Source organism: Pinus tabuliformis, chromosome 3_1, assembly GCF_031772625.1.
Source record: "Pinus tabuliformis cultivar Carrire ecotype Pingquan chromosome 3_1, CPIR1, whole genome shotgun sequence".
Taxonomy (NCBI): Eukaryota; Viridiplantae; Streptophyta; class Pinopsida; order Pinales; family Pinaceae; genus Pinus; species Pinus tabuliformis.
Window position 1 is genome coordinate 897,870,796 of NC_142301.1, and position 1,153,433 is coordinate 899,024,228.

Genomic DNA, 1,153,433 nt, shown 5'->3' on the forward strand with positions numbered 1-1,153,433 from the left:
ATTTCTTTGTTGTTTCCAATCAGCAACATATCATCCACATACAAGACAAGATAAATAACATGGTCAACAATTAATTTAAAATACACATAGTGATCCACTTTTCTTCTAGTGAAGCCAAGTCCTCGTATATATGTATCAAATTTTTGATACCACATCCTTGGTGACTATTTTAACCCACACAGAGACTTTTTTAACCTACATACCAGTTCTTTCTTTCCCTTCACCACAAATCCTTCAAGTTGCTTCATGTAGATCTCTTCTTCTAGATCCCTGTGAATAAATGTTTTCTTCACATCCATATGTTCTACCTCAAAATCAAAAGTAGTAACAACAGATAAAATTAATCTAACAGAATCTACCTTAGAAACAGGAGAAAAAATCACCAAAATAAATTCCTCACACTTGGGAATAACCTTTTTCTACCAACCGAGCTTTGTATTTCTCTACCTTTCCTTCTGCATTCATCTTCTTCTTAAACACATTTTCTTCCAATGGGTTTCCTTCCAACTAACAACTCCAGTAGATCCCAAGCCTCATTTTTGTCTAAAGATGCCATTTCATCAACCATGGCCTCTTTCCAGAGTGTGTCATCTTCTGAATCTACTTCCTCCCTGACAGTTTTGGGATTATCATCAGTAATAGATAAGAAAAACTTGAACAGAAAATAGATGGACTATACTTTCTGGTTTCCTTCTTTCTCGAATTGATCTTCTCACAATTGGAGTTCATGGCTCTTCATCTTTTGATTCATGTTTTAATGTAGAGTATGGTTCTTCCTCCTTTAGCTCAAGCTCTATCTTCTCAGGTTTCTTTGGTAGGACTTCATGTTTAATAACATATTTCATCTCTCTAAACACCCAATCTTAGTTTTACACAACCTTCCTTGTTTCTGGGTTCCAAATCTTATAACCTTTTAAACCATCATTATACCCAATAAAGATGCACCTTCAGATTTACTATCCAACTTGGTTATTTTCTCCTTTGGAACATGTACATATGCATCACAGCCAAATACCCTCAGATGTGAAAGAGAGGATTTCTTACCATTCCATACCTCATGTGGAGTAATATCCTCCAACATTGATGAAGGTGATCTGTTGACTAGGTAACAAGCAGTCTTCACCACTTCTAGCTAGAATTCATGTCCTAACCCAGCACCATTGAGCATACTTCTTGCCTTTTCCATCAGTGTGCTATTCATTCTTTCTGCAACTCCATTTTGTTGAGGTGTGTATGGAGTAGTCTTCTTCTGTTCTATACCACACTTCCTATAGAACTCTTCAAATTCCTTCTTGCAAAACTCTCCACCATTATCTATCCTCAACACCTTTATCTTTTTCTTTGTCTGGTTTTCCACCAGAGCCTTAAATTCTTTAAACCTGTCAAAGAATTAAGATTTATTCCTGAGTAAATATATCCTTGTATTCCTTGAGAAGTCATCTATAAATGATACATAGTACACATACTTACCCAGTGATGGAATTGATACATGTCCAAATACATCACACTACACAAGCTCTAATATCCCTTTCGCCCTCTTACCACTAGAGGGGAAACTCACCCGATTCTTCTTCCCATATACACATTGCTCATAGAAATTTAAATCTATAGAGAAGTTAGACATAAATTATACCATGCAATGACCATGAAGTATTCGAAGGCCCTTTTGTCCAATATGTCCAAGCCTTTGATGCCATAACATGGTATTTTCTCCAGAGACCACTAGATTTCCTACTACACTTTCAGGAACCACATAATTGTTGCACCCATCAATAACAATACTACCCAGAAGCTTGTACAGAGTTCCAATCTAAAATCCCCACATCGATACCAGTGCTCCCCAAACCATCTTGTAGGTATCTTTCTCGAACACTGTTTTTACACCTAAATCATTGATCTTGCTTACAAAAATTAGATTTCTAGCTAATGTAGGAATATGAAGAACACCCGAAAGTTTTCTAATCCTTCCAACTTGCAACTTCAACTTGACTTTTCCACATGAGACGATTCTAGCCTTCCTGTCATCCCCTAAGAAAACATCACAACCATCATATTTCTCATACTCGTAGAACCACTCCCTATGGGGAGTGAAGTGAAAGGATGCACTTGAGTCAATTAGTCGTGCCTCATGATATACATGTGTACTTGAAGAAGAAGAAGATAAGTATACCTCCCCACCTTCATGAGGTGGTTTTCACCTCTGCAAAAGTAGCATCATCAGATCCCTTTCTTTTCTCAGGAGATTTAGATTTACAATCCTTTTTTAAGTTCCCTTCCTTTCCACATTTCCATCACACCTTTACAGGTTTTCCTAGAGATTTAGATCTCCCTCTAGATTTAGATCTCCCACTCGAGAACTTATTTTTGTTTCTATTCTGAGACTTCCCTCATACAGACAAGGAATCTCCATTCCAGCTCTCCATATTTTTCCATCTCATCTCCTTCGATAACAAGGATGAGACTATTTCATCAAACTTCAAGGTAGTTGTATTGCTACCTATTGCAACAACTAGACTATCCCACAAATCTGGTAGAGAACACAACAAAATGATGCACTTATCTTCATATGAAATTTTAATATCAACATATAGCAACTACCTTACCACAGTATTAAAGGTGTTTTGATGCTCTATCATTGAGTCTCCATCCATCTTCCTCAGGTTATACAACTTTTTCCGTCGGAACAATTTGTTCACCAGAGACTTAGATTGGTACAAAGTCCCTAACTTGTCCCACAAATCCTTCCCTGTAGCTTCCCATGACACAATCAACAATACTAAATATGAGATACACAACCATATTGTGCTATTTGCTTTCCGATCCAACTACGCCCAGTCTCCGACTGACATTATTGTTGGTTTAGTACGCAGATCTACTGCACTCCACTGATCTTTATCCACCGGGAGGTCCTCCATATTGGGTTTCTACAACTCAAAACTTTGACCATTAAATTTATTGATCTCTATATTTCCACTACCCTCCATATTCTTTCACTGCATGAATCGACCCCTCATATCTCCCATTGAGTAGGGTCTACCACGGGCCCAAGCAAAACCCCTCATCAATAAAGGCGTCGCCTTGAGGCCGAAACAACTCTGATACTGAATTAGGTTTTAACCCTGTACACAAATTACCTACAAACAAATCCTTAAAAAAATAGAAAATCTACAATGGCAAGAAACACAAAAGAAATACACAGATATTTTCACTTGGATCCCAAAACCGGGACTACTAGATTGATTTTTCATTATGTTCCTTTCAATGCTATAATACATATATAAACATGTCGAAGCATTCATAAATCCCAATCCATTAACCCTGGATTAGAACATAACCGTAGTTCCCTTGACCAGATCTACAAAATACCATGGGCATAAAACCATTATGCCCAAAACCATGTGCAAAACCCATGCATAAAAACATAGGTAGGTCTGCCCACCAAATATTGGGTCCAAAAATTTTTTTCTCGAGGCACTGCCTCAAAACCTATGTAAGGAGCCTAATACCCCCCTGAAACCACCCAATAAGGGTGGTTGCACTCGGTGCAACGAACAGGGGGGCTGTTTCCCCCCTGTGACCCCCCTTACATGTGACTAGTCATGCAAATTATAAAACACACACCCAACACAATTGTTATTACAGATTTATAATTCGATGCTGAAATAGAATGTTAGTTGGTTTTTGTTACATAGTTAATGAATGCTCTGATTTTAGTTTCCTTGATGGTTTTGTGGTTGCGATCAAATGGTTTTGTGAGGATTGATTTTAAGGTGTTATTTCATTTGTACAAGTGTGAATTCATTTCCAGCATTGTGTGTAGTGAGTTATTTTTATGCAAGTGATGGTTTGACAGTGAGATTGATTTTCATCCCTGCAAGTGTGGAGAGTGAAAGTTTTGTTCTTGTAGGAGAAACCTTAGCATTAGTAATTAGCCAATGTCATTTAACTATTGTTGCTTGCATATATTTTGCACGATAACCTTGAAATAAAAAGGCCTACTAGATTGATAATTTATGTTTGAGTGAATTGATTTGTTTTATTAATACAATTCATTTTCCCAACAATACTATCCCAATACAAAAAATATCATTTTCATTGGGGCATTTCATCAAATAGTCTATATGCAATGAATCATTAAACCATTTAGGCATTTCTTCAAACACTTTGCATGCAAAATAATATAACAACTTCCTTAGGGAATATCTTGTAAATTATAGTAGCCTAAGTTTTGAAAACTAAACTATATGATCAATAGGATTTCCCCTCACTATGGTCCAAGTTTCATCCTCTAGAACCTCCCAAATGAAAAGCTATGGTAGAAATGCAAACATTACTTGTTTGATGCATGATTTTAGGAGCATCCAAGAAGCTAGATTTCTTCTAGTCATATCTCCTAAAATATCACGACCCAAGATCTAAAAGTTTGACTAGATGATCAGTGGGATTTCACCCTACTATGGGCCAAGTTTGAAATTTTGCAATCTCCCAAGAGAAAATTTATAGCATAAATTCCAATATGGCTTTCACGATGCATGATTTTAGGATCATCTTGGAAGCTCAACTTCGTCTAATCATATCTCCTAAAATGTTATGACCCAAGATATCAAAGTTGGACCATATGATTAGTGGGAGTTTCACTCACTATGGCCCAATTTTCAAGTTTTGGAACCTCCCATAAGAATAGTTATAGCAGAAATTCGAACATGACCTATTTAAAGAGGAATTTACGAAACATATCTTCCTCAACTAGTGTTGTTAAAAATTTAATACATATAAAAAGCTACAACCAAATAGTATAAAAACTACAACCATGATAAATTTGTTGAAGTATGAATGCATGCACATATAAACTTGATAAAAGTAGAAATTAAATAATCATGCATAAGAGATACTTATATTGAGTCAAATACTTTGCAATCTGGAACTAAATAAGTGTGAGCCACTCTCCACCCAACCAAAGGCTCAATTACATTGGAGTGTTTCTCATAGTTGGCTACCCTTGAGTCAGATATTGAAGAATATGGGGGAAAAGCTAAACTTGTGGATTTAGCACACATTTTTCAACCTAGCTTTAACAGAAAAAGTGAAGGTTTCTCTCCTCCACACATAGGGAATAATCTCAGTGTTCAACCATTCCATTCCTTCAGTAGGCCCATAGAGATTCACAAATGACAATACAGGTGAAAAAAACACAAGGGAGTCCTTCTTTGATCTATGTTGTCCCTCAAACCTTCTTCAATGCTCTCTCTGCAATATACAACCAAGACCATTCCTAGTCCTCAGATCCATCTAGTCCAAAGAATAAGTGTTGCAACACATTCATTTCCTATCGCATAAGATATCATTCATAGTTATTAACTAGTCATAAGGTCTGAAACTATATGGGTTCTATCACCAATCATTTTTACAATTCAATTTTTCTAAGTGAGAGAGACATATGTATGAGAGAGTAACAGAAGAGATAAAAACTAGAAGCTTAAAAAACCGAGAAGAAAAACCCCTTGATTGCTCCTCTTATTTCTAAAATCAGACTTTGATCCATCATCTTCCCAACCTTTTAGCTTCTTCCTCTCAAGTAAATTTTTTCCCCTCCCCAATTCATAATAATCATGGGTTATCCCCTTTATTTAGCTCTAGAATTTTTGTTAATAAAAATAAGCATTATATCATATAATAGATTTTGACATCATAGCATCAATCTTGACACCATAAAATTATATTTTCTTAACTACATTGCAAAATTTGGGGTAATGAAAGGGGTGTCACAATCCCTTCCACTATTAAGGAACAATGTCACTAGTGTTCTCCTATATGTAGAACCATTCTATGTAGAAGAAGGGATATGCCAATTTCACATTAGTAACATTTTCCATGTCCTTAGTTCCCCCTTCTAGAAATGTCTTTCATTTTTCACAATCTAGTTATTTATAGGCCTCTTGGCAGTCCAACACATTCCTACATGGTTATCAATTGTTTCACAAGGCTTCCATTGAGAAAAAATTCAACCCATTGTTTTCTCAGACACACCCAATGCATTCATGATCCCAATGAGTATGTACATGAATATTCATTCAAGTCTCCCCTTCCTTGTAGTCACACACCTTCCAAGTTCTAGCATCCCCTTCTCTGCCTCCCAAGTTCCTCAAGATATGTTAGCCTCATACTCACATAAACAATCAATAAGTCCAAGTATTCACAAAATAATAAAATTATGAAATTATTAATCATGAAAGTAGACTCACTCTAGAAGTTTACGCATGGACAAATATGAGGATAATGAGATAAGTTAGGGATGAAATCACACAAAATTAGCTAATATATTTGTGGAGATATTCATGGAGATATTGTGGAGAAAGTTATGGGGAAGGTTCAATCAATTATCCAAATTGATAATTTGTTATTAGAACCTCTTAACGGTGCTGGACCCACCAACATTTAGGGGATCTCCTCTATATGAAGTCCCAAATAGACCTCAAACCGTTCGGATTAGGATTCCCAGTAGTGGGTAGTAGTGTAATGCCTTGACTGAGGTAGCGTGCAGAGGTAAGTATGATAACTTTTGGTGAGAGCAAGTGTGTGACCCTGCGGAGAGTCAAGTATGATGCATGAATGTTCTAACACATGGAGGTGAAAAGGAAGTGTGCCTCTTAGAAGCCTTTAATAGAATGCAACTTTAAAATAACACACAAGTAGGATGACATCACAAGCTAAAATGCAGAATAGTCACAAATTAAAGTGATGAGTTAATCCGACAACATGCATTCAACAAGATTCATACAATTGAATACAAATTAGTTCATAATAAAATGCGTAAGTTAATCAACATACATTGTTAAAGCAACCAAAATAGTCCAACTACAATAACAACATATGCATAAAAGCGTGATGGCTATGATATTATTATTATAAGTGAAAGTTCCATCCATACATACACCATTGATGACCACTAGCCCCAATAGTGGAACATTACAGTCAAGAACACTTGCTCCTCCAAAGAAGTATACTCGCTCTACGCTATGGAGAAGCCAAGGCTCTTGAAAATACTCCCAAGCCTTTTCTAGGCCTAAGCCTAGCCAAAAGTTTGGCTCCCATAAGTCTCTTCTATGAGTTATGAGGTTTTATTTATAACAAAGGGTGGGGTGACCCTTGACATTCCCCTTTGTGACTCTCTGACGATCCTCATGACTCTTAAAATTCTTTACAAGTAACTCATTACATAACATGATGACCTTTCACATTCCACTAATGACACTTGGAATTTCACTTACAACATATTTACACATAATATTACATTTTCCACATGTACCCATGTAAGAAAAAATAGGTTAGAGACAGCCTAACAAGACAAAACACTATGATTCTAAAGTTTGGGGAAATACCAACTTGGCAACCTCCATTTGGTGCTTCTCGATCACATATTGATGCCAATCTTGGTACTGTGTGATGGTGTTCCCAAACTATTTGATGGTGTCTTTTTGATAGAAAACTCTTGCTTGCATAGCATATAGGTACATGGTCTTGGAACCTGTATCCAACTCGTTCTGAAGCATGTGTAGAATGGTGTTGACCATGATGGGACCATTGATGTACTTCTGCATGTTATGTGAGCTCATCTCCAAGTCTTCATTGGTGGAATCTTGCCTTAGCTTCTCCATGTACTCATCGATCTCTCGCGACACTTGGTTCTTGGGTCTAGCATTGGTAAGGGAACTGATTGACAGGATGTTATCCATTCTCACCGTGACATCTAAATTGTTGTACAACCATACATATGAGGCCTGTATGTTGCTGATGAATGGGGTGAGCTACTCGTAGTTCTGGAGCAACATTTGCACCTTTTCTTTCGCCAGCTCTGCCCATGGCTTCATCTTATTTGCTAAGTCAAGTAGGGCCCCTTTGTACTACATTGTCCACTCTTGCACATGGGTGATGGCAGCATGTATGTTCTTGAGAGTTTGAACAAACTCTTTTCTCTGTTGTTGTAGGCCATGCACATGGACAACTTCTTTATGCATGGTAACAAATCTGCCATAGAGCTTCCACATGGTAGCCTCAAGTGTTGATACTTCAGAAAGTATCGCTTTATTCATCTCCCCTAATGTGGAAAGTGCATTTTACATTGATGCTCATAGTTGTTCTACCTCTCTCCTGGAATCCTGCAAGTTCTTTTCCACTTGTTCATTCTCAGCCCTCAGCTACTTAACATTTGAATTCGTTTCTCCTGCATAGGCCAAGCTAGCCTCGGCAATGACGGTTGGATGTTGCATAGTGTTTGACACTATCACCCTTTCCTTGATGAATGTAGGTGATGTGTGACTATCCAAAAAGCTATTTCTTCGCACCTGTACAATCCTCTTCTGCAACTTATCAAATGATAGATTGTATACATCCATGACTAAATCATCATTGAGGAGAATAACTTCTCCTTTCTCGCTCGGGACTCGTTCTTACATTGGAGGTGGTGAACACTGAGAGATGATCTTTGGTTCTCTTGGCATAAGGTCAGTGTCTTCATTTTGTGGCTCCTACTCTAACTCCATGTCTACCACTTCGTCAGTTTCTCACTCTACTAAGAAAGCTCCCGATCTTGCATCTATTTACCCTCTTCCTTAATTGTTAGTTGTCCTGACTCATCAACTTGTATGGGTGTTTTTTGCTCTATCATCACACCTTTCCTTTGTTCTTCTTCCTATTTCTTCTTATCTTCTCTTTCTCTCCTCCTTAGCTCTTATTCCTCCTTCGACTTCTTCTCTGTCTCCTATAGCTTTAGTTCTGCTTCTTATAGCCTCTACTTTTCTCTCTTCCTTCACTTTGCTCTCTTTATCCGCTTCTCCCTCTTTGATCCCTCTACCATATCTTATTTCTCCATGATAGGATCTTCTATGATCTTGAAACTTTTCTCTTCCTCTGGGTTCTCCACAATCTCCCTCTTTCCCTTGTCCTGCACTGGATTGTTTCCTATTGTTGTTGTTTTTTTTTCTTCTTGTGTTGTTGCTGTCTTCAGAGAAGCTTTCCAAGTTCCTTCTAAGATTACCATGTCATTGATTCTGGAGGAATTATGGCAGTACCTCCAAGGGTTCTCCTCTAGCCAGTGAAATGTCCTGTGGATCCATGGAAAATACACCCTCGCATGGTGGTCCTTACAAATACCGTGGGGATCATACGGATTAAATTCATTGGTGTTGAACTCGAATATCACTATCTCCTTAGCCTCATCATCTGCATCCTTCAAGATCTTAATCTCATATAATCTGATCTGCAAATGAAGAGAAACCCATCGTGCTTTATTCTTCCTATGCAGTCCTGCTAACAACCCCATGGAGAGGTGATATGAGACCTCTTGCATGATGAAATTGTTAGTGCCATACCTTGGTAGAACATGCAGAGGGTTCTCTACACCAAACACTTTGATGAAGGTGCTACCTGCTTGAGGCATACCAATTTGCGATGTTTACTATTGCCTCCATTGCTTCTTAGGACATGCAAGGTGGATCCTGATCAAAGATTAGCTTGTACAATGAGATGATAAAATGGTTAGTTAGCTTTTCCATCACTCCTCGATAGATGCAATCGGAAAGAAACTTGTAATAAACATTGACAACAGTCTCTTTTGGCGTCTATGTCCAGCTCATGCCAGGGAACTGATGTTGGGAATGTTATGTTCCTATACCAATAGGTGTCATAATTTTTGAATGGATGAGGTCAAAACTGTAATATGTACATACCTTTTCTTTCTGCAAATGTTTTCCATATTTGTAAAAAATCAAAAAATAAAAAAAATGTAAAGAGGGTATGTCCTAAAAGAAACATCAAAGGACAAAAAAGAATGAAAAAAGGTAAAAAAAAAGATGAAAAAATGAACCCCAAGAAAAAGAAAAAGACCATGAAAGTGTGCAAGTCCAAATGCCACTACTACTTTACTTGTTGTACAATAATGATTGTGTGAAAATTTTTGTTTATGCCACAATCCATGGTAACCAAATAGTTTAATATTGGTTATTCCATGTTTTCAATTTCATGCTTAGAGATAAAGAATAAAATCTGACCAAACTGTTTAATCTTAGCAGATAAGTAGATAGGTAGAGTAAATAAAAAAGGAGCTCAACAGTTTAATCTGAGCCCTTGGATGTAATAAGGATAGATTTAGATAGATTTCTATTGTAAAAGAAAAGAAAAGTTTGATAAGGGTTTTCCAGTTCAAGTGCACCCTAATAAAGAGTAGAAAAAATGGTAGGATGTGTAGATGGGTAAGTAGGTGAATGGTTGCAGAATTATGGTGATTTATTGGATAAAATCATGTCATTTACTTTCATCATCAAATTTCTTAAAGCATGGATGACAATGGGACAGTTACAAAGTCAATTGATTAATTTCCCCATTCATTTTACCTTTTCACTAATTTCCCACAAGCAAAAATCAAAGTACCTAAAACCTTAAGTTAAAGGGGCTCAGAGCATTTCTTTGACTTCTGGAGGGACCAGACCCTCGACCCAATAACTTATAAGGTTTAAGTATTACAATCCCTTACAAACATTCACTCCCTCCATAAACATTCATCTCACCTAAAAATCCCTTTTCCTAAGGTGAAATTACCATTTACCTAGGGAAAGTAATAAACCTTACCTAAAACCCCCTTTGTTTACATAAAAACCCACAAAAAGCATTAAGCCTAAGTTATAATGTGTAAATTTAAATGCATGAACAAATGTGTCAAGACATTATACTTAGCGCAATTTGTTCCCTTTTCCATTTCATATTAACTTTAACTTTTATTATATTTAACTCCCGAAAAATAAACCCCTTTCTCGTATATATGTAATTAAAATCCCAAATGTTAAATATCCTACCCTGATGGTTTGGAATATAAACCATTTTAAGTAAATAAATTAGATGGATTAATTAGTCGATTTGTGACTAATTAACAGCCATAACCCTCCACCATACCAAAAAGGATTAATTAATCAAACTATGATTAATTAATAACCTTCCTCCAATTAGCTCGTTCTTGACGTCATTCAGCCGGCCTAACCCATAATTAAAATCCCGTCGGGCCCCTCCATTAACTCCCTGACCAAATCACATCCCGATCACTGTACGATTTGACCCCTTCAGATCTAACGGTTGTCGCTCATATTGAGCGGCCTCCGATGTTGACTTTTACCCACCCGATGTGAGCTGTTTTACTATTCACCCCTCTGCTACATGTTGCTCGATGAGTGGCATGAGGCGGACCTCTCCCAATAATGCCAAGTCCCCAAAAGCGATGTGATAGATTCCACTTACTGCCTCCGCTTACCACCTTCACTACACAACAAAACATCACCTTCGTCAGTTGGCGCCAATTATCGCTTTTCCATTATACCCGCCAAAAATCATTGACTTTGCAGATAAATGAAAAATACTCATTATTTTTTTTTTAGCGAAAGAAAAAAACCTTATGTTCTCCATGTAAACGTAAAGTACATTTGAACTATTAACCTACTACAAACCGTCAACCTCCCGAAGCTGTTGAACTCCAGATTACCATTGCAGACCTATGCGCTCCCTACGAATAGTGCACTAGTACCATTAATCCATTCAGACAACCAAAACCAGGTATTTACCCTATTTTCGACTGAGAAACCCTATTTTCGTGCCAAACCTGAGCTAAATTGTTGTAAAAATTAAGTAATTTGGTAAGTTAAGTTGTCTGATAGTCCTAAGATACTCTGTGATAAGCCAATTTTTCCATATTTCCCTGAAATTCTTTGCCCCCATCCTTGAATCCACAAGAACCAAGGATGGATGCCCCAATTTCTTTGAATGTCATGCTAGTTACTACTCCCCATAGAGATTTAGACCATCTTCCCCTGGTTGACAAAGATTTTCAGATTAAAGACCTCATCTTTGAAGAATCCCCTTTGAAATTGCATTGCAGACACCGAGATAACTACTTGAACCATGCAGATAAGATAGGCCTCTAGGAATCAAACCTGCCCAAATATCAATTCCCCAGTAATCATGTCTTCCTAGAGATTATTCACTATTGTCATGCAAAATATGACCCTATCATGAGAGCTGTAATGACCTCAGATCAGAAATTCCTATTCACTATCATTGCATAATCCATAAATGAGATGTTACAGTTGCAACCTGGTGAAAACCTAACCCCCCTTACCATTGCTAATTTTCTTGACAGATTCTCCAATCTATCTAGTTCCAGACGTACTCAAATCCTCTAGACTTTCATTGCTGAAGAAAAATACATGCCAAAAGACCCCCCTCCTTACATGTCATCCTTCTTTTCTAGTCTAGGCAAAGATATCACATCAATGATATCATGCATTTTAGGTTTTACCACTAGTGAATATGTAGATGATATCATTTTTTCCTACATGTCTATTTTTACCCCTGGCCAGCCTCCTGCAGTCAAATTTGATTATGCAAAATTCATCTCAGATAAGATGCATGATCAATTTCTGAGATTGGAAAATGAAAGAGTGTTCAAATATTCATCAGTCTTGTACCATTTATTTCTTTACTATCAGACTGATAGGTTTCCCTTCTCTGTTGAAAAACTTGATACCAAAGGGAATCCTAGATCTGTCATCTTCTAGACCCCTCTGTTCCATAGCTCTAATTCTCCCTACCCATATACAGATTTCATTGATCTATTTGTACACCTAGTGGCTACCATGTTGCTAGGAAGCCCTCCTCCCAGAATCAGTGCAAATATCAGGAGGATCCTACAATTGTCAAAGCAATACAAAGTAGGGGATTGGTACTTGTACCAAAACCATATAGAAATCAGAATCTATGGATGTGAGTTACCACCTTACAAAATGCCAAAGTACCTCCCCATGAGATTATTTGCTTTGGAGTACTACAGACAAATAATCAATTCAGATGAGGTGCATTTTGTTAGAACTAAGAAAAAGGCCCAACTAAGAATAAAAGATCATCTCGGCCCTTTCATTTGTAACAGTAGAGAAGTAGGAAAGGAGGCAAATGAAATCCTTCAAAGGTTGAAATTAAAACAGAGTTTCATGTGGACCTAGGATCCCCACAGCTTTATTTGTAATAGGAGATAGAAAAATAAGCTATCTCCTTACATCCACAATAGTATCTCTCAAATTGAACAGTATGCCAATCAATCTGAATGGGTGGAAAACACATTAGTAGATCAAGATAGTACAGAGGTTGCCATTGACAATGTATTAATGGATTTAGATCGGAGGCTTGACGAAGATTTATTTGTACAGGTTCTTGGAGAAACTCCATCTCAAAGGTAGTCACAGGAACATAGTGGACAAACTTCGGAGAAAGTAGGGCCATCAGGCCAACTCGGATCATCAAAGTAGGCAGAAGATTCAGAGCTACCTGAGATTTCAGAGGAGCTCAATCAAATAGAACAAAATATGAGCAATCCCCCCATTTTGCAGACTCCTCTAAATGAGGAGAAAAATCCAAAAAGAAACAGAGAGGAGGCCACTCCTTCCACCATACCTGTTAATCAAACCTATGTTAAGAGGCAAAGGTTAAATCCATTTTCTGAACAGGAATACACCGAGGAAACAACAGGCAACACAGTGGTAGAAAGAACTGGTAGTGTGCATACTATCCCTTCAAGAGGTACACCATCTACCTCATAGTTCCAGGTATTAGAGAGGCAACATAGCACATAGGTATCTTCCTTCAGGGCTCCTTCTGGTCAGAGCTAGGATATCAAAGAAAAGTACAAAGAAATCAAGGCAAGGAATGAAAAACTAAAGGCTCAAACCTATGCTCATTATCTCAGAATGGCTCCAACGAACCAAACAAGGTTGATGTCAGCCTTTGACATAAAGGAAGGCAAGATGCAGATGAGATTTCTTAAGCCAACTGTGCAACAACCAAAATCAATGGCTGACTATTTGAAAACTGATTTTGAAGTTTTGGCAAAGGATATTCATCCTATTGACCAAATAGAGCTGCATAAACAAACAGGTGAAATGGTCTACTCTACATTGACCAACAAAGCAATCACAGCTCATCAACTACAGAACTCACTAAATAACACATCTGCACAACTTCAATTGGAAAAGGCCTCTTCTCAAGCCAAAGACACCAGAATAAAGACTTTGGAAGACTTGGTCATAGAGCTGGGACATGATCCCAAGGATGTCAAAGTAGCAGAGCAATTAATAAAGAAGAAAAATGATGACATAGCTGCACTAAAGAAGTAGCTCAAGATTCCTCCTCTTCACCATCCTCAAACTGCTGAAGTTTTAGAAAAACAGAAGGAGGAAGAACTTATGGACCTAGTCCTTAAGTTGAATGATCAATTAAAGGAAACTGAGAAAGAATTGGAGAATTTAATACAGTCCAAGCAGAGTGAGTTGGCCACCGCTCCTCAGACTGTAATTCCTACAGTTTCCACAGCAGTACCCTCCACTTTGGCAGCTTCCTTGGCACCAACAATTCCACTAGCAACAATATTTCCAATGACAAGTACTATAATAGGTACAGGTAGATAAACTAGCATAGAGACACCAACAGATAAAACTGCAGAGTTAATCAAAGCCATGGAAGAAATGAGTATCTAGGCCACTCAGCTTAAGAAGCTCAATGAATAAGTGTCAAATTTAGAAACTAATTGTAAACTTGTACAAATACAGAACAAAGAAGAAACTCAGAGGAACTTAAGGATGGCAGAAAGGATCAAAACCTTAGAAAAGGATTTAACACTTCAAGAACCACTGGTAGACATGAGAGAAATCCTTTGGGCCAACATCATTGATTCCATCAATGATGTTTGGCCTTCTATTCAGATTATTTTTGAGAAAACAGAATTGGTTGAGATGGCTACTGAGGCAATCCACAAGACAGTGGGAGAATTAGGAAATAAACCAGAAGAAGCCAATCAGTTGATCACCTTTTTGAACAACAAAAATAGATATGAACTTGATGAATTGGAAATAGAGGATAGAATTGCAACAATCATAGAAATAAAAAAGGTCCTCACTAAAAGGAACTTAATGCTAAACCTGGAGAAAAGATGTCAGAGCATCCAAGTAGACATTGACAGCTTCATGTTGAACTATGGCATCTTAAGAGAAAAGGGACTTCCTAGTCCTATGGTAATACATGATAAGTTGATGACCCAGGAAGATTACATTGATAAAATAAACAAGCTAGCCACAAGCCAAGCTAGTACTTTCGGGGTGAAATCTTTGCCCACTAGAAGAGTGCTTTATGACGGCTTTGAGGATCTGTTCTACATAGAAAATGAAGTCAAGTATTTGCTCACCAGCAAACCAAATTTTTCCAAATATACAGAAGCCAATGAAGTCTACAAGAAAATTATCAGAATAAAATTACCAGATAGTGAATGGTGGACCAGTTTGACAGATTTACTATAAGTTACTATAGTAAATCTATAAGGTAAAAGATAACTTCCAGGTAAAACAGGTATGAAAAGATGAAATAGCACAGGTAAAGAGTATCAGTAGGTTAAAGATAAGAGTGGATCCAGCACATAACTACCAAGGCAACTGCAAGAGCCAAATCCAAATTCCAGCAGCCCGCACATTCACAAATAAAGGGACAGCAAGCAAACAATTTTCCATCTGTCTCTATCTTCATGTTGAAAATATTTTTTGTTTCCTAGAATAATTCTCATATAGCTATGAGATATTTTGTATTAAATTTTGTATAAATACTTCACAATTTGAAGTAATTAGTGTGGATTAAAATACATTTCTGTAGACATATTATTTTTGAGCCAAGGAGCTTTGTACTCAAGACTGGACTGGTTTTGCTGGAAATGAAATAAAGTTGAGGACATTTCACTGGATTCTTGTGCATATTTGGAACAAATAAGTATCATTTTCTCATGTTTAAATCTCATTTTCTCTTTATGTCATGAATTATTCATATGTGTTTCTTATAAAATCTTAAAAGCAAACAAGGAATGATATCATCAGAATTAGCTTAAGTGCTCTCTGTTTTAACTATTTGCTTTATTTATGTTTTCTACTAAACTGCCTTGGTCTGGGGATTCTTGATTGCCCCCTTACTTCCATAGTTTATTCCCCCTTTGGCCCATAGTACAGGATTCTTCATTGCCCTTTGCTACTGGCCATCCTTCCTTTCTTCATCCCAATCCCGGTTAAGGATTCTTCATTGCCCTTGGCCCTGGTTAGGACTTTCCATTCATTGAAACCTTCAGATTTTCTCTTGCTGTGTTAGCCTGCCCTATGAACTCTTACCTCAGTGATAAATCAAATCTAGTTAAGCCTTTCTTGATTGACTCCATAGCCCAATGGCCTAAATATTTGCTCTGCCCATTTGTCTTCTTAATTCCACCACCCAATCAAAACAAACAACCCTGAACATTAAGAACTAGCCTGAAATCTTATTTAAACAAAGTTAAATCTTAAAGAGAGAGCCCTCTTTGGACTTAGGTTGGCTAGAACCTGAGTCTAAAAGATTGGTTTGTGGTTACCTCGAGCCATTCCTTCTTTAATAACTTCTAAGGAAAAAACCTGAGTGATAACAGGGCACAAATTACATCAAGCAAGTATGCAGACATGTAAAATATTCCTTTCTCATTCTTGGGTGGATTTCGAGCATTAGGCACATGGATCTTCAACTAGTGAGCCAACAAATCTGACCATTTGAATGGCTTCCCATCACTCACCAACTTTTCCAGTATGACTACCCAACCTTCAGGAAAGGTTTTTGTGTTCTTCTGACAATATATTCTATAAGAAATGATAAGCCTTCCTGAGGGACTTTGTCTTGTAAACATGATTGGGTTTCTGTCTAAAATTTGACGAATCTTTCACCTTGCACTTGACATATCTCTAGTGTTCACAAAAATATGGGTGGCATAGAAAAATGAGTCCATGCGCTTCACAAACTGGGGTAAATGATACATGTGTTGAAAGTTATCCGCATTGAAGGTGGCAAGCTCTATCTCACTGACACTGCTCAATTTCATAGTTTGTTTATCTGTGTGTAAGATAATCTAGTTGATAATGGCCGCACATGGGAAGATGAGGAACCTAGATGCAACCTTGTATAAGCCTGACCGCTGGATACTAACATAAACCTATTGGTCCTCTAGTTATTCCTTGAAGTCCTCTACAAAAATATATTTGATTTGTTGCCATGTCAGTATCGTACCCTTCTCAATGAACAAATGAGCATCTGCATAAACTGGTAGGTCAATTGATATATGTTGAACTGCTTCCCCAATACTACTCTCAATGGTTTCCTTTGATGCAGATCTCTTGGATGCCATGTTAACTATAACTACTACAGAGATGCTCAACAACTGTTGTACCTATGGGATGGAGAGGACACTGATGGCAAGAAAATGTCATCTTAAAAACCAATCAACTTCAAGACTAGATCAAGCAACAAGTTCGGCTCAAGATGGGACAAATTGTGCAGTTCTGGTTGATAGAGGACACTGGCTGACTATGGTAACTGTGCATTACACAGTTCCAACAATCAGTCGAGAAGCATGATGACTAGAACTGCGCAATGCACAACTATGTCTTGGGACAAGGCCGAGAGATATTGCGAATTGTGTAGTGTCAATGGCCAATATGGGAGGTTGGCTCCTGGAACTACGTAGTGAGAAGTTGGAGCCAAGCCAAGACAACTTCTGTGCAATTTCAAAAGCCAAGGCAGAGGCCTCTAGCTCCTAGATTGCGTAGTGCATGCAGTGAAGTGTGAGATCTAGGTAAGGGGACCCAGATCTTCCCACGGGGAGTGTGAAAACAAGCAGATCTAAAGGATGATGTGATGATGAGTGTAGATCTGACTAATTTTTGATGCATGCATGTGAAACACTTGTAGGAATTAATCAAACTAAAGGAAAATGATGCATGTGAAGAGAGTTGCCACAACAACAACCGTTAGTGAAAAAACTGGAAAACACATGTGACACTTGGTAAAGGAAATCTAAAACTTGAAACAACACCTATACAAGTTAAAAAAAGTTAAAATGTGAGCATTCATACAAAGAAACAAGTGAAACAACACCCTCACAAGCTAAACAACAAAAAGTGACAAAAAAAGTGGCAACAGACTGGAAAATCAAAACTCACTCGGAAAAGCGACAACAATTGCACTGAAGGTTGCTTGATCTCCTCCAGAATGCCAAAGCTCTAGGATTGAATGTGAAAATGAGCTCTAGCAACATTTATTAAATATATTTGGTCAAGTTAGGTTTTATGACGTGCATGCCACAAATCAAGGAAAAAGCGACACTTGGCAGTAGTTTCCAAAATAACTCAAGTGCCTCCTTCGGGTTGCTAAAAATAGATCCCTATTTTCTAGGATTGTTTTTTATTTTTTATTTTCTTTTTCTTTTTCGGTTCAAATTGCCATGCATTTACCAAAGACATTGTGTAGTTCTAGGATGGACTAGGCAACTCTATGCCTCACGCATTGCACAATTTCTGAGCACAGTGGACTTTGCGCAATTTCTGAGCTGAGTGGGTCTAGGTTGCCTCTCACGTCTGCACAATTTCCTAGCTCAAGGTTGGATGCCATCCAACAATGCGCATTTCCTAAAATCAAGGCTCATTGGCTATTAGGACTGTGCAATTTCCAAGAGCAAGGCTAGCTTCCCTCAAGAATTGTGTAGTTCTCTAAAGCAACCCTAGAATTGTCGAAAGAACAAGTCAAGAGATCGACTTGTGGGTTAGAAAAATAACTAAGTAAGAGAAAACAAGCCAAGTTGAAAAGAACAAAGCTTACCTAAAGCACAAGTACCTAGATTAGTACAAGATGAGCTTTTGTGATTTAAAAGGGAGGCTCTAAAATCAAAGTATAGGAAAAATATTAGAAGGTGGTTATAGCCGCTACAACACTCGCGACACACTGGTAGAGCTCCAACTCTCTGTATGGACCTTGCCTCATGCAAAGCGAATCTAACTCTTCCAAAAGTATTGTTCAATTATTCGATTATTATAGCTTCTTCACTGGCTTGAGTAAAATATGTAGTCCCTACCATTCTATTTATCGGTAGCACACATACCAATCCAAGTCATATAATGTTGTTTCGATTGGGATGAGAGGTATATAGATTCACAAGTAATATAGTCTGTCAGAGTTTTAGTTTCATCTCTGGCATTGCTCCTCTATTGGCAGGCCTAGACAGTACCTCGGTGGAGTCACTTCAGGAACACAAGAATTTCCTCATTACCAGTGAGCTTGGATAGTACCTCGGTAGAGTTACATGCTTCACCTCTCTATGCAGGAAAACTTTTTCTTCTTTATCCCTTTATTTTATTTTTTTCATTTTTCATTTTTCAAAGAACTGTGCATATGAACATATTTATTTCATGAGGCGGAAGAGGTATCTCAACTTATTGAGAGAATAAGAGGTTTCCCATTTAGAGAAGGACATTTATATACACCTCTGACATACTTGTTAAGTTTTTCCCCATCACCCTACTCTACTTGACTGAGTTGACAAGGGTTAACCGAATATAGAAAATTGATTAGAGTAGGCGGCACTAGTTAAGAGTGCAAGAATTGTGATTTCACCATGACTCTCTCTGAAAGGAACGTATTTTCTATTAGGGTATCATCGGCTAGAAGAAATTCAATATTCACATAAATAGAGGGAATAGACAGATAACCAAGTTTTGATAGCTATACATGTTCCTCTTGGATTTCACCCTGCTTGTCTAAGAAGCCAAACATGGTTTCATGCGAAAACTAACCTACAGGTGAAAAAGAAAAGAAGAAAAGGAAAGAGGCAAGACAAAGAAAAACAAAGTAAGAAAATTAGGAAACAAACCAGAAAATAAAACACTACTCCTACTCTTAACCTAAGCAGACCATAGGCCAACTCATGTAAAGTAATATTTCCAATGCAGCAATGAACACATTGGTTGGCCCATGTAAGCGAAAGCATGATCGAAAAAGAGATATATGCAAGAAAACTAATAGACAAGAAAGATACAATAATGTAAACCAATATGTTCGAAGCTTGAATGGATCCACGGAAAAGAAAATATGGAAAGCACATGAAAGGAACTCTGCAGATGTATCATGGTGTCCTATCACATTGCACATGGAAGACAAGCATCTAAACACCTTCAAACTTGACAAATGAGCAAATATAAAGAAAGAAGAAAACTTCCATTTCGCAATAGTGCATGCTACGTATGACTCCTCCAATGCATGAGCAATAGGATCATGTGATTCCGGTGGAGGATGTGAAAAGTATGAAATATATTGAGTTATAGTGTAAACAATAGAGTGATGGGGAGCCTAGAAAAGTTCAATAGATTTTTTATCAGAAGTGGAACTAACCTCAAGGCTATGAGAACCTGATATAACCATTAGCTCAGGCTAAAGTGCCTCGAAAACTTGAGGATTTTCCATTTCATCAAAAGATGGATCATTAAATACCAGTGGCTTAGAAAGATCAACAGTAGAAAAATCAGAAACATGATCAGATGAATGAATGAAAAGATCGTGACAGCCACGATTAGAAAATTTAGGATGATGGACCGAGACATCCTCATGATTTGAAAAATAATAAAGAGGGGATGGTGAACAATGAGAAAGTTCACCCTTTATTTTTCCAGAAAGGTAAGATGAGAGCTTGGGTGGATCAGGGAAGATAAATTTGTCCTCTCCACAATCCAATGAAAGGTTGGCATCCCACATGTTCCGTGAATGATTAGAAATAGAAACATCTGCAAATGAATTTTCACAAGATGGAAAAGAAATGGCAGAATCATGAAATATGTCAGGATAAAGCGGACGAGGTGCAGACAGAAGGAGGTCATCCTTCACCACATATTCTTGTCCAGACTCCCACACATACTCATAAAAAATAATAGCATAGGTTGGTTGTTCAACACCAACTTCATCCAAAAATTGATCCTCATGAACATCACATGTGAGATCCAAGATGGATGAACACAACACATCGAAATTTGAAGGATCAAAGGAACCAAAGGACAGAGACTTTGGAGATAAGACCATGTGACAACCATCAGGGTTACAGTCCAAATTTGTGCAAAAATTTTACTCAGGTGGGGTTAGAAGAGATGGTGACAGATCAACATGTGGATTCTCAAGTTCTCTGACCTCGACCTATAGGGCTAGAGTTATTTTATGAGAAGGGGATGGAGGGTCACTTAGGACAACAACCTTGTCTATCTTATATTTAGAAGCTCTAGCGCCAAGGTATGTTGGGAGAGGTTTGAAAGATTCTAACTCATGTGGATTCTAAGAAATGTGAATAAGATATTGAAATATTTCCTCCAAAAATTCCCAATCAACTTCATCTTCAGGAAATTCATAACCGTAATGAAGAAAATGATCGTGAAATTCTTGAAGAGATTTGTCAGGAGATTTTCAATTTTTTTTTCTTTTTTTAAGTGCTTTACAGTCATAAAGAATGAAAGCATGACATAGTTCTCTGAAAAAGTGATGAAAAGAGTGTATAGAGGTTGTAGGAAATGTGTGACACCATTTCTTTACATGCCTTTAGAATATGAAAGTGAACAACCTAGAGGAAATGTCATCCGATGGGACATCATGCCTTTCACAAAAGCCAACAAAAAAAATTGTGTTCTTGAACAAGGGTGTTCAATCCTCTCCATTGAACTTATATCTGGAGAAGTCATCTATAATTCTCACTGGCACTTCAAAATCAACAGTGTGAGAGAAACATGCCGAGGTTATGATTTCAACAGAAGTCATAAAATATGTGCAAAAATTCAAAACGGACTTCAAGGGCTCATCTTGTCATCCGATCCTCCTTCTAGCACCAAAAACGTTGACATTGTTGGACCCACTAACATTCTGGGGATATCCTCGATATGAAGTCCCAACTAGAACTCAAACTATTTGGAGTAGGAGTCCCAGTAGTGGGTGGTAGTGTAATGCCTTGACCATGGTAGCGTGCATAGGTAAGTATGATAACTTTGGGTGAGAGCAAGTGTGTGACCCTACAAAGAGTCAAGTGTGATGCATGAAGGTTCTAACACATGGAGGGGAAAAGGAAGTGCGCCTCTTAGAAACCTGTAATAGTACGTAGCTTGAAAGGAACACACGAGCAAAATGAAATCACAAGCTAAAATGCAGAATAGTCCACAAATTAAAGTGATGAGTTAATCCAACAACACACATTCAACAAGATTCGTACAATTGCATAAAAATTAGTTCATAAGAAAATGCATAAGTTAAACAACATACATTGTTAAAGCAACAAAAATAGTCCAACTACAATAACAACATATGCATGAAAGCGTGTTGGCTCTGATATTATTATTATAAGTGAAAGTTCCATCCATACATACACCATTGATGACCACTAGCCCCAATAGTGGAACATTACAGTTAAGAACACCTGCTCCTCCAAAGAAGTATACTCACTCTATGCTATGGAGAAGCCAAGGCTCTTCAAAATAATCCCAAGCCTTTACTAAGCCTAAGCCTAGCCAAAAGCTTGGATCCCAAAAGCCTCTTCTATGAGTTATGAGGTTCTGTTTATAAAAAAGGTCGGGATGACCCTTGACATTCCCCTTTGTGACTTTGACTATCCTCATGAATTGTAAACTTCTTTACAAGTAACTCATTACATAACATGATGACCTTTCACATTCCACTAATGACACTTGGAATTTCACTTACAACATATTTACACATAATATTACATTTTCCACATGTACCCATGTGAGACGAAATAGGATAGAGACAACCTAACAAGGCAAAACACTATGATTTCGAAGTTTGGCAAAAGACCAACTCGACATACTCCACTTGGTGCTTGTCAGTCACATATTGATGCCAAGCTTGGTACTATGTGATGGTGTCCCCAAACTATTTGATGGTGTCTTTCTGATAATGGACTCTTGCCTTCATGCATCTGGGTATATGTTCTTGGAACATGTATCTAACTTGTTCTGAAGCATGTGCATCATGGTGTTGACCATGAGGGACCACCATTGTACTTCGGCATGTTATGTGCACTAGCTCCAAGTCTTCCCTCATGGCCTCTCACCTTAGTTTCTCCATGTACTCATCGATCTTTAGCTAGACTTGGTTATTGGGTCTATAATCGGTGATGGAATTGATTGATGGGATCCTGTATGTTCTCACCATGCCATCCAAACTATTTTACAACAGTGCATATGAGGATTGTATATCTGCTCCTAGTTCTGGATCAACATCCGAACATTTTCTTTCTCCAACTCTGCTTGTAGCTTCATCTTCTTTGCTAAGTCAAGCGGGGCCCCTTTGTATCACATTGTACACTCTTTCACATGGGCGATGGAAGCATGTATGTTCTTGAGAGTTTGAAAAATATCTTTGCTCCACTATTGTAGGCCATGCACATGAACAACTACTTCATGCATGGTGACAAATCCTTCATAGAGCTTCTGCATTGTAGCCTCAAGTGTTGATACATCAGCAAGTGTCACTTTCTTCATCTCGCCCAATGCAGAAATTGTATTCAGCATTAATGCTTGGAGTTATTCTATCTCTTGATTGGAAGCCTACAAGTTATTTTCCAGTTGTTCATTCTCAGTCGTTAGGTACTTAACATTTGATTTTGTTGCTCCTGCATAGGCCAAGCTAGCTTCAACAATGGCAGTTGGATGCTACCTAGTGTCTGACACTATCAAATTTTCGTTGATGAATGTAGGTGATGCATGAATCATTCGAAAAGTGCTTTCTCCACACCTATATAGTCCTCTTTTACAACTCGTCGAATGATATATTGTACACGTTGATGACCGGATCATCATCAAGGAGAAAAGCTTCTCCTTTCTCACTGAGGACTGGTTCTGACATTGGAGGTGGTGGAGGTCAAGATATGACCTCTGGTGCTCTCGGCATAAGGTTAGTGTCTTCATTATGTGGCTCCTGCTCCAACTTCATGTCTGTCACTTCGATTAGTTGCTCAATCTGTTAAGCAAGCTCTTGATCCTGAATCTATTCACCCTATTCCTCAGCTGCTATTTTTTCTGACTCATCAACCTGTATGGGCGTTGTTTTCTATGTCATCGCACCTTGCCTTTGTTCTTCTTCTTGTTTCTGCTTCTCTTCTCTTTCTCTCCTTTTCAACTCCTATTCTTCCTTCAATTTCTTGTTCGTATCCTACAACTTTAGTTCCGCTTCCTACAACCTCTCCTTTTCTATCTTCCTTCGCTCTGCTCTCTTTATCCACTTCTCCCTCTTTACTTCCACTGCTAGAGCTTCTTTCTTCATGATAGGATATGCCCTCACCTTGTAGATTTTATCTGCCTCTGGGTTCATGAAAAGCTTCATCTTTTCCTTGTCCCACACTGGATTATTGCCTATTGTTGTTGATGTTGTTGTTATCTTCAGAGCATCTTTCCAAGTTCCTGCTAAGCTAATTGGCCCAATGAGTCTGGAGGAATTATAGTAGTACCTCCAAGGGTTCTCCTCTGGCCATTGAAATGTCTCATGGATCCATGGAAAATACACCCTCAAACAATGGTCCTTGAAAATACCATGGGGATCATACGGATTAAAGTCTTTGGTTCCGAACTCGAATATCACTATCTCTTTAGCCTCAAAATTTGCATCCTTCAAGCTCTTAATCTTGTATAATCTGATTCACAAAGGAAGGGAAGGCCATGACGCTTTATTCTTCCTATGCAGTCATGTTGCAACCCTGTGGAGAGGTGATATGAGACATCTTGCATGATCAACTTGTCAGGGGAATACGTTGGTAGAGCATGCAAATTCTTCTCTCTGCTAAACACTCTGATGAAGGTGCCACTTGGTGAGGCATACCGATCTGCGATGTTTACTATTGCCTCCATTGCTTCTTGGGACATGCAAGGTGGATCTTGCTCCAATATGAGCTTATACAATTATATTTTCCATCACTCCTCAATAGCTACAATCAAAAAGAAACTTGCAATAAATGTTGATGATAGTCTCTTTTGGTGTCCATGTCCAGCTCATGTCAGGAAGCTGATGTTGGGCACAGATTGCATCAAGTAAGTATGAAGACATGTAAAATCTTGCTTGCTCATTCTTGGGCATATTTCGAGCATTAGTCACATGGATCTTCAACTAATGAGCCAAAAAATATGATCAGTTGAATGGCTTCCCATCACTCACCAACTGGTATAGTACAACTACCCAACCTTCGAGAAAGGTTTTTGTGTTCTCTTGACCATATATTTTGCAAGAAAGTATGATCAATAAATGATAAGCCTTTATGAGGGATTTTGTATTGTAAACATGATTGGGTGTTTGTCTAAACTTTGACAGCGCTTTCACCCAACACATGAATATATATCTAATGTTGACAAAGCTATGGGTGGCATAGAAAAATGAGTCCATGTGCTTCACTTGTTGGGGTAAATGATACATCTGCTAAAATTTCTCCACTATGAAGGTGTAAAGCTCTATCTTGCTGGCACACCTCAGTGTCATAGTTTGTTCATATGTGTGTGAGACAATCCAACTAATAATGTTTGCACACGGGAAGACAGGGTACATGCATGAAACCTTGTATAAGCTTGATTGTGGGATGCTAAGATAAACCTACCAGCCCTCTAAGTCTTACTTGAAGTCCTCTACAAAAGTATCTTTGATTTTTTGCCATGTCAGTGTTGTACCCTTCTCAATGAACAACTGAATATCTGCATAAACTAGTAGGTCAACGGATATCTGCTCAACTGCTTCCCCAATACTGTTGTCAGCAGTTTCCTTTGATGCAACTCTCTTGGATGCCATGTTAACTGCAACTACTAAAGAGATTCTCAACAACTGTTGTACCCGTGGGAGAAGGAGGACATTAATGGCAAGTAAATGTCAGCTTAAAAGCCAAAACAACTTCAAGACAAGATCAAGCAACAAGTCGGGCTCATGATGGGATAGATTGCACAATTTTGGTAGACAAAGGTCACTGGATGACTCAGGGAATAGCATATTGTGCAGTCCAAATAGTCAATCGAGAAGCTTGATGACTAGAACTGCACAATGCGTAGTTTAGTCTTGGGCCAATGCTGGGAGAGACTGCGCATTGTGTAGTCTTAGTGGCTAAGCTGGGAGGGTGTCTCCTGGAACTACACAGTGCACAGTTGGAGCCAGACTAGGAAAACCTCTATGCAATTCCAGAAGCCAAGGCAGATGCCTTCAACTCCCAGATTGTGTAGTGCATGCAGTGAAGTGTGAGGTCTGGGAAAGGGGACCTAGATCTGCCCATGAGGAGTGTGAAAATGAGAAAATTTGAAGGATGGTGTGATTTTGAGTGAAAATATGACTAAGTATTGATGTATGGATGTGAAACAAGTGCAAAAATCAATCAAAATGAAGGAAAATGAAGCATGTGAAGAGAGTCGCCGCAACGACGACCGTTAGTGCTAAAACACGAAAACACATGTGACACTTGGGAAAGGAAATATAAAACTTGAAATGAGATTTCTACAAGCTAAAACAAGTCAAAACACCAACATTCATCTAAATAAACAAGCAAAACAACACTCTCACAAGCTAAACAACAAAAATCGATAGAAAAAGTGGCAAAAGACTAGAAAAACAAAACTCACCCGGAAAAGTGACAAGGATCTCACAAAAGGTTCCTTGATCTCCTAGGGAATGCCAGAGATCCAAGATTGAATGCGTAAATGAGCTCTAGTAGTGTTGATTAAATGGATTTGGTCAAGTTAGGGTTTATGACACACATGCCACAAATCAAGGAAAAAGCGACACTTGGCGGTAGTTTCCAAAATAACTCAAGTTCCTTCTTCACGTTGCTAAAAATAGGTCCCTATTTTTTAGGGATGCTTTTTTATTTTTTTACTTTTTTGGGTAAAAATTCCATGCATTCCCTAAAGAGATTGCACAGTTCTAGGAAGGGTCGAGCAACTCTCTGGCTCATGCATTGCACAGTTTCTAAGCACAATGGATTCTGCATAATTTTTGGGATGAGTGGCTTTGGGTTGCCCCTCATTTTTACACAATTTCCCAACGCAAGGTTGGCTACCATCTAGTACTGTGCATTTCCTGAGCTTAAGACTCACTGGCTGTGAGGACTGTGCCATTCTGAAGAGCAAGGCTAGTTGTCCTCAAGAATTACGAAGCTCTAAGGCAAGCCGAAACTGTCGAAAGACCAAGTCAAGAGATCAACTTATGGGTTGGAAAAAAAATAAGCAAGAAAACAAAAGCCAAGATGAAAATGATAAAGCTCAGCCCAAGCACAAGTACCTAGAGAAGTGTAAGATGAGTTGTTGTGATTTAAAAAAGAGGCTCCAAAATCAAAGCATAGGAAAAAAATTTGGAGGGTGGTTGTAACCGCTACAACATAACCTCAATTCTATAATATGAGGCCTCATCTGTGTGAATAATGTATCATCATTCTTTTTGAATATACAATCAGGCTAAAAGCCATTTCTACCATGTATCTTGTCTCTTGAAATTATTATTTAATTATTATTAACTATTCTCAATTGGTATTAGAGAAAGGTGATGCTCTTTGGGAAGTTTCGATGTGAGTATTTTTGTTTTTGAGCCCTATGATTAAGAGAGCAAGAGGTTTGCTGCATCACTGAGCATGAAAAGATCGAGATGTGAGCTAATTCGTAGCTTGATACAACACTGCCAAGTGCCTTATGGATCATAAATATCCATGGATCAGAACTCAATGGGCTGGCTCAAAAATCAGAATCAATCCCTGGAGAAAAATTTCACTGGGACCGTTCGTTGTAGTATGCATGTGGTGTCTTTCCTACATTTTCCATAAAGCATGGCAAATAATCCAGAATTGATGAGCACCGATCACATTGAAGAAAGTCGAGTCCTAGATATTGTGAAACACTACGCATGGATGATTAGTGGAATCAATTTGTTGTTTATAGTTTAATGAGAAGGATACATTGCTAACAAGGAGAAACATGCATTGCCAAGAAAGAGATCAATTTGGAGTAGCAATATTGTCATCAAATGGTTGAAGCACATTCCTATACAAAGAACTCCAATTTCATGATGGGGGGGGAAATACTATGGATTGTTGAAGTGAGTTGTCATGGCACAAGGGTAGTTCTCTAGAAAATCGGATCAAATTGTATCATTTGTGAAAATATTTTGACAGTTAGCGTGACTCCTCAACAATTTGTTGGACGATTGTCACAAAATATGCTCAAAATCGACTCAAAGGTCAGAGGATTTTTTTTTGAATGGTAGATAACCTTAGTTTCAAGATTAGATGAATTTCTTTGTTAGATCTGGAGTATAATTAAGTCTAAAATACATAGAAACATGTGAAAAATAGTGATATAGTGAAGATTCATCCACATTGATGATGGAGACATGAAGTACAAATATTTTCATCTGACATGCAACTCTAAATTGTTGGATAAGCTACATAGATTCTGCTGGCCTTGCTGGTTATAATGATCTCCCATTAATTCTCAAACTGACTTCAAGTATTGATAACATTCATCATGAAATTTTCCATGTTATTTTTTTTTTACATATAGATGTGTTTCAACATGAATTCCACCTTTGTCTATTTGACATTAATTATTTCAGCTATTTAGAATAACTCTGTGTTAATGAAGGATTTGAAGAGCCATAGCTTTCAAATGGAAAGAAGAAATGGCATCTAAAATAGTATGCCCATACATGTCTAATGGTGCAGTTCATTTGCGCTAATGAGAACTGCCCGCAAGATCTAGCATTCGACAAACCTACACTCCCCAATTTCATTTTTGCAATCGTTGTTGAAGAATATTTCTGGAGACAACGGCTCCAAGTATCCACATTATGTACAAAATCATTTCCATACCAAGGTGATCTCAGCCTCAAAGGATTTCGATGTATTTGTGACACCTCTTCGTGTTGCATGATTTCTAAGTTCGTGTTAGCAGAAGTCTTGATGAGAACCTCCATGGAGGCCAACAAAGATGGATTAGTTTTTACAAAAGGTACATGTGAACCTTCAAAGATTTGAAAGCATGGTAAAAAAAATAAACACATTATATTAACCATTTGTTTAAAGTTCTTGAGATTTTTTCTTTAATGTTTTTATGGAAATGGGAGGTGAATGTATCATGGTATGGTGTGGAATAAAAAATTATTTAACATTGGGGTGATAAGGAGTTTGGGAGTGCTAAAGTTGATTTTTTTGTATTTGGAATAATAAGTGATTTTTTTGTAATTTTGGAGTGATAAGGTGTGAGTCAAAAATATATTGGAGTCTAGTCAAAGTTTTGTAAAATCAAAGTTGAAACATTTTCTTTGAAGCATCCATCTAAAATAAGTCAACTAAGAAAGAGTCAAATTCATGTATTTGACGGTCATTAATGTTAGGAGTCCAAGGAAATATTTTTTTAATTGAATGAGTCAAAAGTCAAATTGAAGTCAAGTAAAATTTCACAATGATGAAGTGTTAACAACAAGGGTGCATTCTCAGTGGAACCTGACACCCAATCTAGTCATTAAGCCAAATTGATAGGGGTTCAAATTTTTTTAAATTCATAAGAAGTCATTCAAACTTGGGTGCATTGGACACCCTCATCCTTTTGAAGAAAAAATAAAGCGAGCGTGAAATGAAAGTGATCGAGTTCAAGAGTTTAAACAAACAAGTTCAAATGGAGCAAAGTATTCAATTGCTAGAGTTTCTGAACAATCTAATACTATCCATCGTTGCAAACATAGTGAAAATAAACAAAGTCATTCTTGCTGATATTAAAAGGTATCTACATTATGCACACGGGACCGTTGAGTTTCTCTAACTTGAGTCACAACTACAACATGATGAGATGCAATAGAAGAGACGTGTTTCTAATACATTCAAAAACACAACTTCAAATGGTGAAGATTATTCTAAGCCACTCAACGATACAATTTCCAGTGTAGAAGTTGTATATGATCAAGTCCATCCTTCTTTTTCCAAGCCAATCATCAAATTGTGGGAAGAAATTCAGTGCAACAAAAATCGATATGGTTTAGGATATGACAAAGCTGACAACAGTTTTCATATTCCTGATTATTCAAAACCAATGAAGTTCACCAGTGGAGGATTTCTTGATCAAGCAACATCAAAAATCAATGAGAAAGTTGAAGAAAATTTAAAATGCCAACATTGTCAAAGAATTGGTCATATGGAAGATCATTGTTTTAATCTCCTTCATTGTCACCATTGTCGCATGAAGAATCACTCATTAGAGAGATGTTGCAAATGAAACAAACCAACAAGTTTGAAGATTAATTATGCATGGATTGATCCATGGGAGTGGATGTCAAGAGTCAAACAATTGTATATGTTTGATCACAAAATTCAATCTCACATGAAGAAAAATATTGCAGCCAACAGCCAAATGAAGATGGTACTCTCATGCACCTAAAAGGGGGAGTACAATGGTGAAAATATCCTACATTTTAAGGGGGGAGTTCAAAATCAATTGAATTGGTCTCTCCTTTCAGCTGAAAAAGGGGCGATTGAAATTGAAATGATGATGGTGAGTGTGAGACTAAATTTTTTGACAACAACACATTTTCCAGTGGGCATCAAAATTTTCCAGTGGGCAGGCGATTGGGATGTTGATTGAGAGTACATTTGTGGCTATTTTTGTTAACTTGAATGGTCATTGGACCTATCAAAGGATAGGTATATCCTTTTACATTGCAGTTTGGCACTTGATTGAGCTTTCAAGAATTTTCAAGGATGTATCATACTTGTAGTTTATTGACTTCTCTTGGTTCACTCTCTTCATATTGGAGTTTTCAGCATCTAATTTTGGCAAATTTTCAGGCAGTTTTTTGTTGAGGCTCAACTCAGCAGTTTTAGCACAATGACTTGGAGATGGTGCCAAGTTCTTAATTTGGACTTATGATTTAGGGGGAAAATGTTAACCTCATACTCACATAAAAAATCATTAACTCCAAGTATTCACAAAATAATGAAATTATGAAATTATTAATCATGAAATTAGACTTACTCTAGAAGTCTACGTATGACCAAAGATGAGGATAATGAGAGAAGTTAGGGATGAAATCACACAAAATTAGCTAAGATATTTGTGGATATATTCATGGAGATATTGTGGAGAAAGTTATGGAGAAGGTTCAACCAATTAGCCAAATTGGTAATTTGTTATGAGAACCTCAATTCTATAATACAAGGCCTCATCTATGTGAATAATGTATCATCATTCTTTGTGAATATAAAACCAGGCTAAAAGCCTTTTCCACCATGTATCTTATCTCTTGATATTATTATTTGTTTTCATTAATTATTTTCAAGATATCCATTCCTTGGAAAGACTTCCTTTCATAAGAAGAGTGTCGAGACTTATGAAGTCTTACAACCGAGGAATCCCTTTGGCTTTCTCTAAATAACACAACACATTTATCATAACATAACTCATGGTGATCAATTCATGTCATAGGGTTCTAGTGTCACCATAATGGCCTTGGCTGTACAATTTCTAGCTTCACAACCATCATTTATCCTTCCTGGATAGATCATTATCTCACTTATATCACAAGCATACAGTTTCCACGAGATTAATCATACTAATTTAAATAAAATATTCTTCCTTTTTCTTTTCTTTTCCAGACTTTCTTCATGTAGGAGTCATATTTCATAAATGTGAGATTCTTCTCATGATTCTTTAATCTTGCATATTCTAGTACGTATCCTTAATTATCATAACCAAGGCCATTTCAATTGAAATCTATACGTTCAATCAACCATACAATGGTATGTGTTCATACATAAAATATTTTCATTGCAAGATTTATAACATCGCCTGAAGTGATCTCAAAATTATTCTATACATAATAATTTAATAACTTTCAATTGATTTAAAAATATATTAAAATTAATCTATCATTGAATTTTTTATTTGCATCACAATCATTCCCAACATTCCATAATGCATTCAAACATTTATTCCAATGACCAAAGGGTTAAAAATGAAAGATACATATCTCTAAATTCATGAGTAATTATTTTCCACTTTTCTTTGCAGGATGACAAATTCATGCCACTCATTACACTACTCAAAAATTCCTCAAAATTAGTATACATTGTTTCTTTTCATCACATCCAATCATAAAATTGATTTTATCATACAAGCATGCATGCAATCAATACACCCAACATATATACCATCATGATTCATAATATGTGTATCATGACCAAATCATGCTATAGTAACTCATGGATGCATACCAAATATTCTAGAAATATTTACACATTGAAGTATTCATGTCTTTGTCATAACCCACTAGGTATTAATGACAAACTTGCTTTCATATATCAACAATTCCATGCAATTTTCACATTAACTAGGAAAAATCAATACTTCAATTACATGTTCTTGACCAACAAACTCAACATTATATGATAGAATCAATGGTCTCAAGCTTAGAAACTATTGGGATAATACTCATGGACTCATGAACACAATTTTAGTCCCTACATTTTCTTCATAAATCCAACATTTTCATACATTCTCTCAATACATTACCAAACATGTTTTATCTCATGAGTGTATTATTCATTTATTTAATCTTTGTTCAACATGACAGCTCAATGCATGCACACATTATTGAAAGTATTTTTGTGCTATTTTTTTTTCCCTTAACCACACCCCTTCTTGGGCATCCATGCAATACATGTATTGATTTTAAAAAGAAAATATATCAAATTCGGCTGAAAGGAATTCTTACCCAATTTCTTTACCCTATTACTTTTGCTTGCTACTTGAGTCTACTTACTTGGCTACCATCACATGCATTCTTAACTAATATGTTTTCAAGGAGTTTAGTTGGATTCTTAACATACTTGATGTTGCAACATTCAATAGCCCCTGAGATGATCTCAAACTCACATATTAGTTACAACTCTATTGTTCCATCTTCTTACACACAAGTTTCGATGAATATTCAAAAAGGGAATTTGCACTATGTATGAATTTTACACATTCAAAAAATGCCTTCAATCATGCACCAAAAAATGTGCATATACATCTTATCATGCATGTGCCACACTTGCATATATTTCATGCTATTCATACACATTTATTTTTAAATTTAATTTTTAGCCTCTCTTGTTTTTAATCATTGACATGAAAAGTCTCATAAGCATACACATAAACACAAGCACACTACTTTATTTCATATGGTACTTAACAACACAAGATCTTTCTTGCACACTTGCCATATGAATATTTCATGTGATAGGGAATTCATTAGGTAACTTTATTGTATTACTCAAAATAGAGCAGGTACTGATTTCTATTTTTTACCATTCACATTCATATTATTTTCATAAATAAAATATATCATCCAAGCAAAATTTTCAATTAAGGGAAATCCATTCTTAATCCATTTTCATCATCATGATTTCATTATCCATCTAGTTCATATTGACCCAGTCAAGCCCTCCTTTACTAATCCTTTATCCACATTTCCCCTCAAATGCAACTCCAAATTTATTCCTTGTAACGGTTATGGGGTCCCTCCACCTTGCACTCATGTACATATTAGTTGTCTCAACACACATTATATCATTACAATTGTTTTAGAAAATGATCATTCCTTCATGAAATCTCGTAAGAATATACTCATATCATGCACTTAATCAAACATTCAAACAATTATTTAAGTGTGCATAAAATTCAAGAGTCATAATCAATAATTTTTAGAACACTTATATGGACAAAACCATTGGTTGGAAGCAAACCTCTTGTTTTCCCATAGCCATAGGCTCTACTACTCCTATTTTGCTCAATAATGGGTCATTCTCAAGTTGGGTCATGACTCTACAAATAAATTGGCTTACTGAGATCCAAGTCTGATACATAACCAATATTGAACACAAATAAGTTCAAGGTACCAATCTCTACATCCTCCAACTAACAATCTCACATCCCCCTGTCAGCCCACTCGACCCAAGGTAGTACACCCTCCTCCTTGGACCACAAGAGTCCCTCGGGCCATGCCATTATCCTTTTAGGCACTCCAACTTAGGTTGGACAAGGATGTCTCAGAGCCTTATGGCTTATAGGAGTTTCATCTGCCTTCACAACTCTAGGTACTCTCCAGACCCCAGACACAAACACTTGTCCCTACACTCCCCCCTTTAGGGCTCCAACCTTCCACAAGACAACCCAAGGAGAATTACACTTACAACATCATCACAACATGCATATCCACATGCATAGGTATCACTTGTACCATTATGTCATCAATACATTATCTTCCATAAAATTGATTCCAAAATACTACAAGAAACACCTTCATTTTCCACTCAATCATTTTGGAAACCTATTTTTGGTTAACCTCTATTATTCATATGAATCATGTTATGACAACAAACTACTCTAAGCCTTTATGCATGCACATTCATTATTGTATGCACCTAACATATGTTCATGCATATAGCATATCATTCTTTAATATCTATTCAATGGATATGCATCTTTGAATCATTTCACCTTTTGCATTTTACTAATGTCTATCTTATTATTCATCAAAATATGAAAATTTATCAAAAAATTAAATAAAATCCTTAAAACAAGCAAGAGAAAAAGTAAGATATCCCCCCTCATAGTTACTATGTTATGGTTGCATCATTTGGCCATTAAATTTTGCAATCCTACTGGGATGCTCTAGGGAATCTAGTTAACATCCTACATGTTCATCTTGTATGCTTATCTTGCTTCACTCAAGTCGGTCTTCAAGTAGCATCATTGTATTCATATATACAAAAAATAATTTCACTTAAGTATAGCTGCATGCATAGATATTAATTTAGAACATAAATTCATTCCTATACTCAATCCCATCCAGGTTAAGTGTTGAGCCTTAGATCTGATACAACTTTGTAACATAATATCAAAGCTCCAATTTCATTTGTTTTTTAGCACATCTAGGTCTAGTGTTCAACTATGCTCTCATACCACTTTGTAACACATTTTTCTCCCTTAAATCCTAATTAAGGATATACAGGGTATCAAATATTTTCTTCTTCGTTAGATTTAGAATCGAATGTAATGCCATTTTGACACATACCTAATTCCCTCAATGACTTATAAATGTTACGAGGTAACAAACATTTCCTTTTTATTATACTAGCTAGGAAATAAGATTTGACACCACTATGTCACATACCCCTACTAAATTTATCCGTACCCTAGTTGCAAAAAGTTGACTTTCATCCCTCAGAAATTTTTTCAAACACTTTACATGTAAACCATTCTTCAAATACTTTGCCTATAATCAATTAGCTAGTCTTTTTATTGTAGACATTTTTTCAAACATTTTGTATGAAATGAAATAAGAAACATGGCTTTGATTCCACTTGTAACACACTAACTAGAATATACCACTCAATCATGCAAATTTTGAATTATGTCTTTGAAGTATCTTACCAAATAGTTTGTATGCAAATTGTAATAAAACACCTTCAACACATGTCTTCAAATGTTTTGCATGCAAATATGCAAAGATTATCTACAATAGTATTATCACACAACAATGATAATACACATCAATACTATCCCCATCCACAAAACAACATTTTCGTTGGGGAAATTCATCAAACAATTTTTATTCAATGAATCATTAAACCATTTAGACATTTCTTCAAACACTTTGCATGCAAACTAATATAACAACTTCCTTAGGGAAATATAGATCAGAGGAAGATAAATGTTAATTTATATGTTAATATAATTCATATCATACCATCCCATTTAGAGAGGTGTTTAGTCCCCAAAATATTTATGGTATGATATGAGGAAAATTTTCCTTTACCTTCTCCCTAGAGTATCATTTGTCTTTCCCTTGAACTTGTCGTTTCAACCCAATTTGCTAATGGTCATGCTATTTTTTTCTTGTTGTTACAAACTTCTAGAAAATATCTTCTACTAAATTTTCTCTAGCATCTGGTGCTATGTCCTCTATCGTAGGTAGGGCCTACTCCTCCTTCTGATCCAACGTGGAAGGCTCATAGAGCTTCAAATTATCCACAGGAAGTAGTAAGTAAATGCCCGTGTATGGGGGAAAGTTGAGGCAATAAGACTTTTCGTCCACCTTCTTCAATACCTTGAAAGGGATATACCATAGATCCTTAATCCTCTTACCATGAACATGAATTCTTTCATTGTTCAATTGTAACCAAATTTTTTCTTCCACTTTAAATGGATTCTTAGTTATTTTTTGATAATTTTTGGCCTTAGACTCTTATGAATTGTTCAATGTTTCCTATACTTGAAAATGAATTTGCCCATCCTTTTCAACAAAATTATTTATTCTAAATTCTTATCTTGTGATTTATTTTCTCACTCTCCCCTATTATCCATATACAACATCCAAGTGTGAAGGAAAAAATTACTTGAAACATGTTTCAACACAAGACTTACTAGTAGTAGTTTGGATTGCTCTATTATAAGAGTGTTGACAATAAATCAAATTTTCATCCCAGTTCACACAAGACTTACTAGCAGTAGTGTGGATTGCTCTATTATAAGAGTGTTCACAATAAATCAAATTTTCATCCCAAGTATTTAGATGCTTCTGATTATACTAGTTAAAGCTACACCAAACTCCTATTGACTACTTATGTATACCCATCTATCCATGGATGAAATGTTGTAGATGTAATCTACTTGGTGTCCATTTTCTCCCAAAGTATATTCTAAAAGGCACTCAAAAATATGGTATCTTTGTCCAAGATGGTGCTCCTTGGTACCCCAAAGTGTACTCAAACTTGCTCAAAGAACATGTTTAATATTTCTTGTCCTTTGATGGTATTTTTATAAGGGTAATATCAATTCACATCTTATTGAACCTATCAACTACTTTAAATAAATAGTGATGTCCCTTATGAGTTGTTGGTAAACCACCCACAAAATCCACGTAAATGCTTTACCAAGGTCATGTCAGTGAAGATAACACATAGAATATACATTTATTTATCTTACTCGGCTTGTTGGTACAACAAAGTATGCAACCTCTAATATAATATGCTATATCTTCTTGCATGTTGGGTTAGTACACACACCTTTGTAAGTTAGCAACTATCTTCTCAACAACAAAATGACCTACAACCTTGGAGGTGTGAGCCTTCCTGATAGGCTATAATATTTTACCCTTAGGAACACATAGTTTATATACCTTAAAGAGTAACCCATTTTTTGGAGATGATATTTAACATTGTTGTCACCTTCTTCTACTTGATCTTGCTAGCGCTTTAACTATTGAAATACCTCCTTGAAGTCCTCATTTTCTCTATTTTCCTATTTGTTTACATCAAGGGTAAAAGACTCCATATGAATAAGATTTCCCAAAGATGTAATCTTCCATGTGGGTGGCCTTGATAACATGGATACCAACCTATTAGTGCTAACCTTCCTATAGTTCATGACTAGATAAAATTGTTGTAAAAATCCAATCCAATTGTAATGCTTGACTTGTTAAAACTCTCTCTATGCCTACACATGCTACTGTAGCTTGTGAACTATGTGGATGATGTTATCCATTCCCATAAATAATACTTCCACTTCGTAACAACTTACTCTAGGGTATAGAGTTCCTTATAATATATGGAGTAGTATAAAACTCCCCCATGAAACATTTCTAAATGATAACATATTGGCCTACCACCTTGCATCAAGGTTTATCCCATGGCATATTTGTCTCCACTTTAAAAGGCTTCTAAAAGTTTAGCAATGTGAGAATTGGTCCTTGACTAATCTTACATTTCTTCTTATTGAATGTATTTTGTTGATTCTTTCCCCATTGCAAACCATTACCACTTGTTGTTATGGTGTGGCTTGGTGAAACTAACATTTAAAAGGATGCTATGAACTTTTGTAGTTGTTGAGATACCCTAGGAAAGATCCTAACTTTTGTGGAATTGTTAGGAACTAACCATTTCATGATGGATTCCATCTTTGCAGGATTTATCTTGGGTTACCCTCCATCAATCACATACCCATAATACAATAATAAATACTAAGAAACATCACATTTATTAAGGTTAGCCAACAACTAGTGCTTTTTTAGTGTCTCTAACAACTACATGTGATGTGAGATGTGCTCCTCTTAGGTAAAGCTATAAACCATTATAAAATCCAAGTATATTATAGAAAATGTCTAAATATGAACATAATTCATAATTAGTTAGTCTCATAAATTTATTTGGTGCATTACATAAACCAAATGGAATTACCAACCATTTATACAAACCTTTCTTTATCTTGAAGGTAGTCTTCTAGGTATCTTCTTCTTTGACACATACCATGTGGTACCCTGATTTAAGTCCCAACTTAGTGAAGTACTTGGCATGCTACAATTACTCTAACACATTGTTTATCTTGTGTATATGGTATTGATTCTTTAGTGTCATCGTGTTCAATGCCTTATAATTTATACACATCCACCAAGTCCCATTCCTCTTGGGTATTGTTAGGGTCCAACCCTAACCCCTTTATTTATGTAATAAACCGAATAGTGTCGATTCATAGTCATAGTTAGTTAAGGAGTCAATAAATCTAGTATTAATAATTGTATTAATAATTGTAAGTGGTTGACCCACATTTAAGAAAGGGACCACAGTTAGTTGCAACAGGCCATTATTAATAAATAAAGAAGCTAACCCTTGTTATGCAAAGGACCATTAGTCGTTAGGTTGTTGAAGGTCATTTAGCTATAAATAGTAGTAGTTAGAAGGGAAATATCATCGAGTCTTATTTTGTAATCGAGCTCTACTTTGCTGGAGGTTGCCCCCTCGAAGAGGCAAGTGAACATTGCTTTCATCTCTGAATGATAAAATACTTGTTGCTTTTCTCATTTTATTCTATGTTACGGGTTGTATTTCTTCACATATTTGGTATTCTGGAATATCTCGCAGATCAAGAGCATAACAAGTGCTATTAGAGTACTTTCTAGGGCCGGTGGTACCTCCATTTTTGGCAGATTTTTTTTAGGCTAGAAACATGTTCTGACATCTTCAAACCACGGTATTTTCCATTGAGTGCATAAACCTACAGATTTGGGGAGGCATGCACGTAGGAAATAAAAGAGGTGGTCACACTTGTTGGACTCCCTTTTAACCCTGTGGGTACCCCTTTGAGTAGTAGCGCATGAGACAGAACCGTGCACGGACTGCCTTCCACGTACCCTCTAGGTATATTAGAAGCCCCCTAGGCTCACCTAAAACCTCGCCTTAGATAAGTCGTCGACTGTCTTGTTGCTACAGTACACTGAGAATAGCAATCAGGGAGATTACTCACGTGTATGAAAGGGTAGTCAGGTAGTACAGTTAAGGGTATAGTTGATCCTCCTTAGTTAGCACCCTAAAAGATTAGGCTGAGTACTATTGTTGGACCCTTATGTATATTGCGATCTGTAGCACCTGACACTCCTTTGTGACCATAGTTCCCATGACTCTCTGAAGATCACCCATTATCTTATTTGCAAGATCAGATCCACCAGTTGGGGTTCTACCGCTGCAGTACGATTCATATTTAGTAGTTGGGGTTATTTTTCCGCCATCGCAATTAGATCCACTAGTTGGGGTTCTACTGCCACAATACCATTCAGATCTAGAAGTTGGGGTTTTGTCGCCACTGCACCAATAAGATCCACCAGTTGGGGTTCTTCTGCCGCAGTCCAACTCATGCTCAGTAGTTTGGGTTTCGCAGGCAGATCTGACCCTCTGCACAAGAAGGCTTGTGGTTGCTATAGTCTGGGCCCAATTTTTGCCAGACATTGGGCAAGATCAAGTTTTCTGGAAATTGGCCACTACAGTATTGATCAACGTGGAGTAAAACTATATTCGAAGTTAAAAAAAAAAAAAGTCTAAGAACTTCCTGGGACGCTTACAAGAGACTTAGACCATAAGATTCAGGACAATGAGCTGATCGTCGTGGTACCATTCACTTGTCAGCTTCAATTTTTTGGCAGCCTCAAAAATTTTCAAAGTGACATCAAGTGACCTAGATCTGTGTATGGTAGAAACCAGAGCTCAAGTCATGGTCAACAAGAAGATTGAGCACCTTGAAAAGTTGGATTATTTCCAGGAAGAGATGCAACAAATTACACAATTCATTGCACAATTCAATGCATGCATGTCGGGGTTGCATCCAGAGGCACATCGTATTGATGAACACCTTGAAGGAGAATCTTGCCATCATATTCATTTCCATGGAAATCACCAACATTCCCACCCTCGGCCACCCAAGTTGGACATGTATAAATTTGATGGCTCTAATTTAGCAGTATGGGTAACACAAATGGAACAATATTTCATTCTGAATGATATCCATGATGATCCAACTAAACTACATGTGGGAGCGCTTTACTTGGACCAAGAGAGATGGCAATGGTGGCAGTGGCATCAGAAATGCTATCTCGGGAACATAACTTGGCAGGTGTTCTCAAAATCCCTTTGTGACCGCTTTGAAAGAGAATCTAATTTTTTGGGTCGTCTTACTAAGCTATGATAGACAGGCATAGTAAAAGACTACATTGTAGCCTTTGAGATGTTGGCCATCTGAACAGAAGGTCTAGGAGATGAATTATACTTGGAATGTTTTATAAGTGGTCTCAAAGAAGCCATCCAAGCACATGTCTGGATGCACCACCCACCTACATGGATAGATGTTTGCACAAAGGCTGTTGAAGTGGAACGTGCTTTACTTGTCCAGTCTACTCATCCAAATTTCATAGCCAAGGGTCGCCCCACCCAGGCTCAGGGCCCTACCCAAACACTTAAGGTTCAAAAGCTGTCCCCAAAAAAAATGGTTGAAAGAAGAAAATAAGGATTGTGCTACTACTGTGATGAAAAATACTCCCTGGGGCATAAATGCAAGGAACCAAAATTCTTTCAAAATGATGTTACTGATCACAGCTCATCGGAGGAAGCCCCGCCCCTTGGGGGACCAAAGGACAAAGTTGAGGAAACCCAGTAGGACAATGAGCTCACAACTTCACCAGAGGAAGCAGTTATCTCGATACATGCTTTGGCAGGAATTTCTACGCCCCAAACTCTTGAAATCAGAGGCTTTATTAAACATCGCCGTGTAGTAGTATTGATTGATAGTGGAAGCACTCATAGCTTTATCCATCAGCGAGTCACTAAAGATGTTCATTTTTTTGTACGGGCAGTCTGTAATATCCAGGTCCTTATTGCTGATGGGGGGACAATGAAATGTGAAGGCCGCTGTGAAAATATTAAACTTCAGATGGGAGACTACCACCTAAAGACCCACATGTTTGCAATTAACATGGGTGGTTGTGACATTGTCTTGGGTGCTGAATGGATTCGCACACTAGGCCCAATCACAATGGATTTCTAGGAGTTATATATGAGCTTTAAGTAGAATGACCACATGCATACACTCTGTGGACTCCAGGCAAGTGCTCCTTCTATCATCAGCTCGCATCGAATGGAAAAGTTGTTAAAAAAGGGACATCATGGAGTTATCGCCCAGTTTAATGCCTTCCAGACCATAGAACCCACTACTCCTCATATTCATTCTAAGATGCAACAGGTCTTAAACCACCACCAACAGGTATTTGTCAAACCTAGAGAGCTTCCACCCTCTAGAGGGGAACATGATCATAGCATCACTTTGGTCCTAGGGGCACAACCATCGAAGGTTTGCCCATATCGATATCCATTCACCCAAAAGAATGAAATTGAAAAAATCATCAAGGAACTCATTGAAGCCGATGTTATTCGTCCTAGCATCAATCCTTATTCATTACCATTGGTCATGGTTCTCAAGAAAGATGGGGAATGATGCATGTGTCCAGAATTTTGGTCCCTCAACAAGCTCACTGTCAAAGAAAAATTCCATATCTCGGTCGTTGATGATCTTCTTGATGAACTACATGGTGCTCAATTCTTTACTTAGCTAGATCTTCGCTCTAGATATCACCAAATACGCATGAAAGAAGTAGAAATTCCCAAGACTACTTTCCGAACTCATGAATGCCATTATGAATTCTTGGTCATGCCATTTTGTCTCTGTAATGCCCTATCCACTTTTCAAAGCCTCATGAATCACCTGCTGAAACCATATCTCCGAAAATTTGTCCTCATTTTCTTTGATGACATTCTCATCTACAACCTAACCTAGGAAAAACATCTTTAGCATGTATACCTGATCTTGCAACTACTCATGAATCACAAATTATTTGTCAAAGTTTCCAAGTGCTCTTTTGGCATGGAAGAAGTCGAGTATTTGGGCCACTTTTTGGGTTGTGAAGGTGTTAGGGTTGGTCCCAAAAAGATACAGGAAATGCAAGATTGGCCCCAACCAAAAACCTTGAATATTTTGAGGGGATTATTTGGTCTCACCAGGGACTATCACAAATTTGTCCACAATTATGGTTGCATTGTTATACCCCTCACTAACCTTCTCAAGAAAAATTCATTCCTCTAGACTGATGCAACACAATAGGAATTTATGGCTCTCAAATAGGCCATGTGTTCCAATCTAGTATTGGCACTACCCTTCTTCACCAAATTTTTTGTGATTGAATGTGATGCTTCAGGTACTAGTATTGGTGTTTTCTTAATGCTAGAAGGCCGACCCTTGGCTTTCACCAGCCAACAACTAAGTGGGAAAAATCTGGGACAATCTACCCATGAGAAAGAGATGATGGCCATTTTACATGCAGTAGATACCTGGCAACCATACTTATTGGGGCAGAGTTTCCAAATCTGCACAGACCATCAAAGCCTCAAATATTTTTTAGATCAATGTCTATCCTTGCCATAGAAAAATAAGTGGCTGGCCAAAATGTTGGGATATGATATGAGATAATTTACAAGAAAGGGTGTGACAATGTAGTAGCAGATGCTTTATCATACCAATTTGAGTAGGAAAGTAACCTGCTATCAATCTCTCTTCCCATACCATATTGGATTGAAGAAGCCTGCAAGGAATGGTTTTCACACCCCTCTCTCTCCCAACTCATTAATAACTTGAGATCAGATCCTAATTCCTCAGTTGGCTACTCTTGGAAGGATTAGATTCTTCACTACAAGGATCGAGTAGTTATATCACTGACATCCACCCTCAAAATGCACATTTTGGCAGAGTTTCACTCATCTCCTACTACAGTCCATGCAGGCTTTCAAAAGACTTATGCTCGCAGTCATCGTTCTTTCTTTTGGATGGGCATGAAAACTGACATTCTTACTTTTGTAGCTGTTATAGACATTTTTGGGCACTGCAACCCCAATCATATATGTCCATAAACCAAGGGCTTCTGAGTCCCTAAAAGTTTTGTTTCATGCCCTAAAGGAACAAGGTCAGCTGATTACATCATCTCCCAGAAGTTCTCCACAGAAAACTGCTCAGAAATAGTCAAAACTGGACCATACAGGTTGCTCAGTGCTAAGGGTGCAATGCATCTCACCTGCCCAGTGTAAAAGGTGTGATGCATACTAGAAAGCCCTTCTGTAGGGTGCGATGGGTGAGAATGGACAAATGGTAGAGACAGTTTGCAAGGTGGATGATCATGGAATCTTCCAGAAACTTCTCCTGTGACACTTGCCTCTCTGAATTCGCCCAGGGATGAGTAAGAGATCATCAATCTCCAAGTGGAATCAAGAACTATCAGAGAGAAGACACTAATCAAAATCCCAGAAGCTAACTCACCTCCTTGCAATCACCTATATATGGATCCCTCATCCCAGAGATCTAGAGGCTGGAATTTTGCATCTTGTAAGGAAGTGCTATTGGTTTCCTAGTGGAATATCATAGTGTTGGGTGATCTAAGCTTTTCATGATGTGAAGAAGGGCTTTCATGCTAGGGGGATGATGCTGGGTCAGACCAATGGGTTGTAATCCTCTCTTCTAATCTTTACATCAATAAAGCTATTCGAGTTTTCCTCCACATTCTTGTATGTCTAATAGTATATGCATTTGTGTGGTCAATATATATCTAGTCCTATATTGCTTATGATTGTAGATCTCTGCACTTTGAAGGTATTATGTTGCTTTGACTTTATAGGTACTCTTTGAAGCGGAGTGGTCAAGGGAGAAGCGGCAAAGACCTGTCGGTGAGGAGAAGGAACAAGCAAAGAACCGAGCGAAAGATCGAGGTTGGTATTCTTTGATCCTCTCCTATCTACTTCTCATAAAGGAAAACGAAGGTAACTTTAATCTGTTTGTTTCTAAGATAGCTACCCGTATTAGTGGGACTAGCAGCTCTGCATAGACACTAGATTTCCCGATAACAAAATGGTGACCACAGTGGGAGCAAACAGATTGTTTGCTTGTCTATATTTGTTTGTTTTATAAACTTACAAACAGAGCTTGAAGTCAAGTCAGCTAGCCTTCAAATTGCATTTGCTATGCAACTGCAAAGTAGATCAATGCTGCTTCAATCTATCTCCGGGTTTTGTTTATAAATTGAACAATCGATTTGCAAACATCCTAATTTCCCTGGTGGTGGCTCTAGTAACCTCATTAGATCAGCCCCTGTGATTTCTATTTACTAATTATCATTAGCTCGACCTAAATCCCTGAACTAAGCTACAAACTGTGACCAACAACCAAGTTGAAGTCTCATCCTTGGACCATGGCACTTTCTCCTCTTGGGAATCTAGATGCATCACACCTCCCATGTGTAGTAGGTGTGTTGCGTCGCACTTTCCCTGTGTTGCAGGTGCGCTGATCAGATAAGACCTCTTCTGCCTCTAGATTTTGGTTTCTTTGTTCACTCTCTTCAGCTTTATTCAGGAATTTTGCTATCTGTGATCAGTAGACCACTGTGGAAACTCCCTTCCTTTGCATGATTTCACCTCCATAGTACAAAGAATTGTGAATTTTTTAATGTATTGTGCGCCATTTATAGTTCTCTTTTACAAAAAGTAGCATAATCAAACTATCGTCTTTTGATTTGGAAGTGTCGCAAGTGTCATTTTTAGTCAAAGAAAATAATCCTATCATTCTTGATGGTCGATTATATAATTACTCTTGTATTTGATTTGAATTAGTAGTTTTTCAAGTGTCGAAAGCAGTTTTCAGTTCAAAGTCGCAAAGTGTTGTCATTATCTTCCTTTCGTTTTTGAAGAGAAATTTGTTAGTACTGTCACTTTGAAAAGATGATTCAGATTTGTACTCAGCATTCTTTATGTCATTCACACATTAAGAAATCGGAAAACAAATACATGCATGTGCATTTGCATTTAGACTGCTTGTTGTTTTGATTTAGGACAGTGCATCTAGTGTGTGCTCTCTACTCTATGCTAAAAGAATATCATCTCTCTTTCTTTAGTAGCTAGGATTTTCATTGCAAGAAGAAGATCAAACAATTTTTTATCATCTTAGATTGCATTTTAGGAATTATATATCTACATCACGCGGTGAACTTGAAAGGAAAATTTCTTAAGAAAGATCAATTGTAAAATAAATTCAATGAACATAAAAACGCTTTGGAACCTAACGCACAACATTTAGAAGTCTAAGCTAGAGACGTATTCTGACGTCGTAAAGCCTGGTAATTATCGCTTTCATTGTTGGTTGGGTGATTCCTCCTCTTTGAGACGACAAGTTCCAGTACAGACTTGTGCTCCCACGTATCGTCGAGTATATATGGGGAGACCATAATAGGCTATATCCTTTATCCATAGGAAGCCGTGTCTGTCGCCCTATTGATCGCAATGCACTGAACACAGCATTCGGGAAGATTGACGGCCGTACTGTAAAAATTATTCTGCAGTTTTGCGATTTGTTTGGTAATCCCTCTGTCTAGATTTCCAAAGTAGTCTCTTTCATTCCTTTTCAGACTCCTTAAAGGAAAAGGTCCATCTGAGCACTTGTCACTTCAGGCTCATTAAAAATTTATTTTAATCGGAATAACGTCCCTCTTTGGTCTTAGGTTGAGAAAATGGAGTCCACCAACCAAGGATTTCCCCTTGGAGGAAATCCTCGTCCTTTCTCCTCTTGGGGAGATGTTGGTGCACCTCATATGGCCACATTGTCACTTCCAGGATTGACGATTGGCTTGCCAATATGGCTCTTCTCGACCTTCGTCGTTCAGAATACCGTGATTCCTGAACAATCAAGTCAGCAACTAGATGATACTAGAGTTACCCCCCAACCGTCTACTTCGTCCGTTTCTCCCTCTCCTCCTTCCTCTTCTCTTAATGAAGCTGGTAAAGAAAAAAATCAAGTAACTAAGAAGGAGAAGAAGGGGAAGGAGAAGAAGAAGGAGCCAAAGGCAAAAAGGGGTAACCATGCATCATCTAGCAAAAATCCACACACGGCACCGTCCAAACCTAAATCTCCATGTGTCATTTGCAAAGGGGACCACTATCATCGAGATTGTCCTTGTATCCCCTGGATCTTAAGGGACTGGTCTCCTCGTTTGCACAATCCGGTGTCATCAACCTCTGACAATCATGTTGAAAGCACACCATCAACTAGTGAAAACCAAGTCTCTGGACAGAAAGGAAGATGTAAATCTCCTTGCAAACTGTGTGAGGGCAATCATGTCGTCCACCGTTGTCCCTTCTTGTACGAAGCTAAAAGAGTCTTGGATAACCGTCTCGCTTCACCGCTATGGCTTCCTCTTGGATACAAGAAACTCTTACCGAGTCCATCGCTAGTTGAAAATTTGACTGACACAAATTTGTGGTCGATCGAAGCATCTATCATTGAAGATAAACCCACTGAATCCATACTAGACAAAAGTCAAAAGTTGAGGCGGCAGTCGACCCGGCCTTGTCTTCGAAAGGTCCATCTTCAGATGATACAATCACTGAAGAGAATGAGAATGACACCGTTTAAATTATTTTTGTAAACACAAGCTCCAATGAACATGGGGGAAATCTACCCGTTCCTTTACCGCAGGAAGGAAGTTTGCCAAAGTGATACCCAGCCATTTATTTGGTCCCACCTCTGAGTAACCTAGTCATTTCCTTCGATTGGAATCTACTAGGCAGACCCCATTTACCTCTAGTGTACCATTTTGAATCATTGTTCAAACCTACGGAATGGTCATGGTCGGTACCATCATAGATGAAGGGGCTTCTGTGAGTATCCTTTCCTCAACTGCTTGGAAAGCGCTTGGTTCACCATCGCTTCTGCCTGAGATGTGAAATCTAATAGGCTTTGATAAAGGAACCAGTCAACCATTAGGGATCCTTCCAAGTTTGCCTATAACCTTGAGAGGGAAAACCGTGTATCTGAATGTAATGGTAGTCCAAGGACCTTTAGATTATAATCCGCTCCTTGGGTGTGACTATATTTATAGCATGGGAGCCATTGTCTCCTCACTCTTTTGAGTAATATGTTTTCCGCATGAAGGCCGAGTGGTCAAGCTCGTAGACCAGCTTTTGTTCCCCGGCTCACACATAGCTGATAGTCAAATACCATCCCTAAATGGTCTTTTAATGCAAGGAATGTCTCATCAATCTCCAGTCCATCCACTTGAAGAACGCGAGTAATTCGGTGGCCATGATTGAAACCCAGGGGGCATGCACCCTGGTTTGCTTCGGCAGAAAAACTTCAGGTAGAGGGTAGGTTTCTGTAGAGGATATATGACTAGTCTGACACACCCGTCCATATAGGAAAATGGGATTAGATCGGAATAAGGTACCTATGTTAGAAGGTAGGCCTTTCCCGATAGAATGAATGTTTTATCTACAAATTGAAGGGTAACCTAGAAAAGGTAGGCCTTTCCCGACAGAACAACTATTTTGTCTGCAAATTGAGGGGTAACCTGGGAATCTCTACTTCGCTATACCTGGGGGCATGAAAACCTTTTGTGCAAAAGTGAAAAGTGACGAGCGTAACGCTAACTCCATAGTTTCGCTAACTTCAACTGCTTAAGTTGGGTGAGTGGTCGAATCAACCATTCGTCTTCGCAGGGGCCAAATGGCACCGGCGAAATAAAGGAAAAATTTTCCTACCCGACATTAGTAGTTAACTAGCCCCTAGGACAGTAGTTGGTCATTCCTAGCTTGCATGCAAGAGGAAGCGAAGCAAAGTTTTAAATGGTGCAAGCTCCCTAAAAATTGAACCTATTTATGAGACATCCTTATTATACAACTGGCACGAGTAGTTTTTATGTGAAGTTCAAGCTCATTAAAAATTAAACCTAAGAAATGAGCAAATGTTCCCCCCAGAGTTTAGGCTCATTAAAAAATGAACCAACCTCCAATAAATAACCATTGTGAACGCATTATCATCAGCTTTTTGAGCCTTGGTCGTGTTCTTACCATCACCTCAACTCTGTTTTAGCCGATCATTCACCTCCATTTGATTGTTTACCCCTTTTGAGGAACAACTCCGAAGAGTGATTCTGTTAGCCATCCTTGTGACACTGCCGTGATTGGAAAATTCCAAACCTTACCTGGAATAAGCTGCTACCTAGAAATATCTTCTCCAGCTCGTTAAAGCTACCGGGAGTGCTATCCCTCCTCTGGGTTTTAATCTTTTTGGACCTGAGGGATTATTACACAAAAAGATCGAGTGCTTGTCTTGTTCGGCTCGTTAAAGCTATTGAAAATTCATCCCTTTCGTATTATTTTATACTTTTACGGACTTAAGGGATTACATGACGAAAAAGGATCACTGGAGTTTCCTTTCTGCCCCTTTTCAAACTCTCTAAAATTGAAAAAGGACCGAGTTGTCTTTCTCGTTAAACTCGTTAAAACCAATAGCGACAAACTTGTCCACGCAGACAAGAATGAGTTTCACTGTCGCTAGGCTCTCTTAAAACATAGCGACGGGTTTTCCCGAAGGGCAAATTATAGAACAAGCATATGTTATCCTCCTCAAGCTTGATAAAAATAAAGAGGTACTGGTCAGCAATGACTAGGGAAAAATTGGGAAGAAAACTTGAAGAAACTTTATTGGTAGTGAGTCGCTCTTGAACATGACACTTTCACTCCATCACCATGATTGAGTCGGGTTGGGTTATTCCATTGACCAGTCATATTACCATTGGTCCACCGTACCATCCATCTTTGGGGTTAACACTACCAATCCATTTCAGTGTCACCGATATGTTCAAGAGAAGTCAATTAGAGAATTCACCAACCCATCTTGTGTCTCATCCGCTGCAATACCTTTACGCTTCATTCTTTCATGACTGCCACCCCGAACCCTATATCATCAGATCGTTTTCACCTCCAAAAGTCATTTTCTCCGTTCCGTGTCATAGATGTGGGATTCATTAAGGCCCTCCTACGATGGGTCATTTCTTATCAACATCAGCTCATTATCCAAGAAGTCGACCTAGGAACAACCCTTTCAGTACTTTGAAGCTTGCATGCCTCAATGGCAAGTTTCTCACTTTCGGCAACAGGTTTACATCAATGGCCTTCGACCGAGAGATTTTGCGTGGTGTTCGATGCCAAGTCCCATTTTCACACCACGTGAATTGTACTGTCGTACCTTGAGGGTCATCATCATTATCGGTGATTCCTCTTACGCTTGTTAACAACTTACATCATTGGCTAGTAATCAGGCGATGTCTTTCCATGTTCGACTCCAGAACATTTTTCAAATGGATCGACTTGTACTTCAGGTGAAGATTGGACAAGTTTGAAGACCCCAGATCTAGTTTCATCCATCTAGGCTATGATAAATTTAGGAAAATAAAGACATCAAATGTACATCATTGCTGCACAGATGATCATCCGAATCAAAGGGTGATGGCTCTATCAGAATCATCAGTCTGCCACACAGACGGTTGTCTGTCCTATGTACATGAAAATGAATTTACAAAGTTGAGCATGGGAATACCCGCCTCAGCTAGATCATGAAAATGTTATGAAGATAATGTATTGTATTGCATCTTATTATAGGTCGCCTTCCAGTTTGAAAAACCTCGGATCCTCATGATAAAGCATTTCACCCGACATCAAAAGATTAACGACCTCATGCTTTAGGGGGCAACTGTTATAGACATTTTTGGGCACTGCAACCCCAATCATATATTTCCATAAACCAAGGGCTTCTAAGTCCCTAAAAGTGTTGTTTCATGCCCTAAAGGAACAAGGTTAGCTGATTACATCATCTCCCAGAAGTTCTCCACATAAAACTGCTCAGAACTGGTCAAAATAGGACCATATAGGTTGCTCAGTGCTAAGGGTGCGATGCATCTCACCTACCCAGTGTAAAAGGTGTGATGCATACTGGAAATCCCTTCTATAGGGTGTGATGGGCGAGAATGGACAAATGGTAGAGACAGTTTGCGAGGTGGATGATCATGGAATCTTCCAGAAACTTCTCCTGTGACACTTGCCTTTCTGAATTCACCCAAGGATGAGTACAAGATCATCAATCTCCAAGTCGAATCAAGAACTATCAGAGAGAAGACACTAATCAAAATCCCAGAAGCTAACTCACCTCCCTGCAATCACCTATATATGGATCCCTCATCCCAGAGATCTAGAGGCTGGAATTTTGCATCTTGTAAGGAAGTGTTGTTGGTTTCCTGGTGGAATATCATAGTGTTGGGTGATCTAAGCTTTTCATGAGGTGAAGAAGGGCTTTCATGCTGGGGGGATGACACTGGGTCAGATCAATGGGTTGTAATCCTCTCTTCTAATCTTTACATCAATAAAGCTATTCAAATTTTCCTCCACATTCTTGTATGTTTGATAGTATATGCATTTGTGTGGTCAATATATATCTGGTCTTATATTGCTTATGATTGTAGATCTATGCACTTTGAAGGTATTATGTTGCTTTGACTTTACAGGTACTCTTCGAAGCAGAGTGTTCAAGGGAGAAGCGGCAAAGACCTGTTGGTGAGGAGAAGGAACAAGCAAAGAACCGAGCGAAAGATCGAGGTTGGTATTCTTTGATCCTCTCCTATCTACTTCTCATAAAGGAAAACAAAAGTAACTTTAATCTGTTTGTTTCTAAGATAGCTACCCATCTTAGTGGGACTAGCAGCTCTGCATAGACACTAGATTTCCCAATAACAGTAGCTGAATGTGATGTGTGTCGATGCCACAAAGGAGAAACAATCAAGTTATCATGAAACTTACAACCATTTCCAATACTTGCCTCCATCTTGATGAAAGTTTCCATGGATTTCATTACTTGTCTCCCGAAGTCAAGAAACAAATCAATCATCATGGTGGTTGTGGACATACTTTCTAAATATGCTCATTTTTGCACTCTACCCCACCATTTACCCCCACTTTGGTGGCTTAAGCTTTCATGGACCATATATTCAAACTGAATGGCATGCCCACTTCCATTGTGTTTGATCATGACCCGACTTTCACTAGTAACTTTTGGCAAGAACTTTTCAATTTACAAGGTACCCAAATCCAACTATGTACTTCCTATCATCCGTAAACTGATGGTCAAACTGAAGCAGTCAAAAAATGTTTGGAGACATACCTAAGGTGCTTCACTTCAGAAAAGTAGTGTCAATGGGTACAGTGGCTACCTTTAGTTGAATGGTGGTATAATACTAACTATCATGAAGCCACCAAGATAACTCCATATGAAGCAGTGTATGGCCAACTCCCAACTTCACCTATTTCTTATATCCCTGGATGCTCTAAGGTGAAAGCAGTTGATCAACTCCTACAGAACCGTGCAACCATGCTAGCTCGTCTCAAAGACAATCTCCATCAAGCTTTGAATCGAATGAAGCAACAGACAAACCAACATTGTTCAGAGCGCACATTTGAAGAAGGAGATCAAGTATTCTTGTGGCTGCAACCATATAAGAAAACATCACTCAAAGAAAAGGGCTGTTAGAAATTAGTTCCAAAATTCTACGGACCTTATCAAATACTTCAGCACATTGGAGCAGTAGCCTACAAGCTGGTGTTGCCACCAACTTCAAAAATCCATCCAGTCTTCCATGTATCATGCCTCAAGAAAGTGGTGGGGAACAATTGTAGAATTCAAACTAGTCTACCTGAATTGGATGAAGAAGGTTCACTCTAGCTCCAACCTGAATAGGTCCTTGATACTCGAGAATGACATCTGCATGACTACATGATCAAGGAAGTCCTAGTCAAGTGGAAAGACACCTCTCTAGAAGATGCGACTTGGGAACCAACTACTATTCTTTAGCAATTTCCACAGCTTCAGCCTTGAGGACAAGGCTGCTTTTGATGGGGGAGGGCATGTTAGGGTCCAACCCTAACCCCTTTATTTATGTAATAAACCCAATAGGGTCGAGTCATAGTCATAGTTAGTTAAGGAGTCAATAAAGCCCGTATTAATAATTGTAAGTGGTTGACCCGCATTTAAGAAAGGGACCACAGTTAGTTGCAATGGGCCATAATTAATAAATAAAGTGGTTAACCCTTGTTATGCAAAGGACCACTAGTTGTTAGGTTGTTGAAGGTCATTTAGCTATAAATAGTCATAGTTAGAAGGGAAATATCATCGAGTCTTATTTTTTAATCAAGCTCTGCTCTACTGGAGGTTGCCCCCTTGAAGAGGCAAGTGAACATTGCTTTCATCTTTGAATAATAAAATAATTTCTTTTCTTTTTTTTCTCATTTTATTCTGTGTTCTGGGTTGTATTTCTTCGCATATTTGGTATTCTATAATTTCTCGCAGGTCAAGAGCATAATAGGTTCAATGATGATAAATGACCCACAAGGTTAGGTGCTTGGTTGGTGGTGGCTGATGAGCCTAGGTATTGCAACAAGAATGTTGCAACTCCCAAGGCTACCAACTTTACTTATCAACATGGGGTTTGTACAAACTTGGAGGTGACAGTGACATATGCACAAGTAGAAGTGAAGATCCTACCTGTTGTCATTGTTTATCTAGCAATAGACCCCAAGGGTTCCAAGCCAGACTTCTATAGGGCCAAAAGAAGCTTAATTCTTTGATGGAAGAAGAGAACACCTATTCTAAGAGAGAGCTACTCTACTGCAGTAATGAAGAAATCAGCATGAAATGCTAAACTCACACAATAACCTAACTAACTAATTAAACAACTATGCTAAGCAGAATTGCTAAAACAATCACTAACCTAAGGCTACTATCTAAGTTGCAAAAGCAAAAAAACATTAAACTAGACTAAGGTGTAAGCAAAGAAACTTAGACTAAATCAGGTTTCAAGCGGAAGAAGCAATTGGAAATTGAAATTGGTGAAAGGAGGATGTAAGGATGCAATAGCACGTAGGGACTGTTGGATTGATCAATGAACAGAAGATGGATGGTAGATATCTTATAGTGGGGCTTTAAGCAAATAAATGGATGAATAGGATGAATGACGAAGATTGTATCACGAGCAATTAAGTGAATGGATGGACGAACAAGGTAACAAAGCAGATGAATGGCAGAGATCGCATTGCAAGGGATTAGATGAGTGGATGGACGAACGAGGTTGACACGAGATGAATGGCTGAGATCTAATCATGGATATTAAGTCAAGAGATGGACGGCAGAGATCGTGTCATGGGAAAAAGAAATGTGCAGAAATGATGGACCAGGTTTCTAAGGCAGTAAGTAGTTTCTCACACTCCCTCAAGGCTGTAAGCTGTATTTTAAAATTTCACACGATTAGCCTAACCGCGCGACATGTAGCATGAGAAAACCACTTTTCTCATGTGCTCTCAGGTGGATAACGACTGTGCACTAATCCGCATGAGATTGTGCGATAGCCATTGGATCAGGCGGGGTTGATCAACGGTGGAGATCGGCCAAGCTAGTTGGCGATTGGGTGAAGCGATAGTCGTTGGATCAAGTGAGGCAGATTGACAGTGAGGGTTTTAAAGTGCATGAAGTGCTGAGGTGACATGATAGTTGTAGGATTAGGCAAGGCAGATTGATGGTGGGGACTTAAAGTGCAAAAAGTAAGTGGAAGTTGAAAAAACTAATGGATCAAACGGTGATTGGGAAGGTTTTTTGTGGATCAGACGACGAGGAAATTATGCATGAAGAACATGCTGAAGGAGGTTTGAAAGGGAAAACAACAGAAAAACATAGTAAGGTGAACAAGTAATTGCATCAAATGACAAACTCCATAGCTCATACGAGAACTAGAAACCTGTGCTTTTTGGGTTGCTGAAGGGTCTCTTCCTCAAGTCATGGTCCCCGAGGGAGGAGATGAGACCGAGACACTTGCCCGCAACCTGATAGTGATCTTTTTCTCTTAGCTAACCTGTAAACTGAAAGAAGGCACAAATGGAAGTAAACTACAGTACATCTGATCTACTCTACGCTACTGTAATGAAAATGTAGCTACCTAAGCAAATAACCAGAAAAACCATGAATCCTACTTAAGCAAATGAAGATAACCAGAAAGCTACTAAGTAGATAAATAATGAATAACCATGAATCTATTTAAGAAAATGAACAGAAATCTGTGCTAACATAACAGTACAATAAAGAGGAGCTTTGGCTGCTTGTTTCAGGCCTTAACCCAAGAGTTTCAGCCCTCTAAGTTAACTCAGAGATGGTTTAAACATAACTCATTCTCATTATGAAAACCATGGATTATAGAAAAAATTGTCACAAGTCTTGCAACTAAGAAATAAAGCAGAGTTTTTACAATAGAATTCTGAATCCTACTGAGGTCCTAAGCCTCTCTATTTATACATTTGAACTCTCTAACGACTTCCTTCCCATTAGGAAGGCTTGGTCTCTAACTCAATAAAAACTAGTTTGTGTCACTTTCACTTGCTCGACTGTCTTCTAGTCTTCAAAGTGATGGTTGTTTTCACTCTGAGTTAATGGAGGAATATTCGAATGGAGGGGTAGTAAACGAGGAGGATTCACCTCCTATAATTACTCTCCCTTGTCCCATTCAAGTTTTGACCAAGGTCTTTGCCATAGTTCCTTGCTTTTATTCTTTATGCATGCATTTTCCTTACTTTTGTCCTTTATTCCTGCATTATATGCACATTATACCACAAAGCAAAATATCCAACCCTAACTCATCTCATAAACAAAATATAATCAAAAGTATGCAATAAGTTGTGAGAATAGTTGTTTTGACTAAGCTAGGAGGTGAATTAAGGCCAATTAAGGCCCATATAATTACTCAATGATGAGGCTCATCAGTGGCGTGGGGGTTACAAACCTATTGTTTGAAGACCTTTGCCAATAAATTCCCCATAGGTAATGACATTTTCAATCCCTGGATACTAGATAAGGTCTCACCCATGGTACTTACAAGAATTGCGGGAACATTTAGATTAGGATCAACTACATAATCAACATCTATCTAACATGGAAACCTCACATCAATATTTGAACATCCACATAAAGGGCCATTAAATATTACACTAAATAGATAAATGACACATTAATCATGATATAGAATAATCATAGAGGAAAAATATATGATTAAAAATTCCATAGATTCCTTCCAATATTATGTTCTTTACATTACTTTGCACTAAACAATCAGGCTTAGAACCTCCAAAACTCAACACAATACTAAATTGTATTACAATAGCAAAAAAAAACATCCTTTTCTATTTTGTATTACGCCATTTTATAGTGGGTTCCATATAGGACCACAATAATCACCTATCAGGTCACTTTTCAAATAATTACAAGTTGATACAAGAATTCTTTTAATAAATTCCTTAGATCTATTGGAGGAATCTTCCAATCGATGCACACAATGTCTATGTGGATTGTTGCTACACAATCTTGACCCATTTATCATAGCATATTTTCATGTAATCCCCTTTGTGTGTAGCTCACTCCTCTTCACTTATACTTGTGTGATTCTATAAAACTTGGCCCTTAATTAATATGAACACCCCCCCTCCCAACACCCCCACACTCCAACACTAATATCTAGCTTATCCTCGAGATAAGAGAATCATCTAGGGAAAAATTCTCATGATGGATGGAAAAATGATGAAGATCTCTTTTAGATAAGTATGAAATGAGAAGCCTATGTTATCAACATATTGCAAGATGTTGGTTATGTCCTAACAAAACTTGTTGACTTCAATATTTGTAATTAGCTTACCAATGGGTTGGGGTTGCTCCCCTACTTGAATAACACTAGTTTCTTTCTCTTTAACATTTATAAGTGATACATAGTTCCTTTGAGCCTATTCATTTAGATTCTAACACCAAAATAGCGATGAGATGCTAATTGGTGTAAGTAGAAATAATACACTGAGTCAATGCTCTGAGCCATAACCTCTTTTTGAACTGTAGAGGGGGGGGTTGTGAGTGAAGACTTTATTGTTAGTGATATAAGAATCCTAAACTCATTTCTATATTTGTTATTATGCACCTCTAAGGAATTGTATAGGTGAATCCAATGGTGAAATCTGTGATCAACCAGCTCAAAGAAACCTTTTATGTAAATATTGGCCCATTGGATGAGCTCTACAACCCCAATGATTTTCTTCTCTAGTGCCGCTACTATGTAATGAGGTTGTTATGTGCTTTCTCTTGAAGTTTGTGTTTTTGTGCCCATACGTTCATAATAACCTCATTAACCTGGGAAAACTCTTGAGCCATTGAACTATTCATCAAGGTGTCTTGTACTGATACTTGTGTGCATAATTCCTTGATTATGCCTACAATTTCTTTATGCATGGTTTCTTCCTACTCGTGTTTCTATTTGAGTTAGTGATATAATTTCTCCATTATCATATTTATTTCACTCAAGTCCTCCATTATGTCCATGGAGTATTAATGGAGGACACTAGATCATACCTGTGACAAATCCAATTAAGCATGGTGAAATAGGCCATCCTAGTAATAATGGTTGGTTTCAAAGAAGTAAAAGATAATGGATCTAGCTAGAGAACTATTTTATCACACCACTAGTGCTTTCATTTAGCTTTATATATGATACCATTTCCATTGTGCCTAGGGAACTTGTGCTTCATAATCTATAATGTTCAACATAACTCCCCCAACTATTAGGAAAGACCAAAGTTAAATAATTGTTCTACCTCCAAATTGGACTGGGGGATGTTGACAATATATTGTAGTGAGAGTGGTATGTGAATTTGGCATGGCATAGCCTATGCATATGGTCATGCTCATAGTAGTTGTTGAACTAGTATTGGTTGTCATGTTGGGTCCAACTAACATACTTGGAACTCATCCTTTTGGTCCACTCTATGGCATTGTTGTAGTAGCTAGTACTTTTGCATAAATTTTGTAGTAGCACTTGGACTACTATATTTCGTACCTATATTGGTTGTGTATAAGGTTGGAACTATTGGTAGTTTTGTTGCTCCACTAGGTTTGGATGTTGTAGTCACCATGTCCTCACCATCAAAGAGATTTGAAAATGTCCTCTTGCCTAAGTTGTATTGAGTGATGACAACTTGGTAGACTCATCACTGGTTTACTATTTGTTGGACTTAAATTCAAGAAGTAGCATTAAGATATGCTACATTTTATCATGTTTTTCCTTGTTGGCACTTCCATTAATTATTTTTGGTGTGCATCTTTAGGATTTTCATAACTTTAGTAGGATTGGGTCATGATTTCTCTAGGAACTATTGACTGGAATGCTACATTTCATCCTCCATGATGAAAAATGAGAGAATATCTATTGCAATAGTATAATCTATGCATGATGCAACAAAATTATTATGCTTATAAACATCAAAATCTAAAAATTCACCATACCTATCTATCAAACTAAGTGGTATCGAAAAGTATCTAACAATATCTTGTAGCCTTTGAGTGTACGATGTGGAAAATGTTTCATTGATGTTTTTCCACACCTCCCTATCCAAGGTCTATTGTAGAGTACTATATTTTAGAGCAAGAAATGACTTGCTTATTTTTACATCATATTCCATGTCTAATGGCAACTTCCACAAAATAATTATTGTAATAAGAGAACCCTTACATAGTGGAATTCCTCACCATTCTGTTACCGGGAATAGTGTCTATGCAGAACTGCTAATCCCACTAAGGCTGGTAGCTACCTTAGAAACAAACAAAGTAAAACTACTTTCATTTTCCTTTATGAAAGATAGATGAGAGAAGAATAAAGGAGACCAACCTCTGTCTTGCGGTTGGTTCCTTGCTCGATTCCTCTCTCTTCTGATAGTCCTTTGCTACTTTCTTTCTTGTATACCTAGCTTCACAGAGTACCTGTAGAATCAAAATAGCATAACACTATACAAGAACATAGATCTATTATCATAAGCAATATAGGATTAGATGTATATTAACCATACAAATGCATAAAACATAAATCATACAAGAGTATGGAGGAAAACTTGAATAGCTTTATTGATAATCAAGAAAGAGCCAAGAGAATTACAACCAATTGTTCTGACCCAGCATCATCCTCTTAGCAAGAAGCCCTTCTTCACCTCATGAAAAGCTTAGATCACCCAACACTATGATATTGCACCAATAAACCAGCAGCACTTCCTTACAAGATACAAAATTCTAGCCTCTGGATCTCTAGGATGAGGGATCCATATATAGATGTCTGCAAGGGAGGTGAGTCAGCTTTTGAGATTTGATTAGTGTCTCCCCTCTGATAGTTCTTGATTCCACTTGGAGATTGATGATCTCTTACTCATCCTTGGTCGAATTCAGAGAGGCGAGTGTCACAGGAGAAGTTTATGGAAGATTCCATGCTTCTCCACCTCACGGATTGACCCTGCCATTTGTCCCTTCTTGCCCATCGCACCCCATAGAAGGGCTTTTTGACATGCAATGCACCTACTGTGTGTATTTAGGTGGGATGCAATGCACTTTGCCTATGGAACATGTGAAATGGTCTAGTTTTGACCAGTTCTGAGTGGTTTTTCATGGAGAACTTCTGGGAGAAGATGTAATCAGTTGACCTTGTTCTTTTAGGGGTTGGAACAACACCTTTAGGGACTTAGGAGCCCTTAGTTTATGGACATTTATGCTTGGGGTTGCAGTGCCCAAAAATGTCTATAACAGTTGCCCCCTAAAGCATGAGGTCGTTAATCTTTTTGATGTCGGGTGAAATGCTTTATCATGAGGATCCGAAGTTCTTTCAAGCTAGAAGGAGACCTGTAATAAGATACAATACAACACATTATCTTCATAATATTTTCATGATCTAGATGAGGCGGGCATTCCCATGCTCAACTTTATAAATTCATTTTCATGTACATAGGACAGACAATCGTCTTAGTGTAGACTGATGATTCTGGTAGAGCCATCATCCCTTAGATTGGATGATTATCTGTGCAACAATGATGTACATTTGATGTCTTTATTTTCCTGAATATATATCGCAGCCCGGATGGATGAAACTAGATCCGGGTTCTTCAATCTCGTTCGATCTTCACTCAAAGTACAAGTCAATCCATGTGAGAGACGTTCTGGAGTCGAACATGGAAAGACATTGCCTGATTACTAGCCAATGATGTAAGCTGTTAACAGGCGCGAGAGGAATCACTGATAATGATAATGATCCTCAAGGTTCTGTAGTACAATTCACGTGGTGTGAATAAGGGACTTGGCGTTGAACACCACGCAAAATCTTTCGGTTGAAGGCCATTGATGTAAACCTGTCGCCGGAAGTGAGAAACTTGCCATTGAGGCATGAAAGCTTCAAAGTACTGAAAGGGGTGTTCCTAGATCGACTTCTTGGATAATGAGCTGATGTCAACAAGAAGCGATCCGTCATAGGAGGGCCTTAATGAATCCCACATCGATGACACGGAATGGAGCAAATGATTTTAATGGAGGTGAAAACGATCTAGTGATATAAGGTTCAAGGTGGCAGTCATGAAAGAATGGAGCGTAAATGTATTGCAGCGGGTGAGACACAGGTGAATTCTCTGAGTGACTTCTCTTAAACATATCGGCGACACTGACATGATGATTGGTAGCATTAACCCCAAATTTGGATGGTGTGATGGAAGCATGGTGATGTGACCAGTGAATGGAACAACCCAACCCGACTTGAATGCAGAGTGAAAGTGTCATGTTCAAGAGCAACTTGCTACCAACAAAGTTTCTTCAAGTTTTCTTCCCAAATTTTCCCCAATCATTGCTGACCAGTACCTCTTTATTTTTGTCAAGCTTGAGGAGGATAACATATGCTTGTTCTATAATTTTCCCTTCGGGGAAACCCATCACTATGTTTTAACGAGCCTAGCAATAGTGAAACTCGTTCTTATCTGTTATGGACAAGTTTGTCGCTATTAGGTTTTAACGAGTTTAACAACAAAGATAACTCGGTCCTTTTCAATTTTAGAGAGTCTGAAAAGGGAAATAAAGGAAACTCCAAAAATCCTTTTTCGTCATCTAATCCCTTAGGTCTGAAAAAGTATAAAACAATATAGAAGGGATGAATTTTCAGTACTTTTAACGAGCCGAACAAAACAAGCACTCGATCTTTTTGTGTAATAATCCCTCAGGTCCAAAAAGATTAAAATCTAAAGGAGGGATAGCACTTCCGGTCATTTTAACGAGCTGGAGAGGCCAATGGCTCAACAATCTTTTCATATTTTACGAGTCAGTTGAAAAGAGCTTAAAGGAGACTCGTCTTTGAGGAACGAGTGATAAATTCAGGTAGCAGATGATTCCAGGTAAGGTTTGGAATTTTCCAATCACGGCAGTGTCACAAGGATGGCTAACAAGATCACTCTTCGCAGTTGTTCCTCAAAAGGGGTAAAAAATCAAGTGGAGGTGAATGATCGGCCAATACAGAGTGGAGGTGATGATGACAACACGACCAAGGTTTCAAAGGCTGAAGTACTACATTCACGATGGTTATTTACCGGAAATTGGTTCATTTTTTAATGAGCTTAAACGCTGGGGGAAACATTTGCTCATTGCTTATGTTTATTTTTTAATGAGCATGAAGTCCGTGTTAAAACTGCTCGATTAATCCAGTCGTATAATAAGAATGTCTCATCTAAAAATGTCATTTTTTCAAAGCTTTGCCCCACATCCTTTCTTTATGCAAGTTAGGAAACAACCAATCCTATGAGTTTAAAGGGTTAGAGGACCTACAAATTTAAAAAATTAAATGGTCGCTCTTCGCTTGCATGCCAAAAGGTTTGCATGCCCCCAAGTATAGAGACATAGAGTTTCAAGGTTACCTCGCAATTTGCAGACAAAACATTTGTTTTATCAGGAAAGGCCTACCTCTTTCAGGTTATCAAAGATTTTTCTATTCGTACCACAAACAAAACACTTCCTCGGCGATGTCTACCGAAATAGACAAAGGTGAGTGGTGCAGACGCCTCCACTCACATAACTTTTGACGAGGGAATCTTATTTCAGTCTAACCCCCTTTTCCTAGACAGACGGGAGTGTCAGACTAGTCAGATATCCTTCGCGGAAACCTACCCTATACCTGAAGTTTTCCTATCGAAGCAGACCAGGGTGCATGCCCCTTGGGTTTCAGTCATGTCCCCTGAATCACTCGCGCTCATCAGGTGGACGGACTGGGGATTGATGAGACATTCCTTACGCGAAAATACCATTCAAGGATGGCATATGACTATTTGCTATGCGTGAACCAGGGAATGAAAGCTGGTCTACGAGCTTGATTACTCTTCCTTCGTGCGGAAAACACATTACTCTAAAGAGTGAGGAGACAATGGCTCCCATGCAATAAATATAGCCTCGTCCAAGGAGTAGATTATAATCTAGGGGTCCTTGGACTACCATTACATTCATTTGAACGGTTTTCCCTCTCAATGTAATGGGCACATTGGGAAGGATCCCTAACGGTCGACTGGTTCCTTTGTCAAAGCCTGTTAGATTTCTCATTTCAGGCAAAAACGATGGCAAACCAAGCGCTTTCCAAGCAGTTGAGGAAAGGATACTCACAGAAGCCCCTTCATCTATGATGGTACCGGCCATAACCATTCTATATATTTGAGCAATGATTCGGAATGGTACACTAGCCGGTAAACGGGGTCTGCCTAGTAGATTCCAGTCAAAGGAAACAACTAGGTTGCTTGGAGGTGGGACCGAATAGATGGCCGGGTATGACTCTGACGAACTTCCTTCCTACGGTAAAGGAATGGGTAAACTGCCCCCATGTTCATCGGAGTCTGTGCTTACGAAAAGAATTTGGACGGTGTCATCCTTGTTCTCTTCGGTGACTGTATCATCTGAAGATGGAACCTCTGAAGGCAAGACTAGGTCAACTGCCGCCTTGACCTTTTGACTTTCATCTGGTATGGATTCAAATGGTTTTTCTTCAGTGATAGATACTTTGGCCGACCACAAGGGCATGTCAGCCGGATTTTCAACTAGTGACGGACTTGGCAAGAGTTTCTTATATCCAGGAGGGAGCTGTAACGGTGAAACCGGACGGTCGTCCAAAACTCTTTTAGCCTCGTCTAAGAAGGGACAATGGTGGACGGCGTGATCACCTTCACACAGTTTACAAGAAAATTTGCATTTTCTATTTTGTCCAGGGGCTTCACTTTCACTAGTTGACGGTGTATTTTCAACATGATCATCAGAGGTTGACGACATCGGGTTGTGCAAACGAGGAGACCATTCCCTTAAGATCCGAGGGATGCAAGGACAATCTCTATGATATTGGTCTCCTTTGCAAATGACACATGGCGATTTAGGCTTGGTCAGTGCAGTGTGTGGATTTTCGCTAGACGACGCTTGGTTGCCCCTTTTCGCCTTTGGCTCCTTCTTCTTCTTCTCTTTCTTCTTCTTTTCCTTCTTCTTCTCAGGTACTTGATTTTTGGCTTTACCAGCTTCATCAAGCAAAGAGGAAGGAGGAGAGGAAGAATTGGATGAAGTAGAGGGTTGGGGGGTAACTCTGGAATCGTTTAGTTGTTGACTTGATTGTTCAGGAATCACGGTGTTATGAACGACGGAGGTTGAGAAAAGCCATATGGGCAAGCCTATTGTTAATCCTGGAAGCGACAATGTGGCCATATGGGGCGCACCAACATCTCCCCAAGAGGAGAAGGGACTAGTATTTCCTCCAAGGGGAACTCCTTGGTTGGTGGACTCCATTTTCTCAACCCAAGACCAACGTAGGAAAGGTGATAATTATTCCATTTAAAATAAATTTTAGACGCTTTGACACAACTTGTTTTTTCAATTTTTAAGAGTCGAGAAAAAATAAAAGATGACTCTAGTCACCTTCTATTTTTAATGAGCCTAAAGTGACAAGTGCTCAGATGGAAGTTTTCCGTTAAGGAGTCTGAAAAGGAACGAAAGGGACTGCTCTGGAAATCTAGACAGAGGGATTACCAAACCAATCGCAAAACTACAGAATACTTTTTACAGTACGGCAGTCAATCTTCCCGAATGTTGTGTTCAATGCATTGCGATCGATAGGGCGGCAGACACGGCTTCCTGTGGATAAAGGATTAAGCCTATTGTGGTCTCCCAAAATATACTCGACGGTACATGGGAGCACAAGTCCGTACTGGTACTTATCGTCTCAAAGTGGAGGAATCACCCAACCAACAGTGAAAACAACGGTTACCAGGCTTTACGACGCCGGAATACGTCTCTAGCCTAGACTTCTAGATGTTATGCGTTAGGTTCCAAAGCGTTGTTAGATTCATTAAATTTATTTTATAGTTGATCTTGCTTAAGAAATTTTCCTTTCAGGTTCACCGCGTGATGTAGATGTACAATTCCTAAAATGCAATCTAATATGACAAACAATTGTTTTATCTTCTTTGTGCAATGAAAATCCTAGCTACTAAGGAAAGAGAGATGGCGTTCTTTCAACAAAGAGCATAGAGCACACACTATATGCACTGTTCTAAATAAAACCAACAAACAGTCTAAATGAAAATGCACATGCATGTATTTGTTTTCAGCCTTCTTAATGTGTAAATGATAAAAAGAAAGCTAATGCGCAAATCTGAATTATTTTTCAAAGAGACAATTACTAACAAGTTCCTTTTCAAAACAAAATGAGGACAATGACAACACTTTGCAATTTGGAATTAAAAACTTGCTTTCGACACTAGAAAAACTACTAATTCAGATCAAATACAAGAGTAACAGTGTAATCGACTATCAAGAACAATCAGATTCTCTTCTATGATTGAAAACGACACTTGTGACACTTTCAAATCAAGAAACGACAGTACAATTACGCTACTTCTTTGTAAAGGAGAACTGAAAATGACTCAAAAAATACATAAAAACATTTACAATTCTTTGCACAATGGAGGTGAAATATCAGCAAGGAAAGGGGTTTAAAACAGAGGTGTACTGACTACAGGCAACAAAACTCCTGAATAGATCTGAAAAGAGTGAGCACAGAAACCAAAATTCAAGAACAAGGCCTTGTCTGATCAGCGCACCTGTAACATAGTGAAACTGAAATGCAACGCACCTACTACACTCGGGAAGTGAACTGAATTTGAGGTTCACAGAACAGACAGTGCGCTGGACCAGAGACGAGACTTTGATTGGGTTCTGGGTCACAGTTTGCAGTTCAGTTCTGGGATTTTGGCCGAGCAAGTGGTAATCAGTAAATCAATCACAGGGGTAGATCTAAGGAGGTTACTAGAGCCACCACAAGGGCAATTAGAGAGCTTGTAAATCAATTGTTTAATTCATAAACAAAACCCGGAGATTGACTGAAGTAGCGTTGATCTACTTTGCACTTGCATATCAAATGCAGTTCGAAGGCTGGCTGGCTTGACTTCAGGCTCCGTCTGTAAGTTTATAAAGTAAACAAATGTAGATGAACAAACAATCTACTCGTTCCCCAGCGGGGTCGCCATTTTGTTACCGGGAATAGTGTCTATGCAGAACTGCTAATCCCACTAAGGCTGGCAGTTACCTTAGAAACAAACAAAGTAAAACTACTTTCGTTTTCCTTTATGAAAGATAGATGAGAGAAGAATAAAGGAGACCAACTTCTGTCTTCTGCTTGGTTCCTTGCTCGATTCCTCTCTCTTCTGATAGTCCTTTGCTACTTGCTTTCTTGTATACCCAGCTTCACAGAGTACCTGTAGAATCAACGCAGCATAACACTATACAAGAACATAGATCTATTATCATAAGCAATATAGGATCATATGTATATTAACCATACAAATGCATAAAACATAAATCATACAAGAGTATGGAGGAAAAATTGAATAGCTTTATTGATAATCAAGAAAGAGCCAAGAGAATTACAACCAATTGTTCTGACCCAGCATCATCCTCTAAGCAAGAAGCCCTTCTTCACCTCATGAAAAGCTTAGATCACCCAACACTATGATATTGCACCAATAAACCAGCAGCACTTCCTTACAAGATACAAAATTCCAGCCTCTGGATCTCTAGGATGAGGGTTCCATATATAGATGTCTGCAAGGGAGGTGAGTCAGCTTTTGAGATTTGATTAGTGTCTCCCCTCTGATAGTTCTTGATTCCACTTGGAGATTGATGATCTCTTACTCATCCTTGGTCGAATTCAGAGAGGCAAGTGTCACAGGAGAAGTTTCTGGAAGATTCCATGCTTCTCCACCTCGCGGATTGACCCTACCATTTGTCCCTTCTCACCCATCGTACCCCATAGAAGGGCTTTTTGACATGCAACGCACCTACTGTGTGTATTTAGGTGGGATGCAACGCACTTTGCCTATGGAGCAGGTGAATTGGTCCAGTTTTGACCAGTTCTGAGTGGTTTTTCATGGAGAATTTCTGGGAGAAGCTGTAATCAGTTGACCTTGTCCTTTTAGGTGTTGGAACAACACCTTTAGGAACTTAGGAGCCCTTAGTTTATGGACATTTATGCTTGGGGTTGCAGTGCCCAAAAATGTCTATAACACATTCTTTTATGTATCCAGGAAATCCTGGATAAATTAAATCATGAGATCATAGGATCAACTCATCCTAATCCCTTATGCATAATGTTCCACTGCTCACAAGGGACACATCCTTTTGACACTTCCTAATTATTTTGTAGGTTTGTAGTTGTATCACAAACCTATTTATGGGATCTTCAATGGATGAAATGATGCACCTCATGATCTTTTGAATTTACCAAAAATGGTATATACATATTCCATAGATGCATCACACATTGATATAACAATAGTCGAATCATTTCCTTTTTGTGGAAGCCTAGAAATCATATGCATACTATCCTTATTTATAGAGTAGAAAATTTATAGCCATAGGTATTCACCATGTAGTCTAATCAACAAGAATTTAATGCAATAATTGTTGCATGGTTTGTAGATGAAATGAAAAACATCCAACAAATTCATGACTTTAGACATAAATAAAGTCTTCACCCATCCTTGTTGAGTAACCTTTGGATTTATGTTCTCTTGTCACACTAACTTAAGCTCATGTAACCAAGGAAAATTTTAAGGATGGAAGTTTATCTTAACTTTTAGAAACCTTGGTGAATCTTACTAGTCCCTAATATGAAAATTGTAAAATTATTGGTGATATTTTTATAGAAATATTTAGATTTCCAATGATTTAAGGTAAAATAATGGTGTATTATAAAATTTGGGCAATCATTTTAGAAAAAATGGAAATCGATGAATCTATTCTTGGAAAAAGCAAAGAAAATTAGCCCACATGCGAATATTAGCCCCTAAAATTTTCCCTACAAGGAACTTCCTCTCCTCCTATATGTTGAAATTTATAAAATTCATGTTAGGGATCTTTCCTCAAATAGATTCATGGATGTGCAATCCATTTTGTATTTCTATGTCTAACACATTGGCTTCCTCGATAGCCTTTGGTTTAGTACATTGATTCTTATTTGGTACTACCATAGGGGATGATGAAATGTTGTTATTCTCAGCTATTGGTTAGGAGAATCTTCTACAACTCCTACCTACACCTTTAACCACTTGCAAGGAATGATTTATTTGGAAATTCTTTCTTGGATAATGAATTCTTTGCATATGCATGCTCGACACCACTTATACTAGGAAATTCTAAAGAAGGAAAACTCATTTTTTCTTAGTCTATTTTGACACTATGATTTCACAATAATAAGGGGTTCTATCATTGTATCAAATACTTATACCCTTTCTCAATTTCTTCTCTCCATATTTTATCACATCTAAGTTGTCATTTTGAGTCATAATGGAATTTTAGTATGACCTATGTGACTTAACCCTTGGATTAACTAATATCATGGTTTATTCAATGGTGAATGAACCTAACATTCCTACCATCCTCTCTTCTACATATGCATCTTGTCACCTAGTGAATTTTCATATACTTCTCTATCTTTCCCTTTATTTCTCCAATAAATCTAGAAATATTCGAAATTTATATCATTATTAAATGGTTTTAATTGTTATAAATGTTGTATGCTACCCCACCCTATTCATTTACATTATTTCACTAAATTAATTACACTACTAAAAATTGATGACTAACACTACACTACTCCTATCTACATTAATTCTAGATAACATGTCTAAACCATGGTACCTCATACACTTAGGGCCCATGATATGCCTTCAACTTTCTTCCATTTATCCTGCCCCTCAATGGTTGACCACTAATTGTTGCTAGGTTTACTATGGATTCTTCTATAAAGTAGATTTTTGGAAGGGACTTAACCATTTTATTTGTAAATTGTTATGGATATTCCATTGGACAATTCATCACAAAAAATCTAATGCTATAGTTAGAAAATCTGAAATCTACACTATAAGAGTTTATTTCTCCTTAGATTTTTGGATCTGTTAATTAACGTGTATTACGTATAAATGAAAATTATAATTGTGCAGAAGACAAATAAAAATAAATTGAAAAATCACAAACCATAATTGACACAAAATATGTCTTGGAAAACCCTTTTGGGACAAACCCTAGTTGAAAGGTGAGGTTTCTCTGCTCTTTCTTTGAATGGGAAAATGGATGAAAATACAAAGAAGTGAGGCCTGTGGACTATGGGATACTACAATGCACAAATCCCCTTTGTATTCTCTGCCCCTGTCCCTCTTGGTTAATTTTATCATCTATGGAACATAATGAACTTGAACAAATGGAACCCCTTTACCTCCTAGTGGCTTGATTGTAACACAACATGATAGCCTACTAGTGGTTAAGATTGACTCCTTCAACTGTTAACTAGAGTTACAATATGGGCTCTTCTAGAGTCTTCTTCATCATGATCATGTGGCTATCTCCTTTTCGATGAATAACAAGGGTTGACATGGCATCCTCTCTATTATCACTTAGAAATTTCCTCTTGGCTGTGAAAGAGAAATTCCTAAGGTAACATTTTCAAACCAAGCTTGTAGATTGAAGTCTAGCCCATTCAATCTAGAGAGGGCTCTCTCTGACAGTTTAATCACTAAATGTTTAGCAACTAGTTGTATCTCCAAATAATGGCTAGATCTTCAGTAAGGTGGTATCAAAATAGAGTTTGGTTGGGTAGGGTTAAAGTAATATCAATTGTTGGGCAATGGATTCAAATATGAGTGTTTATAAAGATTATCAATGACTGATAAAATGCTCCAGGAAACAGAGGCAAGGTAGATGTTGTCTAACTGTGAATACTATTGATGCAGTATGAAAGTGGAAAAAGGATTATCTGTTTTTCGCATTTGAAGCATCTAACAATGGAAGCATTTCAAACATAACTTTAGAGGAAAGTTGTCAATATTTAACTTTATGAAATAGATAATCTAGCAAAGCATGAGTTCCACAACATTTACTTTCATTATAAATACTTAGAATATTTACATATAAATGAATAACTGAGAAGGGAATCACATAAACATGAGAAAAAGGACAAACTTCAAAACACCATCATCATGAATCTGTAGTACAAAAACATTTTTTTACTTATGCACTTCATATAATTAATACTAACAAATATTACAAAACAAAGAAATAGTTTCTTCTCCAAACTTGAAAACCAACCTTTTTTCCTTCTTTTTGATGTATTATATAGGAAAAATACATAAAGTTTTAGATCCACAAAGTTTGGTAGCATAAATATAAAATATTTACAATATCTGAGAGTTTAATTTAAAAAACATAATCAAAATCCTATCTTTCTATTTATTCGGATCTATATTTTCCATTTAGACATAGGTCAAAGCATCTAAAAACTATTGTACGCATCCTCCTCTGCCATTCTTTTGGGAAAAGGACGAGTCATAGATAAAATGTAGGCTTCATACATGGAACTATTCACACCCTTTTAGGCTTCATATCTAGAATTCTGACTCATGTTCCTCCTTGGTAGCAAAATTGATACATGAACCTATAAATCTGCTAAAACTATGCAATTGACCTATGTAGTTGTTTACTTCTTTTAAGGATCTTTTCTCTTATGTTGACTCATATTTTCTTCCCTCCCTTAGCCATAAAATGCTTTATGACATATTACCATAGTATATCAAAAATAAACTGGCTGTCAGAAAGATGAAATGAAGCATGCCAAAATATTGAAGTAGAATTAGGGCTTTTTCAACAAAATTAGGGTTTTGTATATTTCTATTGAGCTCCAAAACTGCCCTTTCCTTAGCAATTTTTCTCATCCATTCTTCTTTGCTTTTCCATGAAAAATGCATCCTTATCATCAAAAACCATTACACATTGCCTCAAGGAGTATATTTCAGTGATTTACAGGTTATACTTTTATGTTTTCTATTTGAATAAGTTTTTGTCTTTTAGCTATGGAACGCAGCCACATTCTGTAGCTAATCGGCTGTTCCGTAGCTACTTCCATGCTTTTGCAGGTTCCAGGTGTCAAGAGGGGAAAAGGACTACATGGGTAGCTTGGAAAACATCAGGGCATGGATCGTATCCTATTCATCTGGCCTAGATCGACGAGGAAGACTCCGGTCAAAAGGAAGTAAAACATAGAAATCTATGGCAAACAGGATTTCGTTTTGCACACGTTTCTTAGTGATGGGATCCGAAGCAGTTTCCTGAGGCTGCGGACTTCATCTACCACCTGCACAAACAGAATCCAATAGCCATTACCATAAGATTTATGTTTCCAAGCAATCAAGGACAAGAATTCCGCATACTTGCCTGCCTACATGTTTTGTTGTAGCTTATTTCTCTCTTTAAAATAGTTGTATAATTTCCCTATAAATACCTGTGTGAAGAACGCAAAAGAAGTTCAGTTTTTTCTTATGTGTTAAGTTCAGATTTCCACTCTGTAGTTTGAAGAACTCATTCTCTATTTTTAATATAAAGACTGTGTTTCATGGATACCTAAAGCGTTGTTGGAGTGTTGATTAAGTGCTTATAATCTGAGACCTTTGTAGAGGGCCCTTGCATTGGTCAAGGTTACATTTTATTTCTGTTTTGTCTTTCATAGTTAACTGTAAATTCATTGTGTTTTTTCCATGATGTTTATAACCATTTTCTAACTCTATTCATAATGCAGCTTGTGTCATCTTCTTATTAGCACATAATAGCTCTTTTGTTTCACTACGTTCTAGTTTCTTATTAGTAGCTTGAAGTTGATGTCAGTAGCATAGAGTAATTTAGGTTTGTTGGTCATTAGTCTAGTTTCTTTCATTTATTGTTCATTAGTCTTTAGATTTTGAATTTAACTGATCAATGCCATTTTGTTGTTAGTTTAAAAACTCATGTTCTAAGTGAATGTTTCCGACAACCCTTTTAGTTCATAGTTCATCTTAAAAATAAGTGTTGAAATATTTCATTTATGAATGAGTCTTTCTCTACATTTTTATGTTTACTTTTTCTTAGAACAATGAAGTATGGAGTCCCTCAAAATGCTATCACAAGGAGGTAGTTCTCCCAAAGTTGTGTAGCAGAGTGATAAAGAACTTCATTTAGCTATTATAGTAGATTAGTTGCAATTTCACTTTCAGTCTTAGTCTTTCATTTTGTTGCAATTTCATTTTTGGTTTTAGAACAATGAAGTATTGAATCCCTCAAAATGCTATCATAAGGAGGTCGTTCTCCCAAAATTGTGTAGCAGAGTGACAAAACACTTCATTTAGTTTTTATGATAATTTAGTTGCAATTTCATTTTCAATCATAGTTTTTTTTATTTAGTTGCAATTCCATTTTCAATTGTTCATTAAGTTTTGATTCGACAATTAGACAATAGTTGTAATCTTATTTTCAGTATTTCATTTTTGGTTCACCATAGATAGCTGCAATTTCATTTTCAGTTTTAATATCTCATCTAAGCTTTGGTTTTGTAATTGATTGGATAGTAGTTGCAATTTCACTCTTAAGTCTATTTAGTTCATTTTTTGGAAACAATCATAATAGCAAGAAGAGAAACTTTGTTTTCATTTTCTTGGTTAAAACTTTACTTCCAAATCTGGCTTAAAGCACTTTTAGCTCTCATTTCATTTTCTCTAGATTCTTAGCAGCAGTAGATTTAAGATTTTGTTAGGAATTAACAGATCAAAACCCCAAAAAAACTTAAAACTCAAAAACACTGAAGTAGGAAGGGCCATCTAGCACATATAGTGCACTACACTTCATCAGTTTATGATACCCGGATTGATAATTTATGTAGAGAAATTTAGGACACTAAATTGACCAAAAATTTTGGCGCCATTGCCGGGGAAGTGTAGCTAGGTAGCCTTATCTCTTACATTCATAAAAAAAAACAAAAAACAAAAAGCAAAAACAAAAACAACAAAAAAAAACAATGACATGCATAGAGAACGAGACTCTAGGGGTAGATTTATAGCTAGGGATAGAAATTTGACTCCTACAACTCCACCTACTCCACTAAGAGTTAGAAAAGACACACCTCCATCCCAGACTCATACTCCCAGCCATAGGATTCTTGGAATTCAAGGGGCAGAAATTCAATCAGAAGATTCTCCTACATCATCCACCAAAATAGACCTAGGAGAGAAGACCTTTTTCACCTCTACATGGGAGCCTATTGTAGTTGAATAATTAGGAATACCTAGTGAGGAAGAAAAAGTAGAAACTCTCTCTCATAGTCCATTAATAGAAGAACCAGAGGAAGAGGGAATAACCTTACAGGTTGAGCCCTATATTGACTCTGAAGAAACTATAATGGCAGAAGAAGAACAAGATGGAGAATTCACACTGTTTGGAGGAGGGGGTAGAGGGAGAGGTAGAGGAAACAATGGAGGAGGTAGAGGTAATAATGGAGGAGGTAGAGGAAATAGGGAAGTAGATAACTCATTTGGATTCCCTATAGTAGATGAGGAAACACATACCACAATGAAAAACATTTCACCATCTATCCTCCCAAACTTTTATGGGTTGAGAAGTGAGGATCCTGAGACATTTTTGTTTGAGTTTAAAGTCTTGTGCAAAACCTATGACTATCTAGAAGACTCTCAAAAACTCAAATTGTTCCCTTCAACACTAAAAGGGGCTGCTTTGAAATGGTTTATGGGGTTAGTCACTCAATCCATTAGAACTTGGAATGACATGAAACATGCATTTTTGGATAGATATTTGGATTATTGTATGCCTACCAATCATAAAGATGAGGTGTTCAAAATGATGCAAAAAGAAGATGAAAACTTAGAGGATTTGCTTGAGAGATTTAACTATAATTTGAAAAGAGCAAAGATGAACAATTTAGATGAAGAAACTTTGAAAGCTCTTTTGTTAAAGGCCATTAGAGATGAATGGATAGATATCCTTAACATGATGGGGAAGGTAGATATCTCTCAACTTCCATTGAGTGACATAGCAAAACTATGTGTTCATCTCTCAAGAGGGAAATCTAAAACTAGGAAAGGGTCGAGAGATCCTTCTAAAGTTAGAGAAAAAAAATCTGCAACAGGTTCTGTAAGTAGGGCATAAATTGGCAATATGCTTGATGAATTTAAAACTGACATTTTAGGGAGCCTTAGTGAGCAACTAGACACCCTTAAAATTCAAAACAAGCAGAAAACAGAGGCTAATGCTTTAGCCATCTTTTGTCCAAAATGTAGAAAGAAACATGCTCTAAGGGAATGCCCTTTAGATGCAAAAATTGTAGAAACTTGTATGATTTGTTCAGAAAGTCATGAGACCAAGGATTGTCCTTCAATCCCAGGTCTTAAGGCTATCTTTCAAGAGGAAACAATCCCAAATCCTATAGAATCTCTTTGTTTTGTTGCAAGAAGACCTTGGTAGGGGCCACAAAATCAAGGATTCAACAATCCAATGTATCTTCAACCCCCACCAAACTGGAATTCTTGGCAGCAACCTTGGCCTCAACCTCAATCTCAGTATCAATCTCAACTGTGGGCACAAGGGGTACAAAATCCTTATGGGAGATTTTCCCAATATTACCAATATCCTCCATCTTATCAAAATTATCCTCCCTCACAAAATCAGCCACAAAATCAACAACAACTTCCAAATCAAAACCCTCAACTTTCATTGCCATTTCCACAACAAGGTCAAAATCCTCAACTCTTACTTCCATTTCAAAAAAAACCAAATCAGCTAAATGCCCAACCATTACCAAACCCCAATAATAAAAACCCTCAGAATGCTGACATGGTATAAGGACAAAAATTTCCAACTTCCATGATTACTCCTCTAGATCTTAATGATGTTCAACTTAGATCTAGTAGGATATTAGAAAAGGAAAAACCTTCTATAGTTATTCAAGAGCAAGACACTTCTAAGGAGGATTCTCTGAAATTCAATAAAATTTTTGAGGGAACATCCCTCTAAAACCAAAACATTGGAAAAGAAAAACAAAAAGAATCAATAAATGCAACTCCTATAATTGAGTAACCAGCATCTACTTCTACACCTCCTTTTCTTGAGAGATTACAAATTGACAGAGGGGTAGAAAAATAGATCTTGCTACCCAATTATGATTTTCTAGATGAATTGAAGAATGTTTGCATCAAAATTCCTTTGCTGCAAGCCATTAGAGAAATTCCTATTCTAGCCAAGACAATAAAGGAGTTGAGCATCAAAAGACCAGGAAGAAAACCGAGAGAAACAAAAAGAATTCACCTGGTAGGAAAGATAGCAGACATCATGATGGGAAAAATTTCCATGTAGAAATATTTGGATCTAGGAAGTCCACTTGTCAAGACACATATAAATGGGATTGAAATTCCAAATACATTGATTGACTTGGGCAGCAATAAACATTATGAGTAAACAAACTATGGAGCAACTTAAACTTCCTAACCTTCTTTACACACCTACCTTACTGCAACTTGCACATAGGTCAGTAATCAAACCAGATGGTGTGCTAGAAGATATTTCAGTCTCCTTATATTCTCGGGAATATCCTGTTGATTTCATGATTTTAAATCCCAAGAATAATCTAGGAGGACACCCACTCATATTAGGAAGACCTTGGTTGGCCACAGCTAATGCTTTTATTAGTTGTAGATCTGGTGACATGTATATTTCTGATGGTAATTCAACAAAGAAATTTACTTTGTGTTGGGTGTGGAGCCTAATTATCTTCTGTATTCAAAGGTTTCAGCCGAATGTATACCCCAAGAAAACTGTACACACCTCCACACAGGGGCGTGCAGGGGGGGGGGGGGGTAAGTCCCCCCCAGCTGGGGGGTTCAGGGGCAGCGCCCCCGAAGCTAAAAGTAGATGTAAAATTGCCTTGTAGAAGTCTAGTAATTTCTAGTCAATCTGGGCCATTCATTAGGCAGATGATCTGACGGTAGAAGTTATGTTTAATTTAGGGTTTTTCTTCCCTAGAAGGCAACCCCTCACTATATATGAGGGAATTGTATTGCATCTATGTATATCTATATTCTGAGTGAGGAAGAGAGAGGTGATTGAGAGTGAAGAGGGTGTTACAACGAATCTATTGTAGGTTGTATCTCTTCAGTTTGCTGGATAATATAATAAAAGAAGGATTGGCTATTTCTCTGTGGACGTAGCCCAAACTGGGTGAACCACGTATATCTATGTCTCTCTTGTTTTATGTGTTTTCTGTGTTTATATTTCTGCAATATTTTATGTGTTCCATTACTCTGTAATATATAATTTTCTAACAACTGGTATCAGAGCCAAAGGTCTATTTGGCTGATAAACTCGCAGGAGTGAAGGGTTCCTGGTTCGAGTGGGAGCAATGGCGGAAGATGGTAGGTTTAGGGTCGAAAAATTCAATGGTCAAAACTACCAGCTGTGAAAGATGCAAATGGAAGATTATCTGTATCAAAGAGATCTGTACCTACCATTGAGTGGAAAGACAAAGAAGCTAACAAGTATGACAGACACAGAATGGGATATTCTGGAAAAAAAGGCACTTGGAACAATACGGCTCTACCTAGCAGCGTCGGTAGCGCTTAATATTTCAAAGGAAACGACAACACAAGGTTTAATGTCGGCATTGGCCAAACTATATGAAAAACCCTCGGCCTCAAATAAGGTATTTCTTATGAAGCATTTATTTAATATGAAGATGTCAAAAGGTGGATCTATTGTAGATCATTTAAATGATTTTAATACAGTTACAAGTCAGTTAAGTTCTGTAGGGGTAAATTTTGATGATGAAGTTAGGGCTCTATTATTTCTGTGCTCATTGCTAGAAAGTTGGAATGGTTTAGTTATGGCCATTAGTAACTCTGTCTCTGGATCAATACTTTAAAGTTTGATGATGTTGTCGGTGCAATCCTTAGAGAGAAAATGTGACGGAAAAGCTCCGGTGAGACATTAGGTAATGCTTTGACTGCAGAGACTAGGGGAAGAAAAATGGAAAGAGGAAAGAGCCCAAGATATCGCAGTAAGTCAAGAAAAGGTAGATCCAAGTCCAGATCAGGGATAGTGTGCTAGAAATGTGGGAAGAAAGGACACCTGAAGAAAGACTGCAAGTCTTGGAAAGGAAAAGAAGGAGATGTGCAACAAGAAACTAATCATGAAGCGAATGTAACAGGTGATGTGTTGCAAGATGCTTTGATTCTTTCATTAGAAAATATTATTGATGCCTGGGTGGTAGATTCAAGGGCCTCATTCCATGCCACACTTGATAAGAAACATTTTCATGACTATGTTCAAGGAGATTTTGGACAAGTCTGTTTGGGTGATGATAAACCCTGTAAAATTGTTGGAATGGGTAAAGTTCTTGTAAAACAGCAGAATGGAAACCAATGGCTACTAAAGGAGGTAAGGCATCTTCCAGATCTGAAGAAAAATATGATTTCAATAGGGCAGTTAAGCGGTGAAGGTTGTGTGATAACTTTCACAGATAAAGCTTGGAAGGTCACCAAAGGAGCCTTGGTAATAGCAAAAGGCGAAAAGGTTGGTACATTGTATTTATGCAATGGTATTTCTAACTTTGTTAATGCTTTAACTTCCAAAGGAGTAGATGCAGCATTATGGCATCATAGGCTCGGACACATGAGTGAGAAGGGGATGAAGATTATTCACTCAAGGAATTTGTTGCTAGGTTTGAAGAATGTTGATTTGGACTTCTGTGAGAACTGTGTTTATGGAAAACAAAAGAGAGTCAGATTCCTTAGAGTTGGGAAAGAAAAGAAGATCGAAAAATTAGAGCTTGTGCATACAGATGTATGGGGACCTGCTCAGGTATCATCTCTTGGTGGGTCTCATTATTATATTACTTTTATTGATGATGCAACCAGAAAAACCTGGATTTATTGTATTCGAAATAAATCTGATGTATTTGATACTTTCAAGAAATGGAAAGCTTTGGTTGAAAATGAGATAGGGAAAAGGTTGAAGTGTCTTAGATCAGATAATGGAGGTGAATATTGCAGCAAAGAGTTTGATAGGTACTGTTCAAAGAATGGAATTCGCAGAGAGAAGACAGTTCCAAGAACACCACAAGAAAATAGTGTGTCAGAAAGGATGAATAGGACAATCATGGAGCGTGCAAGGTGCATGAGATTGCATGCAGGATTGCCTTTACAATTTTGGGCAGATGTTGTAGATATTGTTGTTTATCTAATAAACAAAGGGCCTTCAAGTTCCTTGGATGGTGGTATTCCAGAGGAGGCATGGACAGGTAAAAAGGTAAACTACTCATTTTTAAATACTTTTGGTTGTGAAGCTTTTGTCCACATTAACAAAGAAAATAGAACAAAGCTTGAGGCAAAATCAAAGAAATGTACCTTTATTGGATATGGTGTTAATGATTTTGGTTATCGCTTATATAATTATGAAAATCAAAAAATCATTAGGAGTAGAGATGTAATATTCAATGAAAAGGTCTTGTATAAGAATCAGTTGCAGGAAAAGAAACAAGAAAAAGAAAATAGAGAATACACAGTGCTTGACGATATCACAGGAAAAGTGATGGTGCTTGAAAATCATAATGATCAATAGCCAGAACAACAACCACAACAACAATAAGCACTTTAAACACTTGAAAGTGGTGTTAGAAGATCTACCAGGATAAGTAAACCCCCTGAAAGATACTCTCCTTCATTATATTATGTATTGTTGATTGATTCTGGTGAACTAGAATGTTATGAAGAAGCAGTGCAGGTAGAAACTAGGAAGAAGTGGGAGCAAGCCATGAAAGAAGAGATGGACTCCTTAGCACATAACCAAACTTGGGACTTAGTCAGGTTTCCTGTAGGTAAAACAACATTGTAGAATAAATGGGTTTACAGGTTGAAGGAAGAGGATGGAAGAAAACATAGGTACAAAGCTAGACTTGTAGTGAAGGGGTTTGCACAGAAGAAAGGTATTGATTTTGATGAATATTTTCTCCTATTGTTAAAATGAATTCAATCAGAACTATTTTAAGTCTAGTAGTAGTTGAATATTTGCATCTTGAGTAGTTAGATGTAAAGACAGTCTTTCTCCATGGGGATTTGGAAGAAGAGATATATATGTAGCAGCCACAAGGATATGAGGTAAAAGGGAAGGATAAACTAGTGTGCAATTTGAAGAAGAGCTTGTATGGCTTAAAACAGGCTCCAAGGCAGTGGTATCTAAAATTTGACAGGTTTATGTCTGAACAAGGTTATACTAGATGCCACTCTAATCATTGTGTTTATCTCAAAAGGAAAAATGATGGCAGCTATATTATATTGTTATTGTATGTAGATGATATGCTTGTTGCAGGTTCTAACATGTAGGAAATAAATGTGCTCAAAAGGAAATTGGCAAACTCATTTGCAATGAAGGGCTTGGGTGCTGCAAATAAATCCTTGGTATGAGAATAACTAGATATAGGAAGAATCGGAAATTAACATTGTCTCAAAGTGAGTACATAGAAAAGGTGTTGAAAAGGTTTAATATGCAGAATGCAAAGCTAGTTAGTATACCTTTGGCCAGCCATTTCAAATTAAGTAAGGAGGCGAGTCCCAAGACTCAAGAAGAAATGGCTCATATGTCTAAATTTCCATATGCATCAACAATTGGAAGCTTAATGTATGCAATGGTCTGCACAAGGCCTGATATTGCACATGCAGTGAGAGTTGTAAGCAGGTACATGAACAATCCAGGAAAAGAACATTGGATGGCAGTGAAGTGGATTCTCAGGTATTTGAGAGGTACGAAAAATCAAGCATTATGCTTTGGTGGTTCAAACATTGCTCTACAGGGATATGTTGATGCAGATATGGCAGGCGATAGAGATAATAGGAGGAGCACAACAGGGTATGTGTTTACTGTAGGTGGAACAGCTGTCAGTTGGGTTTCAAAAATCCAAAGTGTTGTTGCACTTTCAACAACAGAAGCAAAGTATGTTGCTGCTACAGAGGCTAGTAAAGAAATGATTTGGTTACAAAGGTTTCTGGATGAATTGGGCAAGAAGCAGGAGTTGGGCAGGTTATACAGTGATAGCCAGAGTGCCATACATCTTGCAAAGAACTCTACATTTCATTCTAAGACTAAACATATACAGCTCAAGTACCATTTCATACGGTTATCATTGGAAGATGGACAGTTGAAGCTGGAAAAGATACACACTAGCCAGAATCCTGTAGATATGTTAACAAAAGTTGTAACCAGGGAGAAACTGAGAATCTACTTATTTTCAATTGGTCTTCAAGTATGATGAAGAAAATGAGAAATAACTAGGTCCAAAGTGGAGTCATTGTCTAGCAAATGAAGCAGCGGTGGAGTTGTTATATCTAGTCTCCAAGTGGGAGATTGTTGGGTGTGGAGCCTGATTATCTTCTGTATTCAAAGGTTTCAGCTGGATGTATACCCCAGGAAGACTGTACACCCCTCCACGTGGGGGGGTGCAGGGGGGACTTCTCCCCCCCCACGAGGGTTCAGGGGGGCGGGGGGGTAAATCCCCCCTAGCTGGGGGGTCCGGGGGCCAGCGGTCCCCCAACGGGGGTTCGGGGGCAACACCTCCAAAGATAAAATTAGAAAATTGCCTTGTAAAAGTCTAGTAATTTCTAGTCAATCTGGGCCGTTCATTAGGCGGATGATCTGACGGTAGAAGTTATGTTCAATTTAGGGTTTTTTTACCCTAGAAGGCAACCCCTCACTATATATTAGGGAATTGTATTGCATCTATGTATATCTATATTCTCAGTGAGGAAGAGAGAGGAGATTGAGGGCGAAGAGGGTGTTACAGCGGCTCTACTGTAGGTTTTATCTCTTCAGTTTTCTGGATAATATAATAAAAGAAGGACTGGCTATTTCTCTATGGACGTAGCCCAAACTGGGTGAACCACGTATATCTGTGTCTCTCTTGTTTTATGCATTTTTTGTGTTTATATCTGCAATATTTTATGTGTTCTATTGCTCTGTAATATATAATTTTCTAACACTTTGTATCCTCCAGCAAAGGCAATAACAAAAATAGATGATAAGGAATGGATTAATGATGAAGATGATATTCAACCTCTCTTTACTATATCAGAAATTAGTGAAGATAGTCAAATTTTGAACACATTGGAAAATTTTGAAACATCTTCAGAATATGATCATGCACAAATTCAAGAAATATCTAATATTGAATACTTGTCATCCAGGCAGATGTTTCTCTATTCTATGGAAGAGTTTGGTAGCTCTACAACTGAAATTTTTCCAGGTAGGACATTGAACATAAACAAAAACTTGGAGAAACTACAACAAGAAGAGCTAACCAAAACATTACAAAACATTCTATTGCATTTGCATGGGAGTATACCAACATGAAAGTATTGATCCTAAGACTTGTATCCATCATATCTATATTGAGGAAAACAGTAGACCAATTAGACAACCTCAAAGAAGAATAAATCCAAATCTTAGGGAAATTGTGAAAGAAGAGCTCTAAAAATTACTCAATGTAAACTTCATTTACCCAATTTCAGATAGCCAATGGGTTTCCTTTGGTAATTGTGCCTAAAAAGAATGGTAAATGGAGGGTGTGCATTGATTACCAAGAATTGAATAAAGCAACCTTGAAAGATCACTTTCCTTTGCCCTTTATAGATCAAGTGTTAGATACATTAGTAGGTAAAAAGTATTTCTCATTCTTGGATGGTTTTAGTGGTTATAATCAAATTAAGGTATCACCTAAAGATTAGGATAAAACCACATTTACTTGTCCATGGGGAACTTTTGCCTACCCAGTGCTTCTTTTTGGGTTATGTAATGCACCTGCAACATTCCAAAGAGTAGTACTAGGAATTTTTTCTGATCTAATACATGATTTTGTAGAGGTATATATGGATGATTTTATAGTTTATGGTAACACATTTGAAGAAGCTTTGGAGAATTTGGAAAAAGTCCTTAAAAGATGTAAAGAAACAAACCTTTCACTAAGCCATGAAAAATGCTTTATGATGTTTACAGAAAGTATTGTTTTAGGACATCACATTTTGGGAGAAGGGATTAAAGTTGACAAATCTAAAGTTGAAGTTATCTCTAAGTTGTCAATTCCAAATTGCCAAAAGGATGTTAGAAGTTTTCTAGGATTTACTGGATATTATAGAAGATTTATAGAAAACTTCACTAAAATAGCATCTCCACTCTTCAAATTGCTTAAAAAAGATTGTGAATTCAAGTGGAATCCTGATTGCCAACTAGCATTTGAAACCTTGAAAGCAAAAATATCTGAAGCACCTATCTTAAAAGGACCAAATTGGAAACTTCCTTTCCATATTTCTATGGATGCTTCAAATATAGCACTGGGAGTTGTATTGGGACCAAAATATTTGATTCCTTATGCCATTTACTATACAAGTAAAAATTTGACTCCCACTGAGTTGAATTATACTATGACTGAAAAAGAATTCTTAGCTGTTGTTCATGCAATTAACAAGTTCAGACACTATATAACAGGCTATGAAACCTTTGTTCATACAGATCACTCTGCAATTAGATATTTGATGAATAAACCTATTACTAATGGCAGAGTTACAAGATGGATTTTACTTTTGTAAGAATTCAACATTACTGTGCTAGATAGACCTAGAAAACAAAACACAGTTGCTGATTTCTTGTCCAGGATTCAGAATATCAAAGAAGACTCTCCGGTTGAAGATAAGTTTCTTGATGAATATCTCTTTGTAGTAACTACTCAAACTCCTTGGTTTGCAGATGTTGCTAACTACTTGGTTACAGGGAAGTTACCTTCACATTTATTTCCTAGAGAGAAAAGAAAGATTATTCAAGATAGTGCAAGATATTCATGGATCACTAACGAATTGTATAAAATAGGGCCAGATCTTATGATCAGAAGGTGTGTCAGGGAAGATGAGATGCCTGATATTCTCAAAGCATGTCATGATGAGCTGTGTGGTGGACACTTTTCTGACAAGAGGATAGCCTATAAAATCCTTTCCTTAGGATATTATTGGCCATCCATCTTCAAAGATGCTAAAGAATATGTCAGAAGGTGTGACAACTACCAACGGGTAGGGAAACCTGCTCCCTCAAATGAAATGCCATTACAACGTTAAGTACTTATCGAACCCTTTGAAAAATGGGCTTTAGACTTTATTGGACCTATTAATCCTCCATCCAAGCAGAAAAAGTATATATTGGTATGCATTGATTATGTCACAAAATGGGTAGAAGCCAAAGCATTACTTTTTGCTAACAAAAAATCTGTAGTTAGTTTTCTTTTTGAGGATATTTTTACTCACTTTGGTGTTCCAAGAGAAATTGTGACAGATTAGGGACCTCAATTCACATCCAACATGATGGAGAAGCTTATGGAGGAGTACAAAATCAAGCATAGAAAATCCACTCCTTATCATCCACAAGAAAATGGTTAAGCGGAGTCTACAAATAAAGTGATTGAAAGAATCCTCACCAAGACTGTGCATCTACATAAAAGAGATTGGGCAAAAAGGCTTCCTAAAGCCTTATGGGCCTATAGAACTACATGGAGGAATACAACGGGACATACACCCTATGAACTTGTTTATGGGAAGCAAGTCATGTTCCTTATAGAGTTCTAAGTCAAAACATTCAAGATGGCAGTCCAGTTGGGGATGGATTTATCAGAAGCTCAAAATCATAGACTAGAGCAATTGAATGAATTTCATGAAATCAGACAAGAAGCTATTCAAAGGACTAGTCTAGTTCAGCAACAGAGGGCTAAATGGCATGACAAATACATCAAGGACAAGAAGTTTCAAGAGGGAGATTGGGCACTGTTATTTGATTCAAAGTTTAAAGATTTTCAAGGGAAGTTTCAAACTCATTGGCTTGGGCCATATGAGATTGAAAAAGTTTTTAGTAATGGAGTAGTAAGGATCAGAACAATAGATGAAAGTCAAACTCCTCTCCTTGTGAATGGTCATAGATTGAAAATTTATCAAAAACCAATCTCAAAGGAGGAGTTCATCAAGATCTTTCAGAAAAATTCTGAAATGAAGTTGGTGAAGAAGAATCCTTCTTCTCCACCAACTTAGTCTTTGTTTTTCCTATCTAAAAAAAAATTAAAAAATTAAAAAATTAAAAAAAAAAATTGTATAAGGTTGAAAACCAATCACTGATTGGCATGCTTATACAGAAAATACAGAGTGAAAATCAGAAGCTTCTGACACCCTATATTTTCCATTTCCTTTGTTAAAAAAAAAATGGTGACTCACTTTGCATTTTGAAAAATTCATTGTTTTATCTCATTTCACTCTGTTTTACTTTCGCAAATTTTCACTTCACTCCACTACCATATTCCACCAATAAATTTTTCCTCTCCAGCATTTCTTCCATCTCCATTGTTCATTTATCATCTTGTCATATTTTCACTCACACAGCCATCTCCATTTAATTCATTCATAAAGTCATATTTTACTCTTTGTTTTACATTCTGCAGCTATTCTCATTCCGTAGCTAATCTTTTTTTGTAGCCAATCTGATTCTGCAGCAACAGTTTGATCATCATTCCAAGCATAAAGAGGCCAATTCATAATAAAATTTCATATGCAGGTAATTGAGGAGAGAACAACTTTTGAAGACCAATCACATCTAAGCACTTGTGGAAGAAAACAACAAGAGATTAGCAAGCGGAAGGTATGGTTCTAAAAGGTAAAAAAACCAAAAACTTATTTCAAAAAGAAATACAAAACATAAGTTTATATAACTCGTATAATCACATGACTCCTTGATTTATCATTATGAGATTTGACTGCCATGATGATTCTGCCACACCTTCCGTCTTTAATACCTAACGGTCTAATGATGCAATCTTCGTTTTAAACTCAATGACTCGTACTTAACCGGACTTCTCCAACACACCTATTAAATGATTAGATTCATGATGTAACCTATTTGAATACGACTCCTCAAAACCTTGATTGTTCATTTATTACACCAAGTTTTTCTCTTATACTTCCACAACCTTTTCGTGCATACAAACACTCTGTTACCTTCTACACACAGTCATTCTATTTTCGTATTCTCTATGTATAACAGTCACTCTGTTTTTCACACAGTTTATGTGTACAACCACTCTGTTTCATATACCTTGAGCACACTCTGTTTCCACACATTTTATGCATACAACTACTATGTTTTCATATACCCTATATGTACAGTCGTTTTATCCCATACTCATAGTCGTTTTAATTCCATATATTCTGTCATTCTGTCTCCATATCCATAGTTATTTTTATATACCAATTGCTCCACTGTCGTATACACAGTCCTCTTTACACAGTCACTCCATTTCTCAAACAGTGAAGGGAATTTTGAAGAATAGCAGAGAATAGAGGTGATGGGGCTCATTGTCAAAACTAAACCCATAGGGGTGAAGTACATGGAAGGTTATCCTCAGTTGAAAGGGATGTTGCAGACGGCTAGTTGGTTGAGTTTCATTGAAAAAATCAATGGTTACCATAAAGAAATCACCAAATATTTTTCCAAATCGTTTGATGGAATGGACGTGGAAATAGGTGACATAAAATTTGCAGTGACTAAGTCTTTTATTGCTGAAGCAACCGAGCTACCAAGGTTAGGAGAGAGGTGGTTCAAGAACAAAGAATTTCATGATGAAACCTGGAAGGTCATTCTCAAAAATCCAGGTATGGACACATTATTTTTTAGGAAAGGAATTCCAATCTCTGCACTTAAGGGCAAATGGAGTAGCATGTTATTAATTTTGCAAAAGCTTATTACATGCGAGGGAAGGATTGGTTCCTTGTATGTATATCACATAAGACTGTTAATGAATTTTCTTGAAGATGGAACCCTCAATCTCCCATTTTTCCTATTGAATAGTTTGAGAAGAATGGCCACTAATGTTCAGAAGAAAATTGAAGAAATAGAAACAACTCTTTATTATCATGGACTAGTAAAAATTTTAGTTGAACATCACTTAAAGAGTGTAGGGGACACATGGGAGGAATTTTTGGTCAGGAACTTCTTCCAAGATGCTCTAGAATTTCCTGAGGAAAGTCCTGTAAAAAGAAGTAGGAGAAGGAAGACTAGTCTCACCATTCAAACACTCCTGAAACTTTAGCATAGAAAAACAATGAAGAAGATCCCATCTCTGAAACATTAACAAAGATCAGAAAGAAGATAAAGCAGAGAAGAAAAATGAAAGAAAAGGTTGAGGAAATCCACAAGAATATTCCTAAACCTTCATCATCTAAGAAGGATGAACAGTTGCTTTCAGAGAGACTAATCAAAATAAGAGATCAGCTCAAGAAAAAGAAGGAGAAAGGAAAAAGGAAACAGGTTATAGAGGAAGAAATCACAGGCTCCCAAAGTTTGAGGAGAAGTTCTAGACTTAGGGGCAAAGTAAAGAAAGCAAAATCAAATGAGACCCAGTTCATAGATTTGGGGGAAGAAACTCCAACTCAGTCCCATGACAATATTCCATATGAGCAAAGCGCACAGAACTGTCCTCAACAAAACTTTGAAAGAAGCCCAAGAAGAGCCTCTCCAGGCATTGATCCAATCCAACAATAGATTTATGACTACGTAGAGTCATTGGAGAAAAAGAGTACATCAGTGGACCCAGGGACTTCATCTAATCCTGAGTAGCTTGCCACATCACAAGAGACTTTAACTAGCTCACTTAAACAAGAAATCTATGAGCTAGAAGTTCTAAATAGGGACATCCAAAGAGAAAATAAAGATTTAAAAGAGAAGAACAAGTTGGATAAGATTATCTGGCATGAAAACACTATGCTTCACTTGGGTTTATGGCACAAGAAGAACAGAAAACTAAAAAGGAAGAATAAGAAGCTAAATAGGGCATTTATTAACCTCAAGTACATATTTCTCATGAGGAAGCTTAGGATGGAAGTTGGTGCAAAGGAAAGCAAGAAGAGGTTGGATGTTTTGGTTGAAGTCTCAGAAAAATGTAGTAAGAGGATGGAGTTCACAATTTTGATTACATGGGGACATGCAATAGTCTAGCAGTGGGGGTATGTTGAGCTCCAAAACTGTCCTTTCCTTAGCAACTTTTCTCATCCATTCTTCTTTGCTTTTCCATGAAAAATGCATCCTTATCATCAAAAAACATTACACATTGCCTCAAGGAGTATATTTCAGTGATTTACAGGTTATACTTTTATGTTTTCTATTTGAATAAGTTTTTGTCTTTTAGCTACAAAACGCAGCCACATTCTGTAGCTAATCGATTGTTCCGCAGCTACTTCCATGCTTTTGTAGGTTCCAGGTGTCAAGAGGGGAAAAGGACTACATGGGTAGCTTGGAAAACATTAGGGCATGGATCGTATCCTATTCATCTGGCCTAGATCGACAAGGAATACTCCAGTCAAAGGGAAGTCAAACATAGAAACCTATGGCAAACAACACTCTGTTTTGCACACGTTTCTTAGTGATGGGATCCAAAGTAGTTTCCTAAGGCCACGGACTTCATCTGCCACCTGCGTAAACAGAATCCAACAGCCATTACCATAAGATTTATGTTTCCAAGCAACCAAGGACAAGAATTCTGCATACTTGCATGCCTACGTGTTTTGCTGTAGCTTATTTCTCTCTTTAAAATAGCTGTATAATTTCCCTATAAATACCTGTGTGAAGAACACAGAAGAAGTTTAGTTTTTGCTTATGTGTTAAGTTCAGATTTCCACTCTATAGTTTGAAGAACTCATTCTTTGTTTTTAATATAAAGGCTGTGTTTCATGGATACCTGAAGCATTGTTGGAGTGTTGATTAAGTGCTTATAATCCGAGACCTTTGTAGAGGGCCCCTGTGTTGGTCAAGGTTATATTTTATTTCTATTTTGTCTTTCATAACTATAAATTCACTGTGTTTTTTCCATGATGTTTATAACCATTTTCTAACTCTGTTCATAATGCAGCTTGTGTCATCTTCTTATTAGCATAGAATAGCTCTTTTGTTCACTACTTTCTAGTTTCTTATCAGTAGCTTGAAGTTGATGTCAGTAGCATAGAGTAATTTAGATTTGCTGATCATTAGTCTAGTTTCTTTCATTTACTGTTCATTAGTCTTTAGATTTTGAATTTAACTAATAAATGCCATTTTGTTGTTAGTTTAATAACTCATGTTGTAAGTGAATGTTTCCGAAATCCCTTTCAGTTGATGGTTCATCTTAAAAATAAGTGGTGAAATATTTCATTTATGAATGAGTCTTTCTCTACATTTTTATGTTTACTTTTTCTTAGAACAATGAAGTATGGAGTCCCTCAAAATGCTATCACAAGGAGGTAGTTCTCCCAAAATTGTGTAGCAGAGTGATAAAGCACTTCATTTAGTTGTTATAGTAGATTAGTTGCAATTTCACTTTCAGTGTTAGTATTTCATTTTGTTGCAATTTCATTTTCAGTTTTAGAACAATGAAGTATTGAATCCCTCAAAATGCTATCACAAGGAGGTCATTCTCCCAAAATTGTGTAGTAGAGTGACAAAACAATTCATTTAGTTTTTATGATAGATTAGTTTCAATTTCATTTTCAATCATACTTTTTTTTATTTAGTTGCAATTCCATTTTCAGTTTTTCATTAAGTTTTGATTCAGCAATTAGACAATAGTTGCAATCTTATTTTCAGTATTTCATTTTTGGTTCATCATAAATAGCAGCAATCTCATTCTCAATTTTAATATCTCATCTAAGCTTTGGTTTTGTAATTGATTAGATAGTAGTTGCAATTTCACCCTTAAGTCATTTTAGTTCATGTTTTGGAAATAATCATAATACCAAGGAGAGAAACTATGTTTTCATTTTCTTGGTTAAAATTTTACTTCCAAATCTGGCTTAAAGCACTTGTAGCTCTCATTTCATTTTCTATAGATTCTTAGCAACAGTAGATTTAAGATTTTGTTAGGAATTAAAAGACCAAAACCCCAAAACAACTTAGAACTCAAAAACACTGAAGTAGGAAGGGCCATTTAGCACATATAGTGCACTACACTTCATCAATTTACGATACCCGGATTGATAATTTATGTAGAGCAATTTAGGACACTAAATTGACCAAACAATTTCTTTGATAATTAGGTAAACTGATCACTCTTCCATATATTTTGCAGCCTAAGATAGGATGTTTAATTTGTCTTGGATCCTTTTCATCCTTTGGGTACCTTCTCGAATGGTTTTGCTAGCTTTTAGGGTTTCTTTCCCTTTTCTACCTACATACATTGTTTTCCTCTGTTTGGTAGCTTTCTTTCTACTCTTGGAAACCTTCACAATTTCTTCATATTCATCAACAATCATCACCTCCTTTAGCTTAGGATTGATCCTTTTCTTTAAACCTAGTCTTATTTTATTTGCAGGATGAGTATGGTGTTTTCTACAATAAACCCTAGGCTCTACTTCTATTTATTCATCTCCTATTTCCATGCTCTATTTCCCTTTTTCACTTTTTTTTTGCTTTCTATTTTCCTCCTCTTCTTCTAGCATTTTATTCTGTTGTCTTCTTTTTCTCCTCTCATAGACCCTAACCTTTGGTTCTTTTGTTTGGTTTTCAAAATGTTCTTCAACAGGGATATGACTAGGCTCTCCCTCTGTTTCCTGAGCTAGGGTTTTGACATAAATTTTAGTTTTACCTCTCCTTTTCCTTTTGAGTTTAGGGTTTTTCATATTTATTTGTCTCAGTTGTTCACCCTGCTTGTTCAACTCATGAGTATATAATATCTTTATCAGGCCATGATGACAAGTGTCATGAGGTGAAAGCTCAGGTCTGGTTCTAGCTTTGGTAGACATTTTAAGAAGACTTTGATGAAGAAAATAGGGAAATTTCATTTTACTAAAACCCACTAGATTACAAAAAACCTCATGTGATACAGATAAACTTTAGAATACCTACCTTCATAGGTGAAGTAGAGCTCCACAGTCCTGGGAGTGTTAGATCATTCAGGATTCAACACGTTCTGGGGGACTCCTACATTCCAATCTTAGTCTTGATAGTATTCCTTCAAAAATAAATTTAGGTCCACGTTTTGTAGTCTCTGCTCTTTAAACGATATTTTTCCCTCAGTAGGAGAACCCGTGGCCTCTGCAATGGATTCTTCAGTGTCTGGAAACTGTAGGGTTCTTATTCAGGATGTGCTTCCATCAAAATAATATATAAAGTCATGACACCAACTCAGGTTATGTCCATTGAAGTGATGGAAGACTAACTCCCATCTTGCATTTCAGAAAAGTGACAATATTTATGGATAAACCTCAAAATACATTCCATCCAGCTCAAAACATTTCACATGGCATGATCTTCCCATCTTGCAAATGCTCTGACATTGTAAATCCTTCCACAACCTTGAATCCCCCTGGCTAGACATTGTAAACCCTTCCACAACCTTCCTGTACATTGCAAATGATTTTCTGGGTTTGCTAGAAATTACTGTTTAGGGAAAACTCGATGTTTTTAGGGTTTGATTTTAGACTTATTTATTGGGCTTCAAAATGCTGCTAAATGTCACATCAAGGATAAAAAGGGATAGAAATTTGTGAAAAACTACTTAGGCATTTGAAAACCTAAGTTTAAATTTTTTTGGTGAGCACTACGAAAATATTTCGTAGCGCCAACTGTAGGCTTGCGATAGGCTAATTTCGTTGCAAAAAAATTAGGGAAAGCTTAGGGTTATGTGAAATGACTTGTTTTGACATGTCCCTAGGCTTATATAGCAATTTACACAAAAAAGAAATTAATAGGTCCTTACACCCCTTTCACAATTGACTAAAATTCATAACCTAGTGAACCTTTAGGAAAGTACAAACATGGTGCTAACATTCTTAAAATATGGTGGTCAAAATAGGAAGGTTAATTTTTCAGTGGAATCAATTTTGCATATAGACTCCAATTGAGGTGATTCTTGCATTTCCAGGTGATTCTTGCATTGTTGGAAAAATATTTATGTGTCTAATAGTACAAAAGGGTGCAGAATTGAAGAATCAATCCCCCCCACCACTCCCCCAAAAAAAAAAAAATTCCATTTGATGCCTCAAATGAATCTAGAAGGTTTCAAACCCCAATTTTCCAAACCGGGTCTCACTGATAAAATGGTTCCGTGAGCTAATTCCTCCAATTTTTCCTCTCTAAAACATCAATGTTTATGAAAAACAATATAATGATTGAATATGAATAACCATATCATGTGCAACTTCCTAGGATGTTGAATATACTTATTGTCATAAATTAGTACTAGTGCGCCAATCTAAACTAGGATTTTGCACCAAATTTTACAGTCATGCCATGTTTTCTTCCTCTTCTTATCAACCATTTTATTGTATACTATGATGAATATATATTCATATAATTCCATTACTTCATTTAAGCTTCATTATAATGACTAATCACAACATATTTTTGTCACAATAAAATTTTTGAGAAGTGGAAGCAGGAAGCATGGTACAACAATTCATCTAATCTTCAGTGTAATGCCTAATCACCAATTTTTTTTCTCATGATGAAAATTTGAGACTTGGGACCAAAAATTCAAATGGAAATATGGCTTCCTTTCCATACATCAATATAAAGAGAGTGTGCTTGGTATGTTTCTTACACATAATCCTATATTCACATAATAATGTAGGTATGCATTGATCCTAATTGTCACATTGAAAATTACAAGCTTTCACGAGACTATGTTCCAAAATCTTATTGAATTCTTTGAGTATACCATTTTCTTGAGAATAGTAGGGTGTGATTTTGTGATGATTGATCATAAATTATTGATCTAGTGCACTTATGGTATCATTCAAAAAATGTGTTCCTTGGTTGTTCATTAACATCCTTGGACACCCAAACCTCATGAAAATATTTTCAAAGAGTAATCACATAATCATTTCTATACTAAAATATTTTATGGCATGGCCTTGTCCCATTTTTCAAATACTTAGTCAGAATGATCATTTATCATGCATCAATTTTCTATATAGGGGGATTGACTAGTTTAATGAGATAAAATTCTCAATTTTTGAATGGTTTTGGTGTGGTGATATGAATTAGTGGTTGCTCATACTAACTAGATGACTTCCTTGTACACTAGCATATGTCACAATCTTTGCAATATTCCTTAGCATCTTAGAAGATTCATAATCACCATAATATTGTGTGAAGCACTTTACCTGAGATAGTTTTACCTATAAATTATGGTATCTTGTGATTCCTTCATGTGCCTCATACAACACAACAAACTATTTATGGTCCTATGTGCACCTACATAGGAATTCATCAAGAACTAGTTTGTACAAATATCTTGTTATCAATTTGTAATCCATGCTTCATGTGACCAATTGCCTGTACTCCACTATTGTGTAATAATTTGGTACTCTTCATATGGTTAAGTATGTTGCAAGATATGTGAATTGATCTAGGATAACCTCAACCCTAAATAATTGTACATCTAGTAGTCCATCATCCAAGCTTTCTCTAGTCTCCCATGATCCTAATTGGGATAAGTGGTTTGGTCTAACATTGCGTCTACCTAGTTTTACCACCACTTCAAAGTCAAAATCATGGAATAAAAATAACCAACAGTATATTCTCCACCCCAACATTGAATTATTTGCTAAGTACTCGAGGGTGGAGTGATTTACAAACAATTCGAATGAAGTCTACAACAAATGATGCTAAACTTCTACAATGCATATACCATTGCTAAGCCTTCCTACTCTATAGTGGTATAGTTCTTCTTGGCATTAGAAAATTTCCTACTGGAAAAAGAAATGGGATGATCAATAATTCCTCTCCTGGGTCATGCAAGAACTACACCCAAGGATATATATAAAGAATCCAAATGAACATATAATATTTTGCCCAATCTAGGAAGATAATAATTGACGTGGTAAGCAATTTTTCCTTAATGATATCTAAGGTTTCCTGGTATTCTACGATCCATATATACTTTGTCTCTTTTTGTAGAAATTTTTTCAATGGCACAACAATCTATGCATAATTCCTAAAATCTTCCTATAATATCTTGTATGACCCATTGTTGCATGAAGCTCTCTTATTGAATTAGGATCCACCATATTCACAATCGCTATGATATTTATGGGATCAACCAATAAACCTTCCTTACAAAAGATGTCAACCAATAGAGTCCCAAATGGATTTTAGAAGATGCACTTCTTGATGTTCAAGGAGATTTGCAATTTCTTGCATTTTCCTAGCATTAATATCAACAATTGCATTTGGTCCTTTAGCAAGTTAAATGTAGTTTAATCATCCAAGTATACCTCTAAAAACTTATGCAAAAAATATTTGAATGTTGTAACAACAATATTGGAGATTACCATTGATACATTCTTTAATCAAAATGGCATCATTATGTATGTGAATGATCCCCATTCTGTCACAAAATTAATCTTGAATCTATCTTCTTTTGTGATCTTCACCCAAAGGAATCCCAAGAATCCATCAGTAAAGGAACAAGCTTCCCTGCCACCAACATTTTGAACCCTATAAAAAAACATTCGGAATGGTCATGTACACATGATGTGTTCAATATTAAAAGGTATACACATATCTGGATGTCACAACTTTTCTTGTCTTTCATGACCATAGTGTTTATCCATTCAATTCTTCTAAAGGAAATATGATTCCAACATCAAATATCTGATATAGTTCCTTACACACTCTCCTTGTATTTAGGTTCAATATGTATGGTATTTTCTTGATTATCTTGGCATCTGGCTTCAATTAGATCCTTATTTCCCCAAATGACCTTGCAATACCCTTCATATCTTCAAATCATCATGGGAACAAGTCCTCGTATTCCTTTAGTAAATTTAGTACATGAGTTATGGTATCCTAGTTCCATAAATATCTACTAATCATTGTCCTTAGTGTCTCCTTGATATTAATATTGTGTTTCTTCATCCTTAATTGCTAAGTGTAAATTAACATAGCATTACCTAATCCTTCTCCTATATTGTGTGCTTAGTCGTGGTTTCCCTAATGTGCACACTCTAGAGATCATCCTTTGGAATGGCTACTTTAGCTTGTTCATCAACCTATTATACACATATACTAGCTTCTCTATAGGGTCCAATAGCTATTGGTAAAAAATGGACTTTTTCATCTATTGTAAGATATTCATTAGCACAAAAATATGTTGTAGTGAACCCAAATTATGCACCAAATTGGTGTCTCAATTCTTCCTAGTAATATTTTATGCATTCTCATTTCTTCTTGAATATACCAACTCCTCGGTACCATATCCAATGTGTGGAAAAACTAATTTAGCCACTAAACATTAGGACCTACTTTTCCATGTAGTGCTACTCAAAACCAAATATGTTGTTGAGGATCTTTAATTCCTTTTTATCTATTAAAGAGCTCAAGTCTTTAGATGTCTTCAATGTTTTTTTGATATACTTGACCCACTTGGTCAACTAACATTGATGAGTCACCAACTAGTGCATAGGACTCCCTTTTACTACTATGTCCATGGCCCAAACCCTTTGGGGATCAGACACACTTTTTCCATCTATTTCACAAATATGTTGCGTAGTCCTTTCCCATTAAACCTTGGAAGTTTGGGCCTTTTCATCCCATTCTAGATAATACTAGTGATTCCCCCATTACTATTGTCATTGTAGCCCTTATTGTTATTATTATGCCCCTATTGTCCCCATATTGTTATTAATGTGCCCCATAGAAGCCCACTATTGTTATTGTTGTGCCCTTATATTATTATTGTTATGTCGACTTTGATTATATTGTGACCCCATAGACTCCTATGTATAGAAAGTAGGTTTAGTCATTTGTATCATCCAAGAATTTTTCATTTGTGTAATGTAAAGGAGGTTTCCCCCTCGAAGAGGATGATTTTGAAGTCGTCGATATATCTTTTCTATCTTTTTGTGAAGCTAGTTCATAACATTTGGTATCAGAGCTCTGGATTCTAGGGTTTCGCTACTCCAAACATGTCATCGTAGCATTTTCACTATAAAAAGAATCTATGACGTTTTAGACACTAAAAAAAACATTTGAGCCAAAATTGTGATGATCCTCAGGTTCAAATTTTAGATCTTGTCTCGCTATATTTTCAGAGATATGATCCAAGGAAGTTAGGGTTTTTCCAGGCTCCCAAAATATATCCCAAATAGGTGACCTTGGGAAAATCGTCATAACTTTCTCTATGAGTAACAGATTGAAATTTTGTAAGAATTTACAGAAAGAGCACGGACTGTAGTTTTCTGTGCATCATTTTCAAGTCCGAAGGTTGAAACAATGACACATGGCACTTCGTACAAGTTCGCTCTACTGAAAACGTGTATAATCAGGTCATCTTGGGAGATTGGGCATAACACTTTCTTGGAGAATCCAATTTAGATCAGACTGGTAGTGTTGGAAAGAGGACTCAAAGGGCTACAATATTTCTCAATTTCAAACCTTGGAGATCTAAAAATTCAGAGATATATCATATTCAATATCGATCTCCTATAAAGTGAAAAAAGGTGTGTATTTTTTTTTTAATTTTTGCATAAGATTGGTTTGAAAAATTAGTTTGAAGGAATTTAAAGGGCATAGTGATGCATAATTATCATTAATTGATACCCCTAAGAAAGAAAATCGAAACACCTAGTAAGCAACATGAAAGCTCTAGAATGACTCATGAAGAATAGGAATAAATGCAACATGATATATCAAAATTACGAGACCAAGTGCAAAAAAATTCACCCTCACAAAAAGTAATAGAAGCTAAGATAGATGGTTTAAAGAAAGGCATGGAAGCTAAGATGGATGGTGTGGAAGATAAGATGGATGGTTTAAATAAAGGCATGGAAGTTAAGATGAATGACATGGAAGCTAAAATGGATGGTTTGGAAGCTAAGATGAATGATGTGGAAGCTAAGTGGAAGGAAACATTGACGATTTGAAGACAATTTTGACAAATTTTCTACAAGAAATGTTTACTAATGGTGAAAGGGTAGTAAAGGAAACTCATGATGAGAAAAAAAGAAATGTTAATCATGGTTTCATAGACTCTAACATTGGATTGAAGTCCCACCATGTTCCAAAGATCGATATGAGGAAGTTTGATGGAAAGGATCCCCTAACATGGATACTATAGATGGAGCAATATTTCAATCTCCATAATGTGAAAAACAGACAAAAGGTATGCATTGCAACTTTATATTTGGAACCAAATCAGTTTGTATGGTATCAATGGATTTTCTCTTGTAAACAAATTGTCACTTGGATAATTTTTAAGGAAGAAATGATAGCACATTATGAGCATACAAAAAGAAACACTTTTTTTAGCCAATTGATAAATCTCAAACAAAAGGATTCAATGATGGAGCACATTGAGGAATTCCAAAAATTAAATATACAGGTAAAATATATTCCAGAGGAGCATAGGATTGATGTGATACTAGGGACATTAAAGGATAACATCCAACATGAGGTTCACCTTTGGGAGCCTAATTCATTAGAGAAGGCATTCAGGTTGGAAAGAAAAATGGAAAGAAAAATTATGGCAATGAGGAATCCTATCACTCACAACTATAAAGATGGAAGTGTTGTTTCCCCTAGCCTTCCACAACCTACAAGGTTGACACCACAAAATTTGGAAGAAAAAAGAGAAAAAGGGCTTTGTTACAATTGTGATAGAAAATACACTAAAGGTCATAAGTGTGCTGAGAATAAATTATTTTACATAGATTGTGAAGAGGAGAAAGGAAAGGAACAAGAAATGTCAAAAGAAGAGCATATACACCAGGAAAAAACCGTAGAGAAAGAAGAAATGAATCCGACCATATCTTGTAATGCATTGGTTAGAATTACCACTCCTCAAACTATCAAGATAGAAGAACATATCAAGAAGAAAAAGGTAATAGTGTTAATTTATTCGGGAAGTACCCATAATTTTATTCATTGTAAGATAGCCAAGGAATTAAATTTCTTCCTATATCCAGCACCAAACTGTCAAGTCATGGTTACAAGTGGAGGAACCATAAATTTCTTAGGAAAGTGCCATAATATCAAGCTATCCATGGGAGAATATGTATTGAATAGCCCAATGCTTTCCATTCCAATGGGTGGTGTTGATGTTGTACTAGGAGTCCAATGGCTACAATCCTTGGGTACAATAGCTTTTAATTTTCAATAACGTCTCATGAAATTTTGTTTGGAAGGAAAGGAAGTTGAATTAATGGGTATCACTGGGAAACCGAGAAAGATAAACAGCTCTAACGGAATGACAAAGCTTCTAAAGCTGGAACAATGAGGCGTAATTTCACAATTATGTTCGCTAGAGGTTCCCACATCGAAATCATTTATTTCTCCAGATCTCCAAAAAGTCTTGGACAATCATTCCAAGGTATTTGAGACTCCTAAAAGCCTCCCACCTATTTGTGATCATGATCATGCTATTCATTTGATTCTAGGAACTGTTCCTCAAAACATCAGGCCTTACAAATATCCCTATGCCCAAAAGAGTGAAATTGAGCGTATGGTTGCAGAAATGCTAGAGTCTGGTATAAATCAACCTAGTCAAACTTCTTTCTCGGCCCAGTAGTATTGGTTCACAAGAAGGATGGATCATGGCGCATGTGTCCAGATTATAGGGAGCTCAACAAGCTCACTGTTAAAGATAAATTTCCCATTCCTGTCATTGATGAATTATTGGATGAATTGCATGGATCAATTTACTTCAACAATTTGGATCTTCGTTCAGTATATCATCAAATCAGAATGAAGACTGAATACATTCTAAAAACAACATTTAGAACTCATGAGGGTCATTATGAATTTTGGTCATGCCTTTTGGCCTTACTAATGCACCTTCTACATTTCAAGGTTTGATGAATTCCATTTTCAAACCCTTCCTTAGAAAATCTGTGTTAGTATTTTTTGATGATATACTAATCTACATCAAGTCTTGGAAGGATCATGTTCAACATATTGATATGGTTCTCAAACTATTGCAGGAGAAACAATTATATGCAAAAATATCCAAATGTTTCTTTAGAGTACAAGAGGTGGAATATTTGGGTCATATTGTATTGCATGAAGGTGTTAAGGTAGATCCTAGAAAAATTAAAGCCATTAAGGAATGGAAAATCCACACATACATAAAGCATCTGCGAGGATTTCTTGGGTTGACAAGGTACTATCGTAAGTTTGTTAAGAATTATGGGATAATAGCAACACCTATAACAACATTATTGAAGACAAATGAATTTTCATGGACTCCAGAAGAAACAAAGGCCTTTGAATATCTTAAAGAGGCACTGTGCCAAGGACTAGTTTTAGCTACACCAGACTTCACAAAAACCTTTGTTGTGGAATGTGATGCCTCAGGAAATTGAATTGGTGTTGTTTTAATGTAAGAAGAAAGACCCATTGCTTTTGAAAGTTGTCCAATCAAAGGAAAGTATTTACACAAAGCTATTTATGAGAAGGAAATGTTGGAAATACTACATGCACTTAAGAAATGGTGACCCTACCTATTGGGAAGACACTTCAAGGTACAAACGGATCATGATAGTCATAAATACTTTTTAGAACAAAGATTATCTTCTGAAGAGTAGCAAAAATGGGTCACAAAGATGTTGGGTTATGACTTTGAAATCAGCTACAAAAAAGGGAAGAAAAATGTTGTGGCAGATGCACTCTCAAGAAAGGATGAGGATGTGGAAGCATTGCTTTGCGCCATTTCTATTATCCAACCAGATTGGATAAATGAAGAAAGGGATAAATGGAAGAATGACAAAGAAGTGGGGGCACTCATTCAAAAGTTACAACAAGATCCCAGTACATCTGATACAGTTAGCTGGAAAAATGATTCGTTATGGTACAAAGATCGCTTATACCTATGTAAGAATTCCCAACTCAAACAAAAGGTTCTCATGGAATTTCACACTTCTCCCCTAGGAGGGCACTCAGGATTTTTAAAAACTTACCACAGGGTTAAGAAGGAATTTTTTTGGGATGGCCTTAAATCAGATATTCAGAAGTTTGTGGTAGAATGTTTGGTTTTCCAACAAAATAAAGTTGAAACAATTAAGACCCCAGGTCTATTACAACCTTTATCCATTCCAAGCCAACGTTGGGAGGAGGCTTCAATGGATTTTATCATAGGTTTACCCAAGTTCGAAGGAAAGAGTGTCATCATGGTGGTAGTTGACAAACTTACCAAGTATGCACACTTTTGTGCATTATCTCGTCCATATAAAGCTAGTACAATTTCTACTACATTTATGGAAACAATTCAAAAGCTACATGGAAACCCAAATATTATTGTAAGCGACAGAGATCCCATTTTCATTAGAAATTTTTGGACAAAATTATCTTCTTGTCTCAGTACTCAGTTAGCTCATAGCTCATCTTATCATCCTCAATATGATGGGCAAACATAGATAGTTAAGAAATGTTTGGAAGGATATCTTTGTTGCTTTGTGTTTGATAAACAAACATAATGGGTCAAATGGTTGCCTCTAGCTGAATGGTGGTATAACACTTCCTTCCATACCGCAGCAAATATGACCCCATTTATGGCATTTTATGGATATCATCCACCATTCATCACGTCATATTTAAGAGAAAATTCTAAGGTTCAAGTAGTGGAAGATCACATCAAGCATCAACAACAAGTTCTCCAACTCTTAAAGGATAACCTCACATTGGCACGGAATAGAATGAAATAATAGGAAAATCAACATCGCAATGAAAGAAGTTTTGGTGTAGGTGACTAGGTATTCATATGGATACAACCATATAAACAAATGTCCCTCAAGCAAGCTAAGAAAGATAATAAATTATCACCAAAGTATTATGGTCCATACAATGTGTTGCAAAAGATTAGTACTATGGCATACTAATTGGAGCTTCCTGCAGCTTCGCGAGTGCACCCAGTTTTCCATGTTTCATGTTTAAAGAAGGTTATAGGTGACAAGATTCCATTTCAAACAATATTTCCAGAACTTAACGAACAAGGAAAAATCATATTGGAACCTAAAGTAGTCAAAGAAACAAGAACTCGACAGTTGTGAAATCGATCAATTTCGGAGTATCTCATCAAGTGGAAGAACTCACCCACTAAAGATTCCACATGGGAGGATGATAATTTTATACAGAAGCATCCAGAACTACTCAAGTGTTGAGGACAATAGTTTTTTGAAGGAGAGGGGTGTGTTAGGTCCCTATAATACTAGTGATTCCCCCTTTACTATTGTCATTGTCGCCCTTATTGTTATTATTGTGCCCCATAGAAGCCCACTATTGTTATTTTTGTGCCCTTATATTATTATTGTTATGTCGGCTTTGATTATATTGTGACCCCTTAGACTCCTATATATAGAATGTAGGTTTATTCATTTGTACCATCCAAGAATTGTTCATTTGTGTAATGTAAAGGAGGTTGCCCCCTCAAAGAGGCTGATTTTGAAGTCGTTGATCTATATTTTCTATATTGTTGTGAAGTTGGTTCATAACATCCTCATATTCCTTTAGTAAATTTGGTACATGAGTTATGGTATCCTAGTTCCAAAAATATCCATTGATCATTGTCTTTAGTGTCTCCTTGATATTAATATTGTATTTCTTCATCCTTAATTTCTAAGTGTAAATTAACATAGCATTACCTAAATCTTTCTCCTATATTGTGTGCTTAGTCATGGTTCCCTTAATGTGCACACTCTAGGGATCATCCTTTGGAATGTCTTTTCTCTCCACTTTCTAGAAATGCATATGCTACTTTAGCTTGTTCATCAACCTATTATACACATATGCTAGCTTCTCCATAAGTTCCAATAGATATTGGTAAAAAATGGACTTTTTCATCTATTGTAAGATATTCATTAGCACAAAAATATGTTGTAGTGAACCCAAATTATGCACCAAATTGGTGTCTCAATTCTCCCTAATAATATTTATGCCTTCTCATTTCTTCTTGAATATACCAACTCCTCAGTACCATATCCAATGTGTGGAAAAACTAATGTACCCACTAAACATTAGGACCTACTTTTCCATGTAGTGCTACTCAAAACCAAATATGTCATTGAGGATCTTTAATTCCTTTTTATCTATTAAAGAGCTCAAGTCTTTAGATGACTAGAATATATTTTTGATACACTTGACCCACTTGGTCAACTAACATTGATGAGTCACCAACTAGTGCATAGGACTCCCTTTTACTATTATGTCCATGGCCCAAACCCTTTGGGGATCAAACACACTTTTTCCATCTATTTCACAAATATGTTCCCTAGTCATTTCCCATTAAACCTTGGAAGTTTGGGCCTTTTCATCCCATTCTAGTTAATACTAGTGATTCTCCCATTACTATTGTCATTGTAGCCCTTATTGTTATTATTATGCCCCTATTGTCCCCATATTTTTATTAATGTGCCCCATAGAAGCCCACTATTGTTATTGTTGTTCCCTTATATTATTATTATTATGTCAACTTTGATTATATTGTGACCCCTTAGACTCCTATGTATAGAAAGTAGGTTTATTCATTTATATCATCTAAGAATTATTCATTTGTGTAATGTAAAGGAGGTTTCCCCCTCGAAGAGGATGACTTTGAATTTGTCGATCTATCTTTTCTATTTTTTTGTGAAGCTGGTTCATAACATTTGGTATCAGAGCTCTGGATTCTAGGGTTTCGCTGCTCCAAATAGGTCATCGTAGCATTTTTTCTATAAAAAAATATTTGCAACATTTCAAACACTAAAAAAAAAATATTTGAGCCAAAATCATGATGATCCTCTGGTCCGAATTTCAGATATTGTCTCGCTATATTTTTAGAGATATAATCTATGGAATTTAGGGTTTTTCCAGGCTCCCGAATTACATCCCAAACAGGGGACCTTGGGAAAATTGTCATAAATTTCTCTATGAGTAACAGATTGAAATTTTGTAAGAAGTTACAGAAAGAGGACGGACTGTAGTTTTCTGTGCATTGTTTTCAGGTTCGAAGGTTGAAAAAATGACACGTTGCACTTCGTACAATTTCGCTCTACTGAAAACTTGTATAATCAGGTCATCTTGGGAGATTGGACATAACTCTTCCTTGGAGAATCCAATTTTGATCAGACTGGTGTTATTGGAAAGAGGACTCAAAGGGCTACAACAGTTCTCAATTTCAGACCTTTGAGATCTGAAAATTCAGAGATTCATCAGATTCAATACCAAGCTCCTACAAAGCAAAAAAAGATGTGTAGTTTTTTTAAATTTTTGCATAAGTTTGGTTTGAAAAATTAGTTTGAAGGAATTTAAATGGCATAGTGAAGCATAATTATCATTAATTGATGCCCTTAAGAAAGAAAATGGAAACACCTAGTAAGCAACTTGAAAGCTATAGAATGACTCATGAAGAAGAGGAAGAAATCCAACATGATATATCAAAATTACGAGACCAAGTGCAACAAAATTCACTCTCACAAAAAGTAACAGAAGCTAAGATGGATGGTTTAAAGAAAGGCGTGGAAGCTAAGATGGATGGCATGGAAGATAATATGGATGGTTTAAATAAAGGCATGGAAGCTAAGATGAATGACATGGAAGCTAAAATGGATGGTTTGGAAGCTAAGATGAATTACGTGGAAGCTAAGTGGAAGGCAAAATTGACAATTTGAAGACAATTTTAACAAAGTTGCTACAAGAAATGTTTAATAATGGTGAAAGGGTAGTAAAGGAAACTCATGATGAGAACAAAAGAAATGTTAATCATGATTTCATAGACTCTAACGTTGGAATGAACACCCACCACGTTCCAAAGATCGATATGAGGAAGTTTGATGGAAAGGATCCCATAATATGGATACTATAGATGGAGCAATATTTTGATCTCCATAATGTGCAAAACACACAAAAGGTATGCATTGCAACTTTATATTTGGAACCAAATCAGTTTGTATGGTATCGATGAATTTTCTCTCGTAAACAAATTGTCACTTGGACAATTTTTACGGAAAAATTGATAGCGCATTATGAGGATACAAAAAGAAATAACTTTTTTAGCTAATTGATAAATCTCAAACAAAAGGGTTCAATGATGGAGCACATTAAGGACTTCTAAAAATTAAATATACAAGTAAAAGATATTCTAGGGGATCATAGGATTGATGTGCTAATAGGGACTTTAAAGGATAACATCCAACATGAGGTTTGCCTTTGGGAACCTGATTCATTGGATAAGGCATTCAGGTTGGCAAGAAAAATGGAAAGAAAAATTACGGCAACAAGGAATCCTACCACTCACAACTATAAAGATGGAAGTGTTGTTGCCCCTAGCCTTCCACAACCTATACGGTTGACACCACAACAATTGGAAGAAAAAAGAGAAAAAGGGCTTTGTTACAGTTGTGATATAAAATACACTAAAGGTCATAAGTGTGCTGAGAATAAATTATTTTACATAGATTGTGAAGAGGAGGAAGAAAAGGAACAAGAAACATCAAAAGAAGAGGATATACACCAGGAAAAAACCCTAGAGAAAGAAGAAGTGAATCCAACTGTATCTTGTAATTCATTGGCTAGAATTACCACTCCTCAAACTATCAAGATAGAAGAACATATCAAGAAGAAAAAGTTAATAGACTTGTTAATTGATTCGGGAAGTAACCATAATTTTATTCATTGTAAGATAGCCAAGGAATTGAATTTCTTCCCATATGCAGCACCAGAGTGTCAAGTCATGGTTGCAAGGGGAGGAACCATAAATTTCTCTGGAAAGTGCCATAATATCAAGCTATCGATGGGAGAATATGTATTGAATAGCCCAATGCTTTCCATTCCAATGGGTGGTGCTGATGTTGCACTATGAGTCCAATGGCTACAATCCTTGGGTACAAAAGCTTTTAATTTTCAAGAACTTTTCATGATTTTTTTTTCGGAAGGAAAGGAAGTTGAATTAAGGGGTATCACAGGGAAACTAGGAAAGATAATCAGCTCTAACGGAATGAAAAAGCTTCTAAATATGGAACAACGAGGCATAATTTCGCAATTATGTTCGCTAGAGGTTCCCACATCGAAATCATCTATTTCTCCAGATCTCCAAAAAGTCTTGGACAATCATTCCAAGGTATTTGAGACTCCCAAAGGCCTCCCACCTATTCATGATCATGATCATGTTATTCATTTGATTCCAGGAAGTGTTCCTCCAAACATCAGTCCTTACAAATATCCCTATGCCCAAAAGAGTGAAATTGAACGTATGGTTGCAAAAATGCTAGAGGTTGGTATAATTCAACCTAGTCAAAGTTCTTTCTCTGCTCCAGTAGTATTGGTTCACAAGAAGGATGGATCATGGTGCATGTGTCCAAATTATAGGGAGCTCAACAAGCTCACTATTAAAGATAAATTTCCCATTCCTGTCATTGATGAATTATTGGATGAATTACATGGATTAATTTACTTCACCAATTTGGATCTTCGTTCAGTATATCATCAAATCATAATGAAGATTGAATACATTCTAAAAACAACATTTAGAACTCATGAGGGTCATTATTAATTTTTGGTCATGCCTTTTGGCCTTACCAATGCACCTTCTACATTTCAAGGTTTGATGAATTCCATTTTCAAACCCTTCCTTAGAAAATTTGTGTTAGTATTTTTTGATTATATACTAATCTACATCAAGTATTGGAAGGATCATGTTCAACATGTTGACAGGGTGCTAAAACTATTGCAGGAGAAACAATTATATGCAAAAATATCCAAATGTTTCTTTGGAGTACAAGAGGTGGAATATTTGGGTCATATTGTATCTCATGAAGGTGTTAAAGTAGACCCTAGAAAAATTAAAGCCATTAATGAATGGAAAATCCCCACATCCATAAAGCATTTGTGAGGATTTCTCGGGTTGACACTGTATTATCACAAGTTTGTTAAGAATTATGGGAGAATAGCAGCACCTATAACAACATTATTGAAGAAATATGCATTTTCATGGACTCCGGAAGCAACAAAGGCCTTTGAATATCTTAAAGAGGCAATGTGCCAAGCACTTGTTTTAGCTACACCAGACTTCACAAAAACTTATTGTGGAATGTGATGCCTTGGGAAATTGAATTGGTGTTGTTTTAATGCAAGAAGAAAGACCAATTACTTTCGAAAGTCGTCCAATCAAAGGAAAGTATTTACACAAAGCTATTTATGAGAAGGAAATGTTGGAAATACTACATGCACTTAAGAAATGGTGACCCTACCTAATGGGAAGACACTTCAAGGTAAAAACAGATCATGATAGTCATAACTACTTTTTAGAACAAATATTATCTTCTGAAGAGTAGCAAAAATGAGTCACAAAGATGTTGGGTTATGACTTTGAAATCATCTACAAAAAAGGGAAGCAAAATGTTGTGGTAGAGGCACTCTCAAGAAAGAATGAGGATGTGGAAGCATTGCTTTGCGCCATTTCTATTATCCAACCAGATTGGATAAATGAAGAAAGGGATGAATGGAAGAATGACGAAGAAGTTGGGCACTCATTCAAAAGCTACAACAAGATTCTAGTACATCTGATATAGTTAGCTGGAAAAATGATTTGTTATGGTACAAAGATTGATTATACCTATGTAAGAATTCCCAACTCAAACAAAAGATTCTTATGGAATTTCACACTTCTCCCTTAAGATGGCACTCAGGATTTTTAAAAACTTACCACAAGGTTAAGAAGGAATTTTTTTGGGATTGCTTTAAATCAGATATTCAAAAGTTTGTGGTGGAATGTTTGGTTTTCCAACAAAATAAAGTTGAAACAATTAAGACCCCAGGTCTATTACAACATTTATCCATTCCAAGCCAACGTTGGGAGGAGGTTTCAATGGATTTTATCACAGGTTTACCCATGTTCGAAGGAAAAAGTGTCATCATGGTGGTAGTTGACAGACTTACCAAGTATGCACACTTTTGCGCATTATCTCATCCATATAAAGCTAATACAGTTTCTACTGCATTTATGGAAACAATTCAAAAGCTACATGGAAACCCAAATATTATTGTAAGCGACAAAGATCCCATTTTCACTAGAAATTGTTGGACATAATTATCTTCTTGTCTCGGGACTCAGTTAGCTCATAGCTCATCTTATCATCCTCAATATGATGGGAAAACATAGATAGTTAAGAAATGTTTGGAAGGATATCTTTGTTGCTTTGTCTTTGATAAACAACCATAATGGGTCAAATGGTTGCCTCTAGCTAAATGGTGGTATACCACTTCCTTCCATACCATAGCAAAAATGACCCCATTTATGGCAATTTATGGATATCATCCACCATTCATCACGTCATATCTAAGAGAAAATTCTAAGGTTCAAGTAGTGGAAGATCACATTGAGCATCAACAACAAGTTCTCCAACTCTTAAAGGATAACCTCACATTGGTGCAGAATAGAATGAAACAATAGGCAGATCAACATCGCAGCGAAAGAATTTTTGATGTAGGTGACTGTGTATTCCTACGACTACAACCATATAAACAAATGTCCCTCAAGCAAGCTAAGAAGGATAATAAATTATCACCAAAGTATTATGGTCCATACAATATGTTGCAAAAGATTGCTACAATGGCAGACAAATTGGAGCTTCCTGCAGCTTCCTGAGTGCACCCAGTTTTCCATGTTTTGTGTTTAAATAAGGTTATAGGTGACAAGCTCCCATTTCAAACAATATTTCCATAACTTAACAAACATGGAAAAATCATGTTGGAACCTGAAGCAGTCAAAGAAGCAAGAACTCGACAGCTGTGAAATTGATCAATTCCGGAGTATCTCATCAAGTGGAAGAACTTGCCTACTAAAGGTTCCACATGGGAGGATGAGAATTTTATACAGAAGCATCCAAAACTACCCAAGCGTTGAGGACAACAGTTTTTTGAAGGAGAGGGGCATGTTAGGTCCCTATAATACTAGTGATTCCCCCATTACTATTGTCATTATAGCCCTTATTGTTATTATTGTGCCCCTATTGTCCCCATATTTTTATTAGTGTGCCCCATAGAAGCCCACTATTGTTATTGTTTTTCCCTTATATTATTATTGTTATGTCAGCTTTGATTATATTGTGACCCCTTAGACTCCTATATATATAAAATAGCTTAAGTCATTTGTATCATCCAAGAATTGTTCGTTTGTGTAATGTAAAGGAGGTTGCCCCCTCAAAGAGGTTGATTTTGAAGTCGTTGATCTATGTTTTCTATATTTTTGTGAAGTTGGTTCATAACATCCTCGTATTCATTTAGAAAATTTGGTACATGAGTTATAGTATCCTACTTCCAAAAATATCCATTGATCATTTCCTTTAGTGTCTCCTTGGTATTAATATTGTGTTTCTTCATCCTTAATTGCTAATTGTAAATTAACATAGCGTTACCTAAATCTTTCTCCTATATTGTGTGCTTAGTCGTGGTTTCCTTAATGTGCAAACTCTAGGGATCATCCTTTGGAATGTCTTTGCTCTCCACTTTCAAGAAATACATATGCTACTTTAGCTTGTTCATCAACCTATTATACACATATACTAGCTTCTCGATAGGTTCCAATACATATTGGTAAAAAATGGACTTTTTCATCTATTGTAAGATATTCATTAGCACAAAAATGTGTTGTAGTGAACCCAAATTACGCACCAAATTGGTGTCTCAATTCTTCCTAGTAATATTTATGCCTTCTCATTTCTTCTTGAATATATTGACTCATGAGTACCATATCCAATGTGTGGAAAAACTAATGTACCCACTAAACATTAGGACCTACTTTTCCATGTAGTGCTACTCAAAACCAAATATGTTGTTGAGGATCTTTAATTCCTTTTTATCTATTAAAGAGATCAAGTCTTTAGATGAATATAATATTTTTTTGATACACTCGACCCACTTGGTCAACTAACATTGATGAGTCACCAACTAGTGCATAGAACTCCCTTTTACTACAATTTCCATGGCGCAAACCCTTTGGGGATCAAACACACTTTTTCCATCTATTTCACAAATATTTTCCCTAGTCCTTTCCCATTAAACCTTGAAATTTTGGGCCTTTTCATCCCATTCTAGAAAACGTCGTTGGTGATCTTTATGTATTATTTGGTGGACACTTCATACAACTCATTTTGCTACCACATTAGGTCTTCATCCAAATTTTTATCACACAAGAAAATGGTTCTCCAACATAATTCACTATTGATAGTGGAATTGAGTTAGTAATCCTTCCTACATGCAATATTATAAATTTTCTTAATAACAAATCTCTACCTCATTCACTTATTTAGTATGTATTTCCCCTTCCACTAGATAAAACTAGGAAATTATATGAATTTCCTCCATCTAAATTGACATATTCTTTACTTGAGATTCAATATAGCATTATTATAAAATTCCCAATATATTCCAAGTATAAATAAGGGTTGGAATAATACATGATCTTAATGACTGCAAAGTCCTCCTTTGCTTTCATCCCATCCACATTCACTTCAATGCCCTCCAACCTACCAATAGTATTGATTTGACAACCAACTTTGGATAGGTGACCAAACCAAATTTGGTTTCCCCATCATCTCCCATGAATCTTTGAGAAAGATGTTCACATCATATCCCAAATCGAGCATGATTTCTTCCATCTCATAGTCTCCCAATTTGACTGTCATTTTAAAATCCTTATTATTATTCTCCTTCTATGATTGTGACATACGACTCTTTCAGGTAAGGGGCCATAATAAAAACCTTTGGATCTTTTGTCCCCATTACCTTAGTTATTCATTACATCATTTTTTTTGTGATTGAGGGATTATTTAACACGTTAATGAAACAACATAATGACTCACTAACCTAGTCTTTGAATCTGTTAATTTGTCTCTACTCATCAATCCATTGCATATTGGTTCCTCATGTGGTGACATGTACAAAAGAAATACTTCTATTTCCTTTTGATCCTTACAAAAAACTTATTGCTATTGCACGCCATCAAATCTATGTGGTGCCTGTGTAGTTTTCAAAATTTCCCCTCTAATTGTTGTTCGATGCATTCACCTTTTATCATGTCTTCCCTATTCCTAATACCTCCTCATGTAACAATTTTTACCTACATAGGTCCCTTGAGATTTTGATCCTTGTGTAGTTTTATGGTAACCATATTCAAGTGTCCCTTCCTTTCCTACCATTTAGTGAAAAACTCCTAATAATGCACTATCACATGTTCCTTATTATGAAAATATTCACATAATTCATGGGGTTGGTTATAGAGCCTTGCTAAGTGGCCCACCTCCTCACAGTCATATTTAGTGGTTTTCCTTCAACCATATCCTCCTCAAGTTATACCTCAAAATTCTCCTCTTGGACCTCCTTGAAAGAATCTAAACTCATCTCCTATTGTCTCCTCTTGGAAACTAAAATCATATGCTCCCTATTCATTTGTCAACTCCAAGGACCTATAATAGTTCACACCATGTCCCACCAACTTGCATACCTCATAAAAGGGAGTATGATGGATCTTCTAATACTTCTTCAAGTTTATATATTGGAGAGGGACATGGCTCAACTACCTATAAATCTTGCACCATTCCCCTTAGGGTTGTGTTAGAAACAAAGTTTATTGTATTGGAAATGGATTCAGTGCATCAATAGAAATATAATTCCCAACCACTAAGTATTCATTTTGATGGTGTTCTTAAAAATCACATAGGGTACACCATACATTCTCATGTCTCATATTTACCTCGGTAATCTCCTACAATTTTAATTCAAGTGCCTCTGATACTGAACCTGCACCATCCTTGTCAAGCTTTCACCACCTCCTAGTGTGGCCTCTAAGTGCAATATGATCTCTAGTGCCTCTACCTAGATCGTACCTTCTGCCAGGCAATAGGGACCTAGATGTGATGGAGGCATACTACAATAAGCCATTCCCTATGTTTTACATCCTGATTTTGAAAGTTTAGCCTGTTAAACAAGTTTTAAAATGCTAATCCTAATCCCATACCAACTCTCTCAATTTTTTTCTTAATCTCCTTAATATCTATGATGCAATGGGATTCATTATTTGGTTTATGAAATTTCCATAGAAAATATCACTTTAGCTTTGTAAGTGATTTAGTTTTTCTAGATAAAGTAGTAAGCTTATATTTCATGTACCATGTTAGAGCTTCGTCTTTGAAGGTGGTATCTAATTGCATGGTTTTTTCCACTTCATTAGTAGTCTACTTTACCAACTATATTTCCTCACATGTGAATCGATGTTTCTCTACTTCATCTCTTCTAGTCCCTTGGAACATTACGAATCTAATTGTTGATTGTTTCTTTTCCATATTGGAACTTATTGCTACTCCAACTATCCATCGTCTATTTTAATTTAATGGTCTTCCTTATGACTCCTTCTTAACTTCAGGTTTACTTGAATTGTTTCCTTCTACTATGCTCCTAACTTCTAATTTCCTTGAACTTTCACTTACTAAACTATTGACTTCAATTTTTCTTTAGTTTTCTCCTACTGTTGTGATGTGGAAGGGAGTGGTTTAAAAAGTAAGCTACTCCAACTTATCTAGTTTCTTTTTCCAGTGAATCCAAAAGAGTCTTCCAGATCTAACTACACAAACCTTCCTACTATCACCAAGAGTCCTTCATCCTCCATAAGACCTTCCTCCACACTTCCATCAATCTTACTTTTAGCACCAAACCATGTTGGCAGCCCTTATCCTGATTGTAGATTCTCTTACATGGTTGTTTAGGCCCACTTCTCTCTCTCCGTTTATATAGGTGTACATTGACATTCATTACCGGAATTGTTTTTCATCGGAAAACTTTAATAGCCAAAAACCTGTATATAAGTTTTACTTCTGACATTTATCATTGTCCTCGTGCCATCTCATCAGGCTGTCAAGGTATGGAATTCAATTCAATCTATCTGGCTACAGCGTCCCCGTGGGTCCTACCCTATGCAAGCCATAAATACACAGTGCAATAGTTGAGCAAGTTATCCCAGACAAACGAATTATAATTTTAGGTAAAGATTCGAATTATATAAATTATAATATTACTTATCTTAGTCATTTTCCAGTTGTCGTCTCTGTGAAAACCAAGGGATATGTGTTTCTTAAGACCTATGGCCACACCGAACGTTGATCCTTGCTTTATTTTAATGTAAATGTTTTCACTCATCAATGATGACTTTCACAATCTCGGTCACGGCACTCACGTTAAGTCAATTAAGATTTTTTATTTATTGGAATTTTTTATTCAAAGAACAATTATTATTATTATGATCGAAAAATATTTAAAATTAATGGTGTAAATATTAGAATTATTTGTAAATTTATTGTTGTTAATATTTTAATTTGGTTAATAATTATTTTAGATATTGATTTAAATTATTTTTAAATTTATAATATATTATTAATTTTAAAAGGAAATATTATTTTGAATATTAATTTGTCATAAATTTGAAATTTTTCTTTTAATGTTTTTTAAAGTTATTGTTGGATGAGACACATTCTCTACTCCACAGTGAGGAAAGTGTTATTCTTTTCCTTCTCAACCTAAAGTTAACACGTATCATGTTTAAAATAAAAATAAAATATTTCTAAATGCAAACAAAATGTACAGGTATAATTAAAAGAAAAAATAGATATATCTATTTGGTTAGTTTTAATTAAAAACATTATAAATATCAATAATCTCACTCTCATTGTGCTCATTTAATTTGTTGTTGACATCACAACTCAGGGAATGTCATAAAAATATTTTATTCTCACTATGAACCATGAATAAAATATTTCAATGTTCATGTGAAATGGCATAATTTTATATCAACTTTAAAAAATACAAAGTAACTAAAAGTTAAAAAAAAATATATATATTATTGCATGGAGACACATTCTAGAGCTCAATATGAGCAAGACTTATCTAGTTTACAAACACCCTTTTAAAATAAAAGTAAAATATATTCTAAATAAAAAATCAATGTCAACTATAATGCATGTGATGACCATATTGTAAGTAATTGTGACTAAAGGGAATGGAAATAAACCATAAGAGGGAGTAGAAAGGGAAAAAATCACACTTCTCAGAGTTAAAGGCTTAAAAATGAAAGCCCAATGTCTCCCTTGCACTAAGACTTTGCGAGTCCTCAAGCAATATGGGGTGAATAACCAAAGCTAAATCCAAAGAGGTTCCTAAAAATGGATCAAAACTATGTTGCCAACACCTCCCTGATTATCATAATAGGGGTATATTTCACATATATCATCTTACTCGTCTCTTAAATTTAATTTATTACATTTATAATATTTGTAAACCTAATTTACATTTTAGATCTATGGGTTATGGAACACTACACATAACAAGTGAAAAAACTAACCAAGTCATAATAGAACAAAACCATTTATACTCAGAACCCAAGGATGATAAAACCCACTCAAAACAATAATAGTAGTTCAAAAAAGTTACCACTTCTAGACAAGTTGGTAACCATTGAAATGCCCATGGATTAAACTTAGAACACCAATGCAAACTACTCATAAGCCATTTGGTTCCCCAATTAGTCATCTCCAACACTATCTCATATTGTTGCAACTCTCAACCCTATTGCTCTTGTGGCCTTGGTGTCCTACCAAGTATTTAACTCTTCATAGTTTCCTCCAATTTCACTTCCTCAGGTCCTCCTTATCCATGCCAATCCAAAAACCAACTTTCTTACTATATCTACTCAAGTTGATGTAATGGATCTTTTATTAAATGCAAGTCAACCATGACATTGCAAACAAGCGTAATTAGTAGACCTTCAATTATGGGATAATAAAAAAAAACTCCTATTTAATACTTGCATCACTCTTTTTATCTTATACAGATGTGAAGTTTGGGGACAAATTATCTCTAGAGAATATTGAAGAAGGATAGATTAAATCAAAATTAATTTAATAACTTATAATCTAAATATTAAAAGTGTACACCCTATCATTCTCCTGGGGGTAGATCAACTAGCGATGGTCGTGAAAGTGAAGTTTTTTGTTCTAAGAGGTTCTAGGTTCAAATCCCCCAAGTTTACCTATGGGCTGCATGCCGGGGGTGGCATGGTTCACCTATGGGTTATAGTGGTAGTAGTTGGAATCGACCTCGTGTCATGCAAGTACAAGGTTGACCCAGTTGCTCATTCCTCTAGATACAAAAAAAATACACCCTATCTTGTCCTCCTCATAGAAGAAAACCTCTCCCCCATTGAGTGCATGCCCTAATATGCTTTACCTAATTATTTGAGACTAATGACATATTGTCCTTTTGAAGATTCAATGCCAACTTTATAACCAAGTTATGAACTTCTAATAAATCGATCCTTTGATTCTATTGAATCAACAAACTCATAATGTCATCATGCTACATGATACAATGGTGCTCCAATTCATTGATCTTAGAGTAGGATCACAAAAGATTCTTCCTATTAAAATGAATTAGTCTTTGTAACTTCTCAAAATTCTTTTGGATTCATTGATATTGCTTTTGTCCATGTTGGGATGATTTTCTATCCAATAGAGATGACCTCAATCCCTAATGAAGAAATTGTTTTCCGGTTCTTGCTTCTAAAGAGAAACCTTTTCTTAGGATCTATATAGTAGGAAAGAGCTTGAATAGGGTTAAGGAAAAACTTATATACTTCCATGAATTTTCATTAAAAGTTTTAGTAGTTCCTGAATCTAAGGATGAATTCCAAATAAAACCGAACTAAAAATAGTTACAACTATTTGAATACAAGAAATAGTAAGAGTTATCATAAACTAGAGAAGCCTCAAGATAAACCTCTCTTGTTATGTGTATTTTTCCACAAGCTTGTTGAAGTAGCCTTCCCTAATTGTTGCCTAATGATTCTACGTTTAAGAAGATACAAATGAAGGATGAAAAGACCATAAGGGTTGAAAATTAAAGAGATCCCACAAATGAAAATAAGTGACTGAGAGAAGGGAACAAGCTAGTCTAATACGGCCAAGCTCCTTCACATAAATTTTATCAAACCAATCAAGTGATGTGTCTACCCCAAAAAGGAAAAAATATTTGTTTATGAAAGGGAATCGAGAGTGAAGAATCATTGAATGGAGATATACATTATATAAGTTGCCGTTGATTCCCCAAAAGCTATAAAGTTCTCAAACCAAATATTTACAAATGTAGTTGAGCCCTAAGCTTGCATAGACAAAGTTGATGGGAGGTACAAGAGAATTAATAAGCATATCAAGGTTATTATCCCCACCATAACTAGGATGTACTATTGATCTAAAATTTAAAAAATTGAAGGTTTCTTGAAAAAGTTTGCAAGCTAGTTTATGTCTTGTGGGCAATTGATCGAAATTGTAAAAGCACATAAACTTAAGAATTTTAGTTAAGTTTTGCAGATATAACCAGAGAAAAATAGACAACATGTTACATCACAAAACAACAATTTGATGACAGAGTTCACCCCTCTTGAGCTACGTCTCCGGGTCCAGCATTCAATGTTGGCCCTTTATTTTATATGCTCAAAATGTCAATTACATCAACATACAATGCTCAAATCACAAAAATAATGTTGCCATTATGTCTAAAATGCCCAAAAACCCTTGTGTAGGCTCTAATTGAGCTCAAAAAGGATGAAAAATGACCAAGTTAGGCCTCCTTCTCCATTTCTTTGCTATATGTCCTACAAATTCACAAAACTGGAAAAATTGGCAACATTTTCCTCCTTTGGAAGAACCACTAGGTGACAATCTAGCACGGGGACGAAGAATATTCTGCTAAAATTGGTACATTTTTTGGAGTACTTAGTTGGGAACCCGCAGCCCAATTTCTGCTCTTTTCTTCAATCATGTGGCAGATGATGTGCCCAGTGGCGCAAGCTAGAGGCCATGCGCCCGTTGGCACTCTGCCCTTGGTCATGTTGTATGCCATGTGGCTGTAGGTTAGGCCACACGGCAACGCCTTTCTTTGAGCCCTCTGTCAATGGTTCCAAGGTTTTGAACATGACCGGGGCTAGGGCTTCCCGCCCCATTTCTTTCGTCCCGCCCATGGTTACACCACCACCATGTGACTTTGGGTTGGGGCCACGTGCCCCGCCCCCTCTCACCAACGCACCAACATTTTGAAATTTAAATAAAAACCGGCACGTTGTATAACAAAACACAACGCATTGTCCAACGATATAGCAATTAGTTTTTAATAGTGAGGCCATGGGATCAAATCCTGTTGGGCCGGTTGGTCAGTTCAACAATATTTTGTACAAATCCTGAGGGCCACATGGTGCCTCCTAATTGGTCCAGCCAAAACACAATAAACAATCAAAATCTGCCAATTTAACCTGTACGACTTGCCATGTGTCAGCACAGGATTGACCCATCTAACCATTCTACCTTCCCATTCATCCTGCTGACATCAACACCACATCATTGTATGACCTTCCCAGTTAGCATCCTAGTCAACCCTATAAGTTGACATTTCCGATGTTTGCCAAAAACTTCAGAACGTAATGACTTTCACATCCAGGGTTGGATTGAGGCGATTCAAGCATATTTGGAATCACAATGACGCGATCTATGATTTGACACCCATTTTGAGTGATTTTGAGCACTTTTATCTTTGAGCATATTTTTGATCCCGTGGATCATTCTGCCTCACTTGAAGCTTTTGGACCACCAAAAGTCTGTTTTTACTCAACAATTAAGTGAGGGTATAACTCCCTTACTTTCCCAATCCTAATCCACCTTGATTTACTTGGATTGGTACCTTTGAGCCCCACTCGAAGGTACTCCACATTGCCTCTGCGTGAAGTCTTTATTCTCCTGTCAAGAATTGAGTCTTTCTGTAACTCATCTAAATATTTAGGAGAAAAATATTTTATAGATGGAATCTAAACATTCTTTTCTTGATCATCAATTGTTGGAGGCTCATAGAATCTCAAGTTTTCCACATTTACAATAGAACAAATTTGCATGTAAGGTGGCAATTCTAATCGGAAAACATTGTTACCAATCTATTCCAATATTTTTAAAGGACCATATCTTATTGTCTTAAGATTTTTACCTTCACATTGAAGTCTTTCCTTGCTGATATATAACCAAACTATATCTCATAGTTGGAAATCATGATCAACTTGATGATTTTCATGCCTTTCTTTGTACTTTCATTTGCTTTTCTCAAGCTATTATTATACTCTTTGATGCACATGATGAATTTTTTCAATGAAGTGTTTGGCTTTGTCCACATCACTGTGTCCATCTACTGCAATATCTTTATCAAAGATGCAATCCAAAGGAGACTTTAGAGAATAACCCAAACAAGCTTCAAATGGAGATACTTGCATAGATGAATGTTTGGCATGATTGTAGGCATGTTGGATGTAATGCACATGTTCATCCCTAAGTTTAGGATGCTTACGACAATATCTACAATGGAGATGCACTATTATTATGTTTACCAATTCTGTTTCGAGGTCGGTTGGTGGATGAAATTTTGTGCTCTTCTTCAAAATAGTGTCCATGAGTTCCCATAAAATTTACCAAAACATCATGAAAAATCAAGAATCTCGATAAAAAATAATAGAAGTGGGTAACCCAAAGTGAACCCATCAACTTTTATATGTTTTGTAATGACCCCGATATGAAAAAACTCAATTCTTTCTTTATGATTTTGAGACTCAATAGGCTTACTAGAAGAACTAGTACTTGCATTAAAATTTCTACCTTTAATTCCCATGGTTGTGATTTTGGTTTCATCACCTGAATCATATCCTAGATCTTGTTGAGTTGTAGCAACAATATTTTGTTTCCCCTTGTTGAACTTCTTTGGTCTCATTCCGGAAGTAATTTCCAACAATGGCGTTCATCATGCCCTTCTTTTGAACAATGATTATAGGTAAGTTTCTCTCCCTCTTTCTTGATTGTAGCATTCTTTTTTCCTTTTCCTTTAAACTTCCCCTTTACTCTGTCTCTAGATTTGAATGGTTTCTTGCTAGTTTCTTGAGGAACATTATTTCCTCTTGATTCTAAATGATTTTCTTGAACACATACTTCATCTAGATTGGTGGGATTAAACATAAGTATAGTATGTCTCAAATAACTATGTAATCCACCTATGTATTTAAGGAGAGTGTCTTGTGAAGACAAATCAACATCCAAGATTAAAGCTCTTCTTCTAAATTCTTGTGTGTAACTTTGGACACTCTGACCTTTAGCTTGTCTAAAATTTTCCAATCCATAATTATTTTTTTCATATAAGCTAATGGATAAAATTGCCTTCTTAATGAAGCTATAAAATCATTCTAAGAAGAGATAATTTTACCACTTTTCTTCAAGTCTTCTTGGGTTATGGCCTCCCACCAGATAAGGGTTTCACTTTCCAAATGAAGAGAAGCAAGTTGGATCTTTGTAACATCATCCTTAATCTTTTGAATCTTGCAATAGACTTCAATTTGATGAACCCAATTATCCAACTTTTCAGCATTTACTTCCCCATTGTACATAGGCGTTTCAAACTTGACATCAAGCTTAAGCAAAAGAGACTTAGCATTTCCTTTTGGTGATTTAGGAAATTATCATTTTTCATAAAAGTTGAGAATTTATTATAAAAATTGAACTTAAAAAGGGAAAAAAATTACCCATATAAATAATTTATTAAATTCATGCAAAATTTCCTTAAAGGATAACAACAAGCCATTATTAAAGGTATTTGTGAAACCACTAAATTAATGTAAATTATATAATTTTAAGTTGGTGTTTAAGTGTTTTCACATTGCATATAATTTATTATACAAACCATATTATAGATGGTAAGATTATTGATTAGTAAATAAATTTATGATATTGAACTGTGTGAAAGATTTTTATTCCAAAATTTTAGTAGAGTAGATGCGAAGTGTAAAATAAAAATGTCTTACTCAATTTAGTTTGAGAAGATATAACATCAAAATAACTAAGAGTAAAAAGTTGCATGCTAGAGTATAAAATATCTTATCAAAATCATTGTTTTGGTTTTATTAAAAGGAAAATCAAGGACATACATTTCATTTAATGGAAAATTGACAGATTATATGACACAATTTCTTTTTGCAAAAAATATCATTAGGAGAACAACATAATTCTCCACAAATTGTATTTTTACTTAGAATCAAAATTCACAATGCTTATATGAATTTTGAGGGCTTCAATTCCATAGAAGAGTAAAATTTTGAAATTTCATCCCTGCATTTGGCCCAAAAGTGTAACCCATCTTCATACATTCACCTGTGTGTGTGTATAATATGTTGGTATATATACTTGTTTATATATCGATATAATATGTGTATGTAATCTCTTGTTCTTATGAAAGAGAATATATTGAGGAGACAAGTAGGTTAGTCAGTATTAGGATAAATGAAAACAAAAAACAATGATTATGTAGAATCATATAAACAACCCTAATTTAGTTGAGAACTCAAACATCTCAAAACACCATATTTATTTTCAGAAATTGAACATAATTGCTTCTATTGGTAACAATAATAAGGTACACATAAGAGTGATGATGGAAAATGAATAACACAAATATAACTTTAAATATAGTGTGTGTTAAAATTCATGGACACCTCAAAACCAATCATCTAAGTTAAAATTAATTTTAATGTTGCCACCTCTCTTTATACTTTGTCCCTTTAATGAAAATTGAAGAAGAATCATAGCCAATGTTTCTTGTACATGCTTTTCGCAATGAGAAACATATTTATTGTTTGAAAGAATTTGTCTCTCTTGATGATGACCTTTTCTTTCAAAGTTCAAAATGTCAAATTTTTTAGACATTCTACTTAGGAAAGATTTTCCACTAAGTTATCTCCAATATATATGGCAATACAATAAGATTGTGTGAGTTTTTTTGTCACATCTCATGTATACATTATAATTATCATTAATGTTAATAAAGACCAAATTCAATATTATACATTTGCATCCTCCCTCAAGATTAACTTAGGACTAAGAAAGGGGAATTATATTAATCCCCACTTAATAGAATTTTTCTTAATCCCACTCAGTGAACAATGAAGGGACATAATAAGAATGTCCACATGTAAGGTTAATATGTTGTGCGGATTTGGTGAAGATTGAAGAAATTTAGAGTTCCAATGGGAAGATAACTTTTTTTCCAATTGGAAAATATATGTCATATGGTGAAAAAGTGAATTTGAATGTCAACACATGCATACATTAGGTATTTGTTTCAATTTTATGGGGAAATTGGATAAACTTCTCAAGATTTCAAGATTCGGGGAAAATATCAAATAACCAATTTTCAATTATGATAAAAGCTCAAGATCATGGTTTTTAGCCAATGATTTTGGTCTTTTTTCATGCACTATGATAAGCATAGACATTTTTCACATAAAAATGCATATTCATATGCAAAGAAATAGTGAAATTGTAATGAGTGTAAACATGTAAGATCAATAGGTCTATGGATAACAAGTTAGGACAATGATTGAATCACCATTAATTAGTAAGTCATGATAGTTCTATTTCATTTCAGCCCTTGGTCAAAACGAATTATGATTTCTTAAATAGATGGAAATATTATAATATTTTGAATCTCATTTTGTAATCCTATGGCCCTTAAAGGGTAGTCTTGGTAGTCTTATTTTGTGAATCACTAAGTTATGTTTATGGTATTGCTAAAGTAGTATATGGTGGTTTTGAACATCATTATAAATATTATAGATATGGGATAAGAGAGCTTGCCAATTTTCTATATTAGTTTTGATGTAAAATGATTTTAATATATTGAAAATACAATATATCATTTTGTTAATATTTTATACACTTGAATGCAACATGGTAATAACAAGAAGAAAAATTAGTTGTGCTTATTTATAAATTTTTAGAATCAAGAACAAGATATAAGGGAGAATAAATGATGGCTCTTAATATTTCACATTCTTTCTAGCTCTCCTATTACAATTGCATCCATGGTATTCACCCAATTATTGAGTAAGCCTTTCTAATCCTAGTGCTTAGCTCATTCTTAGACCTAATCACAAGTTGAGGACAATTAGTGACAGTGGGGTTACTTGGAAGCTTGGAGAGAGTGAGGGAGTGGTGGTGGATTAGGGTTTAAATTAAGCTTATGCAAAATAGTGGTGTTTCGCTTGATTAGGCAATAAATTTTAGCTAACATAATATGTTCTTAGTGCTAGTTACTTCTTGTTATTTGCATGTGATTATGTTGATAATATTCGAAAGTTTTTTATGAATATATTTTATAAACTTTAAAATCTTACACATTTGTTTTAATTTACAACAAACAACACATTCACAACTACTTTAAAGATGATGTATTTTGAAACATGATAATTTTTAGTAAAGTAAACTTAATACTTTTTCTTTTCATGTACTTTATTTTTCAATAATATAACTAAATATATATTTATTTCAGTTTAATAAATAATTATTTTATCATAATTATATAATATTATGGATTTATATCCAATTAATTTTACACTATTTGTTAATTATATTTTAATTAAAATATATATTATTATATTCTTTTTATTTATTTATAATGATTTTAATTTTCATATCATTTAATTTTACTTTTTATAATTAATACATATATTACTTCAATAATTCTCTCTCTAGATTAGTAGGCGGGCACTGTAGACATTTCGATGAGGTCATGAAAATTCCAGGTGGCGGTTTTTTAATGAGCCTTCCGTTTTTAGTCGGTCCTATGATTGCATGCTTCGTCAACCTTTCCATTATGAGAAACGAAAGAATTAGAAGAATTACTAACATAGTTTTTTTTTCCGAAGAAAAAACGGTAACCTTTTATTAAAAATTAATGAAAAGTTACACTTGCATATGCATTGAAGCATTCCGTATGCAGCCCCATGGGCTCGAGTGATTTGCACCCCACGCATCGTTAGTAGACTAACGTGCACAAAGAATAGAGAATAAGAAGGAAAGAGAGAAATAGAGCAAGAAAAGAGGAAGAAAACTGAATTTCAGCAGTGAGTGAAGCTCACGCTTCAAGTTTTTCTCCCCTTTTTCTTTTCGACCTTGCGCCATTCTCCTTGAGTGGGCTCGATCGAGGCAATGACTAACTGTGTTTCTGAATTCTGTGGGCCTGTTTCTTTGTCTGAATCTGAGGTATCTGAGTGGTGGTGCCGTTTCATGCCTCCCATGCTTTGATCCATGCTTATCATCTCTGCCTGATTTTGGTGGTTCTCTGCCTGATTTGGATGCAATTGTGGAGCCTTGTTGTCTGATGTGTTTTCCTTCTGATTCCCTGTTTCAGCTTCCTCTATGATGGTATCATCCTCTTCTGCTTCTGTTTCTTCTTCGTCTGATATCGAAGAGGCTCTCTTTTCCTCGGCTCTCTTCTTTGCGACATCATCTATGTTCTGCCATCCTTTGGGCTTCCTTTATTATGGTTTGCTCTTGTTGAGGCCTTTGCATGCATTGAACAGATGACCTGTTTGTTGACATCCCCTGCATCTGAAAGCTGTATTCTCATAGTCCAAAGGTTGTTTCCACTGAGTGTTGTTGAAGTTCAGAATGATGCTTTCCGGTAATCCTTGGCTAAGATCTACCTCGACACATATTCTAGCAAAGGTAAAGATTCCCTTTATGTGTCTCTCTTTATCAATCTTTAAAATTCTTCCAAGGGTATTCCCTATAACAAATAGAGCCTTGGAGTGCCAGAAGTGTATCGGGAGGTTATGCAGCCTTACCCATACTGGCATCCTTGATACCACCATGGTGCTAGCATCAAACTCCGGGAACCAAGGAGTAACAAACAGTCCTGCACTGCCCCAGAACCATGGCCCTTCATTGAGAATTTTTTCCTTTTCTTTTTCTACAAGAAAAGTTACTATGAAGAAACCCTTAGAGCAAAGGTGGATTTGGCAGTTTTTTGTCCAGGTCGTGTAAATCCATTGGTACAATGCATCGATTTTAGGCCAGAAACCGTTAAATCTACAAATAACAGCATTTTTTTGTAGATCTGTGTATATGTACTTTACCTCTGGTAAGTCCATAGAGATGGAGGGATTCTCTGGCACTTGATCCACGATATACTTCCCTGGAGGTACATTAGCGGCTGTGGCTTCTTTCCCCTTTGGAGGTTCTTTCTCTTTAGCTGCTTCGCGGTAGATACCTGTAGGTTTTGAGGTAGCTCCCTTAGATCCACCTCGTAATCGGTAGTTGAGGATAATAGTTGAGTCCTTTGCAATCCTGTAATGCTGGAGCGTGTGTTGATCCTGCAAGCAAAGCCCTGAAAATAATAGGACTTGTAATGCAGCTGGAATTCCTAATTTGTCCTGGATCTCTTCTTTTAACTCCAGAACACTCATCCGTTCCCAGATCCGCACACAAACGTGTCTGCCTTCCATCGATCTGATAAAAATCTGCTTCAGATCCGCTGTGTCTGCCTTGATCAAGTCCCGTTTTTTGGATTTGTGTTCTGGATCTGACGGATCTCCATATTGCTTCTGCTTAGATCTGGCCAGATCTGATAGATCCACCCCAGATCTACTATATTTGGCCCGATCTGATGAGCCGCTCCCCATATCGGGGCTATCTCTCGTTTGCTTGACATAATCTGTGGGGCCTCTGTCAAAACGATGCGGCGGAATGATAAGAGCCCAGATCTGCGCAGCAGAGAGCAGAAAAAACTCAAAACATCGAGGATCCAGGTCCATATTCCCAAGCCCTACTTGATCTTCAACCATGCCATTTAAAATCAACCCTATATCGGCATATCGGATCCACGTCTTATCAAAATGGAACATGGAAACCATACGCCTCTGTTTCCCATAGACAGATCTGCCAGGACTCTGCCGTGCGATCGCGAAGGGGGGCGCATCCAAGCAAGTCAGGGTAAGGATCGGTTGATTTAGAGTAAAGACCTCCGGTTGAAGAGCTAGTGCCGCCCTGAGATAATTGACCTGCGCCCAGCAGTGGGCGTAACACACCGATCTTTTATTGCTGTAGTTTGAATCCTTGAAATCTTTCCCATCAGAGAAACCGACCCAGGACCAAAGGTATGCCTCAAGCTTTGAGTCTCCAACGGTCCGGCTTCTAGCCGCTCCAGAGCAGAGCAAGGCTCCAGGGGCCGCGGCGGCGCATTCTTCTGAAACCCTAGACTGAAAGGCCTCCATCGCTCCGCGTCCGACCTTCCCCTGCAATTACGGAATGTTTTCGTCGTCACAAATACTACTTCCTCGAATTACTAACATAGTTACATAGCAAGCACATTTCAAAAAATATAAAAAATATATATGATATTTCAACTTACAAACTACAGTTAGAATATACTTTCACTCAAACATGGTTTAAATATAGGGAACGTGGGCACACTGTAAGAAATGAATATTGAAATTAAGCCCATAAAAGGAACCAGCTTCAAAAAAGAAATTAGCGACATGGCTAATTTGTCGATTGGTGGACATATGCGATGTCAGTCGACTGCAAACATAAATCAGTAGACACATGCAATGCCGGTGGACTGCAAACAAAAATTATTTTTTATGAATTTGCTGATGCCAGTGGACTGCAAACATAAATCAGTAGACACATGCAATGCCGGTGGACTGCAAACAAAAAATATTTTTTATGAATTCGCTTACAATAAATTGATTTTCTTTTGGGAATTGTTGATCACGCGGTAAACTGGCCATTTCACGCGGTTAATAGTTTAGCTTGCAACCCTGTATTCATATAATACTATGGTTTCAACTCAAAATCTCCCTACCATTCTAGTCATCCCAAGTTTCAATAATGTCCTCTGGAACAGGCTACATGAACGACCTTCCAAGATAAGTTGGAAACGACCATTTTATGGGAACAAGGTCCACATCCACAACAACATTGCATTTATGAATGGAGGTTCTGCTGTTTTGATTTAGATTGGATTCGTTCTACGTGGTGATCACAATTTTTGTTTATTTGCACTAATTTTTTTTGAAACCAGAGTGAAATACTGCTACAATATTTTCGAATATGAAGTCTCTGGTGCCTGAAATATTACATTCCCTACAAAATTGGTGAAGAGAATGTTTGTAACACTCATTGACTTGCTGCTTTTGGTTGACTAATGCCATGTGTTGAGCCATAAACCCCCTCCCTACTGCACATGTATTCAAACATTTTATGGATATTAGCTTTTGAATAAAACAACACGTCATAACTAATTTTGGTGGGAAACAATACCAAAACCTAAACCAGGCTATCTGGATAGTATGAGGACCAACGAATAGAGTAGCCACATAAGAAGGTGAATCGTTCTAACTTCAGCTGGTCCCTTTGTGTCTCGAAATGAAAACGGCAACAACTTCTTCTGCCATGGTCCCCTCACTGCTCCTTTGCCTACAATATCTAAAATGGCTCCTTCCAAATGCATTCAAATCAAAATTACCTAGCTCCTTCCAAATTCATTCAGTTCAAAATTACCGATCGACGGAAAAATTCAAAATTTAAACTTAGTTTAAAAGACATCCATAAATATTGGATGTGTGATTAAGATCCATCCATCGGGATACGATATAGACTGAGGTACATTGAAAAGACACATGGCGGCGAAGAGTTCGTCGTTGCAAAATTTTCACAAGTTTCGGACTTGCGCGATGGTTTCTCTGTTTACATAAACGGACGGCAACGGAGATGGTGAGGGGCCCAGCTGGCCATGTCGATAATCCCATAGAACCTACAATCGAGATAAGTTCGGGGTCGGTGTCTGCTGCTATTATGGCCATTCCTCCCAACTCGCGCCCCAGTGGTGCGCTCATCATGTACTTCTTGAAGTGTCACAGGTAGGTCAGGCATCTTTATGTCGATTGTTGATTCCCTGAATATTCGGGAATCAGACGAACATGGGTGCGGTCAATTTTCTGACCGTGCCTATGTCCGTCCGATTCCTGAATATTCAGGGAATCAGCAATTGACTTAAGCTCAAGGGATACCGACCCAACTTGGGTGCATTTGCATTGAGCGCGTAACACAAGGACTCTGGGCATCGGGCATTGGTAGGCACACCTCGGCACAGGCACGTCGGGCCACCATGGGCGAAGACGATGGGAAGAACGTAACTAGGGAAGTTGTGTGCCATCACATCTAATGACGGACATACCCACCGATCAAACGAATCTCACTTCCTCACAACCTTAAGACGCACAAAGGTTAACACGCAGAGGTTGTGCGAAGGAGGCCATGTGTCAACAACGCTGGCATGAATTCTCTACCTCCTAGCATGCACAAAATGCTTCCATGCATCCCCGCATATATCAATTAGCCTGCTGCCACGCCACACTACCCGTCGCCTACGAACCTTCGCCACATAGATCCCCTTATCTCGCTCCCCTCTATCCACATCATACTCTGCGTCACCCTCCATGCTAGCCTCCACATCCTCGCCCTGCGACTATTTATTGCCCTCCACATGTCTCAACCTCACCACTCGGTGCATCATTCGTGTCATGCCCCCAACTCCTTTTCCATGAGTTAGTCCACATGCCACACTGACTAAAACTTAAACATTTTATGTTCTGAGTTATTTACCTACGCCTAACACATTCATCTTTCATCATTTTTACTTATTAAATTGCGTAATAAACATAAATCTCAACCATATGCAAGATACACATTAACACATGTATAACCAGTGATCTTTATAATATTTTTGTTTTACATTTTCCTCGGGAGTTATACTCAACCGAGTTATAAATTTTACAATGAAGAATGGCTGTTGTGCAGCTCGGCTGGTCTACCTGACTCGACAGCTGCACCGTGCAGGCCTGCTCAGCTAATCGAACTACCACACCCATCGTGTCTATTTCCACCGTGCAATACTTCTTCACCCGCTACCCGGGTCGCACTACCACAAGTCGCCCATTCAGCTCATCCTGGGCGCATCGCCCACCTAGTTCACCCGCTCGGCTCGCCCTGGGCACACTGCCCTACCCAATCCACCCGTTTAGCTCACCCGGGGGTGCCCCGCTCGTCGTTCTGACCACCCACAGTCTGTCCGCTCATTGTGTGTTCGCCCGCCTGCAGACTTGCGACTCACCCGCCTGCTGCAGTGCGACTGTTCCACCCAGCTGCGGCCTCCCTGCTTGCCTTCGACCCTTTCACACTTTTGTTTTCTGCTCCACTCGCACCGCTGGCGCATCTGCCTTTCGCTAGGACTCGTCCACCCAATACACTATTCAGACTTGTCTTTGCATTGTGGCTTGTTGCCTTATGCAACCTCTCCGCTTGGTTGTTTATATGACTCGCCGCCAATATGTGGGGGATTACCATTGCCAAGCTGACCCACCTAATTTACACTTAGTCATATTTTCTACCGTCAGCTCAAGTGTGGGGGCGCCGATGTTATGTTGCTCCCCCTTTAAACTCACCAACACGCACTCCACCCATATTTAGTCATTTTTCCAACTTTTCGTGTGGGTGCGCCCCTTGGCTTGTTCGGTTGACCCGATTCGTCGGTTTTATGTGACCGTCTTGTCTCACCCATCATGCGCCCTGACGACTCGTCCTTAACTCGTCGGTTAAACACGTCCATCGTGCGCGCCCGACTCGCCAACGTGCGATGATGATCCATGGGCCTTACACCCTCCCCCACCAGAAGTCATTGTTGTCCTCGGCAATCCTGCTATTCTTCGTAGCTTCTTGTCATACTTCGCAATCTTCTCCTTCCACCTCCATAGTGAGTCCTCCGTCTCCCAGCTATCCTCCTCCGGTGCATCCTTCCATCTAATGAGGAATTCTCGTCGCATGTTACTCCCAAGACCTGTCGTTCAAAGATCTAGGATCTTCTTCAAAACAAGGTTCGGCTTGTCAACAATCATGGTTGGTCTTCTCGGTGGCTCTGTCCTGTTGGGATGGTTTGCATCAAGTCGACACTTCTTCAACTGACTAATATGGAAAACAGGATGTTTCGAATGCATGTGGTTCGGAAGCTCCAACTCATATGCAACTTCTCCCACTCGCTTCTTCACTCGAAATGGCCCCTCATACTTCCTTGTCAAAGATCTCGCAGTCCCTTTCGGTGGCTAAAACTGATCTTTGGTAATCCTAAGAAAAACCATATCTCCCACACTAAAGTGTGCATTTCGCCTATCCTTATCTGCCCATTTCTTCATCCTCCTTGAAGCCTCGTGCAAGCGCAACCATGCTAACTCCAAGATCTCCTCCCATGTCATAAACCTCTTCGCATGTGGACTCTTCAAGAGGCCTCTCGTCAATACGGTATGAGGAGAAACTGGCAACTATCCATTCACCAACTCAAATGGAATATACCTTATTGCGGAACTCTTCTGCATGTTGTAGTTAAACTGATCTACATCCAACAGCTCAGGCCAATTCTTTTGATCAGCCGTCACATAATGTCTGAAGTAGTCCTCTAGCAATATCTTGATTCGCTCATTTTGCCCATCTATTTGCGGATGGTAACTCGAACTCATCAACAAATCTATCTCAAATAGCTTGAACAAAGTGGTCCAAAATCTGCCTGTAAAACACGGATCTTGGTTCGACACAATGCTTAATGTCATTCCCCAATACTTCACAATGTTCTTGAAGAACAACTTCGTGGTCTTCTCGGCTCCACAAGGTATCTTTGTTGGAATGAAGACGACATACTTGGAAAAACGATCAACCACGACCATAATCCCGTTATACCCCTGCACCTGCGGTAACTGAGTAATGAAGTCCATCGAAACACTCATCCATGGTCTCTCTGGAATCGGTAAAGGCTGCAACAATCCTCCCTACCTCTGGGTGTCTGATTTGTCCTGCTGACAAATAATACATGTGTGCACATACTCCTCTACATCCTCCCTCATCTTCTCCCAAAAGAACCCTCTCTCCAATAATGCCAAAGAACGACGTTGCCCTGGGTGGCCAGCCCACGGAGAATCGTGGCACTCCTTCAAAAGGTGTCTCCTAAGTCTAGATGTCTTTGGAATGTAAAGTCGGTTCCCAAAGAATAAGAGTCCATCTCATAGAAATAACTTTCGTGTCTTTCCCTCCTTCACCTGCTTCATAATATTCTACGCTTGTGTATCGGTCTCAATGCTTGCTTTAATCTTATTTTGCATCTCCTCAGTCATCTGTACCCGACTCCTACTTCGTGCTGCCTGGTCTTCTTCCTCCTCAAGTGTGGCTAACTGTCCCTTCCTACTGAGGGCATCTGCAACTGCATTGAGTCTACTTGGCATGTACTCAATAGTCATGTCGAACTTTGCCAAGAAGTCTTGCCAACAAGCTTGCTTCGTTGATAGCTTCGGTTGTGATACAAAATAACTTTTTGCAACATTGTCATTCTTGACAAAAAAAGGCTTCCCAATCAAGTAATGCCTCCATACCTGTAAACAGTGGATGATTGCAGTCATCTCCTTCTCATGAACTGGATACCTTCGTTCCCTATCCTGTAACTTCTGACTCTCATATGCCACCAGATGCCCATCTTGCATAAGAACTCCTCCTATCGCAAAATATGAAGCATCTGTGTGTACCTCAAACGATCTCTTGAAGTCAGGCAACTTCAGTATCAGTGCTGAAACCATCCTCTTCTTCAAGTCTTCAAATGCCATATGGCATTTCTCTATCCAATTCCATCGCTTATCCTTTTTCAAAAGGTGTGTCAATGATGAGGTCACTTTGGAGTACCCCTCTACAAACTTCCGTTGGTAGTTGGTCATCCCCAAAAACACCCTCATATCATGGACATTCTTCGGTTCGGCCCAATCCTCTATCGCCTTCACTCTGCTCGGCTCCATCCATATGTGTCCTTGGCCCACAATGTGCCCAAGGAACAGAATCTTGATCTGGGCAAACATACACTTCGACTTCTTTAAGTACAACTGACTCTTCTTCAGTGCCTCAAACACCAAAGCCAAGTGTTTCTTATGATCCTCCATGTTATCACTGTACACCACAATATCATCCAAGTATACTACTAGAACGAATGCAAATATACATGTAGTACATCATTCATCAAAGTGCAAAATGTGGCAGGAGCATTACACAACCCAAATGGCATAACAAGGAATTCAAAACTTCCATACCTTGTCACAATCGCGATCTTCCTCTCATCTTCTTTCGTTATCCGCACCTAATAGTACCCATGCCTCAAGTCTAGCTTGGAAAACACTTGGGCTTTCGCAAGCTTATCGAAGCAATCTGCAGCTAATGGCAAAGGATACCTGTTCTTTATTGTTTTCTTGTTAAGAGCATGATAATCACAACACATCTGTAGCTCGTTTGTGTCTTTCTTCTGTTGGAACAATACTAGAGCTCCATATGGGGACCTTGAAGGCCTTATGAAACCTACATCAGTCAACTCCTTCAACTGTCATTTCAATTCCTCCAACTCCGGTCCTGACAACCGATAAGGAGCTTTTGTCGGAGGTTGCTTTCCTGACTCTAGCTCAATTCTATGGTCCACCACACACCTTGGTGGAAGTGTCTTTGGTAGCTCATCGAGCATCAAATCTACATACTTGGCCAGCACATCATAAATTTCATCTAGAACAGGCGTCCCCACTCCATCATCGCTATCAACCTCCCTGATGACTGTCGCATATGTCTCTACATATGACTCCCACATAGGCTTCTCCAAACTTAGTGCAGAAACATGATGCACCTTGACTTCCTTCCTTTGCTTATGAATAGGCAAAGTCCAAGTCCTTGAGCCTCCAATCAACATGATCTCATCGCAAAACGGGACAATAATTTCCTTATTGCCCTTCAAGAAATCAAAGTCATTCATCTCCATCACCGTGAAGTCCAACCAACCCTGCCAGTCTTCAATTCGAATTGGCGCTTCACTTGCCAATCAAGCCACTTTAGCCCTTGAGTTCACTACCTTGACCTCCACATCCGAAGGGATAACCTGCACCCCAACTTCTTTTGCTAAACGTGTAGTCATGAAGTTATGTGTGGCACCCGTGTCCATCAACGCTTGGATAGTCTTGCCATGGACTTCCAAGTCTAGAAACCCCAAACTGTGAATCCAAGATTTCCTTTCCAAAACTTCAGACTGCATAAATACCTTGTCTTTGCACCATCTATCACGCCCCCAACTCTTTTTCCGTGAGTTAGTCCATGTGCGACACCAGCTAAACACTTAAACATTTTATTTTCTAAGCTATTTACCAGACTATGCCAAACACATTCATCTTTCATCATCTTTACTTATTAAATTGCGGAATAAACATAAATCTTAACCATATGCAAGACACATTAACACATGTATAATAATAATCTTTATAATATTTTTGTTTTACATTTTCCTCATGAGTTATACTCAACCAAGTTATAAATTTTACAATGAAGAATGGTTGTCGTGCAGCTGGGCCTGTCTACCCGACTCTGCCGCTGCATCGTGCAGACCTGCGCAACTAACCGAACTACTGCACCCGTCGTGTCCGTTTAAATCGTGCAATACTTCTTCACCCGTTGCCCGGGTCGCACTTGTTACAGGGAAAAGTGTCTATTTAGAACTGCTCTATCCCACTAAGGTGTGACAGCGGCCTTAGAAACAAACAGAGAAAAACTACTTTTGTTTTTCCTTTATGAATTATAGATAGAGAGGAACAGAAAGACCAACCTCTGTCTTGCGCTAATCCTTCGATTCGATCCCTCTCTTCTTTGATAGTCCTCAACTACCTGCTCCCTTGCACGCCCAGCTTCACAAAGTACCTGTAAGATCACAGAAGCATAGCACTATACAAAGACATGGATCTATAATCATAAACAATCTAGGATCAGATGTAAATTGACCATACAAATGTAACAAGCATCAATGATACAAAAGCATGGAGGAAAACTCAAATAGCTTTTATTGATAAACAAGAAAGGATCCAGGAGGAGTTACAACCAGTTGTTCCAACCCAGCATCAACCTCCCAGCAAAGAAGCCCCTCTTCACCTCAAACAAAGCTTAGATCACCCAACAATCTGATGTTTGTCTCTAGAAACCAACAACAATTCCTTACAATATGCAAAATTCCAGCCTCTAGATCTCTGGGATGAGGGATCCATATATAGATATCTGTAAGGGGGATGAGTCAGCTTGTGATTTGATTAGTGTCTTCTCTCTGACAGTTCTTGCTTCCACTTGGAGACTGAGGGCCTATTACTCATCCTTGGTCGAATTCAGTGAGGCAAGTGTCACAGGAGAAGATTCTGGAAGCTTCCATTGCCTCTCCACCTCGCAGAATGACACTGCCATTTGTCATTTCTCGCCCATCGCACCCCACAGAAGGGACTTTTGAAATGCAACGCACCCTCACAGTGTATTTAGGTGAGATGCAACGCACTTAGCTAGTGGAGCAGCTGCAATGATCCTGTTTTGACCAATTATGAGTAGTTTCTCATGGAGAACTTCTGGGAGAAGCTGTAATCTGATGACCTTGTTCCTTTAGGGGTTAGAACAACACTTTTAGGGACTTAGGAGCCCTTGGTTTATGGACATTTCATGCTTGGGGTTGTAGGGCACAAAAATGTCTATAACAGCCGCCCCCTAAAGTATGAGGCCGTTAACCTTTTGGTGTCGGGTGAAATGCTTTATTATGAGGATCCGAAGTTCTTTCAATGCTGGGAGGAGACCTGTAATAAGATATAATACAATACATTATCTTCATAATATTTTCATGATCTAGCTGAGGCGGGCATTCCCATGCTCAGCTTTATAAATTCATTTTCATGTACATAGGACAGACAATCGTCTGAGTGTAGACTGATGATTCTAATAGAGCCATCATCCTTTTGAGTGTATGATTATCTGTGTGGCAATGATGTACATTTAATGTCTTTATTTCCCTGAATATATATCGCAGCACGGATGGATGAAACTAGATCCGGGGTCTTCAATCTCGTCCGATCTTCACTCGAAGTACAAGTCGATCCATGTGAGAAATGTTCTGAAGTCGAACATGGAAAGACATCGCTTGATTACCAGTCAATGATGTAAACTGTTAACAAGCGCGAGAGGAATCACTGATAATGATAATGACCCTCAAGGTATTGCAGTGCAATTCATGTGGTGGGAATAAAGGACTTGGCGTCAAACACCACGCAAAATCTTTCGGTCGAAGGCCATTGATGTAAACCTATCGCCGGAAGTGAGAAACTTGCCATTGAGGCATGCAAGCTTCAAAGTACTGAATGGGGTGTTCCTAGATCAACTTCTTGGATAATGAGCTGATGTCGACAAGAAGTGATCTGTCACAGGAGGGCCTTAATGAATCCCACATCAATGACACGAAAAGGAGCAAATTATTTTAATGGAGGTGAAAACGATCTGGTGATATAAGGTTCAGGGTGGCGGTCATGAAAGAATGGAGTATAATGTATGGTAGTGGGTGAGACACAGGTGAATTCACTGAATGACTTCTCTTGAACATATCGGCGACACTGATGTGATGGATTGGTAGCATTAACCCCAAATCTGGATGGTATGGCGTGACCATGGTGATGTGACCGGTGAATGAAACAACCCAACCCGACTCGGACACGGAGTGTAAGTGTCATGTTCAAGAGCGACTTGCTACCAACAAAGTTTCTTCAAGTTTTCTTCCCAATTTTCCCCAGTCATTGCTGACCAGTACCTCTTTATTTTTGTCAAGCTTGAGGAGGATAACATATGCTTGTTCTATAATTTTCCCTTCGGGCAAACCCATCGCTATGTTTTAACGAGCCTAGCGATAGTGAAACTCGTTCTCGTCTATAGACAAGTTTGTCGCTATTAATCTTTTTAACGAGTTTAACGACAAAGATAACTCGGTCCTTTTCAATTTTAGAGAGTCTGAAAAGGAACGTAAAGGTAACTCCAAAATTCCTTTTTTGTCATCTAATCCATTAAGTCCAAAAAAGTATAAAACAATACAGAAGGGATGAATTTTCGATACTTTTAACGAGCCGAACAAAACAAGCGCTCGATCTTTTTGTGTAATAATCCGTCAGGTCCAAAAAGATTAAAATCTAGAGGAGGGATAGCACTTCCTGTCCCTTTAACGAGCTGGAGAGGCCAATGGCTCGGCAATCTTTTCATATTTTACGAGTCAGTTGAAAAGAGCTTAAAGGAGACTTGTCTTTTGAGGAACGAGTGATAAAACGGGTAACAGCTGATTCCAGGTAAGGTTTGGAATTTTCCAATCACTGCAGTGTCACAAGGATGGCTAGTGAAATCACTCTTCGCAGCTGTTCCTCAAAATGGGTAAACAATCAAATGGAGGTGAATGATCGGCCAATGAAAAAGTGGAGGTGATGGTGCAAACACGACCAAGGCTTTAACGGCTGAAGTACTACATTCACGATGGTTATTTACCGGGGAATAGTTTATTTTTTAACAAGCTTAAATGCGGGGGGGAAACATTTGCTCATGTCTTATGTTTATTTTTTAACGAGCTTGAACTATGTGCTAAAACTACTCGATTAATCCAGTCGTGTGATAAGAATGTCTCATATGAAATGGCAACTTTTAGAGTTTTGCCCCACATCCTTTCTTTATGCAAGTTAGGAGACGACCAATCCTACGAGTTTAAAGGGTTAGAGGTCCTAAAAATTTTAAAAATAAATAGTCGCTCTTTGCTTGCACTCCAAAAGGTTTGCATGCCCCCAGGTATAAAACAGAGTTTCAAGGTTACCCCTTCTTTAGTCCGTTAAAACATTTGTTTTACCGAGAGAGGCCTACCTCTTACAGGTTACCCAAAGATTGTTCTATTCACAGCGCAAACAAAACACTTCTCCGGCGATGTCTACCGAGATAAACAAAGGTGAGTGGCGGTGCCCGCCAACTCACATAACTTTGACAAGAGAATCTTGTTCCAGTCCAACTCCCCCTTCCAATCACGGACGGGAGTACGGAGGTCATATTCTCTCGCGGAAACCTACCCTATACCCGAAGTTTTCCTGCCGAAGCAGACCAGGGTGCATGCCCCCTGGGTTTCAGTCATGTCCCCCTGAATCACTCACGCTCATCGGGAGGACGGACTGGAGATTGAGACATTTTTTGCGTGAAAAGACCATTCAGGGATGGTATATGACTATTTGCTCTGTATGATCCGGGAAATGAAAGTTGGTCCATGAGCTTGACCACTCTTCCTTCGTGCGGAAAACACATTACTCTAAAGAGTGAGGAGACAATTGCTCCCATGCAATAAATATAGTCTCGTCCAAGGAGTAGATTGTAATCCAGGGGTCCTTGAACTACCATTATGTTCATGTGAACGGTTTTCCCTCTCAATGTTATGGGCACATCGGGAAGGATCCCTAACGGTCGACTGGTTCCTTTATCAAAGCCTGTTAGATTTCTCATCTCAGGAAAAAGCGATGGCGAACCAAGTGCTTTCCAAGCAGTTGAGGAAATGATACTCACAGAAGCCCCCTCATCTATGATGGTACCAGCCATAACCATTCTATATATTTGAACAATGATTCGGAATGGTACACTAGCTGGTAAACGGGGTCTTCCTAGTTGATTCCAGTCGAAGGAGACAACTAGGTTGCTTTGAGGTGGGACCGAATAGACGGCCGGGTATGACTCTGACGAACTTCCTTCCTGCGGTAAAGGAACGGGTAAATTGCCCCCATGTTCGTTGGAGTCTGTGCTTATGAAAAGAATTTGGATGGTGTCATCCCTGTTCTCTTCAATGACTGTATCATCTGAAGATGGAACCTCTGAAGGCAAGACTAGGTCAACTGCCGCCTCGACCTTTTGACTTTCGTCTGGTATGGGTTCAGATGGTTTATCTTCAATGATAGATGCTTCGGCCGACCACCTGAGCGGGCCAGCTGGATTTTCAACTAGTGACAGACTCGGCAAGAATTTTTTATATCCAGGAGGAAGTTGTAATGGTGAAACCAGACGATCGTCCAAAACTCGTTTAGCTTCATCTAAGAAGGGACAATGGTGGATGGCATGATCGCCTTCACACAGTTTACAAGGAAATCTATATTTTCCTTTTTGTCCTGGGGCTTCACTTTCACTAGTTGACGGTGTGTTTTCAACATGATCATCAGAGGTTGACGACACCGGGTTGTGAAAACGAGGAGACCAGTCCCTTAAGATCCAAGGGATGCAAGGACAATCTCTATGATAGTGGTCTCCTTTGCAAATGAGACATGGCGATTTAGGCCTGGTCGGTGCAGTGTGTGGATTTTCGCTAGACGACACTCGTTTTCCCCCATTCGCTTTTGGATCCTTCTTCTTCTTCTCTTTCTTCTTCTTTTCCTTCTTCTCCTTAGGTACTTGACTTTTGGCTTTACCAGCCCCATCAAGCGAAGAGGAAGGAGGAGAGGAAGAATTAGAGGAAGTAGAAGGTTGGTGGGTAACTCTGGACTCATCTAATTGCTGATTCGATTGTTCAGGAATTGCGGTGTTCTGAACGACAGAGGTTGAGAAGAGCCATACAGGTAAACCAATTGTCAGTCCTGGAAGCGACAATGTGGCCATATGGGGTGCACCAACATCTCCCCAAGAGGAGAAAGGTCTAGGATTTCCTCCAAGGGGAATCCCTTGGTTGGTGGATTCCATTTTCTCAACCCAAGATCAACGTAGGAAAGGGTAATGAATATTCCGTTTAAAATAAATTTTAGACGCTTTGACACAACTTGTTTTTTCAGTTTTTAAGAGTCGAGAAAAAACAAAAGATGACTCTAGTCTCCTTCGATTTTTAATGAGCCTGAAGTGACAAGTGCTCAGATGGACCTTTTCCGTTAAGAAGTCTGAAAAGGAACGAAAGGGATTGCTCTGGAAGTCTAGGTAGAGGGAGTACCAAACCAATCGCAAAACTGCAGAATACTTTTTACGGTACGGTAGTCAATCTTCCCGAATGCTGTGTTCAGTGCATTGCAATCGATAGGGCGGTAGACACGGCTTCCTATGGATAAAGGATTAAGCCTATCGGGGTCTCCCAAAATATACTCGACGGTACATGGGAGCACAAGTCCGTACTGGCACTTATCGTCTCAAAGTGGAGGAATCACCCAACCATCAGTGAGAACAACAGTTACCAGGCTTTACGACGCCGGAATACGTCTCTAGCCTAGACTTCTAAATGTTGTGCGTTAAGTTCCAAAGCGTTGTTAGATTCATTGAATTTATTTTAAGTTGATCTTGTTTATGAAGTTTGCCTTTCGGGTTCACCACAAGATGTAGATGTAATTCCTAAAATGCAATCTAAGATGGTAAACAAACTTTTTGTCTCTTTTATGCAATGAAAATCCTAGCTACTAGGGAAAAGAAAGACAGAATCTTTTCACAAAGAGCAAAGAGCACACTCTAAATGCACTTTCCTAAATCAAGCCAATCAGACCGTCTATATGCAAATGCACATGCATGTATTTGTTTTCGACTTTCTTAGTATATGGATGCTAAAAAGAAAGTTGATGCACAAATCTGAATTTCTTTTCAAGCGACAAATATCAATAAGCTTCTTTTCGAAATAAAAAATGGAGACGATTACAAAACCTTACGATTTTGAACTGAATACTTGTTCTTGACACTAGAAAATTACAAATTCAAACCAAAAGCAATAGTAACAGGATAATCGACCATCAACAGCAATCAAACTTTTTCCTACGATCGAAATCGACACTTGCGACAGATTCAAATCAAAGGACGACAGTACGACTATGCTACTTTTGCAAAGGAGAACTGTAAATGACTCAACAAACACACAAAAAAATCTACAGTTCTTTTGTACAAAGGAGGTAGAATAACAACAAGGAAAAGGGGTTTCAAACAGACATATACTGATCACAGGCAGCAAGATTCAGGAATAGAACTGGAAAGAATGAATCACAGAAGCCACAGCTACACAGAGCTAGTCTGATCAGCACACCTATAACACAGAGAATCTGAAATTCATCGTAGGTTGTCCACTCGGGAAGTGCGCTGAAATTCAGAATCTCTGAACAGTACCTGCGCTGGGCCAGAAACGAGACTCTATTCGAGTTACGGGTCATAGTTTGCAGTTTAGTTCTTGGGTTTTGGCCGAGTAAAAAGCAATCAGTAATGCAACAATCAGGGGTAGATCTAAGGAGGATCTAAGAGCTATCACAAGGGCAATCAGATAGTTTGTGAATCAGTTGTTTAAATCATAAACAAATCCGGTAGATGGATTGAAGTAGCAATTATCTACTTTGCATTTGTTATGGCAAATGCAGTTCGAATGCTACTTGTAAGTTTATGAAACAAACAACAAAGAATGATAAACAAACAAAATAATTAGTTCCCCAGTGGAGTCGCCATTTTGTTACAGGGAAAAGTGTCTATTTAGAACTGCTCTATCACACTAAGGTGTGACAGCTGCCTTAGAAACAAACAGAGAAAAACTACTTTTGTTTTTCCTTTATGAATTATAGATAGAGAGGAACAGAAAGACCAACCTCTGTCTTGTGCTAATCCTTCGATTCGATCCCTCTCTTCTTTGATAGTCCTCAACTACTTGCTCCCTTGCATGCCCAGCTTCACAAAGTACCTGTAAGATCACAGAAGCATAGCACTATACAAAGACATGGATCTATAATCATAAAAAATCTAGGATCAGATGTAAATTGACCATACAAATGTAACAAGCATCAATGATACAAAAGCATGGAGGAAAACTCAAATAGCTTTTATTGATAAACAAGAAAAGATCCAGGAGGAGTTACAACCAGTTGTTTCGACCCGGCATCAACCTCCCAGCAAAGAAGCCCCTCTTCACCTCAAACAAAGCTTAGATCACCCAACAATCTGATGTTTGCCTCCAAAAACCAACAACAATTCCTTACAATATGCAAAATTCCAGCCTCTGGATCTCTGGGATGAGGGATCCATATATAGATATCTATAAGGGGGATGAGTCAGCTTGTGATTTGATCAGTGTCTTCTCTCTGACAGTTCTTGCTTCCACTTGGAGACTGAGGGCCTCTTACTCATCCTTGGTCGAATTCAGTGAGGCAAGTGTCACAGGAGAAGATTCTGGAAGCTTCCATTGCCTCTCCACCTCGCGGAATGACACTGCCATTTGTCATTTCTCGCCCATCGCACCCCACAGAAGGGACTTTTGAAATGCAACGCACCCTCATAGTGTATTTAGGTGAGATGCAACACACTTAGCCAGTGGAGTAGCTGCAATGATCCTGTTTTGACCAATTCTGAGTAGTTTCTCATGGAGAACTTCTGGGAGAAGCTGTAATCTATTGACCTTGTTCCTTTAGGGGTTAGAACAACACTTTTAGGGACTTAGGAGCCCTTGGTTTATAGACATTTCATGCTTGGGGTTGTAGGGCACAAAAATGTCTATAACAGCACTACCAAAAGTCACACGTTCAGCTTGTCCTAGGTGCATCGCCCACCCGGTTCACCCGCTTAGCTCTCCCTGGGCGCACCACCCTACTTGGCCCACCGGTTCAGCTCACCCTGGGGTGCCTTGCCCGTCGTTCCCCTGCCCACAGTCTATCCAATCGTCGTGTGTCTGCCCGTCCATAGTCTGTCTGCCCGTCGTGTATCCGCCCGCCCGTAGACCTGGGGCTTATCCACCCACTACGGTACAACTGTTCCACCCGGCTGCACCCTACCTGCCCGCCTTCGACCCTTTCACACTTCTGTTTTCTACTCCACCCGCACCGCGGGCACATCTGCCCCCTGCTCAGACTCGTCCAACCAATACACTATTCGAACTTGTCTTTTCGTTGTGGCTTGATGCCTTATGCCCCCTCTTTGCTCAGTTGTTTATATGACTCGCCACCAATATGTGGGGGCTTACCATCGCCAAGACGACCCACCTATTTTACACTTAGTCATATTTTCTACCATCAGCCCAAGTGTAGGGGCGCCCATGTTATGTTGTTTCCCTTATAAACTCACCAACACGTCCTCCACCCATACTTAGTCATTTTTCCAACTTTCCGTGTGGGCATGCCGCTTGGCTCGTTCGGTTGACCTGGCTCATCGGTTGGGTGCGCTCGTTGCCAACTCATAAGTTTTATGCGTCCTTCTTGTCTCGCCCATCGCGCACCCCTATGACTTGTCCTCAACTCGTCGGTTAAACACGCCCATCATGCACGCCCGACTTGCCAATGTGCGATGATGACCCGGGGCCTTACAATCCAGGTGTCACGGCTACCCTGCATGATCAGACCGTGGAGGTGGTTGTCCATCTGACAAGCACAATAGGTTTTGCATCAGAAAATTGTACGGAGGATAACTAAAGATAGGGTTTGTAGAGATAGACACACATCGACCCCTTGTCACTTCCACTCCACCTCCAGGCTCTCCATGGCTAGGAGCTCAACAATGCGAAGTAATGCTAGGTGGCACCTACCACTAACGGGAGACATAGGGAAGACAGAAACGTGTTCATGCCTCACATATGTCTCAAATAATTCCTATATAAGCACCCGAAAAGGCCATCTTTTATGTTTCTCGTGGGAATTGTTTTCTACAAACTTAAGTCCATCCATCATCATGGTCTGGAACTATTAATTCTAAAGCTTTAACTAAGGAACCTTGTCATCTACACTCTTATCCTGGTCAATTTCAGTGCCTTTCTCTGGCCTTAAGCTTTGTAGTGAGAAATTCAAGTTTCTAGCCCCTCTACACACACATTGTGGGAAAGGGTTGCCTTTGTCATCTCTGTCGCCATAGAAGGAATCCTCCTTTTTGAAATCTCATAACACACATGAAAATTACGGGACTATTTCGTCGTTAGTTGGAACTTAGCAAGGGTCCAAGATCCAGTGCTCCTATCTACCAACCCTTCAATCCCCTTCTCCCACGCACCCCCTCCCCATGCCAACTTCAGTGTCGAGTGGCATACTCATTTCTTAATGTCTCATTCCTTGAGTCTACATGTGTTAATTTGCTTCCTATCACCAGAATTCTAGGGCTAGTTCACATAATGGCCTCTTCCACTCCCGATGAGGATCATGCAAAGGGAAAAGGCAAAAATGAAATTGTTTAATATTTTAGCACTGATGTTGAGGCTAGGAGACTCCCTGCATTACCTTTCAGTCTTGGGAAACATCCCCATGGTTCAGCCAAAAGAATGGACATGCAGAGCTCGTATCTCTGGAATTTATGGGAGATATGAAGAGAGTAGAAGTAGAGCTCCACTAGGTGAAACAATGTGTCAGAAGGATGGATGTTCATTCCTACTTATAGGTAAAGGATAGTGTGGACCAGCCCACTTTGGAAAGGACCAAAAGAATGATCGGTGAGAAAGCTGCTAAGTTAATTAGCAAGCACTAGGAACAATTAGAATTGGTGCAAGAAAAGATAAAAATTATTAAGGAAACTCATAAAGAAGTAGATATACTCGAAGCACACATCGAGACAACCTTGTGCAAAATAAAGGTAATAATCAAATTCCTAAATCACATAACTAAAGAAGAGGCCAATAACATAAACATTAATTACTTCGGCTTAGCCACAAAAGCTACCTAGGTAGAAAGAAAACACAAGATGATGGCACATATAGAAGAGAAATTCAGTATCATGGCTGAAGAAGTGGATAAGTTTAAAGGGAGATGTGAAGAATTGCATAAAAGGGCCTTACCATCATTCTTCAATGATCAAGGGAACCTATTTCTAAAGGAGTTTATCCTGTACAATTTACGTCATGCTGTGAACAACCAAAGTGGTGTCAAAGATGAGAGACAAACCGCACGAGAAGAGGATCTGGAAGGTCTTTACAAGTAACACTTTGAACTCCTATTCATGTTGAAGAAATTTCTCAAAGGGAAGGAAGAAGTAAATTATGAAGTATTACAGACCTAGACATGGATAGTCGAAGCATGGGTGGTCGACATGCTTACAAAAGGAGAGTGGGATAGTATGTCGGAGATATATAGTCTGGATGTATACACCGAGGCCACAACAATACCAAAGGTGAATTTTATGTCAACAAGCAAGAGTCAATGTAGTGATTTGACCCATTCAGGACACAAGAGTTAAAGGGGAAGGAGACACTTAGCTGAGAAAGAAATTGTTGGAATCAAAGACAAATCTAGAGGGGCTCACTCTCTACAGTCAGTAGGGGTGCAAGGAAATCTGTAGAAGAAGTTAGTTACAATATAGTTGGAATATTTTGTAGCAAACTATAATGGTTTTCCATATATCACTAGTAGTTTATAATAGGTCCAAGCTCTTGGGGTGTCTATATATAGGCCTCATTTTGAAATGTAAAATGGGGGGAAATCTTGGTTATAGGGAAACTCTACCAATTTTTTTTTGTAAATTGATGGGAGGTCTTGAAGCAATTTTGGGGAAGAATTCTTAAGTAACTCTTGGGTTGTTTTTTTCTCTCATCATGTATGTGTTCATGTCACCTTTATTTTGAAGTTTACTACTAGTAGAAAGTAATTTTATGCAATTTTCATTACATTTTGAGTTGTGAACCTAATTTGTTGTGTAAATTGTGTACAATTGTTTCAAGATCTCGGCTAAAGTGATTTTTCACATCAGTATGATGTTTTGTTTCAGTTTTCCAAGATTTATCAAGTTAGCTTGAAGAGTATCTTGGCTTTCTTGATAGTACTTGCAAGGTTTTAAAGGAACAAGTAAATTTTTGAATTACGTGTTTTATAATGGTTGAGTTCTTAATTACTCAGTCATCCACCAATGTTTATTTGTCTTAAAGGAATCATTAATTTCTCCTTTAAGCTAGGTAAAGAGTAATTCTCCATTTTCATCCATCTTTGTTTTTAAAATTTTTCATGTCAAACCCAAGGGTTATGAATGCTCCTACTCAAAATCAGCAGAAATGCAACCCGATAAAAAAAATCTTAATTTAATCATGTTTTTCCCCAACCTTGATCCCAAACCACTCTCAAATTAACAACTACTCCGAGGAAGATATTTAAAATAGGTTTAAAGGCTAAATGTGTACAAAGCTTCCCATGAAGAACACTTAAAGAAAGTCAACATGAGCAATTTTCAGAATTATATGCAGTGTCAATTCCGTTAATTGTCCGATTACAATTGATCATTTAAGAAAGAACAAAACATAAATTTGTACGATTATTTAACGTTATGGCTGTGACATAATTCAACATGCTATTTAAAGGGGAAAATGAGATGCATGTGGCTTGAACTTGTAATGTGGGTGTGTTGTAATTAATGTTTCAAGTTTAAATTCCAGTCATATGTAATTTTCATAAAACAATTAATCCATGGTTTTTCTATTGGTTGCAACATTATCCTACATTAATCATTGTTTGTCAAGGAAAGAAAGGACACCAACACTATGAGAGCATCAAACATAAATAGTATTTCAAAAAGTAGGATGACCATAATCGAAGCCTAAATTTGAATCTTTCGTCGATTAAACAACAAATAGAGCCCATTTAGATTTTCCCTAACTCTGCACCACAACACAACGTGGTGTGACTCTGTGGAGCTCAAAACTCACTATCACTACTTTATCCTTCCTTGTACTCATTAGACTCCATTAGATCTATTAACTACCATTGAGATCCAAAATATGCATTTGTAGGTTTATTCCTGCAACCTCTATCATCCTCTTTTTGTATTCATTGCACCACAAAACATGTATTTAATGTCCTTTCCTCTTTTTATGCTTCCTTTTTGTGTCATTCCTCCTCCAACACTCCCTTCTTGCATTCGTTCTCTCCTTGAAATTCAAACTCTCCTCACTACTCTATTTGCATCCTTTAGATTTACTATCTCTTTCCTCCCTTTTATTCTCTTTCTTTTCTTACTTAAGTATCTCCCTAATATTGGTTCTTATTTCAACTCGCTCTTCATTCAATCATCTATGTTCTTCTGGATCCATTATCTTTACCTCTCTTTCTTGTTTTACCTCGTCTTTCCCCTTATCATCCCTCAGTTCACATGGGAGTTTATGCTCCCATGTAGTCAAGCTCCATGTGCATTAGCCCCTTCTCAATGAAAAACATCTTGATCCAAATTAGAATTTGAGTTGATATTATTCTTCATGATTTAGCTTCAAAATTCCTTTCAGTGCTATTAAAAGATTCACTATATTGCAAAAAACAATTGACCTAGGTAGCCTTCTTTAACTTGTTTGAACAATAAATAAATGGCTCTAGTCCACTAATTATCCAAGACCTTCAAACTCTCAAATACATCTTGGCTCCAAATTATTGGTTCTTGGGACCTCTAGATATGGTTAACTATTGCAAATCTATTGATCCATTCCTAAAGAAGAGGAATTTCAAAAAAAATATTTCACATGGATCAATAGAGATATACCTTTATTTCCATCCTCTGAATTTGACTTATAATTTGTTGGTCTCTTCCTAAGTGAATTCCTCTTCTTATTTGGAAATCCAATCTTGTGTCTCCTTTCTTAAATATATTTAGGTCATAGCCTCATTCATTCAGTAAACAAAAGGATCATTCAAATTCTAGCAATGGAACTAATTGTGTGCATGTGAGGGTTGTAGATATAGGGTTCTAACACCTTGGCTAAAAAAATACCCCATATTTACCATCAATTAATCCTTGGAGACTAGAGAATTTCTTACCTAAGGTAATTATAAGAATTGGAGGAACATTTAGATTATGATCACCTACATAATTAAAATCTATCTAACATGGAAGAATCACAGTAATATTTGAAAATCCACATAAAGAACCATTAAATATTACACTATCTAGCTAAATGAACAAATTCATCATGATAGAGAAGTATCATAGAGGTGAAATATGATTAAGCATTACATTAATTCCTTCCAATACTCCATTCTTGGCATTGACATCCAAAACTCAACAGAATACTCGAAAATTGTATTAAAAGGGTAGCTAAAAAGTCCATTCTCTTTCATTTTACATCCTTTTATAATGGGTTCCATGTAGGACCACACTAACTACCTATTGGTTAGTTTCCAAATAGTTACCGAACTATTACAATATTGCTCTTAGTAAATTTCTCATATTTGATGGTGCAATCTCTAAATTAGTGCACATGGTTCTCAAGAAGTGCTTTCACATAGTGTCATTGCATAGTCTCGACCCCTTTATTGTAGCATCACATTGAAAAATCCATTTTGTGAGTAGATGATTCTCTACACTCAACCCTTATGTAATTTTTCAAAACTTGGACCTACCCTAGTGCAAACAATTGTGCCACTCCCTACTCTAGTAGTTGTTATAATTTCTTCTTCACTTCATCCACTTCTAGAATAAGCTATCTATATATCCTAATGTTTGGTAATGGAGAGTCATGAAACAACTATATCTTTTGCTCCACTTCCCTTTGAGGTGGTATCCCTCTATGATCCTGGAAATTTAATTTGTATTCCTATAACAAATCCTCCAACTATTATTTTTCTCTTTAGTACATCCCTCCAAGGATGCCTTTGCCCTTACAAATACATCACCTTCCTGATTTTTTCTTAAGGAAATCAATACATATTTCTTGTTAGAACTAATAAACTTTTCAGCTTGGTTAGAACTTACTAGTGAGATATTCAATTTACCTTTGTGTGTTTTGATGATTTATGACTTCCCATCCCTGATCAAGAAATATTTGTTGGATATCTACATGAATATTTCACCCCTTATATACATGTAGTTACTTCCAAACACTACATTACACATGTTAAGATGTACTATGTCTAATTCCACTTCATCAATAAACTTTGCACTTACAACAAATTTTTTCTTGCATTGTTTCATGACCTTGATTTCTACATCATTGTTCACCCACCCCAATGGGTATGTAGTTGGATGATCATGAACCTCCAACCCAACATTTCTCACCAAATTAACTATTATTAGATTGGCCCATGAATTGGAATCTAATATGGCATCTACCTTTGTCTTCTTGATCTAGATCTTGATATGGAAGATTTTTTCCATCTCCTTGTCTTCTTGGTGATGAAGGTATTCAAATTCACCTCCTTCTATGCTGAAGTGTAGGAAATATTCTCATCCACATATGAGATATTCTCAACTTGATTGATTGAATTTATGGCTGGAAGGTTCTTCTTCTTGGCATCCTTAGGGTTCTTAGGATTTATCTTTGGATATATTTTCCAACACTTTCCCTTAGTGTCAAATCATGGACATTGAAGTGGTTATAATGGATACTTGGATCCTTTCACTAATGCATAGTTATTGTTTCCTTATTATATTTCCCTTTCCACTTATTATTTCTTCCTTGTAAGTCTCTTAATGCTCTTTCTATTTGGAACCACTCAGTTGTCCATTTTTTTGGCCTAGATTTTTCAGATCTCGTGCTTGCACATAAGCTTCATCAATTATCTCAGGCTTGAAGAGAATTAGTTACTTCTACAAATGAGTGTGGAATCCCAAAATACTTGAGGAGTAAACTAGGTTCTTGGAAGAGATTCCCAACATGATAACCATATTCACGAGTTTGGTGGTGTACTCTTGAACATTCTAACCCTACCTTTGTTTTAATTAATGCCAGTAAATACATTTGTCCTCTACATACACCATAGGGTAGAATTGGGACTTAATGAGGGTTTTGAAATCCCACCACTTAGTTATTGGTGGATTATCCTCCAACCCATGTATCTTTCTGTGACCTTTCCACTTGGTTAATGCATGTCCCTCTAAATTTTTTTGGTAAAACAAAATATTTTGCCCTTGTTCTATATGGTGGATAGTGAAATAGATCTTTAGTTGTGCAACAAATGATTCAAATTTACTACATCAATCTCACCTTAATATGGATTATTCCTACTTTCTCTTCCATTTAAAATAAGGAATGTGAAAGGGTAATGGAATTAGAACATGGATTCCCTTTCTTATGATCTTTCTTTGACTCCTTTTCTGGGTTTTCATTTTCTGCCAATTTCCCATTTGATCCAATATCTAAATAAGAGCTTGTAGTTCCCTAAAGGTATGATATTCCTTGCTATAGCCACCATGAGGAGGGCCATATTGAAATATCTATTAGTCACTTTCTCTTCCAATATTACAAACATCTCTTCTGCTAGATCTCAAGTGTTGTCATGAATAAATTGATTCTCCCATGGAGAGGCCTTTGTGACTTTTTTTCTTAAGGAAATTCTTGGATCATATAATTTCTCACAAATACTCCAAATAAAATTGCTCTAATACTGATGTGAGCTATAAATTTCCATGGATATTCCACTGGAACAATCCATAAAAATAGGTATTACGAGAGTCTAAATTATCAAAATATCAATTTAATTTTTCTTTAGATCCTATATTAATTAATTAATATCTTACCTTGAATTTTATGAAATAATTTAAATCCAAAAATTAAAGAATAAGCACAAGTATATATCATTCACACAAATGAACACGATAATTATCATAGGAAACCAAAAATAGGATGAAATGAAACTACAAGGTGAGGCCTATCATTTTTCTTTGTTTCCTTCAACTATAAAATACGTACACAAAGGAATGGGAACACATTGCAGAGTTACCTTTTGACGTTGTGGCTTAATGAAAACTACAAAATCCTCCCATTCCTTTGTTATGCTCACAAAATACCACTCTTAGATGTTTTTCTCAACTATGGAACAAGATAAATGCTAAAGAATGGGACCCTTTCTCCTCCTATTGGCCTAGCATTTAACATAGTCCAACAACTAGCTAGGGGTAGGGTTTTGACTTCCTCATCCCTAATTCTGATAAGGTTGTGGATATGATATCCCAAATCGAGCATGATGTCTTCCATCTCATATTCTCCAAATTTGATTGTCATTTTAATCTCCTAGTTATTCTTCTCATTCTATGAATGTTGCATACCACTCTCTCAGGTATGGGGGGTGTTATAGGTCATTTTATCACATCTCGTCAATAGGCCTTTTAACTGGATCAATCAACATCCTTTTAACCCTTTTCATCACCCTTTCACATTGCCCTAAGCATGACTCTCCCTAATCCCTGAATTTCTGCCTTTAACTGATTCATTTTAGTGATTTTAAGGCCCAACGCACCTTGCTACCTTAGGAGACTGTGTTCACCAGTAGGTTGGACTTCTCTGGACCTACGCTGATCACCAACCGGTTGGACCTTACTAGGGGTGCGCTGATTCTAGAAATTAGGGAAAAATTAAAAGAATCTAAAAGCTTCCTCTTCCATAAGCTTATAGGAGTTGTTATAACCATTTACCTTGGATGAAGTCTCAAATCTTATCCTATCCTACCTTGGATATTTCATGTTATTGTTGTGAGAGTCATTATTCCATACATTAGGGTGACATAGAGATACACTTTGTGACAAGGAAGGACAAGTCAACTTGGAGGAGCTCTTCTACAAGATCAACTCTATATTTGGTTGTAACTCTCTCCATTTCTATTAATACAAAGAGTTCATTGTTTTCCTATATGTGATGTTATGATTTCATGTATTTCAATACCATGTTGATATATTGAATGAAGTGATTGGATTATACTACATAGATGTTGTAAGTATTTTTCTTGTGTTGTCTGATTGTGCAGGTTCTAATTATAGAGATCGGAGCTAGGATTGGAACATACAAGCTAAGAGAGGAATGCGGCTTATGATGGATTCCAGGTAGACTTCATCCCATTGCCCATTTAATTTAAGGAAAAAATTGGATTCTTTTCTTTTTGTTGTTCTAGACGAGGCCATCAAGTCTAGGGAATATACTTCTATCCGCAGTCGTAGATTTTGTATTACAAATTGGTGACTCCACTGGGGATTGGTGTATTCCCTTGGTGGTTCCCTTGTCCTTAGTGCTTATTTTATCTCTTCTTTAGACCTTCACTGTCTTACTCAGTCATGAATAGACCTTGGAAGACCTATCATTGAGTTTCAGTTAAAAATTTTGTGTCGGAACCTTGCATCCCTGATCAGTGCTCCCTTTGGTCTAGTGATAGAGTGTTGCAATGCTCCTGAGCCTTCTCTGTTCCTGCTTGCAGAGCACTGGTGCCCCTTTAGCACCTGTGTTGGTCCCTATTCATGCACAAATTTTCTTTTGTCTAATTTTCTCTCTATCTAGCTTTGTTCCAGTTGCTCTTCCTTGAGTCTTTGAGTGTATTGTGGTATCTCAGAAGCCTCCATTTGGTTTTATTTTGGTTTTGAGTACCTTTGATAAGGATTTGTTTATATTTTCCTTTGTTCTTATCATTAGGTCATTATAAATATGATTTTTTTTTTATCATTGAGTGCTTGAATGAATTGGTGTTTTAGTCATCGTTCTGAAAAGTTTTCTTTTATTAGTGATTAGACGTGCATCTTAGTTTTCATCATATTTGAAAATTAAGTGGAATTGAAAAGAAAATTCTCTTTGCATTGGCATATAGGGTTTTGTATGTGCATGAAAATTGGAGCAGTTGCATTAAAATGGAATTGCACGTATCATATTGTTTGCTACATTTTGTATGCTACATACTCTTTGCCTCTTGCCTCCTTTAGATAGATTTTCATTGAAAGTGAAAGATTTCATTTCTTCATGCTAGCTTTCATCTTTGGGAATTTAGGTGAAACTCATGGTAAGCCCCAAAACTAAAACTTAATTGAAGATAAACATTAAAATTTACTAAATCAACCTGAGGAGAATTTGTAACGATAACGCAAACACTTAGAGGTCTAGGCTAGAGACTTGTTTCGACGTCCTTCAACGTAGGAGTTATTGATGTTTTCCAACGTTGCATCCCTAGGGTGATATCCCGATCCATGTACATAAGTGTATCAGATCTTTCTCTGCATACCTTTGGGTATATTGGATGACGCTCCACACATGATAAGTATATGGGAACACTCTCATCGAATTGTTACGCATTAGACAACACTACTATGGATTGCACTTCCATGTACTGTCAAGTATATCCACCATAGGTAATGAATTCAACCACCTTGTATACCGTGATACACTGATCACATAATTTAGGGATATTTCCTACACATATGTTAAGTCCTTGGTTCTCCAAGGTGTATATTGTAGTTCACATTTGCTTGGTAAAACTTTATGCCTAGTTTACCCCTTTTTGTTTTTTTTTTTAATTGTTAAAATTTATTAATCCAATGTGGAAGGACAAACACCTTTCCCCCATTGTTCACGTAGAATGAAAAATAAGCGTCCTCTTCCAATAGAGGGAATTCCTAGCCATCGTCAGAAGCACAAGAAGATGCAAACTACCAAACCAGGGAATTCTGGAACTACTTGTGGTCCTCCTCCTGAAATTGATCCACCAGAATCATATTTCCCTTTCAGTTCTGAGCTTGAGATTACATCTTCTCTTCCTGGTGAATCTGACACAATCGAAACAAAAGTACCTGAATCCTTATTGCATGAGGTTATTGAGTATGTATTTACTTACCTGAGGTTATTCAGCCTGAGGTACCCTAGCCATATTTACCTATTACTTTAGGACCTTCCCCTTCTCTTCCTTTGTCTTAGACACAACCGTCAACTATATATCTTGGACCCAATGGTGAACCCCTTCCACCTGGTTTTGTGAGTATTGAAGAGATCCCATAAGAAGAACCTTGTCCCTCTTCTCCTATTCATTTGAGAGGGCTTCATCATTATCAGACTTATCCTCTTCCTCCTCTTTAGACTCCATCTCATCCTCCTTTATTATATTTTGTTCCTTTCAGTTCACCCTTGTGTTTTTCACAACAATCATCTTTGGGATTGTTAACCATGATTGAATCCCCTATGGTTTCCTAGCCTGCTACTTTGGTTGAGAAAACCACTATTTCTTACTCAACCATGTTTACGACATCACTAGAGACACATTTGTATGGTGGCTCGTCCGTCCCACTTGGTTATCAATCATTGTTTGGTACCTTCTCTGGTGCAACATCCAGTCCCTGGACCTTTCCCATGACATCTATTTCTAAAATTCCTTCTGGAACTTCTCTATTGAGCACTATACAGTATTCTCCTTCTCCTCCACCTACACCTATAGTCGAATAGTAGGTTGGTCCTTATGTTAGTGGATACCTTCAACAACCCAATTCTCCTTATATTGGGTACCCTTCACCTAGTGGGTAGTTTACTCCATCATCCCCTCCTCCTTTGGGAGGGGGGAAACCTGTCATCGGTATGCCACAAATTAGTGCTTTGCCTTATTTGTATCCTCCTTATTCTGGTTTGGATTCTAATGTTTGGAAACCTAATTTTCTTGTCCAACCTGGTTTAATTATGAGCACATCTATACATTCTTAATCTATACCATCTGCTTCCCAAATTCCTACCTATCAATTTATGCCTCAACAAGATAAAATCAATGTGAGCTAACCTTTGTAGGTTTTCAACATGAGTCAATATATTCCAATGGTATCTAGTACCTCCTAAGTCCCACATATTCAGCTTCTACAAGGTGCCTCATAGTCTCAACTGCTTGGACAAGGTATTCCTCAAATACCAGTAGGACATACTGCATATGGTATGGCACAGCCTCCACCGACTCCACCTTATGTTGGAATGATGCAAAATCCCATGGGACAATAGTATAATCCTTTTCAAGGTATCCCTCAAGTGCCTTATCAAGGCCAAAAGGTACAAACCCAACCACTTTAGCATTTTCAAGGTTATCTTGGATTTGGACAACAAGGATATGTGTATACTGGTTATCAAAATCCTCCCTATCCTGGTACCCAGGTTCCTCTTTATCAAAATCCTCCTTATTATGGAACCCATATTCTTGTTGCCCAAGCTATTCCATCCTATTTGGTCTATCCTCTGGATTTTAATAGGAAGTTACCTTTTGTGGCAACTCTTGAACTGTTAGATTTGACTCAACTCAGGAATGATCCTATTGCTCATTCTCCTTGGTGGCCAAATAATTCCTAATAAATTGCCTTCTGATATGCCAAAATTCAATGGGAATTCTGGAGACAACCCATCCATTCATGTGATAAATTATCATTTATGGTGTTCTTCAAACTCACTGAATGATGATTCCATTCGATTACATCTTTTCCAGCACACACTTATAGGTTCCATAGTTAAGTGGTATATTGAATTACCTATAGCTTCATTCAATAATTCCAGTTCCTTAGCCACTACATTCCTAACACATTTTAGGTTTCCCATACAATATGATACTGGAAGAAAAATTTTGACCAACTTTAAACAAAATAATGCTACTCAAATTTCCGATCATATTCATGAGTGGCGATGTCGTCGTCGATTGGTTAAGACTTATGTTCCTGATCAATTGTTAGTGAAATGGTTCATTAAATATATGTTTCCATCAATCACAGAAGATGTGGCTAAGGGTGGAGTTGTGACTGAAGAGTGAGTGATTACTTGTGACCAGTATTTGGATCTCATTTATACCCAATCTGGCACGATTTATGAGAAAATACGAAATGCTTTGAGACCCTCAAACATTGTTCCTCAGTCTCGTGGTAAATAATCACATGCTACTAATGGCATGATTGGTTCTACCAATTCACAGAGTAAACCATATGGTACTACTCTTATGACTGCCCAAAACTCTACATCCAATCCTCTTACAACTTCTACTTTTGAGGTTAATACCATTAAGTCCAATACAAGTAATTCTCAGCAGCAACCACGAATTAAGAAGAAAGGTAAAGGAAAGAATAAGAAAGATTCTCCTCTACAGTATAAACAAAAAAATTATTCCTCTGATGATAAACCAAAGCCTTTCTATCCATGTTTGATCCGTAATGAGGAGCACTTCACTCATGATTGTTCTCACTGGGCAGAAGTGAACCAATTTATAGAATATTCTACTTCTCCCACTGTGTTGACTAATCCATTTCCCAATCAGGATATTCACATGGTTTCTCGAGACACTACTTCATCTAACTCGGTTTTAATGCTTTCCTCTGAAAATCCAAAAACTAATGTTATGGTGGCCACTCGAAGTAAAGACTATGGTAATGTGAATCCTATGAATGGTCAGGCTAATGATCAACCTACCAGTTCGACTCCATCTCCATTGGATCCTACTCTGCCTATGATTCCTACGGAATTAACCATTAAGCCTTCGAAGGGTGTTATTCATATATATGCTTTTAACTCTTGCGTGTGAGTTGCCTAAAATTATAATGTAGTTGAGGACTTGGCTCAGTCTCCATTAACTATGTCCACACTCGAGGTGTTGCAAAACTGTCCCGCCTAAAAGAAGGATTTTCTTTCTTCCTTTAGATTCTAACCTAGTCATTTTCAATCATGAGAACTATTCACCTCAACTTTTGGATTAATTTCCTTTTATGATCCAGGTTGTTGTCTGTGGTAAGAACATCCATCATTCTATCATAGACGAAGGAGCCTCAACCTGCATTATGTCTTTATTCTGCTGGAAGGCGATTGGTAAATCTATATCCATAGAAGTCAAATTTATTGACGGACTTCTCGACTATAACCTTCTATTTGGTCGCATGTTGGTTTATTCCATGGTTGTTGTTATTTCAACTTATTTCTAGATGATTTCCTTTCCCTATAAATGCAAGATTGTAGCCATCCATCAACTCATCTTCTTTTCCTCTAGCTCTCAAGTTACAGGAAGTGTCCCTCTTGTAGGGGAAACTATACACCCTTATCAACACATCGGGGTTGGATTGCTTAAGGATTCCTCTCTCATGGGAACCTTTTCGCTTCCTCTACCTTCGCTTCCCAGAAGCTCTCCTTTAATTCCCTATATCAATATGTTATCATCTTCTACTATGCCAGTTGATCCTTGGATTGTACCAAATGAAACTAACATCGACATTTTTGGTGACCGAATGCCGCTAAGCCCTATTGAGCTTGATTATGAAGCCATTTATTCTTCTTGTGCGACTCATCCTGATCTTACCTCTTTGATCAATTAGATTGATCATTCATTGGATTATGGCATGTCTTCTGATCTTTTCTCTCACACATTCCCTACCAATGAGAGCATCATGGAGATCATGATGCCAGATGACGTGTTGTGGGATGATCATCACCATCGTTCCTCCTTACCAGATTCCATTGAGGATAATCTCAGTGACCTGTATCAACCCAATATCATTGAGTTTCCTACGAATTTTATTTCAATTCACAAAGTCGATTCTAAAAAGAAATTATCAAATATCGAAGAGACAATACCTCTCGATATCTCAATTAAACCAGGTATTGTTAATATTCTACACATCGATGCATCTTACTCTCCGTATGAGATTAAGACCTATAAGGCCCTATTCCAGGAATTCTGAGATGTCATTTCCTGGTCTTATGAGGAAATTCTAGGTATCTATCCAAATATAGTGGTGCATGAAATGAAAACTTAATCAAAACTTATCATGTGTAAAACTAGTCTGGAAGTGCCTCCATCCGGTCCATCCCAAGAAGGTTATTGTGATTAAAGTTGAAGTTGGAAAAATTCTATGCATTGGTTTCATCTACCTAGTTCCTTTGACCGACTTGGTGTCAAATATTGTTACTATCATGAAGAAACAAGGAACATTTTATGTATGCATCGATTATCGGCATATCAATTGTGCTTGTCTAAAGGACAATTACCCAACCCTGTCTAAAGGAATTTGGTAAGGAGGAACGATGGTGATGATCATCCCATGACATGTCATGGGACTGACCTAGGTTCGATTCTTTACTGCACACCAAAAAAACCCTCAATCACTGGCCCTTTTGGAAATGACATGCAAGAAGATCACAGTCTCACCCGAAGTGACTATGGGAGGATATAAAAATAGGTTTCTGCAGCCTTGAGGGATGATGCAATGTGGTATTTTTCTATTCTTTTATCTTTAAAATTCATCAGTTACTTCACATTCATTTATTACTTCGCCGTATTATATTCATCAATCAAAACATATGATATACATCCATACAAATTCGTTGTACGGAAAAAATATGCAACTGTAATAAATTGCTACACTGCAACAAATATTAAGAAAATAAACACATGAAGACACAAATTTTACCATGGTTCATCCTAATGTGGGACTATGTCCACAAGAACTATTTCTTATAATAGATAATCTGTAAAACAAACAGTTCTTGGCCTGCACACTCAACTACGGACTTAGGCCTCTGCGCACTCATCCACAGAGCCTTTTCTTCACCTCAAGCTACAAATCACAATAATTCCACCATAAACATAGATCTGGATCATAAGATTATTATTCCCTTTATTATTTGACCCTATTATATACTATTACACCAAGGGTCTATCCTTACAATAGCACAGTCCATATACTATGGACTCTCCAAATACAAGCTACTATGGTCTAAAAACCATTCATCATATACAAAATAGTATTCTTTTACAAAAAGGGAGGGGATTCGACTCGCTTCAAAGCCCATATAATGTGTGGTATATCTACTACGCGGTCAATTTTGGCGCTTTGTTTCTCCACTATGCAGTCCACTTCACGCTCTGTTGCATCCTTTACTTCACACTCCGCTCCTCAAAATGCAAAGTTTTCATCAAAGTATAGGCCAAGTTGGGTTATGCCTAACAGGCCCCCAACACTCACATGTGACTCATCCCGAGTCACTCAGCTGCTTTTCCTCTGATTTTTGTTGCGATGTTGTTGTAGGCCTGGTTGAACTGTTGTAGAGTTTTTGTCACCTACTTTTCCTCGCTGCGTGCTTCCTCCAATAGTGCCTCTGTCACATGTTCTGCAACCTTCTACACCAACACTGTTTCCATTTATCAAAGATCTTGAAGCTTCTCATCGACTACATGTGATAACTGGAGGGCCTCATCCTACCAAGGTTGAGTCCTTTCTATCAAAACTTGCTCCTCCTTTATTTCCTCAATGTTCTTCTGGAGGGCCTTACTCTGATTGATTTTCACAAGCATATGCGAGATTGGTAAGGTCTTCACAAATTCCCAATCTCTTCTAACTAATGTTGCTTCTGCTGCATTTCTTCCTGTAGTTTCTCTACATTTGGATCTTCCTGTAGTGAAATTCCAAATTTTCAAACTTTCATCTAACAACTTCCCATATTCTGCCAATGCTGTGGACATACTGACCATTACAGTATTTAGGTCAATCTCTCTCTAATCCCTTAGTTCCTGTGGCGTAGATGGTTGTAGCTTCATTTGCAGCTCACTAATCTGCATTTCATACTTAAATTGCACTTCAGCAATTTTTTCCTTATATCCATTCACTACAAGGCCGAGCTTCATGACCTTTTTTTCTACTGGCTCTTCCTCTTGGAAATCAAGCTCTAGAATCTCTTTACGTGTGGCTTTGACCACCTCCTTGATCTTCTAGTATTCCTCTGCCATTTGATCCTTTTCTTAGATCACCTGCTCGAGATTCTACCACATCGCAACTTTCTCTTTTTCCACCTATATATTCAACTGTCATGTATGTTGTTCCCACAACTTCAGTTCTTCAATTATCTCCATGTGCAACTTGTGTAGTCTTGGCAATGACATTGTTGCAATGTTCATGTTGACGTGCTTCCATTCTTTTGCCTACTGTTGTAGTTCTACAGAGTCGAATTGTTTAAAGGATCCTGTAGGTATCTGTGCTAGCCTCACTACAAGCATAGGATCTATCTTCCTTTATGATCCAACCATTTTCTCTATCTGTGTGAGTTGTCTGATCGTTTGTGTCAGTATCTTCAATTCTGCAATTTTCTCTGCAACACTGGTCAGAAGTGAGTCGTAGTGATCTTTGACTCTATTCCAAGATTTTTTTGTTGCTTCCTGTATCTTTCCCCCGATTTGATATAAGTCCTCTTTAGTAAGGACCATGAGATCCTTCATCTTATTGGCCTTCTACTTCTTCTTTTTCTTTGAGGCAGCTTTGCCCTCTACCTTCCTCTTCTCCGCGGCAGTTTTTTCTGTTTCTGCCTTTTCTGTCTCCTTGGTCTTCTCATCTCCCTTAGGAGGATCCTACTGACCCTCATCATGTTGCTCTTCCTCCTATGACTCATGTTCATCATGCTCCTTATCTTTTCCATTGTTTTTTCCATGCTGCTAAGTGTCTGTAGAAATTTTGAATAATATAACACTTATTCACAGAGATTATCTTGATTATACACTATTGCAGAATGCATGCATAATACATAACCTCCTCTACGTTGATCATCAATTTTGCGGAATTAAAAACAATGAAACATCAATCGCATGTGCACATTAACACAGTATGTAACCCGAGGAAAGCATACAGCTGAAAACCCCACACTATCTGTATATTATAATGATTGAGAACTTGTAACAATACATAGTACAATACTCCTCACAAGTACTCAGTACTATCTCCACCTGTTACACACAAACTAGCTCAGATCTGAATCAATCATAGGTTAAAATCTCCTCCGCTGCTTGCCTGCCTCCACTGCGCAATCCTGCATGAGAATAAAATCACTCTGTGAAATCGAATTCCTTTGGTTATACTACGCAAGCCTCATGGGAAATCTCCATCCATGCATGTGCAAATCTCATGCACAACTATAGTCACAACTGATAGCAATCTCAACCTCTAACACCTGTCTCCACTGAACTGTACATGCACTGAGTTAACTGATGTATTCTTCAGTTGCTTTATGGGTTAATAATTAGTGAATTAATTAATAATTAATTCACACCACTCATCACTAGTGTATTTGTTAGTTAGACTAAATACAACTAGTTCAACTAAGTCAAACTGAACACAACTCCATCAACTCCTCCATCAACTCCACCAAACTCAATCACTTGAGTTCTAACTGAAGTCCATCATGCAATAGCTCAACTAACCCATAAGAAAAGCGTATTTCCTTCTGGCAGTTGCATGTGCCATATCTGTAGCTTGAACTGAAGTGCTCCAAGAGGATAAGATAATGTTTATAGTCCAAATATTATTAAGAGCTAATAATATTCGACTGTTCTATTTTTAGCCTAGGAGTCTAAAAATAGACTCCGCCCATATGTCTAAAAATAGAAGTCCATCTATTTTTACCAACATGACCAATCATCCACAAATAGCATCCTCCAACTCATAGACCATGATCCATATGTCTAAAAATAGACTTTGCGCCAAAAATAGCCTGCGGGCCCACTTAGTGAAGGCGACTCCTTTCCACTAAGCTCCATCATCTTGTTGCATTTTCAACACTCCCTCTCAACAAGATATGGATTATCTGCAACCCCTATCCTACCTCTGGAATGTTCTGCATGCAACACATTTTCCCGGTCCACTTGCTCCAACAACACTTGGAACAAAAACACTCCCAACTGACCACTCTGTTGGGCTAGGAACATACTCTGATGCTGAAGCTCTACCTGCTGCTGAAAAGTGCTCCCTCTCTGACATCTGCGCTACTGAAACATCTCCATGCATCTCGCACCATTGCACACCTCTCTGTGCCACCTAGCACTGTGCAAAACACTTATGCCTCTCGCATTGCTGCAGCCTGCTAGCTATGCGCTGTCCTGGGATTCCCTACACTGTCGCTCTCTCTGCTGCTCCATCCGCATCTGTCTCTACCCAATCAGTCAGTTCCTGCTACTCCACATCGGGGCTCCCGTAGCAAGGTCTCATCTAAGAGGTTGGGTACCTCAAGGATCCTGCCCCTCCTCCTTGGGACGATCACTCTATATCGCCCCACCTCCTACCTGGAGGTATGGCTGCATGTGATCCCTCAGCCCACCTGGCTCGAAGTTTCTCCCTACTGGAGGTCTCTACATGAGTAGATGTCTCTACTCGATCTCCTCTCTGCTTCCCTCCTTGTGGTTGCTCCACAACCTCCTGAAGCTGTTGCACCAATCGTGGCTCCTCCACAATCGTCTAAGACTTCTTCTGGCTCTGCATGTTGAGAGGTAATATACGCTCCCTCTCAACCACCAAGTCTCCATCAGTTGTCTCGCTGCTCAAGGCTTTGCATGCATCTTGAACCTCAAGAGCATACAGGTTCTTGACCCGTGAACTAATCTGCTTCACCTGTCTAGTGATGATGTGTCTAAGGAAAACCTTTCCCTTACTGAAGACTACATCGCAGCCTCTGTCTTCCAGCATCGCGATCGACACCAAGTTTCTTTTTAGTCCTGGTACATACTTGACATCGGTCAAGGTAAGGCGAGGTCCATGCTCCCTCTAAAAAATAGCCGTGCCTACACCTGAGACACTATACTTCTCATCATTACCCATCACTATGAGTATCTGGAGATCTTTCTCCTCCAAAGTACTGAACAAACTCTTGTCACTGGTCATGTGGAAAGAAGCTCCACTGTCAAGAAACCAACCACTTCCCACCATGGATGAAACCATGCATGCGAAGAGTGTGAAATCCAACTCAAACTGCAAAGCAAGTGCCTCACCTTCAGATCCTTCCCTGGATCCCTTCTTGGATTTCCTCCGTGGACAATTTGAAGCATAATGGCCCACTGCATGACAACGAAAGCATCGTACTTTTGATTTGTCAACCTTCTTCCCATCATTGGAAGAACTAGATTCAGAAAGAGAACCCTTCTCCTTCCCCTTCTTTGCTTTGGTAGCCAAAGCTCAATTTTCTTCATCAGATGCCTTTGATAAAGATCCGTCCCTAGTATTCTGCCTGATCTCTTCTTGCACAAGATCAGACCAAAGTCTCTCCCATCCTGGCAATTTCTCCCAACCATTGACAGAGTCCTGATAGGAATGCCAACTCTTCAGAAGACCAAGGAGAGCCAAGCTCACCAAGTCCTCATCATCGACAGTCACCACCACACTTCCCAGCTCATCCTGGCATTGGGTGAACTTCGTGAGATACTTGGGCATACTGTCTCCATTCTCACACTTAATGTTTCTGAGTTTATCCTTGAGCGCCAACTTCCTCTAGTCGCTCTTGCTTTGGAATAGATCTGTCAACACTTTCCACATCAAGTATGGAGAAGCCTTTCCATGCAGGCTAGACACAATGTGATCCTTCATGCCCTCCAATAGAATCCTTCGACACTTTGGTGTCTTCTTTTGCCAAACCTCAACGTGAGCAACATTAGTAGGCTTTGGGACCTCAGCCTCTCTGAACTCCTTCAACCCATTGTCATCTAACACCGCCTCCATCCTGTCTTTCCATGCAATATAATTCGAGCTTCCCTCAAGAGCATACTCCAATCGCAATCCGTTGAAAGACATTTCAACTTTGACACCAAGAAAACACTGCTGCAAATTCGAATTCCACCAGCTCAAAACTCAACCGCTTCTGATCTAAAATTCGTGAGAACAAAGTATTTCTCGTACAGAGATTGACTGTATGGGCTTTTACCGGATATATCACCTTCCAAAAGAAGGATGAATCCAGAGGCTACCTAGCCCGATTATAGACTCTGCTTGAAGAACTAAAATGTAATCACCTTCTGAATGATAGATCTGATGATCAACCCTGCTCTGATACCATGTAGAAATTTTGAATAATATAACACTTATTCACAGAGATTATCCTGATTATACACTATTGCGGAATGCATGCATAATACATAACCTCCTCTACGTTGATCATCAATTTTGCTGAATTAAAAACAATGAAACATCAATCGCATGCGCACATTAACACAGTATGTAACCTAGGGAAAGCATACAGTTGAAAACCCCATACTATCTGTATATTATAATGATTGAGAACATGTAACAATACATAGTACAATACTCCTCACAAGTACTCAGTACTATCTCCACATGTTACACACAAACTAGCTCAGATCTAAATCAATCACAGGTTCAAATCTCCTCCGCTGCTTGCCTGCCTCCACTGCGCAATCCTGCATGAGAATAAAATCACTCTGTGAAATCAAATTCCTTTGGTTATACTATGCAAGCCTCATGGGCAATCTACATCCATGCATGTGCAAATCTCATGCACAACTATAGTCACACTGTAGTCACAACTAATAGCAATCTCAACCTCTAACACCTGTCTCCACTGAATTGTACATGCACTGAGTTGACTGATGTATTCTTCAGTTGCTTTATGAGTTAATAATTAGTGAATTAATTAATAATTAATTCACACCACTCATCACTAGTGTATTTGTTAGTTAGACTAAATACAACTAGTTCAACTAAGTCAAACTGAACACAACTCCATCAACTCCTCAATCAACTCCACCAAACTCAATCACTTAAGTTCTAACTGAAGTCCATAATGCAATAGCTCAACTAACCCGTAAGAAAAGCATATTTCCTTCTGGCAGTTGCATGTGCCACATCCGTAGCTCGAATTGAAGTGCTCCAAGAGGATAAGATAATGTTTATAGTCCAAATATTATTAAGAGCTAATAATATTCGACTGTTCTATTTTTAGCATGGGAATCTAAAAATAGACTCCGCCCATATGTCTAAAAATAGAAGTCCATCTATTTTTACCAACATGACCAATCATCCACAAATAGAATCCTGCAACTCATAGACCATGATCCATATGTCTAAAAATAGACATAGTCTAAAAATAGACTTTGCGCCAAAAATAGCCTGCGGGCCCACTTAGTGAAGGCGACTCCTTTCCACTAAGCTCCATCATCTTGTTGCATTTTCAACAGTGTTCACTTCTTGTCTTTCTGTCTCACTGTCTCATGTTACCACCAGTGGGGTTATCATTCTTCGGGCCATTCCTGTATCTGTGCCACAAGATCGTCTATAGTCACCATATATGGCTAGTCATGTGATTTATTCTTTGTATCCCTGTGCATCTGTATGTATACTTTGTGAAAATATCTTTGAAATTCTCTATAGAGATATACTTCTCGTATAAGCTCAGTGAGAGTCGGGGATGTTGGTTTACTAGCATGTGTAAATCCATGTGATACTGTAGAAAAAATATTATGTTTTTTTATGCACGTGATGCGTTGGTGGTTAACCATAGTGAAGCATACCTCAGAGCTTCACAGGTATCTGTAGGCACCTGAGGGAACTGTGAATCCTCTGGTTCTCTCCATGCCAACATAACAATAATTAAGATCAACTAAGCGTAGTGGAAAGTTGTACCTTTCTCCTGGACCTCGTGGAAGTCATCCAGGAACTCCTTGCATAGGTATCCAATCCAGTTATATTGAACCCTATTGGCACATTGAATGGCTAATGACACCATCGACACAAGAAATTCGTTCGTGCAACATTTTCTCATAGTATTCATGGCCAATATGTTCGTTGTGAAGCGAACTGCTTAGTCACTGATCAAATTTATATCATAACCCCTCTTTCCTTTGACCAACCCAAACTTTTTCTTCATATTTTCCACTATAGCATGGTCCTGATCCTTTCCAATGAACTCCTCCGCGGGGTTCTGTCCTTGGTATGGAAACCTTGTGATCCTCCAGATCAACATAGGGTCTATGAGGATCTTATTCCATAACCATAAATTTCCATCGTGCACCAGCACGAGCAATTTCCTTACACACGCTGTGCTCCCCGCACTTCTGCCAAAGAATGGCATGTTCAACATATTTAGTAGTCCTGACTGTTCCAACGCATTTTACAATTGTTGTGGCTCTATTCTCGTCACTCCACTGTCCAGGTAGTGCACCTGTTTCAAATATCGGTCTAGTGCGAACTGAGGGTACTTCTTCCTGTCAAAATCATAATCTAAGAACTTGAGCTGTAGAATTTTTCCTAAAGCTTCTCCTTTAAAGGATAATTCTTCCGGTAACAAGGGTGTACATGTGCCATACTTCTCATCTTTTGATTCTTTTATAGGTTTGGCATTTGGTTTCCTCGGCGGGATGTATGGTGGTAGGGGTGATAAAAATACTGCACCACCTTCCTTCGCCTGTATCTCCTCCACTTCTTCATCACTGTCTTTTATTGGCTTGGTCTTTTGCTGAGGTTTAGTGGGTTTATTATCTTGTTTCTTCTTGCTTCTCACTTCCTTAGCCATATTCTTCCTTGGGGATCTCCCTTGTTTTTGCAGTGATGGTGCTACAACTGATGCTACTGCTGAATTCTCAAAGATATTCTTCTTAATTGTTTGAAAGGTTGAACCTATATATGGACAATCATCTTCAAAGCTAAATGTCAATATAAACCCATCAACCATATCTACCTAGCTTGCAGTACCATGTCGAAGCTCTGTTTCCAAGTACCAATTCTGAGGAATTGTCTCCAATGTATGAATGAACCCATGTACCCATTCTTGTTGTGGAATCTCCTTCCATGTTGTAGTACATAACTGGATATGCTCCCTGGGATTGGTTTCACCATCATATTTCAACTCCATTTCTGTGTTTATCTGACCAAATCTTATCCACATCAACCTTCGACATTCCTGCCAACCTTCTATATTCTTCTTATGTGTACCCCACCATCTAGTAGGAGTAGCTTTTAGGGCTATATCCAAAGCTAACAATCTTTGAATTTCTGGAACCTGTTCCTCATAATCATCAAGAAAAATATTCACATCACCCAAGCCATCATAAGAAGGCAAGTTACATACCTCAGATGTCATGTAGCGAACTGATTTAGTAACTCTTGCACAACACCTTGTAGATACTTCATGTAGCCTATTCTACCAATTCTCTAATTCTTCTTCTGAGTCTGATGCACAAGAACTATCATGCTCCCAAGTTAACTTGCCTTCTACAATAGGGTTAACAAAATCCTTTTCCTTTGTTGTCAATTGATAGATATTATCTATATCAGTTGTGCAGTACTCTTCTCTAACTGGTTCTGTATACCTTGCTCCTTCTAATGGATCCAAGGGAACAATTACCCTCATATTATTCCCTTCGAATATCATTTGTCTCTTCTTTAGATTAATTATGGTCGTGTTATCGAATTCCCAATCAAGTCCAAGCAATGTAGGACAGGGGTTACTGTCATCCACAATTTCTATTACTTCAAATTCAGTTGTAGTGTAAACTCCTTCAGTGTCCATTGTCACACCTAATAGTCTTGATAAGGGGAATATCTTCTACTGATTTACCATTCTTAGCTGAATAGGTGACCACTGTAACTTTGGCTTACCCATTAAAACCCATGTCTACTTCATCACAACATTAGCCTCAGATCCCAAATCTAAAATAATGTGATCCATCTCATAGTCTCCTATCTGTGCACTAAGCCTCATTTCTCTTCCTGTTCTCTTCTGTTGATGCAAATTGTTAACTACGTGCAACTCACTTCACGTATTTCTTTAGATGCACATGAATTTATTAATTCTTGAAGTCCTTCTACAACCTTTTGATCTCTTAATAACTTCATACAATTTTGCAGAAAAGACATTAAAATACATTCTTGGTTCGTAGACTCGTGTTCTTGTGTCAAATCTTGTTTATGTGTCGAAGTTGATGCTATGATGCAGTTACTTTTCTGTTTCATCTATGCACTAGATGTCGAAGCTCCAACATCCATAAAGCTTCTCTTGGCTTCCATAAACACTTCTTTTTCCTTCTGAATATCAAAGACAAGAGATTTTTCAATAGTATTTCTAACCCATGTAGTCTCAGATTCCTTCTTTTCATTTACTTTGTCATCATCGGTTGTAGCTCCACTTTTAGTGACAATATTGGTTCAGGGATCATCGGTTCTTCTCTTGGTAGTCATCATCTAGATATTCTGTGTCGGTTACTAGTTTCTCTTTTCTTGTATTTTTTCCATAAGTACTGGACATTCTTCAATTAAATGATCAAATGCTTTACAATACTTACATGTTGTAGTGGGATTCTCACAGTCTCTCGCGAAGTGTCCTGGCTAGCCACTGTGATAGCAAATAATCTATCCATGTCCTCAACCAGCTCCACCACCTCAACCTATTCCTTTATAACCACCTTAACTACAACACTATCCATTATCCTCATGTCCATGTTCTTCCACTTGCATTCTATAAGTGTCAGCACCATGCTCCATCGTTAACTCATAAGCTGGACAATGGTTCTCATCATGTCCTGCCGATTTACAGAACTTGCAATACAAATTCTTGGGAGTCTACACATATTTTTGGAACAAATAACAATATTCCGATCTATGTTCGCGTCTATTTTTTCATATCCCACACCATAGGTTGGATCCAGAATTTAAAGGATTCGGTGCTCCACTACCCATGTAATTTTTGAAGAGAGGGCATTGTTCTTTAGAGTGGCCTTCTGGTTTGCACTTTGTACACCACAATTCTTCTTTGACTTCTTTATTTTTCTTCATATATTGTAACTGTAGAGTCAAATTTGCTAGCAGACTTTGAATCTGTTGCATACCTGCATTGCTATCTCCTATAGGTGAAGCTTCTAATTTCATCGCCAACTCTAGAGCTTTGGCTTGAGTTTATATCTTCTATTGCATCAAAGGCAATATGATATGTGGTAGCAGTGCAACTATGAACCATTCCTTATGTTGCTCCAGAGCTATGTCAAAGCTCACCTAATCCAATAATACCTTGAATCTCTGGTCAAATTCCCAAACAAACTCAGTAGGCCTTTGTTTGATTTCTTTTAACTCTATGATGCACTGCGATTTAGACTTCGGTTTCTTAAATTCTTTACCAACGTTGTTTTAATCTCTGCAAATGATCTAATATGATTGATTGAATACTTCATGTGTCATGTCAACGCTTGATCTCAGAATGTTGTGACAAGCTCTGATTTCTTTATATTTCATCATGGACCTGTTTCTTTGTCCATACTACTTAGTATAAAAACCAGAATTGTTCCAGATCCTCCAATCCAGTTCCTTTAAAAACAAGTAGCTTAATATCATCGACCATATTTTTTCTTGGAGGGGGAGGGAGAGAGGGAGGGGGATTCGTAAGGGGAGTGAGTAGGGGGGTATGGGGATGGGGAAAACCAAAAGCACCATGATTATTACTTGATTAGGGCTTTGGTGAACTTTCAGGCTGGAAGGTTGAATACTGTGGGGTTACTACGAGGTTTTCAGGGAGGCTTTCTTCACTTTTAGATTCACCCAAAAGAGGGCTATAGTCAGCTTCTATGAAAGTCTTCGGATCTTGGCCACAAGATCTCTTTCTAGTGTCTATTCTATATCTTTTTCCACTTCACGTTCTTCCAATCTCTTCTTCGGATCTTCTCCCAAACATAAGTAAAATAATAATATGACTACATTCGTAAAACTCCCTTTTCACAAAAAATCATCTTAATCCAGAGTTTCAGAGATCTCAAGTACTTACATCGTGGTCCTTTGAAAAACTATCGTTCTGCGTTGCTGTAGGACACATTAAAGTCTACAGCAAAATCAGTAATGAATCCTCCCAAGATGTATCAATCTATAAATCAACAACTCTTGAAATCCTATTGTCGGTGTTCTTGAGTCACTGCATCAGTTCACAGGTCCACTCCTTAGATTCATCTCCTTTAAAATAATCCTTTCATTTGGTCAACCTTGATATCCACTCGTACAGCTCAACATGAAACGAACTGAAGAAAATTTAGTATTGATCTTCGAAAATATACTTCTGTAACCACCTTTTAGATGGTAGACGAGGACTTCTATTCTCTCGATATGCAGATTCTCGTTCCTTCTATTCTACCCAATCTTGAATTTCTTTCTTTGACAAATGCCACATAAACATATACCTCAAACAGATCCTGGTCCCGACAACATAAACATTTGTTGGCTTTAGGTTGGGCTGACCCACGTTCGATTCTTTACTATGCACCAAAAAAACCCTCAATCATTGGCCCTTTCGGCAATGGCCTACAAGCAGATCACACTCTCACCCAAAGTGACTATGGGAGGATGTAGAACCAAGTTTTTGCAGCCTTAAGGAATGATGCGATGTGGTATTTTTCTATTCTTTTATATTTAACGTTCATAAGTTACTTCGCATTCATACGTTACTTCGCCACATTATATTCATCACTTAAAACATATCATATACATCCATAAAACTTTGTTGTATGGAAATAATATGCAATTGCAATAAATTGCTACACTACAACAAATATTAAGGAAATTAACAGATGAAGACATATATTTTACCATGGTTCATCCCAATGTGGGACTATGTCCACAAGAATTGTTGCTTATAATAGAGAATTTGTACAATAGATAGTTCTTGGCCTGCGCACTCAGTTGCAGGTAGTCCGTGCACTCAGATGCAGACTTAGGCATTTGCACACTCAATGATAGAGCCTTTTCTTCGCCACAAGCTACAGATCATAATAATTCCTCCATAAACATAGATTTGGATCATAAGATGATTCTTCCCTTTATTATTTGACCTTATTATATACTATTACATAAAGGGTCCATCCTTACAATACTGTTGAGTCCCAATTTTGATCATTTTTTATAATATTTATGAGACCTTAACCCCCTTATTTTGAACCCTTCTTATCCTTAAAAACCCTCTTTTACTACATTTTGTGTGCTTTGACCAAGAGGGTGTTGTGAACTTGAAAGAATGCAAATTACTTTAAAATGTATAATTTTACTTTAATTCCTAAGTATTTTTGAAGTTAAAATGTTATCTAATCAAATCACCTACAATGTTAAAGAAGTTGAACACATCTTGTGCAGATCAACCATTTTTTGAAGCGGTTCCAAGGTTCCTACAACTACTTCACAATTTCCCGTAGTCACCGATTTCCTGTAGATGCATAGATTTCCTACAAGTTTGTTGATTTCCTATAGACGTAGAGATTTCTTGTAACCGCCTCGATTTCCTACAGCGATATCCATGGTTGAGCATCTTCCAGTTAGCGTCGAGGAGAATAAAGACATGGGTTTTGTTGAGAAAGTCACTAATATGGATGGTGTCCTATTGGTCGCCTTAGAACTGCCATTGAAATTTCCCAAAACCTCATTCCTTTTTCAGATGGCCGTATTAAGAGGTAGTTCCTGTAGCTTCATGAAATCTATTTGATCCATGCTTTTAGTCATGGATTGACCTCATCATGCTTATTTATGCTATCTTTATCAGCTATTGTTAGTCAGCAGTTGTAGGGTGTTAGATTTTCTAACTTGAGGCAAGTTATGCCCATGTATTTGTATAAAAGAACTTTATGTTTATTTGGATGGGGATTCAGAGAGGATCTGAAGAGAAGAAGGACAGATTGAATATATCAAACCTGTATGACTGTATATTTTCCAAATTAATATAATACTTGATGTTCTGCTGAATTTCATTGAGTAACTCCTTTCGTAGTTGAAGGGGTTGTGAGTAAGGGAGGGCCCCCTTTACTCACAACTCATGTAGTTGCAGATTTGTTTTATTTCCATTTATTTTTGTCATGCATTACTAGAATTAGTACAGAGTTTGCAGTTCTTTTTTCTAATTTGTAACAGCTTGTGAATGGTGGTTAAATGTGAGCTCATTGAATGAATTATTTGAAATTGTTGAATATGATTTCATTTCTATTATGCAAAGTGTGAATTGAGTTAATTGCTGCTGTTTGGGTCTGTATCTTTTCTGGATCTGCATCAGCAATTCTAGGTGTTGTAGAGAGATCAATTATCTACTCCATAGCCTTTGTTGCTAAGTGTTGATGAAGAAAAGAGTTCTTGAAGCTATGTGTGTGTGATTTTATTTAGAACAACACTTACGGTATTAGCATGCATATATTTTTCACAACATCTCACAAGCTTACCTACCCCTGGTTGATAATTTATGTCTGTCAAATTATAAGTCTATAATTTGCCTCAACATTTTGGTGCCGTTGTCGGGGAGGTGCTAAGGGATGATACTGGAAGTGTTTTAGTATGATTTCTTTTGTTTGAATTTTTCAGGACTGGGGGAGTCGAAGTGGTAAGACGTGGGGTAAGGCCTACGCACCTGCAGAGATCAGAATTTGCCAAAGTCATGTCCTGATTGTTTGGTAAGTAGAATTTTTTAAATTTTCTGCATAATATATGAATAGGGTCCAATATTTTCAAATATTTTTAGTGGTGATGTGAGCAATACTTTGTTCACTTATAAACTGGTAAGGGAGAGGAAGTTCGTAAAGAACAAGGGAAAATAAATAGAGGAATCCAATAGGAGGTTTACGATAGAGTTTGATAGTTGATCCTAAGTGGACTAATAATCCCACAACAACTTCTCTACCAAAAAATCCTCTGTTGCTGCTCATTCAAAATTTACAATGGCACCTCAAAGGCCATGGCAACCACGTCCTGCAGGTATGTTACAACAACATTTTCAATTTCCTTATGCCCATAATCGGATGTGGAACATTCCAATGCCTTGGTAGCCCTGGCCTCAGCAAGGGAATTTCCCTTACCCTACTGCACCAAATTATTCCCCTCAAAACTTTTATTTACAACAAATGGTACGACAATAAATTCCTGCCCAGCTAGTATCCAATCTCAACAATAAGGCCATCCAATCTACTCACAATATTGGAATGGCCATTTATCCCACTTATCCTACCAATTACATTGCACCTCAGCCTCTCCATGAAATTTTTGTACCTTTGTTGTAGGAGTTTCCTGCGTCTTTGCAAGATATTAAATTAAGGTTAGGAAAAGTGGTGACCCGACTAGAAAAGATTAAAGAAATTATAGATGAAGAAACCCCTGATACACCTAAAATAGAAAATATACAAGAAACAGTAGAACTAAACATTCTAATATCACAAGAACCTTCCTTATCTCAAACTATCCAATCTCTTTTTCCTCAGAGGATGGGGGTGGAAGAAATGACAAAACAGCCTGAATTTGATCTAGTATCCAAGTTAAGAAATTTATGCATCAAGTTTCCTTTACTGCAAGAGATTAGGGATATCCCAATCTATGCTAAAATAGTTAGGGAACTATGTATCAAAAAGATGGGGAGACAAAAGAAAGAACCCTCTACAATTCAAGTAGGTGGGGAAATTGCAAGCCTTGTGTCTACCAGATTTGCCATTGAAAAATACGCAGAGCCTAGAATTCTTGTGGTTACCACCTTCATCAATGGATATCCAATAATAAATACTTTAATTGATTTAGGTGTAGCCATTAATATAATGACAATGGAAACAATGTCCCATATAGGATCTTTTAACTTACTTCCTACCCGTACTGTGTTAGAATTAGTAGATAGATCTAAGGTCAAGCTTGAGGGTGTATTGGAAGACATTGTCATTTCATTAGATTCCTGGGAATATCCTACAGATTTTTATGTTCTTCAGCCTAAGACTAATTTAGGGAGGTACCCTTTGATCCTAGGGAGACCTTGGTTGGCCACAACGGATGCCTTCATTAGGTATAGGTTGGGGAACATGACCATCACTCATGAGGTTGAAATTAAGCATATCAATCTATACCCCCTGCTAAACCCCTCTTGAAATCAGAAAAGATTCATTGGCCTAAGGAAGAACTTAATTCATAAATTATTCAACCAGTTTTGACAATAGCCCAAGCTATGGGCCTTAAAGAAAACACTGCGGATAATTTAATTAATTGCTCTATTGCAAACCCTGATTTTTCCTAGCACTTAGAGGGGAAGTCAAGTCATGAGATAGATGTAATTGCTGAGCATAACTTCCAAGACCATAGTACAACAACTGAATTAGATTCATCCCTCCTATCTTTATTTCCAGATAGAATCAACAACTGAAGGTGGAAGCAAGGTAATTGAGATCTTTCCCTGAAAAACTTTAATTATCAACTCTGTCCTAACTTATGAATAGGAAAATCGATTAACTTAGATATTGAAAGATTTTCCAGACACATTTTCTTGGGAATATGAAGATACGGATATGATACTTGGTATCTTCTCTGATATTTTATATGATTGCATAGAGGTTTATATGGATGATTTTATGGTGGTGGGTGATACTTTTGAAGAGGCTTTACTTAATCTTAGGAAGGTTTTGCAAAGATGTAGAGAGACTAGTATTTCATTAAGAAGTGAAAAATGTTTTATAATCATGACTAAAGGAATTGTCTTGGATCATCATGTTTCTGTTGCAGGAATTAAAGTTGACCTGACAAAAATCTAAGTGATTTTGAAGAAGAAAGAGCTGGAAATGGTGGGAAAGGGGGTCATTCCTTTCACAACCTCTTCTTTATTTTCTCCTGCAATAAACTAAGCTTACTTTGTTCCTTCTTGTGCCCATTAAACCATGAGAGGAATGTCTGTTGGGTACAGGTTTATTCCTTTTTCTGGGCCCAATGGACTAATTACGGAAAAGGAGCCCCCTTGGAGTCTTCTTTTTCAGTATTTCAGACTCTCTAAAATTGAAATCTGGCAAGCATAGACTGTCCTGGGCTCGTTAAAATAACAGGTTAGTGGATCCTTAGAATAAATTTCGTTTTTCAAGACAATTTTTGGTTTTCTCGTGTTGGACTGATGTGGGATTTCTTAAGGCCCTCCTTCTGACGATCTTGGCCCATTGACATCAACAAATTATCTAGGTTTCAAGATTAGAGACCAATGATGCCTTGAAGATTGTATACCTTAACTATAGGATATCTTATCAGCAGCAATGGGGATTCATTATGGCTCCTTGACTGCTAGATCCTATAGGGGGTTCGACAATAGCTCATACATTCACACCTGATAGGATGCATTAGATGTACCTTGGTACTTGCTCTCATCATTAGCGATGGGCCTCGCGTTGGTTAACAACTAACCTTAATGGCTGGTAATCTAGTGAGTTCACTATACATTTGACCTCAGCCTATTTATTCGTGTGCAGTGACTGTACAAGAGGGGGAGAATATGGTTTCCTGTAGATGGACTTCCTGTAGAACATTCCAGCAGCAACATTTCCGCAGCAAAAACAATTATTTCCTGAAGAACGAATTTCAAGCAGAGCATATTCTACAGAATCTGGAAAGTACCGATTATCATCATTGTTATTTGAGGCCACGTAGCTATATGATCTTTCATCTAATATGATTTCAAAGTGGTTCATAATTTCAAAGTAAGTACAGGCGTCATCAAATGTATTGACAGTTGTAAGGTAAGATCGAAGGTACGTTTTGACGTTAGAATACTTAGGGTAGAAAAGTAATGGTACTAAAATTTTTAAATTTGCATGAATTTAAGTCATGGCTACCTTTGCAAAAAAGACGACCTTGACCATTGGTATCTTACACAAATTCCCATTCCCGACTATTATTCTGATTTGCACAATGTTATCTTCCCAATGTTTATCTGGTAGAATGGATCATGATGACAATCATGATCACGTTCCCCCATAACTCAAAGTTGCCCATTACTCCCGAGTCTTTCCTAATTAAACCTTCTTGTTTTCATTGGGTTTGAATTATTTCCACCTAGTTTTAGTAACAGGGGAAACTGTTGGGCAAAACCTGAAGTTGAAAGGTCACCCTCGTACCTACTGAATGCTTTACAAGGATCCAGGTTGCAAAGCTGGTGATTAAAGAACCTACAAAGGAAAGGGCACAAGCTGTCAAGATTGAGGAACCAAGTCTGCCGCAGTTCTCCTAGGGACAGCGTGATGATGAGGGGACCTCTAAGGAATTAATGAGCTCACCGTTTCTGAACAGGTGCTCTAGACAAAAAATAAAAAAACTTGAAGGAGAATAACTTGCGATTGCAGAAAGAGGTGGAAGAATGGAAAGTGAAAACATCAGAGGGCCTGCCATATTATGAAGAAACATCAAGTTCAAATTGGTCATTTGCAAGAAGAAGAATGAAGAGTATTGGAACAGGGTACAAAAATCAGAATCTAGCAGGGCACACCTAGACCATCTTGTTGTAGTAGCTGCAGCCCAGAACAAGGACTGAATTTTCTTCCTGGAGGAACATTTTTGCTTGCATAAGGGACATGCAAGAAGCTAGGTGTGGGGGAGATGTTGAGTCCCAATTTTTCTCATTTTTGATAATATTTCTGAGGCCTTAACCCCCTTATTTTGAACCCTTCTTATCCTTAAAAACCCTCTTTTACTACATTTTGTGTGTTTTAACCAAGAGGGTGCTGTGAACTTGAAATAATGCAAATTATTTTAAAATGTATCATTTTACTTTAATTCCTAAGTATTTTTGAAGTTAAAATGTTATCTAATCGAATCACCTACAATTTCAAAGAATTTGACCACATTTTGTGCAGATCAACCATTTTCTAAAGCAGTTCCAAGATTCCTGCAACTACTTTGCAATTTCTTGTAGTCGCTGATTTCCTGTAGATGTGGAGATTTCCTGCAAGTTCGTTGATTTCCTGTGGACGCGGAGACTTCCTGTAACTGCCCCGATTTCCTGCAGTGATATCCATGGTTGAGCATGTTCCGGTCATCCTCGAGGAGAATGAGGACATGTGTTTTGTTGAGAAATTCACTAATATGGATGTTGTCCTATTGGTCGCCTAAGAACTACCATTGAAACTACCCAAACCTTCATTCCCTTTTAAGATGGTTATATTAAGAGGCAGTTCCTGTAGCTTCACGAACTATTCGATCCATGCTTTCAGTCATGGATCGACCTCATCATTCTTATTTCTGCTATCTTTATTAGTTATTGTTAGTTAGAAGTTGTGGGGTGTTAGATTTTATAACTTGAGGCAAGTTATGCCCATGTATTTGTATAAAATAACTTTATGTTTATTTGGATGGGGATTCGGAGAGGATCTAAAGAGAAGAAGGACAAATTGAATATATCAAACCTGTATGACTGTATATTTTCCAGATTAATATAATACTTGATGTTCTGCTGAATTTCATTGAGTAACTCCTTTTGTAGTTGAAGGGGTTGTGAGTAAGGGAGGGCCCCCTTTACTCACAACTCCTATAGTTGCATATATGTTTTATTTCCATTTATTTTTGTCATGCATTACTAGAATTAGTACATAGTTTGTAGTTCTCTTTTCTAATTTGTAGCATCTTGTGAATTATGGTTAAATGTGAGTTCATTTGATGAATGATTTGGAATTGTTGAATATGCTTTCATTTCTATTATCCAAAGTATGAATTTAGTTAATTGTTGTTCTTTGGGTTTGTATCTTTTTTGGATCTACATCAGTAATTCTAGGTGTTGTAGAGAGATGAATTATCTACTCCATAGCCTTTGCTACTAAGTGTTGATGAAGAAAAGAGTTCTTGAAGATGTGTGTGTGTGTGTGTGTGATTTTATTTAGAACAAAACTTATGATATTAGCCTGCAGATATTTTGCATAGTGTCTCACAAGATTACCTACCCCTAGTTGATAATTTATGTCTGTCAAATTATAAGTCTGTAATTTGACTCAACAAATACCACAGTCCATCTATTATGGACTCCCCTAATACAATCTACTATGGTCCGAAAACCATTCATCATATAAAAAATAGTATTCTTTTATAAAAAGGGAGGGGCTTCGCCCCGCTCCGAAGCCCATATACCATGCGGTATATCTATTGCATGGTCCATTTTGGCACTTCACTACTCCACTGCGTGATCCACTTCGTGCTCCACTACATCCTTTACTTCACACTCCTCTCATCAAAATGTGGACTTTTCATCAAAATCTAGGCCAATTTGGGCTGCGCCCAACAATTGCTATGCCGACTATGAGATATATTCCTTTATGGATGGCTTCTCCAATTATAATCAAATCAACATTCTCTCGACGGATCAACTAAAAACTACATTCATTTGTCCCTAGGGTACATTTTCATACCGGAAAATCCCTTTTGGCTTAAAGAATGTTGGGGCTACTGTTGTGGGGAAAAATGCCTATGCAGGACGATCCTATCCACCTAAGGTGTGACAGTGCCTTAGCAACAAACAGAGACAGCTATTCTAGTTTTCTTCCTTTATGAAATGAGAAAGAAGAGAGATAAATGGACTTACCGGTGTCTTCCATTTGTCCTTCGATCCAGTCTCTCTTCTCTTTGGGAGTTCACAGCTACTTGTCTTCTTGTTTGCCCAGCTTCAACGGGTTCATACGAGACCACAAGAGAACAGCTACTTGTCTTCTCGCTCGCCCAGCTTCAACAGGTTCCTACAAGATCACAAGAGAACAGCTACTTGCGACAAGAGAAGAACTCTACACAAAGACAGATATTCACATGCATAACTAGTTTAGGATTAGAAATAAACCAAATACACTAATGCAATCATACATCAAAGACACATCAGTATATAGGAGAAAACCAAGATAGCTTTATTGATGAATAACAAGGTTCAGGAAGAGATACAACCCAGAGGGCTCCAATCCAGCATCTCCTTCCCAGCAAATGGAATTCCTATCTTCACCCCCTTTCAAAGCATTAAGCACCCAATGATTCCAATCTCAAACCAACAGCAATTCTTTGCAATAACAAAATTCCAGCCTCTAGATCTCATGGAGGAGAGATCCATATATAGATGTTTGGAGAGAGGATGAGTCAGCTTGAGATCTGACTAGTGTCCTCTCCCTCTGTCAGTTCTTGATTCCACTTGGAGGTCCTTGCTTCCACTTGGAGATTTGGAACCTCTTACTCATCACCAGTCGAATTCCCTGAGGCAAGTGTCATTTTGGAAGCTTCCTGGGTTCTGACACCTTGAGAAATGAACTTGCCACATGTCCACTCTCGCTCAGCGCAGGTAGCCAGTGTTGCCTTTGACATTCAGCGCAGGTAGCCAGTGTTGGCTTTGACATTCAGCGCAAACAGCTAGTGTAGTCACTGAAATGATCCTGAATTGACTTGTTTTTGAGTAGTTTCTGGTGGAGAACTTCTGTGAATTGCTGTGATTTGTTAGCCTTGTTCCTCTAGGGGTAGGAACAACATGTTTAGGGACTTTGGATCCCTTAGATTATGGACATTTCATGCTCAATGCTGTAAGGCACAAAAATGTCTATAACAGCTACATTTTAGAGGGTCATGGATTACGCCTTCCATGATATCAAACATATTGTGCAACCTTATTTGGATGATCTACCTACTCATTGTAAACATCGGATTGATCACCTGATGCATCTTTGGGCCATATTTTTATGATGTAGACATTATAATATTCGACTTAATCCTCACAAATGTGTGTTCTATGTTAGTTATGGTCGACTTCTTGGTTTTGTCATTTCAAAACATGGAATTCGTATTGATCCCTTGAAAGTTCAGGCAACCATCGATTTTCTTGCTCCTTCTTCGCTCATTCAACTTCAACAACTTTAGGGGAAGAGTAAATTTTTCCAGAGGTTTGTCCCTAATGATGCTGAGTTTACCAAAGGATTCACTCACCTTCTTAAGGAAGGGGTTCCCTTACTTTGGGACAATGCTCCTCAATAGGTGTTCGATGCCTTGAAATATGTACTAATTCAGGCATCTCTATTATATCCCTCTAATTACCAACACGATTATTTCCTGTATCTCACTACTGTAGTTAATACCATAACAATGGTATTGGTCCAAGAAGATGATGTATGGATTGAACATCTAATATATTATTTGAGTCAGAATCTTAGCGATACCAAAATCAAGTACACCTGTGTAGAAAAGTTATCTTTGGCAGTTGTCTAAGCCATCCAAAGGTTTCAACATTATATATTGCTCTAAAAGACTATGGTTGTTCTAGATTGCAACTTTGTGGCATATAATTTGTCACGTCAACTACTGGGGGGGAATACTCCAAATGGATCGTCATCCTACAGGAGTTTGATTTGGAATTTATCAAGTCCAAATCCAAGAAATATTTAGTTTTGGCTAAGCTTATTTGTGACCTTCCCATTGTCGATTCTGAGTCAACGTTTGAAAATTCCATTCCAGACGAGTCATTGTTTCTAATTTCATCATCTGACCCATGGTATGGAGAAATTCTTATATATCTCTATACCCAAACTTTCTGGTCCAATACCTCTCGCTCCAAACAACGACATATTCGATACCAAGCCAAGCAATACATCATCATAGGTAACACCCTTTATCATTGTGGTATCGATATAGTTTTCCGTAGGTGCCTCACCCATGAGGAGGTTGAGAAAGTCCTCAATAAATGTCACTCAAGGGCATGTGGAAGTCATTTGTCTGGTTATGCCACTGCAAAAAATATCTTGTGTGTTGGTTACTTTTAGCCTACCATATTTTTCCATTTCATTCTTGTTGTATAGAAGTGTCATGCATGCCATATTTACGACTGTAAGACTTGTGCTCTTCCCGCTCCTACGCATCCTTTTATCACTGTAGGTCCTTTTGTGAAATGGGGTATCAATATCATGACATGTAACCCTCACTCGATTGGGGGGCATGGCTATATCATTGTACCAGTTGATTACTTTACTAAATGGGCCTAGGCGATGCCTACATTTAACAATACTGGTGAAACAATTGCATATTTTTTATTTAACCATGTTATCGCATGGTTTGGTGTTCCATAAGACATTGTTATGGATCATGGGAAACAATTTCATAATCACATGACATCTAAAATAACTACTAAGTTGGGACACTCTTGTGAAAGTTCCACTCCCTACTACCCTCAAGCTAATGGGAAAGTTGAGTCTATTAATAAAGTTCTAAAAATAATGCTTCAATGTATGATAGGGGTCCATAAATCAGACTGGAATTTGATTCTTTATGCTACCTTGTGGGCATACCAAACCTCCATTAGGACTACTACCAGATTTACACTATTTCAATTGGTTTATGGTCTGGAAGCTATCCTTCTGATTGAATGTGAGATTCTGTCACTGAAACTTGTTGTAGAACTTCTTCCTACTACTTCTGTAGAAGATGAATGTCTCCTACATCTGATGCGCTTAGATGAGACTCGGTGAGATTCTGCTATGGCTAATGAAGCCTATAAGAAACATGTCAAGGCGCAATATGAAAAAAATGTCAAGCCTCATGTCTTCTCAGAAGGAGACCTTGTCCTTCTATATGACCAAGAATCTAATAAATTAGGATTAGGAAAGTTCCAACCCATGTGGTTAGGTCCATGTATTGTCAAGAGTGTTCTTGCTAAAGGGTCTTATGAGATAGTCGATTTTGATTGAGTTCCACTGGCGCAACCTAGAATTGGGTTGTACCTTAAAAAATACTATACTTGATTTTTTGAATAGTGCACTATGTACATACTATATATAGGTGTGTTGAGTGTGTCTCTTTTGAGTTTCCTATGGTTTCTCTTGATCAAGTTTACGTTCGGTTTGAAGACGTCGGCATCCTCTGAACCATATGTTGGTTATGTTGATGGCACTAGTTGTAGTAATCATAATTTATCTTCTGCAACATGGGCTATATTTTCTCTAAATTGTGAGTTAGTGAGTCTATGAGGGATATGTATCGGTCACTCTACCAATAACATTGTTTATTATAGTGCAGTGGTTGAGCTTCTGTCTAATGATACTTCACATGGTATCTATCGTTTAGTCATTAGACTTGACTCACATCTTGTAGTACTACAATTAACTAATGTCTATTTGATTAGAAGTCCAACTATTATTTGCATGTTCTTGAGGGTATGCCTTCTAGAAAGACACTTTGATTTCATCCAATATCAACATATTTCTAAAAATATAAATACATTGATGGATACACTAGCTAATCATGCATTTAAATTTGTGACATATGTAAATAAATTTCAATACATATCACATCCATTGAAAGTAATAATAGGAACATAGGAAACACTAAAGATAGTTTTATATATAAAGGTTTGGTTTTACAAAATTTGTGCCCGAGACACATATGGCCACATGGCCTATCATATCAAAAACTACATGAAAATAGGCCTATAAGCCTCCTAGAAGACTAATCATAGTGCTCACGATAACATGCCACTGCATGAGATTTCTTGCGCAGTAGCTAACCAATACGGATTGGAACTCCAATAGTGTGTTGCTAAAGTCACATAGGAAGCTGTTGGACCATGGTTTCATCTATCCCATGTTTTAGCCCCTCCATGTGGCGCTCTACCTCTACTAAGGTCTCGACTACATTGAGATCTTGTAGTACATATCAACCTACTGCTGCAACCTATATTGGTGCTATTGCCTGCTATGGGTCTCCCACACAATGGAGATATGAAGCACATATAGGTTGAATGGGCCCAATACCTACATGAAAAAATAAATAGTTTAGTCTTGGATACATTTAAAAACACAAAAAATTGTAAAACTTAAAATAAAAAATGGTTGAAATGTTGTACCTATAGCACCCCACTGCCTACCCTCAGGAAGCATGAGCTCAAGGTCTCCACAAAAGCTCATCCCTACGTATGGATAATCATCTATCATAATCAATTTCCTATGTAGCCATTTGAAGAAGGCTGGGGAGAAACTAATCACTAATGGACCTACATGTCATGACATAAGATCTATCCACCTCCTCATCCATGGAACTCTTGGATCAATGGGCTCGAGTGTGATATGCTGAGACTGTAGCAACAGAATCCATTTTAAAGAAAAGGAGATCAAGATCGAACCATAGCCAAAAAAAATTAATTGTCCACTTATTTCTTTAGTTAGTTGTTCCTTCAGGTTGACCAACACTCCCTCACTCCATTTGAAAAATGCTGGCTCCATACATTCTATAGAATACTGCATGTATGACCGGTTGGTCATGTGAAGTGTGGATCTACCAAGAAATCTAGAAATGATGAATATGATCATTCTTAAAGGCAATCAGGTCACATATTTTATGTTGATTTTCCCATCCCTAATTGAATGGGCTCGAGGTATACAATGAGTGGCAATGTAATCCTTGACTATCTCCCTACCCCTTCTACTGCCTAAGAAAGAGACGGGGCAACCTCTCATAGATAAACCAGTCAAAAAATATATGTCCTCTACCTTTATCTCGAGCATATTTGTTCCTAATCTGAATGCTTGAGCTTGAACATCCCATGAATGAATAAGATATTCTAGTAGCTCCAATTGTTGCCTCATGCTAGCAAGCCAAAATAATTTTAGTAACCCACAATTTTTTAGTGCCTGGATGGTAGTAGGGTCATTTTTTGCATTCATATCATGTTCTTTGTGTTCTCTTTCCATCCATATTAATGACATTTTGTTCTAAGGAAGTCCTTAAACATCACAAGGAGACTCACTAGTATTCATTCCATGCAAAAAACTTGACAAATTTTGAAGGGAACTAGCATAAAAAACTAGATAATTTTGCCCAATGCACCCCCTTAAAGGGAGACAGTGCGTTTCAATGCTTCCTCCAGTGCATTTTGACCAGGAACAACGTTCCTTTCAACTTTAGGAGGGTGTGTTGATCTAGGGGTGAAATATTTGAGCCCTAGGACCCTCAAAACCCAAAAAAATATGCATGAAATCACAAAATGCCACCATGAAATGAAAGAGAAAGGTTTTTTTCTCTTACCTAGAAGCGAAAACACTTGAAATGATCCATCGAATTGATCACAATCAATTGCAAAATATCCAGGGCACAAAGTACTCAAAACTCTAACATCAGAAGGTAAATGTGAAATGGTAAAAATGAATTGTCATTTTGATTACTTATGTCCATTTCTTCTATTATTTTATTCATATTTAATGATTTGACCTATTCATAATTCAATTTATCATGAAACAAGTATTTTTTATCCTTTTTTGGTGTTTTTAGTAGTTCGACAACTGTTTGATGGATTTTTTTGTGTTTTGAAAAGATCATTTTGACCGAAGAGCATACTTTTATCACTTTTTCGGTCTCTGTAAACTCATGAAAAAGGAACCCCTTAGAGTCCTCTTTCATCTCTTTTCAGACTCCCAAAATATGAAAATATTTCCAAGCACTTGTCTTTTTGAACTTGTTAAAGTAAATGAAAAGACGTCTAATCATTAAAAGTGTAACCCTTTTCTAGACTGAGATAAAACAACTACGAAAAAGGAATACCTTAGTTGAACATGACTAAGAAATTTCCCTAAGTATTTTTTTCTACCTTTTCAGACTCAAGAGACTATCTACGAAAAGGAACCTTTAGAGTTTTCTTTTTCGCCTCTTTTTCAAACTCTCTAAATAAGAAAAAGATGCCAAGTTAGACATTTACTAGACTCATTAAGGCATCAAACAATGATGGAATCGTTGAACATAATGGGACTGAACCACTCCTTCTCAGGGTTCGTTAAACATACTCAAAGGTATTCATCTGAAGGATGAACATACAGATCAAGGATATGTTATCCTCTACAAGCTTGTTAAAAAATAAAGAGGTATTGACCAACAATGGTTAGGGAAATTGGGAAAACATGGTACTCCACTTGTTAATGGAAGTGAGTCACTCTTCCACTTCATCTTCGTGGTTTTTGGGTTGGGAAATCTACTTTAATTTTGGTTCATCATACCTTTTCAAAGCCTCCACTTTTGCTTTTGGGTCAATGCTTGCAACTCCATTCAGTGTCGCCGACGTGTTTAAGAGAAGTCATTCCATGTCTATCATTCCTGGTCCAATTCCATATCATCATCATTATATGTCAAATCATGATACCCATTGTTGTTGATGGGGGATAAATGAAGGCCCTCATGCAATGGGTCACTTCATGTCGACATCAACTCATTTTCCAGGAAGTTGACTTAGAAACTCACTCTTCAGTACCTTGGAGCTTGCATACATCAATGGAAAGTTTCCTCATTCTCAGCGACATGTTTACATCAATGGCCTTCGACCGACATATTTTGTGTGGTGTTTGACTTCAAATCATTCATTCACACCATACAAATTGTACTGCGGTACCTTGAGAGCCATTAACATTATCGATGTTTTCTCTCACATTTGTCAACGACTTATATCATTAGTCAATAATCATATGGTATCTACCATGTTTGACTCTAGCTCATTGATTTACATGGTTAGACTCATACATTGGATGATCATGTGAATGAGATAGAAGACCCCAAATCTAGTTCCAACCATCTGGCTGCGATTTCAAGATTAATACAAGATCATAGTGTATGATGTCTATGATCATACAAACATTCATGCAGTCATGGGTCCACCTTTTTTCATTAGTGGACGTGTCTATTTGATCATTGTACATGTAATGTTAGCTTATGTGTTGAATATGGGTATGCCTCCCTCTACAGAGTCATCATGATATAAATGTATTGTTACGGATAATGATCTCGCCGGTTGTTCTTGATCTCGACTTGTCATAAGGTAAATCACTTCAATCATCAGATGTCATTTCTAACTTTTCACTTTAGGGGGGAATATGTTATAGGTAATTTTGTCACATCTGGTTAATAGGCCTATTAACTGGATCAATCAACATCCTTTTAACAGTTTTCATCACCCTTGCATAAAGGCCTAAGCATGAATCTCCCTAATCCCTGAATTTCTGCCTTTAACTACTTCATTTAAGTGATTTTAAGGCCCAACGTACCCTTCTACCTTAGGGGACTATGTTCACTAGCAAGTTGGCCTTCTATAGACCTATGATGATGACCAGCAGGTTTCCCCTTGTTGGAGGTGCATTGATTCTAGAAATTCAGGAAAAATAAAAGGAATGCCGAAGATTCCTCTTCCAGAATATTCTAGGAGTTGTTACAACCAGTTGCCTTCGATGAAAGTCTTGAACCCTATCTTATCCTACCTTGGATATTTCACCCCTTATCCCTTGAGCTAATCCTCCCATCAAGAGTGGATCTAAAACCTAGATTGGTAAATGTATAAGAATTCCTAAACTATCATCCTCTCCTATATATTTACTGCCATCCACAAGTTAGGGGTTGGCTTTTGGAGATATATTCTACCCTCATGCCACTATTGTGAGAGTCATTATTCCATGCATTAGGGTGACATAGAGATACACTTTGTGAAGGAAGGACAAGTCAACTTGGAGGAGCTCTTCTACAGGATCAACTCTATATTTGATTATAACTCTCTCCATTTCTATTAATACAAAGAGTTTTATATTTTCCTATATGTAATGTTATGATTTCATGTATTTTAATACCATGTTGATCTATTGAATGAAGTGATTGGATTATTATACATAGATGCCATAGATATTTGGCCTGTGTTATCTGATTGTGCATGTTCTAATTATAGTGATAAAAGCTAGGATTGGAACATACAAGATAAGAGAGGAACGAGGCTTACTATGGATTCTAGGTAGGCCTCATCCCATTGTCCATTAATTTAAGGAAAACATTGGTTTCATTGCTTTCTATTGTTCTAGACTAGGCCATCAAGTCTAGGGAAGATACTTCTGTCCACAATCATAGATTTCGTATAACAGGGGTCATAATAAAAACCTTTGGATCTTTTGTCCTTATTACCTTAGCTAGTTATTATTTCCACATTTTTGTGATTGAGGATTATTCAACACTTTAATGAAACATCGTAAGAACCCAATAACCTTTGTCTCTAAATATACCAATTCGTCTCTACTCATCAATCCATTGCAAAGTGGCTCCTCATATGGTGGCATGTAGAAAGGTTATCCTTCTATTTCCTTTTGATCCTTACAACAAACTTACTTCTATTCCACAACATAAAATCTATGTGGTGCTTGTGTAACTTTCCTAAAGTTCCCCTCTAATAGTTGTTCGATGTATTCAACTCTTATCATGTGTTCCCTTGTCCCAATAGCTCCTCATGTGACAATTTGTACCTACACAGGTCCCATGAGATTTTGATCCTCGTGTAGGTTCATTGTTAGCATATTCAAGTGTTCCTCCAATTTAGTGAAAAAATCCTAATAATCCACTATCACATGTTCCTTATTATGACCATAATCACATAATGCATGCGGTTGGGTATAAGACCTTGCCAAGAGACCTACCTCATCACAATCATATCTAGTGGGTTTCCTTCCACCATATCCTTGATGGAAACTTGACTAAACTGAGAGGGTGGGGTGAATTAGTTTAGTACATTCATGGACATAAATTTATTTTCTTTTAATTGATTAACTAAACCATTAAATGAGTAGCTTAACATGTGATGAACATTGGATTTAATATGTGAACAACAAGTAATAAGTAAATTAGAACATCACATTAGCACATAATGACAACACATATAGACACCATATATAAGTGGAAACCCATAAAGGGTGAAAAACACAACTTTGTTACTGTTGTGATGTAAAGGTAAGCTCCTACTCCATTATTACATTTGATTTCTATAGGATCCAACCTACAAGAGGCTACTACCTCAATTTTTCTACAAGGTACAACATGCAAGGAAGCTCCGACTCCCATAAGTTTTTTGTAGACAACCCACAAGAGGCCCCTACCTCAATAGAATCCAATCTGTTATTTATCAAGCTATAACTTTAAAGGAGACTACAATCCTCTGATACATAGAAGAAACAACATGTTGATTTACCTGGTCTATAACTCTGCATACCTCCATATCTGTCTCTACTTCTCCACCTCCTCAAAATTTGCTTCAAATCAGCTCTATATATGTGCCAGGTAACTAATGAACGACACTCAAATCATCTCTCACATTCTCTAACTCTCTAACCATACAACCTTCCAACCTCACACAATTATATAAATGAAATTTTATGTCTGTTAGTATTCCACACACACAAATTTGTTATGAAAAAAATTGTCTATTTGCATTCCAAGGGTGTCTCTTCAATTCCCAAATTATTTCAACTCTTAAATATTAAAATACATAAAATTAATTTCACCATATCCAAATGACATGAATTCATATTCTTCGTGCCAATAAAACAAATTTCAACATATTCAAATAGAATGCATTAATATGGTCCACCTTTAAAGATTACAACATCCAAACTCCTAACATATGCAATAAAACATCTCTACAACTTTATTATTCAAACATTTTCATTTCCCATTCCCTTGCCCCACACAATATTATTCATGCCTTTTCCTTTCCTTTGTATTTGTCCTTTCCTTGCATCTTTGCCTTGCATCACAACAATTTCTGCAACATTTTGTCATCAACAACCAACAAGTATGTGTGACCAAAAAGGATATGTAACGTAAGAGATCCAATACAACCCATATGAAAGTAAGCTCCAATAATCTCTTCTCCTTCACATCTAATACCTACATCAACACAATCATGCCATCAACAATACTTGTTTAATTGTGCATACATTAACTGAGCCATCATACTTCTATGCTCTTTTCCTCACTCTTTGCATCATAACTTATTCAACATTTGCAGCATAACCTCTGCAACATCTGACCAAGAAAAACTCAACATACATCAACTAACATCACAACATCACAAGAATACCAATCCTACCATCACAATATCACAAAATAGCCATAACATCACACCATATGGTGACAAAACCTACTTAACATCAATAGTCTCTATAACATACCTTGCAACATATCAAACAGAACAAGATGCAATGAAAACATGACATATCAAACATAACTTGTTTCTGATACCCCCTCATGCACTTTTTTTAACTATCATAACCATAATGAGCATCAAGGATCATGCAACATAACTCGCCATCAAGCATAGCAATCTAATAAATCTCCAACTTAACAACACCTACAATACTCAGTCAGCCTTACAAAACAATGTACACACAATGTATAAATCAACATCTCATATGCATCACAATGTACACACAATGCCATATCTCTATTTTGTTGTTATTTCTCCTTTCTCGTTCCTTTTCCATGAATGAAAATAATGGCAACAATCTCCCCCTTTGGCATTGATGACAAGACTTGCTCATCCCCCTTTTTTCTTGAGAATCATCTCTTCTCACTTTTTCTTACCTTGCCCCTTGAAATCAATGACAAGGGGTTTGGTTCTCAATGAAAGTTAACTACTATTGTATTTCATGGTTTAGTACCAACTCATATCTCGTTATTCCCATTTTGCATATTAAATAATTGAACATGTCCAGACTCTAAGTGTGCTATCAACAATGTGATCATGTATCTTTCCTTTGGATGATTTCATACGCTTGTGACCATTGATTAATGAACTATAAATGATGAAACAACTGAACCATTCACTAGAAAATAAAATACGAGTATCCATAGAACTACGAACAATATTTGCATTTGTATTTGTGAGGCATGTTATTTAAATATGTTGAGATTTATTTAAATTAAGAAGCATTCCATGGTAGCAAGGTAAAGAACATTGTTTTTATGGGAGAGAAAATCAATCATGCGACTATTCATGTCAGATAGCCAACCAATGATATGGTCAAACCTACAGACCAATTGCTTCCTAGAGCAACATCTTTAGCTTGACTTGCTTCCTCTACAATTTCTTCAAGAATGGACCGTTGAAGTTCATTTTTTTCGTGGGATAACTAATCATTAATTAGGATTAAAATTTTGATTGAAATATATTGCAACCATACAATCTATCCAACTTTAACGAAAATACAATTGGTTTTCCTCCGAACGCCACCAAAGATAGTGCTACCTCTCAATGATGCTTTTCCAATGCCCTCATTTGAAGACTCTTTAGACACTGCCAATAAATCGTGCTCAATCGTGCTCTACTCTTCTCAATGGTGCTCATACCACAAAATTGAGGTGAATAAAAACATGACATCCAATTTATCTCAAATGGGAAGGGTGAAATGACTATTAGAAATCAACATTTTTATGTAAATCAAATGAATGTAAGGTTACAAATCCAACCTTGGAGCGCGTGCACCTCATGTATGAACTTCATGAGATTGCAACACACAACGTAAAGAGACTTTTCTAAAAATACCAGGCTACAACTGTTCACCAAACCTTGGACCTCATTTCCACATTTGTCAGCTTCCATATGAATTACAACAACCAAGATTAGGTAGATGCATACAAATGAGAATCGTCCTTGTCACCTGGCTGTCACCTTATGACCCCTAGGGTTAAGAGAACGAGAAAAATTAAGAACAAATATTCTTTATCCTAGGAAAAAAGCCACTCTTATGGATTATGTTGGTCTAGTCTTTCCAAGGCATCTTGAGCATGAAAGAAATCTCATCGTTCTTGCTTGGCATGAGAGTAATGGGGTGGAGTTGGAATAATACAATGTCAGGGAAAAGGATTGAGAATGAAAATATATTATGTACAAAACCCAATATAACACCACCTAATGCCAATACACCAATAAGGCTACCAATAAATTTTCACTACATAGCTATCCTTGGGAGAAAAAGAGAATTGTTGGTGTATGAAATATGATGCATCTCTTCCTTTGTGCAACACCATCTTTCTTGATTACAACAATGTGATATTGATTAATTGTCTACAACTTAGTGTCTCAAGAGTTTTCTACAAGGAAGGATGAGTTGAATAATTTAATGGCTATAATCGAAAGTCGACAAAAACTTCTAGGTGTAGGTCATAAGTTGGATTCTCGAAACACTTTTCACCTCCATATCACACATGCAACCTCTACACATATTGATTCTTTTGTCAAGGGAAATGCATCTTCCATATGACGAGGGCTATCATCCAACTCATAATTACCAAATTTATATGAATCCATGAAATAAATTAGAAATTTTATTCAATTAGACTGAATATCTAGTCAACTTCAGCTCATCTTTCAATGATCTCTGTTATAAAACAATTACAATGATTTCATTTCAACTTGTGCTTCACCAAGTCCCGATTAATGTTGCAAAAATAATATGTATAACATTGCCAATATATAGCACTGATATATGATGCCACAATATAACTCCATATAATATGTCAATAATATATATCCATGTCACTCGATGCCATATCAATGAATTTCTGGTTCGATTCATAATATATCAACGCACTACAGGTCGGACCATAATATATCAATGCAGTGTCGCATTGTATTAATGATAATACATCAATGCACCCATTGTATTGTCCATTCTAACAACAATATAATACGATAATGTAATATCCACAATTGTACGATAAAGATAACGTAATATATACCATTGTATGATACGATAATGTTATAAACAGTTATAAATACGAACTACCACCATTCTATCCACCGTAATATATCAATGTGTTAATTTCTACGCTACCACATTATAATATTAAGGTACAAAATATTAACTTCTGCCACAATATTTTTAACATTGACCCCATAAAATGAATATATCAACCAAACGATCGTTGGTGAGTGTGATTGTTGTCATTTACTGCAACATGAATCAAACAATGCATTAGAGCTTGAGGATCAACTATCATTGTTCTTGGTAGCCACGTCTAGGGAGTCTCTTTTCCCATTGTATTTACTATCCAAGGAATTAATTAAGTTTCTATCATCGATGTTGTTGTGCTTGGTTGCAGTTACGTTAATTTTATTATCATTGGCCATTGTTTCACATGTGAAGTCAGCATATGAGGAGATAGAACTATTATCCATGATGCTTCATAGTTAGCCATTGTATCATTATTAATATCCTTTGCATCATTGTTATTATTGTTAATATCATTGGCTAGATGTGAGGATATATAATTAATACCCATCATGTTACTTTGTATTTATTCCATGGAATGAACCATAGAATGTGTGAGGTTGTTGAAGAATCCACTCATTCACGATCCCATATACAAGACATATAATAATCCACATTCACCGCACCAAATATATTAAGTCAATCATTGCACCATATGATAATCATCGCGTTGCCAACAGTTTGGCACCATATAATGCTATTGAATTATCAATGTATGCCATAGGTTGATGATATGTACAATGCATTGTGTTAATCATATAATAATTTGATCCTTCTGTCACCTCTCTATTTTTGATACCTGTTCATTTATGTCATTTGTCCTCAACGCTTACCTATTTTCATATATATATATAACAATAACTATGCAGATGATAGTGCGGTAATGTATATATTGTTTGGAGGGCCTAAGCATATTATATATATATCGCCATCAATAATATGCTTAGGCCCTCCAAACAATATATACATTACCGCACTATCATCTGCATAGATATTGCTATGGAATTTCTGAAGAATAATTGTTTTGGAATATTCGTAACTGATCTTTGACCATTTGAGCATTTCTGTAACTGATCTGTATGCCATAGGTCTAAGATTCCTCACACTAGTGTGAACTGTTCATGTAACGTATGGTGTTTATGAATCTAAAATCACATATCATACTACTTTTAACCCATGCCACTGGTCGAACATGTCACATAGAGTCTGATGTTTTCTACTCTACTATCATATTGGAATGGTTCAACAATATATACACATCATCATCATTGGATTATCAACCTTATGATGCACTGAGTCATTTTCATTATAATTCTCTAGCTTCTTTCACTGCACCCTGTCACCTCTACCTTTTCTTGCGCAATTTCCTTGATAAGTTTATTCATTTCATTAGTATTGTGAATCATTTTTTGTAAATTTTGTTGTGTCATCGAACAAGATCTAGTTAGCCATTTCTATGAGTATTTATAGATGCATTTGAAATCCTTCCTCTTTTAGAATCTAACTGCTCCTTTTCCATTGTTAATTCAAAATTTAAGCTTTGAACCAGTGAGAGAGCATCTTTCTCCTTTCTCTAATATCTAAGATGCACATCTTCTTATCAATCTACATTTATTCATATGTTCCTTCATCGCAGGCCATTCATGCTACGTACTTGAGTTTTGGTGGAGCCTTTGGTTTCTCACATGAGCTCTTTATGATCATCCAACTTGTCTTTTCTTTCAATTTTAATCAATTGATTGCCTTTAGAATTGTATGCCCCACATGCGACTCTCCAATAAGGAGTCTTTCACTATACCCATGCTTTTTATGTGTGTTTTTGTTGTGATATTGATAATTGTCTCTTCATGTCATGTAAAGCACCAATTATTTTGTAAAGGTTGATTGCAAGATTGTATTGAGTGGCAGAGATTTTATCACAGTGAAAAGAGTGTCTTTAATAACTTTATTATCCATAATGTGACAAATAATGTAATCTCTAGACTCAATATTGATAACAAATTTTTACGTAATCCCATCAATTTATTTTTGCTACGAAAAACACCCTCCAAAATTTCTTCTACACTTGAATTTTGGAGCCTAATGTGGATCTTGTGATCATTCATGCCTTAGTCACTATATGGTTGATTAGTGCTTTGTTAAGTATTCTAGGCATCTTCTCAGTTCGTAAGTGTCAAAGGCACCTACTCACACATGCTCAGTATGTGACAAATTCATGGGTACACTCTTTTATGGAAGCTTGAATATGCATAACACAAGCCCATCAAGATAGTGCCTGTGCAATGTTCAACATATGTCGAAAGTTAGCATGCACTCTCATCAACAATCTCTCACTTTTGGTCGTGATTGTTCTTATATTTCGATGAGTTTTTCTAGCTGTCACTTTCGCACACCTTTTCTTTCACAAGTATTGCTTTCATGTTTATGACTGTCATTTTTTTCTTGTTTTCAATTTAATAAGTGTCATTTTCATGTTATCTTTTTTCTGGCATGTGTCACTTTCAATGTCGTTCATATTTTGCAAGTGCCGTTTGCAGTTTCCTCTTGCTGTCGTAAGTGTCATCTTTTAACATGGCAATTGTCACATATCGCACAAATGTAGTTTTGGTTTATTTCAAGGGGTAATATTGGTGCTAATGAGTCATTATTCCAAAGTTTCAAGTACTGTCGCACAAGTGTCGTCATTGTTGTCGCAAAGTGTACCTTTAGTGTCGAACTTGGGGAAATTTGTCACAATGTCATCGCATTAAGGAAATTATGTTGTTCATGTGTTCTGAGTGGTCAATGTTGTGTTGTAAACTATTATAAGTGTGTGATAATGCTCAAGTTTTTCCCTAGTTCACTTTGGCCTTACTGATCCCACATAACCAAATTTGGAAAACTTCTCGACCAAGCAACCTAGCCTCACTCATCCTTCCTGAATTGCACACTACATAGTCTCAACCCTCAATCCTAGACCTTGCCTCTTGGCACTGTGAAATATAGTGTCCCTTCCTTCTAGAATTTCACACTACACAGTCTCACTGCTCAGTCTCGACTCTTGAGCTCCATAATTGTGCAGTCATTGCCTTCAGTCAACCTCATCTGTGCACTATGTAGTCTCAAGCAACAAGCCTTAGCCTTGACCTCTTGAACTATGCAACTGTGCAAGCCTCATGCATCTATCCCTCTAGAACTGTGCAGTGGGCAACCTCAAGTGTCAAGCCTTCATCCTGACCCCTTAAGCCCCTGAACTACGAAGATGACCAACCCTGACTAGTCTCAAGGCTTAGTCCTTATAGTTTTTAACCCTGTACAGAAATTACCTACAAATGAATTCTTAAAACAGAAAATATACAATGGCGATGAAACAAATATACACAAAGCTTTGCCCTTGGATCCCAAAAATGGGAGTAGCAGATTGATTTTTTATTATATTCCTTTCAATGTTACAATACATATATATACATGCCAAAGCATTCATAAACCCCAATCCACTAACCCTATATTAGAACATAATTGCAGTTCCCTTGACTGGATCTACAAAATACAATGGGAAGAAAACCATCATTCCAAAAACCATGTTCAAAATCCATGCACAAAACCATGGGTAGGTCCACCCCCCTGCAAACCCCTTGACAGGGGGGCTACTGCCCCCCTGTGAACCCTTTGCTGCACCCGGTGCAATGTATAACGTGTGGTGCTAGTCATGGAAAGAATATAACACATACCTAACATTCTCCTACTTATTGTTTTCTTTCAACACAATGGGGTCGTAGGAGAGATTAGTCATTGGTTCAGCCTTGCAATGCCCATTATTTATCTACACCAAGAAAACTTCTCAGTGCTCACAGACTTTTCCAATGTATCTACAAAATTATTCAAAGTGTCCATCTTTACCAACAACACCTTTTTGTCCTCAACCATATCCCTCACAAAATGATATTGAACATCAATTTGATTTGTCTTTGAATAATAAGCAGGGTTCTTTGCCAAGAAAATTACACTTTGGTTGTCATAGTCTATCCTTATAGCTTGTTGTACCAACCCCATACTTGAACACAATACTTGCAACCAAAATTCTTCCTTTCTTGCATGAGTGGCTTCCATGTATTCAACCTTTGTAGTCGAAAGTGCCACTACAGACTACCTCTTTCTCATCCAATTGAATTCTCCTTCAAATAGGTTAAACACATACCCACTTATAGATCTTATTTGATCCAAATCTCCAGCCTAGTTTGCATCAACAAATATTCGAATGTCCAAAACTCTATCCGATCCCGATCTTCCATGGTACCACAAACTATAATTACTAGTTCCATGAAAATACTTGAAAACCTATTTTACTCTTATCCAATGCTCCTTCCTTTATTTTGACATAAACCCGATCAATACTCCCACTGCATGTGCAATGTATGTCTAGTGCAAACCATTGCATACATCAAGCTACCAACTGCACTCACATATGGAACATGGGACATGTCCTCTTCCTCTTCTTGTGTCTTAGGACACTATTCAAAAGATAAATTTACACCTACAGGAATAGGAACCTTCACCAGTTTACCATCTTGCATATTAAAGCTATGCAATATTGTCTCAATATAATTCCTCTTTTTTAACTAGAGCTTCCTCTTTTCCCGATATCATTTAATTTCCATGCCCAAAATATAGTTTGTAGCACCAAGATCCTTCATGTTGAATTTGGAGGACAATTGGGTCTTCAAATCCTAGATAATTTCTTTGTCATTTCCAATCAACAACATATCATCCACATACAAGACCAAATAAACAACGCGCTAATCAATTAATTTAAAATACACATAATGATCCTCTTTGCTTCTGGTGAAGCCAAGTCCCCTTATATATGTATCAAATTTCTGATACCACATTCTTGGTGACTGTTTTAACCCATACAAAGACTTTTTAAACCTACATACTAGTTCTTCCTTACCCTTCACTGCAAAGCCTTCAGGTTGCTTTATGTATACCTCTTTTTCCAGATCCCCATGAAGAAATGTTGTCTTCACATCCATCTATTCTACCTCAAAATAAAAAGCAACAGAAACAAATAAACGTAATCTAATAGAAGCTAGCTTGGAAACATGAGAAAAAATATCACTAAATCAATTCTCGGCACCCAGGAATAACCTTTTGCTACCAATCGAGTTTTGTATTTATCCACTTTGTCTTCTGCATTCATCTTCTTCTTAAACATCCATTTTCTTCCAATGGGGTTCCTTCCATTCGACAACTCCACCATATCCAAAGCCTCATTTTTGTCCAAAGATGCCATTTCATCAATCATGTCCTCTTTCCAGAGTTTGCCATACTTTGAATCTAATGTCTCCCTAAAAGTTCTAGGATCATCATCAACAATAGATAAATAAAAATTTGAATAGAAAGTAGATGGACTATGCCTTTTTGGCTTCCTTCTCTCTCGAACTGGTCTTCTCAAAAATGGAGTTTATGGCTCTTCCTCTTTTGATTCTTGTTCTGTTGTAGAGTTTGATTCTTCCTCCTTTAGCTCAAACTCTATCTTCTCATGTTCCTTTGGTAGGAATTCATGTTTAATAACATATTTCACCTCTCTAAACACCAAATCTCGGTTGTAGACAACCTTCCTTGTTTCTAGGTTCCAAATCTTATAACCTTCTAAACCATCCTTATACCCAATAAAGATGCACCTTTAAGATTTATTATCTATCTTTTTTCTTTTCTCATTTGGAAAATGTACATATGCATCATAGTCAAATACCCTCAGATGTGAAAAGAGGGTTTCTTACCGATCCATACCACATGTGGAGTCTTATCCTCCAATGCTTAGGAAGGTGATCTATTAAACAGGTAACATGTAGTCTCTACTGCCTCTGATCAGAATTCCTGTCCTAACTCGACACCACTGAGCATGCTTCTTGCCTTATCCATCAACGTCATATTCGTTCTTTCTACAACACCACTTTGCTGAGGTTTGTATGGAGTAGTATTCTGTTGTGCTATACCACACTTCTTACAGAACTCTTCAAATTACTTCTTGCAGAACTCTCCACCATTATATGTCCTCAACACCTTAATCTTCTTCTCTGTCTAATTTTCCACCAGAGCCTTAAATTCTTTAAAATTGTCAAAGACTTCAGATTTCTTCTTGAGGAAATATATCCATGTATTCCTTGAGAAGTCATCTATAAATGAGACATAGTACACATAATTACCAAGTGATGGAACTAACATAGGTACAAACACATCACTGTGCACAATCTCTAATATCCCTTTTGCCCTCTTAGCACCAGAGGGGAAACTTACCCAATTCTTCTTCCTATATACACAATGTTCATATAAATCAAAATCCAAAGATATATTAGACATACCTTCTACCATACCATTACCATGCAATATTCAAAGGCCCTTCTCTCCAATATGTCCAAGCCTTTGATGCCATAACATGGTATTTTCTATAGATACCACTAGGTTTCCTACTCCACTTTCACGAACCACATAACTATTGCACCCATCAATAATAGTGCTACCCAAAATATTGTACAGAGTTCCAATCTGAACCCCCCGCATCAATACCAATGCTACCTAAACCATCTTACAAGTATCTTTCTCGCACATTGTTTTTACACCTGCATCATCCATATTGCTTACAGGAATCATAATTATGGCCAATGCAGGAATATGAAGAACCCAGAAAGTGTTCTAATCCTTCCACCTTGCAACTTCAGCTTGACTTTTCCACATCCAATGATTCTATCCTTCTTGTAATCCCCTAAGAAGACATCGCCGCCATCATATTTCCCACCCTCGCAGAACCACTTCCTATGGGTAGTGAAGTGAAATGATGCACCTGAGTCAATCAACCATGCCTCATGATCTACATGTGTTCTTGGATAAGAAGCCAAGTACACATCCCCACCTTCATTTGAGGTGGTTTTTTCCTCTGCAAAATCATATCCCTTTCCTTTCTCAAGAGCTTTATATCTACAGTCCTTATTGTAGTGCCCTTCCTTTTTGCATTTCCAACACACCTTTACAGTTTTTCCTAGAGATTTAGATCTCCCTCTAGATTTAGATTTCCCACTCGAGGAATTATTTTTGTTTCTGTTCTAGGAGCATCCTCGTACAGATAAGGCATCTCCATATTTTTTCGTCTCATCACCTCTAATAATAAGGATGAGACTATTTCATCAAACTTCAAGGTAGTTGTATTGCTACCTATAACAACAACTAGACTATCCCACAAATATGGTAGAGAACATATAAAACTGATGCACTTATATTCATATAAAATTTTTATATCAAAAGATAACAACAGGGTTACCACATAAATGTGTTGAGATGCTTTGTTATCGAGTTTCCATCCTTCATCCTCAGGCTATAAAACATTTTTCGCAGGAAAAAATTGTTCAACGAAGAGTTATATTGTTACAAAGTCCCTAACTTGTCCCACGAAGCCTTTTCCATAGCTTCCCCTGATACATTCAACAATATTGAATTTGAGATTCAAAACCGTATTGTGCTCTTTTCCTTTCGGTCTAACTCCACCTAGTCTTCTACTGACATTGTCGTTGGTTTAGTACTCGGATCTACTGCGATCCACTGATCTTTATCCACCAATAGATCCTCCATCTTGAGCTTCCACAACTTAAAACTCTAACCATGAAATTTCTCGATCTCTATATTTCCATTCTTCACCATCTTCTTTCACTGCAAGAATCGATCCCGCAAATCTCCCATTGAACAGGGTCTACCACAGGCCCGAGGAAAAACAATCAACAACGAAGAAATCCCCTTGAAGCTGAAACAACTCTTATACCAAATGTAGGTTTTAACTCTGTACAAAAATTACCTACAAATGAATTCTTAAAAGAGAAAATATACAATGGCAAGAAAACAAATATACACAAATATTTTCCCTTGGATCCCCAAACCGGGACTACTGGATTTATTTTTCATTATATTCCTTTCAATGTTATAATACATATATATACATGGAAAAGCATTCGTAAACACCAATCCATTACCCTGGATTAGAACATAGTCGTAGTTCCCTTGACCGAATCTACAAAATACCATGGGAAAAAACCATCATGCCCAAAACCATGTGGAAAACCCATGCACAAAACCATGGGTAGGTCTGCCCACTAGCTTTCGGTCCACCCCCCATCCTTAGGTCTTCCTAACTATTATTGGGTCCATATAAAAAAAATTCCCAAGATGTTGCTCTAGACCCAGTGCAGGGGGGCGAACCCCCCAACAAGGGAGGCTTCTGCCCCCCCTGTGACCCTCTCTCTGCTCCCATTACAACATACAAAACGTGGTTCTAGTCATGGAAATAATATAATACATACCCAATAGTCTTGACCACTAACGTCTTGAGATACACAACTACACAATCCTTGAGTCTGTCTCCTAACCCATCACTTGGTTCCAGGTCAATTAGTGGTTATCATGAAGCAAGTTAGAATGGGGGTTTATCCCATTGAATTCGTCTTATCATGAGTGGATTTTAGTTGCAAGAATTCTATCATGTTATCATAGGATGATGATGAAGGAGATGAAGAAGGATACCCTACTAGAAGACACCTTTGAGGCTACAAAGACAAGTTGATCAATCAAGAAAGACAAAAGGACACCATATTGTGACATAAGCTAGAAATCAAGATTACATTGAAGACTCCCTATCTTCAAGCCTTATGGAGGAGGAAGAAGAAGAACATGTCCTATCTTTAAACAAGGCACAAAGAAAGAAGCAACAAAGAATGGCTTGACATTTCCATGTCATTAGTGTCATGTCATGTCATGTCATGAGTCATCATTTTGCACAATCATTTGTGGCTTATGCAAATTCAATATTGGAGAAATGTAATGTAAAATGGAAGTCCAAGATTCATATATATAATGTGAAACATCATGGTGTCAAAGAGTCATAGAGAAGTCAAACAATCACGAGGGTAGTCTAAGAGTCACAAGGGAGGTGAATGGTCACCGCATTTGTTATATATACACCCTCATAACTCATGCAAAGGAATGTTCACCTTGGCTCCTCCTACCAATCATTAGAGAGGAAAATAGTTATTTTGGAGGAGCAAGTGGTTTCTCTAACACTCCACTATTGGGGCTAGTGGTGTTCACTATCTTGATGTATCTTGGAACTTTTGCTTAATTTTGAAGCTCATTGAGCCAACACACTTTCATGCGTATGTCGTAAATATTGTAAGACTATTCTTTGAATTTTTGCGATGTATGTTTTTTTCATCTGTACTAAGGAAATTGAACTATTTCCATGGATTTGGTATTTATCTTGTTGAAGGTGTGTTCTATGTGTTTTAACAATCATTGCTTCCATGTGAACTATTTCTCTAGTTGATTAACGGTTCATTTATATGTATATGCTCGTGTGTCTTTACTGGATTAATGCTATTACTCTTATTTTAAAGGCTCGTTTTTTTCTTCCCTTTCGGTAGAATAACCTTGATACATTCTGTAGCTAAACATTCCACAAGGCATACTCACTTTCTAATATGAAAGTATCCGTGCATTACTCTCTTATGATGAACATTACACCTCCATGCAACCTTAGTTTCAATATTATGGTAGAATTTATAGAGATGTGGTAATCCTTCATTTGGGAAAAATCCTAAAGCATTTTTCATTCAAAAGGATGAATTATGTGTTTGTAGGAATGCCCAACATGTTTTGAATTCATTGTTTTAAATTTCCCACCAAGTCCAAGTCTCTGAAATAAAAAATGGATGATTTCCCATTAATATTTTTTATGAAGATCTAAAATGTTTCATTTTCCTGCTCAACTTATCTTTCATCCAAATCAGAGTTAAGAAAATGTGATTCCCATGAGAAAATGAATCCCATGTGTATGCAAGAATCTTTATTTTCATGGACCCCATAACAACTAGGGTCAAGGAAGTGAAAAAATTGATAACATAGAAACAACACTAATAGGACGTCAACCCAGTTGAGATTACCTTTCACAAGCACCAAGAGCTTGCAGAGCCCCTATCGGTGCATCGATTCCTGGAACACTTGGACAAATCGTTCCATAGCTACTGATCTACCATGAGCCCAATCACAAGAAAACTCTAGGGGTTTGAGTTGCCACTCATCCACGAAGGCCTCTAACAATCTATTGTATAAGCTTGATCATTCATAAAAAATCTAATCCTAGAGGCACCAATGTCCACCGCCACGATGAAATATGGGTTTATCACCAGAATTCTTTGGCCTGCCTACTTTGAATATTGCCATCTCATGACCTACAATGACACCATCCGAAACTATGTAGGATAAACAAACCCTAGAGTGCCTCTCATACTCCATCTCTACTTCCTTAATATCATGTGGTTTTATGAACCACATATCAAATATTAAACTGATAAGAACCAATAATATACTTGATGATTAATAAACTTAAATTAATAAACTAATAAAATATAATATTATTGTAATAATATCAACTTCAATCTTAATAATATACTTATATATATATATATAAACTTATTTTAATTAATATTTGAGATTACATCATATAAATTATACCTTAAGTTACTTAAAAAAAATCATAAAAATTAAGTTATAATTTTATTTAAATTATTATTGTTATTAATATAAATATTTTTTTTGGTCAAATCCATATTAATTTGAGTTTGACTAAAAAATTTACAATTTTTCTATAGTTTAACATTGTATATTAAAAATTATTATTTTTTAACAATAATTTAATTTATTTATCTTCAACTTGATTGGTTGAGTCCTATTGTGTAATGATAGAAAGTATAATGTTTCCATATTTTATTTTGTAATGTTTCCATATATTATGATTGTGTTGGTGGTTATATAATTAGTTTAATTTTATTTTAGTTTTATGAAAAATATGATATAATAATAGTAATACTAATTTGGTTAAAATAAAAAAATAAAAATAAAAACATAATTCAAGATTCCTAATGTATGTGTAATATTGTTTTTCTCATTATTTATGTTAACATTCTAAGAGAATAAGTTTCCAAACCTACATCAAATCTTTTTTATATGAAAAACAAATATTAAATTCAGTTATTATATCAACTATATAAATGACTTATTTTCTCTTTATAATTAAATCTAAATTTTAACATTATTATATAAGATAAATACAATTTTTTTAATTCTAACACACATCTTTTCTTTATAACTCAAATATTATATATTCTTATTATTATTTTTTATATTTTATCATGTCAATATAACCAAATGCCAATTAGAGTCTCACAGTGAGCTCATCAATTAATGTCTTCATAAAAAAATAGAAGTGAAAGTGAAACTCTTGTGCTAAAATGGTAGAAATGAAAGTGAAAATGTTGTGCTAAATTGGTGTTTTCTTGTGAACACCCTATCTCATTGGTTGTGATGAAGCTTTATAATTTCTTTCAAATTGATATTAAGAAACTTAGTTTCAACTGAATGAGATGTTAATTCCAAGAAACTTGTTTTGCACAACCGTTCGTCTCCTAGGGCATTGTACATGATTGATATAGAGTTGTCTGGAATTGTGTTTGTGGCAGTGAAGGCAGGGGAATATATAACACAACTTTTATTGTTATCTCTCAAATGATGTATTATTTTAAACATGACTTCTTTCTTTTGTAGAGTAAAATAGAGTTGAAATGATCTATAATTTGTGATTTAGTATTAAATTAAATTATAAAGACAAGTTAATTAATATTTATAAATAATACTCAATAACAATTATTTACTATTATTTTAACTACTAAATTATAACTAGAACGATTATATAAATTAAATCAATAGTAACTATAGATAGATATCAAAACAAATAGTTTCTAATCAAACTACTTATTTCCTAAAGCATTTAAAATCGTCAAAATTTAAAATATAATAAAAGAAAATTTAAATATTAAAATAAATAAAATATATCATTAGCCATTTTCAAATATTTTCCGAATAGTATACATTTGTCTATGATTTGTTAACACATTCACTTTGAATAAAATGATATATAAAGTTGCAATACATTAAACAACTTTAACAAAATTCACACATTGAATTTTTGCATAGTAACTGAGACCAACATTTTTTGTTTGGTTCAAGGAAAGAAGGTAAAACAACTTTAACAAACCAATTGAAATGGATAAGAATTTGAAGACTATCCACCCAATAAATGTCGAGCAATCTCTAACAACTTGAAGCAGAATCTGGAACTTCAAAGTGGGATCCTGGTAATAACCATACTATTGGGCACTGGTAGAATTAGTTTAGATCCCATACCCCAACCTCTTCATTATAGAATTGGAATCCCCTAAAATGAAATGAAAGTGTCCACATTGGCTGGAGTCTCAATATCAATTTGAAAGAAACACTACCAAAGAAATAAAGTTATAAAGCTTCATTACAACCAATAAAGTAGGGTGTTCACAAGAAAACACAGTTTTAGCACAACATTTTCACTTTCATTTCTATTTTCTTATGAAGACATTAATTGATGAGCTTCACAACCAGACTATAATTAGCTATTGTAACATGTACAACTATAAAATTTACCATAATCTCATTACATAGAATTAAAAAAAATAAAAAATAATAAATAAATTATTTTCATCATACAAAACTTCATTCATAACATCATTAACTCATGTTAATGTAATTTTTTTCATTGATTAGACGCATCAGGTCTCAGGTTAATGAAATAGTGTCCGGGTATAACCATGCTGTATAAATGAATTTTGTGCACAGAAACATTGTAATTACAGCTCCCAGTCTTATCCAAAGGTTTAGAAAGGTGTTAGTCCAGAACCCTCTCGAAGGAGGTATTCACCATCGGTTGTCGGTTCATATGACAAGAAATTGGACATATTTCCACCGTGAGATGAAGGGCGAATGAACCAACGATCATGGATTGCTCGGAGATGGTGAAGGTAACTAACCCTACTCCGTCTCCTGCTCAGTTCTCTTCATTTGTTCCATCACTAGTGTGAGTTTAAGCTCTGTAATGTACTCATCTCCAAATTCTATTGTGACCAAGAATAAGTTCGCCTCTTCACCGACATGGTAAGCACTATTTCCTTTTATTGAGTCTTACTGTTAAACTCACTAGTTTTCCCTTTCCTCATTTGGTGATTGTTGCAATTGATGTCGCAGGTAAAACCCTGCTTCCAAATTGGACCTCCTCTCAAGAGAAAACTGAAATATTGGTAGTAAGGATGATGGTCGTGGTGACTATTCTCTTTCCAGTGTGTTGTCAAGGTCTTACTAAGTTTTTATTATATTGCTAATAAGCCATTTTAAACTGAAATGATTATATTATCATGTTCTTCATCATCGGCTCTTGTTGAGGGAATCTAAGTTTCTCAACGTTTTATTGATGCAAGTTTACCCTACGAATTAGTTATGGGGTTTGACCGAGGGTTGGCTGGTAGCATGGCCCTCGCACAGGTAACATGCTGCTCTCTTTATTTTATACAATGATGTATTTCTCAAGTGAGCCAGGTCTCTATTTTTTTTTTATCTCCTACATTTTGTCTTCACTGACCTTTATGTTACCATTTTCGAGCAGGGTTATGCCACTTCATATCTCACGTCACGGTGCTTACCAACTTGTGGCCGAAATGCAATCCCCTATTTCTAGGTTTTCACTTATAATGAAGTTTTGGGTTTTTCAATTATCTTATAGGAAACTTTACAGTTTGGAAAAGGGCTTCCCGCCCTATTTTATTTTTGTTTTTCCCTTCTACATATGTGGAATGTAACAATTTAGTGCACTTTATGCCTTATTCGCCTGAACTATATTTTTTATTTTTTAAGAACCAAGTCCTGGCCCAAGGCTGTGTTATATCGCTGGACCCTATAGACTTGGAATTAATAGGGGTTTCCTTTTTTATATATAATACAGAAGAAAGTTATTAATATTTGTGTTCGAGTGCTTACAATTTGTATAAGGAACTTGTCATGATTCCCACAACTATTATTAAATTGTGTTATGATGTTCTATCTTTTGGTTATATTTCTCTTGGTTCCCAAGGCTACAAACTACTAAATAATCTCTTTTATATATATTCGCAATGTCTATTTTCTATTTTGGCATGTCTTCTTTCATTGAACCTCATGAGGGTTTCTACAGTTACAGTTCCCTCAAGACTTGTTCTGGGTATAAATCTTATGTGTATATTTTTTTTCTTATCAGTTCATGATTTAACTATATTCTCTTAGTTTCAAGGAAAATCATAACAACTTTTTCCCGGCCCAATTTCTTTTATTTTCTTCCTCACCTAGCAGTGACTAGGACTTGCATGAACCAAGGCCTGTTGCTGCCCTTCAGGTGTTTAACTAACAATATTCTTGGATTGTTTGTACATGCTTCATGCTTGTAACCTTTTTGGATTAATCAGGAATCCTGTTGACAACCGAGTGTTTTTGTTGTGCATCAACTTACGTCATTTGCAATTAACATTTACTCATTCTGTATTTTTTAATACATTCGGACTATTCGACCTACTTCATAAACTTTCTCTTCTAAGGACTTACATAGATTATTAGATTCAGTCATCAATACTACCATTCCTTATTTGTCTGTTCAACGAGTAATACATAAAACAAAACAGAGAAAACCCCTTTAAATAGGAAATAAGAAAACAAGACTAAAGGCTTGCAGTGATACTTATCTTTTGAACGTGTTGTAAATAATAGTTAATAGGAAAGTTTCACCACCCAACCTCGAGACTGGCTATTACGTCCAGACTCTCCCCCAAGCCTTTCCTAACCCAATAGTTTATGAAATAAATTCCACTTGAGGTAACATTAACATGTAGTTGGGCTTTAGGACCTCACCAGTCCAGTCCAGTATTGTACCCTTCCGAATCAGCTTGAGGGTTCCACTGACTCTAGGTTCAGCTCAAGAACAACTAATTCAGGCAAAATTCTTCTTTTTCACCAAGAACCATGACAGGTTCTAGTCTTTTCTTTTCTCTCCATATCCTCCAACTTATTTTGTTGTCCATGGATCTTCCACTGAGATGGGATTATTTCCCTCTCTAGGAAAAAGGAGAAGAAAAAACATAACTAATTTTAACTATTTGGGAAAATAAAAAATAACATTTTCTTAAATTTTTATTTATTTTTATTTACTGTTCTTGGTTCACAACCGTGACCTCCCAAGTCATAATATCATTTCTATCAATCTTTGTTTTCATACATTTAACTTAGTGCAAAGTTTTTTCCTTACCACACCTTAAGCAACAAATCCAAACTACTAAGTTATGTAAAGTAAAAGTAATTATTCGGTCAAAAAATTATTTAAGACATTAGGGTGTTACGTCTTCCCCGTGAAAAACACTGTACTCAGTGTTTAATCCAATCCTTTGAATAATTATAGATATGTTTTTCTCATGAATTATTCATCTTCCCCGGTGGCTTCTTCCGGGATGAAGTGCTTCCATTACACTTTAACCTGGGTGATGGCTCGCCTCCATAGCATTATTTCTCTCTGCTCAAGAATGCATTGAGGTTCTACCAGGAGCTCTCCATCTGGTTCGACTTGTTACAACAACCATGTCGAGATTAATTTAGGGGAAAAAAATTATTATATCGAGATCAAAATAGATCTTTAAAGCATCACCTAAACATCTTGCCAATGAATCACATGTCTAGGGTCATACACATATCGTTTCAACAATGAGACATGAAATACATTATGAACTTTTATATGAATCGGTAAGGCTAAGCTGTAAGCCACTAGTCTAATTCTTTCTAATATCTACAAAGGACCACAAAAGTGAGGGGCAATATTTGTGCAACTAGTCCATCTCAAAGTTATTTTCTTGGGTTTGATTCACACATATACATGATTCAACTTCAAATTCTCGATACTTTCTTTTCTGATTAGCATAAGCTTTCTACCTATCTTAAGCATCCTTTAAATTTTGTTGGAATTTCTTTATAGTCCATTCCATCTCCTCCAACATTTCTAGCCCCAACATTAATCTATTTTCAGGACTGTTCCAATTTGTAGGTGTCCTACATTTTCGTCCATATAGCACTTCAAAGGGACTCATCTTTAAGGACTCATGATATTCATTGTTATATTCAAATTCTACCAAGTGCAGGTATTTTTCCCACTTACTAGGTTGTTGCATAACATACATTCGAAGCATGTCTTCCAACACTTGATTCACATGTTCAGTTTTCCCATCAGTGTGTGGATGGTATGCAGTGCTTAACTGGATTTGAGTTTCAATCCCTGTAAATAGGGCTTTCCAAAATGTAGAGGTGAACTTTACATCTCTGTCTGATATAACTACCTTAGGAATACCATGCAATCAAAACACTTCTTTCATAAAAATGTCCGCAATTTGCACTGTCTTGAAAGTAGATTGTACTGAGTTGAAATGAGCCACTTCACTGATTTTATCCATGACCACCATGATTGAATCATTGTTCTTTTTAGATCTGGGTAATATGGTGATAAAATCAAGTGTAATGACCTCCCACTTCCACTCAGGTATAGGTATTGGTTGAAGAAAACTAGTAGGATTTTGATGTGCAACTTTAACTTGCTAACATTCTATACATTTTCACAAATATTCCGCAATATACCTGCGCATTACATGCCAAAAATAATATTTTTTAATGGTTGAAAACATTTTCTAGTATCTAGGATGGGCATTGTAAAAACTCCTATAAAATTCGTCCAGAATTAATTTCCTAACAAAAATCTGGTTGGGAACATATATTTTTTTCCTAAAAATTAATAGCTAATCTTTGTTTATATCATAGTCTGACTGTGTTTCCTAGTTGTTAGTTTATTGAGCTTGCTACCATAAAAAAATGTACTTAGGATCTCGCTGGGCAGCTTCTTCAATTTGCTCCAGAAACTTAAATTCTATTTGATTATAACACAGTTCATAAATACAATGTATTCTTCTGCTTAATGCATCTACTACACAATTTTATTTTCCTTTTAAATGCTTAATGTCAAATTCAAATTCACTAAGGAAGGCACTCCACCTTACTTGACAAGAATTTAAATTAGGTTGTTTGAAATAACTTGTCAGACTATTATGATATGTCAAGAGCAGAAATCTTGTTCCTAGAAGATAATGCCTCCACACTTTCAGTGCATGGACTACGATAGTTAATTCCAAATTGTAGGAATACTATCTCTGCATGTTCTTTCAGCTTCCGTGAATCATATGCTATCACCTTCCCATCCTGTGTTAATACGGTCCCCACTCCTTCCAGACATTCATCCGTGCAATCTATGAATTATTTGTTTACGTCAACAATTTTTAATACATGGGCAGTTGTTAATAGATGTTTTAATCATTCAAATATTTGCTGACATTTTCTTGTCCACTTAAAATTATTTCCTTTTTTTGTAAGGAAGTGATGGGGTACGCAATCCGAGAAAATCCCTCTATAAAACGGTGGTAATACCTTGCTAGACCCATAAATGATCGTAAATCAGCCACATTTTTGGGCACCAACCATTCCATAATGGTCTTGATCTTCTTGGAGTTAACCACTATTCCTTCTACTAAAATAACATGCCCCGAGTACTGAATCTGAATTTTATAGAAGTCTCATTTACTAAATTTTGCATACAAGTGGTGATTTTGTAGCATTTGGAGTTTTGTTCGTAGATGTTCCTTATGTTCTTCTAGAGCTTTTGAGTAAACCAACATATCATCTATAAAGATCAAAATGAATTTATCCAAGAAAGGATGAAAGATGCCATGCATCAAACTCATGAATGTAGCTGGCACATTAGTCAGCCCAAAATGTAAGACTACAACTCGTAATGTCCATAACAAGTTCTAAAATTCATCTTACAAATGTCTTCTTCCCTTACCCGAATTTGGTGGTATCCTGACCGTAAATCATTTTTAGATAAAATTGTTGCATGCTTGACTTTATCAAAAGGATCGTCAATTCGAGGCAGGGGTACTTATTCTTAGTGGTTAATTTATTAAATTTCCTATAATCAATCCATAATCACAGTGTGCCATCCTTCTTTCTTACAAATAACACCGAAGCTCCCCAGGGTGATACATTGGGTCGAATATATCCTTTATTAAGAAACTCATGTAATTTCATCTTAAGCTCAGTTAACTCAGGTACACTCATGCAATAAGGAGCTCTAGATACTGGTGCTGCTCCAGGAATTAATTCTATGGTGAAATCAATATCACGTTTTGGAGGTAGCCCTGGTATATTTTCAGGAAACACATCAGTAAATTCTTGAACTATTGGTATGTTTTCTAGAATGGTGGCCTTATCTTTAGAATTAGAACACCTGACTTGAACTGCATAAATCACACATTCTTTTCTAATGCACTTGCCCAATTGAGAGGAAATAATGGGGCGTAACTTCATGGGTTTTATAACCCCTTGGATCTCTTGCCGAGATCCATCCTCGATAAGATAACTAATGGAATTTTCCTTACACTTCACTATAGACCAGTGCTCCTCTAGCCAATCCATCCCAAGTAGAAAATCTTATGATCCTAAAGGCAGAATATTCATTTCTGCATTGATGTGCTGATCCCCTACTTCAATGTGAAAATTGCGCACCTTGGCATTTACCATCCTCTTGGCTCTTGTAGCTTGTTGTACCATCCATGGGCTTTTAAATTTATAAGTTTGCAAACAACATTTTCCTACTACCTTGGGGTGACATAACTTAAGCTTGCACCTAGATCTACTAAAATAGACACATGTTGATTAATTATCTTACCTTCCAGCTCTACCATAGTAGGCTGATAATTTGCTTGGAGATCTTCCAACATTGCATTGTCAATCTTGGCATACTCGTTGCCACCTCCTCGACCGTAGATGCTTCTTGCACATTAGCAACTTGTTAAGATATGGCACGATGTGGGCAATTCTTGTAATAGTGGGGTTCTCCATAGCCCCAACATTGCAAAGGGGGATTCTATTCTTGGCTAGCCTCTAGCTTGCTAGATGCTTCAATAGGCTTAGTTTTTGCTTGCCATTTGGGATTTTGTTGATTTCTTCTAGGCTGTTTACTTGATTGACTTCTCTGTGCATTCTTAAAATTTGCAGATTTAGTGCCTCTGAAATTTTGATAACTTTTCTGCCCCTTCTTCTAAGACCAACTCTTATTAGTGTCTCCTTTCTGCTTCACCTGTTGGTACTATATTCAAGCTTTTCAGATTGCTTCATACATGGTTTTAGGAATTCCAAATTCTATTCTTTCCTTCATAAATGTAGGCAAACTACCCAGAAAATGGTGTACTTTAGCTTTTTCCTCCTGGATACATGACACATATATTAATAAGGATGCAAATTTAGTCACACACTCATCCATGGTTAGTTTCCCCAAATTTAAATCAAGAAATTATTTAGCCTTTTCATCATAGAATCTCTCTATCAGATATTTGTTTTTGAAGTGTTTTTGAAATTCATCCCAAGTCACATCTTGCTCCTTTATCCCTTGCACTGCCTTTACCTCCTCCCACCATAAGGTGGATTTCCCTTAAAGCTAATAGATAGCCAATTTGGCCTTGAGGTTATTATCATATTCATAAACTTGAAAATATTTGTTCATATTGATGATCCAGGCTTCCACAACTTCTTCAGCTTCACCATCAAATGTTGGGGGTTTGATTTTTCTAAATTCCCCTTGCAATTCCAGTTTCTGCTTCTTCTTTTTCCTTTGATCAGAGACATTTCTTGATTCATATCCATGGTTAATTATTCTACCATCAATCCCCTGAGTGTGACTTCCTTATGACGTATCTTCATCTCTGTGCTGATGTTCTTCGTTAACTCCAGTTCTGGGGTCAGGACTGGGTCAAGAAGATTGATGGTTCTATCTATCTAAAATACTTTTTAAGATTCTCTCCTATTCACGCATTAACCTTTCATTGTCTGTTTGTAATCGAACCATTTCATCCTACAATTGCTGAACAATTTCAAGTAGCACAGTTGTTTGATTATGTTGTTCTACACCCAATTGTACCCACATTCTCGAGGTTTCTTTAGGATTTGGTATAAAATTTGATTCTATTATTTTCCTTGGTAGAAACTAGCCTCCATCTCCTCTCCTCATCCTGATCTATTTACCTTTACACTCTCTTTCTTTGTGCACATCAACACAAACCATTATTACTACAACTGCCCAATCAGGCCACAGTATTGATAACTGGACTCTGATACCATTTGTAACATGTACAACTATAAAATTTACCATAATCTCATTACAAAAAAAAAAATTAATTTCATCATACTAAAATTCATTCATAACATCATTAACTCATGTTAATGTAAGTCTTTTCATTGATTAGACACATCAGGTCTCAAGTTAATAAAATATTGGTTGAGTATAACCATGTTGTACAAATGATTCTTGTGCACAGTAACATTGTAATTACATCTCCCAGTTTTATCCAAGGTTCAAAAAGGTGTTAATCTAGAACCCTCTCGAAGGAGGTATTCACCGACGATTGTCGGTTGATCTGATAGGCAAGTGGACATATTTCCACCATGAGATGAAGGGTGGATGATCTTACAATCAAGGATTTCTTGGAGATGGTTAGGGTAACTAACCCTACTTAGTCTCTTGCTTAGTTCTCTTCATTCATTCCATCGCTTGTGCGAGTTTGTGCTCTGCAACCTACTCGTCTGAAGCTTCTACTGCGGCCAAGAATACATTGGCCTCTTCACCGACATGGTAGGCACTATTCACTTTTATTGAGTCTTATTGTTAAACTCACTAGTTTTTCCTTTCCTCCTTTGGTGACTGTTGCAATTGATGTCACAGTTAAAACCCTGCTATGAAATTGGGCCTCCTCTCAGGAGAGATCCAAAATATTGGTAGTAAAGATGATGGCAGTGGTGACTAGTCTCTTTCCAGTGTGCTGTCAATGTTTTACTAAGTTTTTTTATGTCACTAGTAAGCCATATTAAACTGAAATAATTATATTATCATGTTATTCATCAGTGACTCCTGTTGAGGGAATCTAAGTTGCTCAACATTTTATTGATGCATGTTTACCCTACAAATTAGTTATGTGGTTTGACCGAGGGTTAGCTGGTAGCATGGACCTCGCACAGGTAACATGTTGCTCTCTTTCTTTTATACAGTGATCTATTTCTAAAGTGAGCCAGGTCTCTGTGTTTTTTTATCGCCTACATTTTGTCTTCGCTGAACTTTACGTTACCATTTTCGACCAGCATTATGCTGCTTCATATCTCGTGTCATGGTGCTTATGAGCTTGTGGCCGAAATGCAATCCCCTATTTCCAGGTTTTCATTGTTCATGAACTTCTGGTTTTGTCAGTGATCTTACAGGAAACTTTATAGTTTGAAAAAGGGATTCACGTTGTCTTTTATTTTCGTTTTTCCCTTCTAGAGATATGGAATGTAACAATTTAGTGCGGCTTTACGCCTTATTTGCATGGACTATTTTTTTATTGTTTAAGAGCAGAATCCCAGCCTAGTGTTGTGTTATATCGGCCAACCCTATAGACTTGGAATGAACAGAGATTTTCTTTTTTTATTTATACAGAAGGAAGTTCTTAATATTTGTGTTCCGGTGCTTACAATTTGTATAAGGAATTTGTCATGATTCCCATAGCTATTATTAAATTATCTAATGAAGTTCTCTCTTTTGGTTATATTTCTCTTGGTTGTCGAGGCTACAAAATACTGAATAATTTCTTTTATATATATTCACACTATCTATTTTCTGTTTTGGCATGTCTTCTTGCATTGAACCTCATGAGGGTTTCTATAGTTACAGTTCCCTCAATACTTGTTCTGGGTATAATTCTTATGTGTATTTTTTTACTAAATAGTTTGAAATTTACTATATTATCTTAATTTCAAGCAAAATCATAACAAATTCTTCCTAGCCTAGTTTCTTTTCTTTTCTTGCTCACCTAGTGGCATGGAAAATTTTAGGGGCTAATATTCACAGGTGGGCTAATTTTCCATGATTTTTCCAAAAAAAAAGTTCGCCAATTTCCATTTTTTATAAAAATGATTCACCCAAATTTTACAATATAAAATTATTTTATCTTAAAAATCGCCAACATTATATAGAAAGCATACATAAAATCATTATAAATTTGAAAATTTTTACAAATACATAAATAACATTTTATAGTTTGCATATTAGGGACTAGTGAGATTTCCCAATGTTTTTAAACTTCAAGATAATTTTCCCTGCCTAGCGGTGACCAGGACTTGGGTGAACCGGGGCCTATCACTTCCCTTCAAGTGTTTAACTAACAATAGGACAATGCTTGGACTTCCTGTAAAAGCTTCATGCTTGTAACCTTTTTGGCTTAACTGGGAATCCTATTGATTACCAGGGGTTTTTGTTGTGCATCAACTTACGTCCTTTGCAATTAACATTTACTCATCCTGTATTTCTGAACAGAAGTTCGAACTATTCGACCTACTTCATAAAATTTCTCTTTTAAACACTATACACATATTATTAGATTCAGTCATCAATACTACCATTCCTTATTTGTCTGTTCAACCAGTAGTACATAAAACAAAACACAGAAAACCCTTTTTAATAGGAAATAAGAAAAAAAGACTAAAGACTTGCAGTGATACTTATCTTTTGAAGGTGTTGTAAATAATAGTCAATAGGAAAGTTTCACCACCCAACCTCAAGACTAGCTATTATGTCCAGTCTCTCCCCCGAGCCTTTCCTCACCTGACAATTTATGAAATAAATTCCACTTGAGGTATCATGTAGCTGGGCCTCAGGACCTCACCAGTCCAATCCAATATTGCACCCTTCTGAATCAGCTTGAGGGTTCCATTGACTCAAGGTTCAACTCAAGAACACTTCAATCAAGCAATATTCTACTTTCTCACCAAGAACTGTGTTAGGTTCCGGTTTTTTCCTTTCTCTCCATATTCTCCAACATATTATGCTATCCACAGATCTTCCATTGAGATGGGATTCTTTCCCTCTCTCGGAAAAAGGAGAATAAAAAACATAACTGATTCTAACTATCTTGGAAAATAAAAGAATAAATTTTCTTAATTTTTTCTTTATTTTTGTTTACTATTCTTGGTTCACAACCGTGACCTCTCAAGTCATAATATCATTTCTATTAGTCTTGGCTTTCATACATTTAACTTAATGAAAAGTTTTTTCCTAACCACACCTTAAGCAACAAACCACAAATTACTAAGTTATGTAAAGTAAAAGTAATTGTTAGGTAAAATAATTATTCAGGCAAAGGGAGTTATATTTACACTAAGTGATAAGTACTAGCTACTACTTAGCACTTGTTCATGTTGGAATTTGGTCATATTGACATGATAAAATATAGAAAGTAATAATAAGAATATATAATATTTGGGTTATAAAGAAAAGATTTGTGTTACACTTTAAAAGCTTGTATTTATCTTATATAATAATGTTAAAACTTAGATTTAATTATAAAGAGAAAACAAACCATTTATATAGTTGATATCAAAATTTAATTTAATATTTGTTTTTCATATAAAAAATATTTGATGTAGGTTTGGGAACTTATTTTCTTAGAATGTTAATATAAATAATGAGAATAACAATATTATATGTGCATTAGGAATGTTGAATTATGTTTTTTTTTTTAAACCAAATTAGTATTACGATTATTATACCATATTTTTCATAAAATTAAAATAAAATTTACTAATTATATAATCACAAACACCAAAATTTGTAAATTTTTTTAGACAAACTCAAATTAATATGGGTTTGACTCAAAAAATGATTTATGATAATAACAATAACAATAATAATTTAAATAAAATTATAAGTTAATTTTTATGATTTTTTATTTTTATTTTTAATTTTAATAACTTAAGGTATATCGTGAAGCATTTTTATATTTATTCTTATCATGAATTAATACGTATTGATGTTTATTAGCCATTTAATTTATATGATGTAATCTCAAACATTAATTAAAACAAGTTTATATATATATATATATATATATATATATATATATATATATATATATATATATAACAAAAAGTCATTAATTTCACATTTCTTTTTATTTGACAACTATGTAAATGTATATCATACTAGTTATAAATATTTTTAGGTATTGATAACACAATTCATCTTATTCTAAGTGTTTTTTTTTTTCTAGTTAAGACTAACCTAAGTACCCACGGGGGATTTGAACCGGTGATAGTTATCACAAAGAGTGCCTTAACAACACACCCATTCACCGTCAATCCAAAGCCCTGTGGGCATCTTATTCTAAGTGTTATTAATATTTTTAGAATCAATTTCCTAATTATACTCATACTAATCTTATTTTATTTATATTATTAATATTGAAGTTGATATTATTATATCTACCATACACATGGAATTTGACTACTTTTTAGTTTGTTTTTGACTAAAAATTAATGTCACTTACCCATAGTTTAACATTGGGAATTCATTTTTTGGTAATTGTTTATTATTATTTAAATTTATCTATTTGTAAGGTGATTGGTTGATGTCTTATTATGGGTTGTTTAATAACTTCCATTTCTATTAGTCACTAATTTTTTATTTCTAGTTTTGTTTCCTATATATTTAACTTTTTTATTTGTTTTTTTCACTTTTCTATTATTTCCATTTTCATGAATTAGAGTTTTTTTTTCCATATTTTCAATTTGAGATAAATTTTAAAGAGAAAAGAATTAAATTTAAAAAACGTTTACTAGTAACTTTTTTTAGTTTTATTACTTTCTAATTTGACTTATATTTTTTTGTCTTTTTCTATGGTTTTTTTAAGATGACAAATTTTAAATAGAAAAAAATAATTAATAAAGATTTTCCCAATATTATTTTTTTTCTTACTTTTTAATTTGACTTATATTTTTTTTGTCATTGGCTATTTTTTTCTCTATTTTCAATTCAAATCACATTAATCATAAAAAGTTTCTTGTTTACACAGTTTTTATAATTAATAACTATTGTGATAATTCGTTATTATGAACATTTTTTTCCTAACTTTGTTGAAGTTGTTTTATTTATAGATTTTATAATTTTACCTCCCAGTATATACAAAATTGACGAAATTGATCTTATAACAAGAAATTAATCTTCTTGAATTCAAGAAGTTTTTTTTTTTTTTAATTCCTTTTGTGTGTTTGTGATTAATGTCTTTTATTCTTGCACTTCGAAGGATTTGAAACTCCAAGATCCCACTTTGAAGTTCCATGTTTTGTTTCAAGTGGCTAGAGATTGCTCCACATTTATTGGGAGGTTAGGCTTAAATTTCTCATATGTTTCAATTGGTTTGTTAAATTTGTTTTATCTTCTTTCCTCACACAAAAGATTGGTCTCAGTTACCATGTAAAAAGCTAATGTGTGAAAACTTTATTTTTGGTTTTATTCAAAGTGATTGTCAAATTCAATCAATTTAGTATTAAATCACAAATCATAGACAAAGGTATAATATTTAGAAAAAAATTGAAAAGGGCTAATGATATATTTTATTTATTTTAATATTTATTTTTTTAAATGATTTTTTATTTTATTTTCATGATACGAAATGTTTTAGGAACTAAGTATTTTGATTAGAAACTAAGTGTTTTGATATCCATCTATAATTACTAGTGATTTAATTTATATAATTGTGCTAGTTATAATTTAGTTGTTAAATTAATAGTAAAACAAATGTTATTACAAATTATTCATAAATATGAATTAACATGTCTTTACAATTTAATCTAAAAATTAATTTAATACTAAATCACAAATTATAGATCATCTCAACTCATTTTTTCTCTCCAAAATAAAGAGACATCATTTGAGTGAACGATAAATTTTTTGTTTCATATGACACAAACACAATTGCATTCAACTCTATATTAATCATGTTCAATTCCTATGAACTTTGTAGGAGACAATTGGTTGTGCAAAACAAGTTTCTTGGAATTGACATAGAATTGTGTTGCAACTAAGTTTCTCCATTTCAATTTGAACCAAACATTGCCAAAAAATTAAAGTTATAAAGCTTCATTACAACAAATGAGGTAGGGCATGCACCAAAAAGCAACATTTTAACACAACATTTTCACTTTCACTTCTATTTTTTATGAAGGCTTTAATTGATCTTCTCACACCTTGTCAGTGATTCATACTCCAATTAAGTATATTTAAACTAATCTTTAGGTACTAGCTATTACGTAGTACTTGTTATTATAATATTATATTATCATTATATTTTATTAGTTTAAGTTTATTAATCATCAAATATACTATTGGTTCTTATCAGTTTAATATTTGATATGTTGTTCATAGAACCACATGATATTAAGGAAGTAGAGATGGAGTATGAGAGGCGCTTTAGGGTTTCTTTATCCTACATAGTTTTAGATGGCATCACTGTAGGTCGTGAGATTGAACTATTCAAAGCAGGCAGGTAGTTTTGGATGGCATCACTGTAGGTCGTGAGATTGAACTATTCAAAGCAGGCAGGCTAAGGAATTCAGGTGATAAACCCATATTTCACCATGACGATGGACATTGGTGGCTCTAGGATTGGATTTTTAATGAACGATCAAGCCTATGCAACAAATTATCAAAGGCCTCCGTGGATGAGTGGCAACTCAAACCCCTAGAGTTTTCATGTGATTGGGCTCACGACAGATCGGTAGCCATGGAATAGTCTGTCCAAGAGTTCTAAGAATTGATGCACCGGTAGGGGATCTGCAAGCTCTGGGTGCTTGTGAAAGGTAAGCCCAACTAGGTTGACACCCTATTACTGTTGTTTCTATGTTATCGATTTTTTCACTTCCCCAGCCCTAGTTGTTATGGGGTACACAGAAATGAAGATTCTTGTAAACACGTGGGATTCATTTTCTCATGGGAATCACCCTTGCTTAACTCTGATTTTGGATGGAAGATAATTTGAGAAGGAAAATGAAACATTTTAGATCTTCATAAAAAAATATTAATGGGAAATCCTCCATTTTTTATATTGGAGACTTGAACTTAGTGGGAAATTGAAAACATTGAATTCAGAACAAGCTGGGAATTCCTGCAAAGACACAATTCCTCCTTTTGAATGAAAAATTCTTTAGGATTTCTCCCAAATGAAGGATTACCATATCTCTAGAAATTCTACCATAATCGTGAAGCTAAGGTTGTATGGAGGTTCTTCAGGATCTAGAAACATGGGTGGATTTGTCTCCTGTAAGGATGTGGTGCAAGGGAAGGGATCTAAACAAGTGGATCTAACTCTAATCATCCTAGTACATTGTATAAAAAATGAAACAAGCGCCCGCCATGGAGGTTAAATTGCCAATGGTAACCCATGTTTTTTCTACTCTCCAATTTAGGGTTATGATCTATAGGTTTAATCATTTTTGAGACATTACATTAATGAGTCTTCTAAAACTGAATCCAAAAATGTGATGTTTACTTATGTTCCAATGACTTCTTTATTGTGCACTTTGATACTCAGGAAGATATAAAGAAATCATTGAATGAGGGGCCATGGTTTTGATGAAGATTTAGGCTCTTCATCACACCCTGGTTCTCCAAACTTTATTGCCACAACTATGGTGGTATCAACAATGTCGGTATAGGTGACACTACCAAACCTCCCCCTTCCTTTTTGAAACCACAAGGTCTTATAGGAAATTGGGAACACTCGATGAAAATTGAAAAAGATGGACCTCAAAAGAATAGAGAAAGGTATATTCACCTTCGCCAAAATATGTGTTTAAATATACCTTAAAAAAGGTCTACACGATCGTATACAATTGAAACACATAAACATACAATGGAATTTATTGTTATATTATGAAAACATGACATTTAGATGTTTCAGATGTTACCGAGCAGGACACCTGCAAAACTCATGCATGCAGGAAAAAAAGATGCCAAAAAAGAAAATGGGGCAAATTTGAAAAACAAAAGGATGGCAACTTCATATCCCTACCTCTCGGAAGAGGAAGAAGAAGAATCCATAGGGAACCCTACAAACCAAGTAAAAGGGGGTGCAACATATCATAAAGGAAACACAACGCATATGCAAAAGGGAACCGAATCAGAAGATATCCAAGTACTAGAAAAAAATAAAAAGGAGACATGCAACGAAAATGAGACGGGGTGTATAAAGAGAGCTCAGACTTAGACAAAGAAAACCCATCACATACATTAGGAAATAAATTAGCAATGGTCCCAGCTGAACCCAATTTAGGGGGTTGGAAAAAGGTCCAGAAAAAGAAAGGAAAAAAAGAGAAGTTAAGTGATTATTATCAAATTTATCTTCATAATTTTTACAATTTTTCCTTCTTATTGTTCATAAGTTGAGAGACTTATTTTACTCAATGCTTTCAACATATACAAAATGTAGTTTTGTTCCTTGTTTAATGTTGAATAAAATTACAATTTTTCCTTGGAATTTATTATTATTATTATTAATGATAATATTACTTTATTTTAATAATAATTACCATGTTGTTATTGTTGTTTTTTTTGTGTGTTTATAGGAATCAACAACTTGCTAGGTTGGTCTCATACTTGTGTGACACAAAGTCAATTCCAATCGCTACCACTATAAACTCTAGGTGACTACATATGTTTGCAAGCACAGGTGAATCGAGGGTATTTTTGTAGAATTTCCTGTAGATTCACAAGCTCATGCAATGTACTAAAGCACAAGACAATTATCTACTTCTACTTTCAACTAGCGGAAGCCAATAGATTGATGAAAACAATATGAACAAGAATAAGATAAATCAATGGCACTTAACACAAGATGTATCTTGGGAAAGACACTACTCAAAACCCTGCTATCTGTATTGCATATATCATAAATATGAGTGAAGATACAAAGTTGGTTCTCACTCGAACAATTCCGCGCAAGTATGCTCAACTCTCTCAGCTCACAAGATAGTTCTTAGCCAACACTTAACCAATTCTGCAGCTCTCCAAGCCCCTAATATCTTGCGTAATTCCTAGGATGAATAGCCCGTATTTAAAGGGAATTCATGCTTCCAAAACTACACAATCCAAACATAGGATCATCTTTGATGCATGCATGATATTTACATTCCAATAAATAATACAACTAATAGTACAATGTCCCTACACTCTAGTCTCAACTAGGTCTTTCTTAGAATCGAAATGCATGAGTTTCTGATGAGGGAATCTTCAGTTAACTAGAGTGACACTTGTGGATGCACTAGTTCACCAACTGACTGTAAACTCTCTATTAGTTCCTCAAATAGTTTGGAACTAATATAACTTAACTTAACTCAGTAAACTGAGATATATAATTGCAAACTTAATTTAAACTCATACTAGACCCCTAAAACTTAGGGAGAACATATACATGAATAGAGAAATAATTCCAACTTTAAATTTCTAAGCTAATTAAGTTAATTAAACTTAATTAACTATTTACAAGTTTCTATGAGAATAGAATTCAATTTTAATTCTTGGTTTAATTCAAGGATAAATTAAAATAGAATATCTTTTTTCCATTTCTCAACACTCCCTCTCAACAAGAAAGGGATTATCAGCTACCTTGACCTTGTCTCTGTGAAACTCAAATTTACATCTTGATAATGCCTTTATCAAAATGTCAGCATCTTGCTCCTCTGTGGGAATGTACTCTAACAACATAATCTAAATACACAATCTCTCAGATGATGATATCTAATATCAATATGCTTGGACCGATCATGAAAAACTGAATTTTCAAAGAGTTTGATACAAATCTGATTATCACATTAAATCATAGTTGGATCCATCTGCTGACCAAACAAACCAACTAGGACCTTCCACATCCATATGGCCTCACATGCTACCTGACTTGCAGTCATGTACTCTGTCTCTGCCGAACTAAGAGCAACCGATCTTTGTTTCCTGCTGTACCAAGAAAATGTCGCTGACCCAATACTGAAGATCCCTCTTGATGTTCTCTTCTTATCAGATGGACTCCCCACCCAATCTGAATTGGTGAATCCTTGAAGTTTCACTCCCTATGTCCTTTTGTACCATAATCCATACTGAGAAGTGCCCCTGAGGTATCTCAACACATGCTTTTCTGCCTTCCAATACAACTTGGTAGACCTAACCATCGCTTGAATAATTTGATTAATTTCATAGCACATATCCGGTCATATGTTCACCAAGTACATGAGTGATCCCACAAGATTCTTGTAAACAATAGCTTCCACTACTTCCTTGAAGTAGCATCCTCCTTCCTCTAGTCACTTGCTAGAGGAGTCTCCATGGGTTTGCTTCTCTCCATGTAGAATATCCTAAGTATCTCATTTGTATACTTTCCCAAAGACACAAACAACTCCCCATCTCCCTGACATACCTCCATGCTAAGAAAGTAATGCATGAGCCCCATGTCATTCATCAACATAAAGTAAAATGATCAACAACTTACCTTCCACCACTATGTGGTGCAGGTTCGCATCTTCTTCACTCTTTGTGAAGCCCAACCCGATGAAATAGCTATCTATCATGGTCTACTACACAATTGGTGCTTGCTTCAACCCATACAATGCTCTCTTGAGCTGGCACACATGTGACTCATGATCAAATGTCTCAAAACCTTTAGGCTACTCTATGTACACCTCTTCCTCAATCATGTCATTAAGGAAGGTTCTCTTCACATCCATCTGATGTATCTTTCAACCCATCTGTGCTGGTAGTGAAAATATAGATATGATTGACGAGTACCTTGCAATAGGAGAAAAGGTCTCATCATAGTCAATCCCCTCTACCTGTGAAAAGCCACGAGCCACAAATCTAGCCTTATGCTTCTCCACACTACCATCTGCAGCTTGCTTTACCTTGTAAAGCCAATGGGAGCTCACCACTAACTTGTCCTCCAGTCTTGGGACCACATCCCAAACACTGTTATGAACTATGGAGTCATACTCCTCCACCATGGCATCAACCCAAACCAACTGCTGCATTGCTTCCTTAAAGGAAGATGGCTCTGTCACAACAAATTCACCCATAAGAGCCATGTATCTAGTGTACCTCTCAGGTGACCTCCTTTGCCTACGCTGAGAAATGGGTGCTCCCACATTCTTCTGTGCATCATCCAACAATCTTCCAGCTTCTTTGGTGTGCCTTCTTCCCTCTCTAGAAGACTTTGCCTGAGTGGATGTCTCCACTCTTGTATCATCTGCATGTGGATGCTCCACATAAATATGAGATTCCTCAACCTTAGGAGCTAAAATATCCTCATCTGCATGTACCTCAAGCTCCCTCTTCAAGGGATACTCGCATGGCCTTCTCCTCATCAAATTTGAAATCCATGCGAACCACTATCATCTTGTTGATCGACAAGTACACCCGATAGTTGTGAGGTGTATCAGTGTACCCAAAAAATATCCCCAACCTGATGGAATAGCTATCTATCCCGGTGTACCAAGCACGTGGTCCTTGCTTCAGCTCATACAATTCTCTCTTGCATTGGCACATATGTGACTTACGGTCAAATGTCTCAAAACCTTCATGCTACTCTATGTACACCTCTTCCTCAATCATGTCATTAAGGAAGGTTGTCTTCACATCCATTTGATGTATCTTCCAACCCATCTGTGCTGATAGTGAAAATATAGATATGATTGACGAGTACCTTGCAAAAGGAGAAAAGGTCTCATCATAGTCAAACCCCTCTACCTGTGAAAAGCCACGAGCCACAAATCTAGCCTTATTCTTCTCCACACTACCATCTGTAGCTTGCTTTACCTTGTAAAGCCAATGAGAGCTCACCACTAAATTGTACCCTGGTCTTGGGACCACATCTCAAACACTGTTACAAATTATGGAGTCATACTCCTCCACCATGGCATCAACCCAAACTGACTACTGCATTGCTTCCTTAAAGGAAGATGGCTCTGTCACAACACATTCGCCCATAAGATCCATGTATCTAGTATACCTCTCAAGTGACCTCCTCTACCTGCGCTGAGAAATAGGTGATGTCATATTCTCCTGAGCATCATCCAACAATCTGACAGCTTCTCTGGTGTGCTTTCTTCCCTTTCTAGAAGACTTTGCCTGATTGGATGTCTCCACTCCCAGATCCTCTGCATGTGGCTGCTCCACATCTATCTAGGGCTCCTCAACCTTAGGGGCTAAAAGCTCCTCATCTGCATGTAGCTCAATCTCCCTCTCAAGGGAAACTCACATGTCCTTCTCCTCATCGAATCTGACATCCCTACGAACCACTGTCATCTTGCTAATCGGAAAGTACACCCGATAGTTGTGAGGTGTATCAGTGTATCAAGCTTCTTCCATGCATCTCTGGTCACATGGAAATATACCGATGACCCAAAAATACTGAAGTGACCAACATCTTGCCTCTTACCCAAATAAGCCTTCTCTGGTGTCTTCATCTCAAGTATCCGATGTGGGCTACAGTTCTCAACATAAACCACTGTGTTGCATGCCTTAGCCCATAAGTGTAGTGGTAAGCCCTAATCATGCAACATCATCCATGCTACCCCTACTATGCTTCTATTCTTTCTCTTGGCCACCCCATCTTGCTGAGGGTTATGGGGTGTCTTCAACTCCCGTTTATCCCTCTCCACTGCACAGAAGTTCTTAAACTCATTTGATACGTACTCACCACTATTATCACTCCATAGAGCTTTATCCTTCTTGTCTGAATCTTTCTCCACCAATTCTTTAAACTCACAAAAATTTGTGAAAGTTTGATCCTTTTTCTCCATGAAAAATATTCATCATTTACAAGAATACTCATCAACAAATATAACATAATACCTATTTTTGGTCGTGGATTTTGTCGAGAATGGTCCACACACATCTAAATGGATTCGCTCTAGAATAGCCTCTACTTGACTGTCTCTGTTGTGAAAGGAAGAATTGGTGTATTTTCCCAAAGTACACCCCTTGCATGTATCAACTTGCTCAAACATACCTTTGGGAAGACTGATAGGATCTGCTACAATATCTTCAAAGCCCCATGATGCAAGTGGCCCAATCGCCTATGCCACAACTCACCAACATCTCGACTTTGCACCCTTTCTGCTTTTGTGCTCAAAGCAGCACATTCCTCTACCTCCAACTTATAGATATTCTTCACCCGAATTCCTATCTTCTTTACTTGACCCATGGCTATGTGTCGAAGGAACACCTTTCCTTTTGAGAAGATCACATCATAGCCTCTATCCTCAAGAATGGCAACAGATACCAAGTTCTTCTTTAGCTCGAATACATATGTAACATTCTTCAAGGTGAGTGGAGCCCCATGCTCCCTCTGAAAAGTAATCATGCCCAATCTAGTAACACTATACTTCCCTCATCACACATCTCGATATGCATCTAGAGATCTTTCTCCTCTAGGTCACTAAATAACTCATTGTTCCCAGTCATGTGGAATGAAGCTCCACTGTCTAAGTACCATACACTTCCCATCATTGATGACACCATGCATGCAATGAGCGAAAAGTTCAATTCGAATTGAGAGGCCAAAGCCTCACCCGCCACTCCTCCTAAGGACTTCTTCTTGGATTGCTTGAGTGGACAATTTGTAGCAAAATGACCGAGCTCATGACAATCAAAGCACTTAACTTTCATCATGTATTTCTTCTTATCTCCATGATAAGATCCTATTTGGAATGGGAATCTTTCCCTTTCCCCTTTTTCACCTTAATCGCTAAGGAAAAATTCTCTTCATCATCAATCTTTGATGAAGAGCCATCCCTGGTGTTCCAACTGATCTCCTCCTGCATCGATTCTGACCACAGTCGTTCCCAATATGGCAGCTTCCCTCAACCATTGACAAAGTCCTGATAACAATGCCAACTCTTTGGGAGTCCTAGAAGAGAAAGACTCACCATATCATCCTCGGCAATCATGATTCCAACACTTCCAAGTTCATCACGACACTGAGTGAACTTGGTCAAGTATTTTGGTATTGTCTCGCCTTTCTCCATTTTTATTTTTCGAATTTTGTCCTTGAGTGCCAATTTCTTTTGGTCACTATTGTTCTGATACAAGTTCGTCAATGCTTTCCACATAGCATGCAGATTTTCCTTGCCATGGAGACTCGAGACAATGCGGTCTCAAACTCCCTCAAGGATTATCCGCCTCGCCTTCGTCACATACTTCTTCCATTCAACCAAATAATGTGCATCTGATGTTGTTGGCTTAAGAATTTTTTGACCAACGAATTCCTTTAAGCCATTATCCTCTAGCACAGCCTCCATTCTGTCCCTCTAGGCTATAAAATTCAAGCTTCCTTCCAAGGCATACTCGAGCTGCAAACCATAGTACGTCATCTGCCGATCCTGAAGTATGTATTGCAAATTCGAATTTCACTTGTAACCCAAAACTCAAAACTTCAAAATATCCTCTGGTATATTGTTCTCATCTCTGATACCATGTAGAATTTCCTATAGATTCACAAGCTCATGCAATGTACTAAAACACAGGACACAAATCTACTTCTACTTTCAACCAACAGAAGCCAATAGATCGATGGAAACAATATGAATAAGAAGAATAAAAATCAATGACACTTAACACAAGATGTATCTGGGGAAATCCACTGCTCAAAACCCCGCTATCTGTATTGCATATATCAGAAATATGAGTGAAAATACAAAGCTTCTTCTCACTAGAAAAATTCCGCACAAGTATGCTAAACTCTTTCATCTCACAAGCTAGCTCTTGGCCAAAACTTAGCCAATTCTACAACTCTCCAAGCCCCTAATCTCTTGCATAATTCCTAGGATGAATAGCCCGTATTTAAAGGGAATTCATGCTTCCAAAACTACGCAATCCAAACATAGGATCATTCTCTAATGCATGCATGATATTTACACTCTAGTAAATAATACAACTTATAGTACATTGTCCCTACACTCTAGTCTCAACTGGGTCTTTCTCAGAATCGACATGCATGAGTTTCTGATGAGGGAACCTTCAGTTAACTAGAGTGACACTTTTGGATGCACTAGTGCACCAACTGATTGTTAACTCTCTATTAGTTACTCATACAGTTTGGAACTAATTTAACTTAACTTAACTCAGTAAACTGAGTGATCTAATTTCCAACTCAATATAAACTCATACTGGACCCCTAAAACTTAGGGAGAACATATACATGACTACAGAAAGACTTACAACTTTAAATTCCTAAGATAGTTAAATTAATTAAACTTAATTAACTATTTACAAGTTTCTATGAGAATAGAATTCTATTTTAATTCTGAGTTTAATTCAAGGACAAATTAAACTAGACTTTCTTGTTGCCATTTCTCAATAATTTGAGCCTCAAACCTCCTCACACATAACACTTCATTTTCACAACCATCACTAATTGAGTTGCCCCCAGGGCTAATAATATTATGTTAATGATATCTATATTATTAATTTTTTAGTTTAACCATTAAATGTAGCTCAATTAGTAATCTCCATGTTATAAAGTATTAAGTAAACCATGAAACAAAAAAATAAAATAAAAAATATTTATCTATAAATTAATAAGACTAATTCAAAGATCACCTACAATGCCAAACCAACTCATACTCAAAAAATAACCAATGATATTTTTATCACATCACTCTTTATGAACCAAATTATATTATTAATCTTACTAATATCTTTAAATATAATTATAATTAGTATATTAATAAAATAATTAATTTAATTATCCTTAACGCTATTTTTAATTTTATTTTTAAATATAATTTTATTTATATTATATTGTATAAATAATATTAATCTATTTTATTTTATTTTATTTTATTTTATTTATTGTTTTTAAAAATTTATAATTTATATAAATATTGTTTTAGGTTAGCATATTCTAATTTTTTATTATTTTAATTTCATCATTTTTAAATTTATGTTTTCATTTATTCATTTTTAAATTTTCCTTTTTTTTGCATTGTTTAGATTGACTTAAGTTGACTCTATTTTACATTTCTCTAAACTGTCAGCAGTCATATATATGATCAAGATCCATTTATTCCTTGTGTGCTTCTCCAAATTACCAACATTCATATTTATTGTTAACATATATTTATTTCTTTTTTACTTTTGGGTTGTAAAAAGAAAATTAGTTTGAAGTTCAAAAAGTAGATGAGTTAGTATTTTGAGTGGTTGGGAGTATGACTGGTTCCCCAATCATTTTAGTTCAATTCCAAGGGACATGTTTGATCTGTTGTGATGAGGCTCAAAGTTTAGGGGTTCTCTTCTTAGGATACATTCTACTCCTATTCACCATGGATTTGGCTTACAGGCTATCAGATATACTCTTGGTGTTATAGTAATCCTAGTTGCCCAGATTACTCAATGAGTTACCTATTCACCATGGTTAAAAAAGAAGAAGAAGAAATATTTAGACTAACATAGTTATAAGATAAAGGATATGTCAATAAATGATAAATTCCTTACACTTGTATTTGTATTTGCTATTTGTCGAAGGAGAGAGAGATCACCATGATGACTCATAGCTTATTATTATGACCAAGGGTTTGTTGTTATTTTTAAATTTAGGGGAAGTGGTCACCTAGGTGAGCTCCAGATTCAAATTTGATTAACTATCACTATAAACTCTAGGCTTGTGTCAATAGCTCACAAGCCAATGCCTAGAAAGAAACTTATGACTTACCAAGGGCCAAGATTTCTATAGACAAATTCATCCTTTTTGGGTTTGATTCTTGGGGCACCTACCCTTCTAGATTTATGAACTCAGCATTAACGATTCATAGTCTATCATCAGTGACATAGGGTTTGATGTTCTTTTTTAAATTTATAGGAATCAATATCTTGGTGAGGTTTCTTATGTAAGGTCCAGTTTCAAGCTTGACTAACTTCCAATAACTCACAAACTAGTGCCTAAAAAGAAACTTATGTCTTAGCTAGGGATGATATGTCTAGAGACACACTCACCTTTTGGGGATCCCATTCTTAAAAACACCTATCGTTTTATCTTTATCACAAGAAGTCAAAATCTCTTTAAAATATTAACTCAAGCAAGAAAATTATAAAACTTACTTTCCAACTATTCGATCAACACACCTTAAATCAAATAGATCCATCATAATATTATCAAACCTTTACTATTTAAAATTACAAATATCACAAATATAATATTCATCTAAACAAAACAAAAGTAAAAACATACAAAATTTTAAGGATGGAAAATTATCTTGAAGTTTAAAAACATTGGCCAATATCACTAGTCCCTAATATGCAAATTATAAAATATTTATTGATATATTTGTAAAATTATTCAAATTTATATTGATTTTATGTATACTCTCTATATAAAGTTAATGATTTTTAAGGTAAAATGGTTTTATATTGTAAAATTTTTTTTTTTTTGTGAAAAGTCATGGAAAATTAACCCAATTGTAAATATTAACCCCTAAAATTTTCTATAAATAAAAATGAATCCCTACTATCATAGTATTCATACTATAATTCACTATAAATCCAAAAACCATAATCCATCCATGTAAACTAAAATTTACAACTTATAAAATAAATCCTAAACTAAAATTTACAACTTATAAAATAAATCCTAACCTACAACTTAATGTCACTGATTAGAGGCCAACCTTATTGCGTGTCCTGAAGTTTTTTTCCCTTTATTTACCGTAGAGTGTTGCGATGTATAGTTATGTTATATTTACGCTGATAGGTCTTCTTATGCATCAAAAATCGTCAACCCATTTACCCTGCTCCGTTCGATCAGGTGAGACACTTTCAACCGTTAATTTGAAGTGTGGTTTATGCTGCCGATTTTACAGCCAGTTGTTACTACCTTTCTGCTCTCCACTTCACATCTATGCACGCCAGAGTCTTTTACGCCAGAATTTCAGGAAAATGCGTTTGGAATGCATTTGAATTTTTCATGGAGTTTATGGCACTGAACATGGAGGACACCAGAATGCTCACAAGGACATCTGTGCGCGCCGGGGTCCTATAATCATGTCTTCGAGGTGGACGGGAAACAATGTATAAAGATGCATGGCGTTAGTTCTAAATTTTTGGTAAAACATCCCCTAGATCGTGACGTCCAACCGCATTTATAGTTACAGACGGGGAATGATATGAGAAATCTGGCTAAATATAGATAATGGCGTGATTAAACACATTTGAGCGTTTTCATGTAATGAAGTGAAGCTGCATTTGGAGTTTCTGGCTTAGTGAGGGCAATGGCGTCAGTGCGGACTAGAGGAACTGAGAATGGATCAGAGAATTTACAGGGCAAGAACAGGCCTGGACCATGGCCACCGAGAATGGAACCCTTACCCCATGATACAAATCACAACCCTAAAGTGTTGAAGACTTGGGCTAAGAGGACCGGATTTAGAAGTAATCTCTCTGGCGAGACTGTTAGCACCTCTGGCGATTTCGAGATAAGTAATGTGGATGCAGGGACCAACGGCGTTGTGCCCAAGCCACTGCCTCCTCCTCCGGCGCCTTCGGCTCGTCGAGTGGTGGATCTGGAAACAGGAGCTGTGAATGCTAATGGGGGTATTAAGGAAATTGAGAAGGCGAGAGCTGCACCGCCAGTGGCGGAGAATGGGAGTGCTGCGAATGCTAGCCCAGTTGTTCCATTCCCCCTGCTTCAGTTCCCAGAGTTAAGAAAGGAGCTGATCCAGATCCTGTGAAGGCTACGACAACCTCTCGACATGAGGTTCCTAAAGTGCAGAGAGAAACAAAGATTGATGTCATGTCGCAGTCGCAAGATGCTGATGATGCTATGCTGGCCAGGCAGTCACATATGAAATACGAGCTAAGGGAAACCCTTGGACTTGGTAAGAAGTTCTCTCTCTGTTTACTCTTGTATATTTTCGGTTGTATGGAGGTTTAAACACTTGCTCATATAAATCTCAGACTCCATCGTACCAATTTAAACCTTTTTTTCGTCAGATTTCTCTGGATTTACCTCAATTAAACCCCAAAGGTCAAGTAGAAAACATGTCAAAGAACATTGGTGGAAACTCTGCTACAGAGTAGATGTAATCAATCACCAATTCTCTGCTACCATTTTTAATGCTTTATAAGCCCAAAATAACATATTTTATTCTGAATATGCTAAAAATAAATGTGAATCAGGAATTCCAAGCAGAATGATGATAATGGGCTTTTTTTTTTTCCAAGGAAAAACCTGTAAGGTAACCCAAGGGATGCATGGCATCTCTAGTAAACTTGTTGGTGTAGATTAGTGCATCTAGCTCGGAGATTTGAACTTGGTACCTGCTGACAGGAAACTAGAATAATGATGATGCATCGCACTGCAAATTCTAATAAACAGGAGAGTATCTCCTATATATACTAATCTCACAATCAACCCACGTACCATTTACTTCCACAAATGATCCTTTACATTGGCTAAAGGGTCGTAACAATTGATCAACGTTTACTCATTCAAGACTTTAACAAATGATAGCATTGAACTACCATTATACATTGTGCATTCTAATTAGTGTAACATTTCAAGGTGTTGCTTTAGACTCCCTTGACCTGCTGTATAGAAGAACACCTATGCTACAAAGTGCATTTAACTGCCATGGGATTGTTATATAGATGATTATGCATTCTAGGCCGTCACTGGAGAATGATTGTAACCCTACAGTTTACCACATTCCAAATGATGTTATGAGAGGATGCATCAGTTTGCACCATTGCATATTGCAACCATATTGAATACCACATTCTAGATAATATCATGAGAGGATGCATCAGATTGTTACATAGACAGTCTTACATTCTTGGATGCTGATCTTTTCTGTTTCTGTTGTTTCGATATGCAATTTGATAGTGCTTATGCCTATTTGAAATTGGTTGTTAGATTCACAAAATACTGATTAAAAAGTAATTGTTGGTCGCATATTAAAATAACATAGTAGTTCTTTAAGTCAAATAATGCATTGACCATAAGGAGTAAAGCTTATATTTTACTCTTGAAAAAGAGTTTCAGTTGCCCTAGCATCGATAGGTGGTACAAGACTATTTGGATGTAATGATTTATTTGCATGTATTCTTTGAAGGTATGATAATTGCACCCCTTGCAGCAATATAAGTATTGGGTTTTTCAAAGTAAGAAAATGAAAGTTTTCTCAAGGTTTTTGAGTTTTTTACAAGTTTTTCGTCACCACCTTAATGTTTTTGACGAGATGACTCAGTTTTTGCATTATTTTCTTATATTTGTTGCTTGTCTTCATACTTTTATCTATTTTGAATCTTGATGTCATATTTTGGATTCCATTTACATGTTTATTTAACGTTACTTTTCACCATGGGTGAGCTTCAATTTCCTTGAACAAAACAAAAAAAATGTTCTAAAATGTGATACAAAATTCACTTTCTACAGAAAATAGGTTATTTGTTGCCTTTGTGTTTCTTATGATATTGGTGGATATATTAACTTGCAGTTCCAATTTTTCTATATGGGATTCAACATTACTTGTCAATAGTTGGTTCACTTGTTCTTATACCGTTAGTTATCGTACCAGCAATGGGTGGGAGTGATGTAAGTAGCTTATATTATTCTCTTACTTCCTGCACTTTATTTTTCCTTCATACTCTAAATAGCTAGCAGTCTATTTGCAATAGCAAGATTCCAATGACAGTTACCATTATAACAGGATGACACTTCAAGGGTGATATCTACTGTGCTTATGGTATCCAGAGTAACAACACTGTTGCATTCATATTTTGGTTCAAGGTTACCATTAGTCCAGGGGGGTTCCTTTGTTTACCTGGCTCCTGCTCTGGCTATCATTAACTCTTCGAAATTTCAAGGTCTCAATGAACATGTAAGTCTATTGTTTTCCTATCTCTTGTCTTTTGTGTCAGTCTTCTACGTGGTGTAGTCTCAATGCAATCCATTATTATATGCTTTATTATTTCTATGTTCTCTACACAGTGCAGACTATAGGTATAAGATTTCCTGTCTGTTGTGTGGGCACTGAGCAAATCCTCAAAACTTGATGCAGCAGACAATCATAAACTACCACAGTTTTGATGTTATGAACCTAGTTTTTTAGGAACTTGACTGTTATGTGCCCAATACTGATCTAGACCCAAAGACTGTACTAACACTGTAATAACAGCAGGTTGACCCAAGCACTGCACTAACACTAGACTACTAGCAGGTTGAACATAACAACAACAACAACAACAAGAAAGTTATGCAATAACAGTGATAATTCGGCAATAGCAGAGGTAACCGCATGGATAACATTGGCAAATCAAGGAAAGCAGATTGTGAAATTTTGATTTGTAGTGGGCACAACACTTAAAATCACAACTAAATAATAGGGATTTTAGCATAGGGATTGCTCAAAGATAAGCAGATTGGTGGACATAAGTAAATAATATGAAGTTTGAATTGTAACTAAAATCCTGATATGATTCTGCTATCAAATGGGGTTCTGATACCATTGATGTGAGCCAACCCAGAATTCACATAAACTCAGATCACCAGAACCAATATGGTTGTGCTGGTCTAACTGTCCGCACTACTCTATACCTTTGAGCATTCCAATGAAGGAATTAAGAGTTTTATTCATAAAGGGAAGCAAGTTCAAAACACTATGGCAACATCAATCTCAGGTAACTAGTCAGGCCATTTATTGACATAAGGTTGTATTTATTTTCCTTAATTTATTGCAAATGTTGCTTTGGTTTTCAATATTCCGTCTTCGAATCCCGCAATGCACAAAACTTTTGACACCAAGGAAGAACTGCAGGTACCTCTGCATTTGAGGGAGTTGCATATCGCTACTGATAGTGTGTTAAAGATTCCAACGTCCATAGGGCAGCTGAATCAAATGGAGAAGATTGTCCTGGAACCTGACAAAATTCTTGGAAACGCAATGTCTAATTCAACTGTGTGGTCAGGGTTTAGTGCCCCTGGTCCTGGAAACGCAATGTCTAATCCTTCAATTACATTTCCATAATATGCGCATAAGATGTCTATACTATGTTGTAAGTTTTGAATGGAAAGTATAATTATAAAATAGTTTGGGTTGGACATTATCACTCTGTAAATTATATAGAAAAAAAGGAAAGAAATTTACTGGTTGTGTATTCAAGATTATTTCCCCCTATATATATATACATGGAAAATTTACATAATAAATTTTTATTATGAACAATATATCAATAAAATGTACTCTTTTAATGTGTATGGTGAAATATTTTTTTAATGACCTAAATTGAAATATTCTATATATACACAATTTAATTTAAATTTTACTGGTTGTGTATTCAAAATTATTTATATATGTATACGGAAAATTTACAATAATTTTTTATTATGAACAATATATCAATAAAATGTACTCTTTTAATGTGTATGGTGAAAATTTTTTTTTATGACCTAAATTGAAATATTCTATATATACACAATTTAAAAATGGTCTTTTCACCTAAATCTAGTCATACAATTTCAAGCATACATCTCCAATAATAACTAAAATAATAAATAGTAACTGAAATAATAAAGTTTTATTGAGATTATTTGCAACTACATGAGGAATATCAGACCATAGAAAAAAAAAAAAAAAAAAATAACAAATGACATTTAAGCAGAAGCAGGATGGACAACATCATAATTTTATGGTAACCCGGATTTATGATGGACAACAAATGTACCACCATCTATTAACCTAATAAGCAAATGCTTGGTGAGGGAATTGGAGGGAAGAGATGATATTTTGGAGTGTTGCGTTGAGTAACTCTTACATAGTTAATAAATTGGTGAACAACCATGGAAGAACAAAAACATAATCGAGTGCAAAAGTTAATAAATTGGTGAACAACCGTGGAAGAACAAAAACATAATCGAGTGCAAAAGTTCTTAGGGAAATGAAAGGATTCACAATTATTCAATATGGTCATTAAGGCATAATACTTCAATGGTGGAAGGCAAGATTACCAATAATCAGAGGATAATTTGAGGAAAATAAAGATAACAAGTTTCTCTATATATATAGTATTTGTTTATCAAATTTAGGAGAAAAAAAACATTATTTTATTGTTATCCTTACTTTGGATAGAATGTCCTCTCTTGATCTTTGATTCTTCAATCCATAAAAGCAGTTGTATCTCTATTTCAGATGCCTATTTCAGGTGCCTTAGATTTGGGCTTTTGTAAAACTTTATATATATATATATATATATATATGTATATGTATATATTTATTTATTTCAATGATTTTGTTCATTGGAGGAGCTCTAATGAACACCAACGAGCTTATATATGGCAATTTATAGTGTAAAATAGTAGAACTATTAAGATGGTAGAGAATTATTAATTAAATAAGGACATATGAAGTAGTTAATTCTATATTGTCTGACTATTAATTGCTTTAGAGTTTTTGGTAGCAATTTTTTTTTGGGTCAAATCTTCAATTTTGTGGTTTAAGCTAAGTTTTTGATTGCATATATGAATTCAATAAGTTGAAAGGGCACTCAATTTTCAAGAGTTCACAACTCAAACTTGTGATTTCAGCAAGTCACTGCTTGATTTTGGGCAATTTTGACCCGAAAATGTGTAAAAAAAAACCTCTCCAAAAAGTCTTATAGGTAAACTATGGCCAAAAGAAACTAACCAATCTACAATTTTTTTTCAATTTATTCTTAACTTGTTTCTGAAAATAATGTTTAAAATGGATGTCTAACTATACTATGTTATGGATATTTTGGTTGGAATCCAACAAATGATTTTTGGTTAAATTAGTTATTTTGTTATTTAAAATCTATTTTTAAATACTTCAATGGATTCTGTACTTTGAAAAATTGAGATATTAGAATTGTGCAGAGTTTATAGATTAAACTTATAATTCCAACAAATTCCTGATGAATTTTAAACAAATTTGACCAGAAAATATGAAAAACAAAAACCTCCAAAACATATAACAATTAAACTATAACATTTAAAATTATATTATTTTCTTGTTTTAAATATTTTAAATATAAACTTGTGAATTTAAAAAATAAATCAAATTTATTTTCTCTTAAATAGAAATTTTAAATCTGTTTCATCACCATACTTACCAAAAATAAATAAATTAATATTTAGAAAAACAAATTAAAAAAAGAATGTTTATTACTTCCATTCAAATCCCAACTCCATTAAAAAGCACTCTTTGATTTATGGCAAAGATCTTCCAAAAGTATTTAATTTGGATTTTAAAAAATGGGTTATGGGTTAGATTTTTTTGGTTGACTATTAAAAATATTTGACTTCATTTTTTTGTTTTTGGGTCATGGATTATGTTTTTTGGTTTACTATTAAATAATGATGAAAAGATAAAACGTAGGTAAATGATTTCCAAATGATGACCATACCAGAAAATATATATAAATGTGAAAAACCTAAATATAATACAACAATTATTATTTCAAACCAAAGTATAATTTTTCCAATTCAACAATTCTAATTTAACAATGCTATCAGCCTCTCTTTGCACCTTTTGGAGCAATTGCTAGTTTTACACTTGTGAACTTTTAGGCTGTATACATAGCTAAAGAGATTATTACCCATTTGACACACCCAATTTTAGTGATACATTCACCCACTTTCATCTATATATATTTAGCTATTATTTATGGTCACTTTATGATTTTTTATTTAAAAGATTAATGCTAATTAAATGTGCATTTTGAGCCTATAACAATGTCAATTACACATTTGCCCAGCTCATTAATACATTTAGCTATTGTTTATGGTCATTTCCATTATGATTTTTTATTTTATATATATATAAACCAAGGTCAATTACACTTTTACCCAGCTCATTAATATATTTAGCTATTGTTTATGGTCACTTCCATTATGATTTTTTATTATTATATATATATAAACGAACGAACGAACGTCAATCAATTATTTTAAATTTAAATATAATTATTTTAAAATTTATATAATTATAATTTATTACAATATTTTATAATAATTTATTTATTTATAAAATTTTAAAATTATTATTATTACATTATTTTTATTAACTAATATTAAATATAAAATACACATTATTTTTTTTATATATATAAAACTTAAGAAAACATTTTAATTTTTTAAATATGGACTATCAATAAAATATAAAAAATAAATAAACATTATTTCATTATAAATAGTCAACCTCATAATAAGGTAAGCGGGTTTGGTATTATTTTTAAAATTTTCAATTAATTTTAAAAATTAGTTTTATATATATATATATGAATTAAAAATGTAATATGATTTCTTTTAAGAATCAAAATTTTTATTTTAAGTTTTTTTTTTCACAATTTTTATTTTAAGTTTTTTTTCAATTGATATAGGGAATTTAATATTTATTTTATTTATTTTTTATAAACTTTAATATAGAGTTAGGGTAAATTATTAAGTAAAAAGTTTAAAAATTGAAAGATTTATTTTCATTTTTAATATTCATAAGTTTTTCAAGTGCGCAATTAAATAGATCTTTTTTTTTTAATTTCTAAACTCAAAGTCTTATTGTACTATTTTTAAAATGAGGATAAAAATAATCCCTCTAATTATAGGACCATTATGATTAGCTCTTTATTAGTTGAGTTAAATGAAATTATTTTGGAAAAAATGATTAGTATATGGTTAGAAAACCATGGAAAAAGAGCTAAAGGCCAAGTTGGATTTAGAAACTATCATTCCATTGTGGATTCTTACTTTATTATGCTTAGGATAATTGCAAAGAAGTGTCACAATAATAAAATCAAATCAATCTCATGGTTTTTCTGGTTAACTTAAAAAAAGCTTTTGTAATAGTTCCTAGGACTAATCTTTGAAATATAGTAGAAGAGATAAAAGTTCCTTTGGGGTTGATAATTGTTGCAATAAGGTTGTGCGAGAATTAGGAACACTAAGGGTTGGTTGAAAGAAATTAATATAATATAGGAGTTACACAAGGTTGCACCCTATGCCCTACCCTTTTTCGCATATACATTGTTAGGTTAGAGGGTTGTTTGGAAAAAGACTAAGGGTTAGTTGGAAGAAATTAATTGTAATATAGGAGTTACACATGGTTGCACCCTATACCCTGTTAGAGGGTTGTTTGGAAAAAGTAGGTTGTGTTGACATCACTCTAGGTGGTACAATCATTATCATTTTTCTTAATGCTGATGATATCATTCTTATAGCAATAAATTGGCAAGCAACCAAAACTGATTAAGGATTTATGCTTTATTATGAGTATGAATCTTAACATCTACAAAACGAAGGTTATGATAATTAAATCCAAAATTCACATACACTATTTTTGTGTATGATAATAACAACTTTGAGGAAGTGACTTCATACAAATATCTTAAAATTGATCTTCATCACAAGTTTAATTAAAATTATAGCACTAAAAAATTGAATAAATGGAAAGTGGAAAGTTTATTATGGACTTGAAAATAGTTGTAAATCAACAAATCTTTTCCTATGAGATTGAGAAGAAACTTTTATTTAAGACTCTCATTGCCCTTGTTATCTTATGTGGTTGTGAACTTTGGTGTTGCAACAATTTTAAAGAATTATGAAGAAATATAGAGCATAGCCAAAAATGTATTATAATTTATAATTTGAAAATTAAGGGCAATATACCCTATTTTATTCTCCTTATAAACTTGAGTTTTTCCTTCATTGAGAGAATGGCTATAACTAGATACCAAATGTACAAGAATGACATAAACAACATGGAAAACAATTTTTATTTTTATTTATTTTTTAACTAGAATTAAAACCACCTATAACTCAAACATAATTGGCATACCAATATCAAACCTTAGTTAAATCCATGAGAAGTAAAAGACGGAGTTGACTTTTAAATATGCCAAAGCCTTGGGGTTGGATTGAGCTAAACCCAATCTAACTTAAAAAAATAAAAATAAAAATAAAAGAAGAGTTCACTTTGCATAATAATAATAATTTCATAATAATATTGATAATAAAAATAAAAATATTAATATATTTAATTTTAAAATAAATAGTGCAATATAATATAATATAAAAATGATAATATAATGTAAATAGTTAGCCCAAAAAAATGTGGCACAATAAAAGAAATGAACAAATAAAAGAAAAATAAGATACCAAAAACCACTCACACACCAAATTAGTGTATAAAACTCTTTTGTTTAGAAAAAGCATGACTACCTTTATGCAACAATTTCATAACCCTACTTAAAAAAATAAATAAAACCACCTCAATTTTTCCAGATTTAAAAAACAAATCAACATTACTAAAATAAAAACAAATTCTTATTAATTTTATAATAAAACGCTAAAAACCCCTTTAATTTTTTTAATGTATAGTAATTATATATATATATATAAAACAATTCTTACTAATTTTATAATAAAACACTAAATTAAAAAACAACTTTAATTTTTTTTAATATATATAGTGATTTTATATATATATATATATATTTTTTAAAAATGTGTTTCCAAATAATTTTTTACATTCATTTATAAATCAAAATAGTTTAATTACCATTCTAGTTTTCATTTTCATGGGTAACCACCTTACTCACTTTTAATTAATTGGTTAACAACCATTTTAGTATTGTTTAAGCAATTTAGTTTCAATAGTAAAAAAATGTTAGAATTTGGTATTTTTTTATTATATAAATATTGTTTTTATAATAGAAATGATTCAGCAGATTAAAAACTTATATAACAATCAAAATCTTAAAACTTCAGTTTGATTATTTTGTCAAAATCTTATCCAAATTTTTATTATTCTAGAACATCTCGTTTAAACACTTTACCTACCTTTAATTAATTAATTAAATCGTAACTTATATAACACTGAAAATCTTATCAAAATTTCCATTATCCCAGAACATCTCGTTTTCATCGACAAACACTTTACCGACTTTTAATTAATTAATTGAATCGTACGTTTTTATTAAATAAGATCGTACGTAGGGGCCTTCTCGCTGTTCTTGACTTTGACTTTGTTGTGTCCAAACTGCGCCACGTATCTCTCGTACGTTTTTATTAAATACGATCGTACGTGGTGGCCTTCTCGTAGTTCTTGACTTTGACTTTGTTCTGTCCAAACTGCCCCACGTCTCTTCCGAGTATATTATCTGATAAAATATATTTATCGCTGAGCGAAAATGAAAAAATGGAAATTGCCACGCTCCTTCGCTACTAAAGTTTCAGTCAGTTTTCACGGCAGGGACGACAGCTGATGACCTTTATTTAATGAATGAATGGATGGCAATAAGCAGCCAACTCTGAGGGCCGAGCTTTGCTTCAACCCTGACTTTGCTTGAATCCGAGTGGCCAGTGTCATCTTCGAATTCTGCGCCGATCCTCCATAATGCCTGGCAAAGAATTACGCTGCCATGCTCGATACAATACAGATCGTCCATGGCTGAAGAAATCAAAGCAAAAAAATCGTATTACTGGCAGCAGGTTGTGAGAGACGGAACACTTAAGTTTTTCTTATTAATGGCGACTACGTATAGAATAATTTTGAAGTTTCCGTGTGTAAAAAGTTTGGCTCAATTTCTTTACCCGCACGGTGAAGGAATTGAATAAATATCAATCAAAGTTTTGTGTGTTTATGTAGCCAACTGGCTTAGCTATCTGTTCTTTCTACCGCATGACCCTGAGACTGTATGTACTCTGGTTTATGGCAGATCTAACCCTACTGTTGGTAATTCATGGCCAGTGATCTCATGATATACGATTTTTACTAAAATACGCTATTTGTTTATGATTGACTTTTTTTTACATTAGCTTTTTATTCTGTAAATTCATTCAAATACAGAAGGGATTACTGGTTCCAGTTTTTTCCTTTCTCTCCATATTCTCCAGCTTATTCTGCTATCCACAGATCTTCCACTGAGATGGGATTCTTCCCCTCTTTTGGAAAAAAAAGAATAAAAAATATAACTGATTCTAATTGTCTGGGAAAATAAAAGAATACATTTTCTTAAATTTTTCTTTATCTTTATTTACTGTTCTTGGTCCACAACCGTGGCCTCTCAAGTCATAATATCATTTCTATTAGTCTTGGCTTTCATATATTTAACTTAATGAAAAGTTTTTTCCTTACCACACGTTAAGCAGCAAACCAAAAATTACTAAGTTATGTAAAGTAAAAGTAATTATTCGGTAAAAGAATTATTCAAGGCATGGGCTGTTACAGTGGTATTTAAACTAAGCTATAGGTACTAGCTACTATATAGCACTTGTTCATGTGGGAATTTGATTATATTGCCCTGATAAAATATAGAAAGTAATAATAAGAATATATAATATTTAGATTATAAAGAAAATATGTGTGTTACACTTTAAAAACTTGTATTTATTTTATATAATAATATTAAAACTTAGATTTAATTATAAAGAAAAAACAAGCCACATTTGTATAGTTGATATCAAAATTTAATTTAATATTTGTTTTTCATATAAAAGATATTTGATGTAGGTTTGAAAACTTATTTTCTTGGAATGTTAGCATAAATAAGGAGAATAACAATATTACATGTGCATTAGGAATGTTGAATTATGTTTTTTTTAACCAAATTAGTATTATTATTATTATACCATATTTTTCATAAAATAAAAATAAAAATAAACTAATTATATAATCACCAACACAAAAATTTGTAATTTTTTTTTTTGTCAAATTCAAATTAATATGTGTTTGACTCAAAAAATTATTTATGATAATAACAATAGCAATAATAATTTAAATAAAATTATAAGTTAATTTTTATGATTTTTATTTTAATTTTAATTTTAGTAATTTAAGGTATAATAGTATTGTCTTTTTTTGAGAATATTTTTGGGCGTAAATCACATTTGAATGCATTTGTCCATGCATTTTGAACCAACTAGTGTGGTTCATTGGCAGGACAAATTGAAGATTTAGATCCAGGCTGCATGTTAAATAGACAGAGCACATTTTGAACCAACTAGTGTGGTTCATTAGCAGGACAAGTTGAAGATTTAGATCCAGGCTGCATGTTAAATAGACAGAGCAGAACATCCAATGGCTATATTTGCACATCCAACTACTATATTTCACCAGGCAACGACTATATTGAACTAGTCAGCTAGACTGGCTAACAACTATATTTGACTGGGAAATGGCTAACCAGACTGGACCAAGGGATATGGACAGGAGAACATAATTGGTTAAATAGTTAGTAAGTTAGTTAAATGCCTATTACCATATTTAAATATAAAATAATTAATAGGAATTAATTAGTTATTGAAATGACCTATATTTAAGTAATATAAATAAATATTTAGTTAGTTAGTTTAATATCAAATATAAACTAGGTAATGTATTTATTCAATATGAACCAAAATTATTAATATATATATATATATATATATATATATATATATATATATATATATATATATATATATATAAAGTTACATGATAAAATAATTAGTAAATTAATAGTAATTTAGTTTTACTTATATTAAATTAAAATGGACTAATATTAAATTTACATATAATTAAATAGTTAATGGAAAGTTAGTTTAATATCTATATAAATAAGGTAACGTATCTAATTAAAATTAAAAGGGTTGACATTAAATTTATATAAGAGTTATATAATTAAATATTTAATATTATATTAAAATCATATAATTAAACATTTAGTTAATTAATTGTAAGTTAGTTTTTATTCATATTTAATCAAAGGGGTTAATATTAAATCTATATATAATTAAATATCTAATTGTAAGTTAGTATTGTTATAGTTATTACCATAACAACTAAATGTTGTTAAATCTATTAATCGATCTTATTAATAAAGCTATTAAAATAAATATAAACTTAAGCCTTATCTAATTAAATATATTAATAAAATATAATAAGAATAATTCCTAAAAGGATAACTCAATAAGTTAGTGGAATAAGAGACCAAGGATAAAAATTAATTAAATCAATGGGGAGAAAGTAAGAAGTTTGTTTTAAAGTAGGTTAGTTAATAGTTCTCATCTTAAAAAATCTTCATCAATAATTAGGTAAAGAAAGTTTTTATAAAAGGATTTTTATTACTTAAGCAAATAATAAAGTTTATAATATTATTAGAGAGGAAGGGAAAGACAACAGGCGAATAAAAACATAAAATCAAAGGGACCATAAAAAATGAAATACCGACGATCCAGAAAATGAGGGGGAAAAACACCACAAGGAGCGGGGGCAGGGGAAATGGCTAGAAAGAGAGGGCAGGGATCCAGCAACTGCTAATTTTCCAGTCATCATCTCTATTGAGATTGTTTGGCCTTTTTTCAATCTTAATGGCTTCCCTAAATTTCCGGTGATGAAACTGAGCAACCCTAGAAATAACACGAGCCTCCTCATACATACTTGATGCTTTGTAGCATGCTAAGGCAGAAGACCAAGTCCTCCCATGTTTTAAGTCGATTGCGTGCTCATTAATCCTCTGATTAATAGAACAACTAGTCTTACCAATGTAGGGGGTCCCACAGGAACAGGGAATAACATAGACACCTTTCATGTCCTTGGGGCCGACTAGGTCCTTTACCAACCTGAGGGAGCTACGGATTGTGTTAAGGGGTCTAAAGGTAGAGGGAACATTATGCTTCTTAAGAATCCTTGCAATCTTATCAGTAGTCCCTTGGATGAAAGGGAGATGAACCCCTGAGATTTGATCTTTAGGGTTTTTCTTGACCAATGAATTCTTGTTGGCTTTAAGGAAAGCTTTCTTACCGAGGTGCCTACTATAATTGTTATTAACAAGGACATTAAGGAGGTGGGCCTACTATAGTATCGTCTTTCAGATTAATCACATTCTTGAGATTTGGTCCACGTCTCAAACCAAGTATTGTGGTTCATCCTAAGGACAAAGGTGAAAAATCAATCTTCGTAATTGTTTAAAAAGCATCCTTGCCTGGAATTAGCGGTTATGAAATAGTCGTTATAAAGTAGTCGTTATGAGCTGGCCGTTAGGAAAATGTTGTTAAGAAATTTGTTATATTCCATTAACAAATTTCTTAACAACCTTTTCGTAACGACTAGCTCCTAATGGCTAGTTTATAAGGACTATTGCATGATGGCTAATTCCAAGCAAGGATGCTTCTTTGCTATTTAAACAATTGTGAATTTTGATTTTTTCACCTTTGTCCTAAGGATGAACCACATTAGTTGGTTTGAAATGTAGACCAAATCTCAAGAATGTGATTAATCTGAAAGACAATAATATTATCAATATGGATCACAAAATTCTAAGAGCTAACTTAAGGTATATCGTGAAACATTTTTATGTTTATTCTTACCATGAATTAATACGTATTGATATTTATTAACCACTTAATTTCTATGATATAATCTCAAACATTAATTGAAACAAGTTTATATATATATATATATAAAAGTAAGTCATTAATTTCACCATTTTTTTTATTTGGCAACTCTGTAAATGTATATCATACTAGTTATAAATATCTTTAGGTATTGATAACACAATTCATCTTATTCTAAATGATATTAATATTTCTAGAATCAATTTCCTAATTATACTCATACTAATCTTATTTTATTTATATTATTAATATTGAAGTTGATATTATTATATGTGTCATACACATGGTATTACGCATGCATTCAGTTTTGCCTTTGACTGTCTATTAGTTTGTTTTTGACTAAAAAATTATGTCACTTATCCATAGTTTAACATTGGGAATTCATTTTTTGTTAATTGTTTAATATTATTTAAATTTATTTATTTGTAAGGTGATTGGTTGAGGTCTTATATATTTTTTGTTTTATTACTTTCTGATTTGACTTATATTTTTTTTTGTCTTTTTTTATGGTTTTTTTTAAGATGAAAAATTTTAAAGAGAAAAAAAAAAAAATTAAAAAATCTTTTCCCAATATTTTATTTTGTTTTCCTACTTTTTAATCTCACTTATATTTTTTTTTGTCATTTTCTATTTTTTTTTTCTCTATTTTCAATTCCAATCACATTAATCATAATTTTTTTCTTGTTTACACAATTTTTATAGTTAATAACTATTATGATAATTCGTTATTAGTTTTTAGAATTTTGTGAGCATTTCTTTCCTAATTTTATTAAGAAAGTTTTATTGATGTATAGTTACAAATTTTTAGGATATCATGAGCATTTTTTTCCTAACTTTGTTGAAGTTGTTTTATTTATAGATTTTATAATTTTTGCCTCCAAGTATATAAAAGAATCATGAAATTGATCTTATAACAAGAAATTGAATTCAAGAATTCAAGAACTTAATCTTCTTGAATTCAATAAGCTTTTTTTTACTTTTCCTTTTGTGTGTCTGTGATTAATGTCTATTATTCTAGCAATTCAAAGGATTTGAAACTCCAAGATCCCACTTTGAAGTTCCATATTTTGTTTCAAGTTGCTCAAGATTGTTCCACAATTATTGGGAGGTTAGGATTCAATTGGTTTGTTAAAGTTGTTTTATCTTCTTTCCCGGAATGAAACACAAAAGTTACCATGTAAAAAGTTAATGTGTGGAGACTTTATTCCTGATTTTATTCAAAGTGATTGTTAAATTCAATCAATTTAGTATTAAATCACAAATCATAGACAAAGGTAAAGGTATAATATTTAAAAAAAAAATTGAAAAGGGCTAATGATATATTTTATTTATTATAATATTTTTTTAAATGATTTTTTTATTATTTTCATGATAAAAAATGTTTTAGGAACTAAGTATCTTGATTAGAAACTAAGTGTTTTGATATCCATCTATAATTACTAGTGATTTAATTTATATAACTGTGCTAGTTAGATTTTAGTTGTTAAAATAATAGTCAAACAATTGTTATTACTAATTATTCATAAATATTAATTAACATGTCTTTACAATTTAATTTAAAAATTAATTTAATATTGAATCACAAATTATAGATCATCTCAACTCATTTTTTCTCTGCAAAGGAAAGAGACATCATTTGAGTGAACAATAAAATTTATGTTTCATATTCCCATGCCTTCATTGCCACAAACACAATTGCATTCAACTCTATATCAATCATGTTCAATTCCCATGAAATTTGTAGGAGACAATTGGTTGTGCAAAACAATTTTCTTGGAATTGACATAGCATTGTGTTGCAACTAAGTTTCTCCATATCAACTTGAACCAAACATTGCCAAAAATAAATAAAGTTATAAAACTTTATTACAACTAATGAGGTAGCGCACTCACCAAAAAGAAACATTTTAGCACAACATTTTCACTTTCATTTCTATTTTTTTATGAAGGCTTTAATTGATCTTCTCACACCTTGTCAGTGATTCATACTCCAATTAGCTATATTTAAACTAAGATGTAGGTACTAGCTATTACGTAGCACTTGTTATAATAATATTATATTTTATTAGTTTAAGTTTATTAATCATCAAGTATACTATCGATTCTTATCAATTTAATATTTGATATGTGGTTCCTAGAACCACATGATATTAAGGAAGTAGATTTAGAGTATGAGAGGCGCTTTAGGGTTTCTTTATCCTACATACTTTTGGATGGCGTTATTGTAGGTCATGAGATTGAACTATTCAAAGTAGGAAGGCCAAGGAATTCAGGTGATAAACCCATATTTCACCATGACGACGGACATTGGTGGTTCTGGGATTGGATTTGTGACGAATGATCAAGCCTATGCAACAGATTATCAAAGGCCTCCATGGATGAGTGGAAGCTCAAACCCCTAGAGTTTTCCTATGATTGGACTCATGGTGGATCGATAGCCATGGAATAGTCTGTCTAAGAGTTCTAAGAATCGATGCACCAATAGGGTATCTGCAAGCTTTGGGTGCTCATGAAAGGTAAGCCCAACTGGGTTGACACCCTATTACTGTTGTTTCTATGTTATCGATTTTTTTACTTCCCCAGCCCTAGTTGTTATGTGGTCCATAGAAATGAAGATTCTTGCATACACGAGAGATTCATTTTCTCATGGGAATCACCCTTGCTTAACTCTTATTTTGGATGAAAGATAACTTGAGTATGAAAATGAAACATTTTTTATCTTCATAAAAAAATATTAATGGGAAATCCTACATTTTTTATATTAGAGACTCGAACTTGGTGGTAAATTGAAAACATTGAATTTAGAACAAGTTGGGCATTCTTGCAAAGACACAATTCCTCTTTTTCAATGAAAAATGCTTTAGGATTTTCCCAAATGAAGGATTACCATATCTCTAGAAATTCTACCACAATCGTGAAGCTAAGATTGCATGGAGGTGCTTCAGGATCTAGAAACCTGGGTGGATTTGTCTCCTATAAAGATGTGGTGCAAGGGAAGGGCTCTAAACAAGTGGATCTAACTCTAATCATCCTAGGACTTTACATTGTATAAAAAATGAAACAAGCACCCACCATGGAGGTTAAACTGCCAATGGTAACCCATGTTTTTTCTACTCTCCAATTTAGGGTTGTGATCTATAGGTTCAATGGTTTCTGAGACTTTACATTAATGAGCCTTCTCAACTTAAATCCAAAAATGTGATGTTTACTTATGTTCCAATGAATTCTTTATTGTGCACTTTGATACTCAGGAAGATCTAAAGAAAACATTGAATGAGGGGCCATGATTTTGACGAAGAGTTAGGCTCTTCATCACACCCTGGTTCTCCAAAATTTATTGCCACAACTATGGTGGTATCAACAATGTCGGTATAGGTGACACTACCAAACCTCCCCCTTCATTTCTGACACCACAAGGTCTTATAGGAAATTGGGAAAACTCGATGAACATTGAAAAAGATGGACCTTGAAAGAACAGAGAAAGTTATATTCACCTTCGCGAGAATATGTGTTGAAATATACTTTAGAAAAGGTCTACACGATCGTATACAATTGAAACACATAAACATACAATAGAATTTATTGTTATATTATGAAAAGATGACATTTAGATGTTTCATATGTTACCAAGGACACCTACAAAACACATGCATGCGAGAAAAAAATATGCCAAAAAATAAAATTGGGCAAATTTGAAAAACAAAAGATGGCAACTTCAGATCCCTACTTCTTAGAAGAGGAAGAAGAAGAAACCATAGGGAACCCTACAAACCAAGTAAAAGGGGTGCAACATATCTTAAAGAAAACATGACCCATATGCAGAAGGGAATTGAATCACAAGATATTCAAGTACTAGAAAAAAATAAAAAGGAGACATGCAACAAAAATGAGATAGGGTGTATAAAGAGAGCTCAAACTTAGACAAAGAAAACCCATCACATACATTAGGAAATAAATTAGCAATGGTCCCAGCTAAACCCAATTTAGGGGGTTCAAAAAAAGGTCCAGACAAAGAAAGGTAAAAAAGAGAAGTTAAGTGATTATTATGACATTTATCTTCGTAATTTTTTATGTAATTTTTACAAATTTTCCTTCTTATTGTTCATAAGTTGAGAGACTTATTTTACTGAATGCTTACAACATATACAAAATGTAATTCTCTTCCTTGTTTAAAGTTGAATAAAATTACAATTTTTTCCTTGGAAAAAAAAGTTTATTAGTAATTCTAATATCATTAATGATAATATTACTTTATTTTAATAATAATTGCTATGTTGTTATTGTTGTTTGTTGTTGTTTTTTTTGGTGTTTAGAGGAATCAACAACTTGCTAGGTTGGTCTCATACTCGTGCGACACAAAGTTGATTCCAATCGCTACCACTATAACCTCTAGGTGAGTATATATGTTTGCAAGAACAGGTGAATCAAGGGTATTTGTGTAGAATTTCCTGTAGATTCATAGGCTATGCAATGTATTAAAGAACAAGACAATAATCTACTTCTACTTTCAACTAGCAGAAGCCAATAGATCGATGAAAACAATATGAACAAGAAGAAGATAAATCAATGGCACTTAACACAAAATGTATCTAGGGAAAGACACTATTCAAAACCCCGCTATTTGTGTTGCATATATCATAAATATGAGTGAATAACAAAGCTTTTTCTCACTAGAACAATTCCACACAAGTTTGCTTAACATTCTCAGCTCAAAATCTAGCTCTTGGACAACACGTAGCCAATTCTGTAGCTCTCCAAGCCCCTAATCTCTTGCGTAATTCCTAGGATGAATAGCCCATATTTAAAGGGAATTCATGCTTGAAAAACTACACAATCCAAACATAGGACCATCTCTAATGCATGCATGATATTTACACTCCAGTAAATAATACAACTAATAGTACATTGTCCATGCAGTCTAGTCTCAACTGGGTCTTTCTTAGAATTGACATGCATGAGTTTCTGATGAGGGAATCTTCAATTAACTAGATTGACACTTGTGGATGCACTAGTGCACCAATTGACTGTGAACTCTCTAGTAGTTCCTCAAATAGTTTGGAACTAATTTAAATAAACTTAACTTAGTAAAGTGAGTGATCTAATTTCTAACTTAATTTAAACTCGTACTGGACCCGTAAAACTTAGGAAGAACATATACATGACTATAGAAAGACTTCCAACTTGAAATTCCTAATCTAATTAAGTTAATTAAACTTAATTAACTATTTACAAGTTTCTATGAGAATAGAATTCGATTTTAATTCAAGGATAAATTAAACTGGAATTTCTTATTGCCATTTCTCAACACTCCCTCTCAACAAGAAAGGGATTATCAGGTACCCTGATCCTATCTCTGTGAAACTCGAATTTACATCTTGACAATGCCTTTGTCAAAATGTCAGCATCTTGCTCCTCCATGGGAATGTACTCTAACAACATAATCCGAATACACAATCTCTGAGATGATGATATCGGATATCAATATGCTTGGACCGATCATGAAAAATTGAATTTTCATAGAGTTTGATACAACTCTGATTATCACAGTAAATCACAGTTGGATCCATCTATCGACCAAATAAACCAACTAGGATCTTCCTCATCCAAGATCACCTACAATGTGAAACCAACTAATACTCAACAAATAACCAATGATATTTTTATCACATCACTCTTTATGAACTAAATTATATTATTAATCTTACTAATATCTTTAAATATAATCATAATTAGTATATTAATAAAATAATTAATTTAATTATCCTTAACGTTATTTTTAATTTTATTTTTAAATATAATTTTATTTATATTATATTGTATAAATAATATTAATCTATTTTATTTTATTTATTGTTTTTCAAAATTTATAATTTATATAAATATTGTTTTAGCTTAGCATATCCTAATTTTTTATTATTTTAATTTAATCATTTCTAAATTAATCTTTTCATTTATTCATTTTTAAATTTTCCTTTTTCTTTTTTCGCACTGTTTAGGTTGACTTAAGTTGATTCTATCTTACATTTCTCTAAATTGCCAGCATTCATATATATTATCAAGATCCATTTATTCCTTGTGTGCTTTTCCAAATTACCAACATTCATATTTATTGTTAAGATATATTTATTTCTTTTTTACTTTTGGGTTGTAAAAAGAAAATTAGTTTGAAGTTAAAGAAGTAGATGAGTTAGTAGCTTGAGTTCTTGGGAGTATGATTGGTTCCATAATCATTTTAGTTTAATTCCAAGGGATATGTTTGGTTTGTTGTGATAAGGCTCAAAGTTTAAGGATGCTCCTCCTAGGATACATTCTACTCCTATTCACCATGGATTAAAAAATAAAAGATATGACTCAAAGAATACATAGTTATAAGATAAAGGATATGGAGGTGGTACACTACCCCATATTTGGCTTACAGGATATCAGATATACTCTTGATGTTATAGTGATCCTGGTTTCCTAGATTACTCAATGAGTTACCTATTCACCATGGTTGAAAAAAGAAGAAGAAAAAATATTTAGACTAACATAGTTATAAGATAAATGATATGGACTTGGTACACTACCCCATTGATCAAGTCAATAAATGATAAATTCCTTACACTTGTATTTGTATTTTCTATTTGTCGAAGGAGAGAGAGATCACCATGATGACTCATAGCTTATTATTAATGACCAAGGGTTTGTTGTTATTTTTAAATTTAGGGGAATCAGTGACCTAGGTGAGGTCTAGATTCAAATTTGATTAACTATCACTATAAACTCTAGGCTTGTGCCAATAGCTCACAATCCAATGCCTAGAAAGAAACTGATGACTTACCAAGGGCCAAGATTTCTATAGAAAAACTCATTCTTTTTGGGTTTGATTCTTGGGGCACCTACCCTTCTAGATTTATGAACTCAACATTAATGATTCATAGTCTATCATCAGTGACATAGGGTTTGATGTTCTTTTCTAAATTTATGGGAATCAATAACTTGGTGAGGTTTCTTATGTAAGGTTTGGTTTCAAGCTTGACTAACTTCCAATAACTCACAAGCTAGTGCCTAAAAAGAAACTTACGTCTTAGGTAGGGATCATATGTCTAGAGACACACTAACCTTTTGGGGATCCCATTCTTAGAAACACATATCGTTTTATCTTTATCACAATAAGTCAAAATCGTTTTAAAATATTAACTCGAGAAAATTATAAAACTTACTTTCCAACTATTCCATCAACACACCTTAAATCAAATAGATCCATCAAAATACTATCAAACCTTTACTATTTAAAATTACAAATATCACAAATATAACATTCATATAAACAAAACAAAAGTAAAAACAGAGAAAATTTTAAGGATGGAAAATTATCTTGAAGTTTAAAAACATTGGCGAATCTCACCAGTCCCTAACCTGCAAACTATAAGATGTTTATTGATGTATTTGTAAAATTGTTCAAATTTATATTAATTTTATGTATACTCTCTATATAAAGTTAACGATTTTTAAAGTAAAATGGTTTTATATTATAAAATTTCCTTTTTTTTTGAAAAATCGTAAAAAACTAATCCAACTACAAATATTAACCCCTAAAATTTTCCATGAATAAAGATGAATCCCTATAATCATAGTATTCATACTATAATCCACTATAAGTCATTCTGAAGATTGATCTTAGAAAGGCATATGACTGCCTTGACTGGGGTTTCATTAGATGTCTTCTTGCAAAAATTGGTTTAAATTCTCAATTGATAAATTGGATCATGGCCTGCGTGGAGAATGTAAATTATGCAATCATTATAAATGGTTTGCCTTCCACCTATTTCTCGGCTGCTAGAGGATTGCGCCAGGGCTGCTCTTTATCCCCTTTATTATTTATTTTGGCTATGGACTCTTTAAGTCTTCACATTAACAAGGCAGTCTCGGAATATAGGTGTCGACCTTTGAAAATCTGCAGGAATATTTTTATTTCCCACAATTTATTTGTGGATGACATCTTGATTTTTGGTATGTTATGCAAACTTACCTGGGAATGTTTTCATGATATATTGGATCGGTTTCAAAAAGCTACAGGTTTGCATATAAATGAATCAAAATCATCCTTTTATCATAGCGATGTTAATATGGAACTTATAGAATATCTATCTATTCTGTTTGGGATTGAGGCGAGGCCCATAAAGGAAGGTATGAAATACTTAGGTTTTCAATTAAAAGCAAAAGGATATTCTAAATCGGATTGGCAATGGATTCTGGACAGATATTATAAAAGGATTTCTGGGTGGGAATATAAATGCCTCTCTATGGCAGGTAGAGTTGTTCTATCTCAATCGGTCCTGGTTCAATTAGCTGTGTACTGGGCTCATCTATACTTTATACCTGCGAGCATTATTCATCAAATGAACAAAATGACTGCAAATTTTATATGGGGAGGTAATTCGGAGAAAAGAAAATATCATTTATCAAAATTAGCTGATATTTCCTTACCAAAGAAGCTAGGAGGTTGGGGCATTCTAGATCTGAGGTCATTTGGGAAGGCATTATTATGCAAGTCTCTTTGGAGGGGTATTTTTGGGGATGGACCATGGAGCAAAACTATAAAGAAAAAATATATGGCAAACAAAGATTTATCTTATTGGTTCAGGATGGGGAAGATTGGAACTGCTTATGGATCTGCTATCTGGATGAGTTTCCGTAAGGTCGAATCTTACTTCCTAAAAAACTTGGTCTGGAGCTTTCAAACAGGAAATAAGATCCTCATTGGGCTTGATCTGATCATGGGCGGGGGAGATGATATCAATATATCACAGATGCTTTTGAACTTCTTTTATAGGAAAGGGTACTTTACATGGAATAAGGTTATTGCGGCATGGCAGGGCCCCATCCCATCCTGGAAAGATGCCTCATCTATGGGGATGACAGGTGATTTGGCACTGCAGTGGGAGCAGATCAAATATTGTTTGAGAAACAATGGTTTTTGTCGTACAAAGGAAGATGATGTTCTTATTTGGAAGGGCACAAGTGCAATGGAGCCTGTCAGAGTAAAGGATATCTATTCAAACCTTATAAGTATAAAAAGTGCTCAATCATTTCCCATCTTTCCAGTAATTCTATGGAAATCTGGATGTCCTTATAAAATCATCATTTTCTCATGGTTGGTATTCCATAATAAAAATCTATCATGGGATAATTTACAAAAGAGGAATTGGTCTGGGCCTGGGTATTGTTATGCATGCAGATCGGCTGAGGAAAACAATTATCACATGTTTTTTCAATGTCCTATTACCCAGAAACTCTGGCGTGTACTTGCTGCATATTTTGGTTTCTCATATGTATCTCATTCCTCTATAAAAGAAGCTTTTGTTTGGTGGAGCTGTCAGAAAGAATCATGGAGGCCAATCATTTTGCTAGTTCTCTGGTTTATATGGAAATGGAGGAATAATATTATATTTCAAGACAGAAAGGAAAATTTCATGGGTGTTTTTGATAACATTATTTCCCTCTTCAACACTATCCCAGCGAAAGCTTCTCAGCGTATTAAGTCAAATCAATCAGAACGATCTCCAGAACTTATGGTTTTCCCAAGAGCATATTTTGATGGGGCAGCTCAAAATGACATATGCGGATGTGGGGTCCATATTATTATGGAGAATGACCTGCAATATCAAATTTTCTGGAACGGGGGAAAGGGTACCAATAATAAAGCAGAGGCTATGGCACTGGCAGGACTTCTTACTATCAGCCATTTTCTAAACATTCAGTCCCTTTTGATTTGCGGAGACTCCAAAATTATTATTGATCATGTCTCAGGGAAGAATCATATCAAAAAACAACATCTTGTTGGTTGGATGAATAGAATCATGTCTCTATGGGGGTGGATGGAGGGATACTCAATTCAGCATATCTACAGAGCTCAAAACTCCCAAGCCGATATATTATCCAAGAAAGGTCTACTCTCACAAAAGGGTTTCTGGAATATGGATGTAATTTTTGGAGCGGAAACTTTCTCCATTCAGGAATTCTCTCTCCCTGGTACATAACCTCAAATTTTCTTTGCAGACTCCCAGGTATGTCTTTCCTGCTTACTGTATTTTGGGTTATTTTGCATAGGCCGCTGTTATTCTCCCTGATGGTTGAAATGATCCTTTTTGCTCCACTGGATAATGCTGGATTTGCATTTTCGCTATCTTTCTATCTATCTAGGTGGTCTTGTCTCCTTCACAAGCATCCTGCTATCTATTCGTCTACTATGGGGATATATTTAGGCCAACCGACTTTTCTGGAATTGATATTGTTCAGATTTTGATCTGATCTATATTACACAATATATATGATGTAATATATTTTGTCCTTTATATATTTTATATAATACTATCAAGCTTTTTTCGCTCTGAAAAAAAAAAAAAAATAATAATAATAAAAAATAAAAAATTTACAACTTGTAAAATAAATCCTAACCTAGAACTTAATGTTACTGATTAGAGGCCAACCTTATTGCGTGTCCTAAATTTTTTCCCCTTTATTTACCGTAGAGTGTTGCGATGTATAGTTATGTTATATTTTTACAACTTTTAGGCTGTATGCATAGCTTAAGAGATTATTACCCTTTTGACACACCCAATTTCAGTTATACATTCACCCACTTTCATCTATATATATTTAGCTATTGTTTATGGTCACTTTATGATTTTTTTATTTAAAAGATTAATGCTAATTAAATGGGCATTTTGAACCTATAACCAATATCAATTACACATTTACCCAACTCATTAATACATTTAGCTATTATTTATAGTCACTTCCATTATGATTTATTATTATTATTATTATTATAAACAAACCAACGTTAATCAATTATTTTAAATTTAAATATAATTATTTTAAAATTTACATAATTATAATTTATTACCATACTTTATAATAATTTATTTATTTATAAAATTTTCAAATTATTATTATATTATTATTTTTATTAACTAATATTAAATACAAAATATACATTAATTTATATATATATAACTCAACAAAACATTTTAATTTTTTAAATATAGATTATCTATAAAAGATATTTAAAAAAAAAATAAAATTATTTTATTATAAATAGTCAACCTCATAATAGCTAAGATGATATATCCCTTGAGGTTTAAAGATAAACGGGTTTGGTATTATTTTCAAAATTTTCAAGTAATTTAAAAAAGTTAGTTTTTATATATATATATATAAAAGTCCAATATGAATTTTTTAAGAGTCAAAATTTTTATTTTAAGGTTTTTTCAATTGATATAGTGAATTTAATATTTTTTTATTTATTTTTTATAAACTCAGAGTAAGGGTAAATTATTAAGTAAAAAGTTTAGAAATTGAAAGATTTATTTTCATTTTTAATATTCATAAATTTTTCAAGTGCACCATTAAGTAGAGGTCTTTTTAATTTCTAAACTCAAAGTTTTATTGTACTTATTTTTAAAATGAGGATAAAAATAATCTCTCTAATTATAGGACCATTATTATTAGCTTTCTATTAGTTGAGTTCAATGAAATTATTTTGGAAAAAGTGATTAGTATATGGTTAGAAAACCATAGAAAAAGAGCTAAAGGCCAAGTTGGATTTAGAAACTATCATTCCATTGTGGATTCTTACTTTATTATGCTTAGGATAATTGCAAAGAAGTGTCACAATAATAAAATCAATCTCATGGTTTTTATCGTTAACTTAAAAAAAACTTTTGTAATAGTTCCTAGGCCTAATCTTTGAAATATATTAGAAGAGATAAAAGTTCTTTTGGGGTTGATAATTGTTGCAATAAGGTTGTGCGAGAATTAGGAACACTAAGGGTTGGTTGAAAGAAATTAGTATAATATAGGAGTTACACAAGGTTGCACCTTGTGCCCTACCCTTTTTCGCATATACATTACTAAGTTAGAGGGTTGCTGGAAAAGGACTAAGGGTTAGTTTGAAGAAATTAATTGTAATATAGGAGTTACACATGGTTGCACCCTATACCCAGTTAGAGGGTTGTTTGGAAAAAGTAGGTTGTGTTGACATCACTCTAGGTGGTATAATTATTTGTTTGGAAAAAGTAGGTTGTGTTGACGTGACTCTAGCTGGTATAATCATCATCATTTTCATTTTTCTTAATGTTGATGATATCATTAACATCTACAAAACAAAGGTTATGATAATTAAATCCAAATCTTAACATCTACAAAATGAAGGTTATGATGATTAAATCCAAAATTCACATACACTATTTTTGTGTATGATAACATCAACTTTGAGGAAGTGACTTCATACAAATATCTTAAAATTGATCTTCATCACAAGTTTAGTGAAAATTATAGCACTAAAAAATTGAATAAATGGAAAGTGGAAAGTTTATTATGGACTTGAAAATAGTTGTAAATCAACAAATATTTTGCTATGAGATTGAGAAGAAACTCTTATTTAAGACTCTCATTTCCCTTGTTATCTTATGTGGTTGTGAACTTTGGTGTTGCAACATTTTTAAAGAATTATGAAGAAATATAGAGCATAGCCAAAAATGTATTATAATTTATCATTTGAAAATTAAGGGCAATACACCTTATCTTATTCTCCTTATAAATTTGAGTTTTTCCCTTATTGAGAGAATGACTATAACTAGATACCAAATGTACAAAAATGACATAAACAACATGGAAAACAAAAGTGTTTTTTTTTTTTTTTTTTTTTTTTTTTAACTAGAATTAAAACCACCTATAACTCAAACATAATTGGCATACCAATATCAAACTTTAGTTAAATCCATGAGAAGTAAAAGACGGAGTGGACTTTTAAATATGCCAAAGCCTTGGGGTTGGATTGAGCTAAACCCAATCCAACTTTAAAAAAATATATATTTAAAAATAAAAGAAGAGTTCACTTTGCATAATAATAATAATTGCATAATAATAGTAATAATAAAAATAAAAATATTAATATATTTAATTTTAAAATAAATACCTTGTGCAATATAATATAATATAATATAAAAATGATAATATAATGTAAATAGTTAGCCCAAAAAAAATGTGGTGCAATAAAAAAATGAACTAATAAAAGAAAAATAAGATATCAAAAACCAGCCACACACCAAATCAGTGTATGAAACTCTTTTGTTTGGAAGAAGCATGACTACCTCTATGCAACAATTTCATAACCCTAGTTAAAAAAAATCAATAGGACCACTTCTATGTAACAATTTGATAACCTTACTTAAGAAAAACAAAATACTCCATTTTTCAAGATTTAAAAAACAAATCAACATTACTAAAATAAAAACAAATTCTTACTAATTTTATAATAAAACACTAAGTTAAAAAACCCCTTTAATTTTTTTTAATGTATATATATATATATATATATATATATATATATATATATATATAAAATAAAAACAAATTCTTACTAATTTTATAATAAAACACTAAATTAAAAAACTTCTTTAATTTTTTTTATATATAGTGATTTTTTTTGTTGACTAGGGGAATTGACAATTGCGGTGGTATCGTACTCATGGGTAGAATCTCCACTATAATCTCTAGGAGGAACCGCCCAGCCAACAGAGACTCGTGACGTGCACAGTAGCACAGAGGACTTAACAAATCGTCCGCTAGCCATGAGAGCAAACCTCCACAGACTAATATATAGTAATTTTAATGTTATATATCTATATATATAGTTATAATTTAAAAATGTTTTTCTAAATAAATTTTTACATTTATTTATAAATCAAAATAGTTTAATTACTATTCTAATTTTCATTTTCATGGGTAACCACTTTACTCACTTTTAATTTAATTAATTGGTTAACAACCATTTTAGTATGATTTAAGCAATTTAGTTTCAATACCTAAAAAAATGTTAGAATTTGGTTTTTTTTATTATATATAAATATTGTTTTTATAATATAAATGATTCAGCATATTAAAAACATATAACAATCAAAACCTTAAAACTTCGGTTTGATTTTGTCAAAATCATCAAAATTCCTATTATTCTAAAACATCTCGTTTAAACACTTTACCTACTTTTAATTAATTAATTAAAACGTAACTTATATAACACTGAAAATCTTATCAAAACTTCCATTATCCCAGAACATCTCGTTTTCATCGACAAACACTTTACCTACCTTTAATTAATTAATTAATTGAATCGTACGTTTTTATTAAATAAGATCGTACGTAGGGGCCTTCTCGCTGTTCTTGACTTTGACTTTGTTCTGTCCAACCTACGCCACGTATCTCTTGTGCGTTTTTATTAAATAAGATCGTACGTAGTGGCCTTCTAGTTGTTCTTGACTTTGACTTTGTTCGTCCAAGCTGCCCCACGTATCTCTTTTAGACAGGACAAATGGAAATTGCCACGATCCTTCGCTAATAAAGTTTCAGTCAGTTTTCACTGCAGCGACGACAGCGATGACCTTTATAAGTCTTTGCCATCTGGCAATGGTTAGGGACTATAGTAATCCATCTGCGATGCTATAGTATTAATTTGGGGGGAATTTAAGCGGATTATGGCAGGGTGACCAAAGTTTTCGAATGCCATTGTGTTTACCATTGTCGTTATAACCAAAGTTTTTGAAAGTGACCGGGTTTGCCTTCTTATTTGGCCTCTTCCTGAGGCAGAAGACGTTGGACCATAGGTTTATTTACCTTTACCATGTTTATTATCTGTGGCGGTCGACATATTCATATTAATGTTACAGGTATGTTAGCATTAGTTTGCTAACATTTGTTTGCAGGTTGGCTATACCAGGTTTGTTTGCAGGTTGGCAGCTGTTGTGCATGAGGTGGTGTACGTGTCGATGCAAGGTGGTGCAGGTGTTCTGCCAGGAGTTCCCACCCAGGCACCGCCTTGATACCTTACCTGCAGGTTAGAACAACGTGGGGTTGCTATTTTACCTGTGTTATTTCATGGCCGCATAGCCCTCATCGATTCCACCATAGGAGAAACCATCACCTTCTCCATCTTTTTAATCATCAGCCATGGCTTATGCATAGATCTTCCTGTAAGGCAAGCCAAGTATTCATTCATCAACCAACAACAGCAGCTGAGAACCATGGAGCGCTTGTGAGCTATTAATTTTTAGACATACTATAATCAGGTAAGAAGATTGATTCGTTTACTATATTTTTGCATATTGTATTCATGTTTCACAGATCAATACAGGATATTCTGTTTTGCTTTCATATGTTCACCCATAACAATCAATGCTTAACGCGGGGTTGCTATTTTACCTGTGTTATTTCACAGCAGCTTTCAAAAATGGCTACCGCATCTGCGCTTTGCTACGATTTGGTGCGGAACTGAAAGCATATATCAGGAATAGGAGTCAGCCATGCTTATTTTGTCTCTTTCTGATTGAAGCCAGGAATTGAGATCTGTGACGTGATTAATTTGTTTTTTTCCAATGCAGCGTTTGTGCCAAAGATAAAACCAAGACGATCTTTTGCCTTTGAAGCACTGTGTAGCTTCCAAGAAGCTATGCAGGCTGAACAGGGATGATCTCTCTCAGATTCTCCATCAGTTTCTATCTGCTAAGTAATTTACTTTCAATTATTTGTTCAAAGGTTCTTACATTTATATTTTGTACGGTTGGTTACTGCTAGCTTACCACCTGAATATTCCAAGGAGAATGGATGCACAGTTCCCAGGTTTACAACTTTCAAAATAACTACTATTTATCATCACATATTTCTATACATTAATTTTTTTCTGGAGATAGAAGTTCTCCTCACTTGCCTGCATATTACGCATCCAAGTGAGGACGCTGGTATCTTGCCAGTGCCCTATGGATTCCCCCCCTCTTCTTGGTTTTCTAGATGAAGGGCAGTATTAACCACCAGCTGTACTAATGGCTGGTAATCTTGAAGGACTTGGTGGGGCCTCCCTTAGCATTGCATTTTCATAGAAATGGTTGAACCAACTGAGCTATCCTTAGGACTGTATATGCATCTAGTTATGCAAATAGAAATCCTTTTATTGACATTATTATGAAGGGCACATTCCCTTGTAATTATAGCCCTCCGTAGCAAATGAGTCAGCTGTGAGATGTCTTAATATAAATAAAATTTACTTTGGTATCTGATTGTGTATTTTTCTTAATACCTCTGTTAAGCTCCACTGCCAATTCTTATTCAACAGAAATGATCAAAGCAAATTCTACCGAATCCAAGGATAATGTGAATTCTACTGAAGCGAAGGATAATGTGAATTCTACTGAAGCTAAGGATAATGCAAATTCTACTGAATCTAAGTATAACGTTCAGCTAAAAAGCAGAGTCTGTTAATGTTTTCCTTTTTTATGATATTTATGATTTAGTTTCAGAAGAGATATTAGATTAGTTCAGAATAAATACTACATTAATTAAGGTAAGCCTAGATCATGATTCTCTATAACGTTCAGCTAAAAAGCAGAGTCTGTTAATGTTTTCCTTTTTTATGATATTTATGACTTAGTTTCAGAAGAGATATTAGATTAGTTCAGAATAAATACTAGAGTCTAGACTCTACAGCGCTGTATAAATAGGAAACTGTTTGTCTGCAATTAACCACAATAAATACTTTGATTTCTGATTGCATTTTTAGCACAACAAGATTTCCATTGGACATCCTATAAAGTACCGCCAATCCATATCGAATTACATTCATTTCTTACAGACCCAAAGGCATCCACCCTAACCAACATCCATAACCCGAAATCATAGCTAGGAAAAGAAAAATACGCAGTTGGAACCTGGGTCTATGAAGGCTAGGAACTCCATCTTGGTGAGTAAAAAATTCTGGAGAAGTCGAGCAGCAATAGCGTGAAGTGAACAGCTATGTGAAACCCTCCTGTAACGAAGCCAAGAAAATCGATTACCATTGTTTTCAAACGTAAGGAATTTTAAAAACCCTAACGAATTAACTGAGATATCAGTTTCCTTTCTGTGCTTGAGGATTACACCTGCAAGTGGTCACTAATAAGCTGCTAGCCGCACTGGTAGCCTGGCCATTTATACCCTTCCTCTTAAGTACATGAAAACCCTGAGTAAACAGTAAGACTAGATTCTTATTATTTGTAGCATGGTTCTGGTAGTGTTTTGCAGGTCTGGAGAGCCATGTTTCTGGCACAAGTGTTGCAGATTTGGAGAGCCATGGTGGTTCTTGCAATGTGTTGCGGCTTTGGAGAGCCATAGTTGACCCTCCTTCATAGATCAATTTTCAAAATCGTTCATCCCTTACTTGGCCTTCTTTCCCACGTTCCGTACAAATACATTGCTGCATACAAACACGTCGATGCATGCATGTCGATCACATGTCTCCTGTGTAACGTGTCGCCTCGTCGTGAAAGTTACACCTCACGCGAAGTATCGTTGAAATCTTTAGTTGCGATCTTAACCCCAAAAAAACGCTTAAATTATAGTTTATACACTATAAATTTTTATACAGTACCATTAAATATTTTGCTAAAAGTATTACATAATTAGCATGAATATATCTTATGGGTATTTGTTACGCATTTCATCCTTTTCTGTGGTAAAAGGAATAAATTCAGCAGAAACATACTCACCGTTATGAGTGGCTACGAGCGTAGTTTCATCGGCCCGTGAAAACCTATTGCTGTACCTGGCTGTTATAATATTATTACTTTGACGGATAGAATCCAATCACGAAATTTATCAAGAAATGAAAATAAGGTGAGTTATCGCACATGGTTAGGTATGATAATGGGCTTCGTAACCCGAGGGATTGAATACTGTTAAGATATTTATTTTATCGCGATACAATAGCGCAGCCTTGTTTTTACCGTCGTTCATGCACTTAACTTTGTTTCACTGTTATATAGTCAACGATGATATTTCCAATGGCTATATTATTGTTTTGGGATCTTGGTCAGTGGTTTGGCTTTTCTGCGTGGTCCTACATGAAAGGCTAAGCTGAATCCCAAGGAATACATGGTAGGAGTGGTTAGGTTGGTTACGTAAATAATGTAAAAAATAAAACGGGTTTCGATGTTTGAAAGGAAGAGATAGATGTCACATGTTTTGATCAGTTCAGGAATTATAAAGGTACGACCTTCTTGGTGAAGAAACCAGTGCAGTGAGGGCGCCGACTACTGATTTTAGAGTTCAGTTTTGTGTTGCATAGTGGCTATTGGCTATCTCAGCTTTCCAATTTCAGCACTTTAGCTTTTCAGTAACAGAGCTGTATTGTTAATTTGTTTCGCATTTGTTTCTCCTGTCGCGTATATATATTTGGAGTACTGCAATATACTCTGTGATATGTTGGGTGCTTTAGGCCTCCTGTCGTTGTCAGTGTTATTCCTTCCCTCTTGCAGGAACATACCCTTGATGCTTACGCAGCTCCGTGCTTTAGCTCGCACCATCTACTCTTTTTTGCTGAGAACTACTTCAAATCTGCGGGGAGCAACTTACTCCACTAGATCTCCTGCATTTTTTGGAACTTATTATGGAAACATTCATGGGGCGATTGTGCCAAGGAATTATAATGTTATGGGCGGCTATTCTGCCTCCGTGTATTAGACGGCCAAGTCAGTCTGCTCATGTTGCAATAAGCTACTGGGGGTAGAGAAGAAGTTTATTCATCGGTTGATTGCTTCACTTGTAGATTATAGAGACATGGGCGACTTAGAATCTTTTAAACTTCTTTTCAAGTATGTAAGTACTTTTCCTAGGTGATTGTTATACATTGACTCTAATGTTATTACTTTTAACAAGGATTATTTTGTCACTGCATCGGGCAAATTTCTTCCTAGCTTAGGTTTTGTAAACAATTTTTTTTACTTTATTCAGAACAGTACAATATGGCAAATCAAATGAAGTTCGCTCAACATAGTATGTCCAAATATATGTGGAAAAAATAAATTTATGCAGAGTTAACCATTCAAACTACTTACGTCATAGTTGACTTAGTAACAACTGTGGCCCATAATTGATTTAGTAACAATGGTCAATTGATCTGGATATTATTAGTAAGCGCATCATTACAAGCTTCTATAATGTACACATCATTGATTACGCAAAATACATTAGCTTAAACACTCGTATTAACTAAGCACTACTAGTATAAGGTATTCTGTTATGTGAGTTATAAGCTCTACACATTATATAAATAAGAAACACATAAGTATTGGTAATGAAAGAGCTTGATCAATACTACTTCATAGAATTGTTGTAAGCTATTACGATTAGCTTGAACTAAGAGCTTGCCATGATAGCTATGACTAAGCTCGTCTTACTGTAACACATCACGTATTATGCAGGCTGAACTTAATGCAAGGACTTGCTGCCTCGCAGCCTCCCTTGTTTAATGAATGAATGGATAGCAATAACCAGCCAACTCTGAGGGCCGAGCTTTGCTTCAACCTTGACTGAGTGGCCAGTGTCATCTTCGAATCCTGCGCAAATCCTCCATAATGTCTGGCAAAGAATTACGCTGCCATATTACAGATCGTCCATGGCTGAAGAAATCAAAGCAAAAAATAGTATTACTGGCAGGCTGCAGCAGGTAGTGAGAGACGAAACCTGAAGTTTTTCTTATTAATGGCGACTATGTATAGAAAAATTTTGAAGTTTCCGCGTGTAAAAAGTTTGGGCCAATTTCATTACCCGCACGGTGAAGGAATTGAATAAATATCAATCAAAATTTTGTGTGTTTATGTAGCCAAGTGGCTTAGCTATCTCTTCTTTCTACCGCGTGACCCTGAGACTGTATGTACTCTGGTTTATGGCAGACCTAACCCTACTGTTGGTAATTCATGGCCAGTGATTATTCAAGGCATTTTGGTGTCATAGTGGTATTTAAACTAAATGATAAGTATTAGTTACTATGTAACACTTGTTCATGTGGGAATTTGGTTATATTGACATGATAAAATATAAAAAGTAATAATACGAATATATAATAATTTGGTTATAAAGAAAATATTTATGTTATACTTTAAAAACTTGCATTTATTTTATATAATAATGTTAAAAGTTAGATTTAATAATAAAGAGAAAACAAGCCATTTATATAATTGATATCAAAATTTAATTTAATATTTGTTTTTTATATAACAAATATTTGATGTAGGTTTGAAAACTTATTTTCTTGGAATGTTAACATAAATAATGAGAATGACAATATTACATGTGCATTAGGAATGTTGAAGTATGTTTTTTTTAACCAAATTAATATTATTATTATTATAACATATTTTTCATTAAATAAAATAAAATAAATAAATAAACTAATTATATAACCACCAACACAAAAATTTGTAATTTTTTTTTTGTCTTTGACTCAAAAAATTATTTATGATAATAACAATAACAATAATAATTTAAATAAAATTATGAGTTAATTTTTATGATTTTTATTTTATTTTTAATTTTAGTAACTTAAGGTATAATAGTATTGTTTTTCAGATTAATCACATTTTTGAGATTTGGTTGACGTCTCAAACCAACTATTGTGGTTCATCCTCGGGACAAAGGTGAAAAATCAATCTTCGTAATTGTTTAAAAAGCAGAGAAGCATCCTTGCCCGGAATTAGCGGTTATGAAATAGTCGTTATGAGCTAGCCGTTAGGGAAAAGTTGTTAAGAAATTTGTTTATTCCATTAACAAATTTCTTAACGACCTTTTCGTAATGGCTAGGATGAACCACATTACCAAATGTCAAGAATGTGATTAATCTGAGAAACAATACTGTTATCAATATGGATCACAAAATTTAAAGATCTAACTTAAGGTATATCGTGAAGCATTTTTATGTTTATTCCTATCATGAATTAATATGTATTGATATTTATTAGCCACTTAATTTATATGATGTAATCTCAAACATTAATTAGAATAAGTTTATATATGTGTGTGTCATTAATTTCACATTTTTTTTATTTGACAACTTTGTAAATGTATATCATACTAGTTATAAATATCTTTAGGTATTGATAACACAATTCATCTTATTCTAAACGATATTAATATTTCTAGAATCAATTTCCTAATTATACTCATACTAATCTTATTTTATTTATATTATTAATATTGAAGTTGATATTATTATATGTGCAGTACACATGGACACATGGCACATGGTATTACGCATTGTATGGACACATGGCACATGGTATTACACATTGTTTTGCCTTTGACTGTCTATTAGTTTGTTTTTGACAAAAAAATTATGTCACTTATCCATACTTTAACATTGGGAATTCCTTTTTTGCTAATTGTTTATTATTATTTAAATTTATTTATTTGTAATGTGATTGGTTGAGGTCTTATATTTTTTTTTAGTAATTTCTAATTTGACTTATATTTTTTTTTGTCTTTTTCTATGGTTTTTTTTAAGATAACAGATTTTAAAGAGAAAAAAAATAATTAAAAAATCTTTTCCCAATATTTTTTTTTTGACTTTTGACTTTTTAATCTGAATAATATTTTTTTTTTCATTTTCTATTTTTTTTCTCTATTTTCAATTCCAATCACATTAATCATAATTTTTTTCTTGTTTACACAATTTTTATAATTAATAACTATTATGATAATTCTTTATTAGTTTTTATAATTTTGTGAGTATTTCTTTCCAAATTTTATTAAGAAAGTTTTACTGATGTATAGTTACTAATTTTTAGGATATCATGAGCATTTTTTCCCTAACTTTGTCGAAGTTGTTTTATTTATAGATTTTATAATTTTTTCCTCCAAGTACATAAAAAAATCACGAAATTGATCTTATAACAAGAAATTGAATCCAAGAATTCAAGAAATTAATCTTGTTGAATTCAAGAAGTTTTTATTTATTTATTTTAATTCATTTTGTGTGTCTGTGATTAATGTCTATTATTCTCACAATTCAAAGGATTTGAAACTCCAAGATCCCACTTTGAAGTTCCATATTTTCTTTCAAGTCTCTCGAGATTGTTCCACATTTATTGGGTGGTTAGGCTTCAATTTATTGGAAGGTTAGGATTCAATTTCTCTGTTTCAATTGGTTGTTAAAGTTGTTTTATCTTCTTTCGTGGAATGAAACAAAGAAGTTACCATGTAAAAAGTTAATGTGTGGAAAAGTTATTCGTGGTTTTATTCAAAGTGATTGTGAAATTCAATCAATTTAGTATTAAATCACAAATCATTGAAAAAGGTAAAGGTATAATATTTAAAAAAAATTGAGAAGCCCTAATGATATATTTTGTTTATGATAATATTTTTTTTAAATGATTTTTTTAATATTTTCATGATAAGAAATGTTTTAGGAACTAAATATTTTGATTAGAAACTAAGTGTTTTGATACCCATCTATAATTACTAGTGATTTAATTTATATAAGTGTGTTAGTTATAATTTAGTTGTTAAATTAATAGTAAAACAATTGTTATTACTAATTATTCATAAATTAACATGTCTTTACAATTTAATTTAAAAATTAATTTAATATTGAATCACAAATTATAGATCATCTCAACTCATTTTTCTCTGCAAAGGAAAGAGACATCATTTGAGTGAACAGTAAAATTTATGTTTCATATTCCCATGCCTTCATTGCCACAAACACAATTGCATTCAACTCTATATTAATCATGTTCAATTCCCCTGAAATTTGTAGGAGACAATTGGTTGTGGAAAACAATTTTCTTGGAATTGACATAGCATTGTGTTGCGACTAAGTTTCTCCATATCAATTTGAACCAAACATTTCCAAAAAAAAATTAAAGTTATAAAGCTTCATTACAACTAATGAGGTAGCGCGCTCACAAAAAAAAAAAAACATTTTAGCACAAATTTTCGCTTTCATTTCTATTTTTTTATGAAGGCTTTAATTGATCTTCTCACACCTTGTCAATGATTCATACTCCAATTAGCTATATTTAAACTAACATGTAGGTACTAGATATTACGTAGCACTTGTTATAATAATATTATATTTTATTATGTTTTATTAGTTTAAGTTTATTAATCATCAAGTATATTATTGGTTCTTATCAGTTTAATTGTTGATATGTGGTTCATAGAACCACATGATATTAAGGAAGTAGAGATGGAGTATGAGAGGTGCTTTAGGGTTTCTTTATCCTACATAGTTTTGGATGGCATCGTTGTAGGTTGTGAGACTGAACTATTCAAAGCAGACAGGCCAAGTAATTCAGGTGATAAACCCATATGTCACCATGACGATGGACATTGGTGGCTCTGGGATTGGATTTTTGATGAATGATCAAGCCTATGCCACAGATTATCAAAGGCCTCTGTGGATGAGTGGAAGCTCAAACCCTTAGAGTTTTCTTATGATTGGGCTCATGGCGGATTGGTAGCCATGGAATAGTCTAAGAGTTCTAAGAATCGATGCACTAGTAGGTTATCTGTAAGCTTTGGGTGCTCGTGAAAGGTAAGCCCAACTAGGTTGACACCCTATAACTGTTGTTTCTATGTTATCGATTTTTTCACTTCCCCAACCCTAGTTGTTATGTGGTCCACAGAAATGTACATTGTAGATTCTTGCATACACGTGGGATTTATTTTCTCATGGAAATCAACCTTGCTTAACTCTGATTTTGGATGAAAGATAAGTTGAGCAAGAAAATGAAACATTTTAGATCTTCATAAAAAAGTATTAATGGGAAATCCTCCTTTTTATATTAGAGACTCGAACTTGGTGGGAAATTGAAAACATTGAATTCAGAACAAGTTGGGCAATCCTGCAAAGACATAATTCCTCCTTTTCAATGAAAAATGCTTGAGGATTTTTCCCAAATGAAGGATTACCATATCTCTAGAAATTCTACCATAATCGCGAAGCTAAGGTAGCATGGAGGTGCTTCAGGATCTAGAAACCTGGGTGTATTTGTCTCCTATAAGGATGTGGTGCAAGGGAAGGGCTCTAAACAAGTGGATCTAACTCTAATCATCCTAGGACTTTACATTGTATAAAAAATGAAACAAGCACCCACCATGGAGGTTAAACTGCCAATGGTAACCCATGCTTTTTCTACTCTCCAATTTAGGGTTGTGATCTATAGGTTCAATGGTTTCTAAGACTTTACATTAATGAGTTTTCTCAGCCTAAATCCGAGAATGTGAGGTTTACTTATGTTCCAATGAATTTTTTATTGTGCACTTTTATACTCGGGAAGATCTAAAGAAAGCATTGAATGAGGGGCCATGGTTTTGACGAAGAGTTAGGCTCTTCATCACACCCTTGTTCTCCAAAATTTATTGCCACAAATATGGTGGTATCAACAATGTTGGTATAGGTGACACTACCAAACCTCCCCCTTCCTTTCTGACACCACAAGGTCTTATAGGAAATTGGAAAAACTCAATGAACATTGAAAGATATGGACCTCGAAAGAACAGAGAAAGGTATATTCACCTTCGCCAGAATATGTGTTGAAATATACCTTAGAAATGGTCTACACGATCGTATACAGTTGAAACATAGAAACATACAATGGAATTTATTGTTATACTATGAAAACATGACATTTAGATGTTTCATATGTTACCAAGGAGGACCCCTGCAAAACACATGCATGTGGGAAAAAAAGATGCGAGAAAAGAAAATTGGGCAAATTTGAAAAACAAAAGGTTGGAAACTTCAGATCCCTACTTCTCAGAAGAGGAAGAAGAAGAAACCATAGGGAACCCTACAAACCATGTAAAAGGGGGTGCAACATATCATAAAGGAAACATGACCCATATGCAGAAGGGAACTGAATCACAAGATATCCAAGTACTAGAAAAAAATGAAAAGGAGACCTGCAACGAAAATGAGAGAGGGTGTATAAAGAGAGCTTAGAATTAGAAAAAGAAAACCCATCACATACATTAGGAAATAAATTAGCAATGGTCCCTGCTGAACCCAATTTAGGGGTTGAAAAAAGGTCCAGAAAAAGAAAGGAAGAAAGAGAAGTTAAGTGATTATTATCACATTTATCTTCGTAAATTTTTATGTAATTTTTACAAATTTTCCTTCTTATTGTTCATAAGTTGAGAAACTTATTTCACTGAATGCTTTCAACAAATACAAAATGTAATTTTCTTCCTTGTTTAAAGTTGAATAAAATTACAATTTTTTCCTTGGAAAAAAATAAATTATTATTAATTCTAATATTATTAATGATAATATTACTTTATTTTAATAATAATTGCTATGATGTTATTGTTGTTTGTTGTTTTTTTCCTTTTTTTTTGTGTTTAGAGGAACCAACAACTCGCTAGATTGGTCTCATACCTGTGTGACACAAAATCGATTCCAATCGCTACCACTATAATCTCTAGGTGAGTATATATGTTTGCAAGAAAAGGTGAATCAAGGGTATTTATGTAGAATTTCTTGTAGATTCACAGGCTTAAGCAATGTATTAAAAACATGACGATAATCTAATTCTACTTTCAACTAGCGGAAGCCAATAGATCGATGAAAATAATATGAACAAGAAGAAGATAAATCAATGGCACTTAACACAAGATGTATCTAGGGAAAGAAACTTCTCAATACCCCAATATCTGTATTTCATATATCATAAATATGAGTGAAGATACAAAGCTTGTTCTCACTAGAACAATTCCGCACAAGTATGCTTAACTCTCTTAGCTCACAAGCTAGCTCTTGGCCAACACTTAGCCAATTATGTAACTCTCCAAGCCCCTAATCTCTTGCGTAATTCCTAGGATGAATAGCCCATATTTAAAGGGAATTCATGCTTGAAAAACTGTGCAATCCAAACATAGGATCATCTCTAATGCATCCTTGATATTTACACTCCAGTAAATAATACAACTAATAGTACATTGTCCCTGCAGTCTAGTGTCAACTGAGTCTTTCTCAGAATCAACATGCATGAGTTTCTGATGAGGAAATCCTCAGTTAACTAGAGTGACACTTGTGGATGCACTAGTGCACCAACTGACTGTGAACTCTCTATTAGTTCCTCAAATAGTTTGGAACTAATTTAACTGAACTTAACTCAGTAAAATGAGTGATCTAGTTTCCAACTTAATTTAAACTCATACTGGACCCGTAAAACTTAAGGAGAACATATACATGACTACAGAAAGACTTCCAACTTGAAATTACTAATCTAATTAAACTTAATTAACTATATACACGTTTCTATGAAAATAGAATTTGATTTAAATTATCATTTTAATTCAAGGATAACTTAAAATGGAATTTCTTATTGCCATTTCTCAATACTCCCTCTCAATAAGAAAGGGATTTTCAACTACCTCGATCCTGTCTCTGTGAAACTCGAATTTACATCTTGAAAATTCCTTTGTCAAAATGTCAGCATCTTGCTCCTCCGTGGGAATGTACTCTAACAACATAATCTGAATACACATTCTTTGAGATGATGATATCGGATATCAATATGCTTGGACCGATCACAAAAAACTGGATTTTCGGAGAGTTTGATACAACTCTGGTTATCGCAGCGAATCACAGTTGGATCCATCTATCGACCAAATAAACCAACTAGGATCTTCCTCATCCAGATGGCCTCACATGCAATCTGACTCACATTCATGTACTCTGTTCTGTCGAACTGAGTGCAACCGATTTATGTTTCCTTCTGTACCAAGAAACTACTACTGACCCAATACTGAAGATCCCTCTTGATGTGCTCATCCTGTCGGATGGACTCCCTACCCAATTTGCATCGGTTAAGCCTTGAAGTTCCACTCCCTCTGTCCTTTTGTACTATAATCCATACTAAGAAGTGTGCCTGAGGTATCTCAACACATGCTTTTCCGCCTTCCAATACTGCTTGGTAGGCCTATACATCGCTTGACTAATTTGATTAACTACATAACACATATCCGGTCATGTGTTCACCAAGTACATGAGTGATCCCACAAGCTTCCTGTAAACAATAACTTCCACTACTTCCCCTGAAATAGCATCCTCCTTCCTCTAATTACCTGCTAGAGGATTCTCCATGGGTTTGCTGTCGTCCATGTGGAATCTCCTGAGTATATCGTTGGTATACTTTCCCTGAGACACAAACAACTCTCCATCTCCCTGCCATATACTCCATCCGAAGAAATTAATGCATGAGCCCCATGTCCTTCATCTCAAACTCTCTTGCAAGGTCCTCCTTGCAAGATTTGAGTAGTGGATAATCACCTATTAGTATGAGATCATCAACATAAAGTAAAATGATCAACAACTTACCTTCCACCATTATGTGGTACAGGTTCGCATCTGCTTCACTCTTTGTGAAGCCCAACCCGATGAAATAGCTATCTATCATGGTGTACTAAGCATGTGGTTCTTGCTTCAGCCCATACAATGCTCTCTTGAGCCAGCACACATGTGACTCACGATCAAATGTCTCAAAACCTTCAAGCTACTCTATGTACGTGCCTCTTCCTCAATCATGTCATTGAGGAAGGTTGTCTTCACATCCATCTGATGTATATTTCAACCCATCTATGCTGATATTGAAAATATAGATATGATTGAAGAGTACCTTGCAATAGGAGAAAAGGTCTCATCATAGTCAATCCCCTCTACCCATGAAAAGTCACGAGCCACAAATCTAGACTTATGCTTCTCCACACTACCATCTGAGCTTGCTTTACCTTGTAAAGCCAACGGGTGATCACCAATGACTTGTCCTTCGGTCTTGGGACCACATCCCAAATACTGTTACGAACTATGGAGTCATACTCCTCCACCATGGCATCAACCCAAACCCACTGTTGCATTGCTTCCTTAAAGGAAGATGGCTCTGTCACAACAAATTCGCCCATAAGAGCCATTTATCTAGTGTACTTCTCAGGTGACCTCCTCTGCCTGCGCTAAGAAATGGATGCTCCCACATTCTCTCGTGCATCATCCAACAATATGTCAGCTTCTCTGGTGTGCTTTCTTCCCTCTTTAGAAGACTCTGTCTGAGTGGATGTATCCACTCCTGTATCCTCTACATGTGGCTACTCCACATCAATATGAGGTTCCTCAACCTTAGGATCTAAAATCTCCTCATCTGCATCTAGCTCAAGCTCCCTTTGAATGGAAACTCACATGGCCTTCTCCTCATCGAATCTGAAATCCCTGTGAACCACTGTCATCTTGTTGATCGGCAAGTACACCCGATAATTGTGAGGTGCATCAGTGTACCCCAAAAATATCCCCAACTATATTGTCGGCTCAAGCTTCTTCTGTGCATCTTTGGTCACATGGAAATATACCGATGACCCAAAAATCCTAAAGTGACCAACATTTGGCCTCTGACCCAAATAAATCTCCTCTGGTGTCTTCATCTCAAGTAGCCAATGTGGGCTACGGTTCTCAACATAAACTGTTGTGTTGCATGCCTCAGCCCACAAGTGTAGTGGTAGGCCCTAATCATGCAACATCACCTTTGCTGCCCCTACTATGCTTCTCATCTTCCTCTTGGCCACCCCATTCTGCTGAGGGTTATTGGGTGTCGTCAACTCCCATTTAATCCCTTTCGCTGCACCGAAGTTCTTAAACTCATTTGAGACATACTCACCACCGTTATCACTCCATAGAGCTTTAATGTTCTTGCCTGAATATTTCTCCACCAATGCTTTAAACTCACAAAAATTTGTGAAAGTTTGATCCTTTTTTCTGCATGAAAAATTTCCAATGTTTACGAGAATAGTCATCAACAAATATAACATAATACTTGTGTCTGGCCATGGATGCTGTTGAGAATGGTCCACACACATCTAAATGGATTCACTCTAGAATAGCCTCTTCTCGACTGTCTCTATCGTGAAAGGAAGACTTGGTGTATTTTCCCAATTACACCCTTTACATTTATCAACTTTCTCAAGCATACCTTTGGGAAGACCGATAGAGATCTGCTGTAATATCTTTAAAGCCCCATGATGCAAGTGGCCCAATAAACTCTTCCACAACTCAGCAACGTCTTGGCTTTGCACCCTTTCTGCTTTTGTTCTCAAAGCAGCACACCCCTATACCTCTATCTTATAGAGATTCTTCACCCAAATCCATATCTTCTTTACTTGACCCATGGCTATGTGTCGAAGGAACACCTTTCCTTTTGAGAATATCACGCCATAGCCTCTATCCTCAAGTATGGCAATGGGTACCAAGTTCTTCCTTAGCCCGGACACATATATAGCATTCTTCAAGGTGAGTGGAGCCCCATGCTCCCTCTAAAAAGTAATCATGCCCAATCTAGTAACACTATACTTCCTCTCATCACCCATCTCGATATGCATCTGGAGATCTTTCTCCTCTAGGTCACTAAATAACTCTTTGTTCCCAATCATGTGGAATGAAGCTCCACTGTCTAAGTACCATACACTTCCCATTATTGATGACACCATGCATGCAATGAGAAAAAAGTTCACTTTGAATTGAGAGGCCAAAGCCTCACCCGCCACTCCTCCTAAGGACTTCTTCTTGGACTTCTTGAGTAGAAAATTTGAAGAAAAATGGCCCATCTCATGACAATGAAAGCAATTAACTTTCATCATGTCTTTCTTCTTATCTCCATGACAAGAATCCGATTTGGAATGGGAAGCTTTCCCTTTCCCTTTTTTCACCTTAGTTGCTAAGGCACAATTCTCTTCATCATCAATATTTGATGAAAAGCCATCCTTAGTGTTCCTCTTGATCTCCTCCTGCATCAATTCCGACCACAGTCGTTCCCAATCTGACAGCTTCTCTTAACCATTGACAAAGTTTTGATAACTATGCCAACTCTTTGGGAGTCTTAGAAGAGCAAGACTCACCATATCATCCTTGACATCTGTGATTCCAACACTTTCAAGTTCATCACAACACTTAGTGAACTTGGTCAAGTATTTTGGTATCGTCTCGCCTTTCTCCATTTTTATTTTTCGAATTTTGTCCTTGAGTGCCAATTTACTTTGGTCACTGTTGTTGTGATACAAGTTCATCAATGCTTTCTACATATCATGCAAATTTTCCTTACCATGGAGACTTGAGACAATGTGGTAGTGAATTACCTCAAGGATTATCCACCTCACCTTTGCCACACACTTCTTCCATTCAACCAAATTATGTGCATCTGATGTTGTTGGATTACGAATATATTGAAAATTGAAATCCTTTAAGCCATTATCCTCTAACACAGCCTCCATTTTGTCCCTCTAGGCTATAAAATTCGAGCTTCCTTCCAAGGCATACTCTAGCCGCAAACCCAAACTGTAGAATGCCATCTGGCAATCCTGAAGTATGTATTGCAAATTCGAATTTCACCTGTAACCAAAAACTTAAAACTTCAAAATCTCCTCTAATATATTGTTTTGAGCTCTGTTACAATGTAGAATTTCCTGTAGATTCACAAGCTCATGCAATGTACTAAAGCAGAGGACACAAGTCTACTTTTACTCTCAACCAACAAAATCCAATAGATCAATGAAAACAATATGAATAAGAAGAAGAAGATAAATCAATGACACTTAACACAAGATGTATCTAGGGAAATCCACTTCTCAAAACCCCACTATCTGTATTGCATATATAAGAAATTTGAGTAAATAAAAAGCTTGTTATCACTAGAAAAATTTCACACAAGTATGCTCAACCCTCTCAGCTCACAAACTAGCTCTTCGCCAAAACTTAGCCAATTCTGCAACTCTCCAAGCCCCTAATCTCTTGCGTAATTCCTAGGATAAATAGCCCGTATTTAAAGGGAATTCATGCTTCCAAAAGTGTGCAATCCAAACTTAGGATCAATCTCTAATGCATGCATGATATTTATGCTCCAGTAAATAATACAACTGATAGTACACTATCCCTACACTCTAGTCTCAACTGGGCCTTTCTCAGAATTGACATGCATGAGTTTCTGATGAGGGAATCTTTAGTTAACTAGAGTGACACTTGTGGATGCACTAGTGCACCAAGTGATTGTTAACTCTCTATTAGTTACTCATACAGTTTGGAACTAATTTAACTGAACTTAACTCAGTAAACTGAGTGATCTAATTTCCAACTCAATTTAAACTCATACTAGACCACTAAAACATAGGGAGAACATATACATGACTACAAAAAGACTTCCAACAAGAAATTCCTAAGCTAATTAAGTTAATTAAACTTAAATTAACTATTTACAAGTCTCATATAATTCTATTTTATTTCTTAGTTTAATTCAAGGACAAATTAAACTAGAATTTCTTGTTGTCATTTCACAATAATTTGGGCCTTAAACCCCCTCACACATAACACTTCATTTTCACGGCCATCACTATTTGAGTTGCCCGCAGGGGCTAATAATATCTATATTATTAATTTTTTAGGTTAACCATTAGATATAGCTCAATTAATGATTTCCATGTTATGAAGTATTAAGTAAACCATAAAACAAAAAATAAAATAAAGAATATTTATCTATAAATTAATGAAACTAATTCAAGAATCACCTACAATACCAAACCAACTCATACTCAAAAAATAACCAATGATATTTTATCATATCACTCTTTGTGAAGCAAATTATATTATTAATCTTACTAATATCTTTCTTTATTGTTTTTTAAAATTTAAAATTTATATAAATATTATTTTATGTTAGCATATCCTAATTTTTTATTATTTTAATTTAATCATTTCTAGATCTATGTTTTCATTTACTCATTTTTAAATTTATGTTTTTCTTTTGTCGCACTGTTTAGGTTGACTTAGGTTTCCTCTATCTTACATTTCTCTAAACTACCAGCATTCATATATATTTTCAAGTTCCATTTATTCCTTGTGTGCTTCTCCAAATTACCAACATTCATATTTATTGTCAAGATATATTTATTCCTATTCTACTTTTGGGTTGTAAAAAGAAAATTAGTTTGAAGTTCAAAAAATAGATGAGTTAGTAGCTTGAGTAATTGGGAGTATGATTGGTTCCCCAATCATTTTAGTTCAATTCCAAGGAATATGTGTTGTCTTGTTGTGATAAGGCTCAAAGTTTAAGGGTGCTCCTCCTAGGATACATTCTACTCCTATTCACCATGGATTAAAAAAGAAGAAGAAGATATGACTCACATAATACATAGTTATATGATAAATGATATGGAGGTGTGACACTACCCCATATTTGGCTTATAGGCTATCAGATATACTCTTTGTGTTATAGTGATCCTGGTTGCCCAGATTACTCAACTAGTTACCCATTCACGATGGTTGAAAAAAGAAGAGGAAGAAATATTTAGACTAACATAGTTATAAGATAAAGGATATGGAGTTGGTACACTACCCCATCGATCAAGTCATTAAATGATAAATTCCTTACACTTGTATTTGTATTTGCTATTTGTCGAAGGAGAGAGAGGTCACCATGATGACTCATAGCTTATTATTAATGACCAAGGGTTTGTTGTTATTTTTAAATTTAGGGTTATTAGTCACCTAGGTGAGGTTCATATTCAAATTTAATTAACTATCACTATAAACTCTAGGCTCGTGCCAATTACTCACAAGCCAATGCCTAGAAAGAAACTTATGACTTACCAAGGGCCAAGATTTCTAAAGACAAACACATCCTTTTTGTGTTTGATTCTTGGGGCACCTACCCTTCTAGCTTTATGAACTCAACATTAATGATTCATAGTCTATCATTAGCTACATAGGGTTTGATGTTCTTTTTTAAATTTACGAGAATCAATAACTTGGTGAGGTTTGTTATGTAAGGTCCAGTTTCAAGCTTGACTAGCTGCCAATAACTCACAAGCTAGTGCCTAAAAAGAAACTTATGTCTTAGGTAGGGATGATATGTCTAGAGACACAGTTTCAAGCTTGAATAACTTCCAATAACTCACAAGCTAGTGCCTAAAAAGAAACTTATGTCTTAAGTAGGGATGCCATGTCTACAGACACACTCACCTTTTGGGGATCCCATTCTTAGAAACACATATCCGTTTATCTTTATCACAATAAGTCAAAATCATTTTAGAATATTAACTCAAGTGAGAAAATTATAAAATGTACTTTCCAACTATTCCATTAACCCACCTTAAATCAAATAGATCTATCAAAATACTCTCAAACATTTACTATTTAAAATTAAAAATATCACAAATACAACATTCATCTAAACAAAACAGAAGTAAAAATAGAGAAAATTTTAAGGATGTAAAATTATCTTGAAGTTTAAAAACATTAGCCAATCTCACTAGTCCCTAATATGCAAACTATAAAATGTTTATTGATGTATTTGTAAAATGGTTCAAATTTATAATGATTTTATGTATACTCTCTATATAGTGTTAGCCATTTTTAAGATAAAATGATTTTATATTCTAAAATTTGAGCAAATCATATTAATAAAAATAGAAATTAGTGATTTTTTTTGGAAAAATCATAGAAAATTAACCCTATTACAAATATAAGCCCTAAATTTTTCCATAAATAAAAATAAATCCCTATAATCATAACGTTCACACTATAATCCATTATAAATCCAAAAACCATAGTCAATCCATATAAACTAAAATTTACAACTTATAAAATAAATCTTAAAGCTAGAACTTAATGTTACTAATTAGAGGCCAACCTCGTTGCGTGTCCCGAAGTTTTTTTCACTTTATTTACCGTAGAGTGTTGCGATGTATAGTTATGTTATATTTTTACACTTGTGAACTTTTAGGTTGTATACATATCTTTGGAGATTATTACTCATTCGACACACCCAATTTCAGCTATACATTCACCCACTTTCATCTATATATTTAGCAATTGGTTATGGCGACTTCTATTATGATTTTTTATTTTATATATATATATATATATATAAACGAACAAAAGTCAATTATTTTAAATTTAAATATAACTAGCAATTGCACCAAATGTTGCAAAGGAAACGCCGTAAGGCATAAATTTGAGAAAAATCATGATATATAAAAAAAATCATTGAAGATAGAAATTAGTAAACAAATTGTCATTCAAGCTAGAAGATAAATACAAATCACTTACATTATATGAAATTGACAAATTTTATAACCTTTCCAAAATAGGTTGCCTCTTAATGTTCGAAGATGCTCTTTCAAGTTCCAATAGAACCCTTGTTACTTGGGGGCTTGCTTAGGTCAATAAGTCATTTGCAACATTTGTTTCGAGTGCGTTAAAGGTCCATGTCCACCCCTTGGAAATTATTTGTGCTATACGGGGTCCATAATTATCATAGGCATGGTTGATCGAAGGGCGGCTAAACGTTTTACATCTTTCAAAGTTGTTTGTACTTTATTGTAGCAAGCATTCAATTGATCTCGAATATCAAAATTATCTAAATGTGAAAAAATCTTCAAGGACAGATGTAATGTTGAACTAGCACTAAGGCAGATTATTCTATAGTCGAATGAATTTGCTACAAGGTTGCAGAATTTTATTTAATTTTCAGAATTTTCTTTAATTTTCAATGTACCATCCCACGATCCATCATTGAAAATGCAGTGGTTCTGGTCCACTTGAAGGAAATAAAGATTGAATTTCAACAACGGATTGAGTGGGCAGTGTAAGGGAACGAGCACAAATTTTAAATCATTGGTTGAGACCTTATATGATTCAAAGCGTCAAAGGTCCTTGACTTGCAAGCTTTTATGGGGAACTTTTGGAGCCACTCCAGGAAAGAGGGTTCAGATGAGCAAACAAGAACCCAAGTTGAGTGTAGTAAAAGGAAGAGACTATTAGTTGTCGATGGGAATGAAAGACCAAGGATAATTTCTGCTCTTACTGATGAGCTCTCCATTAGGATTCTTTCCAGGGTACCTCGTGGATGCTATTCCAACTTGAAGTTGGTCTGTAAAACGTGGAATCACGTATTAAGGGATTCAGAGATATTCGAATTAAGAAAAGAGATCGGTTTCTCTGAAGAATGGCTATACATTTTGATGAAAGACGAAGAGGAAAAGCTCATCTAGAATGCTTTGGATCTGTTATCAGGTAAATGGCACAGTTTTCCACCTATGCCGACTTTTACATATGAGGAGGAATTCAATGAAGCTATGAGATGGAGTTTATGGAATGCAATGGGAGCATCGAGTTACAGGCTAACATGTTTTGTGAGGGGCTCGTTTGGACAGAAAGATTCTCGAGATAGAACAACTTTTTGTGGTTGTGTCATAGGGGCCATTAATGGATGCCTCTATGTTTTGGGAGGGCTTGCTAAAGCATCTGCTCTGAAATCTGTCTGGTGTTATGATCCTCGAATAAATGCATGGAATGAAGTCGCACCTATGACCACTACAAGGGCTTATTGCAAAACAACTTTCCTGAATAGGGCTTATATATTTTTATATATGGTTTAATATGTGTGTTATTTCCATTAAACAATCTGCTTGAGTGGAAGACGAAAGAGTACAATGGAAGCAAGATTAAAAAAAGTATACAAGACCAATCAACAACTACAAGAGGACCCAAGTGCATTAGATAATTTTTTGTGGAAAAATGATCTATTGTAGTATTGAGATCACCTATATTTATGTAAGAGTTTCCAACTCAAACAAAGGTACACTTTTCATATAGGAGATTCAAGGTTCTTGAAAACTTACTACAAGATCAAGAAGGATTTTCTGGGAAGGTTTTAAAAGTGATGTTCAAAAGTTTGTGCTTAATTTTTTGGTTTTACAACATAATAAGAGAGATACAATCAAGTCACCAAGTCTCCTATAACCATTATCCACACTAAATTTCTAGGAAGAAGTTTCAATGGATTTTATTTCATGTTTACCAAATTTGAAGGAAATAATGTTATCATGGTAGTAGTGGAAGAACTAACAAAGTATTTCTATTTATACTATCTTTCACATCTTTTTAAAGCAAATACCTGTGGGATTAATGAAAATAGTTCAAAAACTACATGGAATCCTTGAGACTATATTGTAAGTGATGGGGATTCATTTTTCATTGGAAACTTTTGGTCCAAAATATTTTCTTGTTTGGGTGTTCAATTGGCTCAACTCATCGTATCATCCTTAATCCAATGGGAAAACTAAGGTTGTGAATAAATGTTTAGAATGTTATCTTCATTTCTTTGCATCTGATAAATAAACACAATGGGTCAAGTGGTTTCCTTTGGCAGAATGGTGTTACAACACATCCTTACAAACTTCATAAAAATGTCTTCATTTATGTCACTTTATGGATATCATCCTTCATCCATCACATCACCCTAGAAAGGGACTCTAAAGGTTCTATAAGTGCATGACCAAATAGGGCACCGACAAGAGGTTCTCAAAATATTGAAGGACAACTTAGTTATAGCACAAAATAGGATGAAACAACAAATATAACAATATTGCAATGAAAGAGAATTTGAAGTAGGGGATTGGGTATTTTTGATGCTACAACCATATAAACAAATGTCCCTCAAGCAACAAAAGAAGGACAATAAATTAGCATTTAGGTGTCATGTCCGCTATAAGGTGTTGCAGAGGATGAGAAGTATGGCTTACAGATTGGAGTTTACTCCATATTCACATGTATATATTATCTTCCATGTTTCTATGTTTCCACAATTGCAATTACTGGATATTTATCTCCTAACAAATTGTAGTTTATTTGTATTTTGTTAATTATTAATGGAAAATAACTATAAATTCACTGATTGCAATCTCCAAAGCAAAAATGTTGCTAAATATAAAAATTGGAACTTAGAAATATGCACACACACAATAAAATTTGACATCGTTGTTTTTGGACAAATGTCCCTGGAAAAACTATGAAGGGAAAACTATTGCAATAGATGATGGTTATATTATTATAAAATCTTCAACAATTCAAGAGTGCAGTGATATGCTTACCTCTCACTGACAAAGATCCATTTAATACTGGAAAATTAAACTGGAGATAAATTGTCTCCCTCTGCAATCAACTTACCCTCCTACTAGCCACTCGCACTCCCTTTTTGGAACTCACACTTCCTCCTGGAATGCGCAGATCTGGCTGAGGAAAATTCGTACAACCCCATAATCACCTTCCAACAATTTTTTTTGCCTCCTTCTGCTTTTGAAACCCATTCGCTTTGCCTATGGGATACTGATATGGAAACTAGCAACTGAAACATTGATTCTCCAGCAACTTGCACTGGGAAATTTGGCTACTCGCACTAGTTGTAGTGGCCTCCTTTATAGATGAATTTTACCTCCTCTTCCTGTCTCCCAGACACTAGAAAACACTGAGGAAAATTCCTCCAAACTCTTGCTCTCAAATCTTTGTTTATCCCTCTGTCTCTGATGCTTCCCTAGCTTCAATTGTGCCCTTAGTAAATAACTGTAATTGGGTAGCCAAACGGCTCACCAAATACTCTATGCACTCCCCAATCCCCTAGACCCACTCTTATAATCTCTTGTTGGAGTCTCAACTGCCATGATTACATCTCAATTAATGCTAAAATCAATTTGAATTCATCATAGAAGCCTCCAGAGAAAAATTGAACTTCCCCAATTATGGCTAATTAATTTAATTGAGACGTCTCCAAGTCTTTTCTCATGAAACTTTTTCTAGGTTTTGGAGATCTTATGTTCCTTAGCCTTTTCTGGGTTTTGGAGATCTTGTGTTCCTTAGCCTCTTAGACATTATAGAGACTAGAACACATGTCCATTGCTACCATAATCTAACAACTTCTTGATTAACAAGGGTAATTGGTAACAAGATCACAATCCCAACTATTTTAGCAGAGATGAAGAAGGAAAAAAATCATACTTGAACCAAAAAATATCCTTGAAACAAGGATTAAGTAGCTATAAAATTAAGCAATTATTGAGTACCTCATCAAATGGAATAACCTACCAGTAGAAGATGTGATATGGGAAAATCAACTATTCATGCATAAAAAACAAAAGTTATTCATGTGTTGATTGTTTGATGGGAGTGACATGTTGAGTTGTAAGGCAAATCCCCATGCTAAGCATAAAACCTCTTATTAAGCTTGTTATAGCCCTTTTTGCCACCTTATCTCAACAAGAGTAACCTAGTGTCAACCCTGTAAAGTTGTTGTTCTAAATTTGTTTCTCTTTCCCCTTGTTTGTAACCTTCTAGTAGCTTGTTTCTTCCACAGACCTATCATCTTATCACCCATCACTCCATTACAATTATATAGTTCATCACTTGTTTAAATGCCAAAGTGAAGTATTGGGTGCTAAAACTTGAATCTTATGATTTACATCTGTCCTGACATAATATTTAAGGTACAATTGTCACTAAGCAATGAAGCTTTGAGAGCTTGGATGGGTCATTAAAATTGTAATTCTTCTTTTGAAATATATAATATTTGTTTTCCTTTACAAATGATAAGCGATGTAAAAATTTGACTTTTTTTCAAGGTGTTTTTGAATTACCTTTTTAGAACAAGTTTAAACCCTTTGAAAGAGCTAGGAAGGATTCAATTTTGATCATTAATCTCTATTAGTCTCATCAGACTTCATATTAGTTTTAAAATCACTTTATGTTTTAGATAAACGATTGCATCTTTACATATGATACCATTGCCAATGAATTTGGAAAACACCTTACACAACAAATTAGTATGAAATTATGCCTTTCAAAAAATACATTGATCCATTTGCATAACGAACAATTTGATGAATGTATGGTTACTTGAAACAAGTGCATTCTTTAGCCTTGGTGGGTTTGAAAGGGATTCTTTAGTGAAAGGAACTTAACACAGTGAATGCAATGAGGGGGCTGTTAATTCCTTTGGTGCTCAACATGGAGTTGATAACGTTTATATACGCTATTACTTAATGTATAACATAAGCACCACTCCTAAAACCATATATGAAGTCACTTTTCTTTATCCTTTTCATTTCATAAAGACAAGCAAGGTCTACTTACAGAATTGTTAGCAAAATTGAATGAAAACGAAAAAATAGATGTCCAACATTTAAAGCTGAAAGCAGGAAAACCAAACACATAACCTTTTATGCATAAAACTTACTTTTACTATGGACATTTTAAGTGGTGAAAAGTTGGTATTTTGGGCTAAGATAAATTTATTCTTACAAACAAACCATACAAAACTAGCCAAAGAAAAGGTAAAACAAATACAATGCAATACCGCATGATTACTTTACTATCAGACAGATAAGACATATCTACAGAGCATGTAATACAAAGATCGTTGATTCACAATGTCAATAGAACTGTTATAAGGGACATTTTTATCGGTCCCATCAAATTCCAGCATCAACTACCAGATCAAAATGGAAAATGTGTTATATATACATTCTGTTGTTATTTATGGCACAAGGAAACTTCCCTTCCAGACCTTACCCATGCTTAGGTGCTATGTCTGCATAGAATTTTCATATTATGCATAACATTATTGCCAGCAAAAACTACCGTTGACCATCATCTCTGAAAATAATATATTAAGATATCCATATAAGGTGTTGGCAGAAGAGTTGTACAATATTAATCAATTGTTTCAGTAAGAGATGTAAACTCTTAGAGAGACAAAGCAATGAGTGGTTGTGAAAAACGGGGTTTCAAGTTAAAAAATAGCCCCATACAGTGAATCGTGCTACCCTGAGCAACTCTCCTTTCATAATATTTACAAAGTAATCACAGCATGGAAGAAAAATAAATGTTAACCTTGGTCTTAGATCTGAAGGACCTGACAGCTAACTAGCTCAATAAAGCCAAAATGTCGACTAGCAATGCTCTTCCTATCAACCTCAGAATCAGAAATACTAGTAGAAGGATCGAAGGTCGATGACGATTAAAATGATGTAACTGCACCTTCGCTTGTGTCAGCCTGCAAAACAGCGACATTGTCGCTAATGTCTTTCGTAATAACATGAAGCTTTCCCAAGAATCCAGCTAGTAGGTAAGGTGACTCTGAATCTGTGTGATCTACAACAGGTACTTTCCTCAAAATGACTTTCCATGTATCTTCCTGGGGATCATACATTTTAATCTTACCGCTGTCTAATGAACTAGAAGGATCCAACGCATACAAGTTACCATCCACCACAACGCTTAATTTTGTCCCTGCCTGCCTTGCAGGCCAACCATCTCCCATACCGTTTGGCATCTCCAGCCAAGAATCAGTAGCAGGATCATAGGCTTCACCACCAACATCTACAAAGAAAGGCCACGAATATAAGCTCTGTGGTACACATAGTTTTCCTCTAAATGATATCATTCCAGTAGCAATTGGTTTTAGCATATCTGCCAAAAAAGCTGTGGGTAGAACTTGAGCTCGTGCAAATGGCATGTTTGGAATTTGGGTCCAGGTATTTGTAACAGGATCATAAACCTCTGCCTACTGAAGTGGAGTCAATCCACCTCTGCCCCTATTCACTCCACCTACCACATAAAGCTTGTTGTTCAGGAAAGCTGTTTTACAATAAGCCCTTGCAGCTATGTTACCAGAAACGAGAAACGGGAAATGAAACGAGAAACGACAACGGTTCGAGAAACGTAGTTTGGAGGTTTCGCATTCAAGAAACGAGGAGAGAGAAAAAACAACAAAAATATGAAAAACACAGATTTAATTTCAATTTTCAATATAGTTTCAACTAGATTTACGGCCAGATTGGAATAAAAAATTAAATAAATTGAATACGGTTTATCTCACATACTGATGCTTAACAAATTGACCATTAAATATATGTCTTTTGTTTCTTATGCCTTCTGCTAATTATTGTTTATGTGTGGAAATTTCAAAAAATTGTATATATATGTCACCCAAGACCAAAATATACCATTCGGAGAGAAACAATAAGTAAAATCTACAATTGAATGTACACTTCTTAAACCATATATGGAATTATGTTTAAGCTATGAGTTTTACCCATGTATATTAATGTAGAGATTAACTTAAAATTAATGCAGAGATTAACTTATTTTCAAAAAGGGAAATCGACCTAGGTGGTATCTGATCTTCAATTTCTATTAGGAGTGCTAGTAGTTCTCAGTTTGATGAGCTTAGTGAAACTCTACTCCTCAGGTTTCTTTGTGAATGATGCAAACAACTGCAAACACTTTTACATTCATAAAGAATATCCAAATGTTACATCTATAGAACTCTTTTCCAAACTCCAAGACATTAAGAAAAAGTATAGGCAATTCAGAATATGATAGAAAAATCCTTAGATGAGATGCATGGCAAAGGATTCGAAGGCCCAAAGACAGTCGAATCAGAGCGTTTGAAATTCAGCACAGCTCTTGCAGAAATTATCGTCCCTGTGGATTCTATTAAAATTATTTAGTGCATTTGGTACTTCATTGGTAAACATATGCTTCATTGCAGGAATCTATGAACACACAGGAAGGGAATTTGGTACCTGAAATTTTTAAATAAATATATGCAAAGAGCAAAAAAACAGAGCTGAGAACGAACTCTAAAGAAACAAATTACAACGAACTGAGCTCTGAAAAAATACAGGTTAACAAAAACGGTCGTAGAAAACGGTGTTTCCCGTGCCAAAGCCTGCATAAATCAATAAACCTGCATAAATCAAGATGGCAGCGTTCAGAAGCGAATGGAGTTGCAGCTAATTTACCCACAGAAATACTGAAAAAAATAAAACTCTTCAATTCCACAACCCATAACGCTCCACCTTCACCTCAATCTTTGACATGTTTCTGCAGTTGCCGAAGATGAGAGAGAAACAATGGCTCTTGAGTATGGCAAGCGCTAGGTAGTTTGAAAAGTTATTATGGAAACCGGCTATTTGATCCAACGGTAGCAATTATTCGAATCATCTAACATTAAATCAGACGGACGATAACGATGACAGCAAAGACCACAGGAAATTTCATCTCAGAGGGAACGCCTTACGACGTAATTATTTTAAAATTTAAAATTTACATAGTTATAATTTATTACAATATTTTATAATAGTTTATTTATTTATAAATTTTTAAAATTATTATTATTATATTATTTTTATTAATTAATATTAGTTATATATATATATATAGATAAAATAGTTTATTTATTTATAAATTTTTAAAATTATTATTATATTATTATTTTTATTAATTAATATTAAATGTAATATATATATATATATATAACTCAACAAAACATTTTAATTTTTAAAATATAAACTATTAAAAATATATTAAAAAATAAATAAACATTATTTCATCACACATAGTCAACCTCATAATAGCTAAAATGATATATCCCTTGAGGTTTAAAGGTAAGTGGGTCGGGTATTATTTTTAAAATTTTCATGTAATTTAAAAAATTAGTTTTATATATATATATATGAAATAGTCAACCTCATAATAGCTAAGATGATATATCCCCAGGGTTAAAGGTAAGTGGGTTGGGTATTATTTTTAAAATTTTCAAGTAATTTTAAAAAGTTAAATATATCTATATATATATATATATATATATATATATATATATAACATGTGAAATAAAAAATTTAATAGGAATTTTTTAAAAATTACCATTTTTATTTTAAGGTTTTTTAAAATTGATATAGCGGATTTAATAAAATTTTTTTGATAAATTCTAATATAGAATTAGGGGTAAATTACCGAGTAAAAAGTTTAGAAATTGAAAGGTTTATTTTTATGCTTAGGATAATCGCAAAGAAGTGTCACAATAATAAAATCAATCTCATGGTTTTTCTCATTAACTTGAAAAATGTTTTTGTAATAGTTCTTAGGGCTAATTCTTTGAAATATATCAGAAGAGATAAAATTTCCTTTGGGGTTGATAATTATTGCAATAAGGTTGTGCGAGAATTAGGAACACTACAGGTTGGTTGAAAGAAATTAATATAATATAGGAGTTACACAAGGTTGCACCCTATGCCCTACCCTTTTTCACATATGCATTGCCAAGTCAGAGGGCTATTTGGAAAAAGACGAAGGGTTAGTTGGAAGAAGTTAATTTTAATATAGGAGTTACACATGGTTGCACCCTATACCCAGTTAGAGGGTTGTTTGGAAAAAGTAGGTTGTGTTGACATGACTCTAGCTGGTACAATCATTTGTTTGGAAAAAGTAGATTGTGTTGACATGACTCTAGCTGGTACAATCATCATCATTTTTCTTAATGTTGATGATATCATTCTTATAGCAATAAATTGGCAAGCAACTAAAACTGATTAAGGATCTATGCTTTAGTATGGGTATGAATCTTAACATCTACAAAACAAAGGTTATGATAATTAAATCCAAAATTTACATACACTATTTTTGTGTATGATAACAACAACTTTGAGGAAGTGAGTTCATACAAATATCTTAAAATTGATCTTCATCACAAGTTGAATTAAAATTATAGCACTAAAAAAATTGAATAAATAGAAAGTGGAAAGTTTGTTATGGACTTGAAAATAGTTGTAAATCAACAAATCTTTTGCTATAATATTGAGAAGAAACTGTTATTTAAGACCCTCATTACCTTTGTTATCTTATGTGGTTGTGAAGTTTGGTGTTGCAACATTTTTAAAGAATTATGAAGAAATATAGAGCATAGCCAAAAGTGTGTTATAATTTATAATTTGAAAATAAAGGCAATAAAAGATACCAAATTTGAAAATTCGAAATTGAGAGAATGACTATAACTAGATACCAAATGTACAAGAATGACATAAACAACATGGACAACAAAAGAATTTTAAGTTTTTTTTGAACTAGAATTAAAACCACCTATAACTCAAACATAGTTGCCATACTATATCAAATCTTAGTTAAATCCATGGGAAATAAAGGACGGAGTTGACTTTTAAATATGCCAAAGCCTTAGGCGTTGGATTGACCTAAACCCAATCTAATTTAAAAAAAACATTTAAAAATAAAAGAAGAGTTCACTTTGCATAATAATAGTAAAAGTATTAATATATTTAATTTTTAAATAAATACCTAGTACAATATAATATAATATAAATAGTTAACCAAAAAAAATCGTGGTGCAATAAAAAAATAAAAGAAAAATAAGATATCAACATGGAGCCACACACCTTTGTTTGGAAGAAGCATGACTATCTCTATGCAACAAATTCATAACCCTAGTTAAAAAAATCAATAATACCACCTCTATGTAACAATTTGATAACCTTACTTTAAAAAATCAAAATACTCCAATTTTACGAATTTAAAAAAAAAGAAATCAACATTACTAAAATAGAAACAAATTTTTACTAATTTTATAATAAAACAAGAAATTAAAAAACTCATCTAATTTTATAATAAAACAAGAAATTAAAAAACTCCTTTAATTTTTTTTAATGTATATTGGTTATCTATATATATATATATATATATTCATATTCAAAAATGATTTTCCAAATAATTTTTTACATTTATTTATAAACCAAAATAGGTTAATTACCATTCTAGTTTTCATTTCCATGGGTAACCACTTTACTCACTTTTAATTAATTGGTTAACAACCATTTTAGTATTGTTTAGGCAATCTAGTCTAGATAGGTAAAAAAATGTTAGAATTTGGTATTTTTTTATATAAATATTGTTTTTATAATAGAAATGATTCAGTACATTAAAAGCTTATATAACACTCCAAATTTTCAAAGTTCAGCTTAATTTTGTCAAAATTTTATTAAAATTTCCATTATTTTAAAACATCTCATTTAAACACTAATTAAAACTTAACTTATATAACACTCAAAATCCTACCAAAATTTCCATTATTCTAGTTTTCATTTTTCAGAAAGAAAAAGCTATATTGTATTATATTGAGTCTGTATAAACAGTTCCAGATGGTACATATTATGCAAATAAGAGAAGCATAGGACAAAAACCAGAGGAGAGTTTCTTCTGAGCAGATTGCCAAAAACTCGAAGATACACAGATGCAAGGACACCTCCAGTGCCAACTGGGATAGAAATCAGTGATAGATGAAGCCATACATATTCCGACAGATACCAGGTAAATCAAAAATAAAAAAGGAGAAACCAGAAACAGATCATAAGGACAGATAGAAAGAGAGCTAAAAACCCAGAATGCAGAAGTCCTGAATGGAAAAGGACTCCTCGCCAGCTGAAACCTTCAATGACCATGAACCTGAGCCGAGGTGAAGGCCCTCCTTTGACAAGCAATCCGCTTTTTGGTTCCTGGCTCTGTAGACGTGCTGAATGGAACTCCCTCCCATTTGACCCCAAAAAAACATAATTCTATCCATCCAGCATGCGAGGTGAGGGCACCTGATGAGGCTTTTACCATTGACATGATCGACCATAGATTTTGAGTCCCCGAAGATTGAGATAGAATGGATGTAAAAAAAGATACAGAAAGCGAGAAGACCCGCGAGGGCCTTTGCCTCCGCCAAGTTGTTTGTACCCTTACCTGCGTTCCAGGACAGGCTGTAATGTAGATTCTCATCCATAATAATGACCACCCCACAACCGCATGAATTTTGTTGGGCAGCACCGTCAAAAAAGGCCCTCGAGGTCCTGAGGAAAGAATCTGCCAACCCACTTCTGTTGACATTTTTCAATTTTGGAAGCTTTTTGGGGACAGAGTCATATATGAGAATTATGTGATGTAATATATCCATGAGGGGCTCCTTTGCTTCATTGAAGATTTTATTATTCCTCCACCTCCAGGCACACCATAAAGCAATTATAATGATCGATCTCCATGATTCTCTTTGCCTACTCCACCAATCAAAAGCAGCGGGAGTAGAAGCATGAGATAGAAGAGGGAAACCATATAGAAATGCCAGATCCCGCCATATTTGCTGAATAGAGTTGCATTGGAAGAACATGTGAAGATTGGATTCCTCTTCTAATTCACACATTTGGCACCTACTCGGCCCATGCCACTTTCTTTTCCTCAAATTCTCCCAGGACAGATTTTTATTATAAAACACCAGCCATGAGAAGTATATGAATTTGGGTGCGCAACCTGATTTCCAAAACGCTGATGGGAAAGTGGGATAAGAGAGCATAGACTTTGAACCAATCATATCAGCATAAATATCCTTTACGCATACCTGAAAATTTGCATTAGACAGATTCCAGACCAAAAAGTCCTGTGGCATGGACCTGAGAAACCCGCAGCTTCTCAGAACGTTCCTGACCGAGTCCCATTGGCTCAACAACGACTCCGGCAAACCAAGATCAGCAGCCGATTTCCATATAGGGAGGGGGCCTTGCCAACCTGAAATCAACTTATCCCACGTGAAGAAGCCTTTGCCATGGAGGAAAATAGAATCCTATCGGGAATTGATATGATCTCACGCCCGCTCATGATGGGATCAATTCCGATGAGGATTCTATTGCCGGACTGAAAGCACCATTTCAGGTTCCTTAAAAAATACTTCTCTATTTTGCGGAAACTGAGCCAGATGGCAGAGCCGCACTTAGCCCCAATCCTTCCTAAACGAAACCAGTATTCCATTCCTTTTCCTCTCATGTATTTCATCTTAATGGTATAGCTCCAAGGTCCTTCCCCGTAGATCCCCCTCCACAAGGATTTGCACAGGAGTGCCTTCCCGAAGGTCCTCAAATCCAATAAGCCCCAACCACCAGAAGACTTTGGTCTGGAAATCTTCTCCAAAGAGGCGAGATGATATTTTCCTTGAGCTGAATTGCCGCCCCATATAAAATTTGCAGTGATCTTGTTCATTTTCTGAATGATGCTTGCCGGGAGGAAGAAAATGTGAGCCCAATATACAACAAGTTGCAAAAGTACTGCTCGAGTTAGGACGATTCTTCCAGCCAGAGATAGACATTTATATTCCCAGGCGGATATCTTTTTATAATATCTATCAATGAGCCATTTCCAGTCATCTTTAGAATAACCCTTTGCCTTTAGGTGGAAACCCAAATATTTTACTCCATCCTTAATAGACCTTATACCGACTCCAAACAACTCGGAAATCCATTCCACCAATTCCATATTGGCGTCGTTGTGGTATAGAATGGATTTGGACTTGTTTATTTGTAAACCAGTGGCCCTTTGAAACCTGTAAAGAATGTCGTTTAGACATCTCCACGTAATCCTACACAGCATTGCAAAAATAAGCACATCATCAACAAATAAATTGTGTGAAACGAAATTGTTCCGGCATATCTTCACGGGCCTGCATGTGTTCTCTGTAACAACCTTTTTGATATGAAGGCTCAAAGAGTTCATTGCTAGGATGAACAACAGCGGCGATAAAGGGCATCCTTGCCGCAGCCCCCTTTCTGCTGAGAAAAAAGGGGAAGGGATCCCGTTAATAATGACTGCATAATTCACATTCTCAATGCATGCCATAATCCAATTAATGACATTTGATTTCAGACCAATTTTTGCTAATAAACACCTGATAAAACCCCAATCTAAACAGTCAAAAGCTCTTTGCAAATCTATTTTCAAAATGGCCGCTTCAGATCGATTAGAGAGCATGGAGAACAGGCTTTCCTGAGTGTTGGCGACTGCATCCAATATATTCCTACCCTTCAAAAAAGCATGCTGGTCCCTTGTTAATGAACCGGCCAAAGTCGCTTTGATCCTCTCTGCTATAATTTTTGTGATAATTTTGAAAGTAATGTTGCACAAGGAGATCGGCCTGAAGTCTTTAAAAGTGTCTGCTTCCAGTTTCTTTAGGATGAGAGCTATCTGCGTGGATGAAGTTATGTGATGGATGCTGCCAGAGATTCTTGCTACCTCAACCATCCTCAAGAGATCTAGTTTGATGATGTCAAAAAAGTGGATGAAGAATTCTATTGTCCAGCGATCCGGTCCAGGGCATTTATCCTTCTTAAAAGCCTTCATAACTCCTAAAAGTTCCTCCTCTGTTATGGGCCGGAATAGCTCTTCATTTTTTTCATCATCAAACATTTGGGGGACCAGATCAATACCCCATAGAATATCCTGAAAGCTGCAATTCTCTCTTCTTTTGTATTGATCTTTAAAATGTCTCACTGCCTCCTTTGAAATTTCTTGGTGAGAGAAGAGAAAACCTCCCTGACCATCATTAATTTTCCATATAGTATTCCTCTCCCGCCTAGCATTTGCATACCTATGAAAAAATTTGGTGTTCCTATCACCTTCATTGAGCCATATCACCCTACTCTTTAGCCTCCATAAGGCTTCCTCCTCCTTTAGAATATTCTGTTTTTTCTTTCAAGCTCATTTATTCAACATTTCAAACTGAAGGGGAGAGAGTTGGCTTTCAATAACTTGGAGATATCGTCCAACTCCTTTTGTATTTCTTGAACAGCCAATCTGTCCGATTGTCTTTTTTTGAGTTGCCATGCCTTTACCACTTTTTTCAATGAGGCCATCTTATCTCTAAAGGTCAGAAATGGAGGAGCCAAGCAGTTAGCGGATAATTCCTTCTAGATTTTTGATATTTCTAACTTGAACGCAGGGTCCTCTAGGCAAGATCTATTAAACTTAAAGGGGTACCCACTCCTGAATCCCTTTTCCTTCCAGCAGAGAGATATTGGCCTATGGTCGGAGATGAACGCATTTTCAATGGTCAAGAAAGGCATTCCCATTTTATCAATGATGCTGACATGGACAATAAACCGATCTATCCTTTTTGCAATATAGGCTTCTTCAATTCTTCCATTATTCCACGTAGGCATCATTTTGGTTGGAACAACATCTACAAGATTCCTGTGAAGAAATTCATACTTGATTCTATCAGAGAGCGGTTCTCTCTTTTTGCACTTCCCCCATCGTTCTTCCAGACTTAAAGTAATATTAAGATCACCTGCAATCATTAATGAATCAATGTCAAAGATTTCTGAATCAAAAAACTTTTCCCAGAAGTGAGACCTGTTTTTATAAGGGGCGTAGATATTCAGGATATTGATGGGATTGGAATATCCTCTAATAACTGCTGAGATGAGAATTCCTGCAAAGCATTTATAGGCTTTAGCATTGATCCAAGAAGGGTCCCACATAACCGCTAGACCCCCCGAAAGACCCTTGGCTTCCGAGGCTGCTATGTGCCACAAAGGAAACATTTTCCTGAAATAGGAGATGGTTGCTTGTTTGTTGTGCATGGTTTCTTGTATAAGAATGATTTTTGGCATGGCAGAGAAGAAGAGGTCTTTAAGCACCAAAAATTTGAGATCTACTCCCAGACCTCGTATGTTCATTGAAATGATGAAAGTCATTGTGGGGGGGGGGCAGCCGCGCTTGCTCTAAGACGCTGTTTCTCAGACATGTCAAAAATGGGAACATCCACAAGTGACAGGTTCCTTATACCACTATCCACATCTTTAGTCCTCCCCCAATAATGTCTGCTTCCACCATTGTTCTTCTTCCTTACAATTATATTTTTTGTTGAGTTAGGGCTAATGAGTGGGGACGAAGGAAGTCGAGGCTTATGTATGGTTAAGGGCTCCAACTCGAGAGATTTCTTGCTCAAAAGGAAATCCAAGTCATTGTCATATAAATTTGGTGGGGATGATGACGGGGAGTTTAAAGGGGTGGCAGATACCATTGGTTCTTTACCTTTAATGGAGGGATGTTGGGTTTTATCGGGAGTAGGCGAAGATGATGAAATAAGGATGGTTTGAGATCCCACTTTAAAGTTCTTTGGTTTGGGGATCAGAGGGGGAGAAGGAATTGGATTTCCCTCTATAGGTTCCGGGGTATGATGACAATAATGGAATTGAAACTCTTTTTCGGCGCTAAAATCAAATATAGGCAATGAATCCGGCTTGGATCCAAGGCATAGAGAGCAGTCTTGAGAGAAATACTGGGGAGATAGATTGGTTCCATTTTCTAGGTCTGTCGGAGTCCAGCTGACTGTGGGAGATTGCTTCTCTTTTTCAGAGGACAGAGGGGAGGCCGCCCGGAATTTATCATGAAACATCCTTCTTTTTATAATCGGGCGTTGTGGACAATTTTTTATTAGATGTCCCGTCTTGTGACAGGCGGAACACCTAAAAGGAATACCCCAGAAGTCGAGCCTTTGATTTATTTTTAAGTCCCTCCAGGCAATCTCTATATGATCTGGAAAACCTCCCCTATAAGCCTTTTCGATGAGAATCCATGCAATGCACTTGTCTTTCTGCCCCAGACACCATGGGTCAACGTAGACAAATCTTCCAATTGAATTACCTATCTCGGTTAAAGTCTCCCTGGACCAGAACTCCAGAGGAAGATTTGGGAGCTTTACCCAGATCAAATTATTTGAGGGAGTGTTTTTCAATGGGTCGTATCCGATATACCATCTATGGAGAACAAGGAAGCTTTTTCCATATACCCAAGGGACATTCTAGATGGCTTCTACATCACCAGCTTTTAAAAAATGAAAACAGTACCATTCTTTCATGAGCTTTGATACTATTGGGAAGTATCCAATCAGCGGCTTCCACTGGGATGCAAGCCATTTTCTCATTGCGGCATCATCCATTTCTGAGAAATGCCATCTACCCACCAAGGCAAGGTTCTAGAGGCTTTCTATGCGCTCAGACAGGTGGATATTGTCCAGTTTTAGAGCAGCAGGCGGAGGAGTGGTTCTTACAGGGTTCTGAGCTTTGTTATATCGTTTTGCCTCATCATACGAGACTTTTTGTGACCGGACTCTATCTTTGTCAGCAACTTGCATTGTTGATTGAATTACCACGTCATCCAAAGTAGCTTGCCAGTCACCCGCTTTCGTGGCACCACCCCAGTCCTTCTCAGCTTGTATGGTAGCGCGTATCATGGCCTCCGTGGCCGATACGTCAGACCCACCCTCCATGCGCCACTAGCTCGATCTCCAAGCTATGAAAAAGGGATATTGTCCTAAAAAGATTTTCAAATCAGGATTTTTACCCAGAATTTAATGAGCATCAGTCTGGCCTTTGAACGAAAGGCCCAGGAGAGATATTGTCACCTGAAGGGGAAAAGACTCTTCTGACAAACAACCTGGCAATTTGGAGTCTCGGAGGGGAATGTTAAAGGGCTTAGATATAGAAAATCCTCTTTTCCAAGGATAACCACGAGGATGATGGATTGCCAAATCGGGATATAGTACCAGCAGTAAATGAGGACCTGGCTAGTCCCTGAACATATGACCTGGATAGAATATTGCTGGAGATATGATAAAGACTCTTCTGTCAGAGGACTCGTTGATCAAGGGAGGCGCGGGAATAGAAAAGGACAGCTGTCCAAAGAGCATTTACTAAGAATTACTGCACTTAATTAGGCAAAGAGAGATGGGGGCGATCTCAGAACCAAAAACTGGGGTTAAACAAAACCGGATCCCAAGAACCGAACACCGAGAAGTGGTTTTCTGGTCCTGTGCAGGGGAGGAGGAGGAAGATCCGATTCCTGCTCAAGAACTATGGCAACAGACAATTCCTAACCAGCTTTCAAACAAAGCATCCAATGGAGTCATCTGAACCTATGAGAGTTAACTAGATGAGGCATCATGGCAGTCAATGCAACAACAATATATTTGAAAAATACACCACCAGGCTCCAATCTTTATCCTAAAATCTGAACAGGGTTTATAGATAACTACAGATTGCTTCAGTTTGTGGAAAAACCAAAACATGCTGTAAAACCAGACTTTGGGCAAGGAGTGCTCGAAATTTAAACTCTCACGCTTTTCCCAAAACATATATCTTTGCCAGCATGCAAACTAAGGTGAAAAACACAGACTATAATTCGCTTACTGAGACTAAAAAGCACTTAATATTTCCAGAATATATGGCTGCCTTTTAGTAAGATTAAAATTAAACTGTGAAAATATTTAAAAGACGTGATAAGGGACTGGACTAACTGACCTCTTACAGAGCATATGCCGAGAGTAGAGCAGCAGTAAACCTCCAGCGAGACCCAGACCAGAACCACGATGCCGGAGATGAGAGAGAAAAGGAATGATGAGAAAGTGAGCAAAAGGAACGTCCCTATGCCAGAACGCGCAGGGAAAGAGGAAAGCTGGCCAAACTTTCACACTACTTGGAGAGATGAAACTTATAGCTGCTGCCAGGGAAAGAGGTTTGATAGTGGAAGAGTGAACGTGTCATTCTGTCGGATGGCATGGAGGAGGAGAGTCATATACTAGTAGGTGGCGAGCACAAAGAGCTCGAGACGTGCCTGAGCTATCAGCGGAGTTCTGGAGTAAAAACGTGTAAGTTGAGATCGTGAGTTTTCCATGCATTGGCTCCCTGCGTTCCCCCTTTGCACTGATTAGAGACGAATGTATGAAGGCCATGGCGAAAGCAGTCTGGTTGGTCGCTTTAATCTTGCCGCTCCACCTCCCCTTCTAGTTTCATTGACAAACACTTTACGTACTTTTGATTAATTAATTGAATCGTACGTTTTTATTAAATAGGATCGTACGTAGCGGCCTTCATGTTGTTCTTGACTTTGACTTTATTGTGTCCAAACTGCGCCACGTATCTCTCGTACGTTTTTATTAAATAAGATCGTACGTGGTGGCCTTCTCGTAGTTCTTGACTTTGACTTTGTTCTGTCCAAACTGCCCCACGTCTCTTCCGAGTATATGATCTGATAAAATATATTTATCCCTGACCGAAAATGAAAAAATGGAAATTGCCACGATCCTTCGCTACTGAAGTTTCAGTCAGTTTTCACGACAGGGACGACAGCTGATGACCTTTATTTAATGAATGAATGGATGGCAATAAGCAGCCAACTCTGAGGGCCGAGCTTTGCTTCAACCTTGACTGAGTGGCCAGTGTCATCTACGAATCCTGCGCAGATCCTCCATAATGTCTGGCAAAGAATTACGCTGCCATATTACAGATCGTCCATGGCTGAAGAAATCAAAGCAAAAAAATCGTATTACTGGCAGCAGGTTGTGAGAGACGAACACTTAAGTTTTTCTTATTAATGGCGACTACGTATAGAATAATTTTGAAGTTTCCGTGTGTAAAAAGTTTGGCCCAATTTCATTACCCGCACGGTGAAGGAATTGAATAAATATCAATCAAAATTTTGTGTGTTTATGTAGCCAACTGGCTTACCTATCTGTTCTTTCTACCGCATGACCCTGAGACTGTATGTACTCTGGTTTATGGCAGACCTAACCCTACTGTTGGTAATTCATGGCCAGCGATCTCATGATATACGATTTTTACTAAAATCCTCTATTTGTTTATGATTGGCTATTTTATACTTTAGCTTTTTATTCTGCAACTTCATTCAAATACAGAAGGGATTACTGGTTCCAGTTTTTTCCTTTCTCTCCATATTCTCCAGCTTATTCTGCTATCCACAGATCTTCCACTGAGATGGGATTCTTCCCCTCTTTTGGAAAAAGAATAAAAAACATAACTGATTCTAATTGTCTGGGAAAATAAAAGAATACATTTTCTTAAATATTTCTTTTATCTTTATTTACTATTCTTGGTTCACAGCAGTGGCCTCTCAAGTCATAATATCATTTCTATTAGTCTTGGCTTTCATAATTTAACTTAATGAAAAGTGTTTTTCTTACCACATGTAAACCACAAATTACTAAGTTATGTAAAGTAAAAGTAATTTATTCGGTAAAAGAATTATTTAAGGTATTTTGATGTCATAGTGGTATTTTTAAACTAAATGATAAGTACTAGCTACTATGTAACACTGGTTCATGTGGGAATTTGGTTATATTCACATGATAAAATATAAAAAGTAATAAGAAGAATATATAATATTTTGGTTATAAAGAAAATATTTGTGTTACACTTTAAAAACTTGTATTTATTTTATATAATAATGTTAAAACTTAGATTTAATTATAAAGAGAAAACAAGCCATTTATATAGTTGATATCAAAATTTAATTTAATATTTGTTTTTCATATAACAAATATTTGACGTAGGTTTGAAAACTTATTTTCTTTGAATGTTAACATAAATAATGAGAATAACAATATTACATGTGCATTAGGAATGTTGAATTATGTTTTTTTTAAACAAATTAATATTAATATTATTATACCATATTTTTCATAAAATACAAATAATAAAAAAAAAAAAAACTAATTATATAACCACTAACACAAAAATTTGTAATTTTTTTTTGTCTTTGACTCAAAAAATTATTTATGATAATAACAATAACTATAATAATTTAAATAACTTAAATAAAATTATGAGTTAATTTTTATGATTTTTATTTTATTTTTAATTTTAGTAACTTAAGGTATAATAGTATTGTTTTTCCGATTAATCACATTCTTGAGATTTGGTCCACGTCTCAAACCAACTATTGTGGTTCATCCTCGGAACAAAGGTGAAAAATCAATCTTCATAATTGTTTAAAAAGCAGAGAAGCATCCTTGCCGGCAATTAGCGGTTATGAAATAGTTGTTATAAACTAGTCGTTATGAGCTAGCCGTTAGGGAAAGGTTGTTAAGAAATTTGTTAATTCCATTAACAAATTTCTTAATGACCTTTTCATAATGGCTAGGATGAACCACATTACCAAATGTCTAGAAAGTGATTAATCTGAAAAACAATACTATTATCAATATGGATCACAAAATTCAAAGATCTAACTTAAGGTATATCGTGAAGCATTTTTATGTTTATTCCTATCATGAATTAATACATATTGATATTTATTACCCACTTAATTTATATGATGTAATCTCAAACATTAATTAAAATAAGTTTATATGTGTGTGTGTCATTAATTTCACATTTTTTTTATTTGACAACTTTGTAAATGTATATCATACTAGTTATAAATATCTTTAGGTATTGATAACACAATTCATCTTATTCTAAGTGATATTAATATTTCTAGAATCAATTTCCTAATTATACTCATACTAATCTTATTTTATTTATATTATTAATGTTGAAGTTGATATTATTATATGTGCGGTACACATGGACACATGGCACATGGTATTACGCATTGTTTTGCCTTTGACTGTCTATTAGTTTGTTTTTGACTAAAAAATTATGTCACTTATCCATACTTTAACATTGGGAATTCATTTTTTGTTAGTTGTTTATTATTATCTAAATTTATTTATTTGTAATGTGATTGGTTGAGGCCTTATATTTTTTTGTTTTATTACTTTCTAATTTGACTTATATTTTTTTTTTGTCTTTTTCTATGGTTTTATTTAAGATAACAAATTTTAAAGAGAAAAAAAAAATTAAAAAATCTTTTCCCAATATTTTTATTTTGTTTTCCTACTTTATACACTTATATATATATATATTTGTCATTTTCTATTTTTTTCTCTATTTTCAATTCCAATCACATTAATCATAATTTTTTTTTCTTGTTTACACAATTTTTATAATTAATAACTATTATGATAATTCTTTATTAATTTTTATAATTTTGTGAGTATTTCTTTCATAATTTTATTAAGAAAGTTTTATTGATGTATAGTTACTAATTTTTAGGATATCATGAGCATTTTTTCCCTAACTTTGTTGAAGTTGTTTTATTTATAGATTTTATAATTTTTGCCTCCAAGTATATAAAAAAAATCACAAAATTGATCTTATAACAAGAAATTGAATTCAAGAATTCAAGAACTTAATCTTCTTGAATTCAAGAAGTTTTTATTTATTTATTTTAATTCATTTTGTGTGTCTGTGATTAATGTCTATTATTCTCGCAATTCAAAGGATTTGAAACTCCAAGATCCCACTTTGAAGTTCCATATTTTGTTTCAAGTCGCTCGAGATTGTTCCACATTTATTGGGAGGTTAGGATTCAATTTCTCTGTTTCAATTGGTTGTTAAAGTTGTTTTATCTTCTTTCGTGGAATGAAACACAAAAGTTACCATGTAAAAAGTTAATGTGTGGAAACTTTATTCCTAGTTTTATTCAAAGTGATTGTTAAATTCAATCAATTTAGTATTAAATCACAAATCATAGAAAAAGGTAAAGGTATAATATTTAAAAAAAAAATTGAAAAGGGCTAATGATATATTTTGTTTATTATAATATTTTTTTTCAAATGATTTTTTTAATATTTTCATGGTAAGAAATGTTTTAGGAACTAAGTATTTTGATTAGAAACTAAGTGTTTTGATACCCATCTATAATTACTAGTGATTTAATTTATATAAGTGTGTTAGTTATAATTTAGTTGTTAAATTAATAGTAAAACAACTGTTATTACTAGTTATTCATAAATATTTTTTTTTTTTCTAATTAAGACTAACCTAGGTACCCACGGGGGATTTGAACCAGTGACCTATCGCAAGGAGTGCCTTGACAGCGCACCCATTCACCGTCAATCCAAAGCCCCATGGGCAGTTATTCATAAATATTAATTAACATGTCTTTACAATTTAATTTAAAAATTAATTTAATATTGAATCACAAATTATAGATCATCTAAACTCAATTTTTCTCTGCAAAGGAAAGAGACATCATTTGAGTGAACAATAAGATTTATGTTTCATATTCCCACGCCTTCATTGCCACAAACACAATTGCATTCAACTCTATATTAATCATGTTCAATTCCCGTGAAATTTGTAGGAGACAATTGGTTGTGGAAAACAATTTTCTTGGAATTGACATAACATTGTGTTGCAACTAAGTTTCTTCATATCAATTTGAACCAAACATTGCCAAAAAGAATTAAAGTTATAAAGCTTCATTACAACTAATGAGGTAGTGCACTCACAAAAAAAAAAACATTTTAGCACAAATTTTCGCTTTCATTTCTGTTTTTTTATGAAGGCTTTAATTGATCTTCTCACACCTTGTAAGTGATTCATACTCCAATTAGCTATATTTAAACTAACATGTAGGTACTAGATATCACGTAGCACTTGTTATAATAATATTATATTTTATTAGTTTAAGTTTATTAATCATCAAGTATATTATCGGTTCTTATTAGTTTAATATTTGATATGTGGTTCATAGAACCACATGATATTAAGGAAGTAGAGATGGAGTATGAGAGGTTATTTAGGGTTTCTTTATCCTACATAGTTTTGGATGGTGTCATTATAGGTTGTGAGACTGAACTACTCAAAGCAGGCAGGCCAAGTAATTCAGGTGATAAACCCATATGTCACCATGACGATGGACATTGGTGGCTCTGGGATTGGATTTTTGATGAATGATCAAGCCTATGCAACAAATTATCAAAGGCCTCCGTGGATGAGTGGAAGCTTGAACCCCTAGAGTTTTCCTATGATTGGGCTTATGGCGGATTGGTAGCCATGGAACAGTCTGTCTAAGAGTTCTAAGAATCGATGCACCAGTGGGTTATCTGCAAGCTCTGGGTGCTCGTGAAAGGTAAGCCCAACTAGGTTGACACCCTATTATAGTTGTTTCTATGTTATCTATTTTTTCACTTCCCCAACCCTAGTTGTTATGTGGTCCATAGAAATGTAGATTCTTGCATACACATGGGGTTTATTTTCTCATGGGAATCACCCTTGCTTAACTTTGATTTTGGATGAAAGATAAGTTGAGCAAGAAAATGAAACATTTTAGATCTTCATAAAAAAATATTAATGGGAAATCCTCCATTTTTTATATTAGAGACTTGAACTTGGTGGGAAATTGAAAACATTGAATTCAAAACAAGTTGGGCATTCCTGCAAAGACACAATTCCTCCTTTTTAGTGAAAATGCTTGAGGATTTTTCCCAAATGAAGGATTACCATATCTCTAGAAACTCTACCATAATCATGAAGCTAAGGTTGCATGGAGGTGCTTCAGGATCTAGAAACCTGGGTGGATTTGTCTCCTATTAGGATGTGGTGCAAGGGAAGGGCTCTAAAGAAGTGGATCTAACTCTAATCATCCTAGGACTTTACATTGTATAAAAAGTGAAACAAGCACCCACCATGGAGGTTAAACTGCCAATGGTAACCCATGTTTTTTCTACTCTCCAATTTAGGGTTGTGATCTATAGGTTCAATGATTTCTGAGATTTTACATTAATGAGTCTTCTCAACCTAAATCCCAGAATGTGAGGTTTACTTATGTTCCAATGAATTTTTTATTGTGCACTTTCATACTCACGAAGATCTAAAGAAAGCATTGAATGAGGGGCCATGGTTTTGACGAAGAGTTAGGCTCTTCATCACACCCTTGTTCTCCAAAATTTATTGCCACAAATATGGTGGTATCAACAATGTCGGTATAGGTGACACTAGCAAACCTCCCCCTTCCTTTTTGACACCACAAGGTCTTATCAGAAATTGGGAAAACTTGACAAACATTGAAAAATATGGACTTCGGAAGAACAGAGAAAGGTATATTCACCTTTGCCAGAATATGTGTTGAAATATACCTTAGAAAAGGTTTACACGATTGTATACAGTTGAAACATAGAAACATACAATGGAATTTATTGTTATATTATGAAAACATGACATTTAGATGTTTCATATGTTATCAAGGAGGACACCTACAAAACACATGCATGCAGTAAAAAAAGACGCCAGAAAAGAAAATTGGCAAATTTGAAAAACAAAAGGATGGAAACTTCAGATCCCTACTTCTCAGAAGAGGAATAAGAAGAAACCATAGGGAACCCTACAAACCATGTAAAAGGGGGTGCAACATATCATAAAGGAAACATGACCCATATGCAGAAGGGAACTGAATCACAAGATATCCAAGTACTAGAAAAAAAATGAAAACGAGACCTGCAACGCAAAATGAGACAGGGTGTATAAAGAGAGCTTAGAATTAGACAAAGAAAACCCATCACATACATTAGGAAATAAATTAGCAATGGTCCCAACTGAACCCAATTTAGGGGGTTGAAAAAAGGTCCAGAAAAAGAAAGGAAAAAAGAGAAGTTAAGTGATTATTATCACATTTATCTTTGTAATTTTTTATGTAATTTTTACAAATTTTCCTTCTTATTGTTCATAAGTTGAGAGAATTATTTCACTGAATGCTTTCAACATATACAAAATATAATTTTCTTCCTTGTTTAAAGTTGAATAAAATTACAATTTTTTCCTTGGAAAGAAATAAATTATTATTAATTCTAATATTATTAATGATAATATTACTTTATTTTAATAATAATTGCTATGATGTTATTGTTGTTTGTTGTTTTTTTTCTTTTTTTTCGTGTTTAGGGGAATCAACGACTCGCTAGGTTGGTCTCATACCTGTGTGACACAAAAGAGATTCCAATCACTACCACTATAACCTCTAGGTGAGTATATATGTTTGCAAGAAAAGGTGAATCGAGGGTATTTGTGTAGAATTTCCTGTAGATTCACAGGCTCAAGCAATGTATTAAAGAACAGGACAATAATATACTTCTACTTTCAACTAGCGGAAGCCAATAGATCGATGAAAACAATATGAACAAGAAGAACATAAATCAATGGCACATAACACAAGATGTATCTAGGGAAAGAAACTGCTCAAAACCCCGCTATCTGTATTGTATATATTAGAAATATGAGTGAAGATACAAAGCTTGTTCTCACTAGAACAATTCCGCACAAGTATGCTTAACTCTCTTAGCTCACAAGCTAGCTCTTGGCCAACACTTAGCCAATTATGTAACTCTCCAAGCCCCTAATCTCTTGTGTAATTCCTAGGATGAATAGCCTGTATTTAAAGGGAATTCATGCTTGAAAAACTGTGCAATCAAAACATAGGATCATCTCTAGTGCATCCATGATATTTACACTCCAGTAAATAATACAACTAATAGTACACTATCTCTGTAGTCTAGTGTCAACTGGGTCTTTCTCAGAATCAACATGCATGATTTTCTGATGAGGAAATCTTCAGTTAACTAGAGTGACACTTATTGATGCACTAGTGCACCAACTAATTGTGAACTCTCTATTAGTTCCTCAAATAGTTTGGAACTAATTTAACTGAACTTAACTTAGTAAACTAAGTGATCTAATTTCCAACTTAATTTAAACTCTTACTGCACCCGTAAAACTTAGGGAGAACATATACATGACTACAGAAAGATTTCCAACTTGAAATTACTAATCTAATTAAGTTAATTAAACTTAATTAACTATATACAAGTTTTTATGAAAATAGAATTTGATTTAAATTCTCATTTTAATTCAAGGATAACTTAAACTGTAATTTCTTATTGCCATTTCTCAATACTCCCTCTCAACAAGAAAGGGATTATCAGCTACCCCATCCTGTCTCTATGAAACTCGAATTTACCTCTTGACAATGCCTTTGTCAAAATGTCAGCATCTTGCTCCTCTGTGAGAATGTACTCTAACAACATAATCTGAATACACAATCTCTGAGATGATTATATCGGATATCAATATTCTTGGACCGATCACGAAAAACTAGATTTTCAGAGAGTTTGATACAACTCTGGTTATCGCAGTGAATCACAGTTGGATCCATCTATCGACCAAATAAACCAACCAGGATCTTCCTCATCCAGATGGGCTCACATGCGATATGACTCACAGTCATGTACTCTGTCTCTGTGGAACTGAGTGCAATCGATTTATGTTTCCTTCTGTACCAAGAAACTGCAACTGACCCAATACTGAAGATCCCTCCTGATGTGCTCCTCTTGTTGGATGGACTCCCTGCCCAATTTGCATCGGTGAAGGCTTGAAGTTTCACTCCCTTTGTCCTTCTGTACCATAATCCATACTAAGAAGTGCCCCTGAGGTATCTCAACACATGTTTTTCCACCTTCCAATACAGCTTGGTAGGCCTATACATCGCTTGACTAAGTTGATTAACTGCATAACACATATCCGGTCATGTGTTCACCAAGTACATGAGTGATCCCACAAGCTTCCTGTAAACAATAACTTCCACTACATCCCCTGAAGTAGCATCCTCCTTCCTCTAATTACCTGCTAGAGGATTCTCCATGGGTTTGATGTTGTCCATGCGGAATCTCCTGAGTATATTATTGGCATACTTTCCCTGAGACATAAACAACTCTCCATCTCCCTACCATATACCTCCATCCTAGGAAATTAATGCATGAGCCCCATGTCCTTCATCTCTAACTCTCTTGCAAGGTCCTCCTTGCAAGATTTTAGCAGTTGATAATCACCTGTGAGTATGAGATCATCAACATAAAGTAAAATGATCAACAACTTACCTTCCACCACTATGTGGTACAGGTTCGCATCTTCGTCACTCTTTGTGAAGCCCAACCCGATGAAATAGTTATCTATCATGGTGTACTAAGCATGTGGTTCTTGCTTCAGCCCATACAATGCTCTCTTGAGCTGGCACACATGTGATTCACGATCAAATGTCTCAAAACCTTCAAGATACTCTATGTACACCTCTTCCTCAATCATGTCGTTGAGGAAGGTTATCTTCACATCCATCTGATGTATATTTCAACCCATCTGTGCTGATATTGAAAAGATAGATATGATTGATGAGTACCTTGCAATAGGAGAAAAGGTCTCATCATAGTCAATCCCCGCTACCTATGAAAAGCCATGAGCCACAAATCTAGCCTTGTGCTTCTCCACACTACCATCTACATCTTGCTTTACCTTGTAAAGCCAATGGGAGCTCACCACTGACTTGTCCTCCAGTCTTGGGACCACATCCCAAACACTGTTACGAACTATGGAGTCATACTCCTCCACCATGGCATCAATCCAAACCCACTGCTACATTTCTTCCTTAAAGGAAGATGGCTTTGTCACAATAAATTTGCCCATAAGACCCATTTATCTAGTGTACTTCTCAGGTGACCTCCTCTTCCTGCGCTAAGAAATGGGTGCTACCACATTCTCCCATGCATCATCCGATAATCTGTCAGCTTCTTTGGTGTGCTTTCTTCCCTCTCTGGAAGACTCTACTTGAGTGGATGTATCCACTCCCGTATCCTCTGCTTGTGGCTGCTCCACATCAATATGAGGTTCCTCAACCTTAGGAGCTAAAATCTCCTCATCTGCATGTGGCTCAAGCTACCTCTAAAGGGAAACTCACATGCCCTTCTCCTCATCGAATCTAAAATCCCTGCGAACCACTATCATCTTGTTGATCGGCAAGTACACCCGATAATTGTGAGGTGCATCAGTGTACCCCAAAAATATCCCCAACTCTGTTGTCGGCTCAAGCTTCTTTCGAGCATCTTCGGTCACATGGAAATATACCGATGACCCAAAAATCCTAAAGTGACCAACATCTAGCCTCTGACCCAAATAAATCTCCTCTGGTGTCTTCATCTCAAGTAGTCGATGTGGGCTACGGTTCTCAACATAAACTGTTGTGTTGCATGCCTCAGCCCACAAGTGTAGTGGTAGGCCCTAATCATGCAACATCACCCTTGCTGCCCCTACTATGCTTCTCATCTTCCTCTTGGCCACCCCATTCTGCTGAGGGTTATGGGGTGTCGTCAATTCCCATTTAATCCCTTCCGTTGCATGGAAGTTCTTAAACTCATTTGAGACATACTCACCACCGTTATCACTCCATAGAGCTTTAACGTTCTTGCCTGAATCTTTCTCCACCAATGATTTAAACTCACAAAAATTTGTGAAAGTTTGATCCTTTTCTCTGCATGAAAAATATCCAACATTTAAGAGAATAGTCATCAACAAATTTAACATAATACCTGTGTCTAGCCGTGGATGCTATCGAGAATGGTCCACACACATCTAAATGGATTCACTTTAGAATAGCCTCTGCTTGACTGTCTCCATCGTGAAAGGAAGACTTGGTGTATTTTCCCAAATTACACCCCTTGCATTTATCAACTTGCTCAAGCATACCTTTGGGATGACCGATAGATATTTCTGTAATATCTTCAAAGCCCCATGATGCAAGTGGCCCAATCACCTCTTCCATAACTCAACAACGTCTTGGATTTACACCCTTTCTTCTTTTGTGCTCAAAGCAGCACACCCCTATACCTCTATCTTATAGAGATTCTTCACTCGAATCCATATCTTCTTTACTTGACCCATGGCTATGTATCGAAGGAACACCTTTCCTTTTGAGAATATCACGCCATAGCCTCTATCCTCAAGTATGGCAACGGATACCAAGTTCTTCCTTAGCCTAGACACATATATAGCATTCTTCAAGGTGAGTGGAGCCCCATGCTCCCTCTAAAAAGTAATCATGCCGAATCTAGTAACACTATACTTCCTCTCATCACCCATCTCGATATGCATCTGGAGATCTTTCTCGTCTAGGTCACTGAATAACTCTTTGTTCCCAATCATGTGGAATGAAGCTCCACTGTCTAAGTACCATACACTTCCCATTATTGATGACACCATGCATGAAATGAGAAGAAAGTTTACTTCGAATTGAGAGGCCAAAGCCTCACCCGCCACTCCTCCTAAGGACTTCTTCTTGGACTTCTTGAGTGCAAAATTTGAAGCAAAATGGCCCATCTCATGACAATGAAAGCAATTAACTTTCTTCATATCTTTCTTCTTATCTCCATGATAAGAATTCGATTTGGAATGGTAAGCTTTCCCTTTCCTTTTTTTCACCTTAATCGCTAAGGCACAATTCTCTTCATCATCAATATTTGATGAAAACCCATCCCTGGTGTTCCTCCTAATCTCCTTTTGCATCAATTCTGACCACAGTCGTTCCCAATCTGACAGCTTCTCTCAACCATTGACAAAGTCTTGATAACTATACCAACTCTTTGGGAGTCCTAGAAGAGCAAGACTCACCATATCATCCTCGACATCTGTGATTCCAACACTTCCAAGTTCATTTTGACACTGAGTGAACTTGGTCAAGTATTTTGGTATCATCTCGCCTTTCTCCATTTTTATTTTTCGAATTTTGTCCTTGAGTGCCAATTATCTTTGGTCACTATTGTTGTGATACAAGTTCATCAATGCTTTCTACATATCATGCAAATTTTCCTTACCATGGAGACTCGAGACAATGTGGTATTGAATTACCTCAAAGATTATCCACCTCACCTTTGCCACACAATTCTTCCATTCAACCAAATTATGTGCATCCGATGTTGTTGGATTACGAATATATTGATCAACGAAATCCTTTAAGCCATTATCCTCTAACACAACCTCCATTCTATCCCTCTAGGCTATAAAATTCGAGCTTCCTTCCAAGGCATACTCTAGCCGCAAGCCCAAACCATAGAACGCAATCTGCCAATCCTGGAGTATGTATTGCAAATTCAAATTTCACCTGTAACCAGAAACTGAAAACTTCAAAATCTCCACTAATATACTGTTTTGAGCTCTATTACAATGTAAAAAATCCTGTAGATTCACAAGCTCATGCAATGTACTAAAGCACAGGACACAAGTCTACTTTTTACTTTCAACCAACAAAAGCCAATAGATCGATGAAAACAATATGAATAAGAAGAAGATAAATCAATGACACTTAACACAAGATGTATCTGGGGAAATCCACTTCTGAAAACCCCGCTATCTGTATTGCATATATCAGAAATATGAGTAAAAATAAAAAGCTTGTTATCACGAGAAAAATTTCACACAAGTATGCTCAACTCTCTTAGCTCACAAGCTAGCTCTTTGCCAAAAATTATCCAATTCTACAACTCTCCAAGCCGCTAATCTCTTGCGTAATTCCTAGGATAAATAGCCCATATTTAAAGGGAATTCATGCTTCCAAAAGTGTGCAATCCAAACATAGGATCAATCTCTAATACATGCATGATATTTACGCTCCAGTAAATAATACAACTGATAGTACACTGTCCCTACACTCTAGTCTCAACTGGGTCTTTCTCAGAATTGACATGCATGAGTTTCTGATGAGGGAATCTTTAGTTAACTAGAGTGACACTTGTGGATGCACTAGTTCACCAAGTGATTGTTAACTCTTTATTATTTACTCAGACAATTTGGAACTAATTTAACTGAACTTAACTCAGTAAACTGAATGATCTAATTTCCAACTCAATTTAAACTCATACTAGACCCCTAAAACTTAGGGAGAACATATACATGACTACAGAAAGACTTCCAACGAGAAATTTCTAAGCTAATTAAGTTAATTAAACTTAATTAACTATTTACAAGTCTCATATAATTCTATTTTATTTCTCAGTTTAATTCAAGGACAAATTAAACTAGAATTTCTTGTTGTCATTTCTCAATAATTTGGGCCTCAAACCTCCTCACACATAACACTTCATTTTCACGGCCATCACTAATTGAGTTGCCCATAGGGGCTAATAATATTATGTTAATAATATCTATATTATTAATCTTTTACGTTAACCATTAGATATAACTCAATTAATTATTTCCATGTTATAAGATATTAAGTAAACCATAAAACAAAAAATAAAATAAATTTTTTTTATCTGAAACTAATTCAAGGATCACCTACAATACCAAACCAACTCATACTCAAAAAATAACCAATGATATTTTATCATATCACTCTTTATGAAAAATTATATTATTAATCTTACTAATATCTTTAAATATAATTATAATTAATATATTAATAAAAATAATTAATTTAATTATCCTAAACATTATTTTTAATTTTATTTTTAAATATAATTTTATTTATATTATATTGTATTGTACAAATAATATTAATATATTTTATTTTATTTATTGTTTCTTAAAATTTAAAATTTATATAAATATTCTTTTAGGTTAGCATATCCTAATTTTTTATTATTTTAATTTAATCATTTCCAAATCTATGTTTTCATTTACTCATTTTTAAATTTATGTTTTTCTTTTGTTGCACTGTTTAGGTTGACTTAGGTTTCCACTATCTTACATTTCTCTAAACTGCCAACATTCATATATATTATCAAGATCTATTTATTCCTTGTGTGCTTCTCCAAATTACCAACATTCATATTTATTGTCAAGATATATTTATTTCTCTTCTACCTTTGGGTTGTAAAAAGAAAATTAGTTTGAAGTTCATAAAATAGATGAGTTAGTAGCTTGAGTGATTGGGAGTATGATTGGTTTCCCAATCATTTTAGTTCAATTCCAAGGGATATGTGTTGGGTTGTTGTGATAAGGCTCAAAGCTTAAGGGTGCTCCTCCTCGGATACATTCTACCCCTATTCACCATGGATTAAAAAAGAAGAAGAAGATATGACTCAAATAATACATAGTTATATGATAAATGATATGGAGGTGTGACACTACCCCATATTTGGCTTGTAGGCTATCAGATATACTCTTTGTGTTATAGTGATCCTGGTTGCCCAGATTACTCAACTAGTTACCCATTCACGATGGTTGAAAAAAGAAGAAGAAGAAATATTTAGACTAACATAGTTATAAGATAAAGGATATGGAGTTGGTACACTACCCCATCGATCAAGTCATTAAATGGTAAATTCCTTACACTTGTATTTGTATTTGCTATTTGTCGAAGGAGAGAGAGATCACCATGATGACTCATAGATTATTATTAATGACCAAGGGTTTGTTGTTATTTTTAAATTTAGGGTTATTAGTCACCTAGGTGAGGTCCATATTCAAATTTAATTAACTATCACTATAAACTCTAGGCTCGTGCTAATTGCTCACAAGCCAATGCCTAGAAAGAAACTTATGACTTACCAAGGGCCAAGATTTCTAAAGACAAACACATCCTTTTTGTGTTTGATTCTTGGGGCACCTACCCTTATAGCTTTATGAACTCAACATTAATGATTCATAGTTTATCATTAGTTACATAGGGTTTGATGTTCTTTTTTAAATTTAACAGAATCAATAACTTGGTGAGGTTTCTTATGTAAGGTCCAGTTTCAAGCTTGACTAGCTACCAGTAACTCACAAGCTAGTGCCTAAAAAGAAACTTATGTCTTAGGTAGGGATGATATGTCTAGAGACATAGTTTCAAGCTTGAATAACTTCCAATAACTCACAAGCTAGTGCCTAAAAATAAACTTATGTCTTAAGTAGGGATGCCATGTCTACAGACACACTCACCTTTTGGGGATCCCATTCTTAAAAACACATATCTGTTTATCTTTATCACAATAAGTCAAAATCGTTTTAGAATATTAACTCAAGCTAGAAAATTATAAAACGTACTTTCCAACTATTCCATCCACCCACCTTAAATCAAATAGATCTATCAAAATACTCTCAAACATTTACTATTTAAAATTAAAAATATCACAAATATAACATTCATCTAAACAAAACAAAAGTAAAAATAGAGAAAATTTTAAGGATGTAAAAATATCTTGAAGTTTAAAAACATTAGCCAATCTCATTAGTCCCTAATATGCAAACTATAAAATGTTTATTGATGTATTTGTAAAATTGTTCAAATTTATAATGATTTTATGTATACTCTCTATATAATGTTAGCGATTTCTAAGATAAAATGATTTTATATTATAAATTTGGACAAATCATTTTAATAAAAAATGAAAATTAGTAATTTTTTTTTTAAAAACTCATAGAAAATTAACCCAATTACAAATATAAACCCTAAAATTTTCCATAAATAAAAATAAATCCCTATAATCATAATATTCACACTATAATCCACTATAAATCCAAAAACCATAGTCCATCCATATAAACTAAAATTTACAACTTGTAAAATAAATCTTAACCTAGAACTTAATGTTACTAATTAGAGGCCAACCTCATTGCATGTCCCAAAGTTTTTTTCACTTTATTTACCGTAGAGTGTTGTGATGTATAGTTATGTTATATTTTTACACTTGTGAACTTTTAGGTTGTATACATAGCTTAAGAGATTATTACCCATTCGACACACCCAATTTCAATTATACATTCACCCATTTTCATGTATATATTTAGAAATTGACACACCCAATTTCAGTTATACATTCACCCACTTTCATCTATATATTTAGCAATTGTTTATGGTGACTTCTATTATGATTTTCTTATATATATATATATATATATATATAAACGAACGAACGAACGTCAATTATTTTAAATTTAAATATAATTATTTTAAAATTTAAAATTTACATAATTATAATTTATTGCAATATTTTATAATAGTTTATTTATTTATAAATTTTTAAAATTATTATTATATTATTTTTATTAATTTATATATATATATATATATAACTCAATAAAACATTTTAATTTTTTAAATATAAATTATTAATAAAATATTAAAAAAAAACATTATTTCATCAAAAATAGTCAACCTCATAATAGCCAAAATGATATATCCATTGATGTTTAAAGGTAAGTGGGTCGGGTATTATTTTTAAAATTTTCAAGTAATTTAAAAAAGTTAGTTATTTATATATATATAGATGAAATAGTCAACCTCATAATAGCTAAGATGATATATCCCTTGAGGTTTAAAGGTAAGTGGGTTGGGTATTATTTTTAAAATTTTCAAGTAATTTAAAAATGTTAGTTATATATATCTATATCTATATATATATATATTGTTGAAGCAAGAGACGATCCTTCTATATCATTTATCCAAAATAATTTACATATTTTACAACTGTCCACTTAGCAGAGTGGACTCAAAACAAGGGTTCTGTCCGTCAAAGGAAAGAACTTTCAACCCAAAACAGAAAAACGATAGAACCAAATGGAAACCGGCCCTAAACGAGCTGACTAATGCCAAGCCGAGCAATTGCCCGCGTCAGCACTCACTCAACCTGCTCATTAAGTCATGGCCTCCCAAACCCCATCTTAATCCGACGACTGAGATGAAAATCATCCCAAGGAGGCAGACCGAACTTAACTCCCCGGCCCCACAAAAAAGCACGATCAATCATGATCGTTGAACCCTGCCACAAGATCCAACTGCTGATATGAATATCGCTCCGCCCAACATGCCGATTTTTATCGTACGATCGAGACAGTTTTCCAAACGGCCCCACTGCCACGTGTTGGCCACTGAATGGGATCACTACCAAAAAGGAAAAACAGCTTCCCGTTCGCGAGGCTCACAATCACCCCAAAACCACTTTGGGCCTGGTATTCCAGTCGGAGACGAAAGGTTCAAGTGATTGGGGACGCCAAGGGCTCCCAACACCCGATCGCCTACCAAAACAGCTCTACCCGGGACATTGAGAGAAGAGGCTACTGCCAGTCTGCTAGAAACACCTTGAAAGGAAAAACCTGCTCTATCACCGCTGATGACCTGACTGAGTTTGATTCTCCGATCATCAAACCGTCGAAGCTTATCACTCATAATAAAACCAATTATGTGCTCTCCTCTGCTCATAAGGCTTCTGAGTTATCTGTGCTGCCCTCCATAGTCCTGCTTCGAAACACCAACCAATCTTCCTCAGCCTGGTCTTGGCATTTCGTCTTAAGACTATACTGAGGTAGCTCATGCCATTTTACTACAAACATGTCTTCTGTGCAAATCACTCCTTGATTAGCCAGAAGATCCGCCAGCTTATTGGCCGATCTCCGAACATGTTTAAAATTAATTGCGCAAAGGCTTAGAAGGTGGTTGTGGATTCGATGGAAGATCAGGATCAGCCTCCAATTCCTTAAGGCATTTTCCGGCGCCGTACGCCTGCTGATTCTCTTGACCGAGTTAATGATTAACTCAGAATCTACTTCCACAATCACGTTGTGTCGATTGTCCTAAATCAGGAATTCTAAACAGTGCTCCATAGCCAAAACTTCTGCCATATTGTTGGTGGCTCTCCCAAGGTGTCCGTAGAAAATAAACAGGATGTTCCCTCTTTCATCCCTTAAAACTCCTCCATGACCCGCCGTACCCGGGTTACCCTTCAAGGCACTGTCAACATTGAACTTTAAAAAACCCTTGGGTGGAGGGTGCCAAAAATAAAGCTCAGAATCTCTAATGAGAATCTTTCAATCCATGCCCTGAGGAATGAGACTCTGTAACCCTAGCTGACAAAGGATTCTCCAATCTAGTGCTGAGGGAGGATTCTTGGGGAGATTTCGGACAATAGCACCCACTGTCTCTTGAAGCTGCTTTAAGATTTGATCTAAAAGGTAAAGGGGTGGTTTTTTAACATCCTTGAAAATTCTGTTATTCCTTTCTTTCCAAATGTTCCATATGATGAAGCCCAGTGTTAGAGCCCAAGCAAAGCTAAGGACTTCATTATTCGAAAAATTGCTTCTCCACTTATTTACGATGTCGATGATGCTCCCTTTGTCCCTATCTGACTGATGGAAAATGGAGGCGAAAGACTCCCACAACTTGGAGGAAAAGGAGCAGTTGTTGAGAAGGTGCTCCATTGTTTCCTCTTGAGCTTCACATAGCTGGCACCTGGAAGGCCCTAGAACACCCCTTTTCCTAATATTGTCCCATGGCAAAATCTTCCTATGCTGGACCAGCCACATAAAGTGTTAGGATATTCCGACACATAGGAAACAGTTAAGTATAACTTGGTCTAGTATAGAGTTAGGTAAAGTGTGTTTCTTTACTATGTACATTTTGTAACTTACAATCTGACGGTCACAATATGTAGTGATCCGATGGTTCATTCTCTCCTCGGTATTACCGACACTTGATCCGTGGCTTAACACCCGATTGGTCCATGATCTCTACTTAAAGAGCATGGAGGGTCATTTGTAGGTTAACCGTTCATGAGAGAAGCTTATGTAAATTTTCATTCTTTTATTAATAAATTACCTGAAGTGGCCGCGTTGGCTCAGGTCGTGGACTGTTTCCCTCTTTGAGGGTTTTAACCACCTCAAAAGTACTGGTGTATTGATCTGTGATCTGTTTGTGAGCGGTGTCCTTTGGTGTTCTGTCTGAGGAACTTACCCTGTAAATTCCTACATGGTATCAGAGCTATTTGAGGGCCACGTCCGTTGGTGATCCAAATCTGAAGCCGGTAGAACTGCATCCGACTACCGTTTCCTAGATCTACTGTTTCTGACTGCTTTCAGGCTGAGAGGACTGCTCTGTTGTGTTGGGAGCATCTGTTCCAGTGTGGAATCCCTTTCGTTTCACGTGAAAAGGTTTCCGGTAGCCCTAGCTGCGTCATTTTTAAGATCTGGAGGTATACAGTGTTTATTTGCAGTTTACAGTTATTTTCTCTCTGTTTATTTCGGTTTCGGTTTATTTAGCCTTTTTTTACCAGATCTATAACTTTCATTTCTGCATATGCTCTTTGCCCCGCGACTCTGTGCGATCTGGGCAAATCAGAAACAGAAAGGAAGGATTTTTCTCATGCGTATGCTCTTTTCCGCTGCGCCTTAGTGTGATCTCGGAAAATCAGAAACATTGAGAAAAATATTTAGTTTCCGGGTAAAGCTAACTTCGAGCCGCAAGGTTCGTTTTTTTTGTATTTCCGTGTTGGGTTTTGTGTTTTTTGTTTTGTAGGGAAAAAGAGCTTTCTCAAAGCAAGCACGCAACCCAAAGCTTCAACACCCCGCCCCCCCCCCTCTCTCTCTCAAACTTTTTGTATAGCTCACTTGGTCCAAAGCTAATTTATGAGTAGAGGTCTTGGGTTCAAGTCTCCATTTTGTGCGGACGGATTTTTCATTTCTGCACATTCCCGCACTTCGTCAGCGACTTCATCAAATTTTCTTCAAAAAGCCATAACTTCTTCATCCGGAAGTCGTTTTCAGAACCGTTTTTTTTGAAACAGCCTAATTTTTCGAGATCTTTCCATTGCAACACTTAGTTTTAGCATTTATAGCTTCAGTTTCTGTTAAAATGGAAATTCCATGCCAAGTTATTCTTGACAGCACCAACTACTTCCAATGGTGGTCCTACATTGTGGATTTACTTAGAAGTAAAGATCTCTACAGAATAGCCACAGGCCAAGAAACCAAACCGAAAGATGAAGATAAGGCAGCTAAATGGGAAAATAGGCAAGATCAAGCACGTGGGTTGATAGGGATGTCTATTTCTCCAGATCTTAGATTCCATATTGCAGAACTTGATGCTCCTGATGAAGCAATGAAACAGATTACTAAAGTCTTTGGAATTAAAAATGAACTTAGAGCCCATCAACTTGAAAATGAGTTGCTTACATTGGACCCCAATAATTGTTGTTGCATTGAAGATTTTTTGTCCAAGTTCAAGACCCTTAGACTTCTCTTGGAAGGTGTTAAGGTTAAGAAAGAAGATAGTAACCTTATATATTCCATTCTTACTAAGTTGGGACCATCCTACTCTGTGTTTGTTTCCACCTTCCATTCTACAAGAGAAGCCTTCATTTCTCAAAGACAAGACTACAAGTCCCCTTCCTTTGATTCTTTTTGTGATTTTTTAATAAGAGAACAAGAAAAACTCTTACACCTTGGTCTTCTTAACCTTGGAAACTCTTTTAAGAAAGCGTTAGCCACCCAGCAGTAACCAAATCCAAAGAATCCTAATAAGTTGTATCCTAAAAAGAATGGTCCTAAATCAAACAAGGGTCCTAAGCAATTTCAGCCTCAAAATGAAAAATCATTTCAACAAAATGATAAGACAAATAAAAACAAAGGGAAGAAGACTGATAGACATTGCAACTTTTGTAATCGAGATGGCCACTTAGAATCCAAATGCTTTAAGAAGATGGAAGCCTTAGAAGCAGCAATGAAGAAGCATAACATCCATTTGGAGCACTCTTCAACTTCAACTTCATCTTTAGGAATGGCACTTTTTGCATGTGGTTGTCAAGCATCTCGGTCTGGCTATGCACTAAATGTATCTTCTTCTTCTCATTCTCATGAGTGGCTCATTGATTCTGGAGCTTCTTATCACATGGCCAAAAACAAAGCCATGTTTTCTTCTTTAAATGATTGTAACACCAAAAATATATATGTTGGTGATGATAGATCTCTTAGTGTTGTAGGGACTAGAACTGTTCATCTAGACAATGGTCAGTTTAATGATGTATTATGTGTTCCAACCTTATCCTGCAACCTTCTATCTGTATATCAGATAACTCATTCAGGTGAAGGTAAAATTGTTGAATTTTCACCTCACGATGTTGTAATTAAGGACCTAAGAGATCCTAGACAGATTTTAGCTACTGGCATTGCTGATGATTCTACAAGGTTGTATAAGTTTCACAATTTTGGGTCATCAAATCTTCCCTCGGTATTTGTTGCTCATAATGATGAAGTGAGCAAACTTTGGCATGAGCGATATGGTCACTTAAACTATCGCTCTCTTTAGAATCTATGTAAAGAAAATATGGTGACAGGTCTTCCAATGGTATCTTGCAGAGATGGTGTTTGTTTCGGATGTGTACTCGGAAAACATCATCGGGATAGTTTTGAAAAACGTGCCTCTTGGCACGCCTCAGCCCCTTTACAGCTCGTGCATAGTGATTTATGTGGTCCACTTCCAGTTGTTTCATTCTCTAGCTGCAAGTATTTCTTAACTTTCATTGATGATTTCTCCAGATGCACTTGGGTATACTTCTTAAAACTCAAGAGTGAAGTATTTAACATGTTCTTGGCCTTTAAGGCCTTTGTTGAAAAACAATCTGGACATCAAATTATTAAGCTAAGATCTGATAATGGCGGAGAATATGTTAACAACAAATTCATCAACTTTTGCACTGAGAATGGAATTCAAATGCAACATACTATTCCATATATTCCATCGCACCTTAAAGGAAATGGCTAATTGTATGCTTCAATCTAAAGGACTTAGTCTTAATTATTGGGCAGAAGCAATTAACTGTGCAAATTACATAATAAATCGCACTCCTATTAAGGTTTTAAAGAATATCACTCCAGAAGAAGCATGGAGCTCAATTAAACCATATGTAAGTCACTTTTTTGTTTTTGGAAGTGAAGCATGGGCCCATATTCCAGATGCGAAACATAAAGCTTTAGAACCTAAGAGTGAAAAATGTATTTTTGTTGGATATTCTAAAGATGTCAAAGGATATAGACTTATTCCACTTAAGTCCAAAAATGTTATCATTAGAAGAGATGTAAAGTTTGCTGAAAATATATCGGCCTACGAGCCTAGTTCGGCGGATGTGCCACCTCTTCCTATCTCTTCTACTTTTGAAAATATTTCTTCTTCAGATGATGAAAGCGAGGATGACAATCCTCCCCCACCTTCTCAAGATCCTCCTTCAGCTCCTCAGCTTCTAAAATGGGTCCGTTCTACTCGGGATGCAGCAGGTGATCTTGCCGGTGATCCTACAGATTAGCGACGTACACGTTCTTAGTTTGATAGAGCCTCTTCTTTACTGGCTCAAGCTTCAGTGAATTATGATCCTGACACCTTTGCAGAAGCTTCAGGTCATCCAGATTGGGAAGCAGCTATGAATGAAGAATATCATTCATTATTGGCAAATGATACATGGGATCTTGTTCCTCTACCAAAGGGACGAAAACTTGTTAGATGCAAATGGGTTTACAGAACCAAGTATGGACCAGATGGGAAAGTTGATAAACATAAAGCTCGTCTTGTTGCTAAGGGTTTTTCACAAGTTGAAGGCATTGACTACACTGAAACCTTCTCCCCTGTTGCCAAAATGAACTCCATCCGCCTTGTTCTTTCCCTTGCTGCCTCTTTCAAATGGGAAGTCGATCAGATGGATGTTAAATCTGCCTTCTTGCATGGGGACTTGCATGAAGAAATCTATATGGAACAACCTATTGGCTTTATACAAACAGACTCCAGCCTTGTATGTCGGCTTAAGAAATCCCTTTATGGTCTCAAGCAAGCTCCTCGAGCTTGGTATGCCAAAATGGATAACTTTCTTTTAGAAAATGGCTTTTCTAGGTGTCATTCTGACAATACTGTCTACACCAAGAAAGTGGGCAAGTCTCTTATCATTCTTGTTCTTTATGTTGATGATCTTATCCTGACTGGTAGTGATCCCAACCTAATAAACCATGTGAAGTCTAGCCTTAAAAGGAAGTTTTAAATGAAAAACTTAGGACACTTACATTATTTTCTTGGTCTTCAAGTCTTGCAATCCAAGGAAGGTATTTCCCTTTCCCAGTCCAAGTATGCCTGTGATATTCTACGCCATTTTCACATGGAAGACTGTAAGCTAGCCCCTTCTCCCTTTCAGTCTGGAGTCAAACTTTCAGTCACTTGTACTTCTCCTGAAGTTGATGCTACCTTATATCGTCAACTTGTAGGAAAACTTTTGTATCTAACCCATACTCGTCTTGACCTTTCCTTTGCTGTTGGCCTTGTTTCTTGGTTTATGCAAAACCCACGTGAAAGTCATTGGAAAGTAGCAAAAAGAATACTTCGTTATGTTCGAGGTACAGTGCAGTTTGGGATTCATTACAGTGCTGAAGCCTCTCCTCTATTGGTTGGTTTCACTGATTGCGATTGGGCTGGTGACCCTGATGATCGGAAGTCTACTGCAGGTTATGTGTTCACTCTTAGTTCAGGACCTATTACATGGGATTGCAAGAAACAAGGTGCCATTTCTCTTTCTTCAGCAGAAGCAGAATATCGTGGTGTCGTAGAAGCTAGTAAGGAAGCCTTGTGGCTTCGTCAGATCCTGTCAGAGTTTGGATTTCAGTAGCAACATATGACTACACTTTGGTGTGATAATCAGAGTGCCATTCAACCATGCAAAGATCCAGTCCAACATCAGCACAGCAAACACATTGAACTGCACATGCACTTCATCGGAAAGCTCATCCACGACCATGTTCTTGAAGTGCAATATTGTTCAACAGATGATCAAGTTGCAGACATCTTTACAAAGGCTCTCACAGAGGCGAAGTTCACTAAACTTCGATTTATGGTTGGAGTTCAGGAAGTTGTCACTAAGGGGGGATAGGCTCTAGTGCCTCCTTCCTTCTCCTATTGTGTCATATTTGTAAATCCTTCAATCCTATCCCAAGTTGTTCTTAAGGGGGGATGTTAGGATATTTTGTCACATAGGAAATAGTTAAGTATAACTTGGTCTAGTATACAGTTAGGTAAAGTGTGTTTCTTTACTATGTTCATTTTGTAACTTACAATCCGACGGTCACGATATGTAGTGATCTGACGGTTCATTCTCTCGTCGGTATTACCGACACTTGATCCGTTGCTTAACACCCGATTGGTCCATGATCTCTATTTAAAGAGCATGGAGGGTCATTTGTAGGTTAACCATTCATGAGAGAAGCTTATGTAAATTTTCATTCTTTTATTAATAAATTTCCTGAAGTGGCCACGTTGGCTCAGGCCGTGGATTGTTTCCCTCTTTGAGGGTTTTAACCACGTCAAAAGTACTGGTGTATTGATCTATGATCTGTTTGTGAGCGGTGTCCTTTGGTGTTCTGTCTGAGGAACTTACCCTGTAAATTCCTACATAACGTGTTTTATCTTCATCCAACCTTGATACCTCCATAGTTTTTGCCAAGCTTTGTCCGGAGCCTCGGAGGCCAGACCAAGGAGAATGAATTTAGCTTCCTTAAGATTAAAGGAGCCCTCATTATTGTCGCCCCATCTCAGCTAGTCATTCCCTTCTGAAACTAGAATTTTCCTTCAATCTAACTCTTGCATTAGCATATCAGATTTGGCTTTTAAGGGGTTGTCATACCTGAAATCAAAATTCCTCCATGTTCTCCACTTTCCTGCATTATTGGTTTGATCCCAGAAATCCTTTACTTTGGTTAATCCTTTAGCATTTGCCTTTGCCTTAAGTTCCTTCAAATCCTCTTTTAAAAGAATGGGTTCTTGTTGCCATCTGTCCTCCCAGAACAGAGCTAAGTTTCCCTCTCTAATTTCCTAGAAGCCATTATCCTGGACTAGACCTCTATTGTCCCAGGCCTTGTTCCACATGTGTGATCCCTTAATATTTCCATCCATTCTTATATGGTCTTCACTTTACCATGAGTTGGCATATTTTTCTTTCAAGATTGTAGCCGACTGAGCCTTTGGTTCTTTTAGCCAATGCCACCATAATTTAGCTCCTAAAGCTTTGCTTAAAATTTCTGGATCATCCAATCCCAGACCTCCATGATTTCTAGGTTTGCAGAGTTTTTCCCAAGCTACCAAGGCCCATTTTTTCTTTTCCTCCCCCTTTCCCCAAAGAAAATTTGTCTGTATGGTTCTGAAAAGTTGCAAGACTCCTTTAGGAGCCAGGAGAGCGGAGAGCATAAAAACTGGGATAGCTTGCAGAACAGCCTTTGTGAGCACCAACCTGCCAGCCAAGTTTAAGGACCTCATAGTCCATTTCCTTATTTTGTCTTGCAGTTTATTGATCACCGGCTCCCATATGCTCTTGAGTAGAGGCTTAGCAGTTAGAGGGACCCCCAAATACTTTGAGGGGAGAGAATCTCTTTGAAAGCCTAGAATTTTAGCAATGTTCCTTTGAATGGCAATATTAGTATTGAAGAAAAAAATCTTAGATTTGGAGAGATTAACTTCCATACCTGAAGCCTTGGAAAAGTCATTTAGGATTTGTTTGAATGCCTGAGCTTCTTTGACAGTGGGGATTCCCTGTAGCATGGTGTCATCCACAAATTGTTGATGCGTCCAAGCATGTCCCCTATCAAAAAGTTGGAGACCTTTGATCTTACCGACTTCTTTAGCATGTTTAATAGACTGACCTAGTCCTTTCATCATGAGGATGAAGAGAAATGGAGAGAGTGGATCCCCCAGTCTAAGGTCTCTAGAGGGAAGAAAAGTTTCAGAAGGGGAGCCATTAACCAGAATTGAGTAGCTAGAGGAAGTGACCAGGGCCAAGACCCATCTCACCCAGTTGTGATCAAACCCAAAAGCTATAAAACTTTTCCTGATATAATTCCAATTCAACTTGTCATAGGCCTTAGTAATATCCAATTGCATGATCATGCCAGCCTTTCGGTTGATAGTCAGAGAGTGTACCACCTCATGCGCTTGAATAATATTGTTAAGAATTTGCCTTCCTTTCACATATCCAGATTGTTCCACAGAGACAAGGCTGGGAAGAAGAGGTTTGAGTCTATTGGCCACCACTTTTGATATAATCTTGTAAACCACATTGCATAAAGCTATCGGTCTAAATTTGTCAGGAGTTTGGGCTACCTCCTGTTTAGGGATCAGGGCAATGAAGGAGGTGTTCAGAGCTTTCAGAAGAGTTTTGTTGATCCTAGAATCTTCTACAACATTCAGAATATCCCGTTTAACAATGTTCCAGCAAGCCTTGAAGAAGTCTACATTGAAACCATCTAGGCCAGGTGCTTTACCGTTTTGCATTTCTTTGAGCACTTCACTGACCTCATCTTCGGTTACTGGCTTGTTAAGGTTGAAATTGTCCTCCCTAGACGCTAGCCTAGGTATATGTCTTGTGAAGTTTCTGATGGAATTCTCTCTGTCATGACATGTTTCCTTGGCTATGCCCTGAAAGTTCTTAACAAGTGCTTCTTCTATCTCTGCATGAGAGTTGTGAAGTATAACTCTCTTGTCCTTGATCACTGAAATTCTGTTGTGAACTTTGTTTGCCATAGTGGTTCTGTGGAAAAATCTAGTGTTTCTTTCTCCTTCTTTGAGCCATTGAACCCTTGATTTTTGCCTCCAAAATATTTCCTCTTGTTTACATAAATTCTCCCATTCATGATTACATTTGGTGGCTTGATCATTTCTGGTTTCATCGAAGCCATCTGTTATAAGGGATTGGTTGATTTCCTGCATTTTGTCCTCTACTGCTTTTTTAGCTACAAAAATATTGCTATGTTCCTTCTTGTTTCAATCCCTGAGCCAGATCTTGATGTGTTTTAGTCTCTTTTAAAGAAGGAACTCCTTCTTTGAGCCATTGAACCCTTGATTTTTGCCTCCAAAATATTTCCTCTTGTTTACATAAATTCTCCCATTCATGATTACATTTGGTGGCTTGATCATTTCTGGTTTCATCGAAGCCATCTGTTATAAGGGATTGGTTGATTTCCTGCATTTTTTCCTCTACTGCTTTTTTAGCTACAAAAATATTGCTATGTTCCTTCTTGTTCCAATCCCTGAGCCAGATCTTGATGTGTTTTAGTCTCTTTTAAAGAAGGAACATTCTGGTGCCCTAAATGTTCAAATCTTCTGAACACCATTTGGAAATGTTGCTGGTAAAATCTGGATGGGAAATCCAGATATTTTCAAAACGAAAGGGTCTATTACGGGGAGTACCTATGCTCTGCACCTCCAGATGAACCAACCAGTGGTCTGAGCCTCCAAAGGGTAGAATTCTTGCTAATATTTCCTTATCAATGAGCATAAGGTATTTTGATATTATAAATCTGTCTAATTTGGAAGCCACCTGAGATTCTCCTCCTCTTTTGTTGTTCCAAGTAAATATGCCATTACTAGTTATCATATCCACTAACTTCATACTATCTGTAAAAGTTTGAAACTTCATAGATTCTTTACTAAGAACTCTGGTTCCACCTTTTTTCTCTGAGAGTGACTTAATCATATTGAAATCCCCTCCTAGAATCCATGGCATGCCTGAATATTTATCTCTGAGTTCCTCTAGAGAATCGAGAAATTTGAGTTTACCCTCCATTCTTTGGGGACCATACACATTTGTGACCAGGTAAGTTTCCTTATTTCCTACAGGTTGTATGACCACTGAAAGGTATTCTCTAAATGCCTCAGCATCTAAGATGTCAATTTTATTTGGATTCCAAAGGGTGAGAATACCACCTGCTGTATTCTCCACTTTGACTTCTAGAAATTAAACTCATAACAATTGAGCCATTTACTGTGAATCTCTTTTAGTTTTTGAATGGAACATTTAGTTTCCTGGATTAAGATCACATTCGAAGCTATTTGTTTCATTCTGTTACTAATTAGTCTTTGTTTTCTTTTACTACCCAGACCTCTAATATTCCAAGAAGTAAACTTCATTATTAAAGATTGGTAAAGGAGTGGCTAGTTAGGTCTTTCATCTTACCTGAGTCTATCATTAGCTTTCCACATTCCATCAATAGTTTGTTCTGCTTTTTCCTGCCTCTTTTTTTCCTGGGTTTCTGGGTGCTAATCCTGGTGTGGATTTCACCATTTTTACCCCTTCGCTGCTCTACTTTTCCTTGTTTCTTTGCCTCTCCGGCCCTTTGTTTTGTGTTTTCCATATATATAGTTGTTGGACTCTTCTGGACTCTTCTAGAGGTAAAGAGTCAATCCCTTCTTTAGTTCCTTGAATCAAGAAATCCTCTAGATCTAGATTCTCTGTCTCAAGAATCACCTGTAGTTCTTGGTCCTCCGTTTCCATCTCACTTTGGGTCATATCATGATCCATTTCTATTTCAGCATCACTCCCCAACGTTTCTGTCTGTAGATTTTTATCTGGTAGTTGTTCCTTGTCCTCTTCTTTCCCTACCTCCATTAAACCTTCTCCCTTCATCTGGTCTATTGTGGGTGTCTCTTCTTCCTCTTCCAGGATTTGGAACCTATTTTGACTGTCTTGTTTCCCTTCAGATTTTCATGTCTTTGACCCCCTCTTGCTTTCTTTTCCTTTGTTTGTCACTTTATGAAAGTTTTCAGAGTCTTTCATTGTGTTAGTTTTACTCTTATTCTCCAGTTTAGTGAGAGGGAAATCCCTGAATAGGTGACCATGCTCATGGCATTTGCGACATCTGAATGGAATATGTTTGTAATCAACTATTTGAACCCATTCTTCATCAAAAACTTCCAATATTACCTCATCTGGCAGAGCTCCCGAGAGATCCATCTCCACACATATTCTAGCAAATGAAGTATACTTTCCCCTCCTAGTGGCTTTAGAAGCTTTGAAAAATTGTCCTAACTTGTTTCCTATGGTTGTTAAGGACTCTGTTTGCCAATAATCAAGTGGAAGAGAATAGAGCCTTACCCAAACTGGGACTAAAGTGAATGTTTCACATTCTGGGACAAAATTCATGATGCAAGGTCTCATATAGAGACCTGCTGCATCGTAGAAGTAGGGCCCACCTTCAAAAACTCTATCCTTATCTTCTATGTTTGTGAATACCATAGTAAAGAAACCCTTTGATCCTAGGTGCAGTTCAATGCTTCCTTTTGGTTTCCAGTGATATCTTATCCACATTTGTAAGGCTTTTTCAGTAGGCCATAAACCCATGAATTTGCAAATGATTGCATAGGTTTGCATATGGTCCCTATGTGCCTGCAGAGCAGGCTCATTTAAAACAACTCTGGGAGTCACAACAGCTTGGGGCTTACATGGGCCCATTTGTGCTTTGTTTTTTATACCTTGTTCCATGTCTTCTTCCTCATTTTCTTTGGTTATATTATTCTCTTTTGACTTCTGTCCATCTTGTTCCTCTTCCTTGTTCCTATTCCTTCCCTCTCAAGGTCCTCTATCATATTCCATAGGTTTTTTTCCACTGCTGGTTACAACTTGTTTGAAGGAGGGAGTGGAGCTCCCTCCTTTGCGCTCTTCCATTGCGTACCGCCTCTGCAATAGCCTAGTGTTGAAAATGCAACAAGATGATGGAGCTTAGTGGAAAGGAGGTGCCTTCACTAAGTGGGCCCGTAGGCTATTTTTGGCGCAAAGTCTATTTTTGGCGCAAAGTCTATTTTTAGACATATGAATCATGGTCTATGAGTTGCAGGATGCTGTTTATGGATGATTGGTCATGTTGGGAAAAATAGATGGAATTCTATTTCTGGTTCACAACGGAGTGATGAGAGTCTATTTTTAGACTGCCAGGCTAAAAATAGAAAAGTCAAATATTATTGTCTCATAATAATATTTAGACTATAAACATTATCTTATCCTCTTGGAGCACTTCAGTTTGAGCTACAGATGTGGCACATGCAACTGTCAGAAGGAAATACGCTTTTCTTGTGAGTTCGTTGAGCTATTGCATGGAGGAATTCAGTTAGAACTCATGCATGTGAGTTCTGTGGAGTTGGATGTGGAGTTGATGGAGTTGTGTTCAGTTTGACTTAGTTGAACTAGTTGTATTTAGTCTAACTGCAGAATACACTAGTGATGAGTGATTTGAATTAATTATTAATTAATTCACTAATTATTAACTCATAAAGCAACTAAATAATACATCAGTTAACTCAGTGCATGGACAGTTCAACAGAGACAGGTGTTAGAGGTAAGTGAAAGGGTGAGTTGTGACTATCAGTTGTGCATGAGATTTTGCACATGCATGGATTGAGTTATGCCAATGAGGATTGCGTAGTGTGGGCCAATATCAAGGCAATTGTAGCTTGTGCTCACGTGATTCTCTTGCAGGATTGTGCAGTGGAGGCAGGCAAAGCAACGGAGGAGATTTGAACATGTGACTTGTTCAGATCTGAGCTAGTTTTGTGTGTAACAGGTGGAGATAGTGCTGGATACTTGAGAGGAGTATTGTACTATGTATTGTTACATGTTCTCAATCATTATAATATACAGATAGTGTGGGGTTTTCAACTATATGCTTTCCCCGGGTTACATACTGTGTTAATGTGTGCATGCGATTGATGTTTCATTGTTTTTGATGCTACTAAATTGATGATCAACGTAGAGGAGGTTATGTATTGTGCATGTATTCCGCAATAGTGTATAATCGGGATAATCTCTATTGAATAAGTGTTTATTATTCAAAATTTCTACATGGTATGAGAGCTGTTGATCATCAGATCTATTATTCAGAAAGTGTTTACATTTTATTTCTTTAGGCATAGTTTGTAATCGGGCCAGGCAGCCTCTGGGTTCATCCTTCTTTTGGAAGGTGAGATATCCGGTAAAAGCCGATACATTCAATCTCTGTACGAGAAATACCTTGTTCTCACGAATTTTAGATCAGAATCGGTTGAGTTTTGAGCTAGTGGAATGGCGCTCAAGGATAAACTCAGAAACATCAAAGCTGAGAATGGAGATGCCACAGATTGTCCACAAAAGAAGAAAAATAAGCAAGCTGTTGGATCTACAGTGGGAGAGGCCTTAGCCTTGCAATTTGAGCTGGATTTTTCGCTGATCGCATGCTTGGTATCAAGTGTGATGGGATCGGTATGGTTCTTGGACAGTGGTGTGTCTTCTCACATGATAGGAGATCGAGATTTGTTTTCTAATTTGGATGAGAAAGATCTTGGAGTGCACATCAAGATGAGCAATGATGGTAGATACAGTGTGACCGGTATCGGTACCATTTCCTTTGAGAGGGAGTCTGGTAAACCCTTCATATTGAAGGAGGTGATGCATGTTCCAGGATTGAAGAAGAATCTTATCTCTGTGGCGATGTTAGAAGACAAGGGATATGATGTTGTCTTCAGCGAGGGAAAGGCTTTCTTGCGCAACAAGACAACTGGAGAAACCGGGAGGATAGGGGTTCGAGTCAGGAACCTTTATCAGTTGCATGTAGATGCATGCAAAGCCTTGAGCAGCAAGGCAATTGATGGAGACTTGGTGGTTGAGAGGGAGCGTATATTACCTCTCAACATGCAGAGCCAGAAGAATTCTCAGACAATTGTGGAGGAGCCACGATTGGTGCAGCAACTTCAGGAGGTTGTGGAGCAGCCACAACAAGGGAAGCTGAGAGGAGATCGAGTAGAGACATCTACTCATGCAGAGACCTCCAGTAGGGGAAAACTTTGAGCCAGGTGGGCAGAGGGATCGCATTCAGCCATACCTCTAGGTAGGAGGCGGGGTGATGTGGATTGATCGTCCCAAGGAGGAGGGGCAGGATCCTTGAGGTACCCAACCTCTTGGATGAGGCCTTGCTACGGGAGCCCCGATGTGGAGTAGCAGGAACTGATTGATTGGGTAGAAACATATGTAGATGGAGCAGCAGAGAGAGCGACAGTGTACGGAATCCCAGGACAATGCATAGCTAGCAGGCTGCAGCAATGCGAGAGGCACAAGTGTTTTGCACAGTGCTAGGTGGCACGGAGAAGTGTACAATGGTGCGAGATGCATGGAGATGTTGTAGTAGCGCAGATGTCAGAGAGGGAGCACTTGTCAGCAGCAGGTAGAGCTTCAGCATCAGAGTATGTTCCTAGCCCAACAGAGTGGTCAGTTGGGAGTGTTTTTTGTTCCAACTGTTGTTGGAGCAAGTGGATCGGGCAAATGTGTTGCATGCAGAACATTCCAGAGTTGCAGGATAGGGGTTGCAGATTATCCATATCTTAGATATCATTTTTGGGATTCAACTGCGTTAAGTAAGTCATTCAAACGTATGACCATTTCCATGAGAGGTAGTCGTAACTGACTAATTTCTCATGATTTTTGAGAGGGAGTGTTGAAAATGCAACAAGATGATGGAGCTTAGTGGAAAGGAGTCGCCTTCACTAAGTGGGCCCGCAGGGTATTTTTGGCGCAAAGTCTATTTTTAGACATATGGATCATGGTCTGTAAGTTGCAGGATGCTGTTTATGGATGATTGGTCATGTTGGGAAAAATATATGGAATTCTATTTCTGGTTCATAGTGGAGTGATCAGAGTCTATTTTTAGACTACCAGGCTAAAAATAGAAAAGTCAAATATTATTGTCTCATAATAATATTTAGACTATAAACATTATCTTATCCTCTTGGAGCACTTCAGTTTGAGCTACAGATGTGGCACATGTAGCTGTCAGAAGGAAATACGCTTTTCTTGTGGGTTAGTTGAGCTATTGCATGGAGGACTTCAGTTAGAACTCATGCATGTGAGTTCTGTGGAGTTGGATGTGGAGTTGATGGAGTTGTGTTCAGTTTGACTTAGTTGAACTAGTTGTATTTAGTCTAACTGCAGAATACACTGGTGATGAGTGATGTGAATTAATTATTAATTAATTCACTAATTATTAACTCATAAAGCAACTAAAGAATACATCAGTTAACTCAGTGCATGGATAGTTCAACAGAGACAGGTGTTAGAGGTAAGTGAAAGGGTGAGTTGTGACTATCAACTGTGCATGAGATTTTGCACATGCATGGATTGAGTTATGCCAATGAGGATTGCGCGTGTGGGCCAATATCAAGGCAATTGTAGCTTGTGCTCACGTGATTCTCTTGCGGGATGGTGCAGTGGAGGCAGGCAAAGCAGCGGAGGAGATTAGAATGCGTGACTTGTTTGGATCTGAGCTAGTTTTGTGTGTAACAGGTGGAGATAGTGCTGGATACTTGAGAGGAGTATTGTACTATGTATTGTTACATGTTCTCAATCATTATAATATACAGATAGTGTGGGGTTTTCAACTGTATGCTTTCCCCTGGTTACATACTGTGTTAATGTGTGCATGCGATTGATGTTTCATTGTTTTTGATGCTGTTAAATTGATGATCAACGTAGAGGAGGTTATGTATTGTGCATCTATTCCGCAATAGTGTATAATCGGGATAATCTCTGTTGAATAAGTGTTTATTATTCAAAATTTCTACACCTAGAACGCTATATGTTTCTGTCTATCTTGATCTTCTTAAACTCAAAGGGTTTCCGAGTTCATCTGGAGAATCTAATCTAGTTATATATATATATATATATATATATATATAACATGTGAAATAAAAAATGTAATAGGAATTTTTTAAGAATTACAATTTTTATGCTTAGGATAATCGCAAAGAAGTGTCATGACAATAAAATCAATCTCATGGTTTTTCTCGTTAACTTAAAAAATGTTTTTGTAATAGTTCTTAGGGCTAATTCTTTGAAATATATCAGAAGAGATAAAATTTCCTTTGGGGTTGATAATTGTTGCAATAAGGTTGTGCCAGAATTAGGAACACTAAGGATTGGTTGAAAGAAATTAATATAATATAGGAGCTACACAAGGTTGCACCCTATGCCCTGCCCTTTTTCACATATGCATTTCCAAGTCAGAGGGTTGTTTGGAAAAAGACGAAGGGTTAGTTGGAAGAAGTTAATTGTAATATAGGAGTTACACATGGTTGCACCCTATACCCAGTTAGAGGGTTGTTTGGAAAAAGTAGGTTGTGCTGACATGACTCTAGCTGGTACAATCATTTGTTTGGAAAAAGTAGATCGTGTTGACATGACTCTAGCTGGTACAATCATCATCATTTTTCTTAATGTTGATGATATCATTCTTATAGCAATAAATTGGCAAGCAACTAAAATTGATTAAGAATCTATGTTTTAGTATGGGTATGAATCTTAAAATCTACAAAACAAAGGTTATGATAATTAAATCCAAAATTTACATACACTATTTTTGTGTATGATAACAACAACTTTGAGGAAGTGAGTTCATACAAATATCTTAAAATTGATCTTCATCACAAGTTGAATTAAAAGTATAGCACTAAAAAAATTGAATAAATAGAAAGTGGAAAGTTTATTATGGACTTGAAAATAGTTGTAAATCAACAAATCTTTTGCTATGAGATTGAGAAGAAACTCTTGTTTAAGACCCTCATTGCCCTTGCTATCTTATGTGGTTTGAATTTTTGTGTTGCAACATTTTTAAAGAATTATGAAGAAATGTAGAGCATAGCCAAAAGTGTGTTATAATTTATAATTTGAAAATTAAAGGCAATACAAGATACCAAATTTGAAAATTTGAAATTGAGAGAATGACTATAACTAGATACCAAATCTACAAGAATGACATAAACAACATGGACAACAAAAGAATTTTAAGTTTTTTTGAACTAGAATTAAAACCACCTATAACTCAAACATAGTTGGCATACTATATCAAATCTTAGTTAAATCCATGGGAAATAAAGGATGGAGTTGACTTTTAAATATGCCAAAGCCTTAGGGGTTGGATTGACCTAAACCCAATCTAACTTAAAAAAACATTTAAAAATAAAAGAAGAGTTCACTTTGCATAATTATAGTAATAATAATAGTAAAAATATTAATATATTTAATTTTAAAATAAATACCTAGTCCAATATAATATAATATAAAAATGATAATATAATGTAAATATTTAACCAAAAAAAAATTGGTGCAAAAAAAAGAAAGAAAAATAAGATATCATGGAGCCACACACCTTTATTTGGAAGAAGCGTGACTACCTCTATCCAACAAATTCATAACCCTAGTTAAAAAAATCAATAAGACCACCTTTATATAACAATTTGATAACCTTACTTTAAAAAATCAAAATACTCCAATTTTAAGGATTTGAAAAAAAATCAACATTACTAAAATAAAAACAAATTCTTACTAATTTTATAATAAAACAAGAAATTAAAAAACTCCTTTAATTTTTTTAATGTATATTGATTATTTATATATATATTAAAAATGATTTTCCAAATAATTTTTTTCATTTATTTATAAACCAAAATAAGTTAATTACCATTCTAGTTTTCATTTCCATGGATAACCACTTTACTCACTTTTAATTTATCGGTTAACAACCATTTTAGTATTGTTTAGGCAATTTAGTCTAGATAGTAAAAAAATGTTAGAATTTGATATTTTTTTATATAAATATTGTTTTTATAATAGAAATGATTCAGTAAATTAAAAACTTATATTCAAAATTTTCAAACTTCAGCTTGATTTTGTCAAAATTTTATTAAAATTTATTTAAACACTAATTAAATCTCAACCTATATAACACTCAAAATCTTACCCAAAATTTCCATTATTCTAGTTTTCATTGACAAACACTTTACCTACTTTTGATTAATTAATTGAATCGTACGTTTTTATTAAATAGGATCGTACGTAGCGGCCTTCATGTTGTTCTTGACTTTGACTTTATTGTGTCCAAACTGCGCCACGTATCTCTCGTACGTTTTTATTAAATAAGATCGTACGTGGTGGCCTTCTCGTAGTTCTTGACTTTGACTTTGTTCTGTCCAAACTGCCCCACGTCTCTTCCGATCATATTATCTGATAAAATATATTTATCCCTGACCGAAAATGAAAAAATGGAAATTGCCACGATCCTTCGCTACTGAAGTTTCAGTCAGTTTTCACGACAGGGACGACAGCTGATGACCTTTATTTAATGAATGAATGGATGGCAATAAGCAGCCAACTCTGAGGGCCGAGCTTTGCTTCAGCCTTGACTGAGTGGCCAGTGTCATCTACGAATCCTGCGCAGATCCTCCATAATGTCTGGCAAAGAATTACGCTGCCATATTACAGATCGTCCATGGCTGAAGAAATCAAAACAAAATATTATGACCTCTCAAGTCATAATATTATTTCTATTAGTCTCGAGCTTTCATATATTTAACTTAATGAAAAGTGTTTTCCTTATCACACTTTAAGGAGCTAACCACAAATTACTTAAGTTATGTAAAGTAAAAGTAATTATTAAGTAAAAGAATTATTCAAGGGATTCTGGTATCATAGTGGTATTTAAACTAAATGATAGGTACTAGTTACTATGTAGCACATGTTCATGTGCGAGTTTGGTTATTTTGACATAATAAAATATAGAAAGTAATAATAAGAATATATAATATTTGGATTATAAAGAAAATATTTGTGTTACACTTTAAAAACTTGTATTTCTTTTATATAATAATATTAAAACTTAGATTTAATTATAAAGAGAAAACAAGCCACATTTATATAGTTGATATCAAAATTTAATTTAATATTTGTTTTCATATAAAAGATATTTGATGTAGGTTTGAAAACTTATTTTCTTTGAATGTTAACATAAATAATGAGAATAACAATATTACATGTGTATTAAGAATGTTGAATTATGTTATTATTATACCATATTTTTCATAAAATAAAAATAAAAATAAACTAATTATGTAACGACCAACACAAAAATTTGTAATTTTCTTTGTCAAATTCAAATTAATATGTGTTTGACTCAAAAAATTATTTATGATAATAACGATAATAATAATAATTTAAATAAAATTATAAGTTAATTTTTATGATTTTTATTTTATTTTTAATTTTAGTAACTTAAGGTATAATAGTATTGTCCTTTTTTGAGAATATTTTGGGGCCTAAATCACATTCAAATGCATTTGTGGACAGGTTTCGAACCAACTAGTGCAGTTCATCGTCGAGACAAGTTGAAGATTCAGATCAGACTACATGTTAAATAGAGAGAGTAGAATATCCAACGGCTATATTTGCACATCCAACCGCTATATTTGACCAGACGACTATATTGAACTGGTCAGCTAGACTTGCTAACAACTATATTTGACTGGGAAACGGCTAACCGGACTGGACCAAGGGATATGGACAGGAGAACATAATTGGTTAAATAGTTAGTAAGTTAGTTAAATGCCTCTTACCATATTTAAATATAAAGCAATTAATAGGAAATAATTAGTTATTGAAATGACCTATATTTAAGTAATATAAATAAATATTTAGTTAGTTAGTTTAATATCAAATATAAACTAGGTAATGTATTTATTCAATATGAACCAAAAGTATTAATATATATATAAAGTTACATAATGAAATAATTAGTAAACTAATAGTAATTTAGTTTTACTTATATTAAATTAAAAGGGAGTAATATTAAATTTACATATAATTAAATAGTTAATGGAAAGTTAGTTGAATATCTATATAAATAAGGTAATGTATTTAATTAAAATTAAAATGGTTGACATTAAATTTATATAAGAGTTATATAATTAAATATTAAATATTATATTAAAATCATATAATTAAACATTTATTTAATTAATTGTAAGTTAGTTTTTATTCATATTTAATCAAAGGGGTTAATATTAAATCTATATATAATTAAATATCTAATTGGAAGTTAGTATTGTTATAGTTATTACCATAACAACTAAATGTTGTTAAATATATTAATCGATCTTATTAATAAAGCTATTAAAATAAATATAAACTTAAGCCTTATCTAATTAAATATATTAATAAAATATAATAAGAATAATTCCTAAAAGGATAACTCAATAAGTTAGTTGTTGGGTTGTGTTATATTTTTTCCACGACTAACCCATGTAGTTAACTGGGGGTTAGAGGGGTGGAGGTCACAGGGGGTTTGAGGGGTACCCGTAACCCCACTTTATGGGGTTTGGGGCAGCGCCCTGAAAAATTTTGGTTTTGGACACTATGTTAGGTTGGGTGGACCCACCTATGGTTTTGTGCATGATTTTCGCACATGTTTTTTGGACGCGATGATTTTCGGTCCATGGTATTGGATGTGACGGTTTTCGGTCCATGGTATTGGGTGCTTCAACATGTATAAATATGTATTGTAACATTGAAAGGAACATAATGAAAAATCAAGCTGGTAGTCCCGGTTTTGGGATCCAGGGGAAAAATCTCTGTGTATATGTGTTTTATGTGTTATGCTCTTGCATTGTTTATTTTTTGTGTGTTAGAATTCTTATGTAGGTAATTTTTGTATGGGATTAAAACCTACATTCGGTATCAGAGTAGTTTTGGCTTCAAGGGGACACCTTTGTTGCTAAGGGGTTTTTCTCGGGCCTGTGGTGGACCCTGTTTAGTGGGAGATCTGTGAGATTGATTCTGGTGGTGAAAGAAGATGGCAAGTAGTGGAAAGATAGAGATCGAGAAATTTAATGGTCAGAGTTTTGAGTTGTGGAAACTCAAAATGGAGGATCTGTTGGTGGATAAAGATAAGTGGATCGCGATAGATCTAGGTAGTAAACCAACGGGAGTGTCCGATGAAGAATGGAAGAAGTTGGAACGAAAGGCAAAGAGCACAAGATGATTGTGTGTCTCAGATTCAGCATTGATGAATGTATTAGGGGAAGCTACAACGAAGGCTTTGTGGGACAAGTTAGGGACTTTGTACCAATCTATGTCTCTGGTGAATAAACTGTTCCTGCGGAAAAATCTGTATAACCTGAGGATGAAAGATGGAGACCTGGTGACAGAGCATTTGAACGCATTTAATACTATGGTAAGTTAGTTAGCATCTATTGATATTAAAATTTCAGATGAAGATAAGTGCATCAGTTTGTTGTGTTCTCTACTAGATTCGTGGGATAGTCTAGTTATTACATTAGGTAGCAATGCAATTGCCTTGCAGTTCGATGAAATAGTCTCATCCTTGCTGACGGAGGAGATGAGAGAGAAAAATATGGAGAGCCAAAATGGTGATGCCTTGTCTGTACGAGGACGGTCCCAAAACAGAAACAAAAATAAGTCATTGAGTGGGAGATCTAAATCTAGAGGGAGATCTAAATCTCCAGGAAAGCCTGTAAAGGTGGTGTGCTAGAAATGCGGAAAGGAAGGGCAGTACAAAAGGGACTGTAAATCTAAAGCTTCTGATAAAGGAAAGGGATCTGATGATGCTCCTTCTGTAGAGGCGAAAAATACCTCAGATGAAGGTGGGGATGTGTACTTGGCTTCTTCAAGTACACATGTAGATCATGAGGCATGGTTGATTGACTCAGGTGCATCCTTTCACTTCACTCCCCATAGAGAGTGGTTCTATGAGTATGAGAAATACGATGGTGGTGATGTCTTCTTAGTGGATGATAGGAAAGCTAGAATCATTGGTCGCAGAAAATTAAAGTTGAATTTGCAAGGTGGAAGGGTTAGAACACTTCTGGGTGTTTTGCATATTCCTGCATTAGCTAGAAATTTGATTTTTGTAAGCAAGCTAGATGATGCAGGTGTAAAAACAGTGTTCGAGAAGGATACCTACAAAATGGTTTGGGGAGCACTGGTATTGATGTGGGGAGTTTGAATTGGAACTCTGTACAAGCTGCAACGTAGCACTGTTATTAATGGGTGCAACAGTTCTGTGGTTCTTGAAAGTGGAGTAGAAAATCTAGTGGTCTCCGAAGAGAAGACCATGTTGTGGCATCAAAGGCTTGGACATATTGGAGAGAAGGGCCTTCGAATACTTCATGGTAAAGGTATGGTAGAAGGTATGAGTAATAGCTCTTTGGATTTTGATTTCTGTGAAAATTGTGTATATGGGAAGTAGAATCGGGTGAGTTTCCCCTCTGATAGTAAGAGGGCGAAACAAATATTAAAACTTGTGCACAGTGATGTGTTTGGACCTGTGAAGGTTCCATCACTGGGCAAGTCTGTGTAATATGTATCATTTATAGATGAGTTCTCAAGGAATACATGGATATATTTCCTTAAGAAGAAATCTGAAGCCTTTGACAGGTTTAAAGAATTTAAGGCTCTTATGGAAAGTCAGATAGAGAAGAAGATAAAGGTGCTGAGGATAGATAATGGTGGAGAGTTTTGCAGCAAGGAATTTGAATAATTCTGTAAGAAGTGTGGTATAGCATGACAGAAGACTACTCCATATACACCTCAGCAAAATGGAGTTGCAGAAAGAATGAATAAGACGTTGATGGAAAGGGCAAGAAGCATGCTCAGTGGTGCCAGGTTAGGACAAGAATTCTGGGCAGAGGAGGTGGATACTGTATGTTACCTAGTCAACAGGTCACCTTCATCAACATTGGAGGATAAGACTCCACAAGAGGTATGGACTAGTAAGAAACCCTCTCTTTCACATCTGAGGGTATTTGGATTTGATGCATATGTACATGTTCCAAAGGAGAAACGAACCAAGTTGGATTGTAAATCTAAAAAGTGCATCTTTATTGGGCATAAGGATGGTTTAAAGGGTTATAAGCTTTGGAACCCAATCACACAGAAGGTTGTGTACAACCGAGATGTGGTGTTCAGAGAGGTAAAAGATGTTATTAAACATGAAGTCCAACCAAAGGAACCTGAGAAGATAGAGTTTGAGCTTAAGGAGGAAGAATCATACTCTACAGCAGAGGAGGAATCAGAAGATGAAGAACTACACACTCTGGGTGTGAGAAGATCAATTCGAGAAAGAAGGCGGCTAGAAAGGTATAGTCCATCTGCATTCTGTTCAAATTTTTCTTTATCTATTACTGATGATGATCCCAGAACTGTGAAGGAAGCAGTAGATTCAGAGGATGGAAAACTCTAGAAAGAGGCCATGGTTGATGAAATGGCATCTTTGCACAAAAATAAGACTTGGGATTTGGTGGAGTTGCCGGTTGGAAGGAAACCCATTGGCAGCAAATGGGTGTTCAAGAAGAAGACAAATGTAGAAGGAAAAGTGGAGAAATACAAAGCTCGGTTGGTAGAAAAAGGTTATTCCCAGGTGCCGGGAATTGATTTTGGTGATATTTTTTCTCCTGTTGCCAAGGTAACTTCTATTAGATTACTTTTATTTGTTGCTGCTACTTTTTATTTTGAGGTAGAACAGGTGGATGTGAAGACAACATTTCTTCACGGGGATCTGAAAGAGGAAATCTACATGAAGCAACCTAAAGGCTTTGCGGTGAAGGGTAAGAAAAAACTGGTATGTAAGTTAAAAAAGTCTCTGTATGGGTTAAAACAGTCACCAAGGATGTGGTATCAGAAATTTGATACATTTGTACGGGGACTTGGCTTCACCAGAAGCAAAGCAGATCACCATGTGTATTTTAAATCAATTGGTGACTGTGTTATTTATTTGGTATTGTATGTGGATGATATGTTGCTGGTTGGAAATGACAAAGAAATTATCTAGGATTTGAAGACTCAATTTTCCTCCAAATTCGACATGAAAGATCTTGGTGCTGCAAACTATATTTTGGTCATGGAAATTAAAAGAGATCAGGCAAAGAGGAACCTCTGGTTAAACCAGAGGAAGTATGTCGAGACAATACTGCAAAGGTTTAATATGTAGGATAGTAAATCGATGAAGGTTACTATTCAGGTAGGTGTGAGGTTATTTACTGAACAGTCCCAAGACACAAGAAGAGGAAGAGGACATGTCCCGTGTTCCATATGCAAGTGCAGTCAGTAGCCTGATGTTTGAAATGGTCTGTACTATACCAGACATTGCACATGCAGTGGGAGTATTGAGCAGGTTTATGTCAAAACCAGGGAAGGAGCACTGGACAACAGTGAAGCGAGTTTTTAGGTATTTGCATGGCACTAATGATTATGGTTTGTGCTACAAAGGAAGATCAGGATTGGATAGAATGTTGGATATTTGTGGCCTTGTTGATGCAGACTGCAGTGGAGATCTGGATCAGAGAAGAGCTACAAGTGGGTATGTGTTTAACCTATTTGGAGGTGCAGTCAGTTGGATGAGTAAGAAACAATCTATAGTGGCACTATCAACTACAGAGGCAGAATACATGGAAGCCACTCATACAAGCAATGAAGCAGTTTGGTTGCAGAGATTGTGGTCAAGTATGGGGTTAGTACAGGGAGCTATAAGGATAGACTGTGACAGCCAAAGTGTAATTTTCTTGGAAAAGAACCCTGCATATCATTCAAAGACAAAGCACATTGATGTTTAGTATCACTTTGTGAGGGATATGATAGAAGACAAAAATGTGTCGCTGGTAAAGGTGGACACTTTGAAGAATATTGTAGATGCATTGACAAAATATGTGAGATCTGAGAACTTCTCTTGGTGTAGAGAGACAATGGGCATTTCAGGGTTGGAAAAATGACTAAGCTCTCTTGTGGTCCCATATGGAAAGAAAACAACAAGTGGGAGAATGTTGGGTTGTGTTATATTCTTTCCACAACTAGCCCATGTAGTTAACCGGGGGTTAGAGGGGGGGAGGTCATAGGTGGTTTGAGGGGTACCCGTAACCCCACTTTATGGGGTCTGGGGTAGCACCTCGGAAAATTTTGGTTTTGGACCCTATGTTAGGTTAGGCGAACCCACCTATGGTTTTGTGCATGACTTTTGCACATGTTTTTTGGACTTGATGGTTTTCGGTCCATCGTATTGGATGCGATGGTTTTCGTTCCATGGTATTGGATGCTTTGGCATGTATAAATATGTATTGTAACATTGAAAGAAACATAATGAAAAATCAAGCTAGTAGTCCCGGCTTTAGGATCCAGGGGAAAAATCTCTGTGTATATGTGTTTTATGTGTTATGCTCTCGCATTGTTTATTTTCTTTGTTTTAGAATTCGTTTGCAGGTAATTTCTGTACGGGGTTAAAACCTACATTAGTGAAATAAGGGACCAAGGATAAAAATTAATTAAATCAATGGGGAGAAAGTAAGAAGTTTGTTTTAAACTAGGTTAGTTAATAGTTATCATCTTAAAAAATCTTCATCAATAATTAGGTAAAGAAAGTTTTTATAAAAGGATTTTTATTACTTAAGAAAACAATAAAGTTTATAATATTATTCGAGAGGAAGGGAAAGACACCAGGTGAATAAAAACATAAAATCAAAGGGATGATCAAAAAGGAAGTACCGATGATCCAAAAAATGAGGGGGAAAAACAGCTAGGAAGAGAGGGCAAGGATCCAACAACTGCTGATTTTCCAGCCATCATCTCTATTGAGATTGTTTGGCCTTTTTTCAATTTTAATGGCTTCCCTAAATTTTTGGTGATGAAACTGAGCAACCCTAGCAATAACACGAGCCTACTCAATACATACATGATGCTTTGTCTTTTTAGCATGCTCTGCTAAGGCGAAAGATTGGGTCCTCCCATGTTTTAAGTCGGCTGAGTGCTCATTAATCCTCTGATTAATAGAACGACCAATCTCACCAATGTAGGGGGTCCCACAGGAATAGGGAATAACATAGACACCTTTCATGTCCTTGGGATCGACTGGGTCCTTTACCGACCAGAGGGAGCTACGGACTGTGTTAAGAGGTCTAAAGGTATAGGGAACATTATGCTTCTTAAGAATCCTTGCAATCTTATTAGTATTCCCTTGGATGAAAGGGAGATGAACCTAGGAGATCGATCTTTAGGGTTTTTCTTGACCAATGAATTCTTGTTGGCTTTAAGGGAAGCTTTCTTACCGAGGTGCCTACTATAACCGTTATTAACAAAGACGTTAAGGAGGTGGGCCTACTATAGTATTGTCTTTCAGATTAATCACATTCTTGAGATTTGGTCTAGGTCTCAAACCAAGTATTATGGTTCATCCTCAGGACAAAGGTGAAAAATCAATCTTCCTAATTGTTTAAAAAGCATCCTTGCCCGGATTAGCCGTTATGAAATAGCCGTTATAAACTAGTTGTTATGAGCTAGCTGTTAGGAAAATGTTGTTAAGAAATTTGTTATATTCCATTAACAAATTTCTTAACAGCCTTTTCGTAATGGCTAGCTCATAATGGCTAGTTTATAAGGACTATTTCATAATGGCTAATTCCGGGCAAGGATGCTTCTCTGCTATTTAAACAATTGTGAAGTTTGATTTTTTCACCTTTGTCGTGAGGATGAACCACAATAGTTGGTTTGAAACATAGACCAAATCTCAAGAATGTGATTGATCTGAAAGACAATACTATTATCAATATGGATCACGAATTTCTAAGATCTAACTTAAGGTATATCGTGAAGCATTGTTATGTTTATTCTTACCATGAATTAATACGTATTGATATTATTAGCCACTTAATTTTTATGATGTAATCTCAAAAATTAATTAAAACAAGTTTATATATATATAAGTCATTAATTTCACATTTTTTTTATTTGACAACTCTGTAAATGTATATCATACTAGTTATAAATATCTTTAGGTATTGATAACACAATTCATCTTATTCTAAGTGATATTAATATTTCTAGAATCAATTTCCTAATTATACTCATACTAATCTTATTTTATTTATATTATTAATATTGGAGTTGATATTATTGTATGTGTCGTACACATGGTATTACACATTCAGTTTTACCTTTGACTGTCTATTAGTTTGTTTTTTACTAAAAAATTATGTCAATATCCATAGTTTAACATTCGGAATTCATTTTTTGTTAATTGTTTATTATTATTTAAACTTATTTATTTGTAAGGTGATTGGTTGAGGTCTTATATATTTTTTGTTTTATTACTTTCTAATTTGACTTATATTTTTTTTTGTCTTTTTCTATGGCTTTTTTTAAGATGAAAAATTTTAAAGAGAAAAAAAATAATTAAAAAATCTTTTCCCAATATTTTTATTTTGTTTTCCCACTTTTTAATCTCACTTACATTTGTTTTTGTCATTTTCTATTTATTTATTATTTTTTCCAAAGGAAAAAGCAGTAACTTTTATTAAAAAAATAATGAAAGTTACACTAGCATTTGCCACTAAGGCTCGAGTGCTTTCGCACCCCCCGCAACGTTAGGAGGCTAACGTGCAAAAGAAAAAAGAGAAAATGAGAAGAGAGGAAAGAGAGAGAAAAAAGAAACAGAACAAAAATTCCAGCTGCAAATGAGATTCGTGCTTCAAGTTTTTCTCCCCTTTTTCTTTTCAACCTTACGCCACTCTCCTTGAGAGGGTTCAATCGAAGCTATGACTATCTGTGTTTCTGCATTCTGTGGGATGGTTTCTTTGTCTGAGTCTGATGTATCAGAGTGGTGATGACGTTTGATGCCTCCCATGCTTGGATCCACCCTTGTCATCTCTGTCTTGTCATGCGGACTGGTTCCCTTCTGATTCTCCATTTCTTGTGATATCTCAGTCTTCTCTGCAGGGGTCACTTCCTCCTCTGCTTCTGACTCTTCTTCCTCAGAATCTGGAGGTGAGAATTGCCATCCTTTCTTCTGCTTCCCTTTCTGCTTCTTGTTGGTTTTCTTTGCTTCTGGGCATGTGCTTTGTAGATGTCCTGTCTGCCTACATAGCCTGCATCTGAAGGCCGTGTTTTCATAATCTAGTACTTGCTGCCAGTTTTGTTGTTTGTAGATCAGCCTTATACTGTCCGGCAGCCCTTTACTTAAATCTACTTCCACACAAATACGTGCGAAAGTATAGATCCTGTCATCAATCCTTTCCAGATCTGTTTTAATGTATTTCCCTATACTGTTTCCAATGCCTTCCAAGACTCGATCGTTCCAGAAGTGCAAAGGAAGATTGTATAGTCTGACCCAGACTGGCATTTTGGTTACAGTCATTTTGTTTGGATCAAAATCCGGGAACCATGGGGTCAAAAATAGCCCCGAAGTTCCCCAGAACCATGGCCCTGTACTGATGACTGTATCTCTGACTTCCTGGGATGTAAATTTTACGATAAAAAACCCCTTAGAACATAGGTGAATCTCACATTCCATGGTCCATCTGGTAAAAATCCAATGGAATAGATCCAAGGGTTTGGGCCAATAGCTGTTAAATCGGCAGATTAGAGCTTGTGTTTCATAGGATTTGACGAAATCGTCAAGCCCTGTAGAATCTAGATTTAAGGCTGGGGTTTGTTCTGCCTGATCTACAATGTATGGCCTGGGTACGTTTCTGCTTGGATCTGAAGATGGCCCTGCGTCTCTGCTGCCCTGAAGAATGTTTTTGTAGGATGCAGTTTTTTTCCCCTTGTCTCCGTTTTGCTGTCCTTGAGGTGGAGCCCCTCCTCTCAATCTGAAGTTTAGAGTAATAATGGAGCCTGGCCCAATCTCATAGCTTTCCATCGATCTACAGTCCTGGAGTGACCGCCTACCACTGACCAGGTGTTGGATCTGCACGGGGTATCCCATTTCTGCCCAGATTTGTTGTTTCAACTGCAGAGAAGTGCTTCCTGCATGGACCCATACTAAACGAGTTTTCCCCTGTGGGGGTTTAATCAGAATCTGAAAACAAAAAGTTTTTACCTGCTCTGGTTGTAGGCAAACTTCCAGATCTGGTCCTGATTTTGCTCGTTTTTCCTTTTGCATGACAAGATCTGCAGGAGTTCGACCCGATCTATGATTGAAGCCTTCGAGCTGCTGCCTGGTGACTAGGTCTGCATCAACTCTGCCCGATCTAGGGTTGATGTCTTCGTTCTGCCTCTTCAGATTCGAGAGATCCGGCCTAGAACTATAGATTTTGGGCCATGTATGAGAGTACATGGGCGGATCTGCCCCATGCAGCCCTTTGTCTTTCCTTGCATGAAAAGGCCGTGGAGGGGTGAGCCAAATCGACCCTAGGCTGACAGATCCTGTGTTTATCGAAACAATTTCAACCAGATCTCCGCCCCCAAAAAGAGATCCGAGCCCCAAATCGAAGGTAACCTGAATATCACTGGTCTCGGGCGTGTTTGCAGCTCTCTCCTTCGGGACGGCCCTAATTTCCGTTGTCCCAGCATGCAGATGTTGGTTTGCTGTTGTACCCACAGCTTCCAGCAATTTCCAGGTACATACGCTCATGATCCGGGCTGCTTCAGAGATTTGGAGAGGGCCGGACCATTCTAATGCCTTTACTGCAACCCCCACCGATACATAGCCGTGCAAATCTGAATAGTTCTGCGGTTTTTGACTGCGGTAGACAGTGCATTTCACTGTAGGCGGACGCGTTAGAGGCAGCCAACCCGCAGCGTTCTCCGTTCTCCCACAAACTGGATCGCCTTCGGCCCTGGAGGCGGCCTTAGGGATCGATACGACGGCAACCATAACACTGTTCGGGCAAACCCTAGCCATGCCGCTCCCCCTCATCTCCCCAAAATCTAATGAATATCTTCTATTTATTTATTATTATTATTATTATTTTTTCTATTTTCAATTCCAATCACATTAATCATAATTTTTTTTTCTTGTTTACACAATTTTTATAATTAATAACTATTATGATCATTGGTTATTAGTTTTTAGAATTTTGTGAGCATTTCTTTCCTAATTTTATTAAGAAAGTTTTATTGATGTATAGTTAGTAATTTTTAGGATATCATGAGCATTTTTTTCCTAACTTTGTTGAAGTTGTTTTATTTATAGATTTTATAATTTTTTCCTCCAAGTATATATAAAAAAATCACGAAATTGATCTTATAACAAGAAATTGAGTTCAAGAATTCAAGAACTTAATCTTCTTGAATTCAAGAAGTTTTTTTTGTTTTTTTGTTTTTGGTTTTTGTTTTTTGTTTTTTTTGTTTTTTTCCCTTGTGTGTGTGATTAATGTCTATTATTCTAGCAATTCAAAGGATTTGAAACTCCAAGATCCCACTTTGAAGTTCCATATTTTGTTTCAAGTCGCTCAAGATTGTCCCACATTTATTGGGAGGTTAGGCTTCAATTTATTGGGAGGTTAGGATTCAATTGGTTTGTTAAAGTTGTTTTATCTTCTTTCCGGAATGAGACACAAAAGTTAACATGTAAAAAGTTAATGTGTGGAAACTTTATTCCTGGTTTTATTCAAAGTGATTGTTAAGTTCAATCAATTTAGTATTAAATCACAAATCATAGACAAAGGTAAAGGTATAATATTTAAAAAAAATTGAAAAGGGCTAATGATATATTTTATTTATTATATTATTTTTTTTAAATGATTTTTTTAATATTTTCATGATAAGAAATGTTTTAGGAACTAAGTATCTTGATTAGAAACTAAGCGTTTTGATATCCATCTATAATTACTAGTGATTTAATTTATATAACTATCCTAGTTAGATTTTAGTTGTTAAAATAATAGTCAAACAATTGTTATTACTAATTATTCATAAATATTAATTAACATGTCTTTACAATTTAATTTAAAAATTAATTTAATATTGAATCACAAATTATAGATCATCTCAACTCATTTTTTCTCTGCAAAGGAAAGAGACATCATTTGAGTGAACAATAAAATTTATGTTTCATATTCCCATGCCTTCATTGCCACAAACACAATTGCATTCAACTCTATATTAATCATGTTCAATTCCCATGAAATTTGTAGGAGACAATTGGTTGTGCAAAGCAATTTTCTTGGAATTGACATCGCATTGTGTTGCAACTAAGTTTCTCCACATCAATTTGAACCAAACATTGCCAAAAAAAATAAAGTTATAAAGCTTTATTACAACTAATGAGGTAGTGCGCTCACCAAAAAGAAACATTTTAGCGCAACATTTTCACTTTAATTTCTATTTTTTTATGAAGGTTTTAATTGATCTTGTCACACCTTGTCAGTGATTCATACTCCAATTAGCTATATTTAAACTAAGATATAGGTACTAGCTATTACCTAACACTTGTTATAATAATATTATATTTTATTAGTTTAAGTTTATTAATCATCAAGTATACTATCGGTTCTTATCAATTCAATATTTGATATGTGGTTCATAGAACCACATGATATTAAGGAAGTAGAGATGGAGTATGAGAGGCGCTTTAGGGTTTCTTTATCCTACATAGTTTTGGATGGCGTCGTTGCAGGTCATGAGATTGAACTATTCAAAGCAAGAAGGCTAAGGAATTCAGGTGATAAACCTATATTTCACCATGACATTGGACATTGGTGGCTCTGGGATTGGATTTTTGATGAACAATTAAGCCTATGCAACAGATTATCAAAGACCTCTGTGGAAGAGTGGAAGCTCAAACCCCTAGAGTTTTCCTATGATTAGGCTCATGGTGTATTGATAGCCATGGAATAGTCTGTCTAAGAGTTCTAAGAATTGATGCACCAATAGGGTATCTGCAAGCTTTGGTTGCTCATGAAAGGTAAGCCCAACTAGGTTGACACCCTATTACTATTGTTTCTATGTTATCGATTTTTTCACTTCCCCAACCCTAGTTATTATGTGGTCCATAGAAATGAAGATTCTTTCATACACGTGGGATTCATTTTCTCATGGGAATCACCCTTGCTTAACTCTTATTTTGGATGGAAGATAAGTTGAACAGGAAAATGAAACATTTTAGATCTTCATAAATTTTTTTTAATTGGAAATCCTCCATTTTTTATATTGGAGACTTGAACTTGCTCGGAAATTGAAAACATTGAATTCAGAACAAGTTGGGCATTCCTGTAAAGACACAATTCCTCTTTTTTAATGAAAAATGCTTTAGGATTTTTCCCAAATGAAGGATTACCATATCTCTAGAAATTCTACCATAATCGTGAAGCTAAGATTGTGTTGGCATTATGATACAAGTGTTGTCCTTGATGGCAACTCACTCAGAGACAGGTACAAGTGATGGCAACTTGATCAGAGGACAGATCTCAGTACAGCAGGACAAGAAAGCGATATACGCAGGTTCAGTAAGGAAAATCAGCGTGTACACGCAGGTTGGCTTCAGGAAAAGCGCGTACATGTGAAAACGTACCTTTGGTCTGTGGCGGTTAGTCCTTGGAAGTTGTGCCTATGGTTTTGGACCATGGTGTCTCGACGGACGTGTTGATCCCTAGTTTTGAAGTTGATGGTATTGTGTTACTATGGTTTTGGACCGTGGTATTGTAAAGGGCCTAAGGCTATATAAGGAGAAGATCATTAGGCAAATAAGAGCAAGCAAGGTGCAAGAATATGTGAGTGATGAAGATCTGAGGAAGTGTGAGATCCAAATGCTGGTTATGGGTTGGTGATCTGAACCAAGGTTTCACTCATGTGGAGGATGATGGAATGAGATCTCAAGGCTTGGAATAATTATCTTCATATGGTTTGACTATGGACAGACTAGATCTACTGACGCATGTTTATTATTATGATCTGGGTATGTTTTGATGTCTGATATAGCTGCGGAGTTTTAAGCTTGAATTTGCAGATCTGTACGCAGGTTGGTTTTGGTAAAAGGGAGTATACACGCAGGTTGGGTTCATCCAAGTAGCGTATACAATGTGAAGTATGATATTTGAAGATGGAGTTGGATCTGGTTGTTGTTATGATGTTGTTGACAGGGTTTCAGTGATTCAGTATTGGGTGTTTCAGTGATTGATGATGCAGGTTGTACTTCAATGGTGATTGTTTTATGGATCCAGTATGAAAATGTATGAAACGTGGTCCCGGAAGATCGTAGGCCGGCACCTACGTACTGGTAAACATATCAGCCAGTACAAGAGCCAGGGGGTTGTAGCTCCCTTCCAGGAGCAGCTGGAAAACGAGTGAAGGTTGTAGCCTTCTGTAGGGTTGGCACCTACATACTAGTAAATGGATCGGCTAGTACAAGAGCTATGAGGGTTGTAGCCCTCTGCAGGTTGTAGCCTGCGTGCTGGTAAATGATTGCACCAGTACATTGTAAAAGAAGTTTCTTATTAAAGAAGAAAGAGACGAATTGCAGCAGGTGGTTTTCACCCACATTGGGTTTCCACCTTATATCATGGTGTTCATGTGTGTGGCTTTTGTGTGATGATCTGTTCTGTTATACTGCACCTGTTTACTGTTAATATGGTTAATAATGTTCTGATGCATTTACTGAAGATAAGCTAACTAAATCATAAGATCTCTGGATATACGCTAGTTGCTTTAGACACAGTAGCGTGTACACGCGGGTTCACTTAACTGAAGTAGCGTATATGTTTCTGAGTATGAAATTGGAAAGGTTTTACTGATCTGATAATACTGATTCACCCCCCCCCTCTCAGTATTATTTCCAACAATTGGTATCAGAGCAGGTCCTTCAGAGAAGCTTGATCGCTTGAAGGAGATTCGTAGAACAATGGGGAAGAAAGCACGTCAGAAGAAGAAGACAGCTCAAAGGAACAATGACAACCTGCCGTTGAGTGGAAGCAAGAATTCAGATCCTGAATCACCTCAGAATGAAGATGGACAAACAAATGAAGCATCAGATCAAACCATAGATCAGCAAGATCTACCTAGAAAAAAGGAGAATGCCCTCAAAGAAGAAATCATCAGATTAGAAGATCTGTTGGAATGTGCCTCCAGAATTCGACAAATGCTGCTAGCACTGAATAAAGAGCAAGAAAACGAGATCCTCGAACTAAGGCATCAGTTGGATGAAGGAAGGAAAGCTGAAGAGACCTTGAAGAAGCAATGTCTGGACAAAGAAGAACAACATCAAGTTGAGGTAAATATCTTGAAAAGTAAATTAGAAGGAAAGGATAAACTATTACGATTTCAAGATAGTACTAAGATCTTGGATGATATTCTTAGTAGTCAAAGGTCCCCTGCTATCAAAACTGGTCTTGGTTTTCACGAGTCTATTGAAGGTGAATCTGGTTCACAAAGTAAGACAAGAATCTCTAATGCAAAATCTGAAAGGCTCTACAAGGAGATGAAAGGTCAACCTCATCAACAATCAAGGAAAGAGACTCCTCAAAGAAAATCTTTTTCTCCTCCCATGAATAATGTTGAATGTTATGTATGTCATAATCTTGGACATGTTGCAGCCATATGTAGAAGAAGAAGGTTTCAAGACCATCATGCAGAAAGATCATCACATTCAAGGTACTTTAATGGATATTGCTTTTCTTGCAATATATTTGGCCACAAAGCTGCTGACTGCTATAAGAGGAATATAAAACATGTAAGATGCTATGCATGTAACAAGTTTGGACATAAAGCAAGAGATTGCAGGAACAAAGCTCATGATAAGAAGAAATCATCAACATGCTTGAAGATATGGAAGAAGAAGGAAGTTCAGTCAGAAAGATGTGGCACAGGACAGGGTACTCAGCACAGCACAGACATAACAGACTCAGGGGGAGCTGAAGGTGTAAAACTTCAGTGTTCTAATTATCATACGCAAGTTTCATGAAGTAAAGCTGCGTATATACGCGAGTTTCACACTGCAAAGTCACTTATATGTCAGTTTGTGAAAAAGCAGTGGGGACAGACTCAGAAAAGGGGTCTGATATGATCCAGTCCAGTATATGCTCTATTGGTTAACAGTTACAATCTGCTGAGGATGTTTGGAAATGTTTTGATACTTTTAAGATGTTAGAAGTGTTTAATCCTAACTTGATGATGATGAGATCTTGATGCTTATTACTGATGTATGCACGATCAGATCTAACTACAGATGGCACAGGCTCAGGGGGAGCATATACTTCAAATAATGCATTGTTGGCATTATGGTTAGAAGTTGTTGATAAAGTCTATGAAGCTAAATGATACATCTTGTTGTTTGATCAAAGGAATGGTATTGCAGGCTGATTGTACAGATCATATATGATGAATGATAGTCATGGTCTTGAATGAATTGCTGGTCTTAGAACTTGCATCTACTCAGGGGGAGCATGGATGGATTGATACAACTTGGAGCCCATTCAGAAACTTCAACATGTATCTCTTTTGGGGTGTCAAGGTCATGTAACGGCCTATGTTGGTTTCCCCACTATGCCTGGGATGAATGATGTAATGTAATTGGTTGTTATTTTCTGATGTGTCCCCACTTGGTTGGGAGTATGGATGTATGTATTGAGTCTTTTGGTGATAGGAAGGTCCTGTATGATGTATGAGTCTTTGTTCTTCTTGAAGAACATCTTTTGCAGATCTTGCCTACAGTCAAGGGGAGCATGAACAACACAATTCAGCAAGAGCAGGATGGATAGATTGGTACACTTTGGCATACACAAAGGGGGAGCACATTTGGAGATTGCAGTAGGTACTCAGGGGGAGTATGGACAGCAGAAGGTATACCAAAGAGGAGAATATCTTGGTTCGCCCTTTGCCCTTGATGTCAAAGGGGGAGAGTGACTTGGTGTGGCAGTTGCCATCAAGTCCAAAGGGGGAGATTGTTGGCATTATGATACAAGTGTTGTCCTTGATGGCAACTCACTCAGAGACAGGTACAAGTGATGGCAACTTGATCAGAGGACAGATCTCAGTACAGCAGGACAAGAAAGCGATATACGCAGGTTCAGTAAGGAAAATCAGCGTGTACACGCAGGTTGGCTTCAGGAAAAGCGCGTACATGTGAAAACGTACCTTTGGTCCGTGGCGGTTAGTCCTTGGAAGTTGTGCCTATGGTTTTGGACCATGGTGTCTCGACGGACGTGTTGATCCCTAGTTTTGAAGTTGATGGTATTGTGTTACTATGGTTTTGGACCGTGGTATTGTAAAGGGCCTAAGGCTATATAAGGAGAAGATCATTAGGCAAATAAGAGCAAGCAAGGTGAAAGAATATGTGAGTGATGAAGATCTGAGGAAGTGTGAGATCCAAATGCTGGTTATGGGTTGGTGATCTGAACCAAGGTTTCACTCATGTGGAGGATGATGGAATGAGATCTCAAGGCTTGGAATAATTATCTTCATATGGTTTGACTGTGGACAGACTAGATCTACTGACGCATGTTTATTATTATGATCTGGGTATGTTTTGATGTCTGATATAGCTGCGGAGTTTTAAGCTTGAATTTTGCAGATCTGTACGCAGGTTGGTTTTGGTAAAAGGGCGTCTACACGCAGGTTGGGTTCATCCAAGTAGCGTATACAATGTGAAGTATGATATTTGAAGATGGAGTTGGATTTGGTTGTTGTTATGATGTTGTTGACGGGGTTTCAGTGATTCAGTATTGGGTGTTTCAGTGATTGATGATGCAGGTTGTACTTCAATGGTGATTGTTTTATGGATCCAGTATGAAAATGTATGAAACGTGGTCCCGGAAGATCGTAGGCCGGCACCTACGTACTGGTAAACATATCAGCCAGTACAAGAGCCAGGGGGTTGTAGCTCCCTTCCAGGAGCAGCTGGAAAACGAGTGAAGGTTGTAGCCTTCTGTAGGGTTGGCACTACGTACTAGTAAATGGATCGGCTAGTACAAGAGCTATGAGGGTTGTAGCCCTCTGCAGGTTGTAGCCTGCGTGCTGGTAAATGACTGCACCAGTACATTGTAAAAGAAGTTTCTTATTAAGGAAGAAAGAGACGAATTGCAGCAGGTGGTTTTCACCCACATTGGGTTTCCACCTTATATCATGGTGTTCATGTGTGTGGCTTTTGTGTGATGATCTGTTCTGTTATACTGCACCTGTTTACTGTTAATATGGTTAATAATGTTCTGATGCATTTACTGAAGATAAGCTAACTAAATCATAAGATCTCTGGATATACGCTAGTTTCTTTAGACGCAGTAGCGTGTACACGTGGGTTCACTTAACTGAAGTAGCGTATATGTTTCTAAGTATGAAATTGGAAAGGTTTTACTGATCTGATAATACTGATTCACCCCCCGCCTGTCAATATTATTTCCAACAATTGGTATCAGAGCAGGTCCTTCAGAGAAGCTTGATCGCTTGAAGGAGATTCGTAGAACAATGGGGAAGAAAGCACGTCAGAAGAAGAAGACAGCTCAAAGGAACAATGACAACCTGCCGTTGAGTGGAAGCAAGCATTCAGATCCTGAATCACCTCAGAATGAAGATGGACAAACAAATGAAGCATCAGATCAAACCATAGATCAGCAAGATCTACCTAGCAAAAAGGAGAATGCCCTCAAAGAAGAAATCATCAGATTAGAAGATCTGTTGGAATGTGCCTCCAGAATTCGACAAATGCTGCTAGCACTGAATAAAGAGCAAGAAAACGAGATCCTCGAACTAAGGCATCAGTTGGATGAAGGAAGGAAAGCTGAAGAGACCTTGAAGAAGCAATGTCTGGACAAAGAAGAACAACATCAAGTTGAGGTAAATATCTTGAAAAGTAAATTAGAAGAAAAGGATAAACTATTACGATTTCAAGATAGTACTAAGATCTTGGATGATATTCTTAGTAGTCAAAGGTCCCCTGCTATCAAAACTGGTCTTGGTTTTCACGAGTCTATTGAAGGTGAATCTGGTTCACAAAGTAAGACAAGAATCTCTAATGCAAAATCTGAAAGGCTCTACAAGGAGATGAAAGGTCAACCTCATCAACAATCAAGGAAAGAGACTCCTCAAAGAAAATCTTTTTCTCCTCCCATGAATAATGTTGAATGTTATGTATGTCATAATCTTGGACATGTTGCATCCATATGTAGAAGAAGAAGGTTTCAAGACCATCATGCAGAAAGATCATCACATTCAAGGTACTTTAATGGATATTGCTTTTCTTGCAATATATTTGGCCACAAAGCTGCTGATTGCTATAAGAGGAATATAAAACATGTAAGATGCTATGCATGTAACAAGTTTGGACATAAAGCAAGAGATTGCAGGAACAAAGCTCATGATAAGAAGAAATCATCAACATGCTTGAAGATATGGAAGAAGAAGGAAGTTCAGTCAGAAAGATGTGGCACAAGACAGGGTACTCAGCACAGCACAGACATAACAGACTCAGGGGAGCTGAAGGTGTAAAACTTCAGTGTTCTAATTATCATACGCAAGTTTCATGAAGTAAAGCCGCGTATATACGCGAGTTTCACACTGCAAAGTCGCGTATATGTCAGTTTGTGAAAAAGCAGTGGGGACAGACTCAGAAAAGGGGTCTGATATGATCCAGTCCAGTATATGCTCTATTGGTTAACAGTTACAATCTGCTGAGGATGTTTGGAAATGTTTTGATACTTGTAAGATGTTAGAAGTGTTTAATCCTAACTTGATGATGATGAGATCTTGATGCTTATTACTGATGTATGCATGATCAGATCTAACTATAGATGGCACAGGCTCAGGGGGAGCATATACTTCAAATAATGCATTGTTGGCATTATGGTTAGAAGTTGTTGATAAAGTCTATGAAGCTAAATGATACATCTTGTTGTTTGATCAAAGGAATGGTATTGCAGGCTGATTGTACAGATCATATATGATGAATGATAGTCATGGTCTTGAATGAATTGCTGGTCTTAGAACTTGCATCTACTCAGGGGGAGCATGGATGGATTGATACAACTTGGAGCCCATTCAGAAACTTCAACATGTATCTCTTTTGGGGTGTCAAGGTCATGTAACGGCCTATGTTGGTTTCCCCACTATGCCTGGGATGAATGATGTAATGTAATTGGTTGTTATTTTCTGATGTATCCCCACTTGGTTGGGAGTATGGATGTATGTATTGAGTCTTTTGGTGATAGGAAGGTCCTTTATGATGTATAAGTCTTTGTTCTTCTTGAAGAACATCTTTTGCAGATCTTGCCTACAGTCAAGGGGAGCATGAACAGCACAATTCAGCAAGAGCAGGATGGATAGATTGGTACACTTTGGCATACACAAAGGGGGAGCACATTTGGAGATTGCAGCAGGTACTCAGGGGGAGTATGGACAACAGAAGGTATACCAAAGAAGAGAATATCTTGGTTCGCCCTTTGCCCTTGATGTCAAAGGGGGAGAGTGACTTGGTGTGGTGGTTGCCATCAAGTCCAAAGGGGGAGATTGTTGGCATTATGATACAAGTGTTGTCCTTGATGGCAACTCACTCAGAGACAGGTACAAGTGATGGCAACTTGATCAGAGGACAGATCTCAGTACAGCAGGACAAGAAAGCGATATACGCAGGTTCAGTAAGGAAAATCAGCGTGTACACGCAGGTTGGCTTCAGGAAAAGCGCGTACATGTGAAAACGTACCTTTGGTCCGTGGTGGTTAGTCCTTGGAAGTTGTGCCTATGGTTTTGGACCATGGTGTCTCGACGGACGTGTTGATCCCTAGTTTTGGAGTTGATGGTATTGTGTTACTATGGTTTTGGACCGTGGTATTGTAAAGGGCCTAAGGCTATATAAGGAGAAGATCATTAGGCAAATAAGAGCAAGCAAGGTGCAAGAATATGTGAGTGATGAAGATCTGAGGAAGTGTGAGATCCAAATGTTGGTTATGGGTTGGTGATCTGAACCAAGGTTTCACTCATGTGGAGGATGATGGAATGAGATCTCAAGGCTTGGAATAATTATCTTCATATGGTTTGACTGTGGACAGACTAGATCTACTGACGCATGTTTATTATTATGATCTGGGTATGTTTTGATGTCTGATATAGCTGCGGAGTTTTAAGCTTGAATTTTGCAGATCTGTACGCAGGTTGGTTTTGGTAAAAGGGCGTATACACGCAGGTTGGGTTCATCCAAGTAGCGTATACAATGTGAAGTATGATATTTGAAGATCGAGTTGGATCTGGTTGTTGTTATGATGTTGTTGACAGGGTTTCAGTGATTCAGTATTGGGTGTTTCAGTGATTGATGATGCAGGTTGTACTTCAATGGTGATTGTTTTATGGATCCAGTATGAAAATGTATGAAACGTGGTCCCGGAAGATCGTAGGCCGGCACCTACGTACTGGTAAACATATCAGCCAGTACAAGAGCCAGGGGGTTGTAGCTCCCTTCCAGGAGCAGCTGGAAAACGAGTGAAGGTTGTAGCCTTCTGTAGGGTTGGCACCTACGTACTAGTAAATGGATCGGCTAGTACAAGAGCTATGAGGGTTGTAGCCCTCTGCAGGTTGTAGCCTGCGTGCTGGTAAATGACTGCACCAGTACATTGTAAAAGAAGTTTCTTATTAAAGAAGAAAGAGACGAATTGCAGCAGGTGGTTTTCACCCACATTGGGTTTCCACCTTATATCATGGTGTTCATGTGTGTGGCTTTTGTGTGATGATCTGTTCTGTTATACTGCACCTGTTTACTGTTAATATGGTTAATAATGTTCTGATGCATTTACTGAAGATAAGCTAACTAAATCATAAGATCTCTGGATATACGCTAGTTTCTTTAGACGCAGTAGCGTGTACACGCGGGTTCACTTAACTGAAGTAGCGTATATGTTTCTAAGTATGAAATTGGAAAGGTTTTACTGATCTGATAATACTGATTCACCCCCCGCCTCTCAATATTATTTCCAACAATTGGTATTAGAGCAGGTCCTTCAGAGAAGCTTGATCGCTTGAAGGAGATTCGTAGAACAATGGGAAAGAAAGCACGTCAGAAGAAGAAGATAGCTCAAAGGAACAATGACAACCTGCCGTTGAGTGGAAGCAAGCATTCAGATCCTGAATCACCTCAGAATGAAGATGGACAAACAAATGAAGCATCAGATCAAACCATAGATCAGCAAGATCTACCTAGCAAAAAGGAGAATGCCCTCAAAGAAGAAATCATCAGATTAGAAGATCTGTTGGAATGTGCCTCCAGAATTCGACAAATGCTGCTAGCACTGAATAAAGAGCAAGAAAACGAGATCCTCGAACTAAGGCATCAGTTGGATGAAGGAAGGAAAGCTGAAGAGACCTTGAAGAAGCAATGTCTGGACAAAGAAGAACAACATCAAGTTGAGGTAAATATCTTGAAAAGTAAATTAGAAGAAAAGGATAAACTATTACGATTTCAAGATAGTACTAAGATCTTGGATGATATTCTTAGTAGTCAAAGGTCCCCTGCTATCAAAACTGGTCTTGGTTTTCACGAGTCTATTGAAGGTGAATCTGGTTCACAAAGTAAGACAAGAATCTCTAATGCAAAATCTGAAAGGCTCTACAAGGAGATGAAAGGTCAACCTCATCAACAATCAAGGAAAGAGACTCCTCAAAGAAAATCTTTTTCTCCTCCCATGAATAATGTTGAATGTTATGTATGTCATAATCTTGGACATGTTGCAGCCATATGTAGAAGAAGAAGGTTTCAAGACCATCATGCAGAAAGATCATCACATTCAAGGTACTTTAATGGATATTGCTTTTCTTGCAATATATTTGGCCACAAAGCTGCTGATTGCTATAAGAGGAATATAAAACATGTAAGATGCTATGCATGTAACAAGTTTGGACATAAAGCAAGAGATTGCAGGAACAAAGCTCATGATAAGAAGAAATCATCAACATGCTTGAAGATATGGAAGAAGAAGGAAGTTCAGTCAGAAAGATGTGGCACAAGACAGGGTACTCAGCACAGCACAGACATAACAGACTCAGGGGGAGCTGAAGGTGTAAAACTTCAGTGTTCTAATTATCATACGCAAGTTTCATGAAGTAAAGCCGCGTATATACGCGAGTTTCACACTGCAAAGTCGCGTATATGTCAGTTTGTGAAAAAGCAGTGGGGACAGACTCAGAAAAGGGGTCTGATATGATCCAGTCCAGTATATGCTCTATTGGTTAACAGTTACAATCTGCTGAGGATGTTTGGAAATGTTTTGATACTTGTAAGATGTTAGAAGTGTTTAATCCTAACTTGATGATGATGAGATCTTGATGCTTATTACTGATGTATGCATGATCAGATCTAACTATAGATGGCACAGGCTCAGGGGGAGCATATACTTCAAATAATGCATTGTTGGCATTATGGTTAGAAGTTGTTGATAAAGTCTATGAAGCTAAATGATACATCTTGTTGTTTGATCAAAGGAATGGTATTGCAGGCTGATTGTACAGATCATATATGATGAATGATAGTCATGGTCTTGAATGAATTGCTGGTCTTAGAACTTGCATCTACTCAGGGGGAGCATGGATGGATTGATACAACTTGGAGCCCATTCAGAAACTTCAACATGTATCTCTTTTGGGGTGTCAAGGTCATGTAACGGCCTATGTTGGTTTCCCCACTATGCCTGGGATGAATGATGTAATGTAATTGGTTGTTATTTTCTGATGTATCCCCACTTGGTTGGGAGTATGGATGTATGTATTGAGTCTTTTGGTGATAGGAAGGTCCTTTATGATGTATGAGTCTTTGTTCTTCTTGAAGAACATCTTTTGCAGATCTTGCCTACAGTCAAGGGGAGCATGAACAGCACAATTCAGCAAGAGCAGGATGGATAGATTGGTACACTTTGGCATACACAAAGGGGGAGCACATTTGGAGATTGCAGTAGGTACTCAGGGGGAGTATGGACAACAGAAGGTATACCAAAGAGGAGAATATCTTGGTTCGCCCTTTGCCCTTGATGTCAAAGGGGGAGAGTGACTTGGTGTGGTGGTTGCCATCAAGTCCAAAGGGGGAGATTGTTGGCATTATGATACAAGTGTTGTCCTTGATGGCAACTCACTCAGAGACAGGTACAAGTGATGGCAACTTGATCAGAGGACAGATCTCAGTACAGCAGGACAAGAAAGCGATATACGCAGGTTCAGTAAGGAAAATCAGTGTGTACACACAGGTTGGCTTCAGGAAAAGCGCGTACATGTGAAAACGTACCTTTGGTCCGTGGTGGTTAGTCCTTGGAAGTTGTGCCTATGGTTTTGGACCATGGTGTCTCGACGGACGTGTTGATCCCTAGTTTTGGAGTTGATGGTATTGTGTTACTATGGTTTTGGACCGTGGTATTGTAAAGGGCCTAAGGCTATATAAGGAGAAGATCATTAGGCAAATAAGAGCAAGCAAGGTGCAAGAATATGTGAGTGATGAAGATCTGAGGAAGTGTGAGATCCAAATGCTGGTTATGGGTTGGTGATCTGAACCAAGGTTTCACTCATGTGGAGGATGATGGAATGAGATCTCAAGGCTTGGAATAATTATCTTCATATGGTTTGACTGTGGACAGACTAGATCTACTGACGCATGTTTATTATTATGATCTGGGTATGTTTTGATGTCTGATATAGCTGCGGAGTTTTAAGCTTGAATTTTGTAGATCTGTACGCAGGTTGGTTTTGGTAAAAGGGCGTATACACGCAGGTTGGGTTCATCCAAGTAGCGTATACAATGTGAAGTATGATATTTGAAGATCGAGTTGGATCTGGTTGTTGTTATGATGTTGTTGACAGGGTTTCAGTGATTCAGTATTGGGTGTTTCAGTGATTGATGATGCAGGTTGTACTTCAATGGTGATTGTTTTATGGATCCAGTATGAAAATGTATGAAACGTGGTCCCGGAAGATCGTAGGCCGGCACCTACGTACTGGTAAACATATCAGCCAGTACAAGAGCCAGGGGGTTGTAGCTCCCTTCCAGGAGCAGCTGGAAAACGAGTGAAGGTTGTAGCCTTCTGTAGGGTTGGCACCTACATACTAGTAAATGGATCGGCTAGTACAAGAGCTATGAGGGTTGTAGCCCTCTGCAGGTTGTAGCCTACGTGCTGGTAAATGACTGCACCAGTACATTGTAAAAGAAGTTTCTTATTAAAGAAGAAAGAGACGAATTGCAGCATGTGGTTTTCACCCACATTGGGTTTCCACCTTATATCATGGTGTTCATGTGTGTGGCTTTTGTGTGATGATCTGTTCTATTATACTGCACCTGTTTACTGTTAATATGGTTAATAATGTTCTGATGCATTTACTGAAGATAAGCTAACTAAATCATAAGATCTCTGGGTATACGCTAGTTGCTTTAGACGCAGTAGCGTGTACACTCGGGTTCACTTAACTGAAGTAGCGTATATGTTTCTGAGTATGAAATTGGAAAGGTTTTACTGATCTGAGAGTACTGATTCACCCCACCCCCCCCCCCCCCCTCTCAGTATTATTTCCAACAAATTGCATGGAGGTGCTTCAGGATCTAGAAAACTAGGTGGATTTGTCTCTCATAAGGATGTGGTGCAAGGGAAGGGCTCTAAACAAGTGGATCTAACTCTAATCATCCTAGGACTTTACATTGTATAAAAAATGAAACAAGCACCCACCATGGAGGTTAAACTACCAATGGTATCCCATGTTTTTTCTACTCTCCAATTTAGGTTTGTGTTCTATAGGTTCAATGGTTTCTGAGACTTTACATTAATGAGCCTTCTCATCCTGAATCCCAAAATGTGATGTTTACTTATGTTCCAATGAATTCTTTATTGTGCACTTTGATACACAGGGAGATCTAAAGAAAACATTGAATGAGGGGCCATGGTTTTGACGAAGAGTTAGGCTATTCATCACACCCTGGTTCTCCAAAATTTATTGCCACAACTATGGTGGTATCAACAATGTCAGTATAGGTGACACTACTAAACCTCCCCCTTCCTTTTTGACACCATAAGGTCTTATAGGAAATTGGGAAAACCCGACGAACATTGAAAAAGATGGACCTCGAAAGAACAGAGAAAGTTATATTCACCTTTGCTAGAATATGTGTTGAAATATACCTTAGAAAAGGTCTACACGATCATATACAGTTGAAACACAGAAACATACAATGAAATTTATTTTTATATTATGAAAACATGACATTTAGATGTTTCATATGTTACCAAGGAGGACACCTACAAAACACATGCATGTGGGAAAAAAATATGCCAAAAAAGAAAATTGGGCAAATTTGAAAAACAAAAGATGGCAACTTCAGATCCCTACTTCTTAGAAGATGAAGAAGAAGAAACCATAGGGAACACTACAAACCAAGTAAAAGGGGGTGCAACATATCATAAAGGAAACATGACCCATATGCAGAAGGGAATTGAATCACAAGATATCCAAGTACTAGAAAAAAATAAAAAGGAGACCTGCAACGAAAATGAGACAGGGTGTATAAAGAGAGCTCAGACTTAGACAAAGAAAACCCATCACATACATTAGGAAATAAATTAGCAATGGTCCCAGCTGAACCCAATTTAGGGGGTTCAAAAGAAGGTCCAGAAAAAGAAAGGAAAGAAAGAGAAGTTAAGTGATTATTATCACATTTATCTTCATAATTTTTTATGTAATTCTTACAAATTTTCCTTCTTATTGTTCATAAGTTGAGAGACTTATTTTACTAAATGCTTTCAACATATACAAAACGTAATTTTCTTCCTTGTTTAAAGTTGAATAAAATTACAAGTTTTTCCTTGGAAAAAAAAGTCTATTAGTAATTCTAATATTATTAATGATAATATTACTTTATTTTAATAATAATTGCTATGTTGTTATTGTTGCTTGTCATTTTTTTTTGTGTTTAGAGGAATCGACAACTCGCTAGGTTGGTCTCATACTTGTGTGACACAAAGTCGATTCCAATCGCTACCACTATAACCTCTAGGTGAGTATATATGTTTGCAAGAATAGGTGAATCGAGGGTATTTGTGTAGAATTTCCTATAGATTCACAGGATCATGCAATGTATTAAAGAACAGGACAATAATCTACTTCTACTTTCAACTAGCGGAAGCCAATAGATCGATGAAAACAATATGAACAAGAAGAAGATAAATCAATGACACTTAACACAAGACGTATCTAGGGAAAGACACTGCTCAAAACCCCGCTATCTGTGTTGCATATATCAGAAATATGAGTGAAGATACAAAGCTTTTTCTCACTAGAACAATTCCGCACAAGTGTGCTTAACTTTCTCAGCTCACAAGCTAGCTCTTGGCCAGCACTTAGCCAATTCTGTAGCTCTCCAAGCCCCTAATCTCTTGTGTAATTCCTAGGATGAATACCCCATACTTAAAGGGAATTCATGCTTGAAAAACTGTGCAATCCAAACATAGGACCATCTTTAATGCATGCATGATATTTACACTCCAGTAAATAATACAACTAATAGTACACTGTCCATGCAGTTTAGTCTCAACTGGGTCTTTCTTAGAATCGAAATGCATGAGTTTCTCATGAGGTAATCTTCAGTTAACTAGAGTGACACTTGTGGATTCACTAGTGCACCAACTGACTGTGAACTCTCTATTAGTTCCTCAAATAGTTTGGAACTAATTTCGCTGAACTTCACTTAGTAAAGTGTGTGATCTAATTTCCAACTTAATTTAAACTCGTACTGTACCTGTAAAACTTAGGGAGAACATATACATGACTACAGAAAGGCTTCCAACTTGAAATTCCTAATCTAATTAAGTTAATTAAACTTAATTAACTATTTACAAGTTTTTATGGGAATAGAATTCGATTTTAATTCAAGGATAAATTAAACTAGAATTTCGTATTGCCATTTCTCAACACTCCCTCTCAACAAGAAAGGGATTATTAGCTACCCTGATCTTGTCTCTGTGAAACTCGAATTTACATCTTGACAATGCCTTTGTCAAAATGTCAGCATCTTTCTCCTCTATGGGAATGTACTCTAACAACATAATCTAAATACACAATCTCTGAGATGATGATATCGGATATCAATATGCTTGGACCGATCATGAAAAACTGAATTTTCAAGGAGTTTGATACAACTCTGATTATTGTAGTAAATCACAGTTGGATCCATCTATCAACCAAATAAACCAACCATGATCTTCCTCATCCATATGGCCTCACATGTTATCTGACTCGCAGTCATGTACTCTGCCTCTGCCGAACTGAGTGCAACCGATCTATGTTTCCTTCTGTACCAAGAAACTGCTACTGACCTAATAATGAAGATCCCTCCTGATGTGCTCTTCCTGTCGGATGGACTACTTGCTCAATTTTCATTGGTGAAGCCTTGAAGTTTCACTCCCTCTGTCCTTTTGTACCATAATCCATACTAAGAAGTGCCCCTAAGGTATCTCAACACATGCTTTTTTGCCTTCCAATATAGCTTGGTAGGCCTATACATCACTTGGCTAAGTTGATTAATTGCATATCACATATCCGGTCATGTGTTCACCAAGTACATGAGTGATCCCACAAGCTTCCTATAAACAATAACTTCCACTACTTCCCCTGAAGTAGCATCCTCCTTCCTCTAGTTACCTACTAGAGGAGTCTCCACGGCTTTGTTACTCTCCATGCGGAATCTCCTAAGTATCTCGTTGGCATACTTTCCTTGAGACACAAACAACTCTCCATCTCCCTGCCATACCTCCATCCCAAGAAAGTAATGCATGAGCCCCATGTCCTTCATCTCAAACTCTCTTGCAAGGTCCTCCTTGCAATATTTGATCAGTTGATCATCACCTGTCAGTATGATATCATCAACATAAAGTAAAATGATCAACAACTTACCTTCCACCACTATGTGGTACAGGTTTGCATCTTCTTCACTCTTTATGAAGCCCAACCCAATGAAATAGATATCTATCATGGTGTACTAATCATGTGGTTCTTGCTTTAGCCCATACAATGCTCTCTTGAGCCGGCACACATGTGACTCATGGTCAAATGTCTCAAAACCTTCAGGCTACTCTATGTACACCTCTTCCTCAATCATGTCATTAAGGAAGTTTCTCTTCACATCCATCTGATGTATCTTTCAACCCATCTGTACTGATAGTGAAAATATAGATATGATTGACGAGTACCTTGCAATAGGAGAAAAGGTCTCATCATAGTCAATCCCCTCTACCTGCGAAAAGCCACGAGCCACAAATATTGCCTTATGCTTCCCCACACTACCATTTGCAGCTTTCTTTACCTTGTAAAGACAACAGGAGCTCACAACTGACTTGTCCTCCATTCTTGGGACCACATCCCAAACATTGTTACAAACTATGGAGTCATACTCCTCCACCATGGCATCAACCCAAACCCACTGCTGCATTGCTTCTTTAAAGGAAGATGGCACTGTCATAACAAATTCACCCATAAGAGCCATGTATCTAGTGTACTTCTTAGGTGACCTCCTTTGCCTGGGCTGAGAAATTGGTGCTCCCACATTCTCTTGTGCATCATCCAACAATCTGCCAGCTTCTCTGGTGTGCTTTCTTCCCTCTCTGGAAGACTCTGCCTGAGTGGATGTCTCCACTCCCATATCCTTTGCATGTGGCTGCTCCAAATCAATATGAGGTTCCTCAACCTTAAGATCTAAAATCTCCTCATCTGCATGTAGCTCAAGCTCCCTCTTCAAGGGATACTCACATGGCCTTCTCTTCATTGAATCTGAAATCCCTGCGAACCACTTTCTTCTTGCTGATCAGCAAGTACACCTGATAGTTGTGAGGTGTATCAGTGTACCCCAAAAATATACCCAACTCTATTGTCAGTTCAAGCTTCTTCCGTGCATCTTTGGTCACATGGAAATATACCGATGACCCAAAAATGCTAAAGTGACCAACATTTGGCCTCTCACCCAAATAAACCTCCCTTGGTGTCTTCATCTCAAGTAACCGATGTGGGGTACTGTTCTCAACATAAACTACTATGCTGCATGCCTTAGCCCACAAGTGTAGTGGTAGGCCCTAATCATGCAACATCACCCTTGCTGCACCTACTATGCTTCTGATATTCCTCTTGGACACCCCATTTTGTTGAGGGTTATGGGGTTCTGTCAACTCCCATTTAATCCCTTCTGCTGCACGAAAGGTCTTAAACTCATTTGAGACATACTCACCACCATTATCACTCCATAGAGCTTTAACCTTCTTGCCTGAATCTTTCTCCACCAATGCTTTAAACTCAAAAAAATTTGTGAAAGTTTGATCCTTTTTCTGCATGAAAAATATCCAACATTTACGAGAATAGTCATTAACAAATATAACATAATACCTGTGTTTGGCCGTGGATGCTGTCGAGAATGGTCCACACACATCTAAATGGACTCACTCTAGAATAGCCTCTGCTTGACTGTCTCTATCATGAAAGGAAGATTTGGTGTATTTTCCCAAAGTACACCCCTTGCATGTATCAACTTGCTCAAGCGTACCTTTGGGAAGACCGATAGAGATTTGCTACAATTTCTTCAAAGCCCCATGATGCAAGTGGCCCAATTACCTATTCCATAACTCAACAATGTCTCGGATTTTCACCCTTTTTGCTTTTGTGCTCAAAGCAGCACACTACTCTACCTCCATCTTATAGAGATTCTTCACCCGAATCCCTATCTTCTTTACTTGACCCATGGCTATGTGTCAAAGGAACACCTTTCCTTTTGAGAATATCACGTCAATGCATACCAAGTTCTTCCTTAGCCTAGACACATATATAACATTCTTCAAGGTAAGTGGAGCCCCATGCTCCCTCTAAAAAGTAATCATGACAAATCTAGTAACATTATACTTCTTGTCATCACCCATCTCGATATGCATCTAGAGATCTTTCTCCTCTAGGTAAGTGGAGCCCCATGCTCCCTCTAAAAAGTAATCATGACAAATCTAGTAACATTATACTTCTTGTCATCACCCATCTCGATATGCATCTAGAGATCTTTCTCCTCTAGGTCACTGAATAAATCTTTGTTCCCAATCATGTGGAATGAAGCTCCACTATCTAAGTACCATACACTTCCCATTATTGATGACACCATGCATGCAATGAGAAAAAAGTTCGATTAGAATTAAGAGGCCAAAGCCTCACCCGCCACTCCTCCTAAGGACTTCTTCTTGGACTTCTTGAGTGGAAAATTTGTAGCAAAATGGCCCAGCTCATGACAATGAAAGTAATTAACTTTTGTCATTTCTTTCTTCTTATCTCCATGATAAGAATCTGATTTGGAATGGGAAGCTTTCCCTTTCCCTTTTTTTCAATATTTGATGAAGATCCATCCCTGGTGTTCCTCCTGATCTCCTCCTGCATCAATTCTGATCACAGTCATTCCTAATTTGGTAGCTTCTCTCAACCATTGACAAAGTCCTGATAACTATGCCAACTCTTTGGGAGTCCTAGAAGAGCAAGACTCACCATATCATCCTCGACAACGATGATTCCAACACTTCCAAGTTCATCACGACAATGAGTGAACTTGGTCAAGTATTTTGGTATCGTCTCACCTTTCTCCTTTTTTATTTTTCGAATTTTGTCCTTGAGTGCCAATTTCCTTTGGTCACTACTTTTCTTATACAAGTTCGTCAATGCTTTCTACATAGCATGCAGATTTTCCTTGCCATGGAGACTCGAGACAATGTGGTATCGAATTCCCTCAAGGATTATCTGCCTAGCCTTTGCCACACACTTCTTCCATTCAACCAAATTATGTGCATCCAACGTTTTTGGATTACAAATATCTTGATCAACGAATTCCTTTAAGCCATTATGTCCCTCTAGGCTATAAAATTCGAGCTTCCTTCAAAGGAATACTCTAGCCGCAAACCGTAGAACGCCATCTGCCGATCCTGAAGTATGTATTGCAAATTCGAATTTCACCTGTAACCAAAAACTTAAAACTTCAAAATCTCCTCTAATATACTGTTCTGAGCTTCGTTACCATCTATAATTTCATGTATATTCACAAGCTCATGCAATGTACTAAAGCATAGGACACAAGTCTACTTCTACTTTCAACCAGCAGAAGCTAATAGATCGATGAAAACAATATGAATAAGAAGAAGATAAATCAATGACACTTAACGCAAGATGTATCCAGGGAAATCCACTGCTCAAAGCCCTGCTATCTGTATTGCATATATCAGAAATATGAGTGAAAATAAAAAGCTTGTTATCACTAGAAAAAATTTGTACAAGTATGCTCAACTCTCTCAGCTCATAAGCTAGCTCTTGGCCAAAACTTAGCCAATTCTGCAACTCTCCAAGCCCCTAATCTCTTGCATAATTCCTAGGATAAATAGCCTGTATTTAAAGGGAATTCATGCTTCCAAAAGTGTGCAATCCAAACATAGGATCAATCTCTAATGCATGCATGATATTTACACTCTAGTAAATAATACAACTGATAGTACACTGTCCCTACACTCTAGTCTCAATTAGGTCTTTCTCAGAATTGACATGCATGAGTTTCTGATGAGGGGATCTTCAGTTAACTAGAGTGACACTTGTGGATGCACTAGTGCACCAAGTGATTGTTAAATCTCTATTAGTTAGTCATACAGTTTGGAACTAATTTAACTAAACTTAACTCAGTACACTGAGTGATCTAATTTCCAACTCAATTTAAACTCATACTAGACCCCTAAAACTTAGGGAGAACATATAGATGACTACAGAAAGACTTCCAACAAGATGTTCCTAAGCTAATTAAGTTAATTAAACTTAATTAACTATTTACAAGTCTCATATAATTCTATTTTAATTCTCAGTTTAATTAAAGGACAAATTAAACTAGAATTTCTTGTTGCCATTTCTTAATAATTTGAGCCTCAAACCTCCTCTCACATAACACTTCATTTTCACGGCCATCACTAATTGAGTTGCCCCCAGGGGCTAATAATATTATGTTAATAATATCTATATTATTAATTTTTTAGGTTAACCATTAAGTGTAACTCAATTAGTAATCTCGATATTATGAAGTATTAAGTAAACCATAAAACAAAAAATAAAATAAAAAATATTTATCTATAAATTATTGAAACTAATTCAAAGATCACCTACCATACCAAACCAACTCATACTCAAAAAAATAACCAATAATATTTTATCATATCACTCTTTATGAACTAAATTATATTATTAATCTTACTAATATCTTTAAATATAATTATAATTAGTATATTAATAAAATAATTAATTTAATTATCCTGAACATTATTTTTAATTTAATTTTTAAATAAATTAATAAATATTTGTTCCCAAGCGGTCAGAACAAAGAAAAACGCGATGGCTAGGGTTACATAAGGAAAGCATTATGTCGCCGCCGCCCAGGAAACCAGGGAACTGAGCCGTAATGGATCAGCGCTGCAAGGGATCAGTGATGCAAAGGATCGATCGGACCCTTCCCTTACTCAATCCGCAGTTCACATCGACGCAGGAGGATCAGTCAAACAGGGTAGGGCTGCTCGCGATGGAGGGAAGGCTATGCGGCCTGTTGAACTCCTGCCCCCAATCCGACCTTCCCGTGCTGATCAATTTAGTTTTCTCAAGCAAATCAATAAGGGAGAGAGCGAATACGCTGAGCCGTGGATTAATGAGATTTCCCAGACGTTGCTCTGCTTAAAGGCTCTTCATTTGCGCAGAATGATCGTTACGGATGAAGATCTCAGGGCTCTGGCTCGCGCCCGCGGCCACATTCTCCAGGTTCCTAAACTGGAGAAGTGCTCAGGGTTTTCAACTCGCGGGCTTCTCAAAGTTGCATGGTCTTGCAGATCCGCCATTAATCAATCAGATCGGGCCCTCAATAGATAGATCGGCCAAAATCTTGCAGGTCTGACACCCCGGATGGAAAATCGCCATGGCAGATCTGCTCTAGGAAGCACAAGAAGCCCTGGCACTGGGTCTAGGTCCTTCTTTGACTCTTTTCAAGTCCAAATTTCTCAGCCTACAGGCAGAACAATCCTGCAATGGGTCAGTTCTTCAGATTTGGTGCTGAATCTTAAATTGGAGCTAGAACGGCGGATTGGGATCCCTTTAGGCCTTCAGAGACTTCTCTTTCAAGGTAAACAACTTGAAGATCTTCTTCCCCTCTCTTCTTACAGCATTACCAGGAACAACTCAATGGTGGTAACCCTTCGTCTGAGAGGAGGTGCAACGGGACAGTCATCCTCTGCTCGTCCCTTCTCATACAAAGATGCAGTACACTCTAAGAACCCCGTCCCCCCGGAGGCCCTTAAACCAAAGCCCTTTTTGGTTGATAAGATAGAAGAAGTTCCCTCCATTGAAATCACTCATGAAGATCTTGCAACCCAGCTTCAAGAATATGCAGAAAGAGCCATCATTTGCAGATTTAACGGACTATGGCCGCGATCTCAGGATCTCTATGCATGGATCCATGAAAACTAGACTCATCATTGTAAGATCAGTTTCTGTTCAAAAGGTTACTTCATTGTTCTATTTGATAATAGTAAGCATTATGAAAAGGCCTTGGAAGAAGGCCCTTGGTTCATGGGAACTGCGGGGCTCTTCTTGACTCCTTGGTTCCCAGATTTTGATCCAGCAACTGCAGTCATTACCAGGACACCAGTATGGATCAGGCTTCCAAACTTACCTGCCCACTTATGGCATACTTGAGTCTATAAAGCTATAGGCAACACCTTGGGCAGTTTCATCATGGGAGATTACTGGCGGGAATCCAAAGGACTCTACTCATATGCCAGAATATGTGTGGAGTTAGATTTGAGCAAAGGACTTCCAGACCAAATCATTCTCAAGATCAACGACTTTGTCTAGTCCCAGACACTGGATTACGAAAATACTGCATTCTGTTGCCGCCACTGCCACCAATCTGGGCATTTGCAAAACACCTGCCCATCTCGCCGGACAAAAAAGAATAAGGATTACCTCTCCAAGCCCAAGTCCAAACGATGGGCTCCTTGCTCTCCACCTCCAGTCGTGGATTCTGATTCCTCCAGCTCTGAAGATGAAGGTAGCAATGCGGAAATGGATCATGCCCCTCATTCTGTGGTCCCTTCCACCGATGGTCCGGCGCAGTCCTCCGACACAGCCACCGCTCAGAAATGCGTCCATTTGACCTCCTCTGAATCAGAAAAGGAGGGCTCCCCTGTGGAGAGCCCCAATCTTCAAGTTGTTATTGCTCATTCACCCCACGATGGTTGGGTCGAAGTCAAAAAAAGGAAAGGGAAAAAGCTTCGTGTTGAGGCTTCTACCCACTCTGGGTAGAAGTCAGTTTTTTCGCTTCCAGCCATATGTTGTAGCTTCGTGCTTGTTTCACTTCTTCTCCGGAACCGAGGTTGATAGTCCTATCATTACGGATTGCCGGTTTTCTGTCTCTCTTGAATGTATCTTCTTGTACCATATTTTTAATTAATAGAATTAGTCCAATTCAGAAAATATATATATATATATATATATATATATATATATATATATATATATATATATATATATATATATATATATATATAATAAAATAAATAAAAAAATAAAAAAATAAATTTAAATATAATTTTATTTATATTATATTGTATAAATAATATTAATATATTTTATTTTATTTATTACTTTTCAAAATTTATAATTTATATAAATATTTTTTTTTGTAAGCTTAGGTAGGACCCTCTCATTTTCGAGTTTTTACATGTTCGTTATTCACCCCATTTCGGGGGAGGGTAGCACAAGAATCAAACCCAAGATATCTGATTCAGTGAGACTTCATTTCCATAGCCATTGCCACTTGAGCTACCCCATGCAGACATAATTTATATAAATATTGTTTTAGGTTAGCATATCCTAATTTTTTATTATTTTAATTTAATCAATTTCTAAATCTATGTTTTCATTTACTCATTTTTAAATTTATGTTTTTTTTTTTTTTTCGCATTGTTTAGGTTGACTTAGGTTTCCTTTATCTTACATTTCTCTAAACTGCTAGCATTCATATATATTATCAAAATCCATTTATTCCTGGTGTGCTTCTCCAAATTACCAACATTTATATTTATTGTCAAGATATATTTATTCTTCTTCTACTTTTGGGTTGTAAAAAGAAAATTAGTTTGAAGTTCAAAAAGTAGATGAGTTAGCAGCTTGAGTGGTTGAGAGTATGATTGATTTCCCAATCATTTTAGTTCAATTCCAAGAGACATGTGTTGGCCTCTTGTGATAAGTTTCAAAGTTTAAGGGCGCTCTTCCTAGGATACATTCTACTCCTATTCACCATGGATTAAAAAAGAAGAAGAAGATATGACTCAAATAATACATGGTTATATGATAAATGATATGGTAGTGGTACACTACCAATATTTGGCTTACAGGCTACCATATATACTCATTGTGTTATAGTGATCTTGGTTTCCCAAATTACTCAACGAGTTACCCATTCACGATGGTTGAAAAAAAGAAGAAGAAGAAATATTTAGACTAACATAGTTATAAGATAAAGGATATGGAGTTGGTACACTACCCCATCAATCAAGTCAATAAATGATAAATTCCTTAAACTTGTATTTGTATTTTCTATTTGTTGAAGGAGAGAGAGATCACCATGATGACTCATAGCTTATTATTAATGACCAAGGGTTTGTTGTTATTTTTAAATTTAGGGGAACTAGTCACCTAGGTGAGGTCCATATTCAAATTTAATTAACTATCACTATAAACTCTAGGCTCGTGCCAATTGCTCACAAGCCATTGCCTAGAAAGAAACTTATGACTTACTAAGGGCCAATATTTTATAACGACAAACACATCCTTTTTGTGTTTGATTCTTAGGGCACCTACCCTTCTAGCTTTATGAACTCAACATTAATGATTCATAGTCTATCATTAGTGATATAGGGTTTGATGTTCTTTTTTAAATTTATGAGAATCAATAACTTGGTGAGGTTTCTTATGTAAGGTCTAGTTTCAAGCTTGACTAGCTTCCAATAACTCACAAGCTAGTGCCTAAAAAGAAACTTATGTATTAGGTAGGGATGATATGTCTAGAGACACTCTCACCTTTTGGGGATCCCATTCTTAGAAACACATATCCTTTTATCTTTATCACAATAAGTCAAAATTGTTTTAGAATATTAACTCAAGCGATAGAATTATAAAACATACTTTCCAACTATTCCATCAACCCACCTTAAATCAAATAGATCTATCAAAATACTCTCAAACCTTTACTATTTAAAATTAAAAATATCTTAAATATAACATTCATTTAAACAAAACAAAAGTAAAAATAGAGAAAATTTAAAGGATGTAAAATTATCTTGAAGTTTAAAAACATTGGCCAATCTCACTAGTCCCTAATATGCAAACTATAAAATGTTTATTGATGTACTTGTAAAATTGTTCAAATTTATAATGATTTTATGTATACTCTCTATATAATGTTAGTGATTTTTAAAATAAAATGATTTTATATTGTAAAATTTGGGCGAATCATTTTAATAAAAACTGGAAATTGGTGATCTTTTTTTTTAGAAAAATCATGGAAAATTAGCCCAATTACTATTATTAACCCCTAAAATTTTCCATAAATAAAAATAAATCCTTATAATCATAATATTCACACTATAATCCACTATAACTCCAAAACCCATAATCCATCCATGTAAACTAAGATTTACAACTTGTAAAATAAATCCTAAGTTAGAACTTAATGTTACTAATTGGAGGCCAACCTCATTGCCTGTCCTGAAGTTTTTTTCACTTTATTTACCGTATAGCTTTGCAATGTATAATTATGTTATATTTAGGCCGATAGGCCTTCCTATGCATCAACTTCTTTGTCAACACTTTCACCCTGCTCCGTTCGGGTGAGACACTTTCAACCATTCATTTGAAGTCCTGCGCATCGCATCTGGCAAGCATGCACTGCACTTTGACTACTTTTTCCAAATATCAGTTGAGTTGCCTTCTTTTCACCTCCGAGTTCTGTTGTGCATTGAACCTGGTCACTATCATCTCCTTAACTGGTCATCATCTTTATTTTCTTCGCCACTCTCATATATGATGAACAATCCTTCGATTCAGACTGGAAAAAATTTGGGGGCGCTCTTCTGAATGCCCTTGTATTTGTAGCTGTTGTCACAGTGGTCACGTTCCTGTTGGTTTGCCTTTTCTATTACAGATGCACAAAGTTTCTTCATTTTTACATGGGTTTTGTAGCATTCGTTGTGTTGGGTTATATGGGTGGGGGTGTGGTCGTGCTTCTAGTGCAAGCTCTCTCTATACCCATTGACTGCTTTACTTTTGGGGTTGTGATTTTTAATTTTGCTGTTGTGGGGGTGTTTTCTATTTTCCTATGCAAAATGCCCATAATTTTCACCTAGGGTTACTTGGTACTCATAGGCATGCTTGTTGCATTCTGGTTTACTATGCTCCCCGAATGGACTTCGTGGGTGCTGCTTGTTGCAATGGCAGTATATGATGTTATTGTCGTTCTCATCCCCGGTGGCCCTCTCAAAATTTTGGTAGAGCTCGCTATTTCAAGAGATGAGGAAATCCCTGCTTTGATTTATGAGGCTCGCCCTGTTACGAGAAAACCCCACATCGCAGTCCCCGAGCGTGAAAATGAAAATGCGCTTCTTCCTCGCAGTCGCCCTCTAGCTACTGAAAGTGAAGAAGAAGAAGAAGCTTTGATAAACCCCTCCCTTCCTCCATCCGTGCAAAGATTAGAAAAAGCCCTCCTGCAACAACAGATGGGAAACATTTGGAAGAAACCAACAAGTTCAGGTTCGAGATCTGCGTTATTGAAATCCTTGAATTTAGGATGCGATGAGAGCACTGCCTCTGCTTCTGCATCGCTACCTCATGAGGATTCTATTCAGGGTTTCAGAATAGCTGTCGCAGAGGAGGAGGAGGTGGAGGAGAGTCGTGTTCATGGAGACACAGAGACACCAGCAGAAGAGGAATCAGTTCCCCTCGTAAATCACCAGGTGAGGACTTCTTCTTCCACATATGTGAATCAACAAGTGGGTTCTTTGCCATTGCCTTCTACACTACAAGGATTATTGACCCAAACTGATAGTGATAGTGAGGGGAGGCCGCACCCAAATGGGATTGAAGATTCTACACACACAGATACATACCAACAGGATGGGATTGGGCTTTCTGCATCTGGTGCAATTAAACTGGGATTGGGTGACTTCATATTCTACAGCGTATTGGTTGGAAGGGCAGCTATGTATGATTACATGACAGTTTACGCATGCTACCTTGCCATAATAGCAGGCCTCGGTGTAACATTGATTCTGTTGGCCTTCTGTCAGAAGGCTTTGCCTGCTCTCCCTGTTTCAATTTCTTTGGGTGTAATTTTTTACTTCTTAACTCGTCTTGTAATGGAAGCTTTCGTGGTTCAGATCACGACTCACCTTTTTCTTTTTTGATATTAGAGCAGAATAACTCCAATCCCCAAAGTTGCACTTAGCTTGAATACCCTTAAATAGACCGCTGGATATCGTGAGGCCACAAATCAACTCAGCTCTGACAAGGGAAGCCAAATTTTCTTTGTTGTAAACTTATAAATTCAGCACAAATAGCATTGATTCTGTTGTATTCTATTCTTATCATTTCCTTCGGCAAAGCAATATACTCTGTAATTTGATTTTGTATTTGAAATTTACTGCAAGAGGAAATCTATGGAAATTTGAAAACAGTATTCTGATTATTTTATCAAATGACAAAGAGCGTTTAGAAGGGTAATTGCACAATGATCCAGTCCAAGAAAACAAGGTTTTCCACAAACCAATTAACTCTTCTAGAAAAATTCAACAATTCCAATTTAATAATCCTATCGACCTCTCTTTGTACCTTTTGGGACAATTGCTAGTTTTACACTCGTGAACTTTTAAGTTGTATACACAGCTTAAGAGATTATTACCCATTCGACACATCCAATTTCAGTTATACATTCACCCACTTTCATCTATATATATTTAACAATTGTTTATAGTCACTTCTATTATGATTTTTTATTTTATACATATATAAACAAACGAACGAACGTACGTCAATTATTTTAAATTTAAATATAATTATTTTAAAATTTAAAATTTACATAATTATAATTTATTACAATTTTTTATAATAATTTATTTATTTATAAATTTTTAAAATTATTATTATTATATTATTTTTATTAATTAATATTAAATATAAAATACACATTAATTAATTAATTAATTAATTATATCTATCTATATGTATAACTGAACCAAGCATTTCAATTGTTTAAATATAGATTATTAATAAAATATTAAAAAAAATAAACATTATTTTATCGCAAATAGTCAACCTCATTCGGCCTGGAGTATGCCGTAAAACTGCTTCTGCTTGGCTAAGAGCTCGTCTTCCTCGGACGTAAGGAAACAGGTTAACGGCCCAAGACCCAGAGGCATCTGGCAGGAGTGAAAGCCTGCTCCCTTACGGACCACCAGCGGGTTATTACAGGTGGCGTGGTTTTCCTTGATAACGGTGATGAGTCAAATCGACATTCGCGGATAGCAGCCAGAGATGGTTGTCCTCACTGTTGATTTGACACCTGAGTTTGATAGGTTTTGCCACCTTCGGAAAAAAAAAAAAATAGTCAACCTCATAATAGCTGAAATGATATATCCCTTGGGGTTTAAAGGTAAGTGGATCGGGTATTATTTTAAAAATTTTCTAAGTAATTTAAAAAAGTTAGTTTTATGTAAATAGATGAAATAGTCAACCTCAGAATCGCTGAGATGATATATCCCTTGAGGTTTAAAGGTAAGTGGGTTGGGTATTATTTTCAAAAATTTCAAATAATTTAAATATATATATATATCTATCTATCTATATATATATGTAATATGTGAAATAAAAAATGTAATATGAATTTTTTAAGAATTACAATTTTTATTTTAAGGATTTTTTTAATTGATATAGTGAATTTAATATATATATATATATATATATATATATATATATATATAAATTCATATATAGAGTTAGGGGTAAATTACTAAATAAAATGTTTAAAAATTAAAGGTTTATTTTTATGCTTAGGATAATCACAAAGAAGTGTCACAATAATAAAATCAATCTCATGATTTTTTAGTTAACTTAAAAAAGTTTTTTGTAATAATTCTTCGGGTTAATCCTTTGAAATATATTAGAAGAGATAAAAGTTCCTTTGGGGTTGATAATTGTTGCAATAAGGTTGTGCGAGAATTAGGAACACTAAGGGTTGATTGAAAGAAATTAATATAATATAGGAGTTACACAAGGTTGCACCATATGCCCTGCCCTTTTTGGCATATACATTGCGAGAGGGTTGTTTGGAAAAAGACGAAGGGTTGGTTGGAAGAAATTAATTGTAATATATGAGTTACACATGGTTGCACCCTATACCCAGTTAGAGGGTTGTTTGGAAAAAGTAGGTTGTGTTGACATGACTCTAGCAGGTACAATCATTTGTTTGGAAAAGGTACATTGTGTTGTGACTCTAGCTGGTACAATCATCTATCATTTTTCTTAATGTTGATGATATCATTCTTATAGCAATTGGCAAGCAACTAAAATTGATTAAGGATCTATGCTTTAGTATGGCTATGAATCTTAACATCTACAAAGCCAAGGTTATGATAATTAAATCCAAAATTCACATATACTATTTTTGTGTTTGATAACAACAACTTTGAGGAAGTGAGTTCATACAAATATCTTAAAATTGATCTTCATCACAGGTTTAATTAAAATTATAGCACTAAAAAAATTAAATAAATAGAAAGTGGAAAGTTTATTATGGACTTGAAAATAGCTGTAAATAACAAATCTTTTGCTATGAGATTGAGAAGAAACTCTTATTTAAGACCCTCATTGCCCTTGTTATCTTATGTGGTTGTGAACTTTGGTGTTGCAACATTTTTAAAGAATTATGAAGAAATGTAGAGCATAGCCAAAAGTGTGTTATAATTTATAATTTGAAAATTAAGGGCAATACAAGATACCAAAATTTGAAAATATGAAATTGAGAGAATGACTATAACTAGATACCAAATGTACAAGAATGACATAAACAACATGGAAAAGAAAAGTTTTTTTTTTTTTTTAAACTAGAATTAAAACAACCTATAACTCAAACATAGTTGGCATACAATATCAAACTTTAGTTAAATCCATGGGAAATAAAGGACGGAGTTGAATTTTAAATATGTCAAAGCCTTGGGGTTGAATTGACCTAAACCCAATCTAACTTGAAAAAAACATTTAAAAATAAAAGAAGAGTTCACTTTGCATAATAATAGTAAAAATATTAATATATTTAATTTTAAAATAAATACTTGGTGCAATATAATATAATATAAAAATGATAATATAATGTAAATAGTTAGCCAAAAAAATGTGGTGCAATAAAAAAAACAAATAAGAGAAAAATAAGATATCAACCTCCACCCACACCAAATCAATTTATGAAACTCCTTTGTTTGGAAGAAGCATGACTACCTCTATGCAACAAATTCATAACCCTAGTTAAAAAATCAATAGGACCACCTCTATGTAACAATTTGATAACCTTACTATAAAAAATCAAAATACTCCATTTTTACGGATTTAAAAAAAAATCAACATTACTAAATAGAAACAAATTCTTACTAATTTTATAATAAAACACAAATTAAAAAATCCTATAATTTTTTTCTAATGTATAGTGATTTTAATTTATATATATATATATATATTCAAAAATGCTTTTAAGAATAATTTCTTACATTTATTTATAAACCAAAATAAGTTAATTACCATTCTAGTTTTCATTTCTATGGGTAACCACTTTACTCACTTTTAATAACCATTTTAGTATTGTTTAGGCAAGTTAGTCTAATAAAAAAATGTTAGAATTTGGTATTTTTTTAATAAATATTGTTTTTATAATAGAAATGATTCATCAGCACATTAAAAACTTATATAACATTCAAAATCTTAAAACTTCTGTTTGATTTTGTCAAAATTTTATTAAAATTTCCATTGTTTTAAAACATCTCGTTTAAACACTTTACCTGCTTTTAATTTTAATTCAATCTTAACTTATATAAGAATCAAAATCTTACCAAAATTTCAGTGGGGAACATCTCGTTTTCATCGACAAACAATTTACCTACTTTTGATTAATTAATTGAATCGTACGTCTTTATTAAATAAGATCGTACGTAGAGGCCTTATCGTTGTTCTTGACTTTGACTTTGTTCTGCCCAAACTGGGCCACGTATCTCTCGTACGTTTTTATTAAATAAGATCGTACGTATATTTCATTTTTTTAAGTTTAAATTAATATTTTTTTGGCCACATATTTAATGTTGTTTCTTTTTTTCTTTATTTATTTTTTTTAAGATGGGAAGGGTTAGTTCCCAGAAAAAACATTATAGGCCTTTTTTTTTTTTTACATATACATGTCAGACAAGCTGATAACTGTCACATCAATATTTATATTCACATTACAAACCACATTGTAGCAAATACATGCTGCTACACAAGATCGGGGATCGAAACCGAATAAAGAGCATGACAACTAACAGCCCCAACGAACATATTTAATATTGTTTCTTACTTACAGAATTTAAGAAATTCTTCTTCACCTGTATGAGAAAGAATTTCAGTTTCCTCTACTCACATGAAACGGATTTTTCAGGGTAAAGCTTTATTTTTATATCTCTATAGAATAATTTTTCTTTATTTCGTTATATGCTGAATTTTGTTAGGGTGTTATGTTGAGTATTCATATAATTATTATATATTTATAAAGGTTTTTGAGAAGAGTTAAAAGTTAAAATTTTATAATAGAAATGTTAATTAATTCTAATATTTAGAGAGATAATTTGATTTATATTAGTTTAATTTATCAATTAAGGGTAGAGTGATAATTTTTTTTAAATTTGTTGAGATGTTTTTTTTAGTAAAAATATGAATAGAGGTTTGCATGTCGAGAGATTTGATCCTTCTCGACACTTATAGAACCATATTTAATATGGATCTAAGTTCGTTTAATTGTGCACAAAAACACAAAATATGTCTAACATGTGATTAATTTAATCTTTTAAATATGTTAAATATGACTAAAATTAACATGATGTGTTTCTTCTCTTCTATGTCTCATGCACCTTAGGGTTGTATTTATATTAAACCCTTGAATTCTAACATATTACTCCTCATGACATATTTGAATTTGAGCTAATCAAAAAATCATGTCATGAAATTTTTAATGAGTAATATTCATATCAACTAGAGTTACAGGTTGAGCTTGGGCATAGATATCTTTTAAATATCCTTTTTCCATAGGATTTTCTTTTACATTTTGTATTATGCTTGAGTTGGTTAAATATTGTTTTCTTTTTCAATATGCTCTTTGTATTCACCATTTTGTTTCCTATATTCTTCATACTCTTCAATTGTTATTCCCTCTACCTTCTTTGTCGATTTCCACTTAATTTTGCATTTTCTTGTATTCTTTGCTCTTGACAATATTTAATTGTCATTTATTGTGCCCTTCTTTGTAGATATGCTCTTTGATATTCTATTTGACATGCCTTTTGTTGTTTAATTTTTTTCTTCATATGTTCTTGTTGTTGTTCAATTGTTATTTGTTGTGACTATCTTTGTTGATCCTCTCTTTGCTTCTCCCTTTGTTGTTAACACTCTTCAATAACTGTGATTTTGAATGCCTTTCTCTATGGACTTGATTTTTGTTGTTCATTTCTATTTAATATAGAACTAGGTTGAAGATTACTGTAACACAAAAATAAATGTATGACATCAATAATTATTTTATGCATACATTGAAATCAATGCATATTATTAATTTAATTACTTTGAAAATATTGCACATCATCCATCTATATATCAAATCACAAATTGACATATACACTAAAATCAATTCATATGCATCCATTTCTTGTCCCTTTCTTTGTAGACTTGCGCTTTGTTGTTCATTTCTATTTATTATGTATCTAAAATAATGATTAAGAAGGATCTAGGCACTTTTTATTTATTTCTATTTAATATGGATTTAGGTTGATGAGTACTATAACAAAGAAATCAATGTACTTCATTAATAATTATTTTGTGCATATATTTGCACATTATTAATATAATTACTTTGAAAGCCATGCATATTGTTCATCCACTTACAACAGATCAAAAATTAGCATCTACATTGAAATCGGTGCATCTAGTGCAAACAATCAAATATAATTAGAAATCAACATTTACGTTGAAAAATGCATCAAGTGAAATCAATCAAATAGGATTTGATATCAACATCTACATTGAAATTAATACATCAAGTGTAATCAATCAAATAAGATTATAAATCAACATCTACATTGAAATCAATGCATATATTTTAGTAAAGAAATAAAATATTAATGTTAAAATAATTTAAACTCGAGTTAATTCTCCTCTCTGTTTATATTTTTTGGTTCTTCAACTATATCCATTGATATCAAATCAACAATGTATAAAAAAATGAATGAACTATACAAAATTATCATAAAACAAGGATAAAGATAATTTTTTGTATAAAAGTGAACAACTAATTCCATTTAAGCATCTTTCTGGGCTACAATAGCTTTCAAAATTCTATAGATATATTTATATGTAAATTATTTTATATAAATAATATTACTAGATTTTTTTCCCTTAAGAAGAAAAAAACTAATATAATATTATTAATTTTTTTTTGTATTATGTTATATTATATTAAAGTTATGTAGCCTAATGCATTAATATATATTATAATATGTTAAAATTAATATATTAATCCAGAGTTGTTAAACCTACAAATATTAATATAATGATATGTTAATTTAATTTATTAATTAATTAATTAATTTTTATATTTTTTCATGGAAAAATTGTAACATTCTATGAAATATAAAAAGTTACATATGTAGATGCATATAGTGCATTGTTTTTATTGTCCCAAGTTGCACCACTCGAGAAGCTAGTGCCCATATAGTCAAAACCAAAAAAACTAAAAAATAAGATTGGGGCTAAGCAAAAGATCTTAGTCACCCTTTTCTCTCTTTGTTCTTTTCTACTTTTCTCCATCCTCCTTGATCAAGAGTGGTTGTTACAATAATTAGTTTTTCTCTTCTTTCTGCCTCGAATGTTCCTTATCTCAGTCTAAGCTCCCAAATGTATAAGGATGTTTGAATCCTCCTATCTCCTTCTCCTTCGACATTTCTTGGTCTGAGTGTCCTTCTACACTTGAATTTTGTGAAGTAGATATCACTGTTCTATCCTGGTTCAATTCTTCGTTCATTGAAGATGTTTGTGGATTTGGGATTTCCTCAGTGATGGGGGATCCCAAGTCCTCCTCTTCATCTTCTTCATCGGGTTGTTGTGTTGGGAATTGCCATCCCTTGGGATTTTTGACAAGTTTCTTTTTCCTCTTGGAATCATTATTTGCCAAAGGACATGTGTTTTGTAGTTGTCTAATTTGAAGACAAAGACGAAATCTAAATGTTGTGTTCTCATAATCTAAGAACTGGGTCCAACACTGGTTGTTATGTGTTAGAAGGATACAATCAGGTAGTCCTTTACTGAGGTCTACCTCAACATATATCCTAGAAAAAAGTATAAATTTCTTCTTCATTTCTTTGTGTATCCATATTGATGTATCTCCCTAGCATGTTGCCAATTCCTTCCAATACTTTTGGATGCCAAAAGTGAAGGGGTAAGTAATGAAGTCTTACCCAGACCGGTATTTTGGAGACCACCATTGAATTAACATCAAAATATGGGAACCATAGGGTGATAAATAATCTCGCGTTTCTTGAGAACCATGGATCCTCATGTACAACTCAATCTATGATCTATGATGATTCTAATTTTACTATGAAGAATCCCTTGAGCATAAATGAATCTCACAGTGTACCATCCAAGTCATAAAGATCCACTGAAAAAATCCACAGGTTTTGGCCAGAAACCATTGAACCTAGAAATGATTTCTTGGGATTGATAGGTTGTACACATATTATTGATCTCTTTTAGATCTACTTTCATTACTGGAATATCATTCATTTTCTCCACAATATAGGGCCCAAGAATATTGAGGGTTTGTCCAGGTTTACCTGATGTTGCAACCTTTCCTTTAAGGGCATATTTGAATGATGTAGATCCATTAGTTTTCCCTTTAGCTAACCCTAGGCCCTTGGGGATATTAGATCCTGTCAAACTCCCCTATAACCTTAGGTTAATGATGATCGAGGAGTTTTGTTCTACGGCATAGTCTTGTATGTGCCTTTGGTCCAACATGGATCTACCCGCATAGATCAAATTATACAATTCCATTGGAATACCAATTTTGTTATAGATCTCCCATCTCAGATCTCACACTAGTGAAGCCTTTAGAATCCACAAGATGATCGATCTTCCTATTGGGGCTTGTGCAAAAATTTGGAAATCTGTAGCCTTGTCAGAAACATAAGTTTTCTCGTAGCTCACTAATGGATATGGAGAGGACCCATCATCCTTGATTGTCTCTGCATGATTTGTTCCCTATGAGCAACCAATACCACACTTGCCATGAGGCTTGTAAACACTGATATATATCATATCTCTATAAGGAAAAGTGTATTGGGAGCCAAAGGCAAGCTGAGGGAAGTTGATTCCCTAAAATTTACATCCAAGAAAATTAACAATTTCTCCAATGCGTTGTATCAATGTGAGTTTAGATCCATAGTTTTTGATGTTGTGGATGTGGAGTGTAATCTTTGAAATTGAGCCAATCCATCTCCAGACGAGGCCCACAAAGAGGCTAGAGTCTAAGCCCTGTTGAAATGCTACACATGCCTCAGAGAAATTGAGTGTACCATTTCAGGAGTTTATAATGATATGTTAATATTAAACATTCAATATTGATATTAAACTCAATATTATATTAAAACCTTTTATATTTTTTAGGTACCTAAACTTGAAACGAGGGAAAATTAGATAGAACTGTTCAAGTGGGTCCTCAATGGTATTGTTCATCTATTTGTTAATCATTTTTAAAGTTTATTCTCGACAAAATATTCATGATTTCCATAAAGGAAGCATCACCTTCATTTCTAAGGTCTACAACAATCCTAGATCTAAATTAAACAGCTTAATAGGATATATGATGTTTAACTTAATATTATGTAAGATATCTATCTTATATTAAATCTATTATCATAATATTATAAATAATTATAATATGATAGCTATAAAATAATGATTATATATATATATATATAAGTGTCGGTCATCATTGTTTTGTACTTTAATTATATAAATTAATAAATAATAAATAATTATTATCTTATCTTATATTTATTTCATATATCGATTTTTTATTGTTAAAATATATGTTAAGTGATCAAATTTCTATTTCTAATTATTATTGTGCTAAAAAATACATAAATAATGGTGGGTAGTAACTTCCCATAAGTATGCTTAATTACCTATGAATCCTAATCATTTTAGTGGAAAGGCTTGCTTAAATTATAGTAAAGAATTTAAGTAAATATATTTATTTACCTAAATTCTGGAATACATAAATATATTTATTTATTCTAGTATGGACTTATTTAATATTTGATTATATATCTTTTTTATTTAGTCGAAATTTAAATGTTTACACTAATTTGCGAACACAACATTACAACATCTGCCCCATACTAGGCTAAGTGTCTCTCAACACAACTAATTTTTTATATAAATCTAATTTTTTTTATTAGTAATACTTTTTGTAATTTTACAAAATCTAAATTTTGTATTAGTAAATCATTTTTAATATATGAATGAAGAAATTTTTGAATACAAGTTTGTATAATTGTAGTGGGAAATTACACAAGTCTACAATTTGGTTTGCATATATATATATATATATATATATATATATATATATATATATATATATAGTTATATATATATAGTTATATATTTGTTATGTAATGTGTGCCCTGAGATGATGGCACACCTAACTAGTAGCTTATGTAGTCGCAATCCAAGTGCATTTAAACCATCAAAATCACCTAGGGATCACACCCGACATGGGCCACACCAACCCTTAACATGGCTAGAATTTTTCCCATAGAGTTTCGAACGACTGATCTTTTCACCATGGATTGTCTTAAGAAAACACATTGTCACCATATCCTCTATGCTCTATCGGAAAAATATCAATTTTTTTTTTTTGATCAAGTAAGAGTAGGACCATATATTAATCTAACCAATAGTACATAAATTACATAAAGCCACACCCACTCTGTGAAAGTTCAATAGACAACAGGGTAGGCAAAACCGAACCCTACACCCAAAACCATGAGAAGCCTGAACAAGATGACTAGAGATATCTAGCCAAACACATTGGGCAAAATCAAGCAAACGACCCTCTGATCGTACTAACATGCATCAATAGAATCGAGGCCCACAGAACCGAGCCCCACAAAATTACCACAAACCACCCTTCGAGGGTCCACAAGAATGCAAACAGTAAACCACAATAAAACTATCTTATGAACTCAACGAAAACTTAAGTACTAGCTTTTTAAACTTTTTCGGGTCTGAAACCCAAACCAACAAACATGAACAAATCTCCACCATTGATCACCCGACTTAGATCCGACGGTCTTCGTAGATATCAGGCGGATAAGTTGCGCCAGGGTTAACCACTCGATGAGGGTGGTTTTCTCTCACCTCTACTCCGCAACGTGTCGCACGAAGAGTGGAATCAAGGCCAACCAAAAAAAAACCAGAAACCACTTGGACCCCGCTCGATATATCACTTATGGTTTTTGGATCGCTCGTCTTGTGGAAAAGCATGTGCGCTCTTTTCCGGCGGGTGGTTCTTGAGCCTTCCTTCCATAATCTCTATCAAACACCAGCTAAGCAATATAAAAATGGTCGACCAAATCTGTGGTACTTCCTGAGCCAGTCCTTTTGTCGTCCAACCGAAAGAAAACAGAGCTTTGGATTGTAGCCAAAACTAGAAGGGCCTACAGTTTTAGGGATCTCCATCCCCCCTCATGTCTCCTGAACCCCTTCGATCCAACTTATTAATCCATAGCTCCATATCTATGTTTGCTTGAGAGAGACAATCCTCCCACAATTTTCCTGGAGGTAACAATTCCCAAGCATGCTGAGAATCCTTGTCCCTATTGGTGACTACTTCGTTCACCAAACGATCCGCTAACATGTTAGCCTTCCTTTTCACATGGACAAATCTAACAATTTTTAGGGTTTGTAGGTGGGAGTAGATACGGTGAAAGACCTACAAAAGCTTCCAATGTTTCAACAATTTATTTGGAGAAGTTCCATTGCGTATTTTCTTGGCCGCTCTAATGATCAGTTCTAAATTTGCTTCAATGATACCATTATGTGAATTTGAATCCACCAGGATTTCCAAGCATTGCTTTAATGCCATAAGCTCTACCATGTTATTAGTAGCCTTCCCCAGGTGGCCATGGAAAATCTTCTTTATTTGCCCTTGATCATCTCTTATGGCACCCCCAAAACCAACTAATCCTGGGTTGCCCTTAGATGCTCCATCGATGTTAACCTTTAAGAAACCAGAGGGAGGAGGCTTCCACATGTTAACTTCTGTATTTATTTGGCTCACTCTCTTTATTATTCCTTGTGGGCTTATGGACTAGAGACCCAACTGAAGTAAAATACTCATCTCTTGGGGCAGAGGAGGATCCTTAGGAGGTGTCCTCAACAAGCATCTTACTCTATCTTTTAGTTGCCTTAGAATTTGGTCAATTATGTGTTGGGGTTTGCTTGTTTTGCTTTTGAAGATCCGACTATTGCGCTCTTTCCAAACATTCCATATGACAAAGCCTCGAACCATAATCTAGGCTTTATTAAGAATATCATTCCCTAAGAAGTTCTTCCTCCAGTTCTTCAAAGTGTTGGATATACTGAGTTTGTCCCTATCAGTTTGTCTGAAGATTGAGGCCACCCAGTCCTAGAAACAATGTTGTTGAACAATACTTTTATTTTCCCAGGAAAGGTTCCAAATATGGGAGCCCCTGATTTGTCCTGACATTCTAATGTGATCCTTCTCCTACCAATACTTGGCATATTTTTGTTTCCAAAGCTTAGCCCAGGGAGCAGTCGACTCCTTGATCCATCTCCACCAAAGTTTGGCTCCCGAAACTCTACTGAGGGTCTCAGGATCATGAAGCCCCAAGCCACCATGGCTTTTGGGCTTGCAAAGCTTGTCCCAGGCTACTAATGCCCACTTCTTTTTCTCTTCCCCTCTACCCCACAGAAAGTCCCTTTGTATGCTCCTTATCTACTGCTTGATGCCTTGAGGAGCAAGAAGAGCTGAAAACATGAAAATGGGAATGGCCTGCAAGACCGCCTGTGTGAGCACAAGGCGCCCTGCCAAATTTAGTGACCTGCATGTCCATTTTTTGACCTTGTCTTGAAGTTTATTTAATATTGGCTCCCACACTTTCTTGCTAAGAGGTTTGTTAGTAAGAGGTATGCCAAGATATTTGGAAGGAAGCTATTCCTTTTGAAGCCCAAGAATTCTGGTAATGTTTCTCTGAATAGCGATTTTAGTGTTAAAGAAAAAGACTTTGGACTTGTTGAGGCTTACCTCTATTCCTGCTGCCATAGCAAAGTCATTTAAGGTGTTTTTGATTGCTCTGGCTTCCCTGATTGTGGGTATGCCCTGCAACATTGTATCATCCACAAATTGTTGATGTGTGTTTGCCGCTCCATCCAAGGTGAGTTTGATGCCCTAAATTCGTCCTTCAGCATTTGCCATTTTGATCGCTCTACCTAGCCCTTCCATCATGAGAACGAAGAGGAATGGTGAGAGCGGATCTCCCTGTCTGAGGCATTTAGAGGGTGTGAAGGTTCTTGATGGAGATCCATTAAGTAGTATGGAAAAACTGGTCATGGTGACTAGTGCCATAACCCATCTTATCCAATTTTGGTCAAAGCCATAGGCTCTTAGAATTGCTCTTATGTAAGACCAACTTAGCTTATCATAGGCTTTAACTAGGTCCAACTGAATGATCATACCAGCCTGTTTGTTGCTTTTGAGAGAGTGTATCACCTCATGAGATTGGATGATATTGTTGAGGATTTGTCTTCCTTCCACATAGCATGTTTTCCCCTCCGAGATTAACGATGGAAGAAGGGGCTTAAGTCTATTGGCTATCACTTTGGAAATAATTGTATACACCACATTACATAAAGCTATAGGCCGAAAAGCATGAGGAGTCATGGAATTTTCCTGTTTTGGGATCAAAGCTATGAAGGAAGCATTAAGAGCCTTCAGAACCTTTTTGGATTTTCTTGAGTCTTCCACAACCTCAAGGATATCCTGTTTGACTATTTCCCAGCAAGCTTTGAAGAAGTCTACATTGAATCCATCTGGGCCTGGTGCTTTTCCATTTTGCATTTCATTAATCACTTCACTGACCTCCTCTTCTGACACTGGCCTATTAAGATTGTGGTTGTCCTCTCTGGTGACCAGCTGAGGGATATACTGAGTGAAATGGTCAATGAACCTGGATCTATCCTCTAGTGGCTCCTTTGCAATATTGAGGAAGTGTTGTACAAGGACCGATTCCATATCGTTGTGAGAGACAAGCTCAATCCCTTGAGAATCTTTGATCTTTGTGATTCTATTGTGTGCCCTATGAGCCATAGTGGATTTATGAAAGAATTTTGTATTTCTTTCTCCCTCTCTAATCCATTGTATCCTTGATTTCTGCCTCCAGAAAATTTCCTCTTGCAAGCATCGATCTTCCCATTCTTCCTACAAAGAGTCAGTTAGCTTTTTCCGCTCTTCGGTGAAGCCATCTGTGATGTTGATTTGATTGATCTCCTAGAGCTTCTGCTCAGCTTCTCTTTTGGCTTTGAAGATATCACCAAATTCCTTTTTGTTCCAAACTTTAAGTCTGGATTTGATATGTTTAAGTTTCTGTTGGAGCATGAACATTTTAGTGCCTTGAATGTTCAAATCCTCTCTCCACCATTTATCAATGTTGCTGGTGAATTTAGGGTGAGAGAGCCAGGCATTTTCAAACCTGAAAGGTCTATTTCTCAGTGTGCCCATAAAGGTGGCTTCCAGTTGTACAGGCCAGTGATCCGAACCCCCAAAGGGAAAAATGGAAGCTGTCATGGCAGGGCCTGTGAGAAGGAGGTCCTCTGAAATAATAAATCTATCAAGTTTGGAAGCAACTTGAGAAGCCCCTCCCCTCTTGTTGTTCCATGTGAAGGTCCCATTTATTGTTTCAGTGTCCACTAGCCCCATGTTCATAAGGAAGCTCTGGAAGGCCATGGAGTCTCTGCCTAGCTATCTAATACCTCCTTTTTATCTGAAAGAGATCTTATCATGTTGAAATCTCTTGCAATGATCCAGGGCATATTGGGATGCCTTGCTCTTAGATCCTCCAGTGAGATGAGAAGCTTGAATTTGTCTGCTTGCTTTTGAGGTCCATAAACATTTGTAATCATGTATACCTCCTTATCACCTATAAGTTGACATACCACCGAAAGATAGTTCCTGGATGCTTTAGCATCCAGGATTCCAAATTTCTGTGGATCCCACAACGTAAGAATCCCCCCCCCCCCCCACTGAGTTATTTGCCTTAACCTCTAGATACTCATACTTGATTAACCACTTAGTATGAATTTCTCTTATCTTATCCATCGAACATTTTGTCTCCTGAATAAAAATCATATCTGGTTTTTCTTCTTTCATTCTGTTACTGAGATTTCTTTGTTTCCTTCTATTTCCTATGCCCCTAATATTCCAGGTTGTGAGCTTCATTAAGAAAGATTAGTAAAGGAGTAGCTGGTGAGATCTTTCATCTTACCTGAGTTGATCAATAGTTTTCCACATTCATTCAGTAGCTCATTCTGTCTCTTTCTTCCTCTTTTCCTACCTGAGTTCTTTGGAGATTGTGCCTGTATGTTCTCCATCATTTTGACTCCACTGTGCTCTTGGCTTTCATGATTTATTTTGACTCCATCTCCCTTTGATTGTGATCTCCATAGAAAGAGCTATTATACTCTGTCATAATCCTCTTTTGGTAGGAATCCACTCCTATGTTCTTCTCTTGTTCTAGAAATTTCTCTAGATCTAGATTTTCCTTATCTAGAATCTCCTGTAGTTCATGGTCCTCCATTCCCACTTCACTTGGAGTCATCTCATAGTCCCTACTGATCTCCATATAGCTTGGTAGATCATCCTTTTTCTAGTTGTTTACTATGATATCCTCCATGTCAACTACCTTTTCCTGTCCCTCAGTTATGTTCTCCATGTCTTATACTATTTCCTTGTTCCTCTCTTCTTCCTCTAGGATCTTGAAACTGTTGTATCTTGTATGTTTGTCCTAATTTAACTTCTTTTGTGGACATTTACCCCCTTTCCCTTTTCCCCCAACTTTGGTGAAACCCTCTTGATCTCTATCCACAGTGGTTTTCCCATTATCTTCCATATTGATCATTGGGCACTCTCTGAATAGATGCCCATGTTCATGGCATTTGCAGCACCTAAATGGGATATGCTCATAGTCCACAGTCTGCACCCATTCTTCATCATACACTTCTAAAATTATTGCTTCCAGAAGGGCCCCAGATAAGTCCATTTCCACACATATTCGGGCGAAGGATGTGTATTTTCCTTTCAGAGTTGCCTCTGAGATCTTTAGAAAATGCCCCAGCTTGTTGCCTATTGTTTTCAGAGATTCTGGTAGCCAATAATCTAGAGGAAGGGAGTATAGTCTGATCCATACTGGTACCGATGTGAAAGTCTCCCGTTCTGGAACAAAGTTCATCATCCATGGCCGCATGTAGAGTCCTACCGCAGCATAGAAATAAGGCCCCCCTTCGAACACTCTATCTTTGTCCTCTAGGCTTGTGAACACCATAGTGAAGAAGCCCTTTGAACCTAGATGTAGTTGTATTCCCCCCTTTGGCTTCCAATGGCTCCTAATCCAGACGTGTAACGCCCTCTCCGTCGGCCATAACCCCATGAATTTACATATGATTGCATGTTCCTTCATATGATCCCTATGTGCTTGTATCGCTGGATCACTCAATATGACCCGGGGAATAATGCTCGACTTGGGTTTACAGACCCCATTAGGCTTTGTGGAAGTAGGTTTTTCACTGCTGCCTCCATTCTCCTTTTCCTTACTTTTTTCCTGTTGATCCCCTTCCTGATCCTGAAGTTCGTTTCTTCCCAATGTTCCCTTGCTTCTTGCCTCTGATATCTTCTCTAGAGGTTTTTTGAAATGCTTCCTTTCCGCATCCTTGCTTCCCTCTATAACTACCTGACTGTAGGAGGGAGCAGCACTCCCCCCTGCACGTCCCGCCACGGTACCATAAGTCAAAACCATAGCTCCAAATCCAACCCTAGCTCAAGTTGTAGTCTCTCTCCCCAAGTATTGATGGCACCTGCTCATAAGCATATTTGTAGAACTTTTCGAAAAATATTAAAATTATTATTTTAAGTGTTGGAGCTATATTTATTGGCATAACCATAGAAAAATAATCCATAAGGCCTAGTCTTTTGGGTTAGTTTAAGAAGTTTTCCATGCAAAATTCATATTGGCTAAGACAATTATGAGTTCAAATTCTCAAGGGTCCCTTGAGGTTAGGTGTATATGTTCTTTGTTAGTATCATTTATCTTAGGAGCCATTCATAAAATGTGGGGAAGTGCCTAGAGGGATTTTGCAAGGTAATTTACCATAGAAAAAAATAATGTCCCAAGAATTAGCTAGATTGATAGATGTTATTGTTCTTAATTCTTGAAAGGTATTAGGATCAAATATCATAGTGTAATATAGGGTTTCAAGCATCCTATGCACCCATGGTTGATTTTCATTCAATATAAAAATTTCAAGGAGAAAGAGGGAGATTTTTGTGAGGGTTGGCATGGTACCAACACATTGGTCCTTTTCTTAAGTGTGTGAGGGTGAAGGTGAGATTATTTGGCTAGAACATATACATATTTTGCAAGTGACATGGGATCCATCTCTATTCCCTAGAATATTTGGATGAAGTGTAGTGAAACGACTAGTTACAACAATGACTTGTAATATTAAAGAAGTTTACCAAATTTTAACTTATGGCCTATGGCCTCCTTGTTAGCAACATGCCTTGGATTAATGGCTCAATTGATTAAGATAATCGTTGGGTTTGTTAAAACACACACACAACAAAATATAATCCTACCCTTAAACACTTAAGAAAGAATGAGATAGCTAGTAAATTGTTTTCTCTAATTAGTGATGCCATAAGTGAGAATGAGATAATTAGTACATTCCCACCCTTAAGGACTTAAGTAAGAATGAGTTGGTATAATTGGCACATTGTTAGATATAATCAACAAATGAAGGGAAAACATGTCATAAAGTAAGATCTAAACATAAGTGTGTGCATGTATACACACACACACTTAACATCTCATCCCACCCTCAAGCACTTAAGTGAGAATTATATTATTGGTACCTTACTAAGCCTAATTGGTCTAAAAATGGAAAACATGTCATAATGTGGGATTTGAAATTGGGTGGGGAGGATAACAATTTCAACTTTCAACCAACCAAGATAGATTCAATTGAATCTCTTCCTCTCTCTCTCTCTCTCTCTCTCTCTCTCTCTCTCTCTCTCTCTCTCTCTCTCTCTCTCTCTCTCTCTCTACACACACACACTACAATGAAGAAACCTTGTAGAAAACTATTTTAGTACTTCTCCATGATCCATGGATGGTAAATGGGTTCAAACATTAACACTAATTATGGAGAATAACCCCATGGTGATAAAAGAAGTCAAAATTGTGACATCTCCAACTTTAGGGGAGAGATCTCATGCTTATATCATGATTTCTTAAGTTAATCACTGATATATTGTGATTGCAGACACACCCACACACACATTTGTTAATTTTGTTAGAAGGAAAAATTTAGAAGATTTCCCTTCTTACTTGAAATATGTAGTTGGAGGATGATGTCAATCACTAGGTAAAATGGTAGCTGGGAAACTCAAGGGACTCAAACATATTGGAATTGTGACCTACCCATTAGCAACATGCCTTTGGGAGATGGTATAATTGATTGAACTAAAACTTCGGGCTATTTTTTTGAATGAAGACCTTGTGGGATATCCACCTCTTTTGTAGAATATTAGATAGAGAGAAAGCTAACCACTAGCCGCAATAATGGTTGGTAACCTATTAGAATTTATCTAAATTTGGATCTCAATTGGATTAGAATTAAATATCTCACAATTAACTCTATCTTGAAAGTGTTTATTTGAGTTGATTGAGCTAAACTTTTAGGCTCCTTATGCTAACCCTATAGGATTCTTTAGCTAACATGATTTCAAGGCCAACCAAATCCAAAATTATAAGTTTATGTACTCTTATGCTCATGGATCCTTTCAACCATGATGCATAGAAAGAGAAATACATAGAAGATAAGCACTTCAAGGAGGTATTCTAGAATCTACAAGGCCAAGTTCAAGTAGAAGAAGGCTATAGAAATTTTGACTTCCATATCCTATATGGGTTTCTCTATAAGCTAGATAATTTATGTGTTCCTTAAAGAGAAATAATGAAACTTATTAGAGGGTGTAAAAACTCCAAATTTGTAGGGAATTTTGGTGTTGGAAAACAATGGCTAATTTATTGAGGATTGTGTTTTGGCCCCAAAAGATAAAATTGTAGCTCAATTAAACTAAAGTATTAGTGCTTTAATGTACCATCAAACACAATAATAATAAGCAAGGTATAATCGATCCCTTACCTATACTTACTCGACCATAAGATATCATCTTCATGGATTTTGCGGGTTGTTTGTTCATAACCAATAGGAGACATTAGAGATATTTTGAGGTAAAAAATGGGCCTCAAAACAAAAATGTACAACCAAAATCAAATTTATAAGTACCAATATAATTCAAGATTATTATGTCAACCATGGTCAACGATTCACCATTTTGGAGTAAAAAATTAAAAATATTAACAAAAAGACTACTTTTTCAATTAGTATTTTCAACTTATCTCCCTATAGTTTTACTCAAATTTCGAGCAGGAGAACTTGTTGGATGAAAAACTTAAGTCCCCATTCAAGGAGTATCCATGTTCCATACTTTTAAATGACCATGCTACATGAAAAATGTGACTGCAATCATTTTTTTCATGTATTTCTTATTTTTCATGTAGCAGGGTTCATCGAAAGTATGAAAAATAGGTACTCCTTGGATGAGGAATTAAGTTATGCATTCAATTAGTGATCTTACTCGAAATTTGAATAAAACCATAGGGAGATATGTTGAAAATATGTGTTGAGATAATGGTTTTTCTTTTTTCCCTCTATAATTTGATGATGTAATCTAATCTTATTTTACTGTTTCCACTATTATATTATAATTTTCTTTAGGAGGCCCATTTTATACCTCAAAAATTCCTAATGCGTGCCTATCTGGCTATAGTAGTGGATAAGTTTAGTGAGATGTGCATTCTCATGCCTTATGAAAAGGTTATCAAGGAAAAAGATGTATTACCATGTTGTTTGAAGGAGCCTAGCTGAACTATATGATAACAAGGAGTAACACCTCAGAGTAATTTAAACTTACAAAACACCAAAAAAAGGTTTTTAGATATGATGAGTCTAGATTAAATAGATACCGAGCTCCCTAAGGTTATTCTTGAGCCATTATTCACTAACATTGATTAACGGAAACCTATTCCATTAGAATGGAGTGATTATAGAACTATTCATGAATTAAAGATGATGGAATCATTTATGCAATTTTATTTCCTCAACATATTGTTTTCGTTTTCTGAAGTGGCCTTCTCTACTCTATATGTTGATAAAGGGTTGAGGATGAAACTTATTTCTCAATTACAAGCTTGAATTTCACTAATTTGATGTTTCCTAATCTACTCTGGCCTTGTGCATTCTAAATTTAGCTCTAAAGGAGGATTCCTAGGTTGCTAGAGCATAAAATGAAATGGAGGAATAGGTCCAATCAAACCATTATGATGTTGTGAATGAGAACAATTGCACTATTTGGAAAACTCCTTGGTAAAGTTGACAAGGAAATACTTGAGGTAATGTACCATCCAGCTCAATATGTGGAAGAGGTTCAAGAGTTGATACGACATATGTCATACTTGTGGAGAGAGGGATTAACAATTCAGATGCAAACCCATTTTTGAGAAAGACATACAATTAGGGAATCCATAAGTAATAGTTCCCATAGGGGTAAGAAATATTCCTTATTGAATGGAGGTTTTGTCTTTGATAAAAGCATGAACAACTTCCTTATGCTTTACGAGAATATGGAATTTTTTTACCTCTTCAAATTTCCAAATTTCTTACTAGATTCTCACAAATTTTGATCCATGGATGAGCAGACATTGTTTTTTATTATCGCATGACTTTTTATAATTATCTTTGAATATCCTAAGACTATTAATTTAGTCATCTACCATAAAGAATCCAAACAAAGCCTAATATAAGATTCAACTAGATTATTAGTTTAATGTTCTAATCTTAATAAATAATCAATTTTTTTTATTCTGTCTAAATTTAAAATAACCATTCTCTCTCTTCCCAGGCGTTTTTTAATTTTTTTTAATAAATAAAATTAAAATTTTATGCTTATAATATTTTATTATATTTAAATATTAGAAATTATATATATATATATATAAAATCCAAAAAGGAGTACAATTATTTACCATAAGTTTGTTATTTTACTATAAGTAATATGCAAGGAGATAAACTCTATTAAAATATTACTATTATCTAGAAGGTGTATATTTATAATAAAATGAATAAACCATATTGAGTAAAAGAAAAACAATTATTTATCAAAAGATTAGTGTGATGTAGAATGAGCCTGGAGTATGTCTTAAAATTTCTTTTGCTTTGCTAAGAGCTCGTCTTCCTTGGACATAGGGAAACAGGTTAACGGTCCAAGGCCCAGAGGCATCTGACAGGAGTGAAAGCCCACCCCCTTACGGACCACTAGACGGATATTCCAAGTGGCGTGGTTTTCCTTGAGTAATGGTGATGAGTCAGCCTACATTCACAGATTACAACTAGAGATGGTTGTCCTCACTACTAGTTTGACAACTGAGTTATGATAGGTTTTCCCACTTGTGAAAAAAAATGAAAACAATTCTTTATCAAAAAATTCTTACTTTTATAAAAAGAATGTATACACATGTACATAGAATTCATGAATGACATTAAAGCAGGTCTAATCATCGGAGACAAAATCATGACAACTCATAATCAAAAGATAAAAATAATTCACAAACTTCATGAAAGACATTAAAGCAAGTTTATCAAAGGATGAAACCTAATACTTATGTAAACATGTACTTACATCCTCATCTAAAAATAAGCATGTTTTGAGGAGACTATGAAGGACTGTAGCCATGGGGGTTTCACTAAATAAACCTCAAACATAGCACGTGCATTCATGGTATACTAAACAATACCTTTAATTTGACTACATATTGGAAAATACCTCTAAAAGTCACATTGTTTAACCCCCTACCAATACGAACCTAATACACCTTCCCAATTTAGAAAACCCCTAATCTCAATAGATATTGTAAGTATCGATTTTTTCATTAACATTTTTTATACCCCTTCATAGTTTTTCATTAACTTTGAGCTCCATTGTTTCTAATTGCCAATATAAAACCCTTTACCCCCTATTATATGCTCAATATATTATGTCATTTTATTCTTAATATATATCCCCCAATATGAATGCACGTGGTATAGTATTCCTCCCCTAGTGAAACCCCATGACTGTAGCCTTGTAATTATCCAAAATGTGTAGATTAGTGTTGTGCACTCTTTAAAGAAAAGTTAACTTGATTTCTTTGGGTGAATAAAGTTAAGAATATTATGTCATCATTCATTCATATCCAATTACTTAATTTTTTATGAATAGAGTTTTTTATTATAAAAGTAATGGAATGTTCATGAAATGAATAGAAGATGTCAAAGTCAATAAAAGCAAACACCTATCTCATAGATTACTTTCATTAATGTAACGAATGATTACAGAATGTTTAGCTGATGAATGAGGACAACAACATATGAATTATTATTTTGTTATAAAGTATGTGCTCAAGAGGGTAATTCATTTTCGAAGGATCATTGTAAGTAATGAGTTTGGTAAAAGGTGTTGGAAATAATACTGAGAGGGGGTTGAATCAATATTATCAAATCTATAATTTTATTTCCCAAACATATTTATATATGCTACTTCAGTGAAGTGAACTAGCATGTACACGCAACTATACTTAAAGCAACCAGCGTATATGCAGAGAACTTTTGATTTAGAAAATTTATCATGTATTGAGCTTAAACCAGTATATCAGAGATTTATTAGACAATGCAGTAAAAGCATAATAAAGAATCACACATAAGCAACACACATGAACACCAAGATATAAGGTGGAAACCCAATGTGGGTAAAAACCACCTGCTGCTGTTGTCTTTTTCGTCTTTTTAATAATAAGAAAATCTGTTTACAATCTTGTACCGGTGCAGACTCATACTAGTACACATGCACCCACCTGTAGAAGGCTACAACCTTCTCTCATTCTCTAGCTACTACTGGAAGGGAGCTACAACCCCCTAGCTCTTGTACTAGCCAATATGTTTACTAGTATGTAGGTTCCAGCCTACAGAAAACTCCACTCTTCCACCAGGGACCACGTTTCATGAATTTTCATACTAGATACTCCTAGAACACAACACCACAATTTGAAGGCAACGTTTCATCCAATTTTCATATTGGACCCATCAACAACATTGAAACTCAGAACATCATAACTACAATACAACCATCAAATACATCTGCATCAACCAATCACTGAAACTCAATCATCATTTTCTGAATCAACCACAACTGAATAAATCAATAGCCCATCATCACTGAAGCAAATCACAATCAATCAATCTGATCATTCAGAACATTGTTACCAGAATATAGTCACTAGAACACAAAGCAGAACCCAGAACTCTACAACAGCAAACATAAACAACTGAAACTTTAAACATCATGCTTCATAAGGTATATGCTACTTTCATGTGTCGAACCAGTGTGTATACACACTATTACCAAAGGGAACCGGCGTATAGATTTGTAAATTCCAATTTATGATGTATATGCTACTTTGATATGTTGAACTAGCATGTATACGCCCTTTTACTAAAGCGAACCTGCATACAGATCTATAAATGCTAGCTTAAAACATCTCAACTATTCCAGACTTCAGTCATACCTAGATCATCACATTTACAGAATAAAACACGCGTCAATTTTTCATATCTAGACTGTTTAATATCAAACCACATAATGAAAATACTTTTAAGACTTTATGATCCCGGTTCATCAGCCTTCATCGGCCATATAGGTGCCTCCTTAGATCAGATCAAGCAAACCATTAGAAGCTGATTAACCTGCATATATGATCCAACGCTTCATAAGATATTCAAAATACTTGCACAAACTCGGCCTAATGATCTTCTCCTCCTTAGATAGTTTTAGGCCTTTCTCAATACCATGGACCGAAACTACTTAGAACCAATACCTTGGACCAAATACCTCAGACCAATCAAATACCTCGGACCAAGAAATACCTTGGACCAAAAACTTTTGGTTTTCCAAGATATACACGCTTTTCCTTCTGTGAAAGTGCGTGTGTACGTATACGCTCCTTTTGTTCAGTAAACTTGCGTGTATACATAGCTTGGACAAGGTGAACCTGCATATACCTTTCTTTCTTCATTCTTTGGAGTCTGATCTGTAATTCTTTGCTGTTGACATGCTGCACTGTGATCTTTCATCTGAGTGAGTTGCCATCAAGGACAACACCTGTATCATAATTCCAACAATCTCCCCCTTTGGACTTGATGGCAACAACAACACCAAGTCACTCTCCCCCTTTGAAATCAAGGGCAAAGGATGGACCAAGATATTTTCTCCCTTTGACCTACATTATGCTGTTCATGCTCCCCCTGAGTACATGTTGAATTCTCTGATTGAGCTCCCCTTTTGTACATGCTGAGATGCACTGAAACCGTCCATGCTCCCCTTGAGCACAAGCAAAGTCTGCAAAAAAATATTTTCTAAAAGAATAACATGACTCTATAACTCAACTATGTGAGGATGACCTTCCTATCACCAATGACTCATACATAGATTCATCTCCCAACTAAGTGGGGATATACCAAACTTTACTCATCCACCCCACTAAGTGGGGATATACCAATTGTTTATACACGATAGAAACAATAAATATTACATCATCCATCTTATGTAAAGTGGGGATACAAATTACATCATTTGTCCAATAGGACTCATTCAAATGTATGAGAAGACATATCACATCCTAGACTTTTACATGGCTTAAGCAACAAAAGGTATAAATATTTGAAGCCATATGTTAGGCCCCTATACTACTAGTGTAACCCCTTATTGTTATTAGTATAACCCACTTATTATATTGTTGTACCCATGTAGTGCCCCTATTGTTATTATTGTGCCCTTACATTATTATTGTTATGTCGGCTCTGATTATGTTATGACCCCTTAGACTCCTCTATATAGAAAGGAGGTATTTTCATTTGTATCATCGAATAATTGTTCATTTATGTAATGTAAAGGAGGTTGCCCCCTCGAAGAGGCTGAATTCTAAGGCGTTGATCTATCTTTTCTATCTTTTCTTGAGCTGGTTTCATAACATTTGGTATCAGAGCTTTGGATTCTAGGGTTTCGCTGCTCCAAACAGGTCATCGTGGCATTTTCACTATATCTTTTTTTCTGTGACGTTTCAGAAGTTGAAAAAAAAACCCATTTGAGAAGAAATCGTGCTGAACCTTGGGTCCGAATTTTAGATCTTTTCGCACGATATTTGCAGAGATATGATCTAAGGAGGTTGGTCTTTTTGCAGACTCCTGAATTACATTCCAAACAGGTGACCTGGGTAAAATCGTCATAACTTTCTTTCTGAGCATCGGATTGAAATTTCGCAAGAAGGTATAGAAAAAGGACAGACTGTAGTTTTCTTTTATATAGTTTTTAGAATCAAATATTGAAATAGTGACATGTGGCACTTCATACAAGTTCGCTCTACTGAACTAGTCTACAATCAGGTCACTACGGGAGATTGTGCATAACTCTTTCTTGGAGAATCCAATTTGGATAAGACTAGTGGCATTGGAAAGAGGACACAGAAGGCTACTACAGGTTGCAATTTCAGAACTTAAAGATTGAAAAGTACAGAGTTATAGTCGTTTCAAGGTTGAGCTCCTAAAATCAAGAAAAAGCAAGATGAGGAAGTTTGATGGCAAGGATCCGGTAAATTGGATACTTCAGATGGAGAAATATTTTGATCTACATGGTGTACAACTGTTACAAAAGGTATGTATTGCATCTTCATATTTAGAACCAGATCAATTTTTATGGTACAAAGGGCTTTGTTCTCGTAAACAACTTGTTACGTGGTCAATTTTCATGAAGGAAATGATAGCACATTATGGGGATACAAAGAGCAACACCACAACAATTGGAAAGAGTAAAAGGGCTTTGTGACATAGTGGAAAGCAAAATTATGGAAACCAGGAAGTGTACCCCTCACAACTATAAAGATGGAAGTGTTGTTTCTCCTAGCCTTCCACAACCTACAAGGGTAACACCACAACAATTGGAAGAAAAAAGAGAAAAAGGGCTTTGTTACAATTGTGATAGCAAATGCACTAAAGGTCATAAGTGTGCTGAGAAGAAATTATTTTACATAGAATATGAAGAGGAGGAAGAAAAGGATCAAGAAACATCAAAAGAAGAAGATATACGCCAGAACCCCACCCCAGAGAAAGAAGAAACGAATCAGACCATATCTTGTAAAGCATTGGCAAGAATTAGCACTCCTCAAACTCTCAAGATAGAAGGACATATCAAGAAGAAAAAGGTGCAAGAAGTGAAAGATCACATTGAGAAAGAAGAAATGAATCCAACCATATCTTGTAATTCATTGTTCGAAATTACCACTCCTCAAACTATCAAGATAGAAGGACATATCAAGAAGAAAAATGTTCAAGAAGTGAAAGATCACATCGACCATCAAGAAATGAATCCGACCATATCTTGTAAAGGATTGGAAGAAATTATGACTCCTCAACCTCTAGAGATAGAAGGACATATCAAGAAGAAAAAGGTTCAAGAAGTGAAAGATCACATCGAGCATCAACAACAAGTTCTCCAACTTTTAAAGGATAACGCCACTTCGGTGCAAAATCAAACAAAACAACAGGTAGATCAACATCGTAGTGAGAAATGTTTCGATGTAGGTGATTGGTTATTTTTACCGCTACATCTCAAGCAAGCTATTTATGAGAAGGAAATGTTGGCAATACTACATGCACTTAAAAAATGGCAACCTTACCGAATGGGAAGACTCTTCAAGGATGAGGATGTGGAAGCATTGTTTTGTGCTATTTCTATTATCCAACCAGATTGGATAAACAAATCAAGGGATGAATGGAAGAAGGACGAAGAAGTATGGCCACTTATTCAAAAGTTGCAAAAGATCCCAATTCAAACAATATTGCCAGAAATTGAAGAGGAATGGAAAATCATATTGGAACTTGGAGTAATCACAGAAAAAAGAACCCGACAGCTACGAAATCAATCAATTTCAGAGTATCTCATCAAGTGGAAGAACTTACCCACTGAAGATTCCACATGGGAGGACAAGAATTTTATACAGAAGCATCAAGAACTACTCAAGCGTTGAGGACAATGCTTTTTGAAGGAGAGGGGCATGTTAGGCCCCTATACTACTAGTGTAACCCCTTATTGTTATTAGTATAACCCACTTATTATATTGTTGTACCCATGTAGTGCCCCTATTGTTATTATTGTGCCCTTACATTATTATTGTTATGTCGGCTCTGATTATGTTATGACCCCTTAGACTCCTATATATAGAAAGGAGGTATTTTCATTTGTATCATCGAATAATTGTTCATTTATGTAATGTAAAGGAGGTTGCCCCCTCGAAGAGGATGAATTCTAAGGCGTTGATCTATCTTTTCTATCTTTTCTTGAGTTGGTTTCATAACACCATAGCTGGACTTAGCAACCATAATGCCAGCAATGCTAAATGTACGTGAAGGCTAATGCTTCCCCTGAACCTATGCTACCTGTGCATTGTTAACAAGTCAATGATCAAGGCATCTTTATCAATTAGATAAAAATTAATGAACAGAGCATATCAATAGACTGTGATCATCAATATCAGATAGAGCACCCATATCAGAGCCTGCCCCACTATTTTTCTTGTTTGAAAAATATATACGCTCATTGTCCCACAGAAACCCACATGTGTACGCGACTCAACTTCATGAAACACGCGTATATAATAACCTTTCTCTGATTTAACAACAGGATGATGTAGCAACTACTCTGAGCTTTTGTCTGAGATATTCAAATGTTTCTCTAGGCAGTGGTTTAGTGAATATATCGGCAAACTGTTCTTTGGAGGGAACATACTCCAATTTGAATTTTTGTTCAAGCACTTGTTCACGTAGAAAATGGTATTTGATGGGTATGTGCTTGGTCTTGGAGTGCATGACTAGATTCTTTGAAATACTGATGGTACTTATATTATCACATAGAATGGAGATGGGTGGAGTACATGTGATCTGAATGTCTTGCAATGTTTGCATCATCCAAAGTAGTTGTGTGCAGCAAGATGCAGCAGCCGCATATTCTGCTTCAGCTGCAGATAAAGTAATTGAACTTTGTTTCTTGTTGAACCAAGACACTAACCTAGAACCCATATAGAATGCACCACCACTAGTGCTTTTTCTATCATCAACACTTCCTTCCCAATCTGCATTTGTATATGCATGAAGAGTAAGATCTGCATCTCTAGGATACCATAAACCAAAGTCCTAAGTTCCTTGAAGATATTTGAAAATTCATTTGGCCGCCTGAAGGTGTGATTCCTTTGGATTTGCTTGGAATCTTCCAACTTTTCCTACTGCATGCATGATGTCAGGGCGGGTACCTGTTAGATAAAGCAGACTGCCAATCACAGATCTATAAGTTGGTTGATGTACTGCTGCTGATTCATCATTTGAGCTGAGACTGCATTCTGTTACCATTGGGGTACATACAGGTTTAGAATCTTCCATTCCGTAGATTTTCAAGATCTATTTGAGATATTTGGTTTGTGAAAGAAAAATACCATCTTTATTTTGTTGAACTTGTAGACCAAGAAAATAGGTAATTTCACCAAGCAAGAACATTTCAAATTCTTCCTGCATTATTGAAGCAAAATTCTGACTCATGGATTCTTCATTGCTACCAAAAATGATATCATCAACATAAACAACAATAATTAGCAATTTATCAGTTTCAATCTTTGTATATAGATTGCTATCTATTGAACCTTTTGTAAAACCTTGTTGGTGTAGATATTTTTCAAGGTTGTAATACCAGGCCCTTGGAGCCTATTTCATACCATAGAGAGCCTTTTTGAGTCTGCATACAAGTTTTTCATCATTTCCAAGAATGAATCCTTCTGGTTGTTCAACATAAACTTCTTCTTCTAAATCCCCATTAAGGAAAGCATATTTTACATCCATTTGGAATACTTTTAATTTCTAAAAGCTAGAAAGAGCAAGAAACATCCTTATGGCTTCAATTCTAGCAATAGGTGCAAAGGTTTCTTCAAAATATATACCTTCTTGTTGAGCATACCCTTTACAAACAAGTATGGCCTTGTTCCTAATGACTTCTCCATTTTCGTTCAGCTTGTTTTTGAATATCCATTTAGTTCCTATAATATTTTTATCATGAGGTCTAGGAACTAATTCCCAAGTATTATTATTTTCAATTTTCTCAAGTTCTTCATTCATGGCCTTGACCCAACATTCATCTTTGCATGCTTCATTTACATTGTGAGGTTTGATGGAGGATAGTAATGCTAAATAGCTTGAGGTTTCTATAATAGTTCTTCTTGTCTATACACCTACCTTTTTTCCCCTAAAATTTGAGTTTCTGGATGATTTTTATGAACATACCTGGACAGAGTCTTTTATTCTACTGTTATCTCTTATTTTGGTGCTTCATTGGTTTCTTCTTCAATATCATTGTGATTTGATGTGGGAAAATAATCCCCATCTTCTTCATTGTTATAATCTTTTGTTTTCATCTGTTTTGGATTTTTGCATGCTTCATCAACTACAACATCAATACTTTCAACAATTTTCCCAAGTCTTTTATTATAACATTTATATCCTTTACTAATGGCAGAAGTGTCCTCAGACACGTAATTTTATTAATCAGAAAAAAACAATTACATAATTGATTTGCAAGAGTTTACACCCGAACAACCAAACACTCTTGCAATGAGCTATTTATAAGCTCCATGTCCTAACTACCTCTAATTATGGATCACTTATTAAATAACAAGTGTCCATTTACATTAAATGCTATTCAAACCAACTAGCTAACTAATCTCCTAAAATAGAGCCTAAGATACGACACATTTGGAGAGTCATATCTTGTTACAACAATATACTAATTTCTAATTGTCTCCATTAATTAATCATTCTAGAATAATAATTATTAATTTAATTTCTTAAATTAATAATTATTTTATTTCAATTTTATAACCTATGATAATAAATTATTTTTGGATCATCTAACATTCCCCCCTATGATCCAAAGATACGTTACAATAGATACCAAGTTCATCCTTGAACTTAGTAAATTTTATTCTGCCAAGCGGTTTCGTGAAAATGTCGGAGATCTGATCTTCGGAAGGACAATAAACTGGCTTGAGGACATCTTTGGCAATGAGAGATCTGATATGATGATACTTGGTGTCCACATGCTTTGTCTTTGAATGAAAAACTGGGTTCTTGGCAAGTTTGATGGCTAACTGGCTGTCAATGAACAATGATGTAGCTTCTGCCTGAGAAATGCCCAAGTCCTGCAAAATTCGGCGCAACCAAACAATTTCACATGCTGCTTCCCATGCTGAAATGTACTCTGCTTCTGCTGAAGAAGTGGCCACTGTAGCTTGTTTCTTACAACTCCAAGATACTGCTGCTGATCCCATGTTCATTAAATAACCTGATGTTGATGCTCGATCATCAATACTCCCAGCAAAGTCGGCATCAGAATATCCACCAAGTACAAAATTTTTAGTCTTTGTGTAAAGAAGACCAAAATCTTTTGTTCCTTGGATATATCGAAGAACTCTTTTGGCTGCATTCCAGTGGCTGTCTCGTGGTTCCTGCATAAAACGTGAAAGAATACTGACTGCATAAGATAGATCAGGACGAGTATTTGTCAAATAAATCAAGCTGCCAATCAACTGTCTGTAAGTTGTACTGTCCACCTTTCCCCCCCCTTTCAAATTTTGAAAGTTTCAAGTTTTGCTCCATGGGGGTGAGAACGGGCTTGCAATCTTGCATGCCAAATCGCTGAAGAACCTCTGCGGCATACTTACTCTGAGAAATGAAAATATGATGTGGACGTTGGAAGACTTCAACTCCAAGATAGTAGTGAAGTAATCCCAAATCTGTCATCTTAAAACCTGCATGTAACTCCTTTTTCACTTGTGCAATATGATCATCATGATTGCCAGTGATGATCAAATCATCTACATACATAACAAGAATTACCAAATATTTTCCCTGTTGTCACACATAAAAAGTATCATCAGATTCACTTCGTTGAAAACCAACTTTCTTTAGGTATTCATCCATCTTTGCATACCAAGCTCGGGGAGCTTGTTTTAACCCATATAAAGCCTTGATCAATTTGCAGACTTTATGTTCTTGTCCTTCAACTTCAAAACCTGGTGGTTGGGTCATATACACTTCCTCCTGTAAATCCCCGTTGAGAAAAGCACTTTTCACATCCATTTGATGAACTTTCCATCCTTTTTGAGCGGCCAATGCAAGTTTTAATTGGATGGTGTTCCATTTAGCTGTAGGAGCAAAAGTTTCTTCATAATCAATGCCTTCCTGCTGCGCAAAACCCTTTGCAACAAGTCGTGCTTTATACTTTTCAAGTTCACCCTTCTGATTATACTTAATTCTGTAAACCCATTTACAGCCTATGGGATTAACATTTGCTGGACAATCAACAAGTTTCCAAGTGTTGTTATCAATTACTGCTTGATATTCTTCAACCATAGCCTGTTGCCACTCTTTATGTTTTACTGCCTCTTTGTATGTGGAAGGTTCAGTAAAATCATTTGCTATCAAGGAAAAATTTCCTTCACTTCTATGTGCCCTTCTGGTGCTAGTTTTATTCTGTTCATCAGGCTTTACATCTTTCAAAAGTTGAACTTCCCATTTCGGAAGTTGGTGCTCACTTGTTTGCGCTTCTGTAAAGTCCCCATCATTGTAAAGAGGATTAATATAAACTGATGTTCATCGTTCAGGTGAAGAATGTGGAGAATCACTGTCAGAAGAACTGCTGCTGCTTGGAGATGCGGATGAACTACTAGAAGACCCAGATGATGTTGTTGATGTAGATGGACTGGATGACTCATCGTCAGAGGAAGGAAAATCAAGTTCATACCAATTTGGTGAAGTTGGTTGACTTTGCATTTTTCCATTTCTTTTACTTCCCTTAGTTTCTAATTTGTGAAGAAGATTTTCAATTTCTTCAGCACTCTCACTCTCTGTTTCATCAAAAATGACATCCCTGCTCACAATGAATTTTCCATTGGTCAAAAGATGATACCCTTTCTTCTCATCAGAATAGCCAATCATTGTGCATTTTAAACTTCTTGAGTCAAGCTTAGTTCGTTTTTCTTTCGGAACTAAGGCATAACACACTGACCCAAAAACTCTAAGATGTTTAACTCGAGGTTTGAAACCAAACCAAGCTTCATAAGGTGTGATTCCGTCTAAAGAAGCAGTTGGAGATCTGTTTCTTAAGTAGACAACTGTATGTATTGCTTCCGCCCAATATGTTGGACTTAACCTCTTGAATGTTAACATGGATCTCGCCATTCCTAACAAAGTGCGATTCATTCTTTCGACTACTCCATTTTGCTGTGGAGTGTAAACATTAGTGAGATGTCGTCTTATGCCATTTTCACTGTAATAAGTTTTGAATTCATTTGAAGTGAATTCTCCCCCATTATCCGTCCTGAGAGTACCTATCTTTTCTTTGACTTCATTTTCAACAAGTTGGCGAAAAAGTTTAAACTTATCAAATGCTTCTGACTTGTTCTTCAAGAAGTAAACCCAAGTCATTCTGCTGAAATCATCAATGAATAGTAAGAAATATTTGCAACCACCAAATGAAGTTTGTAGTGGACCACAAACATCACTGTGAACTAGTTGTAGCTGCCTGTTTGCACGCCGTGAACTTGTTGAAAAACTTTCTCGATTTTGTTTGCCATAAATGCAAGCTTCACATTTTGCATTTTCCCTTTTGAATGTGGGAAGTCCTTTAACCATTCCTTGTTTCTGTAATTGAGAAAGACTCTCAAAATTCAAATGTCCATATCTTACATGCCATAGTCTTATAGGTGAAATACCTGTAGTCACTGCCCCTGCAAAATCAGAATGCCTTGGAATAACTGTCCCTTTCATCCGTAACAATTTTCCATCTTCATAACCTGTCATAACTATTGTCAAGTTCTGTTTCACTGAATTAATCTTCACTAAACCATCTTCCATAATCACCTGATGTCCTGCTTGTCGAATCGTGACTAAAGAGAGCAAATTTTTCTTGAAACTGGGTACATACCATACATTGGAAATCATTTTTTCTCCAATACCAGGGAGAGAAACTTTTACTACTCCTTTTCCATAAGGAGTATGTTTTGTATCATCAGCAAGAAAAATGGAATTAAGTTGGCAATCTTGAAAATTCCAGAAAAAATCACGTCGACAAGTCATGTGCTGAGTTGCCCCGGAATCTAAGATCCAGGCATCTTCATAGTCACTTCTAAGATGGGATGAAATTTGTGATGCTGGTGAGGAAGTAAAAACATATTCTGAGTTATCTTCATCTTGATCATTTGCAAATTGCGCTGAATGCTGCTGAAACTTGGGAATTTTATTAAGTGATGTTCGACAATCTTCAGCATAATGGCCAACTTTGTTACATCGTCGACACACAATTTGACTTAAGTCTCTTCCTCTTCCTGAAGATTGTCCTCTGCCTCTGCTTTGACCTCTATTTTGAGATTGTCCTCTACCTTGACTATTATATCCTTGTCCTTGAAAATTGCCTCTTCCTTGGTTGTTTCCTCTACCTTGAAAATTATTTCTTCCTCCTCTGTTAAAATTGTTGCCTCTGCTTTGGCTTCGACCTCGATTATGTGCTGCTTGATTCTGATTCCATCTGCCTCTTCCTCGAGAACTATCTGCTGATGACTTACTGGTGCTGGCCTCTGTAAGAAAAACATCTTCACCAACTTTCTTCTTCTTCCCAAAAGTTTTATCATGTTGACTCAACATTTCACAAAGCTCATCAAACTTTAGTTTCTCTAATTTCCCAGTTACTTGTAGAGTCTCTAAAAAATGCGTGTAGGAAGAAGGAAGTCCAGCAATTACAATTGTGACCATAAAGCTATCATCAATTGCGGGAAAACCAACATTAATAATTTCCTGCCTAATATTCTTAAGTCTGGAGAGATATTCAAGAATATCCCCGTCTTCAGTTAATTTTTGTTGCAACAATTTTAATTGTAAATCGACTTTCTTTGATTCAGGCTGAGTATCAAAGAGGTCTTTAAAAGTTTTCAAGGCAGACCATGCATCTGTGGCATTTTCTATATGGACATACATTTCATCATTCACAGAAGATTTAATAAGAGCTAAGGCTTTAGCATTCTTGATTTCCCATTTTGCTAGTGCAGCTGCATCTGTGGGTTTATTTGGCTTAACATCTCCATCACATATTCCCTGCCATAATTCATTGTAAATGAGTGTGCTTTCGATGAGTCGATGCCATGTTTTATAAGATTTGGTGCCTTCTAGTTTGTCGGAATCAGAAAACAAATTAATCAACTTAGACATTTTAGCGTTGAAGCGTCGCACCAAGAATCAGAACAGAAATGACAAGATAGTCAACACAACACACCACGCAAAAAACAACACGATCTATCGGGGCTTGGCCTTGACCCTCGAATAGTCGTCAAAACAGGAGAAAATTGACTGAGCTTTGCACTTGGCTCTAGTCAATATCTCAAATTTTTACAAGGCAACTTTCAAAATTTGACTTTTACAATGGCGCTTTTGCACAATCTGGTAAAAAAAAAGTTACCCCCCCTCAAAGTAAAATTACTTTGAGTTACACTTATCTCCTTCAAAAAATTACAATTAAAAAACCCCTTATTACTCCAAAAATTTACAAATCCCCTTATTACTCCACAAACTATAAACTCCAAAATTAAAAAATCACGAGATTTCTCCAAAATACAATATACCTTATCCCTCCAAATAGTTACAAAATAAAAAATATTCTCACAAAAATTAACAACAATGGAAAAACCTTATCACTCCATTAATATTTCAAAAATAAAAAATATTTTTTTATTGGAGGCACGCGGACTTGTTGCTGGCGGGCTGGCTCATGCTAACTTGTTGTTGGCAGGTTGGCTTACGCTGATTCACGCTGGCTTCCGCTAGTTTTACTGGCTTTGACTGGCTTGGTTGGCTTCGGCTTTTTCATTCCCAATCCAATTAATATTCAATGGTCCCACCATTACAATTTCATTCACACGCTTCTGCAAATAGGTTTCTGCTACGACAACCAACTGAATTTCACTTCAAAGCCAAAAACTAACAAATAAATCAATATCAATCAATCAATCTCTTAACAATTGAAAGTACTCTCTCAGATTTCAACGCTGTACATGGGGTTCAATTACAACATACCTCATACCATTATTAATTCAATTCACAATTAATAGATTCAATTCTGGTTCCACGTCTTACCAGATTGGTTATAAGACTTCTACAGATTTTATTTCCAGCTGCATACATTCTTACTCTGAAAAAATACCGGATTTTAATTCCAGCTGCATACTTTGTCACTCTGAAAAATACCGGATTTTAATTCCAGCGTTTTCACTCACACTTGCAGCTGCCAGCCTTACAAAATCTATGCCAGAAATGCAGCTGCTAGCCTTACAAAATCGATGCCAGAAATGTGTGAAGATCACCGCCTGAATTGAAATGTGAGTGCGAATTTGCCATCTTCTGAGCCATTCTCTCCAGCTGTAATTACCACTTGCCCTCCTCACGTTTGCCTTCAACCAGCGGCCGTATGCGCACACTGGTTTGTAGACCTTCAACCCGCGGCCGTGTACGCACACTGGTTTGCAGACAAAATTTTTTAAGGCAACCTTTTTATTAAACAAATGCTTTTCCGTCCTTCCGTCACAAATTGGGTAACAATTTCATGTATGAATAAAAACCCAAAAATTATTTATGGTGAAACCCTGCATCTTGACATCCTAAATACAATACAAATGCGTTGCCTTTGTCTTAAACAATGGATGGATACAAGCAGAATCAGAATGTCGTAGGTTTCCCGATCATAAAAACATCCCATAATCAAAATTCATTAATTTGTGCCTTTGAAATCTTCTTTTTTGAACAAAATTTTGACAAATTTCATACCAATTATTTGCTGACCAACTGAATGGAGTTTTCCAGGACTTTGTTGAGTTGGAATCTTCCCTTCACATCCACTGCAACATTACTGAAGCTCTGATACCACAATAATGGCAGAAGTGTCCTCAGACACGTAATTTTATTAATCAGAAAAAAACAATTACATAATTGATTTTGCAAGAGTTTACACCCGAACAACCAAACACTCTTGCAATGAGCTATTTATAAGCTCCATGTCCTAACTACCTCTAATTATGGATCACTTATTAAATAACAAGTGTCCATTTACATTAAATGCTATTCAAACCAACTAGCTAACTAATCTCCTAAAATAGAGCCTAAGATACAACACATTTGGAGAGTCATATCTTGTTACAACAATATACTAATTTCTAATTGTCTCCATTAATTAATCATTCTAGAATAATAATTATTAATTTAATTTCTTAAATTAATAATTATTTTATTTCAATTTTATAACCTATGATAATAAATTATTTTTGGATCATCTAACATTTACTTCAGGAAGAGTAACCAAGAAGAATACCTTCATCTGCTCTGGGCTCAAACTTACCAGGTTTTTCATCAGTCCTTTTGATATAACATTTGCTTCCAAAAACTTTAAAGTATTTTACAGTAGGAGTCTTACCATACCAAAGTTCATGTGGAGTTTCAGTGTTATTTACTTGAACACTTGCTTGGTTGAGAATAGTTACGGTGGCGAATGCAGCTTCACCCTAGAAGGTTGCAGGAGTTCTAGATTCATTTAGCATCGCTCGAGTCATTTGTTGAATAGTTCTATTCATTCTTTCTACCACTCCATTTTTCCGAGGAGTCCTTGCGGTGGAGAATTTCCTTTTTATTCCATGTTGTTCACAAAAGTCAATTCATCCGAGGTAAATTCCCCTCCTCAATCAGATCTGAGGCATTTGATTTTTCGATCTTATTCATTTTCAACCAAAGCATTGAAGGCTTGGAACTTTTCAAATGCTTCATCTTTATGCTTTAGAAGACCTATCCAACACATTCTATAAAAATCATCAAGGGACAAAATAAAGTATTCTTCTCCACGAGGTGACTTTTTCCTTGATGGTCCACATAAATTAGTATGGACAAGTTCAATAGGCTTACTGGCCGACCCTTCTTTTTCAATGAAGTGAGCTCTGGTTTGCTTACCGATTTGACATGGTTTGCATATTGTATTTTCAAGGATGCTGATATCTATAAAATCACGAACAACCTTGAATCTATATGCTTTTCTTATTTGAGAAAAGCTTAGATGTCCCAATCTTCTATGCCACAGCCAATTTTCATCCTTTTTGCTTAGATAGCACTGTTGTTGTCCTCCCTTGAGAATGTATAAGCTGTTTGGAGTTCTTGTATCTTTGATCACGGTCTCTCCTGTATCAAGCTCATGAACAACACATCCATTTGATCGAAACACCACTTCATTTCCTTGATCACACATTTGACTGACACTCAACAGGTTATGATTTAAACTGTCTACATACATAACATTTCTAGCTTTGACCTTTTCTTTCAAGAAAACATAGCCTTTACCTTTTATGACAACAAGAGTGTCGTTTCCAAATGAGACATTCTTTTCCTTTTCTAAGGAATTATATCAGTGAAGTTTTTCTTTGTCATCTATCATGTGTTTTGAGCATCCATTGTCGATGTACCATTGATTTTCTTGTCCTTCTACATACAAGGCTATACCACATCTTTCTGTTAGATATTCTTTCCTTCTCCATATCTTGGGATTTAATGGAGTTTGCTCCTTTTGAGATGTTTGCCGAAATTTGCTCCTGCATTCAGATTCTTCATGACAAAAGTTGTTACAGATTGAGCATTCTATTTCATTTTCAAGAAGAGAAAAGTTATTATAGGAACTTTTCTTGATCCTTGTCACATTCCTTTGATTTCGTGCTTCTCTAGTCATGATGGTTTTGTAAGCAACACATTGAGCAGCTTTGTGTCCAAACTTATGACATGAAAAAAATTGCCCATTAAAGAAGTTCCCGCGACTATCGAATCTATTGACCTGATGATTGTAGTTTCTATTGATATTCATCTTTGGAGCAAATTGAATATGATTTACTTGAGGTTGGTTGTGGATTCTATTCATCCTTGGAGTAAATTGAGTTTGATTTACTTGGTGATCTGCTTTATGCCTTTGTTGACGATTGTCATATTGTTCACTGGACTTTGCTGCATCAAGATAGCTTTTGGTGGAGGTTGACGGCTTTTGAGATTGAGATGCTTCTTCAGTATATCCAAGACCTGTCATTATCAGAGGAGAACGTTGCACTTTGATAATTTCATTTAAAGTTTCTGATCCTTTAGAAAATCTAAGATTGAGAGATTTCTTTTCTCAAGATCCTTTCTTAGACCCACAATTTCCCATTCCAGTTTTTCATTGTGTTTTTCTTTTTCAGCAAGTTGGTATGTCAAGTTATCTATAATCATATTCTTTTTTTCTAAACATATTTTGAGTTTAGATATTTCTTCATGAAGGTCATCCTCTTCTACAACATCCCAAGAATTATCATCGTCATAAGCCATTAGAAGTCTATAATCATTACTATTTTCATCTTCATCACTATTTGATAAACCATCGCTGTTTTCATGAGTATAGTAACTCCTTTTATTTACAACTTGTTTTCTATTCAATTTTGCATATTCCTTCCCTTTTTCATATTTATCTTTATGAGGACATTTGGTAGCATAATGACCGACTCTGCCACATGCAAAGCATTTGAAGGGTAGCTTACCTCTAAATCTTCCGAAACCCTGTTGAAGCTTATTAACAAAGTTTACCTCATCTTCTTCTTCTTAAATATGTCCTGATTCATTGTGTTCTTCCTTTCCTTTTGTTGAAGCTTTAAATGCGGCTTCTCTCAGATATGATGGTCCTCCTTTTCTCATCTAAAAGGCAATTAAGATTCCGTGAAGTTGTGTCATAGTGATAGTCTGCAGATCCTATTTTCCTTATATTTCAGACACTTTTGATTCAAATTTAGCAGACAAGGATCTCAAAACTTTGTCAACTAAGGTAATTTCCTTTATTTCTTCACCTAGATTCTTCATACACTTAACAACCTCATCTATACGTAATAATAACTAGCTATAATTTCATCACCGTGCATCTTAAGAGTTTCATACTGAATTTTGAGAGTTTGAAGCTTAGCACATTTTACCTGAGAGTCTCCTTCGTAGCTTAGAACGATTTTGTCCCATATTTCTTTAGCTGATTTGAGCTGCATGACTTTGACAAACTCTGATTGTGACAGACTTCCCAATAAAGTATTAACAGCTCTGGCATTGGTTTCATATTGCTTTTTACCTGTTGTATCTGTAGGAATTGCTGTTGGAAATGTATATACTCCTTCCACAATTTCCTAGACATCTGTTCCAAGTGATTGTAGTTAGGATATGGTTCTTATTTTTCTAATAAACAAAATTGCTCCCATCAAAAATTGGTGGTCTGATGGATTCCATGCTTTCTTGATTACTCATGATGATGGATCTCCCTTCAAGTGATCAAGCTTCTTCTGAAGGACCTGCTTTGATACCAATTGTTGGAAATAATACTGAGAGGGGGGTGAATCGATATTATCAGATCTATAATTTTATTTCCCAAACTGATTTATATACGCTACTTCAATGAAGTGAACTAGTGTGTACACGCGACTGTACTTAAAGCAACCAGTATATATGCAGAGAGCTTTTGATTTAGACAATTTATCATGTATTGAGCTTAAACTAGTATATCAGAGATTTATTAGACAGTGCAGTGAAAGCAGAATAAAGCAACACACATGAACATCAAGATATAAGGTGGAAACCCAATGTGGTTAAAAACCACTTGCTGCTGTTGTCTTTGTCTTCTTTTTAATAATAAGAAAATCAATTTACAATATTGTACTGGTGTAGACTCATACCAGTATGCAGGCACCCACCTGTAGAAGGCTACAACCTTCTCTCGTTCTCCAGCTACTATTGGAAGGGAGCTACAACCCCCTAGCTCTTGTACTAGCCAATATGTTTACTAGTATGTAGGTACCGGCCTATAGAAAACTCCACTCTTCCACCAAGGACCACGTTTCATGAATTTTTAGATTGGATACTCTTGGAACACAACACCACAGGCCATGTTTCATCCAGTTTTCATACTGGACCCATCAAAAACATTGAAACTTAGAACATCATAACTGCAATACAACCATCAAATACATTTGCATCAACCAATCACTGAAACTCAATCATCATTTTCTGAATCAACCACAACTGAATCAATCAATAACCCGTCATCACTAAAGCAAATCACAATCAATCAATCTGATCATTCAGAACACTGTTACCAGAATACAGTCACCAGAACACAAAGTAGAACCTAGAACTTTGTAACAGCAAACATAAACAACTGAAACTTTAAAAAGCATGCTTCATAAGGTATACGCTACTTCCATGTGTCGAACCAACGTGTATACGCACTTTTACCAAAGGGAACCAACATACAAATCTGCAAATTCCAATTTATGGTGTATACACTACTTTGATATGTTGAACCAGCATGTATATGCCCTTTTACTAAAGCGAACCTATGTATAGATCTATAAATTCTTACTTAAAACATCTCAACTATTCCAGACTTCAGTCATACCTAGATCATCACATTTATAGAATAAAACACACGTCAGTTATTCAGATCTACACTGTTCAATATCAAACCACATAATGAAAATACTTTTAAGCCTTTATGATCCTGGTCCATTAGCCTTCATCAACAATATAGGTTCCTCCTTAGATCAGATCAAGCAAACCATCAGAAGCTCATTAACTTGCATATATGATCCAACACTTCATAAGATATTCAAAATACTTGCACACACTTGGCCTAATGATTTTCTCCTCCTTATATAGTTTTAGGCCTTTCTCAATACCATGGACCAAAACTACTTAGAACCAATACCTTGGACCAAATACCTCGGACCAATCAAATACCTTGGACCAAGAAATACCTTAGAGCAAAAACTTTTGGTTTTCCAAGATATATGTGATTTTCCTTCTGTGAAAGTGCGTGGTGTACATATATGCTCCTTTTGTTTAGTAAACCTGCATGTATACGCAGCTTGGACAAGGTGAACCTATGTATACCTTCCTTTCTTCATTCTTTGGAGTTTGATCTATAATTCTTTGTTGTTGACATGCTGCACTGTGGTCTTTCATCTGAGTGAGTTGCCATCAAGGACAACACCTATATCATAATGCCAACAAAAGGTTGATAACACTTGTTACAATTTTGGGTTCTTAAAATAAGATATTACCTTAAAAGTTCTTGCACTATAGAGGTTAATTATGAAAGTTTAAATATATAATTTAGTTTTAAAATTATAAAAGTTACATTAAACCGTCTTCATTTAAATAAGGAAATGAAAACATTTTTTTATCCGAAGAATATAAGTGAAACTTTAGTTAAATTTTTTTAATTAAAGAAGTTTAAAAAAATGATTACTAAAGTTAATTATAATAATTATATTATTATGTTAATGTATTTTGAAATAGTTAGAAGGATAAATGATTTTAATTTAAGTTTTTATTTTATTAATTTTTAGCATTATATATATATATATATATATATATATATATATATATAGTAAATAATATATGTAATATTTTTTATGATTTGTGCCATAAGAAATTAAATTCAAATTAGCTTGAAAATGATATATATTATTTTAAAAACATAGTAAGAGTAGAATAGAGTTATTATATGTTAATAGTAAATTAACATGGCTATTAAACTATAAAATGAGAACTTGTAACATAATTTTGGAAAGATTTATGTTGTACCTAGTAGCTTTATTAGATAAATATATAAATACCACTCTTATGAATTCTCTATAGAGATCTACTAGATCTTTACGTCCATAGGAATTTTATGTCCTCATATAGCTTGATGGGATTGGATGATATACCTCTAGAAGTTTGAGCTTCGTCAACAGCTTCTTCTAGGTCATCTTGGAAATCTATAGGATCTGAAATCTTGACCTCTATATTAAAGACTTCTTGGAAAACTACCTCAAATTTATTATCTAGGAGGTCCAATTTCTGCATAATAGACTAGTGCTATTGTCCTCTCTCTTGTATCATCTATGCAATGAAGGCCTCATTGACCTAGAAAATATCAATGAGCTTAAATACCTTGGTTTCCTTGGACCTAAAATGCAAGATATTTAGCACCGAGTGCTTAAACTTCACTTCCAATTGAATATTAGAGAGCTTATTTCTTTTTTAGTAAGAATGTGCTCCATGGATTCAACCTCATCCAAAAAATACTTGTGATGAAAATTCTCCACAACATCCGTGCCATCCACTTAGGTCCTAGTTATGCATTGGGTGGTTTTCCTTGAAATTATTCTATATTTCTATCTGTGGAATTGCCTACTAGATTTGGACTATTCTCCATGCTTAATTTTCTTTATGGTTAACGAATTATAGTCGTTATGGATTTTAGGGGGAAGAATAGAATTATGACTAGTAGAGAGAATCAATGATGAGAGGGAATGATCTTGTGTTAAGAGAAGGGTTAATAGTTTAGTTCTAGGAATTAGTAGAGTGAACTTTTCTTCACTATGGTATCTTTACCCCAAACACAAGAATAACTAGAGAAATTGATAGCCAAACAAGCCAAGATGGTGAAATAACTAGAGAGCTTACAAGAGCCAGTGGAGGATGAAATTGAAGATCCAGCCTTGGATCCTTCTAGTTCCTAAGCTTGAGAGCCTATGACTCACTATTTCCATCGATCCCTTTCTTGCCATGAGAACCCTAAAGCCTCATGAATTGATGATTTAGTACAATTACAAATCCATCACTAATGACACTTGCTTTCATTTTGAGAAATAGGGGGGGTTTAGAAATGCGAGTCGAAATAATGTCATTATACTTTGATTTATTAGTAACACAAAAGTACTTAGAGGAACTTGCATGTAGAGGCCACCTAAGTCCTTATTATATTTCTTAAGAAAACATATCATTTAAAAAAATACATTGATAATCTCTCTCTCTCTCTCTCTCTACTTTTAAACCACATTAAATTTATAATAAAATATGAGGCTAAAGAATTTTCCTAATTTTTTTTTAATGTTTCATTATTTTAACGCTAAACTAATTAAAAGTACCCCTTTTATTTTGACTAATTTAAGAAAGACATCAACAATATTTTTTGGAATCCTAGATTGTATTACCACACAAAATCATAAAGTCTAGTACATCACTCATCCATCAATTGCCAACATACTTTTATGGCGGGTGGTCTCAATCTGCCCAATGGGAAACCAAATGTTTTTGACCACATGCACATAGAATATTTTGTCCAAAAATTCAAGGGTGTTAATAACTGTAACATAACTAGAGTATCTACTGCATAATCACAATACAAAAAAAATTAAGATGTCATTTAACATATAGGAATAAGAAGAAGTAATAGGTGTCAGTTCTTTCACACTATATCTAAGAGGAGTTGACATAACAGTGATCCATGGGATATGCCACTCAATTTGAACCATACACGTGTCCATTCTCTCTATATAAAACTAGTGATCTCTTTGCTCATATTTTACATCCTCAAGAATTTCAAAAACATTGTACCTTTCCACTTACCTCCCATTAAGGACCCTTCCGAATGGGGTTTTCATTTTCCAGTAGAGAGATAAAGCTTGATATTACTACTTTTTCCTTCCTCTCGTATGGCTAGGGTTATGACCAACTGTCCTCTGTCCTCTATGAGCTCTAAATCAGAGAAGTCTTGTCTATCTCTTGCTATCATAGTCTCTAGGTTCTGCATTTCACTCTGAATTTTCGAGGGTACCGCTACATGTAAGGTCTGAATAGCTTCTTAGGCTTGTTGTTTGGCTTGGTTTTGGACTTTGGGGTCACAACCTGTCCCCCCTCCCCCCACCCCTCTTCTACTTCATGAATGGACGGTGGATTTAGGATGACTGGTAGTGCCTTCACAAAGTTAACACAATTTTCTAAGAGAAGGTAACTAGGTGCAGAGATAAAATAGACAAACAAGCAATAACTTAACAAGAGGGTTAAATCCCACAAGAGACGCGACATTGTTCAGATGAAATAAAAACCTAACACCCCATGTATAATTACAATGAGACATATGATACCTAATAAGAGAGGGTAAGGCACAAACCCAACAAAGGTAAAGAGACCTAATGTTCCAGCAAGCAAGGATTGACAACATCCACCTAAAAACAACAACACACCCCATAATGCCAAGACCATAATCCACAAATAAACTTACATTCTTGTAACCAAACATAGAGCCAACATCAAAATTAGAGATTGTAAAGAGATGTAAAAATACCCTAGGATAGGTGACTGCCAAGCATCGAGAATTGGAAGTCAACACAGGTCCCTTCACACCATACTTGTAATATACCTCTCCTAAGAAAGAAATGGTCAATAATTTTCGTCAATACATCAACAATTTTTTTTTTACAACAATATACTTGCATTTCCAGGATTTTTTGATACAAAAGTTGTAATTTCTCTCATAATGAGTACATAAAAAATAAGCATTAATGTTTACCAAGGAAAAATAAATGTACTAGTTTTATCTTTACCATGATCCATTTAAATACACTTTGTTGTAATAGAACAATTCTAAATCCCCACCATCTTTGTTTTACCTTTCCTCTAGCCATTGTAATAATATATATGATTTATTTTAATATCCAAATAAGGTTTTGGTTCCATCCCTTCCACACATTTGTTATAATACATGTTCTCTCCTGGAAACTAATACAATTCAAGGTATATAGAAACAATGGGATATAAGACTAATGGTTTTTAAACCTCAATGTTCCTGTGGTGATTAAATCTAATTATAGGCACACGATTTATTTTTATCCTCTCACATGGAAACTATATATATAATTCCAAAGACTTTGTTGTAACTCAGAAAGGTTGACACACCATATAATATTCAAATTACATGGAAATATCATAGTTATAATGTTCATAGTTTTGAAATTCTCTAGATTCTAGTTCTAGCTGTAATATAACATGATTTACATGGGTTGGAATCATTTCTTTCATTTTCGTGGTTGTGAGGTGTCTTATGATCCATGGACCACATGCAGTTAGGGTTTTTGATCAATGATGATAGAGCTACGACTTGAGTTATGGGGTAACTACCTCCCCCCACAATGTCACGCAGGTCCTATTTTCATTCCCTCACTTCCATGAGAAAGCTTTCCAACTTACCTCCTCTACATTACTTGGTATACGAACACCTTTTACAGTCAACAAGTCTCAAAAAATTTCCAAATACAACCTACTACCTTTTTTTGTTGCGACATGGAAATTGTGGTTCAAAATACCTATATTCTTTCTCACGTTAGGACCATCAAATTTACTTATGCAATATTTTTACAATTCAATAACTTAGGGTGAATTTTTTGAAAGAATCATTGACTGTAATATTTAAATTTATTTAAACATGAGTTTATTTTCTAGGTATGCCCAACTAGCATTCCCAGGATTCTAGAGAGTCAAAACTCATAAATGTATTCTTATAGTCCGATCTGGAGTGCATATAATTGTTGCATTATATATGGGTAATTACATTACATATATACATATGTGTTTTCTAACCCTAGACCAATTCTTTTTTTGTGATTAAATTTATGATGGTTATGAAAATAATTAGCTATTCTATGCATGGCCACAAAAGTGGAGACCAATATCGAGTCCTTCATCACCATCTAATTTTGTTTTTTAACCAATTTTTTATAGTTTGGTCAAGTTTTATTACTTCCTTCCAAAGGCTAGTCTGTGTTTCTAATAAACCACTTTTTGGGTAATTGTAGTTCAATCTTCACTTGAATAGAATATGACTTCCTGGTTATGGTTATGACTATCGATGGATTTAATTGTTCACCACACTATTTGGGTTCTTACTTTTTTTTTTACTATGCTTACTCTAGGGTTCTGATCATTAGGCCATGACCTATCCTTGGAACCTTTTGAGCTGGGGTTGACACCCTCACCGAGATGCTTGATTTATGATGCTTCTCTGTATAAATATTTTTAAAGAAGATGTCTTATGTTATGCAACCAACTCACAAAAAGATAGATCAATGACTTAAAAATTATCCTCTTCGAGGGGGAACCTCCTTTACATTACATAAATGAAAAATTCTTGGATAATACAAATGATAAGACCTCCTTTGTATATATAGGAGTCTAAGGGGTCATAATATAATCAGATCCTACATAATAATAATAATGTAAGGGCACAAAAAGAAAAACAGTGGGCTTCTATGGGGCACAACAATAACAATATGGGGGATACATGGGCATAAGAATAACAATAAGGGGGATACACTAGTATTATAGGGACCTAAAAAGTCCCTCTCCTTCAAAAAAGTGTTGTCCTCAATGCTTGATTAGTTCTATATTCTTCTATATAAAATTATCTTCTTCCCATGTGGAATCTTCAACGGGTAAGTTCATCCACTTAATGAGATACTATGAAATTTATCGATCCCGTATCTCTTGTTTTCATGACTGTTTTAGGCTCAAATATGATTTTTCCTTCTTCGTCAAGTTTTGGAAACACTATTTGAACTGGAAGCCTTTTACCGATAACCTTCTTTAAGCATGAAACATGGAAAATTGGGTGCATTTGAGAAGATGTAGGTAGATCCAATTTGTATGCTATAGTACCAATCTTTTGCAACACCTTGTAAGGACCATAGTAATTGAGTGATAATTTATTATCCTTCTTAGCTTGCTTGAGAGACATTTGTTTGTATGGTTATAGCCGTAAAAATACCCAGTCACTTACATCAAACCTTATTTCATTGGGATGTTTATTTGCCTGTTGTTTCATTTGATTTTGCACTAGAGTGATATTATTCTATAAGATTTGGAGAAATTGATTTTGATGCTCGATGTGATCTTCCACTGCTTGAACCTTAGAATTTTTTTCTTAAAGATGATGTGATGGATGGTGGATGATATCCATAAAGTGCCACAAATGGGGTAATTTTTGATGTTGTATGGAAGGAAGCATTATACCACCATTCAGCTAGAGGTAACATTTGATCCATTATGTTTGTTTATCAGATACAAAGCAATGAAGATATCCTTCCAAAAATTTGTTCACTATCTTAATATTCCCATGAGATTGAGGATGATAAGATGAGCTATGAGCTAATTGAGTACCAAAGTAAGAAAATCATTTTGTCCAAAACTTTACAGTGAAAATGGGATCTCTATCACCTACTATAATCTATGGATTTCCATGAACATATTTAGTTGTTTCCATAAATGAAGTAACAATTGTATTGGCTTTAAAAGGATGAGATAATGCACAAAAGTGTGCATACTTGGTAAGTCTATCAACTACCACCATGATGACACTCTTTCCTTCAGACTTGAGTAAACTTGTGATAAAATCCATTGAGACCTCCTATCAATGCTGACTTGGAATGGCTAAAGGTTGTAACAGTCTCAGGGTCTTGATTGCTTGAACTTTATTTTGTTGGCAAACCAAACATTCTACCACAAACCTCTGAATATCAGATTTAAGGCCATCCCAAAAAAATTCCTTCTTAACCCTATGGTAAGTTTTTAAAAATATCGAGTTCCCTCCTAAGGGAGAGGTATGCAATTCTAAAAGAATCTTTTGTTTGATTCAGGAATTCTTACAATGATATAAGCGATCTTTCGCATGAAGTGGGGCACATTCGCATTCAGGCGAATTCTATTTGTGTTAATCAATGCTGGTGCAACATTTCAACGTGCTATGGACATCATTTTCCACAAATTGATTGGATGGGGCATAATGGTCTATCTTGACGATGTAACAATGTTTTCCAAACAGAGGTCAAACCACATATGCCACTTCAAAGAAAATTTTCGAGCGATGTCGCAAGTACAGGATTTCTTTAAATCCAAGAAAAGTATCTTTGCAGTGTCCGAGGGTAATCTCTTGGGCCACATTATTACCAAGAGTGGGATTAAGGTAGATACTGAGATGGTCAAAACAATATGCAGATTCCCATCCCAGTGAATAAGAAGGCTATGCAGTGCTTCTTGGGGAAAATTAATTTCCTTCGCAAGTTCATCTTCGACTATGCCCATATTGTTAAGACGATATAGGAGATGGTGAAGAAGGATGCAGTTTATAAATGGGATAAAAGGGAAAAGGATGCATTTTCCCATATTAGGTAGGATGTAGCAAAAGAACCCATATTGTACAACCCAGAATTCAATAAAGATTTATTGCTCTACACTTTTGCTTCTGACACTTTTCTCGCCGTTGTACTCACCCAAAAGGATGAACTGAAGAACGAGCGATCTATCTCCTTAATGAGCATGAGTCTACAAGGATCAAAACTTAACTACCTCACCATGGATAAACAAGCCTATGCAGTACACAAGGCTGTAAAGCACTTTCGACTTTATCTATTGAAGAATCATTGCATTATCTTTGTCCCGTGCCCAACAGTCAAATCATTACTTGTTCAACAAGAGCTAGGTGAAAGAAGAGCGAATTACATGACTAGGTTGCAGGAATATAATCTAGGGATCAAGCCAATTCACAAAATTTAAGGGCCATGGCCTTTGTTGACTAGCGACAAAAGCAGTGAACCCGCAGGAAAAGGAAGAAGATCTTTCAAGATGGGAGCAAGAAATTGAGATGTACAATGTCGAGTGATCCTCCCCCACTACTAGCACAAACTCTTGGTACGTCGATGTCTGTCAATACCTTGAGCACAACACATTTGCCTCCGACTTTTCCACATGACAGAAGAGGGAAATCAGACTTGAAGCATTATCCTATCAGTTGGTGCATGGGGTTCTATTTAGAAAGCACCTCAACAGAATACCAATTAGGTGTATGGAAGCACATGATTCAGAAAAGGTATTGCATGATCTCCACGATGGACCAGCTGGGGGACACTTTGCAGGAAACACAACAGTGCATAAGGTCATGCCAAATGATTTTTATTGGCCTAAATTATTCAAAGATGCTCATTGTTATGCCCACAAGTGTATGATTTGTCAGAGGTGTGCCTACAAAAGAAAGAAGTAAGTCGTCCCATTGCAACCCATTGCAGTGGAAGAACCTTTTCAATAGGGGGCCTTGGATATTATTGGAGAAATTTTTCCGCATTCATCAAAGTAGCACTGCTACATCCTTACTTCCATAGATTACTTCACATGGTGGAAAAAATCAGTTCCACTCAAATAGGTGAATGATCAGGAAGTCATTAGCTTTCTACAACAACAAAAAAAATTCCAGGTTCATAATTCCTACTTCACTTGTTTTCGACAATGAAACATACTTCTCATAACTAAGAATTTATGATTTTGCATTGGAAAATGACATTGTATTGAAACATTAAGCTAATTGTTATCCGTAGGGGAATGGTCTTGCTGAATCCATGAATAAGAACTTAATCCGCTTTATTAAAAAGACCATATTATCTGAGTTGCGAAATTGGCACTCCACTTTGGAAAATTACTTATGGGCTGACCGAGTCACATTGAAGCCTTCCCTTAACACATCCCCTTAATTTCTGGTGTATGGAAAAGAAGCCATCCTCTTGCCCAACATCTACTTTCTTGCCCTCCAAATCTCACAAGAATCCCAAGACAAGCCATGTCTGTTAGTGCAACATAGGATGGACACCCTTCGCAGCCTACAGGAAGAAAGGTTGAAAGCAAAAGAAAAATTTTCACTTCACCATAATCATATCAAGAGGTGATTTGACAAGAAGTCTGTCGGAAAGATCAACTTTAGTGTAGGTGACTTAGTCTAAAAGTGGGATAAATCCCATGAGGACAAAGGAAAACACACTAAGTTTTAGTCCATGTGGATTGGGCCAGTCACAATGTACGAAAATCTTGGCTAGCACACTTATTGCCTTCAATCACTTGACAAGAAGATTGAATCTCTCCCTGTCAACGGACAAGACTTAAGACACTATTTTCAATGAATATTTGGGGTTGTGCCCTACACTGTGTACATACTCATATTTTTGTTTGTTTGTTTGTTTGCTTGAGTTTTTCTTTGATTTTCATAATGTGAATAGGTGTTGTGCATGTACATGTTTTGGCTTCTAAGTATGTGTGTGGCCAAAATCTAAAGAATCTTGTGACACTTCAACATTTAGCTAGCCTTCTGTCCATATTCCTTGTGTTGCTTATATCTTTTGGATGATGAAGTTTCAACAGAAAATATGATCCATCAGTAATGATATTTTTGGTCTAATTATGAACCCATATCTATTCCTGAAAACTAATACCTACACTTGGTCTTCATGTTTCAGTGTCTTCATGCTTATCCAACTAGTACAAGCGGAGAAGGGGAAAAACAGAAATGAGAAAACCTAAATTAGAGGTATATATATGCTTCTCTGAAGGAACAATCTCTTGTGCTATCAATAATTTGTGATGCCTCTTCCACCCCCAATTAATAAGTGTTGATGCACAGTTCTCTCTAAAATAAATAAATAAAGGCGAAAGAAGAGAAAGGCTTCCTGCGTAGAGAGGTAAAGCAAGCAACTTCACTAGGGTACTAACCAAGCTCGTTGGTAGCGGAGCAATGTTTGTGCTCCTATGTGACTCTATTGGGGTACTTTCTAGGCATTTTGGGAGAAGAGAAATACCAGAGATGAAAAATTATACTCTAAAAATCTTAAGCTCGTGAGCTACACTACCATTCGCAACTCAAAACATTGTGATATTGTTGAATCTTATGTTGTGTTCAACCGAGAAGGCATAAGGGGGACTGTGTCTATTCGTGGACTAAGTGCGAAGGCAAAAGTAATCTACACGATGAATCGATACTCCATGAAGAACCAAGGCCTTGCATAGAAGAAGTTAAGCAAGATAGAGAAGTTGGAGTTCAAAAAGTGTGTCGTCAAGTGTTCTAGCTGCTACAACACCCTCCAAATTTTGGCTTGCACTCAATTTTGGAGCCTTCCTTGGTCTTGTACATTGTTTTCGCAAACATTAGAGCATATTCCATGAGCTTTCTTGTAGTGTTTTGTTCCCTTTTGCACGCTTGGTAAATTATCATCTTTTAGTATGTTTGGCTGTTGCGCAATGTGTACAAGCCTATTTTGATGGTTTCAAAGGTTTTCCTTTATGTATATGATTATTAATAGCTATGTAAACATCTATTGCACTCATTCACAAAGTTCCGAGCACTATCGTACAAGTGTTGTCACGGGCGTCCCAAAGTTTATATTAAGTGTTGCACTTATTGTATCTTGTCGTAAAGCTGTCACATGGAGGGAAATGATGTGTTCATGTGTTTGGATGATCTATGTTGTCATGTCATCAAAGTATTCTAAGTGTGTGATCACAGTAAAATTCCAACACCAATCTCACTGATTCCACACTTAGCCATTTTCAGAAAAAATTCCTGACCGAGCAACCTAGTCTCTTTGGGCCTCTCCTAAGTTGTGAACTGCACAGCCTCAGTCCTCTTGTTGTGACCCTGTTGCTTGGCATTGAATAATTCGTAGCTTCTATCTCCTAGGGCTACTACACTGCATAGTTTCTGTGCCCAAGTCCTGACCTTGACCTCCTCAATTATGAAGTCATGTCACCAACCCAGCTTAAACTATGCACTTCACATCCTCAAGCCTCAAGCTCATCCCCTGAGTCCTTGAACTATGCAGCTGTGTAGGAACCCAACCTCCCTTGACTCCCAAAACTGCGTAGTTGGCTCTCCCAATGTCCATTCCCTCAATCTGTCCCCATTGGCTTTAGAAACTACATAGTCTTGTCCCTCAGGCCTGTGTAGGATGCACACTGCTTAGTCTCAGAGCTCAAGATATTCCCCTAGCTGCTAGAACTATGAATTATACAATCACTGAGTCCCTCTTCCCAGCTTGTCACTTGTTCTGGGCTCATTCGGTGGATCATAATGCCTCATCTTAGACTAAGGACTTTTTGGATTGATGTCTTGTCATGAGTGAATTGTAGGAATAGGTACCCTATCATGTCATGGAAAGATCATGGAGAAGGAGAAGGAGGAGGGAAGCATGCTTAGATAATCTTTTGTATCTGAACTTACAAGTTGATCGATCAAGAGAAAGTGAAGGGACACTAGTTTGCAACCATTATCCAAGATTGGAGATCATTGAAGATTTCACATCACCAAGCCATGCAGAGGTGAAGAGAAAGCATCTTCAAGAAGACATCCAACACTTAGCAACAACAGTGACTTGACATTGCCACATCATCAAGTAGTCCATGTTAGCAGTGTCATGTCATGTCATGTCATGAGTGGTCATATGCCACATCACTATTGTGGATCATGTATATTGTATTCAAAATGTATTGTAAAGTGGAAGTCCAAAGGACACACATGGAATGTAAAGAGTCATGTAAGTTGAAAAGTAATAGGAAGTCAAACCGTCATGGGGGTATTCAAAGAATAACCCATGGTTTATATACTTCTTCATTGTATGAGCAAAGGAATTTTACCTTGGATCCTCCCGCAAAGGATTAGAGAGATAAGCTAGTTCTTTTGGGGAGAAAGGAGTGGCTCCAAGGCTCCACTACTGGAGCTAGTGATGTACATTGTATACATGTGTCTTGGAATTTTTACTTAATAACAAAAGCCTTCAAGGCCAACACATTATTCATGCATGGATTATGATTGTTTGTAGTTTGTAAGACTATTCTACGGATGTTTGTATTTCATGTTAACTTTCACATGCGCTAAGATAGTTGAAATATTTTGGTTATTTTAGTACTTATATTATTGAGAATGTGTTGTAATGGTTGTTATTATTGTCCCATCCTTGTGGACTATTCCGCACGATATTAGACATATCTTTCTTCATTTTTTTGGTTGTAACGACCATCGCATCCACTGTGGACTATTCCGTTGGATGTTAGACAGATGCTTCTAGTTCATGTGTGTCTCTTCTTGGGTGGTACTATTACCTCTCACTTAGAGGCTCACTTTTATCCCTTCTTTGCAGTAGAAGAACCTTGACACGTTTACAATTTAACACTGACTAGGAACACCTTCTTTCTTTTCAAAAATATCTTTGTATCTCTCTCCCTCGATGACAGATAGAGCCAAGGCAAATCTTTAAGGATTCGGCAACTGATTCTTTATACCAGATGGGAATCCTACACCAAATGGTGTGAGGTCTAATTAGAACTTCACATCGGGATGATCCCCTAAATTTTGGCAGCTCCAACATGGTCAACATGTCTCTATATATCTTTCTTCAATGAATTAATGAATGCCAATTGTAATTTATGAGAAATATTTGATCCGTTGTTTTCCACTTTAACTATTTAATTTTTGTAGTTTTAGGTAGGTATTTCATGGTAAAATTGTGAAGTAGATTGTGATATTTAATTATATTTTTATTTATTATATAAATAGATTCAATCATCTAAAACTTTTTGAATATTTAGATCATACCAATTACAAAATATTACAAAATTCTGTCTTTTAATTTTAATGAATCTTGATAAAATTTTGAATAAAATCAAAATAATTTGACTAACATTTAGTTATGTTACAAGGTGTGGTGTGGATTTCATTCCAAGCCTTATTGTGTTCGAATTAGTCACCAATAAATTCCTAATTGACCTCTTTCCTGTAATGCCGAGTATGTTACAACGATGGAAATTTCTTTTCAAAGGAAGTCTCTTAAATGTATCTCTTCTCTTTTCTCCAATTTATCACCTACCGACAGTTGGTGTCTTGCCGCATAAATCCGAAACATATTGAAAAATTATATCCCATAGGCATGAACCTTTAAATTTCAAATTTCTAATATCTCTTAATTACGTTGAGTTATATAACCAGATGTACTTGAGTATTCTCGGGTTTGCATATGTGGTAACGTGAAGCACCCGTGCAAACCCATTTAAATTTCGTCGTCTGAACACGCTATGTGTTTTTTGGAAAACAATATAATTTCTGGCATAATTTTGAGAAAATCTGGTCAAATTTTAGAAAATTTGTGTTATCTTTTAGGTGCCTACGGATTCTTCATTTCTACTATTCAGAAACCATTTAAACACTAATAATGAGATCACTTGAAGAATTTAATATCAAATTCTGGCAAGAAATTATGCCCTGCATGGATGAGTTGCAGCTTCTTAATTGTGTGAGGAATCTAACCAGTATGCTTTGTTGGTGTAGATGAAAAGCTCCACAAGAAATCCCAGGTTACCAAACTATGTTGGAAGATTTCCATCAATGGTATTTCCATATAGGTAAAGCCATATCAAAGATGATAAACTTTCAAGCTTAAGAGAAATCATTATTAGATCAAGAATTTCCAACTTTGTGCATCGACTGATATTAGGAGGGATTTCCCATGATGGCATTGTTCTTAGAGAAATTCAATACCTTCAATGAAACTAACTTCAAATTGTAGGAAGAGATATTACTTGAAAAATTAATTTGGCTAAGATTGAATGAACTTACCTTGCCATATATACTACAGTTAATGCTTTCCCAGTCGCATGGGGATGATGGTGCCAATTGTAAGGCATTCCAAGCACCGAGTTTGTTAAATGAGTCATCCAAGGCACTCTTCAGCTCCAGAAGGGCCTTCTCTTCTTCATTTAAGCAACCAATGTAGACAGCCTTAAGTGCAGAGTACCTGTTCTAGGCTTTATTTGGTTGAGGGCGCTATAAACCGAGGGCACATACCATACCATGTAATAGTGCTATCATGGATGGAGGGCACATACCATACCATGTAATAGTGCTATCAGGGATGGAATTTGACGGGCAAATTGATAGTTATGGGGTAATTTTCCCATCAAATACGATTTAAAAATTTGCTTTGAAATTGTGAAAACTTGTTAAAGAGGTGTGAAAACCGAAGTTTAAGAAATAGGTCTATTTTGAAATTCCAACCTAGATGCCATGCATGAACGAGTTAATGGGCCAAATTTGATCAAATTCGTTGATTATCCAATTTTCTCAATCAAATACGACAAACTTGGTGAATTTAGATAAATTTTGGTATCTAGATATGTGGATGAGGAAGAAATATCAATGTATGTCAAGTATTTAGTAGCGACGAATGAAACGTTACTCAAATTCATATAGTTACCACTTTACAAGGATCTTGGTGCTAACACCATGATGTGGGATTCTCTTAAGTCACTCCCCTGATTTGCTCCTTTACACACTCAGTTAACTCCAAGACTCATAGACTTACTAACAACCCGAAGTTTGCATGTCCTTCATATTATAGATGTAAATAATATTAGTTCCTTCCTTCCTCGAGTTATCTATAATTTGCATAGGTAATGCAGGTAATATGAGGATGTTATTCCTCCATTTTTATGCATAAATGAGCATGAATCAAAGTCCCCTTGATTAGGAATATCAACTCTGGTCGAATTTTAATGATAAGACAACTGATAATATATTATTTGAGGGGGTTGGAATGATTATTTGAGGGGGTTGGAATGAGCATGGATCAAATCTTGTCGAATTTTAATGATAAGACAACTGATAGTATATTATTTGATTTAGAGAGCCTTGGTGTAATCAGTATAATGCAAGACTTGGTTACCAGACTCACAAGGTGGAGCACACACAACAACTCAAGGAGATTTTGAAAGAATTATTGGACATTTATATCGATGCAAGAATAGGTCACTTGATAGTATACTTCAGAGATGGTGTCAGTGAGGGTCAATTCGATATGTTACTAAACGAAGAATTATTTTCCTCGATAGTTGAGTGGTCCATTTCAAATATTTGTAATTCTTTTAAATTTATTATTTCTCGTAATTCTTTACATGGTTAAAGCATTTAATAATTAGGACAAACACAATTTTCATTTAGCACACGTTTGCTTTTCCAGAGAAACTAGACACCTTCTTTTTGCTACTCAAATTGAAATAAAAAAATGCATGACAAAGCTTATCAAGATTGTGTTTTCCAAGTATACTATGAAGCTGCTAATGAAATCAATGCTAAACTTAGAAACTGGTTGGAAATCTCTCGATTTGCTAGTATAATTCAGATTAAGAAAAAAAATAGGAGACATAACATGCCTAGTGATTACCAAAATAAGAGGATAATAGGTCCTTGCGCTAAAGATCGTGTTTCCTCGAAAACAGCTCATTGAGTACTACAACACTTTATAAGATCTACTTTCAAAGGAGCATGACAATCATAAACTTGAATGTTGGGTATCGCAATGGAAATTCCGTCGGAGGGCACTACTCTAAGGTCGAACATAAGGCAAGTGTTGGGAAAAATTAATGTTCTTTCTTCAGAAACCATTACACTTCTATGGAGAGTGAGGAAGCGTCATGACGACAGACAAACTTTATGACATGATTGCCGCACTCCCAAAATATTTAACATAGGATTGAGTTTCATAATTTATGCTTTATTCTCATCTAGGCATGGTATTTTAGGCATTCAATCTATTAATTCCTCTCCTAGATTAGGTCGGGTGGTAATTTAGCGTTTAGATTGATATGTATCCTTCGATCTTATACAAGGAAATTTCAAAATTTTGAAAAGTTGAACGTACTGCATCTAGCAGAAAGCTACCACGCTTTGGAAACTTTAAATTTCAGTGTTCCAGAATTACCATATTTGTGCTTCCATGCTCTAAAACCATGGAACGTTGAAGCTAATCAAATCTAGCTATGATATCATAAATACTATCAATGAGGTTTTAAGAAAATTGATTAGCTTTTCATTCTGAATTAGAGACCCTGTCCCTTTTTTGGTTTGTTTTGAAATGCTGGATTGAAGGGAACATGAAAAATGAATTCAATTATTCAAACTACACTCTCTTCAGCCTGAAATGCAAGGACAAATAAAGCCAAAACCAAGCCAATGTGGAGTTCTCGTAGGAAAATTAACATTATTATTATTGTAGCTTGAAATGCGGGGGCTAATAAAGCCAATTAAAGTTAATTTGAAAAATTAATACAATGCTCACTTATAATAAAATAAAACTAAAATTTGAAAAATTAATACAATGCTCACTTATAATAAAACTAAAACTAAAATGACAAGATGGGTAAAGAAAATTTTCAACTTCAAGAGTCCATAGGTCCTAGAGGTTGAACTTGGCTCTGCTACGGTGTAAGGACCATCCCTATACTATTTTTTATTTTAAATGCAGATAAATTTGGAATACAATCATAAGTAGATAAACATGAAACTCAGAGATATTAAGGCATTTACATAAAACATCCTTTAACTTCAATAAATTCTACATATCATATGTTTTACATTCTATTAACCATAGATACAACAAAATCATGTAATAGGCATCATAAATACAAGAGATACAATTCACCTAGAGAGGAGATTGGATCTTGGCATTCCTACTACTTGCACTTCCTTGTTATCGTCTTCCTCTAAGTGTGAATGTTGATGTGCTCTAGCCAAATGTAGTGACCCACTGGTTGACCTCCCAGCCTACTCCTTGGGTACTCTTCTTCCCTACATACCCCCGAGCTGCAATGGGGTTGTACAATAAAGGAAGTGTACTAATTGATATAGGTGAGAACTCCTTAGCTGAAGACTCCCCCTCTAAAGACCTCTACCTCACCAAACTCAACTATATCTCATATCCACTCACAAAGACATAGTCTCATCCATCTGACAAAAGGGTAAGCAAAAGTCTCTTCTCCCGTGGATTGCCCTTTCTTTTATATGAGGCTTCATAGGTGACACTTGGCACTTCATGCATAATTAATTATTTTTATTAACGCAAAATTTTGATTATTCACCCATCCATGTGTCGCCCCCCCATCAAGGCTCTCCAAAATGATTTACTTAAAATTTAATTCAAAAATAATATTTTTCCTCACCCCAACAAGGCTCCCTATTTCTTCTCAGAGTTGCATCTTTATTCCCCTTTTCTACTCCTTAATCTATGATCATTACTAAATTCAAATGATAAGTCTTAGAATTGGTCCCCTAACTACCTCCTAATGTAACTCAATTTGCCTCTTAGATGGATATTCTTATGTTGACTCTTGCCACATGGAGGTTCTCTAAATTCTCTAATTTTAATTTATTAATTTTTATTTTAAGTCACCACTCTCTTTTCTAAATGAAGTTTAACTGTTTTAGGATTATTATTGACAATTAAATCCGTGTACCTCTTCCCCCCTTTTACCTATTAAAATACTTATGTACATTTTCTGCCTAATATTTTCCAACATGGGAAGGGTGGAGTTTTCAAGATACAATTTTTTTTATTTCTTCCTATTCTCCCTTCTCCCAAGTTTATTCTTGATTTAATTTCCTTAGTTCTAACCTCATTTATCACATGATGTGAAATAGTAGGATTTCCATATCTTGAACATATTTATTAGTTTCTTTTTTATGCTAAGGGTTCCAAGTCAGTCATGCCCTTCAAGAACTTCCCTTTGAAGTTCCAAGGGTGTCACACCTAATAGTTTATGTATGATGCCAAGGGTGCCAAGTCGTTCACGCCCTTCAATAACTTCCCTTAAAGTTCCGAGGGTGCCACATCTAAGAATTTATTTATGATGCCAAGGGTACCAAATTGGTCATGCCCTTTAAGAACTTCCCTTGAAGTTCTAAGGGTGCCACACCACTTTCCTTTCAAGCATCCCATAACTATGAGGGGAAAATCTAGGTGCAACAATAGAGACCATTATCATCTCTCACGTTTCCCACTATAGTGAGACTAATGGTGTTGGGGATTAAGGAATTGGTCTTGATGTGTCCCCCTAGTAAATCCTCGTGAGTGACCCAATTTATAACTTCCCCCCATGACATCGTGATATTCAAGGTGAAGGTTTCCCAACCCTTCCATCCCAAGTCATGATGGGAGTGTTAGTGGGCAAAATCAGAGACATTGTCCCACCTCTCCCATGCAGTTCCATCCATTTTTACATCGCCATCACCCATGTGTGAGTCATTCTACCAAGAAAATAACATGTTCTTGCAGCCACTAACATGTCATTAGAATATATAGCAAGATTCAAATTGAACCTTAAAATTTTAGAGACAAATAATTCATTTCCATTAAAGAAGATGTCTTTGACTTATCACATGCAAGTGTGTTTGATGGTTTCTTGTCATACTTGATAATCATCAATAAAAAAAATTTCATAGTGTTAGACATTGTCATAATAACAACATCGACATGACATAGTCATCTACATCGTTTTTCATCATGAACCAAAATCAATGTAAGTACCCAAAATAAAGAACAGATCCATGACAATTATCCTCATCATAACATCAGTTGAAAACATGCATATCCATCAAATTTTTAATCATCATAACATCAATAGAAACATACATATCCATCCAATCTATCATCATCCTAACATTAATTGAAAACATTCATATCCATCAAAGCTATCATCATCCTAACACTAACTAGGAAATAAGCACATCTATCACATTCACTAATAGTAGATTCAAGTGTTTGGATCTCACTAGAATAATGTGTGTACCATAAGGCTAAATCAAGGTTAATGTCATATCAAGATCAGTCAAATAGAGCAGGGAACTACAATTTTTTTTTTATGTTAAATATTGAATTTTTATATGCTTATTGCATCGAGGCTTTACAACGCAGTATCGGGGAGATGTTATGGCATAATGTAATTATGTCAATATTTTTTTTATCATCTTTCCGAGTGGGCTAAAATTATAATGTTCTTAATATAATATTTTATAAATTACAATCGAATTTAACATACATAAAGTTTATTATAATATATAATTTATAACCACAAGGTAAGGTTAAAGCATTATAAGCTTGATTTAAAGCACCGACGTGACAATAATAATATATTTCTTAATATATTATTTTATAATTTATACCTATAGTTAATATAATTTAATATACATAACATTGTTTGATATTATTTATATATATTGGTTAAGGTTAAAGCATCATAACTTATGTTTATAGCACCAGATACGAGATATTATATTTCTTAATATAATATTTTATAATTTACAGCTAATTAATCTCATTTAATATATAAAATGTTTATTATAACATATAATTTAAACCTATAAATTGGTGTTAAAGTACCAAAAATTAGGTTCAAATCATCAATATGGGCCAACGCAGAAGCAATATAACATTCAAGATCAAAAGGATACACTAGATTGACAGAGTTTGCAAGTCCACATAGGGAAAGTATCCCACAAGCAAAAGTTCAGTAGTAATAAACCATTTTTTATTCACCATGCTTTACTTTCCTTTTAAACTTCTTCTACAAGATCTTTGGGCATTTTTGGAATAGGATTTAGAGTTCAGTTTTGGGCATATTTGTGCAATGGTCTTTTGGGTTTAGTTTGCATGTGTATTGTTTCACTTTATCCAATAGATCAACTTCAACAATGCATCATAAGTTATGTGTATATTCAAAGTGATAATTATTAATTCAGTAGTGTTACCAATATATGAATAATGTTGCCAATACTGAAGAAAATTTAAAGTTAAATATTTTTTATATGCTTTTATAATTGACCCAGTTCTATTGGCTACATTGTAAAAAGTGAGATTAAAAAAAAAAAATTATTGTAAATAAGATTTTATAATATTATTTTGTTTAGGATGTTTTCAAAGAGTTTTATAAATATTAATAGAGCCATTAAAATTAAAAATATACACACTTTAATATGTTATTTTACTTTTTCACCATTTTTTTACTATTCTTTTAAACTTATTCTCCCAAAATTTTGGGCATATTTGGAATGAGATTTAGGATTCATTTTTTTACATATTTTTGGAATTGTTTTAGGGTTCATTTTTTGCATATCTTTGGAATGATTTTTTTGGGTTTAGTTTGTATGTGTTGTTTCACTTTACCTAAAAATAAAATAGACTTCAGTGATATATAGCAAGTAATGTCTATTTATATGAAGAATGTTTGATTACTATATTTGCATTTAAGTGATAATAATTAATTCTATAGTGTTAATGTCATATGAAGAATGTAACCAATATGTGAAGAAAATTTAAAGTTCATATATATATATATTTATATGTTTTTCTAATTGACCTGGTTTTGTTAGCTGAATTGTAATCCGTAAAAAATAAAAATAAAAAATTAATAAGTTTAAATATAAAATTTAAGAGTGATTTTTTTTTTTAAATTATTAAATTTAACAAGACTATATATATTTTTTAAGTTATTAGTGTTTTCAAAGCGATTTATAGATATTAATAGAACCATTAAAATTTAAAATATAAACTCTTTACCACATTATTTTAATTTTACGACATTATTATATTAAGTTTACAAATTTTGATATATTAATTTATAAAAAATAAATACTATATAAATTTATAATATGTTTTATTAAAATAAAATATATGAATAAGAATAAAATATTCACATATTGTAATTTATATTAAAAAATTATAAATTGAAAAGAAATGTTAGAGGAGATTACTACTAGTAGACTTTTTCTTTAATTTTATAGTGACGAGAGAGATAAAATAAAATAATGATGAGGGATAAATAAAAGTATAATAATAATATATAAATGTCATAATGTATAGATTTTATAAAGGTTAGAAGGGGGAGATATTGAGGCGTAGTGTAAGTATGTTAATATTATTTTTTTTATCATTTTTCTACATATATTAAAATTATAATATTCTTAATATAATATTTTATAATTTACAACTATCTTACCATTATTCTCATTTAATAAATAAAATATTTATCATAATATATAATTTATAGCTATAAATTAGGGTTAAAAGCACCATAAATTAGTTTTAAAGCATCAACGCAATAGCTATAAATTAGGGTTAAAAGCACCATAAATTAGTTTTAAAGCATCAACGCTAGTTTTAAAGCATCAACGCATTCTAGAGGTAGAAGCTATAAGTACATTCAAATTCAAAAGGATGCATAGAATGGATAAATTTTGTAGCTCGTCGAGATGAAAGGATTGCACAAGAAAAAGTTTAGTGGTAATCAACCATTTTTTTATTCACGATGTTTTTACTCTCTTTTTAAACTTCTCTCAAATCTTTGGGCATATTAGGAAAAAGTTCAGTAGTAATCAACCATTTTTTAATTCACCATGTTTTTACTCTCTTTTTAAACTTCTCCCATATCTTTGGGCATATTTGGAATAGGATATACAGTTCAATTTTGGGCATATTTGTGGAATGATTTTCTGGATTTAGTTTGTGTCTGTATTGTTTCACTTTACCCAATAGATCAACTTCAGTGATGCATCATTATTTCTTTTTGGACCACACATATAAGCTCATATTTAAATTTACAATATATGAAGAATGTTACAAATTTTGAAGAAAATTTAAGGTTAAACAATGTGACTTGATTTTTCTTATACATTTAAATATAAAATTCCAAAGATAAAATTAATTCTTTTAACTACTAATGTAAATAAGATTTTATAATATTATTTTGTTTATGTTATTAATGTTTTCAAAGAGTTTTATGGATATTAATAGAGCCATTAAAATTTAAAATATAAATTATTTATTACATTATGTTACTTTTTCAACATGTTTTTTACTCTCTTAAACTTTTTCTTCTATATTTTTGGACATATTTGGAATAGGATGTGGAATGGTTTTTTGGATTTAGTTTGTGTGTTGTTTCACTTCACTCAAAAATAAAACAAATAAACCTCAGAAATGCATCATAAGTAATAACTATTTAGTTTTTTTTTACCACTCATCTAGGCTCATAATAAGGCTATTAATTAATGATTCTATGTTTGAATTCAAAGTCACAATAATTAATTAGTTTTGCTAGCTAAAATGCAGCTTGCAATATATATATATATATATATATATATATATAATTTAAGAGAGAATTTTTTTTAATGAACAATGTAAATAAGATTTTATATATTATTTTGTTTAGGTTATTAGTGTTCTCAAAGAGTTTTATAGATATTAATAAACCCATTAAAATTTAAAATATAAACTCTTTACCATATTATTTTACTTTTACTATATTACTCTATTATATTAAGTTGACAAATTTTTATACGTTAATTTATAAAAAAATAAATATTATTTAATTTTATGATATATTTGTTAAAATAAGATATATGAATAAGATTAAAATATTCACATATATGTAATATTCATATATTGTGATTTATAATTAAAAAATGATAATTTGAAAAGAATAATCAGGAGGCTTCGTATTACTGGATTTGTTTATTTATTTTTATAATCATGAGAGAGATAAATACATGTATAATAATAGTATATAAATGTCACAATATATACATGTTATAAATTATCCTAATCATGAGAGAGATCAAATCTCTCAAGGTGCAAACATTTCATCAATTTTTGCACTAACCAAAGAGCTTTGCACCTAAAGGGAGTTGATCCATCTAGATTCAGAGTTAAATTTGATACCTCTCATTTCAAACTTATTCTCCCAAATATTTGGGCATATTCACTTTTGGACATATTTGTGGAATAGTTTTTGGGGTTTAGTTCATGCCTATACTCTTTCACTTTACCCAATAGATAAATTTTAGCAATGCAGCGTAAGTAATGGATATTTGTTTTTTTGGACCACAACATCTCGTCTCATATTTAGGTTAATTCAATTATTATGTTGCATTGAAAGTGATAACGATTAATTTTATAGTGTTACCTATATACGAAGAATGTAACCTATACTGAAGAATGTGTGTGTCGCTTCACTTTACTATTTAATTTCTTTGGACCACACATCTAGGCTCATAATCAAGTTTTGAATTAATATTATTATGTTTGCATTCAAAGTGATTATGATTAATTCTATAGTGTAACCAATATACGAAGAATGTTTGATTACTACATTTCCATTTAAAGTGATAACAATCAATTCTATAGTGTTACTCATATATGAAGAATGTAACCAATATGTGAAGAAAATTTAAGGTTAAACTTTTTTATATGTTTTTCTAATTGATTCACTTCTGTTGACTACAATGTAACCTGCAATATATATATATATATATATATATATATATATATATATATATATATATATATATGATAGACTAGCATAGATCCATCTTAACTCCAAATCTATCAAACTCTAAGAGGGATCTAATCTTTAGAGGTGCAAAATTTCTTCAAGTTTTACGCTAAAAAATTAGGTTTGTACCTCAAGACCCCTGATTCCTCTTAGTGCTCGATAGATCTAGAGTTAAGATGGATATAGCTGATGTTACTTTTAGGATTGTAAGTGATCTAAATAAATAATTTTTAATTCATAAAATTAAAAATTAAAAATATATTAAAATAACATCTATATTTTTTTTTATAAATCTAATGTTGTAAATAATATCGATTTTTTTTTTATTTTTATTTTTTATAATATATATTAAGCTTGGGGTTAAGTGATTTAGAAAAGGGAAGCTTTAAAGACATCAAAACATACAAAACTAAAATTTAAAAAATGGGAGGGTTTATTCTCATCCCTCACATCCATAAACTCTTCAATTCAGTGGTGAAGGGATTCCCCACAGTCCTATACTCAAAGTCTCACTGTACCTATTTTTAAAAGTGGGGTCAAATCCCCCTTTTAGCCAAGTTAAATGGAATTATTTTGGAAAAGACGATTAGTGTATGGTTAGGAAGTAATGGAGAAAGAGTCAATGCCAGGGAACATTTAGTATCTATCATTTCACTATAGACCACCTTCTTATGCTTAGGATCACTACGAAAAAGTGTCACAATAATAAAAGCGATCTCTTGTGTTTCTTTTACTTTAAAAAAACATTTGACATAATGACTAGGACTATCTTTTGGAATATATTAGAAGAATTAAAAGTTATTTTCAAGTTAATAGTTGTTATTATAATGTTTGTAGGAGAGTGTTAATGTCAATTTTATGAACACTAAAAATTGGTTGAAAGTGATTAATTCTAATAAAAAGGAGTGAAGCAAGATATTTTCGTATACACTTGTTGAAATCATGGTTGTCGTTACACCAAAACCTGCAGGTGTTAGTAAATGGATGCATCGCCAGAGTTAATGGATCCATGAGAGGTGGTTAAGAACATGTTGCAAAACACATGGGGAGCGCTGATTTATCCCATGTCCAATAATCTCCCCCCCAGCGTGAGCCAGGTGTGATTCAAACTTGAGACCTTTGGCTCTGATACCACTTGTTGGAATCATGATTGTTTTTACACTAAAACTCACAAGTGTTAGTAAACAAACACATCATCTGAGTTAACAGATCCATGAGAGGAAATTAAGAACATGTCGTGAAATACACGGGGAGTGATGGTTTATCCAATGTCCAACAACCTTATCCTTTTCAGAATATACTTTGACAAGTTAGAAAGCTACTTGGAAGAAGCACGTTGCGTTGGCCAACTCTAGTTAGTATAGTCATTATCCTTCTTCTTTATGCTTGTGAGATTATTTTTATGGCAATGAATCCCCAAGAACTTGTCAAGCAATTAAAAATGAGTGTTAATAGTAAGAAAATCAAGGTGATCATAACCAAGTATGAAAATATCAAATCCACTAGTTTTGTGTACATGAAAAACTATTTGGACGAAGTGACTTCATACAAATATCTTGAAAATTTATCTTAACAATAAGTTTCACTGAAACTTTAAAACTGCAAAACAGATAAATAAAAGGTGAGAAGCTTATTATGGGGTAGAAAAACCACTGTAAATAATTATATTTTTCAATATGGGATAAGAAGGAACTCCTCTATAAGACAGTCATCCCTCTTATTGTCATATGGTTATGCAACATATTTAAAAAATCATAGAGAAAGATAGAGTGAATATAAAAATGTTGTATAACTTATAATATGAAAATTTGAGTCTTTCCCATCAACAATATGGCTATTTTTAAGTACATAATATACAAGAACAAGATAAACAACATGGAAGACATAAAACACTTTAACATTGCTTTAAACTTGAATTAAAAGTGAACTCAAGTTCGATTGACATAAATATGTTAAGTTTTCACTAAATTATTAAAAATAAAGGGGATGACATAAAGATGCCAAAGGTTTGGCTAAACCATTTAAAATAATAATAATAATAATAATAATTTAAAGCTTAATCTGGGTGCAATAAAGAATTAAAAGATAAAGAAAATTAATACATTATAATGAGTAGATTAACCTTAATCTAAAAACTAAAAAATATTCCTTTATTTAAATTAATCTAAAAAATAAATCAACATTGTTATTTTTGTTGTGGGGTAAACACTCATGGTGGATTTGAACATTGAAAGCCACAATTTATATAATACTTCATAACACCACTACCCTCATGTGAAAAATCAACATTGTTAAAAGAAGAATAAATTCTCATTAAATTTCATAATAACATACAATATTTTTATTTTTTAAGGAATGGGTAACAATTTTATATTAATAAATACTGGATTATGGGCCATAACCCTTACAAAATATATCTATTTTTTGACAAAAAAAGTGTTCATTAGTCCACAAAATAAATTTTCCATCTCTAGGGCTACAATTCCTTTCTACACTAAAGACATTTCTACTAATAAGTCGGAAAAAAGACCCCAGTATTAAAAGATATTTACAAACCAACATATATCTTTAGGATTGCATAAAAACCGACAAAAATGACATATATAAACATTGAGCCCATCCTTTAGCAACGACCAAGGCCAAAATTACCAGACCCCCATGAGCAGTGAGTCTTTTTCCTTGTGAGAGCAGTGCTAGATTTGGCACCTCCCAAGTTGATCTTAGCACCGCGAGGCTTAAAGTCCCCTTAAGAAAATACCATAGCACTGAGAGAGTTAACCTCCATGTGCAAACGATTTAGAAATTTCTCTAAACTCCTATGTTTCCAAGCTAACTTGGCTTCCACGAAGAGATGGGATGATTGTCTTTGTCTTTATACCATATCTTCTAGTTGTTGCATTGTTGCCAACAATGATTCAAATAGATCCAATAACCTGTCAAGCAACATAGTGGCATTGAAATTCTCTGGAATTGATGGAGGTTATACCATTTCAGTAGAGAGCCATTGCACCCAATGAGCCAATACACAAACAAGTTTTATCGTCGCACTAGAACCAACATGAATCAACAACACATGATAGCTCAAGAAGACTGATTGTTTCTTTAAATAACCAAAGCTGAGACCTTGCCATGATCTTGACTAAAGAAAAAAATCCAAAGTCTAACGAGGATCCACAAAAATACATAAAATAGATTGTTGATGGGTACAACAAGATAACAGAAATAAATTCCATCCCAATGCACTTTGAATGAGTCTCCATGGCCGAGGAGTTCCACAACAACTCACACCAAATATGAATTAAATAAAAAGACCACCCTGTAATGGGGAAATTTATATTGATGCACCACCTCTTGAGGATATTTACACACTGGGAATGAGCCTTGAGGATCCATGGTCATAAAATGTAAGGATGTTAGAACTGAATGCCCTTCAATCTCTGCATTCGATCCAAAGGTCGGGCTACGTGGGAGGCATATGACCTCATACATATTTATAACTATTTTCCCATCATGACATATTTAATAATGAAGATAATGCACCTTGGGATTCCAATTGTAACTAAGAGATGGGGGGGAATTTAATAAAACTTTTATCTAGCTCTATTTTTTCTTGTCCCAGTGTTGATCCTTTTTTTTCGAAAGCATCAACCATCAAATTTAAATGCCTATACACATGAAAAACTTTATTTTCTCAAACTCAGAGGAAATTAGGATAGTCCTTTGGAGACTAGGAGGGTGCTTTGAACTTGGCACCTTCTTTGACTTAATCATTTTTCGAATAACAAGCATTGAGTTGCAAAAACCAATCGTTTGAATATTTTCTTTGCAAGAGCGATTTCCAAACCCTTTGCATAAAGAAAGGTACTCAACTTGGTTATTGGTTGCGAGACCAATTCCCTGGGAATATTGCCACACACTTTTTCCATCGGGGCTGAACCATGCGCTCCTACTCCTGCCTCCCCTAGATTGCCTTTCGAAGCCCCATCGAAAAACTGAGAAAACTAGTTTATTTCCATTCTCCACTAGCTGAAGTCTGACTGATTGTGCCTGATGCAAGATACCTCATTACTAAGTAGATGAAGCATATATTTACATGGATGATTAGAATTCTTGCTCACCATTATCCATTCATGCTCAAATTTATTAATACCCTCAAAATATTTATCATTGAATCCTTAAGAGGAGATAACTTCAAAGAGAAAATTTGTGACTTTAAGTGAAACGTTCTGAGTATTCAAGTACTCATTTTTTAATATCGCTTTATTCCTGGAAATCCAAATAGACCATCTATGGAACTTGGGAAGGGATTCCCAAAATATTATTTGCAGAGAGGAGGCTTTTTGAGACCATGGATATTTGGTTCTTCATAATTTTAAAAATTCCACCCATGTTCCTAAAATAGAGTCAATATAATACACAAGAGAAAACACTATTCACTATTACTCCAAAGAGAAGGGGAAACAAATAAATAAATGTGGGATGTATTCCTTTCATTTGAATCATAAGACACATATTGATGGACCATAAATGTTCCTTTTCCTGAGGTTTTCAATCGTGAGATTTTTTTGATAAACAAGAGTCCAGCAAAATATATTGACTTTTGGAATACCATCCTTGTTCCGTATTTTTTACCACAGTCTACACAAAGGATGGTGTGGAAGTCACTTGAAAAAATGTGAATATCCCAATATTACTAAATATTTATGTTAAGAAATGAGATTCCATGTTCAAATATTGTGCAGAGAAAAACATAAAGGAGCTAGACACTTTAAGATGAGGATCAAACAATCCCATTGGATCCCTATATGGATCAACAACTCTAGCCTTAGCCAACCTTTCTAGTAACCCTGATCATCCCAATGTGAACTATCTTTTAATTTGTTATAACCATTTTGTAGCATCTAGATAGCCAAATCTCTAAGATCCTCACATCCCCTAAGAGGGCCTTTGGAGGAGAATTTGTATTTCCAAATATTGATGTGGGTACCATTCCTAGATCACCAGCCAAGATGTTCAACAATTGGATCTAGAACTAGACCTTGAGAAAGCGATTTTTGTTGCAATATTTTTGTATGAAATCCATTTTCCACCATTCCTTAGAGTCCAAGATAAGCCTCTAAATTATTTTTGTTCCAAGGGCTAGGTTCATGAACAAAGGATCTTTCAAATCCACACCATTCTTTTTCTTTGGAAGAAGGATGATGTTTCAATGAACTAAATGATTTTTTTTTTCACTATTTATTCCTCCTTGCCATAAAAATTTACAGATCAAGACACTCTATGATTATTCATAAATTTTGGAGCCAAAAAACCAGAGAAAGATATAAGGGGAGAGAAGATAAAATAGATTTTACTAGAATTATTCGACCTATAGTGGTTAACCATTAAGCTCCCCAGGCTTGGATTTTATTTTTAAATTGATTTATTGTGTCCATCCAATGATCCAAATTAGATGTGCCCAAAGAGATTGGGATTCTAATATATTTAAAAGAATCACATTCAGACTCCAATGGTAATTCCAAAACCTTGGAAATCTCTTGAAGGGTTGAGACAAGATTGATCTAATCATATAGCTGACTCTTTTTTTTGGTTGATCCATTTGCTAATTAAATAACCCAACAAGGATCTTCCTCATCCAGATAGCCTCATAAGTTTCTTGACTAGCATCCATGTACTCTATTTTTGCTAAACTAAGTGCACTCGATCTCTGCTTCTTGATGTACCAAGAAACCATTGCTGACCCAATACTAAAGATTCCCCCTTATGTTCTCTTCCCATCGGATCGACTCCATGCCCATTTTGCATTTGTGAAGCCTTGAAGCTTCACTCCCTCTGTCTGTGTATACCAAAGACCATACCGAGTGGTGCCTTTGAGGTATCTCAACACATGTTTAGATGCCTTCTAATAAATTTTGGTTGGCTTAACCATTGTTGACTAAGTTGGTTAACTGAAAAACTTATGTTTGGTCATGTCTTCACCAAATACATAAGTGAAGCCACAAGTTGTCTGTAAATAGTAGCATCCACTACTTCACTTGAAGTAGCATCTTCCTTCCTCTAATTCCCTGCTAGGGGAGTCTCCATGGGTTTGCTTCTCTCCATGTGGAACTTCTTCAATATCTCGTTGGCATACTTTCCTTGAGACAAACAATTCCTCATCTCCTTGTCATACTTCAATACCAAGAAAATAATGCATGAACTCCAGGTCCTTCATCTTGAATTCTCTTTCAAGATCCGCTTTGCAAGATTTTACCAGCTTCTCATCACCTGTTACTAGAGAAAAGGTCTCTTCGTAATCAATCACCTCAATCTAAGAGAACCCTCTGGCCACAAATCTGGCCTTGTGTTTCTCCAAACTCCCATCTGATACTTGCTTTACCTTGTAAAGCCATCTGGAACTCACCACTGACTTATCTGCGGGTCTTGGGACCGCATCCCAAACATTGTCTTTGATAATGGAGTCATACTTTTCTACCATGGAATCAACCCATACTGGTTGTTGCACTTCTTCCTCGAATGAGGATGGCTCAATCTATACACTCTCTCTCATCATAGCCATGCAGGAAGTGTAACGCTCTGGTGACCTCCTCTACCTGCGCTATGATGTGGGTGCTCCCACATTCTCTCTAGCATAATGCATCAATCTGTCACCTTCTCTGGTGCACTTCCTTCCATCTCTAGAAGTCTCTGCATGAGAGGGTGCTTCTACTCTCTGCTCCTCTGCATGTGGGTTCTCCACATCATCGTGATCTTCTTCATTTGGAGATAAAATATCCTCATCTACATGCAACTAAAGCTCCCTCTTAAGGGAACATTTCATGGCTTTCTTTTCATAAAAATTCACATCTCTACGAACCATTATAAACCTATGAGATGACAAGTACACCCAATAGTTGTGAGGTGTATCAGTGTACCCCACAAATATGACCAGCTTAGTTGTTAGCTCTAGCTTTTTCCTTGCATCCTTGGTAACATGACCATAAAATGATGAACCAAAGATCCTGAAGAGTGCAACATTTGGTTTCTTACCTGAAAAAGCTTCTTCTGATGTACTCATCCTGAGAATCTAATGAGGACTCCTATTCTACAAATATACAACTATGTTGCATGCTTCATCCCACAAGTGCAACGATAGGCCCTAATTATGTAACATCACCCATGCAACTCCCACAATACTTTTTTTATTCCATTCAGCCACCCCATTCTGTTGTGGATTATGGGGTGCTATTAACTCCCGTAAAATGCCTTTGGATGCACAAAAGTTCTTGAATTCATTCAACACATATTCTCCACCATTATCGCTCCTGAGAGCCTTCACTTTCCTGCTAGTATCTTTCTCAACAAGTGCTTTAAAATTCATAAAATTTAGAGAATTCTTGAACTTTCTTCTACATGAAGAAAATCAAGCACTTACATGATAAATCATCTACAAATATTACATAATGTCTGTGCTTGTCCATGGAGGTTTTTGATAATGGTCCACACACAATCACTTACGCTCGATTGTCCTTATCATGAAAGGTGGCTTTGGTGTACTTCCCCAATGTACACCCTTTGCATGTATCTCTTTGTTCTAGTGCACCCTTAGGAAGTCCTATAGAAATCTGTTGCATGATCTTCAGAGCTGCGTGGTGCAAGTGAACTAATCTTGTATGCCACAATTCAATATCTCGACTCTGCACCTTCTCTACCTTTGTGCTCAATGCAACACAGTCTTCTACATCCAATTTGCAGAGGTTATTCACCCAAACCTCGATCCGCTTCACTTGTCCTGAGGCTATGTGATGAAGGAAACTCTTTCCTTTGATAAATATCACATTGTATCCATGGTCTTCCAACATAGCAACTGAAACTAAATTATTCTTCAGACCGAAAACATACATGGCATCTTTTAATGTGAGAGGAGAACTAGACTCCCTTTGAAAAGTAACAGTACCTATTTCGGCGGTGCTATACCTTCCATCATCTCCCATTTCGATGTGCATCCAGAGGTCCTTCTCCTCCAAGTCACCGAAGAATTATTTGTTGTTGGTCATATGGAATGAGGCTCCACAATCTAGATACCACACACTACCCATCACCGATGTCACCATGCAAGCAATGAGGGTGAAATCCAACTCGAACTGTGAAGCAAGAAATTCAACTTCCGCTCCTCCTGAGGATTTTTTGTCAGCCTTCTTGTGCGGACACTTCCTGGCATAATGTCCCATCTCATGACAGTGAAAACATTTAATCTTTAACAAGTCCTTCTTCTTGCCACCCTGACTGGAATATCCTTTGGAGTGGAATTTATTTCCTTTCCCTTTCTCTGCCTTTCCGGCTAAGGTACATTTCTCCTCATCATCATTCTTGGATGAGGTTCCATCTCTTGTGCTCCGACTGATCTCTTCTTGCACCAACTCAGACAATAAACGCTCCCACTCTGATAACTTATCCCTCCCATTTACCGAATCCTGGTAGTTGTGCTAGCTCTTAGGAAGGCATAGAAGTGCTAGGATGACTAGTTCATCTTCAACAATTGTAATACCAACACTCCCAAGTGCATCAAGACATTGGGTGAACTTGATCAAGTACTGTGGTATTGTGTCACCCTTCTCCATCTTGATTTTTTGAAGCTTGTCCTTTAGTGCTAGCTTCTTGTGGTCACTGTTGTTCTGAAACAGGTCTTTCAGGGCCTTCTACATAACATATGGAGTCTCCTTCCCGTGTAGGTTTGAGACAATATGATCTCAAACTCCTTCTAGTATGATCCTTCTCGCCTTTGAAACACATTTTGTCCACATTACTAGACCTTGAGCATCACTTGCTGGAGGCTTAGGAATATCTTTGTATATGAATTTCTTCAGCATGTTGTCTTCCAACATTGCTTTCATCCTTTCCTTCCAAGCAATATAGTTCGAACTACTGTCAAGGGCATATTAAAGTCTCAATCTGTAGAATGACATCCGCTGGCTCTAAAGAATGATACTGCAAATTTGATTTCACCTGCAAAAGACAAATTCATATTCTCTTCTTCTAGGGTGATTTCCGGTGTGATACCATGTATAAATTCCTTGTAGATTCAAACTGATATTTGTAACTTACTAAAACAGTAGACTTGAATCTACTCTACACATGACTGGAAATAATTAAATGATCGCGAAATCACGAAGCATATAATAGAAAGAATTTAATCAACACATTAGACAATGATTTCTTGGGGAAAGCCATAGCTAAAAACCCATACTATATGTGTATTGCATTAGTCATAAAATATGAGAAGATTACAATGCTTTGCTCAAGTCCGAGCAACCTCCCCACTCTCTCTATCTGTCTCACTACATCCTAGAGAAGCCTAGGCCAATACTTAACCAAATTTTGGTCTGCCCAAGTCCCTATTTCCTTGTGATGTTTCCTTAGGAATTAGCTCCCTATTAATCAAGGAAATTCCTCAATTGGAATTGTGCAATCCTCATAGGCCTTCCTCTGACCACAAGCATCACCTATACAATTCAGATTATTATACAACTGATAGTACATTCTCCCTGAACTCTAATCTCAACTGGGTGACTCTTGGATATGACATGCATGTGTTATTTATGAGTGAATCATTAGTTAACTAGTTGAACACATGAATCTACACCCCACTGTATGACCTCCTACTATTTCCTCCATTAGTTGGAACTAGTTTAAATGAATTTAACTCAGTTAAACAGAATTAATTAATTACAACTCAAAATAAACTCAATCAGGGCTCCTATAAAGTAGGAGACACTCTACATGACTCAAGTTAGACCCTCAACTTCAATTAACTGAGGCAATTTAGTCAATTTAACTTAGTTAGCTCGTACAAGTTGTCTTATGATGTGGAATTACAATTTTATTCTGAATTTAATTCAAGGAAAAAATTAAATTTGGATTTTCTTGATTTTCGACAAATTTGTCCATATTCCAGCCACACGCATGACCTAGGATTTTTGCAAAAGAAGCCAAAATTGTAGCTCTGCAACAGGTAGTTGAAAATTCTGAGTTAGGGTCAAAGTGTAAAGTTGGGGCACAAGTGTGACTAGCATTGACTTGGAGAAGAAGGAGTACATCGAGAAGAAGCATTGACTTGGTCTTGAAGGGGTTGTTGGTTAAGGGTCTAGGCCTTCGAATTCATCAATTGAAGATTCTATAAGAAGAAGAATTATGTGGGTTTTCCTCTCAAGATTGGAGAGGTTTTGACCTTGGATAATCGCCTATATCTTATGTCCTTTATCTCATTGTCATTTATGTTTATTGATCAAACTAAAAAAGACCTAATTAAGAAAAATAAAAAATCTTCACAAACACTTATCATTATAAGAGAAATCATACTCTACAGCCCTAGATTTCTCAACATTTTGGAAATAGGGACAAAAAGAGAAATTGAACTACCTCCCAACTTCCGTTTTATCCTAGAGGAATACAAATGGAATTCAACATTTGTAGGGGATCCTTCTTAATTGATACCCAAAAAGGTTTATAGAAACTTAATGGAAAAGTCGTTCGACCAGGGGGCTTTATCCAGTTCTAGAGACCAAATGGCCTCAATCACTTGTCTTCCTCAATCAGCGTAGTGAGCTGGTGATTTTCCATTTCCGAGACAATAATTGGAAGGCTTGAGATAAAAGATTGTTCCTCAATTAGCTTAGTGAGCTCGTGATTTTCTATTTCCGAGACAATAATACGAAGCCTAGAGATAAAAGATTGTTCCTCACGCTTGTTGTTTTCCTTAACCTCTAAATATTCCTAAAATATTTTTGGTTGACAGAATTTCTCATTCTTGTAATATTAAGAGGGTTGATAAATTGATAAAAGAAATCAACATTGTTAATATAAATTAAATTCTAATTAGTTTAAGATATTAAATAATATTTTAAAAATATTTTTTATTATTACAATTTTTATTTTATTTTCAAATATTATATACAAATTCACATTTTTTTTTATTATTTCAAAATATATATAAACCATTTATTTTAACCAATTTGAAAACAAAAATAAAAACCAAACTTGATTAGTGGCCAGTTTAGTTTAATTTTTAATTTTTTTAATTTACTAAGGTTATAATACTTCAAAAACAACTTTTATCAAACAAACTTCTAAAAATAGAAAATTGAAAATCAAATTTATCAATCACAGTTTTGGTTTTCTTTATTTGATCTATTAATTAAAAAAAAGGTAATGTAATTTTCAGTTATTTAAACTATATGTTGAATGTATAAATAGATTCAATATAGTGTAAAAATATGAAAGCAATTAGAATATACATATTTTTAAAAATAAAATTATTATTTCAATAAATATTTAAAATATTTTAGATATAATTAATAATAAAAAAAATAAAAAATAGTAACATAATTATGGGATGGGTGATGTGTGCAAGCTTGGGAAGTGATGATTGATGCTATGTGATTCATTTCATTAGTTTCAATTTCACTTCTTCACCCCTGTGAGCATCACCCGATGCAATGAGTGCTAAGTGGACTATTCAAAAATCATGAGAAATTACCTCTCATGGAAATGGTCATAGATGAATGACTTTCTTAACGCAGTTGAATCCCAAAAAATGATATCTAATATAATGCATTGCAAAAGACCCTCAATACTTAAATACATAAGAGTGAAGGGAGCTCTACTTGAATGGTTCATGAGGCACAATACTTGCTAAGGTTTTGCAAATGGGTAGCAAGCGAAGTGGGCTTGATTGTGGGGAAAACTCCACAGTTAAGCGCGCTTGAGCCAGATGGGCGATCTAGGATGGGTGACCTGGCTTCATTGTGGGGAAAACTCCACAGTTAAGCATGCTTGAGCCACATCAACGATCTAGGATGGGTGCGGGTGACCTGGCTTGATTGTGGGGAAAACTCCACAGTTAAGCATGCTTGAGCCACATCAACGATCTAGGATGGGTGCTTTAGCCACATCAACGATCTAGGATGGGTGACCTGATCCGCTATTGGGATGGGTGACCTCCAGTGAAGTCTCTGTTACCAGATGCAAACCTCGGAAGTGGTAATTGATCACTACTTTCAATAATTGGTAATAATTTCTTTAAATAAATCATAAATTTTTTGTTCTTTAAAATAAGTTAATTTTTTTGAATGAATAAATAAACTAGTCACCATCTAAAACTCTAAAATTTTAAAATGGTGTAAATTATAAAACTTTAAATTGATTACGAAATAAAAAATGTTTAATGGTCGTATTAAGGGGCGGAAAAGGGCCCAAGCGTAGAAATTAACAATTTAGTCACTAATAAATTAATTGCATCGTACATGGTGGATTTCTCGCCGTTCTCGACTTGACTGACATTGTTCCTTATTTGCGCAACGAATCTCTTTTACACGGCACAAGAAGATCTTCTAAAGCATCTATCTTTGACTTGATTGAGTTTGTTCCCTAATTGCGTCACGAATCTCTTTTTCAAAGGACAATGGTACAAGAAATCTGCTCCGCCAGTCTATATTTATCTGAAACATAAATTTGTGCGTGAGCCAGAAAGCGACTGCAGAAATTGCCACGATCCTTCGTCATGGGCTATCGTTCTCTTTTTTTAAGTTTCAGTCAATTTTCACGGTAGGGTCGAGCTTTTGATTACCTTTATTTAATGAATAAATCGATGGCACTAATCAGCCAACTGCGAGGGCTGAGCTTTGGTTCAACCCCAGTGGCCGGTGTCATCTTCGATTCTGCGCAGATCCAACTCTAATGGCGGACGAAGAATTGCGTTGCCATGCGCGATACCACATAGGTCGTCCATGGCTGAAGAAATCAAGCCAAAAAAATCGTATTACTGGAGGCCGCTTCTGAGAGACGAATCTTGAAGCTTTTCTTATTAATGGCGACTACATATAGAAAAATGCCCACCTATAAAAAGTTTGGGCCAATTTCGTTATCTACACGGTGAAGAAATTGAATAAAGGATCAATCAGGGTATTCTCTTTTTTTTTTTCAGAAAGAAAAGCTTTAATATTATATTGAGGCAATATATACAGCATATGCTTGTTGAGCACACATGGAGAGAGTAGACTGCCTCTGTGGAAAAAGCAGATAAACCCCATAGAATGAAAAAGATAGTTAAAACAGGATAAGTGCATAAATGAACAAATATAGCCCATAGCAGACTGCCATACAAAAACTGCCAAAAACAAAATATATCGGCATTTAGACCTTCAGCAAATTATCTCATGAGATAGGCAAATGAAGCTCATACCAAACTGCCACACAAAACTGCCAAAAACAAATATATCGGCATTTTGACCTTCAGCAAAACAACTGTCCAGCATTAGATGGTAGAAGAGCTAAAACTGTTGATAACACATAGTTAAAGGATAGGTGAGAGTTCTAAAAAATTATTAAGTTCCTCCATTTCCATATACTCCAGATGGTTATCGGGAGGATTTGGCATTTTTGAAGATGTTGTTGTCCCCACCATTTAAAAGCTGCATCCATAGAAGAGAAGTTAGGGATTCGAAGGGAATAAATCATAGCAAGTTCATACCAGATAAGCATGGAGGTCCTGCAGGAGAAGAACATATGGAAATTTGTTTCCTCCTCCATCTTGCATAAAGCGCATTTGCTGGGGTCATTCCAAGCACGTTTCCTTAAATTTTCCCAAGAGAGGTTCTTGTTATAAAAGACGAGCCAGGAGAAAATAATCACTTTTAGGGGGCATGAGATCTTTCACCATTTTAGAGGGAAGATCTTCCTGGACGGTGGAGCTTTTTTGTGGATGAGATCCAAATAGATATCTTTGACAGTTGCTGTGGAAGATGGAATTGACCAAACCAAGTGATCCTCCGATAAAGCGCGCTTCAAGGCCACCTGTTCAACAGATAGTTTTTGAGAGGCCCAGGAAGCAGATAAAAGCTGAGGGATGCCTAGATCAGCTGCATTCTTTAGGATAGGGAAGAGGCCATTCCATTTCTCTATGATTCTGTTCCACGTGAAGCAACCGGACCTGTGAAGATAAAACAGAAGAAAGTCCGGGATCTTTAGGGGATCTTTGACATCAGCGATGGGGTCTAGGCCTATAAGGATCTTTGAGCCAGAGAAGAAACTCCATTTTAGGTTACATAAGAAATATTGTTCTATTCTCCTGAAGCTAAGCCAGATGGCTGAACCCTGTTTGTTTCCGATAGCTCCCGACCTGTACCAGAACTCCATAGATCTCCCTTTTTGATATTTTTGACGGATTATGGCGCTCCATGGATTTGAGTGAAAACAACCTCTCCAAAGAGACTTGCAAAGAAGGGCATTCCCGAATATCCTTAAGTCTTTTAGACCCCAGCCGCCTAAATTTTTTGGCATCGAAATATGGTCCCATTTAGATAGATGAATCTTGTTTCTTTTCGAATTTTCTCCCCATATAAAGTTGGCTGTTATCCTGTTCATGGACTGAAGAATGCTTGCTGGAAGAGAAAACAAATGACCCCAGTACACCGAAAGCTGCATGAGAACTGTATTAGCTAGAATAAGCCTTCCACCCAGGGATAAAGATCTATTCTCCCATAAAGATATCTTGCTGTGGAAGCGTTCTATAAGCCACCTCCAATCCGCTTTTGAGTATGCCTCTATTTATGTAGTCAACTAGGTATTCTCTATTTATGTAGATATTTGTTCTTTCTACCGCATGAGCCTAATATTGTATGTTCCATGGTTTGTGCCTGATGTAACCCTACTGTTTGTAATCCATTATACCGCATAAGCATAAGGTATTTTGTGTTTTGAAGTAGAAATCTTATATTGTAAGAAGAGCTTCGGCGTAAATCACATATTGAAAGATCTTTGTCCACGCGTTTCGAACCAGCAAGTGTGGCTCATAGTCAGGATAAGTTGAAGAAACAGATCCAGCTTAGCATGATAAATAGTCTGAGTAGGGCCTCCAACAGCTATCTAGATCAACGGCTAGCTATGACTTAGGAACAGCTATCTAGATCATTCCTATATTGTTTGGAAGTATTTTTCTCTTTATCTGCAACTTGATACATTCAAATCCAGTCAAGTTCGTTATGGTGCTTGCGCTTGGATACATGGTCTTACAATATAAATGAGTTACAGGAGGATATACTGATCTTATAGGAAGATAATCCAGCAGAGTATATATATATATAATGGTTTACATATAATTTTTTTGCTAATAAAAGTTGGACTTTCTTAAATTTTCTTATAAAAAATAAAATACCCAATATTTTCCATGTTTTCCTTTTATATATATATTTCAACTTCAACTATCATATACAAAAGACTTATTTTTCTCCTATGTAGAATAAATTTTCTATATAATTCTTTTTAACAGGTGGAGCTTTATTCTTCCATCTCTATAATATTTTGTACGAAAGTTTATTAATAAGGCATGAAAGTTGTGGAAAGTAATCAAGATTTTCCATGCTTTCAATTCATATATATAAAAAATAGTTTTACAAATATTTCTTTTAAACTTCAATTTTAGTTACAGCTAAAGTCCTTTTATACTATTATATGAAAAAGACTTATTTTTCTCCACTGATATGGAGAATAATTTTTCTATAACAGGTGAAGCGTTATTCTTTTATCCTTGGGATATTTTATATGTATATACATTGGAAGGAAGGTTTATTAGTAAAGTAAGGAAGTTTATTTTTTATAATTGCTTTTGAGGCGTTTTATAGTTAATTGGTAATAATAAAATGTAATAAATTTTAATTTTTGTTAATAATTTTTAATTTTAATTTTTATAGTAAATAATTTTTTCCTATATCTAAGATATTTTATATGTATATATATTGGAAGAACGATCTATTAGTAAAACATGAAAGTTTATTTTTTATAATTGTTTTTTAGATACCTTTTATAATTTCTTAGTAATATTATAATCCATTAGTAATCATGTAGTATAATAAACTATAATTTTTAATAAAAAATTATTTTTTATATTTTATAATAAATATATTTAAAAAATTTTATGATATTTTTGTTATATCTTGTATCTATTTTTTATTTTATTTTAAAAATCTAATTTCTATATCTTTTGTATTTTTTTACTTATTTTAAAATCCAATTTTTTTTAATAATATTTGTAAAAAAAATTCATTACATCATATTTCTAAAAACCTAATAAACCATGGAATTAGAATATACACTTCACATGTAAATATGCATGGTCTAAAACCTTCATCACCAATAGTTTCTTGAATGCTCAAGGTGGGTAGATGTAGTTCCAAGGCCTCTTTGATATGCAGTAAGTTTCCTCATTATGTTCTCGATAAATATGAGTGTAGGATATCTAGTCAAATAATTGAATGAGTTCCTCTATGGTATGCAATAGTGGGGAGGCAAAGATTTTCTACCTTGTTTATTTTCTATCTTAATATGTTTATTGGTCCATTTGATTACAACCAACTAGTCTACAAACAACTTAAACCTAATTTTCCCTTTCATTTTAGCTACCTCAAAGATGGCCCACAACCCCAAAAACTCAGCTTTAGAATTTGTACCCTAGCTATATAATATGATTGTGAAATAAGAAGAGAACCGCCATTATACAACTATTTCTCTTACCGGGACAATAGAAAAAACTCTATAGGAAGTTCTCGTAAATAGAAGGTATAGGTACTAGTAATACGCATTTAATTAAAAAATAATAAAATAATAGCTCAATTCAATTCAATATCTTACATTTTAATTTTATTTTTATTAATAACTTATATATATTAAGATATTCAAATTCTTTATTTTTTTATTTAGGTTTATATAAATTATTTATCACTAATTTTAACTTTTTAAATATTTTTCCATATAAATTAATATGTCTTCAACAACAAAACCCCCCTAACCACTCTCTAGCTATTTCCTTTGAACACATTAAAATAAATCTAAACAGTAATGATTCACTGCAATATTTTAGAGCATATAATTAATAGACATATAAAAACTTAATAAATTTTATAAAAAAAAAAAATTTAATAAATTTAATTATATATATATAAAATGATTCATAATGACAATTATTATATACTTTAATATTTAATATTTAAATTATAATATATATATATATATACACGCTCTTATATATATATATATATATATATATATATATATATATATACTTACTTACTTACTTAATGAAAAGGAGCATGAGAATTACTTCATGGATATTTATAGACATTTATATGCCAAGTTTAGAAAAGGCCTTAAGAGAAAATCTCATAGTTTCCTTTATGGCTACAAGCCTTCTATGCACATATGGTTGATCTTCCTTCAATATAGAAATTCAAAGGGAAAAGAGTGGGGCCTTTTGAGGGTTGGATTGGTACCAAGACACCAATTTTTTGCTTAAATGTGTGAGGATAGGGTGATATTATTTACTCATAACACATATATATTTTTTATAGGGAAATATCATGGGCTGCCCCCTCTCCCGTATAATATTTAGATGGAGAGTAGCTAAATAGTTAGCCACAATAATCACTAGTGACATAGAGGGAATCAACCAAATTTGAACCTTGTCAGCAACATGCCTTAGGCTAATGGTTTAATTGTTTGAAATAATCCTTTGGGTTGTTAGAATTCATGCACACACAAAACAACATCTTATCTCTCCTATAAAGACCCATCCTAAGGTCTTCAAACTTAATAATTTTTCCACATGATTTCACAACATATAAGAGAAAATAGCATACTCACAACACAATATCCTTGACAATACCATATTAAAAATTTGATTTACATAAATTTACATAACTTAAACAACAAAAACAATAATAATTGGCTATAATGGCTCAATTGTAGTGCTCTTGTTAGGGCTACCCAATTAAATATACCACTCTGCCAACTAAGGGTCTATCACTTCTTAGTTTACGTAACCTCCATAGGTTTCCTAGTCCTCTAAGCCCAATTCCAATCCATAAGCATAGTATGTTAGAGATCCCTATGCTAGCACCAATAACCACCTCTCAATGAAAATTCCAAATCTCTACACTCCCAAGTGCCAAACCAAATCCACCTCCAAAACGAAATCTCCCTACTCCCCCTCAGTTCTCCTAAGGCCTCCCTTTAAAAAACATCTTTCCAAAGCTCCTACTCAAATAAAAAATTCCAAAACTTTGTCGCACTTATCCCCTCCACTTCAAGTTAATTCCACTAACCTCCACATTATGTCACCAACCTCCATCCTTCTCCTTGATCCCCTCCCACCATTTCTTTTATCATGAAATTAATTCGAGGGAACAATCATTTCAAGGCACTAAAGTGGTAAAATAATAAAATATTGATATCCTTTTAATGTTAGTAAACCTTATTGACTCACAAGGAATCATATCAATTTAAATATTAAATAATCATGTTAAAATATAATTTATTAATTATAAGTTAATATTAACAGTTTATTAATTACTAATCAAGATTAACTTTTAATCAAGCGTAAGGATAACCATAATATTGATCATTAATAAAGCTGAAGGTTAATCATAGGTTATTCATTACCCAAGATTAGCCACTAATTATTTCTAGCATAATAGGCCATATAATACTAGTGTATTTGTGTAATGTGTGGATATGTAGCTAGCATATGCATACCTCACACTATACTAATAATACTTATAAGAGTAATACAGAGAAGTAAATAATTAGCAGGTAGATTAATAACCTAATATAAGATAATAATATCAGGATGTGGGCACTACATAGACCCCTCCATTAGAAAACTTCATCCCAAAGTTAGAGTTAAGAGGATACAATAAATCAAAAAGCAATATGACAATAAGGCATAAAAAAATTGGGTAAATATGTAGCAACCAAAAGTTTAAGTAGATCAAACATGGATATCACTTCCCATATACAATCCCCAACTAACCTATAGCCTCGTATCCTCCCTTACCTGCTTCGGCTTCTCTAGATGTGTGATGATTTTTATATGCCAAGTTTAGAAAGTACTTAGGAGAAACTATCATAGTGTCCTTTATGGTTATGAGCCTTCTATGCACATATGGTTGATCTTCCTTCAATATAGAAATTCGAAGGGAGAAGAGGGGGGCCCTTTTGAGGGTTGGATTGGTACCAAGACACCAAGTCTTTGTGTAAACGTGTGAGGATAGGGTGATATTATTTACTCAATGCACATATCTATTTTTTCTAGGGATATATCATGGGATGCCCCCTCTCCCCTATAATATTTAGATGGAGAGTAGCTAAATATTTAGCCACAATAATGACTGGTGACAGAGAGGCAATCAACCATATTTGAACATTGTCAGCAACATGCCTTAGGTTGATGGTTTAATTGTTTGAAATAATCCTTTGGGTTGTTAGAATTCATGCACACTGAAACAACATCTTATCTCACCTATAAAGCCCCATCCTACGGTCTTCAAACTTAATAAATTTTCCACATGATTTGAGAGCATATAAGAAAAAATATCATACTCACAACATAATATCCTTGACAATACCATATTAAAAAAATTATTTACATAAATTTACATAAGTTAAACAACAAAAACAATAATATTTGGTTATAATGGCTCAATTTCAATGCTCCTATTCGGGCCACCAAACTGAATATGCCACCTTGCCAACTAAGGGTCTATCTAGCTTCTTAGCTTAGGGAACCTCCATAGGTTTCCTATTACTCTAAGCCCAATTCAAAACCATAACCATAGTATGTTCGATATCCCTATCCTAACACCAATAGCTACCTCTCAATGACAATTCCAAATCTCTACACTCCCAAGTTCCAAACCAAATCCACTTCCAAAAGGAAATCTCCCTACTCCCCCTCAGTTCTCCCAAGGCCTCCCTTTAAAAAAAAATTCTAAAGCTCCTGCTCCGATAAAATCTTCCAAAATTTTATCGCACTTATCCCTTACACTTCAAGTTAATTCCACTAACCTCCCCATTATGTCACCAACCTCCATCCTTCTCCTTTATCCCCTCAAACCTTTTCTTTTATCCTCAAATTAATTTGAGGGGACAATCATGTCAAGGCACTAAAGTGATAAAATAATAAAATATTGATATCCTTTTAATGTTAGTAAACCTTATGGATTCACAAGGAATCCTATCAATTTAAATATTAAATAATCATGTTAAAATATACTTTATTAATTATAAGTGAATATTAAGGGTTAATTAATTACTAATCAATATTAACTTTTAATCAAGCTTAATCATAGCTTATTCACTACCCAAGATTAGCCAATAATTACTTCTAGCATAAGAGGCCATAGAATAATAGTGTATTTGTGCAAGGCGTGGGTATGTAACTAGAGTATGCATACCTTGCACTATACTAATAATACTTATAAAATTAATACAGAGAAGTAAATAATTAGCAGGTAGATTAATAACCTAATATAAGATAATAATATCAGGATGTGGGCACTACATACACCCCTCCATTATAAAACTTCATCCCAAAGTTAGAGTTAAGAGGATACAAGAAATCAAGAAGCAATATGATAATAAGGCATAACAAAACTAAGATAAATATGTAGCAACCAAAATTTAAGTAGATCAAACAAGGATATAACTTCCCATCTAGAGTCCCCAACTAACCTATAGCCTTGTATCCCCCCTTACCTACTTCTGCTTCCCTAGTTGTGTGATGATGATTACCAATTGCCTATTGGGGAAGTTAGCTCTATATAGTTGATTCTTTCACCATCTTGGTTCTATCGATAGTTAGATAAGTATAGTTGATTGCATAATATATTGCAATAGATGATGGATATTATTGGAGTGAAATGATTTTCGCAACATATTTTTTTTTTTAACATGATCGGGTACTTATATATTATAAAAACTGCTAGGAGCCAAGTCCTGTTACATATGTAAGGAGAAATAGATAAGGAGAAGTCCAAAAAGGGTTCGCAGACCCTGACTTCTTATAGGAAAACTTGAGAAGAACAGATTGAAAAAGAAAACGGCTGTATAGCCTTACAAACAGACCTGCGAGGAGACAAAATTTACAAGTCAATAAGCAAATTACTAAAGCTGATTGACAGAGTCATCAATCTTTGGTTCTTTCTTAACACTAGCTCTGGTTGAGGTCTCAGCTTGCATACTTTGTGTGATAGATTTGATATGAGTGATTGCTTCCTCCATGTGGTTACATTTTTCCTTTAGGCTTTCTATCTCTGCTTTTTGTTTTTCCAACTTCTTTCTCTTTGATCTGTTATCTGCTTGAAAGTCCTCTTTGAGCTCATTGAAATGTTTGACGAACCTTGCTATCATAAAGCAATGGGCTTTACATAACATGCAACTGCTATTTGTAATCACTCTGTCCAGAGGATTCTCGGGTTGCTCTCTGTTTTCCGGATTCTCAGCATGCTTTGTGTTTTCCGGAATCTCAGCCATATCAGGGGAGCTATTGGGGAAGGGGATGCAATGCAGGGACTGGGATAAGGGACTGGGGTAGTAAAGAAGGAGAGGGAGACCGGGAGAAAATGGGGAGAATGCCAAGAAGAGGGAACAGACCAGAGAAGAAACCACGCATAAGAAGATAGACCGAGCTCTGATCGCAACATATTTAATCTCCTTAGGAAAGATCATTTTAATATTTTGTCATACAAAATATTTTCACTTAACCATGTCAAAATATCCATCAAGTGCTCTTCATGCTCCTTTTCATTCTTGGAATACATGAGAATATGATCTAGAAATACTTGCATGAAGTGGTCTAGATACTTCAAAAACACGCCATCCATTATGCTCATGAACACTACTTATTCATTGGTCAAACCAAATGTCACTACTATGAACTCATAGTGTCCAAACTAAGTTTGAAAGGCGTATCTTGGGATGTCACCTTCCTTAATCCTTAACTAGTGGTATCTAGATCATAGATCATTTTTTTAGAAAATTGGTGGTCCCTTAATTCAATCAAAGAGATCATCTATACTTGGTATCTAGTACCTTTTATGTACCATGGGTTGATTCAAGTCCATATAATCTTTGAAAATCCTAAGGATCCATCTTTCTTCTTGACAAAAATCACTAAGACATATAAAGGTGAAATACTAGGTCTAATAAGCCCCAAGTCTAATATCTCTTTTATTTACATCTAGAAATCACAAAGTTATAGAGCTATCATCCCATAAGGTGTCTTAGATATTGGCTCCTCACTAGGTTTTAGGTTGATTTCAAAATCAATCACACTCTTAGAGGGAAATCCTGGCAACTCTTTGGGGAAAACATCCTCAGATTTTGACAAAACTAGGTGTTGATCTAGGAAGGGTCCTTTCTTGTTGCTTATGGCGTCAACCACATATTTAAATCCTTTCCCGAGGCATCATTTTACCTTCATCATTTAGGTGGATCATAGAGACACTCCCCTCTTGATATCACAAATATTGACTCATCTTCCTTCATCATCTAAAAATATCAGTTTCTTTTTGAAAAATACTACCAAAGAACAATGAGCTATTATCTAATCCATTTCAATGATTAGATCATGCATACCTAGTGCATTGACACATGACTTAAACTTAGTTCTACACACACCTGGGTTTACCCAACATTGGTTAGCACTAAGTCCTACTACTAATTTTACCCCAGAATCCATTTCAAATTGTTTAAATTCATTCTACTCATAAGCTTCCAAACCACATTTTTCTGGTGCAAATGGTGAAATGAAAAATTCTCTAACACAATGTCAAAACAAATATATTATACCTGACACTAATACAAATGGGACCAAAATCCAAAGGTTATTTGTTAGATATACGAATTATTGGCGTCGACTATCTGGCACATTGTAACTCATCACATTGTCACTAGAATTGTGACGAATAGTCAAAACTTCAGCAGATGTTGGATATTCAACAGTATAGAAATCGATTATTTGGTAGAAAACATGCTTGAAATTGTAAAAAAAATTGATGCTTCGAAGTCAGTTTTATGACACTATAATTCATCCAATATTTGACGCACTAAACACTGGTAGGGAGGCACACATGCGTCAAATATACGATAGGTCCCGTATTACATTCCGTTGCCACAAACTTGCAAAATTACGACAATGTTTTGTTGGATATTCAACAATTGGTTAGTTTAGTCTGATGGAAAGATCAACTTTGTGACATTGTATAATTGACGAACTACCTATATTGTGTGACAGGAGTGTTATCTCTTTGATGCTTCCTTCTGTTAGTACTACCTAGATTGTGTGACAGGAGTGTTATCTCTTTGATGCTTCCTTCTGTTAGTATGGAGTGACCCATTCGATGTTTGAGCATTAGATAATAAATTCTACATTAAATTAGTTTAACGAGAGTTTTGAAAATCAAATGTTTCATTCTATTGGTATGGAGTGTGTAGCCTGACGGTGTCACATTGAATCTTCGAATGATAATAGTTATGTCGAGCAGGAGTGTCATATGTTTGACACTTCGTTTCTTTGGTTGTGTGTCAAATATGAGACATTTGTATTTATGTCTGATGGTAATGTAATATGTCTTACGCTTCGTTCCATCGATTTTGCATCAATTATCCAACAATTATCCCAACTGATAAGAGTCGAATATTCGATGGTTAGCATGTTTCATCAAATATTCGATGGATGTCTATGCATTAAAAAAATAAAAATTGATGGCTTTTTTTTATCATAATCATTGTTAATTTTAGGAATTTTATTGCTTCAAGTAATACAACAATGTGAGCTAAATATTGTGGTTTGCCTTATAATGATGTTTTTCTTTATATATATCAACATATACTTCATGAACCTAATCCAAAACATGTGCTATGGATTGATGAAGTTATAGTTGAAGACACCCCTTAGAGAGTACAACTTAATTTATTTTTGTTCACCATCCACAAGAGCTTCAGACATAGTCAATGAACAACAACAAAAAATATTTTATTTAGGTCTTGTATTCAGGCTCAAATATCACCAAATATAGTTCATATCTTAAACACAAAGAGGTAGCTTAGCTTAGAAAAGTTTTCATGGTGAGGATTATGCCCAAACTGAACTACATATTTGTCACAAAATTTGCTATGAGATTCTATAATAAGGAAGGTCAAGTAGGCTTAGATAAATTCCTTAGTAATAAACTTTGTAAAACACACGAAAAACCTCAAATAAATCTCCAAAAGTATCTCACATAAGCTACAGGAAGGGCTCAAAAGGGACTACTAAAATCATCCAACGAACATTTCTAAATAGGCCCAGAAAGGTACATCTATAGAGCTTACACAATATCATAGTCACTCACTTCCATATTTGTTTTAAGAGATTCCAATAAGCCTTAAAACTCTCCCACGAATTGTCTTACTTGGAAAAGTGTGGCAAGAGGAAAAGAGGTAGCGTGAGCCTCTCGAGCCACCGAATTTGGGATAGGAACTTTTGTAAAATTTGGCGTTGTATGTATAAAAAACATAATAATAATGATCATGGACTGATATAATATCACAAGAATTGTCAATGTAATAAGAGAAAACATTTAAAAGAAGCCCTAACTATGTTTTCCCTAGTTTTCTCAACATGGTATCAGAGCTAAGGTCATGTGTATAAGGGAAAAGAAGAAGGTCACTAGAGGCTACAAGATTGGAAAATAATTCGTTCCTCCTAGGCCAATATCGTAGAGAAGGCTAGACTCAAATTCTGGCCACATTATCGAGGACTAGTCGTCAAATTTAGAACTCAAGGAAGTGAAGAAGTTATAGAGCATTATAGCTTTGTTTTAAGGGTTGAAGAGGCCTACTCTCAAGATATTGGAAAGTTGAACCCATATCAAAGTATATCAAAGTCTCGTGCAATGTAATTAGTCCTATTCTAAGTGCCAGGACCTTCAAACTGTGTATATCAAAGTGTGATTTTTGATCTCTGCTTAAAATAGGCTGAAGGCTTAATTCATTAGCTCTAAGAAGGTTGAAACCTTTGGAAAAGGGAGAGATCTTATGGACATTGATTATAAGGATTGTTTTCACCATCTCATGAAGTTGAACTTACAGTAATAACCTCATATCTGAAGTTCTAGGCATTTTTGTGGGCCCATTCTAGGTTATGAATACTGAGACAAGAAGAATCCTGAGTCTTGGTCACCTAATGGGAATACATGTAACATTAAAGGCTTGATACTCAACCTTATAGCACTCAGTGAAGGAGATGATTAGTTATGGGCATACTAATCTTGGTAAAGGTATGAACTCTTCATCTCAAATAAGACTGATATTCATCTATATCTCTGTGCAGAACTAGTTCAATTTTGAAGGCATTTTGGAAGGTTGGATCTCATATATAGTGAAAGTAATTCTTGCAAACATATATCCTTGTGACATAGTTACCCTATACTCTTTGAAAGATTGATTTTATGAAAATGAGACACTGTGGCACAAGAGTGCAGTCACCAAACATATATATTTTTTCTCTGAAGCACAAACAGTCAAGAGAGACGATCTACATTTCTGAGTATACCATTGAGAAGTCTATTCATTATGCAATATTCTTTAGTACTTGTCACAAAGAAAGTTTGAAATTTGTGCTCCAAGTCAATTTTGGGTTCAAGAAGGCAATAATAAGGCTCTATGTTGAAGAGAGGAGTTATGAGCACACTTAGCAAAGGAACTTGTCATCTTGTATATCTATATATTTGGAAAACCCCTGTGGACATTTGTCATCCTTGAGAAGAAGAAATCTTCTCTTTTTTAACAAGACACTTCATAAATTTTGGAGTAAAAATATATGAATCCTAGAGGAATATCAAGAAGTAAATTTGGAACAATTTTTGGAACATCTTGAAGAAGGAAATCTAACTCAACCTATACATTAGTCCAATGTTGCGAAAATTGCAATTGGGGTAAAATTGACAAGGGTCCAAAAAAAGAAAAAAATCATAAAAATCGGGAAAAATTTGTAAAAAGAGGAAAACATTGAAAACAATTTTTATGGTTTTTTGGTGATTTTTACGATTTTATTACAATTTTTGCATTTTGGAAAAAAATATTGGAGATTTTTACATTTTTTTGGAAATTTTTACGATTTTATCATGATTTTGTCATTTTAGAAAAAAATCACTGATTAAATCGGCCTATTAAATTGCCATGCGGAAAAATTGGCGATTTTTTGAAAAAATAATGATTTTCACAACACTGCATTAGTCAAATGTTGAATTTAACCCTTTTCCAACCAAGATTTATTCTTTCTGTAAGGAGAACAATAAGCTTGAAGGGACCTCCAACTACCAACGATGGAAGAAGAGGATTGATCTCATCCTCATTGAAAACGATGCCATGGATAAGAGCTCAAAGGATATTGGTGGAGTCAATAAAAGATACCATTATCCCCTTTGTGGAAAAATTAAATAAATAAAAGGATATCTACGAGAGATTGAATAAGATAGATTCAGTGAGTACCTTAGGTCAAAAATATTGGATTGAGGAGTAGGTTGTACAAAGCAAGAATTCCTTTTGAAGAAGACATTGCATCCCATCCTACGAAGATGTATCAACTAAGAGATTAGTTGCATGCTCTTGGTGAAATAATTACTAATGCATAATTGACAACTTATGTTCTTAATGCACTTCCTCCAGAATGAAACTCCTTTGTGACCTCAAGAAAGGCAACAACTAGTTATGATGAACTTTGGTCCCAATGTGTGATGGAAGAATCCCAGATGATGGAAAAAGAGTAAAATGATCTTCTTGGAAAGTCTCAAGCTTATGTAGTAAGGATGAAAACATTGTGCAAAAGAAATTTAGGAAGATCTTGTTATCTAAAGAAGGAAGGATAAGTTGATCCTCTGTTTTGATAAACATGATGGAAGGAGGGAACTTTAAGGACCCGTGGATCATTGATCACTCTAATATATAAAGATAGGTTCATGGTATAATGATGGGATTGTGGATGCCTAAAAGACAAGAATTACTAGCAAAATAATTCATGAATATGAGATAGGAGTCATCTAGCATTTAGAAGCCCTAACTATGTTTTCCCTAGTTTTCTCAACAATAAACAAATAGCCACCCATAGATCAAAATGACTTATAACATGTAATATTGCAATATTTATATTGTTAAATTTAAATTTAAAAGAAAAATTATATATAATTTATTTCAATCCTATCAAATTATATTTTTAATAGCAAGTTATTAGGCCACATTGTAAATAAACAAAGGATTTACATAGATTCTTTGGCCAAATTTCTTTACTAACGATTCTATGTGGATGAATGTGGTATCCAAGGGCATGAAGAATGTTTTGGATTTAGTTCAAAATGAGTTTCATGACATGGATGTTAATGAGCATTTCTATAAAGTTCCACCCGAACAGGAAACCCACAACTTTGAACAAGATTGGAGGGCATGATAAACCAGTTGTGTGTGATGTTATCATCACCAAGGAATTTTTTAGCAAGGTTTTGAAGACAATTGTTTTGGTTTTTTTAAGCTGAGCAAGCTCAAGAACATAATTTCATCTGCACTAGCTAGTGCAATGGGAGGCTTCAATGCTCACATATCCAATATTTTCTACTATATTTATTGTAACTAATCTATATGTTGGTTTCATTTTCTACTCTATGTTATTATAACAAAATCATAACATATATCAGTTGTCAATTCATAACAGTGTTTGATTATGATGACAATTTAAATACATGTGAGTTTAATGTCAATGATGGGATGTATGAATTGTCATCCCCACATTTCCCATCAATTATTATAACTTTGAATGGGCTAGCATTGTTCTATCATCATAATCTGAAAATGACCTGACAAATGAAAATTTACTGTGTCTATCATCATCACTTCACACTGTCTCATACTTGACCCCTTCTATATATTATATGCATTAATTTCTAGCATAACATCCCCTCTACCTATCCTATGATTGATCGTGAGAACAAGTGAACAAGGGATAATTTATAAGTAGGGGATATTGTCAACCAAGATCCATCAATTGTCCTTTATTCACTTGTTGTCATTATCAATCATAATATAGGTAGAGGGGATGGACTTCCATAAATTCATGCATATAATCTATAGAAAGGGTCATCTATTAGATTGTTTGAAGCGATGATTATAGAAATTGTAAATTTTCATCTACCAAGTCATTTTGAGATGATGAGAAAGACCAATGCTAGCCCATTCAAGGTTATAATTATTGATGGGAAATGTGGGGAGGAAAATTCATACGTCCCATCATGGACATTACACACATATGTACTTAAATTGTCATCGTAATCATAAATGTCTGTGATTAGGTATTGAGTTAGGAGTATATAGCACCTAAATTACGAGTGTGGTAGTGTATGGTGGAGTGGGATAGGGATACAAAGTAGTAGAGGGTTGACTTATCATGGACACAAATTATGTAAGGGCTTAGTTTAACATGAGAATTTAATTATAGGCTCTTGGAGCTCCTAATGGAGTTAATTGACTTATACCATGAATTTCTCAAATATATGGTATTCTACACCCTCCTTGTCTTTGAGGTTAGTGAATAGGGGTTATTAAGCCCAGGTGGGATAGCATGTCCCTATGTATAGCCTAACCCTACCCGCCTCTCTATCTGTATGGACCAAACCAATGATCTATTGCCCTATCTGTGCTAGCCAATATGGATCAACTATGAATCTATGATGATTGTATTAGGCTATAAATTTAGTAATTACCCATCACATTGATCTGTAACCAAAGTCATGGAAGGATCTAAATATAAATAAAGTGTAAAATATTAAAGAGAAATCAAGTTAATATTTAAACTCTCTTCTGTATATTTCTCAACATGGTAGCAGAGCCAGGTTTTGACGTGAGGGTAGAAAATAAGATCAACTTGGCACCATCTCATTTCAGGAAGAGCGAATTCCCTAGTTTGAATTTACAAAGGTAAAAAAAAAAATGGGCATAATTACTTGCCCTAATTGTAGAGATAAGGTTGATAGTATACCTAGAAAGGACCAAGGGGTTTTGGAGGGATATAGGAACTTTTCATTATGAATGAACAGCTAGAATACCTTCTCTCCTTGGACCAAATGTATCAAACAACAAAGAAAAGTTTTGGATTCATTCTACTAGCCCTGTTCTATGTGACATAACCTCAGACTTACTCAAGAAGAGCGAGAGATTAAGGAATTTGATCTTGATGGAACGAAAGGATATTTGATAAGCTCAAGAAATGCCAAGAATATTGACAAAGTAAGAGAAGGTATGAGGTAATTTTATAATATTTGAAGTCTTCAAAATTCATCTATCAAGCCTTTGTTCTGGATAAGTTTTGAGTGATCAGAGTCTCAAGTTGAAAGGCATGTGCATGAGTCTCTTTTGGAAGCCCAAAAAGCTTTTCCATTGTCACCTTTTCAAAGGAAGCCAAAATCACTATTGAAATAGGATACATTTATGCATAAAAGAGATGCATGATGAATGGTATTAATGACCTCTTTCCAAGATTAAGCCATGTTGAAAGAATTACAAAAACCATACTCTATAGTTGTTCATCAAGACATCAAAATTTTGAGCACATTGCTTGTTTATATTGTCATATTGCAAGTGAGGACCAATTCTCTCATTGGTCTCAAATCAAATTTGGTATAATGGCCTAATTGGAAATCTAGAAGGAGTAATTTTAGGCTCATAAAGAAACAAGTCTATATATCATCTTTTTATAGGTATAAACACACTTAAAAAGAACATGAATTCAAGCATTAGTCATCATGAAAAGGGAGTCGAGGCTCATATTCCAATTCTAAGAAAAAGAGACCATAGATTGAATATCTTAAAATGCACAACCAACTTACCTTAAAAATTATACTCACCATTGATCAAGATAGGATTCGTTGACCTGTGTAAGTGGCATACCAAGAAAAAAACTTTGTGTAGATTCTGTGACTAGGGTATATGTCAAGTATGATTAGATTAGAATAATAAGTTGTATCCAACATTAAGAGCCTAGTCCTATATTTTACATTTTTTAACCCTATGATTTCATCCTCCATTGTTGTTTAGATACTGTAGATTTCCAAAATAAACATCATGCTTTTAGTATCACATATTTTGTACTTGTCAATAAGAATTGTAGGTATAAAGGTTAAAATTCATATGGAACACATCGATAAAGGAAACTCTACAAGGTGTGTAAAAGGAGAAACTCTAGGTATGTCTAAAACTATAAGATTTGCAGTAAAAATTTTTCATTAAAATTATTTTAAATTTGCCTTGTATTACTATCTTATGTTTAGGGTTTTGAATCATAAAGATTCATGTTAGGAATATCAATCGCTAGATGGAATCTACCTTTGTCATTTTTTCATTGTTGAAACACAAACCTTTAGGGTTCACTATAAAACCCTAACTTTTGATACTTAGGGTATGTTTTCATGCACTAGACTAGGACTAATAGTTGTAACTCTTAGTGAAGGCCATGGGGAGAGAATGGTGTCCAAAGGATTGGGTAAGCAAATGATACTGATAATCCTTGAGGATTATAAAACCAAGATAGGTAGTTTTATTTTCATCGACACTCTTTGAGGATCTGACAGGGTATCTAAGACAAAAGTGGTCCAAGAGGACCAATTTTCTTTGAGGATTGGTAATCCAAGATAAGAATAGTATTAAAGGCACAACCAAGTGAACATATAGGTGGGGTATGTGCCTTGAGAGGTAGTGTAAAAATAGATTTATTTTATGTAAAAAGTGTCTTAGAGTACACCAACTAATTAGGTTAGTCAACCCTTCAAGTGATCACGGTGTGTTGGTTTTTGGGTCTATGGTCTTGGAAGTCTCATTTGAAGTTGATAAGAATATAAGTTGGGTCCATGGTCTTGGAGGATTCGCAATGTAGAAAAAAATTCTTGAAATCAAATGCAACACAAAACTAAATCATGCACCTGATATTCAAGTGCTTGGTGAGCTAATTTCGAGTAGTACTTCTATGAGTTTTTTTTCATGTATATGACTCCAAGCTTAGTTAATATTTCAAATCTAAAAATTCAAATGAAAGTCCTGCAAAACAAAGGAAGGAGGAGAATTTATATGAAATAAATAATTAATAAAATACAAGAAAAATCATACAAGTGCCTTATGCCCAATTAATAGAGTAAGAGTTTCTTCTACTACCTTGCATGAAAAATGAAAGTTTATGGTCTTTCTCTCAAATACAAACAAAATTGTCAAAGAAATACAAATACTAGATCGATTTTTTTCATGGAAATGTTTCTTATTTCTTATAAACCTTTATGTAACTCCCACTCGGCCAAGACATAAACACAAATATCGAAAAAAGTTTGTTGTCTCACCTAAACCTTTACCATTTTGAGATGTTTTCTTTATATAGTTGTTCCACTTCAACATCTGAATTGATACTAGCTTTCCTACACATAGTCATGAGACCAATGAGGAAAAATTAGATTAAATCTGATCAAATATTAAATTTAATTGCATGAACAAATGATAATTAAAATGGATTGGGTGCATTAATATCTGAATGAGCTCCGCTTAGTTTTGAGAATAAATTTTTGGAGTAGTTTAATCTTGGAGAAAGCCTCCCTCCATTTGACGAAGCAACAATAAAGTCAACATTGGCTTTATTTTTGCTCTGTTGGATCGAGGGCGGCTTGCTCGAAGATTATCAAAATCCTAATTTATTCTCTATTGAACAAGGCCAACCATGTGAAGGTGGAATCTCTCATGCCCCCCTCCCCCACACATCGCTCTCAAGTCCTCAGTACCCAATATATCTACTATATAGGATATAATTGAAATCAAGACATTAAGATACATAAAAGAAAAATAGCAAACATTCATTCATTCGTAAGTCCACAAAATATTTCATCTCAATAAATTTTATCATCAAAATATGTTTACATAATATGAAACAAGGTCATGTATATAAAGAAACATATAGCAATTATTCATTAACATATAACATTCATTCATTCATTCATTAATCATAGACACAAAATACTTCACCTCAACAAAATTTATCATCAAACATATGTTTTCATAATATGGTAAGTGATGTTTCTAATGATATATCTAGTACAATCATTTATTTTTATTTTTCTTTCTTTTTTTGTGGCTTGGTCATGTACTTATGACATTGTCGAGGCTACTGCAAGAGGGGTGGATCATCATATGTAATAAGAAAGAAATGTAAAATTGATATATTTTATTATTATTCATTAATAAAAATAACATTAGAGTTTTCTTTACCTTGTGCATTAATCGACATTGTTGGAATGGTTGTCTTGTGCTCCTCTTTTGGTACAGGATCCTCATGTATGACACTATTTTCCATTGAAAGTTTGATTGTCATGTCTGTATGTTGTGGTGTGATCTCTGCCAAAAAATCCTATATAAGAAATAAAATGGTTTTTCTATTAGACAATGTAAAAGTTAAAAAACAAACATTCATAATTGAACTTATGCCATAAAAAAATCACTTTAAAATATGGTTACTACTTGATATCTCCAAAGATGTTTGTTGAACATGTTGATCCTATCTTTAATATAGAGTATTTTATTTCTAATGTGAATCAAACGAGAAAGTTCTTCATTCATTCTAACCACAATCTTATTGAATGTTACGATTGGGTCAGGAGACATGTACAACTCATCATCATCAAACTAATGAGGATCACTAAGCACTTCACCAAGAACTTCCTCAGTGGCAGTTGTGGACCGTTCTAAGGATAGTACCTTCCCCTTTTCACCCTATTTATTAAATAAGTGTAATTTGTAATTTTATTCCACCATCTTCAGCTATAAACATTCAAATATTTGAATCTAATGAAGCATTTTAGATCAACAAAAAATTCCAATTTAATGATTTGGCTCAATTGGAATGGGAATCATTTGGTTGACAACCATCATGAGGTGATTGGGCAATGGACTATAACATTTTTTTTAGTTGAATTGACTTTGATTAGTTGTATGTGAGGCCTATTTAGTAGTACTAATTGAGTCAATGGTATATTTCAATTAGAATCATGTCTTTCATTTATCATGATCTTTTCAAATGGATAGTTGAGTTAATTATCACATGAGTTGAAACCATTATGTAATTGAAAGGGGAAAATGAAGATGAACAATTTAGTCACTGAAAAGTAGAGGATTAAACCCTTAACTATTCATTTGGAAGGCTGATTGAGGCATCACAGGGAGTAGTTCAGGGAGAAAACAATAAGGGTATTATTCAAGGAAAGGAAGGAATCAACTCTTTTATTAACAAGAACGTTAGAAGTATTTTAACACAATATTGTCGATGGAAAATACTAAAGGTCATGCATATTTCACTATAATAATCCATTAGTCCAGAAACTTAAATTTGTAGTTACTCAAATCCTTCACTAGGAAAATGCTTATAAGTATCTCATCCTGAAGACTAAAATGGTCGGTTCATTTAAGAAATGTTGGTACGTTAGAAACAAGTTAAATGCATGGTAGTTCTAATTATAAAGATTATGAAAACTAGTGTTACAACCTATGAAAACTTCCTTGGTTTCCCTAGTAGTCATAAGGGTTGTACATATTTCAAAATGACTTGTATGCTAGGATGTTTAAAATCCACAAAGTTCATAAGAGACAAAATATTAGAACGTGTCTTCTAGATTTGTCCCCTTATTTTGTTTACATGGGTTTTGGTTGAGCCTCTTTAAAAAATTCCTTGCATTACAATTTAATCATAACCTCAAACTAGAGTTGGATGAAGAAAGATCACAAATATATGATGCCTTTAAGGGTGTCATTATTCATTCATTCATTCATACATGCACAAAATATTTTATCTCAATAAATTTTACCATAAAAAATATGTTTACATAATATGAAAAAAAATTGTTATAATTTTTTGCAACGGAAAAATCACAACTTTTCATTAAGATAGTCTAAAGTTACATGTGCACAGGCCATGACGCATTCAACCTCTCATTAAAAGATGTGGTGCTTAAAAAAAAGGCTCTAAATAAACAAGTCTAGTAATTTTTTATCAAGTTTATTTCTCTTTCTTAATATGTAGTTAGTAAGTGTGTCTTTATCTTAGCCCCCTTTAGTTATTGTGGTATTTGGTGTAATTTGTCTTGCTTCAGACCTAGTCCTACAACTATGCTACTACAAGTGGGGCTGAGCATCAACTACAATTAGAAATAAATGTTAAGTTCATATTTGTATTTATTATTATTACAAATATTTTATTAATATAAAGAGTAGTATAGTGTTCTTTACCTATTTTGGTAGTGGAGGGAAGCTGTATAATTTCGGTTGTGGCCATATATTCTTGATCTTCTCTTGCATCATCTTGTACATCCTTTGTTGTAGAAACATGAAAGATTATAATTAATACACCATTTGCATTTAAATATTTTTAATTTTATTCCATCAATTTTTTTATAAGACATGAAATACCTCGAGTATCGAGTTGAACATAAATTTCAAGATAAGACACTCCACCGTCAATAGGCTCATGTGTTGTATCTACATTTCTTGCTTGATTTTTATAATCAAGCACATTACTTTATGGAAAAAAAAATAACCAATAGAATGTACAAGTAATCATTTATAAATTATGTTTGTTTCTTTTATTTTCCTTAGTGTTAGGTTGGGTGGTGGAAGGCTATGAAGTCGCTAAGCTTGTCCTACGTTCAACCATGACTTGATAGTCGTGCTTGAAAGAAAGCTTTAGGTCTTCCTCCGTGGGAGTCTCTTTGAATTGTGACCCCTACAATTTTTCATGAGAACATGAATTTTTCTTCTACTGTGATATTAAATTAAAATTGTTAAGAATTTATAATTTGGATGCAATTTAATTTTTATATACTTACAATTTTTGCGGCTAGTTTCTTGTAACCACCCAGGCCAAGATGATATTGCCCATGTTTGTTGGCATTATGATACAGGTGTTGTCCTTGATGGCAACTCACTCAGATGACAGATCATAGTGCAGTAGGTCAATAGCAAGGAATTAATGATCAGACTACAAAGAATAAATAAAGAGAGGTATATGCAGGTTCACCTTGACAAAGGAGCATATACATGCAGGTTAACAGACCAAAAGGAGTGTATAACATACACATGCACTTTCACAGAAGGAAAAGCACGTATACCTTGGAAAACTAGGTTTTGGTCGAAGGTATTTGGTCCATGGTATTTTGATCCATGGTATTGGTCCAAGGTATCTAGTATGAGGTATTAAACCTAGGTATTTGGTCCTAAGTGGTTTTGGTCCATGGTATTGAGAAAGGCCTAAAACTATAAAAGGAGGAGAAGATCATTAGGCCAAGTGTGTAAGTACTGAATATTTGATGAAGTGTGAGATCCAATATGTAGGTTATGGGTTTGTGATGTTTTGTTTGATCTGAACTACGGATGCACTTATGTGGTTGATGATTGATGATGGATCGAGATCTTAAGGCTTGGAATGTATTATCATTATGTGGTTTGATCATGGATAGTCTAGATTTGAATACTGGCGCATGTTTTATTCTGCAAATGTTTTGATCTAGGTATGACTGAATTTTGAAATAGTTGTGAAGATTTTTAAGTTAGTATTTGCAGATCTATACGTGGGTTCGCTTTGGTAAAAGCGCATATACACGCTGGTTCGGCTCATCAGAGTAGCGTATACATTATGAAATATGATATCTGAATTTGCAGTTGGTTTTAGTGGTTGTTGCAAAGTTCTGAGTTCTACTCTGTGTTCTAGTAACTGTGTTTTGATGATAGGCCTTCAGTGATTCAGTTGTGGGTGATTCAGAGATTGATGATTGAGTTTCAATGATTGGTTAATGCAATGGTTGTATTGCAGTGGTGATTGTTTTTGAGCTTCAATGTTGTTGATGGGTCTAGTATGAAAATTGGATGAAACGTGGTCTTCATATTATGGTGTTGTGTTCCAGGAGTATCCAGTCTGAAAATTTATGAAACGTGGTCCCTGGAGTAAGAGAGAAGGTCATAGCCTTCTGTAGGCCATCGCCTACATACTGGTAAACATATCGGCCAGTACAAGAGCCAGGGGGTTGGATCTCCCTTCTAGTAGCAGCTGGAAAATGAGTGAAGGTTAGAGCCTTCAGTAGGCCAGCACCTACGTATTGGTAAACATAGCGGCCAGTAAAAGAGCTAGGGGGTTGGAGCTCCCTTCCAGTAGCAGCTGGAAAACGTGTGAAGGTTGGAGCCTTCAGTAGGCCGGTGCCTACGTACTAGTAAACAAATCTGCTAGTGCAAGAGCTAGGGAGTTGTAGCTCCCTTCTAGTAGAAGCTGGAGAACAAGAGAAGGTTGTAGCCTTCTGTAGGTGGGTGCCTACGTACTGGTATGAGTCTGCACCAATACAAGATTGTAAACAGGTTTTTCTTATATTAAAAAGAAGACAGCAACAGGTGGTTTTTGTCCCGCATTAGGTTTCCACCTTAAAATCTTGGTGTTCATGTGTGTTTCGTATGTGTGATGATATGTTCTTTTTTTACTGCACCTGGTTACTATTTATATGGATAATGAAGTACTGATGCACTGATTAAATATGAACATATGATGAATTAACTGAATCATAAGTTTGCTGGATATACGCTAGTTGCCTTAAATATAGTTGCGTGTACATGCAAGTTCCCTTCACTGAAATAGTGTATATGAATCTGATTATGGAAATGAAAAAGTTATTGATTTTCTAATATTGATTGACACCCCCCCCCTCTCAGTGTTATTTCCAACAATTGGTATCAGAGCAGGTCCTTTGATAGAAGCTTGATCAATGAGAAAGAAGCTAAAGAAGAAAACACCTCAGAAGAAGAACATAGCTCAAAGGAATGGTGACAACAGGAGAGACAATTGGCCGTTAGATGGAAGCAAGGATTCAAATTCCAAATCACCTCAAAATGAACAAGAAAATGACGGATCAGATAAAATCATAGATCAACAAGAGCTATTTAACAAAAGGGAGTGTGCCCTCAAAGAAGAAGTTACCAGATTAAAAGCTTAGTTAGAGTGTGCCTTCAAAGTACGTCAAATGCTATAGGATGAAGTCATATCATAAAAAAATAAGCATAATGAAGAATTACCTCAAGTAGATAAAGAACAAGAAAATGAGATTCTCAAATTAAGGCAACAAGTGGAAGAAGGAATAGAGGTTGAAGAAATCTTGAAGAAACAACATTTGGAAAAGGAAGAACAGCATAAGGTTGAGGTAAATATCTTAAAAAGTAAATTAGAAGAAAAAGATAAAGTGTTATGATTTCAAGACAGTACTAAAATTTTGGATGATATTCTTAGTAGTCAAAGATCTCCTGCTATCAAAACTGGTCTTCGTTTTTATGAATCTATTGAAGGAGAATCTAGCTCACATGGTTAGGTAAGGAACTCTAATGCAAAACCTGAAATGCTCAACAAGGAGATAAGGGGTCAACTCCATCAACAACCAAGGAAAGAAATCCTTCAAAGAAGATCGTTTACTCCAAACTATGGAAGTGATAGTCGATTATTTTCTCAGATGAATAATGTTGAGTGTTATGTATGTCATAATCTTGGACATGTTGCACCGAGATGCAGAAGTAGAATGGTTCAAGACCATCGCACAGAAAGATCATCAGCTTCCAGGAACTTTAAGGGATATTGTTTTTCTTGCAGTATGTTTGGTCAAAAAGCCATTGGCTACTATAGAAGAAACATGAAACATGTAAGATGTTATGCATGTAACAAATTTGGACATATAGCAAAGGAATGCAGGAGAAAATTTCGAGCACCATACCAAAAGGAGAAAACATCATCACACTTGAAGATATTGAAGAAGAAGGAAGTACGGTCAGAAAAATGTGGCATGGCATAGTGTACAAACATGACAGACTCAAGGGAAGCTGAAAGTATGAAACTTCAATATTCTAAATCTCATACAAAAGTTTCATGAAGACAAGTCACGTATATATGCGAGTTCGAAGCTGCACAGTCGCGTATATGTAGGTTTGAGAAAAATTCAGTGGGACAGACTCAGAAAAACTGGTCTAATATGGTTCAGTCAATTATCTACTCTGTTTGATGATGGTTACAATATGCTGATGATGTGTGGAAATGTGTTGGTACTCATAAGATGCTGTTTAGAAGTGTTTTTGATCATCACAAGTTAACTTGATGTATATCTGATTGATGATGATGCCTTGATACTTCTTGCTGATATATGCATGATCAGATCTGACAGTGAACAGATGGAACAGGTTCAGGGGGAGCATATGCTTCGAATAATGCATTTTTGGCATTATCTTAGAAGATCTTGATCATATATGGTGTATGATAGTTGTTGATGACTATCATGGTCTTGTTTAGATCAGTTTTCCTTGTTATAAATGGCATGTATATCATTTGATGTAAAGGTCATGAAAAGACCTAAATTGTAACCCCACTATGCATGGGAAGGATGATGTAATAATTTCTATTTTTCAGTCATGTATAAACAATTGGTATATCCCCACTTGGTTGGGTGGATGAGTCAAATTTGGTATATCCCCACTTGGTTGGGAGATGGATGTATGTATGAGTCATTGGTGATAGGAAGGTCATACTCACATAGTTGAGATATAGAGTCATGTTATTCTTTTGGAAATATTTTTGCAGACTCTACATGTGCTCAAGGGGAGCATGGACGGTTTAGTGCATCTCAGCATGTACAAAGGGGGAGCTCAATCAGATATTTCAGCATGTACTCAGGGGGAGCATGAATAACATAATGAATGTCAAAGGGAGAGAATATCTTGGTCCACCCTTTTCCCTTGATGTCAAACAGGGAGAGTGACTTGGTGTTGTTGTTGCCATCAAGTCCAAAGGGGGAGATTGTTGGCATTATGATACAGGTGTTTTCCTTGATGGCAACTCACTCAGATGACAGATCATAGTGCAGCAGGTCAATAGCAAAGAATTAATGATCAGACTACAAAGAATGAATAAAGAGAGGTATATGCAGGTTCACCTTGACAAAGGAGCGTATACATGTGGGTTAACAGACCAAAAGGAGCATATAACGTACACACACACTTTCATAGAAGGAAAAGTGCGTATATCTTGGAAAACTAAGTTTTGGTCCAAGGTATTTGGTCCATGGTATTTTGATCCATGGTATTGGTCCAAGGTATCTGGTCCGAGGTATTGACCCTAGGTATTTGGTCCAAGGTATTGGTCCTAAGTGGTTTTGGTCCATGGTATTGAGAAAGGCCTAAAACTATAAAAGGAGGAGAAGATCATTAGGCCAAGTGTGCAAGTATTGAATATCTGATGAAGTGTGAGATCCAGTATGCAGGTTATGGGTTTGTGATGCTTTGCTTGATTTGAACTAAGGATGCACCTATGTGGTTGATGATGGATGATGGATCAAGATCTTAAGGCTTGGAATGTATTATCATTATGTGGTTTGATCATGGATAGTCTAGATCTAAATACTGACGCATGTTTTATTCTACAAATGTTATGATTCGGGTATGAATGAATTATGAAATAGCTGTGAAGGTTTTAAAGTTAGTATTTGCAGATCTGTATGCAGGTTTGCTTTGGTAAAAGTGCATATACACGCTGGTTCGGCTCATCAAAGTAGTGTATACATTATGAAATATGATATATGAATTTGCAGTTGGTTTTAGTGGTTGTTGCAGAGTTCTGGGTTCTGCTCTGTGTTCTGGTAACTGTGTTTTGATGACAGGCCTTCAGTGATTCAGAGATTGATGATTAAGTTTCAATGATTGGTTAATGCAATGGTTGTATTGTAGTGGTGATTGTTTTTGAGCTTCAATGTTGTTGATGGGTCCAGTATGAAAATTGGATGAAACGTGGCCTTCATATTATGGTGTTGTGTTCCAGGAGTATCCAGTTTGAAAATTTATGAAATGTGGTCCCTAGAGGAAGAGAGAAGGTCATAGCCTTTTGTAGGCCGGTGCCTACGTACTGGTAAACATATCGGCTAGTGCAAGAGCCAGTTGGTTGGAGCTCCCTTCCAATAGCAGCTGGAAAACATAGCGGCACCTACGTATTGGTAAACATAGCGGCTAGTACAAGAGCCAGGAGGTTGGAGCTCTCTTCCAGTAGCAGCTGGAAAACGAGTGAAGGTTGGAGCCTTCAGTAGGCTGATGCCTACGTACTAGTAAACAGATCGGTTAGTACAAGAGCTAGGGGGTTGTAGCTCCCTTCCAGTAGAAGCTGGAGAAAGAGAGAAGGTTGTAGCCTTCTGTAGGTGGGTTCCTATGTACTGGAATGATTCTACACCAGTACAAGATTGTAAACAGGTTTTTCTTATATTAAAAAGAAGACAGCAGCAAGTGGTTTTTGTCCCGCTTTGGGTTTCCACCTTAAATCTTGGTTTTCATGTGTGTTTCTTATGTGTGATGATATGTTCTGTTTTTACTGCACCTGGTTACTATTTATATGGATAATGAAGTACTGATGCACTGATTAAAGATCAACATATGATGAATTAACTGAATCATAATTTTTCTGGATATATGCTAGTTGCCTTAAATATAGTTTCCTGTACACGCAAGTTTCCTTCACTGAAATAGCATATATGAATTTGATTATGGAAATGAAAAAGTTATTGATTTGCTAATAATGATTCACCCCCCCCCCCCCAGTATTATTTCCAACAATGTTTGGTTATTCTAGCCATCGTGGCTTTGGAAGTATCTGGGAGCCTATATTTAAAATATTGAAAAAATTAATTACATGTCACAATGATGATATTTAGGAAGCGTAATTAGATTATTAAAAGTGTCCCATACCTTCTTGGTCTGGGTGGAGTCTTCCCTTCTTTTTGAAGCGCCTTCTCATGTACATCTACCATGAGCACTCTCCACTCCATCTCTGGAATCACTGTAGGGAACCCATGTGTTCTGGCCCTTTCCAATTGAAACCTATATTGGTCCCACAAATATTTTAAATGTAGGTCGATATTTGAGGTAACTCCAGATTTTTCGAAGGTATTATCATCGAACATGCAAACCATCTTGCTAATAAGTTAATCTTTTAACTTGGAACATTGGGATTTCTAGTTTGTGCAAATGGTGTGCCCAAATATTTCCAAGATTATGTCATACAAATGCCTATAAAATACAACATTTCCTACAAAACAATATTATCATTAGTTTAAAATAATCACGGACTATATGTTAATTTCAATTAGATTGTACTTAATATTTATAACACTTCTTAAATTCCCGGAAGATTCTCTATTTTCATGGGGACATTGTCATCATCTACTAAAAACGTGATCAGTAGTGTTCCCATTCTAGTAACATGGGAATATCGAGGAAATCTCACTTCAAATTGTGCAGTCGGATCATGATCTTTATCCACAACATCATATGTAGATCCTGATGTACATTGTTCAGGGGGTGCAAATCTTGTTATGGGTGGTTAAGTGGGTATACCAGTCTCAATGTCCAGTGACTCACTCACGGTGGAGCATCAACATTGCTACCAACATCGACCCCATAGTCATCGAATGAGGATCATACTCTGCCAAAACTAAAGAGGTTTTTTTATAAAGGATGAGATAACAAAATCATAAATAAAGAAATGGGATAATTAAATGAGTTTCTCAACTCATAGCAATGAACTTGTTGCACTAAGGTTATGATTTCACATTTTATATCTTCTTCCAGAGGCTTAATCAAAACTAAAGAATTAAGTTTATTGTTTGCTTTCATTTGAAGCTTCTTTATTGTTTGGATCTAATCGTTGGACATAGAAATTTCTTCTTTAGTAACATATTCCTCAGAAGCATTTTGGGACTTATCTAAGGTTTTTTCTTTCCCCTTATAACCATGTTTATCAAATAAGTGTAATTTTCAATTTGTCCACAATTAATCATCATTATATTAATAAGAAAACCACTACTGATTAATTTATAAAAACTTCATCATCTTGGAAGGCTCTTAAAAGAGGCATTATGACAGGATCAATATATATTCCATATTGTATAGAAACAATACTTTGAAAAGGATGAAGGATGCATTTGCTAAAGTTGGTTGTATTCATAGTGAATCTTTCATTTCGTTATATGATGCCTAAAAATATGAATTTGACCTACTCTATAATGGATAAAATGCTACTTGTATATATATCTCATGGTTATACTATTTTACATACAACTACATTGATGTTTACCTGCTGTGAGGTTGTCTCCCTTTGACCTTGATCAACCTGACACAATATTTTAACCATGATGTATTAAAATGTGTCATCAACATACAATATGTCTAACAATATATTGTATTAAATGACAATCATAACATATAGTAGAGATTGATTACAATTTGGATAAAATTGAATACATATTGCCTCAATAATAGCAATATTTTTATCTATTGTATTCAAATTATAATCAATGAGCAACTCTTCCCCTACATCTATTTATTTAATGGCACATACGAATACATAATTTCCTTCACATCCCACAAAAATGTAATTGGGTTTCTTATTTGTGGTGATGAGTATTGTCCTATTTATAAGCCCTGCAATATTCCCTATTGCTTTTGGCCTTCCTTCAATATACATAGTTGCACATTTATTTTCATCATTGTCTTTTAGTTGTATATAGTTTGTAGCCACTTCATATCTTCACGTACTTTTGGTATATTGGACTAGTCCTACCCAATCATCGTAGTTGTAATAGGGTTCGACATACTCCATTAATTCAGTTAATCTTTCGTAACACACCTTTATGCCATCCATGGAAAATAGCCCCAACCCATGTAATGATGATGGGGAAATGTTGTATATCCTTTCATTGACAGAAAAATCAATATTTATTTAAGGAATATCCTTGGGTGCCCATTGTTTCATTAGATGTTTGTACCTCAAGGGAACGTTGATGTCATCTATACTCTCATTATCATAAGAACATGAACCCCTTTAGCGAGAAGAAAATCCATGCATCTATGGAGTTTTGTTCTAATATTTTCACCTCTAGTTGATCTTCGCCTGTTAGATGACATAATATATGTTTGGTCAATTTCTTCGATCCAATTTGAACTTCCATTAGTAAACAAAGATATATCTCACAAATACCTGTTTGGCTGAAAATCCTACAACACTCCATCAAATGAGAGAAATTATTATTGAGCGTCATAATGGATGTTGAGAAACGTCTTGACGAAAGCACAAGAACATTATAGTAGTAAAAGTGAGTTACAACAAAATTCTTTGTGTTACAAGAAATGCGATGTTGGCATCTAGATTCGAATGCATTACCAAAAATCCTTCTTAGTGATGGGAAAATGACGAATATGTGATATTTGGATTTAGATGTAATCCTCAATTTATAATTTAGCTTCCTATAGATGTCTAATATCAATGATAAGTCCTTTTATTTGTTTTAATTCTTTATTGGATTTTTTTTTTTTTTTGTTAACATCACAATTGAGTTGGACCGCTAACATGGTAATGATGGTATTACATCTAGAATAAAGAGACAATGTTATCTATATGAATCCTTAATACTCTAGATGCTTGGATTCTAGATTCATTGAACATTGAACTATCACATCCTGCTCTAGGACTTGGTATATGATGGCTCATTGGAAAATGTTTGGATCTTGAAATAATGGATTACATCATTTCTTAATTGCATATAAATCCTAGAAGCGCTAATATGCCATGGTATTTTGATGTTATGGATGCTTGAATACTGGATGAGGTTTAAGTTGTGCTTACCTATGGATCCATGATCAAGTTATCAGGTGAGGTTTCAAACAATATAGATACCCAGATATCTAGATATGTTGATGAAAATAACACATTTTTTGGATTACCAAATAAACTATAGTGTCAGTGACCATTTCATCCATTAAAACTTATGTGTCATCTTATGTGACTAGGCTATCATGGATATTAATGTCATATTGTCAGCTAGTATCAAGATTAAAATATTATTATGTGTTTTAGGAGCTATAGTCTGCACCATAAGACACAATATGCACTAAATTAGAAAGGCATTATAAGCCAAATATTTTAATTTCATATATCCGATGTGGTATATATTACCACTATTGTGAAACTTTAAGTTGACTTATAACTTGTTAACATAGCCATTATTTTTTTATGTGAACTTTCAAGCTCACGATTGATTTAAATGTGATTGAATCATAAAGGGATAAATTATGTGAATGAATATATTATTATATTTTTATTCTAACTACTAACTACTAATTTATTTTTATAAACCTCTAATAAACATTAACTTTGTTCATTTCATTTTTTTGTAGATCTTTAGTTTGAAAAAAATAATCCTCAAGACTAGTAGTATGAGAAAAGAATAAAAGAAGAGTACTCATGCTCATGGACTAATAAAATATAGGATACATTCAACATTCTAAATAAAATACAATAGAAAATATTTTAATAGAAGTGAAGAAAGAACTATAGCAATGTTATTAATCGAGAAAAATAATTAAAATATTTTCTCAATATTTTTTGCTAAATTGTTCAAACTATTATAACAAAAAATATTGAGCATTTCGAATGAATAGATGAAGTAATAGATTAATATTAAGACTATATATTTCAATACAAAAGGGATTGGAAATATTTTAATCAATCATGTATATTTTTTCAGTATAAATATAATTTTGAAGACATGTAAAAAATGTCCACATGTGTTGATTATGATAGGATTCAAAAGTTTTAACATTTCTCAAAAAGTTAATCTCTAACTTTTTTCATCTCACAAGACCTTGTGACCCTAGACATATGAAATTATTGTCTCCAAGAATCTCCTAAGGATTTATGGTTCCATTCATAACATGATCCTACAATAGATGGAAAAAGAAACTAGTGAATTCTCCATATCCTATCGATGATCCATATTATGGCACTTCTACTAAGATTTATTATTTCTATCAACTCCCATGAACAACATAGAAATTGTCATCTCAAATGTACTTATCTATAAAAATCAACAATTGATAAATGTGCATCTATGTCCATATATATAAGCACACTAGTGTGTACATATCATGTAATGTATCCATTTATTATTCAATGTAGCGTTATGTCAAATATAACATCTAAGTTAGCTCACACTACTAAAGTATGAGTAATCAAAATAGAACAAAGGATTAAACAACAAATTGCATATTGTGAATTTTCTCAATAAAAATCATAACAAAATCTCAAGGTAGCATAAAAATATGCCAATATTGGCCACACATTACATAATTGCAAGTCATAGATATGTAGGTACTCACACATGTAATTCCCTTTTTATAAAGAAAAAAATGTGGGGTCTTACATACACCCAGCCTTGAAGAATATTTTTTGTAAAATTATGATCAACAAAACTAAAACTTCATGCATAGTACTTATTGCCCCCGTTGATTAAGAATATCCTATTTACAATGGTTTACAAAGCATGTAACATATTCAAATTAATGAAATAAAACCAAAAGGTGCTTAAGAGGTTAGTTCTTCACAACACTTAAGATATTTCATTACCTCAAAGTCTTCTAAGTATTTTAGTTGCCAGTCTAACATCCAAACGATATTTTTTTTTAATATCCAAGAACAATTATTTGATCGTCAATTAATTAGAAAATATTAGTGTCACACCCATTTAATATTATTCAATAAGACAAAACATTCTCTCCCTGATTTGAGGACACACATCAAGTGATATCTATATGATCCATGTGAAAAGGAGAGGAGCTATGATCGAGTGAAGTAGCATGAAAGGAAGTTTTTGTAGAGGTTAGCGAAGGAGGAAATTGTTGAATTGTAACTAGTGTTGGTCTTAATATTTGTACTTAAGTCATGACTTGATAATGTAATTTTCAAAATAAAATGTAATTATTGATGTACTTGTAGCAAGAAAAATAACAAATCTAAATTATATTGTCTAGAATACTATTAGCCCTTAATCACTATATTAGGCCGCATACCTATTGTAGCAAAAGTGAAGACATTAGTAGCTTATTTTTGAAGGACGAAAGGATTAACTAGTAGCCCAAAGAAGCTCGCAATTATTGACAGTGGAGAGAAGGTCAAAAGGGGAAACTAGAAGGTCTGCAATATCCACATATTCCTTCAAATTTCTGAAGCAACTCTCACATCTCTGGTATGTACTTTATAATCATTTTTAATCAATGTTTTTAATAAGAATTTTGTGGGAGGATTGTTCTAATTTTACAAGGCATTTAAGGCCTATTTATTAGCATCTACAATAGCTCTATAAAGGAGCCAAATCCTCTACCTATGATTCAAAAGTTTATGCATAAGTATTACTTGAAAACACTAGATAGAGTATCGAAATAATTGAAGAATTTATTTAGTTAGAATACTTGTCCCTAGTGTGACTAACATTGGAATGATTCTAGTTCTACACTACCAAATATTCTTTTTGGACCTTGTGTCATTTTTTCAAAACTAGTGCATGCCTTATATAACCTAACAATATATTTTAGGGCTATAGGACTTAGTTTGTACCCATGAATGTTTCCATGGGACAAAATCCCACCCTTGGTGTACCAAACCTTAGAAATCATCTTATGTGTCATTTGAGGGAAAAATATTTCTTATGGAGGTCCTATGTTATGTTCAAGAATCTAAAATTTTCCCATGAAAAATAAATGCCTTTTATATGGCCTATGATCATAGGTTTCATCCCTTAACCATAAATTGGATAAGGAAACATATACCCAATATTTCGAGCTTCATAGTCATGTGAATATTCCAATTATGGGATAAATACTTTTTATAGAGGCCTTTATATTGACTCGGGTCCTTATGCATGGACGATAATAGTAGTGCATAATGCTAATTGTGATGATAGTTCAATTGGAGAATGCATTTGATGAGAAAACATATCCTTAGTGTGTCTTACATTACAATCAATCCAGATCAAAATCATGAGGTAAATATTCCTTCTAGATACCTTACATTATTTTTTAAGGCCCAATATGTGGATTAAAAAACTTAAAAGTCATGTTTAAGGCCTAACTAGTAGTTTTTACCCCTTTATGATTCCTTGGCCCACAAGACCTGTCATTGGTGCACTAAGATTGCACCAAACCTTATAAATAGGCTTGTATGTCACTTGTGAAATAAATATTCCTTCCATAAGTTATATGTCAACAGTAAGGTACCATGATTTTTTCCATGATCCCTTGAAGAGTTGGTATCTACAAGTAGGGATGTCCATATACATGAAATATAGGCTTTTGTGATAATTTTGAAACATACAAGGGAAAGACATGGATCCTCAATGAAATACAATAGATATCATTCTTCTTAAAGAGGAATTTTAGATAGTTCTTAAAGATTTGTTTGTTATAATAAGTTATTTAAAAGGAACTCCACCTCCTGAAGTTCAAAGAATTAGATGGGGACTGTATAGTCTAAGAGCCAAAATGACACCAATTGAGACGTAATGAAATTTTACATGAAGTGGAAAAGTTGGTGATGAAGGCCTTAGTGTGAGCATTGGATTAAAGGTTTGTGAGATCCAAAGAAAATAGTTATTACGAGTGCTAAAAATTAAAATAAATTTAGAAAAAGGGTGAGCTTACCTCTAGTAGCTTCCATTATATGTCATATCTATCTCTACCTATTAATCTAACATGGTATTAGAGTAGGTTCGTAAGAATCTTCACAGAGTGGAGATAAAATAGATCATAGTAAATAGATCACATTGGTTACATAGACTAGAAAATTGAAACCATGGCCACCAAGGAGTTTCACTATCGAGATGGCTACTTTTGGGAGAAAATTTGTATCATTTGATGAGCACAAGAAAATGGAGTTGGCGAAGTGACCTTGCATTGGATATTGAATCACATTAGCCTATAAGGGTTTCAAATTCATGTTTATGGAAACATGCACATTTGTTTTAGTCCTTAGATTTGTTTATAGAAATCTGTTGGTTGTGATATCTAAAGAACTTCATTGAATAAGTGCTCCATGGTTAATTTTCACCTTAGAAATCCTCATGGTGAGTTTTAGTAAAATGATAAAATCATTCATGTTAAAATTTTGATAATGAATAGCACTTCTAGTGATCTATCCTACATAAATCCATTATAATTTGTGCATGACAAGAGAGAGTATTTTTGTAGAGGATTTTATTACTAGAGGAAAAGTATGTTGTTAAAATGACATTGGATAGCTTTAGGAGCAGCGAAGTGGGGAATAAAGCAATTTCATTCTTAAACCAATGAGTGGGAGTGAGGTTCGCCCTTCAAGAAAGCGAGGGCCATAACTAAAGAGTGTGATTTTGTAATGAGAGTAACAAGAGTGTATTTTCTAGCCCTAGTTGTCAATACTTTATCATTACTATAATAAAAAATAATAATTGATATTCAAATTTAAAAAAAATTGGAGAAAATTTACTTAAACATACCATTTTGGGTCTGTTAATCACTCCTTCACAGTGAAAGTGGTGTCAGCTTATCCTTGGATGGATTTGCTGGTGGGGTTGTGTAGCCTCCTATGAAAGAAAGTAGCAAAACAACATATAAAGTTAACCTTCAAATCAAACTCCAAGCTTGATGAAAAATGTTAACCCAAATTAGATTACCTCAATGGGGTTTGAAATAATATCCAAGCTAGATGAAAATTGCAATGATGACCTGTAGCAGAGCGAGATCATATTTGAATTCATATCTTCAAGAGTATGAGGCATAGTGTATGAGGGTTCAGGAGATAGAGGAAAAGATTTATATCTTTGAGACTTGGAGGCGCGTTGTATGAGGGTTCGAGAGCTAGAGTTGGCATAGTAGGATGGTTCAAGAGCTAGAGGAATGAAATAAGAGGGAATGGAATATAGTTTCTTTAGATCCATAGTTGGCATAACGTAGGAGGGTTCGAGAGCCAAAGGCATGGCATATGAGAGCTTGACTAGTAGAGTGGGACTTGGTGTGGTGTAAGAGGATTGGATAGCTGAAGTTGGCAAGGCTAAGGAGGTTTCGAGAGCTAGAGGTATGACGTAGGGGTGTTCGAATGGTAGAGCAAGAGATGACACGATGTAGGAGGGTTGAAGAGCTAGAGTTGGTGCAACATAGGAGTTGGCACGGTCTAGGAGGTTTCGAGAGATGGAGGGAATGAAATATAATTTCACTAATGTGTTTAATTTTTAATTTGTATTTATTTTTTCTCTTTATTTTTTATTTTTTGATAATAATAATTATTTATAGTTAATTTTTATATATAATTTAGATAAGGCATAGTGTAATGAAGGGACAAACTTGCTAAAAAAGTTTGGTTTTATCGACGAGATGAAACTGCTAACTAATGAGACTACTACAGTTATGAAATAGGTCTAATATCCTCCCAATAGAAGGTTGTAATACAAAGGTGAATCCACAACCTCTACTTCTCATTGATAGATTTTTCTCCTTACTCGAAGGAAAACGAAGATATAACTCCCTTTGGCTAAAATGAATGGCTATGAAATGCCTACACAATGGCACATGAGGAAACCAAAGAGGGAGAACACAAATATTTCCAATAATATGAAGACATGACAAAAATTGAGGCTCCTTAGATCAGGAATCTTAGGTATTTATTGGCCCATGTCGAATGAAATGTGTCGGATATGTCAACATCACTAATTACGTTCAACAATGCCTTCCTTTGTAAAGTGAAATTTTGGAGGATTTATTCAAAATACATGTGGGACACATGGAATAGGGTCAACATGTGGCTTCTCTATGTGGAGAGGGAACTAGTTTGTGAAGCAATGGATTATTTGTAATAGGAATCTTTGGTAATGCATCATAATTGCAAGCTTGAGTTTTCAAATTAGTGTCTTAATTACATAAATAAACAAATCCACTTGAGGTAGAACTCACATTTTCCGATATTTCCACATGTCCCCCTTGCAGGGGTGGGGGATTAGCCACCACAAGTTGTTGTTACAATGAAGGAAACAAATTTTTTAGAATAATAGGTTCATGCGATGTGGAACCTTGTTGAGCTAAGTACTTGTGTATGTCATTAATGAGTGGAAAATGGTTGTTGAGATGATCCCCTTCATGTATTTTACTAGTAAAATGGACCATCCTCTTATGGCCAGTGTCTATAGTAGAAATAGTCATGTTTTTTCTATAGTTTAGTGGAACTTCTGACCGACTCATACTTCTAGTTAGTTGTCAAAACCACTAAATAATGCACATGATGTTCCAATCTAGTAATTAGTGGATAAATTTATGAAACAAATAGCGCCTGTTGGCTTGTGTGGGCCTGACCCAGGTTTAAAGATGATTTAGCCAAGCAAATCCCAGTACTACTGGCCCTTTCAACAATAGTCCACAGAGCGCGGGCTGAGGTCTCACTTGAAGTAGTATGGGAGGGTGCTAGAACTAGGTTTCCGCACGCTAGGGATGTATGATGGGCTTTTGGAGGTTCGCGGTCTGACCCATCGCTATGCGCACTTGCTATCCCTTCGCAACTTGCGATGCTACTTCCCACAGCCCTAGTCAGGGCACAACCCATATAATACCCAAGTTCCTTGCTATTTAATTTGTTATTATCTGATTACTCAACTTGTGTGTGTAAGATTAATGGCTATAACAACATATTCAACAATCATATCAGTGCACGTGATAAATAAACCAACATAACCGTAAATAAGGCAATGTACAACAAATACGCAGAAATAAGAATCAACTTCTCTTTATTAATCTTCAATCTCGATTACAGACTCGACACTGCTGTGTGCACCTAGCTGCAGGGGTCTGCGCACTCAACTGCGGACTCTACTAGGCCTCTGCGCACTCAACTGCAGAGCCTCTTCCTACTACCACAACCCAATACACTTGGAATCCTAGTCAAAAGCTCGAACCATTCGTACTCTTCTCTTTTCTTTATTTGCTATCTTTAAAACTTAGAGCCTCGCTCTATTTATACAATCCCATGGTCTGCGGACCATGGGTAGGCCGACATAACTTTACATTACATTACATTACTTTAGGGCAGACTGCCCTATGACTTAACCTCTACTTCACACTTTGCACCAACAATTTGTGGAGTCTTACAAAACCTTTGACCAAAACTTGGGCTTTGAGCCCCAAAACATGATGTGGGGGGATTCCATGCCCAACAGGCCCCCAACACAATCATCGTGACTCGTCCCGAGTCACTCTGCTGGTGCAGCAATCTTGGCATTGAGCCCCTCCAATTGGTCCTGTACTATCCCGAGGTCCGCAACGCACTGTACTGTGGTTTGTTGGACCTGCTACATGCGTTCCTCCAATGCTTATTTTTGAGGATTCATTACCTCCCTTAGCACATATATCTCCTACATCTGTGCAAGCTTTCCCTCAATCTTGGCCGTAATGGTGAAGGCGTCATCAATCCAAGGCTGGACACACACTTTGAGAAGTGCCTCTTTCTGTCTCGCAACATCCACATGTTCCTTCGGTGCCATTGCTTGCTGCATCTTTTCCAGCCGTTGGGTGAGGACGACTATCTCCGCAGTTCCCCTTACACTATCATACTGCTCCTACAGGTCATGCGCCTCTATTTCCACGTGTTGTATGTTGGGGTCCTCTTGCAAGGATGTGAGGACGCTAAAGGCTTGGTCCAACATATCGTATAGTCCTACGCTACCCGTTCGATTTCTTCCAATCCTGTTTGAATCGTGCTAACACGCTGTTCTTTAACTTCCGGAGGAGTGGAAGGTTGCGCCTTCATTCGTAGCTCAGCAATCTGGAGGTTCAGATCCAGCTGCACTCATGTTGTTTCCTCGTGTGCGCACTGCAGAATCCACTTTCCAGATAGTGGATCCGCATCTCTGTTGGTAGGTCTGCGATGATGGACACTTTTGGAACGCGCTGGCATGCTTCATCAACTGTTTGCACGATCTGCTGATTTTGTGACACTAGTTTGTCACGTTGCAGGCTGAGCTATTCAATGTTGATCTTCTGCTCACTCAATACCTGGATCATGTAGCCCTCCCTAGCACAAAATTCTACTGTGATTCCATCCTGTAGTTGATACAATGTGTCTCGCAGAAGGCAGCCAAATTAAGGCCCATTTCCTTGATCCTGCTTACTGTGGCTCTTTCATCTTCGTTCTCCACTGTTAGCACTCCTTCCAGTAGCACTATGGCGTTGGCAATCTTTGCGTGTAGCAGCTACTCCACTGCTGATGTACCTGTAGTGCCGTAGGTGGCTACTGCTCCTTCCTATGGGGGCCGCACTTGAAGTTCCTGCAACTGCGCCCTTAGGTCCCCCCAACACAATTTGTTGCTTCGTCATGGTCTCCTGGAGTGCTTCCCTGGTGACCTCAGGAACTATGTCACCGATGTTGTAGAGGTCGACTTCTGTCAGTATAATCGGTTCGATTTCTAGTTTGGATGCCTTGACCTTTTTTTGTGGACTTGATCTCTCCATGACACATGGCCATTTCAGCTGGGTGGATGGTGTGCTCGGGTCCGCGCCTTCTAGTGTGTCCTCTGTCCCCTATCCTATAGAAAGGTTCTGGCTCCCTTCCTCCTGTGTCATGGTGGCCCCTATTGCCTACGCTGTTGCTGCTTTTTCGGTAGCCTTTTCCTGATTTGCGGCTACTTTCATTGCCTTGCAGATAGCCCTTACCTCCGTGATTGCTTGTTCGTTGCAATTTTGCTTGGCAACCTGGGTGATACGCAACTTGGTTGCAGCCTTCTTCTTTTGTGCTATTGTTCTATCCTTCTATGCCAGATCTGGGGCGTGCCATTCGAGAGGCCATGATTCTAGCACTGAGAAGATTACATCATCAATGGCGATGAAGGGGAGCTTGGTCCATGTCTGCACCGGATCCTTACATGCCTTTATATACACATTATGCATGCCCACCTTGAAGTCTGCAAAGCTCCACAGACTATTGTACACTATGGGGGATAGGCGTGGCCTCCTATTGATCCACATCTGGATGCTCGCCTCCATGAGCACCCAGAAGATCTTTTTTTCACAGAACTGCATGGCATCCTTGGTAGCCCAGAGCGATGCATACTTTGCAGCCTCTAATAAGTCCCATTCAATATTAGGGAACTAACTGTACTCATGCAGTTCCCCTGTTAACAGTAAAATCAACAAGAGCAACCACACGTAGTGGAAGGTCTTATCCTGCTCTTGGGCTTCCTTGCAGTTAGTTAGGAACTCCTCATAGAGGAACTTGGCCCAGTTGAATTCGAACCCCTCCGCGCATTGTTTTGCTAGTGCAACTACCGGAACTAGTACCTCATCTCTGTGGCATTTCCGCATTACCTTCCTGGCCAAGAGTTGGGTGGCTATACGCATCCCTTTATCTTTAATGCTACTGATTGCGTAAACCCTCTTTTACTTTTCTAGTTTGTATTTCTTCTTCATGGCCTTTGAGAGCACCAAATCTCCTCTTTTTATGGCTATCTCCATGGGGTCCTTTCCCTTATAGGGGAGCCGGGAAGTCCTATGGATAAGATCCGTCGTGATGGGAATAGGCTCCTCCAGCCATAAGTACCCATTGTGCACCAGACAAAGTAGCTGTCTGATGATGAAAATTGTGATAAACACATGGTGAAATTGTGGAATCCATAGTAGCTGAAATATTCCGGCCTTCTCCACACCGCGCAGCCATTTCTGCGGCTCTAGTGTTGTAACTAACCCCTCCATGCTCTGCTTCATGAGGTGCTCAGTCTCTAAATGTGGGAATTTCTCACTGTCTATGGGGTCCCAATCTTCAAACTTCATTGTGAGCACGCGGCCTAGGGCCGAGCCCTCAAACACAATTCGATCAAGGAGGAGCGGTCCTCTGTGAAGCTCTTCTTAGCTTCCATGAATGTCTGCTTTGCGCATTCTAGATAAAACTTGGGTTCCTTTGTAGGAGCCTTACAAACTCATGTGCTTTCTTCTGGCTGATTCCCTTTATCATCTCCCATGGTCATACTGCTTCTGAGCATCATGTTTACATTTGGGTCTTCTTCACGCGACTCAGACCTCATCATTTGTAAATTCTAGGTCGGAGGGGGTTGGAGTACCCCCTTTCGCACATCCTCACTATCAGCAAGGGGTCGTCTTCTGCCTCATGATCAAAATGAGTACAGTACCAACATGATATTCTTGTCGGGTTTGTACAATCACGGGAATAGTGCCATGGCCCTCCGCAATTGTAACAAATTATTTGTCTGCGACCCCTTCCTGGTCCCATTTCACCTCGACCCCTACTGCACCCCTGAAACCCAGCTCGTGCCATCCCTGCATTTGGGTCGAGGGCTCGTGTTTGAGTCTACACCCTGTAGGCAGGAGTCTGGTCCGTCGTTAGTTCATAGCTTTGGTAGGTGCATTCATAATGGCCTACCGACCTGCAGAAATTACAAAATAATTGCTGGGACATCTGCGTATACTTCTGCAACAGATGACAATTATCCGTGGTGTGTTTTCCTCCTATCTGGTAGATCACACACCATAATTCAGATGCCACACTTGGCCTTGCCTGTGCCTTAGGTCTTACTGGCATCGGCCCTCCTCCCACCAAGTTGTTTGCGAACACTGGAAAGTGGTCCTTGTCGTGCCCTTAGCCTTTACTTCCTCACGGACCTTCGATCGAGGTGTCCTGTCTTGTTTCAAACTTTGCATTTCCAACCATAGATTCTGTAGTTGTGCGTGGATTTGTTGGACTCCCAACCCAGGGTCTTGTATACGGGTCTCATGCAATCTCATTGCCATCTCCAATGGTTCGACTTGGGTGGAAATATTTTTCTGTGACAGCGCTATCCTTAAGTGTGGGCGTAAGTGAGGCCACAAACCATGCGTGATGTTGTGCATTTGTTAACGTCATATTGGCTTCGTGGATCGTACTCTTCAGCCTTTGGTCCAGATCCTAGGGGGTCTCGCCTGGGAGCATTGCGATCTGCTTAAACCCTATGATTGATTGTGTTTCTAACTTTGGCTTGCTAAATTCCTTGTTCAGCATGACTTGGATCTCTGCAATTCCTGCGTTCACGTGGTCATTAGAATGCTTGATATACCACGTTAATGCGCAATCCTACAACGCACTCACCAGCGTACCCTTTTTAATATTATCATCTACGATGCCTTGTGCTTCCCATACTGCTCTTACCACAAAGCAGAATTGGTCCGAATCTTCATTTCCTACTCCTCTGAACATCAGTAGTTTGATTGCACTCGCCATATTGAACTGGGGTGGTGGCGGAGGTGGAGTGGGTGGAGATGGAGGTGAGGGGGGTGAAATAGGTGGTGATGTGGGTGGAGGTGGTAAATGTGGAATTCGCTGTCTTATCAAACTAACCGCGCTTCTTAGAGATACCTTCAAGAGCTCTTCCTTGCTCTCCCCCCAGGGTGAAATTAAGGGACTAGTTTCTAACTTTTCGCTACTTTTTCTTCTATAGATCTTCCTGCTCTGCGTAGTCCCAAACATTAATTTATTCGCATAACCTACTTTTCACACAATAGCATCTTAATCCAAGTGTTCAAAGATTTAATATGCTTACCTCGCAGTCCCTTGAGAAACCATCGTTCCACCTTACTGTAGCTGATGGTCATGTCGACCATGAACTCAGTGATAAATCCTCCTATTATTCGGTCGAGCCAATGGTCCACAACTCACGCTATCTTATCTCCTGATGCTTCTAGTCTGCACACTAAATTTGGAGTCCACACTAATGGTTTGTCGAGCCTACACCTTCCTTGGCTGTTATGAAACCAGCTCACAAAAAGATAGAAAAGAGAGATCCACGCCTTAGAATTCAGCCTCTTCGAGGGGGCAACCTCCTTTACATTACATAAATGAACAATTCTTGGATGATACAAATGAAAAAACCTCCTTTCTATATATAGGAGTCTAAGGAGTCACAATATAATCCAGCCGAGCTAACAATAATAATATAAAGCCACAAAAATAACAATAGAGGGATTCTATGGGGCACAGAAATAACAATATGGGGGTAATAGGGGCACAACAATATAAATAGGGGGTATAACTACAATAGTAATGGGGTAATCACTAGTATTATAGGGACCCAACATGCCCCTCTCCTTCAAAAAAGTGTTGTCCTCAACGCTTGAGCAGTTCTGGATACTTCTGCATAAAATTCTCATCCTCCCATGTGGAATCTTCCGCGGATAAGTTCTTCCACTTGATAAGATACTCTGAAATTGATCGATTTCGTAGCTGTCGAGTTCTTGTTTCTGTGATTGCTTCCGGTTCCAATATAATTTTTCCTTCCTCGTCAAGTTCTGGCAATATTGTTTGAATTGGGAGCTTGTCACCTATAACCTTCTTTAAACATGAAACATGGAAAACTGGGTGCAATCAAGAAGCTGCAGGAAGCTCCAATTTGTATGCCATAGTACCAATCTTTTCCAACACCTTGTACGGACCATAATACTTTGGTGATAATTTATTATCCTTCTTAGCTTGCTTTAGGGACATTTGCTTATATGGTTGTAGCCGTAGGAATACCCAATCACCTACATCAAAACTTCTTTCACTGCGATGTTGATCTGCCTATTGTTTCATTCTATTTTGTGCCAACACGAGGTTATCCTTTAAGAGTTGGAGGACTTGTTGCTGATGTTCGATGTGATGTTCCACTGCCTGAACCTTAGAATTTTCTCTTAAATATGATGTGATGGATGGTGGTTGATACCCATAAAGTGCCATAAATGGGGTCATTTTTGTTGATGTATGGAAGGAAGTGTTATACCACCATTCAGCCAGAGGCAACCATTTGACCCATTGTGTCTGTTTATCAGATACAAAGCAACGAACATATCCTTCCAAACATTTGTTTACTATCTTAGTTTGCCCATCAGATTGAGGATGATAAGATGAGCTATGAGCTAACTGAGTACCAAGACAAGAAAATAATTATGTCCAAAAATTTCCAGTGAAAATGGGATCTCTGTCACTTACAATAATCTTTGGGTTTCCATGTAGCTTTTTAACTGTTTCCATAAATGCAGTAGAAACTGTACTGGCTTTAAATGGATGTGATAATGCACAAAAGTGTGCATACTTGGTAAGTCTGTCAACTACCACCATGATGACACTCTTTCCCTCAGACTTGGGTAAACCTGTGATAAAATCCATTGAAACCTCCTCCCAACGTTGGCTTGGAATGGATAAAGGTTGTAATAGACCTGGTGTCTTAATTGTTTCAACTTTATTTTTCTGGCAAACCAAACATTCTGCCACAAACTTTTGAATATCTGATTTAAGGCCATCCCAAAAAAATTCCTTCTTAACCCTGTGGTAAGTTTTTAAAAAGCCTGAGTGCCCTCCTAAGGGAGAAGTGTGCAATTCCATAAGAATCTTTTGTTTTAGCTGGGAATTCTTACAGAGATATAAGCGATCTTTGTACCATAACGAATCATTTTGCCAGCTAAATGTATCAGAAGTATTAGAATCTTGTTGTAGCTTTTGAATAAGTTCCCACACTTCTTCGTCGTTCTTCCATTCCTCCCTTGCTTCGTTTATCCAATCTGGTTGGATAATAGAAATGGCACACAACAATGCTTCCACATCCTCATCCTTTCTTGAGAGTGCATCTGCCACCACATTTTGCTTCCCTTTTTTGTAGATGATTTCAAAGTCATAACTCAACATCTTTGTGACCCACTTTTGTTGCTCTTCAGAGGATAATCTTTGTTCTAAAAAGTATTTAAGGCTATCATGATCCGTTTTTACCTTGAAGTGTCTTCCCATTAGGTAGGGTTGCCATTTCTTAAGTGCATGGAGTATTGCCAACATTTCCTTCTCATAAATAGCTTTGCTTAAAAACTTTCCCTTGATTGGACGACTTTCAAAAGCAATGGGTCTTTCATCTTGCATTAGAACAACACCAATTCCATTTCCTGAAGCATCACATTCCACAATAAAGGTTTTTGTGAAGTCCGGTGTAGCTAAGACCGGTGCTTGGCACATTGCCTCTTTAAGATGTTCAAAGGCCTTTGTTGCTTCCGAAGTCCATGAAAATGAATCTTTCTTCAATAATGTTGTTAGAGGTGCTGCTATTCTCCCATAATTCTTAACAAACTTGCGATAATACCCTGTCAACCCAAGAAATCCTCGCAGATGCTTTATGGATGTGGGGATTTTCCATTCCTTAATGGCTTTAATTTTGCTAGGGTCTACCTTAACTCCTTCATGAGATACAATATGACCCAAATATTCCACCTCCTGGACTCCAAAGAAACATTTGGATCTTTTTGCATATAATTGTTTCTCCTCCAATAGTTGTAACACCCTGTCAACATGTTCAACATGATCCTTCCAAGACTTGCTGTAGATTAGTATATCATCAAAAAATACTAACACCAATTTTCTAAGGAATGGTTTGAAAATTGAATTCATCAAACCTTGAAATGTTGAAGGTGCATTGGTAAGGCCAAAAGGCATGACCAAAAATTCATAATGACCCTCATGAGTTCTAAATGCCGTTTTCGGAATGTCTTCAATCTTCATTCTAATTTGATGATATCCCGAACGAAGATCCAACTTGGTGAAGTAAATTGATCCATGCAATTCATCTAGTAATTCATCAATAACAGGAATGGGAAACTTATCTTTAATAGTGAGCTTGTTGATCTCCCTATAATCTGGACACATGCGCCATGATCCATCCTTCTTGTGCACCAATACAACTGGAGCTGAGAAAGAACTTTGACTCGGTTGAATTATACTAGCCTCTAGCATTTCTGCAACCATACGTTCAATTTCACTTTTTTGGACATAAGGATATCTGTACGGCCTGATGTTTGGAGGAACACTTCCTGGAATCAGATGAATAGCATGATCATGATCACGCATAGGTGGGAGACCTTTGGGAGTCTCAAATACCTTGGAATGATTGTCCAGGACTTTTTGGAGATCTGGAGAAATAGATGATTCCAATGTGGAGACATCTAGCGAACATAATTGTGCAATTACACCTCTTTGCTCCTTTTTTAGAAGCTTTGTCATGCCATTAGAGCTGATTATCTTTCCTGGTTTCCCTGCAATACCCCTTAATTCAACTTCCTTTCCTTCCACAGAAAATTTCATGAAAAGTTCTTGAAAATTAAAAGCTATTGTACCCAAGGATTGTAGCCATTGGACTCCTAGTACAACATCAGCACCTCCCATTGGAATGGAAAGCATTGGGCTAGTCAATACATATTCTCCCATGGATAGCTTGATATTATGGCACTTTCTAGAACAATTTATTGTTCCTCCATTTGCAATCATCACTTGACACTCTGGTGCTGGATATAGGAAGCAATTCAATTCTTTTGCTACCCTACAATGAATAAAATTGTGGGTGCTTCCTGAATCAATCAACACTATTACCTTTTTCTTCTTGATTTGTCCTTCTATCTTGATGGTTTGAGGAGTGGTAATTCCCACCAATGCATTACAAGATATGGTTGGATTTATTTGTTCTTCATCTAGGTTTTGTTCCTCATATCGATTTTTGGAACATGGTGAGTCTTCGATCCAACATTAGAGTCTATGGAATCATGATTAACATTTCTTTTGTTCTCATCATGAGTTTCCTTTACTACTTTTTCACCATTAGTGACCCTTTCTTGTAGCAACTTCTTCAATTCTTCCATGTCTGTGTTCAAATCTATCTTCAAATTTGCCATCTAATCCTCCATCTTAGCTTCCATGCCCTTTATCTTAGATTCCATGCCATTTACCTTAGCTTCTGTTAGCTTTTGTGAGCGTGACATTTGTTGCACTTGTTCTTGTAATTTTGATATATCATGTAGCATTTCTTCCTCTTCTTCATGAGTCATGCTAGAGCTTTCAGGTTCCTTACTAGGTGTTTGAATTTTCTTTCCTCGGGGCATCAGTTACCGATAATAATGCTTTTCTATGCCCTTGGAATTCCGTTAAACCAAGCTTACACAAAAAAAAAAAAAAAAAAAAAAAAAAAAAACTACACACCTTTTTTCACTTTATAGAAGCCTGATATTGAATCTGATGTATCTCTGTAATTTCGGATCATCCAATTTTGAAATTGCTACTTGTAGTAGCCTTCTGCGTCCTCTTTCCAATGCCACAAGTCTGAGCCAAATTGGATTCTCCAAGGAAGAGTTATGTGAAATCTCCCGCAGTGACTTGCTTTTAGACTGGTTCAGTAGAGCGAACTTGTACGACTTGCCACGAGTCCCTGTTTCAACCTTTGAATCTGAAACACACATACAAGGAACTACAGTCCGTCCTCTTTTTGTACCTTCTTACGAAATTTCAATCTGTTCCCCAGAGAGAAAGTTATGACGATTTTCCCTAGGTCACCTGTTTTGAATGTAATTCAGGAGTCTGCAAAAAGACCAACTTCCTTAGATCATATCTCCGCAAATATCGCGCGAAAAGCTCTGAAATTCGGACCAAAGGTTCAGCGCGATGTTTTCTAAAATGGGTTTTTTTTGCGACTTCTGAAACATCACAGAAAAACAGTTATAGCGAAAATTCCAAGATGACCTGTTTGGAGCAGCGAAACCCTAGAATCCAAAGCTCTGATACCAAATGTTATGAAACCAGCTCACAAAAAGATAGAAAAGAGAGATCCACGCCTTAGAATTCAGCCTCTTCGAGGGGGAAACCTCCTTTACATTACATAAATGAACAATTCTTGGATGATACAAATGACAAAACCTCCTTTCTATATATAGGAGTCTAAGGAGTCACAATATAATCCAGCCGACCTAACAATAATAATATAAAGCCACAAAAATAACAATAGAGGGATTCTATGGGGCATAGAAATAACAATATGGGGGTAATAGGGGCACAAAAATATAAATAGGGGGTATAACTACAATAGTAATGGGGTAATCACTAGTATTATAGGGACCCAACATTGGCTGTCTACTAACTTCGCGGTCCACTCATATAGCTCAGAAGGAAAGGATGCAAAGAAAATTTCGTGCATTTCTGTATACAAGTAGCGCTCCAACCACTGTTCCTTAGATACTCATGGATTTCTATTCTCCTATGCCGCAAATTCGTGGATCCTCTTGTCCAACTTCTCTTTAATTTATTTCTTTGTTGGATTCCAGTGGCACGACATTAGAAATCCTTTATGCAGATCTCGGTCCCGAAAATGGAACCATTTGTTGGCTTGTGTGGGCCTGACCCAGGTTCAGAGGTGATTTAGCAAAGCAAATCTCGGTACTACTAGCCCTTTTGGCAAAAGTCCATGGAGTGCGGACTGAGGTCTCACCTGAAGTAGTATGGGAGGTTGCTAGCACTAGGTTTCCGAACCTTGGGGATGTCTGATGGGCTTTCGGAGGTTCGTGGTCTGACCCGTCACTATGTGCACTTTCTATCCCTTCGCAACTTGTGGTGCTGCTTCCGTGCGCAACTCTAGTCAGGGTGCAGCCCGTATAATACCCAATTTTCTTGCTATTTAATCTATTATTATTTGATTACTTAACTTGCGTGTGTAAGATTAATGGTTATTATAGCATATTCAACAATCATATCAGTGCATGCGATAAATAAACCAACATAACCGTAAAGAAGGCAGTGTACAAAAAATACATAGAAATAAGAATCAAATTCTCTTTATTAATCTTCAATCCCAATCACAGACTTGACACTACCCTACGCACACAGTTGCAGGGGTTTGTGCACTCAGTTGTAGACTCTACTAGGCCTCTGCGCACTCAGTCGCAAAGCCTCTTCTTACTACCACGACCCAATACACTTTGAATCCTACTCTAAGCTCGAACCATTCGTACTCTTCTCTTTTCTTTCTTCGCTATCTTTACAACTTAGAGCCTCACTCTATTTATACAATCCCATGGTTCGTGGACCATGGGTAGGTCGACATGACTTTACATTACATTACATTACTTTAGGGTGGATTGCCCTATGACTTAACCTCTACTTCACACTTCGTGCTCGCAATTTGCAGAGTCTTACAAAATATTTGACCAAAACTTGGGCTTTGAGCCCAAAAACATGCTGTGGGGGGATTCCATGCCCAACAAAGCCATTTCTAGGGAACTATAATTTACTTATAAAAATGTGGCAACTTATGCATTATTGATCAAAAGTATGGGAAATGTTCTGCTACTTTCCAGTTCTAGGGGAAGGATACATCAAATTTCATCTTACTTTATCACTTTCACATTTCCCAAAAATGGAGCACTCATGGTGTCTAATCATAGGTCCCAAAATGGGGAACTCCATAGAAGTATATGTTGCAAAGGTGAACCCCAAAAAAGATAATATTGCATAGAAAAAATAAAAATTGATAACAAAGGGATCTGGATGGTTAAAAAAATAAAAAATATTTAGACAGGCAGGACAATGAGCCATTTGAATTTAGGAAAATTAATATCACTTTTATTATTGGATATTTTATGAATTTCTTCTTCACATACACGATTATTGAGATTGTTTTGAAACTCCTTTTACGGTTTTGTCTCTTCGACCTTGAGTCATATAGTTTGAGGTGTTGTGTACAAGCCTGAACCTATATATTATACTGGAGGGGGTATCAACCCAACCTCAGGTATGGCTATAATATGTGGGTTTCCACTTCCACATGATCACTAGTATTGGGTAGTTATGCAAGAAAAAATTTAAAGTCTCTGAATTCATCACCGAATGATAACTCTAGCCATGGTATGAAACACACCGAAAAACCAATAACCCATTTACAAAACCCTAAAATAAAAAATAAGAATTTTGCAGGGTAGGATACTAGTTACTCACTGGGGCCTTCAATGCTAAATCCTCCTCTCATCCTTTTATCTCCTTCCCCATTTCACCTTTAGGGTTTTCTTAGTGGAGAGGTCGAATTCAACTTCAGGGTTTTTTTGGTGGGGGTGAACTTCAAGGTCGGCGACGACAAGTGAGACTGATCAGGATCGACTCTTTCAGGAACTTTGATCTCAATTTAATATTACATATTATTTATTAAACTAAGGAGGGGGGGTTGATTCATTATATAATTTTCGTTCAATTATTGATGGGCGGGTCAATTATATAAGGGTGGGGGGGTTTATAATGTATTATGATTTTAAATCATTATAATATTTGTATTACATTATATTAATATATTATATTACATTATTTGTATTATTTTAATATATTATATTACATTATATATTATATCTCCATGAAATCTTGTTTTTTATATGTACTTATATCTATGTATCTAATGTGTAAAGGGAATATCATGGTATTTCTTGGACATGCATGAATACTTCTTTATCATGCATTCTTGATGCCTTGGTAGTTTTTCTAGTATAGTCAACCTCTATAAGAGATTTATTTAACACTTGTTGAGTGGGCCAAGTGTTGTATGGGTCCTTTATGAGTTCCCCATATTATTGGTTGTATACTAATTTTGGAGGTGAAGTTTTAGATTAAGAGGAGTTCATTAAGAAGTTCACAAACCATCTACACCTAAAAAAAAGAAAAATAAGACATGTGGTCATGGGAGAAAAGACAAAGGATGGCTTCAATGGCCCCTTTTTTTGATATGTATATTTAATTCATTTTATTTTGGTGCTTCAACTGAGTCTTCAGTCATTAATCATGGCCTAGGTAAGTAGATAACAAGAGTGATAATTGGTTCCTAGCTAGCCATCATTTTTACATTCATGGGCACTCATTTCCTTAAAGATTGGAAGTAGGAGCATAAGAAACATATAATAAATTGTGTGTGATTCATTGAGGCGTCATTTCTTTTCATATAAATGATGTTGACAATGACGACGATGATGATGCTGATGAATATGATGATGATGATGGTGGTGGTGATTTTAAATATGAGATGGATGAAAAAGATGATGATGATGACAATGATGATCTTGATGAAGATGACAAAGATGATGGTGATGATGATGATGTTGATGATGACAAAGATAATGATGAAGAGTAAGAAATTTTCTCAAATGGAAAGGTAGGGAGTTTCCTTAACCTTTTGACTATGAAGTACATTATAAGCCTACAACTAGTAAATAGTAATAAATAATTTCATCTACTTGAGATTTGTATATGTTATAGTTTTTTCCTTTTATTATCGAATTATTTTTGTGAGTTGTTTTTTATTCTCAAAGCCCTCCCATATCATCAATGCATGCAGCTACTAGAACCATGTCAAATTTCAGTGCATACGAGCACAGACTAAAAGCAAAAATCAATGTTGGCCCCATTCTCAAATCAGATCATGACCAACACGTGAAGCTCCTAGGGGCACCCGATATCTCTGACTTTATGCAACCACGCCTAGGGCACAGGCGTTCATCCTGTTGTGCAAATCAATGAAAAAAATCATTATCTCATCAATGACAATAAAATATTATCATTTTTTAGTGCCATGTTGCATAATCAATCAATTATAAACTGACTTTTAACACCTAAACATTAATTTAGTCATTTTTCTAAAAATCATTATGAGACCCCCTTGTGGGAAATTTGTTCATTGGCAGTGATGGGCTAACCTTACCTATTTTTTATGGGTGCCCCTTTCCAATTCGATCTAACCCACGAACTCATCACACGAGCGCCCTAGTTGGGCAAACACCCTGATGTGCCCAACATGTGATGCCCCCAAGGGCACCCGGGCGCCTTGGCTTCATGCGGGCGCGAGTGTTCACCCTGTTGTGTAAATCAGTGAACAAAATCAATAGAAAACAAAATATTATTAGTTGTTAGTGCCATGTTACATGATCAATCAATTATAAATTCACATTTAACACATAAACATTAATTTTAGTTAATTTTCTAAAAATCAATATGAGATCCCCTTGTGGGAACTCTATTCATGGGCAATCATGGTCCAACCTTACTTCTTTTGTATGGGTGCCCCTTTCCAAGTTGTGCTGATCCATCAACTCATCACATAAGCGCCCCTATCAGGCAGGTGCCTCGGCGTGCCCAACACGCGATGCTCCATGGGTGCCCTGCCTTCATGCAAGCGCACCCAGGGTGTGGGTGTTTGCTCTACTGTGCAAATCAGTCAACACAAATCAATAGCTCATTAATGACAAGAAAATATTATCATTTATTAGTACCATGTTGCACAATTAATCAATTATCAAGTGAATTTTAACACCTACCTAAACATGAATTCAATCAATTTTCTAAAATTCATTATGAGACTCCCTTGTGGTAACTCTGTTCCATGTTGTGAAAATTAGTTTACACAAACCATTATCTCATCAATGAAAACAAAATACTATCATTTGTTAGTACCATGTTTCATAATCAATCAATTCTAAACCGACTTTTAACACCTAAACATTAGTTTAGTCAATTTTATACAAATCATTATGAGACCTCTTGGTGGGAACCTTGTTCATAGGTAATCATGGGCCAACCTTTCTTACTTTTTGTAGGCACCTGTTTCCAAGTTGGGCTGACACACCAACTAATTTCATGGGTGCCCATTCTGGGCGGGTGCCCTGGTGTGCCCAACACGTGGCACCCCATTAGTGTTCGGTCACCCCTCCTTCGTGTGGGCATGCCTAGGGCGTGGGCATTGGACTTACTATGAAAATCAATGAATAAAAATCATTAGCTCATCAATGACAAAAATATATTATCATTTTTTAGTACCATGCTATATAATTAATCAATTATAAATGGAGTTTTAACTCCTAAACATTAATTTAGTCAATTTTCTAAAAAACAATATGAGACCCCCTGGTGGGAACTCAATTCATGGGAAGTCATGACACAATCTTACTAATTCGCCCATATGTATGATTGTTGCGTCGCATGGTTCATCTGTTGCCTAACTCACCCTATATGTCTTCTTAATGAACCAAAGTCAAAATTGGAAATGATGGTATAAATGTAAATGAGCTTCTCTTCGTTTCAAGAATAATATATTCTCTACTAAATAAGGCCAACCACATCAAGGTGAAAGACCATATGGCCCATCCACCCCCCCATCCCCTAGCACATCACTCTCAATTCCTCGATACCCAATCTATCTACTATAATATATTTGAAGGGAACATAATAATATTTGAACATAAAAGCTAGGAAAATAAAAATTAAGGTCAACAAAAGAGAACAAACCAATTGAAAATTTATAAATACATATATCGTACTTTTCAAAATATTGATATCATTAATCTTCTTCCTCATCCAACTCTACATATGATCATCTAGTTCATAATTCATGTTCAAAGGATTCACCATATCAACATCATCTATATCATCATCTAGAACATGCTCTTCTACATTTGGTTCAACTTCTTCAAGTTCTTCATCCAACACAATGTCAATATCATCTAGTTCATCCAAATTAACATTGTCTCGATTAACATATATTCCTTTAACTTCTTCAACATCTTCATCTGACACTGCATGAACCCCCTGCTCCTCTACATCATATTCTTCTTCAATTTCATCTTCTTTCGTTACATTATAATTTACGGGCCTTCCTTCAGCATCATATCTAACAACATATTACCAACCTAATTTACCCAGAAAGTATACGTAAAATACCTATTCACATTGGCTTGTAAGAACATATGGCTCTGATCCTAGCTCAATATTCCTCATATCAACCATGGTAAATTCTTTAGCATGCTCAATAATAGTTCTATCAAGATCACATTCATGGATTCATGACCTAAACCATTTGACATCGAACACAACTATTTTGAAGGATTCAAAGTGACACTCAAGTATATCATGCAAATACCCATAGTATGGATTGTTAGAGACCTCTAGATATATGTCACCTCTAGAGACAACATTGGTAACTTGAAATACTGCAATTATCCCACTATGAGAAGTTTTCATCTTTTCATCCAACCTTTTGATGTGAAATTTACGGTCATCACACCACATTTTGTTGTGGTGTTTCAATTACAATACATCAAACACATAAAAAATTCATTGTAAATTGATAATCATATTTATACTTGAAAAAATTGCAATTTAAGAAAAAACACACCATATGCATCAATATAATTGTTAGAAAAACTAAGTAGTATGGGTCAATATGCTTACCTGATAATATTTTAGACCATATGATAAATCAATTTCCCTCTGTGTAATATTAGTATCTCCACTACGTTTATATTCTTTGACCAATGTAGTCACACCATCACATGATAACCTATTATTGTTAGCTTGTTTGCATCATTCAATCCATACCTTCATCCAATCAAAATTGTTCACAATGTATAAATGTAATGTATTCCACTCTCAACTAACTATATTAAAATAAAACAATTCATATATATATACAATTAGTCACCATGTTATACCTTCATAATAATGGATTATCTAGGAACACTATAAATTAAATAAGTAAGATATACATAAAAACAAAAAATTCAAATGTATTATAAATCTCCACTATCTACTTACATCTCACTTTTCTCATTCTACCTTTACCCAATAGGTGCTCCCCTTCAAATTTTTCCATGGAGTTAACATCCCAAATGTGATCCAATACATTAATATTGTTTCCTATTACATGAATATATTGACGAATATAAACCATGGTTTGATATACTATATATCCATTTACCATAGAGCCCTCAAGACGTGCTATTTGTTTGACTAAAGGCTTCAATGATTTCAGGTGACTCTCAAACATCCACCTTGATCTTGTGTGTACATGTCCACACTTTTCAATCTCCTCGACTTGGTGTATGAGGTAGTGCTCTTGTGCATTGAAAAATGTTGGAGGTAGATACTTTTTCATTTCACACATTAGGCGAGGAATTTGTTTCCTCGAATACTTTATATTTTCTTTATCATTTTCTTTAGATTAAAACCATCTACAAATGAGGCAAGTGAATCATAGGTTTCAACAGAAAAAGTATATAGTACATGATGAAAAGAAAAACACATGCAGTAAAAAAATATATGACACAACAAATTATTGAACAAATCACACTTTGCAAGTAAATCTCCACTTACCTCATGTATTTTCCAAAGTCGTATATAACTTGTTTGAAATTATTGTCAAAGTTTTATGGGAGAGATAAATGTAGAACATATTGTAACAAAAATAATGATCGGCCATTATTTTTTCCCAAATTAGTAAAAAAAAACTAATTAATAAGATGTTTTACCAATTTATAAAATATATATACACTAAAATAATTACCTTAATGAATGTATGTCAATAATGAGTTTTTACCCCACCTAATTCACCTTTCTTTGTTAGGATATTGTTTATGTTTGAAGAAAATCTAGTTGGAAATTTATTTATTTCAAGAACCTCTTTAACATCCTTGCTTTTCTGCTCTGTCAATAACCATGGAAGGGTGCTTATATTTTGGCTGTCTCCATCACTATTTGAATGATTCACACTTTGTAATGCATGGTTGGCCTCCTTAATGTCATTACGAACCTTAACAATTTTTTCTTTATCTCTCCTTACATCTAAGATTCACCATAATGTCTCTATTACATTCTTCATGATGTGCATTGTATTGAACAAATGAACAATTTCTACGTGTTCATAGTAGGGGAGTCAATTGAATTGCTTGGGATAACTTTTCATCCCTCGTCGAGGTGCCCTATTAATAATTCCTTGAGGACCTACAATGTGAATCATAGTTAAAGATATTATAACAACAATATAACCTATCAATTAGTATAGTGAAGAAAATGCCATAAACATATAAAATAATCCAAACATATCATGTACATTGATACATAGACAATTAGATCCATACCTTGAGATACTTTATTATATTGCAACTTCCATGCACAAGGTGTCATTCTCCATGGTCTTAATCTAGTCTCTTCTTTCCCATTGAAAATATGTTTTTTGGTACTTTGATACCTATTGTTCTTAGAAAGGAAGTGCACATACTCAATAAACACCTCCTTTCCTTAGATTCTTGAAGGGTGTGATTCCATCTTAGGACCAAAAATCGGACAAACAAATTTACCCTTTGTTTGAAGACTTGAAGACATGGAATAATTTTTATATCAATTATTTTACGTATGTACAATGAAGATCAAACTATTTAAAAAATATATATATACATGAAATGGACTTCACAAAATTAAACACTATTAAATTGTTGGGTAATGCTATAACATACCACTGAAATGTGTTAGCCCTGGGGCATCGCCAATTGTCCATACAAGCATTGCATAGAATTTAAATTCCTTTTGTGCATCTACTGGTCTAGAGATATCATACATAACGACATAGTTCCATAACTCCATTAACTCTTTGATAGGAGGCTCAATATATACATTCATATCTTTTACCTGGTACTTACCTATTTTATTGAAGATACAATACATAATTACTACATATATGAGTAAATAAAATTTTATAAGACATAACTATAAGGAATAATTGAACATATATGAGTAAAAAAAAATATAAGAAATAATTATGAAACAAGAAAGACAAATGATGTGGTCTTTTCTGTAGATTCAACAACTCAAGTAATTTTCTAAAACACAAGACAAGAATCTACTCTAAGTAGAACAACGGAAACCAATAATTATTGATGAAAACAATAATCAGCAAGAGGAAAAATATCAATTTCTCATAACACAATGTTTCTCTAGGGAAAGAAACTGCTCAAAACACCATCTATATATATTGCATTAATCAGAAATCTGAGAATAAAATACAATGCTTTTTGTCACTAGAACAATCGCTGCACAAGTATGATCAACTCTCTGCCTCACAAGCCCACTCTTGCCAACACATAGCCAATTCTATTTCCTACAAAGCCCCTATTTCCTTGCACAATTCCTAAGAAGATCAACCCATATTTAATTGTGAAATCTTGCTTCCAAACCTATGCATTCCAAAGTTAGGTCCTCAACTGATTGCATGCATGATCTGTACAACTCAAAAAATCATAGAACTCATAGTATATTGTCTTTAGACTCTAGTCTCAACTAGGTCTTCCACTGAATTGACATGCATGAATTATTTCTGAGTGAATCTTCAGTTAACTAATGTGTCACTCAAGATGCACTGATGCACTGACACACTACTGAACCTCTACCAGTTACTCCAACAATTAGAACTAGTTTAACTCACTATAACTTAGTTGAACTGAGTTATCTAATTACAAATACAAAGAATTCAACCTGGACCCCTAAAATTTAGGGATCACATTTACATGACTCCAGATAGACTTCTAACTTGAAAGCCCTAATTCAATTAAGTAAATTTAACTTGGTTAACTATTTACAAGTTTCTATGAGAATAGAATTCATTTTTTATTCACAATTTAATTCAAGGAAAACTTAAATTAGAATTTCTTGTTGCTATTTTTAACACTCCCTCTCAACAAGAAAGGGATTATCATCTACCCTGATCCTGTCTCTATGAAACTCGACTTTACATCTTGACAATGCCTTTATCAAAATGTTAACATCCTGCTCCTCTCTGTGAATGTACTCCAACAACATAATCCGCCTCTATACACAATCTCGAAGATGATGATATCAGATATTAATATGGTTGGATCAATCATGAAAAAATAGATTTTCAAAGAGTTTGATACAACTTTGATTATCACAATAAATCAGAGTTGGATCCATGTGCTGACTAAACAAACAAACCAGAATCTTTCTCATCCAGATGGCCTCACATGTTGCTTGAATAACGGCCATGTACTCTGCCTCTATCGAACTGAGTGCAAATGACCTCCATTTCCTGTTGTACCAAGAATCAACTGCTGAGCCAATGCTAAATTTCCTCCTGATGTGCTCTTCTTGTCAGATAGACTCCCTACCCAATCTGCATCGGTGAAGCCTTGAAGCTTCACTCCCTCTTTCCATCAGTACCACAATCCATACTGAGTAGTGCCTCTGAGGTATCTAACCACATGCTTGGCTGCCTTCCAATATAACTTGGTAGGCCTAATCATCGCTTGACTAAGTTAGTTAACTGCATAGCACATGCTCAATCATGTGTTCACCAAATACATGAGTGAACGAACAAGCTGCGTGTAAATAATAGCTTCCACTACTTCACCCAAAGTAACATCCTCCTTCCTCTAGTTACCTGCTAGAGGAGTCTCCATGGGTTTACTACTCTCCATGTGGAACCTTTTCAATGTCTTGTTGGCATACTTTTCCTGAGAGATGAAAAGTTACCCATCACCTCGCCATACTTCCATGCCCATAAAGTCATGCATGAGCCCCAAGTCCTTCATTTTTAACTCTCTTACAAGATCCTCCTTGTAAGAACCTATCAAAATCAAATCGTTGACATATAAAAAAAAATCAACAATTTACCTTCCACCACAATATGGTGCAGGTTTGCATCTACTTCACTTTTGATGAAGCCCAACCTGGTGAAGTAGCTATCAATCCTAGTGTACTAAGCACAGGGTACTTGCTTCATCCCATACAATGCTCACTTGAGTCGGCACACATGCGACTCTCAGTCAAAGATCTCAAAACCTTCAGGCTTCTCAATATACACCTCTTCCTCAATCTTCCCATTAAGGAAGGTTGTCTTTACATCCATCTGATGTATCTTCCAACTCATTTGCATTGATAATGCCAAAATGGTTCTGATCGATGAGTACCTTGCAACAGGAGGAAAGGTCTCATCATTGTCAATATTCTCTACCTAAGAAAAGCCTCGAGCCACGAACCTAGAATTATGTTTCTCAACACTACCATCTGCTGCTTACTTTAACTTGTAAAGCCATTGGGATCTCACCACTCACTTGTTTTCCAGTCTTGGGACCACATCCCAAACACTGTTACGAATAATTGAGTCATATTCCTCCACCATGGCATCCACCCAAACTAGTTCCTACACTTCCCCCTCAAAGGAATATGGATTTGTCTTAACAAATCCAATCATAAGATCCATTTATGCAGTGTACCTCTCAGGTGACCTCCTCTACTTGTGCTATGATGTGGGTGCTCCCACATTCTCTCTTTCATACTACAATAGCTTGTCAGCCTGTCTAGTGCATTTTCTCCCATCTTTGGAAGACACTGCCTGAGTGGATGTCTCCACTCGTGGATCCTCTACATGTGGCTGCTCCACATCAATCTGAGGTTCCTCCTTAGGAGCCAAAATCTCCTCAACCACATGTAGCTAAACATCCCTCTAAATGGAACATTACATGGCCTTCTCTTAATCTAATTTGACATCCCTGTGAGCCACTATCATCCTGCTGGTTGACAGATACACCTGATAGTTGTGAGGTGTACCAGTGTACCCCAAAAATACCCCCAACTCTGTTGTTGACTCAAGCTTCTTTCATGCATTGTCGGTCACATGGAAATATATCAATGAGCCAAAAATCCTGAAATGACCCACATCTGGTCTCTTCCCTGAGAAAGCTTCCTTTGGTGTACTTATCCCAAGAATCTGACAAGGGCTTCTGTTCTGCAAATAAAAAACTATGCATGCCTCAACCCACAAGTGTAGTGGTAGGCCCCGATCATGCAACATCTCTCATGTTGCCCCTACAATGCTTCTATTCTTCCTTTCAACCACTCCATTCTATTGTGGGTTATGGGGTGTTTTCAACTCCCATTTAATCCATTTTGCCACACAAAATTTTTTAAACTCATTTGACACATACTCTTCACCATTATCATTCTTGAGAGATTTAACCTTCCTTCTAGTATCTTTCTTGACCAATGCTTTAAATTCATAAAAAATTGCAAAAGTTTTATTTTTCTTCTGCATGAAAAGGATCCAACATTTACGAGAAAAATCGTCAATCAATATAACATAATACATGTGCTTGGTCGTGGATGCTGTCAAGAATAGTCCACACACATTTCAATGAACTCGATCGAGGATCACTTGTGCTCAACTGTCTTTGTCATGAAAGGAAGATTTAGGGAATTTTCCTAAAGTACACCCTTTGCATGTGTCAACTTTATCTAGTGTGCCTTAGGGAATACTAGTAGAAATTTTCTGCATGATTTTTAAAGTGCCATGATGCAAGTGACCCAATCACCTGTTCCACAACTCACTGATGTCTCAGATCTCCACCTTCTCCACTTTTATGCTCAAGGTAGAACAATCTCCTATCTCCAACTTGCAGATATTATTCACCTGGATCCCTATCCTCTTTACCTGTCCCATGGCTATACGACAAAGAAACACCTTTCCCTTGTTAAATATCACATCATAGCATCTATCCTCCAACATGGAAACATATACCAAGTTCTTCTTCGAACCAAGAATAGACATAACATCTCGTAAAGTGAGGGGAGCACTTGACTCTTTCTGAAAGGTAGCTATACCCAACCCGATAGCACTATACCTCTCGTCATCACCCATCTCGATATGCATTTGGAGATCCTTCTCCTCCAAGTCACTAAAGAGCTCCTTGTTACCATTCATGTGGAAAGAAGCTCCACTATCTAGGTACCATACACTACCTATCATCAATGAAAACATGCATATGATGAGGGTAAATTCCAATTCAAATTATGAGGCAAAAGCCTCACCTGCCGCTCCTCCTAAGGACTTCTTCTTGGACTTTTTGAGTGGACAATTTGTAGCAAAATGTCCCAGCTCATGAAAATAAAAGCACTTGACTTTCAACATGTCCTTCTTATTTCCTCTAAGACAAGAATCTAATTTGGAATGGGCCCATTCCATTTCTTTTCCTTACCTTCTAAGGCACAATTTTCCTCATCATCAATCTTTGACGAGAATTTGTCCTTGGTGCTCATCTAAATCTCTTCCTGTACCAAATCCGACCAAAGTCGTTCCCAATATGGAACCTTCTCTGTCCCATTGACAGATTCTTGATAACTGCACAAACTCTTTGGGAGTCCTAGAAGAGCTAGGCTCACCATATCATCCTTGGCAATAGTAATTCCAACACTTCAAATCTCATCTTGACAATGAGTGAACTTGGTCAACTATTTTGGAATTGAGTCACCCTTCTCCATCTTGATCTTTCTTAGTTTGTCCTTTAGTGCCAACTTCCTATGGTCACTTATATTTTGAAATAGGTTTGTTAATTCCTTCCACATAGCATAAAAAGTTTCTTTCTATGGATACTTGAGAAAATGTGGTCTCGAACTCCCTCAAGAATAATCTGCCTTGCCTTTGGCACACATTTTCTCCATTCAACCAAATCGTTAGCATCCGATGTTGCAGGCTTAGGAATGCCTTGATCAATGAATTCCTTAAGGCCATTTTCTTCTAGCACTACTTCCATCATGTCCTTCCATGCTATGTAATTTGAGTTGTCTTCCAAGGCATACTCAAGTCGCAACCCGTAGAAAGACATATTGTTGATCTGAATTATGAACTGCAAATTCGATTTTCACCTGCACAGTAAACTCGAAATATACTCTTCTACAATGTCTTCAGCTCCAATACCATGTAGATTTTTTTGTAGATTCAACAGTTCATGTAATTTTATAAAACACAAGATAAGAATATACTCTACTTACAAAAGAAGAAACCAATAATGATCGATGAAAACAATAATTAGCAAGAGGAAGAATACTAATCGCACATAAAACAATATTTCTTTGGGGAAAGAAACTACCCAAAGCCCCGGCTATCTATATTGCATTAATTAGGAATATAATAAGAAAGTACAATGATTGTTCTCACTAGAACAATCCCTGCATAACTATTATAAAATCTCTGCCACACAAGCCCGCTATAGCCAACACTTAGCCAATTCTGCTGCCTACCAAGCCATTATTTCCTTGCATAATCCCTAAGAGGATCAACCCATATTTAATTGGGAAATCCTACTTCCAAAACTGTGCAATCAAAACTTAGGTCCTCAACTGATTGCATGCATGATTTGTACAACACGGAAACTGATACAACTGATAGTACATTGTCCTTGCACTCTAGTCTCAACTAAGTCTTCCCTTGAATTGACGTGCACGAATTATTTGTGAGTGAATATTTAGTAAACTAGTGTGTCACAGAGGATGCACTGGTGCACTGACTCACTACTAAGCCTCTACTAGTTCCTCCGATAGTTAGAACTAGTTTAACTGAATATAACTCAGTTGAACTGAGTTATCTAATTACAACTCCAAAGAACTCAACCTGGGCCCATAAAATATAGGGATTGCACTTACATGACTCCATATAGACTCCCAACTCAAAATTCCTAAGTCAATTAAGTCAATTTAACGTACTTAACTATTTACAAGTTGCTAAGAGAATATAATTTGATTTTAATTCACAATTTAATTCAAGGACACATTAAATTGGAATTTCTTGTTGCTATATTTAACAAATGAGATGTTATTGTGTTAAAAAAAAATTATTCTAAAGAAATTAATACCTGGAAAAATCATTGTCAACATTATGTGCTCCCTATTTATTGACTTCCATAGAGGATTATTATTGTTGGTAATAAAAATGACCCACACCGATTAAGTAGATATGGGCTCTCCAAATGGATTGACACTATTATCTGCTAATGAAAGCCTAATAGTATGAGGTTCTCTTTTAAACTCTAGAAACTTTTCCTTTATATTTCTAAATTCAGATCCATCTGCAGGCATTCAAACAACACCATCTTCACTTATGTTCCTTGCATGGTAATCGATAAATTTTTCTATTCTTTTGCACTTGAATAATTGTCAAAGACGCGGAATTATGGGAATATAATGAAGAACCTTGTGACGAACCTTTTTTGTTACTTTATCGGTCTGATATATACTCTCACCAAATTTTGGGAATTTGTCTTTCAACACATGTTCTTTATAATATAAAATATCATCATTAGGGCGTGCATGAATAACTTGATACTCCATTCCAATTTATTTCATAATAACATGTAAATCTCAATACGTACAAGGTAAAACATTTTACGGTGGCAACAAAAATACACCTAATAATCTACAACATAAAAAAACTAATACTGGTTAATGTACTAAACAATATTAATCATATATATTGCATCCAAATGTTACGAATTAATTAAATGATGATCAATGTAGTAACATTAAAAGCAAAGGAAAAAAATATTTTCCTTATCATGTATATAGTACTAAATGTCACAAAATAAATTGCATTCCTTAGGAGTTGTGTCACACATGTGTTTGAAAACCATTTGCTGCCTTTAAGTTGAGCAATAGTAATACTATAGAGAGAAGATGTATTTTTGAGCCTTCATTAAGAGGTTTAATTGCCCTCTCAAGTACATGTATATCAAAAGAACAGTCATCATACTGGTTGCCATCATCATCCATTCCAACATTACTAAATGTCTCTTGGATCAATCTATTTGTCCCATCTTCTTCGACTATGTTATCAACATCATTATCTTCTTCCATAGGATCATTATCTTGATCCTCATTATTAATCACTCCATGTTCTTAAACAAGCATTTTTATTGCAACCACATATTCCACGTTGAGTAATTCATTCATGAGCCCATACTATATAATTACAATCAATAAATTAATATTAGTATAGATAGAAAATATTTAAACATCGATACAACAATCGTTTACAAATATAATATATAAGGAAAATAATGACAAGAAAGACAAGGAGGAAGACAACTTAGGTGAGACCAAGAAACAAAGAGAACAAATCAATGATGATGCTTGTGTAATTTATCAAGATATTTAAGAATATGTTAAAATATTCTAAGAAAGATGTTACTTATATTGACATGTACGAAGTAAGATACTTTCTAAGATTTATAGTCACAACAATAATAAAAAACATATTGATATTAATTTTCATTCATCATTATAATGTTATATTCTTTCATAAGTTCACTTACAAACTAGAAGTTTTAAGAGGATGGGTGAGCACCCATGATCTTTTGTGAGAGAAAGAAAAAAATACAACAAATCAATGTGATCATGAATCTTGTGCATGTATTTAGTAAAATGTTTAAGATTATGTTGAAAAAAATTAGGAACAATGAACATGTGTGAGCTATAGGAATGTGTCTAGCACATATTCTAATAATATTCAAGATCATTTAATGCATAGAAATGCATCAAAACTAGCTCTAGTGATGTGCAAAGGTGTGACACATATAGGGGTGAACATAATTAAAAAAAACGCCTGCAACTGTAAGAAGACAAGAAAATGACACTTGCACATGCGAATGACCTTGAAAGAAACACATGCAAGAGCAAATATAACATGAAAAAACCATTTATTAAAGGGAAAGCAAGGAAAAATGACAACCAGAAATGTGAAAGAGACACTTGTGAAAGCGAATTAAAGGGTGCAAAAGATGGCAGTTGAGAAAACTAACCAAAATAGAAGTACAAATGCAACCAAAGTGAGGTTAGTTGTCAGCAAAAGTGTGCACTGACTGTCAACATGATTTGAACATCACATAGGTACTGTGTTTCTGGATGGTGCTATGCTTGTTTAAGAATGCATAAAGGAAGTGGACTTTTTTCTTTAGGAAAGTGGTAGGCAATGTCCCATTAAAGACATTTTTATAGGAAACCCTTCCTTACTAAGGCACAATGCCAAATATCTCTCCTTCTAGACAAAATGGAGCATTCTTTCTCTTTTGAATACCTATTTTATTTGACCAAAATGTCAAAAAATCACTCCTTTGTACTTAGTGGTAAGTGAATGTTATAGAATAAAAACATTGTGCCTACTTCAAAGGACATTCAAAATGGAATGTTCTACCTTGCATGAGTGATAATAAGTAAGATAAATTTGGGAAAAAATAACTACTGATGATTTATCAAACATTTCATTAATTCACCCTTTTTCTAAGACTATTATAGCTTTTATATTACTTCAACTACTTTTCTCACAATTTACAACAAATGATACCCTTTACTTATCAGAAAAAGATACTTTATATAGATAATTCTTCACTCTATGTAACTGAAGCTTCAAAAGTTCATTGTCACCTAAAACATTTTGAAACACCAAGTGCAAGTCTTGTGTCCCATACATTTCTCCTTAAGAATGAGAAAGAGTCTCTTTTATGAGCAAAATATATTGTGGTTAGGAACATAACATTTTAATATATTGTGGTTTTAGAAATTTAAACTTTTTAATAAATAAAGTAATTATATCTATATATATATATATATATATATATATATATATATATATATAATATTTTTCATAAAAAAACGCTTTTTATGATTTATAATCTTAACTAAATTAATAAAATTACTCATTTTACCTTTATCCAATCATCTTTATCTATAATAATTTTATTTTTAATCAAATTTTTATTTTATTAAATTTTTAATAATATTTATATTTTATTATTTTTTCTTATACAATTTTATTAGAATATATTATATAATTATTTTCTTCTTTCCTATAAAAATGTATTCACTATGTCCATATTTTAAATTGTGTTCATAATATACTTCAAAAACTTATTAATAATGCTCCATAAAGACCCATGATTAACCTCTAAATCCTCTAGGTCCTAATTAACCCCCTAAACATACATTAACCCCCTAACACTTTAACGCCATTCACCTAAACCCTTAAACCCCTAACCCCTAATGGCTAAACCCTTAAACAATAACCCCTTATCCCTAACCCCTAGGTTGACCTAACCCCTAGTTTGACCTAACCCCTTAATTGGCCCTAATGAAAATAATCAAATAATATTACTAGTCCACATCAAGATGACAACATAGGTCAAACACCTCCTAAAATAATATTATAAAATAAATTTACAATAGAAAGACAATACAATTTACAATATAAAGAAATTTAATCTAACATATAGTATATATATTAACATTTACAAAAATAATCTACAATAAAAATACATATAATGAATAAATTACTAATTGATAATATTCATGCACAAAAAGCTGCAAATATTTTTACCCGCTCTGCAACCTGTGAGATCCACATTCTGCGCGATCTGAAGCCTGCGAGTGCGTTCGCTTTTTGCGAACTCTGAACCTGCGAGCACGTTCACCGAGGGCTTTGCTGCAGACTGCGGTTGGCCTGGCTGGGTCTGCTGGCTCTTCATGGAGGATCTGACTCCCCCACAGGGGCCTCCCTCTCCTCCTCCACCTTCTGCCGCTAAGGCCTTCAAAACCTTGCTGGCCTCTCTGCCCAAGAAGAAATGCATGGAAGCTGTAAAGTTTGTGAAAAAACTAGAAGATATCCCTGAGATCACTCTCCCGCCAGAAGGACCGATCCAAGTAGCCTTGTCTCTGGCAGATCGTGCTCTGGTCAGTCAGTTTACAGGACTTTGGCCTTCCCCGAAATCAATTGAGAACTGGGTCGCCAGGAACTGGGTACCTTTGATAAAAAATAAGGTAACCTCTTATTTCCTCGGAAGAGGATATTTTTTGTTTGAATTCTCTGCAAAAGAGGACAAAGATCTCATTTTCAGGAATGGCCCGTACTTCATGGGCCCTCAAGGTCTATATTTAAATAAATGTATGCCAGACTTCGATCCAGTGGTGGATGTGCCAACAACAGTCTCAGTGTCGGTGAGACTCCCCAACCTTCCAGTTCATTGCTGGAACTGGGATTCTCTAAAGCAAATACGAAATACTCTTGGAAAATTTATAGATAAGGCCAACAGCAAAGATCAGTATGACTGTGCCAGAATCTATGTGGAGGTAGATCTGGAGGTCAGACTACCATAAGCCATCAAGATAGTTGTAGGTCCCTGGACTCATGTACAGAAATTGGATTATGAGCAGCTGCCGTTCAAATGCCGGAAGTGCCACGTCTATGGATAGTTCACAGAGACTGCCCATCCAAAGGGGTGGAAGAAAAAGGGAAGGAAGATGGATGGAACCAGGCAAAGCACTCCAAAACTTCTCACAAGAAGAATGCAAATGTTAACGCTAAAGCTCCTCAAGCGGGTCCTACTCAGAAACCATCCATGGAAAACCAAGGAAATAAATTCGAGATCCTTGGATCTGAAATCATGAACACCCAGGAGACAAAAATCTTGAAGGAGGCCTCTCCATCTGAAGCCTCCCCCTCCACCAAAAGTGTACCATAGAGATCCAAGGGGAGGATATCAGAAGAGGAGGAGGAAACCCAAGAGTCCGAGGAATCGGAGGAAGAAGGGGAAATAGGTGAATCACAGTCTTCTCCGAGAAGATCTACAAGAGGACGCAAGTTTGCAAAGGAAAAAAGAGAACAAGAAACTTATAAGGACAAGCTCCAGGGCAGCCAGCCAACGTTAGAGAAACTCCTAGCAAAAACCCCGAAGATGACGAGGATTCAATCCCAGGGCTCCAAGGGAGCCCATCACGGCAAAAATAAATGATGAAGATAGTCTCCTGGAATTGTAGGGGAATGGGCACCAAAGCCAAGGAAGAAGCAATGAACAACTTAATAAGACTGGAAGCCCCGGACATCCTTCTCATCCAGGAGACTAAATTGGAGGACTCAACTTTCCTCCAAGCAAGCAAAAAATTTTGGAAAAAAGACGGAGCGCATGCAACCTCTGCTCGTGGAGCTTCGGGAGGACTTGGGACGCTCTGGAATCCTAATAAGTTCTTATTAATCTCTGAGTTCCTGAATACTCATTGGATTTTTTTTAAAATGCAGCATTTAGAATCTAAGGAAATTATTTTCTTGTTCAATGTATATGCTCCTAACAATGCAGGTGAGAAAAAAATATGTTGGGACTCCATCAAAAGCCTGGTAGATCTAGAGAATCTGGAAAATATAATCATAGCTGGAGATCTCAACCTCACCCTCCTCTCGTCAGAAAAAAGAGGCGGTAGTATCGTCAGGGATCCGACAAGAGAATTAGCGGAAGACCTCATGCAAGATTAGGATCTGATAGACATTAAGCCAATTGCTGGTAAGTTCACTTGGTCAAATAAGAGAGTTGGTCTAGGTTACATAGCGGCAAGACTTGATAGATTTATGGTTCAAGGTTCCTTCCCGCTTCTTGGATTAGAGGCTAGAATGCGCATTCTCCACATCAATGTTTCAGATCACAAGCCCATTAGCCTAGAGCTGCTGACCCCCAAGGATCTGGGGCCTATACCTTTCAGATTCAGCTCACTTTGGACCAAATATGCAGACTTCATGGAAAAGGTCAGAGACTACTGAAAAGATCCAGTCAAGGGCTCTGCTTTTTTTGTTTGGGAGGAAAAACTTAGAAGGGTAAAAGCCATGCTGAAAAATTGGGCTAAGACCTTGCCCAACCCTGCTGCTGAAAGGAAAAAATCCAAAGTGCTCTAGAAAATCAGCATCTCCATCTAGAAGCAGCTGAAATTACCAAAGTTGAATTGGAAAAGGAGGCCTAGCTTCAGCAAAATTTCCACAAGGCCTATCTGGCAGAAGAAGAATACTGGAGGCTCAAGTCCAGGAGTCTTTGGCTCAAATCTAGTGACAGAAACTCCTCCTTTTTCCATAAACAAGCCCAAGCCAGGAAAGGCAGCAATTCCATCTCTGAAATAAAAGAAGATAACTGCACCCTGAAGGATTTTGCCAGCATTAAAAAGGCAGCCTCAGAGCATTTTGAGAAGCTGTATACGGAAGACATAGAGGCTGGTCAAAACGATAATCTGTTGGACACTGTCCCCAGCCTTATCACTCCCAGAATGAACCAGGCACTTGAAGATAAAATCTCCCAAAATGAAGTCAGGGAGGCCCTCTTTGCAATGGACCCCGATAAAGCCCCGGGACCGGATGGTTTTACTCCTAGATTTCTCCAGACCTGTTGGCAGATTGTTGAGAAGGAGTTCTACAAAATGATCCAGAAGTCCCAAGAATGTCAGAAAATTGGAGGTTGCACAAATTCAACCTTTCTCGCCCTCATCCCTAAAGAAAAAGGTGCAAACTCTTTCAGCAGATTTCGCCCAATCTCCTTATGCAATATTGGGTACAAAGTGATTACCAAAGTGATAGCTAACAGGTTGAAGAAAATTCTCCCCAAAATCATCCCAGAGAACCAAGGTGGATTTATTCATGGTAGGTAGCTTGTGGACAATTTCGTTCTGGTCCAAGAGGTGATTCATTCCAGCCTCCATCGAAAGGAAAAAGGTATGGTTATTAAACTAGATCTAGAAAATGCTTTTGATCGTGTTAGGCATAGTTTTTTGTTTGATGTGTTGCACAAACTGGGGTTCGGTCAAAGTTTCATCAAGTGGATTAGAGCCTGTATTTCAAATCCTTGGATTGCCCCCCTGGTGAACGGTAGGGCTGCTGAGTTTTTCAAAGCATCTAGAGGGCTAAGGCAGGGGTGTCCCCTCTCACCCATCCTATTCGTGCTACATGCTTCTGTCCTTAGATTCTATTTAGGTAAAAAACAACAAGATCAAGAAATCGTTGGCCTATGCATTGCAAGAGGGGTAAAGAGCATCAACCATGCCCTCTTCGTGGATGGTACCTTGCTGCTGGGGGTTGCATCTCCTCATTCTGCAATAAAATTTAAAGAAGTGTTGGAAGACTACTATAAGGCTTCGGGCAGTGTATTATATAATGGCAAATGCCATATCTACTGTTGGAATATCCCCACTTCAATTGCAAGCTCCATTGCCAGGTGTCTAGGTTTTGCAGCCTCTACATCTTGGTCTTCATTTAAATATCTTGGGTTGCCCATCTTTCACAAGAGGGCCTTGAGCAAAGATTGGTATCCCCAGATAGACAAATTCAAAGCAAGAATGCAGGCTTGGGGATCCTCTTGGCTCAACATTGCCAGAAAATCAGTGCTCATCAAATCAGTGCTTAGCAGCCTTCCGCTATTCAAATTCTCTGTTCTCTTGGCACCTGTGGGAATCATCAAAAAGATGGAGGAGCTAATAAGAAAAATTTTCTGGAAAGGAGGTAAACAAAATGAGAAGAGGATACCCCTAGTCAACTGGGAAATTGTCACCAGACCGATTTAGGAGGGAGGACTGAATTTCAAAGACCTCAGTGTTCAAAACTTAGCCATGGGAGCCAAATTGATTTGGAAAATCATTGCTCCAAATCCAGGTTGGGTCCAATTTTCACTGTGGAGGAAATACTTCAGAGGATCGAGACTTAGATGCCTGGAACAACCCAAAAATCAATTCAGGACCCCCTTCAGCATGATCAGCAACAAAATTGGCTTACTGATAAGAAACCATTCCTTTTGGATTCTAGGAAATGGGAAACACATTAACCTGTGGAATGACAGTATACTAAATAGACCCCCACTGGCAGACTCGGGATCCATGACAGAGCTGAAACGATGGATGACAGAGGCTAGCATCAGCACGCTATGGGACCTCTCGAATTGGAATGGTGATGTTTGGACGGGCTGGAAATAGCTCCCAGTTCCACCCGCCTTACAAATAGAACTGGCAATGTTCTTCACGAGGATGCACGGGCTGGCTCCTATACATGCACGCAGACAGGACGTGAGAGGTTGGGGCTCGAAACTGGCAGGTTACGCAGTGGCTCAGGGCTATGCTAAGTGTCTGGAGCGGCCTCACGTGCCTCCCAATCCAGCTCCCTGGGTAGGCATTTGGAAACTCCCTTCAATTCCAAAAGTTGATCACTTCTGCTGGCTTCTTTGCCACCAAAAAATTCTAACTAAAGACAGGCTACAGAAAAGGGGCATCGCTAGACCTTCAAGATGCTCACTTTGCAAGGAAAGCTCGGAATCTACCCTTCACCTCATGATAGGGTGAAAATTCGCAGTTTTCGTTTGGTAGGAGCTTCTTGGTTCATGGACTTATAAGTTCATCTTCCCCTCCTCTGTTCCAGACCTGTTTGCGGGCTGGATGGCCAGATATCCAGGCCCAAATCCAAAAAATAAAATAGTCAGGGCAGCTTGGAGTGCTCTACCTAAATTCATCAGCTGGCAAGTCTGGCTGGAAAGGAATAGAAGGATATTCCGAAATAAGGAACAAGACTTCAGAATAGTTGCCAATTCAGTGAAATGTTAGCTAGTTGAGTGGCTGGGAGACAAAGGGGATGATTCTAATCTAAGCCAGTAGGACATTGATTTGGGAACTTCCCTTACTTTCAAATTTCAAAAATCGAAAAGCACAGCTACATCTCTCAAAGACTGGCAAATCAGGAAAAACGAAGAAGACTTTCAATCTTGGCTGTCCAAACAAAAACTTCCCTCTCTTTTCTTTGATGGGGCAGCCAAAGGAAATCCAGGCATTGCTGGAGCTGGAGGGCTCATCATAAATCCAGATGAAACATCTTCACACAGATTTGCCTGGGGATTAGGCCATTCCTCAAGCATACAAGCTGAAGCGATGGCCCTTTTTCAAGGAATTAAACTTCTCAAAGAGCTGGGCCTCAAGGAGGCAAATGTCTTTGGGGATTCCCAGGTTATCATCAAAGTAGTGGCGGCCAATTCTAATCCAGTAGACCTGCAGCTTGCAAGGATAATTACAAGGATTAAAGGAATGGCAAAGTCACTGAAATTGAAATACTTTCATGTCTTGAGATCAAATAACAAAGAAGCAGACATTGAGGCAAACAAGGCAGCCCAGTTAGTTGCTGGAACTATTCTTAGAGATAATGAAAGCTTTTGGGACCCAATCCCCTAAAGAGCCATGTTTTACTGCATACTATTGAAAAAGTTTGTTTGCATTTTTAAGCTCGGGATTTCAGCAGCAAAAGTTCACTATATAAAATGTAAAAAGAGGAGCCTGATAAGCGTTGGCGCTATGTTCCTCTTGCTAGAGAGACATGCAGAAATCTGTCACTCTTTTTGTAACTGAATTTGTGGCTCTTTGCCAATCAGTTAATGAAATCCCATAACCATTTTTGTAAAAAAAAAAAAATACATTCATGCTCACCTTCAGCGTGTCGGTAGTCTCTATAATGCTTTTTAGCTGATTTTATTAGAATTCTCATTGGCCTCAAGCCCTTGCAATTTCTACAAGGTAAATAACATCTTCGATCCTCGAAAGCCCCTGATGTCAATCCCATGTATCCTTGGTCTCCTTGAGGAATGCTATGTGACATTTTTTGTCACCAAGCTTTCAGTGATGATTTTGTTCAAAAATTAATCTCAAAATAAGCCTACAATCTTTCAGAACAATCACAACTAATATATATAACAACTATGTCAAAGTTATATGAATATAGATATTAATATTAATATATATTAACTATATAATAATAATATTATATATAATTATAATAATAATGTCATATTTATTATAATTAGTGAGAATTAACATGAAGTGGTTCCATATTAGAGGTTGTAAATCAAAAAAAGCCATTAATGGTGGAATCGAATGTTATGCAAAAGTTAATTTCCATTTTTCGGATATTGGACAACACATTTTCAAATTGGATATAATGTCAGATATTCGACGGTAAAAGAACCCCCCTTGGATATTTGAAGACTGCGGGGATTATAAATTTAAAAAAAAATACAAAAGTCGGATAGTCAACTGGTAAATAACACCCATCTGATAATTGATGACCATCGATATTTAAAAAGAAAAAAAAAATACATTTAAATTATGACACTTTTTTTAATTTATTTGTTCCGTCAGATTCCATTGTCGGAATTTTCACCCAAATGTAGTAGCGCTATTTCAAGGCTTTATATCCCTAAGATATTGTTGGCGTGTTATAACCAAGTAGTATAAATTGATTTAATTATCACTTTATTTTGTGGTTGTTATGTACTAAAGGGTACAAATTCCAACTAAGTTGGTGTGTAAGAAACTTAAAGCCAATCCAATATGCAAGCTATATGAAGAATGCAATTAATTTTCTAATTTAATGAAAAGTAGCTAGAGAATGGGTAGAGAGTTCTTTCTTTTTCTAAGTGACAACTAAAACCTCACAACGTTTCTCAATGATATTTTGATATTCATAATTTTTTCATAAGAAACCGATTCACTAAACAACTTATAAATCAAATCAATCACTATTAAGGTGTAGATCTAAAGGAACCAAAAAAGTAGTCAAAAGCATGAAACTATGTCTTTGAAAGAAAATATGTGAATTATGGCTTATCAAACCATAAAAGCAACAAGCTCACATAAAACACAAAGAAAGTTTCAGTCTATAAGTCAATGTAGGTAGCCAACAAACTACACCTACAATGATCTACAAGGGGAAATAATCCCAAACCATAAACAAGGGATCAAGACCAAAAGGTTTTATTTGTAGTATTCCAAATCAAAAGAACACAAATACAACCTAGGAAGACCATATCAAGCTCACAATGTTGTCACAATGATTAGGAGATCTATCGCCAAATTAGGAAACCAAAGGAAAACATCTCACACACACTAGCACAACGTAAAATATGTAATTATATCTATTAAAGGATATAAAATAAAAATCATATATGATACATCCTCCATAGATATAAAATTACATATCTAAGTCTCAAACATCAAAATCCAGATTAGATCTCAGCAAAAAATCCAAATTCAACACACAGAAAAAGAGCATAAAATTTGAAAGGAAATACATTATTGAATATTTCTTAGAGCTATATCACATTATATATCAAAACAAAGCTAAGAATATTTTTAACCAAATGTTTTTTTATGATGTAAAACAAAGGTACCTATCAAAAGATATTACGAAAACAAATCTGCATAGTGACATGAAAAATCATAAAATTGGTTGATTTTTAATTAGCCATATCTCCCTCATCCAAACATTATTTTATATATTTTTTTATTGAATTGGGATGGAATTTTTAGGAGAACATAGAATTGTAGATTTAAATTGAAATTCTCTATAGAAAGTTACAAAATCTAATCTAAAAATTGCAACTTATTTTTTCCTCTTTTTTTGGTTTTTCTTTAAAAATAAGTTTAAAATAAACTTTGATCTAAATGAATAGGGGTAGATCTATCTAAACAAATGTATAATAGATATCAATCAATATATGATCACTAATAAATAAACAAAATCAAGGGATATAGAAAATAGAAGGAGAACACAAACACTAAGGATTTCTCCCCATTGGAATCACTAATTTTGTTTGTCTAATTTATGCTCAAGACAAAGGGAGTATTGTCCCAAATATATGACCTCAAGATCTACCAGACAATGGGAAAGATGAATGGAAGGAGATTCCTATATCTAGTAGAAATAATTCTTTTACATGGAATGGAAATTTAACTAAGATAAGGACATATTTTACACCCTACACATGATAATGAAGATCAAAGACCTATTATAGTAGCTCAAAGCTTTTCTCTTGACCAAATATCATATTCCAACTCTTTAGTCTCAACACTACACATATACACAACCAAATAAATACAATGATTTTCCCTTTCCAAAAGGAAAATGAGACTACATACTAGATCTAATCATGTCAACAATGAACATAATCTCATAAATATGAAAATGTAGAGAGAGAAATCAACTTTACAATCATATAAAATAGCATTACAATAAATATATATACCTTCTAGTATTGAGTACTCCTCCAACCCATTTCTCCTTAGCCTCCCTTGTCTCACACATAAAATGGGATCATTTATGCACCAAGTCGGGGCCTAGTAGCCCCAAGCGTTAGATCAATTGGTCGATTCCCCATTGTTAAGTACCTTGCCGATTGGGAGGTCACAAGGTCAATTCTCCTCGACACCCTTGGGGTTAGGCCCTACTAGTCTGGCCAAGGGCTTTAAAAGGTTCCCTTCGGGGTTGATCTGCCTAAATTTTCCTATGGCAAAAAAAAGTGGGGGCCTAGTGTAGTGGTATTTTTGTAGCATGAAGTTCTCACACTATCTTCTTCTTTCCCTTCACCCATGAGAGAGTCTAAATATAAAAACCATTTATAGATATGGGAGGGTGTATTTGGAAAATTAGGGCCACAAGAGGTTAGTCTTGATGGCATGTGAATTGGGTGGATACAAGTTATAGATAGACTTTATGGCAAGTGCACCAAGCAATTAATATTCATGGACATGTTTCATGCTAAATTACAAGCTTTTACGAGCTCATTAAGAACCTTCTTCTCAATTATAAAATAATTATTATTTCATAATTATGAAATTTTGACAAGATAATAACAAGAAATTATGAATTCTTCGGAAAAAAAATAAAAAAATAACAAGAAATTATGAAATTACATCCCCATAACCTCTAATAACTTTCTTATATAACCCATATGATTAAAAAAAAGATGAAAAGAGATGCATTCAAGCCATCAAATGAGGAAAGTTGAACCAGGGCCTATATCATTAAAATTAAGTGGAAAATAGGGTTATAATAGTTGCATTTCTTATTGATATGATATACATAAATACATTGTTTAATGAGCCTTGGTTTCATCTACCAATAGGTCTATTGGACTCATCATGACTCCTCATGTTCACTCGGGCATTTTACCTTCCTCAAAAGTGAATAATCCAAATTTTCCATAATCCTTAAGGATTAGGTTTCTAACATTCCCCACCTTAATCCAACAGGTTGTATGTGAGTCTAGGAAGAGAGCTGAAATATGATCAAGAAATTTTTTACAAGCTAATGTTTGTAGGTGGGATAATTTTCCATGCTTTTTCCAAAAAAAGAGATCTTCAAATTTCCATTTTTTTTCCAAAAATTAATTGGCCAATTTTTATAGTATAAAAATAATTGAAATAAAATATATTTTATGCATTAGGGACTAGTAATATTTGCCAATTTTTCTAAACTTTAAGATAAATTTACATTCTTAAAATTTGCCTTCAATATGATGGTGAATAACAACCAATGGTTAGATGTGTTCTCTAAATATGGTGGTTTAAATAAGACTACAAACCAAAATGGTGGATGAAGAAAAATTATTCTAGTAGTGATGGTTTAAGGCTAATCACCAACTCTGGAACTTGGCTCAAAGTAATTCCCCCAAAAAATCCAAATCTATCTAGAATTTGATGTTCATTGTTAATTGGAAGTGCTACCTAGTGATGATTTAAAGCTAACCTCACATTGTTGAAATGGTGGATTGAATATGACCACCAATTATTGTATAGTATAAACAATAAACCTTCTACAGATTGGCGGTTTAAGGAGGACCACAAATGAAATCATGCTCATGGAACATAAGCCTATATATAGATATAGTTTTGACTCTGGCTCTATACTCTAGTTCTAATTATGACCTACTCTTGCTTGATATGACCTTGAAACTAGTATTTGACTATCAATTCCCCCTATGAAATACAAAGTGAGATGATGAGGATCTCCCTAGTGCAACATGTCTCAATGGTTGAGAATAATTTTTATAGTATGGCCAACATATCTTCTTAGCTATTTAAGGCCATTTCCAAGAAGTGATTCATCCAAGTGAATCTTTTCTCTTGTAGGAATATTGTGTCTATAACATCTCTCTAAATAACGAGTGTTTTTCCAAAAATACTCACAAGGGTGAAGATTAAAACATTGGTCCTTCATATTTCAAACTTGATAACAATTTTGGCATTTGAAAATATGATGTGGAAGTGGATTAGGTGAAGATGATATTTTTTGAAGAAACCCAACACTCTAAAACTAGATTGGTTTGTAGTTTGGAATGTTAAAGGTTACTTCATTTTCATATCCAAGACTAGTTCTATGCTTTTTGTTGATAAATTCTTTCCAACATCTAATGATGGTCTTGGGAAGTGAAAGCTAAACTTATGCATCTTCACACGAATATGCTCCTAGTGTTGCACGATCAATCTAATCAAGTTCCTTCTACCCATGGAAATCAATCTCAAACATAGAATTGTTTTGAATAATAACTAGTTCAAAAATTTTGATTCCTTTGTTGTAGTTTATCTTGCTAAAGTTTTGATTCAAGCTAAATAAACTCAATATTGTCCCATGAATCTTGTGAACAAATTTTAATATATGTGAGAATGTATTTGTCAATTTTGACTATGTGGTTAATAATAGAGACTATCAGAGTGTTTATTAACTCTATTATCTCATCAATTCAATCCATTAAAAAACTGAATTAGACCTCAAATTTTTGAATGAAGTAATGGAAAGATTGGAGTAACTATATTAGGAATAAATTTTGTGGCAATAGCAACTAGGGAACCAATAATTGTAAACTTTCTTGGAGCTAAGTATACACTATTTCATACATGGGGAGAGGGGGGTCCCAACTTGTATTCATTGAATTACTTCCATTGGAAAGAAATACATATTTATTTCCAATATTGAAGAGCTTTATTGCACACAACCCCTTCCTCAGTAAACATTGGTAATTAGCCCTCTATGTGTTATACAAATTTTGAACCAACTCACATTGAGAGGTGGGGTGAACCAATGTGGAAACAATTTTATCATTCCACAACATTTCATTAATGAACAATTATATAGAAATGAATCATAATTGTTACAAACCATTCTTTCACATCAAATCAAAAGGCCTGAAATACGACATCAATCAACATCCTAAAAACTTTGGCATTATCCCTTTGAAAATCCCTAAGCATCTCCTCTCCAAAAGTTCCGAGTTTCTAGGACAACCAGCCTAAAAACCATGTTTTTTCCCAAGTGCACCTTTCTGTTTGGTCCACCTACATTGGTTGCATGTTGTGTAACTGATCAGCTATGTTGATCAGAACAGGTTGCTCTACTCTGCAAGTGAGTTGATGCTAGAAGTTCATAAAAATAAAAAATATTTTTGAAGCTTCCTCTTAAATTAAGAAAAATAAAAAATATCTCTGAAGCTTCCTCTTCTAGAATCTTCCAAGGTGGTTTTATTAATTTACCATGGATAGAGATCTGAAATTCCTATTTGATCTTACTCTAATGGACCTATCTCTTATCCCTTGAGCTCATCCTCCCATCATATGTGAATCTAAAGCCTAAGATGTTAAATTCTAAACTACCACCCTCATCCTATAAATGTACTGCCTTCCATATCCTCATGGTTGGATTTTGGAGATTAATACCCTTCTGCTACGACTTTGAGCCTAAATAAGTCACCATATTCATGCATTAGGGTTGATGTTGAGGTGTGTTTTGTGACAAGGAAGAAAAAGTCAACATGGGGAGACAAATGTAATATCATCTTCTATTTATGGTTGTAAACTCTCTCCTATATTTGTCAATAGGAAGAGTATATTGCTTTCCTATATTTATTGCATTATGTTTACACTCATGTATTTTAATGCCATGTTGATTCATTGAATAGATATGTTAGATTATGCCACGTGGATATTATGGATCCTTTTCTTATTTTAGTTGTGTTTACAGGTTCTAATTATAACACTTGGGGCTATGATTGGAGCTTACAAGTGAGGAGGAGAGAAAGGATTGCTTTTGATTCCAGGTAGGATTATTTCCCATTCTGTAATTTCTATAAGGAAAACTTCATCTTTTTTGTTTTATGTTGTTCTAGGCCAGACTACTAGACCTAGGGAATTCACCTTTGTCCCTAATCCTGAAAGTTTCACATAACAAATTGGTGAACATACTAGGGATGAAACATAGAAACTCTAGTTTGATAGTCTGTTCACCTCTTTTCAAACCAGATAACCTAATAGGAGCTCCTCTCCTGGATAAACCTATCAAGAAATAAATATCTTCCACCTATATGTTGAACATATGTGCTCTAAGCATGAAAAATTGTGCTTGGACATCCCATACTCCGACGAGATAATCCAATAGGTTCACTTCTTCTCTCATCCCAAGAAGCCAAAAGAACTTGAGAATCCCATAGTTTCTGAAAGCCTGAATAGTTGTTAAATAATTGGCAACATCCATGTCTTCGTTTTTATGTTCTCTTTCTCGCCAAATCAAAGTCATTTTCATTCGGATGGATACCTAAAGTACAACAAGAAGAATCATTAAAACAAAGATCATGTAAAAAATTGAGTGAAATTGGCAAAAAAAAAATTTGAAATGTGCATAGTGCACCCTACTAAAGGAGGACAAAGTGTTGCAACACACCCTCCCCTCTCAGGGAGGTGCACTAAAATGCTCTTCCTAGTTATAAATTTCCTGTACCATCACACTTTTTGACATTGATGGGTTCCATTGGAGCTAGGGTGCAATATCAAAACCCAAAACTGCTCAAAACTTGAAAAATTGTGCATGAAATAAAAAATGGAAACCATGAAAAGAAAGAGAAAGGTAAGATCTCCTACTTGGATGTGATGACACTGAAAATGATCCACCATATTAGCTGTAATCAACTGCTAAAGTTCAAGGGAAAAAACACTCAATTCTCACTCCCAAAGAGGTAAAATTCAAATGGTAAAAATAAAATTACATTTCATCTATTTATGATCATTTTCACTATTATTTTATTATATTTTAATATTTTTGGCCTAAATTTAACCTAATTTTTCCATAATTGCATATACTCTGAACCTTTTGGTGGTGTTCTGAGTAGATTAACAACTAATTGAAGGATTTAATGATGTTTTTTAGTTGAATCGGGTCATTTTGACAATGGAGCATACCTTTATCGCATTTTCGGGCTCTGTAAACTCTTGAAAAAGGAACCCCCTGGAGTCATATTTCAACTCTTTTTAGACTCCCTAAACATGAAAAGGTTGTTGAGTACTTGTATCTTTGAACTTGTTAAAGTAAATTAAAGGAAATCTACTCAATATAAGTTTAAACCTTTTCCAAATTGAGATAAACTATTTACAAAAAAGGAACAACTTAGTAGAACATGGCTAAGAAGTTCTCTTGAGTAGCATTTTCTACCTTTTCGGACTCAAGAGACAATTTTACAAAAAGGAACCTTTGGAGTTTTCTTTTTATAGAATTGTGTTATTATTGTGGAGGCATGAAAACATATATCAACCATAGTTTTCCTTTGTTTCAAGCTTGTGTAAACATGAAACCACTCTCAAGCATAGTTTTTCCTTATTTCAAGGTTGTGTAAAAACAAAACTACTTTCAAGTACTCTCAAGCATAGTTTTTCCTTGTTTCAACCTTATGTAAAAATGAAACCAATCTCAAGCATAGCTTCCCATGTTTCAACCTTGTGTAAAAATGAAACCATTCCCATCCTATCCTTTGTGATTACTATTTTAATCAGCGTGTTTATTCTAGATGAGCATTGGTTTTCTCTTTCCACCGTCACCATCTCTTGGCCAATCATATGATTTCACTTGGTTGCTTTACCATTTCCTGAGGAACCACTGCGATGAGTGGTCACATTTGCCAACCTCTTGGCCTCTATGTGTTTTTAGTAGTTCCATAATGACCAGAACCAGTTGCTACCTTTTATGCCATTGATTTCTCCAGGACGAGTCTTGTTTCAGCTCTTTTTAGACTCCCTAAACATGAAAATATTGTCAAGAACTTGTCTTTTTGAACTCGTTAAAGTAAATGAAAAGATGTCTACCTAGTATAAGTTTAACCCTTTTGCAGACTTAGATAGACTATTTACAAAAAAGGAATACCTTAGTCTAACATGGCTAATAGGTTCTCCTAAGTGGCATTTTCTTCCTTTTTCAGACGCAAGAGACAATTTTACAAAAAGGAACCTTTGGAGTTTTCTTTTTCACCTCTTTTTCAAAATCTATAAACATGAAAAAGGAGATGAGATACACCTTTGATGGACTCGTAAAGGCATCAAACAATGATGGACTCCTTGAACATGATGAGACTAAACCACTCCTTCTCAGGGTTCATTGAAAATACTGAGAGGGAGTCATCCAAAGGATGAACTTATAGATCAAGCATACGTTATCCTCCTCAAGCTTGTCAAAAATAAAGAGGTACTAACCAGAAATGGTTGGGGGAATTGGGAAAAGAGGATACTTGACCTATTTATGGCGTGAGTCACTCTTGAACATGACACTCTTCACTTCATCTCCATGACTGTTGGGTTGGGATATCTGACTGTCTCTTTGGTTCATCACACCATATCAAAACCTCTGCATTCGATTTTGGGTCGATGTTGCCAACTCCATAAAGTATCACTGGTATGTTCAAGAGAAGTATTTCAGTTGATATATGCTACGATACTCTTAAGCCTTGATTTCATGTATGTCTTTGTTGAATGTAACAACACTGGTAAAAAATCCATGTAATAAAGTTAATAAAGGAAAAATAATAATCAAGGTAATGAGACACGTATTCCAATCTAAATGTTGGGAAAAACATCCTAGCGGGTGTTCATTTGGTTTATTATGGCTAAAGGAAATTGGCAAAGGTAATGGAAAAGGCTTTGGAAAGGCTTGAGGCATTAATTGGAATTTTATTTATGAAAATAATTGAAACTAGGAGAAAAGGAAGGTGAAAGGTCACAAGTTTCATGTGAGGAGGAAAATGAAGGAAAATAATGGAAAATGAATAAAATAGAGGCCTCATTAATAAGAAAGCTTATGAGGATTAGTTGGTACCTTTTATTAGTTTGGTTTTGGAGCTCTCTCTCTCTCACTCTTGGACATTTAGAGCATTCTTAGAGCACACTAGCATTGGATCAAGGAATGTGAATTAAGGACAAAGAGGTCAAAGGGAAGAAAAGATCAAGCAAGGAAGAGCACGATCAAGTGGATGCAACGAGATTAATTGTAGTTATAAAATTTCATGTATGATATCCTTGCTAGATTTGGCATTAATGGTACATGCATGTGTGTTGTTGGTTCTTTTGTTGTCATTGGCATGGGTTTTGGAAGGTGTGACAATTTTTTTCATACTTTCCTTGCCATTTTCGGATAGCCATGGTGTGGTGGGTTCTCTTTTATTTGATTGAGTTGGTTTTCATGATGGATTGGAAGCTGAGTGGGGTGGTCTCAGGATTATTGACAAGGCCTAGGAATCTTGGGATGGTATACACGGTAAGGCCAGGATATGAACACCTTGATTGAGCCTAGGAATCCTTGACCGATGTGGTAAAGCTCGGAGGTGAATACCCTTGATTGGGCTTAGGAATCCCTTGGCTGGTAATGGTGGGATACACGTAAATCCCAAAGGGTGGTGACTCATATGACTAAGGATCTCTTGACTAGTAATGGAGGGATAAATGGTAAAGACGAGAGGTTGAGATGGAAAAATTACTCATGATTTAGGTGGAGAGATCCAGAGGAATCCATGCTTGTTTAGGGCCTAATGATCCGATGGGGATTCTGGTAAAGCATGGTTGTATTGATGAGGGTTTAGCCATAGGAATCCCTTGGTGGGATATATGGTAAATACTGAGGAAGCCCTAGTTGGTTTTTCTTTGAGTTCCACATTCATGCTTAGAATATGGCATGGGTATTATTGGCTGAAAGAAAGATTTGGTTCAACCCAATCTATGGTCGGGTGGTTCATGGAAGTCCCAGACCTGGTTGGCTTATGCATTTATTAATAAGAAATCCTTGTCCTTAGTATTTCATGTGTAAATGTATTGATTCATATGTGATTTTTATGGATAGTTTATCCTTGTTATTGTGATTGGTTATACGCTGTTTATGAGTATGTTTTATGACAGACTTGATGTATGCATCTCACCATGTTTTGATTAGAAAGTCAATGTAAAATGAATATATGACATAATAGATGATAATGCAACTATTTTGATAAGGCATCAATGCTTCTTTACAAATATGAGATAAGTATGAGACCCCTATACTCAAATATGTTGTTATGAACTATAGATTACATATTTGTGACATGTTTGACGAAATGCTTTTCATGGAGAGTAGGGGTAATATCAATTAATTGTACCAATTATTTCATTATTAGCCTTATTCCATTGTTATTTATTATTTATGAAGGTTTCATAAAGTTTTGGGTAGTGGCTTGAGACCCATCCTTGAAAAAGTAGCTCAAAATCTGGGGTCGTTAGCTCAGGATTGGCTAAAAATTCCACAGTTACTAGCATGCCTTGCTGTGGGAGAAACTAGAAGGCATCAGTCATATGCATGGCTTGTCATGGGAATGTTTGAGGGTCTATATCAGTAAAATGTCAAGTTGTCTCACGGATTAAGGACCTGGCAGGGTTGGTTGCCTCCTGAAGGGTTTGTAGCTCCTAAGGAAGTTCAAATTGGTTTGGATTTATAGGTTCCACTTCCTTAACTATACATGGGGATTTGAGTCACATCATAGTATTCTCTTATCACATGTTTGCCTAGAAGAATGGATAACTTGGGTAAATGTGGGAGGAAGGTGTTACACTTAACCAATTCCACATCAACATCATTATGTCTCAAATCTTGATACCCATTTCAGATCATTGATGGGGGATACATCAAGGCCCTCTTGCAACAGGTCGCTTCCTATCGACATGAACTCATTATCTAGGAATTTGATTTAGAAACTCCCTTTGGTATGTCGGGCCTTGCATACATCAATGGAAAATTTCCTTACTCTCGGTAATAAGTTTTCATCATTGGCCTTTGACCAGAAGATTCTGTCTGGTGTTTGACTTTAGCTCATTTATTTACACCATACAGATTGTACTATGGTAACTTGAGAGCCATTAACATCATCAGTGGTTTCTCTCACGTCCATTAACAACTTACATCGTTTTCTAGTAATTAGATGGTGTCCACCATGTTAACTCAAGTTCATTTATTCGCATGGTTAGAATCATATATTGAACGATCGAGTGAATGAAATATAAGACACCAGATCTAGTTCCATCCATCTGGTCTATGATTTCAGGGGTAATACAAGATTACGAAATATGATGTCTATGATCATACAGATAGTCATCCAAGCATGGGTCTGATCGCTATCATCAGTGGACGTGATTTATTGGTCATTGTACATGTAATATTTTCTTATATGTTGAGCATGATTATGTATCCCTCAACAATTATATCATGATGAAAATATGTATTGTAAAAGATAATGATCTTAACCAACTTGTTCTAAATCTAGACTTGTCACAAGGTAAATCACTTTAGTCGTCAGCCACTACTTCTAACTTTGTCCTTTAGGGGGAAATCTGTTAGAGACCATTTTGTCACGTCAACTTAAAAGGGTTAAAAAACTGGGTAACTTAGTATCCTAAACACTTTTTCATTATCCCTTTGCAATTACCTAAGCATCTCCTCTCCAAAAATTTTGAGTTTCTAGGACAATTAGCCTAAAAACCATGTTTCTTTCCCTAGCACACCGTTCATTTTTTTCCACCTATGCTAGTAGCATGTTACATATCTAAGAAACTAAATTAATCACTACAGGTTCTTCTACTCTATAAGTGTGTTGATTCTATAAATTCGGAAAAATAAAAATATCTCTGAAGCTTACTCTTCCTGAAGCTTTCAAGCTGGTTTTGACAATTTACAATGGATAAAGATCTCAAATTCCTATTTGATCCTACTCTAATGGACCTATCTCTTATCCCCTGATCTCATCTTCCCATCATATGTGGATCTCAAGCCTATGATGGTAAATTATAAACTACCACCCTCATCCTATAAATTTACTTCCTTCCATAGCCTCATGGTTGACTTTTGGATATTAATAGGACCCTTATGTTGCTTATTTGAGCCTAAAGAAGTCACCATATTCATGCATTAGGTTTGATGTTGAGGTGTGCTTTGTGGTGAGGAATGACAAGTCAACTTAGGGAGACATCTACAACATCAACTTCTATTTATGGTTGTAAATTCAATACAATGAGTATATTGTTTTCCTATATTTGTTGTGTTAAGTTTACACTCATGTATTTCAATGCCATGCTGATTCATTGAATACATATGTTATATTGTGCTATGTGGATGTTGTGGATGCTTTGCTTGTTTTGGTTCTGTGTGTAGGTTCTAATTATAGCACTTGGACCTATGATTGGAGCTTACAAGTGAGGAGGAAAGAAAGGCTTACTTCTTATTACAATTAGGCTTCTTTCCCATTCCCTAATTTCTCTAAGGAAAACTTCATGCTTTTTGTCTTATGTTGTTCTAGGTCAGACATTAGATCTAGGGAATTCACCTTTGTCTGAAATCATGAAAATTCCTCATAACAATAACTATTTTCAACATATCAATAAATATAAAAATGCATGATGAAGTTACCACCACATAAACAATACATAAAGAAGCCATCACAACAACACGACAAGACACAATCTTTTAAGTGGAAACCCATGTGGGAGAAAACCATAAATTTATTCTTATTCTTCTTCAATTCATTACATAGATTTGTATGCACCACCCTATGGGAGATACCCACCCCCAAGATATAAAATATACTACTTGTGGTAGGATACAGCTTGATTGAGGCACTAACCTAAAAAATGTGCAAGAATCAACTCACTGCAGGCACCAACCTCAAAGGTAATCAATATTTGACTTGCTCTAGGCTTCAACCTTATTAAGTCCCCAAGCTTATTCGTATGCAATATTTCACTTGTTATATGCTCCAACCAAATTGAGGCTCCAACCTTAGCAGAGGAACTCACTAGATTTTTCAACTTCTTGTGGACCTCTTTTCAAAATATTTTAAACTGGATCCACCAAATCTTCAAATATAAATCTTGAAATGGAAAAATTTGCTAATGTCACACTATTGTTGACCTCTTTTCATACCCTACCATAACTCTATTCAAATATACTCTTCAATATGATCACATGAAAACCATCTTTGAACTGCTTATTCCATATTCTCAACATCAACTACAACTTGTTGATTAACTTCCAAAGCACATACCATCAATTTTGAACATTAAGATAACATCGTTAAGGATTTTCATGCCTTTAGAACTATTCATCACTAACTGTTGATCATCATGCTTCTCTCTAAATCAAATTTAGACATAAAATGATCCCTGAAACCCACAAGAACATATAAACTTGAGAATAAAATTAATTGTTCTTCAAAATGCCCCTTTCAAGGAACATTCTACAAAATGGGTGATTTTCGATAGCGAATATAAAAATTACTATTTCCAACTCACTAATAATTCAACAAAAATGACATTAGTGACAAGAATAATGAAATTACTTTCTAACTTGAGCATCACTGGGGCTAGAACCTGGGTCTTTGCTAACAAAACACAAACTCACATCCAATTGACATATTCTATGTTAATTGACATACCATCCAATAGAATTTGTTTTATTGTGATTGATATCCTTCAAAGTGAGAGTACCAAGATTTCACACGCAAATTTCATATATATATATATATATATATATATATATATATATATATATATCACTACTCATGTGTCTCAACTTCTCAACCATGTTGTGTCTCGCAAAAATGGCACTGTAACAAAAAAAATGATGCCCCTCAAGCTTGGGGAAACAACATTGCAATGATGCCTCTAAATCTTTGCCAATCACCATTGCAACGATTCCTCTAGGGATTGGCCACTACAATAATTATTCTTGGGCTCAACCAATCACAACTACAATGATAACTTTTGGGCTGACCAAAATACACCATAAGAAAAAAAATGATACCCCTCAGCTTGGCCAATCAACACTGCAACAACGATGCCCATAAGGCTCCACTATAAAACATTGCAACTATAACAATGATGCCCCTCAGGATCTTCCAGAAAAAAATAAAACTACAAGAATGATCACCCTCAAGCTCTATTGGACAAGATTGCAACTAAAACAATGATTCCCTTCAAGCTCCACCAAGAAACACTGTAATGATGCTCCTCAATATTTTACATACACTATTAATGAATGATATGCTAATGTTACCAATTACACCAATTAAAAATAGAGTTTATACATCACTAAACTTATATTAGTTCATTATGTGTTTAATTTTTTTATGTGGATCTCGGTCATATGTATTTATATATAATTATGTGGAGCTGGGACATGAAGAGTCGACTATAATACCCAGAGTATAACCGACCTCTAGCACATGGTATTTTACCCCATATAACCATGCCATGTGACCCAATCCTAGGGGTCCATGGTTTCTTTCATTAATATGATGAGATAAACATGACATCATCATGCCATGTGGAAACTAATGAGGGGTGCCACATGTCACCCATATTTGAATTATTGACCAATTAGAATGCTCCAAATCCACTTGCCATGTGGTAATTCTTGGTGGCACCATGACACCATGCTGACATCATATCATTTTTCCTATCAACCTCTACCACAAGTCATGTTAGGAATGGGCCATCGTGGATGTTAAAAATCATATAGGTTTACTCATCCACCGTCATTCAAATCTATAGTCTAACATTGAATTTGTTCTATCTAGTGAAGATGCAAAAACTTTATTCATGTTACACTTCATGCATATTTCCTTGATATCCACCAAACACTTGACCACCAAGCCATAGATCTACTTGAAGGTTGTTCACTATTTAACACAATGATATTTGGCGGTTTTCCCTATAGTTTTAGACCCCTAATTAATTCTTATTTTTGAAATGGGCATCACTTCTCCTTTGGGATGAATTTATCAGAGTGGGATATACTGTTGTTAAGGTCTTAATGAGGAATACCCAAACATTTTATTTAGAGGATTAGTAGGGTATCATAACCTTATGTTGGCTTAGTGGGGCCTGACCTAGGTTTAGAGTTAAGTTAGCCAAACAAATCCTGGTACTACTGGCCCTTTTGGCAATAGTTCGTGGAGTGCAAACTGAGGTCTCACCCAAAGTAGTATGTGAGGGTGCTAGAACCATGTTTCCACACCCTGGAGATGTTTGATAAGTTCACGTGGTCCGCGCTTGACCCTGCGTGCAGGTTGCTTTGTGCACTTTCCTGTACCTCGCAGCCTGGTATACTACCCTCACGCAGCCCTACTCAGCGGTTGAATGTCGCGCTTCTGTGTTATTACCCAAGACATTACTAGTATTCCAATGTTAGTTGATTATCTTAGCCTACTTGCATGCTTTAAGTTATACTTAACAACATAAACCATTCATACAGGTGCGCGTAGTAAATAAACAATATTGTTAAAGAGAGAGTCCATACAGGTTGGTAGAATTTTATGTTTGTGGAAAAACCTGGGAACAGTTTGTGAAACCAACGTTTCGGACTAGCTTAAAGTGAGTCCATCATCAGGGCAATGTGATTTCTATTTTGAGAAGAGAGAGCATGAAATTATGGAGCTATTAATAGTTATTTGAAAAAATATTTGATGTCTTTTTTAATGTCAGCCTAACTGATTCATAATTATTAATTCATTTATTTATTTATTTTTTTAGTGACTGGTTTAATTAATGATTGATAATATTTAAATGTATTCATTTTATTTATATTTATTTATTTTATTTTATTTTATTTATTTATTATTATTATTATTAATTTTTTTTTTTTTTTTTTTTTATTGAATTGATTATGTATATATTTAAATTCATTTATTATTATTATTATTATTATTATTATTAGATTCTATGTTATATATATAAGTTATTTGTTATGTATTTTTGAAGTAATAGTTTGAAGATTCATTTACGTTGACTTATTAAATTATATTTAAAAGGGAGTTAGATAGATTTATTTATTTATTATTTTATTAATTTGTATTTACTGCTTTTTTATTTTATTTAATAAGGGTTTCCAGGTGCTACCTAATTTTAGTCCATCATCTCTATTCATGTTGTTGGAAAATTTCTCAATTTCAATTGCCTCTTTCACCCTTATTTTTAAATAATGGTCTTCCTTGTGAATTAATTTTGCTTGTTCCATACAGATATAGTGTGAGGAAGAACATGCATGCTCTGCCAGACCTAATTTTTCTAACCTGTTTCTTGTAATATCATTAATGTGTTCTTTTAATCTTATGCCAAAGGATCTCCCTATTTCACCTATATATACTTTTCCGCATGAACAGGGATCGAGTACACTCCTTTGTGATTTTTTGGGTCTATTAAGTCCTTAGCAGAATCAAGCATGTTTTTTATGGTGTTAGGGGGCATAAAGGCAACTAGGATGTTATGCTTGGCGAGAATTCTAGCAATTTTGTCTGTGGTTCCTTTTATATAGGGTAAGGAGATTCTATGGGTTTCAAGAGTTTTGTTTTATTGGTTATTGGTTATGGATTCTTTAATTATTTTTTGGTTAATGTGTTTCTGATAGCCATTGTTTATGAAAACCTTGTGGAGATGATTAAGTTCTTCCTCTAGATGTTCAGGGTCAGAGATTCTGGAAGCTCTGGTAGCTAGGGTTTTGATGACACCAACATTTTTCTTCGGATGGTGGTGGGAATTTGAATGAAGATATTTGTCAGTGTGAGTCTGTTTCTTGAAGATCTGGTGGCTTAGTTTGCCATTTTTCTTGGTAAGGAGGACATCTAGGAAGGGGAGTTGGTTGTCTTTCTCAATTTCAATAGTGAATTTTATGTGTTTAGAGAGGCCATTTATGTGTGATAAAAATTCATTAAGTTTATCTAAACCATGGCTCCATTTAGCGAAAATGTCATCTACATATCTTTTCCATTCTTCAGGGGTAAAGGGGAAAGACCTAAGGGCCATTTGCTCAAAGTGTTCCATGTATAAGTTGGCAATCAATGGTGATAATGGAGAGCCCATTGCAACACCATGAGTTTGCTCATAGATTTTTCCTTTGAAACTGAAGTATGAATATTTAAGGCAAATGTCTATTAGTTCCACAGTTTCAAGGTCTGTGATTTTCTTCAATACTTCTATGGCTTCATCTACTGGAATCATAGTGTAGAGAGACACTACGTCAAAGCTAACCAGTAGGTCATTGTCACTAATTTCTAGGTTTTTAATCCATTCTATGAAGGAAGTGGAATCTTTGATGTAAGAGGGAGTGTTACCAGATAAAGGTCTAAGTTTGTTTTCAAGGTATTTTGCTAACCAGTAAGTGGGTGATCCTATAGTGTTTACTATGGGTCTCAATGGAACTCCAGTTTTATGGATTTTAGGCACACCATATATTCTAGGGATGATGGCATTATTAGGTATTAACCTGTTCTTAATAGTAGAATCAAGAGAGGAGTTTTTAGTTTTGTTACTCACTTGGCGAAGGATTTTGTTGCTAGGGTCCTTGTTAAGAACTCTATAGCAGCCACTCTTGTTAAGGTGTTCTTCCATCTTATTATCATAATCTGTCCTATCCATAATAACAGTGGCATTTCCTTTGTCAGCTTTTAAAATTATAATGTTTTTGTTATTCTTGATGTTTTTTAAAGCTTTGGATTCTTCTTTGGATATGTTGCTAGGAGGAGGTCTGGCATTTCTGAGAATTCTGGCAACATCCTGTCTTATTTCTTCTGCAACATTTTGATTAGTGTTTTTGATAATGACTTCAATGTTGCTTATGATATCATTTATAGGAATTTTGGCTGGAGATAAAGCAAAATTTAGACCTTTTTCTAGAAGCAATTTCAGGTTATCATCTAATGTTAGCTTTGAGAGGTTAATTACAGTTGAGTTTCTAATGCCAGACCTCCTGCTAGCAACATATCCAAAGAAGAATCCAAAGCTTTAAAAAACATCAAGAATAACAAAAACATTATAATTTTAAAAGCTAACAAAGGAAATGCCACTGTTATTATGGATAGGATAGATTATGATAATAAGATGGAAGAACACCTTAACAAGAGTGGCTACTATAGAGTTCTTAACAAGGACCCTAGCAACAAAATCCTTTGCCAAGTGAGTAACAAAATTAAAAACTCCTATCTTGATTCTACTATTAAGAACAGGTTAATACCTAATAATGCCATCATCCATAGAATATATGGTGTGCCTAAAATCCATAAAACTGGAGTTTCATTGAGACCCATAGTAAACACTATAGGATCACCCACTTACTGGTTAGCAAAATACCTTGCAAACAAACTTAGACCTTTATCTGGTAACACTCCCTCTTACATCAAATATTCCACTTCCTTCATAGAATCGATTAAAAACCTAGAAATTAGTGACAATGACCTACTGGTTAGCTTTGACGATGAAGCCATAGAAGTATTGAAGAAAATCACAGACCTTGAAATTGTGGAACTAATAGACATTTGCCTTAAATCTTCATACTTTAGTTTCAAAGGAAAAATCTATGAGCAAACTCATGGTGTTGCAATGGGCTCTCCATTATCACCATTGATTGCCAACTTATACATGGAACACTTTGAGCAAATGGCCCTTAGGTCTTTCCCATTTACCCCTGAAGAATGGAAAATATATGTAGATGCCATTTTCGCTAAATGGAGCCATGGTTTAGATAAAATTAATGAATTTTTATCACACATAAACAACCTCTCTAAACACATAAAATTCACTATTGAAATTGAAAAAGACAACCAACTCCCCTTCCTAGATGTCCTCCTTACCAAGAAAAATGGCAAACTAAGCCACCAGGTCTTTAGGAAACAGACTCACACTGACAAATATCTTCATTCAAATTCCCACCACCATCCGAAGCAAAAAGTTGGTGTCATCAAAACCCTAGCTACTAGAGCTTCCAGAATCTCTGACCTTAAACATCTAGAGGAAGAACCTAACCATCTCCACAAGGTCTTCATAAACAATGGCTATTAGAAACACATTATCCAAAAAATAATTAAAGAATCCATAACAAATAACCAAAAAAGGAAAACTCTTGAAAACCCTAGAATCTCCTTACCCTATATAAAAGGAACCACAAACAAAATTGCTAGAATTCTCGCCAAGCATAACATCCTAGTTGCCTTTATGCCCCCTAACACCATAAAAAACATGCTTGATTCTGCTAAGGACTTAATAGACCCAAAAAATCACAAAGGAGTATACTCAATTCCCTGCTCATGCGGAAAAGTATATATAGGTGAAACAGGGAGATCCTTTGGCATAAGATTAAAAGAACACATTAATGATATTACAAGAAACAGGTCAGAAAAATCAGGTCTGGCAGAGCACGCATGTTCGTCCTCACACTATATCTGTATGGAACAAGAGAAATTAATTCAAAAGGAAGACCATTATTTAAAAAGAAGGGTGAAAGAGGCAATTGAAATTGAGAAATCCTCCAACAACATGAATAGAGATGATGGACTAAAATTAAGTAGCACCTATAAACCCTTATTAAATAAAATAAAAAAGCAGTAAATACAAATTAATAGAATAATAAATAAATAAATCTATCTAACTCCCTTTTAAATATAATTTAATAAGTCAACGTAAATGAATCTTCAAACTATTACTTCAAAAATACATAGCAAAGAACTTATATATATAACATAGAATCTAAAAATAATAATAATAATAATAATAATAAATGAGTTTAAATATATACATAATCAATTCAATAAAAAAAATAAAAAAATAGTAATAATAATAAATAAATAAATAAATAAATAAATAAATAAATAAATAAATAATTATGAATTAGTTAGGCCGACATTAAAAAAGACATCAAATATTTTTTCAAATAACTATTAATAGCTCCATAATTTCACGCTCTCTCTTCTCAAAATACAAATCACATTGCCCTGATGATGGACTCACTAAGCTAGTCTGAAACGTTGGTTTCATAAACTGTTCACAGGTTTTTCCACAAACATAAAATAAACAATATATTTGCAAATCATATTAAACATGCATTAACCCAAGAACAAATACACAGAACTATGAAAAATCTTCTCTTTATTAATTCCTTCCTTAGTTACAGACTTGACTCGCCCTGCACGCTCAGCTGCAGGGGTCTGCGCACTCAACTGCGGACTACTAGGCCTCTGCACACTCAGTTACAGAGCCTTCTCCTACTCTACGATCCCAAAGTCACACTTTACACTTGCGACTCAATCCTTTAGACTATTTCTTGCTTCTCTCCTATTCTATCTACTTAGAGCCTTGCTCTATTTATACAATCGCATGGTCTGTGGACCATGGGTAGGTCTATCCAACTGACATTACATTACAAAACTAGGGTAGACAACCCTGTGACTCTATCATACTTTCGCACCCCGCAACCATAATTCGCGGAACTTTACAACAAGATTAGGTCAAAACTTGGGCTTTGAGCCCCAAAACATGCCTTGAGGGATTCCATGCTCAATAGGCCCCCAACATAAACATCATGAGTCACCCTCGAGTCACTTTTTTGGCGTGAAAATCTTTGCACAGAGTCCCTCCAACTGTTCTCGAACTACGTGGAGGTTAGCAGCGCACTGAGCTGCTGCTTGTTGGATCTGTTGCATACATTGTTCTGAGACCTCTATGTTGGGAGTGCTTCTCTGCATCAATGTGTGCATTCCCTGTATGTGTGCAAGCTTGCCTTCGATGTTTGTCGTGATGGTGAAGGCCACATCCATCCAAGGCTAGATTCGCGCTTTGAGGACTGCTTCCTTATGTCATGCCACATCCACCTACTCCTTCAGTGCTTTAGCCTGTTGCATTCATGCAAGCCTCTACGTGAGGACCACTGTTTGCATAGTTCCTCAGATACTGTCATATTGTTGTTAGAGTTCTCACACCTCTGTCTCTAAGCGCTGGATGTTGGGGTCCTCCTGCAGAGTTGTGAGGACCTCAAGTGATTCTTCCAACATGCTGGTGTAGTCTCGCACTGCACCTCCGATTTCCTCCAATCCTACTGTGATAGCGCTAGCGCATTGTTCTCTGACTTCCGGGGGAGTGGATGGCTGTGCCTTTAACCACAACTCGGTGATCTGAAGATTTAGCTCCAGCTGAACCTTTGTCATTTCCTCCCTGGTCTCGCGAACCCCTGTTGCTAACCTATGGATCTGTGCCTCTGCTGGCATATATTTTGGGATTGCCAGCTCCGGGATGCTTCAGCAAGTGTCATCTATCACCTACACCAGCTGTTGATTTTGCGACACCAATTTGTTGTGTGGCAAGCTTAGTGGTTCCATATTTATCTTTTGCTCACTAAGGACTTGGAGTGCGGGGCTCTCTCTAGCTCACAACTCTGTAGTTATCCCATCCTGCCACACATATAATGTCTCACGCAAAAGGGCACTGATATTAACACCGAGACCTTTCAGTACGCTAACTGAAGGCCTGTCAGCCTCATTTTATGTCACTGGTGCCCCTTTCGGTAACACTACTATGTTCGTCATCCATGTGTGCAACATCTGCTCTGCTGCCATGGATCCGACTTCGAGGTTGGTCGAAAGGGTACCAACCTACTGGGGTGCACCTGTTATTCCTGCAATTATGCTCTAAGGGCCCCAAACACAATCTGTTTCTTCTCCATGAAATATTGGAGACCCTCATTGGTGACATCACGCACCATCTCGCCAATGTCATGTAGATCACACTCAGTTAGGGTGACCGGGTCAATGGACAATTTCAAGGCCTTGACCTTCTTCCGCGACCCTGCCCACTCTGCTAGGTGTTGGCGCTTCAGCTGTGTTGACGCGGTTCATGGGTCCATGCCTCCTTCTATTTCTGCTTCCTCTGCTTCCTGCCCCTGCAAAGGCATTGTTTGGCCCTTGCCGACCTTCGCGGCTACTGCCTGTGCTGCTACTGTTGCTGTGGCCTTTTCCTACTCGGCTGCTTTCTGTGCCGCGTCTTGCGCTACTTGTACTTCTTCTGTTGCTGTTTCCTTCATTTTTCGGCCAACTGTGTGATGCATAGCTTGGCCTCATCTTTCTTCTTTTGCACTGCTGACTTCTTAATTTCTGTAATGTCTAGGGTGCGCCATTCCAGTAGCCATGCCTCCAAGACATTGAAAATTGTGTCATCAGTGGCTAATAATGGTAGCTTTTTCCACTGCATCATCAGGTCCTTGTGTGCCCTAATATATATGTTATGCATGTCTACCTTAATTCTATGAAACTCTGCAGACTGCTGTAAACTGTGGGTGACAACCATGGCTTATGGTTGGTCCACATTCGGATGTTCATCTCCATGAGCACCCAAAAGATCTTGCTGTCACGTATCCTTTTAGCATCCTTCATGGCCCAGAGAGAAGCGTACTTCGTGGCCTCCAATAAATATCTGTCAATTATGGGGAATTGACTATCCTCTAGCAACTCCCCAGCTACGAGCACTATGGATAGAAACAACCATGCATAGAGGAATGTTTTTCCCTATTCCTGGGATTCGCGACAATTCTCTAAAAATTATGTATAGAGGAATTCATACCAGTGAAACTGGACCCCTTTCGCGCACTTCTCTACTACTACGACCACCGGTGTAGGTACCTCATCTGCATAGCACTTGTGCATAACTTTTCCTGTGCGGATTTGGGTTGCCACACATACTGCTTTGTCCTTGATGCTAGAGATGGTGTAGCCCCTCTTCTTCTTTTCCAGCTTGTACTTTTTCTTCATGGCCTCTGCGATGGCCAAATCATTGCCCTTCCCTTTTGATATGGCCGTGGGGTCCTCTCCTTTGTATGGAAGCTAGGAGACGCGATGAATCAAGTTTTCCATGATGGGGATGGGCTCCTCCAGCCATAAGCACCCATCATGCACCAAGCAGAGCAGTTGCCTGATGACGAAAATGGTTACTAGGGCGCGGTGGAAATGCGGCACTGAGAGTAGGTTTAGCAACCTGGCATTTTCTACTCCACACAACCACTTCCGCGACTCTAATGCTGTCACCACCCTCGCGGTGTTCTGCTTCATGAGGTTTCTGATCTCAAGGTGAGGGAACTTCTCGTGGTCAGCAAGGTCTGAATCTTCAAATTCATGCCTAGTACGCAACCCAGGTGCATGCCTTCAAACATAATGCCATTTGGGAGGAGTGGGGTTTGGAGTGAGCTCTTGGTCTCGTCTAGGTCCTTGGGCACTTTGGCCTTCCCTTTTCATGGGGGGACATAGGTGAGCACTTTTGTCGTAGAGCGCATAGGCTGAGTATCCACCTCCATGGCTTCATCTTCTTCTTCTGTGATGATAAGCTCCTGCAAATCTTCGTCTTGTTTGTCTGTTTCTATAGTGACATCTTCCCCTTCTCCTCCATCGACAATTTTCTGCGCAGCTGGTTCCGCAAGAACATGCATATGGGAGCCATTGCTTGTTTATCCTTCTTGGGTCTTGGCATGCGTGGTTATTTCGAGATTTCTACCACAATCTTGACACCTTCTAGAACATCCCCCATAGTTACGGCCTGCGTGGCCTCCTTGGCGGTCATTTCTATTATGTCCATAACATTCTGAGCAGTTTCCATCGTACTTGTCCATAAATCTAGCACTCGTAAACTCAGGGGCTCAATCAATGCTTGACTCACAACACTCAGGGCTCTTATCACTCGCTCAATTTGTAAATGACCAAGTGTTGCTTGTGGGGTAGCCCTTTGTATTTTATAGTGCTTTTTGAATTCGAATTCAACCGTTCCCCCCAATTCTGGTTCATTAATGCTTTCTTGGTGGTAGATTTTCCCAAATCTTACCCATAAATCGCGTCATAAATGCCTGTCACCCGCTCCATTTGGCTTCAAATCGAGCATCCCATCATGAATAGTGACTTCAACGGTCACTTTCTGGCCAACCCGTGAGGCAGCGCAACCCCCTGTGTGCGGTCGCGAACCTTGTGACTCTTTGCTTCTAGGTGCATCTCAAATATAGCACAACTCCCCAGTAGAATAGTTTATAGTACCGTGCTCCCTTCCAACTGCTTGGAGCCCTAAGACTGTATTTCCTTCGGCTAGTCAGGTGGCTGCACCCCTCGTGTAGAGTTTCATTTTGTCCTCTGCCATGGTTCCTGGAGAATCCCCACCTTTTATTGTTACGGTTGGCCTCACACACTTCACCATTTGCAACGTGCTACCCTGGTCACTATGTTTAGTAATATGCAGTCCAAGCCAAGGCATCAGACTAATAGTTCTCAAGCTTGTCAGCATGATCGTACGCACCTTGCCTTACCATCCTAGTTTTTTTGGCGAGAAAATCTTCCTTTATCTCGTCCTCCAACTTCTTGAGTTCCACGTCCACTAGAGCACTTTTCTTTCTTAACTGTACCCTTTCTTCTTCAAGTTCTTGGAGTCTAAGGTTTCCCTGCTGGATTTTGGCTTCCAAGGTTCCATGAACCATCGTCCCTACCAGTGCTGGATTAGGATTTTCAAGCACTATAGGGCTTACATCGTTTGTCTCATATTCTACCCTTGGCAGTGCCTGCATGGTCAGGTTTAGCGTGTGGTCCTATATGCCCATAGAACCGCTGGTACACGCAAGTCGCAGTTAGCCCATTTTGCATTGTGGACCCTATTCAGTACTTCACACACTTTTTCAAAGGCTTCCACGTGGATAAACGTCTATGCATTTGGTCTTATCATACCTCCTGGTCCCAAATGGAGGGGTTGTTAGCGCCATTTTCATGCAAGGTGCGCACCATATGCCTATATCCATCTGCAAAGGTGGGCACGTGGGCCATTTTGTCCGGCATACTTGGCTTTTTTCACATCTGAGGCTTCCCAAATCATAGGCACATCATCCTCTTGCATTCACGCCAGTCCTTAAAATTCTATCGGTCGACCACCTTGCGAGTGTGCCGCGCAGTACCCATTTCAGAGCATCGAAGCATTGTTGTTCTAGTAATTCCTTTTCAAATTTATTCAGGAACTTCTCTACCTCGCTCAGCCCATCATACATAGGTAGATCTCTTACCTCTGTTGCCACGCAGCGTAGCGACCTTGTCATCATGTTACAGTTGAGCATGGTTACCTCGTGTAACTGGTTCTGCCATCATTTTATTTCCTCGTCTGAATCTAAGGTGCAGGAGCTTTCGCGCTCCCATGAGAGTCTGCCATCCGATGTTGGATTCACCTAGTCCTTCTCCCATGTGGTTATCTTATAGATGAAATCTAGATCGTCATCACTATCATAGTTGCGCACTAGCTCTGTGTAGCATGATCCTTCCGTAGGGTCTAAAGGTACCACTACGCAGTGAATTTTTCTCAAAAATCATCTTGTGCTTCTTTAGCTTTATCACTGAATTCATGTCAGTGGCCCAATCTATTCCCAGTAGGGGGGGATAGGGATTGCTGTCATCAACAATATTTATCACTTCGAAATTTGCAAGCACGCTCACACCTTCGATATCTACCATTATTCCCTGCAATATTCCCATAGGTAGGATATTTTTCTCGCTTGCCATTCGCAATTGAGTAGGAGACCATTGCAGCGCAAGCCTACCCATGCACTCCCATGTCTACTTTGTCAGGACGTTTGCGTCCGATCCTAGATCCAAAATCACTTGATCCATTTCATATTCCCCGATCTATGTGGTTAGTCTCATCTCTTTTCCTGTTCACGTTGTGTGCTTCCTGAGTTTCCTAACTATGCACGGTTCTCCTAGCGCGGTCCTAGCACATCTAGTGATGGGTTCTTGTAGTCCCTTCATAGCTTTGCTGTCACGCAGCAGCTTCATGCATGTCTCCAAAAATGTAGTGAGCATTGAGGGGTCCATTTTCTGTTCCAGTTTGTCTTTACTTCCTGAAGTGGAGGCTTCTTCAAAGCTCTTCTTAGCTTCCATGAATGTTTCCTTAGCGCTCTCTAAATAAAATTCGGGTTCCTTCGTTGGAGCCTTGCAAACCTAGGTACTTTCTTCTGGATGCTTGCCTTTGTCATCCCCTGTCGTAATACCACTTTGGAGCACGATATTTACATTTGGGTCTTCTTCACGCGACTCAGACCTCATCATTTGCAGGTTTTGAGTCGGGGGAGGTTGGAGTGCTCCTTTGTCGTGGAACCTCACTATCACCGTGGGATAATCCTCTATCTCATGATCAAACTGGGTACATTATAAGCATGATGGTCTCGTCGGATTTGTACAATCACCGGCATAATGCCCCAGTCCTCTGCAATTGTAGCATATCAGTTGTCAGCGACCTCTTCCTGATCCCACTCCTCCTCCACCTCGTCCACGCCCCTAAAATCCAGTGCATGCCATCCCTGCATTTTGATTGATGGCCCATGTTTCGGTCTAAACTCTATAGGTAGGAGTCGGATCATTCATGAATTCATAACTTCTATAGGTGTGCTCATTGTGGCCTACTGACCTGCAGAAATTATAGAACAACTATTGGGAATTCTGCGTATACTTCTGTAATAAATGGAATTTATCTATAGCATGCTTCCCTCTTATCTAACAAATCACACACCATAATGTAGGTGCCACACTCTGTCCTACTTGTGCCTCTGGTCTCAATTGTATTGGTCCTCCTCCTGCTAGGTAGTTCGTGAAGACTGGACAATGGTCCTTGTTATGTCCCTGTCCTTTGCACTTTATGCACCATACCTCCTCATGTACTTTTGGGTGAGCTGTCCTGTCTTGTTTCAAACTCTGCATCTCAAGGCACAAGTTTTTCAACTGTGCGTGGATTTGTTGAACTCCCAGGTTAGGGTCCTATATTGGGGTCTCATGAAGTCTCATTGCGATCTCTAAGGCCTAGGCCTGAGTGGTTAGCTTCTGCTGTGACAGCGCGTTCCTTAGATGCGTTGTTAGTGATGCTACAAACCATGCACGATTTTTCCCATCCATCAAGGTCATGTTGGCCTCACGAATCGTACACTTCAGTCACTAATCCAGCTCCCAGGGGGTCTCGTCTGGAAGCATTACAATTTCCTTAGATCCAATGATTGACTGTGTCTTTGATTTTGGCTTGCTAAATTCCTTGTTTAGCGCAGCTTGGATATCCATGATCCCTGCATTCAGATTGTCATTGGAATGCTTAATGTACCAAGTCAGTGCACGATCCTGTAGAGCATTGACCAGCGTTGCTTTCTTTATATTATCATCCGTGGCTCCTTGCACTTCCCATACAGCTCTTACCATGAACCAAAACTGGTTCAGATCTTCATTCCCTACTCCTTTGAACATTAGAAGCTTTATCATGCTTGCCATATTGAACTGTGGTGGTGGCAGAGGTGGTGTGGGCAAAGACGGGGTTGAAGATGGTGAAACTAGCGGTGGTGTAGGTGGAAGTGCTATGTACGGAATTCGCTACTTTATCAAACTGATCGCACTTCTTGGTGAGACCTTCGCGAGCTCTTCCTCGCTTTCTCACAGAGGTGAAATCAAGGGGCTAGTTTCTAGTTCTGCGCTACCTTCATTTCTGTAGATCCTCCCACTTCGCGTAGCCCCAAACATCAATTTATTCACATAACCTGCTTTTCACATAGTAGCATTTCAATCCAAGTGTTCAAAGATTTAATGTACTTACCTCACAGTCCTTTGAGGAAGTGTCGTTCCACCTCTATATAGCTCACTGAAGTGTCTACAACGAACTCGGTGATAAATCCTCCGATAATTTGATCGAGCCGGCAATCCACAATGCGTACGATCTTATATTCCAATGCTTCCAGTCTGTGCATCAACTATGGAGTCCACACAATAGGTTTTTCGAGCCTACACCTTCCCTGACTGTCTGCTAGCTTCGCGATCCACTTGTAAAACTCAGAGGGGAAGGATGCAAAGAAAATTTCATGGATTTCCGAATATAAGTAGCAATCTAACCACTCTTCCTTTGATAGTCGCGGATTCTTGTTTTCATGCACCATGAACTCATGAATCTTTATCTCCAACCACTCTTCAATTCCTTTCTTTATTGGATTCCAGTGATACAACATCAGACATCTCTATGCAGATCTCGGTCCCGACAACAGAACCATTTGTTGGCTTAGAGGGGCCTAACCCATGTTCAAAGTTAAGTTAGCCAAATAAATCCCAGTACTACTGGCCCTGAGGTCTCACCCAAAGTAGTATGGGAGGGTGCTAGAACCAGGTTTCCACACCCTGGAGATGTTTGATGAGTTCACGTGGTCCGCGGCTTGACCTTGCACGCAGGTTGCTTCATGCACTTTCCTGTACCTCACAGCTTGATATACTACCCTCATGCAGCCCTACTTAGAAGTTGAATGCTGTGCTTCTGTGTTATTACCCAAGACTTTACTGGTATTCCAATGTTAGTTGATTATCTTAGCCTACTTGCATGCTTTAAGATATACTTAACAACATAAACCATTCATTCAGGTGCGCACAGTAAATAAACAATATATTTGCAAATCATATCAAACATGCATTAACCCATGAACAGATACATATAATTATGACAAAAATTATCTTTATTAATTCCTTCCTTGGTTACAGACTCAACTCACCCTACGCACTCAGTTGCAGGGATCCACGCACTCAGTTGCAAGGGTCAGCGTACTTAGCTATGGACTACTAGGCCTCTGCACACTCAACTGTAGAGCCTTCTCCTACTCTATGACCCCAAAGAAACACTTTACACTTGCGACTCAATCCCTTAGAATCTTTCTTGATACTCCCCTATTCTATCTACTTAGAGCCTTGCTTTATTTATACAATCCCATGGTCTATGGACCATGGGTAGGTCTATCCAACCGACATTACATTACAAAACTAGGGTGGACAACCTTGTGACTCTATCATACTTTCACGTCCTACGCCCGTAATTCGTGGAACTTTATAATAATATTAGGTCAAAACTTGGGCTTTGAGCCCCAAAACATGCCTTGAGGGGATTCCATGCCCAACATCTTGTCAAAAAATAATAAAATTTAAGATTCCTTTGACTTCACCCGACAAGGTATGCAATATATCTAGCTATCATATTGCTTCCTTTATCACATGAACGATATTGTTGTTGTCTCAATCATACCTTTTGAAACAATGACACTTTTTTCATCAATGATAGCACTATGTGAAACACATGTTGAATGGTGTTGTCATTGATGTCAAGCCTGATCTACGAATACTTAATATCTGTCCATTGATTACATTGATGTAAGCTTCAATGATCAATATGTCCTAGAAGCCCCGCACTTGTTGAATATTTTGAGGGTGAAGATCACTACATTTTCTTGAAATACCATCTACATTTCATAGCCCTCATCATGATGATTCCAACAATACTTTGTACGTCTCTTAATTCCGCATGATTGAGGAGTTATGCCTCTTTGAAGATTAGAGCCCCATTCTTGGTCAAGAAGCCCCAAATGATATGCTACAAGCAAATTTTTTTTTATTCAAGAAAATAAATATAAAATGTGTCTATCCTAGTCAAATAAGAAAAAATGAATTTATTAAGGATAAATTATCAAAAAAATTTAATTTAATTCGACCTTCAAAAATAAATTTATTTTTGACTCTAAGAATTGAAATTTGAATTTTTAAACTTAAGGTCGGTTTCCCTCCTTAAGTTGGCTAGCCTACCCTTATACAATGCCCTTTTGCCTCTATAAATACAAGATTCTTCTACCTTCCATGAATAAGTGAGCAATTTCGCACACCCTTGAAAAGGAGTTCCTCTGGCTTGGAGTAGTCATGCATATCTAAATTAATAGGCCAAATTTTGGGATGGTTTGGGCTTAAATTTTATTTTTTAGGTTATGTTTTCTTTGTTGGGCTTATAGAATTATATGAGCAATATTTTTGTCCCATATTTGGATCTTTATTGTTATATCTCTATGAAATATTTTTGAGGCTACTTACGCAATTCATAAAGGTTATATTCGCCCCCCCCTTTCCTTGCAAGGTTTTGTCTTTCAAGAAGATAATGCAATACCTAAATTCAACCTTCTTGACAAAATCTTTCAGGACATCGTAAGGTGTGAAAGATAATGAAAACAAATAATGTTTTTGTAGAGTACACCCTTTAACCTATAGAATGCATTTATTTTAGACATGATGTAAGTGTGCAATATTTTGTGTTAACTATGGTGACTTACTCCACATGCTATTTATCTAGTTTGTGTTGATTCATTTTTAGATATGCTCTACATTGGACAATAAGAATGTTAGAGAATTGGATATCCATGGAAAATATGTGCACTTGTAGTTAGCATGGTACCTGTAGTGAACAAAAGTTATGGACATGTTTAGTTCAAAGATGGCATACCGTGTACATGGAGTAGTTGATCATTCCTATATTGTGTGCTTATATAGAGAGGTTGGTTGGTTCCTGGATCGATTCTAAAGGTAATTGTGCACTATATAATAGTCAAAGATTGATTTGATTAACTCTATGCACATGGAAGAATAGGGATGTAGAGTAATCAAATAATATCTATGGAAAATTATAATTAGCACATTGTGTGATTGATATGAGTGTAAACCAAAACCTATGCATTAGTGACATAATATTGAATTGTGGTTGATCAAGCAACCATCCACAAGCATGCTGACTTATGCGGCCAACTATTTCTTTTATTGTGACATAAACCCAGTGTTGAGTTGGAAGTATGATAAAAGACACACATTTTGAAACAAAAATTATCATGAATCACATTCATATTACAGCTAAGTCACCTTGACTAGGTTGGAATTTAAGCTTGTTATATTATGCTATTTTTTTAATTGGAGCTTCCTTATGCTTTATTTGCAAAATTATGAAGTCATGGATCTTCATGGAATGATGTAAGGAGAATTCTCACTATAGTACCTTGTGGTAGAATATATCGAGTGTGGCTACATGTGATTTATGTAGTCATGGTTTGTTATTGATCATATGAATCGAGGTCGTGTATGATGTGATTAACCACATATATGTATATTTGAACCTCATTATTAACACAGATGCAAATCCAAAAATGAAATGAAGGGGTTCTGGTTCCAATTTAATGTCTAATATGCACATAATGTAATACAAGGTCAAACATATGTGTAGTTGAAGTGCTAGATTGAGTTTTAGCATGATAGGTCCAAAAATCTAATGCAAAGACCTAAGTATGCCTAAATATTAGACCAACAAGAAGCCTAGAATATAGTGCTTTACTATGACAGAGCCTTTAAGGAATCTGAATGTGTTTTATATATCAATGATGTTGTTATTGCAAGAAATGAAACCTTTTAAGCTTCCATATTATGTATAGGTTGTATTGATTATACTAACAATTCAAGCATTGTATTGCTAGTCCTATTGTTGAGTATGATTGCTAGGTTTTCACCAACAATGAAGCATTGTATAGCAGAATTTGTTGCATGGATGGGGAGTTAGAGTTTGTTGATGCTAATGTGATTATGTATGGTTATGTAACTACTATGGTTTGGTAATGTATATGACTTGAATAGAGATATTGACATATTTTTGTACACTGGTAGGGTTCAAAAAGTTAATGATATGTTGGACAGAGTAAAGAGTGTGTTGATGGCTGATAACTGAACAAAATATTTATGTCAGATTGGTCATTGATTGTGGATGAAAACTGCAACTAAGATTTAACAATGTTTATTACTAAAGATAAAGAATAGAGATTGTAATATATGTTATTTCTAGGGTTTTCGAAGTAACTCGTATTGTTGAATTAAAGTTTGTATTACTACTAAGGGTTGAGATTATGGCTAGAGAATATTGCCACTAGCATTTCTTGTTGGTCAGAGTGTTGTTGATATGTTTTTCATAAAAATGTATTGTATGAATGATTGCAACCATTTTTGAACATTGATCTAGCAGTGGAGATAGTGCATGTATCAGAGCTATGGATTTTAAGTGCACTAATCAAGTGTTGTCACTAGTGTGATATGTTTGTTTCATTATCTTTTATCTTTAGGGTGGCAGGGTCGTGCAAGGTGGATATTGTAGTCTCTTTCGGGTTGGAGCCTAATAACACTCCAGGGTGGCAAGGTGGTGGTAGGGTCGGTTGGAGCTTGTGAAGAGTGTTTTAGAATCCTTTCAGTCAAAGTTGATAAATCTAGGGTGTTGGAACATCATTCTAGTTGGAGTTGGTAAACCAGGGCATTGGAGCATCCTTCTAGTCAGATATGGTAAATCAGGGTGTTGGAGAATCCTTTTAGTTAGATATGGTAAATCAAGGGATTAGAGCCTCCTTTCAATTGTAGCTAGAAAATATTCAAATTTGGAGCTTCTTATTGATTAATATTCAAAGAACTATATTAAGAAGACTTCGGTGGTTTTTCTCCCGAAAGGTTTTCCACCTAAAAATATTGTTTCTATTGTCTTGGATGTTGTTCATTGTTGAATGATGTTGTTATCTTTTCATGTGATGTGATTCTAACTTATGTTTTAATCTAATTTCAATGATAATCAATGCTCTTTGAAGTCAAAATTAAATGATTGAAATGAAACATTGATTCACCCCCCTCTCAGTGTTTCCAACAACAATCACCTCCTTTGTCATTGATGGAAACACCACCAAACATTGATGGTCATTGATTTCAATAATATAAGCCTTTAGATGCATCAAAATCTCCCTATTATAGTGTATCAATCTCCCCCTATCATAGTACTGAGGACTCCGCCTATTCCATTGTGACGATGTCTTCTTCTTTCTTTCCCTCCTTATGTCAATTTCTATATTCTCTCCTCCAATATTCCTGCTCCTAAAGTCAATGTCTATATAAATGTCTACATTCTCTCTCCCTTTGACATCCATGTAAAAAGGTTCATGGATTTCTATCAAAACTTCCATAATCATGTGTGAACCTTACCTTATAGAGATTCCCTAAGATTTTCTTCTTCCATATACCATATCTGTTAATGTCTACACTCTCTAAGTGCTTTTTAAAATTCCACAAATTGTTCTTGAACATGTTAATGTCTCCCCTTATGACCATGTTTTCAATGCGTCTCCAACTTTTCCTATGGACCTAACAAAGTCTCCCCATGAGATCATGTTTCCATCTACTCCTTTATGTTAAAACACATCTCCCTCATGCCTTAGGCTAGAGGACAACCCTTTGCAACTTTGTACAAGATTTAGCAAGATAACTCTTGTAGTGAGGAAGAGATCACTCACATCTTATGCCTAATATTTTATAAATTTCCCTTGGTAAGGTCTCAGTAAAGATATCAACAAATTTTAATTTAATTGAAATATGTTCCAATATGTTTTATTGATCCGCAACATTTTCTTGAAAAGAGTGATACTTAATTGGAATATGCTTTCTTTTCTAGTGCTTGACAAGATTTTTTTGAGATATTAATTGCACTGGTATTATCACACATGATAGAAACATGTTTATCATTAAGTTCTTGAATATATTTTAGATTTTTCTTCAACCATAGTACCTAATTACAACATGAAGCTACCACAATATACTTCGCTTTAGGTTAAAAAGAGAAATAGATGATATCCTTTTTTTGAGCAAAAAGACTAGAAATTTCCCAAGAAAGAATTATCCTCCACTATTTTTCTTCTTGTCATCCATGCTTCCATCCCAATCCGCATTAGTGTATACCTTAAGAGTAAGATATGATCCCATGGGATACCATAAGCCATATTCCTAAGTGCCTTGCAAGTACCTGAATATTCTTTTGGACATGACTGAAACCTACCTACTTGTCCCACAACATTCATAATATTAGGCCTTGATGTTGTAAAATATAGAAGGCCACCAATCATTGATTGGTACATATCTTTATCTACATCAATAGATTCATCATCTTTTCAAAGTTTACAATGTATAACCATAGGAGTACTTATAGGAGCACAACATTCCATTCCAAATTTCTTCAGTATTTCCTTAAGATATTTTGATTAAGATATAGATAATCCTTTCTCACATTGATGGACTTGTATTCTAAGAAAAAAGGATAATTCACCAAGTATGGGCATTTTCAATTCTTTTTGCATGTATTCCACAATGTTCTTTCTCATGAAATCATCATCACTGATAAAAATAATATCTCACATATAAAAAATGATCAATACGTTACCACATTTAGTTTAGATATAAAGATTATTGTCATTTGAACCTCTATTGAAGCCTTATTGATGCAGATAATGATCCAAGATGGAGTACCGTGCCCTGAGAACCTATTTTAAACAATATAATGCTTTCTTTAGTTTGCATAAATAATATTAACTTTTGGCTAGTTGAAATCCCTCTAGTTGTTCAACATAGACTTCCTCTTTGAGTTCCCCATTCGAAAAGGTTGACTTAACATCCATTTGATATACTTTGAATCCTTTGAAACATGCAAAATATAGGAACATTTTGATAGGCTCTAAATGTGCTATTGGAGCAAATCTTTCATAGAAATCAATGCCTTCATTCGGCACATAACCTTTGCATAGAAGTCTCACTTTATTTCTCACAGCCTATCCATTTTCAATGAGCTTGTTTCTATAAACCCATTTAGTTCCAATTATACTTTTGTCTCTTGGTCTTCGAAAATATTCCCAAGTCTAATTTTTCACAATCCGCTTCAACTCCTCATTCATGTTCTTAATTGAATGTTCATCCTTGCTAGCCTGAGCAAAATTTTGGGGATCCATAAGAGATAGAAATGTTATGTTTTCTTGAGATGATGTACTTGCAAGTGTCCATTTATTTTGAAATCCTACGTCTTTGTTTCCTAAGATTTGATCATCCATATGATTTTCTTGTAAATATATGGACGGACATTTGTGTGTAAAGGTTTATCTTCCCTTCTTTGATCTTCTTCAAACTCTTCATATTCTTTATAATCTGATATAGATTCTTGAAATATGATAGGATTAGGTTGAGCTTGAGGTAGGACTTCATTATGCGGTAGTGCTTCACCTACATTTACATCAATACTTTCAGTAAATTCTCGTATTATTTTGTTATAGCATATGTATCTATTTCTTCTATAGGAATATCCTAGGAATATTCTTTCATCAACCTTGGCTTCAAATTTCCCAAGTTTTCTTCATTCACCTCGATGTAACATTTGATTATAAACACTTTGAAGTGCTAAACTATGGTTGATATTCCTTTCCATATCTCATACATGGTTTTAGTGCTTTTAGCTATGATTTGGTCCCTGTCGAAGTGTTGACGGTGCTGGACCCACCAAAATTCAGGGGATCTCCCCGGTATGAAGTCCAAACTAGATCTCACACTGTTTGGTGTAGGAATCCCATCTGATATGATGGCCCGGTTGCCATTATCTTAAAGATATGCCTCAACTCTTTCTTGTCAATACTAGAGAGTGGTTTGCTTTGTCTTCGAGAAGTGAGGTTCAGGTGCCTAGTGAGTGTAAGTATCACTTGTGTCAATGGTTCTTTCACTGTCAAGGGAGAGGGTGAGAGTGAGTTCCTGGTCAATTTGGAGCAATCCTAACACTGCTAGGAACACACAACACAACAAGACATGCGCAGCTTCTATAGGAGCAGTCCACTCAGATGCGACAGTCACAACATACAAGGTAATATAACACATACAACACTCAACAGATCAGTTTGAATGAGTGCAACAGTTGTTACAACACGCTTCATGAGAAAGGTCTATCTGATGTCCAAGAGAGCAGTCTACACGGGTGAGACAACATTAACAACATATACAACATGAGATTATGCATTACAACAAATGAAGAAGTTCAGATGTAGAACAGAGGTTAAAGCCACATGCATTATAAGTGTTAAAGATCAGTCTTACAACAGAGACAATACAAGTGTGAAAATGTGCTGGCCAATTAGCAGGCTTCTGAATTAAACGAAATTTCTAAGACACATCATTACATCATACATTACTAACCCAGAGTGTGGGGCTTTGGAGCCACTACTTACTCCTCAAAGAAAAGATTACAAACTCTTTTGGCTATGTGGGAGGAGCTGAAGTGAAAAAGTCCATTACATGTACAAATGAGGGGGTATTTATAGCCAAGGGTGAAACTAACCCTTGTGGTTGCTCAACTACTCTCATGACCATTTGACTTCCATGACTTTTCGACTTCCATGACTCTTTGTTCAACAAGTGGGTCTCTTGGACTTCCACGTTACATCACATTGATTGACAACAAGCCCATAGTGGAGTTGTGGGCAATATGACTCATGACGTGACTTGACATGACTCAACATGACATTGTTGGTACATTCATGCTGCTGCTGGAGTACATGTTGAGCTACAGTGATACTAGGTGATGAATGTCTTCATGGTGTATTCATAGCTTCACGTCCGCATGGTGAAGTGCACGGAATCTTCGATGGTCCTTGGTTTGCTTGATGAAGCTTTAACATGTTGTTCCTCATTTGCATGTCAGAAGGCTTGACAGGCTCATCTCTTTGCGAAGGTGCATGTTCGTCTTGTTCGTCAATTTCGCATGCATCATTGGTTTGTTCGTTGGTGAACTTGTCCTTATACATGTCCTCCCTTTGTTAACCCTATTCATCGTCTTGCCATGTTTGTTGGTGCACCTGTACTCGTAGTTACTCATGTCGAGACAACATCAAATCCAAAACCTCCTAGTCTACCATGACACATGATCATTTCAGATGCAGGTGACCGGGAGAGCTAACAAGGTTGTGAAGCGAGATGATGGCTCTAGGCACTGTTGATGAAATTTTCTTAACAGTCACTGGGCGATGAAGACGGGCAGTCTGAGTCAATAGTGATTATTTGCGAGGTTTGGCTCAGCTAGGAGGAAAAATTGCACAAATTTTGGGAGGGACAGTCCAGGCTATAGGAAGGCAAGGCAGGCATGCTTTGCTCATTTTTTGGAACGAATGGGAAGCGGGGGTTGGACAACCAGATTTGTGCAATTTTCTAGAGGAACGTGTCGGGCTACATGAAGGGTCAGCAGGCAGAAGCTGCACAGTTTTTGGGAGGAATTGCCAGGGAGACTGGCAGCCATAGCTACACAATTCCAAGAGGGAACTGGTAGTTGGCTGCTAGGGTAATTTGTAGTGAAAATTACGCAACTCCCAGAGGGAACTAGCAGTTGGCTGCTGGGGTCACTAGTAGCCAAAACTACGCAATTCGCAGGAGGAACTGGTAGTTGGCTGCTTAGTCACCGACAATAGAAACTTCACAATTCCTGGAGGGAATTCGCAGTCTTCTGCTACGAATTGCTGGCAAGGGAAACTACAATGAGGTTGGCAGTTTGGCCTGATGATCATCTCTATGAAACTTTTGAGCTAAGATGACTAATGGACAATGAAATGCCTTCTCATGAACATTGTGTGATTTCTGAGATGAATAGTCAGTCAACTGTCAGGATGGCTGACTGGGAAAATTGCACAGTTTTATGAGGGAGACAAGGACGGGCACTTGGTGTATGTTCAGCCTATCTGCGCAATTTCCTCAGCTAGCTGAGCAAGTAAGTTCAGTGGCCTCTACATAATTTTTGAGGGGGGTTATTCCCGGGGTGACTGTCGGATCCGACTGTCTGGGTGGCCAGCATGAGGGTTGATTGAATTGCTTGCAGGCAGTGCAACTTGAAAATACTAGCTTAGTGCTTCTGCACTATTCTAGTTGACAGTGGATCGATTTGAAAGTGGGGTGATGGTCTCACTATCACAGGGGAGTCTGGTCATCAGAACTTTAGAAAAAATGATTAAGTGTGTGGATGATTGAAAGATGCATAGGTGATCATACGAACACATACTCACTTGACTCGATGATGAAACAACCCAAACCATCCAGACATACATGTTCAACATGACTAACCGACGGTGCAAGTGACAAGTGTGACACTCATGATTAACCGTTCATTGATCGAGATGTTGCTTGTGTGACAGTGAATCTAACTTCGTGTGTGAGTGCAACAGATGCTTTCATAGTGAACACAACAAGCACATACGAAGCAAAGACTTTGAGCATAATGAGAACATGGTTGCAAGCATGACTTAGACAGCAGCATGTAGAAACTTGAATGAAATGAACAAGCAAGGAGGATGCAAGTACTCACATGAGCTCACGAAGTGAACCTTAGTGTGCGTAGTCATCAAGTGAAACTCTCAAGGGAGGCTCTGAAATTGGGTTCAGGCCAAAATTTTGTAGGGTGGTTGTAGCTGCTACAACACTTGGTGACACACTGGTAGAACTCTAGCTTCTCTGTTTTAGTTCATTGCTAGCATAGGGCCTTGGCCTTTTGAACAGTATTGAATCATTGTGTGGGTTACTTCAGCTTCCCCATTTACGCCATGGACATACAGGGTTCACTTTTTTCCACTCAGTCAAACACAATCAATAGTTTAGCTTGATCACAATGTTTTGAATCTAGGAAGAGTAGTTAGCTCGTGAGTTGAAAATTTTCATAGTATAATTTTTCATCTCTGGTGTGCCTCCACTACCAGCTGACCTAGACAGTACCTCGACAGAGTCATGCAGGTACACACACGTTGCTCCACTGCCAGCGAGCCTAGTCAGTACCATGGTGGAGTTGCTTGCTTCACCTCTATGCATAGGAAGCCTTTCCCTCCTTTCACCTTTGTATTTTTCTAGAGGAATGTGCATAGGAACTTATTTATTTTTGGGGTGGAAGAGGGATCCTGACTTATTGAGAGAAGAAGAGGTTGTTCCTTCAGAGAAGCATGTAACACCTCTGGCATAGGTTTGCACATTTAGATTTTCCCCTTCTCTGTTTCTACTAGTTGGATGAGCTTGAGCACACAGAGTAGAAGGCTAAGTATATTGATGGGGCTTCCCAGTGTGGACACAGGTTCATGGTTGGAAAAAAAACTTCCCTTACAGGCGGTTCGTATTTTTCGTCAAGAATTCATTGGATGAAGGTTACAACCAAGCACAGAGAAGACGGACACAAGATTGGACAAGTGCTATAGTGTCACAAGTTTCTTCAAATTTGAGCCACATACTCTATTCAGAAGCCAGAACATAGTAGTTGGCAACACTTATTTCTGGAAACAAAAATAGTAATATATCAAGAAAATAAAATGAATGTGAACAAAAATTGTAAGAAAACTCAAACAAAGTAAAAACAAAGATAATAAGAAAAGGAAGTAAGATGAAGACAACAAGCAGAAAGTAGACTATGTACATGGCATGGGTGCGGCCCGACCTATTGAAAGTAATGATTAAGATCTTGGCCATTGACAGTATCGTTTTAGTTCCTCCCGTCAAGTGATTGCAAGTGATATGTGTGTGGGCCAAGCTTCTCATAGACTAGTGCACATCCACCAGGCTCCACTACCGGAACCTAGTAGAAATCCAAAAGACCTTTAAGTGAAGACAACACCATTTTTTTAGGTAATGTGTGCAACATGGGCTCAGATGATGGCATGGGGTTGCTGTTTTTATTTCAGGAATGGTTCAAGTTTCTGAAATGAAGGCATAAGTGGATTTTCCTGGATTTCTTACGTTTGGAATTTAAATTAGAAAAACACGTAAGATAATGAACTTTGCAAGTGATCCAATCATCCAAAATGTTAGTCAATTTTTCTTGTATAAGGAGTGCGAGCAAAATGTGTGTGTTACCTGGTCTTTTCTGCAACAGCTTGTCTCCTCCTTTACCTGGAATCCTGTGTTGAATTGTTTGCAGGTAGTGTGTACTCAGGTTATTATCTGCCCATGTACATCCATCCCGGTACTGTTTAGTCAAGCTGTCAAATATTTGTCGTTGTTGTGGTATGTAGCTTGTACCGAGATTGGCTATCTTCAGATCATGATAGGTTTCCAAGTTTCTCTAATCATTCGTAGTTGTGGTCCTATGGGTCTCGCTATTTCTCGGCCTTTGATAAAAATTCTGTAAACCAAAGAGCTTGTTGAGGGAAACCCCACCCTTGGTAGTGAAGTTACGTTCCTTTCCATCAACTATATTTTTCAGGGGCTACTCATTCTTAGCTTCACCAAATGTTATGTCCTTGAAAGCATCAACACTGTCTGTGGGGTACAATATCACTTTGAGTGCAGCCATAATGAGGCCGATGGTCCTTTATAAGCTCAGCATAAGTGCTTCATACTTAGCAGCATTGTTTGTGCACTTGAACTTCAAGCAGCTTGAGATCATGCATTGTATGCTGTTTTGGACAACTGAGATACACTCAGTCCTTAAGCCATCATGTGTCTCCGACTCTTCAAAATCCATGGCCCACATCTTATCCGTACACAGACCATTTGGCATGCCAGTATTACTGCTACTACTTTTGTTGCTACTATTGCTACTGTCAGTACAATGAGCCATACAAGTTTCATTACCATTAGTTGGGCAAGGAAGGATTCTCAACTGTGTGTTTGATGAGGTTGGAGTTAGTGTTATAGACATTTTTGGGCACTGCAACCCCAAGCATAAAATGTCCATAAACCAAGGGCTCCTAAGTCCCTAAAAGTGTTGTTCCAACCCCTAAAGGAACAAGGTCAACTGATTACAGCTTCTCCCAGAAGTTCTCCATGAAAAACTACTCAGAACTGGTTAAAACAGGATCATTTCACCTGCTCCATAGGCAAAGTGTGTTGCATCTCACCTAAGTACACTCAGTGGATGCGTTGCATTTCAAAAAGCCCTTCTATGGGGTGCGATGGGTGAGAAGAGACAAATGGCAGTGTCAATCCGTGAGGTGGAGAAGCATGGAATCTTCCAGAAACTTCTCCTGTGACACTTTCCTTTCTGAATTTGACCAAGGATGAGTAAGAGATCATCAATCTCCAAGTGGAAGCAAGAACTATAAGAGGGAAGACACTAATCAAATCACAAGCTGACTCATCTCCCTTACAGATATCTATATATGGATCCCTCATCCCAGAGATCCAGAGGCTGGAATTTTGCATCTTGTAAGGAATTGCTGTTGGTTTCTTGAGGCAGCATCATAGTGTTGGGTGATCTAAGCTTTGGATGAGGTGAAGAAGGGCTTACTTGCTGAGAGGATGATGCTGGGTCAGAACAATTGGTTGTAACTCTCTTGGCTCTTTCTTGATTATCAATAAAGCTATTCAAGTTTTCCTCCATACTCTTGTGTAATCTATGTTTTGTGCATTTGTATGGTCAATTTACATCTGATCCTGGATTGTTTATGATAATAGATCCATGTTCTCGTATAGTGTTATGCTGCTTTGATTCTATAGGTACTCTGTAAAGATGGGTATACAAAGAAGCAAGTAGCAAAGGACTATCTAAAGAGAGAGGAATCGAGCAAGGAACCAAGCGCAAGACATAGGTTGGTCTCCTCTATTCTTCTCTCATCTATCTTTCATAAAGGAAAACGAAAGTAGTTTTACTTTTTTTGTTTCTAAGGTAGCTACCACACCTTAGTGGGATTAGCAGTTCTGCATAGGCACTTTTCCCTGTAAAAAATGGCGACTCCGCTGGGGAGCGACTAGGTTGTTTGTTTATCTACATTTGTTTACTTTATAAACTTACAGACGGATCCTGAAGTTGAGCCAGGTAGCTTTCGAACTGCATTTGATATGCAAATGCAAAGTAGATAAATGCCGCTTCAGTCAATCTCCGGGTTTTTTTTATGAATTAAACAACTAATTTACAAACTCTCTAATTGCCCTTGTGGTGGCTCTAGTAACCTCCTTAGATCTAGCCCTGTTGTTGATTTACTGATTACCACTTGCTTGGCCAAAATCCCTGAACTGAACTGCAAACTATGTCCCGGAACCCAAGAAAAGTCTCGTCCCTGGCCCAGCGCACTCTCTGTTCTGTGAATCTGAAATTCAGCGCACTTCTCGAGTGTAGTAGGTGCGCTGCATTTCAAATTCACTGTGTTACAGGTGCGCTAATCAGACTAGGCATTGTTCCTGAATTTTGGTTTCTGTTCACTCTTTTCAGATCTATTCAAGAATTTTGCTGCCTGTAGTCAGTACACCTCTGTTTGAAACCCCTTTCCTTGCTGATATTCTGCCTCCATTGTGCAAAGAACTGTAAATGTTTTGTGTATTTGTTGAGTCATTTTCAGTTCTCCTTTGCAAAAAAGTAACGTAATTGTACTGTCATTTCTTGATTTGAAAGTGTCGCAAGTGTCATTTTCAGTCATAGGAGAGAGTATGATTGCTCCTGATGGTTGATTACCTTGTTACTGTTGTATTTGATCTGAATTAGTAATTTCTCTAGTGTCGAAAGCAAGTCTTCATTTCCAAACCACAAAGTGTTGTCATTGTCTTCATTTTGATTTTGAAAAGAAACTAGTTAGTAATTGTCGCTTGAAAAGTAATTCAGATTTGCGCATTAGCTTTCTTTTTATCATTCACATATTAAGAAGGCTGAAAACAAATACATGCATGTGCATTTGCATTTAGACTGTTTGATTGGTTTGATTTAGGACAGTGCATATAGTGTGTGCTCTTTGCTCTTTGTTGAAAGAATTCTGTCTTTCTTTCCTTAGTAGCTATGATTTTCATTGCACAAAGAAGATAAAAGACTGTTTATCATCTTAGATTGCATTTTAGGAATTGTACATCTACATCACGCGGTGAACCTGAAAGGCAAATTTCTTAAGCAAGATCAACTATAAAATAAATTTAATGAATCTAACAACGCTTTGGAACCTAACGCACAACATCTAGAAGTCTAGGCTAGAGACGTATTCCGGCATCGTAAAGCCTGGTAACTGTTGTTCTCACTGTTGGTTGGGTGATTCCTCCACTTTGAGACGATAAGTGCCAATACGGACCTGTGCTCCCACGTACCATCGAATATATTTTGGGAGACCACAATAGGCTTAATCCTTTATCCATAGGAAGCCGTGTCTACCGCTCTACCGATCGCAATGCACTGAACACAGCATTCGGGAAGATTGACTGCCGTACCGTAAAAGGTATTCTGCAGTTTTGCGATTGTTTTGGTAATCCCTCTGCCTAGATTTCTAGAGCAGTCCCTTTCGTTCCTTTTCAGACTCCTTAACAGAAAAGGTCCATCTGAGCACTTGTCACTTCAGGCTCATTAAAAAATCGAAGGCGACTAGAGTCATCTTTTTTTTTTCTCGACTCTTTAAAATTGAAAAAACAAGTTATGTCAAAGCGTCTAAAATTCATCTAATTCAGAAACATACTTCCCCTTGATTTTTAGTTGATCGAGTAGTCCGCAATCGTGGAAGAAAGTCAATTGAAACCCCGTCGTTCACGGAGGCTTACGAGTCAACCGTCTTTGTATTCGGAATTGAAACTACTACAGACAAAGCGAACTCGTTTAACCGGTTCCAAATCTCCTGGTAAAGTTAGAACAAGTGTTCCAACAACATCAGAGACTCCGGTTACTCCAAACATTTCTAGTATCCCTGCCTTTACAGAAGAAGTTCAGCAGCCACCGAAGGACAATAGTATTGATCCTAGTCTGAGGGTAAACACTTGTATTACTGAACCAGTTCCATCTACAACTGGTTCGGAGAGTGTTGTTCCCCAAACATCGGTCACTACAGATTCCATACCTTCTTCGGCACTAGAAATATTTTACGGACCTGACGGTCTACCTCTTCCACCTAGTCTGATTGCTATAGAAGAGATTGTGGAGGATCCTCCATCTAGTACTCCATCGCAATTTGGAGTCGGGATCACTCTGTATCCTTCTTCATCATAAATTAGTCTACCACCAGCGGAAGCTCCTATAGAATCGCTAGGTAATCTTTTGGATAGACTAGAAATGTCTGAACAACCGTCAACATCTAGGACTGTGTCGTCCGACACAGCGACGGCAGAACTTCCTGCTATCACTCCAACAATGTTCGCCGGTATACCATCTGTCCCAACTAGCTCTCAATCGCTAGAAGGAGCCCACTCAGGGGCTATTTCGACAGTATGGTCCGTTCCTGTTTGTTCATCTAGAATAGTATCTGGAAACTCTTATGTTGAGTCTCAACAAATTGATCCTTTGGGATGTCAATTTAGGCAGTCCGGTCCTCAAGGGCAAACCATTCCTTTAAGTACTGGATTACCGCCATATGGGGGGCAGTATACCCTTTCGTTGTCCCCTCCAGGAGGACAGCCATACGGGAGTTCACAACAAAATTTAGGTTATGCTAGAATTACATCTAGTGGTTGGGTACCGATACTCCCTCAACAACCAAGAGTTGTATATTCGATGCAACAATGTTTACCTATGTCAAATATACCAACTACGCCAGCTATTGTGACGGTGTCGCAAGTACAAGCGCTGTCTGTTGTATGCCAACCTCAGGTTTCTCAGGTTATAATGCAACAGCCTCTTGACCCTGCGACTCAACCACAATCGCCAACTGGTGGAATGACACAAGTCCAAACGGGTACAATTACCCCTCATCTTGGTCAAACAGCTAGTATCGGGCAACAACACATGGGTTCACAACCATGGCTGGTGCAATACCAACAACCGCAATTCCAACAAGTATACCAAGGATCTGAGCAACAAATCTTTGCAAATAGTGGGCAGCTGTATATTCAAAACGGTCAAAATCAACCATTCTACAATGGTTATGCCAACCAACCTTACCAAAGTTACCAGCATCAAATGCATTATGCTGGTATGCAAAGACCAACTGCTCAGGCGATTCCATCTTATCCTGGGTATGCTTCACCTAACCTGAATCAACAGTTACCCTTCGTGGCAACTTTAGAGTTACCTGATTTAAATCGGTTAACATACGATCTAATCGCTTACGCCCCTTGGTGTCCAGCGATTCCGCATAAACTTCCATCAGATATTCCTAAATTTAATGGAAATTCGGGTGAAGATCTGTCAAATCATGTGATGACCTTTCATCTGTGGTGTTAATCAAACACCCTAAACGATGATTCGATTAGACTTTTCCTTTTTCAGAGGACGTTAACTGGTCTGGCAGCAAAATGGTATATCGAATTGCCCAGAGCTTCGTTTAACAACTTCAGTACCCTAGCCACAACCTTTTTAACCCATTTTCAGTAACCGATAAGGTACAAAACGGGAACGGAACTTCTTACCAATTTCAAGCAAACGACAGCCACTCACATATCCGATCATATACATGAGTGGCGATGTCGTCGTAGAATGGTAAAAACATATGTTCTTGATCAGCTTTTAGTTGAATGGTTTATTAAGTCATTATTGCCTTCCATCACGGAAGATGTGGCAAAAGGGGGAGTCGTCACCGAAGAGTAAGTTATTGCCCGTGCACAATATTTAGACTTGATTTACACTCAGTCTGGCATGCTCTACGATAAAATACCTAATGCTCCTAGACCAGAATTCTCGGTCCCTCCTCCTCCTAAATCAAATAATGAATCTCATGCCGGCGATGGCGTGATTGGCGCAATAGACACGAAATCGACAAAGGCTACATCTAAAAAGGCCCGTAAGATTTCCAGTCAAAATGCAAAAGAAGAACTTCTTGCCTCAGAAGTAAATGCCGTCTCGACCGATAAAGGCAAAGAAACCAAGCAACTAGGAGGCAAGAAGAAAACCAAAGGGAAGAAGAAGAAATAGGAGGAACCATCACCTGAAAAAAATTCTACAAACCCTTCTAGAAATAGGAAACCAAATCATCCATGCTTTATATGCGATGAGGATCATTGGACAGCAGATTATCCACACAGAGCTAAGCTTAAAAAATTCTTCAAGAATTCAAAAACCTCAGCAGTATTAACTGATCTGTTTCCGAATCCAGGAACAAATCTGGTTGACAGTGGAAATGCTTCCTCATCTCAAGTGCTGATGTTGTCGGTTTCCAAACACCAAAATGATACTTTGATATCGACAAGGAACAAAGATTACGGGAATCCACAGCTGTCGAACAACAAGGATAAAGATCAACCTAGTAGTTCGACAACAACTTCGACAGAAGTTGCACCACCCATCATTCCCAAACTGACAATAAAACCACCAAAGGGAGTAGTACACAAGTCGACATTTAATCCTCGTGCCAGGGTAGCACAACATTATAATATAGTGGAAGATCTGGCCCAATCGCCATCCGCTATGTCGACACTTGAGGTACTGCAAAATTGCCCATCCCAAAAGCAGGTTTTATTATCAGCCATCGGTGGGATAAACCCAAAGGATTCTAATCTTGTGTCCTTTAATCATAAAGGATATGATCCTCAGTTACTAGCTCAACTAGCTTTCCTCATTGAAGTGAAAGCCCTCAACAAAACTGTTCATCGAACAATTATTGATGAGGGGGCATCTACATGTATTATGTCGATGAGTTGCTGGAAAAATTTAGGATCTCCGACCTTGTCGCGATCTTCGACGACATTAAAAGCATTTGACGGACGAACATATACCCCATATGGTATTCTAAGTAACTTGCAGGTTGAACTAGGAGGGAAAACGGTAGAAATAGATGTCAAAGTAATCGACGGAAACCTCGATTACAACATCCTACTGGGAAGACCATGGATATATGCTATGGCTGTTGTTGTGTCGACCTATTTTAGGAAGGTTGCATTTCCCTTTCAAGGAGGGATTACAATCGTCGATCAACAAACCTTCCTCCCCAATGGTTCTCAAGTTACGGGAAGCATTCCAATGATCCATGGAAGCCCCCATTTGCTTCAAAATATTGGAGTAGGCCTACTAAAAGACCCTATATTAATGGGAACTTTTGCCCTTCCACCTCCAATAAATCTGGCGGAAGTAGCATCGGTAGGAACCTGCAATATGATATCTTCGATTGAAAAGATCTCAGAAAACGATATAAACATGGATCATACACAGGTATTGCCTCCAAGCCCAATGGAAATATTGTAGCAATCAATGTTCCTAGCATGGGAGGCAAGCCCAAAGAAACGCTCATCAAGCGTGTGGATAGATAGGTCTAAGGAATATGGCACCCCTTCAGATCCTTGGTCGCGAGTGCATTACACCAACGAAGGAATTGTTCAATCAATGGTAATTGAAGGGGCACCATGGGAAGATTACCACCATCGTTCCCTTCTTCCGGATTGTGAAGAAGATACTCCTGATGACCTTCATCATCCCTCAGTTTTTGATTTCCTATCAAATACTGTAAACACGGTGGATTCTGAGTGAAACTTGTCCAACATTGAAGAGACTATCGCCATAAATATCTCGACAAAAACAGATGTTGTAGAGAATATTTATGTGTTCTGTGTCAGATCTGGTCGTTTACTTGGCTTTGTAGTCTCGAAGGACAGGATTCGTCTCGACCCATGAAAGGTTCAGGCAATCATAAATTTACCTCCACCTTCGAATTTGCTTCAGATTCAGAAACTCCAAGGGAAAGCAAACTTTCTGAGGAGGTTCATTCCAAATTATGTCGAACTTGCTAAAGGTTATACTCGTTTATTGAAAAAGGAAGTGCCATTCATCTGGGATCAGGTTGAGCAAGCTTCCTTTGATGCTTTAAAAGAATCCCTAATGAAAGCATCATTAATGTACACTCCCAATTATCAAAAAGACTTTAACCTGTATCTAGCTGTAGCGAATACAACCATCGCAATGGTTTTAGTTCAAGAAGACAATGGAATTGAACATCCTATATATTATTTGAGTAAGAACTTAAATGATACAGAAAGAAAATATTCTTATGTTGAAAAGCTAGCGCTCGAAGCTTTTCAAGCGATACAGAGATTTCGAATTTATGTCCTCTTTCGAAAAACTGCCATTCTGTCAGATTGCAACCCTATGACTTATATATTGTTGCGACAGTTGCTGGGGGGAAAATATTCAAAATGGATAGCGATTCTACAAGAGTTTGATCTGGAATTTGTAAAATCCAAGTCAAAGAAAGCCCTGGTTTTCGCAGAATTATTATGCGATCTCCCATCGTTGTCCAACGATGAAACATCCGAAGAAACGATCGTGGATGAAACTTTGTTTCTGATATCTTCAAGCAATCCGTGGTATGGGGATATAATCATTTATCTCCAAACCCAAAAATATAGGCCTAATACCTCCCGCTCCAAACAAAAATGTATTTGATACCAATCAAAAGACTACATGATCGTCGGTGATACACTTTACCGTCGTGGTGTCGATACAGTTCTACGGAGGTGCCTCACCCATGAGGAGGCCGAAAAAGTCCTGAATGATTGCCATTCAGGCGCGTGTGGGGGGCATCAATCCGGTTACGCTACGGCGCAAAAATTTTTATGAGCAGGGTACTTCTGGCCAACAATGTTCAAATATTGCATAACCACAGTCAGAAGTTGCCATGCCTATCAATTTTTCGATAGCAAAACCACAAGACCACCCGCACCTCTGCAGCCAATAGTTTCTGTTGGGCCATTCACCAAATGTGGCATCGATTTCATGACATGTAACCCCACCTCGACTGGGGGGCATGGGTATATCATAGTCGCAGTTGACTATTTTACCAAATGGGCCGAGGCGATGCCTACATTAGATAACACAGGTGAAACAACTGCCCTTTTCTTTTTCAATCATGTAGTCGCCAGATTCGGCGTCCCACAGGCTATAGTCACAGATCATGGATCGCATTTTCGCAATCACATGATGGTCGAATTAGCTGCCAAATTAGGGTTGTCTCACGACAGCTCTACTCCATATTACCTGCAAGCCAACGGACAAGTTGAAGCAATCAACAAGGTCCTGAAGCGCATGCTGCAAAGGATGATTGGAGTTCACAAAAGGAGTTGGCACCTGATCCTGTACTCAGCCTTGTGGGCATACCGAACATCGGTAGGAAATGCAACTGGGTTTACACCTTTCCAACTGGTGTATGGTCTAGAAGCAATTTTACCTGTTCAGTGTGAAATCTCGTCCCTCAAACTCGCAATCGACCTTCTCCCTGGGACTTCAGAAGAGGAGACTCGTTTCTTGGAACTAATCCAATTGGATGAAACCCGTCGTGATGTCGCTTTGGCCAACGAAGCCCATAAGAAACGAGTCAAGGCACAGTTTGACAAGAATGTCAAACCCCATGTCTTCTCAGAAGGTGACTTGGTCTTGCTTTATGACCAAGAATCCGATAAACTGGGAGCAGGTAAATTCAAGTCTTTATGAATGGGCCCTTATATTGTTAAGTGAGTGTTAGCAAAAGGAGCCTACGAGTCAATGGATTATGATGGGATTCCACTGGCACAACCTCGTAATGGGTTGTACCTTAAGCGTTACTATGCGTGATTCAGTGTGGTAACCTATATGCTTTTGTTACATTTTTGTTTTCGCTAAAGTATTTGTTTTGGTCAAGTAAATCCACTTTTTACATTTGTCGCAAATGTCGAACCTATTGGAATCTTTTGTTGGATATGCCGACGGAGCAAGTCGTAGTTCGCGGAACCTATCTTCTGCGGCCTGGGCCATTTTTGACCCAAGCGGCGAGTTAGTAAGTTTCAGAGGGGTATGTATTGGTCGATCAACGAATAACATCGCTGAATATAGTGCATTGATAGAACTTCTCTCTGATTCGATCACACATGGCATACGCCGACTGGTCGTCAGGCTAGACTCACAGCTCACCATACTACAACTCACTAGTATCTACTCCGTCCGAAATCCAACTATCTATCGCAGGTTCCTAAGGGTCAAGATTTTGGAAAGGCAATTTGATTTTATTCAATATCAGCATATTTCTAGAACCTTAAACACATTAACTGACTCATTGGAAAATTATGTGTTAGATAGACATTTGCGACATTTATAAAAAGAAGCATCTCATCAATGTTTGCATCAGGATCATGTAACTTAACCAAAATAAAACTCCGAAAATCAAAAATATATATATAACTGTTTATGGTTTACACATAATGTTTTGTAACCAAGACAAAATTGGTCAAATGACCCAAAACTCAAAACACTAAGGGGCACCCTAGTCTAATGATGCTGGTGATAACAAGTCACCGCTTGTGCAATCATGCGTAAAAGCCTAGTCCATCGACTTGGCACGCCAGTAGTATGTCGCTGCAACCTCATAGGTAGCTCATCAGTCGTCACATCTGGAATACTAAGAGTGAGGCCCTCGACCTGATCCTGTAATGCTGAAAGAGTCTCGGCCACATCAAGGTTGCGAAGGATAGCCCTTCCCACAGCCTCTCCTGCTGGAGCGGCAGCTGGCACTCTCAGGCATACTACTGGCCGAACGAGACCGACATCTGCATGAGCAGATGAGTTTTAATTAGTCTTGACAGAGTAAAGCACAAAGACATTATAAAAGAAAAATGATAAACAAGAATATGGTCAAAGAATTTACCAATGGCACCCCACTGTTCGCCAGCCGACAGTACCAAATCTGGGTCACCCCAGAAGTCCATACCAGCATATGGATACTCGGAATAAACCATCTCCTGATGATCAAACCACCCAAAGAAGGTATCAGAAAAGGAAATCTGAGACTGACCAGCATGCCTAGACATATGGTCGACCCATCTCTGCATACGTGGTTCAGTCGGTGTAGGTAAACCAAGTAAAATATACTGCGGCTGCGTCAGTGGTATCTTTTCCAAGGCGAAGGCAGTCAAAACAGAACCGTATCCAAAGTTCTTCAATCTCCCGCTTTTCACCTTGGTCAACTGTTCTTTCATCACAAGGAGTATTGCGTTGCACCAGTTGAACACCTTCGATTCGAGACATTCCAAGGCGTACTGCATATAAGATCAATTGGCCACATGAAGAGCCGCACCACCAGCCATCCTACCAAAAGTGAACAGAATGGTCCTCAAAGACATGTCAGTGACATCTCGGATGATGATCTTGCCGTCTTTACTCGGCTGAGATCCCTCTCTGCAATACCTGTGAACATAATCTCTCACAGATTCACCTCCACGGGCCGAACCTGATAAAGAGATGGGGGCACCCCGCCTCGATAAGCCGGTCAAAAAATAGATGTCCACTATAGTCAAGGGGATGGATTTGCCCCTAATTTGGAACACCTGGCTGGTAGGATCCCAAGCATCGAGCAAATACTACAGCAAGTTGATTTGTTGTCTCATGCTAGAGATGCGGAAAAACTTCAACAGGCCACAGTTCCGCAGTGCGTTTACTGTAACCAGATCATGTAAAGCAAGCATGTCCTCTTCTTCATGCTCACGTTCTCGCCATGTAATAGTCATATTACTCCAATAAATCTCTGAAAGCAAACAAGAGAAGAGTTAGATCCTGATTTGGTGAGAAACAAGCAAAAATTTCCATTGAAAACTGTGCATAAATTTCCTTCCTTGCGCTCATCGCACCTACAGTAGTGTTCTGGGTGCATTGCATGTCAATTGGCCAGTAGACAGGCTAACATCCAACACACCTTTCGATACATAAAGGGTGCGATGGAGCCAGGGCGAGTTTTTCAAACCCCAGAGGCTCAGAAAAACCAGAAATCAGGCTCATAATGCAAAATGGAAAGGATGAAATGAAAGAGCTCGGGTTTAACTCCTACCTGGTCTAGACGGTGCCGAAAATCGTCCACAGAATCTCCTAGAATCAGCTGATGAAAATCAAGGGGGGAAACACCTCCAAAGCTCCAACAAGCCAAATTTCAAATGAAATGGTAAAATGAGCGGTAAAAGCACTTTTACATTACTTTTACATAATTCGAGTAAAATATTAGTGTCCTAACTCATTTTTTAAACATATATTTTTCATTTCTAACTAGTTTGATTAAGCAACCGAGTATGCAGTACAATCTTTGAAAGAACAAAGCTATTTATGGTAAAGACAAGAAATGACCGTTATATCGAGCAGTTTTAACGCGGACTTCATGCTCGTTAAAAAATAAACATAAGCAATGAGCAAATGTTCCCCCCCAGCGTTTAAGCTCAATAAAAAATGAACCAATTCCCGATAAATAATCATCGTGAATGTAGTACTTCAGCCTTTAAAGCCTTGGTCGTGTTCCCATCATCACCTCCACTCTATATTGGCCGATCATTCACCTCCATTTGATTGTTCACCCCTTTTGAGGAACAACTGCGAAGATTGATCCTATCAGCCATCCTTGTAACACTACCATGATTGGAAAATTCCAAACCTTACCTGGAATCAGCTGCTACCCAATTTTATCACTCGTTCCTCATAGACGAGTCTCCTTTAAGCTCTTTTCAACTGACTCGTAAAATATGAAAAGATTGCCGAGCCATTAGCCTCTCCAGCTCGTTAAAGGGACCGGAAGTGCTATCCCTCCTTTAGATTTTAATCTTTTTGGACCTGAGGGATTATTACACAAAAAGATCGAGCACTTGTTTTATTCGGCTCGTTAAAAGTATTGAAAATTCATCCCTTCTGTATTGTTTTATACTTTTTCGGACTTAAGGGATTAGATGACGAAAAAGGATTTTTGGAGTTTCCTTTACGTCCCTTTTCAGACTCTCTAAAATTGAAAAGGACCGAGTTATCTTTGTCGTTAAACGCTTTAAAACCTAATAGCGACAAACTTGTCCATAGCAGACAAGAACGAGTTTCACTATCGCTAGGCTCGTTAAAACATAGCGATGGGTTTGCCCGAAGGGAAAATTATAGAACAAGCATATGTTATCCTCCTCAAGCTTGACAAAAATAAAGAGGTACTTGTTAGCAATGACTGGGGAAAAATTGGGAAGAAAACTTGAAGAAACTTTGTTGGTAGCAAGTCGCTCTTGAACATGACACTTTCACTCCGCATCCAAGTCGGGTTGGGTTGTTTCATCCACCAGTCACATCACCATGGTCACATCACACCATCCACATTTGGGGTTAATGCTACCAATCCATCATGTCAGTGTCGCTGATATGTTCAAGAGAAGTCACTCAGAGAATTCACTTGTGTCTCACCCGCTGAAATACATTTACGCTCCATTCTTTCATGACCGCCACCCTGAACCTTATATCACTAGACCATTTTCACCTCCATTAAAATCATTTGCTCCATTCCGTGTCATTGATGTCAGATTCATTAAGGCCCTCCTTTGATGGGTCGCTTCTTGTCGACATCAGCTCATTATCCAAGAAGCCGATCTAGGGACACCCCTTTCAGTACTTTGAAGCTTGCATTCCTCAATGGCAAGTTTCTCACTTTCGGCGACAAGTTTACATCAATGGCCTTCGACCGAAAGATTTTGTGTGGTGTTCAATGCCAAGTCCTTTATTCACACCACGTGAATTGTACTGCAGTACCTTGAGGGTCATTATCATTATCGGTGATTCCTCTCGTGCCTGTTAACAGCTTACATCATTGGCTGGTAATCAGGCGATGGCTTTCCATGTTCGACTCCAGAACATCTCTCACATGAATCGATTTGTACTTTGAGTGAAGATCGAACGAGATTGAAGACCCCAGATCTAGTTTCATCCATCTGGGCTGCGATATATATTCAGGAAAATAAAGATATCAAATGTACATCATTGCTGCATAGATAATCATCCAATCAAAGGGATGATGGCTCTACCAGAATCATCAGTCTACACTCAGAAGATTGTCTATCCTATGTACATGAAAATGAATTTATAAAGCTGAGCATGGGAATGCCCGCCTCAACTAGGTCATGAATATATTATGAAGATAATCTATTGTATTGTATCTTGTTACAGGTCTCCTTCCAGCTTGAAAGAACTTCGGATCCTCATGATAAAGCATTTCACCCGACATCAAAAAAGATTAACGACCTCATGCTTTAGGGGGCAACTGTTATAGACATTTTTGGGCACTGCAACCCCAAGCATAAAATTTCCATAAACCAAGGGCTCCTAAGTCCCTAAAAGTGTTGTTCCAACCCCTAAAGGAACAAGGTCAACTGATTACAGCTTCTCCCAGAAGTTCTCCATGAAAAACTACTCAGAACTGGTCAAAACAGGATCATTTCACCTGCTCCATAGGCAAAGTGCGTTGCATCTCACCTAAGTACACTCAGTGGGTGCGTTGCATTTCAAAAATCCCTTCTATGGGGTGCGATGGGCGAGAAGAGACAAATGGCAGTGTCAATCCGTGAGGTGGAGAAGCATGGAATCTTCCAGAAACTTCTCCTGTGACACTTGCCTTTCCGAATTCGACCAAGGATGAGTAAGGGATCATCAATCTCCAAGTGGAAGCAAGAACTATCAGAGGGAAGACACTAATCAAATCACAAGCTGACTCATCTCCCTTACAGATATCTATATATGGATCCCTCATCCCAGAGATCCAGAGGCTGGAATTTTGCATCTTGTAAGGAATTGCTGTTGGTTTCTTGAGGAAACATCATAGTGTTGGGTGATCTAAGCTTTACATGAGATGAAGAAGGGATTATTTGCTGAGAGGATGATGTTGGGTCAGAACAACTGGTTGTAACTCTCTTGGCTCTTTCTTGATTATTAATAAAGCTATTCAAGTTTTCCTCCATACTCTTGTGTAATCTATGTTTTGTGCATTTGTATGGTCAATTTACATCTGATCCTAGATTGTTTATGATAATAGATCCATGTTCTCGTATAGTGTTATGCTGCTTTGATTCTACAGGTACTCTGTAAAGCTAGGTATACAAAGAAGCAAGTAGCAAAGGACTATCAGAAGAGAGAGGAATCGAGCAAGGAACCAAGCGCAAGACATAGGTTGGTCTCCTCTATTCTTCTCTCATCTATCTTTCATAAAGGAAAACGAAAGTAGTTTTACTTTGTTTGTTTCTAAGGTAGCTACCACAGCTTAGTGGGATTAGCAGTTCTGCATAGACACTTTTCCCTATAACAGTTGGCCTCACAGGAAAACACTACAATGTTGTTTCTAGGAGGCAGTTGCAAAACGTGAGTTCTGCGAAGGCCAATGGTTCATTCTCGCCATTGAGGGGAGTGAAATTATGCTTCATGTACCTTTGAGACTCTACCTAGATTTGGTTGCGTTTTCCCTTGTATGAAAGCCACATGTGAGACAAGTCTGTAGCAAAATATCCATCTAGCTTGCTAGACCAATCTCTACTGAGTAGTAGAACATATGCTTCCGGGATGTCTACAACCACTATGTTGATGCATTAGTGGACTTGACCATCATGAGATAGTCAGATGATCATGTCTCATAGTTCACCAATGGCTGGTACTGATGTTCAATCAAGTTGGATGATTCGCGTGGATGTTTTGCTCCATCGTGCATTGATCTTTTTTGCAATGGAGAGTGGCATGACATTGGATGCCGCGTCGAAATCAACCAGATAGTTTTAAACATTGCAGTTGAAAGTTTGAAACGATGGTAGGAATGGGGGAAACCCGAGTGTGATTCTTCCATTCGGAGTGTATTGATCACAGTGGAAAGTGACCCGGGAGGTGTGCTTGCTCCCTTGCTAGTAGAGGCTGCGCTGTCTATTACTATCTGTCCCAGTGCGCACAGCAGGATATCTTGTTAACTCTGGATCTTAGCCAACTCAAAAAAAATGATTTTTGTTCGAGTTTTCTTCATGTCATCGACAATTTTGTAGTCCAGAGGTGGTAGAATTACTATGGTGTCTGAGGTAGAATAGATGTTCGTGTTGTCTCGCGGAGTGTTTTGCAGTTTGCTGTTCATGGAAGTACTCTTGCCCGCTGCTGTCTTCCTAGACTTGATTTGTGTTTTCTACTTTGGGACGACCGGTGGATCAGCCTTCCTTATCAGTAGTCTAATCTTCTCTTGCATTTCCCCAAGTGTAGGGGGAGCCCCTTTATTCCTAAGATTGTAATGGTCATTTTGTCTTAGGGGATGCTTCTCGGTGTTTGTCTTCAACACTACTTGCGAGCACTGTTATGCGTTCAACACATGCCTAGAACTTGATGCTTCAGCAGGTGCAATACCTTCGTCATAATCTCTATCATCCAGTTTCTTCTACATACCACTCTCTGCATCGAGTGTATGACTATATACCGAGTTTGTGACTCGCTTCTAGTCCAAACAAAGGTTCTCGATGTGATGTTCTTTGTGGATCAAACATAGCTTGGGATCTGCACACTGATCGACATTGAAAATAGAGCTCTACACATTTTCTTGAGAGGACCATTTTCTGCCTGATGAGATGCTTCCCGGTCTCTGTCTAGGCTGATAGCTCTTTGCAAATGTGTCTGTTTTTCATTGTTTAATCTCAGACACTTCAGATGTTAAGTTCTTGAGGAGGCAAGTGAGGGTTTTAATATCATTTTCTTCCTTGTCTCTACCCTTGCTCGCCATCGCTTGGGACTTCCTGCTCGCATCTTTGGATTCCTTTGTTGGTTCATCATCCTTAATGAGTCTAATCGTGTGTAGGTCTTTTTCGACAACAATAGCCTCTTTGCAGTTTTCCAAGAGTGTTGGTTTCACAACTCACTTGACAAGCTGTGTAATGATGGTCGGTAGTGTGGACATATAGTAATCAACAGTGATGGAGTCGTGAGGTTTGGTGTCCACTGCAAATTTTTTCAATATGCGTGTAAACCTATGGTTGATATCTTTTACCTTTTCTTTCCCCTCCATCTTCAAGCTACCCAATTCTTTCAGTAACATAGCTATGGTCCTGTCATGAGAAAAATTTTCAAGGAACATGCATTTGAATGCACCATAGTGCTATATGGAGTTTGGTGGAAGGTTGTGATACCATGGAGATGTGTGACCGTCCGAGGTACATGGGAACAATCTACAAGCTACGACGTCATGCCATACCTCAAGGGTCTATAGCAGCAGGTAGAAGTTGTCCAAATGATCTTCTGCCTTCACCGTGCTATCAGGGTTGAACTTGATGTTCATCAGGGAAAATTTTAAGAACCCCCCTAAATTTATATGTATAATAAATGGGCGAATCTCCATGGTATATAGGAAAAATGGAAGGTGATTTTATCAATAATATAATATGTATATATAATTTTTTGGCGAATCTCTCACCAGGCATGGCGAATATTTTACTCAATTATAAAATCTTGTAAGATCTTGGTGAGTCTTTCACTAAATAATAAAACTTTGTAAGGTCCTAGTGAATCTTAGCATTGTGAACTCTTAGAGAATTTTTTGAAAAAGTATAAAACCATATATGACAAGAGCCACATGGTGGCAATATCACTGTTTTTTTTCACATTTCCACGAAATGGAACTTGTTTATAAAATTATAAAATGGCCAACCAAGTCCCTTATAATATGCAGGTAAGCTTATAACAGAGTCTGATACATCTACTATGCTTGTCTTCATTCAAGTGTCATAGCTACTATACTTAACACTGTGAATCACAACTCTCTCAGAACTTAACTCTATAGTGTAATTAAAACCTCTGGAAATTGAATTTGACAACTCTATAAAAAGGATTAGTGAAATAGAAGCTTTTGTGAATGAGGCCACTAATTATCATTGCTAAAAAATCAATCCAGACTATGAAGTCTTCCATCTTGATCACAATCATGCTCACGATCAAGGGAGTGCGACCACCTAGCCTGACATAATGGCCATCATAGCTTCCAATAATAAAAAACAACCTTGCAAGGACATCCTAGCTCATGTCTCATGAATTTTATTCATCAATCTTAACTAATATAAATCTTATAAAGATAATATTAGAATCCTCTCCGGATTCACTGTTAATACAAGGGTAAAGGAAATTTTCTAGCTCAAGGCACTAGCCAATACCAACTTTGGTATTTGTGACCCCTTTGTGGGGATGCACCTACCCTGCCCCGTTGGGTTTCTGCCTTGTAACATAGTTCAAGGATCACAAGACTTTCCAATCTTCCTACTCCATTAAACACACTTTATATGCTATACATAGTGAATGGAAAAGAAGCATTATAGAACAAACAATTTCACAGAAGGAAGAAAAATCTTAGCCAGTTCAATATCAAAATCTTAACCACTGATTAATAAAGAATAACAGGTAGTGTAATGAATTGTTCCGAGTTATTTATTTACAAGTTGTAAAGAATGTAGCAGAATGGAAAATATTACTTAGGCAACCCTTCAATATTTTCTACTAATATGTCTGTGCATGTACATATGAAATTAAGAGAATTGTTGAATACAAAGTTTCATTTTCTCTTGCCTTCATTTTGACAAATCAATGTGAAATCAGTGTCACTTTGAATCTCCTTTCCTGTGTGGATGTTTTGACAAATCAATGTGAAATCAAAGTCACTTTGAATTTCCTTTCCTGCGAGGTATCACATCCACAATTGATTAGTAAAATATAATCTACTATATATTATGTTCAAGAAACTGACTGCAATCTATAGTGGAAACGAGACCTCAATTCTTATTATGAATTTGAATATCTCAGGACAACATAAGAGATAAAAATGCATATGGCCTTAGTAGATAGAAAACAATCACTCCATCATTACAAGACCACCTAGATTTTGGCACTTAATCTAAATAATGGCACTAGTTGTAGTGCTTATTTGCATTAACACCATGGAAAAGCAACAACAATGTTTCAAAGCACACTTACTAGAAAAGTTGTAACGTTCTGAGAATATTTAATGATAGCATCTAAAACTCATAGCTATGGTGGGGAAACTACGAAACCCAAATATTGGAAGATATCTCATACAAAATCTGAGAAAAAAATAAAAAAGGGAAAAAATCAAAATCTATAAATCAAGCAATGAATTGTTTACAAATCAAATACAATTCCTTTAACTAACAGTTAAATTGTGGTGATATATTTAAATATTTAGTAAGAGGGTAACTTAAAACCATGGAATATTACCTTTGTCATTACTGTCATCCCTTAATGACTGAGATTACAAATCAATACTTATGGAAAGATTGTAAGAAATTATGTGAAATAGTAAAGCGTAACGTCTATTTTCAAGCAACAAAATCAAGACATTGTTGTTGGCATTATGGCTCAAGTGTTGTCCTTGATGGCAACTCATACAGGTGATAGATCCCAGTACAACAAGTTAGTAGCAGAGATTGATGATCAGCTCACAAAGAATGAAGAAAATAATAAGTACGGAGGTGCGCCATTCAATAGGTGCGGTCATAGGCTGGGTCCATAGGTTCTGCATTCAGAAGGTGCGGACATGTTCGCGGGATCACAGAACAAAAGGTGCGGTCCTAAAGTGCACACACTTTCATGCAGAGAAAAGCACACGTGGGGTTTCTTATGTTTAACCCTTGGTATTGCACCCATAAGTGTTGATCCCAAGTATTGGGTCGATGGTATTGTGTTATTATGGTTTTGGACCGTGGTATTGTGAAAGGCCTAAGGCTATAAAAAAGGAAGGAGATCATTTGGCTAGAGTATGCTTATGGGTTGAATATCTTAAGGTGAGTTAGATCTGAAATACTAATGATCTCTTTGGAGTAATGTCTAAATCTAAATCAAGGAGAAACATGAGCTTTATAAGGCGAATCTACTGATGGGTCGAGATCAACTTGGCGCATGATCAGATCTGTAGATATGATAGTCTGAGATATGCTTGAAGTCTGAAAATCACCTTTAACCTCAGGACCGCAGGTGCAACACAGGAAAAGTGCAGAGGTACGCAGCGCAGCTGAAGGCGCAGGTACGTAGGTACGCAGCGAAGCAGAAGGCTCAATGCGGAGGTGCGCAAGTCAGACACGGAGAAGGTGTGGAGGTGCGCAGGCAACCCACAGGTGCAGGTGTGGAGATCCGCAGGCACAGTGATAGTTGAAGTGCAGATATCCGCAGATGCTTATCAGTGAAGTTGCGGACCCTGTTTGAAATTTGTTTTAACTGCCTTTGACTATTTTGCAGGGTTCTGGGTGCATATTTGATGTTTGGTTACTGGTATTGAGTTCTGATAGCAGCATGATTGATGACTTAACTTTATGTGATCTGATGGACTAGATCTGGTTGATAACTCACATATTATCCTTGTATATGTATTGATCTAGTGTTTGGGGTGATCCAGAAGATTGATTGATTATGTGTTTCAATGATATTTATGGGCCCAGTATGAAAATTGGATGAAACGTGGCCTTTCAGATTATGTGTTGTGCTTCAGATGTATCCAGTCTAAAAATTAATGAAACGTGGTACCCAGAGGAGAGAAGATTGTAGGCTGGCGCCTACGTACTAGTATCTTAGCTAGTACAAGAGCTAAGGGGGTTGTAGCTCCCTTCCAGGAGAGACTGGAGAACGAGAGAGGGTTGAAGCTCTCTGCAGGTAGAAGCCTGCGTACTGGTATAAGACTGCACCAGTACATAAATATTGTAAAAGGATTTTCTTATTAAGAAGAAGATTGAGATGACTTGCAGCAGGTGGTTTTCTCCCACATTGGGTTTCCACCTTATATCATGGTGTTCATGTGTGTGGCTTATGTGTGATGATCTGTTCTATTTTACTGCACCTATTTATTGTTAATATGGTTGATAATGTTCTAATGCACTCATTAAGGATCAACTAACTGAATCATAAGATGTTATGGAAGTAGCATATATGAATCTGAATATGGAAATGAAAAAGTTTTATTGATATGATAATACTGATTCACCCCCCCCTCTCAGTATTATTTCCAACAATTGGTATCAGAGCAGGTCCTTTGGTAGAAGCTTGATCGCTTAAAGGAGATCCGTGGAACTATGGGAAAGAAGCTTAAGAAGAAAGCACCTAAGAAAAAGAAGACATCTCAGAAGAACTATGACAGTGGGAGAATCGATTGGGGATTAGGTGTAAGAAGCTCTTCAGATTCAGACTCAGATTCAGAATCACTTCAGAATGAAGATGAACAAGATCTATCAGGTATGAATTTGTTATCCTCTCGTAATATAGGTATCTATCCATTTGGAAAAGATGAAAGTAATAGCAAAACAACTGAATTTGCTCTTATGGGTGAACAAGAAAGATATCAAATAGAGGCAGAATTTAAAATTCTGACAAATAAAATTAGAGCTCAAGAAAAACTTTTGAACATAAAGGATGGTTGTTAGGATATTCCGACACATAGGAAATAGTTAAGTACAACTTGGTCTAGTGTAGAGTTAGGTATAGAGTTAGGTAAAGTGTGTTTCTTTACCGTTGTACATTTTGTAACTTACAATCTGATGGTCACGATATGTAGTGATCCGACGGTTCATTCTCTCCTCGGTATTACTGACACTTGATCCGTGGCTTGACACCCGATTGGTCCATGAATTCTATTTAAAGCACATGGAGGGTCATTTGTAGGGTAATCCGTGCATGAGAGAAGCTTATGTAAATTTGCATTCTTTGATTAATAAATTGCCTGAAGTGGCCGCGTTGGCTCAGGCCGTGGACTGTTTCCCTCTTTGAGGGTTTTAACCACGTCAAAAATACTGGTGTATTGATCTGTGATCTGGTTGTGAGCGGTGTCCTTTTGGTGTTCTTTCTGAGGAACTTACCCTGTAAATTCCTACATGGTAGCAGAGCTATTTGATGGCCGCGTCCGTTGGTGATCCAAATCTGAAGCGGTAGAACTGCATCTGACTGCCGTTTCCTAGATCTGTTGTTTCTGACTGCTTTCGGGCCGAGAGGACTGCTCTGTTGTGTTCGGAGCATCTGTTCCAGTGAGGAACCCCTTTCGTTTCACGCGAAAAGGTTTCCGGTAGCCCTAGCTGCGTCATTTTTAAGATCTGGAGGTATACAGTGTTTATTTGCAGTTTACTGTTATTTTCTCTCTGCTTATTTCGGTTTCGGTTTATTTAGCTTTTTTTTAACCGGATCTATACCTTTCATTTCTGCGTATGCTCTTTGCCCTGCGACTCTGTGCGATCTGGGAAAATCAGAAACAGAAAGGAAAGATTTTTCTCATGCGTATGCTCTTTTCCCTGCACCTTAGTGTGATCTCGGAAAATCAGAAACATTGAGAAAAATACTTAGTTTTTCGGCTAAAGCTAACTTTGAGCCGCAAAGTTCATTTTTGAAAATATTTAGTTTTTTGGGTAAAGCTAACTTCGAGCCGTAAGGTTCGTTTTCTTTGCATGTCCGTGTTGGGTTTTGTGTTTTTTGTTTTGTAGGGAAAAAGAGCTTTCTCAAAGCAAGCACGCAACCCAAAGCCCCCCCCCCTTTTCTCTCTCTCTCTCTCTCTCTCTCTCAAATTTTTTGTATAGATCAATTGGTTCAAAGCTATTTTAAGAGAGTAGAGGTCTTGGGTTCAAGTCTCCATTTTGTGGGGAGGACTTTTTCATTTCCGCACATTCCCGCACTTCGCCGGCAACTTCAACAACCTTTTTTCAAAAAGCCATAACTTCTTCATCCGGAAGCCTTTTTCAGAGCCGTTTTTTTTAAACCAGCCTAATTTTTCGAGATCTATCCATTGGAACACTTACTTTCAGCATCTTCAGCTTCAGTTTCTGTTGAAATGGAAAGTCAATACCAAGTTACCCTTGACAGCACCAACTACTTCCAATGGTTGTCCTACATGGAGGATTTACTTAGAAGTAAAGGTCTCTACTGAATAGCCACAAGCCAAGAAAAGAAACTGAAAGATGAAGACAAGGCTGCTAAATGGGAAAATAGACAAGATCAAGCACGTGGTTTGATAGGGATGTCTATTTCTCCAGATCTTAGATTCCATATTGCAGAACTTGAAACTCCTCATGAAGCAATGGAAAAAATCAATAAAGTTTTTGGGATTAAAAATGAAATTAGAGCCCATCAACTTGAAAATGAGTTGCTTACATTGGACCCTAATAATTTTTCTTGCATTGAATATTTCTTGTCTAAGTTCAAGACCCTTAGATATCTTTTGGAAGGTGTTAAGGTTAAGAAAGAATATAGTAACCTTATTTATTCCATCCTTACTAAGTTGGGACCAGCCTACTCTGTATTTGTTTCCACCTTCCATTCTACAAGAGAAGCCTTCATTTCTCAAGGAAAAGACTACAAGCCCCCTTCCTTTGACTCTTTTTGTGATTCTTTAATAAGAGAACAAGAAAAACTCTTACACCTTGGTCTTCTTAATCTTGGAAACTCTTCCAAGAAAGCGTTAGCCGCCCAGCAGCAACCAAATTCAAAGAATCCTAAGAAGTCATATCCTAAAAAGAATGGTCCTAAACCAAACAAGGGTCCTAAGCAATTTCAGCCCCAAAATGAAAAATCATTTCAACAAAATGATAAGACAAATAAAAACAAAGGGAAGAAGATTGATAGACATTGCAATTTTTGTAATCGAGATGGCCACTTAGAATCAAAATGCTTTAAAAAGATGGAAGCCTTGGAAGCCGCAATGAAGAAGCATAACATCCATTTGGGGCAATCTTCAACTTCACCTTCATCTTCAGGAATGGCACTTTCTACATGTGGTTGTCAAGCATCTCAGTCTGGCTATGCATTAAATGTATCTTCTTCTTCTCATTCTCATGAGTGGCTCATTGATTCTGGAGCTTCTTATCACATGGCCAAAAACAAAGCCATGTTTTCTTCTTTAAATGATTGTAACACCAAAAATATATATGTTGGTGATGATAGATCTCTTAATGTTGTAGGGACTGGAATTGTTCATCTAGACAATGGTCAGTTTAATGATGTATTATGTGTTCCAACCTTATCCTACAACCTTCTATCTGTATATCAGATAACTCATTCAGGTGAAGTTAAAATCGTTGAATTTTCACCTCATGATGTTGTAATCAAGGACTTAAAAGATCCTAAACAGATTTTGGCTACTGGCATTGCTGATGATTCTACAAGGTTGTATAAGTTTCACAACTTTGGGTCATCAAATCTTCCCTCAGTATTTGTTGCTCATAACGATGAAGTGAGCAAACTTTGGCATGAGCGATTTGGTCACTTAAACTATCGCTCCCTTCAGCATCTATGTAAAGAAAATATGGTGACAGGTCTTCCTATGGTATCTTGCAGAGATGGTGTTTGTTCCGGATGTGTACTCGGAAAACATCATCGGGACAGTTTTGAAAAACGTGCCTCTTGGCACGCCTCAGCCCCTTTACAGCTTGTGCATAGTGATTTATGTGGTCCACTTCCAGTTGTGTCATTCTCTGGTTGCAAGTATTTCTTAAGTTTCATTGATGATTTCTCCAGACGCACTTGGGTATACTTCTTAAAACTCAAGAGTGAAGTATTTAACACTTTTTTGGCCTTTAAGGCCTTTGTTGAAAAACAATCTGGACATCAAATTCTTAAGTTAAGATCTGATAATGGCGAAGAATATGTTAAAAACACATTCATCAACTATTGCACTGAGAATGGAATTCAAATGCAACATACTGTTCCATATACTCCACAACAAAATGGTGTAGCTGAAAGGAAGAATCGCACCTTAAAGGAAATGGCTAATTGTATGCTGCAATCTAAAGGACTTGGTCTTAGTTTTTGGGCAGAAGCAATTAACTGTGCAAATTATATAATAAATCGCACTCCTACTAAGGTTCTAAAGAATATCACTCCAGAAGAAGCATGGAGTTCAATCAAACCAGATGTAAGTCACTTTCGTGTTTTTGGAAGTGAAGCATGGGCCCATATTCCAGATGAAAAGCATAAAGCTTTAGAACCTAAGAGTGAAAAATGTACTTTTGTTGGATATTCTGAAGATGTGAAAGGCTATAGACTTATTCCATTTAAGTCCAAAAATGTTATCATTAGAAGAGATGTAAAATTTGATGAAAATATATCGGCCTGCGAGCCTAGTCCGGCGGATGTGCCACCTCTCCCTATCTCTTCTACCTTTGAAAACATTTCTTCTTCAGATGATGAAAGTGAGGATGACAATCCTCCCCCACCATCTCAGGATCCTCCTTCAGCTCCTGAGCTTCCAAAATGGGTTCATGCTACTCGAGATGCAGCAAGTGATCTTGCCGGTGATCCTACAGAACAGCGACGCACACGTTCTCAGTTCGAGAGAGCCTCTTCTTTACTGGCTCAAGCTCCAGTAAATTATGATCCTGACACCTTTGCAGAAGCTTCAGGCCATCCAGATTGGGAAGCATCTATGAATGAAGAATATCATTCATTGTTGGCAAATGATACATGGGATCTTGTTCCTTTACCAAAGGGACGAAAACTTGTTAGATGCAAATGGGTTTACAGAACCAAGTATGGACCAGATGGGAAAGTTGATAAACATAAAGCTCGTCTTGTTGCTAAGGGCTTTTCACAGGTTGAAGGCATTGACTACACTGAAACCTTCTCCCCTGTTGCCAAAATGAACCCTATCCGCCTTGTTCTTTCCCTTGCTACCTCTTTCAAATGGGAAGTCCATTAGATGGATGTTAAATCTGCCTTCTTGCATGGGGACTTGCACGAAGAAATCTATATGGAACAACCCATTGGCTTCATACAAACAGACTCCAGCCTTGTTTGTCGACTTAAGAAATCCCTTTATGGTCTCAAGCAAGCTCCTCGGGCTTGGTATGCCAAAATGGATAGCTTTCTTTTAGAATCTGGCTTTTCTAGGTGTCATTCTGACAATACTGTCTACACCAAGAAAGTGGGCAACTCTCTTATCATCCTTGTTCTTTATGTTGATGATCTTATCCTCACTGGTAGTGATCCCAACCTTATAAACCATGTGAAGTCTAGCCTCAAAAGGAAATTTGAAATGACAGACTCAGGATACTTACACTATTTTCTCGGTCTTCAAGTCTTGCAATCCAAGGAGGGTATTTCCCTTTCCCAGTCCAAGTATGCTTGTGATATTCTACATCATTTTCACATGGAAGACTGTAAGCCAACCCCTTCTCCCTTTCAGTCTGGAGTCAAACTTTCAGTCACTTGTACTTCTCCTGAAGTTGATGCTACCTTATACCGTCAACTTGTAGGAAAACTTTTGTATCTAACCCATACTCGTCTTGACCTTTCCTTTGCTGTTGGCCTTGTTGCTCGATTCATGCAAAACCCCCGTGAAAGTCATTGGAAAGCAGCTAAAAGAATACTTCGTTATGTTCGAGGTAAAGTTCAGTTTGGGATTCATTACAGTGCTAAAGCATCTCCTCTATTGGTTGGTTTCACTGATTCCGATTGCGCTGGTGACCCTGATGATCGGAAGTCTACTGCCGGTTATGTGTTCACTCTTGGTTAAGGACCTATTACATGGGCTTGCAAGAAACAGGGTGACATTTCTCTTTCATCAGCAGAAGCAGAGTATCGTGGTGCCGTAGAAGCTAGTAAGGAAGCCTTGTGGCCTCGTTAGATCTTGTCAGAGTTTGGCTTTGAGCAGCAGCATCTGACTACACTTTGGTGTGATAATCAAAGTGCCATTCAGCTATGCAAAGATCCAGTCCAACATCAGCGCAGCAAACACATTGAACTTCACATGCACTTCATCAGAAAGCTCATTCACGACCATGTTCTTGAAGTGCAATATTGTTCAACAGATGATCAAGTTGCAGACATCTTCACAAAGGCTCTCACAAAGGCGAAGTTCACTAAACTTCGATTTATGGTTGGGGTTCAGGAAGTTGTCACTAAGGGGGGATAGGCTCTAGTGCCTCCTTCCTTCTCCTATTGTGTCATATTTGTAAATCCTTCAATCCTATCCCAAGTTGTTCTTAAGGGGGGATGTTAGGATATTCCGACACATAGGAAATAGTTAAGTACAACTTGGTCTAGTGTAGAGTTAGGTATAGAGTTAGGTAAAGTGTGTTTCTTTACCGTTGTACATTTTGTAACTTACAATCCGACGGTCACGATATGTAGTGATCCAACGGTTCATTCTCTCCTCGGTATTACCGACACTTGATCCGTGGCTTGACACCCGATTGGTCCATGAATTCTATTTAAAGCGCATGGAGGGTCATTTGTAGGGTAATCCATGCATGAGAGAAGCTTATGTAAATTTTCATTCTTTGATTAATAAATTTCCTGAAGTGGCCGCATTGGCTCAGGCCGTGGAATGTTTCCCTCTTTGACGGTTTTAACCACGTCAAAAATACTGGTGTATTGATCTGTGATCTGGTTGTGAGCGGTGTCCTTTTGGTGTTCTTTCTAAGGAACTTACCCTGTAAATTCCTACAATGGTGCCTTCAAAGAAGCTGCTACTAGACTAAAGGCTCAATGAGAGTTATTCAAGGACAAATATCAAAAGTTTCAGGATGAAGTAACATCTCTAAGAAATGAAGTCATTGAAAAGAACACAACAATCAAGAAGCTCAGAGATCGATCTAGTTATTATGAAAGTCTTGAAGCTACGACCCTCTCCCTAAAGGAAGAACTTGAAGAAACAAAGAAGCAGAATAAAGATCTACTCCAAGCTATTGAAAAACAGGAAAACAAAGTTATCAGCTTAAAATCTCAGCTAGAATGTGCCTTTAGAATTCGTCAAATGCAGCAGGATGTGAATGAAGAACAAGAAAAGGAGATTCTTAAACTAAGGCAACAAATGGAAGAGGAAAGAAAGTCTAAAGAAATGTTGAAGCAATGTTTGGAAAAGGAAAATCAACTTCAGGTTGAGGTAAATATCTTGAAAGGTAAATTAGAAGAAAAGGATAAGCTCTTACGTTTTCAAGATAGTACTAAAGTGTTGGATGATATTCCTAATAGTCAAAGGTCTCCTGCTATCAAAACTGGTCTTGGTTTTCATGAATCTTTTGAAGGTGAATCTAGTAAGACAAGGGACTCTAATGAAAAGGTCAAAAAGGAGATGGAAGGTCAATCTCATCATCAAGCAAGGAAAGAAGTCCTTCAAAGAAAATCGTTTACTCCTCCTATGAATAATGTTGAATGTTTTGTATGTCATAATCTTGGACATGTGGCAGCTAGATGCAAAAGAAGAAGGGTTCAAGACTATCATACAGAAAGATCATCACATTCAAGGTACTTTAATGGATATTTCTTTGCTTTCAATATGTTTGGTCACAAAGCTGCTGATTGCTACAGGAGAAATATGAAACATGTAAGATGTTATGCATGTAACAAGCTTGGACATATAGCAAAGGAATGCAGGAACAAAGGACGAACATCACACCAAAAGGAGAAAACTTCATCACACTTGAAGATATGGAAGAAGAAGGAAGTTCACTCAGAAAAATGTACTAAGACACAGCACGGCACAGACATAACAGACTCAGGGGGAGCTGAAAGTGTAAAACTTCAGTGTCCTGAATCTCATACACAAGTCTCTTAAAGGGGAAGTCGCATATATATGCGAGTTAGACTTTGCAAAGTCGCGTATATGTCAGTTTGAGGAAAAGCAGTGGGGACAGGCTCAGAAAAAGGATCTGATTGGTTAATAGTTATAGTCTGCTGAGGACATGTGGAAATGTTTTGATACTTGTAAGATGTTTAGAAGTGTTTTGATCCTAACTTGATGATGATGATTTCTTGATGCTTATTGCTGATATATGCATGATCATATCTAAAAGACGGCACAGGTTTAGGGGGAGCATATGCTTTTAATGCATTGTTGGCATTATGGTGATGATGCTTATGTGGATAAATGATTCATCTTGCTATGATATGGTTATGAGTTGTTCAGATGATTCTTGGGGTTACATAGGTGATATTTAGATCAGATTTGTGATTGATTCTCTAATGGTGCTTACATGGTGATCTTCATAAGGATAAGGATCAATACATAATTCTCATCTTCTTTACTTGATGATGAGTCACTCATATGTTGTTGTCGTCATATGCATAAAGATCATATATTACAGTTATGATGCAGGATTCCTATTGTTCTTGGCACATATATGGATGAGGATTGTTGGCTGGATACATGGATGATTATTCAAAGTTGCATTGTTGGAGACATGATGATGATGAGTTCTTACCTATATGATGATAGGTTGTTTCATACATATGTTGATTGATGCAGATATTCCCAATTGATGATACTTGGTTCATGCAGATCTGGATGGCTATGGTGTTTCTCACATATGATAGAATGTGAATGATTCTGTATATACATAATTCTGTTCAAAAGGATGAGTTGATACAGACATACCTTGATGATTAATGCACTAATACAAGTTGCTGGTCTAGTTGCTGTTGACAGATGCTATGGAGCAGATCATACAGTATCGTTGCTGATGTTTATCATGATCTTATTTAGGTGTTTAGTCTCTATTATAAATGTCATTCGATGTAAAGGTCATATCAAGACTCATGATGTAATAGTGTGTCTCTATCTATTGAAGTCATTTGATGAGATCTCTTCAGGTCATATAATGGCCTATGTTGGTTTCCCCACTATGCCTGGGATGAATGATGTTATTCTCTTATGTTATCATATGTAAACTCTTGGTATATCTCCATTATGATGGGAGATAGATGTATGTATGAAGCTTTGGTGATAGGAAGGTCATTTATGATGTATAAAGTCATGTTCTTCTTGTAGAACATCTTTTTGCAGACCTTGCTTATAGTCAGGGGGAGCATGAACAACACACGTCAGTAGAGCAGAGATTTCAGCATGTTCTCAGAAAGAGCATGGACAGATTGGTGCACCATGGCATATTCAAAGGGGGAGCTCATTCAGAGATTTCAGCAGGTACTCAGAGGGAGTATGGACAGCAAAGGAAGAGAATATCTCGGTTTGCCCTTTGCCCTTGATGTCAAAGTGGGAGAGTTACTTGGTGTTGTTGGCATCAAGTCCAAAGGGGGAGATTGTTGGCATTATGATGCATGTGTTGTACTTGATGGCAACCCACTCATAGAAGAACATCTCACTTATATATATCTAGATGAATCTATAGAAGAGATATCAGATGTGACATAATACATGGGATGCAGGACAGCTCAAAGGAATCAAAAGACAAGTCCTCAGTATGACAAGTTAGCTTTGCCATCAAGTCCAAAGGAGGAGATTGTTGGCATTATGGCTCAAGTGTTGTCCTTGATGGCAACTCATACAGGTGATAGATCCCAGTACAACAAGTTAGTAGCAGAGATTGATGATCAACTCACAAAGAATGAAGAAAATAAGAAGTACGCAGGTGTGTCATTTAGTAGGTGCGGTCATAGGCTGGGTCCGTAGGTTCTGCGTTCAGAAGGTGCAGACATGTTCACGGGATCACAGAACAAAAGGTGCGGTCCTAAAGTGCACACACTTTCATGCAGAGAAAAGCACACGTGGGGTTTCTTATGTTTAACCCTTGGTATTGCACCCATAAGTGTTGATCCCAAGTATTGGGTCGATGGCATTGTGTTATTATGGTTTTGGACCATGGTATTGTGAAAGGCCTAAGGCTATAAAAGAGGAAGGAGATCATTTGGCTAGAGTATGCTTATGGGTTGAATATCTTAAGGTGAGTTAGATCTGAAATACTAATGATCTCTTGGGAGTAATGTCTAAATCTAAATCAAGAAGAAACATGAGCTTTATAAGGCGAATCTACTAATGGGTCGAGATCAACTTGGCGCATGATCAGATCTGTAGATCTGATAGTCTGAGATATGCTTGAAGTCTGAAAATCACCTTTAACCTCAGGACCGCAGGTGCAACACAGGAAAAGTGCGGAGGTACGCAGCACAGCTGAAGGCGCAGGTGCGTAGGTACGCAGCGAAGCAGAAGGCACAGTGCGGAGGTGCGCAAGTCAGACACGGAGAAGGTGCGGAGGTGCGCAGGCAACCCGCAGGTGCAGGTGCGGAGATCCGCAGGCACAGTGACAGTTGAAGTGCGGATATCCGCAGATGCTTATCGGTGAAGTTGCGGACCCTGCTTGAAATTTGTTTTAACTGCCTTTGACTATTCTGCAGGGTTCTGGGTGCATATTTGATGTTTGGTTACTGGTATTGAGTTCTGATAGCAGCATGATTGATGACTTAACTTTATGTGATCTGATGGACTAGATCTGGTTGATAACTCACATATTATCCTTGTATATGTATTGATCTGGTGTTTGGGGTGATCCAGAAGATTGATTGATTATGTGCTTCAATGATATTTATGGGCCCAGTATGAAAATTGGATGAAACGTGGCCTTTCAGATTATGTGTTGTGCTTCATGTGTATTAGTCTGAAAATTAATGAAACGTGGTACCCGGAGGAGAGAAGATTGTAGGCTGGTGCCTACGTACTAGTATCTTAGCTAGTACAAGAGCTACGGGGGTTGTAGCTCCCTTCCAGGAGAGACTGGAGAATGAGAGAGGGTTGAAGCTCTCTGCAGGTAGAAGCCTGCGTACTGGTATAAGACTGCACCAGTACATAAATATTGTAAAAGGATTTTCTTATTAAGAAGAAAATTTAGATGACTTGCAGCAGGTGGTTTTCTCCCACATTGGGTTTCCACCTTATATCATGGTGTTCATGTGTGTGGCTTATGTGTGATGATCTGTTCTATTTTACTACACCTGTTTATTGTTAATATGGTTGATAATGCTCTAATGCACTCATTAAGGATCAACTAACTGAATCATAAGATGTTATGGAAGTAGCATATATGAATCTGAATATGGAAATGAAAAGGTTTTATTGATATGATAATGCTGATTCACCCCCCCCCCCCTCTTAGTATTATTTCCAACAATTTTTACATCAAGAGCCATAATTGACACATAATCAATGAATCAAGTCCTTGTATGGCACAAGCTTGTTTCACAACCTCTATTTTCTCAATAACAAAATCAAGACATTGTATGTGGTTATTGCCAGAAGGAAACTGCATTCTAATTTGGAAGAGGATCTTATCAAAAGACATGGATTTATTCAAAGCTACAAAGCCTAATGGGTTACTGAAAAATAAGTTGGAATATGGGATCATGATACTTAAATTGAAAAAATATGCTTTCCTTTTAGAAACATTACAGTTATACAATGTTTTTTGAAAGCATTAGAATTTGAAATTGGGCCTTTCTATCAAGACAAATTTTCATTAACAGAATGTACTTTCCTACCTGAAACGTTGTAGATATCCAAGAAAAACTTGAAAAGCATAAGAGAACTTAGCATAATGTACTTTCTTTCCTTCCTTAACATTCTTAAAGAGTTGAGGTTCCCCAAGTCATCATGTAACTTTCAAAGGAAATGACAGTTAGTAATAGTCCAATTCACAACTGAAGATGTGTCACAAATACGAGGGGGCATCTCCTCCAAATCACAAAAGTGCTCCAGGTTAAAATCTAGCATTATTGGAAGCTTAATGCTTGACTGGTTGTTATTGAACCCAAACATTTTTCCATTCTTCACTAAAAGATTAAAGATAGCTTCTCTAAGTTCTACATGACTTTATTATGCTCTTGAAGTGGGGGCACATGCAGGCTCTCCAAGTGAATAGTCTTAAACTAAGTGAAGATAAGGCCGATAGATCATTCAGTGTGGATCTCTTTAACCCATAATTGAATACTATGTCTCTCTTGAACCCATAATTGAATACTATTAGGACTTTCAAATTTTTCATGGAACTCAAAAATGTTGGAAGAAAGTATTTGCTTCCAAAAAGAGTAAAACTAAAGCCTCTGCTTGAGGACAATTGATGTCACACCACTAACACTTCTCCATGGAGTCCATATAGGTAAACCACAAATGCAGAATTCCATTAGAATATTGTGTTTATTGAATACACAAATGAAATCATTGCATTTCTTTAAAATATCTTTTGAAATCAAAATTAGTGAAATTACATATCGATAACCTAGTGGGTGTAGGATAAAATTCACCCGTGTCATTCAAAAAAAGCATGAGAAAAACCCTAATACTATATATAAAACCAAGAAAAATTCAAATTCATCACTTCTAGGGGCCTCGTAACCACCCTGCCAATACACAAGTATGTTCCTGTTTGCAGTTAGAAAAATTACCCAAATTACAATGTTTACTCTAGCATATGTTGGAAAGTTATAGAAGTATGACTAGTGCAATCAATCTATTCCTTTTAGCCCTAGATTTGTTTCAGTTTAAAACAGAAGTATACAAATATACTTGTCCAATGTTTATGCTTTAACCATTCACCTTAAGATGTTTTTACAATATAATTTCCTAAGTCTATTTAATATCTTCATTATCATAAAAACCAACCTATATCCATCTTAAATCCACATCTACCACTCTTAAGGGGATGAAATCTATTTATCCGACCCAGAATTAAGATGGATCTAAGATGATAGAATTTCCCCTTTAAATAGTCTATGCTCACATGAATACCATGGTATTACCATGGGTCAATACCATGGGTTATCATAAACCTGGAGCTTAAAAATTACTATTAGTAATTTATAAAAATTAATAAAATTAATTGTTGAATTTTATTTTATTTTTTATTTTAACCAAGCTAAAATGTTTAACATACATTAAATTACAACATCCATTTTTACTCTTGATCCACCAACCCCCAAAAGGGATCAAATATTTTTTCACTCTATGCTAGTTTGCATATCACGATATTTGATACCTCTCGGGGGTTAGTAGATCCAGAGTAAAGATGGATCTATGCTGGTTTAATTCCCCATTTAAATAGGCTACATTCCAGGTGAATACCATGGGTCAATACCATGTGCCATTTTGGTGAATACCATGGGTCAATACCATGTGCCATTTTTATTTTTATTAATGGTTAATAATGTTTTTTACATGGTATTAATAACAATCTAGTCCATGGTATTTGTCCCATAGTATTTTGCCCATAGGTTTCACCTAAATATAACGCATTTTCTGAGTGTTCGTAAATGTAAATATAAGGTGACTTATGGAGTAAATATAAAAATATGTTTTATTTGTTTACCATACCTCTCGTTTATTTATATTTTTATTAATTTACCATACCACTTTTACAAATATGGTATTTGGCCCATAGGATTCACTTAAATAAAACCTCTTTCTTGAGCCTTCATAAATAGAACGAGGGTTATGGACTAAATATAAAAAGAGGTTTTATTTATTTACTATACGTCTAGTTTATTTATATTTATATTTATTTACATACCTTTTGAGTAAGTATAAAAAGACGTTTTATTTATTTACCATACCTCCACTTTACTTATATTTTTATTTGTTTACACCCTTGCATGTATATAAGGTGACTTATGCAGTAAATATAAAAAATGTTTTATTTATTTACCATACCTCTCATTATTTATATTTTTATTAATTTACCATACCTCTTTTATAAATATTGTATTTGGCCCATAGGATTCACTTAAATAAAACCTATTCTTGAAAATAGGCGAATGGAAGGTTGTAACTCCTAGTTTCAAGGGCTAAATTTACCTTTTTTACCCTATCCCTTAAAATAAGGTGGGCTATTTGAGGTGACTTGTAAAAATGTGCTATGATACAAAATATTCGCCCACTAAAAATTTAAAACCCCTTAATTTCGCCAAAGGGCGAACATTCGCCCCTAAAATTTTCTATGATGTTCATTCTCTCCATCCACTTCGACATCTTATGCAGAATAGTCGGGAGAGCCAATGGTCACTGAGTCATCCATTCACAATTTGGGTTAGCCAGATCTCTTCTTCTTCTTCTTCTTCTTCCTCTCTTTCGAAGTGTGTTGGTTCGTCTCAACTTCCACCTCCTCCGCTACCTTCCCCTCTACCTCTTGTACCAGAGTTTGAACCCAAGATCACAAGAGTGTCTTGTTCACCTTGCCGGAAGACCGGAGGTTCCTCTCCATCTTTAATAGCTTCTGCCAAACCTTCAAGTGTGGTAAGGACTTATTCTTCCATTGATGACACAACAACTCCTGTGGGAGTGGCTTTTGACTTCTCTGATGTGTATGGAAGGTGTTGTATGTCTGGGATCAGTCTGAGTGTTTTCGTGAACTGGCCAGTGATGGGATGAATGGAGAGAAGGTGTTGATAAGGAATCTCGTGTTCAATTCTGGGAGGTGAGGGGTAACCAACTGCAGAGTCGCCTGTAGGTGAGAGGGAGTGTGAATTACTACCTTTACCAGATGGTTGATTAGTGAGTGTGAGGGGAATTTCAGCCATGTACAACTGGTTGCCCTCCTTCCAGCACTAGAGGGTAGTAAAGGTTTATCTTCCCTTCTTTGATCCTCTTCAAACTCTTCATATTATTTATCATCTGATATAGATTCTTGAAATATGACAGGATTAGGCTAAGCGTGAGGTAGGACTTCATTATGCGGTAGTGTTTCACCTAAATTTACATCAATATTTTCAGTAACTTCTCGTATTATTTTGTTATAGCATATGTATCTATTGCTTCAGTAGGAATATCCGAGGAATATTCTTTCATCAACCCTGGCTTCTAATTTCCGAAGTTTTTCTTCATTCACCTCGATGTAACATTTGATTCTAAACACTTTGAAGTGTTAAACTATCGCTGATCTTCCTTTTCATATATCATGCCTGGTTTTAGTGCTTTTATCTCTGATTTGGTCCCTATCGAAGATATACACAGCCATATTTATTTCCTCTCTCTATAATCAATCTAGCATCTAAGCTTCAAAAAGAAGAGATCTTACCATATCTTGAATTGTCTTATTATTTAATTTAGACACACTATTGTGCTAATGTGTTCTTACAATTGTTAAGTTCCTCTTAATTGCATGATGTTCCTAGAATTCATATAATTCATGGGAGGTGAAATCTCCTCCTCTATCTTTCATTAAACATTTAATCTTCAAATCCATTTCATTTTCAGCAAAGCCTAAAAATTCTTAAATATCTCCAAACATTTAGATTTCTTTTCAACAAAACTAACACAAGTAATTATTGTGAAATAATCTACAAAACACATGAAATACCTTTCTCCCTTTAGGGTGCATGTCCTGGCTGGTCCGCAGAGATGTTTAGTACTCTTTCGTTTTGAAGAAGATTCTAGTTTTCTTCCAAAATTGAGATGCTTTACAAACATGATTGTGAGGCTTTAAGATTTTGGGCATGGTTTTGATGGCTTGTATTATTATTACTTTTAACAATGTGTCAAAACTGATGTGTCCCAACATCTTATGGCATAGCCAACTTTCATCCATCTTTCTAATGCAACATTTTTTAGTGTTTTATATATCAAGGATAATATATTTCCATCTATCTTTATAGATTTTGCTACAAATTTTCTTGCATCAAAATTTCTAAACTCACATTGTTTGGAGTTAATATTATATCAAAATCTTTATCACATATTTGACTGATGCTTAGAAGGTTATGTTTCAAACCTTCTATATATAGTAAATTTTGGGCATTGGTTCATCCATTATCAATGCAAACAATCTCTTCTCCTATGATTCTTCTAGATTCTTTATTTTCAAACTTCCCTTTACCTCCATCTATCTACCAAAATTCTTGAGTAGCCACTATCCAAGTAACACTTACCTTCTTTCTTTTGAGCATATGGTGTGGGACCACAAATTTCTCTTTTCTCTTTCCACATCTGAGATGGCTTTGTTTCCTTCTTTTGATTGATTTTACATTCCTTGGAATTATTTCCAAAATTATGGCATAGAAAACATTTTATATGACTTTAAGCATAATTGCAATTAACTGCGCTAGGAACAAATGCATGGCATAAATAGAAATAAACATAAAATGATGTGTGCTACCTGGATGAATGTTTTATACTTCTTATCTCACTCTAAATTCTTTGAATTTCCTTAGTTGGATACCTTGTTGCATCTCTTTCTTCTTTGAGAAGGACAATTTCATGATCCCTATCTCTTAGCTTCTTTTTCGTATCTCCCAATTGTTTTGTCAGGATTTCAAATTTCCTTTTAAATTCTTCCAACTAAATTTCCAAGAGTATGACATGGTATTCATATAGATACATGTTTCAAGGATTTCACCTTCAAGTACTTAACTATTCCTAAAGGAAACCTACTTTGATACCACTTGGTGGACCAAAGATCACATTAAAGAGTGGGTGGGTGAATCAGTGTGGTAACAATTTTCCCATTTCACAACTTTTCATTAATGAATAATTATATAGCAATTAATAATAACCATTTGCAACATATCAATAAAAAAAACAATGCATCATGAAACTACCATCACATCAGCAATACATCCAGAATCCATCACATCAACAAAAGAAGATATAAGCTTTTACATGGAAATACATATGGGAGAAAACCACAAATTTCTTCTTCTTCAATTCATTACATATTTTTGTAGATATCGACTGCTGGAGGCACCCACCTTCAAGATATGAAAACTTCTACTTGCAGTCAGGTACAACCTGATTGAGGCACCAACCTCGAAAATGTGCAAGCAACAACTTAATATAGGCTACCATCTTATTGAGGAACTAACCTCAAAGATGAGTAATATTTGACTTTCTCTGAGCTCCAACCTGATCAAGGCACCAACCTTCATAATATGCAAGCTTCAACTTGTTGTAGGATCCAACCTTAGCGGAGGCACCCACCTATGTTTTCAACTTCTTGTGGACCTATTTTCAAAATATTTCAAGCTAGATCCACCTTCTCTTAAAATATAAATCTTCATTTGGAATAGTATACTATTGTTATATGCTATAAACCTCCTGTTATACCCTAATGAAACTCTGTTCCAACTTGCGTATCAATCTAATCACATAAAAACCATCTTGAAACCACTTATTTTCTTATAATCAACATCAATTACAACTTTCTAATAAAATTCCAAAACACATACCACTGATTTTTAACATTAATAATAAAATATTAAGGCTCCTTATGCCTTTAAAATTATTCGTCACTAACCCTTATCATCATGATTTTTCCAAAATAAAATTTGGACTTCAAATCAACCAAGAAACCTCCCAAAATGTATAAAATAAAATAAAATTAATCATTCTAGAAAATTTCCCATTCAATATGCGTTTTAAAAAATGGGCACTTTTCGACATCAAATATACAAAATGACTATTCACGGCTCACTAATAATTTGAAAAAATGAACATTGGTAGCAAGAATAAAAAAAACAGTTTTTAAGTTAACAATCATTGGGGCTTGAACCTGGGTCTCAACGAACACAACACAGACCCGAAACCAATAGACCTGCACTATGTTACTTGACATAACATTTTGCAAAATTTGTTTTGTCATCATTTCCAGCCTTCAAAGAGAGAGTGCCAAGCTTTGACCCGTGGTTGATCCACAAGCAATGTTCATATATATATATCACTGCTTACATGTATCAACTTGTCAACCATTTTGTGGCCTGGGTAAAGAACACTATAACAAAAACAATAATGTCACTTGAGTTTTTTTGAACAACACTACAATGATTCCTCTCAATATTATCCAATCAACATTACAACGATGCCTCTCAAGCTCGACCACTACAACGATGCTTCTCGGGTTTGTCCAATGAACACTACAATGATGCCTCTAGGTCTTAGCATAATTAAGATTATAACAATGATTTGCTTAGTCTCTGCAAGATAAAATGATAGCTACAAAAATGATACCCCTTGGGCTCTTTTGGATACCACTGTAACTATGATGAGCATCATTGTCCATCTCAATGATAAGAAAACACCGTAATGATGCCTCTTGGTCTCAAATGTAGACTAACAATGAACCATATTCCAACATAACCAATCATACAAATTAACTATAGAGCTTATCCACCACTGAACTCATATTAGTTCATTGTGTCTTTAATTGTGTTTTATGTGGAGCTTAGTGATATGTATTTGTATGTAACTATGTGGTCCCAGGACATGAAGAGTCGACCACGAGACCGAGATATTAGGGATTGGTATTTTATCCCATATTACCATGCCATGTTACCTAGCCCTAAAGGTTGATGGCCATTCACATGATGACATCATCATGTCACATGAAAACTCATGAGGGGTGCCACATGTCACCAATATTTGAACTATTGACCAATCATAATGATCCAAATCCACTTACCACATGGCAGTGCCTAGCGAAACCATGCCACCATGTTGATATCACCTACTGACATAATCTCATCTCTCCTATGAACCTATGCCATGTGTCACATTAGGAATGGTGCATCGTGTAAGTTAAACATCATGCAAGTTTACTCATCTATTTCCATTCGAATATGTAGTCTAACATTGAGTCTTTTTAATCTAGGGAATATGCATGACCCTTAGTCGTGTTAAAATTGAAGCTAATTTCCTTGATATCCACTATAGACTTAACCAACAAACCATAGATTTTTAAATTTACACACTATTTAACACATTGATATTTATGTTTTTTCCTGATAGTTTTGGACCCCTAATTAATGTTAATTTTTCAATGTTGGCATGTTGATGTTTCTATTGATGTCACCTGATGAATATCATGATTCATATGCTTGTATTGATGCATTCCTGATGTATATCATGATGTCATAGTGTCGTAGTAGTTTATCATGGTGTTAAGGAGTTTGAATATAGTTGCCACGTTGTCTCATGCTCACTTCTGAAGCTGACCTACTACTTGATGGAGGTGACCTGATATTTGTATAGGGAGATTGAACATGTTTGGAGTTATTGTCATGCTTATTAGTGCCTTGATGTTGTAGACGTGTTGTAGAGGGATCTCATGTTGAAAAGAGCATTCATGATGTTGATGAAATATGTTGTTTTTTAGCCACTGAGCATTGTTATGTATTTTCGATTGTTGGTGATGAAATCTTGATCTATGGATGGTGATTTGGAGAGGCTGACACGTGTCTATCATGTGATATATATTTTCATTATCTTTTTAGTATGTAGGGCACTTATTTCTAATCATATATGTCATATGCTTGTTTATGGTATGCATTGTAGTGAGTGTTTGTTTTAGCCATGCGACTTTTGGCTTTATCACTTGGGTCTACTGGTTGATTCATGCATGGGAGTGTTTGTTAGCCATCACAGTAGCGGGAGATATATTTAAGCCATGTATGAAGTCTTTGTGTCATTTTACCAGTTGAATATTTCATTGATGAAGCCTTATAATTTTCTCATGAAACCATTTATTCTCATCATAGGACATTTCGTCTTGGTCATAGAGTTATGAGCCATGATTGGCATGTGTTCTATAGTGATTCTTAAGAGTTGGTGCAAATATGTATGGGTTGTTGGAATTGTTGGTACAACCATGTAATTCATATATTATTCATGTATAGTCTCATACTTTTCATGATGGGAAATTCTTAAGCCATGCATGCATTTAGAGAGAGTAATGTAAGACATGTTTCAGCCATATATGGGCTTATTGATGTCATTGTACAACCATGTATTATCATTCTTGTACTGATCCAGGTGGCTCCAGACATGCTCAGAATCCATAAATAGCTCAAAAACCAAAGTTGTCATATTGATGTGAAACTAGGACGAGATCGTATTGCTCGTCACCCTAATTCCAACGGTGTGAACATAACTCCAAACTGAGTTTGTATGAGGGAGATAGAGCTGGTAAAAAATTTGGTCAAAGTGGGAATGTAGGCAAGGTTTAATGATCCTACAAATTTACTGAGTCTGGGGCATGCAACTTGGATCCCAAAAGTGAGTGAATTTGTCATATACTTAATTTTTCTAAGAACCCCTATTTTCGGCAAAAACAAAACAATGACCTATATATGTTAAAAACAAAAAAAAATAATAACAAAAAAAGGGGGGAAAGATGTCACCCCTACCACCCCCACTCTATTTTGATACAACATATATATATTAAGGTTGGGTTAGAGCCATGTGGTGCGGACCCCACCCACCAAAGGACCAACCCTTAAACAACTAGGGGTCAAGACTGGCGGGGCTCAAACCCACCTGACACATGTGGCCAAGCCCGATTGGGTGGTCTCACAAAATATAATAGAAACAAAGCTACACCATATGCAATGCATTGTAATGAAGGGTAATGGTTAGAGGTTACCACAAATGCCACATAGTTTCAAACAAAAATGCGTCATTTTAACCAACTGTTAAAAAAACGTGCCAAGGTGGGGGTCGGCAAGATTGGAACCCCCGACCTCCTCACCTCAATCTAATCACCTTAATCAATGTGCCAAGGTGGTGGTGTTGGTAAATCTTTGGTTGCGGTACTATTTAACCCAACCTTTTCTGATTTGACAGGAGGAATGGGCGGACTAATGAGGCGGAGGGTAGAGGTGAAACTTAGGGGTGGAACCGCGAGCCAATGGATGCTTGACCAAGGCGGGACCTTTCCTAGACAGAGATGTGGAACCATGAACCTAAGAAGCTCAAGCTACTAGAAAGATTCCCTAGAGGGCCAAAGATGCTAATCACATAATTTGACATGTGGATGGCATTTTTTCACATTTTCTCTCCAGGAGTCAACATGAAATAATAACCTCCATATGAGCAGTGGATTTGTGATGAGGCGCATCATTGGGTAAAATATATGGATGTTAATACACCTCCAAGGTTACTAAAATCAACTCTTCTCATAATTCCTTACATGTTTTAATTATATTTTACTTAATGAGATGAGTAAAAGTAAGATGTATGTCTACTAGTGTAATGTGCATTGATTGTAGGTTTTTGGGAGAAAATTATGGAAAATTATGGCTAATTAAGGTGTAGGAACTTGAATGAGACAAGAAGGAGAGATTATAGGAGACGGACCTTCCTCATTATGTCCTCACTCATTCGAAGATCCCTCAATCAAATCACACCATCTCGGAGTTGCAGGCAGCCGAGTCATGTGGATCATTGGCAGTGGAGCCGATGATAGTTAAAGAACCAGTTTATCTTGAGATTGGGAGAAAAGCCTCCCTAGATTTAAGGAAGTTGTTGGAAACTTCAGTTTTATAAAAAGGAGGCCTAGAGTCTCATTAGGATTCAGATTTGTTATGCAAGATAACTAAGCATTATCGAGTTGAAGGATTGTGGCAAAACACTGTTATGTATTTTTTGATATGTTAATGAAAATGAACATTCCCTTGATCTAGCACTAAGTTGACTTAGAGGGATGAAGCTCTTGGGTTAGGGCCCAACCCTAGCAGCAAAGGTTCCTCTTACTATACTTGTATGCTTCGGTTATTTCATATATTACTTGTTGAATTCATTTTGTCATTGTTACATTGCAAGTATTAGCGAATTTGATTAGTTTGCTTCCATTTGTGCATAGCTTTAAAAATATCTTTAGAGAGATAAAGAAATATAAAAATTCTTGATAACTTATCTATCGTTCCTCATTCCTCCCTTCAGGGGCCATGGTTTGAGGAAAAACTCTCATTCAACCCAAAAAGACAGAATTTTGGTTTCTTATGGAATTTAGGGTTTTTCTGCTAATTAGGTCAACATCTTTCAGTTTTAAGAGACAACTTGCAATTGTAATTTTTGATATCTTAAGATTTGGATTAGATTTCATGGGGCTTTCATAATATGCTTCAAGCATTTCCATGCATGAACTAGGCAAATAAATGATGAAATTTTGTTTTACTATGTTGATGTAAACCTTTCTTGTTTTGAAATGAATTATGGATAAATGCCAACAATAATGTATACATTCCAGGAGTTTTAATATTGCAGGAAGACCTCATATCATCAGGCTCAACCAAACCATACCCACCCATGATCGCCAAAGTCCACTATGTTCACAAACTGAGTTATCATTTCACAAGGATAGCTTGCCATGCTTTTTGAGAAAATCCAACCATCATCCAACTTCGGTTTGAGTTTTGAGTGAGTCCTAACCACTTCCTTGCCTTATTCCTACCATCACTCACCTCCCTAAGCTCCATACCACTATAAAAATCACTCCTTATGCTTTCAACCTATTCCTGTAGGAAAACAGGGGATCTTGTAGCTAAATTAGGACATCATGTAGATATCTTGTAAGATGCCCTGTACTGGCCTTTTTTCAGCCCGATTTGTGAGAAATGCATCACGAAACCTAGGAGAATACCCTTGCTTTCCTCCCAAGCCATATGACACATCCCAACCATCTCTCTCCATATCTAACCCACCTACCATAAAATCAAGAAGGATTAGCACTAATGTTTTCACACAAAAGAGAGAAAGAAAAAGGTTGTTATGCTTATTCATGTGCACAAAGTTTGATTAGATCAGATTGCATGCTTATGCTTAGTTAAAATTTCACATGTGTTATATTAGCATTCTTCTGAAGTAAGGAATCTTAACAAATAGCTAGATGAGTTGTGTTATTTAGGCATCTATTTCAGTCTTTCTTTACTGTAGTATGTAGAATTTCAATCCTCTTAATTAGGGTAAAATTCTCCTTTCTCAGATGGTAATCAAGCTTCTTCTAAATCAATAGAAGGTTGGTTTGAGAAACACTAGTGGTCTATTGCCCAGCTTAGCAGTGACAAAGAGTGGATTAATTGCATCTATTTGTGTATACAACATTGTCACCTCCAAGTTTGTGCAAACCCTGGGTTGATGAAGTAAAGTTGGTAGCTCGAGGAGTTGGTAGCGCCGTTGCCGGGGAGGTGTCCAAGTAGATGTGATTTCTACTTTATTCCTTCCATTTATTATCTCTTTCATTTTTCTATTAGTTTTGTTTTTGCAAGATAGTTGTAAGTTGGTTTTCTTTCCTTTCCATTCTGCAAGTGATTTCATTCAGCAGTTAGTTTCAATTCAGTTTTTATTTTCTATTCTGCAATTAGTCTTAAAGCTTGAGAAAAAAAGAAAACCAAACACTTCTTTCATGCCTCGTAGGAATAGGGATAACTTAGGAAAATTTCTACCAAATATCCCCACCACTTCAAAAATCCAACCTTCCCTCTTCTTTGGTGGTTGTGAATTAGAGGACCCCTTAGGCAAAAAACCTGATATTTTTGAAGAGCCTATAGGGGAAGAAGAAGAATCCATTCCAACTGATATAATGAATAAAAATAGAAATGAAATGGGAGATAGAGAAAGGATTGAGGGTGCTTTTCCCATCAGAGAAACCAATGGGGATGCCAAGATGAAAAACATAAGCCCCTCTTCTCTTCCTCACTTCCATGGCCTGACCTCAAAAGATCTAGATACTTTCCTGTTTGAATTTACTGTCATATGCAGAACTTATGATTACACCACTGATGATCAGATGTTGAAATTATTCCATCCACTCTTAAGGATGCAGCACTGTGTTGGTTCATGGGTTTACCTGGGGATAGTATCACCACTTGGGGTCAGATGCAACAAGATTTCAACAACAAGTATAGGGACTACTACAAGTCCAAATACAACAAACAGGAAATCTTTAGAATGACCTTGGGGCATGATGAGTCCTTAGAGGATTATGAGGAAAGATTCCACCTCACATATAAAAGGGCCAGGTGCACACTTGATCCTGAGTCACTTAAGCTATTCCTACTTAGGGGGATAAGGGAAGATCTACTGGATACCCTAAAACCTGCTATCAAGAAGGGACATCTACCAACTACACTATGAAGATATCAAGACTATTTTTAAGAACCATTCTAGGGCAGTTAAGAAAAAGGGTAGTGTTAGTCAAACAGTGGCCAACTCATCCTCTTCCAACACATCTATAAAAATGAAATTGGAAACATGTTGGAAGATTTTAAGAGTGAAATGATGCAAACCCTTTCCCTAGAGATGGACACTATGAAAATCAAGAGGAAGCAGGAGGAAGTAGAGAGAGCATTAGCCATCTTCTGCCCTAGATGCACAAGGAGGCACCCTAGGAATGAATTTCCATTAAACCTTATAGAAAACTGCTCGGTCAGTGAAGAAAACCACTCCACAGACAAGTTCCCTTCTCTTCTTGGACTAAAATTTGTGTATTAGGGAACTGAAGGGGTGACTGAACAACTCTGCTACATAAATCAAAGGGGGCCTCCTAGGCCTCAACCATACCAATATGGCATGCAAGGTTCATCTTATGCATATTACAACCCTAACCAAAATACATCCATTCCCTCTGAGGCCCCCCTGCTCATCGCTCCCGGTCTGCACCTTCTCCCTGGTCTTATGCACCTCAGTACCATTCCCAGCTGACCACCCAACCATTTCAGCCATATACTCCTCCCCAACCTCAGTGGAATGCACCACCCTAGGGGTGGAGGCCCCCATACAAAAATGCTCCAGCTTTATTTCATTCACCTCCTGCTCAACCATATCTTTTACAGCCTGCTCCACCTAAACAACCTCATATTCCTACCCAACCAAACCCAAAACCGAACAATAAACGGGCACAATAGGTCTACATTGGAGAGACAACCTACCTTGCTTATGCTATGGAAATTCAGGAAATCAACCTTATATTTGGGAGAGTGATCCTGGATAATCAACCTCGATCCTCGCCTAGGGAGAGTGAGGAGGAAAGAAAGGAAAGTATGCCTAGAGTGAATCCACCACCCTTTCCTGAAAGATTAACCCATCCTATCCAGCATAACCCAGAAGAGAATGAACTTCTAGGTGAATTGAAAAATATATGTTTCAAAACCCAACTTCTCCAAGATATTAAGGATGTACCTATTTACAACAAACTGATTAAAGATAATTGTTTCAAACATCTAGGGAGGCGAAAAAGATACACCCCTACCATTAATGTCATTGGACAGTTGTCTGACTTGATGCTAGGGTAGGTAATTTTCCCAAAGTATTTAGACCGTGGAAGCCCTGTAGTAGATGTACACATCAATGGCACCATTGTCCCACATACCTTGATTGATCTTGGGTTTGCCATTAATGCAATGACTAAGGACACCATGCTTAAGCTAAATCTCTAGGGTTCATTAAGAAAAACCATGACAGTCTTGCAGCTTGCAGACCAATCCACAGTAGCCCCTAAGGGGATTGTTGAGGATGCAATGGTCTCCATTGACTCCTAGGAGTACCTTGTAGACTTCTTAGTTCTCTTGCCTAAGACCAAATCTAATGGTTATCCTGTCATACTTGGGAGGTCTTGGTTAGCCACTCCTGATGCCTACATCAGCTGCAGGGCTAGAAACATGACCATAAAAAATGGGCATCTATCCAAGAGGTTGGTCTTGTAGCCTCCTTCTCAGCCATCTCTAGAACATGATTTACCTTTATGGCTAGAAGAGGAGGAAGAAGATGAAGTATACTCTGCCCAACTTTATACCCTAGAAACTGCCATGGGAGGAAGATAGCCTAATGAAGATGATTTGATTGAACACATCCTCCAAAATCCAACTCCCAACACCATGTCTCTGGAGGAAATAGTGAAGGAAACCAAGAGCAACCATCAGATTGATCTATTCTTAGCTGATTCAAACCCTACTCATGTCAAGACAATAGAATTTGGCCCTGAAATAACATTGAAAATCAACCCCTCTCTTTCTGCATGCCAAGAAGAAGAGTTATGTAATATGCTAAGAGAGAATTTGGATGCCTTTGCTTGGAATTACAAAGAAATGAAGGGATTTCACCCCTCAGTGTGTACTCACTAGATTTATATCAAAGAAGCTTGCAAACTAGTCCGACAACCCGAAAATAGAATGAATCCAGCTCTCAAGGATATAGTCAAAGAAGAGTTGCAAAAGTTGCTAGATGCAGGATTCATCTACCCTATCTCGGATAGTGAGTGGGTGTCTCCTTTGGTGTTGGTTCCAAAGAAAAATGGAAAGTGGAGGATTTGTGTTGATTACAGAGAGTTAAACAAAGCAACAAAGAAGGACCATTTCCCTCTACCTTTCATTGACCAAGTGTTAGATGGCCTGGCAGGGAAAATGTTTTTCTCTTTCTTAGATGGGTTCAGTGGGTACAATAAAATCCAAATTAGCCTAGAGGACCAGGATAAAACCACCTTCACCTGTCCTTGGGGTACTTTCTCTTATAGGGTCCTTCCTTTTGGTCTATGCAATGCCCCTACCACTTTCTAGAGGGTAGTCCTGAGTATATTTGCAGAGCTGGTCCATCATGCAGTAGAAATTTATATGGATGACTTTACACCCTACGGGTGTTATTTTCATAAAGTTCTCTCTAACCTGGGTAAGGTGCTGAAAAAATGCATTGAAATGAACTTATCCCTTAGTCTAGGAAAATGTGAGTTTTTGATGATTGCAGGGACTATTCTAGGTCACTCAATATCCTAGGAAGGATTGCAGGTAGATCCAAATAAGATAGCCATCATCAAAAGGGTCCTGACTTCGTAAGAACATAGGGATGTTAGAATTTTTTTAGGTTTAGCCAGATACTATAGGAGATTTATAAAAGATTTCAACAAGTTAGATTCTCCTTTATTTGGGTTATTGGTCAAAGACTTCGAATTTTTATGGTCAGAAAGATGTCAAGAAGCCTTGGACACCCTAAAGGACAAGTTGACTACTACACCTATTCTCTGAGGCCCAAATCGGGCTCTTCATTTTCATATTCATGCTGATGCCTCTCACAAATCTATAGGAGCATCTCTAGGCTAGATAGATGACAAGCTACCTTATGCCATTTACTTCATCAGTAAGAATCTGTCGAAAGACAAGTTGAACTACACAGTGACTGAAAAAGAGGTCCTAGCTATTGTGCATTCATTGAATAACTTTAAGAATTACATTACCAAGTACCAAACATTTGTACATAATGACCATGCTGCAATTAAATACTTGATGAATACACCTGATATAAATGGCCGAATTATTAGATGGTTACTTTTATTGCAACATTTTGATTTAACTATTATTGATAAACCTAGCAAGGAGAATGTTGTTGCAGATTTCTATCCAGATTGACTTTGCCTACAGGGAGGAAGGAATGGTTTATGATCAATTACCAGATGAAAATTTGTTAGCCATTTCAGTTCTATCTCCATGGTTTGTTGACATAGCAACTACTTGGTGTCTGCACAGTTTCCACCAAACTTGTCCTCCAAGAAAAAGAGCAGGATCATAAGAAAGAGCTCCCCATTCATTTGGATTGGGGGCAATCTCTTTAAGCTAGGTTTGGATCAAATTCTAAGAAGATGTGTCACGGAGGAGGAAGTCTTCGACATCCTTCTGCCCTGTCACGATGGGCCTTGTGGAGGTCACTTTCCAACCAAAAGAATAGCATTCAAGGTATTAAAAGATGGTTATTACTGGTCTACTCTTCACCAAGACGTGAGGAGGTATACCAGTCAGTGTGATCGGTGCCAAAGGATAGGGAAACCTACCCCAAGAGATGAGATGCCTCTGAAACCTCAAGTGACTTTTGAGCCATTTGATAAGTGGGGCATGGATTTCATCAGGCCCATTGACCCTCCATCCAAACAAAAGCAATACATCATTGTGTGCACTGACTACTTAACCAAGAGGGCTGAAGCCAAAGCCATCAAAGTAGCAATAGAAGAAAAGGTGGCTAAATTCTTAAGGGAAAATGCATTTTATAATTGGTCACTGATCAAGGTAGTCAATTTTCATCTCACATGATTGAAAATATGTTAAGCCAGCACAAGATCAAGCTTAGAACATCCACTCCTTACCATCCACAGGCTAATGGGTAGGTGGAGGTAACCAATAGATAATTGGAAGGAATTCTGACCAATGTGATTAGCAACAGTAGAAAGGATTGGGCAGACAGATTATTTGAGGCCACCTAGTCCTACAATACCACCTGGAAGACAACCACTAGCTTCACTCCTTATGAGTTGGTCTATGGGAAGAAAGCCCTACTATCCATTGAATTTGAATACAACACCTTAAGGATGGCAGCACAACTGGATCTGGATATCACCAGATCACAACAAGAAGTATTACTCCAGCTGAATGGGTTAGATGAATTTAGGATGTAGGCCCTCCTGCACACATAGGTGACTCAAGTTCAGAGGAAAATTTGGCATGACAAGAATATAAAAGACAAACAGTTTCAAGAAAGTGATTCGGTTTTGTTGTATGATTCCCGGTACAAGGATTTTAAAGGAAGGTTAAGGACTAGATGGTTAGGGCCTTATGTAATAGAAAAGTGTCATGATAATGGTGTTGTGTAGATAAGAACCATTGATGCAAAGGCTATGCCTTTGCTTGTAAATGGATATAGATTAAAGATCTACAAGAAGCCCTTGTTAAAGCAATAATTCATCAATAGAATCAGCGAGATAGTGATGGTGGTAGAGAAAGTCTTAGATATCACCCCACCAAGTCCTTGAAGAAAAGAAGGAAAGAAAAAACAAAAAAAAGAGAAAAATAAAGAGACTGAGGTGAAAACCTCCATGAGGCATCTGAGTCCCACTGGTGGGTTGAAAAACTCTTGAGGCGGCCCAAGGGTGTTTTTTTTGGGGGGGGGAAATAGAAAGATCTTTGGGTGAAAACCTCTTTTGAGGCACCCAGGGCAGGCAACTAGGATGAAAACCTCCTTGGAAGCAAACTAACTATTTAAAAAAAAAAAAAAAAGAGAAAAAAGAAAATATACAAAAGATGTAAATTATATTTTGCAGGTCAACAAGAGGAGGATAAACATAGCATGAGAAGGATATTAGGAACTACAAGAGCCATGTTTTAATCCACCCATCTCATTTCTTCCACTATTCACCTAGTCTTCCATCTATAAACCCCTCCAGCTCATCTCACACAAACTCTGTGTTTTCTACAGGATTCCCTGTAATCCTAAAGGAGTTTCCTATAGGAATGACAGTGACCTTGAAAACCACAAGAAGGGAAGTCCGAGAGCAAGATGATGACACAAGCCTATGTTTGGATGAAAAACCATTTACTTCACCACACCATAGCCATTCATTTCATCACCATGTCACCCATGCATCCATCAAAGAAATCAATTAAAAATATATAGATTACAAAAGAAAAAAGGAAGAGAAGAACAAACAGAAAAGAGAGAGAAGAGGGAAAGAGGAATCATACCCAAAGGAAACATCCCTCACTTACCATTCCCTACAACCCTTCTCCACTCATCTCAACATCCCTTATGCTTCAGATTTGAGGATAAGTATGAAAGTTTAAGGGAGAGGTAGCTACAAGACATCCTGTAGACATCCTATAGGAAATCATGTAGTAACCTATCCCATAAACGAAACCACAGAGATTGCAGCCATCTTCAAGAATGGGACTACAAGGATGAAGAAGCTCCTCTAGAGCTTAGTAGCAACAAGAATATCACCAGCAACAAGGTCCAGCACTTGCACATCAAAAGGAACAAGCATCAAAAGAGGCAAATACATAGTGAAAATATGTAGATTGAAAAGCACAACAAAGAGGCACCACTCTCCAGCATGCATCATCAACGAAGCACCTTACCCACACGTATGTCATCTTAATGATGTGCTCTCATTAGTACGATATGATTAAAATTGTAGGATTATGTGAGAGTTGATTTTATAAGTAAAGGTGGCCAGTTAACTTGGCCACCTTCGGCCAGTCGACGAGAAGAAAAGAGTTAGACCACTCCACATGTGGCAAGAGTCAAATCAAAAGAAAAGGGAATAAAGCCAAAAATGGTTAAATTATGGAGGATAGGAGTGGGAGATAATTACGAGGTAAGGTGGAATGATGGACTGATAGTGGGACCAATGGTCCAAAAGGAGGTGCTCGTACTTAGATAGCCAGCACACCACCCCACACGATCATCCATATATGGAAATAAAACATTTATTCCCATACAAAGAAAGAAAAATCAACTTCGATAATTCATTGAGAAAAGAGGTTGCTCTTTGCCTTCCTGAAATAGCACCTATAGGATACAATCAACATCTACAGTGCAGGAAACCTACAGGAAGCCTATAGGATATAGAGGAATCAGCCTACAGAGCTATCAATGGGCACTAAGGGAGGTCAAATCAAGGGTTGTCCTCACTAGAACGTAGCAAACTAAGGTAGGAGCCATACCCTCCATATTTTCCATTTGAAAAGAGAAAAGAAAATCCTCAATTTGGTTAGGAATTCGTAGTCCATCTCAGAATAGAAGAATTGTATTGCATGATTACTAAAAGTTAAAATTCAAAACTTCCTCATCGACCAGAATTCTTCAACTATGTCCACACAAGCCTCTATAATTACCAGGGAAATATGACATGAGGTTTCAACAAGAGAGAACCCACAAACACAACAAGGATCCACTAGTATTCTGCTGTGGTGGAAATCTTCACAAGACGTCAATGGATGGGGTTCTTTGAGAGGATAAGAGGATACGATGATGATGTGGCTAGAGAATTTTCCCTCTCACTCATACCCCTCACTAGGACCAATGTCACTGCTGTTCTGAAGGGTTTATCAGTAGCAATTGCCCCTGAGGTTATAAGAAGAATCACTGCACTACCTCGCCATAACAGATTGAGTGTATCCTACTTTCTTCTACAATCAATGATAGACATGAGCATCAAAGTGCAAGAGGGAAAACATCAACAACTAGCCCATAATCAGTTGATCAAACTCATCCTTGAAGATGCTCTACAAAACTTAAGACTCCCTATTGCATGGACAACATTTATAGAAATGCAGGACGAAGGAGAAATTCAAGTTATTGAATATGACAGAAGCCCTACTCCTAGTGAGGGAGAAGAAGAAACAGAAGAGGAAAAAGAAGAAGAAATAGCGGAGGATATTGAACAAGAAATAGAGGAGGAAAATGAAGAAGAGACAGAGGAGGAAACAAAAGAAGAAACATATGAGAAGAGTGAAGAAATAGAGGAAGAAAAAGAAGAGGAAGGAGGAGACAAAGAAGAGGATGAGAAATAAAATGGAAAAGTGGAAAGAGGACAGAAGGATGAATAGAGGTCTACAACTCAAGACAAAGAGGAAGAAGAATCACCAAGGGTATCCCCAAAGCCTACAATGAAATACAAACCCCACTGTACTTCAGGATAAGAAAGAGCACTAGGATTAGACAAGGAAGACCTCAAACCCCCACCAAAACTCCAATTGTCATTGAGGATTCACCAAAGAAACAAGATAAGGCAGCCCCTCTAAAGAAAAATGAAGGAGAAGGATCATCAAAAAAAGCTTCTCACAAGTCTCTAGTTACCTATGTTAGGAGGCCTGTCACAAGGTTAGCCTCATCAAAGGGAAAATGTCTCCTACAGGAGACACAAGTAGACCTACAGGAATCAGAGGCCATCCTAGAGGAAGCAGAGGCCATCCTATAGGAAACTCTGTCAAACCTACAGGAAACATAGAAAAGGAACCAAGAAGGAATTACTCAATAAGAAACAACATAAGAAGGCCAAGAACTGAGAGAACCTAGCCCACAGCCAAACCTCAGCTCCTACTACAAGTTCATTGAAGGAGGTAGGGTGATACCATAGAAGTTTTCTATTCCCCTATTCTTTGAACTTGAAAAAGAGAGGGAAAGGACACACAGGTGGATGCAAATTGCCAAATCAAAAGGGGTAGAGGATGTAGGCTACATGGAAGAGAAATAGAAGGAGATGGGTAGAGAATTGAGCAGCATAAGAGACAGAGAATCAATGATGAAATCTCAGCTAGAGGCTGAGAACACATGGCTAAAGAAGAAGCTAAAAGAAAGGGAAATCCAATAGGAAACTATGGCCAGTTTCTCCATGGAGGAAATCCAGTGTAAGATGCCATGAAAGTCTTATGCCTCATACCTCAAGGAACAATGGCTACAATTCCAGATAAAGACCCTAGCACAAAGAGGAACTATGCCCTTCCAAGACTATATACAATTCATTGATCTCTGTGATCAAAGCACCTTGGAAGATAGAGAAAAAATATCTAAGTTTTACCTACACAATTTGGCCTTGATAGATTTAAATGTGTGGGACCCAAATCCAAAGCTACGGGACTTGCAATTTATGGCCTTAGCATCATGGATGAATCATGAGGAGGCAAGAGCTACAGAGATGAAAAAGGTAATGGAAAAAGAAGAGACAAAACCCCTTATGATTAGAGCAGAACAATCTAACCCAATGGCTGTCATCAGCACCCACAACCTCATTGCAATTGATCCCAATCTTGCACCAATGTACCTTTTTGTACAAGAATAGACAGTCACACACTTTGATGACATGTTCATATTGCTGGGAGATGACAGCCAACAAAGCTGCCAAACGAGATGGAACACTTTCCCTTACAGCCTAAAAATAAGAGAATATCATTTTCCTGATAAACTGAGAGAGGAACTAAATAGAACCCCAATGTATAAGCAGGCACTACAAAGACTCAAATTCAATTGAATTGGCTTGAGGCTCAGTCCACCATGTCTTTTGGAAATGTTGGAAGGAAGAAAAGAAGAAGAAGAAAGAAAGCAGTGGGAGGAGATAGAGAAGAAGGCAGGATTTTATTCACAGGAGGAAGAGACTACAACAAAAGCATGGGATGCCAAGCAAGCCACTAGAGCAATGAAGGACATGGATATAGATTGATTTGCTCAGAGGATGAGCAACACTTTCAGTAGGAGGTGATGATAAGGCTCATCATTAGGTAAAATATATTGACCTTAATACACCTCCAAGCATACTAAAATAAACTCATCTCATAAATCCTTACATGTTTTAATTATATTTTTCCTAATGAGATGAGTAAAAGTAAGATGTAATGTCTAGTGGTATAATGTGCATTGACTGCAGGTTTTTGGGAGAAAATTATGGAAAATTATGGCTAATTAAGGTGTAGGAACTTGAAGGAGACAAGAAGGATATATTATAGGAGACAAATCTTGCTCATTAAGTCCTCACTCATTTGAAGATCCCTCAATCAAATCACACCAACTCAGAGTTTCAGGCAGCTGAGTCATGTGGATCATTAGTAGCCGAGAGAGTGATAGTTAAAGAACCAGTTTTTCTTGAGATTGGGAGCCAAGCCTCCCTAGATTTAAGTAAGTTGGTGGAAAATTTAGTTGTATAAATAAAGAGGCCTAAAACCTCATTAGGATTTAGATTTTTTATGCAAGATAACTAAGAACTTTCGAGTTGAAGGATTGTGGAAAAACACTGTTACGTATTTTTTGATATGTTAATGAAAATGAGAATTCTCTTGATCCAACACTGAGTTTACTTAGAGGGATGAAGCTCTTGGGTTAGGGCCCAACCCTAGAAGCATAGGTTCATCTTATTGTACTTGTATGTTTAGGTTATTTTATAGATTACTTGTTGAATTGATTTTGGCATAGTTACATTGCAAGTAGTAGTGAATTTGATTAGTTTGCTTCCATTTGTGCATAGATTTAATAGTATCTTTAGGGAGAAAAAGAAGTATAAAAAAGGTTGATAACAGGTGTATCTTGCCTCATTCCTCCCTTCAGGGACCATGGTTTGAGGAAAAACTCTCATTCATCCCCAAAAGATAGAATTCTGGTTTCTTATAGAATTTAGAGTTTTTCTGATAATTAGGTCAGCATCTTTCAGTTTTAAGAGATAGGTTGTAATTGTCATTTCTGATATCTTAAGCTTTGGATTAGATTTCATGGTGCTTTCATAATAGGCTTCAAGCATTTCCATGCATGAACTAGGCAAATAAATGATGAAATTCTGTTTTACTATGTTGATGTAAACCTTTCTTGTTTTGACATGAATTATGGATAAATGCCAACAATAATGTATATGTTGTAGGAGTTTCAATATTGCAGGAAGACCTCATATCATCAGTCTTAGCCAAACCATACCCACCCATGATCGCCAAAGGCCACTAAGTTCACAATCCGAGTTATCATTTCACAAGGACAACTTGCCATGCTTGTTGAGCAAATCCAACCATCATACAACTTCGGTTTGAGTTCTAAGTGAGTCCTAACCACTTCCTTGCCTTATTCCTACCATCACTCACCTTCCCTAAGCTCCATACCACTATCCAAATCACTCATTATGCTTTTTGTCTGTTCTTGTAGGAAAACATGGGATCTTGTAGGTGAATTAGGACATCCTATAAACATCTTGTAGGATGGCCTGTATTGACCTGCTTTGAACCTGATTTGTGAGAAATCCATCACGAAAGCTATGAGAAGGCCCTTGCTTGCCCCCCAATCCATCTGACCCATCATAACCATCTCTCTCCATACCTAACCCACCTGCCATACAATCAAGAAGGATTAGCACTCATGTTTTCCCAAAAAAGAGAGAAAGAAAAAGGTTGCTATGCTTATTCATGTGCACAACAGTTAAGTATTTGATTAGATTAGATTACATGCTTAGCATTAGATAGGATTTCACATGTGTTAGATTAGCATTCTTCTGAAGCAAGGAATCTTAACAAATAGCTAGATGAGATGTGTGTTTTAGGCATCTATTTCAGTCTTTCTTTACTGCAGTAGGTAGCATTTCAATCCTCTCAATTAGGGTAAAATTTTCTTTTCTTAGATGGTAATCAAACTTCTTCTAAATCAATAGAAGGGCTGGTTTGAGAAACCCTAGTGGTTTATCGCCCAACTCAATAGTGACAAAGAGTGGATTCATTGCATCTATTTGTGTATACAACAATGTCAACTCCAAGTTTGTATGAACCCCTGGTTGATGAAGTAAATTTGGTAGCCCCAAGAGATGCAACATTCTTGCTACAATACTGGTGCACAACAACTAAGAATCTTTGGGGAATCTTGTGGAATCTTTAGATTCCCTTGGAGGCTGAATTTTTGCAGTGTTTGAATGATGCTGACTTTATAGTAATTTTTCACATAATTTCACAGGGAGTGCAGTAGTATGCTTAGAATCTTCATCTGTGCAGCAGATTTCCAGACCATTTCTAGGAAGGAATCTTTGATGGAATCTTCAAGATTCTTGAGCGTCCAAAATTTGATGGTGTTAGAACTGGATAAGTTTACAATCAATTTTACACCAGTCATCTTTAAGAATTCAGTGGTGCAGTCCATTTTAGCTGCTGAGCTTTGCATTTTTCGGCCATCATTGAAAGTGGAGGTATATGATGTAATTATGCCATGTCTTTCTTCTTGATTACTAAGATGATGTCTTTATTGTTGAGAACCATGATTACCATTATCTTGAGCGATACTTTTTGTCATGTCATGTGAGATTTTTTAGCTTGTCATGTTGAAGGAGGACCCGTTTGAGAGATGTAGGGAGAACGTCTCATGGAGAGACATGCCACTTAGGTTGATGTGGTTGCTAAGTGCTGGAAGAGAATGGAAGCAATAAAAAGGATGAGGAATGAAAGGTCTTCTCCACTTTAGGGAAAGAAGAAGGTTAAGAAGGTCTAGAGGAAGAATAATTTTTGCAGTCATTGTAATAGAGGTGGTCATCAAAGAGCCACATGTTGGAGGCTCCATCTAGAGTAGTGTTTTAAGGACAAAGTGCTCGTGCATAAACTAACTAGTAAAGATGTTTAATAAGAAAATCCACCACATTCCTCATATATCACTATGTTGAGTAAGAGATGGTTTTACTAGATTTGGTAGTTTGTCATGGCCACAATTTGTAAATCATGTGTTTCAACATAAATGTAAAAGTGGTGATGTGTTTTCCATCACTTATTAAACCAACAATGGTGTTTTAGCCTTTTATTGATAGTTGGGGTGTTTACTTTCTATTTTGATGTAAAATTAAACAAAGAATGTGTCTTATAAACACTTGGCGAGCATGGGAATGCTTGGTTCATAGTTGGTCATGTAATTAAGAATGCAATTTGCAAAGATTGTAATACAAATTTGCAGAGGGTGCAAATTTCAGTTCATCACTTATGGCTTCGAAGGAGAAGGGTGAAGGAGAAGGAAGGGTGACATGTAAGGACACCTATGGTGAAAAAAATCTAACACAATAGTTGCAGACTATGTTTATTCTTTTGGAGGACCAAAATCTCCTCAGTGGGGAGGAATGATCCAGGTGGCTCTAGACATGCTCGGAATATAGAAATAGTTCAAAAATAAAAGTTGTTGGGTTAATGTGAAAATAGGACAAGTTCATAGTGCCCGTTGCCCTAATTCCAACAGTGTGAATGAAACTCCAGTCTGAGTTCATATGAGGGAGATATAGCTGGTCAAAGTTTTGGTCAAAGTGGGCATGTGAGCTAGGTTTAATGATCCTACAAATTGACTAAGTTTGGAGCATGGAACTTGGCTCCCAAAAGTGGGTGAATTTGTCAAATACTTAATTTATCTAAGAACCCCTATTTTTAGTAAAAACAAAAAAATGACCTTTATATGTTAAAAACAAAAAAATAATAACAAAAAAGGGGGGCGGGCTGTGATGGCCACTCTATTTTGATACAACATATATATATATATATATTAAGGTTGGGTTGTGGCAACGTGATATGGGCCCCACCCACCATAGAACCAACCTCCAAATGACCAGGAGCCAAGACTAGTGGGGCTCAAACCTGCCTGGCCCACATCATTGGCTGCCACCGGGCTGTCTCACAAAATATAACAGAAACACAACTATACCATATGCAACACATTGCAATGAAGGGTAATGGTTAGTGGTTTCCACAAATGCCATGGGGGTTCAAACAAAAGTGTGTCAATTTAACTAACCATTAAAACAATGTGCCAAGGTGGGGGGTCAATGGGGTTGGAACCCTTGACCTCCCCACCTCAATCTCATTTCCTTAACCAATGCGTCAAGGTGGTGTCGTTGGTAAATCCGTCAACGCACCACTATTTAACCCAAACGTTTCTCATTCGATGGGAGGAATAGGTAGACCAGTGAGGTGGAGAGAGGAAGCAGAACTACGTGCCAATGGAGCCATGACCAGGACAAAACCTTGCCTAGACAAAGATGTGGAATCATGAACCTAACAAGCTCAAGATGCTAGCAAGATTCCCTTGAGGGTCAGAGATGCCATTGACATAATTTGATATGTGGATAGTCATTTTTGCACGTTTTATCATGAGAAGTCCAACTATTCATTCATAATCTCCATCTAAGTAGTGGAATTGCAGGTGTCGAGCAACTAATAATCTTTGGAGAATCTTGTGGAATCTTTAGATTCCCTTGTAGGCTAAATTTTGCAAGTGTCAGAGTGATGCCGACTTTATAGTCATTTTTCACAGAATTTTACAGGGAGCGTAGTTGTGTGCTCAGAATCTTCATTCAATCAATGGATATCCCGATAATTTCCATTAAGGAATATTTGAGGGAATCGTCAAGATTCTAGAGGGTCAAAAATTTGATGGTGTCAGAATTGGACAAGTTTACAATCGATTTCACACCACTCATCGCCAGGAATTTAGTGGTGCAGTGCATTTTAATAGTTGAGCTTTGAATTTTTTGGTCATTTCGAAAGTGGAGGTATATGATGCAGTTATACCATGTCTTTCTTCTTGATTGTTGATATGATTTCTTTATTTTTGATATTATTTATTACCATTATGTTGAGGGATACTTGCTACCACATCATGTGATATTTGCTAGCTTGTCATGCTGAAGGAGGACCCATTTGAGTGAGAGTTCTTGTAGGGAGAACGTCTCATGGAGAGGCACACCACTCAAGTTGAGGGTATTTGTCTTTGTAATGACAAAGAACATACCAATTTGCAACATTTAATGAAGTGGCCTCCCTACTCTTGACACCGGGGCCCGGAGACGTAACCCATATTCGGTGAATTCCATTATCAATGTGTTTGTGTTCATTGATTTAATGGTTGTTGTTATGTTTTATCTTCCATAAGGAATGCACATGTGGTTTTTTTTTTTTTTTTATCTTTCATATGAAATTCTATTAACATCACAAAAGTAAAAGATCTTGGATAATTCTGGTAGCTAAAGAGATATGGATCAAGTTTGGTATCATAGTAGTCTTCTCGCTTATGTGAATTTCATGATTGAATGGGCCACAAGAAGGGAAATGGAGAACACCAAAGATATCTATGAGGACCTCCTCCTCCTCAGGATTGCATACATGGTGGAAATGATGTATGTTGATTATGAGGATAACATGGCAATAGATGAAAGAGAGAAAGACAGAGCAGAGGACGATGCTCCATCTACCCCCTCGAATGCACATTCATCTTCTCATCATTCAGATTAGTAGATCAATTAGAGCCTTCAAGAAGAGAGTGATGATTTTAGGCATCTTATACAAGAAGAGAAGGAGGAGAAGTAGAGATTGTAGCTTTAGTTAAGAGCCGCAAAAGAGGCCTTGGAAAAATTTAAGCGCAACGAAGGCTTAGAGAAGCCATCATTTTCTGTTTCAAAATCGACAGCTAAGGTAAACAATGTTGATAGTTCTTTAGTTTCATTTTCACATGACACTATTTATATTGGAAACATGGAGGTACCCATTTCAAGTATTGGCATGAGACTTCTTACCAAGATGTGATATAAAGGAGGAGGACATGGTGTTAATAGCGAAGGCATGACTCAACCATTGGAGGTTGTACAAAGACCTTGATTAACAGGTTTAGGATACACTAAAGGAGAGTGCTAAAAGGTATTAGAATATTACAAGACATTGTCGAAACCACCGAGGAAAGAGAATCATGGGAACACATCACCATCCTCCCATGATAGTGCACATTGTAGAGGAAGAGCTAAGGCAAGATCTCATCTCCAGAACCACACTAGAGACCATCGAGAGAGGTATAAAAATCTCAATATTTTAAAATCCATTTTGATTACAAGCATGTTAATGCTGAACATAAACCATGGCATAGAAGAAAATTTCATTTTTGTGGTTTACATAACCATGTGGTTGCTGAGTGTTGTAATAGAAAGGAAACAAGAAAGAGGATGAGGCATGAAAGGCCTTCTCCACATCAGGGAAAGAAGCAGGTTAAGAAAATCTGGAGGAAGAATCCTTTTTGCAGTAATTGCAACAAAGGTAGTCATCAAAGAGCCACGTATTGGAGGCTCCATCCAAAGCACCATCTTAAGGACAAAGCGCCCATGCATAAACTATGTGGTAAAGATATTCGATAAGAGAATCTGCCACATTCATCGTGGATCACTATGTTGAGTAAGAGATGGTTTTACTAGATTTATCATCTTGTCATGACCACATTTTATAAATCATGTGTTGCGACATAAATGTAAAAGTGATGATGTGTTTTCCATCGCTTATTAAAGCAATAATGATGTTTTGGCCTTTTATTGATAGCTGGGGTGTTTACTTTCTATTATTATGTAAACTTAACCAGATAGTGTGTCTTATAAACTCTTGACAAGTATGGGGATACTTGGGTCATAGTCGGTCATGTAATTTGCAAAGATTGTAACGCAATTTTGGAGAGGGTTAAAGTGTCGGTTCATCACTTATGGCTCTGAAGGACAAGGGTGAAGGAGAAGGAAGCGTGACCTATCAGGACACTTGTGGTGCATACAATGTAATAGAACAATTGCATATTATGTTCATGCTTTTGGAGGACCAAAAGCTCCTCACTGGGGAGGAATGATCTAGGTGGCTCCAGACACACTCATAATCCAGAAATAGCTCAAAAATAAAAGTTGTTGAGTTGATGTGAATCTAGGACAATATCATAGTTCTCGTCATCCTGATTCCAACGGTGTGAACTGAACTGCAATATGAGTTTCTATGAGGGAGATAGAGCTAGTCAAAGTTTTGGTCAAAGTGGGCATATGGGCCACGTTTAATGATACTACAAATTGATCGAGTCCAGGACATGGAACTTGGCTCATGAAAGAAAGTGAATTTATCGAATACTTAATTTGTATAAGAACCTTTATTTTCAGAAGAAAAAAAGGGTGGGGGGGGGTGGGGGGGCTGTCACCCCTACCTCCCCCGCTCTATTTTGATACAACATATATATTAAGTTTGCTTTGGGGCCACATGGTGCAGACCCCACCCACCATAGAAGAAACCCCCAAATTACCAGGGACCGAGAGTGGCGGGGCTCGGACCCGCCCAACCCACGTGGCCGGGCCCGACTGGGCTGTCTCACAAAATATAATGGAAACACAACTATACTATATGAAACACATTGTAACAACAATTAATGGTTAGTAGTTACTGCAAATGCCATGGGGGTTAAAAAAAAATGGGCCATTTTAATCGACCATTAAAACAATGTGCCAAGGTGGGGGTTCAACAGGGTTGGAACCCCCAACCTCCCCACCTAAATCTCATCGCCTTAACTAACATGCCAAGGTGATGGCGTTGGTAAATCCGTCGCTGTGCCACTATTTAACCCAAGATTTTCTCATTCAACAGGAGGAATGAATGGACTAGTTAAGTGGAGGGTAGAGGAGGAACTTGGAGGCGGAACCACAAGCCAATGGAGTCGTAACCAGGGTGGAACCTTACCCAGACAGAGATGTGGAACCATGAACCTATGAAGCTCAAGATGCTAGAAAGATTCCCTTGAGGGACAGAGATGCCATTGACAAAATTTGACATGTGGATAGTTATTTTTGCACATTTTCTCTCTAGGATTCCAACCGTGCAGTCAGAATCTCCATCTGATTAGAGGAATTGTAGGTGTCCAGCAGCTAAGAATCTTTGGAGAATCTTGTGGAATCTTTATATCCCCTTGGAGGTTCAATTTTTCTAGTGTCGGAATGATTTAGACTTTATAGTCATTTTTTACATAATTTCGTAGGGAGCACAGTGGTGTACTCAGAATATTAATCCAAGCAACAAATTTCCTGACCATTTCCATGAAGGAATCTTTGAGGGAATCTTCAAGATTCCTGAGGGTCCAAAATTTTATTGTGTCATAATTATACAAGTTTACAGTCGATTGTACACCACTAATCACTAGTAATGCATTGGTTCAGACCATTTTAGTAGCTATGCTTTGCATTTTTCAGCCATCTTCTAAATTTGAGGTATATGATGCAGTTATTCCATGTCTTTCTTCTTGATTGCTGAGATAGTGCCTTTATTGTTGAGATCATTGATTACCATTATGTTGAGGGATACTTGTTGTGACATCATGTGAGTTTTGTTAGCTTGTCATGCTGAAGGAGGATCCATTTGAGTGAGATTTCTTATAGAGAGAACATCTTGTGGAGAGACACACCACTCACGTTGATGGTATTTGCCCTTGTAATGACAAAGAACATACCATGCACATCATCATCATTTGTAGGATTTTATGAAGCCGCCTCCCCACTCTTAACAGTAGGGCCCGGAGACATAACCCACACTGGGTGATCTATGTTATCAATGTGTTTATGTTCATTGATTTGATGGTTATTGCTTAAATAATGCACATGTGGTTGATTTATGCTCTTTCATATGTAATTTTATTAACACCACAGAAGTCAAAGATCTTGGATAATTCTGGTAGCTGAAGAGATCTGGATCATGTAGCCATGTAATAGCCCTATGAAACCATATACTTTCATTCCATGTCATTGGGTCATAGTCATTGGTCCATGTGGAGTAGCCTCTTGCATGTGGCAAGGAGGTAATGAAAATAATACAAATCAGTGCACAATCAACCATGGAGATGTTTGTATTCAAAGGACTATGTTCGTATTTTCACATATATTGGGCAAAGTTATTATTTCAAAGTATTAATGGTTTATTGTTGCTACTAGAGATGAACATAGAGAGGTTGTTGTTGTTGTTGTATGGGTTTTCTACTACTATGAAATGGTTAGGATAGTGTGGAGGTGCAGACATGAGATAGACATGATGTATATGTTGTTGCGTCTATAGAGTTGATCAGAATGTTTGGTTACTGTTGATAGGATAAGAGTATTACTGCACTAGTGTATTGTTGGAGAGACCTAGCTCATGTACAAGGGGAGTTTATTTCATCTTCCAACCATGTATTTAATTGTTTATCATATAAATATGATGTTAAGTGGAGTTTCTAATTTGGTTGATGGATCCCATTACATGTAGAGGAGGAGCATGTTTAGTTCGTAGAAGGCATAGTGGTTGATCTTGATATATTTATCCCCTTTCCATTGATGTTTAAGGGGGAGAGAGCTTTATGTGTGGTTAGCTTTAGACGTTCATGTCAGAGAGGGAAGTTTAAGGTTGACATCATTAGCAATGGGGGAGGTTGTTAGCATGTTGGTGTTGCCATTGGTGTCATCTGATGGATATCATAATTCATATGCTTGTATGAATGCATTCCTGATGTATGTCATGCTATCATAGTGTTGCAATAGTTTATCATGGTGTTAAAGGGTTTAAATATATCTTCTATGTTGTCTCATGTTCACTTCTGAAGTTGACCTACTACTTGATGGAGGTGACTTGATATTTACAAAGGGAGATTGAACATGTTTGGAGGTCGTGTCATGCTTATTAGTGTCTTGATGTTGTAGATGTGTTGTAGAGGTTGTTTTAAATATGAGATACATGTTTGATGCCACTCAATGTAGTTCCTTCATTCGTGAATTCTATTTCTTGTAGGAGCTCAACAAGAGGTTATAGATTTATTTTTGAGAGTTATCATGGCTTGGACAAGTCCTACAAATGTTGAAGAAAATTTTCAAGTAATTTGGCAAATTTTTGAGTTGAAAGGAGTTGAAATTATCTTATCCTCTGCCCTAGCCACTAGGAGAGAGTGTCATGGTTGTGTTTGAAAGCCTTAAGCCGAGATTTTCTAGTGTTAGCATGTGGCTGTAAGATTTTTAGCTAATATTTTCTAGTGTTATGAGTGTGACTGAAGCCTAAAATGGAATTTCTCTGAATCCTCATGCATCTAAGGTGTTTTATTCTTTTTTCGATTGTCTTATGTGAGATTCTTTATCAAAAGGTCAAAAAAAGGTTAACTAACTTCTAGAAGATGGATAAAGTCAAGAATCTCTCCCATTAAGTGAAGTTAGGGGCAAGATCAAGTTAAAGAGATAAATCCGAATCAATTCAAGAGTATGAATAGAGTTGTTGAGTGCTCCATCTCCTGCAACATTTACATATTTAATAATCTTACAAATTTACAAATAGAGGAATACTATGAGGTTATTTGTTTGGTTCTTTTGAGTGTGTGAGAGCATGCCATTGAGAGGGAATTGAGAGAGAGAAAATATAGTTACAGTTATTTACAAAGATTTGTAGAAATATTTCAATGTGTTATATATAGGAACGAGAGATCATATATGATGAGAAGATGAAATGGTTGAAGATCATCACAGTACATGTTATGAATTGATTTTATTTTCATTGTAGTTGATGGTTGGATGGATTGAGAGATGTGCATGGTGATTTTAGATGCATATTATATATAAGATTTTTTTGTGCAAGTTCTGTTGTTGGCCACAACCCCCCGTAGATTTTTGAAAATATATGGGGACCCTTTATTGATTTTGGTCGATGTTGCTTAGGTTTTTGATTGATCTCTTTCCTTTTACCCTTCATTTTAGAAAACTCTCTTCTTTATTAGCATTTGGATGGCTCTTGATTTATTTGGTCTTTATTTCTGAACTTTGGGACTTTTTTAGGCTTTGATCATGTCTTAGCTATTGCATTTATCACCTTTCTTGCTTGATGGTTACTTTATGCATCCATGTTGACCCTGGTCATGTGGCACTTTAAGTTTCCACGTCACCCCACATTATGGCTTAACGTCTTATATGGTTGTTTACTGCTTGATCTTTTTTTAACCATTTGTGCTTGACACATGCATTATTAATTTACCATATTGTAAATATATTCAAATATTAATTGTACATATATTTACTGTGTAAATAATTAGAAATATTAATTAATTTATGAACTTGCTAAATAGAATTATTTAAAATAATAAATAAAACTATATAATTTAATATTAGAACTAAATGTAAATATTATTAATTAAGCGCATATTACATGTATTTTCTTTTTATTTTTTATATTGTACAATTCATGAATATTGTAAATAACATATTAACACATATCTAAAACAATAATGACAACACATGTATGGTAAAAAAAAATACATCCACATTTTACACTCAGTTGTAAATATAATATTGTATCGACTTGTTATAATTAATAAAACTTTATTTATGACATAGAATATTAATTAAAATGTATCGTATATAAGGTTTAGGTTTTCTTATTAAAGCATTACTAGTGTTGAAGACCAAGTCGTATGAACATATCACCACAAAGCAGGCAATAATAATGCGATTAGCGGCTCCCTATCTTGTGGCTCTGAAACGAAGTTGGATCACAGTTATACATAAGCATAAAAATATTAACAATAATGCGATTTGTGGCTCCCTATCTTGTGGTTCTGAAACGAAGTTGGATCACAATTATACATAAGCATAAAAATATTAGGGATAGCATGCATTTAACTCTCCCACATCAAATCACCAATGCATCAATTATTAATGTGATAATTGTGGAATCAAGTCCCCGGTGTCCGGGCCTATCGTTCCATTCTATCTCATACAAAACACCGAGTGTCAATGAACACGAGATCCTCGTCCTCAATCAAGTTTGATAGATACCTAGAATTTTATGGAAATGTAATAGCGGGCCGGATCTGCCAAAATCCCTAAATCACACGATGAATTACAAACCTGTTGGTTTTACCCAACTTTCGCAGATGAAAAGGGAGGTGCTCAAAATTCACATTCACATTGATGGAGTCTAAATGTTGCATTTTTTATATTAACAAATTAATTAAGTGTTTTCCTTTTTTTGGTCATAGGAACGAGGATCCTAACAGATTTTGGTTGCGAAATTGTAGTGCAATGCACCATCTCTTCAAATCCAGCACATCGAATTTTGGCTTGCAAGTCTTTTTATGGAACGTGAATCCCAGATTAACTCCAAGATCTAGAATCTGCAGCCAAGCGATGTACTTAGTGTCAGTGCAAACTGGATTGAAAGAATTGAAGGATGTGAAGAACAAGAAGAGACAATGCGCTAGCATATGTACAGATGAATAAGAGATTCTAAATACACGTTCTATATCTCACCCCTTTATTATAGATCCAAGTTTTATTATTGATTATTTGTTTGTTTATTTATTTTTGTGGATCTGCAATCATATCAATCTCATTGTAGATTTTCTGGCCAAGGCGCTCTTGGGATCTAACCCAAATTTGATCAAAATCACAACCCTTAGTGAAACACATATCAGATTCAAAATGCTAAGCAATTTGAACCTCCATTCTATCGAATCATGGCAAAAAATTACAAAGATCACGCAAATCTCGTTCATATATCAAATTCGAAGCAAAGGTGTTTTTTGATTGTACAAATTTATGAGCTTTAAAAGTAATTTTGTTTTTATTCTTGGATTACAGGAGATATGTAACAGAACCTACAGAATTTTTTAGATTAATCAAGGAGTACGGGAACAAGAATTGCATAGCTTGAAAGAATAATCCAACTCATCTCGTTTGGAGAAATTGAACTACCAACTACATACGTACAAGTTTATAAATTGGTTTTGCGTGATGAGTAACAATGAAAACATTAAACAGAACAACATTAAAATGCAGCATCAAAATCCAGCCAAGCCTTTCTAATAATAAGATTGATATTATTGTTACGTATCAAAATCTATTGATTCTTTTTCTTGCATAAACTTGGTGTTTAGATTTGGAATTCGATTTTAGTTGCGTCATTCATATAGATATGCAATGAAATGGTTTAAACACCTTGGCATTACAATAATCCTCACCAAATTAGTATTGTTTCTCTCAGAATCCTGAATATCCCACAAATACAAAGATGACTGCCAAGATCTCTTTTGGGGCACCCTAAATATTTTCTCTCTTTTACACTTCATGGTTATTATACTTCACGGTTCACCAGACTTTCAATTAGTTTTCTTTTAACAATATTTTTTTTAAAAGGTTAAGAAAATACAGAACTGGCTCCTCCATTCATAACATTTGTTTTGGGAGAAAAATATAACTTGTTTTGATTGTAATTGTTAAACAAGCCTTCCGTAGGTTGATTTCTTTGTTTTGCTATTGTAGTTTCAAGTTTAAATCTACTATATTTTAGTTTTATTTTTATAGATTTTAAATCTTGTTCTAGATTTTATTTGATTTTATTTTTATTTTATAATTAACTAATTATGACTTAAAGTGAATTTTAATTTAGTTTTATTATTCAGATTTATTTTTCCTCAACTTTAGATTATATTTAGTTATGAAGATATTCTTCATAAATTTTATGGTTTGAATTATAAGTGGAATGGATTATTTGAAGCCTTAGCTCAAGGAGAAGGAAAAAAACTCATATGGATATGTAAGAAGCATGGATATAATCGGGAGGGAAGGGGGTGCGGAATGCAGGAAAAGAGGCATAAATTCTTTTTGCATAAACAAGTTTGTTTGCAAAGGGGGATTTTAAACTCATTTGCACTATTGTAGTGAGAATGGAGTCCTTTTTGCAGGCGGGAATTGAGTCCTAGCCAGGGAGATAATTTGCACTCTTGTAGTTCTTTTTTATTGAAAGAGAACAATTTATTTTTTCAGATTAATGGAGTGTTACTTATTTCTGTAACCAATAGCTAAGCACTATTGTTTTGTTGGGATAACTATTAAATAAATAATCCAATTTCAATTTAATGGGTATGATTGTTTCATTTTATGCACTATTGTTTTGTTGGGATAACTATTAAATAAATAATCCAATTTCAATTTAATGGGTATGATTGTTTCATTTTATGCACTATTGTTTGAATGATAATAATTATGCTCGAATTAAAAAAAATTAAGCTATCTTGCAAGATTAAATGTTACAATTTTGAAACTGAATGTAACATATGAACAAAACCTTATTGTTTTAAACTACTAGTTATTTATGAGCTTAAAATCATAAGTGTATCCTCTATACATGTCATGTTATTCGAAATATTTCAATAGTATGTCATGAACTTATTGTTCTTATGTAATTTCTCCACTTGAATTCAGAGGTGTTAGCAAGTAGATGTTTGTTAACTATTTAGCAGAAATTTGTTTGTATATGCTTGTTTGAACAAGGATTAGGTCTTGGAACTATTTCTGTGGGCTATTACCTTTATCCTATACCAAATTAGACATGTTTATGTTTCTTTTCCCTTCGTTTTACATCTTTCTCTTGATTGGGACAAGGATCTATATCTTGTCCGAACAAGATAGGATTATTTTATTTTTCTGTAATTTTTGCATAAGCTACAACTAACTATATTAAATAGTCAAAAGTGGATAATGTAATAGTAACTAATTTAGCTTTAGTAGAATAATAACATTTACTTAAGACTAAATTTGATTATTATAAAAATAAAGTAGATAATATAGAAGTAATGATAAAATTATAGATTATATTATTAACTTTACATCATAGCTTATATTTAGATAATATTAACCTAAGACTAGGATATATCAAGATTAGAATATTTATAGTAACATAAACTAATATCTAACATAACTTTAAAAAATAGGTTAATATAATACATCCAGGCTAGACTAACACTTAAATTGACATAGGTTAATCCTAGGTTCTGCTTAGCTGAACCTTTAATTCAGCATAAGGATTTAGTTTTTCGCAAGAGCTTTGCAAGAAGGTAGATCTGATATTGCCCTTCATGTTGGTAAGAAATAGAAACACCACAAGTTAGCAGGAAGGGAAAGAGGTAACTAGACCCAATTAAACCGGTCAAAACCACCATTCTAAATGGAAAATGAACTGATTTAAGTTCCCGACTGGGTGGTCTCCCTTATAATGTTGACATGGTAATTTTGGGCCATCAACATTTTTGACACTAGAAGGAGAGGCTCAACTAGTTAGTCCATGTAGTTTTTTTTTTTTTTTACATTTTTAACTACCTATCGCTCCTATATGCATTCCTAATTTGGGTTACACTTTTAGTTCATGTAAGACTACTAGAGGCATACCCAAGAGATAAATTGAACCCATATCTAAATTGGAATATGATGGTGAGTGAAAATATTTATGCTTTGGAACATGCTGATCAATTTATACATAAATGAAAATGTTTTAACATCACTAAAGACAATGAAATTTGCAAGTTATTTACTCTCACACTTCAAGGAAGGATTCAGGAGTGGTACAAGATGCTACCAACTAAGTGCATTCACTCTTGGAATCACTTCATGCAGGTATTCTTTTTGGCTCATCACAATTATAGTTATGAGAAATTGTGCTTAGAATTTGATAACTTGACAATCTATGAAGATGAAACTATTAGCAAGTTTTCTGATAGATTCATGTTATTTTGCTACAGATTTTGTCATGATGACTTAACCCCTAAGCATGTTTTAATTGAGAAATTTACTTCTATTGTTCAAGAACATAATGTAATAACTCATAATGAACATATAGAAGAATTTTAATTAGTAAATCTTGATTCTACAATTAATCCTATTGAATATTCAAATGAAAATAATAATCTTCCTCAACCATCAACATTAGGAGAAAATCTTACATCTGAAAATGTTTCTATTGTATCTCCTAATGTTTGTGATAATGAATCAAGTTCAATATAATTAAATTATACACAACATCAAGATTTAACAAATAATCATGATGATAATTCTTCTTTTGAAAATGAGTTAGAATCTATTTTGACAACAAATGATGCATTATTAAACTAGGAATCATTTAATGTTTCAACTATAGAAATTGAGAATAATTATTTTGGGAGAAATTTCTGTTATTTTATGGTTACCATTATTTATATAATCATCATATGGGTCAACCTGTTGGAATATTTACTAGTTCAAATCTTAAGAATGAACTATATCATGGTTCTCAAGGGGTATTTTTAAATGATCAACTATTTATTGATATAAGTTTAGAAACTTTTATTCATCCTTTTCATGACTATAAAAATTCTTATAAACTATGGGAAAAGGATGTGACCTTTAACAACTATCCTGATATTTATGAGTTTAGATCATTTGATTCATTTTCTAAGCACAAACCTGTTTCCTTCTATTCTGATTTGGATCATCAACCCTCATTACAAGTTTTCAATATCAATCATGACAATCTTAAATATGATACTTGTTATGTTAAAGGCTTGTTGCAAGCATCTAATGACCCTCTTACTTTTGGAGATAATCATAGGTTTTATAATTTCCTTGAACAAATAACACATAAATTTGAGAATCCTTCTTCTTTTTCTATTTCTTTTAAAGATCAATATCTCATTGGGGAAACAGATGACTCTTTTAAACTTTTGAGGAAAACTAACTGTAATTTTTTTAGTTCTATACAGTCTTCAAAAGAAATATCTTATCATATTCTTAAAGGTGATCTTGCTAACTCTTTAGCCTGTACATATTTTGATAGATTTTATTTAGAATTTGAGGATTCTAATCATAGAAGGTTTTCTAGTTATAGATTTGTTTTGTCTTTATTCTTAGGAATTAATAAACATGTTGACTTTATAATTTTTTTACATAGTTTATTATTTTCTTCATCACTTTTACCAATGTATGTAATGTATATTTTTGTTGGGAATAAATTGATTGCTTGGTTGCATTGGAAATGTGACTATACCTAGTTGTTTTCCTTCATAGTTAGAGTAGGAATAAATTTAGCTTTGTTTACTTTGTTCTTATTTTCTTCTAAAATTAAGTAATTATGGTATTTTAATGAATAGGAATGAGTTTTTATCTTTTATTCAATTATCATCTTACTTATAAAGGGTTATCATTCGTCAAGCGTTTTGATCATTATCATTATTTTACAATGGTGAACCCCATATTCTAAGATGTTAACTCAAATATAGTGCTCATTTCTACTTTTTACACACATAATTGCAATAGGATTATAATTTACATTTTAAGTAGAAGGTTAATTAATAAAAGAAGCTCACGAGAAAAAACTTCAAATTTTGGCATACAATAATAATCATTCACTTATTCATATGTCAAAATCTATTATGTCTTGTTGAGAATTCTTGTAGTGTATTGTGTAGCATTTACACCCAATAATTTGATGATCTTCAATGATATGCAAACTTAGAGATAAATGTAACTTTTCTTGCCTATTTTTTATATACTCTGTATATGAGGATGTCAAAATTCACAAGCTAATTTGGTATGCATTTCTCTTAGGTATGTGTACATGTTTATCTTCATTTCTTCTTAGTTCTTTTCTTTTGTTTTCTCTTTTTGTTTTCTTATCTTGGTCTTCTCTTTTTGTAGGTTTTCATTGGTTTGAGAATTCAGCTTTGCTAGCAAAAGCATTTAGGAAGAACAATCATCATACAAAATTCAAGGAGTTTCCTTTTACCTCTTTCGATTTTTTCTTAAAACTGATTGTTGGTCTTATTATTAAAAGTAGATCTTTAAAGACTTGCAAATTAATTTTAAGCAAGATTTGTAGAGGAAAGAAAGCTCCTACAAATGCATCATAAATAGGTTGTCAAATGAGATTTATTAAAAAAAAATACTTTACAAGATAAAATCTTCAATTTTAACATAATCAACAACTTATACATTTTTATGTTAATTTATTTTATGTTATATTGTAAGATTTATCTTAGGGCTCACTCTTTCAATTGATTTCCTCTTGATTTGCAAGCATTTGTTTCATTTTAGCTTGATTTTCTTTTCATTTCACTTTCCAATAAAATGGGGGAATATTTTTTATTCAACTTGGCATAATCATTGGGCAAGTGATTTTTATGCTCTATTTTTTTTAAAGGAAACCTTATCTTTAAGGAAATTTTCCTTTTTAGATGATGTTTTTATGCTCATTTTCAATTATCCTAAATAGTAAAGTGCCTGGTTTTTATTCTTGGTGTTTTAAATCTTATCGTCAATGTCTAATGGATTATCTCTTAACCCCTACTCTAAGAAAGCAAAAATATATTCAACAATCATTACTTGAGGCCTTTAGCTCTTGGGGCTGAAGGCTAATCAAGTACATATTAGTTAACTTAGAAACATTTACGTCATCCCTCACTCTTAAGGAGGAATCTGCCACACCATATATTAAGTAAATATCTATGAGATTAACAATAACCATAGTTAAACCTAAAAACATATAATGGTCAATTGAAGGATAGGAGGTCTCATCACAAGCTGGCCTACCATGATCATAGGTTCTAACATTGTGACAATACCATTAGTGGTCAGCAAGCCAAGGTAATGGCTTTTGATCTTAAAGTTGAATGAGAAGCGATGTCATTACGAGACGGCTTGTTCACTGTGTTAGATCCCGTGAATGACATTGTCATCAATTGATTACCAAGCCAAGATAATGATCTTCTATTAACCTTTGGATAAGTTTAGAATGATATTTTGCAACTATGCATTTATTCCTAATAGATGGGACACTAACACCTTGAAGGGTTAAAAGGCATCCCTGTCGATTTTATAGATGCCTGCTGACAGCAGTGACCATGCCTATGGTATGGAAGTTATTTTAACACTATGTTTTACTTGAAAATTGATCGGCGACCAAGTTGAATGTTGTACATATGAATTTGTTGAATATAGTTTCATAGGGTAAGTTTTTATGCATTAATGAATAATGATGGATATGATTTTTGCCTATTAATGGTGCATGGCAAGGACGAAACTGCTAGGATATCTGAGTAGGTTTTGTATGTTAAAACTAGAGATAACTGCTTCTTCCCAGTGAGTCGCCATTGTTGTTGGCCACAACCCCCCATAGATTTTTGAAAATATATGGGGACCCTTTATTGATTTTGGTTGATGTTACTTGCATTAGGTTTTTGATTGATCGCTTTCCTTTACCCCGCATTTTAGAAAACTCTCTTCTTTATTGGCGTTTGGGTGTCTCTTGATTTTTTTGGTCTTTATTTCTTGACTTTGGGACTTTTTTACACTTCAATAATGTCTTGGCTATTGCGTTTATCACCTTTCTTGCTTGATGGATACATTTTGCATGCATGTTGACCCTGGTCATGTGGCACTTTTAGTTGCTGCTACACCCCACATTATGGCTTAAGGTCTTATATGGTTGATTATTGCTTGGTATTTTTTTAACCATTTGTACTTGATACATGCATTATTAATTAACCATATTGTAAATATATTTAAATATTAATTGTACATACATTTACTATTTAAATAAATAGAAATATTAATTAATCTATTAACTTTGTAAATAAAATTATTTAAAATAATAAATTATTCTTTATAATTTAATATTACAAATAAATGTAAATATTATTGTAATATTACTAATTTAAATGCATATTACATGTGTTTTATTTTTATTTTTTATATTGTAAAATTTATAAATATTGTAAAAAATATATTAACACATATCTAAGACAATAATGACTATAAATGTATTGTAAAAAAAAATACGTCCACATTTTACACCTAGTTGTAAATATAACATTGTATCGACTTCTTGTAATTAATAAAACTTTATTTATGACATAGAATATTAATTAAAATGTATTGCATATAAGGTTTAGGTTTCAGTATTAAAACATTACGAACGTTGAAGGCCAATCTGTATGAACGTATGACCACAAAGCACGTAACAATAATGCGATTAGGGGCTCTCTATCTTGTGGCTCTGAAAAGAAGTTAAATCCCAATTATACATAAGAATAAAAATCGCGTCTCACGTTAATGAGGGATAACACGAATTTAACTCTACCATATCAAATCACCAACACATCAATTATTATTGTGACAATTGTGGAATCAAGTCCCTAATGTTTGGTGTAATCGTTCCATTCTATCCCATGCAAAATGTCGAGTGGTAATTAACACGATATCCTCATCCTCGTTAAAGTTTGATGGATATCTAGAATTGTATGGCAAGGTAATAGCAGGTCGGTTCTGCCAAAATCCCTAAATCACACGATGAATTACAAACTTGTTTCTTTTACCGAACTTTCACAGATGAAAAGGGTGGTGCTCCAAATTCACATTGATCGATTCGATTTTTTGCGAATTCTATATTATCAAACTAATTAAGTGTTTTTTTGGTTGCAAGGATTGTTGGGAATTTTTGATAATTCGATAACAAATAAACAGAGAAAAAATGCTCTGTTTTTTTTTTTTTAACACAGAGAAAACAAAAATTGTTTTTGATTAAGATAGAGTTTCACACATGCACAGAGAATTTTGTACTCATTAATAAAACCAACTGTTACAAAAAAAAAAAATTCTTCCTCTCACACAGAGATTCTTCTAAAGAGCTCACGGAAGCGGGAGATCAAAAACAAACATCAGATTCCTCTGCCTGCTGTGCATTACAAAACAATACTCTGTCTCCTTGAAAAATTTACACTGGTGTGTAAAGAAATTTCATTCGCTTTTTACATTCGCGCGTTGCTCCTGCAATACCTTTCAATTCATTCTCTCAACAAAAAAAAACATTACATTCGCGTTGCTGCGAATTCCCTTTCGTTTTCAACGAACAACAAAAAACCCTTCACGTTCGTTTTTTAACAACAAACAAAACATGGCATATATGTTTTACTTGTGCTACTCTCGTGAATAAAACAAATAATAAAATTAAAAACCTTTACCAAAATTTACCAACCGTAATAAATTCATTAATTACATTCATGTGGTAATATATTTTTTATTAACTCTGTCATACGGCTTTCACAGGATTCGATTGGACCTGCGGGAGATGGTCCCCTGACACCTGAAGTGACCGCGTCGTACACGCAGCAATGAACCGTTGATCTTTCCCTGAATAATTGGACGGCTGACGGTAATATTGCACAGCCAAACCATACGATCTTTACGCGCCAAGGAAAGTCGTTTTGGCAAAACCACTAAGGCACGTGGCAGTTGTTGATTGTGATCGCTGCCCTCGGAGGAAAAACCATCTTTTAGCAAAAGCGGTGCGCGGGGGTGAACTGGTGGTTTTGTAGCTGCACGGTAGTTGAAATTAGCATTTCAACACTCCCTTTTAATTTCAAGTGCTGGGTTATCAGTCATACCCAGACATTTCCTCAAAAAAACAAAACTTTTCTGCCCCAATGGTTTGGTCAGAATATCAGCAACCTGCTCCTAAGTCTTGCAATGTTGTAAAACAATTTCTTCATTGTTTACCAATTCCCTGATGTAATGAAACATTGTGTCAATGTGTTTTGTTCTCTTATGAAACACATTATTCTTGGATAATGCAATAGCTGAGCTATTGTCACAAAAAATCACAGTTCCTTTTGCTTGTTCTTGGCATAAGCTCCTTAACATCCTTCTCATCCAAATTGCTTGACACGTTGCTACTGTAGCTACCACATATTCTGCCTCTGCTGTAGACAATGCTACAATAGGCTGTTTTTTAGAAGCCCATGAAATGGCTCATGAACCCATGTGAAAAACATAACCGGATGTGCTTTTTCGATCATCTACACTTCGAGCCCAATCACTATGAGTGTATCGAGTTAAATCTAAACATTCTAAAATAGTATATAAAATGCCAAACCTTTTAGTACCTTTAACATACCTCAGAATCCTTTTTGCTGCCTGCCAATGTGCTTCTTTTGGCCTCTCCATGAATCTAGAAATTAAACTAACAGCATGCATTATATCCGGCCTAGTTGCAGTCAAATACATGAGGCTGCCAACTATGCTCTTGTACAAACTAGGATCAAAATCTTTGTTGTTGTCCTCTTTGTTGAGTTTTAATCCCATCACTGTGGGAGTGATTGCTACTTTGCTCTCCTGCATATTAAATCTTTCCAACACTTCATTAACATATTTCGTTTGTGAGATAAAAATCTCATTTCCATTTTGTTCTACTTCTATTCCTAAGAAGTATCTCAGCAAACCCATGTCAGTCATTTCAAATTCTTCTTTCATGACTATTTTGAAATTTTCAATAAGGTAATCATCATTACCTGTGAAAATAACATCATCAACATATAACACAACAATTAGTATTTTACCATCCTTTTCTTTGATGTACAGGGTGGGTTCTCCCTCACACTTTTCAAATCCATTTTCCAGTAGATAGGAATCTATCCTACTGTACCACGCTCTTGGTGCTTGCTTCAGCCCATAAAGAGCTTTCTTCAATTTGCACACTTTGTGCTCTTGGCCTTTCTTTTCATAGCCTAGAGGTTGTTCAATGTAAACCTCTTCCATTAACACTCCATTTAGGAATGCTGACTTCACGTCCATTTGGTAAACTTTCCACTTGTTTTGTGCTGCTATGGACAACACTGCTCTCACAGTTTCCATTCTAGCAACCGGTGCGAAAGTTTCCTCATAGTCTCTCCCATACTGCTGCTTATATCCTTTGACAACAAGTCTTGCCTTGTGTCTTTCTATTTTGCCTTCAGCATTACTCTTGGTCTTGTAGACCCATTTAACTCCAATGACTTCCTTTCCTTTTGGTAGTTCAACTAAATCCCATGTCTTGTTTTTTTCTATGGCATTGATCTCCTCATCCATAGCTTCTATCCATTTCCTATCCTTAATTGCTTCTTTGAAATGAACAGGGTCATCAACATGACAATATAAAGCAAACAAAGAGTTCATACCTTCATTTGTTGCCTCTTGTTCATAAATGTCACTTAAATTTCTGAACTTCTTACCTCTTTCATTTGGTGTACAAGTGCTTGAAGAAGCACTTGAATTTCCTCCTTGTGGTGTGCTTGGAGAAGCACTTTCATTTCTCCTCAAGGGTGTCTCTTGCTGCCCTTGTGTTGGTGCTGCTGTTTGGGGATGTATTTCAGCCATCTCCTCATCATCTTCATCATGTGACAAAGAGTTTTTAACATTCATTGTTTTCTCTATGCTTCCATCCCAAGCTTCCTCCTCAATGAACTGAACATCTCTACTCACAATAAGCTTCTTGGTGGATGGGTTATACAACCTATAAGCTTTGGATTCCTCACTATATCCAATGAAAATACATTTCTCCCCTTTGCTGTCCAACTTCTTCCTTAGTTGATCTGGAATGTGTGCATAAGCCACACATCCAAAAACTTTCATGTGGGTGACTCCTTGCTTTGTCCCACTCCATGCTTCTTCCGGCACTCTGTTCATGACTGCTTTTGTAGGGCATCTATTCAAAATGTACACTGCACAGTGTACAGCTTCAGCCCAATAATCATTTGGCAAATGCTTTGCCTTTAACATACTCCTCGTCATATCCATGATTGTCCTATTCTTTTTTTTGGAAACTCCATTATGCTGCGGAGTGTACCTAGTGGTAAACTGCTTATGAATTCCATTTTCTCTACAAAAACGTAAAAATTCTTTGGAGATATACTCACCTCCTCTATCAGTTTTTAGAACTTTGATATGCAGCCCACTTTGGTTTTCTACAAGTGCTTTGAAATTGCAAAATCTTTCAAACATTTCACTTTTGTTCTTCAGAAAATAAACCCAAGTTTTTCTAGTAAAATCATCAATAAATGTTAGCATATAGTGGTTTCTTGCAAGTGATGGATTTGCATTGGTCCACATAAATCTGAGTGGACGATCTCTAAGGGTGCTTTTGCCCTTATGCTTTTCACAAATGGAAAACTTTCTCTGTGTTATTTCCCCAAGATACAACCTTCACAAAGGTTGTCTGGTTTCTCTATCAATGGTAATCCTCTTACCATTCATTTTCTATTCAACAAGTTAAGACTTCCAAAGTTGAGATGTCCAAATCTCAAGTGCCACAACCAATTTTCATCTTTTGGTTCGCTTTGGAAAGCCTCTTGTGTCACTGCTGCTATTTCTTCTTCATTTTTTAAATCTGCTTTCATTCTGAGAGGGAACATCCTGTTCCTTGTCATCTTCACTTCAGCAATACATTGTTTGCTGGGTGTTTTATCAATGATAGTGCATATATCATCCACAAAGAAAACATTGTACCCCTTTTGAATAAGTTGTCCAATACTTAAGAGGTTACATTTCATTCCAGGAACATAATAAACATCTGTTATGGTTTTCTTTTCACCTTTCCTTGTTAAGACATTTACTTCTCATTTTCCCATAATAGAAGCTTTACTATCAGTCCCTAGTGTGACTTGTGACTTCACACTTTGATCTAACATAGAAAACAGGGCTATGTTTCCTATCATATGCTTATTGCAACCAGAGTCTAGGAACCATACATCTTCACTCTTTGCTTCAGTCATATTATAGGCTAAAAACAAATTATCTTGGTTGATATTTTCTCTAGTGAAATTTTCACTAGTTCTATTACTCATATCATGCTACTTCTTCCTACATTTATTTGCATAATGCCCATATTTTTCACAATAGTGACATTGGACATTGGATTTATCATACCTTTGTCCTTGAGCATGATGTTGTCCACTTTTTTGGCTGCTGCCTTGGCCTTGGTTCTGATTTGGATTGTTGCCTTTTCCTTGAGCATTTGTTGGACTGTTTCTTCCACCTCTGTTTTGGCTTCTGCCTCTTCCTCTCTTGTTTCTTCTGCCTTTACCTCTTCCTCTTCCAAAGAACATCTGGGTCTTAAAGACATGCTCTAGAGATGAGTTTTCATTTCTACTCAATCTCTGCTCATGTGTTATCAATGATGCATGTAGTTCATCAACTGAGAAGTTTGTGAGATCCTTTGTCTCTTCAATGGTGGTGACAATCACATCGAACCTTGAGGGTAAGATCCTCAATAGTTTCTCCACAATCCTCCTTTCTTCAAGAATCTCTCCATGAGACCTTATTTGTGTGACCACACCAATCACATGTGTGAAGAATGAGTCAATATTATCTGACTCCTTCATGCAAAGAGTCTCAAAATCTCTCCTCAGCAACTGTAGTTTTGTTGTCTTCACTTTCTCCATGCCTTAATAGGCTATCTTGAGAGTTTGCCATGCTTCCTTGGATCTCTTGGCTGCTGCTATCCTTGGAAACACACTCTCATGCACTGCTTGATACAAAAAGTAGAGGGCTTTAAAATCCTTCTTCTTATTGCTCTTCAACAGATCTTTCTCTGCCTGAGTTAAATTATTAAACCCATTTTCATCTGCTAGTTCTTCAAAACCATCCTCAACAAATTCCCATAAGTCTTGGGAGGCAAGCAAAGCTCTCATAGTTATTGCTCAATAGTCATATTTTTTCCCATTAAATTGTGGGAGCTGGGTATTAGAGATACCCATGCTAGTGCTAGCTCCAGCCATTCTTGCACTCTTAACTATGTTTCAAAATACTTGACTGTGTATTTAAAATAGCTGACTGTCCTCAACAGTAACACAAAAAAAATCTTGAGAAATACCTTGGATTCTTTCTTGACTGAGTCTTCACTCTTGTGGAGAAGCTGCTGCAACAAGAAATCTTTCCTTCAGCTTCTTTGACACCTTCAAAGAGCCTGGACAAGCTCTGATACCATGTTGGGAATTTCTAATAATTCCAGAGCAAATAAACAGAGAAAAAATGCTATGTTTTTCTTTTAACACAGAGAAAACAAAAATTGTTTTTGCTGAAGATAAAGTTTCACACATGCACAAAAAACTTTGTATTCATTAATAAAACCAACTATTACAAAAAAAAAAATTCCTCTCACAGAAGGATTCTTCTAAAGAGCTCACGGAAGCAGGAGATCAAAAACAAACATCAGAGTCCTCTGCCTCTGCAATGTTGTGCATTACAAAACAATACTGTGTCTCCTTGAAAAATTTACACTGCTATGTGTGTAAAGAAATTTCATTCGCTTCTTACATTCGTGCGCTGCTGCTACACTACCTTTCAATTCATTCTCTCAACAAAAAAAACATTTCATTCGCGCTGCTACAAATTCCCTTTCGTTTTCAAAGAACAACAAAACACCCTTCACGCTGTTGCATATATTATGTTTTTTAACAACAAACAAAACAAGGCATATATGTTTTACTTCTACTACTCCCGTGAATAAAACAAATAATAAAATTAAAAACCTTTACCAAAATTTACCAACTGTAATAAATTCATTAATTACATTCATGTGGTAATATATTTTTTATTAACTCTGTTATACGACTTTCACAGGATTCGATTGGACCTGCGGGAGATTGTCCCCTGACACCTGAAGTGATCGCGTCCTACACACAGCAATGAACCGTTGATCTTGCCCTCAATAATCGGACGACTGACGGTAATATCGCACAGCCAAACCATACGATCTTTATGCGCCGAGGAAAGTCGTTTTGGCAAAACCACTCACGCACATGGCAGTTGTTGATTGTGATCGCTGCACTCGGAGGAAAAACCATCTTTCAACAAAAGTGGTGCGGGGGGTGAACTGGTAGTTTTGCAGCTGCACGGCAGTTGAAATTAGCATTTCAACAAAGATGAGGATCCTAGCAGATTTTGGTTGTGAAATTGTAGTGCATCACGCCATCTCTTCAAAGCTAACACATTGAATTTTGGTTGGTATGATTTTTTATGGAACGTCGATCCCATATTAATTCCAAGATCAGGAATCTGCCACCAAGTGATGTACTTAGTGTCAATGTGAACTAGATTGAAATAACTGAAGGATGCGAAAAACATGAAGAGATAATGCACCGGCATATGTACCCATGATGAAGAGATGCTAAATACGTGCTCCAGATGTCACCCCTTGATTCCATATCCACATTTTATTATTGATTATTTATTTCTTTATTTATTTTCTTGGATTTGAGGTCTTATCAATCTCATTGAAGATATTCCTTTTATGAAGGTGTGAGGATCCTGGCCGAGAGGCTCTTGGGATCTAACCCAAATTTTGTCAAAACCAAAACCCTTGGTGAAACACATATCATAATCAAAACGTTAAGAAATTTGAACCTCCATTCCAATCAAATCATGGAAAATAATTACACAAATCGTGCATATCTGGCTCATAATCAAATTCCGAGCATAGTTGGTATTTGCTGATTGTACAAATTTATGAGCTTTAAAATGAATTTCTTTTTTTTTTCTTTGATTACAGGAGATCTTTAACAGAACCTACGAAATTTCTAAGATCAATGAAGGAGTACGGGAACAAGAATTTCATAGCGTGAAAGCATAACCGAACTCAGAGCAACTGAATGCCTACAAGTTTACAAATTTCCTTTGCGCGATGAGTAACAATGACAACAGTAAATGCAACAAAATTAAAATGTGGCATCAAAATCCAACCAAGGTTTTCTAATTCTAAGATTGATATTATTGTTAGTGTTGGGTCCCTATAATACTAGTGATTACCCCATTACTATTATAGTTATACCCCTTATTTATATTGTTGTGCCCCTATTACCCCCATATTGTTATTTCTGTTCCCCATAGAATCCCTCTATTGTTACTTTTGTGGCTTTATATTAGGTTGACTGGATTATATTGTGACTCCTTAGACTCCTATATATAGAAAGGAGGTTTTGTCATTTGAATCATGCAAGAATTGTTCATTTATGTAATGTAAAGGAGGTTGCCCCCTCGAAGAGGCTGAATTCTAAAGCGTTGATCTATCTTTTCTATCTTTTCTTGAGCTGGTTTCATAACATTTGGTATCAGAGCTTTGGATTCTAGGGTTTCGCTACTCCAAACAGGTCATCGTGGAATTTTCGCTATAACTTTTTTTCTGTGAAGTTTCAGAAGTCGCAAAAAATACCCATTTGAGAAGAAATCGCGCTGAACCTTGGGTCTGAATTTCAGAGCTTTTCGCGCGATATTTTCGGAGATATGATCTGAGGAAGTTGGTCTTTTTGCAGACTCCTGAATTACATTCAAAACAGGTGACCTGGGGAAAATTGTCATAACTTTCTCTCTAGGAATTAGATTGAAATTTCATAAGAAGGTATAGAAAGAGGACGGACTGTAGTTTCTTGTATATCTTTTTCAGAACCAAATATCGAAAATTGTACACGTGGCACTTCATACAACTTCGCTCTTCTGGAAAGGTCTATAATCAGGTCATCTTGGGATATTGTGCATAACTCTTTCTTGGAGAATCCAATTTGGATCAGACTGGTGGCATTGGAAAGAGGACACAAATAGCTACTACAGGTCACAAATTCAGAATTAGATGATTGGAAAGTACAGAGATACATCAGAGGCAATATCGAGCTCCTACAAAGTGAAAAAAGGTGTGTAGATTTTTTAAATTTTTGCTTAAGCTTGGTTTGAAAATTTATTTTGAAGGAATTCAAAGGGCATATTAGAGCATTATTATCGGTAACTGATGCCCCGAGGAAAGAAAATACAAACACCTAGTAAGGAACCTGAAAGCTCTAGCATGACTCATGAAGAAGAGGAAGAAATGCTACATGATATATCAAAATTACAAGAACAAGTGCAACAAATGTCACGTTCACAAAAGTTAACAGATGCTAATATAAATGGCGTGGAAGCTAAGATGAATGGCATGGAAGCTAAGATGGACAATTTGAAGATAGATTTGAACACAAATTTGAAGACAGGCATGGCAGATTTGAAGACAGATTTGACAAATTTTCTACAAGAAATATTTACTAATGGTGAAAAGGTAGTAAAGGAAACTCATGATGAGAACAAAAGAAATGTTAATCATGATTCCATAGATGCTAATGTTGGATCGAAGAATCACCATATTCCAAAAATCGATATGAGGAAGTTTGATGGCAAGGATCCCGCCACATGGATATTACAGATGGAGCAATTCTTCGATCTCAATAATGTGCAAAACGCACAAAAGGTACGTATGGAAATTGTATATTTGGAACCAAATCAGTTTGTATGGTATCAATGGCTTTGTTCTCGTAAAAAATTTATCACTTGGGCAATTTTTACGGAAGAATTGATAGCACATTATGAGGATACAAAAAGCAACACTTTTTTTAGCCAATTGATAAGTCTCAAACAAAAGGGTTCAATAATGGAGCACATTGAGGAGTTCCAAAAATTGAACATAAAGGTAAAAGATATTCCAGAGGAGCATAGGATTGATGTGTTCATAGGGTCTTTAAAGGATAATATCCAACATGATGTTCGCCTTTGGGAACCTGATTCATTAGAGAAGGCATTCAGGTTAGCAAGAAAAATGGAAAGCAAAATTATGGCAACTAGGAAGCATACCACTCACAACTATAAAGACGGAAGTGTTGTTGCCCCTAGTCTTCCACAACCTACAAGGTTGACACCACAACAATTGGAAGAAAAAAGAGCAAAAGGGTTTTGTTACAATTGTGATAGAAAATACACAAAAGGTCATAAGTGTTAAGGAGTTTAGACTTCTGTGATCCATAACATTGTTTAGATAAGCAAAATCACATAACCAAGTCGATCGAACCAAAGTGTGGTTCATCGTCAGGACAAGAAGAACCAATCTAGCTTAGCTTGATTAAATAGGTCATAAGTGTGCTGAGAAGAAATTATTCTACATAGATTGTGAAGAGGAAGAAGAAAAAGAGCAAGAAAGGTCAAAAGAAGAGGATATATTCCAGGAACAAAGCCTAGATGAAGAACAAATAAATCCGACCATATCTTGTAATGCATTGGCGGGAATTACCACTCCTCAAACCATCAAGATAGAAGGACAAATCAAGAAGAAAAAGGTAATAGTGTTGATTGATTCAGGAAGCACCCACAATTTTATTCATTGTAGGGTAGCAAAAGAATTGAATTGCTTCCTATATCCAGCACCAGAGTGTCAAGTGATGATTGCAAATGGAGGAACAATAAATTGCTCTGGAAAGTGCCATAATATCAAGCTATCCATGGGAGAATATGTATTGACTAGCCCAATGCTTTCCATTCCAATGGGAGGTGCTGATGTTGTACTAGGAGTCCAATGGCTACAATCCTTGGGTACAATAGCTTTTAATTTTCAAGAACTTTTCATCAAATTTTCTACGGAAGGAAAGGAAGTTGAATTAAGGGGTATTGCAGGGAAACCAGGAAAGATAATCAGCTCTAATGGCATGACAAAGCTTCTAAAAAAGGAGCAAAGAGGTGTAATTGCACAATTATGTTCGCTAGATGTTTCCACATTGGAATCATCTATTTCTCCAGATCTCCAAAAAGTCCTGGACAATCATTCCAAGGTATTTGAGACTCCCAAAGGTCTCCCACCTATGCGTGATCATGATCATGCTATTCATCTGATTCCAGGAAGTGTTCCTCCAAACATCAGGCCGTACAGATATCCCTATGTCCAAAAAAGTGAAATTGAACGTATGGTTGCAGAAATGCTAGAGGCTGGTATAATTCAACCGAGTCAAAGTTCTTTCTCAGCTCCAGTAGTATTGGTGCATAAGAAGGATGGATCATGGCGCATGTGTCCAGATTATAGGGAGCTCAACAAGCTCACTATTAAAGATAAGTTCCCCATTCCTGTCATTGATGAATTAATGGATGAATTGCATGGATCAATTTACTTCACCAAGTTGGATCTTCGTTCGGGATATCATCAAATCAGAATGAAGATTGAAGACATTCCGAAAACTAGAACTCATGAGGGTCATTATGAATTTTTGGTCATGCCTTTTGGCCTTACCAATGCAACTTCAACTTTTCAAGGTTTGATGAATTCAATTTTCAAACCATTCCTTAGAAAATTTGTGTTAGTATTTTTTGATGATATACTAATCTACAGCAAGTCTTGGAAGGATCATGTTGAACATGTTGACAGGGTACTACAACTAGTGGAGGAGAAACAATTATATGCAAAAAGATCCAAATGTTTCTTTGGAGTCCAGGAGGTGGAATATTTGGGTCATATTGTATCTCATGAAGGAGTTAAGGTAGACCCTAGCAAAATTAAAGCCATTAAGGAATGGAAAATCCCCACATCCATAAAGCATCTGCGAGGATTTCTTGGGTTGACAGGGTATTATCGCAAGTTTGTTAAGAATTATGGGAGAATAGCAGCACCTCTAACAACATTATTGAAGAAAGATTCATTTTCATGGACTCCGGAAGCAACAAAGGCCTTTGAACATCTTAAAGAGGCAATGTGCCAAGCACCGGTCTTAGCTACACCGGACTTCACAAAAACCTTTATTGTGGAATGTGATGCTTCAGGAAATGGAATTGGTGTTGTTCTAATGCAAGATGAAAGACCCATTGCTTTTGAAAGTCGTCCAATCAAGGGAAAGTTTTTAAACAAAGCTATTTATGAGAAGGAAATGTTGGCAATACTCCATGCACTTAAGAAATGGCGACCCTACCTAATGGGAAGACACTTCAAGGTAAAAACGGATCATGATAGCCTTAAATACTTTTTAGAACAAAGATTATCCTCTGAAGAGCAACAAAAGTGGGTCACAAAGATGTTGGGTTATGACTTTGAAATCATCTACAAAAAAGGGAAGCAAAATGTGGTGGCAGATGCACTCTCAAGAAAGGATGAGGATGTGGAAGCATTGTTGTGTGCCATTTCTATTATCCAACCAGATTGGATAAACGAAGCAAGGGAGGAATGGAAGAATGACGAAGAAGTGTGGGCACTTATTCGAAAGCTACAACAAGATTCCAGTACTTCTGATACATTTAGCTGGCAAAATGATTCGTTATGGTACAAAGATCGCTTATACCTCTGTAAGAATTCCCAGCTAAAACAAAAGATTCTTATGGAATTGCACACTTCTCCCTTAGGAGGGCACTCAGGATTTTTAAAAACTTACCACAGGGTTAAGAAGGAATTTTTTTGGGATGGCCTTAAATCAGATATTCAAAAGTTTGTGGCGGAATGTTTGGTTTGCCAACAAAATAAAGTTGAAACAATTAAGACACCGGGTCTATTACAACCTTTATCCATTCCAAGCCAACGTTGGGAGGAGGTTTCAATGGATTTTATCACAGGTTTACCCAAGTCTGAGGGAAAGAGTGTCATCATGGTGGTAGTTGACAGACTTACCAAGTATGCACACTTTTGTGCATTATCACATCCATTTAAAGCCAGTACAGTTTCTACTGCATTTATGGAAACAATTCAAAAGCTACATGGAAACCCAAAGATTATTGTAAGTGACAGAGATCCCATTTTCACTGGAAATTTTTGGACAGAATTATTTTCTTGTCTTGGTACTCAGTTAGCTCATAGCTCATCTTATCATCCTCAATCTGATGGGCAAACTGAGATAGTAAACAAATGTTTGGAAGGATATCTTCGTTGCTTTGTATCTGATAAACAGACACAATGGGTCAAATGGTTGCCTCTGGCTGAATGGTGGTATAACACTTCCTTCCATACAGCAACAAAAATGACCCCATTTATGGCACTTTATGGGTATCAACCACCATCCATCACATCATATTTAAGAGAAAATTCTAAGGTTCAGGCAGTGGAACATCACATCGAACATCAACAACAAGTCCTCCAACTCTTAAAGGATAACCTCGTGTTGGCACAAAATAGAATGAAACAACAGGCAGATCAACATCGCAGTGAAAGAAGTTTTGATGTAGGTGATTGGGTATTCCTACGGCTACAACCATATAAGCAAATGTCCCTAAAGCAAGCTAAGAAGGATAATAAATTATCACCAAAGTATTATGGTCCGTACAAGGTGTTGCAAAAGATTGGTACTATGGCATACAAATTGGAGCTTCCTGCAGCTTCTCGATTGCACCCAGTTTTCCATGTTTCATGTTTAAAGAAGGTTATAGGCGACAAGCTCCCAATTCAAACAATATTGCCAGAACTTGACGAGGAAGGAAAAATTATATTGGAACCGGAAGCAGTCACAAAAACAAGAACTCGACAGCTACGAAATCGATCAATTTCAGAGTATCTTATCAAGTGGAAGAACTTATCTGCTGAAGATTCCACATGGGAGGATGAGAATTTTATGCAGAAGTATCCAGAATTACTCAAGCGTTGAGGACAACACTTTTTTAAAGGAGAGGGGCATGTTGGGTCCCTATAATACTAGTGATTACCCCATTACTATTGTAGTTATACCCCTTATTTATATTGTTGTGCCCCTATTACCCCCATATTGTTATTTCTGTGCCCCATAGAATCCCTCTATTGTTATTTTTGTGGCTTTATATTAGGTCGGCTGGATTATATTGTGACTCCTTAGACTCCTATATATAGAAAGGAGGTTTTGTCATTTGAATCATGCAAGAATTGTTCATTTATGTAATGTAAAGGAGGTTGCCCCCTCGAAGAGGCTGAATTCTAAAGCGTTGATCTATCTTTTCTATCTTTTCTTGAGCTGGTTTCATAACAGTTAGCCATCAAAATCTATTGTTTCTTTTTGCTGCATAAGTTATATTCATTAACTATTTTTGGGATTTTATTTTGTGTTTAGATTTGGAATTTGATTTTAGTTACATCATTCACATAGATATGCAATGAAATGGTTTAAACACCTTGGAATTATGAAAATCCTCGCTAAATCAGTATTGTGTCCCTCGACATCCTTAATATCCCACAGATACGTTGAATAATTTCCATGGAACTTCAAATATGTCTGCCAAAATTTCTTTTGGAGCACCTTATAATATTTTCTCTCTTTTATGCTTAATGGTTATTATGCTTCACGGTTCACCAGGCTTTCAATTAGTTTTCTTTTAACAATAATTTTTTATAAAGGTTAAGAAAATATGGAGCTGAGTCCTCCATTCATAACTGTTCTTTTGCGAGAAAAATATAACTTGTTTTTATTGTAATTGTTAAACGAGCCTTCCATAGGTTGATTTTTTTTTCTATTATAGTTTTAAGTTTAAATCTATTATTGTTTAGTTTTATTGTTATAGATTTGAAATCTTGTTCTAGATTTTATTTGAATTTAATTTTTATTTTATAATTAATGAATTATGACTTAAAGTGAATTTTAATTTAGTTTTATTATTTATATTTATTTTTCTTTAACTTTAGATTATATTTAGTTATGAAAATATTCTTCAAAATTTTATGGTTTGAATTGTAGGTGGAATGGAGGATTTGAAGCCTGAGCTCAAGGAGAAGGAAACAAACTCATATGTCTATATAAGAAGGATGGATACAACAAGGGGAAGGGGGAATCTAGGAAAAGAAGAAAAAATTCTTTTTGCATACAAAAGTTTGTTTATAAAGGGGGATTTTAAACTCATTTGCACTATTATAGTGAGAATGGAGTCCTTTTTGTAGGGAGGAATTGAGTCTTAGGGAGGCAGAGGATTTTCACTTTTGTAGTTCTCTACTATTGTAGGAGTACAATTTATTTTTTCAGATTAATGAAGTGTTATTTATTTCTGTAACCAACAACTAAGCACAATTGTTTTGTTGTGATCATTATTGAATAAATCATTCAGGTTCAATTTAATTGGTATGACTATTTCATTTTATGCACTATTATTTGAATGTTATTAATTATGCTCAAATTAAAATCTTGTTAAGCTATCTTTCAAGATTAAATGTTAAAAAATTGAAACTGAATGTAACATATGAAAATAAGCTTATTGCTTTAAACTACTAGCTATCTATGAGCTTAAAGTAATAAGTGTCTACACTATACATGTCAATGTATTTGAAATATTTCAATATTGTGACATGAACGTATTGTTCTTATGTAATTGCTCCACTTGAATTCAGAGGTGTTAGCAAGTAGATGTTTGTTAACTATTTAGTAGGTATTTGTTTATATACACTTGTTTGAACAAGGATTAGGTCTTGGAACTATTTCCCTGGCCTATTACCTTTATCCTATTCCAAATTAAACATTTTTCTGTTTCTTTTCCCTTCCTTTTACATCTTTTCTCTTCATTGGGACAAGGATCTATATCTCGTCTTGAACAAGATAAGGTTATTTTCTTTTTCTGCAATTTTTGCATCTCTATTTTAGCTTTGCATCAAGTCCTCTCTCAAAGAGGAAAAAATCATTAAATTTTGGTTTGATCAACCTTCAATTGGATCAAACCTTTATGTTGATCTATTCCTTTAATTTACATCATTAAAGATCAATATAAAGAGTTGTAAAATTATTGTATATTTTGTATATATTAATTTATCCTTTTTATTTAAGTTTATTTAGCCTCGATAATTTTATTATTCTTTTTATTGTAACATTTAATTTTAGAATTAACTTGAATATTTAATTTAATAATTTAGTTAGAATTAATAAGGTTGAAAATCTAGCCTAAGATAATTAGAAATAATTTTAGAAGCTACATCTAACTAGATTAAATAGTGAAAAGTAGATAATGTAATAGTAACTAATTTAGCTTTAGAAGAATACTAACGTTTCCTTTAGAATAAATTTTACTATTATAATAATGAGTTACATAATATAGAAGTAATGATACAATTATAGATTAGGTTATTAACTTTATATCATAGCTTATATTTAGATAATATTAACCTAAGACTAGGATATATGAGCATTAGAATATTTATAGTAACATAGACTAATATCTAGCATAACCTTAACACATAGGTTAGTATAATACATCTAGGATAGATTTTAAACACTTAATTGAAATATGTTAACCCCAACTGTGGTTTATCTGGACCATTAATTCAACTTAAGGATTTACTTCTTCGCAGGAGCTTTGCAAGAAGGTAGATCTGATATTTCCCTTCATGTTGGTAAGAAATAGAAACACCACAAGTTTGCAGGAAGGGAAAGAGGATAATTCGACCCAATTAAACCAGTTGGAACCACCATTCTAAATGGAAAATGAACTGACTTTAGTTCTCGACTGGATGCTCTCCCTTATAATGTTGACATGGTTATTTTAGCCAATCAACTTTTCTAGCACTAGAAGGAGGGCTTGAGCTAGTTGGTCCATGTGGAATTTTGTTTTATTTTTAAATATTTATGGATCTTATATGCATTCCTACTTTGGGTCACACTTTTAGTTCATGCAAGTCGACCAAAGGAATACCCAAGAGACAACTTAAATCCATATTTGAATTGCAATATTATGGTGAGAGTTACAATACTTCTTCTTTGGAACATGTTAATCAATTTGTACATAAATGCAAATTTTTTAACATCACTAAAGACAATCAAAGTTGTAGGTTATTTACTCTCATGGTTCAAGGAATGATCTAGTAGTGGTACAAGATGCTATGAGATAGGTGCATTCACTCTTGGAATCACTTCATGCAGGTATTCTTTTTGGCTCATCACAATTACAGTTATGATAAATTGTGCTTATAATTTGATAACTTAACAATCTATGAGGATGAAATTGTTAGTGAATTTTCAGATAGATTCATGTTATTTTTCTACAGATTTTGTCATGATGACTTACCCCCTAAGAAAGTTTTAATTGAGTAATTTACTTCTATTGTTGAAGAACATAATGTAAGAAATCATAATGAACATATAGAATAATTTGCATTAGTAAATCTTGATACTACAATTAATCCTATTGAATCTTCAAATGAAAATAACAATCTTCCTCAACCATCAACATCAAGAGAAAATCTAACGTCTAAAAATGTTTCTATTGTATCAACTAATGTTTGTGATAATGAATCAAGTTCAATAGAATTGAATTATACAGAACATCAAGATTTAACAAATAATCATGATGATAATTCTTTTTCTGAAAATGAGTTAGAATCTATTTTGACAACAAATGACGTAATATTAAAACAGAAATCATTTAATGTTTCAACTAGAGAAATTGAGAATAATGATTTTGAGGGAACTTTCCTTACTTTATTTTCTAGTTATCATTATTTATATAATCATCATATGGGTCAGCCTGTTGGAATATTTAGTAGTTCAAATCTTAAGAATAAACTATATCATGGTGCTCAAGGAGTATTTTTAAATGATCAATTATTTATTGATGTCAGTTTAGAAACTTTTATTAATCATTTTCATGACTATCATAATACTTATAAATCATGGAAAAAGGATGCGATCTTTGACAATTATCCTGATATTTATGATTTTGGATCATTTGATTCATTTTCTAAGCACAAACATGTTTCCTTCTATTCTGATTTGGATCGTCAACTGTCATTACTAGTTTTCAATATCAATTATGACAATATTAAATATGATACTTGTTATGTTAAAGGCTTGTTACAACCATCTGATGAGCTTCTTACTTTTGGAGATAATCATTGGTTTTCCAATTGCCTTGAACACATAATACGTAACTTTGAGAATGATTCTTCTCTTTCTCTTTCCTATAAAGATCAATATCTCATAGGGGAAAAAGATGATTCTTTTAAGCTTTTGAGGACAACTAACTCTATTTTTTTTTTCAGTTCTATACAGCCTTCAAAAGAAATCTCTTATTAGATTCTTAAATGTGACCATGCTAACTCTTTAGGTTGTACATATTTTGATAGATTTTATTTAGAATTTGAGGATTCTTATAATAGAATTCTAGTTATATATTCCTTTTGTCTTTATTCTTAGGAATTAATATACATGTTGACTTTAGGATTTTTGTACATATTTTAGTATTTGGTTCATCACTTTTACTAATGTATGTAATGTATATTTTTGTTGGGAATAAATTGATTGCTTGGTTGCATTGGAAATATGAATATACCTAGTCATTTTCCTTCAGAGTTAGAGTAGGATCAAATTTAGCTTTATTTAGTTTGTTTTTATTTTCTTCTAAAATTAAGAAATCACGGTATTTTAATGAATAGGAATGAGTTTTTACCATTTATTCAGTCATCATCTTAATTATATTGGGTTATCATTCATCAAGCGTTTTGATCATTATCATTAATTTACAATGGTAAACCCCATATTATAAGATGTTAACTCAAATATAGTGCTCATTTCTACTTTTTACACACATAATTGCAATAGGATTAGAATTTACATTTTAAATAAAGGTTAATTAATAAAAGGAGCTCACGAGACAAAACTTCAAATTTTGGCATACAATATCTTATCATTCATTTATTCATATTTCAAACTCTATTATGCCTTGTTGAGAATTCTTGTAGTGTATTGTGTAGCATTTACACCCAATAATTTGATGGCCTTCAACGATATGCAAACTTAGAGATAAATGTAACTTGTCTTGCCTATTTTTTATATACTCTTCATACGAGGATGTCAAGAGTCACAAGGTAATTTGGTATGCATTTTTCTTAGGTATGTGTACATGTTGATATTCATTTCTTCTTAGTTCCTTTTTGTTTTTCTCTTTTATTTTTGTTATCTTTGTCTGGAACTCTTTTTTGCAGGTTTTCATTGGTTTGATAATTCAGCTTTGCTAGCAAAAGAATTTAGGAAGAAAACTCATCATCTGGAATTCAGGGAGTTTCCTTTTCCCTCTTTCAATTATTTCTTAAAACCAATTGTTGGTCTTATTCTTAAAAGTTGATCTTTAAAGACTTGCAAATTAATTTTTAAGCAAGATTTGTAGAAGAAGAAAAACTCCTATAAATGCATCATAAATAGGTTGTCAAATGAGCCTTATTCAAAAAAATACTTTACAAGGTAAAATCTTCAATTTTAACATAATCAACATCTTATACATTTTTATGTTAATTTATTTTATGTTATATTGTAATATTTATCTCAGGGCTCATTCTTTCAATTGATTTCCTCTTGACTTGCTAGCATTTATTTCATTTTAGCTTGATTTTATTTTCATTTCACTTTCAAATAAAATGGGGGAATATTTTTTATTGAACTTGTAATAATCATTGGGAAGTGATTTTTATGCTCTATTTTATATAAAGGAAACCCTATCTTTAAGGAATTTTTTCTTTTCATATGATGTTATTATACTCATTTTCAATTATCCTAAACAGTAAACTCCTTGGTTTTGATTATTGGTTTTTTTAAATCTTATCGTCATTGTCTAATTAATTATCTCTTAACCCCTACTCCAAGAAAGAAAAAGTATATTCAACAAGCATTACTTAAGTTCATTAGCTCTTGGGGGGAAAGGCTAATAAAGTAAATATTAGTTACCTTAAAAAAATTTACGGCATCCCTCGCTCTTAAGGAGAAATCTACCACCCCATATATTAAGTAATCTCTATGAGATTAACAATAACCATAATTAAACCTAAAAAAAAATGGTCAATTGAAGGATAAAAGGTCTCATCACGAGTCGACCTAACATGATAATAGGTATTGACATTGTCACATTACCATTATTGGTCACCAACCCAAGGTAATGGCTTTTGACCGCAATGTTGAAAGAACAAAGGTCTCATCACGAGCCAGATTATTCACTGCATTAGATTGCGTGAATGGCATTGTCATCAGTTGGTTACTAAGCCAATACAGTAATATTTTATTGACCTTTGAACAAGTTTTGAATGATATTTTGAAGCTATGCATTTATTCCTAATAGATGAGACATTGACACCTAAAAGGGTTAAAAGGAATCCCCATCGAGGCTATAGATGCCTACTAGTAGCAATGGCCATGCCTATTGTATGGAAGTTAACTTAACACTATGTTTTACTTGATTACCTTGTTTTACTTGAAAATTGATTGCTAGCCAAGTTGACTGTTGTACATATGAATTTGTTGAATATAGTTTCATAGGGTAAATTTTTAGAAATTCATGAACAATGATGGATATGATTTTTGTCTATTAATGATTCATGACAAGGATGAAACTACTAAGATATCTGAGTTTGGAATTTTGAATCATCCAACAATAATTCCTTCATTTTTACAGGTTTTGTATCTCAAAACCAAAGATAATTGTTTCTTCTGAGTTAGTCACCACTATTGTTGGCCACAACTCCCATAGATTTTTGAAAATATATGTGGATCCTTTATTGAGATTTTGGTTGATGTTTCTTGCATTAGGTTTTTTATTGATCGCTTTCCTTTTAACTTGCATTTTAGAAAACTCTCTTCCTTATTTGCATTTGGGTGGCTCTTGATTTCTTTGGTCTTTATTTCTTGACTTTGGGACTTTTTTAGGCTCTGATAATGTCTTGGCAATTGCGTTTACCCGCTTTCTTGCTTGATGGTTACTTTTTGCATCCACGTCGGCCCTCGTCATGTGGCACTTTTAGTTGCCACGACACAACACATTATGGCTTAAGGTCTTATATGGTTCATTATTGCGTGGTCATTTTTTTACCATTTGCGCTTGACACGTCCATTATTAATTAACTATATTTTAAATATATTTAAATATTAATTGTACATATATTTATTATGTAAATAAATAGACATAATAATTAATTTATGAACTTTGTAAATAGAGTTATTTAAAATAATAAATAAATCTATATAATTTAATATTACAATTAAATGTGAGTTTCAAACAAGTCATCTTGGGATTTTGGGTGACGGTGAGGATGGCGGCGATTCAAGGGTTTCGGTTGTCTGCAGATCCGTTATGCGTAGCCACAGGCCCCATGAACTTGCTCGCCCGTGGATCGAACACTCCCCCCTGGCACAGGACGGGATCCGTTGAAGGCAAGATCCCTCATGAATCGATCCACAGGAAACTGGAGCGTCTTTTCGATCACTGGCCGCAGGTCTGTCTTGATGCGCCCTCCTTCACAAACGCGCTGCTCAAGAATGGCAGATCCGCCTTCGATCTTCGACAACTGAGGTGTATGACGGACCCCAGACCCTTTTTTGATCTGCCGTGGATCCGATCCGCTGATCTAGGGTTGTTTCTTCAAGGCATGGTCGAGGACAAGGTATGGGGTGAGAGTATGGACCTGTATCCTTGGTATCTTGTGTTTTCTCTGTTTTCTTCAATACAGATCGGGGTTGGTACCATATCGAAGCAGCGCTCCAACGGAGGGTTTGAAGGCTATGACCTGGAAACGAGAAATAGCCTCATCAGGAACCTTGATCGGGGGTACGGATCACCAGAGTGGGTCGAATACTACAGAATAGGAGCGGATCTACCAGATCCGGCCAGATCCAGACAGAAGCAAAACAAAAATTGGCCAGATCCAGAATACAAAGCAGACACAACGGATCTGAAGCAAATTTTTATCAGATCAACAGAAGGCAGACACATTTGTGTGCAGATCTGGGATCGGATGAGTGTTTTGGAGCTAAAAAAAGAGATCCAGGAAAAAATAGGGATTCCAGCTGCACTACAAATCCTAATTTTTTCTGGGTACTGTTTGCAGGACCAACTCACACTCCAGCATTACAGGGTGGCAAAGGATTCAACTATTACCCTCAATCACCGACTGCGAGGCGGATCTAAGGGAGCTACCTCAAAACCTACAGGTACCTACCACGATGCAGCCAAAGGGAAAGAAGCCCCAAAGATGAAAGAAGCTACAACTGATAATACACCCCCAGGGCAGTACATTGTGGATCAAGCGCCAGAAAGCCCATCCATCTCGCTGGATTTACCAGAGGTAGAATACATATTCTCAGATCTACAGAAAAACGCTGTTATTTGTAGATTTAATGGCTTCTGGCCGAGAACCGATGCCTTGTACCAATGGATCTACACGGTCTGGACCAAAAATTGTCAAATAAAACTATGTTCTAAGGGTTTTTTCATAGTAACTTTTCACGCAGAAGAAGAAAAGGAAAAAATCCTAAATGAAGGGCCATGGTTCTGGGGCAATGCGGGACTGTTTATTACCCCATGGTTCCCGGAGTTTGATGCCAATACCATGGTGGTATCAAGGATGCCAGTATGGGTAAGGCTGCATAACCTTCCGATACATTTTTGGCACTACAAGGCCTTATTAGCTATAGGGAATGCCCTTGGAAGAATGTTAAAGATTGATTCAGAGAGACACATAAAAGGAATCTTTACCTTTGCCAGGATATGTGTCGAGGTAGATCTTAGCCAAGGACTACCTGATAGCATCATTCTAAATTTCAACAACTCACAGTGGAAACAAACTCTGGATTATGAGAATACAGCGTTCAGATGCAGGGGATGTCAACAAACAGGTCATTTGCTTAATGCATGCAAAAGTCAAAACAAGAGCAAGCCACACCAAAGGAAGCCAAAAGGATGGCAGAACATAGATGACGTCGTAAAGAAGAGAGCAGCAGAAATGAAAGCCTCACGGAGAAAAGAAGAAGAAGAAACAGAAGCAGAAGAGGATGATACCACTATAGAGGAAGATGAAACAGAGAACCAGAAGGAAAACACATCAGACAACAAGGCTTCACAGGTTCAGATGACAAGCGTGGACCAAAGCATGGGAGGCACAAAACGGTATCATCACTCAGACAAAGAATCAAGCTCTCAGAATGCTGGAAACCAGTTAGTCATTGCCTCGACCGAGCCCACTCAAGGAGAGTGGCGTAAGGTCGAAAAGAAGAAGGGGAGAAAAACTTGAAATTTCTATTTCTTTTCTTTTCTCTTCTCTTCTCAGTTCTTATTCTTTGTACACGTCTGTGTTGGGTGCGAAAGCACTCGAGCCCAGGTGGCTTCTTACGGAATGCTTCATTGCATCTGCTAGTGTAACTTTTCATTAAATTTTTTAATAAAAGGTTACCGTTTTTTTCCTTGGAAAAAATATTACAATTAAATGTAAATATTATTGTAATATTATTAATTTAAAAACATATTACATGTATTTTCTTTTTATTTTTTATATTGTACAATTTATAAATATTGTAAATAATATATAACACATATCTAAAACAATAATGACAAGACATGTATTGTAAAAAATATATACGTCCACAGTATACACTCAGTTGTAAATATAATATTGTATCAACTTGTTATAATTAATAAAACTTTATTTATGACATAATATTAATTAAAATTTATTGTATATAATGTTTAGGTTTCTTTATTAAAACATTACTAGTACCCAAGACCAAGCCATATGAACGTATGACCTCCCTATCTTGTGGCTCTGAAACCCACTTGAATCATAATTATACATAAGCATAAAAATCTCATCCTCATGTCAATGAGCAATAACATGCATTTAACTCTACCACATCATATCATCATGTCTGGTGCTATCGTTCCATTTTATCCCATACAAAACATCGAGTGGTAATGAACATGAGATCCTCGTCCTCGATCAAGTTTGATGGATACCTAGAATTTTATGGCAAGGTAATAGTGGGCTGGATCTGTCACAATCCCTAAATCACCTGATGAAATACAAACCTATTGATTTTACCCAACTTTCACAAATGAAAAGGACGATGCTCCATATTCATATTAATTGAGTCTATTTCTTGAGATTTTTATGTTATCAAACTAATTAAGTGTTTTCCTTTCGTTGGTTGCAGGAATGAGGCTCCTACCGATTTTGGTTGCGAAATTGTAGTGCAACGTGTCATCTCTTAAAATCCAAGACATCGAATTTTGGCTGGTAGGTTTTTTTATGGAACGTCAATCCTAGATTAATTCCAATATCTAGACTCTACTGCCAAGTGATGTACTTAGTGTCAACGCAAACTAGATTGAAAGAATTGAAGGATGTGAAGAACATGAAGAGAAAATGTGCCATCATATGTAAAAATGATGAAGAGATGCTAAATACATGCTCGATATCTCACCCCTTGCTTCTAGATCCACATTTTGTTATTGATTATTTATTTTTTTATTTATTTTTGTGGATTTGTGGTCTTATAAATCCCATTGAAGATATTCCTTTTATTGCAGGTGCGAGGATCCTGGCCAAGAGGCTCTTTGGATCTAACCCAAATTTTATCAAAATCACAACCCTCAGTGCAACACATATCATATTCAAAACACTAAGAAATTTGAACCTCCATTCCAATCGAATCATGGCAAATAATTACACAGATCATGCAAATCTCGCTCATATATCAAATTCGAAGCATAGTTGGTATTTATTGATTGTATAAATTGATGAGCTTTAAAAGTAATTTCATTTCTTTTCCGGGAGATATGTAAACATAACCTACAGAAATTCTGAGATCAATCAAGAAGTATGGGAACAAGAATTGCATACACTGATAAACTGAACTACCAACTACATACCTACAAGTCTACAAATTGGCTTTGTGTGATGAGTAACAATGACAACAGTAAATGTAACAACATTAAAATCCGGCATCGAAATCCAGACAACCTTTTCTAATGATAAGGTGGATATTATTGTTAGGCATCAAATTCTATTGTTTCTTTTTGTTGCATAAACTCTTTTCATTAACTATTTTTGGGATTTAATTTGGCGTTTAGATTTGGAATTTGATTTTAGTTGTGTCATTCACATAGATATGTAATGAAATGGTTTAAACACCTTGGCATTACAAGAATCCTCACCAAATCAATATCGTGTCCCTCGAAATCCTGAATATCCCAGAGATACGTGGAATAATTTTCATGGAACTTCAAAGATGACTTCCAAGATTTCTTTTGGAGCACCTTATAATATTTTCTCTCTTTTACGCTTCATGGTTATTATGCTTCACGGTTCACCGGACTTTCAATTAGTTTTATTTTAGCAATAATTTGTTAAAAAGGTTAAGAAAATACGAAACTGAGTCCTCTATTCATAACCTTTATTTTGAGAGAAAATTATAACTTGTTTTCATTGTGATTGTTAAACAAGCCTTTCGTAGGTTGATTTCTTTGTTTCACTATTATAGTTTTAATTTTAAATCTATTATAGTTTAATGTTATTCTTATAGATTTTAAATTTTGTTCTAGATTTGATTTGATTTTTATTTTATAATTAATGAATTATGATTTAAAGTGAATTTTAATTTAGTTTTATTATTTAGATTTATTTTTCTTTAGCTTTAGTTTATATTTAGTTATGAAAATATTCTTCATAAATTTTATGGTTTGAATTGTAGATCGAATGGTGGATATGAAGCCTAAGCTCAAAGAGAAGAAAACAAACTCATATGGCTATACAAGAAGCATGGATATAACAGGAGGAGGGGGGAATCGGAGGGGGGAATCCAGGAAGAGAGGCAAAAATTATTTTTTCATACGCAAGTTTGTTTGTAAAGGGGGATTTCAAACTCATTTGCACTATTATAGTGAGAATGGAGTCCTTTTTGTAGGCAAGAATTAAGTCTTACGGCGGTAGAGGATTTGCACTCTTGTAGTTCTCTGCACTCTTGTAGTTCTCTGTTATTCCGAGAGAACAATTTATTTTTTCATATTAATGGAGTGTTATTTATTTCTAGAACCAACAGCTAAGCACTATTGTTTCGCTGTGATCACTATTGAATAAATCATTTAGTTTCAATTTAATGGGTATGACTATTTCATTTTATGCTCTATTGTTTGAATGCTAATAATTATGCTCAAATTAAAATCTTGCTCAACTATCTTGTAGGCTTAAATGTTAAAAAGCTGAAACTGAATGTAACATGTGAACAAATCATTATTTCTTTAAACTACTAGCTATATATGAGGTTAAAGTAATAAGCGTTTGTACTATAAATGTTATGCTCTTTGAACTATTTCAATATTGTAGCATGAACTGATTGTTCTTATGTAATTGCTCTACTTTAATTTAGAGGTGTTAGCAAGTAGATGTTTGTTAACTACTTAGCAGGCATTTATTTGTATACATGTTTTTGAACAAGGATTAGGTCTTGGAACTATTTCCCTAGGCTATTAACTTTATCCTATTCCAAATTCAATATATTTTTGTTTCTTTTCCCTTACTTTTACATCTTGCTCTTGATTGGGACAAACATCTATAACTCATCCTAAATAAGATAGGATTGTTTTCTTTTTCTGCAATTTTTGCATTTGTATTTTAGCTTTGCATCAAGCCCTCTCTCAAAGAGACAAAAAAATATTAAATTTGGCTTAAAGAGACAAAAAATTATTAAATTTGGCTTTGATCAACCTCCAATTGATCAAACCTTTGTGTTGATCTATTCCTTTAATTTACATCATTAACGATCAATATAAAGGAGTTGTAACATTATTGTATATTTTGTATATATTAATTTACCCTTTTTATTTAAGATTGTTTAACCTCTATAGTTTTATCATTCTTTTCTTTGTAACATTGACTTTTAGAATTAACTTTAATATTTAATTTAACAATTTCGTTAGAATTAATAAGGTTTAAAAGCTAACCTAAGATAATTAGAAATAATTTTAGAAGCTACATCTAACTAGATTAAATAGTGAAGAGTAGATAATGTAATTTTAACTAATTTAGCTTTAGTAGAATACTAACATTTCCTTAGGACTAAATTTTATTATTATAATAATAAAGTAGATAATATAGAAGTAATTATACAATTATAGATTAGATTATTAACTTTATATTATAGCTTATATGTAGATAACATTAACTTAAGACTAGGATATATCAACATTAGAAGATTTATAGTAGCATACTCTAATATCTAACATAACTTTAACACATATGTTAGTATAATACATCTAGGCTAGACTAACTCTTAAATTGGCATAGGATAACCCTAGGTGCGGTTTAGGTGAACCATTAATTCAGGTCAAGGATTTACTTATTTGCAAGAGTTTTGCAAAAAGGTATATCTGATATTTCCCATCATGTTGATAAGAAATAGAAACATCACAAGTTAGCATAAAGGGAAAGAGGGTAATTGGACCCAATTAAACCAGCCGGAACCACCATTCCAAATGGAAAAGGAACTAATTTAAGTTCTCGACTAGGTGTTCTCCCTTATAATATTGACAGGTCATTTTGGGCCATCAACAGGTTCCAGATTTTGTTATGCAGATTGCACTGTCCAGAGAAGAGAAGAGGTGGAAGAAATTGTTTGATAGGGAGAGAGAGTTTGATTTGGAGATTTGTTGTTGTTAATTTATCATGATTTTTTTTATAGAGGTTCTTGCTTTGATGAGTTGGGGTCCTAGTTTGAAATATTCTGAAAAGTGGCATAAGAGAATTTTAGGGGTGGTGGCTCCTTACTAGTGGTAGCTGACAAAAAAATATTTTGGGGGTCGTATCTCCATCTGTGGTGGCAGATAGTCCAGTGGTAGTCGGGAAAGGATTGTTGGGATTGGTTTCTTTCAACAAGTGGTGGCTTGTAGAGTAGTGTGGGTAGATACCTCCTAGCTAGTGGATGGCAACAATACTGAACACAGGTGTGATTTATCTTTGATAGTCGAGGCTAGATAAATCAATGTAAAAGAATATCTTATTAATGAAGATTCAAAGCAACACAACAGTAGCAGGGTGGATTTTATCCCTTTGAGGGTGTCCACCATAAATACTTATGTCTTATTGTGCATGTTCGTGTTCATGCTTCTCGTGGTTTTTATGTGTTAATTTTATGTTGATTTTACTTTCAGATTTCTTAATATTGTCCATGTGAATGGCTATTTGGTAATCCAACAATATTTTTAAAATGTAATATAGTTAGTATCACTACTGATTCACCCCCCCCACCCCTCAGTAGTGATTTACTTTCTAACATTCAAATGGCCATAACTTGTACTCTAGGAGGAGTTTTTTTGAGTGGGATATTATGTTTGAAATGTATCAATGAAGGCTACTCAACAATGTTTTTTATAGCATCATTACGACATCATAACTTTTTTGAAAAAAAAGAAAACTTCAAGATTCCTTTGACTTCACCTGATGAGGGAATGAAATATATTTTGCTATCATACACCTTCCTCTATTCCATGAAAAATACTATTGTTGTGTTGATAATTCCTTTTTACATCAATGAAACTTGTTGTCATCAATGACAACACTAGGTGCAACAACAATTTCAAAGTAAAATTCAATGCCAACACCACCTTAACACTACTTTGATTGAAGTTTCACACAATGAAGTAATATCTTGAATGAGTCATTTACCCTACACCCTATCTCTACCTCCCCAGGATCTTGCACTTTTAGCATGACTTCAACCAAGAGAGGATTTGATGGATTATGGATCCACTCCTCCAAGCTCTCCCACCCTTTTAGTGTAACTACTAAAATGCCCTAAAATCCATTATTCTTAACATGAAAATGCAACCCAACTGTACATTCATAGTTAAACCAAATTGAAAATTCCTAATGCTAACTTAGATCTACATTATGTTCCAGTTCCAATCTACACCAACTTTTAGCCTATTGGAAAAACCATACAACATTGGAAAAGGGGGATGAAATTGTACCATATGGTTCTATACACATTAATCCTCTAGAAGTAGCTCATTTCAAACATAACATTATATAGGAATTTGAAAATGATATCCATAATGGGACCTAAGTACTAATGTCACAAATACATCCAAAAAATAGTTCCTCTAGTCAAAGAATATTTTAGAGAACAAATTAGCTTCCTAAGACACAATGACAAGCTCATTTCAACAATGATGACTATAATATGACCCCTAGAGTAGATATGAAAACCATATATATGGTTTCACGATGATATATAAAATTTCTCCATAGACAAAATATGAGCATAACCAGAAATTTATTTTCACCACAAACTAGATATATAGGTTTCAATGGCTCATCTGAGGTCGATGAATCCCTTATGATTACTTGCATGGTGAAAATGATCCTTTGTTGTCACACACTCTGAGCTAATTTAATCAATCATAGGCTATGAGAATGAGACCTCTAAACTAGGAATAAATTACCATAGTATCAGAAAAAAACCACAAATTTGTGGGAACAAACTCAAGCACCTAGTGGAGTTCTTTCGAGGTGAGGGACCTGAAAAAAAAATAGAGGACTATGATTCTTTCTCCTGCAAAGGAACTATGTGTATTATGTGAGCAAAACCTTCGTGAAGAAATATACCAACATCTCCATAGTTTTCTTCCCCACACAACTCCAACAAGAGGTATCCGTGTGCAGAGAGGATGTCCAACAGGAATGTACTACATTTGTATTATAGGATCAAGGGTCCTAAACTATAGATAAATTTTCAATAATATGCTAGAGCATTGGGTTGAGAAAATAGCCATGGAATGGAAGAGTTGATAGGATCTAGAGAGTACTAAGCTCTTACAAATATTTTATTGGCGTAAATAACAAAATGAGCTCCCAAGATGTTGAGGAAAATTCTAAGGATAGGGAGGCTTACATGAGAGATCTAGCCCATCTCAAGTAAATGATTTGCAAGCAAAAGGAAAGACACTGAAAGTAACACTTAGCTCTAATACCATAATTAGCATAAACATAAAAATGCATAGGAGATATATAATCATGAGTTACATTTATTATTGGTATGATACAAATAAATACATTGTTTAATGACCCCTAGTTTCATCTTTCAAGAGGTCTCTTGGACGCCTCTTAACTCCTCACTTTTACTTGTGGCTTTTCACCTTCCTGACAAGTGAATAATCCAAAATTTCCATAATCCCTAAGGATTATGCTTCCAACAACAACATATATTATAATATTCTAATCTCTTAAATTATGTAGGTTCGTTTCCTTAGATCTCAAATTAGTTATCTCTATCTCATGGATTAAATGTAAGAAATAGCTAAATGATGAAAAATAAATAATGGGCACAAAATACACATCGTCACACAAATGAACATAAGTTTTATGTTGGGCAACCAAATATGGGAGAAAATTCTACAAGAAGGTGAGGCCTATTCTCTATAGCATTTTCTTTAACAAAAATGCACATGTAAAGGAATGAGCACTAACTATAGAGTTATTTGTTGAATTGTGGCCTTAATACCTAATATAAATTTTTTCTCCTCGTCTTTTATGCTATCAGAATACCACTCCTATATGTTTTATCTCAACTATGGAATAAGTACAATGGTATATAATGTAAGCCCCTCTCCTCCTAGTGGCCCGATATTTAACACAATTTGATAATTATCTAGGGTTAGGGTCTTGACTTCCTCAACCTTGAATTAGTGATAAGGTTTTGGACCTTCTAGAATCTGCGTGAAATTCAACATGTGGCTAGCCCTACATGTTTTAGTAATGGGGGATTATATGGAATCCACTTGTAACAATGTTCTTAACCACTTATGTCGACTTGGAAGAGGCATAACTTTCACACATGACCCCTGATTGAGGCAATTCTTGCATTGTTGGAAATTCCTTGATATGTATAATATTCTCAAATTATATCTACACAAATTTTTTTAACAAAATCTCCATTTATTGCCTCAAAATTTTTCCTAAAGGCTTTGGATAATTTTCTACCCAACCTTTTCAACCTATGACTTACCAACTAAAATGGCCTTGCACGCTAATTCCTTATTTTTTTTTCACCTAGAAAGTATTGAGATAGAGTAGACATTATATGCTGATCTAATATAAACCAAGAATATTCCATAAGCATTCATAACTTTGAAAATTTTTGAGGACACAAGTGATATTATCACTCTATTCAACACATGAAGATAATTCTCAATATGAAATGCGTCTTTTTGCAAGAGTGCAAAAGCTTCCTTTGTAGAAAATCCTAAAACTCTTAGGTTTCTATGTGCTTAACCGTTGGTCTTCCACCTTCTTATAATTTGGTCATCCTACACGAGTATTGACATTTCTATCCTAATTGGCTATTTTACTCTAAAATTTTGTGTACTTGTCCCAAAAAGGATGGTAGGGATCTATTTACAATAAAAATAATTAAATTTGATCAAAGATTAATTTGCAATAAAAATTATTAAAATTGATCAAAGATCTATTTACAATAAAAATAATTTTTACCATGCCTATCAAGGTATCCCGAGTGCTTAAGACTCTTGACAATAAATTTTCTCACGTGAGTTTGAATCTTAGCTATCCTTGCTTCATATGATTTGTGGGATATATTTTTGGTAGTAGTGCTATGTAAATTTTTAATTGTAACTATGATGGTATGTTCTCTAAATATTAATAATAATGGTTTTTATTATAGTATTTTTCATTTATGTGCACCTTCATAAAATGGGTCTTAGATTATCTACAACCATGAAACTAACTAGGCCACTCATTTTCGTATACCATAGGATCAATGATTTTCACATGTAGGCCTCCTCTGCTCTATTATTTTGAACTTTATGCATTCTTGGAGATTGTATTCTTGTGTTTTTTTTTTTTAATGGGGTATCACAGTATTTCTCTATTTTCAATTATATAACCTCATATTTTTATGTCTACTTCACAAATTGGAAATGCATGTAGTCTTTTCCTTTCTTATAATTGGTACTTCGGCCCTCTTTTCCTATGATTTTTATCCCTTTAAACAAATATAAAATAATGCACAATTAATAAGGTTTTCAGTATCGTGATATATTTCATCTTAGTAGCTTACTCCTTTACTTGTTAAGAGTATGCAATATAACACACAATAAATCTCCATTATGCATCCAGTTTGTGAATATTTGCAACCTTTCGACAATAAACTCACTTGTGCAATGTTTAGGTAAGGTTTTCACGGTATGTGAGCACGTGAGACATTGGCAATGAACTTTTCCCACTTAAAACCAATTAACAATGACCCTTGCAATAAGTTTTGCATAAAAGAAATATATTCATTGAAATTTGACATGTAAAAAGATATAATTTCTCACATATGTGCTTAAAGCATGGGAAGAAAAACTCATAAAGAAAAGTTATCTCCAAGGAAATGGTATCTAAAGGAAAATTCCTAATATAGCTTGCCTTACTGTCACGAGAATTTGATGATGATATTCATCAAGGCAACTTTGGATTTCCACACAATCGGAACACTAAATGTTACAAATTTATGCGTTTTTGTATATGCTCAGTAAAAGTTTAATGCATCAACCATTTCATTGAATGAGCGTTTGTTTCTGTATGCTCACTTAATGAACGAGAGCAGAAGAGAAAATCCCTTCTTATCAATTCATTGCTGTTTTTTTGTTTAGAATTTTATTGATATAAAAACTCAATATGAAGGCGAGTTTTTCAAATCCATTACTACAGGCACTTCATAAAAAATCTTCACATCAAATCAAGAATGAGATCAAGTGATCCACTAGAAATTCTTTAAATAATAGTGATGTTTTTCAAACGTAAGATTTGCAGGAATGACAAAGACATGATGTAATTATTTTGGCAACTAATCCATTCATGAAACTCAAGCTTGTAATTGTCACAGAATTTCAAGAGTGAAGACCATTAATCAATGAGTTTAATACTATCATGAAAATTCAAATGGATTCCTCCAGAGTTTTTTGTACACTTATTTTATTTCAAAAAAAAAATCTTTACGCATGAACGAAATTGAAAGTTTCTCTTGTTTTGGTATATAATATTTAAATTTAGTCTTTTTTCCTTTAATAATGTACAATGCTTCAGTACATAGGGGTTTCATTTGCATCTTGATTTATTGATGGTCTAATAATGTTTTAAAAACCAAAGTGATAAAAAATGAATTATTATAAGTATATAACAACTAATACCATAAACAAGCTATGTGGCCTCCCCCTATGTATGAAAATACACATCTATGGGGCTTTTTATTCTCCTTTATATAAACCAAGTTAGAATCTATCATTAAAAAGCTATAATACTATCTTGACAATCATATGAATCTACAATTCAAATTTTGGAGATGGGGACCGCAAATGCATTAACGTGTAAATATGGACAAAACAATTGCTTATTTGCTTGTTGCAATGGCTCTGGATGAAGTCGGGCTTATAGAGCTCATAAAAAAAGTGAGAAAAACTAATAAATATTAGAAAATTATGAGGCAAGGGAAATCTTTAGTCTTGAATGGGATGAACTCTTCATTTTTGAACTACGGACTAGTGTTACAATGATCAAGCAACCTAGAAATTCATGCCAATTTCCAACATTTCTTTCTAGTGGTTCAAATGTTGGGTAATAAGGGTAATCAATGTTTACAAGTGATCAATTTTCATACATGAACGAACTTATGAAATCAAATGGGATCATTTTTCTATGGGAGATGTATTGTTATTTGAGTTGCATAATTTTCCCTTGGGATGTAAATTGCTAACATTAGTTAGCAGTACTACCAAAGTATTTGTGTTTGTTGACTTTTTAGGCTAATGATTTCCTTTCCTTACCTAAATTTGTCCAAAATTAATATTTTATGGAATTTTTCTCTATTCTTGATTAGAAAAAATTTCCCCAAGTCACATAGCAAGGGTGAACTTCTCACATTGGAGGACTACTAACCTCTATACTTAATGATTTTTCCATTCATGGTGTGGGAAGCCAACAATCTTCCCAAGTGACTCTGTTAGTGTTTCACTTGGAAAATATCCTTTTAGCATAATAAAAGTTATATAAATGATCTCAATAGTAATATATTTATTAATTTCTATAGATCACACTTCTTATCAAGTACACAACTGATTTCTAGATACTTTATTATTGATTTCATGGACTTTTCTAGATGATTGATAATGATGAGGTTCATTCATATTTTAGGATTTTCAAGGTTCTTTGTGTTTCAAATTAAGACTTCAAACTAGTTTTGATAACTATTAAACTCATCAACACACCTCAAAAGAAATGCTAGGATCAAAATTCTCCTTGACAAAACATTAATAAGTAATGAAATTGAGAGTTTGTAAGAATGCTTGAGTTTCTACCTTCATGAACTGATATCTCTTTTGTCCAACATCATATTTCCAAACCTCTTATGTCTAAGAATAGAGGATATATGATATTTATAATGAGTGGTTGGAGGCCCCATTTTGACTTCATCTCATTAGTGTTCATAATTTAGGAAGCATAAACTACCTTACTTGAAATAAATTTTTTAATTATTGTTTTCATAGTTTTGCATGTCACATTGAATTTCATTGATTGCATTGACTGTATATTGTTAAACTACACCAAAATAGAGATAAGGTTGAATTTAATTATGAATAAAATCATAGACATATAAATATATGTTTATGATTGTTGGATTCATCTTCCAAGGTCTCTTGGAATCCCAATGATAGTTCATATTCCATACCATAACCAGAATGGATTAAGTTTCTAACATTCCCCTCCTTAATCCAAAGGACTGTATGTGACTCCAATTAGAGAGATAAATATAGCTAGGTACAATTGTGAATGTGTTGCCTAAATGTGGTGGTTTTGGAATGATCATATACCAAATTGCAATTGCTAACATAAATTGAAGTTTTCTACTAAATGGTGGTTTCCAAATTACCACCAACTCTAAAACTTGGCTCTAAGGTTCAACAATTCCAGAAACATTTCCAAATTTGGATAGAAGTTGATAACTGATGTTGATTGAAAGCGATAAAAATGACAATTTGGAGATGACACTAAACTATGAAACTTGGATCTAAGGCAAAAGAGCATGTGACAATAAAATATGCACGAAAAGTTAAAAAATAATTGGGAAAATTTATCTGAGTCTTAAGGGAATGGAGATGTTGTAGCTTGTACTATACTTGTCTGCTCATGTTAAAGTTAAGTTATGGGCATACAAATGTATTTATCAAATCATTTCAAGGTCATACTCAATTATAGTCTTTCCTCATAGACTTTGGATTTGTTGGTGATGATGAGGATGCTTTTCATGCTTTAGCATTTGTCTATGTTTTTTTCAAACATATTTGATTGATCATTAATTGTGAATGCTAGTACCCATGCTTGTATCCATTCCAATAATAGAGACACGCCATGTTATTGTTTACATAATTATATCAAGGAGAGACAAGTTGCATAAATAGAATGGGCACCAACCATGAGTTATAGTTTCCACAATTGCAAAAGAAAGAGTCAGCTAGGGTTTTTAGCATCAAGTAGAGAAATGTTAGGGAAAAAGGGAACAATAGATCTCAAAATTGAAACTTCAAGCTTGTAGATAACATGATATAGACAACTTGTAGAGAATATGACAAATACAATAGAGAATGGAACAAATCTTGGAGTTACAACCTGGCTCGGATACAACTATTTGACTACACCAAATTAGAGATAAGTATGAGTTGCATTATCATTCAAATGATATACATATAAATACATGCTTATGACCATTGGATTTCTCTTGTCTTTTAGACTCTTGATTACATGTCATAATTCTTTATAATAACCCAAATCAATTACATGCCTAACATGTATTCCCACAAAATTGTTTAGTATCCTTTTCAAGCATTATAAAACTTAATAGATAAAAAAATGATTACAAAGTGCCTTAGAGGAAAAAGTATGAATTTTGCAAGAATAATTGCTTCACTAGAACTAAATTTCTTATATGAAATTCTCAACCTTGTCATATGTTTTTCTATCTAGACGTTGACATCCAAAATTCGTATTATTATTCCATACATAGTCCTTTGGACACCAAATGCACTTCCCATAAAAACATGGAAAATCACTGATTAGGAATGTGTATGGTATGTCTAAATGAAACTTTAAACTAAAATCATGGGCATAGATTCACTCATATCATTTATTTTTTCACTCATTGACTCATTCTTGCCACTCTTATTGCATTTCTAGTGCTAATACTATAAATGATGTGAAGAAATTGTACAAGTTACATTTTTATGATGTATCTTCCTTAGATGCAACTTAATGGCATTTCCATATGCTTTATTTCCTTTTTCATCATACTTCCATCCATACCATTGTGTGTGCCACTTAGGTCTTTCCCATTTTTGAACCAAATACTTGGATTCTTACATAATTTTGCATCATTTATTGAATGAATATAGTAAAATTGCATATCATTGTCACTTATAAGAACCATATATGACAACTTATACATGCAAATGTGAAAGAATGTTAAAATTAACAATCGCATAAACCATCAATTCATCATAGGCATAAATTAACCAAAAAAAATATATGTTAAAACACCATTACCTAAAAAGATCCCATCAAAATCATAAAAATAAATAAGACAAGAAAGAAAAATAATCATACATATACAAGAAACATTCCATTAAAATAAACTGATCAATATTCAGAAAATTATCCACATGGAAAAATTATCAATCAATATTCTTTATTTTCATGAAAATCAAAAGATGTTCATGAAAACTATGAAAATCAAAAGATGTTCATTAAAGCTAAAAGAAGTCGAAGCTTTTCCAAAAGGATTAAATAATGGATGGTCAGAAATTTTATCCACTTCGAGCTGGATGAGACCTAAACAAAATTATTTATATATTATATCTAATCAATTTGATACTTTGTAATGTATCTGATAATGCCCATGAGTTCAACAAAATCATTTATATATTAAATTTAATCAATTTGAAAATTATTCAGAAAATTATCCACATAGAAAAATTATCAATCAATATTCTTTATTTTCATGAAAATCAAAAAATGTTCATTAAAGCTATGAAAATCAAAAAATGTTCATTAAAGCTAAAAGAAGTCGAAGCTTTTCCAAAAGGATTAAATAATGGATGGTCAGAAATTTTATCCACTTTAAACTGGATAAGACCTAAACAAAATTATTTATATATTAAATCTAATCAATTTGATACTTTATAATGTATCTGGTAATGCCCATGCATCAAATGGAGGTCTATTTTTCATATCCATGACCATGATTTTTTGGACTCACTTGTGGCTTAAAGATCATGTTGTTGGTTTAAAAAACAAAGTTAAATACTAGAAACTTCTAAAGGACACAAGATCAAATTTCTCTCCTTTTCCTACATACAAGTGGATAAGCTTGTACCATTAATTCATGATAACTAGTGTCGTATTCACAGAAATGAAGTAGTTTAATCTTCTAACGTGTTAAATGTCAGATTCACATGGATAAATATCTTGGAAAATCTAAAAACTTTATTTCAAGGCAACCATGGATATTTTACCATGCCTGTGACCATAGTAGAGTGACACATTAAACTTATATTTTGAAATGGAAACATGGCCCTACAATTGAATTATTCCATGGATTTATTGAAACAATATATGTAGGAAAAATGCAAGGAGCCTTCCACGTCAAAGAAAGTGAAAAGAATTGCCCATCTTAACATTGTCACTTTTGTGAAGGATCCTAACATAGCTAAGGTGTCGTGGATAGATTATGCTGAAATATTAAGTTCGAAATAAAATTGACTTTGTAATGTTAACAAATTTTAATAATAAATAAATAAAAGGTTGTGGAAAATACAAAAGAAAGTTGAAGAGTCGTGTTTGTAACGCTTACAAAAGAAAGTTGAAGAGTCATGTTTTGTAACGCTTTCGTCGGTCCTCCCACATGTATAAGTTTTGAACAAATAGTAAAGTACATTTTTTATTAAAAAATATCGAAAGGAAGGATGTCTAATATAAATATATGCAATAACATTGATTCAATTTTAAATTTTTATAATTATTTATTTAAAAGTATTTTTTTATTGACCTGAAAAGTTTGTTCAGCTGAGAGGTTTTATTCTACATCTTAATATGTTGTGTAAAGATATCTATTTGTTATCAAAATTAAAAAAAAATTCATATCAACCGAAACAAAAATTTTAAAAAGCTATAAAAAGAATAACTATATATCATAAAAAATTAGATATAAAAAAATTAAATTTCTTTAGACTAAACTCACATTAAATCTATATTTAAAATAAATCTATATCCTTATTAATATAAATTCAATTGAATTTTTTCTCATTATTATATTTACATGAATTAAAATAAAAACATGTGCTTTGATTTCTAAACGAGTTCAATAGTTTTGTAATTAGTACTTATTCATTCATAACATTCCTTCGTCTTGTATTTTAGAATTATCCTCATAAATACCGATAAAACTAGGGACGCAAGTTAGAGGGGTCATATTGAAGGTGGAGGTTTCGAGTTTGCCAATTTAAATTTATGTTAAACTATTGTGCTAACCTGTTCTATACATAGAATTTTAAAGATATGATGGAATATATATTATTATTTTTATTTAATTTTAAAGTTATTTTCAAGTTAGAAACTATATCAATTTATAAGATTTTTTTGTTGTTAGTGGAACAAGAAGCTTACTTCTATTTAGTAATTTGATTATTAAATTTATGAAATCATGCATGCTTTTTTTTGAGTGGAACAAGAAACTTACTTCTACTTAATAATTTGATTATTAAATTTATGAAATCATGCATGCTTTATTTCTATTTTTGAATTTATGATCTCTTAATAAAAAACACATACTCTTAAATATTAAATCTTTTTATATAGACAAGAAACCTATTTCAACGAAATAATTTGATTACTAAATTTATAAAATCATACATACTCTACTCCTATTTTCAAGCCTATGATATCTTAATAAAAAACACATCCTCCTGAGCATTAAAAGGATGACAAATATAAAACCTTTATGTAAAAAAAAAATATTGGTATTATTTATGATGAGATAGATGAATCAAATGTTGAAAATGTAATTTCAACGCAGCCGTACTGCGCTCTCCAAAACCGCCAGATTGAAAACCACAAAACCGCCTCGAGCACATCGCACCGCCTTCCAATGAAAAGTTGTTTCCGTATATTGGCCTCCGATGCGTTTTGGTGCAGGCACGTGGCTCTCGCCTGACGTCAGCATCTCTGACATATCGGGAGGTAAAGCTCAGCAACATGGTGGCTTCCGATATCAATCTCCACCGTTGGATTTGCTTCTTCATCCTCCACCGTCGATCTCTGAAGCTGCTGCCCGCTTGCGTCAAAACGAATTTATTTCTGCGTGGAGTGAAATACTTTCTCTGTTGACTGCCACTCCTGTCTGCAAAAAGGAATTAAATTGAATTTATTGCGGGTCGTAAATGGTTGGCAGAACATTTATTTTTATTACTTTTACACCAATGAGAGGTATGGGCATAAAAAGTCATATTCACGTATTATCCTTTTGGAAATGCATTGGATATGCATTAAAAAAAACTAAAACAAATGCATATGTTTTTTTTGTAATATGCGTTGACCATATATGATTGAAAAACCCACGGTTGTAAATAATTTTTATGCACGAAGGTATGGTGGATATTAATGACAGGTATGGTCATTATATCATGATATATACGCAATGTAAAATTCATATGAAGGTAGAGCTCGGTGGGTTGTAATGTTTTTTTTTAAGTGTTGGCCATTGTGAAATGAGAGCTTAGGGGAGCGAAAAGAATAGTGTGCACAGCAGTGCATGAAAAAGAGCAGAAGTGGAGCATATATGTTATGCAATGTTATTGTTGCATATGAGAGTGGTGTAACGCGCAGCAGCGAAAGAGCAGGGAGTGCTCAGAATGAAGACCAGCACATGAAGCAGGTGAAGACATTGCATGGTAGTGCATAGATTTTTTTTAATGTATTGGGTATGCATTGAAATGCAGGAGAAAAGAACGCACAAGTATCTTTGAAATTGTGAATGTAATTTACTGCATATGTAAAAGTTTGTTTTACAGCAGTATGTGTAAAATATTTTTACAGCAGTATGTGTAAAAATAGTTTTACACCAGTAAAGTGAAAAGAGGTTTTACAGCAGTAAACCCAGCACAGTGAACTCTCAGGTGGAGAGAAAAGACAAAGTTTTTATTTTTGATGGGTGAAAGTAATTTTGGTGAATTCCTCTCAACAAAGAGGAAGACATATGTAACAGGCTTTATATTCTAATGAATGGAAATGATTTTATGGTTGTGTAATACTCTGTTCTAAGTAATTTTTTTTTTAAAGCTTCCCTGTGCACAAAAGATCCTGGAACAGTGGAAACAGAGCATTGGCTCTGTGGTGTTTGCTTGTTTGGTTTTTGGTATTTTCTCCATTCAAAAATATCCAACAGTGGTATCAGAGCAGGCTTAGGCTCTTTGAAGACTCAAAGAAGCTGAAGGAAGGTGTTGTTGCAGCAGTCAAACCTCTCCAGCAGTGTGAAGCCACAGCCAAAAGGATTAAGGTATTCCTCAAGCTTTCCTTTGTGTTACTGTTATAGAAACAGTCAGTGATTAAAAAAACACAGTCAAGTATTTGAAGACTAGTTAAGAATGGCAAGGTCAAAGAAGAAAGCATCCAAGCCTGCTAAAAATGTGTCTCCCTTCTCTACTAAACTAGAAGGCAATCTGTTTGAAAGCATTGTATTTGAGGTTCCAAAGTTTGATGGAAACTTTGATGTATGGGAAATAATGATGAGGGCTTTCCTAATGTCTGAGGGGATTGAAGTCTGGGAGTCAGTGATTGATGACAGCAAGATGGATAAAGAATCCATGGAGTATGATGCACAAGCAGCAAAACTTATCTTGGATGGACTCCCTGATTCTGTGAAGAGGAATCTAGGAAAATATACATCAGCAAAGGATATATGGGACAGACTGCATGACCTTCATGCAAAGGGAGCACTGACCATGACAATGAGTCAAGAAGAACCCATCATAGAAGCTGAGAATGAAAAGCTTGACCTCATCAAGCTTCAAGTAAAAGAAAGGGATGAAGAGCTAGCCAAGCTCAAGAAGGAGCTTGATCAATGCAAGAAGAAACATCATGAAGAAGTCATATCCATGACAAATCAGCTGAATAGTGCAAAGAAGCAGGCAGATGCCTTGACAAGCCAACTTGAACAAAAGCACAAGAGAGTGAACAAGCTTGTAGAAGAGATTGGACAGTGCAAGGCAGAGGTCTCCTCCCTTAAGTCTGAACTACAAGAAGCCAGGAAGCAGGCACAAGGAGCTGAAAAGAAAATGAAGAGAAGTCAAGCAAAAGATGAAGAAATCTCCAAAATGAAGACAGATATTATCTCCTTCAAAATAGTAGCAGCTGAAGCTACTCGTAGCAAGGAAGAAACTGAGGGACAGCTTGCAAAGAAAAACAATGAATGTGAAAAGTTGGAAGAAGAGATTGTCCTCCTCAAGAAGAAGGTTGAAGGGATGAACAAGATCATGAAGAGCTCTCAAGCTTTGGATGACATGCTCAGCTATCACAGATCTCCATCTGATAAATCAGGACTTGGGTATGTAGCTGAACCCTCAAACAAGGATGAGGATGCTTTAAGCAAAGGAGATGTGAAGAAGCCAGAAAGAAGTTGTGATGCTCCTAGTTCCAGCAAAGGCAAGGAGAAAAATGAAGGCTGCAATAGAAGAAATCTTGCTCCAAGTAGAAAATCAGCTCCAAGAAGAAATGTAGCTGATGTCAAAGAGGCAAGAGGCAATGGTGATCATCAAAGGATCTCAAGGCAGCAAGGCTTCAGAAGTGCATCAAGGAAACCTCCATCTCACAGGTACCAAAGTTCATTTTATGGTTATTGTTATGCTTGCTCAAACTTTGGTCATATGGCAAAAGATTGTAGAGCATTTCATGGAGATAGATGTTGTGGTCTACGACAACCTCCAAGAAACAATTTTAGAAGAAATCATGAAATGTCATTCATGAAAAATGTAGAATGCTTCAAGTGTCATAACATTGGGCATATGGCACGAGATTGTAACTTGACATGGGCTCTTACACAAGCTAGACCCATGCAAAAGAAGAAAGTTACACAAGTATGGAGAAGGAAGGAAAGGCAATCTGAAAACCCCTTGAACTCCCCAGTCGATCTAAATTTGTTTTGAGAAGAGTCTGCTGAAAGAAGATAAAGCATACACTAAAGGGGAGCTTGAATTTTTTTTGTTTGCTGAACTGTATTAACAGTCATTTGTTGATGGAGGATGTATTGCAGCGCAGCAGTTGCAAATGAAATCTTTTTTAATCCCTCCAAAAAGGTAATATGCAGCAGTGATGAAATCAGCAATGTTTTTGCTTTGTGTTTATGCAATATGCACAGAAATGCATAAAGAAGAAAAGATGGCAGCGCTGAAATGTAAAGAGCAGCAGCGAGATAAGAGAAAAATGCAAAGCATGGAGACCCTCACAACAGTGGGAAGATAGAATACAAAACAACAGTTTGGAAATTTTTTTTGGAGCACATGGATTAGAATGAACAGCAGTTTGAAATTTTTTTTGTGATGCACATGCATTGAAATGCATAGCAATGGAAGGTAGTTTCCCTTCTATGTAATGTGAGAGAACACACTCACAGCAGAGTGAGTACAATACACAGCAGTAAAAAAAATGTAATGTTTTTTTGTATGCAATGCAACATGCAAAGAAATGCATAAAGAAAAACAAGGACAACAGATTTTTAATGCACGCTAGATGTATAAGAATGTGTGTGGCAGCAGAAAGCCAAAGGAATTGCACAGCAGTGCATTGTGTAAAAAAAATTTTGAATGAAGACTAAGATTGTGTGAAGCAAGGGTGCATAAGAAAAGGCAGCAGCCCGTGTTATTTTTTTGTGTGGAGAATGAAGTGCCAAGAGTATGGGCACAGCAGTATGATGAAACAAAAGGCAGCGACAGTGCAAATTGCAGAGGCAACGCAGCAGCAAATAAAAACCTAGGGATGACAGTCTATGGTTATGGGTATGGACAGCAGTGAATATGGAAAATGCAGCAGCAAGAAGTTATGGACAGCAGCATGATGGCAAGAAGGAGAAGCACACAGCAATGCAAATAAGAAAATGCAGCAGCAAGAAGTTATGGGTAGCAGCAAGAAGTTTTGAACAGCAGCACATGCAAAAGAAATTTTCCTTACAGTAGTAAAGGTAAATGTAATGAATTTGTTGTTCATTGAATTGAAATGCAATATATGCAATAGCAGTGAGTGTAAGAAATGTTTACACACAGCAGTGTAAATTTGTAAATTGGGACAGTGTAATTGTTTCAGAAAAGAAAGAGTATTTTGTCTTTGAAAAATGCACAAGCAGTGCAAGTGTAGACACAGCAGTGTGGGGTAGACGCAGTAAAGAAGATGGCACAACAGTGCAGCAGAGAATATGCAGCAGCATAAAAGAACATTGTAATGAGTTTGCACACACAGCAGTGCAATGTTTGTTTTTGAAACTGCATGTAAAGCAGTGTCTGTTTGTAATCCCTCTGTTAATGAGGAAGGTGCTTTTCAGCACAGTCATTTGGTGAAACCCTCTATGAAAGAGGAAGATGCTTTTCAGCATAGTGTGGTAAATCCCTCTATCAAGAGGATGATGCTTTTCAGCATAGTCACTGGTGAATCCCTCTGTCATGAGGAAGGTGCTCTTAAGCACAGTTTCAGGTTAATCCCTCTATTAAGAGGAAGACAACTTTGTTGTTTGTGGAACTGCATCAGAAGCAGTTGGTGAATCCCTCTATGTGAGGAAGATGTCTTTGTAACAGCAGTGTTGGTGAATCCCTCGATGTGAGGAAGTGTTTGGGTATGTTTGAACGCCCAGCAGTTGAAATTAAAGGGGAGTGTTGAAAATGTAATTTCAACGCAGCCGTACTGCGCTCTCCAAAACCGCCAGATTGAAAACCACAAAACCGCCCAGAGCACATCGCACCGCCTTCCCATGAAAAGTTGTTTCCGTATATTGGCCTCCGATGCGTTTTGGTGCAGGCACGTGGCTCTCGCCTGACGTCAGCATCTCTGACATATCGGGAGGTAAAGCTCAGCAACAAGGTGGCTTCCGATATCAATCTCCACCGTTGGATTTGCTTCTTCATCCTCCACCGTCGATCTCCGAAGCTGCTGCCCGCTTGCGTCAAAACGAATTTATTTCTGCGTGGAGTGAAAGACTTTCTCTGTTGACTGCCACTCCTGTCTGCAAAAAGGAATTAAATTGAATTTATTGCGGGTCGTAAATGGTTGGCAGAACATTTATTTTTATTACTTTTACACCAATGAGAGGTATGGGCATAAAAAGTCATATTCACGTATTATCCTTTTGGAAATGCATTGGATATGCATTAAAAAAAACTAAAACAAATGCATATGTTTTTTTTGTAATATGCGTTGACCATATATGATTGAAAAACCCACGGTTGTAAATAATTTTTATGCACGAAGGTATGGTGGATATTAATGACAGGTATGGTCATTATATCATGATATATACGCAATGTAAAATTCATATGAAGGTAGAGCTCGGTGGGTTGTAATGTTTTTTTTTAAGTGTTGGCCATTGTGAAATGAGAGCTTAGGGGAGCGAAAAGAATAGTGTGCACAGCAGTGCATGAAAAAGAGCAGAAGTGGAGCATATATGTTATGCAATGTTATTGTTGCATATGAGAGTGGTGTAACGCGCAGCAGCGAAAGAGCAGGGAGTGCTCAGAATGAAGACCAGCACATGAAGCAGGTGAAGACATTGCACGGTAGTGCATAGATTTTTTTTAATGTATTGGGTATGCATTGAAATGCAGGAGAAAAGAACGCACAAGTATCTTTGAAATTGTGAATGTAATTTACTGCATATGTAAAAGTTTGTTTTACAGCAGTATGTGTAAAATATTTTTACAGCAGTATGTGTAAAAATAGTTTTACACCAGTAAAGTGAAAAGGGGTTTTACAGCAGTAAACCCAGCACAGTGAACTCTCAGGTGGAGAGAAAAGACAGAGTTTTTATTTTTGATGGGTGAAAGTAATTTTGGTGAATTCCTCTCAACAAAGAGGAAGACATATGTAACAGGCTTTATATTTTAATGAATGGAAATGATTTTATGGCTGTGTAATACTCTGTTCTGAGTAATTTTTTTTAAAGCTTCCCTGTGCACAAAAGATCCTGGAACAGTGGAAACAGAGCATTGGCTCTGTGGTGTTTGCTTGTTTGGTTTTTGGTATTTTCTCCATTCAAAAATACCCAACATCAAAAGCTCGGTATCCACGCATGTGCTTCAATAGACGATCATATCACGTAAAGTAGCTCAGCTTTAAAAAAAAAAATAATGTAGGAAAGTGAATATAGGAATAGTTTTTATATGTGAAAGATAAAAATATTCCATATAAAGTAGCTATAAGATAGGATAAATGATGAAGAAGATATGAGAAATCATTGCAAGAAGATAAGAATTATTTATACGCACATAGATTATATCGGTTGGATATCCTAAACTAGTTGCAACAAGACGATATATTATATAAAATTATATTTTATATTTAATTTTTAATATTTTTTTAATATCTTAAACAACTGATGATTTACTTTAAACAAATATATCAATTCATTAAATTATTAAAATGATTAATTTTTAATATTTTCTCAGAATTATTTATTTGCTAATTTTTATTTACGTATATATAGATATTATTAATTTTTTTATTATATCTTTATAAAGTTATTTATAGACATTTTTTTCTTCTATAAACCTTTTTATTATATCTTTATACCGTTATTTATAGACATTTATTGTCAAAATGATTTAAGAGAAAGGTTTTTATTAAATAATAGAATTTTGTAGTAGAGGCTACCACTCAGCTAAGGCTATGAATTGATGAGGATGGATTTTTCTTATCATTTGGTGTATCTCTCCTTTCATAGCTCAATCCTCTAGTTCATATTTATTTTCCCATCTAATAATAGTCCTGATACATAGCTCATTTTTCCATCGACTTTTAGGACCAAAGAATAAGATCTATTTCTCTATTAAACAATCCCTTGGGCTATCCCACTTCGCTCTAGGGCTCTATCATAGGCTAGTAGAATATCACATTATTAGCTATAGATAAATTTACTCAATAACAATTATCATTTTATATAGTCACAATTCCCTCATATTTCATGGTTATAACTTTCCATATCCTTATTATAATATGCCTATGGTCTTTCTACCTTATTGAGAAACTCTTCCAAATTTCTTTAACAAAGTCAACTTGAAGCCTCCCAAGTATTATCCAATGGAATTTCTAACAAAATGATGAATTGAATTGAAATAATAGAATGAAATGAATAGTCACATGAACTACCTAGTATTTCAAACTCAATAATTTGAACTCTCTCATAATTCAAACCAACTCCTTAACATATAAAATTTTAAGGGAAAATTTTCACCTATATGCAAATTTTCAATGGTCCATAAACTCAATGAGTGATTTTTTTAATATAGCATAGATGCATCATAATTCTAGATGTACGAGGAATTAAGAGGAATCAAGTTTCTCAACGTGAAAACCTCTTTTTGAGTGAAAATATTGAGAAAAGGTTTTCACCTCAAGAAATTTGATTATTCTCTACATCTGATAAATCGAGAATTAAGATAAATGTTTCTAGTCCTTAATAATATTTTTATATTTATATAAATTTCAAATCTCATATATATATATATATATATATATATATATAATTTCATTAAAACCTTGATAATATATATTATTACATGTTTTATAATTTTTTCAAATTATTTTTTAATGTCGATACACATAATTGTTGATATATATAGGCATATAAACAAATATATATATATATATATATATAATTTTAAAATAAATTGTTGTAAATATTTAATTTTTATATACTTATTATTTAATTTTAAATATAAAATTTGAAATATAGTAGTTATGAATATGAGTCATTATATTAATTTATATACTTCAATAATATATATATATATATATATTAAATTTATTAAATTTTAATATGTTAATTGATTATATGTTTTGAAAGTTCCTGGGGTAGCTCAATTAGTGATCAGAATGATATGAAGTCATGGAAACTAAGAGATCAAAAGTTCAATCCCCTTTTGTAACCCAACAATTGGAAAGGAAGACAAGTTGTAGGTAGCGAAGGCCAAAGGTATAGTGGTAATGACCAGAATTGACTCCATGTCACTCGAGTACAAGACTGGCCCAGTGATTGATTCCTTTGGTTACAGGAAAAAAAATTATATGTTTTCTAATATGAATTATTTTGGTTTATTATTATTATTTAGATTTATTTAATGTAATATGTATATTGTATTTTTTCCTGGAATAAATTGTTTGTAATTTTATTAAAAAAATAAAATTACAATATAATGAACTAAATTACCTTTTAAATTGAGTTGACATTATGTTTCTTTATTATTATTATTACTACTACTATTACTTAAACTAATGCTTCATTCTATGGACATACGACATTTCTTTCATATTGAACTAACATTTAAATGTTTACACTCATTTATGGACACTACAACAACATCACCATACTAAGTAGTGGAATCCCTATCAACACAAGTACACTTTACAATTACAGTTTACATGTGTTTCCTCATAATAGGTCAAAATTTTAAGTCCAAAGCGGGGTATAGCACATAATACACATTTGTAGATTTTAGCAATAAAATTGTTGCATGGAGGCATGTCCCTTGTTCGAGAAACAAGGAGATCTCATGCACCAATATAGTGTCTAGCTTGACTTCTACCTTAAAAATAGATTATTATTATTGTTGTTTTTTTTTTTTTTTGTGGTTGTTATTATTATTATTATTATTATCCTATTAAAAATTGAAAACTATATATAGAAGTAGATATAACACATGAATCTAAACTATTATGTGATGTAAAGGTGAAACTAAATTTTTTTATAGCCCATATAGAGGAATGTTGCATGCTCGAGATTTATTAAAGAAAAATAAATAATTATTTTTCAATCATGCCACTCCACTTCCTCCTTTCACATTACATTATGGTTTAATTTATACATATGGGGAAAGAATCCTTAGATCCCCTATTACTAGTGATGGTAATCCTAAATCCCAATAGAAGCATGTTTTATCCATAAAGACCTTATAAATTCCTAACAAATGGAATAATTTAAAAAATTACATTCTAACTAAGGGATTAAAATCCCTTTCTTAAATCTACAAGACCATTTAGAGGTCAATGATAGTTTTTTTCCCATCCGATGATGTTTTTGCATCAAATTCCCACGGTACAAAAGGTTTCATGGCATCCTTGTCATGGTTTTCATTTTTCTACGATGCTACCATGATTCTTCTCCTCCTAGATCCCAAACTTGATTTTTTGTTTCTCACTTCTTTATTATCATGATGTTGCATTTTTGTTATTTACAACCTTCCAAGATCCCACACTTTTTCTTCTTGTTGACATTCACTCACCTATGCTTCTTTATTGAGCTATTTTTTCTCATAAATCCACAAGGTTGCAACCAATTCTTAGTCTTCTTGACACTTGAAATCTTGCAATGTGTTACGCTAATTAGTGATTTTACTATTTGACATGTAAGAATTAAAGGAGGGACTTGGAAGTAATGGTTCCTTGTGTGTTACATGTGTATTATAGGCTGTTAATTTTTGTAAATTTCTAGCTTAGCTACTTTTACTAAAGCAGATCCACTTTTATTGGATCTATTCAGTGATCTATTTCTTCTTATCTAACCATTTTTTGATCTATAAAATATAGAGTGAGATTTGTGTTTGGTTTGCAACTATGTTTTCTCTCTCATTTTATAAGTTTTCTTACATACAATTTCACAATAAGCCATTTAACTCTTTTTCTAAGCTTCGAACCACAACTCTAGTTTCTTCTCTCCTCTTCCTCTTGTATCAAATCCATTTGAACATTGATTCCCTCCTTTAATTCAGCTCTCTCTTTTTTTATGTAAAGCTCATTATTCTTATCCATGTTTGTTCACAACCTTCTTATGATTTCAATGCACTTACCATGCTTCCATTATGTTGATCATATAATAGGTCTCCAAAATTATTTTCCATTCCATCTATAATAAATCATCAATACTTTGAAGAAAACATTGAACACTTCAAACTTGCTCTAATCCCATTATATCTCCATGTACAACACAATAGAACTATTAAAATATAAAAATGTATTACTTATTATACTCAATAACTTTCTCTCTACTGCAACTTCTCCAAAAAAAAATCTTAGTTACTATAAACACATCCATGCAACTCTCCATTATTCATATTTCTGAAACATGCACCACTCTACAACATATAAGTGTATGTGACACAGGAAAAACTGCCTAAAGGAAATTTCCCTGATTTTCATAATAACCTCATGTGAACCTGTGGGTTATGGCCACCTCTACAAATCGGAAGCATTTACATTGGTGGTTTAAAAAAAAAACCAGACCAATCACCAAGCAGCGATATAACACATAATCCACCAACTAACGCCGGTCCCACTTGAATGCACTAGACTGGACTCCAAATAAAATATACCCGTGTCCATAAACTTCTCGAGTCTGCTCTTCCCCAAGTTCTATCGGCCTCAATCTCTGTTGTTTATCTTACCATTCAATCCGACGGTTGATGTTACACCTAATCAACCTACCTAATCGGCGATCCTCCACCATTTGATCAAGACACCCTTGATCCGACGGTCAACAACGATATTGCATGGGCTACTTGCACGGCGTTTAATCGCCCTTATGGAGCCGATAAGGATTATAAATCCTTAATTTATAAATGTTTGGGTCCGTTTTGAGATTAACGTCCGATCACTTTACTGACCCGATATCCGTTGGATATATGAGGTCATCAAATCCTATGGCTTGCGGTTCTTCAACTAACACATGAGTTAAAAACATGCCTAACCCCCGCCATTGACTGGGACCTAAAAGTTTGACACTGAGATCGACGACTAGGATTTAGCGCGGGCCTTCAGCCATGATCAAAACATCCGTACACTTCTAACCTCTGTAGTTACTGATCATCCAGTTCCATCACCAACTCACCATTCCACTACTCAATATTCTGTTTACTCTGAAACCCACTTAATCATAACTTCACCTCATCGTGGTTCCAATCTTCCACCAAACTTCTTCCACCATTCATATCCGTTGATCTAAAAGATTCGATGGCTCCCTCTACGATTGATCACTTATGATGGGATTTACCTTAAAACACGAATTAACTTTGCCATTCTTTGTTTAAGCCCTCACACATACAAATCTTCCCATCCATTGTTCCAATGGATTATAACACAAGTTCTTCTTTCCTTTGGAACTCAGATTAAATTCAACGTGGATCGTTGAATGTTACTCCACTCCACCTTGCAATCAGATTTCATCTCCGGGTTTGCTACACAGAGCATTTAATTATGATGATCCACACAACATCGTGCTCTTTCCCTCTTATTGATACCACATACAGGTCTAACGTAAGGTTAATGTTATGCTCTTAACCTGCAAAATGATACCCAAATACAGAATATGCGAAGAAAAGATACCCAGAACATAGAATAGCAATGATTTTATTATTCAGAGAGTAATGTTCACTTGCCTCTTCGAGGGGGCAACCTCCAATAGAGAAGAGCTCGATTACAAAATAAGACATGATACTCCTCGCAGGGAGTCTCTATCCTTTATATATGACTCATACATGCAATACCACGGGCCAATACCATGGGTTTTATTAATACCATCTATCTAATACTACGGCCCATTTGCAACTAACTGTGGTTCCGTCATTAATTGCGGATTAACCACTTACAATTATTAATATGGGCTTTATTGACTCTTGACTATGACGTGATCCCATTACATAAATAAGGGGTTTAGGGTGGGACCCTAACATGCCCTCCCCCTTAAGACTAGCCTTGTCCTCAAGGTTGAAGCTGCGGAAACTGCTGAAGAATAGTGGTTGGTTCCCAAGTTGCATCTTCCGGAGAGGTGTCTTTCCATTTGACGAGGACTTCCTTAATCATGCGGCCGTGCAGTTGCTTGTCTCGTGTGTCTAGGACCTATTTGGGTTGAAGCCAGATGGACCCTTCTTCGTCCAATTCAGGTAGACTGGTCTGAATTCTGCAATTGTTCCCAATCACTTTCTTGAGGCATGAGACATGGAAAACTGGATGGATTTTTGCAGTAGGTGGCAAGGCCAACTTGTAAGCCACTTCTCCAATGCGCTGAAGTAATTGATATGATCCGTAGAATTTGGGAGATAGTTTCTGACACCCCTTGTCTTTGAGTGATGTTTGCTTATATGGTTGTAGCCGTAAAAAGACCTGATCCCCTTCTTGAAATTGGCACTCTGAGCGATGCTGGTCTACCTGTTGTTTCATGCGGTTCTGAGCTTGATGAAGATTTTCTCGAAGATGGGCGAGCATGGTTGTGCGGTGTTGTAGGAGTTGATCCACTGCTTGTACTTTTGAGCACCCCTTGAGATACAAAGTAGGTGAAGGTGGGAGTTGACCATATACTGCTTCATAGGGAGTCATTTTGGTGGTGGCATGATAGTTGGTGTTATACCACCATTCAGCCAGAGGTAACCACTGTACCCAAAGGTGTTGCTTTTCTGAAGTGAAACACCTAAGGTAGGTTTCTAGACATTTGTTGACGGCTTCGGTTTGACCATCTATTTGCGGATGATAGGAAGTACTGAGTTTTAGTTGAGTGCCTTGTATTCTAAAGAGTTCCTGCCAAAAATTACTGGTGAAGATCGGGTCGCGGTCGGACACAATAGAAGTGGGAATGCCATGCAATTTGAAGATCTGATCCATGAAAGATTGAGCAACCAAAGTTGGTGTAAACGGGTGGGGTAGGGCGTAGAAATGAGCATACTTCGATAGTCGGTCCACAACCACCATGATGACTGACTTGTTCCCTGACTTTGGAAGACCTGTAATGAAATCCATAGAAACCTCCGTCCAAATTGATGCCGGAATGGGCAATGGTTGTAATGTGCCTGGTGTGTTGACGATTTCCCCTTTGTGGCGTTGACAGACATTGCATTCTGCTACGAAAGTAAGGATGTCCTTTTTCATGTTTGTCCAAAAAAATGATCTTCTGGTGCGAGCATACGTCTTCTGAAAGCCTGAATGTCCTGCAATGGGAGATGAGTGCAATTCTGCCAAAATGCGACTTTTGAGGGTGGATGTTGGTGATATTACGACTCTATCCTTGTAGCGAAGAATGTCATCCTGCCACGAGTAGCCCTTGGTGGAATTTGGATCTACCTGCAATTGAGAAATGAGTTGGGAGAGCCCGGGGTGTGAAAACCATTCCCTACGAGCCTCTTCAATCCATTCTTGAATGGGGAGGGAAATTGCTAGCAGAGTACTTTCCTCCTCAAATTGGCGAGATAATGCATCTGCTACACTATTGTCTTTCCCTTTCTTGTAAATGATCTCATAATCATATCCCAACATTTTGGTGAGCCATTTATTTTATTGTGGGGAGGATAGGCATTGGCCCAAAAAATATTTAAGACTGTGATGATCTGTGCGGATTTGGAAACGTCGCCCCAATAAGTAAGGTCGCCAAGTCTCGACTGCATGTAAGATGGCCATCATTCCCTTCTCGTAGGTAGATTGGCCCAGATTCCTCCCACTTAGTTGTTGGCTTGTGAAGGCCAACGGTTGCCCCTCCTGCTTTAAGACCGCCCCAATACCTGTACCCGAAGCATCACATTCAATGACAAAATATTTGGTGAAGTCAGGTAGTGCTAAGACTGGAGTGGAACACATGGCATTTTTTAGAGTTGTAAAGGCCTGTTGTGCTTCCTCATTCCAGAAGAATGAATTTTTCTTTAGGAGTTGGGTGAGGGGCTTCGCTATGCGACCATAGTTGCGGGCAAATTTACGATAATAGCCTGTGAGACCCAAAAATCCTCTCAAGCTCTTCAAGGTCTTAGGTTGAGGCCATTCCTGCATTGCCTGGATATTTTTGGGGTCCACCTTGACACCTTCACGCCCCACAATGTGGCCCAAATACTCTACTTCTGCCATGCCAAACAAACACTTGGACATCTTGACAAATAATTTATGCTTGCGGAGCAGTTGCAAGAGTAGATCTACATGCTGAAGATGCGCGGCCCAAGTGCAACTATAGATGAGGATGTCATCGAAGAAGAGAAGGACAAATTTCCGGAGATATGGTTTGAGAATGTGGTTCATAAGGCTCTAAAAAGTAGAGGGGGCATTACAAAGACCAAATGGCATGACCAGGAATTCATAATGGCCTTCATGAGTTCTAAAAGCAGTCTTGGGAATGTCGACTTCCTTCATGCGAATTTGGTGGTACCCTGAGTGAAGATCCAGCTTAGTGAAGAATTGAGCCCCATTGAGTTCATCCAACAAATCATCAACCATCAGGATGGGAAATTTATCTTTGACTGTCAGCTTATTGAGGGCCCTGAAGTCAAGACACATCCGCCACTCCCCATATTTCTTGAGCACCATGACCACTGGGGATGAATAAGGACTAATGCTGGGACGAATGACACCTGCTTCCAAAAGTTCCTTGATGATTTTTTCTATTTCATTCTTTTGGGTGAATAGATATCTGTATGGGCGTACATTTGGGGGTTGGGCCCCTGGAACCAAGGTGATGCTATGATCATGTTCCCCTCGCGAGGGTGGAAGCTCATGAGGCTTGTCAAAGATCGGCAGATGGTTATTTAAAATCTGTTGCATCTTAGGATGAATTGGCAGAGGCTTGGTTTCGACTGCCTGGATGACATTAAATTGAGCTACAACTCCATGATTGCCCTTTTTTAACAAATTTTCCATCCTATGCGAGCTGATGATAGAGGGGGCTCCCGCCTGGAGTCCACGGAGGGTATGTGTGTAGTTGTTCTGCTTAAAAATCATATATAACTCCTGGAAATCCATTGTGATTGGCCCAAGAGTGCGGAGCCATTTAGCGCTGAGGACAATGTCGCAACCCCCCATGTGTATGGCAAACATGTGGGTTTTCAACTGATAATCCCCCATTTGAAGTTTGACATTTTCACAGCGGCCTTCACATTTCATTGTGCCTCCATCCGCAATTTGAACTTGGAAGTTAGAAACTGCTCGTACAAAACAATGCACTGCTTCTGCAACTTTTTGATGGATGAAATTATGTGTACTTCCACTATCAATCAAGACTACTACTGGGCGATGTTTAATAAAACCTCTGATTTTGAGAGTTTGAGGGGAAGAAATTCCTGCCAAAGCATGCAACAAAATAACTGGTTCGTCAGAGACATTGTCCTTTTGGTTGTCTTCTTCTAGCGGCTCATGTTCCTCCAGTGGTGGATCTTCCTCTGTTGAGCTGTAGTCAGTGGCATCAATTTGAAAAAATTTGGGCTCCTTGCATTTATGACCTGGGGAGTATTTTTCATCACAGTAGTAACATAGGCCTTGCTTTCTTCTTTCGGCCATTTCCGCAGGTGACACCTTTTGGACCTTAAGTGTTTGAGTCGTGTTGTGAGCCTGTGGGGGGCGACCTTTAGCAGAGAAATTTGGGCGACTGTATTGGGCTACTAATGCACGTTCCACGTTACGAGCTACCTTGCAAGCCTCCGTCCATGTGGGAGGGTGGTGCAGTAGGACTTGGGCTTTGATAGCTTCTTTAAGACCGCTAATAAAACATTCCGTGTAGAACACATCTGAGAGACCCCAAGTGCGGAAGGCTAAGGCTTCAAAAGCTGTAATATATTCATCCACTGTACCAGTCTGTCGGAGCTTAGTAAGACGACCCAAAAAAGATGATTCCTGGTCAAAGCTGTCTTGAAGAGCTTTGGTGAATTTGGTCCAAGTCCTAAAAGGTCCAGTGCAACGTTGATGCCATTCCCACCATTGCCACCTTTCATTGTCCAAGTACATGCTCCCCAACATAAGCTGAGTCTCATCATTGAAGATGTGATTCAGTTTGAAATACTACTCCATTTGTGCTATCCATGCCGACGGGTGAGAACTGTCAAATTTATGCATATCCAACTTGGGAGGTCGCTGATTGGGTTGTTGGTGGGTGTGCCAGACGTGAGGAGAGTGGCTAGACTCACCCTCATTGTGTCCATTGCCATTATACGCCTCCTCGTGGGCTTGCTTCTTGCCCTTCGGGATTATTTTCTCGACCATGCTACATAGTCCGGTAAGCTGAATGTGGAGGGATTGCACTGATTCTTCAAGTTTGTCCATCCTTTCATTGGCCATCGCTTGAGCTCTAGTTTCTACCATACACCAACCTGATTTTTTTGAAAATTGGGACCGCCTAAAAAATTTTTCACTAAGAAGTGAATGGTACCACCATGCTCAGCTCGTCGTCCTGATTCTGATGGGCTAGATCACCAATAAGCGCCCCGAAAGATCTCAAACTTTTTTTTTCTTTTTTCTTTTTTCTGAAAACTCCTAACAGAGTTTTACTCCTTCCTTATCAATACTGCAGTGGCCAAATCCTCAAAATGTCAATGCGGCCAAAAGTCCTGTGAAAATTATACCCTGGTATAGGAACCCTTCACAATGACTCCGATCTGGTGGATCTGAGAGATCTGAATGGCGAATCTGATAGCTCTAGGCGGTGGAACAGATTGCTTCTGTGGATCTGATGGATCTAATAGATTGGAATGGCTGATCTACGAACTCGAGACTGCGGGACTGATGTCTACTGCTACTGCACCCCTTTGCACAAGCGGATCTGGAAGAGATGATGTGTGATCCCCCGATAGAAAAGGGAACTATGGTCTTGAGGAGTGTCAGGTGCTACAGATCGCAATATACATAAGGGTCTAGCAGTAGTACTCGGCCCAATGTTTCAGGGCTCTAACTAAGGAGGATCGACCGTAACCTTAGCCGTACAACCAGACTACCCTATCATACGGGCGAGTAATCTCTCCGAGTGCTATTCTCGGTGTACTGTAGCCGCAATACGGCCGACGGTTTATCTATGGCGAGGTTTCAAGGGAGCCTAGGGGGCTTCCGATATACCTAGAGGGTACATGGAAGACAGTCCGTGCACGGTTCTGTCTAATGCGCTACTACTCGAAGGGGTACCCACAGGGGTTACAAGGGAGTCCAACAGACGTGACCACCTCTTGTATTTCCTGCGTGCATGCCTCCCCAAATCCGCAGGTTTATGCGCTCAATGACAGATCCCATGGTTTAAAGATGCCGGAACATGTCTCTAGCCAAAAAAAAAATTGCTAAGAAATGGAGATCCCACCGACCCTGGAAAGTGCTCTGATACCACTTGTTATGTTCTTAACCTGCAAAATGATACCCAAATACAGAATATGCGAAGAAAAGATACCCAGAACACAGAATAGCAATGATTTTATTATTCAGAGAGTAATGTTCACTTGCCTCTTCGAGGGGGCAACCTCCAATAGAGCAGAGTTCGATTACAAAATAAGACACAATACTCCTCGCAGGGAGTCTCTATCCTTTATATATGACTCATACATGCAATACCACGGGCCAATACCATGGGTTTTATTAATACCATCTATCTAATACTACGGCCCATTTGCAACTAACTGTGGTTCCGTCATTAATTGCGGATTAACCACTTACAATTATTAATATGGGCTTTATTGACTCTTGACTATGACGTGATCCCATTACATAAATAAGGGGGTTAGGGTGGGACCCTAACAGTTAATGTTACCCTTTGACTTCTTTATCAGTGTATCTACACCCTCCATAATCATGTGATTATCTCCAACAGTACTGGAACATTTCACCGTGATCATAATTTGATCTCCACTTGGCCATATCTTCTCTTCTTATCTGTGGTTAGGTCCTTTGTCAATTCTCCTTGAATTCATAAAGGAATTCTTCTCGGCCTTTCTGTCTTTGCTTCCCTTTTTCTGTGTAACTCTTCTCTTGAGTTATTCTTCCATGTGCCTCTTTAAAGCTACTACTTCTGGGCTTTGTGGTGATTTCTTTAATCAGATTCATATAGTCCGACCACTATCCTCCTCTGTATTCCTTCTCTGCACTCATTGTCTGCTCAAAATTCCCATGCATATATATCTATATATATATATATGTGTGTGTGTGTGTGTGTGTGTATTAAATAGAGTTCTCCACTACACACATAATTTATCAATTAATTTCTTAATACACACTATATAACTCAAAAAGTGAATATTGGTATTAAAAAACAAATGTATATACAAAAGAGTCTTTCTCTCGCTTCAATGCCTGTAGGCTCACAATCCAACCCTCTTGTCTCCTAACTCTCTCACTAACTCCCTCTTTTAAGCCTTCGAGGCTTATAAATTATACACAAAAGGATTTTGTTAACTAATTTTGGTTCAGATCCTGAATAATTTCACCTGAATCCTAAATATCCTAATCTAATCCCTAAAATCACGAAACTAACTCCTAGTTCCTCTAACTCACACACTATTCTTGAAATCTCTCTTCACAAGAAGATTTCATTACAATATCCTCACTATTATACAACCCTCATAAAAGAATAGGAAAATAAATAATTAATCACTCTTTAGGGAATCAGGTCCCTTGAAACACAAGACCCTATGCTTACTAAAATGCAATGGTTTTTCTGAGCAGGATGCTCCTGCATCAGACTCCCCAGGTAAGAAAATTTATGACATCCTAGTCATAAGTCTAGATAATTGATTCCTCCTGGATCCTAGACTTTATTTTCTAATCTGTATTTGCTTGTCAACTATTCTACTGCTGCTATTGTCTGTTGCTATTCTCCAGGTCTCCATACCTTATGCTGCAATGCTCCACTTGCCATGCTTTCATAGTTTGCTGCTCTCTTCCTCTTTTTGTTGTTTCTTTCTGTTCTTATTATTGTCTTCTTCTTAGACACTTTCATCATTAACCTTATTACCAACTCAATTTTTTTGTCCAGTATACCCTCTGTTTGTTGATTGCATTCAACTCTTAATTGCTGAATTTTCATTTTTACTGCCACCCTTACATCCTTACCCTCTTGTTCACTATTGTCTTCTATAGAATTTCACACCTTTTCAGTTGCTGCCACATTGTCTTCCAAGACCATTTTCTGCTTCCGTTCATTGCAACTGATAACTTCTTCTTCCTGATTGTCATTCATGACAATTTCTTTGTCTTCCATCTTCAGTAATTTATCCTGAACGTTTATCATCTGCTTTTCCAACTTTCTTCTTTGAAGGTCTAACTCTCTATATAACTCAATGATTTTACTTGGAGTAAAATTTGGAAATTTTACACAATATCCCATTTCTTCATTTTCTATAGACCAATCATCAGATGGTCCTTCTTCCTCTGTTAAATCTTCCTTAACATCTTTTAGTAGATGTTCTTTCTCTTCTTCTTTCATTTGGTTGTCCACCTCTTCTCCCTCTGGCAACCTTTCAGTATGTTGCTCTGATCTTTCTTTTAACTCCTGTGTCAGCACATTAGTATGCTGATTCGAACTCAAATAATTCTTGAGACTATCAACAAGTCTCCTTTCCACACCATCTGTTTTAATGATGCTTCTGTACACTTGTTCACTGTAGTGAACTGTTTCTTCTCTAGTCTCATTTTCATACTCTGCTTCAAAACTTTCATCTTCATGTCTTAACTCATATCAGCTATTCCAGCCTTTACTGTTACCAACTCCAATATTCTGCTACATATTTCCATGAGACCTTTTTGTCTCCTTTCGTTTCTGAGATCTTGCTATCTCAGTCTTAATCTGAATAGATTTCAGATTCGACTCCTTCTTCTTAACAAACTCTAAAGTTTGTTCATCACCATGTGTCCTGCAATCATACACAAATCATTAGTTTTAAAAATACAAGACCTTTCGGTCTCGATTGATGCTTCAGACATAAGGTCTTCTTGCCTCTCTAAATCCTTCATATGATTCAGTTCCTCAGTAGATTTTCCCTCTATCTCTTCATTACTTTCGGAAATCAATGGACCATGTTCTAGTTCACATGCCAAAACTTCCTTCATATATTCATTTAATCTGAGTAACTCTTCCTTTAATTGAGCATTCACTCTATGCTCCCACTTCACTTGTAATTTATGCCATTGGACTTTCCTTTTCATAATCCAACCATGCCTTTGGTCTTCATTCTCTTCCTCTTGTAGCCATCCCTGTAGTATCTCCAACTGTACTCTCATCACTGCAAGATTTCTCTCTCGCTCCTCATTACTCATCTTACCTATATGGCACTCTCTAGGACCTCTTAAATGACCCTCCATGGCCATCTTCCCTCATGAGCTCATCCATGCCCAAGTGGTGATTTGCAACATAGCCTTTTCTTGTAGCATTATTCTCTTGCTACTCAATACCCTATCAAGCTTCCTCTCTGAGCTTGATCTCTTCCTAGGTATTCTCTCTCTTTGTTCACTCTCTTGAACCTTTTAGAGCCTCACTACTCCTCTCGCTGTTGCACTCAATGACCTTTCTCATTTCTTCCAACTTCTAGTTAGATAGGTTCGTTGCCATCATTATAAAAAACTCTTCTTGTTCTTCGTTGCAATTATCAAACATATTCATAGCATTTTTCAATCAATAATTCATTATTAATTAACTAAAACCATGAAGACCATACCTCACTGTCCAATTTTCAGAACACATGTTGTTGTTGCAGTTTTTCACTATCCCTTCATAAACAATTTTCTCAATTTGTCCTTTCAATAATCTGATCTACTTTCTCCCAAAGTAGATTTTCCTTCTATCTTTTTATTGTTCTTTCAAAAATCAATTTATTAATCAGAAATTTCAAAATAAAATAAGAAAATCATTTTATTTTTTTTACCTCAATCAGATTCAGATCTGATTCTTCTCTTCGCTTCTGCCATGCCACTCTGGTTTCTTGAAAATTCTTCCCGTTCTGTCCTTTTCAAAGAAAACTCTTCAAAATATGTTCTCTGTTCACAAAGTTAATTATGAAATAAAATAATTCCATAAGTTCTGAATTATTTTCAAAAGACAAACCCACTCTGATTTCTCTTCTGTAGAGCATACCCACTCTAATTTTCTCCCAAAAGAGCTTTTTCCAGCTCTGGTACCACTTTGACGTAGGAAAAACCGCCTAAAGGAAATTTCCCTGATTTTCATAATAACCTCACGTGAACCTGTGGGTTATGGCCACCTATACAAATTTGAAGCGTTTACATTGGTGGTTTAAAAAAAAAAACCCAACCAATCACCAAGCAGCTATATAACACATAATCTGCCAACTAACGTTGGTCCCACCTGAATGCACAAGACCAGACTCCAAATAAAATATACCCGTGTCCATAAACTTCTCGGGTCTGCTCTTCCACAAGTTCTATCAGACTCAATCTCTGCCGTTTATCTTACCATTCAATCCTATAGTTGATGTTACACCCGATCAACTAACCTAATCGGCGATCCTCCACCATTTGATCAAGATACCCTTGATCTGACGGTCAGCAGCAATATCGTACGGGCTACTTGCGCGACTTTTAACAACCCTTATGGAGCTGATAAGGATTATAAATCCTTAATCTATAAATGTTCGGGTCTGTTCTAAGATTAATGTCTGATCACTTTACTAACCCGATATCTGTTGGATATATGAGGTCATCAAATCCTACGGCTTGTGGTTCTTCAACTGACACACAGGTTAAAAATAGGCCCAACCCTCGTCGTTGACTGGGACTTAAAAGTTTGACATTGAGATCGATGACTAGGATTTAACGTAGGCCTTCAGCCATGCTCAAAACATCTGTACACTTCTAACCTCCACAATTACTGATCATCCAGTTCCATCACCAACTCACCATTCCACTGCTCAAGATTCTGCTTACTCTGAAATCCACTTAATCATAACTTCACCTCATCGTGGTTCCATTCTTCCACCAAACTTCTTCTGCCATTCATATCCATCGATCTAAAAATAAAGTGAAAGAATACCAAGGGTCAATACCATGTTATTAGCCCACAATATTGAGCGGAGTAACGTTTATTTGATCCTGTCTAAGAATATCACAGGTTCTACGTGTTGTTTTGGTTTGAGGTAATGAGAAAGGCTAAAAGTATATAAGGAGGAGAAGATCAAAGGGCTAAGTGGACAAGTAATGAATATCTTATGAAGTGTTAGATCAAAATAAATTATGCATGTTATGGGTTTCTGAAGTTTTTCTTAATCTGGACTAAGTATGCACCTGAGTGTTTGATGATGGATGAGATCTATGATGGATCAGGATCATAATGGCTTATCATTATGAGATATTATAATGGAAAGGCTAGATCTGAGTGCTAACAAATGTTTTGCACTTTAAGTGCTATGATATGGATATATCTAAAGACTAGAATAGCCGCAAAATTATAAGTTTGTATTTGCAGATCTGTACGTTGGTTCGCCTTGGTGAAGGCATGTATACACGCTGGTTCAGCACTTCCAAGTAGTGTATGAAAAGAAAATCTTGTTGTTCAGAGATGACTAATCTATCTGATCATTGTTGTTATTTCACTATTGTCTATCAATGATGTCTTCTTAGGTCTGAATGTAGAACTGAATGCATAAGGAGATTGAGTCTGATTGATTGACTAATTAAGTGAGAAGGGTGATCTTTGTTGCTGTCTATTTAGATATCTGTAATTTCACAATAGATCTTCAGATTGTTACTGGTTGGTACAATTTTGATTCAGAGGTTCTAATGATTCAGTAATTTTGCAGGTATACATAGGTTGGCTTCATTGAAGTAGTGTATACATTCTGACACATGATTTTTGAGGTTGTAGTTGGCTCTGGTTGTTGATGCAGTTTTCTGGGTTCAGGTTTTTGTATTTGTTATAGTGATTTGTTTGTTCCAGTTGATTGGTTGAATTTTGATGAAGGTTTGAATGAATGGTTGATTCAATTGTGTCAGAGGTTCAGTGATTGTTTGATTTAGTGTGTCAGAGGTTTCAATGGTTGATTGATTCAGTTGATTTAGAGATTGATGTTGAGCTTCAGTTATATCAGAGATTGATGATTGGGTTTCAATGATTGGTTGATGGAGATGTATTTGTTGGATGTATTGTAGTGGTCATTGATTTTGAGTTTCAATGTTACTAATGGGTCTAGTGTGAAAATTTGATGAAACATGGCCTTCACATTGTGTTGTTGCGTACGAGGAGTATCAAGTCTGAAAATTTATGAAATGTGGTCCCCGGAGGATACTGAGGGTTGAAGCCTCATTGAGGAAGTCGAATCTTCCCGCCAGTAGTGGATAGTGAATAGATTAGGGGGTTGCAAATCCCTTCCTATAGCAGTTGGAAAACAAGTGAATATGGTAGGCCGACGCCTACGTACTAGTAAAAATATCAACCAGTACAAGAGCTAGGGTGTTATAGATCCCTTCCAGTAGAAGCTGGAGAATGAGATAAGGTTGAAGCCTTTTGTAGGTGGGTTCTTGCGTACTGGTATGAGTCTGAACTAGTACAAGATTGTAAACAACTTATTCTTTATATTAAAAAGAATACATAGACAACATCAGCAGGTGGTTTTTCTCCCGCATTGGGTTTTCACCTTAAATCTTGGTGTTCATGTGTGTTGCTTATGTGTGATGGTTCATTCTATTATTACTGCGCATGGTTAGTATTTAATGTTTAATAAATTATTGATGCACTAATTAAAGATCAACATATGATGAATTAACTGAATCGCAAGTTCATTGGATATATGTTGGTTGCCTTAAGAAAAATTGTGTGCACACGCGAGTTCCCTTTACTGAAGTAGCATATACAAATCTGATTATGAAATGAAAAAGTTATTGATTTGTACATACTGATTCATCCCCCCTCTCATTATTATTCCCAACAATTGGTATCAAAGGAGGTCCTTTGGCAGAAGCTTGATCACTTGAAGGAGATCCGTAAAACCAATGGGAAAGAAGCTAAAGAAGAAAGTGCCTCAGAGGAAGAAGACATCTCAAAGGAACAATAACAGTAGGAGAGGAAATTGGCTATTAGGTGGAAGTAAGTATTCAGATTTAGAATCACCTCAGATTGAAGATGATCACACAAAAGAATTATTAGGTACAAAGTTTTGGTCCTCTGGTAATACACTTCTTTGTTCATGCAATATTGATGATAACTAAAGTGACAATGAATCAACTGAATTTGATCTTATGGGTGAAAGTGAAAGAAATATAGAGGCAGATGTTAAAATGCTCACAGAAGAAATTAGAGGTCAACAAGATCTCTTGGATAAAAGGGAGTGTACCTACAAAGAAGAGATTACAAGGTTAAAATCCCAGTGAGAGGAAGGAAACAAACTAAGGAAGTAGTACAAGGAAAAGGAATATCAATGTCAAAGGCTGCAGGATGAAGTGATATCATTGAGAAATGAAGTAAGTGAAATGATTCAATAATCAAGAAATTTAAAGATAGATTGAGTTACTATGAAAGTTTAGAAGTTGAGGTTGTCTCTCTAAAAGAAGATCTTGAAAATTCAAATAAGCAGAATGAAAAACTACCTCAAGCAGATGAAGAAAAAGAAAATGAGATTCTCAAATTAAGAAAACAAGTGGAAGAAGGAAGAAAGGTTGAAGAAATCATGAAGAAGAAATATCTGGAAAAGGTAGAGCAATATGAGGTTGGGGTAGATATCCTAAAAGGTAAATTAGATGAAAAGGATAATCTGTTATGATTTCAAGATAATACTAAGATTTTGGATAATATTGTTAGTAGTCAAAGGTCTCTTATCATCAAATATGGTCTTGGTTTTCATGAAATTTTTGAAGGTGAATCTAGCTCACAAGATGAGGCAAGGAACTCTAAATCTGAAATGGTCAACAAGGAGATAAGAGGTCAACCCCATCAACAACCAAGGAAACAAAGACTTCAAAGAAAATCATTTACTCCTAACTATGGAATTGATAATCAATTATTTCCTATGATGAATAATGTTGAATGTTTTATATGTCATAATTTTGGACATGTTGCAGCTAGATGCAGAAATAGAATGGTTCAAGCTAATAACAGTCACACAGAAAGATCATTAGCTTCCAGGTACTTAAGCGATATTCTTTTACTTGCAATATATTTGGTCACAAAGCCATTGATTGCTTTAGAAGGAATATGAAACATATAATATTTTATGCTTGTAACAAGTTTTGGCATATAACAAAAGAATGTAAGAGAAAATTTCGGCCAACATACCAAAAGGAGAAAACATCACCACAGTCCAAGATATGGAAGAAGAAGGAATTACAGTCAGAAAAATCTAACATAACTCAGTATACAAATAGAACAGGCTCAAGAGGAACTGAAAGTATGAAATTTTAGTGTCCTAATTCTAATACACAGTTATCATGAATATAAGTCATATATATACGCGAGTTAGAAGCTGCAAAGTTGTGTATATGTTGGTTTGATGAATATGCAGTGGGACAGACTAAAGAAAAAAAGGGTCTCATATGCTTCAGACAATTATTAATTAGCTTTTCTGTCTAGATGATTGATGACTATAGTCTGTGGATGTTACTTAGAAATAATTTTGACCTTCATAAGTTGTTTATGACTTGATGTATAACTAGTTGATGATGATGCCTTGATGACTCTTATTGATATATGCAATGATCAGATCTGACAGTGAGTAGTTGGCATAGGCTCAAGGGGAGAATATGCGATGCTTCTAATAATGCATTGTTGGCATTATGTTTAGAAGTCTTTGGTACAAAACAATTCTTATCAATAGTGAGAATGCTTATGTTGTTGAAGTGTTTAAATGATACATCATGCTATGCTGTAGTCATGAGTTTCCTATGATGAAATCTCAGATGATACTTATATTGCTTGAGCCACATAGTTGTTATTCAGATCAAATTTATGGATTATTATGGATCATCCTTTTGATCTTGCATATAGTACATATGCTATGCTTCTTACATGGTAATCTTCATAAGGACAAGGAGAAGATCAAATATTGAGTACACAAATTCATTATTTAATAAGTTTCATTTCTTTTATGCTGTTGGCATGCATAAAATTCATATGGTGCAATTATTGATGAGGATTCCTATAGTTATTGGCTCTCACATGGTGGAGGATTGTTGTTGTTGATGGTATCAAGAAAGCTTGATAAATGACTATGAGCTCAAGGTTTGGTAGATAAATATTGCTATCTCTTTTGATGGATACACATTATGCTGGATACATGAATGATTACTTAAGTTGCATATTGATAAGTATTGTTGGTTGGCCAAGAGAATGGTGTTATTGCGAGTCTCATGAAGACATAGCTATTTCAAGACATGGATATTCAGAGACATGGCTTACTTAGTCACATAATGATGATGAATTCTAAACTTATGATGATAGGTTTGATACTCACATATGTTGATTATCATGGTTGATGCTTATCAGATGTGGGATGTTCCCTAGTAATGATACATGGTTGATATATTGAGGGTTCTTGTGAAAAGATGATGCAGTTCTTGATGATGATGTTATGATCATAGATGATGATTATGGTGTTTTTACATACATATGATATGATGTAAATGATTTTGTGTTACTTCTTGGAGATATGACATATGCTTAGTTGATTCATGGAAGGTTATGATTAGGATCTTTCTACTAAGGAAACAAAGCAAGTTGATCTTGATGAGATCAAGAGGATGAGTTGATATCTATATGCGGCATACTTTGACACAGGTTGATGATAATTACATTGTGATTTCTTGGGAACTGATAATGGACATATACAGGTTGTTGGTCTGGATGCTGCTAGCATATGGTTATGGTGCAGATCATATATGGTGGATGATAGTTGCTGATGACTATCATGGTCTTCTTTAGATATTTGGTCTTTGTTATAAATTTCATGTATATCATTTGATGTAGAGGTCATGTAAATACCTATGATGTAATAATTGTCATATTTTACTCATGTATAAACAATTGGTATATCCCCACCTGGTTGGGTGGATGAGTGAAATTTGGTGTATCCCCACTAGTTGGGTGATTGATGTATGTATGAGTCATTGGTGATAGGAAGGACATACTCACATGGTTGAGTTATAGAGTCATGTTATTCTTTTGAAACTATTTTTGCAGACTCTGCATGTGCTTAGGGGGAGCATGGACGGTATAGTGCATCTCAGCATGTACAAAGAGGGAGTTTAATCAGAGAATTCAACATGTGCCTAGGGGGAGCATGATCAATGTTCATATTCAACTATTCAGATATGGAAGTATTCATTTAACATTTTTCAGTCATTCCTTTGCCCTTGATGTCAAAGGGAGGGAGTAGCTTGGTGTTTGGAGAGTTGTGTTTAGAACAACTTGGTGTTATTTATAGGTTACGGTGACCGAACACCAAAATAGTTACCATCAAGTCCAAAGGGGGAGATGGTTGGTATTATGATGCATGTGTTGTACTTGATGGAAACCCACTTGTAGCAGAAGATGTTGTAGTGTTTTCTTCTCAATAATGTATGAAAAGAACCCACTTAAGATTGCGAATGACAAACAATATCAACAATAGAAATGTTTGCTAAACATCACAGATCTGCAACTATTGATAGAAACAAACCCTGCCAAAATTCTAATCTAAGCTACAATCATAGTTAAACAATGAAAGAAAGAGTAATAACCCCAAAACATCCAATGGAAACTAGATATTAAAAGAATGATTTTATTATAACACATGTGAAGGGAACAAATATATGTTACCAGTCCCCCTCTATGGGATGGGTTCTTGGCTATCCTCAATTCTTTTAGCTTCTGTGGAGTCTCTCTCCTCTACAATGCATAAACCCAACAAAAATATGGTGTGCAACAATGAAAATAATCAAAAGTGAATAACGAATGGAAAACCCTCCTATTTGTAACAAAATATTGAGTTATCCTTGAATAATGAGCAATAATAAAATATTATTCATCCCATTATTGGAATTACCACTTGGAATATTTTATTATATTTGTTTAGGAGGGAAAAATTATTTAAACTTTTATTTAGAAATAATAAATAAATAAATGATTTATTTATTATCTCAATGAATTAGTTAAGGAATAATAAACAAATAATGAATTATTTAATTATTGCTAAGGGATTTAGTCATATTTAACAAAGAATAGTAATTAATTAGTTATTCTTAGAGAAAAATAAGAAAATTAATGATTTTTCTGTTTATTTTTCATGATTGGGTCAAATTTGACAAGGAATAATATTAAAGCAGTGGTTAAATTAATTATTCCTAGAAGAAAATCAAATAAATAATGATTTATTTAATTATTCTTCATGGGTTTAACTATAAATTACTTAATAATAGTGGGTTATTAGGTAATTTATCATAGTGACAACAATTTTACTATGCTAAAATTGGCTTTACATGGTGTACTTCAATCCATCTAGTAAATTAGGCTAGAAGATCAATTTTTTGGTGATAACAGATTCCCCCCCAAAGTATGAGCGTTAGGATAAAAACATATGACTGAAGTACGTTGAAAAGACATAATCACTTAGACAACACAGGGGAGTCAAGGAGAGAGAGAGAGAGACCAGTGAAGCTGAAGTTGAGAGAGGATAGTGACAGAGTGGGTGAGACTAATGCAAGTCTCCTTTTTCTTTTTGGTACCATACGTCAATGAGGCGGGGGAGGCATACCCATACCCACTGAGATAAATTAGTACAAAAATAATCGTTCGCCTAGAGATATGAAACTGAGCAATAAAGTACATGCTGAATGGTACATGACACGCTGGCATAACAGAGCCATTGAAATTTGACATGTAAAAAGATATAATTTCTCACATATGTGCTTAAAGCATGGGAAGACAAACTCATAAAGAAAAGTTATCTCCAAGGAAATGGTATCTAAAGGAAAATTCCTAATATAACTTGCCTTACTGTCACGAGAATTTGATGATGATATTCATCAAGCCAACTTTGGATTTTCACACAATCAGAAGACTAAATGTTACAGATTTATGTGTTTTTGTATATGCTCACTAAAATTTTAATGCATTAACCATTTCATTGAATGAGTGTTTTTTTCTCTATGCTCACTTAATGAACTAGAGAAGAAGAAAAAATCCCTTCTTATCAATTCATTACTGATTTCTTTATTTATTTAGAAATTTATTGATATAAAAACTCAATATGAAGGCGAGCTTTTCAAATCCATTACTACAGGCATTTCATAAAAAACTTCACATAAAATCAAGCATAAAAAACTTCGCATAAAATCAAGCATGAGATCATGTGATCGACTAGAAATTGTTTAAATAATAGTGATGTTTTTCAAACGTAAGATTTGCAGGAATGACAAAGACATGATGTAATTATTTTGGCAACTAATCGATTCATGAAACTCAAGCTCGTAATTGTCACAAAATTTCGAGAGTGAAGACCATTAATCAATGAGTTTAATACTATCATGAAAATTCAAATGGATTCCTCGAGAGTTTTTTGTAAACTTATTTTATTTCAAAAAAATTCGTTACGCATGAAGGAAATTGAAAGTTGCTCTCGTTTTGGTATATAATATTTAAATTTCGTCTTTTTTCATTTAATAATGTAAAGTGCTTCAATACATAAGGGTTTCATTCTCATCTTGATTTATTCATGGTCTAATAATGTTTTAAAAACCAAAGTGATAAAAAATGAATTATTATGAGTAAAGAACAACTAATACCATAAACAAGCTATGTGGCCTCTCCCTAGGTATGAAAATACACATCTATGGGGTTTTTTATTCTCCTTTATATAAACCAAGTTCGAATCTATCGTTAAAATGCTATAATACTATCTTAACAATCATATGAATCTACAATTCAAACTTTCGAGTTGGAGACCGCATCAATTTTGTCATGCATTAACGTGTAAATATGGGCAAAACAATTGCTTATTTTCTTGTTGCAATGGCTCTGGATGAAGGTAGGCTTATAGAGCTCATACAAAAAAGGGAGAACAACTAACAAATATTAGAAAATGATGAGGCAAGGGAAATTTTTAGTCTTGAATAGGATGAACTCTTCATTTTTGAACTATGGAATAGTGTTACAATGATCAAGCAACCTAGAAATTCATGCTAGTTTCCAACATTTCTTTCCAATGGTTCAAATGTTGGGGAATAAGGGTAATCAATGTTTACAAGTGACCAATTTTCATACAAGGAGAAACTTACGAAATAAAATGGGATCATTTTTCTATGGGAGATGTATTGCTCTTTGAGTTGAACAATTTTCCCTTGGGATGTAAATTGCTAACATTAATTAGCAACACGACCAAAGTATTTTCCTTTGTTTACCTTTTAGGCTAATGATTTCCTTTTCTTGCCCAAATTTGTCCAAAATTAATATTTTTATGGCATTTTTCTTTGTCCTTGATTAGAAAAAAAGCCCCCAAGTCACATAGCAAGGGTGAACTTCTCACGTTGGAGGACTACTTCCCAAGTGACTGAGTTAGTGTTTTACTTGGAAGACATCATTTGAACATAATAAAAGTTATATAAATGATCTTAATAGTAATATATATATTTATTTCCATAGATCACGCTTCTTATCAACTACACAATTGATTTCTAGATACTTTGTTATTGATTTCATGGACTTTTCTAGCTCGTTGATAATGATGAGGTTCATTCATATTTCAGGATTTTCAGGGATCTTTGTGTTTCAAATTAAGACTTGAAATTAGTTTTCATAACCGTAACACTCATCGACACGCTTCACAAGCAAGGCTAGGATCAAAACTGTGCTTAACATAACCTTGAAAAAACATTAAAAACTAATCAAATTGAGAGTTTGTAAGATTGCTTGGGTTTCTACCTTCATGAACCGATATCTCTTTTGTCCAAGATCATATTTCCAAACCTCTTATGGCTAAGAATAGAGCATATAGCATATTTACAATGAGTGGTTGGAGGCCCCATTTTGACTTCATCTCATTAGTGTTCATAATTTGGGAAGCATAAACTTCCTTACTTGAAATAAAATTTTTAATTATTGTTTTCATAGTTTTGGGTGTCACCTTGAATTTCATTGATTGCATTGACCGTATATTGTTGAACTACAGTAGAATAGAGATAAGGTTGAATTGCATTATGAATAAGATCATAGACATATAAATACATGTTTATGATTGTTGGATTCATCTTCCAAGGTCTCTTGGAATCTCCATGATAGTTCATACTCCATACCATAACCAAAATGAATTAAGTTTCTAACATTTCCTTCCTTAATCCAAAGGATTGTATGTGACTTCAATTAGAGAGATAAAGATAGATAGGTACAATTGTGAATGTGTTGCCTAAATTTGGTGGTTTTGGAATGACCATATACTCAATTTACATTGCTAGCATAAATTGAATTCTTCTACTAAAAGGTGGTTTCAGAATTACCACCAACTCTAAAACTTGGCTCTAAGGTTCAACAATTCCATAAACATTGCCAAATTTGGATAGAAGTTGATAACTGATGTTGATTTAAAGTGATAAAAAATGATAATATGGAGATGACTACAAACTACGAAACTTGGCTCTAAGGCGAAAGAGCATGTGACAATAAAATATGCATGAAAAGTTAAAAAAAAATTGAGAAAATGTATCCTAGACTTAAGGGAAGGGAGATGTTTCATCTTGTACTATACTTGTATGCTCATGTTAAAGTTAAGTTATGGGTACACAAATTTATTTATCAAATCATTTCAAGGTCATACGCAATTATAGTCCTTCGTCGTAGCCTTTGGCTTTTTCTGTGATGATGAGGATGCTCTTCATGCTTTAGCATTTGTCTATGTTTTTTTCAAACATATTTGACTGATCATTAATTGTGAATTCTAGTACCCATGCTTGTATCCATCCCAACAATAGAGCCACAAAATGTTATTGTTTACATAATTATATCAAGGAGAGATAGGTTTCATAGATAGAATGGGCACCAACCATGAGTTATAGTTTTTTCAATTTCAAAAGAGAGAGTTAGCTAGGGTTTCTAGAATCTAGTAGAGAACTGTTAAGGAAAAAGGTAACAATGGATCTCAAAATTGAAACTTCAAGCTTGTATAGAACGTGATAGAGACAACTTATAGAGAATATGACAAATACAGTAGAGAATGCAACAAATCTTGGAGTTACAACCTAGCTCTGATACAACTATTACCTACACCAAATTAGAGATAAGTATGAGTTGCATTATCATTAAAATGATATACATATAAATACATGCTTATGACCATTGGATTTATCTTCTCTTTTAGACTCTTGATTACAAGTCATAATTCTTTATCATAACCCAGGTTGATTACGTGCCTAACATGTATTCCCACAAAATTCCTAAGTGTCCTTTTCGAGCATTAAAAAAACTTAATAAATGAAAAAAATGTGTACAAAGTGCCTTAGAGGAAAAAGTAAGAATTTTGCATGAATAATTGCTTCACTAGAATTAAATTTTTTATATGAAATTCTCAACGTTGTCATATGTTTTTCTATCTAGGCATTGACATCCAAAATTCATATTATTAATCAATACATATTCCTTTGGACACCAAATGAACCTACCAGAAAAACATGGCAACTTACACCATTGCAATCAAAAATCTATTTACAAGGCTTCTAGTGATTAGGAATGTGTATGGTATGTTTAAATGAAACTTCAAACTAAAATCATGGGCATAGATTCACTCATATAATTTATTTTGTCACTCATTGACTCATTCTTGCCACTCTTATTCCATTTCTAGTGTCAATACTATAAATGATGTGAAGCACTTGTACAAGTTTCATTTTATGATGTATCTTCCTTAGATGCAACTTAATGGAATTGCCATATGATTTATTTCCCTTCATGATACTTTCAGCCATACCAATGTGTGTGCCACTTAGGTCTTTCCCATTTTTAAACCAAATACTTGGATTCTTAAATGATTTTGCATCATTTATTGAATAGCTATAGTAAAATTGCATATCATTGTCACCTATGGGAACCATATATGACAAATGTATAGAATGTTAAAATTAACAATCGCATAAACCAACAATTCATCATATGCATTAATTAACCAAAAAATTATCACGTTAAAACACCATTACCTAAAGAGATCCCATCAAAATCATAAAAATAAATAAGACAAGAAAGTAAAAAAAACATACATATATGAGAAACATTCTATTAAAAAAAACCAATCAATATTTAGAGAATTATCCGCAAGGAAAAATTATCAATCAATATTCTTTATTTTCATGAAAATCAAAAGATGTTCATTAGAGCTAAAAGAAATCTAAGCATTTCAAAAAGATTAAATAATGGATGATTAGAAATTTTATCCACTTTGAACTAGATGAGACCTAAACAAAATTATTTATATATTAAATTTACTCAATTTGATACTGTGTAATGTATCTCATAATGCCCATGAGTTAAACAAAATCATTTATATATTAAATTTAATCAATTTGATACTTTGTAATGTATCTAGTAATGCCCATGAATCAAATGGATGACTATTTTTCATATCCATGACCATTATTTTTTGCACTCACTTGTGGCTTAAAGATCATGTTGTTGGTTTAAAGAACAAAGTTAAATACTAGAAAATTTCTAAAGGAAAGATCATGTTGTTGGTTTAAAGAACAAAGTTAAATACTAGAAAATTTGTAAAGGACAAAGATCAAATCAAATGGATGTCTATTTTTCATATCCATGACCATTATCTTTTGCACTCACTTGTTGCTTAAAGATCATGTTGTTGGTTTAAAGAACAAAGTTAAAAACTAGAAAACTTCTGAATGACACAAGATCAAATTTTTCTCCTTTCCCTACATACACGTGGATAAGCTTGTACAATTAATTCATGATAACTAGTGAAATTTCTCTCCTTTCCCTACATACACGTGGATAAGCTTGTACAATTAATTCATGATAACTAGTGTCGTATTCATAGAAATGAAATAGTTTAATCTTCTAACATGATAAATGTGAGATTGACATCGATAAATATGTTGGAAAATCTAAAAACTTTATTTCAAGGCAACCATGGATACTTTACCATGTCTGTAACCATAGTAGAGTGACACATGAAACTTACATTTTGAAGTGAAAACATGGACCTACAATTGAATTACTCCATGGATTTATTGAAACAATAATATGTATGCCATGGATTTATTGAAACAATATATGTAGGAAAATGCAAGGAGCCTTCCACGTCAAAGAAAGTCAAAAGAATTGCCCATCTTAACATTGTCACTTTTGTGAAGGATCCTAACATAACTAAGGTGTCGTGGATAGATTATGCTGAAATATTAGGTTCGAAATAAAATTGACTTTGTAAAGTTAACAAATTTTAATAATAAATAAATAAAAGGTTGTGGAAAATACAAAAGAAAGTTGAAGAGTCGTGTTTTGCAACGCTTACAAAAGAAAGTTGAAGAGTCATGTTTTGTAACGCTTTCCTCGGTCCCCCACATGTATATGTTTTGAACAAATAGTAAAATACATTTTTGATAAAAAAATATCGAAAGGAAGGATGTCTAATATAAATATATGCAATAACATTGATTCAATTTTTTATTTTTATAATTATTTATTTAAAAGTATTTTTTTATTGAGTTGAAAGGTTTATTGATCTGATAGGTTTTATTTTACATCTTAATATGATGTGTAAAGATATCTATTTGTCATCAAAGTTGAAATTTTTCTCATATCAACCAAAAAAAAAAAAAAATCCTCCCACATGTATATGTTTTGAACAAATAGTAAAATACATTTTTGATAAGAAATATCAAAAAGAAGGATGTCTAATATAAATATATGCAATAATATTGATTTAATTTTTAATTTTTATAATTATTTATTTAAAAGTACTTTTTTATTGAGTTGAAAGGTTTATTGAGCCGAGAGGTTTTATTCTACATCTTAATATAATGTGCAAAAATATCTATTTCTCATCAAAATTGAAATTTTTTTTATATCAACCAAAACAAAAAGTTTAAAAAATTTATAAAAAAATAATTATACATCATAAAAAATTACATATAAAATCTCTTTGGACTAGACTCACATTAAATCTATATTTAAAATAAATATATACCTTATTAATATAAATTCAATTGAATTTGTTCTCATTATTATATTTACCTGACTTAAAATAAAAACATGTGCTTTGATTTCTAAACGAGTTGAATAATTTTGTTATTTGTACTTATTCATTCATAACATTCCTTCGTCTTGTATTTTAGAATTATGCTCATAAATACATAGTAGAGGGGTCATATTGAAGGTGGAGGTTTCGAGTTTGACAATTTAAATTTATGTTAAACTATTGTGCTAACCTGTTGTATACATAGAATTTTAAAGATATGATGGAATATATTTTATTATTTTTATTTAATTTTAAAGTTATTTTGAAGTTAGAAATTATATCGATGTATAAGATTTTTTTTGTTTGTGGAACAAGAGACTTACTTCTATTTAATAATTTGATTATTAAATTTATGAAATCATGCATGCTCTATTTTTATTTTTTAACTTATAATCTCTTAATAAAAATATTAAATCTTTTTATATAAAACAAGAAACCTATTTCCACGCAATAATTTGATTACTAAATTTATAAAATCATACATACTCTACTCTTATTTTTAAACCTATGATATCTTAATAAAAAACACATATGCCTGAGTATTAAACGGATGACAAATATAAAACCTTTATGTTAAAAAATTTATTGGTATTATTTATGATGAGATAGATGAATAAAATGCTCGGTATCCACGCATGTGCCTCAATGGACGATCATATCACGTAAAGTAGCTCAGCTTCTAAAAAAAATTAATGTAGGAAAGAGAATATAGGAATAGTTTTTATATGTTAAAGATAAAAATATTCCATATAAAGTAGTTATAAGATGGGATAAATGATGAAGAAGATATGAGTAATCCTTGCAAGAAGATAAGAATTATTTATACGCACATAGATTATATCGGTTGGATATCCTAAACTAGTTGCAACAAGACGATATATTATATAAAATTATATTTTATATTTAATTCTTAATATTTTTTAAATATTTTAAACCATTGATGATTTACTTTAAACAAATATATCAGTTCATTTCGCTTTATATAAATTATTAAAATGATTAATTTTCAATATTTTCTCAAAATTATTTATTTGCTAATTTATATATATATATTATTAATTTTTTTATTATATTTTTATAAACTTATTTATAGACTTTTTTTTTTTTTTCTATTAACCTTTTTATTATATCTTTATAAAGTTATTTATAGACATCTATTGTCAAAATGATTTAAGAGAAAGGTTTTTTATTAAATAATAGAATTTTATAGTAGAGGCCACCACTCAGCTAAGGGTATGAAATGATGAGGATGGATTTTTCTCATCATTTGGTGTAGCTCTCCTTTCATAGCTCAATCCCCTAGTTCATATTTATTTTTCCATCTAATAATAGTCCCGATACATAGCTCATTTTTCCATCAACTTTTAAAACCAAAGAATAAGATCTATTTCTCTATTAAACAATCCCTTGGGCTATCCCACTTCGCTCTAGGGCTCTATCATATGCTAGTCGAAAATCACATTATTATCTATAGATAAATTTACTCAATAACAATTATCATTTTATATAGTCACAATTCCCTCATATTTCATGGTTATAACTTTCCATATCCTTATTATAATATGCCTATGGTCTTTCTACCTTATTGAGAAACTCTTCCAAATTTCTTTAACAAAGTCAACTTGAAGCCTCCCAAGTATTATCCAATGGAATTTCTAACAAAATGATGATTTGAATTGAAATAATAGAATGAAATGAATAGTCACATGAACTACCTAGTATTTCAAACTCAATAATTTGAACTCTCTCATAATTCAAACCATCTCCTTAACATATAAAATTTTAAGGGAAAATTTTCACCTATATGCAAAATTTCAATGGTCCATAAACTCAATGAGTCATTTTTTTAATATAGCATAGATGCATCATGATGCAGGAGCATCCGGACACGTCAATGAAAGAAAATTAGAGGAAGAGGACAAGTGGACAACCACATAGACAGCCAAGGCAATCTTGAACAAGATTCGGTTAATAAACTAATTTTAGTTAAAAATCAGTTAAAACTGACTATATCTGAATGTGTATGTGTAATAAGAACTGAAGGATTCATGAGAGAAGGGGGAACGAAGGAGGAATGAGAGGAGAAAAACCGGTGCATATGTGAGAGGGCAATATGTAGTTGCTGGGAAACTCCGGATTAAGGCTGAAATGCCTTAAATTTTGTAATCTGAATTTGTATATAATAAAAGTGTTTCTGTGTGAACTTGCGTCTTTACATGTTTTTGTTGTTTTCCGGTTTTCTTTTCTTTTGAAAATGAAAATGTGAATGCCACAGAACAGGCATGTCAATATGCAGCATTACAATAGAGTTTTGTGATTGACATCGAGTATGCGGGCATAGAGACAGCTGAGCGGATTTATTGAGCGACTCTGATTCAGAAAGATGTCGATGATGACGATGAGGGTTTTCAGAAAAATACCGCTGAGGTCGATGAAGAAGAGGTCAGCCAGATTTCATTTGTAGGCAAGAAGAAGGGGAAGCAGGGCAAGCAATCAAATCGAGATGATGAAGATGCTGACGATATACATTTGGGATCTGTGGATGGCGATGGCGCTGCTGATGGTAATGGCGATGTGAAGAAAAACAAGAAAAAGGGAGGGGGTAAGGCTAAACCCAAAGCTAGTCAGGCGGACATGTTTTCTGTCTTGGCAGAGTTTGAGGATGAGGGAGAAACAGAGTCCACTGTTTTGGATTCGCTGCCTGTGAATGATAATTTTAATGTGGATGAGTCCAGTGAATTGGTGTTTACGGGGAAGAAGAAATCAAAAGATAATAGGAAAGGATTGGTTCAGAAGCAGGATAAAGCGGATGCCGAAGATAATGAACGGCCAGAATCTGATGATGGGGAAGATGACGAGAAAGTAGGAAGTAGATGATGATGAACAGGTTACCGGTCTTGTTGAAATCCGGAAGCAGTTGCCTGGCGAGAGATGACTTTTATTGTGGTTGGATCAGTAGGAAGTGTTGCTCGGTCACGTTGAGAAGACTGTGAGAAGTCGCAGAATGGCTTCGTGGGCCCATAACCCACAGGTCCCAAGATCGAGCCCGTAAAAATACTGAAAATGAAGGTCACCTAGTCTTCGTTTTCATCAAGTGGTATCAGAGCGGGAAAAGATTCCCTGCGGAGAGGAGTTTTTGTTTTTGCATGTGAAGAAAGGAGGTACGAAGAAAAAAGAGGTACAGTTTGTTTGTGAAGGTGAGAAAATTGCAGCAAACCTGGAGCAGGAGTGCTCAATGGGTTTGAGAGGAGAGAACTAAGCTCAGCGGAGAAGCTTGGTAGGGCATCTGATAGCAAGGAGGACTTGCTATGGCAGAGGTTTGGTTGCAGCTCACAGAAGGCAGTTCCACTGACGAAGTGAAACAGTGGGTAGAATTGCAAATTGCGAAGGAAAAGCTATGACCAGGAGGTCATAAATTTGTACCTCGGGAGCATATGACCAGGAGGTCATAATTTTTGTACCTCGGGAGTATGATGCAGGAGCATCTGGACACGTCAATGAAAGAAAATTAGAGGAAGAGGACAAGTGGACAACCACATAGACAACCAAGGCAATCTTGAACAAGATTCGGTTAATAAACTAATTTTAGTTAAAAATCAGTTAAAACTGACTATATCTGAATGTGTATGTGTAATAAGAACTGAAGGATTCATGAGAGAAGGGGGAACGAAGGAGGAATGAGAGGAGAAAAACCGGTGCATATGTGAGAGGGCAATATGTAGTTGTTGGGAAACTCCGGATTAAGGCTGAAATGCCTTAAATTTTGTAATCTGAATTTGTATATAATAAAAGTGTTTCTGTGTGAACTTGCATCTTTACATGTTTTTGTTGTTTTCCGGTTTTCTTTTCTTTTGAAAATGAAAATGTGAATGCCACAGAACAGGCATGTCAGTATGCAGCGTTACAATAGAGTTTTGTGATTGACATCGAGTATGCGGGCATAGAGACAGCCGAGCGGATGTATTGAGCGACTCTGATTCAGAAAGATGTCGATGATGACGATGAGGGTTTTCAGAAAAATACCACTGAGGTCAATGAAGAAGAGGTCAGCCAGATTTCATTTATAGGCAAGAAGAAGGGGAAGCAGGGCAAGCAATCAAATCGAGATGATGAAGATGCCGACGATATACATTTGGGATCTGTGGATGGCGATGGCGCTGCTGATGGTAATGGCGATGTGAAGAAAAACAAGAAAAAGGGAGGGGGTAAGGCTAAACCCAAAGCTAGTCAGGCGGACATGTTTTCTGTCTTGGCAGAGTTTGAGGATGAGGGAGAAACAGAGTCCACTGTTTTGGATTCGCCGCCTGTGAATGATAATTTTAATGTGGATGAGTCCAGTGAATTGGTGTTTACGGGGAAGAAGAAATCAAAAGATAATAGGAAAGGATTGGTTCAGAAGCAGGATAAAGCGAATGCCGAAGATAATGAACGGCTAGAATCTGATGATGGGGAAGATGACGAGAAAGTAGGAAGTAGATGATGATGAACAAGTTACCGGTCTTGTTGAAATCCGGAAGCAGTTGCCTGGCGAGAGATGACTTTTATTGTGGTTGGATCAGTAGGAAGTGTTGCTCGGTCACGTTGAGAAGACTGTGAGAAGTCGCAGAATGGCTTCGTGGGCCCATAACCCACAGGTCCCAAGATCGAGCCCGTAAAAATACTGAAAATGAAGGTCACCTAGTCTTCGTTTTCATCAAGTGGTATCAGAGCGGGAAAAGATTCCCTGCGGAGAGGAGTTTTTGTTTTTGCATGTGAAGAAAGGAGGTACGAAGAAAAAAGAGGTACAGTTTGTTTGTGAAGGTGAGAAAATTGCAGCAAACCTGGAGCAGGAGTGCTCAATGGGTTTGAGAGGAGAGAACTAAGCTCAGCGGAGAAGCTTGGTAGGGCATCTGATAACAAGGAGGACTTGCTATGGCAGAGGTTTGGTTGCAGCTCACAGAAGGCAGTTCCACTGACGAAGTGAAACAGTGGGTAGAATTGCGAATTGCGAAGGAAAAGCATATGACCAGGAGGTCATAAATTTGTACCTCGGGAGCATATGACCAGGAGGTCATAATTTTTGTACCTCGGGAGTATGATGCAGGAGCATCCGGACACGTCAATGAAAGAAAATTAGAGGAAGAGGACAAGTGGACAACCACATGGACAGCCAAGGCAATCTTGAACAAGATTCGGTTAATAAACTAATTTTAGTTAAAAATCAGTTAAAACTGACTATATCTGAATGTGTATGTGTAATAAGAACTGAAGGATTCATGAGAGAGGGGGGAACGAAGGAGGAATGAGAGGAGAAAAACCGGTGCATATGTGAGAGGGCAATATGTAGTTGCTGGGAAACTCCGGATTAAGGCTGAAATGCCTTAAATTTTGTAATCTGAATTTGTATATAATAAAAGTGTTTCTGTGTGAACTTGCGTCTTTACATGTTTTTGTTGTTTTCCACTTTCTTTTCTTTTGAAAATGAAAATGTGAATGCCACAGAACAGGCATGTCAGTATGCAGCGTTACAATAGAGTTTTGTGATTGACATCGAGTATGCGGGCATAGAGACAGCCGAGCGAATGTATTGAGCGACTCTGATTCAGAAAGATGTCGATGATGACGATGAGGGTTTTCAGAAAATTACCGCTGAGGTCGATGAAGAAGAGGTCAGCCAGATTTCATTTGTAGGCAAGAAGAAGGGGAAGCAGGGCAAACAATCAAATCGAGATGATGAAGATGCCGACGATATACATTTGGGATCTGTGGATGGCGATGGCGCTGCTGATGGTAATGGCGATGTGAAGAAAAACAAGAAAAAGGGAGGGGGTAAGGCTAAACCCAAAGCTAGTCAGGCGGACATGTTTTCTGTCTTGGCAGAGTTTGAGGATGAGGGAGAAACAGAGTCCACTGTTTTGGATTCGCCGCCTGTGAATGATAATTTTAATGTGGATGAGTCCAGTGAATTGGTGTTTACGGGGAAGAAGAAATCAAAAGATAATAGGAAAGGATTGGTTCAGAAGCAGGATAAAGCGAATGCTGAAGATAATGAACGGCCAGAATCTGATGATGGGGAAGATGACGAGAAAGTAGGAAGTAGATGATGATGAACAGGTTACCGGTCTTGTTGAAATCCGGAAGCAGTTGCCTGGCGAGAGATGACTTTTATTGTGGTTGGATCAGTAGGAAGTGTTGCTTGGTCACGTTGAGAAGACTGTGAGAAGTCGCAGAATGGCTTCGTGGGCCCATAACCCACAGGTCCCAAGATCGAGCCCGTAAAAATACTTAAAATGAAGGTCACCCAGTCTTCGTTTTCATCACATCATAATTCTAGATGTACGAGGAACTAAGAGGAACCAAATCTCTCAACATGCAAACCTCTTTTTGAGTGAAAATATTGAGAAAAGGTTTGCACGTCAAGAAATTTGATTATTCTCTACATTTGATAAATCAAGAATTAAGATAAATATTTCTAGTCCTTAATAATATTTTTATATTTATATAAATTTCAAATCTTTTATATATATATATAGATATATAATTTCATTAAAACCTTGATAATACATATTATTACATGTTTTATAATTTTTTCAAATTATTTTTTTTAATGTCGATACACATAATTGTCGATATATATAGGCATATAAACAAATATATATATATATAATTTTAAAATAAATTGTTGTAAATATTTAATTTTTATATACTTATTATTTAATTTTAAATATAAATTTTGAAATATAGTAGTTATGAATATGAATCATTATATTAATTTATATACTTCAATAAACAAGTATATATCTATATCTATATCTATATATATATATATATATATATATATATATATATATATATATTAAATTTATTAAATTTTAATATATTAATTGATTATATGTTTTGAAAGTTCCTGGGGTAGCTCAATTAGTGATTAGAATGATATGAATTCATGGAAACTAAGAGATCAAAAGTTCAATCCCCTTTTGTAACCCAACAATTGGAAAGGAAGACGAGTTGTAGGTAGCAAAGGCCAAAGGTATAGTGGTAATGACCAGAATTGACTCCATGTCACTCGAGTACAAGACTCACCCAGTTACTGATTCCTTTGGTTACAGAAAGAAAAATTATATGTTTTCCAATATGAATTATTTTGGTTTATTATTATTATTTAGATTTATTTAATGTAATATGTATATTGTATTTTTTTCCTGGAATAAATTGTTTGTAATTTTATTAAAAAAATAAAATTACAATAACAATGAACTAAATTGAATCGATTTATTATTATTATTTTTTATTACCTTTTAAATTGAGTTGACATTATGTTGCTTTATTATTATTATTATTACTACTATTACTTAAATTAATGCTTCATTCTATGGACATACGACATTTCGTTCATATTGAATGAACATTTAAATGTTTACACTCATTTATGGAGACTACAACAACATCCCCATACTAAGTAGTGGAATCCCTATCGACACAAGTACACTTTACAATTACAGTTTACATGTGTTTCCTCATAATAGGTCAAAATTTTAAGTCCAAAGCGGGGTATAGCACGTAATACAGATTTGTAGATTTTAGCAATAAAATCGTTGCATGGAGCCATGTCCCTTGTCCGAGAAACAAGGAAATCTCATGCATCGATATAGTGTCTAGCTTGACTTCTACCTTAAAAATAGATTATTATTATTGTTGTTGTTGTTTTTGTTTTTGTGGTTGTTATTATTATTATTATTATCCTATTAAAGTTTGAAAATTATATATAAAAGTAGATATAACACACAAATCTAAACTATTATGTGATGTAAAGGTGACACTAAAAATTTTTATAGCCCATATAGAGGAATGTTGCACGCTCAGGATTTATTAAAGAAAAATAAATAATTATTTTTCAATCATGCCACTCCACTTCCTCCTTTCACATTACATTATGGTTTAATTTATACATATGGGGAAAGAATCCTTAGATCCCCTATTACTAGTGATGGTAATCCTAAATCCCAATAGAAGTATGTTTTATCAATAAATACTTTATAAATGCCTAACGAATGAAATAATTTAAAAAATTACATTCTAACTAAGGGATTAAAATCCCTTTCTTAAATCTACAAGACCATTTAGAGGTCAATGATAGGTTTTTTCCCATCCAATGATGTTTTTGCATCGATCTCCCACGGTACAAAAGGTTTCATGGCATCCTTGTCATGGTTTTCATTTTTCTATGATGCTACCATGATTCTTCTCCTCCTAGATCCCAAACTTGATTTTTTGTTTCTCACTTCTTTATTATCATGATGTTGCATTTTTGTTATTTACAACCTTCCAGGATCCCACACTTTTTCTTCTTGTTGACATTCACTCACCTAGGCTTCTTTATTGAGCTATTTTTTCTCATAAATCCACAAGGTTGCAACCAATTCTTAGTCTTCTTGACACTTGAAATCTTGCAATGTGTTATGCTAATTAGTGATTTTACTATTTGACGTGTAAGAATTAAAGGAGGGACTTGGAAGTAATGGTTCCTTGTGTGTTACATGTGTATTACAAGTTGTTAATTTTTTCAAATTTCTAGCTTAGCTACTTTTACAAAAGCAGATCCACTTTTATTGGATCTAGTCAGTGATCTATTCCTTCTTATCTAACCGTTTTTTAATCTATAAAATATAGAGCGAGATTTGTGTTTGGTTTGCAACTATGTTTTCTCTCTTATTTTATAAGTTTTCTTACATACAATTTCACAATAAGCCATTTAACTCTTTTTCTAAGCTTCAAACCACAACTCTAGTTTTTTCTCTCCTCTTCTTGTTGTATCAAATCCATTTGAACATTGATTCCCTCCTTTAATTCAACTCTCTCTGTTTTTATGTAAAGCTCATTATTCTTATCCATGTTTGTTCACAACCTTCTTATGATTTCAATGCACTTACCATGTTTCCACTATGTTGATCATATACTAGGTCTCCAAAATTATTTTCCATTCCATCTATAATAAATCATCAATACGTTGAAGAAAACATTGAACACTTCAAACTTGCTCTAATCCCGTTATATATCCATGTACAACACAATAGAACTATTAAAATATAAAAATGTATTACTTATTATACTCAATAACTTTCTCTCTACTACAACTTCTCCAAAAAAAATCTTAGTTACTATAAACACATCCATGCAACTATCCATTATTCATATTTCTGAAACATGCATCACTGTACAACATATAAGTGTATGTGACACAAGAAAAACTACCTAAAGGCAATTTCCATGATTTTCATAATAACCTCATGTGAACCTGTGGGTTATGGCCACCTCTACAAATCAGAAGCGTTTACATTCGTGGTTTTAAAAAAAAACCAGACCAATCACCAAGTAGTGATATAACACATAATCTACCAACTAACACCGGTCCCACCTGAATGCACCAGACCAGACTCCAAATAAAATATACTCGTGTCCATAAACTTCTCGGATCTGCTCTTCCCCAAGTTCTATCGACCTCAATCTCTGCCATTTATCTTACCATTCAATCCGATGGTTGATGTTACACCTGATCAACCAACATAATCAGTGATCCTCCACTGTTTGATCAAGACACCCTTGATCCGACGGTCAGCAGCGATATTGCACGAGCTACTTGCGCGACGTTTAATCACCCTTACAGAGCCGATAAGGATTATAAATCCTTAATTTATAAATGTTTGGGTCCGTTTCGAGATTAACGTCCGATCACTTTTCTGACCCAATATCCGTTGCATATATGAGGTCATCAAATCCTACGACTTGCGGTTCTTCAACTAACACACAGGTTAAAAACATGCCAATCCCCTCCATTGACTGGGACCTAAAAGTTTGACACTGAGATTGACAACTAGGATTTAGTGCGGGCCTTCAGCCACGATCAAAACATTCGTACACTTCTAACCTCTGCAGTTACTGATCATCTAGTTCTATCACCAACTCAACATTCCACTGCACAAGATTCCGCTTACTTTGAAATCCACTTAATCATAACTTCACCTCATCATGGTTCCATTCTTCCACCAAAATTCTTCCGCCATTCATATCTGTCGATCTAAACGATTTGATGGCTCCCTCTACGCTTAATCACTTATGATGGGATTTACCTTACAACAAGAATTAACTCTGCCATTCTCTGTTTAAGCCCTCACACACACAGATCTTCCCATCCGTTGTTCCAGCAGATGATAACACAATTTTTGATTTACTTTGGCACTCAGATTAAATTCAACATGGATAGTTGAATGTTACTCCACTCCACCTTGCAATCAGATTTCATCTCTGGGTTTGTTACACAGAGCATTTAATTATGATGATCCACACAACATCGTGCTCTTTCCCTCTTATTGATACCACATACAGGTCTAGCGTAAGGTCAATGCTACCCTTTGACTTCTTTATCAGTGTATCTACACCCTCCATAATCATGTGATTATCTCCAACAGTACTGGAACATTTCACCGTGATCATAATTTGATCTCCACTTAGCCATATCTTCTCTTCTTATCTGTGGTTAGGTCCTCTGTCAATTCTCCTCGAATTCATAAAGGAATTCTTCTCAGCCTTTCTGTCTTTGGTTCCCTTTTTCTGTGTAACTCTTCTCTTGAGTTATTCTTCCACGTGCTTCTTTAAAACTACTACTTCTAAGCTTTGCATTGATTTCTTTAATCAGATTCATACAGTCCGACCACTATCCTCCTCTGTATTCCTTCTCTGCACTCATTCTCTTCTCAAGAGTCCCTTATATATATATATAGATATATATATATATATATATATATATATATATATATATATATATATATATATATATTAAATGGAGTTCTCCACTACACACATAATTTATCAATTAATTTATTAATACACACTATATAACTCAAAAAATGAATCTTTGTATTAAAAAAAAATGTATATACAAAAGAGTCTTTCTCTTGCTTCAATGCCTGTAGGCTCACAATCCAACCCTCCTGTCTCCTAACTCTCTCACTAACTCCCTCTTTTAAGCCTTCGAGGCTTATAAATTATACACAAAAAGATTTTGTTAACCAATTTTGGTTCAGATCCTGAATAATTTCACCTGAATCCTAAATATCATAATCTAATCCCTGAAATCATGAAACTAATTCGTAGTTCCTCTAACTCACACACTATTCTTGAAATCTCTCTTAACGAGAAGATTTCATTACAATATCCTTACTATTATACAACCCTCATAAAAGCATAGGATAAATAATTAATCACTCTTTAGGGAGTCAGGTCCCTTGAAACACAAGACCTTATGCTTACTAAAATGCAATGGTTTTTATGAGCAGGATGCTCCTACATCAGACTCCCTAGGTAAGAAAATTTATGACATCCTAGTCATAAGTTTGGATAATTGATTCCTCCTGGATCCCAGGCTTTATTTTGTAATCTGTCTTTGCTTGTCAGTTGTTCTATTGTTGTTGTTGTTCTCCAGGTCTCCATACCTTATGTTGTAATGCTCCATCTGCCATGCTTTCATAATCTGTTGTTGTCTTCCTCTTTTTGTTGTTTCTTTCCTTTCTTGTTGTTGTCTTCTTCTTAGACACTTTCAACATTAACCTTATTACCAACTCAATTTCTTTATCCAGTATACCCTCTGTTTGTTGATTGCCTTCAACTCTTAATTTCTGAATTTTCATTTTTACTGCCACCCTTACATCCTTACCCTCTTGTTCACTATTGTCTTCTATAGAATTTCACACCTTTTCAATTGCTACCACATTATCTTCCAAGACCATTTTCTGCTTCTGTTCATTGCAACTGATAACTTCTTCTTCCTGATTGTCATTCATGACAATTTCTTTATCTTCCTTCTTCAGTAATTTATCTTGAACGCTTATCATCTGCTTTTCCAACTTTCTTCTTTAAAGGTCTAACTCTCTATATAACTCAATGATTTTACTTGGAGTAAAATTTGGAAATTTTACATAATCTCCCATTTCTTCATTTTCTATATATCGATCATCAGATGGTCCTTCTTCCTCTGTTAAATCTTCCTTAACATCTTTCAGTAGATGTTCTTTCTCTTCTTCTTTCCTTTGGTTGTCCACCTATGCCAAATATGTTCCAGTTTCTGCAACAAAATCTGCAATCATAAGACAATTATCAAAATAAAAAATATAAGGCCTTTGTGCCTCTTCTCCCTCTGGAAACCTTTCAGTATGTTGCTCTGATCTTTCTTTTAACTCATGTGTCAGCACATTAGTATGTTGATTTGAACTCAAATAATTCTTGAGATTGTCAGCAAGTCTCCTTTCCACACCATCTATTTTAATGATGCTTCTCTGCACTTCTTCACTGTAGTGAACTGTTTCTTCTCCAGTCTCATTGTCCTACTCTGCTTCAAAACTTTCATATTCATGTCTTAACTCATATCTACTATTCCAATCTTTACTGTTACTAACTCCAATATTCTGCTACATATTTCCATGAGACCTTTCTGTCTCCTTTCATTTCTGAGATCTTGCTATCTCAGTCTTAATCTGAATAGATTTCAAATTTGGCTCCTTCTTCTTAACAAACTCTAAAGTTTGTTCATCACCCTGTGTTGTACCTACAATCATACACAAATCATTAGTTTTAAAAATACAAGACCTTTCGGTCTCGATAAAATATACCCATGTCCATAAACTTCTCGGGTCCGCTCTTCCCCAAGTTCTATCAAACTCAATCTCTACCGTTTATCTTACCATTCAATCCTATGGTTGATGTTACACCCGATCAACCAACGTAATCAGCGATCCTCCACCATTTGATCAAGGCACCCTTGATCCGACGGTCAGCAACGATATTGCACGGGCTACTTGTGTGACGTTTAACCACCCCTATGGAGATGATAAGGATTATAAATCCTTAATCTATAAATTTTTGGGTACGTTCTTAGATTAATGTCTGATCACTTAACTGACCTAATATCTGTTGGATATGTGAGGTCATAAAATCCTACGGCTTGTGGTTCTTCAACTGACACATGGGTTAAAAACAGGCCTAACCGTCGCCGTTGACTGGGACTTAAAAGTTTGACATTGAGATCGATGGCTAGGATTTAGTGCAGGCCTTCAACCACGATCAAAACATCCGTACACTTCTAACCTCCACAATTACTGATCATCCAGTTCCATCACCAACTCACCATTCCACTGCTCAAGATTCTGCTTACTCTGAAATCCACTTAATCATTAACTTCACCTCATCGTGGTTCCATTCTTCCACCAAACTTCTTCTGCCATTCATATCCATCAATCTAAAAGATCTGACGACTCCCTCTACGTTGATCACTTATGATGGGATTTACCTTACAACATGAATTAACTCTGCCATTCTCTATTTAAGCCCTCACACACACAAATATTCCCATCTGTTGTTCCAGTAGATTATAACATAATTTCTGCTTTCCTTTGGCACTCAGATTAAATTCAACGTGGATTGTTGAATGTTACTCCACTCCACCTTGCAATCAGACTTCATCTCCGGGTTTACTACACAGAGCATTTAATTCTTATGATCCACACAACATCGTTCTCTTTCCCTCTTATTGATACCACATATAGGTCTAGCATAAGGTCAATACTACCCTTTGACTTCTTTATCAATGTATCTACATGCTCCATAATCATATGATTATCTCCAACAGTACTGGAACATTTCACTGTGATCATAATTTGATCTCCACTTGGCAATATCTTCTCTTCTTATCTATGCTTAGGTCCTCTATCAATTCTCCTCGAATTCATAAAGGAATTCTTCTCAACCTTTCTGTCTTTGGTTCCCTTTTTCTGCGTAACTCTTCTCTTGAGTTATTCTTCCATGTGCTTCTTTAAAACTACTACTTCTGAGCTTTGTGCTAATTTCTTTAATCGAATTCATACAGTTCGACCACTATCCTCCTATGTATTCCTTCTCTGCACTACAACTCTACTCGAAATTCTTGTGCATATATATATTAAACAAAGTTCTCTACTACACACATAATTTATCAATTAATTTCTTAATACACACTATATAACTCAGAAAATGAATCTTTGTATTAAAAAACAAATGTATATACAAAAGAGTCTTTCTCTTGCTTCAATGCTTGTAGGCTCACAATCCAACCCTCTTGTCTCCTAACTCTCTCATTAACTCCCTGTTTTAAGCCTTCAAGGCTTACAAATTATACACAAAAGGATTATGTTAACCAATTTTGGTTTAGATCCTGAATAATTTCACCTGAATCCTAAATATCCTAATCTAATCCCTAAAATCATGAAACTAACTCCTAGTTCCTCTAACTCACACACTATTCTTGAAATCTCTCTTAACGAGAAGATTTCATTACAATATCCTCACTATTATACAACCCTCATAAAAACATAGGAAAATAAATAATTAATCACTCTTTAGGGAATCAGGTCCCTTGAAACAAAAGACCCTATGCTTACTAAAATGCAGTGGTTTTTCTGAGCAGGATGCTCCTGCATCAGTATGTTGCACAAACAAATCATAATAGAATTAAGTTTATGTTGACTTTACAAATTAATCTATTTACCACCAACAATTGATTCTACATAATAAATTGTGCTATATTACAATCTATGTCCACAAACAAGCAATCATGGTTACCGACAGAGTACCTTTTTGTGATATCTTGTATTCCAAATACAAAAAATTCTCCATGATGCTTAGGATATGAGTTTATGAAGGTTTTATTTTACCTTTAGACCATTTTCTCTACTCATCAACAATAATCACGGCTTATAGTCAATCCTTCATTTTATAGGTTGTAACCATGATTTTAAATCAATTTGAATCAAGGAAAAACAACATTTTTTTTACAAACAATTTTTTTGTAATCTACCACAACAGAGATGAAATATCATTTATACATTTTCTAAGACTAAATCTCAACCTTGTTATTGCATCTTTAAAACCTTTCATATATTTTTAGTTCCAAAGTGTAATCCCTTACCTTCAGGTCACCTATTTCCAAGAAGTCAGAACTATGTGCAACAATGAATCTTTGGTCCATAATATTTTCAATATGGCCAGAAAATATACCAACACAGAAGCCATAATTAAGTCAACAAGCCTGCAATATTAATCATTGAAAAGAGCAAGATCGTCTCCCTCCTTTCATCCACTTCTCACCTCCAATTACTCATCAACAATTTTACCGTGTAGAATTTTGTCAAACATTGCAAATGGATATGCTTGATGGGTATCCATTTTGGCCCCGGTTTCTTGTTAATAGATTGTTGGCTTTAAATTTGGCTCCAATATCAATTGGGATAAAGCATTGGATGATATTTGGGCATTTATTTCACTTATATGATGAGTTGGGCATCACATTATAACATCGATTTAAAGGAATAATTCATATGTCTCTTCAATTCTATGTTTGGGCTTAATTCCAACTTCAAACTGCAACTTTGCATTTTCAGATTACAACCTAATTACAAAAGATACATCAATAAAATCAGATGCAAATATTGAATTAAATATTTTCATTGCACCTTTCTTAAACATGCCATATTTTTCCTTCTCTAATACACATAATGCAGAGTTGAAACTAAAAATTGCAAACTATATAGAGGAGTTTTGCACACTCAAACTTCATTAAAGAAAAATAAATAATTATTTTACATTCATGCCACGCTACTACCCCTTTTCACATTAAATTATGGTTTAATTTATACATATGGGGAGATAATTCTCAGATCCCTGATTACTCGTAATGATAAGCCTATGTTTCAATATAAACTTATTTTATCCCTAAAAAATATTCTAAATTCCTATCCAATGATTAAAATTAAAAAATTACAGGGAACCAACTCCCTTTCTTAAATCTCTAATACCTTTTGGAAATCAATGACATGTTTTGACGTGTCCAAAGATGTTCTTGCATCATTAAGTCCCCCATTTTCCTAGATTTCATGAAATCAAGCTCCATTAATCACAATTTTGAATCAAGATATTATGAAGGTTTGATTTGATTTGTGGAAGACCCCAGTATGGAACCTACCATCCAATCGTTGCACAGGATGTTGTTACATATGCTGAGATAATATGAGCTTATTCATGGCACCCAACCATGCTCAGCATTCTTAGTTCCCTCATCATGAAGGGTTTCACTAACTTAGGTTGCGAAGATGTTGAAAATGTACTATTCAAGCCTCTATAATTTGGCCATTTTCATATAAAAAAATTATATTTCATAAGTTTTTAACTTTTAAAATTCACAACAATATTTTTTAACATTTTCATTTCTACATTTAAATTTTAAATTTTTTAAATTTACAATGATAAAAAATCATTTATTTTTAAAATTTAGAATGGGAAAAAGTTATTTAATTTTTAAATTTTATAATGGTAAAAAATTATAGTAATAATATAGCATGCCCTTGGGTCTTTTCCACTATTACATTTTGGCTTACCATTTGTTTATGCTAAATAGTAGAGGATACCTAGTTTTCAACCAATGAATCTAGCGTTAATATTAGTAATGGAGAGTATTTTTCATCTCTAAGTATATTATTAATAGCGTTCATTTCTAAGTATACTAGCAATTGCACTAGATGTTGCAAAGGAAAAGTGGTAAGACATAAATTTGATAAGAATAGTGTCATAAATAGTAAACAAAATTCCATTCAAAGATAAAAGATAAAGAGAAACCACTTACATTATGCCAAATTTACAGATTCTATGACGTTTCCAACATAGATTTCCTCTCAATCTTCAAAGATTCTCTTTAAAGTTCCAATAGCAAATATTTGATCAAAAATATGCTCTTTTTCAATATTGAATTGTCTCACTTGATCAAAAGCATACAGTCTTTTATCACCTGCTCTTAACGTGATTGGATTTGCCTTTGCTTGTCCTCACTTAACTTCTTTTGGGAACATGGACTAGTTTGTAACACAAGAAGTTTAAGAAATAAATATATCAATATAAAAAAATCATATTTATGCATAACGTGTAAAAGTGTTGGGCTGAAGTTAAACTAGGGTGAACAAAGGAGTGAGTTGAAATTTCAAGGTTGGGATCCAGCGGCGCAAGATGTTTCAATCATCTAACACTCAATCTAATGTTGAAGGCCAGTACACAGTTGTAGTTGGGGGTGTTCTTATTAAAGGGAAACATGAAGTAATTAGTGTATATAAATTGTACTTTGTTATTATGTTGGTAAGCATGTCTATTCTAGAATACGTCTTTCAAAATTTTAATTTAATTATAGATAATTATTGTGTGGATGTTAAGAATTTAACTTCTATGAATTACTATAGAATATTCATTAGATTAATAGGTGTGTCTATTTCTGAATAGGCCTTTTAGAATTTTAATTATCAATGATTATTGCATAAATGGTAGAGAGGGTATCTATTTCATATTAACTCCTCTAGAACTTTAATGTAATTATCATTAATTATTAGGTGAATAATATTTGTTATTATAATTTTAAAATTTGAAATGGAAATTATAATTTTGCAATTGTAGTTAGGATAGAGGGTATCTATTTCAGATTAACCCCTCTATAACTTTAATGTAATTATCATTAATTATTAGGCGGATGATATTTGTTATTATAATTTTAAAAATTGGGATGGAAATTATAATTTTGCAATGGTAGAGAGGGTATCTATTTCAGATTAACCCATCTAGAACTTTAATGTGGTTTTCATTAATTATTAGGTGGATGATATTGTTATTATAATTTTAAAATTTGAAATGGAAATTATAATTTTGCAAGTTTTTATAATATTTTGTATTTAGAATAAGTTTAGTTATATAAATTAAATGGTTAATAAAAAAATGAATTTATAACTTTGGATTTACCAAGTGTTTAGAAAAATCAAATCTCTCAAAATGCAAACCTCTTTTTGATTTAGGATGGATTTATGTTGGTTTTAAACAACACAGTAATAAAATGTTTTAGTTATAAGAAATTTTTAAAATGTTATATGTTAAAAGGTTAGAATTAGAAAAAACATATCCATGGAATAACAACTTAGCTATATATTTGATGTTAAAAACTTTTAATAAACATACATATTGAAATATTTGATTTATAATCCACATTAGAAAAAATTGTTATTAATATTTTTTAAGTTTTACATAGCAATTCTATATTAATAATAGATATAAATTACACATCTTTCTCAAAATAGGAAATAAAACTATAATTATTTAATTTGAACATTGAAATATTCTATTGATGGTCAATAACATTTTTTTGTTATTAATATATTTTTATTGTAAATATTGGAAGTCAACTAAAAATATAATGAATTAAACATCATGTTATTTATTTTTTTAGTTTCAAGTAATTTATCTTTTTATATAAAATTAATGTAAAATTAAGGTGGAAATTAGATTATTTTATTTGACATTTTTTTTTGTTATTACTATTTTTTAATTTGTTAATGTAAGTATTGATGTTTAGAGAATTTTGTGGTTGAGTTCTGAAGAATTGTATTTCAGAACAAAATTCGCAGGGGCCATTTTCTAAACTCTACATTTCCAGTCACTAACTAGGCTCATCATCAGTATATTATTTGTAAATACAATGATTCTTGGCACATGTTGATATGATATTTTCTTTTAATTCAAGGGGAAGAAAGACCATAATACTCATATTACATTTATTTTAATTAATCAACTTAATTAAAGTGGCATGAAGGGCAAAACTACTATTAAAAAATAGTTAAAGATATCTATATTATGACTTTATTTTAAATTACTATTACGGTTAATTATAAAAATAATTAATATATGGCCTCTGGGAAATAGAATAGACATTGAGAGGGTGCTCTGAATTAGACATCATGTTATTTATTTTTTTACTTTCAAGTAATTTATCTTTTTATACAAGATTAATGTAAAATTAAGGTGGAAATAAGATTATTTATTTGACATTTTCTCTTTTTATTACTATTTTTTATTTGTTAATGTAAGTATTTATGTTTAGATAATTTTGCGGCTGAGTTCTGAAGAATTGTATTTCAGAACAAAATTAGCAGGGCCATTTTCTAAACTCTACATTTCCAGTCACTAACTAGGCTCATCATCACGACGTGATATTTATAAGGTTGTGTTAGTATATTAGTTAGTAAATACAATGATTCTTGGCACATGTTGATATGACATTTTCTTTTAATTCAAGGGGAAGAAAGACCATAACACTCATATTACATTTGTTTTAATTAATCAACTTAATTAAAGTGGCATGAAGGGCAAAACTACTATTAAAAAATAGTTAAAAATATCTATATTATGACTTTATTTTAAATTATTATTATGATTAATTATAAAAATAATTAATATATGGCCTCTCGGAAGTAGAATAGACATTGAGAGGGTGCTCTAAATTAAACATCATGTTATTTATTTATTTACTTTCAAGTAATTTCTTTTTTTATATAAAATTAATTTAAAATTAAGGTGGAAATTAGATTATTTTATTTGACATTTTTTTATATTACTATTTTTTATTAGTTAATGTAAGTATTTATGTTTGGAGAATTTTGTGGTTGATTTCTAAAGAATTGTATTTCAAAATAAAATTCAGAGGTGCCATTTTCTAAAGTCTACATTTCAAATCACTCACCGGGCTCACGACAGGATATTTATAAGGTTGTGTTAGTATATTAGTTAGTAAATACAAAGATTCTTGGCACAAGTTGATATGATATTTTCTTTTAATTCAAAGGGAATAAAGACCATAACACTCATATAACATTTGTTTTAATTAATCAACTTAATTAAAGGGGAGTGAAGGGAAAAACTACTATCAAAAAATAGTTAAAAATAAATATATTACGACTTTATTTTAAATTATTATTACTATCAATTATAAAAATAATTAATATATGGCATATGGGAAGTAGAGTAGAGAGTGGCAAGGTTCTTTGTTAAGATATTCTTTGGGGTAAAGGTTCTTTGTTAAGATATTCCTTGGGGTAATGGTCATCGGTTGGAAATTCATGGGAAAAAAATCCAATCATTCCAAAGGATGGTGTTGTCTAGACAGGTGCGATGAGTGATTTTGAGATCTTAAAAGCCAATGGGTCATAGCTACTCAAACTACATATTAGACATGCCAATCATCACATGACTCACATACCTAGTAAACAAACAATAAAAGAAAAATTAATAGATGAATTAAACATATGTACATTGAAAAAAATGTGACAAGATTATTAAGAATTTATTTTCACCCCCACTTTATTTGTAGATATGCTTTGTTACATGACCATGGGGCAATGCCATGGCTTATTGATACCACATGCCCACAAATCATTAGCTATGTTCATAGGATAAATGTTTAAATGCAATTCTTTTTTAATTAATCAGATTAATTAAAAATATAGAAAGACCATAACTACTTTTACTTTTGAGATAAATCTCAACTTTTGATCTATGAGCAATATTAAATTTATTTGAGAATATTTCATGAATATTAAATCCATACCAATTCATAATTAAATTAAAATTCTAGAAATTCTATTTCAAACTAGACATACCTATTAACATATTCAAAATAACCGAACATAATTAAATTAAAATTTTAAAAATCTCATTCCTAAAATTGGTTTATGGCATCAAAATTATTTGGACTTTAGGAAGTTCACCCAAAGTTAAGTAATTTCATTTTTCATTGTTAAATTTTAAAAATGTTAACATATCAAGAAAATTCTTGATTAGGCATTTCAGAAATATTTGTTGTGAGTTTTTGTAAGTTTCTAAATCTAAATATAATCGAAATCTAAATTATTTTAAATTGGTTATAATTCATTATAATGGTAAGCATCCACACTAAAATAAAGAAAAAAATAACAAATCGGTTAGCTAGATAAAAACGGAACTCGGGAGAAGTAGAAATGGGTTTGAGCATTATCAAGTAAATGAGCATTTCAAAGATGGTAGATTTTAGAAATGTTCTGGAATATGGTCGATAAAAGTAAGAGTGGAATAGGAATTAAGTCAATTTAATCCATTAACTCTAAGTCTCCTTATCGAAGGAATTCCAAAATTTTCCCGAAAATATAATTGAGTTAAATTACTGAAATGTCTAGATTCCCAGTAAAACTACTCACCTTCTAATGAAGTTAACACATGAGATTGCAATTCTAAGGTTTTAGACTACTTCGGAGACGAGTAAAATTGTAATAGAAAAACAAAAATTACTACATGAGATTGCAATTCTAAGGTTTTAGACTACTTCGGAGACGAGTAAAATTGTAATAGAAAAACAAAAATTACTAAAATTTTCATGATGAACGATGAAATCTCCATGATCCATGTGTAACTAAATCCACTTTCCCTAGGTAGAAGGGAATTGTAGAGAGTCATCCCGTCAGTATCGCATATGGGATCACACTAGCAAAAAGTCAAGCTTGATCTGTATCTCTCGCATGTCCTCCCTCTCAATTGCGTAAGTTATTTGTCTGGACAATGACATGATGTGGAGCCCAATAACAACCAAACAATAGAATTCATATTTCATCAGTGTTGGTAGGCATGACTTTTTGAGGGTATATAATCTTTTGCCTTTCTTGACACTCGCCTGTCAGTCAGTTTATAGAGTCATTGAACTTTATAGAAGCTTCGTAATGGTGGAGATTACCTTCTGGTATAAGCATGGTTGAGCCATCTACAACTGCTCAAAGTGATTGTGTATTGTTGTCGAAATTTAATCTCCTGCCGATGGTTATGGGTAAATGCCTTGAAATCATCAAACAATTTTAACGAATATGGCAAAACATAACCACCTCAACGAGATAAGAATAAGTTATTTGAAGTAAAAAATCGAGTCCATACACTTCATTCTTAAATTTTTTGTTGGAATCTGCATGCATACAAATGTATAGTTACATTAATACAAATTTACGATATATTTACCAAAATCAATACAAATAAATATGAAAGTGCAGAAATCACACATAGCTGATTGCCAGTAGTTCCATGTAAAATAAAGGGAACCACAAAATCTATATATTTCATCGATATGCTATCTTTTCTTATCATTTGTTTGAGGCCCTTCTTCATTTATACTCTTCAGAGAAGGTATTCACAAATTAGATAAAGCCTTATGCTTCAGACCAAGCTTGCCACTGTGTTCAGAATAGTTGCCAAAACTTCCTCTTTACCCTTATTTCCATGGGGGAATTTCGAGATAGTTGCTTTACAAATATCCTAACCTTGATGTTGTATGATTTTCCTTGTCATGCACGATATGTAGAACTAGAATAGTCTCTAACAATTTTGAAGGACGTATTCCTTCATTCACTCCCACATAAAGAATCTCGGTGGTGAATGTATCTAGTGCCTGCATAACAAAATACCACAGGGCTACCTTGGAGTGTGTACAATGTCAGGACATTAATTTTTATTTTTTTTTCAGGGGGGAGGGGGAAGCGGAGGGTTGGATCATCGTGTTGGCATTATGATGCATGTGTTGTACTGGATTGCAACCCACTTGTAGCAGAACAAGTATATAGAAACTAGACGAATCTACAGGACATATCAGAGGTGACAAAATAATCGAAGAGAATAATGGTCAAAGGTTTGATATAGGGAGATTGTTAGTGTGTGTTTTCCTTGATATTTGATGAATGAACTAATTGATAAAAGTATAAGCACGATGTGACAGAATGCATGGCAATTGTGTTTACAGATATGACAAAATGTAGGGAAGTTCAGAGAAATCAGTTCAGAAGTGATGTATGATGGTTAATCGCATTATAACAGGTCGATTAAGAGGTAAATAGGATGTTGCAACAAAGGACCATAGATCAAAATCAAAAAGTTGAAGAAAAATGATGTTTTTAGGTTTGCTAAGTTGTATACGCAGTTTCACTGTACAAAAAGAGCATATACGTGTGCACGCACTCTCATAAGAGGAAAAGCGCATATGGGATGAAAAATTAAGGAAATTAAGGTGAAAGAATACCAAGGGTCAATACTATGGTATTAGCCCACAATATTGAGTGGAGTAACATTTATTTGATCCTATCTAAGAATACCACAGGTTCTACGTATTGTTTTGGTCCGAGGTATTGAGAAAGGCTAAAAATATATAAGGAGGAGAAGATCAAAGGGCTAAGTGCACAAGTAATGAATATCTTATGAAGTGTTAGATCAAAATAAATTATGCATGTTATGGGTTTCTGATGTTTTTCTTGATCTGGACTAAGTATGCACCTGAGTGTTTGATGATGGATGAGATCTAATGATGGATCAGGATCATAATGGCTTATCATTATGAGATCTGATAATGGATAGGCTAGATCTGAGTGCTAACAAATGTTTTGCACTTTAAGTGCTATGATATGGATATATCTAAAGACTATAATTGCCGTGAAATTATAAGTTTGTATCTACAGGTCTGTATGCTGGTTCGCCTCGGTGAAGGCATGTATACACACTAGTTCGGCACTTCCAAGTAGTGTATGAAAAAGAAAAGCTTGTTGTTCAGAGATGACTAATATATCTGATCATTGTTGCTATTTTACTATTTTCTGTCAATGATGTCTTCTTAGGTCTGAAAGTAGAACTGAATGCATAAGGAGATTGAATCTGATTGATTGACTAATTAAGTGAGAAGGATGATCTTTGTTGTTGTCTATTTAGATATTTGTAATTTCACAATAGATCTTCAGATTGTTACTGGTTGGTACAATTTTGATTCAAAGGTTTTTATGATTCAGTAATTTTGCAGGTATACATAGGTTTTGTTAAAGGAAGTAGTGTATAAGCATAGGTTGGCTTCATTGAAGTAGTGTATACATTCTGACACATGATTTTTGAGGTTGTAGTTGGCTTTGGTTGTTGATGCAGTTTTCTGGGTTCAGATTTTTGTATTGGTTACAGTGATCTGTTTGTTCCAGTTGACTGGTTGAATTTTGATGAAGGTTTGAATGAATGGTTGATTCAGTTGTGTCAGAGGTTCAATGATTGTTTGATTCAGTGTGTCAAAGGTTTCAATGGTTGATTGATTCAGTTGATTTAGAGATTGATGGTTGGGCTTCAGTTATATCAGAGATTGATGATTGGGTTTCAATGATTGGTTGATGGAGATGTATTTGTTGGATGTATTGCAGTGGTCATTGATTTTGAGTTTCAATGTTACTAATGGGTTTAGTGTGAAAATTTGATGAAACGTGGCCTTCATATTGTGTTGTTGCATACGAGGAGTATCAAGTCTGAAAATTTATGAAATGTGGTCCCCGGAGGATACTGAGGGTTGAAGCCTCATTAAGGAAGCCGAAGCTTCCCGCCAGTAGTGGCTAGTGAATAGATTAGGGGGTTGCAGATCTCTTCCTATAATAGTTGGAAAATGAGTGAATATGGTAGGCCGACGCCTACGTACTAGTAAAAATATCAACCAGTACAAGAGATAGGATGTTACAGCTCCCTTCCAGTAGAAGCTGGAGAATGAGAGAAGGTTGTAGCCTTTTGTAAGTGGGTTCTTGCATACTGGTATGAGTCTGCACCAATACAAGATTGTAAACAACTTATTCTTTATATTAAAAAGAATACATAGACAACATCAGCAGGTGGTTTTTCTCCTGCATTGGGTTTCCACCTTAAATCTTGGTGTTCATGTGTGTTGCTTATGTGTGATGGTTTATTCTGTTATTACTGCACATGGATACTATTTAATGTTTAATAAATTACTAATGCACTGATTAAAGATCAACATATGATAAATTAACTGAGTCGCAAGTTCATTGGATATATGTTGGTTACCTTAAGAAAAATTGTGTGCACACACGAGTTCCCTCTACTGAAGTAGCATATATAAATATGATTATGAAATGAAAAAGTTATTGATTTTTGAATACTGATTCACCCCCCCTCTCAATATTATTCCCAACAATTGGTATCATAGGAGGTCCTTTGGCAGAAGCTTGATCGCTTGAAGGAGGTCCGTAAAACAAATGGGAAAGAAGCTAAAGAGGAAAGTGCCTCAGAGGAAGAAGACATCTCAAAGGAACAATAACAGTAGGAGAGGAAATTGGCTATTAGGTGGAAGTAAGTATTCAGATTTAGAATCACCTCAGATTGAAGATGATCATGCAAAAGAATTATCAGGTACAAACTTTTGGTCCTCTGGTAATACACTTCTTTGTTCATGCAATATTGATGATAATTAAAGTGACAGTGAATCAACTGGATTTGATCTTATGGGTGAAAGTGAAAGAAATATAGAGGAAGATGTTAAAAGGCTCACAGAAGAAATTAGAGGTCAACAAGATCTCTTGGATAAAAGGGAGTGTATCTACAAAGAAGAGATTACAAGGTTAAAATCCCAGTGAGAGAAAGGAAACAAAGTAAGGAAGCAGTACAAGGAAAAGGAATATCAAAGTCAAAGGCTACACAATGAAGTGATATCATTGAGAAGTGAAGTAAGTGAAAGCGATTCAATAATAAAGAAATTTAAAGATAGATCCAGTTACTATGAAAGTTTTGAAGTTGTGGTTGTCTCTCTAAAAGAAGATCTTGAAAATTCAAATAAGAAAAATGAAGAACTACCTCAAGCAGATGAAGAAAAAGAAAATGAGATTCTCAAATTAAGAAAAGAAGTGGACGAAGAAAGAAAGGTTGAAGAAATCATGAAGAAGCAATATTTGGAAAAGGTAGAGCAATATCAAGTTGAGGTAGATATCCTAAAAGGTAAATTAGAAGAAAAGGATAAATTGTTATGATTTCAAGATAGTAATAAGAATTTGGATAATATTGTTAGTAGTCAAAGGTCTCTTATCATCAAATATGGTCTTGGTTTTCATGAAATTGTTGAACGTGAATCTAGCTCACAAGATGAGGCAAGGAACTCTAAATCTGAAATGCTCAACAAGGAGATAAGAGGTCAACCCCATCAACAACCAAGGAAACAAAGACTTCAAAGAAAATCATTTACTCCTAACTATGGAATTGATAATCAATTATTTCGTATGATGAATAATGTTGAATGTTTTATATGTCATAATTTTCGACATGTTGCAACCAGATGCAGAAATAGAATGGTTCAAGCTAATAATAGTCACACAGAAAGATCATTAGCTTCTAGGTACTTAAGCGATATTCTTTTACTTGCAATATGTATGGTCACAAAGCCATTGATTGCTTTAGAAGGAATATGAAACATATAAGATTTTATGCTTGTAACAACTTTGGGCATATAGCAAAAGAATGTAAGAGCAAATTTGGCCAACATACCAAAAGGAGAAAACATCATCACAGTCCAAGATATGGAAGAAGAAGGAATTACAGTCAGAAAAATCTGACATAACTCAGTATACAGATAGAACAGGCTTAGGAGGAACTGAAAGTATGAAATTTTAGTGTTCTAATTCTAATGCACAGTTATCATGAATACAAGTCACATATATATGCGAGTTAGAAGCTACATAGTCACGTATATGTTGGTTTGATGAATATGAAGTGGGACAGACTAAAAGAAAGGGGTCTCATATGGTTCAGATAATTATCAATTAGCTTTTCTGTCTAGATGATTGATGACTATAGTCTATGGATGTTACTTAGAAATAATTTTGACCCTCATAAGTTGTTTATGACTTGATGTATAATTAGTTGATGATGATGCCTTGATGACTCTTATTGATATATGCAATGATCAGATCTGACAGTGAACAGTTGGCACAGGCTCAAGGGTAGAATATGTGATGCTTCTAATAATGCATTGTTGGCATTATGTTTAGAAGTCTTTGGTACATAACAATTCTTATCAATAGTGAGAATGCTTATGTTGTTGAAGTGTTTAAATGATACATCATGCTATGTTGTAGTCATGAGTTTCCTATGATGAAATCTCAGATGATACTTATATTGCTTGAGCCACATAGTTGTTATTCAGATCATATTTATGGATTATTATGGATCATTCTTTTGATGGTGCATATAGTACATATGGTATGTTTCTTACATGGTAACCTTCATAAGGACAAGGAGAAGATCAAATATTGAGTACACAAATTCATTATTTAATAACTGTCATTTCTTTTACAAAAAAATAAATAGATTAGATAAAACTTAAGTGAATTAACAAAAAATCTCTACCAAACCTTGAAAATTGCTAAAATAGGAAACAATATAATACTGACAACATGTACCATCACTCACATCAGTTAAATGTTTTTATACCATTTTTCATCGTTATGAATAAGTACTTGACCCATCTATCAAGTTTTTAATAGTAACATTACTAAAGGCAAGGAAGTTGTTATGAGACAAGGGTTCTCTTTTGACACATCAATGGATGGGAATGTAAAATAGATTTTGTCAAAATTTCAACCTTAGTATAAATCAATAGTTAATCTCACAATCTAGTGTTAAATATTGTAACCACTAATTACTTACTACTTTGGAGATACTTCAATTAATTGTTAACTATGCTGTTGACATGCATAAACTTCATATGGTGCAGTTATGGAAGAGGATTCCTATAGTTATTGGCTCTCACATGGTGGAGGATTGTTGTTGTTGATGGTATCAAGAAAGCTTGATAAATGACTATGAGCTCAAGGTTTGGTAGATAAATATTGCTATCTCTTTGATGGATACACATTATGCTGGATACATGAATGATTACTTAAGTTCCATATTGTTAAGTATTGTTGGTTGGCCAAGAGAATGGTGTTATTGCGAGTCTGATGAAGACATAGCTATTTGAAGACAAGGATATTCAGAGACATGGCTTACTTAGTCACATAATGATGATGACATCTAACTTTATGATGATAGGTTTGATACTCACATACGTTGATTATCATGGTTGATGCTTATCAGATGTGGGATGTTCCCTAGTAACGATACATGATTGATATATTGAGGGTTCTTGTCGATAGATCATGCAGTTCTTGATGATGATGTTATGATCATAGATGATGATTATGGTTTTTTTACATACATATGATATGATGTGAATTATTTTGTGTTACTTCTTGGAGATATGACGTATGCTTAGTTGATTCATGGAGGGTTATGATTAGGATATTTCTACTAAGGAAATAGAGCAAGTTGATCTTGATGAGATCAAGAGGATGAGTTGATATCTATATGCGGCATACTTTGTCACAGGTTGATGATAATTACAATGTGATATCTTGGGAATTGATAATGGACATATACAGGTTGCTGGTCTGGATGCTGCTAACATATGCTTATGGTGCAGATCATATATGGTGGATGATAGTTGCTGATGACTATCATGGTCTTCTTTAGATATTTGGTCTTTGTTATAAATGTCATGTATATCATTTCATGTAGAGGTCATGTAAAGACCTATGATGTAATAATTGTCATATTTTACTCATCTATAAACAATTTGTATATCCCCACCTGGTTGGGTGATACGAAGGTCATACTCACATGGTTGAGACTGTTCCACCTGATGTGATTACCGGTGTACAACCAAGGCCACCACTAGGTTGGGTTCTTGCACGAGTTGTGGATCCAGACATAGTGATGATATGTGATAAAGGAAGCTCAGAATGAGATGAGGAATCAAGAGAAGAGTCAAGATGGGGATTCGGAGGGCTATGAACTCGAACCTAACAGGGAGGAGTAATACGCCCAAGCGAAAACTGAGGTTGAAGGCCTAATAGTCTCCATGACTCACCCCTTAGTGGCGCAATGATGGAAGGACACACAGAACATGGAAATGGTGAAGGGATATCAAAAATATATCCTTTGTCTCTAATGCCGTGAGATAAATTTATTATGTTAGTTATTGGCTTGGCGGTGTAAACCAAGTGCCCTTCACTTAAGGTGTGCTTGTGTGTGCAAGTGTGTTAATTGATTAAGCCCAGATTGTGTTTGTATATATATATATATATATATATATATATATATATATATATATAGTTGCGAATAATTGAAATAAATAACAAAAAATCAACAGCAAAACAATTAACTAAACCCCACCCAAGCTGGGTTTGCAAACACTATACTTCTTGGTGGCTAAACCAATGGGAAATACACTGAAATGGTCAAGAGATTTGAATTTCGGTGTGATTGGGATCAAGTGACTCTAAGCTACTGGAAAGTGGTGCAGCAACAACAAAAAACCAGAGGGGAAGATTGTTGCAAAAAGATAGGGATATGGGTGAAACAATTAGGGCAACTGATGGGACCCTAAGGGAATGACCAAACAAGTTTAAATGTGAAAATATGGATGGTAGCAACCTATTTTAACAGATCTGAAACAAAATATTATAGATCTGGAAAATGTGGCTAAAAGTGCTGGAGAAACTCAGACTTCTCACTCAGCTAAACTCCTCCTAGAAATGTAGAAGAGTATTAGAAGCCCTAGGGGAGGCTAAATTCGACCGACGAGTCAAAAATATTGGATCAAGGCCTAAGCAAGATGAGATAGAGGTCAGACACCTAGTAGACAGCTCTCTGCAAAACCCAGAAACAGATCGGAGAAAAACCCTAAAACCCAAAAATTGCAGGTTTTGACCTATTTTCTACTGAAATCACACTTTTTGGGCTGAAAGTTGTGTTCTAAAGCCTAGTTCACACCTTTTGGGCTAAAAACTGTGATTTCTATTCCGAGGATCCTAGTCTGCAAATTTCAAAAAAAGGTGTTGCCTTTGTCATTGCTGGTTCCTGTGACCTATGGAAATGACCAAAAAGCTTGCGGAAGTCAGAAATTTATCAGATCTAGGGTTAAAACACTAGGAAACATTAAGATAATTTAAAAGAGAAGAAACCCTAAGTTGAAAACCAAAGGTCATCAAGGTTTCTGGATCTGAAGTATAAAACCCAATGGTGTCGCCAATTTGTTGTAGTGTTTTCTTCTCAATCATGTACGAAAAGAACCCATTTAAGATTGCGGATGACAAAAGAATCTCAACAATAGAAATAACTACTATACATTCTATATATCTGCAGCTATTGGTAGAAACAAAACCTGCCAAAATTCTGATCTATGCTACGATCATAGATAAAGAGTGAAAGAAAGAGTAATAACCCCAAAACATCCAATGGAAACTAGATATGTAAAGAATGGTTTTATTATAACACCTGTGAAGGGAAAAAATATATGTTACTAGTCCCCCTCTATAGGATGGGTTCTTGGCTATCCTCAAACACTTTTAGCTTCTATAGAGTCTCTCTCCTCTATAATGCATAAACCCAACAAAAATATGGTGTGCGACAATGAAAATAATCAGAGTTACAACAATGAGTGCAACAATGAAAATAATCAAAACTGAATAATGACTGGAAAAGCCTCCTATTTATAACAAAATATTGAGTTATCCTCGAATAATGAGAAATAATAAAATATTATTGGTCCCATTCTTGGAATTACCACCTAGAATATTTTATTATATTTGTTTAGGAGTGAAAAAGTATTTAAACTTTTATTTACAAATAATAAATAAATAAATGTTCTATTTATTATCTCAATGAATTAGTTAAGGAATAATAAACAAATAGTGATTTATGTAATTAATCCCAATGGATTTAGTCAAATTTAACAAAGGATAATAAATAATTAATGATTAATTAGTTATTCTTAGAGAAAAATAAGATAAATAAAGATTTTTCTGTTTATTTTTCGTGATTGGGTCAAATTTGACAAGGAATAATAATAAAATAGTGGTTAAATTAACTATTCCTAGAATAAAATTAAATAAATAATGATTTATTTAATTATTCTTCATGTGTTTAACTATAAATTACTTAATAACGATGGTTTATTCAGTAATTTCTCATGGCTAAAACAATTTTACTATGGTAAAATTGGCTTTACATGGTTTACTTCAGTCCATCTAGTAAATTAGGCTAGATGATCATTTTTTGGTGATAACAAGACAAGTATATGGAAACTAGATGAATCTATAGGACAGATCAGAGGTGACCGAATGATGGAAGAGAATAATGGTCAAAGGTTTGATACAGTGCAATTATTAGTGTGTGTTGTCCTTTATATTTGATGAATGAACGAATTGATAAAAGTATAAACATGATGTGACAGAATGCATTTCTTTTGTGTTTACAGATGTGACAAAATGCAGGGCATTTCAGATAAATTAGTTTAGAAGTGATGTATGATGGAAAATGACATTATAACAGTCAATTCAGAGATAAACAAGATGTTGGAACAAAGGACTACAGATCAGAATCAAGAAGTTGAAGAAAAAGGATGTTTTCAGGTATGTTAAGTTGTATACATGGGTTCACTGTACAAAAACAGCATATACATGTGGGTTCACTGTACAAAAAGAGCATATACATATGCACACACTTTCATAAGAGGAAAAGCGTGTATGGGATGAAAACTTAAGGAAATTAAGGTGAAATAATACCAAGGGTCAATACCATGGTATTAGCCCACAATATTGAGCAGAGTAATGGTTATTTGATCCCGTCTAAGAATACCACAGGTTCTAAGTGTTGTTTTGGTCCGAGGTATTGAGAAAGGCTAAAACTATATAAGGAGGAGAAGATCAAAGGGCTAAGTGCACAAGTAATGAATATCTTATGAAGTGTTAGATCAAAATAAATTATGCATGTTATGGGTTTTTGATGCTTTTCTTGATCTGGACTAAGTATGCACCTGAATGTTTGATGATGGATGAGATCTAATGATTGATCAGGATCATAATGACTTATCATTATGAGATCTGATAATGGATAGGCTATATCTGAGTGCTAACAAATGTTTTTCACCTTAAATGCTATGATATGGGTATATTTGAAGATTGGAATAGTTGCGAAGTTATAAGTTTTTATCTACAGATCTATACGCTGGTTCGCCTTAGTGAATGCACGTATACACGGTGGTTCGGCACTTCCAAGTAGTGTATGCCAAAGAAAATCCTATTGTTCAAAGATGACTGATCTATCTAATCAATGTTGTTGTTTTACTACTGTCTATCAATGATGTCTTCTTAGATATGAAAGTAGAACTAAATGCATAAGGAGATTGAGTCTGATTGATTGATTAATTAAGTGAGAAGGGTGATCTTTGCTGCTCTATGTTTAGATATCTTTAATTTGATAGTAGATGTTCAGATTGTTACTAGTTGGTACATTTTTGATTGAGAGGTTTTTATGATTCAAGAACTTTGGATGTATACGCAGGTTTTGTTAAAGGAAGTAGTGTATACACACAGGTTGGCTCCATTGAAGTAGCATATACATTCTGACACATGGCTTTTGAGGTTACAATTTGCTCTGGTTGTTGATGTAGTGTTCTGGGTTTAGATCTGTATACTGGTTATAGTGACCTATCTGTTCTAGTTGATTGGTTGAATTTTGATGAAGGTTGAATGAATGGTTGATTCAATTGTGTTAGAGGTTCAGTGACTGTTTGATTTATTCAGAGGTTTCAATGATTGATTGATTCAGAGATTGATGGTTGGGCTTCAGTTATATCAGAGATTTATGATTGGGTTTCAGTTATTGGTCGATGTAGATGTATTTGTTGGATGTATTGTAGTGGTGATTGATTTTGAGCTTCAATGTTACTAATGTGTCCAGTGTGAAAATTTGATGAAACGTGGCCTTCATATTGTGTTGTTGTGTACCAGGACTATCCAATCTAAAAATTTATGAAACATGGTCCCCGGAGGATACTAAGGGTTGAATCCTTCAGTGAGTAAGTTGAAGCTTCCCGCCAGTAGTGGCTGGTGATTAGATTAGGGGGTTGCAACTCGCTTCCAGTAGCAGCTAGAAAATGAGTGAAGATGGTAGTCCAACGCTTACGTACTGGTAAAAATATCATCCAGTACAAGAGCTAGGGGGTTGTAGCTCCCTTCTAGTAGAAGCTGGAGAATGAGAGAAGGTTGTAGCTTTCGGCAGGTGAGTTTCTATGTACTGGTATGAATCTGCACCAGTACAAGATTGTAAACAACTTATTATTTATATTAAAAAGAACATAGAGACAACAACAATAGGTGGTTTTTCTCCCGCATTGGGTTTCCACCTTAAATATTGGTGTTCACGTGTGTTGCTTATGTATGATGGTTTATTTTGTTATTACTACACATAATTACTGTTTAATGTTTAATAAAGTACTGATGCACTGATTAAAGATCAACATATGATGAATTAACTGAATCACAAGTTCACTAGATATACGTTGGTTGCCTTAAGAACAATTATGTGCACACACGAGTTCCCTTCACTGAAGTAGTGTATATAAATCTGATTATGAAATGAAAAAGTTATTGATTTGTAAATACTGATTCACACCCCCCCCCCCCCAACTTAGTATTATTCCCAACACATTGTAGTCCTTCTACAAATACAATCATAGTCATCATCATCATTTGGGTTGATAATAATGGTGTTCGCCATATTACTTCCATTCACTACAACATTCCTATCATTTTATGTAGCTAGAAATCCCAATTCTAATTCTTTTCACCCCCAACAACATCAACAAGAGATCAACCATATCCTCCTCTTTTACAGAAATAATCTTCTTGATGATGTTTCACATGAATTATTCAAAACTAATCTTCTTGATGATATTTCACATGAATTATTCTCCCAGGACTCCATCCCTTGATAAATATCATTTTGGCAACGGTGTGAATAATGTGTTGCATCTTTATTTAAACGATCTCTCTCATGAACAAGATGTTTCAGCCAAGAATGGAACCTATGACCAAATCTGGACTCTCCAAACAAAAAGGACTTATAGCTCCTCTACCATTGAAGCCTCGAATCATCCATTTCCAAAAGAAAATCAAAACTCGCTTCCACAATTCCTAAAATAGATCGAATCAATAAGCCTTTAAAACTAGATGAAGGCTATAAGAGGAAATGATACACATGCCCTGCATTTCAATCAAACATAATCTTTAAATGACCATTTTTTCTTTGGAAAGAAAATGGCGACTACAAAATGAAAGGAACCAAATCATTTACTCAAGGATTTCAAATACCGCACTAAAATGTTGACTCTATAGTGGCTTTTGAAACACCTTTAACGACATAAACTAAGAAATTGGATTTCCTTACGAATTTGACACCTCATCTATGTTTAATGATATAAACTAAGAAATTGGATTTCCTTACGAATTTGACACCTCATCCACCCCATGTAGTGACTCTGTCTCTACACGACCAGCAGTGCAAACACCGCTTAAAATCACCGACTAAAAAAACGGCTTGCTGCACCAAGAAATTGTAGTCTAGGGAACCCATGGATAAACTCTGGTTACAACTATGGTTGCATCTTCCAATTTCTCTCAAATTTTTGTGACGGATAAAAAAATTGATAATTAAACAAACTGACGTGAACCAAGGAATCAAGCAAAGGAGTCAATTGAAAGTTCAACCATGGGATCCAATCGACTAACTCTAAATCTAATCCAATGCTACAGACTAATACAAAGTGGCAGCTAGGGGAATTCTTCTTACAAGGAAACGCCTCACCACATAATTATTTTCTTTTTTTTTAATAAATTTTAGTTTTATGTAGCTAGGGTGTGATGTACATATTCACTAATTTGATGCGTTGTGTTTCACTTATTTATTTCTTCAACAACATGATGGATGGGTTGGTTTTAGAGTTTGATATTCACCTAATTAATTAGAGTGTTCAATTATTTTTCTTTTCTTATTTGTAAAAAATAAAAATAATATATAAACATTAGCAATCCTTAGCAATTGTGTTATGTATTATTTAAGTATTGAGTAACTATTGTGTTTGGCTTAAATTAAAAACAAGTGGTTACACTATATGCATTTAACAAATTTTTAGATGTAGTTTAAAAAAGTATATGAAAGACATTTATTATTATTTTTTAATTTCCATATCTTTTAAATTTTATTATTATTCTTGTGTAAATAATGAGGCCCTATGAAATATATGTATAATTATTTTTTAATTTCCATGTCTTTTAAATTTTATTATTATTTTTATGTAAATAATGAGGCCTAATGAGAAAACTATTAATATGTAGTGGTCATGAAAAAATCATATAAGAATCCACACACAGAGATATAGGAAGAAATCTATATAAAATTTGGTATATTTGGTAAATTTGGTATAGAGTTTAATTAATTAGTCATTTCTAAAAGATGAAAGAAATATATTAATTTTATAATTTTATAAATTAATTGAGAAAATAAATATTTTATTTTTTTAAATATTTAAAAGTTAATTAACCACCCTCCAAAATTTTGCTTTAGCTTCATTCTGGAGCCTCCCTACCAACCTTTCACAGCAGCTTGTCTTGTTTCGTCAAGTACACAAGCTTTAGTGTTTTTCTTGGACAAGGACAGCCTGTCAATCGAAGCTTGATGCATTCCCCTCATAGGTTGTTCCTCTGGACTTGGTCTAGGTGTAGGCTCAGTAGCTCCCTAAAGAAATTACGCAATGCTGGAGGGAAAATAACCTTCCATCCATAAATTGGGCAATTTTGTCTCGCAACCTGCTAGGCTCTAGAATTGCGTAATCCTACCAGTGAGGTTTCATCTAGAAAATTGTGGAATTCTTTCCAATAGGTCTTCTCAGCCCAGGAATTGCATAATCCTAGGTAGAATTCAGCTGCTCTACCCAGAAATTGCACAAACCTCTTGGGCAACCACCCCATCTCCCATCTAGAAATACACATTTTCTCCCAGCAATTGAGCAGCCTCTTGCATGTGCAGTTGGGTTGACTAGTTCCACCTACGACCAAGGAAACTTGACTTGCATGCATGGCTTGCTTTTCCTAGAATAGTAAAAGGAAGCATGCAAAAAGCATCCCTTGATTTAGGGAGCTATTTTTAGCAGCTGGAGGTTACATGCAAGGTTTGTTTTAGAATCTTCCCTCCAAGTGTCGCTTTTTCCTAGATTTTGGCATGCGCATCATGAGCCCAAACTTATTTATTCAATGGATCAGATCTCACTCTTTCACATCAATCTTGGAGCTCTGACATCTCGCAACACATCCAAGACTCTTCAACACATCCGGCTCAGCTATTCACAGATAAATTGTCTCAACTTGCCTTTTTCAGCATTTCTGTCACTTTTTGTGTTTTTTCTTGTGCGATTGTTGTTTTCTTGATTTGTTTGAATGCTTGTTGCTATTTACATGCATACTAGCTTGTACTAGCACCATTTCAATTTTCGTTGCTATCTCACTGCTATCACATGCACGATATTGTTTTGCATGAACGGTCACTGATTCGGTGACTTGCTTCACCCACATGCATGTTGTTTTATTTTTTGAATCTTTCATTCAATGTTTTCATGCATGATCAATCACTTTGGCTTTCACTCAGTATCTCCATGCATTCGCTTTCACATTTTCTTTAAGTTGCTCGTCGGCAGGTCTGGGTAGCCTTGGCCCAGACTTTTCCTCACCAAGAAAGTATTATGCAATCCAGGGAAGGAAGGCTCTGTCTTCCTCTCCAGAGATACACATTTCTACCTAGGAATTGTCCTCCAGGACTATTGTGCATTTCCGAGGGACAGTGATTGCTAGCCCAGAAAATTGCATAATACAGTCTCTGAGCCTACATTCATTACCAGCTGGAATTGCGCATTGCGCAATTCCAGTAGTCAATAATCAACCTAGATTGCGCATTGGAAAATCCAGTATCCATTCAGCCTCCCCAGATAGCTGAGACTACTTTTTGTATAAGTCTGGCAGCCAGCCTCCCAGCCTCCCAAAATAAATTACGTAATCTTTACCTATCAATCCCTAGGTATGTGTCATGTCATTCCCAAATTTTCTTTGGTTTTCACTGACAAATTTCTTACCATGCATGTCACTTTGTCTCCAGATATTTCAGGTAATCATCCACCTCTTAGCAGTGCATGGAATGGCCTCCAAGAGAGCAGGATCAAAGGACACTGACGAAAGTGTAGTTGGAGCAGTAGTTGAGCAGGCGTCCTTACATCTATCGATATATGAAGATACCAAGTTGTTTCTAGACATGGAAATCAAGATGAAATGGCAAGAGGTCAATGAAGAATTTGCAGGTAATTTTAGGGAAGACCTCGAAGAACACCAAGTGTAGGTGAACATTAACAAGTCCGGCTTGTACCAGATTGCATGCAAATACTCGTGTTCCCATGCGCAGACATGATACACTGGATTGTCTCGCACACTAATCCAGAGATGATGACTTTGATCAGTGTCAGCGGGATGAATATTGGAACCTTCTAGGCACATGATTATGATGATATGTCTCAGATGTCGGAGCCCGTGACTATCATGGGGACTCTCTTCAGCTTACCTAGTAGCAGTGCCAACTCTAGAGACATTTTGAAGAACTAGGTAAAGGATCCAGTGATATTCTGGATGACACCCAAATAGATCTACAAGACGAAGATACTGCGGAAGGCGTATCAATACTTGGTCATAGTTTCATGTCAACTATATGGCCAAGAAAGCATAGAGACCTTCCCACAAAGTTGGGTGATCATGCTAGACCAACTGGCCAGAGAGGGAAAGCCATGTAACTGGTCCATCATGTTGGCTCATTAGCTAAAGGAATAGGTAAAAAAGGCTCAACAGTCACCCAAAGGTAGGAAAACAGAGGTCTACATGTCCAACTACATATTAGATGAAATCTGTGCCCAACAGGAGTTCTCGAGCTTGGAGTGGGCATGGTCACTAACAAAGACTGCTGTGAACACTTATTGTAAGTTGTCGTTCGAATGTAGCTTCAGAGGAGTTATCACACAGTTGTCAGATATTTTGTCACCCTAGTTTACAAGATGACATTCAAACAGGATCCACCCTGCATGTCGAAGGCAGCAATGGAGGCATTGATAAATATTTCTAATTGGTATGCCTCATCGTCCGCCACCTTCATACGAATGTTCAATGTCGAGAAGCCTATGTATGTTCTACTGAAGTTTTCCTTGGACATACTCGTCTTGCAGGAAGTAGCATATCACATCTCGGTGGGATTGACGCCTAGACTGCACCAGAAGAAGAAGGCACCTTGGTTCGCTCTTTTATTGCAGATTGGGTTATACGAGAGTCAGTGTTTCAAGAAAGAGGATGTCGAAAGAGAAAATATGAAGAAGTATCTATTGGACCTCCGAAGTTATAACCTGTATGACCCACTTTGTCTTGGGAAAGATCATTGCGCGAGAGTACAGTTCAACTGGATCCACGAGGCATTTCATTGGGCGGAGGAGGACCCATGGAGATATTGTTACAACTCCTCCAGACTCAATGAGCCAGTCACCTTCACTATGGAGTGGTTAGAGAAGCAACGTGAAGCAGCATCCTGAAGAGCACCAAAACCAAAAGCAGCAGTGACAGCATAAGTGATGATACCAGTGCGCGACAAGGAAAAGAGGATGATTGTCGATCGCATGGAGGAAGAGAAAAGTTGCAAGTTTCGAGCAGATCCACTTGTGGAGAAAGTATCTTTGGATATAGAGGAAAAGAGGCAACAACACGAGAAGCGAGTCATGCGAAGGAGAAGAGAAGAATGTAGGAAATGAACAAGGAGTTGCATGAGTTGAAGGAGCAACTCTGGAAGGAACAAAAGTTGCACAAATAGGAGAGGGAAGTACAACAAAAACAGGTACAGAAGGGGGTGCAACATGGGAAAACAGATGAAACAACACCTGTACAGGTAGTGGACTCATCAGAGCAGCTGGCATCAGGTAGAGAGGGTAAACCATCATAGGATCAAGAATTCACTCGTGAGGTAGAGAAAGAAATTCAACAGTTGGATAATGATATGGAGTAAAGGGAATTGGAACAGGACATCGACCTCATGCCTCACCACCAAGAGGTCGACTTAGCCGCTTCACCACATCCAGAAGATGAGCAAGTCTCAAGGGACCAAGGAGGCATTGAGATCCTTGGAGATCAGCCGGAAGGAGAGATGCACAACATCTTATTCGATGAGTCTCAACAAAGAGTTGTGCAGTCTCGTAGAGTTTCGACTCCAGATGAACATACATCTCTTGCCCAAGTGTATGTTGAAGCCACTAGCTTAAGCTTTTACTTTTTGATAGCTGAAAATGAGCGAATGGCTAAGGAACTTTAGACGACCAAGGAAGGAGGAAATTTGGTGACAATGTTTGCCCGAGCTGAACTAAAGAAGGCAATACTAGATAAAGTATTGTCCCTTGACATAGTTATGCGAGCTTTGTAATCCAAGTTTGGCACCGTGCCTAAGGTTGTCATCCATCTCAATGGATGGCAGCAACAATGTGCTAGAAGAACACGTATCTTGGCGAAGTTGCATGTTGATGTTGATTACATGCAAACATGGATGATGAGATACAAGGGAGCCCCACTTCACTTGCCTAAGATGATGAAGTCTAGAGCGGTTGAGCTGAAGGCACATATCTAGAGTCAGATCTGGAACTATGAAGAGCTCCCACATCTCATCACTAGTATATATGCTTCCCATGCACATGTATTCAAGAGTATGGATGTTGTGGTTCGCGCACATGTGATCCCATCTATTGGAACTCTCACCTAGGCAAAGACAAAGGCACATGTCTGACTAGATGTTGAATCGTAATTTGATAAGTTGATGTGCATTGCCACGAGCTTAGACTTGCCCATCAGTGCAAACATCATGCATAAGTATGTTGCTGGTCTGACCGCATTGAAGACGATGATGCACATTCTTTCAGACGAGTTAGACAGAGGATCCTAAGTAGTGTACCTAGATGCTATGGAGGCAAGAGTTAGGTTCTAGAAAGAGATCACCTTGGAGCACACAGACACAATCGCGGACTATTGATCTTGGCATCAATATGTTACTATTGACCATCGCGACGATGTTGAACAGTTGGACTTCCATGGTTGTCTAAGTCATAGTGATGTCTATCATGGATTTCTCGACCCATTTTGTCTTACATGGGTACATGTGCATTGTAATGTAATGTCTTTTCAAGTCTAAGTCAAGTTTCGATAGTTGGATGTAACAACTGTAGGGTAGATGAAGAGTCATTAGGGTAGATGAACTGTCACAAAGGGGAATGTCAAGGGTCACCCCACCGTTTGCTATAAATAGTCCCTCATAACTCATTGTAAAGGCTTTTGGTCATCCAAGTGTCCGATAAGACTATCTTGGAGACAGCTTGGATAATATTGTAACGAGCCTTGGCTTCTCCACTGCGCAGAGCTAGTACATCTCTTTGGAGGAGCAGGCTCTTGTGGCTGTAACATTCCACTATCAAAACTAGTGGTTGGACATGGATGTATTGTATGATTGGAACGTACACTTCTTAATATAACAAGAGCCATCATGTTTCATGCATGTGTTGTATTGTATTCTATGTTATTTAGTTTACTCTAAATGATAGATGTATATGTTTACTTACTCATGCATGTATAACTATTAGTGTATGTATGTATGAATCTTTCTGAAATGTGTTGTTGGTTTAACCATCACTTTGGATTGCTAGCTAACTTTCCTTCCATGTTGTGATGCATCTTTGCTTGTCTGTTCCTTTCTTAATTGCATGCTATCATAGGTTTACAAGGGACACACTCTTCTCAACCCCCGTGTGTTAGAACCTCTCATGAATCTTCCTTGACTCACCACAACTGTCACACCCTTGCTACCAACAGAGTAATCTTACTTGCCTCTATGCGAAATTGTGGTCAACACATTACCGTACGACCCACTACTGGGACTCCTACACCAAATGGTCTGAGGTCTGATTAGGACTTCTTACCGGGGAGATCCCCTGACATGTTGGCTGGTCCATCACCAACAACGTTTCTGGCACTAGAAGGCGGTCCAAATGACAAGATGTGTCATCTCATCCTATTTTGAACCTTTGCATATCTATCATGGACTCTTGCACTCTCCTCCCTTCACGATGTTTTTCGAATCACAAAGATGTCACCATCATGAGGGAATTTTTTGATCACTTGTCCAATTACACATATGATGGTGAATGCAATGTGGCCTGGCCTGAGTTCTTACATGACTTTCTTTCCATGCTTCATGAGGAAGATGGATGTTCTAACAAACATGCCAGTTTGTTGCATGCATACACACTTCGAGAATCCCCACATCAGTGGGTGTGGAGCATACTAGCTGACAACATGCACTCACTTGAGCACTTCTATGTTCTCAATGAAGACATTTTCTATCATTTTGATAAAAAACATCTTGACCAAAAATTGTTACAACAATGGAAGGATCTACATGAATCAACTATGGAGTTTTCACAATGCTTCCGTGATTTATAGTTTTAAGCTCCGAAGAGCGAGATGAAGTTTTTGTATCTTTGGGACCAATTCAAGTATTGTGTTAAGAAATCTAATCGTCCCAAGAAGAAGTTTGAAATCAAGCCTCACTCAACATTCTTTAGTGATGGGGTTACATAATCTCAAATGGGTGCAGCCATTGTCGCAAGTGACTCTCTGCCATCCCCTTATCAAACAGTTCCACCACTGGAGAGTGATGTTGAGGATCATCCTCACACACTAGTTCAGCTGCCACATCCTCCCAACGTCACTTCGCTTAATTTTCACACAGATTTGGTTGTGAGTCCATCGAGTTGTCATATGATTTATATTCCACAACCTCCGTCTTCACACTTAGCTGTTCCTCTGGATGATACTGACTTTTGTTCTTCCATTCGGACTCTACATGTTGTGAATGATGAACAAGCCACTGACGGAGTTGGTGTTGTACAACCAACATGTGTTTTCATTCATGAAGAGTATGAGTGGGAGCTTGAGCATCAACACTCGGCGAACCTACCATCCATGATTTCACATGTGTATCTTCATCCATAGACGCACCCATCTTTGATCACTCGCAGGACACATTGGTTGTCAGTCCATCATCTGACAATGGAGATGATAAGTTATTCATTGAAAATCCACTTGATTTTTCATCTGCCTTTTCCCAAAACACGGAGGATGAAATTGTTTGCTTATCATCAATCCCTCTGTTTGATTCTTTAGATCAGGAGGATGCCAATGAAATCATTTATTTTTCTCATTGTGGCTGTCGTGATCCATTTACTCCCATATTTGATCACAATCATGATTCTATTGTAGTTGATTCTTCGAAGCCATCGATATATGACGATCTATCTGACGATGAAGTTGAAACACTCCAGGTTGTCGAGGCACTTCATCCCGAGCTAATGGTTATGTCAGGCCTTTGTTGTCCAGAGGTTTGTTTCACTTCCGATGAGGAAATTGTTTGATCACCCGAGGCTCCTCATCACTCATTTGTATGCATTGAAGATAAATATCACACATATATCATGCTTCCTCCACTCGAACTGCATGATCCCATCACTTGTGCATTGGAGGAATATTACATTGCAAGCACACGTGCACAATGCAAGTTGTCTTTGTTTCTTTTGTTTACTTGCATGTCACAGTCAAGAATGTGTGTATGCTTCACAGCTACACATAGTGTTGTGCAGCACCATGATAAGTCCACGGAATTCTCGTCATGCACTTGCAGTCACTTATGTCCCATGGGAACTTTGAAACATGAAGTGTGGTTGTCTTCATTGTTATATCTTTCTCACTTGCTGGTTTGCACAACTGGGTTGCTCGTGGACCAAGCCTTCACCAACATGGGTCAACCAATGCACAGGTGGCTGCATTGGAAATATCACTTCACATGATCAATCCCATGCACCGTTAGTTTAGGAGTAGGAGTAGTGTTTGCTTTCAATCAATTTGCTTGCATGCTTGTTTGCTTACTTGTTTTGTTTGTTTGTTTGTGTGCTTGCTTATTTTCTTACAAGATTTTCTTTCACTTCATTTTATGCTTCTACTTTGCTTTGTTGTTTGTTTGTTTGCTTGTTTTGTTCATAGGTTAGTTTCGCTTGAAACCATGTATGACTCTTGAAACAAGCTGGGTAAGTACAAGAGGCCTTTTGCAGCTATCACTACTTGGTACCTGTCATCCTACCTCTGTATGAAGAACTTGTTACTTTTAGTCCATGATATGTCGAAGAAAAATACATAATGTTCGAAGTGAACCTTGGTGAAATAACAACGCTTACGCACTAACTAGTGTCACCTACTCTAGTCGGTTGTTTTTGGGTTAACCCTTGTCAGCTCAGTCAAGTAGAGTAAGCTGAGGGGGAAAACGTTAATAGGCATGTCAGAGGTATAATAAACTACTTCTCTATTGGAACAACCTCTTCTTCTCTCAATAAGTCGAGATCCCTCTTCCACCTCTAAAATGAATAAGTGTTATGCATAGTTATGACAAATGGAAATGAAAAAAAAATGAAAAGTAAAAAAAATAATTCAAAATTCAAAATGAATAAGGTGAAAGAAGAGAAAGGCTTCTTTTGCAGAGAGGTGATGCAAGTAACTCTACCAAGGTACTGACCAGGCTCGCTCACAGCAGAGCCATGCTTGTGTTCCAATGTGACTCTGCCAAGGTACTGTCCAGGTCTGCTCGCAGCGAAGCAAAACTAGAGATAAAACTAAGACTCTGACGACTATACTACTTGTGCATCAATATACTTGTCAACCCCAATTTAAAAAACTGTGTTTCCTTGGCTTGGATGTGTGTCAATAGACCAAGAGCTTGGTATATGCTACATCTTACAATCAAGCTAGTGTGAGACCAAGACGAGCTGAGAACTAAACAATACTTCTGCAGGTGTTAGACTTGCTTTTCACGAACAAGGTCCATTCAGAGAGTTGGATTTCTACCTGTTTGTCACCAAGTGTTGTAGTGGCTACAACCACCCTCCAAAATTTTGCCTTAGATTCGTTTTGGAGCCTCCCTACCAACCTTTCACAACACCTTGTCTTGTTTTGTCAAGTAAACAAGCTTCAGTGTTTTTCTTGCAAAAAGACAGCCTGTCAATCGAAGCTTGATGCATTCCCCTCATAGGCTATTCCTCCAGACTTGGTCCAGATGCAGGCTGAGCAGATCCCTCAATAAATTACACAATTATGGATGGTAACCAACCTTTCCTCCAGAAATTGTGGAATTTTGTATGGCAACCTGCTCATCTCCAGAATTGCGCAATCCTGCCAGTCAGGCTTCATCCAGAAAAATTGTGCAATTCTTGCTAACAGGGCTACTCAACTGAGGAATTGAGCAATCTTAGATAGCAGTCAGCTCCTCTACCTAGAAATTGCACAAACCTCCTGGGTAGCTAGCCTAGCTCCCATCCAGAAATGTGAATTTTCTCCCAGCAGCTGAGCATCCTCTTACATGTGCAGTTGGGTTGACCAATTCTACCCAGGACCAAGGAAACTTGACTAGCATGCATGGCTTTCTTTTCCCAGAATAGCAAAATGTAGCATGTAAAAAAGGATCCATTGATTCAGGGAGCTATTTTTAGCAGCTGGAGGTTACATGCAAAGTTCGTTTTAGAATCCTCCCTCCAGGTGTTGCTTTTTCCTATATTTGTGGCATGCATGTCATGAGCCCAAACTTATTTATTTGAAACATCAAAGCTCACTCTTTCACATTGATATTGGAGCTCTAACATCATAGAATACATCCAGGACTCTTTAACACATCCAACTCAACTATTCACGGTTAAGTTTTCTCAACTTGTCTTTTTCAACATATTTGTCGTTTTTTGTGTTTTCTCTTATGTGAGTATTGTTTGCTTGATTTATTTCAATGCTTGCTATTGTTTACATTCATAATAACTTGTACTAGCACCATTTCAGTTTTTGTTGCTATCTCACTGATGTCACATGCATGAAACTTTTTTGCATGAACAGTCGCCGATTCGGCGACTCGCTTCATCAACATGCATGTTGTTATGTTTTCTGAATATTTCTTTCAATGTTTTCATGCATGATCAATCACTTCTTCTTTCACTCAGTATCACCATGCATTCACTTTCACATTTGCTTTCAGTTGCTTGTCGGCAGGTCTGGGCAGCCTTGGCCCGGACTCTGCCTCACTAAGACAACATTGCATAATCTAGGGAAGGAAGGCTCTGTCTTCCTCTCTAGAAATGTGCATTTCTACCTAGGAACTATCCTATAGGACTACTTTTTTTATTTCTGAGGCACAGTGACTGCTGGCCCAGAAAATTACGCAATGCAGTGACTAAGCCTGCAGTCATTGCCAGCTGGTATTGCGCATTATGCAATTCTAGCAGTCAGTAATCAGCCTGGATTGCACATTGCACAAATCCAATATCTAGTAAACCTCCCCAAATAGGTCAGACTACTTTTTGTGCAAGTCTAGTAGGCAATCTCCCAGCCACCCAGAAGAAATTGCGCAATATTTTCCTATCAATCCCTAATTATGTGTCATGTTATTCCCGAATTTGCTTTGGTTTTCGCTGACAGATTTCTTGCCATGCATGTCACTTTGTCTCCATATCTTTCAGGTGTTCATATTCCTCTTATCAGTATAGGATCAATGGCCTCCAAGTGAGCAAGATCAAAGGACACTGACTGAAGTGTAGCTGGAGCAGCAGTTGAGTGGGCATCCGCACATCTATTGATCTATCAAGATACCAAGTTGTTTCTAGACAAGGACATCAAGATGAAATGGGAAGAGGTGAATGAAGCATTTGTATGCACCTTTAGGAAATACCTCGAAGACTGCCAAGTCTATGTGAACATTCACAAGTCTGGCTTGTACCGGATTTCATGTAGATACCTCGTGTTCCCATGCACAAACATGATATAGTGGATCGTCTCGCACACTAATTCCAAGACGATGACTTTGAGCAGTGTTAGCCAGACGAAGATAGCAACCTTCTGGGCACAAGATTATGATGAGATGTATCAAATGTCAGAGCCTATGACTATCATGAAGACTCCCTTCAGCTTACCCAGCAGTAGTGCCAACTCCAGAGACATTCTGAAGAACTGGGTAAAGGAGCCGACTAGATTCAGGATGCCACACAACCAGATCTACAAGATGAAGATACTGCAGAAGGTGTATCAATACTTGGTCATATTTTCATGTCAACTGTATGGCCAAGAAAGCATGGAGAGCTTCCAATAGAGTTAGGTGATCGCACTGGACCAACTAGCAAAAGCGGGAAAACCATGTAAATGGTCCATCATGTTGGCTCATCGGCTGAAGGAAGAGGTAACAAAGGCTCGACAGTCGCTTGAAGGTATGCAAGCAGAAGTCTACATGTCCACCTACATCTTAGATGCAATCTATTCGCAACAGGAGTTCTCGGGCTTAGAGTGGGCATGGTCACTAGCAAAGACTATTGTGAACACTTATTGTATGTTGTTGTCTAAATGCAGCTTCATAGGAGTTATCACACGACTGTCCAATCATTTTGTCACCCCGGTTTACAAGACGATATTCGTACAATATCCACCTTGCATGTTGAAGGCAGTAATGGAGGCACTAATATTTCTGATTCGTATGCCTCACTGTCCAACACCTTCATACGAATGTTTAGTGCGGAGAAGCCTCTGCATGTTCTACCAAAGTTTTCCTTGGAAATACTCATCATACAAGAAGTAGCATATCACATCTTGGCAGGATTGACAGCTAGACTGTACCAGAAGAAGAAGGCACCTTGGCCCACTCTTCCATTGTGGAACGGGTTATACGAGAGTCAGAGTTTCAAGAAAGTGGATGTTGAAGCAGAAGCCACTAGCTCAAGTGTTCACTTTCTGATAGTTGAAAATGAGTGAATGGCTAAGGAACTTCAGACAACCAAGCAAGGAGGAGATTTGGTGACAACATCTACACAAGCTAAACTAAAGAAGGTAATACTAGATGAAGTACTGTCCCTTCACACAGTTATGCGAGTGTTGTACTCCAACGGATGGCAGCAACAATGTGCTAGAAGAGCACGTATCTTGGCGAATTTTCATGTTGTTGCTGATTACATGCGAACATGGACGATGAGGTACAAGGGAGCCCTGATTCACTTGCCTAAGATGATGAAGGCCAATGCGGTCAAGCTGAAGGCACGTATCTAGAGTGAGATATGGAACTATGAAGAGCTCCCATAGCTCATCACTATTATATAGGCTTTTCATGCACGTGTATTCAAGAGTATGGATGTTGTCGTTCACGCACATGTGATCCCATCTATTGGGACTCTCACCTAGGCAAAGACAAAGGCAGAGGTCTGACTATATCTTGACTCATACTTCGATGAGTTGATGCGCATTGGCACGATCCCAGACTTTCCCATCAGTGTAAACATCATGCACAAGTATGTTGTTGGTCCAGCTGCATTGAAGAGGATGATGTGCATGCTTTCAGATGAGTTGGACAGAGGATCCCAAGCAGTGTACCTAGATGCTATGGAGGCAAGAGTTAGGTTCTAGAAAGATGTCACCTTGGAGCACACAGACACAATCGTAGACTACCGATCTTGGCATCAGTATGTTACTATTGACCATCGTGAGGATATTGAAGAGTTGAACTTCCATGGTTGTCTAAGTCATAGTGATGTCTAGCATGGATTGCGTGACCCATTTTATCTCACATGGGTACATGTGCATTGTAATGTAATGTCTTCTCAAGTCTAAGTGTCGATAGTTGGATGTAATGGCCATAGAGTAGATTAAGGGTCATGAGGGTAGATGAACTGTCACAAAGGGGAATGTCAAGGGTCACCCCACCCTTTACTATAAATAGTCCCTCATAACTCATTGTAAATGCTTTTGGTCAGCTAAGCATCCAATAAGACTATCCTGGAGAGAGCTTGGATAGTATTGTAATGAGCCTTCACTTCTCCACTACGCAGAGCTATTACATCTCTTTGGAGGAGTAGGCGGTTGTGGCTGTAATGTTCCGCTATCGAAACTAGTGGTTAGATATGGATGTATTGTATTATTGGAACTTACACTTCTTAATATAACAAGATCCAACACATTTCATGCATATGTTGTATTGTATTCTATGATATCTAGTTTACTCTAAATGATATATGTATCTGTTTAATTACGCATGCATTTATAGCTATCTATCTATGTATGTATGAATCTTTCTGAAATTTGTTTTTAGTTTAACCATCACTTTGGATTGCTAGCTAACTTTCCTTCCATGTTGTGATGCATCTTTGCTCATGTGTTCCCTTCTTAACTGCGTGCTATCACAGGTTTACAAGGGGCACACTCTTCTCAACCCATGTATGTTAGAACCTCTCATGCAACTTCATTGACTCACTGCAATTGTCACACCCTTGTTACCAACAGAGTTATCTTGCTTGAATCAATGCGAAATAGTGGCCAAGGAATTACCGTATGACCCACTGCTGGGACTCCTACACAAAACAGTATGAGGTCTAATTGGGACTTCTTACCTCGGAGATCCCCTGACATGTTGGCGGGTCCAACACCGTCAACATTTCTGGTGCTAGAGGGAGGGCCAAATGATGAGATGTTTCCTCTCATCCTATTTTGAACCTTTGCATATCTATCATGGATTCTTGCACTCTCCTCCCTCAATGATGTTTTACGAATCACGAAGATGTCACCATCACGAGGGAGTTTTTCGATCACTTGTCCACTTACACGTATGATGGTGAACGCAAAGTGACCTGGCCTGAGTTCTTACATGACTTTATTTTCATGCTTCATGAGGAAGATGGTTGTTCTAACGAATAGGCTAGTTCGCTGCTTGCATACACACTTCGAGAATCCCCACATCGGTGGTTGTGCAGCCTACTCACTAACAACGTGCACTCACTTGAGCACTTCTATGTTCTCAATGAAGACACTTTCTATCATTTTGATCCAAAACATATTGACCAAAAACTGTTACAACAATGGAAGGCTCTGCATGAATCGACTATGGAGTTTTCGCAACGCTTCCGTGATTTATAGGTTTAAGCTCTGAAGAGCCACATGAAGTTTTTCTATCTTTGGGATTGATTTGAGTATTGTGTTAAGAAATCTGCTCGTCCCAAGAAGAAGTTTGAAATCAAACCTCACTCAGCATTCTCCACTGATGGAGCTACGTAATCTCAGATGGGTGCGGTCACTGTCATAAGTGACTCTCTGCCATCCGCTTATAAAACAGCCCCACCACTACAGATTGATGTTGAGGATCATGCTCACACACCTGTTCAGCTGCCACATCCTCCCAATAACACTTCCCTTAATTCTCACGCAGATTTGGTTGTGAGTCCATCAATTTTTCATATGCATTATGTTCCACAACCTTTGTCTTCACACTCGGCTGTTCCTTCGGATGATACTATCTTTTGTTCTTCCATTTGGACTCTACACTTGTTGTAAATGAGGAATAAGCCACTGGCAGAGTTGGTGTTGTACAACCAACATGCATTGGCATTCATGAAGAGTATGAGTGGGAGCTTGAGCATCAACACTCGGTGAAGGATCACTCACTTCCATCCACGCCCCCTCCATTCCTTCCTGTCATCTTTGGTGAACCTACCATCCATGATTTCACATGTGTATCTTCATCAACGGATGCACCCATCATTGATCACTCGCAGGACACACCGGTTGTTAGACCATCATCCAACAACGGAGAGGTTAAGTTATTCATTGAAAATCCACTTGCTTTTTCATCTTCCTTTTCTAGAAACACAGAGGATGAATTTGTTTACTTATCGTCTACCACTTTGTTTGATTCTTCAGATCATGAGAATGCCAATCAAATCATTGATTTTTCTGATCGTGGCTGTCGTGATCCATTTACTACCATATTTGATCACGGTCATGATTCTATTGCAGTTGCTTTTTTGAAGCCACCAATATATGATGATCTATTTGACAATGAAGTTGAAACACTCCAGGTTGTCGAGGCACTTCAACCCCAGCTGATGGTTATGTCAGGCCCTCATTGTCCAGAGGTCAGTTTCACTTTCGATCAGGAAATTGTTCGATCACCTAAGGCTCCTCATCACTCATTTGTATGCATTGAAGATCAATATCACACACAGATCATGCTTCCTGCACTCAAACTACACGATCCAATCGCTCATGCATTGGAGGAATCTTACATTGCAAACACACGTGCACAATGCAAGTTGTCTTTGTTTCTTTCATTTGCTTGCATGTCACAGTCAAGAATGTGTGTATGCTTCACAACTGCACGTAGTGTCGCACAACACCATGATAAGTCCATAGATTTCTCGTCATGCACTTGCACTCACTTATTTCTCATGGGCACTTTGAAACACAAAGTGTGGTTGTCTTCATTGTTATATCTTTCTCACTTGTTGGTTCGCACAACTGGGTTTCTTGCGGATCAAGTCTTCACCAACATGGGTCAACCATTGCATGGGTGGCTGCATTGGAAATATCAGTTCACGTTATCAATCCTATGCACCATTAGTTTAGGAGTAGGAGTAGTGTTTGATTTCAATCAGTGTGCTTGCATGCTTGTTTGCTTACTTGCTTTGTTTTCTTGTTTGTTTGCTTACTTGTTTTCTTACTATATTTTCTTTCACTTGATCTTCTGCTTCTTCTTTGCTTTGTTGTTTGTTTGCTTGCTTGTTTTGTTTGTAGGTTAGTTTCGCATGATGCCATGTATGACTATTGAAAGAAGCTGGGTAAATTAGAAGAGGCCTTTTTCAACTATCACTACTTAGTACCCGTCATCCTACCTTTGTATGAATAACTTGTTAATTTTAGTCAATGATATGTTGAAGGAAAATAAGTATTATTCGAAGTGAATCTTGGTGAAATAACAATGCTTGTGCACTAACTAGTGTCACCTACTCTAGTCAGTTGTTTTTGGGTTAACCCTTGTCAGCTCAGTCAGGTAGAGTAAGGTGAGGGGGAAAACCTTAACAGGTATGTCAGAGGTATAATAAACTACTTCATTATTGGAACAACCTCTTCTACTCTCAATAAGTCAGGATCCCTCTTCCACCTCTTAAATGAATAAGTATTATGCACAGTTATGAAAAATGAAAATGAAAAAAAAGTGAAAAGTAAAAAAAAAAAAAAAATCAAAAATCAAAATGAATAAGTTGAAAGAAGAGAAAGGCTTCCTGTGCAGAGAGGTGATGCAGGTAACTCCACCAGGGTATTGACCAGGCTCGCTCATAGCGGAGCCATGCTTGTGTTCCAATGTGACTCCTCCAGGGTACTGTCTAAGTCTACTGGCAACAGAGCAACAACAGAGATGAAACTAAGACTCTGACAACTATACAACTTGTGCATCAATATACCCCTCAACCCCAATCAAAAGAACTGTGTTGCCTTGGCTTGGATGTTTGTCAATAGACCAAGACCTTGGTATATGCTACATCTTACAATCAAGCTAGTGTGAGACCAAGACGACTTGAGAACTAAGCAATACTTCCAGAGGTGTTAGACTTTCTTTTCACGAACAAGGTCCATTCAGAGAGTTGGAGTTCTACCAGTGTGTCGCCAAGTGTTGTAGCGGCTACAACCACCCTCCCAAATTTTTCGTTAGCTTCGTTTTGGATCCTCCCTACCAACCTTTCACATCCCTTGTCTTGTTTCATCAAGTAAACAAGCTTCAGTGTTTTTCTTGCAAAAGGACAACTTGTCAATCGAAGCTTGATGCATTCCCCTCACAGGTTGTTCCTCCAGATTTGGTCCAGCTGCAGGTTGAGCAACTCCCTCAAGAAATTACACAATTATGGAGGGCAAGCAACCTTCCCTCTAGAAATTGTGGAATTCTATATGGCAGCTTGCTCATCTCTAGAATTTTGCAATCCTACGAGTCAGGTTTCATCCAAAAAATTGCACAATTCTTCCTAAAAAGGTTGCTCAACCTAGGAATTAAGCAATCCTGGGCAGTAGTCAGCTCCTCTGCCTAGAAATTGCGCAAACCTCCTGGGCAGCCAACCCAGCTCCCATCCAGAAATTCACATTTTCTCCGAGCAGTTGAGTATCCTCTTGCATGTGCAGTTGGGTTGGCCAATTCCACCCGGGACCAAGGAAACTTGTCTGGCATGCATGGCTTTATTTTCCTGGAATAGCAAAAGGTAGCATGTGAAAGAGCATCCATTGATTCAGGGAGCTATGTTTAGCAGCTGGAGGCTACATGCAAAGTTTGTTTTAGAATCTTCCCTGCAAGTGTTGCTTTTTCCTATATTTGTGGCATGCGCGTCATGAGCCCAAACTTATTTATTTGACACATTAGAGCTCACTCTTTCACATTGATCTTAGAGCTCTAACAACGTACAACACATCCGGGACTCTTAGACACATTTGGCTCAACTATTCACAGGTAAGTGGTCTCAACTTGTCCTTTTTAGCATTTCTGTCACTTTTTGTGTTTTATCTTTTGTAATTATTGTTTTCTTGATTTATTTGAAATCTTGTTGTTGTTTACATGCATATTAGCTTGTACTAGCATCGTTTTAGTTTTCATTGCTATCTCACTGTTGTCGCATGCATGAAACTGTTTTGCACGAATGGTCGCCGATTCGGCGACTCGCTTCACCAACATGGATGTTGTTCTATTTTATGAATATTTCATTCAATGTTTTCATGCATGATAAATAACTTCTTCTTTCACTTAGTATCACCATTCATTCGCTTTCACATTTTCTTTCAGTTTCCCGTCGGTGGGTCTGGGCAGCCTTGGCTCGGACTCTGCCTCACCAAGACAGCGTTGCGCAATCTGTGGAAGGAAGGCTTTATCTTCCTCTCCAGTAATGTGCATTTCTACCTAGGAACTATCCTCCAGGACTGCTTTTCTCATTTCTGAGGGACAGTGACTGCTAGCCCAAAAAGTTACGCAATGCAGTCACTAAGCCTGCAGTCATTACCAGCTAGAATTGCGCATTATGCAATTCCAACAGTCAGTATTCAACCTAGATTGCGCATTGCGCAAATCCAATAGCCGATCAGCCTCCCTAGATAGCCCAAACTACTTTTTGTGCAAGTCTGGTAGCCAGTCTCCCAGCTGCCCAGAAGAAATTACGCAATCTTTGCCTATCAATCCCCAGGTATGTGTCATGTCATTCCCGAATTTTCTTTGGTTTTCGCTGAAAAATTTCTTGCCATGCATGTTTCTTTATCTCCAGATCCTTCAGGTGTTCATGTGCCTCTTAGTAGTACAAGATCAATGGCCTCTAAGTGAATAGGATCAAAGGACACTGACTGAAGTGCATCTGGAGCAACAGTTGAGTGGGCATCCACATGTCTACCTATCTATCAAGATACCAAGTTGCTTCTAGACAAGGACATCAAGCTAAAATGGCAAGAGGTCAATGAATAATTTGCATGCACTTTTAGGGAAGACCTCGAAGACTGTCAGTTCTATGTGAACATTCAGAAGTCCAGCTTATACCATATTGCATGCAGATACCTCATGTTCCCATGCGCGGACATGATACACTAGATCATCTCACACACTAATCCCAAGACGATGACTTTGAGCAGTGTCAGCCGAATGAAGATTGCAACCTTCTGGGCATAGGATTATGATGAGATGTATGAGATGTTAGAGCCCGCGACTATCATGGAAATTCCCTTGAGCTTACCCAGCAGCAGAGCCAACTCCAGAGACATTATGAAGGACTGGGTAAAGGAGCCGGTTAGATTCAGGATGCCACCCAATCAGATCTACAAGATGAAGATACTGCATAAGGCATATCAATACTTGGTCATATTTTCATATCGATTGTATGGCCATGAAATCACAGATACCTTCCCACAGAGTTGGGTGATCATGCTCGACCAGCTGGCTAGATAGGGAAAACCATGTAACTGGTCTAGCATGTTGGCTTATCAGCTTAAGGAAGAGGTAACAAAGGCTTGACAGTTTCCCAAAAGTAAGTAAGTAGAGGTCTACATGTCCGCCTACATCTTGGATGCAATTTTTTCCCAACAGGAGTTCCTGGGCTTGGAGTGGGCATCGTCACTAGAGGAGATTCCTGTGAACACTTATTGTAAGTTGTTTTCCGAATGCAGCTTCGAAGGAGTTATCACATGGTTGTTCGATCATTTTTTCACCCCGGTTTACAAGATGATATTCGAACAGGATCCACCTTAAATTTCAAAGGTAGCAATGGAGGCACTAATAGAAATTTCCGATTGGTATGCCTCACCATCTGACACCTTCATACGAATGTTGAGTGTTGAGAAGCATCTGCATGTTCTACCGAAGTTTGCCTTGGACATACTAATCATACAAGAAGTAGCATGTCACATCTCGATAGGATTGATAGCTAGACTACACCAGAAGAAGAAGGCACCTTGGCCCGCTCTTCCATTGTGGATTGGGTTATACAAGAATCAGAGTTTCAAGTAAGCAGATGTTGAAGCAGAACAAATGAAGAAGTATCTATTGGACCTCTAAAGTTACAACCCGTATGACCCACTTTGTCTTGTGAAAGATAACAGCACGAGAGTAGAGTTCAATTGGATCCATGGGGAATTTCATTGGGCGGAGGAGGGCCCATGGAGATATTGTTACAACTCCTCTAGAATCAATGAACCGGTTGGCTTTGTTGTGGAGTGGTTAGTGAAGTAACGTGAAGCAACATCGCGGTGAGCACCAGCGCCAAAAGCAACAGTGACAATAGAAGTAAGCATACTAGTGTACGACAATGGCAGGAGGAAGATTGTCGATCACATGGAGGAAGATAAAATCTACAAGTTCTAAGAAAATCCACTTGTGGAGAAAGCATCTTTGGCTATAGAGGAAAAGAGGCAACAATGCAACAAGCAAATCGCGCAAAGACAGAAGGAGAAGAGAAGAATGGAGGAAATAGAGAAGGAGTTTCATGAGCTGAAGGAGCAACTTCGAAAGGAACAAAAGCTACAAAAATAGGAAAGGGAAGTTCATAAGTAACAGGTACAACATGGGGCACAACATGTTCAAACAGATGAAACAACGTCCATACAGGTAGTGGACTCATCAGAGCAGATGGAATCAGGCAGACAGGGTGAACCATCGCAGGAGTAGGACTTCACTCATGAGATAGAGCGAGCACTTTAATAGTTATATATGGATATGGAGCAACGGGAATTGGAACAGGACATCGACCTCATGCCTCACCACCAAGAGGTTGACTTACCTGCTTCACCGCATCTAGAAGATGAGCAAGTCTCAAGCGACCAAGGAGGCACTGAGATCCTTGGAGAGCAGCCAAAAGGAGAGATGCATAACATATCATTTGGCGAGTCTCAACATAGAGTTTTGTAGTATCACAGAGTGTCGACTCCAGATGATCGTAAATGTCCTACCCAAGTTGAGGAACTAGTGATCGTACCTGACATGCGCAAACATCCAACATCCTTGGGCGATGTTGTCAGAGTGTATGCTAAATCCACTAGCTCAAGTGTTCACTTTATGATAGCTGAAAATGAGCGAATGGCTAAGGAACTTCATACGGCCAAGCAAGGAGGAGAGTTGGTGAGCATCCGCCCAAGCTGAATTAAAGAAGGAAATACTAGATGATGTATTTTCCCTTGACACAATCATGTGAGCGTTGTACTCCAAGTTTGGCATCGTGTATAAAGCAGTCATCCATCTCAACGGATGGCAACAATGATGTGCTAGAAGAGCACGTATCTTGGTGAACTTGCATACTGCTGTTGATTACATGCAAACATGGACGATGAGATATAAGGGAGCCCCACTTCACTTGCCTAAGATGATGAAGACCAATGCAGTCGAGCTGAAGGCACATATCCAGAGTCAGATCTGAAACTATAAAGAGCTTTCATAGCTCATCACTAGTATATAGGATTCCCATGCACGTGTATTAAAGAGTATGGATGTTGTCGTGCATGAACATGTGATCCAATCTATCGGGACTATCACCCAGGAAAAGACAAAGGAACATTTCTGACTAGAGCTTGACTCCTACTTCAACGATTTGATGCGCATTGCCACCAGCCTAGACTTTACCATTAGTGCAGATATCATGCACAACTATGTTCTTGGTTCGGCCGCATTGAAGATGACGATGCACATGCTTTTAGACAAGTTGGACAGAGGAGCCCGATTAGTGTACCCAGATGCTATGGAGGTAAGAGTCTAGTCCCAGAAAGATGTCACCTTGGAGCACACGGACACCATCGTGGACTACTGATCTTGGCATCAGTATGTTATTGTTGACCATCACGAGGATGTTGAAGAGCTGGACTTCCATGGTTGTCTAAGTCATAGTGATGTCTAACATGGCTTTCTCAAGCCATTTTGTCTCACATGGGTAAATGTGCATTGTAATGTAATGTCTTTTCAGGTGTAAGTCAAGTCTCGATAATTGGATGTAACAACCGTAGAGTAGATGAAGAGTCATGATGGTAGATGAATTATCACAAAGGGGAATTTCAAGGGTCACCCCACCCTTTGCTACAAATAGTCCCTCATAACTCATTGTAAAGTCTCTTGGTCAACCAAGCTTCCGATAAGGCTATCTTGGAGAGAGCTTGGATAGTATTATAATGAGCCTTAGCTTCTCCACTGCGTAGAGCTAGTACATCTCTCTAGAGGAGCAAGTGGTTGTGGCTGTAACGTTCCACTATCAAAGATAGTGGTTGGAGATGGATGTGTTGTATGACTGGAACTTACACTTCTTAATATAACAAGATCTAGCACGTTTCATGCATATGTTGTATCGTATTCTATGCTATCTAGTCTAATCTAAATGATATATGAATCTTTTTACTTATGCATGCATGTATAGCTATTTTTGTATGTATTTATGAATCTTTCTGAAATGTGTTGTTTGTTTAACCATCACTTTGGATTGCTAGCTAACTTTCCTTCCATGTTATGATGCATCATTTCTCGTGTGTTCCCTTCTTAACTGCATGTTATCATAGGTTTCCAAGGGGCGCACTCATCTCAACCCCCATGCATAAGAACCTCTCATGCACCTTCCTTGACTCACCGCAGCTGTCACACCCTTGCTACCAAGAGAGTTATCTTACTTGTCTCTGTGTGAAATAGAGGTCAAGGCATTACTGTACGACCCATTTGTGGGACTCCTACACCAAACAGTCTGAGGTCTATTTGGGACCTTTTACCACGGATATCCCCTGACATGTTGGCGGGTCCAAAACTGTCAACACCACTCAACCATTTTATGATGTATCAACTATTTTACTATGTATCTTATTTAACAATCTTTTGGATTAAGAATTATAATTAATGATAATAATTTCACACTATCTACCATCCATAAAAATATAGAGAATCATCCCAATAAATTTTTTAAAAATTAAATAATCATATATTATTGAATATAAAGTATAAAAATATAGAGAATCATCTAAATATATTTTTTTAGATTTAAATGATCACATGATCAATTATATATGTTACTGAAGAGAATATATAAAAAAGTATTGTAAATATTATGTGACATTATTGAAATAAAATTATAATTTGATTTAGATTAATAACCATCCTATATCCATCTTAACCCGAGATATATGAAGCGTCGAGAGGGATCAAATCTCTCGAGGTGTAAACCTCTTTTTTGAGTGAAAAAATTGAGGACAGGTATGCACCTCGAGATATTTGATCCCTATCAATGCTTGATAGATCCAAGGTTAAGATGGATCTAGGTTGGTTTCAGTCATGTGCAGTCATACAAAATTTGGCTAACATATAATTATTTTGATCATTTTAAATATGTAAATATTTCTAATATTAATTTTGTCAGTTTAACTGTAACTTTGCCTAGTTACCTCAGTTTGTTTAGATGAGAGAGACTCTTAGTAACTTGAATGATGAAAAATTATGAAATAAAAATTTCAGGTGCATAGTGACAATGTAACAATGTTGAATGATAAAAAATTTGAATAATAAGAATATAGTGAATTACAAACAATCTTCATTGTGATCCATCTCAAACTATTTTCTTATATTATTCTTATTTTCACACCTATTAGTTATTTTCTATTACCATGTTTGAATGCAAAGTGATTAATAATGTTAAATGATGGAAAATGGGAATAATAAGAATGTAGCCAATTACAAATAGTTTTTAGTTTTAAGTAGAAGACATTTCGGGTAAGTGAACATTTTATTTAAGATGAAAATTCAAGTATTGTATTTATGGTTGAATTATTGTAACAAATAAGTCAATTCATGTTATGAATAATGTTTATGTCTGCACACTGAGAGAGAGTTGGCATGTTTTAGGGGTGAGATAGAGATATAGATGGAGGGGGAGGGCGAGAGGGAAGAAGTGCTTGGCAAATACATGGAGGGAGGAAGAGATATAGATATGGAGAGAGAAGTGTTAGAGAGAGAGAGAAGGGGAAGAGAGAGAGGGAGTGGAAAAGGGGAGAGAGAGAGAGAGAGAGAGAGAGTGTATGTTTGGGGGGTGAGATAAAGAGATAAATAAGGAGAGACAATGGGAGATAGAGATATATATGGAGGGGGAAGAGATGTGCTTACACTGAAATCAATGCACACTATTAATCTAATTACTTTGAAATTAATGTACATCATACATCTAGTTGCATCAAATCATAAATCAACATCTACACTAAAATCAATGCATCTAGTGCAAACAATCAAATAGGATTAGAAATCAACATCTACACTAAAATCAATGCATCTAATGCAAACAATCAAATAGGATTATAAATCAACATCTACACTAAAATCAATGCATCTAGTGCAAGCAATCAAATAGGATTAGAAATCAATATCTACACATAAACAAATGCATCCAGTGCAAGCAATCAAATAGGATTACAAATCAACATCTACACTTAAATCAATGCGTGTAGTGTGAGGCATTAAATAGGTTAGAAATTGACATCTATAATGAAATCAATGTATCTAGTGCAAGTGATGATATAGGATTATAAATCAATATCTACACTAAAACCAATGCATCCAGTGTAAGCAATCAAATAGGAGTATAAATCAACATCTACATTGAAATCAATTCATCTAGTATAAGGTATTAAATAGGATCAGGAATTGACATTTACACTAAAATCACTGCATCTAGTGCAAGTGATCAAATATGATTAGAAATAAATATCTACATTGAAACCAATGGATATAGTGCAAGTAATCAAATAGAAGTAGAAATCAATATCTACACTGAAACCAATGCATCTAGTGTAAGGTATTAAACATGATTAGAAATTGACATCTACACTTAAATAAATGCATCTAGTACAAGCGATCAAATAGGATTAGAAATCAAGTCCCACCTCTCCCTCTCTATCTCTTCCCCTCTCCTATTTGATTTCTTACACTTCCTCTCCCTCTCTATCCCTTCCCCTTCTCTCTCTCTCTCTCTCTCTCTACTACCTCCATATATATCTCTCTCTAAATCCCCAAACATACACACTCTCTCTCCTATCTATCTATCTGTCTCTCTCTCTCTCCCTCTTTCTTCCTCTCTATCTCTCTCTATCTCTCTTCCCCTTCTCTCTCCATATATATATCTCTTCCTCCCTCCCTCTCTTTGCCTCTCTCTTCTTCCCTCTCTTCCCCCTCCATATATATCTCTATCTCCCCCTGTCTCTCGTTATCACCCCTAAAAAATACACTCTCTCCATATGCATCTATCTCACTATCTATCCCTCTTCCTCTCCCTCTATATCTTTCCCTCCTCTCTACCTCTCTCTTCCCCTTCTCTCTCTCTCTCTCTCTCTCTCTCTCTCTCATCATCTCATCATCTCTCCCTTGTCACTCCCTCTCCCTCTCCACCTTTCTCTGTCTATGTCTTTCTTCCCCTTCCAACTCCATATCTGTCTCCTCTCTCTAAAGTCCTCCCTCTCTTCCTTCCTCTCTCTCCCTTTCTCTACCACCTCCCTCTGTCTCTCCCCGCCATCACACACACTCTCTCCACCCTCCAACTCTATCACTATCTCCCTTTCTCTCCTTCTCGCTCCCCCCCTCTCTCCCCCCTCCATATCTATGTCTCCTTGTCTCTCTCTTCCCCTTCTTTCCCTATTTTCATCCTCTCCTTTTCTCTCCCTTCCCTTGTCTCTTTTCTCCCTCATTCCATCTTCATCTCTCCCTTATCACTCCCTCTCTCTCTCTCTACCTCTATCTCTCAATGTATTTTTTCTTCCCTCCCTCTCTTTCGCCCTTCCAACTCCATCTCTCTCTCCCCCTGTCTATCTCCTATCTCTCAATTCCCCTCTCTCTACCTTCCTCTCTCTCCCTTTCTCTCCCACATCACACACACACTCTCTGCACCCTCCAACTATGTCACTATCTCCCTCTCTCTTCCCTTCTCACCCTCCCCCTCTTTCTCTCCCCCTCACTCCCCCCTCCATATATATGTCTCCCTATCTCTCTCTTGCCCTTATTTCCCTATCTCTATACTCTCCTTTTCTCTCCCTTCCCTCATCTCCTCTCTCCCTCATTCCATCTTCATATCTCCCTTATCACTCCCTCTCTCTCTCCACCTGTATCTCTCAAAGTCTTTGGTCTTCCCTCCTTCTATTTCCCCCTCCAAATCCATCTCTCTCTCCCTCCCTCTCTCCTATTGTTATAGACATTTTTGGGCACTGCAACCCCAATGATAAATGTCCATAAACCAAGGGATCTTAAGTCCCTAGAAGTGTTGTTCCAATCCCTAAAAGAACAAGGTCAGCTGATTACATCATCTCCCAGAAGTTCTCCATGAAAAACTACTCAGAACTGGTCAAAATTGGACCATCTCACCTGCTCCATGGTCAATGTGCGTTGCATCCCACCTAAATGCACACGGGAGGTGCGATGCATACTGAAAATCCCTTCTATGGGGTGCGATGGGCGAGAGTGGACAAATGGCAGGGTCAATCTGTGAGGTGGAGGATCATGGAATCTTCCAGAAACTTCTCCTGTGACACTTGCCTCTTTACATTTGTCCAGGGATGAGTAAGAGATCATCAATCTCCAAGTGGAATCAAGAACTATCAGAGAGAGGACACTAATCAAATCTCAAAAGCTGACTCACCCCCCTTGCAAACATCTATATATGGATCCCTCATCCCAAAGATCCAGAGGCTGGAATTTTGTATCTTGTAAGGAAGTGTTGCTGGTTTCTTGGTGTAACATCATAGTGTTCAGTGATCTAAGCTTTTCATGAGGTGAAAAAGGGCTTTCTTGCTGAGAGGATGACGCTGGGTCAGAACAATTGGTTGTAATCCTCTTTGCTATTCTTGATTATTAATAAAGCTATTCGAGTTTTCCTCCACATTCTTGTATGATTGATGATATATGCATTTGTGTGGTCAATATATATCTGGTCCTATATTGTTTATGATAGTAGATCTCTGTTCTTGGATAGTGTTATGCTGCTTTGATTCTACAGGTACTCTTTAAAGTTGGGTAAACGAGGAAGCAAGTGGCAAAGATCTATCAGAAGGGAGAGGAATCAAGCAAGGAACCAAGCGCAAGACAGAGGTTGGTCTCCTTCTTTCCCCTCTTATCTACCTCTCATAAAGGAAAACGAAAGTGGTTTTAGTTTGTTTGTTTCTAAGGTAGCTACCAGCCTTAGTGGGACTAGCAACTCTGCATAGACACTAGATTTCCCGATAACAAAATGGTGACTCCGCTGGGGAGCGAATAGATTGTTTGTTTGTCTATATTTGTTTGCTTTATAAACTTACAGACAGAGCCTGAAGTCAAGCCAGCTAGCCTTTGAACTGCATTTGCTATGTAAGTGCAAAGTAGATCAACGTTGCTTCAGTCTATCTTCAGGTTTTGTTTATGAACTGAACAATCGATTTACAAGCTCTCTAATTGCCCTTGTGGTGGCTCTAGTAACCTCCTTAGATCTACCCCTATGATTTATTTACTGATTACCACTTGCTCGGCCAAAATCCCTGAACTGTGCTGCAAACTGTGATCAAGAATTGGATCAAAAGTATCGCACTATACCATTGCACCCTCCCTTCAAGGATATCAGTATGCATCGTACTTCCCATGTGCTGTAGGTGGGATGCATACTGGAATCCTTGTGTAACAGGTGCGCTGATCAGAAAGGGCTAATTTTGCCTTCAGACTTTGGGTTTTTCACTCTTTTCAGCTCTATTCAGGAGTTTTGCTGTCTGTAATCAGTATACCTCTGTTGGAAACCCCCTTCCTTGCCATTATTCCACCTCCATTGTGAAAAGAACTGTAAATGTTTTTATGTATTGTGAGCCATTTTCAGTTCTCTTTTACAAAGAAGTAGCGTAATTGAACTGTCGTTTCTTGATCTGGAAGTGTCGCAAGTATCGTTTTCAGTCATAGAAGAGAATCCGATAGTTCTTAATAGTCAATTACACTGTTACTCTTGTATTTGATTTGAATTAATAGTTTTTCAAGTGTCGAAAGTAAGTTTTCAATTCCAAATCACAAAGTGTCGTCATTGTCTTCATTTTGTCTTGAAAAGAAACTTGTTAGTAATGTCGCTTTGAAAAATAATTCAGATTTGCGCTTAGCTTTATTTTTATCATTCACACATTAAGAAGGCTGAAAACAAATACATGCATGTGCATTTGCATTTAGACTGTTTGTTGGTTTGATTTAGGACAGTGCATATAGTGTGTGCTCTCTACTCTATGTTGAAAGAATATCATCTCTCTTTCCTTAGTAGCTAGGATTTTCATTGCAAAAAAGAAGAATAAACGATTGTTTATCATCTTGGATTGCATTTTAGGAATTGTATATCTACCTCACGCGGTGAACCTGAAAGGCAAATTTCTTAAGCAAGATCAACTGTAAAATAAATTTAATGAATCTAAAAATGCTTTGGAACCTAACGCACAACATTTAGAAGTCTAGGCTAGAGACGTATTCCGGCGTCGTAAAGCCTAGTAACTGTTTTTTTCATTGCTGGTTGGGTGATTCCTCCACTTTGAGATGATAAGTGCCAGTATGGACTTTTGATCCCACGTACCGTCGAGTATATATTGGGAGACCACAATAGGCTTTATCCTTTATCCATAGGAAGTCATGTCTGCCGCCCTATCGATCACAATGCACTGAACACAGCATTCGGGAAGATTGACTGCCGTACCGTAAAAAGTATTCTGTAGTTTTGCGATTGGTTTGGTAATCCCTCTATCTAGATTTCCAAACTAGTCTCTTTCGTTCCTTTTCAGACTCCTTAAAGGAAAAGGTCCATCTGAGCACTTGTCACTTCAAGCTCATTAAAAATCGAAGGCGACTAGAGTCATCTTTTGTTTTTTCTCGACTCTTAAAAATTGAAAAAACAAGTTGTGTCAAAGCGTCTAAAATTCATTTAATTCGGAAACATATTTCCCCTTGATTTTTAGTTGATCGAGTAATCCGAAATCGTGGAAGAAAGTCAATTGAAACCCCGTCATTCACGGAGGCTTACGATTCAACCGTCTTTGTCTCCAGAATCAAAACTGTTACGGACAAAGCAAACTCGTTTAACCGGTTCCAAATCCCCTGGTAAAGTTAGAACAAGTGTTCCAACACCATCGGAAACTCTGGTTACTCCAACCATTTCTGGTATCTCTGCCTTTACAGAAGAAATTCCGCAGCCACCAAAGGACGGTAGAGCTGATCCTAGTGTGAAGGTAAACACTTGTATTACCGAACCAGCTCCATCTACAGCTGATTCGGAAGGTGTTATTCCCCAAACATCTGTCGCTGCAGATTCTATACCTTCTTCAGCACTAGAAATATTTTACAGACCTGACGGTCTACCTCTTCCACCTGGTCTGATTACTAGAGAAGAGATTGTGGAGGATCCTCCATCTAGTACTCCATCGCAATTTGGAGTTGGGATCACCCTATATCCTTCTTCATCAGAAATTAGTCTACCATTATCGGAAGCTCCTGTAGAATCGCTAGGAAATCTTTTGGATAGACTAGAAATGTCTGAACAACTGTCGACATTTAGGACTGTGTCATCTGACACAGCGATGGCAGAACTTCCTGCTATCACTCCAACAATGTTCGCCGGTATACCATCTGTCCCAACTAGCTCTCAATCGCTAGATGGGGCCCACTCAAGGGCTATTTCGACAGTATGGTACGTTCCCGTTTGTTCATCCGGAATAATATCCGGGAACTCTTGTGTTGAGTCTCAGCAAATTGATCCTTCACGGTGTCAATTTGGGTAGTCCGGTCCTCAAGGACAAACAATTCCTTTGAGTACCAGAATACCGCCGTATGGGGGGCATTATACCCTTTCATTATCTCCTCTGGGAGGACAACCATACGAGAGTTCACAACAAAATTCAGGTTATGCTAGAATTACATCTAGCGGTTGGGTGCCAATACTGCCTCAACAACCAAGAGTTGTATACTCGATGCAATAATGTTTACCTATGTCTAATATACCAACTACGCTGGCTATTGTGACAGTATCACAAGTACAAGCGTTGCCTGTTGTATGCCAACCTCAGGTTTCTCAGGTTGTAATGCAACAGCCTCTTGTCCCTGCGACTCAACCACAATCGCCAACTAGTGGAATGACACAGGCCCAAATGGGTACAATTACCCCTCATCTTGGTCAAACAGCCAGTATTGGACAACAACACATGGCTTCACAACCATGGCTGGTGCAATATCAACAACCGCAATTCCAACAAGTTTACCAAGGATCCGAGCAACAAATCTTTGCAAATAATGGGCAGCCGTATATTCAAAACAGTCAAAATCAACCATTCTACAATGGTTATGCCCATCAACCTTACCAAAGTTACCAGCATCAAATGCATTATGCTGGTATGCAAAGACCAACTGCTCAGGCAATTCCATCTTATCCTGGGTATGCTTCGCCAAACCTGAATCAACAGTTACCCTTCGTGGCAACTTTAGAGTTACCGGATCTAAATCGGCTAACGAATGATCCAATTGCTTACGCCCCTTGGTGGCCAATGATTTCGCATAAACTTTCGTCAGATATTCCTAAATTTAATGGAAATCCGGGTGAATACCCATCGAATCATGTGATGACCTTTCATCTATGGTGTTCATCAAACACCCTAAACGATGATTCGATTAGGCTTCGCCTTTTTCAGAGAACGTTAATTGGTCCGGCAGCAAAATGGTATATCGAATTACCTAGAGCTTCGTTTGATAACTTCAATACCCTAGCCACAACCTTTTTAACCCATTTTCAGTTACCCATAAGGTACGAAACGGGAACAGAACTCCTTACCAATTTCAAACAAACAACGGCCACTCACATATCCGATCATATTCATGAGTGGCGACGTCATCGTAGAATGGTAAAAATGTATGTTCCTGATCAGCTTTTAGCTGAATGGTTTATTAAGTCATTATTACCTTCCATTACAGAAGATGTGGCAAAAGGAGGAGTCGTCACTGAAGAGCAAGTTATTGCTCATGCGCAATATTTAGACTTGATTTATACTCAGTCTGGCACGCTCTACGATAAAATCCCTAACGCTCCCAGACCGTAATTTTCCATTCCTCCCACTCCTAAATCAAACAATGACTCTCATGCCAGCGATGGCGTGATTGGTACGACAGACACGAAATCAACAAATGCTACATCTAAAAAGGTCCGTAATATTTTTGGTCAAAATTCAAAAGAAGAACTTCTTGCCTCGGAAGTAAATGCAGTCTCAACTAATAAAGGCAAAGAAACCAAGCAACCAGGAGGCAAGAAGAAAAACAAAGGGAAGAAGAAGAAACAGGAGGAATCATCACTTGAAAAATCTTCTGCAAACCCTTCTGGAGATAAGAAACCAAATCATCCATGTCTTATATGTGATGAGGATCATTGGACAAGAGAGTGTCCATATAAATCTAAGCTTAGAAAATTCTTCAAGAATTCAAAAACCTCGGCGGTATTGACTGATCCGTTTCCAAATCCAGGAACAAATCTGGTTGCTAGTGACAATGCTTCCCCATCCCAAGTGCTGATGTTTTCGGTTTCGAAACAGCAAAATGATGCTTTGATAACAACAAGGAATAAAGATTACGGGAATCCACAACTGTCGAACAACAAGGATAAAGATCAACCTAGTAGTTCGACAACAACTTCTACAGAAGTTGCGCTGCCCATCATTCCAGAGCTAGCAATAAAACTGCCAAAGGGAGTAGTACACAGATCGACATTTAATCCGGGTGCCAGAGCAGCACATCATTGTAATATAGTGGAAGATCTGGCCCAATCACCATCTGCTATGTCGACACTTGAGGTACTACAAAATTGCCCCTCCCAAAAGCAGGATTTATTATCAGCAATAGGTGGGATAGACCCAAAGGATTCTAATCTTGTGTCCTTTAATCACAAAGGATATGATCCTCAGTTACCAGCTCAACTAGCTTTCCTCATTCAAGTGAAAGCCCTCAACAAAACTGTTCATCGAACAATTATTGATGAGGGGGCATCTACATGTATGATGTCGATGAGTTGCTGGAAAACTTTAGGATCTCCAACCTTGTCACGATCTTCGATGACATTAAAAGCATTTGATGGACGAACATATACCCCATATGGGATTCTAAGTAACTTTCAAGTTGAACTAGGGGGGAAACAGTAGAAATAGATGTTGAAGTAATCGACGGAAACCTCGATTACAACATCCTGCTGGGAAGGCCCTGGATATATGCTATGGCTACCGTTGTGTCGACCTACTTTAGAAAGATTGCATTTCCCTTCCAAGGAGGAATTACAATCGTCGACCAACAAACATTTCTCCCCAATAGTTCCCAAGTTACGGGAAGCATTCCAATGATCCATGGAAGCCCCCATTCACTTCAAAATATCGGAGTAGGCCTACTAAAAGACCCTATATTAATGGGGACTTTTGTCTTCCCACTTCCAATAAATCTGGCGGAAGTGGCAATGGTAGGAACATGCAATATGATATCTTCTATTCAAAAGATATCAGAAAACGATATTAACATGGATCATCTGCGGGTATTGCCTCCAAGCCCAATAGAAATATTGTAGCAATCAATGTTTTTGGCATGGGAGGCAGACCCAAATCAATGCTAATCAAGCGTTTGGATAGATAGGTCTAAGGAATATGGCACCCCTTCAGATCCTTGGTCGCAAGTGCATTACACCAACGAAGAAATTGTTCAGTCAATGATAATTGACGGGGCACCATGGGAGAATTACCACCATCGTTCCCATCTTTCAGATTGTCAAGAAGATACTCCTGATGACCATCACCATCCTTCAGTTTTTGAATTCCTATCAAATATTGTAAACATGGTGGAATCCGAGTGAAACTTGTCCAATATTGAAGAGACTATCGCCATAAATATCTCGACCAAAACAGATGTTGTAGAGAATATTTATGTTGGCAAATGTTGTTCTCCTCCAGAACTGGAAATATACAAAGCTCTTTTTCGCGAATTCAGAGATGTCTTTGCTTGGTCATATGATGAAATGCCAGGCATTGACTCGAATATAGTTGAACATGAAATAAAGATGTATCCAGATGTCAAACCAGTACGACAGCGGCTACGGCAGGTGCACCCCAAGAAAGCCACTACCATCAAGGCAGAAGTTGAAAAACTTCTCCATGCTAGTTTTATTTACCCGGTTCCTCTAACCGATTGGGTATCGAACATTGTTCCTGTAATGAAAAAACAAGGAACGATTAGAGTGTGCGTCGATTATAGGGATGTAAATCAAGCTTGTCCAAAAGACAACTATCCTACACCCTTTATTGACCAGATAATTGACGAATGCGCCGGATGTGAAATCTTTTCATTTATGGATGGATTCTCTGGGTATAATCAAATAAATATCCGCCCACAGGACCAGTCAAAGACTGCATTTATTTGTCCATGGGGCACATTCGCATACTACAAGTTACCCTTTGGTTTAAAGAACGCAGGGGAAACATTTCAGAGGGCAATGAATTATGCCTTCCATGACATCAAAAACATCGTTCAACCATATCTCGACGATCTTTTGGCTCATTCGTGAAAGCAGACCGATCATCCGCAGCATTTGAGAGCAATATTTATATGTTTCCGACACTACAAGATACGACTCAATCCACACAAATGTGTGTTCTGTGTCAGTTCTGGTCATTTACTTCGCTTTGTAGTCTCAAAGGATGGGATTAGTCTCGACCCATGTAAGGTTCAGGCAATCATAAATTTTCCTCCACCTTCAAATTTGCTTCATATTTAGAAACTCCAAGGGAAAGCAAACTTTCTAAGGAGGTTCATTCCAAATTACGTCGAACTTGCTAAAGGCTATACACATCTATTGAAAAAAGAAGTACCCTTCGTCTGGGATTAGGTCGCGCAAGCCTCCTTTGATGCTTTAAAAGAATCCCTAATGAAAGCATCATTAATGTACACTCCTAATTATCAAAAAGACTTTAACATGTATCTGGCTGCAGCCGATACAACCATCGCAATGGTTTTAGTTCAAGAAGACAACGGAATTGAACATCCTATATATTATTTGATTAGAAACTTAAACAATACAAAAAGCAAGTATTCCTATGTTGAAAAGCTGGCTCTCGCAGCTATTCAAGCGATACAGAGATTTCGACACTATGTCCTCTTTCGAAAAACTACCATTTTGTCAGATTGCAACCCCATGACTTATATATTGTCGCGACAGTTGCTGGGGGAAAAATATTCAAAATGGATAGCAATTCTTCAAGAGTTCGATCTGGAATTTGTAAAATCAAAATCGAAGAAATCCCTGGTTTTCATGGAATTACTATGCGATCTCCCATCGTCGTCCAACGATGAAACATCCGAAGAAACCATCGTGGATGAATCTTTGTTTCTGATCTCTTCAAGCAATTTGTGGTATGGTGATATAATCATCTATCTCCAAACCCAAAAATATAGGTCTAATAACTCTTGCTCGGAACAAAAATGTATTTGATACCAATCAAAAGACTACATGATCGTTGGTGATACGCTTTACTGTCGTGGTGTCGATAAAGTTCTGAGGAGGTGCCTCACCCATGAGGAGGCCGAAAAAGTCCTGAATGATTGCCATTCAGGCGCGTGTGGGGGGCATCAATTTAGTTACGCTACGGCGCAAAAAATTTAATGAGCAGGATACTTCTCGCCAACAATGTTCAAAGATTGCATAACCGCAGTCAGAAGTTGCCATGCATGTCAAATTTTCGATAGCAAAACCAGAAGACCACCCGCACCCCTACAGCCAATAGTTACGGTTGGGCCATTCGCCAAATGGGGCATAGATTTCATGACATGTAACCCCACCTCAACCGGGGGCATGGGTATATCATAGTCGAGGTAGACTATTTTACCAAATGGGCCGAGGCGATGCCTACATTAAACAACACTGGCGAAACGGCTGCCCTTTTCTTTTTCAATCATGTAGTCGCCAGATTCGGCGTTCCACAGGCCATAGTCACAAATCATGGATCACATTTTCACAATCACATGATGGTTGAATTGGCTGCCAAATTGGGGTTGTCCCACGACAGCTCTACTCCATATTACCCGCAGGCCAATGGACAAGTTGAAGCAATCAACAAAGTCCTAAAGTAGATGCTGCAAAGGATGATTGGAGTCCACAAAAGGAGTTGGCACCTGATTCTGTACTCGGCCTTGTGGGAATACCGAACATCGGTGAGGAATACAACCGGGTTTACACCCTTTCAACTGGTGTATGGCCTAGAAGCAATCTTACCAGTTCAGTGTGAAATCACGTCCCTCAAACTCGCAGTCGACCTTCTCCCCAGAACTTCAGAAGAGGAGGCTCGTTTCTTGGAACTAATCCAATTGGATGAAACCCGTCATGATGCTGCTTTGGCTAACGAAGCCCATAAGAAACGAGTCAAGGCGTAGTTCGACAAGAATGTCAAACCCCGTGTCTTCTCAGAAGGTGACTTGGTCTTACTTTACGACCAGGAATCCGATAAATTGGGAGCAGGTAAATTCAAGTCTTTGTGGATGGGCCCCTATATTGTTAAACGTGTATTAGCAAAAGGGGCTTATGAGTTAGTGGATTATGATGGGATTCCACTGGCGCAACCCCGTAATGGGTTGTACCTTAAGCGTTACTATGCATGATTCAGTGTAGTAACCCCTATGCTTTTGTTACATTTTTGTTTTCGCTAAGGGTAATTTTTTGGTCGAGTAATCCACTTTTTACATTTGTCGCAGATGTCGAACCTATTGGAATCTTTTGTTGGATATGCCGACGGAGCGAGTCGTAGTTCGCAGAACCTATCTTTTGCAGCCTAGACCATTTTTGTTCCAAGCGGCGAGTTAATAAGTTTCAGAGGGGTATGTATTGGTCGGTCAACAAATAATATCACTGAATATAGCGCGTTGATAGAACTCCTCTCTGATGCCATCACACATGGCATATGCCAACTTGTCATCAGGCTAGACTCACAACTCGTCATACTACAAGTCATTGGTATCTACTCTGTCCGAAATCCAGCTATCTATCGCATGTTCCTAAGGGTCAAGATTTTGGAAAGGCAATTTGATTTTATTCAATATCAGCATATTTCCATAAACTTGAACACATTAACAGATTCATTGGCAAATTATGTGTTAGATAGACATTTGCAACATTTATAAAAAGAAGCATTTCATCAGTATTTGCATCAGGATCATGTAACTTAACCAAAATAAAGCTCCGAAAATCAAAAATATATATATAACTGTTTATGGTTTACATATAATGTTCTGTAACCAAGACAAAATTGGTCAAATGACCCAAAACTCAAAACGCTAGGGGGAACCCTAGTCTAATGATGCTGGTGATAACAAGTCACCGCCTATTCAATCATACGTAAAAGCCTAGTCCATCGACTCGACATGCCAGTAGTATGTCAATGCAACCTCAGAGGCAGCTCGTCAGTCCTCACGTCCGGAATACCAAGAGTGAGGCCTTCAACCTAATCCTGTAATGCTAAAAGAGTCTCAGCCACATCAAGGTCGTGAAGGATAGCCCTTCCCACAGCCTCTCCTGCTGGAGCGGCAGCGGGCACTCTCAAGCGTACTACTGGCCAAACTGGTCCAACATCTACATGAGCACATGAGTTTTGATTAGTCCTGATAGAAGAAAGCACAAGAACATTATAAAGAGAAACGATAAACAGAGATATGGTCAAAGAATTTACCGATGACACCCCACTGCTCGCTAGCCGGCAGTACCAAATCCGGGTCACCCCGGAAATCCATACCAGCATATGGATACTCGGAAAAAACCATCTCCTGACGGTTGAACCACTCAAAGAAAGTATCAGAAAAGGAAACCTGGGACTGACCAACATGTCTGGCCATAAGGTCGACCCATCTCTGCATCCGTGGCTCAGTCAGTGGAGGTAAACCAAGTGAAACATACTGCGGCTGCATCAGCGGGATCTTTTCCAGGGTGAAAGTGTTCAAGATAGAACCATATCCAAAGTTCTTCAACATTTTGTTTTTCACCTTGGTCAGTTGTTCTTTCATCACAGAGAATAATGCATCACACCAGTTGAACACCTTTGGTTCAAGGCATTCCAGGGTGTACTGCATATAAGACCTGTTGGCCACATGAAGAGCCGCACTACCAGCCAGTCTAGCAAAAGTGAACAGAATGGTCCTCAGAGACCTGTCAGTGAAATCTTGGATATTGATCTTGCCGTCCTTACTCGGCTGAGATCCCTCTCTGCAATATCTGCGAATGTAATCTCTCACAGATTCACCCCCACAGGCCGAACCTGATAATGAGATAAGGGCACCCCGCCTTGATAAGTCGGTCAAAAAATAGATGTCCATGACAGTCAAGGGGATGGACTTGCCCCTAATATGGAACACCTAGGTGGTAGGATCCCATGCATCGAGAAAATATTGCAACAAGTTTATTTGTTGCCTCATGCTAGAGATGCGGAAAAACTTGAACAGGCCACAGTTCCGCAGTGCATTTACCGTAACCGGATCATGTAAAGCAAGCATGTCCTCTTCTTCATGCTCACATTCTCACCATGTAACAGGCATTTTTCTCCAATGAATCTTTGAAACAAACAAGAGAAGGGTCAGGATCCTGATTTGGTGAAAAACAGGCAAAAATTTCCATGAAAAACTGTGCATAAATTTCCCTCTTTGCGCCCATCGCACCCCCAGTAGTGTTCTGGGTGGGATGCATGCTGACTGGCCAATGGCCAAGCCAGCATGCATCGCACCTTTCGATATAGAAGAGGTGCGATGGAGCCAGGGCGAGTTTTTCAAACCCCAGAGGCTCAAAAAAACTAGAAAACATGCTCAGAATTCAGAAAGGAAAGGACGAAACTGAAGAGCTCAAGTTTAGCTCCTACCTAGTCCAGACGGTGCCAAGAATCGTCCACAGAATCTCCCAGAATCAGCTAGTGAAAATCAAGGGGAAAAGCACCTCCAAAACTCCAACAAACCAAAGTTCAAATGAAATGGTAAAATGAGAGGTAAAAAACCACTCTTAAATTACTTTTCACGTAATTCAAGTAAAATATTAGTGTTTTGACTCATTTTGCAAGCATATATTATTCGTTTCTAACTAGTTTGATGAAGCAATTGAAGAGGCAGTACAACCTTTGAAGGAACAAAGTTGTCAATGGTAAAATCAAAGTAATCAATGACCATTATATCGAGCAGTTTTAACGCGGAATTCAAGCTCGTTAAAAAATAAACATAAGCAATGAGCAAACGTTCCCCCAGAGTTTAAGCTCATTAAAAAATGAACCAATTTCCAGTAAATAACCATCGTGAATGTATTATCATCAGCCTTTGAAGCCTTGGTCGTGTTCTCATCATCACCTCCACTCTGTATTGGCCGATCATTCACCTCCATTCGATTGTTTCCCTTTTTAAGGAACAACTGCGAAGAGTGATCCTATTAGCCATCCTTGTGACACTGCCGTAATTGGAAAATTCCAAACCTTACTTGGAATTAGCTGCTCCCCAAATTTATCACTTGTTCCTCAAAAAATGAGTCTCCTTTAAGCTCTTTTCGTCTGACTCGTAAAATATGAAAACATTGCCGAGCAATTGGCCTCTCCAGCTCGTTAAAATGACTGGAAGTGCTATCCCTCTAGATTTTAATCTTTTTGGACCTGAGGGATTATTACACAAAAAGATCGAGCGCTTGTTTTGTTCGGCTCGTTAAAATTACCGAAAATTCATCCCTTCTGTACTATTTTATACTTTTTCGGACTTAAGGGATTATATGGTGAAAAAGGATTGTCGGAGTTTTCTTTACGTCCCTTTTCAGACTCTCTAAAATTGAAAAGGACCGAGTTATCTTTGTCATTAAACTCGTTAAAACCAAATAGCGACAAACTTGTCCATACAGACAAGAACGAGTTTCACTATCGCTAGGCTCGTTAAAACATAGCGATGGGTTTGCCTGAAGGGAAAATTATAGAACAAGCATATGTTATCCTCCTCAAGCTTGACAAAAATAAAGAGGTACTGGTCAGCAATGACTGGGGAAAAATTGGGAAGAAAACTTGAAGAAACTTTATTGGTAGCAAGTCGCTCTTAAACATGACACTTTCACTCCGCATGCGAGTCAGGTTGGGTTGTTCCGTTCACTGGTCATATCACCATCGGTCCATCACACCATCCATATTTGGGGTTAACGCTACCAATCCATCATGTCAGTGTCGCCAATATGTTCAAGAGAAGTCGCTTAGAGAATTCACCTATGTCTCATCCATTGCAATACATTTACGCTCCATTCTTTCATGACCGCCACCCTGAACCTTATATCATCAGATCTTTTTCACCTCCATTAAAATCATTTGCTCCGTTCCGTGTCATTGATGTGGGATTCACTAAGGCCCTCCTATGACAGATCACTTCTTGTCAACATCAGCTCATTATCCAGGAAGTCGATCTAGGAACAACCCTTTCAGTACTTTGAAGCTTGCATGCCTCAATGGCAAGTTTCTCACTTCCGGCGATAGGTTTACATCAATGGCCTTCGACCGAAAGATTTTGTGTGGTGTTCGACGCCAAGTCGCTTATACACACCACGTGAATTGTACTGTAGTACCTTGAGGGTCATCATCATTATCAGTGATTCCTCTCACGCCTGTTAACAGCCTACGTCATTGGCTGGTAATCAGGCGATGTCTTTCCATGTTCGACTCCAGAACATCTCTCACATGGATCGACTTGTACTTTGAGTGAAGATCAAACGAGATTGAAGACCCCGGATCTAGTTTCATCCATCCGGGCTGCAATTATATTCAGGAAAATAAAGACATCAAATGTACATCATTGCTGCACAGATAATCATCCAATCCATGGGATGATGGTTCTACCAAAATCATCAGTCTGCACACAGACGATTATCTGTCTTATGTACATGAAAATGAATTTATAAAGCTGAGCATGGGAATACCCGCCTCAGCTAGATCATGAAAATGTTATGAAGATAATGTGTTGTATTGTATCTTATTACAGGTTGCCTTCCAGCTCGAAAAAACTTCAGATCCTCATGATAAAGCATTTCACCCGACATCAAAAAATATTAATGACCTCATGCTTTAGGGGGTAACTGTTATAGACATTTTTGGGCACTGCAACCCCAATCATAAATGTCCATAAACCAAGGGCTCTTAAGTCCCTAAAAGTGTTGTTCCAACCCCTAAAAGTATAAGGTCAGCTGATTACATCATCTCCCAGAAGTTCTCCATGAAAAACTACTCATAACTGGTCAAAATTGGACCATCTCACCTGCTCCATGGTCAAAGTGCGATGCATCCCACCTAAATGCACACAGGAGGTGCGATGCATATTTAAAAGCCCTTCTATGGGGTGCGATGGGCGAGAGTGGACAAATGGCAGGGTCAAACTGTGAGGTGGAGGATCATGGAATCTTCCAGAAACTTCTCCTATGACACTTGCCTCTCTGCATTTGCCCAGGGATGAGTAAGAGATCATCAATCTCCAAGTGGAATCAAGAACTATCAGAGAGAGGATACTAATCAAATCTCAAAAGCTGACTCACCCCCCTTGCAAACATCTATATATGGATCCCTCATCCCAGAGATCCAGAGGCTAGAATTTTGTATCTTGTAAGGAAGTGTTGTTGGTTTCTTGGTGTAACATCATAGTGTTGTGTGATCTAAGCTTTTCATGAGGTGAAGAAGGGCTTTCTTGCTGAGAGGATGATGCTGGGTCAGAACAATTGGTTGTAATCCTCTTTGCTATTCTTGATTATTAATAAAGCTATTCGAGTTTTCCTCCACATTCTTGTATGATTGATGATATATGCATTTGTGTGGTCAATATATATCTGGTCCTATATTGTTTATGATAGTAGATCTCTGTTCTTGGATAGTGTTATGCTGCTTTGATTCTACAGGTACTCTTTGAAGCTGGGTAAATGAGGAAGCAAGTGGCAAAGATCTATCAGAAGGGAGAGGAATCAAGCAAGGAACCAAGCGCAAGACAGAGGTTGGTCTCCTTCTTTCCCCTCTTATCTACCTCTCATAAAGGAAAACGAAAGTGGTTTTAGTTTGTTTGTTTCTAAGGTAGCTACTAGCCTTAGTGGGACTAGCAGCTCTGCGTAGACACTAGATTTCCCGATAACACTTCCTCTCTCCCCCTCCTCTCTCTCTTCCTTTTTTCTCTCTCCCCTATTCTATTCACCCTCCATATCACTCTCTCTCTTAAATATGATCCCATTGTATTGTAATTAAGAAAGTATCTAAATTAAAATATATATGATTGGCTGTAAAGTATTAAACCTATATTTTGGATCAATCATGTCAAAGAAAATACAACAATAAAAAAGTTAAAAGAATCATGCATAGTCACTTTTTTTTCTCTCTTTGCTTGGATCCTTGGTTAAAATGCATCTATCCTCGATTTAATATCTATGGGAATATTTTTAGTACTCGTGAGGATTGAGGGTTTGGATATATCTAAAAAGTAATTATAACCTTTTTCTTTTAAATTTAATTAAAAAAATGTTATAAAACAAAATTAAAATAACTATTTTTTGATTTTGAAATAAGTTATGTTTTTTGGGCATGTGGTATTCATAAGCTATGGTATTGTAATAGAATAATTAAAAGCCTAGATCCATAACATAATAATCAAAAGCATAGATGACCCATTGTATTGATAAACCATGGTATTAGCCCATGGTATTATGATTTTCTTCCCTCCTCCCTCTCTCCCTCCCTCTCTCTATCTTTGTCTTCTCGGTATTGGCCCTTGGTATTGTAAAAAAACATATTTAGAAGTTAATAATATCCATGGTAAATATTCATGATTAAAAATCTTGTTATATTGTAAATATTAAATTTTTCTCCGCTTTCTAATTAACTTTAGAGATGGTTATGCAATAATTATTTTAATTTATATGGTAAAATGGATCTTAATTTATAAGTTCTATTAATATGTTATATACTTTAATGTGATACTTATATTATACATTCTTTTATCTAACAAATTATTCTAATTCTATTAATAAAAAACAAAGTTACAATAATAAAAAATTGAATTTCAAAAATATCCCACATCTAACATATCACATGTAATGCTCATACATCTAATTCTCACCCATACACCCTTAAATGGGTTGTTTTTACTTTTTAATATTTTTTTGTAATATCTATCTTTTTAATTAATATTTATATATTTGTAAAAAATATAGTGAGTAGATTATAAGTTTTATATTAATTTATTTTTACTTTAGTATATTTTCTAATATTTATATTAAAAGAATTTTTTTTCTAGATAAAAAAATTATTAATTTAGATTTCATTTTTCTTAATAGGAATATTTTTCCCTTCGACGAGGTGACACGTGCATGTAAAAAGAGGGGGTAGGTTGCCACCACCCCACCTAACAATCATGTAGGAGGCAATGATAGCATGCCCCGATCTTAAGTAAATGTTGGCTTGTGTGGCCATTAAGCCCACCCTATGGTTACAAATGATGAGGTGGTGTCTAGGACTTCGTGGGAAGTTCGAGGAGGTGAAGTATGTGACTCCCATGGTGATTCCACTTAACTAGCTTAGGCTTAATGGGAGGGTTGCAAGTGTAGGTCTCTAGGCGAGATGTAACTTGACGAATGGAGGTTTGTATATTCAATACATCGATTTTCAAATTCTTAGGTTAATTGTGGTTAGTTGCATAGATATCAATATGAATTATGTGCTGGCATTATCTCAACAACGAATGGAAGATTTTTCATATGCCAATAGGGTGGATCTCTTATACAGGATAGTTTGAGTATGATAAAATTATATTGGATGTATGTCAAACTAGCCATGAAAGGAAATCATCAATAAGGATGAATGGGAATATTTTTATCCATTGGAATATTTGTGGTTTATAGCATCATTCGTGTTGGCTTGTTTGATCTAACCTACATAATTATGTTAGGTAGTAGTGTACATGTTGCATAGATTTTGTTATCTTCCCTCTTATAGCTTGCGTAGATGTTGTCAACCATTATAAAAAATTTGATGCCGCAAAAATGATGGCTTTCTCACTTGGTTTTTTCCCATGGTAATTCCCTGTCGGTGCCAAATCTCCATCTCCATCAAATTTACTACACAAATTCCCATGATAATTTATGGGTCGGCTTGATTTGGGAATCGATTGAATGGTATAAATCCATACATCTAGCATCAGAGAGGATGAACCATCACATCAATTAAATACTAAGCTCATGCTCAAAAGTTTTTCATTCCATTTGTGTAATGGTTTTTCTTGTTTTGTTCTAGTATAGGTGCATGGTGGTCATGTGATGAGGGTGTATCTAAGTGTATCCTCATTCTCGATTTGAATGAATACCAATCCTAGTTCAATCACATCATATCAGTCCTCCATTCTAGTACAAGCATGGAAGGAATATTTTTTATGTACATTAATGGTGGTGTATTATTTGATTTGGAGTGATCAAGCATGTAGCGTGGTTTATTTCTTATGATCTAGTACAAAATCTGGTGTGATATTATATCAATTTTGCTACACCATGATTTAGAAGGTGAGTGATTGGTTGGAATCATATGTTTGAATATGAATGCTCTAGTGTATTTATCTCAAATCTAGTGTGTTTACCTTTGACTAGGTGAATTAATAAAAGTATCACCACTTTGGTGTAATCAAGGACTCATGATAAGGAATTCTGAGAGTGAGGAGTGTAGTTGTGAACTCTTGGTTAGATCAAAGGACTTGAGAATCGAATCAATGCAGTATGTGTTTGTATTCAATAAGGACGTGGATTGAACAATGGTAGCAAGGACGAGTCCTTGCAAATTGTGTTCAATAGCTCTACCACAAGAGTTGACCAACCAACCAACAGTGGTGCGATAGTACAAAAACTTGAAATGATTATTATTTGCAAGATGTGCATAGTAACGTTGACTAATGCAACTTTTCTTACCTAAATCGTGTTCAATGTCTATATTGATAATAACATACATTAATATATCTTTTGAACAAAACTAATCTATAGCTTACTACAAGCATTATATAGTTTATCATTGTAGCTAATGTGGTTTGTAGGAGGTCTCGAAGATTTTCCTCTTACATTAAAATTATGTATGATGTGTGGATCTATTGATTTTTTTAAGGGAAGTGATTGGCATTTGTTGAGGCTATCAGTTCATGAAGCACTGTAACTAATCTACAGGTGGGTTTTGAAGTATGAAGAAGTGTTAAATCAATGGTGTAGAATTTATTGATGACGGTGTATCTATGGTTCTTTGAAATGTAGATCCTAACTGGATGCTCTAGTTTACAATGAATAATATTTTTTGAATGATAAAGCATTGGTATGTGAATGAAATGTTCAAGTGATGGTTTTTGATGTATGAATATGAACATTGAACCAAGTGAAGTCAGTGACATTGAAAGGGATGTTTTGTTGCTTAGGGTCAATTATCAATCTGAATAGAACTTGTTTCTAGATGTATATGTGTGTGAGTAGTTCCTATTATTTACATATTCTTTGAAGTTTGCTACATAATTCTTACTTTGAATGTGAAGTTAAATCATTAAAAATTTAGAGTAAGTCTTACTGTATGAAAAACTAAGGTTTTTTTTAGTGCTTGTACAATGTTAATATTTTTTTGCTAACCATTAGTGTGACAGAGGGTAACTATTATTTATTGATTGAACACAAAACTTACTCGGTAATTAAAAGTTGACAATGGAACTTGTTTTCTATGAATTTGTGTGTTGAATTAATCTTAATATTGTTTGCGAAGCTTGTAAGGTTTGTGAAAGATGAAGTTGTTATTATATAATATGTTGAATATTTCTTTTGATGGAAAAAAATTATGATTAGGTTATGACTTAATTGTCCATTAATTTTTGGTTCCATTGTGATCAATATATTAATTGATACGTCAAGTCAATGTTCATTATTGAAGAAGGTTGTATAATTTATTATCAAAGAGTTGCCGCTAAGGATGACCATAATGATGGTCTTATTTTGAGCATAACTAAGAGAGTTTGTCTTGCAGATATGAGGCTTTTGTAGAGAACATAGGTTTGTTGTAAAATTGTTGTCATAGATTGGAACATAGGTTTTATGTTGCAAGAAGTGTTGCAAATAACAATGAATATATTTTTGGTGATGTACTTGAGTATTTTTGTACTAATAATGACAAAATGTAAAGTTAGGTTTTGAATTGTTGAAGTTATTTATTGTCTATGTGAATGTTAATTGATTTGGTTACAAGGGTGCATTGCTCAATCCCTAATTATATGTGTGTTTCCATGTTATTAATGATAGAATAAGTGTTGATGATAGAGCTATGCAGAATTTATATTGCCAGGATATGAATGATGTAAGTATAGGGAAGCATGAGAATTATAATACTAATGTTGTAGGATATGTTGAGGGGTCTATTTTTTAGAGTTACAGGGATGTGTGAATGTCAATCATAGGAGTTTTCTTATTGATATATTGATGATGTGCTTCATATGACAAAAGTGAGAGTTTTGTTGATCAAAGAAGAATTTACTAAATGCTTTTGTGTTGATTCTATTTTTTTTGCTAAATGGAGTGGGTCTAGTCTAAAAATGGATGAAATGGAGGTCCACACTAATTTGGGGGTTCGTGCCTCCAGCTAGTTGGTACCAACAAACTCATCTAAGGGAGTAGGTTCTTCCTACTTGTGGGTTCTAGTGAAACATGTTGATTTGGAAGCTCAGTGACAAATTCCAACCAAGGGATAAGATTCATCTTTTCGAAAGGACCAATTTTGACTATTAAAGCACTCAAATTGGACAAGGGAAAGTGTATTTTTGAATTAAGCCCCATATGTGCATATTTGATCAGGTCATCCCAAAAGATAAATTGGACTCCCATGGATGGATAAATAAAAAAAAAGTGACCCTTGTTTGGAAATAATCATGAATCATTCTTGTATTATTATTTCTTTTGTTTGGCTCACATAGGTTTGATATCGTTCGTGGAAGTTCGCTCACACGGGTCTGATATTGCAGGGTCTAAAGCTCGCATGTGTGCTAGGGTTTTGGTTTCCAATCACAGGCATGACACAGGTAGTTTTCAGCCACAACCACTAGCATGCAAGATCATGCATGCAATTGGAGGGTTTTAGTCATAAGCACATCACCCTCTGTGTGGTTGGGAACTATGGTTTGGTTTCATAACTCGACTGCAGGGCTTAACAATGATAGTTGATCACAGGCTTCTAAATCATGGTTTTAATTATTAGCCTTGTTGGGTTCATCTCATGAACATTGTTTTGGAGAATTTAGCATCTACAGATAAATACTAATTCAATAGACAAGTAGCTACACCTAGAACAATAGTTTAAAGTGTTTTAGACTTTCCCTATAAGCAATAGATAAGAAGAGAGGATAGAAGGCCTACCTGTAGTTCTGGTTTCCTCTCATCTCCCTTATATTGATTTCGTCACTCCTTCCTGTACTTAAACCACTTGAAAAGTACCCTGTCAACACAACAGAAGATGAAAACCAATCAAAGCATACAATCCATTGAATATAAATGAAAGAAATCAGAAGCAATTCATACATATAAGCATTATGAAAGAACACAAATATGGAAAAAGGTTCAAACACTTTATTAGATAGAAGAAGGAATTACAACCATAAGTGTTTGATTCAATGTCATTCCTCCAGCTTCAATCCCATCCACATCACATCAAAAGCAAGACAAGCTTGTGGCATCACATCATATGCTCCATAGTGAAGTCTCATAGCACCATTATCTCCTTACAATTCAACATAGTCTAGCCCCTGATCACTTAGATGAGTGGTCAATTTATAAGAAGATGAAGGAGGGTTTTTCATTAATGGTGACATTGAATGGCCTTCCATACTTAGAATTAGTTCCATGGAGGAAGGGATGAGAGAATAGGATGATCCTTAACTCATTCCTCATCCATTTTTGAGCTCATATGAGTTGATAGGACAGGGAAACTTTTATATGACTCCACAAGATAAGAATATTCCCAAACCCTATGTGAATTTCTCTCATTCTCACCCAGCACAGGTAAAAGGAAGCTTATGTGCTTTGTGGAGCACCCTGGCAATGGACTTAACTGCTCTACAGTTCACCTTCATAAGGGCTTACCTGTGCTAGTCCTTCTAGAGGAAATTTCTGGATGTCTTCAATTCATAAAGCAGTGTGGGAAGGAGGAATTCAAAGGGTTGACTTGTTTAGGGCATGAAACAACTGATTTTAGGGTTTGATGAGTCCTAAATCACTGATCTGAATGTTGGTATTTGATGTGCCCAAATGGATCTGTAACGGTTGCCCCCTAAAGCATGAATTCGAAAAAATGCCAATGTCGAATGAAATGCTTTATGATGTGATGAGGAGGTATCGAAGTGGAAGGTGACCTGCATCAATTACAATACATATATCATGATATTTTGATTTTACATGAATAGCTAAGGGAAGGCATACCCATGCTTAGCTTATAAACTTTCATTGCATGTACATAAACAGTCGTCTATAGATATAGACCCACGATTGGAATGACTATCAATGTAAAGCCATTGTATATATGATTTAGTATTCCTAATATCGCAGCCCGAATGGATGAAACTAGATTTGGGGTCTTCAATCTCATTCAATCATTCGCTCAAGTACGATTCTAGCCATTTCAATATGTGATCTGAAGTCGAACATGGGAAGACACCATTTGATTACCAGCCGATGATGTAAGTCATTAACAGATGCGAGAGAAATCACCGACAATGATAATGATCCTCAAGGTATTGCAGTACATTCTACATGGTGTTAATGGATGATTTGATGTTGAACACCATACAAAGTCTTTTGGTCGAATGCCATTGATGTATGCCTATAGCCGAAAGCAAGAAACCTACCACTGATGCATGCAAGCCTCAAGGTATTGAATGGGTGTTTCTAAGTCAACTTCTTGCATAATGAGTTGATGTCGACAAGAAGTGACTCATCATAGGAGGGCCTTGATGTATCCCACATCAATGACACAAAACAAGTCTAGTGATTTTAGAGATGGAATTTGACTGACGACACAAGGTTCAGGAATGGTGGTCATGAAAATGAAGGTTTATGGTATTGCAAAAGATGGATTTTGAATAGATGACTTCTCTTGACCATGTTGGCGGCACTTAAAGTGAATTGGTAGCATTGATCGAAAACAAAGAGATGGATGGTATGATAGAACAACGGTGTGATAACCATAAAGCTAATAACCCAACCCAGATAGTCACGGTGATGGAGTGAAAGTGTCATGTTCAAGAGCGACCTACTACCATAAAGTGGTTTTCTCCTTTTTCCATTTTCCCCAATCATTGCTAACCAATACCTCTTTATTTTTATCAAGCTTGAGGAGGATAACATATGCTTGTTGTATAATTTCACCCTTCGAGTGAATCCATTGCTATTTGATGTTTTAACAAGTCTAGAGAAGGTGAAACTCGGTCTTGTCTAGATGGACAAGTTTGTTACTATTTGATGTTTTTAACTAGTTTAACGATAAAGATAACTCGGTCCTTTTCACGTTTAGAGAGTTTGCAAAGGAAAAATAAAACTCCACAAGTTATTTTTCATAAATTAATCTCTCAAGTCTGAAAAAGCGTAAAATAATACAAGAGAGATATTATTTCCAATCCGTTAACCAGCTGGAAAGGACAAGCACTCGGCAATCTTTTCATATTTAGAGAGTTTGAAAAGAGCTTAAAGAGGACTCCATTTTGAGGAAAAAGTGGTTTCTAGGGTAGCAACTGGTTCCGATGATGTTGGAACGTCTCAAAACATGTTGATTTATGTGAAGAGGCTAGCTAATAAGACCACTCATTGAAACTATTCCTCAAAAGGGGTAGAACAACCAAGTGAAAGCGTATGATCGGCCAAAGGGATGGTGGTGATGGGATGAAAACAACCAAGGCTCATTTGACAGAAAAGGCTGACAGAATGGAAATCACAAGGGTTAAAATGGAAATGGGTTCTTTTTTAGACAAGTTGAACCATAGGGAACTATGCTTGGATTCAGTTTCATTTTTACATAAGCTTGAAACGAACAACTATGCTTGGATTCAGTTTCATTTTTACACAAGCTTGAAATGAACAACTGTAATTGGATTCAATTTACATGCCCCCAGCACGATGAAAGGGAGAGTCCCCTGTAACTAGATGGAATTCATTGTAGTGAAGCAGGACGGTTATCCAACACCTTTTTAGCTTCGTCCAAATAGGGACAAAGCTGAATGGGGTAATTTTGGCTTCATCCAGATAGGGACAAAGGCGAATGGGGTGATTCCCTTCACATAAGCTACAGGGAAACTTAATTTTACCACTAGGTGCATTCCCCCCAAGCTTCCCTACATTCACCTAAGTAGACTACTCGTGGCTATCAAGTGGATGGAATGAAGGTTCATTTATGAGATCAAGTGAAAGACTCGACAAGGATTTTACGAGATCTACTCAAAGACTCGACTTTGAACTTCGGACCTTGTTTCATTTTTTAATGAGCTTGACACAAGATAAGGAACTCTGCTCAGACTCCTTTTTCATTTTTTAACGAGCTTGACACAAGACAAGGAACTATGCTCATGGGAGTTGTTTCATTTTTTAATGAGGTTGACACAGTGAAAGAACTATCCTCATGAACTTGTTTCATTTCTTAATGAGGTTGACACAGTAAAAGAACCATCCTCATATCCTTGGTCACAATTCATAAGAGGTCATGAAGGAGAGATCTGGTTCCAATGCCCCCAGTACATGATGCACAACATCACTGAATTGATCATCAGTTGATGTAGGTATGGAATGGGTTGCCAAATAATTGACCCATGGTAGGGATGATAAGATTGGTACAAAAGGATCACTTAGGGAAGATGGTTGATTGGAAGCCATATTTGGACCGAGAAATGAAAGCTGGTCAATGGTGACAATTCTTCCTTCATGCGGGAAAAAGATCACTCAAAAGAGTGTTGAAACAATAACTCCCATGTCATAAACATAGTCACGCCCAAGAAGTAAATTGTAATCTAAAGGGCTTGGGACTACCATCACATTTAGATAAATGATTTTTCCTCCAAAAGTTATAGGCAACTGAGAAAGGATCCCTAATGGTTGACTGGTTCCTCTATTAAAAAGCCAACAGATTCTGGGTAACTGGCGCAAGTGGCGGCGAACTGAGCGCTTGCCAAGTAGTAGAGGAAAGGATACTCACTGATGTGCCTTCATCTATAATAGTGCCACATACAATCATATTACAAACCTATACTATGATCTGGAAAGGCACATAAGGAGGAAGACGGAATCCTGCCAGTCAGTTCCAATCAAAGGAAGTGACTAGACTACTTGGAGGGGGTACTGTAGAAACGGGAATATTAACCCCTTGAGTTATGAAAGTGGGAGGATTTTCCTCATGTCTTGATGGAACAATAAGATTTCCCCCAAGCTCATAGATTCTAGGTTCGATCCCCAGTATGGTCGCCAATTTGTTTTGGAGAATTTAGCATCTGTGGATAAATACTAATTCACTAGACAAGTATTCGTGCCTAGAACAATAGTTTAAAGTGTTTTAGACTTTCCCTATAAGCAATAGATAAGAAAAGAGGATAGAAGGCCTACCTGTAGTTCCGCTTTCCTCTCATCTCCCTTGTATCAACTCCGTCTCTCCTTCCCATACTTAAATAGCTTGAAAAGAACCCTATTAACACAACAGAAGATGAAAACCAATCAAAGCATACGATCCATTGAATATAAATGAAAGGAATCAGAAGCAATTCATACATATAAGCATTATGAAAGAACACAAATATGGAAAAAGGTTCAAACACTTTATTAGATAGAAGAAGGAATTACAACCATCAGTGTCTGATTCAAAGTCATTCCTCCAGCTTGGATCCCATCCACATCACATCAAAAGCAAGACAAGCTTGCAGCATCACATCATTTGCTCCAAAGTCAAGTCTCATAGCAGCATTATCTCCTTACAATTCAACATAGTCTAGCCCCTGATCACTTAGATGAGTGGTCAATTTATAGGAAGATGAAGGAGGTTTTGTCATTAATGGTGACATTGAATGGCCTTCCATACTTAGAATTAGTTCCATGGAGGAAGGGATGAGAGGATAGGATGATCCTTAACTCATTCCTCATCCATTTTCGAGCTCATAGGAGTTGATAAGATAGGGAAACTTTTAGATGACTCCACAAGATAAGAATATTCCCAAACCCTATGTGAATTTCGCTCATTCTCACCCAATGCAGGTAAAAGGAAGCCTAAGTGCTCTATAGAGCACCTTGCTAATGGACTTAACTGCTCTACAGTGCACCTTCATAAGGACTTTCCTGCATTGGTCCTTCTAGAGGAAATTTCTAGATGTTTTCAAGTCATGAAACAGCTTGGGAAGGAGGCATTCAAAGGGTTGACTTGTTGAGGGCATGAAACAACTGATTTTAGGGTTTGATGAGTCCTAAATCAGTAATCTAAATGTTGGGATTTGATGTGACCAAATGGATCTGTAACAAATATTGTCTATTTGATGTTGTTGATTAGTTGTATGGATGAAGTTATGGATCATTGTACTCTTGTTGAATCATTCAATGAAAATATAATAAAAAGAAGAATTTGAAAGGGTTTTCCCCATAGTGGGTTTTTCCTTGGTATTCATCCAATCCTGGTGTCTCTATGTGTGAATGATTTTCTTCTATTGTTCCTTTATGTTCCACTACATTGATAACCATGTTGTTATTTCTATATAATTTCATATGATGTTGAATAATGTTGTAAATCTAAATAATGATATGATGTTATGAGGTGAACTTAATATGAAAATGAATAAATGGAATTATCTAAAGAAAAGAACAATATATCCCTAAGAAAAATTAATATGGTATCAAATTTGTGCTGAAGAAAATTCATTGAGATCACCCCTAAAGAAGACACCATTGACGGAGACCTACAAGAATACTAGGTTTTGAAGGAAACCCTAGGAAATTTGTGTATTAGGGTTTGATGGATATTATAACGTTAGGTTTTGGAAGAAACCATAGATTATGACAAAGGTTTGAGATATGCACTCTAGAAACTGTAGCATGATGAGCATGAAGATGTTCAAGCACTTGTGATAGGTTTGATGTAGCCTTAGATGGGATAGTCTTATCTAGGCTTGATTATTGTTGAAGTTGATGAATAGATTTAAGGCATCAATGTTATATGGTCAACGGAAAATCATGACTCTTGAATTATGGTTCAAGAGGGAGATGATCACCTCTCATTAAAGATAGGTACTCTTTTGAGCTATGTTACTTATTTATGTCTTTACTTTTGTTTAATATTTATTGATTTGATTATTAATTATACTTGTTGCATGTATATTTGAGTATTTGGATACTTCCACCCTCTTAAAGAGATGCAAACAGTGGATCCTCCTTGCGGATCATCTGAGGTGCAGTAAAGTATGGCTAGTGCAAGAAGAGGAGAACTAGTGTTTAAAAAGGAAAAGAGGCACCTAATGAAAAGATAAAAAAATGCTCCAGCTACCATTGTCAAGGTGCACAGGTATCTGAATACTACAAGGTATATATGATGTATTATTTCATTTTTTTGTTTCAACTGCAACATTAGATGGAAAGTTAAGCTCTAAGGTATGAAGATAATATCACCTTCACAAATGGCTCATGCATGCATATGAAAGTAAGTTTTATTCATGGTACTTATGGTGCACATGGTATTGGAAAAGTATCTTACATTCTATTAAGTCATGGTAAAGGTACTTAGAAACATTGATCTTTGATATATTGGTATACTTGATATTTTGCAAAGCATTTTCATTTTTAGACATGATGGATTTCGTTAATGCATTGATCTTGATACTATTGTTAATGCTCGTGATAAGCATGATAACCATGATGATAGAAGTGAAAATAAGATTAATATTCAAGATCTTCTTGTTGACCTTGTTTAGCTTAGTAAATTGGACTATGTGATAAATTTGGATGCCCTAACCTAATGTTTGGATAATATAATAAAGAAGTGATGAAGTGATAATCATTCTCGAAGTATGACGATACACTTTTCAACTACCCTAATCATATGACTCTAACCCTTGATGAAAACTTGATGTCATGTTCATATGTGATGATGAAGAAGATGATGTTAACATGTTATGGCCATGATGAATATATGTTTTAAAACTTGATATAGATTGATTTCATGATCTAATAGTTCTATTGATGCATGAAAATATTATAATATACATGTTGATGTTTTGAATGATGATGACTGAAGCAATTTCCCATTCAAAGGAAGAAACTCTCCATGAGGTCCCTGGACCTATTATCATTTTCATTATATGTATATAAGTTTCATTTTTATTGTTGAAGTAATATTTTTGACATAAATAGATAGATATTTTATATTGTTGGTCTATAGCTAGTTCTGGTATGAGAAGATAGGGTTTCCCTTAGCCTAAGCCCTGGCTGCATGGAAGCAATCTTATCAGTGCAATTATAAGCCTCACAAGTGCATGTAAGAAGGTCTATGGGTGTGGTTGTGCCTATAGGGCACAAAATATGAAGCATTATGTATGAGATCAAGAGTTCACTAGGAGTATGATAGTCCTATAGATATGGAGCAGACATCAGAAATTTCTAAGAAAGGTTGAATGTTTGACTTACTATAGAGAATGTAAACATGTTGACTAAACATTTGTTTGTAGGGGACCTAAATATGCATAGTAGTATGTCATTTTGATTTTATCATTGAAGTTAGTATATGACAGTATTTTATAACAAGTTCAAGGGATTGACAAGATTTTCCCTTCTGACATAATGATTGATGGTTCAGAACCTTGACATGATGCTTTATATGTTTTGCCTTATGGATTGTTTGAATTCACTATGATAACAAAATATGGTTTTTCATAATTGATGATTTTCCTTGATGACAATGCTATGAAGGCATAGTCCTTTTCAGTGATTAGCATTGGCATGGATTTTGTATTGGCTTCATTGGCTTTGACACATTTCTCAAAATATAAACAATTGTGACTTATCCTTGCTATATGAATTTTCATATAGTGACAGAAATAATTCATATTAGGATTATGTGAATGGCCTAATGGAATTTGAGATTGCTTAAATTTGTTGACATGACAATGGATGAAGTCATGACTTGGTATTTGGATATGAGCTCTACCTGTCACCCGGTCCAAAGAGTTATCTATAGTGTTATTGGTAAAAATTTTATGAATTTGATATTAGCTTTAATCTGGCATCTAAGGCTTGATAAGATGAATTAATTGATTTGATTGCACAATATTGATTTTTACAAGTCTAAGAATATTTGTTTGGTCAAGTGTTATGTTTGTCGAAATCATCGTATGAAGAAAATTCCCCGAGCCTCGTATGTCCACATTGATGGTTACCCCATGAAGCCATGAAGATGTGAAAATCCAATCCTCTACTTCAAAATTGGTCCAAGGTATGGCTTTTATTTTGGTTTTATATGTTAATGGTATATTCTTGATAGGGAATGAGACTCTGATGACCAAAGTAAGAGGGAGTTGGAATCTAAAGTTTGAAATGAATAATCATCGTATGATGAATTAAGTTTTGGAGTTTGTAAAAGAAAATCTATATCGTGAAGCTATTGAAACATTTTTGGAAAGAGGAAATGAAAATACTTGGCCACTCCAACTGAATTTAAAGAATATATGAAAAGATATTGCTGAACCTAACTTGGAAATCTATAATTGATTAAAGCATTGATGTTCTTTGTGAACACCCATCCATATATATGTGTGTGTGTGTGTGTGTGTGTGTGTGTGTGTGTGTTCTTCATAGAGCCTGAGTAAATTCACGATTGATCTGCTTCATACACATTCAGTTGTTTGTTGAACACCGTTCGAGATATTTTCATGGGACGATCAATTTTTGGTATGAGATATTATTCTTATGATATGTGATTACATGGATGCATTTATGAAATTTGGGATCATTATTAATGATGATGAGCACATCTGGGTGTTACCATAGTATGAGACCTTCCATGATATTTTTGGATGAGAAGTCCATAGCTTTAAGCACGGTCAAGGTTGAATATGATGTTGCTTCCATAATTAGCTATGACAAAGGTTGAAGAATATCTTTGGTGAGTTGTTTGAATAGGTTCTAGATATGAAAGTGATACATTGTGATAACAAAGAGTGAGATATGATTGGAAGAGAATATCATATATAAATAGGACTGCGCTATCTTCAACTAGTGTTGATGTATGAGACAAGCTTAGGATTATGGTTTCCACCTCTGTGAGAGGGAGGATGAATAAGGTATCATTTTTATGATATATATTTTGTTCTAATATACTATTTGATTTTATGTCCTGTATGAACAAGAGATTGTTTCTATTGAGACATGATGAATGAACTCCAAAGTGAGTTATTCAAGATGATACTAGATATGAGCATCATGATATGTTTCTAATCTATAGAGATTATGATTGATTGAAAATATTGATCCAACTGTTCCCCCGTATCTAGGCTCCCATGGTGAGGAATTGACTTGGAGGTACCCTGCAGTTGAGGGATCTCTAGAAAAAAGGGTCGTTGATGTTGCTCTTCTATATGTTACCCGTAGGGTTTGAGATGTTTCTCCCCTATCTTGGTATTTGTAGAATATACCCCAGTTAGAATCATACCCATAATTTGGGCTTGTTGGGATTATCACTCCCCATTTGGCCAACGGGTTGAGATAGTACTTAGGGTTGTACAAGCCAAGTTGATTATGATGCAAGCGTTCTATCACATGACTATTGAGTGTAATTATTGGGAATATTAGTGGGAAATATTATGGGTTGAGATGTGCTCCCCTATATCACCTATTGATTGATATGGGATAGAAGATGTTTGCTCCCCCATGATATTTTGGGTTTAGATGTGATCCCCGATGTGGTTTCAAGTTGAGATGTGCTCCCTTATATTGTTTCATATTAACCTAGGCTCTCTGATGTTGATGCAGGTCATAGAATTGGCTCCTCATTGATGTTTCCTGGGTGGTAGCATTGGGCTCCCCATTGGCAGTGATTTTGGGTGGTAGTTGTGGCTCTCTGATGAATCGAGGGTGGTAGCTTAGGCTTCCCTTTCATATCAAATTCTTCTCCTTTTAGATTCAAGAATGTTCAGCATATGAGATAAGAAAGTCAAGAGGTAAGTTGGGACAAGAAGAGATGAGAAATGATGAGAAGTGTTAACATTTGATGACAAGATACTTGAGAAAGGAGATGACAGGATTCTTGTGATGATTACATGATGCAGTTGGAATTTCTCCCTAGCTAAGAAGGAGTGTCAATTTGCCAGTTCAGTGATAAATTCCAACCATGGGACTAGATTCCTTTTTTTGAAAGGACTTTTTACTATTGAAGTGCTCAATTTGGATAAGGGAAAGTGTATTTTTTGAATTAAGCCCCACATGTGCATATTTGATTAGGTGCCCCAAAAGATAATTTGGATTCCCATGGATGGTTATAAATACAAGACAATCGATCCTAATTTGGACATCATCATGAAGCATTATTCTATTCTTCTTTCTTTGGTTTAACTCACACAGGTCTTAGATGGATCATCGAAGTTCACTCACATAGGTCCGAGATTGTAGGGTCTAAAGCTTGCACATGTGCTAGGATTTTGGTTTTTGACCGTAGGCATGGCACAGGTAGCTTTCAACCACAACCACATGAACGTAGGCTCATGCATGTGGTTAGAGGGTTTCAACTACAGACACATCACTCTCTGTGTGTAGTTGGGAGCTAGGGTTTGGTTTTATCAGTTACCCACATATTTCGCTGATTAACCATAGGGCTTGGAAGTTGATTGCAGATAATGACAGTTGATCATAAGATTCTAATTCAGGGTTATTGATTATTAGCCTTGTTGGGTTCATCTCATGAATATTGTTTAGTTGATGTTTCTGAATAGTTTTATGGATGGAGATATGGATAATTATACTATATTTTGTTGAATGATTCCATGATAATCCAATAATAAGAAGAATCTTAAAGGGTTTACCCCATAGTGGGTTTTTCCTTCATCTCTGACCAATGATAGTGTCTCTATGTGTGAATGCTTTTATTCTATTGTTCCTTTATATTTCGCAGCATTGATAATGATGTTTTTCTTTCTATATCATTGCGCACGTTGTTGAATAATCTTGTAAATCTGAATAATGATATGACGTTATGGCATGAACTTAATATGCAAATGAAGAAATTCAATTATCTAAAACAAAGAACAATATATCCCTGAGAAAAATTAACAAAATAATGCAAGGGAGTGGATGCCTCCTACTATTGGGTGCCAATAAAACTCTGTAAAGGAGTGGGTGCTTCCTACCAATGGGTTCTTCCTACAAGTCGGTGCCCTTGAACTTATGTAAATATTGAAGAAGAGAAGAATAAGAATGGTGGTTTTACCCCTTTATGGGCTTCCACCTTAAAAATATTTGTCTTATGTGCTTAAAATTTATGATGTAATTGTATGTGTTTTTTTTCTGCTCATATAATAGATTGCTAAAAAATGCAAAGTATAAATTTGTAATAATTCCTAAAATATTGATTCTTTCAGTGTTTCCAACATTATGGGCTTAAGAATATGTAAGGGTTATTTCTATCTATTTCCCAATTTCTGGTGTGCCACTTCTCCCTCATTATAATATTTTCTCATTGTGGCTGGAAATTCATTGTTACATGGGTCCTCTGGGTAATTATTAGTTGCCTTGAGTCAGGGTCTTGGGAAGCGAGTTGAAAGAGAGAATTCTAGTCCCAAATCACGCTATGTGCATTTCCTTCTCAATGTGTGTTTGGGATCTTCCTTGTCTAGGACTCTTTGCCTAGTTCCTAGGCAGCTTTTCTAGCCAAAAGGTGGTCTATTGAAGCCTCGATAGTGGGTGGTATTATATATCCTTCTGTTGGTGTACACATGACTTTGATGGTCCCTTGAAGTTTTCTTCCTTTACAAACTGGGTGGGGGTATTAGGTTGGTAATTTGGTGCCTTGGTTGTGCAAAGACGCTTGGTGGGTGGTAGATTCTAGTGTTGGTTTGGGTTTCTCTCAGTTATTTTCCCACAAGACTGGTTTCATTTTTGTATTGTCATAATGTCTCTACATTATCTAATTATTATTTTGGTTCACATGTGACATAGTTGGGCCCTCGTATATTTCCTCCTTTGTTGACTGCGCAAGTTTATAAGGTAAATTTGTATGCTGCTCTACTCAAATTTGATTTTCAAGTTCCTACATGGTTCCTCTATTGTAATGCTAATAATTTAAATTGTTTATGATGCAAAGAGGTTTAGTGGGTCAATAAGTCTAGTGTTGATTCAAGTCTCTCTTTCAAATTCTAGTCTGAGGGGTTAGTTTTATTGTTTCATTTACATAGTGTTTATGTGCTAACTCTATTTTCAAGGGAGATCTTTAGGAAATGGGTTAATAGGTGGTTTGGAGTAATTTGGTGCAGATGGTGCAAATACATGTTCTATGTAATTAGTTCATTGCACTAGTTTATATTTTTGCTGACTCTTGTATCCTTTACAAGAACTTTTTAATTGCATTATTGGATCTTTCTTTTTGCATTAGTATCATCCTTCTTCGGCCCTTTAGTTTTCCTTTAACCACTAGGCAAGAAAAATTACCCTTGGTTTCTTGGAAGCTTGTTTCCTCATGTCATGATAATACGCTTAGTTTTGAAGAGCGGCTACTTCTTATCATGGATGAGTTTACCATGGGCATAATAGCATGCACCATAGGATTCAAGGCTATGCTTCTCATTTTCGAGAAATCACCCCTGCCCATATTTAGGATTAACTCATAAATATGGAGGAAGAAGCATCTTCTCACTCCTCCTTTTTAGACATAAAAGTCCTAGTTGAGTGGGCTAACTAGGTCTTGGACACTAGCCACATGGAGTGAGGTACAATTAGTATATGCAATCTATTCATATATATTGGAAAATGAAATTTGTGATGGGTAGGACTATCCTAGATTTTCGTTAATCCCATATCAATATCCTCCATTCCCTCAAGCACATGCATAAGAATGTTACTACCATTAAAAAAAAGGAGCATATTGAGCAACCAAGCCTAAATATTAGAAGTAGGTTGTTTATTTTTGTAACTTTCACGATGAAATTATCTCTCACTTAAGGAGATTTTATTTTTGGATTTGGTTTGGTCTCCCTTGGGAGAGACATGCTTAAATTTTGGAAACTACTATGCAATTCCCAGGGTTTTTATTCCATATAATTTACCCCACTATATATATATATGTGTGTGTGTGTGTGTACATATACATATACATATATATATATATATATATATATATATATATATATATATATATATATATATATATATATATATATATATATATATACATATATATATATATATATATATACATATATAGATATATATATACATATATATACATATATATATATCTATATATATATATATATATATATATATATATATATATATATATATATATATATATATATATATATATATATATATATATATATATATACACATATATAGATATATCTATACATACATGTATACATATATCTATACATACATGTATACACACACACACATATATATATATATAATTTTCAAATTATTCCAAATCTCATTCTAACAAAATTTTCTTAACTATGTAGAAATATTTTAACATATTTTACTAGGTTTAACACTAATCATAATGTAATGATATAATCTGAAATGGTGTTGATATGGAGTAGAAGCATATTTTTTTGGACACTTATAATAACATTCCATACAAACACCCTTGAGGTGTAGATTAGTTGGTCTGAATGGGGTTTATTCCCCCACTAGGTCTCAAGTTCAAACCTCATGGAGAGGAGTTGAGTATGAAAGCCACTTTTTGGGGAATTAAATTGTCCCAAGGGGTGTCCAACATTGAATGAGATTCACACAATCCTAATGAAAGCATCCCACCACTGGGTGGATTATTCTTCTTTCAATAGACAAGTTGGCCTTATCCTAGACTTAGCCTAATTACAAAAAGAAAAAAGAAAAAAAGAATTCCATATAAAAAAGATCATGCTTAAGATGTACAAAATGAGGATGAAGATGAAAATTGGGATATCCATAAACCCCAAACTTTTATCTAGTCCAATATATATGAGGGGATTGTTATTTTGGTATATGCATTCATATGCATAAGGAAATTTCTATTTTTGTACATGAATTCCATTGGTGGTCCGAGAAATAGCGAATGGAATTGCATAAGTGATGTGATTCTTGTTATTTGATTAACTTTATTTGTTTCTCTATTTTTGGAATAGTTGTAAATTATTAATGGTTGAAAAATTACTATCTGTCATTTTTAGATTACATTTTAGGTAAAATTAGGCTTTATATTTTGTATTTTGATTATCTATAATAATTAATCCAAATGGAAGAGGTAGAGAAAATATTAATATATCTTGATCTTCACAAAAATAGTGGCTAAGATCAATACTTATAGAAAAATTGTGGTGAAATATCATCAAAAGTGAGAAGGGGATATGCAAAAGCATATAGTAAGACACACTCACAAACATAATCATCAACTCTTGTGGTGATATCACTGCGGAAGAAAAGTTATGTTTCTTTTTTTGCACCAAACATGTAAAATGAATATTACTACTAAATGAATATATTTTCCCATTATTATACATGATTTTATACATATTTAAAAAATTACAATGTTTAATAATTTAGTAAAATATTCCTTAATAATGTATACTGGAAAGTACAGACTTGTCTTCTATTATAACTAATGCAAAGAATTAAGGATTAAGTGTTAAGAATGGATAATTTTTTTATATTATCAATCAAATAATATTATCTTTCCTTAGACCCCTCCAGTCCCTTAAGTACCCTTTGTATCCCCACTTGTGGATTTATATCCCTTGATTCCTTTGTCCTTATATAATCTATGGTGTATATTATTTTTATATTATTATTATTATCATTCAATGTACAAATTTATAAATTACATCATTTAATTTTGTCTATCCATTATATATATATATATATATATATATATATATATATATATATATATATATATATATATATATATATATATATATATTTATATATATGTATGTATGAATAATTTCTCAGGTATTACATTCACCCCCCACTAGAATTTTTCATAATTCTTACTCCCCATCAGCACTATATATAATATTTTTTAATCAAAACGTTAAAATAAATGAATATATGCATTCCACATTGCATCCTCCAACTCCTAGGTTGTCTCTTCAATACTATATCAAGTTCATTAGACCTTTTCTTTCCACTAATTATGTTCCTCAACATTTTCAACTCCATGTTCAATATACATAATGGATATACCTTGATGTTATGTTATTGGAAGCATGGTGTTGGCATTGATGTCAACAATAGGCTAGTTGTGTGATAGAAATTAGTGTGAACATGTGGGAATGCTTGTACATGATGATCTAGTGAATATTTTAGGTTTTGTTGGTGCTACAACTCTTTGATGAGATGCTTGCAGAAGGGATGATGCAGTGGTTGTAAATCTAGGTGAAGAAATTTTAGTTTTTCAAGAGTTACAATATCTTCTTTGGATTGCTTCTTCTTGACCATGCACTTTGCATCATCCTCATAGGATTTCCTTTATGTTCCCATGACAATCTGATTCGACTTTCCTTTAAGTGCATGCACAATTTCTTGTAGGTGAGAATTTTGTGATATGTGCACGCACACAAAAAGCCATGACCTTTACCCAGACTATTTTCCTAAGGTTCTTACAGGAAACGAGTCAATTGATTTGGTATAAAATGTTCATGATTGATCTGATCACCAAAGAGAAATGGAATTCAATGATTGCATTGATTTTGTCAAAATTGTGATATTGGTGAATTTGTTTAAAATGATGTTGTCATGGATCCAATTGTGGTTAGATGTTGTGATGTATTGATAGAGTTGTGTGTGCAAGGAAGTAGAAAATCTCAAGATTATGGAAATGTGTATAAGCCTAGAAGGTTAAGAGATTGGGTCTGAAGAAGCGTATTTCAAGTGATGGATAATATTGTGTTGTTATTATTATGTTGTGAACAATGTTGTTGTTGTTGTAGATTGTTTGCATAGATTTGTTTCTTCTGTATTGTTGTAGATTCCATGTTATATGCATTTTTTATGTCCAACTAGGGCTTCCAAGATTAATAACTCAACCCAAGTTGTTACATGGCATCCAGAGTGTTTGTCCAACCAAGGCTCGAGGAACTAATAACTCAACCCACAGCCATAAGGAACATGAGCACAAACCAGAAAACAAAAGGAAAAAATCCAACACCACCATCGTTATCCAGGAAATGGCAAGGCTAGGAAAAGCATTGTAAATCTGGGAAATCCTACATGCCAATGACAAATCATAACCCATAAACATATGCATACATCATGCATGCCAAAACTAGTAAGCAGGTCATACATGCAACTTGGTATCTACAAGCGAAACCCATTGCAGTTGTTGATCCCATTGTTCCCTTGTGCTCTCCTACCCCTTTCCTTCTTTATCCAAGTCCCAAGTATGCCACACTCCTCCAAGAGTGCTCCAAGAAAAATCTAAGTGTCCAAGAGTATGAGAGAGAGAATAAAATAGAGATATACAAGCTAAAATTTACAAAATATTACACTAAAAAAATCCATGAACTAATCCTCATAAGCCTTTTTATCATTGAGGCCTCTATTTTCTTCATTCTTCCTTCAATTTCCCTCTTATGCAAACTTGTGACCTTTCACCTTCCTTTTCTCCTATTTTCCTTTATTTTCATAAATAAAATGCTAACTAATGCCTCTTTTCATTTTCAAAGCCTTTGCCAATATCACTTAGCCATACTAAACCAAACGAACACCCAAAAGGTTTTTTTTCCCAATATTCATCTTGGAATACGTGTCCTATGACCTTGGTCTTATATTTTTTACATGAATTTTTAACTGAGGTTGTTACAGAACCCTCCCCCTTGGGGTAACACCATCTTCCATGTTCAATGACACCTACAACCAACAAGGCCACTGGAAACAAAAACATACTACCCATGGAGCTTTATAACACAGCTTGTTGTAGCTTTTACAATGACTAATGTTGAAGATATTCCAATCATATCGTTTAGTGGAGCTATAACAAATCTCATTACGGTATTTACAATAATAATCACATATACACATATGGACATTTGATGAACCAACAAATAAAAGGATACAATTCCTCTATCGGCAACAAGAGAATTCCAGAGGTTCACACCTCCACCCTTAAAGTAATACCAAGATTCACCTCCTTCCAAAGTAAGTCCAAAATCTACTACCAAAGTCAAAGCTACATCCAATGTCCAACGCTACAATCCTGCGCCACTTGTCCTCTTAGTGAGCGGTTACCAGATCATTGTTTACGAAAGACTCCCATTATGCATCTGATTCCATTTGGAAATGCTAATGACTAAAACAAATCCATCCTTTACCTTCCCTTCTCTTTTACATAGTCCCTCAGGCAATCCAGTCACCCCCTTCAATGTAGTCACACACCTTCCAAGCTTTTTGGGCATCCCCTTCTATGCTACACAGTCCCTCGACAACCCCTCCCTTGGCAATATTTCCTTGCATCAGAAGTTCCAAAAACCAAGGCATATCCCTGCCTCAAAACCATCATACCAGGCATACCATCCTTTACCTTCCTTCTCTTCTACACAGTCCCTCGGGCAATCCAGTCACCCCCTTCAATGTAGTCACACACCTTCCAAGTTTTTTGGGCATCCCCTTCTCTTCTACACAGTCCCTCAACGACCCCTCCCTTGGCGATATTTCCTCACATCAGAATTTCCAAAAACCAAGGCATATCCCTACCTCAAAACCATCATACCAGGCATATCATGATCATGACAATCAATGGACACTATTGGGTACGAGTGTCCCACAATGGCCCTACTATTGAAGTGTTTTATCAGCATATTGCTACCTGTTCCAATTCCTTTCACTGATGCTACTCATTCTTGCAGTTATATTCAACCATCAAATCTAGTAATTTCCATGCTTTCTTGTACTAAGGACATAATTCCCATTACATTAAAAAAGAATTGAAATAAATTTAAATCATACCTCATTGGTGGCCCATCAAAAATGTACACTTGCACTTATGTTCACTTCCTATCACAACAATCTAGACCAACTCTTGACCAAATCATCATGTATAAACATATCACATTAACTTAGCTCAAAACACAACCATCATAGATCAAAATCATGAATCACATGCAATCATCAAAAACTAGAGTCATAGATCACATGTAACCATTATAAATCATAATCATAGATCACATGCATAATAAAACTGAAATAAAATATGATTACGTATCCTTTATTTGATCCTTTTCTTATATCTTTGTTCTTTTGTCCTTTCCATACATGCACTGAATTTGTTTCCACACATGGCAAGAACCTAGTGTATTCTTTCCCCTTCAATCACCTACACATACATGCGTATACATCACAACACATACACTTACACCCAGTGTACAACACAACACAATACATACAACTACACCCAACATATAACTCAATACATATATGTACACAAAGCACAACACAACAAATACACATGTCACAATACATCGACTACACAATCCCCATAACACAATAACACAGTACCACACGTGCACAACATAATGTGTACGACATGTACACAATACCACATGTAAATAATTTCAGCTTCACAATGTGTACACAACACCACATATACACAACACCACCTACACAATGTGTACACATGTTGGCTTGTTGGGGCCTGACCCGGGTTCGGAGTTAATTGGCCAAAAAAATCCCTATACTACTAGCCCTTTCGGCAATAGTTCGCGGAGCACGGACTGAGGTCTCACCCGAAGTAGTATGGGAGGGTGTTGGAACCAAGTTTCTGCACGCTTGAGATGTCTAAGAGGTTCGATTGGTCCTATGCTTACTCCTGCGCGTAGGTGGCCTCGCTCACTTCCATTCCTTATGGCCTGATATACTGCCTTCACACCGCCCTAACCAGGGGTTGTGCCATGCTTTGTGCTATTATCCGAGATCTTATTTATCTTCCAGTATTACTTAAGCACCTTCTCCTACTTAAATGTGTTAAGTTATACTTAACAATATAAAACATTCATACAGGTTTGCGTAGTAAATAAACAGTATACATGCAAATTATAGCAAGTCATGCATTAAACCAGGAAAAGATACACAGAATTATAGCAAAACTTCTCTTTATTAATTCTTACAATGGTTACAGACTCGACCCGCCCTACGTACTCAGCTGCAGGGGTCCGCGCACTCAGCTGCGGACTACTAGGCCTCTGCGCACTCAGTTGCAGAGCCTTCTCCTACTCTACGACCCATAGACACACTTTACACTTCTACTCAATCACTTAAACTTCTCATGCTTCTATTCTCTTCATTCCTTAGTTATATTTTACACTTAGAGCCTTCCTCTATTTATACAATCCCATGGTCTGCGGACCATGGGTAGGTCTATCCAGTCAACATTACATTATAAAAACTAGGGTGGAAAACCCTGTGACTCTATTATACTTTCACGCCCCGGGCCCGCAATTCACGGAGATTTTATAACAAGATTCAGTCAAAACTTGGGCTTTAAGCCCCAAAACATGCCTTAGGGGGATTCCATGCCCAACAGGCCCCCAACTAAAACATCGTGACTCGCCCTTGAGTCACTCTGTTGGTGTAGAGATCTTTGCGCAGAGTCCCTCCAACTTTTCTCGAATTGCAGAAAGGTTAGTAGCACACTGAGCTGCTGCTTACTAGATCTGTTGCATACTATGTTCTGAGACCTCTGTGTCGGAAGTGATTCTCTGCATTAGTGTGTGCATCCCCTACATTTGTGTGAGCTTGCCTTCAATTTCTGTTGTGATGGTGAAGGCCCCATCGATCCAAGGCTGAAGGCATGCCTTCAAGACTGCTTCCTTGTGTCATGCCGCGTCCACCTGTTCTTTCAACGCTTTACCCTATTTCATCCATGTGTGCCTCTGAGTGAGGGAAACCGTATACGTAGTTCCTTTGACATTTTCATACTATTGTTGGAGTTCTTACGCTTTTGTCTCTAAGCACTGGATGTTGGGGTCCTCCTGCAAATTTCTGAGGACCTCAAATGATTATTCCAACATGCTGGTGCATTCTCGCACTGCACTGCCAATTTCCTCCAATCCCACTGTGATAGCGCTAGCACACTGTTCTCTGACTTCTGGAGGGCTGGACGACTGTGCCTTTAATCGCAACTTGGTGATTTAAAGGTTCAACTCCAGCTGAACCTTTGTCATTTCCTCCCTGACCTCTCATACCCCTGCTACTAACCTGTGGATCCATGCCTCTACCGGTATCTCTTCTGGGATGGCCAGCTTCGGGATGCTTTGGCAAGCATCATCTATTACGTGTACCAGGTGTTGATTCTGCAACACCACTTTGTCGCACTGCAAGCTCAGTTGTTCCATATTGATTTTCTTCTCACTCAGGACTTGCAGTGCGTGGCTCTCCCTAGCTCGCAACTCTGCAGTTATCCCATCCTACAAAACATATAAGGTATCTGTGTGAGTGCAGCCATATTGATACTGCGACCTTTCAGCACACTAACCGTAGGCCTGTCGGCCTCATTTAATGTCACTAGTGCCCTTTCTGGCAGCACTATGGTATTTGTCATCTATTCGCACAACATCTGTTCTGCTGCTCTTGAGCCGACCACGAGGTTGGTCGAAAGGGTACCAGCCTGAGGGGGGCGTACCTGCTGTTGTAGCTCATTTTTGCATAGCTAAAATTTCAAAGACAAGAGAGAATCATTTTGTTATTTCTTCTGATGTTTCACCAGAAATAGTGAAGTCGAACAACTCTAAAATGAAAAGTTTAACTACACAGAACTGGTCACTCAAATAAGCAGTAGTTGTAGTGAATATTGGCACTAAGCACTGCTAAAACAGAAAAATCTATTCAAAAACCCGACTATTCATTGATGAGGAAGCAGAGGTTTCTTCAGATGGTCACTTGTCTATAGATGATAATGATGAATGTGATAATAACATTGAAGGAGAATCAAAATCAGATAGATTTATAGATGATATGGTAGAGACAACAGTAGGATCTACTTGATATGAAGGTGATCCAGTTGACATAATGGTGGTCTACAGAAGGTCCTTATTTACACAGTCACCACTAGCCGAAGAGTGGAATCATTGGGCTCATTATTGTCTAGCACAGGACTATGATGGGAGTGGAAGTTCAGATCCTTCAGGAAGTGCTAATGCTTCTGTAGATAATAATATTGGATCTCATACAAGATCATTGGATGACATGTCTAGCGAAAACATGTTTGCCCAATATGCATGCTCTGGACTTCCACAGACATCAAGCAGTCAAGTAGGACATCCGTGGAACCATTTATTATATATAATTGCATTAATGGAAAATCTAATATGAAAGATCATATGAAGCTAGCGAACAAAAGAAAGAAACCACCTGGTAAACCAATTTTCATAGGTGGCTCAGTAGGTGAATTTTGATTGCTTATTGTTGGTAAACGAAGCCAAATTTTAAAAATCGACGATATGGGTTTTGTGAAGAAAGGCCCTAATTGTCTTCAATGCAAGAAATTTCCAAAAATTCAAATCAGTTTCACATATTTTATGAATTCTTTCAAACACTAGTTTTCATAAAAATTGCCCTGCAAACTATGTATGATCACTAGAATTCGATTTGTCTTTTTGATTTTGAGCAAAGGGAAAAGTGGAAGGTCAACAAGCGAAATTGTTTACAGACAAGTTGAACAAATTTTACATGGGAAAAGATTTGATTTGGAACTAATATTGTGAAAGGAACCTAAGTCATCAAAAACATTGATTTTGGCATGTCTCTAACCTCACAGATAAACTCAGCGACAAACCTATTTTTGGGTGAGATGTTTGGCACTGTAAGACTCTTATCCAAGGGAATCGAGTAAGATCCATTTAGGAAATTTAGACTGATCTTCTAATCGGGTGGATTGTAGGGGCAAAGCTTTAATTCGTGTTGGAAATTATTGTAAATGATACCAGAGCACCGTCATCTGCATTGTCTTCAGGGTTTGATGTTAATGTCAGAGGAATTTCTTCAGAAGTGTCATCTAGGCAAATGAGCCTGGTCCCTGTTTTACCTATTCTGAAATTTGGTAGACCTTTAACGAAGGGATAACTGAGCATCCGTGCAAATTCTGGGCAATCTAAGCAGCGTTCGAGTTTCCAAATCGATGGCTCGTGATAACAGTGTTCTAAATCAATGGAAGCCCGGTAGCACAAACCGCATGGGATTTATGTGAAGAAGTGCCTCCGGGGTTGGTTTTTCCCAAACCACTTATCAAAAGATCAAAGGTCAATATTTACTATGGAATTACTCATCCTTATTTCCCAAAACCACCAGAGGTGCTCCCACAAGTAGTTTCTGGTTTTGATAAGTGACATATGCATGAAAACAGTTGGGACACATGGCGATATTCACCCTCAGGCACAAAGACTTGGGCCCGCATATTAAATGCATATATCTAAAGACCCAAAATGTATATGTTGAGGCCAAGAATTTATTTTAGAGAATAAGGTCTATGTATATATATATAATAGTTTCAAATAATTTCAAGCAAGAAATAGTTTTATAACTATTATGAAAGCAGTTTATTAACTATTTTGAGAAATCAGTTTCTAAAACTAATTCGATAGTTAATCAAAGAGGTAGAGAAAAATCTGGAAAAGGAGGTAGAATTTTGGAGAACCTATAGACAACACTATTTTTTACTTAATGAATTAATGATTAATAAAAGAATCAAGAGTTTCCATACATGTTGGGTACAATTTTGTTATTTCTCAATTGTGGTCATTTTTGTTTATTCATCTTTTTAAACATGGTAATGAAGTAGCTTGGCTTTATTTACTAATGTAAATGAAGTTAAAATCCTTAAAGGTGCTCCCATATTTAAAACCTCTTTTCATATGTTTCCTCTAGAGTACAGAGAATAGTTCCTGTTAAACACAACATATTGTCTTTAATTTCCTTACATATTCTTCTCATCACATTCATATTCAGCATCACATGGCATTTTGAAACTTTCCAAGTCATCTAAATATTGAGAATTTAAGGTCAAGTGTTAAATTGGCAACTAGGGCCAAACTCCATGTGGATCAGTTTATTTATGGCAGCTGATATTTTTATTGGATCCCTCTCATCGAGAGGTGTAGGATTGATCCAAAGATCATCCGATTCCGATAAGTATTTATGGAGATATGAATTTATTTTGTTTATGTAATTACTATCAAGCCGACCAGCTCTTATGTAGGCTCTAGAAGCCCAACCAACGTGTCTATTCATCACCCTCATTTTAGTATAAATATAAGAGGATTTGATGTCATTTAGACACACTCTTCATGTGATCTCCTCCTCACCATGTCTTGGGTTTTTGGTGAAGGAGAGAGGCACTAAGAGTACGCTGATGATGCCCTAGCCACAGTAGAAGGTGCCCTAGCTACAGGTCAAAGAGGAGCCTTAATCCACTCTTAAGGAAGGCTCTAATCCGTTGAAAGAAGAGCTTTAATCCACACTTAATGGAGGCCCTTATCTGCTGTCCAAGAGGCTCTTATGCATAGTCAAGGAGGAGCCTTAATACGCTAACTGAAGAAGCCCTAGAAGCTGTAATGGAAAAGTCTATACGCAGCAAGAAGAAGGTTCATCATTCGGTCTACAATTGATGCAAAGGAGACTGTGCTTGGGGGCAAAGAAAAGGAGACAAAGGTAGCTGCAGAGAAGTCTGTCCATAACCGCAGTGATGCCATAACCGCAGTGATGCCTTAGTCGCAGTGATGCCCTAGCCGCAGTAAGCCGCAGGCTTATGAGGAGACCTTCACGAATCTGCCTTAGCCACAGTCAAAGAAGGAGGTTCTAGCCACAATAGTTGGAGGCCTTTTTAGTAGCTGCGCTTAGAAGGTAAGAAGCCCTATAAGGCAGCGTATCACTGGAGGATTGTATGAAGACCAGCTGCAGTAATCAGGTGAATTGTGGGGTTTGTCCTTGGCTTGCGCCATATCTTGTGTCCTCTTGTCTTGGCTTGTCTTCTGCATTTTATATTTATATTCTATCTGCAATTTATCGTAATACTGATGTGATTGCTAACTGTGAAAATTTAAATAAATTGCTCTAGCATAGAACATACCTAATCTTAACATGGTATCAGAGCTGAGGTGAAGACAATGCCCAAGCAAGAGTGAAAGAGTAATCACTGAAGACAGTTGGGACAAGACAGAAGGATCAATGGGGTGAAGTTAAAGCAGAGAATGTTATCAGAATGGCGCAGCGGAAGATTCTGATGGTCCATCTTAAGATCACTTCATTGGGAAGTTCGGATCTAAGGGTGGAAGAAAAGGCGGATGCCTTGTTGAAATAAGTTCGCTCGTTATGCAAAGGAGTGTCTGAATGGCAGAGACACATCTCTTGATGAGGATAACAATCATTCGTGGGACATCTTCAATGATCAAAAGAATGACTGGTAATGCAGGTCATCAAGGAAATGGTCGACTCTTCCACAAAAGCAAGGAACCCCAAAATCTCTTTTATGTACCTGATCGAACCTGATGTCCATCTCAGAAATGGAAGTCAAAGGTTACAGGGTGGCACTTATTGATGGAAAGGTACGTGTTTGAAAATAGATCTTTTAAAGATGCTTTTGAGTTCAGGGTTGTATCAAGTTGCAGGAAGTCCACTGGGTACCATGTCCATTGACTCAGCACCGAAGGTCTGTGAGTCAGATGGTGACTAGGATGCCTGAATTCAAAAAAGAAGCATGAAGGTACATGTCTGAAATGTACCGAAGGAAAATATTATAAGGGGACCATTCCCCTCATGTAGAAGGTTCACAGGTTTGGAACAACCCGAGGAGTTTGAGAATCATGATCAAGGAATCTCATGTATACAGGTGGAAGAAAGCCCTCTATGGCTTGAAGAAAAACACCTCGGGCATAGTATGAGAGGATTGATAGCTGTCTAATGCAGTTGAGATTCACTAGGATTGAAACCGATCCAAACCATTACTCGAAGGTTGTGGATGATAAACCTCTCGTACAGACACCTATGTCTGACAGGTGCAGACCCTCTCATTTATAGGAGACAGAGGGAGTTGGATTCTGAATGTGGAAAGATAAGCTACAAGCTTGTGACTACCTCGAGGATCTTAACTTTTAGAAGTTATATGGTAATGATGTCGGACCAGATTTGGGAAATGCCTCTGAGTTTCATAAACTCATTCGCGTTGATGTCCTTGGAGAACCTCTGTCCGGACATCTATGTTGCAGTTAGCATGGTGAGCTCATATTTGGTTGAGCCTCACTAGATTGGTGCCAAGAAGCTTCTAAAATATCTTCAGGGCACAATCTCTCATGAATTGAGATACACTGCCGGAAATATGAATCCACATGATTATTCGAATGATGAATGGGCAGGCAGTATGGAGGATCACTAGAGCACTTCTCAGTGTTGTTTCTCTTTGGAATCTGCCTCGATATCCTGGATGAGCAGGAAGCAGAAATCAGTGACTCTGAGCACCACCAAGGCAGAATACATTGCTGATAGTATGGCCTTCTGTGAGGCAGTCTGGTTGTTGAAGCTCTTTAGTGAGCTATTTGTACACATGATGAATACCACTATGATTCTCTGTGACAACCAGAGATGGGATTCGATTATTGAGGAATCCCGTATTTGACAATTGCTCCAGCAGATAGACATCAAATACTGCCTTATCTGGGATATGGTAAGTCGATGATCAAGGAGGCTCCATCGCTCTGAGATGATGTACAGGACAGAGCCCTGAGGAAAGATCAAATTTGTGATTTTCTCGAACGACTTGGAGTTGTCGAGAGACCTTTGTAAAAGGGTCCTGCATGTTGCATACATTGAGCTCTGGGAGCTTTGGGGGGCTTGTAGTTCTATTGGAGCAACATACGACCACAGGGTGACTCACCCTCCCCTGGTGGTACGCACTGGAACAAGATGATTCGCTCTCTTGTGGGACAAGATGATTCGCTCTCTTCTGTAGCAGGATGATTAGTTCTCCTGTGAGGCCTGGATTGATGTGTTCTCCATGGCGATTGTAGCAGGATTGATGTGTTCTCCTGTGAGGCCTGGATTGATGTGTTCTCCATGGCGATTGTAGCAGGATTGATGTGTTCTCCTGTGAGGCCTGGATTGATGAGTTCTCCATGGCAGCCTAGATTGATGTGTTCTCCATGGTGATTGTAGCAAGATTGATGTGTTCTCCTGTGAGGACAGGATTGATTAAGTTCTCCTATCAAGGCATCCTACCCATGCAGTCTGGGACTCATGGGAAGTACCTCTCATCTGATCAATGAGCAGGGAAATGAAGTTAGGGACCATAGTAGTACCGATGGACGCATCGTTGTATCTACCGTACTCCCTACGCTAGGATGTCCTCCATTGATCTGGGATCAATGATACTGGTCTGGGACCAGTGGTAGGAGTTGTACATACTATGACGCTGACTTCGGGTCGGCTGAGACTGGTCTGGGACTAGTGGTACATACTCCGAGACTGACTTCGTGTCAGTGCAGGACTGGTCTGGGACCAGTGAGAGTCGTACATACTATGATGCTGACTTTGGGTCAGTTGAGACTGGTCTGGGACCAGTGTTACGCACTCTGAGTCTGACTTTGGGTCAGTGGAGAATGGTATGAGACATTCTCGATCAATTCTTCTTCTTCATAGTTCAGCAGAGCTGAGCAGAGTAGAGCTAGCAGAACCAGCAGCGCTGAGCAGAGCTGAGCTGAGCTGAGCTAGCAGAGCTGAGCAGAGCTAGCAGAGCCAACAAAGCTGAGCAGAGCAGAGCTAGCAGAGCCAACAAAGTTGAGTAGAGCAAAGCAAAGCTAGCAGAGCTGAGCAGAGTAGAGTAGAGCTAGCAGAGCTGAGCAAAGATGGGCAGAGTAGTGCAGGGCACTGATGGCAGAGATAGTACAGTCGTACATATGGATTAGCGGATGGAGTTCTCCCTAGTTGAGAGGGAGTGTTAAATTAGCAACTAGGGCCAAACTCCATGTGGATCAGTTTATTTATGGCAGCTGATATTTTTATTGGATCCCTCTCGTCGAGAGGTGTAGGATTGATCCAAAGATCATCCAATTCCGATAAGTATTTATGGAGATATGAATTTATTTTGTTTATGTAATTATTATCAAGCCGACCAGCTCTTATGTAGGTTCTAGAAGCCCAACCGACGTGTCTATTCATCACCCTCATTTTAGTATAAATATAAGAGGATTTGATGTCATTTAGACACACTCTTCATGTGATCTCCTCCTCACCACGTCTTGGGTTTTTGGTGAAGGAGAGAGACACTAAGAGTACGCTGATGATGCCCTAGCCGCAGTAGAAGGTGCCCTAGCTACAGGTCAAAGAGGAGCCTTAATCCGCTCTTAAGGAAGGCTCTAATCCGTTGAAAGAAGAGCTTTAATCCACACTTAATGGAGGCCCTTATCTGCTGTCCAAGAGGCTCTTATGCGCAGTCAAGGAGGAGCCTTAATACGCTAACTGAAGAAGCCCTAGAAGCTGTAATGGAGAAGTCTATACGCAGCAAGAAGAAGGCTCATCATTCGGTCTACAATTGATGCAAAGGAGACTGTGCTTGGGGGCAAAGAAAAGGAGACAAAGGTAGCTGCAGAGAAGTCTGTCCATAACCGCAGTGATGCCATAACCGCAGTGATGCCATAACCGCAGTGATGCCTTAGTCGCAGTGATGCCCTAGCCGCAGTAAGCCGCAGGCTTATGAGGAGACCTACACGAATCTGCCTTAGCCGCAGTCAAAGAAGGAGGTTCCAGCCACAACAGTTGGAGGCCTTTTTAGTAGCTGCGCTTAGAAGGTAAGAAGCCCCATAAGGCAGCGTATCACTGGAGGATTGTATGAAGACCAGCTGCAGTAATCAGGTGAATTGTGGGGTTTGTCCCTGGCTTGCGCCATATCTTGTGTCCTCTTGTCTTGGCTTGTCTTCTGCGTTTTATATTTATGTTCTATCTGCAGTTTATCGTAATACTGATGTGATTGCTAACTGTGAAAATTTAAATAAATTGCTCTAGCATAGAACATACCTAATCTTAACATCAAGTCCTTCAGACTATTCAAATAAGGAATTGAATAGAGATATAAGTGACAAGCATAATAAATTATTAATGTCTTAGGCATAATTTCAACATAGCCAGGAAATTGGTTTCCTAAGGGACAACATTAATTGCGTTGTTTCCGGGGAATAGAGACATGAAGTTTATTTTTTCGCTAGGTTTATTAAGTTTGAAGCCGATTCTTGAGGGTGACAAGTTTTAGCATTTGGCTGTACATTCACAACTGTGATGTTCACTTTTGAGTTTTCTTTTCTGGGATTTAATAGTTATCCCTCCATTCTTAGCCAATAAATTTGACCCACTAGATTTTACCGGGATCACTAGCTATCCTCATCATATGCCTACACTTCATGAGTGGAATGAGTATCTTCCAAGATTCAGTGGAAATGAATATGAATTTCTGGTTCAACACCTCCAAGAGTTTCATGAATGCATGGAGAAATAGAGTATCATTCATGAAGATGTGAAGATAAAGTTGTTTATGTTTTCTTTGGACCAAGAAGCTAGGGTTTGGTACAAGTCTCTGCCTCATTCAAGCATTTCATCTTTGAAATATTTCCATTCAGTGTTCAATTCTTTTTGTAGAACTTCTTATGCACACAAGTTTCTTTTTGAAGGTTGTTGTGAATATTATGATTCTAAAGAAACTTTAAAAGCTCATGATAATCCTGCTAAAGAAACTAATGATCATGTTGATAATATATCAAGCATTCAGAGAGGTTATAGCCAAATTAATTATGAGCAAGTCTCTGAAAGCAAAGAACTATAATTTTCTCAAAATGATGCGGAAAAGTTAAAAAAAAAACCCTCTTCTTCAATAATCTCACAAGAAGAGAATTTGTTGACCCTGTTCCAAGCAAATCAAGAGAGCATTAAAATGGAGAAAAGTTCAAACATGCATCAAGAATTTCTGCCCAGCAGTCGAGAATAGGGAGAAATAATTAAGTTGCAAATAAATCCCCAGAGATCTTATTTTGTTAAATTTGATGGTCCTCATATTTATAACAAAAATGGTTCAAATGAGGAATAGGATGAAGGTCTTCAAGTTCATCAGTTGGGTGTTGGACATAGAGAAGAAAACCAGCAAGTGGGAAATGTTGGACAACAATATGTTGAGCCATTTATCATAGAAAAAGAGGCTATCTTATGTAAAAAGAAAGCTGATAAAGAAATTGTTTATCATTGCATTTAAGAAACAAAATGATGCCCATGGATTAGAGGTAAACAATCTATTTGAAGTTGGCCATATGTCATATAGTGATGTGAAAATTTTGCTTTTATTTCTTGAGGTCATACTTACAAATTATTTTCAAGCAATGCTCAAAGATGAAAAGTGGAGACATAAAAGTGACATAGATCATTTTCTTAAAGATGTTTCTAATTGTTCTATTGAGCATATTATCCCAATTGAAGGTTTATTTGAGCAAGAACCTTCATACATAGAGTTTTCTTTTTGGAGCTGATCAGGCCCATATTTTTTCTTATACTTTTGAAGATCCTATGGCAGATTACATGGAGAAATTTATTAGCATCCTACACATACCATTTTGTGGATAAATTCTTAATTTTTATTGTGAGTTGCCCTTATGCATAGTTTATTTTCCATTCAGGATGGATTGTATTTTCAAAATTCACTAGTAGAATTGTTCTAGCTCAGGCACTCAAATGTTATCCTGGTACCATTGGAAGGTTGATTTCACCTGATTGAGAAAAGTCATGTACATAGGTAGGAAACTGTACGTAAATAAGCTCAGGTGTTGAGCATTTGGTTTCGAGTTGCAGTTCTTCAGTTTAATTTTAGCTGGTAAATAAGGGTGACTATCCCAGTTGGAAACCGGTTTGTAGAGGTTTCAAATTTCAAGAGTGTTAGGTTTTAGTCTTTCAAATTTCAGGGTTTGCAGAATTTTGGACTCCATGCCCAACTAAGGCTATTGATCTACGATTCTTACCACTTTGCTATCAAAACACTGTCCCCAGTAGGAGCCATATGTTGTAGCTCATTTTGGCATAGCTAAAATGTCAAAGGAAAGAGAGAATTGTTTTGTTATTTCTTCTAATGTTTCACCAAAAATAGTGAACTTGAACAACTTTAAAATGAAAAGTTTAACTACATAGAACTGGTCACTCAAATAAGTAGTAGTTGTAGTGAATATTTGCATTTAAGCACTGCTGAAACAAAAAAAATATATTCAAATATCTCTGCCTGACTATTCATTGATGAGGAAGCAGAGGTTTCTTCAGATGACGACTTGTCTATAGATGATAATGATGAATGTGATAATAACATTGAAGGAGAATTAAAATTAGATAGCTTTATAGACGATAGGGTAGAGCCAATAGTAGTATCTACTTGATCTGAAGGTGATCCAGTTGACATAATGGCGTTCTATAGGAGGTCCTTATTTACACAGTCACCACTAGCCGAAGAGTGGAATCATTGGGCTCATTCTTGTCCAAAACAGGACTATGATGGGAGTGGAAGTTCAGATCCTTAAGAAAGTGCTAATGCTTCTGTAGATAACAATATTGGATCTCATACAAGATCTTTGGATGACATGTCTAGCAAAAACATGTTTTCCCAATATGCATGCTCTGTACTTGCACCATTTTGTGAAGCAAGTTTCCTTCTCGAACAATGCCACTGACATCAAGCAGTCAAGTAGGACATCCGTGGAAGCATCTATTATAGATAATTACATTAATGGAAAAGTTAATATGAATGATCATATGAAGCCAGCGAAGAGAAGAAAGCAACCACTGGGTAAACCAATTTTCGTAGAGAATTTCGATTGCTTATTTTTGGCAAACGAAGCCAAATTTTAAAAATCCACGATCTGGGTTTTCTGTAGAAATGCCCTAATTGACTTCGTGATGGGAAATTTCCAAAAATTCAAAGCGGTTTCACATATTTTATGAATTCTTTCAAACACTAGTTTTCATAAAAACACCCTACAAACTATGTATGATCACTGGAATTTGATTTGTCTTTTCGATTTTGAGCAAAGGGAAAAGTGGAAAGTCACCAAGTGAAATTGTTTACACATAAGCAAAACAAATTTTACATGGGAAAAGATTTGATTTGGCATTGATATTGTGAAAGGAATTTAAGTCATCAAAAGTGTTGATTTTGGAATGTCTCTAATCTCACAGATAAACTCAACGACAAACCTACTTTTGGGTGAGATGTTTGACGTTGTAAGACTCTTATCCAGAGGAATCGAGTAAGAGCCATTTAATAAATTTAGACTGATCTTCTAATCGGGTAGATTGTAGGGGCAAAGCTTTAATTCGTGTTGGAAATTATTGTAAATGGTACCATAGCACCGTCATTTGCATTGTCTTCAGGGTTTGATGTTAATGTCAGAGGAATTTCTTCAAAAGCGTCATCTAGGAAAATAAGCCTGGTCCCTGTTTTACCTATTATGAAATTTGGTAGACCTTTGAGGAAGGGATAACTGAGCATCTATGCAAATTCTGGGCAATCTAAGCAACGTTCGAGTTTCCAAATTGATGGCTCGTGATAACAGTTTTCTAAATCAACAGAAGATCAACAGCACAAACTGCATGGGATTTATGTGAAGAAGTGCCTCCGGGGTTGGTTTTTCCCAAACCACTTATCAAAATATCAAAGGTCAATATTTACTACGACATTACTCATCCTTATTTCTAAAAACCACTAGAGGTGCTTCCGCAAGTAGTTTCTGGTTTTGATAAGTGACATATGCGTGAAAATGGTTGGGAAATAGGGTGATATTCACCCTCAAGCACAGAGACTTGGGCCCGCATATTAAATGCGTATATCTAAAGACCTAAAATGTATATGTTGAAGCCAGGAGTTTATTTTAGAGAATAACGTGTATATATATATATATATATATATATATATATATATATATATATATATATATATATATATATATATATATATATATATATATATAGATACATATGCATACATATATATACATATATGTATATATATATATATATATATATATATATATATATATATATATATATATATATATATATAATTTTTATATATGTAATAGTTTCAAATAATTTCAAACAAGAAATAGTTTTATAACTATTATGAAAGCAGTTTATTAACTGTTTTGAGAAATCGGTTTCTAAAACTGATTTGATAGTTAACCAAAGAGGCAGAGAAAAATCTGGAAAAGGAGGCCGAATTTTGGAGAACCTAGAGACAACACTATTTTGTACTTAATGAATTGATGATTAATAAAATAATCAAGAGTTTCCATACATGCTGGGTACGATTTTGTTATTTCTTAATTGTGTGTCATTTATGTTTATTCATCTTTTCAAATATGGTAATGAAGTGGCTAGTTTTTATTTACTGATGTAAATTAAGTTAAAATCCTTAAAGGCACTCCCATATTTAAAACCTCTTTTCATATGTTTCCTCTAGATTACAGAGAATAGTTCCTGTTAAACACAACATATTGTCTTTAATTTCCTTACATATTCTTCTCATCACATTCATATTCAACATCACATGGCATTTTGAAACTTTCCAAGTCATTTAAATATTCAGAATTTAATGTCAAGTCCTTCAAACTCTTCAAATAAGGAATTGAATAAAGATATAAGTGACAAGCATAATAAATTATTAATGTCTTAGGCACAATTTCTACGCAGCCAGGAAAGTGGTTTCCTGAGGGACAACACCTGCAACTCCTGCAACTGCGGTTTGAGGGCCCCCAACACAATCTAGTTCTCTTGTGTGAAATTTTGGAGGGCCTCAGAGGTGACATCACGCACTGTCTCGCCGATGTCGTGCAGATCACCCTCGGTTAGGGTGATTGGGTCAATTGACAATTTTGATGCCTTTACTTTCTTACGCGACCCTGCCCACTCGGCCGGGTGCTGGCGCTTCAACTGTGTTGACACAGTTCATGGGCCTGCACGTTCCTCTTCTTCCTCTTCTTCTTGCCCATACGAAGGTGACAGTTGGCCCACGTGTTCCTTCGCGGCCACCTCTTGCGTTGCCTCTGTTGTGGCCTATTCCTGCTCAAGTGTTGTCTGTGCAGTGTCTCATGCTGCCTGCACTTCTATTGCCACTGCTTCCTTCCTTTTCTTTTCAGCCAACTGTGCGATGCACAACTTGGCCTCACCTTTATTTCTTTGTGCTGTCGAGTTCTCTATCTCCATGATGTCTGGGGCACGCCACTCCAGTGGCCATGCCTCTAGTACATTAAAAAGAACGTCGTATGTGGCTATGAAGGGTAGCTTTATCCATTGTTTGGTTGGGTCCTTGTGCACTCTGATATAAATGTTGTGGATGTCCGCTTTGAGTTCTATAAAACTCTAAAGGCTGTTGTAGACAGTGGGCGAAAACTGCGCCATGTGGTTGATCCCCATTCTGAGGTTCATCTCCATGAAAAACCAGAATACTTTACTGTCGCGGATCCTCTTGGCATCCTTTGTGGCCTAGAGCAAAGCAAACTTCGCGGCCTCTAGTAAGTCCCTGTCAATTATGGGGAATTGACTATCCTCTGGTAATTCCCCTGCCACGAGCACTATGGATAGCAGAATCCATGCATAGTGGAACGTTTTTCCCTATTCCTAAGCTTGGTAGCAATTCTCTAAAAATTCCTTGCAGAGTAACTCGGACCAGTTAAACTGGACCCCATCTACGCACTGCTCAGCCAGTGTGACCACCGGCATGGGTACTTCGTCTGCGTAGCACTTGCGCATAACCTTACCAGCCAGTATTTGGGTTTCCACTTTTACTGCTTTGTTAGTGATGTTGGATATGGCGTAGCCCCTTTTCTTCTTCGCCAACTTGCATTTTTTCTTCATGGCCTCTTCGATGGCCAAGTCACTACTCTTCCCCTCCAAGATGTCCGCGAGGTCCTCTCCTTTGCATGGAAGCCGGGAGATACAGTGAATCAAGTTTGTCGTGATGGGGATGGGCTCCTCCAGCCATAAACACCCATCATGCACCAGGCAGAGCAGCTTCTTGATGACGAAAATGGTTATTGGTTCGTGGTGGAAATGCGGCACCCAGAGTAGCTTTAGTAACCCAGCATTTTCCACTCCGTGCAACCACTTTTATGGCTCTAGTTCTATAACCCCCATTGCGGTGTTCTGCTTGGGCTTCATGAGGTGCCTGGTCACAAGGTGAGGGAACTTCTCGTGGTCAGCGAGGTCGCAATTTTCGAATTTTAGGCTCGGCACCCGTCCTAGGTGTGTGCCCTCAAACATAATGTTATTTGGGAGGAGCGGGGTCTGGAGTGAGCTCTTGCTCTCGTCTAGGTCCTTAGGCACTTTAGCCTTCCCTTTTCGTAGGGGGACATAGGTGGGAAACTTTGTCAGGGGGTGCGGAGGTTGAGTTTCCTCCTCCATGCCTTCATCCTCATCTTTTATGATGATTAGGTCCTCCAAGTCTTCCTCTTCTTCATCGATCTCTATGGTGATGGCTTTCCCCTTCTCCTCCATTGAAAACTTGGTGCACAGTAGGTTCCATGGGGACACATGTACGGGAATCATCACTTGTTTGTCCTTCTTGGGTCTTAGCATGCGCAGTGATTTTAGGTTTTCTGACATAATCCCAACACCTTCTGGAGCATCCCCGCAGTCAGGGCCGGCGCAGGCTCCTCGGCTATCATTTATGTTATCTCTATAACATCCTAAGCTGTTGCCATCGTATCTGTCTAGAAATCTAGCACTTGTGGACTCAGGGGGTCAATCAACGCTCGACACCTAACAATCAGGGCTCTGCTCAATAGCTCAATTCGAAAATGACCAAATGTTAGTTGTTGGGCAGCCCTTTGTAATTTATAGCACTTTTTTAATTTGAATTCGACCGTTCCCCCTAAATTTGCTTCATTAATTGTCCCTTGGCAGAATATTTTCCCAAACCTTGCCCATAAATCGCATCTTAAATGCTTACTGCCCGCTCCATTTGGTCTCAAGTTGAGCATCCCATCATGAGTAGTGACTTCAACGGTCATTTTCTGGTCAACTCGTGTGGCAACGCAACTCCCCGTGCACAAGCGTGGACCTTGTGACTCTTTGCTTTTGTGCGTAGCTTCAACATTGCACAGCTCTCGAGTAGAATAGTTTATAGTCCTGTGCTCCCTTTCAATTGCATGGAGCGCTAAGATTGTTCTTCCTTTGGCTAGTCAGGTGATCGCACCACCCATGAAAAGTTTCATCCTATTATTTGTCGTGTTTCCTGGAGAATACCCACCTTTTATTGTTACGGTCAACATCGCACACTTTACCATCTGCAACACGCTATCCTGGTCAATACCCTTAGCAATGTGCAGTCCAAGCCAAGGCATCAGAGTTATCAATTTGCAACAATAGGCCTTAAACCTGTCATCACGATCGTATGCATCCTGCCTTATCACCCTGGTCTTTTTGCCGAGAAAATCTTCCTTTATCTCGTCCTCCAGCTTCTTGATTTCTACATCCACCAGAGCACTTTTCCTTCTTAATCGTACCCTTTCTTCTTCATGTTCTTGGAGTCTGAGATTTCCTTGTCAGATTTCTACTTCTGAGGTTCTGCGAACCGTCGTATCTATCGGTGCTATCATGTGCAGTCTAATTGCTCCAAGTACTATAGGGCTTACTGTGGTTGCTTCATACTCCAGCCTTGGTGGTGCCTGTGCAGTCAGGTTTTTGCATGCAGTCCTATACGCCCAGAGAACTGTTGGTACATGCAGGTCCCAGTCAGTCCGCTTCACATTGTGGACCTTGTTCAGTGCTTCGCGTACTTTGTTAAAAGCTTCTGCATGGAAATATTTCTAGGCACTTGGTCTTTCCATACTGTGTGGTCCCAACCGGAGAGGTCATTGGTGCCATTGCCTTACCCGCACCTGCTTACTAATCGTGTCTCCTACTGCAAGGACTGTGTGCATTCACATAGGTTTCACATCATATGCATGTATCCACCTGGATAGGTGGGTGTGCGGGCCAGTTCATCCATCATACTTGTCCTTCAATTGCATTTGAGGCTTCCCAAACCGCATGAGCATCATCCTTCTGCATTCGCACTAGTCCTCTAAACTTCTTTGGTGTGTTCTTCATCATCTTGTGGGCGTAGCTCGCAGTACCCATTTAGAGTGTCGAAACACTACTGTTTTGGTACTTATCTTTCAAATTTGTTCAGGAAGTCATGCACCTCACTCAACCCATCATAGATAGGTCGATCTCTTACCTTTGTTGCCATGTAGCGCAACAACCTTGTCATCATGTTACAGTTGAGCGTGGTTACCTCGTGTAATCGGTTCTGCCATTGTTCTATCTCCTCGTCAGAATCTAATGTGTAGGAGCTTTCGCGCTTCCAAGAGATTTGGCCATCTGCAGTTGGATTTACCAAATCTTGCTCTCACGCAGTTATCTTGTAGATGTAGTCCAGATTGTCGTCGCTGTCGTAGTCATGCACTGGCTCTGTGTAGCACGATCCTTTTGTAAGGTCTAAAGGTACCACTATGCGCAGAGACTTTTTCTCAAAGATCATCTTGCACTTCTTTATATTTATTACTCCATTCATGTCAGTGGCCCAATCTATTCCCAGTAGTGCAGGGTAGGGATTGTTGTCATCAACAATCTCCATCACTTCAAAATCTACTAGCGCACTCGCTCCTTCGATATCTACTATGATTCCCTGCAATCTCCCCATAGGTAGGATCTTTTGTTGGTTCGCCATCCACAGTTGGATAGGAGACCATTGTAGTGCAGGTATGCCCGTGCACTCCCATGTCCACTTCGACAGGACGTTCGCATCCGATCCTAGGTCTAGAATCACTTGATCCATCTCATATTCCCTGATCTGCGCGGTCAATCTCATCTCCCTTCCTGTTTGCATCGTGTGCTTCTCAAGCTTTCGGACTATGCGCAGTTCTCCTGGCGTGGTCCCAGCGCATCTAGTTATGAGTTCTTGCAGCCCCTTTATAGCCTTGTTGTCACACAAAAACTTCATCCATGTCTCCAAGAATGTAGTGAGCATCGATGGATCCATTTCCGGCTCCAGTATATCTTTACTTCTTGAAGTAGAGGCATCAGGAAAGCTCCTCTTAGCTTCCATGAAGGTCTCCTTAGCGCACTCCAAATAAAATTCTAGTTCCTTTGTAGGAGCACGATGTTTACATTAGGGTCTTCCTCGCGTGGCTCAAACCTCATGATTTGCAGGTTCTGAGTCAGGGGAGGTTGGAGTGATCCTTTATCACACAACCTTGCTATCATTCTTGGATAGTCCTCTGCCTCATGATCAAACAACGTATAATAGAGGCATGATGGTCGCGTTGGATTCATACAATTGTGGGCATAATGTCTTGGCCCTCCGTAATTGTAACATATTAGCTATCCGTGACCCCTTCCTAGTCCCATTCCACCTCGGCCTCTTCCACGCCCCTAAAATCCAGTGCGCACCATTCTTGTGTTTTGATCGAGAGCCCGTGTTTCGACCTGAACTCTGTAGGTAGGAGTTCGATCCATCATCGGTTCATAACTTCTACAGGTGTTCTCATCATGTCCTACTGACCTGTAGAAATTATAGAACAAGTAATGTGAATTTTGCGTATACTTCTGTAATATATGGCAGTTATCTATAGCATGCTTTCCTCCTATCTGACAAATCATGCACCATAATGTAGGTACCGCACTTGGTCTGGCTTGTGCCTTCGGTCTTAGTGGCATTGGCCCTCTTCTCGCAAGGTAATTCATGAACATAGGGTAGTGGTCCTTGTCGTGCTCCTAGACCTTGCATTTTACGCACCATACCTCATCGCTCACTTCTAGGCGAGCCGTCCTATCTTGTTTCAAACTCTGCATCTCAATGCACAAATTTTTCAACTGCGCGTGAATCTACTAAACTCCCAGGTTAAGATCTTATATCGAAGTCTCATGCAATCTCATCACAACCTCCAAAGCCTCAGCCTAAGTGGTTAGCCTTTGTTGCGACAGTGCATTCCATAGATGCGGTGTTAACGATGCTACAAACCATTCGCAGTGTTGTCCATCTGTTAATGTCATGTTCGCTTCACAAATTGTGCACTTTAGTCTTTGATCCAACTCCCACAGGATTTCTCGTAGTAGCATTGTGATTTCCTTGAATCCAATGATTAACTGTGCCTCTGATTTTGGCTTGCTAAATTCTTTGTTTAGCGCAGCTTGGATATTCTCTATCCCCACATTTGGATTGTCATTGGAATGATTAATGTACCAGGCCAGTGCACGATCCTACAAAGTGCTGACCAACGTTGCCTTCTTTATATTATCATCCGTAACACCCTGTGCTTCCCATACATCTTTTATCACGAACCAAAATTTGTCCGGATCTTCATTCCCTACTCCCTTGAACACTGGTAGCTTTATCGTGCTGGCCATACTACTTCACGGTGGTGGTGGAGGTGGTATGGGCGAAGTCAAGGGTGAAGACGGTGAAATTCGTGGTGGTGTGGGTGGGGGTGGTATGTGCGTAATTCTCTGCCTTATCAGATTTATCGCACTTCTTGGCGAAACCTTCACGAGCTCTTCTTCGCCCCCTCGCGAAGGTGAAATCAAGGGGCTAGTTTCTAGTTCTGTGCTACCTTCATTTATGTAGATTCTCCCACTCCATGTAGCCCTAAACATCAATTTATTTGCATAACCCATTTTTCACACAGTAGAAATTTAATCCAAGTTTTCAAAGATTTAACGTACTTACCTTGTGATCCCTTGAGGAAGCGTTGTTCTGCCTTGCTATAGCTGACTGAAGTATCTACCGTGAACTCGGTGATGAATCCTCCTATGATTGGATCGAGCTAGTGATCAACAGTGCACGTGATCTTATCTTTCGATGCTTCCAGTCTGCACACAAATTCTGGAAACCACACAATAGGTTTGTCAAGTTTACACCTTCCTTGGCTATCTGTTAGCTTCTCAATCTACTCATACAACTAATTAGGGAAGGATGCAAAGAAAATTTTGTGGATCTGTGTATACAAGTAGCAATCTAACTACTCTTCCTTTGATAGTCACGGATTCTTGTTTTCCTGCGTCACAAACTCATGAATCTTTCTATCCAACCACTCTTCAATTCCTTTCTTTGTTGGATTCTAGTGATACGACATCAGACATCTTTATGCAGATCCTGGTCCCGACAACACAACCATTTGTTGGCTTGTTGGGGCCTAACCCAAGTTCAAAGTTAATTGGACAAACAAATCCCTTTACTACTGGCCCTTTCGGCAATAGTCCATAGAGCACAGACTGAGGGCTCACCCGAAGTAGTATGGGAGGGTGCTAGAATCAGGTTTCCTCACCCTTGAGATGTCTGAGAGGTTCAACTGGTCCTTTGCTTGCTCTTACGTGTAGGTGGCCTCGCACACTTCCATTCCTTATGGCCTAATATACTGCCTTTGTGCTACCCTAACCAGGGGCTATGTCGCGCTTTGCGCTATTACCCAAGATCTTATTTATCTTCTAGTACTAATTAAGCACCTTTGCCTACTTAAATGTCTTAAGTTATACTTAAAAATATAAAATATTCATACAGGTTCACACAGAAAATAAACAGTATACTTGCAAATTATATCGAATCATGCATTAAACCAGGAAAAGATACACAAAATTATAGCAAAACTTCTCTTTATTGATTCTTCCAATGGTTACAGACTCGACCCGCCATGCACACTCAACTACAAGGGTTTGTGCACTCAGATGTAGACTACTAGGCCTCTGTGCACTCAACTACAAAGCCTTCTCCTACTCTATGACCCACAGACACACTTTACACTTCGACTAAATCACTTAGACTTCTCATGTTTATATTCTCTTCATTCCTTAGTTATCTTTTACACTTAGAGCCTTGCTCTATTTATACAATCCCATGGTCCACGGACCATGGGTATTTCTATCCAGCCGACATTACATTACAAAAACTAGGGTGGACAACCCTGTGACTCTATTATACTTTCGCACGCCACACCTACAATTCGTGGAGCTTTTATAACAAGATTCGATCAAAACTTGGGCTTTAAGCCCAAAAACATGCCTTGGGAGGATTCCATGCCCAACAACACAACACCACATGCACGATGTGTACAAAGCACCAAATGTACACAACACCATATGCACAACGTGTACACAACACCCCATGTACAACATGTAAATACCACCACATGCACACAACACCACATGTACAATCATGCACACAACACCACATGTACATAACAACACATATACAACATGCACACAACTCCATATGTACACAACACCACATATGCAACATGCACAAAGCACCATATGTACACAACACTGCATATCCAACATGTGCAAAACACCATCTTTACACAGCACTGCATATCCAAAATGCGCACAACACCATCTGTACACAACACTGCATAAACAACATGTACACAACACCATATATACACAGCACTTCATGTATCAACATCACAAGTACGACACATACAATATGTACAACATAAACCCAATAGTAGTACTGCACATCCATAGACTACACTATCTCTACCAGGAAACCTTACTTCTAGTGTATTTCCACCATCCATGTTTTCCCTAGCATGCCGTAAATCACACTTCTTTCATTCCATTGATGTACCCATGAACATTTCCTACCATAAAATAAACATAATATAATCACATAATATAAATTTATATCCACATGATATTGACCTCATAGATTTGTCAGGCTACTCTTCCCACTTGATTCCTCATAAGACCAGGAACCTCTTTATGTCATTCACCCGCATTAGCAATCATTCCTCCACACGCAGGATCCCTGATGACCTTGCCAGACAATGAATTACATACATACATACATACATACATATAAAAATTAGCATAAAACAATCATGATCTCTAACAACCCTGTTAGACAACGAAATACATACATACATGCATACATATAGAGACATCAACATAATCATGATCACAACATAATTACCTGATATCATAAGGTCAAGGTTAAGATAATCCCCTTTATCCATGCATAACATGCACAACATTGAGAATAATAGTTCCCGACTTAGTGAAGGCATCTGAGACCTCAAATATACCTTTCCTAATTACCTTTCTCATGACTAACATATTCCATTTACCCTAGTGGACTCAACCAATCCAACTGGTTGTCATATTTTTACCTTCAACTCCCCTTTACTCATGCACCGAGCTTCATTCAGGTCTCACATTACCTGTTGAGTTTCATTCAACTATCTCAAGCTCCATTAAATTTCCTCTTTCCCCAACCAATTCCCAACACCTCAAACATAAAAGGCAAGAACAAGAAACAAACAAGAAGAAAACCATGAAATACAATAATACCACACCACAAACAAAGTGGCATAGCCATGCACTAGCCATAAACAAAAATGCAAGTCAAGTTCAAACAAATCACAAATAAGTGAAAGTACAAACTAGTAACATACACCATGACTCAACCCCATGGTTCCCAATGCTTCCAAGGAAAATCTCAACCTAAGAATTTGTTACATACCTAGGGGGGATAATATGGGGTACCAAGGGAGGTACCCAAGGTAATAATGTAATAATGGGATGGGCCATAGTAATAAATAAGGTGGTTAACCCATATCATGTAAGGGACCACAAGTAGTTAGTAATAATGTAATGGGCCCATGCTATTAGTTGATGGTATGAGGGAACCATGGTAATGGCCCATGGTATTGTATGTATGAGGCCTATATAGAGGCTAGAGACTCCATGTCAAGGAAGAGTGTCAAGGATTATTGTATGAACAGGCATATGGCTTGTGGAGTGTTCTCCTTCCTTGAGTGAATGTATGGTGTTGCACTACCTTAAGGGTTTGATCAATAAAGAATCATTTCTATCTATTTTTATCTTGTTATTGATTGTGTATATTTGTATTCTCATATATTTTTAGATCAGATCTATAACAAGTGGTATCAGAGCTATAACAAGTGGTATCAGAGCACTTTCTTGGGCAAAAGCGGAGAATTTTTTTTAATTTTCTGTAAGATTTCGGGGGCGGCAAGTTTGCAGCTCAGCTATGTATGTTTTGGTGAAAGATCTACAAAATATAATTGCAAATCTGGATTCTTTGTGAAAAAATAGCCGATTTCAAAAAAAAATCGGTTGAATCGGAGTCCGGATGAAGGAGATATCGCTGAACTAAAAATCAGTGGGGTTGCAGGCAATTTTTCAGGGAAGCGAGTTTGCGGCGCAGATCTAGACGTCTTGGTGCAAGATATGCAAAATATAATTGTATATCTAGAATCTCTGTGAAAAAATACCTAATTTCAAAAAAAACAATCAGTCGAATCGAAGTCCGGATGAGGGAGATATTGCTGATTTAATATCAGCTCTTTTTTGTAGAAATTGTGGTGACGGCGGGAGAGTAGCAACGCAGATCTGAAATTTCAGTGTCTGGATCAGGATTTCTATCACATGGGAAGATGCAAAATGGTTGTTCCATTTCCGAAAATAGGTCATAATACGAATTCTGAGCAATATTGACAGAATTGTTACCATTTCAAATTTTCGCCAATTTTTTTGTGATGGTAGCCCTAGGTCAGAATTTCAGGGACTTGTATAAATTTGATGGCTCTCATCGAGCCAAGTGGCTAGCACAAATGGAGAAATATTTTAGATTGAATTACATCATGGATGATGAGACTCAGTTGAGTGTGGGACAACTGTACTTGGACAATCAAAGACGGCAATGGTGGCAATGGCATCAACATTGCTATCGAAGGCCCTTGACTTGGGACACATTCACAAAAGATCTTATGGACCACTTTGACCATAAAGCTAATCTTGTGGATAAGCTCACATAGACAGACACACAACCTAGCAAAGATTTTATTTTAAAGAAGGAAACCAATGAACCTAAAGGGTTATTTTCTGTTGGTATCTCCTTATTGCAGGTTCATGGATTGATTCAGAAGGAGAAAGTCATTGTGTCTATAAATCCGAGTTGCAAGAAAAATCTCATAAATGTCAACTTGGCAAAAAAATTGCAAATTCTAGCAAAACACATTGAAAACACACAAGTGGATGATGAGGATGTTCAAGTGTACAAGGATTTGAAGATTTCTATGGATAAATATGTGTTGCATGGTGATTTTTATGCTTCAAATATGGATAACATGGATGTTGTTTTGGGATACCCTTGGATGGAATCAGTGGGTACTATCAATATTAATGTACAGAAGAAATTCCTGAAGCTCTGGTATAAAAAGAAGAAAATTACATTACAGGATATTTCCATTAATAAACAGGTAGAGTCCAAGGAGGCTGAAGCAGAAGATGTTCCAGGGTCTCACATATTAGATAATGAGCCAGTGATGATAGACAATTGAACACAAACAGAGGCTGAAGCAGAAAAGGTTACAGGTGCTGATACATCAGAGGAGGGCTCAGTGGTTGAAGTAATATTGAAAGATAAGACACCACAGAATGCACCACAACATGCACCAGATAATAGTCAGGCTCCTGTAAGGGGTGAATTAAAGAAAAAGCCATCATGGGTTAAAACTTCAACATATCATCACCCACATCACCCCACAATACAACCATCAAGATGGCAACCAATTAGTCACACGGACAACAACCCCCGTAGGACAGATAGAGAGGAGCGAAGATCCACCTACTACACATCAACACAGAAGAGCTACCATGGTCAACTTCCATATCAAGCGAGCGAGGCACCAGCGAGACCGACGGTTCACCTTTCTCTTGGATGGCTAGATGCACATGCATGGTACCAGTGGACTACTCTTTTGAGTACATCTTATTATTTTTGTTCTTCCCATGTTTCGGGGACGAAACATGCTAAGGGGGGTGGAATGTTATATACCTAGGGGGAATAATATGGGGTACCAAGGGAGGTACCCAAGGTAATAATGTAATAATTGGATGGGCCATAGTAATAAATAAGGTGGTTAACCCATATCATGTAAGGGACAACAAGTAGTTAGTAATAATGTAATGGGCCCATGGTATTAGTTGATGGTATTCGGGAACCATGGTAATGACCCATGGTATTGTATGTATGAGGCCTATATAGAGGCTAGAGACTCCATGTCAAGGAAGAGTGTCAAGGATTATTGTATGAACAGGCATATGGCTTGTGGGATGTTCTCCTTCCTTAAGGAGTGAATGTATGGTGTTGCACTCCCTTAAGGGTTTGATCAATAAAGAATCATTTCTATCTATTTTGATCTTGTTATTTATTAGGTATATTTGTATTCTCATATATTTCCAGATCAAATCTATAATAGAATTCGTCAAGATTTCATGACAATCTATTTTTCCATGCAACCCCTTGCATCATACTCCCATAAACACATAGCTGTCAATGTATAAATAAATATAAGAATATACCGGTTACCTTACCTTGTTATGCGAAGAACATTTCCTTGTAACTGATCACATCCATTCCATCTCTTAAGGGAATCTAATTTCCATCACATATCCATCTATAACTAGAAACTAGTTGTTATACCTTTTAAATGCATGTTCATAAATACAACATATTCACTTAATGTCAGAAAAAATCAAGGTTAAGATCACTTCTTGTGTTCATGCAAAGAACTCATTCATTTGGAATTGTGGTTTCCAAACATAGCCAAAGGAATTATCACCCAATTCCTTTCTTTTAACTTTTACCTTTCCTTGTTGCAATTGACTCTTACTATGTATTGTCACATCATCCATCTGTTAGTTACATAAATATATCAACTATTACCTTATCATGCTAATACCAAGCATGTTTCCTTGCAACCGTTCACACATGTTAGTCACATGTTCCAAAGATCAAGAAATCATATCTATTATTTTGAAATCAAACTTTACCAAGACTAGCAGCCATGTCATAACCAACAATAAAATCACAATCACAGATCATAATACTATAACTAGCACCCACTTACTCTCAAGTACATATCATCTATCTCAACACATAAAAGTTAGTACAACCAACTTAAAACAACATCATTCATTCACGCAATCTTATAAACACATAATCATATTATGCAATTAACAACAAATTCAAACAAATTTTCCACAAACCATGCTAAATAAACGAAATTGAAAAACCCCAAGGGTTAGCTCAACTGATCGAGTCCACGTTATTAAGTACCTCACTGATCGGGAGGTCACAGGGTAAATTCTCCTCGACATCATTGGGGTTAGGCCTTTCTCATTTGGTCGACAGCCTTTAAAAGATTCCCTTCAAGGTTGATCAGACTAGATTTTCTGTGGATGTAGCAATCTCCCATATCTTTGAACCACTCAGGAAAAAAAAAAACCAAAACAAAGAAACAAAACAAAACAAAACAAAAAAAAACAAAAAAAACAAAACCAAAAAAAACAAAACAAAAAAACAAAAAAAAACAAAACAAAACAAAACAAAACAAAACAAACAAACAAACAAACAAGCAAACAAATTGACAACATAAGGGGAGGCTATCACATCTGCACAAGTCAGTCCAGATTAGTATGACACAATATCACAAACATATCAACTCATACCTAAATATCATATCCATAACCATCTGCAAAGATTGATCCATAATAAAACGATACTTATAACATCAACATATAAATGAAATGACCATAATAATTATGTGTACAATTGTAATTCATACAAAAACACGTTACTATCGTGCATGACTAGCCGACACACATGTACATGATCGCACTGATCAACTAGCATCTATCATGCATGTAACCACAACAACGAGAGAATGACAAGAATGTGTATAACCATAATTCATTTAACAATCATTAAACAGCATACCTGCATACCCAACATACAAACTCATATGATGACCTACGCTTACCCCGAGGCCTAATGTTGCAACCTCGTCTTGATGATCTACATCTCTTCTTCTATCTTAGCCAACACATTAGAATCATGATGACACAACTGCATACAATGACCGCATGCACGACAACCTTCACCTTGACAATGCATGCATAACAACATATAGACACTGACATGCATTCATGACAAACACATCCCAAAAACAACATCATTAACTTTTACATGTCAACACAACTGCAAAAATTACCACCGCCATGCATACATAACAAACACATATGCATGCATGACAATCACCTTCCTCCCATGCAACATAAGGGTTGAACCATGCTCTGATACCACTCTCTGGTATCACATATCACCCAAAGAGAACAAAAACCAAACATCACCCAAAGAGGATGTAACTAGCTCTGATACCACTTTGTAACCACCCTCCTACGACACCTAACTAAGCTAACCAGTCCACCGGGGTAAATATGTGACAAAGAGTTACAATGATATGACTCAGCCTCCCATATCACCTTAAGGAAGTAGAATAGACAAACCAAAACCTTATTGACCTTCCTCAGGTGTTACATGGCCCCCAAGAGCTAAACCACCCTTTTAGGTGTCCAAACCCGGAGTTAACTTTCCCTTTCATTGATCTAGACTCCCAGTCGTATGCACAATCCTACATCATTGCGACTATAGGCCTCCATTCACATGCACAACTAGTGCAAGGGTGTGACTGCAGTATTTTTCAGCCATTTCTGTGCCTATTGGGCCTAGGTTTTGGCCAAATTTTGGTAACATTCCTAAGGCTTTACTTTTTTTTAATACCTATTTTTCCAATCTAATTACCATCCTTTTGATACCTAGTGCCACATTTTGACCAAGAAAGGTGATTCAGACTCTAAGGTATGCATATTATTTAAACGTATCATTTTTATTTATTCCTAAGCAATTTGATATTGAAAGCTACCTAATTTGACTAATCTATGACTATGAGAAGAACTAATCAAATTTCCTGCAGAATATCTATTTCTGGGTAGATTCACGATTTCCTGCAACAACGCCAATTTCCTACAGCTGTGGTGGAATTTCCCGTAGACACCATGATGGTTAGATATGTTCCGATCACTCCCAGGAGAACCGGGAACATGGGTTTTGCTGTAGAAACCTTCCACATGGATTCTATCCTATCAGCTACTTCAGATTTAGCTTTCTCAACTGCCCAACTCTCATCCTTCTCATTTCGACCAATTTTGGGGAAATGTGTTTCATGTTCAATAGATCTAGGTTTTCTCCATGCTTCCAGTCGTGGAGAAAACCAATGATTTCTATTTACTATGACTAAGTGTTACACAACATTTTGTCACTATCCCTATAGTCCCCGTTCCATGATCTTGGAGGACCTCTATAGTGAACTCTATATGCTTTCCCATCATGAAGAGCATGCCTTTACATCTCTCTTCATGTGCAAAACATTCCCCTCTTACATCATTTCCCAAGAATCTTCCTTCAATCCCAGTTTTCAAGACTGACGCTAGTGCTCAATTCCCTCCCCATGCCGTTTTGCAGATTTTGCAACCAAGCCTAGTCCCGAACGGTGCAAATGAGCCCTTCACCACTTCCATCAACCATCTCTTAGCAATTTTTTAAAAATGGAGTCGAAGCTTCCAGGTTTAGAAGCTTCGTGAATGAAATTTTGGTAAATGGTTGGGCTAGACAGAGCCGAGAGAGTCTGTTTGGGCTCCTTTCCCCTATTAATATGGAACAAACCAAAGAGATAAGCCCTCTCCCATCATAAGAGGAACCATCTCACCTCTGTCAAAGCTATATAAACTCCTCCTTTTCCAAGCTGAACTAGTCTTTTGGAGCTTCAATAACCAGCAAGATATCTATAGCTTTAGCCTTCTAGTTTATGTTTGTGAAGGGAGAATAATGTGTTTGGTTTGTTTTGGAACTAAAGGGAGGAAGCCTTAAACTTCCATTGTTGAGGCTAACCATGAGATGCTAGCAGTGGTGTTGGAACCTGGATACGTTGGAGGAGACCTGCAATGTCAAGGCTTTGGTTGTATTTCCTTCTGAGTTTTATATCAATAAAACTAATGGTTTATTTCCTACATTGAGTGTCATCTTACATTTTATGGCTTAAGATTCCTTGAATTTTTAAGTAGGTTGAATGCAATTGTATGCTATCACATTTTTTGTTGTTTGTTGTGTGCCTGTTTCAGGTATTTGAATGGAAAGAAAGAAAGGAAGTTGAAGCAAAGGAGCGAGTTCACCATCAAGCGGATTAGCATTCTAAGAGGTAGGCCATGTTATTCTATTCTAGTCTAAGGAAGTTTACATTAGGTTGTTTTGTTTGTGGCTAGACCCACTCTTGGGCTAGAGGGATCACCTTTGTCTGCAGAGGAGATTTACCTACTCCACAAATTAGCGACTCCATTGGGGATTCTTCCCTCTCTTTTGATTGTTTTTCATTTCATGGTTTGTCTAAAATTTTGTTGTATCACCCTTTCCCTTTGGTTTTCTATGATTTTCCTGGTTTATTGCTTTCGCTCTGAAATTTAGAGTGACAGGTCTGGTTTTGATATTTGATAATTTTTATTTTTTCTTTTAAATCCTCGATCAGCGCATTTTATTTTCTTACAGTCACGCCGACTAGCGCGAATTTCTCTTAAATAATCATGTCGTACCCCTTTATAGCGCTTGTTGTCAGTTAGGCAATCACATCGACTCCTGTAGGTGAAGATCATGGTTTCTCCCTAATCATAACTAGTGTATCTTGCCCTCATAATTTCTGCCTCTTAAACTATTTTCCTTTGTTCTCTTTGGCTAGAAAGCTTCATTAGCTTGTTTTGTGTGCTTGTTTGATTTTGAGATTTCCTTACTTGATTTTTTGAGTCTTTGGATGGTTTGTGGCCCTAGGGAATCTAGTTCATTGTCATTCAACTGTTTGTGTGCTCGGCAAGTCAAGTGGTTGGTTAACTACTCCATGCATTTTGTGTTTTAGTCCTTTATTGCTTTGGTTTCAATTGAACAAGTTTGAAATGCTTCATTTTCTCTTCTCTTGGTTGAACATCTCATTTTGATCATGGATTACAATTGCTCGTCTTGTCTCTATTGATTGTTTGCATGATTGGTTTGGAAAGAGTTCTCTTTTCCATTCTTTGCATATGATTGATGTTGATTATTTAAAAAAATTTCATTGAAGTGTTTATGTGAAAGATTCATTTTATCATTCCATTGAAAAATACATCATTCTAGTTTTCTGAATCGATATGTTGCATTAAGTAGCATCACTGAAAGCTAGAATTGCATCATCATTTGCATTTGAAATGAAATGAACTTCTGTAACCATTGAAAGGACTAGTTGAAGTGCATTTGATAGGAAGATAGGAAGTGGAAATAATTTTCATTATTTTGTTTTCAAAAAGCGATGTAGTGAAGAGTCATCTTACTTTCAATTGCTTGTTTGTTGCATTGATTGTTTTCTCTACTCTCATTAGTGTAAGCATTCATCGAGTTGAAAGGGTTTTGTCTCATATAGCGGCATATAGTAGTTTTTCGAGTCACATCGATAGGGCCTGAAAACTGAGACATAATGTCAAGATAAACTTTAAAATTTATTCAATTAACCTAAGGCGAATTTGAAACTTAACATTCACATTTTAGAGGTCTAGGCTAGAGACGTGTTCTGGCAGTTGTCATTCGCGTTTGCCCTTGACAACGCTAGTATGGACTTGTGCTCCCCATACCGCCGCGTATATAAATGGAGACCCCACTAGGTTTGCAATCCTTTATCCAAAATAAGTCGAGTCTGCCACCTTGTAAATTTGATACACCAAACACTGCATTCGAGGAGATTTCTTACCCATACTTCTCGATTCGCCGGGAGGTATTTTGCAGTTCACGGTTACCTAGTAATAATTTTTCCTAGATTATCCTGAGCAGTCATTTTGGTCTTTTTGACTCTTTAAATTTAAAATATCATCGATCAATTGTCCTTTCGATCTCATTCAAACTGAAGGTGATAGAATCATCTTTGCCTTTTTCTCGACTCTTAAAACATGAAAAGGCACCAGTCTGTTTCAGCATCTTAAAAAATTGTTGCCCACGATCACATCACATTCCTGATAGTCTTATTCTGGACCACATCATGAGTATACCTTTAATATATTTTGAAGAAGCCCTGAAATTAATCTATTTTCTCTTGTTTTTTGAGACAAAGCCATCGTGGCAGAACCATTTGGTTCACCTATTTCCTCTTCCACTCCTCCATATGAAAGATCATCTGAGGAGCCTCTTCTTGAACTCCCACAGTCACTCGAGGATCAAGGTGTTGAACTTGGAATTGTTTTGAGTATTCAACCTTTGTCATCTCATCCTCCCCCATCAAATATTGGGTCACCTTCGCCTGGACCCTTCAGATAATCCTATCCAAACTCTCGAGAGTCCGCCGACTCCTAAAGGTTAGCAAGGATTGGTTGTTTTCCCTCTAAATCCTTTTTTCAACCCTGTTATGATATCACTAGAGCATCTATATAGTCTGTATGATCAACCAAATATTCCTTTGGAATTATCCCCTTGAACATCTTTAGTTGTCCATCGTCACCCATGGAACTAGAAGGCAAGATTCTAGTCTCCTCTCTGGGTCACTCAGAGGTTTCTGCTACACACACTCCTCACATAGTTGATGAACAGGGATATCAATTCCCTCCTGAAGGTTTCCCTTACACAGGAAGCATTCTGACCAGCATTTACCCTGAGTATAGCGGGCCTTCATTACCACATGGTTATACCTCTCTAGCTCAGTTGGTGTCAGGCACTCCTAGTGCCTCGTCGTTATATCACAACCCTATCTGGTCATTTGGCGCTATGCCTACCTCAGGTTCGTTCGTTTAGAACTTGACCTCTCAACCGATTGTGCATACTACAATCACTTTAGTTCTGGTGCAACCCACCATTTCAAATCCACTTGTTTTGTTGATTCAACCGACTCTTCCAGCTCAACTGACAGTCTCGAGTCAATTCTTTGTGATTTCTTCGACCCCTCCAGCAAGTGGATAGGCTATACCAATGCCTAGGGGGCAAGATCCAAATATCTCCATGATGTTTGGATCGAATGCAAGTGGCTGAAAAACTCACATGGTTGGAATGATTGAGCCCTCTTACGGTGCTATTCTGAACCATACAGGTCCTTCTGGATCAAGTAATGTCCAATACCAACAGTCGAACCCTGCTGGTCCATCTAGGTCAAGTAATGTCTAGTACCAGCAGCCATATGTGGCTCAGGTTCCATTCTAACCTCCTTATTTTCCATATGGTTCACAAGCAATGGTAAATCCACCTTATGTCCCTCAAGTTGGACCTTATGTTTAGCTTGGTCCATCTGCCGTGCCTGGTGGATATGGCCAGATCCAATTCGAAAACTTTCATTACCCTCAAGGTATCACCCCAAGAACTGTCTAGCTACTATTGCCACAGCAAGGGAAACCCTTGCAGCAGCAAGGGAAACCTTCGCAGCAACAAGGGCCATCCTTGCAGCAGCAAGGGTAGAAACTACAACAATAAGGATAACTGCAACAACTGCAGGGGCAACCCTTGTAATAGTTGCAGCAAACTTTGCAGCTGCAGACACTATGTGTTCACCAATATTCTCAACCTATGTCCTCGCAAGGTCAATCTCTGCAATAGCAGGCACAACCTTTACAACACTAAGGCCAGTGCTTATAGCACTAAGGTTAGCCCAAGTAGAAGCAAACCTTGTACTCATATCAATAGGGTCAACATTTGCAAGGTCAAGGTCATGTCTTGCAACAACAGGCTCAAAATCCTTATGTCCAAGGGCAACAGGTTCAAAATCCTTATGTCCAAGGGAAATAGGTGAAAAATCCTTATTTCCAAGGGCAGTAGGTTCAAAACCCTTATTTCTAGGGGCAGCAGGTGCAAAATCCATATGTCCTAGGCCAAGAGTCTCAACATCATTTTAACTGTATGTTTCTTATTAGCGGCCTATGGCTAGACAGTATCAAGGCTTCTCAGGTCAGAATCATCCTTACGGGCAAGGTAACCTATAGTGGGGGCAAAATCAGATGCCATATGGACAAAATCCTAAACCCATGGACTGCTAAAAGGATGGGTTTAGCAGTCCATGCCTACTCAGAGGCCCAAATTCATTTTACTATGCAATTGCCATTCTTGGCCACATTGGAGTTGCCAGATGTTTCTAGAATCATGAATGATCCCATTCTTCATTTGCCATACTAGACTCCAGTTCTGTCCAAGATTCTGAGCAATTGTCCGAAGTTTGTGGAAAAAGTGAAGGAGGATCCACAAGCCCACCTGATGAAATATCACCTCTGGTGCTCCTCCAATTCGTACGTTGATGATTCAATTCATCTCTGACTTATTAAATGAACTCTCACAGTTGTTGCAACTAAGTGGTACATCGAATTGCCTCAGGGTACCTACAATGACTTCAACACTCTTACTATGGCTTTCCTCACATATTTTCAGCTATCGATTTGATATGAAATTGGCACCCATTTGTTTACATCCCTTAGGCAAGACATTGGGACCCATATATCCAATCACATCAATGAATGGAGGTGTCAACGTCACTTGATCAAATTTGAAATTGCTGATCAGTTGTTGACATAATGGTTTACCAATTCATTCATCAGCAAAATTTCTGAGGACATAACTATGGGTGGTTGTGTCACTGAGGAGCAAGCCATCGCTCATGCCCAGTATTTATACCTTGTCTACTTGCAATCTGACACGTTATATGATATGTTACCCAATGCTCCAAGACCATCATCTGATCTAATAGTGGTAAGTTATGGTATGTTCTATGCTTATAACAGTTTACTTCTTTTTCTTATTATATTCCACAGATTAGCAATCACATGCACATAAAGTAAATTGCAGATAGAACATTAAATGATCGACAGAAAACAAGCCAAGACAAGAGACACAAGATGTGGTGGCTAGCCAGGGACAAACCCCACAATGTGTGGGGAAACCATTTGATCTAATCTTCTTTTATCTTCAATAATTCAACAAAGAGAAATAGTACAATAAATCTGATTTATATCAATAGTAGCAAAACCTAGATCAACAGCATTAGCATTAGTGGCTTCATCATCAAAACTAGGGTAGTCGATATCTCACAAACCAACCGTTAGATCGGCTTGATTCCACCAACAAAAGTTGTGGCTTTTGGAGGAGGTTCAGATGAACCTATAGCACAGTTTAGATGAGGAGATATTCTAGTCCACACAGGTCAAACTTCACTTCTGCAGTTGCAGCTTCAGTTTCAACAGCTTCCTTCAAACTAGGGTAGTCCATATCTCGCAAACCGTCCGTCGGATCGACTTGATTCCACCACCAAAATTTGTAGCCTTTAGAGGAGGTTCAGATGAACCTACAATGCAAATCAGAAGAGGAGGTTTGATGGTCCATGCTGGTCAAACTTTGGATCTGCAGTTGCAGCTTCAGTTTGAGCAACTTTCAGCTTCGCATGTGTGAGAGAGAGACCATTTTCTGCGCAGTAGAGAAGAGACTCTTTTATGCACAGTAGAGAGAGAGAGATGTGATGAAATGAGTGAGTGAAAATGAGGAAAAGTCCTCTTGTATTTATACACAATTGTTGATGTTTGAATAGATGTGACTGTTGGGCTTCTGAGCCTACATAAGTTGTAGGTCGGCTTGATAATAATTCCATAATCAAAATAAATTCATATCTCCATGAATACTTATCGGAATCGGATGATCTTTAGATCAATCCTACACCTCTCAACGAGAGGAATCTAATGAACATATTATTAGCCATGAATAAGATGACCCACATGAAATTTGGCCCTAGTTTCCAATTTTAACACTCCCTCTCAACTAGGGAGAACTTCATCTGCAATATGTCTGTCGGTCGCTACTATTCATCCATCAAATACACTGCCCTGTATAGCCTGACCCTTTCCCTACTTTGCTATATTCTGCCTGTTCTGCATTGCCTTGTTCTACCCTGTACTATCTGTACGGTTCTGCTCTGCTTTGTTCTGTTCTGCTTTGTTTTTGTCCGAATTATGAAGAAGAAGAAATGATTGAGGATGTATCATACTGACTCAAAGTCAATCTCAGCGTATGTACCACTGGTCCCAGACCAGTCTCAACCAACCCAAAGTCAGCATCATAGTGAGTACAACTCCTACCACTGGTCCCAGACCAGTAACATCCTCCCCTGACTCAAAGTCAGTCTCAGAGTGCATACCACTGGTCCCAGACCAGTAACAACCGACCTGAAGTTAGTGTCATAGAATGTACCACTCCTACCACTGGTCCCAGACCAGTATCATTGATCCCAGATCAATGGAGGTCATCCTAGTGTAGGGAGTATGGTAGATACAACGATGGGTCCATTGGTACTACTATGGTTCCTAACTTCATTTCCATAATCATTGATCAGATGAGAGGTACTTCCCATGAGTCCCAGACTGCATGGGTAGGATGTCTCGACAGGAGAACTTAATCAATCTCGTCCACACAGGAGAACACATCAATCCTACTACAATCGCCATGGAGAACACATCAATCCAGGCTACCATGGAGAACACATCAATCCAGGCCTCACAGGAGAACACATCAATCCTACTACAATCACCATGGAGAACACATCAATCCAAGCCTCACAGGAGAACACATCAATCCTACTACAATCACCATGGAGAACACATCAATCCAGGCCTCACAAGAGAACACCTCAATCCTGCTACAATCACCATGAAGAACACATCAAGCCAGGCATCACAGGAGAACACATCAATCCTGCTACAATGGCCATGGAGAACACATCAATCCAGGCCTCACAGGAGAACCAATCATCTTGCTACATAGTTGCCACGGGGTGTACATGTACACTACCAGGGGATGGTGAATCACCCTGTGGTCATATGTCGCTTCAAGAAGTACCCCGCACCCCCCGGAGCTCCCAAAGCTCAATGCATCATACAGGACCCTCATTGGAGGGTCTTTGAACAACACCAAGTTGTTCTTGGAAAGTCAGGAGTTTGACTTTTCCTAGGGCCTTTGTCAGAATGTCAGTGACCTGTTCATCTGTACCGATATGTTGGAGCCTTATAGCTCCCCGCTGCACCATATCTTGAGTATAGTGATACCTGATATCGATGTTCTTGGAGCGATCATGAAATATTGGATTCTCTGACAAAAGAATCCCACCCTAATTGTCACATAGGATCACAATGGTAACCAATGTAAATTCAAATAGCTCACTGGAGAAGTTTCGCAACCAGACTGCCTCACAAGAGGCCATTCTAGCAGCAATATATTCTGCTTCGGCGGTGTTGAAAGCCACCGACTTCTGCTTCCTGCTCATCCAGGATACCGAAGTAGATCCCAAGGAGGAACAACACCCAGAAGTTCTCTTACGGTCCTCCACATTGCTTGCCCAATCAGCATCAATGAATCCAAGTAATCTCACATCTCCAGCATTGTATCCTAACCCATGAGAGATTGTGTCCTGAAGACATCTCAGAAGATTCTTGGCACCAATCTAGTGAGGCTCAACCAAATATGAGCTCACAATGCTAACTGAAAAACATATGTTTGGACGGAGGTTCACCAAGAACATCAACGTGAATGAGTTTTTGAAACTCAGAGGCATTTCCCAATTTTGATCTGACATCACTACCATATAACTTCTGAAATTAAAGATCCTTGAGGTAGTCACAGGCTTGCAGTCCATCATACCAAATCATTTCAGAATCTTCACCACATATTTTCCTTGAGATAGGAAAATTTTCCTTGGCTTCTGCCACACTTCTAGTCCTTGGTTCTTCATTTAAAATTCAGAAGCCAACTCCCTCTTACATTTGTGAATGAGAGGGTATGCACCTATAAGAAAGAGGTCATCCACATACAACACCAATATGAGAGGCTTGTCATCTTCAACCTTAAGTTAAAGGTTAGGATCAACTTCACTCCTAGTGAATCCCAGCTTCATCAAGTAGTTATCGATCCTCTCATACCATGCTCGGGGTGCTTGCTTCAGCCCATAGAGAGCCTTATTCAACCTGCATACATGAGATTTTCAATCATAAATCTCAAATCCTTCAGGTTGCTCCACATAGACCTCTTCTTTGATCGAACTGTGTAAGAACGTGGTCTTAACATCCATCTGGTGTAGGTTCCATCCTTGTGAAGCCACAAGGGCTATGATCAAGCGGATGGTCGTATATCTAGCAACAGGTGCAAATATCACATCATAGTCTATACCTTCCTTTTGGGAGAAACCACAAGCAACAAAACAAGCCTTATACTATTCCGTACTTCCATCTACTGCAACTTTATCTTGTAAATCCATTTTGAGGTAATAGTTGTCTTATCTTGGGGTTTGGGAACTACTTCCCAGACATCATTCTCCATAATAGACTCATATTCTTTGGTCATAGCATCCTTCCATACTTGATGCTTGACGACATCTGAGAATGATGAAGGCTCATTTTATATGATTGTGCTCATGATGGTCAGGTGTCCCTGATACCTGTTAGGTTTCTTACTTTCACAGAAGGTTCCTTGAGGTCTAGCATGTCCTTCAGCATCATCAAGTATCCCCCTAAGCCATGAAGGCCTCTTCCTAGAAGAGGAAGGCTCAGGTGCATAAATAGGATCCATGGGTTCCTCCACATTAGGCATTATTACATCATCTACCCATAGAGACAACTTCCACAATCGTATGGTTCTTCCTTTCCGCCACACCATTCTGCTCAGGAGTATGTGGTGTAGTAGTCTCCCTCTTAATCCCAGCCTCAGATATGCTTGAGTGAACCAACTATAATATATCGAAGGTCTTGCATTGGCTTACACCGAGTAGAGCTTTATACTGAAGGTGGGCAAACCTCTGATGCCAAAGTTTGGACTGAAGAGTTCTGTCACAAGATATGACACTTATCGGACTTCCACCAACTTGATATAATGAATCAACTCGAAACCCAAGAGTGAAGGCATCTTTAACATTATTTTTCCATATACGTACCTTGCCATTGTTGAAGGTTACCTTGTAGCCTTTGTCTTCGATTGCGGAGATAGACACTAGGTCCTTTTTGAGGTCAGGTACATATAATACATCCTGTAGGTGGATCATATTTCCTTGATTCAATTTGAGAGAGACATTTCCCACATCTCTTGTGGGATATTTCATATTGTCTCCAAGGACAATTTCCAGTTTCATTTCTTTCTCTATCAGATTATAGAGAACTTCTTTGTAACTAGTGAAGTGCCTTGAGGCACCACTATCAATAAGCCAAATTCCCATTGATTCCGTAGGAGCAGAGGTAGATAGAGCAGTTGGTAGATAATATTCATCCTGCTTATTATCTACAGTATTAGATTCATACCTGGATTTTATTGCCCTCTTGAATCGTTGACCTCTTCCTTGATTTCTGGCACTCCTTTTACCTTTGCTATTGAATTTTCCATTCCTTTGATTTCCATGAGAGGGATTTTGATCATCGTCCTCGTGTGAGTCCTTTCTATTAGGGTACTCCCTTGCATAGTGACCTGCTTTATCACAAATATAACATCGTCCTTTTCTTCCACCCTTAGGTCTAGCCTTTCCTTTTGATTTAGACCCGAAATTCTTTCTTTTCTTAGCATGAGAAGAAAAGGCAGCGGGAGGACCTTTAGGCATGGGCATTTCTTGCTCTTCTACCCTTGTTTCTTCTTGAATGCATCTAGCCATTAATTCCTCGAAACCAGGAATTACATTATTGTTCAGAAGAGTAGTCGTGAACACGTACCATTCGGATGGTAATCCCCCAAGAGTTGTGAGTTCCATTTCCCTATTAGTAATAGTTTCCCCAATAGATAGGAGATCATTCTTGATCTCGGTGATTCTTAAGAAGCATGCTTGCATACTCTCATCTTTACCCTTCTTGATTTCCCTCAACTTATTTCTAAGAAACAAAACTTGATTTGCATCATTGACTTTAAATAAACTCACCAGTATATCGTAGATTTCCTTAGAGGTGTCCAGTTCAGAGATGTAGGCCACCAAGTGCTTGTCGATAGAGTCCTGGATGATCTTCTTTGTTTTGAATTCTTCATTTTTCCATTTGTTCCAGGCAGCAGCAGATGCATTTGACGGAGGGTCAACAATATTGCCTCCTACATGGTCCAACACTCCTTGATCTTCTAGGGTTAGATTGATAGACATCTTCCATCTGTGATAGTCAGCTTTCCCTCATAGCTTGTCTTCGGCAGGAAAGAGTGTTGAGGACCCTATAGTTCTTTTAGGATAGCCTTGTCAATCTTCTCTTCGGTGATTGCTCTTGCTCTTTCTTGGGCTTTGTCTTCACCTTAGCTCTGATCCCATGTTAAGTTATGGTATGTTCTATGCTTATAACAGTTTACTTATTTTTCTTATTATATTCCACAGATTAGCAATCACATGTACATAAAGTAAAGTGTAGATAGAACATTAAATGATCAATAGAAAAAAAGCCAAGACAAGAGACACAAGATGTGGTGGCTAGCCAGGGACAAACCCCACAATGTGTGGGGAAACCCCTTGATCTAATCTTATTTTATCTTCAATAATTCAACAGAGAGAAATAGTATAATAAATATGATTTATATCAGTAGTAGCAAACCCTACATTAGCAACATCAGCATTAGCGGCTTCAACATCAAAACTAGGGTAGTCGATATCTCACAAACCAACCGTCGGATCAACTTGATTCCACCACCAAAACTTGTGGCTTTCAAAGGAGGTTTAGTTGAACCTACAACATAGTTTAGATGAGGAGATCTTCTAGTCCACATAGGTCAAACTTCACTTCTGCATTTGCAGCTTCAATTTCAGCAGCTTCCTTCAAACTAAGGCAGTCGATATCTCGCAAACTGTCTGTCGGATCGACTTGATTCCACCACCAAAAGTTGCAACCTTCAGAGGAGGTTCAAATGAACCTACAACATAGATCAAAATAGGAGGTTTGATGGTCCACTATGGTCAAACTTTGGATCTGCAATTGCAGCTTCAGTTTCAGCAGCTTCCGACTTCACATGTGTGAGAGAGAGACCCTTTTCTGCACAGTAGAGAAGAGACTCTTTTCTGCGCAGTAGAGAGAGAGAGATGTGATGAGATGAGTGAGTGAAAATGAGGAAAATTCCTCTTGTATTTACACACAACTTTTTATGTTTGAATAGATGCGAATATTGGGCTTCTGAGCCTACATGAGTTGTAGGTCAGCTTGATAATAATTCCATAATCAAAATAAATTCATATATTCATGAATACTTATCGGAATCGGATGATATTTAGATCAATCCTACACCTCTCGATGAGAGGAATCTAATGAACATTTTATTAGCCATGAATAAGATGACCCACATGAAGTTTGGCCCTAGTTTCCAATTTTAACAAATAGCATCGAAGTCTCCAACTACCCCACCTATTGATGGAATTATTGGTTCCATGTCTGAGATCCCTGCAAAATCTGATTCCAAGCAAAAGGTGGTAAAACTTCTGAGGTTCATGTTGTCCAGTCTACCGCAGCGGACAAATCCTCCAAAGGTAAAAAGAAGGGAAAAGGCAAGGCTAAAGTTGATGCCCCGAAACAACGTCCTCCTAACTGGTCTGCTAGTGATGCTTCTCAAAGGAAACCCAAATACCCATCCCTCATCTGTGAGGAGGATCACTATACTAAAAATTGTCCCCGACGATATGAAGTTAGTCGCTTTCTCAAAGGGACCCCAACTATCTTGAAAGAGCCCTTTTTGTCCCAGTAGAACCAAATGGTAGACCAGCCTCAATCTTCCACTTCCTCAGGTTCTCAACTATTTATGATGAGTACACCTATAAATGTGGCTACCAGATTGAAAGATTATCAAACACCTACTCCGACAGAAGGGAAAGAGAAAGAAGGTGCCCCTTCCTACTCTATCCCATCTACCTCTGGTCATCTCCATATAGAGCCACCTAATCTTAATTCTTCTATTCGACCACCCTCTCGGGGTGTGATGTGAAAGTCCTCGTATAATCCAAATTCCCACTGAGCATTATAAAATTGTTGAGGATTTAGCTCAAGCATCGTCAATAATGTCTGCTCTCGAGGTCCTTCAAAGATGTCCTTCTCAACAGAAAGTGTTCTTGTCGGCTACTGGAGGTATTGATCCATATGATTCCAATCTCATTTGTTTTGATATTGAAAACCATGTTCCACACTTACCTCATCAGATTCCCTTCCTCATTTAGGTCATCATTAATGAGAAGACAATTCACAGGATCGTCATTGATGAAGGTGCTTCCACCTGCATCATGTTTGTCTCTTATTGGAAGGCAATTGGTTCTCCTACCTTGAACCAATCACCTAATACTTTGGAATCCTTTGATGGGCATGATTCTTGACCATTCGGTGTCCTTCCTAATCTTTCCATTACCTTGGAAGGAAAGACAGTACATGTCGAAGTAGAAATTGTGGATGCAAATCTTAATTATAATATTGTACTAAGACAGAGTTGGACCCATGCTATGCATGTTATGGTTTCTTCTCTATTCTGCATGCTCCGTTTTCCCTGTCAAGGGAAAATTTTCATGGTCGACTAGTTGTCTTCCTTTTCTTCTTCTTCCTTGGATGGCAGTGTTCCTTACGTGAAGCATACCGATGCTCCTTATGAGAGTGCGGGGGCTGGACTTTTTAAAGATTCCTTCTTAATGGGTGTTTTTTCTCTCCCACCTCCTCATGTTCCCTCAGTCAACATGATCTTAGTTAAGTTTGATCCTTGGGTCATTCCCTCTCTTGCTCTTGTTGCTACATGGGGTGTTGTCATTTCATTAAGCCCTGTCGAGATCAATTATGTGGAGATTGTTTTGGCTTCAGCTTAGCTACCTACTGATCATACTGCTTCGAGTACCTCTCTTGAAACATATTCTCAAGCCTTGTGGCTTGGTTCTTTAGATTCTCCTGATCCCTTAACCGAGAATTTTCCTTCTCATGAAAGTATCATGGAAATTTTGTCTCTTGAGGAAGCACCATGGAATGATACTCATCATCATTCCTCATTCTTGCTTGGCCCAACAGTCATCTCTACCTGTCTTGAGAAGTTCTCTTCTTGTTTCCTGACCCAAGCACTTCAAAAACCTATTATGACTCGTGAAGTTTGGTCGATAGGAAACAAGGATAATATTACCCAAATGATGCCCATTGACATTTCTGTTAAACTGGGTATCGTTGAAAACGTTCATATTGGGGTGACTTGTTCTCCTAATGAGATCAAGCTCTATACTCATCTTTTTCAAGAGGTTCAAAATGTTTTTGCATGGTCATATGAAGAAATGCCCAATATTGACCCAAGTATATTCGTGCATGAGATTCTAACTTATCCTAACGCGAAGCCTGTTCGACAACAACTTTGTCTAGTGCACCCTAGAAAAGTGGCTGCCATTAAAGGGGAAGTTGAAAAACTTCTTAAATATGGATTTATTTATCCTATCCCTCTCACAGATTGGGTGTCAAATATTGTACCGATAACTAAGAAGCAGTGCAGCATTCGGGTTTGTGTTGATTTCCGTGATGTTAATTGTGAATGTCCAAAGGATAACTACCCCACTCCTTTTATAGACTAGATCATCGATGAATGTGTTGGCAGTGAGATTTTCTCCTTTATGTATGGTTTTTATAGTTATAACCAGATAAACATTGCACCAAACGATTAAGATAAGAGTGCCTTTATCTGTCCGTGGGGGACTTTTGCATATAAAAAGCTCCCTTTTGGCCTTAAGAATGCTGGAGAAACTTTTCAAAGAGCAATGTCATATGCTTTCCATGACATTAAAAACATCATTTAACCTTATTTGGATGATCTTCCGGCTCATTTACGTAAGCACCAGGACCATATTGACCATCCTCGACAAATCTTTCTTCGCTATAGACACTATAACATTCGATTGAATCTGCATAAGTGTGTCTTCTGCATCGAATCTGGGCGATTTCTTGGTTTTATTGTTTCGAAAGATGGAATTCACCTTAATCATCTTAAAGTCGAGGCTATTGTTAATCTATCCCCTCCCTCTTCATTGCATTAATTACAAAGTCTGCAAGGGACAATGAATTTCCTTTGTCATTTTCTGCCTAACTATGCTGAGCTAGCTTCAGGGTTCACCCAGTTGCTTAAGCAAGGGACTCCATTCATTTGGGACGAGGTTGCCCAATAATATTTTGATGACTTAAAAACTATCCTGATTAATGCTCCTTTGCTGCACCCTCCGAACTATCATTGCGATTATTTCCTCTATCTAGCTACAACCTCTAGCACCATTGCTACGGTGCTAGTATAAGACGATGATGAAGGTCATGAACATGTTATTTACTACCTCAGTTGTAATCTCCTCGATCCTGAGACGCATTATGCTCATGTCAAGAAGTTGGATTTAGGTGTCGTTCAGGCTATTCAACGCTTTCAGCATTATATTCTCCTCCGCGCTACAACTGTGATTTACAAGTGTAACCCCATGACTTACATTATGACTCGTCAGTTACTTGGGGGAAAGTATTCCAAGTGGATTTTCATCCTCCAGGAATTTGATTTAGTGTTCACTACTACCAAATCCAAGAAATCACTTGTAATCACTGAGTTGATTTGCTCTCTTCGCTTTACTTCTCTTCCTACTAGTGTTCATGAGCAGCTCCCAGATGAGACCTTTTTTCTGATTAACACTCTCGACCCTTGGTACGGTGATATCATCGTGTATCTCCAAACTTCTACCTTCTAGTCTTCATTGACCAAGGATGATCGCCGATGCATTCGAAATGAATCCAAACCTTACCACATCATTGGGGATAATTTATACCGCGTTGGTGTTGATTCATTTCTTCGTCGATGTTTAACTCTTGAGGAGGATGAAAGAGTCTTGAATGATTGTCATTCTGGTGCATGTGGCGGTCATCTATTTGGCTATGCCATTGCTCAAAAGATACTCCACTTTGGTTATTTCTGTCTCTCTTTCTTTAAGGATTGCATCCTTGTTGTTCGCATATTTCCATGAGTGCCAGATTTATCAGTGGAAAATACGCACCCCACCCGCTCACCATCACCCTGTTATTACTATTGGTCCCTTTTCCAAATGGGGCATTGACTATATGACATGTAACCCTTGCTTGGCTCAGGGGCATGGTTATATTATCGTTGTTATGGATTACTTCACCAAATGGGCCGAAGTGATGCCTACATATTCAGTTGATGGTAAAATGGTGTTGCAATTTCTATTCAATCATGTTATTTCCAATTTTGGAGTGCCTTAACCCATTGCCACTAACCATGGCTCCCATTTTCATGATCACATGATGCTTTGCTGACTTCTACATTGGGCTTGCATCATGATAGCTCAACGCTATATTACCCTCAGGCCAACATCCAAGTTGAAGCTGTAAACAAAGTTTAAGTTATGATGCTTCAGTGCACCATTGCGATGCACAAATCAAATTGGCATCTCATGCTTTTTTTAGCTCTATGGGCTTACCGAAACTCGACCAAAGATGCAACTGGATTCACACCTTTCCAGCTCGTCTATGGTCTAGAAGCAACTTTATTGATTGAGTGTGAAATTCCCTCACTTAAATTGGCTGTCGAATTACTCCTTGAAACCTCGCCTCAAGAAGATCATCTCTTGTATTTGGAATGACTGGATGAAACCCGTTGTCTTGCTACTTTAATCATTGAAGCATAGAAAAAGCGGGTTAAATCCCATTTTGATCAATATGTTTCTCTTTGTGATTTTCCTAACGGTGATTTGGTGTTGTTATATGACTAAGCTAATGATAAGCTAGGGGTAGGTAAATTCGAACCCATGTGGCATGGGCCCTATATTGTCAAACGTGTGTTACAAAACGGGGCCTATGAGCTGATTGATTATGAGGGTAACCCCTTAGACAAGCCCTGCAATGGGTTGTATCTCAAGAAGTATTATTCCTGAGTCATCTCGCATAGTTACTTTTGTACATAAGTTTGTTATTCATTTTTGTGCAAGTTTGGTTTGGTGTGTTTTTCAAGTAGCTTTCCTACTTATTATGTCTTCACCTACTTTGCAGATGTCTATGACTCCTTACGTCAGTTTCGCTGATGGTGCTTGTTGTAGTACCCAGAATCTATCTTTCGCGGCATGGGCTATCTACGCTCCTAATGGTGATTTGATTACTCTTCAAGGTATTTGCTTGGGTCAAACAACTAATAACATTACTGAATATTGCGCAGTTATCGATCCCTTGCTAGAAGCCATCACTCTTGACATTCAGGAAATGGTTGTTAACCTCGATTCATAGATGCGTGTTCTTTAGCTCAATGGGCAATATTTCGTTAGAAACCCTCACATATTGAGAATGTATTTGCGTATTCAACTATTAGAAAGAAATTTTTATTACATCACATATCATCATATTCCTAATATGAATACATTAACAGATGCATTAGCTAATTATGTGTTAGACAAACATTTGTGAAATATATGAAAAAACAAAACATTGTATCATAGTAAACAAGAAATATAGCATATATATATATATATATATCGATAATGTTTGAGTGTCATACATAAAAACCTAAAAAATAATCTATGTGTTTAGTACATCCGTGGCTCGTAGGCCTCAAAACTGTAAATGTTAAAACTATGGCCTTCTTGGTATGGTGCTCATGATAGCACATTACTACTCGTACTACTCAAGTCAGTAAACAGTGGATCCGATCTGACACTCCCACTGTGTGCCGCTAATACTGGCGTCAGATGTCACCCACCCGGGCATACTTTGGGATCCCTCTGGTCAAGTTGTCAAGGTTCCTCGCAATCTCCTCCTGATCTAGGTCCGGGTGTGATGAAGGACCCTTCCAAGACCTTTTACTTTTGTGATGTGTTAAATTGCATTTTTAAAAGAACATAAATGAATACATCTGCATGATTTAAATAATGGGAATATGGCAATCATCAGCACATGAAAACATAAGACGTTCATAATAGAGTTCGTCCAAGAGGGACTACATCTCCAGGGCCCGGTGTCAAGATGGGGTAGGCCGCTGCATTAAGTGTTGTGAATAGTGATTATGTACATAGAGATGATGTCACTATCATACAAGTAAAATGCCCTCACACAGGAGTGGCTCTAAGATATGTTCTACTACAAGAACTCTCAGTCAAAAGACTCCTATCAGTATGACAAAAAACTCATGCATGATGAGCATCCTACAAACATGGCATAAAAGGGATCTCAAAGCAACATGCATGGTGACACATGAGTATCCCATCAACATACAACAAAGGGATCTCAAAACACAACATGATGAAACATGACAACAAGTACATCACATAGGCGATTCCGCATCACATCGAGCAGGAATCATAAAAATGAGTAAGAAACAAGATCCCACATCAAACATCAACAAGGATCTATGTAGCATAATGCATAAATAAGAAGTACATGAACACGACATATACCTCACAACCAAGGGCCATCTGAAGAAGCGGATGTCAAACTGCTGAAGTTGTTCAGACCATCGATCTCATGAAATCAATCACATGACTACTCGCACATGGATGTTGACACCTACATTCCACTTAGAAAAGTGGCTGAAGAATAGAATGAGAAAATGAGAAATCTAAAGGCACCATCAGATTTGTGGTGTCGAATAGTGAAAAATCGATTGTCCAAAATCTGAATTCTGAGAAGTTGAGAATCTGGGGCTTAAGGAATCTTTTAGATTCCTCCTAGATTTCTCAAAGATTCCACTCCATGGGTGGACTGGAAATATGAAACTCAAATGGTGAATCTGACCTCGCCATTGTGATCCCTGCGGAAGACTGTGAAAAACAAGTATAAACTTGACTATATTCTGACAAAATAAGTTTTACCTCCTCAGGAAAATTTCAAGGATCATGGTTCCACTCCATGCTTTTGCAACAATCATGGTTCCACCTTCATCATAAAAATGGCTGAAAAATGCATAACTCTAATGGAGAAATGGATAGTGCCATTACTCGTGGCAACAATAGGTGTTGAATCCATATAAAATTTGTCAAAATCTGACAAAGTGGAAATTTGGTCCCCCTGCAAAATTCATGGTTCCACATGCATTAAAAATTAATTAAAAAAATAATTTGTCTCTAAAAGCATGCCCACTCCTGGTTCCTCCATCTTTGCCCATGCACTGTGCCAAAATGAAAGTTTATAACGTTTTTCAGGCGGAGTTTTCAACAAATCCATTTGGGTGGATTGGTAAAGGGATCACAGTATAAGGAGGTCGGGTGGTCAAACCCTAACCCCTCCATTTTCATACAAAAAATTGCTTTATAAAAACCGCAATATTCCTTTCGGGGGTCGGGTCCACATTGGGCAGCCCGCCACTTAACCTCCGCAACCCATTTCCATTTTGGAGGCGCGTTTTGATGTTTTAGGTGTTGGGTGGTTTGTTTGTTGTGAGCTATGAAGGTTCATGGTACATGGGGCCACCTGGTGGGGACTAACCCACATGGGCTGGGCGGGGTCAATCCCCACTGGTCCCACCTTTAAACATGGCATATGTATTGTGTATGATGGTGTGGGGTGGTGGGGGTGGTGGCCCACCACCTCCCTTATATTTTTTTTTATTATTGGTTTTTCATAAGAAGACCTTTTTTGAAATTCTGAAATTTTAACCGTAGGAGTCATTTTAATCGGGCCACAAATTCACCCAGAGTTTGGCCCACGTTAGTTGGAATCCAGTGGCCAAAAAAAATCCAAATTGTGACCTTCTTAACTTGCCCAGTCATCAAAAAGTCAACCCAACTTTGGTTGCTTCTAACTTTCTCATCCAGACTCGGATTGACGAATCGTTCACACCTCCGCGATCAGGACGACGAGATCTACGCTATGGTCCTAGGGTGACATCATTTTTAACACTTTGAATTTTGAGCTTCCATGAGTCCTCCTTGTCCTGTGTGTGTCTCTAGAGCCACCTGGATCAATCCTCCCCACTGAGTAGCTTTTGGTCCTCCAAAAGAATGAAAAATAATATGCAACTTGTCTATACCATGTCTACATCACAAGCATCTTGAAAATGTCTCGCTTCCACCTCCTTCACCTTTGTTCTTTGGAGCCTTAAGTGATGCACTGACACCTACAACCTCGTAGTACATTATTTGAAAATTACATGCTTGATTGACATGACCAACTAATGACGTAAACATCCCACACTTGCCATGAGTTCAAACACATACTTGGTGCTCAAGTTTACATGAAGATGGACACAATACCCCAGATACGACAACAAGGCCTAAATATCATTGTTGCTTCAAAGTGATGGAAAACTCATCATCACTGCAACACATGATTTACAACAATACACTATTTTGTTTTGACAAGTGATGGAAACATGACATCATTTTCACAGTTTATCATGCAACACAAAACAAGACCCTACACCATTGTTGCTTAACAAGTGGTGGAAAACACATCATCACTTTTACATTTCAAAATGCAATAAATGATTTGCAAAAGCACAACCATGAATTGCTAACATATCTAGAAACCATTTTTCACTTATCAATGTGAATGGGTCACCTCCTTGTGACGGTTTTACTTGTTGAACAACTGCTTCACCTAGTTCACACACCGACACTTTGTCTTTAAGGCATTGCTTTGGATGGAGCCTCTAACAAGTGGCTCTTTGATGGCCACTTCTATCACAATGACTGCAATAGGTTTTCTTTCTCCAAATTTGTTTAACATGTTTCTTTGCCTGTTGTTGATGGGATTTTTCATGCCTCATCCTTTTATGTGTTTCCATTCTTTTCCAACACTTCGAAAATGTATGGTTATGTAATCCACAAAAAGTGCATGTTTTTTGATGCCATGTTTTACGTTCATTATTATCAACATGATCATAATCGAAATGAACATTCGAAGATAGAAAGTGGTTATACCTTCCCTTGCTGTCTCTGATGTTAGTATGGTGATGAGAGCTTGCTTCAGCTCTCTCCCTACAATGGGCACTGCCGTGGGATGATGGGGATGTGTTCCCATCATTCTCTTTCCTCGACGATTTCGATGATGTCTCAGAATCATACGACACCTTTGAGCATTCTCCTTTGGTGTATCTTGAGCTGAAAATTGAGATCTTTGCATAACCTTCAATGATTGAGTTATGCCTTGGTTAATAACACCAAGTTCTTCTTTCTCCTCGTGCCTCATCCTTGTAAGGAGCCTCATTTTTGTCCTTGTAATTGGGATCTCCACATCTCCAACATAAGTCATACTATGTGACGATGAAACCGAAAGGAAATCAACATCTTTTACCTCCTCCATCTATTAGGAAAGAACTAATGAGGGTTGTTCATCATCTATTGTTGGTGGTTTGCTTGTTGTCTCAGCACATTTCCCAACATCTTGTATGACATATCCAAGTCCTGTTCGACACGGTAATTCCTCTACTTTGATGGGGTTGGCAATGCCTTGCCCATTGACACCCAAGCCTTTCCCTTCATACCCCATTTTCTTCAATAGTTTGGAGCCAATTCCTGTGGTGTGATTCTCAAAATAAGTGAAATCATCATCAGGAAATATACATGAAGATGGAGAACTACTTTTTACCTCGCATGGGTCACGCTGCAGCTTTTCCAAGGCCTCGTCCTTTTCTTGCAGCTGTCATAGAAAACTTTGTTTTTCCTCTTTCTCTTCATGAGGTGCATCTTTAATTCAGCATTCTTTGTTTGAAGATTATGTTTGTTTTGCTTTAGTTCTTCCGTGGCTCACAACTAAAGCTGCAATCGCTCCTTCTCCTCTGTCTCTTTCTGTAGAGTTTCATACATGATTTCCACTCTTTTGGAAATGTTGGGCATTGTCTCGTACATCGCTTTTTGATCCTATCTCGCTGCATGTTCCATTGTTCACACTGCAATTCACATCAATGCAAAGACCGCTCTGATACCACTTGATCCAGGTCTAGGTGTGACAAAGGACCCTTCCAATACCTTTTACTTTCGTGATGTGTTAAATTTCATTTTTAAAAGAACATAAATGAATACATCTGCATGATGTAAAGAATGGGAACATGGTAATCATCAACACATGAAAACATAAGACATTGATAACGGAGTTCGTCCAGGAGGGACTATGTCTTCGAGCCCCGTGTGGAGTACTAAAAAGGTATGTTTTTAATGATCATTTCAGTGGCTTTTCAGTAGGACTTATGAATCTTTTACATCATGAATGTGGAAAACAATAGAGAATTGTGATAAAATATGTGGAATTAGTATGCAAGACTTATCCGCTGATAGTTGTCATTCTCCTGTGTAGGAAAGGGTAAAAACGAGGAGCTGTTGTTCCAAAGAAGAAGATAAGAACAAGGTAACTGCTGTCCCTTTGACGAAGGACCGAGTGCAAACGAGGCAAAGCAGGCTGAAGCAAACCGGTCTGGAAAAGGAGGAGAAGGCACCAGCTCGGCGGAGGAGAAAAGAAGTGATTAGGGATTAACAATTTGGCGAATCCCTCAGGATCTTCGATCCTGAGGGATCGCTGCTTTATTTATCTTATCGCTTAGACATCTCCGCCGTTACTCTTATATAAAGGGACGACACTGTTAGTCTAGGGGAGATGCTTTTTATGTAACTTTTTGTTAAAGATTGAACTTTGATCATCGAGTCTCGTTGAACTTGGCTCATTGTACTTTCTGTTTTATGCATTAATATAAACTTGGTGATTATCTTATCTTTGCGTCTGGATTAACTTAAAGCAGTGTACCCTTGAGGCTAAGGGCCCGGCCCCGGAGGACACTTGCTTCTGTATCACTACGATTTGATTTCTGCGTGGTTTGCTTATCATCACTAGTTGGTAATCTGATATGCTTTACAAGTTACATCACATGCTCCGTTAAGATTCGTTTGTTAATGTTCTTTCTATTGACTCTGCATTATATTATCAATACTTTCAGATTGGATGAAATCTTATTAGACTTAATCAAACAATGTTATCATTGTGTTATGGAGCTTTTATGCTGAGTATGTGTGTTAAGGAAATTATCTGAAAGGCGTGTTCTTTATGATTCAGGGTTCATGCTTTTCCATTTTGAAACAAAGTTGTAATTCCTGTGGATGATTGGTGTTAAATCAGATTACTTCTTCAGAGTGTTACGTGTGTATGATTTTTACATGCTGTTCCATAATTAGTATTTAATGTTGTTCCATTAGTTGGTTGTGTGATTTGCTTGGAGAATGGAAGATTGGAGCTTTGGATTACAATGAGTGCATTTGAGTTGATAGGATAAAAGTTTGATTATTACTCGCGAGGTTTAGTTATAGCGATTGCTGTTCCATTTCAGAATTGTTGTTCCATTTTAAGCATTGTTGTTCCATTCTAGATTTGTTGTTCAATTTCCTGTTTGTCATTCCATTTTTATCTGTTGTTTCATTTACTCGCATTTGGTGTGAGAGACGATCTGTGGCTGTAGTGAGCCCCTGCATTTACTGCCTTGCTCCCAGACTCGTGATCCATGCTCTAGTTTCCTTTCCATCAGTTTCCAAAGGGATGGGCTATCGCTGTCGAAATCTTGACTGATAAAGTTGCCTAGCTTTAAGAGTGTGTTCTTTAGTCATTTGAAGGAACTTAGTCATAGATAAGCAATTAGTTTACTCTTGTGTTTTTGTAGGACGCTGTACTACTAGCATTACTCTGACAAATAGCCTCAGATTGAGTCACTCTTTGAAATAACCAAACGCTCCCGGATTGACATATTAATGTGAGGTAATTAGAGGTGAAAGAGACCCTTTTTATAGCTCTACATTTTGGCATCGTTGCCGGGGAAAGAGTGTAGCCATTTGTCTTTTTCAGAGTAGTGTACGAACCTGATAGGGAAGAGTTGGATCTTAAAAACGAAAGGTAAGAACCTGCGTGTGGAGCATGTAAAAGCCCTGCTCCATTGTCCGCTTTCCTAACAGATTTTCTTTTGCTTTGATTGAATAGAATTTAGCAGTTTATTTGAGTGCATGACTAAGTAGAAAAAACCAGAAAAGAATATCAAGCTTCCATCCAAACCTGAAAAAGCTAAGGGGCTAGTGACCCTTGGCCTAACAACTTTCATAGACGAAATCTATAAGAAAATAGAATCTCAGCCATCAGTAGGTCCCAGGAAAATCATTTCTAAGCAACCTACTAGTTCCCTTCAGGCCACAGGATCACCATTTGTAGCCTTTGCTGAGGTGTATAGTCAAACTGAAGAGCAGGACTTTCAGGAAATTGAAAATTCTGCTCCAGAACTATTGCAGGAAGGGAATTTCAGTAACTTTTGTGAAGGAGAAGGAGAAACAAGGGAAACAGAGGAACCAAAATCTCCCATTGGAACAGATCAGCCATTAAACAACCCAGATAAGGGGAGCACTGCGAAAATCATTGTTGAGGGAATTCAATCTCCTCAGACATTAGGTATTCCTCTTATCCCAGATAAAGGAAGTGCCATTAAAACTATCCCTGCTAAAATCGTTCCCTCTCAACCTAGGAATACCCTCCTAGATATCCCAGAAGGTTATTGGCATATATTCGATCCTATGGCTCAGAATCAGCCAAATACTCAAACCTCTACATTACAATATCCTATAGTGGATTCGGCAGCAAATGCGCCCATGAAAGCTATCCCTCTTCAACATATCCCTACCTTTCACGGTCTCACATCAGAAGATCCGGATGCATTTTTATTCGAATTTGATGTGTTGTGTAGGGGATATGATTACACCACCGATCCCCAGAAATTGAAATTATTCCCCTCGACATTAAAGGGGGCTGCTCTAAGATGGTTTATGGGACTAGGTGGTGGGGTCATCAACAATTGGGATCAAATGAAAGAATCCTTCTTAAAAAAATATCAGGATTATTGTAAGTCTAGAGAATTGAAAGACGAAATATTTCAAATGACAGCCAAACCAAACGAAACATTAGAAGAATATGTGGAACGTTTTCAATATAATTTACAAAGATCTCCTTATGCATCACTACCTTTACCTGATAATGTGTTAAAAACTGCATTGATAAGAGGCATGAAGGAACAGTGGATCGAAACATTAAACATTATGGGAAAAGGGGATATTTATCAAGAGAATTTTGCTGACATTATTGATCTATGTATCAGGAGTTCAAGAGGCAGCACAAGAATAAAACCGGCAGAATATGATCGGTTTGCAAGAGACAATAAAATAGCAACAGAAGGAGTAACGCGTGTGGAGATTGGAAATTTATTAGAAAATTTTAAAAATGATATTCTAGGGACACTAACTACACAACTTGATATTATGCAGGCCAAATAGAAGCAGATGGAGGTAGAACAGAATTTGGCAATCTTCTGCCCCCGATGCAGAAAAAAACATAGTCACAAGGAGTGTCCATTGGATACAATCCAAACATGCGCCATCTGTACAAACGATCATCTTATGGAAAGCTGCCCCTCACTTCCTAGATTAAAAGCAGTATACAAGGAAGCAGAGGAAGAACCAGAATCAGTGTACTTGATCAACCAGCGCCGCCAGTGGCAGCAAAGACAATCTGGTATGTTTTCAGACCCAACCTCTTCTTTTTAGCCTCCACAATATAATGCTCAACAATATAATATGTGGCAAAATCAGCCCCCACCCCCATTCTCAAATTGGTCACCACCACCGTTTCCTTCTTCAAACCCATGGCTAAATCATCCAAATCAATCTAGTTGGCCAAATTTCCCTTATAATTCACCATATTGGCAAAATAGCCCATACCCTCCACAATGGACTCCCCCTACTTCACAAGGTTCATCCTGGCAGACAAACTGGCAAAGACCGATGCAATAGCCAGTAGGAACTATTCCGCTCCCTCAACCTACTCTGCCAGCTCTACAACAAAATCCCCAGTCTAATTTGAGACCGCAACTACCAGCCCAACCCAACCCCAATCCAAATAACAGACTGGTCCAATCTCTTCAAATCATTGAATCACATAGGACCTGACCTGAAGGAGTGTAATGATCTTCAATTACGATTTGGACGTATCATTGAAAATGAGGGAGATAAAACAGCTCATAATGAAGATCAGTTAGTAAGAGAACATCAGTTGCAATGAGAGGATGCAAATAATCAGCAGTCTCATAATCAAGCAACCACATCCTCTCCCCCGTTCCCAGAACGATTAGTCATACCTCGACCTTTACAATATCCTGACTTTGACATTCTGGGGGAATTACAAAATTTGTACATAAAAATCCCGTTCCTCCAAGCCATTCAAGATATTCCTATATATGCAAAAACTATCAAATAATTGTGCATAAAGAAACCAAGGAGGAATATAACAACTAATCCAAGAGTCCAAGTAGTCGGTACTTTATTTGATCTCTTATCTGGGAAAGAAACACCCATCAAATATGAAGACCCAGGAAATCCAATTGTCACTGTTCAAATTTACGGTCAGACCTTGTCTAATGCCTTAGTTGATCTAGGAGCTGCAATCAATATTTTAACAACCACCACCTGTCAAAAACTCGGCATTACATCTGTAGAACCTACCTCTACTTTGTTAGAATTGGCTGACCGATCTGTGATTAGACCAGAAGGTACTCTACACGATGTCATGGTCTCTGTAGACTCCTGGGAATATCCGACCGATTTCCTGATAATTAATCCAAAAACCCAACTTGATGGACACCCGCTAATCGTAGGTAGGCCTTGGCTTGCCACCGCTGATGCTTACATTGGTTGCCGGAAAGGAAATATGACCATAACTAAAGGACCTGATATTAAGAATTTGGTTCTATACCCTCCAGCACAGCCAAGTCTCACAATAATTAAAACTAACAAGTATCATGTATCATATCTTACTGATAACATTAGATCTCCATTGACTTTACAAGAGGCACTTGATTTTAAAGACCAAACAGAAGATGATGCCATTAACAATTTCATTAGTCAAACCGAAGCTGAATCCTGCACACAATGTCATATGATAGAAGCAGCATTTGATAATGAATTAGAAGAAGATCCTCTGAAAGACACACATGATCAAACAATACCTGTTACTTCTGTCGCAAATAGTAAAATTGTAGAAATTGAACCGGGAAAAACTTTAAATATCAATGCCAACCTCACATCTGAACAAGAAACTAAGCTCATCCATTTATTAAGAAAATATCAACAGGCATTTGCATGGGATTACCCTGATATGAAAGGAATCGACCCACATTTGTGTACACACCACATTTATATAGAAAAAGAGGCTAGACCTGTCCGTCAACCGCAGAGAAGACTTAATCCTCATCTAAAGGATGTGGTGAAAGCGGAACTCCAGAAACTGCTAGATGTCAATTTTATTTATCATATTTCTGACAATAAATGGGTCTCTCCGCTGGTGGTCGTACCAAAAAAGAATGGGAAATGGAGAATTTGTGTGGATTATAGGGAACTCAATAAAGCAACACAAAAAGACCACTTCCCACTCCCATTCATAGACCAAGTGCTAGATACTTTGGCAGGAAACAAATTCTTTTCCTTCCTGGATGGTTTCAGTGGATACAATCAGATTCAGATTGCCCCTGAAGACCAGGACAAAACAACTTTCACTTGTCCTTGGGGGACATTTGCCTACCGAGTTCTACCTTTTGGCTTATGTAATGCTCCCGCCACATTCCAAAGGGCTATCCTTAGCATTTTTGCAGATTTAATAAATGATGGACTTGAAGTGTATATGGATGACTTTACACCCTATGGAGATGATTTTGATCCAGCACTAAATACCCTAGAAAAAGTCCTACAACGCTGTATAGCTACCAGGCTTTGCTTAAGTCATGAAAAATGTTACATGATGATGACTGAAGGACTTATTCTAGGACACTATGTTTCAGCAGCCGGCATTCAGGTAGACCCGGCCAAAATCCAAATACTTTTGCTTATTCCCACTCCTACTACTCAAACAGAGGTACGCAACTTTCTTGGATTTTCTGGATATTATAGACGATTTATAGAACATTATTCACACATTGCTGCACCTTTATATGCACTAACTGGTAACGTTGATTTTCTTTGGACAGAAAAATGTGAACGTGCTTTCAAGGATTTAAAGAAGCTTGTATCCACAGCCCCAATCCTACGAGGACCAAACTGGAATCTGCCATTTCAGATATCAGTTGATGCCTCAGATACAGCCATTGGCGCAGTCCTTGGGCACGAAGAGGATAAAAAACCATATGCTATCTATTACATCAGCAAAAATTTATCCCCTGTTGAATTAAATTACACTGTTACTGAAAAGGAATTCCTAGTTGTAATACATGCTGTCAATAAATTTAGACATTATATTACAGGCTATCCTGTTATTTTGTATACGGATCATTCCGCCATAAAATACTTAGCAAATAAGCCTGTCACAAATGCCAGAATAACTAGATGGTTGATTTTACTGCAGGAATTCGATATCACAATCAAGGACCGGCCTGGCAAAGAGAACCCTGTAGCCGATTTTCTCTCGAGAATGCCAAAGCCAATTGATGCAGCAGCAGTTGAAGATCAATTTCCCGATGAACATCTGTTTGTTGTTGCTGTTTGAACACCCTGGTATGCCAATGTTGCCAATTACCTTGCAGTAGGTAAATTACCAAAACACTTAACCCCTAATGAGTGAAAACAGATTGTTTAGAAGAGTACTCGATTCTCCTAGATTGGGGGCTATTTGTTTCATACAGGGGCAGACATGCATATCAGGAGATGTGTTCGAGAAGATGAAATCTTTGACATCCTAAAATCCTGTCACGACGGACCATGTGGGGGACACTTCGCTGAGCGTAGAACTGGACTCAAAGTATTACAGACAGGATATTACTAGCCCACGATTTTCAGAGATGCAAAGAAATTTGTCCAAGCCTGTGACAGCTGCCAGCGAGCATGACGTCCTGTTCAAGCTGACGAGATGCCTCTCAAACCTCAGTTAGTCATCGAACCATTCGAGCGATGGGCTCTTGATTTCATTGGACCCATCAACCCCTCATCAAATCAGAGAACATATATCCTGGTGGCAACAGAATATGTCACCAAGTGGGTTGAAGCAGAAGCATTGCTAAGAGCCACAAAGGACTCTGTCATACAGTTCCTCTTCCATCTATTTGTACATTATGGCCTTGCAAGGGAAATAATCACAGGCGGAGGACCACAATTTGTTGGCAATATATTAGCAGCAACACTTAATAATTATCATGTCCAGCACAAAATTACTACTCCATATCACCCACAGGTGAACAGACAAGTAGAAAGCAACAATAAGATAATAAAATCGATCCTAACAAAATCCATTGCGTCACATAGGCGTGATTGGGCTGCTCGACTACCTGAAGCACTTTGGGCCTATAGAACAACATGGAGAAGCACCATGGGTTACTCACCTTACCAATTAGTGTTTGGAAAACAACCCATTTTCCCTATAGAGTTTGAAATCCAAACATTACGAACAGCACAGGAAGTTGGCCTAGATCTAACTGAGGCATAGATTAATCGACTACAACAGATCAATGAATTGGATGAAATTAGGCTCTCCGCACTACAAAATACAGCATTGATTCAACAGCAGCGAGCTAAATGGCATGATGCCCTCATAAAAAACAAAGTCTTCCATGAGGAAGACTGGGCCCTATTATATGACTCTCGGTTTCAGGATTTCCCTGGGAAACTCCAAACTCGTTGGTTGGGACCATACAAAATCCAGAAGGTACATGACAATGGGACCATCACTTTAATCACCATTGATGGTTCTAGATATACCTTCAAAGTGAATGGCCACCGAGTTCGTCTCTATCGTAAACCACTCACTCGGGAATCCTTCTGCCAACAGCTACGCAGAGACGTTGATATGGAGATTTTAGGAGAGGAAGAGAAATCTTCCTCCCCTGTAATTCATTAAGGAATTCATTTCTTTTCACAATTTGTACATAATTTCTTTTCTTCAAACTTGTTTGTGCACATAAATTTCAATTTTTCTGCCGTTCCTGGAACGAATGGCATTTGTATGTTTCTGCTGTTCCTTTTCAAAAGGAACAACACTTTTGATTTTCTGCTGTTCTTTTTCAAAAGGAACAACACTTTTTGATTTTCTGCTGTTCCTTTTCAAAAGGAACAACACTTTTGATTTTTTGTTGTTCCTTTTCAAAAGGAACAACACTTTTTGATTTTCTGCTGTTCCTTTTCAAAAGGAACAACACTTTTTGATTTTCTGCTGTTCCTTTTCAAAAGGAACAACACTTTTTGATTTTCTGCTGTTCCTTTTCAAAAGGAACAACACTTTTGATTTTCTGCTGTTCCTTTTCAAAAGGAACGACACTTTTTGATTTTCTGTTGTTCCTTTCCAAAAGGAACAACACTTTTTGATTTTCTGCTGTTCCTTTTCAAAAGGAACAACACTTTTTTATTTTTGTTGTTCCTTTTCAAAGGAGCGGCGTTCGCTTGTTTTTTTGTTCCTTTTCTAAAAGGAACAGCATTTTGATTTTTGCTGTTCCTTTTTCAAAAGGAACGCCATTGGTATGTTCTGTTGTTCCTTTTTCAAAAGGAACGGCATTGCTGTGTTCTGCTGTTCCTTTTTCAAAAGGAACGACATTTGCACTTTTGAAACCTATGCTCCTTTATTGTTCTAGCATACTTCTTCTCTCTTTTGTGAAACAGCTAACCTCTTGCTGGTCCAAGTGAGGATGCTTCTTGCCCCTATTCTTTCAAAGTCTTTTAGAGACAAGCGATGCACTTATGCAATGAATACAAAATCACAACATACTGAAATCAGGCAATTATAAATCGCTATCTTTATAAGGCTATGTATTGGTAAGAGGACAGAAGGAAGGATATACTTATCTTTTGTTGTCATTGTCTTATTAAATTTTCCCTGATTGGTTATCTTTATCATGCCATTTTTTTTTCCTTTTGATTTTTGTTTAGGAATAAGAGCAAAGGGTTTATATCCTCCTATTGAGATGATAAGACTTCTTCCACCATTCCTACTCTTAAGGAGTGTTGAACCACCCTTTGTGGATATATAAGGAAAAGTGCTTTATGAAAAAAAAGAGAAAGAAAAAGCAAATGAAATATAACTTGTCAAATGCAGGATAGGGGGTTTCATCAAGAGCCAGCCTACCATGATCATGAGGATGGAAGCAAAGTGGCATTCCCACTATGGCCACCACACCAGGGATATGGTCCAAAAGGTATAACAAATAAACAAACCTTGGAACATGAGGTCTCATCATGAGCCGGCCTGCCCACTCTTCGCCCCCTCCTCGTGAATGGCATTATGGCTAACTGGTTACCAAGCCAGCATAGTGGCCTACACTTTGACATCACATTCCTTAATATGCACATAAAGGATCATGGTTCCGGGGGTGAAATAAACAACTCTGCCAAGGTTATGGACACCTGTCGGCAGTAGAGCACTGTTAATGGTATCGAAGTCACATTAGTTACACCAATAGTTAGGATACTAATACTCTTTTGTTTCTTATATCCTAGGCACTAATCATGCATTACTTCCCGACTTATATACCACATGGACATTTATTACACTAATCATGGCAAAGAAGGTGACAATGACAACTTGAGATTTGGCAAGTATGATAGACGTCCTATCCCCCGCCCTCGCATCATATCACAGCAGCCTCTTACGTAATACGCGATCTAACTTTACGCCTCGATTTTGGCAATCGGTTGTTTTTCTAAACATGGCATATTTTCATATGTTGTTCCTTTATGACTTGGTTACAGATTGGGTGCCGCTCCTTTCTTTGACGGTTGGGGCAGCCTATCGCATTGTGGGGGGGAGGTTCACCTCATGATTCCTCGGGTTATGTGTCAGCTCACTATTTGGGAAAGATAGTGTACCAGGAAATGGCACGGTTTAACGGCATAACATTTCTATTTTTTTTCTATACAAGTTGTTGTTCATAAGTCATTTCTGTTGCATACTCTGTGTTTTTTTCTAAATCCGACGATTATTACCCTCTCTGTGTTTCACTCTCTGTGTTTCAAATAGCACAAGCAGTTGCTATTCCATTGAGAATCCACAGTGAAACCATGGGAGGCAGGGCAGTTTGAAGCGAACCACAGGAGTTGACAGTCTCTGCTGCTGCTCGGGAGATCCTGGAAAGAGCAGGGTGGCTGACTTATCTCAATTGCCTGAAGGAGTCCAATGAAACAGTGGCAATGGAATTTCTGCAGAACTTGCAGGAGGATCACTCCACGGTGCGGGGGAAGTGGATAGCAGTCACCGACGATATAATTGTAGAAGTCTCGGGACTACCAGCCACCGGACCTGTATGGACATTAAAGAAGGAAAGACTCTAGAAGATCATGGAAATTTTCCAGGACGAAGGCCAGAGCTTAACAATTAAATGGAAGGGAGTCCTACCAGCAACGCTAGGAGAACCCTGGGCAGAATTAGCGAGAACAGTGCAAAGCTACATCACCTGCGAGGGGAGAAAAGACATGGTAAGGCCACGACACCTTAAACTCTTAGCTGTTTTAAAGCAGAAATGATCTGTAAACCTTCCTGCACTTTTGAATTCTTTACTCCATGACGCTGCACGAAGCCTAAAAAAGGCACAACATGTAGAGTCAGTTGTCAGCCACCATGGATTAATCCGACTAATAGTTAGTCATAGCCTCACCCAGCAGCAAAGTAGCTGGAAAGAATTAATCGCAATAATTGAGGGAAGAGCGACAGCACCTTCCCCAAAACGTAAACATACTCTAAGCACACCAGAAAGTCCGGAAAAATGCAGAGAATTAAGAAAACAAAAACATGTTGCAAGCACATCTGAACGACCGAAAACACGCCAGGAATCAGCAAAGCGTAAGCATGACACTGATACACTGGAACAACTAGAGAAACGCAGAAAATCAGTCCGGTTGGCCCGGATAAGAGGAAGGCTGGAAAAACTCCAGGAAAGCACTAGCCAACCAGTGGTAATTGAGGATGAACAACCCTCACGACCAGAAATAGAAGAAGAACAAGTTGAAGGAGAAAAGGAAGGAGAGGCCGAGGAGGCTAAGCGATCCGAAGAGGAAAACAATGAAGTAGCTGAGCATTCGGAAACAGAAGCCGAGCCTCCTGAGACAGAAGCCGAGCCCCCTGAGATAGAAGTTGAGCATCCTGAGATAGAAGCCGAGCATCCTGAAATGGAAATTGAGCATCCTGAGGCAGAAGATGGACAATCCAGGCAGGAGGAGGAAATGGGACAGCAGGTAGGTAGTCCACCACAGGACCCAGTGGGAGAAGAGGAATTGGCCGCAATCTTGGCCAATATGGGTGAGTATGGCCAACCTTCCACTCCATCATACCTCCGCAACAAAACCCAAGAAGAAGATGCACCTGAAAAACCACATGCAGAAGAGACAGAGGAAGGAAATCTGCCTGTTCATGATGAAAAAGAGATAGGAGACACAGAGAGGGAACAATCTGTTCCCACGGCACCAGAAGAAATTCCAGAGGAAGTGAGGATAGAAAGCGAAGCCATGGAACCAGTTAGGGTTCTTACCCCAGAACAGCCAGCACAAAACAATGAAGAAATACCCTAGGAGAAAGATCCAGGGACTAGTCGTGGCCTAGAACGCAGCAAAAAGCCTGTTGTTCCTTCTAATAAAACATTGGAAATTAGAGAATTACGAAAGGAACAGCGGAGGTTATTGAGCATAATATCCCAGCTCCACCAGCAGATCAGGATCCTGAAAGCGAGGCATAGGACAAGGAAGACCGCCGGGAAGAAAAAGATGACCACTGCAGTAAGAAACCGCAGGATAAAATGGCGGAGGACTAAAAATCACTCTGTTGATCAAAACCCTGCCCAAAATCCAACTGTTGTTCCAATTGAAGCTGAAGGCCCAGCTGCTGTTCCAATTGAAGCTGAAGGTCCAGCTACTGTTCCAAATGAAGCCGAGGGACAGACTGCTGTTCCATTTGAAAAGGAACAGCTGCAAGCTGGTATTCGAGTTAAAAAAGAAAAGGATAACAAGGAAATTCAAACAGAGGCACCACCCTCAGGGGTGATAAGGGTTCTAAACTCGAAACAACGCAATAAGAAAGTTCAGGTAAAACTCCCGGCCTCCACTGATGCATGGAAAAGAGATCCAAAGACGAGGACCTTGCACAAAGGATTGAAACAGGCTCAGCAAGAAATGGAGAGGCTTAGAGAGCAAACAATCCCTCGTGAGAAGTATGAAGAACTCCAACAACAACTAAGGAACGTCAATCAATCCGAAAGCCAGGCCTTTGAAGGGTGGCAAAAGGAACAAGAGAAAGTTGCAAAGGTAACCCGTAGGCTAGATACTATTATCAAACAAATGGATACCTTGTGTTCTTTATACAATGACGTTTTAGCATGTAGGGCCCCTACCAAAAACTATGCTCTGTTTTTATTGGAACGATACTTACAATTAAAAATAAAGGCTGTTAAAGCAGGCGCCCCGATACAAATTAATACTGTCAATGATTTTATAGATTGTTGTAAACATTATGGAGTGAAGGTCCAGAGATTGCTATGTGAATTTTATTTGCATAACCTCATGCTAGATTAGGAGACTAAGTTGAACCCTGGCCCTTTTGTTGGGGACATTCAATTGCAAGCATTCATCTCATTCGGGGTTAATCAGATTAAATGGCTCAAAGCCTATAACACTTTCCGGAGGCAGGAAAATGACCTTGATTTGTGGGTAAGGGCTGAGCCTAGGGACCCAGTACGACTATGGAAAGCACATAGAAACCTTATGAGAACTCCGGGTGTCATCGAAACATTAGGACCCATGCACGAGGCACTCATTCGATAAAGTTTAGAATATTTTCTTTCTATCAAAGACCTCGCCATTGATGCAGCCAAATTCCGGTACCGAACCTCTAATCCAAACATTCAGCTCAGGGAGCCAATTAAGTATGAGAATTTTCAATTAGCTGCCAATCGTTTGAACCTCTATGGCGAAAGCATTTTGAGGGCAGGAACATCCTAGTTAGGATATAGATTCCACAGTCCAATTATCTGGCACCCTGCACCCGGATATCAAGCCCTATATGAGATGCCTGAGGGTCAAACAGGTCAGTTCTTTGACTACCTAGTCACTCACCATGGCTGTAGGCCTCCGCATGAGATTCCTTCTCCAGCCTATTCTCTCACTGCTTTGCATGTCAACTACAACGTTTTCATGAGGGCATGAAACAGGGTAAGCAGTGGGGTGTGTGGAGTACTAAAAAGGTATTTTTTTAATGATCATTTCAGTGGCTTTTCAGTAGGACTTATGAATATTTTACATCATGAATGTGGAAAACAATAGAGAATTGTGATAAAATATGTGGAATTAGTATGCAAGACTTATCCGCTGATAGTTGTCATTCTCCTGTGCGGGAAAGGGTAAAAACGAGGAGCTGCTGTTCCAAAGAAGAAGATAAGAATAGGGTAACTGCTATCCCTTTGACGAAGGACCGAGTGCAAATGAGGCAAAGTAGGCTGAAGCAAACTGGTCTAGAAAAGGAGGAGAAGGCACCAGCTCGGCGGAGGAGAAAAGAAGTGATTAGGGATTAACAGTTTGACGAATCCCTCAGGATCGAAGATCCTGAGGGATTGCTGCTTTATTTATCTTATCACTTAGACATCTCCGCCGTTACTCTTATATAAAGGGACGACACTGTTAGTCTAGGGGAGATGCTTTTTATGTAACTTTTTGTTAAAGATTGAACTTTGATCATCGAGTCTCGTTGAACTTGGCTCATTGTACTTTCTATTTTATGCATTAATATAAACTTGGTGATTATCTTATCTTTGCATCTGGATTAACTTAAAGCGGTGTACCCTTGAGGCTAAGGGCCCGGCCCCGGAGGACACTTGCTTCTGTATCACTACGATTTGATTTCTGCGTGGTTTGCTTATCATCACTAGTTGGTAATCTGATATGCTTTACAAGTTACATCACATGCTCTGTTAAGATTCGTTCGTTAATGTTCTTTCTATTGACTCTGCATTATATTATCAATACTTTCAGAGTGGATGCAATCTTATTAGACTTAATCGAACATTGTTATCATTGTGTTATGGAGCTTTTATGCTGAGTATGTGTGTTAAGGAAATTATCTGAAAGGTGTGTTCTTTATGATTCAGGGTTCATGCTGTTCCATTTTGAAACACAGTTGTAATTCCTGTTGATGATTGGTGTTAAATCAGATTACTTCTTCAGAGTGTTATGTGTGTATGATTTTTACATGTTGTTCCATAATTAGTATTTAATGTTGTTCCATTAGTTGGTTGCGTGATTTGCTTGGAGAATGAAAGATTGGAGTTTTGGATTACAATGAGTGCATTTGAGTTGATAGGATAAAGTTTGATTATTACTCGCGAGGTTTAGTTATAGCGATTGCTGTTCCATTTCAGAATTGTTGTTCCATTTTAAGCATTGATGTTCCATTCTAGATTTGCTGTTCAATTTCATGTTTGCCATTCCATTTTTATCTGTTGTTTCATTTACTCGCATTTGGTGTGAGAGACGATCTGTGGCTGTAGTGAGCCTCTGCATTTACTGCCTTGCTCCCAGACCTGTGATCCATGCTCTAGTTTCATTTCCATCAGTTTCCAAAGGGATGGGCTATTGCTGTCGAACCCTTGACTGATAAAGTTGCCTAGCTTTAAGAGTGTGTGCTTTAGTCATTTGAAGGAACTTAGTCATAGATAAGTAATTAGTTTACTCTTGTGTTTTTGTAGGATGCTGTACTACTAGCATTACTCTGACAAATAGCCTCAGATTGAGTCACTCTTTGAAATAACCAAACGCTCCCGGATTGACATATTAATGTGAGGTAATTAGAGGTGAAAGAGACCCTTTTTATAGCTCTACACCCCGGTGTCAAGATGGTGTAGGCCGCTACATTAAGTAATGTCAATAGTGATGATGTACATAGAGATGATGTTGCTATCATATAAAGAAAATTCCCTCACGCAGGAGTGGCTCTAAGAGATGTTCCACTATAGTAACTCTCAGTCAAAAGACTCCTATAAGTATGACACAACACTCATGCATGATGAGCATCCCGCCAACAGAGCATAAAAGAGATCTCAAAGCAACATGCATGGAAACACATGAGTATCCCATCAATATACAACAAAGGGATCTCAAAACACAACATGATGAATCAGAACAACGAGTACATCACATAGGCGATTCCACGTCACATCAAGTAGGAATCATAAAAATGAGTAAGAAACAAGATCCCAGATCAACAAGGATTTGTGCATTATAATGCATAAAGAAGAAGTACATGAACACAACATATACATCACAACCAAGGGCCATCTGAAGAAGCGGATGCCAAACTTCTGAAGTTGTTCAGACCATCGATCTTGTTATCACTTAGATTTTCCATGAAGTTGTTAGGAAGAGGAAAGGGATCCGAGGTAACCACAAACCAGCTTTTAGATACAGAATCTAGCCAATCTGTATCCAGAGAGGGCTCTCTCTTTAAGTTTTAGCTTTGTTTTGAATGATATTAGGCTAGTTGTGAAGTTTAGGAGTTTTGTTTGAGTTTTGGTGGTGAGATTCAATAGCAGAGGGGTAGGACTAACTAGTTTAGGCCATTAGGTTAATGGAGTCAAAGAAGATGGCTTAACTGGATTAGGTTTCTTAGCAAAGGGTGGCTTCACAGAGCAAGATGGTTAAACAGGGAACAAATAAAGACTTAGAATAAATGGAATGGGCTCAAAATGGTTGAAGGGCAGTTAAGAATCCTTCAGCCTATTTAAAGAGGGAACGTGAATGATTACTACTAAAGATCAATTAAGTATTCTTTAATAAATAATCAAAATGAAAGAACTAGAAAACAGGAGCAATTAAGATTTCACTGTTTATACTAATTCAGAAGAAAACATGGAGAATAATAACGATTGAAAACACAGTGCAATCAAGCATATTCTGAATTATTCTTTTTCGTTTATCATTCATATGTGAAACATAGATGATATAATAAACAAGGAAAGCTTTAAAACATAAGGTATAGAGGACTTATTGATCCCATGTTTGATTCAAGAAATCTGTGAAAAGTCCTTTGCTTCAATTCTTTATCCAGCAAGCCATACAAAAGTTGGTCCAATCAGCATTTTATTCCAAAATAATCAATATTACAACAATGTCTAAGAATCCACATGAAATACTTCAAATGAAGAAGTATTTATGCTAATTGTAAACTGAAATATCTTGAAAACATATCAAGATTAGTTTCACAAATATCTCCAACTGTTTACATTAATAGAACTTAAATAAAGGACATTCAAAACTAATGAATCTATTTGGCACTATGTTTATGGATTTATGGTGACAAAAGAAGAGAAATTCGAATTTGGTAGCAACTCTTAGTTGATGATGAGGCATCCCAGTCACTAACTGCATCCTTCCTTTGTGCATTCTGCCCCAGAAATTCTGCAAACTTAGGGTCCAATGATACACTTGTATATCTCAATATGTGATAGATATGTAAAAGGTGAAAGAGGTTTTTGTAGATAAGAATTTTTTTGAGATAAACTCTCTCAGTCTCCAAAAATTCATTTCCATCTATTCACAATATTCACTGTAAACAGATGTCAAAAACAGGACTTTGCACAAACTGAAAAATAGGCTATGAAGACATGAACTTATCTCCCTCTTGGTAATACCTGTGTAAAACGTGAGATAGGTTTTTTTAGATTGGCCTGTTAGGAACAAAAACCTCCTCCAGTTTCTCAAAATACTTCTTGTATTGGCCACAATAGTTTCTGTAAAACTATGACTTAAACAGGAAATTTCTGAAGAATGTACCATTTTTTCTCTAATTTCATCTTTTAACCCTAAACTTTTTTTGACTATTTTTCACTTTTACTTTGGATAAAATTCATTGTAGCTGGTGAAATTGTTTTCATCTTTGTTTATCCCTCAATGTCTTCATGTTTAATTTTACTCTTTACTGTTTACTTTTTAATTTTTACTTTTACCGCTCTGTTTTTTCATTTGTCTTCACTTTGACAGGAATTTGTATGCTATGCTTTGTAACTGTCTTCCCTGATGTTTATCTTTATGCTAGCTGATTTACTTGACTTGGTCTTCAATCTAATACTCTTTAATCCTGATACACTTTGACTGTTCTTTACTGTTTCCTTTTACCTTCACTATATATTTTAGGTTTTTACTGTCTATTTCAACAATAAATCATTTAATTTTATGTTTCCTTTGCTTGTATTTTTACTGTATGTTTTATCTTCCATTTATATTTGAATAGATTTGATAACAATCTTGGAGTAAATAGGTCTTATGACTGTTTATCCAAGGCTATGGTCTTCTGATCACCTATAAAACAAAACAAATTGTTAAGAAAACATTGGTTTGCAGGGGAGGTCAGAAAGGTTTCATTTGAGCTTGAAAGATTTGTGGAGTGAGTCTAGAATGCTTTTCGAGAGGTGAACCATGCTCGAATCGGTTAACAGAGGCTTCAGGTGGTGCAGATGGGTTACATAGGGTTTTATTGCACAATCAGGTGAAAAACGAGCAAAACTGGGGTTTTTGTATTTAAACGGGTAAATGGTTGATATTGGTGGGCGAATGAGAATTGGCGATAACTGAATGATGAGATGTTTTGTTGTTTAGTGGAAGCAGTAAGCAGGTTTCATCGCATCGCTTTTGGGAGGCGAGTGGTATTGAGGGAGGGCCGCGTGATTCCATACACTGTGTGACATGTAGCACAGGTACTATTCACGAAACCGCTCTCCATCGCGCGCTAAATGTCAACCAAAAGGATCGTGCAATATGCGCGATGACCGTTGGATCTGCGGGAGCCGATCGGATGGTTGTTGGGGAGGTGAAGTGGCGGAAGGTTAAAGGAGGGTGGGCCCGATATAATTTAAAGGAATTAATCATATCGAGGGTGATGCGATTGGTTATAGAGTTATTAATTAGTCCAAATGACATAATTAATCCTCATTAAATGGTGGCAAGGTCGGGTTCTTAATTAACTATGGATTAGTTAATTAATCCCATTTTATTGTTTGATTTATGGTTATATTTAACCATCGGGGCGGGATATGTAATATTTGGGGTTTTGTATAATAATATAATACAGGCGTGGGTAATTTTGTTTTATAGGGGAATTATATAATAAAACATTAGTGGTTAATATGACCAAAATGGATGGGACAGTGCTAAGTCTAATGTTTTCCGAAAATACATTTCATCATACAACACTTATACCATACACTAATGATATATGAGGGTTTCATGTAGATAGAATGTTTTTAATTTTTCTACGAAAAATAGGATTTTACTTAGGAAAATATTTATAAAGGGAATGAGTGACTTTATGAAAGGGTGAATATTGATGAAGGGAATTTAAGTGCTTTAGGTATTTCAAATTATTGGGCTGAGGGTCCGGTCCCTCCAAAAGTCAGAGAAATGCTCTGAGCCCCCTTAACTTGTTTATAGGTACCTTTAGTACTTAGGGGAAATTAGTGAATTTTTTGGGAAAAATGGAGTAAGGAAGTTAATTAGTTTGACTTTGTCTCCTTGATGTGTTGTCTCCAATGTGAGTTGTGCTTTGTCCAAGTGATGAAAGAAAAAGATTTAAGCATTAAACTTAACCATTCACCACACATTTATTTTGCAACTACCATCTACTTACCCTACCTACTTTATCCTAGCATTTTTACTTCTTTATTAGGGTGCACTTAAACTGGAAAACCCTTATCACACTTTCTTTTCTTTTACATAGTGATACCTATCTAAATCTACACTTATTACATCCAAGGGCTCAGATTAAACTGTTGAGCTCCTTTTATTCACTCTACCTATCTACTTATCTGCCAAGATTACACTGTTTGGTCAGATCTTTATTCTCTAGTTCTACAACATGAAATTGAAATATGAACTAGCCAAGCTTAAGCTGTTTGACTATTCATAAATTGTGGCATAAGTGAAAAACTGCACACAATTGTTTATTCTGCAATAGTAAAAAGTAGTGGCATTTAGACTTGCACACTTTCCTTGGTCTTTCTTTTTGTTGGGGTTGATTTCCTTTCATTTTTTTGACCATCTTTTACTCTTTGATTTTTCTTTTAGGGTATACCCTCTTTACATTTTTTAAATTTTTTGATTTTTGAAAATATGAAAAACCTTTGCAACAAGTAAAGGTATGAACATATTACATAGCTCATCAAGTCAATCATGATATATGACACCTATTGGTATAGGAGCATAACACTGGCTCCACTTGGGGATGGATTTTCTTGGTGGAAAGTCAAGAACAGTAGGTCAGATAGCCTCTGAATGATTTTGATTGCACTATGAAATCTTCTTCTGCTTCTTGCTTTATTCGTATGTATGATAGTAATGTTTCTGGAGCTTAGGGCCTTCTCTTCGGGCTTCAACTTCACAATCTTACCATCCAATCAACACCAAACATTTATTCTTCCTTCTTGAATCCCACTTGAGCACCTTGTCACTTAGGTAGGAATTTTTAGCCTTGGTCCTTTTATCAAAATCTTCTTAACCTTTTCCTACACAACTTGAGATCTGACTTGAAACTAAAAGGTGCTGCAACCTTCAAACCAAATTAGTAAATCATCAAGATCTTAGGGCCTTTTGATTGGATTCAAATCTTTAAGGATTTATTTCATAATCTACTGAAAACTGAATTAAATCAAACTGAAATCCTACCTACTTACTCTAATCAGCTTTCTGACTGTTGGTTAGGTAAAATGAAACAACCAATGCAACCACTTAAGCATCATATACATTGGTGACTTTTGTTGCCTGTGCTTGTTGGTGGTTAAAATTGAGATCTTAAAATCAAATATGTCTTTGTTAACCTTTCAGAAGATAAGGAAATTCCTGATCTCCTTTGTTGGATCTAGAAACTATACAAAAGGATCTTGTAACATATATACACTATTCTTGAACTGATTCAAACAACTGTACATCTATTGTGTATGGCCTACATGCCATGAAACTAAAATATCACTTTTATCTTTATCACCCTGCATGTTTTCAACTGCTCTTTGTGATGATATTTCTACTGATTGTAGTGTCTGTATGGTGAAACTATTATCATCTTGATTTTGACTCTCATAGTCTATTAATGGAGAAAAATTATGATTGCATTCATCATTCAACCTATTAGCTATTGGATCATAAAGAACTTGGAAGGATTGCTGCAACTTATTACATATAGGTTCAAATGGAACTTCATAGATTTCTACAAGCTGCTCCTCCTTTTCTTTAAAAATTTTATACCACATTTCCTTTAAAAATTGAAATGATTCAAAACAAAGAGGAAGGGAATCATCTTGGATCATTTGATCATATCTTCCAGCTTCCAAGTATTCTTTTGCAACCTGACATTCAATGGCATTTTGAGGCTGCAAATCTAGATATGAGAAGTCTTGAACAAAGATTTTATTTCCCTCTAGATAGTTAATATCAAGACTTGTTGACATTTGATTTCTAATTGCTTGATAGTTATCTCTGATAAACTGAAATGAATCAAATGGTAAAGTTCCTTCACTGATTTCAAAATTTTCTGCACTTTCCTCCTCATTCTCATAGCTGAAATGAACAAGTTGATCACTATTTTCAAGCTGCTGAACTTGGACCTCCTTATTCCCCAAACTAGCCTTTGATTGCTCTATAAAGTTAGTTTGGATTTGAAGATCATAATTATCATCATACTGATCATATTTGGGAAAATCATCAAAAGAAGTAATGTCATCAAACATACACATTAGATCAGGAGATTGCTCCTCCTCATATTGCTCTATGAATCTATCTTTTGATCTATGGTAGTTGGAATTAACAGGGATTTGTTCATGGATATCAACATCTTCTTTTTGTGAAACAAATGTGTCATGGTGATTTTGAACAAAACATTCAACTTTCATTGTGATCTTATGAATCATTTCCTCTATTTTCTTTATCAAAATGTCGAGTTTTTCCTCTTTTTCTACTTTCAACTTTTCTCTTCTAATTTGCAGATTAACTTCTACATCTACTGCCATGTTCTACATTTGTTCCATTGTTGAGGGGTTTCTTTCTCTTAGATGAAATTCTATCTTTGAATCAAATGCTCTTGGGTAATGCAAAAGAGCTGAATCAGGGGGAGGTCTTATATTTAATGGTATTGAATAATAGGCTTGATTAAATCTGTCTGAAAATTGTTGTATTGTTTCATCTGGATGTCTTTTTAACTAATTATATTCTTTTATGATTATGAGAAAATTGACTTTGATTATCCATATATCAAGGAAGAGTTTGAGAAACTGCTCGAGATTTGAGATGCTTGCCTCAGGCAGGGTTTTGAACCAACTCTTGACTTTGTCTTGCAAAGAAAGAGAAAAAATCCTAATACTGACATCCTCTTCATCTACTTCAAATAAGTTAATATAATCTTCAAAAGCTTGAACATGTTTTTGGGCAGTGATATCATTCTCTCCATCAAACCTAGGGAGATACTTGGGATAATCATTAGGGAAAGCATGGAGTGTAGAAGGTAAAATGAGGGGCTTATATCTATCAGGAACTTTATAAGGTATAGGAACATATACAGGGATTGTATGATTAGTCTTCATTGTTTGATTCTCATCAATTATAAAATGATCTTCATAAGAATTAGAAGACTATTGTTCAAATGTGTAAGGAGACTTTATATCTACATTTTTCAAAGGAAAGTAATAAAAAATTAATCTAAAATCATCTCTAAAATACAATATACATTGAAAAACTTTATCCATGAGAAAGAACATAATGTCTAGGATAACAATCCAAGTTAAAAGCCTGATCTTTTCACATAGTTCTTTCAGGTTCATTTCTCCAGCGGAGTCTTGATTGTAGAATTGATTTGGAGTGGCCAAGTGGATGATTTTAACCTTTGTGTGTCTAATCACTGTCCACCATCATAGATCAAATCTAAACCTGTAAAACAATTCTGAAGAAAAAGTTAGTTCTCTAGGAAGCCAAATTTTGAGTATTTTATGATTATTTTTCTTTTTTATGAATTCTTAAAACAACTTCTATGATTTCTTTAAGAGGCTTTTGATATGGGATTTGAACTTTCTTAAATACTTATTTGACAAGAGGAACTTGTCGAATGTTTGGGACCCAAACGTTCAATCCATAAACTAGACCAGAGATAGACTGAAGCAGCATTCATATAATATGCAATTGCAAAGCAAGAGCAGTTCAAAGGCTACCTGGCTAACTTCAGGCTCCATCTGTAGTTTATAAAGTAAACAATAGTAACAAACAAACTATTTGTTCCCCAGTGGAGTCGCTACTATGTTATCACTCAGATTTTCCTTGAAGTTGTTGGGAAGAGGAAAGGGGTCCAAGGTAACAACAAACTAGCTTTTAGATACAGAATCTAGCCAATCTGTATCCAGAGAGGGCTCTCTCTTTAAGTTTTAGCTTTGTTTTGAAAGATATTGGGCTAGTTGTGAAGTTTAGGAGTTTGGTTTGAGTTTGGGTGTTGAGATTCAATAGCAGAGGGGTAGGACTGACTAGTTTAGGCCATTGGGCTAATGGAGTCAAAGAAGATGGCTTAACTGGATTAGGTTTCTTAACAAAGGATGGCTTCACAGGGCAAGATGGTCAAACAGGGAACAAATAAAGACTTAGAATAAATGGAATGGGCTCAAAATGGTTGAAGGGTAGTTAAGAATCCTTCAACCTATTTAAAGAGGGAACGTGAATGATTACTACTAAAGAGAAATTAAGTATTCTTTAATAAATAATCAAAATGAAAGAACTAGAAAACATGAGCAATTAAGATTTCACTGTTTATACTAATTTAGAAGAGAACATGGAGAATAATAACGATTGAAAACACAGTGCAATCAAGCATATTCTGAATTATTCTTTTTCGTTTATCATTCAAATGTGAAACATAGATAATATAATAAACAAGGAAAACTTTAAAACATAAGGTATAAAGGACTTATTGATCCGGTGTTTGATTCAAGAAATCTGTGAAAAGTCCTTTGCTTCAATTCTTTATCCAGCAAGCCATACAAAAGTTGGTCCAATCAGCACTTTATTCCAAAATAATCAATATTATAGCAATTTCTAAGAATCCACACAAAATACTTCAAATGAAGAAGTATTTATACTAATTGTAAACTGAAATATCTTGAAAAAATATCAAGATTAGTTTCACAAATATCTCCAACTATTTACATTAATAGAACTTAAATAAAGGACATTCAAAACTAATGAATCTATTTGGCACTATGTTTATGGATTTATGGTGACAAAATAATAGAGAGTCGAATTTGGTAGCAACTCTTAGTTGATGATGAGGTATCCCAGTCACTAACTGCATCCTTCCTTTGTGCATTCTGCCCCAGAAATTCTGCAAACTTAGGGTCTAATGATATGCTTTTGTTTCTCAATCCGTGATATATATGTAAAAAGTGAAAGAGGTTTTTGTAGATAAGAATATTTTGAGATAAACCTCTCTCATTTTCCTAAACTTCATCTCCATCTGTTCACAATATTCTCTGTAACAAGATGTCAAAAACAGGACTTTACACAGACTGAAAACTAGGTCGTGAAGACATGAACTTATCTCCCTCTTGGTAATACCTGTGTAAAAAGTGAGATAGGTTTTTGTATATTGGCCTGTTAGGAACAAAAACTCCTCCCGTTTCTCGAAATACTTCTTAGATTGGCCACAATAGTTTCTACAAGACTATGACTTAAACAGGAAATTTCTGAAGAATGTACCATTTTTTCTCTAATTTCATCTTTTAACCCTAAACTTCTTTTGACTGTTTTTCACTTTTACTTTGGATAAAACTCATTGTAGCTGGTGAAAGTTTTTTCATATTTGTTTAACGCTCAATGTCTTCATGTTTACTTTTACTCTTTACTGTTTACCTTTTACTTTTTACTTTTACCGCTCTGTTTTTTCATCTGTCTTCACTTTGACAAGAATTTGTATGCTATGCTTTGTAACTATCTTCCCTGTTGTTTATCTTTATGCTAGTTGATTTACTTGAATTGGTCTTCAATCTGATACTCTTTAATCCTGATACACTTTGACTGTTCTTTACTGTGTCCTTTTACCTTCACTGTATATTTTAGGTTTTTACTGTCTGTTTCAACAGTAAATCATTTAATTTCTTGTTTCCTTTGCTTGTCTTTTTACTGTATGTTTTATCTTCCATTTCTATTTGAATAGATTTGATAACAATCTTGGAGTAAACAGGTCTTATGACTAGTATTAAGACTGTTTATCCAAGGCTATGGTCTTCTGATCACCTGTAAAACAAAACAAATTGTTAAGAAAACATTGGTTTGCAGGGGAGGTCGAAAAGGTTTCATTTGAGCTTGAAAGGTTTGTGGAGTGAGTCTAGAATGCTTTTTGGGAGGTGAACCATGCTCGAATCGGTTAACAGAGGCTTCAAGTGGCGTAGATGGGTTACATAGGGTTTTATTGCACAATCAGGTGAAAAATGAGCAAAACTGGGGTTTTTGTATTTAAATGGGTAAATGGTTGATATTGGTGGGCGAATGACAATTGGCGGCAACTAAATGATGAGACGTTTTGTCGTTTAGTGGAGGCAGTAAGCGGGTTTCATCGCACCACTTTTGGGAGGCGAGTGGTATTGAGGGAGGGCCATGCGATTCCATACACTGTGTGACACGTAGGATAGGTACTATTCATGAAACTGCTCTCCATCGCACGCTAAATGTCAACCAAAAGGATCGTGCGATATGCGTGATGACCGTTGGATCTGCGAGAGCCGATCAGACGGTTGTTGGGGAGGTGAAGTGGCAGAAGGTTAAAGGAGGGCATGCCCGATATAATTTAAAGGAAATAATCATATCGAGGGTGATGCGATTGTTTATAGAGTTATTAATTGATCCAAATGACATAATTAATCCTCATTGAATGGTGGCGGGGTCATGTTCTTAATTAGCTACGGATTAGTTAATTAATCCCGTTTTATTGTTTGATTTATGGTTATATTTAACCATCGGGGTAGGATATGTAATATTTGGGGTTTTGTATAATAATATAATACAGACATGGGTAATTTTGTTTTATAATGGAATTATATAATAAAACATTAGTGGTTAATATAACCAAAATGAATGGGACAGTGCTAAGTCTAATTTTTTCCAAAAATTCATTTCATCATACAACACTTATACCGTAGGCTAATGATATATGAGGGTTTCATGTAGATAGAATGTTTTTAATTTTCCCAAGAAAAATAGGATTTTACTTAGGAAAAGCTTTATAAAGGGAATGAGTGACTTTATGAAAGGGTGAATATTGATGAAGGGGATTTGAGTGCTTTAGGTATTTCAAATTATTGGGCTGAGGGTCTGGTCCCTCCAAAAGTCAGAGAAATGCTCTGAGCCCCCTTAACTTGTTTATAGGTACCTTTAGCACTTAGGGGAAATTAGTGAATTTTTTGCGAAAAATGGAGTAAGGAAGTTAATTAGTTTGACTTTGTCTCCTTGATGTGTTGTCTCTAATGTGAGTTGTGCTTTGTCCAAGTGATGAAAGAAAAAGATTTAAGCATTAAACTTAACCATTCACCACACTTTTATTCTGCAACCACCATCTACTTACCCTAGCTACTTTATCCTAGCATTTTTACTTCTTTATTAGGGTGCACTTAAACTGGCAAACCGTTATCATACTTTCTTTCCTTTTACGTAGTGATACCTATCTAAATCTACACTTATTACATCCAAGGGCTCAAATTAAACTATTGAGCTCCTTTTATTCACTCTACCTATCTACTTATCTGCCAAGATTACATTATTTGGTTAGATCTTTATTCTCTAGTTCTACAACATGAAATTGAAATATGAACTAGCCAAGCTTAAGCTGTTTGACTATTCATAAATTGTGGCATAAGTGACAAACTGCACACAATTGTTTATTCTACAACAGTAAAAAGTAGTGGCATTTAGACTTGCACACTTTCCTTGGTCTTTCTTTTTGTTGGGGTTCATTTTCTTTCATTTTTTTGACCATCTTTATTCTTTTTACCCTTTGATTTTTCTTTTAGGGTATACCCTCTTTACATTTTTTAAATTTTTTGATTTTTGAAAATATGGAAAACCTTTGCAACAAGTAAAGGTATGAACATATTACATAGCTCATCAAGTCAATCATGATATATGACACCTATTGGTATAGGAGCATAACAGATCTCATGGCATCAATCGCATGATTGCTCACACATGGATGTTGACACCTGCATTCCACTTAGAAAAGTGGCTGAAGAATAGAATGAGAAAATGGGAAATTTGAATGCACCATTAGATTTGTGGCATCGAATACTATGAAATCGACTGTCCAAAATCTGAATTCTGAGAAGTTGAGAATCTAGGTCTCAAGGAATCTTTTAGATTCCCCCTAGATTCCTCAAAGATTATGCTCCATGGGTGGACTAGAAATATACAACTCAAATGGTGAACTTGACCTCGCCATTGCAATCCCTGTGGAAAACCGTGAATTTTCACGAAAACTTGACTATATTCCGCCAAAATAATTTTTACCTCCTCGAGAAAATTTCAAGGATCATGGTTCCGCTCCATGTTTTTGCAACGATCATGATTCCAGCTTCATCCTAAAAATCCCTGAAAAATGTAGAACTATGATGGAGAAACGGACAACATCATTGCGTTCGTCGTGACAAGAGGTGTTGAATCCATATAAAATTTGTCAAAATCTGACAAAGTGGAAATTTGGCCCTCCTGCAAAATTCATGGTTCCACCTGCATTAAAAATTAATTTAAAAAAAAAATTGTCTCGAAAAGCATGCCCCCTCTTTGTTCCTCCATCTCTGCCCATGCACTGTGCGAAAATAAAAGTTTATAACATTTTTCATGTGGAGTTTTCAACAAATCCGTTTGGGCAGATTGGTAAAGGGATCACATTATAAGGAGGAGGTCGGGTGGTCAAACCCCAACCCCTCCATTTTAATACGAAAAATTGTTTTAAAAAAACCACAATATTCCTTTTGGGGGTCGGGTCCACGTTGGGTGGCCCACCCCTTAACTCCACAACCCGTTTCCGATTTGGAGGCGCGTTTTGATGTTTTAGGTCTTGGGTGGTTTGTTTGTTGTGAGCTATGAAGGTTCATGGTACATGGGGCCGCTCGATGGGGGCCGGCCCACGTGGGCCGGGCGGGTTCAATCCCTGCTGGTCCCACTTTTAAACATGGCATATGTATTGTGTATGATGGTGTGGGGTGGTGGGGGTGGTGTCCCACCACCCCCTTATATATTTTTTTATTATTATTGTTTTTTCATAAGAATACCTTTTTTGAAATTCCGAAATTTTGACCATAGAAGTCATTTTAACAGGGCCACAAATTCAACCAAAATCCAGCCCAGGATGGCTGGAATTTGGTGGCCAGAAAAATTCCAAATTGTGGCCTCCTGAAGCTGCACAGTCATCAAAAAGTCAACCCAACTTTGATTGCTTCTAACTTTATCATCCGAAATCAGATTGAAAAACCGTTCACACCTCCGTGATCAGGACGATGAGATCTATGTTTTGGTCTTAGGTTGACAACATTCTGAACACTTTGATTTTTGAGCTTCCTTGAGTCTTCCTTGTCCTGTGTGTGTCTCTGGAGCCACTTGGATCAATTGCTCTTCAATGTATTTGCTTGTGTCAAACAACTAATAACATTACTGAATATATCACGGTTATCGATCCCTTGTTAGAAGCCATCACTCTTGACATTCGGGAAATGGTTGTTAACCTTGATTCACAGCTTGTTGTTCTTCAACTCAATGGGCAATATGCCATTACAAACCCTCACATATTGAGAATGTATTTGCATATTCATCTATTAGAAAGAAATTTTGATTACATCACATATCATCATATTACTAAGCATATGGATACATTAACAGATGCATTATCTAATTATGTGTTAGACAAACATTTGTGAAATATGTGAGAAAACAAAACATTGTATCATTGTAAACAAGAAATATAGCATATACACACACTCACACACACACAGATATATATATATATATATATATATATATATATATATATATATATATATATATATATATAGATACATATATATATATATATATATATATGTCGACAATGTTTGAGTGTCATACATCAAAACCTAAAAAATAATCTATGTGTTCAATACATCTGTGGCTCGCAGGCCTCAAAAATGTAAATGATAAAACTATGGCCTTCTTGGCATGTTGCTCATGATAGCACATTACTACTCGTACTACTCAAGTCAGTAAATGGTGGATCTAATCTGACACTCCCACTGTGTGCCGCTAATACTGGCATGGGATGTCACCCACCCGGGCATACTCTGGGATGCCTCTAGTCAAGTTGTCAAGGTTCCACACAATCTCCTCCTCATTATCAACTCCTTCATGATAAGGAGCGATTTCAAGCTGTCGAGCAACACGTCTAGCCATCGGGGACCTCCCAGATGGTCGCTCTGGTCCTACATCTGCAATTAAAAAATCAAACTGTCACAAATACATATATTTCAAAAGCAATAAAAAATCAAAAAATAAAAATTATTTTGCTTACTTCCATCATTAAAATCTTCTCCTCTGGGAGCAACATGTTAGGATCACCACAGAAGTTAGTTCCAGTATATGGGCAATCCTCTACCATGATCAGCTAATGCATCAGCCATGCAAAGAAGGTACGCTTGTATGAAATGTGCTGGTCCCTGCCAGTTCTGGGCATCATTTCACTCCATTAGACCATCCGTGGGTCTTGTGGCAATGGGGGGTTTACCTTTGCCAGCTGATAGTGAAATAGTGGGATCCGCTCCAAAAATAAAGTCACTAGAATGGAACCATATCCAAATTATTTCAGGTTCCCTGCCTTGGCTTTGGATAACTTGCGCTTCATGTTCACCTTCATGGCTTCTGCTGAATTGAAGATAGTGGGCACCGTGTAGTCTATGGCATACTGGAATTTGGAATTTTTGGACTCATGCAATTCCTGAGCCCCAGCAACTTTGTTTATGGTCAAGAGAAACACTTTCAATACAAGGTCGTTAACACTCATGATATAACCTTACCACTTTTTAATTTCAGTGCTTCTGGATAGTGTTCTGGAAGAAACATGTTCACACTTGCCCCAATGGGCTTGGAACCATACAGATTGACTGGTTCCCCTCTTTGGGACAGTCCAGTGATGAAGTATATATCTAAAGTCTCTAGCTCCATCTCTTGCTCCTAGATCATAAATACTTCCTGTCCAACGTCCCAAAGACTAATCAAGTATTGTAATAGTTCAAGTTGAGTGTGACGGCCCAATGTAAGGAAGAATTTGAGGAGCCCATAGTTCCTCAAAGCATCTAAAAAGTTTGGATCTGTCAATGCTTGTGCATCAGTTGCCTCATGCTCACGTTCTTTCTAATCAACCATTTTTTCATTGTATTTTCCCTACAAACACCAAATATTCAAGTCAACATTAGTCTTCGATCAAGAAATTTCATATTTACAGCAAAGTAATTGGGCGAAAATGAATATTTTTCTTCTCTCTGTGTCGGCGCAGGTGCCTATGCTATTAACCCTCGATCTGCACAATCCTAAGCCTAGGTCTCGCACTGACCAAGGGTGAATTTGTTTTGCCTAAATCTCCTCAAAAAAATATGAAAAATAGTTAAAAATAGGAAAAACAGGTATAGAAATGAAGCTAAGGGTCTCAACTCTTACCTGCAACTGACGGTTCATTGATCCACCTCCTGGATCTGCCGCAATCCGCTCCTGAAGTTTTAGGGAACAAATGGGTAAAAATTACTGCAAACAAGGTAAAAAGGTAAATGGTAAAAAATGATTTACTTTTCCCTTTTTTATTCATTTTTCATGAAATTTTAGGGTTTTAAAAGCATTTTTCGTCTATTTTTACCTTAGAAATTAGATAATGCATTTGCTTCTTGTGCAACGACAGGTGATGGATTACTGATGATGGTTCTGAGTTGTGTTTGAGCTCTTTTCTTGACTCGTAAAAACTCAAATGAAAAGATATCCATGTATTTTTCCCTTTTTGACTCGTTAAAGAGAATAAAAATGGGGGGTCTGCTTTCAGCTCTTTTTTGACCCTTAAAACACAAAAATATTACCAAGCTCTTATCATTTTGAACTCATTAAAGGTTGCGAAACACCATTTACCCAGTATACATTTACCCCTTTTTCGGGCTAGGATAAACTATTTACTAAAAATGTATTCCTTGACTAACCTGGTTAAGTGGTTCTCTCAAGTATTGTTTTCTACTTTTTCGAGCCTGAGAGAGACAAATTTACAAAAAGGGACCTTCTGGAGTTTTATTTTCCATGTCTTCTTGAAACTCTCTAAATATGAAAAGGATACCGAGTTACACCTTTGTCAGACTCGTCAAAAATTAAACGACATCGAATTTGTCACCATGACGGACATGAGATTCTCCTTCTTAGGGTTCATTAATCTTACTAGGTTGGATTCATCCAAAGGATGGACTTACAATGCAAGCACAAGCTATTCCCTTCAAGCTTGTGATAAAAAATAATTGGGTTACCTACCAAAAATGGTGGGGGAAAACGGGAAATTCTATCAGTTATGTCGACAGCTCACTCTTGAACATGACACTTTCTGCTTCGTGTCACGTTGGGATATCCACACTTCATATTGACCTTCTTGGGTTGGGCCATTCATTTTTTCCTTTCCATTTGATCTCTGCCATGTCATCATGACCTTCGATCCTATGGATCCAAAAGCTACCAAACACTGGAGTTGTGTCATTGATATGTTCAAGAGTTAATCCTTCTGCAGTTACACTCATTCCTGATTCTCTGTATCATCCATAATCATTACATCCCTTTGTCTCACGTCGATGATGTGGGATACGTCATGGCCCTCCTTCAACAAGGTCACTTCCTATCAAATTTAGCTCATTGTTTGGGAAGTTGGTAGAGCAACTCCCTTCTAGTACCTTAGAGCTTGCATGCCCTAATGGAAAGTTCTTCACACTTGACGACAAGTTCACATCATTGGCTTTTGATCGGGTGATTTCATGGGTGTTCAACTTGAATTCCTTATTCACATTCCATGGATTGTGCTACTCGTACCTTGAGAACCATTGTCATTATTGGTGGTTTCTCTAACGCTTGTTAATGATTCACATCATTGACCAATAATCAAGTGAATTTCTAGCATGTTCAACTTCGACACATCTATTCACATGTTAGAATTTGTACTTTCATTGGGTCATGTTGGAGTGCAAGACCCTAGGCTCAGATTACTAAAGTTTAGGTTACAAGGTGATGTGTCATGATCATGCTGGTATACATGTCTCTTTCAAATGGATAGTTGCGACCATACCATGAGTTGCTATATGTGCTCCTTCTCATTATTGGATGGTTGCGACCTTACCTTGGGTTCGATATGATCCTCCTTACTTTGGGTTCGATATGATACTCCTTACTGGATGGTTGTGCCCATACCTTGGATCTATTTACATGATCTTCTTATAGATGGCTACATCCATACCATGATTCATGTATCATTTATCAGTGCCTTCAGTGATATATATGTATCTATGATTACCTACAAGTTTTCTGACAACTATCTCTAGTTGCATGCATCTACTTCTAAAGAATTTCACCCCTCACTCTAGTTTGGCCTTCACGCTTTAGGGGGGCATCCATTACACAAAATTTAGTTACTGTCCCTATACTCCCTGTTCCTAGATCCTAGACGACCTCTATAGTGAACTCTATATGATTTTCCATCATGGAGAGCATGCCTTTACATCCCACTTCATGTGAAAAACATTCCCCTATTGCATCATTTCCCAAGAATCTTCCTTCAATCCTAGTTTGCAAGACTGGCGCTAGTACTCAGTTCCCTCCCCACACCGATTTGTAGAGTTCACAACCAGGCCTAGCGTCGAATGGCGCAAGTGAGCCCTTCACCACTTGCGTCAACCCTCCTTTGGCAAGTTTTTTAAAAATGAGTTGAAGCTTCCAGGTCTAGAAGCTTTGTGAATGTAAGTCTGGTAAATGGTTGGGCTGGATAGAGCCAAGAGAGTCTGTTTGGGCTCCCTTCCCCTATTAATATGGAACAAACCAAAGAGATAAGCCCTCTCCCATCATAAGAGGAACCATCTCCCCTCCATCAAAGCTATATAAACTCCTCCTTTTCCAAGTTTAACTAGTCTTTTTGGAGCTTGAATAACCAGCAAGATATCTATAGCTTTAGCCTTCTAGTTTATGTTTGTGAAGGGAGAATATTGTGTTTGCTTTGGTTTGGAACTAAAGGGAAGAAGTATTAAACTTCCATTGTTGAGGCTAACCATGAGATGCTAGCAGTGGTGTTGGAACCCGGATACGTTGGAGGAGACCTGCACGTCAAGGCTTTCATTGTATTTACTTCTGAGTTTTATATTAATACAACTAATGGTTTATTTCCTACATTGAGTGTCATATTACAATTGATCACTTAAGATTCCTTCTCTTTTTAATTAGATTAAATGTGATTGTATGCTATCACGTTTGATGTTGTCTCTTGTTTGTTTGTTTCATCTATTTGAATAGAAAGAACAAAAGGAAGCTAGAGCAAAGGAGCGAGATCACACCATCAAGCGGATTAGCATTCTAAGAGGTAGGCCCTCTTATTCAATTCTAGTCTAAGGAAGTTTACATTAGGCTATTTTTTTTGTGACTAGAGCCACTCTTGGGCTAGATGGATCACCTCTGTCCGCAGAGGAGATTTACCTACTCCACACTTTGTCTCATTTTAGCAAATAGTTGTAATTTTTACTTAGGCAAAGGAACTGACCTGCAGGATGTATAAGAACAATGGATCTGATTTGTAATGGCACTAGGAGGGTACAAGGAGAGATTAATAGATAGAGGCTGAGAAAAAAATATCAAACCTTTGTACTGCTATAATGTTTTATTTTTCATATCAATATAAACTTATGTTCTATTGATTTGTTGTAAACCCTTCATTTATCAGAGGGTTGTGAGTGAGGGAGGGCCCCCTTCACTCACAACTACAGTAGCTATAGTTTGTGTTTAATTTCATTATTTCTTATGTATTGAAAGTAGATCTACACACAGTTCTTGTTCTCTTCTTTATTTTCATCGCAGCATATTCCTTTCATGGTTAATGTTTGATTTTATTGCATGAATAGTTTAATTTTATTAAAAGTTAGAACTAGGCATGCATCTTGTGCTCAGATTTGGATTATTGAATGATTGGAATGATTATGATTTAAATTTTTATTTGATTCTTAATCTTTCTCTTGATCTACATCAACAATCTTAGACATTGTGGAGAGATGAATTATCTGCTCCATAAATTTTGCTACTAAGTGCTTTGAGAGAGAAGGGAAATTTGGGATTGTGTGAGTAGTATTTTTGTAGTGGAAGTGTTAGCCTTCATATATTTTGCACAACACCTCATAAGGTTACGAATAACCCCCGGTTGATAATTAATGTATGTTATTATAAATTTATAATTTGCCCCAAAATTTTGGCACCGTTGTTGGGGAGGTGCTAAGGGATGATACTGAAAGTGTTTTAGTGTGATTTCTTTTTGTCTGATTTTCTTTAGGATAGGGGGAGTCGAAGTGGTAAGACATGGGGTAAGGCCTACGCAAATGCAGAGATCAGAATTCACCAAATCCATGTCCTGATTGTTTCGTAAGTAGAAGTTTTGAATTGTTTTATAAATAGGGGCCAATATAAATTTTCAATTATTTTTAGTGGTGGTGTGAGCACCACTTCATTCACTAATAAATTGGTAGGGAAAAATAAGTTTGTAAAGAACAAGGCAAAGGAGTCAGGGGAATCTGAACCGAGGACTGACAGTTCTGAACAGGGATCGATAGTTGATCCTAAGCATATCAATACCCCCACAACAAAGAAGGATCCTTCTGTCAGAGAATCTTCTGTTGTTGCTCATCAAGAATATCCTCTTACTAGGGGGGCATCATCTTTTCTTAGTAGTCAGCTTGAAGAGGAATTACTCTTCAATCCTACTCAAGAGCTAGAGTTCTAAACAACTGAATCTGAAGGATCTATAGCTCACAAGGGTCCCACTCCCTTTTGGTTCAATATGGCTCATCTAGAGGGTACTGGTACTACAGATGGAGACTATCATGAGAAGGAAGAGGAACCAGTTACATTTGAATTTCCTATTAAATATTATGCTGGGGCTAGTCAGATGAAATACATTCCTCCCTCTACTTTGCCTAATTTTTGTGGTTCCTCTAGTGAAGATCTTGATGCCTTCTTATTTGAGTTTGATGTATATGCAGCAGCTATGATTATTCTTAAAATTCTAAAAAATTGAAGTTGTTTCCTGCCACATTCAAAGATGTAGCATTGAGGTGGTTTATGGGATTGAGTGCAAGCTGCATTTCAACATGGGATGACATGAAGAAGGTATTCTTGAAAAGTATCAGGATTATGGTAAAATTAGGGACATGAGAGAAGAAATATTTGTCATGACCCAAAAGTAGGAGGAAAGCTTAGAGGAATTCTTGGAAATATTCCAGTATAATTTGCAAGGATCCAAGATGAACCAACTGAACAAGGAAACCTTGAGAACAATGTTGCTAAGGGTCATAAGACCAAAATCTCTCGAGGTTTTGAACTTGATGGGAGAAGGTGATGTATCAAAATTGAGTTATGATGATGTGTGTGAGTTGTGTCAATGATATTCGAGGGGAAATTTTAATGTTGGGAGAGGATCAAGAGATACTTCTTCCAAATTCACCAAATCAGTTGCAGGGGCTGGGGTAACCATAGCTGAAATGGGAAATTTATTTGAAAATTTTAAAATTGTCATTCTTAGCACTTTGTCTTCACATTTGGATGATTTGCAAGCTAAGAAGAAACAGGAGGAAGTGGAAAAGGCCCTGGCCGTATTCTGCTCCAAATGTAGGAAGAAACAACCCTTGAGAGAGTGTCATGCATCCAATATAGAGGTATGTCAAATCTGTAAAGTTTATCATTCTACTGATAAACGTCCTTTTCTTCCATAGATTAAAAAAACATACTTAGCATATCAAGAAGTTGTCAATGCAATTTATGCAATGGAACCTCAAAATCCATGGCCACCATGTCCAAAAGGTATGTCACAACAACATTTTCAAATTCCTTATACTCAGAATCAGATGTGGAATTTTCCAATGCCTTGGTAGCCTTGGCCTCCACAACAACCTTGGTAGGGAAACTTTCCTTACCCTGTTGCACCAAATTTCCCCCCTCAAAATTTTTGTTTACCACAACCCATGCCACAACCACAACTTCAGTTGCCTGCTCCACCAACTCAACCACGTCCCACACAACTTCCTGCCCAGCCAGTATCCAATCCCAACAATAAAGTTGTCCAACCTACTCACAATGTTGGAGCAGCCACCTATCCCACTTATCCTACCTATTGCATCACACTGCAGCCTCTGCAGGAAATTTTTGTACCTTTGCTGTAGGAATTTCTTGCATCTCTGCAAGAAATTAAACTTAGGTCAGGAAAAGCAATGACCTAACCAAAAATAATTGAAGAGATTTTGGAGGAAGAAACCCCTGATATACCTAAAATAGAAAATGTACAAATAACAACAGAACAACACATTCCAAAATCACAAGAACCTTCCTCATCTCAAACTATCCAACCTCCTTTTCCAGAGAGGTTGGAGGTCAAATAAATAATAAAACATCTTGAATTTGATCTAGTATCTGAATTAAGAAATGTATGCATCAAGCTCCCCTTGCTGCAAGAAATTAGGGACATGCCAATTTTTGCTAAAACAATTAGAGAACTATGTACCAAAAAGCCATGGAGACAAAAGAAAGAACCCTCTACAATCCAAGTAGGTGGAAAACTTGCAAGCCTTATGTCCACCGATTTTCCATTGAAAAGTATGTAGACCCTGCAATCCCTATGGTTACTACCTTCATCAATGCATACCCAATAATAAATACCTTAATTGATTTAGGTGCAGACATTAATGTAATGACAAGAGAAATATTGTCCCATATAAGACCTTTTGATTTGCTTCCTACCCCTACTATGTTTGGAATTAGTAGATAGATCTAAGGTCAAACCTGAGGGCATATTGGAAAATGTTGTCATTTCATTATATTCCTAGGAATACCTTGCATATTTCTATGTTCTTCAGCCTAAGACTAGTTTGGAAGCGCATCCTTTGATCTTGGAGAGACCTTGGTTGGCTACAATAGATGCCTTCATTGGATGTAGGTCGAGAAACATGACCATCACTGTTACACTAAAAAATGTCACCTTGACTACTTACAGTTAGTATGGCTCAAATCAACAGTCATGCTACCCTCTTAGGCAAGTCTCATGCCTCTGTTATCCATCTCAAACTCAAAGAAGAGAGAAAGTCTTGTAAAAACTATGTTTATCTCTGGGGTCGCAGGTTCTCTCTAGCCTTACCTGCGGGGACGCTGACCATGTTCACAAAATCTGCGTCCATGGACGCTCTGTATGTTAAGGGACAGGTGCGTCCCTCTGTAAAAGGCAAAATGCGCGAGTTTTATCTTGAAAAAGTTACTTGTGGTTACTTCTAGAACATTCTAGAGGTCGGTTTGATGAAATGGATGCGCCTCCAGTTGGTTCATGTATCTCTATTAAGGGGGAACTTATCCCATCAATAAGGGAGCTATCCCACCCAAAGAGGGGGATGATCCCATTGATAGTGGACCTGAATAACCTCTTTACAGCACTATAAATAAAGGCATTGAGCCAGAAGGAGAGGGGGGGAGCTATACATTTTCTTTGGGTAAATGCTGCAGGATTTAGGTCTTCCATTAGAGCCTTTGTGAGGATAGTTCCTTTTACTGTGTCAACCTCGTTAAAAAATGAATCAGTGAGTTTGAGGACAGTTCCTATTACTGAGTCAACCTCATTAAAAAATGAATCAGGTTTGAGGACAGTTCCTGTTACTGAGTCAACCTCATTAAAAAATGAATCAGTGTATGAGGACAGTTCTTTTACTGAGTCAACCTCATTAAAAAATGAATCAGCTAGATTTTAGGATATGTAGGTAGATTGTAGAAAGTAGGGTTTGAGGACAGTTCCTATTACTGAGTCAACCTCATTAAAAAATGAATCAGGTTTGAGGACAGTTCCTGTTACTGAGTCAACCTCATTAAAAAATGAATTAGGTTTGAGGACAGTTCCTGTTACTGAGTCAACCTCATTAAAAAATGAATCAGGTTTGAGGATAGTTCCTGTTACTGAGTCAACCTCGTTAAAAAATGAATCAGGTATGAGGATAGTTATTTTCTTGTGTCAACCTCTTTAAAAATGAAACAACTCCCTTTTCAAGTTAAATATTGAAAGTAAACCTTCATTTCATCCAGCCGGTTGAATGCAATGAAGCCTGGGGGGCATGTACCTCATTTCGCATCATTATGCTGGGGGCATGCGAACTTTTTGAGCATAGTTCCTTGTCTTGTGTCAAGCTCGTTAAAAAATGAAACAAGGGTAGGTTAAGTAGGTAGATTGTAGAAAGTAGTTATGAGCATAGTTCCTTGTCTTGTGTCAAGCTCGTTAAAAAATGAATCAAGGTTTTTAGAGCATAGTTCCTTGTCTTGTGTCAAGCTCATTAAAAAATGAATCAAGGATTTTAGAGCATAGTTCCTTGTCTTGTGTCAAGCTCGTTAAAAAATGAATCAAGGTTTTTTAGAGCATAGTTCCTTGTCTTGTGTCAAGCTCGTTAAAAAATGAATCAAGGTTTTTAGAGTAAAGTTTTTGTTAGGTAGATTGTAGAGAGTAGTTATGAGCAAAGTTCCTTGTCTTGTGTCAAGCTCGTTAAAAAATGAAACAACTCCCACAAGTCTTTCCAAGATCTTGAAAGTAAAGCTTCATTCCATCCACCTCATTGAATGCAATGAAGCTTGGGGGGCATGTACCTTGATTTGCATCATTATGCTGGGGGCATGTGAACTTATAACAAGCATAGTTTTTCGTTTCAAGCTTGCATAAACATGAAACTGAATCCGAGCATAGTTCTTTTCCTGTGTCAAGCTCGTTAAAAAATGAAACAAATCCTCCTCTAATTGAGTCGAGAGTTTGACTAGATCTCGTAAATGTTAAGTTTAGGTTAGTTATTTCAGTGTTTTGCATAAGTTTCTTACAGTTTTAGGTCGAGTCTTTCAAATGATCTCGTTCTTGAACCTTCATTTCATCCACCTTAGTTGAATGAAATGAAGCTGGGGGGCATGCGCTCTAACAGTTATGCTTAGGGGGCATCAAGCACAGTTTTATCTCTGTTTCAAGCTTGTGTAAAAATGAAACTAATTTCAAGCATAGTTTTTATCTGTTTCAAGCTTTTGTAAAAATGAAACCTATCTCGAGTCAATTTCAGTTATTTTCAAGACTCGTTAAACTCATGAAAATCCCGAGATTATTTTGCTATTTTTCATTCTCGTAAAACAAATGAAAATGCCGAGTTCTTTCCGTCTTTTCCTACTCGTAAATTAAATTGAAAGTCGGTCATATGAGTACATTTTTATCCCTTTTTCGAACTCATTAAAATTTACGAAAAAGTGAAAACCATGAGTACATTTTTATCCCTTTTTCGAACTCGTTAAAACTTACGAAAAAGTGAAACCTCAGAGTCATCTTTTAAGCCCTTTTCTGACTCCTAAAACATGAAAAGATCGCCGAGTGTTTCTTTTTCACTCGTTAAAACGGAATTAAAAGACGGTCCCCTTTTAGCTCTTTTCTGACCGTAAAATCAAGAAAAGATTGCCGGGTTTTTGTCGTTTCAAACTCGATAAGGAAATAAAACGACGTGTCCTTGATCGCTTTTTACTTTTCAGGTCGACGACACTATTATGAAAGTACTCCTTGGTCGCAAGATCAAGCGGTTCCCCCAGGTATTATTTTATACTTTTTCGGGCTTGAGGGACACAAATGTACGAAAAAGTTCAACGTGGAGTCTCCTTTAGTTTTTTCAGACTCTCTAAAATTGAAAAACGCCGAGTTTCTCCTATACTGGGCTCGTTAAAATTTTTACAGTAGAGGACCTGTTCAATTACAAACAGGAACGAACCACTCCTTCCTAGGGTTCGAATTTAAACTAGGTTGGACTCGTCCGAAGGATGAGCTTATAATCAAGCATATGTTATCCTCCTCAAGCTTGTTAAAAATAAAGAGGTACTTGCCAGAAATGGTGGGGGAAAAGAGAGAAGAATGAACCTGTTTGTCACCTTTTGTCTCAGAAGAAACTTTATTACCGCTCTTGAACACGACACTTTTCATTCACCTGGGTTGGGAAATCTTTTACCTCACAGTTGACCAAACCACTTTGAAAGTCTTTAACCGGGTTCCGGGGATTAACTTTGAGTTATTCGTCACCAAGCCATCTGTTGTGTCGTTATGTGTTCAAGAGGTCTGCAAGAAAAACTTTCATCTGCAAAATACTTGTCATCCATTTGACCATCCCTGAGTCAGTCCTTACAGCAACATTTCTTCAACTTGAACAATGATTTCGTGTTGTGGGCTTGCCTGCAACGGGTTGCTTTCTATCGACATCGACACATTATCTAGAAAGATGACTTAGGAATCGACAGTACCTTGAAGTCTGCATGCATCAATGGCAGGTTTCTCGCCTTTGACGTCAGTTTACATCATTGACTTTCGATCAAAGGATTCCGTGAAGTGTTCGACATCAAAAAATCTATTCACATTTCACGGGTTGTGCTTGGTACTTTGAGAACCATTGACATTACTGGTGGTCTCTCTCATGCTTGTTAACAGTTTACATCATCGACTGGTAATCAAGTGGTTTCTAACATGTTCGACATCGAATCATTTAATCACATGGCTAGAATCGTACCAATTCGGGAAGTAGAAGTGAAGACCCTGGATCTAGTTTCTACCATCCAGGCTGCAAGGAGTTTTGTATTCATTATCTATGTAGACTAATCATAAACAGATGGCTGCGTCCATACTGTGTCTACAAAAGTCTATAAAAATGATGTACTGCAAGATCATTCCTGTATCAGAATAGTTAGTCCATTAGTTAAAGTTTTGAATCTGAGTATGGGAATGCCTACCTCAGTAATGATATAATCTTATCCATGTATTTTGTGTTGAAAATTGCAGGTTCCAACCAGGTCATCCACAAGACAATCCTTGAAATGATAAAGCGCTTCACCCTTCCTAAAATTACAAAACCCTATTCTATTCCAGGCTTCGCACTTTAGGGGGCAATCTGTTACACTAAAAAATGTCACCTTGACTACTTACAGTTAGTATGGCTCAAATCAACAGTCATGCTACCCTCTTAGGCAAGTCTCATGCCTCTGTTATCCATCTCAAACTCAAAGAAGAGAGAAAGTCTTGTAAAAACTATGTTTATCTCTGGGGTCGCAGGTTCTCTCTAGCCTTACCTGCGGGGACGCTGACCATGTTCACAAAATCTGCGTCCATGGACGCTCTGTATGTTAAGGGACAGGTGCGTCCCTCTGTAAAAGGCAAAATGCGCGAGTTTTATCTTGAAAAAGTTACTTGTGGTTACTTCTAGAACATTCTAGAGGTCGGTTTGATGAAATGGATGCGCCTCCAGTTGGTTCATGTATCTCTATTAAGGGGGAACTTATCCCATCAATAAGGGAGCTATCCCACCCAAAGAGGGGGATGATCCCATTGATAGTGGACCTGAATAACCTCTTTACAGCACTATAAATAAAGGCATTGAGCCAGAAGGAGAGGGGGGGAGCTATACATTTTCTTTGGGTAAATGCTGCAGGATTTAGGTCTTCCATTAGAGCCTTTGTGAGGAGAGATTGTCTTCACTTGATTCTACTTGGGAGAGGGTGAGCTTTGTCAAAGTAGAGGAAAACCCTTGATGGACCCTGGGAGGAACTTGCACAACACCAAGGCCAGGTTGTAAGAGTTTCTTTGTTTCGTTATTAATACAAACTGGTTTATTTTTCTCAATAGCTTGTGTTAATGAGTTATTTCATGTGTTCCTTGGTCTGCATGTTGAATATATGTTTTATTATATGAAATGCAAGTGCTTGGTAATTGTTTGATTGTTTGTGGTTGCAGGAATTGACTTGAAGGAGGAGCTCATCCGGATCGTCAAGAACGGACTTCAACAACAGCGTTTTGGAATAAGGTAAGCCTAAACACTTGTAGTTTTCATGTTGTAAAAGGTGTATTTAGAGAAAGATCACTCCATTTTGTCTTGTTTGTCATTAGAATGTCTTAGACTTCTAGGAAGGTCAGTCGTGTCCGCACCCTTGACAGATTCCGTGTGACAATCACCCACGGGGCTAAAACCAAACACATAAACCTATATCCCCTGCCAAACCCCTCTTAAAATCAAAAGATACTCGTTGGTTTGATGAAGAACATAGTTCAAAAATTATTCACCCAGTGTTGACAATAGCCCAGGCTATGAGCCTTAAAGAAAACAATGAGGAAAATATAATTAATTGCTATATTTCAAACCCTGATTTTTCTCAGCATTTAGAAGGAGAGTCAAATCATGAGACAGATGCCATTGCTAATCTACTAGAGCAGAACTTCCAAGAACATAGTACAGCAGCTGAATTAAATTCATCCCTTCTATCTATATTTCCTACATGTTCAATGACTGAATGTGGGAGCAAGGTAATTGAAATCTCTCCCGGAAAAACTTTAAATATCAGTGTTGCCTTAACTCATGAACAAGAAAATCAATTAAGACAGACATTGGAAGATTTTTCAGATACATTTTCTTGGGAATATATGGATATGAGGGGCATTCACCCAGACACTTGCATTCATCATATTTATATAGAAGGAAATTCCAAGCCTGTAAGGTAGCCACAAAGAAGGATGAACCCTGCTTTAAGAGAAATTGTGAAAGATGAACTTCAGAAGTTATTAAATGTAGGGTTCATTTATCCTATTTCAGAAAGCCAGTGGGTATCTCCATTGGTTATCATCCCTAAGAAGAATGGAAAATGGTGAGTGTGTGTAGATTATAGGGAACTAAATAAAGCCACATTAAAAGACCATTTTCCCTTGCCTTTTATAGATCAAGTGTTGGACACCTTAGCAGGAAAGAAGTACTTTTCTTTCTTGGATGGGTTCAGCGGGTATAACTAGATCAGGATAGCTCCAAAGGACCAGGATAAAACAAAATTTACATGTCCATGGGGTACTTATGCATATAAGGTATTACCATTTTGTCTATGCAATGCACCAACCACATTTCAAAGGGCGATACTTGGCATTTTCTCTGATCTTTTACATGATTGCGTAGAGGTCTACATGGATGATTTCACGGTAATAGGTGATACTTTTGAAGAAGCTTTACTTAATCTTAGGAAGGTTTTGCAAATATGTAGAGAAACTAATCTTTCATTAAGTAATGAAAAGTGTTTTATGATTATGACTGAAGGCATTGTTTTGGGTCATCATGTTTCTACTGTAGGAATTAAAGTTGATCCAACAAAGATTGAAGTGATTGTAAAGATGCCTCCCCCAACCAACCAAAAGGGAGTTAGAAGTTTCCTTGGGCATGCAAGCTACTACAGAAGGTTTATTGAAAATTTTACCAAGGTAGCCTCACCACTATTTAAATTATTAACAAAAGAATCTGAATTTCGTTGGAATGATGAATGTCAAACTGCATTTGATACACTCAAGGATAAGCTTTCTTCAACACCTGTTTTGAGAGGACCAGATTGGAAATTTCCCTTTCATATTTCCATTGATGCCTCTGATTCAGCTATAGGAGAAGTATTGGGCCAAAAGGAAAACCTCGTAACCTATGTTATTTATTTTGTTAGCAAAAATCTGACTCATGTTGAAACAAATTACACTGTAACTAAAAAATAATTCCTTTTTGTGGTTTATGCTATTAATAAGTTTAGACATTACATTACCGGGTATGAAGTTTTTTTACATACTAACCATTCTGCTATTCAGTACCTTATGAATAAACCAGATACTAATGGCAGAATTACTAGGTGGCTTCTTTTGCTACAAGAATTTGACATCACAATATTGGATAGGCTAGGAAGAGAAAATTAGGTAGACGATTTCCCTTCTAGGCTCAACCATGAAGGTGGGAACATTCCTATTAATGAAATCTTCACGGATGAGAACTTGTTTTCCATTTTTTTGAAATCACCTTGGTTTGCAGATATGGCCAATTACCTTGCTATAGGGAAGTTAACACCCTATTTTTCATCTAATCAGAAAAATAAAATTATTAGAAAAAGTGCTAATTACTCTTGGATAAAAGGATATCTCTTTTTCACTGGTCCTAATCTAATTATATGTAAGTGAGAGAGAGAGGACGAGGTATATGATATCTTGAGAGCTTGTCACAATGAACCCTGTGGGGGGAAATTTTGCAGAAAAAATGAACAACTTATAAAATCCTTCGCTTGGGTTACTATTGGCCAAGTCTTTTTAAGGATACAAAGGAGTATGTTCGGAAGTGTGACAGCTGCCAAAGGATAGGGAGACCTGTTTGGGAAGACGAGATTCCTTTGCAGTCACAATTTTTCATGAAACCATTTGAGAGGTGGGATCTTGATTTTGTAGGCCCCATTAATCCTATGTCGAAAGGTAAGAAGTATATTTTAGTATGTATTGATTATGTCGGCAAAGTGGGTGGAAGTAAGAGAAGTCCCTAGGGAAATAGAGAAAGTAGTGGTAGATTTTCTCTTTTCTGATATTTTGTAAGATTTGGGGTACCAAGGGAAATTGTTACTGATCAGGGCACCCAGTTTGTATCTAAGCTTGTGTAGGGAATTGTGAAAAAATATCAGATTACTCATTGGAAGTCCACTCCCTACCATCCACAGGCCAATGGGCAGGTGGAATCAACAAATAAAGTGTTGGAGACAATCCTAACTAAGACAATACAACTACACAAAAAGGATTGGTCATATCGACTTCTAGAGGCCTTATGGGCCTACAAAATCACCTAGAGAAACACTACCAGATTTTCTCCATATGAATTGGTATATGGAAAATAGGTTTTATTTCCAATTGAATTTCAGATCAGAACTTTTAAGATGGCAGCAAAATTGGGCATAGATCTCACTGAGGCACAACAGTAGAGGATCCTGCAGCTTAATGAACTAGATGAGGTTAGGAAGGATTCTTTTCAACATACTGACCTTATCTAGCAGCAAAGGGCTAAATGGCATGACAGGAGCATTAAAAAGAAGCAATTTAAAGAGGGAGAGTGGGCATTATTGTTTGATTCAAAATTTAAAAATTTTAAAGGAAAGTTTAACGCACATTGGATTGGTCCTTATGAGATTGAGAAAGTATTTGATAATGGATCTATTCAAGTCAAGATAATAGATGATGAAAACTTTACCTTCTTAGTAAATGGGCATAGGCTTAAGTTATATCAGAAGCCCTAATCTAAGGAGGAATTTTTGGAGGATATTGTAAAGAAGAAAGAGCTAGAAATGGTAGGAAAGGGGGTATGTCTTTCACCACCTATTCTTGATTTTTTGTCATAATAAATTTAGCTTACTTTGTTCCTTCTCATGTTCAATAAACCATGAGTGGAGTGTCTATTGGATATAGGTTTATCCCTTTTCTGGCTCCAGTATAGTAGTTACAGAAAAGGAACACCATTGGAGTTTTCTTTCTCAGGATTTCAGACTTTGTAAAATTGAAATCTGATAAGCATGAACTACCCTGGGCTTGTTAAAATCATAGGATAGTAGATCCTTCGAGATCCATAAATAAATTATGTTTCATAAATCTTTGATTTGCTCACGTTGGAGTGATGTGGGATTATCTAAGGCCCTGTTTCCAACAATCTAGGCCCATCGACATCAACACCTTATCTGGGTCCAAGACCAGAGATATGTGATGCCTTAAAGCCTATATATATCAATGATAGGTTATCTCACCTGCAACAATGGAGATTCATTAAGGCTCCTTGACTATTGGATCCTGCAAGGGGTTTGACAATAGCTCATCTATTCACAACTGCTAAGATGTATCAGTTTTACCTTTATCATCACTCTCATTATTGGTGATGGACCTCACGTTGGTTAACAATTGACCTTAATGACTGGTAATCCAATGAGATCACTGCACATTCAACTTCAACACCTTTATTCATGTGGCAGTGAACTGTACAAGGATAGGTGAAGATGGAGTTCCATATTGTTCCTGCAGATAGATCAAGATCAATTAGCAATAAAAGGGGACAACAGCTTATAATAGAAACAAGTGAAGGGAATTTACATTATCATTTTGTTAGGATTCATTCATTGGTATTCTTCTATTTCCTACAGAAGTTATGATTTCCTACAAAAGTATTCCTTGTAGAAAAATTTCCTATAGAATAATTTCCTGCAGCAGAATATTGGTTGTTGCACACCCGATATTATTCAAGTAATTTCAAGAAGAACATCTTTTCAAAGATCTGACAAGCCATAAGTGAGTTACCGAAGTCTTCAAAGAAAATCGATCCCATGAAACCTCATGATCCCACACATGATACAATTTTTGAACGGTTCATCATTGCAAGGCAAGGACATGCATCATGAGGTACCTGATGGTCGTATGGTAAGTTAAAAAGGCTATTTCAATGTCAATTATTTAAGGACTAAGGTAATGGTACATATTTTTAATTTTTTTTTGCATTATTATGAGTCACGTTCACCCCTGGTTGAAATGGTGTACATTCCTCATCATGACATGAGGTTACACTTCCAATACACCTCGAAATGTACAACATTTATTTCCCAATGAATCCTGCAATAATAGATCATGATTTTAAATCATGATCATGTTATGCGCCGCCTCGACCCACCTTCATTTCATTTTTTTCACTCACCTAATTGAGTTATCTCCCTCCCCATTATATCCTAAAAACACTCTTTCCAGCCTATGGAAGTTGTCAAAAGGGCTGAATCAAACCCTACACTTCCCTACGCACATCATATGGCAAGATTAAGGTCGGTTGTCCATTTTGAGCCACAGGGGCCAGAGTTGTTAGATGCATACCCTCATAGCAAGAAGCGACTGGAGAAGGTAGGGTGGCTTCCCTTATTTCTGAAGTTCAATGGGCACAATTTTGAGGTAACTAAGTCATTTTCCTTGAACATGGATGGGGAACAGACTCAGGTTGGTAATATAAAATTTAAATTGACCGAAGAGTTGGTAGCTCGAGCCTGTGGTATTTCACCAGAGGGAGAGCGTTGGTTTAAAAACTAACAGATTAATAAGGATGTTTGTGCACCTTTCCTAAAGGAGGATCATGCAAACATGGACTAGGGAAAACGAATTCCACAGAGCTACCTAACCAGTAAGTATCGACACCTTTTGTATTTACTTCAAAAATATATAACATGTGAAGGACGGTTTGGCCTGGATTTTTTGTTTCATATGTGGCTCCTTGGTCACTTCCGAGATAATCCTCTCAATTTACCTCATTATTTGAGGATGTCCCTGTTTAAAATGGCTACCTCTACCTAGAAGAGGGAGGCTAACCTAAAGGAGAACCTCTACCACCATGGCCTAGTTAAAATTATCATGGTAGAAGTATTAAGGGAATAGGGGAAGACTTGGGAAGAGTTCCTTGTCAGAAATCATTTCATGGATGACTAAGAGTTTCCCAAATCAGACACTCAAGAGGCGGAGTCAAGCTGGAGGCCAAGGAAAAAACTTCGGACTCCTACTCAACCAAAGAAAGTACCTACACTGTCAAGGACCAAAGAGACAGGACCAAGTCCGAAACAAAATAAGAAGTCATGGACTAACAGCCAAGAGGAAGTGTCCAAGTCACCAAAGCTTGAGAAGACCAAGCTAGAACCTATGCCACAAAAGAAACCCCGGACCCTCATCCAACTAGAAGAGGAAGAGGATGTTATCGTCACTAATGAGACTGTGGGAAGTAAATCACTAGTGGATTCCACTACTATCCCTGCTAGGTGCTTTACTAGAAGCCAAACTACTAAGTTGGCTACACAAGAAAGAAACAAAGAGGGCACACCCTTAACAACAAGGAAGATCAAGAAACCAAAGGAGAAACAAGTTCAGATTGATATAACAGAGTTTGTTGACAAGGGGGAATGGGAAACAACACTCCAGGAAACCCAACATTCAAATGGAAGCAGGGAGAAAACCACTGAAGACCATCCAAGATTAGAGGAGCAGAATATTCCTCCTTCACCTCAACAAGAAGAAGGAACTTCAAAGAAAAGACTGTCACGCCAGGAGATGGAGGAAGCCATATTTGAACTTATAGTGTTCGAGAGAGTCCTGCAGAAGGAAAACACGACCCTTAAGGAGAACAGCCTATGCCTATAGAAAGAGTTAGAAGAGTGGAAGACCAAATACGAGAAGGAAAGCAGGATAGTGAAGAAGAATCATGTTCAAACCAAACATCTACAAAAATTCAATGAAGAATATAGGGATAGAATCAAGAAGGCTGAATCCAGTAGTAACGCAGATTTCCTGCAGCAATGTTGATTTCCTATATAAATGACGAAATTTCCTGTAGACATTGTGATGGTTAGATATGTTCCAATCACTCCCATGAGAAACGGGAACATGGGTTTTATTGGAAAAAACTTGCACATGGATTCTATCCTATCATGAACTCCAGATTTAGTTTTCTCAACTACCCAACTCTCATCCTTCTCATTTCATCCAAATTTGTGGAAAAGCAATTCATGTTCAGCAGATCTGGGTTTGCTCCATGCTTCCAGTCATGGAGAAAACCATCGATTTCTATTTACTATGTCTTTGTCTCATTTTAGTAAACAGTTGTAATGTTTACTTAGTTAGGTAAAGGTACTGACCTGCAAGATGTATAAGAACAATGGATCTGATTTGTAATGGCACTAGGAGGGTATGAGGAGAGGTTAATAGGTAGAGGTTGAGAAAAAAATATCAAACCTATGCACTATTGTAATTGTTTCTTTTTTAGATCAATATAAACTTATGTTTTTTTTATTTTGCTGTAAACCCTTCATTTATCAGAGGGCTGTGAGTGAGGGAGGTCCCCCTTCACTCACAACTCTAGTAGTTGTAGTTTGTGTTTAATTTCATTATCTCTTATGTATTGAAAGTAGATCTACATACAATTCCTATTATCTTCTTTATTTTCATTGCAACATATTCCTTTCATGGTTAATGTTTGAGTTTATTGCATGAATGGTTTAATTTGATTCAAAGTTAGAACTAGGCATGTATATTGTGCTCAGGTTTGGAAGATTGAATGATTGAATTGAGTATGATTTAGATTTTTGATTTATTCTTAATCTTTCCCTTGATCTGCATCAACAATCTTAGATGTTTTGGAGAGATGAATTATCTTCTCCATAACTTTTGCTGCTAAGTACTGAGAGAGAGAAGGGAAATTTGGGATTGTTTGAGTGGTATTTTTGCACTATAAGTGAGCCTACATATATTTTTCACAACACCTCACTAGGTTATGAGTAACACCCGGTCGATAATTAATGTATGTGTGTCAAATTATAAAGTTATAGTTTTCCCCAACAGTGCCTGAGACCACGAAATTGGTGCCACAATTTAAGGGCTAGACTCCAGGTCACTACCCAAACCTTACTGAAACTTTCCATAATGATAAATGACACAAAGACAAAACTTATAACATAGAACTTCATCAAGGGCCTGACATAACCAAGCATAACCATGACAGACATTTCGGCAAACATATCTTAAACATGAAATCTACGTGCCATAATTAATATCTGAACATAGGAATCGCATACTTCTTTGAGAATCATCAAGAAGGTCTAATGCCCTCTCATAATAGATTTGGCAACATATATTAGGTCATGCATTCAATAAGAATTCATTTGCCAATCAAAACATGTCAAGATCCTTAGTCAATATACATCATATAATAAACCTATAACGAACAAATAACCACCATATAAACCACAGAAATTTAGCCATAATATCACCATCATAATCAATACATATGTTCATAGATCACAAAATAAAATACCGCTTATTATGAAAATGCCAACTAAGTCATGGACTTCCAGGTACCACCCAACCATGGACTGAGTTGAACCAATTTTTTCTTTCAGCCAGTGACTCCTGTGCCATATTCCAAGCATGAATGTGGGATCTCATGGAATAAACCAAGAACACCAAACTAGGGCTTCTAGAGGCCAATCTACCTTAACCCTCAACTAGTGATTCCACCTCATGGTTAGAAATCACTAACCATCAACATATCGGTCTATACCCAAGTTGCCCAGGGTTCTAGAGCATTTGTTCCAACCAAGGCTTCCAGGTCTAGTAACTCAACCAATAGCTATTGTCATGCTCTAGAGTGTTTCTCTAACCATGCCTTCCAGGAATAGTAACTTAACCCACCAAGGGCTGCAGACCATTTATTAAACCAAGGCTTCGAAGACTGGTAACTCAACCCAAGCTATTATAGGGATTCCAAAGCGTTTGTCCAACCAAGGCTCTAGGAACTAATAACTCAACCCACGACCACAAGCAACATGAGCACCAACTAGGAAACAAAAGAAAAAAAAAATCCCATAACACCATAGTTATCTAGGAAATGGAAAGGATAAGAAAAACCATTGTCAATCCAGACAATCCTCCATGCCAATGACATATCATAACCCAGAAACCACATGCAAACACCATGCATGCCAAAACTAGGAAGGAGATCATACATGCAACTTTGTACCTACAAGAAAATAATTTTTTAGTTGTTGATCCTATTATTCCCTTGCGCTCTCCTTCTCTTCCTTTTCATTCTTGCTCCAAGTCCAAATTATGCCACACTCCTCCAGGAGATCTCCAAGAAAACTCTAAGTGTCCAAGACTATGATAGAATATAATAGAGAGCTCCAAGCTAAAACTAACAAAAGCTTACACTAAAAAAAGCCATGAACTAATCCTCAGAAGCCTCTTTATCATTGAGGCTTCTATTTTCTTCATTTTCCTTCATTTTTCCTTTAGTTTCCCTCTCATGCAAACTCATGACCTTTCACCTTCCTTTTCTCTTATTTTCCTTTATTTTGATAAATAAAATGCTAATTAATGCCTCTTCTCATTTTCAAAGCCTTTTCCATTGTATTTCCCAATTTCCCTTAGCCATAATAAACCAAATGAAAACCCACTAGGATATTTTTCCCAACATTTAGCTTGGAATACATGTCCCATGACCTTAATCTTACATGTTTTACATGAATTTTTAATCGGGGCTATTATAGAGAGCCTTAAGAGTTAAATGGTAGAACACTTGCATCCACTACATTAGGAGGAGATGCACACTTACCATTTATGGTAAGGATAAGACACAACCCAAGGCACTTGGGGGAGATACATGCTTACCATGAAAGGTAATTATTAGACACACCCAAGTCTCCTCACCCATTGGCCAGATGGGTGGAAATCCCAACAAACCCAACTTGCAGATAAGATGTCTATTAGAGGATACTTGGCAGGGAGGAGATACATAATTACCATGAGGTAAGGATCAAACACAACCCTATAATGAAAATAGGGGAGATACACACTTACTGTGAGAAAAGGATAAGAGACACCTATTTTCCACAAGTTACCTCAACCGTGGGAGCCTTTACTACTACATTCCAACCCTAGGAGATCAACAGAGGGGAAGAGCACACTTGGTGTTCTTGATCAGTTGGGACCCTTACCTAGGAGGGTCAAATCCATCAGTCTAATCTACTCTCTAAATACCATGAACTTCCCTTTCAACAAAGCCTTGGTGAGTATATTTTTTATCTTCTCATCAGTCGAAATATGATGGAGCCTTGCTGCTCCTCTCTGCACCATGTCTTGCATATAATGATAACTAATATCAATATGCTTGGACTTGTCATGAAATACAAGATTCTCTTCCAATAAGATCCCATTCTTGTTGTCATAATATATCATGGTTATATCCAAAACCTGTTGAAACAACTCTCCAAAGATATTCCTCAACCAGACTACCTCAGAGTTAGCCATGTTGGAGGAAATGTAATCTTCCTCAATTGTGATTAAAGCTACAGACTTTTGTTTGTTGTTCATCCAATATATCATCACAGACCCAAATATAAAAAAGCACCCCAATCTTCTCTTTCTATCAATAAAATTTCTAGCCATAGTCAACATCAGTGTAACCAGGAAGTCATACATCTCTAGCAGTATATCTCATACCAAAGTTAATCTTCCAATGAAAATATCTCAGTACGTGCTTAGAAGCAAGCTAGTGAGCATGAAGGGGCTCAGTCATGAATTAACTCAATGTGTTAATTGTAAAACATATATCTGGGTAGATGATCACAAGGAACATGAATGCCCCAATAAACTACGAATACTTATAAGCATCCGCTAAATCTAGTCCGACAACATCTCCACATAGCTTCTTGAAGTTCATCTCCATCATTATGGGCAGGTACTTGCATTCTATCATTCCAAATATTTCCAACAACTTCACGACATATTTTCCTTGAGAAAGGAAATCTCGCTGGATGTTTGTTGGCTTAAGGGGCCTGACCCAGGTTCAGAGTAATTCGTGCCATCCAACAAAACCCTAATTTCTAGCCCTTTTAGCAACAACCTGCATAGTGCAGGCTACAGTCTCACCCAAAGTAGTATTGGGGGATGCTAGAACCAGGTTTTTGCATCCAGAGACAATGTGATAAGTGGTCTTAACTCTTGTAGCTTAGATCTGCCTTCGCGCAAATCGACATCCTTCTATGGTTTGACACTGTAACTATAAGGAAATGGCTTCTAGAGCATCGCAAAGGTCTATGATCAGTCTTTACAAACCCTAAAGAGGAAAATCATCCACTTTTGTTCCCTGATTACTAAACATAGATCTGCCTTCGCGCAGATCTACCCACTCCATCAGGAATTGTAACATAATTAACCCTTAACTTCGCGAACAGAGATAATTATTTAAGGCATGCATACATATGATAGATTTAGAGGTTTTGCACGACATTTATTCATTATTCCATAGAAAACATATTATAGAGTGATAGATATTAACATAAATAGAATCAACAGTAAATCTCAAACGCAAGATAATTATTCAAAATCAGTCTTTGTTAAGCTTCAACGTTCATATTACAAACTCCTTTACCCTGTGCACTTAGTTGCAGGGGTCTGCGCACTTAGCTGCAGACTTACCAAGGCCTCCTGCACACTTAGTTGCAGGAGCCTTCCCCTTTCACCTAAGTACAAGAAGCAGAGCCTTCCTGCCTTATTGCTTGCCCAAAACTGTCTCTATCTTGACTCCTAGTTATAAAATACTACCTCTAGACTCGCTATGACTCAACTATATATAGCTTTCTTCAATACAATACCATGGTCCACGGACCATGGGTGAGTCTCAAAATTGACCTATTTACTTATCCAAAAAAGTGGCTAAACCCCTTTGACTACAATCTAGTTGCGCGCTCTGCATCCACATTTCACGGAGACTTTACATATCTTACAATACTTTTACAAAATTTGGGTTAACTAACCCCAAAATTTACCCCAAGGACCCTATCCCAACATGCCCCCAACACAAATATGGTGACTCACCCTTGAGTCACTCAGCTGGCACCTCGATCTTGTTGTGGAGACCACCTAGCTCGACTTATAGTACTGCAACTTCAACAACGCTTTGCGCCGCAACATGTTGCACTTCTTATACCAAATTCTATGTTGTCGGACCTTCTACTACTATGAGAATTGTCTTTTGTGTCTACTGCAATAGATTTATCTTTTCCTAGAGTGACAAAGTAAGTTGGCAAGCTTCTTCTAGCCATGGTTGTAATCTGGCCTTTAGAAGGGCCTCTTTTCTTTGTAATTCTTCCATCTGTGCTTGTAGCTGCTTGCCTTCCTATAACTTTGAGAGGGGTTGTGATGGCACCAAAGTGCGCGCAGTCGCTCGAACTTCATCATACTTCCTCTGTGTCTCCCTGACATCGGTGTTCGGATTCTACAAGTTCAGGTCCTCCTCCAAGTTTTTCCACAACTCCGTTTCTTGGTCAAACATCATTGCATAGTCTATGACTACGTTATCCAATGTGTTCATATTTTCTTTGATCGTTGCTCCGCATTGCTCCCAAACCTCTGGCAGAGTAGTAGGCTATAACTTTAGCTACAGCTCTAATATCTTCATTTGAAATCCAAAAGTAACCATACCAATTTCCTCCTTCGACGCGTGAACCACAACAGCCAATTTTCTTACTTTTTTTGTAGCTACGGCATCCTGCGAGATGTTCAATTATGGAATTGACTTGCAGGCTGACTCTATTGTTGTCTCCAAGCTTTGACTTCATGTCTGCAGCTCCTCCTTTTCTTTTAGTCCCTAATCTTTCTCTATGAACATATGTTTGTTATTCACTTTGAACTCACTGATGACTATGAGGGCACATTGCTCCCTAATCCTTAGTTCAACTAAAACCCCTTGATGCAATGCATAAAGGGTTTGGAGGATAAATGCGGCCAAATTGACTCCCATGTCCTCCACTATAATTAGTACAAAGCGATCCTCTTCTGACTCTGCACAAACTGACCCCTCTAGAAATGGTATGATATGAGGTCAAGAGTTCGTTCTAGTTCCGCTATTGTTCCAATTCCTTGCACTAGTCTCTCTTACACCACACTCACTTTCCTGAAACTCACTTCAATCCTACCAGTCTGGATCTGTATCTTGCATAAATCCTTTTGGACACTCCCCAGCATCTGCATATACTGTTTCTCAAACTATTTCCATAGCTATGTGGTCATGTCTCTAACTTTGTCAATGATCTCATCGAGATCCCCTTTTGTGAAGACCATCAGGTCAATGCAAATTTTCTTATATGACTTATGCTTTTTGTGTTGCCCAATAACATGCTCCTTCCCATGCTTCTTCAAGGTGAAGGGAATTCTCTACCCCTTGTCACCACCTGCTTCCTGCCCTGAAAGATCCTACTCATCTGTGTCGTATGAAGCTGATTCTTCGACTTCTTCTATGTCCAGATGTTCTTTCTTGGCCTGTTCTTTTGTAGCGCACTCTTTCTCCACATGTTATTTCTCCACAACTGTCTTAGCAACAACTTCCTTCTTCTTCTGCTCAGTCAAAGCTCGTGCGGCCTTTTGATATGCCTCATTACACTTCTACACAGCATTAGATTGCGTAGCGGAACTTTCTTCATATTTTCTTGTACCTACACCAAGCTCCATGGGTTCACGCAACTCTCCTCACCAAATCCCCACAATCTCCTCCACATCCATCTCGGATACAAAATATGGCAGCTGGTGCCATAGGTGATTTAGGTCCTTTCGCACCCTAATTGAAACATTGTGGAAATCGGCCTTGAACTCCTCTAAGGCTGTCAATTTCTCGAATAAGGTTTGGGACAACCTTGGCCTTTGACTGATAACCATTCGAAGGTCCATTTGCATCAAGATCCAAAAAAATTTTGACTCCTTGATCCTTTCTGAATCCTTTGTGGCCCACAGCGAAGTGAACTTCGCTACTTCTGGTAAACCTTCCTCCTCCAGAGGAAACTAGCTGTCCTCTAGAAATTTCCATGCTACTAATATAATAGAAAACAAAATCATGCATAGTGGAATGACTTTCTCTCTTACTAAGCTTCGCGATAGTTCGCAAGGGACTCCTTGCACAGATACTTCACCCAATTGTATTGAACTCCCATCGCGCACTAGGTAACTAATGATATGACCGGCACTGGAACTTCATCTGTGCGACATTTCCTCATGATTTTTCCTAAAAGAATATGGGCAGAAAACTACACCACCTGATCCTGAATAGAGCAGACAGAGTATCCGTGTGACTTTTTAACAAGCCCATATTAGGCCTTCCTCTTATCTACCAATTCGTTTTCACCACTTTTCCCTCAAAACTCCTTGGCAGGATATGCCCCTTTGTAGGGAAGCTTTGTGATCCGATGAGTTAACATGTCGATGATCTGAATGGGCTCCCCAAGCCATAGGCACCCATTGTGTACTAGCGCAAGGAGCTGGCGCACACACACCGTGTTGATAGTCGACCTATGAAAATGTGATACGCAGAGCATGTGCATCAACCTTACCTGCTCAACACCTCTGACAAACTTCATGGGTTCAAACCATGTAGCCCCAGTCTCCTCATAGTAAATTTTTGTCATATACTTGCTAGTCACCAAATGTGGCAACCGCTCGTGGTCCACAAGGTCCTAATCCTCCATTTTCAGCATTGGATTGCGCACTAAGTTTATGCCTTCAAATTCCACCTATTCAAGCAACAGGGGTGTCGAAACCATAAATTTCTCTGAATTTGGGTCCTTGGTAAATTTGGTTTTTTTCATTTGTGGAGGGATATACTCGGGGAGATGTGAGATAAGCTCAACCTCTTTGACATCTAATTCCTCTATGCCTTGGAACTCTTCCTCCTCCATGTTACATAGTATTTTGTCACACCTCCTACACTTCTCTGTGACATACCTTGAAGTGCCCAAAACATGAACATCATGCAGTGTACTTATTCAAATATGCAGCTCATATCCTTCCTAGAACATTGATTGGAAAATTCCTTGAGCTTTCCCGTGAATAAATAGCTCTAAAACCCTAATTTTGAGACTCATCGCTCTTATGAGGTTAAAAACTGTGATGGTCACTTGTTGCATCATTCTTGACCCATGATGGCATCACTCTATTCCCTTGCATACCCATGATGATCCCAAAGAGGATGAGAAGCTTTGTGAACTAGAAGTTTCTAGAGAGACGAGATGGAGGTTTTTTGGCATAGATGAGGTCGAATCCTCCCAACTTGGCCTCTTGGTCTTGTCCCTATGAGATACCTCCTTGAGATGAGGGCCTAATATTATCTTTTGAGAGGTCCTAACTCCCTTTCCCAACCTATAAATCCATCCTCTCCCATTCCCAAATGGTTGGTCTATGTCTATTTGCACCCCTATGCTAAGATTGTGCCTAGAGGTTATTCATTTGACTTGGAGAAGGAGTGGTTGGAGATTTCTTAGCTTGGACTTGGATTACCACTCAAGGAGACCCTATCAACATCAAGGCTTTGGTTGTAAGCTTCCCTTTATTTTGTAATAATGTACAATTGCTAGTTCATCTTCCCAAAATGTATATGTTCATGCATCATTTAGCTTGTTATTCCTTGATCAGTTATGTAGGTTTCTATTGGATTTGCTATTTTTTTTGGCATGCCTTGTTGTGTCTTGATCACTTGTGTAGGTTCATAAACACTGAGAGAAGCAGGAACAAGCCCATGACACAAGCGGTTCAAAGTCCTCAACAAAGGAAATCAGAATAGCATCAAAACGAGGTAGGCCATCTCCTTCGTTCTTCTTTTCAATTGTAACCTAGGAAGATGTCTAGTTTATTGTCACTTCAGTTTCTAGACCCACTCATTGGGCTAGAGGGATCACCTTTGTCCACAAAGAAGATTAACCTTGAAAACAAAATGGTGACTCCACTTGGGAGCCTATGATCCTTTCCATCCAATCCTTCACCCTGGCCTTTTGACTAGTTGTTGGCATTATGACTCAGGTTTGGTGCTATGGCACAGGTGCTGTCCTTGATGGCAACACACTCAAGTGGAAAATCTCTGTTCAGGCTCTCAAAATAATAGAAAATGTGATACCCACAGGTGAGCCTAACAAAAGCTGGGGACCCGCAGGTGCCTTGAACAAGAAGTGCAGGCATACCCGCAGGTTCTCCGAACAAAAGGTGCGGACGTCAAATTCACTCACTTTCATGTAGAGAAATGCACGCACGTAGGAATTTTTATGACTGGTCCATGGTATCTAGTCCGACGTGTGTGATCCTATGGTTTTGGTCTGTGGTATTGCATCTAAAATATTGAACCCCGGTTTTTGGGTCCCTTGTATTGGCTTTCTATGGTTTTGATCCATGGTTTGAGTAAGGGCCTGCCTATAAAAAAGAAAGGAGATCAATTGGCTAAGTACTTTATATATGTTGAATATCTTAAGAGGAACAAGATCTGAATTAATTATAATCGGTTGGTGAGTTAGAGTTGAACCTAAGCATGAGAAGACAGATCAATTGAGGGGTCGTGATCTCTTTGGCACATGATCAGATCTGTGGATCTGAAAGTCTATGGCACATTGGAGGACTGATAATTTGGCTCTATTCGGAGGTCCGCAGGCGATCCACAGTGCAGGTGTGGTGGTACGCAGCTCAGCGACAAGAGCAGGTGCGGAGGTACGTGTTGGAAATAATATTGAGAGGGGGGGTGAATCAGTATTATCAAGTCAAATATTCCTTTTTCAAAATCAAATGATATACGCTACTTCAGTTCATTAAATCCACGTATATATGCAACTTTGCAGAAGGAAACCAACGTATACAAGGAAAACTTTTAATTTACTTTATCTTTCTGATGTTGATTGTTAATCTGTGCTTTCATAATCAAATAACCAGTAACCAGAAATAGTAAACCAGAGCAGAAAGATAATCGCACACAAGAACACAAGATATAAGGTGGAAACCCAATGTGGGTGAAAACCACCTGCTGCAATTCGTCTCTATCTTCTTTCAAATTAGAAACTTCTTTTACAATGTACTGGTGCAGTCCTTTACCAGTACGCAGGCTACAACCTGTAGAGAGCTACAACCCTCTCTCGTTTTCCAGCTTCTTCTGGAAGGGAGCTACAACCCCCTTAGCTCTTGCACTAGCCAAGATACTAGTACGTAGGTGCTAGCCTACAGAAGGCTACAACCTTCTCTTTATTTCAAGGACCATGTTTCATAAATTTTCACACTGGATCCACAAATAACATCAATCAAACATCAAGAATTTCTGCATCAACCAATCACCTTTTCACCAATAAAAACTGAATCAAAATAAACACTTCTCTGACAACTGTACCCAGATCACAGTAACAGTAACCAAACACCAAATCTAAACCCAGAATACTGCAGCAATAAACAGTAGCAGCTAGATCACAACTCAAAAGATATACGCTACTTCAATAACCTAAAACCTGCATGCATACGCTTCTGCGTATGGAACAACCTGCGTATATGCAGTATTCATTCACTGAACAAGTGTGTATATGCGCCTTCGCTTCACTGAACCTGCGTACAAATCTATAAAGGATAATTTTAACCTAGATTATCAGATCTATAGATCAAGCAAGCGCCACATATAACCGATCAAAATCATATAAAGATACTATCATTCAAGCTTAAAGATTATGATCCATCAATAGAACTTATCCTTCTCTTTTGCGGTCAGGTTCCTCCTTCATTCAGATCCAGATCTGCACCATAACCCAATTACCAGTATTCTAGATCTAGCACTTTATCAGATATTCAATAATAATTCAGATGATCTTTTGCCACATGATCTCCTTCCTCTTTTATAGTTTTAGGCCTTCCATAATACCATGGTCCAAAACCATAATAAACCAATACCACAGACCCAATACTTGGGATCAACACTTCTGACGAGGTACCATGGTCCAAAACCACAGGTTCAAATACCAAGGACTAACTACCACGAACCAAAGGTAAGTTCTCCAACATATACGCGCTTTTCCTTGCATGAAAGTGTGTGTATATGCATACGCGCCTTTGAAACGTCTAACCCGCGTGTATACGCATCTTCGTCTAGATGAACCTACGTATATGTCTTTTCCTTCATTCTGAAGGCCTGAACTGAGATCTGTTACCAAAGAGAGTTGCCATCAAGGACAACACCTGTGCCATAATGCCAACAATCTCCCCCTTTGGACTTGATGGCAACCCAAATTCCTCAAAGTCATTCTCCCCCTTTGTCATCAAGGGCAAAGGGTTGTGCTCCCCCTGAGTACATGCTGAAAATTCTGCCCTGCTGTGCTGACCATGCTCCCCCTGACTGTAGGCAAGATCTGTAAAATATGTTCTTCAAGAACCATGACTTATACATCATAAAAGACCTTCCTATCACCAAAAGACTCAATACATACATCCATCACCCAACCAAGTGAGGATCATCCACCCAACCAAGTGGGGATACATCAAAAATTTACATATGACAACCAAGTTCATTACATGTTCATCCCAGGCATAGTGGGGAAACCAAAATAGGCCGTTACATGACCTTGACACCATAAAAGAGATACATGACATAGAGACGAAATATCTAGAACAAGACTTATGAAAGTCACAATAACTGATAGCAGCAGCATCTGTCAATCACCATTCAGATCAGCAACCAAGATTTCCTTCTGTTCTCCCTCTACCTCTGTTCCACCTGAAACCAACAACAGCTGTGAACTAGAACCAAAAGCTTCTAAGATAATGCCAAAAATGCATTATTAGAAGATTATCTGCTCCCCCTGAACCTGTGCCAGATGGTCTCTGTCAGAACCATATCAGAATATCTTCAACCAGAGCTTGTCCCTACTGATATCCATCGAACCTCCATATACGCGACTGTCCCTTCACAAACTGGCGTATGTACGCGGTTCCTCCTCATGAAACTCGCGTACACCCATTTTTCTCTGAAACAAACAAGATTTAACAACAAGATGATGCATCAACTACTCCCAGCTTCTGTCTGAGGTATTCAAAAGTTTCCCTTGGCAGTGGTTTAGTGAGAATATCAGCAACTTGTTCCTTAGAAGGAACATACTCCAATTTGACCTTTTGTTCCAACACTTGTTCCTGGAGAAAGTGATACTTGATCGGTATGTGCTTGGTCTTTGAATGCGTGACTGGGTTCTTTGAAATGCTGATTGCACTTGTATTATCACATAAGATGGAGATAGGTGGTGTACAAGTGATTTGAAAGTCCTGCAAGGTTTGCATCATCCAAAGAAGTTGAGTGCAACAAGATGCAGTAGCCACATATTTTGCTTCAGTTGTAGATAAAGCAATCGAACTCTGTTTCTTGCTGAACCAAGATACTAATCTGGAACCCATAAAGAATGCACCACCACTTGTGCTCTTCCTGTCATCCACGCTTCCGGCCCAATCTGCATCTGTATAAGCATGAAGAGTGAGATCTGTATCTCTAGGATACCATAAGCCATAGTTTTGAGTTCCTTGAAGATACTTGAAAATTCTCTTCACTGCTTGAAGATGAGTTTCCTTTGGATTTGCCTGAAATCTTCCAACTATTCCCACTGCATGCATGATGTCTGGTCGAGTACCTATCAAATAAAGTAGACTTCCAATCATAGATCTATAGGTTGGTTGATGTACTGCTGCTGATTCATCATTTGCACTGAGACTGCATCCTGTAACCATAGGGGTACATACTGGTTTCGAATCTTCCATGCCATACTTCTTCAGAATCTGCTTGAGATACTTGGTTTGAGACAAGAAGATACCGCCTTCATTTTGTTGGATTTGCAATCCAAGAAAGTATGTCAGTTCTCCAAGCAAGGACATTTCGAATTCTTTCTGCATTACCAAGGCAAAGCTTTGACTCATAGCTTCTTCATTGCTGCCAAAGATAATATCATCTACATACACAACAAGTATTAGCAATTTGTTATTTTCAATTTTTATATAGAGATTGCTATCTGCTGATCCTTTTGAAAAGCCTTGTTGATGAAGATATTTGTCCAAACAGTAGTACCAAGCCCTTGGAGCTTGTTTAAGACCATAGAGAGCCTTTTTTAGTCTGCATACAAGATTAGGATCATTCCCAAGAATGAAACCATCTGGTTGCTCAATGTACACTTCTTCTTCTAAGTCTCCATTCAAAAAGGCTGATTTCACGTCCATTTGAAATACTTTGAACTTCTGAAAGCTTGAGAGAGCAAGGAACATTCGGATGGCCTCAAGTCTAGCAACGGGAGCAAAAGTTTCTTCAAAGTCTATTCCTTCTTGTTGAGCATACCCTTTACACACAAGTCTGGCCTTGTTTATGATTAATTCTCCATTTTCATTCAACTTATTTTTAAAGATCCATTTTGTCCCTATGACATTCTTATCTTTTGGTCTAGGAACCAACTCCCAAGTGTTGTTCTTTTCGATCTGCTCAAGTTCTTCATCCATTGCCTTGACCCAGCATTCATCTTTGCATGCCTCTTTTACATTTTGTGGCTCAGTGGAGGAGAGCAAAGCCAAATAGCTTGAGGCTTCTACAATTGTTCTTCTTGTTTGTATACCTGCCTCTTTCTGCCCCAAAATTTGAGATTCTAGATGATTCTTCTGAACAAAGTTGGATGGAGTCTTCTCTTCTATCCTTATCTATTCCTCTGGTGCCTCTTGAGGTTCTTCTTCATCATCAGCCTGATTTGGAGAGTAGTCTTCATCCTCTTCGATATGTTCATAATTTACTTGCCTAGGAATGTATCCTTTTTCATCAACCACTACATCAATGCTGTCAACAATTCTTCCAAGTCTTTTATTGTACTTATATGCTTTGTTGTGGGGAGAATAACCAAGGAGAATGCCTTCATCTGCTCTAGGTTCAAGTTTGCCAAGTTGTTCATCATTATTCTTAATATAGCATTTGCTTCCAAAAATTTTGAAATGCTTTACCAAAGGAGTCTCACCATACCAGAGCTCATGAGGAGTTTGAGTGCTGTTCACTCAGACATTTGTTTTGTTGAGAATAACAACCGCAGCAAATGCAGCTTCACCCCAGAAGGTTGCGGGAGTTCCAGACTCATCAAGCATAGCACAAGCCATTTGTTGGACTGTTCTGTTCATCCTTTCCACCACTCCATTTTGCTGAGGAGTCCTAGCTATAGAGAATTCCCTTCTTATTCCATGTTCTTCACAGAAATCGAAAAATTCATTTGAGGTAAACTCCCCACCTCTATCGGACCTGAGGCACTTAATTTTGTGATCTGATTCGTTTTCAGCCAAGGCTTTGAAGGATTTGAATTTTTTGAATGCTTCGTCTTTGTGCTTCATAAGTCCTAACCAAACCATCCTGGAGAAGTCGTCAATGAATAATATAAAGTATTCTTCTCCTCAAGGTGACCTTGTCCTAAATGGACCACATACATCTGTATGGACTAGCTCAAGAGGCCTGCTAGCTGATCCTTCCTTCTCAGGGAAGTTAGTTCTGGTTTGTTTACCAAACTGACATGATTTGCAAATAGTGTTGTCTGGAATTTTGATATCTTAAAGACCGCGTACTGCCTGGTATTTTCATGCTTTCCTTATTTGTGAAAAGCATAGATGCCCCAACCTCTGGTGCCATAACCAGTGTTCATCATCCTTGCTCAAATAGCATTGTTGTTGTCCTTCTTCAAATATGTATAAATTATTTGGAGTTCTTCTGCCTTTGATCACTGTTTTTCCTGTATCAAGATCACGAACACTACATTCATTTGATCGAAATATTACCTCGGTTCCTTGATCGCACATCTAACTGACACTCAGAAGATTATGCTTCAAGCCATCAACATACAAAACATTTCCTGCTTTGACCTTTTCTTTCAACTGGACAGTGCCTTTTCCTTTTATGATTGTAGGGGTATCATTTCCAAAAGAAACTTTCTTTCCCTTTTCTAAAACAATATATGATTCAAGTTTTTCTTTATCACTTGTCATATGCTTCGAACATCCGCTGTCGATGTACCATTGATTTTCTTGTCTTTCTGCATATAAAGCTATCCCACATCTTTCTCGTTGCGGTTCCTTCATTCTCCATGTTCTGGCACTCGAGGTTTGTTCCTTCTGAGTTGTCTTCCAAAACTTTCTCTTGCATTCAGAATCTTCATGACCGAAGTTCTTACAAACAGAACATTCAATTTCATTTTCAAGGGCCGAAACGTTGTTATAGGTTCTTTTCGTGATTCCAGTCATACTTCTTTGTTTTTGAGCTTCTCTAGTCATGATTGTATTATAGGCAACACATTGAGCTACTTTGTGGCCAAAGTTATGGCAAGAGAAACATTGGCCATTGAAGAAACTCCTCCGATTATCAAATCTACCTGCCAAATGATTGTAGTTTCTATTGTCATCCATTCTTGAGGTAAATTGAGAAGATTTTACCTGTGGCTAGTTGTAGCTTCTGTTCATCCTTAAGGTGGATTGCCCTTGATTTACCTGGTAGTCTTTTTTTATTCTTGATGTAATTCGTCCCTGATTTACCTGGTGATCTCCATTGGGCTTTTGCTCATTCCTCCTTGCTGCATTGAGATAACTCTTTGAGGTGGATGCTTGAGATGCTTCTCCATTATACCCCAGACCAGTCTTGATTAGTGGAGAACGATGTACATTGATAATCTCATCCAGAGTTTCAGATCCTTTAACAAATTTAAGATTAAGAGCCTTTGTTTTCTCAATTTATTTTCTAAGGCCAACAATTTCACATTCTAACTTCTCAAGAAATTTTTCTTTTTCATCAAGTTGGAATTGCAGAGTATCAATGATCAAATTCTTTTCTTCTAAACATCTTTTGAGTCTAGAAATTTCTTCATAAAAGCCATCCATGTAATCATCATCTTCAAAGGCCATTAAAAGTTTATAGTTAATACCTCGTTCATCTTCATCACTATTTGAAAGACCATCACTATCTTCATGAGTGTAGTAACTTTTCTTAGTTACATTATGTTTCTTGTTCCATCTAACAGGTTCCTTCCCTTTGTCAGTTTTATCCTTATGAGGACATTTGGCAGCATAGTGACCGACTCTCCCACAAGCAAAGAATTTGAATGGTAACTTACCTCGGAATCGTCCAGCACCCCGTTGAAGATTTCTGACAAAATTTGATTCTTCTTCTTCTTCTTCTGACACGTGTCCTAACTCATAGTACTCTCCTTTGCCTGAAGCCTTGAAGACAGCTTCTCTCCTGTTTGATGGACCTCCCTTTCTCATTTCATAAGTAGTTAGAATTCCATGCAGCTGTGACATTTTAAGGTTTTGTAGATTCTCTTTTTCTTCTATTGCAGAAACTTTAGATTCAAACCTAGGGGACAAAGATCTTAGAACTTTTTCAACCACGACAGCCTCTTTTATTTCTTCACCCAAGTTTTTCATACAATTAACAATCTCATCTACACAAAAAAAATAGTTAGCCACACTTTCATCATTGTACATTCTGAGATTTTCATACTGAATTCTGAGGGTTTGAAGTTTTGCTCGTTTTACCTGATCATCTCCTTCATAGCTCAGTACAATATTGTCCCATATTTCTTTTGCGGATTTAAACTACATAACCTTCACAAATTCTGATTGAGATAGGCATCCTAATAGAGTATTGACCGCCTTTGCATTTGTTTCATATTTCTTCTTCTTAGCCGAATCTGTAGGAGTTGCTGATGGAAAAGTATACCCTGTTTCTATGATATCCCAGACTTTTGTACCAAGAGATTGAAGATAGGCAGTAACTCTTACCTTCCAATATACGAAGTTTGTCCCATCAAAAATTGGTGGCCTGATTGATGCTTCCCTCTCGTAGTTGCTCATGATGAAAGATCTTCCTTCAAGCGATCAAGCTTCTTCTGAAGGACCTGCTCTGATACCAATTGTTGGAAATAATACTGAGAGGGGGGGGTGAATCAGTATTATCAAGTCAAATATTCCTTTTTCAAAATCAAATGATATACGCTACTTCAGTTAATTAAATCCGCGTATATACGCAACTTTGCAGAAGGAAACCAGCATATACAAGGCAAACTTTTAATTTACTTTATCTTTCTGATGTTGATTGTTAATCTGTGCTTTCAGAATCAAATAACCAATAACCAAAAACAGTAAAACAGAGCAGAAAGACAATCACACACAAGAACACAAGATATAAGGTGGAAACCCAATGTGGGTGAAAACCACCTGCTGCAATTCGTCTCTATCTTCTTTTAAATTAGAAACTTCTTTTACAATGTACTGGCGCAGTCCTTTACCAGTACGCAGGCTGCAACCTGCAGAGAGCTACAACCCTCTCTCGTTTTCCAGCTTCTCCTGGAAGGGAGCTACAACCCCCTTAGCTCTTGAACTAGCCAAGATACTAGTACGTAGGTGTTAGCCTACAGAAGGCTACAACCTTCTCTTTCTTTTAGGGACCATGTTTCATAAATTTTCAGATTGGATCCACAAATAACATCAATCAAACATCAAGAATTTCTGCATCAACCAATCACCTTTTCACCAATAAATACTGAATAAAAATAAACACTTCTCTGACGACTGTACCCAGATCACAATAATAATAACCACACACCAAATCTGAACCCAGAATACTGCAGCAATAAACAGTAGCAGCTAGATCACAACTCAAAAGATATACGCTACTTCAATAACCTGAAACCTGCGTGCATACGCTTCTGCGTATGGAACAACCTGCGTATACGCAGTATTCATTCACTGAACAAGCGTGTATACGCGCCTTCGCTTCACTAAACCTGCGTACAGATCTATAAAGGATAATTCGCTCTTTCAGATATTCAAACACTAATTAACCCAGATTATCAGATCTATAGATCAAGCAAGTGCCACATATAACAGATCAAAATCATACAAAGATACTATCATTCAAGCTTAAAGATTATGATCCATCAATAGAACTTATCCTTCTCTTTTGCGCTCAGGTTCCTCCTTCATTCAGATCCAGATCTGCACCATAACCCAATTACCAGTATTCCAAATCTATCACTTTATCAGATATTCAATAATAATTCAGATGATCTTTTGCCACATGATCTCCTTCCTCTTTTATAGTTTTAGGCCTTCCATAATACCATGGTCCAAAACCATAATAAACCAATACCACAGGCCCAATACTTGGGATCAACACTTCTGACGAGGTACCATGGTCCAAAACCATAGGTTCAAATACCAAGGACTAACTACCACGGACCAAAGGTAAGTTCTCCAACATATACGTGCTTTTCCTTGCATGAAGGTGTGTTTATATGTATACGCGCCTTTGAAACGTCTAACCCACGTGTATACGCATCTTCGTCTAGATGAACCTACGTATATGTCTTTTCCTTCATTCTGAAGGCCTGAACTGAGATCTATTACCAAAGAGAGTTGCCATCAAGGACAACACCTGTGCCATAGCTCCAAACCTATGCCATAATGCCAACAGTACGCAGTCCAGTAGAAGGCGCAGGTGCAGAGGTGCGCAGTCCAGAAGAAGTCGCAGGTGCGGAGGTACGCAGACCAGCAAAAGCCATAGGTGCAGAGGTGCGCAGTTCAGCAGAAGCCGCAGGTGCGGAGGTGCGCAGTCCAGTAGACAGATCACGTGCGGAGATCCGCAGTCCAGTGAATGGAGTAGGTGTGGAGGTGCACAGTTCAGCAGACGGATCAGGTGCGGAGGTACGTTGTCAAGTAAACAGAGCAGGTGCGGAGCTACGCAGGGTAGACAAAGAAGAACTGCGGATATTCGCAGGTTTCTATTGGTGAAGTTGCGGACTTTTCTTGAAATATTTGTTGGCTTCCTTTTGTCTATTGTTGCTGAATTCTGGGTTTAGATTACTGGTATTGCTTGTCTGGTTACTGCATTCTGAGAGGCTCATTAGTTGATTGTAAAAGGAGATTGGTTGATTCACATGTACTTGATGATGATTTGATGTTCATGGATCCAGTCTGAAAATTAATGAAACGTGGTCCTTGGAAGAAAAGAAGTAGGTCAGCACCTACGTACTAGTAGCTCAACTAGTACAAGAGCTAAGGGGGTTGTAGCTCCCTTCCAGGAGAGACTGGAAAATGAGAGAGGGTTGTAGCTCTCTGTAGGTTGCAGCCTGCGTACTGGTAAAGGACTGCACCAGTACAGAATCATTGTAAAAGAAGCTTCTAATTGAAAGAAGATAGAGACACATTGTAGCAGGTGGTTTTCACCCACATTGGGTTTCCACCTTATATTCGGTGTTCTTTGGTGTGATTGTCTGTTTTTCTTGTTTCTATTCATTATTATATGGTACTGACATTCAAATTAATGATCAACATCTGAAGAATAATTTAAATTATAAATCTAGAGGGAATATTGAAAAGAATTTGATAATACTGATTCACCCCCCCTCTCAGTATTATTTCCAACAATTGGTATCAGAGCAGGTCCTTCAGAAGAAGCTTGATCACTTGAAGGAAGATCTATCATCGTGAGCAACTACGAGAGAGAAGCATCGATCAAGCCACCAATTTTTGATGGGACAAACTTCGTATATTGGAAGGTAAGAGTCACTGCCTATCTTCAATCTCTTGGTACAGAATTCTGGGATATCATAGATATAGGGTACACTTTTCCGTCAGCAACACCTACAGATCCGGCGGGTAAGAAGCAATATGAAACAAATGCAAAAGTTGTTAATACTCTATTAGGATGTCTATCTCAATCAGAATTTGTCAAGGTTATGCAGTATGAATCCGCAAAAGAAATATGGGACAAGATTGTTCTAAGCTATGAAGGATATGAACAGATAAAATGAGCAAAACTTCAAACCCTCAAAATTCAGTATGAAAATCTCAGAATGCACAATGATGAAAGTATGGCTAACTATTTCCTTCGTGTAGATGAGATTGTTAATTGTATGAAAATTTTGGGTGAAGAAGTAAAAGAGGTTGTTGTGGTTGAAAAGGTTATAAGATCCTTGTCCCCTAAATTTGAATCTAAAGTCTTTGCAATAGAAGAAAAGGAGAATCTACGAAATCTCACTATGTCACAGCTGCACGGAATTATGACCGCTTACGAAATGAGGAAAGGAGGACCATCAGACAGAAGAGAAGCTGCATTCAATGCTTCAGGCAAAGGAGATTACTATGAGTCAGTACATCTATCAGAAGAAGACGAAGAATCAAATTTTGTCAAGAACCTTCAACAGGGTGCTAGAAGATTCAGAGGTAAGTTACCTTTCAAATGCTTTACTTGTGGAAGAGTTGGTGACTATGCTGCAAAGTGTCCTCATAAAGAAAAGCTTGATAAAGGTAAGGAACCTGTCAGATGGAACAAGAAACAGAATGTAAATAAGAAAAGCTATTACACTCATGAAGACAGTGATGGACTTTCAAATAGTGATGAAGATGAACAAGGTAATAATTATAGACTCTTAATGGCCTTTGAAGAGGATGATTTCATGGATACTATAGATGAAGAAGATCTATATGAATAGATTTCTAAACTCAAAATTTGTTTAGAAGAGAAAAATATGATTATTGATACTCTGCAATTCCAACTGCCTGAAAAAGAAAAACTTCATGAAAAGTTAGAATGTGAAATTGTTGGTCTTAGAAAAGAGATTAAGAAAACAAAAGCTCTTAATCTTAAATTTGTTAAAGGATCTGAAACTCTGGATGAGATTATCAATGTGCAGCGTTCTCCACTAATCAAGACAGGTCTGGGATATAATGAAGAAGCATCTCAAGCATCCACCTCCAAAAGTTATCTTGATGCAGCAAGGAGGAGCGAGCAAAGGCCTAACAGAAATCATCAGGTAAATCAGGGACAGTTTACCTCAAGAATGAACAAAGACTATCAAGTAAATCAGCGACAATCTACTTTAAGGACAAACAGAAGCTACAACCAGCCTCAGGTAAAACCTTCTCAATTTGCCTCAAGAATGGATGTCAATAGAAACTACAATCATTTGGCAGGTAGATTTGATAATCACAGGAGTTTCTTCAATGGCCAAAGTTTCTCTTGTCATAACTTTGGCCACAAAGCAGCTCAATGTGTTGCCTATAAGACAATCATGACTAGAGAAGCTCAAAAACAAAGGAGCATGACTGGGATCGTGAAAAGAACCTACAATAACTTTTCTGCTCTTGAAAATGAAATAGAATTCTCTATTTGTAACAACTTCGTTCATGAAGATTCTGAATGCAGGAGCAGGTTTCAGCAGACAACTCAGAAGGAGCAAGCCTCAAGTGTCAAAACATGGAGAATGAAGGAACCACAACCAGAGAGATGTGGTATAGCTTTATATGCAGAAGGGTAAGAAAATCAATGGTACATTGACAGTGGCTGTTCGAAACACATGATGGGTGACAAGGAAAAACTCCAGTCATATAGTGCCTTAGAGAAGGAGAAGAAGATCTCTTTTGGAAATGACACCCCTGCGCTCATAAAAGGTAAAGGTTCTATTCAGTTGAAAGAAAAGGTCGAAGATGGAAAAGTTATGTATGTTGATGGGTTAAAGCATAATTTGTTGAGTGTCAGTCAGATGTGTGATCAAGGAACAGAGGTAATATTTCGATCAAATGGATGTAGTGTTCGTGATCTTGATACAGGAAAAACAGTGATCAAAGGCATAAGGACTCCAAATAATTTATACATATTCAAAGAAGGACAATATCAATGCTATCTAAGAAAGAATGACGAACACTGGTTATGGCACAGAAGATTGGGGCATCTTAGCTTCTCACAGATAAGGAAAGCATGTAAATACCAGGCGATTCGTGGTCTTCTAGACATCAGAATTCCAGACAATACAATTTGCAAATCATGTCAGTTTGGTAAACAAACCAGAACTAACTTCCCTGAGAAGGAAGGATCAGCTAGCAGGCCACTTGAACTTGTCCATACTGATGTATGTGGCCCATCTAGGAAAAGGTCACCTCGAGGAGAAGAATATTTCATATTATTCATTGACGACTTTTCCAGGATGTGTTGGATAGGACTTATGAAGCACAAAGACGAAGCCTTTGAAAAGTTCAAATCATTCAAAGCCTTGGTGGAGAATGAATCAGATCACAAAATCAAATGCCTCAGGTCTGATAGAGGTGGGGAGTTTACCTCGAATGAAGTTTTTGACTTTTGTGAAGAACATGGAATAAGAAGGGAAGTCTCTACAACTAGGACTCCATAGCAAAATGGAGTGGTGGAAAGGATGAATAGAACGGTTCAACAAATGGCTCGGGCTATGCTTGATGAGTCTGCAACTCCCACAACCTTCTGGGGTGAAGCCACATTTGCTACAGTTGTTATTCTCAACAAGACAAATATTCGGGTGAACAACACTCAAACTCCTCATGAGCTCTAGTATGGTGAGACTCCTTCAGTAAAACATTTCAAAATTTTTTGAAGAAAATGCTATATTAAAAATAATGATGAAAATCTTGGAAAGTTTGAACCTAGAGCAGATGAAGGTATTCTCCTTGGTTATTCTCCTCACAGCAAAGCTTACATATGTCACAATAAAAGGCTTGGAAGAATTGTCAACAGCATTGATGTAGTGGTGGATGAAAAAGAAAACACTCCCAGGCAGGTAAGATCTGAAGACTTCGAAGATGATGAGGACTATCCATCAACATCAAATCAGATTCATAATGAAGAAGAAACCTATGAGGCACCAGAGGAATAGATAAGGATAGAAGAAAAGACTCCATCCAGGTATGTTCAAAAGAATCATCCAGAATCTCAAATTTTGGGGCAAAAGGAGGCAGGCATACAAACAAGAAGAACAATTGTAGAAGCTTCAAGCTATTTGGCATTACTTTCCTCCACTAAACCACAAAATGTAAGAGAGGCATGCAAAGATGAATGATGGGTCAAGGCAATGGATGAATAACTTGAACAGATTGAAAGGAATAACACTTGGGAATTGGTTCCTAGACCAAAAGATAAGAATGTCATAGGGACAAAGTGGATTTTCAAAAATAAACTAAATGAAAATGGAGATGTGGTTAGAAACAAGGCAAGACTTGTTTGTAAAGGATATGCGCAACAAGAGGGCATAGACTTTGAAGAAACCTTTGCACCAGTTGCTAGACTTGAGGCTATAAGAATGTTTCTTGCTCTCTCTAGCTTTCAAAAGTTCAAAGTATTTCAGATGGACGTAAAATCTGCCTTTCTGAATGGAGACTTGAATGAAGAAGTGTACATTGAACAACCAGATGGGTTCATCCTTGGAAATGATCCAAATCTTGTATGCAGGCTCAAAAAGGCTCTCTATGGTCTTAAACAGGCTCCTAGGGCATGGTATTATCGGTTGGATAAATATCTTCATCAACAAGGTTTTATAAAAGGATCAACTGACAGTAATTTATATATAAAGGTTGATAATGAAAAGTTGCTAATACTTGTTGTGTATGTAGATGATATCATCTTTGGTAGCAATGAAGAAGACATGAGTCAAAAGTTTGCCTTGGTGATGCAAAAGGAGTTTGAAATTTCCATGCTTGGTGAGCTCACATATTTCCTTGGTTTGCAAGTCCAACAAAACAAAGACGGTATTTTTCTATCACAAACCAAGTATCTCAAGTAGATCTTGAAGAAATATGGGATGGAGGATTCGAAACCAGTATGTACCCCTATGGTGACAGGATGCAGCCTCAGCGCGAATGATGAGTCAGTAGCAGTACATCAACCAACCTATAGATCCATGATTGGAAGTCTGCTTTATTTGACAGGTACCCAACTAGACATCATGCATGCAGTGGGAATTGTTGGAAGATTTCAAGCAAATCCAAAGGAAACTCATATTCAGGCAATTAAAAGAATCTTCAAGTACCTTCAAGGAACTCAAAACTATGGCTTATGGTATCCTAGAGATATAGATCTCACACTTCATGCTTATACAGATGCAGATTGGGCTGGAAGCGTGGATGACAGGAAAAGCACTAGTGGTGGTGCATTCTTCATGGGTCCTAGATTAGTATCTTGGTTCAGCAAGAAATAAAGCTCTATTGCATTATCTACAGCTGAAGAAGAATATGTAGCTGCTACATCTTGCTGCACACAACTCCTTTGGATGATGAAAACATTGCAAGACATGCAAATCACTTGTACTCCACCTATCTCCATCTTCTGTGATAATACAAGTGCAATCAGTATTTCAAAGAATCTTGTCATGCATTCAAAGACCAAGCACATTCCAATCAAGTATCATTTTCTTCGGGAACAAGTGCTTGAACAAAAGGTCAAGTTGGAGTATGTTCTCTCTAAGGAACAAGTTGCAGATATACTCACCAAACTGCTGCCCAGGGAGACGTTTGAATACCTCAGGCAAAAGCTAGGGGTAGTTGATGCATCATCTTGCTGTTGAATCTTGTCTGTTTCAGAGATTGTTGGTTGTACGCGAGTTTCATATGAGGTATACGCATACATTCGCTGGTTTATGGATTGGTCGAAGAACGAATGGCACAGGTTCAGGGGGAGCATATATTCTTCTAATAATGCATTGTTGGCATTATTGTAGAAGATCTTGGAGGAGCATGTACAGAAGGAATACATGGATGCTAATCTAATATTGCTGCTAATGTTTTGTCTCTATGTCTTATACTTCTTTTGTCAAGGTCATGTAATGGCCTTTGTCCGGGATGAATGATGTAATGTACTTGGTTGTCATATGTAAATTTCTGATGTAACCCCACTTGGTTCGGAGGATGATCCCCACTTGGTTGGGTGATGAATGTATGTATATAATCTTTTGGTGATAGGAAGGTCATTTGGTGTATGGTGGTTTATGGTTCTTCTTGAAGAGAATTTATTTTGCAGATCTGGTCTACAGTCAGGGGGAGCACTATCAGCACAGCATGATCTCAGGGGGAGCATAACCCTTTTCCCTTGATGACAAAGGGGGAGAATGACTTTGAAGAGGATCTTGGGGTTGCCATCAAGTCCAAAGGGGGAGATTGTTGGCATTATGACTCAAGTTTGGTGCTATGGCACAGGTGTTGTCCTTGATGGCAACTCACTCAAGTGGCAAATATCCGTTCAGACTCTCAAAATAATAGAAAATGTGATACCCACAGGTGAGCCCAACAAAAGCTGCGGACCTGCAGGTGCCCTAAACAAGAAGTGCGGGCATACCCGCAGGTTCTCCGAACAAAAGGTGCAGACGTCAAATTCACTCACTTTCATGCAGAGAAGTGCGCGCACGTGGGAATTTTTATGACTGGTCCATGGTATCTAGTCTGACGTGTGTGATCCTATGGTTTTGGTCTGTGGTATTGCATCTAAAATATTGAACCCCGGTTTTTGGGTCCCTTGTATTGGCTTTCTATGGTTTTGATCCATGGTTTGAGTAAGGGCTTGCCTATAAAAAGGAAAGGAGATCAATTGGCTAAGTAATTTATATATGTTGAATATCTTAAGAGGAACAAGATTTGAATTAATTATAATCGGTTGGTGAGTTAGAGTTGAACCTGAGCATGAGAAGATAGATAAATTGAGGGGTCATGATCTCTTTGGCGCATGATCAGATCTGTGGATCTGACAGTCTGTGGCACATTGGAGGACTGACAATTTGGCTCTATTCGGAGGTCCGCAGGCGATCCATAGTGTAGGTGCGGTGGTACGCAGCTCAACGACAAGAGCAGGTGCGGAGGTACGCAGTCTAGTAGAAGGCGCAGGTGCGGAGGTGCGCAGTCCAGAAGAAGCCACAGGTGCGGAGGTACGCAGACCAGCAGAAGCCACAGGTGCGGAGGTGCGCAGTTCAGCAGAAGCCGCAGGTGCGGAGGTGCGCAGTCCAGCAGATGGATCACGTGCGGAGATCCGCAGTCCAGTGAACGGAGTAGGTGCGGAGGTGCGCAGTTCAGCAGACGAATCAGGTGCGGAGGTACACTGTCAAGTAAACAGAGCAGGTGTGGAGCTACGCAGGGTAGACAAAGAAGAACTACGGATATTCGCAGGTTTCTATTGGTGAAGTTGCGGACTTTTCTTGAAATATTTGTTGGCTGCCTTTTGTCTATTGCTGCTGAATTCTAGGTTTAGATTACTGGTATTTCTTGTCTGGTTACTGCATTCTGAGAGGCTCATTAGTTGATTGTAAAAGGAGATTGGTTGATTCACATGTACTTGATGATGATTTGATGTTCATGGATCCAGCCTGAAAATTAATGAAACGTGGTCCTTGGAAGAAAAGAAGTAGGTCAGCACCTATGTACTAGTAGCTCAACTAGTACAAGAGCTAAGGGGGTTGTAGAACAAGAGAGGGTTGTAGCTCTCTGCAGGTTGCAGCCTGCGTACTGGTAAAGGACTGCACCAGTACAGAATCATTGTAAAAGAAGCTTCTAATTAAAAGAAGATAGAGACACATTGCAGCAGGTGGTTTTCACCCACATTGGGTTTGCACCTTATATCTGGTGTTCTTTGGTGTGATTGTCTGTTTTTCTTGTTCCTGTTCATTATTATATGGTACTAACATTCAAATTAATGGTCAATATCTGAAGAATAATTTAAATTATAAATCTAGAGGGAATATTGAAAAGAATTTGATAATACTAATTCACCCCCCCTCTCAGTATTATTTCCAACACTAGTTTGACCATCCGTCGATTTTTCAGCTTGTATGCATTAGTTTGATTTTATACCGTCAGTGATTGCTGCCTTAGAGTGCTAATTTTGGATTGTTTCTTGGAATATTTTTAGTTTTTTCCCATATTCCTCACCCATCGCGAGTTTAGCCTTAACAGTCAAAATGGCCTCACATTTTTTACCTTTACAATCGCGATGAAATTATTTTCTTCATTATTTGGTCTTGTTGAAATCATCACTACTTTTGATATACATAGTAGTGTTGCCATCGTAGGTTTTCCTATGCAAAGTAGCGATTATCATAGGTTTGTGTGTATAAAGTAGCGATGATCATTGAATGTGAGAATTTTTGAGGTTTCTTCCTAAGAATCCAGTGTGTCTTGGCCCCTAAGGTATTTTCCCATCCTGTATGCTTGTATTTGTTAGTCTTTTTATTCATTGCCTTAATTAATTTGCAAAATTTAACTCATTGGCTTTGAATTGAAATCTGACTGAGTTCTAGGGTTTCTAGTCAATTCGTCATCGTTTTTTGTTTGTTGGTGTCATTGAGATGTTTTTTTTGTCTATTATTTGAATGTTGTTTTCTGTATAAATCATTGAAAACATTGTTTTGCATCTGTTTTAGCTTGTATTTCGAAATTTACTTCTCGTGAAAATGCATTAGATTAGTTGCATTGAGAAAATATTTTTTGAGATTCATCATTGAGAATAGATCACATTTATCGATGATTGAAAGATAAAAACTGTATTAGGTGCATCAAATTGTTCAAAACGAAAAGAAAAGCATAATTCATATAAGTTCATCTTTCTAAATTCAAAATCATTTTGCTTTCGAAAAGTTGCATTTAGGATAGTGAAAAGTGAAAATATTTTTTTCACTTTTGGCATTGCATTTGGAAGATGAAAATGAAAGCTAGTGAAAGGCATTCTTGCATGATGCATTATTGATTGAAATTCCTTCCCTTGATTAGGCTAGCTTTCATTAAAATAGAAAGTTTTCCGTTTCTCATACAGTTGCATCATAGGTGTTCATGTGACATCATTTTGAGCCTCAAAACTGAAATATAATTGAATATTAACTTAAAATTTATCTCAATTAATCTAAGGAGTATTTGAAACATTAACATTCATACTTAGTGGTTGAGGCCAAAAACATTTTTCGACATCTTTAAAACTTAGTAGTTGTCTTTTTCTCTTGCATTAAATAGTGGGAACACGGACTTGTGCTCCTCGTACCATCGAGTATATAAAGGGAGACCCTCATAGGTTGCAAACCTTTATCCATAGGAAGCTGATTCTACCACCCTATAAATGTGAAACAATGAACACAACATTTGGAGAGATTTCCTGCATGTACGTCAAGTCCTTGGTAAATTTATTTCCAGAGGTGTATATTGCAGTTCACAGTTACTTGGTACTCATTTTGCCTAGAGTTACCTGAGTGGTCATTTCAATCTTTTTGACTCTTTAAATTGGAAAAGATCATCGAGCACTTGTCCTTTCGAGCTTGCTAAACCAATGAAAGTGACTAGAGTCACCTTTTCGTCATTTTCTCAACTCTTAAAATGTGAAAAGGCAAAGTTTTTGTTTCAAATTCTAAAATTAATTGACTGCGAAACAACATCCTTCCTTTGGAAATAATCCTTAGCAGATCTTAGGTTGATAATGATGGCAACATTTCCTAAGTTTACTAGTCAAGAAAACCCCTTTGACGAGAATCCTTGTCCTTTTCCTTCTTTTGGAAATGTTGGTGCTCCTTATATGGCAATGTTGTCCCTTCCTGGATTGACCATTGGTCTTCTAGTTTGGTTATTTTTTACCTCGGGGATTCCAAGTGTTGAAATGGATTTTCAACCAAGTTCTCCTCCACTTGAACAACATCAACCTCATGTTGATCCTGAATTTGATCCCTTGCCTTCTTCACCTATTTCTTCACCCCATTCTTCCTCTTCGTCTGGTGAAAGTCTAGATTCTACTAATCAAGAAGATAAGAAGAAGAATAAGAGACCAAAGAAGAAGAAGAAAAATAAGCAAGGGGGAAACCAATAAACCATTGCTACAGATACAACTAATGAAGAGAAATCTTCGAACGAGCCTCGGAAAGTAAAATTGCCTTGAAAATTATGTAAAGGTGACCACCTTCTTCGGAATTTCCCTGGTATTCCTAAGGTCTTACAAGTGTTGTCCACAAGTTCACATCAACCTTTGTCATCAGCCTCTAGTGATCATGCTAGTGATAAACCTTCAACTAGTAAATCCCATGGGAAAAAGGGAAAAGTCAAATTTCCCTGTAAGTTGTGTGAAGGTAATCATCCCATTCACCTTTGTCCTCTTATGGATGAAGCTACCAAAGAGTTGGAAAACCTTACAGTTTCTCGACCTCTTCTTTCAACTAGGTATCGAAAGCTTTCCCCTAATCCTTTGCTAGTTGACCAAGTGATTGATCAAAGCCCATCTTTGGTCAACCCTGCTCTCTCTGAAAGTGCATATTGTGAGTCCATTCTCGATCAACCATTGGTTGAGAAAGTGGTAGACTTCGCTCCACCTTCAATTAATCATGCCTCTCTTGTAGAGAGTGAACCCCATACCATGCAAGTTCTTATGGTTCCTTCAGTTTGGAATGAACTATAGGTAAGTCCTCTTGTTCTCTAGGTGCATGAGAGAAGTTCTCCTGTTCCAATAGCGCAAGAGAACAACTCTCACATTCCTACGACACCCCCTCCAAATAGTTTAGTCACTTATTTTGATTGGAGTCAATAGGTAAGATATCGCCTTCCGTCTTATGTGTCTTTCCAAATTATAGTACAAGATTACCATATGGCCGTACCTAGCACAGTCATCAACGAGGGTGCATCTATTAGCATCATGTCCTCAACTGCTTGGCAAGCTTTAGGTTCTCCTCAGCTTATCCCTGTCACACAGAATCTACTAGCTTTTAACAGAGGAACCAGTCAACCACTAGGGATCCTTCATAAGTTGCCTATTACTTTGGGAAGGAAGATTGTCTATGTAGATGTGATGGTTGTCCAAGGCCCTTTATATTTTAATCTACTCCTTGGTTGTGACTATGTTTATGTCATGGGAGCTCTTGTTTCCTCCCTCTTTCAAGTGATGTGTTTCCTGTATGAATGAAATGTTGTCATCATTAATCAGCTTACATTCATTGGTCTTGAATCAATTCCCGTTGAATCATCATCCTTAAATGGTTCTTATGTGCAAGCAGTATAACCCCCGCCACAAGATAATTATGTGGCCACCCGTTCCATGCCCACATCTATTGATGATCTAGTAGGTGATGTAGTACACTATGTACTGGGGGAATTGGAACCTGATTTTTCATTTGGATCACTGGAGATGTATCCTATCCAAAGTGTTTATCTCCCTTCTGATGAGAACCTCTTGGAAGCCATGGCCTCCTTTGGTCTTTTATCAAAGAGATGGAGCAAAGTTACTTGTCTTGTGTAAAGCTCCTTAGAAAATGAAACAAGGGATTTGGAGCAGAGTTCCTTTTCTTATGTCAAGCTCGTGACAAAAATGAAACAAAGCACTATGAGGATAGTTCTTTACTATGTTAACCACATTAAAAAATGAATTAGGTCTCCATGAGTAGATTTCCTTTACTTGTGCCAATCTCATTAAAAAATGAAACCAGGTGTCATGAGTAGGGTTCTTTTTCTGTGTCAATCTCGTTAAAAATGAAACAAATCCCCTTCCAATTCGAGTCTTTGATTAGATCTCATAAATTCCTAGTCGATTCATTCACTTGATCTCATAAGTGAACCTTATTTCCATCCACTTAGGTAAATGAAATGAAGCTTGAGGGGCATGTACCTCGAATTGAGTCATTACACTGGGGGCATGCAAACTTATCTCAAGCATAGTTTATCTTTCTTTCAAGATTGTGTAAAAATGAAACCAAATTCAAGCACAGTTTGTTTCTGTTTCAAGCTTGTGTAAAAATGAAATCATTCCCACTTTACATCTCGTGATTTCCATTTCTATCAACCTGTTTGCTACATGAGCCTTGGTTTTGTCCATTCCATCGCCACCATCTCTTTGGTCGGCCATTCTCTTTCACTTGGTTGTTTTACCCTTGCCTAAGGAACATATTTGATAAGTGGTCTTATTAGCTAGCCTCTTGACCATTAGATGTTTTGAGTAGTTCCATCATTACGAGAACCAGTTGCTATCTTTTTTACCACTCATTCCTCTAGGAGGATTCATCTTTCACCTCTTTCCAGACTCCAAAAATATGAAAATATTGCTGAGTAGTTTTCATTTTGAACTCATTAAAGTAAACGAATCGACATCGTCTCAATATATGTTTATCCCTTTTTTGGGCTGAGATTGACTATTTACGAAAAAGGTACACCTTGGTCGACATGGTCAAGAGGTTCTCTCAAATATTGTTTTCTACCTTTTCAGGTTCACGAAACAAATTACGAAAAGGGACTTTATGGTGCTTTTCTTTTTCTGTATCTTTTTCAAACTCTCTAAATATGAAAAAGACATTGAGTTACTCTTCCGTCAGGCTCGTTAAAAATTAAACGATGAAAGACATGTCACCATGATGAGCCTAAGTTTCTCCTTCCTAGGACTCGTAAAACTTACTAGGATGGATTCATCCGAAGGGTGAACTTATATGAAAATCATATGGCATCCTCTTCAATCTTGTGTGAAAATAAAGTGGTACTCGCTAAAAATAACAGGGGAAAAGTGAATATGAAACATCCTTTGTATTGGTATCATGTTGCTCCTAAACATGACACTCATATGTTTCTCGTGTTGGGTTTGGGATATCCTCACTTAGTCACTTGTCCTTCTAGGTTTGGTTGATCCATTTTTCCTCTCATTTGACTATTCCACCTCATCATTAGGACCATTGGTTCTATGTTGAGTTACCACACTCCAGAGTCGTGTAGCCAATATATTCAAGAGAAGTCCAATCTGCAATTATTTACCTATACACCATTTGAGTCATTGTTACAGTTTTGAAACTTACTCCACTTTGTTCCTTGTTTCATGTCAATGATGGGGAATCATTACAACCCTCCTTCGATGGGTCACTTCCTGTCGACTTCAGCTCACTATCTAGGAAGATGACTTAGAAACCCCCTTTCAATACCTTAGAGATTGCATGCCTTAATGGCAATTTCTTCACATCCGATGATAGGTTTTCGTTATTGGCCTTTGATTGGATGATTCCATGATTGTTAGACTTCAGTTTCGTTATGACATTCACGGATTGTACTATCATACCTTAAGATCCATTATCATTATGGGTGGTTCCACTCGTCCCTGTTAACAGTCTACATCAATGACAGGTAATTAGGTGGTTTTCTAGCATGTTCGACTACGACAGGTACATTCGCATGTTAGAATTCATACTTTGATTGAGTCGAGATGGAGCGCAAGGCCCTGAGTCTTGTTTGATATGACTCAGGCTATGTGGAGTTATATGTTATTCATGATTGTACACATGTTTTTGCTATACATATGGTTGTGACTATACCGTGGGACTTTACATTTATGATGATCCTTCGATATCAGATGGCTGTGTCCATACCTTGGATCTTAAATTTACAGGTGAGCCTTTTATTTGGATGGTTGCACCCATGCCATGGATCCTTTCATATAGTACTTATTATCTGAATGGTTGCTCCCATGCCATAGATTCATGTCTTGCTCTCAAATATGTATATGTATATGTGTCCTTGATTTGTAGGTCTCCTGACACTATGTGTCCTCGTCCTTGTAAAATCTCATAAAGCATCTCAACCATCACTCCTCGTTCCGCCTTCATGCTTTAGGGGGCATCTGTTACACAATATTTTTTCACACCTCCTAAACTTCCCTATGACATACCCCGAAGTGCTTGAAACATGACCATCATGCAGTGTACTTATTTAGATATACAACTCATATCTTCCCTAGAACATTGATTGCAAAATTCCTTGAGTTTTCCCTTGAAGAAATAGCTCCAAAACCCTAATTTTGAGACTCGTCACTCTTATGAGGTTAAAAACCATGATGGTCGCTTGCTGCATCACTCTTGACCTGCGATGGCATCTCTCTATTCCCTTAGTGTTACACAAAATATTGTCACCATGACTATTTGCAGTCAGTATGGGTCTATCATCATTCATACTGTCCTCCTTAGCAAGTCTCAAACCTCAACTCTTCATGTCAAGCTTTAAAAATGAGAGAAAGACCTTAAAAATCAATAAAGCTCTGGTTCCGCACTTTCTCTTACTGTTACCTGCGGTCCCGCACCCCTTGTTCATGTTACCTATGGACCTGCCCGCTCTGTCTCTAAAGGAGTGGGTGCAGACCCTTGTGAAAGTCAAAAAGGCGCAAGTTTATTCTTAAAAACTCACTTGTGGTTAATTCTAGATGATTCTAGAAGGAATCTTGACATGGATGGTTCACTCCTAGGTGGTTCATGCATCCCAAAATAAAGGAGTTAATCCCTTGATGAGAGGAGCTTATCCCTTTGAAGGAGGGCTTTATCCCTTTGAAGGTGGACCTAGTAACTTCCCTCCATTGCACTATAAATTAAGGCATTGGGTTGGTTGCTAGGGAGGTTAGAAGCTGAACATTTTTTAGGGTAAATGCTGTTGGAATTGAGACTTCCTAGTTAAGCTTGAGAGGAGAGATTACATGCCTTTTGGCTTCATTGGGAAGAGAGTGAAACTTGTCAAAGTAGAGGAGATTCTTGCTAGACCCTGGGAGGAGCTTGTACAGCATCAAGGCACCAAGGTTGTAAAGTTCTTCTTTAATTAAATTTAATACAATCAGATTCATTTTTCTCAACAAATTGTCTTATATGGTTTGTTTCATGAATTCCTTGATCATCATGATAAATATGCTTTGTTATATTGGCTTTTCAGGTGCTATTTAATGTGTGTGATTGTTTTTGTTTGCAGATTCTTTACAAGGGAGCTCATTTGGATCAACGGAGCTTGGCTTCCACAAACTTCCACTGGACCCGAGGTAGGCCTAAAAAACTTGTTTGCCTTTATTTATAAATTGCATATTTATAAAAAGATAGAATTTGTTTGGTTTTCTTGTCGCTAGATATCATTAGATACTAGGGAGGTCGGTCTTGTCCGCAAGAACGACTTATCCAGCCAACAAAATGGCGACTCCACTGGGGACTTGAATTTTTTATTTTTTCCTTTGCTTTTACTTTGACTTGAGAAACTGTGTTTGTTTCTGGTTTTTGGCTTGATGTGTGTGGGATTAGGTAGGTTTAGTAGATCTTCAATTATTTTTTGTTTTTCGTACTTTTGGGAGAGGACCGCACCCTTTGCTTGTAACACAGTGCGGACATACCCGCACTTTTGTTTTACACACAGAGAAGTACCACACCTGGGTATACTGGGGGCCTGCGGACCCTATCAAAAATTTTGAAAAACTTAAAATTTTCTCTTTCAGTCAGCTTAGGATTTGTTTATATGTTTTTAGCCTCCGCACAGATCTGCACGTGAATTGTCAGGAACTTTTCTTAGGTTAATTCCATTGGCATTAGGGTTTTAGGTGAAATTCCTAGAATTTTTGTGTGCCGGGTTTGATTTTTGTTTGGGTCTTGTAGTAACTCAGAGCTTAGAAGCCTTAGAAACCTCAGATCACCTTGGTTTTTTATTGGCCTTCTTATGAGTCTGACCGTTTTGTAAAATCTGCCTTTGTTGGGGAATCCATCTTGTTTTTCTCTTTGCGAAACTTCGAAAGAACTTGTGTTGAAAGTTTTGGATTTCATTTTTAGAAAAGAAAACAAAAGTTGGTTGTTTTTTGACTGATTTGTGATTCTAGACAAATTAGTCCTTAGTTTGCTCATGACTAAATAAAACATCCTTGAAAAGAAATCTTGTAAGCTTTTACTTCAAATAGTTTTTAGAATTTATAGATCTTAAGATTAGATTTTTCAATAGTTTTGAGTGTTTATAAAATAAAAAACATCTCTTTTGAAAAAGTTTGTTTTAGTAGTATTTGATTGTTTGAAAAGAAAGGGACATTTTCGTGAGCATAACTAGTTGTCTCGTTTTTTAGTGTATTGAAAAAGACAAAAAGCTCTTCTTTTTATTTTGTTTGTTAAGGAAAGATTTGTTTTTACAAGCATTTGCATTCTCAACTCTTTCTCTAGCTAGAAATTCATTGAAGAAAAAGGATTGTTTTTCATCTTAAGTGCATTTTTAGTGATTTGGAGTCGAGTCTTCACACCATAAGTTTCATCTCTGCACCTTTTGACTTAAGAAAAAACCAATAAAAATAACGATTAAAGTAAAATCTAGCTAGTAATCTTTTTATTTCTAGGGCTCTTTATCACCAACATAGCTTAGGCTAGTATCTTGGAGTAGGGAGTAATTAACTCTCCAAGATAGTAAAACAAACAAGTAGCTGTATCTTGCGGTAGGAGATAAATTCCAATTGTTACATCTATGCTCTGGGAAGCTCCTCTTATAGGAGTCAAGCACAAGATTGTGTCCGAACCAATGGGGTAATCAATCCTTCCTCATTGGGAACGATACTAGATATACACGTATTAAAAATGGTAAACCTCAGATTAACCATTGTCGAGGAGCCTGGGGTCACTTGTTGGTAAACCTTAGATTATGTCAAGGAGCCTTCAAGGGGATTGAGCTTGCTACTCTACCCTTGCGTGTGTATCGGATCACAAACTATTCCCCCAGGTATATTTGTTTCCGTTGGTAGCCATAGTGACCATATTCTATAGGATTCTTTCCTAAGGTGACGGTGGAGGGAAGATCCCACTGTACCTGGAGCAGATGTCAGCTAGACTCACTTGGATTTTCTAGGGGGTTCTCTTCACTCAAGACAGTTTAGTGGAGAAACTTGTGGCAGTCTATTCATTAAGCAAGTTGTCGAGGTAATTGTTCCAACTGCCATTTCTGTATTGAATTCTTGCAACGTTGGATTTCATCACCAACTAGTGTTTTCGGTACAGAAAGTTACTGTTTGTGTGTGGTTTGACCTCCTAGATTCTTTAGGCGTGTGATTCAAAACTGTTTTGTTCTTTAGAGACTTTAGGTGGTTTTCATTGAGATTTTTCTTTGTTTGCGTGTGAAGTAGTTAAAATATTTAATCATGGCTAAATTATCGAGGAAGTCCCGTAGACTTCAGGGCCAACCTCCTGAGTTTTCATCGAGCCAGCTTGAAGGGCTACGAGCCCTTGTAACTCCTAGTGACAGTAGAGTTGGGTCACCTGAAGAAGGAGAGTCTTCTTTGGTTGTACATCCTGATTACCAATTTCAAGCACCAGAGTATGTTTTAGAACCTGTTTCTTTTTCCGAAGTTACTGGTAGTTTTTCTTCTACTAGTGATTTAGTTGAGGAACCTGAAATATCTGAACCTGAAACCGAAACCGCTGCTACTCCAACATCAGGATTTTCCTCTCCAACTTCTAGTGGTCCTGGTTCACCCAGGGTAGAAAGAGTAATTACCCAAAATCTTCCTTCTGGACTTATTGCTATTGAAGAACTTGTTACTCCGGAAGAAGGTATCCCTATCCCTGAAAATCAACCAGCTATAGAAATTAGGGAGTGTGAATCGATCTTTTACAGTCCGCCTAGGAGGGACGCTTGGTATCTTTCATTGACCAATTTTTTGGAAAACCCGAGACTAAGTTTTTCACCACCTCACATTCCTTTTCACCCAACACCTAGGGGTTATTATCCTCCGTTAAATATGTCAAGACAGTCATCCATGTTTTCTCAATCTCCAGAAACCTTTTTATATGGCGGTCCTTCTGTTCCCTCTAGGTATCAATCACTTACTAGTACTTTTTCGGGAGCATATCCTCAACCTATTGAACAAGGGTTATTAACTGGTTATAACGGAACTAAGCCGTTGAGTGTAGAAGATATTCTTATGATGTCAGGTACTATTCCTAATCCGCGGCCTCAAGGTGGCCAGTTATCGCCTGGGGGGCAGCCTCAAGGTCCTCAATTATCGCCTCGGGGGCAACCTCAAGGTACCCAATTACCACCTGGGGGGCAACCTCAAGGATAGTACATACCTACAGGACAGTACATTCCTCAAGGTCAACCCCATACTCAGTATGTACCTCAAGGTCAACCCCAATATCAATATGTACCTCAAGGTCAACCCCAGTATTAGTACGTGCCTCAAGGTTATCAACCTCAAGGTCAGTACCCAACCCAAGGTTTCCAACCACCTTCCAGTCAATCATTTGTCCAAGGACCTGGAAATGTACCTTTGAATTATCAATCCTACCCTCATCCTGGTTATGGTCCTCAATATGCTCAACCTTCTATGGGTCCATACCCCGGAATGAACTTAGTGTGGGATCCATCTCAATCTCAACAGATCTTGCAACCGAATGTGCAATTGTCATCTCAATCTGGACAACCCTTGGTTTCTGGTTCAACCCAGCAACCTATCCAGTCTACTATTCAAACTTCTGCACCTTTTGTAGTTTCTCATCCTGGGCCTAGTTTGCCTCGAACTCTGCCTCAAACGACTGCTACAACTGCTGCAACATCTGTTCAATCTACCCCACCTACTTCTGGAGTATCGACAGCTCCGGTTTCTATTGTTCCTGTATCAACTCCTCAAGCATCTTTACCTCAGTCTGGACCCAAAATTCAGACTTCGATTCAAATGCCTATAGGACAACCTGGTCCAAGTACGGTTGTCATAAGTCAACCTCAATTTACTTATCAACCGTACCAGGGACAGTACCAATTCGGTCCTGCTGTACAGCAGCCAGTCTATCAGTATCAACTGTACCCTAGATATACATATCAACAACCTCAACAACCCCAGCATGGTCTGGTTAATCCTGGTTTTCTGGGAGGATATAATATCCCAAATGCAATTCCAATTCCTAGTTATCCTGGATATCCTCCTTCTGGGGCTGGTCTCATGACCCAGGGTTTCAGGGACCCTAATCGTCAGTTACCATTCATTACAACTTTGGACTTGCCTGACTTGTCGCGCCTTACGAACGATCCAATTAACTATCTTCTGTTTTGGCCGCCAATGGCGAATAAGTTGCCTAGTGATATTCCTAAGTTTGAAGGCAAATCAGGAAAGGATTCGTCAAACCATGTGATGACTTATCACCTCTGGTGTGCATCTAACTCCATTTCAGATGATTCAATCCATTTAAGGCTTTTTCAACGCACTCTAATTGGTCTTGCGGCCAAGTGGTACATTGAGTTACCGCGAGCCACTTTTTATAACTTTAGTCAGTTAGCTACATCATTCTTAACTTATTTTCAGTTGCCAGTCAGATATGACAATGGCACGGAATTATTAAATTCATTAAAACAGTCAACATCCACTTACATTTTAGATCACATTCATGAATGGAGACGTCGACAACGTTTAGTGAAAGTTTTTATTCCGAATCAGATCTTAGCAGAATGGTTTGTCAAATCTTTATTGCCGAAAATCACTGAGGATGTAGCTAAAGCAGGAGTCGTTACTGAAGAGCAAGCAATTTCTCAAGCTCAGTACCTTGACTTAGTTTATACGCAGTCAGGTACGTTACACGAGAAAATCCCCAACCTTCCTAAACAAAATCAAATAACTGCAGCTCCTTCAGGGTCTCATGCCGCTGATGGTATGATTGGTACGGTTAATACCAAAAGTAAGAAGAAATCTTCCAATAATTCTTCTCCTATCATAACTTTACCAGATTCCCTGACAGGAGATTCTTCCAAAGAAATTTCCGACGATATTCATGTTGTAGAGTCATCTACAGCCAAATCAAAATCCGACGATAAAAAGAAAGGGAAGAAGAAAAATAAAACTGATAAAAATTCAAAAGAGAAACCAGAAAAAATGGAATCTACTGATGAGAAACGCAAACCTCGTTATCCTTGTCTCATTTGTGACGAAGAACATTTTACAAGAGACTACCCTCATCGCGCTGAGGTTGCGAAAATCGTCAAAGGTTCCCAAACGCTTGCTGTTTTGAAGGATACTTTTCCTAGTCAAGACAGTAAGATGATAGGTTCTTCCTCAAATGCCTCTGAAGAACCCATAATGATGATGTCCCATGTTAGTATTGCGAAACAATCGTAAGATTATGGAAGTAAAAGTCCTGTTGGTGGTAAGGAAGCAGAATCTTCTAATTCAAACCCATCAACTTCAACTCCCGGTTCCGATCCACTACAGATCGAGAAACCTAACCCAGACTTAGTAATCAAACCGCCCGCCAAGGGTATACTTCGAAAGTCAGCTTTCAATCCACATGCAAGAGCGGCTCAGAACTATAACATTGTTGAATATTTGGCTATTTCACCTTCAGCAATGTCATCTTTGGAGGTGCTGCAATCATGTCCAGCACAGTGTAAATTGCTATTGTCAGCTATAGGAGCTGTTGACATTCAGGACTCGAACCTTATAATTTTCGATCTAGAAAATAGTACACCTTGCTTACCTCATCAAATGGCTTTCCAGATTCCAGTCTTAGTCAAAAATAGACCTTGTTATAGGACTGTGATTGATGAGGGAGCCTCAACGTGTATTATCTCGATCCAGTATTGGAGATCGCTTGGTTCTCCTACACTTAATCAATCCCCGACGATTCTAAAGGCCTTTGATGGCCATGGGTTCCATCCTTTCGGCATTCTATAGGATTTACCTATAGGGGTTGAAGGCAAAACTGTTAATCTAGATGTGGAGGTGGTTGATGCCCCTCTAAATTACAACCTTCTCTTGGGTCGTAGTTGGTCTTAACTTATGACAGCTGTTGTTTCATCGGTCTTTCGGCTTATAAAGTTCCCTCATAATGGAAAGATCGTAACTATAGATCAGCTAACTTACTTTTCATCCGACCCAACCTCTTCTGAAAGTATTCAGCATGTCGGCAAAACAACTATCCCTTATAAGGATGTTGGAGTAGGACTAGTTAAAGATTCTGGTTTACTAGGAACTTTTCCCTTTCCTCTTCTCAAAGTATCACCTTCTACTGCAACCATTCATATGATTTTGTCAGACACTATTGTTTATGATGATCCTTGGATCGTGCCTTCCGAATCTGAGTTAGATTCATTTGGTGATGCTATGCCTTTGAGTCCATATGAAATTGTGTATCAGGCCGTGCAGTCATTTTCCGACCCTTCTTCAACCGAAATTGACTTAATGAATGTGGTCCATGAAGAATCACTTTCAACATCAAACTCAGATTCAACAACATTTTCCAAACTTGTTCACACTGATGAGCAAATTCGTGAAATCCTGTGTGTTGATGACTTACCATGGGAAGATCTTCATCATAGATCTTCGTTTTTACCTGAGATTGATCACTTTGAAAATGATTTTTCATCTATTTTTATGACTGATTATGTCAAGGAACCTCAGAATCCAATGAAAAATCCTGATTCTGAGTTAAATTTGGGAAACATTTCTCGAACTATTCCTATTGATATTTCGGTTAAGCCTGGAATTGTTGAAAACATTCATATAGGTGCCTCTTATACGGAAGATGAAATTCAAACATATAAGGCCCTATTTCAAGGATTTCGCGACGTGGTTTCCTGGTCATATGAGGAAATGCCAGGAATTGACCCAGCAATTATTGTTCATGAAATCAAAACTTACCCGGATGCTAAACCCGTCCGGCAACGTTTGCGTCAGATCCACCCACGAAAAGCTGCTGCTATTAAAGTAGAAGTTGAAAAATTACTTAAAGCGGGTTTCATTTATCCAATTCCATTAACGGATTGGGTATCGAATATTGTTCCTGTTAACAAAAAGCAAGGAACAATAAGAATATGTATCGATTATAGGGATATTAATCGAGCCTGTCCAAAAGACAATTACCCAACTCTCTATATCGATCAAATCATTGATGATTGTGCCGGCAGTGAAATATTCTCCTTCATGGATGGTTTTTCCGGATACAATCAAATAAATATTCTACCTGCTGATAAACCAAACACGGCTTTCATTTGTCCATGGGGGACATTTTCTTATTGCAAGTTACCTTTTGGGCTCAAGAACGCCGGGGCACCTTTTCAAAGAGCCATGTCTTACGCGTTTCATGACATCAAGCACATTGTGCAACCCTACCTCGATGATTTACCTGCTCATTCATTACATCGAGCCGATCATCTCATCCATTTACGAGCAATCTTTATGAGGTGTAGGCATTATCGAATTAGGTTGAATCCACACAAGTGTGTTTTCTGTATAGAAATGGGTCGGTTACTGGGGTTTGTTGTTTCGAAAGCCAGCATTCACGTCGATCCCTCGAAGGTTGAAGCTATTGTCAAATTGCCTCCTCCTTCGAGTCTCCACCAACTCCAAAGTTTGCAAGGGAAAGCAAACTTTTTACGTCGATTCATTCCTAACTATGCCGAGATCACAAAGGGTTTTACCTGGTTGTTGAAACAGAATACTCCATTTTTTTGGGATGAGATAGCTGACAAATCTTTTGATGCACTAAAACACGCGTTGACCCATGCACCGTTATTGCATCCTCCCAACTACAACCAAGACTACTTTTTATATCTCGCCACCTCGCATTCCACCATTGGAATGGTGTTAGTTCAGGAAGATTAATTTGGTAGTCAACATGTGATATATTACCTTAGTCGAACTTTAAATCCAACTGAGCTAAAATATTCACATGTGGAGAAATTGGCATTGCCAGCTGTTCAAGCTGTCCAACGTTTTTGTCATTACATTTTACTATGCAAAACTACAGTAATTTTCGATTGCAACCCTATGATCTATATTTTGACCAAACAATTGCTAGGGGGCAAGTACTCCAAATGGATTGTGATCCTGCAGGAGTTTGACTTAGAATTTGAAAAGTCTAAGTCAAAGAAATCTTTAGTTTTTGCGGAGTTGATGTGTGACTTCCCACGTGCTGACACTGAAACTGTGGCGGAGGAGCCCATTGCGGATGAATCCTTGTTTCTAATCAGCGCTTTAGATCCATGTTATGGAGATATCATAGTTTATCTCCAAACCGAATCCTTTCGGCCAGAAATTTCAAGATCAGAGCGTCGAAAAATATGATTCCAGTCCCAACAATTCAAAATTATTGGAGATACACTTTATCGTCGTGGGGCGGACTCTATTTTCCGACGTTGTTTAACTCATGAGGAAGCTGAAAGGGTTCTAAATTACTGTCACTCTAGAGTGTGTGGCATTCATATGTCTGGGTTTGCCACAGCCCAAAAGATATTGCACGCTGGCTATTTCTAGCCGTCTTTATTTAAAGACTGTATTAACGCGGTCCGAAAATTCCACAACTGCCAAATTTTTTATCGAAAGATGCGCGCTCCACCTGCTCCTCTCCACCCTATAATTACCGTCAATCCTTTTGCGAAATGGGGTATCGATTTTATTACATGTAACCCTCACTCGGCCGGGGGGCATGCGTATATCATCCTTGCGATAGATTATTTTACCAAGTGGGCCGAGGCAATGCCTACATTTGAGGCAGACGGTAAAACTGCTGTGATTTTCATGTTCAATCATATAATTTCTAGGTTTGGTGTTCCACAAGCGATTATCACTGATCATGGGCATCATTTTCGAAATATTATGATGACTGAACTTACAGACCAACTTGGCCTGCATCACGATAGTTCAACTCCATATTATCCACAGGCTAATGGTCTGGTTGAAGCCATCAACAAAGTTCTAGTCATCATGATCCGACGAATCATTGGGATTCATAGGTCGAATTGGCATAACATGCTATTTTCAGCGCTTTGGGCATATCGAACCTCAGTAAAAACGTCAACCAGTTTCACTCCTTTCCAACTAGTTTATGGTTTCGAAGCTGTGTTACCCATTGAATGTGAAATCTCGTCATTACAAATGGCCATAGAATTACTTCCAGCCACTTCTGAAGAGGAAAAAAGTTTGTTGTACTTGGCTCAGCTAGACGAGAATCAATGTGATGCTACATTAGCAATCGAAACTCATTCCAAACGTATTAAAGCTCAGTATGATTGAAATGTTACACCTCGTAATTTTTCGGAAGGAGACCTAGTCTTATTGTACAATCAAGCAAATGATAAATTAGGTGCTGGAAAATTCATACCCATGTGGCATGGTCCTTATGTTGTTAAGGGAAAGCTGGCAAAAGGGGCCTATGAATTGGTAGACTTTGACGGGGTCTCTTTAGGTAAACCCAGAAATAGTCTTTACCTGAAGAGATATTATGCTTAAATCTGGGTGTGGAGATTTTAGTTAGGTTAGTTTTCTTTCTAGCTGGTGTGTTTTAGATTAAAAAGTGTGCTTAGCTTAGAGAGTGTTTTTGTCATTATTCCTGCTTATCTTGATTTTACTCTTGATATTGCAGATGTCGACGTCTCTCCAAACATACATTGGTTTTGTTGATGGTGCTTGTCGTAATACACGGAACATTTCTTCCGCAGCTTGGGTCATCTATTTGCCCTCTGACGAGTTGGTATCTATGCATGGGGTAAGCCTCGGTCAAATAACGAACAACATTGCAGAGTATAGTGCAGTGATTGAGTTATTATCTGAATCCATCTCATTTGGGATTCAGAGTTTGATCATGAGGTTAGATTCTGAACTCATTGTATTACAGCTTAATGAGTATATGCCATTAGAAATCTAGTATTATTGAGATTATTCTTGAGAGTTCGTCTCTTGGAACGTGAATTTGACTATATTTAATATCAACATATTCCAAGATATTTAAATACATTAGCAGATGCAATTGCTTCTCGAATGTTAAGTAGACATTTGCAATAATCATACAAGTAAATTTAAAAACATTTCATAACATGTTTTACAAGATAAGCCCGTAATAGTGATATAGTATAGCACAGAAGTGTGTAAAATATACATCGTCTTCGATCATAGGTTGAAAAACACCTTATGATCGGCAAAAATGATAGTACAAAAAGCAAAAAATGTCATATGAGTCTACAACAGGTGATCATCCTATCACTGGTGATGATCACGATAAGAAACCACTGTATGGGCCACCCTACAAAGGAACCTCCTAAAAGGTCCTGGGACCCCAATCACATAGCACTGTAGCCTAAGAGGAATGTCATCTATGCTGGTCTCTGGAATGTCTGCTATCAAACGCTCTAGATGGCTCTCCAATTCAGCCAAGGTCTCTGTAGATTCATCTTGTGGGGCTGATGCTGCTACAGCTGGCTGTTTCCTCTCATAAGGCCGGAGAGTGGCTGGTCGCCGTGGACCTACATCTGCATTTGAAACTTTTACTATCAATTTTGGGACGATTTAAAAACAAAAAAAAATAAAAATTAGAAAAATGTTGAAAATGATTTTACCTGAGTCATCCCATTGCTCTCCCGGTGGAAGAGCCATGTCCGGGTCACCACGATAATCTACCCCAGCATAAGGAAAATCCTGAATAGCAAAAAATTGGTTCTCCAACCAATGAAAATACTTAGGAGTGAATCGAACGACTTTTGTTCCCTCCTCAGGATGACGGGCCACAACTGCAACCCAACGCATCAGTTTGGGCTCTCAAGGAAGTCCAGCTCCAATGGTAAGATGCTGTGGGACCAACATTGGGACCCTCTCTAGACCAAAGCTCACAACTAAAGCACCATATCCAAAGGTCTTCAGTTATCCGTTCTTCGCTCTAGTCAGTTGGCTTTTCATTTTAGCCAACACAGCCTCGCACCAGTTGAAGATGGTGCCTCGAAAGCAGTCTACTGCCATCCGCATTTGGGATCCAATGGCCACATGTAGTGCTACGATTCCACAGAGCCTGGTAATAGTAAACGCAATCACTTTGAGCTCAGGACGGGAGATGGTTTTTATATCAATCCCTTTGTCTCTAGTTTGGTCGTTACAGAACTCTAGCCGGAGGCTATCGACAGACTGGCCACCTGGCCTAGTCCCGAATAGAGTCAAATGTTCACCTCTCTTAGGAAAACCAGTCAAAAAGTAAATGTCTTCCGGCTCCATTTCAAGCTGGTGGCCACCAATAAAGAAGCACTGGTCCTGTATGTTCCACCTGTCTACCAGCCACTGCAAAAAGTCCACATGGGCCCTCATGCTAGGTATGGCCCAGAATTTGTATAAACGCATGCCTTCAATGCATCAATCGAAGGTTGATGATTAATCGCGGCAAGATCCACATCCTCGTGCTCCCATTCCCGCCAATCAAGCATGATGTATACCCTACATTCAATGAAAAGGTGGATTAGAATATTTAAAATCAAAATTTTTGGGTGGAATTTGAAAAATTTAGGTTTAAAAACCTTTGTTGCGGGGACCGCACCCTCTCTATTAGAGATAGTGCGTAGGTCCGCACTCTGCCTTCACAGCAGGTGTGGAACCCTAACTCTTTTCCTTTTATGAAAAAGTTGGGGTCCGTAGGTTTCCTATGCTATGCCCGCGAACCCCCGCGTGTGGGTTTTTAACCTAGAAATTTCCTAAAAAACAAATAATACCCTAAAAACAATTTTCAAATGGATGAAATGAAAGAGTAAGATGATGTGGATTACCTGTAGGAGACGGTGTTCGATTCCAATGGACGGATTTTCTGCAATCTTCACGGAAGTTTCTGACCAAAAGCTCTCTTTTCTCACTCTGAAGTCAAACGGTAAAAATGAATTTACAAAAGCCCTTTTTATAAGCTTTTTTGAATAAATGAGTTTTTAATTTGTTTATTTTTCACTTTAAAGAGGTAACTTTTGAAGCATTTTTATCCATTTTAAACAGGTATGAGTAATGTTTGAGTTTTTGTGCAGGATAATGGATTTTTCAGGCAAAATTGGTCATTTTCGACAAAAAACATTAGAGTCACCTTTAAGCTCTTTTCTGACTCCTAAAATATGAAAAGATTGCCAAGTTTTTCTTTTTAAGCTCGTTAAAATGGAACTAAAAAGACGGTCCACTTACAGCCCTTTTCTGACCGTAAAAACATGAAAATATTGCCGGATTTTTGTCGTTTCAAATTCGATATTGGTTATAAAACGACGTGTCATTGATCGCTTTTTTACTTTTTCAGATCAGAGACACTAATTATGAAAAGTACTCCTTGGTCGTAATGATCAAGCGGTTCTCTCAAGTATTATTTTATACTTTTTTCGGGGTTGGGAGACACAAACTTACGAAAAAGGACAACCATGGAGTTTTCTTAAGTTTTTTCAGACTCTCTAAAATTGAAAAAACGCCGAGTTTCTCCTATACTGGACTCGTTAAAATTTAACAGTAAAGGACCTGTTCAATTACAAATAGGAACAGACCACTCCTTCTTAGGGTTCAAATTTAAACTAAGTTGGACTTATCCGAAGGATGAGCTTATAATCAAGCAAATGTTATCCTCCTCAAGCTTGTTAAAAATAAAGAGGTACTTGCCAGAAATGGTGGGGGAAAAGAGAGAAAAATGAGCCTGTTTGTCATACTTTGTGTCTCAGAAAAACATTTAACCACTCTTGAACACAACACTTTTTATTCACCTGGGTTGGGGAATCGTTTGCCTAACAGTTGATCAAACCATATTGAAAGTCTTCAGCCGGTTTTTTGGTATTAACTTTGGGTCAATTGTCACCAAACCATCTGCTGTGTCGTTATGTGTTCAAGAAGTCAGTGCAAATAAACCATTCATCTGCAAAATATCTGTCATCCATCTTGACCATCCCTGAGTCAGTCCTTGCAACTATATTTCTTCAAACTTGATCTATGATTTCATGTTGTGGGCTTGCCTACGACGGATCGCTTTCTATCGACTTCAGCGCATTATCTAGAAACATGATCTAGAAATCGTCAGTACCTTGGAATCTGCATGCCTCAATGGCAGGTTTCTTGCCTTCGATGATAGGTTGCATCATTGACCTTCGATCAAAGGATTCCGTGACATGTTCGACATCAACACATCTATTCACATTTCATGGATTGTACTGGTACTTTGAGAGCCATTGACATTACTGGTGGTTTCTCTCACACTTGTGAACACTTTACATCATTGACTGGTAATCAAGTGGTTTCTACCATGTTCAACTTCGACACATTCATTCACATGGATAGAATCGTACTATTTCGAGAAGTAGAAATCAAGACCCTGGATCTAGTTTCCACCATCCAGGCTGCGAGGAATTTTGTATTCATTATATAGTGGACTATTCATAAACAAATGGCTACGTCCATACTGTGTCTACGTGTGTCTATACTTGTGATGTATTACAAGATCATTCCTATATCAGAGCAGTAGTTAGTTTTCTAGTCAGTTTTGATCTGAGTATGGGAATGCCTACCTCAGCAATGATATTATCTCATATATATATATATATTGTATTGAATGTTTTTACAGGTTCCAACCGGGCTCTCCACAAGATGATCCTCGAAATGATAAAGTACTTCACTCTTCTTAGATGATAAATGAAATCCTCATCTACTACAGACTTCGCACTTTAGGGAGCAATCTGTTACACAAAATATTGTCACCATGACTATTTGCAATCAGTATGGGTCTATCATCATTCATACTGTCCTCCTTAGTAAGTCTCAAACCTCGGCTCTTCATGTCAATCTTTAAAAATGAGAGAAAGACCTTAAAAATCAATAAAGCTTTGGTTTTGCACTTTCTCTTACTGTTACCTGCGGTCCCGCACCCCTTGTTCATGTTACCTGCGGACCTGCCCGCTCTGTCTCTAAAGGAGTGGGTGTGGACCCCTGTGAAAGTCAAAAAGGTGCAAGTTTATTCTTAAAAACTCACTTGTGGTTAATTCTGGATGATTCTAGAAGGAATCTTGACGTGGATGGTTCGCTCCTAGGTGGTTCATGCATCCCAAAACTAAAGGAGCTAATCCCTTGATGAGAGGAGCTTATCCCTTTGAAGGAGGGCTTTATCCCTTTGAAGGTGGACCTATTAACTTCCCTCCATTGCACTATAAATTAAGGCATTGGGCTGGTTGCTAGGGAGGTTAGAAGCTGAACATTTTTTAGGGTAAATGCTGTTGGAATTGAGACTTCCTAGTTAAGCTTGAGAGGAGAGATTACATACCTTTTGGCTTCATTGGGAAGAGAGTGAAACTTGTCAAAGTAGAGGAGATTCTTGCTGGACCCTGGGAGGAGCTTGTACAGCATCAAAGAACCAAGGTTGTAAAGTTCTTCTTTGATTAAAGTTAATACAATCAGATTCATTTTTCTCAACAAATTGTCTTATATGGTTTGTTTCATGAATTCCTTGATCATCATGATAAATATGCTTTGTTATATTGGCTTTTCAGGTGCTATTTAATGTGTGTGCTTGTTTGTGTTTGCAGATTCTTTACAAGGGAGCTCAATTGGATTAACGGAGCGTGGCTTCCACAAACTTGCACTGGACCCGAGGTAGGCCTAAAACACTTGTTTTCCTTTATTTATAAATTGCATATTTAGAGAAAGATAGAATTTTTTTGGTTTGCTTGTCGCTAGATATCATTAGATACTAGGGAGGTCGGTCTTGTCCGCAAGAACGACTTATCCGTCCGACACTTAGTATACCCACAATGATCCCAAAGAGTTAATTTTCCCATAGAGGATGAGAATCTTCGTGATCTAGAAGCTTCCAAAGCAACGAGATGGAGCTTTTTTGGCATAGATGAGGTCAAATCCTCCTAACTTGGCCTCTTGGTCTTATCCCTATGAGCTAGTTCCTTGAGATGAGGTCCTAATCCTATCTTTGGAGAGTTCCTAACTCCCTTTCCAAGACTATAAATTCATCCTCTCCCATTCCCAAATGGTTGGTCTGTCTATTTGCAACCCTATGCTAAGATTGTGCATAGAGGCTATTCATTTGACTTGGAGAAGGAGTGCTTGCAGAGTTCTTGGCTTGGACGTGGATTACCACTCAAGAAGATCCTATGAAAATCAAGGCTTTGGTTGTAAGCTTCCCTTTATTTTCTAATAATATACAACTGTTGGTTCATCTTCCCCAAATGTATATGTTCATGTATCATTTAGCTTGATATTCCTTGATCAATTAAGTAGGTTGCTATTGGATTTGCTATTTTTTTTGGCATGCCTTATTGTGTCTTGATCACTTGTGCAGGTGCATAAACACTGAGAGAAGCAGGAACAAGCCTGTGATACAAGCGGTTCAGAGTCCTCAACAAAGGAAATCAGAATAGCATCAGAACGAGGTAGGTCATCTCCTTCATTATTCTTTTCAATTGTAACCTAGGAAGATGTCTAGTTGATTGTCACTTCAGTTGCTAGACCCACTCATTGGGCTAGAGGGATCACCTTTGTCCACAGAGAGGATTAACCTTGACAACACTCCAAATCGACCACTTTCTCTGGATGCTTATTGTTTTCTCCTTATGTCACACCTTTAGATTCTTCATCAGTGATGTCTCACCAGCACTAGCTTTGTCTGCTTCTCCTTTGTAGCTTATTTCTTCGGTCTAGGCAACCTCGAAATGATAGGCACAGGGGTTGTAGCTTCCATACTTGAAATCTCAGGGCCCAGTGCATAAGAAATGACATCTTCAAAACTTATGGCTTCTGTGAGGTTTGTGGCAGTCATTCATTCTAAGAACAACTCATGGGCTTCTGCAAAGAAATTTGCAAATGAGGGTGTCAACACAAGGTTTTCCCAATCTTTGTTCTTCATACAGTGATAACAAGAGGTCTCAAGCACAATTCTCATGATGAAAAGTGTTCTTTGGCAGACTAACATGCTCAATTTATGGGAGGATTTGAATTCAAATCTGACCATTCCCCCCAATTTCTGATCATAAATGCATCTTTGGTGGCATATCTCCAAAAATTTTCACCATAAATGGCACCTATCCACTCCAGTTAACTAATTTTCTTCCATCAAATCATGAATAGTAACTCCAACAACTAATTTTTGACCCATCCGCATGGCACCATCCTTCATGGCGTAGGTCATCCAGCGCAGCTTCACCTGTCGCACTCCTATCTTCCGTTGCGCAGCCTCCTTACCATGTTTTGTACCTAACTGGGAAACGTAGTTTATAGTCCCGTAATCCCTTGTAGCTGCCAGGACTACTAAGACTTTCCTGCTTCCATAAACTCATTGCGCAAGGGCAGGATACCGTATGTACATCTTCATCCAACTTCCATTAACTTTTCTAGGGAATCGTTCCCCATTCAGCTTCGATAGCTGAACTACGCCACCATCTGTGATATCCTTAATAACATATGGCCCCAACCAGTGGATTTGAAACTTTCCTGGAAATTTTGTGAACTTGTTGTCATATAAAAATACTAAGTTAGCTATCTTAAATGTGTGCAACTTGATATGTCATTCATGTCATGCCTTCTTGCGTTCCTTTTGCACTTGCTAGTGAAATCGTGCAAGAAGGCAATCTTCTTCTAACTCCATGATCTACGTGAGCTGTTCCTGCAAGGTCTCTCGACCTACCATCTCTGTCAATTTTGCAATAGGTAAACTTGGGACAATATACTCCATAGGAATTATTGCTTCAATTCCATAAACTGGCCTAAACGACATTTGAGCTGTCAAATTCTTGCAGGTCATCCTATAAGATTGTAAAACAACAGGTATGCACATGTCCCAGTCATTCCTCTGTGCGTTGCAGACCTTCATCAATTCATGATCCAAAATCTTGTTAAAATCTTCCACTGTTGCATTCGCCTGTGGGTGATAGGGTGTGCTCTTCTAATGATACACCTAGAATTATTCAACCATCGCATTCATTGTTTCATTCAAGAAATTTGTACCCCTGTCACTCATCAATATCTTAGGGCATCCAAACCTTGTTAAACATATTCAAACAAAAATTTTGTAGCAGTAGCCACTGTATAATCCTTCAATAGCTACGCTTCTTCCCACCTGATTAAATACTCAGCTGCAGTAATGATATACTGTGTGCCTATCTTCTTTCCTAGTGGTTGTATTGGACCTATAAAGTCAATGGCCCATTTATCAAATACCTGCAATGAAACTTGAGGATTTAAAGGAAATTCATCCCTTCACGAAGGCTTCCCCGTCCTTTGGCAAGCATCGCATGCCTTGCAGTATGCCTTAGAATCCTTGTGTAATGTCGACCACCATAACCCAACGCAAAAAATCTTATGTGCAGTCACTTTCCCTGCATAGTGACCTCCTGCCACTCCTCCATGGGCTTCAGCTAGGATACTAGCACATTCAAAATCTGGAACATACCTTCGTAGTATCTCATCCATTCTCATCTTACATAATTGACCCGCAATCACTGAAAAATCCTTAGCACGAACTACTAACTCCTTCTTTTGTTGAGTGGAGTAACCTTCCGGAGCTATTTCCATTGTTAAAAATTGAATGATATCAGCAAAATGATCATTTGCAACGCACACTGCAAAGAGCTGTGCATTTGGAAGTCCTTCCTCCAAACTACTTGGTTCTTCACCTCCTTCAATCTGTGATAAATGGTCTAGACCTACATTCAGTATTCCAGGCTTCACAATCACTTCGAAGTCATACTCTTGGAACAATAGTAACCATTTGCATATCTTCCCCTCCAACACAAGCTTATTGATCAGGTACTTCAATGTAGAGTGATCTGTATACATTTTGAAGTGTCCACCCAACAAATAATAACCAAACTTATGCAGTGTGTAGTGAATCGCCAGTCCTTCTCGCTCTATAGTTGAGTAATTCTTCTTAGTTTTGCATAAATTGCTTCCTGCGAAAGCTATCAAATGATCAATATCTCCCTCACCTGCTTGTGTTAATATTGCTCTCAACATAATGCAAGAGGCATCTACATTCACATGGAATTCCTTCTTCTAGTTTGGAAATAACAAAATAGGCGTTGTCACCATTTTCTCCTTCAAGACATCCAAGCTGCACTGACAGTCTTTATCCTAGCAAAACATCACATATTTCTTTAACAATTTATCCATCAATGCGATTATCTGGGCATACACCTTGATAAGCTTCCTGTAATACCTAGTGTGTCCCAATCTCACACACAATTCTTTCACATTCCTAAGAGCTTCCAAATTCACAATTACAACGATCTTTGTAGGGTCCACCATCAATCCCTATTTACATACGACATGGCCAAGAAAAGTCCCAAAGGGCACAAAGAATATACACTTCTTCAAGTTCAGTGCGATATGATACCTTCGACACGTATCCAGCATGACGCGCAAACTTGCAACATGGCACTTTACCAACCCAAACACAGTCTAATCATCAAAATATACCTCCAGGAATTTATGAGTAAATTCCTTGAATGCCAGGATCACTACCCAGGAAATGATTACAGGCGTGTTCTTCAATTCGAATGGTATAACTGTATATTGAAGGAAAACCCACTCAATCGCGAAGGTTGTTTCACTTTGATCTTTCGGTGCGATATTTATTTGATGATATCCTGAAAAATCGTCAAGGAACAAATATGCCTCCTGTCCACAAACATTCTCTAACACTTCGTCAGTAAATGGTGTTGGAAACAGATCATGCACACAAGCATCATTCAGCATCTATAGATCTATGCATATGCATATTTCATCTTTCTGTTTCTTTTCTTGGACCACCATTGGGCTCACCTAATTTGATTCTTCTATAGGCTCAGTAATACTAGTATCCAACATCTTATCTAGTTCTTGGCACATCTTTTCTTTATAGTTTAGATTCCACCAATAAGGCCTCTTCTTAATAGGCTTCGCATCTGGTTTCAATGTGATCTTCACAACACCTAAATCTTCGATGATCCTTATCAAATCTGAAAACTTCATTGGGAATAAATCCTAGTACTCGTGTAGTAGCTCACCTACCTTATCAACTGTATCTTCATCCCAATAGTCTCCTACGTTCACAAACTTATGTTCTTCTTTAGTTCCTATGTTCACTTGTCGAGTTTTCAGAGGCTTTGATATATCTGGGTTCACCACCTTCAGTCCTTCGACTTCACATTGTCCCTATATTTTTTGAACTGTAATGTTCTGCGGATCTTCCTCATCTTCTTCAGCAGTCACATTATAACATTCCAGCGCATGGTGCAGTTATGTACTCCAATCTGGTTGAGTCCATTCAATGGGTTCATTTGGTGTTCTGAATATAGTTTCTTTTATCTCTTGTAGCACTTCATTAGTTCTCCCAAACCCATCCTCAAAGTTGAAAGTTAATAGAAAACTCTCCCTTAAGATGTCCCACTCAACTATTCCATGGTGAAGCTCCATCTCAAGGTACCAATTCATTGGGATTGTCTCTAACGTATGACAGAAAATGTGCACCCATTCTAGTTGTGGTTCTATTCCCCAGGCCTTAGTCCATCATGCCAAATTATCACGTGGATCATCCTTCCCACTACATTTTTCTATCAATATTCTAGTGGTAGGATATCCAAATCTTAACTTCATCATTCTTCTTTATTCTTTCCATCCAGCAAAGCTCTCCTTATGCATACCCCACCAATGGGCAGGCATAGCACGCAGCGCCAACATCAGTGCCTGGAAGTGGTGTTCTTCCAGTACATCCCTTTCAAATTCATCTAAAAATAGTTCTACATCAGTCAAACTGTCATAATGCAAAATATTTCTTACCTTAGTCGAGACACATCACAGTGACTTGGTCATCATATTACAATGGAGTGTAGATACTTCATGCAGTCGATTATATCAGTGTTCAAGCTCCTCATCTAAATCTGAGGTGTAGGAGATATCCATGTCCCACGTAGTTCATCCATCAGTTTTAAGATTGATCCAATCCTCGTCTCATGTCTTATATTCTATATTTGATCCAGATCATCATCACTTTCTACATAGTCTTGAACAGGTTCAGTATAATGCACTCCTTTTGCAGGATCTAGTGGCACTACAACCCGGAGCGACTTCTTCTCAAACATCACCTTCCGTTTCTTCAAGTTGATTATGTTGGGTGTGGAGCCTAATTATCTTCTGTATTCAAAGGCATCGCTGCTTTGGACCCCAGTTCGAAATGGGGCGGCAATGCGGGGGGGGGGGTTCATTAGGCAGATGATCTGACGGTAGAAGTTATGTTTAATTTATGGTTTTTTCCCTCGAAGGCAAGCCCTCACTATATATGATGGAATTGTATTGCGTCTATGTAGATCTATATTCTGAGTGAGGAAGAGAGAGGAGATTGAGAGTGAAGAGGGAATTACGTCGGATCTGCTATAGGTTGTATCTGTTCAGTTTGCTGGATAATATAAAAAGAAGGATTGTCTATTTCTCTGTTGATGTAGCCCAAACTGGGTGAACCACATATATCTGTGTCTCTCTTGATTTATGCTTTTTCTGTGTTTATATTTTTGCAATATTTTATGTGTCCCATTGCTCCATAATATATAATTTTCTAGAAACTAGTATCAGAGTTGAAGGTATATTTAGCTGATAAACTCGCAGGAGAGAAGGGTTCTTGGTTCGAGTGGGAGCAATGGCGGAAGATGGTAGGTTTAGGGTCAAAAAATTCAATAGCCAAAACTACCAGCTGTGGAAGATGCAGATGGAATATTATCTGTATTAGAGAGATCTATACCTACCATTGAGCGGAAAGACAAAGAAGTCGATGAGTATGACAGACACGGAATGGAATATTCTTGACAGAAAGGCACTTGGAACAATACGGCTATTCCTAGCGGCATCGGTAGCATTTAAAATTTCAAAGGAAACGAAAACAGAGGGTTTAATGTCGACATTGGCCAAACCATATGAAAAACCCCCAGCCTCAAATAAGGTATTTCTTATGAATTGTTTAAAAGTGAAGATGTCAGAGGGTGGATCTGTTGCAGACCATTTAAATGATTTTAATACAGTTACAAGTCAGTTAAGTTCTATAGGGGTAACTTTTGATGATGAAGTTAGGGCTCTGTTATTTCTGTGCTCATTTCCAAAAAGTTGGAATGGTTTAGTTATGGCCATTAGTAACTCTATCTCTAGATCTAGTACTTTAAAGTTTGATGATGTTGTCAGTGCAATCCTTAGCGAGAATATGCGACGGAAAAGCTCCGGTGAGACATCAGGTATTACTTTGACTGCAAAGACTAGGGGAAGAAAAATGGAAAGAGGAAAGAGCCCAGGATACTGCAGTAAGTCAAGAAAATGTAGATCCAAGTCTAGATCGGGGATAGTGTGCTGGAAATGCGGGAAGAAAGGACACACGAAGAAAGATTGCAAGTCTCGGAAGGGAAAAGAAAGAGACGCGCAACAAGAAACTAAGCATGAAGTGAATGTAACAGGTGATGTGTTGCAAGATGTTTTGATTCTTTCACTAGAAAATATTATTGATGCCTAGGTGGTAGATTCAAGGGCCTAATTCCATGCCACACCTGATAGGAAACATTTTCATGATTATGTTCAAGGAGATTTTGGACAGGTTCGATTGGGTGATGATAAACCCTGTAAAATCGTTGGAATCGGTACAGTTTTCATAAAATAGAAAAAATGGAATCAGTGGCTATTGAAGGAGGTAAGGCATGTTCTAGATCTGAAGAAAAATATGATTTCAACAGGGTAGTTGGGAGGTGAAGGTTGCATAACTACTTTCACAAATAAAACTTGGAAGGTCACTAAAGGATCCATGGTAATAGCGAAAGGATGAAAGGTTGGTACATTGTATTTATGCAATGGTATTTCTAATTATGTTAATGCTTTAACCTCTACAGGAGAAGATACGACATTGTGGCATCATAGGCTCAAGCACATGAGTGAGAAGGGGATGCAAATTCTTCACTCAAGAAATTTGTTGCCAGGTTTGAAGCATGTTGATTTAAAATTCTGTGAGAATTGTGTTTATGGAAAACAGAGGAGATTCAGATTTCTTAGAGTTGGGAAAGAAAAGAAGAGTGAAAAATTAGAGCTTGTGCATATAGACGTATGGGGACCTGCTCAGGTATCATCTCTTGGTGGCTCTCATTATTATGTTACTTTTATTGATGATGCAACCAGAAAAACCAGGATTTATTGTATTCGAAATAAATCCGATGTATTTGAAACTTTCAAGAAATGGAAAGCTTTGGTTGAAAATGAGATAGGAAAAAGGTTTAAGTGTCTTAGATCAGACAATGGAGGTGAATATTGCAACAAAGAGTTTGATAGGTACTATTTTGAGAATAGAATTCGCAGAGAGAAGACAGTTCTAGGAACATCACAAGAAAATGGTGCGTCAGAAAGGATGAATAGGACAATCATGGAGCGTGCAAGGTGCATGAGATTGCATGCAAGATTGCCTTTACAATTTTGGGTAGATGTTATAGATACTGTTGTTTATCTAATAAACAGAGGGCTTTCAAGTTCCTTGGATGGTGGTATTCCAGAGGAGGCATAGAAAGGTAAAAAGGTAAACTATTCTTTTTTAAAGACTTTTGGTTGTGAAGCCTTTTGCCACATTAATAAAGAAAATAGAACAAAGCTTGAAGCAAAATCAAAGAAATGTACCTTTATTGGATATGGTGTTAATGATTTTGGTTATCGCTTTTATGATTATGAAAAACACAAAATCATTAGGAGCAGAGTTGTCATATTCAATGAAAAGGTTTTGTATAACGATCAGCTGCAAGAAAAGAAACAGGAAAAAGAAAACAGAGAATACACAGTGCTTGATGAGATCATAGAAAATGTGATGGTGCCTGAAAATCATAATGATCAATAGCTAGAACAACAACTACAATAGCAACAAGCACTTCAAACACCTGAAAGTGGTGTTAGAAGATCTACTAGGATAAGTAGACCCCCTGAACGATACTCTCCTTCATTATATTATGTATTGTTGACTGATTCTGGTGAAGCAGAATGTTATGAAGAAGCAGTGCAGGTAGAAACCAGGAAGAAGTGGGAGCAAGCCATGAAAGAAGAGATGGACTCCTTAGCACATAACCAGACTTGGGACTTAGCTAGGTTGCCTGCAGGTAAAACAACATTACAGAATAAATGGGTTTACAAGTTGAAGGAAGAAGATGGAGGTAGAAAAAGGTACAAAGCTATAATTGTGGTGAAGGGGTTTGCACAGAAGAAAGGTATTGATTTTGATGAAATATTTTCTTCTCTTGTTAAAATGACTTCAATCAGAACTATTTTAAGTCTAGTAGTTGTTGAATATTTTCATCTTGAGCAGTTAGATGTAAAGACAACTTTTCTCCATGGGAATTTGGAGGAAGAGATATATATGCAGTAGCCACAAGGATGTGAGGTAAAAGGGAAGGAGAAACTAGTGTGCAGGTTGAAGAAGAGCTTGTATGGCTTAAAACAGGCTCCAAGGTAGTGGTATCTAAAATTTGATAGGTTTATGTCTGAACAAGGTTACACTAGATGTCACTCTGATCATTGTGTTTATCTCAAAAGGAAAAATGATGGCAACTATATTATATTGTTATTGTATGTAGATGACATGCTTGTTGCAGGGTCTAACATGCAGGAAATAAATGTGCTCAAAAGAAAATTGGCAAACTCATTTGCAATGAAGGATTTGGGAGCTGCAAAACAAATCCTTGGTAGAGAATAGCTAGAGATAGGAAAAATCGCAAATTAACATTGTCTCAAAGAGAGTACATAGAAAAGGTGTTGAAAAGGTTTAATATGCAGAATGAAAAACCAGTTAGTATACCTTTGGCTAGCCATTTCAAATTATGTAAGGAGGAGTGTCCCAAGACTCAGGAAGAAATGGCTCATATGTCTAAAGTTCCATATGCATCAGTAGTTGGAAGCTTAATGTATGCAATGGTATGCACAAGGCTTGATATTGCACATGCAGTGGGAGTTGTAAGTACGTACATGAAAAATCCAGGAAAAGAACATTGGATGGCGATGAAGTGGATTCTCAGGTATTTGAGAGATACCACGAATCAAGCATTATGCTTTGGTGGTTCAAACATTGCTCTACAGGGATATGTTGATGCAGATATGTTGGGTTATAGAGATAACAGGAGGAGCAAAATAGGGTATGTGTTTACTATAGGTGGAACAGCTGTCAGTTGGGTCTCAAAACTGCAAAGTGTTGTTGCACTCTCAACAATAGAAGCAGAGTATGTTGCTGCTACAGAGGCTAGTAAAGAAATGATTTGGTTACAAAGGTTTCTGGATGAATTGGGTAAGAAGCAGGAGGTGGGTAGGTTATACAGTGACAGCCAGAGTGTCATACATCTTGCAAAGAACTCTGCATTTCATTCCAAGACTAAGCATATACAACTCAAGTACCATTTCATACGGTCAGCATTGGAAGATGGACAGTAGAAGCTAGAAAAGATACACACTAGCCAGTATCCTACAGATATGTTAACACAAGTTGTAACTAGGGAGAAACTGAGAATCTGCTTAGTTTCAATTGGTCTTCAAGTATGATGAAGAAGATGAGAAATATCTAGGTCCAAAGTGGAGTCATAATCCAGCAAATTAAGCAGCGGTGGAGTTGCTATAATTAGTCTCCATGTGGGAGATTGTTGGGTGTGGAGCCTGATTATCTTCTGTATTCAAAGGTATCGCCGCATTGGACCCTAGTTCGAAATGGGGTGGAAACACCTGTTATAGACATATTTGGGCACTGCAACCCCAATCATATATGTCCATAAACCAAGGGCTTCTAAGTCCCTAAAAGTGTTGTTTCATACCCTAAAGGAGCAAGGTCAGCTGATTACATCATCTCCCAGAAGTTCTCCATGAAAAACTACTCAGAACTTGTCAAAGCAGGACCATACAAACTGCCCAGTGCTAAGGGTGCGATGCATCTCACCTGCCACATGCAAAAAGTGCGATGCATACTGGAAAGCCCTTCTGTAGGGTGTGATGAGAGAGAGCAGACAAATGGCACAAGTAGTTTGCTAGGTGGAGATCCTGAGAATCTTCTAGAAGCTGCTCATTTGACACTTGCCTCTCTTAATTCACCCAAGGATGAGTAAGAGATCATGAAATCTCCAAGTGGAACCAAGAACTATCAGAGAGATGACACTAATCAAAATCCTAGAAGTCGACTCACCCCCCTACAAATATCTATATATGGATCCCTCATACTAGAGATCCAGAGGCTGGAATTTTGTAATTTGCAAGGAAGTGCTATTGGTTTCTCTTTGAAGACATTGTTGGATGATATTGCTTTGCATGAGGTGAAGAGGGCTTTCATGCTGGGACGATGGCGTTGGGTCAGACCAAGTGGTTGTAATCCTCTCTTCTACTACTTCTATCAATAAAGCTATTTGAGTTTTCCTCCATATTCTTGTGTATCTTTGAATATTGTGTTCATATATGCATTTGTATGGTCAATATATATCTGATCCTATATTGTTTATGGTGAGAGATCTCTATGCTTTGATGGTATTATGCTGCTTTGACTCTACAGGTGTTCTTTGAAGCGGGACAATTAAGGAAGGAGTGGCAAGATTTTGTCAAAGGGGAAAGGAAACAAGAAAGGAGCCAAGCGAAAAACTGAGGTTGGTACTCTCTGCTTCTTTCTCATCTATCTCTCGTAAAGGAAAACACAAGTGACTTTAGTTTGTTTGTTTCTAAGATAGCTACCCATCTAAGTGGGACTAGCAGCTCTGAATAGACACTAGTTTTCCCAATATCAAAATGGTGACTCTGATGTGGAGTGAATAGTTTGATTGCTTGTCTCTACTTGTTTGCTTCATAAACTACAGACAGAGCCTGAAGTTAAGCCAGCTAGCCTTCGAACTGAATTTGCAATGCAAGTGAAAAGTAGATCAACGCTGCTTCATTCAATCTCTGGGTTTGTTTATGAACTGAACAGCTGACTTTCAAACATCCTAAGTGCCCTAGAGGTAGCTCAAGTAACCTCATTAGATCAGCCCCTATACTTTGTATTCACTAACTATCATTAGCTTGGCCTAAATCCCTGAACTAAGCTACAAACTTTGACCAAAAACCAAGTTAAAGTCTTGTCTCTGGACCATCACACTGTCTCCTTCTGGCAGACTGGATGCATCGCACCTCCCGTGTCCAGTAGGTGGGATGCATTCATGTTTCCCTGTGTTACAGGTGCGATGGTCAGGGAAGACTGTTTCTGCCTCCAAATTTTGGTTTTTTCTTCATTGTCTTCAGCTTTATTCAGGAGTTTTGCTGTCTGTGATCAGCAGACCATTGTTGAAACCCCCTTCCTTTTCATTATTCAGCCTCCAATATACAAATAATTGTGAATGTTTTTATGTATTTTTTTCCATTTACAGTTCTCCTTTACAAAATAGTAACTTAATTGAGCTGTCGTCTTTTGATTCGAAAGTGTCGCAAGTGTCGTTTTCAATCAAAGAAAAGAATCCTTCTCTTTTCGATAATCAATTACACTGTTACTCTTGTATTTGATCTAAATTCATAGTATTTAAAGTGTCGAAAGTAGTTTTCAATTCAAAATCGCAAAGTGTTGTCTTGTCTTCCTTTCGTTTTTTGAAAAGAAAATCATTAGTGTTGTTGCTTTGAAAGAAGAAATAATTTAGATTTGTATTGAGCATTCTTTTTGTCATTCATACATTAAGAAAGTGGAAAACAAATACATGCATGTGCATTTGCATTTAGACTTCTTGTTGATTTTGATTTAGGACAGTGCATCTAGTGTGTGCTCTCTGCTCTATGTTGAAAGGATTTCGCTTATCTTTCCTTAGTAGCTAGGATTTTCATTGCAAAAAGAAGAGTAAACTACTGTTTATCATCTTAGATTGCATATTTAGGGGTTGTATATCTACATCACGCGCTGAACCTTAAAGGCAAACTTCTTAAGAAAGATCAACTATAAAATAAATTCAATGAACATAAAAATGCTTTGGAACCTAATGCACAACATCTAGAAGTCTAGGCTAGAGACGTAGTCCGGCATCGTAAAGCCTGGTAACTGTCGCTTTCATCGTAGGTTGGGTGATTCCTCCTCTTTGAGACGACAAGTGCCAGTACGGACTTCTACTCCCACGTACCGTCGAGTATATATTGGGAGACCACAATAGGCTATATCCTTTATCCTTAGGCAGCCGTGTTTGCTACCCTATCGATCGCAATGCACTGAACACAGCATTCGGGAAGATTGACTGTTGTACCGTAAAAAGTATTCTGCAGTTTTGTGATTGATTTGGTAATCCCTCTATCTAGATTTCCATAGTAGTCTCTTTTGTTCCTTTTTAGACTTCTTAAAGGAAAAAGTCCATCTGAGCACTTGTCACTTCAGGCTCATTAAAAATCGAAGGCGACTAGAGTCATCTTTAGCTTTTTCTCGGCTCTTAAAAATTGAAAAAGAAAATTGTGTCAAAGCGTCTAAAATTCATTTAATTCAGAATAACTTTTTCCCCTCTTATTTTGAGTTGATCAAATAATCTGAAATCGTGGAAGAAATTCAATCAAAACCCTGTCATTTGCGGAGACTGACGAGTCAACCGTCTTTGACTCTAGAAACGAAACCATTCTGGGCCAAGCAGACTCATTTAACTGGGTCAAAGTCTCCAGGTTTGTTTGAAACTTGTGTTTCAACATCCTCGGGGACTCCAGTTACTCCAACCATTTCTGGTATCCCTACCTCTACAGAAGAAGTTCCACAGTTACAAGAGGACATTAGAACTGATCCTAGTGTAACAGTAAACACTTCTATTCCTGAACTAGCTCCATCTAGGGTTGAATCAGAAGGTGTTACCCCTCCAGCATCTGTCGCTGCAGAATCTATACCTTCTTTGGCACCAGAAATATTTTACAGACCTAATGGTCTACCCCTTCCACCTGGATTGATTGATATAGAAGAGATTACGGAGGATCTTCCATCCAATACTCCATCACATTTTGGAACTGGGATCCACCGATATCCTTCTACTTCATAAGTTAATACCCCTTCATCGCAAGTTCCTGTAGAATCGCTATGAAGTCTTTTGGATAGACTCAATATGTCTAGACAACCATCGACATCTAGGACTGTGTCATCTGATACAGTGGTACCAGAACCTCCTGCCACCACTCCGACGATGTTCCCTGGCATACCATCTGTTCCAACTAGCTCTCAACCGCTAGAGGGAGTCCACCTAGGGACTGTTTTGACAGTATGGTCTGTTCCCGTTTGTTCGTCCGGAATGATATCTGGAATTTCTTATGTTGAGTCTCAGCAAATTGATCCTCCACAATAGTATCAATTTGGGCAGTCCGGTCTCCAAAGGCCAATCTTTCCTATGAGCACTGGATTGCCGCCGTATGGGGGTAGTATGCCCTTTCATTGTTCCCCCTGAGAGAACAACCATATGAGAGTTCACAACCGAATTCGGGTAAAATTTGAATAACATCCAGTGGTTGGGTGCCAATACTGCCTCAACAACCAAGAGTTGTATACTCAATGAAACCAAGTCTACCTGTGTCGAATATCCCCACTACACCAGCTATTGTGATGGTGTCGCAAGTACAAGCATTGCCCATTGTATGCCAACCTGAAGTTTCTCATGTCGTAATACTACAGCCTCTTGTCTCCACCACACAACCACAATTTCCGGTTAGTGGCTCCTTAACTGGAGCGATTGAGGCTCAAATGGGTACTATTACCCCTCATCTTGGTCAAACATCTAGTATTGGGCAACAGAAAATGGTTTCACAACCATGGCTGGTGCAACATCAACAACCGCAATTCCAGCAAGTGTACCAAGGACCTAAGCAACAAAACTTTGCAAGTAATGGGCAGCTGTATATTCAAAATGGTTATCATTAATCATTCCAAATTGGTTATGTCTAGTAACCTTATCAAAGTTATCAGCATCAAATGCATTATGTTGGTATGCAAAGACCCACTGCTCATGCAATCCCATCTTTTCCTGGGTATGCTTCGCTGAACCTGAATCAACAGTTGCCCTTTGTGGCGACTTTAGAGTTACCAGATCTAAATCAGCTAACAAACGATCCCATTGCTTATGCCCCTTGGTGGCCAACGATTCCTCATAAACTTCCATTAGATATTCCTAAATTCAATGGAAATCTGGGTGAAGATCTATCAAATCATGTGATGACCTTTCATCTATGGTGTTCCTCCAACACTCTAAATGATGATTCGATTAGGCTTCACCTTTTTCAGCGAATGTTAATTGGTCCGGCAGCAAAATGGTACATCGAATTGCCTAGAGCTTCATTTGATAACTTCGACGCTATTGCCACCACCTTTTTAACCCATTTTCAGTTACCCATACAGTATGAACCAAGGACAGAGCTTTTTACCAATTTCAAGTAGACGACAGCCACTCACATATCTGATCATATTCATGAGTGGTGACGTCATCGTAGAATGGTAAAAACATATGTTCCTGATCAGTTACTAGCTGAATGGTTTATTAAGTCATTGTTACCTTCTATTACAGAAGATGTGGCAAAGGGAGGAGTCGTCACTGAAGAGCAAGTCATTGCTCATGCACAATATCTAGACTTGATCTATACTCAGTCTAGCATGCTCTATGACAAAATCCCTGATGCTCCCAAACCAGAATTTTCCGTTCCTCCTCCTCCTAAATCAAACAAAGACTTTCATGCCGACGATGGCGTGATAGGTACGACAAGCAAGAAATTGACAAAGGCTACATCTAAGAAAGCCTGTAAGGTTTCTGGTCAAAATGCAAATGAAGAAATTCTAGCCTCGGAGGTTAATGCCGTGTCGACTAACAAAGGCAAAGAACCGAAGCAACTAAGGGGAAAGAAGAAAGGGAAGAGCAAAAAGAAGAAACAGGATTATTCGTCTCCTAAAAAATCTTCTGCAAACCCTTCTGGGAAAAAGAAACCTAGTCAGCCATGCCTCATATGCGATGAGAACCATTGGACGAGAGATTGTCCATATAAAGTTGAAGTTAAGAAAATCTTTAAAAATTCAAGAACTTCAGCAGTCTTGACTGACCCATTTCCGAACCCAAGAACCAATCTAGTCGCTAGCGACAATGATTCCCCATCCCAAGTGCTTATGTTGTCCATTTCAAAACAGCAAAATGATGCTTTGATATCGACAAGGAATAAATATTACGGGAATCCACAGCTGTCGAACAACAAGGCTACTGATCAACCTAGTAGTTCAACAACAACTTCGACCGAAGTTGTGCCACCCATCATTCCTAAGCTAATGATAAAGCTGCCAAAGGGAGTAGTACACAAATCGACATTTAATCCTCGTGCCAAAGTAGCACATAATTATAATATAGTAGAGGACCTGGCCCAATCGCCGTCCGCTATGTCGACACTTGAAGTACTGCAAAATTTCCCCTCCCAAAAGCAAGCTCTATTATCAGCAATAGGTGGGATTGACCCAGTGGATTCCAATCTTGTGGCCTTTAATCATAAAGGATATGAACCTCAGTTACCAGCTCAACTTTCTTTCCTCATTCAAGTGAAAGCCCTCAACAAAACTGTTCATCAAACAATTATTGATGAGGGGGCATCTACATGTATTATGTTAATGAGTTGCTGGAAAACTTTAGGATCACCACCCTTGTTGTGATCATCAACGACGTTAAAAGCATTCGATGGATGAACATACACTCCATAAGGGATTTTGAGTAACATACAAGTTTAACTGGGGGGGAAAACAATAGAAATTGATGTTGAAGTTATCAATGGAAATCTTGATTATAACATCCTACTAGGAAGGCCTTAGATTTATGCTATGGCCGTTGTTGTGTCAACGTACTTCAGAAAGATTGCATTTCCTTTTCAAGGAGGAATTACAATTGTTGACCAGCAAACCTTTCTCCCCAATAGTTCACAAGTTACGGGAAGCATCCTGATGATCCATGAAAGCTCTCAGGTGCTTCAAAATATCGGAGTAGGCCTGCTAAAAGACCCTACATTGATGGGTACTTTTGCCCTACCGCCTCCAGACAACTTGGCGGAAGTGGCCACGGTAGGAACCTGCAATATGGTATCTTCCATTCAGAAGATGTCCGAACACGATGTTAGCATGGATCATCACCAGGTATTGCCTCCAAGCCCAATAGAAATATTGTAGAAATCAATGTTCTCGGCATGGGAGGCAAACCCAAATGAATGCTCATCAAGCGTTTGGGTAGATAGGTCTAAGGAGTATGGTACCTCTTCGGATCCTTGGTCACATGTACATTCTACAGAAAAAGGAATTGTTCAGTCAATGATCATAGAGGGGGAAACATGGGAATATTACCACCATCGTTCCCATCTTCCAGATTACAATGAAGATTGCTCTAGCAACCTTAATCATCCATCATTTTTTTATTTTCTATCAAATACTGTAAATACGGTGGATTCCGAGCGAAATTTGTCAAATATTTAAGAAACTATCGCCATAAATATCTCGACCAAACCAGATGTTGTAGACAATATTCATGTCGGCAAATATTGTTCTTTTCAGAACTATAAGTATATTACACTCTCTTTCGCGAGTTCAGAGATGTCTTTGCATGGTCATATGAAGAAATGCCAGGCATTGACTCGAGCATAGTTGAACATGAAATTAAGATGTATCCAGATGTCAAACCAGTAAGACAATGGCTTCGGTAGGTACACCCAAAGAAAGCCGCTACCATCAAGGCAGAAGTTGAAAAACTTCTCCATGCTGGTTTCATTTACTTGGTTCCTCTAACTGATTTGGTATCAAACATCATTCCTATAATGAAAAAGCAAGGAACGATTAGAGTGTGCGTCGATTACAGGGATGTAAATCAAGCCTGTCCAAAGGACAACTACCCTACACCCTTCATTGACCAAATAATTGATGAATGCGCTGGATGCAAAATCTTTTCATTTATGGATGGATTTTTTGGGTATAATCAAATAAATATCCACCCACATGACCAATCAAAGACTGCATTTATTTGTCCGTGGGGCACATTCGTGTACCGTAAGCTACCTTTTGGTTTAAAGAACACAGGGGCAACTTTTTAGAGGGAAATGAATTATGCCTTCCACAACATAAAGAACATCATTCAACCATACCTCGACGATCTTTCGGCTCGTTCGCGAAAGTGGACCGATCTTCCGCAGTATTTGAGAGCAATATTTCTACGTTGCCGACACTACAAAATAAGACTCAATCTGCACAAGTGTGTGTTTTGTGTCGATTCTAGTCGTTTACTTGGCTTTGTAGTTTCAAAGGATGGAATTCGTCTCGACCCATGCAAGGTTCAAGCAATCATCGATTTGCCTCCACCTTCAAATTTGCTTCAGATTCAGAAACTCCAAGGGAAAGCAAACTTTCTGAGGAGGTTCATTCCAAATTATACCAAACTTGCTAAAGGTTATATGCGTCTGTTGAAAAAATAAGTACCCTTCAACTGGGATCAGGTTGCACAAGCTTCCTTTGATGCTCTAAAGGAATCCCTAATAAAAGCATCATTAATGTACGCTCCTGATTATCAAAGAGACTTTAACCTGTATCTGGCTACAACAGATACGACCATCGCAATGGTTTTAGTTCAAGAAGACAATGGAATCGAACATCCTGTTTATTATTTAAGTTGAAACTTAAATGATACAGAAAGAAAGTACTCCTATGTTGAAAAGCTGGCTCTCGCATCTATTCAAGCAATACGGAGATTTCGACACTATGTTCTCTTTCAAAAAACTATCGTTTTGTCAGATTGCAACCCCATGACTTACATCTTGTCGCAACAGTTGCTTGGGGGAAAATATTCGAAGTGGATAGCAATTTTCCAAGAGTTTGATCTGGAATTCGTAAAATCCAAATCAAAGAAAGCTCTAGTTTTCGCGGAGTTACTATGTGATTTCCCATCATCGTCCAATGATTCAACATCAAAAGCAACAATCGTGGATGAATCTTTGTTTCAGATATCTTCAAGCGATCCATGGTATGGAGATATAAGCATTTATCTCCAAACCCAAACGTATAGGTCTAACACCTCTCGCTCAGAACAATGACGTACTCGATACCAAGCAAAAGACTACATGATCGTCGGTGATACACTTAACCTTCGTGGTGTTGATATAGTTCTAAGAAGGTGCCTCACCCATGAGGAGGCCGAAAAAGTCCTGAATGATTGTCATTCAAGCGCATGTGAGGGGAATCAATCTAGTTATGCTACGGCACAAAATATTTTACGAGCAGGATACTTCTGGCCAACAATGTTCAAAGATTGCATAACCGCAGTCAGAAGTTTCCATGCTTATCAAATCTTCGACCGCAAAACCAAAATACCACCCGCACCTCTACAGCCAGTAGTTGCTGTTGGGCCATTTGCCAAATGGGGCATAGATTTCGTGCAATGTAACCCTACCTCAATGGGGGGGCATGGGTATATCATAGTCACAGTTGACTATTTTACGAAATGGGCCAAGGCAATCCTACATTAAACAACAGCGGCAAAACGACCGCCCTTTTCTTTTTCAATCATGTAGTCTCCAGGTTCGGCGTTCCACAAGCTATAGTCATAGATCATGGATCACATTTCCACAATCACATGATGGTTGAATTGGCTGCCAAATTAGGACTGTCCCACGACAGCTCTACTCCGTATTATCCGCAAGCTAACGAGCAAGTTGAGGCGATCAACAAAGTCCTGAAACGCATGCTGCAAAGGATGATTGGAGTCCATAAACGGAGTTGGCACCTAATCCTGTACTCAGCCTTGTGGTCATACCAGACATCGGTGAGAAATGCAACTAGGTTTACACCCTTTCAGCTAGTGTATGGCCTGGAAGTGATCTTACCAATTCAATGCAAAATTTCATCTCTCAAGCTCGCAATTGACCTCCTCCCTAGAACTTCAGAGGAAGAGGCTCATTTCTTAGAGTTAATTTGACTGGATGAAACCCGTCATGACATCGCCTTGGCTAACGAAGCACATAAGAAACAAGTCAAAGCGCAATTTGACAAGAATGTCAAACCCCACATTTTCTCAGAAGGTGACCTGGTCTTACTTTACGATCAGGAATCTGATAAATTGGGAGTAGGTAAGTTCCATTCTTTGTGGATGGGTCCCTACATTGTTAAGCGTGCATTAGCAAAAGGAGCCTACGAGCTAATAGATTATGACGGTGTCTTGTTTTACGATCAGGAATCTGATAAATTGGGAGCAGGTAAGTTCCAGTCTTTGTGGATGGGTCCCTATATTTTTAAGCATGTATTAGCAAAAGGAGCCTACGAGCTAGTAGATTATGATGGGATTCCACTGTCGCAACCTCGAAACGGGTTGTACCTTAAGCGTTACTATGCTTGACTTAGCATGGTAACCTCTTCATATGATTTTGTTACATTTTTGTTTTCGTTAAGAGTGATCGTTCTGGTTAGGTAATCCACTTTTGCATTTGGGTGCAGATGTTGAACCTATTGGAATCATTTGTTGGATACGCCGACGAAGCGAGTCGTAGTACGCGGAACCTATTTTCTGCATCTTGGGCCATCTTTGATCCAAGTGGCAAATTAGTGAGTTTCAAAGGGATGTGTATTGGTCGATCAACAAACAACATCGCTGAATACAGTGCGTTGATAGAGCTCCTCTCTGATGCCATCACGCATGGCATACGCTGACTTATCGTCAGGCTAGACTCACAACTCGTCATTCTATAGCTTACCGACATCTATTTTGTTTGAAATCCAGCTATCTATCGTCTGTTCCTAAGGGTCAATATTTTGGAAAGGCAATTCGATTCTATGCAATATCAACATATTTCTAGAAACTTAAACATATTAACTGATTCATTAGCAAATTATGTGTTAGATAGACATTTGCAACATTTGTAAAAGAAAAGCATTTCATCAATATTTGCATCAGGATCATATAACTTAACCAAAATAAAGCTTCGAAAATCAAAAATAATATATAATTGTTTATAGTTTGTACATAGTGTTCTATGTCCAGGACAAAATCGGTCATATGACCCAAAAACTCAAAATGCAAGGGGGCACCCTAATCTAATGGTGCTGGTGATAACTAGTCACCGCCTGTGCAATCATGCGTAAGAGCCTAGTCCATCGGCTCGGCACGCCAGTGGTATGGCGCTGTAATCTCAGAGGCAGCTCATCGGTCCTCACATCCGGAATACCGAGGGTGAGACCCTCAATCTGATCCTGTAACACTGCAAGGGTTTTGGATACATCCAGATCACGCAAGATGGCCCTCCCTACAACCTCTCCTGCTGGAACGATAGCTGCTGCTCTCGGGCGAACTGCTAGTTGCACTGGACCGATATCTGCAGGAGCACACGAGTGTTGATTAGTCTTGATAAACATTTGAAAAGCACAAGAACATTATAAAAACAATAAACAGAGATATGGTCAGAGATTTTTACCTGTGACACCCCACTGCTCGCCAGCCGGCAGCACCAAATCTAGGTCACCTTGGAAATCCAACCTAGCATATGGATACTCAGCAAAGACCATCTCCTAACGGTCGAACCACTTAAAGAATGCATCAGAGAATGAAATCTGCGACTGAATAGCATGTCTGGCCATAAGATCGACCCATCTCTGCATCCGTGGTTCTATTGGTACTGATGGTACGAGTGAAATATACTGTGGCTACATCAGTGGGATCTTCTCCAAGGCGAAAGCGGTCAGAATAGAACCATAGCCAAAGTTCTTGGATCTTCCGTTTTTCACCTTGGTAAGTTGTTCTTTTATCATTGGAAGTACTGCATCACACCAGTTGAATACCTTGGGTTCGAGGCATTCCAAGGCGTACTGCATATAGGACCTGTTGGCCACGTGAAGGGTCGCGGTGCCAGCCAATCTAGCAAAGGTGAATAAAATAGTCCTCAAGGACCGATATGTGACATCTCGGATACTAATCTTTCCATCCCTGCTCGGCTGAGATCCTTCTCTACAGTATCGGCGAATATAATCCCTCACGGATTTGCCCCCCACGAGCGGAACCTGATAATGAGAGAGGGGCACCATGCCTCGATAAACCGGTCAAGAAGTAGATGTCCTCAACAGTCAAAGGGATGGATTTGCCTCTAATCTAGAACACTTGGTTGGTAGGATCCCATGCATCGAGGAATAACTGCAACAGGTTGATTTGTTGCCTCATGCTAGATATGCAGAAGAACTTGAGCAAGCCACAGTTCCGCAATGCAGTTACCATACCCAAATCATGTAAGGCAACCATGTTCTCTTCTTCATGCTTGCATTCACGCCATGTAACAACCATTTTTTCTCCGATGAATCTCTGAAAAACAAACAAGAGAAGAATTAGGATCCTGATTTGGCAAAAAACAGGCAAAATTTCCATGAAAAATCAGTACAAAAGTTTTCCTCCTTGCGCCCATCGCACCCTAGCTGTGTACTGGATGAGATGCATACTGACTAGCCAATGGCCAGCCGAGGATGCATCGCACCTTTCGATGTATACTAGGTGCGATAGGGGCATAACGAAATGTTCAAACCCCAGGAGCCCAAAAAAGCAGGAAAACATGCTCAGAATTCAAAAAGGAAAGAATGCAATTGAAAAACTTAGGTTTAGCTCTTGGCTGGTCCAGATGGCGCCGAAAATTGTCCACAGAATCTCCCAGAATCAGCTGATGAAAATCAAGGGGGAAAACACCTCCAGAGCTCCAACAATCACAAATCCAAATGAAATGGTAAAATGAGGGGTAAAAACTACTTTTAAGTTACTTTTCACATAATTTAAGTAGGTTATTAGTTTTTTAACTCATTTCTCAAGCATGTATTCTCATTTCTAATCAGTGTGATGGAGCAATTGAACAGGTAGTATGACTGTCAAAAGAACATAGTGTTAACGGTGAGTCGAATATCAATGACCATTATCACGAGCAGTTTTACGCGAAGTTCAAGCTCGTTAAAAAATAAACCTAGCAATGAGCATATGTTCCACCAGAGTTTAAGCTCGTTAAAAAATGAACCCACCTCCGGTAAATAACCATTGCATTATTATCAGCTTTTGAGCCTTGGTCATGTTCTTACCATCACCTCCACTCTTTTTAGCCAATCATACGCCTCCATTTGATTGTTTACCCCTTTTGAGGAACAACTGCGACGAGTGATCCTATTAGCCTCCTTCTTTACACTGTTGTGATTGAAAAGTTCCAAACATTACCTGGAACCAGCTGCTATCCGAAAACATCACTCGTTCCTCAAAAAACGAGTCTCCTTTAAGCTCTTTTCATCTGACTCGTAAAATATGAAAATATTGCCGAGCAATTGGCCTCTCCAGCTCGTTAAAGTGATTGGAAGTGCCATCCCTCCTCTAAATTTTAATATTTTTGGACCTGAGGGATTATTACACAAAAAGATCGAGTGTTTGTCTTGTTCATCTCGTTAAACTATCAAAAAGTCATCCCTTTCGCATTGTTTTATACTTTTTCAGACTTAAGGGATTATATTACGAAAAAGGAATATTGGAGTTTCCTTTCCGTCTCTTTTCAGACTCTCTAAAATTGAAAAGAATCGAGTTATCCTTGTCATTAAACTCGTTAAAACAATAGCGACAAACTTGTCCATTCAGACAAGAGCAAGTTTCATTGTCGCTAGGCTCGTTAAAACATAGTGACGGGTTTGCCCGAAGGGAAAATTATAGAACAAGCATATGTTATCCTCCTCAAGCTTGACAAAAATAAAGAGGTACTGGTCAGAAATGACTGGGGAAAATTGGGAAGAAAACTTGAAGAAACTTTATTGGTAGTAGGTCGCTCTTAAACATGACACTTTCACTCCATCACCATGATTGAGTCGGGTTGGGTTATTCCATTCACTGGTCATATCACCATTGGTCCACCGTACCATCCACTTTTGGGGTTAACGCTACCAATCCATTTCAATGTCACCGATATGTTCAAGAGAAGTCGCTCATAGAATTCACCTACCCAGCTTGTGTCTCATCCGCTACAATACCTTCACGCTTCATTCTTTCATGACCGCCACCCTGAACCTTGTATCATCAGATCGTTTTCACCTCCACAAAATCATTTGCTTCGTTCTGTGTCATATATGTGGGATTCATTAATGCCCTCCTGTGACAGGTCACTTCTTGTCAACATCAGCTCATTATCCAAGAAGTTGACCTAGGAACAACCCTTTCAGTACTTTGAAGCTTGCATGCCACAATGGCAAGTTTCTCACTTCCGGCGACAGGTTTACATCAATGGCGTTCGACCGAAAGATTTTGCATGGTGTTCGACATCGACTCATGTATTCACACCATGTGAATTGTACTGCAGTACCTTGAGGGTCATCATCATCATCAGTCATTCCTCTCATGCCTATTAACGACTTAATCATTGGCTAGTAATCAGGCAATGTCTTTCCATGTTCGACCTCAGAACATCTTTTCACATGGACCGAATTGTACTTTCGGGCGAAGATTGAATGAGTTTTGAAGACCCCGGATCTAGTTTCATCCATCCGAGTTGCGATATATTCAGGAAAATAAAGACATCAAATGTACATCATTGTTGCACAGATAATCATCCAAACCAAAGGATGATGGCTTTACCAGAATCATCAGTTTGCCACATAGACGATTGTCTGTCCTATGTACATGAAAATGAATTTATAAAGCTGAGCATGGGAATGCCCACCTTAGCTAGATCATGAAAATATTATGAAGATAATGTATTGTATTGTATCTTATTATAGGTCACCTTCCAGTTCGAAAAACCTCGGATCCTCATTATAAAGCATTTCACCTGACATTAGAAGATTTACGACCTCATACTTTAGGGGGCAACTGTTATAGACATATTTGGGCACTGCAACCCCAATCATATATGTCCATAAACCGAGGGATTCTAAGTCCCTAAAAGTGTTGTTTCATACCCTAAAGGAGCAAGGTCAGCTGATTACATCATCTCCTAGAAGTTCTCCATGAAAAACTACTCAGAACTGGTCAAAGCAGGACCATACAGACTGCCTGGTGCTAAGGGTGCGATGCATCTCACCTACCACATGCAAAAAGTGTGATGCACACTATAAAGCCCTTCTATAGTGTGTGATGAGCGAGAGCAGACAAATGGCACAAGCAGTTTGTTAAGTGGAGACCCTGAGAATCTTCTAAAAGCTGCTCATTTGACACTTGCCTCTCTGAATTCGCCCAAGGATGAGTAAGAGATCATGAAATCACCAAGTGGAACCAAGAACTATCAGAGAGATGACACTAATCAAAATCCCAGACGCTAACTCACCCCCCTGTAAACATCTATATATGGATCCCTCATCCCAGAGATCCAGAGGTTGGAATTTTGTAATTTGCAAGGAAGTGTTGTTGGTTTCTCTTTGAAGACATTGTTGGGTGATCTTGTTTTGTATGAGGTGAAGAGGGCTTTCATGCTGGGAGGATGGCGCTGGGTTAGACCAAGTGGTTGTAATCCTCTCTTCTACTACTTCTATCAATAAAGCTATTTGAGTTTTCCTCCATATTCTTGTGTATCTTTGAATATCATGTTGATATATGCATTTGTATGGTCAATATATATCTAATCCTATATTGTTTATGGTGATAGATCTTTATGCTTTGATGGTATTACGCTGCTTTGACTCTACAGGTGCTCTTTGAAGCGGGACAAGTAAGGAAGGAGTGGTGAGATTCTATCAAAGGGGAAAGGAAACAAGCAAGGAGCCAAGCGAAAAACTGAAGTTGGTACTCTCTGCTTCTTTCTCATCTATCTCTCGTAAAGGAAAACACAAGTGATTTTAGCTTGTTTGTTTCTAAGATAGCTACCCATCTTAGTGGGACTAGCAGCTCTGAATAGACACTAGTTTTCCCGATAACAACGCCGCTCGTAAAATATTCACTGCAGGGGGGGTCCAGGAGGGGGCAGTAGTCCCCTAGTGGGGGGATCAGGGGCAGCGCCCCCGAAGCTAAGAACAGATGTAAAATTGCCTTGTAAAAGTCTAGTAATTTCTAGTCAATCTGGGGCGTTCATTAGGCGGATGATGTGACGGTAGAAGTTATGTTTAATTTAGGGTTTTTTTCCCTGGAAGGCAACCCCTCACTATATTTGAGGGAATTGTATTGTATCTATGTAGATCTGTATTCTGAGTGAGGAAGAGAGAGGAGATTGAGAGCGAAGGGGGAATTACAGCGGGTCTGTTGTAGGTTGTATCTCTTCAGTTTGCTGGATAATATAAAAAGAAAGACTGGATGTTTCTTTGTGGACGTAGCCCGAACTGGGTGAACAACATATATCTCTGTCTCTATTATTTTATGCGTTTTCTTTGTATATATTTCTGCAATATTTTATGTGTCCCATTGCTACGTAATATATAATTTTCTAATAGATTACCTTGTTCATATCAATAGCCCAGTCAATTCCTAGTAGTGTTGGTTAAAGGTTATTATCATCCAATATTTCAATGACCTCAAAGTCAGTCAGTGTGCTTGCACCCTCAATGTCCACCATTACACCGTATAAGCACCCCATTGGAATAATCTTTTGTTGATTTTCCATGCTCAACTGAATAGGATACCACTGCAGTGCACGTCTTTCCATCCTCTCCCAAGTCTGCTTAGGTAGGAAATTCGCATCAGACCCGAGATCCAAGATTACCTGTTCCATTTCATATTCTCCTATCTGCGTAGTTAGCCTCATCTCGTGCCGCGTTTGCATCTTATGCTTACCAATATTTCTCACTATGCGTTGCTCAATAGGGGTATTTTCCTTATTAGCGCACTTTTCGATTAACTCTTGCAACCCTTCTACTTCTTTCTAATTGCGCAAAAGATTCATACAAGTCTTTAGAAAAGTATCAAGTATGGAAGGATATACTTCGTGCATCACACTAGTTTCTGGCATCTTCTCATGACTTCCCGAGGTAGAGGCCTCAGCGAAGTTCTTCTTGGCTTCCCTGAATGTTTCTTTAGTGTGATTAAGATCAAAGTCTATTTCTTTCTCAGTATCCTTTCGCACCCATTTGTCTTCCTCAAGTTACTTACATTTATCTACACTAGTCACCATTCCGCTTCTCAGTATGATATTTATATTTTGATCCTCTTCATGGGGCTCATCCCTCATCATTTGAATATTCTGCATATGCTTCTAGGGTTGCACCTTCTTTTCCTGCATCTTTGTCATAAGGACCGGACATTCCTCTATGACATGTTCAAACTGTTGAAAATACTGACACCAGGGATGCGTGGGATTTGTACAATCTCAGGTGAAGTGCCCTGCTTCGCCATAGTTATAGCAGATTACCTTCCCATGCCCTCAACCTGGTCCAATGCCTCTTCCTCCTCCTCGGCCTTGGAATCCTCCACATGCATCTCCTATGCCCTGATCCAGAGGCTAATTCTCTACTTGCGTCGTGTAGGTAGGGGTTCTATCCATCATCAGCTCATAACTCCTATAATTCCGTTCATCGTGTCCTACAGACTTACAAAAATTGCAAAAAAATTATTGATGGGTCTGTACAAGCTTTTGCAGTACATGGCAGTTGTCAGTAGCATGTTGTCCTGTAACTTGACAAATAGCGCACCATAGCACAACTCCAGTGCTCGTCCCAATGTTATTCTCTAGTTCTAGGGGGACAAGCCCTCCCCCGGTAACATATTTCTTATAGATCAGACAATGATCCTTATCATGTCCATGGCTCTTAGACTTGAAACACCAAACCTCAGTGCACACCTCCAGCTGAGCTTCCTTCCTTTCTTCAAGCTTTGCAACTCCAAGTGCATGATTTCTAGCTTTGAATGAATCTGTTGCAATCCAAGGTTCGTATCCTGTATAGGCGAAGCATCCAGCCTCATCCTGATCTCCAAGGCTTCTTCTTCCGTTGTTATCTTCTGTTGTGATAGAGGTACTCTTAAATGTGGCAAGAGCGACGTTATAAACTAGTCGCGATGCTGGGAATCTGTGATTACCGTATTGGCTTGCCTGATCAAGAATTTCAACCTCTCATCAATGTCCCAAGGCATCTCATATATCTTCTGTTGGGTTTCCTTAAATTCAATTACCGACTGTGCCTCTGACTTAGGCTTACTGAACTCTCGGTTGAGAGCTAGTTGAGTATCTACCAATGGCTCATTGGGGTTATCAGTGCAATAATTTATATACCATGTTAATGCACGATCCTGTAAGGCTAAAACTAGTTGTGCTTTCTTAATATTATCATCCGTAATCTGTTGTGTTGTCTAAACAGATCCTGCGATAAACCAAGATTGTTCTAGATCTTTGCTCCTTGTTCCTTTAAAAATCGACATATTCATTATGTTCACCATGTTGAATGGTATAAATGGAGGTGGGGGGGTGAAGGTGTAGGTGTATGAGGTGGACGTGGAGGTGGAGGTGGAGTGGATGGATGAGGTATCCTTGGAATACCTTGTATAATTAACTAAACTACACTTCCCGGTGTATTCACCACCGTCTCTTTGTCATCGCTTGAAGGGGGTTCAATGAGTGGACTATATTCTGGGCTAGATCCTTTGTTTCTTCTAAAGAATCTCCCGCTTCACATGGCCCCAAATATCAAGGTAACTGCATAACCCTCTTTTCACATAACAACATTTTAATCACAGTCTTTAATGACTTCATATACTTACCTCACGGTCCTTTAAAGAGCCTTCGTTCCGCTTCGCTATAACTAATATTCCTATCAATTACAAAATAAGTCACAAAGCTTCATAATGTGCAATCAATCTAGTGATCAATAACCCACACCATATTTCTTTCTGGTGCTTCCATATGTCCCACCATCTCAGGAGTCCACACTATAGGGCCGTTAAGCCTCCACATTCCTTGACTATTAGCCATTTTAAACAACCAATCGTATAGTTCTTCAGGGAAGAAACAGAATAATGTGTCAGTCTTGTCTATGTACAAAAATCTCTGCAACCATTGTTATTTGGAAAATTTAGGGCTCGTGTTCCCTTGAGCCGCGAATGTGTGCACATTTTGATCAATCCACTTGTAAATCTCTTTCTTCATAGGGAAACATTTATCACACATCTCTTAGATAGATACAAATCCCAACAATGGATCGATTTGTTGGCTTAAGGGGGCCTAACCCAGCTTCAGAGTTGTTCGCGCCAACCAACAAAACCCTAACTACTGGCCCTTTTGGCAACAACCTACATAGTTGATCCAGGTCCGATGTGAAGAAGGACCTTTCCAAGACCTTTTACTTTCGTGGTGTGTTAAATTTCATTTTAAAAGAACATTAATGAATACATATGCATGCGGAAAAGAAGAATAACATAACAATCATCAGCACATGAAAACATAAGCCATTGATAACGGTGTTTGTCTAAGAGGGACTACGTCTCTGGGCACCAGTGTCAAGATGGTGTAGGCCACTGCATTATTTGTTGTCAATAAAGATGATGTACATAGAGAGGATGTCTCGATCATATAAGGAAGAATTCCCTCACGCAGGAGTGGCTCTAAGAGATGTTCCACAACTAGAACTCTCAATCAAAAGACTCCTATCAGTTTGACAAAAAAACAAGCATGGTGCGCATCCCACCAACATGGCACAAAAGGGATGTCAAAGAAAAAACACATGCATGATGACAACAAGAGTATCCCAACAACATACAACAAGGGATCTCAAAGCATAACATAAAGACTTATGACAGAAAGTACATCACATAGAAAGATTTCGCATCAAATCAAGTAAGGAATCATGACAACATGTAATAAACAATATCCTGCATCAACATCAATCGTGGATCTATACAACATAATGCAGAAAGAAGAAGTACATGAACACATCATATACCTCACCACCAAGGGTCATCTGAAGCAAGGGTTGTCAAAGGGTTGAAGCCTGCTGAAACATCGATCTCACAGCATCGATCGCAAGAAGCAGACTATTCGCACATGAAGATGGACATTTGCATTGGCACTTAGAAAAGTGACTGAAAGAAGAAATTAGAGAAAGACAAATCTGAATACACCATCAAATTTGTGGCGTTGAGTAGTGTTGAAACGACTATCCAAAATCCGAATTCTAAGAAGTTGAAAATTCGGAGCTCAAGGGATCTTTTAGATTCCCTCGAGATTCCTCAAAGATTTTGTTTCAGGGATGGACTAAAAATTCGCTACTAAGATGTCAAATCTGATTTCACCATTAGGATCCCTGCGGAAAACCATGAAAAACAAGTATGAGCTTGACCATATTCTGATAAAGTGAAATTTTACCTCCTTGGGAAAATTTCGTGGCTCATGGTTTCGCTTCCTGTTTTTGCTGAAATCATGGTTCCACGTCCATTCTGGAATTGACTGGAAGATGAAAAACTCAGATTGAAAAACAGATAGCACCATCGTGTTCGTGGCAATGAGAGGTGTAAAATCCATATAAACTTTGTCAATTTCTGGGAAGTTGAAAATTTTTCCCTTCTGCGAAATTCATGGTACTTGCATAAAAAAATTATTACACTGCCTTGAAATCTGTACCCGCTCCTATCTCAAAATTCGTGCAATTCTTCTCCTCCCAACTTGGAAGAACTGATTTCTTAAATAATATTCTGGGTGGACTTACCAAGAAAATCCATTACGGTTCATTGGTAAACACTAAAAATAGTGTGGGAGTGGTTGTGTGTTCAAATCTCACCCCTACACAGATATCACTTTTACAGATTTTTATGATTTGCATATCCCTTAACGTAATAATACGTTGGTTTTTTGGAGTTTGGTTAATAAAGAAATCTCTATATATAGTCTCTATATTTATTAAACCATAACCTTTTTAAACTTTAACTAACCAATCACGTTGGTTTTGGCATTCCCGTACCTTCATGTGATTCATTCACCCATTAGATACGTTGGTATTTAGTGTTGGCAGCCCTATTTCCTGTATGGTCTTTGTTTTAAATAACCAACCAGACCATATACCCCTTTACTCACGCGGATCCCGAGATTTGTTTTATGAGGTTTTGGTTGGTAGTTTGAATTCCTTTGACCATACTTAACATCACGTGCATGTCACGTTGGTTTAGTCTTTTTTTGCCCTTTTTTTGGAGTTGAATATATGTATTATAACCATAATATATTTTTAACCCTATACCATATGTTTTATATGGTTTTTTTTTTTTGTTGGGTTATAATGATTTTTTTTTGTATTTTTATATAGTTAATTTAATAACTATATCAATTTTTTTTTCTTGCGCAGGGTTAGGAGGTCAATGATGGGCTGCCCTGTGTTAATCGCTGATGGGATGCCATGTGGGTCCCACTTGCTACACTATGGACCCTACTTTTCCCCTAGTCATGTCAAACTTTGGAGAGCTCTATCTTTCGCATACGAGCTCGGTTTGACGAACCGTTCACACCTCTGTGATCAAAACGATGAGATCTACGATCTAGACCTAGGTGGAAGTCATTCTGATGACTTTGATTTTTTAGCCTCCATAAGTCCTCCTTATCCTGTGTATTTCTGAAGATTCACCTAGATCAATCCTCCCCACTGAGGAGCTTTTGGTCTTCCAAAAGCATGTAGAATAATCTGCAACTTTCTTTGTACCCTGTCTACATCACAAGCACCCTGAAAAGGTCCTGCTTCCATCTCCTTCACCTTTGTTCTTCGAAGCCTTAAGCAATGAGCTGACACTTGCCTTCTGCAACCTATAGTACATTGTTTCGCAAATTACATACTTGAATGACATGACCAGCTAAAGACCCAAACGCCCCACACTTGCCACGAGTTTATAACACATACGCGATGGTCAAGTTTAACTCAAGATGGACGTAATACTCCAACGATGACAAGAAGGCCAACATATCATTGTTGCTTCAAAAAGTGATGGAAAACACCTCATCACTGCAACACATGATTTACATACATAAGGCCAAACATTATTGTTTTGACAAGTGATGGAAACATAACATCACTTTTAGAGTTTTAACATGCAACTCAAAACATGACCAGACATCATTGTTGCTGACCCAGTGATGGAAACACATCATCACTTTTACACTTTAAAGTGCAACAAATGATTTACAAAAGAATGACCATGAAATGACAACATGTCTAAAAACCATTTTTCACTGATGAAGGTGAATGGGTTGCCTCCTTGTGGCAATTTTTATTGTCGAACAATTGCTTCACCCGCTTCATGCACCGACTCTTTGTCTTTAAGGCACTGCTCTAGATGGAGCTTCTAACAAGTGGCTCTCTGATGTCCATTTTCTGTTGCAATGGCTGCAGTAGGCTTTCTTCCTCCATATCTACTTACTTTGTTTCTTTTCATGTTGTTGAGAGGGTCTTTCATGCCTCATGAATGTTGCCATTCTTTCCCAACACTTGGAAAAGGTATGGTTAGGTAAACCACAAAAAGTACATGTTTTTCGATGATCATTGTTCATTATTAAAAACATGATCATAATCAAAATGAACATTCGAAGATCAAAAGTGGTTATACCTTCGTTTGCTATCTCTGATGTTAGTATGGTGATGAGAGCTTGCCTCTGCTCTCTCTCTGTGATGGAAACTGCAATGGGATGGTGGCGATGTTTTCCCATCATTCTCTTTCCTTGACAATGTCTCGGACGACTCTGACAACTTTGAGCACTCTCCTTTAGTGTATCTCGATCCTACAAATCGATGCTCATGCAAAAACTCGAAAGGTTGAGTCATGCCTTGGTTATTAACACCAACTTCTTTCTCCTCGTGCCTTGTCTTTGTAAGGAGCCTCATATTTGTCCCTGTAACTGAGATCTCCACATGTCCAACAAACATCATACTATGAGAAGATGAAATCGAAAGGAAATCAACATCTTTTACCTTCTCTTTCGATTTGGAAAGAACTGATGAGGTCTGCTCCTCATCCGTTGTTGGTGGTTCGCTAACTGTCTCAGTGCATTCCCGAACTTCTTTCCTGACATACCCAAGTCTTACTTGACGGGGTAATTCCTCTACCTTGATGGGGTTGACAATGCCTTGGCCATTAATGCCCAAGCCTTTTCCTTCATTCCCCATTCTCTTGAATAGTTTGGAGCCAATTCCTATGGTGTGATTTTCAAACATAGCGAAATCATCATCAGGAAACATACATGAAGATGGGGAACTACTTTTTACCTCACATGAGTCACGTTGTAGGTTTTCAAAGGCCTCGTCCTTTTCTTGCAGCTGTCATAGAAAACTTTGTTTTTCCTCTTTCTCTTCATGTAGGTGTATCTTCAATTCATCGTTCTTTGTTTGAAGATTATGTTTGTTTTGCTTCAGTTCTTCCATGGCCTCTTTTGTGGCTTGGAACTGAAGCTGCAATCGCTCCTTTTCCTCTGTCTCTTTCTGTAGAGTTTCATACATGATTTCCACTCTCTTGGAAATGTTGACCATGGTCTCATACATTGCTCTTTCATTCTCTGTCACTACAGGTTCCATTGTTCACACTGCAATTCACATACACGTAAAGACCGCTCTGATACCACTTGATCTAGGTCCGAGTGTGAAGAAGGACCTTTCCAAGACCTTTTACTTTCGTGATGTGTTAAATTTCATTTTAAAAGAACATTAATGAATACATCTGCATGTGGAAAAGAAGAGGAACATAACAATCATCAGCACATGAAAACATAAGCCATTGATAACGATGTTCATCCAGGAGGGAGTACGTCTCTGGGCTCCAGTGTCAAGATGGTGTAGGTTGCTGCATTATGTGTTGTCAATAAAGATGATGTACACGGAGAGGATGTCTCGATCATACAAGGAAGAATGCCCTCACACAGGAGTGGCTCTAAGAGATGTTCCACAACTAGAACTCTCAATCAAAAGACTCCTATCAGTATGACACAAAAACAAGCATGGTGCGCATCCCGCCAACATGGTACAAAAGGGATGACAAAGAAAAAACACATGCATGATGACAACAAGAGTATCCCAAAAACATACAACAAGGGATCTCAAAGCATAACATAAAGAGTTATGACATAAAGTACATCACATAGAAATATTCCACATCAAATCAAGCAAGGAATCATGACAACATCTAATAAACAAAATCCTGCATCAACATCAATCATGGATCTGTACAACATAATGCAGAAAGAAGAAGTACATGAACACATCATATACCTCACCACCAAGGGCCATTTGAAGAAAGGGCTGTCAAAGTGCTGAAGCCTGCTGAAACATCGATCTTACAGCATCCCCACAAGAAGAAGACTGTTCTCACATGAAGATGGACATCTCCACTGGCACTTAGAAAAGTGACTGAAAGAAGAAATGAGAGAAAGACAAATCTGAATACACCATCAGATTTGTGGTGTCGAGTAGTGATGAAACGACTGTCCAAAATTCGAATTCTGAGAAGTTGAAAAATCGAAGCTCAAGGAATATTTTAGATTCCCTCGGGATTCTTCAAACACTCTGTTTCAAGAATGCACTGAAAATCCGTTGCTCAGATGTCAAATCTGATTTCACCATTAGGATCCCTATGGAAAACCATGAAAAGACAAGTATAAACTTGACCATATTCTGACAAAGTGAAATTTTACCTCCTTGGAAAAATTTCATGGCTCACGGTTCCGCTCCCTATTTTCGCTGAAATCATGGTTTCGTGTACATTCTAGAATTGACTGGAAGATTAAGAACTTAGATTGAATAATGGATAGTGCCATCATGTTCTTGGCGACCAGAGGTGTAAAATACATATAAAATTTGTCAATTTCTGGGAAGTTGAAAATTTTTCCCACCTGCAAAATTCATGGTTCCTACATAAGAAAATTATTAAATTGCCTCAAAATTCGTGCCCGCTCTTGTCTCAAAATTCGTGTAATTCTTCTCCTCCCAGCTCTGGCAAAAACTAAGTTCTTATATAATATTCTGGGTGGACTTATTGAGAATTTTCTTGTGTTTCATTGGTAAACACTAAAAATAGTTTGGAGGTAGTTGTGTGTTCAAATCCCACCCCTCCACAAATATCACTTTTACAGATTTTTATGATTTGCATATCCCTTAATATAATAATACGTTGGTTTTTTGGAGTTTGGTTAATAATCAAATCTCTATATATGGTCTTTGTATTTATTAAACCATAACCTTTTTAAACTTTAACTAGCCAATCACGTTGGTTTTGGCATTCCCGTACCTTCACGTGATTCATCCACCCGTTAGATATGTTGGTATTTAGTGTTGGCAGCTATATTTCCTATATGGTCTTTGTTTTATGAGGTTTTGGTTGGTGGTTTGAATTCCTTTGACCATACCTAACATCACATGCATGTCAGGTTGGTTTAGTCTTTTTTTGCCTTTTTATGGAGTTGAATATATATATATATATATATATTATAACCATAATATATTTTAACCCTATACCATATGTTTTATATGGTTTTTCTTTTTTTATAATGATTTTTGTTTTGTATTTTTATATAGTTAATTTAATAACTATATCAATTTTTGTTTCTTGTGTAGGCTGAGGAGGTCAATGATTGGTTGCCATGTGTCAATGGCTGATGGGCTGCCATGTGGGTCCCGCTTGCTACACTATGGGCCCCACTTTTCCCTTGTCATGTCAAACTTTGAAGAGCTCTATCTTTTGCATATGAGCTCGGTTTGACGAACCGTTCACACCTCTGCGATCAGGACGACGAGATCTACGATCTGGTCCTGGGTCGAAGTCATTCTGATGACTTTGATTTTTGAGCCTCCATAAGTCCTCCTTGTCTTGTGTGTTCCTGAAGATCCACTTGGATCAATAGCATAGGCCACAACCTCACCTGAAGCAATATTGGGGGATGTTAGAACAAGGTTTCTACATCCAAAGACAACGTGATAAGTGGTCTTAACTCTTGTAGCTCAGATCTGCCTTCGCGAAGATCGATATCCTTCTATGGTATGACACTTTAACTCTAAGGAAATGGCTTCTATACCTTTGCGAAGGTTTGCAATCAGAATTTATAGACCCTAAAGAGGAAAATCATCCACTTTCGTGACCTAATTACTAAACCTAGATTTGCCTTCGTGCAAATCTACCCACTTCATAAGGAATCATAACAGAATTAACCCTTAACTTCACAAACACAGATAATTACTTAAGGCATGCGTGAATATGATAGATTCAATGCTTTTGCGTAGCATTTATTCATTTTTCCATAGAAAAAATATTATAGAGCAACATATCTGAACATAAATAGAATCAACAGTAATACTTAGATGCAATATAATTCTTCAAAATCAGTCTTTATTAAGCTTCAATATTCAGATCACAGACTCCTTTACCCTGCGCACTCAGATGAAGGGGTCCACGCACTCAGCTACGGACTTACCAAGGCCTCATGTGCAATCAATTGCAGGAGCCTTCTCCTTTCACCTAAGTACAGGAAGTAGAGCCTTCCTGCCTTAGTACTTTCCCAAAACAGTCTTTATCTTGACTCCTAGTTATCAACTACTACCTCTAGACTCGCTATGACTCAACTATATATAGCTTTCTTCAATACAATACCATGGTCCATGAACCATGGGTGAGTCTCAAAACCAACCTATTTACTTATCCAAACAAGGGGCTAAACCCATTTGACTCCTATCTAGTTGTGCACTCTGCGTCCACATTTCGCGGAGACTTTACATCTTTTACAAAAAATTTACAAAATTTGGGCTAACTAACCCCAAAACTGACCCCAGGGATTCTATCACAATGGAACCATTTGTTGTCTTAAGGGGGCCTGGCCCAGGTTCAGAGTTGTTCGCGTCAACCAACAAAACCCTAATTGCTGGCCCTTTCGGAAACAACCTACATAGCGCAAGCTACAGTCTCACCTGAAGTAGTATTGGGGGATGCTAGAAACAAGTTTCTCCATCCAGAGACAACATGATAAGTGGTCTTAACTCTTGTAGCTTAGATCTACCTTCACGCAGATCGATATCGTTCTATGGTTTGACACTGTAACTCTAAGTAAATGGCTTCTAGACCTTCATGAAGGTTTGCAATTAGTCTTTATAGACCCTATAGAGGCAAATCATCCACTTTCACATGCTAATTTCATGAACACGGATAATTACTTAAAGCATGATAAATATGATAGATTTAGTGGTTTCGTGCAACATTTATTCATTATTCCACAGAAAACATGTTATAGAGTGACAAATCTTAACATAAACAGAACCAACAATAGTACTCAGATGGAATATAATTCTTCAAAATCAGTCTTTATTAAGCTTCAACGTTCAGATTACAGACTCCTTTACCCTGTGCACTTAGCTGCAGGGGCCGCACACTCAGTTGTGGACTTACTAAGGCCTCCTGCGTACTTGGCTATAGGATCCTTCCCATTTCACCTAAGTATAGGAAGCAGAGCCTTCCTGCCTTAGCATTTTCCCAAAAGAGTCTCTATATTGACTCCTAGTTATCGACTATTACCTCTAGACTCGCTATGACTCAATTATATATATCTTTCTTCAATACAATACCATTGTCCACGGACAACAGGTGAGCCTCAAAACCAACCTATTTACTTATCCAAACAAGGGGCTAAACCCCTTTGACTCCTATCTAGTTGTGAGCTCCGCATCGACATTTCGTGGAGACTTTACATCTTTTACAAAACTTTTACAAAATTTGGGTTGATTAACCCCAAAACTAACCCCAGGGACCCTATCCCAACTATGTTTGGCACAAATTTAGTCCCAGAAAGTAATGAATCATACCAAGATCCTTTATTTTGAAATAAGAGGCCAAGTCCCTCTTACAATCGAGCATCAATGGCTCACTACCTATCAAGAATAAATCATCAACATATAAAACCAAAATAAAAGGCATACCTTGGACCACTTTGAAGTAGAGTTTCATATCGACACTGGTTCTCATGAATCTAGGGTTCACTAGGTAATTGTCAATGCAGGTATACCAGGCTCTAGGGGCTTTCTTCAAGCCATATAATGCCTCCTTTAACCTGCAAATATGACTCTTCCAATCCTTCACTTCAAATCCATGGGGCTGTTCAACATATACTTTTTCCTATAGTATCATGAAGAGATTTCTTCTTTACATCCATTTGATGAAGAGTCCATACTTAAATAGAAGCAAGGAAAACAATTGATCTAATGGTAATGTAACATGAAACAAGAACAATTATATCATCATAGTATTCTACCTCTTTCTGGAAGAAACCATGGGCCACAAACCTTGCTTTGTACTTCTCAATGCTTCCATCAGCTTCATCCTTGTTCTTGTATAACGTTTGAAGTTACAACATACTTCCCTTTAGGTCTCGGAACAACATCTCATACGTCATTCTTCATAATCAATTCATACTCCTCGGCCATGGCATCCTTCCAAACCCATTCTTTCATAGCTTCTTCAAAACTGGGAGGTTCAGCCTATATGATGAAGCTCATAGCTACAACATATCCTTGGTACCGACATGGATTTTTTCTTTCTCTGAAGGAACTTCTGGAAAGAATATCTCCCTCACCATCTTGTAATGTATCATGAATCCACAATGGTATATTCTTGGTAAGGGGATCACTTGGAGGAGGATCCAACGGGTACATAGGCTCCATGGGATCATCATAAACCCCTTTCTCTAACTTAGGCATAGAGAGACCTTTCATTAGGTCCATATCATAATCTTTATTTAGGGGAGGAGGAGGTGGAGGAAGGTCCCTTGATTTTCCAAGGGAATCATCTTAATCAAAAGTTACATCCTTGTTAAAATCGATATTCCTTTGAATAGATATATATTCTAAATTCTTTAGAGTTTTCACAATATCCAATTATTGTCATTACAACAAACACCCCCCAAAATTTTTCTTACATTTGAATTTTGGAGCCTACTGAGGATCTTGTGATCTATCATTCTTTGGTCACTTCATCATCATCTAATTTTTGCAAATTATTGAGTCCTCTTCTGTGTCGAAGTCACTTGCTGATGCATGGTCAATTTTTGAAGAATTTACAAGTGCACTCATATTTATGCAAGCTTACATAGGCACTCCACAACTCTTAAAGATAAGGATTATGCAATCATTGGTGATAGTTACAACGCAATCCATAAGAATAATGTAATGCGCAACACATGTTGAAAGTTAGTTCACACTCTCAATTGAAAGTACTCCTCACTTCGATTTCAATTATACTTTTATTTTAGTGAGTTTTCTCAACTTTCACTCTGGTGCACCTTTGTTTTCGCAAGTTTCATTTTGATATTCGCGACTATCGTTTTGGCTTTCTTTCACTTTAACAAGTGTCATTTTCATGATATCTTTGATCTGGCATATGCCACTTTCACTTTCTTTAAGCCTTTGCAAGTGTCATTTGAACTTTTCTCTTACTTTCTTAAGTGTCATCTTTTGGCATGGGAAGTGTTATACATCACAAAATTGGAGGTATGGTTCATTTCAAGGGGAAAATTTGTGGTTAATGTATCTTATTTATCACACAAACATTTATTAGATCCATTCCCAAAGTTTCATGCACTGTCGTACTAGTTTCGTCACTATCATCGCAAAGTTTACCCTAAGTCTCACACTTGAAGGAGAGTATTTTTTGTCATCGCATTAAGGGGACCATGTTGTTTATGAGTTCTAAGTGTTTAATGTTGTGTCATCGGTTTTTATAAGTGTGTTATCGTGTTCAAGTCTTAAATTGGTTTCATATTTGATTCACTGATCCCATATTTAGCCAAATCCTGGAATATCTTTTGCCTGACCAACTTGAGCTCACTCTTCCCTCCTTGAACTATGCATTGTACAGTGGAAAGCCTCAAGTATGCACCCTTACCTCCTAAAACTATGCAATTCATAGTTTCTACCTCCAAAGGTTGCACATTGTGAAATCACAGTGCTTAATCCTGGCATCTATACCTCCACAACTACAAAATCAAGCCTCCATGTCAGTCTCCTTCTACACATTGTGCAATCCCAGTTTGCAGCCTACCTCCTTGGCTTCTTGAACTTTGCAAATTTTCAATATACCAACCTCCCTCTCTCCTGAACTGCGAATTGCGTAGTCATAGTGGGAAAATCTGCCTCACTGTGACCCTCAACTGTGGAGTATTCCTACCTAGGCCTCCATTGTTGCACATTATGCAGTCTTAAGCCTCAACACCTCACTCCTTACCTCTGGATATTTGCACTATGCAATCCCTAAACATTTCTCTTAGTCCATTACTCATTTCTAGTTCAATCAGTTATTTTCATGATGCAAGCTAGACTAGGAGTTTCTCTGGTTGATGTCGTCTCATCATGAGTGAGATCTAGTTGCAGGTATTATATCTTAACATGAAAGAATGATGATTGAACAAAATAAGGAGACTATGCTAGAAGAAACTCATGAAGTTGTAAATACAAGTTGATGATTGAACAAGAAGATGAAGGGGCACTAGATTGTGACTGAAGCTGGAAGATAAAGATCATATTAAATACTCCATATCATTCAACCACTTGGAGGTTGAAGATGAAAAAAAAGCAGATCTTTCAGACCTCTCATTTGGATTGAATATAAATAAACAAGAGGAACAACTTGGCATTTCCATATCATCATGGAACCCATGTCATCATTGTCAAGTTGTTACTTGTACTAGTGCCATCACAATATCATTTGTGCCCATGTGTCTTGCCACACCATTTGTGTATATAATGATGTAATTATCAAAAGGAATGGGCAAAATGTAATGTGTGGAATTCCAAGAGTCATATGTTGAATATGAAAAGTAACAGTCATATATGGACAAAAGAGTCTTTAGGAAAAGTCCAAAAGTCACATAGAAGTCTAAAGGTCACATTAGAATTCGAAGAGTCATGAGGGTAACTCAAGAGTCATAGTTGATATGAAAGGTCATCCCTCTTCTTATAAATACACCCCCATAACTCAAGAAAATGGATTTTGAAGGCTTAGCCTTTGGAGAGATAGTCTTGGCTTCTCTAGCTTAGCATAGGAGAGAAGATCATTCCTTTGAGAAGCAAGAAGTGACTTAATGTTCCACTATTGGAGCTAGTGGCTCACCATTGTAACTTTGTACTTGGATATTTCACCTAATAATCAGAAGTTCAATGAGCCAACACATTTTCATGCATGTATCATGAATGTAGTAAGACTATTATTTACATGTTTGCAGTACGTGTTTTGTTCACATATACTAAGGAAATTGAACTATTTTCGTGGCTTTGGTACTTATCTTGGTGAATGTGTGTTGTATTTTCTTTAATGATTGTTGTGTCTATGTGAACTACTTCGATAGATAACTAACGAATATGTCCATTCTCTCATGTGTCTCTCTTATATTAGTACTATTACTTCCTTCCATAGAATCACTACTCTCCATCCCCTCGTGAAAGTCTCCTTTTACATATTGCAATTGGTGTTTCACATTGTCAACTTCCTTGTTGATTTCAAAGGTTATGTGCATACTCTATTATGTTATTGATTGCAACTGAGGAAAACCTTTAAGTTATGGTGGTCGGATTGATACTCCAAATGGGGCTCCTACTTTAAAAAGTGCGAGGTCTAATTGGGACTTCACATAGGGGATACCCCCTTAGTTGATGAATTTTTAGCACCATCAACAGTTAGCACTAGAAGGTGGGCTAGATTACAATTTGTGCCTATTGAGTATGTTTTTAATCTCTTATCTTAAATGGATCATTCCCAAGTGATACTCCTACGGGGTTTCACTAATAAATCCAATGGTAAACTTTCAATCCCCAATGAGTCTCTTTATAACTTGTCTCAATTAAAACTTGATGGTGAGGGTGAAATATCCATAGCTGATCACATCTCTCATTTTCTCTATTTTGTGAATTTTATGAAATCAATTCTAAAGATGTTGTTCTTCTAATTTTCTTCCTCATATTTGAAGGTTGAGTTAACAATTGGTGTCATACCTTACCATCTTTTTACATCCATTCTTTTGAACACTTCATCTAGGAGCTTCATTTAGCATTTGATAAGTATGATTACCGAAATTTCATTAAAAGGATTAATTAACTAAGAATTAATCATGGTGAATCAGTTGAGGATTTTTGTAATTGATTCCTTCACCTACGTTTGGAATTTCATAAGGAATATATGGATTGGGATTTATTTAAAGAAAAGTTTGAGAATTTGGTTCATATCTCTTTACATGGTGATCCTCAAGCCGTTGATGTTTATGTTTCCCCAACTTTTGTAAATCATGAGACATCTCTAATTTCAAAAGAGGAACCTATTATTACTTTTTTTCCTTGTCCTCCTCATTTTTTAGTTTCAATGTGGGTGCCTCCTTGTAATGATGTCAAAGATGGGAATTCTAGAAATCAAATGGTTTATCCATCTCTTCAAACATCATCCATTTCGCATGATCTAGATCTGATGGAGGAAACCTTGGAATTGTTTATGGAGCCTAAGGTGAATATTAATACCTCCATTCCACAAGAAGATATTAACACTCATAAATTGAGTGCTAAATATGATTTGGATACGTGTCAACCTCGATCATCTCTTTATCATTACCCCTTTTCCCTTGATCTACCTAATCAATCTCTTCTAAATCCAAGCAGTGAACAGATGCAAAGTAGTCACATTTTTGTAATAGCCCTAGTGAAAATTCCATGTAATGAAAGTTAATAAAGGAAAAATAATAACCATGGTTGATGGGACACTTATTCCAAGTTGAATGGGAAATACATCCTAGTGTGGGTGTTCATTAGTTTATTATGGCTAAGGAAATTGGCAAAGGAAATGGCTAAGATTTTGTAAAGGAAAAATGGCATTTTCGGCACATTTATTTATGAAAATAAAGGAAATTATGCGAAAAAGAAGGTGAAAGGTAACATGTTGCATGTGAAGAGGAAAATGAAGGAAGATAAAGGAAAATGAAGAAAATAGAGACCTAATTGATAAAAAGTCTTGTGAGGATCAATAGGTACCTTTTGTTAATTCAGTTTTGGAGCTCTCTCGTTATTCTCTCTATCTCACTCTAGGACACTTAGAGTTTTCTTGGAGCACTTTGGCATTGGATCAAGAAAGGCAAAGAAGGTAAGAGGAATTAAAGGAGAAAGCAAGGAAGAGAAGGGTCAAGTAGCTACAACATGATTCTTTGCAGGTATCGATTTGCATGTGTGTTTTCCTTTCTATATTTGGTATGCATGGTATTTCATGTGGTTCTTTGATGTTATGGCATCGGTTTTTCCAGGTGTGACAATGTTTTCAGCCTAACCTTTCCATTTTCGGATAACCATGGTATGAAGGGGTTCTCATGATTCGGTTGAGCTGGATTTCTAGATGGACTCAAAGCCGAGTGAGGTGGATCTCCGAAAGAAATAACACATGGACTAGTGATCCCTAAACCAGACTATGGATTGTGGTAAAGTCACTAGCCTAGTGACCCCTGAACTAGAATGTGGGCTACAATAAAGCCAAGTATAGTTTCCCTCAATGGGCCTAGGAATCCTCGATCGGTTAATGGTTTGTTATAAACTAAAGCCTAGAGGTGGTTGCCCTTGATTAGGCCTAGGAATCCTTGCTGGTAAATGGTAGGATATATGATAAAGCCTAAAGGGTGCAGTATTAGTTATGGGCCCAGTGATCCCTGGATCAAATTGTGGATTGTAGTAAATCTTGAGAGACTAGGAGACAAGAAAATTCCTCATGGTGTAGGTGGAGAAATCTAGTGGCATCCATGCTTGTTTTGGCCTAATGATCTGGTAGAGATCATGGTAAAGCATGTTATTACATGTTTATTGTGTTGGCCTAGTGATCAGGTGTGGATTATGGTAAAGCCTGGTTTCTATTAATGAGGGTAAGGTGGTTTAGCCTCGAGATGCCCTCGTTAGTTCTTTTGGTTTGAGTCCCACATTCATGATTGGAATATGGCACGAGGGTGATTTGCTAAAGAGACATTTGGCTCAACCAATCTATGGTCGGTGGAACATGGTAGTCCCATCCCGAGTTGGCTTTTACATTCATTAATAAGAGGTTCTTTCCTTGGTATCTTATGTGTAAATGTACTGGTTTATCTGTCGATTCTATGGCTGATGTATGCTTAATATTTTTCTTGTTATTATGCTAGTTATAGGCATATATTATGACAGTGATGATGTATGGCTCTCCTCATGTTTTGATTTTTAAATGAATGAACAATGAATCTATGACCTAATAGATAATAATGCAGCTAATGATATAAGGGAACAATTGTTCTTAGCGATTCTCAAATAAGTATGATACCCCTATGCTAAAATATGTTGTTTAAACTTGTATATTACATATTTTTGACATGTTTGACGAAATGCTTGTCATGGCTAGTAGGGGTACAATCAAGTCCTTGTTCAAGTAATTGCATTTGTATCCTTATTCTTTTGTTATCTTTCATTTCTGAAAGTGTCATTAAGTTTTTGGCAATGACATGGGCTTTGGGCCTGAAAAAGTGGCACAAATCCCAAAGTTGCAAGTACAGGTCTGAGGATAAAAGTCCCCAAACACATGCATATCCATGTTGTGGGAGCCTCTAGAGCCTCCTTGACACATGCATGCCAATATCAAGGGAGAGTCCAAGTGTTTAATGATCTAAAACTTCAGTTGATTTCAGGGGTTGGTTACCTGAGTGGTTGGGATGGCTCCTGGGAGTTCAATTGCTGATGTGGAAGGTTTGTTTGGTGTGTTTCCATTGATTCCACTTCTGTAATGTCATATAGGAGGTTGAATCCCATTATAGTGGCCTATCATCGCATATTTACCCCAGTTTTTTAGTTACTTGGGTAGATGTGAGATGAGGGTATTAAAGAGTGGTATCAGAGCATCATTTTGTTCTCTTTGGGTGGTGTTTGGCTTCTATTCAACTTGTGTGATATATGATACCATAGAGCAGGTTGCGCTCTCTTTGGTTCACATATGATACCACAGAGTGGTATGAAAGCATGGTTCACCCCTTAGAGAGGATGGGCAGTGCACGTTGGTCAGGCATTGATGTCGATTTACCATCTGTTAATCATCTTGGTGGTCTATATGCTTGTTTCATATACATGGTGTCGTTCATGGTTGTAGTGATGTCACCATGCGAAAGAGGATGTTGTTGTTGTGAAGTTTTTCATCATGAGTGTATGATTGGTTACATTTTGTTTATGCTTGCGTATTGTGAGTGTACATTGGTATGGTTGTTCTTTTCATGCATGAGGTCATGGTATGTGTAGTTGATATGGTCATGCATTAAGGACTGGACTCTAGCTAGAATGATGTTTATTTGTTGATACACCTATTTGTTATATTTATTTATGCTATTATGATTACGTTTGTACATGTATTATGTTGATTGGTTGATCTTACAGATGAGATATCCTCCCCGACTTTTTCTAAGGTACGTTGGTTTATTATGATTTAGTTTAGCTAACATACTATGCCTTGTAGGAAAGAGATCAAAATGACTAGCAAGATGGTAGACTATAGATATTCTCCCTATGAATCATATGAGAAGCATGGTGTCAAGAACTCTTCTAGCTTAACAGACAAATTGAGAAGCTTGAAGGAAGAAATAAGGAGTTATAAGGTGGACAATGAAAAAATCATGCAGGAACAAGAGTACCAATCAAAGGTTAATGCAATACTCCTTTAGAGTTTGTCAGAATTGTAGCTACATGAGCCACTTAGGATCACAAATGGATAGGAGGACAGAACTAATGGGGCATACGATAGTAGGTCTCATGGTCATGACAGGTCAGATAGAGATGACGTGGTTAGAGATGGCAGATTGTTGGATACTCCAGATAGGAGAGGTGATTGATACAGGTATTATTCTAGTTATGGTTCTTACATGCATCATGATCATCATTGTTATCATCCCTACAAGAGGAGTGATAGGGGATACTTTCTAGATGAGTTTAAGAAAGAAAATCCACCTACTTTTGATGGATACTTGAAGAAACCAAAATATTTAGAGGCTTGGATACTTGGGATGAACAAGTTCTTTGAGTTGCATGAGTACACAGAAAACATGAAGGCCAGAATTGCTATCTTCAGCCTAAAAGGTAAAGCAAATATATGGTGTGAAGATGTGAATCAAGTCAGAGACATCGGGACGTATGACTTGAGTTGGAATGATTTCAGGAGGCTTTTCAGGAAGAAGTACTTGTCGTAAAGGTACTACGATGGTAAGGCCAAAGAATTATATGAGCTAAAGACGGGATTGATGATAGATGAAGAGTACACGACTAAGTTCCTGGAGCTATTGAGGTATGTATTATATCTTAAAGATGAGAAGGTTAAATTTCAGTGATTTTTCAATGGTTTTCCATTAGAATTTAGAGATCTAATTGAGTATGATGAGCCTCGGTCAATTGAGGAGGTTATTGGAAAATTGAAACATTTCTATGAACAGTCAAAGTGTAGGAATGAATCTAAGAAAGGATGGAAAGGGAAGGATAAGGATAGAGGTAAGGGTAAATGGAAACTAAAAATAGCAAGGCCTCAGAATGTAGAAGAGAAAGAAAATGTGGCACCACAAAATAAGTACAATGTAGCTAGACAGGGACATGGATCACAACAATTGCATAGAGGTGATGGCATTGGATGGTTGGAGTATTGGACTTGTAGTAAGGAACACCTTAAGAGAGATTATCCATAGAATCAGGGTGGTAGGCCTCATATATATAGTGAATAGGAGGTGTATACTATTTGGGATGTTGTTCATAGTGTTCCTCATATCTATGCAGCACTCGATAATATGCAGGGATGCCATCAAGCATCTATAATTGAGATGGATGGTAAGATTTATGATCAAGTTGTTTCTATTTTGATTGATCCTGGATATAATTATAGTTATATTATTCCTGACTTGGTGGATAAGTGTGGTTTGAATAAATAAGTGCATGTATAATCTTTGTTAGTGCATTTGGCTACAAGTAAAAATAAAAGAGTTCATCATTAGGTAAGAGATTATGCATTTGAGCTGAATGACATGTCTACAACAACGCACTTGAATGTATTTCCATTGGGATCATATAGTATGTTCTAAGGTATGGAATGGCTGTACCTTCATAGGACCAAGGTGGATTGTTATGACAAATCCATTGAGTGCTTGGATGATAATGGGGAACCAAGAGACTTATAGGGAAGGAAGAAAGCCAAGTCAGTTAGGATTGGGATAGTTATGCAAGCCAAACATAGTTGTAGGAAAGAGTGTGTGTTATTTACAACATATATCTCTAGTGACAAAGTTAAAGAAGTTGAGGATGCAGACATTTTGAGTAGGTAACCAGTTCTACAGTAGTTTCATGATTTATTTCCTATAGATATTTCAGATTTTCTACTTCATAGGGAAGTAGACTTTTCTATTGAGTTGGTGTTAGGGGAAGCTCCAACATCAAAAGCACCTTACAGGATGAGCACACCTAAGTTGGTAAATTTAAAGTTGCAGCTAAAAGAGATGCTTGACAAAGGACACATTAGGCCAAGTGTATTGCCATGGGGTGCACCATTATTGTTTGTGAAGAAGAAGGATGGTACTCTCAGATTATCCATTGACTATAGGTAGTTGAACAAAGTGACCATCAAGAATAGGTATATTTTGCCAACGACTGATGACTTGTTTGGTTAGATGAAGGGAGAAGCGGTATTCTTGAAGATTGATATGAGATCTGAATATCATCAAGTACGCATTAAAGAGAATGACATTTGCAAGACAACTATCCAGACCAATATGGGCATTATGAGTTTGTTGTAGTTCCATTTGGTTTGACAAATGCTCTAGATACCTTTATGTGTTTGATGAATAGTGTGTTGCATCCATATTTGGACAAGTTTGTTATTATGTTCGTTGATGACATATTGGTATATTTTAAAAATGAAGAAGAGCATGCCAAGCATTCGACAGCAGTTTGAGGTTGTTGAGAGAGCATCAGTTGTATGCTAAGCTAAACAAGTGTAGTTTCTTTCAGACTGAGGTACATTACTTGGGACACGTTGTCTCCAAGGAGGGCATAACACTGGATCTAGAAAAGGTAAGAGCTATCATGGAGTGGGAAACTCCAAGAAATGTAGATGAGGTGAGATCCTTCGTGGGATTGGGAGGTTATTACAAGAGGTTCATCAAGAACTTCTCACAAATTCCTTATCCTATCAAATCATTATAGAGGAAAGGTAAGAAGTTTGAATGGACAGGGGAGTGTGAGGCCAATTTGGAGAAGCTTAAGAAGTTTTTCATGTATGCTCCAACATTAAAGATCATGGATCTGAACAAAGAGTTTGTAGTATGTACAAATTATTTCAAGAGAGGACTTGGTGTAGTCCTTATGCAGGATGGATAGGTGGTATGCTATGAGTCACGGAAACTAAATGAGCATGAGAAGAACTACCTGACACGTGATCTTGAGTTGGAAGTGATCATTCATGCATTGAAGATGTGGAGGCACTATATTCTTGGCAGGAGGTTTGTATTGATGAGTTACCACAGTGGATTGAGGTGTCTATTGACCAGTCAAATATGAACTTCACGCAAGCTATATGGTTGGCCATGATTAGCGAGTTTGATTTTGATATTAGATACATCAAAGGAAAGGAGAACAAGGTTGCAAATGCTCTTAGTAGGTAGATATAGTTTAACCATATAGTAGCTATGAGTTGCTATGGGATAGGTCTACATGATAGGATCTTGCAGGCAAGTCAGTAGTATGTCAAGTATATGGAGCTTAGGCATCGATTATAGTAGAGTAGGGGTACAAGTATAGGTAGTGGTACAAGTGCAGGTACTGGTGCATAGGATGTGGACTATTGTCTCACGATAGATGGATTGATCATATTTAAAGACAAGATATATGTTCCAGATAGTGGTGAGCTCAAGAAGGTGATCTTGACATAGTTTCATGTGAAACCATATTCAGGTCACCCAGGTTATCAGAAGACATAGGCCGTAGTGAATAAGTTTTATTATTGGCTGAATCTGAAGAATGCTGTAGCAGAGTTTGTGGCTAGGTGTTTGGATTTTCGGCGGGTGAAGGCAGAGTGTAAGCACCCGGGTGGAATGCTATAGCCTATTTTCATTCCAAAATGGAAATGGGAGGTCATTTCCATGGAATTTATCACAAGGTTGCCGAGGATAGTGAGACACAATGATTCCATCATGGTTGTTGTGGACAGATTGTCAAAGGTTACACAATTCATTCCAATTAAGACTACGTATTTAGCTAGTGATGTGGCACAGGTGTTGATCAGAGATGTGGTCAAATTCCATGTTGTTCCAAAAAACACTGTGTCAGACAGGGATGCAAAGTTGACTTCCAAGTTTTGAAAGGAGTTGTTTGCAGGATTGGGCATAGAGTTGGCCTTCAGTACATCTTATTTGAGGACATGTTGAGGATGTACATGATGCATCAACAATGAAAGTGGGAAGAGGGTCAATAGGATATTGGAGGACATGTTAACGATGTACGTGATGCATCAATAGTGACAGTGGGAAGAGGGTCAATAGGATATTGGAGGACATGTTGAGGATGTATGTGATGCATCAACAATGAAAGTGGGAAGAGTATCTTCCACTGGTAGATTTTGCTTACAACAATGGGTATCATGAATTTTTGAAGATGAGTTCATTTTAGGCATTCTATGGGTGGAGTTGAAATACTCCCATCAGTTGGAGTGATCTAGTTAATAGGGTGTTGATTGGACCGGACATGTTGGAATACATGAAGTGGGAAATTCAGGTAATTAAGAAGAATTTAAAAGTGGCATAGGATAGGTAGAAGAGGTATTCAGATCGAAATATGTTGTTCAAGGAGTTCCAAGTTGGGGAATAGATGTATTTGTGCATTAAACCAAATAAGTTCTCCTTACGGATTGGATCATGTGCCAAGCTGGAACCCCAATTTTGTGGACCTTTCAGGGTTATTGAGAGGATTGGGCTAGTAGCCTATCAACTTGCACTACCTTCGACATTGAAATTCCATGATGTTTTCCATGTGTCATTTCTTAAGAAGCATGTTAAATATGTTGGCCATGTGATTAACTGGTCAGTATTGCAGGTGGATCTAGATGGATAATTCCAACCAGAGCCTTAGTGTATATTGCAAAGAAAGGTGATCATGCTTTGGAACTGAGAAATCGAGTAGGTTAAAGTGGAGTGGAAGAACTTTGGGCCCAATGAAGCTACATGAGAGATGGTAGATCAAATGCGAGTTATGTATCCTTCCTTATTCACTACTTGAGCGAATGTTTTGATATATGTTTTTGGTACATGTTTGGGTTATGTTTTGATATATGTAGATAAGTTATAAAGCTCCAATCAACAGTATGGGTGTCATGTCATTATAGTTGTTATATTGTTATGTTGTCATGTTGGTTTTCTTCTCAAGAGGGTGGTCATTGTAAATACTGCATCGAGTTATGTTATAAATCTCCATGGGAAGTATGTTTTCTTTTCAACAGTTTTGTTGAGGTATAATTTTGTTTGAACACTAAGGACAGTGTCCCCAAAGGTGGAGGGTTATGTAACATCCCTAGTGGAAATTCCATGTAATAAAAGTTAATAAAGGAAAAATAATAACCATGGTTGATGGGACACTTATTCCAAGTTGAATGTTGGGTAAGACATCTTAGTGTGGGTGTTCATTGGTTTATTATGGCTAAGTAAATTGGAAATTAGGAGAAAAGGAAGGTGAAAAATCACAGGTTTCATGTGAGTAGGAAAGTGATGGAAAATAATGAAAAATAGAGGCCTAATTGATAAAAAGGCTTTTGAGGATTAGTTGGTATCTTATGTCAGTTCAGTTTTGGAGATCTCTCATTATTTTCTCTCTCTCTCTCACTAACTCTTGGACACTTAGAGTTTTCATGGAGAACTTTGACTTTGGATCAAGAAAGGAAAAGAAGGCAAGAGGAAGGAAGGAGAAAGCAAGGAAGAGCAATATCAAGCAACTACAACATGATTATTTGCAGGTATCAATTTGTATGTGTGTTTTCCTTGCTAGATTTCACATGCATCATATTTTATGTGGTTCGTTTTGTTATGGCATAGGTTTTTCCAAGTGTGGCAGTGTTTTCAGCCTACCCTTGCCATTTCCAGATAACTATGGTGTGATGGGGTTCTCATGTTTTGATTAAGATGGATTATCAAATGGATTCAACGTTGAGTGAGGTGGATCTCTGAAAGAAATAACACATGGCCTAGTGATCCTTGAATTGGACTGTGGATTGCGGTAAAGGCACTGGCCTAGTGACCCCTGAACCAGACTATGGGTTGTGGTAAAGCTAGGTATTGTTTGCCTTGGTTGGCCTAGGAATCCTTGACCAATTAATGACATGATATATAGTAAATCCTAATGGTGGTTGCCCTTGATTAGTCTTAGGAATATTTTTTGATGAACATAGGTATATATGGTAAAGCCTAGAGGGTGGAGTCTTGGTTTAAGGCCTAGTGATCCCTGGATCAAACTATGGATTGTGGTAAATCCTGAGAGACTAGGAGAGAAGAAAATTCCTTATTGTGTAGGTGGAGAAATAAGGTGGCATCCATGCTTTTTTGGCTTAGCGATCTGGTGGAGATCATCGTAAAGTTTGTTATTACATATTTATTGTGTTGACCTAGTGATATAATGTGGATTGTGGTAAATCATGGTTTCTATTGATGAGGGTGAGGTTTTTTAGCCTTGGGAAGCCTTGGTTGGTTCTTTTGGTTTGAGTCCCACTTTCATGATTGGAATATGGCATGGGGGTGATTGGCTGAAGAGAGATTTGGCTCAACTAATCTATGGTTGGGTGGAACGTGGTAGTCCCATCCCGTGTTGGCTTTTGCATTCATTAATAAGAGGTTCTTTTCTTGGTATCTTATGTGTAAATGTATTAGTTTATATGTGGATTCTATGGTTGATGCTGTTGGGTGCAGGAACTAGCCTTAAGTAAACTCCTCAACACTTAATTGTCAACCCGAGGATTTCGTAAACTTAGAGATGAAGCACAAATAATGCTAGAAGTGGTATGAGCTTTTCCTATTCCTAATCCTACTTCTTAAATGAAATGTTGCAGAATCATAGAGAAAAAGAATCTTAAAGACAATCAACACCAAAGAAATTCTAGTGTTGGAATGTAAAAGAATAATTTGCGAGGAAATCAAGTAAAGCAAATTTCAAACAACTGGAAGCAATCTTAGTGCTGAAATGAAATAATATGGTTATCTTCAGTATAGATGGCTAACAGTTTAACAAGTGGGCCCTTGCAAGATCTGTTTTCCAATTTATCTTCCTTCTACACAAAGCAACTTGTTCTTTTACTATTGCAATCTGCTTGCACTAGTGCAGGTACATTACTTTATCTGAAAAAAAAAGAAGTATATTTTTCCTTCTTTATTGGAGATTTATGTCTTTATGGAGGTGATCTAACCCTCAAGGCTTAGATAAATCTGTTCCTGTAACAAGGGACTAGCTCTTGCACTTAGACAGAGCTAACTTCACCAAAGTTTCCAATTTACTTTCAAAAGAATTAAAAGACGCGTTGAAAAGAATTGCAATTGCAAGCTAGATTCTGAGATAAATTACATGTGAAAAAGAATGCTTTAATTAACTGAACTTTGCAATGAAAGTAAATTTCATAAAGAAAAAACAATTCAAAATAATCAAGCAGTAGTCAAAGTAATTTGCATGCATCAACTGACTTTCAGCAATTCACTTATAACATTTATGTTCCTTGTTCTTAAGTCATAAACTACAAGTATAAAGTATAGTGTTTGTAATAACGTTCTTTCTTAATTCATGTAAAGATCCTTCAGAAGTATAATTCTTAACATTGAGAATGATTACTTGAATTGACAATACGTTTTCTTGCAGGAATAAATGAAATTATAAGCAGGAAAGGAATGTAACACTTGTTGTAAAGTAAAATTAGAGTGCAGGAAACTACATGCATTGGTACAGGAAGAATCTTCCTACACAAACCGAGTGGAAGAAAACTAAGAAAAAAATTGTAGGAAAGGAATTACAAGAAGGAAATTGCAAGAAAGTAATTTGTAGGAAAGAAATTGCAAGAAAGAAATAAACTTAATTAAACTTCCAAAAGTACAGATCTGTTCACGCTTGACTATAAAATGAATTAATCTCAGAGATCTGAAATAAACATAAGATAAATCAAAGCCACGCAACTGCAAATGAATAAATGTTCACGCAGACTTTTTAAATGGTGAAAGCAAAAGGGTAAACGAGTAGGGTTGGCTGGACCCTAGCCATCCAGCTCGTTTCCCATTTACGAAACAAAACGATTCAACACTTAATCACGGATGAAATAGAAATTAAACACAACGTGAAGAAAACATGGCGCGTTCCTTGTATTAACTTGATCAACAAATATACATGATAGTGTGAATCCAACCTAGAACCAAGGGCAATACAAAATTACAAAGTAAACAAAACTATAACTCAGAGATCACTCCCTTGGGTCTACCTATAGTCTACGTTATATATAGTCTCTCAACCTTAGCCATATTCTTCTAATTATAGTCATTTCCTATTCAAGCCTTCCGGCCGAACGGAATAACAAACGAACTTTGAAAAATTGGTTGATGGTTATAATAAAACACAGAGTTTCCTGGTTGTAGACCATATTCTTGGCAAGCATCCCTAACTATACGCCACCAATGTCCATACTCAGATAGTCTGCAAACAAACTAGGAGTTGTGGATAAAAAATGCCCACATGGAATATCACGGAGATCATGGAGCAACATCTTTGGCTGAACTGGTTGAAAGCTTAGGGGACCCTTTGTTAGGGGACCCATTTAAGGAGACCCTCCGGTCAGTGATTTCACTCTTGTCAATGCATGAATGACGTTTTACTCATTGAATCTCTAGTCGGTGCAGGCAGATACTCAGTGCCAATAATTAGGCTCAAGGTGGGGCCCCATCAAGGCCCCTTCGAGAAAGACCGCTGAAAAGGAATAAAGCCAGTGCAGGAATCTGCCTGCACTGATCATGGTAAATCATGATTAACACTTAGTTCTTCAAATACTTTTAGGAAAGTTAAACATAAGTTACAAGAGATACTAAAATGTATGAAATCTATGTAATGTAATTAATAAATCACTTAATAAATCTTAATTATGAAATATGAAGTATATGTAGGAATAGATGATTACCTTGGACTAGTGTAGGAATGAGAGGGTTAAATAGAGATAAAGCAAAGGTTAAGGGTTATGGGAATAGGGTAAAAATAGAGCAATTTGGGACACCAAAATCCTCCCATCCCTAAGATATTGTGTGTCCTCACACAACATTTTACCTTCTACAAAAAATATTCAAAAATGGTTGGTCAACTCTCAGTCCTGTACTTCAATACTTATCCCTGCTTTCACCACCTTTGGTTTTTTACCTCGAGCTACTTTTAGCTGATTAATCACCTTCTTGAGGCATTTGTAGCACTTAGAAGCCTAATACTTTGATACTTCCACTTGCTATTTATGCTTCTTGACTTCTGCGAGTAGCTCTACCTCACCTTGCTTTTGCTAATTTTGCTCCTTCATGACCTGGTTCAAAGCCTCCAGGTCATGAAATTATTGCTCTAATTCCACTATTCGGTTGTTGAGGTAGAGGGTAGAGGGCTCCGTGCTTAGATCCTCTAGTGTAAATACCTTCTCTGCAACGGACTCCAAGCAAGTCTTGTCATTGTGCTCAGATCCTCTAGTGTAAATACCTCCTCTGCAACGGACTCCAAGCAAGTCTTGTCATTGTCAAGACTAAGGTCATCCAATGTTTGCATTAGACATCACCAAAGTTTCTGCACCTTGGGTTTCCTTATCACTGAGGGTTTTGATGCCCTCCACAACCTTTGTGCCAAGGGTTTTAGTGCCTTACACACTTAACTCCACAGGGTTTTTAATGCCATGTTCTTCCAATTATTCAGGGAATTCAATACCCTATTCATTTAAACCAGCAGGGGCTTTAGTACCCTATTCATAAAAAACATTGAGGGTTTCGATGTCTTGTTCATCAAAATTGTCGAGGGTCTCCATGTGCTATGCCTCATCATCCTCATGATCCTCTACCTAAACTTCCTCTGCACTCAGTGTCATCTTCTTCTTTCTTAATCTGTGAACAAGGGTAGACAACAATATGTCATATTCCTTTTCCATGTTCTCTTCATTTACCACGGTGCAGGTCATTGCATTTGCAAGCACTGAAAGGTTATGGTCTTTAGCCAAAACCTGAGGTGATTCATAAATCATAATCAGAGAGCTTGACCGATACTGACTCATCCCTTAAGAGACAGTCTTCTTCCTTGTCGAGGTTCTGGTTTTTCTTTTCTTTGCCGAGGGCAGAGTGTCTTCGATAGACTTCTTTTCTTCTTGCATCGGTGTGATTTTACCCTTTTTCTTGGTAGGGAACGGTGTCCCTGCCCTTATTTTCTTGCTTGTACTCGTGTCCACGGACTTCCCTGCACTCCTCGCCTGAAACTCCTTCAGGAATGCCTTCCAGGTCACTCCCTTCTCTTCCATCACTTTCTTGATGAGGATTGTGATAAGCCCATGATGATATAGCTTATTTGTGACTTGGCTTGCATTCCCACTCTGCACACCCTTTTCCATTTTCTCAAGACTTCAAAGAATATAGTAAGGAAAATTCATAAGTTTCCCCGACTGAAAGTGCAACAACAATTTCATGTGGTACATGAACGCTAATGTGTAATGTCCCTTGCAAGTCACAAATTTCTATTGTATGAACATGAGGTCTCACCATTTTCTAAGCATGGCACTCTGCCGGAGCCCATTCTTCCAGTTAACCTCAAGATTTTTGTCACTCACAAACCAATGCCATCATTTCTTTTCAAGCCACTACTTTTTGAACCACTACTCCCCTGTATTTGGCAAGCCTATAGCTCACCCAATGGACTCCTCCATGACTTCAAATTCTAATGAGCCAACCCTAGCTCTGCTTCCTTCAAACATCTTTGCAAACTCCCACACCATGGCCATGTTGAATCCATCAAACTTCTACAAAAATGGAAGGAATCTAGATTCTTGCAATAGTGAAAGATTGTTCCAGTATTCCGTAGTCTATTATATATCCTTCAAGGATGATGGCTCATTCCTTACGGGTGCCATTCTCGAACTTGCCACAATTCCCTGTCACAACCTCAAAGGGATTTCATTGAGCGATACTAATGGTTGCTAAGAATTTTATGTCGGAGGTCCATCCATCCTTTGTCTTTTCAGTCCCATCCAACCGATCATGTTTAATGATAAAAGAATGGCTCATTGGCTCAGATGCAGATATGTATCATCCTACTACAGGTGAGCAATAATGGTTGGATGTGGTGGAGGCTTATGTGGTGGCGGTGTAACAGTCATAATGATCAGGTTAGAAGGTAATACAATGATGAACAAGTGATGGGATATTGGTTCAGAGGGAGGTGAGTTATGATTTTTCAGACAACCTGTACTATCCCACGATCTACCTCATAATTCAATTAAGACATATTTTAGTACCCATTAAAAAAATAGATTTCAGAACCCAATATATCTTGTACTTTAAAAAATTTCCTAAGTCAGTAAATGATAAAACAAAGTATCAATTAAAATATATAATTCTATGATCTATCAGTGTGGGAATCACTCATGTACAGAGGAACAAAATCCCATACACATTCTTCATAAGATGCTCCTATACTGTGTGAAATTTGTTTTACACTTGTTTCCATAGTTGGTCGTGCTCCTGCACTAATCCTGCTTGCACTGAGTATCTTGCACCAGGGATTTTACAAGGAAAGTTTTATTTGCCATCCTTTGGTGTTTCATGCGCATGCCTTCTGGATTGACTGCATCAAATTCTGCAATCAATTTATGAGGGAATAAAGAAGTGGGAAAGGGGTGATTTTTAGAATGGGAAGGAACATTACTATAGGGATTCCAAGAACAATATCACCAAGGGGGATAAACGAGAATGGGATGTGGAAAAATTCAAGGGAAATAAAATGATTTTACGAGATTGGGTAAGGGTAGTTTTCTTTAGAAGAAAGAGGATGGTAATTCATTGGGGATTTAGAAAAAGAAAAATAGTGGGAATTACGAAACGGGAAAATAGAAGAAAGGCATAATTTTATCTTCAAGGTCTGCCTGCACTGCTACTGGAAAAAGTAATTGCAATGGGAATTAAGTGTTTACTTGGATAAGAATTTCCATGCTAGTTACCCCAAACTTGCGTAAGGGCTAGGTTCCTTGCACCTACTTCTTCTTGGTAGTAGCCAGCATATCTTAAAATCAAGTAACATTCCCTTTTAATTGAAATTTCGATCTTCTTGCCAGCATGCTGGTTTTCAGGTTGATCCTTCTGCAATCATGTCAGTCAACTGATTTTCATAATTACAGGAGTTTTTTTTGTCAATTTTTCTTTTCTTTTATTATTTATTTATTTTAATGAGGAAAAGAAAGAATCAAATCTTCAACAGGTTGGTGTTACCACCTACCAACTCCTTTTCAGATTGTTGTTGGACTTGCTACATAAAATCTCTTTGAGTAAGGGGTTGAAAATATACCTTCAATCTATGCTCATTTACGAGGAACACAAAATTATGTCCATCAATAGTTTTGATCTCTACTGTTCCATTTTCAAACACCTTTTCCACCTCATAGGCTCCCATCTAGTGTGTATGGAATTTCCCTTTAAAATATTTGAATGTAGAACCGTAAAGGAGCACCCAATCACCTGGTTGGTATTGCTTCTTTTGGATAGACTTGTCATGCCACTTCTTGCACTATTGTTGAACCAAGATGTCCTGTTTAACAACATCCCTTTGGAATTCATCTAACTCATTCAGCTGTAGAATACATTTTTGTTGTGCTTAAGAGAGATCTAGTCCCAATTGGATTGTAGTCCTAAAAGTCTTGATCTGGAATTCTATTGGCAAGAGGACTTGTTTCTCGTACACCAACTCATATGGTGTGTGTCCTGTGCTATTCCTCCAAGTGGTTTGGTATGCCCACAATGCTTCTGGTAATTTGTTAGCCCAATCCTTTCTGTGAATATTTACTATCTTTGTGAGGATGGACTCAATTACCTTGTTTGTGGACTCCACCTGACCATTTTCTTGCGGGTGATACAGTGTAGATTTCTTGTGCCGTATTTTGTACTGCTCCATCACACCCTGTACCAGATTAGAAATAAATTGCAGTCCATTGTCAGAAACAATTTCTCTAGGCACACCAAATCTAGTAAAGATTTTAGTAAAAAGAAAATCAACAAAAAAGCTTTCAGTAGCAAAAGAAACAGCTTTAGCTTCTACCCAGTTTGTAACAAAATTTGTACAAACCAAAATATGCTTTTTATTTAATGATGTTGGATTTATTGGTCCTACAAAATCAATGGCCCATTTTTCAAAAGGCTCAATCATAACCTAAGGAAATAAAGGCATTTCATTGGTTTGATTAGGTTGGCCAATTCACTGACAGCTGTCACATTGCTTGACGTATTATTTGGCATCCTTAAATAAGGAGGGCCAAAAATAGCGAGCTCGTAACACTTTGTATGCAGTCCGCTTATCAGCGAAGTGACCCCCGCAAGGTTCATCGGGAAGATTTCAAAATATCGAACACTTCTTCCTCTCTTACACATATACGGATAATAGTATCTACTCCGGTGTAAAAGAAGTCTCCTTGAATCCAGGAATATGCAGCGCTTTTCGATATGATATTCCGCTTTTCACGAGCAGATAAGTGAGATGGTAATTTTATAGTGACTAAATAGTTAGCTATGTCAGCAAACCATGGGGATTTTGTTGACACAACAAAAATATGTTCGTCAGGAAAATCATCATCAACAGGAATTGCTTCACTAGGATTATTTAATCTTGAAAGATAATCTGCTACTACATTAGATTTTCCTGGTCTATCAATAATGGTAATATTAAATTCTTGTAACAATAATAACCACCTAGTCACTCTACCGCTAGTTAATGGTTTATTCATCAAATATCTTATTGTGGAATGGTCAATATGCATAAAGACTTCATATCCTGTAATATAATGTCTGAATTTATTAATGGAAAAAATTACAGCTAAAAACTCTTTCTCAGTAACCGTATAATTTAGTTCAACGGGTGACAAGTTTTTACTAATGAAATAAATAGCATAATATTGTTTGTCTTCCTCTTCTCCTAAATCTGTGCTAATAGAAGTATTCGAGGCATCAAAGGAAATATGAAATGGTAGGGACCAATTTGGTCCTCTCAAAATTGGTGCCCAGACTAGTTTTCCTTGAATGTCTCAAAGGACTGTTGGCAAGCTGTGGACCAAGAAAACTCACTATCTTTAACCAAAAGTCAGAAAAGGAGGGTAGCTATCCTTGAGAAATTCTTAATGAATCTCCTATAGTAGCCCACATGTCCTAGAAAACCTCTCGCTTCCCTTTGAGTTTTGGGTATAGGAAGACTCAAAATAATTTCTATTTTTGCAGGGGCAACCTAGATACCTTTGTTTGAAATAAGATGACCAAGAACCACCCTTGCCTTGCACATTAATCTGCAACTTTTATCACTCAAGGTGAGATAAGCTTCTTGGTAGCGAAGAAGAACTTTTTCTAGATTCTTGAGGGCTTCCTGAAATGAATCACCAAACATAGAAAAGTCATCCATATATATTTCCACACACTCAATGTTAGCAAAAATGGCCAAGACTGCCCTTTGAAAGGTAGCTGGGGCATTACATAGCCCAAAGGGAAGCACTTGGTAAGAAAATGTACCCCATGGACATGTAAAAGTGGTTTTGTCTTGATCCTCGGGTGCAATCTGTATCTAGTTATACCCACTAAAGCCATCTAGAAAAGAAAAGTACTTCTTACCAGCAAGGGTATCAAGTACCTGATCGATGAAAGGAAGGGGGAAGTAATCTTTGAGAGTGGATTTGTTCAATTCTTTGTAGTCAATACAAATGCGCCATCTCCCATATTTTTTTGTGACTAAGACCAATGGAGAGACCCACTGGCTATCAAAAATAGGATAGATAAAATCAACATCTAAGAGTTTTTGCAATTCTTCCTTTACAACATCTCTTAGAGTTGGGGTCATTTGCCTTTGGGGTTATCGTATAGGTCGGGTTCCGTCCTAAATATAGATATGGTGGGTACAAGTTTCAGGAGGGATGCCTTTCATATCTTCATAGCCCCATGCAAAGGCATCAAGATGGTTTCACAACAAATTCACAAGCTGCTCTTGCTAGGAAGAATCCAAGTCTGAACTAATATGCAAGGATTTACCTAGACTAATCTCAACAAGAGTGGTATCAGGCTCAAGAGTACACATAGGTGTTGCTATAGATGGTGGCGAGGGAGGTAGAGAGTCATATCTTTCTTGAAAATCTAGAATAAAAATCTTACTCAATGACTCAAAATTGGGCATGATGTCTAGATTGTTCAGGAAGTCTTGAATCTCACCCTCCTATGAGAATTTAGCATTATGATGTATCAAGGAAACAGAATGAGTCTCCTCTTCACTACTGTAGTCTAACCATAAAGTGTCTCAGAGCTCCTGAATCGATCTAGCAGGTGGATACAAGGAGATGTTCTTCCTAGAATCTCCATCCGAAATACACATGTCACCACAACGACATCCAATATAAGCATCGGCCATAGCAAGCCATGGTCATCCTAAGATCAAGGGATGTCCTCCCATAGGGCTCTTTGGCTAAAGAACAATGAAGTCTGCGGGATATTTCCAAGAGTCTAGACAAACGACCACATCATCCAACACCCCTTCCGGCTTGATTTTAGATCTCTTTGCTAGTTCAAGCACAGTGGGAGTAGGACAAATATGGACCAATCCAATTTGATCCATGGTTTTCTTGGCCATAACATTAATGGCTACCCTTAGGTCTATAAGTACATTGGAGACAAGGACATCACCTATTTGAACAAAGACAACAGGGTTTCCGGGGTTTGTATATTTCTCCATGTGCATACACCCCATCATTAACTCTGCTACTCTACAAACAAATTGAATGGTTTGAGGTTCTAATATTATCCTTCCCAGCTTCTTGAGACAGAGTTCCCTAATGATTTTTTTGAAAATGGGGATCTCTTTAATAGATTGGAGCAAAGGTACCTTAATGAAAAGGTTCCTAAGCACAGAAGCTAGGCTAGTCTCAAGAATGGGGTCCTTCTTCTCCACAACCAACCTCTCTGGATAGGTAGGTCAGTTGGAAGAAGATGGAAAAGGCTCAAAAGGGACGAGGATAGGTGGGATGGTGTAATTTTTTTTAGAATGGTCAGGAGTTTCCTCCTCACCTTTCTCGTTGATAATCACCATAGGCTTTTAATTTTCTGAGGTTACTGTCTTCCCCGATCTCAATTGGAGGTCATTGACTCCAACTGGCATGGATTGATATCTGGATGAGGAAAGTAGGTTCATAGAATGGATCATCTATACTGTTTTGTTATTGGGGTTGGGTAAAGGTTGGGCAAGCAACTGAGAAGGTCGAAATAATGGAGGTAAACACAATGGTGGCATTGGCTGACTCAGCTAAGGTAATGATGGTTGTGGCATTGGGTAAGGTGCATAAGTAGGATGGTATGAGTACATAGGTGGAGGATAGGAATGGTGTGAATGATATAAATGGTTTGGCCCTCTCCATCCTTGTTGCCAAGATTGGGAGGGTTGTCCATAATTATATTGGTTCCCATGTTGCCAATGTTGAGAGTGACTATTGTTATGATAGGAATATGAATGTGCATTATAAGCAAAAAAATGCGATCGAGGTTCAAGAGCCATACTTGCACTTACCTGAGGCCAGTTTCTTCGTGCTGCCATAGCATGCAGTGATTCGACTTTAGGTTGTCCTCCTTCTAGTACAACTTTTAGCCCAGGTATGGAGGGACATTTTTTTGTGGCATAGTTCTCTGTACAAATTGCACATTTATTAGTTTCTTTAATATAGAGAGGACATTCTCTTAAAAGAGGCTTTCTTCTACATTTTGGACAAAAAATGGACAATGACTCCTGTTCCTCTACAAGTTTTTGTTGAAACTTCAAAGAGTATTTGTTTAGTAACAGTATTCATTATTTCAATTTTCATATTGTCCATTTTGTTTTCTAATCCAATAATCATAGCTTTAGTAGATTCATTTTTCTTTTTTGTAATCCGCATTCCTTTATTGGATCTATATTGGTTCCTCAAGAATTTCCTGCACAAGTCACAGATTTGATCAAAAGATTTTTGAGCAATATCCCCTTGTCCTAACAGATTTAAATTATTCCTAGCATCGTCAGTAAGCCCCCATAAGAACAAAGTTCTAATGGTACTTAGATCGAATTTGTGCTTTGACCTTTGGAGGATGTACAAGAATCTCTCCAAGTAGTCCTCTAGAGTCTCATAATCATTTTACACAATAGTAAATATTTCATCTTGAATATCTCTAATCTTTCATTATTCTTGGTATTTTGACAAGAACACTCTCTTCATTTGTTCCCAAGAATATATAGTGTTTCCTCCTAGTCCCATGAACCAGCGGAGTGTTGCATCCTTGAGAGTTGCAGGAAATAGCTTTAACTTCTGGGCATCAAATGAATAATCATAACTCCTACACAAAATATCAAACTCAAATAGGAAAGAGTCTATATCTTCATGTACCTTATAGTAGAAATGAGGAAGAGTTGATGGTGAAATATTTTTCATTTGTACTTGTGTATCAGGATCCACAATTGGGAATAAAAAAGTGGATTGTTCCTCATTTACCTGATTTTTCACTGATTCCTTTTTCATGGTCTTCCTGATCTTCCATTGTTGTTCTTCCACACTAACTGCTGTCAATAGGCTAAGAAGGCTGACTATGGGTTCTAATAGTCCCCTTCTTCCCCTTTGTGGGCTGTTTCACACCTAGACCACTACTTCCAGAGCCCAAGTGGATTGTTCCTGCATGATGAGTCTAAGTTTTCTTGGACATTCTGCCTGGAAACAAAGGCCCAATATGAGATTTGGTTTCAAATTTATCAGTATATCTTTGGCTTCTAGTGGGCTTCGAACCCCTACCTATTTTAGGCATTCATTTCAAAAAAATGACAAAACAAAATTTCAATGAAAACGTTGCAACTTAAAAATAACTAGACACCTATAAATTCCTTCAAGAAAATGGAAGCACACTGTAGAAAAAATAATAGCAGAATTACCGCTATTGAAAAAAAGGAAAAATTCTTACCAATTCAAATCATCTCCCCAGTAATGGCACCAAAATGTTAGGTATAGGAATTTCACTTAAGAAAACTCCTCAACACTTAATTGTCAACCTAGGGGTTTCATAAACTTGGAGATGAAGCACAGGCAATGCCAGAAGTGGTATGAAATTTTCCTATTCCTAATCCTACTTCTTAAATGAAATGTTGCAGAATCAGATAGAAAACAATATTAAAGACAATCGACACCAAAGCAATTCTAGTGCTGGAATGTAAAAGAATAATTTGCAAGAAAATCAAGTAAAGGAACTTTCACACAACTAGAAGCAATCTTAAATGCTGAAATGAAATACTATGTTTATCTTTAGTATAGATGGCTAACAGTTTAACAAGTGGGCCCTTGCAAGATTTTTTTCCCAATTGATCTTCCTTATACACCAAGCAACCTGTTCTTGTACTATTGCAATCTGCTTGCACTAGTGTAGGCACAGTACTTTACCTAAAAAGGTATATTTTTCCTTATTTACTAAAGACTTATGTCTTTATGGAGGTGCTCTAAGCCTCAAGGCTTAGAACACTATGTTCCTTTGACAAGAGACCAGCTCTTGCACTGATACAGAGCTTCCTTCACTAAAGTTTCCAATTTACTTTCGAAAGAATTAAAAGATGCGTTGAAAAGAATTGCAATTGCAAGCTAGATTCTGAGATAAATTACATTTGAAGAAGAATGATTTAATTAATTGAAATTTTCAATGAAAGTAAATTTCACAAAGCAAAAACAATTTGAAATAATCAAGCAACAGTTAAAGTAATTTGCATGCATCAACTGACTTTCGGCAATTCACTTATAACTTTTTTGTTGCTTGTTCTTAAGTCATAACCTGCAAGTATAAAGTATAGTGTTTGTAATATCATTCTTTCTTAATTCATGTAAAGATCCTTTATAAGTATAATTCTTAATGTTGAGAATGATTACTTGAATTGGCAATACGTTTGCTTGCAAGAATAAATGAAATTATAAGAAAGAAGGGAACATAACACTTGTTGTAAAGTAAAATCGGAGCGCAAGAAACTACATGCACTGTTATAGGAAGAATCTTCCTGCACGACCTGAGTGGAAGCAAACTAAGACAAAAATTTCAGGAAAGGAATTGTAGGAAGGAAATTGAAAGAAAATAATTTGCAGGAAAGAAATTACAAGAAAGAAATAAACTTAATTAAACTTCCAAACTATGGATCCATTCACGTTTGACTATAAAATGAATTAATCTCAGAATTCTAAAATAAACATAAGACCAATCAAAGCCACACAACTACAAATGAATACATGTTCACACAAACTTTTTAAATGGTGAAAGCATAAGGGTAAACAAGCTGGGTTAGCTGGGCCCTAGCAAACCAGCTCATTTCTCATTTAGGAAATGAACGATTGAACACTTAATCATGCATGAAATAGAAATTAAACACAATGTGAAGAAAACATGGTGCTTTCCTTGTATTAACTTGGTAATCAAATAGACATGATAGTGCAAGTCTAGCCCAGAACTAAGGGTGATACAAAATTACAAAGTAAACAAAATTACAACTCAGAGATCGCTCCCTTGGTTCTACCTACACTCTACGTCATATACAGTCTCTCAGCCCTAGCCATATTCTACTAATTATAGTCATTTCCTATTCAATCCTTTTGGCCGAACAGACTAACAAACAAACTTTGCCAAATCGGCTGATGGTTATAATAAAACGCGAACTTTGCTGGCCGTAGACCATATTCTTGGCAAGCATCCCTAACTATACGCTGCCAATGTCCATCCTCGAATAGTTCACAACTGAACTAGGAGTTGTGGATCAAAAAATCCCGCGTGGAATATCACGGATATCATGGAGTAGCATCATTGGTGGTGCAGGAATCCACCTGCACTGATCACGCTAAATCATGATTAACACTTAGTTCTTCAATTACTTTTAGGAAAGTTAAACATAAGTTACAAGAGATACTAAAAGGTATGAAATCTATGTAAATTAATTAATAAAGCACTTAATAAATCTTAATTATGAAATACGAAGTATATGTAGGAATAGATGATTATCTTGGACTAGTGCAGGAATGAGAGGGTTAAATAGAGATAAAAAAAGGTTAAGTCTTATGGGAATAGGGTAAACATAGAGAAATTTGGGACACCAACAGATGTATCCTTGATATTTCCGTTGTTATTATCCTGGTTATACGGATGTATTATGACAATGATGATCTATGGTGTTGGGTGATTTAATGGACTATAAAATTACTTGCATTTATATGTCAATCCGGGTACATGATCTTGATAAGTACACTACACTGTATGTGCTAGGAGATTAGCTTTCAATATTTATGCATAACTGAAATGAATTGGAAACTTTAAAAGGAAATTATATTCTTTAATATAAACTATGAAAGTACTAAGTTTTTGGAAAGGAAATTAATGTTAAACTAAAAAAAAAACATAAATATTATTGATGTAACAAAACATGAGATTTTATCCTAGGTAAGTATGGAGATTTTGTTCAAAAACTTACAAACTTTAATCTATGGAATCATGAACATTTTAATCTAAGAAATCATAAACATTTAATCTATAGTAAGCATGAGTTTTTAATCTATGATAAGAATAAACAATTAATCTATGTAAAACAGACCATTCATGAGCATATGAAAGAAATGGAAAGAATTTATACTATTCTCACAGATATCTAGGGGGACCTCTTGAGGACTACAAGGTGTTGAAAACTCAGATCAAGGGAAGAGATTTATATCACCAATTTCATTCAGAGTTTCGCCATAATAAAAAAATTACATTCAATGAAAAAAATATAGTTCTTCTCCTTCAATAAGAAGAAAAAATTACAAATTAAGATCATCCTTGACATATCTGATCATCCCCCCTCTCATTAACGAGAAAGCAATTTATAGAATTTTGAGACAGTTAACAAATTCAAAATTTTATTACTTGAATTTTGGTCACGAGATCAAATCAAATAAAATTTCACGGATTTTTGGATCAAAGATTAGCCCAGATCTGATCAAACTTATCTCTATGCCACAAATTTTCTAAAGAACAACTCATTCAGGCATTTTTATTCACTGTGCATTAAATGAAAAATTGAGAAACTGTGTATCCACGTAATTTGCAAAATAATGCTCCAAAGAACTTCGAAAATCTCTCAAATGGTAACAAATCTAAGAAAAATTCTCAAAGACAACCTCATTGGGCCTAGTTTGAACAAGACCCATGTTTTTGGTTTCTGAAATTCGCTTTCATTTTCTCAGAAAACACATTTGCGGTTCACTGGTAAAAATTGTTGCATTTTTCCCTTTATTTGATGTTGGAGGTCCACACGTGCGAGATCGGTTGAATTTGACCAATAAAAACCCATTTTGGAACTTCTAGAAACCAACTCTAAGTGCCAAGTTTCCTTCTAGAGTGATGCTACTACCTCAACCATGGAGATAGATATGAAAATTTGTCAAAACTGCAACAACTTGAACTTGCTAAATTGTCATTAGTAGAGCCATGCAAAATTCTTCTTAATTCATTAAAAATAATGGAAATAATAATAATAAACCATGTAAACATGTATGCGGGATTTTGGTGCATTTATGAAGAAATGTGGTTAAAAATGATGAAAATAGGTGAACGGAATGATGCGACAATGGATGGTTTCATCAACAAAATCATGACAAGTTGGAGGCCTAACGTATAGGTTTCCTCATGTTTTGATTTGTAAATGAATGAACAATGAATCTATGACCTAATAGATGATAATGTAGCTAATGATATAAGGGAACAATTCTTCTTACCGATTCTCAGATAAGTATGAGACCCCTATTCTCAGATCTCTTATTTAAACTTGTAGATTACATATCTGTGACATGTTTGACGAAATGCCTATCATGGATAGTAGGGGTCCAGTTAAGTGCTTGTTCAAGCCTGTATCCTTATTATATTGTTATACTTTAGTTCTAAAAGTGCCATTGAGTTCTAGGTAGTGCCCTGGGCTCCAGGCCTGAAAAAGTGGCACAAATACTGGAATCATAGGCACAGGTCTGAGGAGAAAATTCCCCAAACACATGCATAACATGTTGTGGGAGAGTCTGGAGCCTCCTCAATGCATGAATGTCCATATCAACGGAGCGTTTAGGGGTTTAATGGTCTAAAAGTTTAGTTGGTCTCAGGGCTAGTTACCTGAGTGGTTGGGATGGATCCTAGGAGTTTTGTTGTTGTTGTGGAAGGTTTGTGTGGTGTGTTTCCATTGATTCCACTTCCTTAAGGTCACCTAGGAGGTTGAATCCCATTATAGTGGCCTCGTGTTGCATATTTATCCTGGTTGGTTGGTTACATCGATAGATGTGGGATGAGGGTGTTACAATTTCATAGGTAAATGGGTAGGAAGGTGACGTTTCTTTCAATCTTTATTCTCTTTTTCAAAGTCCTCCATGTGAAGATGATGTTTCCTCATTCTTGGCTGATATTGAATCTGGTAGTCAGTTAAATGAAATCAATTTTCCTAATCAATCTGAAGCTTTGGCAGCCATTCTTTTGATGATGATGACTTCATGGATGTATATAATGATGGAAGCCCAAGTGCACCAACTAATCTTTTGGTTTCTCAAGAATATTTTGTTTCGAAAGATTTAGATCTTAAATCTGATTCGGTGAAAGAGGATTATCCTATGAACGATTCTTCCTCTTCAACTCACTATTCCTTGTATCCTATTGTTTAAAATGAAAATATGCCATGCTCTCCAGATGCATAGTTTGATGAGTTGAATCTTGAAATGACACTGGATAGTGATATTATCCAAGAAAAGGAAGGAAGAAATCAAATCATAGAGCATTCGTTCCATCACTTATCATCTCGTATTTTCCATGAGGACAACTCTTCAAATCAATTTTCACTTGAGAATTCTCCAATTCATATGTCTCTAGATTTGTGATTAGAACAACACTGTGACTTAAGTAATTTTCTTGTTGAAGTTGTAAAATCTAATCAAACTAGTGAGGTAGATGGTTTCCATCTAGATAATGGATATCTTGTTAATTTAACTGATAGAAGTTTTCCACATGCAATTTGCGATCTGTCTCAGTTCTCAAATGTCGTTATCTATCCTTTCAAAGTTCTGAACCTTGTTAGGAATTCGAGGCACTTCAACTCTCATTGATGGTTATGTTAGGTTCTTGTAATCTTGATAATATTCCTGAACCATGTCAAATTTGGATTTCCCTGCAAAAATATTTACTTCATATTGTTTCACTAGATGCAACTTCGTCCTTAATGAATTTTGGGATTTATCATCAAAAATTTTCTATCTCTCAAGATTGGGTTTTTGATTAGATCTAGGATATTGATATAATGAATTCATCTTCATCTAGACCTCTTGTATCTAATTTGGGATTGGAATGTATGCCTCTGAGGAATGTAAAAAATTGTGAAGCTGATCAATGTAAGTATTATCTTTTGCAGAAGAATTTATATGTATTGAATGCTATGGTGAATAGCAAGCTCCTAATTTTCATTGTGAATGTTACTTAGCTAATCATTTATGTTATGGATCAATCAATAATTTTGAGCAACATTCAAGTCTTGAATCATTTAGTGGATCAAAACCCCCATGCTGATATGGATTCTAGATTTGATTTGACACATTCCTCTAACCTTTTGTCAATTGTCTCCCTCTTCATTTCCTCTTCTTGTATTGAGAAAAAAATGCAGAGGGCTATCCTTCTTCATGTTTTTTAATTCTTCCTCTGGAAATCATCCTGACCTCCTCTTGAGTATAATAACCAATGAGATCATCAAATTTCAGAAGAACATTATTGTTGCTTTGAGTAGTAACGAATGTTTCCCAAATAGGAGGAAGATCTTGTGGAGTCACCACCACCAGCTCTCTGTTAGATTTTTTTTCACCCACTGATTACAATTAATCCCTTAGGCGAGATACTCTCATGATATAAGATTGCACAGATTCACCCTTATCCACTTTCATCTCTTTGAGCTGAGTTTTCAAGGAGAGGATATGATTCAAGTTGTTGATTTCATGCATCCCAACTATATTATCATAGATATCCTTAGACTTTTCCAAGCTACCAATATAAACAAGTAAATGATATTGCAAACCATCAATGGTAATTTTCTTGGCTTTGAGTGCACCTTTCTTGTATATGTATTTGACAACAGCAGTCACATTTTCTGGAGGTACATGAACTCTTCCTTCCACATATTGCAAGACATCATTTTCATCCAATATGACTTCAAACCCGATCTTGCAAGCATCAAAGTTTGATGAGTCACCCAACTTCTCAGAATCCTTGAAGCAATAGGGAGACATCTTGACCAAATCAAATGGTCTTCTTCAGCTTCTTTCAAGAATGATTTTTCTTGTCTCCTTGGTCTTGTCATCACCTTGACTCTGATACCATGTTAATTTTGTAATGTTCAATGCTTTTACAATTACTTTAGCCCAATTCTTAACTTAAATTAACAATCAAATGAATATTACATAGATAAATAGGAATTGTTGATAGAATGGTAAATGCAATGTACACTAGAAGACAATCAAGAGAAATAACAAGAGACACTAGGATTGGTCAAAGACTAGTGAAAAACCCACAACGGGGAAAACCCTTTCAAATTCTTCTTCTTATTAGATTACCATAAAATATTCAACAGAGAGAGTACAATGGTCCAATTGATCAATAAAGATTCAAATTCAATCTTTTGACTATCCAACAAAACCAACCAAACAATATTAAGAGATGATTGCAATAGACAAATATAATTAAAGTCAAAGTCTCCAAAGCTGATCCAAGTCTACGGCTAATGATAAAAAATACCTTACATCATAGTCATAGAGACCTAGTGCTCATCAGTGTGGTTGTAGCTCCCTAGACATAGGGAGCACCCTATCAACCAAATAGTTGAAGTCGAATTTCCTTGATCCAACACTGGGGCTCTAGATTAATTTCTTCTCCTTACACGTGTGAGCTTGGACCATACAATTTCAGACTTGTATGAACCAATCTAAAGAAGAGAGAGAAGAAGATGCTTGAAGATGATGTCTAAATGAGGTTGAATTTTCTTGTATTTATATTCTTCCAAGGGGTACCCAATTTATCTTTAAAGTCAGCTTGAACATTTGTGCACATGTGGGATTTCACCTTAAAAAATACATTTTTACTTATTACCAAATTAAATTCGTCCAAGGGATAGGAGGGGTCTCTCTTGATGACGAAGGTTATCCAAAGGAGTGAATTTGTCTTTGAGATGCCAAATTAACACATTAAGGTTGAAAATATATATATTCAATGTTGACACTGCTATCACTCAGAAGTCTTCTAGAAGTTATCAAAAGAAGGAATAATCTGAGGTAACCGCAAACCTAATCTTTTAGACTCGAGTTCTAGCCAACTGAAGTCCAAAGAGGGCTCTCTCTTTATAATTTAACTTTGTTTTGGGTGGGATTTTAGGCTAGTTCTTAGTGTTCATAAGGTGTTGAATTTGGTTGGGTGGTGGAATTGTAGGAACAGATGGATGGAGCAAGGCCTTCAAGCCATTAGGCTATGGAGTCAATCAAAGGGTGTCTTAACTGGACCAGATCACTAAAGGGATTGTTCACAGGGCAAGTTAGCAAAGCAAAAGGCAAATCTTCAGGTTCAATGGATGAGGTAGTCCTAACAAGGGTGAAAAGGCAATGAAGAATCCTTAGACCGGCTTCAAGATGAAGAAGCAAGAGGTGATCATGAGCAAAGGTCAACTAAGAATCCTTTACTATAGACCTAGAGGGAAACTATGGAAGTAAGGGAGCATTTAAGAATTCCCTAACTAAGATAGTTTAGTAGAAAACATTAAGAAAGTAAACAGTCAAGACAGAGAGCATTAAAGCCAGTTCTGAAATATCATTCCTAGTTTACCATTCAAATTTCATATAAACACATATGATTATTAATAAACATAAAGAAAAACAATAATTCACATGAGATATAGAATACTTATTTGATTTCCGCTTTACACAAGAATCCTGTGAAATGTCTATACTTTATTCCTTGATCTAGCAAGCCAATCCATTCTTGATACAATAACACTTTAACTTGACAGGAAAAAATGCCTATAGAAATGTCTTTGAATCCATCATAAATACTTGGAAAGGTGAAGAATTTATACAAAAAATATTTACAAAATATCTCATAACAGTTTCAGAATTAATCTAGGAAATCAAAATATCTTCAAGCATGAAGAAAGAGACACATGGAAAATCGCATCATGCTGTCCCTTTTATTGTGATTGTGCTGGCTGTTTGCAGTTCAAATTTGAGCTCTTTAAGCTGGCTGCTGGAATCACTTTTGTCTTTAACCTGTTACTATTTAACCCTATCTATCTACCTTTTCATTTGTCTTTAGATTTACTGTGGTAACTTATAGTAAATCTGTCATTGTTACACACCATTCATTTTCATGCAACTTTACTTTGAGCATCCTTCTATATATCTCATCTGCCTCAATGTATTTGGAAAAATATGGCTTGGTGACAAATAGATGATTCACCTCATGCTCTAGGAAGAATAGATTTTCTAAAGTATCATACAATACTTTCCCTATTGGAAATGCTTTGACTCCTGAAGTACTTTCCTATTCTCTTGACAATTTCTCTAGTCTGTCAACATAGTCCACTTGGGTCATAAGTTTTTCATTCATTACCATGGGACTTGGAAGGCCTTTACTGATCAAAATTTGAAGCTTTGCCATGAATCTGTCAATGCCAACTTGCATGTTATGGCATTTTTTCTCCAGGTCAAGCATGAGGTTTCTTTTAGAAAGAACCTTTTTTATTTTAATGATGGCTTCTATTTTGTATTCCACACCAAGCTCATCTAGTTCATGCCTGTTCTTGCTATTCAAGAAATGGATGAGTTTATTAGCTTCCTCAGGCTAGTCTCCTAGGTCTTCCTTTACCTTTTTTATTGCTTTGGTGGCCACTTTCACCAGTTCTTTTTGCTCCAATATTACTTGAATTGATGGACAAATATCATTGACAGAGTCAATGATATTGGCCCAGAGCATCTCCTTAGTTTGTCCTAGTGGCTATTGCAATGTTATATCCTTCTCTAGGACCTTAATCTTATCACCCATACTTAGGGCTTTATGTGCTACTCCTTTCTGCTATATTTGGGCAAGCTTACAGTCAGTTTCTAAGTCTGCCACTTTTTCCTTAAGTCTCTTAAGCTCTGTTGCCTAGATGGACATTTCCTCCATGGCTTTCACTAGCTCTGTTGTCTTCTTTTCTGAGGTACCTATAGTTGTAAACTCTGTTGTGACTGGAAGTCCTGTAGCAGGTGGAGCTGTTGGTGCTGAAGAGGCTGCCAATGTTGAAGGGACTACAATTGTTACTGTGGGAATGGTAGTTGTGGAGGTAGTGGGAAATTCACTCTATTTGGATTGAATCATTATGTCCAATTCTTTATCTTTTTATTTCAACTGGTTATTTATCTTGAGGACTAAGTCCATAAGTTCTTCTTGTTCCTTTGGGTTTCTAAGACTTCTATTGTTTGTGGATGATGAAGATGTGGAATTTCGAGCTGCTTTCTCAAAGCAGCTATGTCATCATTCTTCTTTTTAATTAACCTTTCTGAAGCCTTCACATCTTTGGGATAGTGTCCCAACTCAATGATTAAGTCCTCCAAGGACTTGATTCTGGTGTCTTTTGCCTCTGAAGAGGCCTTTTCCAATTGGAACTGAGCTGATATATTATTCAGAGAGTTCTGCAATTGGTGGGCTACAATGGCTTTTCTTGTCAAAGTGGAATATACCATTTCCCCTGTTTGTTTGTGCAGCTTAATCCGGTCAGTAGGATGTATATCCTTTGCTAGCACTTCAAAATTTGTCTTCTAGTAGTCAGCTGCTGAACTAGGCTGCTAAGTGGTGGGTTTCAGGAAATTCATTTGCACTTTTCCTTCTTTCACATCAAAGGCTGACTTAAGCCTTGTTTGGTTGGTAGGTGCCATCTTGAAGTACTGTGCATAGCTTTGGGCTTTTAGCCTTTCATTCCTGGACTTTATTTCCTTGTACTTTTCTCTGATACCCTGGTCTTGGTTAGCTGGAATCCTTAATTAGAACACTTCCCCACTTTGCTGTCTTTCCAACATCTCAGTAGGTGTTGTGGAAGTTTCTTGTGTTCCTCCAGAGGGATTAGCAAGCCTGATCCCTTCTCTTTCTGTGCTTATGGCTCCAACTGTTTCTTCTGTGAATTCTTGCTCGGAGAAAGGATTTAACCTTTTCCTTTTGACATATGTTTGTGAAATGGCTCTGTTTGAAGGAGTGGCCTCCTCCCTGTCTCTTTTGAGGTTTTTCTCCTCATTTAGAGGACTTTGCATGATAGGGGGAGTACTCATGATGGGCTCTGGCAGTCTTGTTTGAGTCAGTTCTTCTTCTAAGTCTGGTCATTCTGACTCTTATTGCACCTGGGGTCTTTCTTCTACTTGTTGTTCACTGTGTGTCTGTGATTCCCTTTGTGCTTGAGATTCTCCTGGCACCTGTATGAAAGAACCTTCATCAAGCCTCCTCTCTAGATCAATTAATGCATTTTCAATAGCAATTTCAATGCTATCTCTATCTACTAGAGTATTCTCCACCCATTCCAATTGATTTGCATATTTTTATATCTCAGTGATTCCGTGGTGGATATAGGGAGACAACTTGTTTTTCTGTCTTCTATTGCAGATGAAATCAAAGGGGTCATATCTCCATATGAAACTTTGTTTCATTTTGAGCCTTTGAAGGATTTCTTCTGCTTCTCTTACAACTTCTTGACTATTGCACAAAAAGGGGCCTAGTTGATCTTTCATTATGAGTTGAGCCTTCTTTTTGGCTTTAATAAAATGTACCTCATCTGAATTGATTATCTGCCTATAGTACTCCAGAGAAAATAACCTCATTGGGAGGTATCTAGGTAACTTGTATGGTGCTAACTCACAACTATAGATCCTAATTTCAATGTGATTTTTGTACAAGTACCAATCTACCACTTTGTGTTATTTTGAAAGTTGTAGGATCCTCCTGATATCTAAACTGATCCTTGGAGGAGGACTTCTTAGCAGCATGGTCACTATAGGATACACAAAAAGATCTATCAAGTCTGTGTATGGATATGGTGATTCATATTTGTGGATCAAAGGAGTCCAAAAGACTACTAACCTAGGGTGGCCTCTGGTATCTAGTTATTGAAGAGTAAACAGGAATTTATCAGCTTGATAATATAAGAAAAGGTTGTACAAAACTGAGGAATATTTGAATACTCTTTCATTGTTCATTCTTAAGAATTGATCATGCATTTTATCTGCTATGAATTTGGCATAATCATACATGACAGCAGGGGGCTGTCCTGGAGTGAAGATGGACATGAAGGCTAGAATGATTTCATCAATATACTCACTAGTAGTATAACCTAAGACAGTAGATATCATTGACCCAATGTCCTGGCCAAGTTTAGAAAATATGGTCCACATGTATGGGGGAGGATCATTTGGAATATGTTTCTCTTCCTCAATAAAGGTCTGGAATATTTCAGCAAGTCTGGCAGGGGTAATCTTGGCGAATTTTTCTAGCAGCTCTCTAATTGAAATAGGGGTTAAGCTCTACTCTAGTTGCAACTGCAACATTTCATTGATTGACTCAGTAGTGATGGTAAAAGGTATGGTTTTGTCAGGGGACATCACTACTCTTTGACTGGGAATGTAGTTTGCATGGCAGTAATGAATGATTTCAGGGAAAATGTGCACCTTAGGGAATTGATACTTGGGAAAATTAGACTCCCAAAGACCTATTTTATCAGCTTGGTTTAGGTATTGGTCCTTGTACCAACAGTACAGATTAATAAGGCATTCACGGACAGAGGTGTCCTTGATTTGGAAGTCTTTATCAGCAAGGGGAAGGTGGTCTAGGTCCAGGTGAGGACTGGTAATTGGCCTGATATCCATGGCGATAGGGGGCAGACATTCTTATTTCTTGTGGATTTAAGAATGAGGGACAAAAACTAGAGTTTCTTGAGGGTAATGTGGTTTTTCAGTCAATTAGGGTAACTGTGTTCCAATTCAGAGTAGTTTTGGGGTTGCAGGGCAATTCTTTCACTTAATTACTTAACAATTCTAAGCAATTGAGTAACTGGTTCAAAAATGAGACAGGGTTTCTGGTAAATTTGGATAAATACCTGGAATTTCAAGGAATTTTGACTCTAAACGGGTTGACGGGCGACAGTGCACAGTTGCAGAAGGCCTACGTGAACTGGAGGGTGTACTGGAAGTTCAGTGGCTTCTGTAGGTTGGCGGTTGGACGTAAGTTGGCAGTTGGACATTGTCAGTCGCGCGCATGGAGATCTGGAGCATTCTTTTCACGATAAAACAAAATAATAAGGTTTTTTTGGTTTTATTCACAAAGTCAATGATCTGGCAGGTACATGGGGAAAAGTACTTTTGGCTTTTAGTGGGGGATGTGATGGCTTTGTCATTTAGTGGGAGGCGGTAAGAGGTTTTGCTCGCACTGCTTTTGTGGAGTGTGTGGTTTCGGGGGGAGGCTGCCCGATCCCACTCATCGTGCACCACGTAGCATCGGGGCCCAAATAAAAACAGCTCATATTGGGTGGGTAAAGTTCAGGTGTTAGAGGCCGCTCGATATGTTTGACAACTATCGGATTAAAGGACAGGCGATGGCGTGGTGATCAGGGTGGGAATTTCGCACAAAGGGAAATGGATGGGCCCGGCCAATGATTTAAGCTCAACGAGTTTTATTTAAACAATGGATTAAGGTGAGGTTAGGGCATCGGAGGTGTTTTCATTGGCGAAGGGTTAGATTATTAATTAATCATTGATCGATTAATTAACTCATTGGTTGGGTTGGGTTATTATAAAGTTTATGTTTCAAACTTTCTGGGGTAGGGTATTAATAAAAAGGATTTATTTATAACTTATATGGGGAAGGGTTATTTATTTTTCGGGGATTATTATATACATAAGTGTTAGAAATTAGTATGAAAAATGACGGAGAATGAAAAAAAAACGCTAAGTGTAATGTATTCGATTCATTTGCTTTGTCATAAACACATTATACTTAGGCTAAAAGTATTTTTCTGTGTTTTTTGAGAAAAGGGTTTCTTTCATGGGGGTGATCACTTTTCCTAGGATAACAAGATTTTATCCTTAGAAAAAGAGGTTTATTAGGGGAAAATGACTTTTTCCTAGGAAAATGGTGTTTTTATTAGGAAAAGGGATTTGTTTGGGAATATGAGTGAATTGAAGGGGGTGAATGTTTATGAGGGGGTTTTTAGTACTTAGGACTTGTAAGTCATTGGGCCGAGGGTCCGGTCCCTCCAGAAGTCAGAGAAATGCTCTGAGCCTCTTTGAGTTAAGATTTTGGGTACTTAAGACTTTTTATTGGAAATTAGTTAAGTGAAAGGTGTAATGAGTGAGGGAAGTTAATCAATTTGACTTTGCAGACTTGATGTATGTCCAATTTTCATCCATACTTAGAACTTTGATCATGAAGGTGATCGATATGCTTTTATCTAACAATCATCACAATTCTGCAACCTTTCTTTTACTTACCCACCTATTCATCCTACCATTTTTACTTCTCTTAATTAGGGTGCACTTAAGCTGGCAAACCCTTATCAAAACATTTGCTTTTCTTTTATAATAGTAATCTAAATAAGTCGAACCTTATTACATCCAAGGGCTCAGATTAAACAGTTGAGCTCCTTTTATTCACTCTACCTAATTTACTTATCTTCCAAGATTAAATAATTTGGTCAAATTTTATTCTCTATCTATAAGCATAAAATTGAAAACATGAAATAATCAAGTTTAAACATTTTGACTATCATGGATGGTGGAAAATATAACAAGTTGCACACAATCATTTATTCTACATCAAAAGTTACTAGGAGTGGCATTTTGACTTGCACACTTTCATGGTCTTTTCTTTTCTTGGGCTTCATTTTTTCATCTTTTTTGACCTTTTTATTTTTTTTGTCCTTTGATTTTTCTTTTAGGACATACCCTCTTTACATTTTTTAATTTTTTGAATATGGAAAACATTTGCAGAAAGAAAAAGTATGTACATATTACAGTTTGAATCTCAGCCATTAAAAAATTATGACTCCTATTGGTATAGGAACCTAATAGTGGCTCCACTTGGGGATGATATTTCCTTGTGAAATGTTAAGAACTTGTAGATCAATGGCCATTCTGAATTGTTGTGATCTTACTATGCAACTTTTCCCTTTCACTTTTCTGCATTATTGCTATTTATGATAGTAAAACTTTTGAAACTTAGGGCCTTCTCTTCGGGCTTCAACTCCAAAAATTCACTATCCAATCAACTCTAAACTTTTGAAAAATAGAATATGTACAAGTGATTAGTGAAATCAGTAACTAGGTTCTATGTAGTGTTTAAGCATTTGACCATTAATTGGTCCTCCTTCTACGTCTCTGCCATCCAATTCTTTGAGGAAAAAAACATTATTGCCCCTAAAAGCATAAATGATATAAGGGCCTTTCCATAGGAAGTCAAACTTCCCATGTTTACCTTTATCCTCTATCGTTGAATCCCATTTCAAAACTTTGTCTCCTAGGTAGAAATCTTCTGCCTTAGTCCTTTTGTCAAAAGCTTTCTTGATCCTTTCTTGCACAACTTGTGATCTAATGTACACCTCTTCCCTAGTCTGTTGTAAGTGAATTGTCTAACTGATTCTCCTTTGAATGTCATTTGGCTCAACCTGCACCTCTTGGAGTAATTTCATCACTGGTGTTCCCAAGGAAGATGGGAAAACAAACTCCATTCCATAAACTAATTGATAAGGATTGGCACAAATGGATTTCTTTGTGGTTAGCCTATCTACCCACAAGGCATTTACTAGCTTCTTGTTCCAAGTTTTCTTGTTATCCTCCAACAATTTTTTGATGATATTCACTAAAATTTTGTTGGAGGACTCTGCTAGTCCATTTCCTTGGGGATAATAAGCTGTGGAGTGACCCAGGGTTATATGATACTTATTACAGAAATCAATCATTCTCTTATATTCGAAGGTTGCTGCATCATTAGTGATGATCTGGGTTGGGTACCCAAATCTAGATAGGATGTTGGCCTAAAGGAAGTTTATTATGATAGTGTCAGTGGCTTGTCTTGAGGGTATGGCTTCTATCCACTTTGTGAAATAATCTGTAGCAGTTAGGATCCATTTGTGTTGGGCAGAGGAAGGTGGATGGATTTCACCAATGAAGTCAAGACCCCACTATTGAAATGGTGCTTCGGCAGATATTGGTTTCAAGGGTAAGGGCATAAGTTTTTTCTTCCCTTCAAAAATCTGACATTTATGACATGAGATTACAAATTTCTTTACATCAGAAAACAAAGTGGGCCAATAAAAACTGGCTCTTAGAATCTTGTCAGCAGTGGTTTTCCAGTAAATATGTCCCCCACAGTCACCTGTATGAAACTCTTGTAACACCTTGTCATATTCTTCTTTTAATAAATGGTTAAGAAGGATACCTTCATGACTCCTCCAAAATAGAGCATTGTCAATTATGCAAAACTTCAAAGATTTCATTTTTAACAACCTACTTTTAGTCCTATATAATTTTGGAGGAGCTTGTAAATTTTTTAAAACATATATAATGTCAACATACTATGGTGATTCAATAAAGGCCTAGCTGATTGGTGGAGTCGCCATCTCCTCTCCATTATCCATTTCTGCAATAAAATTTATGTTTAAGGCCTGACAGTTCGATTCATCAATGAGCTTGGCTAAATCTGTTAGAAAAATATTATATATGACAGAGAAATGCAAGACATATAATATGCGGAAAAACACAAACACATAAAACCAGAGAGACACAGATATACATGGTTCACCCAGTTTGGGCAGTGTCCACACCGAACAGCTAGTCCTTCCTTTCTATTATCCAGCAAAATGAAGAGACACAACCTACAACAAATCTGCTGTAATATCCTCTATTGTCTCTCACAGTCTCACCTCTCTATTTCTCGTTGTGAGAATACATGCATATACAACAACCTCAATACAATACCCTCATACAAAGAGAGGGGTTGCCTTCTAGTGAAAAAAAGACCCTAAACTAAACATAAATTCTACCGTCATATCATCTGCCTAATGAATGGCCCAAATTGACTAGAAATTATTATACTTTTACAAGGCAATTTTACATTTGTTTTTAGCTTCGGGAGCGCTGCCCCCGAAACCCCCAATGGGGGATCGCTGGGCCCTAGACACCCCAGCCAAGGGGATGGGCCCCCCTAAACCCTCGTGGGGGGGGACAAGTCCCCCCCACATGGAGGGGTGTACAATCTTCCTGGGGTATACATCTAGCTAAAACAAAGACCTTTAAATTAGGATGATAATCATGCTCCACACCCAACAATCTCCCACTTGGAGAGTGATTCTAGCAACTCCACCGCTACTTCATTTGCTGGACAATGACTCCTCTTTGGACCTGCCTGTTTCTCATCTTCATCGTCATCCTTGAAGACCAATTGAAATTGAGCATATTCTCAGTTTCTCCCTGTTACAACTTTTGTTAGCATATCTGCAAGATTGTGGCTAGTGTGTATCTTTTCCAGCTTCAACTCTCCATCTTCCAACACTGATAGTATGAAGTGGTACTTGAGATACATGTGTTTAGTCCTGGAATGAAATGCTGAGTTCTTTGCAAGATGAATGGCACTTTGGCTATCATTGTATAACGTGCCCATATCATGCTTCTTACTTAATTCATCCATAAACCTTTGTAAACAAATCATTTCTTTACTAGCCTCTGTAACAGCAACATACTCTGCTTCTGTTGTTGAAAGTGCAACAACACTTTGGATTTTTGAAACCCAACTGACAGTTGTTCCACCTACAGTAAATATATATCCTATAGTGATCCTCCTGTTATCCCTGTCACCTACCATATCTGCATCAACATATCCCTCTAGATAAATGTTTGAACCACCAAAGCATAATGCTTGATTTATGGTGCCTCTAAAATATCTGAGAATCCATTTCACTACCATCCAATGTTCTTTTCCTGGATTGTTCATGTAGCTGCTTACAACTCCCAGTGCATGTGCAATATCAGGCCTTGTGCAGACCATTGCATACATTAAGCTTCCAACTGCTGATGCATATGGAACTTTAGACATATAATCCATGTCTTCATGTGTCTTTGGGCACATCTCCTTACTAAGTTTGAAATGGCTAGCAAAAGGTGTACTAACTGGTTTTGCATTGTGCATATTAAATCTTTTCAACACCTTTTGTATGTACTCTTTCTGAGACAATGTTAATTTGCGATTTTTCCTGTCTCTAGTTAATCTCATACCAAGGATTTGTTTTGTAGCTCCCAAACCCTTCATTGCAAATGAATTTGCCAATTTTCTTTTGAGCACGTTTATTTCCTACATGTTAGACCCTGCAACAAGCATGTCATCTACATACAATAATAATATAATATAACTGCCATCATTTTTGTTTTTTTAGATAAACACAATGATTAGAGCGACATCTAGTATAACCTTGTTCAGACATAAACTTGGTCAAATTTTAGATACAACTGCCTTGGAGCCTGTTTTAAGCCATACAAGCTCTTCTTCAACTTGGACACTAGTTTCTCCTTCCCTTTCACCTCATATCCTTGTGGTTGCTGCATATATATCTCTTCCTCAAAATCCCCATGGAGAAAAGTTGTCTTTACATCTAACTGCTCAAGATGCAAATCTTCAACTGCTACTAGACTTAAAATAGTTCCGATTGAAGCCATTTTAACAAGAGGAGAAAATATTTCATCAAAATCAATACCTTTCTTCTGTGCAAACCCCTTCACCACAAGTCTAGCATTGTACCTTTGTTTTCCTCCATCTTCTTCCTTTAGCCTGTAAACCCATTTATTCTGCAATGTAGTTTTACCTGCAGGAAACCTGACTAAGTCCCAAGTATGGTTATGCATTAAGGAGTCTATCTCTTCTTCCATGGCTAGCTCCCACTTCTTCCTACATTCAACCTGCATTTCTTCTTCATAACATTTGGGTTCACCAGAATCAATCAATAATAAATAATATAATGAAGGAGAGTATCGTTCAGGGGGTATACTTATCTTGGTAGATCTTCTAACACCACTTTTAGGTGTTTGGGGTGCCTGTTGCTATTGTGGTGGTTGCTGTTGTTGTGGTTGTTGATTATTATTATTTTCAAGGTCCTTTACCTTTTCAGTGATCTCATCAAGAACCGTGTATTCCTTGTTTTCTTTTCCCTGTTTCTTTTCCTGCAACTGATTCTTATAAAAGACATTTTCTTTGAATATTACATCTCTGCTCCTAATGATTTTGTGATTTTCAAAATCATATATGCGATAACCAAAATCATTAACACCATATCTAATAAAGGTACATTTCTTTGATTTTGCCTCAAGCTTTGTTCTATTTTCTTTATTAATATGGACAGAGGCCTCACAGCCAAAAGGCTTTAAAAATGAGTACTTTACCTCTTTACCTGTCCATGCTTCCTCTGGAATACCACCATCCAAGGAACTTGAAGGTCCTCTATTTATTAGATAAACAACAGTATCTATAGCATCTGCCCAAAATTGTAAAGGCAATCCTGCATGCAATCTCATGCACCTTGCATGCTCCATGATTGTTCTGTTCATCCTTTCTGACACACCATTTTCTTGTGGTGTTCTTGGAACTGTCTTCTCTCTGCAAATTCCATGCTCTGAATAGTACGTATCAAACTCTTTGCTGCAATATTCACCTCCATTGTGTGATATGAGACACTTCAATTTCTTTCCTATCTCAATCTCAACCAAAGATTTCCATTTCTTGAAGGTACCAAATACATCATATTTATCCTGAATACAATAAATCCAAGTTTTTCTAGTTGCATCATCAACAAAAGTAACATAATAACTAGAGCCACTGAGGGATGATACCTAAGTAGGTCCCCATACATCTGTATGCACAAGCTCTAATTTTTCACTCTTCTTTTCTTTCCCAACTCTGAGAAATCTGACTCTCTTCTGTTTTCCATAAATGCAATTCTCACAGAAGTCCAAATCAACATTCTTGAAACTCAGCAACAAATTCCTTGAGAGAAGAATCTTCATCCCCTTCTCACTCATTTGTCTGAGCCTATGATGCCATAATGTTGCATCTGCTCCTTTGGAAGTTAAATCATTAACAAAGTTAGAAGTACCATTGTATAAATACAATGTACCAACCTTTCCACCTTTTGCTATTACCGGGGCTCCTTTGGTGACCTTCCAAGCTTTATTTGTGAAAGTTGTCACACAACCTTCACCACCTAACTGCCTTGTTGAAATTAGATTTTTCTTCAGATATGGAACATGCCTTACCTCCTTTAGTAGCCATTGGTTTCCATTCTGCTGTTTTACAAGAACCTTACCCATTCCAACAATTTTATAGGGTTTATCATCACCCAAATGGACTTGTCCAAAATCTCCTTGAACATAGTCATGAAAATATTTCTTATCAAGTGTGGCATGAAATGAGGCCCTTGAATCTACCACCCAGGAATCAGTAATATTTTCGAAAGAAAGAATCAAAGCATCTTATAACACCTCACCTGTCACATTTGCTTCATGATTGTTTTCTTGCTGTGCATCTCCTTCTATTCCCTTCCGAGATCTACAATCTTTCTTTAGGTGTCATTTCTTTCTGCATTTCTAGCACACTATCCCCAATCTGGACTTGGATCTGCCTTTCCTTGATTTACTGCGATATCCTGAGCTCATTCCTCTTTCCATTTTTCTTCCCCTAGACTTTTCACTCAAGGCATTACCCAATGTCTCACTGAAGCTTTTCCGTCGCATTTCCTCGCTAAGGATAGCACCAACAACATCATCAAACTTTAAAGTACTAGATCCAGAAACATAGTTACAAATGGCCGTTACTAAACCATTCCAACTTTCTGGCAATGAGCACAAGAATAACAGAGCTCTAACTTCATCATCAAAGTTTACCCCTACAGAACTTAATTGACTTGTAACTGTATTAAAATCATTTAAATGGTCTGCAATAGATCAACCTTTCGACATCTTCATATTAAATAACCGTTTCATAAGAAATACTTTGTTTGAGGCTGAGGGTTTTTCATATAGTTTCACTAATGCTTGAATCAAACCCTCTATCATTGTTTCCTTCGAAATGTTGAAGGCGACCGACGCTGCAAGGCACAACCGTACTATTCTGAGTGCCTTTCTATCGAGAATGTTCCATTCTTCATCTGTCATAGTCATCGGCATCTTTGTTTTTCTGCTCAATGGTAGGCACAAATCTTTTTGATACAGATAATCTTCCATCTACATCTTCCACAGCGAGAAGTTTTGGCCTTTAAATTTCTCGACCCTAAAATTACCATCTCCGCCATTACTCCCACTCGAATGAGAAACCCTTCTTTCCTGTGAGTTTATCAACCAAATAGACCTTCGGCTCTGATACCAGTTGTTAGAAAAATATTATATATGACAGAGAAATGCAAGACATATAATATGCGGAAAAACACAAACACATAAAACTAGAGAGACACAGATATACGTGGTTCACCCAGTTTGGGCTACGTCCACCACGAACATCCAATCCTTCCTTTCTATTGTCCAGTAAAATGAAGAGACACAACCTACAGTAGATTCGCTGTAATATCCTCTATTTTCTCTCATAGTCTCACCTCTCTGTTCTCGCTTTCAGAATACACACATATACAACAGCCTCAATACAATACCCTCATACAAAGAGAGGGGTTGCCTTCTAGGGCAAAAGACCCTAAACTAAACAGAAATTCTACCGTCAGATCATCTGCCTAATGAACGGCCCAGATTGACTAGAAATTATTATACTTTTACAAGGCAATTTTACATCTGTTTTTAGCTTCGGGGGCGCTACCCCCGAAACCCTCGTCGAGGGATCGTTGGCCCCCAAACCCCCCAACCCCCAACCAGGGGATGGGTGCCCCCGAACCCCCACAGGGGGGACAAGTCCGCACCGCACCCCCCCCCCCCGCATGGAGGGGTGTATAATCTTCCTCGGGTATATATCCGGCTGAAACAAAGACCTTTAAATTAGGATGATAATCATGCTCCACACCCAACAATCTCCCACTTAGAGAATGATTGTAGCAACTCCACCGCTGCTTCAGTTGCTGGATAATGACTCCTCTTTGGACCTGGTTGTTTCTCATCTTCATCGTCATCCTTGAAGACCAATTGAAACTGAGCATATTCTCAGTTTCTCCCTGGTTACAACTTTTGTTAGCATATCTGCAGGATCCTGGCTAGTGTGTATCTTTCCCAGCTTCAACTCTCCATCTTCCAACACTAATCGTATGAAGTGGTACTTGAGCTATATGTGTTTAGTCCTGGAATGAAATACCGAGCTCTTTGCAAGATGCATGGCACTTTGGCTATCACTGTATAGCGTGCCCATATCATGCTTCTTACCCCATTCATCCATAAACCTTTGTAACTAATCATTTCTTTACTAGCCACTATAGCAGCAACATACTTTGTTTCTGTTGTTGAAAGTGCAACAACACTTTGGATTTTTGAAACCCAACTGACAGCTGTTCCACCTACAATAAATACATATCCTGTAGTGCTCCTCCTGTTATCTCTGTCACCTGCCATATCTGCATCAACATATCCCTCTAGAGAAATGTTTGAACCAACAAAGCATAATGCTTGATTTGTGGTGCCTCTCAAATATCTGTGAATCCATTTCATTGCCATCTAATGTTCTTTTCCTGGATTGTTCATGTACCTTCTTACAACTCCCACTGCATGTGCAATATCAGGCCTTGTGCAGACCATTGCATACATTAAGCTTCCAACTGTTGATGCATATGGAACTTTAGACATATAATCCATGTCTTCTTGGGTCTTTGGGAACATCTCCTTACTAAGTTTGAAATGGCTAGCAAAAGGTGTACTAACTGGTTTGGCATTGTGCATATTAAATATTTTCAACACCTTTTGTATGTACTCATTCTGAGACAATGTTAATTTGCGATTTTTCCTGTCTCTAGTTATTCTCATACCAAGGATTTGTTTTGTAGCTCCCAAATCCTTCATTGAAAATGAATTTGCCAATTTTCTTTTGAGCACACTTATTTCCTACATGTTAGACCCTGCAACAAGCATGTCATCTACGTACAATAACAATATAATATAGCTGCCATCATTTTGCTTTTTTAGATAAACACAATGATCAGAGTGACATCTAGTATAACCTTGTTCAGACATAAACTTGTCAAATTTTAGATACCACTGCCTTGGAGCCTATTTTACGCCATACAAGCTCTTCTTCAACCTGAACACTAGTTTTTCCTTCCCTTTTACATCATATCCTTGTGTCTGTTGCATATATGTCTCTTCCTCCAAATCCCCATGGAGAAAGGCTGTCTTTACATCTAACTGCTCAAGATGAAAATCTTCAACTGCTACTAGACTTAAAATAGTTTTGATTGATGTCATTTTAACAAGAGGAGAAAATATTTCATCAAAATCAATACCTTTCTTCTATGCAAACCCCTTCACCACAAGTCTAGCTTTATACCTCTGTTTTCCTCCATCTTCTTCCTTCAGCATGTAAACCCATTTATTCTCCAATGTAGTTTTACCTGTAGGAAACCTGACTAAGTCCCAAGTCTGGTTATGCATTAAGGAGTCCATCTCTTCTTCCATGGCTAGCTCCCACTTCTTCCTACTTTCAACCTACATTGCTTCTTCATAACATTCGGGTTCACCAGAATCGGTCAACAACAAATAATATAATGAAGGAGAGTATCATTCAGGGGGTATACTTATCCTCGTAGATCTTCTAACACCACTTTCAGGATTTTGGGGTGCCTGTTGCTGTTGTGGTGGTTGTTGTTGTTGTGGTTGTTGATTATTATTATTTTTAGGCACCTTTACCTCTTCAGTGATCTCATCAAGTACTGTGTATTCCTTGTTTTCTTTTTCCTATTTCTTTTCCTGCAACTGATTCTTATATAAGACCTTTTCATTGAATATTACATCTCTGCTCCTAATGATTTTGTGATTTTCATAATCATATAAACGATAACCAAAATCATTAACACCATATCTAATAAAGGTACATTTCTTTGATTTTGCCTCAAGCTTTTTTCTATTCTCTTTATTAATATGGGCAAAGGCCTCACAACCAAAAGGCTTTAAAAAGGATTAGTTTACCTTTTTATCTGTCCATGCTTCCTCTGGAATACCACCATCCAAGGAACTTGAAGGCCTCTATTTATTAGATCAACAATAGTATCTACAACATCTGTCTAAAATTGTAAAGGCAATCCTGCATGAAATCTCATGCAACTTGCACTCTCCATGATTGTTCTGTTCATCCTTTCTGACACACTATTTTCTTGTGGTGTTCTTGGAACTTTCTTCTCTTTGTGAATTCCATGCTATGAACAATACCTATCAAAATCTTTGTTGCAATATTCACCTCCATTGTCTAATCTGAAACACTTCAATTTCTTTCCTGTCTCAATCTCAACCAAAGATTTCCATTTCTTGAAGGTATCAAATACATCAGATTTATTTTGAATATAATAAATCCAGGTCTTTCTAGTTTCATCATCAATAAAAGTAACATAATAATGAGAGCCACCGAGAGATGATAGCTGAGCAGGTCCCCATACATCTGTATGCATAAGTTCTAATTTTTCGCTCTTCTTTTCTTTCCTAACTCTGAGAAATCTGACTCTCTTCTGTTTTCCATAAATTCAATTCTCACAGAAGTCCAAATCAACATTCTTCAAACTCGGCAACAAATTCCTTGAGTGAAGAATCTTCATCCCCTTCTCACTCATGTGTCCAAGCCTATGATGCCATAATGCTGCATCTGCTCCTTTGGAAGTTAAAACATTAATAGAGTTAGAAATACCATTGCATAAATACAATGTACCAACCTTTGCGCCTGTTGCTATTACCAGGGCTCCTTTGGTGACCTTCCAAGCTTTATCTGTGAAAGTTGTCACACAACCTTCACCACTTAACTGCCCTGTTGAAATCAGATTTTTCTTCAGATTTGGAACATGCCTTACCTCCTTTAGTAGCCATTGGTTTCCATTCTATTGTTTTACAAGAACCTTACCCATTCCAACAATTTTATAGGGTTTATCATCACCCAAACGGACTTGTCCAAAATCTCCTTGAAAATAGTCATGAAAATATTTCTTATAAGGTGTGGCATGAAATGAGGCCCCTGAATCTACCACCTAGGAATCAGTAATATTTTCGAAAGAAAGAATCAAAACATCTTGTAACACCTCACCTATCACATTTTCTTCATGATTTTTTTCTTGCTGTGCATCTCCTTCTTTTCCCTTCCGAGATCTACAGTCTTTCTTTAGGTGTCCTTTCTTTCCGCATTTCTAGCACACTATCCCTGATCTAGACTTAGATCTAGCTTTCCTTGATTTACTGCGATATCCTGAGCTCTTTCCTCTTTCCATTTTTCTTCCCCTAGACTCTACACTCAAAGCATTACCCGATGTCTCACCAAAGCTTTTTCGTCGCATTTCCTCACTAAGGATAGCACGGACAACATCGTCAAACTTTAAAGTACTAGATCCAGAAACAAAGTTACTAATGGCCATTACTAAACCATTCCAACTTTCTAGCAATGAGCATAAGAATAACAGAGCTCTAACTTCATCATCAAGGTTTACCCCTACAGAACTTAACTAACTTGTAACTGTATTAAAATTATTTAAATGGTCTGCAACAAATCCACCTTCCAACATCTTCATATTAAATAACCATTTCATAAGAAATACCTTGTTTGAGGCCGCGGGATTTTCATATAGTTTCACCAACGCCTGAATCAAACCCTCTGTCGTTGTTTTCTTCGAAATGTTGAAGGCAGCCGATGCTGCGAGGCACAATCGTATTGTTCCAAGTGCCTTTATATCGAGAATGTTCCATTCTTCATCTGTCATAGTCGTCAGCATCTTTGTTTTTCTGCTCAATGGTAGGTACGGATCTTTCTGATACAGATAATCTTCCATCTGCATCTTCCACAGTGGGTAGTTTTGGCCATTAAATTTCTCGACCCTAAACTTACCATCTTCTGCCATTGTTCCCACTCGAATGAGAAACCCTTCTTTCCTGCGAGTTTATCAGCCAAACACACCTTCGAATTTGGTACCAATTGTTAGAAAAATATTATATATGACAGAGAAATGCAAGACATATAATATATGGAAAAAAAACACATAAAAGTAGAGAGACACAGATATACGTGGTTCACCCAGTTTGGGCTACGTCCACCCTGAATAGCCAATCCTTCCTTTCTATTATCCAACAAAATGAAGAGACACAACCTACAGCCTGTAATATCCTCTGTTTTCTCTCACAGTCTCACCTCTCTATTTATCGCTCTGAGAATACACGCATATACAATAGCCTCAATACAATAGCTTCATACAAAGAGATGGGTTTCCTTCTAGGGAAAAAGACCCTAAACTAAAAATAAATTCTACCGTTAGATCATCTGCCTAATGAATGGCCCAGATTCACTAGAAATTACTATACTTTTACAAGGAAATTTTACATCTATTTTTAGCTTTGGGGGTGCTACCCCCAAAACCCCCGCTGGGGGACCACTAGCCCCCAAGCCCCCAAGCTGGTGGGATGGGCCCCCTGAACCCCCGCGGGGGGACAAGTCCCCCCCACACCCCCCTGCATGGAAGGGTGTAAAATCTTCTTGGGGTATACATTCAGTTGAAACAAAGACCTTTAAATTGGGATGATAATCATGCTCCACACCCAACAAAACCTTGGCTTTTGATCAACTTTATAGGTTTTATTTCTAGGTCATATTCTAATATAGTAGCTATCCATTTCCCTCTGTTTCCATTTGGACCATCCTGAGTTATGATGTCTTTGACCACAACATTGGGAACATATGCTATTACATGAGAATATAGAATGTAAACTATGAAATCTTTGATAGCTTTGACTAAAGAAAAAGCTTGCTTTTCCATTATATTATACTTTAAAGGGGCATCCCTCAAGGCTTTGCTGAAGAAGGAAATAGGTTGTTCAAAACCCTCATCATTCTTCTACAGTAGGACTACAACAATTGTGTGTTCTAAGGCGAAAGAAAATATAATGAAATCCCTATCAAACTTTGGATTGATCAAACTAGTGTTTGTGTTAAGACTAGCTTAACATCTTCAAAATATCTTTTAGCCTCAACTGTCCACTTAATTGTCGAATCTTTTTTCAATATGTTATTTAATAATATAATTAGTTATGCTAAATTAGAAATAAATCTTCTAAGAAAGTTTCTTTTACCTAAAAAGGCTTGTAGTTCTCTGATGCTCCTAGGATGTTGTATCTGTAAGATGGCTTCAATTCTTTCTGGATCTATTCGGATACCATCTTTAGAGATTATGTGGCCAAACAGTTTTCCCTCTTCCAACCCAAATAAAGTTTTTTTAGGATTCAAAGAAATTCCATGCTTTCTACACTTAATAAAGACCTGCCTCAGATGATATAGGTGTTGTTCATCAGATTTAGAGAATATTGTGATATCATCTAAGTATATTACAAGGAAGTCATGGATTTCCTTAGCAAAAGCTATATCCATAGCTCTTTGAAAGGTGGCCCCTGCATTCTTTAACCCAAAAGGCATCTTCACATACATGAAAGTGCCCCAAGGAGTAGTGAATGCAGTTTTAGCCTGGTCATCTGGGTGGACTAAAATCTGGTTATAACCAAAAAACCCATCTAACAATGAGATTCTGGTTGAACCTACTACCCTCTGTAATATGTGATCCATTTTGGGAAGAGGGTAGTTATCCTTGAGTGAAACTTTATTGAGATTCCTAAGGTCAACACATAGTCTAATTTCACCAGTTTTCTTTCTTGTGGGTACCAAATTAGAAACCCAATCAGAGAATCTAATTAGTGCTATGATCTTGGCTTCATACATTATTTTGATTTCCTTTTCGATAGAAGGAAACAGAACGGGATTAATCCTTCTAAGCTTCTGTCTAAAAGGTTTCTGGTTTTTTTTAAGGGGATGGTATGTTGTATTATGCTGGTTCATAGGACTTAAAGTCCTCATAACTCCAAGCAAAAACATCTTGGAATTCCTTTAGCAATTCTATGTATTTCACCTTTTCATTAGGAGGTAAATATTTTGAATGTTTTATCAATTTAGGATCTTCCTGAGAGCCTATGTTACGCTCTTCTATGTCAAATTTTAAGGGTTCCATTTTCGGCTTTCTAGGGACATCATTTGAATAAAAAAAATCCTCCAAAGGAGTTCAACCTTTGGACAAAAATTTGTCTTTGAAATTGATGATTTCAAAGTCTTCGTCAATTATCTCATCAATTTCAATTTGCTTTTGGCTTTGAATATCTGATTTTGTAAACTTTGTGGGATGGAATCTATCTATCTCTTCATTTTCTAATTTGTTAATTTCTATTTTATCTATAAAATCAAGATCTAATGTTATGTCAGTATCTATGTTGCTATTTACAAATTCCTCATCTAAAGTTAAAAAATTGTTTATTTGTTGGTCATTAGTGAATACTTGCCATTTTTTCAAGTTGTCTGGGATAGCAGGTCTGTGCCTAACCTCAGCAGTGTACTGATGGTTAGGTTGAAAGGGTAACTTACAAGTGTTGGCAAACATCGCTAAACTATGAGCCTGCATATTGTGTTTTCTTGGAATGACTGCAAGCTTAGTTTCTAGAAAAGTATTCAATATTTCTACAACTGTTCCTCTATAAAAACCTAACCTAGGATCTCTAGTCATATATACAGTGTTGATTTGTTTTATGACCAACTCAAAATCTCCCATAATAGAAACTCTTATGGCTCCTAACGTTTTAACCAATTTGAGACACAAAAGAAGTGCTTCATACTCAACCATGTTGTTAGTGCATATGAAGTTAAACCTGTAAGCATGGTCCTTTGAGTGATCATTTTCTAAATTGTAAATCCACACTCCTGCTCCTGCACCTAGCTTGTTCACTGACCCATCAAATTCAAGATGCCATAGTATTTCATGTTCATAATTATTACTGTCTGGGGGAACAAAATCTTCTTTGATTAAGGTCATCTTTTGTATATGAAAACTCTTGAATTTGGACAATTTGATTTTCCGCTACAACTGCAATTTCTTTTGGTTCTAAAGTAATGTTGTTTGAATTATCTTCTTGGTTCGATTCAACATTGTATAGAATGAAAGAATCAATGTCAGAATGCATGGAATATATAGGAAAGTTTTGAGGTCTCTCCTGGCTACTCACTACATACTTCATTAGGGTCTCTCTGTACAGTTTTTTAGGATGTCCAAAGATTGATATTGTAGCACATGACATGTCAAGTTGTAAAGATCCTTGGAGTTTGGCCCCCCATAATCTGGACAACAACATGCCATATTTACGTGGTATATCAACAACAACTATGTCCATAAGAATGGTCTTAGCAGGGTATTGCACTAGAGAAACACACATGTATTTTATAAGTCCTACGCAGTTAACTTGACTTGAATCAAATGAAAACAGGTCCTTGTAAGTCCTAGTGATATCCAAATTTAGTTTCTCCATAACAGATTTAGGCATTAGATTATGTGAAGCCCCAGAATCTAGCATAGCATTATGTAGGATTTTATCATGAATATTAAGGCTAATGTAGAAGGGTGGTATCCCTCCTTCCACTGGTTTTCCATTAACATAAGGACCGAAAATTAACTCAGGCTGATCATCAAATAGGTTAACGGAGTCTTCATTCTCAATGAAGTTTAAGGATTTGCTTATTTGAGATCTGTAATTTTCATGTTTAATCAGTTTTGTTAAGGGAATCAAGATTTTCAATTTGGCTACATCTGCTCCCAAATTGAAAGGCAAAGGTGATTTCTCTGTTTGAATGTTTGGAATTTTAACATCAAGATTTGGAGTAGATTGCTCTTCTTTTTCTGTGTTTGAAGTCTTTTTTTGTGGATTTTCTAATATAATGTTTGGATTTTATTCCACTGTTTCCTTGGAGGAGATTGAGGTGGAAGGTTGATTATCAAGGGGTTGGTCATTGGTTACATCTACAATGGTGGGACCAGAAGGATGCTGATTTGATCTAGAAAGGATTTGGAGAGTTTTTGTAACTAGAACTTCTTTAATTTTCTTAGGCTGATTTGGTACTACTTTCTTGTTTTGGTTTGGAGGATCAGTGTTCTTCTTACTCCTCAAATTGTACAATTTGTGCACTTCGAAGATAGCAGAATCATACCCTTTCTTGTAATTGAACGATTCTCCGGATTGGGTCTACAACTGCTGAAGCATGTGTAATTCCTAATCATCTTGAGTCAAAAAGACAGTTTCCTCATCATCTAATCCCGTTAAATTAATTTTAGTGTCTTGTTCAGGGTCTTTTGAATGGGAAGTTTCAACATAGTTTTCTTGAAAAGGAAGCCTAATATTCTGATCAGTCCCATTTTTTCCAGTGTTCTGATTTTGATTCTTTCGGAAGTTTGGATTTCTCACTGGAGGTGCCTGTTGATTATCCCAGTGAGGCTTTCTTTCAATGTTCTCCATCCTATCCATTAGTTTTTCCATTCCTTTGGCTAGGGCATCCATTTTAAGGTCAAAGGGTGAGGCTTCATCTTTCAAGGGTGCTCTCCTTTCATTCCTAACCCTAGCTCTTTTTGCTAGCAAGTTAGCTTCTACACTAACTGCTACACTCTGTATATCTTCTAGAGTTGGTGGATTTCTTTCTCTAAGTTGGAATGCCATATCAGTGTCAAACCCGTCTGGAAAATTTATCAGAGCTAAGCTAGGTGGGGGTCTAAGGTCGACTGGTATTGCATTGTATACATTGTTAAATCTAGTACAGTAGTCCTAGAATGTTTCGTTTGGTCCTTTCTTGATGTTTTCATATTCTGAAAGGATCTGTAGATGATTCTTTTAATTTTCCCATCTATTTAGAAATTGCTGGTAAAATACTTCTAAACTATCTATACTATTATTAGGTAAAGATCTAAACCATGTTCTCACATCGCCAGCTAGAGTTTGGGCAAAATTTCTCATTTGGACATCTCCAATGTCAATTTCATGCAATTCAAAATTATTTGTCATCTTTCTTGTATGTTGTTGTGCTATGTAGGATCCCGTGCCATCGAATATGACAATTTCTCTCTAGTAGTCTTGTGGCATGGCACCTCATGGAGCAGGTAACACAAGAGGGGCATATCTATTTGCCATGGCTCTAAGTTGGGCAAGACTGAGAACTGGAGTTGGGGTACTAGGGGGTAATATAGAGGTTGATAAAGGACTGGGAGTGATAGGTGTTTTATGGGTAATAATGGGTTGGTGGGGAAGTGAAGGTGTAAATGGAGGTGTGGAATGAACTTCAGAGATTAAAGGTAATAATGATGAACTAAAAGAAGTTAAAGCTGTTTCAGAAAGTTTAGGGATGTTAGCAGTAGTGAGGGATGACTGAAGGGAATTTAGAATGTACTGATCAATTGACAAGTTTGCCCTTTGGACTTCAAGTTCTGCTGTAAATTCTGGATCTAGAACTATGTCATCAAGTGCACTCTCAGACATGGTTCTAAATAGGGAAAGGTCAAAATACTCGTCAAAAGGGAGGTCTTCTAAAAACAACCACTCATCTGGGCAGGAATCTGCTTTAATTGAAGGCATAGGATTGATTGAACTTTCTTGTCTTCTAGATATTCTTGAAATCGGGTTAGGATTGTCAAATACTGGGGGAGGGTTTGGATCAAGGTTGGCCCTAGTATAGTGAGTTCTCCTTGAAGCCAGATTTCAAGCTTTTTCTAATTATTTCTTTTTTGTGAAATTTTATAAATAAATTCTAATAAACCCTTCAAGAGGCTTGAAATAAAAATTTGAAATTTCTCAAAGGTTTATTAAGACTAAGGGTTTGAATCCCTAGTATGGTCGCCACTATGTTATCACTCAAAAGTATTCCCTAGAAGTTATCGAAAGAAGGAATAATCTGAGGTAACCACAAACCTAATCTTTTAGAGTCAAGTTCTAGCCAACCTAAGTCTAGAGAGGGCTCTTTCTTTATAATTTAACTTTGTTTTGGATGGGATTTTAGGCTAGTTCTTAGTGTTCATAAGGTGTTGAATTTGGTTGGGTGGTGGAATTCTAGGAACACATGGATGGAGCAAGACCTTCAAGCCATTGGGCTATGGAGTCAATCAAAGGGTGACTTAACTAGACCAAATCACTAAAGGGAGTGTTCACAAGGCAGGCTAGCAAAGCAAAAGGCAAATATTCAGGTTCAATGGATGAGGTAATCCTAACCATGGTGAAAGGGCAATGAAGAATCCTTAGACAAGGATTAAGATGCAGAAGCAGGAGGTGATCATGAGCAAAGGGCAAATAAGAATCCTTTACTATAGACCTAGGGGGAAACTACAGAAATAAGGGAGCAGTTAAGAATTCCCTAACTAAGATAGTTTAGAAGAAAACATTAAGAATGTAAACAGTCAAGACAGAGAGCATTAAAGCTAGTTTTGAAATATCATTCCTAGTTTACCATTCATATTTCATAGAAACACATATTATTATTAATAAACATAAAGAAAAATGATAATGCACATGAGAGATAGAATACTTATTTGATTTTCGCTTTACACAAGAATCCTGTGAAATGTCTGTACTTTATTCCTTGATCCAGCAAGCCAATCCAATCTTGATACAATAGCACTTTAACTTGAGAGGAAAAAATGCCTATAGAAATGTCTTTGAATCCACCCTAAATAATTGGAAAGGTGAAGAATTTATACAAAAAATATTTACAAAATATCTCATAACAGTTTGAGAATTAATCTAGGAAATCAAAATATCTTCAAGCATAAAGATAGAGATAGATGGAAAACTGCATCATGTTGTCCCTTTTATTGTGATTGTGCTGGATGTTTGTAGTTCGAATTTGAGCTCTTTAAGCTGGCTGCTAGAATCAATTTTGTTTTTAACCTTTGACTGATACTCTTTAACCTGCTACTCTTTGACCTTGTCTATCTGTCTTTTCACCTGCCTTCAGATTTACTGTGGTAACTTATAGTAAATATGTCATTGTTACCCACCATTCATTTTCAAGAAACTTTACTTTGAGCATCCTTCTATATATCTTGTCTGCCTCAGTGTATTTGGAGAAATTTGGCTTGGTGACAAATAGATGATTCACCTCATGCTCTAGGAAGAATAGATCTTCTAAAGTATCATACAATACTTTCCCTGTTGGCAATGCTTTGACTCCTGAAGTACTTGCCTGTTCTCTGGACAATTTCTCTAGTCTGTCAACATAGTCCACTTGGGTCATAAGTTTTTCATTGATTACCATGGGACTTGGAAGGCCTTTACTGATCAAAATTTGAATATTTTCCATGAATCTATCAAAGCCAACCTGCATGTTATGGCATTCTTTCACCAGGTCAAGCATGAGGTTTCTTTTAGAAAGAACCTTTTTGATTTTAATGATGGCTTCTGTTCTGTCTTCCACACCAAGCTCATCTAGTTCATGCCTATTCTTGCTGTTCAAGAAATGGATGAGTTGATTAGCTTCCTCAGGCTAGTCTCCTAGGTCTTCCTTTACCTTTTGTATTGCTTCGGTGGCCACTTTCACCAGTTTTGTTTGCTCGAATATTACTTGAATTGATGGCCAAATATCATTGACAGAGTCAATGATATTGGCCCAGAGCATCTCCTTAGTTTGTCCTAGTGGCTTTTGTAATGTTAGATCCTTCTCTAGGACCTTAATCTTATCACCCATCCTTAGGGCTTTCTGTGCTTCTTCTTTCTACTGTATTTGGGCAAGCTTACAGTCAGTTTCTAAGTCTGCCACTTTTTCCTTAAGTCTCTTAAGCTCTATTACCTGGATGGACATTTCCTCCATGGCTTTCACTAGCTCTGTTGTTTTCTCTGTTGAAGTACCTGTAGTTGTAAACTTTGTTGTGACTGGAAGTGTTGTAGCAGGTGGAGCTGTTGGTGCTAAAGAGGCTGCCAATGTTGAAGGGACTGTAGTTGTTACTGTGGGAATGGCAGTTGTGGAGGTAGTGGGCAATTCACTCTATTTGGACTGAATCATTATGTCCAATTCTTTCTCTATTTCTTTCAACTGATTATTTAGCTTGAGGACTAAGTCCATAAGCTCTTCTTGTTCCTTTTGAGTTTCTGAGGCTACTGTTGTTTGTGGATGATGAAGATGTGGAATTTTGAGTTGCTTTTCCAAAGAAGCTATGTCATCATTCTTCTTTTTAATTAACCTTTCTGCAGTCTTCACATATTTGGGATCGTGTCCCAACTCAATGATTAAGTCCTCCAAGGACTTGATTCTAGTGTCTTTTGCCTATGAAGAGGCCTTTTCCAATTGGAACTGAGCTGATATATTATTTAGAGAGTTTTGCAATTAGTGGGCTACAATGGCTTTACTTGTCAAAGTGGAATATACTATCTCCCCTATTTGTTTGTGCAGCTCAATCTGGTCAATAGGATGTATATCCTTTGCCAGCACTTCAAAATCTATCTTCTGGTAGTCAGCTACTGATCTAGGCCACTGAGTGGTGGGTTTCAGGAAATTCATCTACATGTTGCTTTCTTTTACATCAAAGGCTAACATAAGCTTTGTTTGGTTGGTAGGTGCCATCTTGAAGTATTGTGCATAGATTTGGGCTTTTAGCCTTTCATTCTTGGCCTTTATTTCCTTGTACTTTTGTCTGATATCCTGGTCTTGGTTAGCTGGAATCCTTAATGAGGACACTTCCACACTTTCTTGTCTTTCCAACATTTGAGTAGGTGTTGTGGAAGGTTCTTGTGTTCCTCTAGGGGAGTAGCATGCCTGCTCCCTTCTCTTTGTGTGCTTGTGGCTCCAACTGTTTCTTCTGTGAATTCTTGCTCAAAGAAAGGATTTAACCTTTGCCTTTTGACATATGTTTGTGAAAAGGCTCTATTTGAAGGAGTGGCCTCCTCCATGTCTCTTTTGAGGTTTTTCTCCTCATTTAGAGGAGTTTGCACGATAGGGGGAGTACTCATGATGGGATCTGGTAGTCTTGTTTGAGTCAGCTATTTTGCTAAGTCTGGTTGTTCTAACTCTTCTTGCACCTAGGGTCTTTCTTCTGCTTGTTGTTCACTGTGATTCCCGTTGTGCTTGAGATTCTCCTGGCACTTGTATGAAAGAACCTTCATCAAGCCTCATCTCTAGATCAATTAATGCATTTTCAACAGCAACTTCAGTGCTATCTCTGTCTACTAGAGTATTCTCCACCCATTCCAATTGATTTGCATATTTTTCTATCTCAGGGATTCTATGGTGGATATAGGGAGACAACTTATTTTTCTGTCTTCTATTGCAGGTGAAATCAAAGGGGTCATATCTCCATATGAAACATTGTTTCAGTTTGAGCCTTTGAAGGATTTCTTCTGCTTCTCTTCTAGCTTCTCGACTATTGCACAAAAAGGGTCCTAGTTAATCTTTGATTATGAGTTCAGCCTTCTTTTTGGCTTTAACAAAATGTACCTCATCTCAATTGATTACCTGCATATAGTACTCTAGAGAAAATAAACTCATTGGGAGGTATATGGGTAACTTGTATGGTGCTAACTCATAGCCATAGATCCTAATTTCAGTGTGATTTTGGTACAAGTACCAATCTCCCACTTTGTTTTGTTTTGAAAGTTGTAGGATCCTCCTGATATCTGAACTGATCCTTGGAGGAGGACTTCCTAGCAGCATGGTCACTATAGGATATACAAAAAGATCTATGAAGTCTGTGTATGGCTATGGTGATTCATATTTGTGGATTAAAGGAGTCTAAAAGACTACCGACCTAGGGTGGCCTCTGGTATCCAGTTTTTGAAGAGTAAATGGGAATTTATCAGCTTGATAATATAAGAAAAGGTGGTACAAAATTGAGGAATACTTGAATACTCTTTCATTGTCCATTCTTAAGAATTGATCATGCATTTTATCTGCTATGAATTTGGCATAATCATACATGATGGTAGGGGGCTGTCCTAGAGTGAAGATGGACATGAAGGCTAGAATGATTTCATCAATATACTCACTGGTAGTATAGCCTAAGACACTAGATATCATTGACCCAATGTCCTGGCCAAGTTTAGAAAATATGGTCCACATGTATGGGGGAGGATCATTTGGAATATGTTTCTCTTCCACAATAAAGGTCTGGAATATTTCAGCAAGTTTGGCAGGGGTAATCTTGGGGAATTTGTCTAACAGGTCTCCAATTGAAATAGGGGTTAAGCTTTGCTCTAGCTACAATTGCAACATTTCATTGATTGACTTGGTAGTGATGGTAAAAAGTATGGTTTGGTCAGGGGACATCACTACTCTTTGACTGGGAATGTAGTTTGCATGGCAGTAATGAATGATTTCAGGGAAAATGTGCACCTCAGGGAATTGATACATGGGCAAATTAGACTCCCAAAGACCTATTTTATCAGCTTGGTTTGGGTATTGGTCCCTGTACCAGTAGTACAATGTAATAGGGCATTCACGGACATAGGTGTCCTTGTTTTGGAAGTCTTTATCAGCAAGGGGAAGGTGGTCTAGGTCCAGGTGAGGAGTGGTAATTGGCCTGATATCCATGGCGATAGGGGCAGACATTCTTAGTTCTTGTGGATTTAAGAATGAGGGACAAAAACTACAGTTTCTTAAGGGTAATGTGGTTTTTCAGTCAATTAGGGTAACTGTGTTCTAATTCAGAGTAGTTTTGGGGTTGCAGGGAAATTCTTTCACTTAATTACTTAATAATTCTAAGCAATTGAGTAACTGGTTCAGAAATGAGACAGGGTTTCTGGTAAATTTGGATAAATACCTAGAATTTCAAGGAATTTTGACTCTGAACGGGTTGACAGGGGATAGTACACGGTTGCAGAAGGCCTACGTGAACTAGAGGGTGGACTGGAAGTTCAGTGGCTTCTGCAAGTTGGTGGTTGGATGTAAGTTGGTAGTTGGACATTGTCAGTTGCACGCATGGAGGTCTGGAGCGTTATTTTCACGATAAAACAAAATAATCAGGTTTTTATGGTTTTATTCACAAAGTCAATGATTTGGCAGGCACATGGGGAAAAGTACTTTTGGCTTTTAGCGGGGGATATGATGGCTTTGTCGTTTAGCAGGAGGCGGTAAGCGGGTTTGCTTGCACTGCTTTTGTGGGCTGAGCGGTTTCGGGGGGAGGTTGCCCAATCCTACTCATCGGGCGTCACGTAGCATCGAGGCACAAATGAAAACAGCCCATATCGGGCGGGTAAAGTTTGGGTTTTGGAGGCTACCCGATATGTTTGACAACCGTCGAATTAAAGGAGAGGTGATCGCTCGGTGATCAGGATGGGGATTTCGCACAAAGGGAAATGGATGGGCCCGACCAATGATTTGAGCACGGTGAGTTTTATTTAAACAATGGATTAAAGCGAGGTTAGGGTGTCAGAGATGTTTTCATTGGTGAAGGGTTAGATTATTAATTAATCGTTGATCGATTAATTAACTCATTGGTCGGGTTGGGTTATTATAAATTTTATGTTTTCAAACTTTTGGGGGCAGGGTATTAATAAAAAGGATTTATTTATAACTTATATGGGGAAGGATTATTTCTTTTTCGGGAATTATTTTATATTTAAGTGTTAGAAATTAATATGAAAAATGACGGAGAATGAAAAAAAAACGCTAAGTGTAATGTATTTCATCGTTTGCTTTGTCATAAACACATTATACTTAGGCTAAAAGTATTTTTTTGGGTTTTTTGAGAAAAGGGGTTTCTTTCATGGGGGTGATCACTTTTCCTAGGATAACAAGATTTTATTCTTAGAAAAAGGGGTTTATTAGGGGAAAATGACATTTTCTTAGGAAAAGGGATTTGTTTGGGAATATGAGTGAATTGAAGGGGGTGAATGTTTATGAGGGGGTTTTTAGTACTTAGGACCTGTAAGTCATTTTGCTGAGGGTCCGGTCCCTCCAGAAGTCAGAGAAATGCTTTGAGCCCCTTTGACTTAATATTTTGGGTACTTAAGACTTTTTATTGGAAATTAGTTAAGTGAAAGGTGTAATGAGTGAGGTAAGTTAATCAATTTGACTTTGTGGACTTGATGCATGTCCAATTTTCATCTATACTTATAACTTTGATGATGAATGTGATCAATATGCTTTTGTCTAACAATCATCACAGTTCTGCAACCTTTATTCTACTTACCTACTTACTCATCCTACCATTTTTACTTCTCTTTATTAAAGTGCACTTAAGCTGGCAAACCATTATTAAAACATTTTCTTTTCTTTTATAATAGTAATCTAACTAAGTCTAACCTTATTACATCCAAGGGCTCAGATTAAACAGTTGAGCTCCTTTTATTCACTCTACCTAATCTACTTATCTGCTAAGGTTAAATAGTTTGGTCAGATTTTATTGTCTATCTATAAGCATAAAATTGAAAACATGAAATAATCAAGTTTAAACATTTTGACTATCATGGATGGTGGCAAAGATAACAAGCTTCACAAAATCATTTATTCTGCATCAAAAGTAACTAGGAGTGGCATTTTGACTTGCACACTTTCATGGTCTTTTCTTTTTTCATCTTTTTTGACCTTTCTATTCCTTTTGTCCTTTGATTTTTCTTTTAGGACATACCCTCTTTACATTTTTTAATTTTTTGATTATGGAAAACATTTGTAGAAAGCAAAGGTATGTAGATATTACAGGTTTAATCTCAGCAATTCAAAAATTATGACTCCTATTGGTATAGGAACCTAACATATACAAGTGTTAAAGACAACAAATTTGAGCATAGACAATATTATAGTTAACTTGTTATAAATACACATATTGAACAATAGAGTAAGAGAACCTTGTGGGTTTATTTCAGCAAGATAACTCGTAGAATGTCAGTGCTCCTCAAGATGAATGCAAAAATATATATAAGTCTCCTTCAGTATATTATATTAGTGCACATTTCAATGATTCAACCCCACTATAGGTGCCACCCAACAAGCAACACAACCTTCTATTAAAGACTAAACTCAACCCTTCTTCTATAGTATTTCATCTCCCTTAGACATGAAGCAAACTCAACCAATTGACTTTTGAGAATTGCATCAACAAAGTTATAAATGTGACACTTGTACCTGAAAATCACTACAACTAGCAACAAAGATAAATATTTAGCCCTCTTCATTGCTTTAGTTCAACTCCTGAGGTGGTCACAATCTCATCCAACAAAGTTAAGAAACTTGGCCTTATAACATAGACTTAACCATCATCACAAGAGATGGCTCGAACCTCCCTAAATATGCTGCAAACGTGACCTTAGACAAAACTAATAGATAAGTTCAAACTAGGAATTTCGACCCACAAACGGTGACTGTTCATGGCCCCTTTAGCAGCCAACAAATAAAACTATAACTTGAACCCTATTTTCAAAGGAACTTGACCCTCTTTTTGTATATAAACTCATCTCACAATGAGCTCAGACTTAACATCTTCAACCCGTCAAAGGACACACACTTTGGATCATTGGAATATGGTCCACTTTTGGTCCTTCACCTACAATAAAAACTTCCTATATATATATATATATATATATATATATATATATATATATATATATATATAACTCAATATTAGAGGATAAATCAACTAATAACACAATTACCTCAAATTTTCTTCTCCATTGAAGCACAATGGTAAGATCTGAGTAACCTTTCTCTCCAAACTAGCTAGGGTGTATGGTTCCAACACTTAAACTAGCAACTAGACCTAGGGTTTCCCAAAACCCTAGAGTCTTCTATAAAGCGGGGGCTTGTCTCTTCACACAATGAACCTTTGACATATCACGTGCATTCATGGCATAGTAAACAATTCCCCTAATCTGACTACAAATTGGAAAATACCTCTAAAAATCACATTATTTAATCCCTTACCAATATGAACCCAATACACCTTCCCAATTTAAAACACTCTTCTTTTCACTATATATTTTAGGTATCCATTTTTTATTAACAATTTTTTATACCCCTTTATATTTTTTCATTAGCTTTGAGCTCCATTTTTTATACTGACCAATATAAAAATACTTTATCCCCTATATTTCCCCCAATATATTCTGCCATTTTTTCTCAATATATATCCCCCAATATGAACCTACGTGGTATGATATTTCTCCCCCAGTGAAGCCCCCGTGTTCTCTAAGAGCTATCCAATTTTTCTCAATTGGTAAAACAATATAATGAGGAGAAACTTCTCATTTTCCTCTTTTTATAAATTTTCCACCACCTTTGCGACATTTTTACCTTTTTATTTTTATAAAGTCACTTTAGTGCCTTTTTCGCTATATAGATTAAAAATGTCTCTTTAGTAATCTAGGACATAACCCCTTTTATCACTTTAGCATTTACAATGTTTTTCGTAAGTGAATCATGTTCCCTTATGTGATTTTCCTACTCCCTAGCCTAAAATATCTTTATTAGGCTAGTGGAAGTACCCCATATGTCTCCTAAGAGCTTATCACTTTATACCCGGAGGCATTCATGGTAAAAACACCCATATCTATATATATGAAATATCACAAAAATCTCCCCAAATATATACATGAACCTCTATAATAAAGTCATTAAAGGAAAAATAACTCCCACTAAAAAAATCTCCAAAACATTATTGCGCATGTTGCTTTAATGACATTGCATAGATGCCTTAACTTGATTTATTATTTATTTTTTATAATTGAGGCTCCTTATTTTTCCTTCTTACAACACTCATCCTCATGAACAAATGTTATCTCCACATGCACGACCGAGTTTTCCAGCATGGTGATTAACAATCGTTTTACAAAGTTTTATAACCCACAACTTGAGTGGGTTGATAGTACTTTCTTATTAGCTTCTCACCATGGATGCTTCACATCTCCATAGACTACTACTCCACAACAACCCTTCTTTTTTTACTTGAGCCTCACTAGTCCACAATATATTTGTCTTATTTCGCATGTAAGGTTTGGCAACAAGAATATTCTTATCCGCTGACTTGATCCACGCCCACAAATAAACAACACAGAAATAAATAAATAGAAATGGCAGTCAGACTCTGTACAAAGTAATCATAGTACAAGGAAACCACACCTTTGGTTTACCATGACAGTCACATGTAGATCTCTTCTCTGCTCGTAGGAAATGTAACACAAGATCTCGCATCGACACTTCAGACTACCCTAATGCACGGTTTACTGGCCCAAATATTTAAGATGAGGACTATTTAGCTTTGGGAAATCACTAGATTCTTCTTCCCATGCCAAATAGCAACCTAAAATGGTTGGTGGTACAGAACCATCCTACTGTATTCACTCTTCCCCTCGTCTGATCGGATCCAATCCTATGAATATTAGCTCTTCCACCCTTGGAGCCTCACCTTAGCAATCACTACAGACATGCCTTTGACCTCAGATCTGAGCCCTTTGATTTGTTCCAATATATTTCTGTGAGTTCACTGATTTAGCCCTTTGGCACCACACAACATGGGCGCAGATCCACCGATGACCCAACACAATTCGATTTTGGAATGCCAAGTAAATATTTGAGATATGATCACACCTTCTCAGATCTTACATGATATTGCTAGATTTTGGTGGCTTTTAGACAGATACAAGCACAAACTCAACTTTATGGACAACAAAGACAACACAAGTGCATGACCATGAAAGATCACAACTGATTTCTATGCCTCTTACAGTAATAGCATGCTAAGATCAACTTCACGACAGTCACAATACGGAATTTCACCGACCACATCAAAACCCTCATTAATAATTCGGATCTAGATTTGAACAACCTTGCCTCTCACCCTTTTGGCTCTGATGCTATAATAGAAAACACAGAGCCTTATTGCTTTGATAGAAAAAATAGAAAACACAGAGATTAGCACTACGAAACTTTTATTAATTCAAGCCTAAGCCTACTTACACTTGCTCACTGCAAATACATCATAATGTGTCCCATTATATAACTATGGGATCCTTAGACTCAATGGACATAACAACATGGAAGATCTACACTCTGACTCACTTATAACCTAGTTACATTGGAAAACAATAATTTCTAGAACAACATCTCATGACTCACTTATAACCTAGTTACATTGGAAAACAATAATTTCTAGAACAACATCTCATAACTCACGTAGATCTAAATCATTTCCTGAAAACTAAAAAGACAACTCAACAAACCTATCACATTTCTAGACTCTTCCATTTTTACATTATTCTAACATTTATCCTTTTTATTTTTATAAAGCCACTTTAATGCATTTTTAGCTATATAAATTAAAAATAAGTCTTTATTAATCTAAGACATATCCCCTTTTGTCACTTTAACATTTATAATGTTTTTCACAAGCGAATCATGTTCTTTTATGTGATTTTTCCGCTCCCTAACCTACACGATCTTTATTAAACTAATGGAAGTCCCAAGCACGTACGAACATCACATATTAAAGTAAGAATTAGAACATTACATATAATTTTTTTAAATAAACATATTTCCAATTATATGTTATATTTTATTAATAAATTAAATAAAAAAACTATAAAATAATAAATTAAAAATAAAATAATAAAATACGTAATAAATTTTATTATAATTCAAAAAATATAAACACAAATTAAAAAATTTTCTCTGAAATTTTAAAATTCAATATTTAAAAGATGGCCATCTAGAGAAAACAAAACATAAATTAAAAATTTGAATAATTAAATATATTTTTTTATAATACTCATTTAATAACAATATTATACTATAATATATTTTGATTAAAATGATTTAAAAAACAAAGCAAGTTATTAAGATTTTTATCTAAATCCTAATTTTATAATGATGCTGGCTACCCAATCTCGAGACAATTTTTGGTGCAAAAATGTTTTTATGATTTTAATTTTTTTTATGTTGTTTTCTAAATGTATAAATAGATTCCGTTATTTGAAAACATTGCGTACTTATAAATTAAACTTATAATTCCAATAGAATTTTACATAAATTTGATCCAAAAATATGCCCAAAACGCTCTATTTATAAATAATAAATCAAAATCCAAATTGAATGATTAAGTATATTTTAAATTATATAATATTTTATTAATAAATTAAATTGGAAAAAATATATCTAAAATAATTCAAATACGGATTAAGATAATAAAATACTTAATATCTATATTTTCTGTAATAGATGAAACATTTAAATTGAATAATTATATTGATTGACATGTCTATTTTGAAATAGGATTTCCAAAATTTTGATTTAACTATCAATAATTATTTTAATTGATCTAAAGTATTCCCAAAACACTTTATTCATAAATAATACATCAAAATCCAAATTGAATGTTCAAGTATATTTTGAATTATATAATATTTTATTAATAAATTAAATTGGAAAAAATATATCTAAAATAATTGAAATACAGATTAAGATAATGAAATACTTAATATCTATATTTCTTGGTTTTAAATGAGACATCTAAATTGAATAATTATATTGATTGACATGTCTATTTTGAAATAAGATTTCCAAAATTTTGATTTAACTATCAATAGTTATTTTATGGATAATGACGATTTAACTTCCATGGAATATTCTAAAATATTCTTGGTAGTATTTAAAAATCAAAAGTTGAGATGTATCTCTAAAATAATTATTCTTATTTGTCTTTTTAATTGATTTGATTAATTTAAAAAATACCATATGAAAAGTGTCATATGAAATGAGTTGTGACTTTTATGGCATGCGATATTGATAAGTCATAGTCTTGGCCCATGGTATTGCAATTAAGCCTATTTACATATAAAGAATCTCTATGGTAAAGTGGGAATGAATCTCCATGGTTAAGAATCTTGTTACATTGATTGATGCCTACATTTACCAACCATTTAATTTATATGGTTGTTCTAGTTATCAATAATTATTAGGTGGATAGTAAGGATTTAACATCCATGAATTATTTTAGAATATTCATAGTAGTACACATAAATCGAAGGTTGAGATTTATCTCCCAAGTAAGTATGCATTTTTTCCCTTTTAAATCAATTGGTTAATTAAAAAAATTGTCATAACTCCTAATATGGTAACAAAACTTATTTATATATTATGAATCTCCATTGTAAAGTGGAAGTAACTTTTCATAGCTAAGAATCCTCCATTTTTTTTAAAATGTATATATGCTTTTTCAGAGCAAAAAAAGCTTAATTATATTATATAAGATATATAATGGACAAAAAGTACATCATGAGTGCTTGAGAAAGCTGGACCATTCTGTACAAAATTTTCGAAATAAGATGGAAAAACATAGTATTCCACAAATGGACACTTAGCCCATCAGAATAGTCAGCCAGTTAGCTTGCAGAAAGAAGATAACACAGCTTCAAAAAGGAATATAGTATCCTATGTCAAATAGCTATATCCAGATGTGTCATTTTAACCACCAGCAAGTATCAGTGGCGAAATGCATAAACACAAAATTCAGAAGAGTGGAAAGATAAAAATAGAGAGGACATACCTGGGATTTAGCAAAGAAAATTTGAAGTTAAGTACCAGGGAGGGAAAATTCTTGGATGGAGAAAATTTCTACATCTGATATTACCTCCATGTTCCAGATACCTGATTTAGATAGAAGACCTTTCTTGGATAAAATGTCAGTTTGCTAGTTCTGAGATCTGTAGATATGCTGAATGGAGTATCCCTCCATCCTCCTCCAAAGATACATGATTCTATCCATCCAGCTGATAAGATGTGGTTTGTTGATATGGTTCTTCCCCGATACATAATCAACTATGATTTTGGAGTCTCCACAAATCAGAAGGGAATGAATGTTTAGGAAATGGCAGATGGAAAGAAGCCCCGCCAGAGCCATCCCCTCAGCTTTGCAATTGGTACCCCTTCCCCCATTCCAAGAAATAAGATATTGTAAGTTTTCCTCGATAATGATATGAATCCCACAACCACAAATACCATCTTGAGCTGCTCCGTCAAAATACGCTCTTGGAAGCACAATTTGATCTTGTGTATGTTCTGATTGATTGGACATTTTACACTTGGAAGATTTTGCAGGTAAAGAGTTATAGAGGGATATAATACTATAAAAAACAACCATAAAAGGCTCCTTCCTGTCCTTGAAAATAATATGATTTCTCCATCTCCATATAAGCCAGAGGACAAGAATAATGAAATGTTGCCAGGATTCTTTCTGACAGCTCCACCAAAGAAAGGTCTCTTTTATAGAGGCATGAGCAACATGAGGGAAACCAACATAATCAGCCAGGGCGTGCCAAATTTGCTGAGATTTATGACATTGGAAGAACATGTGATAGTTGCTTTCCTCAGCTGATTTGCACGCTAAACAATACCCAGACCCAGACCAACTCCTCTTCTACAAATTATCCCATGACAAGTTTTTGTTATGGAAGACTAGCCATGAGAAGAATATGGCTTTGGAAGGACATCCAGATTTCCAAAAAGTTACTGGAAAGATTGGGATAGATGGAGCACCCTTTAAACTTATCAAATTCAAGTAAATATCCTTTACACATACAGGCACCATTCCTTTTGTGACCTTCCAAATGAGGACGTCGTCTTCCAACGAACGACCTTAAATAGCATTTGATCTTCTCCCACTATCAAGCCAAATCACCAGACATCCCCATATTCTCGGCATCCTTCCAAAGAGGGAAAGGGCCCTACCATGCTACAATAAGCTTGTGCCAAATAAAGTAACCTTTTCTATGAAAGAAATTTAAAAGCATCTCAGACAAAATGATATCATCCCCCTTCGCTCAAGAACGAATCAATCCAAATGAGGATCCTTTTACCAGTCTGGAGACTCCATACCAAATTTTTTAAGAAATAAGCTTCGACCTTACGAAAACTCATCCATATTGCCGATCCGTAAGCGGATCCAATCTTTCCCAACCTGAACCAGTAAGTAATATCTTTGTTGGCCATATTTTTTTTTATTTTTATTATTATTATTATTATTATTATTATTATTATTATTTTTTATGGTATTGCTCTAGGGACCCTCCCCAAAAATACCTCTCCAAAGAGACTTGCAAATTAGTGCCTTTCCAAAAGACCTCAGGTGCAAAATGCCCCATCCTCCTAACTTCTTTGGCAAGGTGATATCTGATAGTCTAGATAGGTGATATTTTCTTTGCTCCGATTGACCACCCCATATAAAGTTTGCAGTTAATTTGTTCATCATATGAATGATGCTGGCAGGAAGAAAGAATAAGTGAGCCCAGTACACAGCTAATTGAGTCAAAACCGATTGAGCTAAAACAACTCTGCCTGCCAAGGAGAGGCATTTGAATTCCCACCCAGAAATTCTTTTATAATACCTGTCTAGGATCCATTGCCAGTCCGATTTAGAATATCCATTAGCTTTTAATTAAAATCCTAAGTATTTCATTCCATCCTTGATGGACCGCGCCTCTATCCCAAAAAGAGAAGATAGACATTCGATAAGTTCCAAATTTACATCATTATGATAGAAAGATGATTTTAATTCATTTATTTGAAAACTTGTGGCTTTTTGAAACCTTTCCAAGATGTCATGCAGACATACCCAGGTAAGTTTGCATAGCATGCCGAAAATAAGGATGTCGTCTACAAATAAATTATGGGATATAAAATTATTTCTGCAAATCTTCAATGGACGACACCTGTCTTCCCCAACCGCCTTGTTAATATGGAGACTTAAAGAGTTCATAGCCAAGATGAATAATAAAGGGGATAGGGAACAGCCTTGGCGCAGACCTCTGGTAGCTAGGAAATAAGTGGAAGGTAGCCCATTTATAATGATGGCATAATTAACTTGCTCCACACAGGCCATGATCCAGTTTATCATATTAGAATTCAAACCAATTTTTGCAAGTAGACATCTCATGAAACCCCAGTCTAGGCAATCATATGCCTTTCGAAGATCAATCTTTAGTATGACTGCTTCACTTTTTTTAGTATGCATGGTGAACAAACTTTCTTGTGTATTCGCAACAACATCCAATATATTCCTTCCTTTTAGAAAACCATGCTGGTCCTTAGTTAAATATCTAGAAAGAGTGTCCTTAATTCTTTCAGCAATGATTTTAGAAATGATTTTGAATGAAATATTACAGAGAGAAATAGGCCTGAAATCCTAGAAGGAGGCTGCTTCTGGTTTTTTTGGAATGAGTGCAATTAGAGTGGAAGAAGTGAGCTGATGTATGCTACCTGAAATTCGAGAACCTTCAACCATCCTCAACAGATCATGTTTAATAAGGTCAAAGAAATGGATAAAGAATTCAATCGTCTAGCCGTCCGGGCCTGGACACTTATCCTTCTTGAAAGATTTCATGACTCCTAACAGTTCCTCCTCTGATATTGGCTGGAAAAGGCACTCATTTTGCGCATCATCAAACATTTGAGGATAAGGGTCAATTCCCCATATAATGTCTTGTATCCTACTATCTCCAGATCTCTTATATTGATTTTCAAAAAATTTAACAGCCTCATTAGAGATGTCTTGTTGTGAGTGAAGAAAGCCTCCCTGTCCATCATTTATCTTCCATATAGTGTTTTTCTCACGTCTGGAGCTTGCAAACCTGTGAAAATTTTTTGTATTCCTATCACCTTCTTTAAGCCAAATAGCCCGGCTTTTCAGTCTCCATGATGCTTCTTCCTGATCCAGAATCTTTTGCTTTTTCCTTTCAAGTTCTTTTATACGGCATCTCATATGAAATGGAAGCAAGTGAGCAGCCAAAACTCCAGAAATGTTGTCCAACTCCAATTGTATTTCACGGAGAGCCAATCTGTTAAGTTGTCTTTTCTTGTATTGCCATTCTTTAACAATCTTTCTGATGGAAGAGAGTTTATCCCTAAAAGTCATATAAGGGGGCATATTATCCCGAGGAGATAAGTCATTCCAAGAATTTTTTATAAGATCATTGAACTCAGGATCTTCTAACCAGGATCTGTTAAACTTGAATGGGTACCCTTTTCTAAATCCCTTTTCCCTCCAACTAAGAGATATTGGTCTGTGATCCGATATAAAGCAATTTCCAATGCTTGAGATCGGCATACCCAGTCTATCAATGATGCTAACATGAAGTATAAATCGATCAAGTCTTTTAGCAATATATGCCCCTTCTATCCTTCCATTGTCCCATGTGGGTTGCATTCTGGGAGGGTTAATATCAACAAGATTTCGGTGCAACAACTCATATTTAATATGATCAGCAAGTGGGTCTTTTTTCCTACTGTTCCCCCATATTTCTTCAGAATTTAGAGTAACATTCAGATCCCCCGCAATCATCAAATACTCAATGTCAAATATTTCTGATGAAAATAATTTTTCCCAGAATGGGAGCCTATTCTTGTATGGGGCATAAATGTTCAAAATATTAATAGGACAGTCCTGGCCCCGAATAAAAGTAGAGATAAGGATGCCAACAAAACATTTATATGCCTTAGCCCTAATCCAGTCGGGGTCCCATAAAACCGCCAGTCCCCCAGATAGACCAATAGCCTTAGAAGCAACAATATACCAGGTAGGGAACATCTTTCTGAAGTAGGAAATAGAAACAGGAGCACTATGCATGGTTTCTTGAATTAAGATAATTTTAGGCTGGGCCGAATAAAATAGATTCTTCAGGGCCAAAAATTTATGGTCTGCCCCGAGACCTCTGATATTCATAGAAAGAATGTGAGTCATGATGGGTTCTACTCAGGAAAACTTGCTCTAAGAGGCCCGTTCTCAGATAGATCAATGATAGGAACATCAATAAGAGAGAGGTCGCAGATTCCTTTACCAGCAGAGTCCATCCTGCCCCTGAAATGTCTGCTACCCCTATTATTTTTCCTCCTCACAGTAATGTTTTTTGCAGAGTTTGGACTTATGTGAGGAGGAGAAGGCTTCCCAGGTTTATGAATAGTTAGGGGACGAAGTTCAAGCGATTTTTTACTCAGAAGGTAATCAAGGTCGCTACCTACAGAATTAACAGGTGAAGACACAGGGGAGTTTAGAGGAGTAGCTGATACGCAAGGCTCTTTCCCTTTCTCAAATGGAAGAAGTTTTTTTTTTGGGGGGATGGGGAGGATGATGGGATAAATGTAACATGGGAATCCACAGTAAAATCATTAAATGGATGGGGAAATGGATTAGGGGGAAGAATTTCTTTGTTGGCAGGGGCTTCCGGAGGGGGCATGGAAATCTGGTTATAAGCCTTCTGACCGAGCGGGGAAGCTGACTTTCTGGAGCATTCAGGCAAAATACAGTGGCTCGGAGGATTTAATGAAGGGGAAGAAAGGTCCCGAGAGTTTAACTTGCATAGGGAAGATGGAGTCCAGTTGAAATTATCTCCAAGGATAGACACCTTGATCGGACCACCAGATTCAATGGGAGATAAACAAATTGGAGATGATAGCTAAGACATACCTGAGAATTGAGACTTTGTCTTATGCCTATTTGATGTTGGCTGGGATTTTCCTTGATGCGTCCGACCATGAAATTTGACAGGTCAACGAGGACAGTTTTTTATTAAATGACCTGTTCTATGGCATGCCGAACATCTGAATGGGACTCCCCAGAAGTCCAGTCTCTGATATATGTTTAAGTCTCCCCAAGATAGCTCAATGTGATAAGGAAACCCACCCTTGTAAGCTTTTTCAATGAGGATCCATGCCACACGCTTGTCTTTTTCCCCGAGACATTTAGGATCTACATAAACACATCTTCCTATAGCGTTTCCTATCTCAGTAAGAGTTTCCTTCGACCACAATTCAAGAGGAAGGCCAGGAAGCTTGACCCATATCAGGTTGTTTGAAGGAGTGTTCCTCAAAGGATTGTAACCAATGTACCATTTGTGAAGCACAAGAAAACTCTTTCCATGGACCCATGGGAGATTCTGAATAATATCTAGATCTTCAATGCTCATGAAATGAAAACTATACCAATCCTTCATGAGTTTTGATATTTGAGGAATATAACCCAACAATGATTTCCATTTAAGCCCAAGCCATTTACGCATCTGGGCTTCATCCATCTCTAGAAAATGCCATCGACCCACCAGGGCACGTTCTTGGAGACTCGCAATGCGGTCGGCTAGATAGATGCTGTCAAGTTTAATTGCTGAAGGTGGTGGAATGGTTTTGACAGGTTTCAGGTTATTTTTACATCGATTGGATGGTTCACCCTCTATAAAATCCCTCCGTGGATAATCATTTTGGCCACCTTCCCGCACTTTCCCTGAATGTGGCAGGTCATCACCGCCAAGTTCATCAGCTGGCAGAGAGGGACGGACCACCACATCAGCCAGCGTGGACTGCCAATCACTAGACGGGATAGCAGCACCGTGGCAGGCCTCAGCCAGAATAGTGGCACGTACCATAGCCTCCGTGGCCGATGCATCCGAGAAAAGGTCCATGCCCAAAACACAAAAAGATAAAGACGTCACACACCCCGACTTAGTTAGTGGATCGAGAAATCCAACACAGATTCTTTCCAGATCGGGTCATAAATAGAAACTGACACATACTGAACATAACGCCCAGGGAAGATATGGCCAAGAGAGGGAGGGAATAAGCTCACATAAAGTGAAAACTGACAGGCGAAACCTCGAAAAATAAAAAAACACGCTTTCCAGGAGAAAACGAGTTCCAAAGTAGACAAAGGCCGTCAGATAATAAAGAAAGGTGACGTCTGCATGGGAAAAGATAAGGCAAAAAGGAGAAAATTCAAAAAACGGTGGCTGCTACTGACCAAAAGGTCTGACATTATCTTCTAAAATACAATCTTTGATGAAGCCCGGAAAATTTGAATCCCGGTCTAATGCAGAAACCGGCCTTGGAAAATAGAAACGCGAGCCGGGAAGGTTTTCTGGCCCAGAAAAACCAGGTGACAGGAGAGAGCGGACATGCAACACTCGGAAGACTGAGGATTTCAGACGATAATCAGGGAAACTTCAGATTTAAGAGAAATTAGGAAGGTTTATACAGCAACAGATACATCCCTTACAAGTGCACCACCAATGTCCAATTCTGAAACTAAAGTCTACGCATGGTCTAGAGATAATGCAGATGTTGGATGGGATGTAAGTGAATTTACGGGAAACCCTCAGTAAGAAAGAGAAAAAACCTTCCAAAAATCTGTGAAAATCAATAGAAGACATTTGCTACTTCCCACGTCGAAAACCTCAGCCTCTAAAAACAAATTCATAAGAGGAATACAGCACCCTTAACATATCTAAATGATGCATGCAAAGTCCATTTAGGAAGCCAGAATACAGAAAATAGTAGATGTTGAATAGGGAGCTGGATTTCCCCGCAATCATAAACATTAACATAAAAGAGAGATGAATATAAGCCTGATAGACTCCTTACCTCATTGGAAAACTCTATGGTCGCCAGAGCCGAGCCTTCGCAGGAAGAAACACGAGCCACCCGAGCGAAAACAGCAGCATTCCACTCCACTTCTCTGAAATCCAAAAAAATGAAGACGACCCAAAAGATATATCAGACAGTAAATGAGACTTAGGTCCAGAAATAACAGGGGACATTGGATAGTGAGGTCTCAGTGAGAAATGAGACAAAGTGCGAGATGGAAGACTGTGACGTCCCTCCGGGGCAGGGACATTCTGAAAAAAATGACAAGTGAAAAATGCAGCAAAAGTCGAAAACCCTATAGCTGTTACCTATACATAGGCATGGGGTGTGCATGTCGGGATATGACACATCCAGTAGCAAGACGACACAGGAGGTGGATGTAGGAACAGGTGTCCTATATTCATGAAAGGCGAAAAAACAAATGGTAGATAGGAAGTAGACTCATGAAAGGGTACGTGGCCTTCATGTATCATATAGTCACCAGCTGTCACCCTCCATTTTGCTGCAGTTCGACTCCATATCCCTGCTCATACACTTGCTACAGGTGTCTTCGGCTTGTCTTGGCTCTGCAAAAGGTACATGGCCTTCATGTATCATATAGCCACCAGTTGTCACCCTCCATTTTGCTGCAATTTGATTCCATATCCCTGCACATACACTCGCTACAGGTGTCTTCGGCTCAGCTCCAAATGTATATATGTTTAACATATATTAATTCTTTTTATAATTACTTAATAATAATATAATTATAATTTAGTTAATTTTTATGATTTTTTTTTTTAATTTTAGCAAAATAAAATATATATAAAATTAATGTTTATTATAAATTAATATCTATATCTTTATCATCAATCATTCAATTTAAAATTTATATAATTATCCCAAATAAATATAATTTAAATCAGATATAATATTTTTATTAAATTAAATTAAAAAAATCTACAAACTAATAAATTTAAAATAATAAAATATTTTATAATTTAAAAATAAAATAAATTTATATTAATATATAATTAAAATGAAGTGTTACTGGAACCTTCTAGACAAATAATGATTACCTTCCAAACTTTCTTAACCACTACAAAATTAATTTTAAAATTGCGATTGAAAGGAACAAAGGCGGTCGACGGGAAAATTGATTAATACACATTAGGTTCTTAAAAATAACGTTTCTTATTCTTCATTAAAAGGTTTATTATAATAAAATATCTAAGAAATTAATAATTAAGATGATGTTCTATAAATATATAATTAAAATGACGCGTTATTAGAAACTTTAAGGATAATTAAAAATCGTATGATTACTTTTTAAATATTTTTTTCAAAACAACACTGTCTTGTCCTTTCAAGTGACTTAACGGCTAAGCAATTAATTTTAAATTGCATTTTGCATGAAAGAAGCAAAGGCGATTCATTTGCTAAATTAATTAGAAGTAGGCTAAGAAGGCTGAAGAATTGTTGGGATGGTTTAAAATGGTGGGAATTTAGGTAAAAAATTTTAAGAAATTTTGCAGTAGTTTTGATTGAATCATGTTTTTGATGCTGGAAATAAATTAGCACTATCAAAAATTTCTATCAAAAATTTCTATAGCAGCGAAAATCTTGAAATTTAATAACTGTAACATAAATTTACAAAAATCTATACCTAATTTTATCATAATATTACCAAAATTTCCATAATTTCCCAGCAGCATTAGACTACGCATTACCTACCTAATGAAAAAAACGCTTCATCTAATCGCAATTAATTATTTAATTGGATTGGTTTACGTGGAGGCCTGCCCACCATTCTTGACTTGACTTGGCTTCGCTTACAAACAATGAATGTATAGAGCATAATTATTACTGGTCCACTGCGAAAATACACAGACGTTTCGTCCGGGGCATGCTAACATTCCAGCTGCAACTTTCCTTTCATTTTCTAAATTTTGTCTCATATTTTCCGTCAATGGCGGCTATTGGCCGCCTTTATAATGAAGGAACGGATAGCTATGGGCAAGTCTCAGGGTTCAACTTTGCTTCAAAGTTCAACCTCCGGCGGCCAGTGTCATCTTACAACCTGCGCAGAGTCTCCTCCCCTAATGTCTTAGAAAGACTTACGCCGCCATGGCCGATACAGCATCTCTCGTCCATGGCGGCAGAGAATATGATAACATGAACAGTACATTCAGAGAGCCGAAGCTCGAAGGTTTTCGGTTTGATGGCAAGTAGATGCACTGTATGTTTTGCAGTTTCTTATATAAATAATTTCAGCAGATTTCATTACGTATATGCTGAACGAATTGAATAATAGGGAGATCAATCAGTATTTTCTCTCTGTAAAATATTACTTCTACAACAACGTTTCAATGTCTGTCGTTTTTATGGCTTGAGCCTATACCTGTAATAGGGCCATTGTGGCTTATTGCTCACTTAGTACTACTGTTTTTAGATATGTCGCCATTAATGTCACCAAATTGTCACAATACTACCTTGTGTAGTTGTTTAATATACATATCCTATAGATTATGTGAAATACTTTTTTTTTTATGGAAAGGTTTAGTTCTGTAACTTACCTCAAATTTAGAATGAATTACCACAAAATTCGACTTCTGTTGCACGGATATATGCATAAATAAATAAAGAGATAATCAGTGGATACATCTATGCATAGGCTTCAGCAGATGACCATACAAGTTACTGTGGCTTTATGCATACAATTTTATAAATTGCAAGTCACAAGGTATATATATATATATATATATATATATATATATATATATAAAAAAATAAAAGTTGAGGTTTTGACAAGAAATTATATATAATATTTCTTTCTTTCATATATATAACATGAGTCTTTGATAAAGTTTTTATAAATATTATATATTTTATGTTCATCAATTTCAATGAAAATACAACTTCATACATGTCCGTGTTCTTCTTGTACAGGGTTATGTTAATTTTCTCTATATAATTTTAATTTAATTAAAATTTAAATAGAAAATAATTATTTATTTTTTATAAATATATTGATTTAATTTATTAAGAAAAATAAACATAAAAATAACAATCATTTGATATGTTATAATAAATACCAAAAATTTGATGTAATTTAATGCTTTATATTTTATGTTATATTAAATAATAAATATTTATTTTTACTTAATGCTTTATATTTATATATATAAATTCATGCTAATTTTTTATTTATCAAGTATTTAAAATATTCATTTTAAAATTAAACAACATGCTCAAGAAAATAATAATCTAGAAAGTTTTAGTATATTGAGTTCATATATTGTAACCTTTGTTGAATTGTTACAAGCCTATTGAAGTTTAAGGATACAAATTTTCTCCTATGATGATACGTTACCTCTTTGATGATATGTTACCTCTTCGATACCCACAATAACTCGAGCATCCAAATGACATCCATATCCTTAGAGACTAATGATAGATTTAGGTCTCGTGTAGTTGTTTAAGGCATTATCTCTATTCCTGGGTGGTTAGAATTCTCCACATGAATGTTTAAGGCGTTACCTTTATCCCTAGGTGCTTAGAATTCTCCACATGTGTGGCATCAAGCTTCAAGAATGTTAAGCTTATAAATATGTGTACTTAAATTTGGCATTGAGCTATGGAGGTAAGGCCATCTATGTGGTTGAACTCTATCAGTAAATATTAAAAAAAAATGGAAGGTATAAAATTTTAGATTATATATTAATAACATAAATGAGTATGTATTAAGTTACAATCAAATGCATTGGGTAATTATTTAATCTTAAAGTTATAAGAAATTAAATATATTTCTCATTAATATAATTTTTTGATATAAATGTGTTATTAAGGCTTAATTTGAACACATTTTTTTGATATGGAATTCAAATTAAGGTAAGAGTTTGATTTATATCAAAAAATTTAATGATGCATTCACATTTTATATGCTTATTAATTATGTGTTATATGTTATGTCTCATCTTATATGTATACATCACACTTAAGTAGTCAAATGAGTGGTTTGGAGGGTGTTTGCAAGATAATGATGGCTTCAAAAATGAAAATTGGGTCATTAGGAAGGTACTATTCATGTGTTCTTTCTAAAATGCTTACATGTTGCTAATTTTATAGTCTTGATGTGCTTCGAACCACCATGCATGCTTTCTATCTTGAAAATTTTGGGAATAGTTGATTATTAAGAATGACCAAATCATAATGATGATAGTTGAGGAAACTAATCACTGCCCCCTGATTTTTATAGAGGTGACACTCCTCTTTTGCAAAGGATTATTACATAAAAGAAGAATAAATAGGAAGAAAAAATATATGACTAGGATTGGGGACAAACAAGAAAAAGAAAGGGCCTGAAATAGGACTAGCGATCAAATATTTATAATAATATCGTACACATTAATATAAAGATAAATAAAATTATAAACCATGAATTTTCCAGCACAATCATAGGTAAAGAATCATACTTTTAGATAGATGAAAATGATATTGGAATTCATTTTTGGAGAACCTTAAATGATAATTTCATTCAAGATCATTAGGATGAAAGAGTTACACCCTTGCAATGTCAAGGTTTAAACTCAATGTCTAGGGATTAAATTAGACATTAACTCTTGATAGTTATTTGTGGAAGATTTAGAAAATATACAAGTACCTAACTAAAGTTTGTAATATTCGAGAAATTTAAAACATATTCATCCATTTAAGGATAGGGATTTGGCTCCCAAAAACCATATAATAAGGACAATGATTTATGAGGGTGTCATCCACCACTACGAGGAGTTGGTTTCAAAATGCCAAGTTACATGCAAAGAAAAACATTACCATGTGATAATTTCAACAACATAGGATCCTTAGTGGCAATCATGTCATTGATCTATTTCTTAAGTATTTCAACAATCCTTCGTATTTAACTCCTTGAATGCACTTGTAATCATATATGCAGCTCCTCAGCATGGAAGCTCCTCAACATATGTTTTTTCAATGCATTTACGAGGGTGCCTTATCACTACCCTTTAATTGCAGCTTCCCAAGGTGACTTCTCTTTGGCTCTTCTATAGGTCACCATGAATTACCAAGTTGGATTTACAATTCGATATCTACGTTACACTCTGTTCATACTATTGTATAGGTTATGTGTTGTTGGGTGCCAATGATCCAAGCTAAGTGCATTCCTCTCATTCCAACCAAACACAAAACTTAATATACGCATAGGACTACTTTGTAGTTGCCTTCCTTGAATTATTTGACTTGAATTCGTTCCTAACTCGTCTCCAATCATTAAAATGTAGGTTCTATTGCCTTCGCATGTCAATTTTCACTATATATCATTAATTGCATATTTACTTACAAGCTGGAATTCATAATGATTTCAGATTTCACACAAACACTGTGATCCTACCAATTCTAGGTTTTACACACACTATAATTATTCCATTAACACTGAGACAATACAAATATCATGAAACTCTATTCCATTAAAATTAGTACATATGCTTCCATAGAAAAGTTCTTGTCCTCTCTATCCTCTATATGGCCTGATTTGACATTCACTTGGCCATTTTTTTTGCCCCTTAGGCTCACAATGAATAAATACAACTTTTAGAAACAAAGTAGATTTTCTTAGATCCATAAATCACTCCATGATTTATTCCCTAAATATTCGATGCTTTTCAAGGCAAATTTGCCTTTTCCTTATGGAAAAAATCTTACTGATACATAGCTTTTCTAAAAATATGACTCATAATTTTTATAGCAATTAAAGAAGCAAATATTATTTACAAAAAATGAATTATAATTCGTTTTCAATGTTGAAACCCCTTTTTTGCACTTCTCTTCCACAATCTTGATGCTTTGGAAGTTAGGATGCTCCTGCATCATACTCCCAATGTAGAAAAATTTCATGACCTCTTGTTCATTTTCCATTTATTCCTGAATTCTCCAAGATCCCAAACCTTGCGTTGTAGTTGTCCATTATTTTGAGCATGTTGCTATCTTTCCAATCGTTTTTCCTTAAATTCTTCATGATTCCAAATACTATGCTTCTCTTGTCCACTTTCCTTGATGATGCAAAGCTTCACAGTCAATTGCACTTTGTTTTTGGCTATCCCTTTCCTCTTGTTGTACCTTCTCCTAATTATCCTCTTCATTAGCATCCATAACTTGTCAATTTCTTCATCTAACTTTGTCCTTTTACTACTGAGACTTACTTTCATGAATTTCTTGCTACTGCATACTTCCTTATGCATAAGAGTTTCAAGACTCTTACCAAATACTAGTTTATACTCTTGATTCACTATGTACTACTCATGAATTGTAGCTTTCTCTTCATTATTGTCTTCTAAGACAATTTCCTCTTTTGCCACTTTCAATTGAATATGCATATTATGGTTTTCTAATTTATCCTATAAGAAATAATTTTCTTCAAACAAATTAGTAAAATTACCTTAAATTGAATTTATAGCCTCCATCTAATATTAAAAGTTTGTGTTCTCTGCCAACCATTTCTCTAAGATCTTTGTTTCTTCCTTGAAACCAACATATCTTTTCTTAGGCATAATACCTTCATCATCCCTTATGAGTATTTCATTTGTATGTCTTTCCTCATCACTATCCTCCTTTTGGTTGTCTTCCTGAGCTAAATATGTCCTATTAGTTGTATTAATAGGTTCCTGCAAATGTCCTTTAGTAATTGCACTACAAAATTGTATATAGATTTCAATTATACCTTTCTGAGACTATGTTTCCTCGTATTCCTTCATCACATGTTTTTAGTGATGCCTTCCTTTCATATTTTGTAAAGGCACTCCTTATTCTTCTTAACTATAACATAATTCAACTTATAATTTTCCTCTATTTTTGTGATAACTGTAGTAGATGTCCATCTTCACCAAAACTCGCAACCATACATAATTTATTAGATTTAAAATCATAAGGCTCACTAGCCTCCTTCAATGATTTAGACATCAAATCGTCGTGTTGATATGGAATTTCATAATAGTTCATGAGACTTTCAGTAAGTATCTCATTCCCTTCATCCTCCTCTCCAAGGATTGGTCCTTTTCTAGGTTCATAATAGTCAATTTTCATCTCTACTTCCATGAGTTCTCTCCAAACCAAGCATGCAGGTTGTGCTTCAACTTCACCTGTAACTTGTGTCATTTCACCTTCTTCCACAGAATCCATCTGCATATTTGGTCTTCATCACCTTCTTGTAGCATTTGCATTAGTACATTTATCTATAATTTTATCTCAACAACTTCCCTCTAAAACCTTTCATCACTTAACTTCCTATGGCTTAAACTCTCATGATTATGAATAGTCATTTCTCTTCTCCCTTTGTGATCCCTCTCTAGCTCACTATGATTTGTGACCAAACCTTTGTAAGAATCCCTCACCATTGAATTTTCATCCAATACCTCACTAAGAATTCTCATAACTTATCCTTTTGGTATCTCTATGAATCTCTCATTTAGAACCTCCTTGAGCACTCCTTCCTCTCTCTTGGTTGTTGCATTTACTTAACTTAGTACTTCTCTTTCCAACCTTTTGTTGGAACAAGTTCCTTGCCACAAGTTTTCAAGAACTTTAATTGTTCATGGTTATAATTATCCTAATATAATCACCTGCATTACAGCTACTTGCAATCAACCATTTATTTTACAAATTAGTTGAAAACATAAAGACCATATACCTTTATTTTTTTTTTTTGAATTCATTCAAACATGGATATTTTTGTTGTAGTTTCCTTCACCCTTCTTCTCTAATATTGCAGTCCATCCAATGTCCTTCCTATCCTAAGAACATAGTTCTACTTTCCTCCGAAAGTAGAAATTATCTCCATATCACTCAATAATTCCAATATTCCTTCTTAGAAATTCATCCTATAATCAACAATATTTAGTTTCTATATAAGTTGAAAATCAAAGTGATTTTACCTTAGTCATATTTTTTCTATATAAATTGAAAATAAAAGTGATTTTACCTCAATCATATCTTCCCAAATATTATTCAGTTGAGGCTTAGTTTCCTCTATTTTCAAAGAGCTTACTCGCTTGCTCTCATTGTCACAACTTCAAAGCTATTATCTATTGTCACCCACTCCTTGGAGTTGTTACTTATTAAGAATATACATAATTATTTTGGAAATCCAAAAATAGTAACTTCCATATTCCTCACTTACCAACTATCAATCGATTCCTTCCAGCTCTATATCTTTGGATGGAGTTGTCTTCATGTTTGAAAATCCTCTATTTCAAATTGTACAGGTTCTCTACTTGCTTCCCTTCTCTACTATTCAGAATTTTCAACCTTTGAATTACTCTTTCAAAGAGTACTTTTCCTCAATCTTGGAGAGTTACTTCCTTGGTAACTTTAAAGAATATCTTCGTGTCCCTAAATTCTTCTCCAAGAAATTCAAACTCTCTATTCCAAATTCCAAAGAGCACTCTAGCTATGATACCACTTTATGAAAAACATTCCATTTTCTTGCATCTTCAACTTATCCTTTCAAATGATCATATCTTCAAGAAAAATTTCTTGTGTTGTTGCCATTTTTCTCAATGCAGAGAACCATAGACATGTGGGATCTCCATGGTTTGATTCCTTGCAATTTAAATTCATCAATACAAGTGATTCACATCACATACAAAAAGGAAAAATCTTGCTCCTCTTTAGATATTTGTGATCTAGAACATCCAGTTAGCTATTTATATGGACATCAATGGAATAGATGTTTCTTCCATGTGACTGTAAGCTTTTTGTTTCTTTCACTTCTACGCTTACTTTCTTAGCTATTTTTATTAAGAGTTTTATAATCACCACACCATGCTATGTGGCATGTATTATGACTAGGATTTATCAGGGTGTCAACTACCACTAAGAGGAGTTGGTTTCAAAACCCTAAGTTAGATGTAAAGAATGACATTACCATGTGATGATTTCAACAACATAGGATCCTTAGTGGTACTCATGCCATCGATCTATTTCTTTCCTCTTTCAACAATTCTCCAAATTTAACTCCTTTCCCATTCTTGTAATCATGTACACTTATCCTTAGCATGGAAGCTGCTCAATGCAAGTTTTTTCAACTCGTTTATGAGGGTACCTTATCACTACCCTTCAAATGCAGCTTCCCAAGGTGACTTCCCTTTGGCTCTTCTCTAGGTCACCATCGATTACCAAGTTGGATTTACAATTTGATTTATTTGTTACGATTTTTTCATACTGTTGTACATGTTCTACGTTGTTTGGTTGCCAATGATCCAAGATAGGCACATTTATCTTATTCCATCCAAACCCAAAACTTTATAGACACACGTGACTTCTCTATATTCACCTTCTTTGAATTATTTGACTTGAATTCATTCCTAACTTGTTTCTAAAAATTAACATACATGGTCTATCTCCTTTGTATACCAAATTTTCCCTATCTATCATTAATTCCATATATACTTACAAGCTATAATTCATAATGGTCTCAGATTTGACATGGACCTTAAGATCCTACCAATTATAGGTTTTAAACAAACATGATTCTTCCATTAACACAAATAAAATACAATTATCATGAAACTATTTCGTTAAAATCAATACATATGCTTTTACACAGAACTTCTCATTCTCTCTATCCTCTCTATGGCTTCATTTCACATTCACTTGTCCATTTTTTTACCCTTAGGCTTAGAATGACTAAAAACAACTTTTAGAGAGAAGGTAGATATTTCCTATATCCATAAATCACTCCATGATTTATTCCTTAAATCTTTCATGCTTTTCAAGGTAGATTTTATTTTTCCTTATGGAAAAATTATTACTTATCCATATCTTTTCCAAATCCATGACTCATAATTTCTATAATAATTAAACAAACTAAGATTATTTATAAAAAATGAATTAGAATTCATTTTCAATGTTGGAACCCATTTTTTGCACTTGCCTTCCACAACCTTGATGCTTTGGAAGTAAGGATGCTCCTACATCACATCTTAATTAACTAAATTTGTGGCCACGCATCCTTCAAATATTGCATCAATTATCTTATTAATATTGTTGGAAACATATTACTAAATTACAATTAGTAAATTTGATGTTTCCCTAATACATGACCTAATTTCTTAGATGCCTTCTGCAACATGGGTTGGTCTCACCATAGACATAGGTTATGCACAAACTGGTGTTGGTAACAAAGCCATATCTAGTTCTTTTATTCTTTGTTTTAATATTGCATTCTTTGCTTATTTTTTAGAAATTGAATATGTTAAAGCATCCTTGGTTGCCTATTGGAATTCAAACAACTTAGAAGGATTTATTCTCTTAATATCTATTATTGAATTGACCTTGTAAATAACTTGATAATATTTGTCATCTTCTCACGCTATAATTTATTTGAAATTTTATTATAAATTGCATGTTGCAATGTAATTGGCTCAATCTCAAAATAAATTAGCACTTATTGAGCCAATTTCTTAACAATTAAATGGATTTCTAGTGCCTACCTTTCATACCAATTTGGAATTCCATGTTTTTCATCAGTATCATCAATCTCCATAACCTGGACATTGATATATTTTGGTGAGCCATGGGTGTTAATTCTTTTCCTTTTAGAACTCACTCCACTAACGTGTGTCTTTTACAAATTAAATTTTGGATGATCTCCATCATCACCTTCTCCAACAACATCACTGTTCTTTTTCTTCAAGTATTTCATTTGAGATTGTGTCCTTGATCTATAGGTTCTCATTTGTGAATATTGCATGGTGGAAGCACCACTTGCAGTAGGGTGTCCATGTTATTTGTGGGGCCAGTTAGTGTTCTGTAGAGCACTGATATCTTCGTGAATAGCTTGAGGACCATCAAGAAAACCTAATTGTCTCCCCCATCTTCAACTTATCTTACGTGGAAAATGATACCATACCCAATAGAATTGAGATGGTTGCGAAAAGTAGTCTCAAGGTTCATTAACTTATTGTAATTCAATCAACTTAAAATTTTCCATATAGATGGAATAAACAAAGTTATCAATTTAATGGGAACTATAACAAGTTATCATTTTTTTAGAGGTTGCAAAAAATAATTCGATTTTGAAAATTGTTGATTTAGAATCAACCTTTTTTTTAGCATGTTTTTGACGCTTTAAATTTTCTTTGTATCAAGTATGGACATTTTTAGTTTCATGTTGATTTCGAAAAGTGTTGATGCAACATCAATCCCTTTTTTTGGGGGCTAATTTTTGTCACTCTAAACTTTCTAATGTATTAAGTATGGATAATGATTTTTTAAATGTTGGTTAACAAGTTTTGAAGTAGTCTTATTCTTATTATTCTTCTTTCTCTTTGAGATGTTTGTTTTTAAAGTGTTTTTCAGGTTTGTGTTTTTCGGTTTTCTTTTCAATTTTTTTTGTAATGAAATATTTTTTTTTTTGCATAGTTAAAAAAAAATGTCAATATTTCAAATTTAGGATTTTCTATATATTTATGTATCGTTAATTAATATTTCAATGTACATCAAATAATTGTCACTAAAAAAAGAAAAAAATTTAAACATTTGACAAAAAAATACTTATTTTGAACATAGATATAATTAAAATACACATTTTTGGACTTTTTTAGCTAAAAGTGACATGTCAAATAAATGATTTTTATGGGAAAAATTGAGAAACAAAATTAAAAAAATTAGTAGTTTTATGAATTTTATGTCAAATAATAGTAATTTTGAAAGTTTTTATTTTTCAAAAAATAATGATGCACACAAAAATTAAAGTGAAAATTAGATAGCAAAGATATTAAACATCTAAAAGCAATAATTGAATGCTTATTCTTATCATAAAACTCAAAGTCAAAACATTACAAGTATAAGGAATGAATAGTTCTCAAAATCGAGCTTGATTTTCAAGCGTAACTTAAATTTAATCAACAATATCATATATTTCATGATATTATCATCTTCTATAGCTTTATTATTGTCTTTTTCCATAGTATTCTATGCTTCAATTTGGTTTTTTTCCTCTCTTATTAGATCTTTGATGTCTGCAAATCACCCAAAGTATCCCTTTCCAATCATTCCATCTAATAGTGGTGAGGTTCCTTTGCCTTTTTCCCCATAAGTGATACATTAAAATCATGTCTCCTCAAACCAACTTCTTGCATTGCATCTAGAAGAACTTTACTGGCATCAATTTTCTGTTGAATGAAATTGCATTGCAATTGGTCTTTGTCAATTGTTGTGGAATTTCTTTCTTTTTGCGTTGTACCTAATCATCAAGTACAAAAGACATAATTAGGTAAATTAGTATAAACACATAAAAAAGAAAAATGAAAATATTGAAGTTGTACAGAAACATAAAAAATATATGTATCAGGCATCAAATACATAACGCGTACCTTGCTAACTACCTCATAATTTTCACTATATCGAATCTTAGTACAATATAGAAATATTTGTTCCCATTTGTTTCTTTGTCTATTTTCAATATACCATGAAAAGTAAATTTTATTTTCATCTCATGCCCTCTTCCATTCTTTAACATTCTTCATTGATTTTGAGGTGTCAGTTGCTTGATTTTTACTGTAGGTATTAGTTCAATTTTGTTGAGTAGCATTCATAGAGGGTCCAATTGCAACTTTAGATCTAGTTGTTGTCATTATTATAGAAACATTCACAAATAACTTCTTTAATACCATCTCTCTCTCTCTCTCTCTCTCTCTCTCTCTCTCTCTCTCTCTCTCTCGATATATATATATATATATATATATATATATATATATATATATATATATATATATATATATATATATATATATATATATATAAGTTTGTATTTTATTATCATAGGAAATTATACTCATAGTATATTAAAAAAAAAAATTAACCAAAACAACTTTTTAATGTCAAAGAGAAAATCACTATACAAATATAAATAAAAAATAAAATACAATATAGAAAAAACTAAAATTAAAACAAAAAATTTAACCCAAAGAAACATAAAATTTATAATTAAAAAAAAACATCAATTCAAATAAATAAATTAAAAATAATTAAAATTCAAAAGAAAATAAAAAATAACATTAAAAAGATTAAAAAATGAAGATTTTAATAATGTAATTTTAAAACAACATTAAAAAAAATAAAAAAATAAAAAAATTACAGAATAAAATTTAAAGAAGAAGCAAATATGACCTAAGGGCCTGATTGGAGATGACTATGTCCATATAGGAAAATCACAATGACGTTCCATTCCACATATGTCATCCTACAACTTTTCTAAGCTTATTGATTGCGAAATAGCTTGCAATTCCCACTACAAATTTTCCTTAAATGCCCCATAAGGCACTATCCATCTTGATGCCATTGTATTAATGGTTTCTTTTAAATCTCATGTACTGATTGTGTCAATAATTATAATAGACAAATGAGTATTGCATATGTGGCATACCTAGGACTAGAACTATTGGTGGTCCATGATATTACCAATCCAAGTTGGCATCCATGTGCCAATTTCTTATGTAACATGAAAATCCTTGATGGGGATCCTTACACTTGCCATTACTCTCATCATTTTCTCACCATCATTCCCAAAATCTCGATTATTGCTTGACATTTTTTCCATTGGCCATGAGGTTTTAGGAATACTGAGCATGTCTAGCTATACTTTGTTTAGTTTTCCCCTTTAAAACTATCTCAATTATCTACTAGAGGTCAAGGATGGAAAAATATATTCTTCAAACACAGGGAAACTATTCTTTTGTGTGTGAAATTATTAAGTATTCCTAAATATGGGAATTTTATTTCTGTTTTTAGTGATCAAATTTACAATGTGTTTACTACCCTTTTCCCATTCTTCCTTCAGTTTGTTTGTTAACTACTTAATGCTATCTCAAAACTCCTCTAAAATCCAGCTTCTAAAAATAAAATCACCTTTTTTCTCATTTAAAGGCACCATGAAATTCATAGAATTCATCTTTGTTGATTTAAAGTCTTCACTCTATATTCCTTTATGAAGCCAATATTATACCGTTAAATGTCAAGTTTAGGCCTGCATGTAAAAAAAATGCCATCTCAAGGTATTTGGATAATCTTGTTTTGTCTTGTGACTATTTATGTTCAACATTCTTGCACCATGTAGTGTGAGCCATTAAGACCTTAGGGTCTGGGGTAAAAAACACTTTGTGATTTTCCAGACTCCCTAGACCTATGTCTACCATGATTTTGGATGAAATTCATAGTCAACATGCATTAATGATTTTTGTGACAACTGTAGATGGATGTCCATCTTCACTAAAAATTGAAACCATACATAATTTATCATATTTAAAATGATAAGGCTCAATGGCCTCCTTTAATGCTTAAGACATCAAATCAACATGTTGATATGAACTTCCACAATAGTTCACGAGACTTGCAATAAATCTCTCATTCTCTTCATCCTCCTCTCCAAGGGTTGGTCCTTTTCTAGGTTCATAATAGTGAACTTCCATCTCTACTTCCCTGAGTTCTCTCCTAAACCAAGCATGAAAGACATGCTTCAACTTCACCTGTAACTCGTGTCATTTCACCTTCTTCCATAGAATCTCTCTACATATTTGGTCTTCCTCACCTTCTTGTAGCATTTGAATTAATATATTTAGCTGTACTTTTATCTCAACACCCTCTTAAACCTTTCATCACTTAACTTCCTGTGGATTATACTCTCATTATTATGAGTAGTCATTTCGCTTCTCCCTTTGTGAGCTCTCTCTAGCTCAGTATGAGTTGCAACAAAACCCTTGTAACAATCCCTCTGCATTGAATTGTCATCCAATACCTCACTAAGAATTCTCATAGCTTAGCCTTTTGGTATGTCTATGGCTCTCTCATTTAAAACCTCCTTGAGCACTCCTTTCTCTCTCTTGGTTGTTGTATTTACTTAACTCGCTACTTCTCTTTCCAACCTATTGTTGGAACAAGTTACTTGCCACAATTTTTCTATAAATTTAGTTGTTCATGGTTACAATTATCCTAATATAATCATCCTCATTACTTCTACTTGCAATCAACCATTTAGTTTACAAATTAGTTGAAAACATAAAGACCATATACATCCTTGTCTGAATTCATTCAAACATGCATATTGTTGTTGTAGTTTGCTTAACCCTTATTGCCTACTATCACAGTCCATCCAATGTCATTCCTATCCTAAGAACATAGTTCTACTTTCCTCCCAAAGTAGAAATTATCTCCATATCCCTGTAGAATTCCAATATTTCTTCTCTAAAATTCATCCTATAATCAACAATCTTTGTTTTCTATATAATTTGAAAAGTAAAGTGATTTTAACTCAATCATATTTTATTCTCTATATAAATTGAAAAGAAAAGTGATTTTACCTCAATCATATTTTCCCAAATCTTATTTGATATAGGCTCAGTTTCTTCTGTTTTCAAAGATCTTACTCACTTGCTCTCATTGTCAAAAGTTCAAAGCTATGACCTATTGTCATTCACTCCTTGGAGTTGTTAGCTATTAAGAATATACATAATTATTTTGCAAATCCAAAAATAGTAACTTCCATATTCCTCACTTACCAACCTTCAATTGATTCTTTCTAGCTCTATATCTTTGGATGGAATTATCTTCATGTTTGAAAATCCTCTATTTCAAAATTTACAGGTTCTCTTCTTGCTTCCCTTCTCTATTATTCAAAATTTTGAAACGTTGACTTACTCTTTCAAAGGGTACTTCTCGTCAAATATTGCAAATTTAATTCCTCGGTAAGTTTAAAGGACATCTTTGTGTTCCTAAATTATTCGCCAAGAACTTGAACCTCTCTATTCCAAATTCCAAAGAGCACTCTAGCTATGATACCACTTTTTTGTAGGAAAATTTCATTTTCCTCCATCTTCAACTTCCCCTTTCAGATGATCATATCTTCAAGGAAATTTTGTTGTGGTGTTGCAATGTTTCTCAATGCATAACACAACAGGCATGCTGACTCTCCATGGTTTGATTCCTTGCAATTGAAATTCATCAATACAAGTGATTCACATTGCATACAAAAAAGGAAATCTCTTGGTTGTCTTTATATATGTGCGATCTGGAACACCCAGTAAGCTATTTATATAGACATGAATGGAGTAGATGTTGCTTCCACGTGATTGTGAGCATGTTGTTTCTTTAACTTCTATGACAACTTTCTTAGCTATTTTTATTAGTAGTTTTATAATCACCACACCTTGCTATGTGGCATGTATTCTGACTAGGATTTATCAGGGTGTCAGCTACCACTACGAGGAGTTGGTTTCAAAAGCCTAAGCTAGATGTAAATAACGACATTAATATGTGATTATTTCATCAATAGAGTATCCTTAGTGGTACTCATGCGATCAATCTATTTCTTTCTGCTTTCAACAATTCTCCATATCTAACTCCTTTCACATGCTTGTAATCATGTACACATCTCCTTAGCATAGAAGCTGCCCAATGAAAGTTATGTCAACTCATTTAGGGTACCTTATCACTACCCTTCAACTTTAGCATCCCAAGTTGACTTCCTTTTAGATATTCTCTGAGTCACCATCAATTACCAAGTTGGATTTACAAGTTGATCTCTTTGTTACACTTTGTTCATATTGTTGTACAGGTTCCATGTTTTTTGGTTTCCATTGATATAAGCTAGGAACATTTCTCTCATTCCAACGAAACCTATAACTTAATAGACACATGTGACTGCTCTATATTCTCCTTCCTTGAATTCTTTAACTTGAATTCATTCCTAAATTGTTTCTAAAAATTAATATACAAGGTTTATCTCCTTTGTATGCCAATATCTACCTATCTATAATTAATTCCAGATATACATGCAAGATAGAATTCCTAATGATCACAGATTTCATATAGGCCTTAATATGCTGCCAATTCTAGGTTTTACACGAACTAGGATTGTTCCATTAAGACAAAGACAATATAGTTATCATGAAATTCTATTTCATTAAAATCAATACATATGCTTCTACACAAAACTTATCGTTCTCTCTATCCTCTCTATGGTCTGATTTCACATTCCCTTCGCCATTATTTTTACCCTTAGACTTACAATGATTAAATATAACTTTTAGAAAGAAAGTAGATTTTTCCTAGATCCATAAACCACTCCATGATTTATTCCTTAAATCACTCATGCTTTTCAATGTAGAGTTTCTTTTTCCTTATGGAAAAAATATTACCTATCCATATATTTTCTAAAACTATGACTCATAATTTCTGTAATAATTAAATAAACTAAGATTATTTATAAAATATGAATTAGAATTCCTTTTCAATGTTGAAATCCATTTTTTGCACTTGTCTTCCACAACCTTGATTCTTTGGAAGTAATGATGCTCTTGAATCACATATTGATTATCTGAATCTGTGGCCACTTTTCATACTTCAAATATTGCATCCTTTCTCTTATTAATATTGTTGGAAACATATTATCAAATTACAATTAGTAAATTTGATGTCACCCTAATCCTTGAACTAGTTTCTTGGATGCCTACTGCAATGTGGGTTGGTCTCACCATAGACATAGGTTATGCACAAAATGGTGTTGGTAACAAAACCATATCTAGTTCTTTTATTCTTTGTTTTAATATTGCTTTCTTTGCTTATTTTTTAGAAATCAAATATGTTAAAGCATCCATGGTTGCCTATTGGAATTCAAACAACATAGAAGGATTTATTCTCTTAATATCTATTATTTAATTGACCTTGTCAATAACTTTACAATATTTAACATTCATATTCTCACACTATAATTTATTTGAAATTTTATTATAAATTGCATGTTGCAATGAAATTGGTTCAATATCAAAACAAATTGGCTCTTATTGAGCCATTTTCTTAAAACTTAAATGGATTTCTAGTGCCTACCTTTCTTCCCAATTTGGAATTTCATGTGTTTCATCAATATCATCAATCTCCATAATGTGGACATCGATATATTTTGGTGAGCCATGGGTGTTAATTATTTTCATTTTAGCACTTACTCCACCAATGTAAGTCTTTTACAGTTTAAATTTTGGATGATCTCCATCATCGCCTTCTCCAACAACATCACTATTATTCTTGTTCAAGTCTTTTCTTTGAGATTGGCTCCTTGATCTATAGGTTCTCTTTTGTGACTATTGCAGGGTGGAAGCACCACTTGCGGTAGGGTGTCCAGGTTGTTTGTTGGGTCAGTTAGTCTTTTATAGAGCATTGATATCTTCGTGAATAGCTTGCAGACCATCAAGAAAGGCTAATTGTCTCTCCCTTCTTCAACTCATTTTACGTGGAAAATAACACCATGATCAATAAAATTGAGTTGGTTTTGAAAAATAGTTTCAAGGTTGAAACCATTAACTTAGTCTAATTCAATTAACTTAAAATTTTCCATATAGATGGAATAAAAAAAGTTACCAACTTAATGGGAATTGTAACGAGTTCTCATTTTTTTAGAGGTTGCAAAAAATCATTCGATTTTGAAAATTGTTGATTCAGAATCAACCTTTTTTTTGGAGTATATTTTTGACACTTCAAATTTTCTTATGTATCAAGTATGGACAATTTTTTTAATTAATTTCATGTTGATTTCAAAAAATGTTGATGCATCATCAACCCCTTTTTTGGGGGGCTTATTTTTCTCACTTTAAATTTTCTAATGTATTAAGTATGGATAATTATTTTTTAAATGTTGGTTAACAATTTTTGAAGTAGTTTTATTCTTCTTCTTCTTCTTTCTCTCTGAGATGTTTGTTTTTTAAGTTCTTTTTAGGTTTGTGTTTTTTTTATTTTATTTTCAATTTTTTTTTTAATGAAATCTTTGTTTTTTTTGCATAGTTAAGAAAAAGTTTAATATTTCAAAGTTAGGGTTATATATATATTTATGTATCATTAATTAATATTTCAATGTACATCAAATAATTGTCAAGGCCATGAGAACAGGTGTAAAAACAGTGAAGGAAATTTTATATTGAGGGTACATACCTGTGCCCTTGCATTTGATGATGACTCCAACTCCTTGCTTCAGTTACCAAAAGATCAAATCCACCCAACCAAACTGAGCAGAACCTGGCTGCTCAATCTAGTAAGCTTCTTAGTAGAAGTCGACTATTCCCCTATGCCCAGAGCCTCAGAAAAACTCAAGCTCTTCCTGTTGATGATTTTCATACATGATGTTCCTCCTCCTTCTAATTTTCTTCCCTCCGTTCCCCCCTTCTAAATCTCTGATCCGTGGTTTTTATCCTATTGCTTGGCAGTGTCCGCTCTTCCATCTATCGCCCACCGCTCAGTTTGATGGTGACACGCTCCTCTGTTATATATTATCTCCCTTATCTCTTTTAAACGTCACGTATATATGTCACATTATGTTTTATTAAAGTATTCATTTAATATAAACATAATGAATTTATACTTAGTGCCCCTTTTAATTTCTTATATATATTTTAAAAATTATTTTGTTAATTTATTAATATGATTTATTTATATTATTAATTTATTAATATAATTTTTATTAATAATATGGAATATATAATTTATATAGTTCTCTTTTAATATTTACCCATACATTAATCAATGTGGGTGTTGATGGATGAGTAGAACCTCTATCCGAAGAAGTGTCATGGTATTTAGTACTTATAGTTAATTTAGTATATATAAATACTAGTGCAGTGTATGCAACACATGCATATGCAACTATTATATGCATGCGTTGTATGCCTGCTATTATTCTTGTCTTCTCTATATTTATAGATAGGTCGTTACATACACTCCCTCTTCAAAACAACTTCGTCTCGAAGTTAGAGGATTTTTCTTTTTTACATGATTACTTATGATAGCAATTAGTATATTCTTCTTAGGATTGTAAATCGAGGTTAAATTCTTATTTAATGTAAGGATACTAAAAATTGGTGTTTTGAATACTTCTAGGTTTATAATTTTAATGGTTATGCCTTGCCCTAACCAGGTTCCCAAGCTATTCAAAATAATCCTATCCTTCCTAATCTCTTCTGCTCCCATCCTATCTGTCCTCTACTGGAGTATGCCATGGCGTCATTTTTACTGACCTAACCATTCATAAACTCTAAGGATGATAGCATCGATTATACTGACCTGATTCCCAGTAGACATTCGACAGTCATCATCACACGTCTAGGGGATCGTGATTCGCACAGTCCTCCCATGACCCTAGGGTTCGGAGGATAAACGGTGGGAAACACCTCCACCGCTCCCAATAGAATTAGGGTTAATACCATATCATAGAATCTCTTCGAGCCTTAATTGTTCTGAGGTTCTGTCATCACATGGTCACTTTTGTAAGGGATATTATCTGCAATCATACACTTGTCCATGCACTTATAAAATGTGCATTAACATATTCAAAATATGTTATGTATAAATCACATATGTCAACTACAGTATAACATATTTTTCCATATTCTATTCATGTCATTGACTTTCATCTAAAATGTAATTTTTTTTTTTTTTTTTTATTTCTATCCCTTCAATCATATTGGCATGCATAAATAAAACATAATTATAATATCTTAATTCCCATCAGAAGTAAAATCATTTAAATGTCTTAAAATTTACTTTGACAACTATAATTTAGTAAGATCAATAACATATTTCATTTTGGTATCCATGTACCAGTAGAATTTAAACATATATTATGTCATAAAAATTCACGTTTATATATGATCATTCAAAATGGTTCTGAGTCTCTGATTTGTAGTAAAGTAAATATATACTAAACATAGTTTAAAGTTCTTCAAAATTGACACATATTAGGGTATCTTTGACATATGTCCTCTGTATCCTCCCAAGTAGCTGGTCTAGGACTATACTTGTCCCATTAGACCTTAACTTGGTCTACCAGATGATTCCCGAGCTGTCAAACCCTACGTTCTAGTATACGTAATGGTTTGACCAACATAATTCCCTCATCCGATACCTGCAGTTCCTTCCATTGAAGGTTATGAGATTGATCAGCTATATAATGTCTTAATACAGATACATGAAATACATTATGAATTTTATGCAAGTGAGGTGGCAGGGCAGGATGATAGGTGATAGGTCCAACTCTTTCCATGACTTTAAATGGTCCAATAAATCGGGGTGACAACTTTGTCCCTTTTTAGAACGAATAGTACTTTTATTCAGTTTGATGCAGATGAAAACCTAATCCCCTGCTTCATACTTCCTAGAAGTTCTGTTAGCATCAACATAACTCTTTTTTCTATCATGTGCTTCCTTTAATCGTTGTCTATTTTGTCTTACCTGCTCTTCCATTTCTTGGATTATTTCTGGTCCTATTATCACTCGATCTTCTAACCTGTCCCAACTTATTGTTGTTCTGCAAGGTCTGCCGTATACGTATTCAAATGGAGGCATTCCAATCGAACTATGGTAACTGTTATTGTATGTGAATTCGACTAAGGGTAAGTACTTTTCCCAGTGTGATTGGTGATCCATAACATACATTCTCAGCATGTCTTCAAGTACTTGATTTACCCTTTTTGTTTGCCCATTAGTCTCAAGATGGTAAGCAGTGCTTAAATTTAGTTGAGTTCCTAAGGCTGACTGCATGCAAGTCCAGAATCTTGAAGTGAATCGTGAGTCTCTATTGGATATAATCTTCTTAGGTACTCCATGAAATTTGATAATTTCATTTATGAATACTCACGTTATGTCAGCAACTTCGTAAGTATCTCTTACGAGAATGAAATGGGCACTTTTTGTTAATTTATCCACTACTACCAGAATGGCATTATGTCTTTGAGAAGTAAGAGGTAGCCCAGTGATAAAATCCATAGAAATAATCTCCCATTTGGTCATAGGAATGTCGTGAGGTTGCAAGAGACCTGCTGGATGACAATGATCTGCTTTTACTTATTGACATTCCAAACATTTTGCAACAAATTGAGCGATATCACATTTCATGCCTAACCAGAAGAAGAGTTTCTTAGTATTCGAATACATTTTCTTTACTACAGGATGTGCAAAATATACTGCTCTGTGGGCTTCCTTAAGGATAGTGTCTCAAAGATCCTTATTATTAGGAATATACATCCTTCCATGGAATCGTAAAATTCCATCATCTTCTAGTGCATATCCTTCAAATTTAGATTCTTTTGGCTTTTTACCTTCAAGAACAGATCTTACCTTTAAATACCATCTATCTTCTATGAGATATTCCACTACTCGTTGCCTTAAGTCCACTTAGATAGGTATGAGAGAGAATATCCGAGGTCTTCTGCTTAAAGCATATGCTACTACATTTTCTTTTCCCTTAATATATGATATTCCAAAGTCATAATCACTTAGGAATTCACTCCATCACCTTTGTCTGGCATTTAAGTCTCTTTTGGGTGAACAAATATTGTGGAGTTTGATGTTCACTTTTAAGTATAAAACTTTGTCCCAATAGATAATGTCTCCAGATCTTTAAATCTAGTACTACAGTAGCTAACTCTAAATCGTGAGTAGAATAGAGTTCTTCATGAGGTTTTAACTTTCTGGAGGCATATGCTATCACTCCTCTATCCTACATCAATACTGCACCCAGCCCTTGCTTGGACACATCAGTACATACCATAAAATATTTTTCCATATCAGGGACTCTTAGGATTGGTGCATTGGTGAGTAGTATTTTGAGTTCAGAGAATTCTTTATTACATTCCTCAGTCCATTCATACTTAACACCTTTACGCTGAATGGTTGTAATCAGCTTTGCAATTTTGGAGAATCCCTCCACAAATCTTCGGTAGTAACCAGCTAAACCCATAAAGCTTCGTATTTCATGTGCGTTTTTTAGTATTGGCCATTCCATGATTTCTTTTACCTTCTCAGGGTCTACTGAAATCCCTTCACCTAATATGATATGACCTAGGTAATGAATCTTTTCCTGAAAGAATGAACACTTGGATAATTTTCCATAGAACTGATGTTTTCTAAGGCAGGACAATACTATCCGTAAATGATATTCATGCTCTTTCTTATTCTTGGAATAGATGAGAATATCATTGAAAAAGACTTGTACAAATTAACCAAGATATTTGCGGAAAACACTGTTCATAAGATTCATGAATACTGATGGGGCATTTGTTAATCCAAATGGTACCACAAAAAATTCATAATGTCCAAAACATGTCTGGAATGCAGTCTTAGAAATATCGTTTTCAGAAATCATTAGCTGATGATTGCCTGATTGAAGATCAATTTTTGAAAAGACAACAACTCCTTTCATTTGATAAAAAAGATCATCGATTCGAGGCATAGGATATGGATACTTTACGGTAGCTTGATTTAAGTCTCGATAATCTATGCATAATCTTAAGGATCCATCTTTCTTCTTGACAAAAATTACAGGAGCACCCCAAGGTGATATACTGGGTCGAATATGTCCTATATCCAGTAGTTCCTTCAATTGAATTTGCAATTCTTGAAGTTCCGGAGCTGTCATTCTATAAGGCATTTTAGAGATTGGTTGAGTACCAGGTTTCAATTCAATAGTGAGATCCAGCTCTCTTATAGGGGTAAACCTAGTAGTTCCTTTGGAAATACATTCGGAAATTCAGTTAACAATGGATATTGTTCTAAGGATGGTGCTTTTTCTTTACTTATTTCTTGAATCACATATGCTTGAAAACCTTTTCTTAAGCAACACTTCATTTTCATTGTGGATATGTAACGTAAAGATACTTTTCTTTTAATTCCTTGAATTTGGATCGCTTCTCCTTTATCATTTATACCTAGAATTCTTTTCCCATAATAGTCTACCAAAGGTTGATGAGCTTCTAGCCAATCCATACCTATGAAAAGATCATAAGTTCCTAAGGTTGTGACATAAACTTTCAGTTTAGTCGTACAGACCCCTAGGTCAATTTTGCATTGATCCACACTTAAGTCTATGGATTGGAGTTCTCCTGAGAACATTTCCACTTGTTTGAAATCATTTTGTATGCAAGCTGCCAAACCACATTTGTTTATTTCATATGAAGAAATGAAACTATCTATGGCACTAGTATCAAATAAGATTTTTAGTTTTATACCATTAATAATACCAGAAGATTCCATTATAGTGGATTGATGTGCTGCTTGGTCGTTGTTGACTACTGCATGAATTCTATGATTACCTTGATTATTTAATATTGGTTCCTTTCCAGTCCCATGCAATATATTTGACGAAGATTATGGAGAATCACGTTGAAAATGAAACCCTCCACATCCCCAACAATTAAGCTACGTTGATCCTCTTGAATCAGGATGTGAATTTCTAGATAAAGAGCTCTGTCCTCTCATGTTGTTTCCTCTCGAATTTCTTCCTCTATTGGCAGTTCCACGAGATGTCCATGGACTGGTGTTTGATGATTCAGCAGTTATAGTGTTAACTACCATGGGAGCTCTTGTTCCTACATTTCTTTGGTTAAATCTATTACCGTAAGGTGTCCTCCAGCTACCTCCTCTGAAGAAATTTTGAGGAGTCTTTCCTGGAAATCCTGATTGTAAAGGTTCCATTGGCCCTACATCTTTTTTGATCCCTAGATATTCTTCTGCATAACGAATACATTCTATCGCCTCAACTACTGATGATGGTTTCCACATGCTAACTAAGGCCCTGATGTGAGGATTTAACCCAAATATGAAGCGTTCAGCTTGACATTCATCAGAATCTAAGTAGTGAATGCATTTTACAAGCTCCATAAACCTTATCTCATATTCTTCCACTATTTTATTACCTTCAACTAATGTATGGAAGGCTCTGGCTTGCTATTGTTGAAACTATGGAGGTAAATACTTTGCGTGGAATCTTTCCTCAAACAATTCCCAAGGGACATTATTCGATGTAAGATGCAGTGGCTTTTCCAGATTTCCCCACAAAATCAAGGCACTTTCCTTTAATTGAAATACAACAATTTTTGTTTTTGCAGAAGAAGAATATTCTCTTAATCTAAAGCATCTGTTCATTCCTTCTAACCATGCCTCAACGTGTTCACCTGCTTGACCTCCTGAAAATTCTGGGAGTTTAATTTTTTGAAGCTCCATAGAAATATCTTCTTTTGATCTTTTGTGGTCAAAATTCATTGGTCCCGCTGAACTGGTAGCTAAGGGTTGAAGTTCTTCTTTGGTCTTAGCCTTAGTTGATTCTTTTAATGCCTCCAATAAGGCTTCCAATGATTTCATTATCACGGTCAACTCCGGTGCTGGAGCAATTGGTGTTGATAATGGTCTCGGTGGAGATGATGATGATGGAGGTGGCGATGGGGATGATGATGACAACGATGGTGGTATTAATGATGGTGATGCTATCTGATCATGTCGGCATTGCTCATATGTCCTTACCATTGTAATGTTTCCTATGCACATAATAATTTTTTTGTAAAAATTTGAGCTAGACATTCGGTTTTAACATACAGTTTTTTTTTTTTTTTTTGCAATTTCACATTTATAAACGGGTATATTATTTTTTGCTATTTTTATCTGCTAGGCAGATCTTATTGGTACTGAGTTCAAGGAGGGTGGTATCGTGACCTCCTTGTCCTAATGCAGGGTATTCTATCGTAATATGAAATAATGCAAAAGCGTATGGTTATTAATTCCTAAGGTGGATCATCCAAAATGAATTACTAAGCAACATTCAGAAAATGAAAATATTGAATGCCTTGTTATAATGAACATCAACAACATACCCATCATACCTCAAGCTGACTGTTACTTCTAAAGAAGGGCACACATAGCTATAATGTGAAATGTGTTACTTAGATGTATACTATCATAATATCAATTATAAATATAACATATTCATTGCAATTTCATAGAAGAAATTTAAATTATTTTCATAAAGATTATGGTAGGTTGGTAGTTTATATATTTCTATAAAATAAATATAACAGTCAAATTCTAGTATAATTGATTAAACAATCTAGATATCATTTCTATTTGTCCAACATAATATTTACATTATCTCATTCTTCTATCAAATTTTGAATTATAATTGATTAAATAATTTGTAACATTTATAATTTTATTTTATAACATTTTTGAAACTAAAGCTAAAAGAAAATGGGACCTCATATGCCCTTTTTTTTAATATCATTTTCCAAATTAAACTAGTATGCATAAACCCTGATTATAAATAATAAATATGTTGTATTCCTAAACCTTAAGTATAAAAACCACATAATAAAGCTAAACAATTTAATTGAATTTCTTAAACTTAAAATAACGTAACTTAATTTTGGAAACTAAACTGACTCACTATTAATTAGAAATGGAACATTAGAACCCAAAGATATTGATTAGAAATTGCACGTAATAGAGGCTACTAAGTTTCCTTTGTAACTTAGTTTGATATTAACGCTGAAACTGTTTCTACTGAGTTCATCGTTGTCCTTCCGTTTTATGGTTATGATCCTTCGAACGGACGGTTGGGCCATCACTTCATTGTGAGCTTGCGGTGAGTCCATATGTTGAGATTTATTCACATCTGTTTTATGAATAATTTATAACTATTATTATTTGTAATTTTATTTTTTTTTAAGTCGTTCAGCCATTTTTTTTATAAGAATAATGAAATAATATTTACGCACACATATTAGGCACGATTATAGCGATGATAACATTGGCAACTTAAGACGTTGACACCCAACGTTCAACCACCTGAAAGGTGGAACCATGCCGACACGCAGGTCACGGGTTCGAAATTCATGGCGGGGATCCCTTCTCCTCCCATTCCAGCTGTAAATGACATGCCTACGCTATTCTGAAATTAGGTTTTAGGAGAGAAAATATTTAATCTGTTTATTTCTCAGCGTAATATATGCTCGATGGAGTCCTTTAAACCTGATAAATCAGCCTCGAGAAAGGAAAATTCTTTAAATTTGGATGGAAATCAGTTTAAATAAAGATCACCTTAAGCATTATCATCAGAAAATAGCTTTAGGCTCATGAAGTTTTCAAAGATTTGTGCAGATTTTAGTCTCATGGGAAATAGTTTTTAAATAATTTTAAATGGAAGCGGCTTCGTCCATGGAAATTGCAAATTATGGGAAGAAAACAACTTTTGGCAACTACGATCTTCTACAATTTCAGAAGAAAACTGTTCAAGGGAAATCATTAGGAAAAAAATGGATTCTATATTTCGACATAGCAATTAATGCCTAGCAAGAAAACCGTAAAATGACTTTGAAAGAATCAGCCTATGTTTTGGTTATTCTTAACCAGTTTCCTTTTGCCTTTTAGATGAAGTCAAGCATAATGAGTCATGCCCTAGGTTGATTATGGAAGCCGGTTAGAGATGAGAAAGTTCACTGGTTTTTTTTTTTTTTTAATGGAATCAGCTAACAACAAATAACGCTACAATTCTTTGTTAAATTCAGATAGCTTGTTGATTCGAATCTCCTAGGGTTTCTTATAGTCCTGGAGAAGTTTTTTTTTTTTTAAGTTTCCTGCTAACTGCAGGAGCGTCTCATTCAGGAATCACTTTCAGGTAATTAAAGTAAAGGAATAGCAGAAGCTGAGAGAGACAGTTGAAACATGCTTATCAACAATGTTTATGCATCTTCAAAAGGGCATGGAGATAGATTTATGTACGCAGAGTCAAGAAAAAAAAATAATTTTCTACATCAGGTGACGTTTCAACAGTTTCAAACAGAAAATTCAACATAAATAAAATTCAACAGAGCATTACACAATGCGTAGGGACAGTAAGGTCGCAAGGGTTTAAACTACGCTATGATACCAAATGTCAAGACCATGAAAACAGGTGTAAAAACAATGAAGGAAATTTTATGTTGAGGGTACCTACCTGTGCCCTTGCGGTTGATGATGACTCCAACTCCCTGCTTCGGTTACCAAAAGACCGAATCCACCCAGCCAAACTGAGCAGAACCTGGCTGCTCAATCCAGTAAGCTTCTTAGTAGAAGCCGACTGTTCCCCCGTGCCCAGAACCTCAGAACAACTCAAGCTCTTCCTGTGGATGATTTCCGTACATGATGTTCCTCCTCCTTCCGATTTTCTTCCCTTCGTTCCCCCCTTCTAAATCTCTGATCCGTGGTTTTTATCTTGTTGCTTGGCGGTGGCCGCTCTTCCATCTACAGCCCACCGCTCAGTTTGCTGGTGACACGCTCCTCTGTTACGTATTATCTCCCTTATCTCTTTTAAAGGTCACGTATATATGTCACATTATGTTTTATTAAAGTATTCATTTAATATAAACATAATGACTTTATACTTAGTGCCCCTTTTAATTTCTTACATGTATTTTAAAAATTATTTTATTTTAATTTATTAATATGATTTATTTATATTATTAATTTATTAATATCATTTTTATTAATAATCTAGAATATGTAATTTATATAGTTATCTTTTAATATTTACCCATACATTAAGCATTGTGGGTGTTGATGGATGAGTAGAACCTCTATCCGAAGAAGTGTCATGGTATTTAGTACTTATAGTTAATTTAGTATATATAAATACTAGTGCGGTGTATGCGAGACATGCATATGTAGCTATCATATGCATGCGTTGTATGCCTGCTATTATTCTTGTGTTCTCTATATTTATAGATAGGTCGTTGCAATAATTGTCACTAAAAAAAAATTAAACATTTAAGAAAAAAAACTTATTTTGAACATAGGTATAATTAAAAAAATACACAATTTGAGACTTTTCTAAGCTAAAAATGATATATTAAATAAATCATTTTTATGTGAAAATTTGAGAAAATAAATTTAAAAGATAGCATTTTTATGAATTTTATGTCAAAAAATAGTAATATTCAAAGTTTTTTGGTTTTTTTTTTGGTTTGTTTTTTTTGTTTGTTTTTTGTTTTGTTTTTGTTTTGTTTTTTGTTTTGTTGTTGTTGTTGTCTTTTGTTTTTTTTTGTTTTTGTTTTTGTTTTTTTGTTTTTGTTTTTTTTTTAAGAAAATAATGATTCACATAAAAATCAAAGTGAAAATTAGATAATAAAAATATTAGGCATATAAAAACAATAATTGAATACGTATTCTTATCATAAAACCTCAAAGTCAAAACATTAGAAGTATTACTAATGAATATTTCTCAAAATCGAGCTTGATTTTCAAACATAACTTAAATTTAATCAACAATATCATATAATTCATGATATTATCATTTTCCATAGATTTATTATTGTCTTTTTCCATAGTATCCTATGTTTCAATTTGGTCATTTTCCTCTCATGTTGGATCTTCGATGTATGCATCTCACCCAAAGTATACCTTTCCAATCATTCCATCTAGCACTCGTAAGGTTCCTTTGCCTTTTTTTCCATAAGTGATACATTTAAATCCCTTTTCCTTAAACCAACTTCTAGCATTTCATGTAGAAGAACTTTATTGGAATTAATTCTTTGTTGAATAACATTGCATTGTAGTCGGCCTTTTTGAATGGTTATGCAATTTCTTCCTTTTTGTGTTGTACATAATCATCGAGTACAAAAGACATAATTAGGCATATCAGTATAAAGACATAAAAATGAAAAATGAAAAGATTGAAGTTTCACAAAAACATAAAAATATTTGTATCAAGCATCAAATACATATTGCGTACCTTGCTAACTACCTCATAATTTGCAACAAATCGAATCTTAGTACAATTTAGAAATATTTGTCCTCTTCGTTGCTTCGTCTATCTTTATTATACCATGAAAAGTAAATTTTATTTTCATGTGGTGTCATGTTCCACTCTCTAAGATTCTTTACTCATTTTGAGGGGTTACTTACTTGACTTTTACTATAGACGTTAGTTTGGTTTTGTTGAGTGGGATTCATAGAGGGTCCTGTTGTAGCAGCTACAACCACCCTGTAAAATTTTTCCTCTACTTTTCTCGGAGACTCCCTTTGAAATCATAGCAGCCCATCTCACATTGACCCAGGTACTTGTGCTTTGATTTAGCTTTATCTTTTTCATTGTGGCTTGTGCTTTCTCACTTTGTTTACTTCCTAACCCACAAGTCGATCTCTTGACTTTGTTTCAACCTGGTTCAAGGCTTGCCTTAGTGAATTGCACAATCCTTGAGGGAAACCAACCTTGCTCTCAGGAATTGCGCAGTCCATGTTAACAGTGAGCCTTCAACACCAAAATTATGCAGAGCCAACTGACAACCAACCTTCAGCTAGGAAATTGTGCAGATCTTGAGAGGCATCCCAGAGCCACTCAGCCCAGAAATTGCGCAGAAGCTTCTCCCTTAGAATCTTCTCAGTGCATGAGCTAGTGAGTTTCCTAGTCCCTCCCAAAACCGCACAATCTCTCTGTGCCATGCATGGCAGCTTTTCTCGAAAAAGAAAAGAATACAAAAAAGAATCCCTAGAAAATAGGGATCTATTTTTAGCAGCCCGAAGGAGACACTTGAGTTATTTTGGAAACTACCGCCAAGTGTCACTTTTTCCTTGATTTTTAGCCTTCACATCATAAACCCTAAATCGACCAAATCTATTTAATCGACACTACCATAGCTCATTTTCACATTTGATCTTGGAGCTCTAGCATTCCCAAGGAGATCAAGGAACCTTCGGTGTGATCGTTGTTGCTTTTCTGGGTAAGTCTTGCTTTTCTAGTCTTTTGTTGTTTTTTCTGTCGCTTTTGTTTGTTTAGCTTATGAGAGTGTTGTTTCACTTTTTTGGTTGAATGACCGCTTGAATTTTAACTTGTTTTAGCTTATAGAAGTGATGTTTTAAGTTTTGCATCTCCTTTCCCAAGTATCATGTGCATCACCCAGTCTTTGCATCAACAGTCGTGGTTGTAATGACTCTCTCCACATGCTTCCATGTCCTTCAGTTTGATTAATTCCTGAACTTGTTTCACTTTCATGCATCATCATTCACTTAGATATGCACTCGTAATCACACTATCCTTCAGCTCTATCCAATTTCTCACTCTCCTTGGGTAGATCAGGGCTTCCTTGGGTAGATCTAGGCTTCCTTGGCCCAGATACCATTTTCCCAAGCATGGACTATGCATTTCTAGAGTTGAAGGCCTCGGCCTTGAATTTTGGAAATTCGCAGAGGTTGGCGAGACTTGACTCCAACTGCACATTGCGCAATTCCAGGAGCCAACCCCAAGCCTTGGTCACTAAGACTGCACAATGCGAAGTCTCTCCTCGCATGTACTCGGACTGAACTACGCATTATGCAGTTTGAGTCAGCAAGACCTCCCTAGTGACTGATGGGACTGTGCAATGCATAGTTCCATGTAGTAGCCAGTCACCTTTGTGAGCCAAGATTGCGTAATCCCCCCAACATTTTTCCAATTTGTTGCTTCATCTGATTCTTGATGTGCTTTTGGTTTCAACCTAACATTTGCATGCCGCGAGTTTTCTCTCTATCTCCAAGTACAATAGTTGTTGAGAAACTATCTAACAGTTGCACGTAACATGGCCTCTAAGAAAGCTGCATCAAAAGATACTGTCAATAGGGAAATTGATTAATACAAATTACCTTCTTAAAAATAACATTTCTTAATCTTAATTAAAAGGTATATTATAATAAAATATCTAATAAATTAATAATTACAATGATGGTATTGTTAGCTCTACTATAGCTATGGTCCTTTGAAGGCCGACTATAAGCTTGGTCAGGTTGACTATGCCCAAAAGAAAGTCCACAACGAGCATCCTCTTTCTTTTCCTTCACCCTACTCACTCCCTTTCACCCCCGCTGCCTCCGTTTCTCCCTTGGTACCCAGCGTAACCCCTGTTTCTCCAATCCCCAAGCACAAGGTTTAAAGCCACATAGCACCGCATCCACATGACCTCACGCCTCCGCAACCCCTCATCGCCTTTTATTTATGGCCATCGATCGCTGCACTCCGATCCAACAGTTCCCCATCACATCTGATGAAAAACTAGCTCGATTGATGCCCTACCGTCCGATCACCCCCATCACAATCGGACAATGTCCGCTCTCCCTGCGACCACAAAGTGTTGGGGTGTTAACGTGCGATGGAAGGGTGGTTTTCCTGCTCCTCCACCACCATGTGTCACGAACCGAGTGGGATTGCTCTCCATTATACCTGTACTGCCAAACGATCAATGGTGGTGCGAGAAATACCACTTACCACCAGTCCTCCGTCCCCACCCGTTGACTCTAGTGCATCTCCCCCATCTAATAGTCGTTGGATCTGTTCACCCGAGATCCAATGGCCTGCACTCACTCCACTTCCATATCTCCCGATACCCTCAACCAAGTAATCCTCGCCGTCTATCCCCTTAATCTGACAGCGAGTCTGGCTCTTCCATCCAGCTCGTACATTTGCCATGCAGTCCACTTACCCTGACCATTCCATGCACCTGAAGGATGAAGACAACTGCCTACCAGTACTCGGTGCATTTCCTCCTCAACAACTGCATTCAACAGACAGTATGGCTGAGAAGGGAAAGTATAGATCTAGAGTAGATAAATACATTTAACAGTTATGGGACTTCATCCCATACGATACTCCATCCACTTGAGAGGACAATAGATCATCCAAGAAGATCAAATTTATCCACTATAGCAAGCAATTGTACTCAGACTCCCTCAGGTAGTTAAAGCGATTGGTGGTCAATTTTGACTCCTCCATACTTAGAATGGCCGAGTGCCTTTGTAATGAAACTCTATATATACCCAGAAACAAGATGTAATCAAGGTTGATGGTTGATGTTTTGATGTAAGGTTCAACTTATGGAGACTGTGACTATTTTGATACTTGCAACATCTCGTCTTCATTTTCAAATAATACAAGCTTCTTTTGCTATTACTTGCTCACTTTCCACTCTTCTTCTGTTCCAAGTTGTGCCTGATATGCTGCATTTCTGAACTCTTGATGTTTAGCATTAGAGTAGCTGTCATCCTACCTCTATGTTAAAATCTTGTATGTATCAGTGAATGAGTTATTTAGGTTTCTTTCCACCTAATGCCAGAGAGCTGTCATATTATCTGTGTGTTGGGGAATTAGATTTATAGGCTTCTTTACTGGTTGCAGCCAATGATCACATGGTCTTGTGCATTTGCTGGTGTGGTCAGTATTCTCCATATTCACCCAATCCTTAAATTGTGAGTAATTGGTGGTCTAAAGCCTTGTAGTATGGAGGTTTTCACGCATGTCTGGAGTTAAGCATAGTAGAAGTGGTTATCTGGCTTGAATAAGCATCATTCCTTCCATTCATCCATTTGCAACAATAAGTTGAATTTGTAATGTTCCTGAGCATCTCCAAGCTACAACCTAGGAGAGTTTCTTGCGGTGATAACATTAATTGGCGCCGTTGCCGGGGATAGGAGATTGAAGCTCAGCTTCCCTGGGAGAACGACACAGTTCTATCTTTCATGATAGCCAAAGTCTGGACATATTTCTAGTTGTAATCATCTATCTAGCGACTCTACTGGAGAACCAACCTAGTGGCGACTCCACATTACAGTTCTATCTCAGTTTGTGAGGCACACCCATAGAAATGCTAAAAAATCACCAGCTGACCCAGTGCCTGACCCTCAGAAGATTGCTAAGCAAAGGAAAACATCACAGAAAGGAGCATCAGGATCAGGTGAGCCTAAGAAATCTTATGTATATCTGAAGGAGAAGATTATAACGGAGGATATATAGTTTGAAGATTTAGAGCCTAGCATTGCTAGTGAAGAAATACCTTTAGAGACTCATAAAGCTCCTTGTTCATCCAGTTCCATTTTGGATCTAAATCCAAAGAAAGCCTCCCATACAGTCCATCATACTCCTTTGTCTTTGTCATTTATTTTGTTACTTCCTACTGTTCAAACTGCCAGTATCCTTCCACCTACCCTAGTCGTGGCAGGCTAGCAAGCACCCACAAAGATGGAAAGAATCATAGCTGCTAGGTATGGAGCCCTGGTCTTGCCTGTTCCTTTGAATGCCATTCCTACAGGAGGATATTAGAAATATATGCCTAAGTTCACTGGCACAAAGGGAGTAACAGCTGAAGAACACCTTGAATCTTTTTATAGTTATGCTGATAACCTAGATATCAGTGAAGATGATGTATGGATGAGAGTGTTCGTCCAGAACCTTGATGGTGAGGCTAGAAAGTGGTTCAGAAAATTGCCCCATAGGTCCATAGCAGACATTGAAGCATTAGATGATGAATTTCTAAAGCAATGGCTGGATAAGAAAGACCTACTCTATTACCATACAGAGTTTGGAAACCTAAATAGGGAGAATGGGGAATCATTGCCTGATTTTAATAAAAGATTTAACCATATGTATAGTAAGATACCAGCTGAAGTAAAGCCCACCCCCACCTCTGCCAAACTCACTTATACCAATGCTTTTGACTCTGATTTCTGCCTGCTCTTGAGAGAAAGAAGATGTGCCACTCTAGCTGAAATGCAGGATGCAGCCCTAGAGGTAGAATCTAATATCATGGCTGCAAAAAAGCTCTAAAGTCATGCTGATAGAAGGAGGCGGAGAGGTGAGGCTTCTTCTCCCTCTGCTTCATCTTCAGAACCTAAACTAGGCAAAATGACTAAAATGGTAGATTCATTGGCTGCTGAGATATCTAAGCTGAAGGTTGAGAAGAGCTCTGGAAAGACAAGGCTTCAAAACACATTTGCTCCAAGAAACCCAAATCCATTCAGAAGAGCAAATGAATAGTTGCAGATCATTCAGAAGGGTGAAGAAGCAAATGAAGAACAAAGAGTGAAGGGTCCCTTCCAGAACGTAGTCATGGAAGAGGAGCAATCTGAAGAAGAGGATGAAATTCATTGCATGGAAGATAAGGGCAGTGTTTCTTTCTTGACATTGGTTGCCTATGAAGAACCATTACTCCAAGACCAAACCAGTCAAGAGTGGGACAGAGAGGCTTTTCTGCAGACTGGTGAACAGAAAAGATATAATCTGAGGTCAAAAGCAAACAATCTCAAGGAGAACCCTACCCAAAGAGCTGTTGTCCAAACAGAGCAACAAAATATCAGACAGAAGAAGCCAGTAGCTGATCCAGTCATCCTCAAAGCACCAGCTCAAGAGGTAAGAGGCCCTGATAAGTCTCCTTCCCCTTTCAGATTTGAGTCAGAAGTCCAGAAGTTAAAAAGATCTGTACCTCTGATAGAACTAGTAAAGAGTGAAGTTTTTAAAAATCCTATCCTTGATGCTCTTGAGCTGAAAGCCTCACAAACCCCCCACTGACTACGTCAATTTGCAAGATGATAAGCCTGCAGTTGTGCTTAGCCCAATGATCGAACCTGCTGATAATAGCTCCCCATTGTTTTATGTCTCCTTGACCATTCATGACAAAATCCTCCACAATTGCTTGCTAGACATAGGGGCTAGCCACAATTTGACGCCAAAAGCTGTCATGGAAGAGTTAGGCCTTGATATCACTAGACCATATCATTAATTATTCTCATTTGATTTAAGAAAGGTAAAATGCCTAGGATTAATCAAAGACCTAGCTATTACCCTAACTCAGTTGCCCATGAAGAGCATGATGATGGATATTGTGGTAGTAGATGTCCCTCCCAAGTTTGGCATGCTGTTGTCCAGAGGGTGGATTAAGAGACTAGGTGGGACACTATAGAATGATTTATCCTATGCCACTATCCCAGTCTTTGGAGGGGAATGCAAAAGATTGTACAGAGAAGCACAACTAGCCTACATCATTAGTGATGAGAAGAATCCTTCTAATCATCCCATTTATGCCGTGGACACTGATTTTGGAGCATGTATCCTCCAAATTGAAGAATCCCAGAAGGCCTCAATGAAGATCAAGAAACCAGTGAATCAGGCCGAGTGAGAGCAAGAAAGTTAGGTTTTGGAAATGATATTTGATGGAGCATGTTCAAGGGAGGTTGCAGGAGCTGGGGTGGTGCTGATCTCTCCAGAACAAGAAAGCACACATCTGTCTTTTAAGTTGACTTTTCAAGTCACGAACAATATAGTAGAGTATGAGGCTCTGATATTGGGCCTTAATGCAGCTAAAGACAGAGGAATCAAAGACATAAAGGTCTTTGGAGATCCTGACCTCATCATTTAGCAAGTGAATAAAACATTCCAGGCAAAGCACCCAAGGCTGAAAGCATACAGAGATGAGGTATAAATACTAGTGCAGTGTATGCAACACATGCATATGTAGCTATCATATGCATGCATTGTATGACTGCTATTATTCTTGTGTTCTCTATATTTATAGATAGTTTGTTACACACACTCCCTCTTCAAAACAACTTCGTCCCGAAGTTAGGGGATTTTTTTTTTTACATGATTACTTATGATAGCAATTAGTATATTCTTCTTAGGATTGTAAATCAAGGTTAAATTCTTAATTAATGTAAGGATACTATAAAATTGGTGTTTTGAATACTTCTAGGTTTATAATTTTAATGGTTATGCCTTGCCCTAACCAGGTTCCCAAGCTATTCAAAATTATCCCATCCTTCCTAATCTATTCTGCTCCCATCCTATCCGTCCTCTACTAGAGTATGCCATGACATCATTTTTACTGACCTAACCATTGATAAACTCTAAGGATGACATCATCAGTTATACTGAACTGATTCCGAGTAGGCATCCGACAATCATCATCACACGTCTAGGGGATCGTGATTTGCACACTCCTCCCATGACCCTAGGGTTCGAAGGATAAATGGTGGGAAACACCTCCACCCCTGCTAGTAGAATTAGGGTTAATACCCTATCATAGAATCTCTTCGAGCCTTAATTGTTCTGAGGTTCTGTCATCACATGGTCATTTTTGTAACGGATATTATTTGCAATCATACACCTGTCCATGCACTTATAAAATGTGCATTAACATATTCAAAATATGTTATGTATAATTCACATATGTCAAATACAATATAGAATATTTTGCCATATTCTATTCATGTCATTGATTTTCATTTAAAATGTAATTTTTTTTTTTATTTCTATCCCATCAATCATATTGGCATGCATAAATAAAACAAAATTATAATATCTTAATTCCCATCAGAAGTAAAATCATTTAAATATCTTAAACTTTACTTTGACAACTATAATTGATTAAGATCAATAACATATTTCATTTTGGTATCCATGTACTTGTAGAATTTAAACATATATTATGTCATAAAATTTCACGTTTATATATGATCATTCAAAGTGGTTCTGAGTCTCTAATTTCTACTAAAGTAATATATACTAAACATAGTTTAAAGTTCTTCAAAATTGACACAGATTAGGGTATCTTTGACATATGTCCTTTGTATCTTCCCAAGTAGCTGATCCAGGACTATACTTGTCCCATTGGACCTTAACTTGGTCTACCAGATTATTCCCGCGCTGTCGAACCCTACGTTCCAGTATACGTAATGGTTCGAATGACATAATTCCCTCATCCGATACCTACAGTTCCTTCCATTGAAGGTTATGAGATTGATCAGCTATATAATGTCTTCATACAGATACATGAAATACATTATGAATTTTATGCAAATGAGGTGGTAGGGCATAACGATAGGCGACAGGTCCAAATTTTTCCATGACTTTAAATGGTTCAATAAATCAGGGTGACAAATTGGTCCCTTTTTCGAATCGAATAGTACTTTTATTTGGTTTGATGCAGATGAAAACTTGATCCCCTACCTCATACTTCCTATTAGTTCTTTTAGCATCAACATAAATCTTTTGTCTATCCTATGCTTCATTTAATCAGTTTCTAATTTGTCTTACCTGCTCTTCCATTTCTTGGATTATTTTTGGTCCTATTATCACTTGATCTTCTAACCTGTCCCAACTTATTGGTGTTTTGCAAGGTCTGTCATATAAAGCTCCAAATGGAGGCATTCCAATCGAACTTTGGTTACTATTATTGTATGTGAATTCGACTAAGGGTAAGTAATTTTCCTAGTGTGATTGGTGATCCATAACATACATTCTCAACATGTCTTCAAGTACTTGATTTACCCTTTCTGTTTCCCCATTAGTCTTGGGATGGTAAGCAGTGCTTAAATTTAGTTGAGTTCCTAAGGCTGACTGCATGCAAGTCCAAAATCTTGAAGTGAATCATGAATCTCTATCGGATATAATCTTCTTAGGTACTCCATGAAATCTGATAATTTCATTTATGAATACTCGCGCTATGTCAACAACTTCATAAGTATCTCTTACAGGAATGAAATGGGCGCTTTTTGTTAATTTATCACCAGAATGGCATTGTGTCTTTGAGAAGTAAGAGGTATCCCAGTGATAAAATCCATAGAAATAATCTCCCATTTGGTCATAGGAATGTATGAGAGAGAATATCCGAGGTCTTCTGCTTAAAGCATCTGCTACTACATTTTCTTTTCCCTTAATATATGATATTCCAAAGACATATTTAGTTAGGAATTCACTCCATCGCCTTTGTTTGGAATTTAAGTCTCTTTGGGTGAACAAATATTGTAGACTTTGATGTTCGCTTTTAAGTATAAAACTTCGTCCCACTAGATAATGTCTCCAGATCTTTAAGTCTAGTACTACAGTGGCTAACTCTAAATCGTGAGTAGCATAGAGTTCTTCATGAGGTTTTAACTTTCTGGAGGCATATGCTATCACTCTATCCTGCATCAATACTACACCCAGCACTTGCTTGGACACATCAGTACATACCTTAAAATACTTGTCCATATTAGGGACTCTTAGGATTGGTGCACTAGTGAGTAGTCTTTTGAGTTCAGAGAATGCTTTATTACATTCCTTAGTCCATTCATACTTAACACCTTTACGCTAAAGGGTTGTAATCGACTTTGCAATTTTGGAGAATCCCTCCACAAATCTTTGGTAGTAACTGGCTAAACCCATAAAGATTCGTATTTCATGTGCGTTTTTCAGTATTTGCCATTCCATGATTGCTTTTACCTTCTCAGGGTCTACTGAAATCCCTTCACCTGATATGATATGACCTAAGTAATGAATATTTTCCTGAAAGAATGAACACTTGGATAATTTTCCATAGAATTGATGTTTTCTAAGCCAAGATAATACCATCCGTAAATGATCTTCATGCTCTTTCTTATACTTGGAATGGATGAGAATATCATCTAAAAAGACTTGTACAAATTGATCAAGGTATTTGTAGAAAACACTCTTCATAAGATTCATGAATATTGCTGGTGCATTTGTTAATCCAAATGGTACCACAGTGAATTCATAATGTCTAAAACATGTCCAGAATGCAGTCTTAGAAATATCGTTTTCAGAAATCCTTAGCTGATGATTGCATGATCGAAGATCAATTTTTGAAAAGACAGCATCTCCTTTCATTTGAGAGAAAATATCATCAATTCGAGGCATAGGATATTGATTTTTTACTATAGCTCGATTTAAGTCTCGATAATATATGCATAATCTTAAGGATCCATCTCTCTTCTTGACAAAAATTAAAGAAGCGCCCCAAGGTGATATACTGGGTCGAATATGTCCTATATCCAATAATTCCTTCAATTGAATTTGCAATTCTTGAAGTTTTGGAGCTATCATTCTCTAAGGCATTTTAGAGATTGGTTGAGTACTAGGTTTCAATTCAGTAGTGAGATGCAGCTCTCTTATAGGGGGTAAACATGGTAGTTCCTTTGGAAATACATCCTGAAATTCAGTTAACACTGAATGTTGTTCTAAGGATGATGCTTTTTATTTACTTTTTTCTTGAATCACATATGCTTGACAACCTTTTCTTAATAAATGCTTCATTTTCATTGTGGATATGTAACGTAAAGATACTTTTCTTTTAATTCCTTGAATTTGGATCACTTCTCCTTTATCATTTATACCTAGAATTCTTTTCCCATAATAGTCGACCTGTTGGGTCCCTATAATACTAGTAATTACCCCATTACTATTGTAGTTGCATCCTTTATTAATATTTTTGTGCCCCTATTATCCCCATATTGTTATTACTGTGCCCCATAGAATCCCTCTATTGTTATTTTTGTGGCTTTATATTATTATTGTTAGGTCGGCTGGGTTATATTGTGACTCCTTAGACTCATATATATAGAAATGAGGCTTTGTCATTTGAATCATCCAAGAATTGTTCATTTATGTAATGTAAAGGAGGTTTCCCCCTTGAAGAGGCTATATTCTAAGCTGTTGATCTATCTTTTCTATATTTTCTTGAGCTGGTTTCATAACATTTGGTATCAGAGCTTTGGATTCTAGGGTTTCGCTGCTCCAAACAGGTCATCGTGGAATTTTGGCTATAACTTTTTTCTGTGACGTTTTAGAAGTTTCAGAAAAAACCCATTTGAGAAGAAATTGTACTAAACCTTGGGTCCGAATTTCAGATCTTTTTGCGCTATATTTGCGGAGATATGATCTGAGGAAGTTGGTCTTTTTGCAGACTCCTGAATTACATTCCAAACAGGTGATTGGGGAAAATCGTCATAACTTCCTCTCTGGGGATCGGATTGAAATTTCATAAGAAGGTACAGAAAGAGGGCAGACTTTAGTTTGTTGTGTACATTTTTCAGAACCAAAGGTCGAAACAGTGACTCATGGCATGTCGTACAAGTTCGCTCTACTGAAATAGTCTATAATCAAGTCACTGTGGGAGATTTCACATAACTCTTCCTTGGAGAATCTACTTTTGGTCAGACTTATGGCATTGGAATGAGGACACAGAGGGCTACTGCAGGTCAGAAATTTAGAACTAGATGATCTGAAAGTACAAAGATACATCAGAGGCAATATCGAGCTCCTACAAAGTGAAAAAAGGTGTGTAGATTTTCTTAAATTTTTGCTTAAGCTTGGTTTCAAAATTTATTTTGAAGGAATTCAAAGGGCATAGTAGAGCATTATTATTGGTAACTGATGCCCTGAGGAAAGAAAATGCAAACACCTAGTAAGCAACCTGAAAGCTCTAGCATGACTCATGAGGAAGAGGAAGAAATGCTACATGATATATCAAAATTACAAGAACAAGTGCAACAAATGTCACTATCACAAAAGCTAACAGAAGCTAAGATAAATGGCATGGAAGCTAAGATGAATGGCATGGAAGCTAAGATGGACAACTTGAAGATAGATTTGAACACAAATTTGAAGACAGGCATGGTAGATTTGAAGACAGATTTGACAAATTTTCTACAAGAAATACTTACCAATGGTGAAAAGGTAGTAAAGGAAACTCATGATGCGAACAAAAGAAATGTTAATCATGATTTCTTAGACTCTAATGTGGGATCGAAAACCCAACATATTCCAAAAATCGATATGAGGAAGTTTGATGGCAAGGATCCCGCAACATGGATGTTACAAATGGAGCAATTTTTCGATCTCAATAATGTGCAAAACACACAAAAGGTACGTATTGCAACTTTATATTTGGAACCAAATCAATTTGTATGGTATCAATGGCTTTGCTCTCGTTAACAAATTATCACTTGGGCAATTTTTACGAAATAATTGATAGCACATTATGAGGATACAAAAAGCAACCCTTTTTTTAGCCAATTGATAAGTCTCAAGTAAAAGGGTTCAATAATGGAGCACATTGAGGAGTTCCAAAAATTGAACATAAGGGTAAAAGATATTCTAGAGGAGCATAGGATTGATGTGTTCATAGGGACTTTAAAGGATAATATCCAACATGATGTTCGCCTTTGGGAACCTGATTCATTAGAGAAGGTATTCAAGTTAGCAAGAAAAATGGAAAGCAAAATTATGGCAACCAGGAAGCATACCACTCACAACTATAAAGATGGAAGTGTGGTTGCTCCTAGTCTTCCACAACCTATAAGGTTGACACCACAACGATTGGAAGAAAAAAGAGCAAAAGGGCTTTGTTACAGTTGTGATAGCAAATACACTAAAGGTCATAAGTGTGCTGAGAAGAAATCATTCTACATAGATTGTGAAGAGGAAGAAGAAAAGGAGTAAGAAAGGTCGAAAGAAGAGGATATACTCCAAGAACAAAGCCTAGATAAAGAAGAAATGAATCCGACCATATCTTGTAATGCATTGGCGGGAATTACTACTCCTCAAACCATCAAGATAGAAGGACAAATCAAGAAGAAAAAGGTACTAGTGTTGATTGATTCAGGAAGTACCCACAATTTTATTCTTTATAAGGTAGCAAAAGAATTGAATTTCTTCTTATACCTAGCACCAAAGTGTCAAGTGATGGTCGCAAATGGAGGAAGAATAAATTTCTCTAGAAAGTGCCATAATATCAAGCTATCGATGGGAGAATATGTATTGACTAGCCCAATACTTTCCATTCCAATGGGAGGTGCTATTGTTGTACTAGGAGTACAATGGCTACAATACTTGGGTACAATAGCTTTCAATTTTCAAGAACTTTTCATGAAATTTTCCGTGGAAGGAAAGGAAGTTGAATTAAGGGGTATTGCACGGAAATCGGGAAAGATAATTAGCTCTAATGGTATGACAAAGCTTCTAAAAAAGCAACAAAGGGGTGTAATTGCACAATTATGTTCACTAGATGTTTCCACATTGCAATCATCTATTTCTCCAGATCTCCAAATGTCTTGGACAATAATTCCAAGCTATTTGAGACTCCCAAAGGTCTCCCACCTATTCGTGATCAGGATCATGCTATTCATTTGATTCCAGGAAGTGTTCCTCCAAACATCAGGCCGTATAGATATCCCTATGCCCAAAAGAGTGAAATTGAACATATGGTTGCAGAAATGCTAGAGGCTGGTATAATTCAACCGAGTCAAAGTTCTTTCTTTGCTCTAGTAGTATTAGTGCACAAGAATGATGGATCATGGCACATGTGTCCGGATTATAGGGAGCTCAACAAACTCACTATTAAAGATAAGTTTCCCATTGCCGTCATTGATGAATCACTGGATGAACTGCATGGATCAATTTACTTCACCAAGTTGGATCTTCGTTCAGGATATCATTAAATCAGAATGAAGACTGAAGACATTCCGAAAACAACATTTAGAACTCATGAGGGTCATTATGAATTTTTGGCCATGCCTTTTGGCCTTACCAATGCACCTTCAACATTTCAAGGTTTGATGAATTTCATTTTCAAACCATTCCTTAGAAAATTTGTGTTAGTATTTTTTGATGATATACTAATCTACAGCAAGTCTTGGAAGGATCATGTCGAACATGTTGACAGGGTGCTACAACTATTGGAGGAGAAACAATTATATGCAAAAAGATCCAAATGTTTCTTTGGAGTACAAGAGGTGGAATATCTGGGTCATATTGTATCTCATGAAGGAGTTAAGGTAGACCCTAGCAAAATTAAAGCCATTAAGGAATGGAAAAACCCAACATCCATAAAGCATCTGCGAGGATTTCTCGGGTTGACAGGGTATTATCGCAAGTTTGTTAAGAATTATGGGAGAATAGCAGCACCTCTAACAACATTATTGAAGAAAGATGCATTTTCATAGACTCCAGAACCAACAAAGGACTTCGAACATCTTAAAGAGGCAATGTGCCAAGCACCGGTCTTAGCTACACCGGACTTCACAAAAACCTTTATTGTGGAATGCGATGCTTCAGGAAATGGAATTGGTGTTGTTTTAATGCAAGATGAAAGACCCATTGCTTTTGAAAGTCGTCCAATCAAGGGAAAGTTTTTGCACAAATCTATTTATGAGAAGGAAATGTTGGCAATACTCCATGCACTTAAGAAATGGCGACCCTACCTAATGGGAAGACACTTCAAGGTAAAAACGGATCATGATAGCCTTAAATACCTTTTAGAACAAAGATTATCCTCTGAAGAGCAAAAAAAGTCGGTCACAAAGATTTTGGGTTATGACTTTGAAATCATCTACAAAAAAGGGAAGCAAAATGTGGTGGCAGATGCACTCTCAAGAAAGGATGAGGATGTGGAAGCATTGTTGTGCGCCATTTCTATTATCCAACCAGATTGGATAAACGAAGCAAGGGAGGAATGGAAGAATGACGAAGAAGTATGGGCACTTATTCGAAAGTTACAACAATATTCTAGTATGTCTGATACATTTAGCTGGAAAAATGATTCTTTGTGGTACAAAGATCGCTTATACCTTTGTAAGAATTCCCAACTAAAACAAAAGATTCTTATGGAATTGCACACTTTTCCCTTAGGAGGGCACTCAAGATTTTTAAAAACCTACCACAGGGTTAAGAAGGATTTTTTTTGGGATGGCCTTAAATCAGATATTCAAAAATTTGTGGCAGAATGTTTGGTTTGCCAACAAAATAAAGTTGAAACAATTAAGACACCAGGTCTATTACAACCTTTATCCATTCCAAGCCAACGTTGGGAGGAGGTTTCAATGGATTTTATCACAGGTTTACCCAAGTCTGAGGGAAAGAGTGTCATCATGGTGGTAGTTGACAGACTTACCAAGTATGCACACTTTTGTGCATTATCACATCCATTTAAAGCCAGCACGGTTTCTACTGCATTTATGGAAACAATTCAAAAGCTACATGGAAACCCAAAGATTATTGTAAGTGACAGAGATCCCATTTTCACTGGAAATTTTTGGACATAATTATTTTCCTGTCTTGGTACTTAGTTAGCTCATAGCTCATCTTATCATCCTTAATCTAATGGGCAAACTGAGATAGTAAAGAAATGTTTAGAAGGATATCTTCGTTGCTTTGTATCTGATAAACAGACACAATGGGTCAAATGGTTGCCTTTGGCTGAATGGTGGTATAACACTTCCTTACATACAACAACAAAAATGACCCCATTTATGGCACTTTATGGATATCAGCCACCATCCATCACATCATATTTAAGAGAAAATTCTAAGGTCCAAGCAGTGGAACATCACATCGAACATCAACAACAAGTCCTCCAACTCTTAAAGGATAACCTTGTGTTGGCACAGAATAGAATGAAACAACAAGCAGATCAACATCGTAGTGAAAGAAGTTTTGATGTAGGTGATTGGGTATTCCTACGGCTACAACCATATAAGCAAATGTCACTCAAGTAAGCTAAGAAGGATAATAAATTATCACCAAAGTATTATGGTCCGTACAAGGTGTTGCAAAAGATTGGTACTATGGCATACAAATTGGAGCTTCCTGCAGCTTCTCGATTGCACCTAGTTTTCCATGTTTCATGTTTAAAGAAGGTTATAGGTGACAAGCTCCTAGTTCAAACAATATTGCCAGAACTTGATGAGGAAGGAAAAATTATATTGGAACCGGAAGCAGTCACAGAAACAAGAACTCGATAGCTACGAAATCAATCAATTTCAGAGTATCTTATCAAGTGGAAGAACTTATCCGCTGAAGATTCCACATGGGAGGATGAGAATTTTATACAGAAGCATCCAAAACTACTCAAGTGTTGAGGACAACACTTTTTTTGAAGGAGAGCGGCATGTTGGGTCCCTATAATACTAGTAATTACCCCATTACTATTGTAGTTGCATCCCTTATTAATATTGTTGTGCCCCTATTATCCCCATATTGTTATTACTGTGCCCCATAGAATCCATCTATTGTTATTTTTGTGCCTTTATATTATTATTGTTAGGTTAGCTGGGTTATATTGTGACTCCTTAGACTCATATATATAGAAAGGAGGTTTTGTCATTTGAATCATCCAATAATTGTTCATTTATGTAATGTAAAGGAGGTTGCCCCCTCGAAGAGGCTAAATTCTAAGGCGTTGATCTATCTTTTCTATCTTTTCTTGAGCTGGTTTCATAACACTACCCAAGGTTGATGAGCTTCTAGAAAATCCATACCTATGAAAAGATCATAAGTTCCTAAGGCTGACATAAACTTTTAGTTTAGTCGTACAAACCCCTAGGTCAATTTTGCATTGATCCACACTTAAGTCTATGGATTGGAGTTCTCCTGAGGCCATTTCCACTTGTTTGAAATCATTTTGTCTGTGAGTTGCCAACCCACATTTGTTTAATGCATATGAAGAAATGAAACTATCTATGGCACTAGTATCAAATAAGATTTTGAGTTTTATACCATTAATAATACCTGAAGATTGCACTACAGTGGATTGATGTTCTGCTTGGTCGTTGTTGACTACTGCATGAATTCTATGGTTACCTTGATTATTTGATATTGGTTCCTTTCTAGTCGTATGCAATATAATTGACGAAGCTTATGGAAAATCACATTGAAAATGCAGCCCTCCACATCCCCAACAATTAAGCTACGTTGATCCTCTTGAATCGGGACGTGAATTTCTAGATAAAGAGCTCCGTCCTCTCATGTTGTTTCCTCTCGAATTTCTTCCTCTATTGGCAGTTCCATGAGATGTCCATGGAATGGTGTTTGATGATTCAGTGGCTATAGTTTGAATTTCCATGGGAGTTCTTGTTCCTACATTTCTTGGGGTAAATCTATTACCATAAGGGGGCCTCCAGTTACCTCCTCTGAAGAAATTTCGAGGAGTGCTTCCTGGAAATCCTGATTGTAAAGGTTTTGCTGGCCCTACATCTTTTTTGATCCCTAGATATTCTTCCGCATAACGACCACATTCTAAAGCCTCAGCTACTGATGATGGTTTCCACATGCTCACTAAGGCCCTGATGTGAAGATTTAACCCAAAAATGAAGCGTTCAGCTTGACGTTCATCAGAATCTAAGTAGGGAATGTATTTTACAAGCTCCATAAACCTTATCTCATATTCTTCCACTATTTTATTACCTTGAAGTAATGTCTGGAAGGCTCTGGCTTGCTGTTGTTGAAACTATGGAGGTAAATACTTTGCGTGGAATCTTTCCTCAAACAATTCCCAAGGGACATTATCCGATGTAATATGTAGTGGCTTTCCCAGATTTCCCCACCAAATCGAGGCACTTTGCTTTAATTCAAATACAACAATTTTTGTTTTTTCAGAAGAAGAATATTCTCTTAATCTAAAGCATCTATTCATTCCTTCTAACCATGCCTCAGCGTGTTCACCTGCTTGACCTCCTAAAAATTCTGGGAGTTTAATTTTCTGAAGCTCCCTAGAAATATCTTCTTTTGATCTTTTGTGCTCAAAATTCATTGGTCCCGCTGAACTGGTAGCTAAGGGTTGAAGTTCTTCTTTGGTCTTAGCCTTAGTTGATTCTTTTAATGTCTCCAATAAGGCTTCTAATGAGTTCATTATCATGCTCAACTCTGGTGCTGGAGCGATTGGTACTAATAATGGTCTCAGTGGAGACGATGATGATGGAGGTGGCGATGGGGATGATGATGACAATGGTGGTGGTATTAATGACGGTGATGCTATTAGATCATGTCGGCGTCGCTCATATGTCCTTACCATTGTAATGTTTCCTGTGCACATAATAATTTTTTTGTAAAATTTTGAGGTAGACATTCAGTTTTAACATACAATTTTTTATTTTTTTATTTTTTTTGCAATTTCACATTTATAAACGGGTATATTTTTTTTTCTATTTTTATCTGCTAGGTAGATCTTACTGGTACTGAGGTCAAGGAGGGTGGTCTCGCGACCTCATCATCCTAATGTAGGGTATTCTATCGTAATATGAAATAATGAAAAAGCGTATGGTTATTAATTCCTAAGGTGGATCATCCAAAATTAATTACTAAGCAACATTCACAAAATGAAAATATTGAATGCCTCGTTATAATGAACATCAACAACATACCCATCATACCTCAAACTGACTGTTACTTCTAAAGAAGGGCACACATAGCTATAATGTGAAATGTGTTACTTAGATGTATACTATAAGAATATCAATTATAAATATAACATATTCATTGCAATTTCATAGAAGAAATTTAAATTATTTTCATAAAGATTATGGTAGGTTGGTAGTTTATATATTTCTATAAAATAAATATAAGGGTCAAATTCTAGTAGAACTCATTAAACAATCTAGATATCATTTCTATTTGTCCAACATAATATTTACATTATCTTATTCTTCTATCAAATTTTGAATTATAATTGATTAAATAACTTGTAACGTTTTAATTTCATTTTATAATATTTTTGAAACTAAAGCTAAAAGAAAAGGGGACCTCATATGCCCTTTTTCTTTTTTTAATATCATTTTCCAAATTAAACTAGTATGCATAAACCTTGATTATAAATAATAAATATGTTGTATTCCTAAACCTTAAGTATAAAAACCACATAATAAAGCTAAATAATTTAATGGAATTTCTTAAACTTAAAATAATGATCATAAACACACTAAATAACGTAACTTAATTTTGGAAACTAAACTGATTCACTATTTACTAGAAACGGAACATTAGGACCCAAAGATATTGATTAGAAATTGCGCATAATAGAGGCTGCTAAGTTTCCTCTGTAACTTAGTTCGATATTAACGCTGAAATTATTTTTACTGAGTTCATCGTTGTCCTTCTGTTTTATGGTTATGATCCTTCGAATGGACGGTTGGGTCATCACTTCATTTTGAGCTTGCGGTGAGTCCATATGTTGAGATTTATTCACATCTGTTTTATGAATAATTTATAACTATTATTATTTGTAAATTTTTTTTTTAAAAGTCGTTTAGCCATTTTTTTTTACAAGATTAAATGAAATAATATTTATGCACCCATATTAGGCATGATTATAGCGATGATAACGCTGGCAACTTAAGACGCTGACACCCAATGTTTGACCTCCAGAAAGGTGGAACCATGCCGACATGCGGGTCACGAGTTTAAAATTCGTGGCGGGGATCCCTTCTCCTCCCATTCCAGCTGTAAACGACATGCCTACGCTATTTTGAAATTAGGTTTTAGGAGAGAAAATATTTAATCTGTTTATTTCTCAGCGTAATATATGCTCGATGGAGTCCTTTAAGTGTTATAGAAATTTTTGTGCCTTACAGCATGAAGCATGAAATGTCAATAATCTAAGGGATCCAAAGTCCCTAAACATGTTGTTCCTACCCCTAGAGGAACAAGGTCAGCAAACCACAGCATGCTTACACACCCTGTCGGTCCTCTCTTTTGGGGCCCCTCCCCCTTCTTTGGTTGGGAGAGTGGGTTCATATGGGGTGCTTATTTGGTGAGGGGCCCAAAAGAGAGCACCCTAAAGGGTCCTTAACAGTCGAGCCCCTCCGGGCCTCACCATCGGAATAGTGAGTGGCTCCGCCTTCGCTTTTTGAGGCTTCCTCTACCCACATATTTATGTGCCCGCAGCACCTCCATATGGATAAATATGGGCTTACCGTGTTCCATTAATAGCACCTAACCTATGCCGATTTTGGCGGACCGTGCTCTACCCCGGTGGACTCATGCGGTTCCGACGTGCCCAGAGGCCAGAGTCGAATCCGTCCACGCCCACAGCACTAAATATCAGTTCTCCACCTGAAAACACTCAAAAACAAGCTAATTCTGGATCATGTCAGCTGCTCCACTGAGCATCTGCACTGAATGTCAACTGCTCCACTCTGTACCTGCGCTAAATGTCAACTCTAATGAAGGCTACCTGCGCTGGGCGAGATTGGCCAAGTGGCACAGTCATTCTGCAAGGTGTCAAATGCCCAGGAAGCTTCTAAAATGACACTTGGATCAGGGAATTCGCCTTGTGATGAGTAAGAGGATCTAGATCTCCAAGTGGAAGCAAGAAACTCCAAGTGGACTCAAGAACTGAAGAATAACTGAAGTGGGAGAGGACACTAGTCAGCTTCATGCCAGCCTCAAGCTGACTCATCCTTTCTCCAAAACTCCTATATATAGAGCTCTCTCATGAGGTCTAGGGAGGCTGGAATCTTGTGAATGTAAGGAAGTGCTGTTGGTTTGAGTATAGAACTATTGGGTGATTGCTTTGAAGGAGGTGAAGAGGAGATTTCTTTCTGCTGGGAAGTGTTGCTGGATTGGGCCTATTATGGTTGTAACACTCTCAGAACTTTACTTCTTCCATTAATAAAGCATTTGAGGTTCTTCTATATGCATGTGTCTCTGTGGCGTATTGATGCTTGTATATTTGATTTATTCTAATCCTTGAATCAATTATGGATGTATGCTTCTTGTAGTTTCCCTTTCTTGTGCTTTTGCAGGATCTTTGTGTAGCTGGGCTAGTGAAAGAGCAAGGAGCTGGGAACAAGCAGCAAGGAGAGAAGATTGGATCAAACATTAGCGGAAGACAACGGTTAGTGGATCTCTTTCTCCCCTCTCTTACATCTCATAAAGAAGTAATCTTGAATAGCTTTGCATTCAGTTGTTGCTGAGGTACTATCACCCTTAGAGTGGGATAGGGTCATTCCGTATTGGATACTTTTCCCAACAACAAATTGGCGACTCCACTGGGGATCGTATCTTGTTGGTTGTTTGTGTTTTTGCTATTCATTTCATAAACAAAGGGAGTACCGAATCGAACTGCATTTGGATCTTTCAAATGCAAAGTAGAGGGCAGCTACTCTAGCTCAGTTTCTGGGCAAGTTTATGATTTGAAGAGCTGATCCACAAGGAATCTAATAAGCTCTTAGTGATAGCTTTTCATCCTCCTTGTCATCCCTTAGTGTGTCCTTGACTGATAGCTTCTGATTTGGCCAAAAACTGTGAATTTTTGGGCAATCTGTGACCCGGAAACCAAAAGAAACGAAAGTTTCGTTCTTCAGTGCAGGCTGTGTGAAGGTTGTCTGCATTTCAGCGCAGTTCCCGGAGGGGCTACCTGCGTTGAAGGTCAAACTGCCTGTGTACCACCTGCGCTGGACCAGTCTTGCCTTGTGCTACTGGGGTTTCCTACTGTTTCTTGCCCTGTTTTCACTCTCGTTGTGCTGCCTGTTACCAGTCAATGTACCTATCTGAAACCAACTTTCCTTGCCACTATTCTGCCTCAGTTGTATAAAGAAACTGTGTTTGTTCTTTGTGTATTTCTTGTATCATTTACAGTTTCCCATAACGAAAGTGAACTAGTCTTGCTGTGACCTCTTGGATCTAGACCTGTGATAAAGTGTCGTTTTGATCTTAAGAGTTAGTTTGTTTGCTGTTCATAGCTGATTGAGCTTTTTCTTTCGTCATTTGGTTTGAATTTATATATTTCTAGTGTCGAAACAAGTAAATCTTAAGGTGTCTTTTGATTTTAGACAAGCTTGTTTGCTTTCACTTGAAATTGAATTCGAAATTATACAACAGCTTTCTTTTTGTGTCGCACAAACATTAAGAAAGAGAAAAGAAATACCTGCATTTTTGCATTTTGCATATAAGTTTGTATGTTGATTTAGGGAAAAAGTGCATTAGCGAGTGCTCTTTGATCTGTGTGAAAAGATTTTGTCTCTCTTTTCCCTCAGTAGTTAAGATTTTCATAAGTCGAAAAGATTGAAAAAGCTTGCTTCTCATCTTAGACTGCATTTAGGAATTTGTATCAATACATCTCGTGGTGAACCTTGAAAGGCAAAATTTAAAAAAGATCAACTTAAAATATATTGAATGAACCTAACAACGCTTTGAAACGTAACGCAAACACATAGAGGTCTAAGCTAGAGACGTGTTCCGGCGTCGTTAAACGTAGTGACTGTCGATCTCGACGAAGGTGGGTGATTCCTCCTGAGAGTCGGTGGCACTAATACAGACTTGTGCTCCCACGTACCGTCTCGTATATATTGGGAGACCCCTATAGGCATATATCTTTTATCCATAGGAAGCCGTGTCGGCCGCCCTACTGATCGCAATGCAGTGAACACAGCATTCACGAAGATCGACCACCTGTACCGTAAAACATATTCTATGGTTTTGAGAAAGGTTTGGCACACCCTCTGCCTAGATCTCCAGAGCAGTTTCTTTTGGCCTTTTTCAAACTCTATAACTGAAAAAGTCCAACCGAGCATTTGTCACTTCGGGCTCGTTAATACATCGAAGGAGACTAGAGTCATCTTTAGCTTTTTCTCGACTCTTAAAAAGTGAAAAAGCAAGTTGTGTCTAAAAGCGTCTAATAAAATTCATTCAATTCGGAAACACAAATTTCCCCTTTTAATATTTTGGTTGATCGAGTAATCCGCAATCGTGGAAGAAAGTCAATTGAAACCCCGTCGTTCGTGGAGGCTTACGAGTCAACCGTCTTTGTCTCCGGAATTGAAAACAGTACGGGCAAAGCGAACTCGTTTAACCGGATCAAAATCTCCTTTGAAAGTTAGAACAAGTGTTCCAACTACATCTGAGGTTCCGGTCACTCCTAACATTTCTGGAAACCCTGCCTCTCTAGAAGAAGTTCAACAGCCACAGAAGGACAGTAATACTGATCCTAGTCTAGAGGCTAATACTTGTGTAACTGAACCAGTTCCATCTGTAACCGGTCCAGAAAGTTTTGTTCCTCAAACAACTGTCGCTGTCAAAGCAACCACTTCTTCAGCACCAGAAATATTTTACGGACCTGACGGTCTTCCTCTTCCACCGGGTTTGATTGCGATAGAGGAAATTGCAGAGGATCCGCAAGCAAGTACTCCAACTCATTTTGGAGTCGGGGTCACTCTTTTTCCTTCATCTGAAGTTAATCCACCACAAGTGGAAGTTCCTGTAGAATCGCTAGGCAATCTATTGGATAGACTTAAAATGTCTGAACAACCGTCATCGTCTAGGACTGTGTCAAATGACACAGCGACAGCAGAAGCCCCTGCCGTCACTCCAACGATGTTTGCCGGCATACCAGCTGTCCCAACTAGCTCTCAACAGCTAGAAGGAGTCCACCAAGGGACTATTTCAACAGTATGGTCTGTTCCAGTTTGTTCATCCAGAGTAATACCCGGCAACTCTTATGTTGAAACTCGCCAAATTGATCCATTTGTAGGTCAATCTAGGCAATCAATCCCCTTGAGTTTAGGATTGATACCGTATGGGGGGCAATATGCCCTTTCATTACCCCCTCCGAGAGGGTACCGATACGTGAGTTCGCAACAGTATTCAGGTTATACTGGAATTGCATCAAGTAGTTGGGTACCTATGCTACCTCAACAACCAAGGATTGTATATTCTATGCAGCAGTGTGTACCTGTGACGAACATCCCAACCACATCGGCTATTGTAACCGTGTCGCAAGTTCAAGCGATACCTGTTACATGTCAACCTCAGATTTCTCAGGTTGTAATGCAACAGTCGCTTGACCATGGGTCACAACCACAATCGCCAACTGGTGGTACGACACAAGTACAAACGGGTCCAACGGTTAGCATGGCACAATAGAACATGGCGTCACAACCATGGCTTGTACAATACCAACAACCGCAATTCCAGCAAGTGTACCAAGGTTCTGAGCAGCAGATCTTTGCGAACAGTGGACAACCGTATATCCAAAACGGTCAAAACCAACCACTTTACAGTGGTCAAGTCCACCAACCGTATCAGTCATACCAACATCAATTACATTATGTTGGTATGCAAAGACCCACTACTCAAGCGATTCCATCGTACCCTGGTTACGCTTCGCCTAACCTGAATCAACAGTTACCATTCGTGGCAACTTTAGAGTTACCCGATTTACACCGGTTAACGAATGATCCGATTGCTTATGCCCCTTGGTGGGCAGCGATTCCTCATAAACTTCCATCTGACATTCCTAAATTCAATGGAAATCCAAGTGAAGACCCGTCGAATCACGTGATGACTTTTCATCTGTGGTGTTCATCGAACACCCTAAACGACGATTCGATAAGGCTTCGCCTTTTCCAGAGGACATTGACAGGTCCAGCGGCTAAATGGTACATTGAATTGCCAAGAGCCTCTTTCGACAATTTTAGTTCCCTAGCCACGACTTTCTTAACCCATTTTCAATTACCAATAAGGTATGAAACGGGAACAGAAATATTAACCAACTTCAAACAGACAACTGCTACCCATATATCTGATCATATACATGAGTGGCGCCGTCGTCGTAGGATGGTGAAAACATATGTTCCCAATCAGCTATTAGCTGAATGGTTTATAAAGTCGTTACTTCCGGCTATTACGGAAGATGTGGCCAAGGGGGGAGTCGTAACAGAGGAGCAAGTAATTGCTCGTGCACAGTATTTGGACTTAGTTTATACTCAGTCCGGCACGCTCTACGACAAAATACCCGACGCCCCTAGACCAGAATTTTCAATTCCTCCCCCTCCTAAATCAAATAGTGACTCTCATGCCGGTGATGGCGTGATTGGCACGACAAACGCGAAATCAATAAAGGCTTCGTCAAAGAAAGCCCGTAAGAATTCAGATCAAAATGCAAAAGAAGAAATTCTTGCTTCGGAAGTAAATGCCGTATCGGAAGATAAAGGCAAAGAAACCAATCAACCAGGAAGCAAGAAGAAGCAAAACAAAGGGAAGAAGAAGAAACAAGGTGAGTCATCCCCTGGAAAAAATTCTTCAAACCCTCCTGGCAAAGGGAAACAAAATTATCCATGTCTAATATGTGATGATAAGGATCATACCACAAAGAATTGCCCATTCAAAGCTGAGTTAAAGAGGTTGTTTAAAAGTTCCCAAACCTCAGTTGTGTTAACTGATCCATTTCCCAACCCAGGTCAAAATCTGGTTGATAGTGGAAATGCTTCCCCGTCGCAAGTCCTTATGTTGTCGGTTTCGAAACAGCAGAATGATGCTTTGATTTCGACAAGAAACAAAGATTATGGGAATCCTCAGCTGTCGAACGAAAAAGGTAAAGATCAACCAAGTAGTTCGACAACAACTTCGACAGAAGTTGTAACGCCCACCATCCCTGAATTAACAATAAAACCGCCAAAGGGTGTAGTACACAAGTCGACATTTAATCCTCGCGCCAGAGCGGCGCAACATTATAACATAGTGGAAGATTTGGCCCAATCGCCATCCGCTATGTCGACTCTTGAAGTGCTACAAAATTGTCCAACCCAAAGGCAGGCGTTGTTATCGGCAATTGGTGGGGTTGATCCCAAGGATTCCAATCTTGTATCCTTTGATCACAAGGGATATGATCCTCAGTTACCAGCTCAGCTAGCTTTCCTTATTCAAGTGAAAGCACTCAACAAAACTATTCACAGAACAATAATCGATGAGGGAGCCTCGACATGTATTATGTCGATGAGTTGCTGGAAAACTTTAGGATCTCCAACCTTGTCGCGATCATCGACAACATTAAAAGCTTTCGACGGAAGGACTTATACCCCATACGGTATCCTTAATAACTTGAAAGTTGAACTAGGAGGGAAAACAGTAGAAATTGATGTTGAGGTCATTGATGGAAATCTTGACTATAACATCCTACTGAGTAGACCATGGATTTATGCCATGGCAGCTGTTGTGTCGACTTATTTTAGGAAGATCGCATTCCCATTTGAAGGAGGGATTATGATCGTCGACCAACAGAATTTCCTCCCTAATGGTTCACAAGTTACAGGAAGCATTCCCATGATCCATGAGAGTAACCATTCAATTCAAGATATCGGAGTAGGATTATTGAAAGACCCCACATTGATGGGAACTTTCGCGCTACCACCTCCTATTTATATAGGAAATGTACCGTTTGTAGAAACCTGCAACATGATATCTTCCACGAAGGCCAACATGGATCATTCAATGGTTTTGCCCCCAATCCCTTTAGAAATATTGTAGCAATCAATGTTTCAAGCATGGGAGGCGAGCCCAAATCAACGCTCGTCAAGTGTTTAGGTAGATAGGTCTAGAGAATATGGAACCCCATTAGATCCTTGGTCGAAAGTACATGGGACTGACGAAGGAATCTTACAATCAATGATGATTGAGGGGGCACCATGGAATGATCACCACCATTGTTCCCTTCTTCCGGAATATGAAGAAGATACTCAAAGTGACCTTTATCACCCTTCAGTCTTTGAGTTCCTAACAAATACTGTAAATACGGTGGATTCCGAGCGAAACCTATCCAATATTGAAGAGACTATAGCCATAAATATATCGACTAAAACAGATGTTGTAGAGAATATTTATGTCGGCAAAGGTTGTTCCCCTTCAGAACTGGAAATATATAATGCTCTTTTTCGCGAATTCAGAGATGTCTTTGCTTGGTCATATGATGAAATGCCAGGCATTGACTCGAGTATCGTTGAACATGAAATTAAAATGTATCCTGATGTCAAACCAGTAAGACAACGGCTTTGGCAAGTGCACCCGAAGAAAGCCGCTGCCATTAAGGCGGAAGTTGAAAAACTCCTCCATGCTGGATTCATCTACCCGGTTCCTCTAACCGATTGGGTATCGAATATTGTCCCTGTTATGAAAAAACAAGGGACGATTAGAGTGTGTGTTGATTATAGGGATGTAAACCAAGCTTGTCCGAAGGACAACTACCCTACACCCTTCATCGACCAGATAATTGATGAATGCGTCGGATGTGAAATCTTTTCATTTATGGATGGATTTTCGGGGTATAATCAAATTAATATCCGCCCACAGGACCAGTCAAAGACTGCATTTATTTGTCCGTGGGGCACATTTGCTTATCGAAAATTACCCTTTGGTTTAAAGAACGCAGGGGCGACATTTCAGAGGGCAATGAATTATGCCTTCCATGACATCAAGAACATTGTTCAACCTTATCTCGACGACCTTCCGGCTCATTCGCGAAAGCGGACTGATCATCCGCAGCATTTAAGAGCAATATTTCTACGTTGCCGACACTACAAGATAAGACTCAATCCACACAAATGTGTGTTTTGCGTCGGTTCTGGTCGTTTACTTGGCTTTGTAGTCTCTAAGGACAGGATTCGTCTCGACCCCTGCAAGGTTCAGGCAATCATTAATTTGCCTCCACCTTCAAATTTGCTTCAGATTCATAAACTCCAAGGGAAAGCAAACTTTCTGAGGAGGTTCATTCCAAATTACGCATAACTTGCTAAGGGTTATACTCGTCTTTTGAAAAAGGATGTACCTTTTGTCTGGGACCAGGTGGCGCAAGCCTCCTTTGATGCTCTGAAAGATTGCCTAGTAAAAGCATCATTAATGTACACCCCGGACTATCAAAGAGATTTTAACCTGTATCTGGCTGCAGCGGATACGACCATTGCAATGGTTTTAGTTCAAGAAGTAAATGGAATTGAACATCCTATCTATTATTTAAGTAAAAACTTAAACGATACAGAAAGTAAATATTCTTATGTTGAAAAACTAGCGCTTGCAGCTGTTCAAGCGATTCAAAGGTTTCGACATTATGTCCTCTTTCGGAAAACTACCATCTTGTCAGATTGCAACCCCATGACTTATATACTGTCGCGACAGTTGCTGGGGGGAAAATATTCAAAATGGATAGCGATCCTTCAAGAGTTTGATCTGGAATTTGTGAAATCCAAATCAAAGAAAGCTCTAGTTTTCGCAGAATTGTTATGCGATCTCCCATCGTCGTTCAATGATGAAACATCGGAAGAGTCAATCGTGGACGAAAGTTTGTTTCTGATATCTCTAAGTGATGAGTGGTATGGAGATATCATAGTTTATCTCCAAACCCAAAAATTCAGGCCTAACACCTCTCACTCCGAACAAAAACGTATACGATACCAAGCAAAAGACTACATGATCGTCGGTGATACACTTTACCGTCGTGGTGTCGATACAGTTCTGAGGAGGTGCCTTACCCATGAGGAGGCCGAAAAAGCCCTGAATGATTGTCATTCAGGCGCGTGTGGGGGGCATCAGTCTGGATATGCAACAACACAAAGAATCTTACGAGCAGGATACTTCTGGCCAACCATGTTCAAAGATTGCATAACCGCAGTCAGAAGTTGCCATGCTTGTCAAATTTTTGATAGCAAAACCAGACGACCACCCGCACCTTTGCAACCGATAGTTGCTGTTGGGCCCTTCGCCAAGTGGGGCATCGATTTCATGCAATGTAACCCCACCTCGACCGGGGGGCATGGGTATATTATAGTCGCTGTTGACTATTTTACCAAATGGGCCGAGGCGATGCCTACATTGGATAACACTGGTGAAACAACTGCCCTTTTCTTTTTCAATCATGTAGTCGCCAGGTTCGGCGTACCACAGGCCATAGTTACAGATCATGGGTCGCATTTTTGCAATCACATGATGGTCGAGTTAGCTGCCAAACCAGGGCTATCTCACGACAGCTCTACCCCATATTATCCGCAAGCCAACGGACAAGTTGAGGAAATCAACAAGGTCCTGAAGCGTATGTTGCAAAGGATGATCGGGGTTCATAAAAGAAGATGGCACCTAATCCTGTACTCAGCTTTGTGGGCTTACCGGACCTCGGTAAAGAACGCAACCGGGTTCACACCTTTTCAACTGGTGTATGGCCTGGAAGTAGTCTTACCAATCCAGTGCGAAATTTCGTCGCTTAAACTCGCAATCGATCTTCTCCCCAGAACTTCAGAAGAAGAGGCTCGTTTCTTGGAACTAATCCAATTGGATGAAACCCGTCGTGATGCCGCTTTGGCTAACAAAGCTCATAAGAAACAAGTCAAGGCTCAGTTTGACAAAAGTGTCAAAACCGTTGTCTTCTCAGAAGGTGATTTGGTCTTGCTTTATGACCAAGAATCCGATAAATTGGGAGCAGGTAAATTCAAGTCCTTATGGATGGGCCCCTATATTGTTAAAAGGGTGTTAGCAAAAGGAGCCTACGAGTTAATGGATTACGATGGAATTCCACTGGCGCAGCCCCGTAACGGGCTGTACCTCAAGCGTTACTATGCTTAAATAGTGACCAATATGCATGCACCTCGATTTGCATTATTATGCTGGGGGCATGCAAAATTATTGATCGAGCAGTTTTACCGCGGAATTTATGCTCGTTAAAAAATAGAAAAGCAAGATCCGAGCAGTTTTAGCATCATAGTTCATGCTCATTAAAAAATAAACATAAGCTTTTGAGCAAGTTTAAGCTCGTTAAAAAATGAACTTCCCGGTAAATAACCATTAAGAATGTACCCTGATCAACCGTAAAAAGACCTTGGTCGTGTTTTGCTGCAGCCATCACCTCCACCGTTCATTTGGCCGATCGTTCACCTCCATATGATTGTTTACCTATTTTGAGGAACAGCTGCGAAGAGTGATTTCACCTAGCCATCCTTGTGACACTGCCGTGATTGGAAAATTCCAACCTGTACCTGGAATCTGCTTCTATCCCTGTTTATCACTCGTTCCTCAAAAGACGAGTCTTCTTTGATCTCTTTTCTCCTGACTCATAAAATATGAAAAGTTTGCCGAGTTTTGGCCTTCTAGCTCGTTAAATTGACCGGAAGAGCTATCCCTCCTCTAGATTTTAATCTTTTTGGACCTGAGGGATTATTACACAAAAAGGTCAAGCGCTTGTTTTATTCGGCTTGTTAAAGTTATCAAAAACTCATCCCTTCTGTATTGTTTTATACTTTTTCGGACTTAAGGGATTAGATGACGAAAAAGGAATTTTGGAGTTAACTTTCTGTACCTTTTCAGACTCTCTAAAAATGAAAAGGACCGAGTTTTCCTTGTCGTTAGACTCGTTAAAATGATTAAATAGCGACAAACTTGTCTTTAGACGAGAACGAGTTTCCCTATCGCTAGGCTCGTTAAAACATAGCGATGGGCTTGCCCGAAGGGCAGGTTATAGAACAAGCATATGTTATCCTCCTCAAGCTTGACAAAAATAAAGAGGTACTGGTCAGAAATGACTGGGGAAAAATTGGGAGAACCTCAAAGCTTTAATGGTAGCAAGTCACTCTTGAACATGACACTTTGTCCTCCGTATCACATCGGGTTGGGTTGTTTCATTCACCGGTCTCATCACCATGGTCTTCGCCAAACCATCCGCATTTGGGGTAATGCTACCGATCCATCACATCAGTGTCGTTATATGTTCAAGAGATGTTGTTCAGAAAGAGTCAACCGTGTCCCATCCACTGCCATACATTATCCTTCATCCACCCATGATCGCCACCCTGAATCATATTTCACAGATTGTTTTCACCTCCACTAAAATCATTAGCTCTGTTCCGTGTCACTGATGTGGGATTCATTATGGCCCTCCTTTGATGGATCACTTCTTGTCGACTTCAGCTCATTATCCAAGAAGTTGATCTAGGAACAACCCCCTCAGTACTTTGAAGCTTGCATGCCTCAATGGCAAGTTTCTCACTTCCGGCGACGGGTATACATTAATGACCTTCGACCAGAAGATTTTGCGTGGTGTTCGACGCCAAGTCCTTTATTCACACCACGTGAATTGTACTGCAGTACCTTGAGGGTCATTGTCATTATTGGTGATTCCTCTCGCGCTTGTTAACGGTTTACATTATTGACCGGTAATCAAGCGATGTCTTTCCATGTTCGACTTGAGCGCAATTCTCACATGGATCGACTTGTACTTAGAGTGAAGATCGAACGAGTTTTGAAGACCCCGGATCTAGTTTCATCCATCCGGGCTGCGATATATATTCAGGAAATATAAAGACATTTGATATGTACATCATTGCAGCAGATGATCATCCTACTCAAAGGATGATAATTTCAGCAGAGAATTATTAGTCTACCATCAGACGATCGTCTGTTCTATGTACCAAAATGAATTTATAAAGCTGAGCATGGGAATGCCCGCCTCAGCTAGATCATGAAAGCAGAATGAAAAATAATGTATTGTATTGTATTTTATTACAGGGCGCCTCTCAGCGATTGAATGAACTTTGGATCCTCTTGATAAATCATTTCACCCGATAAACGACCTCATACTTTAGGGGGCAATTGTTATAGACATTTTTGTGCCTTACAGCATGAAGCATGAAATGTCAATAATCTAAGGGATCCAAAGTCCCTAAACATGTTGTTCCTACCCCTAGAGGAACAAGGTCAACAAACCACAGCACTAAATATCAGTTATCCACCTGAAAACACTCAAACACAAGCTAATTCTGGATCATGTCAGCTGCTCCACTGAGCATCTGCACTGAATGTCAACTGCTCCACTCTGTACCTGCGCTGAATGTCAACTCTAATGAAGGCTACCTGCGCTGGGCGAGATTGGCCAAGTGGCACAGTCATTCTGCAAGGTGTCAAATGCCCAGGAAGCTTCTAAAATGACACTTGGATCAGGGAATTCGCCTTGTGATGAGTAAGAGGATCTAGATCTCCAAGTGGAAGCAAGAAACTCCAAGTGGACTCAAGAACTGAAGAATAACTGAAGTGGGAGAGGACACTAGTCAGCTTCATGCCAGCCTCAAGCTGACTCATCCTTTCTCCAAAACTCCTATATATAGAGCTCTCTCATGAGGTCTAGGGAGGCTGGAATCTTGTGAATGTAAGGAAGTGCTGTTGGTTTGAGTATAGAACTATTGGGTGATTGCTTTGAAGGAGGTGAAGAGGAGATTTCTTTCTGCTGGGAAGTGTTGCTGGATTGGGCCTATTATGGTTGTAACACTCTCAGAACTTTACTTCTTCCATTAATAAAGCATTTGAGGTTCTTCTATATGCATGTGTCTCTGTGGCGTATTGATGCTTGTATATTTGATTTATTCTAATCCTTGAATCAATTATGGATGTATGCTTCTTGTAGTTTCCCTTTCTTGTGCTTTTGCAGGATCTTTGTGTAGCTGGGCCAGTGAAAGAGCAAGGAGCTGGGAACAAGCAGCAAGGAGAGATGATTGGATCAAACATTAGCGGAAGACAACGGTTAGTGGATCTCTTTCTCCCCTCTCTTACATCTCATAAAGAAGTAATCTTGAATAGCTTTGCATTCAGTTTTTGCTGAGGTACTATCACCCTTAGAGTGGGATAGGGTCATTCCGTATTGGATACTTTTCCCAACAACATTAAGCCTGATAAATCGGCCTCGAGAAAGGAAAATTCTTTAAATTTGGATGGAAATTGGTTTAAATAAAGATCACCTTAAGCATTATCATTAGAAAATAGCTTTAGGCTCATGAAGTTTTCAAAGATTTGTGCAGATTTTAGTCTCACGGGAAATAGTTTTTAAATAATTTTAAATGGAAGCGGCTTCGTTCCATGGAAATTGCAAATTATAGGAAGAAAACAACTTCTGGCAACTACGATCTTCTACAATTTCAGAAGAAACTTGTTCAAGGGAAATCTTTAGGAAAAAATCAGATTCTATATTTCAACATACCAATTAATTCCTAGCAAGAAAACCATAAAATGACTTCGAAAGAATGTGCCTATTGTCTAGTTATTCTTAGCCAGTTTCCTTTTGCCTTTTTAGATGAATTCAAGAATAATGAGTCATGCCCTAGGCTAATTACAGAAGTCGGTTAGAGATGAGGAAGTTCGCTGGGTTTTTTTAATGAAATCAGCTACCAACAGATAACACTACAATTCTCTGTTAAATTCTGACAGCCTGTTGATTTAAATCTCCTAGGGTTTCTTATAGTCCTGGAGAAGCTTTTTTTTTTTTGAAACTTTCCCGCTAACTTCAGCAGTGTCTCATTCAGGAATCACTTTCAGGTAATTAAAGTAAAGGAAGACAGTTGAAACATGCTTATCATCAATGTTTATGCATCTTCAAAAGGGCATGGAGATAAATTTATGTACGCAGAGTCAAGGAAAAAAAAATAATTTTTTGCATCTGGTGACGTTTCAACAGTTTCAAACAGAAAATTCAACAGAAATAAAATTCAAAAGAAAGTTACACAATGCGTAGGGACAGTAAGGTCAAAAGGGTTTAACCTGCGCTCTGATACCAAATGTCAAGACCATGAAAACAGGTGTAAAAACAGTGAAGGAAATTTTATGTTGAGGGTACCTACCTGTGCCCTTGCGGTTGATGATGACTCCAACTCCCTGCTTCGGTTACCAAAAGACCAATCCACCCTGCCAAACTGAGCAGAACCTGGTTGCTCAATCCAGTAAGCTTCTTAGTAGAAGCCGACTGTTCCCTTGTGCCTAGAACCACAGAACAGCTCAAGCTCTTCCTGTGGACGATTTCCGTACATGATGTTCCTCCTCCTTCCTATTTTCTTCCCTCCGTTCCCCCCTTTTAAATCTCTGATCCGTGGTTTTTATCCTGTTGCTTGGCAGTGGCAGCTCTTCCATCTACAGCCCACCGCTTAGTTTGCTAGTGACACGCTCCTCTGTTACGTATTATCTCCCTTATCTCTTTTAAAGGTCATGTATATATGTCACATTATGTTTTATTAAAGTATTCATTTAATATAAACATAATCACTTTATACTTAGTGCCCCTTTTAATTTCTTATATATATTTTAAAAATTATTTTGTTAATTTATTAATATGATTTATTAATATTATGAATTTATTAATATAATTTTTATTAATAATTTGGAATATATAATTTATATAGTTCTCTTTTAATATTTACCGATACTGTTGGAAATAATACTGAGAGGGGGGGGTGAATCAGTATTATCAAGTCAAATATTCCCTTTTTCAAATCCAGATCATATACGCTACTTCAGTTAATGAAAACCGTGTATATACGCAACTACGTAGAGGGAAACCCACGTATACCATGCAAACTTACAATTTACTTTATCTTACGGATGTTGATTATTAATCAGTGTATCAAAATCAAATAAACAGTAACAAGAAACAGTAAAATAGAGTAGAAGCCAATCACACACAAGAACAAAAGATATAAGGTGGAAACCCAATGTGGGTGAAAACCACTTGTTGCAATTCGTCTCTATCTTCCTTTTAATTAGAAACTTCTTTTTACAATGATTCTGTACTGGTGCAGTCCTTTACCAGTACGTAGGTTGCAACCTACTTAGAGCTACAACCCTCTCTCGTTCTCCAGCTCCTCCTGGAAGGGAGCTACAACCCCCTTGGATCTTGCACTAGCCAAGATACTAGTACGTAGGTGCTGACCTACAGAAGGCTATAACCTTCTCTTTCTTCTAGGGACCACGTTTCATAAATTTTCAGACTGGATCCATAAACATCAATCAATCATCAAGAATTTCTGCATCAAACAATCTTCTTTTCACCAATTAGAACTGAATCAAGTAGACACTTCTCTGACAGCTGTACCCAAAGCACAGTAACAGTAACCACACACCAAATTCTGAACCCAGAACACTGCAACAATAAACAGAAGCAGCTAGAACCCAACTCAAGAGATGTACGCTACTTCAATAACCTGAAACCTGCGTGCATACGCTTCTGTGTTTGGACCAACCTGCATATATGCTATTTTTATTCACTGAACCAGCATGTATACGCGCCTTCACTTCACTGAACCTACGTACAGATCTATAAAGGATAATTCTCTCTTTCAAATATTCAGACACTAATTAACCCAGATTATCAGATTATAGATCAAGCATGCGCCACATATAACAGATCAAAATCATGTAAAGATACTATTATTCAAGCCTAAAGATTATGACCCATAAATAGAACTTATCCTTCTCTTTGCGCTAAGGTTCCTCCTTCATTCAGATCCAGATCTGCGCCATAACCCCAATCACCAATATTTCAGGTCTAGCACTTATTAGATATTCAATTAATTCAGATGATCCTTTGCCAAATGATCTCCTTCCTCTTTTATAGTCTTAAGCCTTTCACAATACCACGGTCCAAAACCATAATAAAACAATACCATGGACCCAATACTTGGGAACAACACTTCTGATGAGATTCCATGGTCCAAAACCATAGGTTCAAATACCAAGGACTAAATACCATGGACGAAAAGTGATTTCTCCAACATATACGCGCTTTTCCTTGCGTGAAAGTGCGTGTATACGCATACGCGCCTTTGTAACGTCTAACCCGCGTGTATACGCATCTTCGTCTAGGTGAACTTGCATATATATTTTTTCGTTCATTCTGAGAGCCTGTATTGAGATCTGTCACCAAAGTGAGTTGCCATCAAGGACAACACCTATTCCATAACTCTAAATCAGTGCCACAAAGCCAACAATCTCCCCCTTTGGACTTGATGGCAACCCCAAGATCCTCAAAGTCATTCTCCCCCTTTGTCATCAAGGGCAAAGGGTTGTGCTCCCCCTGAGTACATGCTGAAATCTCTGCCCTGCTATGCTGACCATGCTCCCCCTGACTATAGGCAAGATCTGCAGAAAGATGTTCTTCAAGAAGAACCATGACTTATACATCATAAAAGACCTTCCTATCACCAAAAGACTCAATACATACATCCATCACCCAACCAAGTGGGGATACATCAGAAATTTACATATGACAACCAAGTACATTACATCTTCATCCCAAGCATAGTGGGGAAACCAAAATAGGTTGTTACATGAACTTGACACCATAAAAGAGATACATGACATAGAGACGAAATATCTAGAGCAAGACTTATGAAAGTCACCAATAACTGATATCAGCAACATCTGTCAATCACTATTCAGATCAGCAACCATGTTTTCCTTCTATTCTCCCTCTGCATTTGTTCCACCTGAAACCAACAATAGCTCTGAACTTGAACCACAAGCTTCTAAGATAATGCCAAAAATGCATCATTAGAAGTTTATCTGCTCCTTGTGAACCTGTGCAGATGGTCTCTTTCAGACCCATATCAAACTATCTTCAACCAGAGGCTGTCCCTACTGATATCCATCAAGCCTCCATATACACGATTGTATCTGTATAAACCAGCGTATGTACACGGATCCTCTTCAGCCAACTCGCGTACAACCACTTTTCTCTGAAACAGACAAGTTTCAACAGCAGGATGAAGCATCAACTACTCCTAGCTTCTGTCTGAGGTATTCAGATGTCTCCCTAGGCAGTGGTTTGGTGAGTATATCAGCAACTTGTTCCTTCGAGATAACATATTCCAACTTGACCTTTTGTTCAAGCACTTGTTCCTGGAGGAAATGATATTTTATAGGTATGTGCTTGGTCTTTGAATGCATAACTGGGTTCTTTGAAATGCTGATTGCACTTGTATTATCACATAAGATGGAGATAGGTGGTGTACAAGTGATTTGAAAATCCTGTAAGGCTTGCATCATCCAAAGGAGTTGAGTTCAAGAAGATGCAACAGCCACATATTCCGCTTCAGCTGTAGATAGAGCAATCGAACTTTGTTTCTTGCTGAACCAAGATACTAATCTGGAACCCATAAAGAATGCACCACCACTTGTTCTCTTTCTTTCATCCATGCTTCCAGCCCAATCTACATATGTATACGCATGAAGAGTGAGATTTGTATCTCTCGGATACCATAAGCCATAGTTTTGAGTTCCTTGAAGATACTTGAAGATTCTCTTCACTGCCTGAAGATGAGTTTCCTTTGGATTTGCCTGAAATCTTCCAACCATTCCCACTACATGCATGATGTCTGGTTGGGTACCTGCCAAATAAAGCAGACTTCCAATCATGGATTTATAGGTTGGTTGATGCACTGCTGCTGATTCATCATTTGCATTGATGCTGCATCCTGTAACCATAGGGGTACATACTGGTTTCGAATCTTCCATGCCATATTTCTTCAAGATCTACTTGAGATACTTGGTTTGAGACAAAAAGATACCGCCTTCATTTTGTTGGATTTGTAGACCAAGAAAATATGTCAGCTCTCCAAGTAATGACTGTTATAGACATTTTTGGGCACTGCAACCCCAAGCATAGTATGTCCATAAACCAAGGGCTCCTAAGTCCCTAAAAGTGTTGTTCTAACCCCTAAAGGAGCAAGGTCAACTGATTACAGCTTCTCCTAGACGTTCTCCATGAAAAACTGCTCAGAATTAGTCAAAACAGGATCATTTCAGCTGCTCCATAGGCAAAGTGCATTGCATCTCAACTAAACACACTGTGTGGGTGCGTTGCATTTCAAAAAGCCCTTCTATGGGGTGCGATGGGCGAGAAATGACAAATGGCAGTGTCATTCCGTGAGGTGGAGAGGCAATGGAAGCTTACAAAAACTTCCCCTGTGACACTTGCCTCTCTGAATTCGACCAAGGATGAGTAAGAGATCATCAATCTCCAAGTGGAAGCAAGAACTATCAGAGGGAAGACACTAATCAAGTCACAAGCTGACTCATCTCCCTTACAGATATCTATATATGGATCCCTCATCCCAGAGATCCAGAGGCTGGAATTTTGCATATTGTAAGGAATTGTTGTTGGTTTCTTGAGACAAACATCAGATTGTTGGGTGATCTAAGCTTTGTATGAGGTGAAGAGGGGCTTCCTTGCTGAGAGGATGATGCTGGGTCAGAACAACTGGTTGTAACTCCCCTTGGCTCTTTCTTGTTTATCAATAAAATCTATTCAAGTTTTCTTCCATACTCTTGTGTCATTTATATTTGCTGCATTTGTATGGCCAATTTACATCTGATCCTAGATTGTTTCTGATTATAGATCCATGTTCTTGTATAGTGCTATGCTACTGTGATCTTACAGGTACTCTGTGAAACTGGGCGTGCAAGGAAACAAGTAGCGAAAGACTATCAAGGAAGAGAGGAATCGAATCAGGAGATTAGCGCAAGATAGAGGTTGGTCTTCTATGTTCTTCTCTATCTATACTTCATAAAGGAAAAATGAAAGTAGCTTTACTTTGTTTGTTTCTAAGGCATCTATCACGTCTTAGTGGGATAAGCAGTTCTGAGTAGACACTTTTCCCTGTAACAAAATGGCGACTCCACTGGGGACGAATTAGTTTGTTTGTTTATCTTCCTTGTTGTCTATTTCATAAACTTACAGATGGATTCTGAAGTCGTGCCAGGTAGCTTTCGAACTGTATTTGTTATGCAAATGCAAAGTAGATAAATGTTGCTTCAGTCAATCTCCGGGATCTGTTTATGATTTAAACAACTGATTCACAAACTCTCTGATTGCCCCTTGTGATAGCTCTTAGATCCTCCTTAGATCTACCCCTGATTGTTGCATTACTGATTACCATTTGCTCGGCCAAAATCCATGAACTGAATTGCAAACTGTGACCCGGAACCCAACCAAAGTCTCGTCTTTGGCCCAGCGCAGGTACTGTTCTGAGAATCTGAAATTCAGCGCACTTCCCGAGTATAGTAGGTGCGCTGCATTTCAAATTCCCTGTGTTACAGGTGCACTGATTAGACTAGACATTGTTCAGTTTTGGTTTCTGTGATACATTCTTTCCAGTTCGATTCATGAACTTTGCTGCCTGTGATCAGTATATCTCTGTTTGAGACCCCTTTTCCTTGCTGTTATTCTGCCTCCTTTGTACAAAAGAACTGTAAATGTTTTTGTGTGTTTGTTGAGTCATTTTCAGTTCTCCTTTGCAAAAAGTAACATAATCGCACTGTCGTCCTTTGATTTGAAAGTTTTGCAAGTGTCAGTTTCAATCATAGGAAAGAGTTTGATTGTTGTAGATAGTCGATTATCCTGTTACTATTATTTTTGGTCTGAATTTGTAATTTTTTTTGTGTCAAAAAACAAGTATTCATTTCAAAATCATAAGGTGTTGTGATTGCCTCTATTTTTGATTTCGAAAAGAAACTTGTTGATAATTGTCGCTTGAAAAGAATTTCAGATTTGTGCATCAACTTTCTTGTTATCATTCATATACTAAGAAAGTCGAATACAAATACATGCATGTGCATTTGCATTTAGACAGTCTGATTGGTTTGATTTAGGAAAGTGCATTTAGAGTGTGCTATTTGCTCTTTGTGAAAGAATTCTATCTTTCTTTCCTTAGTAGCTAGGATTTTCATTGCACAAAGAAGATAAAAAGATTGTTTATCATCTTAGATTGCATTTTAGGAATTACATCTACATCTCGCGGTGAACCTGAAAGGCAAACTTCATAAACAAGATCAACTATAAAATAAATTCAATGAATCTAACAACGCTTTGGAACCTAACGCACAACATTTAGAAGTCTAGGCTAGAGACGTATTCCGGCGTTGTAAAGCCTGGTAACTGTTGTTCTCACTGATGGTTGGGTGATTCCTCCACTTTGAGACGATAAGTGCCAGTACGGACTTGTGCTCCCACGTACCGTCGAGTATATTTTGGGAGACTCCAATAGGCTTAATCCTTCATCCATAGGAAGCCGTGTTTGCTTCCCTATTGATCGCAATGCACTGAACACAGCATTCGGGAAGATTGACTGCCGTACCGTAAAAAGTATTCTGCAGTTTTGCGATTGGTTTTGTAATCCCTCTACCTATATTTCTAGAGCAGTCCCTTTCATTCCTTTTCAGACTCTTTAACGGAAAAGGTCCGTCTGAGGACTTGTCACTTCAGGCTCATTAAAAATCGAAGGCGACTAGAGTCATCTTTTGTTTTTTCTCGACTCTTAAAAATTGAAAAAACAAGTTGTGTCAAAGCGTCTAAAATTCATCTAATTCGGAAACATACTTCCCCTTTATTTTTAGTTGATCGAGTAATCCGCAATCGTGGAAGAAAGTCAATTGAAACCTAGTCGTTCGCGGAGGCTTACGAGTCAACCGTCTTTGTCTCCGGAATCGAAACTAGTACGAACAAAGCGAACTCGTTTAACCGGTTCCAAATCTCCTGTTAAAGTTAGAACAAGTGTTCCAACAACATCAGAGACTCTGGTTACTCCAAACATTTATGGTATCCCTGCCTTTACAGAAGAAGTTCAGCAGCCACAGAAGGACAGTAGTACTGATCCTAGTCTGAGGGTAAACACTTGTATCATTGAACCAGTTCCATCTACAACCGGTTCGGAGAGTGTTGCTCCTCAAACATCTGTCGCTGCCGATTCCATACCTTCTTCGGCACCATAAATATTCTACGGACCTGACGGTCTACCCCTTCCACCTGGTCTGATTGCTATAGAAGAGATTGTGGAAGATCCCCCATCTAGTACTCCATCGCAATTTGGAGTCGGGATCACTCTGTATCCTTCTTCATCAAAAGTTAGTCTACCGCCAGTGGAAGCTCCTGTAGAATCGCTAGGTAATCTTTTGGATAGACTAGAAATGTCTGAATAATCGTCAACATCTAGGACTATGTCATCTGACACAGCGATGACAGAACTCCTTGCTATCACTCCAACAATGTTCGCCGGTATACCATCTATCCCAACTAGCTCTCAATCACTAGAAGGAGCCCACTCAGGGGCCATTTCGACGGTATGGTCTGTTCCTGTTTGTTCATCCGGAATAATATCCGGAAACTCTTATGTTGAGTCTCAACAAATTGATCCATTTGGAGGTCAATTTGGGCAGTCCGGCCCTCAAGGGCAAACCATTCCCTTGAGTACTGGATTACCACCGTATGGGGGGCAGTATGCCCTTTCATTATCCCCTCCGGGAGGACAGCCATACGGGAGTTCACAACAAAATTCGGGTTATGCTGGAATTACTTCAAGCGGTTGGGTACCAATACTACCTCAACAACCAAGAGTTGTATATTCGATGCAACAATGCTTACCTATGTCAAATATACCAACTATGCCAGCTATTGTGATGGTGTCGCAAGTTCAAGCACTGCCTGTTGTATGCCAACCTCAGGTTTCTCAGGTTGTAATGCAACAGCCCCTTGACCCTGCGACTCAACCACAATCGCCGACTAGTGGAATGACACAGGTTCAAATGGGTACAATTACCCCTCATCTTGGTCAAACAGTTAGTATCGGGCAACAGCACATGGCTTCACAACCATGGTTAGTGCAATACCAACAACTGTAGTTCCAACAAGTATACCAAGGTTCTGAGCAACAGATCTTTGCAAATAGTGGACAGCCGTATATTCAAAACGGTCAAAATCAACCATTTTACAATGGTCATGCCCACCAACCTTACCAAAGTTACCAGCATCAAATGCATTATGCCGGTATGCAAAGACCAACTGCTCAGGCAATCCCATCTTATCCTGGGTATGCTTCACCTAACCTAAATCAACAGTTACCCTTCGTGGCAACTTTAGAGTTACCTGATTTAAATCGGTTAACAAACGATCCAATCACTTACGCCCCTTGGTGGCCAACGATTCCGCATAAAATTCCATCAGATATTCCTAAATTTAATGGAAATCCGGGTGAAGATCCGTCGAATCATGTGATGACCTTTCATCTGTGGTGTTCATCAAACACCCTAAACAATGATTCGATTAGGCTTCACCTTTTTCAGAGGACGTTAACTGGTCTGGCAGAAAAATGGTATATCGAATTGCCTAGAGCTTCATTCGACAACTTCAGTACCCTAGCCACAACCTTTTTAACCCATTTTCAGTTACCGATAAGGTACAAAACAGGAATGGAACTTCTTACCAACTTCAAACAAACGATGGCCACTCACATATCTGATCATATACATGAGTAGCGACGTCGTCGTAGAATGGTGAAAACATATGTTCCCGATCAGCTTTTAGCTGAATGGTTTATTAAGTCATTACTGCCTTCCATCACGGAAGATGTGGCAAAAGGGGGAGTCGTCACAGAAGAGCAAGTTATCGCTCGTGCGCAATATTTGGACTTGATTTACACTCAGTCCGACACGCTCTACGATAAAATACCTGACGCCCCTAGACCGGAATTCTCAGTTCCTCCTCCTCCTAAATCAAACAACGATTCTCATGTCGGCGACGACGTGATTGGTGCAACAGACACGAAATCGACAAAGGCTACATCCAAAAAGGCCCGTAAGATTTCAGTTCAAAATGCAAAAGATGAACTTCTTGCCTCGGAAGTAAATGTCGTATCGACAGATAAAGGAAAAGAAACCAAGCAACAAGGGGGCAAGAAGAAAGGCAAAGGGAAGAAGAAGAAACAGGAAGAATCATCACCTGAAAAATCTTCTGCAAACCCTCCTGGAAATAGGAAACTAAAATATCCATGCATGATATGTGATGAGGATCATCAGACACCAGATTGTCCACACAGAGCTGAGCTTAAAAAATTCTTCAAGAATACAAAGACCTCAGCAGTATTAACTGATCCGTTTCCGAATCCAGGAACAAATCTGGTTGACAGTGGAAATGCTTCCCCGTCTCAAGTGCTAATGTTGTCGGTTTCAAAACAACAAAATGATGCTTTGATATCGACAAGGAACAAAGATTATGGGAATCCACAGCTGTCGAACAACAAGGATAAAGATCAACCTAGTAGTTCGACAACAACTTCAACAGAAGTTGCGCCGCCCATCATTCCTGAACTGACAATAAAACCGCCAAAGGGAGTAGTACACAAGTCGACATTTAGTCCTCATGCTAGAGCAGCACAACATTATAATATAGTGGAAGATTTGGCCCAATCGCCATCCTCTATGTCGACTCTTGAAGTACTACAAAATTTCCCATCCCAAAAGCAGGTTTTATTATCAGCCATTGGTGGGATAGACCCAAAGGATTCCAATCTTGTATCCTTCGATCATAAAGGATACGATCCTCAATTACCAGCTCAACTAGCTTTCCTCATTCAAGTGAAAGCCCTCAACAAAACTGTCCATTGAACAATTATTGATGAGGGGGCATCTACATGTATTATGTTGATGAGTTGCTGGAAAACTTTAGGATCTCCAACCTTGTCGCGATCTTTGATGACATTAAAAGCATTTGATGGACGAACATATACCCCATATGGTATTCTAATTAACTTGAAGGTTGAACTAGGAGGGAAGACAGTAGAAATAGATGTTGAGGTAATCGACTAAAATCTCGATTACAACATCCTACTAGGAAGACCATGGATATATGCTATGGCTGCTGTTGTGTCGACCTATTTTAGGAAGATTGCATTTCCCTTTCAAGGAGGGATTACAATCATCGATCAACAAAACTTCCTCCCCAATGGTTCTCAAGTTACGGGAAGCATTCCTATGATCCATGGAAGCCCCCATTCACTTCAAAATATCGGAGTAGGCCTACTAAAAGACCCTGTATTAATGTGAACTTTTGCCCTTCCACCTCCAATCAATTTGGCGGAAGTAGCGTCAGTAGGAACCTGCAACATGATATCTTCTAAAAAGATCTCAAAAAACGATATCGACATGGATCATGCGATGGTTTTGCCTCCAAGCCGAACGGAAATATTGTAGCAACCAATGTTCCTAGCCTGGGAGGCAAACCCAAATCAACGCTCATCGAGCGTTTGAATAGATAGATCTAAGGAATATGGCACCCCTTCAGATCCTTGGTCGAGAGTGCATAACACCGACGAAGGAATTGTTCAATCAATGGTAATTGAAGGGGCACCATGGGATGATTACCACCATCGTTCCCTTCTTCCGGATTGTGAAGAAAATACTCCTGATGACCTTTATCATCCTTCAGTTTTTGATTTTCTATCAAATACTGTAAACACGGTGGATTCCGAGCGAAACTTTTCCAACATTCAAGAGACTATTGCCATAAATATCTCGACCAAAACAGATGTTGTAGAGAATATTTATGTTGGCAAATGTTGTTCTCCTTCAGAACTGGAAATATATAACGCTCTTTTTCGCGAATTCAGAGATGTCTTTGCTTGGTCATATAATGAAATGCCAGGCATTGACTCGAGTATCGTTGAACACGAAATCAAGATGTATCCAGATGTCAAACCAGTACGACAACGGCTACGGCAAGTGCACCCCAAGAAAGCCGCTGCCATTAAGGTAGAAGTTGAAGAACTTCTACATGCTGGTTTCATTTACTCGGTTCCTCTAACCGATTGGGTATCGAATATTGTTCCTGTTATGAAAAAAAAAGGAACAATTAGAGTGTGCATCGATTATAGGGATGTAAATCAAGCTTGTCCAAAAGACAACTACCCTACACCCTTCATTGACCAGATAATTGATGAATGCGCCGGATGTGAAATCTTTTCATTTATGGATGGATTCTCCGGGTATAATCAAATAAATATCCGCCCACAGGACCAGTCAAAGACTGCACTTATTTGTCCGTGGGGCACATTCACATAACGAAAATTACCCTTTGGTTTAAAGAACGCAGGGGCAACGTTTCAGAGGGCAATGAATTATGCCTTCCATGACATCAAAAACATCGTTCAACCATACCTCGATGACCTTCTGGCTCATTCGTGAAAGCGGACTGATCATCCGCAGCTTTTAAGAGCGATATTTCTACGTTGCCGACACTACAAAATACGACTCAATCCACACAAATGTGTATTTTGTGTCAGTTCTAGTCGTTTACTTAGCTTTGTAGTCTCGAAAGATGGGATTCGTCTCGACCCATGTAAGGTTCAGGCAATCATAAATTTGCCTCCACCTTCAAATTTGCTTCAGATTTAGAAACTCCAAGGGAAAGCAAACTTTCTGAGGAGGTTCATTCCAAATTACGTCGAACTTGCTAAAGGTTATACACGTCTTTTGAAAAAGGAAGCACCCTTTGTTTGGGATCAGGTTGCGCAAGCTTCCTTTGATGCTTTAAAAGAATCCCTAACGAAAGCATCATTAATGTACGCTCCTGATTATCAAAAGGACTTTAACTTGTATTTGGCTGCAGCGGATACAACCATCGCAATGGTTTTAGTTCAAGAAGACAACGGAATTGAACATCCTATATATTATTTAAGTAAGAACTTAAATGATACAGAAAGAAAATATTCTTATGTTGAAAAGCTAGCGCTCGCAACTGTTCAAGCGATACAGAGATTTCAACACTATGTCCTCTTTCGAAAAACTACCATTCTGTCAGATTGCAACCCCATGACTTATATATTGTCGCGACAGTTGCTCGTGGGCAAATATTCAAAATGGATAGCAATTCTACAAGAGTTTGATCTGGAATTTGTAAAATCCAAATCTAAGAAAGCTCTGGTTTTCACAGAATTATTATGCGATCTCCCATCGTCGTCCAACGATGAAACATCCGAAGAAACGATCATGGAAAAAAATATGTTTTTGATATCTTCAAGCAATCAGTGGTATGGGGATATAATAATTTATCTCCAAACCCAAAAATATAGGCCAAATACCTCTCGCTCCGAACAAAAACGTATTCGATACCAAGCAAAAGAATACATGATTGTCGGTGATACACTTTACCGTCGCGGTATCGATACAGTTCTGAGAAGGTGCCTCACCCATGAGGAGGCCGAAAAAGTCCTGAATGATTGCCATTCAGGCACGTGTGGGGGGCATCAATCCGGTTATGCTACAGCGCAAAAAATCTTATGAGCAGGATACTTCTGGCCAACAATGTTCAAATATTGCATAACCGTAGTCAGAAGTTGCCATGCTTGTCAAATTTTTTATAGCAAGACCAGAAGACCACCCGCACCTTTGCAGCCAATAGTTGCTGTCAGGCCATTCGCCAAATGGGGCATCGATTTCATGACGTGTAACCCCACCTCGACCGGGGGGCATGGGTATATCATAGTCGCAGTTGACTATTTTACCAAATGGGCCGAGGCGATGCCTACATTAGATAATACTAGTGAAACAGCTGCCCTCTACTTTTTCAATCATGTAGTCACCAGATTCGACGTCCCACAAGCTATAGTCACAGATCATGGATCACATTTTCGCAATCACATGATGGTCGAATTAGCTGCCAAACTAGGGTTGTCTCACGACAGCTCTACTCCATATTACCCGCAAGCCAACAAACAAGTTGAAGCGATCAACAAGGTCCTGAAGCGCATGCTGCAAAGGATGATTGGGGTTCACAAAAGAAGGTGGCACCTAATCCTGTACTCAGCCTTATGGGCTTACCGAACATCGGTAAGAAATGCAACCGGGTTTACACCTTTCCAACTGGTATATGGCCTAGAAGCAGTCTTACCAATCCAGTGTGAAATCTCGTCCCTCAAACTCACAATTGACCTTCTCCCTGGAACTTCAGAAGAAGAAGCTCGTTTCTTGGAACTAATCCAATTGGATGAAACGCGTCGTGATGCCGCTTTGGCTAACAAAGCGCATAAGAAACGAGACAAAGTGCAGTTCGACAAAAATGTCAAACCCCGTGTCTTCTCAGAAGGTGACTTGGTCTTGCTTTATGACCAAGAATCCGATAAATTGGGAGCAGGCAAATTCAAGTCTTTATGGATGGGCCCCTATATTGTTAAGTGAGTGTTAGCAAAAGGAGCCTATGAGTTAATGGATTATGACGGAATTCCACTGGCACAACCGCGTAATGGGTTGTACCTCAAGCGTTACTATGCGTGATTCAGTATAGTAACCTATATGCTTTTGTTATGTTTTTGTTTTCGCTAAAGTGTTTATTTTGGTTAAGTAATCCACTTTTTACATTTATGGCAAATGTCAAACCTATTGGAGCCATGTGTTGGATATGCCGACGGAGCGAGTCGTAGTTCACGGAACCTATCTTTCGCGGCCTGGGCCATTTTTGATCCAAGCGGTGAGTTAGTAAGTTTCAGAGGGGTATGCATTGGTCGATCAACGAATAACATCGCTGAATATAGTGCGTTGATAGAAATTCTCTCTGATGCCATCACACATGGTATATGCCGACTGATTGTCAGGCTAGACTCACAACTCGTCATACTACAACTCACTGGTATCTACTCTGTCCGAAATCCAACTATTTATCGCATGTTCCTAAGGGTTAAGATTTTGGAAAGGCAATTTGATTTCATTCAATATCAGCATATTTCCAAAAACTTAAACACATTAACTGAAGCATTGGCAAATTATGTGTTAGATAGACATTTGCAACATTTATAAAAAGAAGCGTACCATCAATATTGCATTTAGATCATGTAACTTAACCGAAATAAAACTTCGAAAATCAAAAATATGTATATAACTGTTTATGGTTTACACATAATGTTCTGTAACCAAGACAAAATTGGTTGAATGACCCAAAACTCAAAACGCTAGGGGGCACCCTAGTCTAATTATGCTCGTGATAGCAAGTCACAGCCTGTGCGATCATGCGTAGGAGCCGAGTCCATCGTCTTGGCACACCAGTAGTATGCCATTGTAACCTCAAGGGCAGCTCATCAGTCCTCACATCTGGAATACCAAGAGTGAGGCCCTCAACCTGTTCCTGTAATGCCGCAAGAGTCTCTACCACTTCAAGGTCGCGAAGGATAGCCCTTCCGACAGCCTCTCCTGCTGGGGCGACAGCTGGCACTCTCAGGCGTACTGCTGGCAGAACGGGACCAAAATCTGCATAAACACATGAGTTTGGTTAAAGTATTGACAGAATAAAGCACAAGGACATTATAAAAGAAAAACGATAAACAGGAATATGGTCAAAGAATTTACCAATGGCGCCCCACTATTTGGCATCCGGCAGTACTAAATCTGGATCACCCCGGAAGTCCATGCCAGCATATGGATACTCGGAATAAACCATCTCCTGATGATCAAACCACCCGAAGAAGGTATCAGAAAATGAAATCTGACTGACCAGCATGCCTAGACATATGGTCGACCCATCTATGCATACGTGGTTCAGTCGGTGAAGGTAAATCGAGCGCAATATACTGCGGCTGCATTAGTGGTATCTTTTCCAAGGCAAAGGCGGTCAAAATAGAACCATACCCAAAGTTCTTCAACCTCCCACTCTTTACCTTGGTCAACTCTTCTTTCATCACAAGAAGTACTGCGTCGCACCAGTTGAACACCTTCGGTTGGAGACATTCCAAGGCATATTGCATATAAGATCGGTTGGCTACATGAAGAGCCGCTCCACTAGCCATCCTACCAAAAGTAAACAGAATAGTCCTGAGGGACCTGTCAGTGACATCACGGATGATGATCTTGCCATCTTTACTCGGCTGAGATCCCTCTCTGCAATACCGGCGAACATAATCTCTCACAGATTCACCTCCTCGGGCCGAACCTGATAAAGAGATGGGGGCACCCCACCTCGACAAGCCAGTCAAGAAATAGATGTCCACTACAGTCAAGGGGATGGATTTGCCCCTGATCTGGAACACCTGGTTGGTAGGATCCCAAGCATCGAGCAAATACTGCAGTAAGTTGATCTGTTGTCTCATGCTAGAAATGCGGAAAAAATTCAGCAAGCCACAGTTCCGCAGTGCGTTTACTGTAACCGGATCATGTAAAGCAAGCATGTCCTCTTCTTCATGCTCACGTTCTCGCCATGTAATAGTCATCTTGCTCCAAATATCTCTAAAAACAAACAAGAGAAGAGTTAGATCCTGATTTTGGTAAGAAACAAGCAAAATTTCCATCAAAAACTGTGCATAAAATTCCTTCTTTGCGCCCATCGCACCTACAATAGTGCTTTGGGTGCATTGCATGTTAGATGGCCACTAGACAGGCCAACATCCAACGCACCTTTCGATACACAGAGGGTGCGCTGAAGGCAAAGCGAGTTTTTCAAACCCCAGAGGCTCAGAAAAAACAGGAATCAAGCTCAGAATGCAAAATGGAAAGCATGAAATGAAAGAGTTCAAGTTTAGCTCCTACCTGGTCCAGACGGCACCGAGAATCATCCACAGATCTCGAAATCAGCTGATGAAAATCAAGGGGGAAAAGCACTTCCAAAGCTCCAACAAATCAAAGTTCAAATGAAATGGTAAAGTGAGAGGTAAAAGCACTTTTACACTACTTTTTACGTAATTCGAGTAAAGTATTAGTGTTCTAACTCATTTTCCAAACATGTATTGTTCATTTCTAACTAGTTTGATGAGGCAATTGAAAATGCAGTACAATCTTTGAAAGAACGAAGCTATTTACGGTAAAATCAAGAAATGATCGTTACATCGAGCAGTTTTAGCGCGGACTTCATGCTCGTTAAAAAATAAACAGAAGCAATGAGCACATGTTCCTCCAGAGTTTAAGCTCATTAAAAAATGAACCAATTTCCAGTAAATAACCATCGTGAATGTAATACTTCAGCCTTTAAAAGCCTTGGTCGTGTTTGCACCGTCACCTCCACTTTTACATTGGCTGATCATTCACCTCCATTTGATTTTTTACCCCTTTTTGAGGAACAGCTGCGAAGAGTGATCTCACTAGCCATCGTTGTAACACTGCCGTGATTGGAAAATTCCAAACCTTACCTGGAATCAGTTGCTACCCAATTTTATCACTCGTTCCTCAAAAGACGAGTCTCCTTTAAGCTCTTTTCAAATGAATCGTAAAATATGAAAAGATTTCCGAGCCATTGGCCTCTCCAGCTCGTTAAAGGGACCGGAAGTGCTATCCCTCCTCTAGATTTTAATCTTTTTGGACCTGAGGGATTATTACACAAAAAGATCGAGCGCTTGTTTTGTTCGGCTCGTTAAAAGTATCAAAAATTCATTCCTTCTGTATTGTTTTATACTTTATCGGACTTAAGGGATTAGATGACGAAAAAGGAATTTTGGAGTTTCCTTTACGTTCCTTTTCATACTCTCTAAAATTGAAAAGGACCGAGTTATCTTTGTCGTTAAACTCGTTAAAATTTTAATAGCGACAAACTTGTCTATAGATGAGAACGAGTTTCACTATCGCTAGGCTCGTTAAAACATAGCGATGGGTTTGCCCGAAGGGAAAATTATAGAACAAGAATATGTTATCCTCCTCAAGCTTGATAAAAATAAAGAGGTACTGGTCAGCAATGACTAGGGAAAAATTGGGAAGAAAACTTGAAGAAACTTTGTTGGTAGCAAGTTGCTCTTGAACATGACACTTTCACTCCGCATCCAAGTCGGGTTGGGTTGTTTCATTCACTAGTCACATCACCATGGTCCCATCACACCATCCACATTTGGGGTTAATGCTACCAATCCATCACATCAGTGTCGCCGATATGTTCAAGAGAAGTCATTCAGAGAATTCACCTGTGTCTCACCCACTACAATACATTTATACTCCATTCTTTCATGACCGCCACCCTGAACCTTATATCACCAGATCGTTTTCACCTCCATTAAAATCATTTGCTCCGTTCCATGTCATTGATGTGGGATTCATTAAGGCCCTCCTATGACGGATCACTTCTTGTCGACATCGGCTCATTATCCAAGAAGTCGATCTAGGAACACCCCGTTCAGTACTTTGAAGCTTTCATGCCTCAATGGCAAGTTTCTCACTTCCGGCGACAGGTTTACATCAATGGCCTTCGCCCGAAAGATTTTGCGTGGTGTTCGACACCAAGTCCTTTATTCACACCACGTGAATTGTACTACAGTACCTTGAGGGTCATTATCATTATCGGTTATTCCTCTCGCGCCTGTTAACAGCTTACATCATTAGCTGGTAATCAGGCGATGTCTTTCCATGTTCGACTCCAGAACATCTCTCACATGGATAGACTTGTACTTTGAGTGAAGATCAAACGAGATTGAAGACCCCGGATCTAGTTTCATCCATCTGGGCTACGATATATATTCAGGAAAATAAAGACATTAAACGTACATCATCGCTGCACAGATAATCATCCAATCAAAGGGATGATGGCTCTACCAGAATCATCAGTCTACACTCAGACGATTGTCTGTCCTATGTACATGAAAATGAATTTATAAAGCTGAGCATGGGAATGCCTGCCTCAGCTAGATCATGAAAATATTACGAAGATAATGTATTGTATTGTATCTTATTACAGGTCTCCTCCCAGCTTGAAAGAACTTCGGATCCTCATAATAAAGCATTTCACCCGACATCAAAAGATTAATGACCTCATGCTTTAGGGGGCAACTGTTATAGACATTTTTAGGCACTGCAACCTCAAGCATAAAATGTCCATAATCCAAGAGCTCCTAAGTCCCTAAAATTGTTGTTCTAACCCCTAAAGGAGCAAGGTCAACTGATTACAGCTTCTCCCAGAAGTTCTCCATGAAAAACTGCTCAGAATTAGTCAAAACAGGATCATTTCAGCTGCTCCATAGGCAAAGTGCGTTGCATCTCACCTAAACACACTGTGTGGGTGCGTTGAATTTCAAAAATCCCTTCTATGGGGTGCGATGGGCGAGAAATGACAAATGGCAGTGTCATTCCGCGAGGTGGAGAGGCAATGGAAGCTTCCAGAAACTTCTCCTGTGACACTTGCCTCTTTGAATTCGACCAAGGACGAGTAAGAGATCATCAATCTCCAAGTGGAAGCAAGAACTATCAGAGGGAAGACACTAATCAAGTCACAAGCTGACTCATCTCCCTTACAGATATCTATATATGGATCCCTCATCCCAGAGATCCAGAGGCTGGAATTTTGCATATTGTAAGGAATTGCTGTTGGTTTCTTGAGACAAACATCAGATTGTTGGGTGATCTAAGCTTTATATGAGGTGAAGAGGGGATTCCTTGCTGAGAGGATGATGCTGGGTCAGAACAACTGGTTGTAACTCCCCTTGGCTCTTTCTTGTTTATCAATAAAAGCTATTCAAGTTTTCCTCCATACTCTTGTGTCATTTATATTTGTTGCATTTGTATGGTCAATTTACATCTGATCCTAGATTGCTTATGATTATAGATCCATGTTCTTGTATAGTGCTATGCTACTGTGATCTTACAAGTACTCTGTGAAACTGGGCGTGCAAGGGAACAAGTAGCGAAAGAATATCAAGGAAGAGAGGAATCGAACCAGGAGATTAGCGCAAGACAGAGGTTGGTCTTCTATGTTCTTCTCTATCTATACTTCATAAAGGAAAAATGAAAGTAGCTTTACTTTGTTTGTTTCTAAGGTAGCTATCACGCCTTAGTGGGATAAGCAGTTCTGAGTAGACACTTTTCCCTGTAACAATGACATTTCGAATTCTTTCTGCATCACCAAGGAAAAGTTTTGACTCATAGCTTCTTCACTGCTGCCAAAGATAATATCATCTACATACACAACAAGTATTAGCAATTTGTCATTTTCAATTTTTATATAAATATTGCTATCTGCTGATCCTTTTGAAAAACCTTGTTGATGAAGGTATTTGTCCAAACGGTAGTAGCAAGCCCTTGGAGCCTGTTTAAGACCATAAAGAGCCTTTTTTAGTCTGCATACAAGATTTGGATCATTCCCATTAATGAAACCATCTGGTTGCTCAATGTACACTTCTTCTTCTAAGTCTCCATTCAGAAAGGCTGATTTCACATCCATTTGAAATACTTTGAACTTCTGAAAGCTAGAGAGAGCAAGGAACATTCTGATGGCCTTAAGTCTAGCAACGGGAGCAAAAGTTTCTTCAAAGTCTATTCCTTCTTGTTGAGCATACCCTTTAAAGACAAGTCTGGCCTTGTTTCTAATCACTTCCCCATTTTCATTCAACTTGTTTTTGAAGATCCATTTTGTCCCTATGACATTCTTATCTTTTGGTCTAGGAACCAACTCCCATGTGTTATTCTTTTTGATTTGCTCAAGTTCTTCATCCATTGCCTTGACCCAGCATTCATCTTTGCATGCCTCTTTTACATTTTGTGGTTTAGTGGACGAGAGCAAAGCCAAATAGCTTGAGGTTTCTGCAATTTTTCTTCTTGTTTGCATACCTGCCTCTTTCTGCCCCAAAATTTGAGATTCTGGATGATTCTTCTGAACGTACCTAGATGGAGTCTTATCTTCTCTCCTTATCTGTTCTTATGGTGCCTCTTGAGCTTCTTCTTCATCATAAGTCTGATTTGATGTTGAAGGATAGTCCTCATCATCTTCGAAATCTTCAGATCTTACCTGCCTAGGAGTGTTTTCTTCTTCATCAATTACTACATCAATACTTTCAACAATTTTTCCAAGCCTTTTATTGTAACACTTGTAAGCTTTGTTGTGAGGAGAGTAACCAAGGAGAATGCCTTCATCTGCTCTAGGTTCAAACTTGCCAAGATTCTCATCAATATTTTTGATATAGCATTTGCTTCCAAAAATTTTGAAATATTTTACTGAAGGAGTCTCACCATACCAGAGCTCATGTGGAGTTTGAGTGCTGTTCACCCGGACATTCGTTTTGTTGAGAATAACAACTGCAGCAAATGCGGCTTCACCCCAGAAGGTTGCGGGAGTTCCAGACTCATCAAGCATAGCACGAGCCATTTGTTGAACCATTCTGTTCATCCTTTCTACTACTCCATTTTGCTGAGGAGTCCTAGCTGTAGAGAATTCCCTTCTTATTCCATGTTCTTCACAAAAATCGAAAAATTCATTCGAGGTAAATTCTCCTCCTTGATTAGACCTGAGGCATTTGATTCTGTGATCTGATTCATTCTCCACCAAGGCTTTGAATGATTTGAACTTTTCAAAGGCTTAGTCTTTGTGCTTCATAAGTCCTATCCAACACATCCTGGAATAGTCATCAATGAATAATATAAATTATTCTTCTCCTCGAGGTGACCTTTTCCTAGAGGGACCACATACATTAGTATGGACAAGTCCAAGCGGCCTGCTGGCTGATCCTTCCTTCTCAGGGAAGTTAGTTCTGGTTTGCTTACCAAACTGACATGATTTGCATATTGTATTGTCTGGAATTCTGATGTCTGGAAGACCACGAATTTCTTGGTATTTGCATGCTTTCCTTATCTGTGACAAACTAAGATGCCCCAATCTTCTATGCCATAGCCAGTGTACATCATTCTTGCTTAGATAGCATTGATGTTTTCCTTCTTTGAATATGTATAAATTATTTGGAGTTCTTACGCCTTTGATCACTGTTTTTCCTGTATTAAGATCACGAACACTACATCCATTTGATCAAAATATTACCTCAGTTCCTTGATCACACATCTGACTGACACTTAATAGATTATTCTTTAAGCCATCAACATACATGACATTTCCAGCTTTGACCCTTTCTTTCAACTAAACAGAACCTTTACCTTTTATGAGAGAAAGGGTGTCATTTCCAAAAGAGACCTTCTTCTCCTTCTCTAAGGCACTATATGACTGAAGTTTTTCTTTATCACCTGTCATATGTTTCGAACATCCAATGTCAATGTACCATTGATTTTCCTGCCCTTCCGCATATAAGGCTATACCACATCTTTCTGGTTGTGGTTCTTTTATTCTCCATGATTTGGCACTTGAGGCTTGCTCCTTCTGAGCTGTCTGCCGAAACTTGCTCCTGCATTCAAAATATTCATGACCAAAATTGTTACAAATAGAACATTCTATTTCATTTTCAAGAGCAGAGAAGTTGTTGTAGGTCCTTTTCATGATCCCAGTCATACTCCTCTGTTTATGAGCTTCTCTAGTCATGATTGTCTTATAGGCAACACATTGAGCTAGTTTGTGACCAAATTTATGACAAGAAAAACATTGGCCATTGAAAAAACTCCTGTGATTATCAAATATACTAGCCAAATGATTGTAGTGCCTATTGGCATCCATTCTTGAGGCAAATTGAGAAGGTTTTACCTGTGGTTGGTTGTAGCTTCTGTTTGTCCTTAAAGTAGATTTCCTCCGATTTACCTGGTAGTCTTTGTTCATTCTTGAGGTAAAATGTCCCTGATTTACCTGGTGATTTCCATTGGGTCTTTGTTCACTTCTCCTTGCAGCATCAAGATAACTCTTGGAGGTAGATGGTTTCTGCGCTTGAGTTGTTTCTTCATTATATCCCACACCTATCTTGATTAGTGGAGAGCACTGCACTTTGATAATCTCATCTAAAGTGTCAAATCCTTTAACAAATCTAAGATTAAGAGCTTTTGTTTTCTCAATTTCTTTTCTCAGTCCCACAATTTCACATTCTAACTTTTGATGATGTTTTTCCTTTTCAGCAAGTTGGAATTGTAGAGTATCTATGATCACATTCTTCTCTTCTAAACAAATTTTGAGTCTAGAAATATCTTCATAAAGACCTTCTTCATCTATAGCATCCACAAAATCATCATCTTCAAAATCCATTAAAAGTTTATAATTATAGCCTTCTTCATCACTATTTGAAATTCCATCACTATCTTCATGAGTGTAATAACTTTTCTTATTCTGTTTCTTGTTCCATCTAACAAGTTCCTTACCTTTGTCAAGCTTATCTTTATGAGGACACTTGGCAGCATAGTGACCGGCTCTTCCACAAGCAAAGCATTTGAAAGGTAACTTACCTCTGAATCTACCAGCACCCCGTTGAAGGTTCTTGACAAAATTTGATTCTTCCTCTTCTTCTAACATATGTCCTGACTCATAGTAATCTCCTTTGCCTAATGCCTTGAATGCAGCTTCTCTCCTGTCTGATGGTCCTCCTTTCCTCATTTCGTAAGCAGTTAGAATTCCATGCAGCTGTGACATGGTAAGCTTCCGTAGATTTTCCTTTTCTTCTATTGCGGAAACTTTTGATTCAAACTTAGGGGACAAAGATCTTAGAACTTTTTCAACCACAACAACCTCTTTTGTTTCTTCACCCAAATTTTTCATACAATTAACAATCTCATCTATATGAAGGAAATAGTTAGCCACACTTTCATCATTGTGCATTCTGAGGTTTTCATACTGAATTTTGAGGGTTTGAAGTTTTGCTCATTTTACCTGTTCATCTCCTTCATAGCTCAGAACAATCTTGTCCCATATTTCTTTCGGGGATTTATACTGCATAACCTTGATGAATTTTGATTGAGATAGACATCCTAATAGAGTATTGACAACCTTTGCATTTGTTTCATATTTCTTCTTACCAGCCGAATCTGTAGGAGTTGTGGATGGAAAAGTGTACCCTGTATCTATGATATCCCAGACTTCTGTACCAAGAGATTGAAGATAGGCTGTGACTCTTACCTTCCAATAGACGAAGTTGGTCCCATCAAAAATTGGTGGCCTGATAGATGCTTCTCTCTCGTAGTTGCTCATGATGATGGATCTTCCTTCAAGCGATCAAGCTTCTTCAGAAGGACCTGCTCTGATTCCAATTGTTGGAAATAATACTGAGAGGGGGGGTGAATCAGTATTATCAAGTCAAATATTCCCTTTTTCAAATCCAGATCATATACGCTACTTCAGTTAATGAAAACCGCGTATATACGCAACTACGTAGAAGGAAACCCGCATATACCATGCAAACTTATAATTTACTTTATCTTACAGATGTTGATTATTAATCTATGTATCAGAATCAAATAAACAGTAACCAGAAACAGTAAAATAGAGCAGAAGACAATCACACACAAGAACACAAGATATAAGGTGGAAACCCAATATGGGTGAAAACCACCTGCTACAATTCGTCTCTATCTTATTTTTAATTAGAAACTTCTTTTTACAATGATTCTATACTGGTGCAGTCCTTTACCAGTACGAAGGTTGCAACCTGCTGAGAGCTACAACCCTCTCTCGTTCTCCAGCTTCTCCTAGAAGGGAGCTACAACCCCCTTGGCTCTTGCACTAGCCAAGATACTAGTACGTAGGTGCTGACCTACAGAAGGCTACAACCTTCTCTTTCTTCCAGGGACCACGTTTCATAAATTTTCAGACTGGATCCATAAACATCAATCAATCATCAAGAATTTCTGCATCAAACAATCTCCTTTTCACCAATTAGAACTATATCAAGTAGATACTTCTCTGACGATTGTACCCAAAGCACAGTAACAGTAACCACACACCAAATTCTGAACCCAGAACACTGCAACAATAAACAGAAGCAGCTAGAACCTAACTCAAGAGATGTACGCTACTTCAATAACCTGAAACCTGCGTGCATACGCTTCTGTGCTTGGACCAACCTACATATACGCTGTTTTTATTCACTGAACCAGCGTGTATACGCGCCTTCACTTCACTAGACCTGCGTACAGATCTATAAAGGATAATTCACTCTTTCAAGTATTCAGACACTAATTAACCCATATTATCAGATTTATAGATCAAGCATGTGCCACATATAACAGATTAAAATCATATAAAGATACTATTATTCAAGCCTTAAGATTATGACCCGTCAATAGAACTTATCCTTCTCTTTGCGCTAAGGTTCCTCCTTCATTTAGATCCAGATTTGCACCATAACCCCAATCACCAATATTTTAGATCTAGCACTTATTAGATATTCAATTAATTCAGATGATCCTTTGCGAAATGATCTCCTTCCTCTTATATAGTCTTAGGCCTTTCACAATACCACGGTCCAAAACCATAATAAAACAATACCATGGACCCAATACATGGGATCAACACTTCTGACGAGATACCATGGTCCAAAACCATAGGTTCAAATACCAAGGACTAAATACCACGGACCAAAAGTAAGTTCTCCAACATATACGTGCTTTTCCTGGCGTGAAAGTGTGTGTATATGCATACGTGCCTTTGTAACGTCTAACCCGCGTGTATACGCGTCTTCGTCTAGGTGAACTTGCGCATATATCCTTTTCCTTCATTCAGAGAGTCTGTACTGAGATCTATCGCCATAGTGAGTTGCCATCAAGGACAACACCTATGCCATAGCTCTAAATCAGTGCCACAATGCCAACACATACATTAAGCAATGTGGGTGTTGATGGATGAGTAGAACCTCTATCCGAAGAAGTGTCATGGTATTTAGTACTTATAGTTAATTTAGTATATATAAATACTAGTGCGGTGTATGCGACACATGCATATGTAGCTATCATATGTATGCGTTGTAAGCCTGCTATTATTCTTGTGTTCTCTATATTTATAGATAGGTCGTTACAATAATTGTCACTAAAAAAAATTAAACATTTAAGAAAAAAAACTTATTTTGAACATAGATATAATTAAAAAAATACACATTTTGAGACTTTTTTAAGCTAAAAATGATATATTAAATAAATGATTTTTATGTGAAAATTTGAGAAAATAAATTTAAAAGATAGCATTTTTATGAATTTTGTGTCAAAAAATAGTAATATTCAAAGTTTTTTGTTTTTTGTTTTGTTTTGTTTTGTTTCATTTTGGTTTTGTTTTTTGTTTTGTTTTGTTTTCTTCTTCTTCTTGTTCTTCTTCTTTTTTTTTTTTCAAAAAATAATGATTCACATAAAAATCAAAGTGAAAATTAGATAATAAAAATGTTAGGCATATAAAAACAATAATTGAATATGTATTCTTATCATAAAACCTCAAAGTCAAAACATTACAAGTATTAATAATGAATATTTCTCAAAATCGAGCTTGATTTTCAAGCATAACTTAAATTTAATCAACAATATCATATAATTCATGATATTATCATTTTCCATAGATTTATTATTGTCTTTTTCCATAGTATCGTATGTTTCAATTGCGTCATTTTCCTCTCATGTTGGATCTTCGATGTCTGCATCTCACCCAAACTATACCTTTCCAATCATTCCATCTAGCACTCGTAAGGTTCCTTTGCCTTTTTTTCCATAAGTGATACATTTAAATCCCTTTTCCTTAAACCAACTTCTAGCATTGCATGTAGAAGAACTTTACTGGAATTAATTCTTCGTTGAATAACATTGCATTGTAGTCGGCCTTTTTGAATGGTTATGCAATTTCTTCCTTTTTGTGTTGTACATAATCATCGAGTACAAAAGTCATAATTAGGTATATTAGTATAAAGACATAAAAATGAAAAATGAAAAGATTGAAGTTTCACAAAAACATAAAAATATTTGTTTCAAGCATCAAATACATATCCCGTACCTTGCTAACTACCTCGTAATTTGCAACAAATCGAATCTTAGTACAATTTAGAAATGTTTGTCCTCTTCGTTGCTTCGTCTATCTTTCTTATACCATGAAAAGCCAATTTTATTTTCATGTGGTGTCATCTTCCACTCTCTAACATTCTTTACTCATTTTGAGGGGTTAGTTACTTGACTTTTACTATAGACGTTAGTTTGGTTTTGTTGAGTAGGATTAATAGAGGGTCCTATTGTAGTGGCTACAACAACCCTCCAAAATTTTTCCTCCGCTTTTTATGGAGACTCCCTTTGAAATCATAGTAGCCATCTCACACTGACCCAGGTACTTGTGCTTTGATTTAGCTTTATCTTTTTCGTTGTGGCTTGTGTTTTCTCACTTGGTTTACGTCCTAACCCACAAGTTGATCTCTTGACCTGGTTTCAACTTCATTCGAGGCTTGCCTTAGTGAACTACACAATCCTTGAGGGAAACCAACCTTGCTCTCAGGAATTGCATAGTCCATGTTAATAGTGAACCTTCAGCACCAAAATTGTGTAGAGCTAGCTGAAAACCAACCTTCAGCTAGGAAATTATACAGATCTTGAGAGGCAACCCAGAGCCACTCAACCCAGAAATTGCGCAGAAGCTTCTCCCTTAGAAGCTGCTCAGTGCATGAGCTAGTGAGTTTCGCAGTCCCTCCCAAAACCGCACAATCTCTCTGCGCCATGCATGGCAGCTTTTCTTGAAAAAGAAAAAAATACGAAAAAGAATCCCTAGAAGATAGGGATCTATTTTTAGTAGCTCGAAGGAGACACTTGAGTTATTTTTGAAACTACCGCCAAGTGTCACTTTTTCTTTGATTTTTATCCTTCACGTCATAAACCCTAAATCGACCAAATCTATTTAATTAACACTACCATAGCTCATTTCCACATTTGATCTTAGAGCTTTAGCATTCCCAAGGAGATCAAGGAACCTTCGTTGTGATCATTGTTGCTTTTCTGGGTAAGTCTTGCTTTTCTAGTCTTTTGTTGTTTTTTCTATCGCTTTTGTTTGTTTAGCTTGTGAGAGTGTTGTTTCACTCATTTTGTTGAATGAATGTTGGCATTTTAACTTGTTTTAGCTTATAGAAGTGTTGTTTTAAGTTTTTCATTTCCTTTCCCAAGTGTCACGTGCATCACCCAGTCTTTGCATCAACGGTTGTGGTTGCAACGACTCTCTCCACATGCTTCATTTTCCTTCAATTTGATTAATTCCTAAACTTGTTTCACTTGCATGCATCATCATTCACTTAGATATGCACCCGTAATCACACTATTCTTCAGCTCTATTTTATTTCTCACTCTCCTTGGGTAGATTAGGGCTTCCTTGGGCAGATCTAGGCTTCCTTGGCCCAGATACCATTTTCCCAAGCATGGAATAAGCATTTCTAGAGCTCAAGGGCTCGGCCTTGAATTTTGGAAATTCGCATAGGTTGCCGAGGCTTGACTCCAACTGCACATTGTGCAATTCCAGGAGCCAGCCTTGAGCCTTGGTCACTAAGACTGCGCAATGCGTAGTCTCTCCTCGCATGTACCCGGACTGAACTACGCATTGTGCAGTTTGAGTCAGCATGACCTCCCAAGTGACTGATGGGACTACGCAATGCATAGTTCGACATAGTAGCTAGTCACCTCTGTGAGCTAAGATTGTGTAATCCCCCCAACATTTTTCCAATTTGTTGCTTCGCCTGATTCTTCACGTGCTTTTGGTTTAACCTAACATTTGCATGCCATGAGTTTTCTCTCTGTATCCAAGTATAATAGTTGTTGAGAAACTATCTAACAGTTACATGTAACATGGCGTCTAAGAAAGCTGCATCAAAAGATACTGTCAACAGGGAAACTGATTAATACAAATTACCTTCTTAAAAATAACATTTCCTAATCTTAATTAAAAGGTATATTATAATAAAATATCTAATAAATTAATAATTATGATGATGGTATTTTTAGCTCTGCTATAACTATGGTCCTTTAAAGGCCGACTATAAGCTTGGTCAGGTTGACTATGCCCAAAAGAAAGTCCACAATGAGCATCCTCATTCTTTTCCTTCGCCCTACTCACTCCCTTTCACCCACGCTGCCTCGGTTTCTCCCTTAGTACCCAGCATAACCCCTGTTTCTCCAATCCCCAAGCACAAGGTTTAAAACTACATAGCAACGCATCCACATGAGCTCACACCTCCACAACCCATCATTGCCTTTTATTTATGGCCGTCGATCACCGCACCCTGATCCAACAGTTCCCCATCACATCTGATGAAGAACTAGCTCGATTGATCCCCTACCGTCTGATCACCCCCATCAAGATCGGACGGCGTCCGCTCTCCCCGCGACCACAAAGTGTTGGGGTGTTAACACGTGATGGAAGGGTTGTTTTCCCGCTCCTTCGTCACCACGCGTGAAGCACCAAGTGGGATCGCTCTCCATTGTACCTTTAATGCCAAACGATAAATGATGGTGCGGGCAATACCACTTAGCGCCCGTCCTCTGTCCCCCCCGTTAACTCTCGTGCATCTCTCCCATCTGATAGCCATTGGATCTGTCTGCTCGAGATCCAACGGCCCGCACTCACTCCGCTTCCATATCTCCCGATACCCTCAACCAAGTAATCCCCGCCGTCTATCCCCTTAATCCGATGGCCAGTCTGGCTCTTCCATCCAGCTCGTACATTCGCCATGCAGTCCACTTGCCCTGACCATTCCGTGCACCCGAAGGACGAAGACAACTGCCTACCAGTACCCGGTGCATTTCCTCCTCAACAACTGCATTCAACAGATAGTATGGCCGAGAAGGGAAAGTATAGAGCTCGAGTAGATAAATGCATTTAACAGTTATGGGACTTCATCCCATACGATACTCCAGCCACTTGAGAGGACAACAGAGCATCCAAGAAGATCAAATTTATCCACTATAGCAAGCAATTGCACTCAGACTCCCTCAGACAATTAAAGCGGTTGGTGGTAAGTTATGACCCCTCCATACTTAGAATGGTTGAGTGCCTTTGTAATGAAACTCTATATATACGTAGAAACAAGATGTAATCAGGGTTGATGGTTGATGTTTTAATGTAAGGTTCAACTTTTGGAGACTGTGACTATTTCGATACTTGCAGCATCTCGTCTTCATTTTCAGCTAATAAAAGCTTCTTTTGCTATTAATTGCTCACTTTCCACTCTTCTTCTGTTACAAGCTGTGCCTGATATGCTGCATTTATGAACTCTTGACGTTTAGCATTAGATTAGTTGTCATCCTACCTCTGTGTTAAAATCTTGTATGTATCAGTGAATGAGTTATTCAGGTTTCTTCTCACCTAATGCCAGAGAGCTGTCATCTTGTCTGTGTGTTGGGGAATTATATTTACAGGCTTCTTTACTGTTTGTATCCAGCCATCACATGGTCTTGTGCATCTGCTGGTGTGGTCATTATTCTCCATATTCACCCAATCCTTAAATTGTGAGTAATTGGTGGTCTAAAGCCTTGTAGTCTAGGGGTGTTCACGCATGTCTAGAGTTAAGCATAGTAGAAGTGGTTATCTGTCTTAAACAAGCATCATTCCTTCCATTCATCCATTTGCAACAATAAGTTGAATTTGTAATGTTCCCGAGCATTTTCGAGCTACAACCTAGGAGAGTTTCTTGGGGTGATAACATTAATTGGTGTCGTTGCCAGGGAGAGGAGATTGAAGCTCAGCTTCCCTGGGAGAATGACATTGCTTTAGCTTTGATGATAGACAAAGTCTAGACACATTTTTGGTTGTAATCATCTATCTGGCGACTCTACTAGAGAACCAATTTAGTGGCGAATCCACATTACAGTTCTGGCTCAGTTTGTGAGGCACACTTGGAGAAATCCTCAGAAATCACCAGCTGACCCAGTGCCTGACCCTAAGAAGATTGCTAAGCAAAGGAAAACATCATAGAAAGGAGCATCAGGATTAGGTAAGCCTAAGAAAGCTTATGTATCTCTGAAAGAGAAGATTATAGTGGAGGATATACAGTTTGAAGATTTCGAGCCTAGCATTGTTAGTGAAGAAATACCTTCAGAGATTCATAAAGCTCCTTGTTCATCCAGTTCCCTTTTGGATCTCAGTCCAAAGAAAGCCTCCCATATATTCCATCATACTCCTTTGTCTCTGTCATCTATTTTGTTACTTCCTACTATTCAAACTGCCAGTATCCTTCCACCTACCCCAGTCATGTCAGGCCAGCAAGCACCCACAAAGATGGAAAGAATCATAGCTACTAGGTATGGACCCCTGGTCTTTCCTGTTCCTTGGAATGCCATGCCTGCAGGAGAATATCAGAAATATATGCCTAAGTTCACTGGTACAGAGGGAGTAACAGCTGAAGAACACCTTGAAGCCTTTTATAGTTATGCTGATAACCTAGATATCAGTGAAGATGATGTACAGATGAGAGTGTTTGTCCAAAGCCTTGATGGTGAGGCTAGAAAGTGGTTTAGAGAATTTCCCCATAGGTCCATAGCAAACTTTGAAGCATTAGATGATGCATTTCTGAAGCAATGGGGGGATAAGAAAGACCTGCTCCATTACCATACAGAGTTCGGAAACCTAATGAGGGAGAATGGGGAATCATTGCCTAATTTTAATAAAGGATTTAACTGTATTTATAGTAAGATACCAGCTGAAATAAAGCCCACCCCCACCTCTGCCAAACTCATTTATGTCAATGCTTTTGACTTTGATTTCTCCCTGCTTTTGAGAGAAAGAAGATGTGCCACTCTAGCTGAAATGCAGGATGTAGCCCTAGAGGTAGAATCTAATATCATGGCTGCAGAAAAGCTCAAAAGTCATGCTGACAGAAGGAGGCAGAGAGGTGAGGCTTCTTCTCCCTCTGCTTCATATTCATAACCTAAACTAGGCAAAATGACTAAAATGATAGAGTCATTGGCTGTTGAGATATCTAAGCTGAAGGTTGAGCAGAGCTCTGGAAATACAAGGCTTCAAAACACATTTGCTCCAAGAAACCCAAATCCATTCAGAAGAGCAAACGAGCAGTTGCAGATCATTTAGAAGGGTAAAGAAGCAAATGAAGAACAAAGAGTGAAGGCTCCCTTCCAGAACGTAGTCATGGAAGAGGAGCAGTCTGAAGAAGAGGATGAAATTCATTGCATGGAAGATAAGGGCAGTGTTGCTTTCTTGACATTGGAATCCTATGAAGAATCATTACTCCAAGACCAAACCAGTCAAGAGTGGGAGAGAGAGGTTGTTCTACAGACTGGTGAACAACAAAGATATAATCTGAGGTCAAAAGCAAACAATATCAAGGAGAACCCTGCCCAAAGAGCTTCTATCAAAACAGAGCAACAAAATATCAGACAGAAGAAGCTAGCAGCTGATCCAGTCATCCTCAAAGCACTAGCTCAAGAGGTAAGAGGTCTTGATAAGTCTCCTTCCCCTTTCAGCTTTGAGTCAGAAGTCCAAAAGTTAAAAATATCTGTACCTCTGATAGAAGTAGTAAAGAGTGAATTTTTTAGAAAGCCTATCCTTGATTCTCTTGAGCTGAAAGCCTCACAAACCCCCACTGACTATGTCAATTTGCAAGATAATAAGCCTGCAGTTGTGCTTAGCCCAATGATCGAACCTGTTGATAATAGCTCTCCATTGTTTTATGTCTCCTTGACCATTCATGACAAAATCCTCCACAATTGCCTGCTAAACATAGGGGCTAGCCACAATTTGATGCCAAAAGCTGTCATGGAAGTGTTAGGCCTTGATGTCACTAGACCATATCATGAATTATTCTCATTTGATTCAAGAAAGGTAAAATGCCTAGGATTAATCAAAGACCTAGCTATTACCCTAACTCAGTTGCCCATGAAGAGCATGATGATGGACATTGTTGCAGCAGATGTCCCTCCCAAGTTTGGCATGCTGTTGTCCAGAGGGTGGATCAAGAGACAGGGTGGGACACTATAGAATGATTTATCCTATGCCATTGTCCCAGTCTTTGGAGGGGAAAGTAGGAGATTGTACAGAGAAGCACAGTTGGCCTAAATCATTAGTGATGAGAAGAATCCTTCTAATCATCCAATTTATGTTGTGGACACTAATTTTGGAGCATGTATCCTCCAAATTGAAGAATCCCATAAGGCCTCAATGTAGATCAAGAAACTAGTGAATCAGGTCGAGGGAGAGCAAGAAAGTCAGGTTTGGGAAATGATCCTTGATGGAGCATGTTCAAGGGAGGCTACAGGAGCTGGGGTGGTGCTGATATCTCCAGAACAGGAAAGCACACATCTGTCTTTAAAGCTGGCTTTTTAAGTCATGCAAAATATAACAGAGTATGAGGCTCCATGATATTGGGCCTTAATACAGCTAAAGATAGAGGAATCAGGGACATAAAGGTGTTTGGAGATGCTGACCTCACCATTCAGCAAGTGAATAAAACATTCCAGGCAAAGCACCCAAGGCTGAAAGGATACAGAGAGGAGGTATAAATACTAGTGCAGTGTATGCAACACATGCATATGTAGCTATCATATGCATGAAGTTTATGCCTGCTAATATTCTTGTGTCCTCTGTATTTATAGATAGGTCGTTACATACACTCCCTCTTCAAAACAACTTCATCCCGAAGTTAGAGGATTTTTTTTTTCTTACATGATTACTTATGATAGCAATTAGTATATTCTTCTTAGGATTGTAAATCGAGTTTAAATTCTTATTTAATGTAAGGATACTATAAAATTGGTGTTTTGAATACTTCTAGGTTTATAATTTTAATGGTTATGCCTTGCCCTAACCAGGTTCCCAAGCTATTCAAAATAATCCTATCCTTCCTAATCTCTTCTGCTTCCATCCTATCCGTCCTCTACTGGAGTATGCCATGGCGTCATTTTTACTGACCTAACCATTCATAAACTCTAAGGATGACAGCATCAGTTATACCGAACTGATTCCCAGTAGGCATCCGACAGTCATCATCACACGTCTAGGGGATCGTGATTCGCACAGTCCTCCCATGACCCTAGGGTTCGAAGGATAAACAGTGGGAAACACCTCCACCCCTCCCAAAAAAAATAAGGTTAATACCGTATCATAGAATCTCTTCGAGCCTTAATTGTTCTGAGGTTCTGTCATCACGTGGTCATTTTTGTAATGGATATTATCTACAATCATACACTTGTCCATGCACTTATAAAATGTGCACTAACATATTCAAAATATGTTATGTATAATTCACATATGTCAACTACAGTATAACATATTTTGCCATATTCTATTCATGTCATTGACTTTCATTTAAAATGTAATTTTCTTTTTTATTTCTATCCCATCAATCATATTGGCATGCATAAATAAAACAGAATTATAATATCTTAATTCCCATCAAAAGCAAAATCATTTAAATTTCTTAAACTTTACTTTGACAACTATAATTTAGTAAGATCAATAACATATTTCATTTTGGTATCCATGTACCAGTAGAATTTAAACATATATTATGTCATAAAAATTCACATTTATATATGATCATTGAAATTGGTTTTGAGTCTCTGATTTGTAGTAAAGTAAATATATACTAAACATAGTTTAAAGTTCTTCAAAATTGACATAGATTAGGGTATCTTTGACTTATGTCCTCTATATCTTCCCAAGTAGCTGATCCAAGACTATACTTGTCCCATTGGACCTTAACTTGGTCTACCAGATGATTCTCAAGCTGTCGAACCCTACATTTTAGTATACGTAATGGTTCGACTGACATAATTACCTCGTCTGATACCTGCAGTTCCTTCCATTGAAGGTTATGAGATTGATCAGCTATATAATGTTTTAATACAGATACATGAAATACATTATGAATTTTATGCAATTGAGGTGGCAGGGCAAGACGATAGGCGACAAGTCCAGCTCTTTCCATGACTTTAAATGGTCCAATAAATCGGGGTGACAACTTTGTCCCTTTTCCGAATCGAATAGTACTTTTATTCAGTTTGATGTAGATGAAAACTTGATCCCCTACTTCATACTTCCTATCAGTTCTGTTAGCATCAGCATAACTCTTTTGTCCATCTTGTGGTTCCTTTAATCGTTGTCTAATTTGTATTACTTGCTCTTCCATTTCTTAGATTATTTCTGGTCCTATTATCACTCGATCTTCTAACTTGTCCCAACTTATTGGTGTTTTGCAAGGTCTGCCGTATAAAGCTTCAAATGGAGGCATTCCAATCAAACTATGGTAACTGTTATTGTATGCGAATTCAACTAAGGGTAAGTACTTTTCCTAGTGTGATTGGTGATCCATAACATACATTCTCAACATGTCTTCAATTACTTGATTTACCCTTTCTATTTGCCCATCAGTCTCAGGATGGTAAGCAGTGCTTAAATTTAGTTGAGTTCCTAAGGCTGACTGCATGCAAGTCCAAGATCTTGAAGTGAATGGTGAATCTCTATTGGATATCATCTTCTTAGGTACTCCATGAAATTTGATAATTTCATTTATGAATACTCGCGCTATGTCAGCAACTTCGTAAGTATCTCTTACAGGAATGAAATGGGTGCTTTTTGTTAATTTATCCACCACTACTAGAATGGCATTATGTCTTTGAGAAGTAAGAGGTAGCCCAGTGATAAAATCCGTAGAAATAATCTCCCATTTGGTCATAGGAATGTCGTGAGGTTGCAAGAGACCTACTGAATGACAATGATCTACTTTTACTTATTGACATTCCAAACATTTTGCAACAAATTGAGCGATATCACGTTTCATGCCTGACCAGAAGAAGAGTTTCTTAGTATTCGAATACATTTTCTTTACTCCAGGATGTGCAAAATATACTGCTCTGTGGGCTTCCTTAAGGATAGTGTCTCAAAGATCCTTATTATTAGGAATATACATCCTTCCATGGAATCGTAAGATTCCATCATCTTCTAGTGCATATCCTTCAAATTTAGATTCTTTTGGCTTTTTACCCTCAAGACCAGATCTTACCTTTAAATACCAGCTATCTTCTATGAAATATTCGAGTACTCCTTGCCTTAAGTTTGCTTCGATAGGTATGAGAGAGAATATCCGAGGTCTTCTGCTTAAAGC

General features: G+C 36.9%; 3 protein-coding genes and 2 pseudogenes across 3 annotated transcripts; 3 read left to right on the top strand and 2 right to left on the bottom strand.

Annotated features, from left to right (window-relative positions):
• Positions 1-276,744: 276,744 nt before the first annotated feature.
• LOC149190538 (uncharacterized) lies at positions 276,745-284,909 on the bottom strand. The gene is given in 3 exon segments (XM_089410540.1): positions 276,745-277,508; positions 282,078-283,241; positions 283,322-284,909. Coding segments are annotated over 3 exon segments (3,516 nt in total).
• Positions 284,910-293,833: 8,924 nt separating this feature from the next.
• Positions 293,834-293,891, top strand: LOC149190539 (U2 spliceosomal RNA; annotated as a pseudogene).
• Positions 293,892-337,515: 43,624 nt separating this feature from the next.
• LOC149190540 (U2 spliceosomal RNA) lies at positions 337,516-337,653 on the top strand (annotated as a pseudogene).
• A 25,844-nt stretch (positions 337,654-363,497) lies between these two features.
• LOC149190541 (presenilin-like protein At2g29900) lies at positions 363,498-364,648 on the top strand. Its single transcript, XM_089413423.1, has one exon. It carries the CDS (start codon positions 363,513-363,515, stop codon positions 364,482-364,484), a length of 972 nt encoding a protein of 323 aa, XP_089269549.1. The 5' UTR covers positions 363,498-363,512; the 3' UTR covers positions 364,485-364,648.
• Positions 364,649-1,052,208: 687,560 nt separating this feature from the next.
• LOC149190542 (uncharacterized) lies at positions 1,052,209-1,053,495 on the bottom strand. Its single transcript, XM_089410541.1, has one exon. The coding sequence runs from the start codon at positions 1,053,493-1,053,495 to the stop codon at positions 1,052,209-1,052,211; it is 1,287 nt and encodes a 428-aa protein (XP_089266667.1).
• Positions 1,053,496-1,153,433: the final 99,938 nt, after the last annotated feature.

Bases quoted from the DNA above. Each gene is read 5' to 3' on its own strand.
- LOC149190541 (XM_089413423.1), top strand. From the start codon at position 363,513: ATGGCAGTATATGATGTTATTGTCGTTCTCATCCCCGGTGGCCCTCTC.
- LOC149190542 (XM_089410541.1), bottom strand. From the start codon at position 1,053,495: ATGCATAGTGCTCCTGTTTCTATTTCCTACTTCAGAAAGATGTTCCCT.